This window comes from Anolis sagrei, chromosome 5 (assembly GCF_037176765.1).
Source record: "Anolis sagrei isolate rAnoSag1 chromosome 5, rAnoSag1.mat, whole genome shotgun sequence".
NCBI lineage: Eukaryota > Metazoa > Chordata > Lepidosauria > Squamata > Dactyloidae > Anolis > Anolis sagrei.
In genome coordinates this window covers 18555455-19509708 of record NC_090025.1, presented here as the reverse complement: position 1 = coordinate 19509708, position 954254 = coordinate 18555455, and the positions used below count along the sequence as shown (strand labels likewise).

The 954254-nt window shown below is 40.2% G+C and overlaps 4 protein-coding genes and 2 long non-coding RNA genes across 20 annotated transcripts; 4 read left to right on the top strand and 2 right to left on the bottom strand.

Annotated features, from left to right (window-relative positions):
• The first annotated feature begins 3478 nt into the window (after window positions 1-3478).
• On the top strand, window positions 3479-7399 carry LOC132775499 (uncharacterized protein C4orf36 homolog). The gene is made up of 3 exons (XM_060776222.2): window positions 3479-3566; window positions 4819-4976; window positions 7175-7399. Exons 1-3 carry the CDS (start codon window positions 3502-3504, stop codon window positions 7315-7317), a joined length of 366 nt encoding a protein of 121 aa, XP_060632205.2. The 5' UTR covers window positions 3479-3501; the 3' UTR covers window positions 7318-7399.
• A 2438-nt stretch (window positions 7400-9837) lies between these two features.
• On the bottom strand, window positions 9838-164190 carry PTPN13 (protein tyrosine phosphatase non-receptor type 13). 5 transcript variants are annotated; one of them, XM_060779275.2, is made up of 47 exons: window positions 163527-164190; window positions 130597-130716; window positions 101532-101701; window positions 98983-99048; window positions 96928-97113; window positions 89063-89156; window positions 82374-82928; window positions 75986-76081; window positions 75022-75118; window positions 66875-67094; window positions 63992-64066; window positions 61329-61503; window positions 59843-59996; window positions 57437-57575; window positions 55433-55585; window positions 54457-54639; window positions 51948-52110; window positions 48374-48797; window positions 46120-46217; window positions 45409-45498; window positions 44402-44509; window positions 43990-44121; window positions 42181-42644; window positions 40993-41136; window positions 36325-36418; window positions 35934-36019; window positions 35276-35438; window positions 34213-34427; window positions 33974-34072; window positions 32709-33073; window positions 31426-31600; window positions 30257-30415; window positions 29156-29330; window positions 28840-29050; window positions 27848-27918; window positions 27287-27348; window positions 26141-26267; window positions 23915-24049; window positions 23082-23161; window positions 21865-21920; window positions 20404-20507; window positions 17382-17518; window positions 16488-16578; window positions 15564-15901; window positions 13814-14029; window positions 12259-12321; window positions 9838-10787 (listed from the first exon to the last, which is right to left on the bottom strand). In XM_060779275.2, exons 2-47 carry the CDS (start codon window positions 130709-130711, stop codon window positions 10707-10709), a joined length of 7404 nt encoding a protein of 2467 aa, XP_060635258.2. In that variant the 5' UTR covers window positions 130712-130716; window positions 163527-164190; the 3' UTR covers window positions 9838-10706. The 5 variants fall into 5 exon arrangements, with proteins under 5 accessions (XP_060635258.2, XP_067324683.1, XP_067324684.1 ...); XM_067468582.1 differs by having other exon boundaries at window positions 41008-41136; XM_067468583.1 differs by having other exon boundaries at window positions 42307-42644.
• A 10579-nt stretch (window positions 164191-174769) lies between these two features.
• LOC137097155 (uncharacterized) lies at window positions 174770-179631 on the top strand. The gene is made up of 2 exons (XR_010909993.1): window positions 174770-174986; window positions 178066-179631. It is a non-coding gene; the product is annotated as an uncharacterized lncRNA (long non-coding RNA).
• Window positions 179632-181516: 1885 nt separating this feature from the next.
• On the top strand, window positions 181517-517710 carry LOC137097154 (uncharacterized). The gene is made up of 2 exons (XR_010909992.1): window positions 181517-181560; window positions 512810-517710. It is a non-coding gene; the product is annotated as an uncharacterized lncRNA (long non-coding RNA).
• Window positions 245520-517710, top strand: MAPK10 (mitogen-activated protein kinase 10). 6 transcript variants are annotated; one of them, XM_067468578.1, is made up of 15 exons: window positions 246375-246525; window positions 328642-328852; window positions 355884-355995; window positions 394975-395046; window positions 416869-417038; window positions 446469-446598; window positions 449685-449743; window positions 451094-451232; window positions 451853-452018; window positions 459031-459102; window positions 476198-476380; window positions 483677-483801; window positions 503072-503135; window positions 503861-503938; window positions 508565-517710. In XM_067468578.1, the coding sequence occupies exons 4-15, from the start codon at window positions 394981-394983 to the stop codon at window positions 508705-508707; spliced, it is 1395 nt and encodes a 464-aa protein (XP_067324679.1). In that variant the 5' UTR covers window positions 246375-246525; window positions 328642-328852; window positions 355884-355995; window positions 394975-394980; the 3' UTR covers window positions 508708-517710. The 6 variants fall into 6 exon arrangements, with proteins under 6 accessions (XP_060635262.1, XP_067324680.1, XP_067324679.1 ...); XM_060779279.2 differs by lacking the exons at window positions 246375-246525; window positions 355884-355995 and adding an exon at window positions 245520-246209; XM_067468579.1 differs by lacking the exons at window positions 355884-355995; window positions 459031-459102 and adding an exon at window positions 466660-466731 and having other exon boundaries at window positions 246374-246525.
• Window positions 517711-522925: 5215 nt separating this feature from the next.
• On the bottom strand, window positions 522926-917302 carry ARHGAP24 (Rho GTPase activating protein 24). Of its 6 annotated transcripts, none has more exons than XM_060779286.2 (10): window positions 916910-917302; window positions 820111-820310; window positions 752973-753060; window positions 582481-582603; window positions 556658-556865; window positions 539238-539370; window positions 537446-537519; window positions 534835-534956; window positions 529269-530340; window positions 522926-523808 (listed from the first exon to the last, which is right to left on the bottom strand). In XM_060779286.2, the coding sequence occupies exons 2-10, from the start codon at window positions 820288-820290 to the stop codon at window positions 523565-523567; spliced, it is 2244 nt and encodes a 747-aa protein (XP_060635269.1). In that variant the 5' UTR covers window positions 820291-820310; window positions 916910-917302; the 3' UTR covers window positions 522926-523564. The 6 variants fall into 6 exon arrangements, with proteins under 6 accessions (XP_060635269.1, XP_060635268.1, XP_060635272.1 ...); XM_060779285.2 differs by lacking the exon at window positions 916910-917302 and adding an exon at window positions 889434-889691; XM_060779289.2 differs by lacking the exons at window positions 752973-753060; window positions 820111-820310; window positions 916910-917302 and adding an exon at window positions 703890-704002.
• Between the last annotated feature and the right edge of the window lie 36952 nt (window positions 917303-954254).

Below are 954254 nucleotides of genomic sequence, written 5' to 3'. Positions count from 1 at the left end.
TGAGAGAATTAGCCGTCTGCAAGGATGTTGCCCAGGGGATGCCCAGATGTTTGATGTTTTACCATCCTTGTGGGAGGCTTCTCTCATGTCTCCACATGGGGAGCTGGAGCTGACAAAGGGAGCTCATCTGTGCTCTCCCCAGATTCGAACCTCCGACCCATCAGTCTTCAGTCCTGCAAGCACAAGGTTTAACCCATTGCTCCACTGGGGGCTCTATTATAATGATAAAAACTGCAGAAACGTCTAAATATGTTTTGTTCATACCAATGTGTCCTCCTGCATCTAGTGATTTCAGAATGGACCATTAGAGAGTCAGTGAATGGAGCAGACAGTCAAGGTACAAATAGGTGATTCATTTCTGGCACAGAATTCGAAGTGTCAGTTCTACCTATTTTTAAACTAGCATACTACATTCAAGACTGGAATTTCCTAATTATGGCAGACCCTAAAGTTGAAGTTTTCTGGAGTGAATTTCCCAGGGTCACCCAGTGGGTTTTCATGGTCAAGCAGAAAATTGAACCCTGATCTCCAGGGTCATAGTCCAATCTCCAAACCACTCTTTGCTGAATTAACTGAGTGCATGCTGCTTTTACACTTTGGACTCAGTTAGCAGCAACTGAACTATGCTGGGGACAAAGGGGGCAAGTGGTGGGAGAATAAGAGAGAAAGCTGGAGCTGAAAAAGATGGGACACTAGACGATCACTCAACACTATCTTTGCAAATCAGGACATTTGGAGAGTATGTTTTCTGTCACCTTACTTAATCAGATAGAATTCTGGAAAAATGGAAAAGCTGCATATTTCTGTGGCATTTTGATTGCGATTAACAGTGTGGATTTCAATGTGTATTGTATCCAAGAGCCCCAGATTCTAAGTATGTATTGACACTACATTTAAGTTGATTTAACCCTCATTTCCCTTCCTGACCCAGCCTCCCAGGAAACCTGAGAAATGTCATTCAGCTGGAAAGTGCTCATGCAAATCCTTACTGTTTTGGGTTGTTGTAGGTTTTTCAGGCTATATGGCCATGTTCTAGAGGCATTCTCTCCTGACGTTTTGCCTGCATCTATGGCAAGAATCCTTAGAGGTAGTGAGGTCTGTTGGAACTAGGAAAATGGGTTTATATATCTGTGGAAAGACCAGGGTGGGACAAAGGACTCTTGTTTGCTGGAGCTAGGTGTGAATGTTTCAACTGACCACCTTGATTAGCATTTGATAGCCTGGCAGTGCCTGGAGCAATCTTTTGTTGAGAGATGATTAGATGTCCCTGATTGTTTTCCCTCTGCCATAAAGAGTTTGCCATTGCCTTCCTCTGGGGAAGAGAGAGTGTGGCTTACCTAAGTCACCCTGTGGATTTCCATGGCTGAGCAGGAATTTGAACCCAAGTTTCCAGAGTCATACTCCAATGCTCAAACCACTGCACCATACTAGCTTTCTCCTTGCGCCATCACAAATCCCACAGTTTTCCATGGGATTCCTTGAGAAAGTGATAAATTAACAATGTAGGCTGATGAGTAAGATCCTCCATCTTACTGATCCTAAACAGACTTGCACTCATAAATGCTAATGATGTTGCACGGTACTCTTTATTGCATCACTCCTTAGTCTGTGAGAGATGTCAGGGACAACAGGGAACAATAGAGGTGACCATGAAGGGTCAGGCAAAATCATTAAAAGCTGCATAACAAATGGACCTCCTGTAGGAGTCGCAAGTACAATTACGCCAGCAAACTTTGATTATGAAATAATTAAGTAACAAATACAATCCTTGCGAACAAGCATAAAGTAAGTAGCAAGCAAAGTCTGTGACCAAACATGAATGCCAATTAAGCAGGATACAGTAAAGCTAACGGGGGAATTTTGTTCTCTAGATCTTTCTAGTCAGGTTCTGCATGTTATGGGGAAATCTAATAAGAGCCTGGATGTAATACATCACACGCCATAATGTTACCTGTAATGCATTACAGATGGCACTCTGCATCCATAGATTCTTTAGGCAGCTGAACCAGGTTTCACAAAAAGGAGCTCCCACAATGAAAGACTTTGCAATTAGGAAACCTTTTTTTCAATATAAAATGGAAGTATAGTTATTTATTTATTTATTTATTTATTTATTTATTTGCTTTACTTCTATACCGCTTTTCTCAGCCAAAATGGCGACTCAAAGCGGTTTACATAATACAAGTTATCACAACAATATCAAAAAGGCAATTAAAACACATTATACATGGCATACAAGATCAAAAAAACAAACCTATAGAACCTATATTACAAAAAACAAGCATTATTTTCACCTTATGGTAAATTTTGTTTAATTTTGTTTGTTTTTTTAAAAATGGGCTTTTATTATTTTTTATTATTATTTATATTTTGAATTAGATATGTAGGGGGCACTAAAATATTTTAAGTCCTAAGGGCCTCGAAAGGTCTTAATCTGGCCATGACACAAAGAGAAATGTAAATGTTGCTTTAAATATCTAAAAGGGAACAGTTATTCTATTTTAAATTAGTTTCCATCCTTTAAAAATCTCTATTAATATACTTAATATACTTGTTACAAGTACAGGTAGGCCCTGGGTTATGAACAATATAGGTTCTATAGGTTTGTTTTTAAGTTGAATTTGTATGTAAGCCAAAACAGGTACATTTTAAAAGTGTAACTCTCTCTCTCTCTCTCTATCAGCGGTTCCTAACCTTTTTTTGAGCAGGGACCACTCTCCAACATTAATACCAAAAGGGTAATGAATCAGCTTTTGGCCAACTTTAGATTTGGTTTGGTTATTTGGGTACTGATTCAGAAAATTGCATTGAATAGACCACATCAGCTCTAGTTTCTGATACAGATCATATGCCATCCAGTAGTCGCCATCTGCTCACCCATAGAAAACTATATTTAAGTAGCCTTGGCACTATAAGAGGGTTTTGTGAGACCAGTTGCTCTCATTGCAATGGTTTAGTATTTAGTAGCTGTGAGGTCATGAACCATATTTTAGTCCTTGCAGGTCACTGGTGGTTCACAGACCACAGGTTGGGAACTCTCTCTCTCCATATATATATATATATATATATATATATATATATATATATATATATATATATGCATATGCACCTTGAGTAGCATAGGGAAGAGTTAACACCACTGTAATGTTTGTTTTGCTGTCTGTGGCCCTGCTCAGAAAATTTCACCTCACTTTCTGTCCCCGTGATAATTCGATTTAGAAAAATTTGGCTTCTTGTGGAAACAGGATTGGTAAGAAAGCTTAAGTGGACACCTTTCCCCCATGATAATAACTCTTTCAGGAGTGGATTTCCCTCCTGAGGGGTAGATACTTATTACTTCCTGTCGTCTCACCCATTCTTAACTATGAGTTGTTTGTAAATCAGATGTTTGTTACTGGGGGACTGCTTGTAAATGATGGTGACTTAAATGACATGGCTGAATGGGTGCATTTCTGTCCTAGGTGGTCATAAGAAGACAGCCAGCAATACAATTCATCCAACATGGAATACGACTTGTACAGGAAGAAGAAATTAGCAACTGTTTTCAAGGACAGCCCTTATAAAGTGTATGTATTTCTTACCACATTGTACAAACAATGTGATATACACAGATTTATACTATAGCTTGATGACTGAGTGCAAAGGGTGGGCAATTTGTGGCTCTCTAGATATTGGAGGCCCAGGTGATGCAATGGGTTAAACCGCTGAGCTGCTGAACTTGCTGACCAAAAGGTTGGTGGTTCGAATCTTGCAATCATGCCGGTCACATGATCTTGGCAGTGTTTACAGACAATGCTGGCTCTTTAGTTTAGAAATGGAGATGAGCACCACCCCCCAGAGTTGGACATGACTAGACTTAGTCAAGCGAAAACCTTTACCATTAGATATTGGCAGATTGTGATTTCCATGCATGTGTCCAGTAACAATACTAAGGAGATGATGTAGAACAGGGGTCTTCAAACTAAGGCCTGAGGACCGGATACGGCCCTCCAAGGTCACTTACCCGGCCCTCGCTTAGGGTCAACCTAACTCTGAAATGACTTGAAAGCATACAACAACAACAATCCTATCTGATCAGCCAAAAGCAGGCCTACACTTCCCATTGAAATACTAATAAGTTTATATTTGTCAAAATTGTTCTTCATTTTAATTATTATATTGTTTTTAAGTGTTTTTTACACTACAAATAAGATATGTCCAATGTGCATAAGAATTCATGCTTTTTTTCAAAATATAATCCAGCCCTCCAACGGTTTGAAGGAATGTGACCTGGCCCTCTGTTTAAAAAGTTTGAGGACTCCTGATGTAGAAGATAGGCCAGAACACATAAAAATAATGGCATCCTCTCTGTTGTTAAACCGGGAAGTTAAGGAATTCCCCAAAGACAAAGACAAAAGAGAAAGAGCCGTATGATACCAATGTGCATTTGAATACAAACACAATTTTCTACATATTGCTTTGGATTCCTTTGGGATAAAAATATTTCAGTAGATGTGAAATCCTCATCCCACCCGTGTCCCCCACTGCAAATATATATTTGAAAAAAATAACCTAATAAAATTCAACAGAATGCAATAATATTTGCAGAGTATCAGCATTCCTTAATAAAACACATAATAAACCTGTTTTGTAGCTCTTATGTTAAGACATCATTCCAAAATCCAATATGAAAACCAGGTGGATCTAGATTACTTCTGTTTCTATTGATAATATAAATAAATGGAAACCAATTCATAATAAAAGCGATGTGTTATGAACCTTTTGTGTCAGTTTTTCCATAAGAGCAAGAGGCTAGTAATTGTGATATTGATATTTCAGGCACGACCGTGTAGAATTTGCCGCACTTACAAGACGTTTGTTATTTGCCTCTGAAGAAGTAATAGACAACCCCCTCCATTTTGAAATCTGTTGGGGATCTCCTTTCAAACTGCGACCTGTAACAACAGTTTTGAAAACACATTTTCCTTCCATGCAAAGTAAGTTTATAGGGCTTCGGGTGGGAAGTAAAGTGATCTAAGTCACATTGTTTCTTCTCAGATGGCTCTCCTAATATGTAACTTAATTTGTCAAAGTTATCCGTTTATTTACAAAATTCTGCAAAAAATATTCAAATCAAAAGATTTCAATTTGACACAATAACAGAAGGTGCATTTCACAAAATTAACACAGAATAGCATAATAACCATACAACCCTTGGCAGGTTGGATTACAGATCTTCCAAGTTATCATCACAAAATTCACCACAGTTTGCTCCCATGGGACTTAGGCTAAACCAAATGTACTCAGATAATCTGGAGTAAACTGCTCCAGAGCTGCCCCAGATGCCATATAGGAATTCGGTTTTACCTGCTATCATTGAAGAGCATCAATTCCTTTAAAAAGCCCAAATGGCCAGCTGGAGCAACAGTGCATTAGCACCAATGCCTTGTTGTCCCGGGAACGCTGCCATTCTTGAACTCCAAGCAGCTCCTGGCCAAAGTTTTTCTGGTGAAGCCATTTTTGGTGAGGTCACAACAGGTGATTCAGCCATGTGATCTCCAAAAGTGTCATTGCTAGGAAAGTGGAGAATGGCTTGCTCTTGAAAGAATAACCCCATTACTCTCAGAAGATGTAGCTAATGCATGGAGATGCTGGGAGTTGTGAAGGACTATGGATTCCACCTCTCCAGATTTACAGCATGTAGCACCGGGATTGTGGCATAGCTGGCTGAGTGTCAGCTGCATTAAGATCACTTCTGACCAAAAGGTCATGAGTTTGAAGCCAACCCGGATCGGAGTGAGCTTCCGACCAGTTGTGTAGTAGGCCTGGGCGGTTTCGTTTCGTTAATTCGTAATTCGTTAATAATTCGTTAATTTTTCCAATTACAAAACGATAACGAACCATTCTGGAGCAATCATTTAAAAAAACAAATTTTTAAACACGTTTTGTAAATGCTTCGTATTTCGTTATTGTATTCGTTTCGTTATTGTTCTGAGGTCGTTTCGTTATTATTTCCGCATGTCTGGGCCAGTTTTATGGTTTAATTAGTGGAAAAAAATTATAATATCACACCAACAGTCAAGAACAGAGGGAGAGGGAAGCTTCAGAAGTTTTTGGAGGTTTTTTAGCGTATTTCGCGGTCGCGTCCACCATTAACGAATCGATTCGTTATTGTTCCGGAAATTGATTCGTTATTTTTTTACCATTTACGAAATTTCATAAATATCGAACTTTTTAAAAGGAAAATTTTGTAATCATTTTAAATATCGAAACAAAAAAAAACCCCAAATACAAATCGATTTTAGAAACAAATTTTTGCGTTGTTACCCAGGCCTATTGTGTAGCTTGTTGTCGATTTTGAAAGACAGTTGCATCTGTCAAGCAGAAAGATTAGGTACCACCTATGTGTGGGGAGGCTAATTTAACCAATTTACGAAGCCATAAAAAAAAAAGAATGCAGCAAGGCATGCGGGGAATGTGGAAATACTTCATCAGCATTGCAGATGGACGATGAAAGCGATAGCTCCCCTGGCAGCCAGAAAAGTTAAATATCCTCTGACTGACTATCTGTCTATATCTGTTGTGTGTCTTTGGCATTGAATGTTGGTCATATATGTGTACATTGTTATCCACCCTGAGTCCCCTGTGGGGTGAGAAGGGCAGAATATAAATACTGTAAATAAATAAATAAATAATATGCACGTCATGGTAGAGCATCCCTTATGTGGAATTCTAAAGGCTGAAATACTCTGAAATTCAAAACTGTCCACATGAGTGCCTGAGATAGTGACACCTTTGCTTTCTGATGGTCCAACACAAACTCTGTTGCATGGAGATGTTGTACAAAATCATCTTCAAGCTATGTCTATAAGCTTTATATGAAACACTACTGAATGTCATGCCCATCTCCAAGATATCTCATTGTGTATGTATATCCAAATACAGGTATGCCAAAATCCAAAAAATGTGAAATCCAAAATTTTTCTGGCTCACAGCATTTTGACTATTTAACCTGTATTTCTATCCTGTAATGTCTGAGCACTCATGAAGACTTGCACATTCAAAATAAATTTGTCTGTCTTGCCTACAATTTCGACATCTTAACAATTGTTCCGTCATCTTAACAATTCCGTTCTTAATTATGTTGCTTTATCAAAATATCACTTTTTTTTCTATTTTGCTTATTGCTTTGTAGTGATAGAGGCAGCAAAGTTGTTAGAAACCCAAAGACTTGAGAACATTCAGCGCCAGAAGAAGCTCGCACAGCAAGTGGAGTCAGAATTCAGATGCAGGGTATTGTTGGAAAGAAGACCACTGCCCCCAAGTGGTCCCAACTAGACCTTCTTCCCATTGATGATTGTTTTGCTCCTTCAACAATAATAGTTGTCATTTGCAGAAGCAATAAGCAAATTATTAGAGTGTCCTGCAATTACACCTGGTAACATCTAGTAAGATCATCACTTTGATGATGAAATACAGAGCTAGAGAAAGTTTTAAAATCCTAATGGTAATTATTATGGGAAAAAAACAACATTGTGCCTGTGTATATACCAGTGGTTCCCAACTTTCTTTTGATCAGGGACCACTCTCCAACATTAATACCAAAATAATGAATCAGTTTTTGGTCAATTTTAGATTCAATTTGGTTATTTGGGGTGTTGATTCAGAAAATTGCAGTGGATAGACCACACCAACTCTAGTTTCAGATACAGAACATATGCCATCCAGTAGCTGCATGGTTTCGTGAGACCAGTTGCTCTCATTGCAACGGTGTAGTAATGGTGAGACCATGGACCATATTTTCGTTCTTGCAGACCACTAGTGGTCCACAAACCACAGTTTGGGAACCACTAGTGTAGACATAAAGACAAAGTGACTTCTGAAAATTCCTAGTGATCGTTGATGGTTCTAGGGCAGACAGTTTAAAAAGGAACTTTTGCAAACTCTGATCATGAGACAATTCCACATGATAGACCAGAACTCCCCCAGACTATTGGGCTTGTTCTTTTCCCCATCTCCTATTCTTCAGAACTTTGGCTATAAAGAGTTTTTACATTGTACTTCAATTAACCATAATTTAGTATTACATCTCAATCATCAACTGCGAGTAATCTCAATTTTGGTTAGTGCAAAGCAATCAGCTTCATAAAACATGAGTTGAATGTGGTTTCTTTCAGTTGGACATAATTAAAGCATGACTAATCTAAAATGGAAGCAAAAGTTTCTAACTCTGCCTCCTGAAGAGTGAAGGAAGTGAGGAGCATGTGAATACAATGTTCTTATAAACAAAAAACCATTCTTAGGGCTTGTTATAGGATAGTTTATGTAATTTATTTATGTAAATGTACATTGTTATTGTTTATATATGCTCATGTATTTTATTGTATCTTGTTGTACTATTAAGTGCTTTTGTAAGCTGCCCTAATCCCTTTTGGGAGATGGTGGCAGGATATAAAGTTTTATATAATTATATGATTTTATTGTTCATATCAAAAGCACATATGCTGGGTTGTTGTGTGTTTTTCGGGCTGTATGGGCAAGTTCCAGAAGCATTCTCTCCTGACATTTCACTTGTATCTATGGCAATTTGTGCTGTTGCTTTTAGTCTCTTCCAGAATCATATATATATTAAGAATGTGAGGCCAGCTGTATTGCAATATTCACAGTTGGGCAGTTTTGGCTGATCCTAATAAAGAAATTACTCAACTGTGGGTATATATATTTTGAACCAAAGACATGATTGATTGTAGTTTGTATGTACTCTGGCTTACCTCCACAGGTGGCAAACACCAATTCTATTTCTAAATGAAAATTAGTCACAGCAATAAAAATACAATGGCTTGCTTGCTACACAATAAGCACTTGATATATTTTCTCAGTCCAGCGAGGAGCTATCTCTGCACGGAGGCAGGCTTGTATTACTGATTAGCAGCAGCTCTCTTTCTTTGTCTTACCTCAACTAGGAAGGATGGAAATGGAAAGATAAGCCATGTTGCCACCAGAAAGACAGCTCAATGTTTCTGCAAACCGCAGCAGCTTGTTCTCAAAATGTGAATGCTTTAAGATTGCCTTTGGAAGAGTTCTTCCAGTTCTAAGCTGTGTTTTCCTGCAAAAGTGTACATTCCACTGGACAACACACATTTTGGTGCCTCAAATGTTAGCCCTGTTTCTGCATGTACATATATGATCTGCTGATTCCAAAAATGGAACTAACCCCCCCCCCCATCAGCTCTAGTTTTTGAGATACAGAACATATGCTATCTTATCACTCATAAAAACCTTGATAACAATTGTGTAAGAAACCAGAGCTGATGTGGTCTATCCAATGCAATTTTCTAAATCAGCTCCCCAAATAACCCAAGGAACAGGCTTAAAAACCAAGACACCTAGTTTTTTTGTGTCATGCTCTTGGACTGTGTTATTGGTGTCCTTGTATGATGTATCAATGCATGTGGTGTAAAATATGGAGTATATTTTATGACAACATCCCAATCTGTGCAAACATCAATATGTCTCTGGAAAAACCAAGAGAAACCTCTTTGTGCCTGTGATAAAGCATTGATTGGGAACAATGTATTTCTAGAGCAGAGGTTCTCAACCTGTGGGTCCCCAGGTGTTTTGGCCTACAACTCCCAGAAATCACAGCCAATTTACCAGCTGTTAGGATTTCTGGGAATTGACGGCCAAAACAACTGGGAACCCACAGGTTGAGAACCGCTGTTCTAGAGTGATTAAGAAACAATCAGAGACCCAACTAACTGTGTGGGTCTAGAAATTCTCAGTCCAATCTTGAAATCTGTTCTGATCATCAGAAAAAAAAAACAGATCAAATGGACACCAGACCAAATAGTCACATCATATTTTAAAAGTGTCCTTTTATTTACATTGTGGAGATGCCTCAGCAGTTATAAGCTCAGTCATCTGATAATTCAACATTTTTGGTAAAAGTATATAAATATATACACAAGACTCTATATAAAGTAAACATAGTAACTTGCGATACAGTAAACATTTGCTATTTTTCCTTACACTAATAAGACGTCCCATAAAGCTTAAATACTGATTTCAAGTATTTTCTATAAAAAGCTCTATTGCATTAAAAATATTGTGAAAAGACAGCTCTGCTATAAACAAACTTTAAAAACAGACTAATAAAAACGTACCTGTAAGAAAGTTCAGCAGAAAAAAAATACTGTTCTTATTTCCCAGCCAACCCCCAACATTAAAATACATTATAATGGAGGTGAGGAAAGAACCTGCAAAAGGCATTAATACTTCTTAAAAATAATATAAAAGCCTTTTCTTAAAAATCCCAATTGCTTATCAGAGTCTGAAACAGCTGCAAAAATGCAGCACTATTAAATATAAATGGTGCACAAGGATCCCATTGTTTCCAAGAGAGGAGGGGTTATAGTGGTATTTGATCCTTTATAGAACTGGAACTATATTGGCAAAGCGAACCAATGGAAAAGCTACACTACATATTTAGTGTTGGGTTATACCAGTCTAATTGCCATGGCTTCCCATAAAGAAATGTGGGAGTTGTAGTTTGACAACTGTGCTGAACATCTTTTCTCAGTATGATTGATCATTCATTATAGAGCCAGTTCCCCAAGGAGGCAGCATTAATGTTAAACCAGTTGAACCCCTTGCGTGAAAACATGCCCAACATATTCAGGAACCTCTTCTCTCATTGCCCCCTTTAAAGCGTATGCAGCTTTAAATTTCTAGTTGGTCATTTGCTGTTCTTCTGCTTGCAGACGTTTTAGGATGTACAGAATAACTTGGTAGCAGAAAATGTACTGGTCCTGTAGGAGAAAATAGAGATGAATTCCTTGGAATAGAAATTTGTAAGGACATTAAAACAGCTGTAGCTTAACACATATGCTGCATTGTGCAATTTTGCCCCTTTCTATCATTAAGCTCCTTTCTTTCATCTAAACCTTATCTAGCTCCAGGGCACATCTGCAAAAAGGTTTTGTGGAGGGCTGAATGTCAATGCAACATGCATCCAGAACCCACAGTCCATATGTACTGATGATTTTCCCCATGATTATCACCTCTCTGGCATTACAGATCCCCCTACTATTGATATTCCACTTATACAGTGGTTCCCAACTTTTTTTGACCAGGAACCACTTGACCAGGGACCACTCTCCAACATTAGTGTCAAAAGGGTTACGAATCAGTTTTTGGTCAACTTTAGATTTGGTTTGGGTTGCTGATTCAGAAAATTGTATTTGATAGACCACATTAGCTCTTGTTTCTGATACAGAACTTATGCTATGGGAAGGAGTGGCAGGTAGAACAAAAGGAGCAGAAATAAAATCAAATAAAATAAAAAGAGGAAGGAGACTTATGGACCGGATTTTCATCCTTGCAACGCACTGTTGGCCCGCAGCCCACAGGTTAAGAACCACTGCACTAATATAACATATGGGATATAACAAGTGGTACAGTAAAAATGCAGCAGCAAAGAGGAACAGGAACCATATGTGGCAAATGAAGAGAAATAGGTTTTCAAAAGTGCATTGAGTTTATCAAAGTCCAACACATTTCAGGAATGAATACTCTTTCATCAAAAGCAATCTGAGTAAGACTGCTTCATAACTCTGGAATATTTAGTGGTGTTTCATTCAGAAATGCCCCAGAGTTAGTAAATATACTTATGTAGGATTGCCCTTGAAAAGAAGTTGTAGATTTGAGTTACACTAAGCTCCAACAAACTCAGATTTCTTTTTGGATCTCAAAAATAAAAAGGAAACATGTTTCATGTGTTAAGTATACTATACAGCTGGGTTTGTGCCAAATCAAAAGCACAAGGAACTGCAGCAAAAGAAAGCTGGTCTTTGTACATGGTTAGACTATGTATTTGTCCCGCTAGTAGAGTACTATCTTAATACTTTAAGACTGGCAATAACTCTTCAAGGTTTCAGGCTGAGGTCAGCCAAGGTCTCTTTTACGGGAGAAGCTGGGATTGACTCTGGGATCTTCTGCAATCAAAACACAGATGCTACGACTGTGTTGTGTGTCACCTGGACAGCAGGTGAACCATCCCTAAGGCATTTCCTGTGCAGATGGCTATATTAGCAAGCTAGCTTGATTCAGACCAGTCTGGGACTATCTGTTCCAACCAGAAGCACAGCAGCTTTCCAAATAAATCTGTTACACTTTTCTCCCAATGACTCCTGTTCCCAGCACAGCAAAAGAGATAATCCTGATGAAGAGCCCCTTGGAACTAGAAGCCAGCATTTATGTTACAAGTCAAGGCAAACATACCGCGGTTTGCACCATGCCAGGTCTTTGCAGGCGCATTGTGCGCACTACGTCAGAGATGTCAAACTGCAAAAAAACACAAACAGAATTCAACAGTCTTGAATGTGAGAGAGCACCAATACAAAGGTGAATTGGCACTGTAAGCTTTGCAGCAAGTGGGATTGGGCCATCATTAGAAAGCTTAGAGATGCCATGAGGGGTGAGATTTAACTATCTCCTTTCCTATTTCCAGTTCTTCATAGCACATTGAATGTCTCTATAAAACAGGCACTGCAGAAGCACATGCTCCATTGTTTCTATGTGACCTGAGTCACAGGGACATAGCTTTTCAGAGTAAGGGGTTTTCTACTAACAACCTTCCAGTATGGCAAAGGATCTCATCTCATCTCGCCATAGACAATTAAATACCAGGACGCTATGGACAATTCTACGTAGCTCTGCTGCTCTCAGACACAAACTCAGCTGTGACATACAACGTCGCTAAGTTCTGCATGGCTGCGATTAAAATCCGGTGGAAATCCAGGCCCATAGCCAGGATTTCGATTCGGGGGGGGGGGGGGCTGAGTTTGTTTCGGGGGGAGGGGGGGGCTGAGTCCGAGTGAAAGAGGGTCTATCCTAGCAAATCTTTTGTATCGTTACCCCAATACCCCCATGCATATGGGATATATTGAGTAGGGTGATCAGATCATGATATGAATAAACATAACAGTTTAAATAATGCACCAGTAAGGCCTTTTCGTGAACCACCATGAGAATTTTTTTTGGGGGGGGGGGGGGCTGAAGCCCCCCAAGCCCCCCCCCCCCGGCTACATGCCTGACCCCAATATTATCTACAAATATTCAATCAAGACCAAGGTTAATAGATCTGGGTTCAGTGGTGAACATTTACTTCCAGCCTCAGAGAAAACCTGCTCATGTCTAAGACAAGCATTGATAGATGTATGCAAGGCACTTGGTCTCTTTTCATATGCAAAAGCATTACAGCCTCTGTTTATTTCACAAACATTTCTAAAATTGCAAACTGCCTTGTATATTCTTCCAGTGGTAGTGTAATGGGAATTCTAGAAGTTAGTTCTATGATAACTAATTACAGATTTTGGAGCATCTTCTCATGAATATGTACCAAAGGAGTACTAGGTCTGTCATGCCTGTAAAGAGAAAATTCTAAATACAATAAAACATATACATGAGTACGTTAGTCAGGGGTGGCTCAACCCATTACGCAAAGTAAGCATTTGCAGTATAGTTGATTTTGCCCGGGGGCGCTCTTGAGGGGCTCTTGGGGGAAAATATGCGAGTTGTAGTTACTGGGATGTATAGTTCACCTACAATCAAAGAGCATTCTGAACTTCACCAATGATGGAATTGAACCAAATATGGCACACAGAACTCCCACAACGAACAGAAAATATATATCAGTGATTGGTTGGGGGGGGGGGGGGGGGAGGCAAAATACGGTTTGCTTACCATTGAAAATTACATAGGGCCACCTCTGACGTTAGTTCAAAGAACTATGCAAAGAAGAATGAAGAGAGTCCTTTCCTTAATGTTCACTCACCTCAAGATCTTGGCTGATTAGTCCCAAGACTACGTCTATGCAAATAAGCGTCCCTGATCGTCCAATCCCAGCACTGCAATGAGTGATGATGGGCCCTGATTTGTGGATGTGCCTCATGTAGGATATAAAGGTGAGCAAATCATCTGGTTGGGATGGCGTGTCATGATCTGGCCAGGCAGTGAAGTTTAAATGGGAAATACGCCGGAGTTCACCTGTCTAGATTTTAAATTAAAAACAACACACACAGAGAAAAAGAAAGCATTAAAGCTTGAGAGAAGAATATGAAATCTCTCAGCAAAAACATAATCGGATCCTGGCAGCCTTTTACTATTGCCTTTTTCAAAAGCAATCCATAGCTACTTCGCATATACAGTGGATCGATTATTTTTGCAAAGGACCCCTGCAAAAGTAGGAAAATGCAAATTTAAATTTTTAAAGTAATATTTTAATCTCTCTAGGAACCTCTAGGTCCTTCTTTGTGGAGCATGACTATAGTCAAAACTTCCACTGAATGCTGATAATACAATTGTACTTTTTCATGTCAGGAATGACTTCATAAACTGCAAGTCACTTCTGGTGTGAGGGAATTGGCCGTCTGCAAAGACATTGCTCAGGGGATGCTCAGATGTTGATGTTTTACCATCTTGTGGGAGGCTTCTCTCATGTCCCCACATAGGAAGCTAGAGTGGAGAAGGGAGTTCACACTGCTCCCTGGATTCAAACTACCAGCTTGTCGGTCAGCAGTCCTGTTAGCACAAGGATTTAAGCTATTGTGTCGCCAGGGGATCCTTACAATTGCACTGAAGGATCTAGAAATGCTGAAAAAAGTGTTCCCTCCAGCTTGCCCAGGAGAAGTTGATCACATCAAACCCACAAAAGTTAAACCTGAAGATGTGAATGGACCACTTTTCCTCTCTTGTATGAGGTTGATATGACATCACCTTCTGAAAGGCCTCAGACATGTTACCTTATTTTGGATGACAATTCTATGAATTCCCAACTAGTATGGTACAAGTCAAGTTCTGTTTCCTGTTCTGTCTCTAGCTGTTTTTCCATTTAATTCCAGAAAGAATTAAAGAGGTTATTACACAGGTGAGCGAAGTGTGGCTTGTGGGGCATATGTTTTGGCTATCAAAAACTGCAGGCCCCGCTGCACCAGATAATGGACATTCAAAACTATGGTCACTCACCAGCAAGCTATAGTGAAATAATAAATGCAAACCACTCAATCAAACTGCCAAGACTAGGACCAGTTTTGGCAAGGAAATCAACATGGCTTCCCATTGCTGTGGTCCTCAGCTCATTCGACATGGCCACACATTCCTCTTTTCTTGCCAGAGTTCATGTAGCAGAGCAGGAGTAGTAAAGCTTTCAAGCAGGCATACTCTGCCTCTTTCCTTTCCTTGCAGTGCTTCCCTATTCCTGATACAGCTCTGCTGCACAAGATGTCTATGCCAGGACACTCAGAAACATGATGAGAAAATTAAAACAGCAGGCACCAGCAATGGTCTCCTGGGCTCCACAGCTATTCAAAAGATTTCTGAAAAGACCACTGAAACCACTTGACTGTCACTGGCATAGGTTTTTCTGATGGCTTCAATCTTTAACAACTACAATCCAAGTGCTAAGAAAGTAGATTTCAGTATGAAGCCACATCCCAGAAGAACAAAACTGCCTCTCAGCATCTTGGCATCTAAGTAAGGTTTGCCCAGGAAGCTATTACACGCTGTGCTGCACCTGGCTCATTTACCTGAATGTCCTCAAGCTCCATGTCTCTAATGACGAAGCCTTTCTGCTGCTGCAGCTTGACAAGAGAAAGCCGAAGTCTATCGCCGATCATAGTGGTTTTGCCAAGGGCTTCAGGCCAATATCGCTGACATTTGACTTTTTCCCCTTCTACCTCCTGGGTCATCATGGCTATGATGGTGCAGTTTTGTTCCCAAGTCATCTGCCAAAAGTCTGCTACAGTAGTGGGAAGGGGTCCTTGGCATGCGATGTAAACATACTCCTTGCTTCCCACTGGCATCTGGATAAAGCTGGCATTGATGTAGCCACCTTCCGCTCCTAGAGGAACTCTTGTGGTGTCATCTGAGCCATGCATTGAAATGCATTCATTAGAAAAGGTATCAAAGAATATTCACCCAAGAGACAGCTACATTTGCCAACAGGTTATTACTAGTTCCTTTCTTTAAATAACCCTCCTTTAAAGTTTGGGTTTCAGCCCAAACTTTCAAGGAGCTCTCCAAGTACTTAGCCCCAATCCTTCGTATACGTTTGCCACCTCAAACAGCTCCCACACAGTACATACAAAAGCCTGGAGCAGAATTACCTGGAAGCCACTAACTGTTCATGCATCTGCCACAAAAGATGCTGTCCTCCCCTCCAATTTTCATCCTGAGCCCACAAAATCCCAACCCAGAGATCTATTGCATTTTTGTTGACCATTAATAGCTTCTGGCACCAGGACCTAAGTGAAATAAATTTATGTGCAAAACTGAGAGTCCTTTAAAAATCTTTAATGAAATTATTATAAATATAAAGACATAAAAATACAGTTTTGCATGGGGAAATCAGGAGATCATCATCATCATCATCATCATCATCATCATCATCATCATCATCATCTTTATTTATACCCCGCCCCCTCTCCCCGAAGGGACTCGGGGTGACTTACAGGGCAATATGTTCTTATATCTGTTCTTCTTTCGGTTTTCCTTTGTTTGGCCCACTAGACACTGATCCAAAGGTTTTAAGTCATGAAGGTTCTAGAATAAAACAAGTTAAATAATCAGACAATTGGAAGAAAAGGGATATTACCCAATAGAATGACTGATAGTTTATATGATTTGAACATTTTTTTATTATTCTTGAGTCATGTTCAGAAATGCACAAAACAGAAAAAATGTTTAAGAGTATCCATGCCAGAAATAGTTGCATTTGTCAAAAGAGTATTGCTAGTTATGTTTTTCTAACCCCCTGCCCCAGGTAATCTTCATCTGAACCAATCCCAATTTAATTGAAATTAATGCCACATCATTAATAGCATTATACTCATGTCTATTCTTTTTTAAATCATTTTATTAGTGCATAATAATGATACATAACCATAACATTAAACACATTTACCAGAAATGACCACAACGAGAAAAAATTAAATAAATAGATGAGTAAATAAAATGTTGAACGATACAAATAAACAGATGATGCTGACTCCTTGTACAGTGAAAGTGAGTGTAACCTGGTTGAGTAAAAGGTAGGGCTATGGGAGTGATACTCATGCCTATTCTGTAACTTTCACACACCTCTACTATTCAGAAAATCAAGATTCAGTTTAGTGTAGGTCTGCATGCGGGACTGAATACTCTTGTTGTGTGTCTTCAAATCATTTCTCAATTATGGCAACTTTAGCATGGAGTTTCTGGGGTTGACACTGTTTAACTAGCCCAAGGTGATTTAGTGGGTTTCCATGGCCTCCAAAGTCATAGTCCAATGCTCTAACCATAGCAACATACTGGCTCTCTAAACTGAGGCATACAGGATTGTAGCCATTGGAAGACTGTTCACTCACCTCAATCTCCTTAGAAGGGACTCCTTGTTCCAACAAACCTCGAAGCATCCGGATAGTTGACTTTAATTTGGACCCTGTGTATTTGCCCGAAGGAAGCACTTGAACGATGGGGAGAGCAGGAAACTCCTCGCTTGTGACTAAAAAGCAATATGGCATAGGAAGGAGATTGATTTATTGCTGTCTATAATATTTGACACAAATAGAGAAGCACACACGGCAATGTCAGCCCATGAAATGTAGCCGTGGTTACCTGCAACGTAGGGTGCCAGAAGCTAATTTTGATCATAGCTTTTATAAATGCTCCCATAAATAATCTATGTAGTAAACATTTCCCTCATTATTCCTCTACCTTGAACTTTTGCATTTGCTGCTAACAGCAGTTCATTCAGTTTTTCATGAACATCGGTTCACATTTAACATGAAAATAACTTGTTCGATGACAGTTTTTAAAAAAACTGGAAATGGAAAAACAACATGCAGCACAAGCAACAAATAAGCCCCTACCACCATAATGGGTTACTTTACTGACTATAGCTATAAGATACATAACTTTTTATATTTAAAAGAACCTGAGCACATATATTACATATGGGGGGAAAGTGATAGTCCTCATGCTGATCGCTTTGTTATCACCGAACTTCACAGGTCACACTCCATCCACCAAATGCCCCAAATCACATCAAATCATCCAAAATAATTGAAAATTGCACTAAAATGCAGCAGCTGGATCAATTTTAACTTTCACATGTTCCATGAAGAAATATGTAAGAAAATTGACCTAAAATGAAGCTGGAAGTCACATAATGTCACATTTTGGCCTCTGTGAATGAGGTGCAACAGATCTGGCTCTTGTCAACAATACCAAATTTGCTTGCAGAAAATCCCATGTTGTGCTTCTGGTACCTTATTAAAAGGCCCCATGAGCAAGTGATGGGAAAGATCTCTACCTTAGCCCCTTATATACCACCACTACCACCACCATAATTATAATCCCACTTTCCCCCAAGAATAGGGCATAAAGCCTGCTTTCAGAGTACATACTACTCAGTGAAACGTCTACCCTGTTTAAGCAGATTTCTATGAAGCAACCACTCATGTATATAGAAGAAGAACAAAGACGGTCTTCAGGGACACTGTTGAGGTAAACCTAAATGTATCATCTGTATTCAAGTCCCTGAACTCGCCCTTGACATTGGACATTGGATATCAAGCAATTGTGTTCTCTCCAAATCCTGAGATTTGCTGTCCTCTCTAAACCTGTAATAATGCTTTGTAGGTATTTACAGTACAAACCCAGGTTTTGTAGCACTATTCACATATCATATCAGCATAGCTGGAAAGAACCACAAAAGCCATTTAATCCAAGCCTCTGCCATCTAGGAACACACAACTAAAGCACGTCTTAAAGAGGCCCACCAACCTCTGTCTAAAGACCTCCTAAGATGAAGAGGCTACCACCCTTTAAGGCAGATTATTCTACACTAAACAGCACTTCTAGGGGAAAAAACACATTCCTAAAGTTTAGATACAATCTCTTTTTATGCAATCTGAAATATGTATAGATTTGTAACTAACAGATCAAATCAGAGCTCCTAGTTAACTATCCCAAATTTATTTATTTATTTATTTATTTATTTGGGGTGCTTCTACCCCGCCCTTCTCAACCCCCTAGGGGGGACTCATGGTGGCTTACAAAAGGCACAGTTCGATGCCCAACAATTCACAAAATACAATATACAAACAACAATATAACGTCAACAGTTATAACTAGTTAAAACAATCAAATCAATACAATAGCAGCAATAAATCAATCAGTTGAAGCACTGTAGCAGGGGGAGATGGATTTTGCAGTTTATATCCCCCCCAAAACACCCCCCCCCCAAAAAAAAAGCTGTACATCTATTAAAAAACTCTGGTATAGGTTTGGAGGCAAACACCCCTTACAGGGTTTGAGGCTGATATAGCAACATCTAGGGATGAGTGACATAACTTCTGGAGCAGCCATGAGCAAACCTTGGACCTCTAGGTGTTTTGGACTTCGACGACTACAATTTCTAACATCTGGAAGGCTGTTAGGAATTATGGGAGTTGAAGTCCAAAATACCTGGCGGGGCAATGTTTGCCCATGCCAGTTCTGGAGGCTGATAAAATAGATGTTTTCTAGGCAGAACATTTCAATGGCTGTTTACTAGGCTTGTGTATTTTGGCTGAACCTCAATCCATTTCTGCTGGCCAGATTATGGTATTCTTAATTCCTGTATCCATTTTCACGTGCCTCTCTCTCTCTCAAAAAAAGAAAAGCCAGATAGCCTTTTTTGGTCCTCACCCAAAAATATGTCTAGATCCATCTCATTGGTGGCAATGGAGAACTTTCAATTCCTGGGGCCCTTTCCTTTTTTCCCTTCAAGGGAGCCTGGGTTTCAGCAACAGGGTTAAGGAAGCACCCTATCCAGCCCATTATTGGGGGGGGGGGGACTCCCCAGGTTCCTCTTCCTGTTATTTTAGGCATTGTTTGTCCTTATATCCTTAACACCTGGATTAAAGGCATCAGAGTTAAAGATACCACTCTTTCTGCAATGATTTCCCTTCTGTCTGTAGAGGAGACCAGCTTAATGCTTCATTAAAGCTGCTTCTTTCTACTAGCGCTACAGGTGCTAAGAGGCACACGTGTGCTCTCTCTTCCTGCATGCAGCTTTTCGAGCCATTTTAAGAAGGATTCCCACTTCCCAGGGAAAAAAGAGTGATTGACCTGGAGCTATACTACTTTGGGTTTACTTTGAAAAGTCTTCTTCTCTTGATTTGCACTGCAGGCTCTACCTGGAGTGGTGCCTTTCCCCCCTTATGCCTTTCTGCTTTGGGTTTAATGCTTCCTTAAAACTGTTTCTACTTTCTACTCTAGAGGAGAGGTAACTAGGTGGTGGTAGTTTTCTGAGAATGGGGCTTTTCTTTGGCTAAGCCGAAGAAGCTAGATTGGTAGAAGGAAAATGGCTAAAACGGATCCGCCCACAAGCCTACTGTTTACCTTCTACAGAGGACTCCTGGTTTATTGATTCTATTGGCAATTCATCACTTCCCCACGTAATTTCATCATCATCTCCCTGACCCATCAGAGGCTGGTGAGGTAATCTTAAAAAAGAAAAACATGTCAGTAAATGACAAAAACGTGCTCTATTTCAACCCACAGTAAAACCAACAAAAAAGAATCTTAATAGACAAAAATGGCAAAGGTTTCAAATGACAGAAGTTACAAATTAAGCTGATATTGCTAGAATGCTTTTTTTTAAAATGTATAACACACTATATGATTTATATGTGGAATTTATTTGATATACTATCTCAAAAGTAAGAGTAATGTGTGGGTAATAAATGAAATTTGATCTCCACAGCAGGCTTCATGAAAACAAATGTTGTAAATCCAATACATCAGTTATTGGTTCTATATCATCAGGGCCATATCATATCTGCCCTTCTTCAATATAAAAAAGCAACACACATTTCCAAGAATATGAAAAGGAATAATTGCTTTTTGTACAAGGATTTCTACAGAAAGAGGCCTAAATTTAACTGTTAGCCCAAACTAATAGAGACACTTATCAAAGGAATGTATGCAGATGTTGACTAATAATGTTCTTAGTTGGTCTACTCTAGAATTAACTATTGGACTGAGGCTTCAATCCATCACACATTGGCATGCTTATGGCTTCAATGGTCTTAAAATAGATTACAATGTTCCCTAACTACTTTGTGGTTGGCTTATTGCGGACTCGCTGTTTTGCAGTTGTGGTAAGGAGGAGGAGGTTGCCACCGAGTGGATGGAGCGTCCCTACTTCGCAGATTTTCACTTATCACAGGTGGTTCTAGAACAGAACACCCGCGATAAGTGAGGGAACACTGTAATTCTGTTTTGGATTGTGGCTATGAGGGTATCTCTGAACAGCAAAGAGAACAGAGCTTCCTCATTGAACTTGGTGAATTATTGGAGTCAGTTATGAAATACTCTGGAAATGATTTGTTTCTGATAGTATTTTAATACCATGAAACTGGCCAGGTGTCTTGAATGGTCAAATAAGTAACTATGACCAAAAATGGGCAAGCCCAGTCTGGGATATCTTCTCTACCAATAGTGTCTGTATTTGGATTTCTGGGGCTTGTAAGAACCCCTTTAAAAGGGCTTGCAGTTTGCCATATTCCACTCCTAAAATGGACACAAGTTACAGCTAGCTCACTATTTATCTCACTGTTGCCATTGTCATACATGATAGTAGGAATCATGAACCTATCCAGATGTTGCTGGACTACAACTTCTAGCTTTTCTCACCATTGTTTGCGCTGAGCACTGAAGCCCAACAACATCTGGAGGTCCATATTTTGCCTATCCTGTCCTATGCTCAGAATAAGGGATGTGCCCTGAGTCACTAAATGGACACAGAAAGCCAAAGCCAGCTTTACAAATGCTTGTGTGCAGCTCCATAAATGATCTCACCTTTCAGAAGGTTTTCTGTCATTGCTATGATCTTCACAGCCATTCAGCTGAGGAGGCTAAGGGGAAAAACAGGTTAAAGAGTTTGAAATGAATGCCAAAGCATACTAGTAAAAGTGAAGGCTAAATCTGGGGTGGGTGGGAGAACAAATTTCCTTCCTTTCAATAATTGACCATTTCTAGCAAACAGAAGCAACTTGAAGACTGGCAACAGTTCAGCGCTACTTGTTTTGCTTCAGGACATATTTGTATAATTGCAGACACAGGCAAGACTGGTTTATAATTGCAGACACAGGCAAGACTGGTTTAGGATGGCAAATTCTGGGCACCACCATTAAAGAAAGATATTGACAAGCTGGAACTTCTTCAGAAGAGACAACTAAAATGATCAAAGATCTGGAAAGCATGCCCTAGCAGGAACAAGAGTTGGTATGTTTACTGGTTGTCGTAGGTTTTTTGGGCTATATGGCCATGTTCTAGAGGCATTCTCTCCTGACATTTCGCCTGCATCTATGGCAAGCATCTTCAAGTTGTGAGGTCACAACCTCTGAGGATGGTTGCCATAGATGCAGGTGAAACGTCAGGAGAGAATGCCTCTAGAACATGGTCATATAACCCCAAAAACCTACAACAACCCAGTGATTCCAGTCATGAAAGCCTTCGACAATACATTGGTATGTTTAGCTTGGAGAAAAGAAAGCCGAGAGGGGATATGATAGTCATATTTAAATATTGGAAAAGGTGTCACATTGAGTCCCTCCATTCTGCTGCTCTAGAGACTAGTAGTGGATTCAAAATGCAGGAAAAGAGATTATACTTGAATACTGGGAAGAATGTTCTAATGGTGGGAGCTATTTGACAGTGTTATGGAGTCTTTGTCACTGAAGGCTGAATGGCCACCTGCTCGGTGTGCTTCGATTATGCATTTCCACATGGTGGAATGGGGTTGGATTGGATGGCCTTTGGGGTCTCCTCCAACTCTATGATTCTATGATTTTAATTAATACTTGTCCCACTTCATGCAAATGTAGTTACTTGCTTTTTAATACCTGGTTTTTTCAAGTCAGTTAAGGTGGAAGATGGCTTTGATACAGACTTACATCACTCATCTCAAATAAGAGAAGAAATGAAAATTGGGCAGGGATAAAATGCAGATCTTTCCAAGAAGAGGACACTCCATAATAACAATGCCATGATGATAATAATCACATTTATTTTACCTCTGGGAAGTCCTCAGGCAATGAAGACCCATCACAATCAGTATCTTCTGATTTCTCTTCTGAAACTTTCCCATTTGTTTCTGTAGGAGGAAGAAATAATGCAAATGAATGAAAAGAACATCTTCCAAAGGAAAGCTGCTTTAATTTCATGTACTAAATGTATGTTATTATGGGAACATAACCAAGCACTATTTATTCTGGGTTCAAGACAATTATGTTAGTCATTGTTCATTCCTCTGCAATTATTCAAGTTATTCATGAATAGAATGTCGCACTGATTTTGGTGAGACTAAAGTACAATTTGTAGCCCACTTCTCTGTTATTTATATTCAAAGGAGATAGCCATCTAGTTAAAAACTTGTTCATAAAAATGAGACCTCTCTCAAACAAATGAGGAAACCATTATTATATCCTCACAATCAAAATGTGTATAAAGCACATATATTAATAACAGCTTCACAAGATGCTTAAATAAATCAGCTGTGAAGTAAGGAAAAGCAACTATCAAGACTCAAATGACTGTTATAATATAGGATCCAAAAGTTATGCAATTGAAGCAATGGTAGAGTTAACTGACCAAAGTCCAATGGCAAATTTATTACTTGAAGCATATTTGTCAGCAATTTCAGAGAGAAAAAACATTTCATTAATGAGTATGCAAATGAAACCAACAAGAAGGCCTCTGCATGACAGAAAACAATGGCCCAAGGGGAAAAAAATGCACTGCAGCCCTCGTAAAAATTAATGTTGCAAAACCACCTCAATTCTGAAGTAGTTTTAATTCAGTACTTTATGATGCTCCTTATTTGCATGCAGTATTTTCTTGACTGTACCTGGCAGGTGGTTCCCAGATGTGGCATTGCTACGATTCAGCAGGTTTTGGGCTTCTTCATCTACTACGTCTAAAAGGTACTGAACGACTTCATTGTGATCGTCCTCATCATAGGAATCTTCATCTTGTAGTTCCACTTAAAATAAAATGATTACAAATTACATTTGCTTCCTGATAAAAAGGAAATAGAGTACCATATTTACACACTTCAGCACAATTTAGTTTTCAGATTTTCCACTGACTGTTTGATTTGTTTAGAACAGTCTTCTTCAAGGATAGTTTCCTTGGATTTGCATTGGCTATGAACTGAGAAAGGCAGTTTCAGATTAATTTTGCCAAGTCTTTTTGAATACCAAATTAAGCAATATAAGCCAACCACTGCTTTGGCATTTTCCAATTCCTAGGAGACAGCAGGACTGCACAATTTCCAAGTTTACTCAAAAGCGGAGTTTAATTCTGAAAAAATAATAATTAGGTTTTCAGCAAGATAAGGGTCCATGTACAAACTAGTTTGGACATAATCTTTAAAAAATGGCTTCGCATTAGGAGGATAAGCCTAACCTTCCCTTGAGATGGTACATTCCTCCTTCCTACAATAGTCTAGCTTTTTGCTTCCAATTTCAATTAAGCAGATCATGTTGTGTTGTTCAAAACCAGGAAAATGTACTTTTTGACCAGAGTTCCCATAACTATTAGCCAGAATGGCCATGAGGAGATTTTAAAAGTTTGTAGGCCAGAAATTCCTGACCTGGACAAAATATGATTCATTTTCACTATGGGTAGTGAAAATCAAATGCAAACTATGGTTTGTGAAGTGTACTCTTTCACCTAACCATAATGAACAGTTTAGACCGACCAGTGGTTTCAACGTGTGGGTCCCCAGATGTTTTGGTCTTCAACTCCCATAAATTCTAACATTTGATAAACTGGCTGGTATTTCTGGGAGTTGTAGGCGAGAACACCTGGGGATCCACAGGTTGAGAATCACTGGTTTAGATATATACTTGTGTATAACACTTGAAATTTTAGTTAAAAAGTCAACTAAAAATATTGATCCACATGCATGGGTCAATGAAAATACACATCTTATCTCTTCTCAAAAAAGGAACCAACCCCTTCTCTGATCAGAGTGGGAAAAGACAAGAGTTTAGTCCAGGCATAAGCAAACCTCAGCCTTCCAGGTGTTTTTGGACTTGGAGGGCTGAAGTTTGCCCATGTCTGGTTTAGTCTGTTTGGAAGAATCTAAAAGAAGAACTAATTCCCTTTATGCTCTACACCACAGTACCATTTACATTCTTTATAAATACCTGGGCATGAAAATGAAGCACTGAAAAGACTAGAGAGGAAGGGCACTTCTTTTAGGTTTCCACTGCGATAGACTAATCTTTCACTATTCTGTTTAGGGAAGGAGATTATTCCCTTTTTTAAATATAAGAATTAAAAAGGAACCATTGCCTTCTCTAAGGAGATATTTTCTGAAAGCTTGAGCAGAATAATGGTGGTGCTGATGCTTTCCTGTCTCCATGGAATGACCATTGACTTATCCATGGATTATATTAAAATCCATAATTCTATTCCCAAAACCCTGCCCTTAGTTTATGCATGATATCAGCTTATGCACGAGTATATGGTAAGATCTTAAAAATATTCCAATATCTTCTTGGCAGCTATACTAGTTGCATGTACGTAAGTAGCCACTATACATTGGAAACTGGGTTGAGTGTATGGTGAGACAACATTTCAAACTGCCAACCTCTAAGGCTGTCCCTGCTTCTTCCTCTTAAACAACAGCCTTATTCGAAATAATTAATATGCTTCACGATTATCCCAGTAACATGATGAATATATGCACCTGCTGACTTTTCAACAGGAAGCTTCTGCTAAAAGAAGAACAGGAGGCTACCTGGGCCAAATCTAATCTAATAGCTGGACGTGATGCTACACTTGGTCATGATTTAATTTCCTGCTTTCTTTGTCTCCATGCTTTAATTCAATTTCTGGGCTATCTCTGCAATACAGAGTACTATATAATTATTAAGATTTTAATTTAATTATATAGTCATTTCAGTGAGACATACAATACAATCTGAATACGTAATACATGAGAACAACCAAGTAAAGAACGATAACGACAACGGCAACTTTTTCACTCAATATATTATTCCTGTGAATGTCAAAATCTGTATTAAAATAAAGATACGAAGTTATCACACTCAGTTTCTCTTACCTGAGTTATTACTGTACTTGGAAAAGTCAGGGATCTGACTGGTAGCATTACATAAGGACGTCTCTTGAGAAATTGTGACATGCGCTGGGCCTTTTCCCTGGTGATTATTGTTCATTTCACCATTAATCTAACAAGACCAAGAAGTTTGAATAAGTTTTCATACATAACTTAGTTATCCCAAAACTTGGGAGAAGTTTGGTTTTGGGGCTACATCTCCCAAAATTCCCCAACCAACTATGGCACAAAAACCAAGATGGTCGGGGGATTCTGGAAGTCAAAGCCCTAACTGTAATATTTCCAAGATCTTTTATTTATTAAATTGATAGCTTGCTTTTTAAAAACAAACTGACTTCAAATAATAATAAGTATTATTATCATCATCCACTTTATTTATATTCTGCTTTATCTCTCCTAGGGGTATTCAGAGCGTATTACAGTTTTACATATATAAGGCAAACAGTCAATGCCTTTTTACACAGTAAACAATTTACAAACAATACACAGAGAGAGGTAAAAGCTTTCCTCTTCCATTTCCAGTATTAGGAGGTGATGCCCAACTATGGCCATGGGGAGGTTCACTTGTTCCATTTTTCCATGCCAAGGAGCCTGTTGTCTGTAGACATCTTCAATTGTATTGCTGGCATGTCTGCATGGGGCACACTTTTACCTCCCTGCTGAGGCGGTACCTATTGATCTACTCACATTACATGCTTTCAAATTGCTAGGTAGGCAGAAGTTAGGGCTGACAGCCAGGAGCTCACCCCAACTTGCGTCTTTGAACTGCTAACCCTCCAATCAGCAGATTTCCTGCAGCTAGTGGTTTAAACCACTGCATTACTGCGGCCCCTTTGAACTGTCTTAACTGTCTCAGAATATGAAAGGGGCTATTGAGCATACAAAATACCAGATCCAACCCGTAGCATCTTCTGGGTGGATCCCAAGTTGCCAAGGTTGAAACTCCAAATGGATTACTATCAGCTGTTGACAAGTTGATGACCACCTAGCATGTAAACTCACAGGTGCACTGTTCATGTAAATGTGTCGTATATCAAGTTATTTCTTTTTAAACAGACACTTTCACTGTGGTACAACTCCTCCTGCCAAAGCTGCAAGTTTGGATCTAGACCAACTGTTCCAGTTACTTACCTTGGGTACATATGCATCATGTTCTATTTCTGATTTGCCATATGTTTCTCCAAGAAAATGACCTGAAAAACAGTTTCAGGAAGTTGGGAAAGAAGAATGTATTATTTGCCAGTTACATTATTTTTGTATATAATATTTTATTTCATACCATTCCAGAATTGCAATGAAGATCTCATTCATCAGCTCATTCGCAAGTCTTTTAATTATTATCACTTCCCCATTTTTATATCCATGCCACAGTTGGATATATTACTTTCTTCAACTACACCTTCTTCAATTCTTGAGGCAACCTAGCTACTTGCAGTGCAATATTTAATTTTTCCAAGGACTGATTTGAGTTCAATCATCAGGACATTTTTTTGAGAAATCATTTGTAGCCATAGGATGTTTGAATCTAAATCTAAAGACTCACTAAACCAATGAAATTTATACAACTGTTAGAATCAAATTCTGAATATGATAAGCTATCTTGAACAAGCAAAGATCAAGCCTAAATCATGACTGATCCAGTGTCTGACCATTTTTGGACAATGGTCAGGGCGAAAGGTAGTATATGCTTACCATTATGTTTGATTGATCTCATGCTAGGGTTATTGGGATCTTTAGTTCTTGGAAACACTGGATGACCATCTCTGAAAAAGGAAAAAGTTTGTTCAATGTATTCAGAATGTATATGATATCAAACACACACACATAGGCACACATTGGATAGACAGGTAAACTCATGTAGTTATGGTGCTGCCTTGATCACAGGTTTCTTAAAACAATAGAGGCTTAGAAATAATTTAAATAATTCTTAGTAGATAAACATTTGTGAACATTAGAATCTGATTTGGTTGTTTAGTCAAGATGAAGCCTGCTTGCCATCTTCAGCCATATTGTGGAATAAACAATGTAGGAATAATTCCTATATATTTAGTAGCATTTCTTTGTTGTTGTTGTTGTTGTTGACTGTTATCAAGTCGATGTTGATTTAAAGTGAGTTCATGAATTTTTTTTGTCATGTCAGGAGCAACTTGAGAAACTGCAAGTTGCTTCTGGTGTGAGAAAATTGGCCATCTGCAAGGACGTTGCCCAGGGGACGCCCGGATGATTTGATGTTTTCATAATCCTTTTGGGAGGCTTCTCCCATGTCCCCGCATGAGGAGCTGGAATTGATAGAGGGAGCTCATCCCCCTCTCCCCGGATTTGAACCTGTGACCTGTCGGTCTTCAATCCTGCCGGCACAGAGGTTTAACCCACTGTGCCACCTGGGGCTCCAGTTCATGAATGTGAGACTTTCAAGCCACCCTACCTGCAATAGCCCTGCTTACGTCTTGCAGCCTCAAGGTTGTGGCTACACTTTCCTCTGATGAGCTCTTGGCAGTGTACGCAGCTCTCCCATTTCTTACTTTATAGGAGGCTGAGAGAAAGCAGCTGGCTTAATGGCACCAGAGAGATTTCATGGCTCATGCAAAATTGGAAACTTTGTCTCCCAAGTTCCAGCCCAACACTTGAACTATTACACAATGCTGGGTTTCTGCAAGTTATTACCCAAATTTCCTAGAAAATACCTTGTTGCTTTCAGTATCACTGTTGGAAGGGACATCTCCAATGTTCTCTTTGCTTCCTTCAAAGTCATTCCCTGAGTGCTGAACCCATTAATATAATGGATGACATCCAAGGTATGAAGAGACCCCTCCAAGTCTGCTGCAGATTTGGGACTGATATCACAAATGTATACCACCTGATAAATACTGTCATGACCACCTGCAAGGGAGATGCCTGGAGGAAAGAAAAATTGTACATGACCATTTCATTATTTACTGTTACAAAACAGTGCATGGTCCTGCTTCCATGCAGTGGAACAGGTCTGAAATTGTGCATTACCCAGTTGTTGTTCTTTATGGCAAGTTAAGTCAATGTCAGGCAGCAGGTGTGGCATCATGGGTATTTTGGGTAGCTCCAAAACCCGTCCAAGCACCAGCCTGACCATCTTTGGAGCTGCTCGGAGGAAACTGACAGCATCTGTGTGGCTCATGTTAGTGACATCTGTATCATTAACCTATGAAAGTAAATGGCAAAAAGAAAGAAAATGAACAATCTATCTTGAGTGTGATACTGATTCAGACAAGATGACAAACATTTCCAGAAAGCAAAACAATAGCTTGCCATTAATACTATCCACTACCATTCTACCAGACCTAATGCCCTCCAGACATGCTGGACCACAGGTTCTACCATTCCACCAGACACTGAAGTTCAAAGAAGTGGCCCTTGAACCCCTAAAATGTTGTAGCAGGTGGATGAAAAAATAGATTTACAGACACTATGGGCCATAATAGTTCGAACCCCCCTAGAGATAATCAGTTCATTTATGTGAAATTATATCTCATAATTTTTCACACAATAGAGTAAGAGCCCCTTATTCACAAGGAATACACTTCAAAGCCTATAGATATCTCACCATACACAGTACCAAACCCTGTATATTGAGACTGAAGTTGACAACTTAAACATAACCCACTAAGTTAAAGTAGTCAACTGAACTCTGAAAATATAGGATTTGGTACAAAGTTAAAACAGGCATGGAAATAATGTTTTCCATGCCCAGGGTAGGGGGTGTCCCCCACTTTCTCACCTGTTGCTGATCTACTCCCAACTTCGCTCTTGTTGCTTCCTCAGATACTTGTACATGTATCTGAAAACAGGAAGTCAACTTCTGGCCCAAGAATACCAAAGAGTCATGCAGAAGGACTAAGCCCACAAATACCTCTGGGAGTGGAGACTGTGTGTAAATGACACTACAGAAAATGAATTTGTGGATAAGAGGGGGGGGGGGTCTTACTCTATAGTTAAGGCAGCTTATGAGAAGCAACATAATGTATTACACTAAACCAAATTCAAAACAAGAATGCAGCAGGCACCTTCTGAACCCTTTTGACTTTCTGCAACATGAAAAAGCCAAGCAAGATTTGAGTGCTACCTCACCTTGATCAGGCGGTCTCCAGGTCGTAATCTCCCATCACTTTTGGCAGGGTCTTGAAGGACATCATGAATGAAACAGCCAATACTGTCACTGCCTTTGGTCACTGTGAAACCAAGGCTGCCCTTTTCGGACTTAGTCAGGATAACATGGAGCTCCACCTCCTGCAGGGAAAACGAGACATTTAACAACAGGACCAGCAAACACAACTGCACTCTCCACTTTTCAGGCAGTGAAAAGCAGAGTTCAAACAGCATGAAGCAGGAGACCATTTGGAATATGCTTCTCATATGTTTTCAAGCAAGCTGAACACAGATGTACTAAAATATTTCCATTAAAAACTACAACATTTTCATTCATGCAGAAGAAGTGAAAGCATTCTAGATGTTGAAAGCACTGTGAGATAGTCAATTCCTCAAACGTATTCTCTGGAAGTAAAATCTGAGGTGGTGTAAATCACACTAGCTATTCCCTAAACCTGTCACAAGAAACTCATGCTTGCAAACTCATCTTCTTGAATGCTGTCAAATTACCTTCACCTCTTCCTTCAAACCCATTCGTACTCACAGCTTCTTCTCACCTCTACTGCGAGCCAAATGCTTTTCTACTCTAGCCTCCCTCCCTTCAAACTTTGCTTTTCAACTGACAAACTATTTGACATGTGCAAATGAGAAAGTACAGTTCTACATAAAACCATTTCAAAAATGATCAATATAAAAATATTTCCTGGCTTGCAGTTACTCTAAAACTGTAAGATGTGCAAGTTATGCTAATTTGTTTCTTTGAGATGTTCCTCATCCATCTAGATCTATTTTGGGGGAAGGTGCATATTTTAACCATGGAGTAAATTCTTGCAAGATAGGGCTGGGGAAAAAAGAAATTGATAAACTGGAAAGCTTCTCTCAGTAACTGTTAATAACTTCATGCTTAGATGGACTAGTGACCATATTCAGTGTAAGTCAGCTTGATAAATTAGTATGAAAAGAAATCAATCATCTTCTACCTACATAATCTGTCTATCATCTCTTTTCTATGAAAATTAACTGAGACATAACACAAAATCCTGCAGTGAACAGCAGCTAAATAATTTCTGTGATGTGATGAATTTGTGGAGCTTCAGAAACACACACAAACATGCCCTCTACTGAAATCAAGAAGAAACATGGAAAATTACTGGTTCATATTCATCCACATGTTTTTCAAGCTGGTTAAAAAGTGATGCCAGGCCTCTCTGTGGTGCTGGGAGCTCAGAGACAGAACAACTGTATTTCTCCTCCGTTGAACCAGATGTGATAGTTCTGCAGTTTGCAATTGGTGGCAAATCCATCAGCAGGAGAGAAGGAGGATTACTAATGGAGCAAAAAAGAAGAAAGCTGAGGTTAGCTCCAAAGAGTCCAAAGACAGATTTGGGGAATAATGTAAGACTCCCATATTCATTGGATAGTGTGTGTATGTATGCATGTATGTATGTATGTATGTATGTATGTATGTATGTATGTATTGCATTCGCATGCTGCCTCTCTCCCGGAGTGGTCCCTATATTTGACAAAATATATCCTCTCTAGGCATTTTCTAGATCAAGCAGCATAACCCTTTAGTATTCTTGGAGCACATGGAGGTACACTTTATAACCTTTTGGACTACAGCCCCCAGAATTAGAATAATAGAATCATAGAACTGGAAGAGACCTTGTGGGCTATCCAGTCCAATCTCTTGCCAAAAAGCAGGAAAATCGCATTCAAAGCACCCCTGACAGATGACCATCCAGCCTCTGTTTAAAAGCCTCCTAAGAAGGAGTCTCCACCACAATCCAGGGTAGAGAGTTCCACTGCTGAACAGCTATCACAGTTAGGAAGTTCTGGTGGTTCAGGTGGAATCTCTTTTTCTGTAGTTTGAAGCCATTATTCTGCATGCTTGACTTCCCACAACCTTTTATTATTTATTTATTATTTCCAGTATTTATACTGCACCCTCCTCACCCCAAAGGGGACTCAGGGTGGATCACAATGCACACATACATAACAAACATTCAGTGCTGGTTTTGGACATTCAACACAGGTATTTTGGCATTTCCAACTTATGCCTGGAGCTTATGCTGAAGTCCGGTCACTGGGGGTGGTGTTGTTTCATACACTATGATGCCGAGTCATTTTGATTGTATTTCCTCCTTGTTCTTTGATTGCTGGCATTTTTATGGGGTCATAAAATATCTCCCCACTTTAAGCAGTACCTAATTTCTCTACTCACAGCTCAGCTGTTTTCGAACTGCTTAGGTGAACAATAAGCTAGGATATTCAATCTGACTCAGGCTTCGAACTTGCCACTTTCTGGTTGGCAGTGATCTACTGCTGCTGGCAATTAACCAGCTGTGCTGCAACCCATGTTAAAGGTCTTAGGGAAACCCAGCAAAGATCATATAAATTAGAAAACGTAGTAAAATGTGCCAAGAAAACATGCCTGTTCTCCATTTCTGGTTTCCCAGGTGGCTCATGAGAAGAATGATATAATGTGCGAAGGGCTTCATCCTGGTTGCAAGATATTTCGTAAGGGCTATGTGCTTGAGCGGCTGGTTTGATTGGAGTTTGGTACAAAGCGGAGCTCCATTTCTCGCTTGCTATGTCGGTTGTGTTTGCCAGAAGCTCTTCCCCTCCACTCCCGCTGCTGTCACTGTAGCTGTCTCTCCGGGAGAGGGACTTGTTCTGCTTTTTGTTTTTATCTGTGGCTTCATTATCATCAGAGCTCTCATCGTGATCTCCATGAGATGACTGAGCATTTCCTTTGCAGATGTCAGGGAAAATCTGAGATGGGGAATGGATGGGGGTCTGGAAATGAAAGAAATCAAAATAATATTTCTCCCAACAGATCAATGAAACTTTATTTTCATCATTCTAGTTCTATATTACAGACTGAGTATCCTTTATTCAAAAAGGCACAAGATTAGAAGTATTTTGGTTTTTAAAATTTATTTTGGATTTTTTTTGTCATGTCAGGAGCAACTTGAGAAACTGCAAGTCACTTCTGGTGTGAGAGAATTGGCCGTCTGCAAGGACGTTGCCCAGGGGACGCCCGGATGTTTTGATGTTTTTATAATCCTTGTGGGAGGCTTCTCTCATGTCCCCGCATGAGGAGCTGGAGTTGATAGAGGGAGCTCGTCCGCCTCTCCCCGGATTTAAACCTGCGACCTGTCGGTCTTCACTCCTGCCGACACAGGGTTTAACTCACTGTGCCACCGGGGACTCCGGAATACCTTATATGTATATACATACATAATGAGGTAACTTGGAGATGAGAACGCAAGTCCAAGCATGAAATTCATTTGTTTTATATATATGTATACCTCATACATGTAGCCTGAAGGTAATTTTATACAACATTTTAAGGAATTGTGTGCATGAGACAAAGTTTATGTATACTGATTCAACAGAAAGCAGAAGTGTCACTATTTCAGTCACCTATGTAGACAGTTTTGGATTTTGGAATATTTTTGATTTCAATATAAAGGATGCTCAATCTGTATTTACTAAAGGGATATTTTTGACTTTGCAGATGTTGTCACACATAATGCAACCACAAACATATGCATTTTTATAATTTTGGAATGAGAAATAGGATTGTATCAAGTATATATTTTGCTCCAACAAGGTTTTAAAAACCTGACAATCTTTTTTAAAAAACATAGTATTAGGAAGAAGGTTTCCTACAAACCTTGCTATAATTCTTACCAATAAAGAAGGGTCAATTTCTGGTAATATTCCAGGGAGTGGTCTGCAGAGGAGAAGAGTGACTTCTGGAGATGTTCCCCTGAGAGCAGAGATGACTTCCTGTAAAAGTCAAGAGATTGAAAACAATGACTTCACGGAGCCATAAAGCTAGAAGGGCTTCTATGGGCCATCAATTCCAACTCTCTGCCCAGTGTGGGATCTTCAGCTACTGCAACCTAAATACACAGAGAGATGCTTACCTGCTGGGATAGTCCTTTTAAGGAAGAACCATTGACTTTCAAGATGACATCTCCAACCTCGATCTGTCCACTTTCTGCTGCAGGTTGCCCTGGGAAGAGCTTTTTGACTCTGACTATGCTGGAACCTGGCTGCTCAGGAGAAACACTGTCTTCACGGCAGAAACTGAAACCCAGTCCTGAGCTGTTCTTCACGAGCTTCACCTCGAACGTGTTTTCTGCAAAAGAAGCATTCAAATTTACATCAACATGAACCATATACAGGTGATGTGCTCTAAATGGGTTGTAAACCACCTCGAGCCATGAGGAGGAGTGGGTAACAAATAACAACAACAACAACAATGTTTAAAGCCGTTCATGATAGGAGCCAGAGGTTTCCACATCAGGGAGCCAGCCAATCTATTTGAAGGATCCCCAATATACATATGCACAAACACATTACTCATAATTTAATTTCTACAATGTATTAATTTCTACATCTTCTACAGAAATTTTGGGGGAAAAGACAAGGAGCTGCAAGAGCTTAGAGATAAGCTTTCACCTAGATGGGGAGTGGAAAGCATTGCTAATAAGTTCACATGTATGAAACGGTCACATGAGAAAAATCAAACTGATAAACTTCATTTGGAGTGACAACTAGAAAGGACGCTTTTTCAAAACAAAATGGAGATCAAAAAGTGAAAAGGGAGTAACAAGAAGTAATGCACATTTAAAAGAAGAAACTGGTAAGCAACCAAAACATAATTATGAACAAATACAGAGAAGTGCACGTGACTCTACGGAAAGGCTTTAACAAATGTCATGTTGAGCCTCAAACTAAAGTATTAGTAGCATCTGGGGTTTGTTTCCAGGATTTCCTTGGATACGACAGTCCAGGGATGCTCAAATCCCATTATAAAAAGTGAAGTAGTAAATTGGTGTCCCTTACAGAGAATATATATAAAAATCAAGGTATGCTTTTGGGCCATCTATCTATCTATCTTGTGGGTAGTTGGATCAGTGCACATAAACAATTGTACTGTATTTCTTCTAATCAAGCACATTTTGCATTCTGACAGGTTCTTACCATCAGTGACAAAGCTGTACTCTCTGGCACTTAATGTCTTCTTGACAGGTCTCTCTGGGGTTCCTCCATGGCTGGTTGGGTTCGGAGGTGTGCACTGAGGTGTAACTGGAGAATGGACTCTGGCTGCTGCGTGCTGCCCCTTTTCTAACACCAAATGAACTTCCTGCAGAAATGACAGTGAATTCATTAGCATGAAATCATAAGGCTGTAAGCCATGAAGACAAAGAAATGGTCAATAAATAGGACTGAACAGTCATATGGAACCACCCTAGAAGGACGTTCATGTGTTTGAGCCCCATTCTGTCTAGGAAGTCCCTATTCCATCCAGAGCAGCCAAAACAGGCAGAAAGGGGAATCCAAATTCCCTAGGAGGTCCAACAGATTGGTTCTAGACAGAAGTTACTGCATGGGTATTCACATGTGAGATGACAACAGCAACATCACCATCTAGCTTTCTAAAAGCCATGCATGGGCTTACCAGCAGCAACTACTTTTGCCTATTCGGGAAAGCAGCCATTAATGGAGCAAGCATACAGTTGAAGCCCCATCGGGAATGCTGACAATAAATGGTCCCTCTTCTTCAAGAGACTTCTTAGGGCTTAAGTAAATAATATGAAATATTTCCTCAAAGAAAGGAAGACCAGCTATTATCTCCTACCTGGCCAGTATTCCTCAGGATTTCCACAGCTTCTTTATGAGTGGCGCCTTCCAAAGTAATTCCATTGACAGAGAGTACGCGGTCACCTAGGAATCAACAATGAATTGTTAGAAGAAGAAAAGGAAAGATGCATACAGAGGATTGGTATAATACACCTAAAGTGTCTGCAGTTGGGCAATCAACTGCCAACATTAAAAGTAAGCCTTCAGTCCATTTGGCTTCTGAAGTGGAATGGGGATGCCCTTTTGTCATTGGCCTTAGTCAGCAAAATATCTTGGTCCTAAGGGTTCTCAAAAGCTAAGCATTTAAGTGTTAATCTTTTCAGCATTTTGGATATTCTAGAATCTACAAGATTCTACAAAATTCTGTAATGCTTAAGCATTATACATACCTTTTTGAATCCTGCCGTCAGCTTCAGCAGCTCCTTTTGGAATAATAGCTTTGACATAAAGACCTCCATGTCTCACATTGGTGTTCACGCCACCCTATAGATTAATATATCAAACACAAGCATTTAAACACTGTGGGATCTCTAGAGTGCCAAAATAAAAAGGCAATCCCTTAACACTCATGCAAGCTATCAGCAAGTTCAAGCAACAGACAAAAATGAAACTTGTGGCATTGCAGAACAATTCATTTCAAGCCCTGTGTAACCAAGGCAAGAGTACGGATGCAAACATAAACTTCCAAAGTTGCAGGTTTGAGGGGAAAAAAACAATAAAAATGTAACAAAAGCATAAGCCTCTGCCTGTTTCAAACCATCATGCATCTGAAGCCATTCAGAAACAAGTTAAAAACAAAGAGGGATGCTGGCATGCATTTCTTCCTCTTGAATAATGGAAAGCCAAGTGGATAAATCAGAATCTTTAAGAGGTGGCTTTCGGTGCGTCCAGACTGATTGAAAAGTTCCAGATTTTGTTCTTGTTCTTTCCAATTTTATAATAAGTTAAAAAATAATCAAGTGGGTACTTAGTATACAAACTCACTGATTGTATAAGGAGTGGACAAGAAATATTCTGAGATAAATAAAACCCATATGGATTTCCAAAATCAAACCAGAAAGAACACAAACTAAAAGTGGGATCTTTTAAATCAGTCTGGGTGCATTCTTCTCTTCATTTCTGAAAATCTAATTAAGTGTGCCACCACTTTTTTCTGGCAGGGTCCTTGGACTGTTAAATATGGGAGGCAACCCTTTTGTATGCAGGCTTAATCTGGTGTTAGAAGGGTCACAATTCCATACAATTTTCAAATCCCAATGGTTCAGGATGAACCCCTGACTGTTATCTCAATTCAGTGCATAGGGATAACTGAGTTCCTGAAGATTCAAATATATGAGCTGTTTTGAAGTTCCTTCTCTTATCTCCCGCATAAGGAAAGGGAAATCTTTATCCAAGGGACTTAAAGATATCAGGGGATACAGGGGTACTTAATACTCTTAAAATTCTCATACTCTGTTTCCCCCAATACAAATAAGTTTTCAATTTACTGCCTTCAAATATGGCATTCAAAACAAAATTTCAGCAGATGTGGCTTTTCCTACAATGACATACCTAATGGCTTTGTTGTTCTTTTTTCTTGCAAAATATTGTAAAAAAATACCGTCAGGGACATCTAGGCAGGTTAAAACAAACCGTGGTCCTTGGACAGTATTTTTGCTCAAAGCCAAGAAGAATCAGGAGTAGACCTGGAAATTTCCTGAACAGAAACCTAATATTTATCTTAAGAGTTCCCTTCCTATGTTTGTTTGTTTTTGCTTTAGACTCACAATCTAATCTAACACTGGGTGGAAGAAAAAGACCTGATGTATCCAGTAAGGTCACTTCCAGGCAGCTAGGTATAGCAGCCTTCCCTCAATCTAGTTCCCTGTAGATGTGTTGGACTATAAATTTAATAAACTATAAATAAAGTTCCTATAAATCTTAGTCAGGATGACAGAGGATTGTGAGAGCTAGACTGCAGCCCATCTCAACTAGAGAAGTTTGTTGTGCATGACTGAAGAAGAGCTTTTGGCATTGTGTTAGCAGAATGCCCTTTAAGATTCAGGATGGAAATACCAATCGGCATATGTAAAATGAAGCGTAGCTACAAAGCGTGCTGTAGGGAAGTAGAGCATTTGTTTTCTATGACCTACTTTTCACTGCAAACCATTTCAGTTTTAAAAGGATGAAACTTTTGATAACCTGAACAAATCCCTCAAGGAAGATCCAGAGTCTCCCTTTCTTGAATGACTTTCCAACATTCAGAGATGCAATCCCTCAGTTTAATCTTTGTGTTATGAACCAAAGATTGATGTAAACAAGCAATAAAAGGGAAAAACAGCAACAAAGCAAAAAAAGGCATCACATTCCCATTCCTGAAGTTTGTCTTTAAAGAGGCACTGTCAAGTTGTTACATGACATAAAAGATCTGGGCATGTTTAGTTTGTAGAAGAGAAGACTGAAAGGAAACATGATAGCTATGTATACATATGTGAGGGGAAGTCACAGGGAGGAGGGTGCAAGCTTGTTTTCTGCTGCCCTGGAGACTACGACGTGGAGCAATGGCTTCAAACTACAGGAAAGGAGATTCCACCTGAACATCAGAAAGAACTTTCTGACCATGAAAGCTGTTCAGCAGTGGAACTCTCTGCCCCAAAGTGTAGTGAAAGCTCCTTCTATGGAGGCTTTTAAACAGAAGCTGGATGGTCAGCTGTTGGGGGTGCTTTGAATGCAATTGTCCTGCTTCTTGGCAGGGGGTTGGACTGGATGGCCCACGAGGTATCTTCCAACTCCCTGATTCTATGATTCTGTCTTATACAGCTTGTTAGATTTTTCCAAAACTGGAAGTACATGAAAATAATTGGGCTTAGGGTTGCCAGGCTTTCAACTCATAAATGCTACATGTAAGTTTCAGAAAGCAAAGAGTAGATACATGTGTCAATTCTTCTACTCCATTCCTCTTCCAACTATCTTTACACTACTTCAATTCCCACTTCCTACAAGAGTTGAAACTAAAAAGATTGGGATGAGTCAAGAGATGGGAGAGGAATGGAAATAGAGAAAACATTGCTGCATCTTCTATCTTCTTGGCATTCAGAGCAATAGCAGCAGTCTATGGTTGAAACATAGTCATTAAATTAAATTACGGTATGTATGAGCAAAAATATTTGGTAGCATTCTGCTTTGTAAGCAGCAGAGGGAGCTCAGTGGATGTATCACAAAAGTATATTGACTATTTTAGCATAAACCAACAACAAAACTATTGTTGACCTTAACAGGGAATTCACTGATACAGTACTTTCAGAGAATTTGATATGGATCATAAGTCTTCCTTATGACTTCTCCTAGCTGATCCTACAATTTCAATGGATACTAGCTTTGGTTTCTTTAATTGTGCCTTATTCATTATATTTGTTCTGTGTCTTCACCTCTAGTTCTATCTCCTAATGTCTTTTGTAAGCAAATTAGTGGTTTGTTTTTGTTTTGCTATATATTTTCACTTTATTTACCATTCTATAGAAATGTTTTTTTCCCCTTCTTTTTATGGGAAGGAAAAAATATTTTGTATTTTGTATTTTCTGGGGGAAAACACTTCACGTACTTTAGATTTTTCCCCTAGTATACTCCTCACACTGTCCTATTGGAAGCTTCGATCAGCCTAGCATTATCTGAAGGTATCTGAAGGTGAGGGAGGCAAAAGATAGAGCAATAGATCCACTGGCATAAGGCATCATGATCAAACATTAACAGCTGTTCACTGGCATGAAAGAGTTAATGTGTAACAGACCTGGTAGTAAATGCTTCTTTTAGAAAACAGTTTATACTGTTCTCTTAGGAGAATGGGAGATGGATCACATCTGCACACTTCAGTTCCTAAATTAAAGGACTAGAATGCTTTAATCTGCTATAGACTGTGGTACAGAAGGGGTGTCTACCTTATTTTCATTGAGGGTCACATCAGCCTTATGGTTGGCTTCAAAGGGATGGTCAATCCATGGATGGAGAATTTGTGGACACAGAGGGCCAATCACATCTTTTTTACATAGTGATCCGTGTTCTAGTTTTTACCCAAATTGGGTCCTCGGGTGTTATTGAACAACTACCATCATATCTGATTATTTGTCATGAGGATTGGGGATAATGGAAATGTCAACCCAACAGCACTTGTGGCTCTGAGGTTGAAGAAAGGTTAAAGGATGTTTTAAAGGCAGACATTATACTCACAAGCCTTGTATATAAATTCAAACGCCACTCTTCCACTAAACAGAATAAACTGCAGCCTTTCCAGATGTTACTATATCACAACTCTCATCAGATCTAGCCATGAGGTCTAATGATGAGAAATACAGGAGTTGTAGTCCAGCATATGAAGGGCCACATAAAATGATCTGATGGGAGTTGTGATATAATAACATCTGGAAATGCTGCAGTTTATTCTGTTCAGTTGGAAGAGTGAGGTTTGCATTTATATACAAGGCTTGTGAGTATGATGTCTGCCTTTAAAACATCCTTTAACCTTTTCTCAACTTCAGAGCCCCAAGTGTTGGGTTGACATTCAGCCTGTGAGTTTGACATGTGTGATGTACGGCTTACCTTACAGCAGTAATGTGCCAGCTTTCAGTATCAAATTAATTCTTTGAGTTACCCTGAATTGTGGCTTGTATTAGTTCAAAACAAGCAGCCAGTTGGACATTGGCATAAGGAAGCTGGGCATGGAGTATATGTATTTGTAAGAGTTGGGCCTGGCAACTGTTGCACTTCCTAGAAAAAAAAGGTCCTGGATACCTTCTCACACAGTGTCAGGAAACATAATTTCTGTTACCATAAGCATTCCAATTTATGTATAATGGTCTATGGTATGTAGAACGTTCTTGATGTGTGGGACAGCCCTACACAACACACATTTACAAGTATGTAACTTCAAGGGTGTTTGCAGCCTTGAGGGCTGTTGAAAGAAGTTAAAGATTAGCAGCCTGCAACTACTTGACAGTTCCTCTTTAAGGTCCACTGCTTCCCTGTAAACTAGACATTTTTAACAGGTCGCTTGGAGTGGAGAAAATGAGAAAACATCTAAAAACCTTGTCAAACAGTACCGTGACACTTATTCCCAAGCCGTTATCATTTTTGACCAGTTCGACTTCAAAGATATCTCCGGGTTTAAGAGGAGGTGTAGAAAACTTTTTAGAATGCATTGAGTTGGCCAAATTCAGGAAGGAAGGCTCCTTTATAAAATAAAAAAACACAAAGAAATAAATTGGGGTGGGGCCAAGATAAAAAGAAGGACAGGCTGTTAAAGGTAGCAATTTCTTATAAGGACAGTACATTTGTCCCTCCACATTTGCGGTTTCGACTTTTGTGGATTTGGTTATTCACAGATTTGATTAAAACTGTTCTCTCTAGAAATCTTTAGGTCCTTCAGTATGGTTCTATAGTCACCTTCCTCCAGTCATGTTGGAGGACCTAGAGCTTTCTAGAGCAGTGGTTCTCAACCTGTGGGGTCCCCAGATGTTTTGGCCTTCAACTCCCAGAAATCCTAACAGCTAGTAAACTGGCTGGGATTTCTGGTAGTTGTAGGCCAAAACACCTGGAGATCCACAGGCTGAGAACCACTGCTTAGAGAGAACATATCTCTAAAAACCTCTAGGTCAGCCAATGCAATTCAACTTCTAGTGGAAGTTGACCATAGAATTATGTTGGAAAACCTCCAAATCTCTCAGGTTAAAAAAGCGATTTTTTATTCACACGTTTCCACTTTCATGAGGGTCCTTTACCTTCAATCCCAGCGAATGTGGTCAACTAACAGTAGTGTATATTTAAGAAGGGAGCCAGAGGATTAAACCAGAAAAAATATATTATATGTGCATACATATTTACATTTCAGAAACATTAATCTATTTTAAAGGGCATTCTAAGGTTTATCAAAGTACTGTCTGATTTACTGCAGTGAAATAATGTAATCCAGCTTTTTCCTAATATCTTCTAAATAACGTTGAATGGCAAACCCACTAATCTCCAGATGTGTTGGAAGACAGCCATTGTTACTTCTATCAAGTCTTGCCAATTAATGCAACTCTCCAACACATCTGGAGGGCATCAGAAAGAGAAAATATTAGTTCATGGTGCACATGCAAGTAACCATAGAAGTGGTATTATGACACAAAATTCCTATCTATCATCTCTCACCCCATTCAAACCAATATGCCATATTTAATAAATGACATCTCTTTTGGGGTGGGAAGGAAACATATTACAGAAATGGACTATGCCTTTTTGCTGGCTGCTGCTTGCTCCTGACCGCCGGAGTAAGTGGCTTCATCCATGTCCGAATCCCCACGGTCAGAATACTCAGGGGTTTCCTGTATCCCAGACTTTTTGGCCTTTATTAGATTCACCTCCAAAGAAGAGCCATTTCTCTCCTTGCATTTGAGAAGGGAAAGCTGAGAATTGTTGCAATGTTGAAACTCCTGCTGGGCTCGGACATTGATATGGTTGCCAAGTAATCCACCATTTGTTTGGCTCTGGGACAGGCTAGCACTTTCAGTCCTGGAGTCTTGGGAGCTCAGACTGCCATCCCATTTGCTTGAGCAGAGACCAGATAAGTTCCCAGATGTAGGCTTCTGGTGGCCAAGTAGCCGGTTGTGCTCCTCTGAAGATGACTCTGCCTCATTGTCTGGTATGAGCGAAGGCCTCTTTAAATAACCCTTCATGCCATTTAGGAGACTGGGTGACACTAAGAATAAAGAAAAGTAAGCAATAATGCACATTACTGAACTCTCTCTTAATACAGTGATTTAGTTCCTTAGTGATGCTAGGATATGCACAAACTGGCTGCCGATCTGCTACTGGGCTCAATTCAAGGTGCTGGCATTGGCCTATAAAGCCCTAAACGGTTCCGGCCCAAGATACCTAACTTACCGCCTCTCGGCCTATGAACCCACAAGGACTTTGAGATCTTCCGGGGAGGCCCTGCTCTCGATCCCGCCTGCGTCACAGGCACGGCTGGCGGGGACGAGAGATAGGGCCTTCTCGGTGGTGGCTCCTCGACTGTGGAACACCCTTCCCGTAGACATCAGGCTAGCCCCCTCCCTGTTGATATTCCACAGGAAGCTAAAGACCTGGTTGTTTAAGAAGGCATTTGAATAGAAGTGCAATGACTGGTAACTCACCCATAGGAATGGAACAACGGAAATGGTATCGGATTGTGAATTTGATGATGAGACGACTTGGAATGGCTTGTAGTAATGTTGTTGTTTTTGATGAGATGTTTTGATAATGATGTGCTGTGGATTATTTTACTCTATGTTGTATTTTGCACCTGTTTTCTATGTTGTACACCGCAATGAGTCGCCATTAGGCTGAGAATTGCGGTATATAAGCGAAGTAAATAAATAAATAAATAAATAAATAAACTTTGCACCTGTGTGTTATACCCTTGTGCCGTCCCTTCACTCTTTCCATTTTGGCATCCTACAATTTACTACTTCCTGGGCTCTTTAAGAACAGCTTCCTATAAATTTCATTATGCCAAAATCTGGTCATAACTGAATACTGATGTTAAATTTTGGTTTGGAGACTTCCAAGTTCTGCCCTTCCTACAGAAGCCATTCCAAAATGCCATTCATTGAGTTGGGGAACTCAACTGAATGGGTAAGGATGAGGTGGATTTATCTCCTATGAATGGAAAAACACTGAAACCAGGTGCCCCCACCCGATTGTAGGCAATTCTTCAATCCACAAACAGAAACTATATCTGGATCCAAACTACTATCAACTGTTTAACTAAGAAGGATGAGCCACTTGTGATCGCAATTACCATAGCTGGCCACAGCTTCCATGGAAAATTGAGAAAGATGATGAGAAGGCAATCCAACTACAATGGGAAAACCTCCAATTGCTGGCCCCTGATTACTTTTAAAAAGCAATTATTATTAACTTTATTTGTACCCCGCTAGCATCTCCCGAAGGACTTGATGCGGCTTACATAGGCCAAGGCCTCAAAACACAACATAACAATACACAACCTAAAACAAATTAAAAACAGTTAAAGCAATTATGATGGTTCACAGGGGAAATACCTTTGGTAGGACCTTCCTTAGGTTGTGAAATGACAAGAGTCACATCTTCTGGAGCATGTTCCATAATTTCTAATGCTGTGTGATGGCTCACCCCTTCCAAGCTTACATTGTTCACTGATATCAAGCGATCTCCTACACAAAGAGAATGATTCAGAGGTAAGCAATACAGTATGTAGATTTCAAGGCAACACAGTTAGGCCTCAATCTGCCAAGAGTTGATTATCTGCAAGTTCTAATCACATGATTACCAAAGGCAACATTAAAGATTTGGTGTCCTTCTTCAATTACAATGTTTTACAATGTCCTTCTTCAATGACAATTTTTTAGAAAAGAACTAAATAATTAATGTTGATACATAATTAAGTGCACATGTTCTATTTCTCTCATTGTACATTGTCATCCCAACATTTACCTGGTTTTAGTGATCCCTCCAAATCAGCTGGTCCTCCAGGTGTTATGGAATGAATAAAAATGCCAAGATCCAGTTTTCCAGTCTTCTCCCCACCAGTGATTTGAAACCCTGTAAAAAAGCAGCTCTTCAGGAACATTGACAAGTGCTTAACAGAAGTGTGAGTATGACATGTTGCTCAAGGCTAACCAGGAGCTTTCCTTTGCAAAGCACAAAAGTAAAAAAAACAAAACAGGTGCCTGAATGATACCTGAAATATTAGCTCCAAACGTGTGCTTGAAGTCAAAATACTGTTGCACCCCTGCTATTTCCATCTTGATAATGGCCTCGGTACATCTCCATTGGTAAGGCTAATCTTGGCTTTTCAAGCAAAATGTAGCTTTACTTTCAGACATCTCCACAGGGTATTTTTGAGCAGCTGTCAGCCATAATAATGAACCCGACATGGGCACTTTCATAACAGTACAAGTCTACATATCCAATGCTGGGGACCATTAGGGGGTTTCCTTGTTTATGAATCCTGGAAGAATTGTGGCCACTCAAGACCCACAAGTCTTCTACACAATTCCCATTCTATCATCTAAAAGACTATCAAGCTACTGAAGAATTATTCAGTTTGAATCTATTCACAAGTCTTCTTCACAATTCCCATTCTAACACCTACAAGACTATCAAGCCACTGAAGCATTATCCAGTTTGGATCTATCCACAACTTGCATCAACCATTAGTGCCCTGGCCAGCTGGAAAGAGATCCAATTTGGGAAAGAAACACTGACCCTACATTCTAATGAATGAGAAAGGACAGAGGATGACTTTGAAGGAAAGAAGGGAAAGGATTGGAACACAGGAGCTGTCCTAAATAGAATCAGCATACTGGTTCATCTAATTTGGCCCATCTAGGAACACACACATAAAAGTTCCTTATGGGGACAACAAATACCCCCCCCCCCCCCACACACACACACACTAACTTTTCAAGCCCTGAACATTCAAAGAAACATCAACATACCTAAACCATATTTTTCATCTTTTTTCAAGTTTACCAAGTTGATTTCTCTTTCCGGCTTAAATATTGCATTCTGTCTTATATGTGGAGTATCTGTGGACCAAAGAAACCCACATACACACAATTAAAACCAGCACTGACATACATTGGTGAATATTACTTTTGGGAGCATGATATAACATGATTCAACCCTTTTAAATCAAGGTTTCGCTTAAACTCAATACAGGTATATAATTAAAACTGACTCTTTTTGCAATTCCAGGTGCATTAATGATGGCCTACATTAGTACATCATTTTGGGAGAAGCAGCACAGTTACAGACAGCTCTTTTTCCTGTGTTAAAATATTAGGATGTGAGATGTGGTGATCATGGAGAAAATTATGAACTCACACCCAGCACAAAACACTGAATGAAGCAATGTGTGCATGCTTATTCACTCGAAGGCTGTCAACAAATTTAAGTGGAAAGTAAGGGATTCACAAGACTGTTTTTTTCACCCTCTTGGCTCCCCAAATTGCCTCTTTTGTGGCCAAAAATAGGGAAAGGGAATTGATTTCTTTTGAAATCACCAAGATTGTTTTAAAATTTAAAACACCAAATTTTCAAATCCAGAAGTATAATTCTGGACACCTCTGGTTTTGCATCTCATCCAACATTGTTTTAAATACTTCTATATTAAATAGCAGAAAAGTGCTGAATCAAACAATGCTGACCTACAACATAGACTTGGCCAGTATCTTCAGCAGATGAAGAGTCTGATTCGTTTTTCCTCCTTTCTAGGCTGGCACTTAAACCTGCATGGCAGTATGAACTAAAAGGTGGTGGAAGGAGCAGCAAAGGAGAAGAGAGGTAAAGAGGAAGCACAAGGGGACCAAAGGAAAATGGAATTAAATGATATAAATCAACATGACATGCAAAACACCTGCTGTAAAGATGCACACTTCTTTGCATTAAAGAATACACTGGCAAAAATATGAGACATGTGAAGATGTATACATGTGTGGGAGTAAAGCACATGGAACTATAAATGAAACCAGCAGCTCACAGAAATTTTAGAAATGATGGGATGAAAATGATTTCTTTAATTTTACAGACTTACACTATTTTCTTATAGTCAGTAGCCCAGTGGCGGCAGGGCTGTTGACTCCAGAAGTGTGAAGAGTTCAGAGTGACAGAATTACTCAGAACCTCTCTTTCTGGTTAAAAAAAGGAGTAGAATCAAATTGGGTTTTGATTTTGGCCAAACCATGTTGTTGTTGATGGTAGTGTGTGCTTTCAAGTCATTTCTGATTTATGACTTAACCATACCAGTGATTTTAGTCTAATAAATGCAGACATTGGCCACAGGTACTATCAATTACTGTAAATATAGGAAAATGTAGTGATTGTTCCTTTTAATTTCTATGGCTATGGCAATTAGTTTTCCAAAACAAGTATAACTAACTTGAGTTTGCCATGAACAGGAGTAGAATGCCAGCCATCATGGCTAATAGAGAATACCCATTATTCATGATGGCATACCATGCAGTGGGTCCAAAAACTAGTAAGTAGTAAGAAGGCACTAACCATGTTTAACACTCTGTGCAAGAAAGGCTTTAAACCAGGATTAGGCAACCTATCATTTTTCAGATGTTCTAGTCTATCACTTTGTCATGGCAGGGAAATCAAAAGTCATGAGAGTTGTGGCTCAAAAGAAGTTGAGAGAGCATTAGTCTGTCTGCTTTAAACATTACAGTAAGATCCCTGAAGTTGCAGAACCTATAACTCTCGTTGTGACCAGGGGAAAGTTACCACAGAATCACCAAGGTGGATCTAGTACATTTTTAGAGAAGATACATTTTAAGGAAGTTCTAAGTCTAATTCTAATTTCTAAGCATTGACAGGGGTTGTTGTTATAATTTTGTGTGACATGTTTTATACTTTTGTACCATTTTTACTTGTTGTATATTATATGTGCACCCTGGAGTGCCTTGTAAGCTGCCATGAGTCTCTTTGAGGAGATGGTGGCAGGATATAAATAAAGTGTTTTATTATAATAATATTATTATTAAGTCCTCCAAAGGAATGTTATGGTATGCTGCCACCAGGTATTTTAAATGTGTTTAGTTGTATCCACAATTTTGGGTCCAGCCAGGAATGTATCCATCAACCTGTATACATGGGTCTTACTGTACTGTCCATTGCACAGAATAGCCCTACATTCTTTAGTTACATCCCATCTGGATTACTGTAACATATGCTATATGGGGCTGCCTTTGAAGAGTGCCTGGAAATTTCAGCTGATTCAAAGAGCTGCAGCCCCATTGCCAAGTGGGGATGGCTGCAGGGAACAGATACACCACCTCTCTTGTTGTAGCAGTTCCGTTGGCTGCCAGTTTCTTTCTGGGCACAATTCAAAGTGCTGGTTATAGCCCTAGACGGCTCAAGTCTAGGCTATTTAGCTGATCACATTTCATTGAATAAGCCTGACTTGAGCCCTGTGGTCTTTAGGAGAGGCCCTTCTCTCAGTCCCACCCTCATCTCAAGCTCGGTTAGTGGGAATGAGAGAGCAAGCCTTCTTTCTGCCCCTCAACTCTGGAACTCCCTTCTTCATGGGGAAGTCAGAAGGGCTCTTTCCCTGCTGTCCTTCTGGTGGCAAACTAAAATCTTTTTATTCAGGCAGGTTGTTAAAGAGGAAAGTATTTAAGATCAAGTCAAGGGCTGCTGTGGTTTTTAGTTTTGATTATGTTTTTATGGATTTTAACTGTGATTTTTAAAATACCATTTATATTTAATTCTGTTTAAATGTTTGTATATTTTTAGATTTGGAATTGTATTGAAATGCTTTGAGTCTCCTTGTGGAGAGAAAAAGCAGGGTACAAATACTAATACTAACACTAATACTAATAATAATAATACAAGGGATAGACGTTCACCTGGTTAATCCAAGAGGGATCGTAATACTCAGACCACAAGAACGATTCTTACTTGTTAAGCTTTGCTCCCCCAGTTACTGATTCTGTATCCGATTTTGGCACCTGTTGGAAGATCTTCCCCATCAGTTCCTCCACTCTTCGCGAAGTGGAATCTCTGGGGCTGGCAATGTTCTTCCGAAATGGGCTGACTGACACCTGAGTTTGTGTCAGGTCATGAAAGGATTTGCTCATTATTTTGGGTTTTTCCTCCCATGGTGACTTCTCACTTTGGTCTCTGGGACAGCCTTGGCCAGGCTGAAGGAGGGACAGTTCAGAGTAGGAGAGTCTCTTGAGGATCTCAGCTTGCACCGACAGTGGCCGTGCCGCAAGTCTGTTCAATGTGCTGCTGGCGAGACTGCCTGTGCTGATGGCACGCCCCATGTTAAACCCCTTAACAGAATCCGTGTGGAGGTTCAGACTTCTGAATGATGCTCTCTCTGCAAGGAGACAGAACTGGTTTATGCACATATATGAGAGAAAACAATTAATGATATGTAAAGACAGCAGCTTTGGCCTGAAGCTCTATAAAACTCCAAGAATGGTTCATACATTCAACTGGCATGACTACATGGAGTGCCATTACCTTCCTGCCGGAACAGTACCTATTGATCTATTCACATTTGAATGTTTTCGAACTGCTAGGTTGGCAGAAGCTGGGGCTGACAGTGGGAGCTCACACTGCTCCCCAAATTTGAACCTGTGACCTTTCAGTCAACAAGTTTAGCAGCTCAGTGGTTTAACCCACTGGGCCACCGGGGGCTCCTTAAGAGAGGGAATGAAACATATTTTTAACTAAAGCATTAACCAAGGACTAAATGAAACGCTCTATATCTCCGTATTTCCATTCCTGGACCATAAAGCAGAGTGGTAGGACAATTTCATTTACAACAGGGGGCAAATTTGGCAAACATAGGGAAGAAACAGTGCATAAGGCTCTGAAGATTGAAGGTTTACATTTCAGTATTCCCAAAATGCACCAATATTCTCAGGACATGGGAGGGTATCACAAAAAAAAACCAAAAAAAAAAAACAAAACCCCAGTGCTTTCCTTTCTCCACAAATTTCTCATAAGAAGATATTCTGTAGCACCTAAAATTATAATATTTCAAAAATCTTGAAGAAGGCCAATGAGATTCAATACCCTCACCCCAAAACAAATGTGACGGTCCTCCAAAATACATAAAAAGGGAGGCAGCCTGTCTCCTCTGCTTGTCAAATTGGGATTCAGTTATCAAATAAAATCCACAGGATGTCATATTGGTTTACGACGAAAAGGACCTTTAGATGTGTCCCAGACATCGATGGCAGACATGAAAGCAAGATCTGAAGTTCTTTAAATACTCACACTTTTTATCACACTCTCTTTTATTGACTATCAGTTCACTGAAGCCTTTCTGTGTAATATTTAATCTTAGATGATCTTGGTGAGTCATTCTTTGCACTCTTTCAAGAATCTGACTCTATGTTCTTTATACTTGGTACCAAGCACTAGACATAGGACTCTTCTTACAAAAGTTTACATGAAAGAAACTATTATCTCCCCATTTGTAACTAATCCCCTTCTTCCTCATACGCTGTAAGATCTTGTTTGCTAAGTTTTTAGAAGATACCAGCTGTTTTCTCCTTCGAGTTTCTGGATTCACAGTAAATATTTCCTGGAACTTTTCTCTCATATGTATTATTCCAGAAGATTTTAGGAATTGTGTTCTCAGGAAAATTTCCAAACTCTACTAGGCCAGACATAAACATGTTTTCTAGCTATATGTAGTAATGCTAGATGCCAAGATTCATGCTCATTTTATGTCCATGGCACTTTATTATTCTTTGCATTGGTAACCCTGAATGTTAACATGATCAATTTTCATATGGGTTGTTGATCATTTGTTTTTTGTAATCTGAAACAACTGATTCAGCAGTTGCTGGCCTATGGCTGGTGCAATGCTAAATCAGCCACATAGCCCTGTGTTAGGAAGAGATGCCAAATATATACCATTGGTCACTGTTTCAAGTCTTATGTCATACTCATCCTATACATTCCAGAACAATTGCATGTCTGTTTGAGAGTATGTAAGGCAGCACAACCAATGCTGAGGAATGCTGAGAGCAGCAAAAGGGCCTCTCTGTTTTGTCACTCCAGATATGAAATATCCTCCCTGAAAGGCCTAATGGGCAACACGCTGGCTTCAGAATCTAGTTGAAAAACATCTTTGTATTGAAGCCTTTGGGGTCTAAGATTGTATCCAGTTTGTATTTGAACATGTTTTTAACTGGGTTGCTGTGAGTTTTCCGGGTTGTATAGCGATGTTCCAGAAGCATTTTCTCCTGACGTTTCGCCTACATTTACGGTAGGCATCCTCAGAGGTTGTGAGGTATACTGGAAACTAGACAAGGGGTGGTTTATATATCCAGGGTAGGAGAAAGAATTCTTGTCTGTTGGAGACAAGTATGAATGTTGCAATTAATCACCTTGATTAGCATTGCAAAGCCTGGATGCATCAAGGCCTGGCTGATTGTTGCCTGGGGAAATCCTTTGTTGGGAAGTGTTACCTGGCCCTGATTGTTTCATGTCTTGAATTCCCCTGCTTTCAAGGTGATTCATTACAACTTTAACACTTTCCTCAACCAGACAAGAGTTCCTTCCCCCACTCTGGATCTTCAACAGATATATAAACCTCCCTTGTCTAGTTTCCAATATACCTCACAACTTCTGAGGATGCCTGCCATAGATGTGGGCATCAATCAGGAGAGAATGCTTCTGGAACGGCCCAGAAAACTCACAGCAACCCAGTTATTCCAGCCTTGAAAAACTTCAAAAACACATGGTTTTAACTGTTATAAATCCTTTTGGATTGTTAGACAGTTTATTAACAGGTGGCACACTAATGTTTTTAGACTGCATACTATTTTGCATGTTTTCTTGAATATTTTAAATTGATATTCTTGTCCATAGCCCTGCAACCCCAGTTGAAGGTCAAGATGGAAATATGTCATAAAAATTTTAAAACTCAGTAAAATGCATGATATCTTCCTCTTGCATCCAATTTCCTTGCCCTTCTTTTACTTTCATTTATAAGAGAGGAAAACTCAGTGTGATATTATGTGACATGTTTTTACTTGTTAAACAACACAATGGAAGGGAGAGAGGGGGTGATGCACACATTTGGACAGCTTAAAAAACAGATGTTTTGATATCAGCAGCTAGTGATCATGGATTGCTCAGGCTCAGAAGTACCATCACACTGAATCCCCTTTCCTAGAAATAACAAATGAAGGGTACTGTTTCTCTAAAACATCCCATTGTCTACTATGGGAAACAGGATACTAGACGTGATAAGACTTGATAGATCTTTGGTCTGATTCAGGAGGGATTTCAGGTTCTTGCCAATGTTAGTTTTCTGTGACAGCCATGGATTCATAAGAGAACTTAACTCTGACCCAATACAATTTCCAATGGAAGCAACTTAGCCCTTTCTCTCTTTGAGGGGGCGAGTATCTTAATAATGCAAAAGGCAACACAATGAACCTTCTGATATTAAAATCTGCAAAAACATTAGTGGGCGGAGCAGTTGCTGTCAATTAGCGCTTACCAATTTCCTGAGCATCCTGGTTATTTTGCCTGGCTCTCATCTGGAGCTGGAATTTATGTTGTGAAGAGCAGAGCTGCAGCAAGTACTGACAGGTTTTGCTTGTGTCTGTTTGGAATGCATGTTTTATACCATCAGATGTGTTCTGCAAGGTTATCTTCCGCTTCTGCAAAGTGAGAGACAGAGAGGGAAAATGAAACAAAAATAACACCAAAACAGATCTGATTTTTTGGCTGGGAATGATAACAATAAAGACTAAAAATGAACTGAAAACTTGTGAAGGTTTTAGATAACAACAACAACAACAATAGAATTGAAAAATTGACAACAAATCCCAAATGTAGACTCTGCAAGAAAGCAAGAAAGCAGATAAAATAATAGATCACATCCTCAGCTGCTACAAGAAGATCATGCAGACAGACTACAAGCAGAGGCATAACACCACTGCTCAGATGATTCATGGAACCTGTGCCACAAACACCATCTCCCTGTGACAAAGGACTGGTGGGATCACAAGCCAGAAAAAGTTAGAGAAAATGAACATGTCAAACTCCTCTGGGACATCCGAATTCAGACAGAGTTTGGGAGCACAATACTCCTGACTGCACAATCGTGTTAAAAAATAAAGTATGGATTGTCGATGTTGCAATCCCAGGTGACAGCAGGATTGAAGAGAAACAACGGGAAAAGCTGACACGATATAAGGATTTAAAGATCGAACTGCAAAGACTCTGGCACAAGCCAGTCAAGGTGGTCCCAGTGGTGATCAGTACACTGGGTCCAGGGCCTAAAGACCTTGGCCTGCACTGAAACACAATTGGCGCTGATAAAATTACCATCTGCCAGCTGCAGAAGGCCACCTTACTGGGATCTGCATGCATTATTCACTGATACATCACACAGTCCTAGACACTTGGGAAGTGTCTGACGTGTGATCCAATACAACAGCCAGCAGAGTGTCTGCTGTGGACTGATCTTGTATAATTTCAAATAATAATAATAATAATAATAATAATAATAATAATAATAATAATAATTTTTACAAGCCTCTCCTTGTGGCTTGAGGCAGATTACAACATAGTTAAAATATGTAATCACTGTAAACATTATGTATAAAAATGTTGCTAGAATACTTGCTATATTGATCACTCTAAAACCAAGACATAGGAAATGAAGTCATAACATATCTGTGGGTAGAGAAAATATAAGAGTCAGATTGTAAATTATTTAATAAGCAGGGAAAATGGGAGAGGTGAAAAGAACAATATTATAGGAAGATAAGTTTCTTTCTCAGCTATCTTCCATAAGAATATTTCCCTTACTCTGTCAAAACATACACAATGATACTATTAACTGCAGAATGGAAGCTCCCATGGGCACTACATTGTGGTCGTGACCTATAAAGCCCTGTATGACTTAGGTCTAGATTATCTGAAAGATTATATCTCCTTAAAAAAACTTTAAAACCCTAAGGTTGACAGGGAAAACCTTTCTCTCCTTTCAGAGACAGATAATTGTTGCCTTGTAGAAAAGGCCTTCCCAAATCATGTTACTGCTACTATAGATAGGATTTGGAGCAGAAGACAGTGGAAAGGAAATATTAAGCAGTCCAGTCAAATGTGTCATTCTAGTGGAGCCCCCAGTGGTTCAATTGGTTAAACCCTTGTGCTGGCAAGCCTGTTGACCAAAAAGTCAGCAGTTTGAAGCCAGGGAGCAGGGTGAGCTCCTGTCTGTCAGCTCTAGCTTCCCATGCGAGGACATGAGAGAAGCCTCCCACAGGATGGTAAAACATCCAGGAGTCCCCAGGGCAACATCCTTGCAGATGGCAAATTCTCTCGCACCAGAAGCGACTTGCAGTTTCTCAAGTTGCTCCTGACATGACATGGTGATGTTTTTCTGACTTCTATTGACTTCAATGGATAGGACGCCAGCATCTGCTTAACTCTTAAACTAAAGTTATTTAGATTTAAAGAAATTTAAATAGATTGTATCTTCTCATTTTGGAGAGATTGCCATTTAACATATTCAGAGAAGATGAGATAGTGTTTTCCTGAGAAGGTTTCATATCACAATGCTGGTGGAGGACTCCAGATCTGAAAGTGCCTCTACATCTTAAAATAAGCAAGTGGAAAGGTTTCATGTCAAAGGGGAGGCTGATCTAAATGTATGACATGAACAGAGAACTTTTGAGACAGGAAGAGAGAATTCTCACTTGAATAATTCTTCACTTGCATTCTACAGTATCATCTCAGAAAGACCACAATGAACATTCTTCCTAAAGGCCCCTGATCTTCCTCCCTTGTATCTCCAATTCACCTTCTCTTGCATCATCCAACCTGGCTCAATGCTTGCATCACCTGGTTTTTGTTACTAAACTATTTTGATGCATGGTCTGGAACACCTTTTATAATCTGTTTTTGGGACAACAGGGTTTGGATGAAGTAGATAATGTGGGAATAGGAGTTATTATGTTGTCCAGTCTGTGGCTTCATGAAAAATGTTACCCACATACACTAAAGGATATTTTCTTTGTTTCTCTCCATGGGAAACGCAGGACAGGTGTACGGGTTCCATTCTGAATCTCAAAAATGAGGACTCCTTTGGGGCAAATGCCCAGGAGAATTCCCGTCTGAGATTTTTTTTCTGGCAACACACGATGAAAATGAACGCCATACTCTGTCAGCCTCTGGCAAATCTACAGAGAGACAGAGAATGAAAGAGAAACAGAGACATTTGTGAGAAAACTGATTTGAGAATACTATGAGAGCAATTCAATATTTGAAGTCTTAAGATGCACCCTCCCTACCAGATGGTGTACTGCAATTTCCTAGCCATTCTTATCATTGGTAATACCTGTTAAAATTGATGGGAGATGGAGACCTAAACTTTACTCACCCTGATTGAAAAGAAATCAATTTCTACTATCAGAGTCTCTCTTCATTCACAAACCACCTCTACGCAGATTAAGTTAAGGTGCATGCACATTTAATTTCTTGGTGTTTGGGTAGATAACTCCTACACCTCTAGACAGTCACATTTTATCTTTAAACAGCAACAACAAACAACCCACTAGAAATCAGTAGTCATCAAATAAAGACTACAATAATATTTATAACAGCAGCCTTCCTTTACTTTCCCTCCCCTCCCCTCCCATGTAACCATTCATAACCAACCTGACATTAAGTCCAGTCGTGTCTGACTCTGGGGGGTTGATGCTCATCTCCATTTCTAAGCCAAAGAGCCGGCGTTGTCTGTAGACACCTCTAAGGTCATGTGGCCGGCATGACTGCATAGAGCACCATTACCTTTCCACCAGAGTGGTACGTATTGATCTACTCACATTTGCATGTTTTTGAACTGCTAGGTTGGCAGAAGCTGGGGCTAACAGTGGGAGCTCATGCTGCTCCCCAGATTAGAACCTGCTACCTTTCAGTTAGTAAGTCTAGCAGCTCAGCGGTTTAACCCACTATGCCTCCATTCATACTAACCTTAAGAAATTCCAATTCGGCCTCTTTTTCAGAAGCTCCAGCATAAGTGCTATGAAGTTTTGGCAACTCTTCTTTGACATTAGAAAGATCCACGTTTTCTATCACTCTTGCTGGCAAATAGTGTTCCGTTCTGAAATATGACAGGCCATGCACCTGCAAGAAGAGAAAGGAGAATAAGAGCAAAGCCCGTGCACATGCTTTTGGAAAATGTGAATCTCCAAAACCATTTGGGAAATGGGATTCATAACCTTTTTGGAAAAATCACTGGTCAATGGAAAGGCATGACCCTGTTAGAAGTTACAACCTTTTGAAAAGTGATGTTCACCAGCATTTATGCAAGGCAACAAGGTCTTTCAGCTGTTACACTGATGTACCTAGGTATGTCTTTGAACCGTCAGGGACAAAGACATGCCAATGCACAAAAATACATATATTCAACAGAGTTTCAGAAGTGTTCCTTTAGTTGCCCAAAAAATACTCTCCCTTAAAATACATTTGCCTTTAAATCATGCTCTCAGGGGATAAAATAATCAGTTTTCTTTAAAAGTAACAGAGTTAGTTTACTCTCAAAACTTCATGTATGCAGCATACAGGCACCTTATTTAAGAATCCAGTAGTTTCTCTGTGTAGGTAACACAGGGCGTCTTCCTTTGAAACAATAGTCCACAGTCCAATGGAGTCCTTAAGCATACATCTTACTGAAGTCTAAACTGTATAACTGTACTCACTGCTTCTGATGCAAACACACACTTCTCTACATGGCTTCTCAAAGCAAACAATTATCTAAAAAGGAGTCTTAGTTTGGAACATTTCTAATTCTGATCTCATGGTTTGTAGCCCCTTCCACAATAAAGAGGTTAGGTAAAATTGCAAACTAATATACACATACAATACAGTAAGCACTTATATACATAAGAAATAACTAGTGGAAGCTTGAGAAGGTTGCTATTTTCAACACATACAAGAATCATAGAATCATTGAGTTGGAAGAGACCTCATGAGTCATCCAGTCCAACCCCCTGCCAAGAAGTAGGAAAATCACATTTAAAGCATCCCTACAGATGTAGCTGTAGCTGAATGCTATATTGGTCAGTCCTCATTATCTATGAGTCTACAACCAGAGAATCAACCTTTTTTTTTTGGCCAGCTGAATGGATAACCTCTCTAAGAACAGATATACGACCCCTCTTTTAGTGAATGCTGCAAGGTAACTCCCCAAAGAGGTTTCATATAATGTATATGAAATATCATGTTATGTCGAACTGTTCAGCAGCGGAATATGCTTCCTCGGAGCATGGTTGTGTCCCCTTCCCTGGCCGTCTGTCAAGAGTGCTTTGATTCTGTGTTCCTGTTTATCAGAATGGGGTTGGACTAGATAGCCCTTGTGGTTTATTCCAACTTTCTACAAAAGATCTTATCTGAATATGACTCTTCATCAGCAGAAATATTCATTTCTACCCCACAGCTCTATCTTAAAAGTGATCAAATGATTTGAGCTATGATCACATGGGCACAGTAAAAGTGTTCACATCAAGCATAAAAGGCCTTTTCTATTTCTGCAGATGAGTTCCTGTCCTAGTCATGCCATGCAAAACATATGAAAAGAAAACTCTTTTTGCCTACTAGAATAAAGCATGCCTTTGATTTGAGTTAAAAGCATGCACCAGGTTTTTTGATGCTTATGAAACTAGGTGTGACAAAAATTCTTTTGTGAAGTCTGCTACATTTTTGGCTTTACTTAAGGACTATTGGAATTGGATCACTGGTTTCATGACCTTAAATGAAAAAGACATTCTAGTTTCCAGGTCCTATAGCAGAAAACCAACTCAATTTGGAAAGGCTATGTTTGTTTTTTCTCTTTTACCCGCATCAAGTCAACTTAATCAGAGTGGCTCATACAGTGTCATTAGTGTCCAAAACAACCCAGATGAACTAAACTACACAGCAGACACAGAATTGGAAAACAGAATTAGGAGGCTGTCCACAGATAAACAATATCCTTACTTCAGGTTGGTAATCGCCATATTCTGCTTGCAGGGCCAGAGAGGCAAGTAATAAGGCTGTTTCATCATCACAATGAATCTTCTCCTCCAAGATATCTTTCCTTAACTGCAGGTAATACTGATGACATGTCAGAGTATGTCTGTTTTTCAAAATTTGAAAAGAGTTGGAAAGGGGGATAAATTAGATTAGATCTAGACACTGCAAAGCTGAGACAGTGCTGATGTGCATAAAAACTCAGGACAGCAGCATTTTACTGTACACTCAAGTAGGCTATTTATTTATTATTTATTTACTTAATTTATACCCCACCTTTCTCACCCCACAGAGGACTCAAGGTGGCTTACAAACTCTGGAAAGACTCAATGCCGCATCTAAACATAACAATAAAAACATACCCCATCAAACTATAAAACAATAGCAAATAAAACACACAGAACAATAAAAAAGATTAAAACATATAAAGTTCTTGCTTCCATTAATCCTTGTTCAGACTGTGTCGAAATCCGTAATGTCTTATTCTCCAAACACCTGTGTACAAAGCCAGGTCTTTAGCTTTTTTTCTGAAGACCAGAAGGGATGGGGCCTGCTTAATGTCGCTGGGGAGGGACTTCCACAGCCAAAGGGCCACCACTGAGAAGGCCCTGTCTCTCTTTTCCCCAGCAATCGTGCTTGAGGAGAGGGTGGGACAGAGAGCAGGGCCTCCCCAGCACATCTTAAAGCTCTAGTTGGCTCATAAGGGGAGAAGCGTTTGGACACGTAAGTTGGACCAGAACTATTTAGGGCGTTATAGGCCAAAGCCAGCACTTTGAATTGGGTCCAGTAGCAAACTGGCAGCCAGTAGAGTTAGCACAGCAGGGGAGTTGTGTGCTCCCTGTACACTGCTTCAGTAAGGAATCTGGATGCCATCTGTTGGACTACTTGAAGCTTCTGGGCTGTCTTCAAAGGCAATCCCACATAGCATGTTGCAGTAATCTATGTGAGATGTAACAAGAGCATGGACCACCATGGCTAAATCTGACTTCCCAAGGAACAGGCACAACTGGTGCACAAGTTGTAATTCTGCAAAAGCTCCCCTGACCACCACTGAAATCTGGGGTTCCAGGCTCAGTCATGAGTCTAGGAAAACTCCCATGCTGCGAAGCTGTGTCTTCAGGGGGAGTACAACCCCGTCCAACACAGGCTGTAACCCTATACCCTGTCTGGCCTTACGACTGACTAGGAGTACCTCCACCTTGTCTGGATTCAATTTCAATTTGTTTGCCCTCCTCCAGACCATCACTGCTAAGGTATGACATGGGAGAAACCCGCCCTGATATTTTGGTTGGGTAAAGTGAACAACAGCAACAACTGTTATTTCTAGACATGCATAAAATTCCCAACTGTGAGAAATTTTAATAAAAACATTAAAATCTTGCTGCAATTAAAAAAACAAAGCCCCAATTTAAGAAGCCTAGGGAAGAATTTAACGAGCCCCTTAAGTCCCATCTTTGGGAGAAATGTGGGTTATCGACCAGGTAGACCAGGGGTCCTCAAACTAAAGCCCGGGGGCCGAATGCGGCCCTCCAAAGTCATTTATCCGGCCCTCACTCAGGGTCAACCTAAGTCTGAAACAACTTGAAGCACAGAACAACAACAATCTATTTCATCAGCCAAAAGCAGGTCCACACTCCCCATTGAAATACTAATAAGTTTTTATTTGGTAAAATTGTTCTTCATTTTAATTATTGAATTGTTTTTAAGTGATTTTTGCAGTACAAATAAAATATGTGCAGTGTGCAAATAAATTAATTCTTTTTTTTTCAAGTTATACTGTGGCCCTCCAACAGTTTGAGGGACTGTGACCTGGCCCTCTGTTTAAAAAGTTTGTGGACCCCTGAGATAGACAAATACAATTAAAATGTACTAAAATGCTTATCACAAAAGTGTGTCCCATCTCACCTTAAAAAAATCACAAAATGGGGTACAATGAGGATGTAACTGGGAAGAAGTCTCATAAATGGATAGCCTCATAGGATAAGCCCACTTCATTTTCATGGTGGTTGTGGACAAAGATACTTTTCTTCTATGCAGCTATCATGAAAATGAAGAAGGCTAGTAGAGAAAGGATGGTGTAAGTTGTCTCTTCCTCCACCAGCATACTCACTCACTTACATAGAATTACATGAAGTCTGAATTGTATACAGAAAAGGAATTCCTAATTGTCTGTGGATACCATACTAATACAGGGCTACCATCCCACCTGCCATTAGTCTCCTTCTATCATGGAGTCAGGCAAAGAATTAGAAGAGGACCATCACAAAGTGTATATAACTTGTGAGGAACAAATACATTGGGGACAACACTGGATTCTCCTATGGAATCCACACACTGTGGAAAGAGGATTTGAAACAGCATGTATGCACTCACTGTATCAAGCTAATATCATCCACAAAGAACTTAATTCGGAAGAACAAGGTGAAATTTATTGCATTTTTGCTCTTTTTCTTTGGTTCTTCTTTCCATCCCTCAGGAGCTACTTTAGTCAATTTCAGCTCCGGATCAATGAAGAAAAATTCATTGTCTGTCCAAAAAAAGAAAGAGGGGGGTGATTAGGAACACAATATTCTGGCAGCTAAGTTTTTTCCACTTTACTATATTCTGGTAAATTTTGTTTAATCATTAACTGCCTGTGATATTGACAGCCCTTAAATTATAATCTTATACTCCTTCTTATAATCTTTCTCCTTGAAGTAAGACCCACAAACTCAACACATTTGAACCAATGTAGACACATCTACACCATTAATTGTTTCACTTAAAGGAGGAAGTAGTATAAAGTACTGCAAACTGGAGGTCAGAGAAACTGTTTTGGCCCACGAAAGGGCCACATTTCCATTTCTGTGCCTCTCTCTCAGACTGGTTGAACTAAACTCTCTGAGACAGAGGTCTTTTCCTGACAAGCTCTGATATTTCCTAACCTAATTCTATTGGGGATCGACATGCCGTTAAATACAGACAAAGGAGTAATCAAAGACATGCTGGAATTATGCCTATGTAGACAAGAGGGGTTTCTTTTGGGTGGGAGAGGGTGATATAGAAAGCTGTTGCCTTTACACTCTATTGGAGGGTATCATGTTGATTTCCACTGAACAGATGTGTTACAACTTTGCCTTATGCCTTCAAAACCATCTCCCTCAGCAAAATGAATGGAAAAGCATTGTTTCTGAGGATCAAAGTCCACAATATAATGATGTGGTGCTATGTGTTAAACCCTTGTGCTGTTGAACTGCTGACCTGAAGGTCAGCAGTGCAAATTTGTGAGACAGGGTGAGCTCCTGTTTGTCAGCTCCAGCTCTTGCCAACCTGGCAGTCTGAAAACATGCAAATGTGAGTAAATAGGTACTGTTTTGGCAGGAAAAGGCAAAGAGATACCCCAAACAATCTTGCTAGCCACATAACTAGGAGACTCCTTGGCTTGAAAATGGAGAAAGCACCTCTCTAGAGCCAGAGATGAGACCACCTCCAGAAGCCGGAAATGAAAGGAGAAGCCTGTGTTTGTGTGTCTCGTTGTACATGTTTGTAAAGGCATTGCATGTTTGTCTATGTATGCAAATGCTATTATTCACTCTGAGTCCCCAAGGGGAGAAGGGTGGAATATAAATAAAGTGTATTATTATTATTATTATTATTATTATTATTATTATTATTATTCCATGATTACTTGAAGGATGCATCAGTGATTGGCAAGACTTTTAGAAAGCAAGATGAATTTTTGTTTTTCTGCCGTCATGTGTGGTTTTGCTGTCATGGTTATGGAAACGCTGGTTCCTGTTAGCTAATTTACACATACAAGTCACCTTTTGCATTGGAATGTATATGCACATAGCAGCTCATGGTAAAATAGTTGACTTACCTTTAAAAGTGGCCAAACCAAACAAGTGATGCTCCACTAAGCCAATATGGGCTACCACCATGTCAAACACATCTTTGCACACAGTCTTGGTATCACAGGTGAGTTCTAGCCTCTGTCCACTTAAAAACATGACATTCACTTTCCGCCGAGTATCTTCGTTCTTTCCTTTCTTGTTCTGCATTGCATCAAACAAAATACTGTCTGCCATCAAACTGCTGAAGGATCATGTATCATGAGTAGCAAATGCTATCTTATTTTTTAATGGAAAACACATTTCTATCATTACAGGGCTTATGCCAAGCTATATTGCTTCAAAATAAAGTAAAAGAGTGACACATTAATTTTGCAGTAAAATCTCTCTCATACATAGCTCTAATGAAAACACATAGACCAGGCCCCATGCCATGATAGGCTTCCCATTTCAGAGATAGAAGGGTTATTTGAATGTCATGCATTTTAATGTGTAATAAAGGACTTCGTAATATCTACTACTACTAATGGCAAGGTGTAGGAATGAAGAAGGTGAATCAGTGAAGAAAACATTAGGAACAATTCAGACAAAGGTATGTGCTTATACAGTTTAAACCAGTGGTTCTGTGCTCCATGGACCACTAGTGGTCCGTGGACTCACTGTCACTACACCGTTACAACAAGAGCAACTAATCTCGCGATACCCTCTTATAGTGCCAAGGCTGATTAAACATGGTTTTCTGTGGGCAAGCAGATGGTGATTATAGGATGGCATATGTTCTGTATCAGAAAGTAGAGCTGATGTGGTCTATCCAATGCCATTTTCTAAATCAGCACCTCAAATAACCAAACTGAATCTAAAGTTGACCAAAAACTGATTTGTAACCCTTTTGATAGTAATGTTGGAGAGTGGTCCATGGTCAAGTGGTCCCTGGTCAAAAAAATGTTGGGAACCACTGGCTTAAACTATATGCTATGATAAATGCATAAAATGAAGCATTTTTTTATCAATCTGAAATCAATGTGATTTTGTAGTATTTGAACTCTGGCTATTTCCCCCCCTCTTCATACTAAAGGAACCTAGATCCCCACATATGTAGTGTTCTCTGGGACCTTGCAGCATCTAGAAAGCTAGAATGTCAAGAAGACAACTAGCCCAGATGCCAGTCAAGCATAAAGAACGGCTGACCCTTGGAAGAGGGAGCCACATCATACATGAAATGAGAGATCAAGCAGCTAATGAACTGTAACAAATTACATACTCTCCAGTGCATAAAAATGTCTCCAGCAAACATTAAAATATCCTGCCAAGATAGAGATGGCTTAGCCTAGTGCTTTGATCTTAGGATGAAAAGAAATGGAAAGAACAAGAAAACTAAAATAAGGCAGCAGTGAGAGGCTTGCAGCCTTCCTGATGTTGGATTACAATTTCAATCAGTTTTGCCAATGGAAACTGCAATCCAATACATTTTAACCTGTGCTCTAAGGTAAAAATTTTTCCCCTTGACATTAATTCTAGTCGAGTCTGACTCTGAGGAGTGGTGCTCATCTCCATTTCTAAAACGAAGAGCCGCCGTTGTTCATAGATGCCTCCTAGGTTATGGGGCTGGTATGACCTCATGGAGTGCTGTTTCCATTCCTATTGATCTATTCACACTTGCATGTTTTTGTACTACGAGGTTGACAGAAGCTGGGGCTAACAATATGAGCTAGCCCTGTGCCATGGATTTGAACCGCCAACCTTCCAACCTTCCGGACAAGTTCAGCAGCTCTGCGGTTTAACCCGTTGTGCCACCACGGCCCCATAACCTGTGCTCTAGGCCAGAACAAATCTTTTCCCTATAGAAAACCCACATTTCCACCTCCTCCATCTCCAGTTGAAATCATCCTAAGTGGATAAGCTTGGGAAAAAAATAGGGATGGAGGAGAATGTTGCTCATTTTGTGCTTAATATAATCTACCATTAATTATCCAAGACACAAATTTTTACAATACCAACCTTCAGTCAAAAATGCATTAAAATAAGTCTGTAAAAGTGCTCACAAAAATGCATGTGTGAGTATATTATGTGTATCATGCATATTATGAAATATATAATAGACAAAACTGCATGCATGACGCATATAATTAGTAGAAATGTAAATAGATGTGCACTTAGGTAAAAAATAAAATGGATACAGAAATGCTTAAGACTAGGAAAACATGAATGGGAAGAAATCTAATTTGGTCTACGCTTTTACAAAATTAATCTTTTAGAACATCCTCCATTTAGGGTATAAAGTACTAGCCTAGATAAGGGAAATATCCTTAAGTTTTCTAAGTTCATATGCAGAAGGTGGAATTCCTTCTGAATTCATAAGGCAACATTCAGCTGATCCATATCAAAAGCACGTTACATCTGAGCAATTCTTATAAGGTTCGCTGACAAAAGTTGCTTAGGGATACAAAAAGTCAAAGCTTAAAGCTTAATTCAGAACTCAGACATCTGGCTTAACATGACCCCATCCTGACTCTCTCAGAGAAATTAAGCCAGTGGAAGCTATTAGAGGTTACAAAAGTAAAGATGTGGGGTACACAGAGAAGATAAAGAGGAGGAGATGTTGAGGGAGAAAAAAAATACAACAATTATACCAGTGATCCACTATCTACTTGTATAATTACTATTGATGTTAGATGAGCAGATGAAATCTTACCAAAATTGACTTTGGCAGGTCCAAGGAAGTAAATGGCTCAATGGTTGTTTTCACAAATTCAGGGCCAAAGAAATTCTGCAAATCACAGAATTCCACATCAGAATTACAGTGTGGAAGCAACAAAACATAAGTAATTACAAACCACGATACTGAGAATAATTGGAAAGCACAAAGGGATTGAATGTGAGGATAACATTTCATGCATGTGATAAAGTTTATAAAAGGTTATGTCACGGTATGTGTGATTGCCAACAGACTAACATGTCAACTTTCCCAACTGTCCTCTTCTATCATGCTGTAGGACGAACAGATCAAGATGAGGCAAAGGAAAGAACACTTTGGATGCATTGACTGGGCCAACACGATACTGTATGCTTTGTGATGAGCTGAATTTTCAAACACACTGAACGTACATACGCAACCAGTTACTACTAATCTTCCATCATTGTGAATTGTTGAAAGTACTCTCAGATCTTATGAAGATGGTGATCATAGAATCATAGAATAATAGAGTTGGAAGAGACCACATAGACCATCTAGTTCAACCTCTTGCCATGCAGAAAAAGCACAATTGAAGTACTCCTGACAGATGCACACAAGAGTCCCAAGTAATGCAATGCTTAGAACCAGAGTTTGGGAAAGTTATTTGTTTTTTGGACTCTAGTTCTGGCTGAGAGAATCCAAAAAATCATAGTTCAAAAGTATTCTTCACCTGTTCTAAAATGTATGTGGTACTTGAGAACACCATGATGGTCAACTCCATATAGCTGTATTCCCCTGAAAATAGAAACTACTGGCATGTAGAATTGTAGGGTTGAAAGAGACCCCAAAGGCCACCCAATCCAACTTCCTACCATGCAGAAATATACAACCAAAGCACTCCCAACAGATGGCTTTCCAATCTCTGTATAAAAATCTTCAAAGACGGATACTCCATCATACTCTGAGGCAGTGTTTTACATTGTCAGACAGCTCTTACCATGTAGCTATTTTTCAAAGGGAGTGTATCATACATAAGTAGGTATATATTATAGGAATGTAAATCCTCAACTATTTTGTCATCACCTACAGAGACAGATAATGATAGTAGTTTTCACATTAGCCCAAGGGAAATCAAATATTCCTCCACAGTATGTTTTCTGTGCTGTGGGAGAAATAATTTGCCTGGATTTGTGTGTTTGCGTATGAAACAGACATATATTATTCTCTGTAGAACAATTTCTTTGTAACACTTCAGGACATTTGAATACCAGGAGGAAGATTGCAAAGAATTCTCCCTGGTTTATTATTCTTCCCAATAGAGTTTGCGTATGGTTAGGAAACATATTTTTCAGCCTGGGGACAAATAATTACAAATATTCTTCTAAAACCTTGTTTGTAGCAACCATTTTTTGGAAGAGAGCTACAATGCCATTGTCTCCCATGAGTGTTTGATAGCAGAATAATTTTCTCCCTATGTTCCAGTTGCTGAGGATACCATTCTCATTTCCTTTACAGTTTTTCACAAAATAATGCAACTGAGCACAGAACTTTCCTGACCGTCGTTATTGACCTTCTAATAGAGAATTTATGACAAATTTCCCAAACTCAGGTTTTCCTGGAAAAGAGATTACAAATTGCTGATTATTTTGTATTATCAGACATGTACCAGACAGCTCTTTAGACAGGGCAATTGAGATTCCTGGATTTGTCCCATCGACATGTTGGAAAGGCTTGGGGGCCAACAGTAGCAACAGCTAGTAGCCCGGAGGCATTCTAAGAAAACTGAATAAATGTCTCTGCATTTCTTAACATCCTGGTGTCAAAACCTGGCATTTGCTTAGTCACCCCTGTTGCTGTTGGAACAAGCCTGCTTCCTGTAAATACCTAAGGAATGTCCATAAGAAGGACATGTTAAAAAGAAAACAAGATATAAGGGCACACAAGGGTACATATTATAAAGTACACACTAGATCAGTGTTTCTCAACCTTCCTAATGCTGTGACCCCTTAGTACAGTTCCTCATGTTGTGGTGACCCCCCAACCATAAAATTATTTTTGTTGTTACTTCATAACTGTAATTTTGCTGCTGTTATGAACCATAATGTAAATACGTGATACGCAGGACGTATTTTCATTCACTGGATGAAATTTGGAACAAATACACAAAACACCCAAATTTGAATACTGGTGGGTTTGGGGTGAAGGACTGATTTTGTCATTTGAGAGTTGTAGTTGCTGGGATTTATAGTTAACTTACAATCAGAGAGCATTCTGAACTTCACCAAAGATGGAATTGAACCAAACTTGGCACACAAAGCCACCAAGACCAACAGAAAATATTGGAAAGATTTGGTGGGCATTGGCCTTAAGTTTTGGAGTTGTACTTCACCTACAACCAGAGAGCACTGTGAACTCAGACAATGATGGAGCTGGACCAAACTTGGCACTAATACTCAATATGCCCAAATGTGAACACTGGTGGAGTTTGGGGAAAATAGACTTGACGTCTGGGAGTTGTATTTGCTGGGATTTATTGTTCACCTACAATCAAAGAGCATTTTGAACCCCACCAACAATAGAAGTGGGTCAAACCCCACACAGAACCCCAATGACCAACAGAAAATACTGTGTTTTCTGATGATCTTTGGTGACCCTTCTGGTACCCCCCACATGGGTCCCGGCTCCTAGATTGAGAAATGCTGCAGTAGACACTCATGAAAACTATTAAAAATTATGCATTTTTAGGAACATGGTTTTCCAAAGCATGAACACAGGTTATATCTGTTAAAAATACCCTAAGTGGAAAAAAGTCAACAGTGTTTAACAAGAACAACCAGCAAAAGCAAATGATGTTGTTATAACTCAACATCTTAAAGCGTACAGAAAGGTATACAATATTACCCTTAGTTTCCTTTGGGTCATGGCTGTTTCCAATGCGATCTCTCTGAGAGGATCCCTTGTCATATCAAGTACTGATGGCCTCAGTGTTTCTCCAGGATAGAGGCTTAGTCGAGACTGCCGGAGGGCCATTTTAGCCTGCAGCTGCATCATCTCCTCTTCCTGGCGCTTCAGCATCACTTCTTGGCTTAAGTGGTTGCCTTCCAGTGGAGTTTCGTATTGCCTATTATTGAGAAAGTGGGAAGAAAATTTGGGTTGTCATTTAAAAACAACAACATGAAAACGCTGCTAGCAATCTGTCAGCATTATTGTCATTATGTGACTTCAAGTCATTTCAATCTTATCATGAACTTAAGATGAAGCTATGTTTTGGAGCTGAGTGTGTGTGGCTCATCCAAGGTCAACCATGGCTGAGTGGGGAATCCAATCCTGGTTTCCAGAGTTGTAGTCTAATGCACAAACCATTATGCCACACTGACTCTTACCAGCATTATAACAGACTATAATAAATGAGGGAACATACTGATGTATGTTTTTGGTAAAAAGGAAATCACTTTGGCCAATTTAATGTAGGAACACAGGGATACTGAATTACACTACTAGCCCTTCTAGCCCACGGCAGCACATTTCCAGAGTTGAAGGCAGGATTATTTCCTAGTTTTACCAAGACTGGTTTCCTGCCCAAGGTTTCCTTCAAGCAAGGATTGGGAAAAGGGCCAACATTCCTAGCATGCCATCCCCATGCACACTGTTAGGTCTCATTAATACATGTGCTAATCCTAGGTTGATATGTCCTAGTGTATGGCAATTGAGATCAATGGTAACTAAATTGGCTGTAACTTATAAATTCCATTCATTACAATGGGTCTACTCTAGGAAAGATTTAGACTGTTAATCCATCTTTTTCCACAAAAAAGTGTCCATGGCACCTTACAAAAATTAGAAGATAGGCGAAAAATAAAATTCTGATTAATAAATATAATAAAAAACCCATAAAATATAGAGCCAGCACAAGAATCATCCTCTGTCCAACAACAGACCAACTTACATCCCAAAACCCTTTTTGAATAAAAGTTTTCACCCTGCTACAAGAGGAAGTCAACTCAAATTCCTCCAAGCATGAAATTTCAATGCCAAGTGATAGCCACACCCTGATGTAAAAGTGTAGTTGTTCCAAAATCTGTATGTACAACACATGTATATCTTAAAACTAGAGTGCTAAACTATCACAAGTGAAAACCATAATCCAAGATGCACACTAATCCTTATACTAAAGCAGGGGTCCACAAACTTTTAAAACAGAGGACCAAGTCATAGTCCCTCAAACTGTTGGAGGGCCGGATTACAATTTGAAAAAAAATTGAATGAATTCCTATGCACAGTGCATGTATCGTAAAAACACTTTAGAACAATACAATATTTAAAATGAAGAACAATTTTAACAAATATAAGCTTATTAGTATGTCATTGGGAAGTGTGGGCCTGCTTTTGGCTGATGAGATAGGGTTGTTGTTGTTGTTGTGTGCTTTCAAGTCTTTTCAGATCTAGGTTGACCCTGAGCGAGGGCCAGGTAAATGGCCTTGGAGGGCCGTATTTGGCCCCCGGGCCGTAGTTTGAGGACCCCTGTACTAAAGTATCTTCTTTATATGAACTTCCTAACAAGCAAAGCTGCCTTTGAATAACTGCAAAGATATAAAAATCAAGAATCCCTTAATTCCACATCACATAAGTCCTCAAGGTCAGCCAAAATTAGTAACTCTACCCTCAAACTTCTTGGCTTGTGCTCTTAAGTCAGAGCACTGGAATTACTTATTAACTTCAAGATAGTAGGATTACCAGTCAGCTGGAAAATGGGATTGTAGCAAAGGCAAGAAAGCTATAATAATGGGATCATCTGCTATACTTACCAAGGTGTGATTGCACACTGGGGTCTAGAGGAAGAAGCCAGAGTTAAGGTATGAGTTAGGGAGTGTAGCTGAAGAGAGAAGCAGAAGGTTCAGAAGCAGAACAGATGGGGAAAGAAGGAGCAGACACTGTGAAGGAAAGAGGGGAAATTTAACCTGCTACAATAGAACTAAGGTGGCTAAATCCCTAAATGCATGGTTGCTGACCATTCCTACAAAAGGCCAAGAAAACAGAAGTTGCAAATGTTTAACTTCCCTTGGCACATAATTACATGCATGGAATCTGTCCCACTTCTGAGTCATACTGTTTCTGGAATAAGAGATTCCCATGCAAAAACTGGAGATGCTGTTTGGATCACAAATCCCATAACATCCCACTCTGACAATAATCATATGGAAAGCCCCTTGGAGATTACCCAAGACTGCATATGAAGCAGGAGAAACCCAATGTTCGCATCTTGGGAGTGATCCTGGGCTCATCACTGAGCCTGGAGTCCCAGGTCTCGGGGGTGGCCAGGAGAGCTTTTGCACAATTAAAACTTGTGTGTCAGCTGTGCCCGTACCTTGGGAAGTCTCATCTGGCCACAGTGGTCCATGCTCTTGTTACATCCCGAATAGATTACTGCAATGCGCTCTACGTGGGGTTGTCTTTGAAGACTGTTTGGAAACTCCAACTAGTGCAATGGGCAGCAGCTAGAGTACTCTCTGGAGCGTCATACAGGGAGCACCCCCCCACCCCCCGATTATGTCAGCTCCACTGGCGAACAATTCAAAGTGCTGGTGTTGACCTATAAAACTCTATACAGTTCTGGCCCAGCGTACCTGTCCGAACGTATCTCCTTCTATATCTCACCTCAGAGTTTAAGATCTTCTGAGGAGGCCCTACTCTTGGCCCTGCCTCTGGTTGCAAACGTGCTTGGTGGGGATGAGGGACAGGGCTTCTTGGTAGTGCCCCCCCTCCCCCCGGCCGCCTGTGGAATTCACTCCCCAGTGAAATTAGATTATTAACATCCCTCCTTTCCTTTAGAAAGAAGTTAAAAACATGGATGTGGGACCATGCCTTTGGGTAATCTTGCTAACAATGACAGTGACAATGATGACAATCGCTATGGAAATTGACATGCTTGAGGGAGTCTCTAACTACAGAATTTGAGTCAAATAAGGCCACCAGGCTGTTACTGAAAAAGAAACAGATTTTAATTAATTAATGCGATTTAATGTTTTAAATGTATGTAATTATTGGATTTTATTATGTATTTTATTATGTGTATATTGGAGGCATTGAATTATTGCCAGCTGGAAGCTGCCCTGAGTCCCCCGCTCCCCGGGGGGTTGAGAAGGGTGGGGTACAAATATCTGATATAAATAAATAAAATATTAGAACAGGGGAAGTGAAACAATGACGTGAACTGGTAAGACAGATAAACTGTGCCTTAAAAGAGCCAACCAATGATGCTCAATGGCAGAATGACCAGCTTCTACACAATGGAGTGGCAAATCCCCTCTGATTTTTACCCAGAACTTTAAAATGAGCTTTCTAAAGTATCGAACACACCTGCAGGATACGTTTCAGTAACTTGAAACGTTTCTTTTATATTTCAGACTGAAACACAGAAGTGGATCCATAAGCCTACTGACACCAGAGCCAGTGAAGCTCAATAAGGTTTTTAATTTGGAGAGCACTGGATAAATATAACTGCCTTGATAAGCCAAGAAAAAAAAGCACAATATAACATTTGTGGCTCCCATGGTAAAAATTCAAAATGCAGACATAAGAATGTTGCATTTTCTCAGTCTTACTGTTACATCCTTTTCCTCTGTAGAACAGAGGATTGGTTCAAAATATTATAAGCCAAGGGACTGCAGCTAATCCAAATATTTTATTTGCAATTAATTAACACAATTACTCAATCACTGGGGCTCACTTCCTCTGGAGGTCTGACAAATCTGGAGCTTGGAATGAATGAAACATTTGAATGATCTACCAGGGGAGGGTAAGGTGAAGCATTTTCACTAATTATTCCTACAATTAAAAACATTATAAAACAAAGACCTTTAAATATATATACAGAATAAGTGATTTGAGAACCACCTTCATAAACTTGGCAGATGCCAACTAGTTAGTGGATACATTCCACATAATTACAACCCCACTGATTACTTTTTGCTTTTTTCTAGCCAGGGTTTTTGAATATTAGCTTCTAAAGCATTATTAAGTAGCTCAAGCCCAAGGGCATGATACCAAGAGACGTGGATTTTATGAAAGAAAGAAAAAGGAGAATGCAGTGCTTGTATCTGGGTTACTGATCGTATCTCAAAGGGTTGTGAACTGGAAGATGGAACATCTTTTTTCACATTTTTTAAGCCATTATCAAGGCAGAATAAGCTCTCTCACTGCCGTCATACTAGAGAGGCAAAGAAATGATTAAGAACTAGAGGAAAGGTTGCAGCCAATGAGGCATTTTTCTGTGGGTGGATCAAGATGGGCAGGGCTGGTTTACAACAGAACGGGGTGCAGCATCTTCAAAACAAAACAAAACAAAATGTAGTCTTGTAGTCTACTCTGCTTCAAGCTATTTTGTTTGGCAGTCGAATTCAAACATTTTAGAACTTAACCACACTGGGATTCTTCCTACAATATATATGAAAAAATAGTTTTTTTCTGAACAGTGATCATCCTATCAGAAAACAACAAAACATGTTTTTGCAGACTGCTTCTCTCATGACTTCGAGAGAAATGTCTACTAAACCAATACCCTCTCAACTGCAGTTACTGATGGCATGTTCCGCCTTGCTCTTCATGGTTACCTGTCCTAACTGGAAGTCTTTCTTGCCTCATTTTGAATTGTCAACTTTACTGCCCACCCTCAATCAATATCCCTGCTAGCACAGCTGTTGTCCCTCCTCTTAAATCAGTTAATATGGAATCATGTCAGCTCTGCCAGCAGGGTAGGATTTCAACTTCCAGCAACATAACCAATGGCAAGGAATACTGGGAGATGTCAGACAAACCAGCTGCATAATTCCCAAACCTGTCGTAGCAGAGTCACTGCTCTCTCTACATTGTAATGGGAAATTTACTCATGGCGGACAGTAGTGTTGTTCACCATTTGAATGTCAAGGGAAGCACACATTAAAGGGTGTGTGGCCACTAATATATTTGCCAAGACATGGAAATACATGAAGCAGAATATCAGGTTTCTTTTCAAATGTAGACACCTAGAAATGGAACCCAAAGTGGAAGTGAAACCCAGAAACAGGTACTGACTGCATCAAGTATTAACAAGGAATTAATACGTGTACACATACACATATCTAAAATCTTACAGCCACTTTAATCTTCCAGTTACCAGCACAAGTTTCTGACAATGTAGGGTCTTGATAAGGGATCTAAAGAACATTCACAACGTTTCTCATTCTGTGGAAGAAAAGGTGTCTCAATCCATTGAGATAGGACATTGAAAATGGGCAGTTGCTGCAAGATTTTGAGCCCGATGAGAGTGCAAAAATGCATATCTCTTTTCATCAAGGCCTCAGTAGTTTGCATAAAATACATATTTGCCAGAACTACTCTTTCTCCTTTTGTTAGGCAAAATGCACACACATATTGGTACCCATGGGACAAAATAACGGATCTCAAAGCTGCAACAATCCATCCAAAGTTGTTTAAAAATCCACACAAGGCACCAACAATAGCTATTTGTAAAAAAATATATCCCTATTTGCAATTAATTTGTACTCTACTAGCTTTTGGTTTATATTTGTAAAGCGATCTTGAGTCCAAAATAGTTCTAAATAAGTAGTAACAGCTTTTCTCCCGTCATGTAATTTGTATATGTAATATGTATTATGATGTTTTATTGATTGTATGTGATATTATGTTTGGAAACCGGTCTGAGTCCCTCAAGAGAGGTGAGAAGGTCGGTATACAAAACTTTTAAATAAATAAATAAATATAAAAAGAGAGCAAAAAACTCTGGAAAATGTGCAACAACTCATCAGTTTGCTGGGTGGAAGAAAGCTTAGGAATTTTTTATTCTTGTTCATAACAGTAAATTGTACAACGATTATAATTCTTGTCGTGACCAGAACTTGGAAATGCAACTTTTTAAAACAAAAAATCCCAGAATTCTTCAGTCATCTTCCAGTCATGTTGATTAGGGAACCAGGGGATTTATTGTCCAAAAAGCATGTTGTTAAAACATTCTGGCAGTTTCCTAAAAAACACATCATGAAAGTGGTTCATCATGAGCCCAGCTGAACACCTAAATTGGAAATTCATCTTAAATGTCATCCAGATTTCTATCTGACTCTTTGCAGCTGACAACAGAAGGTCACACATACATGTCCTCAAATTTCCAGACATATTTCATTTCTACATGTGGCAACGTATATATTTCTTAAGTAACACACAAAAATCCCCCTTATCTGAGGCCATGTACACCCACTTATTTCTTAAGGAATGAGTCAGGAATAGTTCTGCTTCAGACTTCACCTCAACCTGATGAAATCTTGAGCTGTTCAAGTTTGAGCAAGACACATTTAGGTGGTATATCAGGCAACCTTTTCTAGCTATGAAACAACTGAGTGCTGCAATACATATGACGATGAAATTGTAGAATCTTACATCTAGAGGTTTTAAAAAATATTCATGAGCTTCCAGTAGGACTGATTTAAATCAATGTTGTGAACGTAACAGAATTTCAGAACAAGTAGAACACAAACCTCATCCTTCTTGATCCCTGGACATTTCTTCTCCTAGGAGAAGATGCAAAAATCTCTTGCTGATGTAGAATATTGTACTGTTGATAGTACAGAAAATATATCTAGACACATCTGCGATTCCTAGATATATCTGTGATTCCTATCCCCCTCACAGCTCTGAAGTCACTTTCATAGTATAGTCAGCCCTCCACATTTGTGGGTTCAACCTTTGCGAATTTAATCACTCAAAAGTTGATCAATATAGGCTCTCTAAGAATTTCTAATTCCTCTAGTATAACTCTATGTTCAACTTTCAGCAAATATCTTAGAGATTCCTATAGACATGTCCTCTCAGGTAAAAATGGTAGTGAAGTTTTTTTTATTCACCACTTTTCAATATTGTGGTGGTTCTGTGACCCTAACCCCAGTGAAAGTGGAGGGCTGACTCTATAGGAGTATTGCACTATAGAACAGTGGTTCCCAACCTTTTTTGACCAGGGACCACTTGACCATGGACCACTCTCCAATATTAGTACCAAAAGGGTTATGAATCAGTTTTTGGTCAACTTTAGATTCAGTTTGGCTATTTGGGGTGCTGATTTAGAAAATTGCATCGGATAGGCCACATCAGCTCCAGTTTCTGCTCATCCACAGAAAACTATATTTAATAAGCCTCAGCACTATATGAGGGTTTTGTGAGACCAGTCATTCTGGTTGCAACGGTGTAGTAACGGTGAGGTCCTGGACCATATTTTAGTTTTTGTCGACCACTGGTGGTCCATGGGCCACAAGACGGGAACCACTGCTATAGAATGACCTCATTTGTTTAAATATAATGCTCAAATTCTTTCCACCATCTGCTTCCTGAAATGATCTGCAGATGAGGCACCAGGGAGAAAAAGAAGGCAGATACACTGAGTTGCTGTAAGTTTTTTGGGCTGTATCACCATGTTCCAGAAGTAATCTCTCCTGACATTTCATTGATATATAAAGCCCATTTTCCTGGTTTCCATCAGACCTCACAACCTCTGAGGATGCCTGCCATAGATGCAGGTGCAGCATTAGGAGATAATACTTCTGGAACATGGCCATACAGCCCAAAAAACTTACAACAACCCAGTGATTTTGGCTATGAAAGCCTTCAACAACACAAGGCATATACATATGATTGGGATCCAATCCTGGTTTAGATCTAAAAGGGGTAGTTCAAAAAGACAGCAGTCTGAATGTTACCATCTTGATGTATCCATTCACCATTCCTTCCTTTCCCCTCCCTTCCCTTCTCTCCTCTCTTCTCTTAAGACCAGAATCAGAGGTAGGTTTCCAGTTTCTTAAATCACTTTCTCTTAATATCCAAAATGGGTAAATGAGAAGTCCCATGTAAAGCAGGATCTGAATAAGAAACCAGGTAGTTCTTCTGCAACTGGTCACATGAAAGTAGGTTCATTAGTCATACCGGAAAAAATTGTGCTTACAGCTGAATTGTGCCTTACGAGTCTATAAGATAGTTGCTACATTGGGAGTTCCTCTTTTTTTCTTTACCTTGATCTTTGTCCCTGAAGTCGACCTAATGGAGAGGGATCATCTGCTGTTTGGAGACGACCACTGGAGTTATCCCTCAGTGCTTCAAACCTCCTCACTGGCACATGGAAAGAAAGCCAAAATCATAATTTAATATTGAATAAAGGACAATTATTATATCACCTATGTTTTCACTAGATGTAGCAGCCTACATTCAAGTTACCTTCAAGCCCAGCTTTTAAGTAATCGTATACATATTTTGTTAAATCCACAGGGACATGACGAGAGAATAGGGAATGCAAAACAAAAATGTCAGCCTTGTCTTGATTTTTGTCCAGACAAGTTGTCTTGAAATGGCAAAATAGCCTACTGAAGTTTCTCCAGTTCATGCATTCCCCCCATCATACTTCCTTCAATTTATGCAAAGTTTCTCATGCTGAATTAGTGTTTTTCTTTCAGCTTTGTGACCAGACACACATATTTGGCAGACAAAAAGACAGGCTGACTGATATAAAAGATACAAACACCCCATTTAACACTACTTCTTTTTAAAAAGTCCATGAAGCAAAGCAACGTTTACTTAGGGCTTACATTTACAGAAATACACAATCATGTCACAACATGGACAAAATTCTTTCATTTTCAACATCATTAGTTGTAATAATGCAACTGTTGAGGGCACAGCTAACCAAGTAAAAGATCAGAACTGTAGAAAATTCAGCCACAGTACATATAATGCTCTGCTTTAAAAAGATCAGAGAATCTTCAACCTGCCTGTCAACTTATAACGACTCTACAAATATCATATGTATCTCTTATGCAAGGAATACTCAGAAGTGGTTTGGCCAGTCCCTTCCTCTTAAATATAACCTGCAGCACCTGGTGTTCATTTGTGGTCTCCCATCGAAGTACCAACCAGGGCTGCACAATATCAGAAAGGATCTGGGGTCTTTAGGATATTCAGGCCTCATTCTGAAAGTCTTACCTTGCCGGAAATCAGCCTCAGAAGACATAAAAGATGGACTTTCACTGTCTGTGCTGTATATGTCACTGTGATAAGATTTATATCTTCGAACATTGTCTGAAAGAATTTGAAGGAAACACAGCAATGTAATTACTCAACATATCATTTAATATCATTCCAATGCACAAACTTTTAAATACTTAGTTCTATTATCCCACTAGCCACTTTGCCTAAAGAAAATAAATAAGACTGCAGTCAGGCTTCTTTTCACTTTATTTTAAAAAGGAAAAGGTCACCGTATAGCTATCCAAGTAGTAATCCGGCACTTGAAATTAACACGCTAGAAGGGCCAATGATACTACCTATAATACATTTTCCCTGAAACAGAATAAATAGCATACAAATGGATAGAGTTAAATGTGGAGGACTTTGTGTATCGTTCAGACATGGTTTATCACTGCTTTTGTGAGTAATTTTGGATAGTGGATGTTTTTTGTGTTTTAAAGCATTAAAAAAATAGTATTAAGTTAACAGGAAAAAGTAATGCTTTAGCTAATACATTTCTCAATGTTTCGATCTCTGTATTGGAAATAGCAAATTGGGTCATTTTCCCACCAGCATTATAGAACGAAGGCCAATCGTCTGATCTGCTCCAGCAGAAATGTAGTTTGGGGAAGTCAAGGACTTCTCTAGCTAAGAATTCCAAAGGCTCCACCCTGAACTATGTTTCTTATAATTCTGTAGGAGCAACTGGGATGATTGGCAGACAATAGCCTCCACAATTCTATAATATTGGTGGGAAAACGTCCCACACCCTAGGATGTTTTATCTTCCATAATCCCTTAGCATCATCTTTAACAGAGACTTGTGTCACATTTGATCATTCTTAACCATGAATAAAGCTGCCTTTTAACATTAGATCAGATCTAAAACACTAGAAGTTTCTGAACTAGAAGTTATAGGTGGCTCAAAACATAAGTAATTGTGAGATGTATTTTAAAATTCAACCTAAAAATGTATAATCATTGAATCATAGAATCATAGAGTTGGAAGAGACCTTGTGGGCCATCCAGTCCAATCCCCTGCCAAGAAGCAGGAAAATCATGAAGCATCCCTGACAGATAGCCATCCAGCCTCTGTTTAAAAGTCTCCAAAGAAGGAGACTCCACCACTCTCTCTGGGGCAGAGTCCCACTACTGAACAGCTCTCACAGTGAAGGAGAGAGGACAGAGGAGGTGACAGAAGCAATGAGATGGAAACATACAATCTTTCAAACACATCTTGATCCCAATGTTATGGAAAATGCTAACCTAAAAAGGCCACCATGCTAATTAATGTTGATTTATTGGCTGAAGTAGGTATCAATCAATGGGTTACAAAACCAATTTCTAGTTTTGGTTTTCTGTCATATCTTTGTGGCATATGTATGATTGGGAAAATGTTACATGTCAGCAAGAGATGAACTGTGACTCATTTCAAATTGTGCCAAAATGACTGGAAGTTCATCACTGCTTTTGGTATTAAAGTGCATAAAGTGAAAAATGTTTAATTGTTACTGTTTTATATCTGTTCAAAAAGGGAAAAAATCACTGGTGAACTTGTGTCTCCTGGAAACTTATAGGAGAGGCAATTCTCATCAGAAAAAGTGGTCTAGGGAATGGGGTGGTTGTGATTAAGTTTGCAAAACATTGTCCTATCCTCGATGTAAACTGAGGTGGGCCACTGTGGGACCCAGGAGCTTGCATTAATACCAAGGAGATCTTGGAGGTCTCTGCTTATCCCCAACCCAATTATTTTGCTCACAACCTTCAAGTGATGTGGGCCATTTTGGGGGTATGAATGCCTGGCAAGTCTTATCTACAAAAGGTCAACATACGGTAATTTACTATTTATTGTCCATTTTTGGAAAAGCTCCACCCCAGAAAGGCCTAAATTTGATAATAAAAACTGAAATTTTTATCACAAATGCTCTTCACGCTCCCTTCAGGACATTTTTAACCCCCAAGGATTACATGGAGTCTGCACTTTGTCCACACCCTATGTAAATAAATTATGAGATAAAATTATCCCAACCTTTTCTCAATTTTTTAATCAACAAGAATAATTTTTAAAATGGTATAAATTTAAACAACAAGATGGAAGTAATGGGGGAACTTGGGAAGGAAGAGAAAGAAGAAAGGAATTGGGTGGAATGAACTGCTGATTTAATCTCATGAAGAAGGGAAATGATATACATGAACACGACTAAAAATGCCATAAAAACAACATATCATAAAGGAAGCTCATTAATAAACCCAGTGATTCTGGCCATAAAAGCCTCTGACAAGACATCAAAACAGTAGAATTGTTTATTGAGTAAAGAAGCATATTAATTTTTGTACAAATAACATTGGTAGAATCAACAAAGCTGGTGTGTGTGTGGAATCAATGGTTAAATAAACAAATTGCAACAACCATGAATGTATGAAAAGTTTGTTTTAAGTAAACTTTCGATCAGTTACAACTATTTTCTGATCATTTCCCAATAAACCCAGAATGGGAATGGCATTTTTGCCCTTTGTCTGACATCTAGCACTGGATAACACAGTGGTTTTCAACCTTTTTTTTTTTTTACCAGGGACCACTTGACCAGGGGCCACTTTGACTAGGGATCACTCTCCAACATTAGTACCAAAAGGATTACAAATCAGTTTTTGGTCAACTGTAGATTTGGTCTGGTTATTTGGGGTGCTGATTCAGAAAATTGCATCGGATAGACCACATCAGCTCTAGTTTCTGATACAGAACATATGCCATCTAGTAGTCGCCATCTGCTCACCAGCAGAAAAAGATATTTAATAAGAGTCAGTACTATAAGAGGGTTTCACAAGATTAATGGCTCTTGTTGCAACAGTGTAGTCTTGGTGAGGCCATTGACCATATTTTAATTTTTGCGGACCACTGGTGGTCCACGGACCAAGGGTTAGGAACCACTGGGTTAACAGAAGATCACGTCTGGCCACTCTTTGTGTTGGGAATTAAGTCACAACTGCTACATTTTTCACAGAGGCATTTTAACTTCAAAATATCTGCTTACTGAATTTTGATATTCAGAATGAGTAAAAGCGTGGTATTTCAAATATTAGCTGAAGACGTGTGTGTGTGGGTTTAAACAGACAAAGAAAAGCCTGACAGAAAGCTGATAATATTTACAAGGTGACAATAGCATCCAGATGAAATTATTTTTGAGCTGCCGGCAAAAAAAGATGGGGATAATTATATGTTGTCAACATAGAGAGGGTTCCTCCAGGTGTGAATGTGTGCATGAAGGCACGTGAAGGTGTGAAAGACTATAAAGATGTCTCTATAGACATTAAATACGTCAACTCAACAGACTTTGCACACATCTGCAATTGTAATGCTGTCACCTCATCTAGGTATAGATTTTGTCAACTGACTGGTTAATGAGGAAAGCTTTTGTTACTAGCTTAGTGATGTATTTTTGTTAATGATGTGCTTCTAAACTGCAATGTACTGTAAATCATGTTAAAGACGTTGGTAGCCCAAGCTTTGTGGGAATGCTATGTAAGCTATGGTCATTCATTATGCCATGCAGGAGATGCAATTTTGGCCTGATCTAAGCAGAGTTGTTTTTATGTACAAATAAACCTTGACAATGAAATAAGAGATTAAACTTGTATGTCAACAGAGAATAAATAACGCCAACCATTCTATCAAATGTCGCATTTTACACACTGAATCTCACTGCTCTAGTTATTCTTTGATGCCACAACTAGGATTGAGTTCAGTAACATTTAGAAGCTTTCTACCTGCTAAAAGTGGACAGAGAGATTCAGCCTAAATTATAATGTTTTAGGGTCCATTTAAACCTGATAAATGGCTACTGAATTTGGGAAAGAAATATATATAGATGGATAGCCTGTTAGTACTGACAAAGACCAATCAATGTGGCTGGCAAATCAATTTCTGTGCTGGTCTGTGACGAATTTATGCTGCTTCTGGCTTGTGATAAACAACAGTAAGGTACGGATTCACAGGAAAGCAGAGCCCCAGCTCCAAACTAAAAGCACATTATATGTGTCAAAGGCACAGACTGTAAGAACCATAAGGGTAGAAAAAAGAAAGAGATTAAAAAGCAACTTTTAAGATAGAATTGGTTACCATATATACAACATTCAAATTATTGATCTAGAATTCCTAATATATAACATCATATAAATTACCACTCTTTTGAAGGATAAGTAGGAAACCAGACAAGGACTATGGGAAAGGTTTGTAGGAAAAATAGAATAACCAGTGTAGACATTATGGTAAATAAATTGTCCCATATTTGCTCTTCATTGATAAGGATCTGGGGACTTTATCCTCTTTCAAAAAGATCACTGTCAAATATTTTAGGGGACATCCAATGGTGCTTTTGAATTAACAGAACACTCAGTGGTGCAAAGAGGGTTTTTCATCAATCTCCCAACCTATTGTAGGACTCCCAGCCAGGGAATGGGAATAGGAGGACAAAGCCAAAAACCACATAGAGATATTACTTTAAAAGTAGATTTAAGTACAGTAAGACCCCTGTTTTAAAGAGGGATATGTTTCTAACTGGATCATGATTACCTGAAATTGTGGATGTAACCAAACACCATTAAATTGCTTGATTTCTAGTCCCAGCATCTCTTAGAGTTGCTTTGGAGAAACTAGAGATTACTCGAGAGATATCCATTCTAGGAGCTTGCCAGGTCCTCCATGGTGACTATATTGTAACTTCCAGGGAAGAATATCATAGCCTGGAGGATTTAGTACATTCTTACCATTTTCTCCTGAGCATGGATAAGTGAAACCGTGGATATGTGTTGCAGTCAGAAGTTACTATATCAGCTTAATTTTTGTGGCACAAAAATTTAGAAATAGTATAAAGACCTGGCTTAGGACATCAGCCAGTCCAAAACTATACAAGAATCCTGAGTCCTAGACATATAAGAAATGTGTCCTAAAAATTGTATTTTCCATCAAGTTCATTCTTTTCCAAAGAACAGAAACAACCGTTCTCTGCCACTTTCTTCAGTCAGCAAAATACCATATTTAATAACCCAAGTCAAAACACCACACTGACCACACTAGGACTTGATCCAACCACAATGGACTTAAACTTGTATTTTAAAGGAGAGAGACTGTGTAGTCACAAACATACACTGTCTCCAGTGCCATACTTGATCATGCATGAAAACCACATGTTGACTTCATGAAACGAGAGCTTCCTTCTCCAAAGCTGAATGGAAAGTTGTAAGATGGTGGGAGGAAACATTTGTTGCTCCAATTCATGCAAAAATAACCAGAACTTTAGAAAGTTACTTTTGGTTTACTGTTCACAGCTACCAGCCATTGTGTTTAGGGTCAAAGCATTTGCTACACTTCTACAAGTTTAATCATGTACCTTTTTATATGAAGAAAGGGAAATTATAGGTGGTGGACAGGCATCACAAACATTACGTGAAAGACAAAGGAGTGGCAACATTTTATGGAGTCAACTCTGAGTTTTAACACACTTGCACTGTTAAATGTTTGATCTAAAAAAATAGGATTTAGCATCTCTCAGAAGATGAAAATCATGTTCACGAGACTGGGGAAACTTCCTCTTGCTCAAGTTCTTTGAACATCAAACTCTGAAATAAAATGATATTGAAAAAGGACAAATGATGACTGATGCCAAGCAATTTTTACCAGGCATCAATAAAGAGAGAAAACTATTCTATTAGCTTTAGAATTATTGTCAGGCCCAGAAGAATGTTAAAACTGACAAAGCTAATTTCACTTAGGTCACTTAGTAGCTTTATTGAGTAGGTTTCCATGTCCCAGTAAAGGTTTTTATATAAAAAATAGAGCTTATTACTTTGTATGATTGTCTACTTGAAGGTATGGAGTTCAGATGATGTCATGGCTTTGTGTGAGACAGCAAATCACAATTTTAAACTGTACAGAAAAACTCAACTAGTATTCAGTATTTCTTCAATGCTGGCAAATGGAGGGGATGCCATCCACATCTGAAGGAAGGAGCCTAGCTTAGAAATGGGTTCCTTGGCCAGAATTCTCTTCCCACACATTCTTGCCAACTCCCAGCATCTGCTATTTGAGCCTGAACCTGCCTGATGTCCCTGTGTAAAGCTTTTGTTCAGATTAGGAATTCTAATCACCAAATTTGGAAAAGCAGTTAGGAATCAGGATGCTTTGCTGACCATACAGAGAGACTGTGGAAGTGAAAGTTGTATCTTATCTTCCTTGTCAAGTCCTTTGTTATGCTGTTTCCAAACTCCAGCAACGATACAACACATAAAACCAGGAAGACAACCATCATTTTGAAAATGTAACATACAGTTGTCAGGTAGAACACAAATGAGTAAGAAAATTCACTGACCTTCTACATTCATGGCTTCCCTCAGCAACTGCAGCTTCCTCTGCCGCTCTTTGATCCTGTCGAAAGCATTTGACAAAGCTGCAGCCACAGAGGTCTCTGGCCCATGGCGCAACTGATCTAGTTTTTGAGGGCCAAATATATCAAGGGCTATGCTTCCATCTGAGTATCTGCCCTCCTTGTTTCTAGCAGTTGAAGTCCGTACTGAAACCGTCCCTGCATGATGATAGTGCTTGCAGGAATTCCCAGGACAGTCTCTCTCTGTGACTTTGTCAGCTGTGGAAAGCAGATCTGAGGAGGAGGCCCAGACCTTCCGCTTGGGGCCAACATCAGTTTTCCTTTCCAAATCATCAGCTCTACACCGGTATGAACAGTAAGTATTTGTGTCATCTTCATGGCCGGAGTTGTAATTGGAAGAAATGCCCTGGTAGAATTCTTCTTCACCTTGTGAACCTCTAACAGACAAGAATCCCATTGATTTACTAAGCCCTTTGTTGAGAGACAGTTGAGAGACTGGGGCCTTGCGACCATCTCGGGCATCAGTCATTAAAGTTCTTCCTGGAATGATAAAAACCTAGCTTACAGACAGCAAACCTTTTCTCCCAATGCCCCATAGTGCAAACTACAGAAAAACAAATGTTTCTCTTGTGATTCTCCAGATGTTGGAGTAGGAAGCATGACCAGAAAGCAAGTTTAGCTTGTGTCTTTATGGCATCTCTGAATATACCACATTGTTGTTGATGTTGATGAGCCTTCAAGAGAACTCTGACTTCCAGCAACAATGTGTTTTCGCAACAACTTTCATTTAAGGGAGTTTGCCACTGTCTTTACTTCCTTTCAAAAATTGGTTTCTAGACATTCCAGTAAGGCAAGAGTGGGGAACACATTGCCGTCCAAAGGTGGTGAGACTGCAGCTCCAACCAGCTTAGCTAAAAGTGATGGGAAATGCAATCTAACAATAGCTATAAAGTCAAATGCTCCACAGCAGAATGCCAAGAAATATAAAACCTCCAATGGCATGAACCACAAGGTGACACTAAAGCCAATCCTCCATCATTGACGCTGGGGAGGACCAGTTCCCAAGTGCCAAGGGTTACATGGGAAACTATGATGGCTGCTGGTTTCGGATCAGTGGAGTAGTGAATATATTTTGGGTTTCAGTCTGAATTTTAAAGGAGCTATCCAGGAAGCCTAATGTATTTTGAAGATAGTATTCAGCACCTTGGATAGATCCATTAGGTCCATTAGCCAACACTGACAAGGATTCCTGCTAAAAATAAAATATCTTCCTGTTATAACAACAGCCATTTTGGGGGGCTGTATAAATAATGTATGCTACCGGTTTTTAAAAAAGAAAAAAAAAGATATATAGTGCCTCTCATTAACGTGAGCACCCAACACAATATCTCTTTTCCCTCATATTTATTCACTACTGAGAAACATAAGTACAGTCTTTTGAAAAACACTTTCAGTTTAATTTGTTTCTCAAATATATACAAAAATTGATTCTTAGATTTTCCTCTCCTGGGACTAAAATGGCAACATCTCCATGAAATCATGCCCAGGCTCTTTGCAAAGCGACCAAACAGACTTGCCTATAGTGAGTGTTTTTATAATTTAGTCAAGTAATACTAGGAGCCATCCAACATTCTTGAACTTCATTTCTGACACAGCCTCCTAGTTACTGCCATTGGCTCATAGAGATGGAAATTTCAATGGAAAGCTTATCATGAGAAGAAAGTATATCTCATTTCCCCATGGAAACAAAAAAGCAAGGTTCAAAGGGTGCGTTAGAAGGACGGACCTTCATGCAGCCCAAGAGATAAATATAGCCTTTATCCACAAGCTGTCAAACATCAGGAACATCAACAGCATGCACAGTTATATAACACCTAATCAATTGTCATCACTGAGATCATTGCATTGTTAATGACAAAAGACAGCCCCAAAGCTACCAATTTCATCAGAGTAGTCACAAGGAAGTAAATGGATTTATACTCTAGTATGTTTTGCTCCTTGTTTGGATAGTCCCAGTGTTTTTATTCCTTTGATTCATGCAGTTTTCACGATTTGTTTCCTCCAATGTTTAAATATGATATATACCCTCCTTGTGATACTACAAGGATCTTTGATTTTACAATAAACTTGAATTATCTTTTGTCAATTTGCTTCTAAATGTAATTAAATGCGTGCTTACTCCCCTTTTCCTGAATATCCTATGACTAAATCACTTTTGTACTTTTGAATTTTGCTCCCTCCAATCCTCTACTGCAACACTTCTCTGCAATCTGTTAATGATCTTCTCTTAAGGAAAAAAAAGGTATTTATTCTGTTTTTAGAACAGCTGCTTTTAATACCTGCCAGCCCATCTCGTCCCGTTTCTCTTTTCTTGGCCTGAATTTTTGGAGTTTGGTTCTTGATTTGTTCACAGAGAGTCTTTCCAGATGTTAAATTTATCAAGCAGCTATACTCCAGATGTTGCTCAACAACCAGACACCTTCCTCACCATCACTGCTTGCCACCCAGGACATTACATTTTAACAACATTTATCCCAGCTAGTGGGACAATACAATAGTTTTATCTTCTCAGTCCTTCCTCTTTCTTTCAGTAAAACAATTCAAAAATCTTCTCTTCCTGGTGAATCTCCCTTTAGACACCATATTTCTATCTTTTACTTCTTACCAATTCTCTATATTTTTATTAGAGATTGGGAAAATTACTTTTTTAAGATACATCTCCCAGATGGCTCCACACAATCTCTTTTTAACTCAAAATAGATTTTCCTTGAGCTCCACCTTGTATGCCTAATCACAAAATACATGATCCTGAGTTAAATACCTTTAGAAGGAGTCCCTTGAGTTTTGTGGTACAGTATACAGAAAATATAAATGTATTACATTTGCCTGTGCATTCCTCCCTCATCATTTATATTATTTTATTAATTTCCTGTGTTTGACTTTGTGCTAACTTGTTTTGTTTGCATTTTATTTAATGTTTATTATTTGCTGCATGTATTTTATTTTATTTTGATCTGTTGTAGTTGTGGGGCTTAGCCTCATGTTAGCTGTCCCAAGTCTCCTTAGGGGAGATGGTAGCGGGGTATAAATAAAGTATAATAATAATAATAATAATTATTATTACTCCCTTCTTTTACTCTAGTTAAGCTTAGTCATTATTTTAAGAAATACAGCAGCTTCATAACTCTAGTTTGCCACTTTACCATAGTATGTTTCTGGGCCTCCTTTCTAGGATGGGAACTGAGAACACTGTTTTACAGTCGATTCAGTCCTTTTTTCCCCCAAGGGTGCACTCAGAAAGTGGTGCTAGTAGACTCTTGTTTGACATGCTACAATGTCCTTTGGGGTTCAGTTTTGTCCCCCATATAGTTTGACATTTACGTGAAACCACTAAGCAGATGTCCAGACATTAGGAGTTCGGTGCTACCAATGCGCTGGCATCCAACTCTATTGGTCATGTTCATCTAACTCCCAGGAATCCTTTTGAGGAGCAACCATCATCACACTAGAGCAGTGGTTCTCAACCTGGGGTCCCCAGATGTTTTTGGCCTTCAACTCCCAGAAATCCTAACAGCTGGTCAACTGGCTGGGATTTCTGGGAGTTGTAGGCCAAGAACATCTGGGGACCCCAGGTTGAGAACCACTGCAATAGAGAATGAATCCACTTTAAATCTGGTTGCTGCCTCCTGCAAAATTCTGGGGTTTTCTAGTTTAGGAAGGAGCCTTTAACAGCCCCCTAAACTACAAACTCCAAAATTCTGCAGGAGGCAGAAACCAGATTTAAAGTAGATTCATTCTCTAGTGTGATGAAGTGGCCACTGTCTGCTGTCATTAATGGAGTGGATGAAGGCCAAGAAATTTACACTGAATCCAGACAAAAGAGTACTAGTCACTTGAAAGGAAAATCAAGAAATACAAATTCAAGGTGTGCTGGACAAGGTTACATTCCCTCTGAAATCTTGAATCCATAATTTGGTCATACTCTTGGATTGAAACCTAAGTTTATATGCCCAGCTTTTGGCAGTGGCCAGAAGTGTATTTGCACAACTTACATTAATACACAAACTATATTCTTTATTTAAGATGTCAGATCTAGTCACAGTAACACAGTTATTTTATAAAGGTGATGGGGCATTTTTGAGGAAATTTGATTGTTATGTTTGAAGCTTAATGCTTTGTGCATATCAAATTCAAAGATTGTCGTTTTCTCCCCAGCAAAGAACTAAAAGAAAGTAGTAAGAAAGTAATATGCAACATAACTGACTGCGACAATCAGTTAAACAACATCACAAACAACTGAAACACAGTTTGAGAAGCAGTGGACCATAGAAGTATGAGAGTGGGTCATGAGGGATGGGAAAATTGAGTGGAGATGAAGAGTAGAAATTGGGAAACAAGCAATAGTGGCCGAGGGAGGTCAAAAACCTCACCATTTTTCATTCCATCCATTCTCTATAATAATAAGCAGGTTTCATTTTTTTCCAAAGGAAATTATCGCCAGATTTCAGGATTTTGTTCTGAAAGGAATCATTTAAAGAGTCCCTCAATATTTTTGGCTATACAGCAGAGAAATTATATTATGAAGTAGCATCTATGTTATTCCAATAACTGTAACAATAGTGTCACTTTAATAGTGACAGCCTATTATAACTTCAGCAATTGAAACACAAGTGTAGCATTGTGGTTAATGCACTATAAATGATTATAAAATATCCCAGCATGTTTTACTTTGGAATTAAAAAAGGAACATATCTTTTTATACTGACTATTTGTCTTAAACATTGCAGTCAGCATGGAACACTTACTATGCTTCTCACAGTTATAGGCATTATACAGCCACAACAGCTAAATATATCCTGTTTTTATTGGGTATTCACTCTTGACATGGAGCAGTGATTTCAGGTACTTGTAAAACACACAAGATGGATGGAACATAACCTAAGAAATGTGAATTAACACTAGAAATGGGTGAGGAATCAGGTCTAGCAGACTTTTTTGGAAACAAGCTTTATCCAGCCCATCCTTCCCAAATTCTGTGTGGTCTTGATATAATTTGAGATCCAAAATCTGCATAGTAAAGGACAGCTGTAGACACCTCTGGAAAAATGAACACATTTCAAAAGTACACACAGAAAACATTCAAATGTGTGTAAAACCATCCTTAAATTTTCTTTAGTCAATAGAAGAGGGCACAGAAACCATGCATACAATTTAGAAGTTGTGTACAACCATGATGATGTTTGAAACAAAGAACCAAGGAAGCAGACTCCACATGATGAAGACAAACAAATGAACAAAAAACTTGATGGAAACAAACTCAGACCATAGGTGCTGGTAGGTAAAGAAGAGGAATTACATAATGATGTAATTTGTACACGTGCACATCCCTAAATAATATGATAAACTTGGGTTTGAGCCAGATAAGATTCTCCTCTGATGGCACTTTATTTTTTTGTTCTCACAAAGAGACTGGAAAATCAACATGCACTAATCTTGCCTAGATTTGAGATTTGAGATTTTATCAAAGAAAACTCCCAAAGACACATCTGCTCCTCCTTGTTCCTATGACCATCAGAAAAAAGAAAATGATACCAGGCTTTACACATTTATTTGAAAGCTGTATCTCTTTGACAACATGATGGAAGATACTCAATCTGGCAAAGGGCATGTGTGCATATGTTTGTGAGTGGAAGAGAGACAGAGAGGGACAGCGAATGAAAGAAATAGCGTAAGCATGTTAGAGAGAGAATATATTCATATGAATGTGGTATGGCCTGGAGCATTTTTCTTCTTCCTGTGCTAAGGGTGTAGGATGGAGCATGTAAAAACCCGTTATTAGTATGTGGGTCAAAGTAGATAAAATATTGCATCATATTAACTGCATGAAAGTAATTCAGATGTATGTTCTTTATAGCTAAGTAGTAGCTTGTGTGTCTCTATGACACAGAGAGCATAGAAGTAAATACCTAGTCACTGGGAAGAATAGGGTTAATTTTTACTCCCACTGTAATTTCACCCAAGGCTACTGTTAGTCCCAAGAAAGAAGGTTTCACAGGAATCAAGGGTTGCTTCTTTTCTGAAGCTAAAAGCAGCTGTTTAGAGATATTTTTATAGGGCTCACAGAGCAAGGAAAAGGATAACTTTTCCATCTCTGTTCACTATAGTTCTGGCTGGTGGCTTCTTTGTGAGCATTACACATTCCACACCAAGCTATTCAAGGTCCCGAGATGACTCCCCAAATTGCTTCAGCACCTTGGATCTTATTCAAAGTTTAGATTAGAACCATCATCTGATTTGATGCCACATCAACAGCTGCCATGACTACAATCCCAGTTCTGTTGAGAAGTGTTCTTCATAGTTTGGGAACTAGTGAATCCAAACAGTTAACACCAGGTTAAGCTTAGCCTCAAGATGCCTCTCTTAAGACCTTGAACTGAACTAGTCACACAATTATTTCTCCAACTTCTTCTTTGTAATACTGTCATTCAGTAATTTACTAGCAGTATCTGGCTACAAGGAGACCAATCTACTTTCTGAGGCAAAACCTGTCAGGCTGGTCATAACCACCAGGCATAACACTTACCTCCTTCACATTACTTATCTGGAAGGCAAAAGATTAAAAAGAAGTCTAGGCTTCCACAATACGGACACTCCCTTCATTGCTTAACATTTACCTGTGGGAAGCCCTTTCCCTCTCAGCCTCTCCCGAATGGCCTGGCTCCTGTCAGTCTGAAGGTTTCTATCCCCGATGCAGGAAAGTTGATCTACCTGTTAAAAAAGTAGATCATGCAGATTCTGAAACAAAATCATGTTGGCATGTAGACTGGAAGCTACATTAAAAGTTGGGTTAGTCAGGAGAGAAAAACACACAGTTACTTCCCTTTCTCTGAGCTCTTTGGATTATGGTTCTAAAAATTTGCCAGCCACTATGGCCAATGCTTATGGTGGATGGGGGATTTGCAGTGCTTTCAGCATTGAAATATTTTCTAGAATCTCTGTACATATATAGAACACATCTTTGCAGGTAGGATTTTAGATAGTAGGTTCAGAGAGAAAATCAGTGTAGTATTTATGCTTGAGAGCTTGAGAGTAGCTTGAGAGTTGGACCCTGATTCTGGAGACTAGGGTTTCATTAAGGGAACTCAATGGGAGACCTGGACAAGTCATACTTTCTCAACCTAATACAAAGGCAATGGCAAATCTCTTCTGAACAAATATTGTACAGAAAACCATGTGATAGCTTAGCTTTAGGATTGCCATAGGTCAGAAATAACTTGAAGGCACACAATAGCAACAGTGACAATAATGTCCTGGGTTGAGGATAAAGGAAATTTTCCAAGTTCTGTCACTGCATGTCTCCTTCTGAATTATCAGATTTCTTACACCAACCTATAATTATTTAAAGTAGAATTGAATTAACAGTTGTTATATAGTTATGCCACAAGCCACCGCAGTACTGATTTCTTGGATGAGTATTTGGCTTGATTCACAATATTTGCCAAAGGTGATGAAAATAAATGCACAGCCCTCCTTAATCAATACACACTTAAATGAAAAGAAACAAAGCAATTAACTGTTGCTTTCTGTAGAAAGGAGGCATCTAAATGACTGTTTGAGCTACTCTCTCACAAACTTCTCACAATTGCTGACCTAGTAAACAGAAATGATTATCCAAACCATTTCAGGCACCTTAGAATCAGCAACAAAACCCAGAGTCTTCTCACAAATTATAAAGCATGTTAGAAATAATTATGTACATATAGAAGGTATGCTATGGTCGTAACATGGTTGATGTTTCATGATGATAACATGCATACTAGCTGTGCCTACTTTTCACTTTACCTTCATACACACACACATACTATTTGTTATTAATGCCCAGAAGTCACAGTCAACATGGTCACTGGTAAGAGCTTAAGGCAGTGGTTCTCAACCTGTGGGTCCCCAGATGTTTTGGCCTTCAACTCCCAGAATTCGTAACAATTGGTAAACTGGCTGGAATTTCTGGGAGTTATAGGCCAAAACACCTGGGAACTCAGAAGTTGAGGACCACTGGCTCAAGGCAACTGTAACCCAAAGTATCTGGAAATCCAAGGATTCCTCACTTCTGCTTTAAACCAAGGCTGCATCTACTGAAAAACTAAACTGTATGCACTGTGAACTTTAAGAAATGTAGGCTCTTCAGAAGCAGAGGCAATGTCTTTTCAATTCCATGTCCCCCTAGACAAATCAAACCCCACAATCTAATTTAGCCTAACTCCAACTCTCATTAAAGAAGACATTAATAACACAATACAAATTCCCCAAATCAACTGAACAGTTTCATCTGGATAATTATAATGCTTGAGGAAAACAAATCTGTCAAGTATTTTTTTTAAAAAAAATATACTGATATAGAAATTTTGATTTAATATATGTGCTGCTTTGCTGGTTTTGGGAAAAAAGCTATTCCATAAATTATACACATTATTTATTGCTTCTTTGACTTTTTGGCTGAGGTCAGGTGTAGCATACCAAAAAATGCAAACCTGGTTTCCACCAGATGTTCCCGTTAAAAAAATGAGCTGGAAGCTATGAAGGGGCTGGATCAAGTCTCACTTAAATCATAAAGCAAGTGGATTGCCTTAGATAAGACTCTGACTGCATAAACCCGGGGATCATGTTTTTAATCTTCTAAACCAGGACTGAGAATTCTGTTTACATACTGACCACATGGGCCTTTTTTTCAGACCTCAACTACACACCATCATAAACTATATTATGAAGAAAAGCAGGGAATTGCTCATCCAGGCAACGCAAATCTTAGAGACATGATCCTCACACGTTGTCCTGCTTCTCCAAAGCCACTTTAAACAAAAGCAGAAAGGTGTCTGAAATAGGTGGGCAACAGATTGCGTGCAGCCCTTGTACATCTGCTCTTAAACCAGAGCCTGAAAATAAATCATCTAAACTTTCCCAGAGATTTTCAAATGATGCTCTTACTGTCATATGACCTGCAGGGGTGTTTTTCAGGACCAAAGTAACCCCATAGCTGCACTCCAATATTCCCTCAGTGTGGCATTAATATCTCCAGGCAGCAATATGGCACAATGATGGTAGTAACAATAATCATTATCATAATAATAACAACAACCTGCTTCTCCCCAAGGCTTGAGATAGGGTAAAACATAGGATTATGAACAAATGATGGCACAAGACACCTTCCTATATCACTCGGTGATGCTAATATGATTAACCCTTAAGAAGAAACTCTCATTCCTGAGCGAATATCAAAATTCTGCAGCAGGACAAGAGTGAAAGACATCATATCACAATGGCAGGGGCTGGGCTTCTAATGTAAGGTATCTATGTGATACCATGGACTTTTTGTAGAAAAAGCTGTTTTATATTAATGTAGTTTGGTTTTGAAAGCATTGAATAATGGAGGTAACCAAGTAAAAAGCGGAGTGAATGAAGGTTGGCATTTACTGGTGACTAGTTGAGAGTTTGGAGCAATTTGAATAAAGATGTTGGCTGACAATCTGGCAGTTGAGGGATTGGCATGGAATGTGAGGTCAATAAGTGACAATTAGGATTAAACCAATGAGGTTTAAGAATAATGAGTGTGGCTTAATGGTCTGAGTTAGTAGTTTTAAAAGAAGAGTATGAGTGTGATTTAAATATTTCCTTTAATGTATTAAATTATTAATCTTTTTGTTTAATGTTTGTTTATAAATAATGATTTTTCTGTATTATGTGATTTTGGCTGCAGGGAACACTATACTCATTAAAAACCTTTTATCCACAGGAAAATACATTCCTGGTCATGATGTGAAATCATGGATATGTCTCATTGCCAATAAATTAAGTCACTTCTAGTCCCTGCATACCATAAGAGTTATGTTGGAGGGCCTAGAGATTACTAGAACGGAATTCCCCCTAGGAATTTGTGAGATCCTTGCTGGATGAACTAACAATCCTTGCATGCACATTTGAAATGATTTGGAGTCTGCATGTTGCTGTGTAACCTAACTCCTCTTGCGTAGTTAAGCTTTATGGCCTTCATTTAGAATTTACATGTGGGGTTTGAGGAGCTGTCACCACAGAAAATGTGGGACAAGTCACGTAGACACCGCCCTTTGAACTCACAAAGGTATAAAAGGAAGGGACATCCTTTTGTCTGTTGTTGATTCGGTATTTACCTTACTCTACATGGATTGATCATCTTCTGCACTTTTGGGCAATGTAATTCTGCAAGCCACAAGGCCTGCTTGGGCCTCATATTCTGCAACCAAGTTTTACCTGTGTGAATCTTCACTCAAGATTTGTGAGTAAACTACTTTTTATTACATCAATCAGTTTGACGCAGTTTCTTTGTTTTCTGGCATTCTGAATGTGTAATTCCATTGCATACTTTCAGTAGTTAAGACAAAGTTTTCAAATCTGCCCATATCTTGTCATTCTACCTGCTCAGCCTCCCACTGTGTGTATGTATTTTCAAGTTTTAATACTCTGCTTTATGTAATGCTTTAAAGGAAGGTGAGCTATTTCAAACCACTTAGTTCCGTGCTTTGGTCAAGTGATTGAACCCTTCCATGTCTTAAGCATCTGCATAATACAAGAGTCCTTCAATGCAATTCTATAGTAACTTTCAGGGAATGTACACTACGTCTTCCGGGACCTAGCAAATTCCCAGAGATACAATTTCTTCCTGAGTGCCAGTGAAACCACAGATATGGGTTCACAGTGACGAGACTCTTATCATACAAAACACCCATATATAAAAAATTGGGTTCAGACATGGTGTTTGTAGTGGAAGCACAGGACAAGGAGAGTTGGTGTCCAGTGGGAACAGAAGTTGCATAATGCTCTGCAAGGGGATCTTGATTATTTTTATTAGTTTTTCACAGTAGTGTCCATAGCACAAGGACAGGAGGTCTTCATACTGGTAGTGGTAGTGGTAGTGAAGGGAAGATAAAGGAAAGACCTCATTATTTGTGATAGTACAGAGTGTTGTGGTAGCAGTGACCTTGGATCTGTTGGGGAAAGTGATGGGATAAGAAACAGGTTTTTTATAATTCCATGCTTATTCCCTGACATTTATAGGTAAGTGTGGGGGAAAGCCCCTTCATGGAAACACTAGGGCAGTAGTTCCCAACCTTTTTTTTTTAACCAGGGACCACTTGATCACAGACCACTTTGACCAGGGACCACTCTCCAAAATTAGTACCAAAAGGGTTATGAATCTATTTTTGGTCAACTTTAAATTTGGTTTGGTTATTTGGGGTGCTGATTCAGAAAATCAGAAATACTTTCTGATACAGAACATATGCCACCCAGTAGTCACCATCTGCTCACCCATAGAAGACCAGTTGCTCTCGTTGCAATGCTGTAGTAACGGTGAGGCTGTGAACCATATTTTAGTTCTTGTGGACCACTGGTGTTCCATAGACCACAGGATGGGAACCACTGCACTAGGGAGACACAGCCAACCAGTGCAACCCCCCCCCCCCCAAAAAAAAACAATGAGCTTGACAGAACAATGGTTTGACTAGATAGAAGGTCTAGAATATCGAAGTTGTAAGGCCAAGCAGATAAAGCTCTTAACCAAGAGAAAATGAGCAAAGGCTTCAACACGTGACATTATTTGGTCAACAGAAGTTCAGACATGCTCCCCTGAAGCCAATGCCATGGAAGCTATGCATTGAGGTAACTCACTATTCTGTCAACACTCTTCACGACATGTAAAGGTATTTTCCTGCTACCAAGATCTGGGGCCCTGATTGCTCTTGGGAGTCTGTCAATCTCTCATTCAAACAAACAGAAGAGTAAGGAGTGCAATTACTTGATTATATCACGGTAGCATGTCTCCAGTGTAAATTAAAAGCAAGATGCTGCAGGTCAAATTTCACCCCAGCTTTTTTTCCCTGTGTGTTTTCCAGTATAAATCTAACGGCAACGTAAGGAGAAGGCTATGAGATCCAATGAATTATTTCAATAGACCTGTTGGAAAGAATTTACAAGAAAAGAAGAATGTGCGCCAATGAAGTTCAGCATCATTAAACTGTCAGGAAGATCTATATCATAAACTTGCCGAAGTGTGTATAACCATAAAGTTGAGGCACTTGACCAGGGTCACCTAGATTTTGTTCAGAGATTAAACTAAACTGAAAACACGCATGGGGAAAAACAGACATAAATATGAGCACTTGTCACTATAACCAGAGTCCAGAAAGTTACTTAATTTTTTTTCTGTTGCTCATTAGAGTGTTTACCAAACAATTCATTGTTGTTACTCATTATTGTGCTGAAAATAACATAATTAGTTACAGTGTTTCAACATGTCAAAATTTTTGCAAAACCACTGTCACAAGTGCCTCTAAGTTTACTTAAAATACTCCATTAAAGCAACTGCTAAAAGTAACTAGAAAACATAATTAATTGTATCACAGAAGATGTTGTATGCCTTCAAGACATTTCCAACTCAACACAACACCAAGGCAACCCCATCACAGAGTATTATTAGCAAGGTTTGATAAGACGGGATTTGTCATAGCGTTCCTCTGAGGCTGAGAGAGTGTTGCTTGCTCAAGGTTACAGGGTCAACAAGGATTAAAACTCTGATCTTGCACAGTCATTAGTTTCACATCCAAACTACTACACTATACTGGCTTCTCCAAAATAAAGATAAAGGTTTCCTCTGAAATTCCTCTGACTATGGGAACCACCCCCCATAGAAATGAGTACCACCACTCATTTCCATTTCTAAGCTGAAGAGCTGGTGTTGTCCACAGAGACCTCCACAGTCATGTGGCCGGCATGACTGCATGGAGTGTCATTACCTTCCCATCTGAGCAGTACCTATTGATCAATTCACATTTGCATGTTTTTGAACTGCTAGGTTGGCAGAAGCTGTGACTAACAGCGAGAGCTCACCCTGCTCCCCAAATCTGAACCTCCACCTTTTGGACAGCAAGTTTAGCAGCTCAGCGGCTTAACCCGCTGCACCACCAGGTGCTCTTTCAAAGCAATATCCTATTACATTACTTTTAAAATGCAATTTTGCACACCATGAAACTTTATAAAAGGAGGTAACTTGTTCTTTGCCACTGGTTACTTCTAAACTGAATTCTCACATCAATGCAAAACATTATACAACCATAGCTTCTGGGATTTAATAAGAGGAATTAAAAATTCTAAGCAAGGTCACACAAGCAATCACGGCAAGTTCTAAGCAGAGAGAAGGCATAAGAAGCCAATTATAACCTCTATAAAACCTCTAAGCATCTGGCTCTTCAATGACGAATCTTTCATTAGGGCTAGAGTTTCATGTAACTAAACAAACTATAGTATTAAATAAAAGGGAGAGGCAAACAGTAAAAAAAGAAAAGAAAAATAACATATACAGAGTAAACATTTGTAGTTTTTATAAAAAGACCTACTGGATTGCTTCCAAATCTGTGTGTCCATAAATGTCACTGGACTATATCTCCCCTAATACGCCATCCCTAGGGATGCTGACTGAAATTCCTGGGAGTTGAAGTGCAAAAACATCTGTGGAACCAGGATGGGAGCCACCAGTTTACACATGAAATCATATACATGAAAAATCAAGAAGCTATAAGGGATCGTGGAGATAATTTATCTGGATAGTCAACCTGTGCCTCCAGATGTATTTGCTCTACAAACAAGCAAACAAAACATCACAAGCACCAAAGTACAGTTGGCATTTCCTCATCTGCTTGAGAATCTTGAAGATCAACAGAGAGCTTCCTGCAATGGGCAGGTATAGAGTATGTATTGGAAGTATGGTAAAACCTCCCTATCCATAAATGCTATGTTCCCGGCGAGGATGCAGATGTAGCTGAAGACCACTGAATTACTTGACTGCCACAGCGTCATCTTGAGGGACTGGAAAGTCCTAGAGATGTATCCAAGGAGACTCAATGGTAACCTCCAGGGGAAGCGTACCACAGAATTGCCTGGAAGAGAGGACTTTTTCCTTGGGGCAGGGATGCAAAATTGTGGATAAGAGTTCCTCAGTTGAGGTAGGGGTAGGTCTCTTGAATATACAGCCTTACTGGATTAGAGCACAGGTCTGTCTATCTGTTGTTGTTGTTGTTGTGATTTATGCTACACTTTTTCTCTGCTGACTCAAAGCGGCTAACATTAAAAACCATAACAATACCTATTTCTATTTCCCCCCCAAAGAGTTCGACCAAGGGAGACAACATGAACAAGGCAAAAGACCTCCAACACTCCATGCTTCCCACAGAGATTGCAAATACATAAAAATTAATTCATCACTCCAAATTTGTCAAATTTCAAAAGTTATTTCAAAGTTATTTCAATCAATAATACCCTCCACCATGATTTTTGCCATTTCTTACTACTTTAATTCCTTACTGGCCATTTTTAAAGCATTCTGTTAGAATATGAACTATTTTATTTAAAAATTAACAAATTAATTTTCTTAGGAAGCCAAAAGAAAGACCTAAGATCTCTTCTCAGCAGTCTTGCCAGCTTTCAGTGATTACCCAACTCGCTTGTAAATACTTACCCCAGAGACGTTCCCCAGAACGAGTTTCACCAACTGTTTCACATACGAGAAGGAGGGTGCACAGTTACTGTTTCGTACATGAGCGCTGCAGGCATCCAAAACCGTCCGCACGGACACACGGGCATAAACAATGTCTTCACACATTCCAAGTAGTATGCTGTTTAAATGATCCCCAAGTCTGATGGGCTAATTTTAAATACAAGTGCAAAAAGGTAACGTTAAAACCTGTATATGTGCCTCCATTCCACAATAAATACTTAAGTCTAATGCAGCACTGAATTTAATCCACACCTCAATTTTCAAAACCCTGAAACAAAAAAAGGATTTGCTGTCAAATATGACGTTCAGTGGCAAAAAAATGTAATTTTGTGGGAATATGGACCTGTTATCACAATATACTGTTCCATAATGCAGAATATTACTGGAGGAGAGCCAAATTTAGGGAAGTCATAATCACAGGCTATTAACTAGCTTGGTGACCAAATTAGTTTATATCTATATCTATATATCTGTAATTCTAAATGAACTGGAACCAATATAAAGTTATTGATATTATTGATGTTTTGATGATGCTGCTTTGGTTATTGCTACACTGATATTTTAGATTGTGTCTTGAATTGTGAACCTTCTCCTTTTTATGTTGTACACCGCTGTGAGTCGCCCTCAGGCTGAGAACAGCGGTTTATAAGCAAAGTAAATAAATAAATAAATAAATAAAGTAAATATCTATACAGACAAATTCTTTTAGAGAAATCAGGGTGATGACACATGGTTTGAAGTACAGTGAAATCAGTTATTAGATTGACAGATGCGAGAAAACTAGTCCCCCACCCCACCCCGAACTTTATTGTTAGCAGATGAACCAATAAAGCAAATTTTCTGGACAATTGGAGCAACGCTTTCAATTACATGGCAACATTAGGAAACAGAAGGAATGGTACTTATCTTCTCTTCCACTCCTGCAACTCTTTGAGTTCTGCAACTCATAACTACTTAATTATTTTCCTATATTACTTGTTAATCATTTATTTATTTATGTATTTATTTATTACTTGTTGATCATTTATTTATTTATTTATTAAAAGAGTGGCCTTACAAAAGGCAACAAATTGATGCCATATCAACAACTAATATAAACTAAACATATACATTACAACATAGATTAAAAACCATATAAGGATTAAAACACATTGTTAAAACCATGCAATCCGAGATCATAGTCAAAAGCTTGGTTCCAGAGCCATGTTTTTACTTGCTTTCAGAAAATTAGGAGGGAGGGAGTTAATCTGATTTCACTGGGGAGGGAGTTCCATAACCGAGGGGCCATCCCTGAGAAGGCCCTGTCCTTTGTCCCCACGAACCGCAACTGTGACGGAGTCGGGACCAAGAGCAGGGCCTCCCCAGACAATCTTAACCTTTGGGTTGGTTCATGGGGGAGAAGTGTTCAGACAGGTAAACTGGGTCAGAACCATTTAGGGCTTTATAGACTAAAGCCACCACTTTGAATTGTGCTCAGTAGCAGATGGGCAGCCAGTGCAGCCGACGTAAAAGGGGGGTTGTATACTGTAGAAACATCTTATGTCTTATGCTAGAATATACATACAATCTCTGTTGATATAACTTCCCAGTTACCACAAATATTTGGATTTTAGCCTTTGTATTTCACTGCCAATGTTCATACTGGATGGTTATTTCATGATGACAAGCCCTATCGTGCAGTTCTCATCTTTTAGCACCATTACAATGTCTTGTTTGATTTGTTCATCAGCAACAGTGTAAGCTTTCTTAAAATTATTGTTGTCATTCTTGTAACCCTGCCATTGTTCTCTAAACCACACTCAGTTGTGCTCCATTTGTGATCAGGAGTTGCAGGAGTGGAAGAGAAGTTAAGCACCGTTCCTTCTCTTTCCTAATCTTTCCCAGTGATTTCCTCATTCCCGATATTGTTTTGTAACAAAGAAGCAGGAAGAATGAAGCAGAAACAAATGCAAAATGCAATGTGACTACATCTCAAAGTACTACATTATGAGCTAGTGGCATGTTTTCACTACTTACTTGACTTTGAGGAACATCATAGTCAGCTCCCCAATATAGCGTCATTCCAAGGGAATAAATGTGGATCTGCAAGAAAAGGTGAGATATTTACGGAATTAATAGTACAGTAAATATTCCAGATATAATTGTGTATGTGATGTGGAGGAAGAGGATGCAGTGATACAAGATGGAATCCTGCAGGACCGTCCGGAAACAAAATCACATGATATCTTAGGGTCACATTAAAAATTGAGAATTAAGAACTGGAACAACCATGGCAGTAGCTTACTTCTTACGTAAATATTTCCATGTCTCGACAATTACAAGAAAATCTCTTCTTCAGTTTGAGCACATAGGATATGACTCTTCTTAAATGTGTTTATTAAAACATTTTATTTTGCAAGAAATGAGCTCATTTCTAAATCCATTCATTATCAAATGAGTGAAAAATTGAGTATTTCTGGAAACACTAGAGTTAATACAGTTGCCTTTTTTAAAGCTTGAATTTTAGCAAGTGACCAACAAGGCATTCTTTTGTCTATCCAGCAGTCTGCCAGAAATGTATCACTGAGTACATCATTTCTTTGGTTTAGGAATGAAGTCATAACCCAGTGGCTCAAGCAACCCTGTCATTGTGTTTCAGGAGGTGATTATAAATGGGAATTTGTTTTGGTTTCCAGCACTTTTATGGGACATGCTCAGATTTCAGAATAAGAGCTGAAAATAAAACAGATTCTCTCTCAGAAGATTCTTGATGAACCGTGGCAGAAGCAAAAAAACCAAAAAAAAAAAAAAAACCCCATTCGGAAATAATTAGCAAACTCACAGTAAACTTTGCTGCAGAGTAATAACAGATGTAGTTCCTTTAAATTAAAGTAATAATCTCTATCTTCATCTTAATTTAAAATAAATTATAATTTACAAAAGTGGTAGTTCCCTTAGTCTAATGAGGAAAAATAAATAAAAAGCAGATTGGATGATTGTTAATGGAAAATAGCTTAATTCAGTCTTAATAATGAAATTATGCTTTGGACAAAGGCCCAAGATTTATATGAAGGTTATCCGGAAAGTAAGGTTACAAGATTTTTTTTAAAAAAAAAATACAAAGAATGAATAAATTTTAATAAAACTTACATGGATTGTAGCATAGGTATTACATTATTTTTACACATAATCACCATTCAGTTCACTACATTGTGTCATCCATGGGATGGGTTTTTGATGCCTGTGTCATAGAAGTTTCCCTCTGCCTTTTTCAGCCAGTTTGTCAATTTAATTTTCACTTTGTCATCATTGGAAATGTGTTTTTCACCAAGCTGTTGCTTCAATTTAGTTTTTTTTTTTTTTGGTCGTGTCAGGAGTGACTCCTGGTGTGAGAGAATTGGCCGTCTGCAAGGATGTTACCCAGGGGACGCCTGGATGATTTGATGTTTTTATCATTCTTGTGGGAGGCTTCTCTCATGTCCCCGCATGAGGAGCTGGAGCTGATAGAGTGAGCTCATCCGCCTCTCCCCGGATTCGAACCTGCAACCTGTCGGTCTTCAGTCCTGCCGGCACAGGGGTTTAACCCACTGCGCCACCAGGAGCTCCTATTTAGTGAACAGATGATACTAACTGGGTGTGAGATCAGGCTGTGAGAGGGGTGGCTTAAAACATCCCAACCAAATGAAGTCAACAATTCTTGTGTTACTTGCATGGTGTGCAGACATGCATTGCCATGCAGAAGACAGACTCTCGCCATCAGCATCTCACAACATTTGTTTGGGATGGTTCTATGAAGTTCTATGAAGTTTTTTCATAGTCTCACAATATATTCCTTACCCACTTTGTCACACACTATTCACGATTAATCACAGCAGCATTAATGCCCTTAGCATTTACGTAGCTTATTACAGCGCAAACTTCACACTTGGAGGGAAATAGAATGAGGAAACTCACCTCTAACCTTCATAATAACGGCAGTTGATGAACTACTGACTACTGGCACTGCTCACTTGCTTCCACTGGTTTCCCACTACACAGCTGTGATAACTTTCCCCACGAAAATTCCCCATGAGAGCAATGTGCCTTGTAACCTTACTTTCCAGATAACCCTTGTACAATCTTTCTCATTTCCCTTCTAGCTTTCTACTTTGGTCAAACTACAGTTGGCTGTTAAGTCCAATTCAGCAAAACGATAACTCATGTAAACTACAATTTCCTTCCTCATTATTTCACAGTAAATTATTGTCTGTGCAATATAAGAAGTGTGAAAAGTAACTTGCTTATGAAAGAAGAGGGAAGAAGCAAATGAGTCTGACATGCTCCCAAATTCACTAAATTATAAGTTGTTTACTGTGAACCTCCGAAAATACATTAGCAAATCAAACCTGTGTATACCTTCTACCAACTAATAACAATACAAAACACTTTAAATGCAAGATATATAACTGGAGGAAATCATGTGCTCTGAAAAATACAAACTTTTCATTATTTGAGGGAACATTTCTTCAAAAATGTGACATGCATATCTTCTAATTTGAACTCTAATTGTAACCTAAAGAAATGCAACAGAAATCAGAATCTTGTACCTTTTCAACATCCGAAAGAGATGACAGTGATTGATTTTGGAGCACCTCTGGGGCTGTGAAAGCTCGCAGGTCTTGGTTGGAAACATTTTCATCTGTAAATGAGACACTGCCTGATGGAAGCAGCAGAAGAGACCACGGAGAAATGATGAATCCCAGGGCAGTTGGATCAGCTGTATTTGGAATTGGAGGGAAAAGAGCAATCAATTAATATAGGAGATCACAGAATGGATGCAAAGAATATTCAAGAAAGAAAGTTGAGAGTACAACCTTCTTCTTTCTCATCATATGAGTTCAGTGAATCAATTATCTTCTAAATATCAAATAGCCAAATAAAGTAAAAGAACAAAAATGGAGCAATTGTAAACATCAAAACAAATTCAATTAAGCCAAAAAAGAAAAAGAAAAAAAATGATCTGTTCTTCTCTGAGATGTAATCTTTTACAGTAATTTCAACTGGAAAAAGTGAACTTTGCATGCCTGGCTCAGACGTAATATGCCATTTTATTAAATTACTGCTTGTTATTACTTGATTTATCATGTCCCCATTCCAGTTGCACCACTTTCATCTCAGATTTGAATTGATAATTTTGATACAGTTATATAACTATCAAACTCAGTATTAAATTCTACAAATTGGAACAGTCTTCCTTCCTTAGGATCCTTTTTGGCAGGTGTTTACCATCAGAACGAATTATTGCAGGAAAAACTCCAAAGTTACCCAGTGTAGTAGTGGGAATCTGTTTTGAGGAGGAGGAAGAACATAAAATGTCATACTCTCCACAAGAAGTTCCATTCATGGTTGGTAAATAATATTGCCATAAAGGAAAGCAAACACTGAAGCAATTCAGCCTACACTTGACCTTTTGAGAGGAAACCTACCATGAGAAACTACAGATCTCGCAACAATAAAGCTTCCGTAAAGAACAAGAGAAAGCCATCATCACTCTAGGATGAGGCATTTTCACGGCTCCTGGGGTTATCCTCAGTCATGGGCTGAGGACCTTCCATCCACACCAGACAAATCCATCAGAGACATTGACAAGGCACACAAATAAGACTTTGTAGCTTTTATTATATGTAAACCATGCAAACACACTGCAATATAAGAAGCCAATGCCTAAACACAGATTAAACAAAACAGGATACTGTGGTTGGCATCACCCATAGAAATTATAATCCGAAATACTTAATAGAACAAGCAAACAAATATTTGGGGAATCTTATGAAAGACTGGGGAAGTTTAATTATTCTTTCTACAAGAAAGAGGTAAAAAATTAACTTCAGGTTTCAAAAATTAGCAGTTTTGAATAAGAAGCAGAAGTGTGAAATAGTAAAAGTAACAGGGGAACAAAGTTCTTGGAATACACACACACACACACACACACACACACACACAATGGATAGAAAACTCAGAAGTCAAATTTTAATGTCCTTATTCTCACTGATGTTTTTCTTTCTTTTCCAATATAATTGAAAAATATAATTGACAAGCATCTCATGGGAAGGAATCCCATAACAGCACACCAAAATACCTGGGAGTCACTCTGCACCATGCTCTGACTTCTAAGAAGTACTGCTTAAATATCTAGCAAAAAGTGGGTGCTAGAAACAATATCATATGAAAGCTGAGTGGAATAACCTGGGGATCACAACTAGACACCGTGAAGACATCTGCCCTTGCACTTTGCTACCCTGCAGCTGAGTACACATGCCCAGCGCAGAATTCATCTCACTACATTAAAACAGTGGATATGGCTCTTAATGAGACATGCTGCATCATAACAGGATGTCTATGCCCAACACTGCTGGAGAAAATATACTGTTTAGTTGGTATTGCACCACTAAACAGTATAATTTAGTGGTGCAATACCAACTAAGTAGCAACCTGTAATGAAAGGACCAAGGCAGTGACATCTCTGGCCTATTCTCTGTTCGGATATCGGCCAACATGCCAGGGGCCTAAATCAAGAAACAGCCTCTTAAGATCTACAGAGATACATGCAGGAAAATCACAGCAAGTGAAAGTCCAGAGGTGGCAGGTGAAAATCTGGAAACTCAATCAGTGGCTGATACTAGATGAGAGACTCCCTCTTGGGCACACAGAAGACTGGGCGACCTGGAAGATGCTGAACAGGCTGTGCTCTGGCATCACGAGATGCAGAGCCAACCTTAAGAAATGGGGCTACAAAGTGGACATGCGAATGCGGAGAAGAGCAAACCACAGACCACCTACTACAATGCAACCTGCGCCCTGCCACATACACAATGGAGGATCTTCTAACAGTGACACCAAAAGCACTCCAAGTTGCCCGCTTCTGCTCGAAGAACATTTAGCATAATGCCAAGTTCTTTAACTTTGTGTTTTAAAATACATTATAACTGGACCTAATTTGCTTCTGACATGATAAATAAATATAGTTTTAATAGTTTGTAGTTAGCAGCTGATAGTGAATGTTGTATCTATGTTATTATTTATTTATTTATTTATTTAGAAGATTTATATACCGGCCTTCTCAACCTCGATGAGGGACTCAGGTCGGTTTACAGAGCATAACAAATACAATCATATAAAACAACAATTACAGATCAATACATATTAAAATAGTACAACTTAGTACAATAAAAACATCATCATTACATCATTACAGTATGCCAAATCGTCACTCCAGTCGTAGTCAAAACAAATTCATAGTCACAGTTCATCATGGGTCATCACAGGGAAGGTTCTAGGTTCAGTCTTCGAATGCCACCCTCCAGAGCCATGTTTTTAGCGATTTCCTGAATGTCAGGAGGGAGGGGGCAGATCTAACCTTGGCCACCACAGAGAAGGCCCTGTCCCTCGTTCCCACCAACCTCGATTGTGAAGGTGGTGGGACCGAGAGCAGGGCCCCCCCAGAAGATCTTAGTAGCCTTGATGGTTCATAGGGGAGAATCCGTTCGGACAGGTAAACTGGGCCGGCGCCGTTTAGGGCTTTATAGGTCAACACCAGCACTTTGAATTGTGCCCGGAAGCTGATAGGCAGCCAGTGGAGCTGGCGTAGCAGAGGGGTCGTATGATCTCTGTACCCTGCTCCTGTTAGCAATCTGGCTGCCGCGCGTTGGACTGATTGAAGCTTCCGGGCAGTCTTCAGAGGCAACCCCACGTAGAGAGCGTTGCAGTAGTCTAAACGGGATGTAACCAGAGCGTGGACTACCGTGGCCAAGTCGGACTTCCCAAGGTACGGGCGCAGCTGGCGCACAAGTTTTAATTGTGCAAAAGCTCCCCTGACCACTGCCGAGACCTGGGGTTCCAGGCTCAGCGATGAGTCCAGGGTCACTCCCAGGCTGCGAACCTGCGCCTTCAGGGGGAGTGTAACCCCGTCCAGCACAGGCTGTAACCCTATACCCTGTTCGGCCTTTCGACTGACCAGGAGTACCTCCGTTTTGTCTGTATTTAGTGTCAATCTGTTGTCCCTCATCCAGTCCGTTACAGCGGCCAAGCACCGGTTCAGGACTTCAACAGCCTCCTTAGTAGCAGGTGGAAAGGAGTGACAGAGTTGGACATCATCTGCGTAGAGATGACACCGTACCCCGAAACTCCGGATGATCTCTCCCAACGGCTTCATGTATATGTTAAACAACATAGGGGACAGTACAGAACCCTGCGGGACCCCACAGTGCAATGGCCGCGGAGTCGAGCAGGTGTCCCCTAATGACACCATCTGGGAGCGCCCCTCGAGAAAGGACTGGAGCCACTGCAGAGCAGTACCCCCAAGACCCATTCCCGCGAGACGTCCCAGAAGGATACCGTGATCGACGGTATCGAAGGCCGAAGAGAGGTCCAGCAGAACCAACAGGGACACACTCCCCCTGTCCAGTTCCCTGCGCAGATCATCCACTAAGGCGACCAAGGCTGTCTCCGTACCATGCCCCGGCCTAAAACCAGACTGCGCAGGATCTAGATACTCCGTGTCTACCAGGAACTCCTGGAGTTGCGAGGCCACCACATGTTCCAGGACTTTGCCCAAAAAGGGGAGATTGGATACTGGCCGATAGTTGACGAATTGAGTGGGGTCCAGTGATGGTTTTTTCAACAGCGGTTTTATAACAGCTTGTTTTAAGCTGGCTGGAATGATGCCTTCCCGAAGGGAGGCATTAACCACCACCTTTACCCACTCTGCCAAACCCCCTCTGGCTTCCTTTACCAGCCAGGATGGGCAGGGGTCTAGGATGCATGTGGTTGGCCTCGCCTCCCCAAGAATCCTGTCGACATCCTCGAGTTGAACAGATTGAAACGAATCCATCAAAATTGGACAAGCAGGTGCTCGTGTTACATCCTCAGAGACTGCCGTTAATATAGCGTCAAAGCCCGAACGGATCAAAGCGACTTTGTCCGCAAAGTACTGAGCAAATGCTTCACAGCGCACTGCCGAGTTGTCAGGGGACCCACTCGAGGTGGGGTTCAACAGCCCTCTGACTACTCGAAACAGCTCTGCCGGACGGTTCTTTGCGGACGCAATATTGGCTGAATAGAAGGACTTTTGAGCAGCCTCTATTGCCGCGCCATATGCCCTTAAATAAAGGCATAGGCGTGTTCGGTTTGACTCGTTAGGCTTTTTCCGCCACACGCTCTCTAGCCACCTCTTCATTCGCTTCCTTGCCGCCAACTCCTCAGTGAACCAAGGAGATGGTTTAGCTCGGTTGCTTAGGAGGGGGCGCTCCGGAGCGATCGTGTCTATTGCCCTAGTCAGCTCACTATTCCAGTGAGCGACCAGAGCATCGACAGAATCACCTACCAAGGTAGCGGGAATCTCCCCAAGAGCCGTCAGGAGTCCATCAGGATCCATAAGCCTCCTGGGGCGGACCATCCTAATGGGTCCACCACCCCTGCGAAGGTTAGGGGTTGCAGCCAGTCTAAACCTGATCAGGTGGTGGTCAGTCCATGGCAAAGGGGTGATAGACAGCTCCTCCACACCGCCACTATCTTCCCAACCCTGACAGAAAACCAAGTCAAGTGTGTGTCCAGCACAGTGGGTAGGGCCAGATATTCGTTGGGACAGCCCCATGTTTGCCATGGTAGCCATGAAGTCCTGAGCCGCTCCTGAAAGAGTGGTCTCCGCATGGACATTGAAGTCCCCCAGCACTATAAGCCGCTGGGACTCCAATGCCAGGCCCGAGACCAACCCTGCTAGCTCAGGTAGGGCATCCGAGGTGCCGCGGGGTGGTCGGTACACCAACAGAAGCCCTATCCTGTCCCGGTCTCCTAGCCTCAGGTGGACACATTCAAACAAGGTTGATTGTAGGGTAGGGCACCTGACCAAGGAGATGGCATCTTTATAGACTACTGCAACACCGCCTCCCCGCCCTCCTGATCTCGGCTGGTGCTGCACAGAGTAGCCTGGCGGGCAAAGCTGGGTAAGGTTGACCCCTCCCGCCTCGTCCAGCCAGGTCTCTGTAATGCACGCCAGGTCTGCCTTTTCATCGGAGATTAAATCTCGAATAGTTGATGTTTTTCCGTTGACAGACCTGGCATTCAACAGCACCACCTTCAACCTAGGAGGGCCGTCTACCTTGGTACACAAGTTTACCATGTCAGGAGAACATTTTGGAATTTTTTTCAGAGTTTTTCCACGAATTAGCTGAATTGGTTTATCACTTCTCCCTTTCCCGTATCTCCCCCTTCCCACCATCACTGCTATGGGGGCCCCCCGACTCATAGAACTCCCCCCCTCCCTCCAGCCCCTTCCACTCATCCTATTCGGGGAATCTAACATTACGCTGTTACATGATACATCCAAATTCATTCCAACAACATTCGCAATATTAACAATAGTTATAAAGTGCAAGGCGGAACAAGCAGCTATCAGCTTAAAGTGGTAAGTCGAGCGCAACATTAGCATACCACTACCAGCACACTATCCACTCGTTAAAGTGCTACAGTTTCACAGTACTAGGATGCAGGTTATGTCTTTGTGTTATTCATGCAGTCAGGCTGCTACAGTTGCAGATTTGAATTTTGCTGCTACAATTATTTGTGGGTTTGATTAAAATGTTTCCCTAGGAATATCTAGGTTCTCCAGTGTGACTGGAAGCCCTAGAATTTCTCAGAACATCTTAATCAAATCTCTCAATAAGTCATATTCTTCTTCCATAATCAGATGTTTCCTGTATGTTTTGCCTCCCTCCCACTTGAATCTGCCAAGGCTAGTTCTTCAAATCAGACACCACCAAATTTTATAAGTTGTGATGCCAAGGAGAAGCAAGAGGCCCTCCTAATTCATCTCAACAAAATGAGGGTCCTATATAAAACACTCAGACCACAAAATCCAAGCAAGAGGTTTTCCGAAAACTGAATGCAAAAGATAAACCTCAGGAATAAGACGAACTCATGGAAAGGAGGCATTTGCAAAAGTCTTGCCCAACAGGATGCCGGTTTGATGATAAAAATCACGTAACTTTGCTGAAGTATGCACAAAAGTTCAAATTACAGTTCTACCGCCTGTTAGCAAAATACATTTTTGTTGTTTTGGGCAGAGAGCCCACAAACCAATTTCTAGCAGGACACCAAAATACTGAAAAGGAAGAAACAAACAAACAAAAAAAAAAATAAAAAAGGAGAAATATCTTTTCATGTAAAAAAAAAGCTTGCTAAACCCTTTGTATATTTCCAATATTGCATGGAAATTTAGAATACACATCTGGTATAAAAATGACAGCAGATCACTCCTACTGAAACTCCATTTGTTTTTTTGTCAGGCTGACAGCTGTTTATAACATTTACTACATTGTGTTCCTGGTTCTCGGTTTAGGGCACTTTTGGAAACACAACGAAATCTGTACTTATAGACATCTTTGCTGCTCAGGGGCCTTATTTAAGTTTTATATTATTCCTCTTTTATTCCATGCTACAAATCAAGACACCACACTTATAGTTCCCAAGGGATAGCTCAGCCCAATGTTGCTGAGCTTTGACAAACTTGCTTCAGCTTATACTAGGGATGAGGGAACATTTAGCCTTCCAGATGCTTGAGCCTCCAGATGTCTGCTTTTGGGCCACTACCCAGAATGGTCAATCACAAGAAATTTCAGGAATTATAGTGCAAACCATTTAGAGGACCAATGTTTGCAATGTCTGTTTACAATCGCAGACCCTGCCATAGGACATTTTTTAGATTAGGTGCAGAGAGCCAGCTCTAAAAGTTGTGACCGTCAAGTACAAACTATGGTAACAGTGACAAACCCTGATATGTCAAGCTTAATGAGAAATGGTGTGGAGTGTCATACAGCAAAGAAGAGTCAAGAAAGAGAACAGATCTAATACTATGCTATTTAGGGCTGGTTTTATTAGAAAGTAAATGCTGATCCTCCTAGAATAAAAAAAACTATCTGCCTCAGGCAGCAGGTGCTGGGGTAACAATTACAATTCACCCTTCATTTTGTGGAATTAAAATTTAATTAAATTAAATTTTGTGGATTTGATTATTTTTGGAGTTGATTACTGTGAAGTATGGTTTCTGTAAGAATTCCCTAGGTTCTCTATTACAACTCTCATGGCCAACTTCTAGCAGAAGTCAATCACGGAGTTGCACTGGAGGTCCTAGAAATGCCTGGAGACGTGTTTTCTCATGTTAACACAAAAACAGCATTTAAATTTTTTACAAGGATCCAATGCCTTTAACACCAGGATGTGTGGAGGGCCCACTGTATTCCCATTGGCCATTTCTCTCTCTTGGCAGATGGCACTGTGGATGCTGCATCCCCAAATTACCATATTCTTTGCTGCACAACCCCCGCAAATGAAGAACCAACACACATGAATGGGTTAACTAAGGACAATTTTTTATTAATGTTACATAATTAAAATCTATAAATCTCTCCCCCCCCCTAAATGGGCCTGTAATGCATAATGAATTTGACCATGAACTTGACAATGGACTTGGCATTGATTCAATGGTCATACCTGTTAGTTTCTCTGCATTTAATGTCAAGATAGGTTCTGTAGGTTTGTTCTTAAGTTGAATTTGTTTGTAAGTCGGAACAGTACAGTTTTTAAGTGTAACTCCAGCCATGTACACACACACGCACACCTGCTTTGGATAGCATAGGAAAGGGTTAACACCCCTTCCTAGGGGTAGATTTTTTTCACTTCCTATGATCTCCCCCATTCTTAACTATGAGTCATTTGTAAGTCAAATGTTTGTAACTCAGGGACTGCCTGTACTGGCAGCAGATGGTCTTGTCCTTTGTCTAAGGCAGCAAAATGTTTTGGTTGCATGTTGAGTCTGGAACTGTGGACCTTTCTGCTTCAATGTGAACATACCAGAATAGACTTGTGAACACTCACCGATGCAACTGACATGAGAGGTTGCCTCTCCCATATCTTACACTCTCCTTTTATTTAGAACAATGGTTCCCAAACTTTGGTCCTCAACTTCCAGAAGCCCCAGTCAACTTAGTCAATAATAGGGAATTCTGGGAGTTGAAGTCTCAAACATCCAGAGAATCATTGTTTGGGGATTCACTGGTTTAGAAGGTAGACAAAGGCAGCATCTGGAAAATATATTAGAAGACCACATTCTGTTGAATCTGATCTAATTTAAAACCATCACAGGAAGAAAAGATGGGGATGAAGAGAACTCTATTTCTCCTCCTCCTTCCACCCTCCCTCCTCTTTTTTGCTGGGTACAGAGATATAAAAGCAGTACTGTGAAGTATGTTAAAATTGCCAAACTGAAATCAGCCAACCAAGCAGACAAACACAAATGTGTGCCAAACTCCTTGAGAAAGAAGCACAAAGAATTATAATAGGAAAAATGTGGGAGGGAAGGCAGGGAAAAGGCTATGAAAACTTCTGCTGTCTCTCACACTCACTCATAGTTTCTGAAGAGGGCTGTATGAATCAAAGAAATGTTCACAGAAATTGTTCATTGAGAGACAATGGCAACATTAAGAAAATGCAAAGAAACAAGTATAGACCTCTCCTCACATTGAAAAGTTTTGGTATAAAGGGAAGAATAAGATCAGAATTTGGAGTCCTTGCATGCCTATTTCTCCATGCAGAAAGATTTGACAAGAGTACTTAAGGGCAATCTTCATCCACTTGCATCTAAGTTTATATTGTACAATAGGGTTTAAAATGGCTGCTTTTAGAAAGGATCCCTCTCTCCCCATTTCCATGCTACGGATGGGGATCATGTAGCTTCCAGATGTTGTTTGACTGCAATTCTCAGCATTCCTCGACATTAAATATGTTGAAGCTGTAATCCAAATGATATTTTTTTCACCTTTTGCTCCAATATACACAAGCCAAAGTTACTGACTAATATGGCTCCAGCTATGCTCTGTTTGGATTAGGCTCTGCCTTCTACCAGTTCCTGTAAATGCATTCAGAAAGAGATTGGACTTCAAACACTGCCACAAGAAAAGTGTGTGAAATAACAGGAAGCTGCTGTATTCAAATATTAGAGTTATATTTCAAGATCCATGAAGGGTATCCTAATTTAGACTTCTTCTTCTCCTTCTTTGATAGAAGTCAAAGTAACATGTTGTAGTTTGTATGTGCCTTCAAGTTGACTCCCAGTTATGGCTTCTTCTTAGCAAAAGGATTGTGCCAATGCTGAAAAGACTGTGTAATGAAGGTCACTTAGTGGGTTTTCATGGCTGAGTAGGGATTCAAATCTTCATTTTTAGAATTCCTACTTTAACATCCAAATCCATACTGGCTACTGTGAATAACAATTGCTAAAAAGTGTCCAGTTTTAATAATATTTAAATAGAAGAAAAGCAATAATTTGCAATATAACAGGAGATCCTGCAGTAAACACTGCCACAAGAAAAGAGTGTGAAATAACAACCAACCAAACAAAAAGCAAGCACTTTGTGGTGAGGAACTCTAAAACCATCCAAATACTTATAAGAGAATATTCTGCTGCAATGACTGGAGTTTCAATTATAGATCAATCAATTAAATCAATAATATATTTCCAACCTAGAGGATTTGATCACATGGTCATATACTGTGATCAATACATTTTTTAGCTGTCCTAAAGATGGACTAAACAGCAAAAACACATAGTCTTCTCTATGCCAAATGTGTACTTTAGTACTGAACTACTGCCCTTCTGATCACCAAGACTATCAACCCATTTGCTATTACAAATGGGAAGTCCTACACTGTAAGACTCAATCCAGCTTTTCAAGAGACTGAAGGTGGCCCTCAAAGGTTTCACAGGTGGTCACACCCTAGGGTTACCCGGTAAAAAATACATGACAGAGCTGTTGCCTCTATAATGACTGGGTGGTAGAGGAAATTTCAGCAGGTGTTGCTTATCATGCAAACTTCACTTGCTGCAAATATCTATTTCATACAACCATTGAAGATACAGGAGCTCTGTCCTTTGTTTCACCTTCACAATCCTGCCATAACCATGACATATCTCTGGCATTTGTCTAAGATTTCCCTTCAATTTTTAAAAGTTGCAATGCTTCTCCTAAGGTTTGGATACTGGTAGTAAAACCTTTAAGCAAAAACAATCAATATTGCCTTTGGCCCTGTCCACCATATGGGGAATTTCTTAGAAATTTCATTTAGATCTGAGGGAGAAGTTCCCCAACTTTGATTTAAGTGGAGAAAAAAAATCACAAGATAGAAAAATCTACTAACCTACATCAAGATCCCCATATTTATTTTCTGGTAGTATTTGTATCTCAGCCTCTGATACCGTTCTCTGTGATCTTGGGGTGCACTTAGTGAACTCTTTCTCTGTGTCAATCAATTTTTCTCTGGCTAATGGTTTTGTCCTATATAGTTCTCACTTCATGAATTGTCCTCTAAATGATCACTACAGGTTGTTTTCCCTGATTCATGTCCTTTTCATTCCTCCTCCTTTAAAGTTCCTATTTCAGAAAGAAAAGATAAGGAAAACAAGTTATGGTGCTGGATTAGAGGTTATAGGCTAAAAAAGTCAGATGTCATAAGCAAACAAATAATGGCTCATCATTGACTCCAGTAACAAACCATGGTTGGTTTGTAGGAATGGATTATAGGATACAATAACCAATAAAGTTTTCGACCTGGCTTACAGTTATGTGCAAACCTGGCTACTATATGATTGAAAGCTACACTGTATGATTCAAAGGTACAGCTTGATTCACAGTGTGTATATATGTGTGTGTATGTGAATGTATCCTTTCTAAAGTTCTAGTGCTAAAGAAAGATCTTCTGATATCACAAAACCACTTATCAACAATTAGCTACTCTAGTTTTTAAAGAAGTCTTTCAGAATTGGCCAGGAACCATAACGACAGGACATATGCCTGGTCCCAGTATCCATGTGAGTACTGCATCCAGCTAATTCCTTCTACATTTGTTGGCTTCTTATTCTGGACAGAATTTTGTCTCAAACTCATCCCTGTCAAAACCACCCACTGCTCTGTCCCTTATTAAAGCTGTGGGCAAGACCACTTGGTTGAACTCTGCTCAATATAATTAAACAAAGGATGTTCTTTTACAATATGCCCCAAGAGCCATCTGGATTTCCTGCTGTACCTGGCACTGTTGCACTCTCAGAAGCAGTAAAGGAATAGCAAATAGGTTTCCTATTTGAAGCTTACCACTCAGAAGCCTTATGAGATTTAAAACCCATAGCTTCCATAATTCAGGGGACTCTTTTTAGCAGGAATGGTGGAAGGAAACAACAATGACAACAAAACCATATGCCTCAACACTCCAAGCTACATGAAAGGTACAACTGATTTCCTGAGGAAAATACAGCCCACTCACAAACTTCCAGACAACATCATCCTAGCTGCTATGGAGGTGGAATCCAGATATACCAACTTCTCATGCCAGAATACCATCCTTAATGAAGCTACAAGTCATTTAGCCACCAAATATGTCAACTTGTACGGGACTCCTAAATACTTCACTTTTAACAATAATATGTGTTTCTAAGTCAGTGGCATAGTTGTGAATATTCATATGGACCACAGTATCAAACAATTGCATGGCTAACCTGGAACAATGTTCTTTCAGCACATGCACCCAGAAATCTCTTCTCTACCCAAAATATCTTCCTGACATGCTTATTATTTGAACACATGGAAAGCAATCACTTGAAAAGTTTAACCACGATTTCAATGATTTATATTCTGAAATCAACAAGATACTGAAACAATCCTTACAACTAATTCACATTTTGACACTACTATGCAACTACAAAATGGTTATCTAAGCATTGCACTCTACTCACTGATTCCTACACATACTTAGATTCCACCTAAAATACACTACCAAATCCACTGTCTATAACCAAGCCTTCTGACACAACCACATCTCCTCAGTTCTACAAGATTATGATTCAAAACTCTTGGATTTCTAAAAGTTATTTCTCAAACTACAAGAAGGCAAAGACATAAATGAACAAGGCAAGAATAGTTCCCAGGAATAATTTACTATGAGACAGGCCAACAACGCAATATCACAGAATGCTCCTAGAAGTCACCCACAATCCCCAATTGAGACCCTTATTAATGAACTACAATCAGTTCTGAGAATAATACATCTCTGTCACAAGCTTTAGGGAAACGCCTTTATTGGTCTATAGACAAATCTTAAATAATTACTTGTTTATAACAGGATGCATAATATGGGTGATAATGCAAGAATAAGACTCACAAATCCTGATGTAAGCTGTTCCCATATCTTGGAAGTGATATTACTGACAGCATCAACCAATAATATCACCTACAACATCAGGTCCAACACTTGTTCTTTCTCCAACATGATATATGACATCAAATGTCAGCAATCTCTCCCTACACTTTACATTGAACAAAGAGGTCTGTTTTTGTGCAAGAACAGACAGTGACATGAATTGGACAATCAACATACCAACACACGGCATTTCAACTCGCTGTACATTCAATATGAAATCCAAAGGCCACAATCCTTGAATATGGAAATTACAAAGAAAACTTAAAAGAGGAAAAAGCTGAATTGAATTACATTCACGAATTCCATTTCATAACCAGAGATATGGACAAAGACAATGGCTTCATGGAACACTACATGTATGAATACAATGCTCCTTGTTACTCCATGTGTAACAAAAATAATGTTCTCAGATATGGTTTGAATCTAAAAAGCGACTTTTGGTAAGCAGTTTTATTGATTTTACACAACAACATTAAATTATGAAAGATTTGTATCTCCTTATGCAATCTACAAAAAAATGTGAGAAGGAGTCATGGGTTGCATCTTTATGGATCCTTTTACATTCCACCCCACCCTACAACTGCATAAATATGCTTTATATCCCGAGGCCTGGACATTTTTCTGTAATGCATGCAAAGAAATGGATTCATAGTTACAAAATCTTGTGCTAAAATTAAAAAAAATAGTTTTAAACATGCTGCTACATTCCTACTCTCACTCCTTTCCTCCTTTTAATGCTGCAAGAGACTTTGAAAACAAAACCACCAGTTTCTCAACGACCCCCCTCCCACCTTTGTTTCTCTCTTCTGGAGAACATCTTAATAAAGCTTAGAGCATTGCTTTTTGAAATGCAACTTCCAAAACCCCTAGATCAGTGTTTCTCAACCTAGGGTTGGGGACCCTTGGAGGGGTCGCAAGGGGGAGTCAGAGGGGTCACCAAAGACCATCAGAAAACACATTATTTTATGTTTGTTATGGGGATTCTGTGTGGGAAGTTTGGCCTAATTCTATCATTGGTGGGGTTCAGAATGCTCTTTGATTGTAGATGAACTATAAATCTCAACGACAACTCCCAAATGTCAAGTCTATTTTACCCAAACTCCACTAGTATTCACATTTGGGCATATTGAGTATTCGTGCCAAGTTTGGTCTAGATCCATCATTGTTTGAATCCATAGTGCTCTCTAGATGTAAGTGAACTACAATTCCAAAACTCAAGGTCAATGCTCACCAAAACATTCCAGTATTTTCTGTTGGTAATGGGAATTCTGTGTGCCAAGTTTGGTGGAATTCTATTGTTGGTGGAGTACAGAATGCTCTTTGATTGTAGGTTAACTATAAATTTAGCAACTACAACTCCCAAATGACAAAATCAATCCTTCTCCCAAACTCCACCAGTATTCGAATTTGGGCACATCAGGTATTTGTGCCAAATTTAGTCCAGTGAATGAAAATACATCCCGCATATCAAACATTTACATTACAATTCATAACAGTAGCAAAATTCCAGTTATGAAGGAGCAACAAAAATAATTTTATGCTTGGTGGTCACCACAGCATGAGGAACTGTATTAAGGGGTCATGGCATTAGGAAGGTTGAGAACTACTACCCTAGATTAAGAGATTCTGAGAATTATACTCTAAAAAGGAGATTTTCCGGGTCCTGAAACTTATTGCTTGTTCATTAGAGCAAGATAAGTTTTCCCCTCTTCTTCCCCCAAATGCTAACATTCTTCTACTGAAGCTTTTCTCTCCCCAAAATACAGAAGTCTTTCCAGCAAAACAGAATTTTAATCTACTTTCCACAACCACTGGTATTTTGGATATGGCTCCTGGTCAGTTTGTGTGTCATTTTCACCAATTAGCTACCATCAGATCGGTGAGCTCATTCCCAAACTATGCAGCCTGGTCAAATAAACCACAGGAGTAGAGTAAGTATTGCCAGAGGACAGGCAGCTAAACAGTGTGGTTTGCTTTGGTTTTTAAATAACATGTTCTCTTGAAGGCAGGACAGTATCATTAAACTGCCAAACATTGTACACTATCAAGGAAATATAGTACTTGTGGAGGGAATAGTTCTGCAATTGTTTTAATATACTAGAGAAATGAACAAATATTTAAAGAGTAAAGAAACGCCGGAACTATTATGAACTTCTCAGAAATCAAAAGCAGAATCATGCAGGTTTAACCATTTCCCCTGCGGGCATCCAATCTTATAAAATTTCACAATTCCTGAAAAAGAAAGCTAATGAAAGTGTTTAAAGTGTTGCTCGGAACTGGGAAGAATATACCACAGTTCTAATGCCTGCTCAGCAACAAAGGTTATAGGAAAAACAATAATGAATCTTGAAGGCCAACACAATGTATTATTTCTAGAGAGGTAGCCATATCAAACCCAAAGTGTCTTGCAATATCACAAAAGCTAACAAATGTATTGTGGCATAAGCTATAGTTCAAATGCATCAAGTGCTAGCCAGATTCAGCAGGCCTAGATATAGATACACTTGGTAGGGTGCAAAGGGACCCAAATGTAGAAATAAATGGCAAAAAAAGTTAATGGGTGTTTTAGAGCCAGTCACTCTTTCTAAGGATAACCTATCTTGGATATTTGTGCTAAGTAACAGTGGTTAGGAAGAAAAATGGAATTAAAATGTCATCACTGGATATTGGGATAAGTCCAAAACTCTCTGTTCATTGCTTTGAGTAAAATATCAGTTTCCCACCATGAACAAGTCCCACAATAATGGATATACACAAACAACTCAGCCCTGTAGATTGGGTGAGATAGGTGGGTGGGATTAACAGGATGGTCTGTTTCTGAGATATGCTAGCCTTCTTCTTGCAAGAAGGCTTTGTGAGCATAATGGACATTTATTTGAGACCTTGAGCTTGTTTGGAGGTTCTAGCAGGGGAGCACAGCTATCGTAAACCCGGGACCGAAGACTGGAGACCTCAGTACACTCCTTCTATACCTGGGACGTCGTCCTCTTCCACCGAGCGCGCAGCTTCGGGAGGGACGCACATGGAGCGGTGAGGGAGGAAGGGGACACCCGCCTAGCCAGCCAGATCAGCCGAATCAACCCTGGCGATCAATGGGGTGACAGATGTCGCAGCCAGATCGCCCTCACATCCAAAACTACATGTTGTTGTTCATTCGTTCAGTCGTCTCCGACTCTTCGTGACCTCGTGGACCAGCCCACGCCAGAGCTCCCTGTCGGCCGTCACCACCCCCAGCTCCTTCAAGGTCAGTCCAGTCACTTCAAGGATGCCATCCATCCATCTTGCCCTAGGTCGGCCCCTCTCCCTTTTGCCTTCCACTTTCCCCAGCATAATTGTTTTCTCTAGGCTTTGCTGTCTCCTCATGATGTGGCCAAAGTACTTCAACTTTGTCTCTAGTATCCTTCCTTCCAGTGAGCAGACGGGTTTTATTTCCTGGAGGATGGACTGGTTGGATCTTCTCGCAGTCCAAGGCACTCTCAGCACTTTCCTCCAGCACCACAGCTCAAAAGCATCGATCTTCCTTCGCTCAGCCTTCCCTATGGTCCAGCTCTCACATCCATAGGTTACTACAGGGAATACCATGGCTTTGACTAGGCGGATCTTTGTTGCCAGTCTGATGTCTCTACTCTTTACTATTTTATCGAGACTGGACATTGCTCTCCTCCCAAGAAGTAAGCGTCTTCTGATTTCCTGGCCACAGTCTGCATCTGCAGTAATCTTTGCACCTAGAAATACAAAGTCTGTCACGGCCTCCACATTTTCTCCCTCTATTTTCCAGTTGTCAATCATTCTTGTTGCCATAATCTTGGTTTTTTTGACGTTCAGCTGCAACCCGGCTTTTGCGCTTTCTTCTTTCACCTTGATTAGAAGGCTCCTCAGCTCCTCCTCGCTTTCGGCCATCAGAGTGGTGTCATCTGCATATCTGAGGTTGTTAATGTTTCTTCCAGCAATTTTCACCCCAGCTTTGCATTCATCCAGCCCCGCACATCGCATGATGTGTTCTGCATACAAGTTAAAAAGGTTGGGTGAGAGTATGCAGCCTTGCCGTACGCCTTTCCCAATCTTGAACCAGTCTGTTGTTCCGTGGTCAGTTCTTACTGTTGCGACTTGGTCCTTGTACAGATTCCTCAGGAGAGAGACAAGGTGGCTTGGGATGCCCATCCCACTAAGAACTTGCCACAATTTATTATGATCCACACAGTCAAAGGCTTTAGAATAGTCAATGAAGCAGAAGTAGATGTTTTTCTGAAACTCCCTGCCTTTCTCCATTATCCAGCGGATATTGGCAATCTGGTCTCTCGTTCCTCTGCCTTTTCTAAACCCAGCTTGAACATCTGGCAACTCTCGCTCCATGTATTGCTGGAGTCTTCCTTGCAGGATCTTGAGCATTACCTTACTGGCATGAGAAATAAGGGCCACTGTACGGAAGTTGGAGCAGTCTTTCGCATTTCCCTTTTTTGGTATGGGGATGTAAGTTGATTTTTTCCAGTCTGATGGCCATTCTTGTGTTTTCCATATTTGCTGGCATATGGCATGCATCACCTTGACAGCATCATCTTTTAAGATTTTAAACAGTTCAGCTGGGATCCCGTCGTCTCCTGCTGCCTTGTTGTTAGCAATGCTTCTTAAGGCCCATTCAACCTCACTCCTCAGGATGTCTGGTTCTAATTCATTCACCACACCGTCAAAGCTGTCCTTGATATTGTTATCCTTCCTATACAGATCTTCTGTATAATCTCGCCACCTTCTCTTGATCTCTTCAGCTTCTGTTAGGTCCCTGCCATCTTTGTTTCTTATCATACCAATTTTTGCCTGAAATTTACCTCCAATGTTTCTAATTATCAGGCTAAGGTTTTACGTGATTTATTGGCACTTACCTATTTAGGATGGTTGACTGTACAACCAAATATGTGTGTATGTATGTGCCTTCAAGCCACCTGCCAATTTAATACCAACCCCATTAATTATAAGGGTTTTTCTTAGGCAAGGAATACTCAAATATGGTTTTGCTGCGTCCACCTTCTGAAATATAGCGCACAGCATCTCATATTCATTTGTGGTCTCCCTTCAAACTACTAAACTATGATCCTGCATAGATTCCAAGATCTTACAGGATCTGATACCTATAGTATTTCGACCAAACTACCACATCTATAGCAAGTTAAATGAACCGTAGGGCAGGCTGCCATGCAGAGTATGAGACCTGTGCCTATCCCATTGTTGATCCTTAGACCACTGAAAGACATAGACCACTCTTTCCCCAAAATTAGAAGTGATGTTCCTAAGTTCAGCAGTATCACTCTATGTTTAATTGTTTTTCAATGTAATCTGTACTTGAAAAAGAGGCCCTATATGGAAAAGAATAGAATCTGGTTCTATTTTTTCCACCTCTTTTTCAAGTACAGAGCACACTGAAAAGCAAGTGATAATGTTGGAAGTAGGACTTTCTATAGAGTCAGAGAATCTATACAATCCCCAACCCAGAAATTCAATTTATTATGACCAATCCCCACCTTATTTCCCCATATATGAGTTATTGTTTAAACTTTTAGTTTCGGCAAAATACTATTAGGTTTCCATTTCTGAAATCTGGATTTGTTTCCCTTTATTGCATTAAATATGAGATTTGAGATCAAATTGTCATTTGGTAGATGACATTGCCAAGTGGCAAATGGATTTACTAAATACAAAAATCAAAGTAACGTAAACCTTGAAAAGAGAATATGTTGTAACACTAATAGCAGTCCCTCTTGAACCTTATAATATATCTTTGACATTTGTGAAGTATATTTTTAAGCTTATGCATTGCACATTGATGGAGCTGCTCTCCAAGGGATTGATCAGGCTTAAATCTACATTGCTAAAGACACCAGGAGCTCTCAGAGCATTTACTATAGCCTTGCTTGTCTTAGTTTTATTGTATTGGTTTATTTGTTCTTTATTCTTCATCATTTATGGATCAAAGTGATCCCCATGCTTTGGCTATCATTATTTTAGTAAGTTATCAATTTCAGAAATGCTCAGGTAGAATGAAAAAGTAAGACCTGCCCTTCTGTATGCACAGAAACCTGTAACATAAAATGAACATCACTGGAAAGACCTGTTGACTCTGAGCTCATCAGTACCAGAAGGCAAGATCCAGCATGCAACCTCGTTCGTGGCAAGAATACAAGATACAGCTTACACCCTCCATATGACAAGTGCTAATGCAGGTAATTAAACAGGTGGAATAATAAGTAGGACTGGCCTGGGATAGGCATTTTCAGACCTGCATAATCTTTGTGCAGATTAACCTAAGATCTCACACTCTACTGTGATGCTGAGTGAAAGCAGACAAAAATCAGTCCTTTATTCTCTTACTCATCTTCTAAATCAGAAATGTGCATTCTATGTTAAATGAAAAGTCCAATATTGTATTCAGTAACCCAAGTAACATATTATATGTATGTTGGGTCTGAGTTGCTCAAAACAAATTGGCTACTGGAGCTCAACTGGCCTTGAACGGACAAATCCGCACAGAGTATATGAAGCAGTATGACAAATTGTAGCTTCTTCAGATTAACATCCTATGCAGTGTATAGACTGTTGTTTAAATAATGTTTTTGCTATTAGTTTATACTAACTTCATCTTAATTTATTGGCCTAATATTAAATGGAGCCTCCAGTAGAGCAATGGGTTAAACCCTTATGCCGGCAGGACTGCGGACCAAAAGGTTGATGGTTCGAATCCAGGGAGCAGGATGAGCTCCCATCTGTCAGCTCTGACTTCCCATGCAGGGACATAAGAGAAGCCTTCCACAGGATGATAAAACATCCGAGCATCTCCTGGGCAATGTCCTAGCAGGCGGTCAATTCTCTCACACCAGAAGCAACTTGCAGTTTCTCAAGTTGCTCCTGTCACAGGAAAAAAATAAATGACATAAAGCAGGCATTATATTAATATGAATTCATTCATAAATCTGTCATTCAGTAGCCAAAATAGGACCATTAATACATCACAGATGATAGGCTGAGGCTTTCTGGATTCTATGACGCTTTGGATTAATTTGACAAATCAATTCAGCAAAGGAAAATGCTCTTATAAATGAGGAATGCTGATCAATGTATATATTTTACCTGGACTTAGCTAGTGGATTTGGGATGGGTTGAATTCTTTGTCACAGTTAAGGCATGCTTTCCTAGGCCCTTTTCATTGTAAAGTTTTGAAATTGGACAATGAGGCTTATGGTTGTGTCTGAACAACAGTTCTGTCAGAGACAACACATTAAAATACAAATGTGGGTAATGCCTTTGGGGGCAGAACCAAATTTCTAGTTGGGAAAATACACAAGGGATGCACATCCAAGGAGTTTTTGTGTAAGGGCAGAGGGGAGTAGACTTTTTATATGAAAAAATAGATTAAGTGAATCAAAATTAATTACTTTTGTGGAACCATGTGCCACAAAACAAAGTGGTGGTAATATAGTGCCAAGTACAAACATTGCAGCTGCTGAAACACATTTCCATTTCTTGAATCTTTGCATTAATTGCATTGACTGTATTTGATGGATAACTAATGTGTGTAACCAGTAATATGGTGGATGTTGCTGGCATATTTGGCTTTCTTTATTTGGATTCTACTAGTAGATAAACTAGCATATTCACAATAACCAAGATTCAAAAACTGAACAAGAGAATAAATTATTAAACCTTAAAAAATAGATTACTTTTCCATTCACATTTCATTTTCATTGTATTTTATTTCCCCAATTATATTTGATTAAATATTGCCAAAAGTATTCAAATAGATACATTTAAAATTGCCATCAATTAAAACAGATTCAGTATCCTTTCCTTGGAAATAAAAAATTCTCCAGAATCCACATGGATGATTGATATAGGGACATGCTTTCTTTCTTTCTTTCTTTCTTTCTTTCTTACTTACTTACTTACTTACTTACTTACTTATTTTTGCAGAAATTCAATTTTAATCAAGATCAAATACAGCACATCGGTATGCTTGTTTCCCCCTCCCCCCAAATCTACACATATATATGTATTCATAAACACACACACACTTCTGTGCAGTGCCTACAACAAATGTTCTTCATTATATTATTCTCTCATTTCACCCCTCCCAGTGCATTGACCTCCTGTCCTTTGGCTTGAAGACATTCGTAGAATCATAGAATCATAGAGTTGGGCGAGAACTCATGGGCCATCCAGTCCAACCCTCTGCCAAGAAGCAGGAAAATCACATTCAAAGCACCCTTGACAGATGGCCATTCAGCCTCTGTTTAAAAGCCTCTAAAGAAGGAGCCTCCACCACACTCTGGGCCAGAGAGTTCCACTGCTGAACAGCTCTCACAGTTAGGAAGGTCTTCCTAATGTTCAGGTGGAATCTCTTTTCATGTAGTTCGAAGCATTTGTTCCACGACTTAACCTACAGGTCAGCAGAAAACAAGCTTGCTCCCTCCTCCCTATGACTTCCCTTCACATGGAATCATAGAGTTGAAAGAGACCTCATGGGCCATCCAGTCCAATCCCCTGCCAAGTAGCAGAAAAATTGCATTCAAAGCACCCCCAACAGAAGGCCATCCAGCTTCTGTTTAAAAGCTTCCAAAGAAGGAGCCTCTACCACACTCCAGGGCATAGAATTCCACTGCTGAATGACTCTCACAATCAGGAAGTTCTTCCTAATTTTCAGATGGAATCTCCTTTCTTGTAATTTGAAGCCATTGTTTTGCGTCCTACTCTCTAGGGCAGCAGAAAACAAGCTTGTTCCCTCCTCCCTATGACTTCCCCTCATAGGGAGCGGAACAATGGCTTCAAACTACAAGGAAGAACATCTTGATACATGGCCCTCAACATGCCTCCTCTTAGCCTTCTCTTCTGCAGGTTAAACATGTCCAGCTCTTTAAGTTGCTCCTCATATACAACATTGCCCTTCCTTCCCAGTAAAACTTTCACTCATTCTTCCCTCTAGCACAGGAAAATCTAAAAATGGCAAGCAAATTTTTTAAGAAAGACCAAATTATGGAGCCTATTCTAAAGGTTTTCCCTTCTTCCCACAAAGTTCAAAGATAGTTCCCATTTTTGCTTTCTAATGGTTCAATATACATGAAATTTATATTATGCATGAAATCATTTAAATATTATATATAAAATTATCTTCAAGCTATGTGTATAAGGTGCATATGAAACATAAATTAATTTCACGTTTACACTGGAGTTCTATTGCTAGACTATTTAATTATGTCTATGAAAATATTCCCAAATCCTCACAAAAACCCAGAAATTTAAAAAACATGTGGTCCCAAGCATTTTGGATAAGGAAAACTCAAACTGTATGCTAACTATGATATTGGCTATTTAATTGAAACTGACTATGGTATTGGCTGTCTAACTGATTATAGTGAATTTCTGTAACAAAAATATAATGCCAATTAAAGCACTGAATCAGGGGCTCACTAAGGAGGGCTGAAAAATAGTATCGGAGGTCTGCATACTACCTCTAGATCTCACTTTGCTAATTGTTGCATTAATTATTCTAATTTACAGATGGAAGATGGAGAATGACAGATCAAGATAACAAAAGGAGTTCAGAGTTAAATGACAAGTAGTAGCAACTCCTTCCAAGTTTCAAAATGGGGGTATATGGGCACGTGCCTCCTAACCTAGGACTTTAACTTTTGCAAATATACAGCTCCCTAGTTTTTATATATCTGTTTCAATGTACATTACAGCAATATTAAGGAAGTTTCCCATATGGAGCTGGATGATAGGAAGAAGTGCATAATATTCTGTTCCTTGTTTAAGTAGTGGGGGGAGGCTTAGCACAACTTGGCGTAAACCATCAATACTGGCCTAGGAGCCATGTTATAATAGTGAACGTTGGATATATCTAATCAGGTTGTCTGAAAGTTGTTGCTTGGGAACTCCAGCAAAAAGTGACTTTGTTCTCATCTCTTAGATCTTTGAACTGATATTAAGTAAGTGTTCTTGTAGCTCAAGGGCACTCTCACATAAATTTCTGAAGTACTACTAGCGCCATCCTCTTAATATTATTATTCTGCTATGAATAATGAAACTTGCTAGAAAGTTTAGAATGAAGACATCCCAATTAAGGTAATAGGAGGCTGGAGCTTCTCTTGGGGCTACTGCAAGCTCTACAAATTACTTAAATCTAAAACCTCAAAGAGGTCCTGATAAATGCATTTGCATTCCATCAGAGTTTGGAAATAACTGTGTTTTTGTACCACAAAATCCAAAAAATGTCTCAATTAGCACTGGAAACATACAGGGAAATAGTTATGGATTCACAAGGGGAAAAATTAGGATTCAACGAATGGCTTGCAGGGACAGCAGGCACATGGTTTTTCATTCTGAATTGACATTCTGCCAAGCATAACCAATCAAGCCCCACATAATCACAAACACTTGCTGGTTAAAGGAATAACTCATCTTTATATGAGTAGTGGAAAGATGTGAACCTTGATGGTTTGAAAACTTTTCAGACACAGTTTTATGTTATTTGAAAAGTAGACTGCCCTCTAAAATTGTTCTGGGTTTATGGGGAGGAGATGTTTAACCAAGGACAACCTCCCTCAATCTGGTTCTATCCTGGTGTACTGGACTACAACTCCAACTCCAGAGGGTTGGACTGGATGGACCACAAGGTCTCCTCCAATTCTATGATTCTATGATTCCCATAGCTCACATCTATATCAGCCTTCCCTCCAAGCCTTTCATCTGACACACATCTTGGGGACATGACGTTGGGGAAAGCTGGCCTAATTCCTAGGATTCCCTCTCTCACCTGGGAGTTTAATCAATGAAATGAAATTACATTGAAATTAGTCTTCCACTTTTGCAGGTTTTAATTTTTGTGGATTTGATTATTCATGGATTTGATTAATAAAATCTATCTAGCAATCTTAGGTCCTCCAATGTAACTCTATGGTCACTTTCCATCATATTGAAGACCTAGAAAGTCCTATGTTCTTTCACACTAAAAATAGTGTTTCTTAATATGCGCTTTCCCTCACTTTCATGGGGGTCATGTGCCCCTATCTTAGTGAATGTGGAGGACTGATTGTAATGAGTAACCACATAATGGAACTAATCTCTGATCAGATATAAAGACATATCTACAAACATTCCTATTAAAAACTGAAATTGAAGATCCTACACATCACTGTCATAAGTGTACAATAAAATGGACCAAATATGGTCTCTCAGGGGTGTTTTTGCATTATTATTATTATTATTTAATTCCCAGGCTATAATAGTTCTGATTTTTGTGTGTGTCAGGAGTGACTTGAGAAAAAGCAAGTTGCTTTTGGTGTGAGAGAATTGGCCATCTGGAAGGACCTTGCCCAGGGGACACCCTGATGTTTTACCATCCTAGGGGAGGCTTCTCTCATATCCCCACATAAGAAGCTGGAGCTGAAAAATAGGAGCTCACCCCGCTTCTTCGATTTGAACCTCCAACCTTTCAGTCAACAGTCCTGCCAGCACAAGGATTTAACTCATTGTGCCACCGGGGGCTCCTATAGAGCTAATAATAATAATAATAATAATAATAATAATAATAATAATTGTATGTCTTGCCCAACTCTCCTCATTTTTGTAGCCCTTAAGCCTTCCACAAGCCACATGTTTTCTGGCCAAGGTGTACATACATGTGTGTGTATCTGTGAATGTTATTTCTTAGACACTCCTAGGAAATTGCAATTCATTTTTTAAATGGGCGTTGTGACCAACTGATGTGGTTAATTTACAAACATGTTTCAAATCAAAATGTTGTCTTTTTCCATTTTCTCCTCACTACTCAGTTTTTAGCATTTTGGAGATTCACTGCAACTTACAGAACTCTTTTGGTAAGAAAATGGTCGGCTACACCTCATATGATTCTCTGGTCATGAATCCCTTCCAAAACAAAATTGAACAATGAAGGTGGGAGGTAGCTCATTTTGTTGAAGTTCTATTTCATTATCTGGAGTTATTGTCTTATTGTGAACAATATGAAGGGTCTGTACGGCAACTCAGACCAATGTAAATGTTTTCACCAGGTGCCTCAACTTCTACCTCGAGGTGGACAACTAGATCGGAAGACCTAGAGGCAAAATAAGGTCAGAACTAAGATGGCATGTTAAGATGTATTATTGAAGGGAAGGGAAGTGGGTAGATTTGTAACACATCCCTATTTGAAGTTCTATTTCATTATCTGGAGTTACTGTCTTATTGTGAACAATATGAAGTGTCTGTACGGCAGCTCAGACTAATGTAAATGTTCCCACCAAGTGCCTCAACTTCCTCTACCTCGAGATGGACAACCAGATCGGAAGACCCAGAGGCAAAATAAGGTCAGAACTAACATGGCATGTTAAGATGTATTATTGAAAGGAAGGGAAGTGGATAGATTTGTAACACACCCCATGTTGTTTGTAAGCAATGTAGCTGGTGGCTTGCACTTGATGTGGTTGGAAAAAAAACCTTCCTTGGAGTGATTAATCAATATCAGCAACATTGCACGCAACCTATAATTCTGTTCCATCTTTCATAAAAACACAGATCCAAAGAAAGTAGCTACTCTGTGTTGTGCTTTAACAGTCTCTCCACTCCCATCCCTGTTCAGTTTGGCTTTATGACTTAATAATAAAAACCTTATTTATGGAAGATGAAAGAACCAAGAACTCTTACCACATCGGCAGTACTCATCCATCAAAGTGCTGTGGAGACAATGCCGATATTTGAACATAAGAGCATAACTCAGAGATGTGAGCCTATGAATTAATAAAGAGCTGTGTGTGTGTGTGTGTGTAAGTAAGAGGGAGAATATTACACTTGTTCTGAGATAATCGTGGGCTGCCAAATAAGGCAAAGCTTATGAACCCCAGGCAATTCCCAGGCTGTGGATTTTTAGCAACATGAAGTCCTATGAACTGCAAGCCAACTGCAAATGAAAAAGTAAGGCTTTGTGTTAAGAAAACGTGCACTGGATCTTTCCTTTACATGTTAAGAACCAGAAACACTCCGAAATAAAATAAACTTGGTGGGGGGGAGGAGGGGCAAAACTCTCAAAAATGACCTTGGGAACATCTACAAACTATAAAATATTGTGGACACAGATATAACAATATATTAAAACAATCTTAATGAATCCCAAAGACGGGAACGCCAACATTCAATTCCAAGGGGAAGGTGGGGTAGGGTGGGGTACAGTGAGAGGAGGGCACAGTTGCTGCCAAAAATCACTGGATTTTTATTTTGTTTACTGCAACATAGAACAAACTGTATTTAGCAATTTTATAATTTAGTCATTTCAGCTTTACTTGCACTTGGCCTACTGCCATTAGTTGCCTTAAGGTTTTCAAAAAAGCAAAGCTGGATTTTAATGTTTCAGATATATAATATCTGATCGCAGACTTTCAGGAAGATGTGCCTTGAGATAATATAAGAAAACATTTGAAAACATTTATAGAAGCAGGTAAACTGGTATGCACACTCTATATACTGGACCAAAAAACCCTTATATTGCAGCTAATAGTAAAAAGCATGTGGCTATGGGATTTGTACTCTGGGATTATGGGATTTGTAATCCAAAATAGTAAAATGGCACTAGATTGACTAGTACAATTTTAAAGTAGGAGGTGGCAACTTCAGAAGATCCAGAGACCCTTCTCCACCACCCCGGTCCACCTTTTTAGAAAATGGAATAACTAGAAGATTATTTCTATTTTTCCTATAGTAGGGATTGCGAAAATAAGGTGTATAAAAAGGGTTTGTTTTATAGAAGAGCTATACCCTGGAAATTGAAACCTCAATGTTTTAGAAAATGGAGATGGATGGATGGAGACCACAGAAATACAACCTTGGAGATCACATGTGCCTCACAAGCCATATGATACCAACTCCTAAAGAAACTGTCATGCCTCTCACTGCAATGTGGGAATAACATGGGAATAAGCTGACTTGACATTACAGGGTTATTGTAAAGATAACTGCATATAGTGAGACAAGTGAGGGAGGAAGGTAGGGATCATTAAATTACCAAAGTCAGGTTTATACATGCCATACTATTTCCAATTTATATGTATGGTTGTGAAAGCTGGCCAGTAAAGAAAACTGACAGGAAGAGAATAACTGATTTGAAATGTGGTGCTGGGAAAGAGTTGTATGGATACCATGGACTGCCAAAAAGAAATAAACGGATCAGCAAGCACATCAAGCCTGAACTCTCCCTAAAAACCGAAACGACTTAAATGAGGCTGTTATCCTGGGCATATTATGAGATGACATGCCTCATTAGAAAAAGATTATAATGCTTGGTAAAATTGAGGCAGTATAAATACAGTAAAACCACATCACAGGTGGATAAGATTCAATCAAGGAAACTACAACCCAGAAGTTGCAAGACCTGAGCATTGCTCTCAATAACAGGATGCTATAGAGTTCATATGGTCACTATAATCTGAAGTTAATTTGACAGCAAATAACAAGAACAACCCATCTCTGTCTTTGGAAATACTTTGTCGTTGTGTACCGTCAAACTGCTTCCAACTTACAACTCTTTCCCAGCACCACATTTCAAATCAGTTATTCTCTTCCTGGCAGTTTTCTTTACTGGCCAGCTTTCACAACCATACACATAAATTGGAAATAGTATGGCGTGTATAAACCTGACTTTGGTAATTTAATGATCCCTACCTTCCTCCCTCACTTGTCTCACTATATGCAGTTATCTTTACAATAACCCTGTAATGTCAAGTCAGCTCATTCCCATGTTATTCCCACATTGCAGTGAGAGGCATGACAGCTTCTTTAGGAGTTGGGATCATATGGCTTGTGAGGCACATGCGATCTCCAAGGTTGTTTTTCTGTGGTCTCCATCCATCCATCTCCATTTTCTAAAACATTGAGGTTTCAGTTTCCAGGTCCTCTCATGACAGTGTGTTACTTTATTAGTTTATTGAATATATATAAAAGCTATGTTTGATTCTCTAACCTTCCCTCCTTATTGTCCTTTATGGACTGTGGAAATAGAATCCTTCCAAAGTATGACGTCCATCGGCTCTACTGACGTTATATACCAATAGTAGTGAATTGGGTTGTATAGAATTCATCCAATTGAAAAAGTTAGAAAGAGTTGTTCAAGAGAGCAAAAGAGAAGATTTGCATATCTTACTAATGTTCATTTTTTAAACCAAAACAGAGACAAAAACAAGATCACAACCGTGTTTCATTTCATAAACAACAACATCCTCTATGCACTTACAGAAAAGGCAGTGTTTTTTGTGGGTACTCTGTCGGGGGGGAAAAGATGGAGGAACACAATAAAATCTGCCCTTTGAGACTTGTTCTTCTGTCAAGACGTTTGGAGTAGGAGGAGAGACTGCCTCAGGCTTCTCTCCTTGACAAAATGCCAAGATTATCTTCACAAAGACCAGATTTCCAAATACTTTGGATGGGAATTCATAGCATGGCTGTTTCTTGTACTCCATTCTTCATAATCCCAATAAGCCAAAGCCAGTGATGCAGAGCCCTGCATTGCTATCCAGTGGCATTCACAGTATTACAACTGCACACAGCACACATGCGTATGGGAACCTGCTGTCAAGGATTTTAAGCCTCATCCTTGAATATTCAAGGGTTGTTAAAAACAAAAATAATTTAAATATGCCTCTTTTCAATGGCAAAGCCAGATCCCAAGTGCTGACAAAAGGAAAGCCCAAGTAGGACCACAGAGGTACAAGAAGGAGAGAGAAGAGAGTTCTAGTGGACAAAAATCTGAAATGCTCCAAAATCCTAAATTGGTCACATGGATGGCTGAGGTAGTGATACCTTTTGCTTTCCGATGGTTCTATGTACACAAACTTTGCTTGATGTACAACATTATTAAAATATTGTATGAAATTATCTTCTGGTTATGTTTGTGGAACATAATTGAATTTCGTGTTTAGACTTGGATCCCATCTCCAAGATACCTCATTATGTATGTTTATGCAAACACAGGTATTCCAAAAAAATCCAAAAGGCTTCTGGTCCCATGCATTTCAGATAAGCGATACTCAGTCTTTATTATGGAGGAGATCTAGGCTGAATAGCTGGCCAGTTCACACCCTGAGCAAATGTTCTCCTCTTCAAAAGGAGAACACCCTGCTACATTTGAGTGCAGGTCCCATTTTCTTATACATGCTGAAGACATGCTGTTCTTAGCTCCCATGTTTTTGACCATAACTCCCAGAATCCCCTAACCAGCATTGCAAGTGCCCATATCTGCCTTTTATATTCCAAGCACTGTGTTTATTTAAATACTTCCTCTACTGCATGGATTTCTTACCAAACTCATGGAAACAGAACTCCACACCTGTAGTCTCAGGGCCTTACCTTTTCGGAACAACTCCTGAAGACTTTCAGCACTCTGATTCAATACAGCCCATATTTCCTCCTCTTGCAACGGTCCGCCACGAACCTCTAGGGCTTCTGCTAGTGATACGTGCATGTTATCTGAGGAAAAGAGACAAGACAACACTTGTTGAAAAATGCACCCAGACCCCATTCATCTCACTGCCTCCATATGGCATTTGCATGCAGTTGGGTAGAATGTTGACCTTATTTATTTATTTAGAACTTTTATATACCGGTCTTCTCACCTCCGCAGAGCAACAGTATCACAGACAATCGTTTAAAACATCATATCCCATAATACACTAAAACATTAAAATACTAAAATACAATCATAATACTAAATACAATCAAAATAATACTAAAATACAATCAAAATACTAAAATACAATAAAAAAACCTTAGAGCAAGAATAATTTTGTCTGGCACAGCTGTCACTCAACTTGCCTTCAAAACACCAGAAATGCACAGGAAGTCAAGTTATTGCTAGTTTGCAGGAAGCAAAAAAAAAAAATCTGTTTTGTGTAAGGCAGTTTTTTATGTTCAAATCCACTTCTACATTAAATAGGTTGCATAAACTTTTTTAAAAAACTCTGCTTCCTGTTTTGGATTCATTGTTCTACCTTCTGCCATGGAAATACAGCTAGTCTTCCACCTCTGTGGGCTTGATTTTTGATGGTTCACTAATTTGATTAAAATGATGTCTTTGGGAATTTTTAGGTCCTCCAGTGCAATTCTATATTTGATTTCCACCGCAAGTTTACCATAGAGTCATGCTGGAGGACCTAGAAATTCCTAAAGGTGTGTTCTCTATGGTAAAAAAATATACTTTTCACTTTCATGGGTGATCCTATGCTCCTTATAGCAGTGAATGTGGAATGCTGACTGCATTCATTCTATTCATTGCATTTGTTTAACTATCACCACGAGAGGTTTGGACCAGCCTTCTCAAATGTACCACTCCCTGATCTCTTAGACTACACCTCTCAGCATCTTTTACCAGCATAACAATTGGAGCTACAACCCAACCCATCCAGAGGGCACCAGGCTGGAAAAAAAACTGGCCTAGAGGCAGGTAATTGGACAATCGAGCTAATTGCATCTATACTGATTGACATCAGTTCTTCAGGCTTTTAAAACAGTTATTTCCCAAACCTCCTTGGACAGGATACGAACTGAAACTGAAACTTTTTACATATGACCATGGATTCTACCAATCAACCCCTCTAAGAACGTCCATGAGCTATTAAACCTGTACTAAACAACATATTGCTCAGATTGATATATGAAGAGGGCAACCTGCTTCTAAGCAGGGCTTCATGAGACTCCATTAACTGTGTTTTCCACCTAATCCCTGCTTGTTGAGCTGCCAGATGGAATAATTCTTTCCAACTATTTGCAGTGGTAACATTGCAGTACAGCTGAAGTGAGACAAGTCATTCCCACTGGACTGTGCTATAAACCACTTGAAAGCATAATTAGTGTAGCTTGTTTGTATAAATCTTAATGCCTAAGACAGTGATTTATTGACATTTTATGACCAAGAACATATAAAGTATCCACTCTAATGCATAGGTTCCAACAACTCTTTCACTTGATATCTAAGCCTATGTCTGCTGGGGTGGAAGGAATAATCAGTCTCAAACCAAATTCTGACAACATTCATTATAAATTCTTCTGGAAAACACTTCTATTTTATTTATGGAATCAATAAATAAGTGATAGAACAAGCAAGATGGAAACCTATTGGAAATCTACCCATCTTCATGACTTCACACATCTGAAAACGGGTGTTATTCCCCCCCCCCCCCAAAAAAAAAAGAGAGAGAAAGAATAATGTTCAATTTGCAAACAAGATAATATAGACAAGGTTTGGGGGAATCCCAAGATCTACAGATGCAGAAAGAAATTTTAAAACAGAAAATAAAGCTGCGGAATTGGAGGCAATATCCTGGAAGGCAGCATGCTTGGTTGGCACCCTGAACAGCAGCACGCCACATTGCGACAATTTGTTGTGGGTTCCAGCTGCATATTTAAAAACCAGTACAAACTGTATTACTTTTATATGACCCCAACAGCAACCGCTCAAAAGTACTTTAGGATGTGATATGAGATCTGTCTGAACCAGAGTTTGTGTTGATATTTCCAGGTTAAAGTCGGAACTGATGTGACAAATGAGAAGTCACTGCTCCAGTTCAATAGCATGGGTTAAGTTAAATGTTCTGAGCTATTTCATATTGCCTGTAATCCTGTCAATTTGCACTGCCAAGAATTGTGTGCTGCAGATATGTTCATAAAAAAAGAACTGCAGTTGTACAGATATGTTAGCAAGCAAAGAACCAATGCTTCTATTTTTTTTAAAAAAAAAACTTTATTTCAGCTACGCATAAAAATTCTGACAAAAATTGTTTTCTTTGATAATAAAAAAGGGGGAGACAGTCATTTATTTAAATTGGATGTTCACTATATCTCACCTTTACTCTGAATTATCTAGATCAGTGGTTCCCAGCCTTTTTGTGACCAAGGACTACTGAACCAGGGACCACTCTCCAACATTAGTACAAAAAGGGTTACAAATCGGTTTTTGGTCAACTTTAGATTCAGTTTGGTTATTTGGGGGTGCTGATTCAGAAAACTGCATCGGATAGACCACATCAGCTCTAGTTTCTGATACAGAAAATATGCCCTCCAGTGTTCGCCATCTTCTCACCCATAGAAAACCATATTTAATCAATCTTGGCACTATAAGAGGGTTTTGCAAGACCAATCGCTCTTGTTGCAATGGTGTAGTAACAGTGAGGCCCTGGACCATACTTTAGTTTTTGTAGACCACTGGTGGTCCACGGACCACAGGTTGGGAACCATTGATCTAGATTGATGGAAATAAATTTCTGGGAGATGTATCCCAGGAGTTAAAATAAATTTGCTCCCAACAAGAGCACACAGTGAAAGCTATGATAATCATTTCATTAGGTATCCAGTTGAAACTAAAATAGGATTTAGTTCCAGCCCAGAAAGAACTTTTCTAATTTCTGAGAAAACATTATAAATAGTACCTACAGCTTGGAGAAATATGTTTCTTTAAGTGTTTGCAGGAATTATATTCTTTTGGAAGCACTGCTGTGCTCCATATCCTTTGTTTTTCTAGGTTTTGTATATAATGTAAGCCATCTGGATCTGGGTGTGGGATTTACAGCATGCCTAGAAACACAGAGAGATTTAAAGTGGCACAAGCCACTCTTTACTTTCCCCATGCTCTCCATTTCAAAAAAATCCATCCACAATCTTTCAAAAGTGAACCAATTTTCCTTGAAGTTAGCAACTCTCAATATGCCTCCATCCTGCCCTCCAATTTCTTCTTTTTCATCTGATTTGCATAGTTCCAACTCATTACAGAATGAGAGATAGATAGATAGGAAAGAAGGAAAGAAGGAAAGAAGGAAAGAAGGAAAGAAGGAAGGAAGGAAGGAAGGAAGGAAGGAAGGAAGGAAGGAAGATCAGGATGAAAACTATTCTTCTTTGTGACTTATAACATTGTTTAATTCCTGCTTTTCTAAATCATAACTGGCTAGATCACTTAAAATTAAAATCATCCAGAGAATTTTATCTCAAAATGCTTCCAGAAAGAAAAGTCCGCTGTTCAAATATTTTTGTTTTGTCTCCCACTATTATGTTCAACCTTTTGCAGCATAACAGTTCAAGTGTTGTTTATCTCCTATTATTATGTTTAACCTTTTGTAGCAAAACTGGCCTCGCGTGCCTTATTCAGTCTTCTCCTATCAAAATAAAACTATTTGAAAATGTTGGATGTGACCTGCATATGCAGAGAACCAACCGGAGGCTAAAATATTCTATATCCTGACCCAAGGAATATCTTTAAATCTCCTCTTGCCCTTCCTCATGTCAGATAAAAAACTATAAAGCAAGCTCATATTCCCAGCGGTATCCTTCAGAAGAACTCATTTTATAGAGGCAGCCTTTAGCTCTCCAATTGGACATAGCATTCACATTAATGCTTCACTAGTGTGTAGAAGGATATCATCCTCAGATCTTGTAAAAAACCTTCTAGAACCTTAAAGGCTAACTTTTCTTAACATGACCAAGCATTTATCCTCTATATTTTTGCCTGGAAAATTGTCAGCGATTTACGTTGCTGAATTAAGCAGAATTTAGACTATCCAATTGATTGAAAAACTAGAAAATTTACACACTCAGTAAAATATGTAGTATATTTCTCTTCATTCCCTTTCCATTCAAACTGGTATCATTTTATTAAGTTTCCAAACATCTCCATTCTCCATCTGGACCATAGAGAACATAAAAATGAGTTGGTAAAATCCATGCAAGTACTGCAGTGCTAACAAGCTTTGCAGGAGTAATTTTTATACACTTTCTATTTTTTTTTTTTATGAATCATTATGGTTAGTGATATTTCATATTCTGTCTGATGCAAAGGTTTTGTAATTTTTACAAAACCAATCATATTATACATAAAATAAAACTTAATGTGTGGCACATAATTGAGCAATGGCATTTATGAGCTGTAGTCCACTGAAAGCATGTGAATGTGTGTGTACATGCTTTCCAGTCACCTATTGACTTCTGGTGACCCAATGAATTTCACGGAGCTTCCATAGGCAAGGAATACTCAGGGGAGGTTTTGCCAGTTCCTTCCTCTGAAATATAGCCTACAGCAACTGGTATTCATTAGGAGTCCCTATTCAAGTACTAAGAAGGATTGAACTTGCTTAGTTATCAAGGTAAATGGAGATCTGGTGTGTTTCGTGTATTTGGAGGCCATTGAAAGCTTATACAATTGAATCATAAAACTGAAAGATACCATTAGGGCCACCCAGTCTGATCACCTGCAATGCAGGAATACACAATCAAAGCACCTCAACCATATAAAACATGGTGCCAAAAGAACTCTTTTGTTGGTTTTGCTGCAGTTTAATCCTTCCAAAATTCCACCATTTCTATATACAGGTAAAAGAGCTAAGAACACATTACCCTTTTTTGAAATGAATTACTCAGTCCCTCTGATTTTACAATGGACGTATGACAAGCATATCCCCAAAATGCACCTCCTGTTTCTCATTTCTAAGATCCACCTTGGGAACCAGATCAACTTGTTTCTTTGATGTGCTCTGTGTCACCAAATGTCATGTTCCAATCCAAGCTTCAAGACACATGGAATTGTTCCTCTCAATCTCACATTTTAAAAAAAGAAGAAGAGTATTTTGGGGTATTCACTTTAGATAGCAATGATTTCATGATCTGAGCAATGCTAACTTTAGCACCAAACATGATGCCTCATTCTACAGGGCTCTTCAACAAGATGGGTAATTATAAGTGGAAAATAATCCTTGTAAATGTGAATGAACCTTGTAATTAATTGCGTAGTGTTCTTGAATCACAGTTCTTCAAACTACAAGAAATAAATTCCACTTTTGTATTTTCCAAGTAATGCTATGCATATTTCAGCAGAGTCTGCTCCAAAATGGCACGTATCTTTCTAGGTGTGTTTTCTCCTTCCCACAACTTTCTTTCTTAATTGGCATTTCATGCAACTGAGGCTAATCCAATAAACGAAAGTGACTAGGAGTATTTCCAAGAGCTAGTTAGCATTGGTAACCCTATTTAAACAGGCAGATGAACTCATTAGGTCTCCCTAGTTGCTACTTTTAACAGCAGATGTGTCCCCCCCCCCCCCCAGGCCACAAATAAGAAAATGAAGTTTCAATTCTGATTAAGGAGCAAAGATGCATTCAGTTCTTATCAAATTTGTTTGCCACTATGAAGCATAGAAAATAAATGAAAGAACTGTGATGGTAACAATAGTATGCCCCCTGAAATAAGAATTCTCTCCCCTTTCCCATTAACTTTTCCTTCTGTGTCTGATTTTCTGCTTTGCAAAGACGGAAGACCTTGCAAATTGTTCACACCTCGAAGTCTTGCTATTTTGTGTTGTTGAAGGCTTTTGTGGGTAGAATCAATAGATTGCTGTGAGTTTTCCAGGCTGTGAGTTTTCAAGGACCTCACAGCCTCTGAGGGTTCCTGCCATAGATGTGGGCAAAACATCAGGAGAGAATGCTTCTGGAACATGACCATACAGCTCGGAAAACTCACAGCAACCCATCTTGCTATTTTCCTTGGTAACTTTTCCTGCTGCTTTTCTTTGGATGCCAAAACTCTATTTCTAAATGCTCAGGTGAAGTTTTAAAGTTACTGCAATTCCAGTAACTTGGGGACTGAATAAATATTTTATTGGGATAGAGGTGGCAGAATTGAATTAGGGGGCATAACTTCACACACACACACAGACTTTTTTTTGAGCTTAGTTGTACTCCTGAGCATCAGTAGTATTGCTGCCAATCTTCAAATTATAGTTTCGAATAATGGTTAACTTTAATGGCAATTTAAAAATTCTGCTAGTGAACAGTTAGTGGCATAGATCCCCTATGAAAGCAAAAAACTCATTAATAAAGGAATTGCTATTTTTTAATGTGGAGTAACACCTGTTTAGGAATTTCTAGGTCTCCCAGCATAACCTTATGGTCAACTTCTACTGCAATTGCATTTGTAGAACCTAGAGATTCATAGAAAGGTGTTCTCTCTAGAAATCTGCAAATCCTCAAACATGACTAAAGAAGGCCAACAAGAGAGTCACATTGGAGGAACGAGAGATTCCTACATAGAAGATTTTAATCAAATCCATGAATCATTAAATCTGCTTTTATCATCTTACTCTATAGAGCCCCCGGTGGCGCAGTGGGTTAAACCTCTGTGCCGGCAGGACTGAAGACCGACAGGTCACAAGGTTCAAACCCGGGGAGAGGCAGATGAGCTCCCTCTATCAGCTCCAGCTCCTCATGCGGGGACACGAGAGAAGCCTCCCACAAGGATGATAAAAACATCAAAATCATCCAGGCGTCCCCTGGGTAATGTCCTTGCAGATGGTCAATTCTCTCACACCAGAAGCGACTTGCAGTTTCATAAGTCGCTCCTGACATGACGAAAAAAAAATCTTACTCTGTGAACTGGATTGAGGGTTGATTTCTTCGTGTTGGAAATCTTCATGTCAATTCAGATTTATAGCAAGCCCAAGGCAACCCTATTACTGAACCTTCTGAGGCTAAGAGTATGAGACTTTCCTGTTGAACCAAGAAAGACCAGTGTTTGAATCTCAGCTCAGCCAAGACACTTTGTGGGTGATCTTTAGCAAGTCACACCTCAGTCTCAGCTGGGTAACCTCTCCTGAATCTCTCCTGAACAAATCTTGTCTAAAGAAATCTGCTGCCATAGGTTGTAAATTACTTGAAGCTTACTTCTTGGGAGGAGAGCAATGTCCAGTCTCGATAAAATAGTGAAGAGTAGAGACATCAGACTGGCAACAAAGATCTGCCTAGTCAAAGCCATGGTATTCCCTGTAGTCACCTACGGATGTGAGAGCTGGACCTTAGGGAAGGCTGAGCGAAGGAAGATCGATGTTTTTGAGCTGTGGTGTTGGAGGAAAGTGCTGAGAGTGCCTTGGACTGCGAGAAGATCTAACCAGTCCATCCTCCAGGAAATACAGCCCGACTGCTCACTGGAGGGAAAGATACTAGAGACAAAGTTGAAGTACTTTGGCCACATCATGAGGAGACAGGAAAGCCTAGAGAAGACAATTATGCTGGGGAAAGTGGAAGGCAAAAGGAAGAGGGGCCGACCAAGGGCAAGATGGATGGATGGCATCCTTGAAGTGACTGGACTGACCTTGAGGGAGCTGGGGGTGGTAACGGCCGACAGGGAGCTCTGGCGTAGGCTGGTCCATGAGGTCACGAAGAGTCGGAGACGACTGAACGAATGAACAATACAACAACAACACAAAAACATTCATATTTATATAAAATATATAGATTTAAAAATCAAATGAACGTCAGTTTAAGAGAGTCTACTCTGTTTTCATAATCAGTTCCCTTGAATGATGCCAGTATTTTTTTTTCACAAAAGTAATATGTGAAATAATTTCTGTAGGAAAAACAGAAAATAGAAGCTGCAGAAATAATTACTCAACTTCCTCTCTGACCTATGACATTTGTAATTCAGAGCTTAACAAAAAGAAATTGTGTCTAAAATACCAAAGGAAAGTGTCTCTACAAGGCACAGTGTCTCATTTTTGTGCAATAACCATTTTTCATTGAATGACTCAAGCACTGAATTGTTCAATTGATCCTGAGAAATAATACTATGGTATATATGAGTTTGGCAAAGTTACTGTACTTGTTTTGGTGTACAATTTCCAAATTCTCCTAGCTATGGTGCCATTGAATTTCGGTATTGCCTCAGTTAATGCAATACATTTTATATGTTATACAGCCCCCTACAATGTAATATTTCTCACAAACACTGGGGTTTATGTAAAATTAAACAGGTACTTTGTGTGTATGTTTCTTTTTTGACTGTTCCACAATTGTTATGAACCACCCGTAACATTGCTGGTCTCCCCAATCAGTGGATCACAAGGGATATTATACTGCAGACATGATCACAATAAATCCAATGTTGCAAGATTGGCATTCTCATTCTCAATGTTCCCAGGCATAACTTACCATTATGAAATAAAACATAATGGTGAGTTATGCAAAAGAATTCCACATTGTGTACATAGAGGTGAGAGCCAGTGTAGTATAATGATTTGAGGATCAGACTACATCTCTGGAGACCAGGATTATTTATTTATTTCCTATATTTTTACCCCGCCCTTCTCACCCCCGAGGGGGGACTCAGGGCGGCCTCACAAAAGTATCATAGGATGCTGACATCACAAAAACAATTAGCAATCAGCACTACATTAAAATATTAAAAACAGTAATTAAACAATTGATTAAAAACACGCCCGTTAGAATCAGAATCCAAAATCCAGAGTCCAAGGTCCTGTCTGGGTCAATTCACTGCCTTAAAACTTCTTTTACTTGCTGTTATTATTGGTCGATTTGGTTCCCCCATAAGTTGGAAACAACTTGAAGGCACACACCAACAACAATACAAGAAAGTTTCCATTCTGTTTTGAAATCTACCTAATTATGATGAAAAGTTGGAAAGAGATCATTAATTGGCATGAGTTAGAGAGGGTAGAAGTGGCATATTACACACTCCAAGAGTTGATAATATTTACAATCCAAAATGGAGATAAATTTATCTGTTTGAAAAAATAATTGACAAACAACACTGATTCATTCTTTCTTTGGTTACTACAGTGGTTCTCAACCTGGGATCCCCAGATATTTTTGGCCTACAACTCCCAGAAATCCCAGACAGTTTACCAGCAGTTAGGATTTCTAGGATTTGAAGACCAAAAACATCTGGGGACCCCAGGTTGAGAACCACTGGGTTACTAGCATTGGTGGTATATAACAGAGAACACACTGTAATCTAGCAGTCAGAGATATCATTTAGACCAGATTTGCCCAACCTAGGTCCTTCCAGTTGTTTTAGAGAACTCCCAGTTTTCCAAGGCAGCTTGACCAATACTCTGAGTTGAAGGGAGCTGTAATCCAAAACACCTAGCAGGATTTGAGAAATCTGTTTTAGACCTTACATGAAGAAGGTGAATGCTTTCCTAAAGGTACTGAATTTTTCTCATGAATGATTTATGATGAATCAGTGGTTCAGACAGGAACTCTGAATGCCTCCAGGAAAGATTAGGTGCATAACCTGGTTTTTTGTTTTGTTTTGTTTTTGTTTTTTTGGGTTTTTTGCCCACACAATGAAGGAGAACCACAGACAACACACAAGATACTGAGTCCTATAATTTTCCTCTATTCTCCCCTTAGCTACAACCTTATTCATTCACCCTGTCAAAGCTAACTCTAAATGTCATGGGCTTGAGATCACTTGCCCTTCAAATTCTTTTCCCCTTTGTCAAAAAGGCTTGCGTTTCTTCAGATGAACAAAATCCGAGATTTCCTGAAGGACAGGTGGAATTTTAAGCTGCTGGGATTGTGCATCTATTTTAGGTCTGGTTAGGGAAGGGTTGCCACTGTCAATAGAGGGGATCCCTAGAAATCTGATTAAGGCTTTGGAGCAAAGACAGCTTTACAGCAGGAAACGGCATGCATTTTAAACTGACTTGGGGTCGTAGCACCAGATGGAATAAGGTTGCGGAATCAGCTTTCCCTTTATCCAAGGAGACAATCTTCCAACCATTCTTTTTCATACTGTAGGTATAACCCTTTTCAACAGACGGCTTGCTTTTACAAGTTGAAACTAGTTTTAATAGCTTAATCATACAGGCATTTCTGTAATATTTCTTGTCATGGCTGACTGTATTATAAAGAAATCATAGTATCGGTGAATAGCCACAGGGCCCACCGAAAGAGACGTCTCATCATGAGTTTAATCACTCCTGATGTTTATCGCAGAAGAGGGGGAAAATTTCTGAGAGATAGCCATGTTATAACACACATACATATGGTTTCTGAAAGAATTGCTGAAGTGGACAGAAAACATCATACCCGCCTAAAAAACAAGAAAACACACATGCATACACAGTGATGCAAATGAAAAAGGAAAAAGTTAGAGCACTGCATGTGGACTCTTTGGTATCCACTGGGTTTTGGTTCTAGGACAGTGGTTCTCAACCTCCCTAATGCCGCGAGCCCATAATACAGTTCTCTCATGTTGTGGTGACCCCCAACCACAACATTATTTTTGTTGCTACTTCACAACTGTAATTTTGCTGCTGTTATGAATTGTCATGTAAGTATGTGGTATGTAGGATGTATTTTCATTCAGTGGACGAAATTCAGCACAAATGCCTGATATGCCCAAATTTGAATTCTAGTGGGGTTGAAGGGGAGATTGATGCTGTCATTTGGAAGTTGTAGTTGCTGGGATTTATAGTTCACATACAATCAAAGAACATTCTGAACTCCACCAATGACTGAATTGAACCAATCTTGGCACACAGAACTCCTATGACCAACAGTAAATACTGGGGTGGTTTGATAGGCATTGACCTTGAGTTTTGGAGTTGTAGTTCACCTACATCCAGAGAGCACTGTGGACTTAAACAATGATGGATCTGGACCAAACTTGGCACGAATACTCAACATGCCCAAATGTGAATACTGGAGGAGGTTAGAGATAATAGACCTTGACATTTGGGAGTTGTAGTTGCTGGGATTTATAGTTCAGCTACAATCAAAGAGCTTTCTGAACTCCAACAATGAGAGAATTGAGCTAAACTTCATACACAGAACCCTCATGACCAATAGAAAATACTGTGTCTTCTGATGGCCTTTGGCGACCCCTCTGATACCCCCTCGCGACCCCCCCAGGGGTCCCGACCCCCAGGTTGAGAAATACTGTTCTAGGACCTCCTTTGGATACTAAAATTTGTGGATATTCACATCCCATTATATGCAATGTAATATGACATCCATTACGGAAAAGTAAAATCAAGATCTGCTTTTTAAAATTTTCTTCTTCTTCTTTTTTTTTTTGAGGGGGGAGGGGGATATTTTCAAGCAATTGATGCATGAATCCACAGATAGAGAATCCAGAGGGCCAGCTGTACCAACTTTCAGTGCTTGTATAGAAAACTGTAGATTAAAAAATACTTGATATTTTTTTAAAATGTTTGTCCAGCTAGTCCAATACTGAATGCTTTAGCTAGTTTGGGTTTTTGTCAATAGCTTGTTTTATCATCAGATCCTAACAAACTGACTCATCTTAGCTCAGTGGAAGCAAGACAACTTTAAGTCATGGTTTATGAAGTTGCCTCATACTAAATTACTAACAGGTAGAATAGAGCCATTTTTATGAACTCCCAATACATTTCAACACCTTTGATAAGAGTGTGAAATATGCAGGTTTTCAGCTTTTGCTTAAACTCCACCTCATAAGTAAGAGTGTGATGTCTCAGCCAAACATCCATGGAAAAAGACCTTCACAGCCCAGTAATGTAATAGAATCTTCCAATGGCACTCTAGGAAGAGGCAAATGTTTGGCTCTTGGATGCAGCCTACTCTTGGACTAGTATATTTTCTGTAAGCATTTTTCCTTGGTGGAGAGACAACCCCCTGTTTGAGAGGCTTATCTTGTCTAGCAGAAATCATGCAATTAGCAGGGTTTAACTCCAGATTAGCTAAAAGACCTGCTCAAGGATTTTGCATTATTTTCTCTGTTTCTGCTTCTTAAAGCAGCCATTAAGATTAATTATATTTTAATTAAAGCAAAATGAAATTGCATCTTTAAAAAACCCAACCTAGTCTCAATGTTTAATATAAACAAAACATGTACTCTAATTTCTAAAATCCAAATTCAGCAAAATTCTATGAACACATTAAATCCAGGTATGGTTTTATTATGTACAAGATAAAACCTAAGTACTTGAATTCCAAGGCTACGCATTATTAAGTTAGTATCATACTATGGATCAATCAATATTATGAACAATGAAAATTTTTGATTACATGAATTTCTTAGCAACACACTTTAAGAGGGAACCAGACCGGCAAAGGGTTGAGAGACAAGGGCAATGAGATACTTGAAATATTGTTCCTTTAAAAATAAAGGGCTGAGATTTACCAGCCCACTAGATCTGATGGATTTAAATGAGAAAAGGATAGATTTTACCAGAACATTAACTTAATGGCTCAACAGAAGGGCTCTGCTTCACTGGAGGACTTCAAAATTGGACTGTCTTTCAACTCAACCAGGTTTGTTGTCGTGAGCAGGGTGCTTGACGGGACCAGTCCAGACAACATGAAAATACATTTTCCACCTCTTGAAAAACATTGATAATGCTCTGGAATTGTCAACCAAGTTTATAGGAAGTTCTGAGTACTAAAATAGCAACCCATCATATCTGTGTATTGCATTCTAGTCCATATTAGATAATTCATCTCACTTAAGAGTCCATTAATGTACATCTCATGTAAACAAATATTACTCAGCAGATATAATGAGGTAACACCAATGATATGTCGACTGTATGGCTAGACCGTAAGGATGCTGTAGCTTTATTTTCTTGCAAATCAATGTATATTGCTATACATATAAAATATAATTGATGCAATGATTTGTAGAACTTATGAACGTCAAAACAATGCTTGAGTTTAATATATTTTTTCCAACAAGATATAAATAAATACTTATTTTATAAATCCATTTGACATGCAGGAACTCTTACTTGCCTTATATAATTTTTATAGATGGCAGATTTAGATGTTTGACCCATTGAATACAATGACATACCTTACACAATGTTTGTTTTGATATTCATAAGTTCTACAAATCAGCATTGCATTTATCATTGTTTGCTTTTGTGATTTTAAAAAATACTTCAAACATGAACAATTGAATCCATGCATACAGAATCCATGGATACCGAGGGCCAACTGATTTTTCTGTTTTGGAAGACATATTATTCTTTGTTCCTTCCTACTAGTAAACATGGAACTATTTTAGAGTTTTGTCCAAATGGGTGTCTTACAAGCATAGGTTACTCCATGGAAATATGTCAATCTCAAACATAGGAGAAAACGGGTATATCTATGTTTTCCAACTATGTGTGTGCACCAAAGATATTTTTATACTCCAAAAGATCAGAGTAACAGGATGCCCTTCAAACACTCAGAGAAGAAGGCCTCTGCAGTGCCAGAGAGTGAGAGGAAAATAAGACCTCCTCTTATGAAGGAAGGCCAAGTGTGTTCTAGCCAGAAGCCAGAGTTCATGGAACTTTCACAATGTGCAGACCATAAAGCCTTTCATATTGTTAGAATTACTGGACAAAGGGACACATTATGTCTTCAGCAGCACAACAGGGACATAAAATAGCACAAACCCCTTTCTAAATGAACTTCCAAATTCTAGGCAATGGAAAAAAACCTAGCAGACTATTTTCCTACTTTATAAGTTTCTCAATCTAACCACTGGAAAAAAGTCCAATATCTGTGAAAGGGATATATTAAGCAAAAGCAAAATAGATAAAGTGATGCCAATGGTTAGATGCAAAAGCTATTGCTTTGACAGCACAAAAGTCATGAATAATCAATGAAAAATGCTACATGAAAAATTTCCTCTCATTGTTCAATATTCGGCACACTTTATTTGCACAGAGAAATGAAGCAGCAAGACACTACTCATGCTTACCTAGGATTTTCTTTCCCATCCTAGTGTTATCAAATATTCAAATATTTGATAACAAAGAATCAAATATTGTTTAGATGGAATTTGATTTAACATTTTGTTGAATTTAATTGGCATCCCCTGATGCTACGCTAGTTGAGGATAAGAGATATTTTAGTCCAACAGATCTGGAAGGCACTAGGTTGGGAATAAACTGAATCAGAACTAAATTGCAATGGTGCTTACAGCCAAGTAAGTGTGTATGGCATAGTTAAATATTTTTTTCCATTGTATCCCTCCATTGCTACTTATTTCTTAATATAGCCTGAGTTGTTGTTGTTGTTGTTGATGATGATGCCTTCAAGTCATTTTTGACATATGGCAACCCAATTATGGAGTTCGGGGGACACACACGAACGGACACTAAGGGTATGTATTTTGCCCAGTGGGTTTCCATGGCCAAGTGGGGAACATAACCTTGGTCTTCAGAGTTGTAATTCAAAGCTCAAACTATTACACCATGCTAGTACTATTATAAACAATCTATCCCATATGGCTTTCCCCCATATACAGCAACAGAGAAAATTCAGTTGTGTGGCCAATCAATTCAGGAGATCTGAATGTGCTTTTTCTTTTGGCACGCGCTGGGAACTCCCATTTGCTAAAAGGCACCTAGCCAACCAAAATAAAACATCCCTCTGATGTAGGTCGGGGGGGGGGGGATGTGATGCAGAAGAAGCTGATATGATATTTTAAAAGGGCCTATATGATTAAATACAGTTAAGTAGACAAAGCCAAAGCAAAAGTCAAAAGAATTCTGGTAATGACCGGGTAACATAAACATTCTGGTAATGGTTGAGTAACTATAAGACTTGCTCCTACAGTTAGTCCCAAAATAGAGTAGAGCTATTAAGTCCAAACTATCTGAAGGACTGCATTTCCCAACAGAAACCTGTCCAAATGTGAAGATCTCTCATGGGCATAAGAGATTGCACCCTTTTGGTGGGTATTTTGTTAGATTGCAGAATCTCATTCCAAGAAAAATTAGGCCATCATCACCCCTATTCTACTTCTACTGGCAGGCAAAAAAGTATTTATTTAGGCAGAGTTTTCACAAAGGAATGACTGACGAGGAAGAGATTTTCATTCGTATATTTTTAAATTTTTTGCTTGTCCTTTTAAAATTGCTTTTAATGCAGTGGCTGTGTTAATATAATAAACTGTTGAAATTCTGTCGAATACATATTTTAAAGATGTATCTCTTCTTAAACTCCCATTTCTGATGGGATGTAAATTAATTAATCCCAAAGAATCGAAGATTGTTTAGATGGAATTTGATTTAACGTTTTGTTGAATTTAATTGGCACAGAACAAACTAGTTCAGACAGTACTCCATCAGACAATGCTTTTATTCCATCAGATAACAATTGATACTTACAATAATCAAGTAGCAATAAGGAATTAAACAAGATGTCATAATACAAAATTGATCATGTTGGCATTAACAGCATGACACGCCATTATTCCCTTTCAAATTTCCAGACTGTTTTGGCTACTCAGTGCATGTAATACGCCAGCCACAAAGCTGCTCAATAGATGACAATGAGTCTTTGTTGTTGAGGAAGTGAACTGTTGGCATTCTCCATCAGTAAGACTTTATAAGGAGATCATCTTCAAAACTCATCACGAAGGTCAATTGCAAAGTTGAGCACAGCAAGTGGGCAGCACAGCATGTGGTTATCCAGAACACAGAGTTTTGGATGATTAAGTTGTTTACACCAACTTAAACTGTAGCAAAGAGAGATGACATGGCCTAAATAACACTAAAGGCACTAGATCCTGTCTGAACTTGGAAGCTACGCAGCATCAAATCTGGTTAGTGCTTGGATGGGAGACCACCAAGGAAAACCAGATGATATAGAGGGCTCTGTAAGTCAAAATCCACATTTTGAATTATGCCGGAAACAGGCTGTCAGCCAATGGAGCTGTTGCAACAGAGAGGTGTGTGCTCCACTGTAGCCAGTCCCAGTTAATAACATAGAAACAACATGAAATGAATGGGGAGGTCATAAGTCAGCAAGCAACTTGAAGGCATTGAAAGATACAGACAAAGATAGATGCAGAATGCTAACTGCTCATTTTCAGGACACTTTGGAAGGAAATAGTTTCCCCAGAGAACACTTTTCTACCAGGTTCTGTACACTTCTCAAGTTCTTACAAAAACTATATTAGCTGCTATAAGTTAAATGCAAATTCTTAAGTGGATTATCCCAACAAGTTCTCTAATTAAAACAAAACAGAATTCCACAAAGTCAAATAGCTCAGGCATGAGACAGGCTATGTGGGAAAACATATACGAACATGCTGTGAGAAATCCCTCTTTCTTATGTGTACAATATGAGAACAGCATATAAACTCACACTCTCTGGCATAGTTTTGAAGCCTCTTGGGAGACATAAAAAGGGGAGGCTACTGAGAACTATAAGAAAAGAATGCTAGCTACAGACAGAACAGAAGCTGATAGAAATTAGGGAATACAGAGATGGTAAGATGTAGAAAAAGAGCTTGTGTTTTATACTGGTTTGAGCACTGGACTACATTTCAAGTCTCTGCTCAACCATGGAAACCCATCTTGAGCAAGGCACATTCTCTCAGACTCCTAAAAAGGCAAAAGCAAAGACTACAGTTTAGTGGTAAAGTTAGGCACATAGAAGGTTCTATGCTAAATCCCTGGTGCTGGTCATTGACCATAATATATATATATATATGTTAAATCCCTGACAATTTTAGCTAAGGTGATTCTCTGAGCACAAATTCCCTGGAGAGCCAATGTTAGGTATAGCTAGATGAGAAGGACCAATTAATTTTAAATTAGGTCAAGGAATTACAAAGAAGCATGATAAAAATATTTCTTGGTATGTTATGATCTCTTGCATGGTTTAAACCTCATTAACAAAATCAAAATTAATTATTTTGGAGGCAGAGGCACATAATAATTAGGAAATACTAGACCATGAAAATGAACAAAATCTGGTTACCAGTATTAAAAAACTCTAAAATTATAACAGCTAAACAACAGAGAGGAAAAAACCAGGCACAGATTAACACCTCCCAGCAACAGATTTTCCCAGGCTCAGGCAGGCCTTCAAATGCTAATGAAGGTGATTAGCTAAACATTCACACCTAACTGCAGCAAGGAAGAGCTCCTTGCCCCACCCCAGCCATTCCACAGATATATAAACCCATTTTTCCTACTTCCAACAGACCTCACAACCTCTGAGGATGCTTGCCATAGATGCAGGCGAAACGTTAGGAGAAATGCCTCTAGAACATGGCTCTATAGCCCGAAAAAGCCCACAAGAACCTAGTGATTCCAGCCATGAAAGCCTTCGACAATTAGGAAATAGATTCTTTAAGGAACAGCTGGAATATAGCCAGCATTCCACATTTGCTGGGCTTATGGGAACTCTATCCAGACAATCATTGCCTAGTTCTCAACTTGTTTCCTGGTGTGATGCTCACTGTTGCTCCAACTCACACGTCCCATTTAACAGTTGCCTACGCCACATCTCTGATAGCATCACCTGCAGAGGTTTCTTATCATGTAGCATCAGTTCAGAGATAATGCTTTCTACTAGAGGCTGTTCTCAAATTCTGCTGGGAGATATGGACTGTTACTTCACTGAGAAATGAGATTTGAGGCACATATAGCCTGAAACATAAGCAGCCGAGAATTGCTCATACAGGTTAAACATCCTCTATCCAGAATGTCAAACTACTCCAACAACAGACAGTGTCAACATGGAGTTGCTAAGATGGTGACACCTTTGCCTTCTGATGGTTCTGTGTACACAAACTTTGTTTCATGCACAAAATAATTAAATATTGTATCAAATTACCTTTGGTCTATGTGTATAAGGGATATATGAAACATAAATGCATTCCATGGTTAGACTTGGGACTCATCTTTAAGATATCTCATTATATGCATATAAAAGTATTTCAAAATACAAAATAACTGAAATCCCAAACACTTCTGGTTTCAAGCATTTTGGATAAAGGATGTCCGATCTATATGTGTGACCGTGTCAAAACCAATCCCAGGAAAGTAACCAGGAATACAAAAGGCTGCCATTTACAGAGTCACATCTAGCCTGGACATGCAAAGGTTTTTGAACTGTCTCATTCAGAGGCCAAAATTTCCCTTAGACCCCTAAGCCTTCTTAGAATGGGACATATTTATGGGCTCAGCTATAATGCCAGTGCTAAAAAACCTTGAACATTCCTATTATCTCAAACTGAATGTTTCAAACTAATAATTAACTCATCTTGAATGGTAGAAGTTTGGCATAACTACATCATGAATCAGGTTGACAATTTTCATCATTACTATTTGTTATGTTTTATTAATCATTAAGTAATGACTGATGAGTCAATAATAATTACTCCTTTTTTGCCACAGGCTTAGCCAAACAATGCAAACCTACAAAACACTACAAATCTGCTGTCGTTTGAGCATCAAATCATGGCACCGCAGCAAACTAGTCAGGCTGTATTTACCAAAAGCCTTCATTAATTAGCCAATTCCCCAACAGTGTCAAGGTGTTGGGGGAATCGAAGTTTATCATTTCCTTTTTCCATACAGCAATTATTGCTGTTGTGCTTGCCTCAACGCTCAGTGTTCATCCTTCCACAAAAGGGAGAAACTCACTCCTTAATTGCATTAAAATAGGGAAGAGAAAACCTGTTCTAGAGTTAAGAATTAATGGTCGGGAACGGGTTCTACTGCAAAACTAGGAGTTGTGGATCAGCATAATTATGATCTTGGTAATAATGAGATAAGTCACGTCCTGTCTAGTGAAATGTAACAAAACCCACATGTACAAATGCCACCCTTTCACCCCTCATTCAAAATTGAGAGAGTTGACCAATCTTAACTGTATATGTACTAAAAACATGTAAATGTAGGGGCTCAGTTTAATTCCCAAAGCCACCTTCAATCCAAAATATCTTCCAGCTCTCAATGTACCAGAGCAAGTCTACACTTGAAGGAGAATGAGCTTGTGCAACTGATTCCACCACTTCAAAATGGACTTGTGGTTTTGAATGGTAAAAAACCCTTCCCCTGAAATGAGATAACCCATACACAGGATGACAAGAAAGGATGACAAGAATACAGGATGACACGGTCCACTCCCTATCTCCTTCTGCTACAAGTATATACAGGTAAAGGATTCTTCAGGTCATCACAGAAGTGGCTTTGGTAGAACTTTCTCTTCATTATACATCACAACTGCTCATTCCCAGACACAGTGTCACATAAGTTCTTATGCTCAAGGCAAGATATAAGCCAATAGGAACCCTCCCCCTAAAAAAACAAGATAATAGGATCATACAGAGTTGAAAGATAACCCAAGAGCCATTCAGTCCAGCCCAGAAATACGTAATATCAAAGCACTTCTGACAAAAGGTTATCCAGAAGCTATTTAAAAACTTCCAAAATGGATATTCCATCACACTCCAAGACAGTGTATTCCACACTCTTTTACCACCAGGAATTTCTTCGTAATGATAGATGGAATCTCTTTTTCCTGTAGTTTGAATCTTTTCCTGTAGTTTGAATCTTTTTCTCTATGTCCTAGTCTTTGGAGAAGCAGAAAACAAATTTGCTCCATCTTCAATATGCCATTCTTTCAAATATTCAACACAGTTATCATGACTCCTCTTAACCCCCCTCTTCTTGGGCTAAAAATATCCAGATCCCTCAAACCACTCTTCACAGAGCTTGACTAGCAGACCTGTGGCCATTTTGATTACCCTTCTCTGGACACATTCCAGCTTCTTGAATTGCGGTGCCTAGAACTCGACACTGGATTCCAGATGAGACTTGACCAAAGCAGAATAGAGTAACACTATTACTTATCTCAATCTAGACACCATTGTCATGTTGCTGCAGCCTAAAATCACATTGGCATTTTTAGTTGCTGCATCACACTTGTTTTCTCATGTTCAGTTTGTGGTTTACTAAGACTTCTATGGCCACGTATATAGATTGCTTTTCACATGTACTGTTATCAAGCCAAATGTCACTCTTTCCATACTTCTGTGCTTCCCTCCCCCCCCCCCCCCTCTGTTTAAGAGTAGTATTTTAAATTTCCCCCTGTTGAAATTCATTTTGTTAGTTTAGGCCCAGCCTGTTAAGGTCAATCTGAATTCTGATCATGTCCTCAGAGGTATTAGCTACTACTCCTACTTTGGATGATAGCCTGCTGGAACTTCTAGTCACAGAGAAAGCTGTCACAATTCAAGTGTCTGTCAAGGAGCTCTTATGAATTTAGCTGAAGTTGTAGGGAGGATCTGGCTTGGGTTATAAAGTGACAAAATAGCTCCCTAGAGACATCATCTCAAAGTCAATGAAAAGTGTCAAAGGAGATGGCCAGTTTTGCAGAGAATTGAATACTCAGTCCGCATTTTAGAAATTCTAGTGTAATGGCAAGCCAAATCTCTCTTTAAATTCAGTTCCTCGTGATATCTCAATATCAGTGCCATAACAAGATTAGATTTCTTTCCTGCCAGACTTCCCTTACCTTTTTCTAAAGTGATCATGTTCTGAAGGAGATGGGTTGAAAGGAGAAACAGCAGAAGAGATGAATCATGAAAACAGAATACTTATCCTCAATTGCCAGAGTATATTTTATTTACATTACAGTACGACCCTATTTATCCGTGGGGGAGACATTTCAAGACTCATTGTGAATATCCGAAACCATGGATAATAGTCAACCTTTTATTTAGACTATACCTGGGCTGGAAGCATACTACAGAATAACATAGAATGAATTAGAAATGTCCACAAACACTTTTGTGTGAGAGTGTGTATTTGTGGAGAATGGGTACATGAAAACATGGATATTTAATCTATGGATGAGGTTGTAGGATGTTTATAGTACAGGAGTTTCACGGAGCAGCTCACAGAATAAAAACAAACCAATACAAACAGTAAAACAAACATAGCATTCAAAGTTCCAAAATATCAAAACCTGGTCAACACAGAGAATATGTTTTTTAAAAATCAAAATAAACAGAACTAATGTTACAATGTAGTTTTAAAGGCCTGAGGAATTAAGAAAAATGTGTTTCTTTCTACTGCCACAAAGAAAATAAATGGTTATCAGGAGGGTGTCTTTGATGTGTATTTCCTGTAGCCAGAATGCCACCAATAAAAGGCTCTATTCCCCATCATCCCCTAATGTACCTCACTTAGAATAGAACACTCGAAGTAAGGCTTGAGATGATCCCTTGTTTCAAACAAATATCAATACCAACACTTGCAACTGAAGCCCAAACGTAACTTTTCCAAATTATGGATTAAAGCAAAGTGAGACATAACATCAGCTTATACTTCTCCATGATCAAAAGAGGTCACTTAAGTTTTTATAGGAACCCCAAAATTTTGGGGGTAGACAAGGTGGCATAAATGCACCTTATTGTCCTTGGTGCCCAACCCACCTTTTTAAGAGAGCTGGGAAAGGGACTGAACAAGGACAGAAACAGGTGTGTATTACATTAAAACTGCTGCATCCATTTCCAGTTTATAGCATATCATCAGTTCACCTGTAATGCATACAGCCAGGCTAGCCACCCAGGGCGTCTTTCAACGCAGGGCGGTTTTATTCAAACGCCAGGCATGTTCAGGCATGCCGTTCTTTCTTTCCTCCTTTCCATCTCTCCCAGAAGGAGGTACAAAACAGCAGCACAATGATTCAGTTTTCAAAGGTCACATCCTTAGTGATTCAAGGACAGATTTAGGTTATTGCTCAACACTTGTAATTGAAACTAAGGCTTTCCTCCTCTCACCCAAAGGAATGCAATTGTTTTGGACCCCTTGGCCAATTAAACGCAGCTTTTATTAATTGATAAGAACAAGATGCCTGCGCAAATTCCTTTCGGCAACCAATCTGTCAAGTTTGTTCTTGCCTTCAGCTGACGGTTCCTGTTGAGATCTCGCTTCACAATGGAGTATTAAAGGAAGGATTTTGATGATGGGACCAAAGTTGCCTCACTTTTTGTGACATATAACAGCTTTCAAACAGAGAGAGTTTGATTGGACTTCTGTGACATTCACAAATGACTGGAGGGCAGTATTATGAGCAAGTTATTTTTGGACTATAACTCAGCATTGGAATTCCTCTGGTTGAGAATGGATTCTGGGAATCATAGTCCAGAACAGTAACTTCTCCACACTTTTGTAAAAAAAAACGTTTGAGGTCAAAATCTATTCCCTACGTCACCTCAGTAGCAGTAATAATAGCATCATGGAAGGCTGACAGTTTTAGAGGACAACAGTTAAAAATAAGCAAAGCACTAAACATATGGTTCTCTACCAATGTAACTTTTACAAACAAAATAAACAACCTCAGCAATCGGGTTTGTATCCATGGTTTCTGCACAGCAAATGACGAAAACACACTTAAGAAAAGTTTCCACCTACTTTACCAAATGGCTGTGTTAATTATTAGTTCATGGATGACACACACGCATATATCATTAACTTAATGATCATTAACTTAAGGAAGCCTATGTAGAATGCCAAGGTGTTTCCCCTGTTCTTTAACTAAGTAGTAGAGGAGAAAAAGCAGTCTAATTTATGCATGCCTCTAGATCAGTGGTTCTCAACTTGTGGGTCCCCAGATGTTTTGGCCTTCAACTCCCAGATAGCTAAACAGCTGGTAAACTGGCTGGGATTTCTGGGAGTTGTAGGCCAAAACACCTGGGGACCCACAGGTTGAGAACCACTGTTCTACATCAATAGCTCCTATCAATAGCATTCAAGAGGCACTGAGCATTCTTTCTATTCCATCTTTCCTTCTAATGAGATAAGAGAATTATCTCCAACTTCTCTTCTCCAAGTTAAACATACCCAGTGCTTTCATTTCACTTACAGCGTGGTGTCTAGAGCTTGACAATTGTGGTCACTCTACTAGTCCTAATATTGCATTATTTACAAAACTCAAAAAGTAGTTGGCCGATTGACTTGACATTTCAAAACAATGTTGCATTCCAATATGCACGGGTTTTTACAGTAAAATGAAATTAAAATACAATGTTGCATTTGAATACATATGTGTATTTATTTAGAATGAAACTAGCAGTCCAGGAATAGACAAAGTGTAATCAGACACAGCCTAGCTTTTATTTTACCATAGCAGTATAAGAAAAGAAAACTGAGCACTGAAATATTGACACAATGTTGCATTCAAATACATGCATATATTTAGAGTAAAATTATCAATCCAGGAATCAACAAAAATGGAATCTGTGATGCCTAAAGCAAACCTTCACAGCCTAGCTTTCATATTACCTCAGCAGTATGAGAAATGAAAACTGAGCACGAGCAACCAATTGTTACACAGATTTCCTTTAACGTCAGCAGTAAAAGAAATAACAATTTATCACAGAGCAGCTTTCATTTTACCTCAGCAGTAGATGACATAACAACCAAACACATCGAAGCTTTCCTTTTACCTCAGCAGTATACAAAATACCAACCAATCATAGAGCAGCTGACATTTCACCTCAGCAGTATAAGAAATGAAAGCTGAGTTGTGATTGGTTGGCATACCACTCATTCTGACCAACATAACGTTTGACTACTAACGACTTCAATTTCCAGTACACCTTGCATTCACTATGACTATCAAAAAAGCACAGGGGTAATCTTTGAGGTTTGAATTTAGAAAACCATTGGTTCTCTCATGGGCAATTATACGTTGTTTGCTCCAGAGTCGGTAAACCATCTTCTGCAGAAAACGGAGAAACCAAAAATGTAATCAATCCACTATCTTTACAATAAAAATGTCTTCTGTAAAAAAAGAAATCCTGCAGCCAGACTTAAAAGTCTGTTTTTATTACTAACCAACAAAGAACCAGTCCCATCCTCAAATAGCTAGTGGCTAAAATCCACATACCAGTTTACAACCAGTTCTGAAAACCTTCCCTAATCAGATGGAGTACTATATGTACTTCAGAAGGCATTGTCTTTTATTTTTCATGAGACACTTGATTGCAACAAGTAACGACAAATGGCCATTAATTAAAATGTTCAAAATAGTTCTTATCCATTATCTCAGAAATACTTTGACTGAGAGACAGAGAGTTGTTTCACACAAGTAACTGTTTCAGTTTAGGGAAGGCGAGACATTCAGACTTTCCCAGTTTTAAACACTTAGTCACTCTATCTGACTTTTGCAATGCAAGATCTACTTTAATTTTCTTCCCTTCTTTTTCACTGCAACTCCAAATTTCACACACTGAAGTTGGATGAAAAATTTGGGCAAAGGTTATTGTACACTCTAGAAATAGTAGGCTCACATATTACATAAGGGATCTGTTCCAGGACTCTTTGCATAATGTGTAATCTGGAACTCTATTTTTCTTACATGAAATGAATAATGTCTTGAACGTCTATCTGAAACTCAAGGCCATGGAATAATAGGAATTGTAGTTTTATGAGCCTTCTCTGCCAAATAGTGCAGGTGCTTCACGAATCCCAGGATCCCACAGCTTTGAGCCATGGCAGCTAATGTGGCTTTAAGCTGCACAAATTCTATAGTGTACTGTAGATGCACCCTTAGTTGCTTTTAATGTGTGGAAAAGCTTGTATAAATTGACAACTCATGATACTTTTTGCATCTTTTACACAGTTTTTAATGATTTTGTGCATGAGACAAAAGTTTGAGAACATTGAAGTCAGCAAGCAAAGATGTCAGAATCCCAGCCATTCATGTGGATAATTTTGGGATACTTGGAATTTTGAAATTCCATTTCTGATAATTTGAAAATTTAAGAGGATTTAAGAGGATATATTCAACATAGATTAATTTCATGTTCAGCCTTGGGTTCCATTTCCATGATGTTTCATTATGTGCAAGTATTCCAAAATGTGAAAAAATGTAAAATATGGAACATCCTCTGGTCCTAAGCATTTCAAATAAGGGATATTCAATGTGTATTAGTTATATACCAATGTTTCCTATTGGAAATATCTAAAAAAAACCAACCTAAATCAAAGAACTAAATCAGGGTCATATGTTGAAGCATTCTAATTTATTGCACTTTAATTTGGTGCCTACACACTATGCGTGTACAGAAACATGGATGATTGTGAACAAGTTTTTAGAAATGAGAGCACACTTCATCAGATTTATAAAGGATTATCTCCTGCTAGTTTACACATACGGTTTATTGAACTAGGGAGAAGTAAGCAGCCAGCCAACATAGTTGGGTTTACAGGAGGGATAATGTAAATAATGGAGCCAAATGGTCATGAAATATAAGGAGTACAGCCTGTGACAATTGTACACAATGTTCAAATGTATACAAGATAAGTATAGTGAGTATTCACAGGAACATTGCTGGGTGATAACATGATCACCTTAACATTGTTGTGTTAGTTTAGCACCTGCTACAGAAGAAAGTCATTGTCTAGATTCAACCCTAAACAAATAGAATTAAACTTCCTGATAAGTTCTAATTCAACAATTTCACAGCCAATTCTCTTTTTGATGTTTCTTTTCTGAAGGATGGCAAGTTTTTGCCAGTCGTAAAATATTCCATGAAATTTAAACGCTTTCCCATTGGTTTCTGAATGTCCATTCATCAAAGTCACTAATAAATGCACCTCTATGACTGGGACTGAATTTATACATTCTCAATTCACAACTTCATACCTGAGAAAAGGGTCCAAGGCATAGTTTATGCTAGATATAGATTTACTAGATAAATATAGAGATTGAAAAAAAAACTTTTCTGGATTGCAACTCCCAGAATCCTCTATCCAGCATAGTCTACAATAGTTGTGAGATTCTGTGAGTTATCCCAAAAACATTTCCAAGGTCACAACAATTCCATGACTTAAACTTAACCTTTCCTGAGACAATGGGAATGATATAGAGACCAGATCCTGTTTGATCTTGGAAACTAAGCAAAGACAGTCTTGATTAACACTTGGATACAGCCATCAAATACCAGGTGCTGTTGCCTATATTTCAGAGGAAGGAACTGACAAAACCAACTCAAAAATCCGACAAAATTCATGCTGTCACCACAAGTCAATAGGCGACTTGTAGGCAGATCTACACACATAAAAGAAACCTCTATATCCACACTATTGCCTGCCAACCTTCCCATGCAAAATGAATGAGTGAGCACAGTGCAGTGGCAATATCTGTTTTCTTATCATCCAAAGACTATACGTTAACATTCCATCATCTTCAATTACAACAATGCTAGTGAATCTTTAGACTTGTAGACTTCAACATCCAGAAATCTCAGCAGAGTCGATGGCAAAGGACTCTAGGTGTTGGAGTCAAAATATCTGGGTTGCCAAAAGATCTTCACCCCAATTTAAAAGGGTCAAACAGCAAGTGATGACTCCACATTACTGTCCTAAAATTACTACCATCTATCCTAAAATTACTACCGTCTGGGGTACATCCTGGTATGAGGCAGTTTTCCTACGATCCTAGAGGCTCTGGGGATGACCTGTTCCAACACACTTAACCAGCTTTCCATTCATGAGAAGAGGAGGTGAAGACTGAAGTGTGACATTATTGTATTTTTTAAATAACTAATGAGCCATCACAGAATGAAAGGGGCAGGTTTGTTGTCTGCCGCCCCAGAGGGAAGATCTGGTATGGTGGTTTTAAATTACAAGAGGATAAATTTAAACTGAACATTTTAAAAAAAACCCTCTTGACAGCAAGAACGAATTACCTACACTACCTAAATAGGTTGGGTGGCTCTTTCTCAAAAAAAGGTAGACTGGGGATCTGCTAGGGATCCTCTAGATCAGGGGTTCTCAACCTGTGGGTCCCCAGGTGTTTCAGCCTACAACTCCTTGAAATCCCAGCCAGTTTACCAGCTGTAAGGATGTCTAGGAGTTGAAGGCCAAAACACCTGGGGACCCATGGGTTGAGAACCACTGCTCTAGATGGAGTACTTGTATTGAGCTGGAGATAGATTTGATAGTCTACAGGGTCCCTTCCAGATCTATAATTGTGAGATTCAAGGGCCATATCTGAATAGTTTTACATGTTGTAAAAATTTCTATAAAGAAAGTGCCAAGTTCAATTTCTGGCATCTTCTGGTAATGCTATGAAACCGTGGAGAGCCAGAGTCGTTTAGTGCTGACAATACTGTGAGAGATGGATCCATGATATGACGATGTCCTCTACTCCTAAGGTAGAAATTGTGTTGCAATGCCATTATTGTCTTACAACATCAAAAATGGTTCACTATCTGTTATTCTCCAACATCACTGCTAAATGAAATCACAAGCTCTGGGAGATACAGAGACAATACTTTGTGAACGTGGCCATGGGTAGGAGGCAAAATTGGTCTACACGTTCAGAAAATTTATAAAATGACTGCTTCTGTACCAGAAAAATCTCTTAGTACAGCAGTGTTAGACTAGGAAGTCATCTCATGACATGACCTTAGGTCTGAGAACCAGCATGGGAAAATGGTTTGGGTATTGGCCACAACTCTGGAGACTAAGGTTCAATTCCCTACTTGGCCACTGAAATCCACTAGGTGACCTTGGGCAGGTCACACTTTCCAAGGCTCAGAAAAGCCTATGATAGGTTTGATATAGGATCACCATAAGTTGATAACAACAACAAACTTTGGGCTAATCACTTTCTCCCTCAGTCTGATCTACTTCACAGTATGGTTGTTACGACACAATAAGGAGGGAAAGAACCATTTATACCATCTTTACTACAATAATGGAAAAGTAAGACATAAAACTGGCCATTTCAATTGGGAGAAATAAATGAGTTATTGTACAAAAAAAGTAACTTTTGGAAGCTCTGTTGGAAACATAGATGAAATCAATGAGGGAGCTGGCTTGCTCCAGCTCAGACTAATGTGTACTCTGATTAGGAGCAGTTCAACTGGATCAATGGGAGGGAGTAGCCTTCGGGATCAGATGCCGCTTGATCCTTTCAGTCAGAATGGCTGAGACTGAACCTGTAATTTTCTGAATACAAAGCATGCACTCGGTCACTGAGTTGCAATCCCTGCTACAGCAATACAATTGTGCAAGGTGTCTATATATGTCAGTTTGCACAATACCAAATGTGGTTTATTATGGTAAGACTGGATAAGCAATCCAACACAAGCTGCCACCTGCATCAGTTTGTGTAGTTTGGTGAGGCACCCACACTATTTGGCAGAGAAGACTAAACGTGTTGTAAAAACTACAACTCCACAACATTGTGTTGTAAAACGTGTTGTAAAAACCACAACATTGAGCCATGGCAGTTAAAATGGCATCAATCTGTGTTAAGTCTACAGTATAGATACACCCTTGGTCTCAAAATCTGGCTGTCAGTGAAAATGACTGATACACACTTTCAATAGATAAGAAAATCCTAGGAAACGCGTATTTTGTTGGGCAACAGGCAATTAGAAGACACAAACATACACATGCAAACACTCTAAGAGAAACTGCCATTCTGCTACCACAGTCTATACCGGCAATCCCCAAGTTACGAACAAGATAGATGGTGTTGTTGTAGGTTTGTTAAGTTTGTTAAGTTGAATTTGTGTAAGTCGGAACAGGTACATTTTTAAGTGTAACTCCAGTCGTGTGTGTGTGTAAGTTTTGGGTAACATAGTAAAGGTAAAGGTTTCCCCTGACATTAAGTCTATTCATGTCTGACTCTGGGGGATGGTGTGCAGAAGCAGTACCTATTGCTCTACTCACATTGGCATGTTTTTGAACTGCTAGGTTGGCAGCAGCTGGGACTAACAACAGGGGCTCATCCTGCTCCCTGGATTTGACCTGCCGAACTTTTGGTCAGCAAGTTCAGCAGCTCAATGATTTAACCCACTGTGCCACCACGGGGTCTGATAGGTAGCAAAAGAAGGGATTAATACCCCTGTGCTGCCTGTGCCCCTCTACAGAAGATTTCACCTCACTTTCTGTCCCTGTGTTAATTTGATTTTGAAAAATTTGGCTTGTTGTGGAAAGAAGGATAGGTGATAAAGCTTCCATGGAGACTCACTTTTGCTATGCTAACTTTTTCAGGAGTGAATTTCCCTTCTGAAGGGTAGATTTCTCTCACTTCCTGTTCCCCATCGTTAAATATGAGTTGTTTGTAAGTTGAATGTTTGTAACTTTGGAACGGCCTGAACTCTCTTTCCTGAGCAGGAGGAATACTTCAAAACGGTATTAATTTTCCCATCAAGAAGGTGTTTCACATTTGCTCATAATCAACACCCGGTAATGGCCACGTAATTTGGGGCGCCCTACATTTATTTGGTAGTGTGGGATCCACCCAGCACACAAAACCGGTTGTCCCATTTTCATTCCCAACAAACCAGAATACTACAGAGAGAAGCTCCTGGTGGCTCCCTGTGAAGTCACTACCTTTGTTGTTTTAAAACAAACAATGACACACTCACCAATAGGAGAGAGAGAGAGAGAGAGAGAGATTATGCTGTGGTTTTGCAGAGGTGTTGATTGCAAGCAGATAAATATCAAATGAAATCCATATTATTTCTCATGGTTTCCCCAGTTGAGTTCTCCTTTCATTCCCAGCTTCCCTCCACCATAGTTTCTTCTCTCCCAGAGCTTAACTGATCCCAAAGAGTGAGATATTTGAAAGACTGGAAAGATCTCTCACAAGGACGTGTTGGAAGAGTCCCTAAGAATCACTTTCTTGGGGAAAGTTTTGCATGGCTGTTCAGCACTCTTGACTTTCCTAATTCAACTCTTTTTATTTCCAAAACCGCTGACACTTTGTAAACGTCAGATGCTCAGCTGGGCTCTGAGGTTTTTGGACAGGAAGAAGGGAGAAAACCATAATAACAACAGCAAAAACAGCTTGCATCAGATTCTCTTGCATTCTTCAGAGGAGACACCACATTTTCCACAATTATTTAAGAGGCATAGAAAAAAGGGGGAAAAGAAAGAAAGAGACAGGGAAGCAGGCCTGTTAAGAAAACAGATACAAAGGGGAGCAGGAGAAAATGAGGTGCCCTGAAATTTCACAGCCCCACTTCCAAAAAGTTTATATGAATAGCAGTCCCTTTACAACTGTGTTTCTCAACCTGGGGGTATCAGAGGGGTCATCAAAGACCAACAGAAAACACAGTATTTTCTGTTGGTCATGAGGGTTCTGTATGGGAAGTTTGGCCCAATTCTATCGTCGGTGGGGTTCAGAATGCTCTTTCATTGTAGGTGAACTATAAATCCCAGCAATTACAACTCCCAGAGGTCAAGGTCTATTTACCCCAAACTCCACCAGTGTTCACATTTGGGCATATTGAGTATTTGTGTCAAGTTTGGTCCAGATCCATCATTGTGTGAGTCCACAGTGCTCCCTGGATGTAGGTGAACTACAACTCCAAAACTCAAGGTCAATGCCCACCAAACCCTTCCAGTACTTTCTATTGGTCATGGGAGTTCTGTGTGCCAAGTTTGGTTCAATTCAATTGTTGGTGGAGTTCAGAATGCTCTTTCATAGAATCATAGAATCAAAGAGTTGGAAGAGACCTCTTGGGCCATCCAGTCCAACCCCCTGCCAAGAAGCAGGAATATTGCATTCAAATCACCACTGACAGATGGCCATCCAGCCTCTGTTTAAAAGCTTCCAAAGAAGGAGCCTCCACCACACTCCGGGGCAGAGAGTTCCACTGCTGAACGGCTCTCACAGTCAGGAAGTTCTTCCTCATGTTCAGATGGAATTTCCTCTCTTGTAGTTTGAAGCCATTGTTCCGCGTCCTAGTCTCCATGATTGTAGGTTAACTATAAATCCCAGCAACTACAACTCCCCAATGACAAAATCAATCCCCGTCAACCCCACCAGTATTCAAATTTGGGATGTATCATGTATTTGTTCCAAATTTGGTCCAGTGAATAAAAATGCATCCTGCATATCAGATATTTACATTACAATTCACAACAGTAGCAAAACTACAGTTATGAAGTAGCAATGAAAACAGTTTTATGGTTGGGGGGCACCACAACATGAGGAATAGTGTTAAGGGGTCATAGCATTAGGAAGGTTGAGAACCACTGCTTTACAATCTAGAAGACTTCCATGCAAAGCATAAATATAAAGGATCATCCCAACTGCAGAAAAAGAAAGTCCATAGGTTTCTCACAAAGAGAGCAAAATGATACATTGCAGACTAAAGCCTCATGTGGAACAGATCAGCTTGGAATACAATTATGAAAAGCAGCATTTTACAGATTTCCACTTGCTTTTTCCCTTCTCCCAAATGTAGATTACAGTTGTCCCATAAGCATCCTTCCTTAACACCCAGTTCACTGCAGGTGATCACTGGTAACACCACCCTTTCTAAAGGTGCATCTGTATAGTAGAATTAATGCAATTTGAAAACACTTTAATTTCCCTGAAACAGATGCTATGGAATCCTGAGGTGTGCAATTCGATGAGGCACCCACGCTCTTTGTCAAAAAAGGTGAAATACCTTGTAAAGCTACAACTCACAGGATTCCACAGCATTGAGCCATGGCAACGAAAGTTGCATTCAATATACAGCGGAGATTCACCCTAACAACACTATCAAAAGCAAATACATAAGGAAGTGATTGGGTGGAGAGACACATGATGGCAACTCTTGGAAGGTTGAATCCACAGGGTAGAACTGATGCAGTTTAATTGCCATGGTTCAGTGCTATGAAATCATGAGAGTTGTGGTTTAACATGGTCTTTAACCTTCTAGCCCAAGCGATGCTGGTGCCTCAGGAAAGTCAACTCCCAGGATCTCATAGCCCTGAGCCATGGCAGTTAAACAGGGGTCTAACTGCATTAATTTTATGGTGTAGATCAGGCATGGGCAAACTTGGGCCCTCCAGATGGTTTGGACTCCAACTCCCACCATTCCTATCAGCTTAAGCTTAAGCGGCTGAGGAGGAAAAGGAAAGGGCCTGAGGCTATTAGGAATAGTGGGAGTTGGAGTCCAAAACACTTGGAGGGTCCATGTCTGCCTACGGGAAGGCCCTGAGGCTGTTAGGAATGGTGGGAGTTGAAGTCCAAAACACCTGGAGGGCCATGTCTGCCCATGGGAAGGGCCTGAGGCTGTGAGGAATGGTGGGAGTTGAAGTCCAAAACACCTGGAGGGCCATGTCTACCCATGGGAAGGGCCTGAGGCTGTGAGGAATGGTGGGAGTTGAAGTCCAAAACACCTGGAGGGCCATGTCTGCCCATGGGAAGGGCCTGAGGCTGTGAGGAATGGTGGGAGTTGAAGTCCAAAACACCTGGAGAGTCCATGTCTGCCCATGGGAAGGGCCTGGGGCTGTTAGCAATGGTGGGAGTTGAAGTCCCAAACACCTGGAGGGCCATGTCTGCCCATGAGAAGAGCCTGAGGCTATGAGGAATGGTGGGAGTTGAAGTGCAAAACAACTGGAGGGCTATGTCTGCCCATGGGAAGGGGCCTGAGGCTGTGAGGAATGGTGGGACTTGAAGTCCAAAACACCCGGAGGGTCCAAGGTCGCCCATTCCTGGTGTAGATGCAACCAAACAATGTTCAAACCACTGGCATCCACGAGCAACCAGCCAACCAACCATGGATCATCGCCTCTGTGCTCCTTGGAGACGACACAAACACAGAGAGAAGCGACACGATGGGATTAAATGGGGAGAAGCCCAGTTCAAGCTCCACTCTGCTATCAAATCGACCCCCCCAATAACGAAGCCAGTGAGACAAAGAGAAGAAAAAGACCTGCCAAAGTAGAGCCAAAGGCTTTTCCTTCTACTCACCCGCCGTAGAGTCGGTCCCAGGGAGCAAAAGGAGGCTCTTCTTCTCTTCTCAGCCCCACAAATGGGGCTCACTGGAAGCCAAGGAAGGGGAGCAATGGGGACGCAGAAGCACCATCTCTTCCTACTAGCTATTGGACGTCCCCGGAGACCCCCATCTCTTCCCCTCTCTCAAAGTTTGGGCAGAAGAGGCAGCCAAGGCTTCTTCCCTTCCTCCTCCTTCTCCTCCAAAGACTCTCAGCAGAAGCCCAAGCACGTTGCAGACCGGCTTCCTAAGAGGGAAAGTGGGCAGGGAAGAGGAATGCAGAGATGACTGGGGTTTGGGGTGGGATTCGGGGATGGTTTCCCTCTCCCTCTTTCTCTCCTCCGTCTCTCCCTTCTCTCCTTCTCCTCCTCTCCCTCCCTCTTTCTTCTTCTTCCCTCCTCCTCCTCTCCTTCTCCTTCTCTGGGGTCTCTCTCGAAGGCTGCCCTCCCTTCCTTCTCTCCTCCACGCCTGCCTTCCTTCCTTCCCTCCTTCCTTTCTTCCTCGGCAGCCAGGGCAGCGTCTCTCTCCCTCCCTGGGCTCCGGCTCGGCCTCTCTCCCCGCCCCGTTTTGGGGCCCCGTCCGCCTCAGCTCAGCACAGCGAGCTCGGGTTACTCGGCCAACCCTCCAGCCTCCCAGGCCTGGCTTCTCCTCCTCCTGCTCCTCCTGCTCCTCCTGCTGTTGCTCTTCCTGCGCCCAGGACGGAGAGGTTTGGCAAAACACACACAACCACCAAGAAGGGGAAACTCCGCTTCCTCTGGGGGGGGGGGGGGGGGGGATTGTCGTCTCCTCCAGTGTTGCTTTTGCTTGTTGCAGGGGTCAATATTTCGTTTCATTTATTAGTTGCATCACCGCTGTAGAATTCATACAGTTTGGCCCCACTTTCAACTGCCTTGACTTATGGGAGTTGTAGTTTGCAAAGTAGGCTAAGGCAGTGCTTCTCAACCTTCCTAATGCCGTGACCCCTTAATATTTATTATTATTTATTTATTTGCTTTATTTCTATACCGCATATTTCAGCCCAGACAGGCGACTCAATGCGGTTTACATGGTACAAATTATCAAGTGTCAGTGCAATTAAAACGCAACAAGTGCGACAAACAGGATCAACAACATCAATCCACAACAGTTAACAAAACAGAACAGGACAGTCAACACACACAACATAACGCCTCAGTGAAATCAGATCCGTTCTCATAATCCTTGTGCCATTCCTATGTTCCATTTACCGTCTTCCTTGATTGGTTGCACTGTTCAACCAAACGCCTGTTCATAAAGCCAGGTCTTAACCTTTCTCCGAAACGCCAGCAACGAAGGTGCCTGTCTGATGTCTGCTGGTAAGGCATTCCATAGCCAAGGGGCCACCACTGAGAAGGCCCTGTCTCTTGTCCCCGCCAAGCGCGCCTGTGACGCAGGCAGGACCGAGAGCAGGGCCTCCCCAGACGATCTTAATGTCCTGGTCGGTTCATAGATGGAGATGCGTTCGGAGAGGTAAGTGGGGCCAGAACCGTTTAGGGCTTTATAGGCTAAAGCCAGCACCTTGAATTGTGCTCGGTAGCGAATTGGCAGCCAGTGGAGCTGGCTGAACAGAGGAGTGGTATGCTCCCTGAGTGCCGCTCCTGTTAGCAACCTGGCTGCCGAGCGCTGGACCATCTGAAGCTTCCGGGCAGTCTTCAAGGGCAACCCCACGTAATACAGTTCCTTATGTTGTGGTGATCACGTCTGATAGGGAGTTCTGGTGTGGTCTGGTCCAAGAGGTCACAAAGACTCGGAAGCGACTGAATGAATGAATAAACAACAAAACACTTTGTCCTCTCCAACATTAGTACCAAAAGGGTTACAAATCAGTTTTTGGTTAACTTTAGGTTCAATTTGGGTATTTGGGTGCCGATTCAGAAAACTGCATTGGCCAGACCACATCAGCTTTAGTTTATGATACAGAACATATGCCATCCAGTAGTCGCTATCTGCTCGCCCATAGAAAACCATATTTAATGGCACTCCGCACAATAAGAGGGTCTCATGAGACCAATCACTCTCATTGCAACAGTGTTGTAACAGTGAGGTTGTGGACCACATGTTAGTTCTTGTGGAAGACTGGTGGTCCATGGACCACAGGTTGGGAACCACTGTTTGCATATTGTTCCCATGATCCTATTCCACTGTGTCTTGGCAGTTAAAGTGGTATCAAGCCACATTAATTCTGCAGTGCAGATGCATCCCTTGCAAATGTACCAATTTTATGTTGTGAATTTTATTTTGCATCTCATCAGTGGATTTAACTAGGCAAGTGGGGTTTATATATCTGTGAAATGTCCAGGTTCGGAGGAAGATTTTTTGTCTGTTGAGGCAAGTGTGAATGCTGCAATTAATCACCTTGATTAGTAATAAATAAAGAACAACATTCTGAAAACAGAGGAATTCAAGACATGAAACAATCAGGGTCAGCTAACACCTCCCAACAAAGGATTCCCTTGGACAGGAAGCAGCCAGGCTTTGAAGCTGCTAAGCTATTCAATGCTAATCAAGGTGGCCAATTACAACATTCACATTTGCTTCAAACAGTTCTTTTTCCCAACCTGGACTTTCCATAGATATATAAACCCCACTTGCCTAGCTTCCAACAGACTCCACAACCTCTGAGGATGCCTGCCCTACATGTGGGTGAAACATCAGGAGAGAATGCTTCTGGAACATGGCCATATAGCCCAGAAAAACTTGCAGCAACCCAATGTTTTATCTCATGTTTTAATTAGTTGTACCCCACCTCAAGCCACAAGGAGAGGCGAGTAATAAATTCATAATAATCATCATCATCACAACTCTCAGGAATCCAGAGCATTGAACCATGGCTGCACATTATTTCTGCAGTGTAGGATGCATTCATTGACTTCATTTTTATCCCATCTTCTGGTATAGAACAACAATTCCTTTTTAAAGTTATATTCTAGCAATATGAAACTTTATTATACAATTAACAAAGTTTGTTATTATATCGAACATTGCTTGTATTCCCAGTATACCCCATCTAACACAAAACCTAGACAAACCCTTTAAGGCAGTGGTTCCCAACATTTTTTTCCCCCGTGACCACTTTGACCAGGGACCACTCTCCAACCATAGTACTAAAAGGGTTACGAATCAGTCTTTGGTCAACTTTAGATTTGGTTTGGTTATTTGGGGTGCCAATTTAGAAAACTGCATTGGATAGACCACATCAGCTCTAGTTTCTGATACAGAACATATGCCATCCAGTAGTCACCATTTGCTCGCCCACAGTAAACCATATTTAATAATCTAGAGCTGATGTGGTCTATCCAATGCAATTTTCTGAATCAGCACCTCAAATAACCCCAGGAACACGCCTGAAAATATAGACACCAAAGTGCCCCTGCTCCCAGGTGCCACATGGACCAGCTCCACTCGGGGAGGGAGGAGGAGAAGCAGCCGTCAGGAGGTTTCTTGTCATCCAAGATACTTAGAATGAGAAGTGTTTCATATTTTGGATATTCTTCCCTACTCGCCCCTGCTTCCTCCCCACAGGATTTGGGAATGTTTGGATATCCATAATGAGATATCTTGGAGGTCTAAACATAACTTTCATTTATGTTTCATTTGCACCTTGTGCACATAGCCTGAAGGTAGTTTTGTACATAATATTTATAAATAATGTAATGTATGAAGCAAAGTTGGTGTGCATTGCACTCTCGGAAAGCAAGGATGCAATTATCTTGGCCACCAATATGGACAGTCTTGGATTTTGGAGTTCAAATCCCTGCTCCTCTGTGGAAACCTAATGGGTGATCTTGGGCAAGTCAAGCACTCTCAGGAAAAAAATTGAAATGATCCCACAACTTTAAAATGGCTTGAAAGCACACTACAACAAACCCAAGTAAATGGTTAAATAGGTGCTTAGTAAAGGATTGTCAGTTTGAAAATGAGATGGTTCCTGTACCTTTAATGTTTTGATGGAAGAGGCTATTTCAGCAGGTGTTGCTTGACACCTGGTTCTCTGAAAAACTACAGTTGATGAAATTCCCTCTTCTCTACAGACATGAAAGGGATTGAAGTAATTTCCAGTTTTTAGTCCAATAACCTTAGGTGTGTATGCACAGTACTTTTATCCACATTATGTTTTAAAACTAAAATGGTACTTTAGAAGGATAATTTATTGCGATGTCTGTAAATTTTAACCATTTTGATTGCATGTATCTTCATTTTGTCCAGATGTTTGTTAGGCAAGATGCTCCAAATGTGTGATTTGATGGTAAAGACATGAGGTCTACATGATGTCTTGAAATATAATGATAAAGGAAGGTTTTTCTAAAGACCCTTGCAAGAGATACACTGTTTCTAACAAGAAGGGCAGTCAATGGATGCTCAAGTTCAGTTATATACAATGGCATAATAAAATGGCAAAATCAAGGTTTGCTCTTCAGATTTTCTTGGTTTTTTTTTTGTTTGTTTTTTTTGGTGGTGGTGAGAGGGAAATTTTCAAGCTGTGGATAGTTGAATCTGTGGATTTTGAGGGCCAAATCTACATGCAATCCAAAGTAAGTGACTAAGATCAAGAGGAAAAGAAAACTTGACTGCTAATTCTTAGCTAGAAGAACCTGCATTCAGTTTTTACTTCTGACTCTAATACACCACTTAAATTTGGGTAATTTGCATAAGTATAAATTTACCATTCAGGACCTCATTATGTGGACCTGCTGTACTTGAGACAAGCAATTGGATTTATTCATTTATGTACTTTATTTTTATTCTGATTTTCTCCAGATATACAGACCCAAGGTGGCCAACAGTAAATATAATACAAAGCATTAAAATATGAGTATAAAAAAACCCAGTTATACCTTTTGTGTAATTAAACCACTAAACATAAATTTTTTTAAAAAATACCTTTAAAACTACACAGCAACCTCAAAATCCCAAAGGCCAAAGTATGAGCCTTTGGGCCATCATGTACACATCCAGAAGTATGGTGAGTTATATTTCATGTGTCACTGGCAACCTACGGCCAGGAGCTCTGAATTGTGGAGTGGACCATAGGATGCTGGCAGGGGCGGCTCAACCCATTACACAAAGTAAGCATTTACAGTATAGTTGATTTTTCCCAGGGGTGCTCTTGAGGCGCTCTTGGGGGGAAAATAGACCTTGACATATGTGAGTTGTAGTTACTGGGATGTATAGTTCACCTGCAATCAAAGAGCATTCTGAACTCCACCAATGATGGAACTGAACAAAATATGGCACACAGAATTCCCACAACAAACAGAAAATATATATTAGTGATTGGTTGGGTGGGGGGCGCCAAAATACTGTTTGCTTCCCATTGAAAATTACCTAGGGCGGCCTCTGGATGCTGATAGCATATGAACTCAAGGCCCCATACAGAGATCTATCTACAGGTAGAAGCCTCTGTTGTTTGCTCACAGATACGTTTGGGCGAATTGGGACAAATGCTTTTAAAATATGGATTGTCAAAAGGTTCTGACAGTTCATTTGTCCTCCCGAGTTCCGGCGTGGGGTGGCAGAGGGGGTGGTTCTCAGATGTTAACTTAATCTTATAAGCCTATGGGTTTTCCAGAGGAAGAATTTTATAAGCAAACACCACCGCGTTTCCAAGTCAAAGCAGTGAAGCCTGTAATCATTTACTGTTCCCATGCTCCCATAAACACAGCAAACCTTTACAATGTATTCATAGTGAAATCACTTACATGTATCTTTCTAATTTAAAAGAAGCATATATTGCATAACATTTACCTCTGCACACATACACACTCAAACATTTACATCTGTTACATGTCTACCAACTACTATATCAATGATGCTTTGGGCAAGTAACTATATATATGCACTAATGCTTTTCCTCCTTCCAAAATGATAACACAGACCAACAAAAGAAATATTGGTGGCTTGATTTTTAGGCTTGTTGCTTGGATTATTTGGAGTGTGCAATGCAATTCAATCTGTGCAATTGCATTGCACAGATGACATCAGCTGTAGTTTCTTAGATATGGTTATCATGGTTTTCTGTGAACGAGCAGATGGTAACTGGTAAAGGTTTCCCCTTGACATTAAGTCTACTGGAGTCCAACTCTGGGGAGTGGTGCTCATCTCCATTTCTAAGCCAAAGAGCTGGTGATGTCCTTAGACACCTCCAAGGTCATGTGGCAGGAATGACTGCATAGAGCACCATTACCTTCCCTCCATTTGCATGTTTTTGAAATGCTAGACTGGCAGAAGCTGGGGCTAGCAGTGGGAGCTCACCCCATCCCCCGGATTCGAACTGCCAACCCTTCGATCAGCAAGTTCAGTAGCTCAGCGGTTTAGCCCACTGCGCCACCAGGGGCTTCTTTGCAACTGGTATATGGCATATATTGTGTATCTCAAAGATTAGTATTATTATTTACTTTATTTGTATACCGCTATTCTCAGCCCTCAGGCGACTCAAAGCGGTGAACAACATCAATACTAAACATCACAAAACCAGTATAGAGCAATTAAAAACAATTATAACATAACTCATTAACATCAGTATAACAATCATTAGCGCCTCAACAGTAAAATCAGAATCCAGTCTCGTCATCCATTATTCCGTATTCCTATGTTCAATTACACTGTTTAATCAAATGCTTGTTCGAACAGCCAGGTCTTCACTTTCCTCCGAAATGCCAGCAGGCAGGGGGCCGATCTGATATCTGCAGTTCCACAGCCAAGGGGCCACCACTGAGAAGGCCCTGTCTCTCGTCCCCGACAGGAAAACTGGTGCCATTTTTGGAATCAGTAGTACAAATATACCCAGATCTAACATTTGAGGCACCAAAATGCATGTTAGCCACTGTGATAGTTAATGCCATATTACAAATGAAAAGGAATTGAAGATGTGAAGAGGATTGCATGGTAAAATGTAAATTTGTTTTGTGTGGTTAGTTTGCAAATTATTTGTTTGTAAGAACTTAGGTAATTTTCATTTCTGTTTCCATTCTGATCAAAATACTCACTTTTTTCAGTTTCTTCACTGTTACTTGAAAAGTTCAGTTAGGCCTCCTATATACAAACAGCTGCACTTCCATCAATAAAATAGAGGGATTCCTGGGCATTATGCTTTTTACAGATAACTTGGTACCAGAGGAGGAAATAATGTAGAAATAATAATAATAATAATAATAATAATAATAATAATAATAATAATTTTATTTGTATACGGTTCTATCTCCCCGAGGGGACTCAGGGCGGTTTCCAACATAGGTAAAGCATTGCAATTACCAAGATACAGAGTAAATATTATAAAGCAAAACTATAATACTATATAATAGGATCCTGCGCTGTAGAAAAGAAGAACAGTTCAACCTGTTTCAGCATTTTTAATCTAAAATTAATAAGAACATATGAAATGAAACAGCCAATTCAACTAAGCCTTGCATAAGTAAAGAAAAACATTTCGGGCCTCTAGAGACAACTTGAAGGCTTCTTCTGAGATGCACCCATGGATTCTTAATTCTTCCTTCCACCAACTTCCACATTTCTTTTGGTTTACCTTTTTTTGGTCAAACTTACAGATACATGTTTTTTTTAAATACACTGGGTGTAGCAATGGTTAGGCAAGGTTTACCTGCTCTCTCTTTTGCTGTTCGCAAAACGTATTCTGAAGACAGCTGCTGTTTATCTTGTCTATTTTCAGCAGGTACACACAACTACAGCTACAGCAGCATCAGATAGGCTACAATCACAATCTTCCCAGCTCAATATTTATGGCAGTGTTTAGTGCAAACACCCAGTTGCAACCCAACAGGGATAGTCTGTGTTTCATCATCCCTCCTTCATTATCTTCCAAGTATCAGCGCTACTAAACAAGTAGTGAGACAGAGGACAGGAAAGAAAAGATGGGGACAAGTTAGGCATAAAAAGCTTTGGGAAAGAGGAGCTTCTTTGTATATAAGTCAGGTTTGGAGAAGTCTCCCTTCTACAATAGTTTAAAAACTTCAATTGATTATTTATATTTAGTAGGTTTTTCAATTGTATAATTTTGAAGGTTGTGAGCCTTTTTAGGTCCCAGTTCTGGGAGAAAAGCAGAGTACAAATAAATATAAGTATAGGTTCTTGTGGGTTTTTTCGGGCTATAGGTCCATGTTCTAGAGGCATTTCTCCTCTAGAACATGCCTCTAGAACATGGCCCTATAGCCCGAAAAACCCCACAAGAACCTAGGGATTCCAGCCATGAAAGCCTTCGACAATACAAATATAAGTATAATAAAAAAAGCTGTCTCCTCCCCCCCCTCTTTTTTTTTTGACTATAGGGGATCCCTTGGGCACCATGCCAGTAATATCTATAGAAAACACTGAAAGTGGGTGGAATTTCAGCTTGCTTTCCTCTCTATAATACTTTAAACACACACACACACAATCATCCTTTCACAAACATTCATTTACCTGCAGGGGCTTAACTTGTAAGTCAACAGTTTGCAAGCTTTTCAAAGGCTGGATCAACCTTTAACCCTATCATCTAAGAAAAGAAAACAGTCTCTGTGTGTGTCCTATGCTTCTTTGAAGGAGAGCACATGATGTTGTCCCATTTCTATCCTCATCCTTTGAGAATCCAGAAAGTATAAGAATGGTGATCAGTGTGCTATGCTCAATGGAAGGATGTGGAAAGTGTAGCATCTTAAAATCATGGTTGTGCCTTACGGTTCTCACTTTTTCTTTTCAAGTGAGGAATGATGGCATGCACTCCAGTGGTCCAGATCTGGCATGGACAACCACAATCAATCCTTTGCCTTCCCACGCTCTCAGCTGCTTTTAAAATGCCCCAGTTGCTCTCCCCATCCCACTTTCCCCTCTTTTGTCCTCAGCTTACCCTAATTGCTGCAAATGGATTTCAAAGTGCAAAAATAGGGGGACGAGGGGAGAAAGAGTAAAAACTGTACTTTTCTTATAAGATGATTTCCCACCTGTATTATAGAGAGGAGGCAATTGCTGGAGTTGCTCCTGCAGAATTCTGGGAAATGTAGTTCAGAGCGGAGCCTTTGGAATTATCAGTTAGATAGGCCTCAGTATCCCTAAATTGCATTTCCCAGAAATCTGCAGGAACAGATCAGATTATAGTCTCCGTTCTATAACACTGGTGGGAAAACGTCCATAGATTATAGCAAAACCAAACTGCTTCAGCCTTTCCTAGCAAGCATGTCCTTCTTCATTAATAACTTTTGCCCTCTTGATTTTATTCTAATGTTTCTTGACCACATGCTTCCTACTTTTCATTTGTGAAATGTTGGCGGTTATGTGATGGGAGTTGTAATCCAATAGTTAGTGGAGGGCCATAAAATGCATGTCCTCACTTGACAGAACATTGTAATAAGGGAAACCCTGAGAGAGAAACGTTGAAAAATTGGACTCTAGAAAAGGGAGACACAAAGACTTTCATATATGCTAATTTTCTTCTTTTCAAGTTATTTTTACAGTCCCTTCAGTCAATATTTTCTGGAAGAAGCTTTGTTTCCAAACCTATAATTATCAGGTGGGACTCTAGCAATCCAGCTTTCTTAAAGTTTTTTCCTACAGCCTCACTAGGCACAAACTTTACTGGTTCATTTCATCAAGATCTACCCTCAATTGGTTTACATACTATAAGATTATATTTTATTAGTCAATTTAGATTTTCTATCTGGTATTGGGCTCAATGTGGTTCCCACATACCTGGCAATTGCTTGTACCTCTAGAGTGGTATAGCTATAAATATTTAAAAACAGATACTTCACATGATAGTTCTCATAGTTGTGATCACACACTCCTCCAGAAGTGCAAGCAGTATGGATGGATCAGTTTTGTCAATTTTCATCTCAAGCTAAAGCGAAGTGCCTCAGTCTTACTTGTGTGTTCAGGACTATGCCATTCCAAAATATTTTACATTATAACAGGAATAGTCATATCTGTCCTTTCTACAATATCACTCTGAGCTAATACTAAGATTGCAAATTATTATTACTATTATTATTACTATTATTATTATTATTATTATTATTATTATTATTATTATTATACATCTCAACTGCTGATCTGCTGAACTTTCTAACTGAAAGGTTGACGGTTCAAATCCGGGGAGCAGGGTGAGCTCCCACCGTTTAGCTCAGCTTCTGCCAACCTACCAGTTTGAAAACATGCAAACATGAGTAGATCAATAGATACCGCTCCTGTGGGAAGTTAATGGTGCTCCATGCAGTCATGCTGGCCACATGACCTTGGAGGTGTCTACAGACAACTCCGGCTCTTTGACTTAGAAATGGGGATGAGCACCACTCCCCACTTCCCATCCCCGAGTTGTACTCAACAAGACTTAAAGTCAGGGGAACCTTTATCTCTACCTTTTATATCACATTCAATCTCATCACTTTGCTATGTATTTTGATGGAATGAAGTTCCTACTTTAAGCATTGACCCACCACCCCATAAGGCAGAAAGGTACAGCTGTAGATATGCAGAAAGGTACAGCTATAGAAAAGGCAAAAAGCACAGCTTTAGTTTTACTAAAGCTGCCGGGGTTTGCATGTAGAAAAGAGAACGGATGGACTTGACCATATATGGGAGACAAAGACAGGCTCAAGATGAGTTTTTTGTGAAAGGGTGAAAAATCGGTCATGAGACCTGCCAACTCTGCAGAAAGGAAGTAGCCAAGGCTAAAGTTAAAACTTGCCAAGATCAGCAGATGTTTTCAGCTGTATTTTGCATGTCGGCATCTTGAGATGTTTCCAAGAAGGGGCTTGCTTATTGCGAAGCGAAACTTAAAAATATATGAGCTAATTGCTTAATATAACTATAATATTGACAGCTTTCTTAACCAATGATTTAATCTTCGGGGCGGCTCTTAAAGCCGAACCCCTTTTGATGTATAAAAGGAACACTACCTTTGATGCTGGTGGGCTTTCCCCAGAGACGCCATTGTTGTGTCGGAGAGCCACTAGCAGCTGCTATAAATAAACTTTGATATTCTTGCTGAACCCAGTTGGCTGTCTTTCCTGACTCATCTGCGTCCGCAATTTGAACTGAAACGGAGCATTTTGGCTGAGCCTCTGAGCAATTGCTCAGGGAAAGAAAAAGCCTGCTTCATTTTGGAGGTTCCACCGAGATTTGATTCAGACGGGCCAGAGTCGGGGGAGACGGATCTTGTTGGCAAGACGATTTTTGATCAGCATCAGGGGCGCGGGAGGCGATTGCCGTGAGCCGAGACAAAGGGGGCCCCCGACTAATAACCGGCTGCGACACTCCCCTCTTCTGTCAGTGCTGCTTGATCAAGGTAAATCGCAACTCTTCGGGTTCTCAAGAAATCAACTGGGAGTGGAGGAGTGATAAGAAGGATCCAAAAGGAGGAAAGTCCGGGGGACGAAGGTTGTTCCAACGTCTACAGAGACCCGGCAAGTATAAGTGGTCAAGTAAGACACTAGGTAACACACACCAGCGCTGGGGGAAAAGGGGACCACTAAGTATCCCGTGGGGTAGTGGGAGGACGGGGCAAACCTTGCAGTTCCTAAAACGTGCCGTCGAGTGTCCGGGCGTCTAGGTCAAGGTTTGCTCCCCACTAGAGGCCATGGGTGGGAGGAACTCAAAGACAGTGACTCCGCTTCAGTGTATGCTAGACAACTTTGACAAGTTTGTAGCTGCATCGAGTCAGGGAGATCCAGGAGATTTTAAGGACTACAGATTAAGGAATCTGTGCACAGGAGAATGGCCCACCTTTCCTTTTGGGTGGCCTGCAGAGGGGTCGTGAGACCTAAAGAAGATTAGGCAGGTGGAAAAATTTTGTGCTAACCATCATCTGGATCAATATACTTATATTGATGCCTGGGACAACGTGGTGACCCAAAATCCTGATTGGGTCCGGAAGTGTAAAAAGTGCAGTATATGATGATAAGGAAGAAAGAAAGGAAAGTCAAGGTTAAGGTCCTTGCCCAGGAAGAAGAGCCGGCGGAAGAACATAGTTACCGGGGGCAGCGATATGCAATTCCCAATGCGCCCCCCCGCTAACAGTGGCTATGGGCACTAAAAGAGAGAATGTACAGAAAAGGTGTCAGGAGAAGAAGGAGGCGAAGGACGAGGTCAAGACAGAGGCAGAGAAAGAGATAGAGGATGTGGAAGAGACAGTGGAGGCTACACCCCGTACCAGAAGAGGGAAGCAGTAGTGGCTGCAATAGCAGAAGAAGAATGGGAGGATGTGGAGGAAGAGGAATGAACCGACCAGGCTCTCGTTTTGCTGGACCCCGGGGAGCCGATGGTCACTATAGAAGTAGGGGACCAGCAAGTTGACTTTTTAGTGGACACTGGGGCAGAACGATCAGTGGTGAACAAACTTATTGGTCCTACCAGCGCAGAAGTCACCAAAGTGGTGGGGCTGTCAGGAAAAATTCAGAAATGCCCTTTTCTACAGGAACGGACATGTAATCTGGCAGGCCATAATGTGAGTCATAAATTACTATATCACCCTGATTGCCCAGTGTCATTATTAGGAAGAGACATTTTGTCAAAATTAAGAGCACAAATCCAATTTTTAGACAATGGCCAAATGGAATTGACAATACCCATGGAAGAGGAATGGAGGATCGGGCTCCCAGACTTGGAGAAACCGTTTGACTTGTTCGTGTCTGAAAAGGAAGGAGTGGCAATAGGGGTGCTTACCCAGACATTAGGATCATGGCAGAGACCAGTGGCTTATCTGTCAAAACAGTTAGACACGGTAGCACAGGGAATGCCGCCCTGTCTTCGTGCAGTGGCAGCAGCAGTAGATTTGATAAAAGAAGCAAGTAAATTGACCATAGGACAGCCACTGGCCGTCAAAGTACCACACCATGTAAAGGCGCTGTTAGACACCAAGGGACCGCGCTGGCTCACAAATGAGAGACTGACAAAATATGAGGGGGTGTTGTGTGATAACCCGATGGTGACCCTAGAAACTTGTGCCACCTTAAATCCGGCCACCTTGTTGCCTGCCCCAGGAGAGGAAACAGTCCACCAGTGCATTCAGGTGATGGAACAGGTATATTCCAGCCGACCTGACTTAAAGGACGTACCAATGTCCAAGGCAGACATGACCCTGTTCACGGATGGCAGTAGCTTCATGGAGAACGGTGAGAGGCGTGCAGGATATGCGGTGGTACAGGGGGGGGGGGAGAGATTCTGGAAGCAGAGTCGCTCCCCCCGGGAACCTCCGCTCAACGGGCTGAATTGATAGCCCTCACCAGAGCACTGCAGTTGGCAAAGGGAAAACGGGTCAATGTCTACACGGACTCAAAGTACGCCTTTACTACGCTCCATGCCCATGGAGCTTTGTACAAGGAGCGGGGACTCCTTACGTCGGCTGGAAAGGGCGTTAAAAATGCAGCTGAGATTGTGGCCCTCCTGGAGGCGGTATGGGACCCGGACAAAGTGGCTGTAATGCATTGCAAAGGACACCAAAGGGGAGAAGACCCAGTGACACAGGGTAATAGACTAGCTGATTTGGCCGCAAGAGAGGCAGCTAAGCACCCCCACAATAAGCAGCACCTGTTGGCTGTGACGGTAATAAGAGATCCCCCATTAGAAAAGTTTACATACACAAAAGAAGAGGAGAATTGGGCTTTGGGGGAAAAAGGAGAATGGAAGGGAGAGGTCATTGTGATGCCAGATAACCGCGTTTATGTCCCTAAGGATATGGCGTGGCACATAGTCCGACATATGCACTCCAACACACACCTGGGTAAGACAGCCTTAGCTAAGCTGCTAGAACGGCAAATGTACATTGATGGACTCCATAGCCTGACAGCAGCAGCAGCACACCGATGCTGGACATGCGCCAAGAATAATCCTCGAGAAGGACCCTTAAAGCCACCAGGAATTCAACACATAGGCAACGTCCCATTCGAGGCAATTTTGACTGATTTTACTGAGATGCCCCCGCAAAAGGGCTACAAATATTTGCTTGTTTTTGTGGACACCTACACCGGGTGGGTAGAGGCATACCCAACCCGAACTGAAAAGGCAGTAGAAGTTTCAAGAGCACTTTTGAAGGACATAATCCCCAGATTTGGAATACCATTAGAAATAGGGTCTGACAACGGTCCAGCTTATGTACACAAGGTGATTCAAGGACTGTGTCAAATATTGGGCACAAAATGGAAATTGCATTGCGCTTATAGGCCCCAGTCCTCAGCTAAAGTTGAGAAAATGAATCGGACTCTAAAGACTGCTATGTCAAAAAAATCTGTCAAGAGACAGGGCTGGGTTGGACTGTAATACTGCCCATGGTACTATTGAGAGTAAGGTGTACCCCTCACAAAAGAACAGGTCTGACCCCCTATGAGAGACTATATGGCAGACCACCATTAAATTTGAGGTCGATACTGGACAAAGGGGGAGACCAACATGTGATTGGAGATAAACAAACCATTCAACAAGTGCAAGCCCTGGCTGGACAGATAAAACAAATTGCACAATATACTTCAGAGTTAAATCCACCCTATCCTACCACACCTTTGCATTGTTTCTCGCCAGGTGACGAGGTGCTTGTGAAAGAGTGGAAGATTGACCCACTAGGACCTAAGTGGAGAGGGCCCTATACTGTGCTGATATCAACCCCTACTGCCATTAAAGTGAAGGAAGTTAAACCTTGGATACATTACACCCGTGCCAAGCTGGCACCCCCCATGTGGGAGATAAAAAAGGCAGATCAGAGTGACCTGAGACTCAGGATCGTCCGGCAACTCCCTGAGGGGTCAACAAGGCCATGAAGCTGACCTCTTCGGGAACAACAGATCGTCGCAGGTCAAGTATGACGCAGTGTGGCCCAACGAAAGCCCTATCTTGGAAGTGGTGGATAGAGATTATAATGGGGAGGAGGGAAAGATGCCCTAGAAAACCAATAGGAGTTCGAACGGTTTTTGGATATATGATGCTTATAAACATGATCACTATGATACAGGGAAATTGGCTAAAAGAGCATGCTAGATTCATGTTTGATCAGCATGGAAAAGATGTGGCACTCCTATATGAACATCCAGAGAAAGTAGGTGACTTCTCTTTCCTCCCTACCCTAATAGCTGACCCCCAGGTGGTGCTCGGGGGGTTACAAGGAACTATTCAAAATCCCACCATATTTTCTCAGGTCCCCGATGGATTAAAACACATTAAATTTAGACGAATAAGATATACTGCCACCACGAGAGGAATGTGTTTTTGTTGTGCAAACAAGGGTACATGGAATCAAAAATGGAAAGGCTGGGAGCACAGAAAAGCCTTCCTAACAAGGTTGACAAATTACACTCACTGTCAGGACAAGTTTTATTTGTATGGAACCTATAACTCTACATATGTTAACAAACAAAATCTGGCCGACACAGACTGGAAGGAACTGTACCCTGAGTACCCACTGTTTGAGTCAAATTACACATCCCTGAGAAATGGAGGCAGTATTTGTTCAAGAGGGCATAATTGGAGAGATCCGTAATATCTAACCCTTGCTGATTTGCTCTCGCTTTTGTAAACCGCTTCGCAAAACAAAAACATGTGGGAATAAGGCAGAAAGGTACAGCTGTAGATATGCAGAAAGGTACAGCTATAGAAAAGGCAAAAAGCACAGCTTTAGTTTTACTAAAGCTGCCGGGGTTTGCATGTAGAAAAGAGAACGGATGGACTTGACCATATATGGGAGACAAAGACAGGCTCAAGATGAGTTTTTTGTGAAAGGGTGAAAAATCGGTCATGAGACCTGCCAACTCTGCAGAAAGGAAGTAGCCAAGGCTAAAGTTAAAACTTGCCAAGATCAGCAGATGTTTTCAGCTGTATTTTGCATGTCGGCATCTTGAGATGTTTCCAAGAAGGGGCTTGCTTATTGCGAAGCGAAACTTAAAAATATATGAGCTAATTGCTTAATATAACTATAATATTGACAGCTTTCTTAACCAATGATTTAATCTTCGGGGCGGCTCTTAAAGCCGAACCCCTTTTGATGTATAAAAGGAACACTACCTTTGATGCTGGTGGGCTTTCCCCAGAGACGCCATTGTTGTGTCGGAGAGCCACTAGCAGCTGCTATAAATAAACTTTGATATTCTTGCTGAACCCAGTTGGCTGTCTTTCCTGACTCATCTGCGTCCGCAATTTGAACTGAAACGGAGCATTTTGGCTGAGCCTCTGAGCAATTGCTCAGGGAAAGAAAAAGCCTGCTTCACCCAGAGATGGCTTATTTTTTGGACATTCTTCCAGTAGTAGTTGAAAACCTTCCCATACTGAGAGAAAGGCAGAATATAAGTAAAATGCAACTTACTATAGTAGCAGAATTTCAGGAATTGACTGTAATGGCACTCATTTTGTAGGATTTTATATTTTGTCTTTTAGTTGTTTTAGGTTATATAGATTGTTTAATTATTTCTAAAACATTTTTATATATTTACTGATGGTTTCATGTGTTTTTAATATTTTTGGGCTTCTGGGAGTTCAAGGCCCAAGCAGTTGGAAGACCACAGTTTGAGGATGCCTACCCTACAGTATTCTGGGTGCTCGATATCTGTGAGCTTTTGGTTCCAGGACCCCAGCCAGATACTGACAAGTGTCAGAACACTCCTTTATTAGACCTTAAATATATTCAAATATATTAAAGATCTAGGTTTTTCACATATAAGGCAAATAAATCTTTTATATGTTTACATTTTTTCCAAACATTTTGAATCTGCAACTGGTTCAATTTGCAGAACCACAGCCTGTGGGTACAGCGGACCCACCGTATCACTATAGCATTATACACATTCACTCATCTTTTCCTTTACTTTGGAAACATAGAAAAAAGACTCTGCAGAAGCTGAAATACTGTAATATCAATAATACTGATGTGTCTCCTGAGGGTAATAAAGCTGAACTGCTTTACTGCTTGAAGAATTGCTAAGATAATGTATGCAAATAAGGGCACTCTAAATTCAGCTATATAAACAGGTAATCCTATACATACTTACTATTTGCATTAATCATAACAGCACACTTGATGTGACTAGTGATTGACAAAGGAAAAACACAACCCAAAATAGAATTAAAGAGGTTAGACCCCTTTCATAAGCAGTTTAGAATTACACTTAAAGATTATTTAAAGTTCAAACTCAGCTGGGGGAGAGGATAGAGAAATTGGAATGAGATGAAGGCAGGTGGAACAGGGAAGAGTGCATGTTTATTTCCATTACATATCCTTAGGGCTCAGTCATAAATCAAAATGGAGGCTATAGTCAAGAAATCAGAAGAATATGAATTAGAAGGATTGCTTTGAAGGAACTAGATAAAGTATTAAGGAACAAGGCAAAGACACATCATTGAAGCATCCATGTATTTCCCATTTCCTTTATGGTTGTGAAAGCTGGACAATGAAAAGAGCTGACAGGAAAAAGAAATCCAATCAATTGAAATGAAGTTCTCGAGGAAAGTTCAGTGGATATCATGGACTGTCAAAACCAAAAATAAATTGGTCTGAGAGCAAATCAATCCCGAACTGTCCCGAGAAACTAAAATGATGAAACTGATGCTATTGTATTTGGATAGATTATAGAAACAATATGTCATACCATGAGATGACATATTGTCAGGAAAGGTGATAAATCTTGGTAAAGGCAGTAGGAAAGTGGTAAATTGACTCAGTCAAGGAAGTCGTGGCCTCAAGTTTGCAAGAATTGAGTAGGACTGTTAATAATAGATTATCTTTGAGCAATTTATACTAGTGAGATTCAGTGTTCCTGTCACTGTTCTTGTATCATTCCCAAAATCTGTATGGACATTGCACTGACCCTGCTTTATCCCTGGCTCAGTGACATCCAGGAAGAGCACAAGTTGGACATTTGCATGCCCTGCAAACCACATCAGTATGCATTCTTAATGCTCCATGTTTGGAGAGAAATTATGTGAGAGGTCACAGTATCAAGACTGTGGCCTCTCCAAATCGTTGTTTTAGGAAAGAACTATGGAGATTGTATTGTCGAAGGCTTTCATGGTCGGAATCACTGGGTTGTTGTAGTTTTTTTCGGGCTGTATGGCCATGTTCTAGAGGCATTTTCTTTTGACGTTTCACCTGCATCTATGGTAAGCATCCTCAGAGGTAGTGAGGTCTGTTGGAACTAGGAAAATGGGTTTATATATCTGTGGAATGACCAGGGTGGGACAAAGAACTCTTGTCTGCTGGAGCTAGGTGTCAATGTTTCAATTGAGAAACTACACAGAGAAGCCATTGAAATCCACAAGCATGTGGACAGTTTCAACAGAAAGGAGGAAACCATGCAAATGAACAAAATCTGGCTACCAGTATTAAAAAACTCTAAAATTAGAACAGCACAACAACAGAGAGGAAACAAACAAGGACATATAGTCACCTCACAACAAAAGATTGCTCCAGGCACTGCCAGGCAATCAAATGCTAATCAAGGTGGTCAGTTGAAACATTCACATCTAGCTCCAGCAGACAAGAGTCCTTTGTCCCACCCTGTTCATTCCACAGATATATAAACCCTTTTTCCTAGTTCCAACAGACCTCACTACCTCTGAGGATGCTTGCCATAGATGCAGGTGAAACGTCAGGAGAAAATGCCTCTAGAACATGGCCATACAGCCTGAAAAAACCTACAACAACCCAACTATGGAGATTGTTTATTGTGTGATTTTGTGACCATTTGCATGTTACTTCGATGCTTCAAGAATGATAAAATAAATGGCACAGGTTAAGATAAAATAAAGAGAATAATGATTAAACATTCAAGAAGTGATTTAATTAAAAAGCAAAAGATGTGGAAAGGAGGCAGAAGTTTCCCCCAGTGACTTTTTACACTTAAGAGGGTAACAAGTTTGGGAAGACACAAAAGCCTCTCTGTACACAATCATGAAAGAATAGACTTGAATGCCAACAATGGATCAATTGTGCCTATGAGCCCGAAGGGGTCCAGATAAATTGAAAGTAGTTTGTAGATAGGCGAATATTATGAAAAGACTGCAAAGATAATGTAATTCCATCAGAGGGAGGCTAGAAATGCCTCTATTTTTAAAGAAAGGCAATGCTTTCACCTTCTCACTATCCAATCTAAAACTTACCAAGTTCAAAATATATTCTTGTTATTATACATTATATACATAGTATACATAGTATAATACACAAAGAGCACAAACCTTTCTTAATTTTATTCATTTGTATTGATCTCTAAATCTTCCTGCTTGACAAAAAGACCAGTTTCAGATTTTTGCACACACCAAGTAACAAGGTATGCTCCTGTCCAATACCACAAACATGGCACCCCCTCTGCCCAATGTCAGCAATTTGGTAGAGCACCTAAAACAGCGTGTGTTATCTCTTCGTTCCCGTGACTTGTATATTAGGCAGCTTTAAAGTTTGCTGCGGAATATGTACTCATAAAGAGCAACAACCCCATGGAGTGTTCTTGCTATAGTACTTGCATGTTAAGTGTGTTTATCATCCTGGCTTCATCACAGTTCCATTACAAAGATGTTGAGTCTTAAGTATACAGTAGGTCTTCCACTTTCATTGAGTTTGGGGCACAGCAGTCCCCATGAAAGTCAGAAAACTACAAATAAAAAAAAATACTTTTTGAAAAACAGAGAGAAACGTATCTGGGGATCTCTACCTCCTCTGGCATGGCTCCATGGTAAATGTTTAATCTTCATCAGAAGTTGACCATAGAATTGCACTAGAAAATGTAAAAATGCCAAGGAAAGTGTTCGCTCTAAGAATCTCTAAGTCCTCCTGCATTATCTTATGGCCATCTCCACATGATCCTGTGTCTTGAGGACCACCTGATTTTAAAAATAAGGCGATGTGGTTAGGACCTGGAAGAGGGTTTTTTTTTTACTAAACTCAAAAATTCTCTTTGTTATTGAAAAATTGGACCCCAAATTATTACTTATGAGGCTTGGCTCCATGGGGACTTACGGTGTGTCACTGTCCCCTTTGCCATTTTCCTTTCACCCTGTGATTGCCCTTCATGTACTACTTTGGAATTTGCCTGTATATACTTTGAAATGTTGCTTCACCACACCTGGGACTCCAAAAAACCCAAACAAACAAAAAACTGATTCTCCAAATTATCACAATCCTTTTACAATGAACCGGAAGACTTTGGGGAGGGGGGGCACACAATGGATTTGCATCAGGGCCCCTGGGTCCTTTTCCTATGTCACATGATATGATCTGGGTTATCGGTGGGAATGATCCCTCTCCTATGTCCCCAGCCAGACCCATCCTTACGACACCCATTAAGATGACAGTCACCCTAAAGTATGCATTTTTTATCTGGAATAATACCACTGTGTCAAAAGGAGTCAGAACATTAAGCCCATAATCAATTGCCACACCATATTCCTTTCTGATCATGCATTTCTCTCTCTCTTGAGGGCAGATCAATAATAATAATAATAATAATAATAATAATAATAATAATAATAAACTTTATTTAATACCCCACCACCATCTCCTCAACAGGGACTTGGGGTGCCTTACATGAGGCCAAGCCCAACAGCATAGTACAATAAAATAAAAACTAAAACACAATAACAACACAGTAAAATACAAAAAACATATGAATACAAAAAATGATATCAAATACAAAGCAAAATCATACATGATAAAATAACAATGAGCGGGCCGCATGTGCAAGATAAAATACTAGAATACTAAAAATTCAGGATGAGATAGGAATGGAGCAGATTTTTTTGTGAGGGAGAAACTCATAAAGGAACAGGGTCATAAAAATAATAAATAAATAAATGGATAGACTCTTAAAAACAACCCAATGATGGTTTATTAAAGTTTCCTGCTATAGCAAAGACCAACCAGTGGTGATGTTGGAGGGAATCTTTGACCAGCCTGGGAGCAGATCTTACCCAGACACAAATCAAAAGTTTGTGCAGGAGTCTTGAATGGTTGTCAGAATACATTAAATATGCTCAGCATTTGCTATTGCAGTGTGTCAGTACTTTGGAGTGCTTTCTGTGCTGACATCCTCTCTGGCTAGAGAGAATAAATCTTTGATTTTGCCTTTACCCATCTGTTTAATTTGGCCTTCTGGGAAGCTAGACACCCTGGGCCCCCAAACCCACGGTTTCTGTGGTAGCCGAAGTCACACAAAATCTTGGTAATCTTAGGTTAATTGCTACCTCACATCCTCAGTCAACTGCACAGGCTGAAGATTAAGCAGTGAGAAAATTGCAAATAGGTAACCTTGAGATCCTTGGAATAAGTAGCAGGATATGAATAAAGTAACAATGATTCATTGCCTCTGAATCTTCTTTGCTTGTTGCTTATGCGCCTATTGTCAGAAATTAATGCACAAAAAAAGAGTATGTGTTTTTTTCTATAGAGTATATTGGATTGTGCTCAGGAAGTATGTTCAAAGAAATGGCAAGAAAGTGAAGATACTACAAGATTGAGCAAATAAATATGCTATTCTGCTTTATTCACCCCAAATGGCATTCAGAAAAAGACCACAAGCCCATTGAAATCAATTGGACTTGTTAAGATGCGTCTACATTGTAGAATTGATGCAGTCTGATGCCATTTAAATTGCCAAGGCTCAAAGCCATAGGGTTCAGGGGAGTTGTAGCTTGGTGAGTCACCAGTACTCTTTAACAGAAAAGGCTAAATATTTTGTAAAACTGCAACTCCCATGATTCCATAGCAGTGAGCCTGCCATGAAATTAATGTAGTTTGACATCATTTTAATTGGCATGGTAAAGTGATGTCGAATTACATTAATTCCACAGTGTAGATAAACTCATAGACAAGTTAGTTGGGAACAACTGGAACCCCAGTGTGATTTCAGGTGGATTATTCTAAGTATTCTAATTATGACTCCACCCCAGTCTTTTGGAGATATTGGTAGAGTTTTGAATACATCAATACATCAATTCATAATATTTGCTATTATGTTTAATTATGAAAGCTTAGTAATGAGTGCTTTTGATGTTTCGACGTTTTTTTTGCTTAATATTTCCTTGAACAAAGTGGATGTGATCCAACCAGTGCTGAGCGCACTTAAATCCTGTGCTTTACAGATCAGCTTTCTCTACTTTCTTTTTGTTTTTAGCTCCTCAGAAGGAGATGATTTGATCGGTATAAAGATGTTGTTGTTGTGTGCCTTCAAATCATTTTCGACTTATGGTGATCCTATCACAGGGTTTCTTGGCAAGATTTGCTCAGAGGGGGGTTGCCTCTGAGGTTCAGAGATAGTGGGCGAGCCTTATTCCCAAAGCTTCCATATTTCATCAGCATCAGACTTAGATTATAGATAAAACTGTGTCTGACAGCATTTGTCAAACTTCTTAGTCACCAGAGGAAGCAATACAGACTTAATAACTTCCTTTACAGCAGTGAAATACTACTATTGTCTGAGTGCTTTATCAGAAGTGGGAAGAGAGGGGAAAGCAAATACCAATGAAGCTGTAGAAATGTCCAACTTCTTCCGCGATTTAGAAATAGGTTTGTCTGATTGGAAACTGGAGGTGACTGCAGTACTTTTAATGGTTGTGTAAAAACTATGATAAATGCAAATGGTTTTAACAAATCTGTGTTTTAACAATTTGAGTAGTGCATTGCTTCAATTTGGACATGTGACATAAAATTATAATTTAAGATGGAATTTGTAACTCTGATTAAATCATTATTCTTCTTCAATATCCCACTTTTCTCCCCATTGGAGATTCAAAGTAGCTAAGAACAAGGTATAAAACATACAAGGTACAATTGAGATAAAAGAAGTAGACATAATTAAAAAATAACAATTGAAACATCATAAAGCAGTTAGATCATAATAGAACACATTACAGATTAAAATACATTCCACCTTTTAGGTATAGTTTGTTTGTTTATCTATTTAGTTATTTATTTACTTCATTTGTATACCACTTTTCTCTCACTAACAGGGGACTCAAAGCAGTTTCCAACATAATTATGGCAAAATTTAATGCCTCACATACAGAAGCCTAACATACTGATAATAACATACAATTATCAATTAAATCATAAAACACGACATCATTTAACATTAAAACATGGAATTAAAAACATATCAATATAAACATTAAAATCACACAATCCAACAATCGTAGTCCAGGCCGTTGCAAATATCATATCTATTGCACATAATCTCTGATCATTTCTTGTACTACTTACTGCCCAAAAGCTTGGTCCCATAGGCAAGTTTTTAATTTTCTTCTGAGGGCCAGGAGGGAGGGCACTGATCTAATTTCATTGGGGAGGGAGTTCCATAACTGAGGAGCCCCTAGTGAGAAGGCACTGTCTCTCGTCTCCACCAATAACACTTGCGAGGAAGGTGGAACCAAGAACAGGGCCTCCCCAGATTATCTTAATCTCTGAAATGGTTCATAGACAGAGATACATTCGGACAGGTAACCTGGGCCAGAACCATTTAGGGCTTTATAGGCTAAAGCGAGTACTTTATCTCACTTCCTGTTGTCTCACCCCGTTCTTAACTATGAGTCATTTGTAAGTTGGATGTTTTTAACTCGGGGACTGCCTGTATATACTTTGGAGTAGTGACACCATATGCACACTGTATATGAATCAAAGAATAGGTTTTCCAAGCACTGGAGGCCACATGACATGGGATGAGATGTCATGTAACACAACTTCCAAGTGTTGAAAAGTATAACATCGCAAAAAAAAAAAAGCCCATTGTTCAATATAGGATCCAACTTAGCAAGAACAAGAATATGGGCAAGTGTTGGGAGTTTTGACTCCAATAGTCCCTAGCAAGTTGGCCAGGCTCTTGTAAGATTCTGTGAATTGTAGTCCCAAAAAGTAACTTTTCCAATTTCTGATAAGAGCAAGGCTTTTGGCTCCATACATTCACTATTCATCTCCTATTAACTCCTCAAGCATATCTGTTTCTGTTTCAGTGGGTGCAAAATCAATAAGACTGTTTTGAAATTTCAGTCTATAAAGGATGGGTTTAATGAAATTGTCTCTTCTTCTGCTTCCTAACTTCAGCTTGCACGCCATAATTATAATGGACCAACTCATTTCATTTTGAATCGTTTATGTAAATAGAGTTCTGCTTTCTGGGTTACACTTGAATGTTCACAGCAAGAAAGTGTTAGGTAAATTTGAGAACTTGAACCTGGCTTTTGAGCTTTAATTGCATGGCTTTGTAATTCCTTTTGTAACAGAAATTTGCCTTCAGTGAACATGATGCATGGGGAGGTGAGAGGAATAGAGAGCAGCCTTTACATTAGTGGTGGAAAATTTCCTGTTGCTAATTCTTTTCTGCAAAAGAAAAACCATTTGGTTAGCAAAGTAAGTCACTGCATTCTTGACTGTTGAGCTGTTTTCTGGGGAAAATGAATGCGAACATTCATTGTGCTCCAGGAAATCCATTATAGTGGAAACCTTCCTGAAATCAACACAGCCATTATCAGAGGTCGATATAGTTGTTTCTTTTTAGCTTGCTGCACTCCTTGAATTTTCAGCATGTGCACTTCCAAGAACACCGGAAAGAAGAAGTGCTTATATAAAAATCAGCTGTATAGATAGCTTGGTGTGGAGGAATTGTGAAAAGGAACATGGATTTGGTGTATTCTTATTTATCCAATATTGCACAAGTGGGATAGTATAATACTGTTTTACTAACCCATTGCCTATAACAGCTCCATAACTTTCAGCCAGTTGTTGTTGCTATTATATGCTGCTTTTCTCTCTTAACAGAGATGCAAAGCAACAAACAGTAATAAAACAATATAAAATTTAAAGTCTCTAATCGCTAAAATAGAATTAAACCAAGCACTATTCCAAAAAGAAATAGTGAAAACAATTAAAGCCAATACACCAGTAGACTTCATCATCAGGAGTATAATGTCTAAATCAGTAGTTCTCAACCTGTGGGTCCCCAGGTGTTTTGGCCTACAACCCCAGAAATCCCAGCCAGTTTAGCAGCGGTTAGGATTTCTGGGAGTTGAAGGCCAAAACATCTGGAGACCCACAGGCTGAGAACCAGTTGTCTAAATCCATGCTGCTTTGCTTGAAACTCACTTGGATTTCAATGTACAGTTGTGTGCACCACAATTCAAGACGGATATTGAGAAATTGGAATATATCTAGAGAAATGGGACCAAGATTATCAAACATCTGGATGTCAAAGTTTGTCAGGAATGACTGGGGAAGCAGGGTATGTCTGAGAGATTACATGATAGTAAAAGGTAAAGGTTTTCCCCTGACATTAAGTCCAGTCATGTCCGACTCTGGGGTGTGGTGCTCATCTCCATCTCTAAGCCAAAGAACTGGCATTGTCCATAGACACCTCCAAGGTCATACCTATTGATCTACTCACATTTGCATGTTTTTGAACCTCTAGGTTGGCAGAAGCTGGGGCTTACAGTGGAAACTCATGACACTCCCTGGATTTGAACCTGTGTCAACAAGCTCAGCAGCTCAGCGCTTTAACCCATTGCGCCACCGGAGGCTCCGATTACATGATAGCTACCTTTAAATATCTGAAGGGATGTCCTGTAGAAGATTGAGTATGCTTATTTTCTGAAGCTTTGGAGATTAGGAGCATCATCTCACTTTAACAGGATAATAGTCCTGTTAGAGGACTATTACCCTTCTTTATCATGGCTGCATCCTATTCTAATTCTGGAGTTTGGAGCACCATAAATCCTCTGGTTGAGAATCCTCTCCCATATACTACAAACAAACCCCTGGCATAGGATGTTTCCCTGGCAATTACAATGGAGTAATATTGCCATAACAGCATAACATGATAAATATGAAGTAATGGAGTCAAATTGCAAGAAAACATTAGAAAGAACTCCCATACCATTGGGGTGCTTCAACACTAGAGTAGATTGCCTCAAAGGGTGGGGAACTCTAAATCTTTGGAGATCTTGAAACAAAAATTGGATATTTTCCATGAGTAATGTAATTTGTATTCCAGGGTGGCACAGGTTTGGACTAGATGGCTCTTATGGTCCCTGCCAACTCTAATATTCTGTGATTTTATGATAACTGACAATTGACTGAATGCATCTTTGGAGATAGAACTACCTTCCAATTTAGACACTGAATTTGGTTCCATGGTACTTTAATTTGGGTCGAGTTGTCTGCGTGTGTGTGTACACACACACACCATCCTTGAGGGTGGCTTCTCTCATGTCCCCTGCATGGAGCTGGAGCTGATAGAGGGCGCTCATCCATGCTCTCCCCAGGTTGGATTCAAACTGGCAACCTTCAGGTCAGCAACCAAACCTTCAAGTCATCAGTCTTGCGAGCACAAGGGTTTAACCCACTGCATCATTGGGGGTTCCTACTTTATTTGTATTTCAAGTTTTCAGTAAGAGACTAATAATTGTCTGATATAGCAGATTGACAGGTATTTTTTCCTAATGTACCAGGGTCAAGCACCATATTTGTACCCATTGGCTACAACCGTTTCTTGCTTTCTTGAAAGTTGTTGTGGACCAGCAACTGCTGGCTTGTGGACTAACACTGATTCATGGACCAGTACTTTAAGTAGGGCTGGTGTAGAGGATGAAAGTCCAGTTAGGACATTGAACCCATGAGGTTTAGGCCTTATCTGAAAATGTATCTATGTTTTCCCTCTAAAAGCCCTCCTACTTTACCTAGAAAGTTTGCACCTACGTTGAGTAAAGTGTTTCAGTGTTGCCTGATTGCAGTTCCTAACATTCATGATAACTGATCACATTACTCCAGGTTGATGGGAGTTATAGTCCAACAACATCTGGTGGGGGTACTCTTAAGAAATATGAGTAATCCAGATTCCTTTTACCAGACCTGTTACAGACTTGGTTTCCTTCTAATGCTTCTACTATGTGCATTTTCTTTCTCATATATTCATGACAGCAAAGACTTTCTAAATCTATTCCACAAGGCCATCTAGGGGTCATTGCTCTTTTCCAAGAAACTGTAGGAGGTTAACCCATCCTTGCTTGGCTCAGGCTGGGATGAATTATAGGCTAGTTTTTGAACTGTTTCCAGTTCCTTCTGCTTCACAACTCTCTGTGGGAGAGATCCACCCTGCCTGCACAACGCTTGGTACATCCCCACCCACTCAGTCTGCTTGTCTGATTTTTGCTTCCTTTTAGTTCAGCTGGGAATTTGAATCTCTCCATCCCACCTCCACTTGATTTTTGCTGTTACATGATTTTTAAAACTTTAGTTATGTATCCTCTGATACATTTTTTCACCTTTGGTGTGCCACTCTGACTCATGTATAGGGTGCATGAAAACACAACAACAACAACAACAACAACAACAACGTCACACGATTCTAGCAATGAACAATCCATGATTGCTATTAATGGTTTTTTCGTATGGTGTTTATTGTGTTTGTTATGATAAAAAAAAAACCTCACAGATTTGCATCTGTGGTCACCTTAAAATCAAATGCTGAGATTCAATACTTCTCAATATAATTAAATACACACAAACTCACACATTCTGAAGTCAATCCAACTTCATTCAATAAGACTTAGTGCCAAGTATGTATACAATGAACCAATGTGGCATGATTTGAGCATTGGATTGTGATTCTAGAGACCAGCGTTCTAATTCTTGTTCAGTCATGGAAACCCACTGGGTGGTCTTGAGCAAGTCGCACACTCTCAGCCTCAGAAGAAGGCAATGGCAACCCACCTCTGAACAGATCTTATCAGGAAAACCCTCTGATAGGTTAACCTTTATATGTTGGGAATGGCTTGAAGGTATACAACAACCATGAAGTGTGTGTATGTGTGTGTGTATACACACACATACATACATATTCACATGCCTATCTGATACCAATTTTGATTTTACTGGACTAAGCTATACATGGAAGGCAATTTGAAATCTTGGATGGCTCTGTCCATGGAATCTCACTTATTGCTGCAAGGCCAAACTGCATTCATTACACATTGGAGATTGTATTTGAATGCACATCTGTTCTGCTCTAACAAAATAAACAAAGGAAACCCTTTTCACCCTTGGCTCTTTTCCTTTAAATGTTAAACCAAAGAAGAATGAACAACGTCCTGCAGCTGAAAAATAAAATTGCTCACGTACAAAGTCTTTTTGCATCCCTTTGGCAGTTATGAGCCTTTTGCCAGCTGTGCATCTAGAAGACAATGCCAAATAATATTGGAAAGGAGTTCAAATGCTTTATAAATACAGTAATGTACTCTCTGGTGTGGATAATATCTCTGTATGCAGTTTACCTAATACACTCAATGCCAATTTAGTGAAGATCTCTGGTCACCATACATTGGGAACAACTTGGATGCACCCAACAACAGCCAGCTGTTGATGTATATGTTTGGGTATGATACATGTACGCATTCACATGTACAAAACAATTACTCCTCCTAGAAGATGGGATGAGAATTGGGTGGCCCTCCAAATGTTATTCAACTGCAACTCCCATCAGCTCTACTCAACTGAACCTATAGTGAGGAATGCTGTGAGCTGCAGTTCAGTAATGTCTGGAGTGTCACTCAATTCCCCTTTTATCCACACCAGCTGTTCTGTGGGGTCCTAAACCCTGAGTAGCATTTTCAGGAACTATATACCATAGTCTGTTATGAAGAACAGGAATTAAGAAATTTACTTCCACCCAGATAAACACACCCAACTCTAGATTTGATCTTTAATTTATTTCTCTTGCTAACAGCCAAAGAAAGGATTCCTGCACTATGAATGCTTCCAAGTTATATGTTTGGCACAGGACAGCCATTGTTTAGTCACTCATTGGCCACATAGCCTTATTGTTACATACCTTAAAGTTGACTGAAAATAGCTCTCTCAGAATGTATTCTAGGCAAAATTTATTAAGAAGACATTTTCCATGCTGAGATTCAATACTTCACACTCAAAACACTATACTTCACACACAAAACTACACACATAAAACACACATGTTCTGAAGTCAATCCAACTTTATTCAAGTTACTTTGATCAAAAGGGATAGTTTGACCAAAAGTGATGCAAGTACTGCATCACCGCTCGAAAATGTGCCAGTACATCTTCACAGAGAAATACATGACACTTGAACAGCTATTCAGACATCCTGCTCTTCTCCTGATTGGCTGAGAAACAAGCTGGCTGGGATCCACACTGTGATTAGCTGGGAGTTCCTTCTGTATCAACAGCCAAGAGGAGGGATTCTCCAAGGTGGGAAGAAGAACAGCTTGGATAATTTAAAGGTCCAATCTGTTGGAAGGCTGTCCCCATGGAGGGCATGAAACTGAAGAAGAAGAAGACATAGGGATGCAGATGATTCCTTGGTTGACTTCAATGTCCAGGTCTGAAAAAGACAAAGGTGCAGGGCATGATAGACAAAAGGTGATCATGCCAGATATCGGAGGTTCAGCTGTTCTTTCAAAAGGTCAATTTATTCATTTTTGTGTAGCCTTGCCTTCTGTAGGAGCCATAAGCCTCTGGACACATCTGTTCAGGAAAACAGTGCAAAGCACAGCCCTATTGGTAAAGGGATTATCTGTCTTTCACTCAAACACAAAAGAGATTCCAGGTCTGGGAGATTGCTGAAGGGATATTTCCTGACAGTTCAACAATCTCCGTTCCCAGGGGTTTGTGTCAGTACAGGAGAATGGGGAATGGATGTCTTCACAATAAATTTGATTTTTACTTTATACATTATGCATTAATACAACACACAATTCATACATTATACACCAAAAATATCATTCAGTACATTTATGAAAGGGTTTAGTTTAATATTGTTTGGGGTACAGTTGCTGCTAGTTCCTACTGAGGCTTTCAGTGACCTTGAAACAGCAAAACTTCGAGGAAGCAGAAAAAGATTTAAGAAATAAAAGGAAAATCATGTAACTTTGTGTGAAGTCTTTTAAAGGTCCAGATTAATTTGGGAAGGGTGTGTGTGGTGGCTTGATAACAATTTGAGCCCAGGTTTTCTAAGTCCTAGTCCAACACACAGACCACACTGTCTCTCACATAATATGCCGTACAATACCTTAGTGTAAATCTCATCATTTAAAATAACCACACTTCTGTGTTTTCCCAAAGTTTAATCAATCCTGCAAGTCATATTTTACTGATCCTACTATTCTATTTGACAAAAACAGTCCTGATTAATCCTCTCTCATCCCATTTTTTTAGCTGCTTTTAAAATGTCCGAAATTCTCTTTCTCTGTCCTCTCACTTTCCCTCTTTGTCCACAACATTTTTCTAGTGATGCAAAATGAGATCTAAGTGTAAAATTAGCTTGTAATCAATCAGTAGGGGGCAGAAGAGTGGAGGGCAGAATCTTGCTCTTCCCAGTAGGCTTAGGCAAAATCAAACTGTTGCATCCTCTCCTGTTTGTTTTTACTTATTAATAATTTTTAGCATCTTGAGCACATGCTAATGCTGCCTGGGTTTCATATATGAAATATTGGAAGTTAATGTGGGCAGTAACATTTCATGCATATTTCTTGACTTTACATTTTCGAATAGACACACGTTTATCATTCCTATTTACTTTTATTTCCAGTATGGAAACTGTTGCACTCCAGAACAGGAAAAGCCCTCTTCAAACACCACACTGTTGGTAGGAAAAACAATCCTTTTATTGGAGATAATTAAAAAGCAGTAAAGTAAAAAAGCACTTTAAAGAAATAGGTAAATTCAATTAGGTAAGAAGATAAACAGGAACAAAGTAGTCCAGGGAAAATAGTCCAGCAAAGTCCATGAAAACAAAGTCAAAACTTCTCCAATAAAATCCAATAAACCAGGAAACATGAATCCAAGGCATGAACATGAAATCATAGAATCCAAGAATCAAACCATGAAACAAAAGGCACTTAAACATGAATCTCCCAAGCAAGGCTTCCATGAAATGAGGATGAGAACTTGATTCCAAACGATGCTTCATCTGACTACATATCCTGTACTTGGGAGTTTTATCTCCTCATTAGCTATGTCCCAAGCACTCAGAAATTGGTTTCGCTTTACTTTGGAATCTCTTATCTTTTTCTCTCGGAGCCTGGCAGAACATCAAAGCCATTCTTAGGCTTGTCTGTTTTGACTAATCTCCTTTCATCTATCTATTTACTCATTAATTTCTGCACCTTGTACCGAGCTGTTTTCTAGCTCCAAATCATGGGAACTCTCTAATGGCAATCCAGGGAGCACACCATCATCCCCACATCCTTAGGGGACATTCTCATGGGAAACTACACTTTGAACATGGATCTCCTGGTCATTCTCTGCATCAATATCATTGCCATCTTGAAACTCATTGACATTACTCCCCACATCCAAAGCATCTTGATCCTGAAACACAATCACAGGCTAAGCTCCAACAGAAACAGACCTCACCTCTGAGGATGCTTGCCATAGATGCAGGCGAAACGTCAGGAGAAATGCCTCTAGAACATGGCCATATAGCCCGAAAAAGTGATTCCAGCCATGAAAGCCTTCGACAATACAAGAAACATATTAAATTGTGGTACACTGTAGTTTGATACAATACTTGCTTCTATCTATCTATCTATCTATCTATCTATCTATCTATCTATCTATCTATCTCTCCACAGAGATTACATATTGGATCTTAGCATTCTAAGCTTCTTTCATCAAAAAAAAAATTCTTATTGGACATCATGTTTCATGGCCCAGTATGCTTTATGAAGAAATAAACAAACAAACATACTGTGAGCTACAAACACAAACTTATTGAGAAAAAAAGCTGAAGAATTATTGGTAAAGAACAAGAAAAGCAGAAATAGCCATAGGCTGTATTGAGCTTATTTAAACAAAAGTACATTATACATAAAACATTTTATAAAAGACAACAATAAACATTAAGTTTTAAATCTACTTATACTGCCTTTCATGCTGTCTAAATTACATTATCTCTAAATTTTCGTGTCTTTGTATCTATTTAAGTAATCAAAAACATTTATTGCATACCTGTAATAATTGTATCCTTCTAGAAATATCAATAACAAATTATAGTTGGTATTAATTTAATCTCTTTTTACCAGTTTAGCATAGGCACAAATCCTATTTCAGTTATATTTATGGTAGACTCATTGAATCAGTTTCCTTTATCTACGTATTGTTTCACTGTCCAACAATTGATTGAATGAATGAACTCTTGGACTTGGAAGACAGAGGAGTGAAAACTGGAAGAAGGAACATCACAATATAAGATATGTGGACAACACTATATGATTAGCAGAAAACATCAGACTTGGAATAATTACTAAAGGAAGTCAAGGAAGAAAGTACAAAAGTAGATTTATTGCTGAACATTAACAAATAATGAGCACTGGTGATTATTTTCTTGTTGTTATTGGGTGCCTTCAAGTCATTACCTACTTAATACTTATGGTAACTCTAGGCCAGTGGTTCCCAACCTGTGGGTCCCCAGGTGTTTTGGCCTACAACTCCCAGCAATCCCAGCCAGTTTACCAACTGTTAGGATTTCTGGGAGTTGAAGGTCAAAACATCTGGGGACCTACAGGTTGAGAACCACTGCTCTAGGCCAATCCTATAGTGGGGTTTTATGGAGCAGAGAATTGGATTTCCATGGCCAAATCCTGATTTCCAAAGACATAGTCCAGTCCTCAAACCACTTTGCTATCCTGACTCTTAACAACACTGATGAATTTCAGAACTTTAAAGTAGACAATGAAGATATTGTAATTGTTCCAAGATTTTCCATACCTTGACTCAGTCATTAATCAGAATGGAAACTGTAGTAAAGAAATCAGAAGAAGACTAGGGCTTGGAAGGGCAACTATGAAGAAGCTAGACAAGATCCTGGAGTCTCAAGACATATAACTGAATACTAAATTAGAATTATCCATGCAATTATATTTCCCATATCTATGTATGCTTGTCAAAGCTGGACAGTGAAGAAAGCTGATAGGAAGAAAAACAACTCATATGAAATGTGGTACTGCGGAAGAGTTCTTCAGATATTGTGGACTGCTAAAAAGATGAATAAATATGTCCTAGAGTACATCAAACTAAACTAAACTGTCTCCAAAAGCCAAGGTGACCAGACTAAGACTGTCATACTTTGGACACATAATGAGATGACATTACTCATTATAAAAGACAATAATGTTTGGTATGGTAGAAAGCATTAGGAAAAGAGGATGACTGAACCACAGATGGATAGGGTTTAACATGTAGGCCATATCTTTGAGTCTGCAGGACCTGAGCAGGGTCGATAGGGTGACTTGGATGGCTCCTATTCACAGGGTTGCCATTAAGTCAAAGTCATCTTGATGGCAGTTAGCAACAGCTCCCATCCAAATACTAACTAGAGCTGATGCTACTTAGTTCTCGTGTCTTTAACTCCAAGGGATGCAACTTATCACAGGAAACTGAAAGTTGTATTAAACTTTTTCATATATGCCTTTACTTCCCTCTGGTGGACTCCATGTGAATAACAGACCTTTCCAAATCACTTGACAATAGCTGGACAAATTTGCCCCCATGTTTTTTTATGAAGCTGCACATAAGCACATGCATGAATTCTACAGTGTAGATGCTTTCTTGGTCTCAGCTTGGAGGATACTACTTAACATCCTTTGCTGTTGAACAAGTCATCTTCTACCTTCTGCCACTTTGAATGCAGCTTACTTTTATTCTGAGCGATTGATTTTGAGCAACTAAAACGCCTTTCTACAAAATGTACATATTAGTGTTTGTTGATCACTATAATAAATACATATTTCAAGTGCTTAACTCCATCCTTCTACTATCCAGAGCAAATTGGTCAAAGGTGAAGCTTTTTTTTTGTTCCTAAACCATCTTTCAATCTCATCCCCTCCCCAATTGCTCTTTCCTATTTCAGGAACCATTAAATTTTATCTGTCATGACAATATCCTATGGAATCCTGGGATTTGTAGTTTAGGAAGGGGAATTTAGAGTCTCCAGTGCCTCCCCAAACTACAAAAACTAAGAATTTCCATGATGCAACTAGGACAATTACAACTGAATCATAGTGTTACGATTGTGTACTGTAAAAGGGATTCTGCTGGATCATCTATGTATATTTTTGCACAGGAAACTTCCATGGCCTCATTTGTTGCCAAGAGGCAGTATTTTAAAAGTTAATGACAGTAGTGTCTTGAATAGTTAGAAAAATGTATAATTATAAAATTTGATTATTTTTTTTTTAAAAAAGGAAGATTTTGGGTTATTTTTACAATAGGTAAAATTCATATTATTCAGTTCCTTGGGCTTTTTATCCATATTCATGGAGACGGAATTGCAGGCGGCTGAAAATGCCAATTGATGATGGAGGCAACTGCGGAGGGAATTGGGCCCCGTGTAATAAATGTAAAATAGATTGCTCCTGCCATGCTTCTGTGATACTATATTTAGAGAGAAATCCATTATCAAGGCAAAAGTTGCTGGCAGAGACAGGGGCTGTTCAGTGGTTTTGTTTATTGTTTTCCCAATGAGTTGTGGTTGCTCCTACCAGACAAAATGAGTGGTATCATGCCCTGGAAAGGGACAAGGTCAAAGCAACCAGTGCAATCCATACAGAGGAGATACATTGACCGTTACCATTTAAGAGCTGACTTGGACACTGTTGAAGTGAATTCACTTGAAACCTGAAGCCAAATTGCACAATGCTGCATCTTGACTAGAAATGGGCAAAGCTTTTGGACAGCAGCTCCCAACAATCTCCACCAGTGGCTAAACTGGGTGAATTTCCTAGATGTTGCAAGACAGTAACATTTCATATCACCCAACTCTCCTGATTTGAAAGAGACACCCACAATTAATCATCTATCATCCCAGTATTTCATCTACATATAAAATGCCCCAGTTTCTTTTTCCTTCTCCCACTTTCCCCCTTTTAGTGCGTACTGTAAAATTATTTCAGTTTGACACAACTTTAACTACTCAATACTATGCAATTCTGGGGTTTTTATTTGGTAAGGCACCAGCCCCCTTTAGCAGAAAAGGTTATGGACTCTGTAAAATGTCAACTCCCAGGATTTCATAGCATTGAACCACAGTAGTCAAAGTGCTGTCAAACTGTCCTGATTTTTATCTGTAATATACTGGAAAGAATGCATTTGGGGAACTGTAGTTTGCCAACTCTGATTTAAAGAAGTCATATCTCTGCAATGCTGCAACCCTTTTAAAGGACTCTAACATGTCTTTGCTGTTATTAGTTTTCCAGGCTAAAAATTGGGTTCTGAATAGTTGAAAAAAAAATGGCTGGAAAGAATAGAAATGAGGTAAGAATTCTGTGCAGTTTTTACCTTGTATTCACTCATCTCAAAGTGATTTGGGAATTATTCCACATACAAAAATACACATTTTCTGTAATAATTGTGTTGTGTGTGCAACACAATGAGCATTTTTTGTATTTAAAATCCCACAGGTTTTCTGCAAATAATAAAATGGCAAAAGATTTACATCTCTGGCTACTGACACCATCATCAGCATCACTAGAAAGAGAGATAGAATTTAGAATTATTTTGGGTAGAGCTTTGTTGTTTTGCCCAGATATATATATATATATATATATATATATATATATATATATATATATAAAAGGAGGCACTTGAGAGCACACGAGCCTAGGGCACTACAAATGTGAGGTCTCCAATGTTATTCTGATAAATAAGCCACAGAGGAGAGACAAAATCTTGCTTTCTGGTCATGCTAACTGATGGGAAATCAAGCAAAATCAAATTATGCAATGGCAGAAGTGTGCAAGCTGAGGTATGTGAGGAATAATTCAAAGGGGAAAGCATGGCTTTATAAACAGGAAGGAGCATGGAAGCAGTGAGAGAGAAAGAGAAAAAAAGACTGATAAAGCAGTGGAAGCATCTGAGAAGAAAACTTCATGGCATATAGGAAGGATGGGTAGACATCTAGCTTCCCTTATGAGGAACTGGGGATGGATCTACACTGTAGAATGGGTGCAGTTTGACATCACTTTAACTACTATGGCTCAGTGCTATGGAATCACAGAAACTGCAGTTTCAAAAGGTCTTTAGCCTTCTCTGCCAAAGAGTGCATCAAATTGCAACTCTCATGATTCCATAGCATTAGGCCATTGCACTTAAAGTGGTGTCAAACTGAATTAGTTCTATTGTATGGATGCATTCTGGGGTTTCTTGTCCAAGATACAACTCCTAGAATGAAAACTGTACCTTTCATGACTGTAGAGAAGAGGGAATTTCAAAAGTTGTTGCTTGATACCTGGATGGATTACAAAGCATCACATGCTAAAATTCCCATTTTCTATATAGCCATGAAATGTACAGGATCCCTCCTCACTTTCACTGCAGCATATCTTCTGGGCATGGTCATTTTCTGCTGCAGGTGTCACCTACACTAAGAACTATGTAGTATCTAGGCAAAGTTAAAGGTTTCCTCTGACATTAAGTCTAGTTGTGCCCGACTCTGGGGTATAGTGCTCATCTCCATTTCTAAGCTGAAGAGCCAGCATTGTCTGTAGATGCCTCCAAGGTCATGTGGCCAGCATGATTGCATTGTTACCTTCCCACAGAAGTGGTACCTATTGATCTACTCACATTTGCATGTTTTTGCACTGCTAGGTTGGCAGAGGCTGGGCCTAACAGCGGGAGTTCACCCTGCTCCCCAGATTCAAACTTCCAACCTTTCGATCAGAAAGTTCAGCAGCTCATTGGTTTAACCCACTGTGCCACCAGAGGCCCATGTAGGATCTATGTAGAACAATAGTGTTGGAGATAAGTATTTGAAATTCTCTCTTGGTTAACATCTTTCCTAGACTGAAATTATCAGGATAATTTCAGTTCCTCCCTTTCTCAGGATCAAAGTACTCTGTATACTCTATAAATTCATGTATAAATCTAATTTTTTTCTTTTTTTCTTTTTTATTCTTAATTTTTAGATACATAACCATAATTATCATACTTTTTCCTTTTTCATTCCCTTCTCCCTACACCCAGCCTTCCCCTTTCTCTGCTGACAACTTAATCCTTTTGTTTCCCGTTACATGAGCCTTCTTTCCATTCTATCCATTTTTCCCCCAGTTTTCATCATCTGGTTTAACAGTCTGTAACCATCTGTTAAATGGAGTCCAAATTTCTTTAATTTTCTTCTGTTCAGAAATTTTCAACAAACAATTAAACCCCAACATCTGGGTCAATGTGTCCATATGTCAATGTGAATATTGTACTTCAACTCTTTTAAAAAAACCAAACAAACAAACCGTATGTTCCCCTTCTCTGAGTAGAGTGGCAAAGGCAAGAGTTTTATCCATCCTGGAAGAACTTAAAATAAACACCAACTCCCTTTACTGTCTCTGCCCTGGCACCACTTCTGTCCTTTCTGAATGCCTAGATGAGAAATTAGTGGCAGCTAGGAGCTGCTTCCTCCTGAGGTATCCTTGATGCTTTCCTCCTCTGTGGCATGCCCTCAGCTTATCTGTGGCTTGTATCAAAATCCAAAATTGTTGTTGTTCTTGTTGTTCCTATTGTTTTAGTGAGATGTGGGGAGGAGGAGAGCCATGTAAGTCACCTTGCACTTGCTAGAGGAAAGGCAGGTTATCAATGTCATAAATAAACAATGATGAATAAATAAGGAGAAAGGGCCAATTTACATGTGAATGTGCAACACGCAAAGAATTACCTCTTCTGATCTCCAGCCTATGTCAAGCAAGGTTGTGCGTTTCCTTGAAAATGGTTTTCTTGTTGGGTTTCCTACTTTTCACACCATAGGGTTTAAAAAATGCAAGCACTCCGCAGCAGCAACTACTGGAGGAAAATGAACACATTTTCCAAGTGACTGCAACCGAATTCAATTACCGGCGAGGTTGCATATGCTTTTAAAGGGTCGGAATATTAAACTAAATGTGCCTAACAACAATAGATTTCTGATTAGGGTATGCTTCTTGAATGTGGAGTGTTGTTTTGAATAAACTCTTCGAGAATTTTCTTTGACAAAAAGCAAACAGAATTTAAAAACAAACAAAGCAGCTCCACATATTTTAAAAATCATCTTGGCCATGTAGATTTGATTGGCGGTATTCAATACCTGCTATGTTTGAAATAAAATTATTCATACCAGCCTGCCCCCAGCTGTCCTTTGGTTTTGCTTTTTAAAAGCAACATATGTATTTACTTACTTAAATTTCATTTTAAATTATCATTTACATCAATGGTTCCCAACCTTTTTTTGACCAGGGACCACTTTGATCAGGGACCAGTCTCCAACATTAGTACCAAAAGGGTTACAAATAAGTTCTTGGTCAATTTCAGATTCGGTTTGGTTATTTGGTGTGCTGATTTAGAAAACTGCATTGGATAGACTAAATCCGCTCTAGTTTCTGATACAGAACATATGACATCCAGTAGTCACCATCTGCTTGTCCACAGAAAACCATATTTAATAATCTAGAGCTGATGTGGCAGTAGTAATATTTCGTGGGTAATCAGCCTCTCCCCACCTGACATTGCTGTTGCCTTGGCACTATAAGAGGGTTTGGCGAGATCAGCCATAGCAGAGCACCTGATGAACCAACCTGGACACAGCATTTTATTTGAGATCACAGAAATGCTGGACCACTCTCACAACCACCATGTCAGACTACCCAGAGAAGCCATTGAAATACACAAGCATGTGGACAATTTCAACAAAAAGGAGGAAGCCATGAAAATGAACAAAATCTGGCTACCAGTATTAAAAAAAAACTCTAAAATTGCAACAGCACAACATCAGAGAGGAAGCAGGCAGGGACATCTAATTACCTCTCAACAAAAGTTTGTTCCAGGCACAGTCAGCCCCATTGTATGCTAATCAAGGTGGTTAGTTGAAACATTCACACCTAGCTCCAGCAGACAAGAGTCCTTTGTCTCACCCTGGTCATTCCACAGATATATGAACCCTTTTTCCTAGTTCCAACAGACCTCACTACCTCTGAGGATGCTTGCCATAGATGCAGGTGAAACGTCAGGACAGAATGCCTCTAGACCATGGCCATACAGCCCGAAAAAACCTACAACAACTCAGTCACTCTCATTGCAGCATGGTTTTGAGGCAGCTGTATAGTAATGGTGAGGCCGCAGACCATATTTTCATTCTTGGGGACCACTGGTGGTCCATGGACCACAGGTTGAGAACCACTGGTTTACATACTTGTATAAGTTTAGTTCCATTTTCATATCTATCTTTTGTATGCTTTAATTGTTTTGCTTTTTGAGTTTGAGTAATGTAAGGCCTGAATTCTGAGAAAAAGTGGGATAACAACAATAATTAGTAGTAATAATCATACCCCATGATTTCACTCGAGTCATTTCAATCTCAGCAATAATATTTTATGAGCTGCAAAGCTTTTAGCCTAGCCTAAGACCATTTAAATCTGAGTCCTTCAGGCTGATGTGCCTTCAAGTCACTTACAGTGACTCCATGAATTTCATAGGGTTTTCTTTGGCAGGGAATACCCAGTAGTGGTTTTTCCAGTTCTTTCCTCTGAAATATAGCCCACAGCAGCTCGTATTCATTGGTGGTCTTCCATTTAAGTACTAACCTGCTTAACTTCCAAGATCAGATAAGATCTGGTTCCCTTCATCAATTCACAGATGAAAACTGTGTTATGCATGGCCAAGCAACGTCAAAGCATAGTCAATCTGACAGAAGTTATTAATGGGCAAAAACAATGCGTTTTTGGAAGAGTTCTCAGCCAGTGTCTCACCATAGTACCAATCCCAAAATGTACACATAGCAGTTAAAGTGGAATCACAGACCTATAATTTTACAGTGTGAAAAGTCCCATAGCTACATGAAGGAATTTGCTTCCAGAAGATGAACCAATGGTTGCCAACTTTTAAAAGTGAATTGGACAAATTGCGTCAAAGATTTGGCGATTAGTCTACTTGTTATGATGGATGTATGTCATCTCCAGTAATAAGAACATGTTGAATCTCCCTCAGCCTGGGACTAGATATTTTAAATCTCTCTTCCCCCCCCCCCCCTTTGCAATTTTGGAATACTTGTATTTGTATGTATATGGGAAATGAAGCTGGGAAAAAAAGGTCTAGTAGTCATGCATCCATCACCCACTGGGCAAAGAGGAGAGAGGAAAGGTGGGATGGGGATGCCATTTGCACAAGGCCTCTGTAAAAAAGCTGACATCCCAGATGTTCTGGGTTTTAGGATAAGGGAGATGCAACGTATGGTTGGCTGTACAAGCAGGAGGATGCCGTTGCCTTCAAGCCTACAAGTGGGGATTTCCATAGATCATTGGTTAGCCAACATTTGAACATCTGATAGGTTCTAACGGTTAATTTTTTTTGGCGGGGATGCAGTGGTTGCAAAACTAAACTGCTGCCCTCCATAGTAGTCCTGCAGCCTAATTTTTAAAGTGTTATTGTCAAGTCCCATTAAAATGAGCAGGGCCTGGTGGCTGTCCATCCAACTTCTCCAATCCAAGCAAAGTCTTTTTGAGAAGCTGAAGCTCTTAAAGTCTGTTTGCTATCGTGGAATAATATGATGAAAGTTGTAAAACAAATTAGCTTCTTCATTGTTAGGATAAGAAGCTAATTTAAAATCCAGACATTCTCTGAACTGTGTGTGAAGATGAGAGGGAAAAGGAGAGGATTAACCTTATGTAAATTTATCCTCGTTTTCCCTTATGAGTTTCAGAACGCGAGGTTTTTGAAAAGGTCCAATAGAATTCCAGTTTGGAGTCCTTCAGAAGAGCATCTGCTGATAGGTCTTCATTACTCTCTCCAGATTAAACTCGTTTGCTCATAACGGAACATAGCTTTCCCTCAAGTGAGGTCAGCACAAGGTTGCTGAAGCCCATTTCAAATTGTTACATTTGATATAGACTGGGCTATTGAAACATGGGGCTTCATTTGCATGTAATTACAACATTTGCACAGGAAGCTCCTTGAACAGAGGACCTCACGTCCATCTTCCCTCCTCCTCCATCTTTCTCTCCATAACTGAATGGAGATTGAACTCTGGTCCCAGGGAGTCTTTGTCCAACTCTCAAACCATTACACCATGCTGTCTCTAGACCACTGCTCTTAAACTGTGAGTTCCGACCCCAAACAGAACCCCCTTAGCAATGTTGGGGTCACAAAAATTTGTGAACAGTAAAAGGATTTTGAATGTCACCTTGTTACACAAATTTGTTAGCAACAATGTGCAGTGTTACAGTGGACTTTGCAGAAAATTCTTTAGCTTTTCTCTACAAAAAAGAAAACCATGCAGTTTACCAGAGATGCAGTGGCGCAATGGGTTGAACCAGAAGGTCAGAGATTTGAATCTGCAAGATGGGGTGAGCTCCCATCTGTCAGCTCCAGCTTCCCATGTGGGGACACAAGAGAAGCCTCCCACAGCTTGGTAACACATCCAGGCATCCCCTGGGCAATGTCTCTGCAGACTGCCAGTTCTCTCACACCAAAAGTGACTTGCAGTTTCTCAAGTTGCTTCTGACATGAGAAAAAAATGCAAACCTTGCAACTACTGGTTTATTGTCAGTAAATATTTGATTTTATACCTATTTTATATATCTCTATGTCTGGGACCATATAAATACTGCTTAGGCAGAAAGGGGTCTCAAGTGAAATAAGTTTAGGAAGCCATGCTCTAGAATGCATCATTTTAATGTAATTTAATAACTCCAAATGTTTTAGCCTATCTTAAATATCCTACCTATATTTCTGCATGATGCCAAATAATGTCACCTAATTGAAAATAAGGTACATTGGGATGTAGGGCAGTCCTACCATTACCCAAAATAAGATGGTTGCCTCAGACAGCAAATGCTGGGAGACAACAGTAGAGTGCTGGAACAGATTGCTGTATGTAGCTAAGTAGCAAATCCCAAAGCAGCTACTCTACTCCGAACTCAAGAATGGGAAATGGAATGTTGGTGAACAGGAAAAGAGATTTAAAGATGAGCTTAAAGCTAACCTTAAAAACTGGCATAGACACAGAGAACTAGGAACTCCTGGCTCTTGAGCGCTCTTACTGGAGGTCAGCTGTGACCAGCAGTGCTGTGCAATTCGAAGAGGCACGAACAGAGGGCGAAAGAGAGAAATGCGCCAAGAGGAAGGCATGTCAAGCCAACCCTGACCAGGATCGCCTTCCACCTGGAAACTGATGTCCTAACTGTGGGAGAAGATACGGATCAAGAATATGGCTCCACAGCCACCTACGAACCCACCGCCAAGACATCACATCTGGAAGACAAGAGCAAATCCTAGCCCCCTTAAAGTGACTTGCTGTCTCCAGATGTGATGGAAGATGCTGCCCTATATAATTCCCAAATATCCAGGGCCAGCCCTGAGTGTCTGAGCTTGGGCCACCTTCTTTGGTTCTGGCAGAGGGAAATCTCAGTGTGAGATCACTCCCTTGAAAAATGCATCTCTATATTTTCTTTTGTTAGACTTTTTGAATTGCATAGTCTGAGCAACCATGGTTGATGCTTAATATATTATGTTCAATGACATCAGCAGGGTCCTCCTCCTTTGACATCACCAGGAGCTCTTCTTCATTTTCAGTGCTAAAGAAAGATAGCATGACTAGTGTATGGAATGGGAAGGGGTGCCATCTGGTTGCCTGGTTGATACAGCACATTATTTTGGTCTGGCCCTGTGTGTCCATTCTTTGTAGTGCAAGTCACTTAATGCTCTCATGTCAGCACCACTCACTGCTAAAAAAGCAAGCCACTCAGGCAGCTGAAGCCATTACAGCAATGCCAGCAAGAAAAAACTGCAGTTTTGCCACACTAGTTCCTCATTACTACAAAGGCAAGAAGCGTTCCCTTTTTAGTGCTAGAAGTTGCTGAGCTTGAAAGAGAAGGGAAAAAGCCATAGGCATGCACATTCCAGAGGCAGCCTTTGCATGCATGGCCCTTTCTTTGCGGCAAAAATCAAAGAGCCGGAATGGTCTAATTCAAGAATTAAATTTCTTTTTGATTTTTAAAAAATGATCATGCAATTCAAGTGACAAGCCGTGTAATGAAATATTGATTAAGCCCTGTGCCTCTGCTGTATGTATACTGCTGGTGGCTTTTGTACTCTGTTTTCCTGGTATAAAATGAGGAAGTTCTATTAAGTAAAGAATATACTAGTTTTGAGAACATAAATGGGTGAATAACAATAAGAAGAGGAAAGTCTCTATTTGAATGCAGAAGAAATGTAATTCCTGCATCAACGGGGAGCAAAATTCCCACTAGCCTGAGTACTGTCACCTTTTTAGTCAGTTTTTCAAGGAGGAGGAGGAAAGCCCATGATGGTAATGATTGATATTTTGTTGCTTAAGATAGAAGTACAAATGACATTTCTCATAAATGCATGCATATGCAAGACAAAGTACATATATCCAAAGCCTACTGATTTATTATGACATATGAAGCCAAAGGCCCCCCTGGTGGTGCAGCCGGTTAAACCACTGAGCTGCTGACCGAAAGGTTGGTGGTTCGAAACTGAGGAGCGGGGTGAGCTCCTGCTGTTAGGCCCAGCTTCTACCAACCTAGTAGTTCAAAAATATGCAAATGTGAGGTACCGCCTTGATGAGAATGTAACGGTGTTCCATGCAGTCATGCTGGCCACATGACCTTGGAAGTATCTATGGACAATGCCGGCTCTTCAGCTCAGAAATGGAAATGAGCACCAACCCCCAGAGTCGGACTTCATTAGACTTAATGTCAAGGGAAACCCTTACCTTTATTATGAATCAGAAGATGAGAATGGCTCCTCATCACTGGGAGTCAAATTCAACAATAACAAGAACAATTGGCTGCTGTTTTCTTGAAGGCTTTCATGGCTGGAATCACTGGGTTGCTGTGAGTTTTCCAAGTATTGACAGCTGTTTTGTGACAACTTTCTCCCCGTCTGAAATAGCAGCCCCACACTGACTGGAGTGTCCTTGCCAAGTAAATGTTATGGCAAGAAAACAATTTTCACATAGAGGTATCCTCTCTGAATTTTCTAGGGATCTGAAGATAATCCATGCTAACCTATGGTGGAAGCATACCATGGTATCACTTGGAAAATCTAGGAAATTGCTAGAGAGGCATATTTTGTCAGATACAAGTAGATGGAACTATGGATAAAGATCTCATGAATACAGGAGTTCTGCTGTAACTTCATCTTACTCCCACAAGAACCCTGTACTATTCCCAAATACCTTGATGTTCTCCTAATGTATCCAAATGGATTAGGATGTCAGAAGATAATGCTTCTGGAACATGGACATACAGCCCAGAAAACTCACAGCAACACAGTGATTTTGGCCTGTTTCCTGTTGTCCTTTTGAGATTGTCTGCAGGAGGAAAAAAAATGATGTGTTGTCAAAGGCTTTCATGGCCAAAATCACTGGGTTGCTGTGAGTTTTCTGGGCTGTATGTCCATGTTCCAGAAGCATTATCTTCTGACATTTCACCCACAACTATGGCAGACATCCTAAGAGGTTGAGAGGTCTGTTGGACACTAGGCAAGTGCTCTTTATTTACTGTCCTGATTTTAGTGTTTGTGGATAATTTTCAACATAAAGGGGGAAACCATGAAAATGAGCAAAATCTGGTTACCAGTATTCAAAAAAACCCTCTTAATTCAGGGCAGTAAATAAAGATCAATACACAAAAAGTAGGGGAATTTCACACATGAATCAATCAGGGCCAGCACCTCCCAACAAAAGATCCCCCAGGCAGCAACCAGCCGGGCTTTGAAGCTGCAAGGTCGTTAAATGCTAATCAAGCTGGCCAATTGTAACATGCACACTTGCCTCAAACAGACAAAAGTTCCTTTTCCCACCCTATACATTCCAGAGATATATAAACCACACTTTCCTAGTTTCCATCAGATCTCGCAACCTGTGAGGATGCCTGTCATAGATGTGGGTGAAACGTTGGGAGAGAATGCTTCAGGAACATGGCCATACAGCCCAGAAAACTCACAACAACCCAACGTATTTGACCTTAGTGAAGGTGAGTTCTCTGTTGTGAAGTCAGTGAGTGAACTTGATCTTAGAACTCATTTAGATGGTAGCTCCACACTAGATAAATTGCTCCAATATCTAAATTGTTACTGTCTGTCCTGCAGTATCTCAGGACAAAGTTGTCTTGTCATTTTATAAAACTTAAGAAACTTTCTGGTCTTTAATGATAGTGCCATATATATTCATGCAGTATTGGCAAGTGCATGGAGGACTTCTGCAGCTCCCCCCCCCCCCCCCCCTCTGTTCAAATACCATCGTTTTTAGTCCTAGGGCAAACTTTTAAGAGTAACATGGAATATGCAAAACTAAAAACCTGTCTCCTGTTTTAGCAATGATTGCCATCTGGCTGAACAGTAATTTGATAACAGCCATGGAATTAGAAAAGACTAATGCTGGCAAGGCTGTGGGATCCATCCTTCCTCCTGGCTTCATATTTAGCATGCTGGTTGCCACATCATGCAGTTATTGACCTCATTAAAATTGTACCCCTAAGCAAGATTTATGGAGTTACACCTTTATACAGAGGAGGGTCATTAAACTGTCGAGCTGCCCATTTTGCCAGATGACGGGCTCCTATGCATATCCTCATGATAATGGGCTTTTGCTTGTAGCACTCCCCTTGGACTGGTATAAAGGCAAATGGGCCAGATCGCCAATGTCAATTCCAACATAATCATTGCTCTAGATTTTCCATCGCACACATAATGTGATGCCACTGTAATTATAGTGTATTTATGATAAGGTGAAATATTTGTTTACATTTACATTATCCTTCAGGCATTATGAAGCAGGCAGCAAGTGACATGATACAGACAACACCATCACATTCTCCTTTGCTCCTTCATTGTAGTGTAAAGTTTTTAGTAGTTTATGTCTGTACAATCTACCCTCCAACTGTCGTGATCTGGCAGGTCAGTTCCAATTAATCCTCTGTTGTCCCACTTTTTCAGCTGCTTTCAAAGTGTCCCAGCTTCTCCCTTGTCCTCTTCCATTCTCTTCAGCTTACTTCAATTGCTGCAAATGGAGTTCAAGGTGCAAAAGTAGTTTGTGCTCAATTCAGAAGTAGGGAGTGGAGTGGAACGGAGTGGAGTGGAGAGGAGAGACTGTAGCAAAGGAGACAGGAGAAGAGGTTTGCTAATAAAATTAAATTACTGGGTCACAAAGAGGTGTATTTCTAAAAAAATACATGTCACCAACATGCTTTCAGGCCTAATAAATCAATATGGTTGTCACTCTGCATTTGCAATTTGGACTCCTGCATATTTGATTATTCATGTCTTTGATTAAAATGTTATTTCTATGAATCTCCAGTGTGATTTCGTGGTCAAACTTGTCCACTTAGACATGGAGATTTCTAGAGAGAACACCTCTCTAGGAAGACCTATACCAGTGTTTCTCAACCTTCCTAATGCTGTGACCCTCATGTTGTGGGGACCCCCAACCATAACCAGAAGTTGCTACTTCATAACTGTAATTTTGCTACTGTTTTGAATCATAATATAAATATCTGATATGCAGATTTGGCACAAATTTGGCACAAATACCTAATACATCCCAATTTGAATACTGGTGGGGTGGGGTGGAGTGGGGATGCGGTGGGGTGGGGGATTGATTTTGTCATTTGGGAATTATAGTTTCTGGGATTTATAGTTCACCTACAATCAAAGAGCATTCTGAACTCCACCAACAATGGAATTGAACTAAACTTGGCACACAGAACTCCCATGACCAACAGAAAATACTGGGTTTTGTGGGCATTGACCTTGATTTTTGGAGTTGTAGTTCGCCTACATCCAGAGAGCACTGTGGACTCAAACAATGATGGATCTAGACCAATCTTGGCACAAATACCCAATATGCCCAAATGTGAGCACTGGTGGATTTTGGGGAAAATAGACCTTGACATTTGGGCATTGTAGTTGCAAGGATTTATAGTTCACCTACAATAAAAGAGCATTCTGAACCTCACCAATGACCTCTGATCTCCCACACAGAACCCGCATAAACAACAGAAAGTACTGTGTTTTTGATGGTCTTTGGCAACCCCTCTGATACCCCCAGGTTGAGAAATACTTCTCTATGTCCTTCAGTGCAATTCTGTGATTAGCTTCCAATGGCATTCAGCCATAGAATTATTCCAGAAGGCCTAGAATTTTCTGGACAAGTGTTCAGGTTTTAAATAAAGCAAACAGAGGATGCCTTCAGGCAACAGAGGCCAGGCTACCTCTATGCAGAAGCCCTCACCGATTGACTTTGCAGCTTCATGGCTTCTCAAAACTTGCTAATTGCAAGATTCACTCTTGCTTTAAACAAACAAGGGTTCTTTCTCCCACTCTGGACATTCCACTTGCTTCACTGCCAATAAAACCTCAGAAGATGTCAGCCACAGATGCAGGCAAAACTTCAGGAGAGAATGCTACTAGAGCATGGCCACACAGCCTGTAAAACTCACAGCAATCCAGCAAACTCTTTATTCATGGTTTTTCACTGTCATGATGATTCTGTTCCCCTAACTCCAGCGAATATGGAAGACTGACTGTATAGTAATTTCACGCACTTTCCATGAAACTAGCTATAATCTCACTGCATCATCAGTGATGAATTTGAGTGCTGAAATGAGCCAGGCACACCTTTGCATCCTAACTCAATTGCACCAGGTGTTTGTTTGAATCTACCAGGAGAGAAGGATAAAGATGAGAAATGTTACCTCAAGGATGATTTCGCTTCTTTCCCTCTCCTTCCTCCCCCTTTGCCTCTCCTGAGAGGTGTGTTATGGTGGCAGGAGTGTGGGAGAATTTATCTTCAGAAAGTGAACTGCCATGCCTTAATGCACACACCTTATCACAGGCCTTACGACAGCATAAAACCATCGGGAGTGCTATTACCTTGCCAGGGCTCTTTAAAAGAAAATTGGAATGAGAAGGTGTTGTGATTATTTGCCAGTCGAGATCGATCATTTGTAGCATTCAAAACCTCATTTTTAATTAAGTATTTATTTATTCTGAGCACACTCAAGATCGAGATTATAACTGACAAAAGCGTGATATGAACAAAGGGAGAAAAGACAAGACTTCAAAAACACCTTAAATCGTGAAAAATGATATAAAACGCACCTCTGGAGTTCTGAAAATTTATTTCCCCTACAAGACCTTGCAGGAAAGGTTTAACAAATCTAAGGAATCTTACAGTCACATCTCCATAAAAATAACCAAGATGGGAGAATTTATTGGGAAACTGAAATGAGTATTAAAATAAATTTTAACTAAGTCAGAGCTCAGGTCTTTGTGATCCTTTATTATGCTTATGTTGTATTAAACTCTTGGGGTCGTCATAAGTCGACTTGACACACATACACAGTTCATTGGTTGCTACACTACACTATGCTGCTGAATGCATACCACCCCCCTGTTGTGTCAGCTCCACTGGCTGCCGATCTAATTCCGAGCACAATTCAAAGTGCTGGTCTTGACCTATAAAACCCTATATGGTGGCCGGGCATCTAGACAACGTGACTGGTCCAGCAGAGTTGATGGCAGAGGACCATCGCTTCAATGCTGGTGGTCTTTGCTTCTTCCAACATGCTGACGTTTGTCCGCCTGTCTTCCCAAGAGATTTGCAGGATTTTCTGGAGGCAGCACTCCTGGGTAGCATGACTTCCCTGGATCAAGACACCTTTCTCCTATTTATGCAGGCCAATAGTCCTGAGACAATGGTCCTGAGACTTTCTGAAGTAGTATAGGAATACTCTGTATATGTTTTTACTGCAGGAGACTTCAACAGCAAAGCCCAGGCAGTTTCATATATTGATAATAGGCAACCCCTCACCTTCCTTACTTTAGTTCTCTGCACCCTTCTGTGTTTGCCCATTTAAAACAGTTCATCAGCTGCAAGGTAAAATACAGACTTAAGCAGCCTCCCCAGTGATGCATGGAACTGGATCTCAAAAAGATAATTAATACTAATCTGATCCTTTCCATGTTTCTGCGCTCCCAGTATCTTTTTTGGCACAATGTTTGTTGAAGAAAATTGTCTTCCTTTCCCCCCTCCTGTCTTTTTAAAGCATGGGGCCTATTTTTAAAGCATGGGGCCTTTTTAAAGCATGGGGCATAGTGTCTCTTTACCACCAGGAGGTGGCAGCATTTAAGAATGGTTTTCTCTTTTTTTCTGTAGCTAAGATTGAAAAGTCTCCACCTATATTGGAATATTGGGAACCATGGCAGCTAGTTCTAGTCCACTCTCTCCCAATCAATAGTATATCTTCACACTACCTGATAAAATAAACCATGATTCTCTATAATGGCCTACATTCCTAAGTTTCTCCCTAAGACCTTTTTTTTATATGTGTTCATAACATACAGTAATTGGTATCCTTTTTGATTTCCCACAAAGAGGAATCCAAATGGCATATAGTAGAGTCTCACTTATCCAACCTTCACTCATCCAATGTTGTATTATCCAACACAATCTGCCTCCTGCCCAGATCCACAGCTGTTTCTATATATTGCAATGTTTTGGTGCTAAATTTGTAAACACACTAATTACTACATAACGTTACCATGTATTGAACTGCTTTTTCTGTCTATTTGTTATAAAACATGATGTTTTGGTGCTTAATTTGTAAAATCATAATGTAATTTGATGTTTAATAGGCTTTTCCTTAATCTCTCCTTATTATCCAACATTTTTTCACTTATCTGCCAGCCCGTTTATGTTGGATAAGCAAGACTCTACTGTATATATAAAAATATTATGGAACTGTACATAGGATTATGATGATAAAATGCCTATTATATTATATTATATTATAAAATGCCTTCTCATCATAAGTATCTTGATCAACTAAAGAAGCCCCTTTGTAATCCTATGATCCTTGGAATGCTTTTTCCAAGAGTTATGGGGTTACAGCAAATTGTTTTCTCTACCCCCAAAAAGAGAAGCAGATCATCACAGATCATTGCAATTGGAGAGATTGCTACTGCCCTGGACAGTCTGCTGTTGGTGCTTTGCAGCAGGGACAGTTTGGGGAGGACTCTGGATATACTGGATCCAAATTTCTTTTTTCACCTACCTAAATATCTGGAGCTAATGATACTTATTTCCTTCTCAGATCTTCTCATTCAGTTATATGTTAACCTCTGCCACAGGTCTAGCCAGACTTTAAGCTTGGAGGTTGCTCCGAGTTAGATTCTTCAACCAAAGGAGATAACACTACTAACGGTAAAGTATTATCCTGTTAAGTGAAACTAAAAATATAAAATGTCATGGGAAGGTTCACATGATCTCCCTCTCATATTAATGAAAGAAAACAAGGGGGAGGGGGCTATGTGGTCTATCATACACGTTCCCCATGACCATGTCCCACTTGTCTCAGAAAGACATCTTTGTGTGTGGAGGAACTCATAATGTGTTCACATGAAGAACCTGTTCCCATTCCAGATGACCATCTGGACAGAAAGAACAACATGACTGTGGGCATGTGGATTCAACATTCAGCAGCAGCTATGGTTAGCTTGCATGGGCCACAGTATTTTTTAAACACATGCTGTGGTGGCAAGTGGACCTTCTTCATGATTGTAGCCCTCAAGTATTTTGTTCAAGCATGTTCCATTCAGTGGGATTTGACTGGAGAGATTTAAGAACACAAGGAGAGATATACTACATGTGACCAAAGACCCACCTGACTTATTTTTCTTTGAACAATGGGAAGCAGCATGTGAGGATATGTGGTACCTGACATTTGATATAAAGTGGCATACATACTGAGAAGACAGGAAAGCTTGGATAAGATAATGATACTGGGGGAAATGGAAGAAAAAAGGAAGAGGGGCCAACCTAGGGCAAGATGGATGGATGGTATCCTTGAAGTGACTGGATTGACCTTGAAGGAGCTGGGGGTGGTGACAGTCAACAGGGAGCTCTGGTGTGGGTTAGTCCATGAGGTCACAAAGAGTCAGAAGCAACAGAGAAAATAAACAGCAAACAGCCCTTGGCATTGGAAGGAATATATATCCACAATGAGCAATATCAGCGATCCTACTTTCCAATTATTTATCCAACCCCATTTTTAAATTAATATTTTTATAAAACTACACAAGGAAGGTTCTCGGTTACATCATGTAATATCCAATATAACAAAGCAGAAAAGTGGGAACACAAGAATGGAAAAAAGAACATGCAAATATGTTAATAATGCATTTCTATAAAAGCTGACTAAATGTTTAAATGTCACCTGTGTATCCAATTCAATTTTGAATCCCCCCAACCATGGCATTCCTATTATGTTATGTGAAGAAGTATTTCAATTTATCTGTCTTGAATATCCCACCATTTAGTTTGAATTGTTGACCACAGATTCTGAGAGGGAGGGCTGCTTTCCCCTATATTTTAAACAAAACAGTTGAATATCCTAAATGCTAGGACTTAAATGTACACTACGTCTAACAATGGGGGGTGGAGGATGGGGGAATAGAAGGCCGCAGCAGCTGAATCTTATTCATTTTCAGCTCCATTGGAAGCACATTTTTAAAAGCAAAGATCAATGATTGAAAAATGGAAAAGAGCAAGTTCCAATAGACTGGAAAGAAAAAGAAAATCTATTAACGAAAACTGGAAACCATTCCAAGTACAGGAAAACTGAAGCACTATTTAAGAACCCGAGGTTTGATTGTTTTTAGTTATTCTGCCATAGATTTTTTTCCTGTCCTTATTTGAACATAGTTTTTAATGTATTTCACACCAATGTGATGCACATCAATTGTGGGTCAGGCTTGGCATAAGGAAATTTGGGAGGACAATTTCCTGGTGTATATGGTCTCTCACCATTAGATAAAAAGCTCATTGGATGGCCTTGGGCCAATCGCTGTCTCTTGAGTGAACATACAGTACATCACAACTATTGTGCAGAAAAAAATAGTTAAGGAATTATTGATGTTGCTCTGATCTTGTTGGGCTGAGGGATGAGATAACAACAGGAAAAACAACTATAATAGGATCAAGTGTAGGGGGGAAGCATCAGCAGCAACAAGGGTTATTTGTTTTATACTGTATAATATACTTGATTACTTTAAAAAGTATTTCCATGGTTTATGAATAAATATATAATATTTATTCATAAAGTAGTATGAATAAATGACTAGTATGCAAGTGCTTATGTGCTTTCAAATTGACTCTTATTTTTGGTGACTGCATCATAGTATTTTCTTGGCAAGGTTAATTCAAAGAAGATTTGCCATTGCTTTCTTCTGAATGTGATTCCTTCAAGGTTATTCAGCAGATCTCTATGACTGAGCTAGGATTTGACCAGTGGCATGTCTCAGTGCCCCTTTCCAACACTTTAAACCAAGCATGGACAAGCTTTCCAACTTGGGGGCCACATAGTGGGCTGGAACAGGGTGTTCTCCCCAAGTCCTCTCCCTCCCCTTCCCTCCCCTTCCTCTTCTCTATCGGAAGAAGAAAGTGAAGGAAAGACAGGAAATGTTTGGATCCCAAAAGGGTTACCCTTGGTCAGGATGAGATGACTGATGGGAGAGAAAAACTGTATCTATTAGACCCCGTATTGCCTACTCCTTATATAGAATCCTAGAATCCTAGAGCTGGAAGAGACTCCCAAGGGCCATCCAGTCCAACCCCCTGCCATGCAAGAAGGCACAATCAAAGCAGCCACCATAGAAAAGCCTCCAGAGAAGGAGACTCCACCACACTCCCAGGTGGCCTATGCCACTCTCCAACAGCTCTTACTCTAAGGAAGTTTTCTTAATCTTTTTAGTTGAATTTCTTTCCCTGCCATTTGAAACCATTGCTCCCTTGCTCTGGTCTCCAGAGCAACAGAAAGTTAGTTTTCCTCCTCCTCAAAGTTAGTTTCCCCCCTCCTCCATCCTCCACCTTTTAAAATCTTGAAACATGGTTCTTCTGTTCCCTCTCTACCTTCTCTTCTCCCAGCTTAACATCCCCAGGAAAAAAAGGAGGAAGGAAAAAGAGAAGGTAGGAAGAAAGGGAGGAAGAGGAGGATGGAAGGAAGAAAGAGTGGAAGGGAATGGAGGCAGGAATGAGAGAAGGAAAGACAAAAGGGAAGGAAAGAAGGAAGAGTGGGAGGAAGGAAGGAAGGAAGGAAGGAAGTAAAGGTGGGAGAAAAGGTGGAAGGAAAGGAGGGAGGAAAGGAGGGAGGGAGGAAGAGGGATGTAAGGAAGCGAGGGAGGGAAAGAGGAAGGAAAGAGATAAGGAAGAAAGGATAGGATGGTGAGAGAGAGAGGAGGGCATGAGAAAAGAGCCCAAGGGGCCGCACCTGACCCCCAGGCCTGGGTTTGTCCATACCTGTATTAAACATTACACCATGTTGGCTGTCAGTTTAATATCATGTATAAACCTTGAAGTTAAATTACGATATTTCTTTGATTTTAAAGGTAAATGGCAACCCATTTGGGGAAATACACCACAGTAAATCACCTGGAAGACCTAGCAAATTCCCAGAGAGACAATTTTCTCCCTTGGTGTGTCTAATTAATCTGTAGATATGGGTTCCATGTTTATAGGGATCTTACTATATTCCTTATAGGAAATTGAGGAGAGTCCTCTAATTTCCTCCCACCACATTTGAATCATGAATCTCAGAAAACAAGAACATCATGTGTCGGGGTTTCAGCAAGGCTAAATCAGATAGTGGTGTTTCCATATTTTTCACAATGCTGAACTTTATTAGGGGGAAACAACACAGAGTGGGGCAGCCAAAGTGTTGGGAAAGGGGAAAGAGAGAAAGATGTCCATATATTCAGCTCTGAGTGCCATATGTTGAGAAAATCTCAAATCTAAAAAATAAGAAAAAGAACCTATGTTTACTGAACTCACTATTGTAAATCTGTAGAGGAAATGACTAATCAGGCAGGAAATTTCATATGAACAGTAGATTTAAAAATTGCCCAGTTCTCTTCCATGGAGCCCTTGGTGGCACAGTGGGTTAAATCCCTGTGCCGGCAGGTCACAGGTTCGAATCTGGGGAGTGGCGGATGAGCTCCCTCCATCAGCTCCAGCTCCTCATGTGGGGACATGAGAGAAGCCTCCCACAAGGATGATAAAACATCAAATCATCTGGGCATCCCCTGGGCAACGTCCTTGCAGATGGCCAATTCTCTCACACCAGAAGCGACTTGCAGTTTCTCAGGTCGCTCCTGACACGACAAAAAAAATCTCTTCCATATAAATGCAAATTTGTTCTGTTTACTATTAGCTTATAAGGTTACTGGACAGTTTGGTTTTGATGATTGAAAGGGAAGGAAATGCAGACATGTTTGGATGCCCATAAATACATCCAACAGATTTCTGTAAAAGCAGTAAAGTTGTTGTTGTTGTTGTTGTTGTTGTTGTTGTTGTTGTTGTTGCTGCTGCTGCTGCTGTTGTTCTTGCTATTCTTGTTAGACCTTCAAGTCATTTTTTTAAAAACTTGTGACAGACCTAAGACAATCTTATAATGAGCTTTTCTTTTGGAAAGATTTCTTCAGATAGTTTTTCCCTCACTTGCTTCTGAGGTTGAGAGAGTGTGATTTGCTCAAAGCAACCCAATGGGTTTCCATGGCTGAATGGGATCACAGAAACAGTCACTGTGCATTTCCACTTGAACAGTGGTACAATAGATGGACATATCAAATAATATATAATTGGATGCATAGTGTTAGCATTCACCAAAGTGGGGTGTGAGATAATTATTGTGTAACTACTACATTTTTGTGGTATCAGAAGCAAACCAAGAGTACAGTTGTAATGTATTTTAAAAACACAAGTTTTAAAACTTGACTTTATATTAAATATTCTTTGACCAGTAGCTGGCCACTTGGAGTGCTGCTGGTGTTGCTATAAGGAGGTCTGAGGCAGGACTCAGACTTCATTGTAATAGGTGGTCTGTGGTTTCCTCTTCTTCACACTCTAATGTTGTGGACCCCACACTTTGTAGCCCATTTCTTAAGTTTGGCTTGGCATCTCGTGCTGCCAGAGCGCAATCTGTTCATTGCCTACCAAGTTGTCCAGTCTTCGATGTGCCCGGGGGGGAGTCTCTCATTTGGTATTAGCCATGGCTTGAAGTTCTGGGTTTTCACCTGCTACTTTTAGACTCTCGCTTGCTGAGAGTATCTGTATATCTTAAAGAACAATTTCTTGATTTAAGGCATTGGTGTGCTGGCTGATATCCAAACTACTACATAAAGATAGATTTTTCCTACACAATCATGAAGTAAGATCCCAGCCAAAGTTCTGCTTTTCAGAACTCAAGACAAAATTTCTCAATCGAAATTCAAATCTAAATTGTCAATTGGAGGTTTCCCATATATGATATAAATGAATTCGGAAGTGTGGAACTTTCAAATACTAGAGGATCTTCATGTTAGCATGACAAAAAAATCCTATAATTTCATGTGTGTCCATGTAGTTCCCTGAGCACGGTTAGACTACAGTTCCCATCAGCTCTTAGTGCTGAAAGTTGATGACAGTTACATTCTGATAATATCTGAAATGCCTCAAATTGTCCAATATTGTAGGACAACATAGTCAAATATATCATTGACAGCATTTTGTGTAATGTAGTGTTTAAATTATTGTTTTTCCATATATTTTATTCTTGTGTATTTATACATGAAACATAATGAAGAATCATTCAGCAAAATGGAGCTATCACTTTGTTGATTTATTTACTATTTACAGTTCTTATATTCCGCCCTTCTCACCCCGCAGGGGACTCAGGGTGGATTACAGTCAACACATATATTGCAAACATTCAATGCCAGCTTTGACAAACAACGTTTAACACACAAATACACCAAGGCTATTTAACTTTTTTCTGGCCGCCGGTGGAGCTGCTGTTTTTCATCGTCCATCAGCAACACCGATGAAGTTCTTCCGCATTCCACATTCCCCAGAGTCTTTTTTCTTTATGGCCTCATAAATTAGTTAAATTTAGCCTCCCACACAGGGTGGTGCCTTATTTTCCTACTTGACAGATGCAACTGTCTTTCGGGTTGCAAAGGTCGACAACGGGCTACACAATGGCTGGACACCCACTCCAGCCCGGGCTGGCTTCGAACTCATGACCTTTTGGTCAGAGTGATCTTAATGCAGCTGACACTCAGCCAGCTGCGCCACAATCCCGTTGATAGCAAATTCAACAATTGTCAATAAGTTTGGAGCTGGATTTCTTATGTTGGATTTCAACCGAAAATGGTCCCTATTTTTTTTCTAAAGAGCCATATACAGTGATGACACTAGAGTATCCCGTACATGAAATTTTTGGGACCAGAAGAATTTTGGATTTTGGGATATTTTGTTTTGGAATATCTGTATTTTTAAATGCTGTATGTACATAATGAAATATCTTGGAGATGGGACCAAAATTTATTTATGTTTCATTACATATCTTATACACATCGTCTGAAGTAATTGTGTGTGGTTGGGTGGCACTACTCCCACTGCCATAACCAAAGAAGACTCAAACACAGAGTTGGGATGAAAATGACCACAGCTTATTTATTGATTACAGGAACAGAGGGTTGGCTGCCAAGCATGGGTACTGGATCAGAATCGATCAACCCGCTACTGACCGATACCGCTAAGCACGTCAGGGGGCCACCAGCAAAGTAACTCAGCACCCCTGGGAATCATTGGATGCCCCCCCCCCCCCCACTAGTAGGTGAGGGGAAGAGAACCAAATCCAGGGTTCATGCCACATGCCAAACAAAATTGTGATGAGCTAACAATAAACAAGCTAAAGCAACAACATTTGAACACATAACAGTCATGCAGAGTGGGTAGGATGTATTTATATACACTATTTTGAATAATTTTGTGCATGGAACAAATATTCTGTACACAGGAACAAAGTAATTATATCAGCATCCTTGCACACAATTTTGGAATTCCAGATAAAGGATGTTCATTGTATGCTCATTAGTAATACTGGCTTTGAGATATTTCTGATTTGATCAAGAGATACTAATTTCCTCATATGCACACAAATCTCTTCTATTTAGTACTAGAGCAAAGAGTCACTAGAACAGGGCTGCAACATTTTGTTGTTGGTTCCACTTAGTTTGTTTCTTTTAACATTTTAAGTATAAGGAGAATATGAGTCACTCACTGTTGGGACCAAGATAATAGCATATTGATAAATGCACTCTGGAAACTTTAGTACTGGGATCTGTGAATACTTAATAATTATTATGGATTTTGTAAACAGAGTGCTTTAAATTGGTCTCTTTGGTAACAATGGCCACGTCTATGGCTTTTCACTCTTCTGCAGAGCCATTCATAAAAATGAGAGGTAGAAACTGCCAATGGAAGATGTTTTGTGACCAATGGCTGACTTTAACCCAGCACCGGAATTTTAAGATTAATATTGTTACTCCAGTCTGAGATCTGAATTATGGAAACCCATTAAGATTTATTCTGTGGGTATCACACTTAATTTTAAAGCTTGTTAGGGTTGAAATGCAGGACCGAACTGTTCCTTTCCTAATTGTGTTGTCCCTTTCCTAGTTGTGGTGAGGAGGCAATTTCAGCAGGTCTTGCTTGCTGTTGCCTTTGGAGAAGGACACTACCTTCCCGCCCTGCTGGTTTTAGAAAGAAGAGGCTATAGCTTTTCTTTCCTCTCTGTTTAGCCGCTCCTGCCTAGTATTTTGCCTGAGATGATGCATATTTTCCCATTGAGCAGTGTGCTGTCAGGGCTGTTTAGCACTAGCCGGAGGAGAGTGTTTCTGCTGCCATAAAGTCATCTCTCCACTGACCAACATCTCTTCCCCCAGAGACAACAGGGAACTGAGGCCAGCAACTTGGAATGACTCGAGTGAAGCATGAAGTATTGACAGCTTGACAGCTCATTTCTCTCATCTTGCCAACGCTCCTCATTCCAAGCTTAAAGAGGAGGCCCTGAAACCATTAACCAACTGCTCTTCTTTTCAGCTTTGGTGGTTCCAGTGCTGAATGTCCTTTCTAATTGGCAGATATGGCTGTGTACCACAGAAATGCAAGATTAGGAATTAAACTGGGGTGTTGGGGAATAAGCACATTTCAGGATCAGCATTTCTTCTTCTTAGTCTCTTGGAAGCACACACATGGACCTTCTGTATTTGTGCAATGTATCTTCAGAAACTTCCAGGCCTCTAGCACCTCATTTTGGTGGTAGCTCCATCTACTCACCCCATATGTATAAAGGGTGGGCTGCCATATAACCCTCACTTTCTGGACTATAAAGGATTTTGTTGCATAAAGTCGCTGTCTCATGCCATTCACATGAACAGGGAGAGTGGAAACTTTTCGAAATAACAACCTTCACTGGGTTGTTGTAGGTTTTTTCGGGCTATATGGCCATGGTCTATATGGCCATATAGCCCGAAAAAACCTACAACAACCCAGCAATTTTGGCCATGAAAGCCTTCAACAATACAAATCACTTTCACTATTGCAAATCTCTGTAGTTGCACAACAGCAATAATTTGCCAATCTGTGGTCCCAGGTTGCCAGATCCAATTAGAGACTCACATCCTGGAATCCAGCAAAGGTAGGGTGCAGCTTGGGAGAGGGATTGCCACTTTTTGACATGCTGTCACAGAAGTTGATTAGACTCATTGCACCAGGAAAGTGATGGGACTGTGGCATAAGCTGGGACTATTGCTGGGTTTTCTTGTCAATAGCAGGAGTTTATAGATTATCAATACTTTTTCATGAGGAGATGTAGGATTGACAATGGGTTTTGCACAGCATTGGGCAATAGGAGCTTCCACGAAAGGTGGTGGTCCTGCTTCAATGTCAATTTGACACCTTCATGCAATAAGGTCCTCTTCTCCATGATGTGTAGCTGTATGCAGTTATAACTTAGCCTGAGTCAGCCTGTAGTATCAAATATTGAGATCTGGCAACTTTGGACAAACTGTCCCCATAAAATTTGCATTTGTGTTAATGCAGTTTAAATTGGCTGCAACTTTTCCAAAGAATAATCTTGGTATCACAGTCCTCTGGTACAGCTTTAGGAGACCTGAGGGTATGTTAAGATAATTTGTGCAGTAATTTAATGCCACATTATACCTTGCTACTAAAGGGCAAGATAATTTATGTACTAATTTAATGCCACATTATATCTTTACCATTACTAAACTTCATCCTGATCTGTTTATCTATTTATTTTGCACATAAAGGAATATAAGGATTTATTGTGCCAGGTAAGCCTTACTTAAGAGATTAAAAAGAACCCAGTCTGCAGCATTATTCTGATCTCAAGGTTCATTGAGAACAAGCAGCTGGAGAGATCCCTCGAAATTCTGTCACAACTGCTTCCTTCAATGTGTCATGCAACTAGAAGAGTGCAATGTTCATTAATCTCCATGTACAATGTTTTTGATTTGGCGACTGCCTGGTGGACAAGGTCTTTGAGTCACATTTGACTATTAGCTGCAATTCCAAAAGTGACATGATCAGGCTTAAAAGATAAAGGTAAAGGTTTTCCTTGACATTAAGTCTAGTCAAGTCTGACTCTGGGGGTGATGCTCATCTCCATTTCTAAGCTGAAGTGTCGGCGTTGTCCGTAGACACCTCCAAGGTCATGTGGCCAGCATGACTGCATGGCGTGTTGTTACCTTCCCACTGGAGCGGTACCTATTGATCTACTCACATTTGCACATTTTCGATCTGCTAGGTTGACAGACTCCAGCAAAGGATCACCGCCTTGTCGGGGCGCTGGAGCTTGAGCACCTCAATGATGTCATGAGCGAAACCGTGAAGGGACACCCAAGACGGGACGGTTGTGGCAGAGAGGTCAGACCAAGCGTGATCCCTGGGGAAGGCAATGGCAAACCACTCCAGTATCCTTGCCAAGAAAACTAAATGGACCAGTACAACCAGAGATATGTCGGTATGCCATTGGAAGATGGGACTCCCAGGTCGGAAGATGGCCAAAATGCTACTGGGGAGGAGCAGAGGATAAGTTCAACTAGCCCCAGATGTGATGACGCAGCTAGCTCAAAGCCGAAAGGAAGGCTAGCGGCCGACGGTACTGGAGGTGAACGACGAATCCGATGCTCTAAAGATCAACACACCATAGGAACCTGGAATGTAAGATCTATGAGCCAGGGCAAATTGGATGTTGTTATTGGTGAGATGTCAAGACTAAAGATAGACATTCTGGGGGTCAGCGAACTGAAATGGACTGGAATGGGCCACTTCACATCAGATGACCACCAGATCTACTACTGCGGACAAGAGGAACATCGAAGAAATGGAGTAGCCTTCATAATTAATAAGAAATTCGCTAAAGCGGTGCTTGGATACAACCCAAAAAATGACAGAATGATCTCAATTCGAGTGCAAGGAAAGCCTTTCAACATTACAGTGATCCAAATATATGCCCCAACCACAGCTGCTGAAGAAGCAGAAGTAGATCAGTTCTATGAGGATCTGCAGGAACTACTGGATAATACACCAAAAAGAGACATTATTTTCATTACAGGAGACTGGAATGCCAAGGTGGGAAGTCAAATGACAACAGGGATCACAGGCAAGCATGGTCTGGGAGAACAAAATGAAGCAGGACGCAGGCTGATAGAATTTTGCCAGGAAAACTCGCTGTGTATAACGAATACTCTCTTCCAACAACCTAAAAGACGGCTTTACACATGGACCTCTCCAGACGGTCAACATCGAAATCAGATTGACTACATCCTTTGCAGCCAAAGGTGGCGGACATCCATCCAGTCGGTGAAAACAAGACCTGGGGCTGACTGTAGCTCAGATCACGAACTTCTTATTGCCCAATTCAGAATAAAACTAAAGAGATCAGGGAAAATACACAGACCAGTTAGATATGATCTCACTAACATTCCTAGCGAATATACAGTGGAAGTGAAGAACAGATTTGAAGGACTAGATTTAGTAAACAGAGTCCCAGAAGAATTATGGACAGAAGTCCGAGACATTATTCAGGAGGCAGCAACAAAGTACGTCCCAAAGAAAAAGAAAACCAAGAAGGCAAAATGGTTGTCTGCTGAGACACTGGAAGTAGCCCAAGAAAGGAGGAAAGCAAAAGGAAACAGGGATAAGGGGAGATATGCCCAGTTAAATGCGCAGTTCCAGAGGTTAGCCAGAAGAGATAAGGAACTATTTTTAAATAAGCAATGCATGGAAGTGGAAGAAGACAACAGAATAGGAAGGACAAGAGACCTCTTCCAGAAAATTAGAAACATTGGAGGTAAATTTCAGGCAAAAATGGGTATGATAAGAAACAAAGATGGCAGGGACCTAACAGAAGCTGAAGAGATCAAGAGAAGGTGGCGAGACTATACAGAAGATCTGTATAGGAAGGATAATAATATTGATGATAGTTTTGACGGTGTGGTGAATGAGTTAGAACCAGACATCCTGAGGAGTGAGGTTGAATGGGCCTTAAGAAGCATTGCTAACAACAAGGCAGCAGGAGACGACGGGATCCCAGCTGAACTGTTTAAAATCTTAAAAGATGATGCTGTCAAGGTGATGCATGCCATTTGCCAGCAAATATGGAAAACACAAGAATGGCCATCAGACTGGAAAAAATCAACTTATATCCCCATACCAAAAAAGGGAAATGCAAAAGACTGCTCAAACTTCCGTACAGTGGCCCTTATTTCTCATGCCAGTAAGGTAATGCTCAAGATCCTGCAAGGAAGACTCCAGCAATACATGGAGCGAGAGTTGCCAGATGTTCAAGCTGGGTTTAGAAAAGGCAGAGGAACGAGAGACCAAATTGCCAATATCCGCTGGATAATGGAGAAAGGCAGGGAGTTTCAGAAAAACATCTACTTCTGCTTCATTGACTATTCTAAAGCCTTTGACTGTGTGGATCATAATAAATTGTGGCAAGTTCTTAGTGGGATGGGCATACCAAGCCACCTTGTCTCTCTCCTGAGGAATCTGTACAAGGACCAAGTAGCAACAGTAAGAACTGACCACGGAACAACAGACTGGTTCAAGATTGGGAAAGGCGTACGGCAAGGCTGCATCCTCTCACCCAACCTTTTTAACTTGTACGCAGAACACATCATGCGATGTGTGGGGCTGGATGAATGCAAAGATGGGGTGAAAATTGCTGGAAGAAACATTAACAACCTCAGATATGCAGACGACACCACTCTGATGGCCGAAAGCGAGGAGGAGCTGAGGAGCCTTCTAATCAAGGTGAAAGAAGAAAGCGCAAAAGCCGGGTTGCAGCTAAACGTCAAAAAAACCAAGATTATGGCAACAAGAATGATTGACAACTGGAAAATAGAGGGAGAAACCGTGGAGGCCGTGACAGACTTTGTATTTCTAGGTGCAAAGATTACTGCAGATGCAGACTGTGGCCAGGAAATCAGAAGACGCTTACTTCTTGGGAGGAGAGCAATGTCCAATCTCGATAAAATAGTAAAGAGTAGAGACATCAGATTGGCAACAAAGATCCGCCTAGTCAAAGCCATGGTATTCCCTGTAGTCACCTACGGATGTGAGAGCTGGACCTTAGGGAAGGCTGAGCGAAGGAAGATCGATGCTTTTGAGCTGTGGTGTTGGAGGAAAGTTCTGAGAGTGCCTTGGACTGCGAGAAGATCCAACCAGTCCATCCTCCAGGAAATAAAGCCCGACTGCTCACTGGAGGGAAAGATACTAGAGACAAAGTTGAAGTACTTTGGTCACATCATGAGGAGACAGGAAAGCCTAGAGAAGACAATTATGCTGGGGAAAGTGGAAGGCAAAAGGAAGAGGGGCCGACCAAGGACAAGATGGATGGATGGCATCCTTGAAGTGACTGGACTGACCTTGAGGGAGCTGGGGGTGGTAACGGCCGACAGGGAGCTCTGGCGTGGGCTGGTCCATGAGGTCACGAAGAGTCGGAGACGACTGAACGAATGAACAACAACAACAGGTTGACAGAAGCTGGGGCTAACTGCAGGAGCTCATCCTGCTTTCCAGATTCGAACTGCCAACCTTTTGGTCTGCAAGTTCAACAGCTCAGCAGTTTAACCTGCTGCACCACCCTTTGATCAGGCTTACAATCTCATAATTATGTAAAAGGATGTCAACCTTTATTTGTAGCTGCAAATTGATTCATAGAATCATAGAATCATAGAATCAAAGAGTTGGAAGAGACCTCATGGGCCATCCAGTCCAACCCCCTGCCAAGAAGCAGGAATATTGCATTCAAATCACCCCTGACAGATGGCCATCCAGCCCCTGTTTAAAAGCTTCCAAAGAAGGAGCCTCCACCACACTCCAGGGTAGAGAATTCCACTGTTGAACGGCTCTCACAGTCAGGAAGTTCTTCCACATGTTCAGATGGAATCTCCTCTCTTGTAGTTTGAAGCCATTGTTCCGCATCCTAGTCTCCAAGGAAGCAGAAAACAAGCTTGCTCCCTCCTCCCTGTGGCTTCCTCTCACATATTTATATATAGCTATCATATCTCCTCTCATCCTTCTCTTCTTCAGCCTAAACATGCCCAGCTCCTTAAGCAGCTCCTCATAGGGCTTGTTCTCCAGACCCTTGATCATTTTAGTCGCCCTCCTCTGGACACATTCCAGCTTGTCAATATTTCTCTTCAGTTGTGGCGCCCAGAATTGGACACAATATTCCAGGTGTGGTCTAACCAAAGCAGAATAGAGGGGTAGCATGCCTTCCCTAGATCTAGACACTATGCTCCTATTGATGCAGGCCAAAATCCCATTGGCTTTTTTTGCCACCACATCACATTGTTGGCTCATGTTTAACTTGTTGTCCATGAGGACTCCAAGATCTTTTTCACACATACTGCTCTCAAGCCAGGCGTCCCCCATTTTGTATCTTTGCATTTCGATTCTATTTGTTAGATCTGCCATTTAGATCTGGTTTGTCTTATGTTACTTGGTGTGATGTCTCGTTTAAAAAAAAATCTTGGATTTGCCTGGTGCAGTTGGTGTAGTTTATTATTTTCATTGCATTAGTGTTTTTGATTTTATTTTGTATGAAGAAGGCAGGAAAATATTTTTAAAAATAAAATTTAAAGTGTTTAAGTGTTTCAGCGAATGCATTAGGAGTGAAAGTGGGCTATTAAAAAACAAAACAAATATTGCTGCTATTATAAATGCAACCTTTAGAAACCCCATCATGATTTCACTTATCATTCAGCACCAGCTGGCTCAGTGAAATCCACAGGTGAGGTTTTATGAATTATCCATTCTGGGCTGTTTTTTAAATTGACAAATCTGTTAATACTCTTTATTGAGGGAGTCAGCAAATAATACTGCTAGAATTATCATATTCAGACTTTTCTTTTGAAAAAGGAAAGCAATCCAGTAAGTTAAACTGGTTTGACTGCTGAGCTATGTAAGGAAATCATAGCAAATGACTTCAATGGCTAGAGCTGCAAAACTCCCAGGTTGACCTTGCTATTAAAACTGTGGAGTGGAAATGTTTTTAATTGGGCAGGCATTTTCAAACTGATCTGAAAACAGATGGTTCTTCTGTCTTTTGTGTGTTTGAGTGTTTTACTGCCGCGCCTCTCAAAAGTTCTTAAGAACCAACCTGTAATTTAACTCCATCACTCAAACCTACTTTCCCCAGGAAAGGAAAATCCAAAATCAGCAGTTAACAACAGTGAATACATTGCCCTAAACCTCCATGTTAAATGTTACTATAGCAATAAGTACCGGAGAGCTGTGGCCTAAGCTTTTTTACCACCTGAGGCATGCTAAGATATGCCAGAGCTAGTGGAGCACCTTTCCCCTATACCTACCCTTATTCCTACTCCCACTTTAATTCTGTTGCTGCCACTGATATCTGGGATTGGATGGCTGTTGTCTTAGATATTAGTGCAGAGCTTTCCAAACTGTTTGTCATGACATGTGAGTGTGTCACTGCTGTGTGTAAGTTTTTTTTTTGGTCGTGTCAGGAGTGACTTGAGAAACTGCAAGTTGCTTCTGTTGTGAGAGAATTGGTCATCTGCAAGGATGTTGCCCAGGGGACGCCCGGATGTTTTGATGTTTTTTACCATCCTTGTGAAAGGCTTGTCTCATTTCCCCTCATAAGGAGCTGGAGCTAATAGAGGGAGCTCATCCACGCTCTCCCCGGATTCAAACCTGTGACCTGTCTGTCTTCAGTCCTACTGGCACAGGGGTTTAACCCACTGCACCACCGGGGGATCCTAGTGTGTAAGTATGTCTCACAAACATAATGAGAAATGAGAAACATTTTGGAAATGTGTGTCTTTATCTTAAAAATCACATATTTAAAAAATATAAAGGTTTTTATGACATATGTTGTGTCTTCAAGATTCAGTGCAATTTATGTATTTTTATAAGGGGTTGGTTTAATCTCTGGATTGCGGTAAAACTGAATTATTGTGTTGTGAAATGATGCATGTCTAAAAAGTGTGTCTCCAATATGAAATGTTTAGAACGCTCGGTATTAGTGGGATATTAGTATGAACTCTAAAGGAACTATCCAGGATGCTGACCATTATCCCCCAAAACAGGAAACTTAATCTGGGTAGCCATGTGGCACATATGGCAAAGTAGAGTAAGAGCCCTATAATCTCAAAACCCATGTTCACAGTTTCACTTATCTGCGCTGAAGGAAAAAATGGGATCTCTAAGAGTTCACTAGGTCCTCCAGACGATTCTGGAATATGCTCCCCCCAGAAGTTACCATAAAGTTACCTGAGATTACCTAACACCCTCTAGCCCAATGGTTCTCAACCTGCAGGTCCCCAGATGTTTTGTCCTTCAACGCCCAGCTGGTAAACTGACTGGGAATTCTGGGAGTTGTAGGCCAAAACACCTACGGACCCACAGGTTGTGAACCACTGCTCTAGGCAGATATTCTCATAGCTGTAGCTCAAGAAAAATACAGATTCCATAACCATATCAGATGAGGGTCAAGATTGAAGTGCTTATATGAACAATACAAAAAATTACGTTGCCAGATTTCCAGCAAAATTTCTTTCCCTTTCAGCTCTCCATGCCTCTGCCTGTCCCATTTAGGAAGCATTGGGAAGGGTGTGCAGCCAAAGGAAGGAGGAAGAAGACAGGAGAATGGGAGGCAAACATTCCCCCCCCCCCCTGGTTTTCCATCAAATCTTCTGAGAAGTATAAGCAAAATGGAAAATCAGCATGTTTTGTCTTGGAAACAGATGTCACAATCATATTTATTGATGGTAAATGTGGAAAAAGGAGGAAATTGTAACTATTATGCCATTATGCAAATATTATAGAAAGAAGCACTTAATTTATGATCAAATAAAGCTGGAGTTTTATTGCATGCTTTTCCAGCCCATTACCTTTGGTTATGCAAAATTATAACTAGGTTTTAGAAGAAGATAAGAATTCCATATAAATTATTATCCAACACAAATGTATTATATGGCCAAGAAACCAAGAGGATATGGCTGTAACCATACATCTTTACCTAAGACTTTTTGACAACAGTGAGATTTTTTTCCTCAGTAAGCAAACATGTCTCTAAATATTGTAAAATGTGTTTAATTCAGAATACATTTGGATGTACATAGGGTTTTAAGTAAGTATATTTTATAAGTAAACATAAACATGCTATATAAACACAGACAGAGTTATCTTTGCAAAACACAGTAAGTCAGCCATATCTAGAGGGAATTTGTTCTTGGCTGGACCGCATATATGTGAAACATCAGATATGACCAAGTACCATTAAATTGCTTCACTTCCAATTCCAATATAATATAGAGGTGTGTTAAAGGACCTAGAGATCCCAAGAAGTGCCATCTCTAGATATTTCCTAGGGTCTCCAGTGTAGCTATGATAATTTTAAAGGAAAACGTGTCTTAGAATTACCAGGAGGAACCTAGAAAATGTTTAGAGAGAACATTACACACACCTATCATGTGGTTTGCTTGGCATAATTGTTAAGAAGGGTTTTCTCTGAGGCTGAGAGGGTGTGACTTGCCTAAGGTCACTCAGTGGGCTTCCATAGCCAAGCAATGAATTCAACATTGGTTTCCCAGCATCCTAGTCTAACCTCAAATGACTACACTACTATCTCTTGGTTACTGTACCTTTCAGTCTGCTGCTTGCAGTTTCTGGCCCAAGGATATCCTCTAGAGATATCTTCTGGATCTTCCATAACAAATGTTTGAAAAATGCACATACACAATATAATCATTTTATTGCCAGTGAAATCTCAACTCCAAAGACTCTTCTGCTCCTTTCTCCATTGATCTTTGATGTTTTGCTGTGTGACCATGAAGCTAAATGCAGATCCTTGGTCCAGGCATTAATTTTCATGCGTAGCCGCTGGCAGGAATTGTGGCAAATCCCTTTGAGTTGCTTTCGTTTTGTAGCCTTTGCCGGCACAAGCCTCTTGGGCATTGCATCTCATTTCCAAGACTTTCCCTTGAGCATGCGGCACTAATGAAAGAGGCTCCATGGAAGATAATAGAACGGTGAGATTAGGAACTCGTCACAGAAGTCTGCTATGTTTATCCCTTTTCCGTTAATTACAGAGAAAGATAAAGTAAATATATTTCTTTGTATACTTAAAAAAACACATTATTTCAAGCTGTTTGACAATGGTATACAAACAATGGTTCTTACAGTGGCTGAAGAGAATGGGATCCTGCCCATTTCCCTGGATAGTTGAGCTACAAGGGGTGGCAATGATGTCAAAGAGGCAGAGACTCCACCATGGCTTTAGTCTAAAATCTGAAGGAGCTCTCCAAGGTGCTAGGCCTATTTTGGGATTACAGCTCAGCACCCTGGACAGCTTTCTTCAAATCCACCAATCTACTTCCCATCCCACAGATATGGAACCTACAGGTTGCTATTGACCCTTGCTATTTTCTCATGACTAAAACAGTGATCTTACTGTAGATGGAAAGGTAGTGGAAGAGGCTTTTGTTACAAGTTCTATGCAAGTGTTCCATCACCATATAAGCAAGACCCAATACAATATTTTTTTTCTCCAACTGAGAAATAAACTATGTTGCATTATATTGCCTGAGTGAAATTCCTGTGGCACAACTGTTTGTAAAACAGTATGATTTAACACAAAAGTGGTAAATTGTACTGCTTTACAATTTATATTTATGTCACAGAAATATATGTCAATGAGAAAGCTGAACTGGAGGGCTTCTTCTATTGATGCGTTCCATATAAGTGGGCATCCTAAAAATCTGGATAATTGGATTAAGAATCCTTGGTCTGCATATGGTAGAGGTAGAGGTAGAGGGATAAGATATGTTAGTTCAGCACAGGCAAAATCTAGGATATAGCCAACAGAGTTCACCGAGCGCTGTCCAAGGTACTGATTTCTGCCTTGCAAAACCTTATTTAAACTTCATATAATGCAATATACCCGAGACCTAATCTGGTTGCTCTTTTTCTACTGCAAACTGGTGGAACACAATAGGTTGTCCCAATTCATCGTAGAGAATGGAGGCACTTTGTGCATGTTAACCATTCAGCCTCTGCTTCAAGTCTTTCAGAGAAAGAGACTCCACACACTCCGAGGTAGCATATCCCACAGTCAAACAACTCTTGCCATCAGGAATTTCTTCCTAACGTTCAGGTGAAATGTCATTTCCTGTAGTTCAAATCTCTGGAGCAGCAGAAAACAAACTGGCTCCATCTCTGATTTATTTACTTTACTTATATACTGCTGTTCTCAGCCCAGGGGCGACTCACAGCGGTATTGATATGACATTCTTTAAAATATTTAAACATGGCTATCATGTCACATTTTAATTTTCTCTTTTCCAGGCTAAATATACAGTTCTCCAACTTGGGAGAACATGGTTTTACCATTTTGATTGCCCATCTCTAGACATATCCTAGCTTGTCAATGAGGATACCATATTCCAGATGAATCTGACCAAAGCAAAAAAGAGTGGTGTTGTTACCTCATTCAGTCTACTGTTGTCAAGTCATTTTCATCAAGTCTTATCTGTCCATTTCACTTTTTTTTTGGTCTAACTGTTGTACTTTACATGCATCCTTGTTGAAATTCATTTTCTTTGTTTTGGCCCAGCTCTCTAATCTCTTAAGGTAATTTTTAATTCATAGGTATCCATAAATCAAAGCACACCTGATAACAAATTAACAACAACTGAGACAATCAATTGTAGTCCATAAAAGCACATACTAAAATTAATATTTTAGGCTTGGTGCCCCACGATTCTTGCTGACATTCTGGAATCAACTAACACAACATGTTGCACTTTTTGTTTACTTTCGATATGGATTATTGGGCTGAGAATGAGTGATCCCCAATTTACACCTCAGTATCCATTTCACTGAAATTCTGAGGGTTGGGGGTGAAGGAGAAGTATAGTGGAGCAAACCATCATGTCCGTATTAAAGGGGCTGTATGGTCAAAAAGAGCAGCTTTGAGTGATTAAAGCCAAATACTATGCTACAGAAAGCTTCACAGCCTACAGCCACAAGTACAAAAGATCCCGTTGACATGAACACACAAATAACCTGAAATATTTGAGCTTCTTCTAGTAAATTCATTGACTGTTTAAAAAGACTCATAGTTTGGCACTGAACATTTCATTTTCCAGAATTGGGCTTTCCCCTGTCTCTTGAAACTATGAAGTTATGACTGGACTAATCCATTTTATGTATGTATGTAGTGAAATATTTACATCTTGCCCTATATCTGAGGGTCTCAAGGTGGGTTATAACAAAATCGGTTTAGGACAATAAATAATATCAACCCTTTAAAACAAAAAAATGTGGAACCATTTATCACTTAAAGCTGTACAATTTGAGCCCAGACAAAACATAGTGCAAGTGTAAATAAGATAAAATCAATCAAGCCCAGGAGGCTTTAATAAAAAAGCCACAATTTGACTAGGCACCATGATTTGATTCAAAGGTACTCCCAATTAAATACATGTGAAGCCTCACTGCACCTCTGATGGCTGTTGTGCACTCCTGTCTTTAACCTCTCTTTCAATGTCTCTTGGTGCACTGTAGTCTAAAAAATCTGTGAGTTTTCCTTGTTAACCAATCTATTTGTGGATTTAGTGGACCTTTTGCTGCGTTGTTCTCGGTTTAAAACAGGGTGTTCCTTTCTTCTTTTGACCCATTTTAGAAAAGATGGAAAACAACCAGCCTTCTATGGCCATGGATTCTACATCCACAGATTCAGCTATTCGCAGTATTAAAATATTTTTTAATTCCAAAAAGCAAACTTTAAGTTTGCAGTTTATCATGTTACTAAATCCCCACTGTATACAATGGGACTTAAACATTCATAATTTTTGATATTCACTGGTGGCCTACTACCTACTGTACAATAAGCAAAACTTGGGAAAGTTACATTTTTCCCAGGACATCCCAGCTTAGCACATCATAATCCAGCTCACGAAGAACTGTGGTCCAAAAAAGTAACTTGACTATCCCAGGCTCTTAGGGTGCATTTGGAAATGAACGTGTCTTGCTGCAGAATTGAAAAACATGCCAGCATTTTCCATGTGATTACTTAGCATTCTGGCTGTGGCTACACTCAGGATGGGGAATCTGAGCCTCTCCCTCCCCATATGTGGCCCATGAGGATTCTTTATCTGGCCCACAGACTTTTTCTGATTTTATTTCCAATCTGTGAACAGAGATAACAAGCTGTTTCAAGTCTGGCAAGTTGCTGGATGGAAATGATTGCTGATTTTCAAACACAGTAAGCTGTTACATAGAACTGAGCTGAGCTCTGTAGCCCAGGAAGCTGTTGAATTAGAGCTTACTCTTGAGTAGAAAAATCATGCAATTGTCTCTTTGTATGCTTGTTGGGACAATGTTCAAGTTCGAAATAATTATATCTGCCCCCCTCTTTGGAATTTGGCATCAAACATTGCTGGAATATCCAGACACCAGTACTGCTTAATTATCTGGATGGAGGCCACTAGGGAGTACTAGAGAGAGAAGGATAGTCCATTTTATTGGGGAGGGGGGAGTTGAAGGAGGAAAACAAATTCCCCCATTTTTGCTGGTTATCCCCCCTCCCTGCTTCCCATATCATAAACTAGGATTGTTTCCACGACAGAGACATGGCAGGGGGAAATGGGTTTAACTCTTTCAACCCACCCCACCCCCCTAAAATGGACTATCCTTCTATCTCTAGTGTCCCCTAGTGGCCTCTGTCCATCTAATGGAACAGTATCCAGATGCCTTCCCAATTTAGAATTTACGCATTATAAAAAGAAGAAATCCATTTCCACTCCTGAGCTACACCCAGTTGAGATGGACATAAGGTCTTTCATCTGCTTCTGGGCCTGGATGTGAAAGGACTATGCTTTCCAGACATGTTTCTGGTCATTGTTAACAATTAGATCAGATGAGCTTTGCATATGTAAATAAAAACATTTTGAGCCTTCCAGCAATCACTTGAAAGCTTCTTTGGAAATAAATCCATGAATGATTTTTTTTCTTTTACTAGCTTCCATTTTCATTATGATTTCTATTGTGATGGTCAGACTTATGTATTTTAACATAGTGGGTATAGCTGGTGAGGGAGGGTTATCTGCTTTCTCCTTTTCTCTATGGTTTGCTATTCCTGCAAGTTCAGCAAGGGATCCTGGAGATAGTTGTTGTTGATCTTACCTATTGTAGGCAGGTACACACAGCTATGGTAGCATGAGCCATCCATCTAATGCTGATGCTGCTAAAAAACCTTCCAGCTAGACAGAGGAAAAGGGTGAAAAAGTGGGGGCTCGGTAAACATAACATATTTTGTGAAATGGAACTTCTTTGTCAGGGCCTTTGTTAACTGAAGAATGCTTGTACTTTCAGTGTCTCAAAAATATTTGCTGAAAGGGTTTCATAATGTTTAAGTTCATGTAAGTTTGCATGGAGTTCCAGTTTTAGATTTCTTTGGTCAAAAGCACTGTGGCTCAAAATAACTGTGTGTCTATATTGAAATGGCCCCTTTTCTCCCCTTTTCTGTTTTTTTGCATAAAGTCATCACCTGTGTAGTGACTCATGCCAAAATCAATATAAACATATGGTTCTGTGCTGAGCTGATGTGAAACTGAAAAAAATGTCACCATTTCCAACATGCCCATAATTCCCGCTGACACAAGTAAGCAGGTGTGATGCAGAACTAATAGGTTTGAGAATCTCCTCCTGTACATCTGCTGAGAGCAATCGTCATCTGTTGTAAGAAATCCAGTTCCAGGCAGGACACTGAGGTACCAATGTCATCAAAATATTTAAACCTATCTACACTGGTGGGATCAGGAAGAAGATACTGGAGAAAGTCAACAGGCAGCTGTGATTCGGAATCAGTTATATGCTGGGTCAAAAAGCATTGTGCATTATTTCATGCCAGTCATGAGAACTGGATTCCACTTGTGGACAGACATGTTTGTATTCTAGCTGAAACATGTGCCCATGTGAAGGGCCACCATTCCAAGGTGAGTTTCATCTCGCAATGGTCAGGGCTAAAAGATTGTTTTCTTACAGTTGCCAGGCTCAATTCCATCAACTTCTTAAGATCCATTCTTGTTGATTTGTCCCAATGTCAAGCCTCAGCATTTCCAAGCCCCCTATGTCTCACTTTCTGAAGATCACAGGTTGTTCATCTTCTCACACCAAGCAAGCATGTAGCCATATTAATTTGATAGCTGCTCTATACTTTAATATGTCAAACAGCATATTAAAGCGGCAGCTTAAAAATCCAATGGGATTTTGGCCTGCATTAACAGGAGCATAGTGTCTAGATTCTGGGAAGTCGTGTTCCCTATTTAGTCTCTATTCTGTCTTGGTCAGACAACACCTGGAATCATAGTGTGTCCAATTCTGGGCACCGCAATTGAAGGAAGATGTTGATAAGCTGGAATGTGTCCAGAGACGGGCAACTAAAAATGATCAAGGATCAGGAGAACAAGCCCTATGAGGAACAGCTTAAAAAGCTGGGCATGTTTAGCCTGCAGAAGACAAGACTGAGAGGAGATATGATAGCCATGTACAAATATGTGAAGGGAAGTCATAGGGAGAAAGGAGCAAGCTTGTTTTCTGCTACCCTGGAGACTAGGACATGGAAAAATGGCTTCAAACTACAGGAAAGGAGATTCCACCTGACCATTAGGAAGAACTCCCTGACTGTGAGAGCTGTTTAGCAGTGGAACTCTCTGCCCTGGAGAGTGATGGAGGCTCCTTATTTGGAGGCTTTTAAGTAGAAGCTGGATGGTCATCTATCAGGGTGCTTTGAATTTTCCTGCTTCTTGGCAGGGGGCTAAACTGGATGGCCCATGAAGTGTCTTCCAACTCTATAAATCTATAATTCAATAAAATTGGAATGATAAACATTTCAAAGTTTAAGTAATGAAAACATCAGTGTGTCATAGAAAGCATAGGGTTTTTTTTCCAGCACTGGGATTACTAGGTGGCCCTAGACTTAGCATGCATCTGCACTATGGAATTAATGCAGTTTGACACCACTTTAATTGAGCAGAAGTAATGATGTAACTTGTTGGAACAGTAGCATTATGGAAAGATTTTTCTTGTTTCAGCAAATTAATCAACTGATAACATATTTTCCTATGTCATGTTATGTCCAGATAATTTAGCATAGGATTGTTGTTATGCCTTGTGAATTTAATTGCCTGGTTTTATTACAGATGCCTTTGTTTTGGATGCCTGTGGCCCATGATTAAATATTTAGCTCTAGTGTGGTCCTTTGGTGGTTTAAAATAATAGAAACCAGAATCTCTCACTCTCCAGTGGCTATAAATATGGATTATTTTTAGGATTTGGGCTACGGAAGTCACCATGATGTGCTAAAATTTACCACCAGGAGTCTGATTTCCACATAATAGCCTTTAAGCCTTCTTTTTGCCCAGTGGTTCATCTCTGCACAGTATTGAGAGAAGCAAAGTGCAACCAGCTGTTAGATGTGTGTGTACTGCAAAGCTGATATGGCTGAGACTGACTGTGGGAAACACAATTCCTTTATCGCAAAAGACAGCTACCGGGAAGATGCAATTTTCTATTAGCCTGGTTGTTCGGAAGACAAATACTGTAATTACTTTTGGGACCCTTTTCAACCTCTGAAAGAACTTAGGCTGTGTTGTCTCCCAGGCATTTTTGTGGGTTGTAAGTGGGCTTAAAAATACAATCCATTGTGCTACACAACAGCAGAGACAGCTAACCCTATTGACTCGTATTAGTGCCACTGCTTTCCACAGTTCATTCAAGAGTTTTCAATGGGCGAATCTGTACACTAAGAGTTTAAGTGAGATGCTTGTTATTTTGCAAACAGAATCTACCTTCTGTACACAAACCTTTAGGCACAAATGAAGAATTTAGTGCTCATCAATTGTGTTGGTATTGGACAGCAATTCTACAGTAGTGCACCTAAGAGCATGAGAAGTTATCTCTAAGGAGGATGAATATAATGATGTGCTGAAGCCATCTGTGAGCGAACATAAACTCATACTTTGAAAAGACCACAAGGGCTTTCTAGTCAAATCTCCAGATATGCAGGAATACACAACTAAAACACTCCAGAGAAATGGCCATCTAACCCCCAAAATAGAGAGCCCACCATCCTCTGCGGTAGTCTAATCCACTGTTGAACAGCCGTTACTGTTAATAAATTATCCCTTGAGTTTAGGTCAGTGGTTCCCAACCTCCTGAATGCCCCAACCCCTTAATACAGTTCCTCATGTTGTGGTGACCCCCCAACCATAAATTTTTTTTGTTGCTACTTCATAACTGTAATTTTGCTACTGTTATGAATCATAATGTAAATATCTGATATGCAGGATCAGGCATGTAGCTGGGGGGGGGGCTTGAGGGGCTTCAGCCCCCTCCCCCCAAATTCTCAAGAAGGCCTTACGGGTACATTATTTAAACTGTTATGTTTATTCATATCATGATCTGATCACCATACTCAATATATCTCATATGCATGGGGGTATTGGGGTAACGATACAAAAGGTTTGCTAGGATAGACCCTCTTTCACTCAAACTCACCCCCCCCCCCAGAACCAAACTCGGCCCCCCCCCCCAATCAAAATCCTGGCTACGGGCCTGTGCAGGATGTATTTTCCTTCACTGGACCAAATTTGGCACAAATACCAAATACATTCAAATTTGAATACTGATGGGGTTGGGGAGTTGTAGTTGCTGGGAGTTATACTTCACGTACAATCAAAGAGCATTCTGAACTCTACCAATGATGGAATTGAGCCACACTTGACACACATAGAACCCCCATGACCAACAGAAAATACTGGAAGGGTTTGGTGGGCATTGACCTTAATTTTTTGAATTGTAGTTCACTTACATCCAGAGAGCACAGTGGACTAAAACAATGATGGATCTAGACCAAACTTGGCACAAATACTCAATATGCTCATATGTGAACACTTGTGGATTTTGGGAAAAAATAGACCTTGACATTTTGAAGTTGTGGTTTCTGGGATTTATAGTTCATCTACAATCAAAGAGCATTCTGAACTCCACCAAAGATATAATTTGGCCAAACTTCCCATACAAAACTCCCATGACTAACAGAAAATACTGTTTTCTGATTATCTTTAGTGCCCTGTCTGGCACCCCCCGGTGACCCCCCCCCCAGGGGTCCCAAACCCCAGGTTGAGAAATGCTAGTTTAGATGGAACTCTTTTCTTGTGATTTGAGTCTATTGATTTGTGACCTAGTCTCTGGAGCAGTAGAAAACAAGATTACTCAGTCTTTAGCATCATAGTCCTTCCGATATTTAAAAATGGTTATCATGTCAACTCTCAGTCTTCTCTTCTATACCCAAGTCCATAAGTCATTCCTTATAGGTCTTCATTCCAGACCTTTGTTCATCTTGACCAACCTTCTTTTGATGTATTTCAACTTGTCAATATCCTTCTTGAACTGAGTGCCCAGTGGACATTGTACATATTTGAGGTAAGACCAAGCCTTAGTCAGGCTTAGTGACAGGCCTACCATATTAATACTGATTAGCTTAGGTTCCAATGAAAAAAATCCAGGAAGGATAGCAGGGGAGCCAACAAAGGGATGGGGAATAAAATAGCAATGGAAAAAAACCCTATTACCTACATCATTTCATGGACAATTCCCTAAAAAATACAGTTATAGTCTTCCTGAGACTCAAACCTTGCCCTCTGGCTATCTATGCACCTTATCCCACAGCAGCAAGAAGAAAAGCTAGACCAAAAAGAACTCTGCATAACTTCTATGTTTTTTCATTGACCTGGCAGATATCTTTTTATATATTTTCATAGTCAAGAAAGCCACTGCTTGATTATCTCATTTCATCAATTTTGAACATTTAAAAAATGGAACGAAAAAAGAAAGAGTAAAAAAAATCTTTTCTTTTCTAGGTCACTGTTTCATCTCCATTTGATACCAGAGGCTGACTTGTCTCTTGCCATTTTCTGGGCAACTCATCAACTCGCTTAGTACTGTTTTACTTGCAGCTGCTCGAGATGGATGGGACTGAAAAAGGGAAATGAAAGGTTAACTTTGAATTGCGGCTTGAAAACAGCATCCATTCTGAGAAGCTTAGGAAATTGGTTTTCTGTTTCTGTTTCTGAGGAATTCCAGGTCAAGGCAGGGACTGAGATGCTACATTCAAAGGCACATAATATAGGAATTTTTACTTTTCACAAGCAAGGCTTGTTATATACCTGGAAAAATGAATGAATTTTCCTTTGGTCTAGGCCTAGAAATTTGAATGCGAATGTACTCCATCCAGCTTTGTAACAGCAATTTCTCAAGTGCAGTTGTTTGTCTTGACAGCTCTTAGAGTCTTTCCCCAAAAGAGGGTCCAAAATGAACATGCACACATCTACCAAAGAACTAGTATAAAAGTAATAAGGATGCAAGGGGCTTGGTGCAAAATTTCCCATCCTCAACAACATAGGATGGCCCAACACTTCAAGACTCTCAGTCACAAGACAGCCATTCATTATGAAGTGTTGCCAGATTTCAGCAAAGTAGGATAAAACTTTGTATTCTCAATTTTTGTTTGTGCAAAAACAAAACAAAACAAAACAGGTCCCTCCCCCAACCTTCTTTGCATCTTCTTTATGTCATTTTTGTGTGTCTTTTAAATAATAATAATAGTAATAGTAATAATAATAATAATAATAATAATAATAATAATAATCTCTACAACTCCCAGAAATCCCAGCCAGTTTACCAGCAGTTAGGCTTTCTGAGAATTGAAGGTCAAAACATCTGGGGACCCACAGGTTGAGAACCACTGTTCTATTGCATTTTTCATTCTGTTTCCAGAATTAGAAGCCCCATATACTGAGCCATGATATTGTGATACATGGAATATAAGTACATATCAATCACTGCCTAATCTGTGCCTCTGGATACATTGGATTGCAAGTACCATCGCCCTCATTGAAAGGGTATAGGGGCGGGGGCTGATCATAGGTCTGCAGGGCATTTGCTTGGGAAAGATATAGAATACAGGGTTCTGGTTGGCTGTGTGATTGCTTGGTACTAACTGTGAGAGCTATTCATTAGTGGAACTCTCTGCCCCGGAGTGTGGTGGAGGCTCCTTCTTTGGAGGTTTTGAAAAGAGGCTGGATGGGCATCTGTTGGGGGTTCTTTGAATATGATTTTCCTGCTTCCTGGCAGCGGGTTTGACAGGATGGCCCACAAGGTCTCTTCCAACTCTATGATTCTGTGATAGCAGCTTCAGCACAGCAGGTTAGTCACCAGCTGCAATAAATCTTTCCAACTGAAAGATTGACACTTCAAAGCCGGGTCAGGGGGAGCTCCGGACCTTCAGCCCAGCTCCCAGCCCACCTAGCGGATTGAAAACAGCAACAGGAGTAAATAAATTAAAACCACATTAAGCAGAGAGGTGTTTTAGGCATGATGTTTCAATCAGAAAAAGGAGGAATGTTTGTGAACAAAGAAAGCCTTTAGGCAAGGAGATGGAGCAATAGCACCCCTTGTGGCCGGAACCGAGCACAACCTCCAAAGATGCCAGAAAAATGGGAAACTCATATATAAATACCTTTATCTGTTGTCTGTATTGTCATGGTATAATTGTCATTGAATGTTTGCCATATATGTGTTCTGTAATGTGCCCTGAGTCCCCTTGGGGGTGAGAAGGGTGGAATATAAATACTGGAAATAAATAAATAAAGTATAGCATTATACTTTATTAGAATGGTTTGGGACCAGCCTACCTTCGTGACCACATTTCCTTCTACGAACCTACATAATCCCTTTGATCTTCTGGAGCGGCCCTTCTCGCACCCCCACCCCCATTGTAAGTGTGACTTGTGGGGACGAGGGAGAGGGCCTTCTCTATGGTGGCTCCTCAGCTCTGGAGTTTGCTCCCCGGAGAAATGAGGCAAGCACCCATCCTGGCAGACTTCAGGAAGAGCCTAAAAACATGGCTGTTCCAGTGTGCCTTCAATGAATGAACAATAATCCCTGACCTTGACTAAACCACACATAAAAATTCCTTTGAATGCACTTTATTTCACCCTCTAGTGCAACTAAACCCCATTGTTTCATCCCACTTGAACCTCCTTCTAGATACACTACATTACTTATCTCACCTAGAGTTTTTAAACATTTTAATCTTTGCAACCGGCCTTGCCCATTGTGTTCTATTATTGTGATTTTATATTGCATTGTGTGCCTATTTTGTACTGTTTATTATTATTATTATTATTATTATTATTATTATTATATTTTATTGATGTATTATTTTATGTTGTATATTTGCTTTGTTGTGATTTTTGGGTTTGGCATTGTGTAAGCTGCCCCGAGTTCACTTGGGGAGATGGTGGTGGGGTATAAATAAAGTTTTATTATTATATTACACGCGTTACTGTGGCCAACCTTCCCTCCCTTTTTCTCTCCTCCTTTCTTTCTCTCCTTCCCTTTTTTCTTTCCTTCTCTCCTCCTTTCCTTCTCTTCCTCTTCCCTTCCTTCCCCCTTTTCTTTTCCTTCTGCTTTCTCCCCTTTCTTCCTTTTCTGCCTATTCTTGGACTGCAACACCCAGCAGTCCTCCTGATCCATCTACCTACCTATCTATATCGATTTATCTGGAGGATTGCTGGGAGTTGCAGTCCAGGAATAGGAAATGGGAAATATGCAGGGATTTGGATGCTCTCAAAGAAATCCAAGGAGAAGAAAGCTTGCCACTTAGAAGCAGTGCATTTGGATCATCCTCCTCTCCTAAAGTTCCTGGTCTAGGGGCTGCTGGGAGCTGTACTCCGGAAGAGAGTGTGGATATGCTATTGTGTGATTTGTTTGCCAGGGAGAGTCATTTTTGCACATGCTTTGTAGCATCTTTTAGCTTTTTTTTGGATTTTTAAGTCCCTTCTGCTGTGTTTTTCAGTGTTTTTATGAGTGATGGTCACTCGTTGGCCTGATAGGTGTATTGTGTCCAAATTTCCTGTCAATTCGTCCAGTGGTTTTTGAGTTATCCAGTGGTCCACACTCTTGTTACATCCCGTATAGACTACTGCAACGCACTCTATGTGGGGTTGCCCTTGAAGACTGTTCGGAAACTCCAACTGGTCCAGCGAGCAGCAGCCAGATTGCTTACCGGAGCGACATACAGGGAGCATACCACCCCCCTGCTGTGACAGCTCCACTGGCTGCCGGTTAAATTCCAAGCACAATTCTAGGTGCTGGTTATGGTTCCGGTCCAGCGTATCTGTCCGAACGTATCTCTCTCTATGTCCCACCCCGGAATTTGAGGTCATCTGGGGAGGCCCTGCTCTCGACCCCACTGCTATCACAAGTGAGGCTGGTGGGGACGAGGAGCAGGGCCTTCTCAGTGGTGGCCCCTCACCTGTGGAACTCACTCTCGGGGGAAATTAGGGCATCAACATCCCTCCTCTCCTTCAGGAGGAAGGTAAAGATGTGGTTGTGGGACCAGGCCTTCGGGCAATCTGACAATTAGACATGGACAGCCAGATGGATGGGACTGAAAGGACTGACAATTGTGGAATTGGAATTTTGAACTATGAGATTGCGAAACGCTGACCATCAATGAGGTTTGTATTGGTTTTTATTGCTTTTATTGGTTTTATGGTTGTCTCTGCCTATACTAATTACTGTTTTCTGTTAACTGTTGTTATTGCCAGAATGCTGTTTTGTTAACTGATGTTATTGTCTTTTGCTATATGTGATGCGGGCATCGAATTGTGCCTTGCTTTTGTAAGCCGCCCTGAGTCCCCCACACCACCCCCACCCCATCCCGGGGTGAGAAGGTTGGGGTAGAAGCAACCAAAATAAAATAAAATAATAATAATTATGTTAATCCCACAAACAAACACTACATTTTTATTTATATAGATTATTATTATAGTATCCATGGGGTTCTAGGACCCCAATGATCCTAACATCTATGGGTGCTCAAGCCCTGTTATATACACAGTGGAGTATTAAAATGGTATTCTTTACATAAAATGGCAAAAGCAGGCTTTACTTTTCAGATTCTTTCTGGGATTATTTGGAATGGGTAGATCAGGCCTGGGCAAACTTGGGCCCTCCAGGTGTTTTGGACTTCAACTCCCACCATTCCTAACAGCCTCAGGCCCTTTCCTTTCAGCTTAAGCGGCTGAGGGGGAAAAGGAAGGGGCCTGAGGCTGTTAGGAATGGTGGGAGTTGAAGTCCAAAACACCTGGAGAGCCCAAGTTGCTCAAGCCTGGGGTAGATAGATGCAGAATCCATGGATAGGGAGGCCAAAGGTAGCCTCAAACCTACTAAGGTAAAGCTGAATGCAGAAAGAGAAAGGTGTGGAACCGAAGAGCAAACCAAGGTGGTCCTTGTCTTGGACCAGATCAAGCACTTTGGGATTTAGTGCATGGCTGGGCTGCATCTCAGTGGTGGGAAGCTCTGAGTAGGTCATAAGCACCCTGCCCAGCCAAGGCCATTGCTCTGGCCATCTTCCATGCCAACTCGGCCTGAGAGTCCAGCTGCTATTGCTGATAAACCATCACAGAAGCTTATTCAGCGTTGCTTTTTTCCTATTTTTTCCCCCCTTGGCCTCGCAGATTTCACCAGGAAAGGAGGGGAGGGAGATACAATGGCTGGCGCTGCAGATTAGACTCCCCCTCTCCTCCCCTCCCCTTCCCTCCCTCCCTCCCTCCTCCCGAGACCTCGCTGGGCTTTGACGTCACGTGGGCTCCTTCCCCGTTGCCATGGCAGCGCCATTCCCCAAGCCGGCTCCCCCCCCCCTTCCTTTTCCCCACAATGGTCCAGCCGGCAGCATCAGGAGCATCCTCTCCAGCGCCGCCACCAAGCGAGGCCCAATGGTCTCCAGATTGTAAAAGAGGGTGATTCAGCAGGACACCTTCCCTTCCTTCCTTCCAGCCGTCCCTCCTGCTTCTTTCTCCTCCTCTTCCTCTTCTCTTTCTCCATCTCTCCCTTTCTTTCTGTGACTGATATTACGCACCAGTTTGAAGTCCATTGCTTCGTTTGCCTCCATCTCCAAAAAGAATAAGCTTTGGCACCAAATCCCTCCTTCACTTGCAAACCCCCCTCTCCCCACACACATCCCTTCCTATAGTTGACCATCACCAGATTCCCTATACACTCCCCTTTCTCCTTTCGTCGTTATACCTCTCCTCTCTCTTTGCAGATTCTTTTTCTCCCCTCTCTCTAATTTCCCCTCTCTCCTTTCCATCACCTGTTCGTCTCTCTCTCTCTCAATCTCCCTCTCTCCTTTCCATCTCCTGTTTTCCTCTCTCTCACTTAAAACCCTTTCTCCCCACATCAGACTCCCTATACACCCCTTTTTCTCCTTTCGCCTTTATCTGTACCTCTCTCTCTGCAGATCCCCATTTCTCCCCCCTCTCTTTCCTTTCTATCCCCTTTTCTCCCCTCTCTCAGTCCCCTTCTCTCCTTTCCATCTCCTGTTCTCCATTCTCTCTAAACCCTCCTCTTTCCTTCCTATCCCCTGCTCTCCTCTCTCTCAATCCTCCTCTCTCCTGTTCTCCTCTCTCTCACTTACAACCCCCTCCCCCCCCCACACACACACCTTCCTATAGTTGACCATCACCATACACCCCCTTTTCTCCTTTCGCCTTTCTCTCTATCTCTCTCTCAACAGATCCCCTTTTCTTCCCCCTCTCTCTCAATAGGGGGGTCATTTCCATCCCTGTTCTGCCCTGTCTCTCAATCCCCCCCTCTTCTTTCTATCCCCTTTCCTCCATTCTCTCTCAATCCCCCTCTCCTTTCCATCTCCTGTTCTCCATTCTCTTTAAATCCTCCTCTTTCCTTTCCATCCCCTTTTCTCCTCTCTCTCTCTCAATCCCCCTCTCTCCTTTCCACCTCCTGTTCTCTCTCTCACTTACAACCCCCTCTCCTCCCCAATACATATACCTTCCTATAGTTGACCATCACCAGACTCCCTATACACCTCCTTTTCTCCTTTCGCCTTTCTCTATACCTCTCTCTACAGACCCCCATTTCTCCCCTCTCTAATTCCCCCTCTCTCCTTTCCATCCCCTGTTCTTCCCTGTCTCTCAATCCTCCTCTCTCCTTTCCATCTCCTGTTCTCCATTCTCTAAATCCTCCTCTTTCCTTTTCTCCTCTCTCTCTCTCTCTCAATCCCCCTCTCTCCTTTCCATCCCCTTCTTCCAGCCCTCCAAGCTACCCATTTCCCTTCTCTCCCTCCCCAGTAAGAATGGGGCGCTTTCCAGAGACCCCTTGACGTCGCCACAAGGAGGGCCAAACCAAGACCCCGGCAAGAGGCGGGTCTGGAGCGCAGGCACTGGAATGGTAGGTGGTGGATGTGGGAAGAGATGGGGAAGGGGGGGGGGGCTGCTGGGGCTTTGAGACCCCCCTCCTTTCCCTTCCCTTCGTCTTTGTGAGAGGAGGCGGGCTGATGAATATTGATTGCTGTTAAAAATAATCGAGGGGAGGGGGAGGAGGGAGAGCGCGCGCGTGCGTGAGTGGAGGAGGGAGAGAGAGAGAAAGAGAGAGATAGAGAGAGAGAGGCAGGTTAATGAAGTAAACTGCTAAGAGAAGCAGCAGGGAGGCGAGAGCTGGACCGCAGGCCACCGGGAAGGCAGCATCCTTTTGGGCCGGTGTCGGGGTTAGTAGCCGCGGCTTGTTTGCATCTCTCTTTTGGGTCGGGTTTGGGATGCGATAGGATCTGCATTGGCTTCCCGGAGGAGGGTGGAGGGGGATGTAAACACAGGGCTCCTTCTGCTGTATCTTGTGCTTCTCTCTGTGCGCGCCCCCCTCCCTCTCCTGTCCTTTGAAAAGGAACCATGACTCTCATTATTTCATGTTTATTTGTTTTTCAATCGGGGAAGCATGGGCCAAGGGATGGGATCTGTTTGCAAGGGGGGGTTGGGTTGTGGATCACATCATAACAAAGATGGCAAGGTAACCATAATAATTAAGGTATTGTCGCTTTCATGGCTGGAATCACTGGGTTGTTTTCTGTCTTTTGGGCTGTATCCCTTCTTAGTATTATCTTAGTAAATGTCTTAGTATTATCTTAGTAATTATTATTTTAGTAATTGTAACAATTATCTTAGTAACAATTATCTTAGTAATTGTTGAAGGCTTGCATGGCTGGAATCACAGGGTTGTTTTCAGTTTTCCAGGCTGTATGGCCATGTTCCAGAAGCATCTTCTCCTGACATTTCACCTGCATCTATGACAGGCATCCTCAGAGGTTGTGAGACCTCACAACCTCCAAGGATGCCTGTCATAGATGCAGGCAAAACGTCAGAAGAGAATGCTTCTGGAACATGGTCATACAGCCTGGAAAACACACAACAAAACATAATAATTAATGTTTTTCTCTCTAAAAAAATCACTTTTCCTTCCCTGATTCTCATACCTTATTCTCTGTTTCCTCTACTCTCTCCCTCTTGAAAAGGAATCCAAAGTGTATCTCCCTCCAAAACTCTCTTGGTGGGATATTTCTCCCTCCCTGCATGAGATAAAGGTGAGGGTCCAGAGGTGAAAACAAGGGGATGGAAAATCCAAGTGGTTTTATTTTTGTCACCAGGAAGTCCTTTCTGAACATAAACATCCCACTGGCTTGCATAACAATTCTATGTACGCAAAGTGGATAAGAGATCCATCTTTCTTTTGAAGGTAGACCTAAAATTTAGGACAAGCATGAAGTGGGGGCGGGTGAGTGGGTGGGTAGCCGGTTGTGCCATGTAAAGGGACATTCTCCAATTGCATCTAAAGACTGCAGCAAAAGCAATGGAGCTTTTACCGGAATAGCCTTTTCGACAGCCCCGGCTTTTACAATTTGTTCGGATAGCATTTTTCTCCTTTCTGCAATGCGGGCCCTGTTAAAAGATACAAAGAGTTTGCATGGCTGTCTCTTGGAGGTCATAATTCAGTGGATCGGTCTAATGAGAGGGTTTGCATTTGTGTGCATGCTTTATTATTTTTTTATTATTTTCTTATCCTCAGTGGCCATAGGCTTGTTTACATGGGTGCCTTTTGCTGCAGAGCCTCACCGTTGCTTCTCCAATGCAGTTTTCCCATCTTCTCATCCGGCTCTCTGGGTGATTTCTTTTTCTGGTGTCTTGCAAAAAAGATGGCTCATCCATGCATGCATACACAGAACCTGGTCTCTTCTGTTTTGGTTTTTTCCTCCTCAAGGAGAGGAAAATGAAGATGGCCAAGGAAAGAAATAAAAGGGGTGGATGATAACATCGCTGTTTTGATTATACGGGTCTGCTGATCTTCTCATGCAAGGCCAATAAAGATGGGGGCATGAGAGAGAGAGAGAGAGAGAGAGAGAGAGAGAGAGAGAACTGCTGACAGGGAAGATAGACAGTGATTGTGTTGAGCTGAACCACATGCAAGCAGGCTTGCTTCCAATGACAGGAGAATGAAGAAGGAAGGAAATGATTTTAGGGCACGTTGGAAGCAGTTGGAGACGGAAGAATCCATGGTGTGTGTTCGAGTTTGACAGTTCTTTCCCTCCATAGGGCTCCTTCCCCTTGTTGTATTTCCAGTTTTGCCCCATCAGGTACCATCCATAGAGCTGCTGGATTAAAATTTCAAAACAAAGGAATGCAAAGGAGAGCTGCTGATGTGAAGCGAGGGGCTGTCCCCTTAGGATAAGACGTGCCAATAATAAAGCAGGACACATCTGACAACCCTAAATTATACTTGCTCATTTTTTTCTGGTGTAGAGTGCTTGGTTGTTCTCGTCCTCCCCCAACCCCCTCCCACCGTTATTGTTAAATGAATGACAGAGGTGGTGTGATATGAGCTATTCAATCAAAAGCCGGCCCCCTTCCCTCCCCTTTTCCCAGATGGACTCTTATTCTACCTCACCATTTCAGAGCATGTAATATTTTTGCAAATGTCCTGTTTGTTGTGGTGGAACACAGCAGGGTGGCTTTGCAATGCTGGTCTGATTTAGGAGAGGAAAAATGAGGGAATCTTTTAGAATGGAAATACCAGCTACCTCTGGCTAGTCCTGCGTAGATGATAGCTGTGTAACCTAGTTGTCTCTCTTGTGGCTTGAGAGATGTGTGCATGTTTATTGGATCTGGGAGAAGCTGTTTATGAGTACTTCCCAGCAAGGATGAGTGTTCAGATATGTTTGTGTTTTGCTGGCTTCCTAGCATAGGGGTCAATAACTGGAAGGCAAAATTGTTGCTGAAGACACTGCAAATTCATGCTCAGAGTTGGAAGTGTTCTGTGTATGTGGAGAAGGGGGCGTTGGAGCAACATCAAAGGTTCTAGGCATTTTTGGGTTTTGTTATGGCTACCTTGCCGCCGCCCCCCCCCCCCACACACACACATACGAAGAATCATAGAATCATAGAATCAAAGAGTTGGAAGAGACCTCATGGGCCATCCAGTCCAACCCCCTGCCAAGAAGCAGGAATACTGCATTCAAATCACCCCTGACAGATGGCCATCCAGCCTCTGCTTAAAAGCTTCCAAAGAAGGAGCCTCCACCACACTCCGGGGCAAAGAGTTCCACTGCTGAATGGCTCTCACAGTCAGGAAGTTCTTCCTCATGTTCAGATGGAATCTTCTTTCTTGTAGTTTGAAGCCATTGTTCCACGTCCTAGTCTCCAATGAAGCAGAAAACAAGCTTGCTCCCTCCTCCCCGTGGCTTCCTCTCACATATTTATACATGGCTATCATATCTCCTCTCAGCCTTCTCTTCTTCAGGCTAAACATGCCCAGCTCCTTAAGCCGCTCCTCATAGGGCTTGTTCTCGAAACCCTTGATCATTTTAGTCGCCCTCCTCTGGACACATTCCAGCTTGTCAATATCTCTCTTGAATTGTGGTGCCCAGAATTGGACACAATATTCCAGGTGTGGTCTAACCAGAGCAGAATAGAGGGGTAGCATTACTTCCCTAGATCTAGACACTATGCTCCTATTAATGCAGGCCAAAATCCCATTGGCTTTTTTTGCCGCCACATCACATTTTTGGCTCATGTTTAACTTGTTGTCCACGAAGAGATTGTACATATATAGTTCCTTCAAAGTAGCATACTGTTTGATGGACCACAAAGGGCCAAAGAGAAGCCAAAGAGAAACAGCCATAGCATAGCAAAGAATACCAAGGCTGACCTACTATAAAGCACCATGAGCAATCTCTTCAGGTGACATTTTCTGGAGGGCAGCAATGCCAGCCTCCTGACTGTTAGTTCTCGACTCAAAAGATTTTGTATATATATTTTTTCTAGCATGTTCTGTATCTAAAGATCTCAGGGCAGTAGGGGGGAAAACACAGCATGATCAGATTGAAACAGTATAAATAATAAAATTCCACCAAAGGGCTAAAAAACATTAAACCATGTAACAAGCTTTAAAAAAGAGACTAGAACCCATTAAAATACTTTTAAACAATTCAAAACCATGCCACTGTACAGATCGGTATAAAATAGAGGTAGGCAGGAGGGCAGATTTTGACTGATCATTGGAAAGAGCATCTTGATGCTAAGGATGGGTCAAAAATTGAGCCAATTACATAAAAAGAAGTGGGATCACTTTCTCTTGATGACTTCAAAAACCTGCTCCGGGCACTCTAGTTGGATATCCGGCATTGAGCAGAGGGTTTGGACTAGATAGCCCATGTAGGCCCTGCTATCTCTGATATTCAAGCTAGGTTTCCAAAACTTTTGTAAACAACATTTTTTGACCTGACATAAAAATTATAGCAATGTGAGTGCCTAGTGTTCCTCCAAGGGAAGGTTATTCCATAACAGGGGAGCCATGTCAGAGAAGGCCCAGATCTCCTACGTTTGCCTGTATGTAAACTAGCATGATATCTCAAGTACACTAGGAAACACTATGCCACCACCAGTGTACAAGTATGATTGAACTGCTGATCTGGTTAGTGTCTATAAATGCACTTGGGAATGGAGGGGATCTTGTATTTTGTCTCAGGAAGCAAAATGTCTTGAACTGTTCCTGATAGATGCATGAGCCATAGTGTATTGACAAGATATATTAACCCAAGGATCTTTGAGGTCAAATGCATACTCAGCCTAAAAATGGTGTACATGGTTTTGCTATTATATCTCCGAAACTTGTGGGGAGGAAATGAGATAAAATATTTGCTTTGAGCAACATAGGGAAAGAATGGGATATAAATGTGACACTTAATAAAATAGGCACCATACTGTAAAGCCCTTTACATCGCTGTCAATGTCCTGATTGGTGGCAGCTGCAAGCTACCCTTCAGGTTGTGTTCCAGACTTTAAAAGAGCTGTCCAGGGTAATAAAGTGTATTCCAAGAACAAGTTCAGAACCATGGATAGCTGCTTTAAAATCTGTAATAAAATTTTGAGTAGAATTACTGAACCTCTGAGATTGCAGCCACTCAAAACTGTTGACAGTATCCCGTGGTCTGTTGGTGTAGGAGGGATTATAGCTTAGTGGGAGAGTTCATACACAGCCCAAGGCCATTTGTCTACTGCTGGATCTTTTTTACAGACAACAGTGCTCTTCCTGTTAAAAAAAATCACAATGCTAGGGAAGACCTTGGAAAACTGGTCATTTGGAGGAGACCAGTGGTTCTGAAATGGAGTAGACAGTGCTCAAGTTATATTGACCAGTGGCTGAGTTCAATATAAGATACCTTCTTGTTTACAATCAATGGAAATACGTTCCACTATGTTTAGTAGAGCTTCCTCCACATAAGTATGAGTGTAGTACAATCCAAGCATTGACTGACTTCAATGCTACTTGTTATTGTTGCTAGTTGCCCCCAGGTCAGCAATGGCTTTGAGGCAACTGAGTTATGGCAACCCTATCTTATTTTAAAACAACTACCTTGCCAAAAATTCTTCAGAGGAGTTTTGTTTCTTCTTTTCTCTAAAGCATGGCTAAGTAGGGTTTTGAACCCTGATCTCCAACACTGAAATCACTATACCATGCTAGCTCAGTATTGATGATAATTTAATCTCAGGTTAAGTGTGTGTCACATTGCAATTTAAGAATAAAATACCAAATAATGGTTGAGTAACCTTTATCTGGTTTTCAGAAATCCAAAAAATGCCAAAAAACCCCCACATGGTGAAACCTTTATTTGTGATAGTTAAATGTATAAAAACCTCATGAACAAAATTATTAAAAATATTGTGTATAAAATTACCTTAAGGCTATCTGTATTAGGCTGCATGAAAGAAATTAATTTCATGTTTAGGCTTGGGTCTTATTTTCAAGATATATACAGTTATTTTAAAATCTGAAAAAAAAATCCAAGATGCAGAATATATCTAGTTCTGAGCATTTATGATAAGGAATACTCAACCTGTATATTTGGAATGAAAATAAGCTCTTTTTGAAAAAAGTCAAACTTACTTTAGATACTAAGTTTGGCTATCCATTTAGCAGGTAGGATTTTTTTTTGTGGGCCAGTCACTATTGGACTAGTTTACATCACAGAAGATAAAATGGGGAGGATCATGTGCCTCGGGTGGGAGTTATCCATTATCCAGATGTTGCCAGACTTCTAGCATTCCTCACCATTGACTTTGCTGACTAGCTCTGCTGGAGATTACAGTTCAATAACCTCGAAGAGTCATATAATCTCCACCTTTAGAAGAAAAGATGTGATATAGATATAACATATGAATGAATAGGTGTTAGAGACCAGGATTTGAATGGCTGCTCAGTCATGGAAACCTACTAGTTGGTCTTGGGCAACTCACACTCTCATAGCCTCAGAGGAAGGCAATGCTAAAACCCCACTGAAAAAATCTTGCCAAGAAAACCCTATGATAAGGCCCTCATAAGTCAGAAATGACTTGAGGGCACATAATGACAACATAAATACTCAAAAATGTTAAACCTTCATCTGAAGTTGTATAAATAGATTACATTGATGTGAGTAATGTATATCTGTCTGTCCAACACTCTTCATTGGTTTCTGAAACTATTCTTAACTGCTGTGAGCCTTGGAACATTGGGAGAGAAGCTGATATTTAAAAGACTGCATATTCCTGTAATTTCTTTGCCTTAAAGAAGGCCTGCTATATGTAACATCAATAGAAATTGATGTTTTGATGCCATTCTTGCTGCTTTCTTGAGTCACTGAGGATAACAGGAGGGAAGGAAATATGAACTACTTCACTGAGCCGGAATAACAAGCAATTAGAAATAGGCTCCCTTCCATCTGGGTGCTGGTCTAGTTGAGGCCTCCTTAACCCAAGTAATGAAATGACAGCCCAGACCTTCTGGCATCATCTTCAGAAGTAATTGCCATTGAGCTTCTTTCTCCTTCGTATATTCAGCATTCATACTGGCATGTACACTCTAAAAGCCTTACCAAGCGGCTAGGATTTCATTCTAATCAAGAAAATAAGGCCATCTTTGCTGCAAAGACTACATTTTCCTTTTGCTTACTATAGCAGCATTTACAAAGATGGAGACTTCTGGGAAAACTATTCTTTTAAAGGTACATAAACTCTGTTGTAATGAAGAAACAGTGCTTAATAGTAAGCATAAACATACAGTAACCATTCCAAAGCACAAGACTTTAGAGTGGCTGAGAAAATCCAAAGCTGTTTTTGTAGCCTTTTCAGAAACAGAGGAAAAGCAAAGATGAAGTGGAGGGCAGGAGACGATTTTAATATAATGCCAAGTCCTATTTTTTTTTGCTTTGCTTTTATAAATAGGTTTCTGAGCAAGGCTGACATTTGTCTTTGCAGAACAAAACAATCAGTTTAAATTTGCCTTTCCAGAGCATTTGAAGCATTCATTTCATTATAAATAAGATGGAATATGCATATCACAAATGAGGAACATGTGGTCCTACAGATATTGCACTTTTGGTTGTGCTGGATAAAGCTGATGGGAACTGCAGCCCAGCAATACTTGAGAGATACAAGTTCCACATTTCTGATTTAAGTAACCATGGCAGTGTTTAAAAGGATTACTTTAAGTTCAGTCAGAATTATTACCATACACCAAAGAAAGATGAGATCAAATAAAGAGAAATAGAGGGGTTTATGACTTGTACCCAATTGTGTCATTAGTTTCAGCCTTTGAATTCACCAGTCACTTTGTACTTCATTTTATAGAAACCTTGCTCTTCAGCCATGTTGGCTGGGGTTTCTGGGAGATGAAGTCCAAAACTTCTGGATTATCTGAGGTTGAGAACTAGTGATGCACACCACTGACATATACGATGTGATGCATGGGATTTCCTGGCTCATTGTGGTGTGTTGATCCTTTTTACATAACTCTAGATAGCTTTAGCCTTGAATTTTGTGAGAACAGGTAAAGAATTCATGGCTGTTGATTGTTGGGTTCCTCAAATGATCCTAAGGCAGCCAAGTTTGGCAAAAGGCTCAGAATCTCTGGACATTCCAGATTTTTTCCAAGCTGAATGTTGGTCTTATGAGCTATTTTGCTTTGTCATGTGGCAGTAGGACAAGTTGTACTCCAATAGATAATTGAATACTTTTCTGCAACTAAATTGAATTGAACCCTTTTGTACCACTGAATGTTTCCCTCAGTGGAAATGCTGACTTACCTTTCTCATTAAATTTATGAAAATATTGTGGAGAGCCATGGATAAACACTAGCAACAGAGAAAAACACAACTCTTAAAGAAATCCTGTAAGTGCTATGCATCATTCCAGCTAGAACAGCTGTTTCTCAACCTGGGGGCATCAGAGGGGTCACCGGACCATCAGAAAACACAGTATTTTCTGTTGGTCAAGGGGGTTTAGTGTGTCAAGTTTGGCCCAATTCTATCTTTGATGGAGCTCAGAAAACTCTTTGATTGTACGCGAACTATAAATTCCAGTAATTAAAAATCCCAAAGGTCTATGTCTACTTTCCCCAAACTCAATCAGTGTTCACATTTGGGCATATGGAGTATTAATGCCAAGTTCCACCACTGTTTGAGTCCACAGGGCTCTCTGGATGTAGGTGAACTACAACTCCAAAACTCAAGGTCAATGCCCACCATATCCTGCCAGTATTTTCTCTTGTTCATGGGAGTTATGTGTGCCAAATTTGGTTCAGTTCCATCATTGGTGGAGTTCAGGATGCTCTTTAATTGTAGCTGAACTATAAATCCCAGAAACTACAACTCCCAAATGACAAATGACTCCCCCCAACCCCACTAGTATTCAGATTTGGGTGTATCGGGTATTTGTGCCCAGATTGATCCAGTGAATGAAAATACACCCTGCATATCAGATATTTACATTATGATTCATAACAATAGCAAAAATACAGTTATGAAGTAGCAACAAAAGTAATTTTATGGTCGAGGGTCACCACCACATGAGGAACTGTGTTAAGGGGTCGCGACATTAGAAAGGTTGAGAACCACTGAGCTGGAAGACCTTTCCTTCTAAGTTCAAATGCTTCTTGCTACTCTTTAAAAATTATATTATGCCTGTTTTTGTTGAGAGGCATACTTATTCCAACACTGGAGTGCTAATATAGAGGCATGATGAAAAGTGGACACTGATAACCTTGCCCTGCATGAATTAAGAGATTCTCATTGTAAATCTGTTTGAATTAGCAGCCATCATTACAGTGTGTGGTACTACATCCCAACTATTAACCACACACTATGAGCCAATGTACTATAGTAGTCCATATCTCCACTCAGCTATGGATATTCAATGGGTGATGTTTCAGTCCCAGAAAATCCTGTAATAGGTTCATCTTAGGGTCATCATTAGTTGGAAATGGCTTAGACGCATACAACAACAAGATGAGATAAAGTACAGTCTATTTCCCTATTTTGACTCTCCTACTACTCAACAAATGACTGTGTCCATTCCAGTATAATGAGAGAGGGAGAAAATATGTTCCTCCCCCTTTCTCCACAACATGCATAATTTGATATGCTTCTAACACCTCTGTCTCTCTTCCTGTTTTCTCTCTTTTCTTCCCCTTTACTCTGCTCTTATTCTAAACTCCATGTCTGGAGAGTTTTACAAAGGGGAGTTATCAAGATAAGAAAATGCCTGTGACAGCTACCAAAAATATAGTCTGTATTTTAATGCCCTCTCTGCATCTTAAGGATCTTTAATGTACTTCTATGGCTCTTTTTAGAATTGTTCTGTAGTATGGAAACATTCAATTAATAATGGGTAGACTATTCACCTGTAGTCTGCTCCTGAATTATTTGCTTGATAAATGACACATCTTTATTTAGTTAGGGGAATAAAAATGGATTTCAATAAGATAAAACTGCAGCATTTTCTTTTTCTGATTTAGGACTAACTTTAGGGATTTGATCACTAGCAGGCCAGTACCCTGCCTTAATAGTGTCATAAAATAAATCTCTTCCTGTAGATGAAGGACTGTCACAAGCTGTGAAGTGTTCTAGCAAATCCAATCTTATTCCCAAGTGGATCCTATTGAAACCAACCTTTTAAAGGCACCTTCCTCTCCTTTTCAACCCAAGGATGACCACTATGCTATATTGTCTCTTGTATCGGACTTTTACAATAATTTCATTAGAAAATAAAAAATATATAGAAATTGTAGCATGTTCCTCATAAAGAAAGGCTCAAAGGTTTTTCTATCTGAGAGTGAGTGGGAGAGAGAAAGAAAATGAGCAAGTGAGAGAGAAAGGAATCTCTCTGTCACATAAAAGTAAAAATGCAGCAAGCCAAGCCCATAGAATTCTGCTGCCTGAGGTGGAACAACAAATGGAGCACCATTCAAATTGAGTCCAGGTGCACAGTATCCAAAGCAAACCAAATACAGCAGGCTGAAAATGCCTTCAGCACCTCTGCCTATTAGTACAGGTTAAAAAGCAACAACAAATAAGATAACTGGAGAATTGCTTTTTCATGGCACCTTGATGTGTTAGAGGTTTCCAAATCTACTGTTGGACATTGCCACTACATTTGGCATAATGCCAGGGCTAGTATTCAAACTGATTGACAATGGAATCAGACTTAAACAAAGGAGTTGTGTTTAATGTTTATTTATGTAATATACAATGTATCTTGCATCTATTGGCTAGCCATAGGTGTGAGTCCAATTTGTACCTGTGTGTGTGTGCGCGTGCGCATGCATACACATATACATCCCTTGCACAACAGCCCCATAACCACCATAGTAGGTTGCTTCATGAAATAATAGGATGAAACTTCTGCCCAATAATGGCCACGTGGAAGAGGAAATTTCACCAGATGGGTTTTGCATGATCAGCAACTCCTGCAGAAATTCCATTTTGTAAATGAAGTTGCTTGCTATTATGACAGATGGTCAACTGGGTCAGTATCAGTGGTGGCTTCCATGCCAGAGGGGCAGTGAATCTATTACAAGTTTATTTTACCTTTAAAGGTGTTGGTACTACTTAGGAATGGGATTCAGCACCTTGGAGAGTTCTTTTAATGTCTAAATTCCTTGGAGTGGATTCATTTCCTTGCTGATTTGAGAATCACTAGCCACAATTACTCAGTATACTGATTCTCTACAGCAGAGATGGGAAAGTTGAAGTCTGAGGACCAAATCTTGCCCTCTGACATTCCCTACAAGGCCATAGCTCCTTTCCCATGGCACAAGTGTTTGGTGGTTTCCCAAGCCAGGCAGCTCCAGACTTCAGGATTCTATATGATGCAGCCATGTCAGGATATGTTGTGGTTTTTTTCTTGCATTCTTCCCTGTGTTCTTCTTTATATCATTCGAGGAACATAAGCTTCATTATCCATCTAAACCAGGACAATTTTGTTTCACTGCCAACCTCACACCAGAGGCCTTGGCAGTGGCATTTTCTATCACCTGGCACTTGAATTTCTAAAAAGTAGTGGTGTCAACAACTGCACCCAGGGGTTTATGCATGCAAAGCATGTGCTCTCTTTCTACATTTGGAAATGCTAGTTTTTAGACTACAGTCTCTAGAATTCATGGCCCACAAATGATCCATGCTGGCTATGTGATTTTGGGACCTATAGACCACAACAGTAACTTTGAGTAAACTACTGAAGTACACTTTGCACTTTAAATATAGTCCTTGCTTACACTTTTCCTCATAAAATATTGTTTCTATGGGCCTTTTAATTTATACTTACATGGTGTTTTGACTCTAGGCATTTGTTAAGCGGATGTTGATAGTCTTTCATGATGAGGAGAAGCATTGATGCTGACCTAAAGTAGCCATGACTTGAATGAGTCTCATAAATGCAGAAAAATCTAGAGTAAAACTTTGGATTAGATACTTCATTCCACCTTCTCCTGCAGTGTGCTAAAACCAATGAAATTTCCTCTCTGCCCTGAACCTAGTAAATACTCATTGGCATGCTCAGCCCCATATCCCCAGTGACCCGCATTACAAGGTCATAAAGATTACTGATTTCATAGATGTGGAATGCCTTGGATATTCTAAAATGCCATATAAAAGTTAAATTAGATGAAACATTAATTATTCAGTAAACATACATATTTTCCTTATTTTCACATTTTGTTGATGCCAGCAGAGACTTGCCCCCTCCTCCAATGCAAATAGCATCATGAGAGGAGCAGCTTTTTAGGGAAGGAGTTGTGACTGTGACCAGGAGGAAAATAGTTAGACTTATCCTTATCTTACCTCTTTACTCTACAACTGCTATTATTTAACTATGCTCCAAGTATTTCCAAGACCATAGTTCTTAAAGCTTCATCCTCTAGTTCAGAGGTGTCAAACTTGTGGCCTTCCATATGTTTGAGCCTCCAGGTTCCAGAAGCTTCTCCAATGGTCAGGAATTCTGGGAGCTGAAGTGCAAAACACTTGGAGGGCCACAGGTTTGACACCACTGCTAGATGTTTGGGAGTTCTAGATGTTTGGGATTCCTGAGCATTAGCCAAAATGGCAGGAATGTCTGACAACTGAATTCCAAAACTTCTGAAGGACCATAGTTTGTGAACCATGCCTTTTCCTTGCTGTAGATCATTTAAGGTTCTCTGCATATTTCATCTAACAGTCCCTAGTTTTTGCAGTTTCTATACATTTAACATAGTCTGAAAGACTGTGGGAAGGAAACCACACAAGTTCCCTGTATGTTTGAAACCTATTGAATGTAACAGCAATGAATAAAGGTGCAGGTCAGATAGTCATTATATTAATATCTGAATAAGGGACAGGTATGCCCTAAACATTCATCTTATATATTATATATAAATATATATTAGAAAACCTTTCAGACATGCATTATTATGAGGTTAAATTTGATTTGAATAATTTGGATGATAGGTTAGAACTCTGATTCCCAACCTGTCAGAAGGGCAAGATACTTCTGTGAACCTTGATGGCCTCTGATGCATTTTAGGAAGGAGAATGTAGTCATGACCCAGATGCCTTTGGCAGATTGACTACTTTAAGCCCACTTTGGCAGAATATCAGGTTTTATAATGAACCCAAGCTGGTCTGCAATTCATCAGAATTTCACAGGGCTGTGGAGGTGGCATTGTTCAGATAAGGTCTAGATTACCTAAAATAACATACTAACACTGAACAGTTATTGTTGGGAAGAGGGCTAATTCATTTTTACCCCATCCAGAATGTAGAAAGTTACTTTAAAAGTAACTTGATACAGTTTGACCTCCAAGGCCCCTTCTAAAATTGTCAGTTGCTGTTGTGGGCAACCCTTTATCAAAAGAGTTATTTTAAGCAGGAGTAGGTGTATAGTGATTGGAATATTGATATAAGACTCCAGAGAACAGGATTTGACTCCCCTCCTGGCCATGGAAATCTATGGGGCAAGTCACATTTTCTCAGCCTCAAAGGAAGACAAGACCACCCCCTGCCTAACAAATCTTGCCAAAAAGCCCTGTGTCTGAAGAGTACCATAAGGCTAAAACAATTTGAAGGTGTACATAAAAAAAGACTCATATAACCCTAGCAATATTACTAAACTACAAAACCTCTATCTCACCAACACACACACACACACAATATATATATCATCCTCTTATCCATATTGTAGTTGTTACTATATCTACAGCATAGCAGGAAGGAACTTTGGCAGGAAAAACGAAATGCAAAGATACAAAATGGGGGACGCCTGGCTCGAGAGCAGTACGTGTGAAAAAGATCTTGGAGTCCTCATGGACAACAAGTTAAACATGAGCCAACAATGTGATGTGGCGGCAAAAAAAGCCAACGGGATTTTGGCCTGCATCAATAGGAGCATAGTGACTAGATCTAGGGAAGTAATGCTACCCCTTTACTCTGCTTTGGTTAGACCACACCTGGAATATTGTGTCCAATTCTGGGCACCACAATTCAAGAGAGATATTGACAAGCTGGAATGTGTCCAGAGGAGGGCAACTAAAATGATCAAGGGTCTGGAGAACAAGCCCTATGAAGAGCTGCTTAAGGAGCTGGGCATGTTTAGCCTGAAGAAGAGAAGGCTGAGAGGAGATATGATAGCCATGTATAAATATGTGAGAGGAAGCCACAGGGAGGAGGAGGGAGCAAGCTTGTTTTCTGCTTCCTTGAAGACTAGGACACGGAACAATGACTTTAAACTACAAGAGAGGAGATTCCATCTGAATACGAGGAAGAACTTCCTGACTGTGAGAGCTGTTCAGCAGTGGAACTCTCTGCCTCGGAGTGTTGTGGAGGCTCCTTCTTTGGAAGCTTTTAAACAGAGGCTGGATGGCCATCTGTCAGGGGTGATTTGAATGCAATATTCCTGCTTCTTGGCAGGGGGTTGGACTGGATGGCCCATGAGGTCTCTTCCAACTTTGATTCTATGATTCTATGAACAACATGAAGTACAGAATGAGCCAGCACTTGAACCATGTAATGTTCCCCCTCCACTGTCTAGCAGGTCCATACCTACACAACTATAAAAATAATCTTGAAAAGTTTGTATTTAATGCTCTAAAAGGATGCAAAACAATCCCTTCTCAGGCTACAATTGTAATGTAACATTATACCTTTTTTGCTGGAAAAAAGGAATCAATTATAATAAATAGCTAATTATTTGCATCTTGCTAGAGGCAAGACTGAGCCTACCACCCTTGTATTTCCCAGCTGTAAAGGCCAGAATTGCTTCCTGATTCTTCAAGGAGAGAAGAGGAAATCTTCATTATGGATACATTTATGCAAGGATGTTCCACAGGGAGCATTTTGTGTTGTCTCTTATGAGCTGAAGCACCCACTCTCTCCCATTTGCTTTTATCTGCATGTGTGGGTTGAGGAACAAGGACAGCTGGGTTGGCGATTTCCAGAAGAAAAAATAAATTTGGTCATAGTGCTGCTGTATACCATTTGCAACTTTTCAGCCTAAGTAACATGGGGGGGGGGGGGTGTGTGATTACAAGAATACATTCAAATATTGATATATACACATACAGTATATATAGTTTTTCACATAACTTGTTGGGCATTTAGTCACACTAGAGATAATATTCCTAAAGTTTATATTTTAATCACATTTTTAAGTAATCAAATCAATAAAAGTCAAACCCACAAATGTGGAAGGCCAACAGTATTTTAAGCATAGTAACAACAGTAATAAGGATAACAATATCAGAGATAGCAAGATGCTGTCAATGCATGCTATAGTTTACAAAGCCCTCTTTGTTTGTGGGCGCAAGATTGTGTGGACTTAACTGTGTGGGGATTGGCTATTGTGCAGGAGAGCTTCATTTAGGGTGAGAGTGGGAATTTGGTGGCCTCCTTATCAGGGTTGCAGTGAATTTTGGTGTTTATGTTATGTCTCAAAGGACCCTTAGTCTCTAAGTTTTGGAACCTATTTCGAGGATAGGATTCAGCACCTTGGATAGCTCTTTTTAAAGTCTCCAATAAAACAGCTTGGATTTGCTGCACCATTGGGAAAATCTACTGGCCTTTAGAACATTTGGGTTCTAATATTATCTGGCCATTCATAAAAGGCAGGATTACAACTCATTATACATTTTTAGAGGGAAATTCTGTGACAGTTTGCTTGGTTATGTAACATCTGGTGCCACACCCAACATGAAGAATAGAAAAAGGGGAGGTGAGACAGAGCAGTATTTGGTTAAGAGTCAAAGATGGGCTTCTGGGAATGAATTTGAAAGTGGTTTGAGTATTAGGCTGTGTCTCTAGAGAACCAGGATTCGAATCCTTGCTTAGCCACTGGGTGACCTTGGGCAAATTAATGTTTTCAGCCTCAGTTGAAGGCACTGGCAAATGTTCTCAGAACAAATCTTGCTAAGACACAGATATTTTATCTTGAGCTATAAAACATTATACTCAACAAGGCTAGTGCAGGTTTTAAAATTTATATTCTATAATTACTATAGCAGTAAATTTATGGTGCACAGTGTTACAATTTTTCATCTGTAAGGGAATTATTATTTTTGTTTGTGTTCCAATCTGAACCATGTCACTATTATTTTTATATCTTTAAAAATAATAAAATACAGTTAAGTATAATGGACTAAATGGATTTGTTAACTCAGACTAGAATAGGCCCATTTAATCAATGGGAGATTGGATATTATCATACAACCCTTGAGTCAATGGGTCTATTCCACAGGGGTAAGCAATAGGCCTATAATAAAAATAAATAAGCATTGAAAAGAAGTTTTTTTTATTTTCTTTCTTTAAAAATCTGAATTAGGATGATGCAGTGATTGGTAAAGATAGAAAAAGTTGAGCACCACTCTGTCAGATATCGCCTTTGCATCTTCTCCTTCCCACCTTGCCCCATTGGCCAGTTGCCATATAGGTCCCTTCTGGACCCTCTTTATAGGCTTGCCGTTCTTGTACTTCCCTTTCTCAAGCACTGTTCAGAGCCCAACGTACAAGGGCAAAAAGCCACTATACACCAAAAAGTAATACAGTTACATAATCATAAGAATGTAAATCATATCAATGCTATAGTACTACAATATTCAGTGTAATAGCAACTTATATAAAGTATACATAACAAAGATTCACAATGCAACTTTTGGTTTTTGAAAAGAACTTACAAACTTGAGCATTTTGATCTAGGAATCAGTGGTTTATCCCACATAAGGGAATTTTTTGGGGTTTAAAGAATTGCATTGTGAATCTCTGTTATGTATACTTTATATAAGTTGCTAGTACATTGAATATTGTAGTACTCTAGCATTGATATGATTTACATTCTTATGATTGTATAACTGTATTACTTTTTGGTGCATAGTGGCCATTTGCCCTTGTACTTCAGGGAATCCTTTCTCCCCAGAGTCAGAAATAATCATGAGCAATGTAGTTACTTAAAATGAGTGTTGTTGTCGTTGTTAGTTGTTATTCAGTTGGCTTTGACTTATGGTGCCTTATGAATATGAATACCTCCAAGATACCCTGTCACCAACTCCTCTGTTCAGTGCTTGCAAAATCGCGGTTGTGGCTTATTTTTATGGAATCTTTCCACTTGTAATCTGGTCTTCTTTTTTTCTTACTGCCTTCCAATAAATTGTATTTTTATTGAGTCATGTCATCTCATTATCCAAGGTTCTGGATCCTATCACAAAAATAGGTTCAATGCTTTGGGTAGATCTTTTAAAGCTCAGACTAAAATCCAGAGAATATTTTTCCTTCACACTGAGATCAAAGCCACCAACTACCACTACTTGCTTCATCATAGTTGCTAGCAAGTAGGCTCTCAAATAAGACCCAGCATGATGTAGTGGTTTAAGTTGTAGTCTATAATTTTGGAAACCAGGTTTGATTTCCTTCTTAGCCAACGAAATGCATGGGGTGATTTTGGGTGAGTCACTGACTTTCACCCTCATCAAACTATGTGTAGGTTCACCATAGGGTTGCCATAGGTCAAAAACAACTTGAAGGCACACACCAGCAATAAAGGGAGTTGAAATGCCATTCTTGTTTATATTTCTAATTGATTCTGACTTTTTTGGGTGGAAGATTTGGGAAGGATATGATAGGTCATCATAAGTCTGATAAAATGCTTAAAACATTCCACAAGTTGTGGATGCCTACCTTTAGATGAGAGCAGGTAGGCAGATGGTAGCCAGAAAATACTTGCCTTGGTTAATCTCTCTGTGGATACTCAATATGGCCGGTTTGGGGTGGCCATTTACAATTCATTCAGAAGGAGAAAGTCCAACAGCAAAAATTTTAAAGTAAACTTTCAAAAGGAGAAAAGAAGATGCAAACTGCCATAGAATTGGAATGTGGTAATTTATTTGCATAGTTGCAAATTGACAAATTATTACAATAATTTAAACAGAAATACAAACTATTTCACTATAGTGATTAGAACAGTGCCTGGGGGTGCTGTATTTCTTCCTTGCATGCTGTTGAAATGCTAATAGTTGATCCAGTCTTGCATGGATCAACGTGGCCGGACAATGTCAGTTTGGGAGTGGCCATAGATACTGTATTAATTGTAGATGGCAAAAGACACATCTTGTCACTGATGTCACAGTGGGGTTTCAAAAACAGGAGATTGGGGCATCAGTCCGTGTGCTAGATGACCTTGAATGATGGATAGCACAGCAACAGTGATAAGACATATCAGCCCATGCAGGCAGTGTGAAGTCTCTGCATTAGCCAGGCCTGGTTAAATGTCAGAACAATTTCTCTTTCTTTGTTTTTTCATCCCTAAACTAATATATCAAGTATTTGAAATAGCTGAGTCTCAAAATGGCTTGAAGGCACAAAATGGCAGCAATGAAAGGTATATGAAAGCGTAGGAACTTACATGCAGACTTAGGAAATGCTACCTTTTGGAGTACCATCTACAAATCCACCAACAAGCATGGATACTGGAAATTGTAATTGAAACCTTTCCTGTAGGTCAAATACGTACAATATGTGCTGTCACTATATTATGTATTCTGTTTTTGTTAAAATCTATGTGCTGTTGTCTAAATTTTGCTACCATGTTTGTACTTAGCTTTATATTTAAACTCCTCAACAGGACATGTAAATAATTCATTTGCTAATCCCTTATTTTCCTCTTCAGTTTGGCATTTCTCCCAGCAGATCAGGGAATTATCTGCATATGCAACAGCCTGCTTGGATTTTGCATATGGACATTTGCATGCAAAATGCTGATTTCCTTTTTTTTTTGTCTGTTAATGATGGTGTGAAATCCCAAACAATGACCTAGTGGTTCAGAGACATTAAAAAACTCCATTTTGAAAACCTCCCATGAAATAGTAAGAATTGTAACACACACAACAAAACTGGCTGTGTCACTTGACTGTTTAACAGCCAATGTGTCCTTCTGTCCATCTAGCCCAATGGTGAGATGAATTTCTGCTCCAGCAAAACATTATTAAAGCCATTAAAGGTAGGCTTGGTATTTAGTCTTTGTTCTTTTCATTTAAGAACAGTCTGTTAACATAACTGTACTTGATTTTTAATATCAATGATGCTACTTTTAATTGATGTGTATAGCTATTATGTGGCCCTTAAATGACTCTTTAAGGCTTTTATATAAGTATGGTAGCCACCACAGCCTTTTAAAGAAACTGAGGGTTCACCCACATTGATGCAAAGCTTTATGATTTGGTTAATGTTGTTAGTGTTGCTCAATAAAATAGTTAAGAAAATAGTGACATCACACTGGCAACCGAGGTCCGCACCCTTAATCAATGGTATTCCCTGTAGTAACCTATGGGTGCAAGAACATGACCATAAGGAAGGCTGAGCAAAGGAAGATAGACACTTTTGATCTGTGGTTTTGGGGTGCCTTGGACTGCAAGAAGATCAAACTAATCCATACTCCAGGAAATAATTCCCAATTGCTCCCTGGAGGGAAGGATATCAGTGACAAAGTTGAAGTACTTTGGCCACATAATGAGAAGACAGGAAAGCTTGGAGAAAGTCATGATGCTGGGGAAAATGGAAGGAAGAAGGAAGAGGGGGCAACCAAGGCCAAGATGGATGGATAGTATCCTTGAAGTGACTGGCTTGACCTTGAAGGAGCTGGGGGTGGTGATGGGTGACAGGGAGCTCTGGTGTGGGCTGGTCCAGAGGTCACGAAGAGTTGGAAGTGACTGAACAAATAAACAACAAAATATATTCACATGGCATACTCTTGTCGCTGTTTGTTTCTTGTGAAATCCCAGTAATAGCCATGGCTTTTGAAACCCAAGGCAGGAGGTGCATTTTCCTCTCTCTCTTGCAGAGTCTTTGCTTCAAGTCGGTGATGCATTGCATGAGGAAGGATGGAGAGGGAAGACAGCCTTGTTCACACTACAATTAACCACACCCCCTGCAGTATAATACAATCTGCTATATTTATGACCTGACTAGATGGGAGGGGAAGTGGAACAATCTTTATGAAATTTGAAAAAGAGGAACAAAACAGACCAACTTTTAAAGAAACTGCTGTCTGTCTGGAGGACCTCTGTGACTCCTCTGAGTATTTACCTGGGGTCAATGTGGTATAGTGGTTAGAGTATTGTACTAAGATTTGGGAAATCAAAGTTTTAGTCTTCACTCAATCATGAAGCTCTTGGGTCATTCACTAATTTTCAGTCTAACCATCCTCCCTGACCCCTGGTAAACATAACATAGACAAGAAGAATTGTGTAAGGCACCTTGGGTTCCTTGGAGGGGAAAAAGGTTATAGATATAATAATGAAAATGTGCATGGTTGGGCTGGGTTGCAACTATTAACATTGCCTCTAGCTGTAATATTCTTGCTCACACTGTTATAAAAAGGGCACTGGTAGTGTTTATTTTGTGACCTTTTTCTGATTGGGTTTTAGGAGCTCACCTGGAGTCAGAAAGAAAATGCTTGGAATAATGCAACAATCCCACTGTTGTAGTAGTGTCCTCTATGAGAGAGCCCCATGTATGAGGTCTGGGGAAATTATCTCAGCTTGAAAGCTCTATTTGAAAGTTAAGATCAAAGATTAAGGAGCATTGCAAGTCAGAACACAGGATTTGAAGGGTCTTTGTTCCTACCAAATGTGTACAGGCTTCTAATCTTTTGTTTTGGAGAAGGACTGTATATCCCATAGCATGTTTCTTGCTCTATCAAGGCTGCACATGCTAGTATATGGAAAGTAATCAGGAGGTGGAAATCCTTAGATGTTATAAAAGCGATGTGGGAGCCAAGGGTCTTTTAACTAGGCCTAAACATCTTTCCAAGATACCAGGGCATTAGGTAGACAAACAGGCATATTTTTATGCTGGGATATGTTTTTACCCAACGGCGTTCATATAAGCATGACCATTGGCACATGGAGGCAGGGAACATCTGGCATCTATGTGGCAGATATTCCCTGGTGTGCCTTAGCAAAACTGAGGTTGGATTCACACTGCCATATAATGCAGTTTCAGAATGCAGGTTAACTATATTGAACTGGATTATATAGCAGTGTAAACTCACATAATCCCATTAAATGCAGTTAATCTGCATTCTGAAACTGAATTATATGGCAATGTAAATCCAGCTGGAAAAAAGTTATTTTTCAGACTACAATTTCTGGAATCCTTCCAATTATCATGGCCAATAACCATGATGTCTAGAGAATTCTGGAAATTACCTGTTCAAACATTTCCAAATTCTGATACTTAGGTGGCTGGTTTGCAATTCTGGTTACCTGGCTTCTGAAATCTCAGTGAAGGTATCTGTGTTCACCTGTTGAAGCAAAACCAACAAAGAGGTTTGTAGAATCTCAAATATTAACCACTTGTATTTGGCGCAAGTTTCCATTGACAACAGCCTACCATCTATTGAATTACTGGGAGAGTAAATATGTAGTTGCATTCCTTTATTGTGTCTCCCAGCATGGGGTATTTGGAAATATACTGTATTTAAGTTCTATTTTCCTGTCATAGCTGAAAGGATGGGATTTCATTTTGTAAAGAAGCATATGAGAGAAGCTTTGGGCAGAGAAAACCAAGAGAAAACTCTGGGTAGGGTTTAATAGCATGAATGAAACCTCTTTCACCTTCAGTTTATGGAGGCACCAGGTGCCCTTGTGCAAATTATATTCACATTGAATTATGGCAGTTCATGTTCTACTAATAATGAAAGGTATGATGCACTTCTGCACCTAGAGTTTGATTGCTGATATATATTATGTTGATGAATAGTTTATGGAATTGATAGATAGAGGCTGTTTAGCTGCATGGGGTACCGTAATGTATGTATTCACAACACACAAGAACAAATAGATTCATCCAGAATCTTATAGCTTTCAAGAAGGGGAGAATGTGCCAACATAGTAGGATGTTCAGAGGAATATTAAAGATGAAAATCAAACTATATAATAAAAGAAAGACATCTCAGTGTGCGTAAAAATCATGCTTATTAAATGTTGTAACTGTGAATATGTTTACCAGGTATTTGCAAAAATACTGAACATAAAAATGTGATAAGGTAAAGATAAAAGTTTACCCTTGACATTAAGTCTAGTTGTGTCTGACTCTGGGGGTTGGTGCTCATCTCCATTTCTAAGCCGAAGAGCTGGCATTGTCCGTAGATGCCTCCAAGGTCAGGTGGCCGGCATGGTTGCATGGAGTGCAGTTACCTTCCCACTGAGGCAGTACCCATTGATCTACTCACATTTTCATTTTTTCTAACTGCTAGGTTGGCAGAAGCTGGGGCTAACAGCAGGAGCTCACCCCACCCACCAGATTCAAACCACCGCCCTTACAGTCAGAAAGTTTAGCACCTCAGCGGTTTAACCCATTGTGCCACCAGGGGCAATGTGATAAGGATGCCTTTTAGTACACTTTCAAGAATGGCACAAGCCATATTAGTTGGGGGAGGGATCCTTGGACCTGAAGTAAAAAAAGAAAACAGAAGGGAGAAAAAAACCCCATACTTCCGGGCTTTGTTCCAAATAGTAGAATTTGAAGAAGGACTTAGATGTTGGTGAGGCAGGGAAAATATATTTACTCCCTGAAATGTAAGAAGCTAAAGCAACTAGATAAAAGAGGAGGAAAATTACGTTCTTATTAGGATATGCCACAGTCTTAAAAAATTGGTAAACAAATTTCTCTTTGAGCCTTTCCTGAAACAGATTGGCATGGCTTAATTGCAAATCACAATGCTATTTGAAATGTCTGCATTAATTTGGAAGTTAGATTTTACTCATCAGTGTATGCCTGGATGTTTTGTGGCATTATGAATGCTTGATTTACAGTTGTCTTTAGAATTAATTTGATTATACTTTTACTGAGTTGCATTAAGAAAAATGTCTTCTAGATATCATTCAGGCCATAAGAATGTGGTAAAGAGCCAATGCAGCAGCACTGCGCTGGGGACAATAACCTATAAATCTAGAGATGATTCTCATTAGAATAACAATGTGCATGCAATTAATTGCATCTAATTTAGCAAGCCTGGCCTGCATTTCACAGATTTCCTTGAGTCTGCTAAGAAAATATTAAATGTACATTTATTTATTTATTTATTTATTTATTTATTTATTTATTTTCAGTATTTCTATCCTGCCTTTCTCAGCCCAAAGGCAACTCAAGGCGGCTTACAAGTTGGCAGCAGTTTGATGCCACAACAGACATAAAATACAGTTTAAAAACATTAATATAAAACCATACAAAAAACCATGAAAAACATATAATCATCAGCATCTTCTTATTAAGCTCATTTTCAGTCACATTGTCTAAGCCAGGGGTCCTCAAACTAAGGCCCGAGGGCCAAATACAACCCTCCAAGGTCATTTACCCGGCCCTCGCTCAGGGTCAACCAAAGTCTTGAAAGCACACAATAACAACAACAATCCTAGCTCATCAGTCAAAAGCAGGCCCACACTTCCCATTGAAATACTAATAAGTTTATATTTGTTAATATTGTTCTTGATTTTAATTATTGTATTGTTTTTAAGTGTTTATTTTTGAACTACAAATAAGATATGTGCAGTGGGCATAGGACTTCATTCATGCTTTTTTCAGATTATAATCTGGTCCTCCAGTAGTTTGAAGGACTGTGACCTGGCCCTCTGTTTAAAAAGTTTGAGGACCTCTAGTCTAAGTCATTTTGTAGTTCCATATTTACCTATTGCGATGGATTTGCAAAGACATATTCGAAGAGCCAGGTTTTGACTTTTTTATGAAATGTCAGGAGGGAGGGGGTGATCTAATATCCCTAGGAAGGGCATTCCATAGCCAAGGAGCCCCCACTGAGAAGGCCCTGTCTCTTTTCCCTACCAGATGTACCTGCAAAAAGGGTGGGATTGAGAGCAGGGCCTCCTCACATGATCTTAAAGTCTTAGATGGTTCATAAGGAGAGATATTTTTGGAATGGTAAGCTGGGCGGGAGTCAAAGAGCTTTCTGCTGGTTTCCAAGATCTTTCTACAGGCATGAACTGATTTTTTCTCACCTATATTTATGTGTAAATCCATGTAAGAGGCGGCAGTGTGCAACCAGAGCTTGGAAAACTGACTATGTATGTATGTATGTATGTATGTATGTATGTATGTATATATACACAGTTCTTAGAACATTCAGGCAGAATGGCCCTATTGAAATGCTTGTTGGGGTATTCCAGAAATTCAAAAAAGAAGAGTTATTCAAATTTTATATGCAACCTATTGTTGGTGCCATTAACTGAGATAAATGCTAAGGGAGAGAGCTGGCCTTACCAGTAAGGAGTGTGAAGCAACTGCCTCAATCAGCTGTATTTTTTACAGTTAGGAATGGGGAAAGACACTTGCAGAATTTTCTGCTCTTGTGCCAGTTTTCTTCACTCGCCTTGCTTTCCTCGGAGTTTTGAAGGAGTAATACGATATTGAGAAATCAAAACCCTAAATTATGAAATATATAACATTAAATAAAATAGTAACAGTGGTTCCTCAAAACCTAGTAAACCATGACTCCATGTCTTAAATGTGGTGGAGGCTGCTTCTTTGGAGGCTTTTAAACTGAGGCTGGATGGCGTGGGTTTCTTGAATAGCTGTCAAATAACATAAAATTGCACTATATTCATAATTAAAATATGTCAATACTTTGGAGTGCTTTCTTCGCTGATATCCTCTTTGGTCATTGAGAATAAATCCCTGGTTTTGCCTTCTACCCCATCTGTGTCTGATTTGGCCTTCTGGATTAGCTAGACATGCCCGTCTTCTGAACCCACTGTTCTTGGTGGTAGCTGAAATCATGCAACAGCATTGTAATGAATAATGTTACTTGTAATGTCTTGTTTTTGGATACATTGTGGGTATAGTGAGTACTTAGTGCTACAATATTTATTGGGGTGGACATTTTGTGTTTGTTATAACAATTAGAATTATTTTTATGTTTGTGTTTTAAAAGGTCATGGAGGATTCGGGTTTTTTTCAGCTCCCCTTTCTCCAATATGTGTGTGAGGAATTGCCGGTGTGCATAATGGGTTTCATCATGCAATGTGACACATTACAGGGCCTATTTTGGAGTATCCTCTGATTTTACTCATCCTAGTTTAAGATCTCTAAAGCCTCCTACTCATCCTAGTTTAACACCTCCTACACATGTCTATGCCATGCATCATTTGAACATTGTACTTTCAAGATATCTTCAATCCACATTAGATGGTTAGTATAGATATGCCTTGGGATAATGCAATTGTAAAATGTTAATATTTTACTCACAATAGCATCTTGTAATTTACAGAAATGTATCATCTTAAGGAAACTAACAAAAGATCTCATTTTTCTGACATTGTTTCTTGGGAAACCATTGGGTCCTGCTTCTCATTCTGAGCTTCCTCGCTTCTTTTAAACTGTATCATATGAGGCAGAGACCTATCTTTATCTTTTGACATTGCATGATATGCATCCCAATGATGTGACATTCTCTCTCTCTATCCAGTTCACTCAAGGACCTAATGTAGCTGAAAATTGAGGTCAGTAGCAAATCTCAGCAGAATCTTTGATCTGTAGCTGTTTGGCTGCCAGAAACTAACTAGAAATAGTAAAATGAGAAAGGAAAAGGAAGTGAGTGGGTTATGTGAATTTTCTTGGCTTTGTAATTTTTTGTTAGAAAGATTCATTAAAAAACAAATATTAATACTAAAAAATAGAACAGAAAACAGAAATATTAACCATTGTTAGATAGGTCATGAGTTTATATTTTCATTATTTTGAAATACAAAACAAATCCCTTTGTAATTATTCATTCTATTATATTAATCTTTTCCAGATGGACCCATGGGTCAGTGGAATATGGCTTTTCTCTTCATTACTTTGATTTATATAAGAAACAACCATATTACGTCAAAGATACTACTGCCTTTTTGTTTCTTTGCTCAACTTACTTACCGTGTCAGTCTTTCTAACTAACTAACTCTTTTTATACTATAAGTCTAAACTAGGTGCTTTAGAATTTTTCCAAGTACTTGTAATGACCTTTATGGTTGCTAAGAAAGGAAAGCAAATCCTTATTTATGTATTATTTCAATATTTTTGCTCCTAAATAAATGTATTAGTGCCAATCCTGGTTCGAGGGTGAACAAGGAATACGAGATTGGTTATGATTCCACTATGAGACGAAGCGGATTTCTAGTGTAGTTTTGTAATTGTTGTGTAGATTGGATGTTGTTGTAATTGCCTTTTGTAAATTGTTTTCTATATGTGTGTACACCGCCATGAGTCGCCCTGTAGGGCTGAGAATGGCGGTTAATAAATGCATCAAATAAATAAATAAATAAATAAATAAATAAATATGGTATTCCATCATCTGGCTAATTTCTGATTGCATTTCTAGAATCTTAGTATCACTAGACAGTCCCATTATGTATAAAGAACCATACCAAACTACAGTTTCTTCAACAACAGCAACAACAGCAGCAGCAACAATTGCTATATATATTGTTTAAAGCATGCTTTTACTATTGTGGCCTGATGTAGATTTCCTTGAATAAGGTAACCAAATTTCCTGCCATTCTCTATCCTCTAAAAATATAATCTAGGTATCGGTTTTACTTCAGTGGTGCTAATGAATGATATATTTAAAAATGTTTACATACAGATAATATTATGCCCTAGATATTATTATTTCATTACTAAGCATTTAAAGGAAATATGATGAATGGAAAAAATGGCCAAATCAACATAATTTATGGTTGCAAATATATGAAGTCATAAATTTTTGAGCCTAAAATAGATATTAAAGGAAGAAACTAAAAACTTTACTTGTTTTTGGCCCTTTTTGAAAACAAATGAAAGCATATATCCTGCGATTAATGTTCAAAATTTGACAATTTCCAGAATTTGTCTGGCATCATCATCAGTATGCATGTTAGTTGTAGAATTCTGAGAATGTTAATCCCCAAAAGTAACCTTTTCAAGCTCAATAACAATTTCATAAAAAATATGAAAACACAAAAATCTATAGGTCTACATTCCATATAAAACAGACTCAGTGAAGTGATAGATTTATGTAGGTTTGATAGGTGAGTATCATCGTATACTCTGAGATTTCAGGATCAAAATCTGACACCTAGGGATGACCATTGCTAATGTTAGAGGAAGTAGGGGCTGCTGATGTTGTCAAGCAGGACAGATATATATATATATATATTGCATTCATCATACCATTCAAATATGGGGAAAAAAAATAAAAACAAATGAAGAAAACTCTCTCACACTTTTCATAACAGTGTTCCTACCCTGAGATGCCTCTCTTGGATTTTCCTTCTGCAATTGATAGGTCAGCTCTCCAGGGAGTAGCAACTAGAGTTTAGGCTACATTTTCTGGCCTTTCTGACATAAATAAGTGTGTATAGTAATTGCATTTGAATTACTGCATTCACTTAGATCTTGAAAAAAACATTTCTTTTTAAAATTGCTAATATCTAACTAGAGTATTGTAATAGTTACACTCCGTAAGAAAGTTTTCCAAGCTAAGCATTCACTAGTGTATCTTTTGTGTATTCATTCAGACATATATGTGTGAATGGTCATGTTCACTGCAACATATTTATTTGAATTGTGCTTTCTTGGGGTTTGGTTTTAGTGTATACAGTGAGCCCTTGCTACCCTTTGGGATTTGGTTTCAGGATTCTTTGTGGGTACCCCAAATTTGTCTCTTTATACGCAGTGTTATAGTAACATGGTGCCCCTTAGGTAAAATGGGGGGGAAATCAGATTTTGCTTTTTGGAATGTCATCTTTGGGAATATTTTCAAGTTGTGGATGCAGAATCCAGGGATATTGACAGCTGACTGTATATATAAAATCCATTTCTCTTTTTACAGCAGATACCTGAATCTTAGCAGGTTTTCAAACCCACTCCAAGCATTAAAAAAACTTTCTGAGAATCAGATCAAAATCATGTTAATGATGACAAGATTTTAACCAACCCCTACCTGTTATCTGAAATACGACCAAATGAGTAAAAGTATCAGATCAAAATCATGTTAATGATGACAAGATTTTAACCAACCCCTATCTGTTATCTGAAATAGGACCAAATGAGTAAAGTATCAGAACATTGCATTATGTTCCATTCTGAATGCTAACAATGCTATCTTATTGTTGAAGCTTCTATGCAATGGGATTTGTGCAGTCTCAGAACAGGTTCCAGGTTTTTGATTATTGTTGATACACGATATCCTTAGAAAAATTGCACAAGTCCTTCTCCTCCCACAAATGGCTGCTTATCTTTAGCTGCACATGTTCAGGCTTTACATCTCATGATGCAACCTTTTAGTGCCAATTAGCACATTCCATACACGTATGATGAATAGAGACAAACCCACCTGCATTCGTTAACAAAAAAACCAAAACCCTTTAGTGTAACAGGCTGTCTTAAACCTTCCCTTATTCACCTAAGCCACACACAGTTATTCTAATAGCACTTTGTCCTTCCATTCATCCTCCCTTTCATATGCACCCCCCCCCCCCAGTATGCAACTTATGGGGGAGTTCAGGAGGTCAGATGTAATGGTGGAAAAGAAGATATTTTGTCTTTCATGTGGTGCTAGTTGCCATAAAATCCAGCTGAAGTTACAAGCAACAAATATGTGACTCCTGTATTTGTGGAACCAATACATTTTACTTATCCATGCTTTCACTTTTTCGTTTATTCCCGTAGGACCATCTATACAAGCTACAACCTCTTCTTCCATCATAATTTATCCCATTGAAACTAACAGGGCAAGCTATTATCCACTATTTATCCATTTGAAGTCCAGGAATATACCCCACTTGGATAAGGAAGTTGTACTATAGCATTTTTAAACAAATTTTGCAACTGTTCTGCTCTACCTCTCTACCCTTGGAGTCACTTTCTGGTAGCCATTCCTTTTATTCATGTCTTCCCTTTGCGTCTCTAAGGTCTCAGCTACACTGTCATGTTTATTCAGGGTCAATCTGAACCAGAAGTGCTCTGGACTGCCCAGAAAGTGGCCACCTACACCATCTCAACACATGTTGATGCCAGGTTGGAGTCCAACTGGCCCAAGACTGCATTAGCCCAACTGGACCATTATGCTACCATCTGTCTCCGCACTTTCAGATTATATCTTCTTCACGGTGGTGCTAATGCTCTGCTGATGTCAGCATAGGGTGCCCACAATGGCCAGATAACCTAATGGAGTTTTGAGGCTCTCTGGAAGCAATAATGATGGTAACGCAGGCCAGATTTTTCCAGTTTCCCCTGCATTGGGACTGATTAGTGCAGGGAAAAAGGGATGATAGTGGTGGCCAGTGTGAACAGTGTACTAGTTTGACTTATAGCCAGTCCTGCTGTTCACAGTGCTGAAGCTGTCAAGTTGCTCCATAGTTTCATAGAATTAGAAATTACAAGGGACATCTAGTCCAACCCCTTGACATGTAAGTAAACACCAGAACATCCCCCAACCTGGTTCATCCTGAAATAATCACAGGAAGTGGCATTGTGGGGAGAGCCAAAATGGACTATGTAGGTTATTAGGCTTGTGTTAATGCACCCTCCCTCCCTGATGCCCCAACCTTTCCATTTAATTCCAAAAGCATTGAAAGACCACTAAGCACCTACTGTGTGAAAAAATTCATGTTCAGTACCAGAAAAGGAGGTCGCACAAAAACCCTATTACAGATGCCATAGGCTTCATTTGAGGAAAAGCAACTGGTAAAACCACCTCTGTGTGTTACTTTCCTAAGAAAATCCAGGGAAATTCGAGTTGCCACCATAAATTAACAGGTAACTTGAAGATGCACACACTTGTACACACACATGGAAAAGTGACCTTATACTGAGTCACACCATTAGTGCATCGGTCCAATATTCCTAACTCTGACAAGGCAGAATTGTTTGTCAGCATTTAATACCCATTTGCTTAAATCAATACCACCTTGCAAATGAAAATGTGAAGAAGAATAAACAAGCAAACAAAGCACAGACATCTCACTCTAAATCAGTAGAATGAACATTTCCTATTTCTGTCAATGGGAAATGTGGGGAAAACAGTGAGACTGTGATAATCAAAATTGGAATAAAGACAACTGTGATATCATGAATTAAATTACAATGAACTGGGAAAGAGAAAAAGAGTGGGAAACATTACCTGTCCCCCCAAATTGGGCCCATTACCAATTCTGTGGAAGTTTCTGGTTCTTTAAAAAAAATGGAGTATTTTATCAAGATGGCACTTTGGTAATTTCACGATAGAAGTCAGGCTTTCCATGCTAACTCTTCTAGGTTTCCATGTTTTCAACTATGGATGTTACATTGAGCATAGAATTGCAGTGGAGAACCTACAAATGGCTAGGGAAGTGGTCTCTCTAGAGATCTCTAGATCAGTGGTTCCCAACCTTTTTATTTTGACCAGGGACCACTTGACCAGGGACCACTCTCCAACATTAGTACCATAAGGGTTTTGAATCACTTTTTGGCCAACTTTACATTCTATGTGTTTATTTGGGGTGCTGATTCAGAACATTTCATTGGATAGACCACATCAGCTCTAGTTTCCAATACACAACATATGCCATCCAGTAGTCGCCATCTGCTTGCCTACAGAAAACCATATTTAATAAGCCTCGGCACTATAAGAGGATTTTGTGAGACCAGTCTCTCTTGTTGCAACTGTGTAGTAATGGTGAGAATGCAGACTATATTTTAGTTCTTGCAGATGACTGGTGGTCCATGAACTACAGGTTGGGAACCACTGCTCTTGATCCTTCAGAATGACTATAGTCAATTTCTGACCTAGAAATTCCTGTAAATAATCAAATCTGCAAATGTGAGTGGTCGAAAGCAGTTGATTCACAGGTCACCTTTGAACACTAGGCTATCCTTGGTCTGGGGAAACTGTGAATTGAATGAGAGGTAAAATGGGAATTTTCTCCTCCTCCTCTAGAAGCCTATTTAGGGATGCAGATATTTATTTTTGGTTCCTATTGTGGAAAATCCATTTAGGCATCTGTCACAGTAATATAACTCAAGAGAGAGGCAAGACTGGGAAACTTTATGCATGTTCCTTTGTTTCTGCTGCCTTCTCCAGTCAACAGTTGACTTTTTCAGGGTGAAGACCAATTTGAAGTCTGGGAGAACATTTTGTAGAACAGACCGAACTCTTTATCTCTCTTTCACCCCTTCTTTCTCTCTGAAAAGGAACTCTGAGCCAGTCCCAGATATTTATCCTATTTTAGAGGGATTTATAAGCAGGCCACATTTAAGTAGATTTTATGGTGATTTACCTCTTCAGAAAGATAAATAGGCTGTAACAAGGGATTTTTTCTTTTTGTTGTTTGAAGATAAGCCCAATATTTTTATCTGCATTTGTATATATTTTTTAAGTAGCAGAACTTAGGCTTTGTAAGCTTATTCAAAATATATTTAGGAAAACACCAGAGTTGGAAGAGATATGCCTTTTGGCTTATGTGTCAGACCCTAGTTTCCCCTGCCTTAATTCCTTCACTGCCTGAAGTAAATATTTTTGCTAAGTCTGTTGTTCCTTTTAAATGAAATGAAAACAAGAAGCTGTGCCAATATTTCGATTTGTCCAGGGCGAGACTGAATATTTATGGCACAATAAAAGATTAACCCTAAAGTACCTCATGGATTGCCTGTCCCCTGTGGTCCATTAAGATCTCAGAGAAGTACTGTGGGTGGTCTCTAAACTTGACCAGGTTCTAAAGGACCCCACTAAATTAGGGAATATCAGAATTTGAAAAAGTTACCCCTTTAGACTACATTTCCCACACCCTCTCAGCTAACATAGCTGGGTGAGTCACAATTTTGGGAGGAAAGAGGATTGTTATAATTATCCTGCTGATGATAATGATATTGTTGTCTATGGGATTCTGGGAGCATTTCCAAGTTCTGAGGGATAATCCTCCAAGGAAGCCAGCATAGTTTGAGTGTTGGCCAAGTACTCTGAAGACCAGCTTTAAATCCCCACTTGGCCATGAAACACCTTGAGTGACCTTGGGCAACAAAGCAATGGCAAACCTTTTCTGAACAAACCTTGCCAAGAAAATGCCATGATAGGTCCACCTTAGGCTAGAAATTATTAAAGGCACACAATAACAACTAGTTTCTGAAAGATAGCTCCCTATGATGAACCTGCCAAAGACCATATCTGAGAACCCTTTGGAAGCTTAAAGGATAGGTCGCCCTGAGTCCCCCTTCAGGGGTTGAGAAGGGCGGGGCACAAATGTTTGAAATAATAAATAAATAAACTCTCTGATTTGACAACCAGGTCTCAGGCTTTTCATGGGAGAGGAGAGCTGAATGGATTTGAAATTGAGAATCATCATCATGTATTCTTGGAATGGCCATTTGACAGCTGTCCCATTCCTATCCCTCCAATGTTTCAAAGATGAAAATTGGAACCTGTGTAACACTAAAGTGTGTCCAAGATGGCATAAGGACATTACAGACAACTGACTTACAAATGATTCATAATTAAGAATAGGGTGAGACAACAGGAAGAAAATCTACCTCTAGGAAGGCAAATTCACTCCTGAAAGTTATCATGGGGCTTTATCGCCGATCCTTGATTCTACAACAAGCCATTTTTTTTCAAAATCCAGAAAAAGAGATGAAATCTTCTGATTGAGGCACACATAGCAAAACAAACACCACAGGGATGTTAACACTTCCATATGCTGTCCAAAGTGTGTGTGTGCGCGCGTGCGCATATACATATATACATACATACATACATACATACATACATGGAATAACACTTAAAACTGTACCTGTTCTCGCTTAAAAACAAATTCAACTTAAGAACAAACCTATAGAACCTATCTTGTTTGTAACTTTTGGGACACCACAAGCTGCGGGAGAATGCACCATTTGCCTTTTCCTGACCACCCCAGGAAGAGCAACACTCCATCCACCTCTCCTCCTCCTCATCCTTCTGAGTTGTTAAATGCAGTCCAAAATTTGCACATTGACTTAGTTTGAAGTAAAGGAGAAACATGAGAGTTGGAAAGAGAAAGTGATACATAGATGCAGCTGAAAAAGTGAAACAACAGAGGATTAATAGGGAGCCCCCCTCCAAATTGCAGAGGGTTTGCATTCCTATCACTATAAAGCAGTGGTTCTTAATCTGTGGGCCGCGGACCACCACTTTTCCTGTTGCTGACCATGGCATATGTCCAATATCAGAAACTAGAAATGATATGATCTATCCCAGTGGTTCTCAGCCTGTGGGTCCCCAGATGTTTTTGCCTTCAACTTCCAGAAATCCTAACAGCTGGTAAACTGGCTGGGATTTCAGGGAGTTGTAGGCCAAAACACCTGGAGACTCACAGCTTGAGAACCACTGGTTTATCCAATGCAATTTTCTGAATCAGCACTGCAAACCAAATCTAAAGTTGACCAAAAACTGATTCGTAGCTCTTTTTGTACTAATGTTAGAGAGTGGTCTCTGGTTGGAGTGGTCCCTGGTCAAGTAGTCCCTGGTCAAAACAAGGTTGGGAACCACTACTGTGAAGTAACCAATGCCAGGATCAATGCTATTTACTCCTATGTAAGTATATGTAGGATTCTACCCTTATTTTCCTTTCTGATCACAACCCAGGATTTCATAGGATGTTGCCATGCATACATATCACTATAATCATGTAGTGCAAAACAATTAATAGTTACTTGTTAATATTATGATTAATGCTGTAACAGTCATTATGGCCTCTCAGTGCCTCTCAGTAGGTACTGCTGTGTGCCACATGTGGGAGGCTGCTAATTCGCTCATATCCTGCTTGTGGGCTTCCAAGAGGCATCTGTTTGTCTACTGTGGAAAAAGGCTAGACTAGATGGCTCTTGGTATGATCCAGCAGAATTCTTATTCTTACATACTGAAGGTAGGCTAAATCCATTTTTAAAATATAGGATTTACAATGCATTTTACAAAAATCTTTTTCTATATTTTTATTGGTGCCTCAAGATCTGGCCATCTAGTCTTTTGTAAGTTCTGGAAGATAGTTAGAAGGCCTCAGGCTTTTTCAGTTATTGCTATAACTGCCACACAAGAGCCAGCACTGGGCTCTTTTACTTTAATAGTGGGTACTAGAGAGAACTGCAGGAAGTGTTTCTTACCATGTAAGCTTCATGTGATAAAACAACTTCTTCTTCTTCTTCTTCTTCTTCTTCTTCTTCTTCTTCTTTTGTAAAGGTATGGGAGTTTGTGTTTCACTTGTCAGCAGGCCCTCTCCAGTTTTCAATCTGGGAAACCTACAGTTGAGTTTTTAATCTGATCATGTGAGTTTGTTGGATTATACACTTGATTTTATTAATCTGTTCTGAAACCTAAGGTTTAGATCAGGGTCAGGGAATACCAGGACCTCCAAATGTTGCTGCACTGCGAGATATCAGAGAACAATTTACCTTTGGCCACCCTGGTTGTAGCTGATAGCAGCCAAAGTCCATCAACAGTTGAAGGTTCACAGATTCCCCATATCTTGATTTAAGATGATTTAATAATGTATACACCATTAAATCAAATACTGCAGAGTCTCGCTTATACAACCTTTGCTCATCCATCATTCTGTATTATCCAACGCAGTCTGCCTCCTGCCTGGGTCCACAGCTGTGCAATTGCAATGTTTTGGTGCTAAATTCATAAATACAGTAATTACTACATAATGCTACCATGTATCAGACTGCTTTTTCTGTCAATTTGTTGTAAAACATGATGTTTTGGTGCTTTATTTGTAAAATCAGTGTAATTAATAGGTTTTTCCTTAATACCTCCTTATCATCCAACATTTTCATTTATCCAACTTTCTGCCAACCTGTTTATGTTGTATAAGTGAGACTCTACTGTAATTACAACCATGGGCAACCTTATCAGGAAACAAAATGAAGTAGAAAGTTCCATAAAAACAATTTTTCTCTGTTGAGTTGTGAGGGAAGGAATAGGATGTCCATGTAGGACAGATAATTGATTTTATTGTGAAATTATTTTAGAGTGACACTAGTTTAATCCAGATATTTTCTTTGAAGTGTGGGAATCATGTTGTTTTTTGACTATTATATATTGTTTTGGTTACTAATAAAAAGTGCCATGTGGGATTAACATAGAAGTTGGCAACGGTACACCTTGAGGCCATATGCACTATGGAGCCTCCTGAATCCCTTTTTGTGTACCTCAGTCCTTCCATACATCCCTTCCCTGGCCAAAAAAAGTAAATACATTGAACTTTCTGTCGTGAAAGCCTCCAGATGCATCATTTCATTTTTCAAACAGGTTGCAGAACCTTGTCATTAACCTACTTCGTTTTCAAATTTAGAAGTGGACTTTCGGTGACTTTTGAAGATTTGGAAGTAAGGGTTGTTTTGTTTTTGTTTTTGTTTTTTTTGGTAATACAGGGGCATAAAATTGGCTTCCAGACTTACTGTCACCACTTACCTATGATATAGTGGAATACTCTTTGGAAAAGTCCAAACTCTCCCAATTTGGCTGGTGGAGTCTTGACAAATCATCTGTGGACGCACATTTTTACCTGCTTTTAAAACTGCCCAGTTTCTCTATTCTTTTGCCATATTTCCCCTTTGTCCCCAGTTTATTTCAGTGGCTGCGCAATAATTTCAAAATGCAAAAGTATTTTGTACTCAGTTAACTCAGCAAACGCGAAAATAGAGGAAAGGCCAGAAGTTTGCCTTTACCAGCAGGATTAGGCAAAAGCAAACTGATTCAGCCTCTTCTAGGATGTGTGTTCTTCCCCTCTATAACTTTTACCATCTTGACTACACACTGATGTTGCCTAGCAGAGGTGTTCCGGTTTCATCTGTGCAATGTTGCCAAATATGCATAGTCAGAAAAGGGAAGTAAAGAGAAGACAGAATCTTACCCTTCCCAGTAGACTCAGGAAAAACAAACTACTGTAGCCTCCCTTAGCTTGTGTGTACTTCCTCATTAACTATGTAACTATGTTATCTTTGGTATCTTGACCTCATTCTGTTGCCTGGCCACATGTGTGCCCTAGTTTTCATCTGTGAAATGTCAGAAAGTATGAAATTCACCTAGTTTAAAATTCAACCACTAGGCTATTGACTGGCACAGTTGGTGGCAGCCTATCCAAAGGCTGAAACTGTTATATTGCAATAGCCTTGGGTATACTTTTGAAGGGGCTTGGGTTTAATTACAATAATAATATTCCTTTTGCAAATAATGTAAAAATTGGTAATATTGACACTTCTTCTGTGCAACAAAGGAAATATGCTAATCATTTTTTCTCAGTTTTTGGCAGGTAATGCTTATTTGGGTAATGTAGAAGGGATATTTTCTCTTCAAATTTGAAACCATTTTCTAAATTGATATATTTTCCAAAAAGTATCTCCCAAAGTAAATGGAATAAGTAACTATGTTTTCCAAGAAAGCTTTAACAGTAATGAGTTATTCTGATGGGGTTTTCTTGCAGTACATAATGAACTTGATTTTATGGAAAAACATAAGAAAAACTATGCTGGTTAAAATCAAAGACCTGTCTTAATCCAGCATTTTGTTCTCATAGTGGCTGTCTGATGGCCCTTAGGGAACACACAAGCCGTGGGAAGGCCATACTAATGCAACTATGAATAGAGTCCATCTTTGGAAATCCCTTTCCTGGTGCACCTTCATCCAAGGTGCCTGAATCCTATAGATTAGTTTTATAAGCGGTAGATCCACTGAATACAGTTAGCCCTTCACATTTGTGGGTTTAATGATTGAGGTTTTGATTACTCATGGATTTGATTAATATGCTTCAAACTATAGGAAAGGAGATGTCACCTGAGCAGTAGGAAGAACTTCCTAACTGTAAGAGATGTTCAACAGTGGTACTCTATGCCCTGGAGGGTGGTGGTGGCTCATTCTTTGGACACTTTTAAACAAAGGTTGGATGGCCATCTGTTGGGGATGCTTTGAATGCAATTTTCCTGCTTCTTAGCAGGGAGTAGGAATGGATGGCCCCCAGAGTCTCTTCCAACTTAATGATTCCATGATTCTATGATTGTGTCTAGAAACCTCCAGGTCCTCCAGTGTGAGTCTACTGTCAACTTTTTCTAGACATTGACTGTATATGGATGCCCTAGAGTATCTAGAGATTCCTATAAATAACACCTGTTTAGGAATCTCTTTGTCCCGTAACAAGACTCTTTGGTCAGCCTCTGATGGAAGATGATAATTGAGCTGCCTTGGAGGATCTAGAGATTCCCAGAGGTATCTTCCCAGTTGTTTTTTAATTTACATTTTTGCAGAATTAGAGGGTCTATTGTATATTGCAGAAAAGTAAACCAACAAAGTCTAAAATTATTACCACTGACTCAGAAAGAACTATGGATTCAGCCAAGATGGGAGATGGCCGGGGAGCTGGGAACTCTCTCAGTGGTGTCTGCTGTCTATGGAATTTCCTACATAGGAATTTGAACAGGCTTGAATGTCATCATCATTTTTGCAACAGGCAAATACTTTATAAATATTCTCCTAGGCTTTAAAAATTTATTATCCTTTAAAAACTGTTGTTATTTTTATGTGTTTGTCTTGCATCATTTTTGTGAATCACCATGGACACTCGGTAGGCAGGCAGTATATCCTTCTAACTATACAAAGAAATTCAGCTTTGGACAGACCTCACCTGCAATAATACTGTGTCCTTCTCTCGGTATCACAAAATTCAAGAAGGATATTGACAAAGTGGAACATGCTTTGAGAAGGGCAACTGAAATCATCAATGTTTTGGAAGCCAGGCCTTATGAGGAGTGGCTGAAGGAACGGAGTATGTTTAGCTTGGAAAAAAATGAGGCTGTGTGGGGACACAACAACCATGTTTAAATATTCGAAAGGATGTCACATTGAGGAGGGGGCAAGTTTGTTTCTGTTGCTCTGGAAACTAGGACACAGAGCAATGGATTCAAATTGCAAGAAAAAGGATGCCACTGAAACATATGAAAGAACTTCCTGATGGCCAGATGTTATTGTTTATGCGTTCAGTCGCTTCTGACTGTTCGTGATCTAATGGACCAGCCCATGCCATAGCTCCCTGTCTGCAATCAGCACCCCCAGCTCCTTCAAGGTCAAGCCAGTCACTTCAAGTATACCATCCATCTTGCCCTTGATTGGCCTCTCTTCCTTTTTCCTTCCATTTTTCCCAGCATCATTCACTTCTCCAAGCTGACCTCATGTTTTCTCATTATGTGGCCAAAGTACTTTGTCTTTGCCTCTAATATCTTTCCCTCCAGTGAGCAGCTGGGCATTATTTCCTGGAGTATGGATTGGTTTGATCTTTTTGTGATCCAAGATGGTCAGATATGCTGCCTCAAAAGTGTAGTAGAGTCTTCTTCTCTGCAGAGTTTTAAGCAGAAGCTGGATGGCCATCTGCCAGGAGTGCTTTGATGGTGTGTTTCTGCATGGCAGGGGGGTTGGACTGGATGGCCCTTGTGGTCTCTTCCAACTCTATGATTCTAATACAGTGTTTACTTTTGATGTCACTTCCCATCCCTTTGGGGGGTGGAATTATGGCCTCATAATTCTGGAAAAGAACTGTGATTTCTTTCTCCACCACATGATGTTTCATGACAAATTTTGCAGGGACCAGATGACATTGCAACTGCAGTCACACTCCCGCACTGTAAAGGTAGCATTTGAGTCATCCCCATCTTTAAAATCACAAGCCAGTTGGCTTTAAAAGATCCTAAAAGTGAAGTGACAGAAGGGACTGGGGGCTGAGGTCCAGGAAACATGAAAATGGGAATTTAAGGAACATGTGTTTTTTGATCCTACGCTACCTCTGAATGATAAATGGCTCACTGATGACACTTCATCTCTCAGGCATGTCTCTGTTAACAGTTGGATGTGAAAGCTTCAGTCCATTTGGCTCCCAAGGGCATTGTGTTCCTCCTGTCCAGATGCTCTATTTATCTGCTTATATGGCATACACACCTATCCATAGCACCTTGCAGGGGGGAAAACACACACCCACCAGCTAGTGCAGTTTCCCCACAGATCACCACACTCATCTTGCCATCTGCTCTACCTTTTTCATGACAGGCTCTTCATCCTTAACAGCTACATGGCAGACAGATCCAAAATGGAATTTTCAGTGCTGGAATAGCTCAATTTATTGAATCTGTCCAGTAGAGATGGGAAAGAATTTAATTTGGTCAGATCTCAATAAGGACTAAATTTATACATGTCTTCAGAAACAACGCACAATGTATTGTAGAGTCAGAAAAATGCAAATGTGTTGTATCTATTCTACTCAAAAACCTTTGTTTAGAATTTTGGTATAAAAGTGAAATTGTGTGGAGTTTTCTTAGTGTGCATCTACACTGCAGAACTGACAGGTTCAAGATTCGGAAAGGAGTACGACAGAGCTGTATATTCTCACCCAACCTATTCAATTTGTATGCAGAACACATCATGCAATGTGTGGGGCTTGACAAATCCAAGGCTGGAGTTAACACTGCAGGAAGAAATATTAACATATGCAAATGATATGACTTTGATGGCTGAAAGTGAGGAGGAGATGAGGAGCCTTCTAACCAAGATGAAAGAAGAAAGTGCAAAAGCTGGGTTACAGTTAAACATAAAAAAACCCCAAGATTATGGCAACCAGACTGATAGATAACTGGCAAATAGAGGGAGAAAACATGGAGGCAGTGACAGATTTTCTATTTCTAGGTGTGAAATCAGAAAATGTTTACTTCATAGGAGGAGATCAATGACCAATCTAGATCAAATAGTGAAAAGTAGAGACATCAAACTGGCAACAAATATCCACATAGTTAAAGCAATGGCATTCCCTGTAGTAACCTATGGATGCGAGAGCTGGACCATAAGGAAGGCTGAGCGAAAGAAGATAGATGCTTTTAAACTGTGGTGCTGGAGGAAAATTCTGAGAGTACCTTGGATGGTAAGAAGATCCAACCAGTCCATCCTCCAGGAAATAAAGCCCAACTGCTCATTGGAGGGAAGGATATTAGAGGCAAAGATGAAGTACTTTGGCCACATAATGAGAAGTCAGGAAAGCCTGGAGAAGACAATGATGCTAGGGAAAATGGAAGGAAAAAGGAAGAAGGGCAGATTTATTTATTTATTTATTTATTTATTTATTTATTTCAGTTACTTCTATCCCGCCCTTCTCACCCCCGAGGGGGGACTCAGGGCGGCTTACAAAAAAGGCACAATTCGATGCCTATATCAAATATACATACAAACATAAAAGCAATTAAACAGTTAACAGGTTAAAAACATCAATACATAACACAGTAGTAAACAATCTCATGCTCACTGTTCAGAGTTCCATAAATCCATTCCGTTCCGTCAATTCCTGCCCATCATCAAGGTGTTTCCTTTAGCTGCCAGAATGTCCAAAAGCCTGGTCCCACATCCAGGTCTTCAATTTTTTCTGAATGGAAAAAGGGAAGTCACTGATCTAATCTCCCCGGGGAGTGAGTTCCACAGGTGAGGGGCCACCACCGAGAAGGCCCTGCTCCTCGTACCCGCCAGCCTCACCTGTGATAGAGGTGGGGTCGAGAGCAGGGCCTCCCCAGAAGATCTTAAACTCTGAGGTGGGACATAGAGGGAGATCCGTTCCCTCTACGTTCCCTCAGATCAAGGGCAAGATGGGTGGATGGTAAGAAAGAAGAAAGAAGAAGGGGAACAGTAGGAACAGCAGAGACGACACCAGTAAAGAGCCGGGTCCAGCAAAAGAATAGCACCGCGAAAGGAGGAGAAGCCGGAGACGAGAGAAGGAGTGGAGAGTGGGAATCAACGTTCAGAGAAAGAGACCCCCGACCAAGGGGGCAGAGAGGTAATAGACCTATAGAAGAGAGGAAGGCTCTAAGACTGAAGGGGGGTGGAGCGGCAGCGGAGCGGAGAAGGGAACGGAGAAAAGAAGATAAAAGTTAGCTAAGAACTCCAAGAACATATCTATTGACTATAAGACTTATGCCCGGAGCCTGCCTACCCCCCCACCACCACCCCACCCCTAACCCGGAGCCACCCAACACAGTGGACGCTGAGAGCAGCGGGTTAGACCCCGCGGACATTTAATTGAAGCGAGTGAGAAGCCCAAAGAAATGCTAAGTAGCTTAGTACTCTAAGTTTTGTGACACAATCGCTGTTGTATACACTTGGTGTGTTATGATTGGCTGTTTCCCTTTTTTTTTTCTTCTCTTCTCCCCCCTTTCCCTCTCTCCCATATTCTTTCCTCCCCCCTTCATATCCCCAGTTCCCCTCTCCCCATTGTCCCTCTCCCATCCCCCAGCTATTCACAACCCCCCTCAAATAGAAAATACAAAACCCCCCCCAGCGAAAAAGATAGGCAAACAGCAAGCTATGTAATAGAGAATAATAGCCACGAAGACTACATTAGAGTGTACACCCCTTTCCTATCCTAGTGTATATAGAGCCTGAAACTGTGTAAGAGGAGTAACATGTATGGTATATTATGTAATATTTAACTGATAAATGATTGATAAGTGTGAACTGATATAAACAAAAGGCACCAGAGCCCGAAGAGTGTATTACAACATAACAGCAAAGGACCCATTCAGGGAATACGGGAGGCGGAATAAAGGGATAACAACTCCCATAGGGATCAATAGAAGGGCCAAATCTAAAACGAAAGAAAGATGGCAACGCCGAAGGTCAAGACAGACAAAGACAAAGATAAGAAAACACAAAACAGGAAAGACTCTCTAACAAAAGACCTCACAGTAAAAGAAATCAAAGAGCCTAAAGAAATGTCTAATGAAGAAGCCACAGCCAAAAAGGAAGAGTTCACTATGAAATATCTTATGGGGGGTGGATGGTATCCTTGAAGTGACTAGCTTGACTTTGAAGGATCTGGGGGTGGCAACTACTGACAGGGAGCTCTGGGATGGGCTGGTCCATGAAGTCATGAAGAGTCAGAAGCAACTGAACGAATAAACAACACACCACAGAATTAATCCATTTCAACACTTCTTTAACTGCCATGGCTCAGTGCCATGGAATCATGGGAGTTGTAGTTTTATATGGTCTTTAACCAGCTGTGCCAAAGAGTGTTTATGTGTTTTTCTGTAGGAATTCATACAGAAGGCCTTACATATCACTGGAAAAGAGAAAACCATGCAAACATATTCAAAACAGTGCATCAGATGATTACTTCAGTGAGATCTTTTTCAAACTTATTCCCAGCCTGCCATTAAACAAATACATAAACTCCCAGCTCCTCTTGTCTCCTTATATCAGCAGACAGGAAGGATGTTTCATCAACCACCTTAAGAAATATGGCCGAGCCTGTACTGCAGTACCAAGCGAGGAGTAAATAATTAAACCTGCCTCCATGAAAAACATTCCGCAGCAGGGAGGGAATAAAGAATCTTCTTCGAGAGAAAATCCATTAAGTCACACAGTGAGGAATTAGGGGGGAGGGGAAGGCAAGCAAGCCATCATAAACAGCTACACGGGAAAGCGAAGGTTGCCTGTAAAATTAAGGGTTGGGGTCTGGAGGAGGGAGGGACAGAGGGAGGAAAGGAAAGCATTAGTAAAGAGGCATTGGTAGCTATCAGTAGGTGACAGCCATTTCCCAGTTCAAGTCCTCCCTTGGTACTGGTTTCTGAGAGATATATTTTACAAATCCTGCCATACCATCAATATGGCAGGCATGAAAGTCACTACTGCAAAAGCCAGTATACTGCACACACATTGTTCATCAGCATTCATGCATTATCTAGTTGCTTTGCAGTATTTTGCTGTCCATGAGTATAAACAAGTGTGTTCTCTATTTAAGGGCAAATCTACACCAGGCATGGGCAAACTTTGGCCCTCCAGGTGTTTTGGACTTCAACCTAGCAGCTGTTAGGAATTGTGGGAGTTGAAGTCCAAAACACCCGGAGGGCCACAGTTTGCCCATACATGATCTATATTGCAGAATTGACACCATTTTGACTGTCATGATTTAATGCTATCAAAACCCTGAGTGTTGTGGTTTGGTGAGGCACCAGAGCTATTTGGAAGATAACGCTGAACACCTTGTAAAACTACAACTTCTACATTTCATTGCATTGAATCTTGGCAGTTACGGTGGTGTCCCTTAGTTCAGAGGGCGCAAAATGTGGCCTGATGGCTATTATTATTATTATTATAATAACTTTATTTGTACCCCGCTAGCATCTCCCGCAGGACTCGATGTGGCTTACATAGGCCAAGGCCTCAAAACACAATACAACAGTACAATACCTAGCGCAAATTAAAACAGTTAAGCAGAAATAAACAACAGCAATAACAATACATCAAAACATCAAGACAATATAAAACTGGGCCAGGCCAGAAAATGGGTACAAGTGCTGATGTGGCAGGAGGTATGTAGGATTATAAAGTAAGTGCGGTGTGCGGTGTGCAGTGATCTTAGTTCTATAAAGTGCTTCTAGGACTTGGTATTGGAGGTTCCTAATCTGAAAAGGCACATCGGAACAGCCAGGTCTTCAAGGCTACAAATGGCTTCAAGGTTACTTTTGTGGCCCTTGACCCTTCTGTACTTTCTGGGTTGCCCATTTCCTGACTCCCAAAAGGGTAAATTACTATATATACTTATGTATAATCCAATCTCATGTATAGGTCAAGCACAGATTTTGGGGCCAAAATTATGGATTTCCATATGATCCATGGATAGTTGGGGAAGCACAAATAAATGGTGTCTCAGGAGCTAATTACCCCTGGCTTATGCCACCATTTCCCCACCTAGGCATTCAAAAAGATGGCAAGAGTAGAGGTGAATCCCTACAGGAACACGCAATAAAAACATTCCCAACAAATGGCCATCCAACCTCTGCTTAAAAATCTCCAGAGGAGGAGACTCACATCATGATCCAAGGTAGCATATTTCACTGCCAAACAATTCTTCCTAGTGTTTAGGTGGAATCTCTTTCCCTGTCATTTTAATCTATTCCTCCATGACAGAGTCTCTTGAGCAGCAGAAATCAAGCTTGGCCCCTCCTCAGTGTGGCATCTATTCAGATATGTATGACTCTTATGTCCCAGCTCTACCTACTTTTCTCCAAGCTAAACATACCCAGCTCACTCAGCCATTCTTCACAGAGCTTGGCTTCCAAACCTTTGATAATTTCAGTTGCTCTTCTATGGACAGTATTCAGCTTATTAATATACTTTTTGAATTGTGGTATCTAGAACAGGAAAAAGTATTCCAGATGTGGTTTGACCAAAGCAGAATAGAGTGGGACTTCCCTCGACTTACACACTATTGATGCAGCAATGTATGTAGCACTAAATGTGATGAGCAGTCTTCATTGTTCCATTACAGAAAGTTATAATGGGAGAATAATGTTTTCCATCCTATAGTCTTGATTTGGCATCTTCTAGATGTAGGGAAGGGCTGTGGATGCAGCATATCTTGATTTCAGGTAGTTAAATGTGGGCTACACACTGCTACTTTTAGGTAGATCTGTAATTGGTTAAGCGACTGAACCCGAAGGGTGCTCACCAATTATTCCACGTCTTACTGGAAAGAAGCGACTAGTGGAGTGCCAGAGGGTTTGGTCCTAAGCTCAGTACTGTTCAACATTTATTGAACATTAATTTCGGTAGCTGTTAATCAGATAACTTTTTCTTCAGCTGCCCCCAAATTGTGGAATGACCTGCCAGAGGAGATTTGACAACAGGATATGACAGCATTAAAGTCCAATCTTTTTAGACAAGCTTAACCAGATGTTTTGAAATTCTGTGTTTTAAAATTATGATTTGTTACTAATATAATATAAATAAATTTTAATTAATGGTGATTCTCTTTTAACTGATTATGCATTTTAATTGGTGTTCATGTTTTTAACTGATGCTGTATTTTAATCTGTTGTTCTCAATGTCAATCCATAGAAAGAGGTGAGTAAGAAGTAAGTGTGTTGTTGTTATTTCCATTCTGAAAATTTCACCGATCCTGTTTTCCAAATACTTTCCATTGCAAAGGCTATACTAGATAGAAACATCTCTTGCTGAACCTGGAAGCACAGTTTGGATCAAGTAGAAAAATCATCCACTATCCAAAATCAGAAAATACAAGTAACAATGTGGGGTTTTTCCTTTTTAAATAATATGAGGCAACAATGTTACTTGGATAGGTAATTTTGATGTTAGATCACTTGATCAAATGCTGTTTATTAATATAGGCACATGGAGAAATATGAATATATTTTCAAGTGATTTTTTAAAAAATAATGTGTTCTTAATGAGTAACAGCAACAAATTAATGACCCCTCAATCTTAATGGTTTGGCAAATACAATCTCTGAGTTTTGTCCATCACACTTTATTTTTAGAAATATTTCCGCATTCAACTTCAGTCCTTTCTATTCAAATATAGGAGAAGTCAAATATAAATGGGATGGAATATTAGTTTTTAGAGGTCCAGCTTTCAGACAGAAGAAGGCATGAATTGGGAAACTACAGAAGCATGCAACTTTGTTGCACGCTTGTGCCTTGCACAGAGTTGAACAAATCTAAAAATTGTCCCCGTTACATCAGCTCCACTGGCTGCCTGTCTGCTACCGAGAACAATTTAAAATGCTGGCTTTGGCCTTTAAATCCCTAAATGGTTCTGGCCCAGCTTACCTGTCTGAACATGTCTCCCTCTATAAACCATCTTGGAGGTTAAGATCATCTGGGGAGGCCCTGCTCTTGGTCCCACCTCCTCTGCAGGTTCGTTTGGTGGGAATGAGAGACAGGGCCTTCTCATTGGTGGCCCCTCAGCTATGGAACTCCCTCTCCAGCAAAATCAGGTCAGCCCCTTGACCTCCTGACATGAAAAAACACTGCTCTGAGACCAAGTCTTTGGATAGTAATCCAGTGCAATAAGTGAAGATAAAATATGTGCAATCGCGACTGGAATGGCTCCTTTAGTATGATTTTGGTTTGGTTTTAATGTTTATATTGATTTTAATTTTATGTTTTTAATGCATATGTTTATTTTATGTTTGTTTGATATGACATTGAATTGTTTCCCTATTGTAAGGCCACTCTGAGTCCCCTTCCAGGTGAGAAGGGCGGGGTATAAATACAGTAAATACATTTTAATTTATTGTAATACTAGTATAGCACATTTTGAATAATATCTCCTAATGGTTCGAATTAAAATATGTTTATAAAACGGCATAAAAACAGTTTTAAAATGACTGATAGGACTATGAAAAATATGAATAATTTAATAGGGCAAAAAAGATCACAGTAATTACACTGAGAGCCTTAACAATAAACTTTATTTTTTGTAACCTGCCCTCTCTGCCTGGAGGGACTCAGGACAGCTTCCAAAAATCTTTCTATAAATATATGCTGATTCATTACACTAAATCCAAACATAACCTCAGGTTTGTTTAATCACGGAAAGGGTTTTTCTCCTTCAAAGCTTGCTTTGTGGTTTTCTTTTGTAATATGTGATTTTCGGTGCATCTACACTGAAGAATCGATGGAGTCTGATACTGTTTTAACTGTCAAGGCTCAATGTCATGGAGGCATGGGATATGTAGTTTAGAAGTATCCTGAGTGAGATTTTTTTTTTTGGTTGAGTAAACAGTAAATAATAAAAGGTGTATAAACAGGGGCATTTTTAGTAGGAATTTGAAGTTCACTACCAGTTTGATGTTGGCTGACAAAAGAACAATTAAGACCTCCATTAAGATCTCAAGAGCTGACAAATGTAGAGGAATGTAGTTTGCTAGGAACCTTGTGTCCCTGAAGTTGTAGGACTTTGTATACAGGAAGTTCCCAAGTTACAAACATCCAACGTACAAATGACTTATAGTTAAAAACATGGGTGAGACAACAGGAAATGAGAGAAATCTACCTCTTGGAAGAGAAATCCACTCCTGGAAGAGTTATCACGGGGAAAAGGGTCTCCATTGAAGATTTATCATCAATCCTTGTTTCTACAACAAGCCAAATTTTGCACACAGGGACAGAAAGTGAGGTGAAATCTTCTGAATAGGGCATTGACAGCAAAACAAACATCAGAGAGTGGGTTGTTGTGGGTTTTTTCGGGCTATATGGCCATGGTCTAGAGGCATTCTCTCCTGATGTTTCGCCTGCATCTATGGCAAGCATCCTCAGAGGTAGTGAGGTCTGTTGGAACTAGGCAAAAGGGTTTATATATCTGTGGAATGACCAGGGTGAGACAAAGGACTCTTGTCTGCTGGAGCTTGGTGTGAATGTTTCAACTGACCACCTTGATTAGCATACAATGGCCTGACTGTGCCTGGGGCAAACTTTTGTTGAGAGGTAATTAGATGTCCCTGTTAACACATCAGAGAGGTGTTAACTCTTCCGTATGCTATCCAAAGCTAATACATAGTTACACTTAAAAATGTACCTGTTCCGACTTACATATAAGTTTAACTTAAGAACAAACCTACAGAACTGATCTTGTTCATAACTTGGGGATTTCCTGTATTCACTTCACTGGGGTTTGTATGTCTTATGGATGACAGACATGCTTCTATGCAAGCACAAATCATGCAGCATTTACTAGTATATTTAGTTTTTGGTTCCATAGCAGCATAATAAAAGGAGTCATAAATAAACAGATCCAAAACCAAAAATCTATGCATATTTCCAAACATTAAATCTTGCTGTTATTACTCAACTTTTAAATAGCGAGTTCTCTGTCACTTTTTATGACAACACACAGGCCAAATAATTTCTTCTCCATCCAAAAATCCTTTAGGGCATGAAAGGCATTTCTGATCATCTGTAGGAGAGCAGCAAATGCACATCCATTCCAGATCTAATAAAACTGACTTGTTGAATGACATTATAAATGTCAAGCAGGAATGCTGAAATACAACAAATACATCTCTTTATTTTACTAGACACTAAAAATGCAGCCCATATACCGTTTACTGATGTTTTAAACCTGATTTTATCACAATAGAACCTGTTCTGTTAAATGGTTCATTATCTGTTTCATTTAGAACATTGCCAATAAAATATGGCTGAAAAAGAAATGTTTCTTTTTATGTTTAATGAGGTATCTGTTTGTGTTCTGTTGGAATATATGCAGGTATAGCCTTAAGCGTTCAGATGAGTGTATTGCCAAGGAGACAAAGCCAAGGTGTTTGCCTGCAATATTGTTTCTGTATAGCTGTGCTTAACAAAAAAAAAAGAAAGAAAGAAAGTGCTGATAGCCATTGGATATAGCACGGTTGGCACTGTTGACCTTGTTTTGGCTGTAGTTGTGTGTAGCATCCTGCCATTGGCATAATGTGTACATTATGTGCTCATCATGGAAGTTTCCATAGTCAGGTTTCAAAGGAAAATCCACAAAAGCACATCAAAGTTGGAGAGAAAACTATTGGAATTAGTGATGATCCACACCAACTACTTCTTATAGATTTCATTTCCACCACCAACACAATTTGGTGGAGTTTCCTTCTCTGTCAGGAATGCTTTGATTGTGTATTCTTGGATGGCAGGGTGTTGGACTTGATGGCTGTTGTGCATTCTTTTAAGTCTATGACTCTATAGGTAAATAAGCCTTGCCTAACTCAACAAAACATTTTGAACAATTTCTAAATATTTTCTAAATGTGAGAGAAATAAGGTTGAACACTGTGAAAGGCACCCACTACATGGCTACTAGCCTCCCCCCAGCAGACTCAAATCAAGGAAAAGCTTTATGAGAACTACCACTCCTATTGGCGTTCCCCCAGCAACAGCAAGAGTATCCCTCTGGGTTGTTAAACCAGGAAATCCCAATTGGATGGCCCCCCATGAATGTCTTCCTCCAGGGGCAAACCAAGAATGGTCAACTTGGAAGTCCCTGAACAGACACTGAATTGGAATGGGCAGAACAAAAGACAACCTGGCAAAATGGCACTACCTAAAAGAATCCCACACCTTATGTGACTGTGGAGCAGAACAGATAACTCCGCATCTGTATGCTTGTCCACTATGCCCTGCCTCATGTACAGAGGAAGAATTGTTGAAGGCTACAGACAATGCCATTGCTGTTGCCCATTTTTGGTCAAAAGATATTTAGCCACCTGCATGCCTTCTATTTTTATTGGTTTTATACTAATTTATGCAAAGCTTTTGATGCAAAATAATATTTTCTAAACACTTCTTAAAAGTTTCTTCCAAAATGCAAGCATTTTGTAAAATTATTGGGTCTCTGTTGCCTTATGAAGATTCAGCTACCCTCAAATGCTTTAGAACAATGGTTATTCAAAGTGGTGGTCTATTAATTGGTGGTGGTCCTTGAGTCATCTCCTTCTGGTCTCTGCCAACTATCTAGAAAAGAAACAAACAGTTGTAGACACTGGGAACAAATATGGTACCAATCCATGGTATGTTGGGAAAAAATAGCCTAATGATATTGTTGTGGGGAAAATGAATCTCCCCCACTCCACTGCCATCTTTTGGTTGCATGTGATAACAAGTAGTTGTAGATCAGTTGTTCTCAACCTGTGGGTCTTCAGATGTTTTGGCCTTCAACTCTCAGAAATCCTAACAGCTGGTAAACTGGCTGTGATTTCTGGGAGTTGTAGGCCAAAACATCTGGGACTACTGCTGTAGATAGATATTTTCAGCTACTAGTTATTCAAGAGGTGTATGTCATTATATAGAACATACCATGTGATAGGTCCCTATCAGAATAGGTGAAAGTTTCCACATCACTATATAGGTCTGGAAGAATTACTCAGGTCTGTTCCAACCCCATGAGCTCTCATTGGAAGGTATCATAATCTCGCCAGGAACAGAGTTGATTTACTCAGAAGAACAGTTAACAAGGAATTTAATAAAATAATAAAAAGTCCAAATTCGAACTCCTCACGGGACAAAATTATTTAGAAAGTATGTAGAAAAGGTTGGAGGTTTGACTCAATTGTGGGCTTCGCTTACTTTCTCTTCTTTCTGAGCCTTTTCTTCCTTGTTTTCTATGCACCTGTGATTAGCTTTAGCTTGTAATACTAACTGTTCAACTGCTCAACTCCAAGTCACTTCTGGTGTGAGAGAATTGGCTGTCTGCAAGGACGTTGCCCAGGAGGTGCCCAGATGTTTTACCATCACTGTGGGAAGCTTCTCTCAGGTCCCCACACGAGGAGCTGACAGATGGGAGCTCACCTTGCTCCCTGGATTTGAACCATCAACGTTTTGGTCAGCAGTCCTGCCAGCACAAGGGTTTAACCCATTTCACCACAGGGGGTTTAGAGTTTCTTCAGTTGCTCCTGACACACAAAAAAAAAAACAACCCCAAAACAAAGCAAAAAAAACATAACAAAAACAAAAACAAACCCTGCTCCACTTTTAAATGTGCAATATATTTTGCATCCTCATTCCTCCAGCACCTTTCTGGAAATGGCTGGCTCTGAAGAAACCATTGGAACTGGCTGTGAGGCTTTCACCTCTTTGGCGGGAGGTCTTAAAGTGAAAGAGCTATGTTACCCACCCATAATCTATACCATAAAAGAATGAACCATCTAACTAAGGGAAGCCCAACTCAGGGAAAGTTGCAAAGGTCTCTGTGAAGGCATGATAATAGCTTTTTAAACTATCACTCTCAGAATCTCTTCAGACAGCACACAATAACTTTAAGAGCTGAAGTACCTTAACCTAAAGGCTATAAACTGAGGATTGTTTTTAAGGTGGAGGGGATTCCACATTGGCAGGCAGTGTTACTCATTTTGCCTACTTGCATATACTTGCAGATTGAGTACTTTTCCTATCCATTAGCATTGAAACATCTATAAATAGGAAGATTCATGTCTACTTAGATGTGCACTCCATATGTTCAGGCATAGAAAATGGTACAGGCAGCCTTTGTTATTCCTATGTGTTAGTGCCTGAGCATTTAGTACACATTTAGTTTTTTAATGTCTAAAGAGGTTTAAATGTATACAGTTTTGGTGATCCAATTTTGCGAGATCATTTCATGAGAGACTCGGCTACCCTAACTTTGCCTTGAGGGTGTATGAGTTGATGGATCCCACAACTGTGATGGCACAGAGGGGACTGGAGTTATTTATAGGGCCGCTGGCTGGCTGACACTCTCTCACCCATAAGTCAATCGAAACATAAGACTGTAGCTGAGATTGATTCATATTCACTTCGAATAAAGAAGGGAATTTATCAAATGTTTGTGTTGTTTATTCGTTCAGTCACTTCCAACTTTTTTGTGACCTCATGGACCAGCCCATGCCAAAACTCAAATGTTCAGATGATTGCAATAAATTATAGAATCATAGAATCATAGAGTTGGAAGAGATCTCATGGGCCATCCCATCCAACCCTCTGCCAAGAAGCACCCCCAACAGATGGCCATCCATCCCCTGTTTAAAAGCCTCCATAGAAGGAGCCTCCATCACACTCTGGGGCAGAGAGTTCCACTGCTGAACAGCTCTCACATTGCTCCGCATCCTAGTCTCCAGAGCAGCAGAAAACAAGCTTGCTCCTTCCTCCCTATGACTTCCCCTCACATATTTATACATGACCATCATGTCTCCTCTCAGCCTTCTCAATTTTAACATCAAACATGATAGCGTATAACTTTATTATTTCAGTACTAAGTAAGTAGACCAAAAATAGTCAACACTCATGTTCAATCAACACTCCTGAGTGCATTGTACAACCTTCCACAGACAATATTTCTGGGGGGCTCTGAGATGGTTAGAGTTTGGCCACCAAGAACTGGATTCAGATGAATGCCCCGATGTTACTTTTTTTCAGATCATCATGCTGAAATCATTACTTAAAGTATCTTCTAGAATAAAGTGCCTGAGGACACCTGAGATAAAACGTTGTTTTCTACTTCACTGCCAAGCACCTTGCTTGATCTAAATCTGATTAATAAATAGGTGCTTTATTGGGTGTGTTATGTATTCAAGTCAAAAGCTGACTCAGAGGGTTGTACATTATTTTTGCACTCTGTCTCATTTTGAGCGTATGATAGTAAAAGAAGTTAAACTCTAGCAAGAAAGGTGCCTCACACTGGAAGGCAAATGGCTGTGATTAATATCTTACATTTTTATAAAGGAGCTTTTCATGCCTAATGAGCCTGGAGTGTTTTACAAACGAGAAAAGGAGTGCTTCATTTACCAATAAAAGGTGGCTGCAAATGGAAAAAAACAGCAGCTCCTCTCCCTGGTGCAGCACAGTAATTTAGGAACCAGGGAAAGAAAGGTGTCATGTCTGTCTAACACCGCAGAAGAAAATTCAAGTCAGCTGGAAGTAGGTCCTCACTTTAGCTACCTAATTGTATCAAGCAACCAAGTTTAATTTTAATGGGACTCAGAAGTGTCCAGTTTCCAGGGAGGTCAGGCTTCTCACTGAAGTTGCATTCATCAATTATCGTTTGAGAAAATGAAGTAATAATCACTTCAAATGCTGGGGAGGAGGACATTCTCTCACCAGTGTTGGAACAAGAATGAGGGGCCCTTCCACATAGGCAGGCCCCATATCCCAGGATCTGATCCCAGGTTTTCTGCTTTAATCTGGATTATATGAGTCCACACTGCCAGATAATCTGGGATAAACAGAAAACCTGGGATCAGATCCTCGGATAAAGGGCCTGTCTGGAAAGACCCAAGGAAGAGGCACGCTATTATTCTTTGCCTGGTATCAAAATATTTTGGCCTGCCTCTTTACTACAGATGGTGACAACTGATTGCTTCAGTGTTAAAGTGATGGACCTGCTCCAGATTTCAGTTCAACCTTTAAAGGAGCTATTCAAGATGTTCAGCCTTGCCCTCAAAATAGGCACCTTGAATAGCCTCTTTATGTTCATACAAAAACCTAGGGCTGAAGCACAGTCCCAACAGCATGGGAGCCATCAGCTGCCACTTCTTTTCACATGTTGTTGGATAACTGAAACAACTGTATGGCCAGTGATCTGATTGACATATCAGACTAGATATAGGCAATTATTCCCATTGGAAGAAATTGCCTTGTCAGTCTCTCCTACATAGATAGGAGGAATTATCTCAATGGTAGAGTGCATATGCCACACACAAATGGTCTGAAGTTCAGGCTTGACTTCTCTTCTGAAAAAAAAAAATCAGGTGGCAAATGATATGAAAGACATTTATTGAGACTACGGAGAAGCATTGCTTTCATGAAAAGCCAGAAGACATAATCTGAACTGGTATAAGACATGTCCTGTGTTAGGACCCCTCAACCAAATGGTCATCAGCTCCCAGAGTCTTGCAATCCAGCAGTGATGTAGATGGCATTCTGAGGATAGAATTGGGGCAAGTGACTAAAGATTCGGAAAGAATGTCATCCTATTCACTATTTTGTAAAACCTATGAAACCAATATAACGTGTTGTGCTGACCAAAGAGTACTCTCTACAAGAAGTGTGGATTAGGGAGCCATATTGCCATCCTGGGGAAACTTGGAGGGCTACAATCTGCCCCACTCTCAATATTTTGATCCAATAAAGTGCAAATCCAATACATCTACTAAATTCCTTCCTTTTGAAAAAAAATCATCAACTTAAAATGGCTCTATAACATGAAGCAATGAATTCAGGTTGTCCCCCTCCCCTGGGCAAAAGTTCCTAATGTTTACATTAGAAATATTTGTTTTTACTTTAAGAATTGTACAACAGGGGAATAGACTGCTTCAGAGTGGGAAAAGTGTTTGGAGGCCTGCGTTTTTTGTGTGTCAGGAGCTACTTAAGAAACTGCAAGTCGCTTCTGGTGTGAGAGAATTAGTCATTTGCAAGAATGTTGCCCAGGGGACGCCGGATGTTTTACCATCCTGTGGGAGGCTTCTCTCATGTCCCTGCATGAGAAGCTGGAACTGACAGATGGGAGCTCATCCCTCTCCCTGGATTTGAACCACCGACCTTTCGGTCAGCATTCCTGCCAGCACAAGGGTTAAACCTATTGTGTCACTTGGAGGTCTGTAAACAGGTTGGATGGGCAACTTTATAGGGTGCTTCTGTTGAATGTGTAGTCCTGCACTGTCGCTGGTTGGACTAGATGGACCTTGTGGTCTCTTCTAACTACATGATTCGGCACTGCAGCATAGTTATAATTGCATAATTTTACTTTATGTAGACAGTGATTTGAATGCTTTTAATACATCTTGAAGTTGCCTAGTTCAGGATGGACGTTTCCCATGTGACCAGATAAAAATGGAAGAAACTACTGGAATGTTTCCATTAGTTTCATAATTTGCCCCTTCTTCTTGGCTGCCCTGTTTTCTGTTTATTTCTGTTCTTGCTTGCTTTCCTGGAAGAGCTCTAGTAGGCAAAAATAGAATCCATAAATTTGTTGGAAAGGATTTTAATAGCTTCTGAAGGCCTTAGCAGAGAACCAAGATAGCTGTACAACCTATGGTGGGGGGAGTAGCTCCCAGGCCAACATCCCACTAGCTGGCCCAAATCCTGAGCTTCCAAACAACAATAAAGAGACCTTATAAAATTGAAGTAATGAGCTATTTCTGCCCATTTTCAAATTTGCTACCACTTTTAATGTGTTTGCCCCATAACTGAAAATACAGAAGTGCACCATTAACTTTAAGAAACATACAATTTAAAAGGCCCAAGATGGCCTTGGTTTCTAAAAGCATGATCTGTGACCTAACTACTCAAAGGGTTTCTTCCTACAAAGCAGAAATCACCCCTCCCACCTTCCTAAGACCTAGTACATGACTACATGTTTTTAATGGTTTTATATATGTTTTTATACTATTATGTTGACTGTTTTTAATTGCACTTTTATGAATGCATGGTATTGAATCATGCCAATCTGTAACCCACCTTGAGTCACTGTATGGCTGAGAAAGGCGGGCTATAAATGTCGTAAACAAACAAACAAACAAACAAACAAATAGTAACAGCCCCAAAGAACTGGTATGTGCTTTAATTAATAAATTATTAATCACTGTCCACCTTGAGACATTTGATTATATTCGTTGCTCTCTAGTTTTTCCTTCTCTCAAGTCCATTGACTCTGCAGTATAGCCCACTTCTCTTGCTGTGGAGGAAAAGACTGTGTGAGCAAGAATGAGATAATGAGATAGAAATATTCCAGCACTATTACACAGTTTCCTGGTGAGGTAGGTTCTGAATCTAACATCAGAAGAGTCTTAAGGAAGAAATGGAAAACCACAACCATGAGCCACATTTGGCTTGTGAACCAGAAGTTCTCCATCCTTGTATTGTTGCTTTTGTGCGTGCTCTCCCTGTGTGTATATTGATGCACATGTGAAGTTAGTGTTCAAGGCAAATGGGAACAGTAGTCCCTTAGATTTATCATGGCTATAAGGAAATAAAGACTATTACTGAGGACCATTCCAGGTTGAGTATGAGTATCCCTTATCCGAAATGTTTGAGACCAGAAGTACGGTCTTTAGGATTTCATTTTTGGATTTTGGAATACAGGCAGTCCCTGAGTTACGCAAAACTTACTTACAAATGATTCATAGTTAAGAATGGAGAAAAGGGTGTCTCCACTGAAGCTTTCTCGCCAATCCTTGTTCCCACAACAAGCCAAATTTCTCAAAATCCAATAATTACAGGGACAGAAAGTGAAGTGAAATCTTTTGAACAGGGCAAAGACAGAGAAACAAAAACTGCAGGGGTATTAACTCTTTCCTATGCTATCCAAGTGCCCCTCCCCCTCTCTATATATGGCTGAAGTTACACTTAAAAATATACCTGTTCTGACTTACAAACAAATTCAGTTTAAGAACAAACCTACAGAACCTATCTTGTTCATAACTTGGGGATTGTCTGTACTAGTATTTGCATATACATTTGTAATATGATGGTTTGGAGATGGGACCCATGTCTAAACACAAAATTCCATTAATTTTCATATACACTTATATGCATAGTCTGATGGTATTTTTTTACAGTATTTTTAATAATTTTGTGCATGAAACAAATCTGGTATACCTTGAAGCATCAGAAAGTGATGGTGCCGCTCTCTGAGCCACCCATGTGGACATTTTTGGATTTTTTTTAGTATTTTGGATTTCAGGATTCTGGACACTCAAACTATATAAAGCTATACAGAAATTCAATATACTATGAAAGCTGGAAGAGTTAAAGGTAAGTTTGAAATATTTGCAGGGACATCTGCTGCCTCTCAGTATTGATTCGAATCTGTTGCTATCACATCTCCAAGGCTGCCATAAAATGCATACTATTTGTATTGGTGCAACTAATGTGTCCCACATGTAGTTTAGAACATATCCTATTTATTTGTCTTCTTGATCCATCACTGAAGATGGATAGGCTGGTTGAGACATTCCCATCAAGCTCTAATTCTAATGTCCTAGTTCCTGAACATAAGAATCTTGCCTATGGCATTAAGCGTAGTTTGTGGCTTAGCCTTGTGATGTTCTGGTTTTTCAATAAGAGAAAAGATTTCCTTTGGAGTGCAGGAAAGAAACTAAGAGCTTCCTTCGTGGTTCACTATTCTGCTTCTGTAACAACAAGAAAGGATCTGTTGTCTGCTCTCTTGGAGTCGGCTGACAGCCGTGAACTCTATGCAAGGCTGCCAAACGTCTGTCTTTGACATTTCCTGATCCAAGCAAGCTGTCGTTTCTCTCCTTGAATATTAATTACTGCATCACGAATGCTGCAGTTCAATATCACTTGAAGACTCACAGGTGATAAATCATATATAGGAGAGCAATGATGATAATGCAGTCCAACAACCAAAAAAACCCATTAAAATTAATTGGTTTCTGCACTAGGTAACTGCTTTCACTATTGCCATCAGCAAGGATGCTTTTCTATCATTGACTAGGTGGGCTCCATCATAAAATATAGAGATTGTTTCCATGGAAGATGGCAGCTACCAAATGCAAATTTGATTCACAACCCAAATTTCAGAAATGGTCCAATGTGTTATTGTTCTGCTGTTATTTGCAGTCAAGTCAATTTTGACTTGGGTGGGAATAACTTAAATAGCATGCACTGTTGACTATATTTCAGGTGAAGGAAATGGGAAAACCTCCTCTGAGTATTCCTTACCCAAGGAAACACTATCAAATCCAGGCCCATTTGGCTTTATCTCAATTTGTTAAAATATCAGCCAAGAGAAGATACGGCATTCAAGGTTATAATTACAATTAGGGTTATTCCAGTAATTAACAAATGGATTCCAGCATCAGATTTATGATATCTCTTCTTCTGTTAATAGTGTGCATTCTTCATTTGCAGTATGCAAGCTAATTCATAATCATGGCATACCAAGTAAAAAGAAACATTTCCTCTCTCCAAGAAATGTATTTGCACTTCTTACCACTAGATGTCTGCCTGCTGTGTTGAAATGCTTCTGCTAGGGCTCTGGGAACCAAGTCAGAGCAAACCAACCCAGAGCAATGAGGGGAAGAACAAAAACAAACAAAAAACACATTGGGTTGCTGTGAGTATGGCCATGTTCCAGAAGCATTCTCTCCTGACATTTCGCCCACATCTATGGTAGGCATCCTCAGAGGTTGTGAGGGCTGTCGGAAACTAGGCAAGTGGGGTTTATATATCTGTGGAATATCCATGGTGGGAGAAAGAACTCTTGTCCATTTGAGGAAAGTGTGAATGTTGAAATTGGCCTGTTTGTTTAGCATTGAATAGTCTTACAGCCTCAAAGCTAAGAGGCTAAGTTGCATGAACTGTTCCATAGAAAATGGCAATTCAAATGTTCGTTAGCAATAATAAGTTGTATGCAGTATAGGCTTACTAGATAGTTGGTGTTCATCCCTAGTAGCAACTAGTTCTTTCCCAGCTCTTCCTTTTAAAAAAAACTTCAGACCTCTTCAACACATATTCTGGAATTATTTTATTTTAGCTGTATTGAATTTAATCACCCTTTCCATGAATAGCAGTTCTGTACTATGAGGTATAACAATGGATACATCTACACTGAAGAATTAATGCAGTTTGATCCCACTTTAACTGCTATGGAATCATGAGAATTGTAGTTTTACAAGGTCTTTAGCCTTCTCTGCCAGATAGAGCTGGTGCCTCACTAACTCCCATGATTCATGGAATTTAAAGTAGCACCAAAGTGCATTAATTAATTTTAGCATGCATACAAATTGGGAAGAAATTACAACTTGCAGGCTCTTCTCTCTCTCTCTCACTCACTTTATTTTTTTTCTTTTTCTCCCAAATAAGTTGGCTGTATTGGTTTAAGGCTGATAAGAAATGAAAAAGGTATGTGTGCACATGAGAATAGTCTTAAATGTGAGGGTTTCTGAAATGTTTTTTACTTGTGACCCCTTTCTGCCTGAGAAAATTTTATGTGATCCCAGGCATATAGATATATAAATTAGTATAAAATCAATCATTAACTGATGATAAATCAGCACTTGCAAAGTTTGCTAAACAGTCTGATTTTACCTTTTTATGAAGGAAAACAGAAGCATTTCCTGCAGAGTTCACTGTAAACACAGCAAGTTGTTGCTAACAGGTTCATGCAGTTTTTAAAACAGCCATTAGGTGGCATTCTGAAAACTTTGACTTAGAATCATAGAATCATAGAATCAAAGAGTTGGAAGAGACCTCATGGGCCATCCAGTCCAACCCCCTGCCAAGAAGCAGGAATATTGCATTCAAATCACCCCTGACAAATGGCCATCCAGCCTTTTCCTTGTTCCAAAGTATTTGCAACTCCAACATTGAGCTTAATAGGACTCTATTTGGAGTCAAGGCTAAAGACCTCTCATGATTCCATAGCATTTGTGAATTGCAATTAAAGTGGAATCAAACTGTATTAATTTTGGAGTGTAGATGCACCCTGGGTGAATGGGCAGATTACACTCTTTCATTCTCAGAAGAAAACAATAGCAAACTCCTCTGAATAAACCTAGCCAAGAAATTCTCACTGTAGGTTCATTTTTAGGTTCCTATGAGTCAGAAGTGACTAGAAGGCAACACAGGTTTCATCTGCAGAAGATTTAACACTTCTCCAATTTAGTATGTATCTTCCCTGATCCGACACAACAGAGTTATTTCTGGAGTCATACCTGTGCAATTCCAGACTGAGAAAAGAATAATTGAATTCCAGTGCACATGAATCTGTTGTCAATAAAAGTGGCTATTGCTCTGTGCTGAATGAACTGCTTTCAGCTGTGTGTCCTTTGGCATGTTTTATTTTTCATCAACAGTGACAGCTCCTGGCTGATAATTGTTTTTCTTAAAGTCTAAATATTGATGTGAATATGTGTTAATTTGTTGTTAATGGAAAATAATAGCCTAATCAAAATTCTGCAGAACTAGTTAAATGCACTATTGATCTTTGTTTTTAAGTTTTGTGCTTTGCAGGGAATGTTTTGTTTTTAAACAGTAGCAATATGTTGAGCAATATACTGAGATTTCTTTGCACCCAGTTTGTTTCTCCGAGTGGTTTGCTGACTAGGTGATACATTTTGCATGGTAAGCAATAGAAAGATTAGACTTTGGGCGGCAAACCTTTGTTCCTTTAGTTAGAACTGTCCCAATCCATTACCATTGGCCATGCTGGATAGGGCTTAGGGGATTTGCAGGGCCAAATTACTGGACAACTAAAAATTCCCCATCTTTGTATTGGATGAATACAGGTATACCTCAGTTTTCAAAGTAGATATGTTACTAAGCACTATATGGTACCAGAGGAAGGAATAACAAGAAAGCAATAGTGATGTTACTACATCACAAAAAAAGAAAGCTGCTATACAGAAGCCATTTAATTCAAAACTAAAACATCCACATATGAAAGTAAACATACAGGTCAGATATGCCTTGCTTAACTAAACAAAACATCTTTTAACATTTTCTAGACCTTACATGAAAGTTTATTCTAAAATGCAACCATAGATTACTTTTCCTTTCACCAAACTCCACTTTTGTTTTATTATTTCCATTTCAGTGATCAGACCTAAAGATCTATACTTTTTGAACCTGTTGGAGAGAGATGTGAAGGAGACTTGGCCTGCTTTTAACCTTTATCTCTGTTTTTCATTCTCAGTAAGGGATTCTATTGGCAGCTGCTCTTTTCTTGCCATGGCTATAGTAGCATCAGATATAATAGAATCATATTATTTCCCAGCTTTATTGCATTATTTACTGCATGCACATAACACCAACATTTTAGGGGTGCATCTTCACTCTAGAATCAATGCAGTTTAACACCACTTCAATTGCTATTGTTTAATGCAATTGAATCATGGGAGCTGTCATTTTACAAGGTCTTTAGCCTTTTCTGCTCAATAGTCTCGATGCTTCACCAAACTACAACTCCCAGAATTCAATAGCATTGAGTCATGGCAGTGAAAGTGGTGCCAAACTTACCTAATTCAACATTGTAGATGCACTCAGTGTTTCTCCAGTCCTGCCTCACTGTCCTCCAAATGCTTATTGTCTTTCATTTGTTCTGCATTGCTGCATCACATCCCAATATTTAGAAATAGGTGGGATATAAATGAAGAAAAGCAACCAATCAATAAATTAGAATGCCAATGTAATGGTTTCATAAAAAAACCAAATATGCAATAGCTTCTAGGCCTCAAGGTTGTTGAGATAATTATAGCAACATATTACCAACCTGGAAAAGGAAGTTTAGATGAGCATTATCTATGTTTAAAATAATCAATACAAAATAAGTACATATAAGAAGATGTGTAGGGTAAAGCTACAACACAGAAATGCTGCTTTTATGATTTGTAAAGCATCTTTTCTAACATTGCAAATATGGAAACCAGGACATATGTGTCCAAGAAACATCCATGTGTGGTCAAGATGTCAAATGCTATTAATGGGGAAGATCACAAAGCTAGGTGTGGCTGTAGTAATTTGCTTTTGTCTGAACCTACTGGAAAAGGCAAGGTTCTGCCTTCTACTCGTCTCCCATACTGGGTTAATAGAATAGAAACTAGTTAGGCAGTTTGGTCCCAGTTTGCAGCAATGACCCTGAGGACAAAGGGGGAAAGTGGGAGAAATAGAAAGAAACTGGGACATCTTAAGACCAGGTGAACAAGTGGGAAGGCAGAGGGTTAATCAGGGCTATCCCAGCCATCTCAGGACAGTTGGAAAGTATGGAAAGATTCATAATTTTAATATCTGGCTATTCTATTCATATTTGGTTAGGCCCTGTCTACATCTGCCATATCATCCAGTTTCTGAATCCAGATTATCTGCTTTGAATTGGATTATATGGTGGTGTAGACTCATATAATCCAGTTCAAATAAGAAAATCTGGATTCAGAAATTTAGAATTATAGAATTGTAGAGCTGGAAGAGACCCTAAGGTCCATTAGCTCAACCCACTGCCATGAAGGAACATCTAAGCAAAAGCACTCCACCCAGCCTCTGTTTTAAAAACTCCACCACACCCCAAGGCAGGGCATTCCACAGTTGAACAGCTCTTACTGTCAAGAATTTTGTTACTAAAGTTTAGGTGGAATCTCTTTACCAGTAGTTTAAATATGGCATTTGAAGGAAACCCTTCAAAATGAGGATGGGATATGCCTTTAATTAGTAGTTTACTAGTAGTACAACCTATTTGGACTTCCTTTGGCTGTACTTGAATAGACTGTGTGATGCTGAGTCTCCATCATCATGTGACTGGACTTAACACTGATGTGTCTAAAGAAGTGTGTGAAGAAAAGTGAAATTCATCTGGGATTTCTTCCCCATATCTTTTTTGCTCAAAAATAGGTAGGAGTAAACTACAAGAAAGCAGTGTAAACTCAGCATGTGGCACACATAAGTGATAGTGGTGTTGTGAAAATACTTCTGTTGAGGTTCTTGGATAATTTAATGGAAATTTGTTATTCTGGTGCATTATATTGAAACTGGAGTGTGGGGAAGGGAAAAGAGATACAGACTCCCAATGCTAATCATTTTCCAAAGTAGTTATTGTGCCTGACATTTCCTTTCAAGGCATATTACTATGGTAATATGCCCAACACCTTCCTAGAAATGCAGAGCACTATGTAGAATAGTAAGGTAACACTGCATGAATAATTTTATTATTGCCAATCAGTATAATTATCCTCAGCAATAACTGCTGACTCTGAAAATTCACGTGTAATGTAAAAGGAAGCATTCTTCCTTTTTTTTCATTTTAACCCCTTCTTGGTTATATTATCATTCATAGCTGGGATATTTTTCTGGAGAAGCTCTTAAAAACTAGTACTGCAGTTTAATTAACTGTCAGGAAAACAACGTGTGAATCTTTTTTCAGAAGATTCACAAGTAAACATTTACATGTTGTTCAGAAGGTTTCATAGTGGGATCCCAACACACTTAGTCCTGGGACCAAGCATGCAACTACACCAGGCATGGGTAAACTAAGGCCTGTGGGCCAGACACGGCCCTCTGGACATTTATGTCTGGCCCTCCTATTTTTCCCCATCCTCTGCATCCTTATGCCAAAAGGACAGGGGAGGACGTCACGCCTGGAGTGCTGTCAGCCACCACATGCCTACCTCAGACCCTCCTCCCAGCATAAGGAAGGGATGAGCAGCCACATCCTTATAGTGAGAGAATGGCCCAAGAAAGAATGGCAGGTGGTGGCTGAGAGGGCTCCAAAGCACTCACAGTCGCCGCATGTCTCATCCTCCTCCTGGCATAAGGTTGGGGTAAGCAGCCCAATCTTTATGCTGGGAAAACAGCCCGAGGATGACGTGCCCCTGCTCAAGCCTTCCTTGACCCCTCCCAGGCCCTTCCTCCTGAGTCTGTAATGAGGCCCCAGGGCAAAAAAAGCTTGCCCATGCCTGATCTGCACTATGTAGTCTGACACCACTTTAACCATCTTGAGTTGCCCCTGGCTGAGAAAGGCAGTATACAAATGCGGTAAATGAATAAATAAATAAATTGCTTAATGCTGTGGAATCCTGGGATTTGTAGTTTGGTGAGCATGAGCTCTCTTTGGCAGAGAAGGCTAAAGACCTTGTAAATTACTCTGAGCTCTTTTGATACTTGTGTATGAATTGTGCCAGGAGAAGAAAGGAAAGGAATAGGAAGCAGCAATGCTGGCAAGGAATGAATCCAGACAATCTGAGGCTCCTTTCCACACCTCTGAATAAAATTCCACATTGTCTTCTTTGAAGTGGGATATATGACAGTGTGGCCTCAGATAACCTAGTTCAAAGCAAATATTGTGGGATTTTCTGCCTTGATATTCTGGGTTATATGGCTGTGTGGAAGGACCCTGAGATCCACCGAGAATATACTTCCTGAGCTTGTCCCTTCCCCTCCAAGATCTTGGAGTAAGCAATGATTTCTGATCTTGTTTCCAAGCTTTTTGCAATTTATTACAAAATAAAAAATGGCAACAATATACAGATGTCTTTTGCCAGACTTCCAGGTCTTGTCCTCAGTTGCCAGAACACAAAGTGTAAAAGTGTAATTGCAGTTTATTTGTGGACTAACATGCTGCTTTCTTGGGATGTTTCAGTGCCTTATCTTGTCGGAATTATCGCCCCATTTCATTTCTCTCTGAAATAAGGTGAACTAGAGATATATCTTCTCAATTAGTCAATAGGGATGAGAATTTCAAGAAAGCCCATTACAAACACTGAAATCCTCCTGATGATGCAAAAGAGTGTGTGGGGTGGATGCCAAATAAAAATGACCTGGTGAGTCTCAAATAATGACTTTAGCATAACATTGCCCGAAATTTTGAATTTTCCAATAAAAGCTTGACAAGAAATGTCCATCTGGACCACGTGTCTCCCAATTAAGGCTGAAAGGTCATACCTCTCTCTTCCAGGGTTGCTCTCGAATGATTCCGTGGCATTTGTTTCCTAATTGCTGTCAATTTGGCTTCCACTTATGGCAGTCCTATGAATGAGAAACTTCCCTTTTATTAACAGCCCCGCTGACATGATTTGCAGTTTTATGGATACCATTGTATTCCCACAACTGTATAAACATGCTTTGTGCCTGAGGCTTTAACACTGTGTGGTACTGAAAAAATGGGTTTAAATCCTCAAAAGTTCATTCAGAATTTTTTAAAAAAACAATTAAAGTCTTAAAGGCGATGAAAATCCCCGCCTCATTCCTTTCTCCCTTATCCCTGCTAAACTCAGTGCCATGGCTTCCTTGGTTGAGTATATACACCTATAATTTTGTCTTCTTTGCCTATTTCCCCCCACTCCCATATTGTGAGTCATGTCTCACAATATGACCAAAATATGACAATGTCAAGCTGGCTGTTTAGGCTTTTTCGGAGAGTTCAGGCTTGATTTTGAATGACTATCACCTATTGAATGAATCCTTATGTCTTAATTGCATTACATCAAGACCAGAATGAAGTCCAAAGAAAATAGCGCACAAATCTGAAACAATTATATCTTGTAAACCACTCTGAGTCCCCTTCGGGGTGAAAAGAGTGGCATAGAAATGTAGTAAATAAATAAATAAATGGAGCCCCTGGTGGCACAGTGGGTTAAACCAACAGGTCACAGGTTCAAATCCGGGGAGAGGCGGATGAGTTCCCTCTATCAGCTCCAGCTCCTTATATGGGGACGTGAGAGAAGCCTCCCACAAGGATGATAAAAACATCAAATCATCTGGGTGTCCCTTGGGCAACGTCCTTGCAGACGGCCAATTCTCTCACACCAGAAGCGACTTGCAGTTTCTCAAATCACTCCTGACACGACAAAATAAATAAATAAATAAATAAATAAATAAATAAATAAATTTTGCTTGATAATCCATGGTATCCACAGAACTCTCCTTTGGCACCACATTTCAAATGAGTTAATTTTCTTCCTATCAGCTTTCTTAATTGTCCAACTTTCACAACCATACGTAGAAATGGGAATATGATTGCATGGATGATCCTGATTTCAGTATTAAATGATATATCTTTATTTATTTATTTATTTATTATCTACAACATTTCTACCCTGCCCTTCTCAACCCCCAAGGGGGAGACGGACTAAGAGCGGCTTACACTGGCAACAATTCGATGCCACAAATATCACAATATAACAGCAATATAAAACCATAAATAAAAAATAGGTTAAAAACAATAAACATTAATTATCACAATCATGTAGCTGTTTCCATTATTATAACAATCATATGGTCCAATTCGATGTCCAAAGTGCCATCATGCCTGCTAGCCAAAGGCCTGGTTCCAAAACCATGATTTCAGATTTTCCTAAAGGAAAGGAGGGAAGACGCCAACTTGATCTTGCTGGGGAGCGAGTTCCACATGCAGGAGGTCACCACTGAGAAGGCCCTGTCCCTCATCCCCACCAGATGTGTTTGCAAGGCTGGTGGGACCAAGAGCAGGACCTTCCCGGTGTCTCTTAAACTCTGAGGTGGAACATAGAGGGAGATACATTCAGACAATTAGCTGGGCTGGAGCCATATAGGGCTTTATAGGCCAAGACCAGCACTTTGAATTGTGCTCAGAAATGGACCGGTAGCCAGTGGAGCTGACATAGCAGGGGGTGGCATGCTCCCTGTATGTCGCTCCGGTGAGTAATCTGGCTGCCGCCCATTGGACTAGTTAGAGTTTCTAAACACTCTTCAAAGGCAACTCCACGTAGAGTGCATTGCAGTAATCTATTCAGGATGTAACTAAAGCGTGGACCACAGTGGCCAGATCAGACTTCCCAAGATATAACTTTAAACTTGAGCATTTTAGCTGCTCTTCCTAGTCCTCATCTTCTTCCAATTTCCATTTTGATTCATGATTGAACCAAGATATACAAAGCTTTAACCATTTCAGTGTATTCATCATCTACTTTAAAGTTACCTAAATTATCTATATTTGGTACTCTTTTTCTTAACGTTCAGCTGTAAATCTGCCTTCGCACTTTCTTCCTTGGCTTTCCTCCATAGTCATTCCAAATCTGCTATTTTCTGCTAGCAGTATGTGTCATTGGCATATCTGAAATTGTTGATGTTCCTTCCTCCAGTTTTCACACCTACTTCCTGAGTTTAATCCAGCTTTTAGTATGATATGTTCGGTCTATATATTAAACAGATAAAGTGCTAAAATGCTGCTATATCTGAACTCCCCCCCCCCCCCTACTACCACCACCACCCAACAATGTAAAACGGTTCTGTTTCTCTATATTTCTCCATATGACCACTTGTTCTGAGTAGGCAATACATCAGGACAATCAAATGCTGCACAGCAATTTCTTTAGAGTTATCCATAGAGTTTAATGCTCTGATGCTTTGATATAATATACAAATTTCACTGGATGGTTTTCTTCTAAAACTATTTGGTGCGTTCCATTATCCAGCGCGTTTTCCTTTTCTGGACATCTGGCATTTCTAACTCTGTATTTGGTAAAATTTTGAGTTTGACGTTACTTGTTGAGTGTTGGAAAAAGATTCTTAAAAAACTGTTGGAAACTCCTTTTTATCCATGAAACTGAATAGGGGATTTGGGACAAGCTGCTCTCTCTCCCCTGTGGTCTGACCTGGAATACTGTGTCCAGTTGTGGGCACTACAGTTAAAGAGAGATGTTGACAAGCTGGAAAGTGTCCAGAGGAGAGCGATTAAGATGATCAAGGGTCTGGAGAACAAGCCCTGTGAAGAGTGGCTTAGAGAGCTAGGCATGTTTAGCCTGAAGAAGACAAGGCTGAGAGGAGACATGATGGCCATGTATGAATATGTGAGGGGAAGTCATTGGGAGGAGGGAGAAAGCTTGTTTTATGCTGCCCTGGAGACTAGGATGTGGAGCAATGGCTTCAAACTACAGGAAATGAGATTCCACCTGAACATTAGGAAGAACTTCCTGACAGTGAGAGCTGTTCAGCAGTGGAACTCTCTGTCCCGGAGTGTGGTGGAGACTCCTTCTTTGGAGGCTTTAAAGCAGAGGCTGGGTGGCCATCTGTCGTGGATGCTTTGAATGAGATTTCCCTGCTTCTTGACAGGGGTTGGACTGGATGGCCCACGAGGTCTCTTCCAATTCAAGGATTCTATGATTCTATGAAAGGAAGGTAATAATTGAACCTTCCTTAAATATGCCTTATTGGAGAAAGCCTATGAGCAGATTGTCATAAATCAGAATCAACCCAAACGCATAGAACATCATAGCAATAACAATTTTTTTCATGTCAGGAATGACTTGAGAAACTGCAAGTCGCTTCAAGTGTGAGAGAATTGCCTATCTGCAAGGACATTGCCCAGGGACACCCAGATGTTTTACCCTCTTCTGGGAGGCTTCTGTCATGTCCCCACATGAGAAGCTGGAGCTGACAGACAGGAGCTCACCCCACTCCCCAAATTTGAACTGCAATCCTGCTGGCACAAGGGTTTAACCCATTGCATCACTGGGGGTTCCATAAAAAGTATTAAAGAAAGTGAATTGAACATTTAATGGTTTCTCTCTCAATAAACTGATGAATTGTATGAAGCAGATATCTCTTCCATTTGTCCTGGATCTCATGTCAGTCTGCTTCATTCAATTTCCCCAAGAAGTGGTCGCTGTAGAAATTCATACCTGTCTCTTCCCCCATTTCTCGGTTCCTCCCCTTCCTGTGATAATGGGAACATCAACCCGTTTTCTATAAAGAGATTTGATAGTTGAGGAAACAGAATGACATGACTGGAAAAGAAAAAGTTGTGGAGAGTTTTCACCTGCATTTTCTATCATGTCAGATTTTGATACCACATAAACGTTCTCCAGATTATAATCTGGTAAACCTAAATTGGTTCTTTTTTCCCAACAGCGTTGTGTCATATCAATTCTATTGACTTAGTTCAGTCTATTCCAGGATGTCTGTGTGCAACATAAAAACAAAGCATCCTGAATACCTAATCTTGCTTATGCTTTTGTTTGGCTCCTTATAATACCTGTTTTTAGTTTTTTTTTTCTCCTCCATTTTCTATTTTGAATGAGCAATAACAGCAAATAAATTGGGAGCCATTGTAAAATCTGACTGTGGGTGGCATAACAGAATCACAAGCACACCTTATCTTGAGTGCATTGTTGTTAGGCTTTTATTACCCACTTATTGTGTTACTGAATCTATTTTTGTCCCAGCACCCTATCTTTCCTTCCCTTGTTGCTTTGTGTTTTTTTTATTGGGGGGGGGGGGGGATAATCCTTTGTGTAGTTTTGCTAGGAGAAGAAAAATAAAAATAAGTGTGGTTTTTTTCCTTGTCACTAGTGACATTCCTAACATGAAAGGAGTTTCGTAACAAAGACTGAATGGATTTCTTTATTTTACTGCAGCAAAAACTCGGGTGGCTTTGCTTTCATTCAAGTATTGAAAGATTGGGGGCTAAGGGAGGGAAATCACATTTCTTTAATACAGTACGGTACCTATCAGTGATGTGATCTTCGGTTCGTCCCACAAGAGAATCAATGTCTGGTTCATTACCCGCAAGGCAAAACTCACCATCCCTGTCTCTCCCATGTTCGTTGACCTTGTGCAGGGACAACCTTACTCTGTCTGCACACAATCATTATCTCTTGTTTCAGACAGTCAGGCAGTGCCAGAGTTAGAACTGAGTATCTACAGCTCTGTTCACTAGATTTATATTATAGGCCACTAGAGCTACAAGCTACAGCATGCATCCCATGGTTTATATGGTACAGCACTGGCATAACTCCTGATGTATGCAGAGGGGTCTATCACATCACAGGACATCTGATCTTCTTTTACCATATTTTCTAATAAAGCTTCAAGCCTTTTGGTTCCTGAACTATCCTGATAGCTGGGGGAGTGCCTTGTCCAGTTGGTGTGTGTGTGTGCCTTCAAGTTGCCTGTGGATCTATGGCAACTACATGTATTTCATAGGGGTTTTTTTTAAGGCAAGAAATATCCAGAAATATTTTGTCAGTTCCTTCTTCTGAAATATAGCCTATGCAGCACCTGGTATTCTTCTCCATTACCATCTCATTGTTGTTGTTTGGCTTCAAGTGATTTCCTACTAATGGTGATAGGATTTATGACAACCCAGTCACAGGGTTTTCTGGGACTGAGAAACCCAGGGTTATCTAGTATATTTCCATGGGGAATCAGGAGTTGTAAATGTTGTTCTAGTATATGAATAAATACTGAATGTGAATTATTTATTTATTTATCATGTCAGGACCAAACCAAACAGTTGTATTGCATTTTTAACAAACAAACAAACAAACAAACCACAAAGTTTGCAGGTTTGGTAGTTGATTCAATGTCTTTTGACCAGTAGCTGGCCACTTGGAGTGTTTCTGGTGTTACTATAAGAAGGTCCTCCATTGTGCATGAAGCAGGGCTCAGGTTGCATTGCAGCAGAAGGTCTGTAGTTTGCTCTTCTCCACACTCACATTTTGTGGATTCTACTTTGTAGCCCCATTTCTTAAGGTTGGCTCTGCATCTTGTGGTACCAGAGCGCATCTGTTCATCGCCTTCCAAGTCGCCCAGTTTTCTGTTTGCCCAGGGGGGAGTCTCTCATTTGGTATTAGCCATTGATTGAGGTTCTGGGTTTGAGCCTGCCACTTTTGGACTCTTGCTTGCTGAGGTGTTTCTCTGTAGATCTCAGAAAACTATTTCTAGATTTAAGTCATTGACGTGCTGGCTGATACCCAAACAGGGGATGAGCTGGAGATGTCACTGCCTTGGTCCTTTCACTATTGGTTGCTACTTCCCGGCGGATGTCAGGTGGTGCAATACTGGCTAAACAGTGTAATTTCTCCACTGGTGTAGGGCGCAGAAACCCCGTAATAATGCAGCATGTCTCATTAAGAGCCACATCCACTGTTTTAGTGTGGTGAGATGTGAATAAACTTCAGCAAGGGATCATTGCCTTGTCGTGGTGCTGGAGCTTGAGTGCCTCGATCATGCCATGAGCGAAACCATGAAGAGACACCAAAGATGGGAAAGTCAAGGTAGACATGTCAGACTAAATATGATCTCCGGGCAAGGATAAGCAAGGTGAAAGAAGAAAGTGCAAAAGTTGGGTTGCAGTTAAACATAAAAAATCCCCAAAATTATGATAACCAGGCTGATTGAGAACTGGCAAATAGAGGGAGAAAACGTGGAGACAGTGACAGACTTTGTATTTCTGCAGACGCAGACTGCAGCCAGGAAATCAGAAGATGTTTACTTCTTGGAAGGAGAGCAATGACCAATCTCAATAAATAGTGAAGAGTAGAGGCATCACACTGGCAATGAAGGTCCACATAGTCAAAGCACTAGTATTCTCCATAGTAACCAATGGATGTGAGAGCTGGACCATAAGGAAGGCTGAGCGAAGGAAGACAGGCCCTTTTGAATTGTGGTGTTGGAGGAAAATTCTGAGAGTGCCTTGGACAACAAGAAGATCCAACCAGTCCATTACTCCAGGAAATAATGCCTGACTGTTCACTGGAGGGAAGGATATTAGAGGCAAAGATGAAGTACTTTGGCCACATCATGAGAAGACAGGAAAGCTTAGAGAAGACAGTTATGTTGGAAAAAGTGGAAGGAAAAAGAAAGAAGGGCTGACCAAGGGCAAGATGGATGGATGGATGGTATCCTTGAAGTGACTGGCTTGACCTTGAAGGAGCTGGGGGTAGCCACGGCTGAGAGGGAGCTTTGGTGTGAGTTGGTCCATGAGGTCACGAAGAGTTGGAAGTAACTGAACAAATAAACAACAACAACAAATATGAATAAAAATCAGTCAAAGGTCTATCTAAGTAAAAAAAAAAAGATTTTAGCTTGTTGGTGGAAAGAAAGTAGGGATAAAGACTTCCTATGGAAGGATTAGCCTGGGAGCTTGAGAAGGCTTTCTCCAGTGTCTTCACCAAATGTGCTTGTGATTATGGTGAGTCTGAGGGAAAACCCTTGCTGGAGTGCTTAAAACTCAGGATAGCTCATCTAGAAAAATATGGTCTGGACCCAAGCCATATATAACTTTAAATGTCATAACCCATACTTTAGCCACCACTGAAACTTGAGCATCAAGACTCAGATCTGAGTCCACTAGTACGCCCAAGCAGCCAACCTGAGATATTGAGTGAGTTAAGCTTTATTCATCTCACATGGAATCCCTGTTCTGGTTTATGACTGACCAGGAGCTTGTCTGGATTAAGTTTCAATTTGTTCTAATCCAATCCATTAATGAAAGCATACAATGATTTAGAACATAAATAGCTGTCTTGTAATTAGATAGGAAAGACAGTGTGGCTTCGATGCTATTTGCATACTGGTGACCCTTAAACCCCAAAATTTCTGGGTGTCTTCTCCCAGGCCCCTTCTGCACAGCTGAATAAAATCCCACATTATCTGCTTTGAACTGGGATCTATGGTAGTGTTGACTCAGATATTCCAGTTTAAAGCAGATATTTTGGGTTATTCTGCCTTGATATTCTGAGTTATATGGCTGTGTGGAAGAGCCCCCAATGGTTTAATATATTTATTTATTATCTATTTGCATTATTTCTACCCCGCTCATATCAGCCGGAAGGCGACTCAATTGTACACAATTGGCACAATTCGATGCCATAAAAATACATACATTGATAAACAAAAAGAACCATTATAGTGGAATTAGACATAAGACAGTGCATAATAACAATATTAAAAACTAAAAACTATATCCTCTCATTCAAGTCCTTATCCGTTCCATTGTCTTGGGCCATTCCTGGGTCATTTTCCAATTCAAGTTTGTTTATTTATTCGGAGGTTCCAAATGCTTGCTCGAAGAACCAAGTTTTTTCTCTTTTCTGAAAGGTCAGGGAGGAGGGGGCTAATCTAATATCCCCTAAGCAGGGAGTTCCACAGCTGAGGGGCCACCATAGAGAAGGCCCTGTCTCTCATCCCCGCCAGACGTGCTTGCGAAGCAGGCGGGATCGAGAGCAGGGCCTCCTCGGACGATCTCAAATTCCTGGAGGGTTTGTAGGAAGAGATGCATTCGGATAGATAAGCTGGAAATTAAACAGCATTGGGGGGGGGGGGGGTAGCACCAAGCCCTGAAGGGTACAAATATTTGAAATAAGGACCCCACAAGCCAATGGAGTTCCCTGACATTACCTTCTGAAGCTGTCAGGGTCTGAAACTATTGTATAACAGTGCCCTCAAGTTCCATTTTAGAGAAACAGACTGTTTGATGGTATTGGAAACCACTGAGAAATCCAACACAACTGTAGAGATATGTTTATTATAAAGTGTTATTTATACTGTGTTTAAACTGTATTTATGTTTTACATTGGTTGCCATGTCCTAGCTGTGAGAGATAGGTTGCCATGGTGACAAGGCAAGAAGAGGAGGTGGGCAGAGCTTAAGGAGAAAAAGGTTTGAAAGTGACAGTTAATTTTCAGTCAGGAGGATGAGACCCTGAGAGGAGGAGCAGAGTCAGATAGGACTCTGGAAAAGTAGTTCTGTCAGGAGGATGAGACCCTGAGAAGAGGGCAGAGTCAGTTAGGGCTCTGTGGTGTGAAGCGGTGTAAATTCAGTTAGTTCTTAGTATTTGTGAATATTTCTTCAGCAAGGGAGCTGAAGGGAAACCTCGTTAGATTGCTTGAGTTAAAAAGAATCTAACAGAGGGGGTTTTAGGATCGCCAGTAGTGGAAGACTGGAGATCAGTGGTTTGATCCGGTATAGGACAAACAGTGTGAATATTCACAATAGGGAACACTGAAATAATAAAGCACTTCACTGAAGAAGGAGTTTATGAGATTGTAACATCAGAAGCCTGAATGTATCTCAGCCAAACCATATTGTAACCATCAAGCATGTGCCAAGTTCAACATCTCAATATTGCAACAATTACGCTTTGTTAATAATAAACTTGTTCTCTTTGTTATTTTAAACCTGCCTCCTCCATTGATTTTATGTTCGGTGCAATCCACTCTACCAAAGTTACCTCACAACGCAAATAGGGAAATATAGAGACTTTAAGACCAGCGTCTCTAAACATATTGGTGGCAGTTTAATTTAATAGCAGTCTAGGAACGTCTTTACATTTTATTGGTGGCATTGATACATCTTTACATTTTTGGTAATCCCATTCGGTGAGATAAAGACTTCTTCACAACAACCAACTGGAATGGAACACACACCTTTGCGCTGTCTTCCCTGGTTATTCTACAGTAGTCATTTGGAATTTTTTACTTGTTGTAAAAACAGGTCATAGGAATTGCATCACTCTTCATTCTCTGCAGAATAATTTTTATGCTAAAGAGAAGTCTAATTTTTGCTGAGCTTTCTTTTTTGGAGGAAGCAGTATTCTTGCCCACTCCATCTACCCCTGGGCTCAACAAATCTTTTAACCCCCCCTCTCTCCAACTTGAGCTTTTAGACTTCCCAGCCTCAATGGCTTCATCATTTTATTTCTTTGTGCCTTTGTACCAAGTCTTCAGAGCACCTGAGTGCCTGAATGAAACTCTCTCCAGGCAGCAAAGGCGAGACATAGCTTGCTTTGGGACTTGTCACTTGTCTGCCCTTGAATTGGATGAATCGTCTTGGGAAGACTTGTGCATGGAAAGAAAATGAGGATTTGAATTAAGCATCCCCAGAATGGCAGTGGATATGCAATGAGCTGGCAGGTATTTTGCCAAAAAACTATGAAAAATAGACAGCAGCCCAGTAGTCCTGCTTGTAGTAAAGGTAAAGGTTTTCACCTGACATTAAGTCTAGTTGTGTCTGACTCTGGAGGGGGGGGGGTGGTGCCCATCTCAATTTCCAAGCCGAAGAGCCAGCATTGTCCATAGATGCCTCCTAGGTAATGTGGCTGTCATGACTGCATGGAGTGCAGTTACCCTCCCATCGGATTGGTACCTATTCGCTGCCCTGAGTCCCCTTTCAGGGGGAGAAGGGCGGGGTATAAATATAGGAAATAAATATTGATCTACTAACATTTGCATGTTTTTAAACTGCTAGGTTGGCAGAAGGGGTAGCTCACTCTGTTCCCTGGATTCAAACCATCAACCTTTTGGTCAGCAAGTTCAGCAGCTCAGTGGTTTAACCTGCTGTGCCACTGGGGGCTTGCATATTTTAATAATTTTTTTCTGATTAATAAGGCCCTTCCCCTAAACTAAAAATCCTAGGTTCTGCAGGAGGCAGCCACAGGATTTCAGATGGGCTACTCTTTACCTATTCTTAAAGCTCTAGTGTGACAACTCTCATATCTTTCTTTAGGTCTTCCATGCATGTTAGCTTTCCTGGAGGAACTAGAGAACATTTTTAATCAATTCCATGAATAATCAGATCAAAGTCAAAGCCCAACCCTTTTGAGATTCCAGCAGACAGCCAAAACTTCTGGTTCACAGCCTTTGCTCTTACAATTAGAATAACTTCTCTGTTCACCCTAATTGTGTGTTTTTTCAAAAACAAAACAAAACTATGAGTTGTTTTGAGCTGTTTTTAAAGAGTGTTTATATTTGTTCTAGTAATTTTTATTTGCTGTACATTGTGAACAATCAGGCAGCGATGATAAAATACTATAATAAAATAACAATTTGTTGTGAGTTTTCTGGGCTGTATGGCCATGTTCCAAAAGCATTCTCTCCTGACGTTTCGCCCACATCTATGGCAGGCATCCTCAGAGGTTGTGAGGTCTGTTAGAAACTAGGCAAGTGAGGTTTATATATCTGTGGAATAATGTCCAGGGTGGGACAAGGAACTCTTGTCTGTTGGAGGCAGGTGTGAACGTCCCACCTCGGAGTTTGAGATCATCTGGGGAGGCCCTGCCCTTGACCCCACCACTGTCACAAGTGTGGCTGGTGGGGACGAGGAGCAGGGCTTTCTCAGTGGTGGCCCCTCACCTGTGGAACTCACTCCCGGGGGAAATCAGGACATTAGGCCTGGGCGGTTTCGTTTCGTTAATTCGTAATTCGTTAATAATTCGTTAATTTTTCCAATTACAAAACGATAACGAACCATTCTGGAGCAATTATTAAAAAAAACGAATTTTTAAACACGTTTTGTAAATGCTTCGTATTTCGTTATTGTATTCGTTTCGTTATTGTTTTGAGGTCGTTTCGTTATTATTTCTGCATGTCTGGGCCAGTTTTATGGTTTAATTAGTGAAAAAAAATTATAATATCACACCAACAGTCAACAACAGAGGGAGAGGGAAGCTTCAGAAGTTTTTGGAGGTTTTTTAGCGTATTTCGCGGTTGCGTCCGCCATTAACGAATCGATTCGTTATTGGTTCGGAAATCGATTCGTTAATTTTTTACCATTTACGAAATTTCGTAAATATCGAACTTTTTAAAAGGAAAATTTTGTAATTATTTTAAATATCGAAACAAAAAAAACCCCCAAATACAAATCGATTTTAGAAACAAATTTTTCCGTTGTTACCCAGGCCTACAGGACATCATCATCCCTCCTCTCCTTCAGGAGGAGGGTGAAAACGTGGCTCTGGGACCAGGCCTTTGGGCACTCTGGCAATTAAATAAAACATTCAGGCGAATAAGACCAACAGGACTGATGAAGTGGAACGAAAATTGGAACTATGAGTTAGCGAACGCTGACCATGTAGGAGGAGGTATTGGGTTTGTATTGTTTTATTGATTTTATTGATTTTATGGGTATAATACTTGAATCGTTGTTACTGTTTATAACCTGTGAATTGATGTAATTTTTGTTGATTGTTCTGTGATGTAGGCATCAAATTGTGCCTTTGATTTTGTAAGCCGCCCTGAGTCTCCTTCGGGGTGAGAAGGGCGGGGTAAAAGAACTCCAAAATAAATAAATAAATAAATATTGCAATTGGTCATCTTGATTAGCATTGAATGGACTTGCAGCTTCAATGCCTGGCTGCTTCTTGCCTGGGGGAATCCTTTGTTAATATGACTCAGAAGGCTCATTGGATTTTTGCAAGAAATGTACACATGTTTCTGAGAGATTAGCACACCTTTTTGCATTTTGCTTCTATGTTCTCTTAATCTGTAATAAAAAAAAGTTGTTATGTAATCAATGGGATCTTTTTTAACAGTAGCTATCACTGAAATGGTGTGCTGCACCAGAGATATATTGTGTATAGTATAAACAAATCTACATTTGTTTGTCTACATTGCCATATAAAATCCAGATTATCCACTTTGAACTGGATTATATGGCAGTGTAGACTCCTATACTCCAGTTCAAAGCAGTTAATGAGGATTATTTGCTTTCATGATCTGGAATATATGGCAGTGTAGACCCAGCCTAAGAGAGCCAGGATAACATATTAGTCTGAACATTGGACTATGACTGTGGAGAGTAGGGTGAGGAGGACCACTTTGCAATTTCTAAATAAGTTATCAAACAAAGTAAATCAACTGCATAAGAAAATAAATATGCCAAGGAATATATGTGCATCCTCCCCTGTTCCCTCCACAGAAAAATATTGAGGAAAGTCACCTAATGCTTTGGATAGCAATGCAATTTGGGATGTCTTTAAGAGTTTGCTCTGTTTTCAGTACAGGATGTTTTCTGATTTCATCCAATTCAATTTTGGCCAGTATATAGAATAAATTTAATTAAGCCTTTTCCTTGCCAAAATGAATTTTGCCTAATGCAGAGTTAGGGAGACTGTCCAGTGCTGTTCTTAAGCATTTATAAAGACATGGATGGAGGCTAGAAATAACCAACAGCTAGTGAACATGTATTTGTATTTTACTCATAATCAAAATACCAAATCATATGAGATGTTCCACGTGTCTTTGAATCTAGGGGTGCATCTACATTGTAGAATTAATGCAGTTTGACACTACTTTAGTAGCCATGGCTCAATTCTATACAATCATCTTGCTATGTAGCTGCCAGTGGAGCAATGGGTTAAACCCTTGTGCTGGCAGGACTACTGACCAAAAGGTCAGTGGTTCGAATCCAGGGAGCGGGGTGAGCTCCCATTTGTTGGCTCTAGCTTCTCATGCGGGGACATGGGAGAAGCCTCCCACAGGATGGGAAAACATCTGGGCAGCTCCTTTGCAACATCCTTGCAGATGGCCAATTCTCTCACACCAGAAGCAACTTGCAATTTCTCAAGTAGCCCCTAACACAGAAAAACAATCTTTCTGTGAAGTGAGGAAGAATTCAGGAATGACCAGGTTGCTTGAACCAAATGCCGCTTGTTTACATCATCTATATATATAAATTTGTTAGGGGCATCCAACGAGGAAACAAAACTCAAAAACCCCCCAACGAAACTTAACCAAAATTCCCATGCCCATAACACAACCCACAAGGTACAAACATATCTACTCAAAATGAAAAACAACACAACAACACACTCACAAAACGGCAAAACAACAAAATTCAAAAAATCCCCCAACGAAACTTAACCAAAATCCCCGTGCCCATAACACAACCCACAAGGTACAAACATACCTACTCAAAATGAAAAACAACACAACAACACACTCACAAAATGGCAAAACAACAAAACTCAAAAATCCCCCAACGAAACTTAACTAAAATCCCCGTGCCCATAACACAACCCACAAGGTACAAACATATCTACTCAAAATGAAAAACAACACAACAACACACTCACAAAACGGCAAAACAACAAAACTCAAAAATCCCGCAACGAAATTTAACCAAAATCCCCGTGCCCATAACACAACCCACAAGGTACAAACATATCTACTCAAAATGAAAAACAACACAACAACACACTCACAAAACGGCAAAACAACAAAACTCAAAAATCCCCCAACGAAATTTAACTAAAATCCCCGTGCCCATAACACAACCCACAAGGTACAAACATATCTACTCAAAATGAAAAACAACACAGCAACACACAAAACGGCAAAAGAACAAAACTAAAAAAAACCCCAACGAAACTTAACCAAAATTCCCATGCCCATAACACAACCCACAAGGTACAAACATATCTACTCAAAATGAAAAACAACACAACAACACACTCACAAAACGGCAAAACAACTGAGCATGCGCATTGGCGCCCAGCCGCAAGTTCCCTGGCGCGCGCACATGGCCTTCCGGCCAACGTTCCCTCTGCGGAAACCATGCCCACTCCAAGCCCCGCCGTGCCGCTTCCCACACACACACACACCCTGCCGCACACACACACGCAATCCCACGCTCCATCACTCCCCCCGCCGCCGCATACACACATGCAACCCCACTCCCCCCACTGCCACACACACACACGCAACCCCACGCTCCATCACTCCCCCCACCGCCGCACACACACGCAACCCCACTCCCCCCGCCGCCGCACACACACACGCAACCCCCCCTGGCGCCGCACACACACACACAACCCCACGCTCCATCACTCCCCCCCGCTGACGCACACACACACGCAACCCCACGCTCCATCACTCCCCTGCCCCAATCTTACCTCCTTTTACTTCACGCCACCTCCAAACCCCACCCCGCCCCTTCCCGCCCTGTCAAAATCTAGGAAAGACAGGAAGGAAGGGAAGAAGGAAGAAAGAGAAAGGGAGGTAAAGAAAAAGGGGGAAGGAAGGAAAGTTAGAGGAAGAAGAAAAGGAAAGAAAAGGAAAGATGGAAGGAAAGAAAAGAGAGACAGCAGAAGAGAAAGAAAAAGGGGGAAGGAAGGAAAGAGATAGAGAAAGAAGAGGAGAAGGAAAGATGGGAAGGAAGGAAGGAGGGAAGGAGGGAGGGAGGGAGGGAGGGAAAGAAGGAGAGAAAGAGGGAAGATTGGCCACAGCAACACTTGGCGGGTAACGGTTGTTATTTCTATTATTATTATGATGATGCTATTGTTCCTATGAGACCCTTTTAGGGGGAATGGGAGAGGTGTCAGGTCCCAGAGGCAATGCATTGCATTATTGTTATTGTTATGATGGTGGTGAAATAAAAGGAAATAAAAAGTGAAAGAAGGAAGCAAACAGGGAGGGAAGAAAGGCAAAGGAAGAAAGGGGGAGGGAATGAAGGAAAGAGAGAAGGATGAAACCAAGTAGTGAAAGAAGGAAAGAAAGAAAGAGGTAGAGAAGGAAGAAAGGAGAGAAAGGGGGAGGAAAAGGGGGAAGGAATAGGTAGGGACCTCTCTTTCATAATAGTCCAGATATCTACCTCAACTTTGATAAGTTTTACTATAGGCCACAGCAACGCGTGGCAGGGCACAGCTAGTGGCTTAATAAACCAGTTTCTTGGTTCAGTTTGACATTCAAGTGCAGCCAGAATGTTTGTATCTTACAAAGAAAGCCGGATGGTAGACTGAAAAAAAGATTTGGATGTCTGAGAAGACGGTGATACTGTATATGTTGAATATCAACCCAGTCAATACTTTATTCATCTTGACATTGCTGTGCCTAGGTAGTAAGCTGAAATTCTCTTGGCTGCCTGCTCATTTGATATATAATTTGTTTTGTCACTGCTTTTGAATTGTTGCTATTTTTATATTGAATTTTGTTGTTGTTGTTGTTAAAAAGGCTCTGTCTCATTGGGACATGTGGCTGAATCTGTAGAAGGAGGAAGATCTTTCCGTTTAACCTTTAAGTGAAATGAAGTGAAATAAAGAGGCAAAACAACTCAGAGGAGGAGAGGTAGATTATAACTGCAGCAAAAAGGGGAAAATTTCTGCCTACAGAACCTTCTGCCTCATGTGTCATAGTAATTCAGCTGGTTTTAGGTACTGTAAATTTTGGTTTAGATAGGTGGGAATTAGCTCTGCTGTTTAGCCTTAGGCTTCAAGATGTCTGGGGTCAATCTTTCTCCTTATTTAGTGCAGTGTGACCCCTAATTTCTGGGAGACATATGTTCCTAGACTTAGTATTGAAATGTGAAACTACTGGTGTGAATCTATTTGAAATGCAAAGATACAGAATGGGGGATGCCTGTCTCAACATTAGTACGTGTGGAAAGGATCTTGGAATCCTCATGGACAACAAATTAAACATGTGCCAACATTATGATGCGGCAGCTTAAAAAGCCAATAGAATTTTGGCCTGCATCGATAGGAGCATAGTTTCTAGATCCAGGAAATTCATGCTAACTCTCTATTCTACCTTGGCCAGACCATGCCTGGAATTACATTGAGTCCTGACCTGGGCATCACAATTGAAGGGAAATATTGATGAGCTGGAATGTGTCCAGAGGAGGACAACTAAAATGATCAAGCGTCTGGAGAACAAGCCCTATGAGGAGCGCCTTAAAGAGCTGGGCATGTTTACCCTCAAGAAGAGAAGGCCGAGAGGAGGCATGATGAAGGACATGTGAGGGGGAGTCATAGGGAGGAGGGAGGAAGCTTGTTTTCTGCTTCCCTGGAGACTAGAACCAGAACAATGCCTTCATGTTGCAGGAAAGGAGATTCCACCTGAACATTAGAAAGAACTTCCTGACTGTGAGAGCTATCCAGCAGTGGAACTCTCTTCCCTGGAGTATGGCGGAGGCTCCTTCTTTGGAGCCTTTAAAACGGAGGCTAGATGGCCATCTGTCGGGGGTGCTTTGAATGCAATTTTCCTACTTCTTGGCAGGGGGTTGGATGGCCCATGAGATCTCTTCCAACTCCATGATTCTATGATGATAGTGGACCTTGTTGAAATGAAGCGTTCCAGCAGAAGTTAACTATAGAGTTGCATTGGAGAACCTGGAAAATATCTAGCGACAACACCTCTTTAGCATTGGCCAGCTTCTGGTGGAAGTATACTGTAGAATTACACTGGAGGATCTAGAAAATGATTAAAGAAATTGAAGGTACCAGTCCTGTGGATGTGAGGGCTGTACAGGTTTTTGTAAAGCTTTCGGGTTTGGAATAGATTTGGGGCAATAGCAGAAGAATTATCTTTCCAGGGTGCTCTGGAAGGATGCTATTCTTACAGCATATAACAACTCTGTTCCTGGCCTGTCTCTGTGAACTCCGGTCTCATGGGGAGGGCTTTTTCACAACTTCATAACTTTGATTCTACTTTTACTTTATATAGTTTTATGATTCTTCTCTAACTGTTGTGAAAACAATCTATAGAATTTTGGGAGCTGTAGTTTAGATATTATCAGCCAGAAAGCTCTCTCCAAACTACACCAATGGTTCTTAACCTGTGAGCTGCAGACCACTAGTGGTCCGCAAGGATTAAATCTGGTCCGCAAGCCTCCTTCCTCTTTTTTTATTTTATTTTATTTCCTCTTCTTTCACACTGCTTGCTGCTCCTTCCCTGTCACTTACCATGGCATATGTTCCGTATCAGAAACTAGAGCTGGTGTGGTCTATCCAATGCAATTTTCTGAATCAGCACTCCTAACTGAATATAAAGTTGACCACAAACGGATTTGTAACCCTTGTGGTACTAATGTTGGAGAGTGGTCCCTGGTCAAAGTGGTCCCTGGTCAAGTAGTTCCTAGTCAAAAAAAAAGGTTGGAAACCACTGAACTACAAGATTCTTCACTCCATAGGATGTTACGATAGCAGAACAATAGTACTATGTATGCATAGTGTGAAAAGCCAGCAGGACAGAGCCTGGAAAGGTTTCAATTTAGACTACAATGTCCAGAATGCACTTGTTTGCAGAATTCTGAGAATAAAAACATCTCTTTCCTATCTTCCCTATCAGGAGAAACCCATTTAGAGGTGGCTATGATTATTAGTTTCTGGTACCTTATGGCTCTGAATAGGGCCTTTTGTCTCCACTAGCTTGAATCTCATTTAAGTTAGATACCAAATCTTCAGGTTTTAGTTAGTTTTACTAGAATGGTTATTTCTATTTTTATTTCCTATTTGTATGTTAAGTTTTACACTGAATGACTCATAAATATCAGTTGACATTGTCAATAGTTATATCATATAATTTAGACTGTAATATTGCTAAGGTATATTTATTAATTATTGGATGTTGATGAGCTGTAATTCTGTATGTTGTGTTGTATTGTATTGTATGTATAGCAGGCATGGGCAAACTTGGGCCCTCCAGGTGTTTTGGACTTCAACTCCCACAATTTCTAACAGCCTTGGCTCTTTCCTCCCCCCCCCCCCCAGCTGCTTAAGCAGGAGTTGCTTGATATATAGCCAAGACTGGCAATAAATAATTGCCCTAATTTGTAGCAGACATATTTCTGGTTTCCAGTTACTCAGCCATTGCGACAACAAAGTTTTCTTCTTTTCTCCAAATTAGCTGTTGAATTCCCTTACTTATGCTAAATGTTGAAATGTAAATGTTGGAATTAATATTTTGATGTTAAACTGTTAAATTAAAAACAATTAACTATTGATGCTAAACCATGCAGCAACATTTCTAAAATTATTTTGTTTATACTTGTGTCAAACCAATGAATGACAAGAGTATTTCTAAAATGGCCACCAATGAGTGAAGTTACTAAGAAAAACTAATTGACACCCCCAAATAATGTCAGTGCTTTAACTACATGTACTTGGTGAACATTTTAATACAGCTGTTAAAAATAATGTCTTATTTGGGTTTGTGGATCAGGACCTTGGATAACTCCTTTAAAATCGACAATAAAACCTGGCATGAATTCACTATTCTGCTGGCATAGAAGTCATTGACTTTCAATGGAAATAAATATATAAAATGTGCATGAGTGATGTAATATGAATAATGATTATTTATGAATAATTGTCATTAATAATAATTTATAGCCATAATGGTATAATAGCTTTTTGGAAGAGCTTTAATTCTGATATGGTCAAGTGGAGAAACTCAAATCACCCTTTCTTGGTTTCTCAAATGTCTGGCAGGTGTGAAACTGGGGATCCAGACCCTCGCTGTACTGCCTCTTCTCTGAGCTCCAGATGAAGCGGAGGCTTTGCAGACAAGAAAACCTAAGGAGGGAGAGCAGCAGGAGGAGCTGGCGTTTAGCTGCAGAGCTTCAAGTCTTCCCACCCATAGGTGGCCAAGCATCAGCATTTTAAAGGTCTCAATCTCCCTTTCCTGCCTTTAGACACAAAGGTATGCTTCTTTCACCAAAGGACAGTACAGTCTCTCTCACTAGCTTTGTATTGACGCCTATTCCACATTGAGTACTTATTGCAAGTGCTTCAGTATTCTTTGGGTTTGGGTTTGGGTTTGGATGGGGGATTTGTGTACTTTGCACTGGCTAAGAGATTCTTGTCATTGTAATTCAAACTCTGGGGGTGGGGGCTCCAAATGCTGCAGCCCCACAGGTAACCCTTACAAGACCTGGCTTCTCCTAACATTATCATCTCTGAACAGTAATTTTGTGGGGGTTAGATGTACAGGATCCTTGCAAAAGTGGAAAAAATTTGAATTTACTTGAAAAAATACTTCTTTAGAGGTACATCTGCACCAAAGACTGAACGTACCACTTGAAATGCCAGTCTGAACTGCCATAACTTAATGCTATGTAATCATGGGAGTTGTAATTTTACAAAGTCTTGGCCCTTCTTTGCTAAAGAGGACCGATGCCTCACCAAACAACACACCCTGTAGCATTGAACCATGGCAAAGTAGTATCAAGCTGGATTAACTATACAGTGTAGATGCATTTAAGAATCTCTAGGTTCTCTAGCATCTGTGGTCAACTTCCTTGGAGACCAATTGACCACAAATGCTGAAGGATTTAGAGCAGGGGTCTTTTAATTTATTTTATTCAGGCCGGCTTTAAAAGAAGAAGGTTTTAAGTTCGGGGGTGCTGTGGTTTTTAGTTTTGAATATGTTTTTTTTATGGATTTTAACTTAATATTTTAATACCAATGAGAGTTAATTCTGTTTAAATGTTTGTATATTTGTAGATTTTAAATTGTATTGAAATGCTTTTAATGTAAGCTGCTTTGAGTCTCCTTATGGAGAGAAAAAGTGGGTATAAACTTAATAATAATAATAATAATAATAATATTAGGGTTACAGCCTGTGTTGGACGGGGTTACACTCCCCCTGAAGACGCAGGTTCGCAGCTTGGGTGTGACCCTGGATTCATCGCTGAGCCTGGAGCCTCAGGTCTCAGCGGTGGCCAGGGGAGCATTCGCACAGCTTCGGCTCGTGCGCCAGCTGCGCCCGTACCTCGGGAAGTCGGACTTGGCCACGGTAGTCCACGCTCTGGTCACATCCCGCATAGATTACTGCAACGCGCTCTACGTGGGGCTGCCCTTGAAGACTGCCCGGAAGCTCCAGATGGTCCAGCGCTCGGCAGCCAGGTTGCTAACAGGAGCAGCTCTCAGGGAGCATACCACTCCTCTGTTGAGCCAGCTCCACTGGCTGCCAATTCCCTACCGGGCACAATTCAAGGTGCTGGCATTAGCCTACAAAGCCCTAAACGGTTCCGGCCCCACCTACCTCTCCGAACGCATCTCCTCCTATGAACCGACACGGACATTAAGATCGTCCGGGGAGGCCCTGCTCTCGGTTCCGCCTGCGTCACAGGCACGGTTGGCGGGAACGAGAGACAGGGCCTTCTCGGTGGTGGCCCCTCAGTTATGGAATGCCCTACCAAGCGACATCAGACAGGCCCCTTCGTTGCTGGCATTTAGGAAGAAGCTCAAAACCTGGCTTTTTGAGCAAGCGTTTGGCTAATCAGCGCAATTGTACACAGAATGACGGTAAACTGAACATAGGAACGGTATAAGGATATGAGACTGGATCTTGGTTGCGATCGAGGCACTGTATGAATGGTTGTGTGTTTGTTATTGGGTATGCTGTGTTTTAATTGTTATTGTTGTGGTAATTAATATTGTGTAAACCGCATTGAGTCACCTATTATAGGTTGAGAAACGCGGTATAGAAATAAAGCAAATAAATAAATAAATAAATAAATAAATAAATAATAATAATAATAATAATACTCCAAGATATTGCAAGATAACTGCAATTGCAAGAGAACTGCAAACATGGCAGTTTCCATTCCCCAATCCATTCCTTGATCATAGCTAGAATTCCAGATTAGTTTGTTTTGTTACAGGTGGGTCAATCAGTCAATATTTATTTATTGCACAACCAGAAATTGCCTAACCATCTAGACAAGCCATAGTATCTTGAGCTGTGAACTTCCAAGACAAATGAAACTCCAGGAAGGCAATTAGAGAGGTTGTGTGATTGGGAAGCCAAGACATTTGATTCTCCAATTGGGTTTCATCTTTTTACAATCAAGCTTTGACATCTGAATTGGTTAAAATGCTTGGTGCATATGGTTGCAAGACCAACTGTAAGGCCACTCTAAATCCTTTTGCTGCCTAAGGTGAAGTAAAGATGGCATCCCTGACCCCATTACACATGGAGAAATGACTAAAATTCTTCTTTACGTATTTTACTTCTGCCCTACTTTTTCTCTCATAATTGGGACTCATCAGCAGGATTTTTTTCTATTCCAGAAGCCTTTTAGGGAACTGATTGTTTTACATTGAAAAGCCTTTTTATTCAGTGTAAAGTGTACAGATGGCCCACTATCCACAGATTCTGCATCCATAGATTCAACCATCCGTGCCTTTAAAATATTTTTAAAGAATTCTATAAGCAAACCTTGGATTTGTCATTTTATATATGGGATGCCATTTTAGTACACCATTATGTACAATGGGCCTTGAGGAGCCACGGATTTTGGTATCCACGATGGGGCCTGCAACCAACCCCCAGCAGATCCCAAAGGCAAATTATACTTTTATTGCATGTTTCTAAATTATTATTCAGAATAGTTTTGATCTTATGTATTTTGATGTATTTTTGTAATGTATTGTAGATTACTTATGCATTAATTCTGCTACCTGTAATTTTACATGCGTGTTTTAATCTTAACTTTAAATTAGATAGATTATTATTATTATTATTATTATTATTATTATTATTATTTATACCCTACCTTTTCTTTCCACAAAGAGACTCAAAGTGGATATAATGTGATTGATGCATTGAGACTGTTAAAACCATGAAAACTAGATGGAAAGGGGAAGGCAAAAGAGACTTGTCTTCAAATCATTTAACCTGTTCCTCCTTTTGGGGCCCAAGACTACTAATAGTCCTTATAAATTGCTCTAAAATAATGCACATCTAAAATTTACAATGCTATATGTATCAACAGAAACCTGTAGCGCACTCTGAATAAATGAATACATTTCAACAGTTGCTTAAATGCATGGAATTACTATCAGAAATGAGTTTTATAGCTATGCAACTGCATTGAATATTGCATGTAACAACCTCATAGCCCATGCTTTTCTAGGATATATGGTAATAAAGAGACCTCCTAAGGCTGGTCTCAAATGATTAATTTAATGGTAGAAATCACTTCATGCAGCCTGGCCCTGGATTATTTCTGTTCGATTTCAAGATCTGCCTGACATGTTCCCTTCCACTAATTCAGCAAACCACCAAATAAATAAAAAAGAACATAGGTTAGAATGGAGGACACACATAATTATCACCCTTTCATAGCTAATTGACTTAGGATGTTGAGATTTTCCTCCACATCTGAAAGCCAAGCCTTCTGATCTCTTAATTTGCTTACCTTCTTATTAATTATTTGCATCGGTAGCAATTCTGGGGCTTAGCTGCCTGCACAAACAGTATTAACAAGATGTGCTTTTCCTAGACATGTCACTACCATTTGATTTGACTTCCCTACTGATTTTTGTCCTCCATTTCCCCCATTTCCTTATGATTCTTTGGGGCATTCGATTGTAATAGTTTCATTAATCAGCAGGGTTAGAGGATCAATAGGAAACTATCACTAGCTACATTCAGAACCCATTATTTTGCATGCATACGTACCTTCAAGTTGACATACGGGAATCTCATGAATTCCAAAACATTTTTCAACAAAATTCACAAATTCCATCCACAGTTGGGAAAAATACTTTAAAAAAATCCAATATTATGCAAAATGAGGCTGCCTCTTTTGTCTAATTCCCTAATTTCCTTCTCGCACCAGCATTATCATTTGCTTCAGAAATGAGTATCATTGGGGGAGTAAGAAATAGTTGGCTAGCATACACAATTCTTCCCTATTAATGCCAGTGGATAAGCAAGGGACTGTGTTTGGGAGAAAAGTGCCAATTCTAATAATGTATGAAATAATATTTGCACTTAAGTAATACAAATGTAGAAGCAGATGGAAACATAGTTTGCTTCTCATCTTCATTATGTAGGCAGATTTTTTTCAGAAATAAGTAAAGATTTTTGAGGTGTATTATTAGCAGCTGTAAACATCATATGCCTGGAGACAGGCATTTTAGAAATCATTCACAGTCAGTTGTGTGCTGGGCAGACTGTAAAGACAGACAGTTGTCTGCTAAAAATATCTATCGGGGAGGAGAGGGAGAGAATAGGAATTGTGGCAAGATAGGAAATCATTGTCTGTGCATTGCTTATGAGATGGAAAAACGTAGCTTTCATTGAGTGCCTGACTGAAGAATTGTGTGTTATTTGAAATGATGCCTATTTATGCATCAACAGTTTCTAGTCCCATAAAAGATATCACTTTTCCTGTAGCTGGCATGTAGGGAAAAACAATAGCCTATGGCCAAAATTTAAAGGGCTGTTTGGGAAAGCAAATGAACAACTGCCACAGTTTTTTTTCTTGACATAGATAGCATTTGCAATCACAATAAACGGAGGGTGGTTCCACACAGCCCTTTAACCCAGGAGCAATCCAGTGTAATAAACGCAATTGGGCATGGGTTAAAGTCTGCACCCGCCCCAGAAAGTGTGTGGTTTTCTGGGTGGGGGGGGGGGGTGTCCTTCCCAGGAGGACAGGCAGAATCATAGAATCATAGAATCAAAGAGTTGGAAGAGACCTCATGGGCCATCCAGTCCAACCCCCTGCCAAGAAGCAGGAATATTGCATTCAAATCACCCCTGACAAATGGCCATCCAGCCTCTGCTTAAAAGCTTCCAAAGAAGGAGCCTCCACCACACTCCGGGGCAGAGAGTTCCACTGCTGAATGGCTCTCACAGTCAGGAAGTTCTTCCTAATGTTCAGATGGAATCTCCTCTCTTGTAGTTTGAAGCCATTGTTCCGCGTCCTAGTCTCCAAGGAAGCAGAAAACAAGCTTGCTCCCTCCTCCCTGTGGCTTCCTCTCACATATTTATACATGGCTATCATATCTCCTCTCAGCCTTCTCTTCTTCAGGCTAAACATGCCCAGTTCCCTAAGCCGCTCCTCATAGGGCTTGTTCTCCAGACCCTTGATCATTTTAGTCGCCCTCTGGACACATTCCAGCTTGTCAATATTTCTCTTGAATTGTGGTGCCCAGAATTGGACACAATATTCCAGATGTGGTCTAACCAAAGCAGAATAGAGGGGTAGCATTACTTCCTTAGATCTAGACACTATGCTCCTATTGATGCAGGCCAAAATCCCATTGGCTTTTTTTGCCACCACATCACATTGTTGGCTCATGTTTAACTTGTTGTCCACGAGGACTCCAAGATCTTTTTCACACGTACTGCTCTCGAGCCAGGCGTCACCCATTCTGTATCTTTGCATTTCATTTTTTCTGCCAAAGTGGAGTATCTTGCATTTGTCACTGTTGAACTTCATTTTGTTAGCTTTGGCCCATCTCTCTAATCTGTCAAGATCGTTTTGAATTCTGCTCCTGTCCTCTGGACTATTGGCTATCCCTCCCAATTTGGTGTCATCTGCAAACTTGATGATCATGCCTTCTAGCCCTTCATCTAAGTCGTTAATAAAGATGTTGAACAGGACCGGGCCCAGGACGGAACCCTGCGGCACTCCGCTCGTCACTTCTTTCCAAGATGAAGAGGAAGCATTAGTGAGCACTCTCTGTGTTCGTCCACTTAACCAATTACAGATCCACCTCACCGTAGTCCACATTGGACTAGTTTCCTTGCCAGAAGGTCATGGGGGACCTTGTCGAAGGCCTTACTGAAATCCAGGTACGCTACATCCACGGCATTCCCCGCATCTACCCAGCTTGTAGCTCTATCGAAGAAAGAGATCAGATTAGTCTGGCATGACTTGTTTTTGATAAATCCATGTTGACTATTAGCGATGACTGCATTTGTTTCTAAGTGTTTGCAGACCACTTCCTTAACAATCTTTTCCAGAATCTTGGAACTCACACCCCACCCCCAAAACCCTTTAAAAATAAAAATAACTTACCCAGCCACCATTAAACTGCTGCCAAAGCTCTCCTGTCACATAGAAATGATGCACCAGGAGAAGGGGGGACCCAAGAGTGATTTCTTCTTCTCCTGGGGCATCATTTCTATGCACCAAGAGAGCTCCAGAGAAGGGGGAATGGTGGCTGAGTAAGTTATTTTCTTAATTTAGGCTTTTAAAGGGGTTTGGGAGGAGGTAGGACCTTTTCTTGGTTTTTTTGGGCTCTAGGAGCCCAAGAAACCTGAGACTGCTGTGTAGATGGGCACCAGAAGTTGCGTGGCACAAGCCCTGGTCGCCATCTACACAGCATCCAAAGCTTGAAAGACTCGGGTCATTCCAGCTGACAGATTACTTCAGCACAAAGCAGGGTTTAAAACAACCTTTTTGTTGCTCTTTGCTTGCCTAGCCAGTCTCTGCTTATTTTGAACTTTATCTTTCCTTACAGTATCCCTGCACATCTGCATTCTTCCTTTTGTGGTTCAGCCTTCTTTCCATTGTATTGTCTAAAGCTTTCGTGGCCGGAATCATTGGGTTGTTGTAGCTTTTTCAGGCTGTATGGCCATGTTCTAGAAGCATTCTCTCCTGACGTTTCGCCTGCATCTGTGGCAAGCATCCTCAAGGTTGCGAGGTTTTCCTCACAACCTCTGAGGATGTTTACCACAGATGCAGGCGAAACACCAGGAGAGAATGCTTCTAGAACATGGCCATACAGCCCGAAAAACCTACAATAACCCACTTCTTTCCATTCTTTATACATGTCCTTTTTTATTGTCACTTCCTCCATGAATTTACTGTGCAGCCACATTAGCTTTATTTTAGATCTTCCCCATTTTGCAACTTCTATGGAATTTTTTGCAATTATGCTCTTCTCAATTCCTTCTTTTCGTTTTAGCCAGGGGATTCTGCCCTGTATTTTTGAGCTTGATAAAACCAGCTCTCCCAAGGCCCTGTGTTTTACCATGCTCTTCTTCTATCATTATATGGTCACTCCCCCTTAAAGTCCCAAGTGCTTTGTTTTGAAAGGTCCTATTTGCTGCAATGCAGAATTGTGTTGCAACATTTCAACAGAGCGTAGTATGGATTCTGGCTATTTATTACTTTGCTTCACTGTAAACTGTCAGGGCTACATTTGGGATGTTTGAACAGGGAATTGCAGAAATGAACAGTCACCAATTATCTTTTGTTAGCTCACATGTTCTTCCAGAGTGAGCATGCCTACAGTTGGATTCTGATTACGTTGACACTTTACTCTCCTTCTCAATGACAAAAAAGCAGTGTAAGATTTCTTTTCATGCAAGCAGCAAATGTTCCATCAAAAGTGGTTGGTTCTGGATCTGAATGCTTTTAGTGATATAGGAGCCTTGTCTTTGTATGTGTATTTCAAGAATTGAATTGCTAAGTTTTTGTATTCAGGCCAGAGTTTTAAGATGCTAAACCGCTAACTAGTGGATGGGGTTTAAGGGAGATTTTGTCCATAATACCTGAAGTATAAAGACTTACCTCTCTCTGGTGTAAACCATATTATTGGAAGGTATTATGTACCTATGATCCTCTTATATATTGGTCAAGGAGTCTACATATAATTGACAGGACATATTCATGGGCATTGCTTCTTCTGAATGGCTATAGAGAAAATGTCACTGCCAACAATGTCTTTAGAATAAGGATAGAAAAATTGCAGCACATGCCCAGCATGCTGTTCTCGCAACCTCTAAGTATAGTCCTCAGAACCTCCAAGAACCAGATCACACTGAGGTCCTAAAGCCAGGTGACAGTGAAGGGATTCACCATGCAGTGTGAAATCATGGGGTGGCAGGGAAACCTATAACATGGGGAAAACCGTCACCTCTCAACTCCTCCTCATTCTATTTAATGAGATCATAGGATACCTACCATGTCCTATGGGCAGCATTCTAGGATTCTGCCAGGATGCTTCCTGTAGGATGCCCCACCAGAAGTAGCCTTGCATCATATCACGAGCTCCATTGGGCTTCCTGGAAATGTCCTAGGACAATCCCTGAAGATAATGTAATGAGGTCCTTAGAAGTTCCCCAAAGCTCCCAGGTCCAGTTTTAAAAAAAAAAAATTTCCTGATTTTTCAATATATTTTATTTTGCCCTGGACTAGTTAAAATGTGTCTAAACCACAATGTTGTGTCCTTCAACTCAATAAAATCTGCAAACCTCACAGAAAATATAGAAAAAAGAATATATATATATAAATCCAAAATTTATGTGTAATTTTGGATGCACTAAAATGTGTTAGTGTGGCCATTTGGACAGATTAAGGGTGGAAAGATGGTCCCTAAACCCAGTGCAATTGCAGCTTTAGAAACTGGCCATTGAAAAAAAATAGATGGATGGATGGATAGATGGATAGATAGATAGATAGATAGATAGATAGCATATATAAAGAAATATGCAATATATGTGAAGGAATATATAATATAAAAGCAATATAGTGATATATCAGGACAGGTAAATCCAGGACCAGTGTGAAGCACAGTATTTCATTCCAGTACTTTAAACTGAGAAACAACTACACAATACTCATGATGGAAATTCTTTCCAATCATTAGTGCCATTTTTTTTTATAAAACAAAGGCATGACAGAACTGCCAGAATAAATAAAATGTCCACCTGTTACTTTAATGCAAAATTAAGAGGGTAGCTATGGTGAACAGATGAATGAGTTTAATTACATATATTTACAAAATATTTGGTAAATACTATTTACTAAATAGACTGTTCCCTGTCTTAGACATTTACTAATGAAATTTGTGAAAATATGGGCAGGCCTCTGGGTCCTCTAGTTTGATTTTGAGAATAGAGAAAGGGATTCCTATTCCTTTGGATGACCTTCAAATCCACAATGTCCTACTAAATATAACTATTATTCTTTCAACTGAAACAGCTGATGACATTTTGCAGACAGCCAAACACTGAGGTTGCCGTGGGCCTTTCAGAATGAGATATGAAGATAACTTTGTTGAAAATACACTAAACTGTAAAGCAAGAAATAAATGGGTAGCTCATGAAAGCAGGAACAAAGCTGAAGATGCATGCTCACTTTTTTTTTTAGTTTTAACTAGAACAAAAAAACAAGAATGGCCTACTTCTAAAAGGGCACATGGCTCATAAGTTTTATGGTGCCCATAGTAATTTTGCTTACTTCCTTTGTTTCAGTTGCACACTGTCTGATGAACTCATGACAATTTACATGATGTATATGTGTAGCTAATCACACACAAAGTATAGGACACTTATGATGGCTGACATCCTTTTAATGGCATGTGTAGGTGTAAATTCAACATATCTGCATAGCTTGTTTTTATCCCTGCAGAAGCTGGTAAGCCTACCTCTGTCAGACTCTATGTTGAGCTCCTGCTGCTCCCTCCAAAAAAGCCATTGTCTGGCAGGTGGACAGCAAGGGTCAGGATTGGGGAAGCATCTGATTATGTGTCTATAGCTCAGGTAGGGGCAAAGCCAGGCCTTCAGGTTGGTTGTGGCCCTTTGGGCTCTTTCTTCTGAACCTCCTGTTTCCCAGTCCTCTCAGAATGAGGTCGTGGTGGTCCACCACATCCTTATGCTGAGAGGACAGCCGAGGCAGACACGTGGCTGGAGAGAGCTCCACTGCATTTCTCCTTGTCCTCTCAGTATGAGGATGCATTGCTCCACCTCATCCCTATGCTGAGAGGAGAGCCAAGGCAGAGACACATGGCTGCTGAGAGCTCTCTGCAGACACGTGTCTCTCACCATCCTTTCAGTGTGAGGGTGAGGCTGGTTGCGCCAACTTCTCTTGCCCGGGTGTTTGATGATTTACTATCCTTGAGGGAGACTTCTCTCATGTCCCTGCATGGGGAACTGGAGCTGACAAAGGAAGCTCATCTGTGTTCTCCCCGGATTTGAACCTCTGACCTGTCCGTTTTCAGTCCTGTTGGTACAATGGTTTAACCCATTGCGCCACTAAATCCAGATGTAGTGTAGTTAAACGCACATACACACAGAGAGATATTGTTTAGTTCATTCTAGACGAGTCATATCTTGGAAACTAACTTGGAAGCTAAGCAGGATAAGCACTGGATAGTATTTAGGTGGAAGACACTAAAGAAATAGTGTTGGCTATATTTCATAGAAAGGAACTGGCACAACCACCTATAGGTATTCATTGTCTAAGAATACCTTATGACACACATAGTGTCACCACAAGTCAACAGGTGACTTGCAGGCACATGGACACAGACACGGGTGAAAGGTTGTTCACTCTAAGTTCAGTTTGAAGTTAAGGAACTATAAGATGGGAGGGCAGCAGAAGTTCCTGCATGGTGTTGCCCACCAAAAGTGGGCACATGGACGGTAGACTATGCAGGTAGGCATATGTCACTTGGTCACAGCCTCTCTAGGTTTCGTAATTCTCTTTACATCACAGTGATTTTTCCCAAGTGCAAATCTGTGTCCTTTTCGATTTGATAATGCATCTGATCCAAGAGGACATATATGCTCTATATGCTTCCTGGTATTCTTGGAAGTTCTGCAGCTGGTCGTTGCTGAGGTTCAGCCTTCTGATCTCATATGTTGAATTCTGACCTCCCTAGTGAATTATTCATGATGGCATAACATACTTGTGGAGTACACATACACTATTTATGTTCAAGCTCTCCACAGTGAATATCATATACAGCTGAATCTGTCCAGGTCTGTTCCAGTTCTCTGAATTTAAAAAGAGGAATTGGCAATTCTCTCTACAGCTGTTGTGGAAACAGTAATTACGCACCCATTTACCTACCTTTCTTATTTTATTCCTTGTTATATACTTGAGGAATTTGTTTTAAAGTGAAATGGGAATAAAATAGCTCCAAATAAAATGAAATGCAGCCCAAATCAACTGGAATCCAGTATAATTAGGAGCATAACTTTAATTGCCTCTGGTTTTTTGATGGCATTTGTTAAACAAGTAACCACAAAAGCTTTGTAATTATAGTTAAATGGGACTGTTGAGACTGGAAGAATGCAAAGGCAGAATTCTCTAGGGACTGAATTTCATGGGTGAAAACTTGGAAAGTTTATCTACATGCCCTTGTGACTTAGATGTCTTTTTTTTTTACTTTAACAGAACACTTGTGCAGAATTGCTCAAATTCCATTTGGGAAAAGTACGATTATAAATCAAATAAATAAATAACCATGCAGGATGATGTCTCCACTGGGTTTCCCACATCTCACTGCCTACCTCACTTCTCCAGTTCTCAGGAAAAGAGGTTGCTATCCCAGGGCAAGAGTGTTCCCTTGACCATCTCTGTATATATCTATATTCCTCATTATTGAGTCACAATGTTTTTATTTAATTGTCATACCACTGGGTAAACCGTTGATACTTCACATAAATCATGCTTAATGACACCATTGTGGCTTGCTTCTTGTAATATTAACTTTATAATATCATTGTGGCCTGCTTCCCACCACGCTTCAGCCTCCAATGATGAAACCTGAGGGACTGGGATAATCCTGACTTGGCAAATCTATTCACCGGGGGGCTACTTCTCATAACATCACCTATATATATATTATTATTATTTATTTATTTGCTTTATTTCTATACCGCATTTTTCAGCCCAAACAGGCGACTCAAATAGGCGACTCACTGATATATATATATATACATATATATCAGTGGTTCCCAACCTGTGGGCACAAAAATCCAGTCCGCGAACCTCCTTCCTCTTTATTTATTTATTTATTCATTTATTTTTAATTTATTTCAGCTTCTTTCTGCAGAGCTGACCAGCCCTGCCTCTTTTGGTACTAATGTTGGAAGGTGGTCCCTGTTCAAAGTGGTCCCTGGTCAAAGTGGTCCCCGGTCAAAGTGGTCCCCGGTCAAAGTGGTCCCTGGTCAAAGTGGGCCCTGGTCAAGTGGGACCTGGTCAAGTGGGACCTGGTCAAATAAAGTTGGGAACTGGTATATATAATCATGGCCCCCTTCCTATGAAATGCATCATCTGTAGGTCTTACTTTTTGGCTTTGTAATCTCAGGACCTAGGATAGTCATGTTGCTTCCGGGCAGGTCCCATGATAAAGCAATGGCTCTATACTTTTATTCACTGTTCAAGTATTCTTAACATGGATATGCTAATTTGTAATTTTTGTTATTAACTTGCAGTCTTTGCTTTCTTTCTTTCTTTCTTTGGCAGAATCTTACAAAGTCTGTAGCCTGCCTTTGTCTTTGCCAGTGCTGTTTGGGAAGATTAAAGTTATAAGCCACTTTTTACAAATCTTGAACTACCATGGCACCAATTGCCATGTTTGAAGCATTAAATAACCCATGTGAATTGATCTTCTGTATTCCCTATAAATATGTGTCAAAGGGCTGCCATTAGAATTGGGTTTATAACGCTAATCCCCAGGAAATCAAAGTAATTGTCCTTTATGCAGAGACTGTGACAATACTATATTTTATGTCCACTCTCTGCTCTTCAAAAGCAGACTGGCTCCAGTTTACAACTCTGTCTGCCAAATGTTTCAGCTGATATATAATGTCTGGTCCAAAGAATGACAAGGGTTAAAAAAAATCCAAGACCTTGTGGGTCTGAAAACAGTTACTTTACCTGTGCCCAGTGGACTGCAACATGGAAGGATTAATAAATGATCTGCTTGGCCTACTTAAGTTGCCATCTTTAGATGTTATATTTGTTGGGAGTGGGAGGGAAGGGAAGCTTTAAGTCTCTCCCTCTATTAATAAAGACTTTATGATATCTGGTAAAATTCTTTAGGGAAATGTCTACCACGCAGAAAGCTTTCCACCCATTTTATGATACCCAGGTGCATGCATAAAATGGTCAATCAACCAAGCTGGTTTGCAATAAAAGCTCATGTTCTCATCCTCATGTAACATAATACAGATAACAAAAAGTTCTAATTTTGAAGGTTATTTTCAACAAATATTACTTGCAGTTCGATCAATGTTCATGGTTAGAGTGCAGAATGCTCACAAACCACCTTTCGTTCACATGTAAATTGCTGCTAGTCAATACAACCAGGACTAGCTCCAGGTTTGAAAGAGCTGGAGGAGAGCATCTCCTGACAAACTATGTAGGATTTATTTATTTAATTTCCATACACATACCCCGCCCCTTCTCTACCTCATACAGGGGGCTCAAGGTGGCTTGCAGTGGCACATACATTGTGCCTCAACCACAATTACCTAAATATTTAAAAAATGCAACATATTAAATAGAGTTAAAACAGATTTGAGGTTAAAAACATGCCATCCAAAATTTATGGTCTGAGTCAATTCCATAGTCAAATTGCACAAAGTTTCAATTCAGAACACTGCATTGCCCTAGTTTCCAAAAGCCTGCTCCCAGAGGCAGGTTCTGACTCTTTTCCTAAAGGCTGATAGGGAGGGGGCTGCTCTGATGTCACTAGGGAGGGAGTTCCACAACTGAGGGGCCACCACTGAGAAGGCCCTGTCTCTCACCCTCGCCAGCCACAGTTGTGAGGCCAGTGAGACCAAGAGCAGGGCCTCCCCAGATGATCTTAGTCTCCGTACTGGCTCGTAGGGGGCGATACATTCGGACAGGTAGCCTGGGCCAGAACCTTTTAGAGCTTTATAGGCTAAAGCCAGGACTTTGAAATGTGCTTGGTAGCAAACTGGCAGCCAGTGAAGCCGACACAACAGGGGAGTTGTGTACTCCCTGAGCGCTGCTCCAGTGAGCAACCTGGCAGCAACTTGCTGGACTAGTTGGAGCTTCTGAACAGTCTTAAAAGGCAACCCCACGTAGAGTGCATCGCACAATCTATACGGAATATAACCAGAGCATGGACCACTGTGGCCGTCAGAATTCCCAAGGTATGGGCGCAGCTGGTGCACAAGTTTTAACCGTGCAAAAGCTCCCATGGCCACCACCGAAACCTGTGGTTCCAGACTCAGCAATGAGTCCAGGATCACTCTCAAGCTATGAACCTGTGCCTTCAGGGAGAGTGTAACCCCATCCAGCACAAGCTATAACCCTGTGCCCTGTTCAGCCTTTCTTAGTCAGTTGGTCAGAGTTCCTAGATCTTAGGTCAGTATTGTCTTCTCTGATTTCAGAGTTAGGGGAAGGAATCTCAGGGCAAGAGTTATACCTTGAAAGTCTTTGTGTGTTTGTTTCTCTATTTGATTTGAATGGCATTCTCTGTGCAACTGTGTCACATAGGTTCACAAACACCCAGCTCTTGTCCTCTTAAAAATAGGAAGGTAGGTGGGTGGGCAGGCAAAATTCTGATCTAAAAAAGAGGTGATTTATAGGCAAAACAACCTTCTGTGAGCATAACTTACCATGGGGTGGGAAGCATTGTTCAAAAGATTCACCAGATTTCAACCATTCTGAATTTCTTTCTGCTTATGCAAAATATCCAGAGAGCCCAAGATTTTTCAGACCTTGCTTATGAAGTTACAACTGTGTTTCTGCATTCATGAACATTGTTTGTAACACCTTCCCATGCTCCATCAAACCAACCAGATGTATCCTTTGAAGTCTATGGAAATGAAATGCTTGTATCTGAGATATATGCTAATTAGATACTGGGTATCCAGAGATAGATTTGGGACAATTTTTAAAAATAGGATATAGGATTTCATCTAAAAGTCAGTAATTTTTCAGCAAGTTCAAACCAAGGTTACCAGAATCTTAAGGAGGCAAGATGTCTAGATCTTTAGTCTAAGGATATGACGTTTGTGAGGCTTAAAATTAGCAAGTTTTGCAACATTATGCTGAACAGAGTTATGCTCGCAATAGATCAGAGAATTGCCTCATATTTCACCTACGCTTCTGCCTTCTTTGGCATATTCCCAACACAGTTTTCTTCCTCTTCAGATCTATTTTGTGACATGTTTGGAGATATAGTTCAACAGACAACTTGGTTACTGTTTATGAAAGTGTGAGGATATTTCACATGATTTGTTTCACAAAGCAAAAAAGAAGGCCATTTCCCCAAGTCACTTCCTCTGTTTGAAGCCAGAAGCAACACTTCACTGAACAGATTTAGGTCTCATAATTGAGGACAGTATTTTACACGACATAATGAACAAGAGAAAAAGTAAACCCAAACAAGGATGCCCAAATCAGAAATAAGAAAAGCGAAACAGACCCTGAAGCTTATGTTATATATTCAATATCTTGATAATTCTCATATATTTAAGAACAGATCAAAGACATGTTAAGCTGTTTCCTGTGCAGAAAATGCTATGATTGGGAGGTTATTCTTGTGCAAAATTTGCACATGGTTATTTTACCCAAAGAACATTGTTTTCTGCACAAGATGTTTTTTACTGTGCACAAAATGTTATTTTATTCCTGTTTGTTTCACAAATCCACAAATATGTGGACAATTTCAACAGAAAGGAAGAAACCACTGGCTACCAGTATTTTTTAAAAAACTCTAAAATTATAACGTAAATAAAGAGGAAAACTCAAACACAGGGGAACTCCAGAGAAGAAACAAACAGAAACAGCTAATCACCTCTCAACAATGAATTTCCCCAGGCAGTAACAGGGCACACTTAAAAACTGCCAGGCCATCAAATGCTAATCAAGGTGGCCAATTGAAACATTTACAACTAGCTCCAACAGGCAAGAGTTCTTTCTCCCACTCTGGACCTTCCGCAGATATGTAAACCTATTTTCCTAGTTTCCAACAGCCCTCACAACCTCTGAGGACACCTGCCCTAGATACAGGTGAAACGTCAGGAGAGAATGCTTCTAGAAAAAGGCCATACAACCCAAAAAACCTACAACAACCCACAAATTGGTCATGTTTAAGACCAAGATCCATTGACTTTGCAGTGCAATTGAAATAGTTCATCCATTCTTTCTGGGAAAAAATCCACAAACATATCTTACAACTGGTTATTTTCAGAGGGGAAAGGAAACCCTGAGATGTCAATGCAAATCAAAGGGCCTCCAATGTTTCAAACCTTAGATCCACTGTTATTTGTGAACTCTGCAGTATTGTCTTTGTAGAGCAAGAATGCTTTTCCTTTTTCAAGGGCAAATTGAGATGCCTCCTATCTAAACATTGCTGATAACTTTAACTTTGCTGATACATCAGTGTGGCCAAAATAGATACATCCCTTTGAGCATTTTCTTATTGTGTGTCAGGACTATTGTGTATTTGACATGGGAAAATGAGACAAATGACCTGGTATACATCCAGCTAGATAGTCTGAATCATGGAGTATGGGCTGCCAGAAATGTGTGGGATTTAACAGATCAAATATCTTGTTTCTAATAGATAGATGCAAGAGATTCCAGCTAGTGTGGAAGAGTTTTAGTCTTGGGCTAGAAATAAATGGTTCAAATCACTGAGAGGGGAAAAATTGTGTGAGCCATATTTCTGATTAAATTGACCTAAATCACACTTCCTGAATGAATACTCAGATTAAATTTATTTAAATTTTGGCAAACAGTTCTTAATTTAAAAAAAAATGTTTCATGAAAGATAGAAATATTAGGGAAAATTGCTCACCAATATGTGTATATTAGCGAAATTTCTATTTGAAATAATACAAGTATGTGCATGTAAACAAATTAATACAGAAATTGGGCAAAAGTGAGATGATGAAGGACATGTGAAGCTGACTGATATGACTATCACTGGTTTTATGTTATGCTTCCACTGAAAATTGACCATAGAGCAGTGGTTCTCAACCTGTGGGTCCCCAGGTGTTTTGGCCTACAACTACCAGAAATCCCAGCCAGTTTACCAGCTGTAAGGATTTATGGGAGTTGAAGGGCAAAACATCTGGAGACCCACAGGTTGAGAACCACTGCCATAGATTCATGGTGGAGAACCTAGAAATGCTAAAGAAGCATTCTTGCTATGCATTTTCTAGGACCTCCAGCACATTAGTATGGCATGCTTCTGCTAGAAGTGTTTCATTTTTATATCCATGGTTTTCGATTTCCATGATAAGTCCAGGAATATATCATATAATCATAGAGTTGAAAGAGACCACAAAGGACACCTATGTCAACCATGTGCCATGCAGGTACACAATACTGAAGAATTCCCCACAGATGGCCATCCAGTCTCTGTTTCAAGCCCCCTATCAAAAGAGGAGACTTCACCACACAGAGGCAGCACATTCCACTGTTGAACAGCTCTTACTATCAGGAAATTTTTATTTACATGTAGGCAGACTCTCTTTTTCTTTTTTTTTAAATCCATCACTCTGCATCCAGCCACTTCATCACCCTAGAGAGAAAAATCCACTTAAAATCTTGTATGTGCCTCCTGCAGAATTCTGGGCTTTATAGTTTAGAGAGGCTGTTAAAGGCTCCTCCCTAAACTACAAACCCCAGAATTCTGCAGGAGGCAGAAACCAGAATTTAAGTGGATTTTTTCTCTAGTGTGATGAGGCCCCTAGTTTCTAGAGCAGCAGAAAACAAGCAAGCTCCATCCTCCATCTTCCATCTTCAAAATGACATCCGTTTCAGCTAATCCCCCTCTTAACTTTCTTTTCTCAAAGCTAAACATATCATATAGTATGATAATATGCTATTATCAATATGTCAATTCCTTTAGTATGAAGAAAACTTAGCTGCAGGGGTAGAACAAAACTCGATCAACAACTGTTTGAGTAGCAGCTATTTCATCTTCTGTAGTGTTGTTTTGGCAAGCAAAAGAAAAAAAAACTTGGCCTAAGAGGGAGTTGAACTCTGGACCAGCCTTTTGTTCTAAGGCTCTACTCCTTTATAATCTAGCCTAGAAACTGTGCCAAATATCTTGGCAGCTCTGAAGAAAGATAGCATTTTACATTTAACAAAAACAATTCATTGTGAAAGCTGTCACATCAAGTTGCTGTAACAGAGAAGCTGCCTGGAATCACTGAGACAGAATTCCCTTTCATAACTTGGTTTTGTGTTCATCCTCCATATATATAACTTAATTGTGTGTGTGTGTGTGTGTGTGTGTTGTGTGTGTGTGTGTTAAGTTTTGCAAGGAAGCTCCCCAGCACTATCATCATCACACCCTTGAATATTAGATAGTGGTCCAGGGCCTAAAAAGATCCACAGCTGACATTTGCTTTGGGCTTTCATTGGCCAATATAACAGCCATTTTATTTTGCATTTTGCCAGAATATTGTAAGAAATAAAAACCACTGCACCATATTGGTTCTAAGTATAATACTACATTGTACATTACAGTCATAATCCAAATGCTTATGTTCTTGAGATCTGCTTCACCTCAAAATGTAATTTGAATCCAATCTCAAAACAGGGTGGCTGATAGAGCCACTTCTCCAAATTTTACTATTAGTTCTCATTCATCTGCTTTGATCTTTGCCAGTGCTGGATCTTCCATTCATCTCAGGAATGGGAAGAGGTAGTAAAGGTAAAGGTTTCCCCTGGCATTAAGTCTAGTCATGTCTGACACTGTGAGGTAATCCTCATCTCCATTTCTAAGACGAAGAACCAGCATTGTCTGTAGATGCCTCCTAGGTCAGTGTTTCTCAATCTTGCTAATGCCGCAACCTCTTAATACAGTTCTTCATGTTGTGGTGATTCCCAACCATAAAATTATTTTCATTGCTACTTCATAACTATAATTTTGTTGCTGTTATGAATCGTAATGTAAATATCTGATATGCAGGATGGATTTTCATTCACTGGACCAAATTTAGTGCAAATACCCAATACACCCAAATTTGAATAATGGTGGGGTTGGGAGGTGATTGATTTTGTCATTAGGGAGTTGTAGGTGCTGAGATTTATAGTCGACCTACAATCAAAGAACATTATGAACTCCACCACCTATGGCATTGAACCAAACTTGGCACACAGAATTCCCATGACCAACAGAAAATACTGGAAGAGTTTGGTGGGCATTGACCTTGAGTTCTGGAATTGTAGTTCACCTACATCCAGATAGCACTGTGGACTCAAACAACGATGGATCTAGACCAAATTTGGCACAAATCCTCAGTATGTGCAAAAGAACACTGATGGAGTTTGGGAAAAATAGACCTTGACATTTGAGAGTTGTCGTTGCTGAGATTTATAGCTCATCTATAATCAAAGAGCATTCTGAACCCCACCAATGATAGAATTGGGTCAAACTTCCCACACAGAACCCCCATGACTAACAGAAAATGCTGTGTATTTTTAATGGTCTTTGGGGACCCCTCTGGAACCCTCTCATGATCCCCCCCCCAGGGTTCCTGACCCTCGGGTTGAGAAACACTGTACTAGATCATGTGGCCAGCATGACTGCATGGAGCACCGTTGCCTTCCTGCAGAAGCATACCTATTGATCTACTCACATTTGCATGTTTTCAGACTGCTAGGTTGGCAGAAGCTGGAACTAACAGTGGGAGCTCACCCCACTCACTGGATTTGACCCACCAACCTTTCGGTCAGCAAGTTCAGCAACTCTGTGGTTTAACCCGTTGTGCCACTGGTGCTGAATCTTCCATTCATCTCAGGAATGGGAGGAATCATGGTGTAAATCCACATCTCAAGAACATGAGCATTTGGATTATGGTTGTAATGGATTTTGATTTTTGTGAATAGAAGGGGAAAACTTTCTGCAGATACTGACCTTTTGGTACTACATCTCCTAGAAATCAAGCTCTGCTAAATCAGCATCTGCCTCCATTCCAAACTGATGAAATTTAGTGTATTGTATTCCTTCTTGCTCTGTGCAGCAGCTGCAGATGGATGACATGGACCAAAGACATTTTGCTTTCTGGCAGCTTCTTGAGTCACTGATAATAGAATATCAATACTGCTTTTGCAAAGAAGTTAGAATGTCATTCATTAATTGCTTAATCTTTATGGCACGTCCTTGAACAAATAGTGTCTTAGACCCTTGGTGAGAAAAAAAATCAATACAATAAGAAATAAAAATTAAAAATCCAAAATATATTTAATTATATATATTTACAATAATTTCCAAGTTGTTATTTAATTACTGTTGATAACATCCCAAACTCAGAAGCAGCCTTCCTCAAGCCAATTCCCTCCAGATGTATGACACATACATGTCACCTGGGGGATGGACCTTGCAATCACACAACATCTGGAGACCTATGTATCTAGCAGATGATGGCACCAGTTTCAGCTGTGCTACTTCAATCTGCATCTTCTTATCTCCTGTGATACTTTGTATGCATTGAGTGAACACTGCAGTTCCATGCATTCACATAAGGCAAATACTAGGGCCATCCCCATATTGACTATTTCCAATGAACTTTTAAACGAAGCCCCAAAAACAGCATGTCATCTCTCTGCTTGGCTGGGTGAACGTTGGAGAGAAAATTGCCCAAGGTACCGCCACCATACCAATAATTGTGAGATATAAATACACTGACTGTGTTTGACATATTTTGACAGGCTTGTTTGAAGTCTTAAGTGAGGCAGGGGCAAAGGGAACTCAAGTGAAAAGGGCTTAGAATGAACAATACATCTTTGAGGAAAGAAGCATGCTTTGATGAGGTGAAGTAGTGTTGCAGATTCTAATGGCCTCCCCAAGATTGATGTCACGCTGGTGGGATGCCCTTGGTCACCACCAGTGGCACAGTAATACTCATTCACTTTCATTCTTGGATGTAGGAGGATTCACTCTTCCTCAAAAACCAGTTTGCAAAATGCATTGTCTGGTCCAGATGAGTGACAGTGATGGAACAGTGTAATAAGTGTTCACTCGTTCCTCTTCAGAGATGATTCTCCTTTTAAAAAAGATATAATGAAGCTCCTTCATACATTTCAGATTTAGCTATCTTCACACACACCCCTCGGCAATGTTAGCTAGGGGCCCATCCACACAGTAGCTTTATTGCAGTATCTACCGCAATAAAGGAGGAGCTGTCTATATAACATTCTGGACAGTCCCAAATTAATTTGCTACAAACCAGGAAAACCCTGGTTTGTAGAGAATTAATTAGATAGTGGGTTTATTCTGCGCCTTCTTGAAAGGCACCAGATAATTGTGGGAATCCTAACCCCCTCTCCCAAAGCCCCCCTAAACTGAGATAAAAAAGAAAAGAACTCACCTGGCCTCTCTGGGATGGCTGCTGGAGTTCTCCTGGTGAGTACAAATGACATGCCAGGAGAAAGGGGGGAGTGATTTTCTTTGCTACCCCTCTCCTTTCTCCTGGTGCATCATTTGTATGTGCCAAGAGAACTCTAGCAGCCATCCCAGAGAGGCCAGGTGAGTTCTTTTATTTTAAAACTCAGTTTAGGGGGCCTTTGGGGGAGGGGGTTAGTGTCCCAATGTTGTACTAGGAAGTGCAAGTACAACATCTGGACACCCACCCCAGAAAGCACACGGACAGCTTTCCAGGAACATCTGCATTTTTAAAACACAGATGCTCTTGGGATAAAAAGCTGTCTGGATCTGCCCTTGGGCAAATGGGAGCGGAAGTCCAAATGACTTGGAGGGCTCCATGCTGGAAAGTTTAATTATTTGTTTATGGACATGTTCTGGCCTTCTTTTGAGAAGGTAGAAAATATCTTGAAAGCCAGAGTGGTGTAGTGGTTAGAACATTGGGGTATGACTCCTGAGACCAGGGTTCATATCTTTGCTCAGCTGTGGAAACTCACTGAGTGACCTTTTACAAATCACGCAGTCTCAGAGGAAAACAGTGCAAACTCCCTCTGAACAAATCTTGTCTTATTGTAGGGTTACCACAAGTCAGAAGCAATTTGATGTTACACAAGAGCAACATCACAAAATATTTTCTTTGTCAGTCCCCAGAAATATCTCATTTAGACATTAGGACAGGCAGACTTCTTTTCCCCATGGACTTCCTCTTTTTTCAACTGTTTTCCTCCTTTTCCCACTTCCAAGTCGATTTCATGTCAATCTCATGCAAACTTTGTATTTATTCATTGTTAGATGCATTAATCAGCATATCCTCTTACTGACTCAAGTTGAGCACCAAATAGAAATGTAGGCAGTATTTTCAGCACATACTCAAATAGTCCATGTTCAAATTGAATTCATCTTGTCAAATACTTTTTTCTTTCATGGAATGTGTTTTAAGCCCGGAATTGTACTGCCTTCTGACTTCAAATTGAATCAATTTCCTTGTTTGATCTGGCAGACACAGATTCTGTAAATACATTTAAACAAACAAACAAACAGCCGCAACACACTGAATATCTCGCACATCTCTATTAGATTTTGGTCAACTCAATACTTCATTTTAAGAAAATAATGGAATTTTCTTCTTTCAATATTTTTGAAACTTTGCTGATTTTAGTCTTGTTTTGGGACAAAAGCAATGGCTCAGTGATAACACTCCATATAGAAAATTCCAGACTTGTTGCCCAGCATCACATTTATTAAAAAAGAATAATGAAAGTGTGAGAAAATGCTTTTTTTAAAAAAAAATCCACCCAAAATGTACTGCATTTCCTCAGACTACAGGTTTTGATATGCTTGGCAGGTTTGGGCTTTAAAATGGCTTAAAAGATTATGACAGTTTAATGAGTCAAGGCATCTGTAAATGCTTATCCTGTCCAAAGGACTTAAGGCAGCTCAGGCACTTAATGCTGTCTTAAGGTATAAAACTATAGATATTCCGTTTTTTCCAAACTCGTTCTGTCATTGTACATAGCCTTGTTTTCTTCCCTTTGAAATGTGCGAGCAGGAATCATGTGATTTGGCTACCCCAGGATTTTTTCTTGATGCTTTTTTGAAACAGTCCCTATATTTTTGTTTGACTATAAGACTTTATGGACTTTGGCGATCAGCGCTTGAATCCCTGCTCAGTCATGAAATCCACTGGGTGACCTTGGGCAACTCACACTCTCAGCCTCAGATGGAGGCATTGGCAAACCTCGTCTGAAATGAGATTTATCAAGGAAGTCCTATGAAAGATTTGCCTTAGAGAAGTGGTTCTCAACTTGTTGGTCCCCAGGTGTTTTGGCTACAACGTCCAGAAATCTCAGCCAGTTTATTTCTGGGAGGTGAAGGCCAAAACATCAGGGGACCCACAGGTTGAGAACCACTGCCTTAGAGTCTCCATAATAAAAAATGACTTGAAGATACATGACACAATTTCCCAGCTCTCTAGATGTTCTCAAGGGACAACCTTCACAATCCTCTATCATTGACCAGGCTGCCATGACCTAATGGGAACAACATTTCAATAGCTAGTGGATGATATATTTCATAACACTGAGCTAAAAATTTGATATAATAAAAGTGTTGTATTGAATGATACAAATGTTTCTCATTATCTTTCATGACCTTCCATAGATCCTAGATCCAAAAGACATCCTAGCTATCAAAAACTGTGATCCCAAAATAGCTCAGATTATAATCACACCAGGCTATCTATGATAAAATGCCAAAAATACATTGTTATATGAATCCTGAATACACATTGCTGATACCTGACTCTAGGCCAGGCAACCCAGATTCATCCTGGGAAGATCACTGAACTCTGCCAAAAGAGGAGTTTTCTGGCTTCGTTGGACAGAACAGAACAAATTTCAAAAGAAAGAGAGGTTAGAACTACAAAGGAGAAATGAATTATTGTGCTCTTCTTTTATAGGCTTTGTTCATGAAATTTCCATTGACCTTTCTTGTGTATGTGTGTGGAGTAGCTAAGACCTCAATTTTCTACCTGCATGAAAACCACCTTGCTGTTACGTTCAAAACTAAAGATGCAGACCTGTCTCTTTGTCACTCTAGTAGACGATTGCTTTATCATCTCTGTTTGATGAAGAAGCTGGAAAGCTTTGAAAGCTACTATAATGATTTTTGCACCTTCTGGAAACCATCAATGTATATTTGGAGTTTGGAGTTTGTTTAGTGATTAAGTAACTATTTGTGCCACTTAGCATTCATGTAATGCTTTGATTTCACCATTCTCATATATATTTAACAATAAAGGGAGATTTTTTCATACCTATAATGTAAAGTTATTGGCTGTGAAATATAATGTTTCCTAAAACCAACATGCGAGCTAGCATAGTGTAGTGATTTGAGCACTGGACAATGGCTTTGGAGACCAGTGTTCAGTTTCCTGCTCAGCCATGGAAACCTACTCTGTGATCTTGGGCAAGTAATATAGTCTCAGCATCAGAGAAGCCAGGGATGGGTTCAGTTTAGGATCAGAAATGACTTGCAGATACAAAACAACAAAGTCACTTTAGGTCAGGGATTCTCAACTTGGCCTACAACTCCCAGAAATCCCAGCCAGTTTACCAGTTATAATAATAATAATAATAATAATATTTATTTATTTGATCAGTCATATGACCATTTCAAAATAGAACACAAGTAAAAAACAAGGCAACAAGGTGATAAGTCAGAATCTTATTTTCCTGGTTCTTCTTTCAGGAAATCTGCTCTTTTCTTAATAGCTTTCAGAATAAAAAGGCTTACTCTGATTATGTTGGATCTTTCCTGCCCTTGCAAGAGGGATGTCAGAATAGCATTTCTGTTGGGGGACCTGCAGTTGGATAATAATGGATGTAAATATCTGTCTCGCAGTTCGGTGTATGCTGGACAGTCAATTAAGAAATGGTCAATGTCTTCCACTGTTTGTTCTCCCCAGATGCAGAATCTCTCATTTCTTGGGATGTTACAGTAACGCCCGGTTTGCACCATAGTACCGAGTTGTTCAAACCTAGCCCTAGTATATATTCTTCTTAAGGGTAGAGGAAGTGGAATAGTTAGGTAGTGCTCTAAATGAATATTCCTTTTGTGGGAAGCTAAAAACCTTGTGGCTGAAGACCTACCTATGCTCTCTAGGTCCAGCTGTGCATAGACATCCCGAATGTGCCGCTTGAGCATTTGCCCTGCCCCCCAGTTTACCAGTTGTTAGGAGTTCTGGGAGTTGAAGACCAAAACATCTGGGGAACCATAGGTCAAGAGCCACTGTTTTAGGTGAATTTGGAAATGTCCCAGATTTCATCTAGTCTTACAGTGCACTCTCATTTATATTTAATCAGAGAGAAATTCCTTTGTGGTCAGTGCAATCTCAGACAATATTTTCAGAGTGTAGACATATCTCACTCCATATCTTAAAAGTTCAATATGGTTTTTCTCAGCTTTTTTTCTAATTCATGCCATTACTAAAATTTATAAACATATTCTTAGAAATTATAAATACTTTAATTATTCTCTTTTTGCCCAATCCTTAAATTTAACAGCTATTTTGTGACAGGTGCTACAAGTTGCTCTATAATTCCTAGTGTTTGTGGGCAAACACTAGTCTGCTTTAATTCAATTTTATTGTAAATTTAGAAGATGTTCAGAGAACAAATTCCTCAGTTTCATAAGAACTACCTATGGAAAGTATGAAATATTTTATACGTGGGCAAGATACATGCTTTTGCAATCATCTTAGAGGCCAGATTAACCTACTGCTCATCTTTAAATGTTCTGAGTAGAGGAATAGACTGCTAACATGAGTGGAAAGTCATGTAAATGTGTAGAGGACAGTGGCAAAGATAGTCAGTGGTATATCATTATGCCTGGAGAAGAGTGAGTGAAGATGACAGAATTCCTTGAATACATGAAGAGCTCTCACTTAGAAGCAGGCAAATATTTGCCTTCTGCTTATCTTGAGGGTAGGACAAGATATAGTGGACTTAAATTATCAGTTAAAGTTTGAATGACACAAAGAGTCATCTGACTGTGTTGGAGAGATTCAAATAGAAGCAAGGTGGTCTATTTTGTGAATGCTATAGCTCTGCATTTTCTGAAGAAAGAAATTGGTCTAGATAGTCATAGGTTAAGTAAAGGTTTTTCCCAGACATTAAGTCCAGTTGTGTATGACTTTGCGGGTTGGTGCTCCATTTCAAAGCCGAAGAGTCGCCGTTGCCCGTAGACACCTCTAAGGTCATGAGGCCGGCATGACTGCATGGAGCACTGTTACCTTCCTGCCAGAGCGGTACCCACTGAGCTACTCACATTTGCATGTTTTCAAACTGCTAGGTTGGCAGAAGCTGGGGCTAACATTGAGAGCTTACGGTGCTCCCTGGATGCAAACCTGTCATCTTTTGGTCAGCAAGTTCAGCAGCTCAGCGCTTTAACCCACTGCACCACCAGAGGCTCCATCTAGATAGCCATATCTTCCAATATATTTGTAGACGAAAACTAGGGCCCCATCTACACTGCCATATAAAATCCAGATTGTTTGCTTTGAATGGGATTATATGACAGCCTAGGACACATGTACTACCTCATCATAAAGCCCTAGTGAAGCGTCCCACTTTGCCAGGCTTTTGGGGAGGAAGAAACAAAGAGCAGCAAGGTGAATCTGTGCCCTGAGCACAGCTCCCTCTTGGTCAAACTTTTCCCATTGCCATATGGGGAGGTTCCGTGCTGGCTCCATTGGACACAGCACAATGCGGGAAGCCTTCTGTGTTGTTGGGTAAAGTGTTCGGCAACACTTTCACCCCAGTTGGGGGAGTGGCCTACGCTGGAAGTCACATGATTTTGTGTGATGTCTGGCATCAGCCTCCATCCCCCAGATGGGGTGAAAGCATCCTAGGATGCTAAAATCACCCTGTCTGAAGGGGTGGGCAGTCAAGCAATATCAGACTGCCTCTTTGTGTTGTGACATAGTGCAGGCCTTGTAACCTATTTTATAGAGATAATATTTATGAATAGTAACAGCAGATGGGCATATGACCATCAAACATCTGATCCACCTGGGTAATTCAAGTAAAGACTCTTCATGAGGGTCTTATACTTGGTGAATTCCACAACCATGAAGATTGATGACTTATTAGTACACATAGTATGATATGAGTGTTTGAAAAAAAGTGTTTTTGTTTGAGATATACTCTAAAATCTGTGCACAAGAGTCACTGAAGCAGTTTTAAAACAGGCTGCCACACTTTCATTCTCTACCACCCTAATAGCCTTTTGTACAGCTTTCTCCTGTTTCTGCTTTTTCTCCCCATCAGCAACAACAGCTGTTTTATGCTGTGCTGACACTGCATGCCTTTGAAGAGCAGAGCACTGCTTCGGAAATTGTACCGTTCTTAACAATGGGAAGTGGCCCTCCCTACTGAACTGGTATAGTGCGCAAGTTGTTTTATTTTTATCTCCATTGAAGTGCAGCCAAGGCAAGCCATGAAACCATTGAGTGTGGAAATGTGTCTCTGTGGCTGGTCTAATGCAAAGGTCTGATTGAGAACTGGAGGAGTTAGCTTGGCCTTGATCGCTTCATTCATTACGTCTAATGATAGGAACTTCATTTATGTGGCATCTGCTTCAGCCTATGGAAGTAATAGCTCTGTTTTGCTAATGTTGCAGCAGAGAGCTATCTCACTCCCAACCCTCCAGACCTTTCCAAGATGGATCACAAGCTCATCACTTCCACTCTGGTCCTATAACTATGCATAATTGTGACAGAGAATAGAGCGGCTTGCGGTGGCAGAGCTAAAGCAAACCTTGCAAAGAGAAAATGATGAATCCATCATGCTATGAATTATGTCAGTTTACCAGTTTTTTATGCTTGTGGGATTACTGGAAGGCTCCTCCTTGCCTGTGACAGGGTTGTACATATATTACTCATATAACTGTTACTATAATTCAATAATTGTTACAAAAAGGATACATTTTGAGGTGCATTGAAAGGTTTGAATATGTCACTATGCAAGAAGGGGGATACTGGAAAAGCTAGCCTAAAAATAAGTACTCTACCATAGCAGCCAGAATGGGAGAACACTGGGATCCCCATGAAAGGGTAGGCTGTAACTGCAGTAATTGTAGTTACTCGTATAATAAAACATTGTACTGTAGTCTAGCACAAGTACCTGGCTTCACATAGGTTGGACTAGATCTTATATGGTTGATTCTTTGAGTAAGGTACAGTAGCTAGAATGTCATGATTTAGACATAACTTTGATATTCTGCAAAGACACAGAATGGGGGATGGCTGGCTCAACAGCAGTACATGTGAAAAAGTTCTTGGTGTCCTCCTGGACAAGTTAAACATGTGACAGCTAAAAGCCAATGGGATTTTGGCCTGCATAAATAGGAGTCTTATTTCTAGATCCAGGGAAATCAAGCTACCCCTCTATTCTGCCTGGATCAGACTACACCTGGAATACTGTGTCCAATTCTGGGCACCACAATTGAAGGGAGATGTTGACAAGCTGGAGTGTGTCCAGAGGAGGGTGACTAAAATGATTAAGGGTCTGGAGAACAAGCCCCATGAAGAGTGACTTAAAGAGCTGGGCATGTTTACCCTGCAGAACAGAAGGCTGAGTGGAGACGTGGTGGCCATGTATAAATACATGAGGGGAAGTAATAGGGGGATGGAATAAGTGTTTTCTGATGCCCTGGAGACCAGGACATGGAATAATGGCTTCAAACTACAGGGAAGGAGATTCCTTTTTGAACATGAGGAAGAAACTTCCTAACTGTGAGTGCTGTTCAGCAGTGGAACTCTCTGCCCCAGAGTGTGGTGGAGGCTTCTTCTTTGGAGGCTTTTAAACAGAGGCTGGATGGCCATCCAGCCTCATGTGATTTGGCAGGGGGTTGGACTGGATGGCCCACAAGGTCTCTTCCAACTGTATGATTCTATGATTCTGTAGCTATGATGCAGATAATAATCAGTTGTAACCATGACTTATTCTGTTTCTGAAACCAACTTTATAGAATTGGCAAGAAGATAAAATAAGCGGAATAGCTACTATGAAATAGAGAACAAGGTATCAGATCTTTCTAATCTTGAAGGCTACACTGGTTGGCTCTGGTTAATATTTGGATGGGAGACCACCAAGGAATTTTAGGCTCCAGAGGCTAAAAACCAGATGGACGGGGGTTTAGGGAGATTAATCCAAAAAAGTTATTCCAGATTTTAAGAAAATATGTATACTGCCTTGAGCCTCCCTTCTGTCTTTCCTCTACCCATGGTGAACATAATCAGTTGATGTTAATCTAGTAATCATAATTAAATAAACTTGGAAAAACAAGACAACATTTAAATTTCAGAGCTGAGATGGATCTGAGACTAGATGCAATTTTAATTTTTGTCTTTGTTTGGCTGTGCATCAATTTTAATGCATCTATTTATAAGAATTAATATGTAAATAAGTACATTCTTTCCTGGGTGATGCCTTTCATCCTCCTGAGAGCATTTATTTGCCTATTTCTTCTCACTGATTGCCGATCAACACAATAAAGATATACACTGCATGTAAAACATAACACAAACACATATAAAACAGATATTGATGTTAGAAAACTGCATCTCCTTGTAAACAAAAATATAGACTGAAGAGATCAATGCTTTTATGAGTCAGTAGTGTATTATAGATATGGTCTTTTAAGTTCTTTCTGCTACTTCACTTGACCTTGAGTGCTAACAAAACAGAGTACCACTGCCCTTGTTGTGGTAGGAGCTGTTGCAGAACAGACACATTTTGTCCAAAACTCATATGAGAACTTTCCCTTGCTGTAGCTATATTAATAGATATATTGCTATAAATGTGTTGCTGTTATGTGTTATCAGATTGGGTTTGGCTTATGACAATTTGTGGATGGGAGACCTCTAACCCAGTTCAGATGTTTCAAACTCTGGGCAACAGCTTCCTTCATTGCATCAACATACCTCTCCTGTGCTCTTCCTATTTTCCTACTGTTTTCAGCTTTCCCTAGCATTATTCTCTTTTCACTAATCAATACATTGCTCTTATGTGCCTGCGAGGCCACTCCGACTTAATGTTGATCCTATCGTATGATTTTCTTGGCAAGATTTCATCAATGGGGTTTGTCTGTGCCCTCTCTGAGGCTGAGAGAATGTGACTTACCCAATGTCATTCACTGGCCTTCCATAGAGTCATCATCCAAACTATGACATCATGTTGAATGTTTTGATATCTATATAGAAACCTATATCAATATTGATATTTACATCTGCATAGACATATGCATAGATACTAGGCCTGGGCGGTTTCGTTTCGTTAATTCGTAATTCGTTAATAATTCGTAAATTTTTCCAATTACAAAACAATAACGAACCATTCTGGAGCAATCATTAAAAAAACCGAATTTTTAAACACGTTTTGTAAATGCTTCGTATTTCGTTATTGTATTCGTTTCGTTATTGTTCTGAGGTCGTTTCGTTATTATTTCCGCATGTCTGGCCCAGTTTTATGGTTTAATTAGTGAAAAAAAATTATAATATCACACCAACAGTCAACAACAGAGGGAGAGGGAAGCTTCAGAAGTTTTTGGAGGTTTTTTAGCGTATTTTGCGGTCGCGTCCGCCATTAACGAATCGATTCGTTATTGTTTCGGAAATCGATTCGTTAATTTTTTACCATTTACGAAATTTCGTAAATATCAAACTTTTTAAAAGGAAAATTTTGTAATTATTTTAAATATCGAAACAAAAAATCCCCCCAAATACAAATCGATTTTAGAAACAAATTTTTGCGTTGTTACCCAGGCCTAATAGATACATGTGTAATCAATGGCCATGTTATGGATGTTATGGCATCACTAACCTAACATTGATGGCGTAGTTTATATTTGTATACGGTGGATGTGCATATGTATGTGCATGCATGTGTTTGTGTATGTATAAAGGGCCATAACTCAGTGGTAAAACACTTGCTTTGTATTTAGAATGTGCTGGGTTCAATATCCAGTTTCTGGGTGAATTTGAGTAAAGACCCTTCTCTAAAACCCAAGAGAGCAGCTGAAAATATTGAAAGAAATTGACTGACTCGGTATAAGACAGCTTCCAGCACTGATCTATACAATTTGTGAACTACCAGACCAACATATCTTTTCAGCATAGTCACCTTTGCCTGAAGGGCAATTAGCTTCCAGTGTTTTGCTTTGCTTTTTAATTTATTGGCTGTCTAGGACAGCAAAAACTGGAGTGGGTGTTATTGTTAATCATCCACTAATGTGCAGGGTATACTGCACCTGGTTATGTTGCAAATTGTGCATACTTATACAGACCTACCTATTCACTGAAAAAGTTTGATCCAAAAGATGTTACTTTAGATTAAATAAGGAATTTTGTAGGGTTGCAGTATCTGTTCTGGGCACCTTGTGTGTATGTGTGTGTGTTAGTTAGAGAAAAATACTGAGCAAAATGGATTGATCTGCAGATATGGCCCATAAAAAGAAATTGTTCCAAAGGTATAAAATAATGAATACCATCTGGTCATCATAAATCTGGTAAATTAGCTGAATGTTAGTGCTTCTCTCAAGATGTCTGTCTTTGAAATCAGCATATCAGAAACTATGGGAAATCCATTTATTAAATAGAGTAACTCTTAATAGAGAGAACTATTAGGTGTCACAGAGCTGAACCCCCTTGACTCCTTCCCAAAAATATTTGCTGGCATTACCCTCTAAGCTCCTTAGTTTCTTTTCAAACTACGTAACACAACCTGTGTGGAGTCATCTTTGAAACTAGTGCCACTGGTTTCAAATACTGCAGTCAAATTGTTGATCCTATTTGGTTACAAATAACATGTGCCCCCTTTGTTATCGCTTTTTCTGGGCATGATCCAGTGTTGGACCTCCACTGGCTGAATAACAGAAACTGGTTGAAAGTGGGAAATTTCCCTTCCAATTGGAATGGAAACTTTATTGTACCCCGCAAAACCCATTACAGAAGACTGGAAAACCCACTAAGCATGTTTATTTGTCTGGTCAAAGGACTGGGAGAGGGAGGATAAGGTAACAGGAAGAATGTTCTGATGTTTTGGTAGCGAGGTATCCACACTGTCCAAATATAGCATTACAATAACACTTTAACTGATGCGGCTCTGTCCTGTGGAATCCTATAGGGAGGATTGGGAATTATTAGTATTTTAATGCACTCATAGAAAAGATGGAAGAGGCCATCTAGTCCAACCCCAGGCAAGGATGCACAATGAAAGCATTCCTGACAGATGGCCCTCCAGGTTCTCTTAAAATCTTCACAGAGGAAGACTCCCTCATACACCAAAGGTATAGTCCATGGTTGAAGAGCTATGACTGTCAAGACATTCTTCCTAATGCATTAGAACTCTCTGGTGAAAAACTACAAATCCCAGTATTTCGAAAGATAAAGCCATGTCATATACTGTATAAAGCATTATAACTACACATATAAAAGAGACTGCACAGTGTGGACATGCCCTAGGGCTGTGCCAGTGTCATATTATTTCCAAGCACAATTCAAAACAGTAGTTATGATTTACAAAGTACTATGTGACTGAAGGAACATGTGCTTCTTTCATTATGTCAAGGAGCCAGCCTATTTGAAACATTACATTTTTCCTCATGATGAAAAAATTCCCAGGCTTTTCTCTTGGTCCCACCACTGCCTCAGTAGGAACACAAGAGAGAAAATGATTCAATAGTGGCTGCTCCCAGGCCTCAGAATGCTTTTCCAAGGTTGACTAGATTGACATTCTCCCTGTTGTCCTTCCTCTGGCAATCAAATAATGTTTTATTCAGATAGGTTTTTGCAATTTCCCTGGCAGCTTCCATTCAATCTCAGTGCAGCAAATTCAGATTTCTGGCAGAAGCTTAAGGGAGTTATCCAGGATGTTAAATTCTATTCTGCTGACAGGGGAACCACCAGCCACTACTGGGCTTTTGGTATCTAAGTTGGTTCATTCCTGAGAGCTGTTTGGACTGGCTGTGACTTCTCTTTAGTGATGCTGTTTTAATAATTTAAACATCCAGTTTATGGTTTTGTGGTATTTATTTTTGACTCCTTGCTTGCTTCTGGCAGGAGTTTCCCCAGATATAAATAAACTAGTGCAACACAACAGAGCTATCCTGATGCTGGAGATTGAACGCAAGATGCAAGGCATGTGCTTTTCCAATGAGCTATGCCACCTCTATTGCCTTCTAATACTGAGCAGCATTCCATAACCTTCTCCTAGACCTTTGACTCTAACTGTGTTTATTGTCACTGTTCAGTACTATATCTGATGCTATATTACATTGATGGAAAACCATCTTGAGAGTTTGAAATGTAGTAAACAGATCTTTTGCATATGTGGCAATCCTGTGGGACATTTGTCACTGCAGTGGCATGCAAGTAACATTTTTCATTTATGTTCTTATTTGTTCCTTTATTTTTTGCTTGTATTTCATGTTGTTAAATTGTTACGGGGAGAAAGCATAATTCCTCCATCAACCCATCACTCTGAATATCTAATATAGTTTCATATGAATGACTTCATACATCATTGTCAGGGCAAGAATGGGTTGTCTGTAAATACATTTATTACAAACACATTTTAATGGGCAACTGTGTGGGAGAGCTGACATTTCTTAATAGGTTGCTTAAAGTGAAGAAGTTGAAAAAAGCTTTCGGAAGGAAAAATATCCAAGAGGTACAATTTGCCCTGGAGAAGAATTAAACAATGTGTGGGATAGAACTGGAGCAATAGGCATTCTGTGTATTCATTAAAATAAATAGTTTCTGGCAACTGGCGTTAAAGCAAGTTTCTAGCTCCTATGGCAGATAAGAGGAGAAACTATTCTCCTACAACAAACAAGTGTTCTTTCTCCCATCTGTGGACATTCTACAGATATATAAACCCCACTTGTCTATATTTGTGGAAAACTCACAACAAACAATTCAGGAGATAATTGTTTGTTGTGAGTTTTCTGGGCTGTATGGCCATGTTCCAGAAGTATTCTTTCCTGATGTTTCACTTGCATCTATGGCAGGAATCCTCAGAGGTTGTGAAGTCACCTCACAACTTCTGAGGATGCCTGCCATAGATGCAGGCTTCTGGAACATAGCCATACAGCCCGGAAAACTCACAACAAACCAGCTAGGAGAGAATGCTTGTGGAACATGGCCATACAGCTTGGAAAACTCACAGCAACCCAATGATTCCAGCCATGAAAGCCTTCAACAACATAGAGAACCTATTGTCATTCTTTGGAGTCTATGGCTGGGAGTTGTAGTGAGCCCCCAGTGGTGCAATGGGTTAAATCCTTGTGCCAGCAGGACTGCTGACCAACAGGCCAGCAGTTCAAATCTGGAGAGAGCTGGTTGAGCTCCCTCTGTCAGCTCAAGCTCCCCATGTGGGGACATGAGAGGAGCCTCTCACAAGGATGGTGAATCATCAAAACATCCGGGTGTCCCCTGGGCAACATCCTTGCAATCGGCCAATTCTCTCACACCAGAAGCAATTTACAGTTTCTCAAGTTGTTCCTGACATGGAAAAAAGTCCAAAAAAATAACATTCCCAAGCTGTGTTGTAATCATGGTGCAACTATAAACCAACATTTCTCTGGACTGAGCATAGAGGAAACAAAATTTGGATTTGTAGCAAATTGACAAGAGACTGTGTTCTATTCTAGCTATGCTGCAGTATCCTTATATCATGTTTCAATCCATCAACTTTATGGAGGTAAATTGCACAGTAGTTTGGGCTCTGGAGGAGTACATGAGCCAAAAGTGGAGACAGATGGCCATTATTTAACTTTGACAATCCTATATTTCTGCAGTACAGATAAGAAACCTTTATATATGCTTGCAGGAATAAGACAGAGGGAAAGTATCAGTTTCATCAAATGGTGAATCATAAACTTACAGGAGAAGGGGGAGAGTTCTAAAACAGTTTTCTTTTTTTAGAACGTAGGCTTTACAGATTGGGAGATACCAGTAATAAAACTGAAATTTTCATATTGTAGTCCTCCTATTATAATTGGAAATAGAGTTATGTGGAACAAAGGCTTATATTTCCCCGAAATACACTGGAAACTGCAAAATATTTCAAAGAAATGGAATGGAACTAATGAGTGTTTCATGAAGTTTAAAAATTACTGAAATCAGAACTAGATACCACTGTGATACAAAAAAATGTGCATATGTAATTCAGCATTTCTTTATCCAGCGATAACTATATAACTCATACAGCCTTTGCTTTATCATTGCTCATCATTGTCAAGGAACTTAAATCACTGTTGTGTAGGATTTCCATGCCTAGATCTGTATTGTGTTTGTGTGTGTGTGCGTAGAGCACCCTGCCCTGCCCCTGCCTAGACGATTCACATTCTTATTTAATTGTGTGGTTCATTGCCATAGGCAGGTTTTCCAGCTTAGTCTTCATCACAGAGATAAAGCAGGAAACTAAAACCATACATTTTCAGAACAGACAGCTACACTGATCAACATTTTTTTGGTTTCGAAATATACAATACTTTCAATTCTTAATACTAGTGTGGAACAACAATGGGAAGCATTTGGTCTTTAGAAATTTTAGTCTACTGCTCCCATAGTCCCTGAACACTGATCTTGCAGGGTGGACCTCCAAGTGTTGAAGTTCAAAATATCTGGAATGAACAATGGTTCTCCATTCCTGCATGGATTTATAGAACTAACAGAAATAATAGAAAAGTTTGGTACTACTATAAATATGACACTATCTTTAAACCCAGTTTTGACCTTGCCAAGATTAGTTCAGATGTGTTTTTATACAACGAGGCTATTTTTCTCGTCATAATCTTCCCAGGAAGAAATAGAATTTTCAAATCACTAGTCAGCATTTTTATAAGCCTTTGTTCTATCAGTGATAATAAAGTTCTCCATTTTGGTGTTCCTAGGATGAATTTTTATCTGCCCTGAGATGATGAGCAGGTTAACAGTGCTCATCAGACTGGAGCTTATTAAAATTGTAATAGGTAGACCAAAAAGTGTGTGAATGTGTGGGAGCTTTTGCTTTTAGTACAGCTCTAGAGTTTCCATCAGAAAGGGATTTAGAGATGCTGCAGAAAGAAGCTTTCAAAATGGTGTCAAGTGAAATTTTTTCAACTATACTCAAGCACATACCCATTTGAACATCTGTCCATTCATACAGCTAGCCCTCACCTTATCAGGTGAAGCAATGGTCTATCTATTCAGACATTATGTTAAACCACAATGCAAAATTAAGACTCACTGGAGTAATTTTGGGATGTGCTCATGGGGTGTGGATATGTAGAGAGAATCTGTTCTGCTCATGATTTGTGTTCTGCTAGTGCAGTGTTTCTCAACCTGGGGGTCGAGACCCCTGAGTGGGTTGTGAGGGGGGTGTCAGAGGGGTCACCAAAGACCATCAGAAATGACCATCAGAATGACTACAGCTCCCATATTTCTGATGGACTTAGGAACCCCTTTGGCAGAGAAAGCTAAAGATCTCTCTGGCTGTTCTTCTCTTCCTTTTTGGAAACAGACAGCAAATCCTCCCACCAAAAGCCCTCCACCTGGATGTAGGTGAACTAACACTCCAAAACTCAAGGTCAATGCCCACCAAACCCTTTCAGTAATTTATGTTGGTCATTGGAGTTCTGTGTGCCAAGTTTGGTTCAATTCCATCATTGGTGGAGTTTAGAATGCTCTTTGATTGTAGGTCAGGCCCGTAGCCAGGATTTCATTTCGGGGGGGGGGGGGGGGGCTGAATTTTTTTTCAGGGGGGGTTTCGGGGGGGGCTGAGTTTCGGGGGGGGGGCTGAGTCTGAGTGAAAGAGGGTCTAGCCTAGCAAACCTTTTGTATCATTACCCCAATACCCCCATGCATATGGGATAATATTGAGTATGGTGATCAGATCATGATATGAATAAACATAACAGTTTAAATAATGCACCAGGAAGGCCTTTTCGCGAACCACCATGAAAATTTCGGGGGGGGGGGGGGCTGAAGCCCCCCGAGGCCCCCCCCCCCCGGCTACATGCCTGTTGTAGGTGAACTATAAATCCCAGCAACTACAACTCCCAAATGACCAAAGCAATCCCCTCCAACCCCACCAGTATTCACATTTGGGAGTATTGGATATTTGTGGCAAATTTGGTCCAGTGAATGAAAATGCATTCCGATTTTTACATTACGATTCCCAAAGTAGCAAAATTATAGTTATGAAGTAAAAAAAAAATGTTTTTATGGCTGGGAGGTCAGAACATGAGAAACTGTATTAAAGGGTCGTGGCATTAGGAAGGTTGAGAAACATTGTGCTAGTGAATAGCCATGGTTTGCTATTTCATACATGATGCCAAATGATAATTAAGCTTCCTCAGCCATGCTTTGGCACAATATCTGAAACCACCCATTGTTCAGGATATCTTGTAAACAGATTGGTTATTATCCTTTAAAATGTTAGTGATTGTAGAAAACAACAGGTCAACTTATTTCTCAGTCACATTCATACTCTTCAGTCTCTTGGAGTTAATACGGTCTTCTTCTTCTTCTTTTTTTTTTTAAAGGTGCCTGATTTTTATATACTTATCTGCAATACATCTTTTTCTATGTGAAACAAGCATTCTTAAATGCATCTTGATGCTTTTTCGAGGGAGAAGGCTGGAATCACAAAATTAAAATGTTTAAAAACCAAATAAGGCCTGCATTTCAAGGCATGTATTATTCCAGGAATTATGAATTATTTTAGTTCACTTAAATTTGTGGACCAAATGACATGTTCAACACTGGAGTGAGAGAATCTCTGTTAGGGTGCTTGGTGCAGTTGATGTGATATAGATCAAAATGTCTCTTTGAAAGAAGAAGAAGGAGTCAATCTGCATTTCCCCAGCAAGGAAAGCCCCTGCAAGTAGGACCAAAGAAATTGGATTTAAATTGATTTGTCTTACACAAGGCTCCCATAGCAGTTTGACATGCTATCTGTAAATGTTAAGGGACAGCCGTATCAGGCTCCCAGGGCATTTGTTCATAGCTGGTAAATAGCCTTCAAATACACTTGTAACACATAAAATAGCGTTCTTTATACAGCATCCCTGGTTAGCATAAAAATCCCACACCCAATGGAGTTGCTATGGTTTTCTTGTATTTTTGTGTTGTAAGCTTTGTTATATGTATTGCTCGTATTCAAGGTGTGTAGGTATGATGGATATCCTTTGCAATTTTGCAGCACTGGTAATTCCTGCCTTTCAAAATTTGATTACCATTTGCTGTGCTCAAGCTGAGTAACTGAACTGAAGAGATCTCAGAGAAAGACAGAATGTGGCCTGATATAGATATGATGTTTCTGAGCTCCTAAACATGGTTAGGAAACTGAAGTTGTATCCATACTGTGGAATTATAGCAGTTTGAAACCACATTAATTGCCACGTCTTACGGGGTTTGTAGTTTTGTGATATATTTACCTTCTTTTGTCAGAGAGCTCTGGTGTGACAACAGATTACACATCTCAGGATTTCATAGGATGGCACTATGGCAGATAAAGTGGTCTCAAACTGCTATAATTCTGCAGTGTGAATGGAAAGTAAGCTCTGCTCACATACTACTCCTTACTTCTTCCCCCATTGTGATTTCCTTTTCATGGTTTGTTTTAGCCATGGGATGGTATATCAGCTGCTTTACTTTTCTTTCTCATATTAATGTCAGCCTCCTACTGTGAATTCTGGTTGCAATCCTGGTTTGCTTTATCCATGGTTGGGATCCATGATGTCACAGCTCAGGATAGATTCACCTTGCTCAGAACACCACACCAAGGCTGAAGGTTTTGTAGTTTACTGAAGAAAAAACAAAGTCTTTAACATAAAAGTAAGGTTTCAAAAGTTCAATGGCAAAAGCAGTCTTAAATGCAAAGGCAAAGTTTCCAAAGTTCAATGGCAACAATATGAAGCATAGTCCAAAGGCAGTGATCAAACAAGATTCCATGGCAGCATGACAGAATCCCAAGGAGCCAAGAACAAGGCAAAGTCCCAAGAAGCCAAAAACATTGCCCAAAAGCCAAGGCAATCCAGAGAAGTTACCAGGGTGTTTGCAGAAGTTGCACTGACAAAGAGCTGACTTCAAACAGCTCGTTTAATATACTTTCTCAGCATGAACGCATTCCTTTGACCTCTAACCTCTCTCTTGTTAGCAAGCCTTGCACTACGGTGAACCCTGAATTGCAAGCAATCCTCCCTATCTAAATCTGCAGAGCCTTCAAGGTTGGATATCTCATTACTCTGAGAATCGGCAGCCTGAGAATCGGCAGGCTGAGAGCTCGCCTCCTCCAACTGCACGTGGGAAGTTTAACTAAGATCAGAAAAATCTTCCAAAACATCCCTTGTCATGGGAAACTGAAACTCCTCATCTTCAGTATCAACATTGTTTGTATCAACAACAGGAACATGTTCAGGAATCTGAAACCCATCATCTTCTTCCTGAGGTTCCAGCTGAGCCACAACGCATGAACAAATTAGTGAAAAACTAAAGCATGGATGCCAACCATGGTTAATGCAAACCTTAGGATGGCTGACTGGAAGTTTCTTGAACATATAATTCTCAAAAAGTATTTTCCAGGCTGTGGAGTGAAAAATGAAAGCACGGAAACCAGTTTGAGGAATGTCCCTAGAATGGAGGGCCTGTGACTTGGAGTCTCCACAAAATATCTTTTCCGTGCTCTGAGCTACTGAGTTTGCCTTCCTCAAAGGCTGAAAGATTGTGACTTGCCTAATCTCACCCAACTGGCTTCCATGGCTGAATGAGGATTTGATCTCTAGTCTTCCAGAATCCTAGTCTCAATACCTAAACCACTACACCACATTGGCTTTCCTATGGCTCCTATTGATTTCAAAATGAATAAGTCAGTTCATAATGTCAGTTATGAAAATGTATTTACTTTTTTAAATGATTCCTGTAACAAGTTCCAGTTGAAAAGTGCTAATGTGCAATGTAGTGAAATCTCATTTTAATGGAAACCTCAGTTATATCAGTAACAAACAAACAACATTGGGAATATAACAAATTAATGGTAGATTAAATTTTTAGTTATTGATCTCATATATGTTAACAATCTTCAAAAGTTTGCAAATTTTATGTCATAATGGAAATGTATGCTTTACCTGAGATATTGGATATGTTCTTTAGAATGTTTATATCTCTATGTAAATGTGCAAGCTGGGAGGTAGATAAGTTAATGCATATTTATAGCACTAGGCATTATATCCTTCCTTTTGTTCCAGGCTAACATTTTGTACCCATGGAATAATCCCTACTAAAACTCAGTGGGGCTTCCTCACAAATAAATGCATAGAAAATAGCAATTTTAATATGTATTTTTTACTTAGATAGATTTACACATTTATTTGATGTGTACAAATAAATTTGTGTGTTAATAAATAATTTATCTTTTATTTGTTTACACTATGTATGCTAATAGGTTTGGATGGTGAACAATCACTGACTTTGTAGCAAAAAAAGGTTCATTTCTTAGCGCATGGCTTCCAATATGTTCCCCAATTAAACATAAAGTGTTTATTGATGTAGTAAAGCAGCCTGGTAGCATTGGTGGAGGTTTTATGAAAATAAATAAGAACACGATTAAAATTTAGCAATATATTGTATAATTGTGATTTCTACGCAAAATATATGTGTATGAAAGTAGTCATATATTAATTATACATATGTTTATAGCATCAATTAAACAGCTGCAATTTGAATGGGAAGGTGGTGAGAGAACTGACTATTTGGGGAAAATAAGGATGAAACTGATAGCAAAAAATCTTCACATTGGCTGGTCACAGAGTGGCACATGTGTAGAACAGTGATTTCCAATCTGTGGGACTATAATAAGGTCCACAGCTCTAGATTATTAAATATGGTTTTCTGTAGGTTAGCAGATGTAGACTATTGGATGGCCTATGTTCTGTATCAAAAACTAGAGATGATGTAGTCTATACAATGCAGTCTATACAAAATGAAGCGGGACGCAGGCTGATAGAATTTTGCCAGGAAAACTCGCTGTGTATAACGAATACTCTCTTCCAACAACCTAAAAGACGGCTTTACACATGGACCTCTCCAGACGGTCAACACCGAAATCAGATTGACTACATCCTTTGCAGCCAAAGGTGGCGGACATCCATCCAGTCGGTGAAAACAAGACCTGGGGCTGACTGTAGCTCAGATCACGAACTTCTTATTGCCCAATTTAGAATAAAACTAAAGAGATCAGGGAAAATACACAGACCAGTTAGATATGATCTCACTAACATTCCTAGCGAATATACAGTGGAAGTGAAGAACAGATTTGAAGGACTAGATTTAGTAAACAGAGTCCCAGAAGAACTATGGACAGAAGTCCGAGACATTGTTCAGGAGGCAGCAACAAAGTACGTCCCAAAGAAAAAGAAAACCAAGAAGGCAAAATGGTTGTCTGCTGAGACACTGGAAGTAGCCCAAGAAAGGAGGAAAGCAAAAGGAAACAGGGATAAGGGGAGATATGCCCAGTTAAATGCGCAATTCCAGAGGTTAGCCAGAAGAGATAAGGAACTATTTTTAAATAAGCAATGCATGGAAGTGGAAAAAGACAACAGAATAGGAAGGACAAGAGACCTCTTCCAGAAAATTAGAAACATTGGAGGTAAATTTCAGGCAAAAATTGGCATGATAAGAAACAAAGATGGCAGGGACCTAACAGAAGCTGAAGAGATCAAGAGAAGGTGGCGAGACTATACAGAAGATCTGTATAGGAAGGATAATAATATTGAGGATAGTTTTGATGGTGTGGTGAATGAATTAGAACCAGACATCCTGAGGAGTGAGGTTGAATGGGCTTTAAGAAGCATTGCTAACAACAAGGCAGCAGGAGACGACGGGATCCCAGCTGAACTGTTTAAAATCTTAAAAGATGATGCTGTCAAGGTGATGCATTCCATTTGCCAGCAAATATGGAAAACACAAGAATGGCCATCAGACTGGAAAAAATCAACTTATATCCCCATACCAAAAAAGGGAAATGCGAAAGACTGCTCAAACTTCCGTACAGTGGCCCTTATTTCTCATGCCAGTAAGGTAATGCTCAAGATCCTGCAAGGAAGACTCCAGCAATACATGGAGCGAGAGTTGCCAGATGTTCAAGCTGGGTTTAGAAAAGGTAGAGGAACGAGAGACCAAATTGCCAATATCCGCTGGATAATGGAGAAAAGCAGGGAGTTTCAGAAAAACATCTACTTCTGCTTCATTGACTATTCTAAAGCCTTTGACTGTGTGGATCATAATAAATTGTGGCAAGTTCTTAGTGGGATGGGCATACCAAGCCACCTTGTCTCTCTCCTGAGGAATCTGTACAAGGACCAAGTAGCAACAGTCAGAACTGACCACGGAACAACAGACTGGTTCAAGATTGGGAAAGGCGTACGGCAAGGCTGCATACTCTCACCCAACCTTTTTAACTTGTATGCAGAACACATCATGCGATGTGCGGGGCTTGATGAATGCAAAGCTGGGGTGAAAATTGCTGGAAGAAACATTAACAACCTCAGATATGCAGATGACACCACTCTGATGGCCGAAAGTGAGGAGGAGCTGAGGAGCCTTCTAATCAAGGTGAAAGAAGAAAGCGCAAAAGCCGGGTTGCAGCTAAACTTCAAAAAAACCAAGATTATGGCAACAAGAATGATTGACAACTGGAAAATAGAGGGAGAAACCGTGGAGGCCGTGACAGACTTTGTATTTCTAGGTGCAAAGATTACTGCAGATGCAGACTGTGGCCAGGAAATCAGAAGACGCTTACTTCTTGGGAGGAGAGCAATGTCCAGTCTCGATAAAATAGTAAAGAGTAGAGACATCAGACTGGCAACAAAGATCCGCCTAGTCAAAGCCATGGTATTCCCTGTAGTCACCTACGGATGTGAGAGCTGGACCTTAGGGAAGGCTGAGCGAAGGAAGATCGATGCTTTTGAACTGTGGTGCTGGAGGAAAGTGCTGAGAGTGCCTTGGACTGCGAGAAGATCCAACCAGTCCATCCTCCAGGAAATAAAGCCCAACTGCTCACTGGAGGGAAAGATACTAGAGACAAAGTTGAAGTACTTTGGCCACATCATGAGGAGACAGGAAAGCCTAGAGAAGACAATTATGCTGGGGAAAGTGGAAGGCAAAAGGAAGAGGGGCCGACCAAGGGCAAGATGGATGGATGGCATCCTTGAAGTGACTGGACTGACCTTGAAGGAGCTGGGAGTGGTGACGGCTGACAGGGAGCTCTGGCGTGGGCTGGTCCATGAGGTCACGAAGAGTCGGAGACGACTGAACGAATGAACAACAACAACATACAATGCAGGTATCTGAGTCAGCACCCCTAAATAATCAAACTGAATCTAACGTTGACCAAAAACTGATTTTTAACCCTTTTGGTACTAATGTTGGAGTGTAGTCCCTGGTCAAAGTGATCCCTGGTCAAAAAAAGATTAGGAATCACTGGTGTAGAATAAGCACTATGTAGTTGTGCTATATTTCATAGAGAAACCATGATTGGTCCAGCTTTATATTCAAATATGGGAGGGGAAGTGTAAGGTTATGCTGTCGAGCAGGCATGGGTAAACTTCAGCACTTCAGCTGGCAGACTGTTAGGAATTGTGGGAGTTGAAGTCCAAAATTCCTGGAGGCCAAAGTTTGCGCATGCCTGCTCTAAAATCATGTTCCTTTTAGCATCTCCTGGCAGTGATTCTTCTCCTGCTCACCTTTTGTCTGCCAACCCACGAAGAAACACACGAGAATAAAAGACACAACACCAATGCTTTGGATTCAAATTGGGCAACTTTTATTTAACGTTACCTATTTAAGTTCTTAACTTAACTCAAGGGTGTAAGGAACTGGTGTAACCTAACCCAGGTAGTATCACTACCCGTAATAACAATTTCCGGGCGAAGCACCTGGGTTTCGGTAATCAAACCGTATCACCATCAAGGGAAAGGAATGAGGAGTCTCTTCCAGAGCTCTTGTATCGAGACTCCTTCCCATTAAAGGCCATTAACTACACCTCACCCCTTTAAACTGTAGGTGAGTGTTTAACTTAAGGGTCTTTCACCCCTTAAAGGGGTGCCCTAGGTGCACACCGACTAAAGGAATTTCCCTATCTATTTACGCCACGGATTGGGGGCAAATGTCCATTTCGCCCCCATCCCCCACCAATTCCTCCAACACCCCTAAAATACCTTCCTGTAAATCTAACCGAAACCGTTGGTTGCCCAATTCCGAAAGATGTACTCCAAAACCCCGATACAACCTCTCGTCGTCACGAGTGCTGTTTGGGTGCTCAATGTAACGACCCCTCTGATGGATCAGAACAATCACATGTCCCGAGTCACTCGTTTCATGGCTCTCTCAAGCCTTCCCATGTCGCCTCTGCACTTGCGACGAGGTATGATAATCACATGGCCTGAGTCACTCGTTTTCTGGCTTCCTCAAGCCTTCCCACGTCGCCTCTGCACTTGCGACGAGGTATGATAATCACATGGCCTGAGTCACTCGTTTTCTGGCTTCCTCAAGCCTTCCCATGTCGCCTCTGCACTTGCGACGAGGTATGATAATCACATGGCCTGAGTCACTCGTTTTCTGGCTTCCTCAAGCCTTCCCACGTCGCCTCTGCACTTGCGACGAGGTATGATAGCAGACCAAACGACGTGCACCCTGGGCCATGACCACCAAATCCTTCGAATGTCCGCCCGTGCTTGCAAAAAGAGGGCTTTGCCTGTTAACAGGCCCAAATCGTTACCACCGAGGTGGATAACCAACACATCAGGAGGAGAACCACTCCCGGCATCAAACAACAAAGGGCACAAACCGTCCCAACGCAGGCTTCTCGTGCCTCTCCGTTCCACCGTTGCCGTGGAAGAGAGACCCAAGTGCTGGCCATAGGCAGTCTTTTTTTTTTTTTTCAAATAAGTTTTATTAAATTATCTACTACATACAACGAAAGAGGGAGAACATTAAAAAGAAGATAGAACAGTGCGGAAAGAAGAAAAAAAAAGGAGAAAAAAAAAAGAGAAAAAAAAGGGACAAAAAATATGATAATAAAAATAAAAAGGATTGACTTCCATCTCCTCATCAGGTGTTGTGTCTCCAAAAACCAAGTTATTCTCTTTACTTTAAAATAAAACTCTTAATTGCTTTCTTCTTTCTCGTAATTGTCGTAAAGTGTCCAATCTGTCCTCTTTATCGGATTTCCAGTATTTTTTTTCAACAAAAAAGTTAGTTCGTCCATCTCTCTTATTTCTCTGATTTTTCCAAGCCACTCTTCCTTAGTAGGAATACTATTCTGTTTCCAAACTTTTGCTAAAGTAATTCTGGCTGCCGTCGTAATATAAGTAAAGAGCCTGTCCTCATTTTCTTGTAGTTGTAACTCCAAGTCTGTAAAGCCTAACAGGTAATATTCTGGTTTCTTCTTAAAGGTTCTTTTCAAAATTTTTTGTAAATCTTCATGTACCATAGACCAATACTTCCCTATTTCTTTGCATGTCCACCACATATGGTAAAAGGTACCAATCTGTTGGCAACCTTTCCAACACTTATCAGAAGAATTTTTATTCATTAAAGATAGCTTCTTTGGGGTGGTATACCATCTGTGGAACATTTTTATCCAATTTTCTCTTAAGTCTGTTGCATACACATATTTCAACTTTTTGTTCCACATCTGTTCCCATTCCTTAAATTGTATAGGCCTTCTTATATTTTCTGCCCATTTTATCATACATGATTTCACTTGTTCACATTCCGTAAGCCAGTTCAAGAGTGTATTATAGATAACTGCAATTACTTTTTTCTTTAAATTCAGGATTTTATCCCAAATTGTTTCTTCCCATGAGAAACCTATCTTATTATCTTGCTTAATGTATTCTTTCATCTGTAGATAGTGCAGCCATGTCAGGTTAACATTTTTTTCTTTTAGATATTGATATGGTTTAATCTCCGCTGTCTTCTCTATCAAAATGTCTTTATATGTTAACCATGTTCTCCATCCCAATAATCTTCTTTGATGGGCCTCCATTGGAGATACCCATAAAGGTGTTTTGTTATAGAAGTAATTCTTGTATTTCGTCCATACTCTTATCAAGGATGCCCTTACGAAATGATTTCCAAAATTTTTTTCTTTTTTTTCTCTGTCATACCACGTATAGGCATGCCAACCTACTCGTAGGTCATGTCCTTCTAAATTCAAACCTTTTTCGTTTCCTAACAACATCCAATCTCTTATCCATAAGAGAGCACTTGCATCATGGTAAGCTTTTAAGTCTGGGAACCCTAGTCCACCTCTTGTTTTTTTATCAATTAAATTTAAATATTTAATTCTAGGTCTTTTTCCATTCCACACGAACTTCAATAGCTCTTTGTTCCAATTCTTAAACATTACTTGATTTCTGATTACTGGTATATTTTGAAATAAAAACAGTAACTTTGGTAATATATTCATTTTAACTAATGCTATTCTTCCTAAAAGAGATAGTTTCAGTGATTTCCAATTTTTAAGATCTTTCTGTATCTTGCTCCAAGCAAATTCGTAGTTATTTTTCAACAATTGTCCATTCTTTGCAGTTATCCAGATTCCTAGATATCTTAATTTTTTAACAATCTCCATTCCTGTAGCTTTTATTATTTTTTCCTGATGTTCAACCTTTACATTTTTTGTTAAAATTTTAGTTTTCCCCTTATTAATTTTGAAGCCTGCCACTCTTCCAAATTCATACAACTTCTTTATCCAACTCTCCAAATTATTTATTGGGTCTTCTACAATTCCCAATAGGTCATCCGCGAAAGCTTTAATCTTGTATTCATGTTTTCCTACTCTTACACCTTTAACATTCGTATCTTCTCTTATTTTCCTCATTAACGGTTCTAAAGCCATAATAAAGATCAGAGGGGATAACGGACATCCTTGTCGTGTTCCTTTCGTAATTACAAATTCCTCAGATTGTTGGCCGTTTATCCGTATTTTCGCCCTTTGTACTTCATAAATGGCATTAATTGCATTTGTAAATTTCGCTCCCATATCCATTTCTTGAATTAAGATCTTGAAGAAGTCCCAGTTTAAATTATCAAATGCTTTCTCTGCGTCGATGGATAATATTGCAACTTCTTTCTGGTGGTTTGCTTCAAAATATTCTATCAGATCTAAAACAACCCGTATATTGTCCTTCATATATCTTCCTGGGAGGAACCCTGTTTGGTCCTCCCCTATCCAGTCTGTCAAAAATTCTTTCAATCTTGTCGCCAAGATATTCGTAAATATTTTGTAATCTACATTCAGTAAGGAGATAGGTCTATAATTTTTAATGTCTTCTGGTGTTGAACCTTCTTTATGGATCATTACTATTTCAGCTTGATTCCAAGAATCTGGAATTTTTTGGTATAATAGTGCCTCATTTAAAACCCTTTTCAGTATTGGTAAAACCGTTTTCTTCATTGATTTATAAAATCCAGCTGTAAATCCATCTGGGCCTGGGGCTTTATCCGAATCCATTTTACTCACTGCTTTCTCTATCTCTTCCTCCGTAATCTCTTTATTCAACTTTTCCCGTATTTCTTCAGAAACTTTTTGTAATTTCAATTGGCTTATATACTCAGTAATTTCCTCTTTCTTTATTCCATCACTAGTATATAGTTTACTATAGTATTTTTTAAATTCTTCCATAATATCCTTGTCCGTCGTTAGTATTCTATCACCATCTATTATTTTCGTTATCTGTGTGGCCTGTTTCTTCTTACGAACTTGCCTTGCCAACCATTTCCCAGATCTATTCGCATTCTCAAACGTTTGTTGTTTCAAAAATTTTAGCTCTCTTGCATGCTTTTCCATCTCCAAGCGGGATTTCTCCTCTTTAAGTCTTGATAGTTCTTTATTCACTCTTTTACTATCCGGTTTCTTCTTTAATTCAGTCTCCTTATTTTCAATTTTATTCATCACTTCCTTCATTTGTCTATTTCTTTCTTTATTTTTCCTGACTCCATGTCGTATAAGACAGCCTCTTAGCACCGCTTTCAATGCATCCCAGATAACTTGTATTTTTGTCTCTTCAATATCATTAATTTCTAAATAGTCCTTGATAGATTTATTATAATATGCTTTATCTTCTTCTGTCTTAATCAGATTTTCATTTAATCTCCATTTTCTTTGATAATTTTTTTGATTTATTTTTATTTCCAGTGGGCAATGATCTGAAGTATCTCTAGGGAGTATTTCCATTTCTACAACTTTAGTTGATAGATTTTTCGTAATCCATGCAAGATCTATTCTTGACCATGATTGATGTCTGTGAGAGTAAAAGGTGTAATCCATCTTTTTTTCATTTCTAACTCTCCAAGTATCTTCCAAATCAAATTCTCTTTGAAGATCGAAGAATTTTTGCGGTAACAGCCCCCCGCTATCTCCGTTTCCTTTTGACTTGTTCCTATCTTTTTTCTTATCCATCACTCCATTGAAATCTCCTATCAATATGAGCTCATCAAATTCTGTTTCTCTCAGTTTTGTAGACAAAAATTGAATGAATTTGGTCTTTGGGCCATTTGGTGCATATATATTACATATAAGAATTTTCAAAGTACCCATCAAAATTCTGACAGCAACACATCTTCCCTCAACATCTTTAAATATCAATTCCGGTGTCAGATTATCTTTTATATATGTAACCACTCCTCTTTTCTTCTTTTCATATGATGAATAAAATGTCTTTCCTAATCTTTTATTTTCCAAATGTGCCACATGCTTGTGGCAGATATGCGTTTCTTGTAATAAGATTATGTCATAGTTCGCCTTTTGTAATTTCTCAAATATTTTTTTGCGTTTCTGGGGTGAGTTCAAACCATTGATGTTATTCAAAAAACAATTAATTTGTCGCTCCCCCATTTATCCAAGTAAATCTGTATCTGATCCTACGTCGCCAAGATTCAATTCCAAAATTCCTTGCGCAGTCACATCCGGTCCATAAGCTCCTTCTCCTAAATCTTCTGGCATTGGTACACTACTCCCTTGACTTTTACTGAATCTTCTGTACTCTTCTGGGGTCTCAATTCTTGGTTTTTTCTTCTCTTTACCATTGCCATTTCCATTTCCCGGTGTCAATGCCTTTTTGTCTCCCTTTCTTTCTCCAGATTTTTCCTCTCCTGATTCCTTCATTAAATTTTCATAAAAGGCCTTGGCTTTCTGTTCCGTTGTTAACCAATATCTTTCTTCTTTATATGTTACCATGATACCTTCAATTCTTTCCCATCGGAATCTGATGGATCTTTTCTTAAGTTCGTCTGTAAGGAAGTAGTATTTTCTTCTTCTGCTCAAAGTCGCTTGTGGATATTCTTTCAAAACAGCAATCTTGGTCTCTTTATAGTAAATTGGATTTTTATTACTTCTATATAGCACCTCATCCCTAGTTTTTTTGCGTGTGAATTGAACTATCACATCCCTTGGTGTCTTGTTTTTCCTTGAGTAGAATGAAGATACTCGATACACTTGATCTAGCTCCATCTCCAATTCATCCTCGTCACATTCTAGACATTTTATGATCAGATTAGTCATCAATTGCTCGATATCCTCCTGTTTCTCTTCTTGGATATTTCTGAATCTTAAGTAGTAGTCCATTTGTTTCTGGAGTAATTTTTCTTGCTCAATTTCTATTTTTTCCTTATGTCTATCTATGCCTTTAATTCTCTTCAAAATATGGGATTGTGTTTCTTCCATCTTTTCCTTGCTAATTTTCAATTCCTTTACTTCTCCATGCAACTGGGTTATATCTTTTTTTATTTGCCCAAATTCCTCTTCCATTTTCTTTTTCATGCCTTGAAACTCTTCCGTCATATTTTTATAATTCTTTTCTTGTTTATTGAAGAACTCCTCTTGTTTATCCGTCATCTCTTTTTTTAATAAGTCTTGCTTTTCAGACAATTTTTTGATTTCTTTCAATATATTTTCCATATTGAGGCTGGTATCTAGTGATCCTCTTCTTAATTGTATCTTTTCCTTCTCTTGTTTGCCTTTTGATGACATCTACTTTTTGTTACTCACAACAACAATTTCTAATACTTAATTAAAATTTCCTTAATTGATTCTAAATATTTTGTTTTATTTAATCTAAATTTTATATATTTATGTGTATATATATATATATTTAATCTATATTCTTTAGTTTTATTCAATATTCAATCAATTTAATATATAATCAAATTAATAAGATATTAATGATAAATACTTCAGTCTAGTAGTAATTTAATTTGAATAAATCAATTGGTATGCTTTAATATTCGACACCCATTCATCCAGTTTAATATAGATTCTTATTTACTGCTCCTGATCAATTGTTCCAAACCTATTTTCCCCTATTTAAATCAATTACTTATCTTTCCCCAATTTTCCAGCCTTTCAATCTTCTTTAAATCTCTCTGACTTGGCTGTCACACTGTTCACCCTTGCTGCAATCGTCTGCTTCTCTTCCTGGTTTATCGTCTACTTCTCGTCCTGGATCTAGTCGCTCGTCTACTTCTCTTCCTGGCTTATCGTCTACTTCTCGTCCTGGATCTAGGCCCTCGTCTGCTTCTCTTCCTCGTTCGTCTTCTTCTCGTCCTGGCTTTCTCCTCCGTCGTCTGCTTGTCTTCCCTATTTGCGTCTTTTTTCCCAAAAGAGAAGTATGCCGTTCTTGCCGCTCCGTAGCGGCTTTTCTCTATGGTTTCCCTTACTTCCGCCCTTCCACCTTTCTTCTTCCGGCTCCTCTTCCGCCCTTCTCCTTCTTTTCTCCTCCTCTTCCTTTACGTCACTTCCCTTTCCCCTCTTCGTCGCTTCCCACGTTGACTTCAACTTTGTTTATGAAGAAGAGGGTTCTCTAGCCATAACAACATGGCGCCAAGGTCGTATAGTCTTTCTTTCTTTTCTTTCCTCTATAGAAGGGGGGTTATGGAGGAGGGAACTTGCTCTTAATAAGATTCCAAGCCTTCAATTTTTTATCTACTCCCGACCTCTCCTCAAGAACGGCTGCTTACTTTATATCCTTCTACAGTATTTTAATAGTTCATTAATCATTGATATTTTATCATAATCGTCCTTATAATCCTTGCATCCTTTCTTTCCGGATTTAAATCAGAGTTCAATTTGTTCACATCCACTCTTTCAAATTCTCTATGTCCTTTCCTTTTTTCTTTACTCCTCTATTCCTTTAATTCTCCACTCTTTTCCGTTTGTTTCTTTCTCTCTAATTACCTGATGGTGAGATTTTCTTAAAGTTCTCTTTCCGAGATTTCTTCTTTCCTTCTTCTTATAATTTTGTGCGGGCTGGCTGCGGTTAAAACGGGCTTTCGCCCGATCCCAGCGGGGCGCTTGCTTCCCGCCGGCTCGGAGTCCCTTCGACCCCCCTCCCTGAGAGGAAGGGGCTCTTGGGGCTCTACAAGCCTCTGCGGGTTCGCTGCACCCTTACCTTCGATCCGGCAAGGGTGGGGGAGCTGTAAGCTCACCCTTAGGCACCTCTACGCTGGTCCCCCGTCGGAGCTCCCTCTCAACGAGGTTTGCCCGTCGCCATCACCCACCGGAAGTCCGCCATAGGCAGTCTTGTGGGCCTCTCTCACTGCCCAGAAGACATAACTGTCCGCAGACCAGGACCCTTCTTCTATGTGCCAGCCCTGCGTGGCCTGTGACGATAATGATAACTAGGCTGAAACTGACCGTACGTAACTTCTGGTCTGTTTTGGAAGTTCTAATTCTTATTTCCACACTATCTTGAAAAACTTTGAAGTCGGAAACCAAAAGTGCGCGGTGTGAGGTATCGTTATTGGCTAATGTCACCAATTCACTCACGTGTAGTTGCAAAACATGCAGTCCACGCCGCCGCATGATATAAAACCTGTTCATAATATGATGTGCACCGGCTGGGCCATAGTTGCTTAAGTCCCGAGCGTTAACGACCGTACTGTGGCCCTATTAACGCACCAAAGCCCAAAACCCTGCCTTCCTTAATCTCCTTATCTATCTTTTTCATGACCCCAGCTTCTAGGCCTATAACCGATTTTTAAATTGGATGCTACAAAAGTTGGGGGGGGGGGAACGTGGCTCACGGGCCGGGATCTGAAAACCCTCCTAAAGCCGCGAAGCAAGTAATTTGCTGCAGCTCTGTAAGGCTATCTTTCCGGCCAGCAACTAAGCGGACCCGCCTTGATTGGGCTGGGGCCCCCTTTGAACATTCACCTGTCCTGGGTTTTTACTATTGAACTGAGCGCCTCTTGGCCCAATTCTTGTGGGTTTTCCCTTGTAACAACTATTGGTTGCGTGGTTACCCTGGCATATTGTACAGGCGTGCTGATATTTACAGTCTTCGCGGGCGCAAGCTCCCTGGGCCGCGTATTCCCAGCACATACTCTTCTGTCTTTGCGGCTGTTGTGCTGGGACTCCCTGCCAAAAGGGCTGACTCCCCGTATCGTTCTGTATAGTGTGGCCGCTATCAGCCTTCTCACCAGAGACTGCTCTGGTTGTATTCATTACTTCCATCCACAATTGACTGTCAATGAGGTCCCATCTCTTGTTAGGCATCGTGGCGGCCTCAGAACGAAAGCGACTATCGTAAACCAGCCACGCCTGACCAGTGTAGTTGACATATGCCCCATACTGATAATTACAGTCCTCGCGGGCGCAAGCCCCCTGGGCCGCGTATTCCCAGCACATACCCTTTTGTCTTTGCAGCTGTTGTGCTGGGCCTCCCTGTCAAAAGGGCTGACTCTCTTTAGTGTTTTGTATAGTATGGCCGCTATCGGCCTTCTCACCAGAAACTGCTCTGGTTGTATTCATTACCTCCATCCACAATTGACTGTCGATGAGGTCCCATCGCTTGTTAGGCATCATGGCAGCCTCAGAACGAAAGCGGCTATCGTAAACAAGCCACGCCTGACCAGTGTAGTTGACATATGCCCCATATATTATATTTTGATATTTAAACAAGGCCTTGGCCCTGTAATCCTTTAGGGCCGCCCACATTCTTCTTCGGCGCCATCCTGAAAGAAAAATAACCAGTGACTGTGTCAATAAGTATATAGCGCCAGTATAACAAATTGACGAAGACTTTGTCCCTTATATATATCTAAACATATAGGGCAACACGTTTGCATTGAGTCTTGCTGTAAGGTTATCACAAGTTGGAGCTGACATCAGGAGCTCGCCCCGCACCCAAGTAGCCGGAGCCTACTATTGGGCCTATTGATCTACTCCCATTTGCATTGAGTCTTGCTGTGAGGTTATCACAAGTTGGGGCTGACAACCGGAGCTCACCCGCACCCCAGTAGCCAGAGCCTATCGTTGGGGCCTATTGATCTACTCACATTTGCAATTAGTCCCACTATAAGGTTTACATAAGTAGAGGCTAACCGCGGGAGCTCGCCCCCCTATACCAACCCAGGCCTGCCACTGGGCTTATTGCTCTAGTCATTTTCCTTTTTGAGTATACAGGCCGACTGTAAGGCCAACCTAATTTGGGGCTAACCAAGGGAGCTCACCTGTAGCAACTGGCAAAGACTGTACCATTGGGAGGTCACATAAGTTAAGGCTCCCATCGGGAGCTTGCAATACTTATGGCCAGGGCCCGCGACAGGGCTTATTGATCCCTTCCCATTTGACTTCATTGCTGGATCTAACAGCAGGAGCTCTCTCCCTGATCCATTTTTTTTTTGGTATCAGAAGCTGGATTAAACAGCAGGAGCTCCCCCTCTGATCCTATTTAAAATAATAATTTTTTTTGGTATCAGAAGCTGGATCTAACAGCAGGAGCTCCCCCTCTGATCCTATTTAAAATAATAATATTTATTTATTTATTTATTTTGGTATCAGAAGCTGGATCAAACAGCAGGAGCTCCCCCTCTGATCCTATTTAAAATAATAATTTTTATTTTATTTTATTATTATTATTTTTGGTATCAGAAGCTGGATCAAACAGCAGGAGCTCCCCCTCTGATCCTATTTAAAATAATAATTTTTATTTTATTTTATTTGGTATCAAAAGCTGGATCTAACAGCAGGAGCTCTCTCCCTGATCCATTTTTTTTGTATCAGAAGCTGGATCAAACAGCAGGAGCTCCCCCTCTGATCCTATTTAAAATAATAATATTTATTTATTTATTTATTTATTTTGGTATCAGAAGCTGGATCAAACAGCAGGAGCTCCCCCTCTGATCCTATTTAAAATAATAATTTTTATTTTATTTTATTATTATTATTATTGGTATCAGAAGCTGGATCAAACAGCAGGAGCTCCCCCTCTGATCCTATTTAAAATAATAATTTTTATTTTATTTTATTTTGTATCAAAAGCTGGATCTAACAGCAGGAGCTCTCTCCCTGATCCATTTTTTTTGGTATCAAAAGCTGGATCTAACAGCAGGAGCTCTCTCCCTGATCCATTTTTTGGGAGCTGTGGCTAACATCGGGAGCTCGCTCTGCTCCCAAATAAGAACTATCGACCTTAGGTCAGCAACCTCTGTAGCCAAGGGTATAACTCCCCTATTACCTGTGTATATTTAACATCATACCTACTACATATAACACGCATCCGGCCCAAAATAAAGTAATTGAAATAACTTTCACTTTCATTTTGCCCCATGTGGCAAACGAAATTGGGCCTATCCTAAAATGGCGGCCGCCCCATCTCCCACAATGGCCTCCATCAACGGCCCGGACGGTGCCCAAAATTGACGCTGCGAGCTAGCCGCATGCCAAGCCGCCCAGCTCCAGGCCCCTGGCCACGTGAGCCCTTGTTTGCCATAACCAAGGCCTCTGTGAAGGGCTTTGAAGCACCCAGCCTTCGTCCGGGAGGGGTGGGGGGTGGGTGAAGCCTCCCTCCCCCAGGACCCCTGTACAGACCTGTAGATGCTCTTCTTATCCCCTTAACCTCTTTTCTTTTCTTCTCTTCTTTGCTGAACCTCTTCAGGCTTCTTGTCTTCGCTCTTCTCTGCGACCTCTCTCTCCAACTTCCAGGCACGGAATGAGCCTGGGAGGGCCTGGCCTGTGCTAGCAGGCCACGCCCCCGGATGTTCTGGAGGGTTCCTCCAGAACTCCTCCCTGCCTCGTGTGAGGCAGACAAATGTTTTTTCTCTCCCCATTTCTTGGGGAGAGGAAAACTGTAATTTTCTGAAACAGAAAAACCAAGTGGTTTTGCAGAAAGCTCTGTTTAGGATATCCTTTAGCATCTTGGGAATAATAATTTTTGTACTCAAAATAGGACTTGACCTTGGAAAAAGCAATTACCTATTTATTGGACAAGGATCCTGTTGCCGCCCTGCATTAAAGCACACATGCAATTGAAGTCAGTGTTGCAAAAGGACCGTTGATCATAATGGACCTATTTTCCATCCCTTAATGTATTTTTCTACTGCATTATGTTGCCAATGTACTGGAAATCCCCTTTAGTTCCCAAGATACCTGCAATTGCCCAGAAAATAATTATTCTGAAGATCATAATTATGCAGAAAACATGGTGATATCCCTCTAAGAAATGATGAAGTTTATTTAGCAAAGAAAGTTTTTCATTTCTGCCTTCAAATTAAAATGACAGTTCAAGGCTAAAGGAGTTAGAAAGAACTACTAACTTTAATGAGAAACCATCACAATTTTGTTAAATTTGGCTCGTTGCAAAATGATTCTGATTCTGATAGCATCATGTACATTTCTGAAGGATTTGCACATAAAAAGGGCAAAAATAATCTAGTTCTTCATTCATTCCAAAATATTTGGTTACTGAGGGATATATTCTACTTACAGGAAACTAGTAACCACTAATTGACACTAGAATCAATTATTTTGGAGGATGATTAGGCTCTCTAGGCAGTTTTGCTTAGATTTTCTAGCTCTGTGTTTCCTGCAAGAAAGTGAAGATATGGCTAAATTTTCAGTTGTCAGATTTGCATATTAGTTTAATGTCACTTCATCTGCGTTGATAACAGTTGCATTCAGGACTATGGACAGCAACATAAATCCTGAAATACATTTTCTAACACATGATAACCTGTTCTGTAAACTCTTAACTGAAGAAGTCACTGTCTAAGTCACAATATGTGCTGTGACGGTTTTTATTAGTCTTCTTATGCCTAATAGACTGACACAATTTCTGAAGATATCAGATCCAAGTCTAATTGAGTTGATAAAGGAGAGAGCTGATCTTCAATAGAGGTAGAGCTTCCTGTAATTGCATCTTGCAAGGGCCTAGAATATCCGCTTTAGGAGCCTTGCTTCATGTAACCCTATAAAGTTCAACCTCAGATTAAAAACGTCCATCATATACCATATCTATATTATCAAGGATGATATAGAAAGAACCACATATTTAAGGCTGATTGGGGTAAATTGTAGGGGTGATAAGAAAATATGATGTATATATTCAGTTTTATCATATTTATTTACTGTATTGTTATAAGTGCTTTATTTAGCTTACTATATAGATTATAATCAAGTCTTATCAAGCATTTTGTTTGGTTTGTTATTGTGATATGGCCTAAGGGTTAATCAATAAAATTTACTATATCAAGGATGAACGAGCTCATAGAGGCTGGGGCCAATCTTACAGGACTCATCACCTAGACATTCCTTCCAGACATCTTTGTTTTCATCTGAGTCCTTCCCAAAATAGCAACTAAAAGTTATACCATGTCACCATATTTAGAAGAGCTCTTAACAAAAATCGAGGTATTTGATAAGGAGTGCTGTGAGATTCTGGGGGCTTTCTGTTTAGTGATGGCTTTCTTTTTGTATATTCTGTGCAGTCTGCACAATTTTGGGGGCCAAACATTGAGATATTTGTTGACATTTCATGGACTGCAAAAGTGAGATCTAGGGATCATTTATGATTCACAGAACCGCAGTTTATGGTCTAGAGCAGTGGTTCTCAACCTGTGGATCCCCAGGTGTTTTGGTCTACAACTCCCAGAAATTCCAGTCAGTTTACCAGCTGTTAGGATTTCTGCGAGTTGAAGGCCCAAACATCTGGGGACCCACAGGTTGAGAACCACTGCTCTAGAGAATATCATATGGTGGATTTTAGTCTCTCCTTTGAAGACTAGTGAAATAAAGTGAGATAAATTCAAAGATGCTTAAAACAGGCATATAACAATTGATCGTTCATTAGTTTACCTTAATTTGACTTTTGGGAGTTTACAGCCAAGGTTTGGAAAAGTTACATTTTTGGACCACAGCTGTCAGAATTCCTCAGCCAATATGGGACACATTTACATTGACCACCTTAATCTGTTTCAGATTGGTAATGATGAAAGTGGTTTCACTGTGCAGATGATTACATAGGAAGTCCTGCCTGGAAACAGTTTGAGGCCCAGATGGTAATTACACAAACCACAGGGCACGGATGTGCATGTTCACCAAAACACTTGCTTTCAAGTGTTTTGGTGAACATATGTTATCTAGCCTAGTCACCACAGTTTGAAACTAGCTTTTAAACTGCATTAAATGGTGAGTGTAGATAGAGTCATGGCCAACAACTTTTCAAGTTCTGTTTTCAGAGTCATCCCTTTGCCAGGGATCCTAATACTGTACATTGATTATAAAATCTGTGGTTGACTTTGGTAGCATTTTAAACTCTCATGTATTACTGGCGGTGATTTAGCATAAAGATAAATATAAAAAACAAAAGAAAAAATAATATATTAATGAAATACCTGACAACTAGTTTCATTTGTGTGGCTTTTGGGCAGTGTGGTTGGGAGGATTTGAACAATTAAAATTATTTCAAAAATAAACTAAATTCATAGAGAAATGTAAAATATAACAGGTCTTCTGTATCTACTGGAATTTGGTTCTAGGTCCCCTGTGGTTCTCAAGATCCATGGATCAAATCCTATAGTAGACAATAGCATAGTAAAATGGTGTCCCTTATCTAAAATGTCAAATTCAAGGTTTGATTTTTGGATTTTTCTCTTTTGAATATTTTCAAACCTTGAATGGTAGACTCCATGGGTGCAAAATACCTAGATATGGAGGACTGCATGTGCGTAGGAATGATTTCTCATTCTCATAATTCCCTTTTCAGTCTGAGTTCCATTTGCATTCTTATCGAGCACTAAATCTAGATTGGAGATCAATGAAACTAAAGCCATGAATCTGAAGGAGTCAGGTGGGTCGCTTGCAAATATATTAAATACAGATTCTTGCTATGGCTCATTACATATCTCTAGGCAGCTTTGCCACTGATATTTATCTAGGGAACAGGGATTTTTTAATTGATTTTTTTCCAGGTTGTCATACTCAGCAGGGATGTATATGAAATTATGAAAGCACTAGCTGTAATGTTCTCTCATTTTTTTGATCAAGGCGCTTTTTTTTTACTCTGAGCAAAGGAAAGAGGTTCCTGTGTACTTTATGAGAAATATGTGCTTTTCTAAGGCTGCAGTTTACAACTGGTGTCACAAGCGAACTTCTTGGAAGTGATAAACATTTCCCATACCACGTCATCACCTCCCACTGTACTAGACTAAAGTTGGAGACATGGCATAAAGATGGCTCAAACTTTAGCTTCCTTTAGGGTATACTGCAGGGATTAAGTACCAGGGAATGCTAGTCATATATTACTGGAAAATATCTATCTGTAGAGGAAATATATGTCTTTTTGTTTTATCAAATGCAAATAGGTGAAACTGTAGGCGCTGGTTCAACATTTACAGGAATCATACTGTAATTTCAGTTTCCCATGAAATTTTTCATGTGCTTCCTTTATTGAGTGGGCATCTACATTAGAGCTGAACACCTTAGGACAGTGGTTTTCAACCTTCCTAATGCCACGACCCCTTAATACAGAACCTCATGTTGTGGTGACTTCCAACCATAACATTATTTTCATTGCTTCTTCATAACTGTAATTTTGCTACTGGTATGAATTGTAATGTAAATATCTGATATGCAGGATATATTTTCCTTCACTGGACCAAATTTGGTACAAATACCCAATACACCCAAATTTGAATACTGGTGGGATGGTGGGGGGGGGGGGGGGTGATTTTGTCATTCGAAAGTTGTAGCTGCTGAGATTTATAGTTCACCTACAATCAAATAGCATTCCATAATCCACCAATGATGGAATTGAACCAAACTTGGCACACAGAACTCCCATGACCAACAGATACTACTGGAAGGGTTTGGTAGGCATTGACCTTGAGTTTTGAAGTTGTAGTTCACCTACATCCAGAGAGCACTGTGGACTCAATCAATGATAGATCTGGACCAAACTTGGCACAAATACTCAATATGCCCAAATGTGAAAAACTGGTGGAGTTTCGGGAAAATAGACCTTGACATTTGAGAGTTGTACTTGCTGTTCACATACAATCAAAGAGCATTCTGAACCCCACCAAAGATTGAATTGGGCCAAACTTCCCATACAGAACCCCATGCCTTGAAGAGACTCACTGGTGCGAGCTTACCTCCAGCCTCACACACTCTTCCACGCCCAACCATGCGCACCATGCTGCCATGCACCACACATACCTGCTCTCCCCTTCCCACTTGAAGTCTCAGAAACAGACTTCTCCTTGTCTGAGAGGCCAGCCAATCACAGTGTAGGAGGGCTTTTGATGGGAGGATTTGCCATCTGTTCCGAAAAAGGAAGAAAAGGCCAGGTGGAGAGATCTTCAGTCTCCTCTGCCAAAGGGGTTCCCAAGACCATAAGAATATATGTTTTCAGATGGTCTTTGGTGACCCCTCTGAAACCCCCTTGCGATACCCTCAAGAGGCCCTAAACCTCGGGTTGAGATACACTGCCTTTGGAAATACCTTTTCTTTTTTTAGATTGTAAAGCATTTTTGATCTTTGTCACTCATTTCAGAAATATCTTTTCTTCGTAAAAACAAGAATGCATGTATGCGTGTGGGGGAGATAAAGAAAGAAAAAAAGAAAGAAGAGAGAGAGCATTTACACTGTAAACTTAATGCAGAGTGGCACCACTTTAAATGCTGTGGCTCAATGCTATGGATTTGTGTAAGTTGTAGTTTTACAGTCTTTAATTTTTTTTGCCAAAGAGTGCTGGTGTCTTACCAAACTACAACTCTCAGGATTTCAAACATTGAGCCATGTCAGTTAAAATTGTGTCAGATTATTACATTAATTTAACAGTGTAGATGTAGTACTAAGAAAATGAAGTGGGATGAGGGAGAGACTGGAGTAATGAATGCGTCTGCCTACAGCTAAAAATATGTGGAATTATCCAGTATAATTGGAACAGTCTTATCCAAACTTTTCTGGCTTACTTTAAAACTGCTCAGATTTCATCAAAGAAAACCCCCTTCCTCCATAAAAAGCATTCTTTATTTAGCTTTGCATGAAATACCTTGGATAACTCTATCTAATTTGGAGGAAGATAAGGCTTTTCTATTTAATTTTCTTGAGGTTTAACATAAGTTGTCTGACCTTCCATCTCCTCATGCTGAGCAAAGTTACATCCACATCCCTCATTTTGCCTTTTGCCATTCTGTAATTTTAAAAAAATCAGTTTTCTTCATTATTATCCCTTCCCATGACTTTAACCACATTGATTTAGTAGATCAATTTAAGAGCTAAATGAATGGCATGTGAATTTTTAAATAGCCTTAATTTACTGTCATTATTTCTCTCTCTTTTAGCCCAAGATTTCTTGAAGGAAGATAATCTGTTTCTGCTGGTATATAAACCTGTGTTCTACTTACTTAAATTGTTACCGTATGTTCACTTTCACTTTGCCCACATATTCCAAGAATAAATCAAAGAGTTACTTTAGAATTAATGAAGAAATGTGAACTCATTTTTAGTGCCATTAAGCAAGGCAGAAAAAGCCAACTATACATATTTAACATAATCCCTTTTCAATAAGAATGGAGGTAGAAAGTGTGCAAAGAAACCAAAGAAATGCAACCTTTAGTGGAATCATGAAACCATTTGTAAGTTGATTAAAATGTTATCTCAACCCTCTAGTGTGATTCTATTGTAAAAGTCCTTAAGTCACTCTGGAAGACCTAGAGTAGAAGATTTCAAATATGAATAGGACTTTTTGGTCAGAGGTGTCTGGGAAGTTTGCAATGGTTCACTTATCACCTTTCAATCTTGAGTTAGAAGCCTTCAAGTCACCTATTGACTTAGGACCTCTTCACACAGCCCAGGGGGGCTGGGCCGTTGCACCAGCAGTCGCTGACAAAAGGATTCTTCGTTACGCCCCATGCTCCCTCCACATCACATAGTGGGGATGTGACACGGTGTATTGGTACCCTGTCCCCATCAGATGGGCAAAAGGGTGGCAACACATGACAACGCTCGTTGCCTTGCCACTCTTTCCCCCATCATATGAGGGGGGGGGGGGAGAGGAAAGTACGGGTAGCTCTGCTGAAGGTACCAAAAAACACTTTCTTCCATATGGTGGAGGAGGATTTGCCTTCTGCTGCTTCCCCTCCACTTGGGAGGAATCTGGGTGGGGCCTGCAGTGCTTCATCTGATGGCACTTGGCAGGCCCCTTCCAAGCTGTGGGTAAAAGTGGCAAAATGGGGCTATTTTGCCCCATGTGAAGAGGTCCTTAGTGTGACCTTGTAAGTTTCATAGGGTTTTCTTAAGCAAGGAGTAATCAGAGGTGGTTTTGCCAGTTCTTTTCTTTGAAATATAGCTTATAGCACCTGATATATGGTTTCTCATTGAAATACTAATCTGTCTGATCCTGCTTAGCTTCCAAGATCAGACAGAATATGGTGCTTTTGGATTCATTTTTTTGTTCAGCAGATGCCTTTGGCAGGCAGGCAAAAAGTATGGACCCCTTCTCAGAATGAAGCAGCAGATAGTTTTATGATATTCAACATCAGCATGTCTTTAAATTAAAACTGTGATCATGTGATCTAGTTTCAGGTCTAACAGCTACCATAATTTCAAAGTATGGATGAGTGCAAGTGATTTTTCAAGATATGCAACAACAGTGATCTAATATGAAATAAATACTAAATGAATAAAGTAGAGTCTTGCTTATCCAACCTTCGCTTATCCAACGTTCTGTATTATCCACTGCAGTCTGCCTCCCACCTGGATCCACAGGTGAGGGAAGTGGATTGTATATTTACCGGTGGAATTATGTCCAGGGCGGGGGGAAGAAAGTACCCTTGTTTGTTTGGGTGCTAAATTCATATATACAATAATTACTACATAACATTACTGTGTATTGAACTGCTATTTCTGTCAATTTGTTGTAAAACATGATGTTTTGGTGCTTGATTTGTAATATTATAATATAATCTGATGTTTAATAATCCCTCCTTATTATCCAACATTTTCACTTATCCAGTGTTCTGCTGGCCTGTTTACGTTGGATAAGCGAGACTCTACTGTACTACTCTAATTTATTTTGTACAATCATAAATGGTGGAAATGCTAATTATAGGTAAGAGAAAATAAAGATAATAAGCTGATTTATTTTCAATTCAAGCTAATGGACCCCCTGAAACCTTTACACAGATCCTCAAGGGATACGGCCCCTGGTTAAGAATCATTGTTTTAGGATATTTAGGGTCTGAAGATAAAAAGGGAACACTTTGTTCCATGTATGCAACCTGGACTTCTTGGGGGGAAGGCAAGCTATAAATATGCTTAATGTACTGGAGCTGAGCTGAAGGTATTTTAAATGAAAATTGTCAAAAACTGCAAAATGTGGTGGTGTTTTTGAGGAGGGGCTTCAGATGTGCAGAAGTAGTTGCCTTTTTAGATTACTCTTGTTTGTCAAGAAGCATTGAATTCACCTGGTGAAACTGTCACAACCAACTTGATATCTCCTTCTTATCTATTATGGCAACATTTTAGCTCCATAAGGACCAATACTCAGAGAATGAGTTTGCTATTGGTATATATACTAGGAATATGTCATACAGAATGATTGCATGGACAGTAAATATCATGTATTCTGGCTAAGGATAAAGCATTCTAGCTTATCATTCACTTCTGAGTAGCTAATCACTTATTCACTGTATTGTGGAAAAGTAAGAACCATACATGATTATCAATGGCCACCTGCTGCTCAGAGTATACACTCTGCAGAATGAATGCCTCAGGAAATCCACCGAAGAAGACATTGCTCTGCTCCCATTTACCCTGTTTTATTCTGCCTCGAACTCAATGATTTGAAAGATGCTCTGTGAATCATAGCTTTTTGATATTAGGATTATGCTTCAGCAACACCATCCTAGATACTCTTAATGGGTCTTAGATCTCAATGCCCCTGTAGTGAGAGGACATAATTATCGGCTAGGTTTCCAGAAACCATGGAGGTTCTGATTAATATTAAAAGCTTTTTTTATTTAAAAAGAAGAAGAAGAAGGATAAGATGGGGTGAAATGATCAAACAATCTCCAGAGTGGGAAGCTTCTACAGTGAGTCACTGAGCAATGAGACAGCAATCTGAGCTATTGTAACATAATGCTGGAAAGGTCATTTGTTTGCTTTTTAGAACAAGGTTATAATCCATTCATTAAAAATTCAGTACATGTGCATTTTAGGATGGGATCATAGAGGGAGTCCCCCGCCCCCACCTTTTGGTGCCCTGGTGTTGCCATCTCTATAGAGGAGAAAAATGATAGTGTTGCCCTGAATTATTCCATGGGGAAGAAATAGCTGGACTTGCTTCTGTAGTTACATCTTGTAAGAAGCAAATGAATCTTTAGATACATCTGCTGTGTGTTGTTAACGCAGTGGTGTTGACACCACTTTAACTCTTGTGGTTCAATGCTGATGAATCTTGTACTTTGGTAATACAACAGCAGGCTTTGCAGAGAAACCAAAAACCTTGCAAAACTAATTTTTGCACCTTGGATAATACAGTAGAGTCTCGCTTGTCCAACCTTCACTTATCCAACATTCTGTATTATCCAATGCAGTCTGTCTTCCACCCAGATCCACAGCTGCTTCAATACATTGTGATGTTTTGGGGCTACATTGGTAAATACAGTAATTACTACATAATGTTACTGTGTTTTGAACTGCTTTTTTCTGTTGATTAGTTGTAAAACATGAATGTTTTGGTGCTTAATTTGTAAAATCATAAAGTAATTTGATGTTTAAAAGGCTTTTCTTTAATCCCTCTGTATTATTCAACATTTTTGCTTATCCAACGTTCTGCTGGTCCATTTATGTTGGATAAGCAAGATTCTACTGTATATTTAAAGTTCAGAGTAAAACCCAGAGCAGCTTCAGCACATTGTTGATATGGGAGTCTGATGTCTCTGTCAGATGGTTTGCCATTAAAATACAGGCAGTCTGAATTTGTTTGTAAGGTACTTTTTTCAGGCTGTGGAAACAAGGATTGGTGATAAAGCTTCAGTTGAGACACCTTTTCCCTATGATAGCTCCTGCAGGAGTGAATTTCCCTTCCGAGGAGTAGATTTCTCTGACTTCATGTTGTTTCACCCCCATTCTTAATTATAAGTAATTTGTACGTTGGGTGTTTGTAACTTGGGGACTGCCTGTATGGAGCGTATTTCCCAGTAAATATTTTTTTAGAATGCAGGTGCTTATGATAATTTGTATTGGACTTACAAGCTCGTAATACAGGGTAATTTCGACAGCATACACCAGTTCCCCTCCATTTGTGTGACAGAGCCTGCTGGCTCCCATCCCACAATGTAGAGCTATTTCCGATGGGGTTCCATCATGCAAATGGAAGGGAAATGAGATATGCCATTGTGGTGGCAACATGGGAGGCTTCCTGTCTTGCAAAAGGATGATAGCCCCTCACCAGGCTCCATTGGATTCATTATGATGCATGGTGATTCCAGCAGCCAATATGATAAGATAGGTCCCTAGCCTGTTTTTTTTTTTCTTTTTGAAGAAAATTCTACCAGAGATAAATCTACCAGATTCTTGACCATATTTCTTTAATCTCTTAGTCAATAAAGTATGCACTTAACAGGTTTATTGAAATGTTCAATGAATATTGTATTAGCATTTTTTTTAATATCCAGTTTTTAATTTTGTCTCCTTACATGTTAAGTCTTGCACAAATAAAATATTATTTTAGTTAAGATAAAAAAGAGTCCTGTGTGGCACTTGTTTTTACTGCAATGAACCACCCTAGCCGCCTTACTTAAATATTTTTCTTTCCCCCTTTTTACTTCCAAATGAAACTGAAAGCCAGAATCATTCTGTGCCAGCCTTCCTCAACCCAAAGCCATTGTTCAGGATTTGTGGAAGTCATATTCCAAAAATCCAAAATGCCCCATGATGGTTTAAGGTACCTTTCTGCCCCAAGGAATAGATATTATAAATTATTCCACTGCAAAGAATCTGTCCTGGTGCTTGTTATGAACCAAGAGAAATCAATAGAAAGCTGTCAGTTTCAACAGCTAGACAGCTCTTCCAGATACTATAAAAGGTGTGGGAGGTTGCATGGCACCATGAGTGAATCAGCTAGATAACGTCAGAGTGACAAAGATTTTCTTTCATGGGAGAAACATTCTAAAGCAGTAATGGAAAGTCCTTGAGAAAGTTCTAAGATATACCTCTTCAATCCTCAATAGGCCTCATCAATAGATGCAGAGATACAATCCTTCACAAATTTCATTCTCAGATGGAACAGTGTGTAATATTGATAACTTTATTTCTGCTGTGAAAAAAGGACATATTCACACTTTTTATTTGCACAGAAAACATTTTTAATACAGAAAACAGCAATGTCCTTTTCTATGCCCTCCAAAAAAAATCACAAGTACGTTTTGCACAGAATAAGTTACAAACTAGAAATATTAGTCAGTTCAGGAGTCTTTCAGCTATTTTTCAAATATGCTTGGCCCTCCATAATCATGGATTCTGCATCCACACATTCAACAAACCACAGCCCAAAAATACCTTTTAAAAATTCCCTTGCTGATTGCTATTTTATATAAGGGATGCTATTTTACTCTATCATTGAATGCAATGATACATCAGTTTCTATGGATTTTGGTGTCCGGTCCTGGAACCAAATCTCAGTAGATATTGAGGGCCCACTGAACGTTTCATCCCTGTTTTAGTATAACTAAGTATGTGTTGAATTTAATGCATCATATCAAATCCTATTGATGCACCATTTTGCATTTTCAGTTCTTCTCCAAGTATTCTTATTTGGTGAGTTTTGATTTCCCTCCCAGAGATTTTTGAAAGTGTATGCTTTTTATTATGATATCAGTTTTTCCATTAATGATAATGCAAAAGCCTGCTTCGTTGCTACTTTGATAGAAAGGCTTCACTTTAGGAGATACTCCAGTACTGGACTTTATAACCTGTTGTGATAGCCACCATTTTGGAGAGATACATTTTTTGTACATGTACTAATCTTATTATAATTCCAAGTCTGAAATGGCAATCACTTATACTGATGTTCTTTGAATTTCAGGTATTTATGAGCCGCCATTTCTTATACTACTGCGGTGAACCTACCCTGGATGTGAAGATTGCCTTTTGTCAGGTGTGTGTTCCTTACAGGTAAAACAAGGTACAGTATATACTAGTACTTACATGTTTTATGGTTAATGTTACAATAAATGTATTGTTCTCATTAGCTGCCATCAAGTTGATTTCTATTTATGATGACCGTATGAATGAGAGATTATGAAGTTATCCTGTTATCAACAATTACTTTTCAGCTCCTGCACATTTAGAGACATGGGTTCCTTAATAGAGTCTCTTCCTATAGAGTTTGGAGTAAGGTCCTCCACATTTCATACTGCATCCCACCTTATCAAGCATTATTTTGTTTTCTAGTGAGTCAAATCTTCACATGATCTATTCAAAGTACAACAATCACAGTTTAGTAATCCTGGCTTCTAAGAAGAGTTCAGGCTTGTTTTTTTTTTTTTTTACCAGTCTACACTGTCTGTAGAACTTCTTAAGAACTACGATTCAAATGAATTGATTTTATTTTTAACAGGTATTTTCACCTTCTAACTTTCACAACCATACATGGACAAACATAATTTTAGTATTCAATAATATATCTTTACATTTTAGGATCTTATCTAGTTCCATTGTAGCTGCTCTTCCAGATCTTCATCTTCTTCCGATTACTTGACTGTCATCTCCATTCCGAGTGATGACTGAGTCAAGTAGATTTATTAGTAACAGTAAACTAGAGTAGAACTTCTGCATTAACGTGTGAGAAGTTGTAGGAGAAGGTTTGATATGCACACAATCTATAGCAGCATTTCTCTGCTTGGGTCTCTATAGATATGTGGGATTGCAACTTGACATGGGGAGGATGTCATTTACTTCATTTTTTGAAAGTGAAAATGTCCCAAAAGTCATCATTTTGTTCATAAATCAAACAGAAAGAACCTGAAGTTTCAAAATGCAAATATTGGTATGCAGCCCTGAGAACTTGTGATGTATGGTATACGTATCTCTATATCTCCTTTTATAAATGCAAACACAGAGAGCAACAGACAGGATATATGTAGACATGTAGGTGAAAGTAAGACAGAAAGTAACCATGGAAAGGGTTGGATTAGATTGTCCTTGTGGTCGCTTCCAACTCTGTACTGCTATGATTTCGTTCAAAGTGCATTGGATTTTAATTTGTTTTAAAGGCTGAGTGGAAGTGCAAAATGAATATGAAACAAAGTATATAAAAGACTGAGTTCTTCCCAGTTAAACTACTTGCCCACTGAGGCTGCTGATATGTATATTTTGCCCCATTCCAATGCCATTGAATAAATGTGGTTTGTGTCTATTGATTATTTACTACATGATGGAGCTTACTACTTCTTGCCTTGTTCTTTACTAGTATTCTGACATGATTCTGACTATTCTTTTGTCATACCTTGATGCAGATTATTTCTACCATTGGATTTCTTCATGTGTTCTACTAATCCAAGTTTTGTTTATATTGTTCTTTTAAAATGTTATTTTGTTTATATGTTCATGTTCTATTAAAGAGTCCAGTATTGTTTAATATTTTATTTACATATTTTCTATTTTAGTATTTTATTGATTGATTGATTGTTGTGTCCCTTCATGTCATATTCAGCTTAAGCAAATCTATTATGAGATGTTCTAGTCAAGATGTATGTCTTTTTCTAAGGCTGGAAGAATATGATTTGCATAGAGTGGGTTTCCATGTCTGAATGGGGTTATCTCCCAGCCCTGTTCCAATGCCCAAGTCACCACCCCAAGCTGGCTTTCCTATTTGATTTTAGGTTTGGATAAATTATTTTATAGCTGATGGAATCCTTTTAGTTGGAAAAGTTCCTTGTACAATATGTATTTAAATAAAAGTACCAAATCTAATTGTGCCATCAAATCTAATGTGTATCTCAAATTTCAATACCATGAAACTTAAAATAGTATTTGCTAGCAAATGTAATGCACAGCAACAAAAATTCATCCTTTGTGATTTGACCAAAAAGATATATGTTACAGCTGCTGTATACTTAACCTCCTTCTTTAAATTTATATACACACACACACACACACACACACACCAAGTTTTCAGTGATGGAAAAAATAAATAAACAGATAGCCCTTTTTTTCAAAGTGCCTCTATAGCTTATCCTGCCTTAGCTTCCTTGGGGTGTGTCTATTTTATATAAGAAATGTATCTTGACACCACTTTAACTTGTTGACTCCATGATATGGAGTCATGGGAACTGTAGTTTTACAAGGATCTTATGCTCTCTCTCCCTAAAAGCCCTTGTGTCTCTTTCTACTCTAGGATTCAAACAAGAGCTGGGGTTTTTTTTGGGGAGGGGGGATATACAGCTCTTCCTTCAACTCACCTCCAAGACTGTTTTTCTCTGGGGGAAAGGACTTTTCAAGAGACACAGACAGAGAGAGAAAGGAAGAGCCAAGCCAGATCTGCTCTTTGTCTCCAAGGCTACTTCTGTCTGTGGAAAAGGAGGTTGGGGAAACATGTTGCCAAGCACTTCCCTGTCCTTGGGAAGGTGGCAGCAACTCCTCCTCCTTCTCCCACCTTCAAGATCTACTGAATCTGAGCAGCGGCCAACCTCTTGAAGGGACAGGAGCTGCCTTGGAGGGGAAAAGAGAGAGAAGACCCAGCAGGCATCTGTCCTGCTTCTCACTCTCCTCCTTTCCACTTCAAATCATCTAACATTCTGTGGAAGGGAGAGGAGCTGAGAGGGCTATTTTGAGGAGGGAAAAGGGAAAATCAGAAGGGTAATGCAGTTTTCTCCCTCTTTCCCTCCTCAACCATGGGGGTTGGGAGAATGGAAAGGAATGGAGAAGGTCTGGGAAAGGCTTGGTTAACCAGCAGCCTTCAAGCTTACTTCTACATGTAGATGCCCCTTCACTGCCATTAGGAAAGGGAAATGCTGTGAGGGGGGAAAGAGGGAGAGATGGAACACGTGCCACTTCCCAGCAGAAGCAGGCAAGGAAGAGGAGGGAAAAGGGGCATCTTGGAAGTAACAAAGAGCCCAACAACTCAAGAGAGGGAGGAAGCCAATTTTGAGCACCATAGATTCTAATGTGCACCCTAATTTTGGCTAAGTCATTTAGCCAAAAAAGGTGTGCATTAGACTCAAGTAAATACGGTATTTCCATTTTAGCTCCACCTGTTTCTGGCAATTTGGTGTGGAAGCTTAATATACAATAACATGGTACAGCTACAAGTTGTTGTCGGTTTACAGATGTCACTACCTCTGGCACTGAGTGATTGAACATGGAAAGTGTTTGCCAAGTGGCATCTTTGTTTAGGCTGTAACATGAAGCAATCTCCATGCAGCTAGGCTTGTGGAATTAATTACCCTTGAGAATAGAAGCCCCAATAGGTTAAATTCTGAAGAGCCGAAATGAAATTCAGTAAGATAAGCAGTTAAGGAAAGAGTGTGAAGTTGGTCAGATCTTTATTTTGCTGGTAAGTTGCAAGGGATGCCTGTTGGGAGAAGTATGTGTTTAGAATAGTGAGACTCTATCTTCAAAGACGCTTTTCCCATTATCTAGGTGAAAATGGGTTTTGCTGTTTGTTTTTATATGCAGGGAACAATATGGGACCTTTCAGTCTCATCATCGATTTTTGTAGTTTGATGCAAAGCCAGTAAATGTAGCATGCACAGAGATAGCCTCAAAGCTGTGGTGGAACTTGTGATGTGAGACTAATCTAAAACGTTTTTTTTTTAAAAAAAAATGTCTGTTACTCAGACTTAATAGTTGTTACTCAGAACAACTAATAGGAAGGGAAGAAATCAAAATGGAGATAGTACGACTCCTGAGAAAGTCCAATGTGCTATAGTGAATTGAATGCTGGACTATGACTCTAGGAGAACACAATTGAATCCTCAGCCCATTGGACAACTATCTGGTGACCATGAACAAGTCACATTCTCTGAACCTTGGAGGAAGATAACAGCATATCTCCTCTAAATAAACTGGCCTAAGGAAACTATATGATAAGGCTATCATAAATTGGTTAACCAATAATTGAAGGCCCATAACAACAAGAGTGTTCTTAGTACAGAGGAAACAATATTACTTAACGCTGTAGTAAATATCATGGGTTAAAGTTATGTTCTTCATTGTCATATGATTCTTTGTATTGGTTCAAAAGTGTGAGACACAGATTAAAGTCCCTTCGTTCTGAAAAATTACCTGAGGTTCTTGAGTAAATTAATATTCCACAGATTAATGTAATTCACATTGAGAGGTTTAAAGCTATGGATTGCTTTTTTGACATGCCTTAACAGCCAATCAAAGATTCAGTAAATTAGGTGGCATAGTTCTTTCAGTAGCACGATCTTGGGTGCATACATTATTCACCACAGATGTAATTATTCTGAAATTTAATGTGTGTTCCCTCATTAAGAAGTCAGAACTACATGCAAGGTCTCTGGCATTCCATTTTTGTATTTTCTGGGAGTATCACCAGTTGATTTGCATTTCAGACAGCTAAATCACAGAACTAACTATCATCTGTCTCTCACCATCATTGGGTATCATTTGGGGACCCAAGTTGATCACCATGGTGTGAGCAAACTTTATAGAATTTGCCTCTTAATTCTTTCGGTGTGTTCAAGTGCCTTGAATTTACTTGTTGACCTATGGTGACCCCATGAATTGCATAGGAGTTTATTAGGCAAGTAATATTTAGAGATGGTTTTGCCAGTACCTTCCTCTAAAATATAGTCTGCAGCACATGATATTCATTGGATGTTTTCCATCCAAATGCTAATCAGATCTAATCCTGGTTAAGTTCTAAGATCAGGCAGGATCTAGTACCTTTAAGGTATTTAGGCCCTTCTCTTAATTTTACCACCATGAAATGTTAGGAAGTGTTCAAATTTTCCTACTGCAAAAATATGTTGCTTGTAAAATGGGCAACATTTTGGATACCCTCAGTACCTCCCCATATATGATTATCACAGTTACTTTATTCATTTTCTCATTTATTTTCTTTTTGTTCTGCTATATTCAACCATGAGTAATTTTCTGACCGCTAAATCAAGAAAATGCCTATTAGGCCTGGCCATTCTGTCTCTCCTCATGTCTCTTGTAACGTTGCACATTATTCATGTAAAGTGCATTAACTTAGTAGGACTCTTCCGTGTTAGAACTAGATGTTTTATCTTTCAACCTCTGTGTCTATTCCATCAATATCAACTTAATGGCTTTTGAAATGACCAAGGTAGTTGTATATATTAATTATCCAGAGGACTGCAGTAATTTGAGTTGTTTTCATTTTCTAAGTTTATATCATTGATTTTAAACCCACTGGTTAAGAATACGGATGTAATTCATTGCTAATTTTGTTCTCAAAGGACACAAAGAGTAAATTATTGATTTCTTTCCTGCTGTGGGAGAGTCTTTGAAATTGCCCTTTTGAGGGAGTATTTGTTGTTCAAGATTTATTTCTGCACAAAATTCACATGTAATAGTTCAGGGCAGAAAACAGAATTTTCTTCACAAAAAGAAAATATTCCTATTGTTTGCAAAATTCAAATGTAGTCTCTTTTCATAGAAAAAAAACCAGAAAACCTTTTCTGCATAGACAGTACTTTTTCTTGTGCAGCAAGTGTTTTCTGCACACAAACACAACTGAAACAAAACCATTCATGAATTTTGCACAGAAGAATTCCCAAACATCAAATGTTTCCATCAATCCAGAATACTTATTGACAAACCTGACACTTGGTAAACACATTTTGGGGCATTTTGGAATGTTGTTTCCATCCCTAATTGTCTGTTGTGCAATCAAAGACATCTCTCATACAATATGCTGGAAGATAGGTAGAAACAGTGAATTGTTGGTTCAGTCTCTATGTTCTATGCATAATTTAAGTAAATCTACTGCCCTCATGTGGACTTGCTAATGTTTCAGGCATGAATCAAAAGGCCAGACCAGTTTGCTTCCATACATGAAATGGTGGGAACTGGCTAGCGATGAGTGCCATCTTGTTCTGCTTCAAGCAGCAAGATGCTATGGTTCAACTATGAAATTAAATACTGCTAGCAATACTTGGTTCCTCTTATCCCTAGGAATATTTCCTGACCTTTGGTGATTTGTCTCTTCACCCACTGCCTCTTCCTCTTTCCAATGCAAAGGGAACTCTGGAAAAGGTAGTTCTTATGTTACATCAAGAACCAGAAATCTTTTGATAAGACTAGATGTTCCAGCCCAGCTGCATGTATATGTGCACACACCCTCTTTTTCTCTCCCCTCCTTCTTTTCCTTCCCCTTCCTTGGCTGGATCTACATATACTGAAACATTCTGGGTTAAACTGCCCTGGAGCTGCTCTGATGTAGTTCAGGACAGTCTCTGGAGTTATTTTGACATCCAGGTAACCAACCAGGCGAATTGTGCAGTGGGATTGCCACCTCTACATTGTCAATCAAAAGCAGCATCCTCAGTCTTGCTGGTGATGTTGCTTCTCCTGGTCACATGATTAGGTGTCCTGTTGTGACCTCACCAAAAGTGATGCCATCAGCAAGACCTTCTCATGGATATGCTTCTGGTGAAAGGACTGTTGGACATGTGGACACTGGATCGAACCTGATCCAATTGTTCACACCTCCAAAATGCTGGGATTGCTTGGAGCTTCCTGTAAACTCTTCTGTAAATCCCACATCCTCTTGAATACTGAGTCCTTGCAACAGTTGAAAGGAGAACTCACTTTATTTTGTCCACTTAGACATAGCTCTGGATTCTAGGCCATAGTTCAGATTGTTTAGCTCTATCATGGTTTCTGACTGGATCAAGAAAATTTCATAGCATAGTGGGTATAAGAAAAGAATTTAAATTTTTAGACATATCTGTTGCGGTAAATCATAGCAGGACCAAGTGTGTGCGAAGAAAAACCTTGTGGTGCTGATTATCTTGTACAGCTGGGAAAGTAGGTCAGCCAGCAAGATTGGACCACACCCAATGGTGTATATCTGTATGGGTTCTTACAGTGTGGGTGTTGGTGGGTTTGGATGGTGGAAAGCTTTTTCTCTGAGTAGAGGCTTTGCTCTGTGGAGCAGCATGGAGAAGCTACTCTGAAGGAAGTTATTGTGAAATAGCTATTTATCCAAAGGTTTATTTTTGCTCTGTCATTTGCTGTAAGATGAAGATGCCTTATTTTGTGGACTATGTAAGTTTCTTGCATTGTTTGATTTTTGTATGCATTGCAAGTCTTATGATTTCATCTCTGCTGAGTAAAGATTTTTCTGTTTCATTTTTACTCTGGTCCTTGAGTTTTTTTACATTTGGACTTTGGGCATTGGGCAAAATTCACTGCTGCGCAACAATATCCACATTTTAGATTTATTTACTTTTTTGTCATGGTAATCCCTCTGTTTACCTTCATAGCATCCCAATTGTCAAACCTTTCCCAATTTGTGCAGATTTGTATAGACTGGCTTTAATGATATTATCTATATAACATTGTAAACTCAAATCATTAAATATGTAACCTAAAAAGAAATATGGCATTAAAGAAAGAGTAGTTACATTCTCCAGATGAAGTTGGATTGCAAATCCCAGCATCTGACATCATTGATTGGCAAGAGCTGAAATGGGCAGTCTTAACAACATCTGGAAAGCTGTATGCTTCACAATCGTATATTATATTTTAGAACAAAATAATTTTGGAAACAGGGATTCCTTACCAGGAAAACTTCAAAACAGCTTTTTATTATGACATGATTGAAATCTGGTAATACCATCAGAGGCCAAGGTTTCAAGTCAGTCATTTCTCTTCTTCTGTATTAACAAGAATGTTATCCCAGATTCTAAACAATTGTTGTTCGTATTTTACCATCTGGTTATTTCATCTATCACCCTTTTTGCATCTATTCCTACTTTTTGCCCCATAATGCTTGTTTAAAAGAAATGGAGCACTGGCTACTGTACAAAGCAATAAAAATGATAGTTCAGTGTAATAAGGCATAATTTACAACTCAGAGAAAAAAATGTTATTTATCTGGGAAACAGGATATTTCCCTTCCTACTTTATGAAAACATTCCAAGCAAGGTTGGTTTGTTGTTTGTTTTTTTAAAAGGTATATAATAAGATCAAAGAATGTAGGGAATGCCAAAGATTTTTTTTTACTAGCCATAGCCATAGAATCATAATTGGAAGAGACTTTGTGGGCCATCCAGTCCAATCCCCTGCCAAAAAGAAGAGAAATCGCATTCAAAGCCTCTGTTTAAAAGCCTCCACAGTCTGTGGCAGAGAGTTCCACTGCTGAACAGCTCTCCCAGTTAGGAAGTTCTTTCTAATGTTCAGGTCATTTCCTGTAGTTTGAAGCCATTGTTCAGTGTCCTGGTCTCTGGGGCAGCAGAAAACAATCCTTCTCCCTCCTCCCTAAGCTTCCCCTCACATATTTATACATAGACATCATCATCTCAGCCTTCTCTTCTACAGGCTAAACATGCCCAACTCTTTAAGCTGCTCCTCATAGGGCTTCTTGTCCACATTAAGGACATGACGAATTTAGAAACCATACGGTAAACCACTTGGTATACACAGTGTCTTCTCAGTACTGCTTCCCAACTGATTCCTGGGGAAACAAAGCATCATAGAATCACAAGTTGGAAGGAACCACATTGACCATCTAGTCTAGTCTCTGCCTTGCAGGTCACATTGTCAAAGTATTCCCGAGAGACATCCCCAAAGAATTGAAATCCATTAGCGTTGATGCAGTCACTGCACTGCCTCATGATAGGACTGGTTCTTAAAACAATTATAATTGGCAGTCCACATTTATGGGCTTAACTGCTGCAAATTTGATTATTCATAGGTTTAATATGGTCTCACTGGGAATGTCTAGGTCTTTCAGTATGATTCTTTGGTCACCTTACATTGGAAGTCATTCACATAATTGGACTGAAGAGCCTAGAGATTCCCTAATAGAACACTGTCCTAGGAATCTCTATGTCCAAAACTAAGTTCTGGCAGAATATGACAATGGAGTGAGACCTAGACCCCATCTACACTGCCATATAATACACAGCCTCATATAATGCTGATTGGACTGCATTGAACTGGATTATATGAGTCTCTACTGCTATGTAATCCAGTTCAATCTGCATTGTAATGGCAGTATAGATGGGGCACTAGAGATTCTAAGAGAAATGTTATCTCAGATTTTTTAAAGTTTTGCATTTGTGGCTTTCCACTTTCACAGTTCCAAAAACAGCAGATGTTTAAAGATTATCTGCATTTTCTTCAACAACAACCACAACAAAAATAATAGTACCAGTGTCTTGGGGAAACATTGTTGGGGGAATCTGAGTCCACTCTGGAGCTACATGTATTAAGTGTGGCATTTTCAGCTACTGGGTAATTCATCCACATCTGTTGCTTCCCATTTGCTGTCTAGGCTACAACATACGCCTTGCATTTTTTTTACAAAAGAGTTTGGTTTTGTTTGTTTGTTTTTAATATACTTCAATTATGGGATCCTTAACTAATTGTATAGGTGATAGGAATATATCCAAACTAGCATACCCACAACTGTTAGTACTATTTTATTTCCAGAATTAAAGCACAAGAAATGGAAAGTGAAGTTTTACTTGAGACTGCTTTATATGAAATCAGTTTGTTTTATCCACCTATTCCCACTGTTGCCATCTTACTGGTTGTTAGTATCCAGGGATTTTCCAATTGCATGCTTTTTTCTGCTGGAGATGCCAGGGACTGAATCAGTGATCTTTTTTCATGCAAAGCATGTGCTCTGGTACTGAGCTGTGACCTTCTCCCCATGTTGTATCCTTCCATTTTCTGATATATGTGCAGAAAACAAATTTCAAAAACAAATTTCAAAAACAAATGCAGTGATATTTTATTTAACTGTTTGTGCTGTGATTACCTCTTCTTTTTCTTTTTGGCAATTGAGTGCAGGAAGAGATGTCAACATTCCCAGGATATGTGTGCCATTTGCTATAAGTGAAGGGCACTCGAGTTTCCATCAACCACTCCAGAGTTTTTATATGTCTCCATGCTCCATTATGTCTCCTACACATTTCCTGCACTAGCTTTGAAGGGTTTTATACAATCATAAAGAAGATGATTGAATTCCCAAAGCCACATGATTGGTTGTAAAATATTCCTCTTGCACAAATAAATATCATACTTTCCTACTCTTAGCTCTACTGAATTTAATCAGTTGCAGCTTCTCCCTAATACTGACAAACTTTGCCTATTTTCCTTTAAACATCATGCTCTAAGTCAGATGGAGAACAGGCATTTCCACAAATGGTATTTTCACTGGAGACAGGACACACAGGTTGTATATATCTTATTTTTATGCCTAGTAATTGCTCTGAGAGGCTTCTGGCTGTAGAAAAGTAAATCTTTACATATTTCATCCGTGCATGTGAGAATAGAATAGTTTAACCTTGATAGGTAAGATAATAAAATAATTTGCACATTTTCAATTTCTTGTTGCATGTTGAAAACTTCTGAGTGATAATTGTTTGTGCCAAAATAGAGTTTTGTGCAATTAGCAACATTTTCCTGCAGAAAACACAGAAAGTCTTTTTTGGGTGTGTGCATGTGCTTAATCTCTGATGTATTTTGAATACACATTGATAGTGATGAAGAAAAAAAGCAGGGTAAAAGTGATGGTGTTTTTGTCCCTAAAGAGAAGAAAATATGGCAGCTGGCAAATGTTTGTTGACAGGACATTTCAACATGTTGAGGTGCCTTTTCTTTTTCAGGATGAGAAATTTCTGGACTATCATCATTCACATGGAAATTAGCTGTAGTTATGATGCAATTTCATCCTCTCCACCTGTGTTCTTTTGATTTGTATAGTAGTGAAAATTGCTTATGGTTTTATATGCCTCAAAGTAAATTCAGATATTGAATACACCAATTGTGCCATGTAACTTTCTCACTGGGAATTGCCACTGAAGCCTCCTGATACCATGAAGATCTCAGGAATCTTGTGATTAATTATTTCACCAGTTCAGTTCCATGTTAGAGTCCCCCAGTGGCGCAGTGGGTTAAACCCCTGTGCCGGCAGGACTGGAGACCGACAGGTCGCAGGTTTGAATCCGGGGAGAGATGGATGAACTCCCTCTATCAGCTCCAGCTCCTCATGCAGGGACATGAGAGGAGCCTCCCACAAGGATGATAAAACATCAAAATCATCCGGGCATCCCCTAGGCAACATCCTTGCAGATGGCCAATTATCTCACACCAGAAGCGACTCGCAGTTTCTCAGGTCGCTCCTGACATGATCAAAAAGAAAAAAGTTCCATGTTTTAATTAATCTCATTCAAAAGAACATCTCTGGTGCTTGAAATATGCCTAAATTATACTAAGCACAAAAAACCCACTAAATACTCTAAAAAAGCTTGACTCCCTCCAAATAGCATTGTCTGACTGAAAACTGGACAGAGCTCTTTAATGGTTTTATGGAAGAGGGAATTCTAGTAGATGTGACTTATCGCAATTTTCAGTTAACATGCAATACCTGATGAAATTCCCTCGTCTACAAAACCATTGAAGGTGTTCTATGAACTTCCTCCAGTTTTCAATCTGGCAGACCTATCCTCAAATGTGTGTGTGATAACAATAAGGGTTTTGCAATATTCCCCCTCAAGAAATCCATGGGAATAGTTAGAGATGGATTTGTATCAAGTGATTTTTAGATATCTAAGGTATCCAAGCCATTTCACATAGCCAATGGTGGTATCAAAGTAATCAAGAGTAAAACTGTCTGAGACTGAAATTTCATTTGGTCATAGTGTTATATCTCTATACAATGTCTCCCAATGCTTTGATATCACAAGGAAAATATTTTCAAGAAATGGGTAAGACGTATTTAAAAATACAATGAGGCATTAAAATCATTCAATGTCCCTGCCCAATGAGGTTAGTTATTAGAATGGTCAGTTGGGTTTTGCTTGGCTTGAAAGCTGCCTTGCCATTATCTTATGAGAATGGCCCTTTTACATGATATTTCTATTTCTATAGATGGTTCATTTAGAAGAGGTATTTGAAATTCCCCCAAATAAATGTGTGTATTCAAACAGAAAATATAATTTCAGGGAAACAATTAAGAAGAATATGGTGAATTAAGATTCACATGATGAATTATATATGCTTAATTCTTCCTTTTCCCCATCATATAACAAAGTTTCAGAATGTAGATTAGCCTCAGTGAAGTGGATTATATAGCAGTGTAGACACATATAATCCAGTTCAAACTGCATTACATGACATTGTAGATGGGACCAAAGTGAAAAAGGCCTGTTTCATATCCTAGATAATTGCAACTCCTCTCCAGCTTTAGCTTTCTTCTTCTTCCTATGAGCTGAACCAGTAAGTATCACTCCTTCCTTAGGATTTTCCCAACCCATCAGAGGAAATTAATATATGGAGTAATTATATGGGCTTGCTTATGTGCATACAGTGAAAGCAGAGGTCCTCCCTGGCTCCCTTTCTCAAATATAGTAGGAAATTTGTCCCATCAGAGATTGTCCAGCCTCACCTAAAATTTAATTTCCTAGTGCACATTGCATTTTCTCACTGCACATTTGTTTCACTGTATATTACTTCCTGAACATTAGAATACCATGCACCATAGCACTTTACAAAGGTTGTTTGCCTTCAAGTAATTTCCAACCTATGATGACCCTGAAGAGAATGTATTCTAGGCTTTCCTTGTCAAGATTTGCTCTGAAAGGGCATGCCATTGTTTTACTCTGTGGCTGAGAGTGTGTGAATTGCCTAATGTTACCCACTGGATTTCCAGGGTTGAGCTGAATTCTAGATTCCTGGAATCCTAGTCGATCACTCAAACCATCCCACCATACTGGTTCCAGTTTGCTAAAACCAGAGTAAAATTGAAATTTACCAGTCTTACTGTAAAAGGTATCTAGGAGAGATTTAACACACACACACACACACACACACACCGCAAATTCCATGACAGCAAATAATTAAACAAATAGTTCTTCTGAGATGGTAATGACAGAAAGGTGATGGAACATGATAGGTATACCTTTTGACTTTGTGGTCACACACAATTCTTGCTACAGATACTAGTATTGCTTTGGAAAATACCAGACACAGTGATGACAAGATATAAATAATAACTGACCCAATGGCACAGTTTTCAGAAAAGGATGCCCTTCATTGACATAGCCTTTGCTAATATTTACCAGCTCTTTGGAAAAGGAAACACAATTTACAGAGATCACCATAGCTGTTTAGTTTTAATTATTCAGGGGCTGCTGTTCTCCTGAATAATTGCAATTATGAATCACTTCTATAGCCTGGTTAGTGTAGTATACATTAACCTATTGTTTCATTTATTACTTTCAATAAAAACAATTCATATCTTTGAGTTGAAAGATTGACTCTTTCCTCCACACCAATCATATTATTTGATACTACATACAAGCATCTCAAAACTGGTGTTGGCTATTTTCAATAATAGGAGAGAATAGAATGCAAGAATATAACATCCGATTATCTACTTTGAACTAGATTATATGGCAGTGTAGACTCATATAATCCAGTTCAAAGCAGGTAATCTGGGATCAGATCCTGGGATATAGGGCAGTGTAGAAGGCGCCTGAGTTGGCTTATTGAATTAGGGGTTTTTTAAACCACTTTTGTCAAGGATATTTACCTTCCAGTTGATCACATGTATTGGCATCACAATTAACTGTATTCCCATTAAAAGGAAGGAATCAGTTCTAACTGATGAATGTGACCAAGGACCACCTGAGCTGACACTAGTCTAGCTGAAGCCACATTGAATCCAAATCCCTCCCAAAGTAAGGATGTTAACAATGACTTAGAACTATTCTCAACTTGGCCTAACTTTTCACCTGCATTGTACTGTGCCCTAAACTGAAGGTAGATAGGATCCATCGTAAACCAGTCCCTTACAGTTGAGCCATCTTTCAATGCATCGGAAGCAAACTTCTCCTTATGCTCTAGCTCATTGACCATATGCTTTACTCAATATGTACAGCTTGTCTCTTTTGGCCTTAGTGGTTGTCTGCTACCACATTTTATACAATTCACCAGTTCTACTTACATCATATTACACAAGCCAACAAAATCATTTTTTTTTTTGTAATCATCAGAAATGAGAATAGAACTGTTTAAATCAATTTTTATGCTGGTTTTAGATGTCTCTTTTTTCTCATCACGTCAACTTTTTTTCAATATGACGAATGGTACATTACAGTGGACTATTGTAACATTTGTACATTTCACATCGTATTTGTGTAAAACAAGCCAACAATTATTTTTCATCAGATATAATTTTAGGTCATTCTTATAGAGTTTTTTGTGCTGAATTCAGAACTGTGGTTATTTTTTCTCTATCACATGAGGCTTATTTATTCAATTAGTGATGAGGCTAATCAAATAATTAATGCATTTACACACTGATATCAATTAGATTCCATTGGAGTGGAGTTCACAACATGCAAGTGTGGAGAAGAGCAAACCGCAGCTATTACAATGCAGTCTGAGCCCTGCCACATGCACAATGGAGGCACTCCAAGTAGCCAGCTACTGGTCAAATGACATTTAGTATAATGCCAAGTTTTTTTAAATTTTGTGTTTTTTAAATATATTACAACTGTACCCTCGGTCTGCTTCTGATATGATAAATAAGTGTGTAAATGCATTAATTATTCAATTAGCCTCATCACAAAAACTATATGTGATATGAGAAAAAATAAACACAGAAATGAATTCAGCACAAAAAAAACTCTATAAGAATGGCCTAAAATTATATTTGATGAAAAATACTTGTTGGCTTATGTCATCAGAGTTGCTAATGACTTCCATGTCCATTTTTTACCACCACCACCCCTAAAACAAAACCACTGTCTCTTGCGCTGCACAGTATTTCAACTACACCTTGGGATACTCAAATATGGGGAGAATATTCTGGATGAATGTTTGTTTTGTCTGCCAGCAGGATGATAGCTGCCATAATTATTCATCTTTGCATGTGAGGAAGGAATTTCATCCCTACACCCCAGGATTGCTCAGGAAGGAAGATTTTATTGTACAGGAATTATAGTTTACCCACCATGAATTAGGAGACTGATTTTCTTTCATCTTTCAAATCCTCTAAGGAGAAACTGTGAGGCCAATGGTTATGTGGGCTGTGTAATATTGGCAGATAACACATTGTTTAAATACAGGTTGTTGAAATGCAGTGTAATAGATCCTTCATATGGAGTCCACTGAAATTCTTTTGCATTTTATTTTTTAGGAGCTAAGTATCCTGGAGATAATACTTTTGGCTTAAGAAACAAACAAAGGAGAAATCAAACCAGTTCTGAGTCATACACAGAGAATTCAAAAGAGCAGATGAGGGATCAAAACAATTTGGAGGGGGTTCTAAACACACACACACAAACAGTCCAAGCAGGATCAAAAGCCAGACATGGAATAACCAAAAATTAGAAGTCAAGTTTCAGGAAACTAGAGAGCAGGGACCACACAATATCAATGATAGTGAAGCTGTTGTTCTGTAGCACAGATACAGTCTTGGCTGTGCTACTTATACAAGTAGAGAGAGTGCTGCAAAACATGTACATAAGCAGAAACAAAAAGGAGACAAGCTCCATGTGCTAATTGATGGTCAGCTATTCCTTTTAAAAGCCCAATGAATTTTGGGCTATATGAAGAAAGGCTTTCTTTAGGGGTATTGAGCAGAAATCTCTGGAATTATAAACAACACTTTCCAAAAATGTCGACCATTGAGTATTAAAAGTCTTTTCTCATGCAGGCTGAAAAACATTGGGCTTTCTGAAGGAATAAATACTTGATCATCAGTTAGCAGGAAGAGCTGCTCACATTTTTGTTTTGTGTTAATTTAAAGCCAACTGTAACTCAGTACAACTAACCCATTCATCCTTGCATTAACCCATTAACAGAGGCGGCCCTAGGTAATTTTCAATGGTAAGCAAACAGTATTTTGGCGCCCCCCCCCCCCAAAACCAATCACTATCTATCTATCTATTAGGCCTGGGTAACAACGCAAAAATTTGTTTCTAAAATCGTTTTGTAATTGGGGTTTTTTTTTGTTTCGATATTTAAAATAATTACAAAATTTTCAAAAAAAAAGTTCGGTATTTACGAAATTTCGTAAATATTTACAAAACATTTTGTAAACATGGCGCCCTTTTTTTCAATATTTTTTCAATATTTTTTCAATATTTTTTCAATATTTTTTAAATTTAATTATTAATTTAGTAGAATAGGGAGGAGAAATTAAAATTATTATTAAGGAGGGAAGGCAGGCACTCACTCTGGCGGGCCCTCTAATCAAGGTGGTCAGTTGAAACATTCACACCTCGCTCCAGCAGACAAGAGTCCTTTGTCCCACCCTGGTCATTATTCCACATAAATATATAAACCCTTTTTCCTACTTCCAACAGACCTCACTAGTAGAGGATGCTTGCCATAGATGCAGGCAAAACGTCAGGAGAGAATGCCTCGCTCGCCCCTCTCGCTCGCCGCTCGCTCGCCCCTCTCGCTCGCTGCTCGCTCGCCCCTCTCACTCGCCATAGATGCAGGCGAAAAGTCAGGAGAAAATGCCTCTAGGCCATGGCCATATGGCCTGAAAAAACCTACAACAACCCAATCAGGGACATCTGTAATCACCTCTCAACAAAAGATTGTTCCAGGCACTGCCAGGCCATCAAATGCTAATCAAGGTGGTCAGTTGAAACATTCACACCTCGCTCCAGCAGACAAGAGTCCTTTGTCCCACCCTGGTCATTATTCCACATAAATATAAATCCTTATAAATATAGACTTCACTACCTCTGAGGATGCTGCTTGCCATAGATGCAGGCAAAACGTCAGGAGAGAATGCCTCACTCGCCCCTCTCGCTCGCCATAGATGCAGGCGAAAAGTCAGGAGAAAATGCCTCTAGGCCATGGCCATATGGCCTGAAAAAACCTACAACAACCCAATCAGGGACATCTAATCACCTCTCAACAAAAGATTGCTCCAGGCACTGCCAGGCCATCAAATGCTAATCAAGGTGGTCAGTTGAAACATTCACACCTCGCTCCAGCAGACAAGAGTCCTTTGTCCCACCCTGGTCATTATTCCACATAAATATAAACCCTTATAAATATAGACTTCACTACCTCTGAGGATGCTGCTTGCCATAGATGCAGGCAAAACGTCAGGAGAGAATGCCTCACTCGCCCCTCTCGCTCGCCATAGATGCAGGCGAAAAGTCAGGAGAAAATGCCTCTAGGCCATGGCCATATGGCCTGAAAAAACCTACAACAACCCAATCAGGGACATCTAATCACCTCTCAACAAAAGATTGCTCCAGGCACTGCCAGGCCATCAAATGCTAATCAAGGTGGTCAGTTGAAACATTCACACCTCGCTCCAGCAGACAAGAGTCCTTTGTCCCACCCTGGTCATTATTCCACATAAATATAAACCCTTATAAATATAGACTTCACTACCTCTGAGGATGCTGCTTGCCATAGATGCAGGCAAAACGTCAGGAGAGAATGCCTCGTTCGCCCCTCGCCCAAAATCTGGCTACCAGTACCCTCTAAAATAACCCTCTAAAATCAGAACAATAAATAAAGAGCAACACTAAAAAAGGGCGGGGGGGAATTCCTGACATAAAGCAATCAGGGCCAGTTAACCGCTCCCAACAAAGGATTCCTGGGCAGCAACTAGCTCGGCTTCGAAGCTGCAAGGCCATTAAATACTCATCAAGATGACCAATTGCAACATTCACACTTACCTCAAGCAGACATGAGTTCTTTTTCCCACCCTGGACATTCCACAGATATACAAACCCCACTTGCCTAGTTACAAACAGACCTCACAGCCTCTTGAGGATGCCTGCCATAGATGTGGGTGAAACATCAGGTGAGAATGCTTCACCAAGCACCAAAGAGCATTCTGAACTCCACCAATAATAGAACTGAACCAAACTTGGCATACAGGACTTTCATGACTAACAGAAAATACTGGAGAGGGGGTTGGGAAAAATAGACCCTGACATTTGGGAATTGCAGTTTACCAAGCACCAAAGAACATTCTGAGCTCCACCAACAATAGAATTGAACCAAGCTTGGCATATAGGACTTCCATTACCAAATACTAGAGGGGTTTGGGGGAGGCATGTACAGAAGATGACATTTGCAGTACCTTTTGACCAGGCCTCCTTGCTGCCCTGAGAGGGGTCCAGGCTCAGCTGCAGGAAAGGAAAGCGAAAGCGAAAGAGTCTGGCTGGCTGGCCGGCTGGCTGCCTCCCTCCTGGCAGCACGTGGAGGGAGGGAGGGAGGACTTCCCTCTCGCCTAGTGGGCGGGGCCTGCGCTTCTCCATTAGAAGAAGGCTGTGGAGGGCGCATGGGGCCTGCAGGAGGAGGCGTGGCCTAAGGACAGAACAGCGCCCCCTGGCAAAAAAAGTATTCCGCCACCGCTTACTTCGAGTAATGGACGGGCCGCCCCTGCCCATTAAGGCGGGCTATACCTGTTCCTGTGCCTTTTTTGCTGTAATACTAGTCTATGCCAATCTAAAACAGTGGTTCCCAACCTTTTTTTTTTTTAACCAGGGACCACTTTGACTAGGGACCTCTTGACCAGGGACCACTCTCCAACATTAGTACCAAAAGGGTTACAAATCAGTTTTGGGTCAACTTTAGATTTGATTTGGTTATTTGGAGTGCTGATTCAGAAAATTGCATTGGATTGACCACATCAGCTGTAGTTTCATATGTCATCCAGTAGTCGTCATCTGCTCACTCACAGAAAACCATATTTACTAAGCCTCAGCACTGTAAGAGTTGTTCTCATTGCAACAGTGTAGTCATGGTGAGGCTGTGAACCATATTTTAGTTCTTGTGGGCCACTGGTGGTCCACGGACCACAGGTTTGGAACCACTGATCTAAAGGATAAAGTAGCTTAGCCCCCATCGTGTGACAGTCTAGGCTCTGCTTCTAAGACAAGGCTGCCAAACATCTCTGGTTATGAATGTTGCCTATTATCTGAGCTCAATCTTTGTCCTTCTTTATTGGAGGAGGCCTCCTCCAGCTTAGTCATGACAAATATTGCCTGTAAGAACTGTTATGATAATTAATCAGGACCTTAAAATATGAACAATTCATAATGAACAGATGGCATCCTTGCTCCCCCACCCATGGCAGCCATAGTCTTAGAGGACATTCTGCTGCTCACAAACCTGCATCTCCTTATAACAGTTTTTATAAGGTCTGTTGTGTGTACACACACTAAAAGAAAACCCCCACAATTCTTTAAGCAATGTCACCCCCCTCCCCTGCCCCAATAATTTTTTTCATTTAACCTCTGTGTCCTTTTGGCACTTCTGGATGCAGCCTCCCCCTTGACCTGGCACATTCATACACCCTTTTCTGGCTTATGAGTACACATTCCTGCTGGGTAGCTTATGAAAATAAATGAATTCAAAACTCTAAGGTAATTAAGAGGAAGCTAATTTTGGCCATTAGCCAGAAATTCATTAACATACTGTGTTCAATCTGATCCTGTGTATAGTCTTTCCTGTCCTTGTGCCCTCTGAAGCACAGTCGTGAGAAATATGGAACCTCTATACTGTGATATTTCTGCTTTTCTCTTTCCAATTTAATGATGACAATCTTCATATGCTTTCTTTTGTATTCTGTTTGTGTTACTCAGTGCTGTTTTTAGCAATAGGAAGAGTAGGCAGGAAACGGGAAGACAGATTGTAGCAAGCAGTGAAGGAAAACGAAAGTCGCCGTGTAACTTGGGATTCATAGGAAAACCAACTTGCTCAAAACTTTTTATGGATAAATAGAAAACATCCTAAGGATAAATATATTTTACTGATAATCTATTATTTATCGAACATCTATCTATCTATCTATCTATCATCATCATCATCATCATGTCAGTATAGGTATTTATTTTATTCAATTCATATGAGTTAGGAATGTAGATATTCTAGTTGTGAGAACCCTGCATTGTTCTTTTGGCACTTGAAATGGGAAATATCACACAAATATCACACAAAAGATATCTATCTATCTATCTATCTATCTATCATCATTATCATGTCAGTATAGGTATTTATTTTATTCAATTCATATGAGTTAGGAATGTAGATATTCTAGTTGTGAGTTGTGGCACTTGAAATGGGAAATATCACACAAAATCTTACTGGTTGTGTAAACACAGTCACAAATGAAACAACTTACATATTCCGACTTGTTATAATGCCCCAAATCTGGTGACCAAAACAGTGACTATAGCTCAGCCTGGAACATGGCTGATTGAAATGAGGTTCAGACAACTACAATGCAACCTCCATATCCACAGGACTAGTATATTGCAGTTTCATTTACCCACATCTTACAAAATGTGTCTTCTCTAGGCATTTTCTGGGTCCTCCTGCATGACCCTACAGTATTTTTTGGCCAGAAGTCCTACATTTCAATAAAGTTTGCTCTCATTTATTTTGGGTCTTCACACGCAGTCTGGGAATGTATATCCCATGAATGTAAAGGTTCAAACTGTACACACACCCTGCATTGGAAGAATATGTGAGGGCAGTCATGAGTCCATATATGCTTATTCCACATATTCATATGTACCGTTATAAAGGCAAGTTCCACTTTTGAGGTGTATGTGTTAGGTAAAGTGTTTTGTGGTGAGCCTCACCCTCTGTCAGTGGAAACAAGTTCCAAGTTGTGAGACACTGAATGGTGAGCAAATCCACTCAGCTCATACCACTTGAAATGCTTTCCTCCAAGAGAACTCCTTCTCTCGCCCCCTATCCTGATAGTCCTTTCTTTCCACATCTCTCTCTCTGTGTGTGTGTGTTTCAACTCTAGGATGACTTAACCCAGCATGCCTACAATTTTTTTTCTCTTCTTTGAGGCCTGTTGTCTATAGATTTTTTTTTATCAGACTGAAGGCAAAAGTTAGAACTAGACCATGTGGCTGCCATGCTGGGATTGGCTGCTCAATCTGATCATGGTTGCTCTTATCTCATGACATGTGGGGCACCTGACCCATGCACAGAAGGAGCCAATTCAATGGTCTCAAATCACAAAAGCATGCAGAATATGTAAATTCTCTATTTCCCCTCTTTTTTCTCTAGCAAGGCGAGAAGCTACTGTAGTAGTTTGTGAAGTTAACTATGTCCTCTGCTTGATGTGTTGTAAAGTATAATTCACATTAACCCCTCCTCAATAATTAAATCCATGCCGTTACTGACTCTTCCATTGGGGCCAATTACTCCTAATATTTCTTCTGCTCACTGTTTTTTTCCCAACCCAACCTTCTGGCCCTGAGCTTGTTCCCAAAGTCCCATTCATTTTTTTTCCTGCCTCCTTAGTTCGGCATAAAGATGATAAGAAATAGAACCTGGAAATTATCAAATATTTGAAATGAGCAGATTCCTGATCCCTCCATAAACTGCAAATTCCAGGATTCTGTAGAATGGAACCACAGCAGTTAAAATGGCACCATAGCACAAGAACTGCATGGTGTGAAAAGGGTCACTTTGTGGTTGTGGAGAAGATGAATGCATTCCATTGTCACATGTCAATTCAATTCATGCTTTGAAGGGTATTTTGGATGGCTTAGAATGATCTGAAGGACAATTTCCCATCTGAAATAGGGTTAGATGCCATTCCTAGAAAGAGCTTGTGAAAGTCATTAAGAAAGCTAGCTGTCAACATGAAACTCCCTGACAACAAGCCTGAAATGACAAGATGGGTCACCTTTGCGATCCTGAGTGTCTGTTTTGTTTCATTACTATGCCAATAGTTAACTGGGATTCTATTTTCTTTCTCTCCTTGCCCTCTGCTTTGGCTCCATGACAGGGATTCGGGAAACAAGTGGATGTGTCATATATTGCCAAATATTACAACATGAGTAAAAGCAAAGTTGACAACCAGTTCTACAGTGTGGAAGTGGGTGACTCGACCTTCACAGTTCTCAAGCGCTACCAGAACTTAAAACCGATTGGCTCTGGAGCTCAGGGAATCGTTTGGTAAGTTTTTCTAGAAATAAACTGATTTGAATGCCTTAAAAGAATATACATATTTTTGTACTATTTTGGTTTTCTGTCCATGAATGTTGCCTAAGATCAAAGCTTGGAATTAATTTCTTTAAAAAGTTAATGTGCTACTCATTTATTTTAAAAATAATTTTATCCAAATTTTAGCAGTCTTTCTTTAAATAGAATATAAATTGCCTGAGTTTGAAAATGGGTAGGGGAAGCAGGCCAAGTATAAGAGGTCTGGAATACTTGTGAATTCTCTTGTCTCACTTGCTCTCTTCTCTTCCAAAACTATTTATATGCAGGAGGCAGGAGTGGGGACAATCTAAACACAGAAAATCAGTATGAGCTAACAATGCATTTGAAAATCATTTGCCCTCCAAGTGCCCTGATTCCCAATAGTTACTGAAGGATGGCATTGGTTCCTTTATTGTGAGACCAGAGATGTGTCTATTATTCCCATCCTTCAGTTATTTGTCTAGCAACTAGTCAATCAAAATGAAGTACAGAATTCTGATACATTTAAATGAGAATGACCTATTAGGAACAGGCTTGTTTTCTGCTGCCCTGGAGACTAGGACTCAGAGCAATGGGTTCAAATTACAGGAAAGGAGATTCTAATTTCCAGACTGCATGAGCTGTTCAACAGTGGAACTCACTACTGTGAAATGTGGTGTAAGCTCCTTCTTTGGAAGCTTTTAAACTGAGGATGGATGGCCATCTGTCAGGGGTGCTTTATGCTCTTCCTGCATGGCAGGGGGTTGGACTGTATGGCCCTTGTGGTCTTCTTCAACTCTGTGATTCTAGGATTCTAGAATTATATGATTCTAGTATGGAATGAGATTTCTCTGGAGGTTCATGATGGGTGGGAAGCTCACAGGAGGTGATCGATAATAGAAGAGTGGTGTCGTGCTTGTGAAAACCTTGCCTGTACCTCCTCAAATCTGGTGGTGGATTGGATGAAACACGGCAAGATAAGATACAAATAGAAGCAAAATTCAGGTCCCCTAAGCCAACCCCGCTCATTGACCTAGAGCATTGCCCTGTTTGAATTTTAGATTTCAGTGGATTTCTAAATAAACAAATCTGATGTCTTCAATCATGTCTAGCTTGGCTGTAATATGGCAGAAGAGCAAGAAAGAGATCATGGTCAAATAAGACTGAATAAAGTGTGATAGTATGCAGGATTGATTAGTTATGTATTTTATTGAGTTATATGTATTTTAGTTGTATTTGTTACAGAGGAAAATGCATATGGGAGGGAAACTGTAGACTTTCGGGGGCTCAAAATGGTGTTCCGAAACATAATTAAAATTGTAGTAAAAGTGATCAGTGTTATATACATTCACAGGCATTCCAACAACCGAAAGTGAATATCATAGAGGTTACAAATCATCCCACAGACATTGGATCATGACTAATATCCAAATACCTTGAAAAGTGTATACTTCTGGGGTATAAAAGGTTGGTACCAGGCAACCCTCCTAGAGAAGAATGTTCATAAATGTACAGGTATCAGAGAAGTACTTGTTTCCAAACTACTGCTCACTAGCTTCTCTTGGAAGCAGAGCACAGAAGGCTTTTTATTCTGGCTTTAGGTACAAGTTAAATTTATCTTCATGACCGTATTTCCCCCTATGCTCCTGAGTGAGCGTTAAGATCTGCCGGGAGACCCTCCTCGCACCACTGTCACAAGCATGGTTTGTGGGGATGAAGGAGAGGGCCTTCTCAGTAGTGGTCCCCCGGCTTTGGAATGCCTACCCCATGGAGATTAAGCAGGCCCCCACACTATCCTCCTTTCGGAAGGAATTGTAGACTTGGATGTTTAGACAAGCCTTTGATAATGTCTAACTCCAATGGTCCACAATTAATGGCAGCATTGGACTTTCGTCCCAATCCCTAGTTTCTGAGCTACAACTTGCACTATCCCATTATCTTGCTCCTGGTTATGTTTGGCCATGTTTTATGACAGTTATTACCATAGGGCACTGATTTTTGTTTAAATAATTGTTTTATATTCTTGTGGGGGTTTTTGTTGTTGTATGTTTATTTTATTGTTTTGCATTGTTCAAGGCATATTGTGCCATATGTAAGCCACCCCGAGTCTCTTCAGGGAGATCGAGGTGGGGTACAAAATAAAGTTGTTGTTGTTGTTGTTGTTGTTGTTGTTATTATTATTATTTTAAATTGCTTACATTAATATACTGCCATGAGATCCCATTATAGTGTGTGTTATACATATTTAAATAAATACAGCAAAGAAGGGACTGCTTTTTCTGTACCACTTGAAGCTGTCAGAAATGCAAGGTTTCCAAGTTGATGTGTTGATCATTTACAAGAAAAAGAACCAGAAAAAACCCTGACATTTCACTGAAACATATGAATATCATAAAGGCCGTGCTATAAAACATGTAGGGCTAATAAATCTTGCAGGATAAATAATCAGATCCTTTATGATTCATGCAAGTGTTTCTTTGATTTATTGTTTATCACTGTATAAGTTTCCACTGCTACTTTTCCATCCCAAGATTCTGTTTTCAAAACTCATTATTGTTCAGTTTTTTAAAAAAATATACAACTTTGTAGGTCTTATTAATTTTGTTTAGACTTTCCTTATCAATATCCTTTGCCATTTCTACCTTCTGTGTAATCATTGCTTAATAGAAAATTATGCTTTTAGGCAAGTCCTATTTAGAAAACTTTATTTGACTTATAACTATGCTTTCTCCCATACTATTATTTATACCTTGGATTGTGTAGTGTTATTGATAGTTGATTATTTTAATAACTTATTATATTTGTTATATACCTTTATACACTCACATTTACATACATCATACTTATATTCTAACTCTTTTTTACCTTTTGTGACAAGGGTCACAAGCGAAATGACATACATTCTCAAAACCTTGTAAGACAAGTGGGGAAGCACTAAATTTAGCCTGATAGTCCTGTGTTTTGTCATTTATTTTACAGTACTGAAGATTGCTTTAAAAAGTAGTCAGTTACTATTCTAGTTCTAGGCCAAAAAGTAGGTTGTCAAATATTTGATGCTACATTTTTTGGGGAAAGCCATTGTTTTCTCTTTTCTTGTATCATAAGCTAACTTTTAGTTACTTTTAAAAATCTACAGCAGATAAAGTACAACATGGCCCTCTTCAACCACATGATATCTCCCTTCTACCTGGACTATTGACTTCAATTGATTGTAAAAGTTACACTGCAAAAAGAATGAGGTTGTGCATCCTTAACGGTGCATCTACACTGTAGAATCAATGAAGTTTGACACCACTTAAACTGTCATGGTTCAATCCCATGGAATCCTGGGAGTTGTAGCATTCTGGCCAAGAAGGATAAAGGTCTTGTAAAACTGCTGCTAATAGGATCCCAGAGAATAGCCATGGCAGTTAAAGTTGTATCAAACTGCATTAATTCTACAGCTAGTAGGCTGTTAGGAATTGTGGGAGTTGAAATCCAAAACATCTGGAGGGCCAAAGTTTGCCCATGCCTGGTATAGATGCACCCTAAGTTACAATTGGAGTGTAATACAGTTACATTTTAATTATAAATTACTCCTTTTTGAGTCACTCCTTACTTACAAGCCTTGCTTCTTGTAATCAGGTTCTTTAGTCTGCATTGCAAAACAAGACAGAGCAGAGCAAATGATTTTGGCTGTATAAGATAGAAGGAGACAAGTATCAAGAGCTAATGCTGGCCAGTGAGTCCTTGCCCAATTCAAAATGCAACCCTCCCCAAAACAGATTGCTGATCAGGGACATAGAATCAGCAAGATTACAATTTGCTGGAACTGACCAAGCAGTTTGCAAAAGCAGTGCCCTCTAGAATAGGTTAGCCTTTCTTGTTTCCTCACACTTTCCTGACAGCAGTGCAATTTCTGTGCCAAGAGAGAGTGAACAGCTGTTTCCCTCTCCACTTCTTTACTACATGTGATCAAATACAGAGCTCTTTGAATGACATTAGGTATCAAGTGTTAATTGTGACAGCTGCTTGTCGTGGAGAAAAAAAGTCCGTGCCAAACTCTTGTTGCCAGCTGAGAGCACCACTGAAAGTGGTAGCTGGGTATTAACAGCTGATTTTTTAAAAACTCCTATAGAAATGCAAGTGTTTGACAGTGATCAAAGTGGGATCTGCAACAAAATCTTCTCTCATTTATAAGGATTTCAGCCCCACCTCCTACACACAAACACACTCTGGCAACCTTCAGCACACCAGTTGTTAGGCTTGCGCAATTCGGTGGACCTGTGAATCTGTGGCCCTCCTGAAAATGGCCACCTTTTGGAAAGCCATTTTGGGTCTGCAACCAAAAAATGTGACAAGATCTGACACATTGGTGTCAATAGGGGGATTTTCAAGGCTCACCTTCCTGTCATCATCATCGTTAAATTAAATAAAGAAGGCAGAGAGCATAGAGAGAAAGATTTGGATTAAATAAATCAAACAGAGAGAACTGATGAGATTGCAAAGGACAGGATTGGTAGAGGAAGGCTGCTAGGACTTTGATTGGTTGTGTTTTGCTGGTACAATTCTTATGAATACAAATAATAATAGCAATACTCTTTTATTTCTTGATCTAGTTAGTGTAGAGAGAGAGAATGGGTTCTGTTGGCAAAGCTGTCATAGAAGCCCAGTAGTTTATTATTTTTAGACAACAGCCAAATTATTATTATTAAATGAAATAAAGAAGACAGAGAGCACAGAGAGAAATATAATAAAACCAGAGAGAGCTTGTGATGAGAGTGTAAAGGAAAGACATTAATAGATATTGGTGGTAGGTTTAGGTAGGTAGGTAGTTTTTCTGAGAATGAGGCTTTGCTGTTTGCTGGAATTCATAATAATAATAATAATAATAATAATCTTTTACAAGTGCTTTCTGAAAGAGAGGAGGGAGGAGAAAAAGTATGAAAGAAGAGACGGAGCTAAAGGCTAAAGGGTGACTCAAAGCTCAGAGCCACTCTAAAAGAAAAGCACACCCACACACCCAAGTCCCAAATGCCATGTGCCCACCCATCCAACCGGACTTTCCAAATCCCAGTCCCTAAATAAAAAAATCAAGAAAACAAAGGAAAATCTAGGAAAATAAAAAAAACAAAAATAGATTCAATGAGCCAAGCCAAAAGCTAAAGCTGTGAGTGAGCAGCAAAGCAATCTGACTGCAATAATTGAAGCACTTCTCTCTAAAGCCAGGATGCAACTGAGCAATGGAGGCACTTGCCCTATTAAATAGACACAGATTACTTAAGACACATCATGGCTTTCTTCTAATTTGTCCAACAGACAGGGCTCACAGGGAAACCCTGTACAAGCATGCAACATGATCCTGAATAGAAACTGAAGGTAGCTGCGACCAGGAGACATGCAGCCCATTTTGGTTGAAAAAACATGGTGGCAGAACCCTTGCGTTTATGGGCGTCTGACCATCTGAAATAGCCAAAGACAAATGTCCAAAACTAATTTGTGCACAAGCCTAACAGTTGTACTGCTCTTAACCACAGTAGGCTCCATGGGGCTAAAACTCAAGTGCCATATTCCCTATTACAGTTGTATAACTTTTAATGATGCTTTTGACTGTAGTTGATGAGAACTGCAGTCAACACATCTAGTGCTTATTGGACAGGAGATGGCAGCTGAAGCTCAGACATTTGATGAACTGTGGTAATATGTCTATTATAGTTTCTGATCATGGCAACATCTCCACTGACTTCTTAGGTGCCTTCAGATTGTATTTTACTTATGTTGATCCTGTGACAGGTAAGATTTATTCTTCTGAACCTGATAGTCTGACTTCTCCAAGGTCACCCAGTGGGTTTTCATGGTTGAGTAGGAAGTGAATCCTGGTCTCTCAGAGCCCGTGACAGCATCTAGATTATAGAATTAGTGCAGTTTGACACTACTTTAACTGCCATGGGTCAGTACTAAGGGAACCTGGGATTTGTAGTTTGGGGAGGCACCAGCAGTCGTCAACAGGGAAGGCTAAAAACCTTATAAGATGAGAGCACCCATGATTCTATAGCATTGAGCCATGGCAATGAAAATGGAGCCAAACTGCATCAATTCTACAGTATAGATGCACCTCTAGTACAACACACAAATAACTGCACCATACTATCTCAGTTTATACAAGGGCATTTTGTTTGGTGCTAAACGTATTAAACTCTCAGCTATTGTGGCAAAAAGGAGGCATGGTGGGATAAAAGTTCATCTTACATGAAAGACAGACATGAAGTACAAACAGTAGAACAAGAGTTATTGTTGGTCTTTTTTCACACGTTGACTCTCAGAGCAATAAAATGAAAAGGTTGGCATGTAATCACTTGACAAATCCTTCCTTCCACTTGATGAAATCCCTTGCCTAGCTGTTTCCGAGGCTATTGAGGATTAGAAGCAGTGGGCACATATTTCACCTTTATTGTGTTTCATACACTTTTTTTTGCAGGGATGCAGAAACAGTTGGGGATCTGTGAAATACAGCATGTAGGAAACACACATCTCCAAGGGTATAATCTCCAATCTCTACAGCCGTTTTTTGACATCAGCTAGTCTGTTTGCAAGGGCAAAATTGAAGTGTGACATCCTTTTCTGTTGCTCCATATTCATCACAACAGAACAAAAATAATATGACTGAATAAGTTACATGTTGAGTGTGTGTTCAAGTTCTGAGTTTTGCTTAGTTTTACTTTTATGCGTGGATGACTTTTTTTGGCTCTGCCAAAGAGCAGGCTTATACTGACCAGATTGGTCCCAGGATGGATCAGATAGGCATTCCCTCGGCCTCTGCAGAAGCAGGTGAGACTTCCGATCATCCAGCTGGACAGCCATCATTAGCATCCCCTTCCATCATTCACATCACAGCAGTCTCTGGCTGTGACATTGGTCATACCGATTGGCCATTGCCTGACATTGGCTGGGGTGATGGAAATGGGAGAGATGAGGAATTCACTCAACTATTTAGAGCCAGAATTCAGAGTATTTCCTAACTTTGGTTAATGTAGGGCAATGCCATGTTGAGGTGGCCTTGCCCGCATTACTGCAGACCAGCTCCATATGGTGTTTGGCTACCATGGAACAGATCCAGAGCCCTTCCAACTTAGGTGACCGCTGTAGATGTGCCCAGGAACTCTCTTGTCCTTTGATTAAATTAAACTCTGTTGTGTGTGTTTACTCTAAATATGCTTAGCTCTATTTTTATTGTGCGGCTGTAGCAGGCATCATTTCAGAACAGTGGCTTACAAACTTTGGTCCTCCAGGTGTTTTGGACTTCAGCTCCCATAATTCCTAACAGCTGGTAAAATGCCTGGTATTTCTGGCAGTTGATGTCCAAAAGTCCAAAAGTTGTGTACACATCCCCATCTGCAGGAAAAAGCATCAGGTGTGGGTAGGCAAGGAAATGTGGTTAACCCTCCCTGGTCTCTTCATATTCCTGCACTAGTTCCACTGAAAACAAGAGCAAAGCTTTCTTGCCAAAGTTCCTCTCTGTATTGTAACAGCAGAACTTGAAATGGAGAAATGCACACTGATCAGCTGGTAATATCTCCAAGATCTGCAGAAGTTTACAAGCATCTAGTCTTCTGTTTCCTATTCCTCACTTTTTTGTTTTTATACTGTGTACTTCTTAACACTGCTAAGTTACTTTCCTTAGTGACACAGTAGCCCTACTTCTAGGCTGATGTCTCTGCAGATAGCTTGGCTTTCTAGAATTCTCAACCCAGATGAGTTTTCAGTTTACCTATGCATTATCAGCCAGAAATAAGTCACTAATATGAGGTTGCTGTGGGAACCTGCCATTTTTGTTTGGTGGTCTGTCTTTCATACAAGCCTGCTGTGCACTGCATCTAGGCAATTTCTAAATCCTATCTCTAAATTGCGGCAATTTCATCAGGCTTTCCAGCAGTGTAATCCAGTTGAATGTTAAAATTATACTGTTTTTAAAAAGATGCTTTAACCAATATTAATTTAAATTGCCTGACTAAACACACTCACAAATTAAGAATATCATTCTCAGGATGTGGGATACTGGATTCCTACCTCCTCCCATGAAATTTGTGCCATGAAAGGAAAACAGAGCATACACAAATATGAAGAGACATAGAAGGAATCAAGTGACAATACTGAATTAGTTTTGAGCAAGTGTTGAGTTTCAGTTGTGCTTGAGTGGGACCTGGGAGATTTAGGTTTTATTTCCCCTTGAATTGTGAGACTCACTGTACAAGTCTAAGCTGCAAATCCAAGGATTCCATAGGATGTAACTATGGTAGTAAAGTTCTATAATCATGAAATGTGAAACATCCAAAAGTTGAGAGGAGGAAAGCTAAATATGTCATTGATACTTTACTTATTTCATAAAGGTCTACCCTCGCTCTCTCGTTCTTGCTCTCGCTCATGCTCTGTATGTGTGTGTTTGCATGAATGTGCAGATCAAACATTTCTTATCTGGGATTCCAAAATTCAAAATATTCCAAAATTGTTCACATGGGTGTCTGAGAAAGTAAGACATTTGCTTTCTAGTGGCTCAATGTACATTAACTTTGTTAAGGGCAGAAAATTATTTTAAAATCCTTTATGAATTCACCTTTAGTTTCTGTGTATAAGGTGCATAGAAAACATAATTAATTTCTTGTTTAGACTTGAATCCCATCTCCAAGAAATTTCATTATGTTCACACAGGCAAATATAGGCATTCCAAAATCCAAAAGAATCAGAGTATACATTTAAATAGCAAACAGAACCATAGCATATATAAAATATAAAATAACTGTACTTTCTTTGAAAATGGCTAAGTAATATATTAAAGGGAAAAAGAATAACAAGTGAGAATCTGCACTAGCTATTCTAAATTATTATAAGGGTTGTATAAGTAATGAATCGATAAAAAGGAAATATTTATGCCTATGATACAGCTCTAAGATCATGACACCTAGACACTTGAATATTGGCATGGATGCTAAGGGGACTGAATGTATTCACCACAGGGTATTTTATATTTTAAATTAGTGAATTAATTCTAATTCATTGAAACAATCTCTAGCCTGCAGTGCTGTATGCTAAATCTGATGGTAGATGAAAGAGATACTGGGAACAATCATATATGCAGAAGCCTCTCTTCCAAATGAGAAGTGGAGAGCCCAAGGAAAGGCAATGCATAAGACTGCAGAAAATTGTAATTGCTGGTTGAGAGATTCTGGAAGATGTATCATGATGGAATAAATAATCCTAACTATTCCATTCCGAGCTGAAATATGGGTTTGCTGACTGTTGGGGCAAATCCATCAGGAAGTATAATAGAGAAAGAAGACTTCTCACACAGTTTTCTCCAGGTAGTTAAAATTTTCCAGGTGAATTATTCTGCCAAGGAATACACATGGTATCTTTGTGTGTGTGTTCGTTATGTCTATATATATATATTCCAAGGAAAGTTGGAATATGAGTCAAAACACATAGTTCTGAAAGGGGTATTGTTACTGTACTACTATCAACCCAGCAGCCAACAAATAGGTCAGTTTTTAGTGAAATACAAGTGTTTTGCATTTCAGTCCATACACTGGCTATAAAGAGCTGGACATTGCTATAAAATTCCAAATTCTTGCTAATCAAACATTACAGATGGGTGTTGTTAGCTCTCTATTTTAACAGTAAATAATATACACAAACATTTCTGCATATTTTGTGTAGATGTATTGGTGACCTATTGAAAGCAATACATGATCATGACAGCATTCAAAGATTTGAAAATGGGGAAGTGAAAGGTCTCTTCTATAAGTGCCTTATGTTATAAAGTAGGAAGGTGCTGAAGAGGAGATATTATTCATCTGACAAAGTGGAGGGACAATCTAAAGGGATGCCAATGCAAACTGACTTGTAGAATATGAAATACCATTTGGAGAACAACAATTGGATATGCATTGTAGAGAGGCAGTGAAATCCTAACTGAAAAAATCTGGCTGTAGCTTGTTTCAAGTAAGGCCTAATCCTGTTGCATTTTTCTTCATTTCAATTGGTTTAGTAAACAAATCATCCAGCTATTAATGCAGGTCAAAGGGACCATGGGATTTATTCCAGAGATCCCAGGAAGCTCTAGAATGATCCAGGAATTTCAACAGTGTGCATAACTGGATCAGGCTCAATCCATTGTCTGCACTCCAACAGATCTGGATTAATCAAGAAAGTGTAGACAAAACCTAAGACACACTTTTGTTTTATTTACAGCATTTATATTCTACCCTTCTCACCCCGCAGGGGACAAAAAAAAATCTGCGGAATTGTAGTTATTATGAATGTAGGTTTTTGAAAAGAACATCCTGGAGAACATTTTAATTGCAGGGAAAAGGTGAAATTCTCAGTTTCACCACTGCAGCTTTAATTCAGCACTACTTCCAACATCTTCAATAACACTTTGAAAAAGTAAAGAGATCTTATTAATGACTCTTCCACATCATATTTCATTTGGTCCTTCCAAAGTGCAGCAGAGAATTACTTGGCTGTCAATGTTGTTTCTTGAAAGACATGCATCCATCTCCATTATATTGCAGCTGCAGTATCTCCAAAGTATGAATTATACCATGCTAAAAGTCAGGTTGTGTTTACTTGAAATAGCTGAGCTGTAAAACTTCCACAAGCTAGGATTTACACAGGAAACAGCACCGCAGAATTACAAATGAATGGCACTCCACAGAGTATGCAAAACATAAAGAAGTGAAGCAGATCGTTCTTAGAATTCAAAGACTCCATTCTTCCATTTAATGACAGAAAATTTCATTTAAAACAGAAAGACACCCCTTTTCAGTTGTAAGAGTTCAGATGTGAATCATGTCATCAAACTCATTCATCTAGTGTATTAGGATCCCTTATAATCTGTACTAAGTTAGGACCATATTTGACATGACGTGCGGTTGCTTATGCTCTCCTTCTCATAATTATGTCTTTTACAATAAATAAATAAATAAATAAATGAAAAGCAATATTGCAGGGATGAAATGTTGATGGAATGGAGGGATTTTGATAGGAGCAAAAAGAAAAATTGTAATATGTGTCTCCAGGTTAAAGATTAAAAAAAAAACAAGCTTCCCAACAGTAAAGGAAACCGGTCAAAAGAATTTCAGATCAGCAAGAGTTTTGTTTAATTTTTGCCTGGTATTTGACACCCTTCTTTTCAGCACAGAAAATTGATTTTTTATGCAAAAACACTGTTTCTTGTGTAGGAAACAGGAGTTTTTTGCATGATTGTTTTCCTCTCTGCAGAACAATTCCTTCACAATAATTTGGGATGTTCAAGTACAAGAATATAATTAAAACATATTCCTTTCCCCCCCATAAAAAAGAAAAACTACTTAAATTATCTATCCTTTCAACTGAGGACAAAATAGTTGAATATTTGCATCCCCATTGCAATTAGTTTTATATATTTACATTTTAACGTATTTTTATCTGGGTTTTATGATGCCTTTATTTTAATGTGTTTTCTTTTATGGTTTTTGCATGTATGTTTTGTGGACATTTTGTCCCATATGTAAGCTGCCCCGAGTCCCTTTGGGGAGATGGTGATGGGTTATAAGAATAAACCTATTATTATAATATTATTATTAGTTTTATTATTTATGTTTTTTCCCTACCTTGGGTCCTTCCACAGGTTCTAAATAATATAAATAGCTAGTTTCAACTTTTTCCTTTATGGACAGGTTTTTCTGAGACTGGCGACCTGTTGAATATTTGCTTGGAGAGAGTGTTAAGATTTCGATTTCTTTGCATTATGCTTTACATTTCAACCCAATCCCAAAAAACTCATTTTGGTATTTTAAATCCCCATGTGCAGGCATGTAGCCGGGGGGGGGGGGGGGGGCTTGAGGGGCTTCAGCCCCCCCCCCCCCCTGAAATTCTCATGGTGGTTCACGAAAAGGCCTTACTGGTGCATTATTTAAACTGTTATGTTTATTCATATCATGATCTGATCACCATACTCAATATATCCCACATGCATGGGGGTATTGGGGTAATGATACAAAAGGTTTGCTAGGCTAGACCCTCTTTCACTCAGACTCAGCCCCCCCCCCGAAACCCAGCCCCCCCCCGAAATCCCCCTGAAATTTTTTTAGCCCCCCCCCCCCCCGAAACGAAATCCTGGCTATGGGCCTGCCCATGTGACTAAAAAAACCCCACCTTCTATATAAAAAAATGAGACATTAAGGGCTGGGTAAAAACACCAATGTTTGTAGAAGTTCTCAACCAAATCTTGAAAAAGAATGTGCTAAAAGGGGGAAAGGCTACCAAATTCCAAAATACAACCCTCCATTTTGTACAGGAACACCCTTTTTTTTTTACTGTGCCATTTTATATAATGGAACTTTAACACCCACAAAGTTTTGTATCAGTTGGTGGGGGGAGTGTCCCTGGATGCAAAGCCCAGTAGATACCATAAAGGAAGTGGGTGGGTGGGGGGCTTGATATCATGCATAATCACCAGTAATCCATTCAGAAGCCAGTACTTTATTTTTATTTTTTTATGTATGTGTATTTTTTTGCATTTGTCTCTGTTTATTGTTTTTCTTCTATTTCTGTTTTTTCAGTGTGTTGGAAACTTTAATATATGTGTTGACTTTGGAGAAAGCTAGATGTAGCGTGAACTAAACCCTTTAGCAACTTAGCCTACAGGCTACGGATCTAATTCCAATATTCTCTGTGTTTTTCACAATAAATTGAAACTTTGAAAGTGACATTGTTCTGGCACTAATGTCTTAAAAGCTTGAGATTTGTTCCAATCTGTTTGAGTATCACATTCCCTATTATGAATTTGAATATGTAACTTGGATATGTCTGTCAAAATTCAGCTGCTGACAGCACTTTTCCAAAGAGATAACAGATGCCAGCAACAAATGTTTAATCACAATTCACATGGATTTTTTAAAAAAAATTTATCTCTGAGCCATATCATTTTCCACTGTTAGTATGCAACACAGTGAAGCTGTGTACCTTTTGGAGAGACAGGGCCCAAAGGTTCAAACCTCATCAAAGTCTGAATGGGGAGGGGGTACATTTGATTAAATTATTCTCCAAGGTGAATCACAGGCAGAATTTATGGCATAGTTTGTAATTAATGACATGGATCCAAAGGTGCCCTTCCATGAGGATTGTTACAGTGACTTAATGGAAGTAAGTTGTCTGACAAAGGTGTACTGAAGTCCAAAGATGGTCTATATACAACCATTAACGGAACAGGAGCCATTTCCCATATTTCTCCTGGCAACTCAATTTCCACTCAATTATGAATTTGTAGGTGACCTCATAGACTCTTACAGGAGACTATATGGCACCAACAGTTGTCTTCTTAAATTTGTCACTGTGGCTTATGCTAACTGATGCGATTCTGACTGTTAATTGAAAATAAAGTAATAACTTGCAAAACACATTCAACTTTATATCATTATGTGCTCATTTATATGTAGCATTTAAATTCAGAAATAATTTCTTGAATTCTAGTATAAAGTAACTTGGATGTCTAGTCAGCAACTTAATAGGTTCTGCTCTTTCATGATGTGGTTGTCTGTCTAATGGCACTTGGTTTTTATAGCCTTCAAATAAGTAGAACATCCTAGTTAAAAATGAAATAGAATAAATAATTATATTCGTACGAATTGCAAGATCAGTTTTAAAAATACATGAATACATCTCAGCCTTTAAATGTGCATTTAGTTTTCTGAAATTAGCTTTGATCATTTGATGCAGAGGAAGGGAAGTCATTCAGATTTCATGGTGTCAAACTTAATGGAGATTATAGAAATTTCTACTAGATCAGGTCATGGTTTAATCAACTCTAACATCCTGTTTCCAGCATCATCAACAGCTGGGTGCTTCTGGGAAACCCTCAAAAGTGGAGAAAGCAAGTCATCCCTCTATTGTTGGTTTTTCTGGAACTGACATTTGGAGAAATTCTTGTATACTTGGACATTGCATTTAGCTCTAATTTATAGGTGGTCTTAATATGACCCTTGGATCCAATTTTGTGGCCCCTGGCGCCCCCTCCAGTCATCAGAAGTTCTGATGACAGAAGTTCAGGAGCTCCCAGTGGCACAGTGGGTTAAACCCCTGTGCCAACAGGACTTAAGACCCACAGGTCACAGGTTTGAATCCGGGAAGAGGCGGATGAGCTCCCTCTATCAACTCCAGCTCCTCATGCGGGGACATGAGAGAAGCCTCCCACAAGGATGATAAAAACATCAAATCATCTGAGCGTCCCCTGGGCAATGTCCTTGTAGACGGCCAATTCTCTCACACCAGAAGCGACTTGCAGTTTCTCAAGTCGCTCCTGACACAACAAAAAAAAATCAGAAGTTCTGAGTTATTTAATTTAAAATTTTAGTAATGTAATATAATAATGTAGTGTAAGGCAATGTATACTGCTTTCATTTTGAGAGGATATTCTGGGAGGATCATAACAGAATTGATTTCTGGGTCCCATAAAATTGCCTACTCCTAATTTAGCTCCATGAATAGCACTGAGGTCTGGTGTTCTGAGGACCTTCTACACTGCCATATAAAATCCACATTATCTTCTTTGAACTGGATTATATGGCAGTGTAGACTCAGATAATCCAGTTCAAAGCAGGTAATGTGAATTATCTGCTTTGATAATCTGGAATATATGGCCATGTATAAGTGGCCTGAGTAAGGGAGAAAATAATTCAATATATGCGGATGTATGTGCTGTTCCCCCACCTAGAGATGAAAAAAATTCCATTTCCTGTAGACATTATCCCTTATTCAAATTATTCTACAATGATGTGCACCTTCTTCACTGACACTCATTCAACATCATATCAAAATGCACTTAGCATCCTTTAAAATACCAGGAGATCCTTTTGAGTTGAGATTAGATAGAGAATGTCTGATCCAGCTACTTAGGAGTGGGTTCTGGCTAGGATGGATAAATGGCTAGGGATGATGAGATGCTACAAACCTAAAAATGATAGAGAACAACTTTACATCTTATATTCTGAATATTCTGAAGCATCAAATCACTAAGAACAGGCTAGATGACATTGTTTGCTGGGGTGGATTTTGTTTGGTTAGTACTGTAGTCCTCATCATGTGCATGATTTTTCCCTCCTTATTGCAAATTCAGATGGCAATGGGAGAAAAAAAAACCGCAGTAATAATTGGATACTAATAATGATCAGTAGCTAATGGTGACAATTGATAATTAGAAGTAACTGTTTGCTATTTTATTTATTTATCATGTCATCTGCAACTAGAACATTGTATTACATTTCTAACAGAACAAAACAAACAAACAGATAAAACAAAACAAAACACAAATTTTGCAAACTTGGTAGCTGATTAAATGTCCTTTGACCAGTATCTGGCCACTTGGAGTGCCTCTGGTGTTGCCACAAGAAGGTCCTCCATCATGCATGTGGCAGGGCTCAGGTTGCATTGCAGCAGGTGGTCAGTGGTTTGCTCTTCTCCACACTCGCATGTCGTGGATTCAACTTTGTAGCCCCATTCAACTTTGTAGCCCCATGTTTGCTAATAGTAATACAAGGAACTAATGCCATATAGTCATATAATTTATTAATGACTAATATGAGTAGTTCGTTACTCATAGTAGCCAGTTCTTTCCATTGCTAATTAGTATTAGGTATTCGTTACTGGAAAGTTGGTAATCAGTAATCTCATCAGCAGTACTGTCAAGTATCAAGGCATCAAAGTCAGTTCAGAATATTTATTCTTGAACCTCATATCCAGAGCCAAAATTGTATGACTGCGTCCATCACCAAGCTATAAATCCAGGCTCAGTCTGACCCTGTAATCTTTGCAAAGCACAAAAAAGGAGACCAGAGATGGATTCATTTAATCCTGGAAGCAGCTGCATTGGCAGTTAAAGAAGATAAAAATAAAGAGCTCCGTGATGGCTGTGTTATGGACAGTGGGGTGTCCTGATTGCCAATTCTGAGCCAGCTGTTTCCAGGGGGATGCAGGACTCTCTGGCTGCTGATTGAAGTGCAGATGAACACCTGAACCTCTGGGCTTCATTGCAAACTTGTCATGAAATTAGACTTTGGTCACCATGGAAGCCAGTTTTTGAAAATGGATTGAAATGACTGTCGTTCGGTCTTTTGTGTGTCACTGAAAATTGCAAAAGAGGATCTTGGGAGGTGAGTCTTGTTAAGCCTTCTTGCAGCATGCAAACACAGAAGAAGAAAAAGGATGAATAGTGGGCCAACAGGATAGGTTTTGATTGGCTTTTTATTATTACCAGAAATATGCTGCCTTTGTAATGCTAACACTTTCAGGAGCAAAGCCTGAAAAACCCAGGATTTCTTGGAAAAGTTAAAAGGAAAGCTTTCAGTTTGGGAAAGAAAAAAGGAGCAGTGGCAAAAGGAGAAGAGGGCCAAATACCTTAAATGCAACAGATCTTGTCTGATCTTTGAAGCTAAGCTAAGCAAGGTCAGCTTTGGATAGTACTTGGATGGGAGATGGCCAACAATTAACAGTTGCTATAGGCAGAGGCGGCCCTAGGTAATTTTCAACGGTAAGCAAACAGTATTTTGGCACACACATACCCCCAACCAATCATTGATATATATTTTCTGTTCGTCATGGAAGTTCTGTGTGCCATATTTGGCTCAATTCCATCATTGGTGGAGTTCAGAATGCTCTTTAATTGTAGGTGAACTATACATCCCAGTAACTACAACTCGCATATGTCAAGGTCTATTTTCCCAGAGGCCTCAAGAGCGCCCCTGGGCAAAATCAATTATACTGCAAATGCTTACTTTGCGTAATTGGTTGAGCCACCCCTGGCTATAGGCTATGTTTTGGGGAAAGGAATTGGCAAAACAACATCTAAATATTCCTTGCCTTAAAATCCAATGAAATTTATGAGATTGCCATGAGTAGAAAGGTTACTTGAAGGCACAAGCACAGCAGAAGTATGTATTGTCTTTTTGGAATACAGAACAACCTGGGATCTATTTCATTGAAACTTTTAAGTTCTTTTTAAGTAGCCCACTGCTCTTTTGTTTTCTTTCCCCCATGAGTTTTTAATATTGAATGCTAGTTGTATTTCCCAGATATAAAATAATACTACTGGCTTTAAGCATGCTTGGGCACACAAGAAGTGATTAGGGACCTCTTCACATGGGGTATTTTGCCTTGTTTTGCTGCTTTTAATCCTGGTAAGAACGAGACCGGGATCACGCAATGCACGATAGGCCCCATCCACATTCCTTCGAAAGTGGAGGAGAAGTGCTAAAATGCGCATCTTCCTCCACTATGGAGAGGAAAGTGTAGTTTGAGTAGCTACCATTGAGTTATCTGTACTTTTCAACTCTTTTTGCTATGTGATGGCAGAAAGGGTGGTGTGGCAAAGTGCATTGCTACCCTTTCTGTCGTCTGATGAGGGGAGGGAAAGGGTACCAAAGTACCCTCTTCCTTCCCCTCCATGTGATAAGGGGAGGAGGGAGGGTGTGCAGGATACCACAAGCTGCTCCACCTTCCCTTTCACCAGCAATTGCCGGCACAATGGCACAGCCTTAAAGGGCCATGTAAAGAGGTCCATAATGTCACTTCAGGCTACAATTTTAGCTGATTTCTAACAGATTTTTTGTTTATCTTTTTTTTTGTATTATTGGTTCTGGTTATTTATTGGGGGGGGGGGGGGGGACCACTGCATTTTGGATGGCTTTTTGCTTCTTCTTTTGTTAAAAAAAGTTGCTACAAGAGTGCGAATTTTAATGCTTTTGCGGGGGTCTAAGTGGTTAAGGGGGCTTCAGAGGAGTTCCAGGGGCCTCAGGGGTTGAAAGGGCTGCATGCTTTCCATCATACTATATTTTGCTCAGCTTTGTGTTGAAGAAATTGCCTAGTACCACCTAAAGTTTCTATAAATTGTTTACTCTAACTTCTCTCATATATCTCAGTGCCACCTGATTGTTGTTGTTGCTGTTGTTGTGTGTCTTCAAGCCACTTCCAACTTATCATTGGGTTTTATTGCCTTCCTATGAGGCTGTCTTTGCTTTCCTCTGAAGCTGAGAGAGAGAGAGACTTGCCAAAGATCAACCGTTAGGTTTCCATGTCTGAGCAAGGTTTTAACCCTCCTCCCAGAATTGTTGTCTGGTGGTCAAACCGCTATGCCACACTGGCTTTTGTCCTCCTGATAAGGGAAGCTTTTTAATTCAGAAAGTTTTAAGCTGAACATTTGAAGTTGCAACCATAAGTGATATCTGACACAAATTTAATGATTTCTGCTGAGATATCTGACATCTGAAGAATTTGATGGAGAAATAAAAATATGTTTAAAACAATAACATCAGCAATGTTTTTCAGAAGGATATCATGCCACTCCACATTTTGTATTTTGAAGAGACATACCTAATAAAAATACATACATCATGAATTCATTGTGAATGGTACAGATGCATTTAAATTGCTGCTTTTCTCAGTAAAAAAATTACAGAAAGTGGTGACTGATAAGGCTGACAGAATAGCAGTCATAGATCTTACAGAGGAAATTGGTTAGTCTCATATATTTATACCCTGATCTTCCTCCAGAAGGAGCTCACTGCTGTTCACACAGGTCCCAGCTCAGATAGTATTTTATCGAATGAACTGCTGTCATATCTTCAGTAGCTGAAACTTTGCGAGTTATTCATTGTAGCATTGCTTCAGAGGTGGCACATTTTGCTTGCAGTTGGTAAAATGAGAGATTTTTTTGTTTAAGACGGGAATTCTATGGCTTGCTTGAATAATTTTAGGCTGTAGTAGTGCCAGGTATTATATAGTGAGTCCTCACAGGAAAGCATGTTGGAGCATGTAAAACCATTTGGTGTTAACTGAAATATGCAAAGCACAAAGCTGATTGGTTGGGCCACACCCGAAAGGCTAGCTGAGCCAGGGAGTTTAGATAACAGTTACATGTTTAGGTTTGCTGTGCAGGAGCTTACCAAGTCAGTTTGTATTTCTGCTTCTGGGCTGATGGACAAAGGTCCTCCACAAGGACACCTAAGGACCATTTGAATCTCTCACAAAGGGCATTGTGTGAGTCAGTGTGACTGTTCACATGACTGTATATATGTTGCTCTGCATATCAAAAAGTAAACACCTTACTTTTTGGCATATCTTTTCTCTAGCAAGACAGTATGTGGATTGGTAAAACATGAACTACGCATAATTTTCATTCCACCACAAAAAAACATATCCTCCATCTGCCTTGATTTCACAGAGACTATTAATTGTCAATCACCTCACTTTTCCAGTTGTGTTCAAAAGGTCCCAGTTTCTCTCTTCTCTCACTTTTGTTCTCTGCTTACCTCAAATTCTATCTTCAGCATACTTCAAATGTCATTTGTACTTAAATTACATCAAATACAATAATCTGATCCCCAAATGCAAAAATAGTTTGCACTCAATTAATACATCAGGAGGAAGATGAGAAAACTGGGCAGTATCTTGCACTTCCCTGTAGATGCAAGCAAAAGTGAACTTCTGTAGCCTTTTTAGCTCATGTGTTTTTCCTCATAAATAACTTTTCCTGTCTTAATCATACTCACTTGGTCACATATATTCCAGTTTTATCTGTGAAATGTTGGAAGGTATATATTCCCTTTCCCCCTCCTTTTTTTCTAATATTTTAAAAACTTTATTCTTTTGATAAATCCCAGTGATAATTTCCAGTGGTGGGTAAGTCATTGGTAAGTTATAATAGTTACTGGTGGAAATTTCTGCAGGACTCTACGCCTACAACTTGTAATCAGAAGGGAGCTGGGACAGTCCCCTCCTTGAGAAAATAATGTCCTGCCAGATAAGATTGACCGTAACCAAATTATGAGCAAATTGATTGACTACATACTAGAATACACCAAGCTGAGTAAAGGTGAATTTGAATTAGTATACTTCTGTTTACAAAGCTTGTGGTCTTTGCCCACATGAAAGGAGGATGATGAATGGGATTGTGATGGTGTCGGACGATTTGGCTCTTTTAACTGGGATGATAATGTTTTAATGTGTATGGTGCTGATATTTTAATCGTGTAATGAAGTGGCATTGTGTTGTTATTGTATATTTTTTGTATGTTAACACATGTTGTGAACCGGTCCGAATCCCTCTTTGAAGGTGAGAGGGTCGGTATATAAAACCTCGAAATAAATAAATAAATAAATAAATTGTGGTCTAGAACTGCAGTGCTTAACTGAAATTATGCATTGTGTTACCAAGGCTATGAAGGTGGTCTACAGTGTGGGCCAGTTTTACAAACCAGAGCACAGAGGATGTTTTGGGGCACTTTACTGCTTCCTGCAGAATTCTGGGATTTGCAGTTTAGTGAGGCTGTTAAAGACTCCTCCTTAAACTACAAACCCCAGAATTCTGCAGGAGGCAGCAACTGGATTTAAAGTGGATTCATTTTATAGTGTGATAAGCCATCCTTCCTAGCTATATCTACCAAGACTGGCAAACGGCACCTTCTTTTGCTGGCATATGCCAACTGCATGTGTAGTTTCTCTATTCTTTCTCTTTGCTTTTTGAGTGGTCTACCTTGATCTTGGAGCCTCTGGTGGCGCAGTGGGTTAAACCACTGAGCCGTTGAACCTGTTAACTGAAAGGTCGCAGGTTTGAATCCGGGGAGCAGGGTGAGCTCCCACTGTTAGCCCCAGGTTCTGCCAACCTAGCAGTTTGAAAACATGCACATGTGAGTAGATTAGTAGGTACCGCTCTGACAGGAAGGTAATGTTGCTCCAGGCAGTCATGCCAGCCACATGACCTTGGAAGCAGGCATGTAGCCGGGGAGGGGGGGGGCTGGAGGGGCTTCAGCCCCCTCCCCCCGAAATTCTCATGGTGGTCCGCGAAAAGGCCTTACTGGTGCATTATTTAAACTGTTATGTTTATTCATATTATGATCTGATCACCATACTCAATATATCCCATATGCATGGGGGTATTGGGGTAGTGATACAAAAGGTTTGCTAGGCTAGACCCTCTTTCACTCAAACTCAGCCCCCCCCCCCCCAAAACTCAGCCCCTCTGAACCCCCCCTGAAAAAAATTCACCCCCCCCCCCCCGAAACGAAATCCTGGCTACGGGCCTGCTTGGAAGTGTCTATGGACAATGCTGGCTCTTCAGTTTAGAAATGGAGATGAGCACCAGCCCCTAGAGTCAGACACAACTGAACTTAATGTCAGGGGAAAACCTTTACCTTTACCTACCTTGATTTTTGCAATATTTGTTTTGTTAAAACAAGCACAGTTTAAAAACTTCTCCTGTCAGTGAAATAAGCTTTCAACTCATTGATAATGATGTGTGTAAATATATATTTTTTCATGCGCCATTTATTGTGGGCTTGGCAAGTTAGGTGTTTAGTTGAAAGCAATCTTTGTCCTCATTAAACTGAGCTATTTCAAGAGTTATTTACTGTTTTCTTTTAAAAAGAAAGACCAATTGGGAAACGAATAATATACTTCACTGAACTAACCGTTTATTGAGCACCAATTTATTTACAGCATTTTCAGTATCCCTCAGCTGCCAGCATTTGATTGTAAGCTCAAATAATTTTCCCCCACAGAAAAGCTATAGCTTTTATGAGGAAACCACAAGTGACTTATAGCTCTGGTTGCTGTTGTTTTATAAATGCCACAGCTATATAGATGGTAGGATAAAGTCATAGTTTAGCAAGGATATCTGTGATAATCTTTCCAGAGGAAAAGGCACAAGCACTATTTTCTGGGAGTGTTTGTAAGCTTTCCAAATCCCTTTGACCATGCTTAGCCTCTGGCAGGAAACAAGAATGTCTCAAGAGAATCAGAAAGCAGGAAAAATGACACCTATTTGATTATTAGAGAGAATTCACACTGCAAACTTACAGCAGTGTGACACTACTTTAACTGCCAAGGCTCAGTTTTATGGAATCCTGAGATTTGTAGTTTGTTATTGCAACAGAGGTTTCTAACAGAGAAGGGTACCGTAAGTAGTATCTCCCCAAACTACAAATCTTAGCATTGAGCCATGGTGTCAAACTGTTATAGTTCTGCAGTGTGTATATTGTTTTAGCCTATGTTTTCATCAGGTTGTTTGAAGTGCCAAAAATGCTGCAATTCTCGGTACATTTACTTGGATGCAGGCATGTAGCCGGGGGGGGGGGGGGGGGGCTCGGGGGGCTTCAGCCCCCCCCCCCCCCCCGAAATTTTCATGGTGGTTCGCGAAAAGGCCTTATTGGTGCATTATTTAAACTGTTATGTTTATTCATATCATGATCTGATCACCATACTCAATATATCCCATATGCATGGGGGTATTGGGGTAATGATACAAAAGGTTTGCTAGGGAAGACCCTCTTTCACTCAGATTCAGCCCCCCCCCCCGAAACTCAGCCCCCCCGAAACCCCCCCTGAAAATTTTTTTAGCCCCCCCCCCCTCCCCCCCGAAATGAAATCCTGGCTACGGGCCTGCTTGGATGTAAGTTGCACTGAGTTCAGTTGGATTTACTGCCAAAAAAGTGGAAATAGAATTGCAGTTTCACACAGGGCATCTCGTTTTGTTTGTTTGCTTACAATGGGTCAGTAATGTTGATGTTGTTACAAGGAGTTGCCAGGCATATTTTCAACATCATTTCATTTTTGATATTTCATTATAGCATGAATGCCTATGTGAAATCAAGCTGCACAGCGACATTCAAAGATAAGCATGGTAATGCCACAATAAGGATATTCTCACCCAAATAATTAAGCATGTTGAAGCCATTGAGGAATCTTTGTCTGTGTCGACTACCAATTACTACATCCCATAGCAAGATTGGCACATTAGCAAGCACTGGTGTGGTGGTAGCACAGGGGAGAAATCAATGTTGCATGTTGATGGTACCAACATATCTACCCCACCTTTCTCCACCCCGGAGGGGACTCAAGGCGGCTTACACATAGGCAACTATTCAAAAGCAATGTACAGTTAAAATAAACATTGAAATAAAATTATAAAATTACTTAAACATTTAAACATATAAAACACTGCCTTCACTGTTAACCACATTATTCAAAGTCATAATCTGGGCCATTCCAATAGTCATTGCTCATAAATCCATATTTATCTATTGCACAAGACCTCCAAAAGCTTGGTCAAAAAGCCATGTTTTTACTTTCTTATGGAACGTGAGGAGGGAGGCAGCTGATCTAATATCTCTAGAGAGGGAATTCCACAGCCGAAGGGCCACCACTGAGAAGGCCCTGTCTCTTGTCCCCATCAGTTGCATTTGCGACTGGGCCTCCCCACATGATCTTAAGCTCCGAATTGGTTCATAGGGAGAGATCCAATCAGACAGGTATGCTGGGCTGGAACAGTTTAGGGCTTTATAGGCTAAAGCCAACACTTTGAATGGTGCTTGATAGCAGACTGGCAGCCAGTGGAACTGACATAACAGAGGGGTTGTATCTTCCCTGTACGCTGCTCCAGTGAGCAATCTTGCTGCCGTCCATTGGACCATTTGAAGCTTCCGAACAGTCTTCAAAGGCAACTCCACGTAGCACGCGTTGCAGTAATCTATTCTGGATGTAACCAGAGCATGGACTACTGTAGTCTTGTATGCCTTCTTTTAAAAGCCAATCTCACACTCCTTTGGGCTGCTGCCACAATTTCATCGGTTTGTAGAGGAAGAATGGCACATGGAATATTTGCTATATTAAGAAGTTGATTACACTTCTCAGAGGTTTCTAGGAGAGTTAGTCTTAGTGAAAAATAGGTTTACTTTTTAAAAAATCCTGCTCCTCCTCCCGATGACATCTTCAACCACTCCGTTAAACTAAGATGCATGGAGACTGACAAAAGTGTACACAAATTGAGTTGTGCTCCCAGGCATAGTGACCATCTTGAGAATTAGTAGTGAGATAACTGTTGCCAGAAATACAACCCCCTTAATTGGTTTGTGGACATCATGGAGCAGTTCTCAGAATGTACTCACTCCTGAGCCATTGAAGGTAAAGCTCTGTGATTGGGGAACACTATGTGCTTTAGACCCTGGAAAACTACTACCAATTAGATAATGCACACTTGTCATAATGCACCCCCCCCCATTATCTGGGTAATATAGTTGAGGGTTTTGTTAAATCATGGCAGAAGTGACTTGAGAAACTGCAAGTCACTTCTGGTGTGAGAGAATTGGCCATCTGGAGAGACATTGACCAGGGATGCCTAGATGTGTTACCATCCTGTGGGAGGCTTCTCTCATGTCCCTGATGGGGAGTTGGAGCTGACAGATGGGAGCTCACCCCATCTCACAGATTTGAACCTCCAACCTTTCGGTCATTAGTTCAGCCAGCACAAGGGTTTAATCCGTTGCACCACTGTGGTCCTAGCCAAGGGGTAAAGTAAAGGTTAATGACACTTCTAGTCCCAAGCATTACAGATAAGTGATACCCAACCTGTAGCCACCCTCAAGTAATGCCTGAAGAAAGGTGCTTGCATGTACAAGACACACTTTTAGTAATGAATGATTGCTTGCTTAGAATAAAAGCTTTTTTCCAAGGATTTCTTCTTTTCCATTCCCTCTTCACATGTCTTTGCTTGGTGGACATGTGAATCTGTGTCCAGGATTCTAATTTTCCCCACAGCAAGGGGAAGGAAAACATCTTCAGACTCAGAGGTGGGAACGGTGCTAGTTAAATCCTTCAGTAATTTCCCACTAAATTACTGAGTCACACAGTGTGAGATATTGGATGGTCCTGGTTATAACACTGCTGGATTAGATGGACCAGGTTCCCTAAATTGAGCTGGATGCAGAGAAAAAAACACCTTTGTTTGTGGATGTTATGGAAGACTGTCCAAAATGGACAATTTATTTGATATGTTTCCCAGTAAAATGCACAGTCCCAAGTGACACACAAATACATGAATTTAATTGCAAAGATTTTCGATATTGCCTACATGAAAAGTATGCATATTGACTGAGTAATAATTAAGTAGCTCTGGCAGCCTGCCTCTGCAGATGTATATCTTGAGCAATGCAAGAACTAATGATTTGCTTAGCTAGTTTTGAAATTTAGCATATGGAAAAGCAGATTATTTCTTAAACCCTAAGCAGCAAATACTGGGACTTATGTGATTACAGTACTGATTTATTTTGAATAACAGGGGGATTTCTTTTTTTTTTCTTCCTTTCTTTCCTGGTGTAGAAAGTAAAACTGGTCCAGGAAACATACAGTCTAACATCCAGCACAAAGGCAACAACAAAGGAAGGTGTTGAGAATGGAAGCAGAGATAAACAATGAAACATATTGGTTTCTTTTGGGTGTAAAAAGGGTTCACAAATAACATTCACTATGGGGCCACATTTTCCTAATAAGCAGCACAACATAGATACAGATAGCATGTATGCAGTGCCATGTGTGGGATTATGATCTGCCTAAACTATTTGCGATATAAAAATGATGATGAAAAGAATTCACAAATTGTTGTTCCATTTCTCCAATCTCCTATTAAATCACATAGGTGGGATAAAGCAAAAAATACAATTGCTTTGGAATGATTTTACCCAGCTGCCCCATGCATACTGAATTACCATGCATCCTTAATTAGAGAGTTGACAATAACATTTAATGAGAGGCACTTCATAGAGATAATGAACACTCAAGTAAAGTAAAGGTAAAGGTTTTCCCTTGACATTAAGTCTAGTCATGCCTGACTCTGAGGGGTGGTGCTCATCTCCATTTCTAAGCCAAAGAGCCAGTGTTGTCTGTAGACACCTCCAAAGTCATGTGGCCAGCATGACTGCATGGAGCGCTGTTACCTTCCTGCCAAACCAGTACCTATTGATCTACTCACATTTGCATGTTTTCGAACTGCTAGCTTGGAAGAAGTTGGGGCTAACAGCGGGAGCTCACCCCACTCCCTGGATTCAAACTGCCAACTTTCGGTTAGCAAGTTCAGCAGCACAGTGGTTTAACCCACGGTGCCATGAGGGGCCCCTCAACACTCAAACATGTTGACAAAAGAATACATTTTAAAACAGAAGTATGTATATATGAATGAGTGAGTGAGTGAGTGATGGATGGAGCATTATATTTTTCTTCAAGAATTTGAATGCAATATTGAGTGTTTTGGAGTATGCATTCAAGGGGTGGCATGGGGACACAAGCCAATATAAAAGCAAGGGGATTAAAATTCGAGATGCCAGTTTTCATTAAGCATATCCACCAATTTTCCATTGGCTTTGTTATTTGTTTTCTGATATTTGTCTTCAGCTGTGTACATACACAGCAGGGATCTGGGTTGTGTATGGAAGACAATTTCCCTGGTACCCTGCAGGGAAATCGTAGCAATCAACATGAATCAATGTAGAATTAATATGGATATGAAGGGATTGTATTGTAGTGCCAGTTTACCCAAATCTGCACTTCCAGAAGCTAATTATAATTAATACAAATTATCCCCAGGAAATTCAATACATTCAATAGACTCTTGACATAAAAAGAATAATGCCACACCTGACTTTCATACAGATGTTAAAGTTCATGAGTCTTCCAGGAAAAAAGAGACAGTGACCATAGTTCACCAGTATGATTGAATATAAACACAAGGATTCAAACTAGTCTTTTGAGATATAAGCATGCCTAAAAGGCATTAGTATTCAAAAATGTCTAGCTTTGAATCTCTGAGTATTCTATGGGCAGACATGGATGAACTTTGGTCAGTTTTGGTTTTTCTCATTTTCGGTTTTTAAAATAATAACACTTTATTTATATTCCACCCTTTCTCTCCAAGGAGACTCAGGGCAGATCACAGTATACAAATACATGGCAAACATTCAAAGCCATTTTGGATAGACAGGATAGGGAAAAACAGAACAGCAAGGAGGTATGTTGTGTCAACGTCCAGCTTTTTTTTTTTTTTTGGTGCCATGGAGGTTGTGCTCAAATCCAGCCACGGGGGGTGCTGTCGCTCCATTCTCTATGTCAAAGAGCTGTCGCACCTCAGAGTAGAATCACCTTGCTTAAGACACCAAAGAACATCATCCCCATCAGAATCATTGACACTATCACTCTGAGATTCCAGCTGAGTCACAACAAGAGCCATCAGGACTTCCTCCTTCCTTTTGGACACCGGGCTCTTTCTGATCTTTTTCTTTATGGTGTTGTAAAATACCTCCCCCCACTTGTTTTAGCTGTCTCTAATTTTCCTACTTACAGCTCAAGCTGTTTTCGAACTGCTTCGGTCAACAGTAAGCTGGGCTGACACTCAGGAGCTCATGCTGACCTGGGGCTTCAAACTGACAACCTTTTGGTTGGTAGGTCTTATCATTGCTGGTGATTTGCCAGCTGTGCTAAAGTCCGCCCTATGGGTTCTTTCAGAACTGGGGAAATGGAAGAATTGCTTTTTATTTTATTTTTGAATACATCTTGCTATATGGCGTTTGTGGGAATTGGAATGTAATTGCCACTAACTGTTTTTTAAAAGCACTTTCCAAGTTCTGAATGTAAGAAAATGCAGTTGGATGTTAGATGACAGTATCTTCAGGAATAATGAAGAGCTACGCCTTGCCTTTGCTGAGGAACAAACATGGCACATATTATTATATGTTACTGACTAAGTTGAATAAGATAATTTAGAGGCAAAATGCAGTCCTCCAGCCCACTGAAACAAATTTGCTTTTAGCAAATAGAGACATCATTTTTAAATGTGCTTTATTTCTCTCCTCCCCCCCCCAATCTTTTTCTGGTGCAAATTAATTACTAACCATAGCTGGCATGTTCTTTTCATCATAATGGGATCCTCAGTAGAAGGGGGGGTGGGAGGCACACATATATTACTCAATTAAGCTCAGCAATGATTCTGCAGAGTGGATAAAAGCCTCTATTATTGTATTATATTGTTTAGTTGTTTTGAAAAAAACAAACCAAAGATGTGAAATGATTGTGGCACGTAGCAGGCGGAGGTTGCCTTCCAGTTTTCAAACAGTAAGCTACAGGTTATACATACAAACACTTTGAGAGACTGTGTGCAAAAGCAGATAAGCTTTCCGGTGAGACTGAAATTAGCAGCGCAGAAAGTAAGAGTCATGGGATTTGTGGGAGAGGAGGAATCTCAAGGAGAAAAACATTTAAACTGTTATGCCAAGAGAGTTCTTCTAGCAATTTATTTATTACTTATTTCCCTGTATCAACCACCCCTTGACTTACAGCTCCCTAAGCAGCAGGCAGCAACGTTAAATCAGCTAATAATATCAACAATAAAATATTGTCAGCGGATGCATTAAAACCAGCCCCTGCTGTTGCGATATTTTCATATTGCAAAAAGCAAGCATGTAAATGGGGATGATATTTCATCATGGGGCAAAAGGTTAAAGGCCCCCTTTTCACAGCCCCCATTTGGCTCTGGACCTACCCACTTCAGCTATTTGTCAAAACAAAATCAACCATGGATAGGCCATAATAAGTAGTTTTACATTGGTTAATAGAGGAACACATGGCATTTTTTAGTCAGAAAACTGTGGTGTATGATGACACGACTGCAGCCTATTTTCCATTGACCATTGTTGCATCTGGGGACCCTTTCACACCACACAATTATAGTGCTATGAGTCCACTTTAACTGCATGGGTACATCCTATTAAGTCTTTGGAACAGCACATTGGTTGAGGCACTAGACTTCTCTGGGCTGAGAATTTTAAATACCTCTTCATAAACTATAAACTCCATGATTTTAGAGAGTAGAAATCTTTAAGATTGAGAAATCTTAAATTAGCTTACCCACATGGTGTTGTGCTTCAAAAGTGGCCCTGGTAGATCAGACCATAATAATAATAATAATAATAATAATAATAATAATAATAATGGAATACCGTAAAAACACAATCCAGAGTAGAAGAGAAAACTGGCGAAAGAAGGCTCTCCATGGACAGTTCCTGGGAAAAATTGAGAGCCAACTTGACAAAGAAAAAACATGGCTATGGGTCACAAATGGAACTCTGAAAAAGGAGATGGAGGGCCTGATTCTGGCAGCCCAAGAACAAGCCATTCGAACCAATGCCAATAAAGCCAGAATTGAAAATGTAGACTCTGCAAGTAAGCAGATGAAACAATAGATCACATCCTGAGCTGCTACAAGAAGATCGCGCAGACAGACTACAAGCAGAGGCACAACACCGTTGCTCAGATGATTCATTGGAACTTGTGCCACAAAAACCATCAATTACACAAGTATATAAGATTTGTGTCCGAACTCAAGTTTAACTAGTATGATAACTGTGTTCCGCTGTTGACTTCATTTTAAATAGCATTTGGACAAATGTATATATTTTTCTAGCAAGCTGGATTCCTTTCACAGTTTGTCTAATAAATCTGCAAATTCCTGGAAGGAGAATGTGCTATTTATGAAATTAATATAACAAACTTTGTATGGGCATGAACCCAATGTAATATTTCTGTGCTTCTCATTTCCCAGTGCTGCGTATGATGCTGTTCTCGACAGGAATGTGGCCATCAAGAAGCTCAGCAGGCCGTTTCAAAACCAGACACACGCTAAGCGAGCTTACCGAGAACTAGTCCTCATGAAATGTGTGAATCACAAAAATGTAAGTTTTTTCCGTTGGTAGCTGGATTAAGACACAACGTTTGACACCATTGAACGAAACTGTATTATACCTTTGTGACATCTTAATAACTACCTTATTTTGAAAGCTGAATTCTTTATGTGTCACGGATGGAAATATAATTTCTTCCACTGCTAGCTCTGCAGAGATTGAATGGCTTTAGGAGGTATGAATGTGGTCTAGGTTACAATATTCTTTTCTGAAACGTATGTGTCAAGGAAAGGGCAAAAACCTAGCTGGCTTCTCTGTTTGCTGCCTGGAGGAACAACTGAGCTGGGGATCAACATATTTAATGGTGCTGTCGCTATGGAGATGTTCACCTATTTATCCCATGAAAGTCCTTTTGATGGAAAAGTAGAAAACTGATTCAGCATCTCTCCTTTTGTGTAACAATAGATCAATTGTGCTCTGATTTTCCAGTCCACAGCTACTTAGCTGATATATGCTAATTTTGGATAATGTTTATGCTTATGTGAAAAGTCTCAGGATTAAGGCCAAGGTCAGAATTTACTCATGTGGGGTAGAACAGTTGGGTGGTGAACCAGGCCTTCACTTTCTACATGAATCTTTGATCCCACTGTTTGATTCCCCCTCCCCCCCTTTATGCAATCTCTTCACCCAGCCATGGAGCACAGGGCTTTTTTCTAGCACATATTTTATGTATGTATGTATGCATGTATGTATTTAAAGCAGGGTGGAGCACAACATGTAAATGGCAAACATTTAATGCTGAAACATACTAGACCATACACATACAAAAGCATTAAAATCACTTATCTTGACATTAAAATCCTCTAGTTAAAACTGTCTCAACAACCATATTGAATTTGGTTGGCATACTAAGGGTTCCTATCACTGCCTCATTGCACAGTCCCAAAGGTATGGTCCCACAGCCACATTTTTATCTTCCTTCTAAAGGACAAGGAGGGGGCTGATCTGATATCATTAGGAAGGGAGTTCCATAGCTAGGGGCAATTACTGAGAAGGCCCTGTCTCTTGTCCTCGCCAAACACACCTGTGATGATGGTGGGACTGAGAGCAAGGCCTCCCCAGAAGATCTTAATCTCCGCGGTGATTCATGGGGGAGATGCATTCAGACAGGTAAATCGGGGTGGGGCCATTTAGGGCTTTATAGGCCAAAGCCAGCACTTTGAATTGTGTCCGGTAGCAAACTTGCAGCCAGCGGAGCTGGCCTAACATGGGTGTTGTGTGCTCCCTGTACGCCGCTCCAGTTATTAACTTGGCTGGCTCTCGCTGGACTATTTGAAGCTTCCGAGCAGTCTTCAAAGGCAACCCCATGTAGAGGGTGTTGCAGTAATCGAACCTAGATGTGACAAGAACATGGACCACCATGGCCATTAGGACATTAGGAATTGGCAACTATTTCATGTCTCTGGGACATTTACTTCCCTTATTGAACCTTAGAGAAGGAGTGGCAATTGTCAGGGATTGGGGCTCCCATTTCCCCCTCCTCGCAGAAATACCCCAACACAGCTGAACATAAGTAAAATAAAATACATTATTTTGCCCCTGAATGCTCCCAAAAACCATATAAGGCACATGTAGGCATATTTACCTCATTTTACTTCCTGGATAATTGGCCCAAATTGGCCCAAAAATTCATTTTATAGACAAAACACCCATTCAATGGAAAAATGGTTGCATGGCAAAGCAGTGATCATTTACTTTACTGAATCTACGAATCTATAAAATGTTTGATTAACTGATGAAAGCAGAGTTTTCAGGAACAGTGCAGTTTTCAAAGACTATTTGCAGCTTGGAACTTACTCTGGTAAAAAAACCCCCAATTTCATTACAGGAATGTTATTCATAAAATCATGTTTTCTGTGTAGAAAACATTCTTTCCACACTCAAAATGCTAGTGTGTTTGTGTGTGTGTGTGTGTGTGTGCAGAAAATCTCAAACTGTACAGATTCTCTTTGCGGAAGACTTGCCCTCATCAGTGTTTCCCAAGATTAAGAAAGCTCTGTTTTCATGTCTTAATCAACATTTTCAGAGACACTTAGAGTTAGAGAAGATTTCAAAGACCATCCAGTCCAACCCCCTGCTGTATAGGAACACACAATGAAAGCATTCCAGACAAATGGTTGTCCAGGGTCTGTTTAAAAATCTCTACCACACTCTGAAGTGTACTGAATATTCTTTCTATTAGTATTGCACAAAATCTGAGGGTACTGAACAACAAATCATATAGTATGTACAGCAGTGTTCATTAGCAAGTCATATACTACATACAGTTGTCATATCTATGCACAGCAACTCACCTCTGTGCCCTTTCCCTGCACCTTTCTGATACTTGAGATAGTATTTCTACTCTGCCTAATGATGTAACAGGCGCTGAGTATTGGACATTTTATTGCAAATAGCAGTAGTCTATGGTTTATAGAAGCTAGATGTTATGTTTCAAACTGTCTTCAACTACATTTCTGATTCTTAATCCTTTACCAGAAAGTATAAGATATTTGTTGCTTCTTTGCCATCAAGTTGGCTTATATATAGCAAATCTAGACTCAGGGCCCTTCCATAAAGCCCTATATCCCAGAATACCAAGGCAGAAAATGTCACATTATCTGAGTGTGAACACAGATAACCCAGTTCAAAGCAGATATTGTGGGATTTTCTGCCTTGATATTCTGGGATATAGGGCTGTGTGGCATGGTCCTCGGAGATCTCTAGTAATCCCTGTGATTCACAGCCCTTCTCAGGTCTCCTAAACTCAGGTCTGTGGCTTCTTTGATTAAGTCTATCAATAAGACACTTTTTTTTTATTTTACCAAACATAGTTAATGTACTCCTATTGTGACATGGAAATTCAGTTCTGGAGTCAATTGGTTTGGTGATAATATTTCCTTTGCTTTTATAGTATTGAGCTACATACATGCAAACATAATGTTTGTGGGATGTTTCTTTAAACCTTTGTAGCAGGATTGGTTGGTTGAAAGTCAACAGCCATAAACACCCCTGGATTTATCTGCAGAGTGTTCCGTCATAATCTGATCAACTGCTAATGTTTTATTACCGTTCTCTCCTCCCTTGCTACTTTTCAGATTATCAGTTTATTAAATGTCTTCACACCACAGAAATCTCTGGAGGAGTTCCAGGATGTGTAAGTAAAGCCTAAATCTTTTCTGTGGGGAAAGAGAAATTGGTGAAGAGGAAGGCATTATGCTCTGGGGTGAAAATTAAAGTCTAGTAATAATAGGATGGAACAAATGGCTAGAAATTGCCTAGTGGAGAAGCTGGTAAACATCTAGATGGTCTTCCCCTGCGTTTTGGTATTTCAGAAATCACTTTTTACCTCAATTTAGCATATTAGTTAAGGTTAAGCATATTAGTTAAGGTTAAGGATAATGCCTGTGGAAGAACAACTATGTTTTGTGGGGCACTAGAGCTCTTTGATAGAAAATTATACATATATCACAAAACTACAAGTCCTAAGATTTCATAGGCTGGACTCATGACAAGTAAGGTTGGGTTAAAGTTGGGGAAATTGTATAATTTGGAAAGATATAAGAGGAACCCATGTTGTCTGGAAAAACATAATAGTGGCACGCGTACTACCCAGTCCCTGTGATTTCCAGTTAAAATTATTTCAGGGAGCAGTACTGTCATTAAACAGTGTAGTCAAGAGGTGAGGAGACTTTTGGCCTACAATAACCTCCTCCAAAATGTCCAATATTATGAAATAGGGTGTCCAGAATCTTCTTGTCTCTTTACAGTAGTGTAACTACTTTTTATTGCTAGTATAACTGACTTTTCCAATGTTACATAAGGAAGATATCTTGGACCTCCTTGTGCAACAATTTGCTTAGGCAGCATGATGACTGCTCGGTGGCTCCTACATGAAATTCTACCCTCTCCATTCCAAATAGCCAATGGCTAACCATGAAGGTGCATTGTGAAAGATCCTTTGTACCATAGCTGGCTTGCTTCTTTTGTATTCCCTCTACAGAATACACTGGTAGAATTTTAGCCTAAACAATTTTAAACATATTTCTGTTGAGTCCAACATCTGGATTGCCACAGGTTTCCATCTGTGGTTAACACAGTACTGGAGCTGCTCTTCATCACTATCAAGCAGTTTTTGTATAAGGCAACTTCATGTATTTATAAAGACATGGCTTTTCAAAGTGGGGGCACTCTGACAACTGTGTGAATTTGTTGAAGGACACTTTATTCCAGTGGGTGTAGAGAAATGTCAATTTTGCTCTTTCAATCCTTTCTGCAAAATGAATTCAGATTGATGTGGCCACTAAAGAAAACGTATTCCAAGGAGATCTTGGAAAAGTTGGGGTTTTTTTTTTTTGGGGGGGGGGGGGGTGGGACGGACTACCACAAGCAAGAATCTTCCAGTTGGCTATTCTGGGGCCTATAATCCAAAAAAGTGAAGTTTTCGAACTCTGGCAAGCATGCTTCCATTTAAAGTAGTAATTAAGTGGCTTTTTCTCCCATCTAGTTATTTAGTAATGGAACTGATGGATGCCAACTTGTGCCAGGTAATTCAGATGGAACTAGACCATGAACGGATGTCTTACCTGCTCTACCAAATGCTTTGTGGCATCAAACATCTTCATTCTGCAGGAATTATTCACAGGGTAAGCTAAAACCCCTCTGCCATAGCATCTCAAATCAGGTTTCATGCCCTAGAGAAAATAAGTGCTTGAAAGACTGATCATGCTGAACATCTCTCCTCTGCAGCTTCCTGTTATTCTCTAAAGTATGTCTGATTTTGGTTTCTGTTTTAGATTGCCCGTAGATGCCAACAAGAGCTGCCTCTTGAATCTCCAATTCCAGTTCAGCTCATCTTACTGCCTAAGGCAAAGCAGCAAATACGTAGTTGCTCTGTCACCCATCTGTTAGGCAGCATATTATCTCAAGCAAGTTATTTTGACACAGGAGTTAGAAAAACTATTAAAGCCCTCTCCCAAAGTTTGGCAGTTTGAAAAAAAATGTTATTGAATGCATGGTAAACTGACACACAAGATCTATCGACTTTCTAGTAGGATGAGACATAAGTTGTTGTTTCACTATTTTTTCAATAGTATGACTGGCCCTGCTTTCCCTTTCTGCTTAAACTTCTACTGGCCACATACTCCAACTCTTTGCTGTCTCTTGAATCTTTTATCACTTGCAGTTTCACCCTAGTAAATTTGCACTTCCATATCTTGTAGGTAACAATTTCTGTTTCTTTCCTACTCTTTTCCCTCTTCTCCAGGATTTAAAACCAAGTAATATTGTGGTAAAATCTGACTGTACGTTGAAGATCCTAGATTTTGGACTAGCCAGAACTGCAGGCACTAGCTTCATGATGACTCCCTATGTGGTCACACGGTACTACAGAGCACCAGAGGTCATCTTGGGAATGGGCTACAAGGAGAACGGTAGGATATAGACACACACACACACATGAATTGACCAAATGGCAGTGAAGATGAATGATCTTATGTTCATTACGTTCAAGGACGGCTCTTATATTGTTGTGCAGATATTTTCAAATGAAGTTTTCACCAGTATAAAATAATCAACATTTCCATTTGCTTTTGTGGACAATTGAAACATGGATTCTTTTAGATGGAATTTCCTGCACAAGGGAACTGGAAAGGACATAGATATTAAATTAGGCAACATAATTAAACAGTTGTGGTTTTTTTTCATTGAGATAGTAGAAAATCCTGTGCACACAAATTATACTCCTGGTTATTGGTCAGAATTTTAGCAATATTAATGTAGTTAAGAAAAGGTATGGAGACTAATCAAAGGGACATGATGCTCTGTGTGTGTCCTTAAAGAAATATGTATAAGGGAATAATTTAGGCAGAGCTTCTACTGGTCATCGTAACATTGGAGAAAAACATCTTACAGAGCCTTTTGCCATAGTCACATTTCTGGAAATTAGAGGCAGATCTTGGAAAAGTAACCATTTGGACAACTACTCCCCCAGAGTCCCCAGGCAGCATGTTTAGCAGAGAGTCTGAGAGTTGTTGTTCGAATTAGTTACTAGAAATTACAGCCCAAACTCTATGTTAACTGGTCTGACTCATTTGTCCCCTCAAAATTCAACATATGGTATCTGTTAGGAATTTGTTCCCTTAGAGTTTTACATCTTTTAAAAGCAACAACTTAGACTTCTTTTTATTTCAGTGCAGTTAGAGTTAATTTTACAATGTCCAGTCCACTGGCCAGTATGATATATTACTTTTTATCTAAAAAGTAACAAAATCACCAATGTAAAAACAACTTAAATCACTTAATCTCCAGTATAGCAGACTATGCTTGATTGTATTTATTGATATTTATATCTTTTAAGTGCTGCCACGATATGCAGAGATATTCTATAAGTGCTATATGAATCGCGATTAACCAAGAAACCAGATTGAATAAAAATATAAAAGTCAATGAGAAGCCAGCTCTGGAAGGTCTATATAGAGAATACAACTCAGAAGATGACAGCAAGTGACAAAAATACTACCTCTTTCTCAACAAATGTCAGTTCAGGTCCAAAGTATATTTGAGAAAATGATCTTCAAGGTAAACTGAAGGCATGGCTTGAAGCCTCAACTATATGTTGGCCTTTTGTAACACCCAAGGTGTTAGACTCAATTTCTCTAATATTTCAGTGTTTACACTGATGTAATGGTATAGAGCAGGCATGGGCAAACTTCAGCCCTCCAGGTGTTTTGGACTTCAACCCCTACAATTCCTGACAGCCAACTGGTGGTTAGGAATTGTGGGAGTTTAAGTCCAAAACACCTTGAGGTCCAGAGTTTGCCCATTCCTGCTGTACAGACACAAGATTTCAGTTTAATAATGCTATCTGAAAGGAGTATAAAATAGTTTTAATCCTGCTTAAAAGTAATATAAAACTCATAAACACACATCAATCACTAATATATAAACAGAGTGAGAGAGTTTACTGGCCAGGAAGACTTGAGAAAATAAGTGTATTTCTAACAGGTATTTTCAAGTCAACAAAGATTTCATGTCTCAAAATATACATAAAATATGTTTTAAATTATGATTGCCACAACTGAAAGCCCTGCCTCTGCTGAACTACATGACAGCAATTGTACTGATTGTAGGACAACTAACAATGTCTTCTGTAAATATATGAAGATTTGGATGGGCACACAATGTGTTCCTGGGATAGTTAGTGCTCGAACATGTCTCAATAGTTATTAGTACTGTAGTTGTCTAATTAAACTGACCTATTAGGAGGTGAGAAGAGAGAGATATTTTTCTTGTGTTCACAGATTTTTTTGTCTGTTTATTTGTGAACTTCAAAAGAAATCCCAATCTATAGAACAATATTAAATTAACTGCTGCATAAAACTTGTCTGACCTTGTCCCGGCTACATAAATAAAAACAAATAATGTAGTAGAGCTAAAGGTATCAGATTAGTATTAATGATGCCCGAGTAGACTTTCCCAAGTAATTTTAAGATGAAGATACACTTTCAGTGTTAAATATCCAAAGACACTTCCAAAGTCTTTTATTTTCATTTGTGGAATCCAATTACCATCTTTCAGTTCTTTAGGTAACATCTGATTGCAATCTGTGAACTGGCAATTAGGTAACTATTTTAGCTTGGTTCTCGTTATTATTCAATTTTGGCAGTAATGCAGGGTCATTTATAGCACACCTTATATTCCTTAATTTAAAACAACCTGCTTGTGCTGAAGGCCATTCTAATAATCACAACCAGGTTACAGGAAAAGTTTTCTTATTGTAGGTGATAACTAGGGTGAAAATGCTTTTAAAGCATTCTTAATCAGCAATGTTAGAGCAGAGAACCTGAAGCTTGAATGCTGCCTTTGATCCAGTGCTCTTTGAGTTTGTTCTTACAGTCCAAGAAGTCCTTGGATAAGTAGACTTCAATGGGTGGGATTGTTCCATGTCCTAGCCTCTCCCATTGAACTCAATGAAGAATCCTTTGGGATAGGTACCCAAGAAAACCCATCGAAGAATCAGACAAACTATGAATTTATTTACATGATATCTGCAGTGACCCCACTGACACTCTGACCATAAACGAAAACCAGGATCAGTTATTTTTCAGGGAGTAATCCAGTGCCATTTCTTCATAGCAGTACAGACATTTTTCTATCCATAGCTATACTAGGAGAAGAGATCAAATTATACATTTTGCCTGGAAATGTAATGTTACTTAATTCATACTTTTAAGGTCTTTGACTAATGTACAGTGTAATACAGTATGCATGCAGAAAGTAAGGAGAGAAGGATTTGTTTTGCTACGTCTCAAAAATGTACTAAAAAATGAGGTCAACTTATACATGAGTATATACATTAGTCCTTAAATCTGCTTAAACAAGCAAACAAAAAAGTATTGTATTTAAGCTCTCCTCACTAATGCAATCCTGCCTGTTTATGGCCAGTTCCATGCTTTCATTTTCTATTGGCACCTGGCTTTATAGAGATTGTAGCTATTTTACCACCATTTTGCTGCACCTTCTTCCTACAGACCCCAGATTGCCCCACTGCCCCCCCCCCCCAAGCAAAACTACTCCACCATGTCAGGCATGCCTTTGCTGTCCTGTGCCCTCAGTATCATTCTGCTCCTTTCCCCACAAATGAAACATTTCCCTTTCATTTTGTTGAATTGAAATAAATTGTTTGGTTGGTGTTTGGTTTTGTTTGCATTTGAAGAAAGCAGAAAGGGGGAGAAAAGGAAAACAAACTAGTTTGATCAACTGAAGGATTGTGGCAAACACAGTTGTCCCTTCACATTGGCAGTTTTTAACTTGCTAATTTGATTATTCACAGATTTGATTAAAATGTTCTGTCTAGGAATCTCTAGGTCAGTTTGCTTCAGTTGAGATGAGGGAACTAGAGATTTATAGAGAGAACACCTCTCTAGAAATCTCTATTTCCTTCAGTCCAATGCTGTGGTCAGCTTCCAGTGGAAGTTGTTCAAAGAGCTGTACCAATAGACCTAGAATGTCCTAAAAAGGTGTCGTCAGGTTTTCAAAAATAACCATCTCATTATTAGCATTTTTTTTTACTTTCACAGGGGTTCCATGCCCTTAACTTCAATGAATGTGGAGGGATAACTGTAAATATTCAGAGAGCCAACATGTTTATAATTGTTTGTTTCGGTACTTTCTTTATGTTGTAATCAAGACTGCTTAAATTTCTAGATTCCATAGGAGACTGCATTGTTGTTTCTGCATCCTTACAAAGTGTTGATTGATGGCTTCCACATGGGTAAAGTGGTGAATATGATGTGAGTACCGATCAAAGTAAATATCAATATCCATGGTGTTGAACCTGCCTGAAGATAGGTTTCAACACCTTGGATAGCTCTAAATTCCAGATTAATGCCTGGAGTGTTCACCATCCCCTGATATGGAAGCCAGCAACCACCAGGGTCATTCCTTTCCTAGTTCAGTGGCAGATGGGGCAACTGAAGGTTATCCCACTTTATCTAACACTAGTTTCATCAACTGGCTCTTGTAACACCTGCTATAAAGTTGATATGGAATCCAGGCCATTACAGTTAGTAGAAGAGCAAGGCAGATAACTAGACGGGATATGAAATGCACAAGAGCATCTACAGCTGCCTCATCTCCCATAGGATAACTTAATGGTAAAGAGCTCTGGTTTATGATCTGATATCCCTTTCTATCTCAACGGTATCATTTGGAAAAGAGGATTATGTGACATGGGGTTTACCACATGCCAGACATGGAATTTCCTCTCCTAGAAGAAACAAAAAGAATGACATTTCTCACGGGGAACCTGGGACTTGTGTGGCAGTGAGGTCTCTTCTCTCTCCTCTCCTAATTGCCTAGAGCAAAAATATCAGGTGAGAAGAGTAAAAGGGCTTCTGACCAGCAGTGCAACACATTTTTGTTGCATATTTGAAATCTTTTGAGTATGGTGGTGGGTTAATGGACAGGACTTGACATTTTAGCTTCCCAGCATTTGAAGTCTGATGCCATTATTAGTAAGGATTCCGGCACAGATTCACATAGTTATATATTTAAAAGTTATATATTTTTTAAAAAAATCAGCTCCCTTCAAGCATTAAAAAGCCAAGTAGATGGGAGAGAAAGTGCTGCTTTCTGTATTTTCTCTTTCCTCCAGTTACCCATTTGTATTCACTCCTATTGTAGTCTCTACTCCTGAGGACTAAGGCTTGGTTAACTATAAATTCATTGACATTTGATTGTGGTTTATGTATGCGAAACCATTTCACAAATCCTTTTCAAGTCTGGAAGATTCACACTCTGGCCACTGCCTAAGTAAGGAATTTCAGAACTGAATGTATTAAAAGTATTGTTTTAACTAATGAAAACACCACTCCAAAAGTGTTAAATTAGTAAATCTATTTGGCACACTTGGGATAGTAGCTTTCTTTTTTATACTATGCCCACATATTAAAGAACAGCTGTACACAATTTTGGAGGTCGACAAAACTGTAAATGAAATATGCCAGGTTTGGGTTGCTTCTCTTGATTTTATCACCTTGACCTGAAAAATATTTGTGTGCATCTGCAAGAAAAGCTTTGCGTCTCCTAAAAGACTATGATGCATGGGAAGGAAGTTTTTAAAGCTGAAATAATATAGAAAAGAAGAAATACTCTATAGACGGCCTGCTTCACACAAAGCATGAGGAAAGCTTTGGATTTTTTGTAGTGGTTGCACACATCAGGTCGATGCCTTAATCAGTCCTGTGAACCTTTACTATTCAGTCATCATCCAGAGTAGAGCATTATCTCACTGGGGAAGATTGATGGATTTACATATTCAGCTGAGAGACAAAAAAATCTTGACAACACAGGAATGGGGAATGTACAGTTTTACTTCCAGTTGGCCAATCCAGTTATTCAATCTGTCCTGCAAAATTTCATAGATTGTATGCCCCTGGATCTAGCTTAAAAATACAGTATAGTCTCATTTATCCAACATAAATGGGCCAGCAGAATGTTGGATAAATGAAAATGTTGGATAATAAGGAAGGATTAAGGAAAAGTCTATTAAACATCAAATTGTGCCCACTGGGAGGGGTGTGACGCAGCCGGTGCCAGCTGGGCATTGCATCGTGCCCCTCCTGGTGAGTGCCCGGCACCCAGAGAAGTCACCTGCATGTTGGTGCCTAAAGAAACAGCTGTGGATCTGGGTGGGAGGCAGATTGCATTGGATATTACAGAACAATGGATGAGCAAAGGTTGGATAAGTGAGACTCTACTCTAATGTCATGCTTACAAGGTACACCGAAAAGTGTGAGTATAAGGGAAAGTGGAAAGCAGTGCTTTCACTTGACCATAGAGTTGGATTATTTTCTGACAAATTCTCATGGGATAGTAGCATTAACATCTCAAAGATTTAATTAACTTGGTTATGAAGTTAAGTAGCCCACAACAGATGGGCTCCTCCCTTTACACTCAAATTTGCATGTTTTGTTTTAGTATTGGGTGCTTTCTCCTGTAAACAGAGACACAAAATCAAAATACAAATGCAGTACTCAAACATAAGACAGAAATCAAACTAAATGAAGAAATCTAACCAAGTTATTGTGATAAAAACCCAAATTCTTCACTAACAATGGAATCCTAACTAAAAGATTTGCAGGGTCACCTATCAAAACCATTTTTCTGTGGAACCAATCTGATGATGGCAGAATTGCTCTCCTGGCTAAGATTGGAAAAGCCGAGCAAAGAGTGGGCCAAAGTTTGGCCTGAGCTGTGCCAGATCTAAGCTTCTTCTAAACCAGGGATATAGCCAACATGCAAGCACAACTATAGGGCATGGCAAGTGTAGTCCTGCATAATTTCCAACACCTGAATAGCTTGGCAAGGGTTTGCATTCAGCACACATTCAGCTGGGCCAGTGTTGACTCAGCTGGCTATTGCTAATTATGGATACTTAGGATTGTGCTCTAAGCTAGATATATAAAAAATGAACAAATGTTTAGTGAGATGAATATATTTTCAGTGGATGCTAAAACACTATAAAGTTGGGTGTCTGATTTGTTCTGAAAGGGAGTATATTCCTTCCAACAGGGAAGAGAATCCAAACTAGGTGAGTATAGGGTTTAGCCGTAAACATGTAAAGGTTGTGTCTATGGCTCATATTACATTTCACTTTAAACATTCCTTTTTTAAAAAAAAGAAATGGTCTATAATTTAAAAATGGATTAAAATCAACAAGGTTTCTAGTATGTTGGGCCTTGGTTCTGCTTCTGTTTATGAAATCTATGTGTATGTGAGTATTATATGTATATATATTTAAAAATCCAACGTGAGGTGCAATAAAACTGCTTTTCTCTGATCAACTTGCTCTTTTTCCCCTCCTTTAGGAGCCAAAGTGTCTTAGTTAACTTTTCCTTCCCCTCCCTTTCTCTCTTCATTTCCCTGTCTCTGCTGTTCTAGTGGATATATGGTCAGTAGGATGCATTATGGGAGAAATGGTGCGCCACAAAATCCTCTTTCCAGGAAGGGATTGTATCCTTATTTGCTGCAGCTTTTATCGAATTGTTTCTCTCCCATCCCCTGCAGCCTCTTCCCTGACTTTTTTCCTATTAAGCAAAGAAAACATGAGAGGAGTACAAAGACAGAAGCAAAAAAAGCTGACTGTAAGAGGTGTGTGTAATTATGATTGGAGTAACCTGGGAAATAGTGACAAATGGGGAGGGAAGCAATATGGCAAGTGATGACATTAGTACCATTTTTGGGGTAAAAAGAACCAACCACCATTTACAAACTTTTTGTATTATTTTGTTTTAAAGAAAACAGCCCATTTGTTCCTTCAAATCTTTCCTGTCCCCTCCCCTTTTTGGCTAAATGTTTTCGAAGATCATAATATTTTTTTGATGTTTGTGGTGACATCATAATCTTTTGCTTGCTAATGCATCATTAGTCTGGGTCTGCCTAAATGCTGTATGGACTCTGGAGATGGGTCAATACAACATTTTATTCTGAATGTTTTGACTTACCCATTTGTTGACTAGAAGACATCCAGCAGTTTTCTGAAGCTTCCTAGAAATGGACGTCTTAGTCAGATTTCCAGAATGAGCTTTCCTTTTTTTGTGCATGACATCTCTATCATTAACAATACTCTGCTTACCCCCAAACCCTGCTCTGTCTTGTTCATTTTAATTTTGATGATATTCCTTTTACCAGCTCCTGAGGTGGTGAAAGTAATATTAGAAAATGAAAACAACTAAGAAAAAAGAGAGAGAAAGAGAGAAAGAAAGAGAAAGACTAACTTTTCTGGGAATCAAGCTAGAAAGGCATTTATACTAACAAGAACAAAAGAAATCACACATTTGCCTTACATCTTGCATGTTTTATAAGGAACAAAAGGGAGATTTCCACCCGTGTATTGAAGGAGACACATTAATAAATTGGCTTCAGAGTTCTTTGACAGCTGGCATGATAGACACAGTGCCATGAGCACCAATTAATATTTGCTGCATTTTGCTGTTGAACATAGGATACATTTTTCCAACATATTAAGGTCATTTCTCCTCTATCCCAGTAAATACAGAATTGAATAATGAAAGGAATATATTGTAGGTCTCCAGACGTATAGGGCTTTCATTTAAAAATCAGATGCATATGAATGGGCAGCCAACAATACATCCATAGGAAGTGTCTATCTATAAAGACCTAAACAGAGTGCCAATTTTATCATGACTGATGTGGAATGACAGTCTCTGATTACAATGTTTATTCATTAGGTTAAAAGTGTTGTTGTGATCTATTTCTCAGTTTGCATATGCACTAGTGGTACAAGTTTCACTAGTGTGCACCTATTCCTCTTTTATTTGCGAAGATTTCCCAGTTCACCGCCATTATGACAGGGAAAGAACTAAAGTCCTCCACATTATAGCAATGGGCAGTGGAATCTCTGTGTTGCATTTTAGTGAAAAAATAGCTAAGATATATTTTATAACTAGTATTCCAATTGTGTTCTCAAAATTGCAACACAACTATGCTTCTGTGTATTTTTGTGGGTATAGTAGTGAGACAATGTCATGTTTGTACATTTCAAAGCAGAATTCCGTTTTCTTTGTTTGCATATATATGTGGTCCATTTATCCCAAAGGAAACTTAACTTGTGTTACATACCCCACTTCCCCTCTGTCTGCAATGTACCACTGCAGTCTAGTTGCCATCTCTGCAGGAATTAAGGTGTATTGGTTTGGAAATCCTATTACAACAGTGAGCAATGCCATCTACCACATTTATTGTCCTATACATCAAGCTGCATGACTTAGTAACTTAGGAAAACCTCAGTGACATGGTTCTAGTTAAAAAATCTGGTCTCTGTAATTCAGTAGCTTTCAGCTTTTGTACCTCCAGATGTCTTCATCTCCTAGAAGACTTAGTAAGCATGACCATGGACATATAGCCCAAAAAAACCCTACAACAACCCAGTGATTCCAGCCATGAAAGCCTTCAACAATATATTAGTAAGCATGGCTGATGATCAAGAGTTATGGAAGTTGAAGTCAAAACATCTGAATGATCAAAGGCCCATCTGATAAAGAAACCATTTCAATTGCTACCAGAGAGCCACACAGACTCCTGCCTTTGTTTATTCTATGTAGCATTATCAAATTCCCTAAACCAGTGGTTCTCAACCTGTGGGTCCCCATGTGTTTTGGCCTACAACTCCCAGAAATCCCAGCCAGTTTACCAGCTATTAGGATTCCTGGGAGTTGAAGGCCAAAGCTCACAAGTTGAGAACCACTGCCCTAAACCCTTTAGAGCTAAACATAATTTCTATCTTCATTCAACAAGGACCAGGAAAGCTTTCCGAGGCTCTAAAGAGTTTGGGGCAGAGAAGGAAGTGAAAACTGTTTCCAAAATTATGTGATATTATTGTAGTGAAAGGACAATGTCTTGCAAGTATGAGAAAGTTTTAAGAGGAATTATTGATTATGGAGTACCATGCCAGTTTGCTTGACATCAGTGATATTATAAGACCTTTCCAGCAAATGCCCATCAATCTTGTGCACCCATATTTGACACAACACTCTTTCTCCTACCAAGTGTGTTAAATTGACTTGAGTGGAGGACACCAATGACCAATAGTGAATTTTCCAAAGATCTTGTAAGATCTTGTAGTTTTAACACTGTAAGAATGCAACCTCCACAATAAGATGAGAATTTAGAGGATCAAAACAACATCAAAGCTGCACTGAAGCAGACCACAGGACTTTCTGACCCCTAACCTTCTTGCCTACAGTGATCATTCTATGGGAAGCCCACTGGAGGAATCCTATCTTCTGCTAGTAATTAGAGAGCTATTGCTTCTAAATCTGGGGATAACACATAGGTATCATGTCATGTAAGTTTTGATACTTATTTCTTCTGCACCAGGTAGAATGCTACCAAAACATTTTGTGAATAAATTTTCATTGGCAGTGTTCATATTTTAAAATGGGAGCAATAAAAAGGTCAGTATTGTAACAATACAATGAATAATTAGCTGAGTGTCCATAATTCTTAAATTTATTCTGCAAATGTCAGCACAAAGAAAGAAATGAGTGAAGCATTTTTAAGTGAACAAATATATTGGAAATGTACTCAGACATCAGTGCACTGTGTTTTCAACTTTCCTGAACAGAGAATGAAATCCATTTTGTTTTTTTAGAATTTTTGTTTTGATGCCACGTGAGCAGCCACATCTTTTGCAGCAATAAACCTAATAATATGCTAAGTAATAGCAGGTTTTCATAATCAAAATATATTTGTGCTTAAAAGACAAGGTGACTGTATATAATTGATTAAAATAGATAAATAATCACAAAATCAACACCAATGTAAATATAAAAGAAGACAAATAATGCAGTGAACAAAAACTTCATCTCATTCTTAAGTCTTTGTTTTCTAATTCTAGATTTAAATGTAATTAAACTATTGGAAGGGAATACTACCAAACCTATAGGGGGTTAGGCATAGAAGGGACTTGCAGAACAAGTGGTTCAAACCATCCTGGATTAAGGGAGAATATACCATATTCCCAATGATTGACTTTGCAGAATACTGATAATTTCAATTTCAAGAGTATAAAAAGACATCACTATCCAAACTGAAGTGCACACTGAAGTGATGTTTTCACTGAGCAATCTACCAGAACTCTTAAACTCTCTTCCCAAAAGCAGATCAAGATTTTCTATACCTGTGGGACAATGTTTTCATTTGATGATTATTATTTTGAGAAAGATTTTTATGCACACAGGGTGGTAGCCAGACAACTCCAAGGAATTTTGGATGAAGTTAATTTTCTAGATCCATTTTAATCTGGCTTCAAGCTAAGACATTGGGGGGGGGGGGGGGGTTACTTTAGTCACCTTGGTGGATGATTTACATGGAGAGCTTGACAGGGGGAGTGTGACCCTGCTGGTCCTCTTGGATCTTCCAGTGGCTTTCAATACCATCAACCATGCTATCTTTCTGGAGCAGCTTGAGGGGATGGGACTGGGATGCACTGCACTGCAATGGTTCTGGTTTTTCCTTACAGGCTGCCTCCAGAATGTGGGGTTGGGGAGATACTGCTTGGCTCCATTACCTGTGGGCTGTAGGGTCCCACAGGGATCATCATTTTCCCCAATGTTATTTAACACCTACATGAAACCACTGGGAGAGATCATCTGGTTTTGGAGTTCGGTTATCATCTTTATGTGGATGATGCTCAACTCTACTACATGGCCTTTTGAAAATTAGACCATCAGGTATGATGCTTACATCTTTTTGATCAATCAGTCAATCCTTATGTCCTTGCTGTGTTTGTATAGTTTCCCTGCTGGCTGTTATCCAGATAAGTTAGATGACAAGTCACATCATCCCCAGACAAAGTCCACTGATGAGGGTGGGTGGTAGTCCAACCTGTCTCAGAGACCAAAGAAGATTTTCCTAAGATGGTTCTCAGATATATTCTCAAGAGTGATTTGGGTTTTTTTAATGGTTGTGTTTTGAAAAGGCATTTATTGTGCTTTATCTTTGAAATCTTGTATTCACTAGAGGCACCAATGTCAAATATAATCACATATAATTAGTGGTGGCCTGAACTGTTAAATCTGCACACACACACACACACCCCGGGCCCTCCAAGAAAAAATACTCCTCACCACCAAACTGTAAAATCTATCTACAAACGATATGGGATAAGGTAGATGGGCTGTTCATTGTAAATGGAGGGGGGGGGCATTTTGATACTTCAATGGCCCAAATTCCTGACCATGCTAGTTACAGAATTCTGAAAATATCATTCAAAAAGTGGCTGAGAATGATATTCTTGGTCATCAGCTCTCCCATAGTATTTGCTTTTGGCAAATAGAGTCCCTGCATCTGAATCTGGATTTAATGTGGTTTTTGAAAAACCCATTTAAGCCAAGTGACATCAGCACCTTTGTGGCAGTAGAATCCCATTCTTGTACAGTAATGTGCTCTTTAGTTTATTTAGAAACCACTGCTGGGCAATTTCATTGGGTAAACCTAAGTAGTAGCTTTATGAAATAATTGGGGTGGGGGATCATGAATCTCTATGTCCCATCCTTTATCTCTATCTTATATCTTCTCAGCTATGGTTCCTGCCCCATTACAAAGCTCTAAATACATGAGCCTAGGGAGAGAGAATGTTCTTGGCCATGAGCATATCATTTCCTTTGGGCAAGAACATTAGAAGTTAGCTTCCAGCACAAAATCCTTTTTCTAATAATTTGTCCCCCATCCTTTCTCATAAATGCACATTGAGGTGATGTTTTTACTGAGCAGTCTACTAGGACTCTAAGATCTCGTCCTGCTTAGTCACCCCAAATTAGATCATGAGTTCAAATAACCTTTTTATGAAGTTCTGGATTTTAAGACTGTTGAGATGCTTTCCTTCTCCATTTTACCTAGCTAAATTTGTCTTTTTCAAGATGCAGTGGGCATGTGCTCATAAATTCCATTTGAAGTAACATCATGAAATAAGAGACCAGACAACAAAAAAATGGAATAAAGGGCCATTTATTTACCCTTGTTAAACTTCAATCCTGTGCAGTAAATGTAACCTGGAGGGAGCAACAAATAGGTCATGGCAAAGGAACAGGTATCACCCAATGACTACCTCCTTGTCTACCTCTGGGCAAACACCTGACCTCGAGTCCCAGAACTCTATAAGAGAAAGCAGAAACCCCATAATCCAGCCCCAAGGGGGAAAATCTCAAGATTGACTCCAAGTCCTGGAATGTAGAGGGAGCATCCTAGATATCCCCCTTCTCCCACAAATTGAGGATGCCAAGGTGAACACCAACAATGTTCTTCCCCCAGTTCCTGCCACAGGAAGGCACAGATATCCCTCTAGTTCCTTTCCCCCCGTTATAAAGTTCTGGATTTCAACGCTGTTGGGATGCTTTCCTTTTCCATTTTACCTAGATACACATCCTTTAGTTGCTATTCTAATTTTGTCTTTTGCGAGATGCAGTGGCCATATGCTCATAAATTCTATTTGTTGTCAGAGCCAATCGATGGGTTTTATGTTACATTTCCAAAGAAGTGACTATGCTTAATTAAATATCTTGCTCTCTTAACTGCTGTTTAGTATCCAAGGAAGAACTGTACTTTCTGTGCTATAAGCTAAAAAGGGAAGGTGATTTGCATATCCCTCTGGAAAATAAAGATTCCTTAGAATAGAAACCAATATGGTTATAAGAATGCAGATGAGACCTATTTTTTAAATTACTCATTTAATTACATGAAGAGCCATAGTGACATACCCAGCTAGCCTTAGATCTTACTAAGATCACTTCTTTCTTTCTTTTTTTCCTTTCTTCATTACTCTTGTTGCATGTAGGCAAGTATGGAAACAATTAGAATGAACCTGCTCCTCCATAATAAGGAATTTTAATCCCCTTTCTGCCCACAATTTCCCTCAGCAGTGCAATCCATCTTTTTTTTTACTGATAGAAATTACTATAGCTTAAATGACAGGTCATTCTATTTTTGAAAATGGAAGAATTTAATTCAGAGAAGTATTCTGGTTTGCTTTTTTGCCTTTGAGGTACCCAATGTATTGGTCTGGACAAGCAAAAGACCCATGCTGAGTTTTTTGGTGAACCCTGATGCAATGAAATAAAAGTGACAAATTGTTAGTAGTTTGGACCCATTTGTGGTAGCGTTGGAATTGAAGAAATGTACAAACTGCACATTGAACTCTACTATTAACCCTAACCACATTCATACTTCATTGCTAACCCTAGGGCTAACCTTCTGCTAGCATTAGAAATACTCCACAGTTCACTTAATGCAAGATTATTTTTTAAAAAAGAAAGAAATCTTGATGTGTGATGATTAATGGAAATCTACACAGAGATACTCCTTTAGAAGTTGGTTACAATATTGTTTGGGTTTTTTTTGAAGGTATACATGTTAAGTAATATACAGAGAGATACATGATAAGTATTAGGGGTATAGTGTTCCCATGAAACTCTTTGGGGATTTGCATCAGGAGGACAAAGGAAGGGATCAGTGTCTACCTTACTTCCTCCTGTTCCCTTGCCTTAGTTCCCATACCTCCTTACCAGCAGTTCCAGCAACCATCTCTGCTACTTCTTAATGGAAATGCATTGCAGGGATTCAATAGGTATTCCTTTGGTGGTGGTGGTGGGGGGGGGGGGGGTTCTAATTTTGCTTTCAAATGACCTTTTACATAACACAGTTCTAACAATATAGTCTACTTTTATTCCCATAGCAGCATCTTATGGAATTGTGGAATTTGTAGTTGCAGTAGCGCTCCCTGGCCAAACGTTCTACAAATTCCTCCTTAAATTGCAAGTAGGATATTCTCATAGAGGTCAAAGTGGAAGATAGTGCTATAGTTGCCTAGTGAGAAAGGGACCTTGAACTATGAGACATAAATCATCCTAGTATGTTTTTTAGTACCTTATTAGCAGGGAATGCATGTGGTTTCTTTTTTTCTGTTGACCCAACCCCAGATAAATCTTCTCATTTATTTGTTGTTCTGTTGCTGTGTTCTTGTTTACCTTCATTTCATTTTTTTGTTTTCAGTTGACATGTGGTCAGTAGGTTGCATCATGGGAGAAATGATTAAAGGTGCTGTGTTGTTTCCCGGCACTGATCGTATCCTTCATAGCCCTTGGACCTCTTTGGTTTCCTTTGGTCTTCTGCCCATTTAAAACAATTGAACACACACGGTCTGTTAAGGTCCTTCTGTTAATGGGGTAAAGATTGCTTGAGGGTGTCTTGCTATTCTCATAATATCTTTACTTGAAACGTTTTATTCAAGATGGTAGAACATCTCCCATTGATTCAGAATTCTGTGAAAAATAGCTATTGTAAGGTTTATTAAGAAAGTATTCTATAATTTTTCCAAAAGTTGGAAAAGTTACTTTTTAAAAATACAACTGACTGAAATGCCTCATCCAACCAGTGACCAGTGGCCACACAAACTAGAGGATTCTGGATGTTTTCATTCAGAAAAGTAACTGAATTCTAAATTCTGAACTTTTCTATGTTACAGTAGAATAGTTTATATCCAAACAGCCAAAGGATGTCTAGAGAACAGTATACTGACGTTAACAGTAAGGATAATGGCAATACCTTATATGGTTGGTTTGGAATTTGAGAACATTTATTCCATTCTGATATTTAATTTTCCTGTTAATGAATTTTTGTTCCATTTTTGCCTGTCTCTCCCTCTCCAAAGGCTAACAATACATTCTTAATCATGCTTACTTGGAGGAAAGCATCCGGGTTTCAGTGGAACATAACTGCAGTTATGATGGAACTGCAGCAGAATTAAAATATAAATGTGTGAAAGAGGGAGAACGCAGTTGACAGTGAATTCACAGCAGTTCACATAAATAGGATTTTCTTATATTCTTATGGTGGGGTTTCTTTATATGCCTATATTTTCATTTTCAGCAAATGCTTAGTTGATTTTTATTTTGATACATGCTGCTGTAGCTCACAATGGGGCAGGTTGGGAATTTAAGCCACCTTTCAACATCTTTCAAGGAATTTATTTGATAATGCATGAACTTTGCAATCATAATTCATGCCAATGCATCTTCTCATATGGGATTGGGAGGTCTGAGAATATAAGATTCAAAACCTAAATGAATGAGTAAATATGATGCTTAGTTGGTGTTACATTTATAAATCAATCAGTTGTGTTTGGACATCCATGCTTTGACTGTAATCATTTCACTTGTTTTTCGTCCTCTGGAACAATTTTTGAAGGATAGTTTCCAGGAGAGTCTTTTAAAAAGTAAAGAAAGAAGAGCACGTCAAATATACAACAATGTAATTCTGCTGTGTTTTTTGTTTTTAAGTAGGCTCCAAGCAGTGATGCAAATATTTAGGAAACAGTTTGTAGCAATTGAAAAAAGATGAGAACAAAAGGTGAAAGTGGAAGGAGGAAAAAGAAACTGACATATTTTAAAAGCATATGAAAAAGTCAGATGTTAGGATTAATTGAGACTGGTCCTGTCAAATTGGGACAGTTGGAGGGCATGCCCGTAGTCAGGATTTTGATTCGGGGGGAGGGGGGCTGAGTTTGATTTTGGGGGGGCTGAGTCTGAGTGAAAGAGGGTCTACCCTAGCAAACCTTTTGTATCGTTACCCCAATACTCCCATGCATATGGGATATATTGAGCATGGTGATCAGATCATGATATGAATAAACATAACAGTTTAAATAATCTACCAGTAAGGCCTTCTCGTGGACCACCATGAGAGTTTCGGGGGAGGGGGCCTGAAGCCCCCTCAAGCCCCCCCCCCCAAGGCTACATGTCTGTTGGAGGGTATGAATCTTCCGTGTTCTTGTTAGTTGGGATACAACATAAGCTGACTTTGATAGTACAAACCTGTCCCTTCACTGAAATATGGCTCCTCTGCAATATTTCTGGCAACAACACTCCTCTCCAGAAAAGTAACACCAAAAAGGGACACACAGTTGACAACAGCACTTCAAATCTCTGGACAATTGCCCACAGTCTTGCTAGTATTGGTGCATAATCTGGGCAAATTTTACAATACTGTTTCCAGTAGTGGATAGCTAGGAAGTAGGCCATCTTATTATTAGGAATGATACTGCAGAGTAAGTCTTTTGGAGAAATCTGGCATACAGGAAAGCATTAAACTAGGCTGGGTATGGTTGGATGAGTCAGCAAGGTATCTCTTTGCACAAAGCCAATCCTCTTTTTTGAACAAGCTTTCTCTTAGAGATGCCCCAAGGACAGTAAATTTACATATTTGTAGAACAGTTCTCAGAACACCCAGTCATCATGGGCATTATGATGTGGGAGTATTGGTTTGTGGGACATAAAAATAGCTCCCCCAAGCTTTGTGTTTTTTGAAAGACCTAGTAGTGGGTTCCATCTGCATTCAGAACTTTTGATTCTCCCCATTCCCTGCTGAATATGCTGCCTCAGAGAGTGGTAGAGAATGGTAGAGTCTCCCTCTCTGGAGGTTTTTAGGCAAAGGCTGGAGGACCATCTATCAGGGGTGTCTTGATTCTTCTTGAGTTGGACTGGATGGCCCTTGTTGTCTCTTTCAAGACTATGATTCTATGACTTCTTCCAAGACACTATTTAATAATCAAAAACCACTGCCCTCCATCTCAACATTTTGTAACTATCCTTCAGATATTGTCATGTTTACCCAAAGTATTGTGGGTGTTGAACCTATTATACTTACATATTTACTTACTTAGGTGTTCCCTTGTTGTCTGAGTAAGATTGTCTTCTAAGTACGGTGTCCTGAAGGTGAGTACGTAGGTGTCTGTGGAGCCCTATTCTTGACCCGCATGTTTTCCCGCAGTGAGGGCATCAGTTTCTAGGTGGAAGGCAGTTGGCTTGATGCGCCTTCCTCTTGGCACATTTCTCTCTTTTGCTCTCCCTTCTTGCCTTTTCAAATTTTACAGCACTGCTGGTCACAGCTGGTCTCCAGCTAGAGTGCTCAAGGGCCAGAACCTATAATATGTATGAGTTGGAAGAAGTTGAGCATGTTGATGGACAAATACATGGATGCTATGTAGTGCACAGGCAGAAAGATAAGACCAAACCTGTGAATAAAATATATAATTTGGCCAAGGACGTTTTCTTACTACTTTTGCACATTCTTTTTTGTTTTTAACCCGGTTAATTGCTTTAATTGGTAGAACATGAAACTGCAGCAGGGATAAAGCAGGCTCAACTTAGAATATGTTTACATATATGAATTAAGATTTGCATATAATAAAAACACCCGTCAGAATAAATTAGAAAAATGTCACTGAGCAGTACATGTGGAAACTAACCCTTTTTCCACTTGGGACTTGGCGGGTACAGATTAAACATCTAGGAGGATAGACAAGGGATGCAAGGGCAATAGAGCAGAAAAGCCAAACTCCCCTGAGTAATATTTTAGTTCTCTAAAAAAAGACAATACTTGAGAGTTTTTTTTGTTTTATGGCAGAAATGAAATATTGTGTTTTAGTTCCTTTATACATACATACTGTGTTGTCGCACGCTGGGCCTGAAATAATGTCTGTTTAAAGGACGTTCCTTCTGTATGTCCAACAGGATGCCGGGATGCCTCAGGTGAAGGGCCCCTTAGATTTCCCAACATAAAGTTCTATTGAGGCTCAAAATAAATTCAACAAAGTTCTTTATTTGGGGTTAAATCTTCAAACAAATGAATTAAACACTTTATAACCTTGGAAAACCAGTAGCTTCCGCAATCCGCAATCAAGGGCAGGCAACTGGTGGTAAACTGTTCCTTTCTTCCTTAGGGAAATCTTCTGACCCCTCCCTGGGCAATCTTTCTTTATCTTGGTGGCGTGAGGCCCCTACTCCTGGCTCCAAGCTACTTTATGGATAGCCCGAGTGGTCCCTTACCAGACAATGGTTGCTGTAGATCTGCCAAGCTTTAGTTTTGCTCCATGAAGGCTGTAGAAACTGTCCTGTTGCCCCAGCAAAGGCTGGCTGTATTCCCCCAGCAAAGGCTGTGGGAGTATCCCTTTACTCCCCCCGACAGAGCTGTGAGAAGTGAAGCCTTTGTGCAAGTGGGAAAGAGAATCCCACACGTCCTTCTGTTAGGCTTCAAACAGTGAGACTGAACAAAGGTCCTCCTTTGCCTCCAAAACCCTGGGAAAAGGGGTGGGTCTAAAGACCCTAACGATGATTGCCAGGTTGCTGGCCCTATGGCTGCAACCTGGAGAAGCTACCTGATTGTAAAATGCATGGCTTAAATAAATTCATGCAAACTAGCAAAGCAAGAAAGAGAAATTTTAATCTCCTGGCACTACTGTGCCAGCACAATACCTTTACACTTAATTCTTCCATCCTATGCATGAAATACTCTACTGAACCCAATGAAACTTCTACCCAGCCAAGAATGGTTCAGCTGATGCAGTTGCTCCAGACCCTACACATACAAGGAGCCTGGTCCTGAAAAGGGAAAGAAAGATTACCTCTTGTTCCTTCCTCTTCTTGAAACACCCAATTTATCATTTATTGTCTGTATTTTTGAACATTGGGGTTCTGGCTGTCGAACATATCCAAACTCTGGTGCTGAAAATAGGTTCAGCCTTGAAGATTTTTGTACTGGTGTCTCTCATGTTGTACAATGTTATGTTTGGCTTCTGTATCACATTTCTATACGACTCTGGCTAGAGTGAGTCACCCATGAGTCACAATGCAGTCCCTGTTTTTGGATTGGCACACCCTGCAACTGTCCCAATTTGACAGGGATAGCATTATTAATCCTACTGTCCCACTTTTTGAGGTGTTTTTAAAATGTCTGTTTCCTACTCCTTCCAATTGCCCACTTTATCATTAGTTTACTTCAACAAGCTGACAGTGAGTTCCAAGTGCAAGAATAATTTGCCCTCAATTAATTCATCCGGGGGGGGGGGGGGAGAGAAGGGAGCAAAACCTTGCTCTTCCCAGTAAACTCAGGCAAAAGCAACCCACTGCAGCATCTCTTGATGACACTGATGTTGCTTGGACACACTTCCCAGTTTGACAGTTTACATTTCCCAGTGGAATGTTATAAGATATAGAATTGGTCCAGGATACCACCAACCTTAATTCAGTTTTGCATGTAGTTTTGATAAAGAAACTTCTGAAGGCTTGTTTACAGGTAGGGTGGACAAGCCTGGGGAGTGGGGACAGCAAAGGAACCTTGGCAGGCTTTCCAAACAACCACAGGCTTTACCTAGTAACAACCACACCTAATAAACTGTCCACCACTTTACTTTTTCAAAATATCTCAATGTCATGCAACACAATCCACTGAAAGGGTCTATAAGAGCTGTTCAGTGGAAAATTTCATTTAGGAATCAGGTAAGCGTGCAGCCAAGCAAGACCAAAATATCGTAATATCAGTACTGGACCAATCATGACATGTCTTGCCCCTGGACTATACAAACTTTATAGCAGTGGTTCCCAACCTTTGGGCCTCCAGGTGTTTTGGATTTCAGCTCCCACAATTCCTAACAGCTGGTAAGTTGACTGGGATTTCTGGGAGTTGAAGTCCAAAACATCTGGTGACCCAAAGTTTAGGAACCACTGCTTTACAGGTAGAAGAGACACTTATTGTCCCAGTAGAAAGTTCCACTGATATAAATGTGGTATCATAAAGAGAAGAAAGTTAGAATTGAGTGATAGTTAGCAAACAGAAAACCGTCTTAATTTCTCTATTCCAAATCTCTTTTGACCGCAAATATATTTGTTATAGCAAAATTTGATAAACTGGGTATGCTGACCACCACTATTCTTTTGCATTCACCAACTACACGTATCATGCAATGGTCTGAAGTTCATACTTCTTTGGCCATTCATGAATATGTTATGTTATTCTTAAGATGTTAACTTTTAAAAATGTATTTTTAGAAAGATGACCAGTTGGTATCAATATCTTTGGTGAGTCCTTGTTCATATCCTATGCCATTCCCCCTTCCCCTCTTCTATCATTCTTTTCTGTTTTCTTCAGAAAAACACTTTACAAATCCAGTATACAGTACAACCCCCTCATTTATTCACATCTGAAAATATATGTCTTCTCCAGGCATTTTCTAGGTCTTCGAGTGAGACTCTCAAGTATTCTTGGGCTAGAAATCATACATTTCAATAGGATTTGCTATGATCTATGGTTTTACAAATCCATGCAAAGTCAGGGAATGTATCACCCATGAATACAGGGGTTACACCATGCATTGGCAAACTTTGCTCCTCCCGGTGTTTTGGACTTCAACTCCCAGCAATCCCAGCTAGCTTATTGACTGTTAGGAATTGTGTGAGTTGAAGTCCAAAACATCTGGATCGCTGAAGTTTGCCCATGCCTGGGTTGTACTGTACTTAAAAAAGGAAAGGAAAGCAGCAAAGGAGACAATGATATGCTTGTGTGCTGCAACTGAAAAACATGGTGGTGATGGTAATAGTAAAGCAGGAGGGGAGGGTTGTGATAGTGCACAATGCAATGACAAAAATGATGCACACAGTGGTGACCATGACCTTACTGTCCTCCAGAGACCCACCTCAAGCTATTTCATAAGTCTGGTCTCTGTAGAAGAGAGGACCTGAGATATCAGCACTGCAATGGGATAACCAGCTTATGGAGGTTAGCGAGTGACTTTCTCCTCCTCCCAGCACATGGCCATCTACAAGGCAGTCTTGCCTAAATGCCTATTTGAAGCTGGAGAATTCAGAGAACTGCTGTATACTTGTGAGTCCTTCCAAACATCACCTCAACATGCATGCATGCTCATCAAAGAGAACTGGGATTGGCTCTGCCTCTTAATGAATCAACCATCTGTAGCAAATGTGGCTTTTCAACTTATTAAGCTTCCTGAACATTTGGTCCCCCTTTTCTTTCATTCTTTCCCCTGCTTTTAAAAGATAGCGAGTCCTTATTATTATGCAGTGGATTCATTCATCATTCCTATGGGCTTAGGCAAATGGGCTTTTAATATTTTTTTGTAAAACAAAATCAAATATATTTCCAGAAGGAGAAAGAAAGATAAAGTTAACCAAAAGTACCTTCTAAAATGCATTTTAAAAGCCTAATTTCTGTCAAGCAACCACGTACTTATTAAAAATTGTTCACAGAGCCTCTATAATTAAACCATTAAAAGCATTTTTGTTATAGAAATAACTCCCTGGAAACCAGCAGCTAACAGCTGATGATTTGTTTGAACGTTACCCTTAATTATGTTGGTATTCTTAAACAAATAAGGGGTGATGCTATTAAGTTTGCACATCATTTCTTGAAAGACTATGTAATATTTTCTCTCATTCTTTTGTTCTCATTTAGGGTGTATTTTCTCTTAGTTGGTAAAGTTACGAAGTTAATTTTGTTCTTTCTTTCCAATACGGATGCTGCTAAAGGACTTCTAGCTAGTTACAGGTCAAGATGGAAATAGGATCTAGACCAGCATATAAAGGCATTATAAAGAGAAGCTCCTTTCTAAGATGTTTGTTTACTAATTTTTTTTCCATGTTGGGAGCGACTTGAGAAATTGCAAGTTGCTTCTGGTGTGAGAGAATTGGCCATCTGCAAGTACATTGCCCAGGGGACGCCCAGATGTTTTGATATTTTACCATCCTTGTGGGAGGCTTCTCTCATGTCCCCATATGGGGAGCTGGAGCTGACAGAGGGAGCTCAACCCGCTCTCCCAAGATTCGAACCACTGACCTGTTGGTCTTCAGTCCTGCCAGCACAAGGGTTTAACCCATTGCTCCACCAGGGGCTCCTTGATGAATGAATGACGCCTGTGTATATGTTTGCACAGTCACACCTACAGTTAGACTGTTAGTAGCTTCAGTGAATCAGAAGAAGACCAGAGGACCAAAAACCTTTGGTATTGAATTGCAGAAACACATCTATAGTAAACAATACAAAAATGCTAGCGTGGGGAAAGAATTAGCTTCTGCCATAATGGATCCCATTTGTAGTCTTCTTTCAATAGGCAAGTTAAACTAGAATGAAACAACTATATTTCTTCCCTTCCGTCTGTGAATTTGCATGCTGTTGACCCCAAAACACTGTTCATATAAAGCAGTTATCCTTTTATGTAACCCAACATCTTGGTCATATAGGTAATTTAAGCAATGAAGCATGAAGAGATACTGCTTAAAATTAGTGGCGTGGGATAGATCAATGTTTTGAAAGGGCTTCATGTGTTGCTGTGACTTAGAATGAATCCACTGGCGCCCGGTTTCTTATTAAAATATTTCATTCCTTTTGCCAGATCATAGCAGATCTAATCACTGAAGTTCCTGTATTGACAAGAGTTGAGGATTGTTCCATATTAAAGTGACATGTCTGTCAGGTTTTCATTTCCGCATTTTGCAATTTTGGCGCTTGTATATTGGGTTTTCTGGCAGAGATCGGTCCATTTGTTTGAAGTATATCATGCGGTGACATCAAGGGTGGAAATATTAAGTCTTGGTCATCACCCCATTTCCAGACATTGCCCCCCCCCCCAAAAAAAAACTAGAAAAAAATGCCTGGTCAGTACTTTAGCATGGTGGTAATCAAGCATGTGGGTTTTGTCCCTTTGTTATAATAAGAATATTTTAAATATTACAGTAGGTTGACTTTTCTGGGGGGAAATTAGTATCATGGGGATGGAGACCTAACTGGAAACAGATACAAGCAAAGTTAGTTGCAGTATTTTCATCTATTTTCTCTCAATATTGTTCTTTCTCATCCATTTTTTCTGAAACTTATCTACAACTTTTAATAGGCTGCTTCCAAGGCCCAAAAGAGCTGCCAAGATTTTTTTGGGAAGGGGGCACTCTAAGGCAAGTGGGTCTCAGTAGACTTCCTCTTGTCTTCCCCTTATAATTATTTCTTGGTAAACGATATTTGTGCAAACATTATTTTCCACAAAAGCCAAATAATTGTGTACAGAAAACAGTGTTCTGCACAAAAATGTTTGTTTACAGAATTAAGGGGTTTCCTGCTTCTTCTTTTTTTGGAAGAAAAGTTGCAAAAATCTAAAAACGGTTCTCCTCTTTTTATTATAGGTATTTCAATTTGTCAAAACATTTTCTTTCTTTGAGAACAAGATTTTTTTAACATCCCCACCACTGATAGTCTTAACCTTCATAGATATATCTAATCCCACTGTAACATCAGTAGCAATTATCACATCTTACAATAGCAAATCATTAAAGTTTAATGATTTATTTATATGGCAACCATCTTTTGGCATGGAACTACACAAAGGACAAGTATGGCTGATCCCTCCTCCAAGAAGTTTAAGATTTAGGCACAGACTGAAAAAAATAAAAGGAGGAGAAGAAAAGAATGGGTAAGCATGGGTAGATTATGTTAATATAGAGGTTGCATTAGCATCTTTTATAAATCAAGAATACTATATCAATCTTAAATTCACATTTTTGAGCTTGTTTGGGCTGTAGATGAAATTGCTTTAATATGATACTGTTTCCATAGTGACTGACATTTTTGTCAATCAAATATTGGTTGACAATATTTGTGTTGGATAGGAAAAAAAATGCAAAATTATCTTGGGATAATTTAAAACAGGGTGGGGAATTCTGCACCTCTCTTTTCCTTAACTATCTCTACTCAGATATTGATCAGTGGAATAAGGTAATTGAACAGCTGGGAACCCCTTGCCCGGAATTCATGAAGAAACTGCAACCAACAGTGCGGAACTACGTGGAAAACAGACCTAAATATGCCGGCCTCACCTTCCCCAAACTATTCCCAGATTCTCTCTTTCCCGCCGATTCAGAACACAACAAACTCAAAGGTAAGGACAAAGAAGGGATGCACATCAATTTACAAGCAAGTAGAAATATGTGTCACATTGTAAATGTATTTCTCCCCTTTCTGTTCCATATTTATTTCATCTTGTATATCAAAGCAACTGTATGATCAGTTATGTATGTATAGGCCAGGTCTACTTGCAAAAATGCCTGCAATGTTACTACACTATGTAACTTTAGCTATATCAGAGAAGCCTTGCTAAGCGTGCAGTGGAGGAAAGGTTTGTGAAGGAAAAAGCTGCCTTCCACTTTCTAGCTTTAATAAAAACTCAAGCAGATTAGTAGTTCAAAAAGAAATGACCCCCCCCCCTGCTAAATTTGTAGAAGCATATATGAGAATGTTATGTGGCCTCCTGGTGGCGCAGCAGGTTAAACCACTGAGCTGCTAAATTTGCTGACTGAAAGGTTTGCAGTTCAAATCCAGGCAGCGGACTGAGCTCTTGCTGTTAGGCCCAGCTTCTGCCGACCTAGCAGTTCTAAAACATGCAAATGTGAGTAGATCAATAGGAACCGCTTCTGTGGGAAGGTAACAAAACTCCATGCAGTCATGCTGGCCACATGACCTTGGGGGTATCTATGGACAACACCAGCTGTTTAGCTTAGAAAGGGAGATGAGCACCACCCCCCAGAGTCAGACACAACTAGACTTAATGTCAGGGGAAACCTTTACCTATGCAGCAGTATTTTCTCCAAAGTATTAATTAGCCATGATAGAGGTTTTTTGAGGGGAGTGGTAAATCATGCTCATATTTACTAACTAGAATACAAAAATGTCACAGTGGCAAATGTTGGAGCAATGTGAAATGCAATGGTTAATTCTTTATCTAGTTCTTAGGCATATTCCATTAAAGAACCTCCTTCCATCAGTAGCTATTTGTAGTAATATTTAGCACCAACAATGCAGATTTTTGGAAATTTAATCAACATGAAAACCAAAATACTAGATGCTGCCATTGCCCCCTCCCCTTGTCTGAGCTGTTGCTAACTGTATCTGGTGCCAAGAGTCAACCTACATTGATTTGCCACCTATCATTATTCTGATGAGTGTTTGATACTTGGTTTGTTTTGGCAAAAAGTGACTTCAAGGTGGACTTTCACTGGACCAATTTGGATTAATTGAAGGAACTTCCATTGGGTCTACTGAAATTGTTCACAGATTACTGGGAAGATGATCTTTCTTAAGGGTGAAGGGATCTATTTTCATTCTGTATCAATTTTCCATATATACATATATAAACTTCTCTGTTCCATTTCCATATTACTCAATTTTACATGAAATGTGGTAAGTATGATATAGCTTCAGTTCAGTAGCTCAAGTTACATATTTCCAAAGGTCTATTGGATTCTAAAACATGTATTTTTCCTGCACATTTTGGCATATTCTTTTTGTGCTGAGAACAGCATCACAAAATCTATGGGATAACGATGTTCTGATCTACTCATTGATCTAAAAGATACAGCTTGCTCCAAACTGTAAACAGAATGAAACTTCTAGACATCCTTAAGGTATCTTTGTTGTCAACCATTTTCTTACCCTCAGAATGATTATAGGAGGGCTGTCTGTGCCCACTGTCTGACAATGAGAAAGGAGTAAATGGGAATTTAAGAGCTTTTATCTGTTTACAAGAAAGTACCTTGCATTTAACAAGGCTATGAATACAATGACACCAAAACCTTGTTAGAAAGAATTCAATAGTGAGGGCTGTTGGCGAAAGTGTTTCGTATTCTCTTCTTTGTTAATACGAACAAGCACAATAGGAATATACGTTTTTGCTTATTTTATTCTCACATTTAGGAACAAGTTTTTTGTGCCTAAATGTTATATGTATTTTCCGAGAGTATACTGAACTGTGAAAAATAAACAAAAAATACACACAACTCATTCAAAACATGAAGAAGAAAGCTGGACTTTCTGTATTCCTAATGGGATGCCAACCAATATTTTGCACAACATGTAGTCTTTTGGGGGGTAAAAATGATGTGTTTTGGGCATTCACATTTACGCATATGAACATGCAAACAAAAGCCCATTTAAAAACACACACAAGCTCAAATTCTTCTCAGAAAGCCCTAAAATGTGAGGGGAATTTTTTTACAATAGTTGACTAAGTGGTGAATAACGTTCCTTGGTGTGCTGAAACACTCTTAAAATTGCACATATTGCTCATATCTCTAGTGCATACAGCCCCCATTTAGCATTAGCAGCCAGGACCATTAGCAGCCAAGTTGTGCTGCATGATTACAATTGCTCCAGATGTGATGTTGCCATTGTTTACCATGGAAAGAACTGAAATTATTTTAAAGCTATAATGAACCCATGATTATCTACAAAAGGATGGCACACTTCTGAATGTGACAATGATTGATGTGTGTTTAAATATAACAAAAAGGCCTCCAATTATAGTTTTGGGATCTTCGGCAAACTTGATGCGTGTATCAGTCTTCCACACATGGCTTCTCAAGGTTGCTTGTGGTGGCAACGTGTGATGTTTTTTAATCTGCTGCAATTTGCATGCCATTACCCAGAATACATTTCTCCAGTATACAGCAAGGCTGTTTGTCTCCACTCTGGGGGGTGATTGAAAGTCTGGCCAAATGTCTTCAGAAACACTGAGCTCTTTCTATAATCCTACCCCCACATCACACTATACTGTACCACCCCAGAGAGGAAACAGAATAATGGATTTACAAAGGATTAAAAGCAGATGCTGAGGGAATGATAATTAAGATGTTCCTCCACTCACTGGGTTTATGGATAAAGGCTGCAAACATATTTTCACACATGCAGATACAGCTATTTTCCACATTCTGATTTTCTGTCCTGATGTAGTTCTCTCTCTTTTGAAAACAGGCCCCAAAAACTTTACCATTAAGAAATGTGCTTGACATACAGAAAGCCAGAGGTATCTCCTTCTGTAGCCAGAAGTGATATTTTGATATTTGGTTTCCATCTGTAGATGCTATTTACAGATCTCCTTATGCTCATTTCTTTCTAGAGAGAATTCATATTACTCCAACCCATAATTTGTTTGGAGCACAATAAGTCACAAAGCAGCTTGAACATATTCTTGTTCCCAGGGGGGAGAAACAATACAATAACAATAAAATGAACCATAAAACTGAAACTGCTATAACTAATTCCATGTGTACTCTTTGTTGTAAGTAGCAATGGACATAAACAATGACATGATGGCAATTAAGGAGCAACTTTCATTCTATTTGAAATGGGTATTCTCCAGTTACCCAGCCTTGGACTACACCAAACCTACTTACACAATTCCAATTGCTTGTAGATCAGCTTTTGGCCTTTCAAATGTTTTGGATTTCAGCATGGCAAGGGACTGAAAGTCAAACTATTTTAGCTCATAAGGGCAACCTGCACGCTAATGGATGGATGTATCCCTGGAATGATAAGGATGACATTCCTAGAAGAGTGTTTCTAGGGTTATATGACTAGCATTTTTGTTCCTAATTTGTGATTCAGACCTTGACATGGAAATCATGAAAACCATGAAAATCAATGAGTTTGGCTTTTTGAACTGTTGTTGAGAACTGAAACTAGTAGTTGTATAAAGCACACAGGATTTAAGGAACTATGGGACTATGAAATGAGTTCCTCTCCTTTGATGTTGCAAACCCTTCTGTTCCTTGAAAAAAATGGTACTGAAAGTCAATGGATGCAGTGAGATGTGGCTCTTGGACAGTCATGGGCAAACTTTGCACCTCCAGGTGTTTTGGCCTTCAACTTCCAAAATTCCTAACAGCCTACTGGGTGTTAGGAATTGTGGAAGTCCAAAACACCTGGATGGCCAAAGTTTGCCCATGGCTGCTCTAGAACAAGGGTGAGCAAATTTTGCAGGAGTTTCAGAATTCACTTCTGGTTTTGGGAATTGTGTGTTGATGTAAAATGTTCAACAGTGAATGTGGCACAATCTTCAACTCAAATTCATTCCTTGATGGCCAGAAAAAGAAAAAAAAAACATTTGGGGGGGGGGGCGCGGTGAGAGCAGCTAAAAGGCTGCATATTCCATTTGGGGATCCAAATGTAGAAGACCATATTTTGCTCATGTCTATTAGGGATGGAAAAAATTGAATGAATTGAGGAATGATTTAAACCATGTGTTGGGAAACTATGATTAGAAACTTCCCGCCGTAATGGGCTCCTTTACAGTTAAAAATTTATTCTGTACAAAGTTTACATGTGGGTTTTTGGTACTGAAAACCCCATTTTCTGCACAGGAAACAATTTTTTATATGAAAAAAATATTTTCAGAAATATTTTCTGCAAAAGAAAATTCTGTTTTCTGTGCAAAAACCCACATGTGAGAATTACACAGAATAATGACCATACAGCACAGTTGTCAGATATCTTTATAGTAAGAAGAGAAATGTTCCTTCAGAACAATATTAGCAAATAATTATAGTCCTAATGCCTTCTTTAGTAACTGCTACTGTAAAGGAGAGGAGGAAATGAGAAAGCTCGCAATCTGAAGCCAGGCTGAAATGTTTAAATCCTTAAATTAACTTTTCTTTCCATTGTGATGGGAACTTGAGGAGTGCTGTGACCTGAATGTGGCTGCAATTGGAAATCAGAATGCAATTGGAAATCAAAAATACACACACACACTTAACAGTGCTGGAAATGATTTGTGTGGGAATGAAAATATTCATAGCCATACATTCAAAAACAACAAACAAACACATGGAATGGAAAATGTGGAAGAGTGTAATTTCAAAAACAAAATACAAAAATGTTCATTTTTTTCTGTCAGGGAAAATGGAAAACATATAATATTTTTAAAATATATAGTACAAAAATCATTTTGGAAAGGTATATAAAAATAAATTTACTTTTTTATGCAAGGATGGAATGGTCGCCTTACAATTTAACACCGATCACATCAGAATTAATTTTTAGGTAGAAATCAAAGAACTCTGATGGACTTCAGTTTCGTCGAGGGGGCTTTCTCACTTCTTTCTTGTGAAATACGACCAATAATACCTTGTATTGACTGGTGGTCTCCCATAGATCTACTACCAGGGTTGACTCTGTTTAATTTCCAAGATCAGACACCAAGATCTGGCACCTTTAGGTTATTATGAGTCATGTAAAAAGAGAACTTGAAGGTGTTAATTATTCAGGAGTAATCTGGAATAATTGTGCCTTCTTATCAATGCTTTATTGTCCTTGGAAGACAAAACATGCTACTAGTTTTCATACTGTTTGGTTGATCATTTAAATACATCCTCCAAATGATAAATGGGTAGAGAAACTTTTGTATTTACATAATGAATTACAGGTGATAGCAGTAGAGAAAAGATAGGAGAAACAGTAGAAGATGACGTCTGTGCTTGAGGCGCTTGACATATGAAAAATCTTTCAGTGTTAAAATGGTTGCTGGGGAGGAAAGCCGCACCAGATTCACACCCACACTTAGAGTGTCTATGTGTGTGCTTTGACTGACAGATACAGGAGGACTGATCCCAAACAAGGCAAATGTTGGATTCTTTCCATGTCAATCATCAAAATGAGCTTTCATCAGGGGATTAATCAAGCTCCATCTGTCAGAACGATTGGTCTGTACTGGTCAGAATTGGTGGCTTACTTATTATTCCCACATCTGAATCTCAGTGGATATTAAAAATATAGCCCAGAATCGCTGCTAAAACTACTTCCAGTTTTATGGCTTTTATCCCAGAGAAGTAGTTACTTCATTGCAAATAGAGCAGGTTTGGGTTAGTGATGCTGCAGCAATTTGATAGCTTCAGCTGCTGATGCAGCTATTATTCTTCAAATGGAGGGAAAGGATACAGTTATTCCCAACAGATTAGAGGAAGAGCTGCAGAAGTATTTTTGTTATTCTCTTAGACTGGGGTGGGCAAGCTGCAGCAAGGACAGAGCTAATTTTGATATCTGTGCTTCCACATTTACAGCCACAAATAGGGAAAAAGATGTGGTTCAAAATGTATGGTCATTTCTTCTAGTTTTCATTTTCTATAATTTTTTGGAGAAGGTTCAGTTCTCTTAGATGGGGGTTGGCACTATTAAACCTAATTGGCCAGGAGTTAGAACTGAAGCCAGGGACATTGTTATGGAGGAATGGAACAGAACACGAACTGCAGTAAAAAGAAAAGGATGAGAGAAGCCTCAATGAATGTCAGATGAAATCTTTCAAGCAATTAAGGAAGTGAAAATAAATAGTGACAGAATCCTGAATGCAACAGTTCAGCAACTTGTGTACAGGATGAACAAGAACCACTGTGGAAGATGACACCAAAAAAGAGGAGTTTTTTTTTAAGAAAGGAAGAACAAGAGACTTTCCCCACAAGATTTGAGCAAAGGGAAATTTGACTCATACGTGGGGATTCTCTCTGACCAAGAGTGGAACAAAGAGTGTATTTATTTATTTATTTATTTATTTATTTGTATCTCGTCCTTCTCAACCCCTCGTCCCCCCGGGTGAAAGGAGACTCATGGCGGCCTCACAATCGGTGCCCAAACAAGACAATTATAATCACAATTTACATTTAAAACAATCATTAAAATATCACATATAAAAACATCCAATTAATATTCTGCAAGTTCAAGTCATAATCAAGGCGAGTCCATTCTCAGTCCAATAAATCATTCTCATTGTTTATTGCTGCATCTGCTTCTCAAATGCTTGGTCCCTAAAGGCTGGGGGGGGGGGGGTGTGATCTGATTTTATTAGGAAGGGTGTTCCACAGCCATGGGGGCATCACCAAAAAGGCCCTGTCTCTTGTCCCCACCAGCTGCACTTGCAAGGATGGTGGGATCAAGAGCAGGGCCTCTCCCGATGATCTTAATCCCTGAGGTGGGTTGTAGAGGTAGATACATTCAGAGAGGTAAGCTGGGCCAGAACGGTTTAGGGCTTTATAGGCCAAGGTCAGTACTTTGAATTGTGGTCTGTAGCAAATTGGCAGCCAGTGGAGCTGACATAAATGGGGGGGGGGGGGGTAATATGCTCCCTGTACACAACTTCAGTGAGCAATCTGGCTGCTGATCATTGGACTAGTTGAAGTTACCAAATAGTCCTCAAAGGCAGCCCCATGTAGAGTGTGTTGCAGTAATCTAAATAGAATTTAACAAGAATGTGGTGTTGCGTTGAGAACAAAAGAAATCCTCGGAAACTAGCAAAAATGTGTTGCTTAGTTTTAACAAGTGAACTTGATTTTGTTGTTGCTGTTTCTCTGTACCCTGTGTTCACTACATATTATTTTGCTCTGACACATTTTCTGTTTTTGTTTCCCTGTTCCAGCTAGCCAAGCCAGGGACCTTTTGTCAAAGATGCTAGTGATTGACCCAGCCAAACGGATATCCGTGGATGAAGCCTTACAGCATCCGTACATTAATGTCTGGTATGACCCGGCAGAAGTGGAGGCAGTAAGTAAAACTTTGGAGGCAGTAAGTAAAACAGTGGCAGAATGATGACTGTCAGAGTCATCATTCTGCTAACTCCATTTTGACGTTGTTTCAAATGGTTTCACATGACAGCGGTAGCCATTTTAAGGAGGAGCAGGGCTTCTCATGTGGGTGAATAATTTTTAACCATTGCCATACAATTTTGGTACATTCTAATATGTTCCCATATTGCCCTTCTTTGATGTGACTGACCAGTTAAGACAAGTGGCATCAGTCTATAGCTTTGGTGGAGCAAGTGAGTGAGATACAACCTTTTCTCTAACTATGCAGTTGTCTACTCACTGTCTGAGTAGATTATACTTCCCCAGCAATGCTGCTAAGACATGAAGAGGTGAGGCTTGAAACCCATGGTAAGCTTTACAATGCAAACTCTTTTATAGCTCAAAGAGTGAAATGACAGATATCTCCATACTCCTACCCTCTCGAGCACCTGATAATCCTCCACATAAAATGTTCCAGGTTCAGAATAGCCCTGGGGGATGCTATTTCTCAATGGCTATCACTTATTAGTAGCCTGAAGGAGGGAAAGCCAAGATCTCCCAGTGGTCACGAAGAGGCTGGTAGGGTATATAGAAAGATTTCAGGAACTGGAAAAGAAGAAAAGGAAAGATCTTGGTTCCTTGTGCCTTTCTTCTGTTGATTTAGCTTACTTTGAAGCATTTGTTGAAGAGAGGAGACTTTCATCCCAGACTGCTGTCCACATTGTCACTATTACCCTCTTGCTGTGACTTGTTCCCACTGTAACAGCATGATACGTTGTGGACCCAGACTATATGAAATTACTGAACTTACATAAACCAGCCAGGCTTTACCATATTTGGCAGAGTGCTTTTTCTTTCTCCAAACACTGTCCCAAATGAATTCGATCAAGGCATGCAAATGAGACTTCTGAGTGACTGTTCCTAGACCAGTGGTTCTCAAACTGTGGGTCCCCATGTGTTTCGGCCTACAACTCCCAGAAATATTAGCCACTTTGCCAGATGTTAGGATTTCTGGGAGTTGAAGGCCAAAATATCTGGGGACCTACAGGTTGAGAACCACTGTCCTAGACTATAGAATTCACTTCCACAAGATACTGTGTGTGCATGCATGTGCTCATGTATAAATTACATACACACACACACACACACACACACACATATGTGACAGGTCATTGATTTCAATTGGTACTGCAGTGAGGTCTGCTGGATTTTGAACTTTAGGTTTTTAAACATGCCCCAATATTTAATTTACAATTGTTTTGAATAGTATTGTCTAGCCAATGTGTTTTGTGCATTGTTTTCATTGTAGTTTCTTTTAATCTTATACTGCAAGCCACCTTCTTCAATGAGTTCTTTGATGGCTCTCCTCCTTCCCACTTTGCCTGAATTACCTTGGGTAATAAGTCTGTCTGTGAGAGAATGCAATTGGCCCAAGCCATGCAGTGGGGACTTGCATATGAACCTTTCAAGTTACCATTATGTTTTCTATTATATTATACTTCCTCTCATATATCTGTGTACGGGCCTTCAAGTCAGTAGTGATCCCATTCATTTCATAAGAGGTTTTTTTAAATGCAAGGAATACTCCACAGTGCTTTTGTCAGTTCCTTCATCTGAAATAAAGCCCCCCAGCACCTGGCATTCACAGGCAGTTTTCCATCCAAGTACTGAGAAGGGACTGGCTTTGCTTGGCTTCTGGGATCAGGCAGATATGGTGTTGGGTTGAGAAATTGGGAGTGGGAGAGGGCTTGTCCTCATTGAGTAGAAGAGGGGATTTCTTTAGGAACTGCTTGTTATGCAACTAGATAATAAGCAATACCTATTGAAATTACTTCTTCTGTGCCATCACTAAAAAGGTTGCCCTCTCTAGTTTTCACCCTAGGAACTCTGCTCATATAGGTTCCAATTTTCCTACGAATCTGGCACATTTTATGCTCATATGATTTGTATTCATAGATGTAGCCAGATGTACCAATTGAAACATGACAAGAAAAGGTTAAGGAAATATCTCTGGTGCACATTTCCTGTGTTAAGGAGGTAGGAGAGACTCTCCAGGCAAGATCAGTTATTTTGATATCAGTGAGCAGCAGGGTGGAATGAGGAGGGGATCATGAATACGGCAGCCAGTCTTCCATAGAAAATGGTCATAAGCATCATTAACCCTGTGCTTGCCCTCTGGGGGGAAAGGCCCGGTGTTTGTATGCCATTACAACCAGGACATGTAATCAGTCTGAGAAAGCCCCCTAAAATTCCTTAGAGAGCATCTTGTAATCCTTTCCCAATGTTATTGTCGCTGTGAGTGTAAATTCATTAGCGTTTAAGAGGCGCTTGGTTACCATGGTGATGAGGTACCATACGGAGAGATGGGTCAGAGTCTACAGGCTGGTGTCCTTTTCTGCTTTGACTACAAGATCTGAGAATCATGATGCCCCATATGGCTACAGCCTGGCCATAGATATAACTTTTGCACATAAGGTTAATAAGTAATTATCCGGAGTGACATAATTAGTCTTCTATTTTTTAAAAAGGAAATCATTTCAGGATTTTTTTTTCCTATTCTCATGGGGAGAAACTGAATGTGAATGAATGTTTAGTGTCCGTCTCCTGTAATTGAAACTGTCTATTGCCATTAAGTTTTGTTGTTATTGAGTGCTTTAAAATTATTTCTACCTTATGGTAGAAATCTGCCCTTGTGCTATGCTACTCTGCTGCTGAGTATGCATGCCCAGTGTGGAACACATCTCACCACGCTAAAACAGTGTATGAGACATGCCGCATTATCACGGGGTGTCTGTGCCCTACACCACTGGAGAAATTACACTGTTTAGCTGGTATTGCACCACCTGACATCCGCCGGGAAGTAGCAGCCAATAGTGAAAGGACCAAGGCAGTGACATCTCCAGCTCATCCCTTGTTTGGGTATCAGCCAGCACGTCAATGACTTAAATCAAGAAATAGTTTTCTAAGATCTACAGAGACACTCGCTGGAACACTTCAGCAAGCGAGAGTCCAAAAGTGGCAGGCTCAAACCTAAAACCTCAACCAATGGCTGATACCAAATGAGAGACTCCCCCCTGGGCACAAAGAAAACTGGGTGACTTGGAAGGCGCTGAACAGACTGCACTCTGGCACTACGAGATGCAGAGCCAATCTTAAGAAATGGGTCTACAAAGTGGAATCCACGACATGCGAGTGTGGAGAAGAGCAAACCACAGACCACCTGCTGCAATGCAACCTGAACCCTGCTACATGCACAATGGAGGACCTTCTTGCGGCAACACCAGAGGCACTCCAAGTGGCCAGATACTGGTCAAAGGACATTTAATCAACTACCAAGTTTACAAACTTTGTGTTTTTTTTAAATCTGTTTGTTTGTTTTGTTCTGTTAGAAATGTAATACAATGGTCTGGTTGCCCCCGACATGATAAATAAATAAATACCTTATGGTAACCCTAAAGGAATTCTATCATGGGTTTGATTCTCTGGTGACCTTAGGTAAGTCGTCTCAGCCCAGAAAGCCCCATAATAGAATTCCTTTAGGGATACCAATGGTCAAAGGACTGCACCACAGTTTATTTATCTCCTTTCCTTACCCTATCCCTATCCCTAACCCCAACCCTTACCTGCAGCAGAAGTCCAGCACTACTTCTTTCTTCGAGAATTGCATATGAGACATCAGACATTTATTTTTACATCTATCTTCTACCCTTAGAACTCTCCAACTTATACTCCTGATATATCTTTCTTTTTGACTGGATATTGTGAATGGCTTCTGTCTTCGTTTTCTTTTATGAATTTCAAGAATTATCTTCATCCTAATTGAGCCAATAATGTATTTATTGTATCAGAAAGGAACTGAGGGTACAGATATAATGTATTTAAAAAACACAAAGTTTAAAAAACTTGGCATTATACTAAATGTCCTTTGACCAGTAGATGGCCACTTGGAGTGCCTCTGGTGTTGCTATAAGGAGGTCCTCCATTGTGCATGTGGTAGGGCTCAGAATGCATTGTAGCAGGAGGTCTGTGGTTTGCTCTTCTCCACACTCACATGTTGTGGACTCAACTTGAGGCCCCATTTTTTAAGGTTGTCTCTGCATCTCGTGGTGCCAGAGTGCAGTCTGTTTAGCACCTTCCAAGTCACTCATTCTTCTGTGTGCCCAGGAGGAAGTTTCTCATTCAGTATCAGCCATGACTTGAGGTTCCAGGTTTTAGCCTGCCACTTTAGGACTCTCACTTGCTGAGGTGTTCCTGTGAGTATCTCTGTAGATCTTAGAAAACTATTTCTTGATTTAAGGCATTGGTGATATCCGAACAGGGGATGGACCAGAGATGTCACTACCTTGGTCCTTTCATTATTGGCTGCTACTTCCCAGTGGATGTCAAGTGGTGCAATACCAACTAAACAGTATAATTTCTCCAGTGTTGTAGGATGTAGACATCCTGTGATAATGCAGGGGACATTAGAGAAGCCTCCAGGCAGGATTGCAACACATCTGGGACATCCCTGTGCAACATCTTTATAGATGGCTGATTTCTCTCACACCAGAAGTGACCAGAAGCAACTTGCAACATGAACCAGTAATAAAAACACAAAACAGTGAAAACCACTTCTCAAACTCCATTATGTAATGTAAAACACAGCAGCAATTGAGAAAATGCAGGTGGTTATGGAGCTTGTTGTGAGGCTGCCCTGAGCCCCCCCCCCCCCCCCCCGGGGTGGTGATGGTGAGAAGGGCAGGGTATAAGTATAGGAAATAAATAAGTAAATAAATAAAAGCAATATTTTCCCAAGCTCCGGCATTAAAGAACAGCAATAGCATAAAATTGCAGGTGGAGACAATCAACTCATTTAGAATGTCCTTTACTAATATTGTAATGTTGGAGGATGTTTGAAGGTCATAGCAGTACTGTAGAAAAATGCTCTCCTGCATCATCAACTAATGGTGCTCAGTAAAAGGTCTTATCTGAAGAAGGACAGTCAGTCAGGTTGACTTGAGAAGACGTTTTCTTGTGATCTTTGGGTCCTCAGCTGTTTAGAACTTTAACAGTGCTCACCAGTTCCTAGAATTGGACTGGGAAACAAATAGGCAGACATGTAATTGTTTAAGAATTGGTGTAATATGGCTCCACCTAGCTGAACCAGTCAGAATGCTAGCAGGGAATTTCCTGAATTAATTAAAGCTTCTGAGTTTTCTTCAAGGGCATTTCCTTTAGGATTATGCATGGATGCTTTGTGACCTGCATGAGGTTTGGAGGATTGTCCTGCTCTATATTCCTCCCATAGAAGAAAGAGACATACTGCTTGAATGTTTACTTAATTCTGACTATATTTAGCTGTTCATGTCATTTCCTAGTGTAAAATTAAGTATTTTATACACTGAAGAATAAGGTCATATAATTGAGCACTAAAGTTTGGATTGTTCATTCCATCATTTCCCATTTCTATGTATGGTTGTGAAAGCTGGGTTGTGAATAAAGTGAATTGAAAAGAACCAACTCATTTGAGATATGGTATAGGAAAAGGGTTCTGTGGGTACCATGGACAACCAAAAAGACAAATCAACATGTCTTAGTAAATCAAGTTTAGTCATATTCTAGAAGCCAAGATGACTAAACTGAGGCTGTTGCACGATTCACTAGAAAAGACAATAAAGCTTATTAAGGTAGAAAGCAGTGGGAAAAGAAAAAGACCACATTCCAGATGGATAAACTCAATCAAGGAAGCCATGGCTTTGTGTATGTGAGACTTGAGTAACACAGTGATGGTAGGAGGACTTGGTGGTTTTTCATGCATAGGGTCACCATAAGTAAAAGTTGACTTAACAGGAGTTAACAACCACAAATTCAATACTCTTCTCCAAAATAAACCTATTATTGGGCCACACATTTCTAATGAGGTCCCCCAAAAGCTTCTGAAGGTTTGATATTCACTGAACAGGTGTTTTGGCCTACAACTCCTAGAAGTCCCAGCCAGTTTTCCAGCTGTTAGGATTTCTGGGAATTGAAGGTCAGAACATCTGGAGACCCACAGGTTGAGAACCACTGCACTAGAACATCGATCCACTTTGAATCCTGTTGCTGCCTCCTGCAGAATTCTGGGATTTGTAGTTTAAGGAAGGCCTTTAAATAGCTCAACCAAAGAGGTCCTGGGCCTCACTGAACTAAAAACCCCAGAATTCTGCAGGAGGCAGCAACTGAATTTAAAGTGGATAGATGCTCTAGTGCAGGGGTCCTCAAACTAAGGCCCGGGGGCCGGATGCGGCCCTCCAAGGTCATTTACCCGGCCCTCGCTAAGGGTCAACCTAAGTCTGAAAAGACTTGAAAGCACACAACAAAAACAACAACAATCCTATCTCATGAGCCAAAAGCAGGCCCACACTTCCCATTGAGATACTAATAAGTTTATATTAGTTAAGTTGTTCATCATTTTAATTATTGTACTGTTTTAAAGTGATTTTTGCACTACAAATAAGATATGTGGTATGCATAGGAATTCATTCATGTTTTTTTCAAATTATAATCCGGCCCTCCAACAGTTTGAGGAACTGTGACCTGGCCCTCTGTTTAAAAAGTTTGTGGACCCCTGCTCTAGTGTGATGAAGTCATTAGTTATGGGTTCTGCTCTGATAAAGCATTGGACTAGATGGCCCCTCGGGTCCCAGTTTCATGTAGTTCTGGTTATGAGTAAGATGCAAGTAAGAGTTATATAACAAAAACCAAGGAACTTTATTTAAACAAATCTGCAGTCAATTCTCAAGAGTCTTGTTCTCTGCAACTCAGTCTTTCTACTGGTGTATGCTGAGTCACCGGAACAGGTTGAGCTTTCTTTATCTGGATTTCTAAAATCCCAAATATTTCAAAAACATCTACATAAGCAGCTGAGATGGTGATACTTTTTCTTTCTGATAATTCAGTGTATTCAAATCTGGTTTCATGTACACAATTGTTAAAATATATCGTAGAAAAAAATCCCTATGTTTAAGCTGTAAATGAAACATAAAGGTACACTTCCAAGATGTCTCATTATGTTAATATATACAACTACAGGTATTCCAAAATAAAAAAATCCAAAACACTTCTAGTGCCAGGCACTTCAGATAAGGAATATTCAACCTGTTGCTATTCTCATACTCTGAGCCACTAGGTTTCTCTTGTGCTTGCTGTCTTAACCTTCTTATTTATTCTCACATATATTTATAAAATCTCTTCCAACTCTTTCCGTCTATGAGCCAAAAGTGTAGCCCTTAAACATTTGACCAATTTATAAACTGGTTCCCATTCCTGCAGCAGAGCCTTGCATGGCATATCGCCCTGCCCCCAAAAAACCTTTTCGGAATTGTACTCCAATTCCTGCATTCCAGACAGCCTCCAGTAAACCTACAAACAAGCTGAAATGTGAAAGTCCTCTGAGTACACAAACTACCAGCTGGTTTATGTAGTCATTTCCAATTGTTTTTCCTCCAGGCAAACCACATCCCATGGGATGCAATTACTCAGAGTAGCATATAGTGTAAACCAACAGCAAACGGGTGCTTTTTATATCAATAGCCACCCTAATTATGGAAATTGCTGTAAGCCTGCAGCAGAAAACACTGTGTTACAATTGTGTGGCTTGGAATGAATGTTTAGACATACTCCAGTGCTGTAAAGATTTGTTCTGGAGACAATGAACTCCCATCTCTCCTGTCTCCCCTGCTGACCTGTTAGCTGATCCCAAGTTATTCCTCTGAGAAAAAGAAATTCCAAGTTGCCCACAAGTAGAAAAGGAATAGAAAATGAAACTGCCAATACTGTACTGCTCTTATACAATTCCATAGTGTGCTGTGCCCACATCTCTAATACTATGTATGGTTATGATCAGAACATATAGAAAAGAATACAATGTACAAGTCTGGAGTTATTGACACTATATAATTATAGTAATCAGAAATATTCAAGTACAATACAATGCAATAAGTAAAAGTTGTCCAAGTGTAGTTTGGAAATATAATTACAAACGAGACATGTAGCATTTCACTGAAGGCATTTACGCATGCTGTTTCATCTCCATTTTGTAGTTTATAATAGGAGCTTCTGTTCAGCATTCAATTACATGGCTATATATCTCAACTATGCAAAGAGCGGATGTTGTTCTTTTTGTAAAATCAGTGAGTGACAGATGTGTATTGAATAAAACTGTTGCTCACAACTATTTATTCAAATGATCTAGCTCACTTTTCTGTGTGTGATTTTTTTCCATAAGTAGCTCCAGTGTGTGTGTGTGTGTGTATGTGTGTGTTTTAACAAGATGCAAATATATATGCAAGCAAATATATATGAATGATATATGGATGACTTCCAACTGGCTAGCCTAGTCATTTTTGGTCACATGATATTGCTTCTCTTCATGGATCAGAGGAGTCTGGTGTTTATTGGATTCTTGTGTCTGGATAAGCTGCTAGAGAAGGCTACAAAGCTATGTAACACTTCTTGATCTTCATTATAAATTGATTACCATTAAACCATCTCTTTACCATTTATATTTAACTTCTTTAAAAAAAGCTTACGTAACATACAAACATCTCCTATTTCTCCTCACAGTTGACAAAGGGCCCTTCCACACAGCCCTATATCCCAGAATATCAAGGCAGAAAATCCCACATTAGTTGAGTGTGGACTCAGATAACCCAGTTCAAAGTGCTGTGTAGAAGGGCCCAAAGAGACAAAGATTAAGTCAAGACTATCCAGTTCATTAATGGCCCAGCTAGATTTTCTGTGCTCAAGAACCATCCCTTACAACTGATGGTCTGGTTGGAGAACTTCTGACATTTTATTTAAGATATTTATTTAATTAATTAATTAATTTCCAGCATTTCTACTCTGTCTCTCTCAACCCCCAAAGAGGGATTCAGGGTGGCTTACAATAGCAGCAATTCGATGCTGACAACATACAACACATTACGTATAACATTATACAAAAGATAAAATGTTAGATTAAAATACTTTTATAACATTATTATCATGCAGCTAAATCAAAGTGTGATTTAGCAACTGACGACTCAGTCCAAAGCCTGTCATAGTCAAAACTGCAGCATTATGATTATTGCCAAATCTACTGCCCAAAGGCCTGGTCCCAAAACCATGTTTTGAGCTTCTTTCTAACGGAGAGGAAGGATGGGGCCAACCTAATCTCACTAGGGAGAGCATTCCACAGGTGGGGGCCACCACCAAGAAGCCCCTGTCCCTCATTCCTACCAAACTCACTTGTGAAGAGGGTGGGACTGAGAGCAGGGCCTCCCCAGACGATCTTAAATTCCAAGGTGGGATGTAGAGGGAGATAACATTTTGGCAGGTAAGCAGGGGTGGAAATGTACAGGGCTTTATAGGCCAAGACCAGCACTTTGAATTGTGCTCAGAAAAATATCTTGCTCCTCCATCCCTGTCCCATCTCTCTTGCAATTATTGTTCTTTGTATGGGCTTTCTCTAGAAATACATTAGGAATACACATCAAGTTTATGGTAGTCATATCTATACACTAACTTTTGTATACACACATAACTGCCAATCTTATAACTCCTACCTACTTGGGAGAAATCCTCATTTAACTGAATTCTATTTAGTGGGGTTCTTGTTATGTATCTTTATATCTACTACAACCTCTGGTGGTGTGATCATAAGGGTTTCTTTGGATTCTTTCTTGGCAAGACTTATTTGTGTCTTCCTTTGAGCACAGCCTATGGCATCTCTTATTCCCTGGTGATCTCCCTTCCACGTACTAGCCAGACATGATCCTGTTTAGCTTCTGAGGATTTAGACTGGTTGCCTCTTGGTATGCATTGTAGTAGAATAAAAGTATCATTTTGAAGGGACGTCACTGCAAAAATCTAAACACTAAAATTGGGAATTGAGAGCCTTTAAAAATATTCAATGTATGTAGAAAATGGCACACCTGGAGCTTTACCCAGAGGTAATGATCCTCTGTATCTTCCTGGGATTTACGTTGCTGATTATGCAAGTGAGGAAGGGGTAAGATAGATGGTATCCCAGCCAGAAATTCAAGCCAGTTAAACACTCATTTTTATAAGTCTATTAAAAGTTTATGATCTTTTCAGAGGCAACAGAGGAGCAGTAAAATTATGATGTCTCGTTCAAATGGCAGGGAGTGTAACGAGATTGGAAACTGCAGAAGGAAAGCAAAGCCCCTTCCCTCCTACTGACAGCTTTTAAAAGGGTAGGCTCTGCCAGTCTTCCTTTAAATGCCAAGCTGTGACCTGCTGCTAACTAGAGGGAACGTACATTATTACTCAAAGAATGACGTGCTGTTCATTCACAATGAATGGAAGAACAGTCTGGGGAATAGTGGTTACCCTGCAGAGCCTTTTGTAAGGAAACAACCAAATGTCAGCCTGACTTTTTGACCTCTGCAGGCTGGTCAACTATTGTTTTATTATGTAGGAGGAGACTGGCTTTGGCTTCTACAGATGAAGTGTGGATGTGTTATGTGTTGTGATTGAAATGCCAGTATTTATTCGCTTAGTAGATCCTGTGCTGTTGTCAGAGAACCCTCATTGTTTTCAGACCTCTCTGAGCTACTAGAACTGAACTTTAAAGCCTTAGATGGTTCAGGTCCATTCTATTTTGCCAACCTCATCCCCTTGTGCGAACCTGCTCAGGATGTGAGATCTTCAGGAGGCCCTTCTCTTGGTCCCACCTCCATCTCAAGCTTGGTTGGTGGGAATGAGAGAGCAGGCCTACCTCCTAGGTGGCTGCACTCAACTCTGGAACTCTCTGCCCAGGAAAGCCAGAATGATCCTTTCCCTGCTGTCCTTCTGGTAGCAGGCTAAAGCCTTTTTACTCAGGCAGGCTTTTAAAGAAGAAAGTTTTTAAGATTGTATGGGGCTGCATTGATTTTATATACTTTAATGATGTTCAATACTGTTTTAATACATGTATATTCATATATTTTAAGTTGTATTGCAATGCTTTAGTTGTGATCCGCTGGAGAGAAAAAGTAGAATATAAATAAGCATAATAATAATAATAATAATAATAATAATAATAATAATAATAACTGTCGTGATGAATGGCATCAATCATTCCAATATCTACCACTATGTCACTACTTGAGTGTATTATAAATCTTTGACTAAACTCTGAACTCTTTGTCTAAATCATTTTTGGGTAGGTAGACCTTTGTTGGACAGGACAAAACTGTATAACATCATTATAGAAATATTTTGTGAGATTCTTGGGAAACCTGAACTGAACCAAAGTTCTTTCTTGCACTGCCATTTTACTCTATCGGTCTGCTGTTTAGAAAGATCAATCAATGATGGGTGGTGGGTCTCATGTCCAATGGGTGAATGCACAAAATAAGTGAATGCACAAAAAAGTATAGACTTACTACAAAAGAGACAAAACTCAATTCCTGAGTAAACTAAAGCTATCAAATATTAGAAGAATAAGGGAAGCAAACTCTTGTCTACTCCAGTTATAGTCCTAACTTTAAATGATCTATTCGAGGTGCTGAATATATTTGGGTGGATAGGATACACCTTGGATAGCCCATTTAAATGTATTGTCGAAGGCTTTCAAGGCTGGATTCACTAGGTTCTTGTAGGTTTTTTCGGGCTATAGGGCCATGTTCTAGAGGCATTTCTCCTGATGTTTCGCCTGCATCTATGGCAAGCATCCTCAGAGGTAATGAGGTCACCACCTCACTACTTCTGAGGATGCTTGCCATAGATGCAGGCGAAACGTCAGGAGAAATGCCTCTAGAACATGGCCCTGTAGCCCGAAAAAACCTACAAGAACCTAGCCCATTTAAAGTTTACATTAAAACCTAAACTAGATGTACTATTTTAGTTGGCATGGCTCACATTAGCTGCTATTATATATGGTCATCATGTCATCTGTTTTATCTGCAGTGAAATAAGGACAGAAAATTATTGCTAGCTTGAATCACAGAGTCATAGAGATGAAAGAGACCACAACGGCCAGCCAGTTCAGCCCACTGCCCTTCAGGAATACCTAATCAAAGTACTCCTCACAGGTGACCATCTACGCTCTGTTTAAAATCCTCCACAGGCAACAAAAGCACCTCATTCCAAGGCAGTGTATTTCATTGCTGAATAGCTCATATCATCAGGAAATTCTTCCTAATATTTAGATGGAGCCCATGCATTTTACCATTTTGGTCACCTTTATCTGGACATATTCCAGCTTGGCAATATTATTCTTGAATTGTAGTACTCAGAACAGGGTCCAGTCCTCACCAGAATTGGGAATTGTATTCCAGGTGAGATCTAACGAGCACAAAATAGGGTGACGGTATTACTTCCCTTGATCTACAGACTATATTCCTATTGATGCAGCATAAAATCACATAATCTTTTAAAGCTGCTGCTTCTCACTGTAGTGTAAAAGCCAGGTATCGCACATTCAGTATCTATGCACTTCATTTTTTCTATCCCAGGAACGAAGGGAAGGCCCATATATTTCCACTTTTTGAAATGTATTTTGTTAAGTGTGAGGCAGCATTACCTAAAATGCCCTCCACATACAATTAGCCCCATCCATTTACTGCTTCCTAGATAGGCATGGCCAGGATCAAAGTGTGTGAGAATTTTATGATAATGCGATTCGGTGGAAGGTGTATTCCTAGATTTATGTTTTTTTCTGGACTGAAACAGTCTCTGCAGATTGCAGGTGAAGGGAGTCGGTCAAGCTGGCAGCCAACGCCATCTCAGGACATTTTGTTTCCTTGGCAACCATAGCCGTGGTTACCAGCATCTGTTTGGAGCTGAATGGGGTAACCAAGTGCAGCAGCATCCAAGCGCATGCTCATATGTAATGCTTCTATGAATTTCTTGCACATTTTTCATTTTGTTACAAAGCATTTCCTGGAGTCTAATGGCTCCACTTTGGCTTAGAATGTGTGAATACATGTTTTTGTGTGCAATTGTAATATGTCATGACAGAAAAGAATCTCCTGGGCATAATTGGCTGTTTGAATTAAGTTCTTGAGCAGAGAGCTTAATTTTCCATCATGCATGGACACATTTCAGCACAGATCGGCACTTAACATTCTGGTGACAGAAACTCATATTTCTCATGGAAATAGAAAATAGGCCACTCCATATGCAGTAAAAATAAAACACAAGCTCCATTCCAAAACCTAATCGGTAGCTTAAAAATTAGCAAGATTCTGGCTTTGAATCTTAGTAGCTTGCATCATTAAAAACACGGCTCCTTTAAGCATGCACAGGATGTACAGTAGTCTGCACACGCTAGAAGACACCATTGTATTTTGGGTGCCAGCTGCTTGAATTGATTTTGGGATGCAACATCTTGTTATTTTTTTTTCAACTGCCAGCTTATGGGGAAGGAGCTGCTTCAGGGGAGTTGGAAACTTATCCTTTGCTTTCCTTTTTGTATCTTTGATGGTGATCACGGTGTCCCAGCTGATGGATCTTGAAGTACGGTTTGTCCAGGCACATCCATCCTCCAGGCACCCATCTCTGCAACCCTAAAATGGGCTGCCTAATGAAGCAGACAACTGCATCTGCCTTTGTGTAAATTTGCAGCCCTGTCCCCTTTGGGTTTTCCTTTCTCCCCCACCTCCTGTCCCTTGGCTTGCGTTCCCTGCTTTCCCCTCATTAGCAAATGCAAGCTCTAGGTTTGGCTGAGCTGCTGAATGACAGGCTGTCAGACGCACTAATCTGGATGACCCAGGTTCATCTCCCAGTTGTCAGGGGCTAAATTTATGCGTTCTGGTTCTCCGGCTGAGCAAGAAAGGTTTGCGGCACCAGGACCGGCAGGAGGGAGTTGCCCTCTATTTGGGACTGTAAAGGCTTGTTCAGGCTTTAGTGGAAGCCTCGAGATGGCCATCTGGGAGAGGCAAGCTGACTTGTAGAAAAGGATGGAGAAATGCTAATGTGGAAAGCTAAAGCTCTGGCTTTGGAAACAATAGAAAGAAGCACTATATGGCACAGGCATTGCAAATCTGTGTTCAATCCAATAGGTCTTTATTGGCATATACATAGCAAAAGGTATAAAATACAGTACAAACCATGGAAAAGGGAACTTCAGATTTGCTGCATAATCAGTTTACAGACTTCATTCAGGAATCTAGCCACTGAAAGGCAGCAGTTAAAATCCTGACAATTTAAAAAAAATTAAAAAAAAATTAAAAATTTTTTTTAAAAAAATCATAATTACTTTGCCTGGGTCACTGTGGTTTTTCAAGGAATCTATAACGTGTGGTAGTAAGCTAGGTCTTGGTTCCTAGTAGAGTGGTCAGTGCAGAAGAATATGTGGGATAGAATCCAGCTGTCCTGTGCTACAGGAACAAAGCCTCTTATTGCTCGGTAGACCATTGAGTCTTCCTCTATGGAGCAGAGATGGCATAATAGGAAATCTAGCCATCTTGTAGGCTCTCCTGTAAGAGGGGTTAGTGAGTGCTGCAATATAAAAGGCTGGTTTTCCCTGTATGAATGGAATTCCCATGTTCATAGGTGAACAGGATATATTGGCCAAACTCAACAATTGGTTATAATCCCTTCCTAGCAGCTGCTTTTTAATAAGGGTAAAGATCTCAGTGAAAGTTAGCAAGTTCAAGAAGTTGTTATTATAGCCCAATTCCCCGATCTTTGCTAGAACTGTTGAGCACCATTTAGAGTGGTGGAGTTCCCTCAAGGTGAGTTAGGTCAGAGAGTTGCTAACCCTAACCTGTGTTCATTTAGCTATTTGGCCTCAGCTAATATGGTTAGTGGGAAAGGATCATGGAAGCTGAAGTCCAAACCATCTGAAAGGCACTAGGTTGAGGAAAGCTCTCTTGCCATGTATAGCAATGGTGTACAATATATGGTCCATGGGGCTATCCATATAGTGCATGGTCTATAAAAAGTGTGGGGACTGTTTTGTACAACATGGGATTTTTCTACTTCTGGAATCCAGTAGGAACAGCAATTATATGACAAAATGTGTGGTTCCCTTGACCCCCAGAAAATTAAAATAATAGATTTATATGGATTTCTTGGTTGATAAAGATACAGGCTAAACGTCAGGAGAAAATGCCTCTAGAACATGGCCATACAGACTAGAAACCACACAACACTCCTGATCACAATACTTTCCTACTTCCCTGATCAGCTCAGAATGACAGTGCAGTGTAGATGTTACCAATCCAGTTTGGATCTAGAAGGATTATCTCAATCTCAAAATACATGTGCAGCTAATACAGGAAGTTTGGCCAATGGATCAAAAGGATTCAAACCATCCATCTGATGGTTTATATTCATAGAAGTCTAGCCAATAATGCAACAGTTTAACAGAGTTTTGGCAATCTGTGTAAAGGCTGTTCTTGCAAACAAGAAAATTCTAACCACTCCTGACAGAATGCATTTTGCTATAACATGGGTAAGGACAAAATATTTGTGGTTCTCATTCTTGCCGTTACAGCCACAAATACAAGGCACTGAATTGCTTTTGTGAAGCAAGGAAGGGAAGGCGGTCACTGTCTGGCTCTTTTCTAGTAGGAATGTAATTAGCCCAGCTCTTTTCATGTAGAGATATAATTCTTTGCTAATTTCATCCTTGAAAGAAGCAGTTAATGATTTTATCAGTTTCCAAGACTTTCTCATATTGGGAAGAAAACTACATAATTTTTCAAGTAGAATTTGTGGTTTGGGCTTCTATACAAATGTCATGCATCGTGTTTTACACAGAAAACATTTTCTGCATAGGTAGTGACATCTTCCATACAAAAAATGGTATTTCTGCACATAGATATCAGGAGGGAAAAGGGAAGGAAACAGGGCCATGTATTCTGTTGAGGAGTAACAGAGATGCAACTGTGCTTACATTCCAGGGAAAAAAAGAGAGAGCAAGAGAGACCTAAACTCCTCAGCTTTACTAAGATAGCCTATGTTTGTTAAATCTTTGTTAAATCTTTGTTAAAGATGACTTTCTTTCCTAACCTTATATGGGGGCCTTCAACATGTTGGATGATTATTTTAATGTTCAAATCAACTGGTATACTTGAAAAGAAACAACTATTAACTAGAGCTTTATAATATTACAGGGCTTTTTGACCAAATCTCTCAGAATCATCCCTCCAGCACAGCCAGCAGAGTCAGCTAGCAGACCCATGTGCCTACATGCAATAGATTTTTAAAATGGACCTTTGCCAAACTCTAGTTTAAAAACTAGGCCTGGGTAACAACGCAAAAATTTGTTTCTAAAATCGATTTGTAATTGGGTTTTTTTTTTGTTTCAATATTTAAAATAATTACAAAACTTTCCCAAAAAAAAGTTTCGGTATTTACGAAATTTCGTAAATATTTACAAAACATTTTGTAAAGATGGCGCCCTTTTTTTTTTCAATATTTTTAAAATATTTTTTAAATTTAATTATTAATTTAGTAGAATAGGGATTAATTATTATTAATTATTATTAAGGAGGGAAGGCAGGCACTCACTCTGGCGGGCCCTCTCGCTCACCGCTCGCCCCTCTCGCTCGCCGCTTGCTCGCCCCTCTCGCTCCAGCAGACAAGAGTTCTTCCTCCCACCCTGAACATTATTCCACAGATATATCAACCCCACTTGCCTAGTTTCCAACAGACCTCACAACCTCTGAGGATGCCTGCCATAGATGTGGGTGAAATGTCAGGAGAGAGTGCTTCCGCCCCTCTCGCTCGCCGCTCGCTCGCCCCTCTCGCTCGCCGCTCGCTATTATTATTAATAGGCAATGCTAAGCAAGCTGGCCAATTGCAACATTCAGGCAGGAAGCAGCCAGACCATGAAGCTGCAAGGCCATTCGATGCTCATCAAGCTGGCCAGCTGCAACATTCACGCTTGCCTCCAGCAGACAAGAGTTCTTCCTCCCACCCTGAACATTATTCCACAGATATATCAACCCCACTTGCCTCGTTTCCAACAGACCTCACAACCTCTGAGGATGCCTGCCATAGATGTGGGTGAAATGTCAGGAGAGAGTGCTTCCGCCCCTCTCGCTCGCCGCTCGCTCGCCGCTCGCTCGCCCCTCTCACTCGCCCCTCTCAGCAAGCATCGGCAGGCTGCCATCTTACGTATTTCCGAAATGGACGGAAATACAAAATTTTTTGGCGCCTGCCGTTTCGATATTTAAAAACACTTCCAGGTTAAAAAAAATGTTTTGTAATCGTTTCGTAATTCAAAAATTAACGAATTTTTTAACGAATTACGAATTAACGAAACGAATTGACCAGCCCTTTTAAAAACCTATTACTTGTAGGTATGGGTGCATGTGTGCATGTGGCCACTTCAAGTGAACCTGACTCATGTAGGTTTTCCCTTCATTGTGTGATGTGAAGTCTCTTTTCCTTGCACAAGCTATTTCAAAATGTCTTCAACCAACATTTAAAAAGCTATTTTTGGCCTTTTCATGTCTTTTCTTTCCCTCGTTGGGTTCTGATGCCACGGACTTTCCAGTTGTCTTGAAAAGTAGCTGTTCCTTTGTGCTGACTCAAAACCAACCTGTCAATGGTTCAGAAGCAGGTGGCAATGGAATAGCCAGCAGGACCATTCATTTGAAATCCCCTTTTATTCTGCTCTGTCCTTTATTGCAATGTTCCTTAAAATACACAGGGCTCCCTGGGGGTACCTAACGTTTCCACATTGAGGCCTTTTAGTGTCGCATCAGAATACAGTCACCCAATGTGAGAAATCAATTTATACATTTGAGAGTAAATTGTAGAGTTGTTTTGCACTCTTCCCCATCTGTCTGTTCATGTATCTCAACCTTCCCCACTGAACATCCTCCCCCCAAACAGTGTGGTCGCATTTTTTTGGTAATGATGCCATTTGTAAGTCAACAAATACAGAAGTCACTGAACTAAAGAATAAAACAGTCTCACTCCCTACCTGAGGTCACTCAAATGAAAGGTGAATATTCAGAGTGGTGCCAGATGATGAGCAACTAAAACGACTGTGTAGTCTGAATGTGTGAATGTAGGAAAGGTTTCCTGAATGCTTCAATTAGTGCTGTAACACAGGAAACCTAGAGTTCTAAAGGGCTGCTGAGGATTCAAAGGCCAAGAGACATGCAGATCCACCAAAAACCTGAATGATTGAGAAGATGCCTTAACATGGCATCATTATGAATATTTAGTTGCTGTGAGTTTTCCAGGCTGTATAGCCATTTTCCAGAAGCATTCTGGTGGTTCCTATGTAGACTTGTACACAGCTGCACAGTATATGGTAGACTCCTGCAGAGGTGAGAGGATCCCTCTTTTCCTTTGCTGAACATAGCGTTTGTGGTTCAAGTCTACATAGGGGCCACAAAGCGCAGCACCCAAACACGAATCAAGGAACATGAAAGGCACAACAGAGTAATTCAAGCTGAGAAGCCATAACAGAACACCTGATGAACCAACCTGGACATAGCATATTATTTGAGAACACAGAAATACTCGACCACTCTAACAACCACCATGTCGGACTACACAGAGAAGCCACTGAATCTACAATCATGTGGACAATTGTAACAGGAAGGAGGAAACCTCTAAAATTAGGACAGTAAATAAAGAACAACACTCAGAAAACAGGAGAATTCCAGACAGAAACCAATCAGGGCCAGGTACCACCTCCTAACAAAGGATTCCCCCAGGCAGTAAGTAACCAGTCCTTGAATCTGCAAGGCCATTCAATGCTAATCAAAGTGGTTAATTGCTACATTAACACTTGCCTCAAGCAGACAAGAGTTCTTTCTCCCATCCTGGACTTTACACAGATATATAAACCCTTATTGCCTAGTTTTCAACAGACCTCACAACATCTAAGAATGCTTGCAGTAGATGCAGGTGAAACGTCAGGAGGGAATGCTTCTGGAACATGGCTAGATAGGCCGGAAAACTCACAGCAATCCAGTGATTCCAACTATGAAAGCCTTCAACAACATATAGGTATTTAATTTAACTAAATTCCATTTCTGTCTATAATTTGAGAAGGAGAAACTTTGTTTTTTTTTATTCATATCTTATTTACAAACCCTGAATGTGGCATCAACTTAATGAAAGGTTTATGAGCCTGCTGTAATGACTTCATTCCCTTAGAGCTATCTCATATTTCAGAGCCGGATAGGTTGCTTTGCAGGAAATTGCTCACTTTTTTCATTTCCTTGCTGGTTTTGCATTTACATTCTCTTAGCCTTTTGCCTGGAATTAAGTGCATTTTATGTTCCCAGTATAGCATACTTTCTTTATCTCCTTTTGTTTTTACTCAACAGCCACCTCCTCAGATATATGATAAGCAGCTGGATGAAAGAGAACACACAATCGAAGAGTGGAAAGGTAATCTCACTTTTGCAAAATGTAGGTCCTGATTCATTACATAAGGACTCTGGCCCTGTGTCTTGTCCTAGTCTTGTCCAAAGGCTGTGATTGGTGTGATGTTAGGGAACTTGCTCAAAATGATTCAGAAAGTCACCCAAATGTATGAAAATATACATAAATACCCTAGCCCACCCCACAGGTTCATCTCAAAATGACCACAGAAAATAGCATAATGTCATATGCTAATTCCACAGGGCAACATAGAGATTTTTGGGCTGTGGTGGTGGGTTGTAACCCACAAAGAGGCTGGGGGGGGGGCAGCTCCTATCTCCTATGTAGATGCCAACCCCTCCTATATGCTTTGAGAAGAGGGAACATGCTGTTATCTGTTGGGTTTTTCAGCCACAGTGTCCTCCAAACATTACTATTCTTCCAAAATTTGAAACTGGTAGCATGAAACTCTTGTGTGAAGTCCTCCTCTCTCAAGACTTGAACTTTATATATAGACCTGCCTCATATTTCCTGGTCATTTTTGATTTGGCAACTGAACCGGGGGAGGGGGGTGCACTCAAATGAGACTGAGGACAAAAATCTTCTATCTCCTTTCCTCTCTTTGTGTTTTGTTATCAGTTTTCACTAGCCATTATTACTATTTTGAAGCCCTGGGACCCCTAGTAGGTAGGTAATGAGGGAACTCAAGAATCAGGTGCACCTTTATAAATGAACTCTTTTGTCTCTTGCAGAATTAATCTACAAGGAAGTCATGAACTCTGAAGAAAAGACTAAAAATGGTGTAGTAAAAGGACAGCCTTCTCCCTCAGGTACTCAATCCCAGTGAATAACCGTACTGTGTCTGCTACAGGCTCAGTCTCCCAAAGATGGATTTGTCCCAATGTTTCTTAATCTACAGCTGGGTCAGCAGCAGCAACTGTGCGTCAATTTGAGGCTAAGCATTTTTTTTGATCTGCTTAATGTCATATGAACTCCAGCTTTGAGGTTTCAAAAATAGCAGCTTCTTAAACAGTATGCATTTATGTAAGGCTGAATATATATATATGGGGGGGGGGGGGGGTAGGTAGCCAGTGTACAGGGGCAGCTCAACCCATTACGCAAAGTAAGCATTTGCAGTATAGTTGATTTTTCCCAGGGGTGCTCTTGGGGGAAAATAGACCTTGACATATGCAAGTTGTAGTTACTGGGATGTATAGTTCACCTACAATCAAAGAGCATTCTGAACTCCACCAATGATGGAATTGAACCAAATATGGCACACAGAACTCCCACTATGAACAGAAAATATATATCAGTGATTGGTTGAGGGGGGGGGGGGAAATACTGTTTGCTTACCTTTGAAAATTACTTGGGGCCGCCTCTGCCAGTGTGGCATAGTGGTTTGAGGCAAGGTCATTCCGCCCCGCCACCCACATCCTCCAAAAAAATTCTCCTGGGAAAATTCCCTGATAGGTTCACCTTAGGTTCACCTTAGAGTTTATATAAATTAAAAGGCAACAAAGGAACAACAAGGGGTGAATAGGTTCCATTGAATTCAAAAGGATTTTCTTTGGGGTAAGATAGGTTCATCATAAGGTCTTTATTAGACAGACATGACTTCAACGCACACAACAAGATGTGCATACAATTAAAGTGCATTCAGAACTTCGTCTGAATAAGTGAAAACAGAGTGAAGAATGAACCCTGATAGCACAGTGACTGGGAAGGAAGAGTGAAGCTAACAAAGTAAATTTACAGAACTTTAAGAGTTTTGGCAAACTGTGGAATCACTTGAAGTAAGCCTTGCAAATTGCAGCAATTCTAGCTGAGTCCAGAAAAGCCTGGATTTGAACTCCTATCTCCTGCCTGGAGTCAAGCCATGAAGACTGGAGACTTGGGACCAGGATTGGACACTTTGCGATCTTGTGAATTAAAGTTTGGAAGACACTGCAGTTGTTAAGAAAGGCAGAAGATCCCATCTGATCATGGAAAACAAGGAGGGTCAGCTCTGGTTTGCACTTGGATTGGAGACTGCTAGCAAATACCAGGTGCTGTAGGCTATATTTCATAGGAAGGGATGGGCAAAAGCATCTCCTTTCCTAAGAAACCACATCTGAATATTGCTTTCCTAAGAAAACCATATGAAATTTCTCGGCAGGCAAATTGAACATACACACCCATCTTGATTGCAGTTATAAAAGGAAAGCAGTTCAACCAGTTCTTGTACAATTGAAAATGAGAAGAAAAACAGAATGTGCAGATTTGATTTAAGAGCTTCCTGTGTCATTGCCTAGCACAACCTTTCCTGGAGATAGAGCAGATATCAACATAAATCATTGTTCAGAAGAAAATTTGTCATACAGCGCAGGCTGCATTAGGTGATTTGTGTTTAATGATAGCATGGCATGCCTGTATGCAGAAATGATTTGCAAGGACTTAGGACTTTATCCCACATTGCCCCCCCCCCCCCCCCCAATTTCTAAACACTTAGAATCCATTGAGGGTATTATTTATGATGGAGCTCTTCCCATGATGCAGGGGAATGTCCTGTCAGCTCCATCGTGCTTTGTTAGGGGTGGATTGGGGAGATAATGGTCAGAAATAGTCTTATGAACTCAGGAAGCAATATATGACTTGAGTAAACACCCAAAAAGATGTGGTATAGGAGCTGTCAAATTTGCCCAGGTTGGATCTCTTCCGTGACAAGGAGTAAGGGATGTTCCTGTGGGCCTTCCAAGCATTGACATTTCTCTCCTGCTTCATGAGCCTGGCATGGTAATTTTTTTAAATTAATGTAATCATTCAAAATCCCAAAATTTCAAAATACCTTTTGTTTATTTTGTCTGTACTGCTAGCTTTTTAAATCTTGAATTTCTGCAATGGAGAGTACTGAAACTGGAGAAAGGTTGGTATCTCCAGAATGCTGTCTCTTTAATTGTTCCTTCACACTGCTTTTTCCTGTCTCTTCCTCTGGTAAATGCAGACCAGGAAGGCAGTAACTGGTCCTCTTTTGCTGAGCTCTTTAAGCTTCACAAATAAGTTCCCAACATTGCAGTGCTTTTGTATGAGAAGTAGGGGGTGCAATTGAAAAACATAAGGAAAGAGGGAGCAATGAGCTTTGGTAAAGTCTTCTGCCTCAAGAAAAGGGCACAATTGTAATGGGTGAATTCCATGGGTTGCTATGAACGCAGCACAAGAAACACTTCAAAGGAGCCTCCTGCTTTGCCCCCTTCACTCCTTTCCTCCATCTCTCTCTTTTCTTCAGAGATCTAAATTCTAAGAGGTTTCTCTCTGTCTAGCAGATTAAATCAGTGCTTCCCTTCTCCTCCGGAGCAGCAGGATGGGAGGGACAGAAAAACCCTGGTGTCTCCAGAGTTTCCCCCCCCCCCCCAATGTTTCTTTTTAAAAAATGAAATGGGCAGGAACTACACTTGTTGGTGTGATTAATCTGAAAGTGGATTATTTCAGGAGAAAAGGCAAGAAAGAACAATATTTGATAAGGAATGACAAACGGAACTATATGTTTTGTAATGCTACAGGACTAAACATGATATTATGACCCTCCCCTCTACTCCCAAATGCAATAAGGTTTTAATTAAGGAATCCATTTTTCACCTAACTTTGAACATCATTCTTGTTCATATATAGCTATTGCTCCCACAAGTGGGCTTTTATTTACTGAATTCTTGGAGTACAGAATATGCAACATACTCACACTTTTTGTTCAATTACCTGGGAGGTTTGTCCTATAAAATATGTTGTTGTGGTTATAAGGGATAGAGCAAAAAAAAAAAAAACCCCCTTTTAACGAAGCAGTCATTTTCCTTGTTGTCTTATATCATTGGGAAAGAAATGCTATCAGGCGAAAGCACAAAGACCAATAAAGAGTAGATGGTAATGGCTGGTTACGTGAGAAAATATTATATCGTTTTTTCCATTATAACTAAAGAAAAGTATGAATGCAACATTTTTATCCAATCTTCAGCAATCTATGGCTGTAGCATTCAGGGTAAAAATTAACATGAATGGCTATGGATACTCAAGTACAAGAAGATATAAACTTTCATTGATTTCAATCTCATTTTCAAGAACAAATAACTTTATCAGTTTTCTCTCTGTTGTGACAAAGTCCTTTAAAGTGTACAGTTCTTAAGGCCTAAGGTCAGTTTGGGAATAAACTTGGTGCAAGAAAGGGGGAAAATGAGTCATAATGATTTTTTTACGTCAAATATTTTATGCACAGAAAAAAATCTTTTTTGGTGCAGAAAATAAGATTATGTGCAGAAAATTAACCTTTCTGTGGAGAAAGAATTGGCCAATGTTACCTAAGTTTCCGGCACTTTAGCATGGCCCTCCACTCTATATTTCTGACATTTTAACGCCAAATAACATTATTCTCCCAGCCCTGCCTTTTCGAATTTTGCACTTTCTCATAGCTCTGTCTAGGAATTTTGCAAAAACTCAGAGCCCTCTGAATTCTGCACTTTATTGCTCAGCACGGTACTGTTTTTGTGATCTTATTGTGATATGTTCTTATTTTGTTTTGTTTTGATTTATGGTTTTAACTTTGTGCTCCTTAGGCTTGTCCCTTTGTAAGATACCCCGAGTCCCCTAAGGGAGATGGAGTCAGGGTATAAAAATAAATTTATTTATTTATTTTGTTTATTTACTTTACTTCTATACCGCTGTTTTCAGCCCAGAGGCGACTCACAGCGGTTCACAACACACAAGAAACAGCAAAATTCAATGCACCAATATAAAAAACAGTTAACAACCTAATCTAATACACAATTAGTACACAATTACTATAATAATATAAAGTTATTATTATTATTATTATTATTATTATTATTAAAAATTACTGTTCAGCATGGTTGGATTTTATACAGAAAAATCTCAAACAGATCTTTCAACAGCTAGCTCAGTGATTTTCAACCTGTGGGCCCCAGGGGTTTTGGCCTTCAACTCCCAGAAATCCCAGATGGTTTACCAGCTGTTAGGATTTCTGGGAGTTGAAGAACAAAACATCTGGGGATCCACAGGTTGAGAACCACTGAGCTAGATGGAGAAGTGATGCAGTTTGACACCACTTCAACTGTTATGGGTCAATGCTATGGAAACATGGGAGTTGTTGTTTTGCAAGATTTTTATTCTTATCTGCCAAAGAGTGCTGTTGCTCACTAAAGTACAGCTTCCAGGATTCCATAGCATTGAATACTGGTAGTTAAAGTGTTGTAAAACAGCATTTATTCAACAGTGTAAGTCAGCGAATAATAGAGTTGGAAGAGACCACAAGGTATATCCACTGTCCAATCCCTTGTCTGACTGTGTGTGTATGTTTATGTAACATTTTTCACAGCAAAATTATTTGGGCCAGTTTTGGGTGGGACACATAAATGTATTCTTGAGCCCGGCTTTCAGGTTGAATCACGTGGGTGTTCATTTTCTTAGCACAGGTGCAGCAGTGAACAGCAGCGAAAGCCTCCCTCCATCCTCATCCGTCAATGACATTTCCTCCATGTCCACAGACCAGACCCTGGCATCGGACACTGACAGCAGTTTGGAAGCTTCTGCAGGACCCCTCGGTTGTTGCAGGTGACTAGCCGCCTGCCTGCGAAACCCGACGTTCTTCAGAAGATAATGTAATTTAGTGGGGGGGAAATCATTGTGGTTATAAAAGCATTCAATGATGGCAAGGAAGAGTTACAATTTAGAACACAAAGAGAAAATTTTAAACAAACACACACACAGAGACACGTAACAATTAAACAAGAGAAAACCCTTTCAGCCTGCCTTCTCCTAAAAAAGTTATGTAAATGCAGCTAAGCTCAAATGTATATTTAACTTATAGTTGCTCTGCTTTGGTCTTCTTCCAACGATGCTTACTGCAAAATGGAAAAAAAAGAGAAAAAAGAGAAAAATTGTGTAAAAGAAGCCTTTTTTCATACAATTGCAAATTTTAATGGCTGCAAAACCAGCAACTTGCAACTGTCCTTTTTCACGTTGGCATGACAAGGTGGGCAGTCCCCCTCCCTTTAGTTGTATACATGTGAGCCTATCTAACCACTCTCTGTTTCTGTTTTGGGCAGTTGAACAGAGAAATGCGCACATGTATCTTGGTGTACAAATGTGCACATCTGCATTCCATGGAACTATGTTTGTAGTTCTGTGTGTGCATATATCTAAAGATCAGGCATGTACACAACTGACTGCAGTAAAGAACATAACCTTCCGTGTTTCTTTTTCTTTTATGTACAGATTTCAACTTTGGAGTGTACAGCCTATTTTCTTGGTCCTTGGGTTGTTTCAGATTATTTTAACTCCACAGTCCTGTAGCCTCACTGAACTCAATTGGACTTAACTTCTGAGCAGATAGGTAAACAGAATCAAATTGAAACTCAGAATCTGAAATCTTATATTTTTAGTAGTAGTCTGTTGGAAGGAAGACTATAGACAGGAGCTTAGTCAGAGTTCTCTAAATGGGATGAATTTGGATTTGTTTTGTTTTGTTCGAATGAGTGGAAACAGAAAAGTATAAGGAGCTAACCAGAACTATCAAGAGGGAGGCCAGTTGCTAACATTATTTGTTTGTGGGTCTCTTGGTAGGCCAGTGAGGGAAACATGATGTTGTCAAGAGGAAAATTTGGTCTAATCCAGCAGGAACTAGCTGATATTCCTAAATTAAGGGGACATTTGTGCAGATGGTGTTTCTTAACTGTTTGAGGGTAACCCCATTTTGTTATTATATAAAGACTTTTAGAAATTGACCATAAACAAGAACCGGCATTGACAAATTTGATGTCAGTCCTACTCAAAGTTGGGCTATGCTTCCAAGGTAATTTTGATAGCCTAAATGAAAGACAAACAACTTGTAAATGCTCCTCCTTTTTCCTCGGTTCTGAAGGTCTACTTGACTCCTTCTATCCTTCTTGAATGCATGGCTATGAGATGACATGAGGGACTACCAACCATTTGGATCTAATGAGAATAGTATAATAGCACAGAAAGGATATAAGACAAATGGATTTCTTTCCCCAGTGTTGAATAGCTTCTTTAGTTCAAATAAAGGACTACCAGGTATCATGGGCTAAAAGTTTTTAAAGAAAGAGAAATACAAAATATTTCACAGTTGTTAAAGTTATTTGTTGGCACATAGCATTCTCATTATAACCACATTTCTGTGACTATTGAGTGTTCCTATTTAAGTACAAGGTGAGGAAGTCAATACAGGTTGAGTATATCTTATCTGAAATGCATGGGGTTTTGGATTTCAGATTTTTTTTTTATTTTGGAGTACCCGTTATTGCATACATGAACATAATGAGATATTGTGGAGATGGAACCTAAATCTAAACATGAAAATTGTGTATGTTTCAATACCTTATATACATAGCCTGAAGGGAATTTCATACACGTTATTTTGAATAATCTTTTGCATGAAACAAAACTAAGGTACATTGAATTGCCAGGAAACAATATGTCACTATATCAGCCACCCATTCAGATTTTTGGAGTGATTTGGATTTTGGTGGCACAGTGGGTTAAAGCGCTGAGCTGTTGAACTTGCTGACCGAAAGGTCACAGGTTCAAATCCGGGGAGCGGTGTGAGCTCCTGCAATTAACCCCAGCTTCTGCCAACATAGCAGTTCAAAAACATGCAAATTTGAGTAGATCAATAGGTACCACTCCATGCAGTCATTCCGGCCACGTGACCTTGGAGACATCTATGGACAGCGCTGGCTCTTCAGCTTAGAAATGGATATGAGCACCAACCCCCAGAGTCGGACACGACTGGACTTAATGTCAGGGGAAAACCTTTTACTTGGATTTCAGAAGCCCACATAAAGGATACTCAACATGTATTAACTGTAGATTTCATCCATATCTAGATTTCATCCATATCTATCTATTTAGCGTAACAAACTATGAAGGGCTAGAATACTACCAGTGAAGGTACTTGAGGCTGTGACAGACAATTACTGTCTTTATCAAGAGCAATGAAATGTCTAGCTGCTTTCATTTTCACCATTTTTCTCAGTTGTACCTCTTCATTGGGACAAATAATCTGAAGTTCTCCCAGGTTTCAGAATGATAGCAAAAAGGAGTTCTGCATGCATAGAGCAAACTAGATGTATACATTACCATCTGGTTCTTCAATGCCATTGACACATTTAGCATGCAGTGTGGTATAACTTTATTTCTTTAGGCACCAAAAAAGGTTAACATTGGATAGCCCCATTGTGACAGGTACTGGTATGCATTTCAAACCATTCAAAGAAAATCCATCTCAGCTGAGGTCACTGGCAGCAGTAGCAAGTGTGTTTTGGAGTAAGAAGGAAGAACATAAGCCATTTCCCTCTGTTACTGCACTCTTTAGACACTTTTTCCTACTATTACTCTGCTAGGCCTTGTGATATGCTGGACACATTGTACTAAATCTAGCCATGCACTCAATAGTCCATTACCACACAAACATCTAGGAGCATGAGTGCATTGCATGCCAATTTTTTTTTAAAAAAAATTCAGGGATTTCATGAACTTCCCGAAACTAAATTATTTTCCTAAATTATTTTGACTAATACCACATTCAAATGGCAGGCAATGTTAAAATAATACTAAAAATGCATTTCTTTGGTCAAACAAGACTCCTCTTTCTTCCAAAACTATTCATAATAAGACTGAATTGTGTGGATTTTAATATAATATACAAGTGCTAACAATATTCCACAAAAGCCATTACATGCACACATACTATATAAAATATATTCTCATCAACCCAATATTAAAAAGTATGCTTATACTTATTTTCCATCATGTACTGCTCTAAACTTTATGTAATTCCTTAGTGAAGGATAGCCATTCATAAATCTAGAAAATAATTTTTGATCACATGACTTTAATTTCATTTGCTAAATAAAGAAATGGAGAAGGTCGATTTTTCTTTGAAAAAAATCAGAACCTTTTTGTTATAGAAGTATGTATAAAAGCAATAAGCAATATGTTACTACTGGGAAAATACGATAAAATAGCAATATAAGGGGTGATTGACACTGCTATTTGAATGGTTGATTTACATGAACTGCATGCAACATCCATTGAAATGGAAGCCACAAAGCAATGGTGCTTGACATATGGCCCTGTATTCTTTCCAAAAGCTATGAAATGACATTACCTGCATGTGACACATCCCAGTGAAATCCCAGCATACTAGAAATGACAGTACTTAGAAAGGATGCAGAAGTGCAGGGGGAGGCCACAAAGGCAATAAGCGAGAAATTATTTCCTAAGCAATAATGGCATCTGTATATTTTAGCTGTGTATATCCCTCTCCAATATCAGGGGATATTAAAAACCTCTACTAACCATCCACCATTTTGGTGCTGATATCGCAGTTGACTGGGAGCCACTTGGAACGGAACATCATCAGAACATGTATCTGTTAATTCCCATCAGAAGCTATAATCATAATATTCGAATAATCCAGGTTTGTGCAAGATAGCCAATTACTCAGGACAATGAAATGCCAAGCATCCTTTGAAGAGTTGTTGAAATCTCTCTCCAGAATGGGTAACTAGGCAACAGAATGGCAGATAAGATTCAACCTAAGTGAAAAATAATGTATGTTGGATCCAGATGAAAACAAATACAGGACTGATGTATTGTCGAAGGCTTTCATGGCCGGAATCACTGGGTTGTTGTAGGATTTTTTGGGCTATATGTCCATGGTCTAGAGACATTATCTCCTGACGTTTCACCTGCATCTATGGCAAGCATCCTCAGAGGTAGTGAGGTCTGTTGGACCTAGGAAAAAGGGTTTATATATCTGTGGACCATTGGCATCTATTCAGCAAAGATACTCTTGTGAACATCAGAGGACACTCCCTCTACTAAAACAGTGAAAAAGGCAATTGGTATTATTAGGAAATGGATTAGCAACAAACTAGCCTTTATTATCAAGCTGATATATAAATCTGCCCTCACTTATGAGGCTGATGCCATGGACACCTTGGAAAACAAGGATATCATCAAAATTGAGAAAGAGATGGGAGGATATGAAATAAGGCCAGAGGACTGACCTTTTCTTGTCTTTTGAAACTCTGTGTCAAATGTTCAGCGGCTAAACTTCAAAAGAGAAAGATAATTAGTGTGGGCTTCTTAGAGGTGTATAAAGCCATTAATATTTCTGAGAAAGTGAATAAAAGAACATTAGTGTTGAAGACCAACCAGTAAAAGCAATTAGCACTGATTTCAAGCAAGAGAAGATGGAAGTATTTCACCATGCAATGTTCATTAGCATGAAAATGATTGCTACAGGGTGGCTTTTGAAAGGTCTTAAAGACAATTCAGGAAGATAGTCCATAAATGGCCATCCATTTCATTCTGCCTTACATAGGACAGAAGAACAGAACAAAAGGCAATGGTCATTATGTGAAGAGAGCCAAAAGCTATGCAGTCTCATCAATATGTGTGCCTGAATAATCAAAGTGGAGCAAAGTCATTTTCTATTTGCTTTGCAGCAGGGATAGGCAACCTGAGCCTCTTCAGATGTTGAATTGTAGCTTCCATCAACATTCACCATTGGTTATTCCAATTTGATCCAATAAGGATTTCAGAGCAACAACATCTGCATGGCTTGGCTCACTTCTGCCCCAGATGGCACGAACCAATAGATTCAAATGCAAAAAAAAAAAAAAAAAAAAAAAAGGACTTAGGATAAATATTAAGAACTTCCTGTTAGTACAAGTTGTTGTGTGTTGACTACAAAAATGGCAGACTCTACTGAAAAATCACAAATGAATTTTCGATTAAAAATGGGACAACACTCATCAGCACTAAAGTTTCCTATACCACTGACATGTCAACCACAAATGGAAATACTAAGGTTATATATAAAAAGCAGTATTAAAATGGCTGTTGTGGTATACATTTTCTACATTTCAGTTTCACATGGAAAGTCAAGATCTGTTTCTGCAAAGAAGTGGCAACTCCGGATGATAGCCTGAACCTTGCTGCAGTTGTTCCTCAAAATGGGGATTGCTCCCAGAACACAGGGGTGGTATGAGTGTCATAATAGCAACATAGAACATTCTAGAGACAGGCAACATATCCAACTCCAAAGAAATATTTTTAGGCTCACGGAAATTCTTTTTCAAAGCTTTCCTAAATATTCTCAGGGCCTTTAACTTTTCCCTCAATAGATACCTCCAAACTCACCTTCAGTCTGAGATGGAATTTCATGACTACTGTATTTATGGTTGTGCAGATCCACCTTGTTCTTTGATGTGGATTATATTAACATTTTGTAAATGCCAGATATTAGAATCAGATTCTGTGACTACAAATGAGTTAATGGAAGTGGACTTCCCCATCCCCTCCTTCTACAGTGGCCCCACAATCCCTTCAAACCGTTACACAGAAGGCCAAGAGACCACGCTGGATGGAATGAGCTGTGGGCATAGGGACTTTCTGCTAAGAGAAGAGAAGTCCTGGATCCAGCCCAATAAGTCTGTGGCTACTCTGCTCAAAGAGCCATTACTATGATATGGCTTCTAGGCAGCATCTTTTATATGACCTGGACAATCCAACAGATCCAACAGTGGAATGTTTGTAGACCCATGAAAGGAAGGATGCTGTATTACCCTTCCCTGTTAACCTCATCCACTCACTCAATTATTCACTGACATGAGTGTCTTGTCCTAGAGCAGCCACTCCCAATCCTTTTCAAGTTGTGAACCCATTTTATAGAGGCAACTTCACAACCAGATAACTCGATAAACTAAAAACATGATTTTGTTTTCCCTTTTAAAAATTTTCCTAGCTCACCACTGCCCCATAACCCCAAAGAAAACCCTTCAAACCCATGGACAGGGAATCGCTGTCCTAGAGGTATTTCATTTGTATGCCTTCTCTAGTTTGGTCTAAAAAGCTTATTTGAGTGTGTCCTTTCAGAACAAAATTTGGAACTCGTACTGAAGTTAGAAGGATCTATGTCATTGTCTTCACTTCATATGACAACGAAAAAAGCAAATAGGAAGTTAATTAACTTATTTGAGATGGCATGTTGGAGAAGAGTTATTCAAATAGCATGAATGTCAAATATGATGGACTGCTAATGGTGACTAAAAATAAGCTATCATAGTTTGGCCATATCATGAGACTTGGTAATGACAGGATGACCTGGAGGCTAGGCATTCATAAATTTGCTATAAGTCAAAGTGACTTGTAAGTAGGTAACAAACATTGAACACCACCTGTCAATACCCAATTCTGTCACTAAGATCTCCTGTTGCAAAAAGTGTATAAAATGAAACAATATTTATAGATTTAAACATATCAAATTAGATTATTTATTGCATTTAAAACGTGAACCTGCTTTCACTCTTCTCTCAAATGAACTCAAACCAACCACATATGAAACCATTAAGACAGGCTGTCATGCTAGCCCTAGTCTAACTCCTGTTTAGCTGAATTCACCAAATTAGCATTCACCAACTAGAAGTAAAACTGATCCAATAATTTGAAACATTAAGGATAGTTTTATGACCAAGAATCCCCTTATAGTCACAAATGTTATCATTTTTGCCAACATTTCCAATGCCACATAGAGGCCAGAGTAGCAGAGTTATAAAAGCACAAATGTGAATTTTAAATTGCATAGATAGGTAGGCACTGCAAAAAGTATTTTTGTGTGTATGGAAATAACTTTGTTATTTGAAGTAAGGGTTTATTCCTTCCCTCCCTAAATAATCGGTCTACTCACATTTGCATAGCTGGATGACTTCACAATTTGCTTTTGCATTCCTTTAGGTCTATAAAAAGGAAATGGGGACCCTCATCCAGTTATATAGTTATGTATGATAAGGTGATGCATGTTATTAGTAAAGAGGGTGTGTGGGCATGTCTGTTGCAATGTGTCTGCACATCACATGCAAGCATCCATGGTATTCATGGATGTCTCCTGCTAGATCTGAGTGTATAAGTGTGATCATTTCTAAACTTGCCCCTTCCCTCAAAAAAGAAACGTGGAAGCTTCTTAATACAATGATGCACAGTATACAGACAAAGGAAGCACAGCTACACAATTGTGGCATCTGCAAAAGAGCTGGAAATCTGATTTTTAATGTCACAACTTCCATTGGCCAAAGTGGACAGGAGATGAATGGAACTGTAGTCTAGAAAAGCAGGCTTTGCTCTGAAAACATTTTTGGAGCCCTCTCCGAAGACATTATACAGAAAAGCAATACCTACAACTGCATCGGAACAAGTATGGCAGATGGCTAACTCCAGCATTGCAGGCATATGGTTTAGTTCAAATGTTTTGAGTTGTGGTATTTTTGTTAATAGAATGGCCTTTCTAGCTTGATCCAGTTGTACTGACTGAATGTAAGCTAGTTTTAGCATGATACAGCACAAGATTTGCATCTAACCCCTACCCCATAAGGTTGAGTTGCTAGCAAGTCATGTTTGTAACAGAAGTAAGAACAAAACAAATTTCCCAAATACTAGCTATTGTTGAATTATGTCAATGTCAAGGGCTGCAAAATGGTGATCCTGAGAAAATAAGACCCACTACATTCAACCAATTGAGCAGGGCTGAGCATTTCTCTTAGCACGTTACATAGTGTGTAAATAACTGTACCAATTCTCTGCTTTTCTCTTTGTAACTTATCTGTAAGGATCCATCACTCTTTCTGGGTTTTTTTTTCCAGGGGGCACCACGCACCCCCTGTGGTGTAACTTTCTGGTCCTTACCTCTGCTGGTGATCAGCCAATGAGGAAAAGGCTCAGAGGGTTCAATGTGTATATAGAGAATTATGTATATTTAGTAAATTGAGTAAGTGGGACTTATGGCCAGTAATATGTTTTGCAACAATGGTACCAGGACCTCCAAACCCAACTAGCAAAACCAAACTGTTCACCTTGCCATGCCCATCCTGTAATAAGACCTAAGTTGCACCTGCCTGTAGTTCTGCATGATTGGACTTCCAAATATAATTCACAATGACCAGGAGTGTAACCTCTCAGTGTTGATAAAAGTAGTTTTTATATCTCTCTCTACATATATATATATATAAATACATATATATACAGAGAAAACCAAACACACACAAAATATGAGCCACTGTTCCGCATCAAGACTGGAAGAGGAGAAAGTGTCCAACTTCATTGCAAAGTCTTAGTTTTTGAACATAATAAATCACAAACCAGTCAATAGGGACGAACTGACAAATGCGACATTTGATAAGGAAATGAGCATTGTTATGTTTTGTTTACTTCGGCCATTTTACTTTTTACCTTTCATTGTTTTCTGTGGGTGGTAGGAGGGGAATGGAGGGGTCTTGGCTTTGTTCATCAACCTTTTGTGGATCAATGTTGAGTCGATGCATTCTAACTTCTGTTTGTTTTGAGTTATTAAAAGCAGAAGGGAATCTATTTTCCCCTTTGTGCCAAAAAAAGAAAAATATCTTTTTGGAGTTCTTGTCTAAATACATTGTGTTGTTGTCTTGGTTCATTTGGGATATGTTCTACCCAGGAAAATGTTTCTAAATGACTACGTTCAACAGAGATACAAAAATATCTTGATATTAAAACCTTAGACCAAGAGGTGGGTCCAGTTATTCTGTCACAACTATGAAACGGGGAGGAGGGTCATTGGTATTGTTTCTTTGATGTGGATATAATGGAGATTACTTATATTGATGACATAGGCAGTCCCCCTACTAATACAGTTCATTTATCACAGTTACTATGGTCAATTTGTCCTGTATTGGCTTTCTCAAGGTTTACTAGGTAAATGGGTTCCCAACTATAACCTAAATACTATATGCCCACAAGCACAAAGATATATACTGTCAATGGTAAATAAATATCCAGTGTAGACTTATATTGAGTGAAATACACATAGTACAGAATATACAATTACAATAGTACAGAATATACAATTACAATAGTAATGCTCTGTATAAGAAAGTAGTTTCCAACTAAACAATGTGTGTTCTAAGCATAAACTTTCCATTTGTAAAAACAATATGTTGATCCAAAGAGCATGGAGAATACAACTGGTTTCGACTCTTCCTCAGGTGAATTATCTGTGGATATTATATTGAATTAACAAAATCATATATACATCTCTACATATATAGAGTTATAAAACTGATACAAATACTCACAATTTTACATTGTTTAGATGGAAACTACTCTGTTATACAGAGCATTACTATTGTGATTGTATATTCTGTACTATGTGTATTTCACTCAATATAAGTATACACTGGACTGTTTATTGTCATTGACAGTATATATATTTGTGCTTGCAGGCATATAGTATTTTTCCTCAATGCTTACCCAGTGTGTGAGTGCTATGTGAAGACACTCAGTTTAATTCTGGGGCCATATTCATGGTGTCATTAGTATGATTGAACCTACAAAAGCTTATGCTCTGCTGACACAGCCTTCAATAACCTTGGGACACCACTATGACATATAAGACAACAGAGAAGGGCTTGTTAGGGCTTTGTTAGCCCCAAATAGAGTGAATATAATGAATCAATTGCTGAATGTTGAGTCAAGGCATAGGCAAATCCTATTGATTCTATGAGTCTACTCTATGTGGAATTAGTAATAGGATTCAGGTCTATGGCTATCAATTTAGCCGCCACTTAGTGTTAACAAAACCTTCCTCAAAGGTGATTTAAAACATCTTTAAAAAGATAAAACTATGAACAGCAGAGATAACAAAAGATAGACCCAGGAGTCTTCACCACTCTCTAACCCGTCACCCCCAGAGAAACCCAAGAATGACTCCTCATCTGTGGGAGCATTAAGTATCTCCCGGATCCTCTTCCCTTGTTGCTCCTCATCAGACTCCTGCTCCCGAGTAGTCCTTTTCCTTCCCTGAGACCAATCCATGATGTTTCCTTCCTCCTCCTCACTTGTTGGCTCATCGTCCCCAGAGAAACCCAAGAATGATTCCTCATCTGTGGGAGCATTAAGTATCTCCTGGATCCTCTTTCTTTGTTACTCCTCATCAGACTCCTGCTCCCGAGTAACCCGTTTTCCCCTTCTAGTGTTCACACTACTGGTAGCATAGCTACTCTTAGGCTCTACTACAACAGTGTATGTGTGGTTTTCTTGAGAAATAGAAGCACCATGTGGAAAAAGTTCAATTTCTTCTGGAAAGCTGCTCTGTAAGATGATGATGCCAAAAGATCCCAACTCACGTTGCTTTCATTAATACTTTTAGTGGTGGTGCAAGTTAAAAAACAGCATCAGTTAATCTCAATGAATAAGGAAGTTTATGTAGTAGAAAGTCACGAATTAGGCAACATGGTCCATAAACACATAGGCTTTCAATGATACTAAGGGTATTTAGAAAGCTAGCTAGGAGTCAGTATGGATGAAACAACAACAAAGAAAGCCTAGTTCATTTCAGTGCAATTTTTCACAAAAGCATTCTATACCAGTGGCAGCTTTTAACCAGACGCAGCACTGTGTTACTGGTTTTTTGGCATTGGCCTGATAACTTGTCCAGGAAAAAGACACAGCTGGTGCACCAGACAAATTTATGCAAAAATGTTCCTAGACACAGCTGCTAAATGATCACCCAGAAATAAAGCTGAGCACAAATGAAGTTCCAAGTGGTTTCCCTGTCCAAATGAGATTATATGATTTCCTCTCAATCATCTTTCTTACTGACCAAAATCACCTCTGTCTTGTTTTGATTAGGTTTCACTTTGTTAGCTTCCATTGCTGACTTCAAATGCTGATTCAGAACAGCTGTTACCTTGCTGGACACTGATGCCCATGCAGGTGGGGGAAATAATTTCAGACTCCCCAAACCAGGTTAGATGCAGGACTGACCAATCTTCATCTGATGGTAGTTTGCGTATGCTCAGATGCTCATTTTGTTATTTCACACGTTGCACCTACTTGGGTACCATGGACAAATATACCTTCTCAGCCCGGCAATGGCATATCTCTTTTGAATATATATTTCTGAGTGACTCTATGATAGGGTCACCATAAGACAGTCAGCAACAACAACAACAACAACAACAACCAGACTCCTACTGCTGAGAACTTCCCTCTCCAGGAAAGGGGAGAAGATTGAACCCAAGTGGACTACAAACCAAGCAGAACCTCAGGTTTGTACTGTGAAGCAAGACAATACTAGCCTGTACATACAGTAAGATTTAGGGATTAGATTTCACACACATGGCTTAAGGGATTCATTTAATGGAACATTGTTGTGGGACAGGTAGATGGAGGCATTGATTCAGTTCACCAAATCCTCATGAAATGTTATTTCACACGTTGCACCTACTGGGTACCTTGGGCATATTATACCTTCTCAGCCTGGCAATGGCATATCTCTTTTGAATATATATTTCTGAGTGACTCAATAAGATCACCATAAGACAGAGTCAACAATAACAACCAAACTTCTACTGCTGAGAACTTCCCTCTCCAGGGAAGGGAAGGAGATTGAACCCAGGTGGACTACACACCAAGCAGAACCTCAGGTTTGTACTGTGAAGTAAGGTAATACTAGCCTGTACAAAACATTTAGGAACTAGTTTTACACACATAGCTTAAGGGATCAATTTAATAGAACATTGTTGTGGGACAGGTAGATGGAGGCACTCATTCAGCTCACCAAATTCTCATGAAATGTATCAAGTACTTCTGTGGCTTGCATTTTAACTAGATGGAAGACAGTATGAAAAGATAAGTGTTGACAGGAATGATGGTCCTGGGACAATATTTTGCTTTTGAGGATTTGGGGAAAATTAACTACCACCTCTTACCTTGCTAAGCGAAGATTTACCCTGGGGAAGGGGCCATATAGATGGAGGAGTGGATCTATCAATGCCTATGATACAGACAGTCCTGTCAATCTGGACCCCAAATAAGAAGTTACATGAAAGATCTTGCAACATCAGCAAGGCAGGAATTGTGAGCCTACCCCCCCCCCCCAAATTGAATCAGATCCCTTTAATTGGCAGAGGGTGTTGGCATTTCTTGAAAGAAATTCTCCTTCTACAAACTCAAACCAAATAATAGGAGTAGATGAAAGTTAAAAGGGCAGATATTCACAGATCTGAGAGGGAGCCTTAAATTTAGTCTTAAAATGCATCCTGTGAATCAGTTGATTGCCCTCTTTTTGTGAAGACCTTGAGCAAAATACAGTATTTATATCCATGGAATCAACATGCATGGTTACACTTACCCATAGTTTTCCTTTTTCATGTATAACATTTTATACAAGCTACATCCTCTTCTTGGTACCACTCTTATTTCTCCCATTGAAAATAATAGGGTTCACTATTACCTATGGTTTTGCATATCAACATGAAATTCAGGAATGTATCCCCTACTGTCACAAGATCTGTCCTCCATATGTGAACTTGAATGTAGGGAGTGAGGAGCTTTTTTAAGCTTAGCAAGTCTTCAGTCAAGCAAAAAGTCTGTAACCCAGGTTGCAGAAGTATCTTTAGGGTAGAGGCATTGACAAGCTTCTGTTATTTACCTTAGCTTGGCTCCTTGGTAGGACTTTCTTTCTGAGGCCTCACCTACACTGTCATATAATACAGATTATGAAATCAGATAATCCACATTAGCTGCCTCGAACTGGATTATATGAGTCTACACTGCCATATAATCACAGCAGTTAATCTGGATTTTATATGGCAGCGTAAAAGGGGCCTGCGAGCATCACTTGTCCTCAGCTCGCTCCAAGTCTCTCTCTGGGTTCTTAACCATCTCAAAGAACCTCCCCAGTTGGGCAGACCAGAAAAGCCACAGTTCACTTGGTACTCACATCTTTAAGACTCTTCACACCCCCAGCACTCAGGTCCAAAATGTAAGTTGTCTTTAGCCCTAATTTAAATACATACAGTATATAAATATATATAATAGCAATACCAACATCTGACATTCTAGTAAATTGTGCAAGCTGGAAAGGAAGAATATGAACAACCTATGGCTCCCTCCAAGTCTCTCTCTCTGGGTTCTTAACCATCTCAAAGAACCTTCCCAATTAGGCAGACCAGAAAAGCCGCAGTTCACTTGGCACTCACATCTTTAAGACTCCCAGAACTCAGGTCCAAAGAAGATACCAATAGCCCATCTCCTGTTACGCCGTTTCAGCCTTCCCACCTCCTTCCTGATATTTCTGGAATACTTTGCTTGGGATTCATTCAGCATCTTGCAGACCCTTTAATTTAGCCCAGCAGCTGGTTCTTCTTACCTTCTAAGATTAGGAGCAAGAAACAGCTGAGGCAGTGGTACTGGTGAGTCCTACTCTTTCTCACCATGAATATAAGGGTTGTACTATATAGCCTGATCACAGGTGATGTTTTCTATTATGAAAGTGCCCTTCCCACTGAGAAGTTTCTCCCAATTTTCTACTGGTATCTGCCTTCTCTCAGACTGAATGTTGCTCTGCAGATAATCTGCCTCTCCCCTCCCAACTGTTGTGTAACCTGGAGGAAACAAAATTAGGGGGGTGGGTTGTCTCTGTGGTGCAGAATCTTCAGCATGGGATGACAGGTATGTTCATAGCACAAGGTGATCCACATTGTAATAGGTGCTGGCGCAGAAGGGTGGGTTGGACCTGTATGGGCAGAATCCAAAGTGGCTTCTGTAAATCAAACTGATTTCATCAACCAAACTTCTCTCATACACCTTCGAAAGCAGTTCTAAAGGGAGAAGAGAATGAAGACCTATCTTTTTACCAGATTACAGCAACTCTTCCACTAGATTTACACTTAAGAGTAAAAAAGAGAAAAAACACAAAGGCAAAGAGTACAAATCAATTAGGTATTCATATTATATTTTTATAAAATTATTTACAGGCTGTTGTGGAGGTTTTTTGGTTATGAGCAAATCAATTGGCACAAAGAGCACAGCCACACAATATATTTCTTTTGCTTTGATTTAATAGCTAACATCATATATATATATATATATATATATATATATATTCCCCAGCAACAGGGGAAAAAAACAAATAATGTACAAAATAAGCTGATGGGAACACAATGTCAAAAATAGCTTATTATGTTAAGTGCAAGGGAGAAAAGCCTCAATATAAAGCTTGATTGCAATGAAGATATCTGCTTAAATATAAGACTTGCATTAAAATATTTTTCTCATCTCTTTCTAATCCATCCCAACCGCCCAAATCCCTCAGATTGACCTATTTAAAATCTATATACACAAAACTCAGATGTAACACTTAACAGTAGCATTATGGTGCATTCAGGGAGTATGATTTCTCAGTTAAAAAATACACACAGCAGATGCAGTTGATTGACATGGATGGGATGTCCTCTTTTGAGGGCTGACAATATCATGTTGAGTGCTAGCCTCAGTCAGGTGACCCGTCACCTGTTACAATACAATATCCCAGCAACCCTTTTCCCAGAATCCCACAGTCTTGGTCAGAACAGAGCTCACTGGATCCATATGGTGTTTGCTCTGTCTGGTCGACGTGGCTCCACTGTCAGTTCCCCAAATGTGGAGAAGAATTGCTCCATCTCTTTCTGTAACATGTCGTTCCTCTTCTCAGCATCTTCTTTGGCCCGCTCGGCATTGCGCATTTTGATTTCTACCATTGTAAACTTCTTCTTCTCTTGTTCCAGTTCATCATGCAGGGTCATCATTTCTGTCTCCAAGGAGAGATTCCTCTGTTCAAGGCTGGAGGAATCCAAACAGAAGACAGACTTAATACACAGTTAAGAACTGAACCTATCATTTGTAGATTAAGATCATATGGGGAGATCCTGCTCTCGGCCTCACCAGCCTCTCAGGTGCAGCTGGTTGGGACGAGGGACAGGGCCTTCTTAGTAGTGGGCCCACGGCTGTGGAACTCCCTCCTGAGTGAGATCAGGTCAGCCCCTTCCTTCCTGACCTTTAGGAGACAGCTAAAGACCTAGTCGTGGGACCAAGCGTGCAGCCTACCATAGGAATATTTAAAGTGAAAGTTGAAAGTGCAATGACCCGGGACTGTTTACGACAATGGCTATGTCTCTGTCTGATAGGTGATGTTATTTTATGTGATGTGTTTAATACTGTTTAATGTTATATTAGGGGAGGATCAATTTTAATATTTTATACTATTTTTATCGATGGCATTGAATTGTTTCCAACATTGTGAACCGCCCTGAGTCCCCTTTGGAGTTGAGAAGGGCAATATACAAATATTGCAAATAAATAAATAAGTAAATTAGCAAGAGTTAGGTTGCCATGTTAGACAGAAAATGTGGCCTGGAATAAAAGGTCAAAAATGTAATTACTTATTATCTTTTTATTTTAACTGCTGGGGTGGGTGCGAATGCCTGGGAAATTTTTAGCCTCAGATTCCAAATTCCCCTAGGTAGCCTAGAGTTCCAGAAAGTGGGACATGGAGCAATGAATTACAGGAAAAGAGATTCCGCCAAAACATGAGAAAAACCTTCCTGACAATACGACCTGTTTGACAATGGGATGTACTGATGCAGGTAACCTAGCAGACAGTTCTTGTCTTCATTAGTTTGTTGTCACCTCCAAACATCTGCTGTCTGAGGCTATAATCTCATGGCTGAATGGCGAAGCTAGTCCTGCTTCCTTATTTTCTTCAGTCAATTCATAGCCACTCTTTCTCACTAAAAGACTCTTGTTAATTTCCCCAAGTAGCTGGATTCCTGATTCATTATGAGACAAACGGAAATTCAAGTAGATTTATTAAGCTATCAGCTACTTGGGAGCTTTTATTGGCTTTATATTTTCTCCAACTCCACTGTCTAATGCTGTAGCCATAAATATGCCCTGCTGGCTTTTGCTGAACAGAACCACTTGTTTGCAAACAAGTTCTTAAGGCTACCACATAATTGGGTTTCTTGTTACCGAAACAGAAGCCTGACTGCTGTATATCAGCTAATTACAACCAGGCTTGGACTGAAAATAACTATCCTAAAATAAACTAGTCCAGTGTTATTAAATCAGATGATATAAGTCTAATGGAAGAGTTATTTTGATAAATCTCTTTTGATTGAGCTGAGGAAGAGAAGGAACTTGAAATACACAAGGCAGAAGGCAAAGTCTTCAAAGAAGTTTGTTCTTTTGCTACAGAAAGGTTATGCTAAATTTACACCCAGCCTACATTCTTATGGTACCATAAAAAGACAATCACCAAATAGCCAACAAGCCAGAAAAAATGCCCAGTGGATAGGATATATTTTACAAATGGTGGGATTTTACTGGATCTTTATGGGCATCAAGATGAGTAGTTAACACAATGAGATAATTCTATGCATAATAGAACATTATAGAACAGCCTATTGAAACTGAGGATATTATCTAGACTAGAACATCACTCCCCAAAATAGTTTCCAAATTATTCAGTCAGCCACCATGGCAAATACCTGACTGCGGATGTCACTTTCCAGATGTTTACCAATTAGCAATATATCAGCAAAGAAATCTAGGGAATGTTCAGATCTACTGCTGAAACATATCTGCCTAGCCTTGCAAATTGCCTGGAGTGTATGTTAGTGATTGCAGAGAGTCAGCTAAATTTTTACACACAATTCCAAAAGTGTTAAGGAAAGAGATAATTTAGAGCAGATGAAAAGGGGATAGGTGCTTGGATCTCTATCTATCTACTGATTACACAAGCCAACTAGTATTTTTCATCAGATATAATTTTTGGTCATTCTTATAGAGTTTTGTGCTGAATTCAGATCTGTGTTTATTTTTTCTCTACCACATGTAGTTTTTGCAATGGGGCTAATCAAATAATTAATACATTTACGCAATGATATCAATAGAATCTAGTTGATATCAGTGCGTAAATGCATTAATTATTCAATGATAGAGAAAATATAAACACAGATCTGAATTCAGTGCAAAGGTCTCAAAGAATGTGCAAAGGTCTCAAAGAATGACCTATAATGATAGCAGATGAAAAATACTTGTTGACTTGTGTTATATAAATATGATGTGAAATGTGAACTGTACAGTAGTCTGCTGTAATGTACCATTCGTCATATTTTAAAAAGTTGACATGATGGAAAATAAAAGACATATTTAAAATCAGCATAAAATTGATTTAAACTGTGCTACTCCCAATTCTGATTATTACAAAAAGTTTGATTTTGTTGGCTTGTGTTATCTATTCCCAATTGTACCTCCCCGTTGCTTGAAGGGGAAATGGGAAGTACACATTAGTAAAAATAAGAATGTCACTACCTCCTTCAGACTGTCATATTCCCTTTGACAATAGCCACAATCCTTCCAATAGCTGGAAGATCAGAAGACTGAGTTTTCCCAGCAACAAGGCATTGTCATGAGCTATATCTCTTTGAGTGGAAACTTGTGGAGTACCAAAAACACAAAACATACATAGAGAGAGAGAGAGAGAGAGCAACACAGCCGTATGCCTTTTTTGAGAGGTGGTTACAGAACGCTGCCATGATGATCTCCTGCATATCAAAATCTACTATTCTGCAATGACTGGGGACAACAGAGCTACATTTACATGGGGAAAAAAACTACAGTAGTTTAGACAACATCAGTGATAAGATAATGTCAATGATGAGATAAATGCCTTCTGGGTTGTAGAATTCACTGGCCAGAGTGCTGAAGCTATTTTGAGGAACAGGCACTTTCATAATTTTGTAACAGTTTGGACTGAAACCCAGCACATAGTCAATAATCCACCGACATAGAAGCCACCCAGCTACTGTTGAGTTCTGTGAACAATGCCTTCTCTTCACTAGCTGACAATTCAAGTTTTTTATTTCTTCTGACGTCTTTTTTCAAACTGGGAAATGTCCATTCTTTTCCAGCTGGCTAGTCCCACACCACCCTTGGTCTTGCTGGATAGGATGAAAGATCTGATGCTAGTAAGGACCAGATGCCAGGATAGTCACTTTTATATGTATCCGTTATTTTTATTATGGTGCTCATACATTGCCCATTCCTCCTACACACAACAAGAGGTGCTGTTGCTTTTAAAAATTAACAACAGCAAGACTCTGGACTTTTGAAGTTTATAATAAGCAAGTTCTGCTGAACTGGGTTGAGTCTCTGAAACACCAAAATCCTTTCTAAGGCTCATTTGCCATTTTCTCTAATGGGATCAAAAGCCTCCCATGCTCATCACAAATCTGAAACAGCAGCCAAGGCAGAAAGGGTTTCTGCATCGGCAGCAGTTGAGAAACGTATTTTCTTTTTTCGATTGTCTCCCTCTCTGTCCCCAGTTATTGAAAGAAATAAATTTTATGGCAGTGGTTAGCATTTACAGAGGGATTTTTAGATCACTGGGTGGCAGAAGGAAAAATATGAGCAATATATAATCCCCCTGGGAGATAAATTAAGCCAAGTGCTAAGATGTCTTCTGACCTCTCTGCCCCCACCCCCACCCCTTGCCTCATTGTTAATGCAATGCTTCGTGTCAGAGCATATATAATTTAAATGACTGTTCCTTGGGATCCAAGTGAAAGGTCCAAGTACTATGATCTTAGCTCATTTAACTATCACATGATGCTTGCTTTTTTCCATTTAGAAGGAGGTTCAAGCAGCCCAATATTCAAACTTCTTGAATTAGTTTATTTTGATTTAAGTTGATTGCTTATGCTGCATTTCTCTGCATTACTGTAGGTGGCACATAAGTGCATTAGAATGCAACCTTTTTATATATTTTTCTGCTTTGAAGTCTTATGGCACTCCACAGACATTAGATAATTATAAGGAATGTATTAATTGCTAGTACACATATTGGTAGTACACCCAAAATGTTGTGGTGGTTTGAGTGCTGGACTACAACTCTACAGACCAGGGTTCAATTCCCTTCTTTGCCAAGGACACCTATGGAATGGTCTTGCAATTTGTCCACCTACAAGATGGTACCTTGATATGTCTCTCCTGATACCCCACCATCAACAATAAGTGGTAGTGGGGCTGCATCTGTTTTAGGGACAGTTTGGTCATTGCTCAGTTGGAAAGGAGGAAGAGTTTACTAATAGAATGCTAGCCATTAATTCTTGGAGGCAATGACTCACTTGTTTTAAAGAGAGAGAGAGAGTAAAAGATTTCATGAAACTCTGTGTCATGCACTGATGGGATTAGATGAAAAAATGATGATGTCGAAAGGTACACAGTTGGGTTAAATTAAAGGCATGAATCTTTTGGAAGTCAGAAAACTCACGCATAGCTCTCTGACCAAAGACAGAACTAATGCATATGTTTTTGGCACTGTATAGTCCAATGTTCATAGTAGGCGTGTAGGGAAATTGTATAGCCTGCATCTCAAATGCAGTTTGAGGGGCTACAATTAAACTTTTGGGTCATCCTAATCCCCCCTTGATCACTCCATTCTCATCCTCTCCCCAAAAAATGGTTGGATGAAAGAATAACCAGGATAACTGGAAAACATTCCTTTCATTATACATTTTGGGTCCTTTTCCTACAGTGGGAAAAAGATTACAGGTCCCCAAAGTATCCAGGTGTGGTGAAATATCACTTCCAGTTATTTAACATGGCCGCTATGGTGGTAGAATGAAAAGCTCCAGAGGATGAATGTGAGCAAACACATCTATTTAGACATCATTTTTGTTGTGATTAGGAATAAGCAGCTAGGGAAAGGTTTCATGATCATTTTCATTTCAGCAAAGAAATCACAAGCAAAAGTCCATGCATTGTGCACAGAAGGTTCCTGCTCTATCTCTAGTGTAATCGGGAGCAGCTGATGAAAAGAGAGCTCTACTTGGGATCCTTGAGATTCCTGCAAAATTAGGGAAACAGTTTGACTTGGGTTAAAGTACCTCCTTTGTGAGTACAAGAAAGCAATGTTGGGGAGAGAGTGTAGGTTAGTGGTAAAATTGTTCTGATCTTCAAAGATGGCTGGAAGGAGTCCTCTCTAAAAAAAAAGATGTTACCAGTCATCATAAGAATATGATGGGCCAGCTTCCTATGTCACCACTATCAGGTCACATAGAAGATACTAGGCAAGCAAGAACCTAATGTATCAGCAAAAACTTTCAGGTATCTCAGCAAATTTCCCTTCTACAGGCACAACACTATAGGAAAGGTTTGTGTGCTGCCTTCAGAATCCCAGGCATTAATGCCCTATTCCCTGTAAAAGCTTAAAATGGAGCTCCCAGTCTGACAACATACCTTTTTATCCTTGTTTCATACTCCAGTTTTTGTTTTGTCATTTCCTGCTTCAGGCTCGACACAAGGCTATGCAAAGCGCTATGGTTACTTGTGTTATTGGCAACAAAGGTTTCACTGTTGTCACTGCTACTGGTAGCCCGGCTGCTCCGTCCCCCAATACTTCTTCGATCACCTTTGTTCTCATAATCCCCTTGGTTGGGATCTTCATGCTGTGGCTCATCTAGTACAGGGTCTTCAAAATTGGCTCCATAAAAGTCTTGCTCAGGGCAGGTGGTGGTAGAAGATCGGCAGGAATTGGAATGCTCTGGGAGGGATATTTCACAAGAGGATGTGGACCAAGTTGCACTATCAACACTCTGCTTATCTTCAGCATTCACTATGGAGAACTGCTGGTGTACATTGTCATAAGTAGAGAGTCTATTATGCTGGCCCGACTCACTCATGGATTCCTTTTGCTTGTTGTCCCTCAATGTTACATACCCATTTGGCATCCAGCACTGGTTCCGGCTGTTCAAAGAGTTGCTATGGGCATCAGTGCTGGAAACACCCATCCGTACACCTCCATTCTGCACACTATGTGTACCCATTTTAGTTACTGGTCCTTTCAAGGAAGATGTTCTTCTAGCCTGCAATGTACCATTTGATAAATGGGGTGATGTCTTTTCCTGACCCTCCACTGAACTGCTAAAGGATCCATTGGTGACAATACCACTGCCTTTATTAAATGCAGGATTCTTTTTCACCATGAGTGGTGGACTTCTAGTCATGTCCAATTTGTGAATGCTGTTCCTTGGGCTATTTGACTTGCTCCCAGGCTGGGCAGTCGGAGATCCGTTGTCCACAATGGTTCTTTGTGGAGATTCGGGTTTCTCCCAAGAGCAGCGTCTCACTGGGGATGATTCCTTGGTGTTGTTGTTCTCTTTGTTCTGTAGCTGACCAATTATCACTTTCTTCTGGACCTCATTGTTGTTATTACAAACCTCTGGCCCACTTTGGAGATCTGCATCTTTGGGAAACAGTAGCTCATGTTCGCTTATCATCACGGACATCAACTGCTGGACAACAACCGTTCCTAGAAGAAGACAAAACACCCAATTACATGAAAAAGAAGTATTGCATTCCTGTCTTTACGTTGTGTGAAAATTTGAGGTCTGAAATCCTTTAGTTATTCTCAACTAGAGTAGACACAATGAATAAATATGATTTAATTGTTTGGTGATTTAACTGTTAAACAGAGGCTGGATGGCCATCTGTCAGGGGTGATTTGAATGCAATATTCCTGCTTCTTGGCAGGGGGTTGGACTGGATGGCCCATGAGGTCTCTTCCAACTCTTTGATTCTATGATTCTATGGTTCAGCAACTGATTGGATGCATCAACTCCGGTTGGAACTAACCAATGAGATTTAGCCTAAATTTTCTACTGGATTCATCTTCTGATGTAAAACAAAAACAAAAAGGCATTTACATGATCACAAGCAATCGCATCATTTGTTCCTTCTTCCTCATTATTCAAAATAAAGCAAATGGATGTACTTGACACTTACAGTATACTGGAAAACAAAAAACAATAGATAGTTAAAAATGGGAGATCAGAGAAGAAAAGATGACCAATTAACCTTGTATTAACTCACAAATGAGTTAGGCTTTTAAAATATGCTGTTTGAAATAAAGGTATAACTCAGTTAATGAAGTGGATTGCCATTAGTTCTTTGACAGACAATTTGGTACCAGAGGCAAAAGTAACATGGAAAGGAGAGGAATAGTCCCAACAACACAAAAAGGAGAGCAGTTCAACTTGTTTCACCCAACTTATTATTCAAAACCAACATTGCACACATGTGAAAGGATCTGTTTGGCTTACATGGGTCAGAAAAACTTTACACAAATGCATTGAAGATTGCTTCCAACAGAATCGAGTCTCTGCTTTTTTATGATTGTCACTTTGTGGATAAGTGTATTAGATTTATACATTAGAGATACACAGTGTGAGTGTGTATATCTAATGCATAAACCTAATATGTTTGTGTAAGTCTCTATACAAATAATGCAAAATGCAAATTTCGCAGCTGTGCTCCATTCCCTCTCTTTACATTCTATTTGTTCTTTCATTTGTTTATTACCCAAATTTATTTTTCTCATATTTACACAGTCATTTTTCTCAGTACACAAAGTGCATTCATTCTGTCATGTCAAACAATTCCTAAAGGTTGGCACCTTCAGGAAAACAGAGAATGAATGGCAGAAATATATAAATACTAGAAAGATTAATAATCTCATTACAATGTATGATGTTTACTTCAGTATGACTTCAGGCCCAAACAGCAGGTAGTTGGTCAGACTTGAACACACAAAGCAGGGAGGAAGGAATTCACACATTTTTATAATATTCCATTCTGCTGACTGGAGCAGCATTACCATAATGAGAAGAGAGTTGTTAAATTAATTCCATATAAATATCATTAAAGGTTCCATAAGAAGACTGGGAGAACTCATTGAAGTGCATCACACAAGCCTATAGCATGTACGGCTTATGGTATAAATCAAAGGGATGGCTCTTGCGGGAGGAGGGGGCTCAGTGGAAATGCACTATAATAAATGGATGGGCTGCTTTTGGAGGAACGCAGGAGTGGACTACCAGCAAGACTCCCGTTCTTAATTCATGAAGCGAATCTCTAGAAGTTGGCCTCCATTGGCACATGAAACCTTTCCCCTTCTCCATCCTTCCAGATATTGGGTTGGCGTGTTTATAGTTACAATGCTGTCTGAAGGTATTTTAAGGCATGTTTGATGCTTTTGCAAAATCATTTAATCTTTAAGATTAAATTGAAGAACGTAAGAATGCTGGTTCTTCTCCTCCCTTATCATACCTTTTCTTCACGTGTTGTATCTAAATTGGGTAAGATTCCTGAGTGAAAGGACTGTTGGACTAAATATTTATAAAGATGCTCTGGGAACCTTTTGTCTAAAGAGCAGGTCATAAATCCATCAATGTGTAAGAAATAAATAAGAAGAGTGATCTAAAGTTAGACTAAAATCCTGTTTGGGCATTAGCTCCTTTATTGGGCAACACAGAAAAGCCATACATAAGTAGGACAAGAAACACTACCCTCCCAATCAGAAGTCAGTTTGCCTTCCACAGCTGTAACCCTGCTTCCAGTAACATGTATTCCAGTAATTGATTTCTGGTACGTACTTTCTCTTACGTCAGTGGTAGTAAAAGAAAATAGTAGTAAATAGTCATTTATAGCCATAGTCTCAATCGCAGTGGGCCCTGGATACCGAATGGGGTCAAGGACACCCCTCCCCAATTGTATACCATACTCTAATCCTGTAATATACAATAACAAAACAAAATTGTGTCCCTTATATAAAATAACAAAAAAAACTTGCTGTTTGGAGTTTAAAAAATATTTTCAAACTGTGAGTGGCTAAATCCATGTATATAGAATCTGTGGATAGGGGATGACTGTAAACCACTTTTAAAGCCTTTCATATTGATGGCCATCAATATATACAATGATTTCTTTTACATTTCAATGATGTGCTGTATGAAATAGCTTTTTTATCTATCATCTTATCACCCAGATTCAGGAGATTTCTGCAGGTTCCAGTGCACATAATTTTATTTACTTCTGTTATGTCTTCCCTTAAATCTCTATTTTGAAATGTTATTCTAGCCCCTCAATATGTTTGGGAGACATGAAAAGTTCTCAAAGTTTTCCAGACAGTGCTTATGGATTCTTCAGCATGAGTTAAATGAACAGATTTCCATCTTCTCAGATTTTATGACTTGGGGGGAGATGCATACAAAAATACTGCTGCTGAAAGATCATTTGCAATCATGAGAAAACACTTTGATTTGCATGCTGTTCTTCCTTCCCACTCTAATTAGCAAAATAATTCATTTGTTGATGAGAAGGTTATATATCCACGGAAGCAGAAAGAACTCAAAACCTGATATCTAGATTTCTTGAATTAATTGGAATGATAGGCAGTGACTCTTTTCACAAAAAATTTAATGAGTCTTTCAATTTCAGCTCAATAATTTCTTGTTATGAACTTCTAGCTTTCACTGCTGGTTCAGACTAATCATCTGTCCAGGAAAATCTGGATTAAGGAAGCTGGGGCCATGGAGCAGTTCTGAAAATGAGGATCCATTTGTGGAGATGGTCTACTCTTAAAAGACCAGCTGCACACTGTGACAGATTAGATTACATTTGGCAGCGGTGCCAGGGTGAGCAGAGACATTCTCAAGCTCTTCTCTTTCACGCCCAATAAACTGGACAACTCTGCATCACCCCTGGCTTTATCCCACCTAGTATGACCAAGGTTAGCATTCCTGTGTCAAGATCCCCAATATACCACCTACTATCTGCTTCATTAGGAATGTGAAGAATATTCAAAAATATTGGGGGAAATGGTAGGAAAAACATATTCCTCCAGTGTTAAGAAACTCTGGAAATAACCACGAGCTGATGAGAGTATTTGCCATTCAAGACTTATTCTATTCAAAATCCATATATTGTTACTATTTTGGATAGAGAACAGCATCTTTTCCTGCATTGCACAGAAAAATTGGCTGGCACCTTGTTAGACAGGAACAATGCCATAAGCTAGACTTAGAAACTTGCTACTGCTTTGTATTAACATTTGAGATCAAAGCACCATTGCCAAAATTGCAAAGACCCTTCAAACCCACCTTAAAAACAGGCAGTCATCTGGAGTGACAGAGTCTTGTGAGGCTGAAGAGCTGGACACTATAGGATGATTTGGCCAGTTCCCTCGTGCCAATGAATAATGGTGCAATTGTTCACTAGTAGGAGGGGGCTGATAATATTTTCAAGTTATGGATAGTGGAATCCGTGGCTGCCATCCACTGTATGCTCCTGCTCTTCACTTATTATGGTAAATGGGTCCAAGCTGAGTGGGGATTGCTAGTAACCCATGTGAAAGGCTTGAAGAAAAAGATCTAAATTCCTTTTCTCCTTGGGAGCATTTCCTTCTTAACAATATCATAGTGCAAGAAGCATTTGTTTGTGCATGTGTTTGTGTATATGTGTGCTGCCAAAAGTGGCAGGGGGCTGCTAGACTCTAGAACATTTCTCCAATAGCACCACCGATAATCTAGACTTGTACCTGAACGATGCATAAGGAGATGGCACAGAACCTCAAATACTTATTCATACACATACTCACCTCCTATTGTTTGGCAGTAAATAGTCTTGTGCTCTGTTCAAAAGAAGGAGGCATGAAAGTAGTTGTGGATTCACTAAAAACCTATGAAATATCACTATAAAGTTGTCTAGTTAGTACCCAAGTAGACACTGAAACACAATTTTATTGGTGGTTGATACTAAGGAGCCCTCTACCCTAAATAGCATTAGTCAGGGATGTGACTCAGATGTCAGAAATGGTTCTGAAAAGTAGTTAGACAGCCTGTTAAAAACTCTCAGATAAGTATTCATCTCCTTTAACTTATTCCCAGATACACAGAAGCACCTTTACAAACTTTTTAACAGCAATGGCATTGATGTTGCAGCATAATCTTTAGGCTACTTAGCTCACCTTCCATGATAGTCAGAGGATCTTCCACTTTGGGACGCAGAATGTTTGGACCAAAGACAGTTGCAAGGTTTTGAACACTCATTTTGTTGACTCCAGAATAGGATTGGACTTCATCCAGGAACCTGTTCAGCCATACCAACAACAACAACAAAAGGGGGGAGGGGACAAAAATAGAAAATGGAGGATCAGGTTTCAGTCAAATCTAAGCAACAGGACCAAATGGGTTAAGGTGCCATAACACAGTTGGTAATTGCTTCAATGGTTTTTGAAAGGAAAACATCAGGCACAATGTCCCCCAATCCAAAATAACTTTCAAACAGAGGTTCTTCTTCAAACTGTGACCTCCTTGCTCCACCTATATGTGATTTTCACATTAAAATAATCTCTTTTTTGCATGAATGGCTGCTTTCCTTCCAATGTAAATAGCATTTACATGTGGCTTAATTTCGATCTGCACAGAACAAGGGTAAAAAAAATCAACGGTCCCTGGCCTTCAGCCTCAGGTCCTGATCTTAATTTTCTTTTCAAAAAGCCACTCATGCCATTTCAATGACATCTTGTCGAGTTTGGTCATCCATTGTTCTGCATGAGATTCATGTGAATTTGGAAAAAAATAGGAAAGGTGTTGCTGAATAAGAGACTGGCATCCACAGCATAACATTCTTACTCGGTTCACAGTTTCACAAGTGTAACTATTACATATACATATACAGATGATGCACAGTACAGCTCCAATTAGTTTCCAGGAAAAATACAAAGTGTCGGTTTTGAACTTTAAAGCCCTACATGGTTTAGGTCCAGATTACCTAAAATAGCACCTTCTCCCATACAATCCACGCCAAACATTTTGGTCCTCTGGTGGGCGTCTACTCCAATCCGCCAGAACTCAACTGGTGATCATCACCCAGATGACCTTTTCATCAACTGCCCTAAAACTGTGGAATGCCCTACTGGAAGGGCTTTGACAGCTAGATCAGCTGTTGGAATCTGAGACACAATTGAAGACCCATCATTTCTAACAGGCCTGCCCTGTCAATTTTAATTTGTGAATTTTAATCTGCATTTTAGCAGGGGAGTTTAAGTTATATTTTAACTCTGTATATCTCCCTATGTGTATTTTAATAGTGTTTAATCTCTTGTTTTAATAGTGTTATATTCCACCTTGAGCCACAAGGAGAGGCAAGTAATAAATTCATCATCATCATTATTATTGAGTGGGGCTAGCACCACCAAATTCACTTACTCGGTTCCAAAAAAGGAAAGTTCTCTCAGGGCATTTTCTAGATCCCCCAGTACAATTCCATGGTATATTTCCACAAGAAACTCTTTATTTCAATAGGGTTTGCTATGATCTGCAGTTTTAAATTTCCATAGTATGTATAGGAGCATATCTCTCACAGATATGGGCATCATCATATATAACTACTCTTCAGTATTTTTAATTTACTATTGTTTCAATGTCTACAACTGGGACTGCATTCATAGATTTGCAACTGATTGTATAATGTTGATATTCACATGATTGATTGTGTGTACAACCAGTAGTTAGCTTGCAGGTGTGCATCTATACTGAACATGTCACAGGATTACAGATAGAAAAACTACAGGTTCTTGGCCAGAATTAATAAAGAGAGATTCCTGCTTATAATTGTTACTGTGTGTATCTTTGAACACATTTGGTTGGTTTTAGACTTAAGAGAGACTCATTAAAATAATTGAAAACAAAAAGTTATGAATAAAATAGCTATCTTTTGCTTGAAAAATACAACTACATATGGTGTTTACCCAATGGAAGCAATAACATAGGATTGAAACAGTAGAATGATATTTCATCATAATGTTTCATGGCAAGAACATTGCAACTGCAACTGTGCTTCATCTTTATAAAAATACAGCTTTACTTTGTGAAACAGAACAATCATATGAAAAGGGAAAATTTCAAATCTCAAGTTAGCTGCATGAGAACAACTGAAGAATGTTCCAAGTTTAACACTGTTCTATCAACGTTGGTGTGCAAGATGATAGCCTGGACTCTATTTACCAGAGTCACTGAATCCCAACATCTGAGTGTTGACTCACTCAGATGCAATGGGTCTATTCTATTTGGGTCTAATAGAATTCAAGCTGACACAGGTGTTTCCCAGTTGACACCTTAATCAACATAAGGACTTTCTGGTCAACCTTTGCTGACCTCTATAAGCGTCTTCCAACGGTCATTATCTCCAACCAGCATACCATTCAGCTTCATACAACTAGGATAGACCTACTGAAATGAATGGGCCTTAAATTGATCAATTAATTGAGTTAATGGAAAGTGCAGAAAGCCACATCTGGTGTGCAGAAACAAGACTATCCTAAAACCAGTCAGCTGTACCAGCCACCACAGTTGTGTGAGAGTAGGATAAGAATCAGCAATGTCTTCCTGATCTTATGAATAAAAAGCAACTGAGGGTAATTAATAATAGGTTTCAGAAATAAGTTTTAAGATTTAATAATTCTATTACTTCAATATTACTTCACTGAAAATTGTCTAGGGCAATCTGCTAGCACATGATGTCTTTGAGGGGCACCCAAAAGAGGACTGCTTTGTGATCCTTGCCAAGTTGGTTACCTGCAAATGTACTTCAACAGGTTGAAGTTGACAAGTGGCAAGCTCTTCACGTGTTTCACTAATTCATTCAGCCCCTGTGGGAAGATGGCAAAATAAATAAATATGAAGCAAGTATCAGACATGGGTAGAATTAATTGAAGCATCAGAAAACTGACCAAAACATTAAACTTCCCACTACCATTGATGTCGAGACTGTGATGGATGACTGCGGCTGCTTTGAAAACAAAGAGAAAAATTACAGCTGCCACCATTTCAGGTTGATAATGAGAAAATGGTGAGTTGTTCAATATTTCATGTCCCAGGGCATAGTTTGAAAGTGTAAACCAAAACCACTGCACTGATTTGAATCATCCACCTACAGATGGATACAGATGCCTCAAAATTCTTTGGATACATACAGGAATGAGAAACTGTAGTCATCCAGATGTTGCTTGACTGCAACTCTCACCATTGCTCAATATTGCCTATGCTGCTGGAAATGGTCATTTAACAACATCTGGAAGACCACACGATTCTTGCTCAAGTATAACTGTCTTGAGCTGGGAATTTCTTTGACATTATAACCTTTCTCATGTCTGATCTTTTTCTGTAGCAAAAGGACCTGTGGGTGGGAGTGACATCATCTCCTCCAAATCACTGGTGGTTTTAAATGTATTTGCCCACAATCCCCCCCAAGTATCACTGTTTTAAGTCACTGTGGGAAACTCAAATGATGGTTCCTTCTTTTGGGGGTGAAGGGGAAAAAATAAACCAGCATGAAACTTTTTAATGCTGGCTGGGGAATTCTGGGAGTTGTGGTCCAAAGAGTATGTTTTTCCTGCACAACCTTTAGAGCACTCTGACACACACATTGCAGATAGTATAGTATGACCTAAGAGAGCAACCTGTGTCCTTCAAAAGTCTTGTTTAAGCTACTATGCCTGGCCTGGAAGTATGGACTGGAAACATCCTTAGAGGTTCCATCCTTAGAGGAAAACCTTTGGTCAGTGGTACAGAACTGGTTTAAGACATAAAAGGGTCCTGGTTCAACCTTAGGAACATCCAGTTAAAAGGCTTAGGTGATGGGAATGACATCGGAGAACTTCAACAGAATGAGAGTTGGGGACCTTCAAAAGTATGTCATTGCCTACTGCAGTTGTGGGGCAGTTGGTCAATTTTTCATGTACCTCACAGTCAGGATCCCTACCATATTACCTCCAAAATGGCAATAGGAAGTAATGTATTACTTCCAGTCACAATTTTTAAGGACAAATGGGGAAGGAAACAAAAAGCATATTTGAGAGATGGTACAGATCCGACAAAGTTGTGGAGGCATTTTTGCATCTTTGTGCACACTGAGGAAGACTGTGGGTGTCATTTTGAGGACAATTCATGCCTGAAATCAGGCCAACTTTTAAAACCTTTGGGGACTTTGGAGGGTTTGGAGAATGGGATAGCCTTTATGGACTGCAAAGGTGGTGTTCAGGGGTTGTAGACTTGGCACCCCTGTCATGTTGGTATAGATGGAAAGATAATCTAGAACATGACAAGTGCCTCCTGCTTCTTGGATGTAGCTAAACTTGAATACATTGATGATTTTTGACTGCAAGTACCAATATCCTGTAGCTGATGTGGCACCTGACCATGAGAGTTAAAGTGCACCAGGTCCAAAAAAGGAACTTTTCTAGTCCAGAGTCCCACATCCAAGAGTGACCGCAGTTGGGGTTGAGTTAATTCATGCAAAATTCCCCAAATACATTTTACCCAAAGCACACGGTAATGTTAGGAACAGAAATCAAGGCAGCAAACTCACCGTTTCTTCTTCCTTGCTGAGCATTTTGGCACAGGCAAGAAAATCTTCATATTTGGAGTATGGGATAACTGGTTCTGGAAGCTCTCGAAGGTACAGTTTCAGAAGTGATGCCACTGTGTGTACATCTGTGTTTCTGAACAGAAGGAACATACAATATTATTGCTAGGAACGTCAGACTACCCTCAGGTGAACAATGCTATTGTTTGTCTGCTTGTGCAATGATATTATCCAAGATACTAGCTTGGATAATATCATATCTGAGAGTTCCAATTTGGCAAGTATTGGTTTGATTAACCCTGTATTGTCCTACATTAACAACTGCTTTAAAAATCCCCCAGTTTCTCTTTTCTCCCACTTTCCCCTCATTCTTCTCTGCTTATTTCAATTGCAGCAAAATCAATTCCAAGTGCAAAAGTGCTGGAGAGGGATAAGATCTTGACCTTCTGATGCAGTCTCTCCTAACTTGTGTGTGCTCTTCTTTAAAAATTACTTTTGCCATTTTGAACACACTGTGATGTTGTCTGACCTAACATGTTCCGGTTTTCATTTATTAAATATTGGAAGCTATGATTCAACACACACACACACACACACCCCACCCCAATTGCTAAACATGTTTAACCTTCACATGCATGAGAAAAACAGAATGGAAGGGAGGGAGGGAGAAAGGTCAGACTTTTGAGGTTGGGTTTAGACATACAAATGCCTTCAGTTATGCAGTTATGAAGAGGCCCCAGAACATTCCTGAAATGTGTAAATCTTAGTTTAAAAAATACACAATGTTTACAACAATTGATCTTTTATAATCTGAAACCCTAAACTATAATTTAGTTATTTGATGCATGAAACTATTGATACATCTATTGATATCTGTCTGGAACCTGCTGCCAAAAGTTCAAACTTCTTCTTTTTTGGTACTATTAGTGTCGAAAAAAATATACTTTTCCTTAACCATGCAAATGTTTTGGGAAATATTGATAATGCAGAATAAATATGATAGTGTTGTGCTATATACATTGCAGTCTTTTAAAACATTTTTTCAACTATATGTAACACAATGCTAAGTATAAAAAGAAAGCAAGAAGACAAAAAGTCTTGTTGATGGGGAGGCATTGGAAATAATGCACTCTCCATGTACTGCCACTAGATGGTGGCATTATAAAATAAGACTATTGAATCTGTTTCACCAGCCCAAAGGCATTTTCCATTTGTTTTAATGTTATGGCTGCACAGCTCTTAATGTCAATTCTCAGAGTAGATTGTAAGCCTACCTAGTGTGAACTATTCCTAAAGGTGACATTAATTTCTAAAATATGAGATTCTGTCTAAGAATTTTGTCTTTGAATCTGAGATTCCTCCCCTAAAGTAGCACATACAGGAATACCATAGCTATGCTTCCATCACCTGATTATGAAAAACAAAACAAAAACAAAACAAAAAGTGTGTATAAAATGGATGCACATTAATTTATACAGTTGCCACTCTCTATCCATGGAATCATCATCCACTGATTTAACCATACACAATTTGACTTTTTTTAAAATCCAAAAAGCAAACCTTACTTTTGCCAATTTATATAATGGAAACCATTTCAGTATACCTTCTCAACCTCTGAGGATGCTTGCCATAGATGCAGGCGAAACGTCAGGAGAAATGCCTCTAGAACATGGCTCTATAGCCCGAAAAAACCCACAAGAACCATTTCAGTATACCTTTGTATATAATAGTATTTGAGCATCTATGGACTTTGGTATCCATGGGTGACCTGGAACCAAACCCTGTGGATACCAAGGCCCCACTATATTTCCTTAGTATGAGGAAAAGAAGGTTGAGAGGTGAGGTAACTGCCACATAAACATCTAGAGGTCTGTTGGGCAGTCAGCTCATTTTCTGCTGCTCCAGAAGAAACAGCAGATTCAAGAAACATGATTCTTTCCCAATATGAGGAAGAACTTTCTGGCAGAAAGAACTGTTTGCCAACAGAACAGTCTTTACAAGTATATGTTGGACTCTAATCCTTTGGAGATAATCAGAGGTAAGATTTACACCTATCAAAGGGTTAGACTACATGGGTTTTGGGACACCTTCCAACTCCATGATTCTATAACTGGGGTGTACTTTTAGGAATAAGGACAAGAGTTTCAACAAAAATGCAAAATACTTCATCTATGACCAGATTATTTTAATACATTTCTTTATGTCTCTCTTCACCAGTGTCTTTATCTATCTATCTATCTATCTATCTATCTATCTATCTATCTATCTATCTATCATCTATCTATCTATCTATCTATCTATCTATCTATCTCCACCTGTCTCTGTCTCTCTCTTCCTCTCTCTCACTTATCTATCTATCTATCTATCTATCTATCTATCTATCTATCTATCTATCTATCTATCTATCTCCCCATCCATCCATCAATAGATGCATTCTTCACATGTGTGCCTCACAGCCTCCTCTGTATTGATGGGCAATTCAGAAATATTTATAAGGCCTTGACAGCAATTTGAAACAAAGGACTTATGTTGCCCTGAATGTCGATTGGTCCAGGTCATGGCCGCTTAGGATCTGAAGGCTGGTTGTCTGGGATGTGCTACCTGTCATTGTTACCAACTGGTCTCCAGATTTGGAGGGAAATTTAATAAACAGTCACTGGTATTTTTGAAGGCTTGTGTGTGATACAAGTGGAAAGGAATGTAGTGTGGCAAAAATAATGGGCTGAAATGGGTTTAATGTCTGTGTTTCAGTTAATACAATGAGTGCCAGCCAAGTTGTTCAGGGCATTGACATATATAATGGAGACCTCACAGAAGAAGAAGGGTCTGACACAACACTATAGATGAGGAAACAACCCAGGATAAAATCAGATAATATTATGACAACACTAGTCTGTTCCTTATGTCTTCCCTGTGACTTTTTAGGATATCGTAAAGGAATAATGCTAAATGTGTGGCTATCTCCTGAGGTTCAGAGTGTGGGGAAGTGTTAGGCAACATTCCAGGAAGAGGTTCATTGAAGGTTAGCTTAGAATTAAGAGAGAGGTCAATGCATGTTCACTGTCCGTCCCAGTGGAGCTGTAGACTCTGGGGTCCAATGTTTTTGGGGTCAAGTTTTCGATAACAGCAAGGCCACTAAGAGCTAATCCTAGCTCTACTGATGCTGGTTCATTCACTCTTTGCCTAAAAATGTTTTCCACCATCATATATTTTTCTTATTCTCATCAGGAAAACAGTGGCTTACATTATTGTTGTTGCATGCTTTCAAGTCATTGGTAATTCGAAGGTGAAGCTATCACAGGCTTTTCTCAGCAAGATCTATTCAAAATATGTTTGCCTTTGCCGTCCTCTGAGGCTGAGATGATGTGACTGGTCATAGCTTCATTTCCTGGTCCCCAGACATAACCCAATTCTCTTATCACTGCCCCATGGTGTTTCATGGTAGCCTAGCCCACTTGTACCTAGTATGTATGGATGAGCCATCCTGATCTTTGTCCCAGACAGCAAAATGTTTTGGACCAGTCCTATTAAGACAACCTGTTTTTCAATCATTCACATAGAGGACAGAAAGAAATCCCATCTAGCTGCCATCCGTAAATGGCTGTCTCAGCCGTGCTATGTTATATTACAATTACTGCTATTCTTGAAAGAAGGATTGATTTCCCCACTGTTTTCTGAAATATTTAGTGTCGTACTTCTGTTTAACAGCAACCAGGTCAGATGATCATGTAAACGTTGCCGCTCAGTTGGGCAACAGCCTGCAAAAGCAATGCAACAGTTCAAAACTGCTGCGGCTGGTGTTAACTGCCTCTGGGGAGGTGACGATCCCATTGAAAATAAGCTGGAGGATGTCAGCGTAACAGTGCCATTCATAGGCAGTCAGGTCTAAATCCCTTGCTGTTACTATGGCAAGTGACAAACCAGCTACCAGAGCTGATTAGCAGAGAATTTAATTAAACAGTCGGTACCCAGAGGATTTTCTAAATTCTTCGTCTCGGCATTTACCATTCGTCACTTCCCCATTCTCCTCCCCTTTAAACAGATATGCACAATTGTGTGTGTAGCCAAATAGAGATATCAGAGACGGTGAGGCGAGTTAATTGTTCATTTATTGTCCAAAAGAATACCCACTGCCTCTAGTCTGTAAGCTGCCCCTAGGAATATAATATAAAAGCTTGCCAGATGCACAAACAGACTCAAATCCTTTCCTCTGCAATTAGGCAGCACGGATGCAGAGCTCTTTTCATCCCAGCCCCTGTTGTCACTGGCTTCCTTTCCATCTATTTCTGCCTCAGCAACATTATTTACTTTGTGGCATTCTCAGACATCATGGAAATGACTGCCAGAGGCTAGTTCAGTGGACAGAAGGGTTGTTCATCTCACCCCCTCTGCAAGCGATAAGCACGGGAGCCCATCAGGTCACTGTCAATATGGACATAATGTTTCCATGCAAAAATTCATGTGCCGCATTTGTTACATAAGTGGACATAACACATGTCAGTGTGGATCACTGCTAATCCTTCCAGAATGCTAATGTGAGAGGTAGCAAAAAGTCTCAAGTGGCAGTAAAGCAAGGACATCCCAAAAGCAAATTTATTTTAGGCTGGTTCAGTGACATAGATTCTCCTACATACATGAATCCTTTAAGACTTTGATAAAGGTACTAGCAGACTTGTGGCTTGATTAGAAGGAGACTCTGTTTAGTTCATACCTGTTGATAGTATACCTGGCACTGAGTCCTTGTGTGTAGGCAGTGCTTCTTCAATGAATCACTTGTGTTTACAGAGATGGTAGCTTCACTAGAAACAGTGTTTTGTAGTGGTTTGAGCACTCGTCTATGATTCTGGAGACCAGGATTCAAGTCCCTGCCATAAAACCCACTGAAGGTACTTGGGCAATCACATTCTTTCAGAAGGCAGCAATTGCAATCCTCTTCTGAACAAATCTTGTCAAGTAAACCCTGTGATAGGTTCACCTGAGGGTCAATAATGACTTGAAGGTACGTAACAACAACAACTTTCACTAGAGATGGAATGGGCAAATCTTTTCTCACAATGGTTTTCCTTTTTTTTTTTTTTTTTTAGTCCCAACCTCTCTCTCTCAAAGTTAATAGAATCATAGTTTCACAAAGCTGGAAGTGTCCACAAGAGCCATCTTTTCCAACTTCTGGTCATGCAGGAACGGATAATTAAAACACTTGTGACAGATGGACACTCAAGCTCTTTTTAAAGACCTTCAAAGAAGAAAAGTTCCATCTTTTGGGGCAGCTCTTCTTTGAAGGTCTTTAAAAAGAGCAATCAACAAGTTCTTCCTAATATTTATGATGATTTGTTTCTTATAATTTTAATCCACTTGCTTGTGATTTTGTGTCTGGACAAGCAAAACAAGCTGACTCCATCTTCTACACCACAAGCATTTCAAGCATTTACATGCGGCTATTTATTTATTTATTTGCGCCATTTCTGTCCCGCCTTTCTCAAACCCGAAGGTGACTCAAAGCGGCTTACAACCAGCAGCCATTCAATGCTGTAACAATATACAAAGTATAATTTAAAACATTTAAAACAAATTTATGAAATCATACAATAAACCATTTAAAACCACATAAAACTTATAAAACCAATGCCTTTACTGTTCATCTTGTTGTCCAAAAACACCGTCTAAGCCATTCCACAATTCAGTTCCACAGAGATCCATGTTAGTCTATTGCACTGTGTTTCCAAAGACTTGTTCAAAGAGCCAGGTTTTTACATTCCTTTGGAAGGTCAGGAGGGTGGGAGCCAATCTAATATCTCTAGGAAGGGAGTTCAACAGCTGGGGGGCCACCACTGGGAAGACGCTGTCTCTCATCCCTGCCAGGCGCACCTGCAAAGAAGGAGGGGCCGAGAGCAGGGCCTCCCCAGCCCATCTTAAGCTGGTTCATAAGGAGAGATACATTAGGACAGGTAAGCTGGGCTGGAACTATTTATTATATCTTTCTCTTCTTCTCCAAGGTAAAGACACTCAGTTACCTAAGCTCTTCCTCATTCACCTTTTCTCCCAGCTTTTTTTACATTATTGGTAACTCTCCTCTGTTCCAGCTTGTCAATATCTTTCTTAAACTGTCATGTCCAGAACTGGGCACAGTATTTCAGGTGGTTCTGAATAGGGTTGTGCAATTATTTCCCTTGATCTGGACATTATACATTGATAGAGCCCAGAACTGCAAAATCCAAAATATTTTGGGGGTGCCCTAATTTTGCTCCTCTCTAACTTATTTCTTGCTCTCAGTATGAAAAAGAACATGCACCTGTTTGTCATGGAACTATTAAGAGAAACAAGATACTATTTCCTCTACCTGCGGCATAGCTATTCCACTTCCACCAACTTAATTAGGACATCATATTCTACTGATCTTCAGTCATAGTGTTATTTTATTTAAGCCATTTTCACTTGACTGTTCAGTAACATCCTCAGAGACTGATGGGCAGCAATGACATGCATATGAAACGTATATTAAACACACACCTGAGGATGGCTGAGGCAATAATTCCCCTGAAGAGATTGTAAATGAGGAGGTAAGAAAAATGGGTTGTCACAACACATCTGGAGTAGAATAGTGCTTCCATAATTTTTAAGACTTTTGCTTTGCGAGAAAATGCACAACGGGAGGTAGCTAATTGTTACTGACCTGAGCTGGGCAGCAGGTTGGGAGGGAAGTCACTACTCTCAACAATGAAGGATATCTTTCCCTGGAGCAAACAGCTTGCAATATGATGTTCGTCAATGCCATTTGAAGGGCAAGTTCAAACCCTTTGATTGTGTATGGATTTCAGATATAAAGGGGGCAAACCATTTCAGAGCTACCATTTTTGCTTGAACTCTTGCAGTCCACTGATGCAGGACAATATTTCTAGATCCATTTGTTTGATTTCATGTCTACCACCATTTAACATGGAAGGGATTTTGTGGCTGCCCCACACATACCCGGCTCAAAAGCATCCCATTCTGAACATCGGTGTGAATGCACACCTGCAAATCCGATAATTTCCCAGGTTAATGTTTAATGTGAATTCATCTGGCTTCCTCTTCACGAAATTAACAGTTCAAAGCAATAATGGACATCTTGTTCGACCTTGCATGGTAATGTGGCATCATACATTTCTGGTTAAATCCTGAATAGATTACTGCAACGCACTCTATGTGGGGTTGCCTTTGATGACTGTTTGGAAACTCCAAATGGTCCAACGGGCAGCAGCCAGATTACTCACCGGAGCGCCATACAGGGAGCACACTACCTTCCCCTGTTATGTCAGCTCCACTGGCTGCCGGTCCACCTAAGAGCACAATTCAAAGTGCTGGTCTTGGCCTGTAAAACCCTATACAGTTCTGGCCCAGCTTACTTGTCTGAATGGATCTCCCTCTATGTTCCACCTTGTAGTTTAAGATCTACTGGGGAGGCCCTGCTCTCGGTCCCACCGACCTCACAAATGCATCTGGTGGGGACGAGCGACAGGGCCTTCTCAGTGGTGATCCCCCGCTTGTGGAATTCCCTCCCCTGTGAGATTAGATCGGCATCCTCCCTCCTTTCTTTTAGGAAAAAACTAAAATCGTGGTTTTGGAACCAGGTTTTCGGCTAGTGAGCACAGCAGCACTTTAGACATTGAATCCGGACCATATGACTGTTACGACAATTGGAAACAGCTATGTGACTATATGATTATATAATAATTGTTACTGTTTTTAATCTATTATGCATTTATGATTTTATATTGTTGTTTATTGATATGGTGGCATCAAATTGTTGCCTGTGATAGCTGCCCTGAGTCCCCCCCCCCCCCCGGGGGGAGTTGACAAGGGCAGGGTAGAAATGTTGCAAATAAATAAATAAATACATGATTTGATACAATCGTCATAGCTGATAAACATTGATAAACCGAAAAGTTGGTTGGCTCATAATCAAAGTGCATTTTCAGGAGATCTGGATTTACCATAACTCTTTATTCTGCCAAAAGTTTTACTGGGTAAATGATTAAATCACCATCTCTTCATTTTAATAACTATCTCTGGGATATTATATTACATATTCAGTACTTAGGTATGTAGCAGAGGCATAACAAAATTGCATAAGTGAATTATCACATTTCAAATTTTTCAGTAATAGTTTGGTAGGGATTTTTAGTTCAATTTTGGTATAGATTTCTAAGCCCTAAACCTTAAAACAGAAAGTCATTGATTCATGTAATAATGCAATCTATGTGTCTGCCAATCACTTGTGACCTCATATCTTCACAGAGTTTTTTAGGCCATTGAATATAGTCTATAGCACCTAGCATTCCCTGGTAGTATCCCTTTGAAGTACTAACCAGGCCTGACCTTGTTTGCTTCCAAGATCAGCCAGATTCTGGTGCCTGTCAGGTATCCATATGATAAAAGGTAAAGTTTTCCCCTTGACATTAAGTCTATTCGAGTCCAACTCTGCCGGGTGGTGCTCATCTCCATTTCTAAGCTGAAGAGCCGGCATTCACATTTACATTTACATGTTTTCGAACTTCCAAGTTGGCAGAGGCTGGGGCTAACAATGGGAGCTCACCCTGTCCCGTGGATGCAAACTGCCAACCTTCCAGTCAGCAAGTTCTGCAGCTAAGTGGGTTAGCCCGTTGCGCCACCGCGGCCCAATATGATACCTGACCTAATTATGTCCTCTCCATCATGCATGTATTACCTCCACTGTCCCATTTTTAAATTCCTCTGAGATCTAGACTTTGTTTATCTTTGGAAATTGCCCAGGAAAATGTTCCCACATAAATATTAATAGCCATCTTTGTGACACCGCAAATGTTTTCCCAGCCTAACACATCTTTCCAATCATACAATAATAGCAGTGAGCAAATGATAAGATAATTTACTTTACAAAAAGATGAGGAAGAAATCCAGTTTCATTAAAAATGATTTAAGAGATTTCTAGTTTTCATTTCAGTTCTTGTTTATCTGTGTAATTGGGGTCTAAAAGACGGTGTGTTCCTAAAATAGAAACAAAGGTAAATGTATGATTTTGATGATAATTCAAACAAAACCATAATGGAGTGAAATATTTGGGAACCAACTATGTAGTGAAAGAAAGGCACACTGGGTATACTTCTCATATAAAAAGCATAGCATTATTCCAGACACTATAGTGCTGGGAAATTTCTTGAATCTGTCCTCATGGAAATACACTAAGGACAGTAAGAGCAATGGTTACATTGTTGGGATTTTTGTTTTGGTCATGTCAGGAGCAACTTGAGAAACTGCAAGTCATTCCCGGTGTGAGAGAATTGGCCGTCTGCAGGGACGTTGCCCAGGGGACGCCCGGATGATTTGATGTTTTTATCATCCTTGTGGGAGGCTTCTCTCATGTCCCCGCATGAGGAGCTGGAGCTGATAGAGGGAGCTCATCCGCCTCTCCCCGGATTTGAACCTGCGGCCTGTCAGTCTTCAGTATTGCCTGCACAGGGGTTTAACCCACTGTGCCACCGGGGATTGTTGGGATTAAAACTAGAGACTTAGGTTCAAGTTTCTACTAGTTCACAAAGCATATTGGTCATTGTATTGGGCCAGCCTAACTGTCCCATAGCCTAATTGATGCTCCAATGAGAATTAAAATGGTGGTACTGGAGAGAGAAATACACATTGCCCCGCATTTCTTGGAATAATGGTGAAATAAATCTGAGTACTAAAGTGTTTCATATGGAATCTGCACAGCTGTTGATACCATAAACTACAATATTTTATACATGTAAACTGCAACACTTTTGACAAAGCAACATAAGCAGTTTGCCTTTGCCTGAGTCTATTGAAGTACAAACTCCCTGGACTTTGGGAATCACTGTTCTGGAGTTTGAAAGAACAACAGAAGCCCTACATCAGTGTTTCTCAACCTGGGGGTCGGGACCCCTAAGGGGGTCACCAGGGGGTGCCAGAGGGGTTGCCAAAGACCATCAGAAAACAGTATTTTCTGTCGATCATGGGGGTTCTGTGTGGGAAGTTTGGCCCAATTCTATCACTGGTGGAGATCAGAATGCTTTTTGATTATAGGTGAACTATAAATCCCAGCAACTTCAACTCCCACTCCCAAATGTCACGCTCTATTTTCCCCAAGCTCCACCAGTGTTCAAATTTGGGTACGTTGAGTATTTGTGCCAAGTTTTGTCCAGATCCATCATTGTTTGACTCCACAGTGCTCTCTGGAGATAGGTGAACTACAACTCCAAAACTCAAGTTCAATGCTCACCAAACCCTTCCAGTAACTATAAATCCCAGCAACTACAACTCCCAAATGACAAAATCACCCCCCCCCTCCCCACCCCAACCTCACTAGTATTCAAATTTGGGTGTATTGGGTATTTGTGCCAAATTTGGTCCAATGAATGAAAATACAACCTACATATCAGATATTTAGATTACGATTCATAACAGTAGCAAAATTACAGTTATGAAATAGTAACAAAAATAATTTTATGGTTGAGGGCCACCGCACCTTGAGGAACTGAATTAAGGGGTCACGGCATTTGGAAGGTTGAGAAACCCTGCCCTACATGGTTTGGTTCCAGGTTACCTATAGGACTGCTTTTTCCTGTATAATCCACGCCAAACCCTGAGGTCCCCTGAGGGGTGTCTGCACTAGTCTGCCAGAACCTGACTGGCAACCATCACCCAGAGGACCTTTTCATTAGCTGCCCCATGACTGTGGAACGACCTGCCAGTAGAGCTCCAACAGTTAGATCAGCTGTTGGATTTTAAGACACAAGTGAAAACCTATTTCTTCCAGCAGTTCTACCCAGACAGTTGTAATAATGAATTTTAAACCTCTGTTATATGAATAACTTTTGTTTTGTGTATTTTAATATGCATTTTATGGAAATATGTTTTAATATTGGAGTGTTTTTTAAAATGTTTATGTGTTTTCATTGTGTGTTTTAGCAATGTTGTAACCCACCTCAAGCTGTGAGGAGAGGTGGGGAAGGAATAAAATAATGATAATAATAATAATAATAATAATAATAATAATAATTTAGTATGAATGCTGTAGGACCTTGGACAGCAGTGATCTTTGTGAGTTTCTTAGTCTAGATTTGAACCAGTGCTTGGGGTTTGTGACTTTTAAAAAATTGTGTCAGAAACTGCAAGTTGCTTCTGGTGTGAGAGGATTGGCTGTTCTTCTGGTGTGAGATGTTACCCAGGGGACACCTGGATGTGTTACCATCCTGTAGGAGGCTTCTCTCATGTTCCCACATGGGAAGCTGGGGCTGACAGATGGGAGCTCACCTCATCTCATGGATTCGAACTGCCGACATTCAGGTTAGCAATTCAGCCGGCACAAGGGTTTAACCCATTGCGCCACTGCCAAGTGACTGATCTAGGCTAAACACTTGCAGCTAAGTCTGGCACAGAGTCTTTAGCACATTATGCCCTTCCATTCATGAATACAACACTTTGCTCATTCTATAATTAACATCTATTGCAAACTTCTCCTCTAAAAGGGGGAGGGGTGATGTTGTTGTTGTGACTTATGGTGACTTATTATGACCTCTGAAGCTGAGAGAATGTAACTTGTCCAAAGTTAACCACATCTAAATAGGGATTCAAAGCTTGGTCTCCAGAGTCATACCACCACACTAGTCTCGCTCTCCCATGTTTAATTGGGACCTTGACATTTTAAACCAGAGCTTGGGAAAATTACTTGTAGGGACTATATCTTTGAAGATTCTGAGTATTACAATATGCTACAACCCAGAAAAACCCAGCTCTAAAGTATTATCTTGGCTTTAGTATGTTGCTTGTTGCCAGATTGAGGCCAAACGTATTTAAAAATGAATAAACAGCAAGGTCACTAATAGAGATATTGCTTATGAGGGCAATTTTCGAGGGCAGTGTTATGATATCCCCCTTCTTTGTACATGGTGTCTTTTCAGACACACCTAGCACTTAATCTCTGCAAGACCAGTAGTTTTATTTATGTGCCATGACATTTAGGGCCAATGTTGTTAAGCTGGTTTATAACCCTCATTTAGAGCACGCACATGCAAATGCATTTTATGGCAGCTGTGGCCAAATGCCGTCTCACTTTTACAACATTTGCAGGCTGTGAAATGTGTGTGTGTGGAGGGGTGACTATTTTGAGGGTCACAGATGTGTGGAAATTTACCAGTATTTCCCTGCTTCCTCAGAAAGCAGTGTGGGGTAGAGGATAGAGTGTCAGACTGATTCTGGAGACCAAGGCTCAAATCCATGAAAACCCTTGGGTGACCTTGGGCAATGGCTAATCTTTTCTGAACACACGATACCAACAAACCTTGCAATAGGTTTACCTTAGGCCCATCACAGGTCTGAAACAGCTTGAAGTCACACAAAAATAATGACTCTGCTTCTTCATGTAACTGGATATCATAGTTAAATCCTAATTGTGGTTTGGAATGCTGCTGCACCACAGTGTAAGACTGTTTAAAGTAGCCATTACAGTGGGAGTACTGCTACTACATGCAGCCCCCGATTGTGCAATGGGCTAAACCCTTGTGCCAGCAGGACTGCTGACTGACAGGCCAGTGGTTTGAATCCAAGGAGAGTAGGTTGAGCTCCCTCTGTCAGCTCCAGATCCCCATGTGGGGACATGAGAGAAGCCTCCCACAATAATAATAATACTTTATTTGTTTCCCTGCCACCATCTCCCCGATAGGGACTCGAAGCGGCTTACATGAGGCCAAGCCCAAATGACAATTGCAATAAAGAAAACCAAAAACACAAACCGAAAACGTGAACAATAAACAAACACAAGGATGGTAAAACATCAAACATCTGGGTGTCTCCTGTGCTACGTCCTTAAAGATAGCCGATTCTCTCGCACCAGAAGTGACTTGCAATTTCTTAAGTCGCTCCTAACATGAAAAAAATGCAGTAATAGTACTCCCACTACTAATGCTACCATGAACAGTAACAAGGAATTGTACTGACTGTTATGCAGGTAAATCCTGATTTATTTTGCCTTCAGGTGGTAAACAAGGCAAGGACTGGCATCCTAAATTGCAGTTATGGGTTACTAACCTAGAGTTATAATCGCATTACTGTTTTGTATTCAGTAATACTACAGTTACAGCTGGGATAACATGATTGCAAATGCCTCCACAATTCACCTTAAGGGCCAGTATCTGCAACGAACAATTGAGATTAAAGTGCAGAAGGATGGCATTGATAGAGCCCTCCTACCAGTGACTGGGATTATGACAATCAGAAGCAGGATCCCATCACAATGCCATGTCACAATCCCATTGACCGATGGGGGGGGGGGGGGGGGGGAATGAAAACTTCCTTCTTCATTGCAATCAGCAGCTAAACAGACCTCCATGGCTCAGTCTAATGTTGGCCATTAAAGTAGATTTTCAGTGGTCAGGTCAATTTAAAAGTCAAATTGAATTCATTGCCCTAATGTAGAGGTTCTCAACCTGTGGGTTCCCAGATGTTTTGGCCTTCACCTCCCAGGAATCCTAACAACTGGTAAACTGGTAAACTGGCGAGAATTTCTGGGAGTTGTAGGCCATAAACACCTGGGTACCCACAGGTTGAGAACCACTGCCCTAATGACACAGGAACCATTAGATCACACTATTCTTAATGGTTCTGTTAAGAGAGAAGGAACAGGGGTCTACCATATACATACACATCTAAAGACACTGTTGACATCCATTTTCCAAATAATTTTGTTATTGTCAGTGGAATTGCTTCAGATACATTGGTTTCAGGATTACTGCAATCATTACTCCTTCACTTCAGAGAAGGCTGAGAGGAGATATGATAGCCATGTATAAATATGTGAGAGGAAGCCACAGGGAGGAGGGAGCAAGCTTGTTTTCTGCTTCCTTGGAGACTAGGACGCGGAACAATGGCTTCAAACTACAAGAGAGGAGATTCCATCTGAACACGAGGAAGAACTTCCTGACTGTGAGAGCCGTTCAGCAGTGGAACTCTCTGCCCCGGAGTGTGGTGGAGGCTCCTTCTTTGGAATCTTTTAAACAGAGGCTGGATGGCCATCTGTCAGGGGTGATTTGAATGCAATATTCCTGCTTCTTGGCAGGGGGTTGGACTGGATGGCCCATGAGGTCTCTTCCAACTCTTTGATTCTATGATTCACTATTTTTTTTAGATGCTATAAATGTATCTTGGGAGTACCAATTTAGCTGAAAAGCAGAAGATTCCAACTGAATCTTTGCTTATTTGAAAATATTCCCATACCTTCTTCAAATCCCAATTAGAAAGCTACAATGTTTGGCTGTTAAACTGGGGTGGGGTGGGGGTGGAGGGCAAACTGAAGATAGATGAAACATGTATGTGTAAAATTAAAAAATAAGCTGGATTTGAAATTTTGCTTATAAGCAAATGCACATTGAAAAATGTCCCTGGCCGTCTCCTTTAGCAAAACCCACAAAGACCATTTTGCAGAGCACAGCTCTTGCAGAACTGCCTTCACAGACTGGAAGGAAATGCAGTTGCTGAGACCAGCAGAAATACGCCCTCACTGTATCAACACGGGGGCTCAGCAGCAACATCCCTCACCACACAGCCTCTCCTTAATAAATTGCATAAGCTATACATGTTTAACAGTAGAGATTAAAGGGCAAGGGCATATTTAAAAGGATTTCTCTCCCTTCCTCCTCACCTTCCTCCCACCCCCAAATAAGAACTCTGTCCTGCCAAATATGAAATTCTTCTTCAGCCCCAAAATTTCAAGCAATCCAGAAAGCAAGTCATCAAACATTATTCACAAATAGAACTCTTCTATTTTTTATATGTTCCCCTGGTTACATTGTTCACTTTCTTTCTTTGGATGCTAAAATTGTACTTCTAATTCAGTGGTTCTCAACATTCCTAATGTCACGACCCCTTAAACATTTCCTCATGTTGTGTTGACCCCCAACCATGGAATTATTTTCATTGCTACCTCATAACTGGAATTTTGCTACCGTAATGTAATCATAATGTAAATATCTAATATGCCAGATGTATTTTCATTCACTGGACCAAATTTGGCTCAAATACCTGATATGCCCAAATTTGAATACTGGTGGGGTTGGGAGGAATTGATTTTGCCATTTGGGAGTTGTAGTTGATGGGATTGATAGTTAACCTACAATCAAAGAGCATTCTGAACTCCACCAATGATGGAATTGAACCAAATTGGCACACAGAACTCCCATGACCAATAGAAAGTACTGGAAGGGTTTGGTGAACATTGACCTTGAATTTTGGAGTTGTAGTTCACCTACATCCAGAGGGAAGGTGGAGAACTTTTGGTGGGAGGATTCGCGGTGTGTTTCCAAAAAGGAAGAGAATGACAGGCGGAGAGATCTTCAGCCTTTTCTGCCAAAGGGGTTCCTAAGACTATCACATATATGTGTTTTCCGATGGTTTTTGGTGACTTCTCTGAACCCCCACATTTGGCCCCCAGGTTGAGAAATACTGTTCTAAATATTCAAGTGCAATTTGAAGTTATTGCAATGCTAGAAATTTGTGAAGTGAAATAAAATTTCAGCAGCAAGGAATAGAATTTTTATTTGGGAGAGCCATGGGCTAATTTTGTCCCTACTTCCCAGCTACTGGAAAGAAAAACATGAAAAATCTTGAAATGACACTACTAGAAATGCCAACCATATCCATAAATTTATCAACCCAGAGAAGGAATGGTTGGAAAAGGATGAACCATGGTGAGATTTTGTGTGACTTGACACAAGTGCAAAAAGCTAAAAATAAATGATAAAAAACTCTCCCTTTAACCCCCCCCCCCCAACCCAAATTTCATTTTCGGTGTGCCAAAAACTCTTCATTCATGCAGAGAACACACTTTTGCATACAATGTTTGCCAAAAACCAAGCTGCAAGTTTCATTGAATTCATTTGATTTTAGCGCTTGCTAACACAGTTCAAATGCTGATTCACGCAGTCTACTACAATTGTGACTAATCAACAGGAGTCCAGCCATTGTGTTTGGTGCAAAAACAATTAAATTAGTGACATATGCAAACGTAAGTTGAGTTACATGTGCAAGCTAAATCATTCACCATAGTGCAAACATTAGGTGAATTATGTTGCTAGTCCTACCAAACATAGACCTATTGAAACAATAGGATTAACCTGTTTGTTGACTCATAATTAAACAATTCACTCTTCTCATTGGGACTGACTAATACAATTCCAACAATATTCTGTGGGTAATGTCAGAAGTGAAGTTATGTATTGTGCATACTCCCGTTGTGCATTGTGGTTGCACCCAGTCATTACTATGTATTGTACAATGTTTCTATTCTATTTGTGGGGTTAAGTGTATATTCTATGTGTATATTTACATCACATTGGAGGGATGCTGAATTGCAGCCCTTATGTTTTTATAGAATCTATACAAATGAAAATCATTTTTTTAATTTAACCCTTGCAATCCCATATAGGGAAGAGTGCAAACATTGAACATTTCGATTCACACATGCATGTATATATTGATTTAGACCCCTTATCCCTAGGAGGATACATTGCTTCCAATATTTGCCGTATGAAAATAGTTCTGGAATAGGCTGTTTCATTCTAATTCCTTCCCCAGGGCTTAACAACTGGATTTCCTTCCAAGGTAGGATGCAAAACATTCAATAGTGCTACTAGCTTGACTACAACATCAATAATCCAACTGTTCCTTTCCTTGACCCTGTGTGCATTCACCCAAAGGATCTCTGATTGGTTCAATTCTCTGTCATTTTCACATTTATGGAAATACTTTAAAATAAAATTGACTGCAGCTCTAACATCTATCAGTTGGTATGCTACTTTCTTTTACACCACACAGTCCTACAGTGTCAACCAAGTGACTCAGTACTTTCTTTGATGTCACTTTATTTTGAGGCGATCAGGCAGTGAAGCTAAGATTTTGTGCCTTGTGGTGGGTTCCTTCTCTCCAATGGCTCAAAATGCTTGAAATCTATTGGCAGAAATACAAACTTTGGCTTTTTCCAAATCCCCCTAATGCCGTTTTCTCCGCTATAAACCCTGGTGAAAATGGTGCCCAGATGTGACATGCTATTATTTCCAATGTGCTGCACTGGTAGGCTCCGTGGGAATGAAAACTGTTCCCCTGCTGCTTCCTTACATCTCTTTCGAATCAAAGAATTATCTGGGACAGGAGTTTCATGACTGAAAAGGGTTGTAATTTCATGACTCTGAAATCCAGAACACCATTCAACACACATGCTCAGCTTTTGATTGTGCAGCAACCATTTAATCTAATGATTCCAAAAAGTTCTAAGAAATACTCAGTTTGAAAATGCAATCTTTTAGTGACAGTTCCCAAATTTCCAATAGTGGTTGGTGGATTCTAGATGTTATGAATTTCACAAAAAAAATGTTTCCAAGCTCTGGAGATGATCATCTTACCTGTCAAACAATGGCTTCTCCCCACAGTCAAATGCATCCTGTAATTCTTTGACAAGGTTTGCTTGGCCCGGCAGTCGGAAGAGCCCTTCCTCCGTCAGTCCACGAAGCCGAATGAAATCCACGCACTGTTCCACCAACATGGGAGCCAAATGGCTTCCATACCTTTTCTCATAACGGACTGTGTCTTCCAGCTTCTGACCAAAAATTCCTGTATATGAAAGCAAGAGAAGGGATAGGTGAATTTGAGGAGAAGATCTCCAGATAACATTAAAGACTTCTATGATATAAGCCATTTTGAATCTCCTTGTGGAGAGAAAAAGCAGGGTATTACTACTACTACTACTACTACTACTAATAATAATAATAATAATAATAATAAGTTCATCTCTGTTTTCTCCCCTGTTACTTTGTGGGCTGTGCAGTACTTTAAGTAGTAGACATATGGCAGTGAGTCAGATAGAGATCATCAGACAGACACATTAGCCCCAGGGGCTAGATTAAATGTTCTCCTCTATTATTTTATTCCAGTGGTTTTCAACCAAAGTTTGGTCCGCAGAAAGTTGAGTGGATTGATGGTCCAGTTTCACTTTTGGCATGTGGAATGTATGTACCAGAGCCATTAAAGCTTCATGGATTGAGTAAAGGAGGGCTCCACCCATCATTCTGGGTAAGCGCTAGCAGTAGCTTTGTTCCTATAGGGCAGTGGTTCTCAACCTGTGGGTCACCAGATGTTTTGACCTTCAACTCTCAGAAATCCTAACTATTGGTAAACTAACTGGGATTTTTGGGAGTTGTAGGCTAAAATATCTGAGGACCCACAGGTTGAGAACAACTGTTCTATTCAATAGTGGAACTCAGATATTTTATGAAAATGTGTAAATATTGAGAGACCAAAATGTTTGAGCATATTATCTGTTTTCACTGAACAACCCCTCCCCCAGATTTGTTCTCCTCAGGTTTGCTTCCCTGTTTGCAAGCTAGCAAATGAGGCCACTGTGCACATAGAGCTCAATGCATGCTATTCTGTACTGTACCTTCCAGCTATAAAGAACAGAAGCTGGTTTGTTTGTGTAACAGATGAGTAACAGTTTACATAAACACTTGTCTTTTGATAGCTCACAATGGAAGCAGCATATGGTTGAGAATTTCTGGACCATCACATTTATTATTAAAAGTATTCCACTCCCATTTTTCTGCTGGAGAGACAGCACCTTGCAGAATAAGTAGGAAAGAAAGGAATTAGAATTGGGTGGATAAAGGATGGATTGAAGGTTTCGTTCATGATTTGCAGTCACTCAGAGATATTGTTCTTATGGAACTTTGTTGTCAAGAGGGAAATAGAGGCAAATGAATCCCTTTATGTAACCAAATTGTAGTAGCAGATTGCCAAGAAAAGAACATAACTGGTTTTAAAATGCAACTTTTTGAAATACTGAAGACAGGTACTTTCTTCAAAGGCAAATGCTGCATAGAATGAAGTGCATAAAAATGACAACACTTTGTTTTTTATTAATAGATGGAATACACCAAGCAAATGCAAAGATTATTCAAAACAACCTATAATGTTGTGTTCCTGCATGGCAGGGGGTTGGACTGGATCATCCTTATAGTCTTTTCCAACTTTATGATTTTGATTCTAACCTTTCTTCCCTCCCCACTCCCTTCCTTCTTTCAGATGGGATTTGCAACACAAATTAAAACAAAACAATAAAACATTATGGAATAGGAGAGATTAAAAACATAAAACCATTGATCCAATTGAAATGCTACCTTTATAACATTAGCATTAGGCATGTCAAAATATAGGTAATATATATTTCAAAACAGCATGGCAAATTGCATGTTTCTATACCCAACATGCAATTAGACATACTGTTATTAAATAGCCAATGTTAAATAGGCAATATTTAAAATTTTATGTTTCTATGAAGACAGCAGAAAGGGAACAACTTAACTTGGACCTCCTTTGGGAGAGAGATCCATAGTATAGGATCAACCACTGAGAAGGCTGTGTTTCATGTTCTCACCCTGCGCGCCTGGGAGGGTTGTGAAACACAGAGAAAGCACAGCTCCAAACACTGTAGCTCTTGAATATGAGGAGCATATGGGGAAACACATTCGTAGTTTGGACCTAAGTCATATAGGACTTTATAGGCCCAAACCAGCAGTACTTGGAAATTGTGCCCAGAAATGTTCTACAAGTACTACAACTAGTAAAGCTGTTTCACTAAGAAAAATATATGCTCTCTTTAAGCAGCCCTGGTTAACACTTTAGTTGCACGTTCTTTGTTCTCTGGAAACTCGTCACTTCTGTAATACACCAACTACACCTTAGGTTTCTACAAAAATCAAACTGGCAGAATTACATGGTTAACAAAAGAAACATTAACTAGTTATTTATTAACTTTTCCTGCAGTAGAGGTAATACAAATATATGTAATGTGAGGGGTTTTTTTGTGCCTCTGCATTTCCATTAACCTAATCTTGCTTGAACTTTCTGCAAAGCTCATGAGAAATTATATACATTCTACCATTATGTCTGGCTAACAATTTGAACTTACTGTAATTACATTTTCCATTGTAATCTGCAGGACAAATTCCTGAAAAAGTGCCATCATTTGGTATTATCAGCCAGGTAATTATCTTGAAAGCTAATTATGTACAACAGAAAGCAAAAAATACCAGCCAACATGGTTGGTTTTTTTGCACATTCAAGGCACAGATCCAAGATCATTCAACATGGATTAGTAACTACTTATTGTAGTTCAACCAGTCTTTGATGCATGAAGTCAGAATGGTTAATAGGTAGTCGTTATTCTCAAATTACTGTTCTAGAGAAGTAGCTTTCAGTAAAATATCCTGAGCTACCTTAGAAGACTTTCTTTTTGTTGAGAAGGGAAGAAATCATTGTCATGTTTTCCTGGTTATTTGTAACCTTTTCTTGCAACGGAACAGGTGTGCTACAGGGTTGAGTGCAGCCAAGACTATTCTGAAGATAGGTCATGCTTACACGTAAATTACTGTGTACTTTTCAGTAGATTGACTTCTGGCTTCCAAGTGTTTCACAATAAAAGCAAACCTTAACAAAAACCCCATGCTGTTAAATTAAATTGTTAGATGGAATCCAGGAGCTCTTTATACTATACTACTTTATACTATAAGATTGCAGTGCTCTGACTGCCATGGCTTCATCTTATGGTTGTTTTGCAAAGAGAACATCATTTTTCTATAGCAAATGGTATTTCAGTGTGCAAAATTCACATGGTTGATTTACACAGAAATAGCATTTTCTGTGCATGAAACTTTTTTCTATGTTTCTTTATAGAAAATGCTGTTTCCTGTGCAAAATTAACATATGCTAATTTTACATACAGTAAGTCCTAAGGATCAGTTGAGGGTGCTTTTCATCATGATTTCTCAACCACCCAACTACACAATTAATGTGGGTTTTAACTATTTTAGTGAGTAGCTTAAAATATTATTTCTCCCTCTACACTTGTCTCAATTTTCCATTATTGATTTCATCATCTTGAATATCTAACTAAAGCTAAGAGCAGATACCAAAGCCACCAGTTGCCCCTGATTCTAAGAAAAGGTGTGATGGGTTGGACTAAAGGGCTATTTTACCCAGTTTTCTGTTTGCCCAGTGGGGAACTAGATACCTATGGGAAACTCAAGCATACTGAAGATAATACATAGTCACCATGAGTAATCATGTAAAGTAACAGCAGTGTCTCTATCTATCTATCTATCTATCTATCTATCTATCTATCTATCCACACACACACATTTATTTTAAACAGCTATAACTTAGGGCAGGAATGGACAATTTTGGCAGATGAGGGGATTTTTGCCCCTGATACACCACATTCCCTGGGCATTCACAGACTGCAGTTCAACCAGCTCATGGTGTAACATAATTGTTTGCACATACACAATCCCCATATGCAATGGAAACATTGAGCAACATATGCCAGTGACTGCCTGCTGTTGTACAATGCACAATGTACAATACACAACTAAAAAGTACAGTGTGAAACTGCAATGTAAAAGGCACAATGCAGATCATGAGTGCTGTACAGAAGCTAAACTGTTCATTCTGCCTGCATAATTGTCCAGATGTTGCAGCTATATCAACTTTCCTCTCCCAGGAATCCTGCTCTTGTGTAATGCCACTGTTCTAAATTATGGAACTGCAAATTGTTGCTGTTGTTGTTGTTGTGTGCCTTCAAGCCATTTCTGACTTCAGGGGACCCTAAGGTGACCCTAACACAGGGTTTTCTTCACAAGGTTTGCTCAGAGAGGAGGGTTGCCTTTGCCTTAGGCCAAAGGATATGGCTTGTTCCATTGGATTTCCATGACCAAGTAGGGATTTCAACTCAGTTCCTCGGAGTTGTATCCCAATGCTCAAACCACTGGACTATCTGGGTCTCATAAATTAATTTAAGAAGTTGGAAATTCCTGGCAGGATGCAAGTCAATTACAAAACAACAATTTTTCCCAAGTGCCTTCAAAGATTATAGCATAATAACACATTACCATAAAAGAAACCATATAGCTCCAGTACTAAACAACTTTAAAAGCATGAAGGGAGGGCAGGGCTGAGATACTAGATTTATCTCAGTAGAGAGAGATTATCAACACTAAAAAAAACCATTCTGTGAGCAAATAAACTATGAGTGAAAGTACAGATACAATACACGCCATATCACTTAAACTGAAACGTAGTATGTCAAACACAAACAAAAGAAAGTACTTTTTCACACAATGCCCAATTGATCCACATAACAGATTTTCCAAGGTTGTTGCTATGGCCACTAGCATAAAGTCAGAAAGATGAGATAAACACACTGAGGATAGCTGTATCATAGAGTAGTAAGGATAGAAAAATCTTGGTTCACATTTGCAGGAGCAACATCTTTCTAGCTACACAATGATTGGAATTGGTAAACAAGTTTGATTAGCTATTTTGGGAGCCATACAGAATAATCTGGAATGCAAATCGAACTCTAGAATTTCCATTCTTCCGCATCTCCAGAAACAGGAAGAGATGCTTGATGTAGACACCATTCAAAATACCCTCGGACCTTCAATGAATTTGCAGGCGTTATGTTGCTGTAGGGGAGTCAAGTACTAAAATCTAGTTTCTCTGATGGTCCATGTGACATTAGCCATAGCTCTAGGATTTTGGTATACAGTCAGCTATCATTTCCTGGGGTTAAGTGCAAGACCCCATGAAAGTGGGGAAGTATACACATCTCTAGGTATCTCTAAGTCCTCCAGCACGATCAATTTCATGCTTATTTATTTATTTATTTATTTGTTTATCGTGTCATCCGCAACCAGAACATTGTATTACATTTCTAATAGAATAAAACAAACAAACAGATAAAAAACAACACACATTTTGCACATTTGGTAGTTGGTTAAATGTCCTTTGACCAGTATCTGGCCACTTGGAGTGCCTCTGGTGTTGCCGCAAGAAGGTCCTCCATTGTGCATGTGGCAGGGCTTAGGGTGCATTGCAGAAGATGGTCAGTGGTTTGCTCTTCTCCACACTCGCATGTCGTGGATTCAACTTTGTAGCCCCATTTCTGAAGGTTGGCTCTGCATCTCGTGGTGCCTGAGCGCAGTCTGTTCAGCACCTTCCAAGTCGCCCAGTCTTCTGTGTGCCCAGGGGGGAGTCTCTCATCTGGTATCACCCACGGATTGAGGTGCTGGGTTTGAGCCTGCCACTTTTGAACTCTCACTTGCTGAGGTGTTCCAGCGAGTGTCTCTGTAGATCTAAGAAAACTATTTCTATTTCATGCTGAAAGTTAATCATATAATCACATTGGAGGACCTAGAGAACCCTACAGAGGATATTTTAATCAAATCCATGAAAAATAATATCTGCAAAGGTCAAACCCACAAACGTGGTGGGTGAATTGTGCATATAAAGTTTTCAGACATTCAGAGACAACCTGCAACTATTCTGAAAACAGAATGATACAAAAGCTAGAGGTCTCAAACAAAAAAAATGGACAAGCTTGAAATTCATATGCTTTCTAGTTCTAATTTTCAACCTATAACAAGAACATTATGTAATGGCAAAATCTCTCATTTTAAAGATTTTTTTCTAAAAAATAAAAATGAGAACAAATAGTTTGGTATCTTGGTAATTGCTTGTAGATTGACCTCTTTGACACAGAAGGTGCAGTTTACCTTAATGGCAGCTTGAGATGAAAAGGACTGGCGGGGCATTTGTTGCATTCCTGACTTTCCTTTTATACATAGCTGTGAAAGAGAGCAACATGGGGCACTGTATTCATTCACTGTCGTTGCTTTCTAAAGAGAGACCCACTTCATTGCTGAACTAAGCAGGGAGGAGGTGGCAGTTGACTATCACATCTCCTTATGAAAAGTCTAGGACAGATATATTAAAAAGCGGGGGTGAGTAAGGAATGAACTGTCTGCAAATTCATCAGTTAATCTTTTTCCCAAGTTCTGAACATTCCATGAATAGTTACTACTGGAGCATAACAGGAGCCAAGTGCAAGCCAGATGCCAGACAACAACACATAGTGTTCCCATAAAGAATACCATTAGCACTGGACTGAGTAGCTGTCATCAGGTGATTGCAGGTAACTCAGTTCCATGGCTGGGAGATCTATTGAGGCTGCTACAATTTACCCTAAAGCTGGCTTGGAGTTAAAAAACACATCCCCAGCCCGGCTGTCAAAGAAACAACAGCATCATTGGTGGTTAACTACTTAGACAAGATCTTATCTGCTGTACTCTAAAACAGTGGTAGTGCTCAATGTATTGTCAAAGGCTTTCATGACTGGAATCACTGGGTTGTTGTAGGTTTTTTCAAGCTATATGGCCATGTTCTAGAGGCATTCTCTCCTGACGTTTTGCCTGCATCTATGGCAAGCATCCTCAGAGGTAGTGAGGTCTGCTGGAACTAGGAAAGTGGGTTTATATATCTCTGGAATGACCAGGGTGGGACAAAGGACTCCTGTCTGTTGGAGTTAGGTGTGAATGTTTCAACTGACCACTTTGATTAGCATGTTTCAACTGACCACCTTGATTAGAGGAAAATTGTTCTTGTCATACATCAAGAAAACCACTGACCGCATAGGGAAGCTGATGAGGAAACACAACATACAAACGATCTACAGACCCACCAAGAAAATCCAACAAATGCTACGTTCAGCAAAGGACAAGAGGGATCCTCTCACCTCTGCAGGAGTCTACCATATACCATGCAGCTGTGGACAAGTCTACAGAGGGACCACCAAACGCAGCATTGCCCAAACACGAATCAAGGAACATGAAAGGCACTGCAGACTTCTTCAACCAGAGAAATCAGTATAGCAGAGCACCTGATGAACCAACCTGGACACAGCATATTATCTGAGAACACAGAAATGCTGGACCACTTTAACAACCACCATGTCAGACTACACAGAGAAGCCATTGAAATCCATAAGCATGTGGACAATTTCAACAAAAAGGAGGAAACCATGAAAATGAACAAAATCTGGCTACCAGAATTTTAAAAAATCTAAAATTACAACAGCAAAACAACAGAGAGGAAACAAACAAGGACATCTAATCACCTCTCAACAAATGATTGCCCCGAGCACTGCCAGGCCATTACATGCTAATCAAGGTGGTCAGTTGAAACATTCACACCTAACTCCAACAGACAGGAGTCCTTTGTCTCACCCTAGTCATTCCACAGATATATAAACCCTTTTTCCTAGTTCCAACAGACCTCACTACCTCTGAGGATGCTTGCCATAGATCCAGGTGAAATGTCAGGAGAGAATGCCTCTAGAACATGGCCATATAGCCCGAAAAAAACCTACAACAACCCAGTGGTAGTGCTTCTGGCCTGTCTTAGTCTTCTCTGAACTTAATGATGGATGATAATTCCACTTCTTTTCTGTCTCAAAGAGGAAGAGATTTGCAAATTTTGATAGATTTTTGCAAATTGGTAAAATGATTGGAAATCAAACTCTCCTCCCATTTAATGTTTGAAGAGAAGAGGAAATTTCAGCAGACATAGATTGTCATGCAACCATGAAATGCGCTAGCAAAAGCTATATTGTTGTTGTAGGCCTTCAAGACATTTCCAACTTATGATGACCCTGAGGTGAAGCTATCAGGGGGTTTTCTTGGCAAGCCATGGAAAATGTTTACTAGATATATATTTATAATATAAATCTAGTAAACATTTTCCATGTAGTTGTTCTCTAAAGCTGCTTTATTTATAGTACCATCACCCTCCCTGTTTATATGAAACCACACATTTGCTATATCTGCTTTACCTTTCTGTTCCATTCTCACTGTCATATTTTTGGATTGCTGTGTGCAAGCAAAGAGACAAATATGATAGATGCCCCCATGACTCTCCATCTGTATAAAAAAAATGAAACTTTGGTTTCTTTCAAACTCTAATGCCTATATCTCCAGCCACCATCTTGGATTTGCTTACAAGGATTTCACATTATGCTTGTCAAAGATGGCAGATCCCTTAATACTTCACAACCGCCATTTGGAATAGTTTAGCTACACTGCACTATGAAAATATGTATATGAAAAGTGGTAGTGTGGACAACATGCCATGAGCTCTTTTCAAAGACTGCATTATTTTCCTATGAACATGTAAGAGTTCAACATGGATATATGTATGCACATGCATACAGAATTCTACATGGATAAAGGGTCAGAATTAAGTTTTTGATATCCTCTTGAGGTGCAGGCTCATGTCACTGATGAGCAAAGCCGAATACAGAAAAGATAGGGCCCCAAAACCACACTACAGGGAATAAAATAGACTCACCCCCTATTTTATCATAAAAGAGTTTCAATAATTAAGACACCAGGGAGGCAATTCGGAATAGAAAATACACTCAAAAGATTGGGAATCACAGTCATAGTGGGAAATGGGGAAAGAAGGTATGACTACCTGGGGAAACTTTGGAAAGTGGAAATCAACAGACAAGAAGCAGTTGACTTCTGCTCATCATGCCAGCAGGCTTTCCTCTACATCACTCTTCAAAAGTATATTGAACTAGTAGGATCCAATTTAGTCCCTAGAACATGTGATTCTTCAGCCCTACTGTAAAAAGGAGGGAAGGGAAGGAACCTTTTGCTACTTCATGCCATATTAAATGAGATCAGATCTCCCCAGGCTATTTTCAAGATCTTTGACCCACTGCAAGGACTGCCCTTTTGGGGTCAGAGAGACAGACAGAAAGGGATTGCTTTTCATTGAAATCCATAATCACATCAGTTGATTTTAAAGCTTTCAGATTCCACTTAGGACCCTTCTACATAGCCCTATATCCCAGAATATCAAGGCAGAAAATCCCACAGTATCTGTTTTGAACTAGGTTATCTGAGTCCACACTTAGATAATGTGGGATTTTCTGCCTTGATATTCTGGGATATAGGGCTATGAGGAAGGGCCGTTAGAAGGTATCTATTCCAAAAAACAGAAGTGGACCATCCCCTTTTTTTGCAACCCTGTTTTGTCCCAGAGAGTCTCAGGAGCAAATAATTGGCTCATGGCCCTGATAGTTGTCTGTCTCCCCCATCTAGAGTTAGAAAAAGAGATTGGAATCCTGTTGGTGACTTACATCAGCATATGGGCCATTTGTGTTAGTTTTACTGTAGTAGCTGCAGAGAGATGGCAGCAAAAGCCATGCTTGTCAGGAGATAAAGTTATCCAGCTGGTTCGTGGCCAGTTTGGGAGTCAGCAGGGCAGCTTCATCTTCCGATGAGAACAGCTTTTGCTGCTGTCCCCCCTATTGTCGCCACATCTGCAGCTTCTTTTCTTTTGGCATTGCCTCTTTCTCTTTCTCCTCTGCTGGCATAGTTATAAGACCTTGACTCACAAGTCCTGAGTGCTATAGCCATCTGGTAAATAAGCATTAATGCTGGACCAACAATTATCCCCCAGGCAATGACCCTGCTCATTCTGAGTAACCTCTCAGAGAACGAACAAGCCCCTGTCTGCTCAGGTCTGGATTTGCTAAATAAGCAGTAATACTGGATTAATGTTCAACTTATTGTCTTTCATCTGGTTAATATTAATGCCTAGGCTCATTCTTAGGGAGCTTGTACTGCTGATGTCACCATGTTCCAAAATATTGGATGGCTTCTTGCAGTGCACATATACATTTATTTGAAAGCAAAGGGGGTTAAAATAAATCAAACACTCAACCAATGTTTACGTTTTTGAGATGTTGAAGAAATACCTACTGACAGAGATGGAAAAAATATGGGAAAATGTTCAAAATATTTATTTCAGGTATTGAGAAATTCTGATAAGAATCCTGAACTGACAAGAATCTTCAGAATTTAGGAGTTATTCTGCACTAAATTCACACATAGATGTTTTGAACACAAAACAGCATTTCCTGTGCAGAAAATGGATTTTCTTCCTGCAGAAAAAACATTTTGCATGGAAATATTATTCTATGCACAGTAAAAGCTGTTTCCTGTGCAAAAAATTGTTGTTTTCTGTGCAAAATGACCATGTGTGAATTTTTGCAGAATTAAACCCCAAAACTGTGTATTTTCAAATTCTGTCATAAAGAATAATACTGGTAAAACGACTTGTTGCTTCCTTCAAAAAGAAAATCAGGGATGAATTACATCTTTAGCAAATGAATCCTTTTTATTAAAACCATCAATTCAACCTTCACAATGCAATGTCTCCATTTTGTCTTGACAGCTCAGAAAGAGTTGATTAATTATCTTGTCAAAAGGGCCTGAATGGTCAAGAAGGCTAATCATAGGCTCCATCTAGACTGCAGAATTAATGCAGTTTGAAGCCACTTTAACTGTCATGGCTCATTGCTATGCAATCCTAGGACTTGTAATTTTACAAGATTTTTATCTTTCTCTTACAGGGTGCTGGTGCCTCACCTAACTAAAACTGTCAGGATTCCAAATCATGGGGCCATAGCAATTAAAATGCTGTCAAACAGATTTGATTTTTACAGTGTAGATTTCCTCTCCCCTTCTTGGTATATCTGATAATATGATGTATTATGAACCAGTTTTTGTTTACTATGTTTATTTATGCCCCACCTTTTCTCTCCGCAAAGGAGACTCCAAATGGCTATGATGTAGTATGGTGGTTTCATGTGGTGACCCATTTTTGGAGATGGGTCAACACAGGATATCATACAAAGAAATGGTAGATTTAATATTGGTCTATAATTATACAGACCTACAGGATCAAACAGATCTTGTTCTATTCAAATAGGTGCTGTATGAGCACTTCGTCATTATTTATTTATTATTTATTAACAACATTTATATCTCAGTTCTTGTGGTTTTTTTCGGGCTATATGGCCATGTTCTAGAGGCATTTCTCCTGACGTTTCGCCTGCATCTATGGCAAGCATCCTCAGAGGTGAGGTCTGCTGGAGCTGGGAAAAAGGGGGTCCTCACCTCACCTCTGAGTCACCTCCGAGGTCTCTGAAAGCAGACCTCACCTCTGAGGATGCTTGCCATAGATGCAGGCAAAACATCAGGAGAAATGCCTCTAGAACATGGCCATATAGCCCGAAAAAACCCACAAGAACTGAGTGATTCCAGCCATGAAAGTCTTCGACAATACATTGAACATTTATATCCTGCCCTTATCACCCCAAAGGGACTCACGGCGTCTTATTATTCTTCCATGCCTAAACAACAACAACAATTAAAAGCAATTAAACAACAATTTAACAACATATGTAAATATTAAACAACATTAAACAACATATGTAAATATTAGACGATTATTGTGCATAGGTCCAAAGCCAGATAATCAAATAATGCCCTGTATTAATAAGTAATTTACTACCACTTTGTCCACAGTACTTGAGGCTAACTTTCTGGACCACAATCTAATCAGGATAAGGCTCAGAAACTGATGAACAGAACTGTAAAGCCCTCAAGAACATTTCTCAACCTAGATGACATCAACTCAAGATTATCCATTGAAACCCAACAACCAGATGCTTTGGATCTTCTTACTTCCGTGACATGTGTGTGGCTAAAATGGCACTCAAGACTAATTTGGCTCAGGCAAATTGTCTATTGACATATTAACAGAAGCCGTTTTTACAAAAGGAGGCCAGCAAAAAAATTCTAGAGATTAATTTCACATGTCATGCTACCACTGAATTATACCAAAAGTAAAAGTCAGTGTGAACATGGAAGAGGAAAAATGTCTCTATGGATTTCAAGGAAGTCAAAGACTCCTAAGACAATTCATTATATTTCTTTGAGTTTCAGAGGGAGAAATTACTATACCTCATTTATCTAGGTAATTGCTTCCATACACATGATCAGAACATCCAGATTACAACACTCAGTGATCATGCTGACTAAAAATTGGGAAGTTGTAGTCCCCAAAGTAACTCTCCTCTGATGTGCTTCTGACAAATGTCTGAATAGCTCATTAGCAAGTCTACATAGTCAACATTGCACAATGCTGTCTAACCCAAAGAAGTCACATTTTTAAAGTGATAAATAAAATGAAAAGTTTCCTTTTGAGAAATGACCAACACACATAGTGACACACAGGATAATATCTGCCTTCTCCTGCCACCTCCAGAATGTATAGCTACTGAGTTAAGTAATTAGGAAGCTGACTCATAACCCATGATTTATCTACAGGGTGGCTCCCAGTGGAAATAAACCAAATAACAAAAATGTAAGGCTAGGAGGAAGGAGGTCACACAAAGCCACCTCTGACTCATGTTGGGACCCAATCGAATTCTCCCCTTCACCACCTATCTATCTATATTAAAATTTCCTGACTCACAGGGGAAAAGACGTTCCATCTTTCTGGGAATGATTGCATATAAATATTTTACAACCCTGTCCACTGAAAGATATACTACTTCCGAACAGGAAGATTCATTATAGCTACCACAGCAAAACCTCTGTGGTCTAAAGTATGATGTCACAATAGGGGATGCTGGGAACACTCATTTTGGGAGGACTATCAGCCCCATGCTGTATTCAATGTGTTTCCAGGAGACATGTTATATCGATCCATCTGAGGCTTTTCCTATCTCCTTATACCTAACAAGCCTAGAATCCTTCAGAAAGCTATAGTTTTTTTTCCCCACTGACACCAGCTCAGCTAGACATCAATGCATCTGAATATAATATAGTGTCTACTAAAAGCATTGTATTTCTGGAAGAAAAGTGAGGAGTTAGACTCTAGTTTCTGCATGTGAAATGGACATATGAACTGCACAAGACAAGTAAGAAAGTAAATCATTGAAAATAAGCATAAATCAAATTCATGCAAAGACAAAATACAAGTCCAAATGCAAATAGAGAAAGGACCAGGTTGTGCATACTGCAAACCTTTGGCTCACCAGGCATTTTAAAACCCAACTGACTAAATTTCTAGCCCCACTAGCCTTATTCAAGAAATCTCTCTGGCAACTTCTTTTCTTAAGTGGAACCAGGAGTTTTGGGGTGGGTGTGTTTGATGGCTGATTTATTTCACTAGCTCAGATGCCCTGCAATTCCCTATTCAAAACCATTTGCACTGCTTTTATATCCAGTCACGGGTTGCAAACCAGAGAGGAGAAATAATAGCAATCTGACAACAATAAATCAAAGACAAATAAATTCAGCCTAGCAAATGCCGATACCTTTTATTATTTCTTGACCTTTCCTTCTGACATCTCCATTCAAAATGCAATGGGCTTTCTTGCTCACCCCCCCCCCCAAAAAAAAAAGCCAAACCATACATAAGAAAAGGCTCTGAAAGTACAAGAAGATGAGAGTGTCAAACTGTGCACCTACCTTTGCGGAAACTAAAACACCGCTTAATTCTTCTGTAGGTAGTTTTCGGAACAAAGGGGGATGACGCCAAAGGACCTGAAGCCCGGACCCCCGTATTCCTGTCTTCAGGCATCATGCAGGCCTGGGAAATGGTTGCAACTCCACAGCATGTGTCAAAAGCCACTTCTAGATGGCACACGGCAATCAATCATTCCTATCAATTACTGTGGTTTTTTAATGGTACAATTTGGCTTTCTGGAGAAAAGATGTCAACATCCCTTTTTTGCTAATGCTTTCGGGTCTCCCCGCCCCCTTTTCCGTGCTCCTTCTCCTTGAGCTTGCAATTTTATTTCCTCTTGAGCATCGGCAATGGCATCTTATGACAAAGTAATTTCAGCGGAAAGGTACGTCATCCATAGTGGGGGGAATTCTGTGGATGGGGCTAGGTGGAGGAGCGCCTTCTCTCAGCTGGAACTGTATGGGTGGAGCAAGTACGGAAGGGAGCATAGATTCCAATAGGAAAGGTCAGCAAATAGCAATGCATCAACGAAAGATAAGAACAATGACCAAAAAAAGAAAACGGACACCAAAGAATTGCCTTGGACGCCTCTTGCTGACTCCTTTTTATCTCTGGAAACGGGGGGACAAAAATCATGACAGCATCTCCCAAAAGGCTACATCTGTCCATTAAGGATGCTTTTCAAAGGGTCTCTTCTGTTTCTCCCTTTAATTATTATGCAAGAAAATGTCTCGCCTTTGGATAGTCTGGATGATTTGTTGCTTTCCTGCCTTCCCTCCCCACAGCCGAGTCTTCTGGCAGACGCATTAGCCCCAGTGGGATCAGCTGCTCAGCGTTGCCATGAAGTTCCTTGGATTCTGCTGAAGAGTCCACGCCTCGCGCATGAGATGCCGGTGTCAATATTCTCCCTGTCCAACTCTTCTCAATGGCAGTGTTTCAAAGACGGCTGTTGCTGCTGCGGCTGCTGCTTCTCCTACTACTGCCGTTGCCTTCTGCTCAAGTCTGTCGCAGGCATGCGGCAGGTGCAAGCAGAACAATGTAAAGGAGGCAAAGGGAGCTCACTCAGCTTCGACAGTGTTGATTTTTAAAAACATGTTGACTTTGCGTTGACTTCAAACAACTGTCACGTGTGCCAGCTTAAGAACCCTTTTGCCTCTCACATGAGTGTCCAGCGCCCTCCCTTGCTCACAATCCCATTAATCTTTCCTCCTCCTTCTAGTTCCATTTTCCTTACTTTCATGCTGTGCAATCAAAGCTTGATTTTGCTTTTATCAATGGCAACAGCAAAAATATCATCTTATAAATCTAATCAGGGAATTAATAAAATGCACAAAGAGTTGGTGTGGAGATTGGGTTTGGTGTTTTTTGTTCCCCCGCTGCCATAGCGGTTAAGGCTGTTCACAGTACCTTTCCTATTCATAAGCAATCTGTTCCCAGCCAGCTTCTCACCCCCTCCCTCTCTTGCTGGTACATGTTAACACCACAGTTTAATAAACGGGTTAATAATTTGCAGAACGGCCTGCTATGTGATTTCTGTCACACCAGTGTTCTTGCTAGAAGGTCAACCCCCAATGTTTGAAAGCCACCAAAGGTCACACAGACCTCTAATTCACTCCAATAAAACCAACAAATGTGTCTTCCATGGCAATGGGACATAATGCATATATACGCATACCTATAGGTAGTGAACCATGGATTTTCTTGCACCTGTTTAGTCATTTCCATTGCAAAGCAGTCTTGGCTCAGCAAGCCAAGTCCTGCCCACCAGCCAACCAGGATGAAGATTTGCCCCAGGCTTGATAAACTTTATATTTCTGAGGCTAAAAAGGGGGTACAAGCAGTGGTTGGCAAGCACCAAATGGATAACAGGACACCGTTTGTCATGTAGGTCAAATTGTGATCAGTGCTTTGAATGTAAGACTGGTTAGGGATGAGGAAAAACCCCCCTCAATCTTGAATGTGTTATTTCTACAAATCCTCCATGCATTTCTTTCCCACCCTTGTTTTGCATTACGTTCCGAGACTGCATTTTCTTTCAAGAATGCAGCGTTGTTTTTAATTTGTGCATTTTGAAATTAAAAAAAATAAACGTACCTCCATTTTAAAAGGATGTTTCTGCACATTTTTCCAATTGAGAACTTTTCAGTCATTTATATTTTAGACATATCAATTGTTAGGAACTTATGTCATGCCTTGCTCATGTGTGAAATCCAAGGAGAAGTGAACAAGTTTCTGGTGGTGTAAAAATGTGACTCTTCTCAATACTTTTAGACTTCAATGAAATTCCATTTCATTCCTGCCCTAAGGAGTGTACAGTACTTATTTGTTTTGGTTTTTTTTTTTTAAAAAAAAAAGATTCTGTGGAGGACAAAATGCATTAAAATAAGAAGCTATTTTATAACAAGTTGCGCTACCCATTCAACTGAGCTAATATTGATTTGTTGGATTAACAGCTGTCCTTCAAGGTCTTTGCTGTTATCTGTTCCTGATATTTTCACTGCACTTTCACTGCACATAAAGTTTGGCATACACAACATGTGCCTGCCACAGTTCCATAACTATAAGACCACCCCTAAATCTACTGCATATACACAGAAGGGTTAAAAGAATGGCTTTGGTGGATTAGCAAAATAGTCCAAGCATGCTAATGGGTGTCTGGCTAGATACAATGAGAACTGGATACTATTCATGTTACATATATAGGTTGCCTTGTACATTTGCCTTTTAAGAGGTTTCTGTGTAGTAATAGCAATTATGTAGTTCCTGTAACAATTAACAGGAACAATTAATAGTAATAGTAAAAGCATCAAAATAGTACAGAACACCCTCAAAACCATTACTCAAACATACTGAAGGTGGACTTCCATAAATGTCCTTCAGCAGCTAAATACTTCTCTTAGGGTCCTTCCAGAGAGGCCCTATATCCCAGGATATGATCCCAGGTTTTCTGTTTATCCCAGACAGGCATGTAGCCAGGGGGGGGGGGGCTTGGGGGGCTTAACCCCCCCCCTCCCCAAAATTCTCATGGTGGTCTGCGAAAAGGCCTTACTGGTACATTATTTAAACTGTTATGTTCATTCATATCATGATCTGATCACCATTCTCAATATATCCCATATGCATGGGGGTATTGGGGTAATGATACAAAATGTTTGCTAGGGTAGACCCTCTTTCACTCAGACTCAGCCCCCCCCCCCCCCCCCCCCGAATCAAAATCCTGGCTACTGGCCTCCTGATCCCAGATTATCTGGCGGTGGGGACTCATATAATCCAGTTTAAAGAAAAAACCTGGGATCAGATCCTGAGATATAGGACATCTCTGGAAGGACCCTCTGTTCACACATGACATTAACATGTTCATTTTAAGGACATGGAGAGTTCAAAAATGTTGTGAAGAACCCCAGATTACACAGAATTTCAATTATTCTACATCTGATAGGATCCAAGCCAATGAAGCCTAGGCAGATTATAGATTTTTTTAAAAGAAAAAAATACATGTTTAATATTTACAACTCAATAAAAACAGGCAAACATTTCTTAGAAGTCTCTCCTGCGTGATACCAAATAGAAAGGAAAAGAATGTTCAAAGAGTTCAAAATGTTATATCAATACCCAAGTCTTAGTTGGAGGAATTAAATATTTGCTTTGCAAGAGGCACAATTGATGCAAACAAATTACCATCCATCCCCAACCCCCTCCCCACACATCTAAATAATATGAATATTCATATTACTTGACTGGTACATCCCATCATCATTTTTTCCCTCATTATCTGATTTCAGAGTTCACAGCTGTGGCCTTGAACCAGCATATGATATCACCATAGCAGATGTAGAATTGTGACATCATTGATAAAATCATATAGCTCACTACAACAGTATAATGAAACAGAAAAATGGCCAAGTGAGGTCAGAGATCAGATGAGGCCAAAGATCAAAATAAGGATAAAAAAGAAAAGAAAAAGATTGTTATCAAGATCTGCAGCATGAAAAGTGTTGAAAACTCTTCTCCATGTCAAAGGAATGCGTGGAGTAAGGCCAGGAGATTCATGCTTGTCCTAAACCAATGGTTCTCAACCTTTGCGTCCTCAGGTGTTTTGGCCTACAACTCCCAGAAATTCCAACCAGTTGACCAGCTATTTGGATTTCTGGGAGTTTAAGGCCAAAACATCTGGGGACCCACACGCTGAGAACCACTGCCATTGTGTGCCATTGAAATTGCATAGAGTTACGCATGTGTAACTCATCTGTATTCAAAGGTATGTCATGATATTCTGGATCAATAGGCAAACAGGATCTTGTATCATCTTCGAGACCAACAGCGAAAGAATTTGGTAGCATAAACTTTCATACATCAAATTCACTTCATCAAATTAATGACATGTGGTGCCTAAGAACAGACACTTATAGCTTGGCCCCACAGCCAGGATTTCAATTTCTCCCTGAAAGATAGGAGAGAGGGGGCTGGCCTGATTTTGATGGGATTGTGTTCCACAGATGGGAGGTCACCACCGAGAAGACCCTGTCCCTCATCCCTGCCAGACTCACATACAAAGGTGGCGGGATTGAGAGCAGGGCCTCTCCCAATGACCTTAACCTCCAAGGTTGATCATAGAGGGAGATATGTTTGGAGTAAGCTGGACTCTACAGGCTAAAACCAGCACTTTAAATTGTAATCGATAGCAGACTGACAGCCAGTCTGCTATTGTAACAGGGGGTAGTATGCTCCCTGTACTCTGCCTCCAGTGAGCAATCTGGCTGTTTCTTATGCACCTTATACACACAGCCTGAAAGTTACTTTAGACCAAGGGTCCCCAAACTAAGGCCCGGGGGCCGGATGCAGCCCTCCAAGGTCATTTACCTCACTCAGGGTCAACCAAAGTCTGAAATGACTTGAAAACACAAAACAACAACAATAACAACAACAACAATCCTATCTCATCAGCCAAAAGCAGGTCCACACTTCCCATTGAAATACTAATAAATTTATATTTATTAAAATTGTTCTTCATTTTAATTATTTATTGTTTTAAGTGTTTTTGCACTACGAATAAGATATGTGCAGTGTGCATAGGAATTTATTCATTTTTTTTCAAATTATAATCTGGCCCTCCAATAGTTTGAGAGTCTTTGACCTGGCCCTCTGTTTAAAAAGTTCGAGGGCCCCTGCTTTAGACAATGAAATAATTTTGTGTACATTGAACCACCAGAAAGCACAAGTGTCAGTTCTTAGCCATGAATATGGAAAATTTTGGATTATTTCAGATTTTTGAATTCCAATTAAGGTTTCTCAACTTGTACTATGTATTTACAACCATGGCACTATTGCCATGATCACAATTTTTCTCCCAAACGTGTTAAGGATTCAACAGTCATTTTAAGACTGATTATTTAAGTGAGATGAGCCTTGTACAATGTGCATTAGATTTTAATAAATATGGTATGTTTTTAATCTGGTGTAAACTACTTTAAGGCACAAACTGGAGAAAATGTGGGATATAAATGACGGTGAAGATGATTTTGACAACTGGAATCATCTATGAGAGTTTTGTCTTTTAAGTGAACTTACATTTCAGGGACTACAATTAGTCAGTTTCGTAATGTTCACATCCGATAAAGGACTGCTGTTATGTTACCAGTAGCAGAGTTGTCAGAATGCTCAATGCACCAATGTGCACCACACTCTAATCATACAATGATAAAATAATAAAGTTGGAAGAGACCACGTGGGTCACCCCCTGCCATGCGAGTGCTGATTTGTACCAGGTACTCTTTCTCAGTGTCCCAATAAACATCTTCTAAATTCAGTAAGAGGGTTTTGTAACCCTTCTTCTCCCTAGCTAAGTATACATAAAGTTCCATTAAATAAAATATTACTTAGGATTCTGATATACAACAGAAATAAGATTAAGGCTGGTATAGAAGATCAGTTCAGGAGACACTTCCTAGTTATGGATTTCTAGTTAGGCATTTGTGGCTAAGTGGGCACTGTGGGGTATCAGCAAACATTTGCAAGGTGTACAGGAGGGAATGGCACAAAGTAAAATAAACAAATACTTTCCGCTCTCTCTCTTTTGGGTCCACCCCAGGATATGTTTTAATATTCCTAATGAAATGTAGGCCTTCTGCCAAGAGGCACCCATTATAAGAGAAATATGACACAACTAAAAGCTACTATATTCAAAACTGGCATTAGTGCTGCTGTCTGACAGTGGCTTCTTTCCATGTTTCTCCAAGATGGTGACTCAACAGTGACTTTCTAAAAAGACCTGGACATCTTTCAGATAATTTATAGTGTCCTCAGTTAACAAAATGCAAGCATCATGCACGTACAATTCCTTGTCAGGTGCTAGTCCAGGTGTACCTCAAAGCTCATTTTAATTAATACGCCAAAGGTTCAACTAAATCCACAATTAAATATGCATTTACAGACATTTGCAATATGCCATGTACATCTATGTAGTGTACCATGTAACTAGGTCCTAGAAAAGGAACTACATTTGCGTGCAATTCTACTTCTAGAACCTCGAATGAATTTAGGGCATTCTCTGATGGGCTAAAATGTCCCTTACACATGTGTAAAACAAAAACCATAATTCCATGCCAAATGATCCTAAAAGTAGGATTGCTGCTCCTCTTCAATATGTATGGCTGAAATCCTGTTATGAGTATAAGCAATGCATAAGTTAACTATCTTTGTTTTGGTTATTGTGAAGGTTTGGAATTTTCTCCCTCTATGATGACCCAAAGGCTCTGTGCCATACTGCCTCTGAAGCCCTCACCAAAGGCCATTTGAACCTGGAAGAGAATGAATAGCAGAATCATAGAATCAGAGAGAGAGAACCCAGTCCAACTCAATTTTGCCAAACAGTAATAAACAATCAAAGCACCCCCAACAGATTGGCATACAGCCTCTGTTTACAAAAACCTTCAAAAGTAGGGAAATTATTACTTGATTTTCTGACATCCTCTGGGGTCCTATGGACATCTGAATAGCTGAGTTGATCACTGCATGGGAAAATAGGCCCCTTCCACAAAGCTGTATAAAATCCACATTGAACTGGGTTATATGGCAGTGTGACTTAGATAACCCAGTTCAAAGCAGATATTGTGGATTATCTGCCTTGATAATCTGGGTGGAAGGGCCCTAAGACATCCCTTTCTGCCCAAAGGCCACAGTATAGTACATCTAGGAGGTGGTAAATGGCTCTGTATATAACTATAGCATTATTCAGAATCACTCAGGTCTCCATCCTATGTACTTACATATTTATACACATGTATGTATGTCAATACAAATGTCAGCATTTTTGGATTGACTTGGAAATATAGCTATGAAGATTGTCAGAAGTAGCATCCACAGTACAAAATGTACCATTGCATTCACTGCTGCCCATACACAGGGTTTGATTATTGCCACTGGATGAGTTGTTGTCTGTCAGCCTAACCTATCATGCAGTACTGTTGGGATGATAAAAGGGGAAGGAAGATATACAGGGTAGTTGTGCCTTATCCTGACATGAATCCTGCTTGTGTTAATGAAAATCCTTTTTTAGGCATTGCAGAACGATCCATTCTATATGTTCTTTCACAATGTCTTCATTGTTCCAGTGCAAAAAGGCAGCAGGAAGCTTCCAGGAGTAGCTCTGCTCCCAGCTCCTCACTGGTGACAATCTGGAAGCCATCTGCCTGCTCTGGTACAAAAGCAGCCCTATCTCTTGTCTTGGGTATTGAAGGCTGTTCTTTCTTCCTGGTTGTATAGGTGTGCAAAAATAGGCACATTGGCACCACTTATGCAATTTGACCAACAATGCAGCTGTGGTGGCAGAGATCAATAGTGGTGGTAGTCTAAACAGTCCACCCCCTTTAATCTTGATGGCAACCTTGTGAAATAGGTTAGGCATAAAAAGAGAGAGAGGTTGGATCTACACTGCCAAATAAAGTAGTTTAAACTGCTTTAAAATGAAATATGTGAGTCTACATCAGGCCTGGGCAAACTTCGACCCTCCAGTTGTTTTGGACTTCAATTCCCACAATTCCGAATTGTGGGAGTTAAAGTCCAAAACACCTGGAGGGCTGAAGTTTGCCCATGCCTGGTCTACAAAGACCATATAATACAGTTCAAACTGCATTATTTGGCAGTGTAGATCTGGAAGAATGAATATCTAGCCCAAGGTCACCATTGTGATGTCTGGAAAGGTGTAGGGAAAGCATGCAAGGGGGAAAAAATCTCTTTACTGTAATATGCTTGCCAACATTGACACAGGGCATGAAGTAAAATTTCTTCTACTTTCCTAGGATTGAAAACCCAAAGCAGGATCTTCCTAAGCCAATCAAATGCATGTTAACACCACACGCCTCAACTAGTGAGCTGTATCACACACTGAAATGGAAAGGAACAGCTTCTGAGAACCATGAGAAATCCAACAAGAATCTGACCTTCTGGAGCGAAGCAAAGTTATTAAACTCTCAGTTATAGGTCATCACAGCTGGAGCCTGAAATTCTTGAGGGAAGGAGGGCTTTTCCTACGTTTTTATTTTGCACAGACATCATATTCCTAATAGATAAGTAGAATGTATTTTCAGATGTGTTTCAGACTTTGTTCAGCTGCTGTGCAGCCTCCTTCCCCAAACATCTGACAACGCATCCAAAGGTAATACTGGGCAGGGCTCCAGCTGAAACAGTGCCACAGGATGGGACTATCAGCCAAGGGCTGAAATTCCCTTCCTAAACAAAACCTCCCAGCCTTAAATACTGGTTAGGGAGTGCACATGTGGTGCAGTCCCCCATGAAGGTTCGGTTAACAATGATGATTTTCCTTAGGCACCCCATTGTCTAATTGATAAGTGAAAAGGGTAATTTTTCAACAGTAAACAGAGAGGGTTTTTTTTTTTGTTCGCTCCAGCTCTGTTACAAAAACACAATACAAACTTTTGATAGTGAACTGCCAGACATTGATTTTCACAGCCAATCATTATTGGGAAGAAGCCAGAAATTCTGTTTTCTTTAGCTTTACACAGTAGCAGCTGGTAACGCTGATACCACTAATGAACCTGGTTGGGATTTTGGTCTAAACTTTAGAGAAGCTATCCTAGATGTTGGGTCTATTTTGCAGGGAGAGGATCCAGCATTGAGCCTAGTCCAAAATTTTGGAATACAGCCTGGAAGGGATTCACTATCCTGCTGATACAGAGATCACTGCTGCTTTTACACAGTTGTCTAGTGGAACCCCAGCTGGAAAGTAGAGGTCGTTCTTCCCCAAACCTTGATACTTGGCAGTAAGACAAGAATGCAAAACACAAAACCTATTATAAGAACACTCTCTGCCCTTCATATCCACAGGTTATCCACATATTTTCTACATGGATATGTTATCTATGTACATTTCTAAATGTGCACATGACTTGAAAAAATTGGAGGAAAAATTCAAAAAGCAAACCTTGATTTTGTTGCATGTCAAGCACTACACTGATGTCTAGGCATACCCTGCTGTAACCTTCTGCCACTACAGATTCTCAGTCTTTTTCCATCACTCATTTAATGGATGCCATTTTATTATGCCTGTATTTATATATAATAGGACTTGAGCATCCATGGATTTTGGTATCCATGAGGTTCCTGGAACCAAACCCCAGTGGATACCAAGGGTTTATCATAATCCTGTTCTGCTCTGATTTACTTGATCTTTGTGAGGGCTAAAATAATTATTGGGATATGTGTAGTACATACATATTATCTTCAGACAACACCAAACAGTAGAGCAAACATGCTAGATCCACGAATATTGCATGCACAGGTCTGAAAAGGGTTCTGTAACAATATCCATCTGAGCATAGTTATCAAGATATTGTTTTTATTTTGAGTTACAATCAATTTTGCTTGTATATAAACTGTTCTTTTCCTTTGTGTAATGATATGGGTCCAGCAATGAGAGAAAAACAATTTAGGCTGAGAGGGTACTTGATCATATAACCAACCCCAGCATCACATATGAAGTAAGGTGAAAGATCATGACATGACTAATCATTTGTCAACTGAAAAGAGCATCATCTTGGAAATAATATTGTTTCAGATAGCTGCTTAGGAATCTACACTACAAATACTAGTTCTGTGCCTGCAGGGCTTCTGATGGATATTAGGTCTGAATATGTGATCTCTATATAGGATGGGTGAATCTTTCAATCTGAATGTTATCACGGATCTCATTTTTCAAATTCATTCTGACGATGGTTTGCACTGCATCATTAGCCTTCCCCTCACATATTTGTGTTCAGTGGTGTATTTTTGTGTTGGATATGTTATCTATGTACATTTCTAAATGTGTACATTTTATAAACATATAAAAATACACTGTTTTTAGGAACGCATTTCCCCAAGTCATCAAACACCTCAGAAGTGTGCAGATTTCATTACTGAGCTGTGTTTTGATCAAAGCTTAGACTTGGGAGATGCCAATTGAGAGTGCTTGTATTGAACTGCAAGCCCAACAAATTTCTCATTCATTTCCATTCTTAAGATAGGGAAATTGTTCTATTTACAGCAGGATAGCATTGCCTACAATAACCCTTTTTTGTTGTTGTTAACCCATCAAATCAAACAACCCATGAATGACCTTTAAGTCACCCAGTACCTTGCTCAGGTCTTACAGACCAAGGGCTGTGGTTTCCTTGATCGAGTCTCATTATCTGTAAGGCAGTGTTTCTCTTTTCCTACTGTCTTCTACTTTATCAAAGATTATCGTCTTTCCTATTAAATCATCAATGACATTCTCACTTTAAGTCATTTCTGCTTCCAGGGAGAGTTCAGTCTTCATTTGTTTTAGGGGGCATTTATTTGACTTTTCAGCACTCTGCACCAGAGCTTCTCAAACTTTTTCAGTCACAGAGCCCTTTTTGAAGCAAAGGTTTCTCATGGAGCCCCAGTGTTTATATATTATATTACAGATATTATATATGATGCAAATATATCAGGCATGGGCAAACATTTTGACCAACATAAACATAATAGCATTTCAGTGGAAGACCACAGTGGCCATCCAGTCCAACCCCCTTCTGCCTTGCAGGAAATGTACTATCAAAGCACCCCACAACAGATGGCCATCTTGCCTTTGTAGTAGTAGTAGTAGTAGTAGTAGTAGTAGGAAGAAGAAGAAGAAGAAGAAGAAGAAGAAGAAGAACCCCAGAGGCCATCCAGTACAACCCCCTTTCAGTCATGCAGGAAAAGCACAATCAAAGCATTCTCTGAGTGGTGGGAGGGAAATAGGGTTTTGGAAGCAAGCAAGATGGTGGGGAAGGGATCTGGGAAACAAGGGAGGTGAAGGGAAAAGGCCTTTGGGGTGAGGGAAGTGAGAGAAAAGGGCTTTTGGGGGAGAGGATGGGAGGATCAGGAAAGAGGAGGGAAAGCTTGGAGGGGGAGGGAGAGGGCAGAAGAACAGAGCCCCTCAGATTGCTGCACAAGTCCCCAAGGGCTCCACAGAGCAACTTTGAAAACTGCTGCTCTACACTATCTGTGAAACTTTTATCCAGCACCCCATTTCAAATAAAAAAGCATTCCTGTTAGTTTCTTCATTGTCCCAATGTTCACAATAATACACTTCCCTTCACTTCACTTTATTTCTTAATTAGTCGCTCTCCACCAAGGTGCTCCGAGCGACTTACTATCTAAAATAGCATTTACACAATATAAAAACATTCAACATAGAAACATTCAACAGAGAAATGGGGGGTATGATGATAACTTTAGCATTTTTCTTTCAAAAACTGGATTTTCTGGGCAGAAAAATATTGTTTTCTGCACACACAACATTTGTGGATTTTGTGTAGGATAAGTACCAAGCTGCAAGGATCCTTGTCGGTCCTGGATTCTGCTCATCGGGGTTTGCCACGGTCAATAACACTTTTATCCAAATATATTTCTAATATTCTTTTCACTTTACATTGAAATGGAATAAACTAAACCTACATTATGGTTTCTCTCTCTTACAGATTTTAACAGCTTTACTCACCGCCTCCAAAAGGTGCCCATATCACCCTGCGGATAGATTTCACCCAGTCCTCCATGTCATTCTGAGTGCTGGCCATAAGAAGGTATGTCTCATGGTTGGCTGTCATCCGCTCTCTGTCTCCTCCTAGAAGACAAGAGGACAAAGACTATGATACTTGCTCCCACCCAATTTGTTTCACAAAAGCTATTAGACACTATGAAGCAAGTACTACAAGATCACAGATGAGTGGATTAAGTGTTAGCACAATCCCTTCATGAATAGCAAATCTTTTTTTCAACATGAACAATAGATGATATTGTATCAACATGTTTCTTTATTCTTTCTTCAGTGGTGGCTGGTAGTTCCCATGTCAATAGGGCATCATACGGAAACCACTCTGAAAATCAGTCTGAACTTTAAAGAAACTATCCAAATTACATATAAGGGGGGCATGCTTTACAGAGTAGCCAGTTAAGAGTAGAAGGTACTCACTCTATGAAATTCTGCCTATGATAAGTGTGAGATATTACCCAATATCCTGTATATGTTCACAGCTCTCAAATATCCTGTGTATGTGCACAGGTCTTGGAAAGCAGGTTCCATTTACACATTTTTATTTCTAAAACTCAAATTTCCCTATGTATTTTAGAGAACAAGTATGACCCTTAGGAGTGTAGTAGGTCTAGAAATAACTTCCAGGAGACCAAAGTATGGCAGAACTTCTCATCTTCCCTGCTCCTAGATGTTGTGGGAGACATTTTGAATTTTTACAAAAATTAAAAATATTTTCTGAAAAATATTGGAAAATACAGTGTGGGCCACAAAAACAGCCTTAAGGGCTGCATGGGTTGCATATCTCCCTCCCTGCCACCATCCCTGTGCTATGAAATACTTCATGCAGAGCAAATTGATTTCAAGACTCATCTTAAAACTTGCTATAAAGAACTGCAGGAGATGAGTACACAAATGGCATTCCCAGAAAAGAGCAAAAACGCTAATGGCTAGAGCTGCCTGAGGTGTGATTTACAGATTATCTAGCAATATCCTGCTCTGTCATCCTGCCAGGAACATTAGCCAGTGCTGGCTCCAGAGGACAGCTGACAGAGGGAGAAAGGGGCGATAAGCACAATTGGCCACTAAGCGACTTCTTTTAGGCAGTACTTTATCTTTCTCAATAGAGACGGTGTCCCATCTTTTGGTCTTTGGATGTTTATTCAGATCAACAATGTACAACATGGTGATACTGGAGCTTTATATGTGTAGCCCAAGCAGTAAATGAAAAGCCTCCAAACTTTTATTCCTAGCACTATGAATGGTTATCCTGTTCTGACAAAGAGTCAGATAGGAAATCTACCACAGGAAATCTACACAGGGTTGTAGCCCTTAATATAGTTGTGACCATGTGCAGAATTTAATGAACCCTGTCCATGCCTTCTGATTTTCTGGCCTCCCATACCAACACATACTGTAGTAGATATTTGCCTGAACCATAAGTGATAGAAAAACAATGATTTAAATAAAACAAGGAAAGTGGCTCCTTTTGGACCACAACTCCCAGAACATGGTAAGGAATTCCAGGCAATATGCACATATCTTTATTTTGTTTTTGCTTGTTTGGCTTTAAGTATTGTCATTACTGTTATTTAGTGTTTATTGTCCTAAAATATAACTACAGACATTGTTCAGCATCTTGGAATTGTAAGGGAATATGGCCCATGTGTCCTCTATACTTTCCTGCTCCTTGTGAAGGACATATTACACTCCATTCAACTCCAACCCCAAATCCAGTCCTTGCAAAATGTTTTATAAGTAACTCATTCCAATTGCCTTCTCTCTCCCCTGCAAACTCAGATCCACTCCAGTGGTTTGGTAAATAGTAAGAAGAGTGCCAGAAGGACTTCTTGATCAAGGCTGCATTCAAACTCTCCACTCCATTGCTGGTTGGAGTGTTGTGCAACCAGCTGGCACTGCTCATATGTGAGCAAAAACCTTTTAGGAACAGCAAATGGAAAAACACTGCAATCAAGATCAAGGAAGGTGTGTGAAAGTTCAAAAGTGATACCATTCACTCAAAAGAGAACTATGCTGCCTGATTTTGCAGCATAGAGTCTTATGTTGTTACTCTCTGGTCCATACAGAGCAAATGGAACCGACTAAAATCAGTGGAGGCATGTCTCCAGTATGATCAAGTTCGAAAAACTTCATAGCAATTCCATAAACAAACACATTGGGGGAGGGGCTTGACTCTTTACATAAGTAAAAATATAAGATTTTTTCCTGCTTCCAAAGGAGCATGGTTTCATAGACTTGGAAAAACTGGTAAACATGCAGAAAATGGGTTTTATTATTCAATATAGGTTTATCACTGAGTTCAACAGAGTTTGTTGTTGATGATGTTGCTGTGTGCCTTTCAAATTGTTTCTGACTTGCAGTGACCCTATCACGGGGTTTTCTGGGGTCGTGGGTTGATGTAGGTAGTCTCAACCCTTTTGGAGAAAAAGGGTTTTTTCATATTACAGAACTCTATGCAAAATTTACAAGGTTTTTTTGGGTGAGGAAGTACTGTGCAAAAACATTCTTCACAAAAACAAACATTGTGATTTTTTGTATGTGGAGGGGGGGGGGGTCACAAAATGTGCACAAATCCCAGCCAATACAAATATTTGTAGATGTAAAGATAGAGATTGATATCCTTGCACATTCTTATGGTTTAAAGGAGAATAGGAACTATGAGAAGACTCCATTGTGGCTCCAACCTCATCTACTACCATTATCTAGTCTGCAGATGCTCACAAATAGATGACAGATGCCTAGGCACCTCGACCAACTCCTCATCCTTTACTATCACCCTACCTCTTATAACTACGACTCTACAAAATGGAAGGATCATCTGGTTGTTTCATCTTTTTTTAGGAAGGTGAATTCAGACAACAGTGAAGCTTCATAAAGTTATTTCATTCTTTCTGAACATGCGTTTGCCCCAACAAGTATTCTTAAAATCATTCAACACACAATATTTTGTCTGTGCTTATCTATCCTTCTGGCTTCTAGATAGTTGCTTTAATTTTGTTTTGTCATTTGTCTGGCTTTTTAAATGAATATGGATATAGTTTTTGATTTGATACTGCCCACCGTAGGCATTCTGAAATGGAATGAACAAAATGAAATCCAGGAGCATGAATTTAAATAAATAGTACAGCACGGATAGAAAGGTCTTGTCCCTTCTGGTGATAAGTCAGAGTCCTTTGTTGCATAATTCTGCTGAAATGGTCCCTATACAAGATGCATTGTCCTTTATCTTTTTTCTTCATGCCCTTGTGCTTCCCAGGAACATTATTCTGCCCAAGATAACAAGGTTCTAACATTTCAGAGTGAGCCTATGATTAATTTTTCTTGACATCACATAAGCAATAGTTGTAGCAAGAATTCATAGCTCATTTTTCAAGTCTTTTCCCTGTTCTGGCCCTCTAGCCATTCCTACTGCTGAACAAGACCTTCTCAAGAAATGCAATTGCTCACCTTCTATTTTTTTCAGGCGTGCAACTTTGCAGCTTGTGTTTTCTTTGTCCATGAGTACAGCACTAGCTATAGATCACATACATATAGATATGGAGGCCTATGCCATCCATACATGAAAACAGGACACATGTGGTCAAGAGGCATAAGAGTGTGGTCAAGATGACAGAAGTTATTAAAAAGGAAGAACATACAAGCAAGCAGAGGCTACAGCTGTTTGCTTTTGCCACAGTTTACCGGAAAGGACAAAACTCTAGGTGCACCTACACTGCAGAATGAATGCAGTTTGATACAATTTTACTAGCCATGGCTAAATGCTATGGAATCATCAGAGCTATACTTTTACAAGGTCTTTAGCCTGGTCAGAGGGCTATATCCTCACCAAACAACAGCTCCCATGCTCCCATGGGAATGTTTGGGGGATTCCAACTTCCAGAAGCCCCAGTCAGCTTGTCTGTTGTTGTTGTTGTTTATTCATTCAGTTGCTTCCGACTCTTCATGACCTTATGGACCAGTCCACGTCAGAGCTCCCTTACGGCCGTGACCACCCCAGCTCCTTCAAAGTCAGATCAGTCACTTCAAGGATATCTTCCATCCATCTTGCCCATGGTCGGTCCCTCTTTCTTTTTCCTTCCATTTTCCCCAGCATTATTGCCTTCTCTAAGCTTTCCTACCTTCTCATTATGTGCTCATTATGTGGTTTAGGGGACTCTCATGGTCCTCATGCAGCCCCTTATTGGTTATGAATATGGAACAGTAGGTTTTATATTCAAAACTGCCCAACAAAATTCTGGATCTTTTTTGCATTTAGAAATCAGTTTGCAGCAAGCGAAGTTAACTTTCAATAAAAGGGGTAGAGAAACTGGGATATTTTAAGCAGCTGAAAAAGTGGCACAGAAGAGGATTAATCAGGGCTGTCCCTGATTAAATCGATTACAAGTATGTTGTATGTGAAGACATAGTACATAGCATATAACAACATGGACTGTAAACAAGCTGACTTGCCCCATCCATACGTCCAAGTGCCATGCAAGGAGGACAGTAGACAAAATGTTGTGTATTTTTAGAAATTTGCCTGGAACAAATGTCTCTGAGGAACCTTTTTGTTGGTATCATAATTCATCATCCTATAAAATATGAAATAGCCAGAACCATCTGTGAGTTTTTCAGGCTCAAGGTCACAATAGTGAGAAAAGAGGACATGGGTTGGGATGAATAGGCATCCATCAAGTTGACCTATACAGCAGCTGCAGACTAGACCATAATGGTTGACGGGGCTGGGGGTTTACAAGGTAGGATGCCCCAGTTAATCCTTCTTTTCATAAGTATTTCAACAAATGGGAAACAAATTTTCACATGCAAAGACACAGTGGAACTATTTTTGGACATGTTTTTAGAGATAATATAGTATTTTCACAAAAAAAATTAATGTAGTTTGGTTTGCTATAATTAACTTATATGAAATTTCTACAAGAGTTATGAAATATGAAAATAATCAGATTGAGACTATCTGTGGTCAGTGGGGAAGAATAGACTAATTTGACACATAGGTGTGGTAGAAAAGCAAACAGAACTGCAGTGTGTATGTATTCCTAGAACTTGGAACAGTTAGTTGTTTTGATGCTGTAATTCTTCAGGCACTGATTGTTCTAGCTGAATGATTCTGGTTACAAGTTTACCTCTTGCTTTGAAAAACAGATTAAATAATAATAATCAGCTTTGGAGAAGGAGATGGTTGCATTCTATTTGAAACACTACAAGATAAACAATTCAGCCTTTTTGGCCAGAAAGAAATTGTCTAGAGCAGGATTTCTTAACCTGGGGGTCGAGACCCCGGGGGGGGGGGGTCATGAGGGGGTGTCAGAAGGGTCACCAAAGACCATCAGAAAACACAGTATTTTCTGTTGGTCATGGGAGTTCTGTGTGGGAAGTTTGGCCCAATTCTATCATTAATAGGGTTCAGAATGCTCTTTGATTGTAGGTGAACTATAAATCCCAGCAACTACAACTCCCAAATGTCAAGTCTATTTCCCCCAAACTCCACCAGTGTTCACATTTGGACATATTGAGTTCTTGTGCCATATGGACATTTATGTGTCTTTCCACAAGTATGTCACAAAGTGTCCCATATTTCTACATGTATGTTAAAATGCAGATTTTTCAGATTATATTGTTTCATTAAATAGGACATATTTCTGCTCATTCTTTAAATATATACAACTTTCTATGGGTATTTTTCAAATGAACTCAATTTTTGAGACACTGAACTATTTTTTCATAGGAAACCTACCAGTAATTTCTTTCCAATCCTGATTTTGTACCATCTGCAATACTCATTCTGTATTCTCAGGAGATTTTTTAAAAAAACCCTTTGCCAAAGTAATTTGTCCGCTACCTCACAAAATCATCTATCACATCAGTGCCAGTCCATTTAATCTAATATTTGCTGGCGAATAAGCCCAAAATCACACTTTGTAAATGGTTTTAATAGAATGACATTCTGTCAAATCAAGATCATTTGTTTGGTTATTGCAAATAATATAAGCTATGATGACAACAACAATCTTCTTTAATCCATATTTCTTTTCTGATTATATTACATTTCTTAGATACTTTAAATTACATGCTGCAATGTGACTTAAAGATTATAGACATGCTGAAAAACAAATATTAAAAGCAAATACATGTATTATTATTTGGAGTGTGTGTCTGTGTGTATTTTAATATATGCATTGTAACAGTGTTGTGTTTTATCTGTCTGTTTTAACCATGTTGTACTCCACTTTGAGCTGCAAGTGGAGGGTAACAATTATTATTATTATTATTATTATTATTATTATTATTATTATTATTATTATAATATCTGCATTAAATTCTCAAGACAATAATGAACAACCTAACCACCAAAGTTGATTAGCTGGTGGTTAACCAACTTTTCTCATGTCAGTGAGCCAAAGGTTATCCATTCAGTATCAATGCTGTTACATCCAAATTCAATCACAACTACAGTGGCTCTCTCCTGTATATGAAGATGCAAGAGAGCCCTATGGATTGGCGAGGTAGAGAGGGTCTTCCTTTCTGAGGAAGCCAAAGAAAGTGTGTATGTCTTTGCTTCTTACCAATGCTATTTGTGGCAGAAATGGAGAAAAAGAGTAGTGAGAGCCACACCAATGGGCACCATGGCACAATGCAACCCATGGAAGCACATCTACTTCATCTTAGACACAACTTACACTGTTTATTGCCAGGATTCATATAGTCCAAAATGCACAAAGTGCAGCCTGTGGACTTCAAATATCCATTGGGCCTCCAAGGTATGGTACCTGAAACCTTCAAAGGACTTCAACCCTCTAAAATTCACCCATAAAATACCCAAAGGCCAGAAACCAATGAAAAGTACAGTGAGTTTTGCTACCAAGCCCACATCTATCTACAAAACCTGTCAAAATGATTTTAAAAATCACCCCCACCCTTCCCCCACCCCAAAAGCCCCTTTCGCTCTCGAAGTAATATATCCTATTTTATTTTTGGCTGATTTTCAATCAATTGTATGTGTGAGAGAATATGGGGTGAGGGGCAAAGGGTTAGGTGGAATGCTATTTTGATTAAAAGTTAACAATATGTTGCCATCATATTGTCTTTCAGCTGCCCAAAGAAATGTAGGCTAAAATATAATTCAGACCCATGTTCCAGCATAGATAAAGACACTGAAACCCATATAGACATAAACAGTGAAACCCATATAAACATATATTCTGGCGCTAGCTCTTAACTCAAAGCACTACTCGTGTGTCAAAGCAAAGCCAGGGGTGAGTGATGGCTCTTAACTCAAAATGCTCTTAAGTTGGGATGCTCTTAAATACAGGATCCACTGTACATTTAAAAGTAATACCACCTCCCCCGCCAAATAAAACTGTAAGCATTTTATCCCTCTTCAAGACACTAGATATTGTCCCTATATTGGAAGGATAGGAATGCTTCTAGGAAAACATTTCCCAGAATCTTTCTTCAGACCATATCCTGAAAAGGTGTACTTCTTATCTATCTGATATCATTTTTCTATGTGAGAATGCAGTCCAGATTTACAAGTGTGCTATCATCGGAAAGAAGAAAATAGCAAAGAAAGGAATCAATCTGAAGAAATTAAGAAATTAAGCGTGCCAGTGGCATCTATACCTATGAAACCATTGGTTTTATCCTAACTTAAAAGTAAACTATCCAAGATACTAAGAATAGTTTCAGCACCTTAGATAGCTCCTTCAAGATTACTTGAAACCCTAGAGTACATATACCACTGATTTAGATGCCACCAACTATCCCTAAAGTGTGACAAATATATCTCTGGGGATTAAATGTAGGAGCCCAGATAAAAATATTTTAGTAAGATGGCCATTATATTATATATCCAAGATGGCATATAAGAGGAAGTGGTAGAAAAAGAGGCAGATAATCTGGAAGAAACTGAAATATTTTGGAAGGATAAGTTAAAATAATACAAGGTGGTAAAGATACGTATATGAAATCACTGAATTTTCATTTCTATGCCTTGGTTTGTAAATGTTCCTCTCCCATGGGCAATGCTCACTTTTAGTATTATGACGTTACGATGCATTATTTAGGAAAGAGTGTTAAATAATACACAAAAAACTATAAGAATGTTTAAATATTTCATTAGATTTTAATACTTATGTGAAACTTTGCTGGAGTATTTTTGATTTTGGAAGCTTTAATTAAAGAGGTAATGAGGAGACGAAGAAAAGTAAGAATTCCAGTGATGGCTGTTCTTTATGATTTAAATGCTGTTGGAAGTTCAAGACGGAAAGTTTTATATGTTGGGTATTCTAGACTCAGGTCACATTTTACCCATGGTAACCATTTTCTTTTGACCTTCTATCAGAACTTGTAATTTGTAAAATACACAGTGTAACATCAGCACCAGTTTGGGGCCAGGAGTATATACCTATATACAAACACACAAATATAGTACATGCAATCTCTTGTGCACACACTCAGGAATGCATCCCTAGGGAAGAAAAGCTGGCAAAACAATTCATAATGCAGCTAATCCCCTTCTCCTTATTGTTTGCTAAGAGAATGCAGGTTTCACTAATATATCTACTAATTAGCTAAAAGTCTTCACTAATGACTTCTGGCTAATTCTCTGATCACTCCAATCTCTTTGATATTTTAAATGTTTGAACAGTTGTTCTTGTCAAAAGAACTATTCCAAACCAGGCAGGAACATTTGTTATTTGATGGCTACCATTTATTACTGTATCTTTTAATTTTGTGGGGAGGAAAACGATTGTAAAATTATAGTATGTTAACCAAGACACATAAGCAGCTGCCTTATAACAATACTATTTCATATTTTGGCATTCCAGTGGACTGCTGTTGAAGATGGGGACAATGCTAGAAAAAAATTATTTGAGGAAGCCATTAAGTGGCTAAGGACCTCATCATACCCAGTTTCATTTCACCAGCAATCACTGGCAAAATGGAAGAAACAGAAGGTACACATGGTGCCTCTGGGCAATCTGCGTACCTTCCTTCCTTAACCATAATATGGGGGCATCAGAACAAGCTGCATTGCTGTGCTGCCCTTTCCCTCATCAGATAAGGGTAAAGGGCCAAAACTGTGGATGGATAGCTCAATTGGTGCTACCCAAAAGACCATTTACCTAGCGCTCTTGGTGAGGAAGCATCTTACGAGGCTTCAATGGGCTATCAATGGGGCAGGGCCATGGCCTGCGTCATGTGGTGGCATTTGGCAGGTTCCACACTTGAAGAGGAGCAAGGGGCTAAAAACCCCTTGTGTGTTGAGATGAGAAGACTTGACATGGCTCTGTCCAACAGAATCATTAGCTGTCTAGAACAATGAGGAATGGATTCAAACTTATTTATTTATTTATCGTGTCATCAGCAACCATTGTATTACAATTCCAACAGAGCAAAACAAACACAGAGATTAAAAAGAAAAAGAAAAAAAAAGAAAGAAAAAAAACCACACAGATTTTGTAAATTTGGTATTTGGTTAAATGTCCTTTGACCAGTATCTGGCCACTTGGAGTGCCTCTGGGGTTGCCGCAAGAAGGTCCTCCATCGTGCATGTGGCAGGGCTCAGGGTGCATTGCAGCAGGTGGTCAGTGGTTTGTTCTTCTCCGCACTCGCATGCCGAGGATTCCACCCTGTAGCCCCATTTCTTAAGATTGGCTCTGCATCTCGTGGTGCCAGAGCGCAATCTGTTCAGCGCCTTCCAAGTCGCCCAGTCTTCTGAGTGCCCAGGGGGGAGTCTCTCATCTGGTATCACCCATGAATTGAGGTGCTGGGTTTGGGCCTGCCACTTTTGGACTCTCGCTTGCTGGGGTGTTCCAGCGAGTGTCTCTGTAGTTCTAAGAAAACTATGTCTTGATTTAAGTCGTTGACGTGCTGGCTGATACCCAAACAGGGGATGAGCTGGAGATGTCTCTGCCTTGGTCCTTTCACTATTGGCTGCTACTTCCCGGCGGATGTCAGGTGGTGCAATACCGGCTAAGCAGTGTAATTTCTCCAGTGGTGTGGGTCGCAGACACCCCGTGATAATGCGGCATGTCTCATTAAGAGCCACATCCACTGTTTTCAAACTGAAAGAAAAGAAATTATTATGAAGAACTTCCTGGTGATAAGAACTGTTTGATAGTGGAATATGCTGCCTTGGAGTCTGGTGGAGTCTCCTTCTCTGGAGGTGTTTAAACAGAAGTTGAGTGGCCATCTGTCTGGGGTGCTTTTATTGAGTATTCTTGTATGGTTGGGGATTGAACTAGATGTCCTTTTGAGTCTCTTCCAACTATATTTTTGTGTAGTTTGGGGTGGACCTCTAATGCACATTCCTGAAGGATACCAAACTACAAACCTGAAGGATACCATTCCTGAAGGATACCAAACTACAAAGGTTTCACAGAATGGAGACATGACAGTTAAAGTGATCGATTTTGTTTTTCTGTTGTAAGTCGCCCTGAGTCCTTTCGGGAGAGGGGGCGGGATATTAATAAAGTTTATTATAAATAAAGCTTATTATCTCAAGTGCCATACCTGTGCAGTGTGCATACACCTATATAGGACCTTAAAATACTTTTAACTGTAATCCTGAAAACTAAATGAAGTGGGCGGAAATTAATTGGGGAAATTGTCACCTCTGGTGTACTGTCACTTGGAGTCACTTCTGATTGGACAATAGCAGTGGCTGAACAAAGCCATCAGCCTCTAATTGCCCCTTTCCTCATCAGCAGCACTGGGAATCTGAATGTACTTTTCTCATCTAATTTAGTGCATCATTTACAGGCATGAGGCCAATTACAAATTGTAGTGGAACCACTCTGGCTGGCCTGGTGCCTTTACTAAGCCCTTGAGCAAACAACTATCTATGTTTTATTTACTAAATGCCACATTATTGTCATAGCTGCCAATGTACCACATTATCTTTGAAACTTGTTTGGAGCTGCTGTCCAGATGGTACCTACTGCTGATATAACCTGCTGTTAGAAGAGGATTTAAGTAGTAATCTATATCTGTTTTTAAACTGAGGTTTGTGTGTTTCATGAAAGTTCTTTTTGAAAGCTGCTTTATCTTATTTTAGAAGATAAACCATGATATTACTTCTGAAACCATGGTTTACTTTCTAAAATAAGATAAAGAGAGATGACTATACATCTGTACATACTTGCATACCCATTGCATTCTTTACTGACTGATGCAACTTGGCAAAATCTTCCCACAGTGGCAGCAACTGCAAGAGAAACAGCAACTTTCTCATTTGTATTGCTGGCGCTGTCAACAATGGATGCATTATTTACAAAATGGGTTTCAAACAGAGTCAGTTATTTTGAGATCCATTAAACTGAACCACATCTAAATCCTCGATGACAGGTAATGCATCGAGCTGGGATAGGTACGAGCTCACCACGGCAGTTAACGGTAATCAGACTCTTTGTGTTATTTACTGTGCACCTGTTAAAAGTCTTCCAAGAGTGTGCTGCCGGTAACAAGCAAACAGAGGAAGCGAATGCATAGCCCCATAGGAGTTAGGTTATGATCACCGGGCATGATGACTATATTATTTACAGTCAGTACTGAAGAACCAAGGACACCATTGAGCCTCAATGGAAACAGAAAAATCTGTCAGCATCTCTTCTGTACTTAAAAAACTCAAATTCTTTACATCCAAATTATTCAGATCAAAAATTAACCAAATAAAATAACTGCTATTGCCAATTTTGAAAGACCACAGTTTTCTTCTTGGCTGCATAACTGTTAAAGAAGAAGAGCTTGATTTTAGAGCTGCAAGTATAGTTGAAATCCCAGGGATGTAACACTCAGTGTTCAAGCTCTTCTACCTACTATGTTAATAAAAAAACAAATTACCACCAATCCTATATCCCGAAATTATCCCAATTCATTCTTTGTTATCTCTCAATCAGTGGCTGATAACAGATGAGAAACTGCCTGTGCTGTCGCACGATGGGCCTGTACAAAGACTGCAGACAGGACATAAATTCTGTGTGCCCAACGGGACACCAGGCCTGCCTCAAATTAAAGGCCTTTGGATTTCCTTAAATAGAGTCTTTAGATTGCTTAAAGGTTCAACAAAGTTCTTTATTATTGAAATCAAACAGGTACTTCAAGTCTTTCTTAATAGTCTATTGGCTCTCTCAATCTTGTCCACGGGGGACAGGCACTATCTTCATAACTGTATTTTGACTAATGGGGAAATCCTTAACCTCTTATCTGGGCAGTCTGTCTTTGCCTCTGTTGGCATGGAGCCCCTACACCCGGTACCAACTGCTTCTGGCTGCCGTGAGTGGCCCTTACCAAACAGAGTCCTTTGTAGACTTCCAGGGGAAAAGAAGGTGTTCAGGTTTCAGTGATGGCTGGCTGAAGCGCTGTGGGACTGGATTCCCTCAGCAAAGGAGCTGTAAGGCTGTAAAATTCTCAGCAAAAGAGCTGTGCTGAGACTGTATCTCTCTGGCCAAGCTATGGGCTGTATCTCCCCAGCCAAGCTGTAAAAGACAAAGCTTTCTACAGGAGCTCCTGGTTTTATGTCCTATATGAAAGGGTCAGTCTCTGTTTGGACTGACCCAAAATGGCTCCTATTCCCTCCAAAACCCAAAAAGGGTGCGGGACCAGGGAACATGATAATGATAATTGACAGGTCATAGATTCAATAAATGCAAATTAAGGAAAGCCATCTAACTGCAAAGGCATAGAACTTTAAAATACATGCAGTAATCAACAAATAGCAAGATAAGCTGGAGCTCCTGGTGCGGCTGTACCAGAACACTGCCTCTTGGGCACACAGAAGACTAGGTGACTTGGAAGGCACTGAACAGACTGCGCTCTGGCACCACAAGACACAGAGCTCACCTTAAGAAATGGGGCTACAAAGTGGAGTCCATGGCATGTGAATGTGGAAAAGAGCAAGCCACAGACCATTTACTACAAAACAGTCTGACCACATGCACATTGGAGGACCTCCTTACAGTGATACCAGAGGTGCTCCACATGGCCAGCTTTTGGTCAAAGGAAATTCAGTAAAATGCCAAGTTCTTAACTTTTTTTTGTGGCTTATTAATACATTATAACTGTATTCTCAGTTCGCTTCTAACAGAATAAATAAATAAATCTTGCTTTTTCAGTTTTCTCTCCTTTTTCAACTTTCCCCCTTGTCCTTGGATTATTTCAATGATTGTAAACACAGTTCAAAGTGTAAAAGAAGGTTTGCGCCCAATTAATTCAGCAAACGGGGTAATGTTGTCCTTCCCAATAGACTCAGGCAAAAGCAGTTATGCTTCTCATTCTAGCTATCTTCTTCATCATTATTAACTATGGTCATTTTGATCACACTGATATCGCTTGGCCACATATCTACCAGTCTTCATCAATTATATGTTGGAGACTATGCAATCCCTAATTCGAACTATTGATACAGAGAAAGAAAAGGGCAAAGCCTACAATTCTAGGATCAATTAAGAGCTACCAGATGATAAGCTACATGACAGCTCTTTCCCATAATAACCATGAAGACCAAAAATTCACAAACAAGTAGTCTTGTAACAATTGCTACAACAAAGAGAGTTAATTACCAATCTTATCTTGTTTTCTATCTTCTAATTGGAGCACAGAGACATTATGTTTTGGACGATAATACTCAAAAGTCCCCAACAAGTTGGGGAGAGTTCTAGTAATTTTACTCCCAAAAGTAACTTTCCCAAGATATAGTGTCCAATAATGGTTGCATAGATGTATGGGGAAGATTACAAGCAATACATAAGAACTGGAAGAGAGACTCCATCTCAACATTAGGAAGAACTTCCTTATGGTAAAATCTGTTTGGCAGTGGAAAATGCTGCCTTGGTGTCCAGTGTAGTCTCCTTCTCTGGTTGGATGGCCAGCTGTTTTGAATATTGACTATATATTCCTGCATGGCAGAATGGGGTTGGACTGGATGGTTCTTAGGGTTTCTCCCAATTTAATGATAGTACATAGCTTGAATTGAATGTACCATAGGGATGTCACAATGTACTAGCACATAATATATTTTGAATCTTTTAAACTACGCAAGCATAATTAGGACCTTATCACATTTACCACCAGAATCATCATGAATTGTGACAAATCCAGAGGTGCCTGGAGGTGTGTGTGGGGAACCCGTTGCCCCATGCCCTGCATGACCCAATTCACACCTTACCCCATCCCACAGGGGGAAGTGTCTGTACGTTGCTGATGTCGTGGCATATGCCAGTTCCTCTTCAGTTTTGCTAAAGAGTCCCCCCAGAAGTAGCTATATGTTGTGGAATGGGAGCCAGTGGGCTTTGTGGTAAAACTGATGAGAAAATGCAATATGCCACTGAACTTAGGCCCATCTGATGAGGCCGTAGGACTTTGATTCCATAGCTACAACCAATGGTTTATAATTTGGTAAAACAACAGAGCTCCAAATTTTTCAGAGTACAAGAACCCAGAATTCCAGTTAATGTGGAATCATGGACAGTTGTCTCACATTGCCAATAGTTGCCAATAATTTAATGCCGTGTGATTCAGGTTTTTCATGTAAGAATGGTAAGTTACAGTTAGTGAATTGTGTAAGATAGTTTTAAAATTGTGTATGTACTTTTCCATTTCAAAATTGTTGGTTATAAAAAAAAGCTGCGAGTCCCTTAGGGGAGATAGGACAGACTATAAATAAATTATTATTATTATTATTATTATTATTAGAAAAGAAAGACAATTTTTTTTCAGGACCTAATACTGAAGTATTGGACTATCACTCTGGAAACCAGGGTTTGAATCCCCCCCTCAACCATGAAAACCCAAATGAGTCAGATCCACTTAGCCTCAGAAAACTTTATGATAAGTTCATCTTAGTGTTGCCTTATGTTAGAAACAACTTGAAGGTACACAACAACAAAACTCCTCCTCTGCTAATGCACTGAAAGGCAGAATTAAAACATGAAATAATTGGAAGCCCTAGAGACAAAAGCAACATAGGAGAATTAGGTGGCACAATGGGAAATGATGTAACAGTTTCCGGTGATTAATCTCTACATATAGCGGCTTGTCTTGTTATTTTCATTCCATGTCTCACTCATTTTCTCGTCAGCAAAAGTAATTTGAAAAGAAATAACCATTACATCACAGTGCTTTAGAGGGAAAGGGTTTTGTTTGTGTCCATGTATTTGCAGTTGTGACCTTTTGCTGTTCTGATTCTCAGCATCCAACCTGTTTCTTGTTCCAAACAGAAGCACTCAGACATGTAAGCCATTCATGGAAAGGAACATCCAGCTTTAAAAAGCTGAAGGCTGTAGCTTTTTTCTAAGTGCCTTAATGGAAAGGACAGAAATGCTAGTAATTTCAGTGCAGTCCCTAGAGGGCATTGCATTACATCATAGTCCCTCACTCAGAAAGAAATACAACAAAGGGAAGCAGCGCCCATTGAGCCGCATAAATAAAATATGCTGAAGATGATGGGGGCATTATAGCCAACTAAGAATCAAAACAGCCCCGATACAAACTGCTGAATTTTCAATTAAAAACTGTATGAAGGGCAGATACTAAAGCTGGCATTTTGTTGGTGAAATAAGCATCTGTAAGATGCTTTTCATATGGGGGGCAAATTATTTGCCACAGTGCAATAGGCCTATTCAATGCACTATGCATTGTAATTGCGCACTGCAAACAGTATTGAACATTAGGCGTTGTGGTTTCACAATCCACATTGGTCACTTTTCCCTGCACAATGCAGTTATAAAATGTCACTCAGCCCTTGTCATGTGTTCCACAATGTTACTGTTTCACATAATGCTGCAATGTATTTCTGTATGCATGCACAGCCCGCCCTTCATATCTATGGATTCTGTATGCATGGATTCAACCATCCACATCTTGAAAATATGCTCCCACTAAAAAAATTCCAAAAAGCAAAGCATGACTTTGCAATTTTATATATCGGCTATCATTTTAGTACACCACTGTATGTAATGGAATTTGAACATCCACAGATTTTGGTATCCACAGTGTGTTTGTGTCCTGGAACTAAAACCCAGTGGATAACAAAGATCCACTGCATTTATGCTACACATCAGACAAGCCCCAACGTTGGCAGTCTTTAGGAAGAGCCTGAAGACCTGGCTGTTTTAGTGTGCCTTTCCAGAATAGGAAACTCCTAGCATCATGTCCCAAATGCACTTTGTTAGAGATTTAGGATTGTCTGCACATTGCACCTACCTCCAAAAACCTCTACATTTCACCTGTCATGTCCAGCACTTTTAAAATTTGTCCATTACATTTGGCCCGACCTTAGGTTTTAAATGTGTCATGGTATCATTGTTTTTAGTGTTTTATTGTTTTGCTTGATGTTTTATTATTTGCTTTATGAGTTTTACTGTTGTATTTGTATGCTGTTGTTTTGTTGGTGGCCTTGGCCTTTGTAAGCCGCATCGAGTCCTTCGGGAGATGTTAGCGGGGTATAAATAAAGTTAATAAATAAATAATAAATAATACACTGAGGGGAACACTGGATAGCAACCTAAAAGTGCTTGTCAGAGTTCCAGAATATCAATTCTCTTTCATTTTCATTATTAGTCTGGCTCTGTTTGTTAGATTTACTTTGTAAATATTGTGTCTGGTTTTATATAGACTTGCCTATGTAAAATCAGCGTGGGTGGGTGATAGATCAATCGATCGATAGATAATCAACTAGTTAAAAAATCTCTGCAGATATAAAGGCTGAATGTGACAAACAGGTTTTCAAAATTGGGATACCAGTTCATGCTTAGAGAAGGCAGGATTAGCTATGGCCCCATGTCAAATGTACACTCACTGTATTGCTGCAGAGCTTATAAAAAGGGCAAGCAGACAAATGTCAGTGTGCTGGAAGAAGCAAAGACCACCAGTATTGAAGTGATGGTCCTCTGCCATCAACTCAGCTGGACTGGCCATGTTGTTCGAATGCCCGACCACTGTCTCCCAAAGCAGTTGCTCTACTCTGAACTTAAGAACGGAAAAGGGAATGTTGGTGGGCAGGAAAAGAGATTTAAAGATGAGCTCAAAGCCAACCTTAAAAACTCTGGCATTGACACTGAAAACTGGGAAGCCCTGGCCCTTGAGCGCTGCAGCTGGAGGTCAACTGTGACCAGCAGTGCTGTAGAATTTGAATGGCGGGTGAAAGAGAAAAATGAGCCAAAAGGAAGACATGTCAAGCCAACCCTGACTGAAACCGCCTCCCACCTGGAAACCAATGCCCTCACTGCAGGAGCAGATGCAGATCAAGAATAGGGCTCCACAGTCACCTATGGACCCACCAGTACACTGATCTTGAAAGACTATCCTACTCTGACAATGACGGATCACCTAAGTAAGAAAGTAAGTAACCTTTCCATGCTCTGGGAAATAATGCCCGGTTACTCACTGGAGGGAAGGATATTAGAGGCAAAGATGAAGTACTTTGGCCACATAATGAGAAGACAGGAAAGTTTGGAGAAGATAATGATGCCGGGGAAAGTGGAAGGAAAAGGAAGAGGGGCTGACTATGGGCAAAATGGATGAATGGTATCCCTGAAGTGACTGGCTTGACCTTGAAGGAGCTGGGGTTGGTGACGGTCAACAGGGAGCCCTGGCGTCGGCTGGTCCATGCGGTCACAAAGAGTCAGAAGCGACTGAACGAATAAACAACAAATAACCTTTCCATATTTGAAACATCACACCTAGAATGAGTATGCAATACATATGACCCCTATATTCATGGAACGTGTGTCTATGGTCTCATTTATTCATATCTATCTAAATATATCCTCTCTAGGCATTTTCTAGGTCATCCAGAGCAGGCCAGAAGTATTTTATATCTTGGGCCAGAAGTATTTTATATCTATAGGATCTGTGGTTTCATAAATTACATATATAGCCCACAAGTGTATTTCCTGTGCATATGCAAGTCTTATTTTAACCAGTCTACCAAATGATACTAGCACATAACAAAATTCAGACATTGTTTTTCAGGGCCTCTGCATTGCATTAGAGTCTTCTTTCCTGCCACTTAGAAATGGTATCCAACTGTTGAAAAAACAATGGTGTATTCTTTTTATCATAGAAAGTGTTCCTTTACCTTACATTCCTGCACAAGAACTAATGGATTAGCTTGCAATGTCATCCACTCAGGGCATATTTGCATTGCATTCCAAATGACACACCGAGGGGCGAGGGGAAAACAGGTGAAGACAAATGGTAAACAAATGTCCTTTCTTTTTTAAATGGTTGAACTTTGCCAAAGAGACTAGAATCATTCTTCCTCCAACTCCTTGCTGCTAAAGGAACTTCAGCCACCTCATTAGCATCGCCAGCCTGGGAAACCTGTTCAGCAGAAAGAACTGCTTTTGCCCCCAGGTGACTGATAATAAATGCCAAACATAACAGGGAAGGCAGTTAGGGGCTCCTAATAATCTCAGCTATCAACAAATCCTCATTAACTTAGTGGTGGTTCATTATGGCGAAACACTCAACCAGTAGCTGATACTTCTCAGTCTCTGCATGCTGTCAGTTTAAACATAATCCTGCCTGAATGAGACAGGACGAAAGATAAAGTGATACCAAAATGCAAAGGAAAATTACACAGCCATGTTCCAGTGATGGCCGTCTGCAGAGAGAACAAAATGCAAATGACAGGATGATTGTGGGGTTATTTCGTTCTATTTAGTAAGCATCAAACTGCTGCCAGCTATAATCTGATGGGACTCTATTAATTGTTTCTGCTTGTCTGCCCTTGTGTTTTACGTATTACCTCCACATGAATAGTAGGGATTTTTTTTTAGTACATTGACAGTTTAATACCCAGATCTTAAAGATACTGGGCCTATGACCCACTTCAAACATACATTAATTAAAAATGAATGCAATTAAATATTGTTTGCTTGTTTTTTACATTGTTGGCAGTATCTGTAACCGTGGGAACTTCCTTGAGGGCATTGGATTCAAGGATGGACTAAGTATTTTGCAACTTCAGGACCTCTGGGTGGGTCACGAGCGGGGTTTCAGAGGGGTCACCAAAGACCACCAGAAAACATATATTTCTGATAGTCTTAGGAACCCATTGGGCAGAGAAGGCTGAAGATCTCTCCGCCCGTCCTTCTCTTCCTTTTTGGAAACAGACAAAAAACATTTCTCCTGTTGTGATTGGCTGGCCTCTCAGCTGGTCTTTCAACAAAGGTAGGACTGTTTCTGAGGCTCCAAGTGGGGAGGATAGAGCAGGCATGCTGTCCCCTAAATCACTGTCAATTCCTCCCAAATCCCTCCAGTATTTTCTGTTGGTCATGGGGGTTCTGTGTGGCATGTTTGGTCCTATTCTATTGTTGGTGAGGATCAGAATGCTCTTTGATTGTAGGTGAACTATAAATCTCAGCAACTACAACTCCCAAATGTCAAGGTCTACATTCTCCAAACTCCACCAGTGTACACATTTGGGCATATGGAGTATTTCTGCCAAGTTTGGTCCAGATCCATCATTGTTTGAGTCCACACTGTTCTCTGGATGTAGGTGAATTACAACTCCAAAATTCAAGGCCAATGCCCACCAAACTCTTAGAGTATATTTTGTTGGCCAAGGTGAGAAGTTTAGCTCAATTCTATCTTTGGCGGGGTTCAGAATGCTCTTTGATTTTAGGTGAACTATACAGCAACTACAACTCTCAAATGACAAAGTCAACACCCCCCCCCCCCAATCCCACCAGTATTCAAATATGGGCATATCAGGTATTTGTGCCAAATTTGGTCCAGTGAATGAAAATACATCCTGCATATCAGATAGTTACATTATGATTCAAAACAGTAGACAAATTACACTTATGAAGTAGTAACAAAAATAATGTTATGGTTGGGGGTCACCACAACATGAGGAACTGTATTAAGGGGTTCTGGCCTTAGGAAGGTTGCGAACCAGTGAACTAAGTGGATGTGACCAAGTTTATGCTATGACACTAGGAAACAGAGGTGGTCCTTTATCAAAGGAGGAACCATCACTGAGTGGCTGGGCAGGAAAATGGTCACCATGGCAGCCAGGATAGTTGAACCTCTGAAGCTGTGTTGTGTTTACCCCTCTCCATGGAATGACCCTTGACTTATCCATAGGTCATATATAAATTCATAATTTAAGTCCCAAACCTACCCTCAAACTTTACATTAATTCCACTTATACAGCATTATATATGGCAGACATCTGCATAGAGATGTGAGCTTTAGTGAGTACTCAGACTTTGTTAGATCTTGGGGCTGAGACTCAAACATCTGAAATCCTCAAAGGAATTAGGTCTTCAGCAGGATCATCAGCACTAAATGCCTAAGAGAAATAAAATATTATTTGCAGTGTGATATGGAGGGCAACCTGCCAACCAAGCTATGAATTCAAGGTGACGGATTGCAGCACATGTCTCCAAAATGGATAAGCAGCCAGTACAGTCAAGGCAGACTGTCAGGCAGGGTGCCAGGGTTTCACGGGATGCTTGTTGAGTGCTCCCAATAGCAAATTGCATTGCCGCTGGGTCATAAGAGGTGCCTGAGTCTCTAAACCAGAAAAGGATAGAATGATCAGCTCATCCAGAAAATGGCTTGGGGGACAGCTGAATACCTTTCTTGTTGACACTTTGCACCTTGTGAATTGATGGCAGTTAGTTCTATCTATTGTTGTTTTAAAACTGTATTATTTTGATTTTATGCTAATGTGTTGACAGGGGTTGTTCTTATAATTTTATGTGACTTGTTTAAAACTTTTGTACCATTTTTACCTGTTGTAAGTTATATGTGCACCCTGGAATGCCTTGTAAGCCGCCCCGAGTTCCTTCGGGGAGATGCTGGTGGAATATGAATAAAGTTTTGTTGTTGTTGTTGTTGTTGTTGTTGTTGTTTCAAATTTGTTTTTTAAAACCAGAGGATTTGTATGAAGAAGGTGTGGTAATTCCTCACTATCCCACAAGCTTTTCTTTTTGTCTAACTGGAAAGCCCATTATGCAGAAAACAAATCATGTCTCCTGAACTGGTCCAGGAGCCACTAATATATATGACAGCAATGACAATAAGGGATTGAGCAGCTGGTGCATAAAAACACCATGCACTAATGCACATATGGGATGGGAGTGTAATGCACATATACAAACACAAACATACATACAAGATCCTGATACCTCTGTAGTTCTTTGAAACAGAAAGCAAACCAATTTACCCAGCCATAAAGGGCTGGCAGATTTAGATAGGCAGAATGCAATTACCCAAGACAGAATTTGTCCGGAGACGCAACAGTCACTGTCCTCCCCATTGTGAAAGGTGACATGAGAGCTTTAGTAGCCAAGACTGCAATCATGGGCTGTCTTAGAAGCTTATACTTGATTTCATCAAATTGGTGGTTTAGTGCAGTCAGCTCTGACTCAAGCTGAGTTGCAAATGCGACTTACATAGCAGTTGCCTGTGGCTTTGAACTCCTCCTCAGGTCAAGACTGCGAGAATTTGATTCTTGAGGACTTCCTTGCATAGAAATCCACAAAGTTACTGTCCCAGGTAAATTCTAAAGTACTCATCTGCCCACGTGTAATAATTACTCATCTATGAAAAGCAACATTCTAAAAGAGACAAAGGAACCATTTTCCTCATGTTACAAAGCTCTCTCCTGGTGATAGTGCTAAACATGCCATGGCTGACCAGGATCTACTTGCAAACCTGCCTTAGCTGACACCTTTCATACCAGTGAAAGGTGACTGATGGTTCCAGTGGATGAAAGTTTGGAATTGGACTTGGAAAATCAGAAATAAGCAGCAGAATTACATTTGGAATGAAATATGATTTAATGCAGCCTTTCTTAGTCTTTATACCCTTCATAAAAATGATCATATCCACATCTTTTTAAAAGATTATTATTTTTCTAGTCACAATCCCCTGTAGAACCCCTAGAAATATTTCATGGAACTCTATAGTTCCAAGGAATCCAAGTTGAGAAACCCTTACTGAATGTGTTGACAGTAGTTAGGAGAATCCATGTAAACTCTATACCACTGTACTCATGAGGAAAGGACCCATTCTGCATAGTATAAGTACTCAGGGAAGACCTCGACCTTTTCAAGATATTCTTGCAGAAAGGATGGATTGCGCTGCTTCATAGGAATCCAGTCTAGATGACTCAACCCCCACTCCAACCAGATAATTATTTATAGTTCCGCAGTGCAAATGTTGTATAAATAATGCTATCCTGCTTACCTCATTTGTCTAAGGCCCCTTCCTCACAGCCACATATCAAGGCAAAATAATCCACATCTGCTTTGAACTGCTTTAAGTCCACACTGCCACATATCCCAGTTCAAAGCAGATAACATGGGGTTTTATTCAGCTGTGTGGAAGGGGCCAAAGTGGTAGAATACATGCAGAAACAGATCTGGCTTTCTTCTGGAAAAAAATAACTGCTGGAGGCACATCATAAAAACTTCAACAAACAACCAAATCTAGAACATGGGCATATAGCCCAAAAAAACCTACAACGACAACCCAACCAAATCTACTGTTTCCACATCAGAAAGGCAGTTAGCACCCATAAATGGTGTCCCCTTTCAGACTCCAAAACCAGCTGTTTTGTTTCTTGAGTCTCCATACTTCACTCAAATTGCCATTTTCTAATGTTTCTCTTCTATACGTGGTTGACAGATTAGCTTGACTGGTACATAAGATGAAGAGATCTGTTTTTCTGCATTTCAAAAGAATAAGGCAAACCTAGCTATTCAGAATAATTGCATAACAATTGGGTTCTGCTCCATGCCGACTGTCTTTTTCCTCTATTTTAAATGTTTTGTAATTTAATTGACTAAATTTTATGTTTTACTATTTAGAGTCTTAATTTATGAGCTATGTTAGGGAAGCATTTTTCTGAATAAAGCAGAGAGTGTTTGAGGGACATCCATAAGGATATTAAGGTGCTTGTTCATAAAGCTATTGTAATCCCAACCTATATGTCTGCAAAATGTGGACTGTCTACAGATGTCACACTCAACTCCTGGAATGATTCCATCAGCATTCCCTCCATAAAATCCTGCAAATTTCTTGGGAAGACAGGCAGACAAATGTCAGCATGCTGGAAGAAGCAAAGACCACCAGCATTGAAGCGATGCTACTCCAGGATTGACTCAGCTGGACTGGCCAGGTTGTCCGAATGCCTTATCACTGTCTCCTAAAGCAGCTACGATATCCCCAACTCAAAAACAGGAAATGTAATGTTGGTGGACAGGAAAAGATTTAAAGATGGGCTTAAAGCCACCCTTAAAAACTGTGGCATAGGCACTGAGAACTTGGAAGCCCTGGCCCTTGAGTGCTCTAATTGGAGCTCAGCTGTGACCGGCAGTGCTGCAGAATTCGAAGAGGCATGAATGGAGGGCGAAAGGGAGAGATGTGCTGATAGGAAGTTGCATCAAGACAACCTTGACAGGGACTACCTTCCACCTGGAAACTGATGTCCTCACTGTGGGGAACATTTGGATCAAGAATAGGACTCCACAGCCACCTACGGACCCACTACCATGGCACTACACTTGAAAGACCATCATCCTCTAGTTACGAGGGATTGCCTAAGTAAGTAAGTTAGGTAAGCACAATAGAAATATTTTGAGAATATTTTTGCCTCAAGAAAGTCTAGAAAACTATCTATCTATCTATCTATCTATCTATCTATCTATCTATCTATCATCTCACAATTACAAAACAAATGTATCCCTGGATTTCATTTTCTTTTTTCACTTGATGTTTGTTTGGACTGCATCTCTCTGTTATGCAAATAGCTCACTTTGAAAATGTCTTTATTTTTAATCTCAAAAAATAATACGTATAGGTTTAGACAACTAGAGTTCATGCACCAGCAAGCATGTCTTTCTTAGTTAAGCCTATATATGGCTCCTGACTTCTATTTGATGTTCCAGGTAAATACGCTTCTTAAGAAAACAGAGCCTGGTTTTGTTTTTTGTTTTTTACTGCCAGTTATGGAAGGCCCCACATAACACCACTGTATTAACTCTACTCACATAAAAGAGAAGAGATGAATATTTGTAGCAAAATTCCTACCCACCAAGTGTTGCAGATTTAAAAACAAGTGTGTGGGAACTGCTTGGGAAGTCTGCAGGAATGTCAAGTATGAACAGGAGTGTTTGTGTGAGAACCCAGATCTGAGATAAAAGTTTTCCAAACCATTTCAAGACTTCTTGAGACTGAGTAGACTCTTGGTCTCTTTCTTTCTTTTCTGCTTTAGACAGAACTGGAATAAAAAGTTAATATCCATGTACCAAGCAGTACTTTGGGTTTAAAATAATCTAACACCCTGTCTATTTTATTGCAACATTTACTAGTGGCACCTTCTAGGTTAACAGGTGTTTATTTTTACACCTCTTAGATTGGATATGGGATTTGAAGGTTTTCTTCTCTTAATGAAAATGAAAAATAAAAAATAAATAGCAGCAGTAGCTGGTGTAAGAATATTCATTTTCCCCCATGGAAACCTGTTTGCGATATTCTCTATATTCTGCATCAACATAAAAAACTGAACTCTTTTAAGTTGATCTATTAATTCCTGTTTCAATGTCACCTTCCACAACTAGCAGGACAGTTGAAACTGCATTATGTGGTTGGTGTAGTTCCAGTCTGTAAGTGTTTACATATATTCTGAGTTGTTTTTTTTTTCTGTTTTGTTGCCTATTGTGTGCCCTTGGAATTTGCTGGAGTTTGGTTCAAGGACTTCCTGTGGATATGAAAAAATCCATGGATGCTCCAGTCTCTCTCTCTCTCTCTTTCTATATATATATAGGATTAATGCCTATATTAGACAGCAAATCAGTGGATGGGATGAGCTCCTGTTGTTACCCCAGCTTCTGCAAAACTAGTAGTTCAAAAACATGCAAATGTGAGCAGATCAATAGGTAACACTGCTCCATGCAGTCATTCTGACCACATGACCTTGGAGGTGTCTACGGACAACGCTGGCTCTTTGAAATGGAGATGAGTACCACCCCTCAGAGTTGGATACGACTAGTCTTAATGTAAAGAGGAAACCTTTACCTATATATATATATATATATATATATATATATATATATATACACACACATATACATACACACACACACACACACGCACACGCACACACACACACACATACACAAACTCTCTCACTCTCTCTCTCTCTCTCTCTCTCTCTCTATATATATATATATATATATAATGATACAGTGAAATTATGTCCTATATATAAAATGGTAAAATCAACACTTGCTATTTGAATTTTAAAAAAGATTTTCAACCACAGATGATGGAATCCAGGGATGCAGAATCCATGGCCACAGAGGGCAAACTGTACATCTGTGCAATGTCAAAGATTGCACATTGCTATCTCTAACCCAGCCACATCAAAAAGGTCCAGTAAAAGATGTTAGCTGGCATCATGTTAGAACAATATTACAGCATAAGTCCAACTTAGACTATTTTGACTTTTGTGGTCCTTGTGGCGATCAGAATTCTTTACTGGCTGTGCAATAACTCATATTCTTCACAAACTGGTGCGGTAATCACCCTTCTGTAATTTTGAATCATTAGAGAGTAGGAGGATAAGCAGCGATAAGTCCAGCTATTTACCTGAAGATCCCTCTTAGGACTTCTAAAAGTTCCAGTAGATGCCAATTGAGGTGCTGAATGTAGGAATCTAGTTGAATGTATCTCAACTGATCTTCTCTACCCTTTAATACCACAGAAATAGTTGTGTTTGTGTAGGCTGTTTGAGGGAAATTTTACTTAAAATGTGGGTTTAGAAGGATAATATCAGGAAATATAGCTGTGCCTCAAGATGCAGAATTCCAGCCACTGTTCTTCCTCTGTTCTTCCAGCATCATAAACAACTGAGACCCACAGACCTCCTCTTCTGTCTGAATCCCTTAAAGGTGTTGCAAGTTATCCATTTCTCTTTAGATACAATGAAATTAGTAAGAACAGCAGGGAGAAATTCGCCAGTAGCAACTAATACAGAACTGGACAAGAAAAAAGTTACACAGTGCCCTTGGCGATGGCAATTTGTCTGAGCTTTGTTTCTTTTTTTAGGAGCCAGATGATGTGAAAAGCGATCACTCAGTGACAAAGTTAATCAGCAACTGTCTGAAACACTGACAGTGTATTAACTCGCAAGATCACATTTAGCAAACATGCCAAAGCAGCAGAATGACCCCATCTGCCCTGTACACAACCATTAACCCTCTCAACATTCAACCTGAGAAACAACTGGAAATGTTGAAAGAAATTTAAAAACGAGAGTCCAAGAGTCACGTAAACAGAAAGCTTTTTTTTTACTTTTTTACTCAGTGGCTCCAAACAACCTCCTGTGGACACTGGACAACAGTATGATAAATTGCATTGGAAAATGCAAACATACATTAACATCTACGGAACATGGGAAAGTTACCTTTTGAATTACAGTTCCTGGAATCCTGTGTGCAGGATTCCACATTAATGTGTTCTTCTACATAGATGTGATAGTCTCTACATTCTGCATTTACATCAAAATGGTACAATTGATGCCTACATGAATATCATTATCATACACCATAAGCAAAACTTAAGCTTGGCAAAACCTTGGTGCATGAAACTCAGAGCACTTGAAACCACAACTGTGATCCAATAATGATGTTGCCTCAACTGAGGCAATTCACTCCAGTGAATAACCCTTTTCCAGAACCCAAAACTGACAAGAAAGCATTCTTCTTGACTTTCCCACTAGGTAACAGTTTGTTATCTTTCTTTTGCTATAGATGAAGAAATCACCTCAGTCTCTGAAAACTCTGCCTCTGTTTACTAAAACTTCATTTTCTGTCCAAGGTTTCACTGTCTTCGCCATCATTAACCCCAAAACCTGGCAAATTAATCACAGCATCATTTTCAGACAGTTGCTTTGAGAAAAGCGGTGAAAGGTCTCTCCCAGGACTGTGGCCTTGGGAATCTTCCTGAAACAACTCAGGTGTTTCTTCTGAACTTAACTCAGGGCCAAGCAAACTGTCATCCCCAGGCCCATTTTTGAGGAACACTATTTTCATTCCCATCATGAACATCAATGTGAACATCATTCCCATCATGAACATCAACATGAATATCAGACACAATCACAGGCTGAACAGGCTGACATACAATAGTCATTAACCTATACAGAAGTTGATGTCCACTTATAATTGATAACACCCTGCTATCTGCAATGACAACCAAAAAGAAGGATGCTCAGAGTGGCTACCAAAAGCAGACTATCAATGAAAGGCATTAACTTAATTAAAAAACACACATATAAAATGCATGCACATGAAAAGTATGACTTTGAATTAAAACAAATAAAATTTAAAAGTACAGGAATGAAAAGGGAAAACCCAAACATATAATACAAAATGGGCGCTCTACCTACTAGTCCCACATTTAACAGCAAGATGGCCAAAGTCTCATCATCTGGCAGAAGAACAATGGAGAGGGAACAAACTAGTAGTCCCCTTTATCAAGAACTTCTAAATTTTGGAAGCAGCATCAATAATTTTCTTACTGAAACCTATCAAAGCCTCCAGTTGAGGTTTAGACTGTGTCAAAAAACACAAACAAATTGGCAGATTATTAGCTTCTTCTTCTAAATAAAGTTGGTAAATCAAACTAACAAAATGGAATAGCCTAAACAAAATAAATATGTGCATACACAAAACAATCTAACCATATAGATAAAAACAGCAGAAACCTATACCTTTGATAAATAGAAAACTGAAATGAACAAAAGTTATAAACCTCTGTCAAAAAAACTAAGACACATGGACCCATATAGAGTTTATTTGAGAGAGATTGCAAGGGATTTAGGGCCATCACCATAAAGGCCTTAAATCCTCTTCCTGACAATCTGATGGAGCTTGAAGACGCTTCCATATGCAAGGTTAATCTATGGTTGCAACCAGTCCTTCCACAAACCAGCATTAATTCCTTGCCCCTTTCTCTAAATGTGTGGCCTTCTTTCTAAGTCTGCCTAACATATGAACAGAGTTCAAATAATCTCTTACTTCCAACAAGAACTCTGTGCTTATTTTGTGTATGATTCTAAATTCTGCTCAGTTCACCTCTGTCCTTGGATGGACTGTTTTTGTGAGATTCCTTGCTTGATGTCTAGACATAAGAAGCTGCTGACAAAGTGTAGATAAGGAAATGCTTGATCCTTATCCAGCGGAAATCTCTGAACTCTACCCCAAACTCTCACAAAGTGGCAGGAAGATGTGAGGGTAGAAGAACGAAACAGTGGAAAGTGCTCCACAGCGAAATGAAGCAAGGAATGTGCAAAGACACAGAAACTCTTGGGAACAGAAGTTTACAGCAACTAAGAAACAGTAACTACTCCTGATGTATCATTAACCTTCTTGGCAGGGATTTTCTTCTCTCTAATTAAGCTCTCCAAAAGCTTGGTTTTCCTTGAACTTTCTCAGCTATGCTTTAACATGTTGCCAATTGTACATTTTGTTCATTTTTTAGCATTACCTAGGCAATGGCCTTAAACCAGCTCAAGTTGTTCTGCCATTCAACCCACTATTACCAACCGATTCCCACCCCAAGTCCCATTTTGACTACAAATCCTATTTCCCATTTCCCATTGGAATATGAAATCCAAATTACATAGGCTAGGGCTATGATGAGGAACAAACATTACTCTGGCAACGGCTTTCCATAGTTTGAGGAAGCTTATATAGATGTTGAATGGAGATCTTTCAGGAGTGTTTCAGTTGTATAGTCTTGCATGGCAGAGGCTGAACTAAATGGCCCTTGCAGGCCTTTCTACCTCTAAGGTTCTAGGACAGTGGTTCCCAACCCCAAATGTTTTGACCTTCAACTCCCAGAAATCCTAACAGCTGGTAAACTGTCTAGGATTTCTGGGAGTTGTAGGCCAAACCACCTAGGGACCCCCAGGTTGAGAACCACTGATCTAGGAAGACACATTGCTATTTAAATTATCAAGATGTTATCTCTTTAAATGTATATGCTCCAGTCAACATTTAGAAATAGTGACCTGAAACATATACATTGGGGCAGGCAATTTTAAGCAAATTCACTCATCTTTTCCCACCTTCAATGGTGTGGCATCTCTGTCTTTTCAGTAAAATGAACCTTTGTACCATATTCAGCAGCAGCTCTTCTGAGGCATGAAAACTGAGTCTGAAATCTGTTATGTAATCCTATGCATGCTCATGTACACATTATTAAGCATATTATTAACCTTGTTGTTTTTATATGCCTTCAACCCATTTTTAACTTATGAAAAAACCCATTATAAGGCAAATCTATACTGGGGTTTTATCGGTAAGATTTTTTTCTTAGAGGGGTTTACCTTTGTCTCTCTCCAAGACTCAGAGAGTGTGGCTTGCCTAAGGTCACCCAATGGGTTTCTATGGCCAAGCAAAGATTTGAAACTTGGTCTCCAAAGTTCTAATGCCAATCAAGGATGCTCCAGGATTTTTCTTATGTCCATATTTTTATCACAAACTGACCTGATTCATGCTACCTGGACATCAAAATACCTTTTGTAACAGTTCTCAAATCAACATTATGTGTTACCTAGAAGGTAAGAAGTATTGGTTTAATCTGTCAAATTCATTAGAAAAGACACTGATGCTTGGCAAAGAAGGTGATAGGAAAAGAGGAAGAGCGCATTATAGGTGGATATACACAGTCAAGGGAGCCATGGCACTGAGTTTGCAAGACCTGAGCAAGACTTCAGATAAGAAGGTGACTTGGAGGTCCCTTGTTCAAAGTCTCACTATATGTTAACACTGATTTGATATCAATTAACAATAACAGACTCACAGAGTGCTTGCCCAACATTCAAACAACTATATCACACAGGCCCTCAGAATTCCTTTTATAAATACTGACCTAATTCATGCAAAATATTTTGTGCATAAGAGTAAATACTCACAAAAGTGCAGCTGTAACATTATGGAGAAGAAATGTTAACATGCATACAATATGAAACACAAACTCAAGATCATAAAGTAAAGAAAGGATAACCTTTTACACAGGGCAGATTGAAGCATGCAATTATCCACGGAGAATAGCCATTCATCGTGTCAGCTTCTCAGTCAGTCAACAGACAATAAAGGCTGAGCAACCAGTCAGTCAACAGTCCATGTTAACTTCAAATGTCAGCTCCTAAGAGCAAAATCATGGCACACAGCAAATCTTGATGGTGGTAGTACAACAGGAATAAAAAAAGAATGGCTAGGAAAATATATTGTGGCTAAGTAACAACATTTGAAAAAAAATCTGTTCCTTGTTTAGAAGTGTTATTTTCTGTTTAATTGTGCAGTACTTAATTTGAAAGTAATTAAGTACTCCAGAAACTTTGTTTTTGTAGCTGCCACAAACTATTTGTGAAGAAGTTGGGACACTGTCAGATATTCATTGAAAGACTATAGCAAAATGTGCTGCAGGATGTCCTGGAAAAACGAAGTTTTTGCAGGTTAATAAACGGTTTTCATGTTTTTATGACAGAATCAATTAGGAAATGTCATTTATGATCCAGGGACAAAAACCGTGTTACATAGTGTTATGGAAATGTGCCAAATTATTACACAAATTTCTTAATTGGCATATATTTGAAAAATGAATGTGTTAAATGTGTGAATTGAGCCAAAGGATAAGCTGCGCCTCTACATTTCTGGGTTTAGTTTCTGGAGATTATTTGCAGATTTGTGCTAGAGAGAGGATAGTCCATTTTATGAGGTGGAGGGGGGTGAAGGAGGAAAACCATTTCCCTGTTTTCCTGTTATTTTTATTTATTTATTTACTATATTTGTACTCTGCTCTTCTCACCCTGAAGGGGACTCAGAGCAGCTAACAAAAATTCAATGTCTTATACATACAATATAATATCTTTAAGTATAAAACAGTTTAAAACATATAAATACAATAAAACAGATGAAAACCATAGTGCAGTGGTTCTCCCACTACAACTCCCAGAAATTCCAGCCTGTTTACCAGCTGTTAGGATTTCTGGGAGTTGAAGGTCAAAACATCTGGGGACCCCAGGTTGAGAACCACTGCCATAGTGCCTAGTAAAGTTCCATAGTTGTCTTTATCCCCCTCCCCTACATGTTGCCGTTGTGGAAACAACCCTCATTTATGAAATGGAATGTGTGTGGTGGTGGGGGGGGGGGGGGGGGATAACCAGCTAAAATGTGAAAATGGTTTTCCTCCTTCAACTCCCCATCATGGGAAATAACTTTCAGAAGGATGGCTGGGATGTTGCTACTTATGTCCCTCACCATCAACTGCCGTAGATGGTTGCTTCCCTCTGACTAACAGCAGGGCGAGGTTTAACAGAATGCAAAGTTGTGTGTATCTTACAACAGATATACCAGGTGTTGTTGTGTACCTTCAAGTCTTTTCCAACTTATAATAACCCTAAAATGAACTTATCACTGGGTTTTCCAAGACTGAGAGTACTGACTTAGCCAGAGTCACCAATAGGTTTTCATAGCTGAGGAGGGATTTGAACCCTAGTCTACAAAGTGATAGCACAACATGCAAACTGCCATGCCATGCTTGTGCTACAGTCTATTAATATGTTAAATATAAGAGGGGTTGGCAAAATCCATTTCTTTCCTGCTAGACAATTCATTTACCTGCATGGGATTTCTTGTTGCCCATCATGAGTTGAGAAATGTCAGGCTGCCCTACCTAATAACGTAACACATGAATGCAATACTGTACAATAATATTATCACTGCAATGATTTAAAAAACTTTCAGCACGTGACAGCATATAGAGAGAAAATTAAAAGCAACACAGATTGAATATAATGCCAATACTTCTGCCCAAAATACTGCAAAACAAGTTTCAGTTCAAAAATAACTCAACCCAAGTGAATTCACACTACTAGCGCAATGTAAGCAGAATGTCACGAAGATTAAAAATTACCTGAACCTAACAAGAATACCAAGAAAGAAAGTGCAACAGAAAGAACAATAATTAGCATCCAGGTGTTCTCTTTAAGCAGTCTAAGCTGGTTTAAAAGAAACCACAGGAGAATGCACAGGATGGTCTTCCAAAAATATGAGGTTATACTGTTTCTATTAGTCCATGCCAAGTCTGCCTCTTGATCTCTTAGCAGCAGTTAACAGACTGCAAGATGGACAAAATATTTACCAGATTTCCTTTTCACTGGAAAAAAATCCACTCTTACTCTGGATTATTGGTTCTATTAGTGGAAAAGGTTTGGAATAGAGAGTTAGGAAATAGATTATTGGTCTGGATAGAGAAACCTGGATAGATCTGGATAGAGAAACCATAGCCATAAGTACATTAAGGCTTACTGAAGATATTGAGAAACAGTGTTTATAAACTCCTATCATAAAAATTAGGACAGCTATATGAGTTACTAACCTTTTACATATATGAAAACAGAAGATTGGTTATGCCAAGTTTAACCACATAACTAATCTACAGATATAGATATTAGTACTATGTACTAAATGTTAAAATAGTTGAATCACATGGCTCCTCATCATCTACAGCAGTTGTTCTTAACCTATGGGTCCCCAGATGTTTTGACCTTCGACTCCAAGAAATTCCAACAGCTGGTGAACTGGCTGAGATTTCTGAGAGTTGTAAGCCAAAACAGCTGGGGACCCACAGGTTCAGAACCACTGCTGTAGATTATGAAGAGCCATGTGCTGGTTTTGACCTATAAAGCTCTATACGGTTCTGGCTCAGCCTACTGGTCCCATCTGGCTCAGCCTTACATCCCATCTCATAACCTAAGAGATGCCCTGCTCTCACTCCCGTCAATTGCACAAATGCATCTGGTGGGGATGAGAGACAGGGCCTTCTCGGCGGTGACCACTTGCTTATGGAACACACTCCCAAGTGAGGTAAGATCTGTTCCCTCCCTCCTGGCTTTTAGAAAGAAATTAAAATCATGCCTTTGGGATCAGGCCTTCAGACAGCAGATGTTTATAGAATTTAAAGGACATGGACTAGAATGACAATATGACTGGCGAGACTGTTTTTATTATTTATTGTTTTAATGATTGCTTATGTACTGTCTAATTATGATTATGATTTATGTTTAATTGTTGTTTTATTATTGTGGTTATAGTTTGGCATCGCGTCAGTGTCCAATGTATTGAAGTTTTGTCAGTTATGTGTAAACCACTTTGAGAAAAGCGGTATAGAAATACTGCAAATAAATAAATAAATAAATAAATGTGATTGAACTATTTTAACATTGGGAATGACTGATTTACAGTCAAACTTCAGGACACATAGCCAGAATCCTGTTGGTGTCATTGTTAACTGCTATCAAGTCAACTTCCATTTATGACACCTATAAGAACAAGAGACCTACAAGTCATTTGATCCTTAACAGCTGTGTTCAGATCTTGCACGCCAAGGACCATGACTTCCTTAACTGGGTCTATCCATCTCAAATGTGGTCTTCCTCTTTTTATACCCCCCTCCAACTTTCCAAGCAATATCATTTTTTCTAGTGAGTCTTGTCTTCTCATGTTATGGCCAAGGCACAGCAGCCCAGGTTAGTCATCTTGGCTTATAGGGAGAGTGTAGGCCTGATTTGCTCTAGGACACATTTATTTGTCTTTCTAGCAGTCTATGGCATCCTCAGAAAACTCCAGCACCATATTTCAAGTAATATTTTCTTCCAGCTTGCTTCATTGCTCAGTTTCCATAACCATACATACAAATATCATGGCCAATACTAATGTTTGTATTAAGTGATATTCAGATTCTTAACAGGGCTGTTAATAATAATAAGATGTCTTGGGGGGCCTCTCATTCATAGGGTCACCATAAATACAAGCTGAATTTACAGCAAATAACAACAAATGATAGTAACAGAATTTTACCTCCTAACTTTGACATTCTTTCCGCTGCAGCAAAGAAATTTGTTAACAGTATCTGGTCTCTAAATATTGTCTGAAATTCAAAACAGCAGACTTACTTGTTCTCCTTCTTAAGGTAAGCCATGGAGGAGAGAAGAATCTTCTATTTGAAGAGTTAAAAGACAGCACTCCGGCTAAAGCACTTTTTTTGATGTGCCGCCCAGACCAATTCCCGATTAAATATATATTTCAAAAATGGTCTGAAGGCAGAGGAAGGAACTTGTCACTGTCTATCAAAATCAGCTGGATAGTGACATACAGTAAAGCCCAGAATTAACCTAGTAACAGCCTTTCTCATTACTAGAAAATGTACAGTAGAGTCTCACTTATCCAATACAAATGGGCTGGCAGAACACTGGATAAGCAAAAATGTTGAAAAATGGGGAGGAATTAAGGAAAAGCCTATTAAATGTCAAATTACATTATGATTTTACAAATTACGCACCAAAACATCATATTTTATAGCAAATCGACAGAAAAAGCAGTTCAATGCATGGTAAAGTTATGTAGTAATTACTGTATTTACAAATTTAGCATCAAAACATCACAATGTATTGAAACAGCTGTGGATCCAGGCAGGAGGCAGACTGCGTTGGATAATACAGAATGTTGGATGAGCAGTTGGATAAATGAGACTACTGTATTATGTTTTACAGATGTTCTCATTTTATTTTTAACTGTGCAATGAGACAGATCAATCAGCACATGCAACTTTTATGCACATCTGCACTCTCTTTTGTTCTCTTTTTGAGGGTTGATTCATTCCTTTGTTACTGGTGAAGCAAAAGGAACTGCCCTTCTCCATTAGGAGCTATGCTGGCTTGCAATATTCCTTCTCCACACAAATCCTTGTGGCCCCAGCTTTGCAAATTTCCAATGAGAATACCTTGCTTTGTCTGGAGGAGTCATTTTCTGAAATGTGAACAGCTGACTCAGCTTACCATAAAGGAGAAACCTAGCTTCATGTCAGCAAAATGCTAGACTGTAAGAAATGAAACAGATGGCTTTTAAAAATTCAGCATATAGACTAAGTACTTCATTTCAATGTGTAGTGATAGTGCCAAGGAGTTGGACAGCTAGACTGATAGGCTAATGGCTGTGTTGTGTTGCTAAATTGAATTTTAAAAGAGTTGCCCCATTAATAAATGTAAAGAGCAAATTTAAAAGGTATTAATGACTGAGAAATTAATTTGGTACTAGCAAAATTCTGACCATCACTCAAGTGTCAAAGGAGACTTCAAATCCTGTTTTCACCAGGCATTTCTGACCTCTTGTTCATTTTGGGGATAATTTCGTTTGACACTAGCAAATGCCACAAGGGCAAATCTTGAAAAGGTTATTATTGTTTTGGATTTCAATGCTATCAAGGAATCTCAGTTAGAACAGCTAAAATGCAAGATCAGTCATAGAAATGATGCAACAATGTAATCTTCATGTATTGCAAAATTAATTTCTGGATTTTTTTAAAAAGAAGACTGGAATAACTGATGAGAAACAACCACATCATTTGCTAGTAGCCATGAGAGCCAAACAGAAGGCATCTACTGTATTCGGTAGAAACAGTTTGGAATGTAAGAGGAGAGAGAAGAGCATGGAATCTTGCCTTTCCCAGAAAGCTCAGGCAAAAGCAAACTTCTGCCTCTCCTAGTTCATGTATTCTTCCTCATTAACAATGTTTGCCATCTTAACTACACTTTGATGTTGCTTCTCAACACCAAAGGGGAATCAGGGCGGTTCACAGTGTTGGCAATAATTCAATGCCATTGATAAAAACAGTATAAAACTTCAAAATTGTCTCTCTTCTTATAAAACATTAAACATTATTAAACACATCACATAAAATAGCATTACATATCACACAAAGACATTGCCATTGTCCATAAACAGTCCCGGGGCATTGCCCTTTCAACTTTAACTTTAAATATTACTATGATGGGTCGAATGCTTGGTTCCACAGCCAGGTCTTTAGCTGTCTCCTGAAGGTCAGGAGGGAGGGGGCTGACCTGATCTCACTGGGGAGGGAGTTCCACAGTCATGGGGCCACCACCGAGAAGGCCCTGTCCCTCGTCCCCATCTGCCACACCTTTGAAGCCGGTGGGAGCGAGAGCAGGATCTCCCACCATGTTGGCTAGCATGCAGTTCAATAGTGCTGTTTAGAGTTTTGAGAAAGAACACCTCTCTCAAAATTTAAACAGTTAATATCATTATTCCTGATGGTCTGCTTTTGCTGCTTAATTTTTTCCCCAAGATAAATGTGAATAACTTGGCCTTTCCAATACACAAGTGAATAACAAGCACGTTTGTGAATATAGTTTAGAAACAGGGTGCAAAGAATCAATTGTAAAACAAGGATATCAGCAGCTCTGCTCTCTCAAGCCAATGTAAACAGTAGGTTTAACCTTGGAAGAAGTCAAAGAACATTCCTTATCTAATTCCCAGGATGGGTACCTGATTAGCCAGAAGGTCATTTAAAGTTATTTTAAAATAGAAATGCCTTTGTTGATAAAGAAAGGACTATCTCAGGCAAGAAAGGGAACCTAGTAGTAAATTCACTCCTGTTAAATATACAAAGAACTCTGTCTAGGAGGCTGGTTCAGCTGACCAAATACAATGCCAGATATAAGTAACTCATTAGAGACAAGCCATTTGTTTGCAACATCTGGCTTTTGCAGTTAGAGAATTCATGACCTACTAAGCAGCAGCATTGGGAATGGAGCAAATCTGTGCAGAATTCAACGCACAGTGAAGCAATGCTGTAGTTGTTCATCTCACGTGCAACCTAGGGCTTAGTCCACGTTTACTGTATCCCACAAAACTTGTCAAAGTGTATTGTTGAAGGCTTTCATGGGCAGAATCACTGGGTTGTTGTAGGTTTTTTCGGGCTATATGGCCATGGTCTAGAGGAATTCTCTCCTGACATTTCGCCTGCATCTATGGTAAGCATCCTCAGAGGTAGTGAGGTCTGTTGGAACTAGGCAAAAGGGTTTATATATCTGTGGAATGACCAGGGTGAGACAAAGGACTCTTCTCTGGTGGGGCTAGGTGTGAATGTTTCAACTGACCACCTTGATTAGCATACAATGGCATGACTGTGCCTGAACAAAATCTGGCTACCAGTATTAAATAAACTCTAAATTTGCAACAACATAACAAAAGAGAGGAAGCAGGCAGGGACATCTAATTACCTCTCAACAAAAGTTTGCCCCAGGCACAGTCATGGCATTGTATGCTAACCAAGGTGGTCAATTGAAACATTCACACCTAGCCCCAGCAGAGAAGAGTCCTTTGTCTCACCCTGGTCATTCCACAGGTATATAAACCCTTTTTCCTAGTTCCAACAGACCTAACTACCTCTGAGGATGCTTGCCATAGACACAGGCAAAACGTCAGGAGAGAATGCCTCTAGACCATGGCCATATAGCCCGAAAAAACCTACAACAACCCTTGTCAAAGTGGCTTAGCAACAAGAAAATTACAACTCCATGAAAGCCCCCCTCCCTTCCAAAATATTTCTCCTCTTACTGAAATGCTTGTTGGCTCCCCTTGAAATTCCTTCACTAGTTTCATTTGTGAATAAACACTGAAATTACACTTGAATCTCATTTGAAATAAAATCTGATAACCACCTGGAGATGTGGGAACCCACTTAAGAATATTCCACATCCTTATTAACACTATTTTGATTCAATCTGGACATTTAGCTAAATGTGATAGACCCTTGCCATGCTACTGAAATTGTCAAATATACAGTAGGTGCAGTATGGTCCAATACTCTCACTTTCTATTCATTCAGGATTCGGGCTCATATGTTTACCCCTATCTTCTTGATGGAGAAACTTTGGAAAGTAAAACAGAACTAAATAGTTTGTGATTCTGCTTGCTTAGATCAGTGTTTCCCAAACTCTGTTCCACTAGATGTTTTGGACTTCAGCAACTAAAATGCCTTATTACTGGCCAAAGCAGCTGAGCTTCTGGGAAGTGAAGTTCAAAACACCTGGAGGAATAGAGTTTAGGAATCACTGGCATAGGTAATTGAAAGTCATAATCTCCCAGTTCATACATCCTGCCACATCCCAATTAAGCATCCCAATAATCAATCCTTGACTATTTTGTCATCTCACGCTCTTCAATATTTTATGGGTGGAGACTGCAACACCTGTAGTTAAGTAACATCAGAATGTGATTTAGGATGACAAAAGATATTGTTGAGTAAGAAACGCACAATCTAGAAGAGGCTGCAACTATTTGCTTCTTTCCAAGTCTTCAAGGGAAGGCCAATATCTTATTCTCTGGAGTACAGACTATTCTTCCACTTTGAACTAGTCTGCAGGAATTGAAGTAAGACATGGAAAAGGAAGAAAATGGGAGGAAGGTAATTTGTAAGCTGAGAAAATGAAATAACAGATGATTAATTGGGACTGTCCCTGCCAACATGGAACATTTGGAAGGTAGATTTATAATGGACTGATACATCCATGTAGCCAAGTTTATTGATAAAAAATGGCTTAAATTCAACTGTCAGACCCAACTAGAGTAGACTTATTTAACCACGAGGACCTTAGTAATCCAGCAATTATCTCAATTCTGGTGATTCAATTGATCTATTGTAGTTGAGACCAACAACTGGACAGACTTGCTGCCTAACTGAAAGCTAAATTATTCACTTGGGTGTGAGTTTAATTAATGCAGCTTAATTGTATGTTTTCTACAACTATTTATTTGCCATCATCATCCAATTGCATGTTATACTATATCTACACTAACTCTTCCTCCAGAGATTCTACTTGCTAGTTCAAATGTATCTACAAACCACTTAGTTTGGTAAAATGTAAACACTGTGGATCCAGCACAAATAACAAAGCAGAGAACTGGAAGGGGAATAACTATAATCTGAAAATGTTTGGCACTTTTCCAATTTTAACAAAGCATTTCACTATTATCTGAATCACAACAAGATGAGTCCACAGCAGACACTCTGCTGGCTGTTGTATTGGATCATATGTCAGATACTTACCAAGTGTCTAGGACTGTGTGATGTATCGGCGAATAATGCATGCAGATCCCAGAAAGGTGTCCTTCTGCAGCTGGCAGATGTTAATCTTGTCAGGATTGATTGTGTTTAAATGCAGGCCAAGGTCTTTAAGCACTGCACCCAGTGTGCCGATCACCACTGGGACTATCTTGACTGGCTTGTGCCAGAGTCTTTGCAATCTGATCTTTAAATCCTCATATCATGTCGGCTTTTCCAGATGATGATGATGATGATGATGATGATGATTATTATTATTATTATTATGGTCCATCTTCTATTAAAATCTTAAACCAGAGGATATATTTTCAACAGAAGGCTAAAGCTCTTGACTCAGCACTGGAGTTATTTAGTAACACTGCTAAAAACTCTTCTTCAGCAGAAAACCTTCCTTTCACTTTGGCCTTTTAAAAAAGTTTTATGACAATGACTAATGGTTCTATTGTTATAAAACCATTTTTTACTGATGTATGTTGGATGTCTTCAATACTCTTTTAGAGGAAAGATGGGATACCACTAATTAAATGCAAGAAAATAAATGATTTTAATTAATAAAGCAATTAATTAATTGTTCGGGTGTTATGAGACATAACATCAAAGGGAAAAGAAGCAAAGATGGTAGAAGAAAAGAACCAACCGAGACACCAACTCATACTGCCGCCCACCCAGTTTTAATCACAAATTTTAAACTTGTGTCTTATGTTTAATCATTGTTCTGTGCATTTCAATATGTGCGTTGTAGAAATATGTTTAATATGTGTATTTTGTAGAATGTTTTTAGATGATTGTGCATTTTTGGCAATGTTGTAACCCACCTCAAGCCATGAGGAGAGGTGAGTAGGAATTATTATTATTATTATTATTATTATTATTATTGTTATTCTGCTCTTCTGTTCATTCAGCTGTTCTGCCAATACTGTGCCACTAAGTATTAAAGTAGTGTGTTGGGTTCTGAAAAAATGCATTCCCTATGTAAAAAAAATGCATTAGAAAAATAATTGGCTAGGCTTCAAATGTGATTGCTAATTAAGGAAAACACATAAGAGCTTTCAATTTTTGAAAGCAAAAGACAACCTCTAACAAAATGTGCTAGTTTCCTTCTCAAAAGGACAGAAGCTCATAAGAATGTTTTAAGCAATGGAACATGAAACTAGGAAATTACTCTAATTTTCCTTGTCTTATGATACAGTACATATTACAAGTGTTACCTCGGATTCAGAGACCCATCGCATGCATTAGTACATTCCAGCAAATTCTGAGTAGAGCTGAGAGGTAAAGCCAGATTATATTAAAAGAAAAAGGTTAAAATGCTGCATGCTGAGGAGTAAAATAGGAAAAGGTAAGTGCACAGAAGGAAGTTCAAGGCTTTCATAAGAGTGAACTCTGGTGTTGTGGAGCCTACAAAACTGGACTGGTAATTGTGTGAAATGATAGAGGGGAATGCATTGAATGTGGATGATTCTAGGGTAGGAATATAAATCTTTGACTATTTTAAAACATGAAGAATTAAAGCAGTTTTATCTTAATTGCAGGAGCAAACCTTATTTTTTTAGGATTCTTCCTTTATTTAAACATTCTAAAGTTTTTGCAGGAATTATTTTGTGGAGAAAACACATTTTTCACAATGCAGAATACAAGTGGTTTTCCTGCACACAAAAACGTATTTTCCTCCATAGAGTGATTCCTTGAGAAAACAATTTTTCAACCCAGGAATGAATAATCATGAATATTATTTCTATCTTTATTCTAGCTACAGAAATTCTGAAAATTTACAAAGACAAGTATGTTGATATTTGGCACAACTGGATGATCATCATGTTAATTATTAACATTATCATCATATCTCAAAAGTATTTGTGAGTATTTACAAAACTTCTTGTGAAGCAAATTACAGTTCTCCAACAAATGTGGAACTGAAGCTGTGAGACAACAGATCACCAAACTATCAGAAGAGAGAGAACGTAAGGATTTGCCCAGACCATTGGGCCAACTAGCTCAAACTCACTTCTCTCTAAATTGACCACTCTGAGTCCATTAGTGACTTACTCATTAATCAGCATGGAGACTGAAGTCAAGAAATTAGGAGACGAAGACTTGGAAAAACAACTCTGAACTAGACAAAATGCTTCTGCCGCCTCCTTAATCGATTCTGTCTCTTTGTACACAGTCGTCCTCTTTTCCTATTGCTTTCTATTTTATCAAGCACTATTGACTTTTCTAGTGAGCCATGTTTTCCCATGCTATGTCCAATGTACAACAGTTTCAGTTAAGTCATCTTAGCTTCCAGGAAGCATTCAAGCGCGATTTACTCACAGATCCATTGGTTTGCCCTTTTTAGATAAAGGTAAATGTTTTCCCATGACATTAAGTCCAGTGGTGTCTGACTCTGGGAATTGATGCTCATCTCCATTTCTAAGCCAAAGAGCCAGTGTTGTCAGTAGACACATCCAAGGTTATGTGGCCAGTATGACTGCAGAGAGCACTGTTACCTTCCTGCCGGAGTGTAACCTATTGATCTACTCATATTTGCATGTTTTTGAACTGCCAGGTTGGCAGAAGCAGGAGCTAACAGCAGATGCTCACACCGCTCCCCGAATTCGAACCTTTAACCTTTAGGTAAGCAAGTTCAGTGGTTTAACCTACTGCACCACTGGGAGCAAAGTGTCCTTTTTAGTTATATAGATATTTCTACAGCCAGTGTGATGTAGTAGTGGCCTCTGGAGACAAGGGTTTGAACCCTCGCTCAGCTATAGAAACCTACTGGGTGACCTTGTATAAGTCAACCCTCTCAACATTAGAGAAATGCAAACCCATTCTGTACAAATCTTGTCAAGAATCTCTCTTGATAGGTTTGGCTTTGGGTCACTGTAGGTCAGACAGGACTTGAAGATGCACAAACAACAAAAAATTGCCAATCAGTCAATCATCGTGTCTTCTTTCTCAGTGACATCACACTCCTATTATTAATATTTCCCTTGGCATTTCACAGGTCAAGTGTCATCTGCCCTTCAAATTGTCTGGTCATGCATAATAATAGAGCAATAGAGTGGTGTGAACCATGGATCTAGCAGCAAAGGGGAGAATACAGAATATTGCACTTTAAGAGGAAAAGGAAGCCAGGTGGAAGATGTCTGTAACTGAGTTATTCAGCCTTTCTAAACCAAAGAAGGAGAAAAATGTCACTGCTGGCAATTTTTGTTGCATTTTAAAGCATTTTCATGAAACCTGTATAATTTCCTCCCACAAACTTTATTTCAAATATTCCCTCAGATTTACATTTTTCCTGCTTAGGGATATTTTCCCCCATTTGTTTGACAACAGACAATCCCTGCATATATTTAAATGCAAAATTCAAAGAGTTCTACCTAAAACAGATGCACGGGACTTAAATTAGTTATGATTAAAATGTCTCATTTTTATAATGGATCTGCTCCACCTAGATCCCACTTTGGATATAGCCTCTAACACACCCCTGGTCTACTGAAATGCTAATAAGGATACATCATACTGTTGCCCTTGGTAGAGAGAAACTGACAGAACAACATTAAGGTTTCAGAAATTGGGGAGATAGATGTGCGTCCAAGCTAGGCACCCTCTTCTTCAAACATTTCTCAACTTTCTTTATGAAACTCTGAACAAAGACATGAAGTAAGTTTTTTTAAATGAAAGCAAGGAAGATTTAGATTAAATATTGGAATGAAATGGAGATGCCACAAACACCCACTGCTAGCCAATTCCAATGCAAATATGGCATCCAGCAGCTGTGTGCAAAAAGCATCTTAGACAGGACTCAAAATACGAGCTCTGAGAATCTGTAATCTTATTGTAACTGCACAGGTATAATTCCAGAGACTCCCATTTCTGAAAAGAGCAACCATGCAGAATATTAAAACCACATGCGGTATTGAGACTACTAGAAATGATAGCTCACTGCTACCTCCAGGATCACAGGCAGACTGCTGCTGAATACCAATTACTGGGACATATGAGTGTGAAGGTGTATTGGCCTCATAGCTCATGCCTAAAGGCCTCTGACTGGGAAACAGGATGCTAGTTTAGATACCCTAAAGATAGAAACTTCATTCATCACACAAGGACTGGATTCAATTTCAGAAAAGTTCTTGTTGGGGGCATATTCCAATTGGTAGGTTGGGTCAAAAATCACAAGAAGATTTTAGTGGAAAGAGCTTCGTGCTGGTAACTAGGCAGTTGAGAGTTTCAGAGCAGGAGAAAATCACTCAAAACTGGAAGTACAGATGGCTGGATCGTGGTTCTTTCCACAGTCTGGGGTTCACCACTCATGAGTCCATAATTTTAGGATAGATTGAATATGGGCAGAATTTGAAATAACTGAGTTAAATAAGACTATGTCTCAAATCTCAACATTTTATTAATTTGATTTATATCTCATATTTTTCCCTAATGGGACACAAAGTGGTTCATGCCTGAATTAAAGTGCTCATTAGGTAATCTCACACTTAATTAGTCTTAGAGAAAGGAAAGGTAAACACCCGCTGAACAAATTTTGTCAAGAAAACCTGGTGATGGATTTGCCATAAGTTGAAAATTACTTAAAGATGCACCACCAACACTACCACCACCACATGAACTAAAAGCTAGTAATAAACAAGTTAAATAACACTGGCCAATACACATTTTGGTGCCCAAAATGTTAGCTCTGTTTCTGGGTATATTTGACCTGCCTATTCTAAAAATGGTACCAATTTCTCCTATCTCCTCTAGGTTTTGAGATGCAGAACATATACCACCTATCAGTTGCCATCTGCTTGCCCATAAAAATCATAACTATATTAAAGAAACTAGAGCTAATGTGGTCTATAGAATGCAATTTTCTGAATCACTGCCACAAATAACCCTAAAAACAGGCCTAAAAACAAAGACACTAACATTTTTTTGTTCAGTTGTGTAACTGAAGGAGCCATTATATTAAAGCAGTCATACTTTAAAGCAAAATAACACAATTTAAAACTATGATAAGGATGATAAAAGTAGAACATGAACCCCACTGAAGTTTTATATATATAGCTGCTTCATCACCAAATAAAAAGGTCTTTACCTGCCAGCGGAAAGAAAGCAGGGAGGGAGCCTTTGGCAGAGAGCTCTGCATCAAGAAATCCGTTTTCCATGTCCTAACTACACATGCATCTGAGAGTGATGGCACATACAGAAAGCCTCCATCTTACAATCTTGAAACTCTGGCATGTTCATAGGGGGGAGAAAGGGTATTTCAGATAGTCTGGATATCAGTTATATAGGGGTTTTATAAATCATGTCTTTTTGTTGTTGTTTATTTGTTCAGTCACTTCAAACTGTTCACGACCTCATGGACCAGTCCATGCCAGAGCTGCCTGTTGGCTGTGGCCACCCCCAGCTCCTTCAAAGTCAGGTCAGTCATTTTCAAGTATACCATTCATCCATCCATTTTGTGCTTGGTCTGCCCCTCTTCCTTCTTCCTTCCATTTTCCCCAGCATCATTGTCTTCTCTAAGCTTTCCTGTCTTCTCATTATGTGGCCAAAGTACTTCATCTTTGCCTCTAATATCCTTCCCTCCAGTGAGCAGTCCTACATTATTTCCTGGAGTATGGACTGATACGATCTTCTCGTGGTCCAAGGCACTCTCAGAATTTTCCTCTAACACCACAGTTCAAAAGCATATATCTTCCTTCATTCAGCCTTCCTTATGGTCCAGCTCTCACATCCATAGGTTGCTACAGGGAATACCATTGATTTAACTATGCAGATCTTCGTTGCCAGTGTGATGTCTCTACTCTTCATTATTTTATTGAGATTGGTCATTGCTCTCCTCCCAAGAAGTAAACATCTTCTGATTTCCTGGCTGCAGTCTGTGTCTGCAAATCTTTGCACCTAGAAATACAGTCTGTCACTGCCTCCATGTTTTCTCCCTCTATTTGCCAGTTATCAATCAGTCTGGTTGCCATAATCTTGTTTTGTTTTTGTTTTTTCATATCTAGCGTTTTGCATTGCTCCACAAAATAAATTGTCTCAAAAGCAGAAGGGTTTCTGTTTTCTCTAATCTTTGGTAATGTGTATATAACAGGTGAAGAACCAAAAAAACCCTAAAAAGAATATATTTTGTCAGATGTGGATACATGAAACTAAAGTTACTGATTCCATGGATAAGTGGTGACAATGTATTCACAGGACCAGTATATCAAAAGCATTATAAGTGGGTTTTATCAAACCATTTCAGAAACAGTCATATAAATCAGTTGACTCAATTTCCTTCATACATGAAAATCAACTTAAGAGAATATAATATGAACTTCTATTAATTTAATTCACTCGTATTCCTTCATAACAAAGTTGTACAATTTATAGTATAGCCCAGAAGCATGTTTTGGCTGGCAATTAATAATGATCAAATCTGAATACTAATTAATATACGTGTTACATTAAAATCAAACAGTGCAAATGCTATGCCGTCTCCAAATTACCTTCTCTAAGTGTCTCTCTGACCATTAAAAGGACAAGCATATCATTAATACATAGCGATTACAGCACTTATTAAAGAATAATGTAACTTATATTGCACATATTAAATCTATAATTCAATAGAAGAAGTTCAGTGACAAAATGCTGGTGGCACAGCTAATGTGGAATGTCAAAATAAATTTGCAGCATTAATTTAATTAAAAGAACGCAGAAATGCTGGCAGTTAACTGAACTTTGCAAATGAGAGGGCGTGGCAATGAAGTTCAAGGCAAGATCAGTCCAGTCTATTCTGTATGCAAACAGCTTCTGTATCAAACCCACACACAAAATATCAATCAAGATATTAAATGTCAGGATCTGACTTGAACTAATTTACCTAAGTGCATATGTGGAACTTTAGGGAGTGAACATGAATTTTACATGGAATCTATTTATTTAACAGTGAAAGAAAACAAAAAATAAAATAACGTGTTTTGGATACATGTGGAATAAAAACCAGTTGCTCATCCCTTTCACTAGGAGCCCCCGGTGGCGCAGTGGGTTAAAGCACTGTGCCAGCAGGACTGAAGACCGACAGGTCACAGGTTCGAATCCGGGGAGAGGCGGATGAGCTCCCTCTATTAGCTCCAGCTCCTCATGCGGGGACATGAGAGAAGCCTCCCACAAGGATGATAAAACATCAAAAATCATCCAGGCGTCCCCTGGGCAATGTCCTTACAGACGGCCAATTCTCTCACAACAGGAGCGGTTGCTCCTGACACGACCAAAAAATCCCTTTCACTTACACCTCTCCTCTGTTGTTTCCTTGGTACTGTTCCATTATCTGGGAGGAGGCCACAAGGGGGCACTAGACAGAAAAGGATAGGCCATGTTATGGAGGGTAGGGGAGTTGATAGAGTAAAACCATTTTCCCCTGTTTCCCTGTTATTCTCCCCACTTGTGTCACCATCATTGAAACAATTGTTTATGATATGGAGAGAGGAGGGAACAACCAGCGAAAATGGGGAAAAACGTTTTCCTCCTTCAACTCCCCCCACCATAACATGGACTATCCTTCTCTCTCTATTATTTTATTTATTTATTTACTGGATTTCTATACCACCCTTCTCAGCCCGCAGGTGACTCAAGGCCCCCTTTTCGAGTCTGCCCAGATAATGGAACAGTAAAGTTTCCTTTTTTGTCTGATAAAGAGACCTTGCAACAATAATAAACGTTATAAATAACTACATAGTGTCCATTGGTTGCTAGATTAGATTTAATTCTATGTAGTAGTTGGAGCCTTCCATAACACTGAGTAAGTGAACCTATTCTGGATTTTTGTTTGAACTTTAACAGAGGCATTCAAGGTGTTGCATCAGCTTTGGAGAAATGGGTCAGCTCTTTGGATAGCAATGTGGGGATTACAATTAAAACCCAAAGCTGGTTTATCATGGAAGCCACCACCCAATGCTGGTTAATTCTATTCCAGGTTCATTTTAATTTGAAAGAAGAGTCAACATTGCAAACCAATGTACAATACTGACTTCGTAACCATATTATGTCTTTTTCATGGAGGAAAGGAAGGAAACCAACTGTGGTACAATAGACGCCTTCCATTATTTTCATGCAGTTGAATCCATGTATATGGAGGGCTGATTGTATTCTTATTCATTGCAAAAACAAAACAAAAACATGAAGCCTCGTCCACTTCATACCTCAGCTATCTCATAATAATTATAGGATAAATACACAAAGGCATTATGCAGTACCTTTAGAACTGAGAGAGAGAAGTTGGTAACATAAGCCTTTGCAGACCAACAGAGTTATAACTTTGAATTATGAGATCAATTTGCATCCTCCAACTATCCCAAGTTGTCAAGGACAGCCATAGTTACTCTTTTAAATGTTTCTGTTCCTGGAGATCAAGAGTTTATCAAGGCCATCTGCCAAGTTACTGTTTTGATTTCCACTTAGGATGACCACGTTACCCTCTCATCCCCAATTTGAAAAATTGCGTATGAAAATTTCTGTACAACTACCGTACTTTAAATACCAATACAAGAATGTCACCAGGAGCTATTTTTATACCCCCTCCCCAGCCCCAAACAACAAACTTTTTCACAACTATCCCTTTTAACAGTCAGTAATCCCTTTACACCATTTCTTAGTGCCTTTTGATAAAGATGAGCTACAGAAGGTGACTCAGACTCAGGGTTGCCTTTATTTAAAGTTCATTCCATGCTTCATCTAAGATGAGAAACCAATGACCTACATATAATAGTTCAAAATTCTTCTTTGAGCAAACCTTACATGACCAGACAAGGCAGTAGACAGTTGCAGGATATTTTTTTGTTTAAAAATTCTACACCAGCTAGTCCTCTGGTAACAAAACACACAACACAATGAGGAGATTGAAGTGCTGGGAAGGCTGGCTTTGAACTGGAGCATTTCACTGTGTTTTACTGTCACTACTTCGGCAAAGGCCAGTGTAAACATAACACTTGGGTTCACAGCCTTTCAGGTCCCTTAGGGGTTATGGGTTCAAACTTTCAGATGCAATAAGGATGCTGGTTTGGCCTTTGGTCTATAGACCTACAACTTCCCTGATAAAATGGCATACTTCTGAAGTTCAGCTTCGTTTCTGTGTCCCAAAATAAGAGAGAAGCTTTGTGAAGGCGGATAGAGTTACAAATGAAGGTGACATCAGCATCTCTAAAATCAGCTCCGTCGCAGCAGTAACAATAACCATGTTCCAGCACAGTTAGTCTGCTTAAATCCCACTGATCAACTGTAACAGAACTGAACACATTTTACCAGGAAGGAAGTTTGGCTTCACTCAGTAGGACTTACCTCTAAATAAACAGGCTTTAAAACAAACTAGCTATAGCAACTATTGACAGGAAATGACACAAATGATAGGTCTGAGATGAGGTTGAGAGGAGACAAAATAGCCATATTTAAATATCGGAAAGGCTGTCATAATGAAGAGGGAGCAGGCTTGCCCTGAAAGCCAGGACTCAGAGCAATGGGTTCAAATTACAGGTTCCACCTGAACATTAGAAAGAATGTACCATCAATAACAGCTATTCAACAGTGGAACTCGCTGCCTCAGACTGGCAGTTTCTTCTTTGGTGGCTTTTAAGGAGAGGCTGGATGGCCATCTGTTGGGGGTGTTTTGATTGTGCTTTTCCTGCATGGGATGGGTGTGGACGGGATAAGCACCAATTCTGCTGGGGTAGGGTACCAAAACTCCCATCAGATTTTGCCCTTAAAGTAGTTCTTCTTAGTGCAGAATGCCCCAAGGCATTGGATGCATCTACTCTGTAGAATTAATACAGTTTAACACCACTTTCACTGCCATGGATCAACATCACTTTCGCTGCCATGGATCAACACTATGGATTCATGGGAACTGCCCAAATGGTACTTCCATCTCCATGATTCTATGAACTGTTCCAATTTGGGAGAGTTGGAGAATATGGATATGCCACCAGCAAGTACCTGGGATAGCAGTGGAGGCTTCTGTACTGTAGAATTCACATAGTTAGAGACCACTCACGGCTCAGTTCTATGGAATCTTGGGATGTGTAGTTTGGTTAGGCAGTCAGGACTCTATGACAGGCTAAAGACATTTTAAATGACAGTTCCCATGAATCCATAGTATTGATCCATGGTAGTGAAAGTGGTGTTAAACTGTATTAATTCTACAGAGTAGATGCATCCAATGCCTTGGGGCATTCTGCACTAAGAAGAACTACTTTAAGGGCAAAATCTGATGGGATGATTTGGTACCCTACCCCAGCAGAATAGGTGCTTATTTAAGCAACTCTCTGTGGTATCAAAAACTGTGCCAGTTGGTTTCCCAGCCTTCCAAAAAGCAAAAAGCAGGATATAGAAAGAGAAACTGGAACAGTTTTTTTTCAACTGTTGATAAAGTGACATACTAAAGTCAGATGACAGCAAATTCATTGAGACCATCCCAGAGAAATTATTATGTTCTTCTCTGCAGCAGAAGACAAGGATGCAAACAGGGGTAATGAAAGCAGTGAGGAAATAATCTGAAACTAAAATGGGCTTTACCCTGGGTGCTAATAACACAGAATGCTTGTCCGTCCACCTCTTTATCAAATCTATTATCTATTTTAGCGCACTAAGTCTAGTAATTTAGGAAGCTGTTTTCATTGCTGCATCCTCCTGAATTTGTTGCCTGTTTTGCTATTTTATACAATGTCTGCCAGCATGGAGTGTGTGTGTTTTTGTGAGAAGCAAGAGGATACTTTCACACATTTCATAAGTGAAGTCTGAAAGTAAGACATCTCAAAATATCCCTAAACACACTGCCTGAATAATTAATACGGCAGGGAATGTTTCTGAAACGGCATACTCCTCCTCCTAACGCATTTCTGGGCAAGCCTATCACACAAATCATTCCACAGGCTGCGTTTACACAGTCAAAGGAGGTGGGAGAGAGACTATGCCAGTTTAAATTGCAGACAAGGGAATCATATTGTCAAATGCTCCCTTTTGTTGAAACACAACACATATCTCTGCAAACAGAAAACCCACATTAATGTGATCTACATGGTCAACCTTACATACATAATTAAAATCAAAGAGAGCAGAGAACAAACTTTTTAATAACATGTCATCACTTTATCTTTCCTTTTTCCTTTGATTTTCTTTGATCCTGGCATTCAAGCCTTCTTAGAGAAGTCAAGATGAATGAAAACCTTTTTTTATCATGGCATAAGTGAATTGAGAATATACTGCAAGTCACTTCTGGTGTGAGAGAATCAGCCGTCTGCAAGGACGTTGCCCAGGGGATGCTCAGATATGTTACCATCCTGTGGGAGGTTTCTCTCATGTCCCTGCTTGGAAAGCTGGGGCTGACAGATGGGGGCTCACCGTGCCCCATGGATTTGAACTGTCAGCCTTCAAGTCTTCAGGTCAGCAGTTCAGTTGGCACAAGGGTTTTCCAGATATGATTGATTATTCATGGATTTGATTAATATGACTTCTGTACAAATCCCGAGGTCAGTGGTTCCCAACCTTTTTTTGACCAGGGATCACTTTGACCAAGGACCACTCTCCAACATTAGTACCCAAAGGGTTACAAATCAGTTTTTGGTCAACTTTAGATTTGGTTTGGTTATTTGGGATACTGATTTAGAAAATTGCATTGGCTAGACCACATCAGCTCTAGTTTCTGGTTCAGGACATATGCCATCCAGTAGTTGCCATCTGTTCACCCACAGAAAACCATATTTAATCATCTAGAGCCAAGGACCTTATTTTAGGTCTCGTGCCCCACCAGTGGGTTGCAACCCACAGGCTGGGAACCAATACTCTAGTTCCTCCAGTACTAGGGGTTGATCACAGAGCGGACACCTACCTAGGAAGGCGTAAGCTCTCCAACATAACTTTATGGCCAACTTCCAACAGAAGGACCTAAACATTCAATCAATTGCTATTGTTCAAATCTTTAAAATGTATAAAATGAATTATTTCACCTCATTCGCTTGAATTTGCAGATCAAATACTAATAACAGAATGCACATGAGGACACAAAACATTCTAAAGCTAACAAGATGGCACCTCAAATCCCATCTACAGTGAACAAGAAGCAGGAGCTAGAACTAGTTCCAGTTGTGGAAGCTACTTCAAACCATATATAGCTTCCAAACAGAAGAAGATAGGTCCTTAACTGTCATGTATTTTTGGACTAGAGATGCCTAAAGGTCGGAGGTGGACAATGACTGATGCAGTTCCATGAGGAACAAAATGACATTGAATGGTTTGCTGAAGTTTGCAGTATTATCTATTTACAAGAATGCAAGCTGATTACAGAGGAGCAGACAACCAATAAAAGAAAAAGTGCTAACCTTTACAGGCTACTTTTGATGTGAAGCCCTTTGAAAGTTACTAAGGAAATGGACTGTGAGTGACAACAGTACTGGGGACTGCACAGAACCACTAGGAATCTAAGGCCCCTTCTATACTGCCCTATAATTCAGATAATCCACATTATCTGCTTTGAATGAATAATTTGAGTCTACACTGCCATATAACCCAATTCAAAGCAGTTAATCTGGATTTTATATGGCAGTGTAGAAGGAGCATAAGGCCTCTACAAGTGAAAAAAAGTTGCTATAACTTGAACATGTAAAGGTCTTCTCACACACATATATCCAACTGGAGTTTCAGAACATAAATCTCATACCTAGCTATTAACTGTGTCAAAAAACCCTTGTGTTAATTGCCAGCACTGCACAACTGAACTAGGACACAAAATAAACAATGTAATAATAATAATAATAATAATAATAATAATACTTTATTTTTACCCCACTACCATCTCCCCAAGGTACTCGGTGCGGCTTACATGAGGCCAAGCCCACAGCACATCAATAAACAAAAGCGATAACAAATAATCAATACAGAACATTTAAAATAAAACTCAAAAACAAAAAAATACACAATAAGCAATAACAATAACATACAGTATTTAAAAACCTATGGCCGGGCCAAACGTAATAATTAAAATTTAAAATGCTGGGCATGAACAAGGTAGGGTAAACTAGGATAATGTTTTTAAGAAAAGATGAGGGCACGCAGACAATCCTAAACCATATGAGGAATGCACATTTGGATACATCTATATAACAATGTTCATTCACAAGTGCAGCGGCACAAGATGCACAAGTTTACTGCCACAACCTTAAATGGAATATTGAAGTTTTCTATAGGACAACAATGATAAACTGCCTCAACAGAGACATACATGTGAAAACTCACCAACAGGATTCCACCCAATGGAAACCAAGGGTAGGAAATGGAGTGCCTCACAGTTCATAATATTCTATAGGAAAATGTGGCTGGTTAAAATCTTGAGTGGGAACACTCCCATTACATTGGCAATGTACTGCAACAATTTGCTGGAGGTTGCATTTAATAGTAAATCCAAAAATGTCAACAATGAAGAAAGCTTGCACCAAACAGACTGTCCAAAATTATCCCAACTACTCCTCTGCAGGCAACTTCATGTTCGGTGATGCTACTTCATCACACACCCCATTTGGTGTAGACAATCACAAGATTTTGTGTACAGAATCAAAAGCTTTTCACAATGTGTGCACAAATTAACTCACTCCCAGTAAAAAGCTTACTGTGGTGGAGGAAGGATACAAATAATTATTTGCCTTTTTATCCTTGGCAAATCATCAGCAATTGCAAGATTTTTCTCAAATCATTTGAATGAAAATTGGTTCCCCCCCCCCCCCCCCCAATATTGAAGGATTTTTTGGCTAAAAATATGGTATTGGAAGCAAGCCAAAATTTGATATCAAATAGTCCCAAAATGCAAAGGAAAATAAAATCTATTATAAACTTCATAATCTTGTCCTGCAGGGAGATAACATCAGAAATTCTTCATTTTCATAAGCAACAATGGGATAAAACAAAATTCTTCTTCACTATAATGGAGAATGTGAAGGGAGAGATGGATTTTCTCACAGCACTACAAAAATTCCCACAGGCAATTTTATCTGCCAAATAATAAATAAACTCAAATTCTTAACTCTACCCTGGGATAACTGAAAACTTGTAAAAGAGAAATTGGAATGGAATTTGTAGGCAGTATAATTTATGCAAACTTAAGCAAAATTTCTTTCCTATTCTCTTATTTTGCATAATTTATTCTGCATTTGTTCCACCGTTTCCCACAATTTATTCTGCTTCTTCTGCTAGTCATGGTGAGGGGACATTATTATTCAGAGAAGCAGAGATGTGTTTCTGAACTTGGCAAGCCCTATAAATCTTAGTCTTCATCCTTTCAGGTTTATGAGATCTGACCAGGCAGTGCTCCAAAAGTTTCCAAGTGCTTCTTTGTAACAATGAAAAAAGGAAACTGAGAGCCATAGGTTGCAATCCTAATCAAATATATCTAAAAGCTAGAGTTGACATTTGGATTCGGACCAATACAGAACTTAATCCAATTGATGAAGAAACCATGAAAATGAACAAAATCTGGCTACCAGTATTAAAAAAGACTCTAAAATCATAACAGTAAATAAAGAACAACATTCAAAAACAGGGGAATTCCAGACAAGACACAATCAGGGCCAACTCGTCACCTTCCAACAAAGGATACCCCCAAGTAGTAAGAAGCCAGACCTTGAAATTGCTAGGCCATTAAATGCTAATCAAGGTGGCCAATTGCTACATTCACATCTACTTCAAGCAGACAAGAGTTCCTTCTCCCGCCCTGGACATTTACAGATATATAGATCCATTTTCCAAGTTTCCAACAGACCTCACAAACTCTGAGGATGCATGCCATAGATACAGGCAAAACGTCAAAAGAGAATGCTTCTGGAACAGGGCCATACAGCCCAGAAAACACACAACAAGCCAGTGAATCCAATTGGTTTGGGCAGGTTTGGAAGATGTCCAAGTAATGCTCCTCCAAAATGGTTCAAATTTGACAATTCCTGAAGATTCATGAGCAATTAAGATTCCTAGGCACACAGACAATGCGATGAGCTTCTTCCCAAACATGATATAAGGAAAATTAGGGTATCAAGAAGGTGACATAAAAGAGAATGGATTGTCATTTTTCTGTACTTTTACAGATTTAGCACATCTACATCCCTGCTTTGATTCCCTGGAACATCTTGGACACCATCAGAAGCAATGAGAAAGAATGTTCAATTAATCCTGTTCTTAATTTAGAAAAGTCCTTCTATCTATATCTTCAGAGGCTCACAATAGCTGGATTTTGACATATCATCTTATAATGATCATTCTTCCAGGAGTGGATTCAAGCTGCTTCAAGTTCAGTCGGGTTCCTTTATTCTTCTTTTGATATGTAATTCCCAGGGTTTGTTGGCAAGCAGCTTGATCCACAAAGTTAAGCTAAAGATTGAAGCGAGTTGAAGTCCCACTGGCTTCAACCCAAGTACATTGGGTTAACAAAGTGGCAAATCATACTGAGAGTTACTTTTCCTTTCTTCTCTCAAACCTGAAGTGTATTATCAAAAACTGCCCTTTACAACACGGTGACTCACAGACTCCTTTACATATTTAGGGCCAAACCAATGTGTTATCTTGAACACAGTGCGGTGCTACATGATACTTTTTAAAACGTTGTATAGCAACTGTACAAGGGATCAGTCAATCTAATGAAAATAGAAGCTGGAGGAGGAAATTTCAACAGTACCATGAGATGGGAGTGAAAAACTAAATGTTCCTTGAATGCTGTGTTCACAGTTTGTAGTGGAAAACAGTAACTTGGAAGCAATTGTTTGATTCCTTTGCCAAGTGATCGATTTTCTGGTTAACCAGTGAGAGGCTTTAACGCTAGGGTGGAGAATATGTTATTGGACTGCAATGCCCATCAGCTTTAGCTTAGAAAGGTTAAGGTTTCCCCTGACATTAAGTCTAGTCATGTCTGACTCTGGGGGTGGTGCTAATCTTCATTTGTAAGCCAAAGAGCTGGCATTGTCCATAGACACCTCCTAGGTCATGTGGCCAGCATGACTGCATGGAGCGCCATCACCTTCCTGCAGAAGTGATACCTATTGGTCTATTCACAATTGAATGTTTCAAACTGCTCTAGCTATTATAGTCAAAAATGAAGATTTAACAGAACAGCTTTCCAATAGCATCTGGAAGTCTACCTTCATCCCTGCTCACAGCAATAAGCAGCCCATTGAGTTACATCCAGGGAAACAAACCTGAATATGTGTTTGTGTTATGTGCCTTCAGGTCACCAGTCAACTTCAAGCAACCCAATGAATTTCATAGACTCATGGAGTTAGAAGATACCACAAGAGCCATCCAGCCCAATCCCCCACCTATTTCATAAGTCTTTCATAGGCCAGGAATACTCAGAAGTCTTTTTGTCAGTTCCTTTTCTGACATGTTGACTGAAGCATCTGAGATTCATTGCTGGTCTCCCATCCAAGTACTAACCTGGATTCCCTTCCCTTTCTTCCCTCACTGCAGGAGGCCAAAGGTTTTCCCAGTTCTCAGGAGGCCCAGATCTCAGGAAGACCATCATGAAAAGCATAGTGTTGTGGCACTGGGGGTGGGGGAGGATTGAAGCATACTGTGAAAAATGATAGAAAGCGATGTTTATGTATGTGAGTGTACACAGAATTCCTTGGAACACAAGCTTGATATGAAATGTTACATATAGAAACAACAGAAATCTTCAAATTTAGCAGTAGGAGTGGGAGAGTAGTGCGCCAAGTCTTGGAGTAGGAAATATATTGAATGATACAATCAAGTTTATCGATATAACCAAACTAGGCACTTTATTAGAATTAAGATTGCCACACACTGCACTTGCCTTATAATCCCCACATATCACCTGTCACATCAGCACTTTTTAATCCTGTACCCTTTACTCTGGCCCGGCCTAGTTTCATCTTGTTTAATGTACTGTTTATTGCCTGTGGTTTCATTGTTTTAATATTGCTTTAATTGTTTTAATTTGCTTTAAGTGTATTGTTGTGTTCTGTATTGAGGCCTTTGGCCTTTGTAAGCCACATCGAGTCCTTCGGGAGATGCTAGCGGGGTACAAATAAAGTTTAATAATAATAATAATAATAATAATAATAATGACACTTATGATAAGATATATCCAGCATTTGAAGGAATCCCAAGTATCGAAGTAACGCCGGTAATCACAGAACTGTAGATATATCACCAACTACAATACTGAACTCTTTTAAGATGATGGGAAGTCGCAGCACGGGGGTGGGGGGGGGGGGTGGGGGGATGTGTTTTATCTGTTTGTATGTCCTTGCTCTCTTTTTCTTTCTGCTTTCACGTTTCACGGCTCTTCTTGATTGCTCTATTGTTTCATTGCTCTTTGTTTATGTAATAAGAAAATTTGCACAATAAAAATATAATAATAATAAATAAAATAATAATAATAAATAAAATAATAATAATAATAATAATAATAATAATAATAATAATAATAATTAATAGGCATGCAGAACATTTTTGCATCAGCATGCAATCATGTACTCTTGGCAACCTAAATGGCTTTACAAAGTAGCAATAATTATACACATTTATAGGGTGGTAGTTTCTGTGGTTTTGTTACCAAGGTGGGGAGGGATTTGAAAAGTTCAGATACAAGTTTCTATTGAGCCATGAAACTCAAAGGATGTGACCTGGGACCAAACTCTCAGATGTAATGGCATCTGAATCAGTCCAGAATTACTCACAACGAGGAAAGGAAATCTGGCAGTCCAAAATTTGGGATGTTTGTTTATAACATCTTTAAAATTGTCTTTTAAAATAACTTTGTTTTCTTAAAGAGCCCAGAGCAACATACTAGAGCCTAGTTACCTAAAATGTTGCTTCATTGATTCCAAATCTAAGAGAAAAAATTTGGTGGCAGCTTTGCAAGCTGTCAAAGCAAATACATTTTACAGTCTGCACAATCCTATTTGTCTTCTTGACCCAGGTTATGCCTGCTCCAGCATAGTTTATGTCAACATGAAAGCTGAATGGATTTGAATCTGAAAGCTCCCACATAATTATTTAAAAAGTTACTTTATTCTGGCACAGGTGGCTTTTTTGGCTTTGGAAAATACCATTCTGACTTTTTTTTACAATGTGAATTGAATCTGCAGCAACTTAAGATCTATGCAATGGAATGTTAAACTGTGTGTCACTTTGTTCAAGTTACCAAGTGGCACAATCTGATTTTTGCCTTAGCATTCTACCTTTTTAGTAGGTGAGTTCAATTTTCAGTCTAAAGATAACACAGCTGCTCCATTCCTCCCAAGATTAACCTCTGCTCATGTGCGAGGTCAGCAAGTTTGAATAGATTTGGAGCCTGGCCCCACTGCCTGTGAAAGCCAGGACACATAGGACCAAGCAATATTAGAATGTAGTTAAGATGGCAAAAGTCATTAATGAGATAGTAGTCAAAATTACTATATGACATCTCCAAGAATACCAGTCAGTCTGAAGCAAAAGTGTGTGAGAGAACCATTTCTTCATGACTTATTGAAAGACTTTAGAGAGGCATGTTGTTGGAAAATTTAAAAAAAACTGGGTGCTAGATAACACATAACTGTATATTGCAATCATTTTAATTTTGTTAACATCTTTTATGTACTTCTAAATTGATTTTCAGATTCCCTCCCTCTCTCCTGGATGTGTTTTTAAATTACTTTTAATCAACTGCTTTTAAAAATAAGTTGTTCAATTGTGTTGTAGTTTTATAACTACTTCTGCTTGCAAGCTGTATTTTTTAATTTAACTGTGCTGGATTGTTGTTGTTGCATGTCTTCAAGTAATTTCAGACTTAGAAAGACCCTAAGTCTAATGTTTAGGGTGGTGGCCAGATATATGACCTTGGAGGGCTACATACAGCCCACGGGCCTTAGTTTGGGGACCCCCAACATAGATCATTTCGAGATTTTTTGCAAATTGCAGCAACAAACCAATTGTTATTTATTCGTTCAATTACTTCTGACTCTTTGTGACCTCATGAACCAGCCGAGATTGGTCACTGCTCTCCTCCCAAGAAGTAAATATCTTCTGATTTCCTGGCTGCAGTCTGCATCTGCAGTAATCTTTGCTCCTTTAAATACAAAGTCTGTCACTGTCTCCACGTTTTATCCCTCTATTTGCCAGTTACCAATCAGTCAGGTTGTCATAATCTTGGTTTTTTTGTTTAACTCCAGCCCAGCTTTTACACTTTATTCTTTTACCTTGATTAGAAGGCTCCTCAGCTCCTCCTCGCTTTTGGCCATCAAAGTGGTATCACCTGTGTGTCTAAGGCTGTTAATGTTTCTTCCAGCAATTTTAACCCCAGTATTGCATTCATCAAGTTCCGCACATCACACGATGTGTTCTGCATACAAGTTGAATAGGTTGGGTGAGAGTATACAACGCTTTCCCATCTTGAACCAAGGTCAGTTCTTACAAACAAATTAAGACCTGCAAATTGTAGCATCTAGTCCTTTTCTCTTACCAGAGCTCAGCCTACTAAACTCGCACATCTGCAACACTATCTCTTGGCTAGACATGAGCCCAGAACCAAGCTCTGAGATCAGACAATCCTAGTGTTTCAGTTAGCTACAGTGTTGAAAGTACAATGCTGGGTACATGGATTTAGCCCCTCAAGAATGTCATTAAAAGGTTGTTCTCCTATTTATATCAACAGAAGATGAAGTAGACTTGCAGTGACTGCAAAACACAACCACCCTAGGCAGGGTAGGAAAGTGGTAATGGAAAAATATTCTCCCACCAACTATGAGATTTGACTCGATGGAATTCTCTTTTTGAGAAAGGTTAATCCCTTTAGTTATTTGCTGGAGTCAAGACATCACATTTTAAAGACATCCTGGAGTGTACAGTTCAAGGTTCCTACAGCCAGGATGAAAAAGGTCAACAAAGTCCATCATGTTCACATTTGTATTGGGAAGGGATTGAGTGTGATCTTGAGCTCAGGACCAAGCTGAGTCGGAGGGGGGAAAGTTGCCTTGTTGATGAAAGGATAAGCAAGGCCTACTTTGTCCTTCGTGTTGCAATGGATAAAAAATTCTCAATAGCTGGCCAAAACTCAAGTTTTCTAAACCCATTTGTATAGAATTATAAAAAAAGTTATGGACACAAAAAATTAGGAATAAAAATTGTTTATGAATTTGTGAATACGAAAGATTATTAGTGACAATGTTTCTTTTGAGAAGAAAGTGCAAATGCATTATACACACACACACACACACACACTTTTAAATTATATGCACACAAATGCACAAATCAACATGCATATAAGCACTTTTTAGTCAGGTTTTTTTCCGTGTCAGGAGAGACTTGAGAAATTGCAAGTCGCTTCTGGTGTAAGAGAATTTGCCATCTGCAAGGACATTGCCTAGGGTGGACGCACAGATGTTTTGATGTTTTTACCATACTTGTGGGAGTCATTCATATTTTTTAAATGATTGCCTGGCACCTCAAAAGTCTGAGAGAACCCTGGATTAAATCATTGACTGCACTGGCTGGAAGTAGGTTTCTGGGATTTGACACGGCTATTAATGTACTATAGGTTTTCCCTAAAATAGAGGTTTCCTATAAGGGTTTTTAGTGATATACTTACTATTAGTGAACCATGGCCCATGTCTGCATTCCACATTTTTAAACTCATGCTAGTTGTCAATAGTCCAACAGTGACCTTTATGCTCCTGAGTTCATTACATGGGACTACCTTGATGCCTGAATCAGCCTTAACATTGTGGACATTCCTGGACAAAGGAATGAATAAAACCTATTGCTAATGTTCTGGTGATTACTGCTTCAACCTGGATACATTTGGGACAATATCCTTCCGTTCCAAGAATTCTGCAAGGTAGGCTGAGAAAATTATTAAGACTCCTCCAGATTTGCTCATGGGACTTCATCAGTAACCAGAATAGGGAGAAGCACTTCTCGACTGTCATGGTAAGAAGACAAATACATCCAATTGCCTGCCTCAAGTCATTCATAAGGCCATTTGCCAGCAAACTACTATGGATTGGATATTGATTCTACGAAGACTAATTATTAAAACAATGCCTGATGGTCAGTCACTGAAAATTCATTGACAGTTTTTAATCCCATGAACGTTTGTCACTTCTAATATCAATGGTGCTAGATCAAATGATTCACCTTCTTAAATGAAGTCATCAATATTGTGCACAATTCTGCCAACAAGCTTCTACAATATAAATGTAAATACGGCTTCTGAGTAAATTCTTTGTAACTTAACTGACAAACAATCTGTTAAAGATGTTCTTCCTAGATAGAACCATAGAAAATTAATGCATTATGCTATGATAGAGATTTTGTTACAACAAAACCTTCCAGCAAATAATTAGTTCCTTTTGGATAAATGATCATTGAAAATTGTAGATGTTTTTCTTTATAATGTTGCTTGTAGGCTTACCTTCCACTTTTAATCTGTTTTCCATATTTCCTGAATTCATGCTGTATTTTACATTTCCCTTAACAGTCTTCTCTACTTCATCTGAATCAGTGGTTCTCAATCTTCCTTATGCCGCAACCTCTTAATACAGTTCCTCATGTTGTGATGACCCCCAACCATAACATTATTTTTGTTGCTACTTCAAAACTGTAATTTTGCTACTGTTATGAATCGTCATGTAAATATCTGATATACAGAATGTATTTTCATTCACTGGACCAAATTTGGCACAAATACCTGATTCGCCCAAATTTGAATACTCGTAGACATGGAGAAGGGGGTGTGTGATTTTGTCATTTGGGAGTTGAAATTGCTGGGATTTACAGTTCACCTACAATCAAAGAGCATTCTGAACGCCACCAACAATGGAAATGAACCAATCTTGGTACGCAGAACCTCCATAACCAACAGAAAATACTGGAAGGGTTTGGTGGGCATTGATCTTGAGTTTTGGAGTTGTAGTTCACCTGCATCCAGAGAGAACTGTGGACTCAAACAATGATAGATATGGACCAAACTTGGCAAAAATGCTCAATATGCCCAAATGTGAAAACTGGTGGAGTTTGGGGAAAATAGACCTTGGTTTTTGGGAGTTGTCATTCCCGGGATTTATAGTTCATCTACAATCAAAGAGAATTCTGGTGGGAGGATTTGCCATCTATTTCCAAAAAGGAAGAGAAGGTCAGAAAGAGAGTTCTTCAGCCTTCTTTGCCAAAGGGGTTGGTCCCTAAGACCATCAGAAACATGTGTTTTCCGATGGTCTTTGATGACCCCTCTGAAACCCCCCTCGCGACACCACCCCCCTCGGGGGTCCCGACCTCCAGGTTGAGAAATGCTGACCTAAATATTATGTTGTCCTCCAATTTAATTTTTGCATCCTGTTCATGTAAAAGCCGAGTAAGTAATTGCCCATCATGTTTGGCTGCATTACCCTGTCTTCCAGGCCCGTTTTGTACTTTTTCATTTTAAAAAGATTCAGCTTTTGCATTTCACATAGGACTGCACATTTCTGCAATTTTCCTTCCCCATCTAGCACAATATGAGATCATCATGGGCACTAGCATTAAAAAGTAAAGCCCATTTTTAGATTCCCATTTCATGGTTAAGTTTCATCATGTTCTTCAGACATCATGATCTTTGAAACTGTTTTATAATGTGATCAGTGAAGCCTAAAAATACCAGGAGCTGGTCTTTCTGAATAAATGCCTGGCAGACTTTGAGCCAACGGTATAAAAGCTTGATAATATTCCTAAATCAAATGGACATGGTCTGGACATTTGCTTTTAAAAGGTATACAGATACAATTTCGTGATAATAATTAATATTACAGTTACAGTTTGAAATAACTCCTTACTTTCTTTTCATTTTCCAGAAATTCATTTTTAAAAAACACCAGAATTCCATAAACCACTAAATTGTGGTATAAACAATCCTAAGGAAAAGGGTAACCAGAAAAATAACTAAGCAGTAACCTCACAAAATTAGTGGAGTTTTATCTATTTATGTTAGAACTAGAATGACACATAATTAGTTATACTTTACTTATTGCAGAAAATCATTAAAAGTAATGTGTTTTCCATGGCTCGTTTGTAACTAGTTCAATACATCAATAATGACTTATATCACATGGTCTTTCCCATTCTGCAAGCCTCAGAAATCCTAACAGATGACACATACATCTAGATTAATTATGATACAATTTACAAAGTACAATAATTGGAAAACCAAGGGTTAACTATTCTCCAGATTTTTTTTTTAAAAAAAGCACAACCTTGCCAGCAATCAATAAAATTCCTTCCAAGTTTGCATATATTTCAGCTGAGCTGATAAAATGACTGAATTTAGCACCAAAACATTGCACATAGCAGTAGATTCGGGTGGGAGGCAGACTCTGTTGGATAATACAGAACGTTGGATGAGCAAAGGTTGGATAAGTGAGACTCTACTCTACTTGATATATCTTAAACAATTAAGACATGAACAAATTCATATGCATGGATAGCTTATTTTTTTGTCGTGTCAGGAGTGACTTGAGAAACTGCAAGTCGCTTCTGGTGTGAGAGAATTGGCCGTCTGCAAGGACATTGCCCAGGGGACACCTGGATGATTTGTTTTTTATCATCCCTGTGGGAGGCTTCTCTCATGTCCCCACATGAGGAGCTGGAGCTGATAGAGGGAGCTCATCCACCTCTCCCCGGATTCGAACCTGCGATCTGTCGGTCTTCAGTCCTGCCGGCACAGGGGTTTAACCCACTGCGCCACCGGAGGTTGAAATACCTTATTGGGTCATCTTATGTATTACCTGGAGAGCTTTTGGCCTCATCAAACAGGCTACTTTGCTCATCGTATGCTGCTTCTTCTCCCCTTTCAGCACCGCACATGTACATCCAGCTGGACTCCGCTGCAAAAGGGGAGAGCAAGAAGTATACACTGCTTCCACGGCAATACAGGAGTTTTCCTGTGTTGCCTTCAGAACAATTGGGGGAAGCCAGGCAGAGGATGCTTCACCCGTGGGATGGGCTCCCAAGTAAGTCAAGAGATGCAGGACATGGGGTGATGGATCCCCCATGCCCCCCCTCCAATAGGATCCCATGGATTCAGCATGATGTGTGGCAAATCACAAAGATAATGGGATGAGGTACTGTATATACTTGAGCATAATCCAACCCAATTATAAGCTGAGGCACCTAATTTTCCCACAGAAAAACTGGGAAAACTTATTACCTCAAGGATAAGCCGAGGGTGGGAAATGCAGCAGTTACTGGTAAATTTCAAAAATAAAAATAGATATCAATAAAATTGAGGCATCAGTGGGTTAAATATTTTTGAATATTTACATAAAACTGTAATTTAAGATAAGACTTTATTTTTATTTTTTGTGTCAGGAGCAACCAGACATTTGTATTATTTATTTACTTTATTTATTTATTTATTTTATTTGTATACTGCACTTCTTAACCCTTAGGCGACTTAGTATTACATTTTTAACAAAACAGACAAACAGACAAAACACAAAGTTTGCAAGCTTGGTAGTTGATTAAATGTCCTTTGACCAGTATCTGGCCACTTGGAGTGCCTCTGGTGTTGCCGCAATGAGGTCCTCCATTGATAAGATAAGACTGTTCAACTATGATTAAACCATCATTCTAACATTCTTCAACGAGGGTCCTGGCCCTTCTTTCAGCCCCATGCCTTCTCGTCAGGATCCTCACCTGAATATAAGCCAAGGGGGAGCTTTTTCAGCCTTAAAAAGGGCTGGAAACTCAGCTTGTATTTGAATATATACGGTATGTGATCTCTGAAAACCAAGCAAAGTATCATCAAACAGCTGGTGCTAGATGGTAGGGTGTCTATCTCAAAGCATGGTGGGATCAATTACCTCATCACACACAGTCTGCGCTCTGCTTCCATGCACTTCAGAAATGGAGTCCCACAGAGGTCATCACATGATGTTAAGCACACTTCCTGTGGGACTCCATTTCCGAAAAGCATGCAAATGGAGCCCAGAATCTGTCTTCAGGAAATGCATTTGAGGAAAATGGGAAAAGGAGGGGAAAGGATGGTTGGCCATCCCAGAAGACGGACCTCAGCTTTTCCCCGCTTTCCCCCCACTCATGGGATGAGGTCATAAGATCAAGATCAGAGTGTGAGAGTTGTAGGGTTTATTCTAGAGTGTATGTGCAATGTAGATATCTGATGATACCAACCCTTTTGCAACAATTCTCAGGGTTTTGCCCTAAATGTCACAAAAATTATTCCTTTAAATTTCTAGAAATCCTTTTTTTCAAAAAGTAAACTTGGCCTACCTGCAGTTTTGTTTCTCATGCATGGATACACACAAAGTCTGCAAGTCTGTTAGCAAATTTGTCACTTCTCAGTGCTCTCCTGAGAACTGAAAACCTAACTAGACTTTAAGAGGAAAACAATTTCCCAATTCAGATCTTTAAACACCTAGGTCTCTAAAATTGGCTGTCTCTTATATAATTTGCATAAATATAGTTTCTGAGATAGTCCCAGATTGAATGTGAAACTTCCACTTTATTTAAAGTGATAGAAAGCTGTGAGCAAAAGATTATTCAATTGGAAGTGTGACCATTCTCATGGGAGACAAAGAGGCAGAGAAAAATATATGATGGAACAAGTCTCTTAATGTGCTAGGAATTCATAATGTTTTCCCCTTCTTCAGTGGCACAGCAATCTTCCACAGAACAGGGAGTCAGACCAGTCTGAGCTCTTATAGCCGGCAGCAAACCAGTATTGTAAAGAGAATATTTGAAGCAGGGGAAGGGAATTTCATGTCTCCTCTTCTTGAAATCTTTTTATTAAAAATGTTCGCGTGTGAATTGCACCTGTCCTTCGGCCTTATTTTTGCAGTTCTGCTCACTGCTTGATTTGACAGCTCACCGTCAGGGAATCCCCTTTCTGGCATAAGTTCACATGACATCATACGGCAATTCAGATTTAATTATGCGGAGGTACAATTTTTTAAAAGCTAGTTACAATTTTGGAAAAAAATTAGATATGGCTGCAAATTGAAGTATGATATGCATTAATTTAGGAGGTAGAAATACAATCTAGTCTCCACATTTGCAACTTTAACTTTTCAAAATTTGATGATTGTGGATGTGATTAATATGTTCTCTCTGGAGATCTTTAGGTTCTCCAGGATGATTCTATGGTCAGCTTCTGGTGGGGTCACCCTAGAACAGTGGTTCTCAACCTTCCTAATGCCATGACCCCTTAACACACTTCCTCGTATTATGGTGACCCCCCAACCATAAAATTAGGTTTGTTGCTACTTCATAACTGTCATTTTGCTGCTGTTGTGAATCGTAATGTAAATATCTGGTATGCAGGATGTATGTTCATTCACTGGGCCAAATTTGGCACAAATATCCAATACGTCCAAATTTGAATACTGGTGGGGTTGGTGGGGGGGGGGGTTGATTTCATCCCATGGGAGTTGTAGTTGCTGGGATTTATAGTTCACATACAATCAAAGAGCATTCTGAACTCCACTAATGATGGAATTGAACCAAACTTGGCACACAGAACTCCCATGAACAACAGAAAATACCTTGAGTTTTGGAGTTGTACTTCACCTACACCCAGAGAGCACTGTGGACTCAAACAATGATAGATCTGGGCCAAACTTGGCACAAATTCCCTGTATGCCCAAATGAGAACACTGGTGGAGATTGGGGAAAACAGACCTTGACATTTGGGAGTTGTAATTACTGGGATTTATAGTTCACCTACCATCAAAGAGCATTCTGAACCCTACCAATGATTCAATTGGACCAAACTTCCCACACAGAACCCCCATGACCAACAGAAAATATTGTTTTCCAATGGTCTTTGGCGACCCCTCTGACACCCCCTCGCGACCCCTCCAGGGGTCCCGACCCCCAGGTTGAGAAACACTAAAAAACCTAGAGAATCAGAGAGGTCCTTCTCTCAAATAAAAAAAAATAATTCATGGTTATCTCATCTTTGCAGAAATCCTGTTCCCCAACCACTATGAAAGTGGAAAGGTAAAGGTAAAGGTTGTCCCTGACATTAAGTCCAGTCGTGTCCCACTCTGGGGGTTGGTGCTCATTTTACTCTAATATCATTTCGCTGAAGACTGAATAATACACCCAAGCATCCCTATTTAAAAGCTGCTTGTAGTGACAAAAACCATGATACTTCTTAATGATTTTTATTTATTTATCGTTTCAGAAGCAGACCAAGGGCACAGTTTTATATAGAGCTACTTCTTTGGATGCAATACAGAGTGAAAATAAATGCTTGTGTATATAGCATATTTACATAGTTGTAGAGTGGGATGGAATGTAATAAGATTCAGAAAGATGCAAATCATGACCCTTGTCCTACATTTTCAAAGGGTTGCACAATGTGATGCAGTTCTTCCAGATCTTTACAATGCTCAGTTAGTATTGACTTGTGAAACTTCCTCAACAAATGTCAGTTTCCTAGGTTCAAAACCCTTGCCTAAGAAGACTTGTTTTTTTATATGTGTAGTAGCAAGACTCTTATATAGTAATGCATGTAAAGAACTATGAAGTCATTGTCGCTGTTCATACCTTGCTAATGGATTGAAATTTATGATTATAATTCAGTTCATCAGTTTCTTTTCTGGTCCTCCTTTGTAATTTTCTTTAATTTCAATATACGTTGGCCATGATTCGGGTGAATGAATGATTACAGCTTAAGTCCAAAAATTTGGGATGCCAAAGGTTCCTCATTCTGGATTAGATGCTTTCAGTAAAAACAAATCCAGAAGGTTTTAGCGGTTTAATGTTCCTTATCAGGAATTCCAAAATTGGGTTGTTGTAGGTTTTTCGGGCTATATGGCCATGTTCTAGAAGCATTCTCTCCTGATGTTTCACCTGCATCTATGACAAGCATCCTCAAAGGTTGTGAGGTCCACAGTTGTGGCTGAGATAGTAAAACCTTTGCTCTATGATAATTTTGCATTCACAAAATTATTAAAAATATTGAGTACAAAATTGCCCACAGGCTATATGTACAAAGTATATATTAAACTTAAATGAATTTCATGTTTGGATTTGTGCCCCATCTCTAAAATATCTTGTTACATATATGCATGTATTTCAAAATCTGATAAAAATCTGAAATATAGAACACCTAGTTCCAAGCATTTCAGATAAGTAGTACTCAGTCTGTACTTCCATGAAAATGCTGAGACAACGCAAAGGTTTAAGGAAAAACTGGTTTCCTTGATCCTTGTGTTTTAATTTTATTCCATAATTGAATTGGTGGGGAGGAGGAATCTCATTTTCATATTTCCAAAATAACTGATGAGTGTTTCATTTGAAATTTAAAAAGCAATTTAGACAATAGCTGTCTAACAGCGACTCAATCAAAATAGTCTCCTTCTTGGATTCCTCTGCTAAATTATAATGACGGTTCGCCTAGAGGCAGACTAGCGTTTAGCACAACATGTAGACACACAAAAAGCTGTAGCCTGTTGGGCAAAAGACAGCACACTTAATATATGTCTCATTGTAATAGCTGTAATTTAGGAGGCTGAAAATTAATCTCTTAACTATCGACCAACTATGCCCAGTAATATATTTAGTGCTTATCTAGCAGGATACCCAATAGCTTCACCCCATATTTTCCAAAGCTTTCATTTATCTTTATGGCAATAATTTGCTTTCTTGGTATATATCACACAGAGCATTACATTCTTGGCAGTGGTTAAGAGCCGGGTCTCCTCCATATTGTTGTAGGTTGAAGTGTGTGAGAGAGAAAGAGGCAGAAAGAGAGACATGTTATATATTTATTTTTTCTGCATAATCTGTTCTCCTCCACAGTGCTATAAGGGTTCAGATGTAGGATCTAAGATGCCAAGACTAACTTTATCTGTAAGTCTGAAAATGTAGTTACTAACTGTGAAACCTTGAGATGGCAATGGCTGAAACTCCAGATATGTGGAACTTGGAAAGAGGAATTCGCTCTCAGGAGTAGCAGTATTGATTTTTGCATGTGTGGTCTTATAATTCCTGAGCAATTTTTTTTGTTAAAAATGCAACATAAATATATTTAATTTGTTTTAAATGCATACAAATGATTTAATCAACTGGGAAAAACTGCATTTTTAAAATGTGCATTAAATGTGGACATTAAAAAAATCACATGGGAATATGTATAGTCAACCCTCCATAACCACAGATTCAACCATTGATTTTGCCATGTTGTATACATTTACTATGCCATTGTATATAACGGGACTTAAGCAACCATGGAGTTTCATATCCATGGGCAGAGGTGGCCCTAGATAATTTTCAACGGTAAGCAAACAGTATTTTGTCGTCCCCCCCCCCCCCCAAACAATCACTGATATATATTTTCTGTGTGCCATATTTGGTTCAATTCCATCATTGATGGAGTTCAGAATGCTCTTTGATTGTAGGTGAACTATACATCCCAGTAACTACAACTCCCATATGTCAAGGTCTATTTCCCCCCAAGAGCGCCTCAAGAGCGCCCCTGGGCAAAATCAACTATACTGAGAATGCTTACTTTGTGAAATGGCTTGAGCCGCCCCTGTCCATGGGGGTAGTGGTGGTCCTGGAGACAAACCTCATCAGATAGCAAGATCCTAGTGTATGCATTTCTAGGCAATGGGAAAACACCACAATCCAGCAGACACCTAAGTCAGAGTGAATTCTGAGTCATAAATGTGACAAGACTGCACTTTGTTCACTTGCACATCTCTAGTCAAGAATTCAAGACATACTCAATATACCGAAGTGCTCCAGTCTTGCAAGGTATACAGCCTTGTTCAGGAGTGTTATTTCTGCACCAGACACAACATTTGTGTGAATGTGGACTGTGTTTTATGAGATGTTGGTAAATAATAATCTAGTGGAAATACACAAACTTGGTCCTGCCGTTGGGCACAGTGAGGGAACTATTTCAGCAGGAGCTTCATGAGCGGCCTGGTGATCTCTGCAGCCTACCCAACACCGTATTAGCTAAGCCCAAGTTTCTCAAACTGTCCTCTTCCAGATATTTTGGACTTCAGCTCCCACAATGCCTAACAGCTGGTAAACTGGCTGTGATTTCTGGGAGCTGAAGTCAAAAACACTTGAAGGAGCAGAATTTCAGAAAGCCCTAGCTAAGCTATTGTCCTGTTACCTGAGCTGAAGTAAAATTTAGCTGCCATTGATTTCTATTATGTGGAATGGGGACAAGCACCATCTTGACCTTACTAACAAGTTATCTATGCACATATGTGTTTTCCTGCCCTGCATCAACTACTTAGAAAAATTGTGCTTCACTTCTTTGTTTTTCCATTAATTTCTATAGTTGAAACGAAATTTTAAGCTCTTGCTTTCCTATTTTCCAAATCATACCATCTTAGTGGCTCCATCAGTAAATTCCAGTGGTAAAATGAGTTTCACTGCCAATCTACAAGCTACTACACGGTGCTCTAAATTTTCAAAACTAAAAGGTTGAGATGTTCATAGGACAAATAAGAATAGAGTACAAAGATAAATCATTCCTACAACCCAGTAAATTTCAGCATTGACTCTTGAATTGAACTATATTTCATTTCCTATTCCATAAAGGAATAGAGAATTCTGCTTCAGATAACGCTTAGCAAAGAAAGTAACAACTTCTCTTATCACTATTATTTAATGGGCCTTTACTACAACAGTATGTGTATGTCAATACATATCAGTTTAGAAATATTTAGTGGTAGTACCTTTTCATCTTGGTATTATTGGGGGATGAGAGAACTATACTTGCAGCCTGTGACCCAGACTTTTATTTCTACAGGTTGACGGGCAATCTGAAGACAAGCAATCATCTTTTTGTTTTATTTCATACCAAACCAAAGATCAAAGTGGCAGGAGAAGGGAGGAAAAGTTGATGAAAGCACAACAAAGTGTAACTTTTTCATCCTGCTTGGTAATATCCATTACTGCACATGTTAACCACATTTTCCATAGCCTACTGAGGAGCCTCTATAACATTAATATATTTTGCATTAAGCATTGCCATACAATAGGGAAATCTGGATTTGAAGTCGCAGGCCAAGTCTCCATTGAGCTCAGTCACTCATGAAATGAAACACTGCATAGCAATTTTGCCAGTCATACTGTCTCCAGGACGCTAATGCATTTATATGGGTGATCACCAAGGGTGAACCAAGATGGGTAGGGGAGGAAATGAAGGTAATGGCCTACAAATAATTATACTGTCCCAAATGAAATTTTCCTTCAGTCCTCAAATTTCTAGCATTGTAGTTGAGCATTTAGGTTTTAGAAGTATAGTTTAGGCAAACAGAAAAACCTCAAAGGTACAGGAAAAATCCTGAAAAATCACAAACCTACACACTTCATGAACTTATTGAAAAATTGCACATATAAAAGAACACCCTTCATACAATATTAATTTCTATACTGATATACGTACAGTTTGAATGCTGCAAGATTCCCTTTTGGTACATTTTCTGGCTGTGTATTCATTCTCAGCTTTGACATAAGCTCACAATATTGCTGAAAACTCTAAGGGAAGGAGATTCCACCACTTTTTGAGGTTATGTGTTCCACTGTCAAACACCTCTTACCATCTGAAAGTTAGGTGGAAGTTAGGTTTGAATCCACTACTCTGTGTCCCAGACTCAGGAGCAGCAGAAAGCAAATTTGCTCAGTCTTCAATAGGAAATTCATTCCAATACTGAAACATGCTTATCATGTTATCTCTTAACCTTATCTTCTCTAAGCTAAACTTATCCAGATCCCTAAGCTGCTATTCATAGCATGTGGCTTCCAAACCTTTGATCAGTTTGGGTGTTCTTCTCTGGACATGTTTCAGCTTGTCAGTATGCCCAGAATTTGACATAGTATTCCAGAGACAATAGTAGATCAGAACTATTATTTCTCTCAGTCTACTCTAGACGTTATACTATTGATGTTGCATTGGTATTAGTATCTAGGATATTCTGTCTGTAAACACAGTGGTTTTTTTAAGGCACCCTAGCTAACAGGCAGTCATGCTTCTCACAGTTGATAAACAAGGCAAAACACTCTGTCATGGTTATACACAACCAGAACTCTGAAAAATGCATTCTTCTGGTTTACAGTTCTCAGAAAATCCCATCCATCTGTGACATTCTAGGAGTTGTAGTCCTCCCCTTCTCCAAGATCTGCCACTCAGTCATTGAGGGGCAGGGAGGAATGCAACCTGTGTTCGTAAAGCAATGCCATCTGTGTTTGTAAAGCTAAAAGAGAAAGCATCCATACTGTAAAGAAAAGCCTTCACTCAGAAATATCCACAAAGTTAATCCCCGCAAACAGAACAGCTTTATACATTTCTGTCATATTGAAATGATGCCTTTTTTGCTACCCAAATATACATGATTGTTTATTTGAGTGTTGTTTGAGAGCAATACAACTCCTTCCCATTTGGTCTGCCATCTAGTGGCTAGGACCTAACATTAAATATATAACAAGAATATTTAAATTCAATGTCATATTGAAAAATGGGGGTTGTACCTTTCTCATGTGCACTTAAATGCATATAGCAATTGTTTTGGTGGCTTGATAAGATAAGTCAATAATAGTGATCTGAAGAATTAGTGAACACCGTCCTTTTTATTGTTGTTGTATACCTTCAAGTCATTTCTGACCTATAGTGACGCTATCATGGTGTTTCTGGGACCAAGAGTGTATATGCCAAACCCTGTTTTTTAAAACAACAACAACAACAATAATAATATGCCTGAAATGCCATGCAATAATAGAATCAAAGAGTTGGAAGAGACCTCATGGGCCATCTAGTCCAACCCCCTGCTAAGAAGCAGGAATATTGCATTTAAATCACCCCTGACAGATGGCCATCCAGCCTCTGTTTAAAAGCTTCCAAAGAAGGAGCCTCCACCACACTCCGGGGCAGAGAATTCCACTGCTGAATCATACAAAGCATGGCCAATAATAAGTACTTGTTTGAATTGCACCTTCAGAATCTTCTAGCCAGCATCACCAGTGGTCATACTGATTGGAGCACTCTGGGAACTCTCCTCAAATAAGAAACTTTCCCAGCTGTGATTCAATCTATGAATTCTGCCATTGACCGAGACTGACAGGAACCAGAAGGTCACTGATCAAGCAGGTCAGTTGATTTTTATGTGAAAGTTCTGCAAGGAAAGAACAATATTGAAACTGCCTGGCACAGTTGAACATGCAAACAGGATTAGCAGCATGAAAAACAAGGAAAATGACAAATAAATCCAATATTTGAAAGAAGAAATATACTGAGTATCAGTAAAATCATCTCAAGTTCAACACAGATTAAAATTGTCATTGGAAGAGGCCAAATTTGTGTTATATATAGAGGGGGGGGGAGGGAGAGGGAGAGATTGTGTTGTGTATTTCTGTTAAAAGGCTTAAATAACCAAAATGTTTTAGATCCTGTCTGATTTTGGAAGCTAAGCAGTGTCTGTTCTGATTACTACTTGGATGAGGGACTGCCAACAAATACCATATGCTGCAGGCTATATTTCAAAGGAAGAAACTGGCAATATGCCTTCTGAGTCTTTTTTTTAAAAGAACTTCATGATATTCATGGGGATGTCATAAGTACACAGTAAATATGAAGACAGATATACACACATCTTTGTTAAAGCTCCATAACTATACACCTTATTTATCACGTACGCAATCAACTGATCCTACAGAAGGTTTTGGTCTACAAACATCAGCTTTAGCTACCACAGTCAATGGTGAAGGATTGCTTTGTTCTTATAAACATTTGGCATGAAGTTAGGATTGAGGTGTATTTATTGTTCTTACAAGGAATGAGAAGATACACACTCTCACACACAAAGCTGTCTTGCGTTTCACTTGAAATATGGCAAAATAGAGCATTTCTGACAGATAGAAAGGTAGCCAGATGATAGACAGATAGATATTCTGGTTTCCAAAAATAAAATATTTATAAAGATGATTACTTCTTTTTCTAGAAATCTGTTTTTCAAAACAGTCACAGCTGCAGAACTATGTCCTTCCTCATTTCCAGCAGTAACTTTTTATTCAGCTTTGCCCACTGTCTCTCAATATAAGTTTATTGTTTTGACTTCTATAAATTACACACACACACACACATATATATATATCAGCAGCATCAATCCTGGTGGCTACTTGAACGGTGGACTATCAATGAATACTAGATAATGTAGGTTGTATTTCAGAGGAACAAACTGGCTAAACCACCTCTAAGTATTCCTTTCCAAAGAAAACTCTATGAAATTCATGGCATTGCCACAAGGCAATGGGTGACTTTAAGGCACATATACAAAGAATATTAGCTTTACCTCATAGGAGCCCCCGGTGGCGCAATGGGTTAAACCTTTGTCGGCAGGACTGAAGACCAACAGGTCAGAGGTTCGAACCTGAGAAGAGTGTGGATGAGCTCCCTCTGTCAGTTCCAGCTTCCCATGTGGGGACATGAGAGAAGCCTCCCACAAGGATGGTAAAACATCAAAACATCCAGGTGTCCTCTGGGCAACGTCCTTGCAGACAGCCAACTCTCTCACACCAGAAGCAACTTGCAGTTTGTTGTCAAAGGCTTTCATGGCCGGAATCACTGGGTCATTGTAGGTTTTTTTGGGCTATATGGCCATGGTCTAGAGGCATTGTCTCCTGACGTTTTGCCTGCATCTATGGCAAGCATCGTCAGAGGTAGTGTTTCTCAAGTTGCTCCTGACACACACAAAAAACCTCATGGTCTCACAATATGAAACATAAACACTAGAAATGACAAGTGTGCAAACATATCCCAGCAATAGATCTTATGATTTTTTTTCCACAAGTGAGTAGGAAAATTTCATTGCCAAGTTTGCTTTGCTTTCCCTGAGTTCCATTCAGACAGATCTATGATCAAATCCTTTGATAAAAAGCCAGCAGCTGACTGTTCCTTTGGCGCTGCTACTTTATTTGGCACTTAAAATGCTTGAGCTTACTCTCTAAACAACAACAAGAGTTCACAATCCAAAGTCAACCTCTGTGGATGCCCTAAAATTCATTCAGTATAACAAGGCAGCACAAAACCAGACAGAACTGTGACAAATGGCAGAATAGCCTTTCTTGCTTTCCAAACAAAGACACGAGCAGCAGAGCTGTAACGGCTCTTATAAGTGGAAAGTAGGCAAACGTGCCCTTCGAGGTTAATACATCTTAAACTAAGGACCAAGCGTCATTCACGCACATAAATAAGGCCAAAAGCATTTACAGTAACCAGGCAATGGACCATAGCAATTCTAATTAACCTTTTCAGCTCATTACTGGGTTTTGTTTCCTGAAGTTCTTTGGTTATGTTTGTGCTGCAATATCTATTCAATAGTAACAGCTTTAAAACATTCTCATCATTTGCCAAAGAAGCGGATATATTACTTTAGTGATACAGAGAATAAGGTAAAGTAAAGCTTCACAGATCTAAGCTGTTCTGTTTTGGAGCTTTCTTTTGTGGATAAAGCCAGCTGGCACAGGTAATGGGTAGACTTAATGAGATACAGCTAAGTTTATTTTAGAACTAGGTCTAGACAAGAAGCTTGACAAGGTTTGTTCTAGGACATGCAGGTCAAGCAGAGGATGGATCATAGGGAATTAGGGGACGGCAGGAGTAGATCCAAAACCAGATGTAGCTGAGCTCAGGAAGAATTTTCAGTATCAGGCATTACAGTTGTATAAATTGGGTTAATAAAGAAGAAGGTCATTACTGACATCCATATGGTAGATGGTTTGAACTGACATTTCCATCAGCCCCAGCCAACAGTGAGAGATAATGGAAGTTCAAATCCAAGATGTCTAGAGGGCATCCATGTCTTCCCAAACACAATAACAAAGCAGAAAAAGCCACATCTTCTATTGTCTAAGTAAATACCATACACTGAAACTATTTCTTCCCAAACACACTCTGTATTTGTACACAGGAAATATTTGTACACGAGAAATATTTGTAGTCGGGGTCCAAGGGAAATCTATCATATAAACCATCCATGTCTTATTTGCTTGGGCTTGGCCTCATGTTATCCACCCCGAGTCCCTTGGGGAGAAGGTGGTGGGGTATAAAGTATTATTATTATTGTCGAAGGCTTTCATGGCCAGAATCATTGGGTTGTTGTAGGTTTTTCGAGCTATATGGCCATGTTCTAGAGGCATTCTCTCCTGACGTTTTGCGTGCATCTATGGCAAGCATCCTCAGAGGTAGTGAGGTCTGTTGGAACTAGGAAAATGGGTTTATGCATCTGTGGAATGACCAGGGTGGGGCAAAGAACTCTTGTCTGCTGGAGCTAGGTGTGAATGTTTCAACTGACCACCTAGATTAGCATTGCCTGCAGCAATCTTTTGTTGAGAGGTGATTAGATGTCCCTGATTTCCTTTCAACAGAAAGGAGGAAAGTATGAAAATGAACAAAATCTGCCTACCAGTATTAAAAAAACTCTTAAAAAACAACAGAGGAAAAACAATCAGGGGCATCTAATCACCTCTCAACAAAAGATTGCCCCAGACAATGCTAATCAAGGTGGTCAGTTGAAACATTCACACCTAGCTCCAGCAGATAAGAGTTCTTTGTCCCACCCTGGTCATTCCACAGATATATAACCGCATTTTCCTAGTTCCAACAGACCTCACTACCTCCAAGGATGCTTGCCATAGATGCAGGCAAAACATCAGGAGATAATGCCTCTAGAACATGGCCATATAGCCCGAAAAACCTACAACAACCCATTATTATTAACCCTTTTTTCTATTGCACACAAAAGTGAAACATTTCAAAACTTCCCTTCTTGGTGAGCAAGACTATGAGACATTCAATACATATTCCAATGATTTTGTGCATTTGGGACTTCCAAAGCAAACTAAATAAAACATTTTTGCCTCCTAGCTCTGGCACACAACTTTTTTGTTGTTGATATTGCTGTTTCTGATGAATGGAGCACCAGAATCTTTGTTCAAACAAAGAAATAAACAAAACAAAAAACCTCACTGTGGTTTACAGGTTTTCCTACTGCTGTGTTAGGACACCCTTTCTTGCCAGCATGAGAAAATTTGTCAGTGTTGTTTACACCTCTATTAGACATGAATCAAGACCCCGGAACAGGTAACTAAGATGCTTACACTATGACTTGGGGTGGAGAGGGGATTTTTCAATCTCCCTTAGAAGGAATATCTGGTATCAGCTGATTCAGAGGTACTAAGTTATTTGCTTCCACTTGGCAGCACACTATCTCTGTTCTCTTCAAACATATTATCTGCTATCTTACCCATTCTTTTCACCAACTTGCTCAATGTCTCCTGAACACATACTGTCCTGAAAGGTAAAGTAGAATCATAGTCAAAGGTAGCTGGGAGATTCCATATTGGTAGGGCATTTAATCTACTCTGGATTTTAAGGTTCTCTTACCCCAAATAGGTTCACCAGTTTGGAAGACTCTTAGATTTGGATTAAAGTCCAGAGCACATTAATTGTTCCCTTGATATAAATGCCATTAGTCACCAATGATCATTATGTTAAAAAAGGAGTCCTTTAGTACATCCTATCTTCACCTTCCCTTTTCATGCAGATATTAACAAGCTTTAGCATCTCCATAATGTCCTGTCTCTTTCAAAGTTAGGCATGAAAGTATTCTGTGCAAAATTAACGCTTGATTGATTTGCACTCAAAACAACTTTTTTGTGCACAATATTTTTCTGTACAAAAAAATTAGCTAAATGGGGAAACATTTTATTTATAGAAAAAGCAATTCCTAGTTGGTGGGGAAGAGGGAGAGGGCCTTCTTGGTGGTGGCCCCCTGACTTTGGAACATCCTCCCCAGGGAGATTAGGCAATCCTCCACACTGTCCTCTTTTCACAGGGATCTGAAAACTTGAATGTTCCAGCAAACATTTGAGAATGACTAGTCCCTAGTGACATAGGCCCAGCCCCTAGGTTGCCAGAAAGTACTCTGTTCTACATTTCATCCACTTCCCCGGCCCTATGTATGCTATTTGCACTATCCCTTACCCAGTCCTTGTTTAGCTTGGTCATGCTCATTTTAGTTATTTTGCTCGTTGGTTTTTGTTGAACCTGATCTGATGAGGCTTTGGGGGAATCAGTTTTATATATATATATATTAATATTAGTGTGTTTTATTTGGGTTGTTGTATTTCATGATGCTTTTATTTTAATGTATGTTGTTTTATAGATGGCTTTTGCTTTTATATCCCGTGGACATTGTCCCATGTGTAAGCCAACCCGAGTCCCTTTGGGGAGATGGTGGTGGGATATAAAAATAAACGTATTATTATTTATTCTTATTCCCTGTGCTGAAAATACAATTTTCTCTTAGAAACTACCCTGTGTGAATTTTGCACAGAATAAATCATTAATTCAAGTAGGCTTCAGAAACAGTGTGGTTTGAAAGTCTTTCTTGCTGTGGCAGGAAAATTACCAAAGGGAGAAATTGTGTTCTTTAAGAAGAGGCTTAGTGAATACTACATATTTAAAGTAAACTGATTTACATAGCTCGTTTTAATCATCCACTGACACTTTTCCAATACCCCTCTCCTTCACTGCTTTAAAAACACAACATAGAGCTCAAGGTACGGCAATAAGCTAGCCGCTCAATAGCAGCAGTAGTCAATGCATTTAACTCAACCCTAAGTGGTATACCAACCGGAATCATAGAATCAAAGAGTTGGAAGAGACCTCATGGGCCATCCAGTCCAACCCCCTGCCAAGAAGCAGGAATATTGCATTCAAATCACTCCTGACAGATGGCCATCCAGCCTCTGTTTAAAAGCTTCCAAAGAAGGAGCCTCCACCACACTCCGGGGCAGAGAGTTCCACTGCTGAATGGCTCTCACAGTCAGGAAGTTCTTCCTCATGTTCAGATGGAATCTCCTTTCTTGTAGTTTGAAGCCACTGTTCCGCGTCCTAGTCTCCACTTATATGTTGTCCCATATAAGTGAATAGCTGCTATTTATTCTAGGCTCAGCATACATAGATATATTGAAAGGTGTCTTTGTTTTATGCAGACTTTCTTTCCATGCATTTTTGTCCAGCATGCATGAACTTGTTCGGCTATTTTAAAATATAAGCGTAAAATATGTACGCATTTATTAAAATCTTCTTCTTCCACCCATTTATCATGAAATCTCAGGCAACAAACCAATAAAACAATTTAGACTACTTCAGATTAAAATCAACGAATAATTTGAACAAGTTACAACAGTTGTAAAAGATTTAAAGTATTTTTGTTAAATGTACATTCTTGGAAGTAAATTAGACCCCCAAAGGCTATGATAATAAAAACTCATGTCTTCACTTGGTGCTGAAAAGAAAGCAGCATTGGTGCAGGTCCAGCTTTAAAGGAGGGAGGGCATTCCATCAGTATGGCACCAAAGTTCAAAGGCCCTTCTCGTGTCCTCCTCCCATTTTGTAATGCACCCAATAGTGGGATCTGGCAGATGTAATTCCTTGGGCAGGAATATACAGTATACGGAGAATCATCCTTTAGAGTATTGAGGCCTCAAGCCATTAAATGTCAGTATCAGAACACTGAATTCAGAGTGGAAATGAACTGGCAGCCAATGCACTTCTTTTAATATAGGTGTTATGCATTGTCTGTATAGTGCCTGAACCAGTTGTCTTTCTTTTCTTTTCTTTTTAAATATTACTTCTTTATTGGACATTTGCAAGATCAAAAAAGGAGGAAAAGTGTTTCTACACTTGTGAAAGAAACATGGATGCATAAGGGTAAGGCAGCTATTCCTTGCAAGTTTAAACAGTCCAGACAGGACTTTTTCTTTTACCTTTGTAATATGTACATAAATGAGGAAGAAAAGCCAGTTAACTGGAGCAAGGCTCCAACTTAGTAGCAGTTGGGAGGGAGCAGATTCTGACTAAAGTTGTGGAAAAATTGGCTTATAAATTAGCCCAGCTTGGAAGGACAACCATACAAAAATGATAGGAAAAAGCAAAACTCAAGGAGCAAATCAGTATTTTAGAATGGTTTTGCTTTCTTCCAACATTTATTTATGAACCAGTTATCTTTCTATGATGTTTTGCACTAGCCGTAGCTTCCAAGTCATCTTCAAGGTGAAATCCCCATTTTTTTCATTTCAAGAACGACTCAAGAAACTGCAAATCACTTATTGTGTGAGAGAATTGGCCATCTGCAAGGCCATTGACCAGGGGGATGCCTGAATGTTTCATGTTTTACCATCCTGTGGGAGGCTTCTTTCATGTCCCGCATGGGGAGCTGGAGCTGACAAAGGAAGCTCAACCTGCTCTCCCTGGATTTGAACCGCTGACCTATTGGTCAGCAGTCCTGCCGAAACAAGGGTTTAATTCATTACGCCACCAGGGGCTACAGTAGTCCACACACTGGTAATTGGGAAGTTACCAGTGTGTGGACTATTGTGACTAAGTTACCATTTACTCTAAATTAGTGGCAAGTTTGTTGTTGTTGTTGTTGTTTGGGTCTGAAGAGAAAAGGGAAATGGCCTTCATCAGGAAAAATTTCCATCAAGCTTTGATTTCTCCATCACTCTATATTTGCATCTTTATATTCTTGGGCACCTTTCCCAATTTATGTGTCTCACCCGTCCTTTATGTGTACTATGGCAGGAGAAGTTTGAAACAACTCCAAGGAGAAAATATTACTACAGATAAGACACAGCAGCTCATAAAATTATATGCAAGTATGCTAAATTCATATATTTCATTGCAGGTATAAAGTCTGGAATTTCTGTTGTCAGAACTCAAAAACTTCGCTTGCACTTACAACATTTCAGGCCTATTGTTTTTGCTAAAACATATGTCATACAAATCTCAAGTGCTACTTGCTTGATGCTACCACACATTTAAAAAGGAGACCTCGAGTAGGCAATGCCAGACCTATTATTAACTGCAATTTAGAAAGGTATATTGAACTAGAGTTTTATCAGATTGTTTTCCGTCTCTGCGTATAAAACCACAGCGAGTTACAGCAGGATGAGTTTATGGAAGCACAGAGTCTCAAACAAGGGTTATGTTACTTGGATTATGAAATGCCTACGGTGACCTGGGTGTCAAAGTTATTGGTAATTTGCAGGAGTCTGTTTCTCCATGAATCAAGTTAAACACCTCTAATACATTATGAATCCACTAAAAGCAGGAAGACAACTACAGGAGTTTCTCTGTAAAGTTTGAGTCTTTGCTTGAAACAAGAATGGACAATGTCCAAGGCTACAAACTAAATATTCCCAAAGTGAGAAGTATAATACAGGTGGTACATACTATCGGCCAAGTTTCCTACAAGTAAACTGTCAAAAACACTTTATAGTTAGTCACACGTGAAATTCTCCCCACTTAACAAAAACAGAACAAGAAACTAAATCCATCTGCACGGGTTCTTTGATTCTCCAAGTCCTCACAGTAAGAACTGGTGCTTTAGAAAGAAATAGAACACACTAAAGATTTTTCACCAGAAAAAAAAAATCACACAGAATGCTTCCTCAGGTCTTGGCAATGTTAGGAAAACATTAGACATCGATAGGACTGAGAGAGCAACCCTCTCTCCAGCCCTGTGGCTGTAAACATGCAAGAAATCTAAAGCAAGACGTAGCTCTCACCTTCCTCCAGCGAGTTCTCCAAGGGAACAAGAGCCAGCTGCGAATGTAGTCACCTTCAGCTCTGCCAACTAAAGCTGCTGCTGTGCTGCTCTCAGCTGCTCCCAGCTTCAGCCAGCTTTGCTGCTCGCACTCCCACTATCTGTGTGCTAGCTGCATTTTCTCCCATGACTCCATCATGCAGGAATGGCAACAACTTCTTCGAACACCGGTGCTACACTGGCTGGTGAGCATGAGTGTGTGCACACACTGTTGTTACAAGTCAGGTGGGGAGGACAGAGGACCAGAGTAAGGTGAACGGTTGGAGTTCGAAGAGGGAAGGGAAAGCCTCCCTCTCCAACTCCTTTGGAGAGTGACTGGCTTTGGAAAGTAGCACTGAGCGACATAAATCACAGCTGGAGACAAACAGGAGGTCAGAAGAGCAATGAATCAGAGAATCTAAAAAGGATTCTGAATTGGAGCCAAGCTGCACACATCTGAACCGTCTGGCTGCCTCCCTGTTGTAAACAAAACACAGAAGGAAGTATCTTTTAGGTGGCAGAGTTTGCCATTACCCCACAGGGCATTCCCGGTTAGAGCCATTCAGTTTTTAATGGAGGAGTGTGTTTGAGAAAGAGGAATGGATTGGGCAAAAGAAAGAATGGAGACTATTTCTGCTAAAATGAGAAGGAAGACCAAGATCAGCCCAAGTCCCAGAAGCAATTTTTAAAAACCTCTCCTTTTCATCCTCCCAGCAACATCATCCCAAAGACTAACTCTCCCTCCCCCAAAAAAACTTATTTTGGGCTCCTTTCTTGTATTCCTCTGAGTATTTTTAAAGCATGACTTTATTCCTGCTTGGTGTTTTGACTCAGTTCCTAAAAAAGGAAAGATCCTGCAGAAGGAAGTTGGAAGTAAGTTTTAAAATATGTTTAATAGCTGATGCTTGTGAAAGGAATTTGTGGAATGAAACCGTAAAGTCTTAATCAGATAGCTGCTGTTGCTGTGTACTATTCTTGCTCATACTTCTTCTTTAGACACAGGATACAGGGTTGGTTAATTTCACCAAGGATTGCATAGGAATGCAATTCATGGAACAGTGTTCCTCATATTACTTATTTATAGGGAAAGAGTAAAAAAATGATACATATATTTGTGTGAGCATTAAAAATTAGATTGAAGAAAGTAAAGTTTAGAAAGTAATGGCACGCTGAATGTGCATTAGAAATGCACAGTATATATTTTAAATGACTTCTACTACTTTTCTGCAGCCAAGATGGTTCACTTGTTTATATTGTTTGCCAATAGTTGACTGATTTCTTTCGAAAGACCTGCTGTTACATTCAACACAGGAGTAGCCTCTCTTTCTTCCCTCCCTCTGCTCCAAAACAAAGTGGCTTGTTGGATAGGAACTAAAAATAGTGATGGGCCTTTTTGTTCAAGCACTTGCCCAAGTCTCCCTAGGGCTGAATGCCATGTGACTAGGCAATCAGTTAACTATCCACAAGCAACAAGAAAGGCTAAAGTACAGTTTGTGCCTTTATTGAAAATGAATCTGCAGCAGCTTTATTGTGTTTAGCATAGAGCTTCAGGGGGAAAATGGACTGGAGATTAAAGAAAGAGTAAAAGAACTGACTGCCATCTAGGGAGGTACTGCGTGGCAATTAACTGGCAGGAGAGCATGGGAGATTCATTGGACCACAACCCAAGAATGTAGAATTGTAGTACAAAAGAGTGAATGCTGTTGGAACTTGGGCTATAGTTTCAAAGTATAAAAAGAGGCTGCCTATCAGAGATTGGCAAAGTCCCAACTCTCACAGCCTTTTTCACACTTTAGACCCAGGATACCTAACATGTGGCTCCTCAGAGGTCACTGACCAGCACAGGCAATGGCAAAGAATCATGGGAATTGCTATACAGAAACTTCTGGAAGGTTATAAATTGTCTCACCCTCCTTTAGACTTATTTTCAGAAGAGCAACCGCTCCTCCCCAATCACACAAATACATCCTCAATCAAAATAGAACTTGATACCATTACTTTCCCAAGGTCTGAACCAGAATATCTTGAGAACTCTGTGAGGTCATGGCAATTTGTTTTGATACTCTATAGTGCAGTGTGATCTACTATTTTGAACATTGGACTATGATTCCAGAGCCCAAGGTTCAACTACCACTCAAACATGGAAACTCACCGGGTGACTTTGGGCAAATTACACTCTCTCAGGATCAGAATACATCAAAGCCAACTACTTTCTGAACAAATATTGCTAATAAAACCCTATGATGGGTCACCTATCACTGTAAGTTGGAAATGACTTGAAGGCACAAAATAAAAAACTACTACAGAACTTAATGATTGAAATTTCCCAGTTTCAAATTTCTGAGCCAAAGTTTGATACTTAGGGATGGCACGGGAGGTGGGCCCAGGTGATATTATCTGGAACATCTTCCCTAATTATGTTAAAAACACACCTTCCTATTGTCCTGATTTGGCAAGGATAGACCTGATAAATCCTCTCTTGTCCCACATTTCAACTGCTTTCCAAGTTCTCTCTCTTCCTTCCATTTCTTATTTATTTATTTATTTATTTATTAGATGCACTTATTGACCGCCATTCTCAGCCCTTACGGGCGACTCATGGCGGTGTACAGTACACATAAAAAGACAGTTACAAAGGCCAGTATCAACAACATATAACTATACGACAAATACAAACTACATAAAAATCCGCTTCATCTCTTAGTAGAATCATAGCCAGTCTCATCTTCCTTATACCATTCCAGTTCTCATTACCGTAATGTTGTTGCTTAGCACTTAATTAAATGCCCTCTCGAACAGCCAGGTCTTTAGGCTTTTTCGAAAGGACATGAGGGAGGGCGCCTGTCTGATGTGTGCCGGGAGAGTGTTCCACAGCCGGGGGGCCACCACCGAGAAGGCCCTCTCCCTCGTCCCTGCCAGCCGTGCCTGTGATGTAGGCGGGATCGAGAGAAGGGCCTCCCCAGACGATCTCAAGGTCCTCGTGGGCTCGTAGGCCAAGATGCGGTCAGAAAGGTATTTTGGGCCGGAACCGTTTAGGGCTTTGTAGGCCAAGACCAGCACCTTGAATTGGGTCCGGTAGCAAATCGGCAGCCAGTGGAGCTGGGACAACAAGGGTGTTGTGTGCTCCCTGCTACCCGCTCCAGTTAGTAACATGGCTGCCGCACGCTGAACCAGCTGAAGCTTCCGGGCCGTCTTCAAGGGCAGCCCCACGTAGAGAGCGTTGCAGTAATCCAGGCGGGATGTGACAAGAGCCCTTTGCCCTCAGTTTATTTCAATTTCTGCATGAGTTCAAATTATAATAGGAGTATGCACTCAAATAACACAGCAAGAGGAAGAGGAGAGGTTAGCTTGCTAGTAGGTTCAAGGAAAAGCAAATTGCTACAGCCTCTCCTAGCATGCATGTCCTTCCTCATTAATACTGTTTGCAATGTTGATCGCACTATGATATTGCTTGGCCACACATTTTCTGGTTTTCATCTGTGAAATAATCTGGTTTTCATCCATCTGTGTCTTGAGGGTATGAATGTCTTAAACACCAAACACAGTTGCACAAAGTATGCTAGTCAAAAGAAACCCTAAAAAATGAGGCACACCCACATATCCTTCACCCTCAGTACCAGAAGAAAGCAGCCAGGCCGTTAATTATGGAAACCCAAAGCCCAGTATTGTCTTCTCTGACTGGAAGGAGCTTCAATCATTGCAGACAGAGTGGCATTTGCCTCCACCTTCTCTCAGATTCATTGAAATAGAGAAGCCAGGTCTTGAAGCCTCTGCATGCGAAGCATGTTCTCTACACTTGAGCTTCTGGCCCTCCCCTTAAACCATAAGATCCAAGGTCTCATCATCAAAAACCATGAAAGTTAATTAGGTCTGAAATTGGTTCAAGCATACCTTCTGGATATGCTGTTGTTCCACAGAGGGATACCATATTGAATATCACAGCACTTGAATAATAAATGGAATAAGGAAGACCCTGTTCCTTACTAAACGCATATCTATCCCAACCTTTACCAAACCAGTCAGGAACTATCCAAAAAGGAAGAGTGTCTCTGGAAGTAACAAGACTTTCTATATGTTTCTTTTTGTTTGGATTCTACCTGCATGTTTTGAAAAATTCATCCAAACCCTTTCCTGAAAGGTTTCTGTCCACTTTTGTTATTCCCAATCTCCATCATACATTGCATCAGCTCATGTAACATTTCAGAAACCGATTTTAGCAATTTCCATAGAGACTTCTTTATCATTATACAGAAGCTATAATTATAATGCTATAGTACTTTAGAAATGTTAAAGTAGCTGAGCATTAGAATAATTTTGTTTTAGTGCTGACATTCTTTTCCTCCAATCGAAATTCAATGTGTACAGGAACAAAATGTGGAACTTTTGGAGCTTTTCTTGAGAGTTTTCTGATTTATAACAATAGTTTACTTACAATCTATGAGGTATGACACAAATGCAACTGTAATGTTTTGGGTGGCTGACTCTCATGTTCAGTAATGCTAGGGCTTTGTCATCAATGAATCTAAGCTCCATGGCTTGACATTTTCCCTACAAAGAAGAAACATATCCTGTTTTCATTAGCCATGGCAGTGCCAGAGCTAAAGCAACTTCATAGATGCAGATGATGAATCAGGATCAGCCCTTCCAAGGCTGTTGGATTTTGTTTTGTTTTGTTTTGCTCCAAAACCTTCCAACTCTATGAGCCCTTCTTTCTGTTCTTCCCAAATTGCGGAAACCTTCAGAAGTGAGAATTCACCTTTAAATGAGTTTTAACATTTAAAAACATTGTCTTTCAAAAGAAGAAGTGGGTTGCTGACTACTTTTGGATTTTATTTCTTTTGTGTGTTTGTATTTTTGGCAGTGCATTTGACCACAAATAATCTCTGGACCAGAATAGTGGATCCTGCAAGATTGCACATGAATGCTTTGTTTGTAAAAATGAGCATTGTGAGTAAAGTTAGTATTGTGAAGATACCCTGGCTAGAAATGTATCTTCTCTTTCAGGATTCTCAGGTGTGTGTGCCAATTGCTAGAGCCTGCAACTTCCAAACAAAAGAAGAAACATCATCACACTTTTTGTCTCTTTTGTTCTTTTGCATCAATAGCCTACCTCTATGCCATGCTACATTGGATAGATAGTTGCTTAGTGTTGGTGTTATGTGTGCCCAAGCTGAGTCACACAGTTTTTTATTAGTTTTAACACCTGTTGGCTCTTTGAAGCCAATAGATGAGTGGAAATGAGAGCCAGAGTCAAATCCAGTTTGTACACAAATGGAAGAAGGAGTGGAATGTTACAGCGTTGAAGTAACATACTGGATCAAAGAATTAACCATAAAAGTAAATGTTGCTGAATCCAGCAAAGCAACAGTATCTATATGCTGTTTAAATCAGGAGGCACTCCAGTTCTACCCATGCTTGTCTGGAAATAGATTCACTGAACAACTGGGAACAGTTGCTGGAATGCAACTTCCAATGGCTGAGCTGCTTGGGACTACAGGAAGCTGTAGTCCAGCAACATCTGGACAGCCACATGATTTCAAGGCCTGGTCTACAGGGTTCACTTGGGCTTATTCCCAGAATTACATTTGGTATGGAAGTATAGGGAAGACATTCAGATTTAAGAATAACCAGGAAAGAAGCCTGGAAAGATGCTTCGAAACACCATTAAACAAAACTGAATGTCCAAAATCTGAACAATATAAAAAAATAAATGAGCTTTATTCTCAGTGTCCTTTTATTATCTCCTCTGTGTGCAGCTTTTGGTTAGGTCATAACAAATTGCTAAAAAGAACAATTAATATGTTGAGAGGTATGCAGCACAACCCTTATCTTTGAAAAACCTGGTACCTTTCTGATGTGGGAAGAAAATTAGGGATACCTGGTAAAGATCTATACAGTGATGAATGGTGGTGAAAAATTAACTTTAGAGAAAGATCTCTCCTCTTTCTTTCTTTCATAGTAATAAAGCATGGATGGAATCAATCTGTGCAAAGGAAGCCTGGCATTCAAGATCCCCAAAACACAAGCCACCATCTGACACCATCATCAGAGATACCAGAATGGGTTAACCTGCTGCTGGTTGCCAAGTAAAGGCTCAGTTCCTATCAATCCCAAATGGCTGCCATATTTTGATACCCATTCTTGGAGTTTTTAATCAACATTCCTGCTAAAGACATCAATAAACCCAGTCTACAACACACCGCAAATTCTGGATTTTTGGTAGTCATCAACTCTCAGACATCCAAATACCACAAATACAAGATATATGATGGCAGATATTGGATGCTGTGTTACATGCAAACTTTCAGTTAAGTTCTGAAAACAAATAACAGAAATGCAAGCATCATTAATAGTACCAACAGGCAAATACTATTGTCTCCAAATATATCAAATAAAGATCAACAGTTGATACTAAAATTCTTAGCAGTTGGTGGTGTATATGGGATGGTAAATCTGCTCTGGGCTTTAGCATGAACTTGAAAATAGTTATCTAAGATGTCCAATCAATTTTGCAGATAGAGTTTGAGCATTGAAAAATAATTTAAAATCCAGACTATAATGCAGAGCAGATTCTCTGCCCAACTGACACAGCAGGATCATAGAATCATAGAAAGTTGGAAGAGACCACATGGGCCATCCAGTCCTGCCATGCACAAAGTACCCTCAACCGATGGCCATCCAGCCTCTGTTTAAAAGCCTTCAAAGAAGAAGCTTCCACCACACTCCAACGCAGAGAGTTCTACTGTTGAACAACTCTTATAGGTATCTCCTTTCCTGTAATCTGAACCCATTGCTCCGAGTCCCAGTCTTGAGAGCAGCCAAAAAACAATCCTGTTCCCTTTTCCTTATAATATCCTTTCACATATTTATACATGGTGTTCATGTCTCCTCTCAACCTGATCTAATGCAGGCTAAACATACCCAGGTCTTTAAAATGCTCCTCATGGGGCATGGTCTCCAGACCTTTGATCATTTTAGTCACCCTCCTCTGGACATGTTCCAGTTTGTCAATATATCTCTTAAATTGTGGTGCCCAGGACTGGACACAGTATTCCAGGTGAAATCTAGCCAAAGTCGAACAGAGAGGCAAATCCTGACCTCCCTCGATCTAGACACTATACTCCTTTTGATGTAGTCCAAAGTCCCACTGGCTTTTTATGTGTTGCATCACACTGTTGGCTCATGTTGTCCACAAAGACTCCTAGATTTCTTTCACATGGACTGTTGTTGAGCCAGGCTAGGTGTCATACATCCTGAATCAGTCCATTTCAATTTTTTTCTTGTCTAAGCGGCTTCAAGAGCTGGGCATGTTTTAGCTTTCAGAAGAGAAGGCTGAGAGGAGACAGGATGAGAGCCATGTATAAAGGTGTGAGAGGAAGTCATAGGGAGGAGGGAACAAGCTTGTTTTCTGCTGCCTTGGAGAGTAGGATGCAGAACAATGACTTCAAACTACAGGAAAGCAGATTCTGCCTGAACATTAGGAAATAACTTCCTGTGAGAGCTGTTCAGCAGTGGAACTCTCTGATCCGGAGTGTGGTGGAGGCTCCTTCTTTGAAGGCAGAGGCAGGATGGCCATCTGCCAGGGGTACTTTGAATGTATTTTTCCTGCTTCTTGGCAGGGGGTTGGACTGGATGGCCCACAAGGTCTCTTTGAACTCTAGGGTTCTATGATCCTAAGTGTGGTATCTTACATTTGTCCTTGCTGAAATTCATTTTGTTAGTTTTGGCCCAGCTAGTAGTCCTTCACCAGATGGAGGTATAAGAAAGGACAAATTCGTTTCTCTGTACTTAAGTATTTATGGAAACTGCTCCTATTGACTGGCTTAAAAAGCAACTACATCCAAGTCAGTTAGGATTGCTGGACTGGAAACTGGATACAACTTCTGTACCTTCAAAAGGGAATTTCACCAGAGGTTGCATATCACGCAAATAGATAACAAGCAACACCTGCTGATATCCCTTCTTTTACACAATCATTAAAGGTACAGGAACCAGCTGCAGTTTTTACTCTGGTAAATCTAGAGTTGGCAGTTGTGAAAAAGGTTTTGTGATATGTGGGGCAGGCAGTTTTAAAAATAGTTCCATTTTTTTCTGGAAGGACAGGAAGAGAAGAAATACTATTTTTAATTACAGTTGTGTTTACCATTACCTCTGAGAGCCAAACAGTGTAGGAAGTCATGATTTATTCATTCAAGTTGCTAAAAGCAGGATAGGTTCCCTACAATATATTTGTGTTCTCAGTCATGTGGGTGAGTGTGTTTCATTGTTAGGGCTCTTGCAGACGCAGTATCCCCTTGCCATGGGGCCCTAAAACCTCTGCTTGGCCCAACAAACTTTTGCTGACTGAACGTAGTCAAAAACAGCATGCAATAATCTGCACTTAAGGATGTCTGAGAGATAGTTTACTTTCGAAGGCTTTCATGGCCGGGATCACTGGGTTGTTGTAGGTTTTTCCGGGCTATATGGAGACAATTTTTCTCCTGACGTTTCGCCTGCATCTATGGCAAGCATCCTCAGAGGTAGTGAGGTCTCACTACCTCTAGCACAGACCTCACTACCTCTGAAGATGCTTGCCATAGATGCAGGCAAAACATTTGCTTCGAGAAAAATTGCCTCCAGAACATGGCCATATAGCCCGGAAAAATCTACAACAACCCAGATAGTTTACTGTTTTGCCTTTGCTCCCTCAGCAGAATGAGGGCATTAACACCACACCAGTTTCTTTCTGCATAATTTACTGGGACTGGAGCCGAGCCTCTGTTTTGATTTGTGAAACCATCTGTTGTTGTTGCCCTGTGTGGGAAGACAACTAGATGCTATTAATGAGAGAGCATTTAAAAGATATTTTAGGAGCGAATTGTGCCTTCTGTTGCTTCCTTCAAGTCTTAAACTTCATTTTTTATTTGAAGCCATTTGTGGATTGCTACCACTGATTTTGCAGAGCAAGGCAGCTGTCCCTCAAGGGCTGGCTCTTTTTTATCAATTGGCTCAAATTCTCCAGTTGTTTCATTTTGAAAAGTCCCTAACCTATAGATTAAGAGCCGGCTCATTCCCTGAATTCCAGTCATTCTGCAACCAAAACAGCACCATCCATGTACAAGAGGGAGGCAATGTGACTCTCCATACCTATGGGATTAATATCTATGCATCTCTCATACCCATACCTATGAGGAGCCCCTGATGGTGCAATGGGTTAAACCCTTGTGCCAGAAGGACCGCTGACCGATAGGTCAGTGGTTTAAAAATCTGGGGAGAGCAGATTGAGCTCCCTCTGTCAGCTCCAGCTCCCCATGTGAGGACATGAGAGAAGCCTACCAAAAGGATGGTAAAACATCAAACATTTGGGTGTCCCCTGGGCAATGTCCTTGCAGACAGCCAATTCTCTCACGCCCACATCTGACAAAATATGAACTCTTTAGGAATTTCCTAGATGCTTCAGGAGATTCTCTGACATGCTTTGGCTGAAGTTACCATAGAGCTGCCCTGGAGGACCTAGCAAGTTTCTAGATACTTCTCTAGCAATTTTAATGTCTTCTGGGGCAACTCTATGGTACCCTCTGTGTTGTATGTTGGATCTATTTCATAAGATTTGTACATACAACGCGAGATTAAGAAATGCAGGTGGTGCCTATGCCAAAAACCTAAGAATTGAAACTTTCACTCAGTATTTTTGAGTAAGTTGTGATGCAATTTTAATTTCCAGGGTAAGCAAACTGTACCAGGACGAGAAGCCAAACTTGTTATGCCTCTCAGCTTATCAGGGATGGAGGGGGGGGGGGGGGAGAGACTTGTGGCCATTCCCTTTTAAATCAAGAAGTGCCACGAGGCTGTCATCATTGCGAGCTGAGAGAGGAGAGGAGAGCGAGTGAGCAAGCAGAGCATGCAGTTGGCTAGACTAGGAGGACAAATAGTAATAAAATTTTTGTTATATCGCTATAATTATGATACAGAACCATTACGATATTTTCGAAACTCTTGAGAAATGATTCTTCCCATCTAATTTAGTAATGGGTATTGAAACATTGTTTTCATTGATCACACACACTGAGTACCTTCCAGCATAAATCCTCCAGGGTATTATGGTAACTTCAAGCAGAAGACATTCAGAGGGTTAGCTATTATCCATAGTTTCCTGTTTCCATGGTAAATTCAAGAATGTATCCCAGTGGGATATAGGTTTGTACTATATACCAAAAATTGTAATGGATTTTTTAAATGTGTAGATTATAACATTGTATTTATCCTGTATTTTCTTGTTGCTAGACTTTAATTCCCATTGATAATGTAACACTGGAGTACAAACAAAACAAAACGAATGTTTTCAGATAGCTAAGGACACATTACTAACTAAGGCTGGCTACAAGGAACAGAGAACACTTTTGTTGCAAAAGATCCATTATCTGAGGGTCCATTTCCAGGCAAAAATCAAGGTGCTGGTTTTGATTTTATCCTATACAGCTCAGATTCAGCTCACTTGACAGATCATCTTCTCTTGCATTAAACCTATGCATGTTTGGAGATCTGGAGGGAACAAGGACAGGGACTTCTCAGTGGCTTCCCCCAGCTCTAGAACTCCTTTTCCAGACATATTATATTGACACTCTCCCTTGTCTCTTTCCCCATAGAGATGAGGCCTTTTTGTTTTAAGTGCTGTTTGGGTAAGTGGAAAATAAACTTTTCTCTATGGCAGTACATTATGCAATCATTTTGCTAGAGAAGCTCCAGGCTTCGTTTCCACCGATAACAAAAGAGGCCTACTTGTTTCAAAAGGCCTTCCCCTAGTTTCTGATCTTTGGCTTTGTTTGAGAAGAGGCTTTTTAACCAGGATTTCCGCAGAGCCCCATTTAAGTACAAACTTGGCTTTAGGGCAATGGTGTGCTTTCTCTTTTGAAGCAGGAGTCTCAGCAGCACAAGACCGCTCACCGCTCTGACGTAAACAGGCAAGAAGATCCACTGTTGTGGCTGGTGTCATGAGAAAGGAAGTAGACACCAAATTATTTCTTTCAAGGAGAATGTGAGTTTCCCATACATAAAAATTCTCACAAACTCAAATCACATCACACAGTGTTACAGCTTTTAGACACACACGTGACTAAAGTTCTGTGTAGCCTTCGCTTACCGGTTCACATTTCCGGGCTCTAAAAACAGTCCCAGGCTTTCTTCATGTGCTGGTTGAATGTCTGCTTGAAACAGCAATGGACAAACTTGTTTTTACATGTGTCAGCAGCCTGACAGTCTGATTTACAAGAGTTGCTGGTGCGATGACGCTGTCACACACCAGCCTTGCAATGGCAGGGGAGAATATATGTGATTCTAAGCCTATTCCAAGGCTTTGCACTTTTGTTTTTACAGCCAGTCAACTAATTGCTCTTGATAGCTGCTCTTGGTGACCCACATCAGACAAGTCAAAAGTAATACCATCTCAGCACTATTGCCTCTGGCAGATTGGGTAGACATAGATTAATTGGTCAAAGAAAACCGGAGTTCAGAGATGTAAATAACTCAGAACCTGCACTGTCACTTTTATGCATGAATGATGTCCATCCTAGAGATGAATTCCCAAGAAGTCAAAACATATATCAATGAATGCTGACAAGCAGTTAAATATGATTGCCAACATTCACATGTCCAATGCTGAGAAATGGAAATCTTTGTATCACTTGTTCTCTTTTTTTACTATATATATTCATGGATTTGTTAACCTCATGTATAAGTTGAAAGCAGGGCCAAAATGGATTTTGATATGACCTGTGGGGGGTATTGGAAAACCCCCTTCAAGGAGATACTATGCCCTGTATGTCCGGACATGCAGAAACAAATGAGCATGTGCTACTTCAATGCATATTCTACAGAGAACTTAGAACTAATCTTATTACACCATGGCTTTTAAAATACCCAGGGTGAAGAAAAAAATATTATTCCACTCTGCTGCTTTCAGACTCTTACAGCGGTGCTAAGTTTTGTGCTGCAGGACTTACAACTAGATGGATGATGAGAATGTAGTTAGAGCAACATGTTACAGCTGAAATGCTACTAGACTTGTAATCTGCCCCTCCCAACCACTTTAGTGCCCCCACCAGTGCTTTGACCCCACCTATCAGTCTTCCCACCTTTGGTTCCATATCTGTTACCTGTGTTTTTAAACTGTGATTTTGAACTGTTTTCTAATTTGCTTCACTAGGTAGTTGTGTTTCCCCTTCCCAGGGCACTTGTGCCCTGCTTTGTTCTGGCTAATGACTGTAATAAAGTGTTGTTGCTGCTGCTGCTGTTGTTGTTGATATGACCTGTGGATAAATGGATGGTAATTCCAAAGAAAGGGTAAAGATCCAACACTGCTCAGAGGCCCAGTTTTTCCAGTTTGAAACTATTGCCCAGATTTTCTGGGTCATTTTTTAAACCCCGGTGGCGCAAACTGAGCTGCTGAACTTGCTGACCGAAAGGTTGCAGGTTTGAATCCAGGAAATGGCATGAGCTCCCACTGTTAGCCCCAGCTTCTGGTAACCTAGCAGTTAGAAAACATGGAAATGGGAGTAGATAAATAGGTCCCACTCTGGCGAGAAGGTAACAGTGCTCAATGCAGTCATGCTGGCCACATTACCTTGGAGTTTTTTGTTTTGTTTTGTTTTTTGTCGTGTCAGGAGCAACTTGGGAAACTGCAAGTCACTTTTGCTGTGAGAGAATTGGCCATCTGCAAGGACGTTGCCCAGGGGACACCCAGATATTGTGATGTTTTTACCATCCTTGTCCCTGCATGAGGAGATGGAGCTGTTAGAGGGAACTCATCCACAATCTCTCCAGATTCGAACCTACAACCTGTTGGTTTTCAGTCCTGCTGGCACAGAAGTTTAACCCACTACGCCACCGGGGGCTCCTACAGAAAATGCCGGCTCTTCAGCTTAGAAATGGAGATGAGCACCAACCACCAGAGTCAGACACGACTCTGGAGAGATTGTGGATGACATTACCTTTACCTTTACCTTTTACTTTCTAAATTTGTACATAAATATGTGCAGTATGTCTACTTGAGCATTCATATATATGTTCTCGGATGATCACCCCCCCCCCCCCGAATGTTGACCACATTTGCAGGATTTTTTAAAGAGATCTCTCCTAAACACAGAGCCAAATGACTACAATTTAGTGAATGTTGACACTCAAATGGAAATGCTAACCATCATAATTTGATCTGCAGCATCTCTTAAATGAAGATATAAATTAATATAGAAATATTTTGTGTCTGAACTAAGGAATGAATCCAGTATACATCCTATGTTCGCAGCATTTCATCTTTGTTGATCTTCCACAGATAGCTGAACAAAGTCACTCAACTCTCTCCTTAAATAACCTCATCCTTTTTCCTGCTTTCAAAGCACTCTGGTGGAAACTCTACTTCATGAAAGTTGCACCCGATTGTAATCAATAAACCATTTGTGCAATGGCCCTCCAGGGCTTGATCACGATGACCCCGCTTCAATATCTAACAAAACATGCTTTGTAGTGGAGCAGGCAAATATCAGGGAGGGTGGTGCAGGACACAGTCATCTTGGGTTCCCAGCCTACTGTGAGAATACTATGCCCCTCAAAATACACACTTTCCAATTGCCACTCTGTCTCTTCCTTCACAAACACAGAGAGATCAGTCAGCAATGAGCAATATTTTTAGAAGATGGAGTTATGTCTCTGAGTGAGTGGCTTTTTTTTACAGCCTACATTTAGGAGAAAAGAAATGGCACATTAGCTATGGGATCAAGGCTGAGGACACAAGACTGGGGATGTACTTAGCTCCATGATTCCCTAGACATGTTGAGATATGAATCAACTAATTCAACAAGAGAGAAGAAACATACACGAGAAATTAGCCCATGTAATAGTTTAGGAACATGATTCGTTCTTGGGTTGTTACATCCTGGATTCAGTCCCCATACAATCCCCTGCTCTAGAGAATATGAGGTACATCTTCTTTAGAGCAAGGGATTGTATGGGAACTGAATCCTGGATGTTTACTATGACAAAGGGGCAGTAAATTCAGTCTGAATTGTAAAATGTAAACTTTAAAGGATCTATTTAATCTGCTGAACTGATTTCCAAACGGGTTTATCATTCTGGATAGTTCCCTTAAACTACGGACAAGCTGAGATGGGAGCCTATAGCTATTTTGTTTTCCTTCTTTCTATCTTTCTCTCAATCTGTTTATTTGTAAACATAATACTTAGCCTAGTTCATTTTAAGTTCCTTTGAGTCATCAACTGGAAAGAAAGAGGGCTGGAAATACCAAAAACCTCAGGGACAGATCCCTGGTCTCTATGAGATTTATGGGCTCTTAACTTTGACAAGATTGTTGGGCACAAAATGTGACACAGCACTTAAATGTCATCTGCTGCACATAATCTCTAGCTCTTGCTCACCTGAATAGGAGCACTTGACATATAGCTCTGCCTCTTCCTTTGGGAAAGGAAAACAAACAAACCATGAATTCATAAATCCAGTAAAAGGATTTGAGAATGGCCTTTGCAGCAGACATTGCCTTACAGAAAATTGCTTGGGAAAAGGGGAAAAATGTTTAGTTCCAATTTGAAAAGAGGATGGCATTCAACAACATTATGCAAGAAGACCTGTGCAATGAGTGGAGTCTACGTGTATTTATAATAGAATCAGCATATAAAAACTGTGAAAAACACGGACCCCCTTTTTCAGTTCTTCCTCCCCACCTGTACCTTATTTTATGTTCTCCTCCTTTTTAGAAGCATTGAGAAATGTTGCAATAACTCTTGAAAACGATTAGAAAATTGATCATTTGCAACCCTAAAAAACAGGCCCAGTTTACGCATAAACTTGGGCTAAATCCATAATTAGTGTAGAAACACTGAAACAGGATGCATGTAAACAGTGACTAACTAGTGATTATGCACTTCTAGTCTTGCAAAAACTGACCTGGCTTCTAATTTGCTTCTAAGCTCATCCCAATGCTGGTCTTGACCTACAAAATTGCTAAGAGTAGGATATCTACAAAATATGCTTCGGGGAGTGGGAATTTATGAGAGTCCTCCACATTAACTGGAGTTTAAGAGGACAGGACCCCTGTGAAAGTGAAAAAAACATGTACAAAAATTGCCTCTTTTCTTTATTGAGAGAATTTCTCTTTAGTAAATTCTAGGTCTTCTAACATGTCATTATGGCCAAGGTTCATGGGAAGCTAAACACAGAATCACACTGAAGGACCCAGAGAGTGAAAATACATCCTGCATATCAGATATTCACATTACAATTCATAACAGTAGCAAAATTACAGTTATGAAGTAGCAATGAAAATAATTTTATGGTTGGGGGTCACCACAACATGAGGAACTGTATTAAGGGGTTGCAGCATGAGGAAGGTTGAGACCCACTGGGTTACAGGAACATCCAGGAGTGAACATATTATACCCATGTTAAAGTGACTCCACTGGCTATCAATTAGTTTCCTGATAAAGTAGAAGGAGTTAGTGTTGACCTTTACAGCCCTACATGGTTTGGATCCAGGTTACCTAAAGGATGGCCTTCTCCTGTAGAATCCTCCCCAAACACTGAGGTCCTCTGAGGGGCAGTTACTCCAACCAGCCAGAACGCGACTGGCAACCGTCACCCAAAGGACCTTATCATTGGCCACCCCGAGACTCTGGAATGATCTGCCGGAAAAGCTCCGACAGCTGGATCAGTTGTTGGAATTTAAAAACCATCTAAAGACCTATCAGCAGGCCTATCCAGCCAGTTTTAATCATGAATTTTGGGCTCATGTTCTGTGTTTAATCTCTGTTGTTTATTTTACTATGTATTTTATAGAATTTATTTTAATATGTATATTATATAGAAATAGATTTTAATATGTGTATTTATTGAATTTTTACAATGTTCATGTGTTTTAATTATGCTGTAACCCTCCTTGAGTCACAAGGAGAGGCAAGTTATTTATTATTATTATTATTATTATTATTATTATTAATTTGATACATAACAAGATTAGTACACAGCAAACAAGATCGCTATGCTGGCTTTTGTATTTGATCACACGTTGGACACTTCCCAAGTATCTAGGGCTGGATGGCCATCTGTCAGGGGTGATTTGAATGCAATATTCCTGCTTCTTAGCAGGGGGTTGGACTGGATGGCCCATGAGGTCTCTTCCAACTCTTTGATTCTATGATTCTATGTGTGATATACAGTGAATAATGCATGTAGCTCCAAGTGGCCTTTTGCAGCTGACAGATGGTAATTTTGTCAGCGCCGATTGTTTCTAAGTGCAGGCCAAGGTCTTTAGGCACTGCACCCAGTGTGCCAATCACCACCTTTACTGGGTTGTGCCAGAGTCTTTCCAGTTCTATCTTTTAATCCTCATATTGTGTAAGCTTTTCCAGTCGCTTCTCATCAATTTCTGGCTGGCAAAGTTAGCTTTGGTAATCAACTAGTTACTTCTGTTGGAATGCCATAGCTTTAAAACAACTATAAGTTATGGCAAAAAAATGCATAGTCTCTGAATATGTAAAACTAAACATGCAACAGGATTTTTTTGTTTTGTTTTGGTAGATATGCCATGATGCAATACCTGAACCTAACTAGATGCCTAACATGTTAGACTGCATCTGGTAGCAATCTTGCTCTGAAACGAGTACTCCTCTAAAGCTAATTTTAATAATTGCCAGGGTAGTCATTAAAATGCCAAGCAAGCTTAATTTCTCTTTGGGAATAAGGTATATTGGGGGAGGGACCCCCTCCCCAAGTAGGAACGTAATTCATTAGGAAACCAGCCCATCACATTTTCTGAGAAAACAGATGCTTCTTAAGAAGCTGCATCAGCACATTTGATAAAGATAATCCCAATTGATTCTGCATTAAAATTACCAATTGATTTCCCTCTTGGCCTTCCAGGGGATTGAACCTGTCTAGGCAATTAAAGTGTGTAAAGATTTCCTCTGAATCCGTTAGAGGTGCTTATTTACAGACCTGTATCTCAGTCCTAAACAACTAGGTCTAACCCAGCAGAGAATTAATAAAGTGCCTTGTATTAAAGCACCATGTACATAAGATCAATGTGTGAGATTGTTTTAAAAAGAGAACACTGAAATTGTAGACAGGAAAAAAATCATGTTCAAAATTTAAATTGACGTGATTGATCTCTTCTTCCGGTTTTCTGCTCTATCAGAAAGGTGAATGGGACTAATTTTGGAGGAGACAGTAATAAGGAAACTTGTTTTAGCTCTTGGGCTAAAAAGTGCCTTCCTTTAATTAGACCTGTCAGTAGTAGAAGAAAGAGATTCCATTGAATTTTACTTCATAAGCTGCATATCTTCAGCAGTGCAAAAACAACTGGTCACTCAAAAATTCTCCATTGCATTTATAGGCAGGGAAAGTGTGCAAACCATCTTAATTAACAGAAAATGGAGAAATTCTCCAACAGTTTCTCAAAGGCGAGACCATTAGCAGAGGCTTAGAAAAGCTTTGTTCTTTCTGCTAAGTATTTTTTTCATGTTAGTTAGCCTGCCTATACAAATTTCTAGTTTGACTGTTTCCACACTCCCTATTCCATATCCACTCTATTCCTGCATCACTCAGTCTTCAGCTATTCTCTCTCTCCTTCATTATACTACATATTTGAGTATCTCCAACCCATCCTCTGTTCGGATATCAAACAGCAAGCCAATGCCTTAAATCAAGAAATAGTTTTCTAAGATCTACAGAAATACTCACAGGAACACCTCAGCAAGCAAGAGTCCAAAAGTGGCAGGTGAAAACCTGGAGTCTCAATCAGTGGCTGATACCAGATAAGAAACCCCACCCCCCATCCCAAGCACACAGAAGATTGGGTAACCTGGAAGGCACTGAACAGGCTGTGCTCTGGCACCACGAGATGCAAAGCCAATCTTAAGAAATGGGGTTTCAAAGCAGAGTCCACAGCATGCGAGTGTGGAGAAGAGCAAACCACACGCCACCTACTACAATGCAGTTGGAGCCCTGCCACATGCACAATGGAGGCCCTTTTGACAGCCGCGCCAGAGGCACTCCAAGTGGCCAGCTTCTGGTCAAAGCAAATTTTGTATAATACCAAGTTTTTAACTTTGTGGGTTTTTCAAATACATTCTAACTATATTGTCAATTTGCTTCTGACAGGATAATATCAATAAAATTTGAGTATGAACAAATAATTGATAAGTAAAACCACTTCTATATGTTTTCCAAATACAACAAAGCTTTCTCCCCCTCTGCTCTAGCATGTGTCCAAAGGTTGGACTGGTTTTTGTTCAGCATCTGCTTTGCCAATTGCTCTTGAGAAATCCAATATGGTATCTATTTTGGCATTTTGTGCTGGTTGGAAATATGGACACCATTCCACACTTTCTACACAATGTATTCTTCCTAACATAACTCTGAGGCATTATTAGGTAGTAGTGGGGAAATGCTGGCCAAGCCTGCATAGGGCCAACCACTTACTTATTCAGCCTAGAGGACCTTGAGACTGAAGCACGGAATCCAGAGAAGGATCCTAAAGGAAACAGGGCAAGGTGAGTGACCATGGTTGGAACGGTGGTGCCTGTATAGATAGGGGTTCTATCACACTTGGCAAAGAATCTATTAATAGGATTGCTGTGAGTTTTCTGGGCTGTAGGGCCATGTTCCAGAAGCATTCTCTCCTGACGTTTCACCCACATTTGTGGCAGACATCCTTAGAGTTTCAACCATTTCAACAGAAAGGAGGAAACCATGAAAATGAACGAAATCTGGCCACTAGTATTTAAAAACTCTAAAATCAGGGCAGTAAATAAAGATCAACACTCAAACAGGGGAATCCCAGACAAGAATCAATCAGGCCAACTAATCACCTCCCAACAAAGGATCCCCCCAGGCAGGAAGCAGCAAAGTTTGAGTTGTAAGGCTATTCAATGCTAATCAAGGTGACCAACTGCAACATTAATACTTGCCTCAAACAGGCAAGAGTACTTTCTCCCACCCTGGACATTCCAAATATATATAAACCCCACTTGCCTTGTTTCCAACAAACTTCACAACCTCTAAGAATGCATATGGGATAAACATCAGGAGAGAATGCTTCTGGAACATAGCCATACAGCCCAGAAAACCCACAGCAACCCAGTGATTCCAGCCATGAAAGCCTTCAACAACACAATCTATTCATATCAAGAAGAAAATAAAGTTGATACTAGAAAAATTTCTCAAGAGAAGAAAATCCATGCCACACTTCAGATGGATATGTACAGACTCCACAAAGTTAAAGAATTTTTCCTGTCTTTTCCCTAAAAATAACCAAAACGCAGCTGACATCTGAATATTTAAGACATTTTTAGCAGTTAATGGCAAAATATATTTTATCTTCAGGCAGGGTCTTGAACTTTTTAAAGACCTTTCATGGGAGATAAATAGGTTTCCTTAATTGAAGACAAAAGAGTCCAAGAGCAAATTTCTTTCTCCTTTAAAGTAATGGGAATGACCTTCTGTCACTAATTTTAAAGTGCCCATTGTAGGCCCACCTCAATCTCACTTCATAGTGAGATTGAGGTGGGCGAGAACTGTTGAGTTAGCATTTATCAGGAAGTTTTCAGTCTATCACCAGCAATTTGAATTGAAACAAAATGTTTCAGTCTCCTTGTGTATGTTAATTTGCTCAACCCCTTCCAGAATGTTTGTGGTATCAGTGGGTTTTATGAATGGCAGAAGACTGGGTGACTTGGAAGGTACTGAACAGACTGCGCTCTGGCACCATAAGATGCAAACCCAACCTTACGAAATGGGGCTACAAAGTGGAGCCCATGACATGCAAGTGTGGAGAAGAGCAATCCACAGACTACCTATTACAATACAGTCTGAGCCCTGCCCCATGCACAATGGAGGACCTTCGTATAGCAACACCAGAGGCACTCCAAGTGGCCAGCTACTGGTCAATGGACATTTAGTATAATGCCAAGTTTTCAACTTTGTGTTTTTAAATACATTACAACTGTAATTTGATAGATTATGTAGATGGAATATGATGCCCCGGTGTGCAAAAACACATAAGAACCACTAATATATAGATATGTTCATACTTACAATTATCTGTCACTTCTTAATACTCCTAATTATCTAAACATAGGTGGCACTTCAACACTTTTGAAACCAATCTGATGTAAATCTGATCTGACCAAAAATATTTTGCTGTTTTAAGCAAAGGACAAAATGACATCCTTACCCCATTCCATTTATTGAAGATGACTGAACTAACAGTTGTCTTTTATTTTCATTCTGGAGATAAATGTGTCCTCTGCCACATTTATGTTTATGGTGTGACAAGGAAACTGTATGGAACACATCACTCAATTTTCCAAGACTTTTCAACCTGAGGGGGATGCCTCCTTCTGTCTAATGGTCAGGCTGATCCTGTAAACCAGAGATAGATTAGAGATCACAGTGGGCCTTCGGAAAGCTATCTTCAGCTTTCCATGGAAAGATGAAGATTAATGATATAGTGGATCCAGTGATCACATGGTCAAAGCTCCTGGCCTTTTTAGTTAGGAGGGACTATAGCAGTGGTTCTCAACCTTTGGGTCCCCAGGTGTTTTGGCCTACAACTCCCAGAAACCCCAGTTAGTTTACCAGCTGTTAGGATTTCTGGGAGTTGAAGGCCAAAACATATAGCATCATCTGACACTGTCTCCCCATCCAATATCCATGTTCCCTCTGCATTTAGCTGCAATCTATATGATACCTAGCGTTCCTCAGCAACAAAGTACATTATGACTCCCATATCCATGGTGGATATGTTACTGGACTTCATGTGGATATGCCAAACCATGAATAAGATCAAATTCTACTGAAATGAAGGACTTTTGGACCAAGAATACAATTGAGTCATGCTGGAGGATCTAGAAAATGCCTAGAGAAAACACCTCTCTAACATCCCTAGGTCTTCTACCATGATCTATGGTTAAATTCTGGTGGAAACATACTACACAACTGCACTGGAGAATTTAGAAAATGCCTTGTCAGATATGGATTAAATAGAAACCATGAGCAGAGGGAAAGTATTGTATTATTTTGAACTTTCCTTGTTGTAAGCCAAAGAATTTAGGGATAGCTTGGTCTTATGTGTGAAATATCCATTAGCTTTATGGCCAGTTTGTTTTTGAGCAAGAAGCACATTGCTGGAAATTGTTTGTTTTCTGCTTTAAAAATAAATTAACCAAGCCACCCACATTTTTGGACTCTCCTTGGGGGTATCATTATAAGACCTGTCAGAAGGAAGGCCTCAACTGTAGAATTTATCTCAGCTCCATGGTGAAATAAATCAATTGTCCAAGGTATACTTTTTCACATGGTCATGTCTACTGAGGCCTGTTTCTTTCCTGCTTGTGACAATTTAAGACTGTTGTGGTAACGGCAGTAAATTGTTAACATGGAAAAGAAACATTTGATATTTTTAGACCCTTTGGCATTATTTTATTAGCTGGAAAAGGAGAAAAAGCAGCAACCCTTGACCATCTTTTTCCACATGGGCCATAGCTTGACAGCCAGCATTTTAAATTATTGCATGTCAATTTTTCAAACTGTGTTTATCTTCCGGCTGTTTATCATGCTCCATCTTTATCTGCAAATCATTTCAATAAAAGCCATAACCAATCAGACACAGTCTTCTTATAAAAACTGTTTTTCTGAAATGGTTAGTACGTAGGAAACTTTTTAGAATAAGATTGTGTATTGTCATATATTATGTCATTTGTTATTTAGGACTTATTTGCTGTCAGGTTGTTTTACAGCTAAATTATTTGACTCCAGGCCTATAAAATCCGTGCTAACTTATTTCTTGCGACACAGAGTAGTCTTCAATTTACTAACCTTGAAAGGAAGACTGCCCTTGAAGACAGGCATTAACATTGTTACCCCATAATGCCTGGTCTTGGGAATAGCCATTAAAGATATGCCAGAGAATCTATATCAAAAAAATGACATGGCAAGAATAAGGCAATTGTGCAACAAGTCTTCAAAATGTGTCCTGTAGCAGAGGTTGAAAACTGGTTGCTAGACTCCCAACTCATATCAAGTCAAGCCATCATGATTCACCAGCCTGGGATGATGAGAATCATATTCTGTACGGGATCCAACAACAACAATCAGTATCCAACAAGAACACACATCCCGTAGCATTGCTTTATTGTTACATCTTTTGCCCCAGAATCTGGAAAGGTTACTTTTTGGACTACAACTCCTAAAGCTCCCCAGCCAGAATGGCAACTTTCCATGCTAGGGGAAAATTGGAAGAGCCGTCGTCTCAAAATGTAACTTGTCCAACCTGGGATATTTGTTTACACAGATGTGGCAGCTAGATGCTGCCATATGCAAGAAGGAGACAGTGCAAAGGAAGATGAATGGATGTGTCAGTCAATAACGAAAGCCTATCTGACCTTCCATTTCACTTGTATTTTTATTAGCTGGTTGCATGAATGGTTTGAAACAGTGCTTCTAACTGAGAGGGAAAACAATCTCAAATATTTTGGCACCAGTCCAAAAATATAACATTTGATATGGGAACTGTCTCATGCTGTTGCTTTTAATTTAATCATCAAAGTAAAGAGATGGAGGGTCAGTGTATCCGTTGCTCAGTTATGCCATTTTTGATTCGAAGATCAGGGGTCCTTTTGTGAAGAAATCCTCCTCACTGAGCAATATTGTACAGTGATTTCTTTGGGCAACATATGCAATATAATCAAAAAGTAATTAAAGCTGATGTGAATTAAGGGAACCATATGCTCCAATGTTGCCTTGACTAAAGCCCATTTCTTCCGTCCTGCTGTGATAACAACCTCATCCATTTTATCTTGTTTCATGAAATAAACTTTTTTAAAAAATCAGAGGAAGTTGCTTAAAAAGTTAACCGGTAAACTTTTCCCTCTCACACGCATTAATGCCATTCTGAAGAGAGCCCATCATCTCGCATCATTTCCTCTAATAATGCACCCAGAAAATGAGTACAGCCTGAAACACTACCATCAACCAAGGAAGAAAGGAGAGCAGTATTAGCATGCTTGGAGGGACCCTGAATTTTGCAAAAGTATAATTATAAAGGAAAAAGCTCTTGTGGGTGAGTAACCTTCACCAGGTAATCCAACAAGTAAGCATGCTTAATGGGTATGGAAGACTGACTCTCCATCAACAAGAAAACCAAACAACTGCTTTGGGCATCGCAGTTCCAGAAGGATATTGACAACCTGAAATATGTTCAACAAAGTGTGACCAAAACTACCAAACATCTAAAAACTTATGAGAAAGGACTTAAAGAGCAGGTTATACTTAGCTTAGAAGACAGAGAAGTGACATATCTGAAGGGGTGCCATGTAGAAGATGGAGTAAGTTTGTTATGCTGCTCCAGAGACTAGTACATGAACCAATGTATTCAAAATGGAAGAAAAGAGATTCCATCAGAACATTAGGAAGAATTTCCTGATCGTAAGAATGTTTGGATGGTGGAATAACTGACTCAGAGGATGATGGAATCTCCATCTTTGGACAGAGGTTGGATGGACAGGGGTGCTTCTGCTGTATAGTCCTGCACTGCATTGCAAGAGTTTGGATGAGATCGCTCTTGGGATCCCTACCAACTCCTGTTTTCTGCTAACTATATCAAGTCCAATGTGTTTGTTTCCTATACTAAAATGTTGATACCTTGGCTCCAATAACACTGCAACACACACCATATATTTCCTTGGTTTTGTGTGGATATGCAACAGCATATATAATAGAGTTGCAGTGTAGGACCTAGTTAATGCCTGGAGAGGACACCGTCTCAAGTTGCCTCTGGGCTGAGGGGGCGGTATACAAGTATAGTAAATAAATAAATAAATAAATATTTTGTTGGACATGGATAAATGAAACTGTAGGCACTGACCCTGCAGATAATGAAGGTCATACAGTCTGCCATGAAGTAACCATTCTTGAATTAGTGAGCTTACTCCCATGTAAATGGATATAGGAATAATCCCTTTATTTCACCACTATCTGATCCAGAAAAGCAAAGTAAGATTGTAAGGTGGACATTTCTTTTTATCATGTCAGAAGCGACTTGAGAACACATTGCAAGCAGTTTCTGGTGTGAGAGAATTGGCTGTCTACAGAGATGTTGCCCAGGGGATGTCCAGATGTGTTACCATCCTGCTGGGAGGCTTCGCTCATGTCTCCGCACGATAGAATTGACAGATGGGAGCTCACCTCATCTTGCGGATTCGAACCGGCAACCTTCAGGTCAGCAACCCAACCTTCAGGTCAGCAGTCCAGCCTGCACAAAGGTTTAACCCATTGCCCCACCGCAGCTCTAAGCAGACAAAATAAAGCAGGATATTAGATGGATTAATTGGGGCTCTCTCTGCCAAATTGAAATGTCTGTCCATAGTAGCTGGATCTGATAGGAATCAGTCATCAATACCTTCCCTGAATAAAAGTTTTGAGAAGTGAAATGTGAAAAGGTTTTGGCAGCTATAGTTATTGCAAGAAAGAGGCAACAGCACAAATTGAAACTGTCCATAGATCTGACATATCCAACTATTCTTTAAAAATTAAAATAAATTTTAGGGAGTGCCTCCTGCTGTGGAACACATTCTATTAATATGCATAGAATGTGATATTTCCTGAACAAGAACTTTAGGAGGTGATAATTCACTCTGATAAGCTGAAGTTTCAGTTTAATAAATCCTGGGATTTATTTTACAGATGGGTCTGAGACCTGAGTGCACATTTTTATGCGGCTTCTGGCAAACTCAACAGTTCTGTAAAAAAGGGGGCAATTTTGTTCCATCAGGGAAAGGGCTATGTAGGAGAGAATTTGATTTATGTGCCACATAGGATTTCTAACTCAAGTACTGAGCATATGTATGAGAAACAGATATATTTCTCCTCGCTGTAACCCATAAACTAACCTAGAAACAAAACTACAACATGCAAAGTGGAATGCTGATAGGTCCATGTGAAATAGGTAGAAAAAACTGCACTCCTCCTGTGAAATTTAACATCCACTTTAACTTGGCAAAACCTGCTGGTAGCAAAAGTTTCTTCCAAGGAGCCTTTAGCTGGCTGGCTGACTATTTTCTTTCTCTCCATTTTTTATGGAATAGTTACACAATTCCTCATATTTGAGATTTTAAAAACATGTGATATTAAAAACATGGAAGAAACCAAAACTGGAGATATGTCCATACATATTTTTCAGTAAAGTCAAATTGAGAGCTTAAGTCACAAACATTTATGGTTGAATTTCTGTGTAGTCCACCACGTTAGTGTTGAATTTCCTCATATTTGATACCTGTATAACAGGCAGGTACAATGTAGTACTCTCCATGGCTGCATCCGCACTGTAGAATGAATACAGTTTGACACCACTTTAAATGCTACAGCTCTATGCTATGGAATCCTGGGATTTGTAGTTTGGTGAGGCACTAGCACTCTTTGGCACAGAAAACTAAAGGCCTTGTAAAACTTGAACAAGTCCAAGACAAGAAGAAAAAGAAAAGAAGAATTGTTTGGGTTGTTGTATGTTTTTTCGGGCTATATGGCCATGGTCTAGAGGCATTCTCTCCTGACGTTTCGCCTGCATCTATGGCAAGCATCCTCAGAGGTAGTGAGGTCTGTTGGAACTAGGAAAAGGGGTTTATATATCTGTGGAATGACCAGGGTGAGACAAAGGGCTCTTGTCTGCTGGAGCTAGGTGTGAATGTTTCAACTGACCACCTTGATTAGCATATAATGGCCTGACATTGCCTAGAGCAAACTTTTGTTGAGAGGTGATTAGATGTCCTTGTTTGTTTCCTCTCTGTTGTGCTGTTGTAGTTTTAGAGTTTTGTTTTAGAGCATTGTCCACATGCTTGTATATTTCAATGGCTTCTCTGTGCAGTCTGACATGGTGGTTGTTGGAGTGCTCCAGCATTTCTGTGTTCTCAAATAAAATGCTGTGTCCAGGTTGGTTCATCAGGTGCTCTGCTATGGCTGACTTCTTTGAAGTAGTCTGCAGTGCCTTTCATGTTCCTTGATTCATGCTTGGGCACTGCGTTTGGTGGTCCCAATGTAGATTTGTCCACAGCTGCATGGTACATGGTAGACTCCTGCAGAGAGGATCCCTCTTGTCCTTTGCTGATCGCAGCATTTGTTGGATTTTCTTGGTGGATCTGTAGACAGTTTGTATGTTTTGTTTCCTCATCAGCTTCCCTATGCGGTCAGTGGTTCCCTTGATGTATGGCAAGAATTGTTTGACTTACACTCTCCCTAGTCTTAGTAAGTTTGTGGTCACAATGGATTCTCCAAAATGATACTGTATAACAAATGGAGTGGGAAATCCCATGGCAGATTCTAAAATGGAAAGGATACATAAAGCTTTCCTATAAGAAATCATTCAATGTGATTCATTGTAACTCATAGTATTTTTCCCACCTGTTGAAAAAGATGAGCAGTGAATGCAATTGTTTTGCTTTTGGAATTTTCTGTCCCACCCTTCATGGCATTGCATGCCCTGCTAGGATTAGATGAATGAGTAAATTCAACATCCTATTTGTTTTGGCAGAAGTATATGTTTATTTCTACTCTCTCCCCATTTACATTCACCATTAAGGCTGCATTTCCTACATTCCTCTAGCCATCGCGCTATGAGCATGATACATATGTTGTGAAGCACTGCTTAATCCCTGAGGCCAAACACTAATTTAACCTGTGTGGAAATACAATCAAGAATCTGTTACTATTTCCCAGCACTGAGATCCATTTTCTTATGCTTGGCTTCCCTCTACTCTTAGATCTCCCACCAGACATTCCAAGCAATTGGTATTCCTCTGTATACTTCAGGTTCCAAGGATGCCTCTGAACATAAAAGTAGGGTAGAAATGAAGAGAAACTGCCATAGGGGAAAGCAGTGGGGGGTTTCTTTTTTTTACAAAACTGTAGAATGTGCTCTCTCTGCTTTCTAAAAATAGGGGTGTACCTGTCTATTTATCTGTGGGAGGTGGCAAATATAGTCCCTTTGGTAGATTGGAGAGCTCAGAGAACTCAACATCCTGTTGTCTTAATGAAAACATTTCCATATTTGTTTGTGTATTTTCTTGTTTCAGCTGGTAACAGAACTTGCAGCCTGCTTTCCCCTCTCTATCACATACATACCATCTTACAATTCAGCTCATAATATAATTCCTTCTAATAGCAAACTCTGCAGGGGAATGCTGAACAAGGCTGTATGCAAAATAGGACTACTGAGAAACAAAAGCACATTCAGGGGAACTCCAAGGTTAGAAGTAATACAATTTTTTTTAAAAAAAAATCAGGAATACATAACATAACAAACTCTCATTATCCAAGATGGAACAGAAATACCATTCCCCATTGTATGACCAGCAGGTATCTCCCACTACAAGAAAGGAAAAGAACTGCAGCTGGATCCTTGCCCCTGCTCGCTTGCCAGCCTTTTCAGCAATGACCCGTGCCCAAGTAATCTCCTACCCATTACTAAAAAAAGAGTACAATGAAAGGAGACTGGGACAATGAACAAAGGGCACATCTACACTGACACTTCATTCCAGAGCTGATCCAGAGTGATGCAGGAGGGAGGGATGAGGAATGACCTGGAATCTGTCCAAATTGCTTACATAGGCCCAAAATCATAAACTGCTCCAGATTCTCAGGTAGAATTCAGAATAGTCCACAAGTTTTGTTAAAGCAGTTCAAGGGTGCATTAAACCAAACCAGCTTTGTGCATTGTGTAACCACAGAGCTGATCTGTCCCAGCTTCAGGATAACAAATCAGCGTAGATATGCCCACAGAAGTTCAGTGTGTCAGTGGCAGACTTTACTTGCAAATGTGAGCTTTGGAGGCCACAATAGATAAAACCACCATCAATCTCCTGAATCCTTGGTACTAGGTCTAAAAACACTTCGTAAAAAAAGTAAGACATGTACACATAAATAGTGCCAGGGATAATAGGGATGAGGAAGAGGCATCTAAGAAAATTACAAGTTATTGTTGTAGACACCTCAGCCTTCCTCCCAATACAAGTGGACTGAGTTTTTAAGACAGGGGTTCAGGAAACCACCAGTTCTGAAGAACATCATGAAGCAGTGGTAAATATCCAGAGGGTAGGGAGTGGCTCATTTGCTGACCATGACTTTGCCTGGGACTTCTTCCACACAGCTGAATTTTCTGCTTTAAACTGTAATATATGGCAATGTGGACTCAGATAACCCAGTTGAAAGCAGATATTGTGGGATTTTCTGCCTTGATAATCTGGGTTATATGGCTGTATGGAAGGGCTCTGAGATGACTGCTTCGATGACTGCTTCACAGTCAGCCTGCAATACACCCAAAAAGCTTAAGAATGGGAATACTTCATTTGGTATTTGTTCCCATAGTTGTAATAGTTGGGAACGTCATAGTTCCACAGAGGAATGGGATATTTCCTCTACTTGAGCCATAATCTGCTGGGCAACAGTCATGGCTTCTGGAAACAGAAAATGGATGCTGCGTAACACAAAATGGAAGGAACTGTTTGAATTACATGCCTGGAGATATTCTGAGCAGGAACATATTTTTTACAAGTGAGAATAAACTAGTGCATTTTGTTTCCAGTCTTGAATGTGAGCTCGGCTGTTGGCTTTCATTGCACTCCACTAAGACAAAGGTCAATAGAAGATTTCTGGCCTGGGAATATCTGTGGAATCTGCCCTTTGGTCAATTCTGTGGCTAGATCTGGAATCTGCTCTGTGACCCATCCATTGGTCAATGCTCTGCCTTGGCCCGTGTGATATTCTATCCACCCAAACTCTCCATTTTATGGGAAATGATAATGTTTCAGGATATCCTTAAGTTCCCTCTAGCAGACATTATACTTTTTCATTCATAACATGCTATAGTCAGATTTCCAGCAGGGATATATTTCAATCCATCACCACATTTGAATCTAATCTCCCCAATTTCTATTCCCTCCAAATTTGATATGCAGATCATTTATGTCAGAGAAAGAACTGAAGATCAGGATTGGAATGTGGTGGCATGGTCATAATAGTTTGGTACTTGGGGCAGAAGACAAAATGCTTCTTTGCCATTTTCATGTACAGAAAGCTACTAGAGTGGCCATCAAATCTTATTCCCTTTGGACAATTTCAACCACTGCAGTTGTTTCTGCTCATTTTTTTTAGTTTGGAAAATGGGTGCAAGAAGAAAGTATTTGCAAGCTTTATGGAAAGTGGTGGGTGGAGCCCAAGAAAGTAAGGAACACCAGCACAATTCAAAGTGCTGGCTTTAGCCTATAAAACCCTAAATGGTGCTGGCCCAGCTTACCTGTCCAAACATGTCCCCCCCCCCCCCCCCCATATGAACCATCTCGGAGATTAAGATCATCCAGGAAGGCTTTGCTCTCAGTCCCACCTCCTTCGCAGGTACGACTGATGGGGACAAGAGACAGGGCCTTCTCAGTGGTGGCCCTTTGTCTATGGAACTCCCTTCCCAATGAAATTATATCAGCACCCTCCCTCTTGGCCTTAAGAAAAAAAACATGCTTGTGGAACCAAGCATTTGGGCAGTAAGTAGGACAAGAAACGAACAGATTATGTGCAATTGTTATTTGATACTGGAATGGCCTGGACCATGTTTTTGGATCATGTGATTTTAATGTCTATTTTAATATGTCTTTAATCGCTTGTTTTATGATTTAATTGATAGTTTTATGTTAGATTTTAATGTTTTGTAAGGCATTGAATTTTGCCGTGAATATTTTGGAAACCACTTTGAGTTCCCCCGGGGTGGAGAAAAGCTGTATATAAATGAAGATAATAATAATAATAATAATAATAATAATAATAATAATAATAATAATGATGATGATGATGGAACAGTATCATTCATGTCTACTGTCTGGAACTAGGAAACACCAAGAAAATCTAAAAGTGGGCAATACAAGGGAACATATGGTCCACCAGATGTCCTAGACTATAACTGCCATAATCACTCATGTTTGGGCATGATGCTTATGCTTTATAGAAGCTGACGCTCCGAATATTGAATATATTCAAAATATTAAAACTGTCAAATTATACCCACCCCTGTTCTGTAGGAAAGCAGCAGGGAAGAAAAGAATGAGTGCTGGTCTAGTGGAGAAGAGTTACTGTGATATTTCTCATTAGTTCTGATGGAAACTGTCTATCCTGACAACTGCTTTCTTCAACTTTGATCTTGGCACAATGTCTAATAAGTGTTTCTACAGCTACTTTGATTTATTATTTGACTGCTGGTCCATGAACCTACAATTTGTTCTGGTCCTGAATGTTCTCCTTACCCCCCACTCCCTTTATTCAGCTGCTAAATAAGACCACCCAGGTCCACTATCTTCCTATCCTTGTTATTTGAGGTTTGAAAAAGATCCAGAGCAGAAGAATTGTTGCTCATGTCACAAGCAATCAGCAGATCTTGAGTGCTATTTTTCATAGGGCCAATTGACTCCATAAAGCACAGGAAGTAACAAAAGGAGCTGTCCTTTGGCTGCCTAGTTTCTGAAGTGTCTTTTTACTGTTTAAAATTTACACCAGGGTAAGCCTTAATTGGAAAGGTCTTTGGCTCTCCTCTCAGACATAAATTTTAATAGTACAGAATACCACACAAAAACAACAAAATAAGTGCAACAGAAAGTATCCAATCACAACCTTCAAATTTGGGAGAATGGCCAGATATAAAGCAAGAGGCATTGACATATAGATTTTGCCCCCAGAGAGAGAAAGACTGAACAGTAGGACACTAATAAAATTTGGAGGCAAATGTGATATATCTTCCGCCTGCCTATGAATGGCCAATTAGCCTTAAGGGCAACAAGCAACCTGACTTCTCGCTGGAATTTGACACCCAATTTGAGCAGAATGCAAACACGAACAAAGACCAACAAAACATCCATCGGTGGAGGCAATGGACCCAGGAACACACAAACATTTGGATTTCCAGGGTTGTTATTCACAGACAATGGAACTGGTCAACTAGAAAATGGGATTAGGTTAATATCAAGCATAGAAATGCACTAGAAAGAGAAAACTTGCTCTTCCCACAGTTCAAAAAGGAACTCTCCCAACACATCTTTCAAAGGACACAAACATTAGAGCTGTGTCTAGTCCGGTTTATGAGCAGAGTTTGGACAGTTACTTCTAAGAAGGAGGCATATAAATGACATGTTGTAACAATGCACAGCTGAACAGTAACAGGATGATGGTAGGGCACCACAGCATCATCATATCACTGACCCAATATGGATGGCCTCAGTATGTCATTATTGGCATATCTCAGTGAGGCAAAAGATTCTCTTTTATGGAGACTTTTGGGCACACATGACCACCATCAATGGGATAAGAGACTAATTCTTTGGATTACTAACAAAAAATTACAGGAATTGAAACTTGCAGAATAGGACATTTTCACTCTGTTCATAGAGAGAGCAAGAGACAGGAATGGTTGCAAGGGATTCTCAAGCTTTTTAGCGACTGAGCCTGGATCCTTCAGTTGAAACTTCTGAGACAGATTGCTATAGCAAGATGCATGTGATGAAAGCAAGAGGATAATGTATGATATCCTTACATTTCAGGGGAAGTATTTAAGTGATCTCTGGAAGGTTCAAAATGGTATGTTCTATCAGATTCATAAAGAAGATCACATAGGCTATTCAGTCCAATCCCCTGCTAAGGAGGAATTTTAGAATCATAGAGTTGGAAGAGACCTTGTGGGCCATCCAGTTCAATTCCTTGCCAAGAAGCAGGAAAATTGCATTCAAAGCACCCTTGACAGATGGCCATCCAGCCTCTGTTTGAAAGCCTCCAAAGAAGTTATTCAAGTTGTATGAGATACGGTGAAACAACCAAATAGTGTTCTTTCTCCACAACTTTGTGGCTGAGAACAGCCCTTCTCCACACTTCCAGACCTTTAAAAGCAACTGAACATTACAGTTATTGTGCAGAAAATGGGAAATGTTCTCTCAATACATCACACATGGAGAACAGTGCAGACTAACTGAAGAATTAATGCAATTTGACACCACTTTAAATTGTCATAGCTTAACGCTGTGGTATCCTGGAAGGTATAGTTTTACAAGGTCTTTTGCCTTCTCCACCAAAGAGTTCTGGTGCCACACCAAACCACAGGATTCCATAGCACTGAGCCATGGATATTAAAGTGGTGTCAAACTACATTAATTCTACAGTGAAAGTGTAGAATTATGTCATTATTATTGGGAAAAGGGATTGTTATATCTATACTGCCATATAATCCAGTATCTGATTCCAGATTATCCTCTTCGAATTGAGACCATACTGACATATAATCCAGTTCAAAGCACATAATCTGGGATCAGATACTACATTATATGACAGTGTAGAAGAGGCCAGAGTAGTGATGTGTAACAAATTACCTCCAAGTTCTGATTGGATTCAGTGTGAGAACTGGAAGGCTGGGGCCACATTAAACAAGCTGTCATGGGCATACAAATTTGTCGTCAAATTGTCACCAGGGCAAAATCGACCATCTATATATGTACAGAGACAGCACAAATTTTTGTAACTCTCAAATGACTCTGTTTGTGTTCCAACACAAATAATACCATCCAGCCATGGAAACGGTGGGAATTATTGCAATGTGTGAAAATTCTATTTTACACTACCATTAGTTCTCAATCTACTCAGACCATTTCAATTCTTCTCATATGGAGTACCAGTTGCTAGCCAACCTGCAAACCCAGACACAGCAGCACTTAGAAATATGTTTCCCGTTAACTATTCTTCAAACTTCACAGCTGTCTTTCTGTGTGCTAGTGGACTTCATAATGGGATGAGAAAGGACGGGCAGCCAATGAGGAGGAAAAGTAGCTAATGTGGAGGAATGAAAGCCAAGCTCCAGATGGTCGCAGGATGCCGTTCCAAGTGAAAATGCTAGTTTTGAAATCATGACCCTAACTACATTACATGACAATTACTTTGACATTGTCTGGAAGCAATTTAAATGAGTTTCAACTGGACATACTCCCTGAAAAAGCAACATTATCCAAGGATATTTCCTAAGATGCCTGAGATTTCATCCAAATCTATGGTGAAAATGAAGGCTTGTTTAAACTGACAAAAACGCACTCATCCCATAACTGTTGTGATCTGAACACTAACAGGTGATGTTCTTGATGTTTTATTTGGAAAGCAATTCTTTTTTGACACCTGGGGGCTTTAATCTGATGCAGAGGAAACACTTCCTTTTTACCTTGCAAATTCCTGGAAAATTTAGGGATCTGTGTGTGTGTGTGTTTTGCAGACTCTGAAGTAGCATTCCTTTGGAGCTAATATGTATTGTTAGTGATGATCCTTGTCCTATGGGAATGTAAATTTATGGAACAAGAAAGGTGATTTGGCCCCTTAACATGGATATACATATGTCTGTATGCATGACTGGGGGGAAAAGGGGGAATGGCCATGGCAGTGTAGCCATTAACAGAGTCACTATGAATTGGGACAATGTGATAGGAAACAAAATTATTTTAATTAGGGTGGGCAAGATTTGAGTAGTTTAATAGAAATCTACTTGAAATAGACTTCAATTGGGAGATACTTTGGGACAGTCAGCTGAAGCAGTCACTAACTTGCAAACTGGGTTTAAATGACCCTGTTTTTACCCAAGCAGCCTTCTTAACAAAATTTCTTCTGAAAGGAAGCCACAAGTAATTGTAGTAGTTTTATTCCAGATGAGTACAAGCCTTCAAAAACAGTACCACCTTCAAAAACTCTTCACAGTTCAAAGCATATACCATGATGGGGAAAATGTATACAGTTGTTTTAATTGTTTATTTTTTCAGTCACTTCCAAGTCTTCATGACCTCATGGACCAGCCCACATCAGAGCTCCCTGTTGACCATCGCCACCCCCAGCTTCTTCAAGGTCAAGCCAGTCACTTCAAGGATACCATCTCCCCATCTTGCCCTTGGTTGGCCCCTCTTCCTTTTTCTTTCCATTTTCACCAGCAACATTATCTTCTCCAAGGTTTCCTGTCTTCTCATTATGTGGCCAAAATACTTCATCTTTGACTCCTTCCCTCCAGTGAGCAGCCGGGCGTTATTTCCTGGAGTATGGACTGGTTTGATCTTTTTGCAGTGCAAGGCACTCTCAGAATTTTCCTCCAACACCACTATCTTCCATCACTCCGCCTTCCTTATGGTCCAGCTCTCACATCCATAGGTTACTATGGGGAATACCATTGCTTTAACTATGCGGATCTTCGTTGCCAGTGTGTTGTCTCGACTCTTCAGTATTTTATCAAGATTGGTCATTGCTCTCCTCCCAAGAAGTGAATTCCTTCTGATTTCCTGGCTGTAGTCTGCGTCTGCAGTAATCTTTGTGCCTAGAAATACAAAATCTATAACTTCCTCCACGTTCTCTCCCTCTATTTGCCAGTTATCAATCTGTCTGGTTGCCAGAATCATGGTTTTTTTTTTTTTTAACTGCAACCCAGCTTTTGCATTTTCTTCTTTCACCTTGATTAGAAGGCTCCTCAGCTCCTCCTTGCTTTCAGCCATCTAAGGTTGTTAATGTTTTGTCTAGCAATTATAACCTCTACCTTGGATTCGTCAAGTGTTGCACATCACATGATGTGTTCTGCATACAAGTTGAATACATTGGGTGAGAGTCTACAGGCCTGCCATACTCCTTTCCCAATCTTGAACCAGTCTGTTGTTCCGTGGTCTGTTCTTATTGTTGCTACTTGGTAGTTATGCAGATTCCTCAGAAGACAGGCAAGGTGACTTGGCATCCCCATAGCACCAAGAACTTGCCACAATTTATTATGATCCACACAGTCAAAGGCTTTAGAATAGTCAATAAAACAGAAGTAGATTTTTTTCTGAAATTTCCTGCCTTTCTCCTTTCAGTAAGACCCCATAACCATGGAACCCAAATCCACGTTTTCACTTTCCCAGTCTGGAGAAAATTATAGTCTCCCCCAGAATTTACCACAGCATTGTGCTAAATGACCTGGCAAATTCTTAGAGAGGATGCCTCTTTAGGAATCTCTATGGATCCTTGAGCTCAACCCTATGGTATTCTGGAACCACAATTCATGTAACCAAGTTGTATCCTTGGTTCCAGAGAACTGTGGTCCAGCTGGGAACGTACTCCTTGTAGATATGAGGAGTCTTACTGTACTTATTTCTGAACTATCTTCCAGGGAATGATCAAGCCTCTTTCATTGGTAGAACCAACAGAAATTTTACTCTCAGACACAAATGCTATTTATCTATATCAGGAATGTATCTTTACTCCCAAAGTGTAGGTGGAATGGGGATTTTCCCTGAGAACATAGCAGTGGAAATAGTTAAATTCTCCCTCTCCAATTTGTCCAGCAATGATGCTCCTCAAATTTCCATTGGTTTGTTATTCACAGGTTTTCAGACACATTAATTGCTTTGAGAAACAATAACAAACCCAACTAGCAGTACCTCTCTCTCTGCCCTAAAATCATGCCGGTTTTCTTCAATGCTTGTATTTGCCACTGAACAGCCTCTTTGGAGCTCAGGCTGACAAGGACATGACTCTGCCGTCGGCTTGTTCAGGCTCCTTTTCTTTGCTGAAAGGGTACATGCAGCTTTATCTTCTGCAAAAGAAACAGTAGGCAAGCCAACCCACCTGCCTGTTTTTCAAGAGGACAAAAGTGAAGTTGGAAAATTCTGATGAGTAAATCTTCACCTTCAACATTTTGTTTGCATGGAAGAAGAGTGCTGGAGAAAACAGCATTGTTGATTGACTGCTTTGCCTCTGGCTCAGCAAACTGAGGCTGCCATAAGAGCTTGTTTCACTGCTTGCTGATTGCTCTGAAGGCACCTGCTTCCCACATTTTCAGACAGCCCACTACACCTTTTTGGGGGAGATCAGAAATAAACTGAGTCAATGGAGATCATTAATAATAAAATGGGGTCATATTTATTGGTGGTTCTATGAGCTCAGGAAGAGATAGCAAGGGGCAAATTCTTGAATGAAATACAAAATTAGGACAGCTATCTGCGTTATAGTTGTAGGATGTACCCTGGGATTGCTTAGGTCGAGCCGATTATAGCATGTATATGTATATTTAAATACATTTGTATATATCTAAGTGCAGACATGTCTACAGTCTACATAGTTGCAAGATACATTATTGAACTCATGCTTTATGTACATAGAAGAACTAGGGGCCTTATGGTTCTCTAGTGCTGAACTCTAAATGCCCATCAGTCCTGATAGTGAGTGGTAATGAATGCCAACGTTCCCCATATGTGCCTGAAAGACTTGAAAGGAATTAGGAGCCCCTTCAACATACTTGAAAACTTGGATGTTGGATGAAATGTTTTGCATTGTTGCCCTAAGGAGAATAATTCTGGACAATACTGGAACTCTAAGATGATCCTGCTATACAGCAGAACTAAATAAAGCTGATATTTACCTCCACTAGCAAACCTGCTGCCTCTATTTTATGAATCCATTTCTCTGGGCAACTAGGTGTGCTCAAGGGTAGCTGACTGCCATATTATCTTACAGGCAGGTTAATGAAACATTGTCAACTATAGATGACTCAGGCTAAAGAAGAACATCTAATGAGGCATGTGCTATTAATTTAAGTGGTGCCTTGCCTGTACCAAGCATCCCCTCAGGTTAGCTGCTGCCTGGCACGCACATCTAAAACAAATGAAAGCTTCCCCTCCTTCCATCCCATTCTCTGCCCTGACTTTAAATGAGAAAGCATTGCATATCTTCAAATCCAGTGGGGATTGTTCATTTGTGTTTTTGTTTTTTGTTTTTTGGGGGGGCAGAGCATATGGCAACACACAACAAGGTAAATAGCCAGCAGGAGTCTTGTCAACAAGTACAGGGTGCATGTACAATGGTGTGCAAGGAGTTACAGGTGGATAATAGCTTTCTGGCCAAATTTACCCAGCCAAATGAGCATTCAGATGCTGGACAGGTCCCACTGTAGGCTTGGGAACCTTTCTGAGAGGCTTACAAACCAACCTGGAAGGCAAGCTCACCTCAAAATAGTGTGATGAGGTATTTTCCCTGGTCAGTCTTAGGCTTATTCAATATTTGTATTACTTAGATGAAGGGGGTAGAAGGAATCCTTATCAACGTTGCCAATAATACCTGGGAGTCATGGCTAACACGTTGAAGGATAATTCAAAAGGACCTAGACAAACTAGAAAATAGGGCCAAAATTGATAAAATGAAATTCAACAGGGACAAATGAAATATTCTATATTTAGGACTCATAAACCAACCAGACACTTAAAAGATGGGGCAATATATGGCTCAGTGGTGCTATATACAAATAGGACTTTGGTATTATTTTTGATCATAAGTTTCATGTGAATATTGGAGTCTCTCTGACCAATTCTGTATCATTGGAAGCACGCATGATAAGTTTAGTCTGAAGTAACCTCATCTTTGTGAAATACTATTTGGAGCACATTTGCTTCAACAAAGCATGCCCATCACATTGGCATTGGAGCTTCACACAGAATATGATCAGTAACACTCCATAACCAAAGTTTTTTGTCCCCTTACATTTGTGTGTGTGTGTGTGTATTCCCAATGCATGCATGTCTTTGGTGACAGTCTCAATTCATTATATCATCTCCCCCAGTGGTGCAACGGGTTAAACCCTTGTGCTGACAGGACTGCTGACTGGAAGGTCAGCATTTTGAATCCGGGTAGTGGGATGAGTTCCTGTCTGTCAATTCCAGCATCTCATGCAGGGACACGAGGGTAGCCTCTCACAGGATGGTAAACATCTGGGTGTCTCCTTGTCAATATCCTTGCAGACGGCCAATTATCTCACACCAGAAGTGACTTGCAGTTTCTCAAGTCGTCCTGACATGAAAAAAAATCCTCTCCAAAGATGAATGACAATACATTTACAAAAAAAAGTTCAGGAAAGAGGTTTAAAATGAGCTATTTTCATATGTCTTAGAATGCTCATTATGTAAACAGATCTGGTGCTGCTTCAGGAAGGAGGGAGTACTGTGTGCCCAGTGAATTTTGAAATCAGGGCTAAGCTGCATTTTCTGTTCCATGTAGATTCAGCTAGTGAAAGCAAAGTATGTCATTGCAGCTTAATAAACATTGCACATTTCCCCTAGTTCTTAACAATCAACACTAGAAAAAAGCACATACTGAACTGGTAAGACTAATTCTTCCCTTAGTGAAATGCCTTTGAAAAATATACAGTATAATCCAGCTCTCGTGTGTGTGTGTGTGTGTGTCTGTTGAATGAGAAGGTTTAAAAATCCAAATTTCATTTTAAATGATGTAGATACATTTATTTATTTATTTATTTATTTTATTTACTTCATTTCTACAATTAGCGATGATCCACGTATTAGCTGGGTTTTTGTTTTTATTTGAATGCACATTGTAGCCCTCCCAAGAGAAAAGTTTTGCTAAATAGTTGGCCAACTGTCACACAGTTGTTTGTAAAGGACTGGAAACATGTGTGATCTAGCATTAGGTCTTACAACTGCCTTAATTTCAAAGTAAGCAATTATTTTAAATTATGCAACAACTGTAATATATTTTGAAATTAATACTACCATAATTTATTGCTTACATTCATAAGTGAAGGGAATGCTAATTTCAGTTAGAGGACAGAAAAAATAAAAAATTGTTTTCAGTTCAAGCACATGTGGACTTCTGGTCACTAACCTCTGTTCTATCATGATGTGGCTTTGTTTCAACAGTATAGTATTTGGGATGAAACACAAGAATAATTCTCTACTGCCTCTTGCAATATTGGCAAAATGTAAGGTTTTTTTAAATCCTAATAATCTCCACCACCTTGGAAAAAAGGGCATTTAGGACTTAGAACAAGCCACAAGAGTCAAGACAAAGATCCACCCAGAGGAAACGTGTACCATATATCAAGGGAACCACTGACCTCATAGGGAAGCTGATGAAGAAACACAATCTACAAACAATCTACAGACCCACCAAGAAAATCCAACAAATGCTGAGTTCAGCAAAAGACAAGAGGGATCTTCTGCAGAAGTCTACCGTATACCATGCAGCTGTGGACAAGTCTACATGGGGGCCATCAAACATAGCCGCATTGCCCAAACATGAACCAAGGAACGTGAAAGGCACTGCAGACTACTTCAACCAGAGAAGTCAGCCATAGCAGAGCACCTGATGAACCAACCTGGACAAAGCATATTATTTGAGAACACAGAAATGCTGGACCACTCTAACAACTGCTGGACCACTCTGCAGGAGTCTGCCATATACCATGCAGCTGTGGACAGGTCTACATAGGGACCACCAAATGCAGTGCCCAAACACAAATCAAGGAACATGAACGGCACTGCAGACTAATTCGATCACAGAAGTTAGCCATAGCAGAGCACCTGTTGAACCAACCTGCACACAGCATATTATTTGAGAACACAGAAATGCTGGACCACTCTAACAACCACCATGTCAGACTACACAGAGAAGCCACTGAAATCCACAAGCATGTGGACAATTTCAACAAAAAGGAAAAAAAAAAACATGAAAATGAACAAAATCTGGCTACCAGTATTAAAAAAAAACAGTAAATAAAGACAGGGGAATTCCAGACAAGAAAAAATCAGGGCGAGCTAATCACCTCCCAACAAAGGATTCCCCAGATGTTGAAACTGCTAGACCATTAAATGCTAATCAAGGTAACCAACTGAAACATTCACACCTACTTCAAACAGATAAGAATTCTTTCTCCCACCCCGGAACCCATTTTCCTAGTTTCCAAGAGACCTCACAACATCTGAGGATGCCTGTCATAAATGCAGGCAAAATGTCAGGAGAGAATGCTTCTGGAACATGGCCATACAGCCCAGAAAACTCACAGCAACCTAGTGATTCTGGCCATGAAAGCCTTCAACAATACAAAGGGCATTTAGATTTTCCTCACCCACCACCCTCATTTGAAATGTCTATTTTCAACTCTCCCTTTTTTAGATATTGCCTCTAACTGACATCCCTTGTAAAATGTCAGCGGGTGAAAATGAGTTGATTGCAAGCGGGAAACAATTTGGATCATAGAAAATTCAGAATTCCATTGGAACCCATTCCCACACAGCCACCACTGCCAATGTGCTTCCTTCACTTAAGTTAATTTATTCAAATGTATGCCATATTAAAATACCTTAACACCAGGAGAAGAGCCGCAAAGGCAACTCTGCTCCCAGGTGCTGTAAAAGCTGTAGTGAGGTCCAAGCTTGCCAAATTAGCATTCCCATATCATCATCCCTTGAGCACATCTCTTTAGCAGAGTCTCAGGCTATGCCTGACATAGAGGGCAGCTGTAATGCATACTCTTAAGGAATTAACATAGCAAGTAGTTCATACATCTGTTTAACCATTCTGCATTCACAGTAGTAATTCTACAGATCCAGTTCTTAACAACTATGAACTTTGCTTTCCCTAGATAAAGCAACACCACACAAACAAAAGTCTTACAGCCACCTTAAGCTGACAGCACTTTTTTCCTCCCATGTTTGAACTCTCCTGCATCTGTTTCCTTCACTAGCATCTCTTAAAGATTAGCACAGATTCAAGTTTCTGTCTGTCCCCAGTTTCTCCAGCAACAAAGTATGCAGACATTTAGCACAATGCCATAACTACACTAAACAGTCTGTTTCATAAAACGGAGCTAAAATAGCCAACATATCCTCTGAAAAATGAGAAGCAGCACAAGAATGCAACCCAACCCTAGCATTATGAATAGTCAATAAAGAAATAAAATGAAGATACCTTGATGTCAACGGCTTTGAATATCTTTTTGCAGATATTTCTTCAGCACAGGCTTCTTGCTTACCCAAACATTCCCCATTCAGCTCAAATGGCTGGATTTACTCAGCTGACAAGCTGGGGCACAACAATCCTTTTCCCCCTTTTTAGAAAAAAAAAAACCAGTAGTTGGATCTAAGCCACTGTAGTTACTATTTATTTTAAACACTGTAAGGCCGTTGGGGAAATAACCCATTTCTTCCTCCTCTTAAGGCTCAGCCAACATCTACTCTCCCATGACTTCAAGGCAGAAAGAAATCTGAAAGAATTTTATGCTATAAATAAATGAGAGGAAGGCAAGAGAGCTGCAAATACGGCTAATTTGGAAATGGACTTTTATCAGGCTTTTAGAGGGGTTCTTGGTCCACCCAAAGCCCAGGAAACACCCGCAGTTTAATCTCTTCTGCTTGATCATGCCATTCTTGCTGAAAAACCATTAAATCTTTCCTTGTGTTGGGACTCATGGAGATCCTTAAAACCTGCTCTTGGAGACTTGGAAAAAAATGCTGGGAAAGTTGTTGGCACTCCAAAGGAGGTGGGGTAAATAGCCCCAATTCTGCTAGTGTAGGACAACAGAGAACACAATCAGATCTTCATCCAAAGACTGTTCTTCCCAGCACAGAATGGCCTGGAGCACTGTTGTTTTAGCTGCCACCTCACAATTACAGGTGTCATATCCCCTGATTTGGAAGAGACATTCCCAATAAATGCTCTGGTGTTCCACTTCTTCAAGTACTATTAACATGTTCCAGTTTCTCCCATCTCCTCCCAGTTTTGTGCTCTATTCTCAACCAACGAGCTCATCACATTGAGAGGGGAAAGTTTCAAGTTCTGCCTCGCCATCACACTCACAAGTAGAAACTTGAGAGCTAGCAATACATTAATCTTACATCCATCACAAGGTCATTTTTTTGTTTTTAATCAGGAGACACAACAATATCCAAAAAGCAAGAGATCCCTTGCCCTGCCCAAAGCCCCTTACGTTAAAGAAGACTGACACCAGTTTAAAACCCCAACTTCCAATGGGAAAAACTGTTCTGCCCCAAACCACAGAGGATACAGGACAAAATGATCTAGGTTAAAACCACTGCTTTCCACGGGAAATCCCAGAGGAAACAAGAAGCAGTGATTCATGCTAAAACTATTGCTTTCCATGGGATCCTATTGATCTTCATTGAACTCCAGAGGATACAAGAGACTGCAGGCAGTTGGGCAATGAAACAGGACAGGGAAACCTTTATGGTTCCCATCACACCCATTTTACATTTGTAAAGATGTGAGTAAAGTGTGATACAACATAGAAGCGCTGAACATGATTGCCGGCCCGTGTTCAGAGTTCCCTCCTTTCAGGACATTTCAGCTTCTTTTAAACCCTGGAACATGTGATGAGCTCTGTGCCTCTCCATGCTAGAAAAGATGCATAAGTGTCCTACAAGGGGGAAATTTCTCAATGTGATGAAGTTAATTGCTGGAGTTCCTCCTTTCAGGACACGTCTGCCTCTTTTCAACCATGGAGGGCTATGCATGACTGCCAGAAGTAGTTCAACTCATGTGATGAACTCAGTGCCTCTCCATGTTTGAATAGATGCTGAAGTGTCCTATGACTGGGAAATTTCTCAATGTGATAAGGTGGTTACTTCAGTTTCTGCAAGATGAGATCCATGTGCAAGAATGCATCAAGTTAAGGAGAGAGCTGAGGAGGAAAAAGCATGACCCTTCCAGTAGACGTAGGCAAAGCTAAACTGCTGCTGCCTCTCTTACGATGTGTGTTCTTCTTCATGAATAACTTCTGCTATCTTGATGGCATTCCATCTTAATGCTTGGCCAGACATGCCCTGATTTTCTTCTGTAAAATGTTGGAATGTATGCATATCTTTCAGGTATACAAACCTCATTAACATCTCTTTCCACAGAGTCGTGAGCGGAAGTATGCATTAGTTTTCACATTCTTAAAACTAAAAGAGACACACTCACCCTGATAAGGAAATTATATTTGGGCACTGGTGTGGTAGTGGTGAAAGAAATGTATTTGCACAGAAAATGTGTCCAGCTAGGAAATAATGAGATCACAGAGAAAGATAAGATCTAAGAATAGTCCAAGGAGATGCATTAAATTCTGTGGTTGAATGAAGACATGAACCTGTCTCTCCCAGATCTTACCCTGCTAATAACTTCTAGGCAAGGCTGTCCCCAATTGCAATATTCATTTTTTATGATGAGGGAGCCACTTCATAGCTGTTTACTTCTAGACACAATGAGAATTGACATTTATTTCAACCTTTGGTGCTGCATTTGCACCTACATGGTCAGTATTCAGGCCCAGCAGCTGAAGCCACATCCAATTTCAAGGCAAGCTAAGAAGTTACAGTAATTACACTCCACTGGTCTCAGTGAAGCTGTTTCGGTTGCTGCAAATGACTTCATTGTCTTTTAAATTGGAGTGTAAGTTACAAGAGGCATGGCAGAGTGACTCACAACATCCACAAAATGAAAGGCAATGTTGCACAGTGCACAGACAACAATCCCCAAGGAACCATGCTGAGACATACATGGCCAAAAATATTGTGAACCAATTTATAATTCTCTGAATAGAAAAACCTCTTTCCTCTCTTTGACTGTTTGGTGATGGTGCTTGTGACTGCATCTCTACTTACTGCTTCATCTTCGAGGAATTTAATCTTCAATTGTTTTTGCTAAATTTTCAGTCATTTCATGGTCTTCTTTCTAGTAATCTTTCATGGACCTGTTGTCAATCCCAATTCTTTGTCAGTGATCATCCATTGAATGTAAGCAACGTGTGTCTTTTTAAAAGGTCTAATAACATGCAACTGAAACTGACCTTGTATTTTAAGGTTTTTTTCTGCTGTCATAGAGAATAGATACATGAGCCATGATCCTACATCACTGTCTGTGTTTTATAACTTTACAAATCTGTATCGACACTGCTGAAATGCAATGAAATCCAGTTAGTGAATTTTGAACCAGCAAGAGTCGTCATGTACCTCAGACACTTCTGGTATGCATTGGCCCTCTTAGATTATCAAAATGTGATTTTGCAAAGAAATATTCATAACAATGCATATAATGCATTTCTATGCAGACTTTAAATCGTAAAGCTATATGGGAATTGGAATCCTAGAATTGGAAGGCCCATCTGATCCATCCCTTTGTTGTGCTGGTCTATCCGTTTGCCATGCAGGACTATATAGATGCCCTTCCCACCTCTGTTTAAAGCAGTGTTTCTCAGTCTAGGGGTCTGGACCCCGGGAGGGGGGGTCATGAGAGGGTTTCAGAGGGGTCACCAAAGACCATCAGAAAACATATATTTCTGATGATCTTATGAACCCCTTTGGCAGAGACGGCTGAAGATCTCTCCACCTGTCCTTCTCTTTCTTTTTGGAAACAGACGGTGAATCCTCTGACCAAAGCAGAACTGAGAAGCATTATTACCTTTCTTGATCTGGATGCTATACTTCTGCTGATTCTGCCTAAAATTTCACTGCCTCTTTGTTTTTTTTGTTCTTTTTTTTTGGGGGGGGGGGGCTGTTAGCTTGTGTCTATTACATTCTTACATTTACTGTTGTGAAGCCAACTATCACCCCTTCTATTTTAGCATATAGTATATTAACATGAAGTATGTACCATTTATTCCCACTGAAGGTAATTTTGTTAGTTTGGGGCCAGCTCTGCAATCTGTCAAAGTCATTTGTAATTCTGATTCTGTTCTCTGGGGCATCAACTACCCCTCCTAATTCAGATTTCAGCTGTAATTTCGATAAGCTTGCCCTCCATTCCTCATCAAAATGATTTATAAACATGTCAAACAATACCAGTCCTAGGAAAAGAGTACTGAAGCACTCCACAGGACACTAATCTCCAGTATGAAGAGAAACCATGAGAAAAGAATGAACACAAATATTGTAAAAAGAGAGAGAAATTAAAAACCGATAGCTATGTCCATCCTTAAGTGTGCATATCTGCTGTGAGACTCACATGTGATGGGCAGTAAGATAGAATCATAGAATCATAGTTGGGTGAGACCTCGTGGGTCTTCCAGTCCAACCCCCTACCAAGAAAAAGAGAAATCGCATTCAAAGTACCCCTGACAGATGGCCATCCAGCCTCTATTTAAAAGCCTCAAAAGAAGGAGCATCCACCACACTCCGGGGCAGGGGTTCCACTGCTGAACGGCTCTCACAAGTTCTTCCTCATGTTCAAGTGGAATCTCCTTTCTTGTAGTTTGAAGCCATTATTCTGTATCCTAGTCTCCAGGGCAGCAGAAAACCAGCTTGCTCCCTCCTCCCTATGACTTCCTCTCACATATTTATACATGGCTATCCTGTCTCCTCTCAGCCTTCTCTTCTTCAGGCTAAACATGCCCAGCTCTTTAAGCCACTTCTCATAGGGCTTGTTCTCCAGACCCTTGATCATTTTAGTCGCTCTCCTCTGGACACATTTCAGCTGGTCAACATCTCTTTTCAACTGTGGTGCCCAGAACTGCATACAGTATTCCAGGTGTGGTTTAACCAAGGGAGAATATAGGGGTAGCATGACTTCCCTGGATCTAGACACCCGACTCCTATTGATGCAGGCCAAAATCCCATTGGCTTTTTTTGCTGCCACATCACATTGTTGGCTCATGTTTAACTTGTTGTCCACAAGGACTACAAGATCGTTTTCACACATACTGCTCTCAAGCTGCACATCCCCCATTCTGTATCTTGTCATCATGTGATGGGCAGGGTGATAATTCCCCAGCACATTCAGGAAGAAGATATCATCGATTCCAGGACCATGTGTTCCAGTTTATTTTGGCTGTGCATCCAGCTATACATTTTTTCCTTTGGATCACAGCCTCTGCAACTGCTATAACAGCCATTATGAACTTGAGTGTTCATTGACAAAGACATCAGATCATCAACACCAGGTTGCAAAAACAGCTTCAATATAGATTTCCCCCATCCAGCTATTTACTGGAAGGAAGCCATGCTTCCGAATTCCAGCCAAACACAGTGGTGAGCATATCCAAGTTCTTAACTGTAAAAGCAATCTGGATGCTTCCTACACATTTTCACATCTGAACACTGGTCCAAACAGCTGTTATACATGTAGAACCAGAACTTGATTTTGTAGAAATACAGCACTCCAGGGAACTATGTGAAACTGGGAACTCTGCAAAAGGTCCCTACGTTTAATGTGTTATACACACCTGTTCTCACCAAGTCGATCAACATCTGCAGAGTTTTGGGACAGGAAGGGAGAACCTGCCCTCTCCAGAGAGAAGTAATGGAAGTTTTGGATCACATTGCAGCTTTCAAATGCACATCAAAAACTCACACTATAGAAACTAGCATTTAAAATAAATACAGACATGATATTGTAGTTTATACACCAGTGTGGAAGGATTTACTGAATGTTTTAAATCAGTATACTTTTCATTATCGTGTGACTTTTATTTCACTTATATCCAAAACACCATAACAGGTACAACACATCTGCCTTCATTTTGCACAGGCTTTCTTGAGATATATATCCCTGCCATTTACAATTTGAGTGCTGATCAGAGAAATGATCCTTATAATGTATATTATTTTCACCTGTTAGTATTGGAAATCTTATTCAGCATTGATACTTTTGGTGAGAAGTTACATCAAATGTATGAAGGAAACACACAAACAAAGCAGTAACAATTTTCCTTGGCCACTACTAGATAAGGAACACTGATGATGAACATCCCCAATGCACATGTCCAGTGTTTGACTTCAGTATTAAAGTCAATATTTTCATAGAAATGTTGGCATTCATGGAGGGCTACAACGAGGACTACAAGTCATGCACCTGTCTGAAAGCATCTCCCTCTATGAACCATCACGGAGGTTAAGATCTTCTGGGGAGGCCCTGTTCTCGGTCCCACCTACTTTGCAGTGGGGAGAGATGGGGCCTTCTCAGTGGTGGCTCCTCAGCTGTGGAACTCCCTCCCTAGTGGGATTTGATCGGCCCCTTCTCTCCTGTCATTTCACAAACAAGTGAATACTTGGCGTTGAAAGCAAGCATTTGGCCCAGCATAATTATCTGTGCAGTACAGTTGAAATCACCCTTGGATTGATGAATATGATTAATTTACTATCTGGCTTTGGAGCTATGCACAATAGTCATCTAATGTTTACATATGTTGTTTTAATGTTATTGTTGTTTAATTTATGTTATTGATGTTTGGGCCAATTATGTAAGCCACCCTGAGTCCCCGAAGAATGGAGGAATATAAGTGTTGTAAATGAATGAATGAATGAATGAATAAATAAATAAATAAATAACTACTAGTCATGATGTATATATCGGTATATTCTCTCTAGCCCCAAAAGTTCTTTGCCTGAAAATTGCTCTAAAGAAATACAGAAAGAATATATCTAGCGATTCATTTCGCAGCCAAGGAAAGTACTTCATAATGTATTTCTGCAAAGGCAAAATGAGGTTGGACTGGACACCCCTCTATGTCATGAATGACTTTTTGATAACTTTAAAGAAGTTATTGAAAATTTACAGTGTGAGAGTGGACATCAGATTACAGAAAAACATTTAGACATAGAATGACATTAGACATACAGACATATAGATTCTATGCAACTACATTGGATTCAAAATTACATGGCTAAAAAACAAACAACGGATAATCATTTTTTCTTTTTTTTCTTTTTTTTAATTAAATTTTATTTTGAAAAGATAATGACATTAGACATACAGACATATAGATTCTATGCAACTACATTGGATTCAAAATTACATGGCTAAAAAACAAACAACGGATAATCATATTTTCAATCACCATTCACACACATGTACACGCATTCATTGTCATGCATCCAAATATCCTTTTCTCCCTCCTTGGGGAAGCACCTGTTAGGCCAGACCCTGCTTTCCTGCAGCCTGCCAACGCATCGTTCCAAAACTTCCATAATGCCAAAACTTCTTTCCCTAAGAACAATGCCAAGGACCACATCTCTGTTTTCCATACAGCAGAACCTGACTCCCTGCACAAAATCTAAGACTCAAACAGTGCACTTCCTCCGCTTCCCTTGAAAAAGAAGCCCCAAAGAGTACAGAATCATGCTTTCCCATAGTATATCTGACACTCTCTGAATACACCATCTGTCCTTCCCATGGAGCAGATAGGCGGGTGAACCAGACTCCTCAGGTCTGTCACAATTTGAGCATTATTAGACTGAGTCTTTTATAGGAATATTCTGCTGATGTAGTCTCAAAGTTGTAAATGAATGATAGACATCTTCCATCCTGGCTCCATCTTAGTCTCCTGTTGACTCTTCTTGATTGGTGTTGACAAACACAAAGCTTGTATTGACTTCCTTCTTAACATAAGGAATGTTGCAAACATTTCCTTAACTTGAAAGAACCATTGTCACAGTTCTTATCAGAGTTTACTTTTTAGTTCTTATTAGCAATTTTTAATTACAGTCCAGCAAGCAGGTAGTTAGTCATTGTAGGCCTTGGTCTTTTAGAATTGGTGTCTCCAAAATTATTAACTCCATCCATACATCCTTCCATTCCATTCATTCCCACATATCATTCCCATCATATTAAATTCACATTTATCAAATCTGCACATTAATATTTAGTGACATCTAGGTTCTATGATTTCATGTTTTTTATTTGTCATTTAAACATAGCAAAGCTCTGATCAGCAGTCCACCTGTTGCATTTGGCACTGATGTAAATTTCCAGTACATTCCAATGCCCAAAGTGGTGTGTATTTCAATTCTATAATGAGGATTCAAAGTACAATAATCTTATCCAATTGGAATGCTGATCAGACAGAAACAGAAAATAACAGTGCACATTCCCACAGACTGCACAGTTTACTTGTTAGGTAATCATTTTTTAAGTTGGCACACAAAGAATCTTTATTATCTTCCAGTTAGGAAGCATTATCAAGGGGACAGGCAGCAATATTTTAGCTAACAGCTAATACTATGAAGTCCTGAATTATCTTTGTCAGCAACTGCTGGGAAAGATGTCATGAGTGCCCACAATCGCAGCTGCTTATCGTAGCCAGAGTTAATTAAGTAAAATAAAAACATGCAATAATTGCCTGGCAACATTTTCTAAACAGACCATCCCTAGAGTCTGCAATGAAATATCGTAGCCTAAAATCTTTGTTTCCCTCTTCCTTTAAACCCATCTCCAGCATTCACTGCCCATGATTTAACACCAGAATGACATTTTCTGAAATGTGAGAAGGAAAGTGAGTGAGGCATTTCAGACACAGCAGAGGGTTTATTTTTCTATTTTCTTAAAAATAAGGCTTTTTTTTACTTCTTGGAAGGCTTCCTAATGTTTATTTGACTTTTCCCAATTCTGGTGACTTGGCACAGATAACCTCAATTTGTCATTTTCTGTTGATCGTAATGACTGATGGTGCCTTCAGTAGCTCTGAGCTGTGTGAGCATAGATGTGAGAATAGAAGAAAGGACAGGAGAGAACAGGGGCAGATATTGGGGAGGGATCAGATTCAACTTCCAGTAATATCCAACTCAAATTCAGGAAAAAAAAAACAATGCCAAGAAACTGTGCCTATATGTCCCAACAGCTTACATGGACACAAATTCACAGATAAAGGGGGAAAATTTGAAGTAACCCACAACTTCTGTTGATATGATTCAAGGCTGCATTAAGAAGATTTGGCCTGCATTAACCTGGATCAGTTCCATGCCTCATTTAGCTGCCACAGAGCTGATTCTCTGGCCTTTTGCACTAAGTGGTCAGTGTAGATGTGCCCTGCGTTCAGATCCCTGCTCAGCCATGGAAACCAACTGGGTTGCCTTAGATAAGACACACTCTCGCAGCTTTGAGGAAAGTAAAGGCAAACCACTACCTCTGTATAAATCTTACCCAGAAACCCTGTGGTATGTTTTATTCAGAGTCACTGTAAATCAGAAAGGACTTGCACACTATTTATCTATCTATCTATCTATCTATCTATCTATCTATCTATCTATCATATTAGTAGCGAACTGAGGGTACAGTTGTAATGCATTTAAAAAGCACAAAGTTTAAAAACTTGACATTATATTAAATTTCCTTTGAGCAGTAGCTGGCCATTTGGAGAGCCTCTGATGTTGCCATAAGAAGGTCCTCCATTGTGCATGTGGCAGGGCTCAGGCTGCATTGTAATAGGTAGTCTGTGGATTGCTCTTCTCTACACTCGCATGTTGTGGACTCCACTTCGTGGCCCCATTTCTTAAGGTTGGCTCTGTATCTCATGGTGCCAGAGCAAAGTCTGTTCAGCATCTTCCTTTTAAGTTGCCCAGTCTTCTGTGTGCTCAGGGGAGAATCTCTCATTTGGTATCAGTCATGGCTTGAGGTTCTGGGTTTTAGCCTGCCACTTTTGGACTCTCGCTTGCTGAGGTGTTCCTGCGAGTATCTCTGTAGATCTTAGGAAGCTCTTCTTGATTTAAGGCATTAGTGTGCTGGCTGATATCCAAACAGGGGATGGGTTGGAGATATCACTGCCTTTGTCCTTTCATACTTGCACACAAGAACAACAACATTTTTTTACAGCAATGCACACCAATGGAAATAGAAAATGTACAGATTTCTTTTGCAAGATCAGCTCTACTGAAACCTTGAAGTTTTGTGGCAGCTCACATCAAGGAGAGTATTTTTTTAATTCTCTTGTTTAGTATACTAAGGGCAAAATAAGTCAGGATTTACCTCCCTCAAGGAGACACAGCAGAAAGGGAGCAGCCATGTATCCTCAGAGACTGTGTTTAAAGCAGGAAGAGAACTTTGCTTTGTTTTGATTCCATTATCTGGTTTGTATTAATTCTATGGCTTTGTGGCACATGTATAAACTCAGAAATTAGGCTTGTGGGCTTATTAGTGACTGAAGATCTTCATTAATTATTTTTTTAAAAAAAGCTTTGATGATATAAACAGTTTGATGCTAACAGCTTTGCTCTCTGTTCGAAATCAATAGAACGCCAGCTGTTAAAAGGCTCGCTCCAAACCACTGTTACTTCTGGTTAATGGTATTGGTATGTGTGATCTCAGTGCAGGATGAAAAAGGTCAAAATCAAATTACTTTGGATCAATCCCAACATCATTGCTTGGGAAAGCATTCTATTGATTGTGTACATTTTCCTTTTATGAGTTTCTGTATATCTTTTTAATGTTGGGAGTACATCATGTAATATAACAACAGCAGAAGACACCATAGTCAATGGAGCTCTACAGTCTGTTACACTCCAGGCCTTTTGTACATAGAAACACACACCAGACTTATGAGTGAACAAAAAAAGAGAAAAACACCTTTACGTTATAAAAGATTACATATTAGGAGAAGATATCATTTGTTGCTGTGTGCTTTCAATTAACTTCCAACTTACGGTGTACAGAAAGTGAAACGATGATAGCATTTTCTTGACCACATGTTCAGAGAAGGTTTGCTTGCTTTACTTCCCTCTGAAGATGAAAGCGTGAGACTTGCCCAAAATCACCCAGTTGGTTTCTGTAGCCCTTCACAGGCACAATGGGTTAAACGCTTGTGCTGGCAGGACTGAAGACCGACAGGTCGGAGGTTCGAATCCAGGGAGAGTGTGGATGAGCTCCAGCTCCAGCTCCCCATGCGGGGACATGAGAGAAGCCTCCCACAAGGATGGTAAAATATCAAAAACATCCAGGCGCCCCTTGGGCAATGTACTTGCAGATGACCAATTCTCTCACACCATAAGCCACTTGCAGTTTTTCAAGTCGCTCCTGACACACACAAAAATCTATTAGTCCTGGCCTATGGGTGAGGAAATAAGGCAGACCCAAGGACTAGTCTTATATTTCTTGGAATCTTTTCTGGCTGCACAGGATGCCCAAAGTTTCCTCCAATGTCCAGAATTCCATCTCTTTGGAACAACAGGGTTTTAAATATATATTAAAATTGTATTGAGGGACTATGTAACCAATTGAAAAAAATCCTTTCCTGGATACTTTGCCAAAAGTAGGACAGTCTGGAGGGTTAGTACTTCCCACATTTTCTCCAGATAGCAATATAATTCTTTGACTGTTTTGTTCATCCCTGTAAGCATGAATAATGGCTGTAGATTTCTCTTGAGTTGCTTCCCATATTTGAATGGCTCAAAATGGTGCGGATATATAACTGACTGGAGAACACAAATGTCCACTACCACCACCACCCGATGTGTGTGCACAAAATACATTTTTGCAACAACCACCCACCCCTCACTTTTTCTGAATAATAAATCCCCTGTAATATTTTTGGATATTCAAATACTGAGGAAAAATTAGCAAAAGTTGTGCTGCTCTCAATGTCCTTGGAAAATCCGTTTTTCCATCTTTAACCAAATAATTATAAATATTATTTGCATCCCTTACTTCAGACTATGTACGCACATTGTGCAGCTCTGTCCACAGCAGTCAGGAGCTACAGGAAATCCCACTGCTAAGTTCCTAACAGACAGACTTAAGTTTGCTATTTTTATTTCTTATTTATTTTGCTTCCCAGGATAAGAATAACCTCAATTTTTTTTCCTGAGCTACAACCTCCAGTTCACCTTGAGGTTTAACTGCAGGTGGCAATTCCAAGTAACACTTGGAAAGAAAACCACTAAACCATGTATAAATCTTCTGCTCTATTTGCCGTGGTCAACAGAACAGTTGCTCGTACCTCTGCAAGTGATGTCCGGGTTGTTTTGCTCACCTAATTCTCTCCTGGAGCCAAATACTGCATGTTTGGTATTCTTTCTTTCTTTTTCTGAGGAAACAGGGGTTGCAACAGTAGCTAGAAGGATTACTTATAGATATAATTAAAACTTTGTTCTCCTATGTTGTGCAATTAACCAATATCAGCACCCATCTCTGAACTTAGAATTAACTCAGATTAAATGTTTTGCTTCCTGATTATGTGGCTGTACGGGATTCTAGTCACTTGTTGTTTTATGGCAATCCCATACATTTCATAGGAGTTTCATAGGCAAGGAATTTCTTATTCTGACAGCACCTAGTATTTGTTACTGGTCTCCCATCCAAATACTAATCAGGACTGACCCTTCTTAGACAGGATCAGACAGGATCTGGTGCATGTACAGTATATATTTTCGCTAAGGCCCCTTCTACACCACCATATAAAATCCAGATTATCTGCTCTGAACTGGATTATATGGCAGTGTAGACTCAAATAATCCAGTTCAAAGCAAAAAATGTGATAATCTGGATTATATAGCAGTGTAGAAGGGGCCCTTTTATTGGAAACACTTAACAATCCTGATTGCAAATGTTGAAATATTTTCCCTAGAGCACAGCTTCATAAACATGGGTTCTGACCCCAAATGGGGACCCCTTAGTTCCATGTTGGGGTTGGAAACAATTTGGCAACAGTACAAGGTTTCTGAACTCCACCTAATGGCTGTTTTAGACATTTGCCCGAATCCGTTAGCAACAATGTTCCGTGTTTACAGAGGACTCTGCATAAATTGCTTCAATTGTACTTCATAAAAATGAATAGGAACCTGTTTGTGTCATTGAGCAGTATCTGCTGTGTTCGAGACACTAGAACATCTCCATTTTATTTCATAGCCAAGGACAAGGAATAAAAACATCTAGAGGCCCTGAACTGAAAGGAGGCTGATAACATGAACCTGCTCAGATTGCAAGACCTGAAGTCTGGATGGAGGAACTTTTGAGATTGGAGGGAATGGGATTTGGGGGATTGAATCTCAGAAGTTGCCCCCACTTTCTTCATTTGTAACTTTGCTTTATAGTAGTAACCTAGCACTAAAGAAATTTCCAGTGATTTTAATTGCTGCCAAGAATCTGCAACCATCAGAGTTTAGCAAACCTTTTAAATGCTGATATACTATTGGAAAATGTTTGATTTTTATACTTATTATATAGCATATACTTGTATACCCAGGGCTGCAAACATTTCTCAGGCAGAAAGGGGGCACAAGTGGGATTTGGGGGTATTTTCCTACTTTTCTATCTTCTTATATTATTCCCCCACTTTCGTTGTATTTCATAAAATCCAATAAATTTTTTTTAAAAAAAAAAGTGGGAAAAGTATAAGAAGCCCTACTGCAATTTTTACAGATTCTGCTCCAAACACTTCTGAATAATATTTTTTTTATCAGATCAAATTTATGCAGTCTTTTGAGATTCACAGAGCTCTTTCAGGAGCAAAAGGGTCACTAGCACAAATTTCTACCTCATCCAGGGTTCGGTAGCATGACCTACTTCCTAGCAGGTGTTGACCGGAGCCTGCTATAATAATAATAAAAAGCCATTCCCTCATCTTAATTTCTTCCTGCTTGGGTCAATGCACAACTCTTGTCAGTCTGTTGTTTCCCAGTTATTCCATTAGTACTCAAGTGCGTCTAATCACTTTACCATGAGTCGTTGAGCTAATAGGCTTTATTGCCTAGGATGCACTGGGAGCAGCTGTTTGTTTTAGTGGTATTTGACATCCTTTAACCACTACTACTTAATCATGTTGCTTTAAAAATGATAAAAGGTCTGAACTTTTACAGAACGAAATGTGGGATACAGAAATTGCTCACTTTCGGCCAGTTTCCTGCCATTAAGGGGATGTTCTAATTTAATCACTGGATGTGTTTAGCAGAAAGCAAGGTTGTTCAGCACATAAGAAAGCATTAGGAAATCCACTGCTTTCCAAGGTGAATAAAAACTGAGTTACATTTTTTCCATGTATATTTTGATTATATGCACTTATTAGTTTGCCTTATATTATATTTTGTTTGTTGTGTTATCTGAATAATTTGCTTTTATAGTTGTATAGTTACATGTATTTTCTTATTCCTTCCCTCCTTTTGTGTGTGTATGTATAATTGTGTTCGTGTACATATATTGCAGGTTGTATATCTTTGTCAGGACTCACTATTTTTGGTTGTTTTATTTGTAAACTATTTAGTATTTTCTATTTATTTCATTTATATATCATTTTTCTCAACTCCAGCGGGACTCAAAGTGGTTCACAACAAAGTAAAGGGCAAAATTCAATGCCTCACAGAGTATAAAATACAACACATAAGTAAAATAGCACATAGTCATAGAGTAAAACCAGTAAACTATAAACATCAAACATCACATAAGCAACACAAGAACATTGGACAACTACCATGTACATTGATGGTACTATATTTGTTTTGTTTTGTTTATTTGTTCGATTTATGCCATGCCTGTTTCCCAGAATGGGATCAGATACAACAACAATAGCAACAACAACAACAACAACAACAGCTATATTTGACCATCAGTTACCTGAGGGGCTGCTGGGTACACCTATGTTAATGGTAAAGTCCACAGGACTACTTCCTACTAGAATTTTGATTAACTATGATAAACTTATCAAAGTTTTGATAAACTTTGATAAACCAGAGTTCTTTTTAGTTATGGAAATCTCTCAAGTGGTTTAAGGCCCTATTCCAGGGGTGTCATGACATTTTTCCAACTTTATTTTAGTTTTCCTACGTTAAAAAGTTGCAATAATTTCCCCAAAGCTTTGTTATCAACCACAACAGGTTTATTCTAAAACAAGTTGAACATGAGCCAACATTGTGATGCAGCAGTTTAAAAAGCCAATAGGATTTTGGGCTACATCAGAAGGAATATAGTGTCTAGATTGAGGGAAGTCATGGTACCTTTGTATACTGCTTTGGTTAAACCTCGCCTGGAATACTGTGTCCAGTTCTGGGCACAACAATTCAAAAGAGATATTGACAAGCTGGAATGTGTCCAGTGGAGGATAACTAAAATGATCAAAGGCCTTGAGACCATGCCCTATGAGGAATACCTTAAAGAGCCGGGTATGTTCAGCCTATAATATTATATTATAGTATGTTTAACATATTATAGTATGTTTAGCCTATAATATGTGTAATATACGAGCTGTTATCTGCCTTGGTGTGTGGTGGAAGCTCCTTCCTTAGAAACATTTTAGCAGAGGCTGGATGGCCATCTGTCAGAAATACTTTTATTGTACTTTTCCTGCATGTTAGGGGTTTTTGACTAGATGACTCATGTGGTCTCTTCCAAATTTAAAGTTCTATGATTCTATGTTATCTTTTTTGATTCCATTATTTTGCCATTGGTCTCTCATGCCATCTGGATGTGGTCCCCAAGAATCTGACTGAATTTGATTTTGATCTTTCAGGTGAAAAAAGGCTCTCCACTTTGATATAACCAAACCTTTATTTTTAATATATCTCCCATTGTCAACCAAACTTTCCAAGTTTAGCAAGCAAGAAAGTAGATGTGAAACTACCCTCCTGCAGCATTCATGTAATTGCAGATTTCCAGCAACTTACTGGGATGACCAAACCTGATATCACAGATGTTCTGATTTCACAATAGCAACACCTTGCCACTTCGTGATCCTGTGGTTAGACTTCCTGCTAGGAACATTATTCTTCAAACATTGGGAGAGAGGAGAGAGAAGGACAATCCAGCCCTCTGACAACATTTCTGTACCAGCTTGCTTCAGTTTGCCACCTTTGTGCAATAAAGTCCTTAATCCAAAGGGGCTAATATAGGTACTTCCAGATGGAATATAATTGCAGCAAATGCTTGTTCAGTTTTAGCACGTGAACATGTGGAGAGAGGGAACATTTTTATGTACTTATGCGGGTACATTTCTAACCATTCCTACTCCCTAGGGTTCTAGTTATAGACGAATAATACTTCAATGTGGGTCCCATGTACTTATAAATGAAGTCCTGTTTACAGAGTTCGGATAGCCACAGTCATCCACAGATTCCTTATCCTTACATGCACCCACACTTCCTATCTGCTGCTTAAAGCTGTGCCTTTCATCAGCACAAACCGCCAAGTAGGTCAACAATCCCAGTTGAGATTTCATTAGTTAAAAACTAAAGACCTTAAATCAAAGACAAAAGCACCTCTAAGACTTATTATCCTTTAGTCTTTTCTATCCCTACTTTCAAAAGAGAGCATCTTTTAGAGCTGGTTGCTGAACAAGACACATGCAGTGTGGCCTGATGACATGCAGAGATTATACAAAACAGAAAAAAAAGTTTTGCCAGTTCAGAAATTGAGATGTGCTAGGCTGAGGTTAATCCAACTCCAAAGTCAGCATGAAATCAATATTTTAAAAAATTGTCAAAATATTGTTGAAACATTCTGATGATGTAAATAACAGACTGATGAGAATCTTCACAGGTCATTTTCTATGAAAAATATGCACATGATTGTTTTGCACAGAAAACAATCCTGTCTCTACAAGCAGGCTTTTATGGAGAGATATGGTTTGCCAGATAGGCTGGATCTTAGCCATCGTGGGACCCATCACTAAGTGTTTGTTTACAACAGATTTCCAGGGACAAGGAACCTGAAAACATTGCCCAAGGCCCTTTGCTCCTAATATGGTCCTAATACAAAATACTGTTTGAATGAGTGGGAAAGGGATGGAGACTGAGACACATCCCTGTGCCAGTTGATGATGTGTTGTTGCCAGGCAGATTTAAAATTAAGATAACAAATGGCTGGGAGAGGGCCATTTAAGCTTCCCACTGAAAAGAATTTGATGAACCTTGATCCACCGCAGAAGAAGACCCAGAAAAATGGCAGACCATTGAGCAGGACATGGACATTGCCCTAACAACTAACAGCATAATTGCCATAAGTATAATTGATGTCATACTTAATAGTACTGACCTTGTATCCCAATTTCTACTTGAGCAAAAAGTTTTTTTCTGTCATCTTTTCTAGTGAGTCACCTTTTCTCTTGATAATAATAATGCTTAGTAAGATGGAAGACAGTAGGAAAATTGTAGGACTGCATTACAGATGGATACTCTATCATTGAAGCCATGGTCCTGTAAGATCTTAGCAGGGCTATTCATGATGGGGTGATTTGGAGGTCTTTCATTTATAGAATTGCCACAAATTGAAATCAACTTGGGGACCATTAAAAACAACCAGCTCTGTTATTGATGCAAATAATTTTGGGATGTCTTTATTCTTCAGTAACCATCCGCTGTTCAAACAACACAACAAAGATGAAAAAAGTGCTAGAAATTAAGTGTTAGGATATTATGGACTTGGAGGGATTTTTTTTTTCATAGTTCACTTGACATCAATGGATTGGATTCTGGGTGGTCTCTATGGCTGATATTATATCTCTACACTAATATTCATTCAAATCAGAAACTCCAGTGCGCCCATAGAGGTCATGATAGCACAGTGGGTCAAACCTCTAGCTGCAGAAAACTTGCTCTCCGGAAGGTTAGCAGTTCAAAGCCATGGGTCAGGGTGAGCTCCTGCTGTTAGCCCTAGCTCCTACTAACATAGCAGTTCAAAAACATGCAATGTCAGGAATTTAAAAAGGTGCTCATGCAGCCATGCTGGCAAAACATGACCAGGAGTTTCTACGGAAACAGAGTCCTCAGCATGAAAAATGGAACAAGAGTACCCCCCCCCAATGGCCAGAATTGACCATTGCCTCCAGACACCGGAGATGGAAAGGGAAGCCTTTGTATTTGTTTGTATTGTATGTCATTATTGTTACTGTATAAAAGGTATTGAATATGTATACTGGAGCCCTTGGTGGCATTGCGGGTTAAACCGCTGAGCTGCTGAACTTGCCTAGCGAAAGGTCACAGGTTCGAATGCAGGGGGCAGTGAGAGCTCCCGCTGTTAGCCCTAGCTTCTGCCAACCTAGAAGTTCGAAAACATGCAAATGTGAGTAGATCAATAGGTACCACTCCGATGGGAAGGTAATGACGCTCCATACATTCATGCCTGCCACATGACCTTGGAGGTGTCTACAGACAATGCCATCTCTTCAGCTTAGAAATGGAGATGAGCACCAACCCCCAGAGTCGGGCAAGACTGGACTTAATGTCAGGGGAAATCCTTTACCTTTATGTGTATACTGTAATACACTCTGAGTCCCCTCAGGGAGCTAGAACAGAATATAAATAAAGTGTACATAATGTTCATTTTGAACTTTTATCAATTCTCAATTTCTTGTGGCACATCATGGAAAAAGTGTTCCAACACAGTTGTTAATTGCCACTAAGTCACCTTTGACTTACAGCAATACCCTGAATGAGAAATCCTCCATGATGAATGCTTCCATATAAAACTTCTCCATTGTCTCACTCCAAAGAATGAATCTTCAGAAAGGGATGGACAACTTCAGAGAATGCAAGACTTCACCCAGCCTAAAATATGCATATACAGGAAGTAAAGAGAAATCAAGTTTCCTAATTCTGGGGATTTGGAATGACCTCAGCTTTGGAGATGGGGGATGAACCATTTAAAAGCACCTTGCATCTGGTATTGTTATTGAACCTGTGGCTTTTTTTAGTGTGGAATAAGACCCCTTTTACTGAAGTATTTTGTGGCTTCACTGTACTTCATAACCTGGATTTTGTGGCTCTCTAAGATGCAATTCAACTGGAAAACTTACCAAAAACAACACCAAGAAATCCCCGTGGACCAAAGGAGTAAATACTCACTGCGATTTGCATTTAAATGAGAAGCATTATTTTGAAATCAAGAATCGCTGATCTGTGCAGACGCATGGACATTATAAAAATGCCAAAGCTTAAAATTAGGTCTCATTATGGTGATGACTTTTCCCAATTTAAATTACTTATGAAAATAGTTCCTATTAATTTATAGGTATCCATTAAAAGCCACTTATTTGTAACACTTGCCATGCATCTTTTCTTCAGAATCAAAAAGTGTGGCTTAGCGGCAATGATATTTCAGGGCCTATTATAGCTCAGAGGAAGCCTCTTAGTCAAAGCGTTTGAACGGGGTGCTGTAATCAGCTCTTCGGAAAAATAAGTCAAGCGAAGCTTCACAGCAATTATACAATTTAAGTGGTCAAGCGAGGGCTCAGGGGGAATTGCCTTGCAATGAAACACTTCAGCAACCTTCACAGCAGCCATTGTGTCAGACAAAGCATTCGTTCGGGTAACTTTTTCCTCTTGGTCTCAGACAGTGATGGAGAGCCTGATTTGCAAAATCACACGGGTTGTGTGCTGCAAAGGGAAGCCATGTGATGCACAGCAAGCTTCCTGAGGATGTCATTGCCCCTTATTCCATTTTCCCTTCTCCTGTCACATGGTCAATAATGATGATGTGTATCTTTCTCTAAGGCAGTGATTCTCAAGCTTTGGGTCCCCAGATGTTTTGGCCTTCAACTCCCAGGAATCCTAACAGCTGGTAAACTGGCTGGGATTTGTAGGCCATAACACCTGGGGACCCACAGGTTGAGAACCATTGCTCTAAGGGAGTGGTTCTCAACCAGGGGTCCCCAGATGTTTTGGCTTTCAGCTCCAAAAAATCCTAACAGCTGATGAACTGGCTGGGATTTCTGGGAGTTGTAGGCCAAAACACCTGGGGACCCACAGGTTGAGAACCATTGCTCTAAGGCAGTGCTTCTCAACCTGGGGTCCCCAGATATTTTTGCCCTTCAGCTCCCAGAAATCCTAACAGCTGGTGAACTGGCTGGGATTTCTGGGAGTTGTAGGCCAAAACACCTGGGGACCCACAGGTTGAGAACCATTCCTCTAAGGCAGTGGTTCTCAACCTGGGGTCCCCAGATGTTTTTGGCCTTCAGCTCCCAGAAATCCTAACAGCTGGTGAACTGGCTGGGATTTCTGGAAGTTGTAGGCCAAAAACATCTGGGGACCCCAGGTTGAGAACCACTGCTCTAAGGGAGTGGTTCTCAACCAGGGGTCCCCAGATGTTTTTGGCTTTCAGCTCCAAAAAATCCTAACAGCTGATGAACTGGCTGGGAGTTCTGGGAGTTGTAGGCCAAAACACCTGGGGACCCACAGGTTGAGAACCATTGCTCTAAGGCAGTGCTTCTCAACCTGGGGTCCCCAGATATTTTTGCCCTTCAGCTCCCAGAAATCCTAACAGCTGGTGATCTGGCTGGGATTTCTGGGAGTTGTAGGCCAAAACACCTGGGGACCCACAGGTTGAGAACCATTGCTCTAAGGCAGTGGTTCTCAACCTGGAGTCCCCAGATGTTTTTGGCCTTCAGCTCCCAGAAATCCTAACAGCTGGTGAACTGGCTGGGATTTCTGGAAGTTGTAGGCCAAAAACATCTGGGGACCCCAGGTTGAGAACCACTGCTCTAAGGGAGTGGTTCTCAACCAGGGGTCCCCAGATGTTTTTGGCTTTCAGCTCCAAAAAATCCTAACAGCTGATGAACTGGCTGGGAGTTCTGGGAGTTGTAGGCCAAAACACCTGGGGACCCACAGGTTGAGAACCATTGCTCTAAGGCAGTGCTTCTCAACCTGGGGTCCCCAGATATTTTTGCCCTTCAGCTCCCAGAAATCCTAACAGCTGGTGATCTGGCTGGGATTTCTGGGAGTTGTAGGCCAAAACACCTGGGGACCCACAGGTTGAGAACCATTGCTCTAAGGCAGTGGTTCTCAACCTGGGGTCCCCAGATGTTTTTGGCCTTCAGCTCCCAGAAATCTTAACAGCTGGTGAACTGGCTGGGATTTCTGGAAGTTGTAGGCCAAAAACATCTGGGGACCCCAGGTTGAGAACCACTGCTCTAATGCAAGAGTTATATAGTCTGTGTGCCTCTTGTGGTCCAAGGTTGTATCTATGGAGGCATTTACACTGTAAAATGAATGTAAATTTACACTGCTTTAATTGCCTTGGCTAAATGCTATGGAATCATGGAAGTTGTAGGCACCAGAACACTTTAGCACAGAAAGCTGAAGACATTGTAAAGCAACTCCAACAATTCCATAGCATTGAGCCATTGCACTTAAAGTAATGTCAAATTGCATTAATTCTACAGTGTAGATGCACTCTTGATGTAATAATAATAACTTTATTTTTGTACCCCACCCCCATCTCCCCAAAGGGACTAGGGGAGGCTTACACATGGCACAAAGTGCCTAAAACAACACTTAAAAGAAAATAAACACACAATAGAATACAAGATATTATATAAAACAATAATTTGAACTCGAAACAGCGACCAATAACCTATAGTGTTGACTGTCATAAAAACATGACCAACTGTAAACAAGAAGAAGGGAAAGGGATAGTGCAAGTTGTAGCTAAGGAACAAGGGCATGGAGTGAAAGTGCTGTGCTGTATCATAACTGTGGACCGTTGGGCTAGACATTTTCAAAGGGTTGTCTAAACATCCAATGTACTTTCTCAGAGCTGGGGAAAGTTCATCTTTGGACTGTAGTCCCCATAATTCTGCAGACAAAGTTATTGACTAAGGATTCTGGGAGATTAATTTCAATGACAAATTTCTCAAGCTTGGTTGATATTTATACTAAATGTTTGCATCTAAATTATCACGATGGTAATCTCTAATATGATATGGCTGTTTAGACTGATAAAATTTCACATTATTGTATCCAGTTTTGTTTATCACATGAGCACCTGTCAATAAAATGGCAAGCATAATTTAATACAAGCTTCTGCTTAAGCCAACAATTCTGAATTGGCAGCAATCAATGACCAAGGGGGGGGGGGGGGGGGGAATTGAACTCAGTGAAATTATTGACCCATTATGCTGCAACCGGCTGTAACTATAAAATATGGAGAAAGAGTGGAAGGGAGGGATGAAAGACTCCAGCAGCACTTTTGAAACTAATTTATGTCAGTATGATCTTCATGGTTATTAATCCACTTATTAAGACGCATGAACAAGGTTCAAAATACAGCCACTGGTATACTGCTGTGTGATATATATTATTTTGCACTCACATCTGTGTGCATATAACCACCAATGCTCTATTGCCTTCATGCAAGTCTCTAGTGTAACTGCTCCAGAAACACTATGTAAAGATCTACTTGATACTTCATAGGGCTAAGAAAAAATTCAGAAGAGGCCAAAAACTTTATTGGGCAGAAAGGGTTCAACTGCTGTTTTCTTTAAGGTGAATAAGCTGGAAGGCAGGTTTTTAATATATATATATGGTATGGAGAAACAAGATAAACAGTGAGCCTTCCTTCTTTTCAAGTGAGACAATGTGGGGTCATTCAACAGAGGTGGGAAAACAACTAGTACATCTTCACTGAGGACACAGCTATACTGTAGAAACAATGGCATTGGAAAGATAGTAATAAACTTGAGCGGATTTCAAAGAGGATTAGTCAAATGCAATTAGGCTGCAAATAGCCCAGGTGGCTAAAATTGAACTCCAGGATCAGAGGCAAGGTGAGAAACAAAAGCAAGAGACACCTGATGATTTTGAACCCTGCTTGAGGCTTCCTTCAAGCTTCTTGGTAGCTGCCACTATGAAAAAGAAAAATGCTAGATATGTCTTTGGCTTGATTTGGGGAGTTCATCTTCTGATCTAACATCCTTATGAATAGAACATAGTTGCTGTGGAGTCTCACAGCTCCATGGCATTGGGGCAATTAATGTGCTCCCAGCTTTAGTCTGGCTTTTGGAAGAGCTGCCCAAGGTGTTGAAGCCAATTTCCAAAACGGGTCCTCAATATCTTTCAAGGTTTCTTTAAAGTTCGGAGTGAAGCCAAGAGATTATTCGTCATCCCTGACCTGGGACCCATAATCTCCACTACACTGATGAGTTCATCAAGCAAATTTGTATCGGCTATAATGTATCTGTTTAAAGAAAAACAAGGGCAAAATAATGACATTGTGGTGGGCTACCTTTCCATGAAAGTGGGACTGCATGTTTCTGTGAGGAAAGAGGTAATAGTAGTGCTGTTATTTATTTTACTGACAAAAGTGGAGGGAAGTAGTTCTTCATGTGCCCAAATAGCATCATTAGCTTGGGTCCTATTTACCTTGACTTGGGTAAGTTGGTGGTGTCACCAACTGAAACAACACAAAGTTTCGATTCCGCTAGTATTGCTTATTCAGTACTGCTCAAATCAACCTGAAGCTAATTTCAAAAATATGATTTCACGATATGCTGTCATTTCAGAAACAGTAACCTATTGAGTTCAGTTGGACCTACTTCCAAGTAAACATCGACAGGATTGCATGTAGAAGGGATAGCTGGTGGCTCTTATCTAAATGAAGTGGTGAACTCACTTTGGATTTTTGTCTGAACATTAAATGATCTATCTATTGTGATCAACATGTTTTGGGGTAAAGATTTGGTCCTTTAGGTTACTACTTTAAAATTCGGACTAAAACCTAGAATTGATAGATTGCTCCACTCACATGGGAGCCAGCAGCAGCCATTGCACTGTATGTGTCGTTGTCTTGAATGTAATCATTAATATGCAGCCCTTGTATGGGGAAAAGAAGAGTTAAGTCTATATTCAGATCTTCTCTCTTCATTACCACTTATTTGAATGCTCCAGGTTAAAACAATAATAACACTTGGTGTGCACAAAGCATGGAAAATTACCAACAAATGTATTTGGGCTGTCACTGTATAACTGCAGAGGCAGAAGTCTCAAGATGTGTGAGGCTCTTTCATGTGGAAAATGACTTTTGAAGTTTTAACCCTCCTTCCTGTATGAGTGGGCAAAACAGCATTTGGTACACGGTAAATCGACACATTTAACTGTAGTAGGCCACTTCTACACTGCCATTACAAATCCAGATATTCTGCTTTGAACTGGATTATATTGCAGTGTAGACTCATACAAACCGGTTCAAAGCAGATAATCTGGATTATATGGCAGTGTAGAATGGGCTGTAGATGGTGGTTTCTTTGTTAATACAACAGTTTTCACCTGAACTTTAAAGCAGTGGTTCTCAACCTGTGGGTCCCCAGATGTTTTGGCCTTCAACTCCCAGAAATCTTAACAGCTGGTAAACTGGCTGGGATTTCTGGGAGTTGTATGCCAAAACGCATGGGGATCCACAGGTTGAGAACCACTGCTTTAAAGGAACTCTCAGAGATGCTCAACTCTATACTGTAAAGTTCAGACTAAAACCTGGAGCAGCTTCATTGTCCTATTGACTGAAGATGTGAAAAGGGAAGGTCCACGGGCCCTGTCTGAGTAGAGCTAAAGCTAGTGAGCAATCATCTTTGGCCTTCCAGAAGATTTGGCCTATCACTTCTGTGATACATACTGTGCATGTGAGAAATTCTGATTTTCTTCTGGTGCAGAGGATGAAAGGAGAGAAAGAGGAGACTCCTGCCCATTTCTCACAGCCTCCCTCCATCCTCCCCTATCTCTTCTTGAAGGCGGCAGACTTGCAGGCTCTGAGCCAGTTTCTCCTGCCAAGGTCGAGGACAATAGCATCCTCTGTTCTCCTGTGGGGAAGCCAAGCCAGGCAGCGGCAGATGGCACCGTCCAATCCTGTAGTCCTTGCGCAGCAGTTGGCAATCTGAAAAGTTCAGCCTCCTGGGGTAATTTCCTTCCCCATCTCTCCTCATTTAGGCAGGCAACACCTGAGCTGAAGAGCCTGTGGCATTTTTCATAGCTACCCCCAGAGAGAAGCTTTTAAAGAGCAGACTCTCCATTTGGGCACAAACGGAGGATGGCCCGGCGAATGAGAACCGCATCCCTATGTATGTCACACTTACAATTATGGATCATGGGAGCAGCAGACATCTGCCTAGAATCAATAGCTCCTTTGCTATTCTTGAGGAGTAAATCATTCCTTTTAAAGGAGGATGTATTAGTCTTTCAGGTCCTCTAAGACTGGTAGGGCTCCAATTACCATGAAATGCTTTCAACATATGCCTTCGATTCCATGCTTATAGTTCTTAAATGTTGCCCTCTTTCATTTTCAAAGGCAGCAAATATTACTAAATCGTTAAAACTCAAGACAGAGAGAGAGTGTGGTGGGGAAGAGAGGGGGGGAGGGAGAAATTGACCACAGTCCAATGTAGACTTGACTGCAATGGGTTTCGGACCACAGCAATGTGTATCTTAGATTGTGACTCCAACATTTCTGGAGCCACAATTTTTCTATATAAATTCTGAAATATAAATCCTGAAATGTTTCATCCTATCAAGAAAAATAAGGGAGAACGTGCCCCCCTTGGCATAAGACAGTGAGAGTTTCTTTCCTTTATATGTGGGTCATAGAGAGATTTTTGTACATTTCCAAAACTGGTATTTGAAAGTTTCTGTTGCCTTGTTCTATAGGCAATTTTAAAAGGAGTAGCACTAGATTGTGTGTTCATATCTTTACAGTCACTCAACTTGTCCTTTTAATGATTTCTCTGCCAAGACATCAGGTCATCTGATCTTGAAAGCTAAGCAGGGTTAAATCTGGTTACTACTTGGATGGGTAACCATCAAAGAATAACAAGTCCTGTGAACTTTATTTCAGAGGAAGAAACTGGCAAAACTACCTCTGCCTCAGAAAACCCTATGAAATTGATAGGGCCACTGTAAGCCGACAGGCTCAGAGATATAGAAGCACATCCTAAGCTACAATAATAATTAAATCCAGACAAGACAGAGGTACTCCTGGTCAGTCGCAAGGCCGAACAGGGTATAGGGTTACAGCCTGTGCTGGATGGGGTCGCACTCCCCTTGAAGGCGCAGGTTCGCAGCTTGGGTGTGACCCTGGATTCATCGTTGAGCCTGGATCCCCAGGTTTCAGCGGTGGCCAGGGGAGCATTTGCACAGCTTAGGCTCGTGCGCCAGCTGCGCCTGTACCTTGGGAAGTCTGACTTGGCTACGGTGGTACATGCTCTGGTCACATCCCGCCTTGACTACTGCAACGCTCTCTACGTGGGGCTGCCCTTGAAGACGGCCCGGAAGCTTCAGCTAGTCCAGCGCGCGGCAGCCATGTTACTAACAGGAGCAGGACGCAGGGAGCATACAACGCCCTTGCTGTTCCAGCTCCACTGGCTACCGATCTGCTTCCGGGCCCAATTTAAGGTGCTGGTGCTAACCTACAAAGCCCTAAACGGTTCCGGCCCAAAATACCTTTCGGACCGCATCTCGGCCTATGAGCCCACGAGGACCTTGAGATCGTCTGGGGAGGCCCTTCTCTCGATCCCGCCTGCCTCACAGGCACGTCTGGTGGGGACGAGGGATAGGGCCTTCTCGGTGGTGGCCCCCCGGCTGTGGAACACCCTCCCTGTTGACATCAGGCAGGAGCCCTCCCTTATGTCCTTCCGGAAGAGCCTGAAGACATGGCTATTCGAGAAGGCATTTAACTAAATGCTACAGCAACTAGAAACGACAAATGGAACGGAATGTAGACTATGAGATTGGTTGATCCTATGATAAGACGAAGCGGATTTTTAGTGTAATTAGATGATAGTGTATTATTGTTATGTTGTTTATAGTGCCATGGTAGCTTATTGTATGATATGTTTGTTTATGTTGTACACCGCCACGAGTCGCCCTAGGGCTGAGAGCGGCGGTTAATAAATGAAGCAAATAAATAAATAAATAAATAATACTACTACTACTAATAATAATAATAATAATAATCCAGCATATAGATCTCATTGGCTGTGACATACTGTGTTTTTGTGTCAGAATAATAATAATAATAATAATAATAATAATAATAATAATAATAATAAATATATAATAAAACTTTATTTCTAGACCACCCTCGCTCCCTGAAGGGACTCAGGGCAGTTAAGCTAAGGTTAGATTCCCACTTATTGAGCCACAGGTTTCTGGAGCTAATATGAAGTGATCTAAAAAGTGATGTAGTCACTCTGCTGAAACCAAACAAGGATTTGATTGAATCAATACATTGTGTGAGGGTACTTGATTGAAAATCCTGGGTAAACTACTAGAATTACAAGATGTTTGTTTTTTTCCATGTCAGGAGCAACTTGAGAAACTGCAAGTCACTTCTGGTGTGAGAGAATTGGTCGTCTGCAAGGACTCTGCCCAGGGGACACCCAGATGTTTTACCATCCTGTGAGAGGCTTCTCTCATGTCCCCGCATGAGATGGTGGAGCTGACAGATAGGAACTCACCCCGCTCCCCGGATAAACCCATTGCACCAGCGTGGGCTCCAATTCCAAGATCGTAGAAAGTTGTGTTCCCGGATCTCAGGGTCTGGTCCTTCTTTTCAGGGTAAAAGGGAAAATTTCAGGGCAAGATCAGTGCCTTGAAAAGTTGGTGAATGTAATATCCTTCTCATTTGTTAGATATAGATGTTTATTTTAATTTGAATGTTATGCTCTGTGTAACTAGGACTGCCACATCTCAGGGCCCAGTCCCTCTTCTTCAGTCCTCAGAAATGACTGTGAAATTAATGGTTACCATTATATCACAGGCAAATTGAAAGTACACACACAAACATGCTTAGTTACATGGAAAAGAAAATGCACTAAGCACGGTTGTAGCTGATGCCCTTTATGTCATTAGGGTGGTGACTGTGATCTGTTTTAAGCCTGCATTTGCAAAGCTATCCAGGATGATGAACTCTAGCCCCAAAATATTTCCAGCAATTTTAATAGCTCTGTTAATGTGCAGACTAAAGCTGAGAGAGGACTATCCAATGCATTGATTGCCCACACAGACACTTTCTTTTTCTTTTCTTTTTTTGCACAAATGATGGAAGATACAATGGGATAAAGGGCTTAAATGTCTCACTCTTGCATTGCAGCCAGAAACTCTTCTGGAACTTGGAGAGTACTCAACAATTGTCTCAATTTGTTGATATGGATGATCTCTCTTAACATAAATCTAACTAATTAAAGAGGTTTTTCACCACATTCACAGTCCTAAAACTTTTTTGATTAATCAGTATACTGAGTTAAAAGAACTCAAGTGGTAGACTCACTATTTTTTCTCATAGCACACAGAACCAATCTTAAATAAAAACATCACTGTCTCTGTTCCTTTCACATGCATTACTGGGGAAATTACTAAGATAATGTACTTAATCAGTTAGGGCTACAAAATTCAATTGAGTAATGGATCTAAACAATTTTGACAGATTAAGGAGCTATCTTCCTGATTAATCTACTGCCATTCGTTTTTTAAAGGATATCATTATTTTAATATAATTACTTATAAATTTGCAGATGATAATAATAAAAAATGTCCTACTATTCTTTCTAATTCAAGAGAAACAGTATTTCTAGGAATGCATGTTATGATCCACATGGTACTATCACTATCTAAATCCAAAAAGACTGGCTTTTTTGTGTTGAAGGATTTCATAGCTGGATTCACTGGGTTGCTTTCAGTTTTCCAGGCTGTATGGCCATGTTCCAGAAGCATTCTCTCCTGACATTTCGCCCACATCTATGGCAGGCATCCTCAGAGGTTGTGAGGTCTGTTGGAAAATAGGCAAACGAGGTTTATATATCTGTGGGATGTCCAGGGTGGGACAAACTCTTGTCTGCTTGAGGCAAGTGTGAATGTTGCAATTAGCCACCTTGATCAATATTGAATGGCCTTGCAGCTTCAAAGCCTGGCTGCTTCCTGCCTGGGGGAATCCTTTGCTGAGAGGTGTCAGCTGGCCCTGATTGTTTCATGTCAGAAATTCCCCTGTTATTTGAGTATTCCTCTTTATTTACTGTCCTGATTTTAGAGTTTTTTGTAATACTGGTAGCCAGATTTTGTTCATTTTCATGGTTTCCTCCTTTCTGTTGAATTTGTCCACATGCTTGTGGATTTCAATGGCTTCTCTTTGTAGTCTGATGTGTTTTTTCATCACACTAGAGAATGAATCCACTTTAAATCTGGTTTCTGCCTCCTGCAGAATTCTGGGGTTTGTAGTTTAGTGAGGATGTTAAAGGCTCCTCCCTAAACTACAAACCCCAGGATTGCAGGAGGCAGAAATGGGATTTAAAGTGGATTCATTCTCTAGTGTGATGAGGTCAAAGGTGGTTGTTAGAGTGGTTCGGCATTTCTGGGTTCTCAAATAATAGGCTGTGTTGGTTCATCAGGTGCTCTGCTATGGCTGACTATGGTCATTTTTATGTGATACTATTTTATATTCATATACCATTTATGTTATATACTGCACTGCAGTGTCTTGTAAGCCACCCAAGTCCCTTTTGGGAGATGGTGGAGGGATATAAATAAAGTATTATTATTATTATTATTATTATTATTATTATTATTATCTGGTTGAATTTGTCTGCAGTGCCTTTCATGTTCCTTGATTCATGTCTAGACATAAATTCTTTAATTTGCTTTTTTTTCTTTAAGAATGACTGTTTGACTCAAATGTACATTTAATTTAATTTATACAAATGATTTGCTTCATCAGTTTGTCTGCCCATAAACTGAGTGGCAGTCCTAAGACAGCCCAGAAAACTCACAGCAACCCAGTCCTAATACAAATCCTGTTCTCATTATTACTATTATCATAGTGACCAAGCAAAATGGGTCACAGAAATGGCCCCCAAATTCCACAAGCGCATCAAAAACATTATCAAAAACAAGCAAATCTGTACAAGACTCACAAGAAGGAATTTTGCCTTTAAAAAGCGAGAATAACTTTTTTGCATTGCCTTTTTTATTGAGCAAGGGCAACTCAAGGCAGAATTTACATCCCTAGAGTGTGGATAAGTGAGAGAAAAAAGAGAGAGAGAAACCTTCATCAACACAGGTGAGCAACCCTACAGATTCCATGAACATTAAGCCTGTCACAATATTAGGAACTTTACATTAGTTTCAGTTAATGAAGGCTGAAATATTCCATCTTAGCCCTTCGAGATCTTATGCGACATACAGAGAAAACCACCTGATCCATGTGCATTTGCTCGGCACGCCGCCTGACATTAGTTGCTGCATGCGGTGATGAGAGCTTTCGGTTGCATCAGAGACCTGTTCTTTGCATTGGTTTCCCAAGCGACAGCTGGAAGGGAGGGGAAACAGCCGAGGAAAGAAAACCAGGTGTTTGCTTGCCAATGAATGGCAACACAGCATGCCTGTTAACAGCCATCTTTCAAATACCAGCGGGGGATTCAAAAATAATGAAATTAGGAGAGCTCTCCCTTTCCAAGGAATTCTGTAGCAAAAAGACCAGCATCCATTTTACCTGGAGATGAAAGGTAACACCTCAATTTCTCTGTATTTCTGTCCTTCTTTTGCCTTCTCCCTGTTTTCAAAAATACATCCTTGTGCAATCAAATACCTAAAACCTCCGTTTAGGGATAAAACCAGAGGGCATTACAGACCTAATTCTTCACACAAACTTTACATCTGTGCAACACTTAGATGCAGTTGAGGTTTCTTTCATTAGAGGTGGAAATAATTCAGAGTAGAGGTGAAATGGCTCAGAAAATATTTTTGTGTTTACTATTTTTTATTTCTTCACCTCCGTCTTACTAAAAGTCCACTTTATAGAATTTTCTCAAAATGCCCTGGAAAAACACAAAATCTAGGGCAATGCAAAGGAGGCAAATTGGTGACCAAGTTAGAAACACACAAAGCACACCAAAGAGAACTACTTTAAAGGGGAAATGATAGAAGCTGTGCTAATGCACAGCTTCTATCATTTCCACAACTGTTGGAGATGCCACAACTGTTGGAGAACTTCCTTCCCCCACACTCTTGAAATTGTGAGAGATTTTCTCCTTCTACCAAGATAGTTGGTAGCATGATGCCCCATTCTTCTGTCCATACATACGACAAATATTTACCATATATACTTGAATATAAGCCAACCCGATTATAAGCTGAGGCACCTAATTTTACCACCAAGAAAACCTGAGAAAACGTATTGACTGTAGTATAAGCCGAGGGTGCCAGTATGCAGCAGCTACTGGTATATTTCATAATAAAATAGATACCAATAAAATTGCATTAATTGAGGCATCAGTAGGTTAACTGTTTTTGAATATTTACATAACACTGTAATTTAATATAAGACTGTCCAACTATGATTAAAACATTATTCTAACCCTTTTCAATGTAAATGTGCTTACATATCCTTCCAATATTAATAGAGAGTAAAATAATAAATGTAATAAAAATAATTATAAATAATGAAAATGGAATAATAACAATAATGGAGTAAAGTAATGGAAATGTAATAGTAAAAATAATAATAGAGTAAAATAATAAATGTAATAAAATTAATAATAGAGCAAAACAATGGAAATGTAATAATAAGAGAGTAAAATAATAAATGTAATAACAATAAGAGAGTAAAATAATAAATTTAATAAAAAGAATAATGATAGAGTAAAATAATGGAAATGTAATAATAACAGTAATAATAGAGTAAAATAATAAATTTAATAATAGAGTAAAATAATAAAAGTAATAATAATAACAACAACAACAACAACAGAGTAAAATAATAAATAACTGTGACTTGAGTATAAGCTGAGGGGGGCTTCAGCCTAAAAAAAGGGCTGAAAAACTCAACTTATACTTGAGTATATATGGTATTTTAAGCAACTATTTATACAAAGCTCTGAAAGGAGCTGAGCACATCAGCAAAAGTGAGGTGTGCATTGAGAATGGGAAAACAGTCCATTGCTTCTGTTTATATTATGGATGAGCAACTTCAGAGGGTGAAATAGTTATCCAGGCATTCAGCTACTTAACTATCACAATCAGATTAATTAAGGTAAACATGAGAGCATCTAGCTGAACAAGAGAGAGAGGAAATCTGAAAAGGTGTACTTCACTGGTACAATAGTCCTTAATCATACTGGACCATACAATGTGCAATTAAACGGATGACAGGTAGCCAGAATAAGTCATATATGATTAGTTTAATAGTGGCCTTGAAGGAAAGGTCAGCCAAATCTCGTTCCCATTTGTATGATGGATAACCTTCATCAAGCTGAATATTACAAATCTTGTCTGAAAACAAAAGATTGACTAAAACTCATCTGATCAAAAGTGATATCGTATCTCCACATACATCTGCATCATTCCCATTGGTTGGAAAGTTGGTGTGAACAGAGAGGAGATGCCTCTGTTTGTGGCAGATCTCTGGCTAGACCGAAGAAAATACATGAATTTATGACACGGAATATTTTTTAAAAAAACTGAAAAGACTCATTCTTTACTAGTCTCCAGAATGAGTAAGATTACATATGGGTTTGAAAGGCTGCTGAGCTAATATTCCAACAAAGGATAAAAAGTCCAAATATCCATGCAGCTACATTTTGCCTGGAGAATGGCAAAATTCCTCCTCACTGGAAGGAAGACAAAGGCAGAAGAGAAAAGTGGGGGGGGGGGGGGGGAACGACCACATGGCCAACAAGCCAGAGCAATAAAAATACCTTTAAAGAGGAAGTTATCTCATCCCTCACAGATTCCATTGCTACATCTTCAAAGGGGAAGGAGATAGTGGCAAGGAAGAAGAGTAAGACAAAGCATCCATAGGAAGGTGATGGGAAGGAATCCCTCACTCTAATCCTATCTAGTCTAACGACTCATTGAGGACTGGAGACTTGTGCAGTCCAGGGATGAAACCCCATCGTAAGAAATACAGTAGGAAAACACACCCACTTTTCAAGGTAGCATTTCTACCATAAGAGTCCTCCCTCTCATTATAAGGTTTAGGAAGAAACGTTCATACCCTGAGATCCAGGAACACCTCATGAGATCCTTGTGGGCTTTTGAGAAATACAAAAACAAGAACAATAAATGTTGATAAACTTTTTGAAGTGGAAGTGGAAATTCCCCTTCATATTTGGAAGTTCACTACATGGTTTCAAATGCCTCTTTGGATCTTGAGATGTTAGTCAAATGACACATTTGTAGACATAAGCTGCAATAAGTAGAGAAGACTTCCTTATATTTCAATATTTGGGTGAAGAGAACAACTGTGAAACAAATGATCCCACATCAGACAAAGATCTGGTGGCAAAATTAAGGCAGCTTTGATACAAAAGTTTAACAGTTCTTGAGGCTCTAATACAACAAAACGACTAAACGTTCCATTGGCATGCAATAAATAACCTGCCTGCTCACTATATGAGACATCACTGGCAAAATTAGCTCAACCGAAGTTATCACCAGTGCCCTTGAGGTTTTGTGCTCCTGATGCCTAATGAAGAGGCACTGCTGACTGTCAGGGAGCTGGGTGGGAGGCATTCATCTTTGTGGCAGAAGCAATTAAACCGACTAGGTTCTCTGCACATGACGCCCTGGGAAGGAGTGAAAGCCCCTGCCTTTGTTTTCCTTTGAAGCTCAGTGACACGTGAAGATAAGCATCTATGATGTGTCGAATGTGCTCTGATACCCCCATATCTCCTTGAAGGGGTGGAGCAGGAAGCATACTATACATCGGTATAATGAAACCGTCAATCCCCAAGGAGCATTGCTGGGATAACAGACTTTTCAGACAAATGTTGCTGTCGGATGCATGGTTGTTCTGCTTTTGAATCAATGACATCATGGTGGCTACCAATGCTGACATGCTTGTGTTTCAGACAGCTAATGTCTCTACAAGAGGCAAAACAACAATGCTATTGTATTGTCGACGGCTTTCATGGCCAGAATCACTGGGTTGCTGTGAGTTTTCCAGGCTGTATGGCCATGTTACAGAAGCATTCTCTCTTGATGTTTTGTCCACATCTATGGAAAGCATCCTCAGAGGTTGTGGGGTCTGTTGGACACTAGGCACATGGAGTTTATATATCCGTGGAATGTCTGGGGTGGGAGAAAGAAATCTCATCTGTTGGAGGCAAGTGTGAATGTTGCAATTGGCCACCTTGATTAGCACCAAATAGCCTTGCAGCTTCAAAGCCTGGCTGCTTCCTGCCTGGGGGAATCCTTTGTTAGGATTGCTACCTAATACCATTATCTGGGTTTGGGTAACGAATCCTCAGTGCATCATTGACTCAGAGTTTAACCACCACAATGATGTTTCTATTATTTAGTACCATTCTAAAATCTTATGATTTTCATAAAAGCCCTTGTGCTGAATTCCACAGGTGCTGTTTACTCTTGCAACCCAGGCCAAATGTATTTCTCAAGCAGTTACTACTACTATCCTTTATTTTATTTTTAGTACAATCACACAATTCAAACATTAAAAAAACACCAAAATGACAAATATAAAGCTGTGGTCCAACATATCTAGAGGACATCGAGTTTCATGCATCTGCATTAAAGGCACATGATATTCAAACAGCAGGAGCATATTTATTTCAAGAAATAAGACTTCCAGCATGAGCCTAGAGAAAAATCATCCTGCCTTGCTTGAGATGCCGAAACACTCCAAGGAGTATTTTAGCTTAAAAACTAACAGACCATCACATCTGACATGGTAATTACTCATTAAACTCTTTGTGCCAAGAATGGGCAATTTTTCTGTTTCTCACATTTCGAGCTCAGCAAAAACGAAAAGACTTTGTGCCTGGGAAACCTCTCCAAAATAATCCAACACATCTTATCCATACTCCAACAGGACAGATTGCAGTATTTTGCATATCCTGCAATTAGCTTACATTTTCCAACCATATGTTTTTCTCAGCCACATAACCTTCTGCTCTGATTCTTAACCTGGCATATCACATTCCTAAACAGACTGGATATGCAATCTAGGCAAAGTTAATTTTTTTTAACTTTCCCTGAAATAAATGGAAAACACACCCAAATGTCCATGTATGGTCAGAAATAAGCCCAACGTGTCTAGCATTAAACACCAAAAAGATCCTCAGACAGAGTTTAAATATCCCCTATGTTTCCTAGGCTGTGCTTACTCTGTCGTAGACCCTTTGATTCTGAGAGAACCTACAGCAAATAAAGGTGTATAGCAGGAGTGGACAACTGTGGTTCTCCAGATGTTCTTGGCTACAGTTCACAACAACCTTAGCCAACATAGCCAAGAGTGAGAGATTACACGAAATGACGTCGGGTAAAGTTGCACATTCTTGGCACATAAGATCCAAATGGTATCAGAGATGGGCAGAATATTCAATATACGGTAGTCTACCTTGAGTCAATTTTTCTTAGAGATAAGGATGGCTCTGTTATGTGCTAAAGGACATATAGCAGTGTTGTTCCTCCCTGATGGTTATAAAATGTAAACAAATGAATAACATGGCCATACAGCCTGGAAAACGCACCCACAAATTAATAAACCATTTCCTGTCATTTAATGGTACCTTTTAAAGGGCCATCTAGACTTGCGGAGTGGTAGACTAGCCTTAAAACACTCTGAAGGTACCAGTTCCCGTCTAATTTTGAAGGCTAAGCATGATCAACCATGGTTAGTACTTGAATGGGAAACTGTTAACGATCACTCAATATTATAGGCTTTACTTCTGAATTGGCAAAACCACCTCTAAGGATTCCTTGTTTAAGAAAACCCTATGAAATTCTTGGGATTGCCATAAAGCTAACAAGCAATTTGAAGGCCCATCACACAACAAGAGACTAGACCTGTATGGAGCAGGCTTGGAAAAACGGTACCTGTGATTTTAAACCATAATTTTTCTAAGTCCTGTACATGAAGAAAATGTTGCTAGTGCACACATGGATCTATTTTTCATAGTTTTGGAAGCAAACACCTTGGTTGGGCACAAAATCTGGGAAAGTTACTTTTTGAACTACCAGTCCCAGAATTCACCTGTAGCCCAAAAGGCTAATTTTTCCAAGCTCTAATTTGGCATCTAAGAACCTTATGGCTGATCTGAAATGCCTTGTTGAATTGCTTCATCAAATATACCAACTTTCATAATTTCCATGAGATTGTAACCACAGCAGAGCCTACTTCTCTAATTGCAGTACGGATATTAGCCACCATTGAGGGGTAACTTTAAGAAGCTGTTGAATACCCTCAAGTATTTCTTACTTGAAGGTAAGACTGTTACATGGTTTTCAGGGGCTAAGAATGTGTGACCTGCCTAAGGCCATCTAGTGGGTTTTCAAATCTTGTCCTCCAGAATTGTAGTCCAAAGTTCAAACCACTATGCCATAGGTAAAGGTAAAGGTTTTCCCCTAACATTAAGTCTAGTCGTGTCCAACTCTGCGGGTTGTGCTCATCTGCATTTCTAAGCCAAAGAGCCGGCATTGTCCATAGACACCTCCAAGATCATGTGGCCAGCATGACTGCATGGAGCACCATTATACAATGCCATACATACAAGAATACAAAGAAAAAGTAACCTGGTTGGCTTCTTGCCTTCTTTTCTTCCTTCCTTTCTTTCTTTCTTTCTTTCTTTCTTTCCCTGTGAAATGAATTTCTCAGGAGTTTATTCTTTCCAATGAAATTGAAATTTCAAAGATAGATGTAACAGCTTGGAGGAAAGAAGCTGCTAGAGAAAGGAAATGAAAAGATGCAGCTCTAATGGGAAAAGCACAATTTGGCATATAAACCTGTGAGCACAAGAGCTGGAGAGATGGAGATATTAAGTGGGTGGGGGATAAAATACAATCACTAAACCTCACCTGACAATCGCTCTGGAAAACTGGAGAATTCTTAAAAGTTGGATGATGTAAAATATTTTAAGTGTGTATGTATATATGTGTGCGTGTGAATGTGTGCATAGTAGGAAGAACTCTATTCATCTACCCTAATAAAAATATTTTTGGTGAATCTCAGAATGCTAAGAAAGGGTCATTTTATAGCAAGTGATGGTTTAACAACAAGCTACAGAAAGCATTTTTATTTCTAAATTATGGAACCCAGGGGGTGTAGCAAATGCCAAACTAAAATAAGCAAGCATTGTGCTGTTTTGTTTTTTCAGCAAAAAAAGTGATTCCACGGAGCAAGGTCTGACTAGGAGTAGAAATGCAACTATAGCACAGGGTTTATTTAGTACAGTTGGAGCTATACAAAAAGCAAAAGAATCGAGAGAGGGGGGACAGCCATAGCTAAGTGATAGAATACAAGCCCATCATGCAGATTACCCCAGATCCAGTTGTATTTATTTATTTGCCATATTTATATCCTGCCTTTCGCACCCCTTAGGGGACTCAGACAGGCTCACATATATAGGCAGAGATTCGATGCCACATGAACATACATCAAGTAAAAAATATATACATTAAATCAATCACTAAAAATATATCGAACATTAATACCATATATATAAAATCACGCAATCAGATATCATAGTCCAAGGACATTCCAATTGTCATTGCACTGTTCTGTGTTCTCTTATTGCACTGTTGCTAACCAAAAATTTGGTTCCACATACATGTTTTTAACTTTTTCTTGAAGATCAGTAGGGAGGGAGCTGATCTGATTTCACTCGGGAGTTCCAAAGCCAAAGGGCCACCACTGAGAAGGCCCTATCTCTCATCCCCACCAACCGCACCTCCAAAGGAGGTCCTCCCCAGAAGATCTTAACCTTCTAGCTGGCTCATAGAGGGAGATACAAATAGGTAAGCTGGGCTGGAACCGTTTAGGGCTTTATAGGCTAAAGCCAGCACTTTGAATTGTGCTGGGTAGCAGACTGGCAGTAAGTGGAGCTGACGTAACAGGGGAGTTGTATGTTCCCTGTCCCCGCTCCAGTGAGAAATCTGGCTGCTGTCTGTTGGACTACTTGAAGCTTCTGAACAAGCTTCAAAGGCAACCCAACGTAGACCATGTTGCAGTATCTATCCGTGACGTAACAAGAGCATGGACCACTGTGGCCAAGTCTGACTTCCTAAGGTATGGGCATAATTGGTGAACAAGGAATCCCAAGACCTGGAATTCCAGGCTCAGCGATAAATCCAGGAGAACCCCCAAGCTGCAGACCTGCGCCTTCAGGGGGAGTGCAACCCCATCTAGCAAAGGCTGTAACCCTATACCCTATTCGGCCTTGCAACTGACCAGGAGTACCTCTGTCTTGTCTGGATTCAATTTCAATTTGATCACCCTAAACAGGATCACCTACAGTTGTAGAAACATGTTCCTTGCTTGACATATCTCCTTCCTCTTTATCTGGTCAGCAAGGAAGTCTCTAGGATGGAGCCACTCACATGACTATACAAAAAGATTGCCAATATTTGCATTCCTATCTAACAAAATATGCAATGGAGTTCACTACAGAATATGCCTGTATAGAATGATGCCAGCCTGAAATGTAATAGGGTTGGATCCAGACTAACTCAGGCTACATCTACTACACTGTGGAATGAATGCAGTTTGACATGACTTTAAACTACCATGGCTCAAGGCTATGGAATTTGAGGATTGGTAACTGGGCAAGGCACCACTACCCTTTGGCACATAAGACTGAAGACATTGTAGTCCCAGGATTCCATGACATTGTATAATGGAGTTAAGTGCTGTCAAATTGCATTCATTTTACATTGTAATTGCATCCCTTGTCATGTTCTCATCCCATTGAAACTGATTTGCTGGATTTGAATTTCCAGTGAAATCCCTAAAAGCATTAGATTTTTAATAACAGTGGAGAGAGTACTTATCATTACTGTACATTAGGAAAACCATTCCCCTGGCACCTGGCACTTAGCTGCATTGTTGCCACCAAGGGACTCCAAGGGGCTTGAAGAACCACCAGTTTGCTTGTTGGCCTTCACCCATGGCTATAATACTATTATAGCTGCCCTTTACTCTCCCATCTCATCCAATTTACCCTTCTCTCTCCCAGCTTTTGGCATTTATCAAAACAATGCAGATTATTCTTACTGTACAATGCATGGGAGTAATGGAACATTGAAACTTTGATTTTCTTGTTATGCATAAAATTAAGGATATTATTTCCTTCATTGTATTAAAAGACAGTCTTGCATCTGTATGTCAACTCTGAGACCCTCTGTCCTTTCTTGATTTTTTGTTGCCAATACATGCAAATTATTCTGAAAATGCAAGTGGGAGTTAGCTGTTGCGTAGCATTAGAATTCCACGTCTAATGGAGCAAAGGAGAAATATGTTGGCAGAGACTAATATGGTCACTTTGTTCGATGGAAATTTGCATTGTTAAATAGCCATTTACATTATTCTGGATATATTTCCTCTTTGAGTAGGAACTCTGTTGATCCCAACTAAGAAAATACGCTGATACAAGTGCTTGTAATTCTAAACAGGTCAACTCAGAAGAAAGTGCCATCACAAGGATCAGGGCTTAGTCCTCCATAAAGAGATATAGGGATGCCTCATAACATCTCAGGGAGCCCCCAGTGGCGCAGTGGGTTAAACCACTGAGCTGCTAAACTTGTTGACCGAAAGGTCGCAGGTTTGATTCCGGGGAGCGGCGTAAGCTTTCGCTGTCAGCCCCAGCTTCTGCCAACCTAGCAGTTCGAAAACATGCAAATGTGAGTAGATCAATAGGTACTGCTCCTGCGGGAAGGTAACGGTGCTCCATGCAATCATACTGGCCGCATGACCTTGGAGCTGTCTACGGACAATGCCGGCTCTTCAGCTTAGAAATGGAGATGAACACCACACCCCCAGAGTCGGACACAACTGGACTTAATGTCAGGGGAAAACCTTTACCTTTAACATAACATCTCAGTGTAGTTTATCCAATGTAGTTTTATTGGCATTTCAAATCATTAACTTGTTCAAAAATATTTTAAACTTTGTTCATTTATTTATTTATATGCAAGCCACTTTGATCCCAAATTTGATCACAACCAGAAGCAACTTGCAGCATGCAAGTTGCACTCCAAATTAAAAGGAAAGAGGGATATAAATAAAACAAAATAAAATTAAGTTAGTTAGTTAGTTAGTTAGTAAAGAGGTTTCTAGTACACCAGAAAGTCAAGTGCAGAAACTCTGCAATTTGATATCATCTTCAGTGTATTATGAAACAGACTTGTGTTTCATAGAAGGACAGAAGTAAGGGATGTTGAAACTTGCTCCTGGGTGGTAGATGACCAATTTATTATCTTGTTCATACTTTCCAACTGTCTTAATTTGGCAAAGTCAGTCCAGATTAAGGCTCTGCCATCCCACTTTTCCAACAATCAGAATCACAAAAGTTATTAATGAGGGAGAACACACAGTCAGGAGATGCTGCAACTGTTTGCTTTTGCTTGATCCTACTGGGAAGGACACTATCCCTTCCCCTTTCTCTCTTCCGCTTCCTTCTGACTTAATTGACTTTTATGATTTGAATTCAGTTCAATGGAAGTAAGCTTTGGACAAAGAGGAAAAGTGAAAGGAGAATAAAGAAATTGGGACAGTTAAGATATAGTTGACAAATGTGAAATGTGAAAATCTGAAACAGGCTGTGGTTCGGCCACTCCTTAAGAAGGTTTCCCTTGACTCCACGGTGCTGAGCAATTACAGACCGATCTCCAACCTCCCTTTTTTGGGTAAGGTGCTGGAGCGGGTGGTCGCCTCCCAGCTCCAGGGATTCCTAGATGACATCAATTACCTAGATCAGTCATAGTCTGGCTTCAGGCCTGGTCACGGCACCGAGACAGCCTTGGTCGCCTTGGTGGATGACCTCCGTAGAGATCTAGACAGGGGGAGTGTGGCTCTGCTGGTTCTCTTGGACATCTCGGCGGCTTTCGATACCATCGACCATGGTATCCTTCTGGGTCGACTCTCTGGGATGGGTCTCGGGGGCACGGTTTTGTCGTGGCTCCGGTCCTTCCTGGAGGGACGAACCCAGATGGTGAAGCTGGGAGATGCCTGCTCGGACCCCTGGCCTTTGACCTGTGGGGTCCCGCAAGGCTCTATTTTATCTCCCATGCTCTTTAACATCTACATGAAACCGCTGGGAGAGGTCATCCGGAGTTTTGGAGTTGGGTGCCATCTCTACGCAGACGACACACAACTCTATTACTCTTTTCCACCTAATTCCAAGGAGGCCTCTCGGGTGCTGGACGAGTGCTTGGCCGCTGTGTCGATCTGGATGAGGAGGAACAAGCTGAAGATCAATCCCGACAAGACAGAGGTCCTCCTGGTCGATCGCAAACCGGATCGGGGTATAGGGTGGCAACCTGTGTTAGACGGGGTTACACTCCCCTTGAAAGCACAGGTCTGCAGTTTGGGAGTCCTCTTGGACTCATCGCTCACGCTTGAGGCTCAGGCGTCGGCGGTGTCCGGGAGGGCTTTTGCACAATTGAGACTCGTGCGCCAACTGCGACCGTACCTCGCGAAGGCTGATCTGGCCGGGGTGGTCCATGCCTTAGTCACCTCTAGATTGGATTACTGCAATGCGCTCTACGTGGGACTGCCCCTGAAAACGGCTCGGAAATTCCAACTGGTCCAACGGGCAGCAGCCAGGATGCTAACCGGGGCTCCTTACAGAGAGAGGTCAACCCTCCTGTTCAAGGAGCTCCACTGGCTGCCATTTATTTTCCGAGCCCAATTCAAGGTGCAGGTGCTTACCTACAAAGCCCTAAACGGTTTGGGACTTGCCTACCTGAGTGACCGCATCTCCATTTATGAACCCACACGCTCACTTCGATCATCTGGTGAGGCCCTGCTCGTGATTCCGCCGGCGTCACAAGCACGACTGGTGGGGACACAAGACAGGGCCTTCTCTGTGGTGGCCCCCCGACTCTGGAACACCCTCCCAAAAGATCTTAGACAGGCCCCTACATTGGCAGTCTTTAGAAAGAACTTGAAGACTTGGCTGTTCCGATGTGCCTTTCCTGAATAGGAAATCTCCATTAACAAATCCTCGAAGCACTTTAGTAGTACTAAGATGATTGCACACCGCACACTGCACTTGCCCTATAATCCTCGTATACCTCCTGCCACATCAGCACTTTTAACCTTGTACCCACTACTCTGGCCCGGCCCAGTTTTATCGTTTTGATATGTTGTTCATTGCATGTCGTTAATATTGCTTTAACTGTTTTTAATTTTGCTTGGTGTTATATTGTTTATGTTGTGTTTTTGTGGCCTTGGCCTTTGTAAGCCGCATCGAGTCCTTCGGGAGATGCTAGCGGGGTACAAATAAAGTTAATAATAATAATAATAATAATAATAATAATAATGAAAAAGAATTAGGACTGTCCCTGCCAAATCAGGATATGTGGGTGGCATAAGGGGGGGGGGAGCAGATATTCTACCTCAGGCATGAGCAAACTTCAGCCCTCCAGGTATTTTAGGCTTCACCTCTCACAATTCCTAACAGCCTACCAGCTATTAGGAATTGTGGGAGTTGAAGTCCAAAACACCTGGAGGGCCAAGGTTTGCCCATGCCTGTTCTACCTTCATGACAAAGTGCATCTTTATCCAGGACTAAGTACTATTTTGTTCAATGAGAGTTATTTCCAGACAAATGTGTACAAGATTACAATCATGAGCCAACATGTCATGCGGTAGCTTAAAAAGTCAATGGGATTTTGGCCTGCATAAATAGAAGCATAGTGTCCTGATCCAGGGAAGTCATGCTACCCCTCTGTTCTGCCTTGGTCAGACCACACCTGGAATCCTATGTCCAATTCTGGGAGCCGCAATTGATGTTGACAGGCTGGAATGTGTCCAGAAAAGGGCACGTACAATGATCAAGCTTCTGGAGAACAAGACCTATGAGGAGTGGCTTAAAGAGCTGGGTATGTTTAGCCTGAAGAAGAGAAAGCTGAGAGGAGACATGATGGCCATGCTTAAATATGGAGAGGAAGTCACAGGAAGGAGGGCGCAGGCTTGTTTTTTGCTGCCCTGGAGACTAGGATGTGAAACAATGGCTTCAAACTACAGGAAAAGAAATTCCACCTGAACATTAGGAAGAACTTCCTAATTGTGAGAGCTGTTCAGCAGTGGAACTCTCTGCTCCTTCTTTGGAGGCTTTTAAACAGAGGCTGGATGGTCATTTGTCGGAGGTGGTCTGAATGTGATTTTCCTGCTTCTTAGCAGGGGGTTGGACTGGATGGCCCACAAGGTCTCTTACAACTCTATGATTCCATAAGAGATAACATTTCTCAATCATGGCATGCTGTCCATATTTATCTTTCTAACTTTAAGCCTGCTTTCCTAGTGCATCTTAAGTGTTTTAGTCAGACACTGAAAGGGAGACAGAAGGAAAGAGGCAGAGCGCCATCATCCAGGTACAGAAGTTCCATTATAACTGCCACTACCTGGGTCACAAAGGAAGAGAAGAAGAAGCGGCACAGCTAACTAATGTCTAGACCCAGAAGTGGATGAAAGGCACTCCATGCATCCCAACTGCCATTACCCAGCCCATGAAGAAAGAGAAGAAAAGGCAAAATCCACTAGACTTATTCCCCTTCCATACCACCATTCCTTTTTCCTTCTATGTTGTTTCTTATTTAGATACAACAATTTTTAAACCACCCCGAGAGGCTTTGTTGCTGAATAGCAGGGTATACCAATGCCAAATAGATAAATAAAATATATAAGGTTAACAGATTTAGGAAGACTGAACCATTTGTTAAGCAGTATGGCTGTATAGAGAAAACACAGTATTGCTTTGTGAAGTTATATGATGCATAGTGTTTTTATACCAGTGCTTTCTGCTTGCAAAACACTGCCACAACTCCATTACTCTGGAGTTTATAACAAGCCGTGCTACTTCTGTGCTATGTTAAATCCAAGCATTGAAGCTAGGTGTGTGAATATTTTATATTTGTAATATTCCTCGGCTGTTATAGCAGCACAAAACAAATGCCAAGACTCATTTATACCTGAGAGGTTTTGCATGAAACAGAAATGGGTTGATACTGATTGATGCTCTAGTCCGGCAGCACAGAACATGATAAAGTGCGCATTATAAATGCTGCAGCAGCTGAAGCTATAACTTCAATTCTGGATTGAAAAAGAAAAGGCTGATGCCTCTGTGAGATGCAAGCTGAACAAAGAAAACATTCCAGTATTTGTTTCTCTTTACTAAAGAAAGAATGGAAATGATTGTTTTCGGTATGGTGAGAGATAGATTTCAGACTCACCTCAAACAGCCATGATGTTGCTAAGCAAGGATGGAAAATGTCTTCGGTAGTTCTGATAGTCTCACTGAATTTATCCATTTTGATCATTCTCAGATTTAGGATCCTGAGATTTGACACTCAGTACAAAATACATTTTTAACTCAAAAATTCACACACTGGAAAAGCCAGCACATGGAGGTGGAATTATTGTGACCCCCCCCCCCCCAATCTCATTTTGTAGTCCAAAAGGCCCTACGCCGTCAATTATTTTTTGATGCAGAGTCCTCCTTTCCCAATATCCAGAAGTGCCAGAAAAAGCAATGTTTTTTCCCCTATCATCTCCTTGATGTTCCCAACTCTGACACACAAAGAAGCTGGAAAGTTGGAAGAAAATTCCTCCAGAGCTGAAGTTATGGCTTTCTGCATTTTGGCATGGAACCAGGAGATACATTTCCAGACTTTACTTGGATAATCAAAATGATGGAAAATAGCAAATCTTATTGAAATCAAAGACATTTCACCGAAGAATATCATACAGACACACTAGAGAACCATTAAATTGCTACGGTAAAGGTTTCCCCTTGATATTAAGTCTACTCGTGTCTAACTCTGGAGGGGTGTGTGTGTGCTCATTTCCATTTCTAAGCTGAAGAGCTGGCATTGTCCATAGACGCCTCCTAGATCACGTGGCAGGCATTACTGCATGGAGTGCTGTTACCTTCCCACCAGAGTAGTGCTGATTGACCTACTCACATTTGTATGTTTTTTAACTGCTAGTTTGGTAGATGCTGGGCCTAACAGCGGTAGCTCACCAAGCTCACCAGATTCTAACCGCCAAACTTTTGGTCAGCAAGTTCAGCAACTCAGTGGTTTAACCCACTGCACTGCCGAGGCTCCAAGAAAATGCTAAAAGAGGACATATTGAGTTGGGCAAAATGTGCCCAAACCGTAACAGGTTGGTTCCATTGGCCCTCACATTTCACCAAAAGAAAATAATATCAGCCAAAAACTGGCCAAAATAACATCTAGAACTCATGTTGTATCACTTCAAGCATGTTAAAAGGCCAGATGGATCAGAGTGGAAAAATGTCCTTGTGCTGCTGCCCATCCTGCTATAAAGCGAAAGTCATCACAATAGTTATGCTATAATCTTGCACAATTAACTAATATATAATCCCAGGTGCGGAATCTGTGCTAAGCAATCCTAGCTATTATGTACCAGCATTAAACCCATTAAAAAGGAAGGATGATTGCTTCCTTTAGTAGTTCAAAGTATCCAAAACTAGAATACAGTTCCCACATAGGAAGATTTGTAATCGTTCATCAACATAGATGAGTGTGGGAAAAGCCGAATAAAGCAAACTGGATTCAGATCTTCCCCTGAATTATTCTCCAGGGAAATAGTAATCAAATGCTTCTGAGCAACATCTTCAGCTGCATTAATTAACATTTAGCCATGGATTCCACCATCAGCCAGCCTCCATTTGTCCATTTAGTTTTGCCAAAATATTTCCAGCCTGGAACTTCAAGCCTTTTCAGTGAGGGAGGAGAAAGCCTCTCCAGTTTTGTGTGTGTCCATTGCCTGCACATCTTCGGGCCAAAACTGCAATAACCACTTTGCACACAAACAAAGCAACAACCAGGCAGTGTGGGTGGTGGGATTTAAATGGCACAGAAGTCTGGTATTCCTCTCTTCCAGCTAAGAACAGAGATGGTTATTCAAGAGGCAGAATACTTTCCCTCCTTGTCCTAGTTCTTAAAATCTGTACATACCTTTAGCAAGAACTTCCAGCTACACTCTCAGCATATGTTTCCTAAACCTATGTAATATCCTAGGCCTTATTTTATTTACCACACTTGTACTCTGTTTTTCTCACCCCAAAGGAGGCTCAGAGTAGCCTTACAAAGACAACAATTTAATGCCACATATACATATACATATATAGTTGACAATGACATTGGCCAAACTGAGCATTTGTCTATTTGAGGATGCAACATAGCTGGTCACCAACTTAGAACTCCTCCAAGGCCAGCCTAAAATTAAATGGCATGAAGTGATTACCTTGGACATCAGATCTGGATTATCATGTGGTGGTGGAAATAATGATTATTTACTTTGTTGTTGTATTTTTACTATTAACGTCACTTTAATGTCTCATGGGCCAAAATAGCCATATGGCCTAGGGCAGAGGTTCTCAACCTGTGGGTCCCCAGATGTTATGGCCTTCAATTTCCAGAAATCCTAACAGCTGGTAAATGGGCTGGGATTTCTGGGAGTTATAGGCAAAAACACCTGGGGACCCACAGGTTGAAAACCACTGGCCTAGAGTATTATGCATCCATTTTCAAAGCTTCCAAAGGATCATCTTATTTTTGAAGGACATATTCTGGAATGTGGCCATGCTGGCAAGAGGATTCATGGTGTTGTAATCCAATGAAGTGATTCTGGTAATTCTCTACATGCTCTCATTCTTCCTGTTGTTTTATATTATTAAAAGGGAACACTAGCAGCAGATAGCTAGTTTCGTAATAGCATTGTTGCTCAAACTGAATTGTTTTTCATTACTATGTTTACATAGTTAACACTGTATGGGAGAAAAGGGACTGGCACCAGGACTTCTGAACACTGAACATTCAGACTACAATTTCTAGCACCCTTCAGCCAACTGACCATCCTTCAGCTGCATCAATTAATTTTTAGCCATAGACTCCACTCATCTTTTCCAGGCTCTGACTTTGACCATGTTGGGTGAATCAGCACAATGACTTGGACTGGGCCTGACTGCATCCCAAGTTATGTTATTGTTTTAACTGAGAGTAAATAAAACTTTTATTTGCTTAGAAACTGAAGGGCACAATACCAAGCTTCTTCTGCATCGGTTCAAATGGGTCTTCCATTTCCATTCAAAACCGACACCTTTTACCAATTAAATTATCATTGTTAGCACATAACTGTAACTCAAACTCACTTCTCCTTTGTTCAAAGCCAAATCATTTTTCTCCATTTTATATCTTGGATATAAAATGCCCAGTCCCTAGTTGTTCTATGCAATAGCTATGCGGCCTTGCACTTTATGCCATGCCCTCTTTCCATGGTTTACAGCCCAGCATTTATCCCAATCTTGTCCAGAAAGGAAACAACCAGGCACATCTTAACACCTCTCAACAAAAGATTTTCCCAGGCTCAGGCAGGCCTTCAAATGCTCATGAAGGTCGTCAGTTGTAACATTCACACCTAGCTCCAGCAGAGAAGAGCTCTTTGCCCCACCCCAGCCATTCCACAGATATATAAACCCATTGTCCTATTTTCAACAGACCTCACTACCTCTGAGGATGCTTGCCATAGATGCAGGCGAAACGTCAGGAGAAATGCCTCTAGAACATGGCCCTATAGCCCGAAAAAACCCACAAGAACTTTGTCCTATTGTTTACAGCCTGGCCATGTTTACAGTAGCTTACTACCACTGGTTGATGAAAATTGTTTTAATTTGACTCTTAAGTTATTGTTTTTATGCCTATTTGGTTTCTTCAATTGTATTTTATATCGTGTTTTACTTTATGTTTTGCTTTTTGGCACCTTGTGCCCTGAGTCCCTATGGCGAGATGGAAGCAGGATGCAAGAATAAAGTTATTATAATTACTATCTTGCCAGCAATTGCCATGAAAGTTAAAGTGGTGTCAAACTGCATTAATTCTACAATACAGATGTACCCTGTTTAAAATTATTACAGATTCTGAATAGTTCAGGACACACAAAAACAATGTCCTTCATTAGTCTTCTTGCTGTTCTTTTAGGGAGAGATTATCCCTTTTGGGGTCTTTTCTGCCCCCATTCACTTCTCCATGCAGAGTGCAGAGGTACTGCCAAAAACAGTATGAAATCATTTGCAGATCTCATAGGCATAAAGCTAATATTTATAACAAAACTTCAGTCACAGAAATGGCATCCCCAAAAGCCCATGTATAAAGCCCCCAGCTGTTCTGGACAGTCACCTAAGCTTTAGCCCTGCAAACTTTTCAATCCTGTCTATCTCAGATATAGAGCAGGGATGATCTCAAGCCAAAAACTGATCAAGGAATATCTGTGACTCTTGGTTATCTCTACAAAGGAGGGACATTTCCCTTTCTCGCAATGGCATTTCAGTACCACAACTATTGATGGCCAAGAGATGGCTCCACAGCTCTCAGTTTTGCAGATATCAGGTAACACCAAACATTAATTTTGATCCCTGGCTGACTTTTGTGTGAAAGAGCCTCTCAAGGATAGAGAAAAATATCCACAATTCAGGGATTTTGCTCCTGTACTACCAATTTTATTTTGGAGATCCACTTGATATTGTTTCCATACCAAAGCATTTCCTGGGCAATCCAAGGATTTTTCATTCCTTGTTCCCAAATCAGTTTAAATTAACCCAGTATCTTCCAAAATGAAATGCATCTCTACTTGGCAATCAATTTGTATTATTTCAGCATACAGGGCTGTTGAAAAGGGGGGGGGGGGGGGACAGTGGCTGTTTCCAAAACACAGATTCAACACAGAGTAAGTGAGGGAAAAATGAATACTTGAACCAAAACAAAATGATCCCATTGTAAATATTGCTAATACACTTTGAGACTTTGATTATAACACTTTAGATAATAAAGAAGCCTCAATGGAAATTGGTAAAAATATACAGTACTATAGTTCTGAAATGTGACATGGGTCCAGGTATGACACATGATTAGAGGGATGAGAAATAACACGGGGGGGGGGGGAAGAGAGATGAGGAAAATATGGCATATTTCGAGAAAGATTTTGCTGGCAAACCTGGGAACATGCAGAGAAAAGCAAAACAAAAAGAATTGGAAACTCTCAGTACTTCCAGAGACTTTTTCCCTTCAAGATGTACCCAGCTCTATTGTAAGAGTAGTAACAGCGGACAGAAAAGAAGATAAGTTTGAGGTTTATTTGGCAATCATATATTTGTCATATTACTCAAGGCAGTATTGAGTTTTAACCTACTTTGGATCAAGAGAAGTTTTGAGAAAACATGTATTAAAAGTAAGGATTGATATATAAACAGCATGTAATTCTTTGGAAGTCAGTTCATATATATGGTGACTGAGAGAAAATATTCATGAATGTTAACACATCAAAACCTTCAAATGTTCCATTTTCTTCAATGTGAAGACCACACCAAGACATAAAACAACCTGTGCCACAGCATTAAAAATACTAGAAATAAACCAAAAATAATACCCCATGATCTTCTTTTAGAAGCCCAAGATAAATATAAAGGGGGCAAAGTGGTCAGATACCATTTTACCATTAACAAAAAATAATACTGGGTTTCTTCCTTCCTCTTAAATTAAACCATTAATCATCTCCAACATCTGTTAAGGCAGAATAAAATTGGCTATTAGTCAGTCAGTACAATGGAGCCACAGATTTGCAGGGAATAAAATAACTTACCTGGAATAACTTCAAAGAGAAACTTCCCTGGACTTTCATCATTGCATGGATGTTCTATCACTCTGTTTCCAGGCAAGCATATGGTTCCCTAAATAATAAAAGATACAAATGTCAATGAAACCCATCAAAATATTATTTTCCAAGATTAAATCCATATATCACATTTAAAATAGGTTCACTATCACACAGGCCTGGCCACCAATGTCAACCCTAAACACCTTCTAAGTCTTCTGGAAGCTGTTCAAATGACAGCTCTGATGAGTTTAGAGTTGCAAAAATATTTGAAAAAAATGTGTCAGAAAATGGTTTTCTAAGAATTAGAAAACTCCAATTAGAAGAATGTGCAAGATTTGCACATGGTTCTGCAGAAAAAAACAGTATCTTCTCCATGCAAAATAATATTTCAATGCAGAAATATTAAATGTGCAGAAAATTTTGTTTTACTTTTTTGCACAGAAAAAAATGTAATTTTGAATTTGTTCTGTGTAAAATACATAGAGGAAGGCCCTCGGTGGCGCCGTGGGTTAAACTGCTGAGCTGTGGAACTTGCTGACCAAAAGATAGATGTTTCAACTTCGTGGAACAGGGTGAGCTCCCATTGTTAGCCTCAGCTTCTGCCAACCTAGCAGTTCAAAAACATGCAAATGTGAGTAGATCAATAGGTATCGCTCCAGCAGGAAGGTAACAGCACTCTATGCTGTCATGCCAGACATATGACCTAGGAGCCATCTACAGACAACACCGGCTCTTCAGCTTAGAAATGGAGATGAGCACCACCCCCCAGAGTCAGACTCAACTAGTCTTAATGTCAAGAGGAAACCTTGACCTTAAAATACATAATTTATTTATTTTATTTATTTAAAGTATTTGTATACCACCCCTTTCAGCCTTCCGGTGACTTGAGGCGGTTTACAAAGCAAAATTCAATGCCACCAAAAACACAGTTACAATATAAAAATTTTAACATCAATAAAATCATAACAGCTGTAATAAAACATAATTCAAGAAATACTCATTAAAACAATGTCCAATCCATCTTGTAGTTGATTCTGTTCTTATGTCCGTTACTCAGTATTCGCAAATGTCTGCTCGAATAGCCATGTCTTGAGTTTTTTCCAAAATGCTAAAAGTGAAGAAGCTGATCTAATCTCCATAGGAAGCGTGTTCCATAGCTGAGGTGCCACCACTGAGAAGGCCCTGTCTCTCGTCCCCGCCAGCTTGTGATGATGGCGGGACCAAGAGCAGGGCCTCTCCAGATGATCTTAAGGTCCTCGAAGGTTCATAAGGGGAGATGCATTCGGACAGGCTGATATGGGTTTTTTTGGGGGGGGGGGGGATGCCAAAGTAGCATTTTCTGCATAGAGAACATTTTCTGCATTGCATTACTATTTCTGCACTGAAAATATTATTTTCCATATAAAAACCTTTTTCTATGCAAAGCAAGCATGTGTTAATTTTGTGCAGAATACCTTCTGAATTACGAGTAACCTTCAAATAATAATAATATAAAACTTTATTTATATACCACTCCATCTCCCCGAGGGGACTCAGAGCGGTTACCAGGTAACATCACAAAACATACAAAGTAAAAACAACATAACCAAGATTAACAAAACAAAATATAAGCATAAAAATTGTCGCCATAACACACATATATTAAAAGTAATCCTGCTTGTTCAAGGCAATTTAAAAATTTAAAACTTTAAAGGGCCGAGCCAAGATTTCAAAAACCGTGTAGTTTTGAAAGATTTTCTTGCAGTGGAAAAAAATGTTGAGATTACTACTCCTTGCTACATTTTAGAAGAAGCATACATCTCTGTTGGTGACTCTCCAGGCAGAAGGTGCTTCATAGGTAGGAAATGGCTATCTTTATCTCTGTGCGCTTGAAATACAGCAAGGACATACAAGAACTAACGGTACTATAGACACACACATTTAGGCATTACTCTCCCGATGCACTGAGAATTGAAGAAGAGGCTTCAATCCCTAAGATCTCATAACTCTTAGGCCCCTTCTACACTGCCCTATATCCTAGGATCTGATCCCAGATTATCTGAATTAAACTTGATGATATGAGTCTCCACTACCATATAATCTCAGATAAGAAGATAATCTGGAATCAGATCCTGGGATATAGGAACAGTGTGGAAAGGACTGTAGACTCCAGTTTGGGCCTAAGATCTGCTAACCCTAAACCCAAAACTACTCCCGAAAGAGATTCAGCACCTTGGATAGTTTGGTTTAACACCCAGGGCAGATTCACTGTTTCATTAACATGAGAGCTACCACATTCTATTGGAACCTAATAGGCCAGTGGTTCTCAACCTGGGGTTCCCAAATGTTTTTGGCCTACGACTCCCAGAAATCCCAGCCAGTTTACCAGCTGTTATGATTTCTGGGAGTTGAAGGCCAAAAACATCTGGGGACCCCAGGTTGAGAACCACTGTAATAGGCCATTCATGGTTATACACCGGTCAATGATAGGCATAGTACTAATTGTCTATTGCTTTAAGACTGGTGTTATTTTTATTTAAGTCATGATTTGGCAAATACACACCTTCAAGGGTCTGGGTATCATGAGAGTTGTAGGTCAACAACAGATGCATCTACATTGTAGAAATAGTGAAGTTTTGCACCACTTTATCTACTTTAACTCAAAACTATGGAATCATGGGATTCATAGTTAGGTTAGGCACCAGCACTCTTGGGCAGAAAAGCTTAAGACTTCGTAAAACTACAACTCCCATGATTCTATAGCATAGTGCCATGGCAGTTAAAGTGCATTAATTCTGCAGAGTAGGCGTACCCTATATTTGCACAGTCAAAGCTTGCCCACTCCTCATCTAAAGAAGACACCAATGAAGCCTGCTTGCCCTACAGAAAAAAAAATGGAAAGAGTGTGCAATTAAAAAAATATTTGTTTGGTGTGAAATCTGTACTAATATTTTGCTCAAAGCAGGCATAGTACTCAGTAAGATTAGTACAAATGATGATTAGCAAACCACAGTTCCATATCTCCTATCCTTAACCATGGTCCCCAATATTCACAGTATCGTATAAAAAAACCATGATTAAGGAGGGAAAAACCAAGGATTTTGGTTGCCTGGGGCTAGTAACCACTGCAGTGAAACATAATGAGACAGATTTTTAAGCTGCGGGTGGGTTGACATTAGGACTTAGTAGGTTAACATACACCACAGTTATGTTTCACTGTAAATACATCTGAAATTGAAGGAGATGATCCATCTTGCTGGAGCAGATCGATGTGAGACTCCTGTTTCCTCTGCCACCTGCAGCCCTGGAGCCCACAGAAAACAGAAACTCATTTGGGTGTCTTTAATAGCCTCATTGTCCCACTGAACACTGAGCAACCTGGCAGCCCCCCAGCAGCCTTGGTTTTGAAAGATGCATTTAACAGCCCAGATGAAGTATTTCTCTGTTCTGGCTGTCCCGAAACCCTGTTGCTTAAATATACTTCTATTTTGGCTCGCTTTTACAAAATGCACACACAGCACAATCAATGTCCCAAATTTTGTTCCATTTCAATATCAGATGAAAGCTTTATATAGCCAAATCCACAAAGGCAGCAATTGAATTTAATTGAATAGGGTAGATATTATTCTCTCCCTTATTAAACAGAAAAAATGGAGTGGAGCATTGGTCTACTACGCTTTTTGACAATTGTTAGTGGAGGTCCTACCAATGTGATGCAACAAGTATATTCTCCAGTGACTTTGAAAAAGGCTGTCCTTAGACTCCCTCTTTGGTCCGTGAATCCCAGGGAATGAGTTGTCGCTGGCCTAGTAATCCTTACTAATGTGACTTAATCTCATAGATCCCTGTTTACCTACTGTTATTGAAGGAAGTCTTCCAAATCTATTTCACATGTGAATAACCTTGAGTTACTCCTGGTTTTCCTTTCTCACCTTCTGGTGAAATAGTACCCATACAGTACAATGTACCATAGAATCATAGAGTTGGAGGAGACCTCATGGGCCATCCAGTCCAACACCTACCAAGAAGCAGAGAAATCACAGTCAAAGCACCCCCAACAGATAGCCATCCAAGCTCAGTTTAAAAGCCTCCAAAGAAGGAGCCTCCATCACACTCCAGGACAGAGAGTTCCATTGCTGAACAGTTCTCAAAGTTAGAAAGTTCTTCCTAATGTTCAGGTGGAATCTCCTTTCCTGTATCCACTTTGTCTATGCATCTTTGATTTTATTTTATTTATCATATCAGGAACGAACCAATGAATTTGAGAAAACATAAAGTTTAAAAACTTGGTATTCTATTAAATGTCCTTTGACCAGTAACTGGCCACTTGGAGTGCCTCCGTTGTGCATGTGGCAGGGCTCAGGCTGCATTGTAGTAGATGGTCTATGGTTTGCTCTTCTCCACACTCGCATGTTGTGGACTCCATTTTGTAACCCCATTTCTTAAGGTTGGCTCTGCATCTCGTGATGCCAGAGCTCAGTCTGTTCAGCACCTTCCAAGTTGCCCAGTCTTCTGTGTGCCCAGGAGGGAGTCTCTCATTTGGTATCAGCCATGGATCAAGGTGCTGGGTTTTAGCCTGCCACTTTTGAGCTCTCGCTTGCTGAGGTGTTCCTGTGAGTATCTCTATAGATCTTACAAAACAATTTCTTGATTTAAGGCATTGGTGTGCTGGCTGATATCCAAACAGGGGATGGGCCGGAGATGTCATTGCCTTGGTCCTTTCATTATTGGCTGCTACTTGAACAGATGCTCTCCAAAGCTTTAGTTGCTCTTGCCTATTACAGGGAAAACCACCTGATTCCTAAACCATCTAAGACACAGGCATATGCTTTTCATATTAAGAACAGAGAAGCATGTCAAGCTCTGAGTATTACCTGGGAAGGAATCCCACTAGAGCACCGCAGCACACCCCAATACCTGGGAGTTACCCTGGACCATTCTCTGACCTACAAGAAGCACTGCATCATTGATGAAACTGGACCAAATGGATCCACTACTCTTCTGGACAGTCCTTCCTATCCCAGGAAGCATGCAACATCACCCCAAAATCAAGAGAACTTTTGTGTTCCTGGTTCTAATTTCCAGGAAGTTATTCCAGCTGTTGTTGTTGTTTTGTTGTTGTTAGTCACATTCCTACAGTGGTAGTCTGTAGGAGCCACATGCCATATAAGTGGATAAAATGGCATGTAAGCATAATTTCCAATTGCCCTGCTAAATTCAGGAAGTGCAGTTAAAGTATCCCAAGCAGGTAGCTGTTCAGATCTTTTGAAAACATCAAAATAAGTGCACTCCATCAGCTCTCTAGGCAATTGGTTCTAACTGCTCTCACTACCAGGAAGTTCTTTCTAATGTTCAATCAAAATCATTAGACCTTATCCTAACCTCTGAGCAACAGAGACATATCTGCCTGCTTCCCTATGGCAGACCTTTGGATATTTAAAAAGTGCAATCTATGCATTTTTCCTTATGTTACGGCTGTTTCTTGTCCGGATTTTTCTTCCGCCATTCACATTTCTGCCACTATTTTATTTCTCCCATCCACAGCAGGCTTCAGGAAAGGCAATCATTCATCCAGTCTTGCAAAATAGCCTCAGGAGATCCCTTTTAGAGGGCTTTTTGAATTAGGCTGCATGAAATCGGGCTTGTCTTAGGGGTGTAGGTTGCCCTCCCCTGGTGCAGACGAAGCAAAGGCTTCTCCAAAGTAACTGATATTTTCTCATGGGGAAACAGTCAAGCAAATGAGACCCCTGTTTTGGTCTGAAGTGATACAACTCTGATACCACCTAAGGAGGAATAAGCTCAACAGAAGTTCATAAAGATGTAAACAAGGAGGAGGAGGAGGAGGAGGAGGAGGAGGAGGAGGAGGAGGAGGAGGAGGAGGAGGAGGAGGAGGAGAATTTATTTTTTACCCACCTCTCCCTACGGCTCGAGGCGGGATACAATAGGAAGATACTCACTAAGGCAGTGTATCTCAACCTTCTTAATGCCATGACCCCTTAATACAGTTCCTCATGTTGTGGTGAACCCCCAGCCATAAAATTATTTTTATTGTACTTCATAACTGTAATTTTGCTACTGGTATGAACTGTAATGTAAATATCTGATATACAGGATGTATTTTCATTCACTGGCCCAAATTTGGCACAAATACCCAATAAGCCCAAATTTGAATACTGATGGGGTTGGGAGGGGATTCATATTGTCATTTGGGAGTAGTAGTCTGCTGAGATTTATAGCTAACCTACAATTAACCTACAATTTAACAGCATTATGAACTCCACCACAATGGAATTGAACCAAACTTGGCACACAGAACTCCCATGACCAACAGAAAATACTGGAAGGGTTTAATGGACATTGACCTTGAGTTGTTGTAGGTTTTTTGGGCTATATGGCCATGTTCTAGAGACATTCTAAAGACATTCTAGAGAGAAAAAACCAACAACAACCCAGTAATTCCAGCCATGAAAGCCTTCGACAATACATTGACCTTGAGTTTGGGAGATGTGGTTCACCCACATCCAAAGAGCACTGCGGACTCAAACAATGATGGATCTGGACCAAACTTGGCAGGAATACTCAATATGCCCAAATGTGAACACTGCTGGGGAAAATAGACCTTGACATTTGAGTGTTGCAGTTGCTGGGATTTATAGTTCATGTACAATCAAAGAGAATTCTTAACCCCACCAATGATAGAATTGGGCCAGACTTCCCACACAGAACCCCTATGATCAACAGAAAATACTGTGTTTTCTGATGGTCTTTGGCAACCCCTTTGAAACCACCACGCGACCCTCCCAGGGGTCCCAACTCCCAGGTTGAGAAACACTGCACTAAGGAGTAAATTTAACAAACCAAATGGCCCACAAACCTAATGGCCTGTTTTTGAATGAACACACTTGGGTTTGTAGTCCAAGAAAATGACAGCTGTTGTGTCAAACCTTTTCCCCTCCTCTCCAGGACATTTCCACTTCATTCTCCTAATTTAAAAAAATAATGCCATTGATGTATTTCATGCATAGTGAGCATCTGAAGTAGTGTAGCTTCGTGGGAAAGACTGTTATGAGCTATGCTTGTAAAAAGAACATTTAATACTCTTGACTTTTGGCAGGCAAGGTTAGAGACAATAATAATCAATTGCAGGGTAAATTACATTACTTCTCAAATGCAGGCTTTGCCAAATATAGAGGCAGCCGCTTGAAAAGTCTCTGAAAGACAAGTCTTGGCTCAAGCCACAACTAACTCAATAGTGGGCTGTTTCATGTGTAGATTATTTATAAGTCATCTGCATTTATAACTAGACCAATCCCCAAGGGCTCTAGAGGGGAGAGACTGAATCAATTAAACAAGATTAAAGGAATTATATAAAAACATGTGTGGCTATGCTAAATCCATGCTCTGCTCCAGCCACTAAGAGCCCATCTGAATGTCAATAAAAAAAATAACATGCGGCCCTGTCCTTTTGGAACTAAACCACTTCCAAATGCAGGTGTGGGAACCATATGTTTAAATGCTTTTCCACATAAAAAGAAATCATATATAGAGAGCTCATTGAAGTGGAAGCTAGTGTGGACACACAGGCCCTTCACCCACTTCCTGAAAGCTAGAGGGTTTTAATGTGGAAGAGGAATCAAACATATGATACACCATTAATATTCTAAAATGGCATGACCCCAAGACAGCATCACATGGGTTTTTTTCTAACCATGAAAAGAGTGTTTTCCCACAATAGGAACATCTGGAAAGAAACATGTGCTACAGGTTGTTGTGGGTGTCCCTTATTGCCTGTTGAAGATGCAGTGACAGAAGGCCTTCTGGAAAGAAAAAAAGAGGGGAAAACTTTAATTTTGGGACAGAAACTAGTGTCTAACCCACATCCTCAGAAGCCAGACAATCATGGTTTGGTTATATTTCTTTTTAAAAGCCAGATGTTGCAATGTGTTCCTCAAGACTTTAACCCATGACAGGTATTGAAGACATCCAAATGTAGTGCTGTTTCCCATATTCAAAAGTAGCTTACATTTGCTGCAAGTCAGTTTGACCATACCCTGAGGTTGCTTGGTTACAAATATCCTAGTTTACAAATATACTGAGAGAAGAGCAATGACCAAGCTCGATAAAATAGTGAAGAGTAGAGACATCACATTGGCAAGATCCGCATAGTTAAAGCTAGGGTATTCCCCGTAGTAACCTAGATGCGAGAGCTGGACCATAAAGAAGGCTGAGCCAAGGAAGATAGATGCTTTTGAACTGTAGTGTTGGAGGAAAATTCTGAGAGTGCAAGAATATCAAATCAGTCCATACTCCAGGAAATAATGCCCAACTGCTCACTGGACAGAATTATATTAGAGGCAAAAATGAAGTACTTTGGCTGTTGCACCTTAGAACAGAAATGCTACCCTCTGACTTTAAAACACACCACACGTTGAGTGAAAAACCAATTGTTTTTATTGTAGTTGAGTAAAATCGCCAGTAGAAAGAAATGCTTTTAAAAATAGGAAAATTTCAAAATGTAAAAGATCAGTAAAATGCAGTAATTCAAAGCAATGTCCAAAGGTATAAAAACAATTCAAAGCAGTATTCATCCAGACAGGAATCAACACGTTACAAAGATAATCCAGAAGGTGCTAGAACATAGCAAAATGGTAAAAAATCTCTATAAGAACAAGAGCCCTTGAACAGTATTTCCATGGCACATTAACATGATTTCCAAATGATGCCTGATCTAACGGGCTTTCCCTTGAAGCAAACCTTATATCCCAAAGCCCAAAAATTGGTTTCATTTCCCCCCACTCTTGCTTCTTATCTGAAAAAGCCTTTCGGAGTGACGTAAACATTGAGTTTGTCTATCCTGGCTGAACTCTAGCTGCCTATTTTTCAACTCCCTTTCTGGCTGCTCATTAAAATTTCCAAGTGTCAGATTGTTTTCCAAACTCAAATCTTGAGAGCTCACAAAAAGAGGGAGTAAACCATCATCTTTAAACCCAGCAGGAATATTATCATGAGAAACTGCCTTTTGCACTGGGGCCTCTCTGTCATTTTCTGCATGAAAATCATTGACCAAACCATCTCCATCTTGCACCTCAGCCTCAGCACCATAATTTCCCTCATCATGCCCCACATCAAGAGCATCATGATCCTGAGCATCATGAAACACAAACACAGGCTGATTCTCATCATTGGCCACATAATGAGATGTCAGGAAAACTTGGAGAAGATAATGATGTTGGAGAAAATGGAAGGAAAAAGGAAGCAATGCTGTAGGCACTTTTGGTCACTTTCACACACTACTGTTAATGCTAAAGTCTGTATGGGGGAAATTATATATAAATCCCAAATTCAAACTACATTTTTCTTACAAAGATGCATTTCAACATCATCGCTCCTGCCATTTTAAAAGCTATTTCAATACTTGAAAATAACATGTGAACTTTGTTGAAGTGTGAAAGTTGTTAACTAGCCATGACTGCATTCTTATTCACCAATGAGCATAAATCATTTTAAGGCCAAGTGATTCATTCCATCATGCACAAACTGTAGAGACCTTATGGCATAAAAGCCACTCTTGAATTGCATTTGAGCAAGCACAAGTAATGGGCACATACCAGCATGAGCACCTTCAATATCACACCTCTCTCCATTCAGGCAATGGTACCAAGTCACCAATACATGGTTCCACAGTCATGAACCACATATTGGCAAATCCCCATGCTCTCATAAACCTTCTTTCCCGAACTTCTGTTACTCAATAATGTTTAATTACCAAATAATTCATTGTTTAATAATAATAATTAAGCCATTACAGAGTTCTAGCAGTTGTTAATTTTAAAACACTGTACATTAAAAATGCTCTGAAATAGTGAAAGTAAGAGGGAAAAGTGGGATGGAAGTGATGCCATCCCCTGACATCACTTCCAAGGAGGCATGCCGGTACCAAAGTGGAATGGCTCCATCGCACAAGATAGATGATGGGACCTTGCCAGAATTGTCAGAAATTGACAGGTTTTATCTGTCAATAAAAGGATATACATTAATTGTGAGCAGGAGACAGATCGGAAATGGGATGTGCACAACATCATGTAGATAGAGACCATCACCAAAGCTTACAATTGTGCTTCAGTGCCAATTTGCCTCATAAAGTCTATGGGAGATCTCTCTGGCAATACTAGCTAGTTTTGAGAACACAGGCACATATGCACTCAAACATATAGAGTCGCTCATGCACACCTTTCTCTCTGCAGTGGTGCAATGAGTTAAACCCTTATGCTGGCTGAACTGCTGACCTGTAGTTTGCCAGTTTGAATTCATGAGATGGGGTGAGCTCCCATCTGTCAGCACATGAGGACATGAAAGAAGCCTCCCACAGGATGGTAACACATCCCGACATCCCCTGGGCAATGTCTCTGCAGGTGGGTAATTCCCTCACACCACAAGTGACTTGCAGTTTCTCAAGTTGCTTCTGATATGATTTAAAAAATCCTTTCTCTCATTCATTCCATCCTCTATACGCAGAGAATGCACACAATATTAACAAAATAAGGCATGTTTCTTTTGAAGGTCAGTTTTAATATTATTTGTGTGTGTGCTCTTAACAACTGGATTCCTGGGAAAAGAACATTTTCCCTGACACGATGCCAGTTCTCTATGCATATAAAAATATTCTCTTATGCAGGAGAACTGAAGCATATGTCTCTCAACCACACTGTGAAAACTAGAGCTTGGTGAAGCCAAAAAAATCTTTAAAGTCCTAATCTTTAATGCTCTGAATCACTGGTTTTCAAAACATTTTACTCCAGTAACCCTCTTTGCATCTACATCGGATGCCCCTCCCCTCAACCAGGTATGAATAAAAATATTTAGTTTTCTTTATTATGTGTATTTGCATTCCTGCATTTATAGATATTCATGTTTTAACATTTTATAAGGAAAAACTAAAGTTAGAAGGGACTTAGATAAATCTTATACCTAATTCAACAAAAATTATTCCAAGCACATTAAAAAAAAATATCATGGTACTATTTACTTTAATTTATAATTCGTCACTTGTTTAATGTTTACTTTTCAAGTAATGTTTACACTTAATGGGATGGATGTGATTTTTTAAAATTCAAGGTTTACTAAAATGAATGAGTTTGATAAAAAATTGTTTTTAATGAATTGATAAGTAAATAATAATGCTGAATGATTTAATGTCATACTCCACCCCTGACTGAGGTTTGCACCCCACAGTTTGAGGAACACTTTGGGCCCTAACTAGGAACACATTGAGCCACATAATACTTCTTGTACATTAAGGACTTTATCACATGAGGCTTTTTTTTTTGTCGTGTCAGGAGCGACTTGAGAAACTGCAAGTCACTTCTGGTGTGAGAGAATTGGCCGTCTGCAAAGATGTTGCCCAGGGGACGCCTGGATAATTTGATGTTTTTATCATCCTTATGGGAGGCTTCTCTCATGTCCCCGCATGAGGAGCTGGAGCTGATAGAGGGAGCTCATCCACCTCTCCCCAGATTTGAACCTGCGACCTGTCGGTCTTCAGTCCTGCCAGCACAGGGGTTTAACCCACTGCGCCACCGGGGGCTCCTCATCACATGAGGCTGATAATACACAATAATGGCAGGATAAAAGCCCCTTTGGATGGAGTTTACCACACAATGTTGTGTTTCTCCTGTAGATGCATTGTGCTATTTATCTTCTTTGATGGGAAAATCAATGACTCCTGTACCATTGCTCTTTCATCACTCTTCATTGTGTAACAATGTATTTCCTCTGCAGTTCTGATTGTGTGAAGGGAAAAAGGGTATTGCAAGAATTTCATAACTGCATAACTGTGTAGTTGTGGCAAAATGGGAGGGGAGGCCAAATAGAAAAAAAATAGCCCGGGTTGGGCAAAAGGGGATAAAAAGTGAGGCTGTGCATAAGACGGATCACAGGAATTAGCACCAACAAAGTGTTGGAATTGCATAATTGCAGCAAGATAGAAAGTACGTGTGAAAAAGATCTTGGAGTCCTCCTGGACAACAAGTTAAACATGAGCCTACAATGTGATGTAGCGGCAAAAAAAGCCAATGGGACTTTGGCCTGCATCAATAGGAGCATAGTGTCAAGATCTAGGGAAGTAATGCTACCCCTCTATTCTACGTTGGTTAGACCACACCTGGAATATTGTGTCCAATTCTGGGCACCACAATTCAAGAGAGATATTGACAAGCTGGAATGTATGCAGAGGAGGGTGACTAAAATGATCAAGGGTCTGGAGAACAAGCCCTATGAGGAGTGGCTTAAGAAGCTGGGCAAGTTTAGCCTGAAGAAGAGAAGGATGAGAGGAGATATGATAGCCATGTATAAATATGTGAGAGGAAGCCACAGGGAGGAGGGAGCAAGCTTGTTTTCTGCTTCCATGGAGATTAGGACAAGGAACAATGGCTTCAAACTACAAGAAAGGAGATTCCATCTGAACATGAGGAAGAACTTCCTGACTGTGAGAGCCGTTCAGCAGTGGAACTCTCTGCCCCGGAGTGTGGTGGAGGCTCCTTCTTTGGAAGCTTTTAAACAGAGGCTGGATTGCCATCTGTCAGGGGTGATTTGAATGCAATATCCCTACTTCATGGCAGGGGGTTGGACTGGATGGCCCATGAGGTCTCTTCCAACTCTTTGATTCTATGATAGCAACAATAACAATATGTTTTCGTTTTCTTTAAAGCAGTGTTTCTCAAATTGTGCTCCTTCAAGTGTTTTGAACTTCAGTTCCCAGAAATTCCAGCCAGTTTATCAACTGTTAGGAATTGTGGGAGCTTAAGTCCAAAACATCTGGAGGAACACAGTTTGAGAAACTCTGCTTTAGAAATACAACTGTGATGGGAAAACAGACTGGTGGGATAAAGTCCTAAGATCTGTGGCAGATGTCTTCTTCATCCACATCATACACTTTCCATTAGAGAGTATCTACTTCTTCCTGCATTGGAAAGATCAATTAACCTCTTGGCTTAAAACTACTTCAATTGAATTTGCATGACAGATGTGGTCATGCATGTTTCCTGATGTAGTTAATATGTCTAATATCTGATGATGCTCTTATTTATAATCCCACTTTGAAAGCCATAGCCTTGAAATATTGGATAAATGGCTGGAAGGAAAGAAGGAAGGAGGGAAGGTTATTAGACAGTGAGTTTTTCACATGAAATCATGCTTGGCAATATATAACCAAAATATTCATAAGTCCTATGCATGCATACTTCGCCAAGGAGGAAGAGTGATTTGGGAGTTAAAACAACGTATTTACTGGGAAGAGCATGGAATTTATTTTGCACCTGCCTGAGATTCTGATGAATGTTGCAATTCTACACACAATTAAAACGTAATGATGCACCTTCTTTGGAATGAAAAACATCAGCTGTACAGATAAGGGTGGGAAGCAGAGACAGAGAGCTGCTCTGTGATGGCCCATGTAATTTATACAGCATTCCAGATTAAGCCATTGAATTAGAAGATGAATGGCAACACAATGTATTTTTTTTCTAAGAAATAACACACTCCAGTGATGATTAAAATGCACACAAAGGTAAGAACACTAAAAGACAAATAAATAGGAGATGAAGAAAAGGAATTAGGATAGAGGCCCTCGCAACAACCAGCCAATTTACTAGTTTGGTAGTAGTAAAGGAAACAAAAGTTGCTGCAGTTCTCAGTTCACTTCAATGACATTGTAGCTACAGTAAAATTCAAGGTACTGGCAATGGCACTCTATTTTTCCCTATTAACAAAGATCCACTACCAATGAAAATGTTAGCCAGATATATGGGAGATTATGCAACCAAGCAATTATTGACATACGAACGATAACTCATCTCCATTACACACAACCTAATGTTAAGGGGATGTGAATTGCCTCTGATTTGCCTGTTTTTTCTTTTGTTTTTTTTACTATAGTGGGATTTTATTAGGAATATTTGCTACAATCAGACTGGCAAATTAAATCCTGTTTACTTTCAGAAGTGAGAATATAAAGCAAAGCACACAAAATGCAAGATATCTAGCTGAGGAAAATCACATCCTGCAGCGGACAGATTGTCTTCATCATTTGGGGGACCACCTCTTCCAAAATGCGTTAAATGTAAAGTAAATATTGAACTTTAGGGACTTGTTTCTTGCAGCATTATTTGCACTTGCCTACATTAAGAAATGGATAGGCGAGCAGATGACTACCTCCAAATGTATCTCGGTATAATAATGGATTGCCACAGATGTGCCCTTAACAATATCCTAAGATGAATTGATTTTCTGTGTATATCAAACAATTAATGGGATGAAGTCGCCAGACTACGCTCACATGGAAAGATATGTTTAAAATTACAATATCCTCTACTTTTTCACAAGGTAGTATATGACATGAATGTTATTCACTTCTACTGTTACACTAGTAGGGCTAGATTGAACGAGGAATCCACACACCTCTATGAAGATCCTTATGTGAGTACCCACTGAGGCTAAATCTAGAATACAACTCAACCTAAGCAACTAAAGAGGAAGGCAAAAACCTTTAGACCACAGAGGATCCAGATTCATCTCACAGAGGCCATGCTTGGTGTCATCCAGCTTTCGGAGCTACTGGCGGTATCCCCCCCCCCCCCCCATACAGATATATTCCCTGTTGGTGAAGTTAAGGATTCTTGGAGTTTGAATGGCTTCTCCCACCAAAGCCATTAACTTCCCTCAACCTAGAAGGACTATAAAAGATTCCTGACTGGTCTGAGACTTTGCAAAGGTAACAACAGGGTCAGGTCCCGTCAACACTACCTCATCAACAGTCCCCGTCAACACTGGACTGGTACAATGTTTAATATACTTTATGTTTTATGGTATGATGTTTTTATATATAATGTTTTAATGGTTTAATTCATATGTATATGTTATTGATTAATGTTATGTATTGCTTTTGTATGTGTATTTCGGCACTGAATTTTTCCATGTTGTACATTGCTCTGAGTCCCCCTCAGGGTGAGAGAGAGCAGTATAGAAAAGCAGTAAATAAAATAAATATAATACAGTTTCAGACTACAGTTTAACTGCATTGAACTGGATTACTTACTTACTTAGGCGATCCCTCGTTGGACGAGTAAGATGGTCTTCCATCATGGGTTTCCTTGTGGGTCCGCATGTGGCTGTGGAGCCCTATTCTTGCTCTGCATCTTCTTCCGCAGTGAGGGCATTGGTTTCCAGGTGGAAGGCGGTCCCGGTCGGGGTTGGCTTGACGCGCCTTCCTCCTGGCACATTTCTCTCTTTCACCCTCCACTCGTGCCTCCTCGAATTCTGCAGCACTGCTGGTCACAGCTGACCTCCAGCTGGAGCGCTCAAGGGCCAGGGCCTCCCAGTTCTCAGTGTCAATGCCAGAGTTTTTAAGGTTGGCTTTGAGCCCAACTTTAAATCTCTTTTCCTGTCCACCAACGTTCCGTTTTCCGTTCTTAAGTTCGGAGTAGAGCAACTACTTTGGGAGACGGTGGTCAGGCATCCGGACAACGTGGCCTGTCCAGCGGAGTTGATGTTGGAGGACCATTGCTTCAATGCTGGTGGTCTTTGCTTCCTCCAGCACGCTGACGTTTGTCCGCTTGTCTTCCCAGGAGATTTGCAGGATTTTCCGGAGGCAGCGCTGATGGAATCGTTCCAGGAGCTGCATGTGACGTCTGTAGACAGTCCACGTCTCACAGGCATAGAGCAGGGTTGGGAGGACAATAGCTTTATAGACAAGCACCTTAGTATCCCTACGGATGTCCCGGTCCTCAAACACTCTCTGCTTCATTCGGGAAAATGCTGCACTTGCAGAGCTCAGGCGGTGTTGTATTTCGGCGTCGATGTTGACTTTGGTGGAGAGGTGGCTGCCAAGGTAGCGGAAATGGTCGACATTTTCTAATGTTACACCATTAAGCTGTATCTCTGGCATTGGAGAGGGGGCAGCTGGTGACTGCTGGAACAGCACTTTGGTTTTCTCGATGTTCAGTGACAGGCCAAGCTTTGTGTATGCTTCTGCAAAGGTGTTGAGAGTGGCTTGTAGATCTTCTTCTGTATGCGCACAGACGACATTGTCATCAGCATACTGGAGTTCTATAACAGATGTTGTTGTGACCTTGGTTTTGGCTTTCAGTCTGCTGAGGTTAAATAGCTTGCCGTCTGTCCGATAGATGATTTCCACTCCGGTGGGAAGCTTCCCATCAACAAGGTGTAGTATCATGGCGATAAAGATGGAGAATAAAGTTGGGGCAATAACACATCCCTGTTTGACACCCGATTCCACCTTAAATGGGTCACTTTGGGAGCCATTGCTGTCCAAGACTGTTGCCATCATGTCATCGTGGAGGAGCCGCAGGATGTTCACAAATTTGCTTGGGCACCCGATTTTTTGGAGGATGGTCCAGAGAGCGCTGCGATTCACTGTGTCGAATGCCTTTGCAAGGTCGATGAATGCCATGTACAGAGGTTGGTTTTGTTCCCTGCATTTTTCTTGGAGCTGTCGTGCAGTGAAGATCATGTCCACGGTTCCTCTGGGGGGGGCGGAAGCCGTTCTGGGATTCTGGGAGGGTGTCTTCTGAGAGGGGCAGAAGGCGGTTTGCAAGGATTCTTGCGAGGATTTTTCCAGCAGAGGTTAGAAGGGAGATACCTCGATAGTTTCCGCAGTCTGTTCTTTCCCCTTTTTTGAAGAGGGTGATGATGGTGGCATCCTTGAAGTCTGCTGGGATTTTCTCAGTCACCCACACTTTTTCTATGAGCTGGTGGAGTTGGTGTGTCAGCGCAGGTCCTCCCTCTTTAAAGATTTCAGCAGGGATCCCATCCGGTCCGCTGGCTTTGTTGTTCTTTTGTTGGCTGATGGCATTGCTGACTTCTTCCAAACTAGGCAGTGCTGCAAGCTCATCCCTGGTTTGTTGTTGCGGGATTTGTGAGAGGACCTCTTCGGCCACACTGGAGCTGCGGTTTAGGAGGCTTTGGTAGTGTTCTTTCCAACGTAGTGCAATAGACTTTTGGTCCTTCAGGAGTTTGGTTCCGTCTGATGAGCGTAGAGGCTGTATGCCATGGTTTCTTGGCCCATAGATGACCTTTGTGGCTTTGAAAAATCCTTGAGCATTATGGGTATCTGCCAGGTGTTGGATTTCTTCAGCCTTCTTTGTCCACCAGATGTTCTTGAGTTCTCTTGTCCTTCTTTGGACCTCAGCTTTTGCACTGGCGTATATCTTTTTCTTAGCAGCACAGTTGATGTCTCTCTGCCATGTTTGGAAGGCTTTCCTTTTCTTGTCAATTAGCTGTTGGATCTCGATGTCATTTTCGTCAAACCAGTCTTGATGTTTCTTGGCTTGGTATCCAATAGTTTCTTCGCAGGCTTGGATGATGGAGGTCTTCAGTTTGTTCCAATGTTCCTCAACATTTTCGGGGTGTACTGTGGGTAGATGGTCCTTGAGTGCTGTTTGGAGATGGGCTCGCCTGGAGGGCTCCTGAAGGGCTTGGGTGTTCATTTTGCGCCTTGTCTTTCTTCCTTGGAGTCTGCGCTTGGGGGCGATCTTGATAGCCATCGTGGATCGGATTAGCCTGTGGTCGGTCCAGCAGTCGTCAGCACCTGTCATGGCTCTTGTGAGGAGTACGTCACGGCGGTCTCTGGCACGTGTGATTACATAGTCTAAGAGGTGCCAATGCTTTGACCGGGGGTGCTTCCATGATGTCTTGAACTTGTTTTTCTGGCGGAAGAGCGTGTTGGTGATGACAAGGTTGTGCTCCGCACATTTGGTGAGAAGCAGGATGCCATTCGAGTTGCTGTTTCCAACCCCGTCTTTTCCTATGGTGCCTGGCCACAGGTCGAAGTCTCGCCCGACTCTTGCATTGAAGTCCCCCAGGAGAATGATTTTGTCCTCCTTAGGTATCCCCGATAGGACAGTGTCCAGCTGATAGTAGAATTTATCCTTGATGTCTTCATCAGCGTCTAGTGTTGATGCATAGGCACTTATGATGGTTGCCCGTTGGTTTTTGGCAAGATCAATTCGGAGGGTGGAGAGTCGTTCGTTGATGCCAGTGGGTGCTTCGGACAGATGTTTCATCAGATCATTTCTTATAGCGAAGCCAACTCCGTGCATTCTTTGGTCTTCTTCGGGCAGTCCCTTCCAGAAGAAGGTGTAGCCTCCTTTTTCTTCCTTCAGCTGTCCCTCTCCTGCTCTCCGGGTCTCCTGAAGGGCTGCTATGTCGATGTTGAAGCGTCCCAGCTCCCTTGCGATGATGGCAGTTCTGCGTTCGGGGCGTTCACTGTCACTGTTGTCCATCAGAGTCCGTACGTTCCACGTACCGAAGTTCATTTTTCTTTTTTGGCCGCAGGATGGTGACCCCACTGGACGCGGCAGTCCAGTCATCGATAAGTGAGGCAGACTATGTTTAGGGCACCTTTTCTAGCCCCCTCTCTGTGTGGGGTGAGCAGAGTGGGTCCTAAAAAGGGCTGCTCAGTCGCGGATACAGCTGCCGAACTACTCAACTGCCTCGGACCTTGAGGTAGAACGACTGAGTCCGTACCCACCGTCCATGTGCCAGTCTGTGACTAGGGGCTTCCAGATTTCACAGTCCTGCCCCCGTCGCCACTCGCTGATCGCCATGGGACTTTGGTTGCTTGGTTTTTATTTTCTTTGGAAGACGCCTGTGCGTGGGTTTTTTTTAATGTGTGGAGGTCAGTGCACAACTGAACAACACACAGTCTTCACAGATGAGGTTCCACTGGTGATGTAGTTTAACACAATGACCATGGCTTCTCAGTCTGTTGCAGCCTTCTTCCGCCTTCGCAGCCGTTGTAACATGTGCCATGTTATCCTCCGCCTGCTCCGCCGTTGAGGTCTTTGGGTCTTCGGACTGTGCTTGGTCTGGGTGAACTGGATTATATGAGTCTACACTGCCATATAATGCAGTTCAATGCAATTAAACTCCATTCTGAAACTGTATTATATAGCAGTTTTGATGGACCTCTGTCTGGCACATTTGCCTTGGCCCAGCAATTATACTCTACAACAAGTCAATAAGGAAAACCAGGCTGTGGGACTGGGATTGCCTGTCAATGGTTTTTTACTTCGTTTACTTTACTCTCTTGTTCAGAGACAATATACCAATGAACAGTAGTGAGTGGGATAGAAGAGTGAAAACTATTGCTTTCATGCCCTACTAGTGCCTATCTACTAGAACATGAACCATTTTGACCAGGGACTGCATGACTCGGGACCACTTTGATCAGGGACACTGGTCAGCATTAGTACCAAAGGTTTTTGAACAACTTTTGATTTGGTTTGGTTATTTGGGATGCTGATTCAGAAAATTGCATTGGATAGACCACATCAGCTCTAGTTTTCAATACAGAACACATGGCATCCAGTAGCCATCATCCACTTGCCCACAGAAAACCATATTTAATAATCTAGAGCTGATGTGGTCTAGCCAATGCAATTTTCTGAGTCAGCATCCCAAATATTCCCAGGAACAGGCCTAAAAACGAAGACACCAAGGTGCCCCCCACTTCCAGGTTCCACTCAGGAGAAGGGAGGGTGAGGAGAAGCAGCAGTCAGGAGGCTTGTTGTTGGGCCTGTTGTGGGTAGTCAGCCTCTCTCCTCCCGACATCCCTGTTGCCTCGGCACTATAAGAGGGTTTCATGAGACCAGTCACTCATTGCAACTGTGTAGTAACAGTGAGGCCATATTTCAGTTTTTGGGGATCACCTGACCATGGACTACAGGTTGGGAACCACTGGCCTGCCGACTAAAGGGAGCAGGAGGTTAGAATAAAAAAACCTGCATTAGTTAGATCCTTCTGATGGCCAGAATTTACACAATGCTATTGAGCAGTAGTTCTCAACCTTTGGGCCTCCAGGTATTTTGGACTCGACTCCCAGAAATCCCAGTCAGCTTACCAGCTGATAGGAACTGTGGGAGCTGAAGTCCAAAACACCTGGAGGCCCAAAGGTTGGGAACTACCGATACAGAAGGAGGTTAAACCAAAATGTAACTGGGCAAAGCCTGATGCTTTTATCCATTCACCAGACAACTTTCCTCCAGCCTCCAATCTGCTTTCAGTCCTTTTTCTCACTTATCTCTTTCCTCCATCTTAAAATTTCACTGAGTTTTCCAAACCCCACATTATTTGCTTCCAAGCCTTCTTGCATATCAGGTTGTGAGACTCAGGTGTTTTCTTCCCACACTAAAATTGCAACATTTTAAAGCATTATTTATCCAATGTACAAAACTTTCCCCTGTTGGCTAATGTATCTGCATCCTTCTTCCATAACATCCCACTTAATGTCTTGCAGTAAAAAAATATGTGCATTGCTTTGTGAATTTTTCAGAAACACCAAGATCTTGCAATTGTCCACTTAGTATGAGGTGCTCATTCTCTCACAAGTTTCGGGAGGTACTAAAATGCTACTTTGATCAAGATTGCTGAGTCCAATGAAATTTCTTCTCCCAAGTCAATAACAACACTCCATGGAAGCTTATGCAATAATACCTTTGATAGTTTTGAATCACTTTGTTCTTTTTGCTGCAGCAGGCTAACAAGGCTATCTTTCTGAAAATGGTTAAAGGGAACAAAGAAACCCCACCGAATATTATCTTCCACTTCACTATCCTATCTCACAAAGGCCTGCTGGGTTATTGATGTGCCCTATAACCTTACTAACTTTCTGACAAAGTTCTCAGAAGGTCATTGAAGCCTGAAAAGGAAACTCCACCATCCCATCGGTCTTCTGCTTATTCAGTAGTCCACCGTGTAAGCAGAAGACGACAAACGCTTCCCAGAGTTCAAAGAACTGAAAGTATAAGGTCAGAGATTTGCCTTATGTACCAAATTTGAGGTAAAATGATTTATCAAAAGCCTCCTTAGAGATGCAGCAAAGAAAAATGATGGGTTTTTTTTCCTCCTTCCCAATCTGGAGCAGTTTGTTAAAATCCAAACAGGTGGCATTTTTGGCAGCCCAACTGTGTATACATACCAGACAGATTTATTATGTCTTTCATTTTTAAGAAATATTTATGCAAAGATAGATATGGGGAGACAAAATATCTTGCCTTGTCAGAGCATCCTGTTCAAGGCTGCTGTGAAAACTGTCACATGCATCAAAGTGGGTCATAAAGGCATCATTGCCCATTTAAAAATTATCATAAATTAAATGCAAACTTCGAAGCTCTTTCTTTTTTGATGGGCTAGTCTCTTATTTTCTTTCCCCAAATCAACCCCAGACTTTGACACCAACAGAGAAAGGACATCCTATAAAAAAGCTGATTTACAAGAGCAGTGATTTGCAAGCATTGGCTATAAACAAGCTGACTAGATATATAGAACAAGGATGCACAGAATATCTAAGGATTCAAAATTAGGAGGCATGATAGCATCCTCTCTGTCATGATTTGGCACGGGCAGGCCCAATGAATCTTCTATTGTTCCACTTTTATGCTGCTGCTATACTTTTTGTTTTTTGTATGTGGATACCAAGTCACCTTGCCTGTCTCCTGAGGAATCTGTATAATGACTAAGTAGCAACAGTAAGAACAGACCACAGAACAACAGACTGGTTCAAGATTGGGAAAGGAGTACGGCAGGGTTGTATACTCTCACCCTATTTATTCAACCTGTATGCAGAACACATCATGCGATGTGTGGGGCTTGACAAATCCAAGGCTGGAGTTAAAATTGCAGGAAGAAATATTAACACCGGGGCACCGGGTGTGTGGCGCAGCTGGCTGAGTGTCAGCTGCATTAAGATCACTCTGACCAAAAGGTCATGAGTTCGAAGCCAGCCCGGGCTGGAGTGGGTGTCCAGCCATTGTGTAGCCCGTTGTCGACCTTTGCAACCCGAAAGACAGTTGCATCTGTCAAGTAGGAAAATAAGGGACCACCTTGTGTGGGAGGCTAAATTTAACTAATTTATGAGGCCATAAAGAAAGAAGACTCCGGGGAATGTGGAATGCGGAAGAACTTCATCGGTGTCGTTGATGGACGATGAAAAGCAGCAGCTCCCCTGGCGGCCAGAAAAAAAAGTTAAATAGCCTTTGTCTGTTAAATGTTGTTTGTCAAACTGGCATTGAATGTTTGCCATATATGTGTTTACTGTAATCCACCCTGAGTCCCCTGCGGGGTGAGAAGGGCGGAATATAAGAACTGTAAATAATAAATAAATAATAAATTAACAACCTTGGATATGCAGATGATAACACTTTGATGACTGAAAGTGAGGAAAAGCTGAGGAGCCTTATAACCAAGGTGAAAGAACAAAGTGCAAAAGCTGGGTTGTAGTGAAACATAAAAAAAAAAACACCAAGATTATGGCAACCAGACTGATTGATAACTGGGAAATAGAGGGAGAAAACGTGAAGGCAGTGACAGACTTTGAATTTCTAGGAGTGAAGATTACTGCAGACACAGACTGCAGCCAGGAAATCCTAAGACATTTTCTTCTTGGGAGGAGAGCAATGACCAATCTCGATAACATAGTGAAGAGTAGAGACATCACACTGCCAATGAAGATCCACATAATTAGAGCAATGGAATGCCCCGTAGTAACCTATGGATGAGACAGAAAGACCATAAGGAAGGATGAGCCAAGGAAGATGGATGCTTTTGAACTGTGGTGCTGGAGGAAAATTCTGAGAGTGCCTTGGATGGCAAGAAGATCCAACCAATCCATACTCCAGAAAGAAATCACGACTGCTCAATGGAGGGAAGGATATTAGAGGCAAAGATGAACTAAAGAGGCCACATAATGAGAAGACAGGAAAGCTTGGAGAAGATAATGATGCTGGGGGAAATGGAAGGAAAAAGGAAGATGGGGTGACCAAGGCCAAGATGGATGGATGTTATCCTTGAAGTGACCGGCTTGACCTTGAAGGAGTTGCAGGTGGTCATGGTCGACAGGAAGCTCTGGCATGGACTTGTCCATGAGGTCACAAAGACTTGGAAGCGACTGAAAGAATAAACAACAGCATACTTTCTCCATTCGAAAAGTATCTCAGTTCCTATAGTTATAGGTATGGGTTAACATTTCATTTTGATAAGAATACAGGAAAATGCCAATTTCTTCATATAATGAGATTTTTAAAATCCCAATGTTAGAGGGAAGCAGACCAGCAGATTTGCCAATCCTGGGAGTCTGGATGCTCAGTGCTTCTAAAACTATGTCTCCTGCTACATCTATACTGTAGAATTAATGCAGTTTGACACCACATAAGATGTCATGAGTCAATGCTATGGAATCATGGAGGTTGTCGTATTTCAAGGTCTTTAGTTTTCTCTGCCAAAAAGTACTGTTTATTTATGTATTATTTATTTATTTACCATGTTTATATCCCGCCTTTTTCACCCCGGGGGGGGGGGGGGGGGACTCAAGGCAGCCTTACAACAGGCAGCAATTTGATGCCATACACACATATATCAAATAAACAATTGCAATTAAAACCAAACAATTAAAACATGAATGATTAAAAACAACAATTAAAATCATGCCAACCAAAACATAATCCAGGGTTGTTCCATTTGTCAATCACGTTGTTTCATAGTCGCTTATTGCACTGTTCCAACTACTTGTCAAAAGCTGTTGCCTCACAAAACTACAAATCTCAGGATTCCATGGCATTGATTCACAGCAGTTAAAAGTGGTGTGAAACTGCATTAACTGTACAGTGTAGATGCACCCTGGCTTACTATACTGTAATCATGTTGGCAATGAATTACACCCCCCGTTGTTTTTAATCTGAGATCTGCTCACATTTAACACTTGTATGATAAATAGATATGTCATAACCTTATGTATGCTATATGAACTAAATGAATTTGGCCATTGCACATGGGAAAGTATTTCAATTTCAGTTCATTTCTTTTAAAATCTACAAAAAGAATACCTGCAAGCACATATTTGGAGACAGAAAGATTTTGACATATTAAACATTCAAATCTGAGAAAAAAATGTATGAAAGTGACAGATTTTCTTAGACCTAGTTGCAACGAATTGTACCTTGGAGGCCACACCAGACATCCTGAGAATAGGGATATGTCAACTACAATCAACAATCCTTGGTAGGTTTCTTTCTTTCTCTGTTTAAGTGAAAATCTCCAGGCATTTATGTTTTTTTCTTTCAGAAAATGAAAATCAATCAACATGGTGCTGCAATTTGATGAGTTATGGAGCTAAAAGCCAATGTCTTTGACAATTCCAATAAGCATTAGATATTAAGACGAATACAGAGGTGAAATTGGTGACTTTCTGGAACTAAGAACATTCATCACAGCTGAGAATCAATACATGTAGGTGTGTTTCAAAGATGCCTAGATCTTGTTTACCTTTTTGTTTGGTAGATTCTATTTGTTTTACATTCCGCCAGCTTTCCAGGAGTCTCGGGTCTCTGTTTTGATATTATAATAGTTTTTTTTCCACTAGGGAATCCAAAATAGAGAACCTAAATATCCCAAAGGAACTAACTAACTCCTGTCTGATTCTAGATGCTAAACAGGGTTACCTTTGGTAAATAGCTGAATAGGAGACTAGCAATGAATTACAGGCTATATTTTAGAGGACAGAAATAGCAATACCACATCTGAGGGGTTTTTTTTCCTCTAAGCAAACTGTATGAAATTCAGAGGGTAGACATGAGCTGATAAGCAACTTATTAGGACTGTCAAGGTAAAAAAAGTTGCTTATTACAGAAGCCCGTTTTTGCTTTGATACCAGTTTCTTAACAAAAAATCATGTGTTTTTCCCAAAAGAATAACACTGGCTAACACACATTTTGGTGTTGCAAATATTAGCAATAAGTAAATAAATAAATAAATAAATAAAAACTTTATTTATAACCCACCACCATCTCTCAGAGGGACTCAGGGCAGTTTCAATATAAAAACAATAATACATTAAGTTGTTGTAGATTTTTCGGGCTGTGTGGCCATGTTCTAGAAGCATTCTCTCCTGATGTTTTGGCTGCATCTATGGCAGGCATCCTCAGACATTGTGAAGGTTGTGAGGATGCCTTTTTAACTCTTTTAACTGTTGTAGTGTAGGGGCTTGTGTAAGTTCACTGGGGAGGGGGTGCCAGAGCCAAGGGGCCATCACCGAGAAGGCCCGCTCATTTGTCCCCACCAACCACACTAAAGACAGAGGCAGGACTGAGAGGACGGCCTCCCTGGCAGATCTTGGAGCCTGCACCCAAGCTGTGTAGAGCATTATAGGAGATAACCTTCACTTTGAATTGGGACCGGAAACCTATCAGCAGCCATTAGCTGCTTCAATAGAGGCATGCTATGCTCCCTATAATTAGCTCCAGTTAGTAACGTGGCTGCCGACCTTTGTACCAACTGCAATTTTTGAGCTGTTTTTAAAAGCAACTCCATGTAGAATGCATTACAGTAATCCATTCTAGATGTAACTAAGGCATGGACTACTGTGGCCAAGTAAGTTTTTTCGAGGTACAGTAACAGCTGGCATCCAAGCTTTAACCATGTGAATGCCCTCCCAGCAACTGGCAATACTTGAGCTTCAAGCACCAGCAATGAATCCAAGAGAACACTCAGACTATGGACCTATGTTCTCTGGAGGAACGTAACTTCGTCGAGCTCGGGTTGCCACTCTATACCCCGATTGGCCATGCAACTGACCAGGAGGACCTCTGTCTTGTCTGGATTAAGCCTCAGCTTGTTGGCCCTCATCCAATCCATCACAGCTGACAGGAATATATTAGCCCTGCTTTGGGGTCTATTTGACCTGCCAATTCCAAAAATGCTACCAGTTCTCTTCTATCAGCTCTAGTTTTTGAGATATAAAACATATGTCATCTACCATTCGCCATCTGCTCAACCATAGAAAATTATAATAACCATAACAAGAGAAAACTGTAAAAATATATTGTTGTTCTATCATTATTCCCAGCCTGGGAACAAATAACCACACATAGTATTTACATCCCTAGTTCTCAATATATGATGTGATGTTAAACCAACCCCCTTTCCCCATATAAATAGTAAAGTTAAACACATTTAGAAATGGTACTATAGCTCTAACATCCTAAGAATAAGCTCCATGGAACACTATAACAAAGAAACAAAACAAAAAAAACCCATGCTGGATTTTACTGCAGAGTAAATAGCATTGGATTAAGTTGAAGGTTTCGCTGATTTCATTGCAAAGTTCAGGATATGCTTAATTCTTCTCCTTTAAATTTAGAGGAGTTTAAAACTGCTCAGGGCTGGCTGGATTATGATTATGGAGCTTAAAAGGACAAGCTTTTATGACCAGCTCAAGTTAATGGATGACCATTATATAAAATTCTGTTACTAGCCTTCTAAAACTTCTTTATACATTTCTATAATGACTGTGAGAAAAGGAGGGAAGAGGGAGAGGATAAATGTAATTCATCAAACTATATCCAGCTCAAACAAGTGTGTTAAGGCTTCCAGATTAAATGCTAGAGGATATTGTTTTAAAGCTCAGTTTTCGGTTCATTCATTTTTTCTTTTCCTCACAAACCTGTGCATTTGGCAGGTAACAACTAATAAAATCTCTACCCATAGCAACAGGTCGTGTTGCTCTTCTAGAGCTGCTTATTCAGCTGAAAACAATACTTTTATCTCGGATGTAATGGACAGAGGAAGATTCTCTTGTGCAGTAATAGAATAAAAGAATTTGATTTTTTTTCTCTCCTTCCTCACTCACAGATTAATGAAAACCTTCTCAGCTATTTTGCTTCACTACTTGAATCAACATGCAGGACTTGTACAGAATCCAAGAAAGGTTCCTGCTGATACTGAGATGCTTTTTAAAAAGGAATATAAAGCCTGCTTTGAGAGGAAGAGTACAATTTCCTTGTTCTTAAGATAATTGGGTCAGGGGAGGAAGTGTCAGAAGAATCCTTCTTTGTTATTGTCTCTCATGTGTATCTTAAAATGTCAATCATTTGCAACGAAATGATTTACATCAAAACCACCTGCTTGGTGTAGCAGATTTATTTCAGGATACACATGTTTACTTGCAGATCATTAGAAATCAGTGTTCAAAGCATGAACATCTGATATGTTCACCAACTACAGTACACACATACCCTCATATATAATGCTTTTTGGTGTCAACTCTGGCAGTCTTTAGGAGGAGCCTGAAAACGTGGCTGTTTCAGTGTGCCTTCCCAGAATAAGGATACTCCCAGCAATATGTCCTTAAACGCACTTTAATAATGACTTTCGATTGTCTGCACATTTCTTCCCTCTCCAGAACCTCTAACCCAATTACATGTTACCTGTTCATGCCCAGCATTATTTTTAAATTTTTATTTTTTTTTAAATGCGTCATGTTATTGTTATTGTTTTTGTTTATTTTGCTTATGAGATTATGTATTGCTTTTGTATTATTGTTGTTATTGTTTATTGTTGTATTGTGGGCTCGGGAGCCGCACCGAGTCCCTTGGGAGATGGTAGCGGGGTACAAATAAAGTATTATTATTATTATTATTATTATTATTAAATATCAAAAAAGTAGACTGGACCTTTTGGATCTGTAATGGGTTTGGTGCCAAAAAAAAAAACCCCAGATGATTGTGTATGTGACCATCTGTGGCTGGAAGAAATCACAGATCTGGAAGGTTCACTCATTTATTCAACACTAAATTTTATTTCATGGCAACTGTTCCCCAAGTAAACTCTTTTATGGTGCCAGAACAGAGTAGGAAAGGTGTAACAGTTAACAAAGGAATTGAATTATGTTGAAGAATCAGAACCCTAACTCTTCCCAAGGTCTGACTAACAACTTTTTTTGCTGGAACAGATTGAAGCTTGAAACTTCATAGAATAATAGAATTGGAAGAGACCACATGGGCCATCCAGTCCAATCCCCTGCCATGCAGGAAAAGCACAATCAAAACATCCCTAACAATGGCCATCCAGCCTCTGTTTAAAAGCTTTCAAAAGAAGGAACTTCCACCACACTCCAAGGTGGTAAGTTCCACTGTTGAACAGCTCTTACAGTAGTTAAGAAGTTCTTCCTAATGTTCAGGTAGAATCTCCTTTCCTGTAATTTGAACCCACTGTTCTGAGTCCTAGTTTCCAAGGCAGCAGAAAACTCCCTCTTCCTTATGACATCCTTTCACATATTTATTCATGGCTATCATGTCTCCTCTCAACCTTCTCTTCTGCAGGCTAAACATACTCAGCCCTTTAAGTCGCTCCTCATAAGTCATGTTCTCCAGACCTTTGATCATTTTAGTTGCCCTCCTCTGGACACCTTCCAGCTTGTCAATATCTCTTTTGAACTGTGGTGCCCAGAATTGGACACAGTATTCAAGGTGAGGTTCTAACCAAAGCAGAATAGAGAGGCACCACGACATCTCTCATCCCCCTTTTGATGCAGCCCAAAATCCCATTGACTTTTTAAGCTGCTGTATCACACTGTTGTCCACAAAGACTCCATGATCTTTTTCACATGGACTGTTGTCAAGCCAAACATCACCCATTCTGTATTTTTGAATATTTTCTTTTGCCTAAGTGTAATATCTATAATTTGTCCTTGTTGAAATGCATTTTGTTAGTTTTGGCACAGCTCTCTAATCTGTTAACTAGTTTCTGTTAACTAATCTGTTCATACACTTTACTGGCATCCTCCTGTGTCTTCTATCTGAATTTTTGTCTTCTGCATGACACCTTGTATTTGAGTCTTTTCCTCAACACCTTATATTGCTGTGTCCTAGGATCTTGGTACCATGACAAAAACCAACAGAAGAGGATTCCAGTGTGATAAAGAAGACTGTAAGACTCCTTCTCTGGGGGTTTCTTAAAGATACCAGATCTAACTAAGGTTCCCTTCCATAGAAAACTATACAAAATATGACTGAATCCATTCTAACTAAGGGGACAGCTGAGGCCTGACAAAGAAAACAAGAAAAGCCTCCGTGGGGACATGACAGCACCCATGTTCAACTGGAAGCTACAGTCCCAAAAATTTTTCTCAGCTCTGGGTGGAGGGCCGAGGATGAACTTCATGAGATATTAACAAGGAAACCTAGAGTTTGGAAGCAAGCTCAACAGCTGAATTTTCAGAGATGTAACTGAAAAAGGTGCCAAGACATACAAGAGGAGATTCTTCCCCAATTCGCAAGATCAAATAGAATTTTGCAAGTCTATTATGTTAGATATAGCCTTGTGCTTTTCCATCATATAAATAATTTAACCTGCATTTACACTGAAGGCCAGCCTGGATGAAAAACCTGCAGGAAAGAAAGGGGGGAAGCTTTTTTTAAAAAATCGGCACCTTTTCTTTTTCAAATGCCAGATACATTTTGTAAGAATTTGGTGATGTGGGAGGCTATGAAATTCAAAAAAAAAAGTATTGATTGAAGGTACAAGTGAGTTCATCCCAAAGCCAAACTGGGGTGCAAAAAATCGCCAGTTTTCCTGCTGAACACAAATGGGACTCTTATTTTAGGTAAGAGTCCCATTTTCAAAAAATGCTTTGGCTACATCTTATGTAAACAATGCTGGCAGGTAGATGAATAATACAACCTGTCCATCCTGCAGATGTGAAAATCAAAATCTACACAGTTTAAGTGTGTTTATTTTTTTCAATATCTTATAGTTCCTGAAGGACAGCCTGAGCCATTTCCTGAGGTTAGACAGCATCAAACGTTGTCAATTCACCAGTGAGGAGCTTGTACTAACATGACCAATCATACTCACAGAAGCTTCTAGACCGAGATGGCCCTAACTGCCATTGATACCTCTGGTGACAAAATATTGGCATCACCACTCTGCTTGGATCATGAGCTGTCAAGGGAACCACAAAAGCCACTGACAGAAACACAACCCCAAAATCTGAACAGCCTGTAGCACTAAGTCACACGTGATGTTCCTCAGCTACATCCATGACTACAGAACGCATCAAAGTCAAGGCAGGTATACTTTCATGTCCTATTGAGAAAACAACAGTGCTATTCTGGTACATAGCCAGAACTGATAACAAGCTGAAGTCCATTACTAATGCTCCAAGGAACCGACAGAAACGTGCTCCTTGAGCTCTTATAGTCAAGGTCACCTTCTGATCTCTTTCTTCTATGAAAGAGAATAAAAAATAACAGAACTTGAGAACAGAAAACCCTATGTGAAAAATTGTGCTTGCTTTCATTAATGACGGAAGGAAGTACAAAAAAAGGGAATAAAACTACAAAGGCACAGGGTGGCAATTTTGGGGCTCTACCGGGGTTGATGCCCCCAGAGATGCCTACCATAGCTACAAATCCTAGAAAGAGAGGGAAGATGTAATGGCAACACTCATGTCAGTCCTCCCAGAAAAGGTGGTAATAATAGCGCAGAAAAAAGAAAAATGCAACCAAAGCATCCCTGAGTCTTTACTATGCCAGAGGGTGGTTATACATAGAGCCAGGCATGTAGCCGAGGGGGGGGGACGACTTGAGGGGCTTCAGCCCCCCCCCCCAAAAAATTCTCATGGTGGTCCATGAGAAGGCCTTACTGGTACATTTTTTAAACTGTTATGTTTATTCATATCATGATCTGATCACCATGCTCAATATATCCCATATGCATGAGGGTATTAGGGTAACGATACAAAAGGTTTGCTAGGGTAGACCCTCTTTCACTCAGACTCAGCCCCCCCCCCCCAATCAAACTCAGCCCCCCCCCCCCCCCCGAATCAAAATCCTGGCTACGGGCCTGCATAGAGCCACTGATTTTCTGAAATTATTTTTTTCTTCTTTGACTATGTAGTAATGCATGAGTTCATATGGACTGAACATCTATATAATATAAAAAGTGGCACTTGGAACATTAGCTTGAGAAGCATTACCTTCTTGAGCCTAGAAATGCAGCAAGACTTTAGTTTGCTTCAGATTGTAATACAAATTGATTTAATTCACTTTTCTCATATTACCTCTTTTTTGGTCCACATTTTGTGATGCTTTTCTCCAGTTTAAAAAAAGTATACCAAAAGCCATCTAGTATAGGTAACTGCTTACAAAACTGCATATATTAAAGAAAATGGGCCTTAAATGGGTACAAATTATTGTGCATATGAAAATGACTATGAATTTCAAAATGCGGACAATTTTGTAAAGTAATACATAAATCGGACAGAAAAGATTGATGCTTGAATTAAATGTAAATGTCATAGAAAATAAGACAGGTTCATGCATACCTCTAGTTAAGCTACACTTAGGAAAAGGGCACACAAACTGGATAGAAAGGCATGGTAAATGTTCATGTCAAGCCGTGTTTTAGGGAAATAAACACTAAATGTTAGTCCAACATGATTCACTGCCATTTGCCATCCAAATGCTAATATAGGACAAAGATCCATGGCTGAGTAAGAGACATGAATGTCTCATAACCAAGAGGATTATTAGTTTGTTAAGAACCACATTGCACTTCATTTGCATACCAAAGCACAGGTTAGAATATCTCTCTTCCACATGTCCATGTGCCCACAATGTTAATAGGAGCAGTGAATTTATTCAAAGTGGTAGTATAATTCATAATAATCACCTCTAATGAGATTACATTTTCTCTCCAAAGAAAAGGAAGCCAGTGAGTGCATTTTACACATGAAGAAATAAGCACTGAGTGGGTTTTTTATTTAAGTAATAAAGATAAAACCTGTAGCATTTCCTGGGGATTAATTGCCAGCTGTGAAAGCTAAGGGCTCAAGTAGGCCAGGCAATCCCAGAGGCTTGCTTTATAAGACTAAAATTGTGTTCACTTTCCATGGCTGTTTCCATGCTTGGGATGGTGGGGATGGAGGAAAGCGGATTTCTTATCTGTCTTACTGCTGCTGATACCTGCCATAAAGTCAACTTATGAATGAGATACCTCCAAGAACCCTGGTCATCAATTATCCTACTCTAGGCAGCCCTGGTTTTCTTGATTAAACAAATTCTCCTACTACCTTTAAACTTATTGGGCATCATCATGTTCTTCTCATGAGTCAAGCCATGGTATGCCCAAAATACAACAGCCTCCATTTATTCATCTTGGATTCTAGGAAGAATTCACCTCTGATCTGCTCATGGACCAGTTTATTTGTCTTTTTAGTGATTACGGGTATACACTTTTCAAATGATTTGATTTGCTTCCTGCCAACTTTCTTAACTGTTCAACGTTCACAACTATGTATAAGAATTAACATAGATGGATGGTTCTGAATTTGGTGTTTAATGATATCTCTCTGTGCATTTGAGGATCTTCTGCTCGAGCTTTTCCTTGGACATTCTCAAAATGGAAGACCATAAAAATTCCTTCATTATTGCACCTCTGAATGAAACTATCTGGTCACAAGAAGGAGACTAAGATGCTTGGAAAGACATGTGTGATGAAGTCATACAACACAACTCATTTTCCAGTACTATACATCAATTTACACAGTAATGTTTTCCTTGATATTGCTCTTTTCAGAGAAAACATGGCATCAGAGTCAGAAATAACATAAAAGCCACAAAAACAGGGATGTCATCAAAAAAAAGTAGAGCATTTCAGCTTGATTCAACAAATTGTTTCTTCAAAACTATAAATATGTAGGTATGAAATGAAACAATCAGGTCAGATGAAATCATTGCACTAGTAAACAAAAAAATTCAACTTTCTTGAGACTACTTGAAGGCTTCTTCTAAAATTCATCTGGAAATGGTGTTTTCTTTGACCAGCCTTCACTATACTTGGAGATCTGTAAGTCTGGACACCAAAATGGAAATCCTAAGTAAAGTAGGGGCTAGAAAAAGGGCACTGTGGAATTAGTTCTGTTTGACACTATTTTATCTGCCATGGCTCGATACTATGGGATCGAAAGTGTTGTAGTTTAGAGAAGTACCAATGCTTTTTGGAAGAGAAAGCTAAAAGGCTAGAATTGAACTGTAACAATTAAAATTATTTAAGCTGCATTATTTCTATAGCGTGGATGTACCCAAGGACAATATCCTTGCATGAATTTTGGAAGAAACTTTTTTAAAATCAGGAAGGTAGCTTTTGAGGCAGGCTTATTTATTTCATTTCAAAAAGAAATGGAGTAACGTACAAATGGATTCAAAAAATATCTACTCAGCACATAAACCACTGTAGCTTAGGTGAGCAGCCACACTGCTTAAGAAGCCAATCAAACAAAGATTGTATGTGACAGCTGTATGATATTATTCACTCAGGTAAAGGCTAAGAAACAGGTGGCAGACGGCAAAAGAAAATTAGCTGTCGGGATAATTATTTCTAGGATGGCAAATAATAAATAGCAGCTGTCACCTGCTGCACATGACCAGCTCCCTAAACAATAACCTCATATGTGGACTCCTCTTAGATCACCTGCATTTCCAGGTTACTAACAATGGACAACGAACAAGAGTTGGGGAAATTATATGGTGGGGATCAGCAAGCAAATGAGGCACAGTGCTCATCTAAAACCAAGAGGACTTTCTCTTTTCTACCTTAACTAATGCACTGTCAACATTAGCTTTCAGCAAATAACACTGTCTACAAAATTAGGTGTTCCTGTCTTAAGGCATTTAAGTCACAGGCTGGCTCATAATTTCTCCCTGATAATGAGGCATTGTGGACAAAATTACATATAGGGCGATATATATATATATATATATATATATATATATATATATATATGTATATGTATATATGTATATATGTATATATCTATATCTATATGTAATTTTGTCCACAATGCCTCATTATCAGGGAGAAATTATGAGCCAGCCTGTGACTTAAATGCCTTAAGACAGGAACACCTAATTTTGTAGACAGTGTTATTATATATATATATATATATATATATATATATATATATATAAAGAGAAACAGCTGCTATTTCCTCTTCTGACTTAGAATGATCTGTGGTATGATTTTCCATATTGAAGCTCAGAGGTGCATTATGACAGTTCCTGTAGCCAGTTCACCAAATCAAAAAATGGAGCCACCTAATTCTTAAAAAGCAGCCACAGGAATTTTCTGCAAGCCAGAAGTAGATATTTTGTAAAGCCCCTTCAAACTCTGGCTTCCCCAAAATACTTTCAATAATAACAGGGTTATTACTAGGAACACTCTAATGCAAGTATAACAACTAACCTCACAGGGAAAGGCCATTTGAGATGATTTGGAGTTGGCAGTAACATCAGTAATGGGGATAAAAAGGTGATGTTTAACCATGAGTAGAGAAAGCTAGTTCTGATCAGACAAAAGGCAAATCAGGGACTAGGGATTTAGCCTATGCTGGATGGGGTTACTCTGAAGTTTGCAAGTTGGGTGTAGTCCCCTGAGCTAGGAAACTCAGATTTTTGTGGTAGCCAGAAGTTCAAGGAAGGTTTTGTCATTTCCTACTGCAGATCCAGCTGTAATAACACATGCCTTGGTTGCATCCTTTTCAGATTATGATAATGTACACTACATGAGATGGGTTTTGGAGAGTGCTTGGAAACTTCAGCTGATTCAAAGAACTGCAGAAAGATTGTTAACTGAGAATGGCTACATGGAGCACACAACCTTTTGGGTGGTACAGGTCTGCTGGATGCCAGTCCATTTCCAACCACAATTCAAAGTTATGACCTACAAAGCTCTCTAAAGCATAGCTCCGGGATATCTGACAGACCGTATCTCCAAATATGAACCTCCCTGTGAGTTTTGAGATTGATAATGAGAATAAAAAATAAAGGTGAAATTATCACTGATTCACAACAAATACAAAAACTATTCGAAGAATACTATGCAAACCTATATAAAAGAACTCAGGGGGAGATCAGGACAATCTCGCAGTATGTAGAGGAGACAAATTTAAAACAAATTTCAGAAGCAATGAAAGCTGATTTAGATAGAGAAATCACACCAGAGGAAGTAATTAGGACAATAAATTTGGCTAAAGCAAACAAGTCCCCTGGGGCAGATGGACTCTCAATTCTATATTATAAAACATTTAAGGAAGAGCTGGTCCCATTGTTGGTGTCAGTGATGAACTCGGTAATGAAAAAGGGGGAACTCCCAGAGTCATGGAAGGAATCCATAATTGTTTTAGTGCCCAAACATGATAAAGATTTAGATTTAATTAAAAATTACAGACCAATATCTTTGCTGAACTGTGATTATAAAATATTCGCCACTATATTGGCAAACAGAATTAAGCAAGCATTGGCACAGTTAATACATAAAGATCAAGTGGGGTTCCTCCCAGGAAGACAAGTTTTGAGATTTTGAGGGAGTCCTTTATTTCTCTTCCACTGCTCATGGCTACAACTGATGGGAACCTGAGAGTGGATCTTCAGGGTTGCTGGTCTCAGACTCTGGAACTTTATTTCTCGACTGGTGTTCTTCCTGCTATTCTTCCTTTGGCAAGTGAATACATTTTTATTGCAGCATACCTTTGAGGATTGCTGGTCCACGAAGAAAGAACCGCCAACAATGTCCTTTGTTTTTATTGTTCTTTAAACTAGATTGCTTTTAATTCTATTGATAGCTTATTTTAGCTTCTGTATGATGTATACTTGTATGTGCTTCTTTTCCAACTTTTGTAAGCTGAGGCTGAAGGTAGTGAATTATTTTAATTTGAATTGATTGTTCACAGTCAGTTACAGATTGATCTGCCTGTTCTCTCCTTTTTCCATCATGCTGCGGGCTAGAAACCAATGGAAGGCCCTCTTTCCATCCCATACTGCAGCCTTAGAGAGAAAGGGCAGAAAAGGGCTGTCTTTGAGAACTGTTTGGAAACTTCAGCACATTCAAAATGCTTCAGCCAGAATGCTGACCAGGGCCAGTTATAGGAAGCATATAAACTACCTTGTTTGAACAGCTTCACTGGCTACCAGGTCATTTCTAGGCACAGTTTAAAGTGCTGTTCATGATCTTCAAAGCCCTGTATTGTTTGAGTCCACACTATTTGAAAGACTATATCTCCTGATAATGACATGATGGCAACAGTCTTGGACAGCAATGGCTCTCAAAGTGACCCATTTAAGGTGGATTCAGTTGTCAAACAGGAATGTGTTATTTATTATTTATTTAGTTATTTATTTCAAATATTTTTACCCCACTCTTCTGAGGGGGGCTCAGGGGGGCTTACAGCTGGCAGCATTTCAATGCCCCCACATACAAAACATAGTGTAAACATAACAATTACATAATGAGTAAAAACATAATGAGTAAAAAACATTAGGTTAAATTACATTAAAATCAATTTAAAATAGTATTAACTTTCAGCCCAACCTTATTTTCTATCTTCATCGATATCTTGTTGATGGGAAGCTTCCCACTAATGTGGAAATCATATATCGGACAGATGGCAAGCTATTTAAGGCACTCTAAAAACCTTTGCAGAAGCATACAAAAAGCTTTGAACATCAAGAAAACCAAAGTGCTCTATCAGCAGGCACCATCCAATCCCTCTGCAATGCCAAAAATACAACTTAATGGTGTAACATTACAAAATGTTGACAATTTCCAATACTTTGGTAGCTACCTCTCCACAAAAGTCAACATCAACACTGAAATACAACACCATCTAAGCTCTTCAAGTGCAGCAATTTTTTTTGAATGAAGCAGAGAATGTTGAGGATCGGGATATTTATAGGGATATCATGGTGCTTGCTTATAAAGCTATTGCCCTGCCAAACTTGTTGTATACCTATAAAATGCGGACCATCTACAAATGTCACACTCAAATTCTGAAACAATTCTACCAATGTTGCCTCTAAAAATCCTGCAAATCTCTTGGGAAGACAGGCAGACAAATGTCAGCATGCTGGAAGAAGAAAAGACCACCAGCATTGAAGTGATGCTTCTCAGCCATCAACTTTGCTGGACTGGCCATGTTGTCTGAATGCCTGATCACCATCTCCCAAAGCAGTTACTATACTCTCAACTGAAGAACAGAAAATGGAATGCTGGTGGACAGGAAAAAGAGATTTAAAGATGGTCTTAAAGCTAAACTTAAAAACTGTGGCATAGACACCAGAAACTAGGAAGCCCTGGCCCTTGAGCATTCTCACAGGAAGTCAGCTATTACTGACCATGCTGTGGGATTTGAAGAGTCCCAAATGGAGGTCAAAAGGGAGAAACGTTTCAAGATGAAGGCATGTCAAGTCAATGCTTGTCAGATGTGGCCACCCAGAATGAACCCAGAAGACTAACACGCCATTGTACAATATCTAGCTGCAGACCTTATTTGTAAATTCATGGGGAAAACCAGTCCTTTATCCTACAATTCCAAAATAGAGCACCTTTCTTCCATCCTCCTCCTCCATATATACCAACCTGAAAACAATTGGCATGAAAATAACCAAATGTAAGATACTACACTTAAGCAGAAAAAATGAAATGCACAGACACATAATGGGTGATGCCTGGCTCGACAACAGTCCATGTGAAAAAGATCTTAGAGTCTTCATGGACAACAAGTTGAACATGAGCCAACGGTGTGATGCAGCAGCTAAAAAAGCCAATGGGGTTTTGGGCTGTATCAAAAGGAGTATAGTGTCTAGATCTAGTGAAGTCATGGTGCCTTTGTATTTCGCTTTGGTTAGTTCTCACCTCGAATACTATATCCAATTCTGGGCACCAAAGTTCAAAAGAGATATTGAAAAGCTGGAAGGTGTCCAGAGGAGGGTGACTAAAATGATCAAACATCTGGAGACCATGCCCTGTGAGAAGCGCCTTAAAGAGCTGCATATGTTTAGCCGACAGAAGAGAAGGTTGAGAGGAGACATGATAGCCATGTATAAATATGTGAAAGGGTGTCATAAGGAAGAGGGAGCAGACTTTTTTCTTCCAACTGCCTTTGTAACTAGGACTAGGAGCAATGGGTTCAAGTTACAGGAATAGAGATTCCACCTGAACATTAGGAAGAACTTTCTGACCGTACGAGCCATTCAACAGTGGAACTCTCTGATTCGGAGTGTGGTTGAAGCTCCTTCCTTGGAAACTTTTAAACTGAGTCTGGATGGTCATTTTTCAGGGATACTTTGATTGTGCTTTTCCTGCATGGCAGGGGGTTGGACTAGATGGCCCATGTGGTCTCTTCCAAATCTTTTATTCTATGACTCTATGAAACATACTAACAACAACCTGATTTCTTGCAAGCAGTTAATAGCCTGCCTGAATGTCTCCTCCCCACAATAACATAATTAAGCCAAGTGCTGTGTCAAGACTTTTAAAATGAATTTTATGTCCTGGAAACTACACATGCTATCTCCGGAGTGCATTTCCCACAGACAGTGGCTAAACAAAGCCATTAACAATCAATTCTTAGATGCGTCTGACTGGAAACAGGAACTGTCACAAATGTTATATAGGACACAGACATTCTGAGAGGCTGGAGACAGACAATTGTTTTAAGAGAACTGAAAGTGGCAGGACTGAGGCCCGTGTTAAACATGACTATTGTTGCACTTTAATTGGGTTTTTAATATCTTTTTTTTTGAAGCACCTTGATATTGTTAAGCAATAGCACATTTTTAAAAGGTAGCTATAACCATGTTTAACTTCCCTCATACAGTTCCAGGTCACACAAAGCCAGGGTAACAACCACACTATAAGAAGACAAGAAGGATAACTGTAGATGATTTTAAACTAGACGAACACATCTATATTTATCTTTGCACACTCATTAATCAGAATGGAGACTGTAGTCAAGAATTTGGAAAAAGTCGAGAAGTTGGAAGAGCAGCTTTCTTTAAATTTCTTTTAAATCCTACTGTTAGAGAGCATAGGCAATGGTGTGGGGTTGGGAATTGTGGCCCAATAATATCTTGCAGCATGTATGAATCTCATTGTGTATTACCTCCTTTTCCAAATTAGGTTTTTCAGTGGATAGTATGTGACAGTGTGTTTAGTGTGAAAGAGCCAGCATGGAGTGGTGGTTTGAGTATTAGATGAGGCTACTAGGAGACTAGCCCAGTAAGTATTTGTTTACTGTATCAGAAGCAAACCAAGGGTACAGTTTTAATGCATTTAAAAACACAGAGTTTAAAAACTTGGTATTATACTAAATGTCTTTTGACCAGTAATTGGCCACTTGGAGTGCTTCTGATGTCGCTGTGAGAAGGTCCTTCATTGTGCATGTGGCACAGCTCAGACTACATTGTAATAGGTGGTCTGTGGTTTGCTCTTCTCCAAACTCATATGTTGTGGACTCCGCTTTGTGGCCCCATTTCTGTTCAGCACCTTCCAAGTCACCCAGTCTTCTGTGTGCCCAGGGGGGAGTCTCTCATCTGGTATCAGCCATGGGTTGAGGTTCCAGAGTTTAGCCTGCCACTTTTGGACTCTCACTTGCTAAGGTGTACCTGCGAGTATCTCTGTACATCTTTAAAAACTATTTTTTGATTTAAGGCATTGGCATGCTGGCTGATATCCAAACACAGGATAGGCCAAAGATGTCAGCATCTTGGTTCTTTCATTATTCGTTGCTAGTTTCTATAGATGTCAGGTGGCGCAATAATGGCTAAACAGTGTAAGATGTTAGACCTCACCCAGAATATTGTGTCCAGTTCTAGACACCACAATTTAAAAAAGACATTGACAAGCTGGAAAGTGTTCGAGGAGGGTGACTACAATGATTAAAGGTCTGGAGACCATGCCCTATGAGGAGCATCCTAAAGAGCTGGGTATTTTTAGCCTGCAGAAAAGAAGGTTATGATGTGACTTCCTTACTGTAAGAGCTATTCAACAGTGGAACTATCTGCTTCGGAGTGTAGTGGAAGCTCCTTCCTTGGAGACTTTTAAACACAGGCTGGATGGCCATCTGTCAGGGGTACTTTGATTGTGCTTTTCCTGCATGGAAGGGGTTGGACTGGGTGGCCAATGTGGTCTCTTCCAACTCTATTATTCTATTATTGTATGAAATTCCAAGCTTCAATCTCTTCCAGCAAAACAAGTTGTTGTTTGTCAGACCCTGAGGAATTAGGATTTATTTATTTACAGTATTTATATTCCGTCCTTCTCTCCCCGCAGGGGACTCAGGGTGGATTACAATGCACATATACATTGCAAACATTCAATGCCATTAGACATACAACATATATAGAATGACACAGAGGCAATTTAACATTCCAGCTTTCCGACTCCATGAGGCTATGCTCGATTTCGGCCACAGAGGGAGCTGCCGCTTCATCATCCACTTGTGACACCGAGTCCTTGATAGAGTACTTCTTCATTCTTACATACGCTGCTGGAAGTTTTTATGGTGTCGTAAATTAGTTCAAAACATTGAGCCATGGCAGTTAAGGTGATATCAAACTGTATTAATTCAACAGTGGAAGTGTATCTTCAATATGAAGCAGCTTCATATGTTCTCCTGTACCTATTGCTACTTCTGTTCACTTGAACAGAAGGATCCTAGCAGAAAGAGAGAAAATCAGCTCCCAATGTGGAGTCCAGATGGCTGATGTTGATAAATCAGAGCTCCAGTTTTTTAATCTGCAACAGAGGCATTAATCAATAAATTACACTGATGCTTTCATTTGTAAGTCATCAATTTTTCAAGCCAAAAGCACAGGGCCAAGGAAAAAGGGAAAATTCATATCAACTTTGGAAGAAGGATATATTCTAAAACTGAACGTAATCTAGTCTAAATAAATGAAAACCTAACTGGGGTAATTAAAATGGCATAACATCTGTTGCCTTGCCGTAGAAAACACAATATAATTTTAGCATTCTCAAGCCTCCATATAACAACCGAGGAAGAAGCATGGCCAGGGGCAGAGAGAGCCATATGGGCGCTGGGTAATTGAAACAGCAAAGTGAAATGGAGCTGAGAGATGCACGCATTTTGCAGGGGATGACTGTGAGATGTGTCTTTTGTATTAATTAACAGAACAGCAGACATTCAGGCTGCATCTGTATTAACAAAAACAGCAGAACCACCCTCTCTTTCATTTTTTTTTTTTTAAAAAAAACACTTCAAAGCCAAAAGCTGCAGGTGGGGTATTCCTCTGTCTTCTGCACCCACCAACAGTGCTCTTTAGTGCTTACATTTAAGCAATATTAGGCTTCAAAACCAATTAGTAACAACCCTGAACGCCTGTGATGGTGAGCTGTGTATCCAATTGTGAACTTTGGGTAGGATCCAGAGTGGAATGCTTTTGCCGACCACCCTCTAGTCTCAAGGTGCATCTACATTTTAGAATGAATGCAGTTTAACATCACTTTAATTGTCATGGCTTAATACCTTTTGATGACATAGTAAAGGAGTTCTGTGAGAGAACTTCCTTTTAAATTTAAATAGCCCCGAGAAGACCATGCAGTCTCTACCATTATTACTTCTGCTTTACTTTCTCCCTGTGAGGACACATTTTGCCGCAAAATGTAGCTACATTTCTGGAAGGTGAAGGCCAAAACATCTGGGGACACACAGGTCGAGAACTACTGGCTTAGTCCCAAGTTATCTATGCAATTGTTATGCAGCCTTGCACTTTATCCCATGCCCTCTTCCCATGGCTATAACTTTGCACTTATCCCATTCCCACTCCCGATGGTTTACTACCTGTTCACATTTATAGTAGCTTACCACCATTGGTTGAGTGCTGTTTTTAAATTGAGTGTCACTTGTTGTTTTATATGTCCATTTGTTTTATTTAATTTTATTTTTTAATTGATTTCATTTTATGTTCTGTTTTCAGGCACTTTGTGTCATGTATAAGCTGCCCCGAGTCCCTTTGGGGAGATGGTGGCTAGATACAAGAATAAAGTTATTATATTATTTTTATTCCCTTTGCGTCATATTGGAAAAGAATTTAGATATCATGGAGGGATATTCATATGAAAAGGGATGAAAGCGGGATATATCTGTCAGTCTGCTCTTTGACCTTATTCACTTTGCGGGTGGAACTGTGAACCACTTCAAAACTTTATTCTGAGAAGATGAGCATGTTCTTACTCTCTTTCCCTGACCATTTCCTAATTAGAGAAGGAAAAAACTACTCTGGCATGTATGTTATCACTTCCTTCTCTGTCACCTTTACTTCACTTACAACAATCTCTAAGAAATAAACCAAAGCATGAAGAGCTGTGGTGGACACTTCAACCTCCTCCTTAGAAAATGTAGGGAAGCCATAAAATCTTGGAAACAGGCAGTTAAGAGAGGAGGCTCATCATCTTAATGTTCCGAATGACTAGACTTGCATTAATGAACTTCATTGTCTTCAAGGACTCCTTTTCGGGTAATAGTTGCACTTCAGACCTGTGCAATATAAAATACCCTCCCTTGAGTGTTTGCAAGACACTGCCAAACACAAATCTTTTTCAGAATAGATTTTTTTTCCCCCAGCATTCCCCATACACAATAACCTTTAAGAAGGTTTTATTTTCAGCTTCCAGAAACCTTTCCCTAGCGCCGCTACTAATTACTGAGAAGCAGACAGATAGCTTTAATAGCTCCAAAAAGCCTTCACCCATCACCACTGGTTTTGTTTAATACCATTAGTCTAGTGTTGTGTATATACGTTCCGTTTCACTTCAGCTTCATAGCAACTTATTATCAAATGAGATTCCATACTAATGAAGAGAGAACTTCCCCCCTTAACTTTCAGAGCTCCAGAGGTCCAAACAAGACTCAGAGCCTGTTTACATCTGGAAAAAAACCTTATTTACACCATACTTTCTCAATGCTGTGTTTGCTCATTACCACCACACATAGCACATACATTATGTTGAGTTTGTCTTATGTGGCCATGCACTCTTTTCATTTGCAATATTAGCCGCCACACACAGAGGCGGTCCTAGGTAATTTTCAACAATAAGCAAACAGTATTTCCCCCCTCCCCACCCCAACCAATCACTGATATATATTTTCCATTCGTTGTGGGAGTTCTGTGTGCCATATTTGGTTCAGTTCCATCATTGGTGGAGTTCAGTATGATCTTTGATTGTAGGTGAACTATACATCCCAGTAACTACAACTCACATATGTCAAGATCTATTTTCCCCCAAGAGCACCTCAAGAGCGCCCCTGGGCAAAATCAACTATACTGCAAATGCTTACTTTGCGTAATGGGTTGAGCCACCCCTGGCCACACATAAGTGGCTGCTTTACTTTTTTTTCTCTCTTCATCATGCATACAAACATATGTATTTCCACCTAAGCTGTCATAAGCCAATACTGATATACTAGTATATTCTTTATTTAAGAATATATGCAGCCAAAACATTAAAAAGTAATCCACAGTAAAGGTAACCCAATTTAGTCCATAAGGTACAAAGGAAGACAGGAACAAAGAGTCAAAGGAAATCTATGAAACTAGGCACTTGAATCCATGAGCAACACAGAATGCATATCTCATAGGCAAAACATGAGCTAGGCATACCCTGGTACATGAAACTTGGCGTTATCCTAACACTGCCTCAACTGAAGCAATTATTTCCCACAAATCATTATAAACCCTTCCCTGACTCCAAAACTGCCAGGAATGCATTCTTTCTTAGTTTTGATCTACTATCTATCTTACATTAAATCAGAGCCAAGCATCCTAATTGCTGCCTGACCTGCCTCTCACAGAATCATAGAGTTGGAAGAGACCTCATGGGCCATTTAATCCAACCTCCTGCCAAGAAGCAGGAAAATCGCATTCAAATCACCCCTGACAGATGGTCACCCAGCCTCTGCTGAAAAGCCTCCAAAGAAGGAGCCTCCACCACACTCCAAGGCAGAGAGCTCCACTGATGAACAGCTCTCACAGTCAGGAAGTTCTTCCTAATGTTCAGGTAGAATCTCCTTTCCTGTAGTTTGAAGCCATTGTTCCATTCCTAGTCTCCAGGGCAGCAGAAAACAAGCTTGCTCCCTCCTCCCTGTGACTTTCCCTCACATACTTATACATGTCCATCATGTGCCCTCTCAGCCTTCTTTTCTGAAGGCTAAACATGCCCAACTCTTTAAGCCACTCCTCATAGGGCTTCTCCAGACCCTTGATTATTATTATTATTATTATTATTATTATTATTATTATTATTATTATTATAACTTTATTTGTACCCCGCTAGCATCTCCCAAGGGATTTGATGCGGCTTACACAGGCCGAAGCCTGTGTAAGCCACATTCCAGCTTGTCAACATCTCCCTTCAATTGTGGTTCCCAGAATTGGACACAGTATTCCAGATGTGGTCTAACCAAGGCAGAATAGAGGGTAGCATGACCTCCCTGAATCTAGACATTTATGTAGGCCAAAATCCTATTGGCTATTTACTAAAACTTCTTTTCCTGTTCAAGGTCTTGCTCTCATCATTAACTCCTGCACCTGGTAAATCAAACTCAGCTGCATTCTCAGTGAGCGGCTCAGGAAACTGTGGTGAAAGGCCTTTCCAAGTCTGGGACTTTGTGGGTCCTCTTACAGCAACTCAGGCCTCTCTTATAAACTCCATTCAGGCCCAAACGGCCCCTCATCCCCAAACCTAGCAGACCCTGGGTCAGGAACCAGATCAACATCCTCATTCCTTTCATGAACATCAACATGAATATCATCCCCATTCTCATCATGAATACCAACATGAACATCAGACACAATCACGGGCTGAACAGGCTGATAGACAACAGCACCACTGATATCTCTGAGACCAGCATCCCCCAGTAGCATTGGGCATTCAGCAAACTGGCTGCCATTTAACTGAATATAAGTGTCTTGCAGTTTTTTTTAAAGGTGATATGAAATCTTTGAAGGTGAAAAACAAGGCTATGAAGAATTCATGTGTTTACCAAATAAAGTCCATGTGATGCTTCACAAGGCTCCTAATATTCCTTATTTATGACTTGTCTCAAGCTATTGTTGGAGCTTACATTGATCACTTTCTTCTTTTGTCAAAGCACAGATCTTAAAGGTAAACACATTAATATTCTATTTGAACAAAGTCCTAGAAGGGAAATTAACTTTGAAAGGTTTCATGGCTTTGGCTTATGACGCAAGCTGAAGCAATTGCTCTAAGATTGATCTCATTTTTTCCCCAGAAACATTTTCTATTTATAAACACTCCTGTTGGGGCTTCTTAATCGCTCTGAAACTTTATGTGTCTCAAAATGCAATTAATTCTTTTTATGGTGAAATACATTACACAATGTGACAATCCTAACATTATGGACGCTCATAGTCCATAAGGTCAGGGATGAATAGGTTATGGGAAAGTCTGCAGTGTCACTGGCTTGGCATACTTAATAGTACCACCTGGTAATGATGAAGGGATTGGATAAGATGCAGGGATGATGGGACAGGAACAGAGTACCATCTTTGTCCACTTGTTCTGATGGACTGTTACACACACTGATATGTTGATGTTAACATCAGAATGTAAGATAAGCCCAACTAAATCAGGCCAAAGTGTTGTAATTCCAGCCATTTGTTCACAACTTAGTTAATGGGAAGATGGGTCCTGTTGCTCCATCCTCCATGCCAAGGAACTTTTGTCATCTGTAAACATTCTCGCGGTCGTATCTCCAGCATGTTCTTATGGGTGCTTTAATTACCTCCTCGCTTTTTAAAATGGTACCTATTTATCTACTCACATTTCTGTTTTTGATCTGCAACATGAACAGGAGCAGTGGCTGATGGCAGGCACTCACCCTGGCCTGGGCTTGAACTGCCAAACTTTCAATTGACAGGATTTTCTGCAGCTTAGCGGTTTAACCTGCTGTGCTAAGCCCAGCCCCATGGGTTCACCATGAATTTGCTCATTTCCACATTTGTGACTAAAGTTACATCTTGAAGTGGTAAACCCCACAGGTTAAATTTGTAAAGTAAGAAGTCTCCTTTGAATGTTTACTAGTTTGGTTGCACTGGGTCACCCCTGGTCAAGGTTTCCTCACTAGTGAGGATGAATAATGTCTACAGTTTTCTCCCTATTATGGAATAGATGGATATTTTTCATAAAATATAAACAAGTGTAAACAAATACCTTTTACAAGAAAAAATGGGTAGAAAACAACAGGGGCGCACAGTTATTTTTTGTGCAAGAAAGCTGGGTTTTGTCCAAGATTTTTACTGGGAAAGATTAGTGCAGTTAGGGATTGCATTAAAAAAATCTGCTCAACATTTTAATGTATTTTTACGTAAAAAACAACAATCCAAGACCTAAAACACATTATTTTACACAAACAGAAACAATTATTTTACACAAATCTCCAAAATTATCATGCACATAATTTCTATGCAAAATAATTTCCCAAAACACTCTGGGATGTCAGATATTCAACAAATCTATGCCACTGTATTATTCTTGCCACTGTATTATTCCTTTTCAGCCAAGAAATTAATATTGGCAAATATTTATTCCAAAGCTAGGGAGATGTCATTTAAAATACCTACAAAGCAGCAGATGGGAAGGATGGCCTATAGATATATACAAAGAGCTCAAGAAGAGCCTATTGTTTGAGCAAGGCTTAACTGGAAAACAGTCTCTGCTTACTGGTCCAGAGGAATCCAATGGCCAGTCAGGTTGGGGAGTGTCAGTCCATGGCAAGAAGACACTAACATTTTGTTTTCTACATATACTATACTAGCTGTGCCCTGCCACGCGTTGCTGTGGCCTATAGTAAAACTTATCAAAGTTGAGGTAGATATCTGGACTATTATGAAAGAGAGATCCCTACCTATTCCTTCCCCCTTTTCCTCCCCCTTTCTCTCCTTTCTTCCTTCTCTACCTCTTTCTTTCTTTCCTTCTTTCACTACTTGGTTTCATCCTTCTCTCTTTCCTTCATTCCCTCCCCCTTTCTTCCTTTGCCTTTCTTCCCTCCCTGTTTGCTTCTTTCTTTCACTTTTTATTTCCTTTTATTTCACCACCATCATAACAATAACAATAATGCAATGCATTGCCTCCGGGACCTGACACCTCTCCCATTCCCCCTAAAAGGGTCTCAGAGGAACAATAGCATAATAATAATAATAGAAATAACAACCTTTACCCGCCACGTGTTGCTGTGGCCAATCTTCCCTCTTTCTCTCCTTCTTTCCCTCCCTCCCTCCCTCCCTCCCTCCCTCCTTCCTTCCCTCCCTCCCTCCCTCCTTCCCTCCCTCCTTCCTTCCTTCCTTCCTTCCTTCCTTCCTTCCTTCCTTCCTTCCCATCTTTCCTTCTCCTCTTCTTTCTCTCTTTCCTTCCTTCCCCCTTTTTCTTTCTCTTCTGCTGTCTCTCTTTTCTTTCCTTCCATCTTTCCTTTTCTTTCCTTTTCTTCTTCCTCTAACTTTCCTTCCTTCCCCCTTTTTCTTTACCTCCCTTTCTCTTTCTTCCTTCTTTCCTTCCTTCCTGTCTTTCCTAGATTTTGACAGGGCGGGAAGGGGTGGGGTGGGGTTTGGAGGTGGCCTGAAGTAAAAGGAGGTAAGATTGGGGCAGGGGGGTGATGGAGCGTGGGGTTGCGTGTGTGTGTGCGGCAGGGGGTGTGTGTGTGCGGGAAGCGGCGCGGCGGGGCTTGGAGTGGGCATGGTTTCCGCAGCGGGAACGTTGGCTTGAAGGCCATGTGCGCTCGCCAGGGAATTTGCGGCTGGGCGCCAATGTGCATGCTCAGTTGTTTTGCCGTTTTGTGAGTGTGTTGTTGTGTTGTTTTTCATTTTGAGTAGATATGTTTGTACCTTGTGGGTTGTGTTATGGGCATGGGAATTTTGGTTAAGTTTCGTTGGGTTTTTTTTTAGTTTTGTTCTTTCGCCGTTTTGTGAGTGTGTTGCTGTGTTGTTTTTCATTTTGAGTAGATATGTTTGTACCTTGTGGGTTGTGTTATGGGCACGGGGATTTTGGTTAAGTTTCGTTGTTTTTTTTTTAGTTTTGTTGTTTTGCCGTTTTGTGAGTGTGTTGTTGTGTTGTTTTTCATTTTGAGTAGATATGTTTGTACCTTGTGGGTTGTGTTATGGGCACGGGGATTTTGGTTAAGTTTCGTTGGGGGATTTTTGAATTTTGTTGTTTTGCTGTTTTGTGAGTGTGTTGTTGTGTTGTTTTTCATTTTGAGTAGATATGTTTGTACCTTGTGGGTTGTGTTATGGGCACGGGGATTTTAGTTAAGTTTCGTTGGGGTTTTTTTGAGTTTTGTTGTTTTGCCGTTTTGTGAGTGTGTTGTTGTGTTGTTTTTCATTTTGAGTAGATATGTTTGTACCTTGTGGGTTGTGTTATGGGCATGGGAATTTTGGTTAAGTTTCGTTGGGGGGGTTTTGAGTTTTGTTTCCTCGTTGGATGCCCCTAACAAATTTATATATATAGATAACAATAAAAAATATTTTTTAAAAAGACACTAAAATGCCCAGGCAGATCTGGCTTGTATATGGCTGACCACATATGACAGCTACATGAAGACCAGAGAAGAAGCCAAATATCTAATGAAGGAAGAGCTAGGGGAAATGGTTGGTCTTTATAGGCCTCCCCAGTTAAGAAAGCCAGTGGTCAGCCTAGCTATAAGGAGCTATATTTAGGTACCTGAAAAAACTTCACTGTTTGTGGAGGCTATGTACAGAATTGCAAATTCCTTGGTCTAGAGCAGGGGTTCACAAACTTTTTAAACAGATGGCCAGATCACAGTCCCTCAAATGGTTGGAGGGCCGGATTATAATTTGAAAAAAACCATGAATTCCTGTGCATTCTGCACATATCTTATTTGTAGTATAAAAACACTTTAAAATAATACAATAATTAAAATGAGGAACAATGTTAATAAATATAAACTTATTAGTATTCCAATGGGAAATGTGGGCCTGTTTTTGGCTGATGAGATAAGATTGTTGTTGTTGTTGTTGTGTGCTTTCAAGTCGTTTCAAGCTTAGGTTGACCCTGAGCGAGGGTCGGGCCTTAGTTTGAGGACCCCTGGTCTAGAGATCCAATTCTTATAGAAAATGTACTTTCCATACAAAATATTGAACACATTCCCTTCTATTGCATTTGACCAAGAGTGAAAGCATGGCATGCTCAGATTGCCGTTTTCTTAATTCCCCACCACACTACTCATGTATAGGTAAAAGGTAAAGGTAATCCCCTGAGATTAAGTCCAGTCATGTCTGACTCTGGGGTGTGGTGCTCATCTCCATTTCTAAGCCGAAGAGCCAGCGTTGTCCGTAGACACCTCCAAGGTCATGTGGCCGACTGCATGGAGCACCGTTACCTTCCCGCCGGAGCAGTACCTATTGATCTACTCACATTTGCATGTTTTCGAACTGCTAGGTTGGCAGAAGCTAGGGCTGACAGCGGAAGCTCACGCCGCTCCCCGGAATCGAACCTGCGACCTTTCGATCAACAAGCTCAGCAGCTCAGTGCTTTAACCCACTGCGCCACCGGGGGCTCCTACTCATGTATACAGACAACCAAATAGAGATGAGAGCTTGAGTATCTAGATATTTTACACATGGCCACTGTGACCCAAATGCCAGTGAGCCTTACAGGTAGTAACACTCAATGTTTCTAAGATGGGCCTTCATGTATAACCTTAGAAAATCATACTTTTGTAGCAAGCTGCTGAATATATTCAGCATTCCAAGTACTTAACATTTAAAAGCCTTTCTCCCCAAACAAATGATCGAAGGACATAAGTGCCAGCATCCGCACGATGCATAATAGAGATTCTGCCTGTGTTTTCTGTGGCCTAGAATGCTCTCCTTATCTCCCACTCAAGAAAGGAATTGTCCATTAGCTTTTCAGAATCCAGAGTAGGGCCCATAGAAAAAAGTTCAGTGAGACCTGAAATGGAAGCTTACGTAATCACTACTGTTTTTTATATAATGCTGTGACTTTGACATTTTGTACAATTCAATGAGCAGTACTTATGAACATGAAGGTACAGGGAGAATATTGTGTTAAACAAAGCAGCTATGAAACATTGTCCTCTGTGGAACAGGGGCTGAAATTCTCCATGGAAACTCACATTGTGAAGAGAGCGAAATCATGAATCTAAAGAACTGAGGTTAGGGGTGTGGGCAGCTATGGAGAAAAATATTATATCAGTTTGAAGGAGAAAACTAAAAAGTATTCATGCCATACTAAACTGGCTTCTATTTAGTTTTGATTGGAAAGCTAATTAAATCACTAGCAAAATAATAATTATCATGAAAGGAATAGGTATTACAATTAAGCCATTTTATACCTGAAAGTTTTTAAGGTACATAAATAGAAAAGAGAGAGACATCTGCAAGTAGGTTTCTCTAAGTGTTTGAGAAACTTATACAATCCCCAAATTCTAAAGTAAACTATAGAAACTGGTGAAGATTCTGCAATCTACTCCACACAAGCAGAAATAGACCTAACTGATATTTCAAGCCACCTCTGATTGACAGCACAAAGCAAAAGGAAGGGAATAGAGATCACCAGCCCACTGTAGAATACCTTGCATGTATCTTAAGCCTTGAGCAGGGCCAGGTGGACCATAGATGTCTATAACAAAGCTGGGCTTAAGCATACATATTTTCATGTTTACATCCCAGCTGGCACATAGAGGCTGAAATCCTCTATCAGCTGATGGGAAGGAAAATCCCACTGGAAGGAACTTTGACCCTGCCTTCTCCCCACATAAAGGACTCCCTTGTCTCCTACCAGCCCCTTGTCTCCTACCAAAAGTATTTACTTTTGGACAGTGGAGGACAGGAAGGTGCTACCACGGTGCTAAGCATCTTTCTCATTGATTTGATCCTTTACTAGATGGGGGACAATGGGGGATAGATATATACATACCAGATACCCAACACTGACAACTTATGTAAAGTGAATACATCCTTACCTCCTTATACAATGACCACAGACACTGGACCATGCCTATGTCACCAATAAGACATTAACCAGACCAGAACCCTGGACCAAGACAAATGCAAAGCTTAACATTAAAACCTAGTATATTTATTTCAGTAAAGGATCAAATCAATGACAAAGATGCTTAGCACTATGGTAGCATCTTCCTCCAGTTGACTAAATGTTATTCAAAGTTCTATGTGCATGACAGCATACTCTGATCTAGAGGTCGTCTTGTCAGGAGAAACTGCAAGTCGCTTCTGGTGTGAGAGAATTGGCCACCTACAAGGACGTTGCCCAGGGGAAGCCTGGATGTTTTGATGCTTTTACCATCCTTGTGGGAGGCTTCTCTCATGTCCCCGTATGAGGAGCTGGAGCTGATAGAGGGAGCTCATCTGCGCTCTCCCCAGATTTGAACCTGTGACGTGTCAGTCTTCAGTCCTGCCGGGACAGGGGTTTAACCCACTGCGCCACCGGAGGCTCCTTGATCTGGAGGTTTGACTGGAAATTTGATCCATCTAATTCATATTCAGATGACTAAATAGGACACAGCTAAAGCAGGCATAAGTGACCTTGGCATAATGAAAATTTGAAAGAGGCCGCCAGGATGTGATAAATAAAAGAACAGACATAAAAAGAGAAAGAGATGCCTGACAATGAAGACAGAAAGGAGAACCAAAACTGAGAAAGGAGTGGATAAAACTCAACCCATGTCTGCCAAAAAGTTAAGAAACTATTGTGGTTAGGGCATGCAGATATGTCAGTTTGGCACTTCATAAAGAAGTCCATGACCATAACAGCAGCAAAATCTTTGGAGTATGCAATACTGATAATCTTCAGGGTCACAAAGTTATTTACTTAATTTGATGTTTATTCTGTTTTTCTCCTACATATGATCTAAACTCACAGAACCCTTCAGCAAGCACATTACTTAGCCATGATAGCTGAAGAAATTCTGGGAGCTTCACTCCAAGCAAGTAACTTTCCTAATTTCTGGAAATGAGTGGGAGGCTTTGCTTCACGCATTCATCACTTCTCCAGTCTGCCAACAGACTATGCTGCTTGACCCTGCTTTATTTTGCTGCCTGATTTCAGCACTCTTGCCCTACATCTGATATACCATGGTATGCAAAATGAATCAGTTTTTGGATACCTGTCTACTTTGGCAGGCTTTCCACTTTTTCAAGGATTTGATGCACAGTCATCCTGCGAAAGTGGAAAATTATAAATAAAACATTTTTACCTGAGAGAACACCTCTCTTGGAATTTCTATGTCCTCCGGCATTACACTGGAGGACATAGAGATTCCTAGAGATTTCTAGAGAGAGCATATTAATCCATGAAAAATTAAATGTGCAAAAGTCAAAACCACAAATGTGGAGGGGCCAACAGGAACAGCATAGGATTTTATTTTACAATACCATCATTCCACAGCAGTCAAGCAGTCACTGATTTTGGCAAAATATCATGAAGAACATCCTTGCTATCACACCTCTCTGCATTTGTGTAACTACATTAATTTGCCAATCCATGTTCCCATGGTCACACCTTCACATAACCTTGTAACTCCACCCTCCCACACTTGCACTGCAGACCTGCAATGGGGTGTACATGGTGCTGGTTCTGCTTCAATGCCAGTTTGTCTTATCATGAAACAAAGTTCACAGTAAGTATAGGAAGCAACTCAACTGCACTGCAAAGAGGGAGGCTGATGCTCCTGAGTACCGTACTATTTTTTGAATCCAAATATCCCATTTAAATTTAATTAAAACTGAAGGAAGTACAGCAGTTCTGCTTCCTGACTGCAGTGACAGCAACTCAACCAAAGACCATGATGTGGCTTTTTTTGTGTTTACAGCACAAGCAACCACAGTAAGATCAAATGCATCCATAATCTCCAACAGGCACAAAGGATATGCAAAGAAAGGGAAGGTCTCATTCTCAGGTACTAAAAACTGAACATTAAAGATTGTCATGACTGCAGAAATACACTTATGGCTTGCCTAAGGTAAGTAAACATTGACACAAACACCTAATGCAATGTTGGGCCTTGTTTTATGTTCCAGAAAAGCTAGCTTTGATTCCAAACTTCCTTCAGAAAATGTCATTTTTCTCCCCTATGAGGCCTCTTGGGTAATTGTTCATCTCAAGCACTTTCTTAAAAAGCAAATCATTTTTTTTCCTTTCCATGCCCCAATCCCTTTAATCACTTACACCCTTTTTATATTAAAGAGAAGATAACCAAATCCTGACAAAATGCCAGAAAGCAGATTTATTATTATGACTACACTGGGTTACATTTCTGTGAATGAAAAGATTGCTTTAGGAAAAATGACATTAATATGCAACATCCCTTTCTACAACTGAGGCTTTCCCTCTTATTTCTTTTATCACAAAGCTAATTTACCCTGCACATTAAGTCACTCTTAAGAGCCATCAATCAAGACTCCAATTTTCCTTCCTAGCAGAAACTTTTTGACAAGCACCAAGGGAAGGTCTTCATTTCCTCCCAGACCTCCATGCATTTTCCTTTCAAGACCACAGAGCGAGTGAACTGTGGCTCCCATGTCACTGAGGGAGTAAAATCAGCCTTGATTGAAGTCTAAACTTTAGAATATCCAATATGCTGAATTGTTGTTGCTAGTTGCCATTACGTTGATGTCAACTAATGGTGACCCTATGAACGAGAGACATCTGGGAGTGCTGGTTATCAACTGCCTTGCTCAGGCCTTGCAAACTCAGGGCTGTGGCTTCCTTGATTGAGTCTATCCATCTGAATTGTGGTCTTCCTGTTCTACACCCTCCAAGCATTATTGTTTTGTCTTCTCATGACATATCCAAAGTACTTAGTTCAGTCATTTTGGCCTTTAGAAAGTGTTCAAGCTTCATTTGCTCTAGGACAGTGTTTCTCAACCTGAGGATCGGGACCTCGGGAGGGGGTCACGAGGGGGTTTCAGAGGGGTCGCCAAAGACCATCAGAAACACATATTTATGATGGTCTTAGGAACCCCTTTGACAGAGAAGGCTGAAGATCTCCCCATCTGTCCTTCTCTTCCTTTTTGGAAACAGATGGTGAATCCTCCCACCAAAAGCCCTCCTCCACTGTGATTGGCCAGCCTCTCAGCTGATCTTTCAGCCAAGGGGAGGGCTGTTTCTGAAGCTCCAAGTGGGGAGGAGAGCAGGCATGCTTGGTGCATGGCAGCATGGTGGGCATGCATGGGTGAGGAAGAGTGCATGAGGCTGGAGGGAGACTCTCAAGTCCCTTCAAGGCAGGGGGAAAAGCCTCCATGCAATGTGGGACTGAGAGTGGCCCAGCAGCATCAGGAGGAGAAGCAGCACCAGAAGCAGCTTAGGTAATTTGTAACACTATTTATTAGGGGGAAAGTCAGCCATTCCTTTTTTTATTATTATTAATGCTCCCATTAGAAAATGCATAAGGATGTGGGTGAACTACAACTCCTAAAATTGTGGGTCAATCATCCCCACTCAGTATTCAAAGTTGACCATGTTGGATCCATGTGCCAAGTTTGGTCCAGATTTCTCGTTGTTTGGGTTCACAGTGCTCTCTGGATGTAGGTGAACTATAACTCCAAAACTCAAGGTCAATTTCCACCAAACTCTGCCAGTATTTTCTGTTGGTCATGGAAGTTCTGTGTGCCAAGATTGGTTCAATACCATCACTGGTGGAGTTCAGAATGCTCTTTGATTGTAGGTTATCTATAAATCCCAGCAACTACTACTCACAAATGTCAAGCTCTATTTTCCATAAACTCCAACAGTGTTCACATTTGGGTGTATTGAATACTTGTGCCAAGTTTGTTCCATATCCATCATTGTTTCTCCCCTAAATCACTGTCAATTCCTCCCAAACACCACCACTATTTTCTGTTGGTCGTGGGAGTTATGTGTGCCAAGTTTGGTCCAGGTCTGTCATTTGTGGGGGTCTCTGTGGTCTGTGGAAGTCAGAGCTTAAGCAGTTGAAGATACTGCAAATCCCACCATGTTGTTCATGGAATCCACATAATCTCCTCCAGTACCATGTTCCAGATGCATTGGCTCTCTTCCTATCTGCTTCCTTATATTTGCCTGGAGTAACCTCTTCTGCGCATTTACACATGGCTTGGCATGAAGCCAAGGCTGAACAAAACTGCCCTTTTCACTTAACATTTTCTACAGCTTTCCTTTCCCTGTTTCTCTTTCTCTGACATCCAGCATTTTATCTTTGTTTCTTTCTCCCTCTCTTTCCTTTCCTCTTTCTCCATGTCTTTCCCTCTTCTTTCTCACATGAACTTTCAGAAAAGACATAACACTCTGCCCATAGTCTGAACCAGTCATGCATAGAGAACGTTTAAATATAGGCTGTGGAATATATGCTGGGAAAATATTTTACTGCCCACTACCAGGTACGTTCTTCTGCCACATGAGGCAGAAAATCCCACAACCACCACACTCCATAATTTGCAATAAAAATGCAATAGTATTTTGCCTTAATAACAAACTGAGCAGCTGTTTGCTGACTTCCCATGGCTTACAAAATCTGCTGCTTGGAGCAGCTGCTTTACTTTGCCTAATGGTAGGGCTGTTTCTGACCATACAAACTCAGCAACAAGGATTGTATGTGAGCTGCAGGTAACACAGCCTTGCTGTAAACTCAGTGGCACAGTGGATCAAATTTTACACCAGACGTTGAAAGCTAGAGCTGAAGCCAGAAATGGCTTCTACAACCTATGCATCCATTAAAGATAAACAGCCAATTTTTAAAAGATCATAGAATCATAGAGTTAGACAAGACCTCATGGACCTTCTGGTTCATGCCCCTGTATTCCAAAATATAAGCCTCGATTCCCCTGACACCTTAATCCTAAGAAAGTAAAATCTAGCCTCCTTTTCCCATGTTAACAAATACATCCTCAGATGGATGCAATTTGGAATTTGAAATGACACCTATCTTCTACAAACATACCTGGAATAACACAAGAATCCTCAAAAGCATGAAACTTGGCAACATATGCTCCCTCTTATGTTCTTTCATCAGAAGTAATTTTATCATTGACAGTTTACATTTAGAAACTTTGAGAGTTAGACTCATAAGACATGACTTGAACCAGCCATCCTGTCTTTTTAACAATGCTAGTGTATGTCTATTTCGGTGCATGGCCAGATATAATATCAATATTTCACTGTGTCTTGATATGAAGTAGCCTTTGGCCATATCTGTTCCCATTTCAAGACAAATTGGAGTGGAGGCAAAACCAATATTCTCTTATTTGGATCCTACTGTTATTTTTTAAAAATGTAATATCAAAAGCTGGACAATGAATGCAGTGCAGATATCCGCTTTTGCCTTCTCTGCTCTGATCTTTCAGTGCAGAGTGTTGTGGAAAAAATAGGCATTCGCTTGCAAGAATGAATAGATGATCTAAATCTGTAACAGGTTTTTAGCTCACTTGCATGCTGCGTGGTGAACTTGACCTTGCACTGTGAGAGGGCAATGCCATCCCCTTCAACCACTTTTGAGTCAAAGGCTGTTGGTGGGAAATGGATTACAAGATAAACATTCAAAGGCAAGAAGTGACTAGAATGAGAAAAATTACCAGAGGCTTGCCATTGCAAGCAATCAGCTCTGTTTCTGACCTTCAGCAAACTGAGTGGTCACAGCCTCTAGTTTGTTACTTCTTTTATGACAGTAAAAGAGGGGTGAGAGATGGTTTAGACTTTTTCTGTACTATGGTCCAGGAAATATCAGATCATCAAAGGAAAAATTATAAAATAAAGTATTATATGGAAAGCTTTGGGGAGAATTATATTAAAGCTCTCAGTAATTTGCATCTCCTTTGGCTACATTTGCATCTCCTTGGCTACCTAACCAGGGTTGTTTTTGCACTGCATAATTATAATACTTTGATTCCATTGCTGCATCTCATGTAATCCTGGGATTTGGAGTTTGGAAAAGTACCAGAGCTCACTCTGAGAATTTTAAATGCCCCTCTGTAAATGGCAAATCCCAGAATTCCATAGGATAGGACTATGGCATATAAGGTGCAAAAATGGCACTGTTATTCTGTCATGTGCACCTCTTATAGATTGAATATTTGAAAGCACTAAATGGCTTGGGACAAAGGCATCTGATATATCATATATTCCACTATACAGACAGTCCCTAAATTACAAACAAGATAGATTCTGTAGGTTTGTTCTTAAGTTGAATTTGTATGTAAGTTGGAACAGGTACATTTCTTAAGTGTAACTCCAGATAGATAGATAGATAGATAGATAGATAGATAGATAGATAGATAGATATGAGGGTTGAATGAAAAGTAATGCCTCCACCTTTGTTACTTGGGTTTGGAATGGGAATATTTTAATAAATCAAATGCAGAAATAATCCTTAGAATGTGCTCTTTAACTACCACTATTCACTTTTCCACATAATCACCAGACAATTCAATACATTTCTGCCAACGATGAATGAGTTTTCTGAAGCTGTCACGGAAGAAGTCAACACTCTGTTTCCGCAACCAGCATCTCAGTTCTCTCATCCCAGGTACCCATCGTGCACAGATCTCCAGATAGCCAAGCAAAACAATAGTGTGACCCACACGTTCTTGTGAAATGCCTATTATGTTTGAAATTTCTCTCTGAGTGATACGACGTTCATCCTGAATCAATCTGTCAACCTTTTGCTTGTGAAACTCAGTGGCTGCTGTCACAGGATGTCCAACTCTTTGTTTGTCATGCAAGTCAGATGTTCCCACTTCAGCATCTTTAAACTTACTCACCCAATGATGCACAGTACTCACATCAACACAATCACAATAAACAGCTTGCATTCTCTGATTAATCTCCTTTGGAGTGACACCTTCTGCTGTCAAGAATTCAATGACTGCATGTTGCTTAAGTTGCATTGACCGACCATCTGTGCAGGGTTCCATACTTTGCACTTTAACAACATAACCATCCAATGCCAAGGCTGTAGAGGAGAGTCTACTGAACAAATCAGTACCTGCTGCATACCAGTACTGCCATCTGTTGAGGAGTTACGAAGGTGGAAGCATTACTTTTCATTCAACCCTCGTAGGTAGATAAAAGCTTTTGATGTCATAGGGAAGGCTTAAGACCCCTGTTGTATTTTTTTGCTGTCTGTGACCCTGTTCAGAAGATTTCACTGCATTTTCTGTTTCTATGAGAATTGGATTTTGAAAAATTTGGCTTGTTGTAGAAACAAGGATTGGTGAGAGAGCTTCAGCTGAGAAACCTTTGGTCCCATGATAAGTCTTTCAGGGGTAAATTTCATTCCTTGGGGGTAGATTTCTCACAGCCCCATTCTTAACCATGAGTCATTTGTAAGTCAGATGTTTGTAGATTGGGGATTGCCTGTACACCAACTTGTTTCTTCTCTCTCAAGGACTAGAATAGGATTTTTGAGTTCCCCAGAGGCATGTTCTATTACATTACCCTCACAGATTTAAATCTAGACAGAGGCATTCTCTGGCTCTGTCACCCTGAGGAGTTGTAAACATTTTTTTCCCAAATTTCCATCCATCAATTGTATAGCTTCACTTTACAAGCACAAAAACAGCAAGGGGAAAAAACAGAGCCCAATAAATCCATTCCTTTTGCCACTGAGATACTCTCCCCACAGGCATTGTAATATATTGGGACAATAACTGTTATACACTGTTTTTAAAAGGACCATAATGCCAGAAAACAGAAGTGATGTGTTTTGAGGTCCTTCCATGATACACAATTATACCACTATAGTACTAATATTCCACTTCCTTTGCCCATAGAATCGTTGTTTTTGTAGATTAGTGAGGCACAAATCTCTTTGGCTTAACAGTCTAAATACATATCCTTCCCTAAACACTACACCAGAGTCAGTGTAATATAAGACTAAGACTTCAAGGTTCAAATCCTCAAATTCTCTCAGCCGCAGTGGTAAGCAAAGCAAATAAATCTTGCCAAGAAAGACCTGTGATAAGTTTGCCTTAGGATCACCATAAATGAGAAACAACTTGAAGGTGCACAACAACAACAACGAGTATTTCTGCAATGTATAGCTTCTAGCTGTATTAGCTTATATAACTAAGACATGGGCCTTAAAGGCTCAGCAGGAGAAGACCATTGTCGATGCAAAGCTTGCATTGCCCTGGAGCTCTCCTTAGTGCTGATCAGCCTTGTTCTGCTACCTGTTTGGAAATTGATTCCATTGCTGGAGGCTCACAGGCAGGCCAGTCCCCTTTGAACCTTCTTTTGTGCCTCTTGGATTCTGAGATACAATGCAAACAATAAATATGTCCACTGACTTAACTGAGAACAGCTACAATGCTTAATAATGGAAAGGTAAAGACATGGGAGAAATAAAATCTAGTAAAATTTGGGGAATACATGTTCTTGTTGATTTATTCTTGGTTGGAGGATGGAAAGAAAAGGATTTTGTCAATGTATGACATGCCTTCATATCTTAGGTTGTGATAGGAAAAGGTGAAGTTTCATTTTACCCCAATCATAAATTGGAATGGACCTCTCAGCTTCCCTAAATATACAATATAACTGCAACCATCATAAGATGTCTACACCCTACACCACTGGAGAAATTATACTGTTTAGCTGGTATCACACCACCTGACATCCATCAGGAAATATCAGCCAGCAATGAAAAGATCAAGGCATGGACATCTCCGGCCCATCCTCTGTTCAGATATTAGTCAGCATGCCAATGTTTTAAATCAAGAAATAACTTCCTAAGATCTACAGAGATACTTGCAGGAACACCTCAGTAAACGAGAGCCCAAAAGTGGCAGGCAAAAACCTGGAACCTCAATCAGTGGCTCACACCAGATGAGAAACTTCCCCCTGGGAACACAGAAGGCCGGGCGACTTGGAAGACACCGAACAGACTGCGCTCTGGCACCTGGATGTTTTAGCATCCTGTGGGAGGCTTCTCTCATGTCCCCGCATGAGAAGCTGGAGCTGACAGACTGGAACTCACCTCTCTCACTGGATTCGAACTGCAGAGCCAATCTTAAATAGGGCTACAAAGTGCACAACCTGCGAGTGTAGAGAAGAGCAAACCATAGACCACCTATTACAATGCATAGTCCCTGGTGGTGCAATAGGTGAAAGCCTTGTGCTGGCAGGACTGCTAACCTAAAGGTTGGCAGTTCAAATCTGGGGAGAGAGGAGAGTTCCAGTCTGTCAGCTCCAGCTTCGCATGCGGGGACATGAGAGAAGCCACCCACAGGATGCTAAAACATCCAGACATCCCCTGGCCAACGTCCTTGCAGATGGCCAATTCTCTCACACCAGAAGTAACTTGCAGTTTCTGAAGTCACTCCTCATATGAAAAAACCCCTACAATACAACCTGAGCCCTGCCACATGTGCAAAGGAGGACCTTCTCAAAATGACACCAGAGGTACTCTAAGTGGCCAGCTTCTGGTCAAAGGACATTTAGCATAATACCAAGTTTTTAACTTTGTGGGGTTTTATATACATTATAACAACCATAACATCAAATGCATTGTCCATGATTAAGAAATCATTGCATGCATCATATAAAACAGAAATAATAGAAAACTCAAATTTGACTCAAAATATTCTGGGGTGTTTGTGTAGTGGTCCAAGCAATGAACTATGACTCTGGCATGACTAAATTGGGGTCTAAATCCCCAATTGGCCATGGAAACCCACTGGGTAAACTTGGGCAAGTGACATTCTCTCAGCCTCAAAGGAAAGCAAACTCCCCTGTAAACAAACTCTGCCAAGAAAGCCCGATGATGGATAAGCCTTTAGGCTGCCATTGTTTGGAAGCAACCTCAAGAAAACCATAGCAACAATTATGGAAAAAAGTGATATAGTTCAGCTGAATGTAATATTAATTAAACAAAAATATTGTTAAATTGAGGGGAAGGGTCCAGAATAAATATGGAGTCTTTACAGCAGTGGCTCCCGACCTTTTTTGTCAAGGGACCACTTGACTAGGGACCACTGTTACCAGGGACTACTCTCCAACATCAGTACCAAAAGGGTAATGAAAGAGTCAACCCAAACAACGGCGGCTTTCCCAATCTTCCTTCTCACAACTACTGTTGTTTTAAACGAAAATGCAGATGATCTTAATTATCATTTCCCTCTATCATGTCTAATTGAGACTTTAGGCTCTATTCCTAAACACACTTTCCTGGCAGCAATTCCCACTGTAAACCCTGGAATATTTTTCTTGATCATTGTGTGTAAAGTGGCTGTTCATAAGAAAGCTTATTTTTTTTCCTTGCCCTTGTTTAACCGCTAGACCTGCAAGGGCTTCCCGCAAGTATGCAGCTCCCATTTTGATTCATGTAATTTATGTAATTATCACATTAATTTCTATTTAACCGATCCATTATAAGTTTTAAATTATTTTAATTAAAACTCAGCTGAACTCTGGCGGTTGTTCCCCATTAACTCCTAACAGATGTCTGAAATGGACTTGTCTGCTAATGATTTTTTTACGCAAATTAGATTAGGTGGAAGGGACTTCTTTTGCCAAAATGAGGCACTTGTAAAACCCAATTTGTACCTAAAAAGCAAGCTTTTCACATAACGACATCTGGCAACCTGCAGATTAATTTAGGATCAGGCTACGCACTTTTAATCAACCGGAGGCTCAGACCTCCAATACAGGATTAGGATGCAGTACTTAAGTGCCATAAAGATCACAGCCATTTGGAAGTGAACATCCCTTCAAATTATGGCCACCAAGGTTTGATGTGTACATCCACATTTAAGCCTACTGAAAGCTGGATGTGATTTGTGTCAAGTCCAAGATTATTATTCTCCTTGAGACCTGGAAGGAAGGTTGAAGCAGTTCAGGAGATATTTACAAGGTGTGTCCGCAATGTTTTAGAAACCAACTGCTATAAGAATTATAAGGTGCAATTGGTAAGAAAGTAAAGCTGGAATTGGTAAGAAAGTAAAACTAGAAGCCAGAGAAGTCAGCCATAGCAGTGCACCTGATGAACCAATCTGCTATATTATTTGAGAACACAGAAATGCTGGACCACTCCAACAACCACCATGTCAGACTACACAGAGAAGCCATTGAAATCCACAAGCATGTGAACAATTTCAACAGAAAGGAGGAAACAACGAAAATGAACAAAATCTGGCTACCAATATTTAAAAACTCTAAAATTACAACATCAAAACAACAGAGAGAAAACAATCAGGGACAACTAATCACCTCTTAACAAAAGATTCCCCCAGGCACTAGCAAGCCACACCAAAAAAACTGCCTGGCCATCAAATGCTAATCAAGGTGGTCAGTTAAAACATCCACACCTAGCTCCAGCAGACAAGGGTTCTGTGTCCCAGCCTAGTCATTCCACAGATATATAAACCCATTTTCCTAGTTCCAACAGACCTCACTACCTCTGAGGATGCTTGCCATAGATGCAGGCGAAACGTCAGGAGAGAATGCCTCTAGAACATGGCCATATAGCCCAAAAAAAACTACAACAACCCAAAGCTGGAATTGTCATCAAGGATTATGACCAAGTAAGGCTGCAGAGGGGGCTGCGGTAACACATTGGGTTAAACCGCTAAGCTGCAGAACTTGATGACTGGAAGGTCAGCTGTTTGAATCCACAGGACAGGGTGAGCTCCTGTTGTTAGCCCCAGCTTCTACCAACCTAGAAGTTCAAAAACATGAAAATGTGAGTAAATCAATAGGTACTGCTTCAGTGGGAAGGTAACAGCACTCCATGCAGTCATGCCGGCCACATGACCTAGGAGGCATCTACAGACAATGCTGGCTCTTGGATTTAGAAATGGAAATGAGCACCACCACCCCAGAGTTGGACTTAATGTCAAGGGGAAACCTTTATCTTTACCTTTACGGCTATAGAGAAGTAATATAGTCTACAACAGTACTCCTTAAACTAACTGATGTGGGGGACCAGCAGGAGGGTTTTTGCCCCAGTGTGCCAAGGACTGGCATCATATTTGTGCCGATCAGCCACAACTGTTCCTTTCCTCACAACCTACTGCAGACCAGCATCAATATCTCACAGACTAGCACCGGTCCACAGACCACCACTGGCATACAGTATTTTGCAGAGGTATTTCACTCAACCCCCCTTCTTTGATGCAATTTTTGTTCACAGAGTTGAACATGTTGCGTCAAGGGGTAACAATGTTGATTAAATCCATTTCTATTCCAGGTTGAAAAACAACCAATTGTGGAAAATTCAAGCAGGGAATAAATCCTCCTATAAAACACTGTATATTTTAGATACCATTTTAAACCATTCCAAATCATTCCAGACTTTTATTATTTTTCAAAACCCAATCTTAAATTGTTTTAGACTATTTTAAATTGATGTTTTACTGCTTCTACTCTGCTCTGAGATCTTTGGGAATATGACTTATAAATAAATAAATAAGAAAATATTTTGAAATATTCAGATCCTTACGCACTGACAAAGATAGAAGAGGACTCTACATTACTGGAAATGGATAGACTAAGCTCTGAGTCACATGTGCACTACATGCAAGTAGCACTCTTACATGTTTGTATAGCAAAGATATAACATCAACATTAAAATATCCATATCATGTTACCTTGAATATAGGATGGCATCCTATTCATCAATTATGATGGCATTGGTACGGTAGAATGCATTACATATGGATGGACTCAAGGAAATCACAGCCCTGAATCTGCCAATTCTGAGCAGGGCTGTTCATGATTGTATGATTTGGAGATTTCCGATTTTGGAATCACCATAATTTGAAGTCAACTTGACAACAGTTAACATCAACAATAGAATCTGACTCATCCCATCACAATTCATGTTTACGATCATTATATAACCAGGTCTTCCCTTGTGAATGTCTGTCATCCACTTGTCATTCAGTCCTTATTATCTTCCAGATGCCATCTTTGGAAGCACACCCAGATCCAAGACAGAACTTGGGAAACTATTTTTTTTAGAGAGGATGAATGTAAGGACATGCTGAAGCCATCCACCTCTAAATTGTGGTGGTGCATGTCTCAGCATACCATGACTTGCTTTAAAAAGAAGTTATGATATTCGTTTTTTAATGTAACATCCCAAGCTCTGTATGTTGGACAGCCTAAACTGAGCTAATTCAGATCTCATATGAATAGTGTTGATAGTTTAAAGAGAGCACCAGAGCCATATCCATCATTCTGGCAGTTGGGAAAGGTTAAAACTAAAAGTTTGCTATGAACTCAGGTACCCAGGCTAATGACTAAGCAAAGAAACAAAATGGCCACTCAGATGGAAAGCAATGTTTCTCAACCTGGGGTAGGGACTCCTGGGTTTTGCAAGGAGGTGTCATGGGGTCCCCAAAGACCATCAGAAAACACAGTATTTTCTGTTGGTCATGGGGGTTTTGTGTAGGAAGTTTAGTCCAATTCTACCATTGGTGGGATTCAGAATGCTCTTTGATTGTAGGTGAACCATAAATTCCAGCAACTACAACTCTCAAATATCAAGGTCTATTTTCCCCAAAATCTATCGGTGTTCACATTTTGGCATATTGAGTATTCATGCCATGTTTGATTCAGATCCATAATTGTTGGAGTCCACAATGCTCTCTGGATGTAGGTGAACTACAATTCCAAAACTCAAGGTCAATGACCATCAAACCCTTCCAGTATTTTCTGTTGGTCATGGGAGTTCTGTGTTCCAAGTTTGGCTCAATTCCATTGTTGGTGGTGTTCAAAATGCTCTTTGATTGTAGGTTAACTATAAACCCCAGCAACTACAACTCTCAAATGACAAAATCAATCCCCTCCACCACCCCACCAATATTAAAATTGGACATACCGAGTGTTTGTGCCAAATTTGGTCCTGCATATCAGATATTTACATGATGATTCATAACAATAGCAAAAAAACAGTCATGAAGTAGCAACGAAAATAATTTTATGGTTGGGGGTCACCACAACATGAGGAACTGTATTAAGGGGTCGCAGCATTAAGAAGGTTGAAAACCACTGATCTAAAGGAATGTCATGTAGAAGGTGGAGTGGATTCAAATTACAAGAAAATGGATTGCACTAAATCATTCTTTATTGTAAGAATTCTTGAACAGTGAAATACACTGCTCCTCGGGCTAGTGAACTCTTCCTCTTTGGAAATTTTTTAAAAAGAAGTAGGTTGGATATCTTTTTGGAATGCTGTAATTATATATGGTGGGAGGTTGGATTAGATGGCCCTCGAGGTTCCTTCCAACTTGTAAGAGTGTATGTTTGAACCATAACAATATTATATTCATAATTAGTGCCATCAATTTCCTTTACTAAGAACAAAACGATCTGAGAGTGTTCTGTCTGCAAGTATTTTAGTAAATGACCACAAGAATATGTTCTACATGGCTGTGGCACCAACTGTCCTCCATACCCAGCCCTAAATTCAGGAAACAGCCTTCCCAGATATGCTGGGAAAATGTTAGTTTCAGTAAGAAACAAAGAAGCAAGTGGTAAATGTGTGTAGTCAACTAGAGTCAAACAATGATTGTATTATGAAACTGTGGGGTGGTGTTGGTTGTTTGATCCAAAGGGATATTTATCTGGATGTTTGACCTTCAAAGCCGTTGCATGGATGCAATACCAAAGATTCTAACAGAGTCATAGGAATAAGACAAACTTTTCCTAAAATCCTAAAAAAGATTGGATTATTTCCCAGTATGGAACAAGAAAAAATGGATCTGAAATGATAGAAATTACAGCATTTACTCTGGAAGAACTTGTGACCATACTGCTTGCATTTGTTCTTTTAAATCAGTGGTTTTCTGCTGCTTGATATTATTTTGCTTCTTTACTAGATCACAGCTCTATTTCCCACTCCAGTCCTCAGTAGCTTTCAAGGGCAAGGAAAGATAACTCACCTCTGACCAATAAACAGTCTGTGAAAAGTGGGGAGTCTCTTGTGTTTCATAAAATTAAAGCATTGTTGTTCTCAGCTATGAAAGAGGGGAAATGTTGGCATAGTACAGTCTTCTCAGACTTTTCAAATTACCCTGATGCATCTCTGGGCCTAACAGGAGAGAACTGTATGCAAAAACGAAATCAATTGTCCACAAAACAAAAATATTCTGCAAGCCACTGAGACAAGGCAACATACACCCCATAGACTATATGTTATCCTCAAGGCCCCTTTTTTCACCCTTTGCCTATCCCTAAATTTTTGGAAGCATAATTTCCAACCAAATGGCATTGTGGGGGGTATGTGGACTACATACCTTTGTCCTTTGTGGCAGTTTCGAAGTGGAATTGAAACCTCAGCCCACTGAAATTGCACAAAATACATCAGTAATTTCTAATGGGCCAGAGCAGTCTTTGCAAGGACTCAGAGTCCTTGTGAACTTGGGGATCACAACCAGACACAGTGAAGACATCTGACCTTGCGCTTTGCTTCTCTACTGCTGAGTATGCATACCCAGTTTGGAACACATCTCACCACGCTAAAACAGTGGATGTGGCTCTTAATGAGACATGGCACATTATCACAGGATATCTATGCCCTACACGACTGGAGAAATTATACTATTTAGTTGGTATTGCACCATCTGAAATCCACTGGAAAAGGCCAGCTAATAATGAAAGGACCAAGACAGTGACATCTCTGGCCCATCCTGTGTTCAGATCTCAGGCAGCATGTCAATGTCTTAAATCAAGAAACAGCTTCCTAAGATCTACAGAGATACTCGCAGGAACACCTCAGCAAGCGAGAGTCTAAAAGTGGCAGGCTTAAACTCGGAACTTCAACCCATAGCTGATACCAGATGAGAGACTCCCTCCTGGGCACACAAAAGTCTGGGCAACTTGGAAGACACTGAACAGACTGCACTCTGGCACCACGAGATGCAGAGCCAAGAAATAGGGCCACAAAGTGAAGTCCATGACATTTGAGTACGGAGAAGAGCAAATCACAGGCCACCTATTACAATGCAACCTGAGCCCTGCCACATGCACAATGGAGGACCTTCTTACAGCAACACTAGAGGCACTCCAAGTGGCCAGCTACTGGTCAATGGGCATTTAGTATAATGCCAAGTTTTTAAACTTTGTGTTTTTTAAATACATTTCAACTGTACCCTTAGTTAGCTTCTGATATGATAGATAAATAAATAAAGTTAGGGAAGCAGAAGTCTTCAGCTCAGCTTCTCTTTTTGAACTAAGCAGAGATTTACATTATATGTAGTGCAGATGTGAAAACCCACCACTCTCCTTTTTGTTGCTCAGAATCCCCACTGGTGTTTTTCCAGCCCAGTTTTATATCAAATTCCTATTGATTTTTCTCTTCACTCCCAGTAATTGGTATTTTGCAATGAAAGTACACTTTTTCTACGTATTTTCACAAATATGTGCATTTTAATGTTGAGTTGTTTAACCAGACCAAGACCCTTTCTCTCTTCTCCCCATCACTCTTTCTCACCTTAACATCTTAACATTCTGTACTTACCAAGGGTTTGGTTTCATCCTCATCTTTGAAATAATGAAGCTGTTCCCCTTTAAGTACGAACCAGCGTGTGTGCCAAGTCTTCACAAAGCCTCCTTGCTTCCTTAGCCACCCACACTTAATGGCAACATGCCGTCCTTGGCTCAGCTGGGGACTCTCCGCAGAGCCATTGTGCTCTTCCATAATGAGGCCAGCAGATTCTCCTGGTTACACAGAAGAAGGGATGGAAGAGAAGCTACATTAGTTAGTTGTCCATACAGCAAACCATCATTTTACAGTGAAACAAATAATCACACGTGACAAAGAGAACAAATGAAGCATGGATTGGTTCAACTGTGCTTCTTGTAAGCACTATGAGTGCATTCTCAAGGCCAATTCTATATGCACAGATGTGGATGAACCATGGATGTCTTCACCCTCTACAATTACAAATGCTGTATTCTATTATAGCGTTCATGGCAACATCATATGGGATCCAGGAAATTGTGGAGCTCTTTGGCTGAGAAATCTAAATGCACATATGAAACTCCAAATTCCAGGATAGCATGGGAATTATTGTTATTATTTATTTATTTACTACATTTATATCCCACCCTTCTCACCCCATCAGGGGGACTCAGAGCGGCTCACAAAAGGCAGCAATTCGATGCCATCCATATACATAAATACAATAAAAATAAACATATGCATCAAAGCTCAAAAAACAACAGCAGCATTAAAACAATTATTAAAACCACATTATCCAGAGTCAAATCCATGGTAGTTCAAATGGAATCATAACAATATAACTGTATAATGTGGATGAGCCCCATGAACTCTCTTCCAAAGTTAATTTTTATTTGGAATGTAAGGTAAAGGTAAAGGTTTCCCCTGACATTAAATCTAGACGTGTTTAATTCTGGGAGGTGGTGCTCAAGTCCATCTCTAAGATGAAGAGTCGGCATTGTCCATAGACAACTTTTAGGTCATGTGGCCAGCAAGACTGTATGGAGCACCATTACCTTGCTGTAAAAGCTGTACCTATTTATCTACTCACATCTGTATTTTTTTGAACTGCTAGGTTGGCAGAAGCTGGGGCTAACAAGCAGGAGCTCACTCCCAAGATTTAAACCACCAACCTTTCGGTCAGCAAGTTTGGAAGCTCAGCAGTTTAACCCACTGCACCAATTAGAAGCCTACATTTGGAATGTAGCAAGGTGCAATTCAGTCACCTAACAAAGGATATACAATAGCAGAGGTAGGCAACTGTGACCCTCCTGATGTTTCTTGCATTCAGCTCTGATCAGCCAGCATTGCTGATGGTGCAGGATTAGCATAGCGTAGCCCAAAACGGATTTGATGGATATACTGCAATGACAACCCATATACTTTGCTTTCTACCAGGGTAGCTCTCAACCTGGGAGAGTTATTGGTGCCACTTTACTATGTGATATCAGCAAACAGCCAATGGATGGAGATGGATACTCCTAAACCGGAAGCCCAAATGATCTGAGAAACCCAAGAAAACCTAACTATGCATATACGATAGATGCTTTAGGCATGGAAGCAATTTACTGCTTTTGTATACCACCTTTCCATAGCTAAGGTGAGAACCCATGCGACAATGGTTGTCGGGATTCACAAGTCCATTTAAGAGACTTTGAAAGAAGAGGCTTAGAAGCCTACATGATATGAGGAGTCATATAGATTTTGGATGCTCTATGCATAAATGACTCTTGTTATGTGAAGAGGGTTTTTGCTGAAGAGGAAAACAAATGTTGGGAGAATGCAGAAAACATCTTCGAATAGTTTTTAGGGGGGCTTTTATTTTATTTATTTTTTGTTTCTTTGGCACAGGAAGTCTTAAGGCATAAAAAGCTGCGCTAAATTAAGGAGGTAAAAGTGGAAATGAAACCAGACACAGTTCACGTTGAATGCATTTGGGTGCATTCATCCATATTCAAAGTCTCCAGATGCTGTACGAATTGTCTTGAGTGCTTTTACATATTTGGCTTATAGTCACCCAAACATTAATCAAGGACAAGTGGCTCATCCTTGTCTTTCAGAAACCATTTTATTCTGCGTAAATAAAATAATGTGTTTTCTATTTAACTCAATATAAACCAAAAAAGGAACAAAATCATGATGCAAAAGAGGTGTACCAACAAACCTAAGACTCCCCTGCCAAAAACTCAGAATTTTTAAAGGTTACTTAAAAGTATGGTTTTAAAGTATGAGAAGAAAAAATGGAGGAGAGAAATGAAGGAAGAAATATATATAAAGGAAATGAAGGAAGAAAAAAGATATGAACTGTAGTGGTACTGTGCTTTTTAGACTTCGTGGAGGAAGGGACAGTCTAACCAGATGGTTGGTGAAATGTCTGATCAGGAGAGCCTCAACTGCTGAAGTTAGACAGGCGCCCTCCTTGATGGCCTTTCGCAGGGGCCTGAAAACATGGCTCTTCGAGCAGGCCTTCAACTGAGTGTATTGAATGACAATGGAATGAACTAGGACTACGAATTTTGGCTATGACCCCAGGACCTGACGAAGCGGATTTTTAGTATAAGTATGTGTTATGTTGTATTTGTCTGGTTTGTATCGTCACGGCTCACTGTACACTGTCTTCTTTGTTGTTGTTCACCGCCCCGAGTCGCCCTCGGGCTGAGAGGGGCGGCCAATAAATGCAAGAAATAAATAAATAAATAAAAATAAACTGAGTGAGAAGCACCAAAAAAGCCTCGATCAGCACTTGGTCCATGAGCAGCAAGCATCCAGAGCCCATTTCAACACATTGACTGACAACTGGTGGCTCTTATGACTGTGAAGCAGACATAAGGTTTCAGCCTAAATTTTAAAGGAGACAACCAAATGCTATGGGCTCTATTTAAGAAGCAGAAAATGGCAAAACCACCTCCAGGAAATATTTCTTGCCTAAGAAAACCCTATTAAATTCATGCAGCTACCCTGAAGGTGAATGCATAAAGTCATATCTAATTTGCCAAACCCTATTCCCTCCCCTACAGATTCAGCACCTTTAATAGATCATTTAAAGTTCAGAGTAAAATCCGGAATGGACAAAAGCAACCCTCTCCCAGCCATGTCTTGAATGGTTTGGAGCTACTTTGAGTTACCATAACTCTTGGAAAAGACATTTGCTTGATGTCACCAGTCAGTATATGTGTGCTTTGATGTCACTAGTGAATAAATAAACATAAGGTGGAAGTAAACAAATGCCCTGGACAGAGGTGAGAGCTTCTTTGTTTTCAGTTTCTTTGCTGAAGCTTTTGCCTTCTTTCTACATGTCGAAAATGAAGCTCAGCAATATAGCAGAAATGCAAACACTTAGATTGGGGGTTTACTGTGACTTCTTTCCAAATAATTTTCTTATACAATGTACTAGGAGAGTGAGGGGTGGGGGAACAAGGGAAGGAAAGGGAAACATTTGGGGATAATGGATTAGTTATTGGTAAGTTGCATCTTTACAAATGTCTAATATGTTGCAAGGGGAAAACAAAGAGGGTGAGGGTTGTTGAGGTAATAAGACTTATATCTCAGATATATATGCAATTCTCTGAAAGTTCAGGATGGATAGTTTTTATCAACACTCAGGAAGTATCCTGAAGCCAACCTTTTCTGTCAGTCAAAAATACTTTACAACTTGGATCATGATGTAATTCCATTTAATATCACCTGCTTTGCAACTATTAGTATATGGCCTAGCCTTGTGCCTTTTTTATCTGTTTTGTTCTTCTTCATTGTCAACCACTGCATCATTTTCCTCTTGCTGCTGCTACCCTTGTCTAGTTTGCCTCCTTTGAAATATTCCTTTTGCAAACTTTTCTTGAACTGAATAAAATCTTTCATCACCTTGTATTATACATCCAGCAACCCAAGCAGAAGCGACTAGCACTTCTTTTGATGTGATGCTAAACAGTACAGAAAATCTGGGTCCTAATGTAGTGTAACAAAGATCCATTTGTTCCAAGAACTTTAATTACATCTTCCAAAGAATAAGCCAGGAGATAATCTTTCCAATAAAATGCTCTTTGAAATCAACCACACATACACACACACCAGTATCAGCTTTCACAGTAAGCAATGTCTTGATGCAATTTGAGCCCCTAATTTAAACACACCAGATAGCAAGGACTGCTAGAGTTACAATGGAACAAGGGAACTACAGGGGACTTAAATAATTCAAATGTAGGAGAAAATAGTAGTGATAGATTCCTCAATTTCTGATTACTCAAAATCACACTACACAACTGATTCATTACTCATTTATGAAAAGACACCAACTATTCCTTCATTAGCATGGCTTAGGAAAGGAAATTTCTCTTTTCCCTCCATCCTTGCACACAAAGACAAAAGGCCTCCATAATTTTCTCTCCTCTGCTGCAAAGGGAAAGATTCATAACCCAAGTCTGTGGCAGTAATAATAAGACCAAGACAGCGATAACAAGGAAAATGGGAAGGCAGACATATTGATGAAAAAAGAGGTGACAGAAGAAGGATAAAGTGACCCAATGACAAGATTGGGATTGGTTCTCAAGGATAAAAAAATCATTTGTGTCTTTTTTCTTCCAGAGTTAAGAGTGAACCATCCATGGAATAAGCAGCTCATATCTTTCTCCTATTCCTATCAAGGCCATTCCTTTCCTATTTCTTCAGGCCTGGGGCCCTTTCAAATGATATAACTACAGAATAGTGACTTCTCTTTAACTCCCATGGTTGGATCCTATGGAATCCTGGAATCTGCAGTTTAGAAAGGAATATCGAGAATTCTCAGCCAGAGAATGTGAGTGCCTTACCCAATCTGAAGAATCCACATGATGCAAACATGAGAGTTAAACTGGAATCATAATGTTACAACCTTATAGTGATAATTGAATCATGGACTATGTGAACTTGCTTACAAAATGGCTGTTCCTGTAAGAGGCTTGCTCCAAAAAACACTGTAGCAAGGGAAAATAAAAAAGTAGAATCAAAAAATCCATACATCTCTGAAAGACCAAATGAAGTGATGACACTAGAAATAACATTTGTTTGGAGCGTCTTTTGTACAACTAATATGACAGTCCCAAGTAATCTTAGATCAATCTGTAATTCCACCACCACCACCCCCCCTTCCCCAATTCAAGTCAAAGTTAAATCTGCATCTCAGTTTGAAAATAATAATAAGATCCAGCAATTCTGGTACTTGATTTGGATGGGGTTGAACACCATCCCACCTGAGCACGAGTGCAATGGTGCAAAATGATTGGTGTTACAGTCCATCAGCATCTGAAGGACTACAGATCCTGCACTACTATGTTTGGCAAGAATTTGGACAACAGCATTTGTGCTCCATTCTTATTCAATCTTTCATAGTTACTTTCTGTTAAAGGCAAAGTTAAGGAAAATTGTCACTGACTGTATCATTTCTGTTTATAGTGGCTAATTATACAGTCTGTCTTATATAAAATATACCTTTTCATCTTGAAATTTATTCATTATTTTGTTTCATGAATGAAATGGTTTGAAAATAAACACATACTTCTACAGACTTCTTCACACAACATCAGTGCTTTGGAGGTTTTTTATAAAGGGGAAATAGGTCACCATGGAAAGTCATTTACTTGGTGACCTTTATTGGGTTTTGGGAAACATCCACAATCAGAATCAAATGTTTCCACGATATAACAGCCTTTCTTTAATACAATAGTTTGAACACAGCTTCATCCATGTTTCTTTGTTGAATTAATGAACTCAAGTCCCTTTGCTTCTTTCTTGACTACAGAGATTACTTTCTCCTTCCACCTTATTGCTCTTCATCTGGAAAGGTTGTGTCCATGAGGCTCCTGCCTCAGGATGACTCACATCCATACCTGAAAGCCAACTTTCAGGGGCTCTTCTCCTGAAGCCTCCTCTTACTCTTTTCCTCAAACAATAAATGTTATTTCCCCCCTTATCATCTTACAAGAGTATGCTGAGAATCTTCTCCTGAGTATTTTCATGCAAGAATATCCTATTTTCTCCTGATTGCACAACAAGCACATATTGCACCTGCTACACTGCACTTTGCTTGATACAGATCCTAGAATAAAACAGTTGGAAAAGACCACATGGAGCATTTAGTCCAACATAATTCTGCTACAGAGGAAAAGCACAATCAAAGAACTCCTGACTGATATCCATCCAGCCTCCGTTTAAAAGCCTCCAAGGAAGGAGCTTTCACCACACTCCGAGGTGGTGAGTTCTACTGTTAAACAGCAATTATGGTCAGGAAGTTCTTCCTAATGTTCAAGTGGAATCTCCTTTCCTATAATTTCAACCCATTCCTCTGCATCCTAGTCTCCGGGGCAGCAGAAAACAAGCTTACTCCCTCCTCCCTGTGACTTTCCCTCACATATTTATACATGGCCATCATGTTCAGGTAGAATCTCCTTTCCTATAATTTCAACCCATTGCTCTAGTCCCCAGGGCAGCCCGAGGGCCTGAGGTGCAGCAGTAAATATCCATGCATTTCTTCATTACAGAAATGAAAACTATCAAAATATTTCCCATTGGATAAAATGAGAGTTTTTATACAAATTCCATATTGAGCCTTCCATTTAGAGCCTTTCAAAAATATTACAAAGGACATGTTGCAAAAGAAAGAAAATGGATTCTGTTTGGGGAAAACTCTTTTGGTGCAAAAAACATGTAGAGGTTGACTTCCCCATAACCTTTCCCATCAAAAGATGAAAGTTTTATTTGCATCTCTACCATACTATGCACGAATATCACAATGAGAAGTTTTCAAAGGAATCAAAGAGATAAAGAGATCATCTGTGAAGAAGTCCAAATGCTCTCACCAACACCATATCTATCACTCTACTCATCATCTGCTAATCATCATCAACTTCATCAACATCCCATTGGAAATACTCCTTTAAGAAGAGCTGAACAGATCTAAATACATGGACTCCAGAATCAGAAACAGGAGGAATCAAGGCCTTCAAAACACACCCTGGAGTGGTAAAACCCTCCTACAACAAATGATCTGGTAGAATTGGACAACCACAGTTTCAGTGTAGTTCAACCTCCTTAGGCAATATAAATAAGAAGTATACTAAATCATCAAAAACTAAGAAATATTAAGGCTGTTTGCAATCTCTACCTTGTGCACCATCCCTTGAGAGTGTGTTGCATTGAACACAGTGCTTAAAAAGTCTTCTGTTTTAATGATTTTTCAGTTATAAGATATCAGGAACATAATGTAGCCTCTTCCTGCGAGTACCTGGCTGCCAAGGTCAAGGAGTTCTCTAACCTTAAAAACAGATCTGGAGGCAATGGATAAATACATCCATTTCTGTTTTATCTTCTTATTCTAATTGGAGGAGGAGTGAGTGAATAAATAGTAATTCTCACAAGGTAGCAAACTAGATAAAAATCAAAGTGGAAACTCATTCTGTGAGGTTTTTGGCTCCTGGAGAGAGAAGGACACGGATGCTTGCTGTTGCCTACATTAAGTGCCAAATTAGTGTCATTCTTCTGATGAACACGGCCCCAGGCAAAATCACACTCCTGGGAACTCTGAAAGCTTTAATTGTCTAACACGGGCAATATACCTTCCAGAGGTCATACCTACAACCGCGGCAATTGCCGGGGAAGTCTGGCGAAGCATCCGGACACGTGGGCATCAAAGAAATTAGCCCCTGAAGCTCAGCAGTTTGTCACTTCGTAAAATATTAATGCAGATAGCATGTTTACAAATAAAAATGACAGCCATTTTTTTGCACTACAGGAATTTCTCATAAGAGATGTTTCCACATGGGCTTCTATTTTAAGGAGCCGGCACAATGTTTTATAGTCCATGCTGGTTCCTCCGATTCACTCCAGATAAATAATCAGGACAGCTGCAGAATCAGTGCAAAGACAAAGCTATACATGATATTTGTCACAGCTCAAAGCACCCCGCTTCAGTTCCTTCAGCTTTTCCCCAGAATGTGTAAAATCACTGTCTGACTTCATGCCATAGCATCTCTCCTTTGGCTTCCTTTTGCAAAGGATGGAAGAAAGCACAACATGATGTTGTCACAATACAAGAGAAACAAAAGAGGAGGCCATTTTCTGCAGTAACTCTGTATTCACCCTATCTATCACTCTCTTTAGATGGTAAAGTTGACTTTTTGATTTAAATGCAGAAACAGGGCTTGCTACTACTACTTTTTCTTGTTCAAATTGTTGATGGCAAAGCTGTTTATGAACAAAACTAGAGTTCTTCCCCAACAAATGAGAACCATCTTTTGTAGAAGGATAGGAAATATAACATCACTTGATTACATTATGGAAGGAAATGAGGGGTGGTGAGGAGGTCATCTGAACATTCTGGATTTTAAATAAGGGGTTAAATTGGGGCTCTCACACATTACATATTAAGATTCCTTTTTGAACCACCATGGGTGCATCTATACTGTAGAATTAATGTGGTTTGACACCACATTAAATGGCATACTTCAATGCTATGGAATCCTGGAAGTTGCAGTCTCAGAAGGCACAAGGACTCTTTGGTAGATAGCACCAAACACCTTGTAAGTCTACAACTCCCAGAATTCCATAGCACTGAGCCATAGCAGTTCAAATGGGATCGCATTGCATTGATTCTATGGTGTAGATCAGGCATCCTTAAACTGTGACCCTCCAGCTGTTTGGGCCTTCAACTCCCATAATTTCTGACAATATAACGAGCTCATTAGGGCTTCTGGGAGTTGGAGGCCCAAATAGCTGGAGGGCCGCAGTTTGAGGATGTCTGGTGTAGATCTTCTTGCTATGGACCACAAGAAGATCAAACCAGTTCATATTCATATAAAGCCTGACTGCTCACTGGAGGGAAGGATATTAGAGGCAAAGATGAAGTACTTTGGCCACATAATGAGAAGACAGGAAAGCTTGGAGAAGACAATGATGCTGGGGGAAATTGAAGGAAAAAAGGAAGAGGGGCCGACCAAGGGCAAGATGGATGGATGGTATCCTTGAAGTGTCTGGCTCAACTTTGAAGGAACTGGGGGTGGCCATGACCAACAGGGAGCTCTAGCGTCCGTGAGGTCATGAAGAATTGGAAGTGAATGAACAAATAAACAACGAAAAGATCAGGCATGGGCAAACTTCAGCCCTCTGGCTGTTTTGGACTTCAACTCCCACAATTCCTAACAGCCTCGGCCCTTCCATTTTCCCCCTCAGCCACTTGGCTGAGGGGGGAAAAGAAAGGGCTTGAGGCTGTTAAGACACTGTGGGAGTTGAAGTCCAAACACCTGGGGGGGCACCGTTTGCCCATGCCTGTTGTAGATGCACCCATGTTTCTTTTCTGTGTAATTCTGGAGTTTGCATTTTAGAGAGATGGGTTGAAATTCTTAGCCAACGAGCTCTACTGCCTCACCAAACTACAAGCTTAAGAATCCCAAAAGAATGAAGTCATGTCTGTTAATTTGGACTCGGTGCTTTTCCTGCAGTGGCATCATTTATGCTTTTATTCCATTGTGTTCTACTGGGCTTACTTTCTGGGAAGTTTGGTTAGGACTGACATTTCAGCCATGATTAAGACTGCCAGAGAACAAATTCCCATATTCCCAATATCACCAATATTACTTCTGTATTTACCACTACAAATATTAACCAGAATCCTGTATGTTGTGTACATATGTGTAGTTATGCTGCTGTGCATAACTATTCCCCCATTCCCACTTACTGAAAAGCAGCCAGTGTGATCAATGGAAGTCTGTCCCTGTTTCACTCTGGATGCAGCTGGTTGCCATATCCATCCTTTGCTATGAGTGATCTCTGGTCTGACAGGCAGAAGAAGGGCCCTTGTCACAATTCTCTGTCATGTTGATGATCACTCACATGCAGGAGGGTGAAAATGTCAGCCACCTGCTTCCTGAGTGACAGGGGGACAGACACCCATTGACTGCAGTGGCTGCTTCCCAGTAAGTGCAGACAGATAGACTTTCAGTCTTTACATAGCCCCTAAACAAGGGTCTATGAAAGGATCATGAATATGAAACAGTCATGACTGTGTAACCCCAGGCTACACATTCATAACTGCCCAACAGGAAACTGATAAGCTAGATTTAAATGTCTGTGTATATGTATATATAAAATCAGAGTTGGAAGACACCACAAGGGCCATCCAGTCCAACCCCCTCCATCCATGTATGTGTGTGCATGCCTTGAAGTCACCTATCGGGGTGTGGGAACAACATGCATTTCACGGTCTTTCCTTAGGGAAGGAGTATTCAGGGGTGGTTTGACCAGTTCCTCCATCTGGATTATAATATCTGGTAGTCATTGGTAGACAGAGTCAAAGTGATGTAGTAATGAGAGTGTTAGATTATGACTCTGGAGACCAGGGTACAAATAACTGCTTCACCATGAAAACCTGTGTGACAAGTTATACTTTCTCAGCCCAAGAGGAAAGCAATGGCAAACCACTTCTGGACAAACCTTACCAAGAAAAGCCTTTTATACAGTCATTTTAGGATCACCAGAGATGAGAAATGATGTGTAAATATGCAACAATTTGTTAGCAGACTCCAGTCCAACAGCCGAAACTGCTTATCTTCCATAAACAGATGAAATCTGGTGCCTTAAGGGCAGGGGTTCCCAACCTGTGGGCCATGGCCCACTGTTGGGCCACAAGACCTAAAAGAAGGTCCATGGCTCTATATGTTATTAAATATGGTTTTCTGTGTGTGAACAGATGGCGACTACTGGATGACATATGTTCTGTATCAGAAACTAGAGCTGATGTATTCTATCCAATGAAATTTTCTGAATCAGCACCCCAAATAACCAAACCGAATTTAAAGTTGACCAAAAACTGATTCGTAACCCTTTTGGTACTAATGTTGGAGAGTAGTCCCTGGTCAAAGTGGTCTCTTGTCAAACAAAAAGGTTGGAAGCCACGGCTTTAGGGTATTTAGCGTACTTTAAAATGGTTAGCTATCAATAATTATAAATTAGCCATCTAGTCCAAACTACACATTTAGTTTAAAACTGTTTGTCATCCTACTTCAATCTAGCTTAGCTGCAGTACAATACATGAGAACAAAAGGACAAGAACAAAATATGTGTTAAGAAACACAGAGATAATACGGCTGGAGTCTCTGGTTGCTACCTACATAAAAATAATTAGCCAGAAGATATCCTGTAACTAAGAGTTTAATTCCCATCATCCCACAAGCAGCTTTGATTTCTGTAAATATCCACAACAGCCCAGCAAGACACCCATTTTCAAGGTCTATAAGATATGCTAATCATTAAATAAAAATCCGTAATTTTTTATCTTCAGACACAACATGGATAAAATTGTTATGGGCAGCACTCCTCAGAGTCCAAGACTACATTGATACAGATCAGTGGAGTTCTTTTTTCCATCCTCCAGTATTTTGGAGTCGACCCAAAATCCTCAAAAGCAAATGTGGGTCATTCCTTGGAGGAAGCCAACTAGTAAGTGCCATTACTTTGTAGCTGACATTTCAGTTTAATTCCTAGGAAAACATTAGCATGGATTTTCCTGGACATGAAATGCAGTAAAGTGGCAGAAGCAACAACAGAAGAGTCATTTTGTAGTTTAAAAGAGGAGGGAGAGGAGGTTACTTGTTGTATCACTTAAGACAATGCTCTTAAAGTAACAGTATACTTTCAGTTTCATAGGAAGGTTTAGTGCAGTGTTTTTCAACCTAGGGGTTGGGTCCCTGTGGGGGGGGGGGTCACATGGGGGTGTCAAAGAGATCACCATCAGAAAACAAAGTATTTTCTGTTGGTTATGGGGGTTCTGTGTGGGAAATTTGGTTCAAAACCATCATTGGTGGGGTTCAGAATGCTCTTTGATTGTAGGTAAACTCTAAATCCCAGCAACTACAACTCCCAAATGTTAAGTCTATTTTCCCCAAACCCCACCAGTGTTCACATTTGGGCATATTAAGTATTCGTGCCAAGTTTGGTCCAGTTCCATCAGTGTTTGGGTTCATAGTGCTCTCTGAATGGTTCAATTCCATCATTGATTCAATTCCATCATTGGTGGGGTTCAGAATGTTCTTTGATTGTAGGTTAAGTATAAATCCCAGCAACTACAACTCCCAAATGACAAAATCAATCCCCACCCCACCTGTATTCAAATTTGGGGATATTGGGTATTTGTGCCAAATTTGGTGCAGTGAATGATAATACATCCTGCATATCAAATATTTACATAACAATTCATAACAGTAGCAAAATTACACTTATGGAGTAGCAATGAAAATAATTTTGTGGCTGGGAGTCACCACAACATGAGGAACTGTATGACGAGGTTGTGGCATTAGAAAAGTTGGGAACCACTGGTTTAGTGCAACGAAAAACCTTCATATTCTGTACACCTGTCTTCTGTAATATGGACTCATAGAATCATAGAATCAAAGAGTTGGAAGAGACCTCATGGGCCATCCAGTCCAACCCCCTGCCAAGAAGCAGGAATATTGCATTCAAATCACCCTGACAGATGGCCATCCAGCCTCTGTTTAAAAGCTTCCAAAGATGGAGCCTCCACCACACTCTGGGGCAGAGAGTTCCACTGCTGAATGGCTCTCACAGTCAGAAAGTTTTTCCTCTTGTAGTTTGAAGCCATTGTTCCTTGTCCTAATCTCCAAGGAAGCAGAAAACAAGCTTGCTCCCTCCTCCCTGTGGCTTCCTCTCACATATTTATACATGGCTATCATATCTCCTCTCAGCCTTCTCTTCTTCAGGCTAAACATGCCCAGCTCCTTAAGCCGCTCCTCATAGGGGCTTAAGGAGCTGGGCTGAATTGGGACTCTTCCAAATGAGTTGTACTACAACTCCTATCAACTCCAAAGAGTTAAAAAAATACAGAATGGAGGCCAAAAAAGGACCAATAACTGAAAAACAAGAACATATATCATTCAGGTGCATCTCTTTCCCTTCTGCATAATGCATATGCCAGTAGTGTATTCCAAACCCCAAGAAATCCAAATTGCAGAACCATTTTGGTCCCAAGCATTTCGGACAAGGGATGCTCAACCTGTACCACTGTTCTGCTTTATAGTGCTTTAGGCTCTGTTAGCAAGTATAGTTACAGGATTCCTATCTCATATCCAATCTGGCAACCCTGGACATGGATAAAATCAGAGAAAGATCTCTTCACAGCTGGCCTAGTGTTATTGCTCTTCCCCATTTGCCCTTGACAAATTTGTAAAAAATGACAGCAGTCATCTTTAGATTACAACTCCCAGACCACAGCTCCCAGAATACCCCAGACAGTAAAAGAGGAACTATTTAAAGCTCTGGAATATATCCAATCACAATCACAAGAAAAAGTCTGAAGATTTAGAGAAAGGACAAATATCTAGGGATATGAGCAATTTGATCCAACAGTTTGATCGATTTCAACTCTCATGATGGGAGAAAGGTGGGAAAGAAAAAAAGAGAAAGAATAATTAAATGATTCTTTAAAGAACCATGTTCAAAAGCATGTCTCTACCAGAGACACGGTGAGAAATACTGATATTCTGGTCACTCATGCCATTGTCGGGGATTGGGAAAAATAGCAAAACTGTGAAAAGTCCCCCTGGGAATATTTTACATCAATCGATTAGGAACTGTCATGCCTATAATGTAAGAGATGTAACCAGCATATTCTCTTTTTGGCTTTTTAAAAACATTATTGGGTCTGACAGCAGGAAATTTGTTTACAGCCCACCCACCCAATATCCATCATGACATTTTGGACTTTTGTCAACACAAAGACAAAACTATCACAGAGTTCTATCCCAGAGTTATCTTGGGGCCCTTCCACACAGCCCTTTAACCCAGAATATCAAGGCAGAAAATCTCACAATATCTGCTTTGAATTGAGTTATCTGAGTCCACACTGCCATATATTCCAGCTCAAAGCAGAAAATGTGGGATTTTATTCAGCCGTGTAGAAAGGGCCTTGGAAAGATTCATTTGTAGGAGGGTTGCCATTGCCTTCCTCTGAGGCTGTGAGAGTGTGACTTGCCCAAAGCCACCCAATGGGTTTCCATATCTGAGCAAGGATTCAAATCCTTGTCATTGTTCAATGCTCAAACCAGTATGCCGTGCTGGCTCCCAAGAATGAAATCTATGCAGGCTTGTTCCATAACATATGCCAAAATAGTTTCTCTCCACCCCCACAGACAGGCCTGGTTTTAGCTTGCGCTGCTGATTCTGAAAGAAACAATTGTGTTGGCTGAACTCTAACATTTCAGGCAAAACACTGTATGAAACGTGACATCCAAAAAGCACAGTGCTGTAAATGGGTCTGAAAGCAGCAGCTCTCCGATATTCTATGGAAGTGCTTCTCTCCATAGAGCAATTCAAATTGAACTTAGACAAATATGGAGACCACTGAACTGAAATAAAGCAGTCTGAAACATGGGCTTTAAAGACATACAGATGCAAGCCATATGTTGTTGTTGTTGTTTTGTTTTGTTTCTTTGGAATATCTGTATCAAGGGGGAAATGTTGTGCACCCTATGTGTCCACAACAAGTGAGAAAGATGCCTGGTTGTGTTTACTGTTGTTGGCAGTGTGTTTGTCATTTCCATCTCATCAGTCAAATTCTCCCACAGCCTCCTCCTCTGTCCCACCTATTTATTGATTGCTCCTGTTGCATACCAGGCTCCCTATTCTCTGCTTGTGCAAGCTGCATATGGTTTTAGGCAGATATGCCAGTAGTGTCCAAATAACATACCGCCTCCACTACTCTCTAATCATCAAGCATGCAGGTCAGGTCTCTTTTTCTTGGTTACCTTCCCATGTTGTCATCCAAGAACCACAAATATATTTTCAAACATTATGGTCTTATCGGTCATCTGCTAAGTTGATTTCCTGCTAGAACATCATCTAACTTATGATGTGTTACATCCATTCTTAGAAAGAAAAGGAGAATGGGAAAGGGAGGCGGAAAGATGGCATAATTAATTTAGAATACAAAAATATGGTTCTAAGTCTAAGAAGAGCTGGATTAGAACAATGTCCTATCTTTGGCCCTAACATTTTGTTCTCACAGTCACCAATTTGATGGCTATGGGAAGCCAACCAAGAAGATCTTCAAAGTGTTGTCGAATGCTTTCATGACCAGAATCAGTGGGTTGGTGTGCATTTTCCAGGCTGTATGGCCATGTTCCAGAAGCACTCTCTCCTGACATTTCACCCACATCAATGACAGGCATCCTCAGAGATTGTGAGATCTGATAGAAACTAGGCAAGTGAGGTTGCTATATCTGTGGAATGTCCAGGGTGGGAGAAAGAACTCTTGTCTCAGATTGAATTAGTCTACAGTACCTTTCATGTTCCTTGATTCGTGTTTGGGCGTTGCGTTTGGTGGTCTCTATGGAGACTTGGACAAGTCTGTGGACAAGCCTACACAGGGACCACCAAATGCAACACGTAAACACAAATCAAGGAACATGAAAGGAACTGCAGACTAATTCAACCAAGGAAGTCAGCCATAGCAGAGCACGCAATGAACCAACCTGGACACAGCATATTATCTGAGAACACAGAAATGCTAGGTGTAAAAAAGATCAACGTAATCTTGGGCAGAGGGGACAACAAATCCCACCACTGCCCACCAGTGTAAAGGTTAACGTTCAGCTGGACACTACTTTAACGAGAATACACAGCTGGGACAAAGGGGGAAAGACTCTCTTATCCCACCTCAATAATATTATTAAGTGACCAACTGTGTTAACGTTGTTAATGACCGATGTAATAGGTAGATTCGCCGCCACCACCTCAATTATATGTCTGAGGAAAACATAAGTGTGAATGTGAAATAGGTAAAGTTTATTTCAGCCTTTGGTTCTTCTTTAACAGCTGCTCCTTTTGCTGACTGGACTGAAATTGAGATGACTTTAGACTTGCTGAGATCTGGTGATTGTGACAGACTGAAGCAGACACCAGTTTAAGATGAAAATTAGAAACAGGTTTATTTAAACTTGGCAAACAAATCAACTCTTAATAAGAGTGGCACAAAAGCGTAATGCATTTCAGAGGCTTAGCTGGTTTAGACAAGCAGTCTTTCTTAAAGACTTTAACTTTTGTTCCCTGTGAGTTCCTTGCCTCACACTGGCCACTACACTGACACAGTGTGTCCTTGAGAACAGCCCACTGACTGCCTCACAGAGCAAAATAGGCTTTCCTTCACTGACCCTTTTCTGTACAGTGAACCAGGAACCTTTGCCTTCCCTATGTTTTAACTACAAGGCTCACTTCAAAAGTTCTCCCTGTCTAAATTCCTCTCAGCTCCCTCTTCCTAAAATACTTCTTCACTCTACGATGTTTAAAGCTCTTCTCTCCCAGCTTGTCAGAAAGACACAGCCTTTTCCCCTCTAAAAGCTAACTCCTCCCCTGACTGCACTAGCCAATCAGGAGTCGGCTGACTCCTCCCTCTTGCCTCTTAGCTCTCTTGCCTATCTCTCAACATGTCAGCTACTGACTTTCCAGGCTTTGGCCTCCTGGCAAAAGGTTAGATTCATCACACTAGACCACTCTAACAACTACCATGTCAGACTAAACAGAGAAGCCACTGAAATCCACAAGTATATGGACAATTTCAACAGAAGAGAGGAAACCATGAAACTGAACTAAATCTGAATACCAGTATTTTTTTTAAAAAAAGCTCTAAAATCAAGACAGTAAATAAACAGCAACACTAAAAAAGCAAGGAAATTCCAGACAAGAATCAATCAGGGCCAGCTAACACCTTCCAAGAAATAATTCCCCAGGAAACAACCAGCCAGACTTGCAAGGCCATTAAATGGTAATCAAGGTGGCCATTTGCAACATTCACACTTGCCTCAAGCAGACAAGAGTTCTTTCTTCCACCCTGGACGTTCCACAGATATATAAACCACACTTTCCTAATTTCCAACAGATCTCACAACCTCTGAGGATGCCTGTCATAGATGTGGGTGAAACATCAAGAGAGAATGCTTCTGGAACATGGCCATACAGCCTAGAAAACTCACAGCAAAACTCACAACCAAGAAGACATGAACATAACAGGTTTGTTGACAAGCAATTTGTATTCAATGTACAACCAATGGCATCCTCTTGAACAAACTTTCAAGCCATTTTCCCACCCCAGACATTGGTAGGTCCATTCCATTTTCCATAAAAAGCCCAAAGCAGACCCAGAGATGGTTTAAGTAGCAAAATGAAACTCTCTAAAGCTTCTGGAAAGTACCCTTTGTCATTTTAAAGGTAAAGGGGTTGGAGGTAAGAGCTCATGAACCAGAAGTCTTGTGGTCCCTCCTCCCTGGGTATGATGACACTTTCACTGATGTCAGCACTGATGGTCAAGAGCTCTTTAGAGCTCTGCAAACATCTGCTACGGGGGTAACAGGAATGGTAAGGCTGATAGTTGAACTGTGCCAAATTAGTTTTGGCTCAGCTGGACCATCTGGAATCCATCCCACCACTATCATGGGTCAGGGTTATAGCATATGAACATGGTCTCTTGGACCAATCTTGTGTTTGTGGACATGGCATTATGGGCCACATCCTTTTTTTTTGCCTTAGTACCTACTTCTTCACTTAGTACTTACTGCCAATGAGCAGTAATATCACCCTGCATTTCTTTCCAATGCAATTGCATTGGTTATGTCAACTATATTATAGCCTGCTAGTTGAAAAAGCTTAGCTAAAAGCCAACGAAATTCAGTTTAAGGGAGAACAGCCTGAACTCAGAAAGACTTCGATCCATCATCCCTTGGATGCCAAAGTTAAAACAAAAAACAAAAAAGAGACCCAGCATCTTTAATCCATGTAGTTCGTTCAACCTGGTGAGAGGCATGCCGTGAGCAATGCATCCTCAGAATGTAAATTCCCACTTGGACGGCTGGAGCTCTGACTAGTGACATAAAATAATTAAATGAAAAAACAGTGTGAAGAATATGTCGAATGTAACCCCACTTGCATTACCAAGCTGGCTTTTTATTTAACTTGCAGCATAGAATCTCTGCACACTCCGGCAAGAGCAATTTGTCATCTTCGTTCACATGTCTTATTAGTATGGGTGAGCAGTGCTAATATAGCACACAGTTTCTCTGTGGCTCATTTCAGCCCATCTTTGCTTGAGTTCCTGCTTGGAAATTCTAAGGAATTAGTGTGGCTTGATGAGAAAGGACTTTCATTCTCGGTTTTATTATTTAGCTCGGTAGAGCAGTTTGGCAGCCAATGAACCCTTCGGAATTCTTGAATTGCTAAATCCTCCCACAAATGCGAGACAGCATTTGAATTTTAGGGAAGGAGAAAGATGGCAGTGGCTACATTTAGCATATACCTTGCCAATGAGCTCTTTCTCATCTTATCCCTTGTCTTTGGTGGGTAGTAGGCAAAAAAAGTTGGAGTGAATTGCAGCTGCTATACTTTCACCATCTATCACTTTATTTGCAGGGTGCTTTCCAGCAGGCTAGGAGCCAGGACAGCTAATAAAAAGGCATAGAATACAATGGAACATTTATAGTTAAAGACAAATAAAATTCTGAAAAAAAGGTCACCAAGATATCCTTTTCCTAGGTCTGTGTTTCTCAACCTGGGGGTTGGGACCCCTGGGGGGGGGGGTCACGAGGGGGTTTCAGAGGGGTCACCAAAGATCATCAGAAACACATATTTCTGATGGTCTTAGGAACCCCTTTGGCAGAGAAGGCTGAAGATCTCTCCACCTTTCCTTTTCTTCTTTTTTGGAAACAGACAGCAAATCCTCCCACAAGAAGCCCTCCTCATGCTGTGATTAGCCGGCCTCTCAGCTGGCCTCTCAGCCAAGGGGAAAGCTGTTTCTGAGACTCCATGTGGGGAGGAGAGGGCAGGCATGCTTGGTGTATGGTAGCATGGTGTGGATGCATGGGTGAGGAAGAGTGCACAAGGCTGGAGGGAGACTTTCAAGTCACTTCAAGGCAGGGGGGAAAGCCCCCATGTTACTTGGGACTGAGAGTGGTGCAGCAGCATGAGGAGAAGAAGCAGCATGCTTGGCACATGGCAGTGTGATGATCATGTGTAGGTGAGGGACAGCGTGCGAGGCTGGAGGGAGGCTTGTGTCCCTTCAAGACAGAGGAGAATGCACCCTCTGATTGCAGGTTAACTATAAAACACAGCAACTACAACTCCCAAATAACAAAATCAACCCCCACCACCACACCAATATTCAAATTTGGGCATATGTGAAAATACATCCTGCATATCAGATATTTACATTACGATTCATAACATTAACAAAATTACAGTTATGAAGTAGCAAAAAAGGTAATTTTATGGTTGAGGGTCACCACAACATGAAGAACTGTTGCAGCATTAGGAAGGTTGTGAACCACTGTCCTAGGTTCATTCATGCTTGTCAACCTGGTGGGATAGGAAGAAGTGCCATTCCTAGAGATCCTAAAGCTTGGCAGGCTCAGATGGGATTGAACTTCCATAATGATGTAGTATAGATTGTCTACATACCACAACTATGAGTATCCACCCTTTCCCATCTTCACATCCAGTCCATACTCAGTTTAAGTGTTGAAAAGAAAGAAAGAGAAATAAAATAAGACCTCCTACTTTTTTTTCAAATGAACACAAAATATTTTTGTACACATTTTTCAGCATATTCCCATTAAGCAAGGGGTATTTTGCATGCATTTGAAATATGTACATATTTTCCAGACATGTCAACAGATGTCTGTCAACATGTGGTTGCCATGGACAAAATTTTGTTTATCTTGCAGATGTTCTGGGAAGTATGGGTCCAGCTGTGAACCCATTCACCCCAGAAATGGCCAAATCAATTTGAAACACACATCACTTTTCCAGCTGTTCACCCATAAATGTCTTCCATTCCATCTGCTCATTCATCAACATTTGATTTTTAAAAATTCAAAGATTCAGATTCAAATTTATATCGTCATCCATTCTCTCTAAAATCATTTAAATGAAATGATACATTTATTGAGCTGAGAACTGAGTCAGACTATTCCGAAAGCACAAAATCTAGTGAATAACTAAGTTCCGCATGGTGCATTAGTCCAGGAAATGGAAACCTGGACATTTCATATAACAATTTGCAAGTATGAATTACTCAAGCGTCCCTTTTCCTCTTCCACCGCCTTCCAAACAGGTGAGACAGATAGTACAGAGAGAGAGAAAGACGGAGGAAACATGACCCACTACTCCCTGGCTCTGCCATGGCAGCAGATGGAACCAAAGCTCCCTCTGCCTTTGACAGCCAGTGATTGGCTGCTTTCACACTGTCACCTGGTTGACCACCATCAACAATGGCAGGGCAATCTTCTCCACCAAAACAAGCCACTGCTTGGGTACTAGCTGCTGATGGATACTTTGGTTTTATCTTCAATCAGAGGAATGCTTCAGGAAAAGGATTAACCTCCGTCAAGCATGTGGATTTGTGGGCTCAGACTTTGTTGCATTAATATTTTAAGGGCCAATAATTTAAGGTATGTTTATTGCTTTTTTAATGTATTTTTTTCTGTTGACTTGTTTATGTGAATCGTTGTGTTCTAACTGTTACTTTGTTGGCATCTAATGACTTGGTAGTAGACCAAAACTGGAGCCCCGGTGGTGCAGTGGGTTAAACCCCTGTGCCAGCAGGACTGAAGACCGACAGGTTCGAATCCAGGGAGAGGTGGATGAGCTCCCTCTATCAGCTCCAACTCCTCATATGGGGACATGAGGGAAGCCTCCCACAAGGATGATAAAAACATCAAATCATCCAGGTGTCCCCTGGGCAACGTCCTTGCAGATGGCCAATTCTCTCACACCAGAAGCGACTTGCAGTTTCTCAAGTGGCTCCTGACATGACAAAAAAAATCTAATGACTGCCAATTGTAAGCCGTCCTGAGTCCCCCTTCGGGGGTTGAGAAGGACAGGTTACAAATGATATAAATAAATAAATATCTCACACACTTGTTTTGTTCCAAACTGAGCAACAATTTATTTATTTATTTACTATATTTGTATACCGCTCTTCTCAGCCCTCAGGCGACTCAGAGCAGTTCACAATAGCAAAATTCAATGCTTAGCAATAAGCATCACCAACAATGTCAGTATATGTTTTGTCCTGGTATTCCACTAGGCAATAGTGAGGGAAGAGAAGAAACCAACAAAAAAACTCAGTGAGCCAGAAAACCAAAAATGTTGTTGTTTGCTATGTGGTGCTTTCAAGTCATTTCCAACCTATGGTAACTTTAAGGAGAAACTTATCACATGTGCTTGGCAAGATTGTGTCAAAAGAGGTTTGCCATTTGCCTTTCTCTGAGGGAGTGTGACTTGCCCAAGGTTATCCTGTGGGTTTCATGGCTGAGCAGGAATTTGAATCCTGGTCTCCAGAATGGTAGTCCAATGTCCAGGGCACTACACACTACTGACTCGCTCTGCTACCATTTGCTCAGCCATCTACCCAGGTCACCCAGATTTTTAACATGGTAGGAAAACTCCAGCTGGCAAATAAGTCATGATGAATTTTGCCTGGTTGTAGGTACATTTTTACAAAACTGAAAATACAGAATATGTTACATTAATCAATAATTACCTGAAATAGTTAGCAGTTTGACTGCCATGAAAGAAGTAGTGCACTTCTGACTGATAATGCATGAGGTTCCTCAACTACACAGTCCTAGATCAGTGGTTCTCAAACTGTGGGTCCCCAGATATTTTGGCTTTCAACTCCCGGAAATTCCTGCAGCTGGTAAAATGGCTGGGATTTCTAGGGGTAGTAGGCCAAAACACCTGGGGACCCACGAGTTGATGACCACTATTCTAGATGGTCCAATTTTGCCAGATTGTGCCAATGGGACTCAGATCCTTTACACTAGATTCAAGAGGGCCTCAAGCTGTCAGGAGCACTTTGATTGTGCTTTTCCTGCATGACAGGGGGTTGAACTAGATGGCCCATGTGGTCTCTTCCAACCCCATTATTCCATGATTCTACACTCACCTACCCATCCAACCCATTCCCAGGTACTTGCAGCCACCTTTTTAATATATCTTAGTTCCAAGTTATTTGAAGGACTGTATTTGAAGGAACGGTCATTCAAGTATTGTCACTTGCAGCAGCCTAAATAACCTATATGCACCAAATCTATCTGATCTTGGAAGCTAAGCAGGGTCAGCCCTAATGGGAGAATATCGACAATTAGCCAGGTTTGTAGCCTGTATCTCAGAGGAAGGAACTTTACCCTCCATTTTTTCCCATCAGAAGTGACTTGAGAAACTACAAGTCACTTCTGGTGTGAGAGAATTGGCCATCCGCAAGGACGTTGGCCAGGAGACACTCAAATGTTTTACCATCCTGCAGGAGTCTTCTCTCATATCTCTACATGTGAAGCTGGAACTGACAGGTGGGAGCTCACTCCATCTCATTGGTTTAACCCATTGTATTCCCACGACTCCTTAATGACATTGCCAGAAAGTCCCTATTTATTTGATACAATAGCACCTGAAGAAGAATGATTAAGTGAGGTGAATACTGGATACCTACACCATTATTCTTTCTTGCATTGTGGACATCCTTGATTTTATGGGGTTCACATTCATTGAACTATTCAAAGTCATCATACACCTTTATTAGATGTGTGTCAATTCTTTTTTTATCCTGACCACATTTGGACCAATTTTTATCAATCACACTGACAGCAATGTCTTCCTATTGCCATAATGTCCATCCTGAGATGCAGTCCATTGCACATTTATACGTCAAAGTGATATATGTTCTTTAATATTCTTTGCCTCGGAGCATTATTTTCCTATTATTGTATATTAAATGTTGCATTATATATATATAGAGAGAGAGAGAGAGGGGGGGGTGCATTTATATTTATCTATACAACATTTATGTGTCCCAGAGAATCCCACAATCTATAGTAATTGAAAGCAGCAAGGAAGAGTTGTTGTGCCTGATAGTAGATTTGACCTGCAGGCGGTGTGACTAGTACACAGAGAAAGACAGTGGTAGTAGAGGCAATAGATTGGGACCAGAGGGAGAAGTGAAGCAGTCAAGAGGATGATAGTGAAGTGGTACAGGTTGAGTCTCCCTTATCCAAAAATCCAAATATTAAAAACTGAAGCTTTCTGCTGCCAGCTGTTCACTTCTGCCTTTGAGGCTCCATTGGTGGCACTCCTGCTTGTTCATCTCTCAGATCGTCAGTCTCTCTCCAGCCTTCCATCTCATTCATTCACTACTTGTGTTGTGTATGAGATTCAAAGCACAACTGTAGGAAAAGGTTTTTTGTCTGAGTCTATAGAAGTGGTTCTCAACCTGTGGGTCACGGACCACCAGTGGGCTATGAGGATGAAAATCTGGTCCATGAGCCTCCTTCCTCTTCATTTGTTTTATTTTATTTCCACTCCTTTTGCACCACCTGCCACTCCTTCCCTGTTGCGAACCATGGCATACGTTCTGTATCAGAAACTAGAGCCTATGTGGTCTATCCAATGCAATTTTCTGAATCAGCACCCCAAACCGAATCTAAAGTTGACCAAAAACCAATTCGTAACTCTTTTGGTACTATGTCATGTGGCGGCAAAAAAAGCCAATGGGATTTTGGCCTGCATCAATAGGAGCATAGTGTCTAGATCTAGGGAAGTAATGCTACCCCTCTATTCTGCCTTGGTTAGACCACACCTGGAATATTGTGTCCAATTCTGGGCACCACAATTGAAGAGAGATATTGACAAACTGGAATGTGTCCAGAGGAGGGCGACTAAAATGATCAAGGGTCTGGAGAACGAGCCCTATGAAGAGCGGCTTAAAGAGCTGGGCATGTTTAGCCTGAAGAAGAGAAGGCTGAGAGGAGACATGATGACCATGTATAAATATGTGAGAGGAAGACATGATGGCCATGTATAAATATGTGAGAGGAAGTCACAGGGAGCAAGCTTGTTTTCTGCTTCCCTGGAGACTAGGACACAAAACAATGGCTTCAAACTACAAGAAAGGAGATTCCATCTGAACTTCCAAACTGTGAGAGCTGTTCAGCAGTGGAACTCTCTGCCCCAGACTGTGGTGGAAGCTCCTTCTTTGGAGGTTTTTAAATAGAGCCTGGATGGCCATCTGTCGGGTGCTTTTAATGCAATATTCCTGCTTCGTGGCAGGGGGTTGGACTGGATGGCCCATGAGGTCTCTTCCAACTCTTTGATTCTATGATTCTAATGTTGGAGAGTGGTCCCTTGTCAAAGTGGTCCCTGGTCAAGTAGTCCCTGGTCAAGTGATCCCTGATCATAGTGGTCCCTGGTCAAAGTGATCCCTGGTCAAAGTGGTTCCTGGTCAAAGTGGTCCCTTAGTCAAAGTGGTCCCTGCTCAAAAACAGGTTGGGAACCACTGATCTATAGGGAAGTGTGAGATTCATTCCCTTCCCTTTTCTTCTGAGTCAGGTGCATACTATATTCCTTTTCTGAACTCAAGATTGTACCAATGGAAGTCAGGTAGGGACAAAGTGGAACAAGGAGAGAAACACTAGGACATTTGAAAAGCAGCTGAAAATATGGTATGGCAGAACATTAATAATCTGGACTTTGACAACCAATTGGGACAGCGAAAGATTATGGAGTAACAAAAAAATGAGATATTATGGAAATTGTAGTTCATTTTGAGAACTAGTTGTTTGTTCTTGACTTGCAACTCCAGAGGCCTTCAATAAAGACCTTATCACTGTATTCTTCAGACCAGAAGATCTGAAGAACACACATGGGTCTGGGTTGTAATCATTAGAAAAATGTCATGTCTTAGTTTAAACTGCTTTATTAGACCCAGCTAGAAAGAAATAGACAAAGGAGGCAATCTGAACACAGTATCACATGAACGTAACATTCGGTATATCAAAAGGGGGGATTTTTCTTCAAACATAAGGTTTAGTTGAAAAATCCAGACCTTCTTTCACTTAGTCTGATTCTGTTTCTTCTAAGAAATTGAAAGTGGTCATTTCCGATGACTAATCTCCTTTAAAAGAGAACAGCTAAACATCTCCAGCTGTCTAAAAAGGAGAAAAAAAATGGGATCAATTTGGGTATCAAGCAACCAGATCTGTCTTCTCATCTGTAAGAAAATACATGTTTATCAGGAAAGGAAGCTTTGGGGGAAAAAGTTTATGGAGCTGGACACAATTCAAACCATAACCAAACATCCTTTCCAAAAATAATTATACCATATTAAAAGAAAAGTCAACTAAAGCATGTTCTCAAGAGTTCCTCATTATCAACTTGCTTGATATCCTCACAAATAAATACTCAACATAGGAAATAATCAATTGTCCTAATGGATCAGAATCTTCAATATTCAAAAAATGTTAAGAGATTAAAGTATGCAGGATACATTTAAACGATGAATTCAATGTACCCTGTTAACTATTTTGTCATGTTTTTGGCTCTTTCTAAACATCTGCTTGTAGATAGATAGCCAAGGTGTGAAATGTGACAGACAGTACAATGTACCTGGGGAATGAAGGTAAATGCCACAATGCAACCATTACATAATTAGCACTTAAGGTATCATGGACTAGTACTGGAAGTGCTGGAATCTTATTAATAATAATTACTGTTATTATATGCTTCAAGTTTACTCCAATTTTTCATTACCGTGTTATAGGGTTTTCTTGGCCAAATTTACTCAAAAGTGTCTTGTGGTTGCCTTCCTCTAAGGCAGAGAGAGTATGATTTACCTAGAGTCACCTGCACACAGGGCACAACCTGGGGATCACAACCAGACACAGTGAAGACATCTTCCCTTGTGCTTTCCTACTCTGCTGCTGAGTATGCATGCCCAGTGTGGAACACATCTCACCACATTAAAACAGTGGATGTGGCTCTTAATGATACATGCTGCATTATCACAGGATGTCTACGCCCTACCCCACTGGAGAAATTATATTATTTAGCCGGTATTGTACCAACTGACATCCATCAGGAAGTAGCAGCCAATAATGAAAGGACCAAGGCAGTGACATCTCGGCCCACCCCCAGTTCAGATATCAGCTAGCATGCCAACACCTTAAATCAAGGAATAGTTTTCTAAGATCTACAGAGATACTCACTGGAACACCTCAGCAAGCGAGAGTCCAAAGGTGGCAGGCTCAAACCCAGAGCCTCAATCAATGGTTGAGACCAAATGAGAGATTCCCCCCTGGGCACACAGAAAACTGGGCAACTTGGAAGGCGCTGAACAGACTGCGCTCTGACACCACGAGATGCAGAGCCAACCTTAAGAAATGAGGCCATAGAGTAGAGTCCACAACATGCGAGTGAGGAGAAGAGCAAACCACAGACCACCTATTACAATGTAGTCTGAACCTCGTCACATGCACAATGGAGGACCTTCTTATAGCAACACCAGAGGCACTCCAAGTGACCAGCTACTGGTCAAAGGACATTTAGAATAATGCCAGTTGTAAATGTATTACAACTGTACCCTTGGTTCGCATCTGATACGATAAATAAATACCTACTGGGCTAGTCTCCTAGTAGCCTCACCTAATACTCAAACCACCACTCCATGCTGGCTCTTTCACACTAAAATACACTGTCACATACTAACCACTGAAAAACCTAATATGGCAAAGGAGGTAATAACAATAGGATTCATACAAGCTGCAAGATATTGTTGAGCCACAATTTCCAACCCCGCACCAATGCCTATGCTCTCTAATAGTCTGATTTACAGTCTAAGAACTTCTGCAATATTCCCACCTCTGAGCTCAATTATCTGATCAGTCATAGGTCATAGGTCATTTAGTGATTCAATAAGTAATGTTTCTTTTATTTTTTTGAAAAAACACAATAAAATAGAGCTATAGGATATGAGGACAAGAGAGCTCCAAATTTACATTTTCTGGTTGCAAGAGAAATCCAAGGCACATATTTTTACATTTATTTCTCAGACCTATTTGACAAATGATTTGTCATCTTAATTTAGGACACAACAGCAGGCAGGCAGCATACATTTACATGTCCACAGATATCAAAAGGAGGGGTGGGGAGGTGGGAGAGAAATTCTCACAGCAGCCACAAGCAGACTGAAGGGCATCAGAAAAAAACTACAGTGATCTAAAGGCTCACACATTATTTCTGAAGATCTAGGGAGCGCCAACGTAAAAGGTAAGACATGGACAGTAAATTCAACTGGCAGCAAATTGATGGTTGCTATAGCAATCTTGACGTTTGACATTTCTTCCTCTTTATGATCCTCTTCGACTGAATGAATTAAATATGAAGCCAATGGCACTTTTTCCCCATTTTTCCACCATTTCCTCCAGTCCGGTGTTTTACCTCTGACCAAGTATTAAACTCTGACACAAGTCATTCTGTGGACTCCAGACACTGTTTGTGTGTGTGCCTGTGGATGAGAGCATAGCTGGCCTTATTATTGCACAATGGCCACTAACAAGCAAGCCCACAGCAGGAATTTTGACCTGAGGTGATCCGAGTATAATAAGGCAAATACAGTTGAGTGAAAAATAAGTACGGTTCAACCCTTCTGTCTGGGAATTTGTGCCCATGGTTTTATTTATCTACTTCCAATGAACTATCCCTCCCAAATTGATCATCAAGTTTGCAGATGACACCAAATTGGGAGGGACAGCCAATATTCCAAACAACAGGAGCAGAATTCAAAACAATCTTGACAGATTAGAGAGATGGGCCAACAATAACAAAATGAAGCCCAATGAAGACAAATGCAAGATACTCCACATAGGCAGAAAAAAAAATGAAATGCGAAGATGCAGAATGGGGGATGCCTAGCTCAATAGCAGTACATGTGAAAAAGATCTTGGAGTCCTTCTGGACAGGAAGGTGAACATGAGCCAACAATGTCATGCAGCAGCAAGAAAAGCCAATGGTATTCTGGCCTGAATAAATAGGAGCATTACCTTTGTTTTCTGCATTGGCATTTAGTTGGCCATGTATATATACTGTGATCCACCCTGAGTCCCCTTTGGGGCGAGAAGGGCAAAATAATTAAAGTACTATTATTATTATTATTATTATTATTATTATATCCAGGGAAGTCATGCTATCCCTCTATTCTGCCTTGGACAGATCACACCTGTGTGTCCAATTCTGGGCATCACAGTTTAAGGGAGATGTTGACAAGCTGGAATGTGTCCAGAGGAGGGCGACTAAAATGATCAAGGCTCTGGAGAAGAAGCCCTATGAGGAATGGCTTAAAGAGCTGGGCATTTTAGCCTGCAGAAGTGAAGGCTGAGATGAGACATGATGAGGGCCATGTATAAATACGTGAGGGGAAGTCATAGGGAGGAGGGAGCAAGTTTGTTTTCTGCTGCCCTGGAGATTAGGATGCAGAACAATGGCTTCAAATGACAGGAAAGGAGATTCGACCTGAACATGAGAAAGAACTTCCTAACTGTGAGAGCTGTTCAGCAGTGGAACTTTCTGACCTGGAGTGTGGTGGAGGCTCCTTCTTTGGAGGCTTTTAAACAGAGGCTGGATGGGGGCGCTTTGAATGCAATTTTCTGGCTTCTTGAAAAGGGGTTGGGCTGGACGGCCCATGAGATCTCTTCCAGTTCTATGATTCTAAATATGAAAACTTTTTAGATTCTCTAGCATCAGTATATGGTATTTTGGGTTGGATGTCCTTTATTTCAATAAGGAGTTCCATAAATCCAAATGAAGTCCGGGAAAATATCTCCATAGATATGGGGTGGGGGTGGGTCATAGTGTAAGGTGTAATCCTTGTAAATCCATTAGTTTCCACATAGAAACTGTTTTCCGCCAGAAAATAAATATATGTGCATACAGAACAAGAGCAGCTCAGTGAGTTCAATACACTGTCTGTCCCTATCATTGTCATGCTTATTATTAATAATGGGAATCCTGTTAAGTATACTTTACTAAGTGGATAAGTGAATCCACTGATGTGAAATCTATGCCTAATGGAGCCATTAGTATTTAACTAAGTAGTTGATATAGTATTCCAGGTATTAACATTTTTCATACCCTGCCCTTTCTGCAGAACTGGGAACAAGGCAGTTTACAAATTGAAATGAGTAAGATATAGCTAAAAACATATAGTAGAGCAACATTAAAATTAAACTGTTAGAAATATTACATCATTTAAAAACATACATTTGAATGAGATAAAAAGCAGTTAAAAATGGAACAGTCTCAAACAGTACAACATACTCTGAAAAATCCTTTGATGTCCTCAGGATGATCCCCTGAAACATCACAGGAGTGATGTTACAGAGCAACCCTTACTAATGTTATTGAGTATGATATGTAAGTCTGCAAAAGACTACTGGTCGAAGGACAGCAAGAAAGGGGCCATTCTGACCTCCAATGGAAGACACACCCAGAGCCTTTGGGCAGTCACTAAGAAGGCCTTATTTTGCATCCCCAAAAGCCATGTTTATGGTTGCAAGACCACTGTGGCCCCATTTTCCATGGTTACACATTAGAGCCAGTATGGTATAGCGGTTTGAGCATTGGACTATGACTCTGGAAACAAGGATTTAAATCCCTGCCCTACCATGGAAACCCTCTGGATAGCCTTAGGCAAGTCACATTTTTTCAGTCTTAGAGGACGACAAAGAAACCCCTACTTCTGAACACATCTGGCCTAGAAAACGCCATGCCTGGTTTGCTTCGTAGTCACCATACACTGAAATTTATTTATTTATTTATTTATTTATTTATAATATTTATATTCCCTTTTCCCTCACCCCAAAGAAGACTCGAAGTAGCTCACAGTCAGAGGCTGCCCTAGGTAATTTTCAACGGTAAGCAAACAGTATTTTCAGTATCACTGATATATATTTTCTGTTTGTCGTGGGAATTCTGTGTGCCATATTTGGTTTAATTCCATCATTGGTGGAGTTCAGAATGCTCTTTGATTGTAGGTGAACTATACATCCCAGTAACTACAACTCGCATATGTCAAGGTTTATTTTCCCCCAAGAGCACCTCAAGAGTGCCCCTGGGCAAAATCAACTGTACTGCAAATGCTTACTTTGCATAATGGGTTGAGCCGCCCCTGCTCACAGTATAGCAAGATTCAATGCCACATATACAACAGGAAAAAAATGCATCATATATAAAACCAAATAAAAACATATAAATACTATAACACTGTTTTTAAAAACATGGAAACAAGTCAGAGTTGTCATTTGTGTTGCTATAAATATGCTGGTTCTCTATTGCGCTTATCCAAATGCTTGCTCCCACAGCAAGGTCTTTACTCTTTTCCTGAAAACCAGGAGAAAGGGGGCCAATCTGATATCACTGGGGAGGGGGTTCCACAGCCGAGGGGCCACAACTGAGAAGGCCCTGTATCTCGTTCCCACCAGTCATGCTTGCAATGGGGGTGGGACTGAGGTCAGGGCCTCCCCAGAAGATCTTAATGCTCTCACCATTCAGACAGGTAAGTTGGAAATGAATTGAAGGCACAACAACAACAACAATGCTGACAAATCTGCCTGTGCCGGACTGTCTTGTTAAATCTCTTAAATATTCCTCACTGTTGTTTATGGACTTCCATGGAAACAGAGAAGGAAAAGAAATTAGCACTGTGACAAAACTAGGCTAATACAACTGCTTTATTAGAACATGAATACAATTGTATAATTGTTTATTTTGTACATCTTCTTTCCTGACTAGACCTGTCATGCTAGAGCTATGTCAGGCCCTTGAATTTTAGATGCTTGGGGTACCCCTTGTGATGTCATAAGAATGGGCCCACATGATATTACAGGAGTGATATTACAAGGGCAGCCCCTACAAATGTTATTGAGCATGATATGCACATGTTAAGCATCTAGAAAGCCTGCACACAGGTTTGTCAAATCGGTTCTTGAGATTTGAGGGCAAAGACCTGGTATTTTAGCATATTTATTTATTTATTTATTTCGATTACTTCTACCCTGCCCTTCAGGGGGGACTCAGGGCAGCTTACAAAGAAGGCACAATTTGATGCCTATGTCAAATATACATGCATACAAAACAGCAATTAAACAATTAACAGGTTAAAATCATCAGTACATATAGCCCCATTACGATTTCACTGGCTGTAAGCCCTGGTTGATGTTACAGAGGCCGCCTTTGATGATGCCAGGAATCAAGATACCTTAAAGTATCCACTAAGGTTGTACACAATTTACTATTGAAATGAGAAAAAAAAATCAAGCATAACTAATGAGAAACACACACACTTATCTCATCCTGACATTCCTCCCACTTAACAGGAGAACTGAAGAAGGGAAGCCAAGTACTGAGATCTGGCAATCCTAATTAAAAGGACATGCTATTCAAATTAAAAACAACAAGGCTAAGTCTACTAAATGAAGAGCATACATATATACACGCATTTTTCAAAGTAATGCTCTTGTCCTGAGATTTCTTCCCTTTGCCCTGACTATAGATGTCCAGACTGTGAGATCTGAGAACTCAACTTTCCACCATCAGGGAATTCTTGTAGCTTGCATCAGATTCTAAAGCAGTGGTTCCCAAACATTTTTGACCAAGGGACCACTTTGACCAGAAACCACTTGACCAGGGAGCACTTTTACCAGAGACCACTTTGACCAGGGAGCACTTAACCAAGGACCACTCTCCAAAATTAGTACCAAAGGGGTTATGGATCAGTTTTTGGTCAACTTTAGATTCATTTTGGTTATATGGAGTGCTGATTCAGAAAATTGCATTGGATAGACCACATCAGCTCTAGTTTCTGATATAGAACATATACCATCCAGTAGTAGCCATCTGCTTGCCCACGGAAAACCGTATTTAATAATATAGAGCCACGGACCTATATTTTAAGTCTCATGGCTCACTACAGTTCTAAAGGAATTCCACTTACACAGTGTATATCCATTCTTTGCTTAGTTTCAGCAAAGTGGCTACATCAACATGGATGCAAACACCTTACACCACACTCTTGAGGCAAGTGCCAGATTTTAGCTTAGGATGTGTAGATGTGCCTTCAAGTCCTCTGGTGACTTATGGCAGCCTCATACATTCCATAGGGTTTCTTAGGTTAGGAATACTCAGAGGTGGCTTTGTGAAGTCCTTCCTATGAAATATATCATACAGCAACTGATATTCACTTGAGATCTCCCATCCAAGTACTTCCCAGAACCACCCTGCTTAGCTTTCCAAGATCAGATGAGATCTGGAACCTTTAGGCCCCAAAGGAAGCCATATTTCTGCTTTGAAAAAATTCCCTCTTGAGTATAAAACATTTAAAATGGAAAATTACCTTGGAGCCCCTTTGGGAGAAAGAATGAATATCAATTAATTAATGAAATGAAATGATTGAATGCAGAAGAAAGTGTGTTCTGTTGTGCTGAGCTACCAAAGGGAATCCTTGAGCTGAAAAGCCTACAGCTGTGTTCATCTGCTGAAGGATCCCATTTCTCTCTGTTCAGTTGAGTGGGAGACATAATGGGAACACATATGTGTAGGGAAGGGCAACCCAACCCTTTTTCTAATGGCTCTCAGATGTATACCTTGGGAGCAATCAATTGCTCTTCCTCTTTTCCCAAAAGCAAGGGAAGGAGGTTGGGGAATGTTTGTAGGCTCTTGCCTACAAAGAACAGGATGGAATAAGAGTTTTGACTGTCCTCATTGGGAAAGTGTATGGATCTTCTATGCCTTGTCCCACCCCCTTCATATCTTTTGATTCTCAAATCAAATGGGGGTTTTGGGAGGTAGTTTTCAGTAAGAATGCATCGTTGCTATTTGCTTCCACCCTGAAGAGGTTTGCTGTTGTCCTGTTTTTTTGCTGACAGAAGCAAAAGAATACCAGAAGAACCTGGTCAACAAAAAATCCAAAATCTAATAAAACAAAAGAGCCAGTCAGCTGTCATTTCACATTTGTTAATATTCTCTACCCAGATCTGTGTATTTGTATGTGCACAATCACAGCCATACATTCCAGCCCCCACATAATTCAAATAGTTGTTGAGTTAATGCTTTCCTCCTACAGTTCTTTCTGCCAGTCACATTTTTATTTCTCTGGAGGGTTTTTCTTTCAGGCACTTCAACGGATACTAAATCACAGGCACATGTGACAGCATGCCCGGGAAAAGAGATATAGCACCAATATCAACAAGCCCAAGAAGCATCGTGTGTTTAACCAGCATTAAATCTTTCTACACTTCAGAGATTTTTTTTGCAAAGGTAACAATTGCAATTTCATGCAATGCCATAATATGATTGAATACATGACAAGACATCGGGAATTAATGTGTATTTTTTTTCATCAAAACAAAGTACTTCCAAATCAAATCAGTTTGCTGGGTAATTTATCTGGACACTTTCGCTGAAAATCTAAGTTAACACTTCAGAGAAAATGATCAAACCACAAAAGTCGGGCATGAATCTAAGACAACCCCAGGAAATCTTAAATGGAATCTCATCTCTCATCTTTGCTCATACAAAACTAACAGAGAATCAGTTCTGGCCTTTGATATAGCCTCACTTGGAGCAAAAGAAGGCAAGAATTTCTTTCCATACATACTCACACACTCATCCTTCTGGGTCTCTGCTTTTTTAATGACAGCCACTCAAATAAAAATCTCAAAAATCAAGGCTGGTCTTACAATTATACACTTATTTATTTATTTATTTATTTATTTCTCTTAAGATTCAAGGCAGTTTACAACCGCAATTGGAACATATCATATTCCATATAAAATCAACAGTTAAAATAATCCCTAATCAGTCCATGCCCATGGAGCCCCCGGTGGCGCAAAATCCTTGTGCCGGCAGGACCGCTGACCCATAGGTCAGCAGTTTGAATCTGGGGAGAAAAAGTTGAGTTCCCTCTGTCAGCTCCAGCTCCCCTTGCAGGGACATGAGAGAAGCCTCCCACAGGATGGTAAAACATCAAACATCCTGGCTTCCCCTGCGCAATGTCATTGCAGATGGTCAAGTCTCTCACACCAGAAGTGACTTGCAGTTTCTCAAGTCACTCCTGACATGAAAAACGTCCATGTCAGATGTAAATTATCATAAATAAGTAGAACAATATTAAATTCCCACAAAGATAAAATATTATTATAAAGGATTCTGTCACCATTAATAAAAATCTATTTCACACAAGAAGGATTTCAGGTTATCTCGCTAACCACTCAAGTACCTGTGCTGCCTGAACCATGTTTCCAGATTTTAAAGGGTGTTCCATTGTAGAGAAGAGGGAAAACTGACATTCTGCTGCTCTAGAGACCAGGGTGCAATGGTTTCAAATGGCAGGGAAAGAGATTCAATGAAACGATTAGGAAGAACTTCCTGGAGAATGGCGTAGGCTGCCTCAAAGTGTGTGGAATCTCCTTCTCTCAAGGCTTTTCCACGGAGGCTGTCTATCAGGAGTGATTTGATTTTGCCTTCCTGCATGGCAGGGAGTTGGACTGAGTGGCCCTTGGGGATCTCTTCCAGCTCTAGAATTCTAGGATTATATATCAGTAGTAGGCAATACAGGGTCTGATGGATACACTTTTTCTCTCCTGTCCACCATCTGATTCTGACCAATACTAACCCTTTTGGGATCCAAACGATTCCCATCCTTCCTTCACTTTCTGCCTCCAAAAGAGAAGAGGAAGGGGAGGAAAAGGAAGGGAAGGGACTTGAGGAGAACCTATCCCTCCCTGCCCACCCTCCCTGCTCTGGCCTGCCACGCGGCCCCCAAGTTAGAAAGTTTGTGCATGCCTGGTCAGAAGGGTTTCTTGCTCAATTCACATGGTCAGTCCTTGCAACTGTGTTGTGGTATTTCACTGATCATGATCCTCATGACTCTGGAGAAGGAACAACAGCAGATTTTGCCTCTTCCTCAATCAGCAAAAAGCCTTGGGATGGCCCCACAAAACAAAACAAAAAACAAGACAAATTTGTAATGCATTTTTCTACATCATTTCACAGGAAAATGATGCAGAAGAGTGCAGCTAGCCCAGAGCTTAGAAAAGATCTTCTGATGGGACTACATAATCCCATTTGAAATGGTCTAGAAATTATAGGAAAAGAAGAAAGGCTTTCCAAGTTCCACTCCTACCAAAAACTATTCAACAGAATCTTCAACTTTGATATTGCAACTCTCTTCATTCATGCAGTTGTACCAACACAACATTCTGTGGTCCCTTGATTGTATTTCCGCATACCTTCATTATTTCACCTTCCTGCGCTTCTGCTGCTCTGAAATTTTGGGGGACGTTTTTTTCCAATTTCACAATTCCAGCAAAGAAAAACAATATAAAATAAACAGAAAACACACATATGTTGTCGAAGACTTTCATGGCCGGTATCACTGGGTTGCTGTGAGTTTTCCAGGCTGTAGGACCATGTTCCAGAAAACACATAACTTGGAAACAATGAGGGGAGAGGGGAAAGAGTGGGATAGGATGATCATCCCACCCCCTGATGTCACTTTACTGCTTGCATGGAGAAACAGATCCATCTCTCCAAGATGGGTGACCTGAAAATTGTGGAATTGCATGTTATTGATAGGGTTTTCTCATCCATTGCAAGGGGCAAGTCATTCGTAGGGAGGAATCAGACTGGCAGAGGGATGCCCATGGCTTTGTGTAATAAAATTTGCCTGCCTTCCTTTTGAGATAAAGGACCAAAAACACAGGAAGTTACCTAGGGATGGTCCGCATACTCAGGGACTGAGTGAATGCAGAATTGTGGCAGACATTATTCCATAAAAAGAAGCCATGCTACAGCTAAACACTGTGGCCAAAACATTGATTCAGTTGTCCTAGCAACCGGCTGATTTTTCCGTTAATTTGGGAAGAGCAGCAGGCATATACCTGTGAAACTGACACAAATCCATATACGGATTCAAGGAATCTCATGAGCCACATTCACGGATAAGGAGACAGTCAGAGTCATCAAAAATAACCTTGTGTGCATAATCACCATATAATGAACCATCTGAACTGCAACTTGAAATATATTCCCCGCAGTAATGAATTCTGAGGTTCTAAACTAGCTCAACCCTAGTAGGCTATTTTTGGATAGGAAGAACAATAAAAAGGTAAACGTAAAGGTTTTCCCCTGACATTAAGTCCAGTTGTGTCTGACTGGGGGTTGGTGCTCATCTCCATTTATAAGCCGAAGAGCCGGCATAGTCCGTAGACACCTCCAAAGTCATGTGGCTGGCATGACTACATGGAGTGCTGTTACCTTCCCGATGGAGTGGTACTTATTGATCTACTCACATTTGCATGTTTTCGAACTGCTAGGTTGGCAGAAGCTGGGGCTGACAGCAGAATCTCATGTCACTCCCCGGATTCAAACCTGTGACCTTTCGGTCCTCAAGCTGAGCAGCTCAGCAGTTAAATTCACTGCACCCTAAAAGACACTGCCAGGATATTCACTATAATTAACATAATGAAGATTGTAATGAAAAATGGGGGGGGGGATGAACCCCTAACCACACACCCCTTGATTACAGCCCTGGTCTCAATAAAGCCAATGGAGTAGCCCTACTCCCTATTTTATTGGGAAGTGAGCCATACTGAACGCCATGGATCCTATTTCTGAATAAAAACGTAAGGCCGCCCTGAGTCCCCTTCAGGGTTTGATAAGGGCAGGATATAAGTGTGGTAAGTAAATACATAACTTCTTTAAATCCGATTGTGATTTAACCGAACCAACAATGCAGCCCGATTTGTAGTATCCATCCCACAAAAGGCACAAAGCTCCCTTTTTTCTGCCTAATCCCATAAAAGTTAATTTGTGCAAAGTGCTTGTGGCATCCAGCTCCTCTGAGTTAAGGAGTCATTGTTTTATGCATGTTTTCTAAATGTTCATGCCAGAGAGAAAATTTTGCTATTTGTGGCGTACTAGCAGCAGATGGGAAGACACCAGCCCATGAATAGCTCATTTCGCTATTCATGGGCTGCCGATTTCTCTATAAATAATGAAACGGTATATCACTAGAGCTATTCATTATTAATTTGCTTCACATAAACAACAAAAAAGGGACAACTGTATTGATTTGCTGGCTTTTGAACCTTGAGAGCATTATGCACTCAGTGTTCTCGGAGAAAATGGGAAAAGTGTAATGTGCATAGCAAACCTGGCATTTTTGTCTTCAGATGAATATAACAACACAGGAAAAGGAGAACGGGCTAAAGGTTCCTGCATATATTTTGTCAGATTACATTTCACTGTACTTAGAGGCCTTTTACTCTGCTACAATCACCTTCTAACTGATAATCTCAAGATCTGAGTATTCCTTGAGGCCACTCTTCTGAAAATTGCATTTGTGATCTGGCTTTGTAAATTCTTAATTGCTGTCAAGTTGGCTTTGACTTCTGTGAATAAGAGACCTTTAAGATGCCTTGTTATCAACAGTTTTGCTCAGAACCTGGAGATTGAGTGGTTTCCTTGATTGTCATCCAGTCTTCCTCTTTTCCTATTGCTTTCCACTCTATTGAGCATTATGGCCATGTTATTTCATGATATGTCCAAAGTGCAATTACCTCAGTCTACCCTAGTCTGCTTCTATGGAGTAATCAGGCTCGATTTGTTCTTGGACCCATTGATTTGCCTTTTTGTGAGCTTGCTTTTGTGGTTCTAGTTGTTGCTATTGTGTGATTTCAAGTTGTTTCTGACTTAAGGCTATCATGCTCTTAATTATGCAAAATTTGTCCAGAGAGAGTATACTATTGCTTTCTTGTGGGGCTAAAAAAGTGTGGCTTTTCCAAGGTCCTCAATGAGTTTACATGGCTTAGTGGGGATTTGAATCCTGGTGTCTTGGAATTGTCATCCAGTATTCAAACCACTGCACAACACAGGCACTGTAGTCTAGCCAAGATTTTTTTTCTGCAGAAAATGCCCCATGGTCCTCAAGAGCTGTTGTCAGTTAGTCCAATCAGGCATAGACAACTGCCACAGAGAAATAAGGAAATGTCCTGGTGAGTTGGAATCCAAAAGCTAGGAAGGCCACTGTACCTGGACAATGTTCCAGTCTTAACATGAAGGCAATTACAAATATCTTGAATACCGTACATCCAAAATGTTTGGGACCAGAGGCATTTTGGATTTGGGATTTGGGGAAGATTTAGGAATCCTTGGGTTTGCATATACTGTATGCACATGATGACATATTTTGGAGATGGGAACAAAGTCCTACCATTACATTCTTTTATGATATATATATATATATATATATATATATATATCATATACACCTTATACCCATAGTCAGATGGTAATTTTATACAGTCTTGAGCCCCATCTCCACAATTTCTCATTATGTATATATGTATTTATATGCAAATACAGAAATTTAAAAACAAAAACAAAAATCTGAAATCCAAAATGATGACTGGTCAGAAATTTCCATGTAGCCCACGTCATATTTGTTTGTTTGTTTGTTTATAGATATATATTCCGCCCTTCTCACCCCGAAGGGGACTCAGGGCAGAGGACAGCATATATACAGCAAACATTCAGTGCTGGGACAAGAATTCATTATATACATACATAAACATTAAAAACATTTATCTCAATATTAAAATACACTGTTCAAAACCATCTTGGTCATCTCCGCCAAATCTAATTGGCCTGGCAAAGTTTCCTATCGCTGTTTTATTGTACTGTCCTGAAAGCATGGTCCCTCAGCCAAGTTTTTACCATCCTTCTGAAGGACAGGAGGGAGGGAGCTGATCTGATCTCACCAGGAAGGGAGTTCCATAACCAGGGGCAATAATCGAGAAGGCCCTCTCTCTTGTCCCCACCAATCGCGCCTGTGACAATGACAGAATCATAGAATCAAAGAGTTGGAAGAGACCTCATGGGTCATCCAGTCCAACCCCCTGCCAAGAAGCAGGAATATTGCATTCAAATCACCCCTGACAGATGGCCATCCAGACTCTGTTTAAAAGCTTCCAAAGAAGGAGCCTCCACCACACTCTGGGGCAGAGAGTTCCACTGCTGAATGGCTCTCACAGTCAGGAAGTTCTTCCTCGTGTTCAGATGGAATCTCCTTTCTTGTAGTTTGAAGCCATTGTTTCGCATCCTAGTCTCCAGGGAAGCAGTAAACAAGCTTGCTCCCTCCTCCCTGTGGTTTCCTTTCACATATTTATACATGGCTATCATGTCTCCTCCCCAGTAGCATTTTGGCCATCTTCCGACCTGGGAGTCCCATCTTCCAATGGCATACCGACATATCTCTGGTTGTACTGGTCCATTTAGTTTTCTTGGCAAGGATACTGGAGTGGTTTGCCATTGCCTTCCCCAGGGATCACGCTTGGTCTGGAGCAGAGGATAAGTTCAACTAGCCCCAGATGTGATGACGCAGCTAGCTCAAAGCCGAAAGGAAGGCTAGCGGCCGACGGTACTGGAGGCGAACGACGAATCCGATGCTCTAAAGATCAACACACCATAGGAACCTGGAATGTAAGATCTATGAGCCAGGGCAAATTGGATGTTGTTATTGGTGAGATGTCAAGACTAAAGATAGACATTCTGGGGGTCAGCGAACTGAAATGGACTGGAATGGGCCACTTCACATCAGATGACCACCAGATCTACTACTGCGGACAAGAGGAACATAGAAGAAATGGAGTAGCCTTCATAATTAATAAGAAATTCGCTAAAGCGGTGCTTGGATACAACCCAAAAAATGACAGAATGATCTCAATTCGAGTGCAAGGAAAGCCTTTCAACATTACAGTGATTCAAATATACGCCCCAACCACAGCTGCTGAAGAAGCAGAAGTAGATCAGTTCTATGAGGATCTGCAGGACCTACTGGATAATACACCAAAAAGAGACATTATTTTCATTACAGGAGACTGGAATGCCAAGGTGGGAAGTCAAATGACAACAGGGATCACAGGCAAGCATGGTCTGGGAGAACAAAATGAAGCGGGACGCAGGCTGATAGAATTTTGCCAGGAAAACTCGCTGTGTATAACGAATACTCTCTTCCAACAACCTAAAAGACGGCTTTATACATGGACCTCTCCAGACGGTCAACACCGAAATCAGATTGACTACATCCTTTGCAGCCAAAGGTGGCGGACATCCATCCAGTCGGTGAAAACAAGACCTGGGGCTGACTGTAGCTCAGATCACGAACTTCTTATTGCCCAATTTAGAATAAAACTAAAGAGATCAGGGAAAATACACAGACCAGTTAGATATGATCTCACTAACATTCCTAGCGAATATACAGTGGAAGTGAAGAACAGATTTGAAGAACTAGATTTAGTAAACAGAGTCCCAGAAGAACTATGGACAGAAGTCCGCGACATTGTTCAGGAGACGGCAACAAAGTACGTTCCAAAGAAAAAGAAAACCAAGAAGGCAAAATGGTTGTCTGCTGAGACACTGGAAGTAGCCCAAGAAAGGAGGAAAGCAAAAGGAAACAGTGATAAGGGGAGATATGCCCAGTTAAATGCGCAATTCCAGAGGTTAGCCAGAAGAGATAAGGAACTATTTTTAAATAAGCAATGCATGGAAGTGGAAGAAGACAACAGAATAGGAAGGACAAGAGACCTCTTCCAGAAAATTAGAAACATTGGAGGTAAATTTCAGGCAAAAATTGGTATGATAAGAAACAAAGATGGCAGGGACCTAACAGAAGCTGAAGAGATCAAGAGAAGGTGGCGAGACTATACAGAAGATCTGTATAGGAAGGATAATAATATTGAGGATAGTTATGACGGTGTGGTGAATGAATTAGAACCAGACATCCTGAGGAGTGAGGTTGAATGGGCCTTAAGAAGCATTGCTAACAACAAGGCAGCAGGAGACGACGGGATCCCAGCTGAACTGTTTAAAATCTTAAAAGATGATGCTGTCAAGGTGATGCATGCCATTTGCCAGCAAATATGGAAAACACAAGAATGGCCATCAGACTGGAAAAAATCAACTTATATCCCCATACCAAAAAAGGGAAATGCGAAAGACTGCTCAAACTTCCGTACAGTGGCCCTTATCTCTCATGCCAGTAAGGTAATGCTCAAGATCCTGCAAGGAAGACTCCAGCAATACATGGAGCGAGAGTTGCCAGATGTTCAAGCTGGGTTTAGAAAAGGCAGAGGAACGAGAGACCAGATTGCCAATATCCGCTGGATAATGGAGAAAGGCAGGGAGTTTCAGAAAAACATCTACTTCTGCTTCATTGACTATTCTAAAGCCTTTGACTGTGTGGATCATAATAAATTGTGGCAAGTTCTTGGTGGGATGGGCATCCCAAGCCACCTTGTCTCTCTCCTGAGGAATCTGTACAAGGACCAAGTAGCAACAGTCAGAACTGACCACGGAACAACAGACTGGTTCAAGATTGGGAAAGGCGTCCGGCAAGGCTGCATACTCTCACCCAACCTTTTTAACTTGTATGCAGAACACATCATGCGATGTGCGGGGCTTGATGAATGCAAAGCTGGGGTAAAAATTGCTGGAAGAAACATTAACAACCTCAGATATGCAGATGACACCACTCTGATGGCCGAAAGCGAGGAGGAGCTGAGGAGCCTTCTAATCAAGGTGAAAGAAGAAAGCGCAAAAGCCGGGTTGCAGCTAAACATCAAAAAAACCAAGATTATGGCAACAAGAATGATTGACAACTGGAAAATAGAGGGAGAAACCGTGGAGGCCGTGACAGACTTTGTATTTCTAGGTGCAAAGATTACTGCAGATGCAGACTGTAGCCAGGAAATCAGAAGACGCTTACTTCTTGGGAGGAGAGCAATGTCCAGTCTCGATAAAATAGTGAAGAGTAGAGACATCAGACTTGCAACAAAGATCCGCCTAGTCAAAGCCATGGTATTCCCTGTAGTCACCTACGGATGTGAGAGCTGGACCTTAGGGAAGGCTGAGAGAAGGAAGATCGATGCTTTTGAGCTGTGGTGTTGGAGGAAAGTGCTGAGAGTGCCTTGGACTGCGAGAAGATCCAACCAGTCCATCCTCCAGGAAATAAAGCCCGACTGTTCACTGGAGGGAAAGATACTAGAGACAAAGTTGAAGTACTTTGGCCACATCATGAGGAGACAGGAGAGCCTAGAGAAGACAATTATGCTTGGGAAAGTGGAAGGCAAAAGGAAGAGGGGCCGACCAAGGGCAAGATGGATGGATGGCATCCTTGAAGTGGCTGGACTGACCTTGAGGGAGCTGGGGGTGGTAACGGCCGACAGGGAGCTCTGGCGTGGGCTGGTCCATGAGGTCACGAAGAGTCGGAGACGACTGAACGAATGAACAACAACAACATCATGTCTCCTCTCAGTCTTCTCTTCTTCAGGCTACACTTGCCCGGCTCCTTAAGCCGCTCCTCATAGGGTTTGTTCTCCAGATCCTTGATCATTTTAGTCGCCCAGGACGGAGTGCAGCCCCCCCCCCCCGAGGATCTTAATCTCCACAATGGTTCATAGGGGGAGATGTGTTCTGACAGGTAAATTTGGTCATACTTTGGATGATTTTTTACTATTCCATTTGTAATGTTCCATTTCCCTCATTTTATTCCAAAGTAGGGGTGGTTTGTAGTCTTGACTCCCAGGAACGACAATTTAAAACACTAGAAACAGGTTACTAGTTCAGACTCAACAAGTGGTCCTGACTCAGAGCTGTAGTCGATGCTTCATATTTGGCAGGCCTGATGATTGACGTTTTTCATTAAAATGTTCTCTCTTGGAATCTCCAGGTCCTCCAGTGTTATTCTATGATCAGCTTCCTCCACATATTCACAAAACAAATTTGCAGCACACTAGCAAAAGGAAGCCTAGCATTTATCCTGACTACTATATTTCAGGCATCCTTGCTTGGCATCCCCAGCTATCATTTTCAATCTGCTTTAGGCTTCAAAACTTCTTGAGTAGTCAAATATAAGCTCACACTGTTAAGCTTTTTTCTTAAAAAAATATCTAAGGTTGCAGCTAAACCTGGGAAGAGTAGATATGGAATCTTTTACAGAGCGGGTGATGCTTGTCAGACAGCAGATTAACCATGACAGCAACAAGCAGACACAGATCACAACAGTACAAGATTCACAACAGTTTAACATTCCAGCTCTGTCTGAATTCACAAAACCACTTACAATGAAACTGAATTGGGGAGGGAGGTACCAAAACTCTGACATAGTTGTGCCTCTGTAGGAATTATCCATCAGATGTGTGCCAAATGATCAAGCATTAGAAATACTACGATAGCGATTGCTGTCAAATCTATCCTATGCACTCCTACTTTGGTGGTATATCTTTCTAAGCACATGAAGAGCATTTCTAATCACACTATGTAACACAATTTTTGTACCTCGGTTATAAATGTCATTTCCAAATTGGTTCTATAATAAAAATATGGGGAAAGTTTATTAAACTGCAAAAACTTTTTTTTCTGGGACTTTCTGCAGCACATTTTGCTATAATTTCTCAATTAGTATCTACTAGAGTTTCAACCAATTCAGCACGGTTTGTGGCAATCACAAAAACAAAATTTCTTGAGTGTAACAACTACTTTCAAAACAAGTACTGCACAATTAAAAAGAAAATAACACTTTCAAACCAGGAACAGATTTTTTTTTCTTTTCAAATTTTTCTACATAGACTTAAATAAGGTAAAATTAAAGGTTTCCCCTTGACATTAAGTCTAGTCGTGTCTGACTCTGGGGGGGGGGGGGGAATGCTCATCTCCATTGCTCAGCCAAAGAGCTGGTGTTGTCCATAGATGCCTCCAAGGTCATTTGGCCGGCATGACTGCATGGAGCACCAATACCTTCCCACAGAAGTGATACCTATTGATCTACTCGCATTTGCATGTTTTTGAACTGCTAGGTTGGCAGAAGCTGGGACTAACAGCAGGAGCTCACCCCACTCCTGGATTCGAACCACCGACCCTTTGGTCAGCAAGTTCAGCAGCTCAGCTGTTTAACCCGCTGCACCACCAGGGGCTCCTTATATATTGTATGCCTAAAAGTCTTTATTGTTAATGCTTTTTCAGTGGTAGTGGATGAGAAAAGAAATTGACTGTCCTCTCAGAAGTGCTTGCATGTAGCAAAAATTAGAAAATAACTTGCTCTCTGAGCTCCCATCTATCTGAAAAAATACTTTGCTATTTTCTGCTAATATTATGGTACCATCTGCTTATCCTATATTGTTGATGTTCCCTTCTCCAATTTTCACACCTCCTTCATCTGAATTGAATCTTGTTTTACATATGATATTTTTTAATATATATATAAACTTAAACAGATAATGGTAATATGCAGCCTTGCCTGACTCTTTTGCCAATTGGAAAACATTCTATTTATCTGTATTCTGTCTTAACACTCACCTCTTGTCCTAAGTACAGGTTATGCATCAGGACAAACAAATGTTGTTGCACATTTGTATTTGTAAGAGTAATTAATAGCTTTTCGTGATCTGTTACACCAAAGACTTCTCTGCCCAAGGTTTAATGTCTCAACAAATGACCCAACCCTATGATTCCATGAGATGCAGCCATGGCCCTTAAAGTACATTCATATTGCTGTAATTGCATAGCATAAAAGGAAGTCAGACGTAGCTATTCACATAACTTAAATCAGTGTTTCTCAACCTTCCCAATGCTGGAACCCTTTAATACAGTTCCTCTTGTTGTGCTGAACCCCAACAATAAAATTATTTTTATTGCTACTTCATGACTATCGTTTTGCTACTGTTATGAATTGTAATGTAAATATCTGATATGCAGGATGTATTTTCATTCACTGGACCAAATTTGGCACAAATACCTGATATGCCCAAATTTGAATACTGGTGGAGTTGGGGGGGGGGGTGATTCTTTCATTTGGGAGTTGTAGTTGTTGGGATTTATAGTTCAACTACAATCAAAGAGCATTCTGAACTCCACCAATGATGGAATTGAACCGATCTTGGCACACAGATCTCCCATGACCGACAGAAAATACTGGAAGGGTTTGGTGGGCCTTGACCTTGAGTTTTGGAGTTGGAGTTCACCTACATCCAGAGAGCACTGTGAACCCAAACAATGACAGATCTGGACCAAACTAGGCACAAATAATCAATATGCCCAAATGTGAACAACTGTTACAGTCTGGAGAAAATAGACCTTGACATTTGGGAGTTGTAGTTGCTGGGATTTAAAGTTCACCTACAATCGCATCAGGAGGGTGGCTTTTGGTGGAAGGATTTGCCTTTTTTTCCAAAAAGGAAGAGAAGGACAGGTGGACAGATCTTCAGCCTTCTCTGCCAAAGGAATTCCTAAGACCATCAGAAATATGTGTCTTCTAATGGTCTTTGGTGACCCCTCTGAAACCCCCTCATGCCCCCCCCCCTCAGGGGTCCAGACCCCCAGGTTGAGAAACACTGACTTAAATTATACCAGGAAACCGGCAGAGCAAAACACTTCTACTTCTCTTCATTCAGCACCAACTCCCATCGAGAGCTGCTATCACAGCATGCTCTGGCCTTTCTGAAGAGAGAGAGTAGTTTGGAATACATAACCAATCTTGTACATCTGGCAGGCAGACATGCTCAGTTTGTGAATGCATGGAAATTGCCGGCTTTTGTCCTCCATGCCCTTTATCTAATCCTTTTAAAAAGCCATCCATGTCGGTGTCCATCACAACATCCTGTGGCAATTAATTCTGTCTTTTGTTTGCACTTATTTTGGTTCCCTTTTTCATTTAACAGAGTACTAAAACTTGCAGTGTCATGGCATTCTCAGTCAAATGGTTTATAAAAGGTTCCTTTAAACACACACACACACATCTCATAATTACATTTTGTAACATAACTAATTTTGTAATTTGGAAAGGCTTTCTTAGGACTTCGTGGGGTAGGGAAAAGAAGGAGGGGTCAGGCTTTCCATCATGCAAAAAGTATTACTTTTAGTTTTTTTATATATTTTTAGGATGGATAGACAATGAGAAATTACTGAATTCCTTCAAAGGAAGAGGGAAAGAAAACAGGGCAGAGTACTGGCTCCAGAGGTGATAGAGATGTTCTGGATTTTAGTAATATTGCAGTATAGTGGAATACTAATAAATAATAACAATAACAATAACAACAACAACTTTATTTGTTGACTGCCCCCTCTCCCAAAAGGGACCCAGGGTAGTTTAGTACAAAATAATAATAATAATAATAATAATAATAATAATAACAACAACAACAACAACAACTTTATTTTTTGTACCCCGCTGCCATCTCCTTGAAGGGACTTGGGGCAGCTTACACATGGCACAATGTGCCTAAAACAACACATAAAATAAGCACACAATACAATAAAAGATAAAACCAATAGCATATAAACAATAATTTAAGCTCAAAACAGCACCTAATGGCTGACTGTATACAGGAATATGGGAATAGTGCCAGAGCTTGGGGCCACCAACAAAAAGGCCCTCTCCCTTGGCCTCAACCTGTGTATGATGGCCTTCCAAGTGTATTGTCTTAGCGGTGGATACACAAGTGACTGTGGAGCCCTATTCTTGATCGGCATGTTCTCCCGCAGTAGGACATTGGTTTCCAGGTGGAAGGTGGTACCGGTCAGGGTTGGCTTAATGCACCTTCCAAACTCTGCAGCACTGTTAGTCACAGCTGACCTGTTAGCATACTCAAGGGCCAGGGCTTTCCAGTTGTCTATGTCTCTGTGTCTATGCCACAGTTTTTAAGGTCAGTTTTAAGCCCATCTTTAAATCTCTTTTCCTCTCCACCAACATTACGTTTCCCACTCTAAAGTTGGGAGTATAGTAACTGCTTTGGGAGATGGTGATTGGATATTCGGACTCCATCCCTAAAAAGGTCCTATCCACTCAGAGGGTCACCATAAGGTGACTCGAAGGCATTCTTGTAAAAACACACATTTTGGAGTCACCACCTCTAATGTGCAGTTCACAACACTCTGACCTCCTAGTCACACCACTGCACTCAACTTGTATTTTATATTTTATTTAACAAACATGCTCATTCTGTTGTGTGTAACTTGTAACTTTGTAATGCCCATAGCAAAACAGTTTGAGCCTGTGCCATGCCCAAAAAGCCCAGCCACTCATACAGCTTACAAATGCCATGAATATTTCATGGAAATATGTTGAATAATGGATATGTTAAAATTGCAATTTGTATGTGAGTATTTTCTAGATAGAATACATCAGGATGAATTATTCACAAACGTCCAAATTATTTGCTCAGCTTTCAATTCTAAATTCTTGCCACATGACATGGGAACAGAGAGTTTTGCATGGAAGAAACAATGACCTCCAATCCCAGGAAATCTCAACTTTGAGCACAATTGACAGCTTTCAAAAGTATAACTTTGTTCCTAATTTTGGGCATAGTGTTAACATATTTTGAATCTCATGGTTCGTCGCAGGGGCAATGCTCATTGATGACCTACAATCTAACATTCATTTAGGATTTCATCACACAAACACAGTATTCTGATACTATTGCATTATCGCTGCTAATGAATACATACAAACAGTGCTGATGTGCTTATTTGCCATTCCAAGATCCTGCAGTCATACTTCCACACACTCTCTGTACTACTATGGTTCCTTAATTTTCTCCATTATTCTGCAATTAGGCTATTTGAGTAATTTTTTTAAAAAAGCAAATATATTTATATTGTATATTCTCAAATATAAGCCAAGTTTTTCAGTCCTTTTTTAGGGCTGAAGAAGCCTCTCTTGACTTATAATGGGGTCAAGACTCTGACAGCTGTTTTCAGCCATTGTTTGCAATATATGATATATTTCTCTCTCCTCTCCCCCTCCCTTGACAGTGTGTTTTCTTGTCCAAAGCCTACCTCACTCCACTCCTCCAAGGCTGGAGTTGCCCATTTTGGAAACCTTTTTTAAAGAGAAAGAGAGAAAGAAAGAGAATATGGGAATGTTTTGAAAAGGGAAAGGATATATAGCGCTTGCAAATATTACAGGGGGAAATGCACACACAAATATATATAGACATATCTATATAGATATGAATATAGATATATAAGGTTTGCAAATATTGCAGGGGAAATACACACACAAAACATATATATATATAGAGAGAGAGAGAGAGAGAGAGAGATGTCTAGATAGATATAAACACAGATCTATAGGGTTTGCAAATATTGTAGAAGGGAAATGCACATATATAGAGAGGGGATTTGCAAACATTTCAAGGGGAAATGCATATGTGAAATTAGTATATTTAATTATAGATCTATATCTAACTTTGCATTTTTTTTATATAGGTATTGAATGTTTGCCTAATACTATGTTGGAAGCCAGTCTGAGTCCCCGTGGGAAGATAGGGTGGGATACAAATGAAGTTTATTATTATTATTATTATTATTATTATTTGAAACACAACAAGATGGGTCCACAGCATACAAGATCACTCTGCTGGCTGTTGTATGGGATCACACGTCAGACACTTCCCAAGTGTCTAGGACTGTGTGTTGTATCAGCGAATAATGCATGCAGATCCCAGTAAGGTGGTCTTTTGCAGCTGGCAGATGGTCGTTTTGTCAGCACTGATTGTATTTAAGTTCAGGTCAAGGTCTTTAGGCACTGCACCCAGTGTGCCGATCACCACTGGGACCACCATTACTGGCTTGTGCCAGAGTCTTTGCAGTTTAATCTTGAAATCCTTGTATCGTGTCAGTTTTTCCAGTTGTTTCTCTTCAATCCTGCTGTCGCCTGGAATTGCAACATCAACTATCCATATTTTGTTTTTTAACACAATGGTTAGGTCCGGAGTATTGTGCTCCAAAACCCTGTCTGTCTGATTATGATTATGATTATGATTATGATTATGATTATGATTATGTTATTGTTGATACCATATTGTTTTGTTGATTCTCCTTCTCCACTTACAGAGCTAGTTTACTGTTTTTCTTTGAAATACGTTACATATTCAAAAACATTTAACCTACTGATGCCTCAATTAATGTAATTTTATTGGTAGCTATTTTTATTTTGAAATTTCCTAGTAGCTACTGTATTTCCCACCCTAGGCTTATACTCAAGTCAGTAAGTTTTCCCAGTTTTTTGTGGTAAAATTAGGTGCCTTGGCCAGAGGCGGCCCTAGGTAATTTTCAACGGTAAGCAAACAGCATTTTGGCACACACACACCCCCTTGCCAACCAATCATTGATATATATTTTCTGTTTGTCATGGGAGTTCTGTGTGCCATATTTGGTTCAATTCCATCATTGGTGGAGTTCAGAATGCTCTTTGATTTTAGGTGAACTATACATCCCAGTAACTACAACTCGCATATGTCAAGGTCTATTTTCCCCCAAGAGCGCCTCAAGAGCGCCCATAGGCAAAATCAACTATACTGTGAATGCTTACTTTGCATAATGAGTTGAGTCACCCCTGGCCTCAGCTTATACTCGAGTCTATATGGTATTATGAAATGGAAACCGACACCTTGGGAGTAGGAATGGGGACAGCAGGAGTATGAGTATGATGTCATCATATTATTGCTGTCATGCTGGCACAGAAGTGGAAGGAACATGATGGGATTGGAAGCTACTCAGTGAGTTTTCCCATTAATAGCTATGGATGAATCAAGGGTGGGAGGTAAACCCACAGCGGGATGCATATGATATTAGTGACAGTACAGCTGCAATGTATGTTCTGGATTACTTCATGAAATCATGTGAACTTTTTTTAGCAGCTAATTCAAATCTATCCTCTTATACATTTCAGGCAGCCGTTCCATACACCAAAGCCCACACACTACCACCGAACCTCTAACGTTGCTTTTCGGTCTATATCAGACTGAATTTTGCCTCTAGTTTCAGATAGTCAATTTATACAGTGAATCTGAAGCACCGTCATAAAATGTTCTGCTGTACTGTAAGTAACAAATTAGGTGGGATTCATTTCTATAATAAGGGCATGTAAGTTAATGGAGCTACATGACAGAGCGATATCAGTACATTTTTTTCGAGGAGTTCCAGCACCTTCATAAATAAATTACATAGAATGAAAATTGAAAAGAGAACTACCGCCTTCGTATTCTTTGCCAAGGGAGAGAGGAATTTGAGTTAGCAACTAAGATCCTCTATAAAAGGAGTACCAGGTTATAACTTCATATTCAGTATACAGGTTTATTACCTGGCTCCATAATGGGATTTTTCATCATGCTGAGCTTTTTTTTTCTCTCAGAAAGAAGAATATGAACTATGACGACATATTTATCCCGCATTCTATTTTTATGGCATATTAAAGCCGACACGTTCCACACACAAAAGTGGGAATGCAAGGTCCATTAGAAACAGAGGGACTTGTTTTCGTGTAAACAAGCATAGGAAAAACTGTGCTGTTAAGAGAATAGAAAGACAAGAAGGAAGTTATGATTTGTGTTTGAGCAACCTCCATTATACTGCAAGAGTACAAAGCAGCAGCAAGGGAAATATGACTGTGTCCGATCCATTTCTGGGGGAAATAATCTGTATTGTTTAAGATGACTTTTTATGGCACTGCCTTAAACCAGGTCTTGAAGTTGCAAAATTCCCCCTAAAGTTACCAGGCCACAAAATCTTTTATTAGGCTGGCTGATCACATATATATCTATGCGAGTCCCTCGTGGAACAGTGATAGATTAAAAAGGACTGTTGCCATTGGTTTCACAAACCAGAGCTTTGTATAAGGCAGTTTCTACAGCACAGTCTATGCATCTCTGATAAAGCGCTACCCCAGTCTAGAAAGTATCAACTGTGGAGAAAAGCTTCCTTTTGTACCATTTCCAGTAAACAAGGCTTAAAGTGTTTATGACTCAGTTTCTGGGGGAGGGAAGAAGATGCACAGTGTCCACATTCACAAACAAAGGAGACACTCCAGCTGGACCTTGACTCACTGCCCATTCAGACTTTCAAAAGGTCTAGCATTATAACTGAGTTACTTAGTTCACCCTTCCCAGTAATTCTTCTATTTTCAGGAGGCTTTTAAAAGAGATGATTCAACTGGTCTTTACCATTGCTGGACCTACAGTTTCAATGGGGAGGGGGTTGGGAGCAAGAAGTGGGAGAAATACAGTCAGCTTTCCATATCCATGGGTTCTGCATCCATGCATTCAACCAACCATACTTTGGAAATGTTTGGAAAGAAATCCAGAAAGAAATTTTTGATTTGCCATGAATTATGCTGACATTTCAGCATACTATTCTGTAGCTTCCAGCCATTTCACAGATTCTCAGGCTCTCCAGTACTCATTTTCATTGTCTATCATTTTATTATCTCTTTGTATGAAATGGAACTTAAGCAATCATGAGAGTCCTTGAACCAAACTGAGCAATTGAAACTAGGAGGTATATCAGAAGTCTGGGGAACTTCAAAATTTGCTTTTTAGGACTACAGTTCACCCTGTCAGCATTGCTGCGGGGATTCTGTGAGTTATTATCCAATAATAATAATAATAATAATAATAATAATAATAATAATAGGCACACTGGGTGCAGTGCCTAAAGACCTTGGTGTGCACTTAAAAACAATTGGCACTGACAAAATTACCATCTGTCAGCTGCAAAAGCCCCCCTACTTGGATCTACATGCATTATTTGCTGATAAATCACACAGTCATTGGCACTTGTGAATGTGTGATCAAATACAAAAGCCAGCATAGTGATCTTGTTTGCTGTGTACTAATCTTGTTATCAAATGATAATCATACCCTTTATTTATATACTGCCCTTCTCCCCCAGAGGACTCAAAGCAAATTAAACCATTTTACATAGGCAAATATTCAATGCCTTTACAGTCAAATACAATGAGACATACACACAAAGGCAAGGCTTCTCCTTTCATTTCCGGGTTTCTCTGGGGATTCTCCATTTTCAAGCTGAGCTGTAGCTGGCAAGATTGCTTGGAGCATATCTCTGCCTTTTCCCACAGAAGCGGTACCTATTTATCTACTCAGATTTGCATGTTTTTGAACTGCTAGGTTAACAGGAGCTAGGGTATGACAGACAGGAACTAACCCCATCCCGTGGATTTGAACTGTCAACCTTCAGTTCAGCAGTTCAGCAGCACATGGGTTTAACCCATGGTGCCACTGTGGTTACTTCTCCAAGTTCTGGTATGGGCATGCAAAAATGCCAACATATTCTGGAGGTCCCATTGGGACTGGCACTAGCCTTTATCCTTTAACATTGGGCAAGGGGTTGGATTACCAACATTTGAATCTCAGAAAGGTAATTAGATCATGAAACATTAAGTACTTGGTTGAGAATGACTGAAGGGAATGGAAAGGATGGATCACACATATCAGAGATACCAGGGGAAGGTAGGTTGTCTGAGATAGGATGGGGGAAGCAGGGACTATTCCAGAGGATATTGTTCAGAGCCCCCCAAAATGAATCTAACACTTTCAAAACTGCTCTCATCTACTTCCTACATATTTCACTCTCAGCCGGAATACTCTGGAGGCACCAAATCCCAGAATGTGAGCATGGTATATCCTGGTTAATACTTAGGAGGAATTCTGCCAGTGAATACTACATGCTGTAGGCTATACAGTATCATTCCCATATCTGTGGGACTAATACCAGTGATTTCTCTTACATGTGACGGGGAAAAAAAGACAACTATAGCCATTTTCTAATTCCTCTAATGTAGTGCTATTTCCCCAAAAAGTTAGCCACAAAGAAATGGTAGAAAATCTAGAAAGGTCTACTCTCTAATCATTTTCTAGGTCCTTCAGCACAAGTCCATGGTACATTTTCTCCATAAATCATTCATTTTGATAGGTTTCATTGTGATCTGTGGTTTCACATTGTTACCATAAATCCAGGACTATATCCTATGTGCAGTTGTACTGTATTCAGAGGAAGACACGAATAAACTTTCTCTGAACATTTCCTACCAAGATAAACCAATGATAGGGTGGCTATAAGTCAGAATTGATTTGAAGATACATGACAACTGTTATAACCCATATATATTGCTACAAATACATTTTGTAGCATCCACAAAAAAAATCTTTCCTGACTTCGTGGCAGATCAGATATAAGCAGGTGAGGGACAGCTCCCAACAACATATATTTGGAATTATCTAAGTTCCCTATGGTCTCTGAATAAAAACCTAATACAACATTTATAACACTTGTCTGAGTCTGGGAAAACAGTTTGCTAGTGCAAAATACTTCTCTGTCGAATATGAATGCAAATACACTAGCAAATATTACAACATCTGATTTTCCCCAGACTGACAACAGCAACTGCAGGGCTCACAGCTGGCGACGCTTTCAGTTCCAAGCTTGTGATCTAGCCTTTGAATAACCTACGGTTCATGCCCCTTTTTTTAAAAAAGAAATCAAACTTCCTCTTAAATGTGTAAAAATGAAGAAAATAGCAACCCAATTGTTTTTTTCTCTTTTAGTAGTGTACTGTTTTAAATCTAAGGGTCCATCTGTTTTTAAATTAAAGTTTGATATAGTCTGAATTCTATAGTAAAGGTAAAAGTTTCCCCCTGACATTAAGTCCAGTCAAGCCTTACTTTGAAGGTGGTGCTCATCTCCATTTCTAAGCTGAAGAGCAGGTGCTGTCCGTAGACACCTCTAAGTCATGTAGCCAGCATGACTGCATTGAACACTGTTACTCACATTTGCATGTTTTCAAACTGCTAGGTTGGCAGAAGCTGGGGTTAATAGTGGGAGCTCATCCCGCTCTCCAGATTCAAACTTGCAACCTTTCGGTCAGCAAGTTCAGCAGCTCAGCGGTTTACCCCACTGCACCACCAGGAACTCCTATAATTCTATATTTTTATTCTAATCCTTACTTTTTGCATGCTTTTAGCCATATTACTTGGATTTCTTTTTATTGTATAGATTGCCTTGAATTCCACTTTTGTAGAAAAGGCAGTGCATAAATGAAGTGGTTTATTGTTTGTTTGTGTGGTTGGTTGGTTGGTTGATTTCAGATCAAGATGACTTATCTTGGCTTGTCTTCTCACTCTCCAGATTTAGCAGAAAACAGTCTTGCCTTTTTCACGTTAAAACGTCCCACTTTCTCTTCCCTCCTCCCAGTTTTCCTTATTTCATCCTCTGCTTAATTCAATTGCGTGAAAGTGAATTCAAAGTGCAAATGTTTTCAATCAGTTAACTCAGCAAGGAGGTGAAGAGGAACAGAGTCCTGCCTTCACAGTAGACTCAGGCAAAGGCACACTGCTGCAGACTTTCCTTGCGCTTCCTTCCTCACAAATAAGCTTTGCCATCTTGACCAAATTCTGAGGTTCTTTGATCAAACAGGTCCCAATTTTATTTTGTGAAACGCTGAACGTTATGGTATAGCAGAGCATTGAGCTATGTGCAAAATCATGCACTTCACTGTAAAGAGGGGACAAAGGGAAGAAATGGATGGGGAAGACCTGAAAATGAGAAAGAAAGATGAGGGCTAGGAATGCACACCCAGATTGTCCACTCTTGGCTTCCAGAAAAAGATAACGTAACATTTATTTTATTTATATACAGTATTTATATTTCACCCTTCTCACCCTGAAGGGACTTGGGGAGGATCACAGAAAACACATACGGCAAACATTCAATGCCAATTATACAATTACAAGATAGCCAACACATAGAAGTATGTGTGTGTGTGTGTGTGTGTGTATATACATATACATATATATATATATATACACATATACATAGGCTTTTCCATCTTTCAACATCTTTGGAGGTTGTGCTCGGTCCAGCCACAGGGAGGTGCTGTTGCTCTATCTCCTTGCCAAAGAGCTTTCTTTGTTTGTAAACTTCTGCCTTTTTCTGATCCAAACAACATACCTAAAATACTTCCTTGCTTTGTGGGTGCCATGGGGTGCCACTTTGTTAGCCGTCCTGAGTCCCTCTGCAGAGGTTGAGAAAGGACGAGATATAAAAGTCCTAAATAAATAAATAAATAAATTTAATGCGGTTCCTATTTATCTACTCACATTTGTTTTCAAACTGCTAGATAGGCAAAAGCTGGGCTATGGTCAGGCGCTCACCCTGACTCAGGCTTTGAACTGTCAACCTTCTGGTTGGCAAGATTTACTGCAGCTTAGTGATTAACCAAACAGGCATTAATTTTCTAAACAAGAGTGCTTTTCTTTTTCAAAGTTGTTGTAACAAAGTTCTAAGTGAAGTTAGCCTTTCACTTGAAGTTTCTGTTCTGATCCTATTCAGACACCAAATCCATCTATTCAGAACAGGAACCTAAAACAGCAATCCTCTTTTCTCATTCACACTAAAACATAAAGCTAGCCTTGATCAGGGAATGGCATGAAATATCAGTGTACAGGGAGTCGCCGAGTTACAAACATCTGACTTACAAATGACTCAGAGTTAAGAGCAGCAGTGAGACAACAGGAAATGAAAGAAATCTACCCCTTGGAAGCAAAATTCACTCCTGAAAGAGTTATGAGGAAAAGGGGTCTCCGCTGAAACTTATCACTAATCCTTGTTTTCACCACAAGGCATTTTTGTCAAAGTCCAATCATCAGAGGAACTGAAAGTATGGTGAAATCTTCTGAACAGGGCACAGACAGCAAAATAAACATCACTACATCCATCCATATGTGTGTGTGTATGTATATGTATATGGAGTTATACTTGAAAGATGTACCTGTTCCAACTTACAAACTAATTCAACTTAAGAACAATCAGCCTGTACTTAGGATAGATTTGCCAACAGTCTCACAGAGGTCTTTCTGACTTACATACACATCCTGTATTTCAACTAATTGCTAAAATGCCTGAGTCATTACTGAATCTGTGCAGAATGGCAATGATAAACGATCCTAGTTTTCCAATGCATCACAGAACATGTAAATTATGGGTCAGTTCCGGGTGTGCAATGTAAATGTTCCTCCATATATTAGCTGAGTTCTTTGATGCCACTAAACTGAAGGCCTGTACTGGAAAAAGAGAGTGGAAGAAATTGACTCCATACAAGAAGAAATGTTTTCTTTGTCTGAGGGTGTCACTTTATTCCATGACTTAAGGAGGAAATCACGCCGTGCACAATTTGACAAGCAAGTCAAAGAGCTTCTGCATCAAACACAGATATCAGATATATGTGACATTTTCAGGACCCTGCTGGGCAGCCTCACTGATGCAAATCATAGGAGCAGAGGGGAGACTCTGGCCCCAGGGCCTAATCTGGCCATGTGTGGGATCAGAAAGCCCTCTTCCACTTCTCCAGATGAGACCATCTCCCAATTTACAAACCTCTCTCTACTGTACAGGTTTTCAAGCTAATTTGAGGAGGGAACTTATCCACCTTGTGCCTTCTACCTTTGGGGGAAATAACAGGACAAGGATTGATGATGTCCGGAGAATATGACCATGCCCCAAAATCATCTGGCCTGCTCTTTAGTCTTCCTGCAACTCTTCTCTCTGTCCTAAAAAAAATCCTCACTGTAATGTAAGAGCAGGCTGATGCTAGAATCTCAGCCTTCCTTTGACATATAACCTAAAGTACTTGGTATTTCTTGGTACTTCCTTGTCCAAATACTAACCAGGTCTGACCCAGCTTAGCTCCCAAGATCAGATCTGGTACTTTCAGGGTATTTCTACCACCATAATTCCATAATTTTTTTTGCATTGTTATGGATGGTGATATTCCATCCCTGCCTTAACAAGCCCTTGGATACCGTGATACTGCAATGCCACTTCCAACCTCCATTTCCTTCCAAGGGGAGGAAGTCAGTTGAATATCTGGCTATGCAGTCATTGTGCTGGTATGGCTGTACCAGGAGCTCCAACTTCCTTTTCTTTCTTTGAGTGTTTGCATGTATTCCAAAGTTCCGTGCATTTTGCAATAAGGTGGCTTCCCTTGGTTTGCAGCCACCTGCCTATCATCATTGGGTTTTTTAGTTCCGCCCCTTTCCCCAGGGTTCAGGAAGGAAAGGGAGCCATTTTAGCTCAGTCTTACAGTTGAAAGCTTAGCTACAGGACGTGAATCAGCTCCACCTGTAGAGAAGCTTCGTTTCACCAGAAATTCCGGGGGGAAACAGTTCCAAAGGACTCCAGCTGGAGAATCTACAAAGCCTTGACTGGTAGTTCTACTCGGGACCCAAGAAGCAGTTTGGAGCCGGGAGTAGAGCCCACACCAGCAATGTTTAGAAAGTAGATCACCCAAGGAGGGGGTTTAAAAGTGTTTTCCTCTTAAAGAAAAGAAACAGTTCACGAAGCCAGTTGCCGGTCCCTTGTGGACAAGATTAAGAAAGCCACCAGTTGATTCAAAGCCTTGAAGTATTTGTTTGACCAGTTGAAGATCTGAGAAGGATTTGATTGCTTTGTTGAAGACCTAAGCAGTAATAAAGGACTTTGTTAAACTTTTCAAGCTTTTAAAGACTCTGTATAGGAAAATCCTTAGGGCCTCTCAGCTGATGCACCCCGGCTTCCCACTGGGCACAAAGAGCACGTCCTGTTCAAAAGTCAATTGCTATAGGCCTAGCGCGTGACAGCACAGTCATAGCTAGACATAGAACAATGGCATAACTTGCTCAACATTCAAAATGATTTGGACATTGGTGAAATATGTTCTCAGTTTGCATCTGTGAAGAAATTTGTGAATTTGTAAAATGCCCACTCTCACTGTTGTAGCCTTGTCTGGCACACTAATGGTTTGTTCCAGTTTTGCAGTGCTCTTTTCTGGGTCTAGCATAGCACAGATGATAAAGTGGACTGCTTGGATGTGGGGAGTCAGGATTCGATTTCTTGCTTGACAAGAAAGCTCACAGGGTAGCCTTGAGCGAGTCACTATCTTTCACCCTCGCCAACCTCATTGGATTTTTATGAAGATTAAATGAAACAAGACCTGAACATCACTTTGTGCAGTGACAGGTGCTGTAGCAGTGATTAATAATTGCACAAATGCTACCTTTTCCTTCATCTCCAGGATCTTTCCTTTTTTTATCTGCTTTTGTAAAAAGTACATGTCAAAGAAACGACAGGCTCCTCATCCACCATAAGCTGTAGAATACTTTCTGAGTCTATCAAACGTTTCCCTGACTGCAGGCTAGAATATATGCATGCTTCCTGACACCTGCGATCAAGCACAAAGGTGACAGACAATGCAGCATATGGGTGTTCTAGTCAATCCAGCCATACACAGGATGATATGTGATTTTTTTTATCAGTATGTCAAACAAATAATAATAGATCCCATCTGATCTTGGAAATGGAACAGGGTCAGTTATGGTTAGTACTTGGATAGGAGATGCCAACAAATACCAGATGCTGTGGACTACATTTCAAAGGAATTGTAAGTCGCTCGGAGCACTTTGGTGGAGAGCGACTAATTAAGAAATAAAGTGATGATGATGATGATGATGATGATGATGATGATGATGAAAGGAAGGAACTGACAAAACCACTTTTAAGTATTCTTTGCCTAAGAAACCCCTTAGGGGCCCCTGATGGCACAGTGGGTTAAACCGCTGAGTTGCTGAATTTGCTGACCAAAAGGTTGGTGATTCAAATCTCGCTGTTAGTTCCAGCTTCTGCCAACGTAGCAGTTCAAAAACATGCAAATGTGAGTAGATCAATAGGTACCGCTTCTACAGGAAGATAACAGTGCTCCATACAGTCATGCAGGCCACATGACCCTGGAGGTGTCTATGGACAATGCCAGCTCTTCAGCTTAGAAATGGAGATGAGCACCATCCCCTAGAGCAGTGGTTCTCAACCTATGGGTCCCCGGGTGTTTTTGGCCTACAACTCCCATAAATTCTAGCTAGTTTACCAGCTGTTAGGATCTCTGGGAGTTGAAGGCCAAAACATCTGGGGACCTACAGGTTGAGAACCACTGCTCTAGAGTCAGACACGACTAGACTTAATGTCAGGGGAAACCTTTACCTTTACTTTAAGAACCCCTATGAAATTAATGGGGTCACTGTAAGTCAACAGGCAATCTGAAGGCACTTACACACACACACAATGGTATTGGACTCACACTATGTCCTAATGGGAACACAAATCTTTGAATCTGCAGTCCACCCCCAATTTCTGCATGGTCACTTTCTAGCTCACCAAAATTGAAGATTTGTTGGGATTCCCACTGATAACTTTTCAAACATCAGGACAGGGAAAGAGTTGTATCCTCAGTCTAGGTTGTCATGCTAATGGATGGGGACAATTTAAAAGGGATTAAAGCCTTAACACAAGGGTGAGAAATTGCTGTGGTCCAGGGACCACATTCCCAAAAACCAATAACTTAAAAAAAAAGAAGAAGTCAGTAGCCTGTGTCTAGTTATTAAAATCAGTACGGTTTGATGTTTAAACAGTACCAAAGTGGGTTGCTGTAAGTTTTCCAGGCTATATGGTCATGTTCCAGAAGCATTATCTCCTGACGTTTTGCCCACATCTATGGCAGGCATCCTCAGAGGCTGAGGGGTCCTGTCAACCTCTGAGGATGTCTACCACAGATGTGGTTGAAACGTCAGAAGAAAAGCCTTCTGGCACATGGCCATACAGCCCAGAAAACTTACAGCAACCCAGTGATTCTGGCCATGAAAGCCTTTGGCAGTACTGAGGTAGCTTGCAATCAGTTTAAAAGGCAAATTGTCTTTTCAAGAAGTTTCCAGGAGAGGAAATTCACCTTTTACAGTGCCAGGAAATGGCCAGTTCAAGGTCTGGAGGAGACAAGAATCAGAAAAAAAGACAACATGCATGTTCAGTTGAGACAGTTCAGGACTGTCTCAAGCTTTGCGGTTTTGTGACTAAAATCTGAAACCTAGGGAGAGCCCCAGTGATGTCATGAAGCATTAATATGCATAGGATTCCAATCTCATTCGCTCGTAGCTTCTTATTCAAACACACAGCTGAGCAGGATATTGACCAGTGGTCATGCTATGCTGACTATGGTATTCTGGATGCTGAAATCCCCATGTTCAAAAAGCAATTCCTCCCCTGCCTCTGAAGTCTCTTGGTGTCCAGATGATCATGGAAACATTTTTGAACATCCCGGATAAGTTGCAGTTTTGAGGAAACTTGCCCTAAAAATCCTAAGCTGCTAACAGATATCCAGCTTTATGGCATTACAGGCAATCGTTTTCCACCTTAGAAGACAAAGTATCGGAACCCAACACTTCACTGAAACTTGGCAAAGCTGCCAGAAAGAAAGAAAAACTACTTCAGAGGCTGCATGTAGCCAAAAATGATCTGCCAACACAATGGAGGAAAAATTATCTCTATATAGCATCAAACGATTGCTTTTTTTTAAAAAAAAATCCAACATCATAATATACTTTTCACATTTAACTCATTGTAGAAATACTTATAGGAGAAGCAAAGATCAAAGCCCGGGATGTTTTGTGTTTTAGGTCAAGCTGACCACTCTTACAACTTTAACACAATCATCAAAAAGAAAATGTGCTCTGCTTATTCAGAAGGACGCTTTGGATCACATGTGAAGCACATTGCTGAGAAAGCAGAGAAAGAACTGGATTTCAGATCTCTCGTGCCTGTTTTACAGACTTCCAAAATGCTCAGATTACTGCAACTGTGCAGTTCAAAAGTTCTCATGGGGGGTAAAATCCTGCTATTATTGGTTCTCTCCCCACACATACACACACACGCCATCAATGCAGGAAACTAGAAACAGTTTTACTAAGCGCTAGAAATAATGAGCAGGAATGAGATCGTCAGTCTTCCCAGATAAAACAGTTTAGGTTCCTCAACTTCCTTTTAATCTTGGTGTTTTATTCAGTGCTGAATTGGATCAAAATAAGATAAAGGCGTCTCTTTCTTCTCTGCCTGAGAATCAGGGTGCCAAGTACAGCATGCTGTGCAGATCATTAAAGAACTAAAGGGTTTAAAAGCCTATTGTGCCAAGAGGAGGAGCAAACGCAGGGCGGGGAGAGAAACACTTGAAACAATAACGTTACATAGCTTGCCATGCACATTTGAAGGACTGAATAATATCCCTCCCTTGAAGCAAGAGAGAGACATCTTCATCCACTGCTGTTGGTGGTGTCTGGTGGTTCCTAGAAGTTCCTTGTTAGTGGAGTGGGAAGAAGGGCAGTGAATCCATTCTGGGTTTTATTCTGATCTTTCGAGGAACTAGACAAGCTGATGAAGAGGCTCTACAGCAGTGTTTCTCAACCTTCCTAATGTTGTGATCCCTTAATACAGTTCCTCATGTTGTGGTTGTTTTGTTTTGTTTTTTTGCTACTTCATAACTTTGCTACTGTTATGAATAGGAGCCCCCGGTGGCGCAGTAGGTTAAACCCCTGTGCTGGCAGGACTGAAGACCGACACGTCGCAGGTTCAAATCCGAGGAGAGCGTGGATGAGCTCCCTCTATCAGCTCCAGCTCCTCATGCAGGGACACGAGAGAAGCCTCCCACAAGGATGATAAAACATCAAAAATCATCTGGTTGTCCCCTGGGCAACGTCCTTGCAGACGGCCAATTCTCTCACACCAGAAGTGACTTGCAGTTTCTCAAGTCGCTCCTGACACGACAAAAAATGTTATGAATCATAATGTTAATATCTTATATGCGGAATGTATTTTCATTCACTGGACCAAATTTGACAAATACCCAATACGCCCACATTTGAATACTGGTGGTGTTGGGGAGGAATGATTTTGTCATTTGGGAGTTGCAGTTGCTGGGATTTATAAAAAAACCTACAATTAAAGAGCATTCTGAACTCCACCAACGATGGAACTGAACCAAAGTTGGCACACAGAACTCCCATAGCCAACAAAAAATACTGCAAGGGTTTGGTGGGCATTGACCTTGAGTTTTGGCATTGTAGTTCACCTACATCCAGAGAGCACTGTGGACTCAAACAATTTATTTATTTATTTTATTTATTTATTGCATTTATTGACCGCCCCTCTCAACCCGAGGGCGACTCGGGGCGGTGAACAGCAACAAAGAAGGACAGTGTACAATAAATTACGACAATACAAACCAGACACATACAACATAACATGTACTTATACTAAAAATCCGCTTCGTCGAGTCCTGGGGTCATAGCCGAAATTCGTAGTCCTAGTTCATTCCAATGTCATTCCAAGATACACTCAGTTGAAGGCCTGTTCGAAGAGCCATGTTTTCAGGCCCCTACGAAAGGCCATCAAGGAGGGCGCCTGTCTAACTTCAGCAGGGAGGGTGTTCCACAGCCGGGGGGCCACCACCGAGAAGGCCCGTTCCCTCGTCCCCGCCAGACGTGCCTGTGAGGCAGGCGGGACCGAGAGAAGGGCCTCCCCGGATGATCTCAAGGCCCTCGTGGGCTCGTAGGCCGAGATGCGGTCTGCAAGGTATTTTGGGCCGGAACCGTTTAGGGCTTTGTAGGATAACACCAGCACCTTAAATTGGGCCCGGTAGCAAATCGGCAGCCAGTGGAGCTGGGACAACAGGGGCGTTGTATGCTCTCTGCGTCCTGCTCCCGTTAACAACATGGCTGCCGCGCGTTGGACTAGCTGGAGCTTCCGGGCCGTCTTCAAGGGCAGCCCCACGTAGAGAGCGTTGCAGTAGTCGAGGCGGGATGTGACCAAAGCGTGTACCACCGTGGCCAAGTCAGACTTCCCAAGATACGGGCGCAGCTGGCGCACGAGCCTAAGCTGTGCAAATGCTCCCCTGGTCACAGGCTCAGCGATGAGTCCAGGGTCACACCCAAGCTGCGAACCTGCGCCTTCAAGGGGAGTGCGACCCCGTCCAGCACAGGCTGTAACCCTATACCCTGTTCGGCCTTGCGACTGACCAGGAGTACCTCTGTCTTGTCTGGATTTAGTTTCAGTTTGTTCGCCCTCATCCAGACCATTACAGCGGCCAGGCACCGGTTCAGGACTTCGACGGCCTCCTTAGTAGCAGGTGGGAAGGAGTGACAGAGTTGGACGTCATCTGCGTACAGGTGACACCGCACCCCGAAACTCCGGATGATCTCACCCAGCGGCTTCATGTAGATGTTAAACAGCAAGGGGGACAAGATGGAACCCTGAGGAACGCCACAGGTCAACGGCTGTGGCGTTGAACAGGAGTCCCCCAGCAACACCTTCTGAGTACGACCCTCCAGAAATGACCGGAGCCACTGCAGAGCAGTGCCCCCAAGACCCATCCCTGCAAGGCGCCCCAGAAGAATACCGTGGTCGACGGTATCGAAGGCCGCTGAGAGGTCCAGGAGCACCAACAGGGACACACTCCCCCTGTCTAGCTCCCGGCGCAGATCATCCACTAAGGCGACCAAGACCGTCTCAGTACCATGTCCCGGTCTGAAACCAGACTGTGCCGGATCCAGATAATCCGTGTCTCTCAAGAATACCTGGAGTTGTGAGGCCACCACGCTTTCCATGACTTTGCCCAAGAAGGGAAGATTGGAAACAGGCCGAAAGTTGTCCAATTTAGTGGGGTCAAGTGATGGTTTCTTCAACAGCGGCTTTATAATAGCCTGTTTTAGGCTCGCTGGAATCGTGCCTTCCCGAAGGGAGGCATTAACCACCACCGTTACCCACTCGGCCAATCCCCCTCTGGCCTCCTTCAGAAGCCAGGATGGGCAGGGGTCTAGGATGGACGTGGTGGGTCTCATTCCTCCAAGTATCTTGTCCACATCCTCGGGTTTCACAAACTGAAAAGAATCCAACAAAATCGGACAAGCAGGTGCTTGTGTCACATCCACGGAGACTGCATCTAATGTGGCGTCCAGCCCAGAACGGATCAGAGCGACTTTGTCTGCAAAGAACCGAGCAAATGCTTCACAGCGCGCTGCCGAGTTGTCAGGGCTCCCACCTGAGGTAGGGGGAGTTAAAAGACCTCTGACAACCCGGAACAGCTCCGCCGGACGGTTTTTTGCAGACGCAATAGTGGCCGCAAAGAAAGTTTTCTTTGCGGCTTTTATTGCCGCGGCATATGCCCTTAAAAAGGACACAAACCGTGTTCGGTTTGACTCGCTTGGGTCCGAGCGCCACACGCTCTCTAGAACCCTCTTCCTTCGCTTCATCGCTGCCAGCTCCTCAGTAAACCAAGGGGCTGGTTTAGCTCGGTTACTTGAGAGGGGACGTTCCGGAGCGATCTTGTCAATAGCCCTGGTCATCTCCCCATTCCAGAGAGCGACCAAGGCCTCGACATGATCACCTACCGCGGTGGCGGGAAACTCCCCAAGAGCCGTCAGGAATCCATCCGGATCCATTAGCCTCCTGGGGCGGACCATCTTAATGGGTCCTCCACCCTTGCGGAGGTTAGGGGGCGCAGTGAGCCTAAATCTAATCAGGAAGTGGTCGGTCCATGGCAACGGAGAGATGGACAACTCCTCCACACCGCCACCCTGCTCCCATCCCTGGCAGAAAACCAAGTCCAATGTGTGTCCAGCACAGTGGGTGGGGCCAGTTATTTGTTGGGACAGCCCCATGGTTGCCATGGCGGACATGAAGTCCTGAGCCGCACCTGTGAGGGTTGCCTCGGCGTGGATGTTGAAGTCCCCCAGCACAAGAAGCCGTTGGGACTCCACCGCCAGGCTCGAGACCACCCCCGCTAGCTCAGGTAGGGAGACTGTAGTGCAGCGAGGTGGACGGTACACTAGCAGAATCCCTATTCTGTCCCGGTCCCCCACCCTCAGGTGGACACATTCAAAATTTGTGGTCTGCGGGATGGGGCTCCTGGTTAGATGGATGGTATCTCTATAGACCACTGCGACCCCGCCTCCCCGTCCTCCGGCTCTTGGTTGGTGTTGCACGGAGAAACCTGGAGGACAAAGCTGGGAGAGATTTACGCCCCCCGCTTCATCCAACCAGGTTTCCGTGATGCACGCCAGATCTGCCCGCTCCTCCAGGATTAAATCCTGAATCCAAGTTGTTTTTCCGTTGACAGACCTGGCGTTCGACAACACCACCTTCAAGCCAGAGGGCCCGCTCACCTGGTTACACCAAATTGCCTTAGGAGACCTATTGGGAATAGTTAATTTGGAAAACCGGTCCGAATTAGGCCGAATTCGAGGTCTCCTTCTCCCGCATCTCCTCCTTCCCACCACGACCTCTATGGGGGCCCCTCGGCTAGTGGAACACCTCCCCCCCTCCATGCCGCAGTTATGAGCCATAAGATTATGATGGATCTTGACCCAACTTGGCGCGAATACTCAAAATGCCCAAATGTGAACACTGGTGGAGTTTGGGGAAAAGAGACTTGGCATTTGGGAGTTGTAATTGCTGGGATGTATAGTTCACCTACAATTAAAGAGCATTCTGAACCTCACCACACAGACCAAGAGAAAAAAAACTGTTTTCTGATGGTCTTTGGTGACCTCTCTGACACCCCCTGGTGACCCCCCCCCCCCCCCGCCGCCAGGGTTTCTGACCCCCAGGTTGAGAACCACTGTATAGTGTCATGGTGTGGCCCCGAGAGACTTAGGTTCAAATCTTCTTCCATGGAGACCCTGAGATACCAGGATTCAAATTTTCTACCATGGAAACCCACTGGAAGTCCCGCTTTCTCAGGCTCAGATAAAGGCAATGCCAAAACTCCTCCAAATAAATCCTGCCAAAGAAATTGTGGGATTGGGTCATCATAAGTCAGAGTTGACTGGAAGGTATCAAATCATTTTGGAAACAAAAACATATATTGATGCAGATGATCTTGAAGTCCTTTAATTACACACAATTTAACCAGAACTGTTTCTTTTAGGACTGTCCAACATAAAGCTGGAGAAAACGTATGGAAATTTGCTCTAGTATACGACCACAGCAGCAAGATTGTTGTGCACACAAATATGAAAGAACTCTGTATTACCTAATAGGGAGGAGTTTTTGGTGAAATTGGTAGATTTAGTTGAAAAGGATAGAGGCCATTAGTAATATTTCTCAAAGACTGGAAAAGGTTTATCACTTAGTAACTTGTGACTTTGATGATTAGAAGGAATTGATTATAGAAAAAGAGAAGTATTAATATTAGAGTGTGAGTTATGGATAATTAATGTACTATAATATGTATACCTGCTGAAAAGATGAATAGAAGTCATCCTTTCCTTCCTTTCTTGACTTTCTTTCAGTATAATGTTAAAAGTTTTAATTTTTTTTAAAAAAATTAACTTGAAGGCACATTAGAACAAAAAATCCAATGTCTTGATACGTAACTCCCCCAAATAAGTTGTATTTTATTAATGTTCAGAATACAAGCCAGAGTGCTTTTGCTATCTGTGATATATAGCTAATACAATGCATAAGGATTTTATACTGAAAGCAGAGTAGAAACCCTACATTGTTTTTGTCTGAACCTTTTTTCCCATTTATTCCTATGTTGTATTAAAATGCAGGCACTAGAAGTGTCCACTCCCAACCTTAATCCAGCGTTTCTCAACTTGGGGGTCTGGACCCCTGGGGAAGGGTCATGAGGGGGGTGTCAGTGGGGTCACCAAAAACCATCACAAAACACAGTATTTTCTGGGTTGTTGTAGGTTTTTTCGGGCTGTATGGCCATGTTCTAGAGGCATTCTCTCCTGACGTTTCACCTGCATCTGTGGCAGGCATCCTCAGAGGTTGTGAGGTCAGGAGAGAATGCTTCTAGAACATGGCCATACAGCCTGAAAAAATCTACAACAACCCAGTGATTTCAGCCATGAAAGCCTTCAATAATACAGTATTTTCAGTTGGTCATGGGGGTACTCTGTGGAACGTTTGGCCCAATTCTATCGTTGGTGGGGTTCTGAATGCTCTTTGACTGTAGGTTAACTATAAACAGTCAGCTTGTCCAATGGTCAGGAGTTCTGGGAGCTAAAATCCAAAGCATCTGGAGGGCCATGCATCAAAAAAAAACCTTGATGTGAAGAATCTGGGATTGATGAGGTTATTTGACATCTGAGACTCATTCTACACAAAATTCACATGTGATTGTTTATCACAGAAAATTTTCTGTGCAAAACTATCATATGGAGATATGGCACAGTTATAATTCTCAAACTGAAAATAGTGTTCAAAAACTGCAGAGTTTGTATAGACTTTGTCACACCAGGAGGACAAATTCCTCAATGCTTCCTTTAAGAAAAACATTAGTGAATAGTTACACGCTATAACAGGCATCCTCAAACTGTGGCCCTCCAGCTGTTTGGGCCTCCAAATCCCAGAAGCCCTAACAAGCTTGTTCAATTGTCAGGAATTCTGGGAGTTGAAGGTCCAAACAGCTGGAGAGCCGCAGTTTGTGGATGCCTGCTCTATACCCTACATACCTCTTGCTGGATTACTTGGAACCATCATTTTAATCTCACACAACAGCCTTGACATAGTACAGGTTGAATGTCACTTATCCAGAACTTCAAGATCCAAAATACTCAAAAATTCAAAATTTTCCACATGAGGGACTGGGTAGCTGTGATAGTGATACCTTTGCTTTCTAATGGTTCAACATACACAAACTTTGTTTCATGCAAAAACATATTTAAAATATTGTATACAATATTTTGTATTTAGTCTTAAGTCCCATCTTTAAAGTACTCAATTTCACATATCAATCAAGAGATAAAAGCAAGATATAAATAACAATAGCAATATGCAAGTATTCCAAAATTCAAAAGAAAAATCTCAGACATAGAACACCTCTGGTCCCAAGCATTTCAGATAAAGGATACTCAACTTGTATTGCTTTCAGAGCAGTGGTGCATAATCTGTGGCCCTCCAAGTGTTCAGGACTCCAACTCCCAGGAGCCCTAGTCGGCTTGTCCAATGGTCAGGAATTCTAGGAGCAGAAATCCAAAACATCTGGAGAGCCATAAGTTATGTGCAACTGCTCCAAAGTATAATGTTTATGTCTTATAATGTTTAATTTTTGTATGGTTTTTGTTTTTGTTTTTGCTCAGCAATTGAATGTTTTGCTGCCCTGAGTCCTTTTGGGGAGATAGAACAGTATATAAATATTTTTTTTAATATTGAAATATAATGAGAAATTCAAATGACAGCTCAGAACCACCAGTTGATCCTGGAGCAGTAGCTTCCTATCAATCCTTGGGAAATCCACTGGGACCCAACAATATAGGAATATGGCTACTAGAAGACACTTTGCCCAACATCCTTTGCAACCTAAATACTCCATAGAACTGATGCTAAGGATAACTGGGATAAACACGAGACACATAGAATACTTGAAACCTGCGGCATAAATGCCACAGCTGTTACTCTAACATTCTCATCCCTGCCTTCCAAGTGATGAAGATTGCCGCACCCTTGCATAGCAATACTGAATGCAGAGAACTGGAACCACACAAAAAACTCTGCACCCTTGAGTTTGACAGGCCAATTGGAAAGACAACGGTACTATTTCAAAAAGATAGTCCTGAATACATCCAAATTCAGAAATGCTCAAGTTTCCAACTTGTTTAAAGCCCAACATTTAGAAAACAAATTGTAAGTCTGCAAAGATGAGGGGCAAAAGCAATCAAGTGGGACTGTTGTTATTTATTAAGGAACTTCAATCCAAAACGTGGAGCCCCCGGTGGCACAGTGGGTTAAACCCCTGTGCCGACAGGACTGAAGACCGATAGGTTGCAGGTTCGAATCTGAGGAGAAGCGAATAAGCTCCCTCTATCAGCTCCAGCTCCTCATGTGGGGACATGAGAGAAGCTCCCACAAGGATGATAAAAACATCAAATCATCCAGGCATCCCCTGGGCAATGTCCTTGCAGACGGCCAATTCCCTCACACCAGAAGCGACTTGCTCCTGACACGACAAAAAAAAATCCAAAACATAGAGAGACCAAGTTGGGGGGGAATCCCTAATAAGGCTTGTAGGAGGTTCTATATGGAACAGAGGAAGGGAAGAGGAAGGAGCTTTCAAAACAGATTGCCAGTCCTGAATACAGATATAACCTGGTCTTTCAACCAAAGAAGGGGAAATCAGTGATGTTTCAGGTTGCTTTCTCGCATGCAACTCTGATGACACAGCAGTCCAGCCCCACCAGGGACATCTATGAGAAAGGTGCCCTCTTTTGCCAATGATTGACAGGAGAATCACCTTGCTAAGCCCCATCTGTCTTGCCTTGTCATTGAGGAAGCAAGAAAAGTGAAGTGCTCACAAAACAGCTGCCCCCCTTCCCTCTTCTGTAAAAATGCCCCTCTGCAGCAATCACCACTTACATCTCACTCTAGCAATGTTACCTTTCGTTCTATTGTTTCCCATGGCTCCCAGTTCATTTAGCACGCAAGGAAAAAAATAAGTCCGCTGATCGTAAATGAATTCCATTTACTGCAGACGCCTGCCAGGTATCACACTGTAATTTAACATTCACCCAGGCAGCAGAAGCAATAGCAGGGAAACCTTTGCCAGGGATCAAGATAAATGCTAGGCGTGAGTTCGCAACTACATAACCAGCAGCGTATTCCGTCTTTGAAAGCTAAGGTGAATTTTTTTTATCTCTCCCCTTTTTCTTTCTTTCCTTCCTTCCTTGCTCCCTACTCACCTGCCCCCTACCCACCCTGATTAATAAGAGAGAGGAAAAACTCACAGTCTGAAGCTTTCCTGTTAGAGGTAGATGGTGAAGATTTCAGAAGAGGAGTCCCGGGAGTGGTGCTATCAAACGCCACATCTGAATGGAACTGAATCACTTCAGAATCCCTTGTTCAGCATGTAGCAACCAATAACAACAACAAGCAAGACGCCGCCTCCACCAAACTAATACTTTGCAAATTGGCTGAGAAAAAAGGTGGCTGTAGCAGCATGCTCCGCCGTTCTACGGCACCGGTGTGCGAAGGCTTAATCTCATTACATAGCAAATCACCTCGACCATATGTGCCCATGTGCTGCACATTCAACTTGCTGCTTGAGCCCTTTGCCGGCGTCTTAGTGAAGAGGCATTCTGCTGGAAGCCCCAGCTTCACACAAACACCAGGAAAGCAGAGGGGATAGAAGAGCTCACACGTGGGGATTTGACACGTACTGAACAAAAGAGGACTCGACAATGAACAATACAACAGGACTTCACTAGAGGAACTCTGCCTGGCTCAGCTGTCGGCACAGTAGCCTTTTCTCTGCAATTCCTTCCCACTGCCTCTCTCCCTCCTTGCTTTCCCCAACTCCCAACCTCATTGTAGGGATGGTAGAACTGACTTTCCAGGCGTTGATGGGCCAAAACTTTGACAGCAGATGGTTACATATGTTCAGTCAACTCTTGAGTTTTGTATTTGAGGGAGAGGCCACATTTACCTGGCAAGTTTTACATCAAAACCACAATTAACCCTATGCACAATTAACCTTCCCTGATGGGGAAGGGAAAGGTGCGGTATGAATTATGGAACATTTTTTAAAAGTCTTACTCTTCCAACTTGTAGGGCAGTAGTATTACAAAGCATTTGAGGAGGGTTGTTTGTTTTTGTTGTTGTTGTTGTTGTTGTTGTTGTTGTTTTGCCCAATCTGGCAAGCAGAAAGAACATACTTTCTGAGCCCTTTCTGAAGCCACAAAAGAAAAACACGAGCACTTGCCTATTGAACTGGCATGAGAAAGGGAGGAGGGACGCTTACTGCTACAACAGCAGGACAATTAAGTGCAAGGCAAAGTGGATTTTGCTCCATTATGTTTCCAGGAGACACGGCTTAACCTGATTCCTGTGGCAGTTCCTGAAGGCAGGGAAGAAAATCTAGGGTTAAAAAAACAAGCTGAGGAGTACATGCAGACATGTTGCAGAGGTTAATTTTTTCTTTGTCTCTCCTTTGAAGAGATAGTGCCTTTCCTAAGAAAGTGACACCAACAAGTAGGAGGGAGGATGCAAGCTGTCTAAAGTGAGCTCTTCTTCAAACTTTACCCTCTGGCCCCTCAAAGGAAGAGAGAAAGGGGTGAAGAAGTTACAATTCTGTGTCTTTACTCTTGTTGACAATTGCTGGTCAAGGGAACAAGCAGCAATCCAGAGATGGCAGGTAAGATAAGGGACAGAGCATAATATACAATATGGAGGAGGCCTCCTTGAGAAAAAGGGAATTTGCCAAGCCAATGGGGGCTGGAGAAGACTAGTAATCCTCACATGGCACTGGCAAAGGAAGACTCCAATCCATCCTAGGCAGCAATTACAGATCAGAAAGAAGAAGCAGGAAAAACTATACACACTATCATAAAATAAAATGCCAGGAGCAAAGGGTCAGGCAATGCCCTGCTCCACTTTAAATTCAAGAGGCTGAGCTAATTAGGCCATGGGCTGGTTTAGCACTGACCATAAATTAGCTCAGGCCAGGCATTCCCTTACTGCAATTCATTCCTCTAAAATCTCTCACCCAACCCTGTCTAACATTTCTGGCTTTATTGGTCCCTGACCTTCAGCAAGTACCTTCAGACTGAATTATCTAACAACTCCTTTCTGGGCTTTAGACTCCACTCAGGGTGTTCCCCCCCCCCCCCAAAAAAAAAAATTGTTCCCAACCTTTGGTGCTCCAGTTGTTTTGGATTTCAACTTCCAGAAATCCCAGCCAACTTACCAACTGAATTGTGTGAGATGAAATCCAAAACACCTGGAAGAGCAAAAGCCGAGAACCACTGTCCTAGCTCATGCTTTTTCTTGTAACCCAGTGTAAACACTGCTGGGATTTGTCTAGTCTTCCCAGTTCTTGCTGAGTTGACTGTGTCAACCTGGGTGCTTGCTAACCTTATACAGGACCCAGGTGTTCTGACCTACAACTCCCAGAAATCCCAACCAGTTTAACAGTTGTTAGGATTTCTGGGAGTTGAAGGCCAAAACATCCAGGGACCCACATGTTGAGAACCACTGCTTTAATGGTTTATAGAATCGGGCCTTTCGACAGGTACCTTGTCCTTTATTTCACCTGGCAGTTCTACCATAACTCTATGCAACAGTTTGCCAAGAAGCCCCTGGATAGGGTTGGGTAAGAATTTTGTCCCATTTCACTGTTGCTAAAACTCGAGCCATCTTCCTACACAAGATGGAAAGACTTTAAAAAATGTATCAGAAATCGAAAGAGTCCTCCTTCTAATTTACTTCCTTGTTAAGCAAAAGTCCCCATCCTATGCCTAAAGTAATCCAGAGTGAGTTAGGGAGAACCGGAACTCCCCAAGTTACAAACAATATAAGTTCTTAAATTCGATTAGTTTGTAATCTGGAACAGGTACATTTTTAAGGTACAACTCCAGCCAAATAAATATACATATTTAGCTTTGGATAGCACAGGGAAGGCTTAACACCCCTGTGGTGTTTGTTTTGCTGTCTGTGTCCCTGTTCAGAAGATTTTCCCTCACTTTCTGGCCCCCTCTACACTACCATATAAAATCCACATTATTTGCTTTGATAATCTGTATTATATGGGAGTGTAGAAGGGGCCTCTATCCTTTTGATCAGTGGATTTGGGGGGGGGGGGGTGGAATGGCCTGTTGCGGAAACAAGCATTTGTGATAAAGCTTCAGTGGAGACCTCTTTTCTCCGTGATAACTCTTTCGGGAGTGGATTTCCCTTGCAAAGGGTATATTTCTCTCACTTCCTGTTGTTTCACCCTCTTCTTAACTGTGAGTGATTTATAAATCAGATGTTTGTAACTTGGGGATTGCCATTATTTTGACTTTTTTTAAAAATGAAAAAAAAATGGGAAGGAGTATGGAACTGCAAAAATTATCCTAAGGACTGCATAGATAGATTCTATCAATTCCACTTTATATCCTTTGAATGCACTTTCCTGCTTCTGGGCAAGGGGGTGGACTGGATAGCCCAAGAGTTCTCTTCCAACTCTATGATTCTATGATTCCTCCATCATATCCTGTTCAGATTACAGAGCATAATGACAAAAACACAGATGTGTCCAGCCAAGCAAAAAGCTCAATGTATTTCAATCAAATAAAACAAACTGTAAGATCTCACTAATCTCTCTGTACAGGAAGAAATTTACATCCAATCTCAAATGCTCAGGATTGTGAGATATGGATTATATTGTTAATGTATGTTTGGATTCTGGAAGGTGAGAGCTAGTGGGCTCCAGCAAAACATTAGGGAGCAGGAAAGCTTTAATATCTCCCCCTGAACAAAAATAACAAAGGTGATGGATTCAAGATGATCAAAATCTTATCAGCTAACAGTGGAAAGGAAAAAAGAAAAAGGAAGTAAATGCAATGAAGGTTCAAGTATCTAAATGAGCCATATTTAGCTATGAAAAGCCCCACACTCAAAATAGCAATATATAATTCTTAATAATTGGGGTGAAAGATGTCAGCCTTGGAAAAACAAAAAAGGGAATCAGAATGGATAGAAAGCACCTGCCCATTAGTGTCTACAGATTTGACTATCCCTGGCTTGAAAAAAAAGCACACGCACACACCCCAAAAAAATCCAAAAAGCAAACCTTGATTTTGTCATATTATATAAGGGACAGCATTTTACTATGTTACTGTATGTAATAAGATGTTGTCATCCAATAATTCTGTTATCTATAGGAGATCCCTAATCCAAATCCCAATTGACACTATTTATTTATTGTGCCAGGGGCAACCAGACCATTGTATTACATTTCTAACAACAAAACAAACAAACAGATAAAAAATACAACGTTTGCAAACTTGGTAGTTGATTAAATTATTTATTTATTTATTTATTTATTTATTTATTACTTGCATTTATTGACCGCCCCTCTCAGCCCGAAGGCGACTCGGGGCGGCGAACAACAACAACCAGAAGACAATATACAGCAAATAAAGACGATACAAACCAGACGGATACCACACAACATACACTTACACTAAAAATCCGCTTCGTCAAGTCCTGGGGTCATAGCCGAAATTCGTAGTCCTAGTTCATTCCATTGTCAATTTAACTATCCTCAATTGAAGGCCTGTTCAAAGAGCCATGTTTTTAGGCTCCTGCGAAAGGCCATCAAGGAGGGCGCCTGTCTAACTTCAGCAGGGAGGGTGTTCCACAGCCGGGGGGCCACCACCGAGAAGGCCCGCTCCCTCGTCCCCGCCAAACGTGCCTGTGAGGCAGGCGGGACCGAGAGAAGGGCCTCCCCGGATGATCTCAAGGCCCTCGTGGGCTCGTAGGCCGAGATGCGGTCTGCAAGGTATTTTGGGCCGGAACCGTTTAGGGCTTTGTAGGATAACACCAGCACCTTAAATTGGGCCCGGTAGCAAATCGGCAGCCAGTGGAGCTGGGACAGCAGAGGCGTTGTATGCTCTCTGCGTCCAGCCCCCGTTAACAACATGGCTGCCGCGCGCTGAACTAGCTGAAGCTTCCGGGCCGTCTTCAAGGGCAGCCCCACGTAGAGAGCGTTGCAGTAGTCGAGGCGGGATGTGACCAAAGCGTGTACCACCGTGGCCAAGTCAGACTTCCCAAGATACGGGCGCAGCTGGCGCACGAGCCGAAGCTGTGCAAATGCTCCCCTGGTCACCGCTGAAACCTGGGGCTCCAGGCTCAGCGATGAGTCCAGGGTCACACCCAAGCTGCGAACCTGTGCCCTCAAGGGGAGTGCGACCCCGTCCAGCACAGGCTGTAACCCTATACCCTGTTCGGCCTTGCGACTGACCAGGAGTACCTCTGTCTTGTCTGGATTTAATTTCAGTTTGTTCGCCCTCATCCAGACCATTACAGCGGCCAGGCACCGGTTCAGGACTTCGACGGCCTCCTTAGTAGCAGGTGGGAAGGAGTGACAGAGTTGGACATCATCTGCGTACAGGTGACATCGCACCCCGAAACTCCGGATGATCTCACCCAGCGGCTTCATGTAGATGTTAAACAGCAAGGGGGACAAGATGGAACCCTGAGGAACGCCACAGATCAACGGCTGTGGCGCTGAACAGGAGTCCCCCAGCAACACCTTCTGAGTACGACCCTCCAGAAATGACCGGAGCCACTGCAGAGCAGTGCCCCCAAGTCCCATCTCTGCAAGGCGCCCCAGAAGAATACCGTGGTCGACGGTATCGAAGGCCGCTGAGAGGTCCAGGAGCACCAACAGGGACACACTCCCCCTGTCTAGCTCCCGGCGCAGATCATCCACTAAGGCGACCAAGACCGTCTCGGTACCATGTCCCGGTCTGAAACCAGACTGTGCCGGATCCAGAATATCCGTGTCTCTCAAGAATACCTGGAGTTGTGAGGCCACCACGCTTTCCATGACTTTGCCCAAGAAGGGAAGATTGGAAACAGGCCGAAAGTTGTCCAATTTAGTGGGGTCGAGTGATGGTTTCTTCAACAGCGGCTTTACAACAGCCTGTTTTAGGCTCGCTGGAATCTTGCCTTCCCGAAGGGAGGCATTAACCACCACCGTTACCCACTCGGCCAATCCCCCTCTGGCCTCTTTCAGAAGCCAGGATGGGCAGGGGTCTAGGATGGACGTGGTGGGTCTCATTCCTCCAAGTATCTTGTCCACATCCTCGGGTTTCACAAACTGAAAAGAATCCAATAAAATCGGACAAGCAGGTGCTTGTGTCACATCCACGGAGACTGCATCTAATGCGGCGTCCAGCCCAGAGCGGATCAAAGCGACTTTGTCTGCAAAGAACCGAGCAAATGCTTCACAGCGTGCTGCCGAGTTGTCAGTGCTCCCACCTGAGGTTGGGGGAGTTAAAAGACCTCTGACAACCCGAAACAACTCCGCCGGACGGTTTTTTGCAGACGCAATAGTGGCCGCAAAGAAAGATTTCTTTGCGGCTTTTATTGCCGCGGCGTATGCCCTTAAAAAGGACACAAACCGTGTTCGATTTGACTCGCTTGGGTCTGAGCGCCACACGCTCTCTAGAACCCTCTTCTTTCGCTTCATCGCTGCCAGCTCCTCAGTAAACCAAGGGGCTGGTTTAGCTCGGTTACTCGAGAGGGGACGTTCCGGAGCGATCTTGTCAATAGCCCTGGTCATCTCCCCATTCCAGAGAGCGACCAAGGCCTCGACATGATCACCTACCGCGGCGGCGGGAAACTCCCCAAGAGCCGTCAGGAATCCACTCGGATCCATTAGCCTCCTGGGGCGGACCATCCTAATAGGTCCTCCACCCTTGCGGAGGTTAGGGGGCGCCGTGAGTCTAAATCTAATCAGGAAGTGGTCGGACCATGGCAACGGAGAGCTAGACAACTCCTCCACACCGCCACCCTGCTCCCATCCCTGACAGAAAACCAAGTCCAATGTGTGTCCAGCACAGTGGGTGGGGCCAGTTATTCGTTGGGACAGCCCCATGGTTGCCATGGCGGACATGAAGTCCTGAGCCGCACCTGTGAGGGTTGCCTCGGCGTGGATGTTGAAGTCCCCCAGCACAAGGAGCCGTTGGGACTCCACCGCCAGGCTCGAGACCACCCCCGCTAGCTCAGGTAGGGAGACTGTAGTGCAGCGAGGTGGACGGTACACTAGCAGAATCCCTATTCTGTCCCGGTCACCCACCCTCAGGTGGACGCATTCGAAATTTGTGGTCTGCGGGATGGGGCTCCTGGTTAGATGGATGGAATCTCTATAGACCACTGCGACCCCGCCTCCCCGTCCTCCGGCTCTAGGTTGGTGTTGCACGGAGAAGCCTGGAGGACAAAGCTGGGAGAGATTTACGCCCCCCGCTTCATCCAGCCAGGTCTCCGTGATGCACGCCAGGTCTGCCCGCTCCTCCAGGATTAAGTCCTGGATCCAAGATGTTTTTCCGTTGACCGACCTGGCGTTCAACAACACCACCTTCAAGCCAGAGGGCCCGCTCACCTGGTTACACCAAATTACCTTAGGAGACCTGTTGGGAATAGTTAATTTAGGAAAGCGGTCCGAATTAAGCCGAATTCGTGGTCTCCTTCTCCCGCATCTCCTCCTTCCCACCACGACCTCTATGGGGGCCCCTCGGCTAGTGGAACACCTCCCTCCCTCCATGCCGCAGTTGTGAGCCATAAGGGTATTTCCTCCTATACTTGTTGTCAAGCTTATTAGTTCTTGCCAGTATCTGGCCACTTGGAGTGCTTCTGGTGTTGCCGCAAGGAGGTCCTCCATTGTGCATGTGGCGGGACTCAGGTTGCATTGCAGCAGATGGTCTGTAATTTGCCACTAAGGACCCATTGCTCTATGAATGGTGAATATTGACAGCAGTGGCTATAGGAAATGCACTAAACCTTTATTATAGGGATTCTATCAGAGATAGGAAAGCTCTCTAAAGGTGTTAGGCTAAGCTAGGACAGAACAAGAAGAGGATTACGTTCGTTTTACTTTTGCAACAGCAAAAGAGCAAAATGGAGTTGGAGAAAAGAGGTGATGTGATCCCTAAGAATATCCCTTTAAGAGTGGTTAAGATAGGTGGATAAGACATGAGGCGATTATAGGTCACTGAAATACTCCTTAACGCTACTCTCTCTATATGCATTTAAGTCTTTACACACTTGCTGGAAAATTGTTGCATTTTCCAACAAGAATGAGAAACCCTGTGCATCAGCAAAGTGGATAAATCAGGATCTATCCAGGGACTATTGGTGGCATAGTTTTCTGACCATAGGATTAAGTCAAATCCAGGTTTTGATCCAGGTTTAAAAGGAGCTCTCCTAGGTACTCAACCCTATTGCTAGAAAACATTGCTATTTTCTATACCTCTGGCAGTGGAGAAACGGGGGGGGGGGGGTCTGGAAAGTAAAGTGGGGAGACAGGCATGGATTTAGTGGTTCTTCTTGAGCTATCTGAACCAATTTGAGACACAATTTGAGACACAATTCCAACAGAAGGCTGTTTCAAGGACTGGAGGGGGAACTGCAAAAAAAGGTTAGAAGAGGATTTTCCTTGTTGGAGTTATCAGGCATCAACAAAAATCAATTTTTCAGTATTTTTCTTTGAACATTAGAATTTTATTTATTTGATTTATTATTTGATATCCCATTTTTCTCCTTGTACAGGATTCAATGTAGTTTACAAACAATTAAAAACGAGGCACACCTAAATGAAGCCTAAATACTCTAAAGCAGGGGTCCTCAAACTTTTTAAACAGAGGGCCAGGTCACAGACCCTCAAACTGTTGGAGGGCCAGATTATAATTTGAAAAAAAATGAATTCCTATACACACTGCACATATTTATTTGTAGTGCAAAAACCACTTAATACAATAATTAAAATGAAGAACAATTTTAACAACTATAAACTTATTAGTATTTCAATGGGAAATGTGGGCCTGCTTTTGGCTGCTGAGATAGGATTGTTGTTGTTGTTGTTGTTGTTGTTGTTGTTGTGGTGTGCTTTCAAGTGGTTTCAGACTTAGGTTGACCCTGAGCGAGGGCTGAGTAAATGACCTTGGAGGGCCGCATCCGGGCCCCGGGCCTTAGTTTGAGGACCCCTGCTCTAAAGAAACCAGAGCCTGTCTAAACATGAAAGTTAAGCAAGGTTAGCCCTGGTTAGTATTTTGATAGGAGACTGCCAACAAGCATCAGGTGCTATAAGCTATATTTCAGAGGCAGGAACTAGCAAACCCACTTCTGCGAACTCCTTGCCTAAGGAAACCCTGTCTGCAACATGAATTATAAACCAAAGGACTGCCTGAATACAAAGATCTTTGATAGCTCACAGAAGGAAAGAAGAGAGAGATTCTTTCCATCTGTAATTTATCAACACCTGGGCTGATTGAGAGTGTGTTTAAGGCAAAGGGTATGGCATGGGGAAGGAGAGGAGAGAATTACCAACAGCCAGATTGGAAAAAGTGCTCTGGGGCCCTTTGAAGCTGGGGGCCACAGGATGAGACTGATGCTGTACATTTTCCCATCCTCTCCAACAAACACACACTTGTACCATAATATTGTTGAAGAAGTCTCTGCCTGCGGAAATCATAGAATCATAGAGTTGGAAGAGACCTCGTGGGCCATCCAACCGCATGCCAAGAAGCAGGAAAATTGCATTCAAAGAACCCCTGACAGATGACCATCCAGCCTATGTTTAAAAAGCCTCCAAAGAAAGGGCCTCCATCACACTGGGGCAGAACAGCTCTCTGCTGCTGAACAGCTCTCACCGATAGGAAGTTCTTCCTCATGTTCAGGTGCAATCTCCTTTCTTGTAGTTTGAAGCAATTGTTCTGCGTCCTAGTCTCCAGGGCAGCAGAAAACAAGCCTGCTCCCTCTTCCCTATGACTTTCCCCTCACATTTTAATATATGACTCTCATTATGACTTCTCTCAGCCTTCTCTTCTACAGGCTAAACGTACCCAGTTCTTTAAGCTGCTCCTCATAGGGCTTGTTCTCCAGATCCTAGATCATGTTAGTCAAGCTCCTCTGGACACATTCCAGCTTGTTAATATCTCCCTTCAATTGCGGTGCCCAGAATTGGACACAGTATTCACCAGGTGTGGTGTGACCAAAGCACTATAGAGGGGTAGGATGACTTCCCCGTATCTGGACACTAGACTCCTATTTATGCAGGCCAAAATCCCATTGGCTTTTTTTGCTGTTACATTACATTCCTGGCTCATGTTCACCTTCCTGTCCACGAGGACTCCAAGATCTTATTTACATGTACTACTATTGAGCCAGGCATCCCCCATTCTGTATCTTTGCATTTCATTTTTTTTTCTGCCTAAGTGGAGTATCTTGCTTTTTTTCCCCTGTTGAACTTCTTCATATTGTTAGATTTGACCCATCTCTCTAATCTATTAAGATTGTTTTGAAGATTGTTCCTGTCTTTCTGGAGTATTGGCTATCCCTCCCAATTTGGAAGCTGTCAATCTCTCCCCCATCTTTTCCAAGTGTTGGGAGTTTTTGGCCCATTATCAGTACTGGAACTGCCACAAATTGATTTAACATTAGAAAAAAAATGCCTTGATGGTAAGAGCTGTATGAAAGTGGAATACGCTGCCTCAAAGTATGGCGCAGTCTCCTTCTAACTCTTTATTATTGGAAAGCCTCCAGTATCAGAAGTTCCCTCCCCCATCTGAAATGTAGGTACAGATACAATAAAGGATGGCAGCTGTGTACTGGATGAACACCTTTACTGTGATGGCAATCAAGCATTCTTATTAAAACAGTGCAGTCCATTTTCACTGAGGAAGCCTGCAGAAGCTCTGACAAGGTGGCTGCTTTTTAGTCCTTTTCTTCATGCACCAATTTGGAAGTAGCACTGAGTATGAGAAGCTGTATGCCATTTAGAAATCCCCAAGTTTCTAGGGGTCTTACTAGATGACAATCTAAATGCAAGTCAACAATGGCATGCAGTAGCCATAAAAGTCAACAAAATTTTAGGCAGTATCAACAGGAGTATAAGCGTCCAGACAAATAAAAATTGTATTTCTATTGTATTCTTCTTTTGCGTGCATTTGTTATCTGCTGCTACAGTAACCAGAACATAAACCAGTGGATTCAAACTATAAGAAAACAGATTGCATGTAAACATTAGGATGCACTTGACTGTAAGAGCTGTTCGGCGATGGAACTCAGTGCCTCAGCAGGAGGCAGACTCTTCTTCTTTGGAAATGTTTGGAGGGACATTTTTCAGGAGTGTTTAGTTGTGTTTTCTTGCATCACATGGTTTAGTTGTGTTTTCTTGCATCAGAGAACCACCCTTGTGGTTTTTAATCTTCAGAAGCACCTCAGAATAACACTGAGGAAAGGTGTGGGGGAAAATTGAGGAAAAATTGGGGGGGGGGGGGGGAGAGAGGTGGAAAAAACTTTACTCCGACCAGATACCAAGGGTATGTGTTACAGGTAGCTTGCAGCAACAGACATTGATGCTGGACAGCCCTGCTGTCTGCGACCACATAGCTACCCTATGGTATTGGATGTTGATGCTGGACCTATATGCAACTAGCTGTTCATAGCATCAAGTGTTGTGCATCACAGGAACCAAAACTATTCAGCTTGACATCTTATCTCAAACATCATCTTAGATACTTGCCTAAATCCAGTGGCTACTCCCAACTAGACTAGCCCCATTGAATCAGATGGACTTTAGGTAAATGTTGGATTACCATTGGTTTAACTCTTGTTGGTATCAAACACCACTACTTACAAGTTACTGAGATTTCCCATTTAAAATACTAAAAAATAATTTGAAAAATCAGCATATAATGAATGAGATCAAAAGGGAGGAGCATGCAGTACAAAACCATGCTTGTGTACACCTTTGTTTCAAACATAAATATCTTGCCATATTTCTCCTCCTCCTCCACATCCCTTGTTCTGTCCCAATCAACATAACTGAGATCTAAATAGAAATGATGCAAGCCTAAACAGGAATGTGATGGTGAAGTTCACTGGTAGCTAACCCATGCAGAGAGACAATATTTCTCCAGAGTCGGATCCTGCCAGGCCCCATAAGCAAGCACACCCCTTTCCTTCCCTCAAGACATAGCTGTCAACTTGCACTGAAATACAGAAGAAGGTGGGGTGCAAGGAGTAAAGGCAAACCTACACCAACAGCTGCACAAATATGGCCAGCTGCCAAAAACAAGTGCCTTTTTGGTGGTCCAGGCTTTCCTCAGCTAACAAAAAGGAGAATTGGAAGGCAGAGGGGAGAGAGCAAACAGCCAAAGCTACTTTTCAGTGGATAACCCAGAGGTTCTTCACACAGACAATTCTGATCTTGTTCCCGGAAAAGGAGGTAACACATTCATTTAGGCTCATTCAAAGAGAGTCAAAGAAAACAGCAGCATGCTTGGATGCTCAAAGGAGATTTGAGGATTGGAGGATGTAGTACTTTACAGAGCAAATAAACTTTTTCTGAACTGCTCTGTTTGATTTTCACTGAAGCAGCAAGAATGTTGCATTGAGGAACTAGTAATCAACAGAAGTTGCACAAAGAGATCTTTTCGGTTTTTACTTTTTTCCAGGGTCATTATAATTCTGCATACCTTCATGGGTTGTGTTTAAATTCCAAAAAAGCTGACAAAATACAACGATGTGGAGCTTTTCTGTCTTGGTTTTGTCAACCAGACAGCCATGAACTTCTCCCAGATACCCCATTCATTCACTCTTCCAATTTATTTTTATTCTCTTGTAACTATTAGCATTCTGTGACCTTCAGCTTGCTGAGTCCTTATTGGGTTGATGTTGGGGTGTGTACTCTTTCCACCACACACAGTTTTTCCCTCAGAGTTATTTCTGCAAACTTTGGGGTTTCCCCAAACCAATTAATACCTCCTTGTGCAAAGAAGGTGAAATTTTATCAACGTAGGTCCTGGCACTGAATTCTGAACAGTTCAAACAGAGGATATGTTTGTTAGGATTCTCGAACATCACATATTGTATGGAATATCTGAGATCTTGAAGTCTGGTCCCATATTGGGGCTATACGGGATGCCCCAAATCCCATATATATTGCCTTGTTGAGAGTAAGTGCCAGTTGTGCACCCAGCAGACCAACCTTCAATCATGACTTACATGTCAGTGTATAATTTATGTATGATGTATGTTTAAATGCAATTTTATGTGATAGGATTGTGATTGTAATAGACTGCAATAGCATTGTATTGCCAGGATGTATGTTTACACAAAAGAGCTCTGAGAATGTGACCCTGAGTTTCTTGCTGTGTGAAGCATTAGGGAGTGTTAGAGATAACTTCTTTCCAGCTGCAGTTTGTCTTTAGTGCCTATATCTTTCGCTTTGTGTTCTTCGCATCTGTTCACTGATGGTGTCTGTTGAATTTATGAACTGTTCAAGTAAAGCTGAAACCTGCTTTTTACCGGTGACTCCAGAGTCCATTATTCAGTGCTTCCGTGATTCTTCTTCTAGCCCTAACATTACATACCAAGTGTGGTCGGTTTGCCTGCAAGGATCACAACTGGTATGGTATCACTCCAAATTGGATCTTCGGTGTCAAGTTGTTTAGGACCCAAAGGTGAGAGCCAAAAGAGTGGGCACTAGCAATGCTTTCAACTGACAAACCATTCTAGCTGAGGCCATTTTATTATGTTCTGGGATCGATTTGATGTCCTCCTTTCCCTCTGTTGTTGAATAGACAACAAATCAATCCCAGAAAATTTGATACACAGCAAAATGGCCTCTGAGGAGAGCCCATCTTTTGTAAGTAAAACAAATAGGTGACTGAGCAAGCATCACATGAGGCATTGCTTATATCCATCAGTAGTATTTCCCATATAAAAGTAACACAATCGTTCCTCCGTGTATGTGAGGATTATGAGTGAAGGTTCCTCAAAGAAGTAGAAAAACTATGGACATACATTTTAAAACCCACTGGAAGGCTTAGAAATGCCTACAGAATTCTTCTCTCTAGCTATGACTAGTTCTCAGAGTACAGTTCCATGTTCAACCTCTAGTGGAAGTTTACCATAGTATCTCACTGGAGGACCTAGAATGCCCAGTGAGAACTTTTTTCTTAGTTGAATGTAGAGCAGAAGTAGATGTGTCTACAAATACAATAATCTGCAACTAATGAAATCTGCTAATATTTAATTTGCAAATGTAATAATTACAATATTACAGGCCCCATGGTGGCACAGCAGGTTAAACTGCTGAACTTGCTGACTGAAAGTTTGGCGGCTTGGATCCAGGGAGTGGGGTGAGCTCCCACTGTTAGGCCCAGCTTCTGCCAACCTAGCAGTTCAAAAATTGTAAATGTGAGTAGATGAATAGGTACCACTTCTACGGGAAGGTAACAGCGCTCCACACATGACCTTGTAGGTATAGCCAGAAATGGAGATGAGCACCACCTCCCAAAGTATGACACGACTAGACTTACTGTCAGGGGAAACCTTTATCTTTACTAATTACAGTATGCCTCCTATAATTGTGGGGGATACATTCCAAATCCCACCATGGATACCTGAAACTGCAGATAATAGTGGAACCTATATTTTGACTATATTGGAGCTGGAAACATATAGTTGAATTACACTGGAAAACCTAGGAATCTGAGTCCCTTCGGGGAGAGAGGGTGGGTTAAATAAATAAATGAGTTGTAGGTTTTTTGGTCTGTATGACCATGTTCTAGGAGCATTCTCTACTGACGTTTCACCTGCATCTGTGGCAAGCATCCTCAGAGGTTGTGAGGTTTGTTGGAAACTAGGAAAATTTGGTTTATATATCTGTGGAAGGTCCAAAGTGGGAGAAAAAACTCTTGTCTTTTGGAGCTAGATATGAATGTTTCAATTGGCCACCTTGATTAGCATTTGACAGTTTTTAGATGTGGTTTGTTACTGCCTGGGAAATTCCTTTGCTGAGAGGTGATTAGGTGTTCCTGATTGTTTTTTGTCTGGAGTTCCCTTCTGTTTGAGTTTTGTTTTTTTATTTACTGTTACAATTTTAGAGTTTTCCACAGATACATAAACCCAATTTTTCTAGTTTCCTCATAACCTCTGAGGATACTTGCCACAGATGCAGATGGAACTTCAGGAGAGAATGCTTCTAGAACATGGTCATACAGCCCGAAAAACCTACAACAACCCATTGATTCTGGCCATGAAAGCCTTCAACAATATATTAAATAAATAAAGTATTATTATTATTATTATTATTATTATTATTATTATTATTATTATTATAGAAAGATAGAGCATTTTTGAAGCCTGAGAGTGTGAATCTGTGGATAATAAATCCACAGACATGGGGGTCATGCTATACCTCATTTGTTGGCTGACCTTTAAACTTTCTTTCAAAATTAGGAATTGAGCAATTTTTTGTGGTCTTATTCCTAGTGATGAAAAATTCTGTTTGCAGCTCTGGATAATGAGTGTCTAATAAAGCAACTGTGTTTCTGACAAATGCTAAGATCTATGTAAGAGGAAGAACAGAACAGCACTAATTTGTTGCAGAAAATGTCACCAGGCAAGAAAATCTGTAGCTCCTTGCTCTTGCACATTTAGACTGTTTTTTCCTATCTAGCTCAGTATTATTTACATAAACTTTAAAAAAAATCCTTGGATGTATTGGGCGACACTATCAACTACTTGCACTGCCATTACCCATGTTGGCTAGGCCTGATGGTAATTGTAGTCCATCACAGAAAGCTGGCTAATACCATCTGGTAGCTGTTCTCCAGCATTTCAAACAAGGAACATGCCAACATTTGTCTGTAAATGCCAAGGAACTGATTTGGCTCCTTCTAAATATGCTTTGGCACTGAATTCTAGGAACCAAGTGCAGTAGTTTAATGAACACCATTTGATCAGAACTCAGTCTCACGTGGTTCCAATTGCAGATTTTAGAAACTGAGAAGAGACATTTGTCATGGAAGCAAGCATTTGCCTTGATTTGACATTCAGCCCACATGAAAGTACCCTGAAACTACAGTGACCACCGACTGCTGTGAAAAACAGAGTCCCATTTGAATCTGAAAGTTCCTTTTTTTAGTCCAAACACCTGCCAGCACAGTTGAGGGACATTCAAAGGCTTCCTTTAAAGTTTTGCAAAGTGTCTCTGAAAAGTTTCCCAATTCACAAGTCTCTCCCTCCCTGAAAACAAATAAGCAAAACTTGGAAACCTTACTACTTTTTTGGACTGCTCTCACCAAATCCTGGAAGCTTAAGTCCAGATAGTAACTTTTCTAATTCCTACAAAGCAATAAAATTAGCACACAACCACATGCTCCCTGTTGTCGTTATTACTGTTCCAGACAGATGCTTGTTGGCATGTGCTGTTCACAGCAAACAGAGAAGGGGGTGCCAAAATATCTCACCCTCCACACATAGCACATGGATATCACATCATGGCTATTCTGGCCTTTCTGGCAGACTGAGAACAGCCCTTGGCAAGACGGAATGTTTGTTTTCATGCATTTCTTTTTCAGTAGCGTGTCAGTGGATATTTGACTCTCCACCATCTGCACAGTCGATCATCTGTTCTGAAGCCTGTTTACCAGCATACGCAGACAGGTCATCCAAGAGCATTGATTTGCCAGAATGCATAAAGGACTGTCTAGGGGTTGGGAAAAGAGGACTTTTTCCCTTCCAGATTTGATAACTGACTGATGACGATAGATGCCGGGCTGCGCATGTTAGCCCCACCCTAAGGATCTTTGTCTCTTCAGATACAGCTTCAGAACTGCAATGGAATTCTACACATGGGGAACTTGGGGATGTTATTTTACAGAACTACAAAATAATGCACTATTGATCACACAAGGAGCCTCCGGTGGTGCAATGGGTTAAACCCTTGTGCCGGCAGGACTATTATTTATCGTGTCATCAGCAACCAAACATTTGTATTACATTTTTAACAAAAACAAACAAACAGACAAAACACAGAACTTGCAAGCTTGGTAGTTGATTAAATGTCATTTGACCAGTATCTGGCCACTTGGAGTGCCTCTGGTGTTGCTGCAAGAAGGTCCTCCATTGTGCATGTAGCAGGGCTCGGGTTGCATTGCAGCAGGTGGTCTGCGGTTTGCTCTTCTTCACACAAGCATGTCGGGGATTCCACTTTATAGCCCCATTTCTTAATATTGGCTCTGCATCTCGTGGTGCCAGAGCATAGTCTGTTCAGCGCCTTCCAAGTCGCCCAGTTTTCTGTGTGCCCAGGGGAAGACTCTCATTTGGTATCAGCCATTGATTGAGGTTCTGGGTTTGAGCCTGCCACTTTTGGACTCTCGCTTGCTGGGGTGGTCCAGCGAGTGTCTCTGTAGATCTTAGAAAACTATTTCTTGATGTAAGTCATTGACGTGCTGGCTGATACCCAAACAAAGGATGGGCTGGAGATGTCACTGCCTTGGTCCTTTCACTATTGGCTGCTACTTCCCGGTGGATGTCAGGTGGTGCGATACCGGCTAGACAGTGTAATATCCCCAGTGGTGTAGGGCGCAGACACTCCATGATAATGCGGCATGTCTTATTAAGAGCCACATCAGTAATTTTAATGTTTGTATGTATGTGTTTTATCCTGTATAATTTCTGCTATGTAAATTGCCTGGAGCATCTCGGATGGAGGGCAATTAATAAGTAATTAAAGATGATGAAGATTATGATGATGACATCCACTGTTTTAGCATGGTGAGATGTGTTCCACACCTGGCATGCATACTCAGCAGCAGAGTAGCATAGCGCAAGGGCAGATGTCTTCACTGTGTCTGGTTGTGATCCCCAGGTTGTGCCAGTCAGCTTTCATATGATATCATTTCTAGCACCCACTTTTTGCTTGATGTTCAGGCAGTGCTTCTTGTAGGTCAGGCCGGCAGGACTGAAGATCAACAGGTCACAGGTTCGAATCTGGGGAGAGTTCAGGTGAACTCCCTCTGTCAGCTCCAGCTCCCCATGTGGGGACATGAGAGAAGCCTCCCATAAGGATGGTAAAATATCAAAACATCTGAGCGTCCCCTGGGCAATGTCCTTGCTGACGGCCAATTCTCTCACACCAGAAGCGACATGCAGTTTCTCAAGTTGCTACTGACACGGAAAAGAAAATTGACCACACTATCTGTGTTGGGGAATCTGAGCCATTAGGCTCAAAAATAACCCTTGGTTGGGGCAATTCCACCAAAATTATAGTAGAGCGCCAGGAGTATACTCTATAACCAGTAGAAATATACATGTGGTGAGAAGGGATAGCTTTCTCTTCCTTAGGATGGCTCAAGATTGCAGAGTCAGAACTTTGGTTCAAAAATATTTATTAAAGTAAAAAATAAATACATTCTTAACAAAAAAAAGTCTTGGTGCTAACTAGCTTAATAAATCTAATCTTCTAAAGAAGATAAAAGGTTAAAAGTCCACACAGCTACATTTTGTCTAGAGAGGCAAAATATGCATCCTCACGGAGAGAAAGAAAAACAGAAGACTAAAATAGTGGAGACTGCATGGTCAATCCAGGGCAGTTTGAACTTAAAGGGAAGTTCCCTCAGAGAAATTCCATTACTACATCATCAAAGGGGGAGGAGACTGTGGCTAAGAGCAAAGAGGAAACACAAAGCCCTTTTGAGAAACATGTATAGGAATGTGGAGGGAAGGAATCCCCCATCTTAGCCCTGTTTCTAGTCTAGATACTCACAGAATCATAGAACCATGGAGTTGGTCATCCAGTCCAACCCCCTGCCAAGAAACAGGAAGTCCAGGACTCATTGAGGACTAGAATCCTGATGACACAAAAACCTTTGCAGTCCAGGGATGAAACCCAGCAATCTGGAGCATTCTGAGCATTGTGATCCAGAACTTTCTGAAAGTCTTAATCTGAATTTACCAGCTCAGAATAGCCAACTCTGTTTGGAGGTAAATTTCTTTGCCCCTGAAAGTGGTCACCACTTTTGATTACTATTGAAAACAGAGAACCTTATGGTTTGTAAGTTTCTTCCCAGTGGGTTCAAACTGCAGGAAAATATATTTCACTCGACTATTAAGAAGAACTTCCTGCTGGTTAAGTTTCACAGTGGAATGCAAGGTGGAGTCCCCTTTGAAGATTTTTAAATAAAGGCTGGATGGTCATCTCTCAAGAGTGCTTTGATTGCATATTCTTGCATGGTTAAGAGTTGGACTGGATGGTTCTTAGGGTTTCTTCTCCAACTCTATGTTTCTAATTAGAAGAAGTGCCAAGCAGAGGCAGCCCTAGGTAATTTTCAACGGTAAGCAAACAGTATTTTGGCGCCCCCCCCCCCCAACCAATCATTGATATGGAGCAGGAACGAGAGGGGCTAGGCAAGGCTCAAGGACCTGGCCCCTTCAGGAAGAGGATCGCCCGGCAGTGAGGCAAGGAAGCTGAGGCTCCCCCCCGGACTGCTAGGGCTGTTGTGAGCCAAGGGGGCGCTCCTCAAGTGGTGGTCGAGGGGCATTTACAGAGGCGCCTCTGCGCCCCTGGCAAAAAAAGTGTACTGCAACCGCTTACTTTGCGTAATGGACGAACCGCCAGGTGCCAAGCAAGGTGTAGCTGTTTGATGAATATTCATTCATAACCAAAATTAATTTGCACATTTAAAATGGACATATAGTACAGGCCATAACACACTGGCTTCTGAGTTGTGACTTCAGAAATCAATTTTCTTGGGAATTGACATGCTAGAAACACTCAGGTATGCTTCAAGGGCAGAGCATGCATCATGTAAATGTAACCTTTCCAAAAGCAAATAATGAGTCCAGCTGTTGGGAAAACAAAAGTCTAGGCCCTGGGGCATTGTCTGACAGTATGCAAGGCATCAATTGTGCTGGAGCTAAACAAGTCTGCTTCCATCTCATGAGTACATGGACAGGAGACCATTGGAATCCCCTTGAGTTTCATCAAGAAAGGGAAAAAAAGAAGGAAATTAAAGCAATAAGCAAACAAATAAATGTTTGCCTTTTTGGACTGAGAAGAAATGCCCACCTCGTGAAGCATATATTTAAAAGAAATGTAAAGAAAGCAAGAAGGAAACCAATTTGAAAACTAATCATGTTGCCAGCTGCCTTGATAAATGGCATATGGAGAAGGAGACAAAGTGCCAAATGGTTGCCTAGGCAATGTGTTTCCTTCTCTCACCTTACAATTTCCAAGAGGTAAACATGAGAAAGTGCATGCGCAGAAGTCAAATAATGTATCGGTCTAGTTAACTGATAAATTATGGAGTTATAGAAAAGAGGACATGAGCTTGGAGAAGTTCAGGGGATGGATTGGGATGGAAGCAGACAAGATTGAGCTTCAAGGCCTAAGGTTTCACAACCTGGAGTGCATTGACCAATGACATGAGCTTTATATAAATTGAACTCCCATTCTTTCATCAGGGTTCACCCAAGGTGAGTTTTCAGCAGCAGGTCATCTCTGCACCTTTCTGGTCTTCATAGTTGCTTAGATCAATCTATCACAGTGATTCTCAACCTGGGGGTACGGAATGCTGGGGGCGTCATGAGGGGGCGTCAGAGGGGTCACCAAAGAACATCAGAAAACACAGTATTTTTGTTGGTCATGGGGGTTTTGTGTGCAAAGTTTGTCCCAATTCTATCGTTGGTGGCATTCAGAACGCTCTTTGATTGTATGGGAACTATAAATCCCAGAAACCACAACTCCCAAATGTCAAGTCTCTTTTCCATAAACTCCACCAGGGTTCACATTTGGGCATATTGAATATGTCAGGTTTTACAATGTATTGTAATATAATAAACTGAGTCATGCACTGCTAATGGGCTTATGTTGGGAATGCTGAGTCATGCATTGATTGTATATGGGGAATCATTTGGGGAATGTGTTCTGGCCTAGGTGATTGTGAATGATGCAATCCTGGGTTTGGGTTGGGTCAATTAGTTGGTAACCAATCAGAGATTGCTATGTGTAAATGAATTGTATATAAGGAAACCATGTACAGTGTATATTTCTCCTTGTGTTGTGATGTTGTTTTGTTGAAGGCTATATGTAATTAAAGAACCTGTCTACTAGGACAAGATATGGCTGTGTGCTGTGGTGAGTCTGTAATATCATCTAGACTGGGGAAAAGACAGTGGTAAAACTGACAATGGTCGGGCATGTGCTCAAGTGTTTGTAAAAGGTTCCAGCGTGGCTGCAGGCTGTAGGAGCAGTTGACTGAAAAGAGCTGTGCAGGAAGAATCTACTGGAAAGCGCTGAAGTTGTGCAACTGATCTGCTACTGAACTGTGAAGTTAATCTCAACAGAATATTTGTGCCAAGTTTGGTCCAGATCAATCGTTGTTTGAGTCCACAGTGCTCTCTGGATATAGGTGAACTACAACTCTAAAACTCAAGGTCAATGCCCACCAAACCCTTCCAGTATTTTCTGTTGGTCATGGGAGTTCATGTGTGCCAAGTTTGGTTCCATTCCATCATTGGTGGAGTGAACTATAAATCCCAGAAAGTACAACTCCCAAATGACAAAATCAATCCTTCCCCAACCTCATCAGTATTCAAATGTGGGTGTATTGGGTATTTGTGCCAAATTTGGTCCAGTGAATGAAAATACATCCTGCATAGCAGATATTTCCATTACAATTCATAACAGTAGCAAAATAACAGTTATGAAGTAGCAACAAAAATAATTTTATGGTTGAGGGTCACCACAACATGAAGAACTGTATTAAGGGGTCATGGCTTTAGGAAGGTTGAGAAACCCTGATCTATCACATCTATAACTTGCCAGACAGGTGGCTGTTGAGCTGTTCCTAGAGAACCAGTAAGGGAGAAAACATTGCAGCTTCTTTATTCTAGCACACAATTAGCACCTCCTTCAGTTAAATGCCCACTTGCATAGTGAACAAAATAACTGGGAAGTGGGTGGGATTTGCTGCCAGAGCATCTACTGAAATAAATACAGTAATTCTTTGGCAGATAGCTAAGTGTCATTGGACAGATGCATGCCAGTTGCCTTTCCCAGTCCCTTCTCTTCTCAAGAGCAGCCCCCATAAATGTTGTTAAAACTGCCTGTGCTGCCTCTCATGTCGGACACCTGTTGTGCTTGAAACACATAAAGGCTTATCAAGCAGAAATGCCATGCTACAAACAGAAAAGACATCCTCGCAATCAGAAATATGAGGTACAGGTGAGAAAGGGGGAGGTGGTTGTGCTTAATTCTCAAATATGAACTTTCATACAACACTGGTGCTCTTCAAATATTCTTTCGGGCCCATGAGAGATGCTTTTCCTTTAACCAATCTGACATGGCTGGGAGAATATTTTAAAGGGCAACCATGCTCTGATGCAAAAGAGTTTCAGAGTATTGATATGCCTTTGTCAGGATGGTACTAGCGTTTGGAAATAAATAAGCAGACTTGGAGAAAGGATTACTTTTTTTGGTACTGCAGTTCCAAGAATCCTGTAGTCACCAACCAGAGTAACTGGGGCATTCTGGAAGATCAAGTCCAAAAATAATGGTCCACATTTCTGGATAATATTATGATAAGTATGCAGGATGTGGTATGACTCTGTACTTCATATCCTGCAACATATGAGGGTTGAATGAAAAGTAATGCCTCCACCTTTGTTACTTGGGTTTGGATGGGAATATTTTAATAAATCAAACATAGAAATAATCCTTAGAATGTGCTCTTTAACTACCACTATTCACTTTTCCACATAATCACCAGACAATTGGATACATTTCTGCCAACAATGAACAAGTTTTCTGAAGCCGTCACAGATGAAGTCAACACTCTGTTTCCGCAAACAGAGTTCCACAGTTCTTTCATCCTGGGTACCCATTGTGCACAGATCTTCCAATAGCCAAGCAAAGGAATAATGTGACCCACACATTCTTGTGAAATGCTGATTATGCTTGAAATTTATCTCTGAGTGATACAAGGATCATCCTAAATCAATCTGTCAACCTTTTGCTTGTGAAACTCGGTGGTTGCTGTTACAAGACGTCCAACTCTTTGTTTGTCATGCAAATCAGATGTTTCCACCTCAACATCTTTAAACTTACTTGCCCAACAATGCACAGTACTCACATCAACACAATCACCATAAACAGCTTGCATTCTCTGATGAATCTCCTTTGGGGTGACACCTTCTGCTGTCAAGAATTCAGTGACTGCACATTGCTTAAGTTACATTGACCGACCATCTGCGCATGGTTCCATACTTTGCACTTTAACAACACAACTGTTCAATGTTAAGGCTTCCTGCCAAAATGGAACTGTAGAGGAGAGTCCACTGAACAAGCCAGTACCTGCCGCATACCTGTACTGCCATCTGTTGAGGAGTTATGAAGGTGGAGGCATTACTTTTCATTCAACCCTCATACATTGCAACAAGTTAACATTTAAACCCAGTAGGTTTTAAATCATTCTGTACTGTATTAAGTCTATAGCACAGTGGAAGAACATATGCATGTTGCTCACTGATATTCCAAGGTCCATTCCCCGGCATTTCCAGATAGAGGTGATCAAAGACCTAACTGATAAGCCTGAAGAGTTTCTGCCAGACAGTGTGTAGACCAGTGCTTCCCAACCTGTGGATCCCCAAGTGTTTTATCCTACAACTTCCAGAAATCCCAGCCAGTTTACCAGCTGTTAGGATTTCTGGGAGTTGAAGGCCAAAACATCTGGGGACCCACATGTTGATAATCACTAGTGTAGAGACAGTACTAAGATCAACCAACAATTTGATTAACTACATGACAGTTTCTTTTGGGACAATGTAAGAAAGCTACACTCCTGAACAGACTAAATTGCTATCCCCCTAAGAAAAGGCTGGTCCTTAAAGTTTGTTCTCCTCCATCAGACAATAGGAATACCAAGGGCAATGTGTTTTTGTGGAAGATGAAAGATATATCAATGTAGAAATAATATCATGAGCATCTATATACAGTCATCCAATTTAAAACACAAGGATATGAATATCATGCATTATGTATCCCTGCTTATCCTCCACTGCTCAGGAAAGGGGAGGGTATCATCCTAGTCTCAGGACAGGTGAAAACAATAAACCAGTTTAAATTTAAATATCAGATTCCCTGTTTATGGAATAAAGACATAGGCATCTAAATTGTAGAATTAAGGAAGCTTTTTTTTGTTGTTGTGTCAGGAGCGACTTGAAAAACTGCAAGTCACTTCTGGTGTGAGAGAATTGGCCATTTGCAAGGACGTTGCCCAGGGGACGCCTGGATGATCTGATGTTTTTATCATCTTTGTAGGAGGCTTCTCTCATGTCCACGCATGAGGAGCTGGAGATGATAGAGGGAGCTCATCCGCCTCTCCCCAGATTCGAACCTGCGACCTGTCGGTCTTCAGTCCTGCCAGCACAGGGGTTTAACCCACTGCGTCACCGGGGGCTCCTATTAAGGAAGCTTGGCATCACTTTTACTGGTCTGGCAACGAGAGCCACTGGACTTGCGAAACCCTCTTATAGTGATGAGGATTATTAAATATGGTTTTCTGTGAGCAAGCAGATGGCAACTACTGGATGGCATATATTCTGTATCAGAAACTACAGATGATGTGGCCTATCCAATGCAATTTTCTGAATCAGAACTCCAAACAATCAAACCAAATTTAAAGTTGACCAAAAACTGATTCGTAATCCTTTTGGTACTAATGATGGAGAGTGGTCCCTGATCAAAAAAAAGATTGGGAACCACTGTTCTATAGTGTAGATGCACTCTTAGTCTCATGCAAAAAATGATGTTGGATATCCATATATCACTAAGCTTGCAATGGAATTTGAAAATAAAAACAGAAGGTGCAACTTTGAAACAATCCACATAGGCAAAGATAAACATTTGAAAAATGCATGCAAAAATACTCTCAATGGGGAAGGGAGAATGATTTGCATCCCAATGGAGATCACTGTCAGAATGAGCTCAGCACTGGAAAAACCAATAACCTCAGTGAGGCCTGAACTGGACAAACATCCCTGGCAGGAGAGTTATATGACAAACACGAGAAGCACAAAACAACAACTCCACAAAAAGGGGAAGCCATGGCACACATACATGCATTCCTTTCTGTAAACAACTCGGGATTCAAATTAACTTGTCTCAGAGATGTCAGCTCCTTTATCAATAAAGCTCTCTGCTCTCACTTGACATGTTTTTCTCCTTCTTTGTGAAACTAAAGAAATATAGGCAAAATTGCTCCACAACGTAGCAGGGAAATGAAAGATGCAATCTTACACCTGCTTATTTGGACGTAAGAAGCCCTGAATATAAGTAAGCATCCATAAGATTGCACTGTCGGGATGATCAAAAGAGAGTTGAAATGACTTTATCACCCAACCTCAGAAGAAGTTTGGCAAAAGGATCTCTCACCTCATTGCCCTGACTAAATCTTGGGTGCATATCAATACCATCACATTATACAACCCTTCTTAAGGATAAGAAATCTTTTTTAAAAAAATTATGAATTGAAGACACAAGTAGAGTAATACAAATCTCAATAATGAAATTCCATTTATACTGTGTTGTTGTGAGTTTTCTGGGCTGTATGGCCATGTTCCAGAAGCATTCTCTCCTGATGTTTTGCCTGCATCTATGACAGGCATCCTCAGAGGTTGTGAGGTCTGTTGGAAACTAGGAAAATGGGGTTTATAGATCTGTGGAATGTCCAGAGTGGAAGAAAACCCCATTTTCCTAGTTTCCAACAGACATAACAACATCCGAGGATGCTTGTCATAGATGCAAGGGAAACATTAGGAGAGAATGCTTCTGGAACATGGCCATACAGTCCAGAAAACTCACAGCAACCCAGAGATTCTGGCCATGATAACCTTTGACAATCCACTTACATTTTCACTCAATGTAAAGTATCATATATATATATATATATATATATATATATATATATATATATATATATATAAATTTTTATCAATATGTGAGGGGAAGTCATAGGGAGGAGGGAGCAAGCTTGCTTTCTGCTGCCCTTGAGACTAGGACGCAAAACAGTGGCTTCAAACTACAGGAAAGAAATTCCACCTGAACATCAGGAAGAACTTCCTGACTGTGAGAGCTGTTCAGCAGTGGAACTCTCTGCCCTGGAGTGTGGTGGAGGCTCCTTCTTTGGAGGTTTTTAAACAGAAGTTGGATGGCCATCTGTCAGGGGTGTTTTGAAAGCAATTTTCCTGCTCCTTGGTAGAACGGGGTTGGACTGGATGGCCCATGAGGTCTCTTCCAACTCTAGGATTCCATGATTTTACACAATAGCAATGCCTGACATGATTATAATCAGAGGTTCTTAGAAAACCTAGCCTAGTCGATCCTTGTTGTGTCTGAAAAGCAGACTTCACAAACTCGGCTGAATTTAAAGACTGTTATCATTCTGAGATAATTTCCTGGAAGCTTTCCAGGCTACACACGAATGTGTCCAGATTTCCCTACTTTTTAAACCTGGGAAAGCCAGAGTGGAGGTAGGTTTTGTCCCCAAAAGGACATTTACACCAGGCATGGGCAAACTTCGGCCCTCCGGGTGTTTTGGACTTCAACTCCCACAATTCCTAACAGCCAGTAGGCTGTTAGGAATTGTGGGAGTTGAAGTCCAAAACACCCGGAGGGGCGAAGTTTGCCCATGCCTGGATTAAGGGCTGGAAAGGATGACCTGCCAGGAGATCATCCTTGTCGCTAAGGAAGCAAAGGTGATATTGGGTTGTTGTAAGTTTTCTGGGCTGTATGGCTATGTTCCAGAAGCATTCTCCCCTGACATTTCGCCTGCATCTATGGCAGGCATCCTCAGAGGTTGTGAGGGCTGAAGATTAAGTCAATAAGATATATTATATTGAGTTAAAAGGTAAGTGAATTGTCAAAGTCTTTCATGGCCAGAATCTCTGGGTTGTTGTAAATTTTCTGGGCTGTATGGCTATGTTCCAGAAGCATTCTCCCCTGATGTTTCACCTGCATCTATGGCAGGCATCCTCAGAGGTTGTGAGGTCTGAAGATTAAGTCAATAAGATATATTATATTGAGTGAAAAGGTATTAAACAATTAAACCATGATTAAACCCAAGGGAATCCAGTGAACACTTCTGAGACTAACTGGAAACATTTCCAGCACAAGTTGTATAGCTTTAAGTCACTTTTGACTGATGGCGACCCCAAGGCTAATCTATCTTGAGGTTTGGGTTGCTGTGAGTTTTCCGGGCTGTATGGCCATGTTCCAGAAGCATTCTCCCCTGACGTTTTGCCTGCATCTATGGCAGGCATCCTCAGAGATTGTGAGGTCTGAAGATTAAGCCAATAAGATTTATTATATCGAGTGAAAAGATAAGTTGATTGTCAAAGTTTTTCATGGTCAGAATCTCTGGGTTGTTGTACGTTTTCTGGGCTATATGGCCATGTTCCAGAAGCATGCTTTCCTGAAGTTTCACCTGCATCTACGGCAGGCATCCTCAGAGATTGTGAGGTCTAAAGATTAAGCCAATAAGATTTATTATATTGCGTGAAAAGCTAAGTGGATTGTCAAAGTTTTTCATGGCCAGAATCTCTGGGTTGTTGTAAGTTTTCTGGGTTGTATGGCCATATTCCAGAAGCATTCTCCCCTGACGTTTCGCCTGCATCTATGGCAGGCATCCTCAGAGATTGTGAGGTCTGAAGATTAAGTCAAAAATATATATCATATTAAGTTAAAAGGTAAGTGGATTGTCGGTCCTTCATGGCCAGAATCTCTGGGTTGTTGTAAGTTTTGTGGGCTGTATGGCCATGATCTAGAAGCATGCTCTTCTGACGTTTCGCCTGCATCTATGGCAGGCACCTTCAGAGGTTGTGAGGTCTGTTGGAAACTAGGAAAAGGCGATATTCTTGTACTTACCCTGTTCTCTGTCTGCCGCCGCCTTGATCCTCGCAGGCAACGTCTCCAAATGGGAAAGTCCTCTCTGAGCAAGTCCACGAGGGTTGAGGGAGCCCTCAACTTTCCCCAATGCAAGCGGCTATTCAAATCTCTCAACTTCTCTTCTTCTTCTTCAGTAGTTTCGAAAAGGAAGCAGGCAGAAGGATCCCAAGCGGAGCTGTCACCGGTTGGTTGCGCCAAGTTCCCTCTGCTGGGCTTTCTCTCTCTCTCTCTCTCTCCCTGACCCTGCTGCAATGGCCAGCCCGCCTCTGGATGGAAGAGTCTGAAACGGGTACAGAAGGGATTGGTAGCACGCTTCAGTCCCGGAGAGACTGGGAAGGAAGAGCACAAGGCCGGCCCCCGGCGCAGAAAAGTCGGTTTCGGATTTCACTCAGCAGCTGGCAGGGTTTTTTCCCCCTTCCTTCCTTTCTTTGCAACGTGTAGATGGGGAAGAAGAATCCCCATATTAGCTGCACAGCTCACGCCTCAGATATCTCTGGCACCTTCAGCTGCTCGCCCAGCGGCTCCAGCTTGCTCTGCCTGGCGAGGAGCAGCAGCAGCAGCAGCTTCAGTGACTTCCACTGCTTTTCCCTCTCCTGCTTTTCCCCCTCAAACACCGGAGAGGAGGCTCCCCAAATTCCCAGGTCTTAGGCTTCCTGGGCTCGCTTATTTCCTCCAAAGCCGTATCATTTCTGTACCACATAGAATCCTAGAGTTGGAAGAGACCTCGTGGGCCATCCAGTCCAACCCTCTGCCAAGAATCAGGAAAATTGCATTCAAGGCACCCCCAACAGATGGCCATCCAGCCTCTGCTTAATTTATATTTATTTCATATATTTGTACCCCGCCCTTCTCAACCCCCGTGGGGGGGGGGGGCGACTCAGGGCAGTTTCCAGCCAGCAACAATTAGATGCCTCCAATGTACAGAGGCGGCCCTAGGTAATTTTCAATGGTAAGCAAACAGTATTTTGCCCCCCCCCCCCAAACCAATCACTGATACAGATTTTCTGTTCGTCATGGGAGTTCTGTGTGCCATATTTGGTTCAATTCCATCATTGGTGGAGTCCAGAATGCTCTTTGATTGTAGGCGAACTATACATCCCAGTAACTACAACTCACATATGTCAAGGTCTATTTTCCCCCAAGAGCGCTTCAAAAGCACCCCTGGGCAAAATCAACTATACTGCAAATGCTTACTTTGCGTAATGGGTTGAGCTGCCCCCGCCAATGTACACATAATAAAATACATAATAAAATCCAATAATTACATACATTTAAAACATTAAATTACATTAATTAATTAAAGTCTATTTCTGTTTCAATAACAGCCTGGTGGCCTATCTGAGCCAAATTCTGTAGCTAGAGACTCCATCAAGCATGTCCATAGTCCATTTCCATAGCAATTGTTATCACTGTCAGTCATTGTCAGCAAGATTACCCAAAGGCCTGGTCCCACATCCACGTTTTTAACTTCTTTCTAAAGGAAAGGAGGGACGTCGATAATCTAATTTCACCAGGGAGTGAATTCCACAGGCAGGGGCCCACCACCGAGAAGGCCCTGACCCTCGTCCCCGCCAAGAGCGTTTGCGACAGAGGCGGGGCCAAGAGCATGGCCTCCCCAGAAGATCTTAAACTCCGAGGTGGGACGTAGAAGGCAATACATTCAGACAGGTATATTGGGCCAGAACTTAAAAGCCTCAAAAGGAGGAGCCTCTGCCACACTCCAAGGCAGAAAGCTCCACTGCTGAACAGCTCTCACAGTCAGAAAGTTCAAACTACAGGAAAGGAGATTCCACCTGAAATGTTCAGGTGGAATCTCCTTTCCTGTAGTTTGAAGCCTAGTTTCCAGGGCAGCAGAAAACAAGATAGCTCCCTCCTCCCTATGACTTCCTCACATTTTGATACATGGCCCTCATCATATCTCCTCACAGCCTTCTCTTCTTCAGGCTAAACATGCCCAGCTCTTTAAATCGCTCCCCATAGGGCTTGTTCTCCAGACTCTTTTTAGTCACCCTCCTCTGGACACATTCAGATCATTTTAGTCACCCTCCTCTGGACACATTCCAGCTTGTCAACATCTCCCTTCAATTGTGGTGCCCAGAATTGGACACAGTATTCCAGATGTGGTCTGACCAAGGCAGAATAGAGGGCTAGCATGACTTCCCTGGATCTAGACACTATGCTTTCCCATGTTTTTTTCAAATCATAGTTGGGAGAGAGACCCCAGGGGCCATCCAGCCCAACCCTTTTCTGCCAGGCAGGAAAATACTTCATCCAGCTTAAAACCCTCCAGAGAAAGAGACTCCAGTTCTTACAATAAGGAAGTTCTTTCCAGTGTTCACTTGGAATCTCTTTTCCTGCCGTAAACAAGCTTGCCCCTCCTCAATGCAACATCTCATATATTAACATATGGCTACCATGTCCCATTTTCTCAGCCTTCTATTCACCAAGCTAAACATACCCAGCTCCCTCGGCAGTTCCTCATACCACTTGGCTTCCAAACCTTTGACCATTTTGATCACCCTTCCCTGGATGCCTTCTAGCTTGTCAATACCCTTCTTGAATTGTGGTGCCCTTTTGAGATTAAATGTCAGGGCTTCATCTTTTGGAACCTCAGGTTGGTCTAGGGCAGTGGTTCCAAAACTATTTTTTGACCAGGGACCACTTTGACCAAGAACCACCTTGACCAGGTACCACTTTGACCAAGAACCACTTTGACTAGGGACTACTTGACCAAGCACCATTTTGACCAGGGACCACTCTCCAACATTAGTACCAAAAGGGTTACAAATCCGTTTTTGGTCAACTTTAGATTCAGTTTGGTTATTTGGGGTGCTGATTCAGAAAAATGCATTGGATAGACCACATCAGCTCTAGTTTCTGATACAAACCATATGTCATCCAGTAGTCATCATCTGCTAGTGCACAGAAAGCCATATTTAATCATCTAAAGCTGATGTGATAGTGGTAATCTTTCATCAGTAGTCATCCTTTCCCCTCACGACAAACCTGTTGCCTTGGCATTATAAGAGGGTTTCACAAGACCAATTGTTCTTATTGCCGAATGGTTTTGAGGCAATGGTGTAGTAATGGTGAGGCCATGGACCATATTTTTGTTCTTGGAGACCACTGATGGTCCAGGGACCACAGGTTGGAACCACTGGTCTAGGAAGAAGCATTAGAGTGTATCTATACTATAGAATTAATGTGTTTTGAAACAACTTTAACTACCATGGCTCAGTGCTATGGAATCTTGGGAGTTATAGTTTGGTGACGCAGCAGCACTCTTTGGCAGAGAAGGCAAAAGACTCTGCAAAAGCTACAACTCTCAGTATTCTATACTATTGAGCTCATTGTAATTAAAGCAGTCAAGTGGAATTAATTGTACAGTATAGACAAGGCATGGGCATACTTCAGCCCTCCAGATATTTTGGACTCCATCTCCTACAATTCCTTACTGCCAGTAGGAATTGTGGGAGTTGAAGTCCAAAAACAGCTGGAGGGCCAAAGTTTGCCCATGCCTGGTGTAGATGCACACTAGTACTTCTCCAGACCTGGAATTCCTATATGTGTGTGTGTGTGTGTGGTGTCAGAAACAAATTGAGAATACAGTCATAATGTATAAAAAACCACAAAGTTCAAAACTTGGCATTGTACTACATTTCCTTTAACCTGAAGCTGGCCACTTGGGAGTGCCTCTGGTGTCGCTGTGAGAAGGATCTCCGTTGTGCATGTGGCAGGGCTCAAACTGCCTTGGAGTAAATGGTCTGTGGTTTGCTCTTCTGCATACTCATATGCTGTGGACTCCACTTTGTAGCCCCATTTCTTAAAGTTGGCTCTGCATCTCATGCTCCCAATGTGCAGCCTTCTAAGACCCTTCCACACAGCCCTATAATCCCAGAATATCAAGGCAGAAAATCCCACATTATCCGAGTGTGGACTCAGATAACCCAGTTCAAAGTGGATATTGTGGGGTTTTCTGCCTTGATATTCTAGGATATAGGGCTGTGTGGAAGGGCCTTAAGTCACCCAGTCTTCTGTGTGCACAGGAGGGAATTTCTCATCCAGGAGGGAGTTTCCAAAAGATGTAGCTATGCCATTTAGTTGAGATGTGTCCTGAAGCAAACTAGATGCAGCATTATTCATGGAACTGGGGCTGGCACTGTCATGGACCCCACTTTGTAGCACCATTTCTTAAGAAATGGAGCATCTCATGGTCCCAATATGCAGCTTTCTAAGGGCCCTTCAATGCAGTTAATCTGCATTCTGAATCTGGTTCGTATGGCAGTGTAAACTCAACCAGCAGGGAGGCAGATGGGCAGCAGGACACACAATGATGTGCAGCTACAACACTGGTTTTCTGCCTCCTGTGGTGAACTCCATAGTTTGCAGTAGTTTAAGAAAGTTAAGGAAAATAGAAGAGAATAGAGAAACTGGGGCATTTTAAAATCTGGAAAAGTGTGACCATTGGAGGGTATGAACTTTACCACCTGAATCTAGGCCTAAAGCACTCTGTAGAGGGGGAATTGACAAATGAATTCTTATAGCCTAATTTCATGGTGTGTCATTCAGCTATCTTCTGTAACAAGTTTCTTCAGAAAGACCTTTGGGATGGGATCAAGCAAAATATGGAAGCTACTTTGCAATTAAATGTAGTGATTCTTTAACAACTCTTGACACCAACTTAAGAGGCCCAGAAAGGAAAAGGGGAAACAAAGAGACTAAAGAAAAGTGTGCATGTGTGTGTGTATATATGCTAAAGAGGAATGAAAGACAAAACCCAGCAGGATCTCTCTTGCTTGCCTGGAGCTTGGATTTTCTGCCTCTCCCAGGGAAGCCCTGCCAGAATGACATTACTAACAGAAAACATTCTTGCAGCATTTTAAGAGGACCTCTGACGGCAAGAAGCAAATCAGATCTCTGATGAGGTGCTGGTACTCAGGGAAACCTTTAGCTTACAGAGCATTGCAATCGGCAATATACATGAAACAAGTCATTTTCCCTACCGCTGTTCTCTTGTGACTTCTGCGTGAGCAAGGAAGCTGCGTGCATACACAAATGTGTCTTGTTTAAAGTGATCAGAAATGGCTGCTTAAAAGCCATGCAGCCCCAGGGAGTCTGTCAATTACACCCAAGGCAAACAAGGGGCGCAAGAAAACTCCCTGGAAAACAGAAAGTGAAGGCAAGAAACAGGGAAAGAGAACAGAAAAATAGACTTCCCCTTTTTAAAAATTGCAAATGGAAGGGCACATGCTAGAATTTTGGGCACATGCTAGAATTTTATACATGATGAGTCAAGGGTCCAACAGGCATTAATTAAACAATAATTAAACCCAAGGGAATCCAGTGAACACTTCTGAGACTAACTGGAAAAATTTCTAACACAAGTTGTATGCTTTTAAGTCACTTTTGACTGATGGCGACCCCAAGGTGAATCTATCATGAGGTTTGGGTTGCTGTGAGTTTTCCAGGCTGTGTGGCCATGTTCCAGAAGCATTCTCTCCTGATGTTTCACCCACATGTATGGCAGGCACCCTCAGAGATTGTAAGGTCTGTTGGAAACTAGGCAAGGAAAGTTTATATATCTGTGAAATGTCCAAGGTGGGAGAAAGAACTCTTGTCTGCTTGAGGCAAGTGTGAATGTTGCAATTGGACACCTTGATTAACAATTATTGGCCTTGTAGCTTCAAACTCTGGCTGACTGCTGCCTCAGGGATCCTTCTTGGGAAGTGTTGGGAAGTGTTAGCTGGCCCTGATTGATTCTTGTCTGGAATTCCCCTGTTTTTTGAGTGTTGCTCTTTCTTTACTGTCCTGATTTTAGAGTTTGTAAATACTGGTAGCCAAATTTTGTTCATTTTTGTGGTTTCCGCTTTTCTGTTGAAACTGCCCACATGCATGTGGATTTCAATGGCTTCTCTGTGTAGTCTGATATGGTGGTTGTTAGAATCGTCCAGCATTTCTGTGTTCTCAAATAATATGCTGCATCTAGGTTGGTTATCCAAGTGCTCTGCTATGGCTGACTTTTCTGGTTGAATTAATCTGCAGTGCTTTTAATTTTCTTTGATTCATGTTTGAGTATTGCATTTGGTGATCACTATGTAGATTTGTCCACAGCTGCATGGTACACGGTAGACTCCTGCAGAGATGGATCCCTCTTATCCTTTGCTGGACATAGCATTTGTTGGATTTTTTTAGTGGGTCTGTAGATATTTTATAAGTTGTGTTTCTTCATCAGCTTCCCTACGAAAGTCAAGAATATGCCTAAATATGGTCGCTTTTTTCATTTTAGTGCATGAATTGTCACAGCAATCTGCAGCTGATGAAAATCACAGATCCAGAGGCTGTAATATTGTCTGAGTTGGAATGGAGAGATCATTGCCCACATAAGATCATTCTGTTAAATCAAAAATTAATGAAATGTGTCAGTCTCAGTCTCTATTAATTTCTGAAACACTGCTTGTTCTGAATTTTGTAGCACCATTCTCTCTTCAAGGAATGCACCACAGTACATTTAAAGGTACATATTTTTGGTAAAATACACTTGGAAATGTGGGCATTTGGACATTTTTTTTTTGTCAGGAGTGATGTGAAAAACTGCAAGTTGCTTCTGACGTGAGAGAACTAGTTATCTTCAAGGACATTGCCCAGGGGACACCAGGATGTTTGATAATTTTTTACCATCCTTGTGGGAGGATTCTTTCATGTCCCTGCATGGAGAGCTGGAGCTGACAGAGGGAGCCCATCCCACTCTTCCCAGATTCAAACGGCTGACCTGTTGGTCAGCAGTCCTGCCAGCACAAGGGCTTATCCCATTGCGCCACTGGGGGCTCCATGGCATTTGGATGAAATATGTGCATCTAGAATCCCAGGCTTAGAAAGCCATGTAGTCCAACCATGGTGGCACAATGAGTTAAACCCTTGTGCCAGCTGAACTGCTGACCTGAAGGTTGGTGGTTTGAATTCGTGAGACAGGGTGACTTCCCATCTGTTAGCCCCAAGCTTCCCATGTGGGGAAATGAGAGACGCCTCCCACAGGATGGTAACACCTACGGGCATCCCCTGAGCAATGGCTCTGTAGACAGCTGATTCTCTCACACCAGAAGGGACTTGCAGTATATTCTCAATTCACTTCAGACACAATTAAAAAAATAAAAATATCCAGTCCAATCCTCTACTTGAGTAATAGCTATCCAACCTGTGCTCCAGAAAGAAAACTCTACCATTCTCTTAGGCAATACTGTCAACCAGTGTTTACAATAAGAATGTTCTTCCTAAGAGTTTCTGTGGAATCTCTTTTCTTTTAATTTGGACCTAAAAGAGAAAATAGCTTCAGAAACACAGTGTCCAATGGGTTTGGTACCAAGACTGCCCACAATGAATAACAAAATCAATGAATGCTCCAGTCCCATTATATACAGTGGCATTTTGAAATTTTGTCCTTATTACCATATATAAAATGGTAAAAATGAGATTTGCTCTTTGAAGGTTTTTTGGTGGCAAGGAGATATTTTCAAGCCATGGATGGTTGAAACCATAGATATAGAGTCTTTGGATAGGTATCACCCACTGTACTTGTTTCTGTGCAAAGCAATGTGCTGGAGTGAGGTGTATTAACAAAAAATAGATTCATATTCTCTTGAAAATGGGATGGGACAAATATCAATGAGTGCATGTAAAATTCCCAAGGAGCAGCGACAGGCTGAAACAAGCATCCCCAGAATTGCCCAGAGCAGTCAATCCAACTACTCTCAGCTTCCTACATAGTGCTGAAACACTTTTGTTATTCTGATATTTGTTAAAATAATGATATAATAGTGAGTTGTTGTAGGTTTTTTTGGGCTATATGGCCATGGTCTAGAGGCATTCTCTCCTGACGTTTCACCTGAATCTATGGCAAGCATCCTCAGAGGTAGTGAGGACCTCACTACCTCTGAGGATGCTTGCCATAGATGCAGGCGAAATGTCAGGAGAGAATGCCTCTAGACCATGGCCATATAGCCCGAAAAAACCTACAATAACCCAGTGATTCCGGCCATGAAAGCCTTCGACAATACAATGATATAATACCCCGAAGGCACCCAATTCCAACTCAGAAGTTAAGCAGGATAAGGCCTGGTTTGCATTTGGATGGGAGACCATCAAAGAATTTCAGGTGCTGTACGCTATATTGCAGAGCAACCTTTGATCAACCTTTGGTCTTCCAGGTGTTTTGGTTATTCTGATATTTGTTAAAATAATGACATAACTCAACACTCAGAAATCCCAGGCATTTTACCAGCTGTTAGGCATTGTAGAACTTGGTCCAAAACACTTGGAGGACCAAAAGTTGGGAACTAGAGGAAGATGATGAAAACCACCTCTGAGTATTTCTTCCATAAGAAAACCTTGTAAAATTCATGGGGTTGCCATAAGTCAACAGGTGACTTGAAGGCACATAGGCACACCTGGTAAGTATAGGAATGTTAGAGGTGGGAAGCTAGAAAGCCCAGAAGAAATGTTTCATTATGACTACAAGATTGAGAGAGAGTGAAAACAGCTGGGGAAGTGGGAAAATAGCACAATATATATTTTACATCAGATAGAAATAGTTTATACAGCTCCCGGACAGTTGTAATGTTATGTAAGACAACAGCCAATACTGCTGCTCCCTTTGCTCATTTCTACACCTGCCAACTTTTTTCTCCCCTTCCAGCTGACATTTTTCCCTTTGCAGCAGTTTGGCACAGACTGCCAGAAATGTATTTATTACCACTACAGCTTCTCACAGTCAAAATCCCACCGAGGAAGGCTTAGATTCACTGTTAGTTTTAGGAAGTGAGTGTAGCCAAGACCTAAAGTTCACCTGCACTAGTTTTGGTCTTTATAAGGCAGTTCTGGAACACTGTTTAATGATATCTCCCATTTGTGCCAAACATCATTTGTAGCAATAGGTCATAGGAAACTGGAGAAGGCCCTATAGCTCTGTGGTAGAGCACATGCCTTGAATGCAGATGGCTTATGGGAAGCCAGAGGGCAAGAAAAGTAATTTGTTCAATTATTTAAATATTTACATATATCTCATCCTATATCCGAGGGTCTCAGGGTGGATTACAATAAAAGCAAACAGTTCAAAACTATTTAAAGCAGTAAGAATAATTTTACATCTAAAAGCATATAGAAAAATGTAAAGCAGGACAGCTGTTCAAAGCAGTTAAAAAATGAAAACTTTTTTTAAAAAAACACACATTTGGATGAGATCAACTATGCTTCCAAAGTTTTCATATTCATGTTTTCACTTGATGCCAAAATGACAGCAACATTGGAGCCAATCAAGCTCTGGAAAGTGTCATCAGTGGTATGTATGACAACTTTGAAAGTCAAGTCTTATACTCACATATTTTATTGCAGATTTGAAATGAAGAGGGAAACGAGTTGTCACCCTCCATATGGGGAGGTCTGACTTTTACAGATTCAATTAAAATGCTTTTTGGTCACTTCTGGAGTTACCCTGAACCATTCTCTGACCTACAAGAAGCACTGCATGAATATCAAGCAAAATTGGGTGCTAGGAACAATGTCATACGAAAGCTGACTGACACAACCTGGGGATCACAACCAGACACAGTGGAGACATCTGCCCTTGTGCTTTGCTACTCTGCTGCTGAGTATGCATGCCCAGTGTGGAACACATCTCACCATGCTAAAACAGTGGATGTGGCTCTTAATGAGATATGCCACATTATCACAGGCTGTCTGCGCCCCACACCACTGGAGAAATTATACTGTCTAGCCAGTATTGCATCACCTGAAATCTTCCAGGAAATAGCAGCCAATAATGAAAGGATCAAGAAATCTCCAGCCCATCCTCTGTTCGGACATCTCCAGCCCATCCTCTATTCGGATATCAGCCAGCACGCCAATGCCTTAAATCAAGAAATAGTTTTCTAAGATCTACAGAGACACTCACAGGAACACCTCTGCAAGAGAGAGTCCAAAAATGGCAGGCTAAAACCTAATCCATGGCTGATACCAAATGAGAGACTCCCTCCTGGGCACACAGAAGACGGAAAACTTGGAAAGCGCTGAACAGACTGCGATCTGGCACCATGAGATGCAGAGCCAACCTTAAGAAATGGGGCTACAAAATGGAGTCCACGACATGCAAGTGTGCGGAAGAGCAAACCACAGACCACCAATTACAATGCAGCCCAAGCCCTGCCACATGCACAATGGAGGACCTTCTTATAGCAACACCAGAGGCACTCTTAAGTGGCCAGCTACTGGTCAAAGGACATTTAATAGAATGCCAAGTTTTTAAACTCTGTGTTTTCTCAAATACATTGGTTCGCTCCTGATCTGATAAAATTAAAATTAAAGTGTTCTCTCTTGAAATCTATAGATTCTCCACTGTGGCTCTATGATCATCTTTGCCATAAGTTGACAATAAAGTTGTACTGGAGGACCTAGAGGTTTCTGGAGAGGTGCTCTCTCAAGTTATTTATTTATCGTGTCAGAAGCGAACTGAGGGTACAGTTATAATGTATTTAAAAACACAAAGTTAAAAACTTGGCATTATGCTAAATGTCCTTTGAGCAGAAGCTGGCCACTTCGAGTGCCTCTGGTGTCACTGTGAGGTGGTCCTCTATTGTGCTTGTGGCACATTGTACTGTAGTAACTGGTCTGTGGTTTGCTCTTCCCCACACTCACATGTTGTGACTCCACTTTGTAGCCCCATTTTTAAGGTTAGCTCTACATCTTGTGGTGCCAGAGCACAGCCTGTTCAGCACCTTCCAGGTCACCCAATCTTCTTTGTACCAAGGAAGTAGTGTCTCACCTGGTCTCAGCCAATGATTGAAGTTCTGAGTTTTCGGCTGCCACTCTTGGACTCTCACTTGCTGAGATGTCCCTGTGAGTGTCTCTGTAGATCTTAGGAAGTTGTTTCTTAATTTAAGGAATTGACTTGCTAGCAGATATCCAAACAGAGGGTGGGCTAGAGATGTCAATGCCTTGGTCCTTTTATTACAGGCTACTTCCCGGTGGATGTCAGGTGGTACAATACCATCTAAACAGTATAATTTCTCCAGTAGTGTAGAGTGTAGACATCCTGTCATAATGCGGCGTGTCTCATTAAGAGCCACATCCACTGTTTTAAGGTGGTGAAATGTATTCCACACTGGGCATGCATACTCAGCAGCAGAGAAGCAAAGCACACGGGCAGATGTCTTCATTGTGTCCGGTTGTGATCCTCAGGTTGTGCCAGTCAGCTTTCATACAATATTATTTCTAGCACCCACTTTTTGCTTGATATTCAAGCAGTGCTTCTTATATTTCATAGCATGATCCAGAGTAACTCCCAGGCATTTCGCTGTGGTGCAATGCTCCAGTGGGATTCCACATCTCTCAAATGATTTTCCTACTTTTGTGGGGACCCTGCACCCATAATCACAGCAAATACGTGAAGCTGACTGCTTACTTTTCTTTTATTTTTTTGTACTTCTGATTAGCAAAATATATAACCCTCCGACCCACCCAATAAAGATACTATCCACCTTCCTTAATCCTTGTTCATACATTTTGTTTCAAGGAGACCTATTGTTTCAAGGAAACTATTTCCCCAAGATATTATGTCTAGGAGATTGTCTCACAGTCCCTAGTCAACAGCATTGTATGTAAAGCCCTTTCTAGGCAAAACAGAGCATTACAGATTGTGGATTGTATGCAATGATTGTGTATGTGGGTGAGAGTGAAAGCAGAGAGATAATGATTTAATAATTTCAACAAAGAAGTCTTTAAATGGTATTTACTGTTACTTTCCTACCTACATTGTTTCTATTTGTTTTCTTACAAGCCTTGTATTTGTTTATATTGTTCCGGCTTGTGAATCTGGGATTGGAATAAAATCAATGAAGTGCAATGTAGTGATTTTGGAGATTTGTTTTCTCTCCCAGTCAACATTTTTCATTCTCGCCTGCACAAAGAAAGACAAATATAAACAATGCAAATGACACACAATACAAAGAGAGATGTGAAAAAGGAAAATACTTAGAGAGCCATCATGGTATAGTGTTTTAAGCATTAGACTATTATTCTTTTTCATTATATTTATATCTGGCCTTTCGTCTATTGAAATCAAGGTTCCTACTCACCCTTTAATTGTCACAGAAACCATGTAAAGAGGTCTTTGGTCATAATTGAAGAATAGAAGCTTTTTTAGAAGATCTGCTTTCTTTGGGTGGTGAAAGATGTGTCCCTGTTGATTTCTTCAATTATGTACAAGGTCCCCTTGGTATCAACTGCGGTTTGATTCCAACACATACGCAAACCATGGATACTAAAATCCATGGATGCTAAAGGTTTGCAATAGAGAGATAGAGAGATAGATAGATATTCAAGCTGTAGATCAGTGGTTTTCAACCTTCCTAATACCGTGACCCCTTAATACAGCGCCTCACGTTGTGGTGACCCCCAACCATAAAATTATTATTATTGCTGCTTACTGATTGTAATTGTGTTACTGTTATGAATCATAATGTAAATATCTGAAATGTAGGATGTATTTTCATTCACTCGACCAAATTTGGCACAAATACCCAACAACAGCGCTCCATGCTGTCATGTCAGCCACATGACCTTGGAGGTGTCTATAGACAACACTGGCTCATGGCAAGGCCATGAGCGCAGCCCTCTGCCTCACCCCCCATGCCCTTCCAAACTCGGAGTCTTCACTGACCATATAATGCAGTTTGAAACTGCATTATATGGCAATGTAGATGGGGCCTGTGCTTACCTTCCAGTAAGCAATCACAAAATATGAATGTAGACAAGCCACAGTTATAATTTGGAAGTCTAATTGCTTGAACATTTACCTCTCTGGAAATCCTGTTGCACAAGAGCAAAAGGATTAATTGAAGGAAATAAGCATTTCATTTAATATCCAGTTTGGTCCCAGGAGAGAGTGATTTTTCCAGTTGCATAGTGAGCTTAAAGGCAGAGCAAGGATGAGCACTCTGAACTGCCCCAGAGTCCTTACTGAATTTTCATCACTACACTCCTTGGGCTTTCATGCCTCTGAATACACTCTGCATTATCTCCTTCCATTGTAAGTTACATTGCCGAATACTCAGGGTACAACTCACAATATACCTTTTGAGGGGCTTTGATCAGTCTCCTTTTGCAAACCTCTTTCTGAGACAACAGTGCTATTAACAGTGGCATATATACATATTAGAAATAATACTAGTTTTAAAACACTGCCCGGATGCTATGACCTTCCCATCATACCTTTTCAGTTATCTCATGACTTGGCTTTAGTTTTCCTGCAAATTTTCCTGCCACTTGCTCAACATACTCTGAAGACTTATTCTTTCAGTCAGTATTTCTTTCTTCCCTTGTGTCTCCAAAGAGGTGAAATATCGACAGAAAAGGTCTAGTGTGGCCCCTGTTCAACCCTCTGAATAGTCTGCTGTTTCTGACATAAACCTAATTACCAGGGACTATAAATTAGCCACTCTAATGAACCAAACTGCTATACTGTTCCAATTATAGAAGTGTCCTTGGTTGGGCCATTTGTCTTCTTTGACCTTCAAAATCAGCTTTACATCAGTAAATGTGCAGTAATGTGCCATTAGTGATATGTATGTGAACCACTTATAATTCTGTCTCACAAACACATGTGTGTAGCATGTAATGGCTTTGAAAGCCATTGTTATAATTTCTATGGAATGGTCATCAGGAATGGCTATGAAAAACCGGTTAAAACTATCTTTAGAAAGCCTAAGCAGTGAGCAATTAACATCAGCCCAACACAGGTCTGATGTTGACAACACTTGGGGTTTGCAATTACCATTTCTTGACATTTTGGGAGACTAATTTTATTCGTATTATCGCTTGTTTTATTTTTATTTATTTGATGTGACATGAAATTGCAGAAAATTGCAAACTGGTTAACTTCTTATAGTGTAGGAAAAATGACTGCAAGACTTTGTGACTCAACTGTGGAAATAACATGGTTTCTCTTTAGTTTGTGTGTGTGTGTGTGTCAGGAGCGATTTGAGAAACTACAAGTCACTTCTGGTGTGAGAGAACTGGCCATCTGCAAGGACGTTGCCTAGAGGATGCCCAGATGTTTTGATGTTTTACCATCCTTATGGGAGGCTTCTGTCATGTCCCCGCATGGGAAGCTGGAGTTTACAGAGGGAGCTCATCCGTGCTCTCCCCAGATTCACACCTGTGATCTGTCGGTCTTCAGTCCTGCCAGCACAAGGGTTTAACCCATTGTGCCACCAGGGGCTCCTCACCAGGAGATACACTTGCTGCCCTATTAGACATGTGCATTCAGGGTAAACCCTGACCCATTTCGTGTCCCAGCTTTTGGTGGAGGGCCCCCATCTGGTTTTTGGGAGCCTCCCAAAATCAGTTTCCCTCTCCAGTGCCAAAAGATCAATTTTCTATTGGCCAATTAGGGATGGGGGGCTTCCCACAAAGGCTCCCCTTCCCGGTGTATGCTTTAAGTTGGCTTCTTACCTGCTGCTTCTACTCTAGACAGGCATGTAACCGAGGGGGGGGGGGTTGGGGGCTTCAGCCCCCCCCCCCCAAATTCTGATGGTGGTCTGCGAGAAGGCCTTACTGATGCATTATTTAAACTGCTATGCTTATTCATATCATGATCTGATCACTATACTCAATATAGCCCATATGCATGGGGGTATTGGGGTAACGATACAAAAGGTTCGCTAGGGTAGACCCTTTTTCACTCAGACTCAGACCCCCCCCTTGAACCAAACTCAGCCCCCCCTCCCCCGAAACAAAATCCTGGCTACGGGCCTGACTCTAGAGGAAGCACTTGGCAGCAGGCCCTGTCAGGTGCAGTTGCTCCTGCATACCACACATGCGCCTTCCTTGGAAAGAGTGTGTCTGTGTGGTGTAAAGGCCCAGAGTGCCCATATCTGCAAGGGCCTGCAGCCGAGTGCTGAGTCTAGAGTAAGAGGTGCTCAGCTGCAAATCCAGGTAGGCACAGGCGCTCTTATATGCCACACATGCACCCTCTTTCCAAAATCCATAGATTTTTCTTTCTCCTTTGCATTGCCTCCTACTTGTTCATCTGCTCATCTTGCTTTATACCAACATCATGAAGGATGAGCCATGAATCCCTTTTCATGTTGATGGAAGAAGAGGTTAGGAACTGATCAACAAAGAGATGCTCTGGAAGAGTAGGAACCATTAAAGGTGTCTTGTCTACAACCTGTCTAAATTTAAATCTCAAATTGGATGGGACTGCACTGGACAAAAAAGTCTGGCTATATAGTCTGGAGGGAATGGGAGAGAACTATTGGCTTCTGTAGGATAGTGACCTCCTATTGTGTGGCAGAACAGGAACTCCTCTGTATTTAAACACCACACCAGTGTAGTAAAATCAGCAAGCAGTTTATTGAAGGATATATGTAAGCAAAGCAATAAAATGGTAAAAATAGTATAGTTCAAAGCAATGTTGTTTCAAGATAAAAGTCAGTCCATAAACTTCCAGGTAACAAGGTAAAAACACAAGCTCCAAGGTACAGAATCCCTAGAACAAAGCAGCATGAAAATCCAATGAACAGAACAGGAACTTGGCAAAACATGAAACTAGAAATCCTCTTGGAGAAACGTGACTGTCATGAAGTATCAACAATGATGAGACTAAAGTGAAACTTTCTCTGGTATCAATATAAAGACTTTCCTGACCCCTGAAATGAAAGGAAAGCATTTTGCTTGCTCTTACAACCAGATAAGGATTTCTTATCTCTCTTCTCCTGCAGATGAATTGACCTTCGTAGAGCCTGATAACTATGCCTCCATTTACAAAAGTCTACTTCAGAGGTTCTCAACCTGTGGTCCCCAGGTGTTTTGGCCTTCAACTCCCAGAAATCCTAACAGCTGGTAAACTGGCTGGGATTTCTGCGAGTTGTAGGTCAAAATACCTGGGGACCCAAAGTTTAAGAACCACTGGGTTCATCCTTGTTAAATTCTGCACCTAACAAATCATTCTCAGATACTGTAGTCCGTTCCCAGGAATTTGACCTTGTGCATCTGCAGGAGAAACACTCCATTCATCAGACACCTTGGGCCTCTCTCCTGGACTTGACCCAGGCCCAGCAAAACCCACATCCTCATCGACAATAGACACAGGCCCAGAAGAACCCTTGTTTCCACTGACATCTGACACAATCATGGGCTGAACTACAACAGCTCCAAGTTTTAGTCTGCATTTAAAGATCTATCCTAGATGCCCGTGTGGGGCAGTGGTTTGAGCATTGGACTATGACCCTGGAGACTAAGGTTCAAACTCCCACTCAACCATGAAACCCTCTGGATAACCTTGAGCAAGTCCCATGCTCTCAGATTTTGAAGAAGGCAATGGTCAAGCTCTTCTGAACAAACCTTGCCAAAAAAAAAACCCACTATAGGTTTGCTTTAGGATTGCCATAGTTACCACCTTTGTATAATTTCAAATCCATGTTAAATAAGCTCTTACTTTGCTTGAAGGAAAACATTCTTTCAGTGAAGTAGAAATGAACTGGAAGGTAGAAAGAAGAAAAAGGCGATGACTAAAACTCACCACACTGATATGGCTGCCACCAGTGTCTGGAGGTCTTGAAGAGTTTACTTTTAAAATAAGCTTTGTGAGCATCATCTGAAATCCATATTAGATGAGCTCTTACTTTGATGGATGGAAAAGTAAAAGCATCCACCTTGCAAAGTAGGAATAAATTGGACTGTGAAAGAAGAAGAAGAAAGAAATCTCCATAGTGATTTAGACTACAGGAATAAATGCCTCAGACTGATGAATTTTTAATACAGCGATGTTGACAGATGTAGAATTCAAAGGATACCCACATAATGAAGTTATAAAAAGTGTCATCCAATTTTTCCTCAAGAATTCTCAAGCCTTTGGCTCATCTGTCTGAAGATACTGTCCAGAGGGCAGCCATTCAACTATCTGCCAAGGCTCATCCCTCAATAAAAGGGGGAATATGAAAAGAAGACAGACAGAGGAGGGAAGAGTTGTGGGGGTTATTGTTACATGTCTGGGGCTTCTTTTTTTTTTTCAAAGGTTCCTGAAATGCTTTCAAAGATGAATAAGTTTTGATAGGTCATCCTTGTTTAAAATCACAGTGAAGCTGTAACTAGGGTATGCAAACACAAGGCTGTGAAAAATATTATGCAGTAAGGAGCGGTACTAGAATCCTTGTGCTAATGCTACATAATTAACTGTGTACTATAGCCCCATTCCAGCACTCTAAGTGTATTTATTTAACACGTGAGGAGGGTTGCATGCTATCCTTGGGTTTCAGTTGCTTGGAAACCAACAAGTCTGAAAAGGATGGCCTTTTCTACCTGTAGGATCTTTGTGTGCAAACCATAGCACAGAAAAAACTTGGTTAGAATCATAGAATTGCTAGAGACCTCAATCTGGTCCAATTCTCTAACATGCCTAAAATATGGACAAAATTATTATTATTATTATTATTATTATTATTATTCTGACACAAAAACACAGTATGTTACAGCAAACGAGATATATATGCAGGATTTTGTATCACAAAAACACAAGTCAAACACTTCCCAAGCGTCTAGGACTGTGTGATGTATTTTTGAACGATGCGCAGATCCAAGTAAGGTGGCTTTTTGCAGTTGACAGATCATGATTTTGTCAATGTTTATTGTTTCCAAATGCTGGCTGAGATCTTTTGGCATGGCACCCAGTGTGCTGATGACCACTGGGACCACCTGTACTGGTTTATGACAGAGCCTTTGCCGTTCAATTTTGAGGTCCTGATAACGGCTGAGTTTTTCCTGTTGTTTTTCCTCAATGCGACTGTCACCTGGTATGGTGACATCAATAATCCAAACTTTTTTCTTTTCCACAATCATGATGTCTGGTGTATTGTGTTCCAAAATTTTGTCAATTTTGGAAATCCCAGAATCTCCACACATACCCCACCACCACCACACCTTGTCGTGGTGGGGGGCTTAACTGCTCTAAGGATGCTGAGAGCTGTGCTGGTGGTAGTGTAACTACCAGCAGGTCCAACCAAGCCAGAGATGTCTCAGCTGAGGAGTGGAACTAAGAGCACCTAACCCATTAGCACTATGGAGAAACAAAGCAAGACAAAGTCTATACTGACTCGGTCGACGCCCAGGATAAAAAGGACCGTGGTGGATGCAGCTGATTCTGGACATCCATCGACAAGTGGGCTACAGAATCAAAATACAAATGAACAATCACAGAAGCAGCAGAAATATACAATGCCAGAAAACCACACAGTAGTAGTAGTAGTAGTAGTAGTTATTATTATTATTATTATTATTATTATTATTATTATTATTATGTATACCCTGCTTTGTCTCCCCCAAAGAGGACTCATGGAAGGAACTTATGTTTAAAGTCATCCAATGGAGAATAATCAGCCCCACCACCAATGGAGTCCATTCCACTATTGAGCATGTTTTGCCATCAGGAAATTCTTCTTAATGTTTCAGCGGAATTCCTTTTGTTTTAATTTAGATCAATTTCTTCATGTTCTCATCTCTAAAGTGGCAGAAACCAAGCATAGACCATCATCTACCTGACATTTCTTCGATATGACTATTATATCACCTTCTCTTCATCAAGCTAAATATTCCCAGCTTCCTAAACTCACAGAACTTGTTTTCTAGACATTTTATCATCATAGAATTATTGAGTTGGAGGAGACCACCTGGGTCATCTAGTCCAACCCCTGCCATGCAGGAAAAGCACAATCAAAGCACCACCAACAGCATCTGTTCAAAAGCCTTCAAAGGAGGAACTTCCATCAAACTCTGAGGCAAATAATTCCACTGTTGAACAGCTCTTATGGTCAAGAAGTTCTTCCTTATGTTCAGGTGGAATCTGCTCAATCAGCAGGCCTAGCTTTTAGGGACAATGATCATCCATCATAGGAGTTGTAATCCATAACACATGGAGTGCCAGGTGTCTATCACCTCATGCTTGAAGCCTTGACATCTGTCCCCCATGTTTGATCAAGTTTCTATTGGTCCCTCTAATCACCAATAATGGGTGACCAACAGTAGTGGCGAAACCACCCATATTCTAATATCGCCAATTTAGATCGCTCTCCATCCCTGTCACTCATCTCTGAATTATTTGAGAAAGAACAGAAGAAATATCTTCAAGGAAAGAGCCTGGGTGCCTAAAATTTCCATATTAATAACAGCAATCATGGATGGATAAAGTACCTCTTTAATACCCACATCTGTTCACAAGAACAGGAAAGCGCGCATCCACCCGATCATTTGAATTAAATGGAGGCTATTCCTCAAATTAATATTGGCAGTTTCCAGAACTTCATGCTGCATTAAACCATATTCACATATCCCTTTTTCCCCCTAAAAGAGAACTCACAATAGTAGCAAAGTTTGCCTTAGCATTGTTTGTTCACGTACCATCCAGCTTTCATGAGAAACATAAGAAGAATAACTGTGGCTGTTTAGAGGTTTGGGATAACTACTTGCTTCATTTTTCATAATTAGACAATAGGAATTGCAGTCCTACAGTATCTTGATAATCACAAGTTGCTTGGGCTGAATTAGACACATATAGTGCAAGACTGTGTATGCACTGAGTTCACCTCCCACTCCAGCCACAATGTCTTGTGGTATAGCAATAGATTTCAAATCCGAATTGAGTTAGTTGTATTGAGATTCCACTGAAACTGGCAAGACGTGTTAGGCAGGTAATAAATCCTATTGATTTCAATGGGGCCTAGCTGAAATTATCTTAACCTGGATAAAGTCCATCTTCCCAATATACAGTAGCAATGAGAATGTATGCACAGCCTGAGTAATAGCTAATCTCATTTTATTAGACTAAATACTAGTGAGTGGCTCCAGCAAAGGATCACCGCCTTGTCGGGGCGCTGGAGCTTGAGCACCTCAATGATGTCATGAGCGAAACCGTGAAGGGCCACCCAAGACGGGACGGTTGTGGCAGAGAGGTCAGACCAAGCGTGATCCCTGGGGAAGGCAATGGCAAACCACTCCAGTATCCTTGCCAAGAAAACTAAATGGACCAGTACAACCAGAGATATGTCGGTATGCCATTGGAAGATGGGACTCCCAGGTCGGAAGATGGCCAAAATGCTACTGGGGAGGAGCAGAGGATAAGTTCAACTAGCCCCAGATGTGATGACGCAGCTAGCTCAAAGCCGAAAGGAAGGCTAGCGGCCGACGGTACTGGAGGCGAACGACGAATCCGATGCTCTAAAGATCAACACACCATAGGAACCTGGAATGTAAGATCTATGAGCCAGGGCAAATTGGATGTTGTTATTGGTGAGATGTCAAGACTAAAGATAGACATTCTGGGGGTCAGCGAACTGAAATGGACTGGAATGGGCCACTTCACATCAGATGACCACCAGATCTACTACTGTGGACAAGAGGAACATCGAAGAAATGGAGTAGCCTTCATAATTAATAAGAAATTTGCTAAAGCGGTGCTTGGATACAACCCAAAAAATGACAGAATGATCTCAATTCGAGTGCAAGGAAAGCCTTTCAACATCACAGTGATCCAAATATACGCCCCAACCACAGCTGCTGAAGAAGCAGAAGTAGATCAGTTCTATGAGGATCTGCAGGACCTACTGGATAATACACCAAAAAGAGACATTATTTTCATTACAGGAGACTGGAATGCCAAGGTGGGAAGTCAAATGACAACTGGGATCACAGGCAAGCATGGTCTGGGAGAACAAAATGAAGCGGGACGCAGGCTGATAGAATTCTGCCAGGAAAACTCGCTGTGTATTACAAACACTCTCTTCCAACAACCTAAAAGACGGCTTTATACATGGACCTCACCAGATGGTCAGCACCGAAATCAGATTGACTACATCCTTTGCAGCCAAAGGTGGCGGACATCCATCCAGTCGGTGAAAACAAGACCTGGGGCTGACTGCAGCTCAGATCACGAACTTCTTATTGCCCAATTTAGAATAAAACTAAAGAGATCAGGGAAAATACACAGACCAGTTAGATATGATCTCACTAACATTCCTAGCGAATATACAGTGGAAGTGAAGAACAGATTTGAAGGACTAGATTTAGTAAACAGAGTCCCAGAAGAACTATGGACAGAAGTCCGAGACATTGTTCAGGAGGCGGCAACAAAGTACGTTCCAAAGAAAAAGAAAACCAAGAAGGCAAAATGGTTGTCTGCTGAGACACTGGAAGTAGCCCAAGAAAGGAGGAAAGCAAAAGGAAACAGGGATAATAAGGGGAGATATGCCCAGTTAAATGCGCAATTCCAGAGGTTAGCCAGAAGAGATAAGGAACTATTTTTAAATAAGCAATGCATGGAAGTGGAAGAAGACAACAGAATAGGAAGGACAAGAGACCTCTTCCAGAAAATTAGAAACATTGGAGGTAAATTTCAGGCAAAAATTGGTATGATAAGAAACAAAGATGGCAGGGACCTAACAGAAGCTGAAGAGATCAAGAGAAGGTGGCGAGACTATACAGAAGATCTATATAGGAAGGATAACAATATCGAGGATAGCTTTGACGGTGTGGTGAATGAATTAGAACCAGACATCCTGAGGAGTGAGGTTGAATGGGCCTTAAGAAGCATTGCTAACAACAAGGCAGCAGGAGACGACGGGATCCCAGCTGAACTGTTTAAAATCTTAAAAGATGATGGTGTCAAGGTGATGCATGCCATTTGCCAGCAAATATGGAAAACACAAGAATGGCCATCAGACTGGAAAAAATCAACTTATATCCCCATACCAAAAAAGGGAAATGCAAAAGACTGCTCAAACTTCCGTACAGTGGCCCTTATTTCTCATGCCAGTAAGGTAATGCTCAAGATCCTGCAAGGAAGACTCCAGCAATACATGGAGCGAGAGTTGCCAGATGTTCAGGCTGGGTTTAGAAAAGGCAGAGGAACGAGAGACCAGATTGCCAATATCCGCTGGATAATGGAGAAAGGCAGGGAGTTTCAGAAAAACATCTACTTCTGCTTCATTGACTATTCTAAAGCCTTTGACTGTGTGGATCATAATAAATTGTGGCAAGTTCTTAGTGGGATGGGCATACCAAGCCACCTTGTCTCTCTCCTGAGGAATCTGTACAAGGACCAAGTAGCAACAGTCAGAACTGACCACGGAACAACAGACTGGTTCAAGATTGGGAAAGGCGTACGGCAAGGCTGCATCCTCTCACCCAACCTTTTTAACTTGTATGCAGAACACATCATGCGATGTGCGGGGCTGGATGAATGCAAAGCTGGGGTGAAAATTGCTGGAAGAAACATTAACAACCTCAGATATGCAGATGACACCACTCTGATGGCCGAAAGCGAGGAGGAGCTGAGGAGCCTTCTAATCAAGGTGAAAGAAGAAAGCGCAAAAGCCGGGTTGCAGCTAAACGTCAAAAAAACCAAAATTATGGCAACAAGAATGATTGACAACTGGAAAATAGAGGGAGAAACCGTGGAGGCCGTGACAGACTTTGTATTTCTAGGTGCAAAGATTACTGCAGATGCAGACTGTGGCCAGGAAATCAGAAGACGCTTACTTCTTGGGAGGAGAGCAATGTCCAGTCTCGATAAAATAGTAAAGAGTAGAGACATCAGACTGGCAACAAAGATCCGCCTAGTCAAAGCCATGGTATTCCCTGTAGTCACCTACGGATGTGAGAGCTGGACCTTAGGGAAGGCTGAGCGAAGGAAGATCGATGCTTTTGAGCTGTGGTGCTGGAGGAAAGTGCTGAGAGTGCCTTGGACTGCGAGAAGATCCAACCAGTCCATCCTCCAGGAAATAAAGCCCGACTGCTCACTGGAGGGAAAGATACTAGAGACAAAGTTGAAGTACTTTGGCCACATCATGAGGAGACAGGAAAGCCTAGAGAAGACAATTATGCTGGGGAAAGTGGAAGGCAAAAGGAAGAGGGGCCGACCAAGGGCAAGATGGATGGATGGCATCCTTGAAGTGACTGGACTGACCTTGAAGGAGCTGGGGGTGGTAACGGCCGACAGGGAGCTCTGGCGTAGGCTGGTCCATGAGGTCACGAAGAGTCGGAGACGACTGAACGAATGAACAACAACAACTAGTGAGTGGATTAAAAAGGCAGAGCAGTTTAGGTAATTATGCATGATACAGGTATACATCCAAATGGGGATGTTTCCACAGAGAGGGAAAATACCAACACTGCCAGAGCTGGCCAACCACCATCATCATTTCCCCAACCAGGCATTAAAAAGAGACAGAAATAGTGCCACAGCTGGGAGAGTAGAAGGTTCTTCTTTTAGGTTCCCCTAAGAAGGGCTAAGTGCAATGGTTCTCAACCTGTGGGTCCACAGGTGTTTTGGCCAACAACTCCCAGAAATTCCAGCTAGTTTACCAGCTGCTAGGATTTCTGGGAGTTGCTGTGGATCTGGGGATCCACAGGTTGAGAACCACTGGGGTCTACTCAGAAAAGCGAGTAGCCTTCTTTCAGATAAAGAGTTATGGCACAATATTTAGACTGCCCAAAGGATAATTTGACCCTTCAAGTGAGTAAGGCCAAGATCCATTATTATATTGCTCTCCCCATGCAGTTCCACGTCCCTTCTACCCATGAGACACATCATGATGGGCATTTTTTTGGCTAGTCTAAAGGAGACACCTCCGGAATCAACTTCTAATCTCCAGTGAGTTGCTGAAAATCTGGAAAGGTGGAGCCAATTTTCTTTTCCAGAACTGCAAACAGGTCATTCTTGGATGCCCTCTGACAGTCCTAATTTGGTAAGATAACCAGAATTAATCCTGTCCCCACCCCCACTTTTTCCGCTGCTTTTAGTGTCCCAGTTTCTCTATCCTCCTCTTACTTTTCTCCTTTTTTCAGCTTACTTTGATTGTCACAAACTGAGTTTGAAATAGAAAAGTAGCTTGCAGTCTATTAACACAGTACAAGGGAAAGCGTGGCAAATTTTGCCCTTCCCAGTAGGCTCAGGCAAAAGCAAAATGCTACAATATAACAATAATAACAACACTTTGGATTGTTGTAGGTTTTTTCAGGCTATATGGCCATGTTCTAGAGGCATTTTCTCCTGACATTTCGCTTGAATCTATGACAAGCATCCTCAGAGGTAGTGAGGTCACTACCTCTGAGGATGCTTGCCATAGATGCAGGCGAAACATCAGGAGAAAATGCCTCTAGAACATGGCCATATAGCCCAAAAAAACCTACAAGAAACCAGTGATTCTGGCCATGAAAGCCTTCGACAATACATAACAACACTTTATTTGTATTCTGCCCTATCTCCCCAAGGGGGCTCAGTGCAGATTACAGCATATATACAGACACGGACAAACATTCAATGCCTTGAAATACAATGAAACATGAATACACAGGCAAAGGCTTCTCTTTTCATCTTTGATTCTGAAGGTGGTGGTCATCTCTGGTTCTAGAGGAGGTGCTCAGCTCCATTTCCAATCTGAGGAGCCTGCATTGTCCATAGATACCTCCTGGTCGTGAAACTGGCATGATTGCATGGAGTGTCATTTTACCTTCCCACCGAGGTGGTAACTATTGATCTACTCACTTTTGCATGTTTTCAAACTGCTAGATTGATAGGAGCTGGGGCTGACAGTAGGAGCTCACCCTTTCCCATGGATTCGAACTACCAACCTTCAGGTCAGCAAGTTCAAGAGCTCTATGCTGTTTTCTTTGTATGTATTGATTATGTTGCTTGGAAACCGCTCTGAGTCCCCTTGGGGAGATAGAGCGGTATATAAATAAAGTTTTGTTTGTTTTGTATGGTTTAATGCATTGCACCACTGCAGTGATCTATCTCTTAATTGTGTGTTCCTCTTCATTAAGAATGTTTGTCATCTTGAACAGATTCTTAGGTTGATTGCCCACATTTGCTTTGGCTTTTCTCTGTGAAATATTGTGGGATATATATACCTCGACAGCATCTTCCACTCACATTCCATGGAGAGTAAAGGGCCACATGCACATTCCCAGAGAAGGGCAAAGAGATGCGACACAAAGAGACCTCTTTTACAACATCAAAAAAGGACACATGGTTACATAAACTAAGCTTACATTTTTGTACACCAAGTGTAACCTAAACTTACATAGTTACCAAGAGATCTGACCTAGAATAAGGATTTAAATCTATGGTCTATGTGCTTAGGTTCTTCCTCCGAAACCCAGGATAATAATGAAATTCTGCTGAGTTGTGGAAGATCTACAGTGCAAGCAGAGAAATGGTTGGCTATCCTAGGAGGCTTACGAGAAAACGAAGAAGAATAGCTGTTACCATGCAAATAACAAATTAAAAGAAGACGGAACATTTTGTGATATATATTGAAAGAATGGAAATTAAGGAAAGATTAAGAAGAGAAGCAGAAGAGCAATGTTATTCACAAGCATGTCGTGTTTTATAAAGATTTGTTGTACCAGCGTATAAGGAAGAAAAACACCAATGCAATTTGATCAGGTTGTAAAGTATATGCAAACCTAATCACAGATGCGGCATAAATTTTAGTGTTCGGTAACTGGATGATGAATATTCTCTTTATGTATCGCAAATCTTTCTCCGTTCCAGTAAGGTCAGTTAGTATGCCTATTGGCATCTCAGAGGAAATAAAAGAAAATGATGATGTTTATCCTTGAACTGGGAACTGGGAATTATTCTCCCTCCACTCCCCAAAGTCCCAACCAACATTGTTAATGGCAACCAATTGGGGAAACTGTAGCATAAAACATAGGGATTTCTCATACAAACTCGCTATTCCACTGCAGCTCTGCTATCATTGATGATATAATGGATACACACCAGGTTGAGCACATTCAATATTGCACCTCTTGTCAATAGCACAATTGCACTGATGCAACAATTTATGGTCCACAATTGAATTTCCACATGCCCTAATAACCTCACCTTCCTTCACTGGTCATTCTGTAATTTTTATTTTATTTTACTGGAATTTCAGCTTTGTAAAACAACAAAAATGCAAATATGGTATAACTGTAAAATATTTTTTAAAAACCAGAAATAGCAAGTTTTTCAAGATTGGAAAAGGCGTATGGCAGGGTTGCATATTGACACCCTACCTATTCAACTTGTATGCAGAACGCATCATGCGATGTGCGGGGCTTGATGAATGCAAGGCTTAGGTAAAAATTGCTGGAAGAAACATTAACAACGTTAGAATTCCAGATGATAACACTTTGATAGCTGAAAGGGAGCAAAAGCTGAGGAGTCTTCTAATCAAGGTGAAAGAAGAAAGCGCAAAAGCTGGGTTGCAGTTAAACATTAAAAAAAACCAAGATTATGGCAACCGGGCTGATCGATAACTGGCAAATAGAGGGAGAAAACATGGAGGCAGTGATAGACTGCATTTCTACAAGCAAAGATGACTGCAGACGCAGACTGCAGCCAGAAAAGCAGAAGATGTATACTTCTTGGGAGGACCAATAAATCAATAAAATAGTGAAGAGTAGAGACATCACATTGGCAATGAAGATCCGCATAGTTAAAGCAATGGTATTCCCAGTAGTGGCTTATGGATGTGAGAGCTGGACCATAAGGAAGGCTGAGTGAAGGAAGATAGATGCTTTTTACCTGTGGTGTTGGAAAGTTCTGAGAGTGCCTTGGACCACAAGAAGATCCAACCAGTCCATACTCCAGGAAATAAAGCCCAACTACTCATTGGAGGGAAGGATATTAGAGGCAAAGATGAAATATTTTGGCCACATAATGAGAAGACAAGAAATCTTGGAGAAGACAATGATGCTGGGGGAAATGGAAGGAAAAAGGAAGAGGGGCCGACCAAGGGCAAGATGGATGGATGGTATCCTTGAAGTGACTGGATTGACTCTAAAGGAGGTGGGGGTGGCCATGGCCAACAGGGAGTTCTAGCTGGTCCATGAGGTCATGAAGAGTCAGAAGTGACTGACTGACTGAATGAATAAACAACAACGAAAGCAAGTGAGAAGGGGAGAGGAAGAGAATCCTGGTCTCTGATAATCACTTTACTTCTGTGTGTTGGCAGGCCAACACACGAGCAGAAGGGATCCATTGTACCAAGGTAGGTGATTATAACATTGCAGAACTGAGCAGGGCCGTAGCCAGAAAAAAATTTCAGGGAGGGTTGAAAATTTCAGGGGGGGGGATTGAAAATTTCGGGGGCTGTTTTGAAAATTTCGGGGGGGGGGGTTAGGGTCACACTGAAACAAAGAGCACAGCAGGGGGCAGAGCAGCCTTCAATAGCCTGCAGCTCCGCCCCTGTCAACCACCTCCACCAAGTCTAGCCTCCTTAATGAGAGCATTCAACACCCTCCCCCCTCCCCCGCAACTTGGTTGCTTCACTACATCGGCTATTGCTGCAAGTAATGACAGTGTGAATAAATTGTCAATATTTGCTTGAGATAGTGCTTGCAGTTCTGGAGGGACTCTTAATTTTTTGCGTCTCATAGACTTAGCATGAGGATTTGGTTAACCAGTTAAAATTCATGAGTAAACCAGGTTTTTTTTCAACCTGAAAAATTTCGGGGGGGGGGGTTGAACCCCTAACCCCCCCCCCCCCCCTCGCTACAGGCCTGGAACTGAGAGCTAATAATAGATTTTACTCATCAATAATTAGGGATGAGTTAATCATGGGAAAGAGGCATACTAGCATTATGATACCCTGTTTAGCTGCCTCATAAGTTGAAGTAGAGGCAAAGATTCCCCACAGGTATATTTAAGAGATTTTATTTCCTGAGAGGTTGAAACAATGTGAACTAAGTTCAGTCTTTTCCAATGTTTTGTTCATACCACAATATTTTTTTTAAATGGAAGACAATATGAGAACAGGACACCTTTGCAGTAGATGAAAAATAGGGGAAATATATACATTTACATGTATTTTCGCATATTTTTCATCCACTGCCAAGGTGTCCTCACATTGGCTTCCATTACAAGTGTTGTGGTATATACAGAGGCGGCCCTAGGTAATTTTCAACTGTAATCAAACAGTATTTTGCCCCCCCCCCCCCAACCAATCACTGATATATATTTTCTGTTCGTCATGGGAGTTCTGTGTGCCATATTTGGTTCAATCCCATCATTGGTGGAGTTCAGAATGCTCTTTGATTTTAGGTGAACTATACATCCCAGTAACTACAACTCGCATATGTCAAGGTCTATTTTCCCCCAAGAGCGCCTGGGCAAAATCAACTATACTGCGAATGCTTGCTTTGCGTAATGGGTTGAGCCGCCCCTGGGTATATATATGTGTATATGTTTGTAATGTATATGGTGGGTGTATTACAATTTTAAAGTTAAAAAATCATAAAAATGAAAAAGATAAAAAAAATAGGGGGAAATGTGAGGATATGAAGAGCAGCAGATACATATTGGGAAATGAAGTTCTGGGGCTGCCATTTGCAAATTAATGTAGAACAGTGGTTCTCAATCTATGGGTCCCCAGATGTTTTGGCCTTCAACTCCCTGAAATCCTAATAGCTGGTAGACTGGCTGGGATTTCTGGGAGTTGTAGGCCAAAACACCTGGGGATCCACAGGCTGAGAACCACTGATGTAGAAGATCAGTCAAACTGATTGACTGCCTGTTTCTTTAAAATATTATTTATGAGAAATGTGTTTATCTTGTATAAACACATTTTTAAGTATTTAAGAAGTAGGTTGCTATGAGTATTTTGGGTTGTATTGCCATGTTGCAATATAATGTTTCACCTGCATCTGTGGCTGGCATCTTCAGAGGTTCTGTTGGCAGTGAGGCAAGTGGATGTGTGTATACACACACCTGTGGAATGTCCAGGGTGGGAGAAAGAACCCTTGTCTGTTTAAAGAAAGTGTGAATGTTGTAATTAGTAAACTGGGATTAACCTTTGAGTAGCCATGAAGTTTGCAAATCAGCATAGAGGTAGCCTGGCCTTTGTTGCCTGGAGGCATCCTCTGTTTGGGAGGTGTTAGCTGGCCCTTGATTGCTTATTGTCTGGGGTTTTCCTATTTCTGAGTGTTGTTCATTATTGACTGTCTTAATTCTGATGTTTTTTAAATACTGGTAACAATAGTTTGTTCATTTTAATTTCTAAGAATTGTTATTGTTGGGTATTGCTGGGTATTGCTTTTGATGGGAAGGGGTTTGAGGTGGCTTTTCATGTATAAATGCAGTCTTTTTCTTATGTGGGAGTCTTTATTTTTAAACTCGCCGATTCCTCTCCAGGAAGCCAGTGGGTGACAGATGTGGTTTTCAGATATTCAGAAACCGCTTTCTTCCTCCCAAGCTCTAAGCAAGGAATTGTGAGAAGGACTAAAGTCATAGTTGGAACATTTCACCATCATTCTGCCAAGACGTTTTTAATGTTGTGATGTAATGCAAATTTAAATGTCAACTTAAAATTAACTTAAGCATGATCAATGTTCACCTTTCAAAATAAATGTAATTAATACACATGTTAGCATTTCAGTGATTAATGTAATGCTAATAACATTTGCAATAGCATTCCTGTCTCTGATGTGGAGACCAATTCTACACAATGTTACATTTTTGAGCTGCAAGTCCCAGATTCTTCAGTATTAATGGTTGGGGATTTGGGTAGCTAAAATCCAAAAAAAAGCTTTGGAGATCACAAACTATATTTTCTTTCTACCTGAACTTGTACTTTCTAGGAATCAATGCCCTTTTTCTGTTTCATTTCCCTTTCACTTTCTAGCAATGGTTATTCCACCATCAATCATTACAAAAGCTTTAATTGAAACCTAATATTCTCAGAATAAAGCTGTGCAAAATATTGATTTTATATATGTCATTCTATGGGATGTCAATTTCAGATGGGAGATCAATTTTAATTAGGCTGCACATTTATTGGAGATAAATCAGAATTATTTTTTCAACTCCATGCAATTGAAATTTTTCAATTCCAATCAGAATAGTAATGTTATTGAGTTATGACTCATGTAGACAGGGAATCAGGCGGAAGACTACATAGTACAGGTTGCAACGGCTGCGAAAGTGGAAGAAGGCTGCATCAGATTGAGAAGCCACCATCGTCATGTTAACCATGCCACTGGCTGGGATCCTCACTCTGTGAAGACTGTGTGTTGATCGGCTATGCACTGACCTCCACATACAGGCATCTTCCAAGAAAAAGAAAACCGAACCAACCTAACTGGAGGTCAGCTGTGACTAGCAGTGCTGTGGAATTCAAAGAGGAATGAATGGAGGGTGAAAGGGAGAAACGTGCCAATAGAAAGGTGAGTCAAGCCAACCTGACCAGGAGCAGCTTCCATTTGGAAACCGATGCCCTCACTGTGGAAGAACATGCGGAACAAGAATAGGGCTCCATAGTCACCTATGTATCCACCGCCAAGACACTACACCAAGGCAATCATACTCAGATGAGGGATCACTTAAGTAAGTAAAAGTAAAAGGAAGTAAGCAAGTAAAAGTCAACATTGACACTGAAATACAACACTGCCTGAACTCTGAGAGTGCATTTTTCCAAATTGAAGCGGACAGTTTTTGAGGATCGGGACATCCATGGGGATCTCAAGGTGCTTGTTTATAAATCCATTGTCCTCCCAACCCTGCTATATGCCTGCAAATCGTGGACTACCTACAGACATCACCTCCTGGAATGATTACATCAATGTTGCCTCCAAAAAAACCTTGCAAATCTCTTGGGAAGACATGTGGACAAATGTCAGTGTGCTTGAAGAGGCAAAGACCACAAGCATTGAAGTGATGCTCCCACACTATCAACTTCGCTGGACTGGCCATGTGCTGGCACAGCAGTGCCAGGAGATTTGAATTTCTTTTTCTTGCATTGCTAATTTGTATGCATTTATTTAAGCCACACATTTTACAATCAGGTAGCTTCCCCAGATTGCAACCATAGGGCCAGCAACCTGGCAATCATCGTTAGAGTCTTTAGACCCACCCTTTTCCCAGAGTTTTGGAGGCAAAGGAGGACTTTTGTTCAGTCTCACTGTTTGAAGCCTAACAGCAGGATGTGTGGGTTTCTCTATCCCTCCTGCACAAAGGCTTCACTTCTCACAGCTCTGCCAGGGGAGTAAAGGAATAGTTCCACAGCTTTTGCTGGGGGAATACAGCCAGTCTTTGCTGGGGCAACAGGTCAGTTCCTACAGCCTTCGTGGAGTAAACTAAAGGACACCTTTCAGCTTGGCAGATCTACAGAAATCTTGTAAGGGACCACTCGGGATATCCATAAAGCAGCTTGGAGCAGGGAGTAGGGGCCTCATGCCAGCAAGGTAAAGAAAGCTTGCCCAAGGAGGGGTCAGAAGATTTCCCTAAGGAAGAAAGGAACAGTTTACCACCAGTTGCCTGCACTTGATGGCAGATTGAGGAAGCTACCGGTTTTCCAAGGTTATAAAACATTTAATTCATTTGTTTGAAGATTTAAGCTCAAATAAAGAACTTTGTTGAACTTATTTTGAGCCTCAATAGAACTTTGTGTTGGGAAATCTAAGGGGCCGAACAGCTGAGGCACCCCGGCGTCCTGTTGGGCATACAGAAGGCATGTAAACAGAGATTATTTCAGGCCCAGTGTGCAACAGCACAGGCCAGGTTGTCTGAATGCCTGATCACCATCTCCCAAAGCAGTTACTATACTCTGAACTCAAGAACAGGAAACGTAATGTTGGTGGACAGGAAAAGAGATTTAAAGATGGGCCAACCTTGAAAACTGTGGCATAGACACCGAGAACTGGGAATCCCTGGCCCTTGAGCACTCTAACTGGAGGTCAGCTATGACTAGCACTGCTGAAGAATTCAAAGAGGAGCAAATGGAGGGCAAAAGGGAGAAAGGTGCCAAGAGGAAGGCACATCAAGCCAACCCTGATCAGGACTGCCTTCCACTTGGAAACCAATGTCCTCACTGTGGGAGAATATACGGATCAAGAATAGGGCTCCACAGCCACCTATGAACCAAGGTGTAGTGCCAAGACACTACACTTGGAGGGCCATCATCTTCAGGCTATGAGGGATTGCCTAAGTAAAGTAAGTAGGTAAGACTCAATAGTAGGAAAGCTGAAGATAGCATAGCTGAAGAAGTTTGCGTTTTCATTTGTAGTTTAATGAAAAATGGTGGAAAAACTTGAAACAGATCACTACTGTGATCCTCAAGAAGATGGAGAACACTTTTTTCTTACTTTTTCCCCATTAAAATTAACAGTAAATGGGGTAATATCATATGGTCAAAGAAAAGAGTTAGATGCCCATTCCCTGGTGCTGCAGTCTTGGTTGAGGACCTGATCCCTTATAGCCGCTATTAAATCCCTTAAAATAGTGGAGCATTATCATATCTCTCCTGGGCTTTAAAAATCCCCATGAATAGCAATGTCCAGTTAAAATGTATAAATTGCCATGCTTGTGAATTATTCAGAGGAATCAATATCACAATGCTTTTATTAGCACCTACACAAACATTACAAAGAAGTGAGCTACCTTTCTAGAAGAGACCTTATATGAAACTGGCTCATTAAAATTCACGCTTGACCTTCACTTGCCATTCATTGTCAAAACTCAGCATTATTATGAGAAGACCGTTCCTTGACTTCAGTGTAGATTTTATCACTTAATAGAAGATTAGTGCTTCAGTACAAGCAGGCATGGGTATCTCAACTGGGTCAGAAAAGGGACTCTTATTTCCACACATCTGTGGAAGATCAGGTCATTATCCAGCCCATTCATTTGCCAACACTCAAGAAATTTAGTTGATTTATGTTGAATGACGTGAGAGCAGATGAAGTATCTTCTTTCTGAGGAGCTAAAATGAATCCATTCAGGAAAAACCTTTCTTACTTGAAGTGGGTGGAGATCCAATATCATAACTCAAGATTCAAGTCCATCATAATTGGTCATGAAAAATTACTGCAGAGGGGCCAGTTTGGCCAAAGGAAGGAACTACAGGGAAATTAATAGAAAATTCTTTTTAAAGTTTATTATTAAACTGGTCTCTCTAGGCCAAAGGAGACTCCACCACAGGCATCCAAAGAGCTGCAAGACCTAAAACAAGCCACTTGAGTAAAGTCAAAGACTTACCCAGAGGAAAAGTGTTCTTACCATACGCCAAATCATACAAATAACAGCAATTTATACTATGAATGAAGCTGTATTATTTATACTAGAGGTGAAAAGTCTTTAGCTGCTTTTGGTGTTCTGGTACCAGTCCTACCCAGTTTGGTCTATGATAAAGGACTGTGGAAGTTGCGGTATAAAACTACCATTGACACAGACACCAAGAACGTCAAGAATAGGGCTCCACAGCCACCTATGAACCCACTGCCAAAAAACAGATGTTTATCAATGTCCAAAAAAAGCTATAGATGAGCGAGGAACCGATGGACCACCACTCATTAGACTGTGTCTCCAATTAACATTGGCCATGTGCTGTCGCACGCTGGGCCTGTGCATAAGACTGTAGACAGGACATAAATTCTGTGTGCCCAACGGGACACCGGGGCTGCCTCAGATTAAAGGCCCTTGGATTTCCTTTAAACAGAGTCTTTAGATTGCTTAAAGGTTCAACAATGTTCTTTATTAATGAAAACAAACAGGTACTTTCAAGCTTTCTTAACAGTCTATTGGCTCTTGCAATCTTGTTCACTGGGAACAGGCACTATCTTCTTAACTGTAATTAACTAATGGGGAAATCCTTAACTTCTAATCTGGGCAGTCTGTACTTGCCTCTGTTGGCGTGAAGCCCCTGCACCCGGTACCAACTGCGTCTGGCTTCCGCGAGCGACCCTTACCAAGCAGAGCTTTGCAGACTTCCAGGGGAAAAGAAGGAGTTCAGGTTTCAGTGATGACTGGCTGAAATCCTTCAGCAAAGGAGTTGTAAGGCTGTAAAATCCTCAGCCAAACTGTGGAGCCTTTTCTCCCCGGCCAAGCTGTAGAAGACGAAGCTTTCTACAGGAGCTATTGGTTTTATGTCCTGTATGAAAGGCTTCTCTGTGTGGACTGAACTCAAAAAGGCTCCTATTCCCTCCAAAAACCCAAAAAGGGGTGGGACCAGGGAACCTAACTATAATTGACAGGTGGCTTGCCCTATGATTGCAGCCAAAAGAAGCCACCTATCTGCAGAGTCCCTGAAACTTAGGACTGCAACAAACATTCAATGCAAAGCAAACAAAATTGGAGCTTCTGGTACAGCTGTACCAGCACAGGCCATGCTGGCTGGGATATGGAATCCAACAGTATCTGAGCAACCATATATCTCTAGAAGATATATATGGCTGTGTGATGTAAGGTAAAAATAGTAAAGGTTTCCCCTGATATTAAGGCTAGTCACCTCTGGAGTGGTGGTGCTCGTCTCCATTTCTAAGATGAAGAACTGGTGTTGTCCATAAACTCCTCCAAGGTCATGTGGCCAGTATGACTGATGGGATTGGCAGTCAGCTACAACTCAATACAATACAAGATTAAGTGAGGTTAACTTATATTTCAGGTAGACATACTATGATCAAAAAATTCACTCCTGTTTATGACTATTGGCTCTCATCTTAGAAAAGGTAGGTCACAAGGAAGTCGTATAGGAAAGTCTATTTTTTTGTTAAATAATATGCAAATCTAAGCACCAAGGGAGTAAAAAGAGAAGAAGGTGTTCAATAATTCAGGTCCTTTTTGTGCTTTGCAGCAATGACATTGAGTTGATATTATCAAAAGAAATGTATTAGAAAATTCCTTCACGACCTAACTACTTTTTTCGTAATTTTGTCACCAAACTAATAGATAGACCTAATATAATCTTGACTAAAGTAATCCTGGATTTTCTCCTTGCCAAATCAAATTTAGGGAAATGTCATTACATTGTCCACCGACGTGTGTTACAAATAATATGAAGATTATGTGCATAAAACATGAACATATTGTAGTAAAACCTTTGCCTAAGTGAATTTTTGTCCTTATATTATTCCTGGCATGTTGTTCTTCTGATGAAAGATTGGCAGGCTGGCTGCCTGCCAGGGAGACAGATCGTGGGCAGAGAAAAGGGAAGTCGGAGCGGAATTATCACTATCTTCATTAGTAGTATTATTTCAATATTTATATCCTGTTTCCACAACAGTGCAAGGTATATGGCAGAAGACATGCACACACGCACACGCACACAATAGCACATAATCTTACTAATAAAGCAGTAGGCACATGGCAGCAATAAAACCCCTTAAAAAGTCCTGGAAAGTGATGGAAGCTGTAATATGAACAATCACATACATAAAGCCATCAACATTACAGATATATAGTGCAATATTCCTCTGTGGCAACAAGTGTAGCAAGGCACTAAGTGTTAAGTTCAGCCTGTGAATGTGTCTGACGTCAATGGGGATTAGGGTTTCTCTGAGCCTGAGTCAAGCCCAAGCCGTGCTGAGAGGCCTGAGGTTTCTCATGATGGAGTGTTTCTCCTGTAGATTTCCAAAGTCAAATTCCTGGGAGAGGCCCACAGCAGTCTTTCTCTGAGAAACTGTCTTCTGAGGATGATTTGTCAGGTGCAGAATTTAATGAGTTTGAAGATAGAAAACAAGACTTTTGTAAACTAAGGCAAAGTTCTCAAGATTAGCGGAGGTCAGTCCATCTGCTAGAAAAGAGAGACAAGAAATCCTTATCTGGTTGTAAGGGGAAACGAAATGCTTTCCTTTCACTTCATGGGACAGGGAAAGCTTTATATGATATAAGGAAAGGATTCTAACTCAATCTCGTCAATGTTGGAGCTTCATGACGGTCTTATTTCCAAGTAGACTTCTAGTTTCATCAGGACCCAGTTTCACCTACCTGCATCCTCTCTAGAAATTTTCTAGGGTGAATCTATGGAAATTTATGGCATAAGTCCTGCAGTTCAATAGAGTTAATTATTCTCTAGGTTTCCTGTTTGCATGGTAGGTTCAGGAATGCTCCCCAGTCCCCACCCATGGTTATGGACATCATACTTTACCATAATTGCACTCCAAAGATTTAGCATCTCTTATCCTCAAATCTGATATACTCCAAAATCTGCACAATGACTGCATGCCGCTAGTCTCCAAGAAGGCAATACTCAAAACCTGTTGCAAATCAGTTGCATGCCTTGTTGTGAGTCACCTTGGAATATACAAATTAAAAACAGTAAGTCTGCCAATGCCACTAAAGGGGCTGAGACGAAATGAATGCCCCTCCCTAAGGATCATAAAATGCAGCTAGTTATGATTCCACATCCTTCAGCTTAATGAAGTTATGTACAAGGCTTTAAATTGTCAGTAATTTAGAAAGAAATAAACAGGAGCTATAGCAATACATTCGTGTGATTATTCTGTGGGGGGTTTAAAATTTTTTGATTGCCTTTGTTCAGCTTTTGATTTCAATAGATATTGCACTTTAAAGGAAAGGAGAGAAGTTTGCAATAGTACAGTCAAGAAGTTACCCTAGATACTGTCGGCATCTGATAGTGACACAGCAGCAGATAATGCCTGTAAGAAAGAAAAGAGATATGTAAATATTGGGTTCCTTTGAAAATGGCTGGGAAGGCAAACTGCTGAGAAACACTGGAGTTATAAAGAGCAGTAAGAGCTTTGTGGAGCAAAGCCACATTCCTCTCAAGTTCTACAGCAACAGCCTCTGGCAGATGCAAACATTTTAGGCTGAGGGGAGATAACACTATTGAGAAAGCCCCATATGACTTCAAGAGGCATATGAAGTAATAAAAGTCAGGGCTAATGTCTACTTGGAATTGTGTACATTCCTTACTTTGAACCGTGGGATTGGCAAGGGTGAGAAACTATGGACCTCAAGATGTGGTTGGACTACAAGTTTCATAACCCCACCAGCACTAGGGGTTACAGGATTTGCTGTGCAAAGATATATGAAGGTCAAGAGTTCTAGAAGATGTTAAAATCTGGATCTACCCTCTTCTCAGATTTGGCCTGAAATCTCAGGGAATGAGATGCTGCTGGCATGACATCCCTTTCCATTACTGCTGGAGAACAGGGCATACCAAGTTCTCATTGCTGGATAAATGAACTGAGTCAGGAAACACTAGGAACTCTTAATTCCCATGTATCCCAAAATCTCAGAACTGGAGGTTGCCACCAGAGACCTCAGAAAATGGCCTTCCAGATACCTTTCCTAACTCCCTCAGCCTATCCCTACGTGATACTGGGAGCAGCAGCTGCTGCTCTCAGCATCACGTAGGGACAGGCTGAGGGAGTTAGGAAAGGTATCTGGAAGGCCATTTCAACAGGAGGCTAAAGCCTTCCAAAAATGTCTCCCCACTCTGTCCACCCCCATGCAACATCAGGAGGATTGGGAAGATCCATCAACCTTCCAGGATCCTCT

Bases quoted from the DNA above. Each gene is read 5' to 3' on its own strand.
- MAPK10 (XM_060779279.2), top strand. From the start codon at position 394,981: ATGAGCCGCCATTTCTTATACTACTGCGGTGAACCTACCCTGGATGTG. The intron at 417,039-446,468 runs GTAAGTTTTTCT...CTCATTTCCCAG, and splicing joins GGAGCTCAGGGAATCGTTTG to TGCTGCGTATGATGCTGTTC. The intron at 476,381-483,676 runs GTAAGGACAAAG...TCCCTGTTCCAG, and splicing joins AGAACACAACAAACTCAAAG to CTAGCCAAGCCAGGGACCTT.
- LOC132775499 (XM_060776222.2), top strand. From the start codon at position 3,502: ATGGAATACGACTTGTACAGGAAGAAGAAATTAGCAACTGTTTTCAAG. The intron at 3,567-4,818 runs GTATGTATTTCT...TTGATATTTCAG, and splicing joins AAGGACAGCCCTTATAAAGT to GCACGACCGTGTAGAATTTG. The intron at 4,977-7,174 runs GTAAGTTTATAG...ATTGCTTTGTAG, and splicing joins ACATTTTCCTTCCATGCAAA to TGATAGAGGCAGCAAAGTTG.
- ARHGAP24 (XM_060779286.2), bottom strand. From the start codon at position 820,290: ATGGAAGAGCACAATGGCTCTGCGGAGAGTCCCCAGCTGAGCCAAGGA. The intron at 556,866-582,480 runs GTGAGTAAAGCT...TTTCATATACAG, and splicing joins ATGGGCACCTTTTGGAGGCG to GAATTTTTGGTCAGAAGCTG. The intron at 537,520-539,237 runs GTGAGTTTGCTG...ATCTTCCCACAG, and splicing joins TCAGCAAGGAAGAAGAAACG to GGGCTGAATGAATTAGTGAA.
- PTPN13 (XM_060779275.2), bottom strand. From the start codon at position 130,711: ATGCACGTATCACTAGCAGAAGCCCTAGAGGTTCGTGGCGGACCGTTG. The intron at 41,137-42,180 runs GCATAGTCCATT...TATTTTATAAAG, and splicing joins AAGCAGCAGCCAGCAAAAAG to GAGCCTTCCTTCCTGAATTT. The intron at 36,020-36,324 runs GTATGTATAATG...GTTGATTCCTAG, and splicing joins TGACGGCAGGATTCAAAAAG to GTGACCGCGTACTCTCTGTC.